The 1,153,433-nt window shown below is 40.1% G+C and overlaps 2 protein-coding genes and 1 non-coding gene across 3 annotated transcripts; 2 read left to right on the forward strand and 1 right to left on the reverse strand.

The window, feature by feature from the left end:
* The first annotated feature begins 139,486 nt into the window (after nucleotides 1-139,486).
* On the forward strand, nucleotides 139,487-139,605 carry LOC136875129 (5S ribosomal RNA). Its single transcript, XR_010860380.1, has one exon. It is a non-coding gene; the product is annotated as a 5S ribosomal RNA (ribosomal RNA).
* Nucleotides 139,606-164,443: 24,838 nt separating this feature from the next.
* LOC136874489 (hemolymph lipopolysaccharide-binding protein) lies at nucleotides 164,444-175,163 on the reverse strand. The gene is made up of 3 exons (XM_067148120.2): nucleotides 175,066-175,163; nucleotides 171,759-172,028; nucleotides 164,444-165,355 (listed from the first exon to the last, which is right to left on the reverse strand). Exons 1-3 carry the CDS (start codon nucleotides 175,142-175,144, stop codon nucleotides 165,198-165,200), a joined length of 507 nt encoding a protein of 168 aa, XP_067004221.2. The 5' UTR covers nucleotides 175,145-175,163; the 3' UTR covers nucleotides 164,444-165,197.
* A 43,033-nt stretch (nucleotides 175,164-218,196) lies between these two features.
* On the forward strand, nucleotides 218,197-877,815 carry LOC136874490 (zwei Ig domain protein zig-8). The gene is made up of 6 exons (XM_067148121.2): nucleotides 218,197-218,320; nucleotides 221,127-221,341; nucleotides 362,877-363,087; nucleotides 462,506-462,633; nucleotides 517,281-517,449; nucleotides 877,428-877,815. Exons 1-6 carry the CDS (start codon nucleotides 218,197-218,199, stop codon nucleotides 877,526-877,528), a joined length of 948 nt encoding a protein of 315 aa, XP_067004222.2. The 3' UTR covers nucleotides 877,529-877,815.
* The last annotated feature ends 275,618 nt before the right edge of the window (nucleotides 877,816-1,153,433 follow it).

Genomic DNA, 1,153,433 nt, shown 5'->3' on the forward strand with positions numbered 1-1,153,433 from the left:
GTTTTTATTATTCATCTATAATTTCAGAACAGCCTAAATAAAAATTGTAAAAGGTATTTGAATTTCTGCTGAAGGAACTCGTTAAATCTATTAACATCCATTGTGTGGTATAAAATGAATATTAATTCATGGGCATACCACGGCCCAAAGTCTTTCACCCCGGGCGCAGGAAATTTTCCTCAGTATCGGGAGAGTCCCAGAAACTTCCGGGTGGGTTGCCAGCCAGCTCATCCCGATGCTGTAAGTAACTCACCTTATCAGCAAAGGAACCTAGAACTGGGTCATGGTTTACCGTGCTTTCCAATTTTTACACCAGACAAATGTTGGGACTGTACCTGAATAAAGGCCAGATCCGTTATCTTCCCAATCTCAGTCCTAACGCCTTTCAATCCTTGCATCACTGAAAACCTTCAATATGTTGAAAAAAAGAACTATGACATTACAAGAGATTCCCATTCTGCTTTAACTGAGTTCTGAAGAGGTACTGTATATTTAATTTCATTTAATGTAAATTTAAGGTAGTTTCAGTAAAAATACAGTTATATTATACACTACGAATTTCTTTGCTCTTATTTGAGCTTGAATCTGAGAGGTAGTGGGTTCGAACCCTACTGTCGGCAGCCCCGAAAGATGGCTTTCCGTGGTTTCCATTTTCACATCGGGCAAATGCTAGGGCTGTACCTTAATTAAGGCCACGGCCGCTTCCTTCCCATTCCTAGGCCTTTCCTACCCCATCGTCGCCATAAGACTTATCTGTGTCGGTGCGACGTAAAGGAAATAGCATGATAATAATAATAATAATAATAATAATAATAATAATAATAATAATAATAATAATAATAATAATAATGTTTCACCATCTCCCTTTCTTTGAGCTGGTGGGAACCACGTTATATTGTTTTGAGTTTTGGTTGAAGCTTTCATGCCTAATGTCAAATAGTTTTACAGTTCGAATCCGTATTCCATTAGGTTTGGTACCTCAGTCATTCATTCATAAGAATGTTCAGCAACACTGCTCCTGCTTTAAGCATGTCCCCTTTGTTTTTTCTGATTTTGTTTAATTCAAAATATTAATGAAGTACCTGCTTTGGATCTTGAATGAAAGTGACTTGCCTTATACAGGCCACGCATTATTTTTGATGTGGACGAGTCAAAATCGAAGTGGTGTATGTCACATTGGCGAGTTGTTAGGCAGTAAGATTTAACATTTCTCTAAAGGCAGCTGTGTAAATTCACTATCAATAATTACTTTACAAGATAATAATGTCCACGTCAACAATCCCAACAGAGAATATACTACTCACAAAATAAACTGACTATCTGGTTCAAAAGCAATTTATTAACAATATCAGAATATTAACAAGATAACTCAACTTCTCTGGATCTTACTGGTGACTGTTTTGTATTATTGGGTATGATAAAGTGCGTAATTAATGTTCAAAGAGCGAAGACCAAAATTATCTTATATTAATACCGTTATGATAGTTATACGCCTACATTAATGCCTGCAATATGGTTGCTATGAGAGGGATAATATTTAAACAGGCTGTCCATCCTTACGCTTCATGTGGTGTAATTACAAACTGACGAAGAAATGCTTTGAGAAGAGAAAGTTTGAGCGTTGCACGAGTATACTAAGAAATTTGTAAAATAATTAATTTTCGAACGTGTTTCACGCCGCTTGGTTTATTATATTGAGTCAAAGAAGACATCAGAAAAAGGATACAGCCTTAAAGCTGCCTTTTAAGGAAGATAGTAATAATTAATTTATAATCAACCCAAAATATTACTGTTCGAACAGATACCACTTTCCTCGTTGTGAACTATGACATGTTACAAGGGCCTGATAGGTGATGGCTGTTTGATAGGTTCCTGTTTCCTCATTAAAATCGCCGCGGTGAGAATACTAGACATTTGGAGTTTCTGAAATAGTAAGTCCTGCCCATGCGGATATAGTTTCACGTAAAATAGGCGGCATGGTGAATATAAACATTATGAGAATGGAAATTGAAAGGATTGTTCCTCCTCATCAACACATAATATTCTTATTGTCTTTGTGAATATCATAATAATAATGAAAATAATAATTCCGTGTGGCAATTTATAGCCGAGTGCAGCCCATGTACAGCAGACCCGCGGATGGGGGTGGATGGCATCTGCCATGTGTAGGCAACTGCGTGTTATTGTGGTGTGTGAGTTGCAGGGATGTTAGGGACAGCACAAACACCCAGCCCCCGGGCCATTTGAATTAACCAATGAAGGTTAAATTCCCAGACCCGGCCGGGAATCGAACCTGGGACCATCTGAACTGAAGGTTAGTACGCTGACCATTCAAACAACGAGTCGGACGTCTTTGTGAATAATCAACACGCAGATGAAACTAACAAATTACGTATACATATTATGTCAACAGTAACGTAAAACTATACACTTGTTTGCTTACTTCATGGCTTCTTCGCAAGCCCCACCTCCATTCACAGTCTACTAAGACCGAACAATTTGGCAGTGCGGTTAGTGGGGCTCAGCTGTGAACTTGCATTTTGGATATAGTGGGTTCGAACCCCACTGTCGGAAGCCCTAAAAATGGCTTTACGTGGTTTCTCATTTTCACCCCAGGCAAATGCTGGGGATGTATCTTAATTAAGGCCACGACCAATTCCTTCTCACCCCTACCACTTTCCTCTCAAATCGTCGCCATAAGACCTATCTGTGTCAGTGCGACGTAAGACACATTGTGAAAACAGCTACCCTAAAGGAGATATATTTACATGTTTCGGTACATGAAGTGATAAATTGAGATGAAAACTATCTGGGTCTTGTCAAAACACTACATTGCCATCCTTTCATTTTGTTCTACTGTACTCTCGGGCCAAAGATATTATGCCCTGTGCAGCAGTCAACACTGGATCTGCGTACGTAGAACTGAATAAATGTGAAAATGATTTGAGGCTTTCTAAAGACCTCATGGATATAGTGTTCTGCCGTTCTACTATTGCTGCACGTGACACCAAAGGGGAGGTTACAACTAACATCGAAATGTGAGAATCATCCACAGTGACTTCACATCCACTATTAGGATATCAACTACTGAAAGATGTTTAAACACTAGGAAGGGCTTTTTGACGACTTCGTAGACCATAGAACGATCAGTGGAGATGGCTCGAGTCGCCATGTGGATAGAAAGAACGCAAAATCTAACAGACTGGAAGGAATCAAGAGTATGGTCTGGAAGTTCGTGATCAGATTACTTGTTGAAGTATGAAGATCCAAGGTGTAATTCACTCAACCCAAGGAATAACAAGTAAAGCCATAAAATTTAATGTTTTAAACAATATTAACTCACCGACTCACCAAATGTTGTCACACCATTCTGCATTATATGAAATAGCTTTTTAAATGATGGTTTCGGTTTGATTTTGTTTAATTCAAAATATTAATGAAGTAACTGTTTGGATCCTGAAGGAAAGTGACTCGTCCTACACTGACCAGGCGGTGTACGTCACATTCGTGTATTGCTAGTTAGTAAGATTCAAAGGTTCTCTTTAACAAAGACAGCTGTGTAAATTCACCACCAATAATTAATTTATAAGGTAATAATGTCCACGTCAACAATACCAACAGGAAATATACTGCACACAAGACAATCTGACTTATCCGATTGAAACCAATGTTATTAACAACTAACTGTAGTACCCGGCGTTGCCCGGATAGTTTCTGAATAATTACCTTTAAGATTTGCATTAGCAGTTAGTTATTTGTGATGTGAATTTTTATACAATTCCTTTTTGACTTGCAGATTGATATGTTATGATCTATTATGTAGTTTTAAAATTATTTAGATGTGTTTGATTTCAAGTTTTAGATTATTTAGTTTTCGAGTAAAACTTCGTCCTTATGGAAGCTCGAATCGACTGGGAAGTATTTGATCCTGTCAAAAATTAATAAGTGATAACTATATGTATTTAGCCGTCGCAGTATAGATACGATGTACAGGATTTCAACTGTCAATGAGACTGTCCCCCTCCCGCCCTCCACCACTAAGAGGTATAAAATCTGGATTGTCACCATTCATCTCAGTGACCCAGAAAACTGTAGATTCGACACTGTTTTCGATTATTTTTATATCTCACCCCCCCCCCCCCTCACCCACACCCCAAAGGGGGCTGAACATGAACTTTTAAAAAATTGGAGTGTCGCTAATTATTTCAGCTACCACGAAAACTATGGATTCGATAATATTCTAGATTATTTTTATATCACCCCCCTCGCCCCCTGCCCATAAGGGTGCTAGGGGTGTCTTACCCCCACGCGGTTTGTCTCCTGATACTAATTGATAAGTGTACCAAATTTGGTGAAATTGCTCCAGTGGTTTAGGAGATGTGTCATTTACACACCCACACCCACATAACCACGCACACACATACATAAATTTTTATATATAGTAAGAAGAAGATAATATTTTTATATGTAGTTTTTCGATTAATTTTATATCTCATCCCCTTCGCTCCCCACTTGACTTGCAAAAAATCCGGAGTAATACTATTCATCTCAGAGACCCTGAAATCTATGGATTCGAAACTGTTTTTAATTATTTCTATATCTCACCCCCCTTTGCTCCCCACCTAAAAGGGGGCAGGACTATTTTCAACTCAGCGACCCCGAAAACTATGAATTCGACACTATTCTCGATTATTATTGTAACTACCCCTCCCCCCGACACACACACTTCCATTTCTATATATAGTAAGATTTTTATACTCGTACTTCACTCCCTTTCCATCCCCGCCCAAAGGAGTCCTATGAGTGCCTTACACAACAGTATATTTTTTTCCACATATTAAGTCTTATTTGTACCAATTTTGGTTGGCAGCTATGCCCAAACGTACATGCATAATCTCACTGCTCTAGAATCCTGGAGCTGATGTTGCCATGGTTACGGCAGTTCATTTCTTTATCCGATTCCTAGAGCAGGGGTAGTGTGGTGCCAATATATCCGTAACGGTTGTTTTAGGGCCTTAAAACATGGTTTTCGGCCCCGTAGGGCTTACTGAGTTTTGTACTTTGCGGCAAGAGGATTAAATTGAGCTTTGTCTCGTCCTTATACGACAAATTCGATATTTTGCCTATAATAGTATAAGAGAAAATGGAGGAAAACCGTTTTTCCTATAAAACCCCCGTCTTTTCAAAGATTTTAAAATGATATGCATACCGAAACCTTCCCCGGGGTCAGTATACTCTAAATATGAAGTTTGGTTGAGATCTATCCAGCCGTTTCGACGTGATGGTGGAACAGACAAACAGACACGAACAACTTTATTTATAAGATACTCTGAATATTAACGAGATAACTTATCTGGTTCTTACCAGTGCCTGTTTTGTATTGTTGAATAATCTGGAAGTATTTGGCTGTTTCTTCAGTACTGTGACGAATTGACTTATCTTGGTAGTGTCAAAGGATAGAGAGCATTGGCCTTAGTAGGTTACTGCAAAAAATAACAAAATAAAATTTTTTCTTCCCCTGAATGGATTAAATGCGTGCCACCCCTCTTATCAAAATTGACTTAGAACTATGTAGATGAGATGGCCATAAATGTACAATATTCTTGTTTGAGTGTATAAGGAGATAGGATGATATGCAGTAATGCTCAGCTACCTGTCGTGATCGTGACCAGCGCTTTGGAAGAGTGAAAGGACCGCTCGATGAATTCTACAGAATTGCCCTGCACAACATTTTCATATGAAGGCAAATTGCTAACGGATTCCAATTGCTCGGCATGGACCAGACTGATCAGTACAATGACGGGTCGATATACTAATGGAACATCGTGCCATCTACAGAATGGGATTGTAAGGCCCCTAGTCAGACCATTCCGCACATTCTAAGCGAGTGTCACCTTAGGGCTTATCCAAGTGGCTTGGAAGACTTCCTACTGCCAACAACAGAATCACTATAGTGGAGTGAGAAGCTGGAGGTTCAGGTTTGATAATCCATAATATCTGATGTGAAATCATGTTTTCTTTGTTATTCTGTATGTAGTTTATACAATTCTCTAGCCATACGTTAACATAATAGTCTTAATTCGCTATGGTGAAATATACTCAACCCTACAACGTTTCTGCTGCAACTTGTGTTTATATAGCAAAACGATTAAGATCTTAATGTTAATTACACAAATGCCCTTGAAGAAGCTAAATTATGGGCAGTTACAGTGCAATATCAGACAATTGATATTTTTCTCTGTACTATTAATTTCAAAATATATTGGTGTTCCCATTGTGATATATATACTTCTGACACTCAGAAATAAAGATTCCCAAGTTATACCATGAGAATCTGAATAATGGGGAAAAACTCATTTAATATTTTTATAGCTATCGTGTCGCATAATAATGGTAATAATTTTTAATGCTGTGTGTCACATGAAAAACAGGGCTTATAGCCTCAGGTCAAACGCACTGATCTGTTCTATGACCGGACGTGTCCCCGTCCCCAACGGAAAATCCGACGAGTCTCCTCGATGTGTCCTTATCTTGCGTTATACAACGTGCTGAATAGCGTGCATGAGAGCACGACAGTCACGCTAAGGAGATGGAATTTTGCGCCGCTTGTAAGGAAAGTCAAAACCGATTCCATGATTGGCCGGAATTATGTAATGAGCTGTCTATGTTTTCCTTAACAGGCCCATTCCAGGTGCAGGGCTGTTTCTCTTTAAATAGTGTTAAAGCTGAGGACTAATTTTAAAGCTGCACTCTTCTGTTCACTGAGGATTAACATAAAACGGCAAACTGTGGGAACAACTGATTGAAGGATGTCTGGACTTCACCCAGTTATTGTTGAAAATTGGGATGTGATCGTGATTAAGCACGAATGAGTTTCCTATGATAATCTTGTATTCTGGAGTCGGAGCAAATTATCTGCGCAGATGAGGTGGCATGATATTCATGAGGACTGGAAGCCAATGATTAGTCTCGCGGAATTATTACGTTTATTATTACCAGCAATTTAGAAGTATGCATGTTCACTACAGCAGAGCATGAGCGTTTATATCAACGTCAAACATAGTGGGAATGATAAAGAATTGAGGTTATGCGGAGACTGGATTAAGGATTCTGCTATGTCGAGCTGAGAATCACTTGTGGTATTGCCTGACTCTCAACACTGTGATTTTAATAATCTCGCCACGTGCAAATCTGCTCGCTGTCATTTATTTGCAACTTAACTTGCACAAGATCTTGTATTTTCCTTTCAACACATGAAACCCTCCTGCAACAACTTATGAACTGCTCTTTAAATTACAAACAAATGTACATTCGCTCAAGGAAAAAGGAAATAAGCTCATTGTATTGTAATAGTTCCCCGGATGTACATATTTCCCAGAAAAAATAACCCTTTAGATAAAATAGGTATGCATAGGGTTTGTATTTACATGGCAGGTAAATTATATTTTGATAATACCGTAATTAAAATTGTCACATAAAATATTTACGGTTGACAATGGCTGAGTGGCGTAATAAGTGGTCCGCACAATCGGTATGCCAGTTGCTATGGAATAAGAATGGATATCTTGAGCATATTCCCCTTATGCTTAGGCAGCCAGCATTATACAACTCATCGGTGGTCCCTAACCCGTTAGGGGAGAGATTCTCACTGGGACTATGTGTAAGCAGGGTAGCATCCAGATTCACAGAGTTTTTACCGAGCACGCTCAGAACGTTTCAAGCAAGCATCAGACCTATGGGAGTAACGGACTCCATCTTCCATTTCACAGGCGAGAATCACCTTGGAAACAACCTGGCGAACAAAACTGAGTTCGATGGGGAACTGTTAGTATTAATAGGGCATATGGAAGAAAGAAATTCGAGCTGGTTAAGTCATCAAAGGGGATGCGTTTGGATGTGTTAGGAGTTAGTGATATCCGGTTAAAAGGAGATAACGAGGGTATAAGTGATTATAAAGTGGTCTTAACAGGTATTAGAAAGGAAATGGCAGACTGTGAGGAAGGATTGTTCATCAAGAATGAAGCCTGACATAGTTTATTTTATGCACGTACATATGTATGTAGATTTGGAAGTTGGAGGAATTTGGATGAGAATTGCCTCATTGTTTTCAGCATGTGACGGTGCCAATGAGGATGCAGTTACTATGAAACGAAGTGTGATTACGTGTTCAGGGTCAACGGAAAGGATATTGCTAATGGGCCATTCAATCCAGCGTTTGAAATAAAATTGTAGGATATGAGATGGTGATGGGCATTTGTGGGGAAGATATGGAGGGTAACAGGAACCGGAAGCCTTTGGTGGATGTCTCCGCTAGTATGGGAGTAGCAGTTACGAATACATTCTTAAAGAGGAAAGATGTACACAACTGCATATGGGAGGGTATGGACACAGGAAATCATTGCTTGGCAGTATCTTGGAGAGAGAGAGAGACAGAGAGAGGGAGAGAGAGAGAGAGAGAGAGAGAGAGAGAGTGAAATGAATGTTGCTTTGGGTAAGTCAGGTGAACTCATGGTGGATCCCAGGATATCACTGGACAGATGGAAGGAATATTTTGAAAATCTTCTCAACTTAAAAAGAACTCGTTTTGTCGACGTCGCGAACAACCAAGGTCATTGGGAGGTGGACATTGATGTTAGTGCAATTACGCTTGAGGAATTGGAAAAGGTGGTACATAAAAACTGTCCTCATAAAGCAATGAGAAGATATTAAGCCTGACAGGAAGAAATAAAATTGGAAGGCGAGGATGAAACATGTTCACAGAATTATAAGTTTAGTACGAAATGTTAGTAAAGTACTTTCTGATGGGATAAAATCAGTAATTAAACCTATCTATAAGAAATTGAACTGGGAGGATTGCAACAACTATGGAGGTATTTATCTGATCGCCATACGAGACAAGTTGTTCACTGGCATTTTGGAAACGATTGTGCGATCATTGTTTGAGAGTAATTTGGTCGGAAACCAGTGCGGCTTTGGACGACAGTAATTCTCAGGATAAGGTTTACAGTTTGCACCAGGTAATTGCAAAATGCTGATAGAGGAATAGACTGCTATACTTCTCTCTCATCGATCTGGAAAAGGCATATGACAGAGTACCGAAGGAATGTCAGCCGTACAGAGGATAAAAACAGATGAATATTAAAAACAATCGAAAGCAATTTTTTTCGGCTATTGGGCTACAAAGGGAATTAATGATAGAAGAACTTCTTGGTTGAAGGTACTTACAGGGGTTAGACTAGGCTATAATATTTTACCTTTGTTGTTTATAATTTACATGAATCATTTACTGAAATTGAAGTGGCAGGGAGTAATTCAGTTAGGTGGAAATGTAAGCAGTTTGGCCTATGCCGTGACTTGCTCTTAAAGGGAGACTGACCTGAAAACCTGAAATCTAATACCTTGGAACTTGAAAATAATTTGATATGAAAATTAACATTTCCAAGAATAAAGATATGTCAGTAGGGAAGAAACTTAAAAGAATAGAATGTAATGTTGGAAACATAAAACTGAAACAACTAGATCATTATTTTCATGTAGCCTATGTAGGATGTGTGTTTTCCCAGGATGGTAGAAAAGTAGATGAGATTGAATCAAGGTGCAGCAAAGCTAACGGAGTGAACTTGCAGTTGCAGCCAACAGTATTTCGTAAGAAGGAAATCAGACTCCGGACGAAACTATCTTCATACAGGTCTGTTTTCAAACAGACTATGTTGTACGGTAGTGGATTATGGGTATACTCAGAATGAGTTATTCATAATTTAGAAGTAATGGACATGAATTAGCGAGAATGATCGCTGTGACAAGCAGGTGAGAACAATGTCAGGAAGATCCCGCGAATCATGAAATAAAACTGACTAAACTCGATGGATGTACGCATAATGCGGCTTCGGTGATGGGTTCTTAGGGGGATAGAATACCAAGAAGAAGACTGGACTCGGTCATATAGGGTGAAAGAAGTAGAGGAAGACAAAGGTGCCGATGGTAAATCTCCGTTTATAATGATTTAATGATAAGAGGGTGAGGCTGAACACTGTCACAGTGCTACAAATCGAAGTTCGTGGATGAGTTTATTAAATTCACAGAAGCTTGCAGACTGAACGCTGAAAGGCATAATAATCTACAAAAAAGATCTATGTAGGCCATATGTATGTATTTATATGCGGGGAATATATTCTACCATCCCTTCCTTTTTTTTGCGTGACTATACACCTGGAAATGTTTAGAATCTGTGAACATTTGGGAATTGCTCACTATGCTTTCCTGGTCATTATCACCTACTTTGGGCAATACGGTCTTTGGAATATTAAAGCTTACTTTTACATTTTCATGAAAAGCATGTAATATTCTCTGTAGGGCCACTCTATGAAGTTCCTCTCGGGGAAGTGTGACAGCTTATACTTGATTGATCCCCTATAATAGACCCCACGTCGAACGTGGCTGTGGTTGTTGGATTCACAACCTGTTCAAATACTGTATGTGCGTTAATCGATAATTTCTGTCATGTTAAAGAACTCCTGCATGACAAGGCCATTTCCTTCCTTTCCCTAGCCCTTCCCCATTTCATATTCACCGAAAACCTATACGTATCAATGTATGGTTGCTATCTTTTTTGCTAGTGGCTTTACGTCGCACCGACACAGATAGGTCTTACGGCGACGAAGAGATAGGAAAAGGCTAGGAGTGGGAAAGAAGCAGTCGTGGACTTAAATAAGCTAGAGTCCCAGCATTTGCCTGGTGTGACAATGGAAAACCACGGAAAACCATCTTCAGGTCTGCCAACAGTTGGGTTCGAACCCACTATCTCCCAAATCCAAGCTCACTGCTGTGTGCCCCTAACCGCACCCCGAACTCGCTCGGTCTCTCTCTAATACATGATGCTGCATCATATATATTTCGTATTTTAACAAAAGTATTTCTTAATATTTTCAACTTTTACTCGTATGAAAATGGATACTGTACAAAGAATTATAAATGCTATATCAGTGCGTAAATATACAACAGTAGAAGGGAATCAGATTAAATCCATTACAAAGGAACCACTGTATGTTCTTCGTAAAGGTATTTTCGTTTATTTTTCTCAATGAAGGAAGGTTCTAAATTAACAATTTGGAATTAATGTTAGTGACGTTAGATATCGCGTCTCATCGTTTCTCAATATATAAACGAGTATCATATATTCCCAAGCAAATTTGGCTTGGATAATATGTTTAATCGTACTACACTATTGAATACTTCCAGAACGACAAGTGAAGTCTACACACAACTACTAATAATGGGCACACATGAGGAAAAAGCAGATCACTATATACTTAGGTTTACAATACATATTAGGAGCAAATTCTCGTTTGGGCTCATTACTGGCCCAGCAGTACACAATAAAATCAAATTATCCTCTCATCCTAATTTTCAGGATCCAAGTTTAGTAATATTCCGAAGATGAGAAGACACTCTTTGAGTTATGAAGTGCGTTTATTTTAGACTTGAAGCAATATCAGGTTGTTGCGGTTAATCGAAACGCTGTCGGTAGAAATAATCATTAAAAGAAAACTTTTAAATTGACGATAGCATAACGGGTAAGTATATTTTCTCATATTTCTGTTTTAAATATTTTATTATTATTATTACCGAACTAGTTGGCAGTCCTGAAGATGTTTTCCCGTGGTTTCCCATTTTAATACCAGGCAAATGCTGGGGCTCTACCGTACCTTAATTAAGGCCACGGCCGCTTTCTTTCCAATCCTATCCCTTTTCTATCCCATCATTGCCATAAGACTTACCAGTGTTGGTGCGACGTAAAGCCAGTTGTAAAGAACCGTATTATTATTATTATTAGCTTATGGCACTACAAATATAATTACATAAGTGCCTGAAACATAATCGTAATAAATATGTTAGTTACAACAACAATGATGTAACACTGAGACAAGCAGCAATTCAAAATAAAATTTCTCAAAATAATGTCCAGATTGTCCAACCACTGTATGGCCCTCACTGTTGCTGTCATAAATTCCTTTACAGGTCCGAAGATTGCCCTTCCTTCACACCCAGTGACAATGTGGTACGTTGTCTGCCCTACCTCACCACAATCGCGGCCAGGGGAAGATCGGAAGCCCCACTTGTGAAGTGATGAAGCACATCGTTCATGGCTGGTTCGAACCCTGTTGAAAGCAAACAAGTTTTCCATGGCAGACGAAACCAGGAGGGAGATGGTGTAAATCAAATAAAGTCCACCACTCATGAGAAACTTTACTGCTCCAATCACTGTGCCATTGATTTGCAGCACTGAAGTTGATGGAAAGAGCTCTCGACCTCTTTTGAGTCGGTAGGGACCTAGATTTCATACTTTGAAATCCACCAGCAGTATCACTGTAGATAGGAAGGGACTGGTTTATTTTAATTATTGAGTACTCTTGGAACAAGTTCATTCTAATTCGCCTAGGAGGTTCAGTTTTACTCAGAATAACCAGCCAGAAAAGAAGGATGGATTGAAATGTGTCAGCATTAATCCGTATGTTTGATTCTGGACAACATCAGTCTTCCGAAGATGTGATCTGTGCATTCATACTGTGGAACAGTATCCCGCTGATTGTAAACCATCTCAGTAGCTTATGAGCAAAGCGTCAACACAAAAGCTCCTCATGTAGAGCCAACAAATTTGTGAAGAACGTTGCCCCTTGTTCTCAGTTTAGTAGCACTGTCATATGTTTACAGAGAGACAAAGTTCGATCGAAACTCCAAGGTACTTCGGATGAGAGTTGTGATATTGATAATCCCTACTGAGTGACATATTTATGGTATTTCTTGACTGCTTGTTGTTCGGATGAAAGGAACATGTCTCCGTTTTGCCGGTGCTTGGAGCAGAATTTTTTTTCTCAGATATACATACAAAATTGTGAGATCAAGATTTATATTTTCCTCCGTTTCAACCACTAAGGTGGGTGTTAAAAAGCAAGTGATAGATCATCAGCATAAGCAAACTGGTAGGAGGAGGTAGCTGGTAAGTTCGTGGTATACAAATTAAACAGCAATGGTGAAAGTAAAATTCCTTGAGGGTAAGCATTATTGAGAACCTTGAGTTTGCTGTACTTGTTATCCACTACTACCCGAAGCTTCCTATTTGACAGCATATTGTTTAACAATTTTGTCATTAACTTGCAACATGTAAATGTAACAAATCCTGACTCGATGTAAGTTGCCAGTGCTAGAACTTGTTCTTCACAACTTCAATGTGGTCTAAAACTTGCCTGTTCAACTGGAAGGATGTTAAAAATTTGAGTACTGGTCCTATTATAAAGAAGCTTTCGCAGTAGTTTATAAGAAGCACTCAATAGCACCATTGGCCCTATTACTTTCACGGTGATCATCAGGATTTCATGGTTTATTAAAGGCTAAATTTACTACACCTAAAAATTGGAAGAAGATTTCCGGTGTGTGCTTTATTAGAAAAGAACTGCGACAGCCATTTCCTTGCAGTGTAAGAAATTCAGGGTGTATTCCATAAATACCTGGAGTCTTTGTTTTCCTCATCCCCTCCGGGGCTACCAGAGCACTATCTTCAGTAAAATAAGTGAAGGGTGTCGAAGTACTGCGTCTTTTAATGCAGGATACTTCTCATCTTATTAACCTCTTATAGTGCACATGTTAGTAGTATTTACGACAATTATTACAATAAAAATATGGAAGGCCAAGTTAAGAATGAAAGACCCCACGTACATACAAAATATTTCCCTGACCAATGGTTAACATGTGATATTTTAAAAATAATACTAGCATGAGTTACTAAGACAGAAAGGAAGAAAGAAAGAAAGAAAGAAAGAAAGACAGAAAGAGATACATTTAAAATAATCTTCAGAATATGCTTGTGAAGATACTCTCGATCAACTTGACTAATCAATATCAGTCTCACATTTCATTCGAGCTTTCATTCATAATTCATTCATTCTTTCTTTATTTATTTCTTTCTTTCTTCATATGCTCACGTACTTCCCATTACTCTACTAGTCTGTCATTCAATCTAGTCTCATATACTCTAACAGAAATTCCTTGAAATAATGCTTTTCAATATGTACAACCGAAATCTTGGAATAGGCCAGTTCTTGGAACTCCCTGACAGTGACTTCGATAGATTTGCAGAGTTGTTGAAGAACACAATTACTGTCTGTTTGACATTTCATTCACACATCGTTAATTTATAGCAACTCATAGGCTGGTGTATATCAATAGCATAATATCAAGAAATCTTTATAAAAACACATCCTTCAGATTATCACATTTAGTTCATTTCTGGAGTCACCAGAACCATTGTAGTACGGGCACATGTCCTTCCTGACACCTCATGATTCCTTAGACGAAAATCTCACATTAAGGTTCTAATTACACGACCAGAGTTGTAAAGCCAGATACTGTTTTAATCATTCACCCATACAACAGTAAATTATGGTTCTTACATACTAACTAGCTGATGTACCCGTGTTTCACTACGGGATTCTCAGAAAGAATGTCTTTGTAGTTTTCCAAACTGAATTCAACATACGTCATTACAAAAACATCAGTAGAAATGTAGCGATTAAAACATTGCATTTTCTCACTTTTAAAGAATAGTACTACGGTGCCGATCTTACAGTCCAAAGTTCTAAAGCTGGAATGACGAGGCCGCACACAACCGTGAACACTTCTCTGTCATTATTCCGTTAAATATGCACACTGCTCATTCCAATCAGTGCATCAGAGTTGGGATTGAATAACTCGAATGTTATGATGAACCAGTGTGTTACGTACCAGTAGTATCACAAATTTTATGAACCAGTGGAATGGCATGCTAAAGAAGAAAGTTATCTAACTCCCCAGCTACTTCCGCCTATACTCAGGCAGGTTGTTACACTCAGTACGACCGGGCGAGTTGGGCGTGTGGTTAGGGGCGCGTAGCTCTGAGCATGCATCCGGGAGATAGTGGATTCGAACTCCACTGTCGGTAGCCCTGAAGATTGTATTCCGTGGTTTCCCATTTTCTTACCTTAATTAAGGCCAAGGCCACTTCTTTCACACTACTAGCACTTTCCTATTCCACCGTCACCATAAAACCTATCCGTGTCGGTGCGACATAAAGCAAATAAAAAGAACTTGGTACACAGCAGTAATCCTACCTATCGGAGATTAGTGGCAACAGAAGACACAATGCACATCACAATAAACAATGGTTAATGTAATGTTATTGATGATCAATTATTAATGAGCTTTCTATATTGTAGTCCTCCACATTTAGTTTTGTTTCGACTCAGTGATATTAGGGAGAAATTATATATATCGTAGACTGTAGTTCCTTATTCTCCAACTTAACATACTGGTTTACATTAAATTATATTTACCCATTTTCTCGTGAGTCGGCGCTGATGTGGAAAAATATCCGAATTCAAGAATTCAAGAATAAATCTGTGATCGTAGTCTGTACGGTAAAAATATATATAAGACACAAATGATCGGAAATTTAATACTATATAACTTTAATTTTGTATCATATGTCGATACGACCACTAGTAACAGAAATATTTGAGAATATTTTACACCTCCCCTAAACTACCATTTCACTCACGGTGAATAAAATTATTTATGGCCTAGATTGTAGCGACTTATTCCCCGACTTTGCATATCGATTTTCGTTAAATTCTCTTCAGCCGTTTTCTCGTGAGGCTTGTACCTACATGCATATAGACAGACAGGTAGACAGACAGACAGAGGTGACGGAAGAATAAAAAGGGCATTTCCTTGCTACTGTAAACACGCCCGGTACAGAAATACCATTCGTTTTAAATTCTGAGCAATGTACAGACAAAACTCGTATTTTGTATTATTGTTCTTATTTACGAATGTTCGTTGGTATATAGTCAAGAATAAATAAAACTGTATTTTTGAAGAAAAGGCTGATTTGTTATCATGTAGGTTAATTTGGTTACGTAATATCAGAACTCTTCGATGTTCAGTGACAAGAATACACCATGGACACGTAAATATCTCGTCTCATATATCTGATATGATCCGACATATGTTTATTCAAAGAATTATGCATATTAATGGCGTTATTTTTATCTTTCCCTAGGGCAGAGTAGCAGGTCTTAGTCTTTGGAATAGAGTTCTGCAGTCAGATGAGGAACAACTGAAAAGAAAGCCATCCCATTGCAAGTGGGGACGGTAGAAAATATCCAAGGTATCTCCTACCTGTCGTCATTCCCAGACCTAGCAAATCCAGCGCAATGGTCTTGTCACTTCCCAGACCTTAACAATCTAGATGTTGGCAAGCCTACTGAGTGTCACGTTGCGTCGTCCGAGACGTGCCTTGTTGGATCTCGAACTTTTTCCCGCCGGGTACGGATGTTTTACCTGCTATTTATTACACTTCCTTGTGCAAGGCTCCTCATTTTCATATTTTCTGTCCGACCTCCCTTGACTAACTCTTATTTTCTTCTGACTTCGATAGTATTAGGTTACGAGTCTTAGCGAGCCATTCATTTTCACACCCTTCGTCACCATTTACTTTCATTTGCTGATATATTCATTGTTCAAAGTTACAGACCACTTTCTTTTCCTCTCACAAGTGTTTGGCCGGTTGTACCTCATCTTAAAACAGTAACTATTAGCATCGCAGAAAGCCGCACATCGTCTAGCTGCACGCTCAGAACCACAGTGGACTGACAGTAATGAAAACCTACAACCTGTTTTCCAGTCAGTGAGTGGGTCAGGGATGGGATGAATGAGGCCACCAACTTGCGGCGTGGATATGAATTGTGCCGGCTGCCGAGGTCTGTCGCACTCCTCCGGGGCAATGATTAATGGCTGACAGATGAAATGAAATGATAGTGGAGAGTGTTGCTGGAATGAAAGATGACAGGAAAAACCGGAGTACCCGGAGAAAATCCTTTCTCGCCTCCGCTTTGTCCAGCACAAATCTCACATGGAGTAACTGGGATTTGAACCACGGTATCCAGCGTTGAGAGGCCGGCGCGCTACCACCTGAGCCACGGAGGGTCTAGTGGACTGACTGTAATAACAGAAAGAAACAAAGTGAGACGAACAGAAACCCATTTCTTCTCCAACGTCTTTTCATTGAAAATAGACTTTCATCTACGTGTTCTCTTTAAGACGGTCTACTATACAAGGAAATACAGAGAAATGAACCTGATAAATGTGCATTTCTAGGATGTATGTAATGATGTAACCTAAAAGCTGGTTCTATTTCTGTGAGATTTATATCTGCGTCCGTGAAAGCCTTAATTTGCATTGTATCTCTCTGAGGAGTACCCATTTTTATAATAGAGAATTCACTTCTGTTTTTGTAGTTTGGCAATCCATATTTGATAATACGGCGGTGCTGTGCAAAATCTGTCTGCATGGGCAGATGCAGAGTAAGCTTCGGCGTACAGGTGGCCACGGATAGGTCGTGACTCTACTGCTCTGCATTCGGGAGACAGAGAAAGGCCGGTCCCCACCGCCGGCTGTTCTGAGAATGGATTTTCGTGATTTTCTGTTCTCCTACACTAAGGCGAATGCCAGGAGAGTTCCTAGTAAATCTTGTTGGCCTCAGAGAATGCGTCACCTTCCAAGAGGCCCGCCGTTACCTTCAGAGTACGGAATGAGTACATTCTGTGGGAATAATCAGTCAGCTTCCGTTAAGTGGTGATTTCGGCTCTACAGCTCTGGATTCGGGAAGCAGTGGGCAGGTTCCAGCGTCGGCTGTTCTGAAAGAAGGCATTAACATCAATAAATACAATCTGCCACTGCTAAACAGCGTCCTGGAAAGGCGGGTCAGTCCAGCGGATGGTGAGCCCAAATAGCACGTTCTTGGAGAAACGCTGCGTAAGCACACAGACTGGTTATATAGCAGTGAGATTTTTATTTGCAGCCTAAAAACTTTCTCTTTGACATTAGCATAAATCTATTTTATTGATAAAATATATAGCAATACACCTACATTTTCCATGTAACCATACACGCTTATTGGTTTGCCATGGGTCGACGGCATGATCTATACGATGGTAGGTAGCCCTACAATGGGACATGCTTCAAAATTCTATGAACACTAGAAGCGTCCTCAATACCACCGACAAGATACCTCTTTGGGATGGACTGAAACATGGTAAAATGTTCAATTAAGACATTCATGGTAGTAATACGTAAAATAATATTTACATAGATCAAAAAAGACGATTTGTTGCATGCTGTTTTAACGAATCGTGGCATTGGTTGTAATTAAACTTGGTGAGATGATTCATTAAGAAAGAACAACATCGATACACACCTCCCTTTCATGCAAAGGCTGCTGACAGCATGAAATAATGAGATCTTCTGAACAAGAATCCGGCAGTTTCCGGTTGTGCTAATGAAATATTTAAATAATATCATGGATGCTTATATATAAAATTATATACTGTAGGTCACCATATATAGTAATATGTTAGCATTTTTGTAAACGGTACAGAAGTATTAAAACCCTAATATTATCATATATCATATAATTAACGTGTAATGAAATAGTTCATGTTGTCAAAATCTAATTTTCGTTTTAAATATGTTACTTTAAATTGAGCAAATGGTATATTTCCACATTGTTTACAAAATATTACATTAACAATTGCAAGCGTTCAGAGTTTCAGCTTTGTTGACAATGGTTTAATAAACATACGCGCACAATTTTCTTTATGTGTATAAAGTTTTCTCTGCTTATTGGAAGAGCGTTTAGTTTACGGACATACTGCATTATTATGATACATGACCGTTTAAAGAATGAAATCCTGTTAATTGAAGTTGGAATCACAAACAAAAATATCCTAAAACAGACTGAAACCACTAAAGGAAGAAAATACGAGATGCTAGCCAACGAACTCTCACTTATGTACAATGGAGCCAAGGTGACGATGGTCCCTGTGGTAATAACGTGGGACGGGCTAATTACCAACTTGTTCAAGAAGCACATGGACCAATTGGGAGTGAGCAAACAGCTACAGGCCTACCTACAGACCATTGTAATAAACAAACGTGTAAGAGTTTGCTAATCGACTTCAGACGAGGCAACTTGGATAACGAGTTATGGACGGAGGACTTACAAAGAATGATGGAGCAGATGGAGGCGGTACTGGTACCGTAAATGGTGTGCAAAAAGTGTGTATATAAACGCGTAGAATCATTGGATGTAACATGGACTTGAAAACTAATTGAATAAATTTTTTATTATTAAATATATAATTCGCTGGGGCCATCAAGGACCACGTTAAGTCTTGTTCCATTTGACACTGAACTTGGCTTTCTTTAGAGCCCAAATTTCCCTCATTCTTTGTGAGTGGGCCTGCTTACGCTCCTCTGTGCAAGGGGCACCGTGTCTTCTCTTCGGTTGCTCGTCTCGGTTTAGCCCGTTCGTTAATATTTTCTTGCGGAAGAGATCTCTGTTAAGGGCGTCTTCAGCTGAGATATGTAGCATTTGCAGGTCTTCTTTGGTATTTCTAAACCAGGGAATTGTAGTTTTGGGGTTTTAATCAAAAAAGTGAAGGATTTCTTTAGTTAACTTTCTTCCATCCATTCTTTTCAGATGACCGTAAAATCGTGCCGTCTTTTTCTGATTGTGTCGGTAATTTTCTCTATTTTGCTGTAGACTTCCTTGTTGGATCTCTTTTGATGAATTCCATTTCTGTACTTTGATCCCAAGATTCCTCTCACAATTTTGCGTTCTCTTTTCTCCAGTTCTTCAAGGAGACAGGGTTTCGGCTGCATATAGAACTACTGGCTTCATAACTGTTTCATAGTGACGTATCTTGGTGTTTTGGGAAAGGCATTTTTTGTTGTAGATTGTGCAGGATGTTTGGTAGGCTATTTCCAGTTTGCGTACTCGCTCCTGAAGTGCTTCTTTGTCCAGTCTATTTTTCATGATGATCTCAGCCAGGTATTTGAATTTGTCTACTCGGGTGATGTCACCGTATTTTGTATGGAGTTATGGTGGAGCCTCTTTGATGTTAGTCATTACTTCTGTTTTCTCAAACGATATCTGCAAACCAGTTTGTTCGGCAATTTCCTTTAAAATTTCAACATGGGCTCTAGCGGTTTCTATGTCGTTTGGGAGAACAGCAATATCATCGGCAAATGCTAAGCAGTCTGTTGCGGTCCCCTTGGATTTTGTTCCTATTCTCAATGGACTATAGTTGGTTTCCTGTAATCTCACCCGCCAGGTTCTGAGGATCTTTTCAAGAACACAGTTGAAGCGTATCGGGGATAGCCCATCACCTTGTCGGACTCCTGTGTTGATGTCAAAGGAATGCGAGAGACATCCGTGGAACCTCACCTTGGATTTTGTATCGGTCAGGGTGGCTCTAATTAATGCCAGCAGTTTCAAATCAACTCCAAATTCATTTAAGATGTTTAGCAGGACTTCCCGGTCAATGGAGTCGTACGCTTTCTTAAAGTCCACAAAGACAGACACATACTGCTTGGACCTTAGTGTACAATATCTGATGATCGTTTTGAGATTTTGGATCTGTTCAGCTGTTGAGCTACCTTTTCTGAACCCTCCTTGGTATTCACCTATTTGATGTTCGACTTGTGCTTCCAAACGCTCCAGGATGGCAAGTGATATAATTTTGTAAGTCACGGGTAGCAAAGATATTCCTCTGTAGTTGTTGATGTTCATCATGCTGCCTTTTTTGTGTAATGGATGGATCAAAGCTATTTTCCAATCTTCGGGTAGGGTCTCCTTGTTCCAAATTTCTTCTATTTGCTTTTGCAAGGTGTCAAGTGATTCCTCTGGGGCATATTTCCATAGTTCTGCTACTACTGAGTCTTCCCCCGGCGCTTTGTTATTTTTTAGACGGGCAATATGGGCAATATGGCGCTTCCTTGGTCTCAATGGCGCTTTGCGGTTTAGAGCAATTAAGTAAATTCTTGAAGTAATCTGCCAGAATTTGACGTCGCCAGTGTGCCGTCCTTTCACTCAAAGCATAGAGATGGTGGTTTATAGCCAGTGAGTTTGCGTTTGAAGGCTCTGTAGTACTCTCTGCTTTCATTCTTCCTAAAGTTTTGTTCTATCTTTTCAATGAAAGATTTTTCGTATTTACGTTTCTCAGTTCTGAACACCCTAGCTGCTTGGGTACATTGGGTTTTGTAGGTTTCCCAATCATTTTCTGATTTCGTAGAGTAGTGCTGTTTCCACGCATTGAGTCTTTCTTGGAGGACTGATTCGCAGGTACTATTCCACCAGGCATGCTTATGGCTTCTCTTGATTTCTGCAACGTCTTTGGCAGCCTCAACAAGGAGACTTTTGGCATTGTTAAAATCACAGTCCTTTGGTCTATCCTTCTCCTGGAACTCCTCGACCCTTTGCCGAAGTTTATCATTGTCGAAGCGTGTGATCTGTTTGGTTGTCTTCCTTGTGTTTGCGGGAATTGGTTTGAATTTGATAAGAGCCATATAATGATCTGAGGCCACATTGATGTCTTTCTTTATCTTGACATTCATAATCTCAGGGCTGTTTCGCCTGTAGATTGAAACATGATCAATTTGGAACTCTCCGAGAGCTTGGACGGGAGGACGCCAAGTCCTTTGCTTTCTGGGTAGATGGCGAAAGTGGGTGACATGACCTGCAGGTTGTGATTTTCGCAAATGGACACCAGTCTTTTGCCGTTGGGATTGGTTCTTTTGTGAGCTGGGTAATTTCCTATAACTTTCTTGTACTTTTGTTCACGACCTAGTTGGGCATTGAAGTCACCCAAAAGAAGCTTGACATGGTGTTTGGGGATTTTGTTTAAATTTTCATCCAGTAGGTCCCAGAAATGATCAACTTCGTCTGGATCAGACTTGTTCTTATCGTTTGTAGGAGCATGTGCATTAACTAGGGCGAAGGTTTTGTTTGCGCATTTAATTGTGAGTATAGACAATCTGTCATTCACAGGTTCGAAATTTGCAACCGATTTAAGGGTCTTTGTTCTAACAGCAAACGCGGTTCCAAGCATCACAGCTCCATTGAGGATTCCTCTTTGCGCTTTGCTCTTGAAAAATCGGTAGCCTTCGGATTCAAAAATCTCTTCATCTGGGTACCTTGTTTCCTGTAGGGCCATTATGGATATCTGATTTTCGTGAAGAGCGTTGGTAAGGGTTTTCAGCTTGCCAGTTTGTGTAAGTGAATTTATGTTGAAAGTTGCTAGAAAGGTTTTAGAATTTGGCCTTAGTTTTTGACTCTTCGGGGTACACCGAGACGCTCCAACTCGTCTCTTGCATGATGTCGAGTCTCCCCCAGAATCCGAACGAGACTCGTGCGCCGTGGTGTTCACGACGAGGGATTTATCCGAAGATTTACCCCCTGGGGTATGTTTCTTGAAATGTTGTGCCATCATGCTTTTTGACTTGACTTTGCTTTGGACGGGTACCCATCCTTTTACAACTAGGATTGTTAGCCCTAGAGGTTGCCTCAAGATGTTTTCTGGCTTCTGGTCATTTACCAGTCTTCGCCGTAACCCTGGCAAGGGACCAGTTTTTTTCACGGTGGTATTTTATTTCCCTACTACCCTCTGACTCTGATGGCGGCAGAGCCAGCGATCTTCCCCAATTCCAATGGGACGCGCCCGATGGAGGTAACCGGTAAATCCCCACACGGGTATTATTATTATTTTTATTATTAATATTATTATTATTATTATTATTGTTGTTGTTATTATTATGATTATTATTATTGTTGTTATTATTATGATATACACTGACTGACAGAGCAAATGCAACACCAAGAAGGAGTGGTTCGAAAGGGATGAAAGTTGGGGAAAAAAACAGAGACGGCACGGACGAATAATTGATGTTTATTTCAAACCGATATGCAGGTTACACAATGCGCACGGCATCGACTCAGTAGGATGTAGGACCACCGCGAGCGGCGATGCACGCAGAAACACGTCGAGGTACAGAGTCAATAAGAGTGCGGATGGTGTCCTGAGGGATGGTTCTCCATTCTCTGTCAACCATTTGCCACAGTTGTTCGTCCGTACGAGGCTGGGGCAGAGTTTGCAAACGGCGTCCAATGAGATCCCACACGTGTTCGATTGGTGAGAGATCCGGAGAGTACGCTGGCCACGGAAGCATCTGTACACCTCGTAGAGCCTGTTGGGAGATGCGAGCAGTGTGTGGGCGGGCATTATCCTGCTGAAACAGAGCATTGGGCAGCCCCTGAAGGTACGGGAATGCCACCGGCCGCAGCACATGCTGCACGTAGCGGTGGGCATTTAACGTGCCTTGAATACGCACTAGAGGTGACGTGGAATCATACGCAATAGCGCCCCAAACCATGATGCCGCGTTGTCTAGCGGTAGGGCGCTCCACAGTTACTGCCGGATTTGACCTTTCTCCACGCCGACGCCACACTCGTCTGCGGTGACTATCACTGACAGAACAGAAGCGTGACTCATCGGAGAACACGACGTTCCGCCATTCCCTCATCCAAGTCGCTCTAGCCCGGCACCATGCCAGGCGTGCACGTCTATGCTGTGGAGTCAATGGTAGTCTTCTGAGCGGACGCCGGGAGTGCAGGCCTCCCCTCCATCAACCAATCGACGGGAAATGGTTCTGGTCGATATGGGAATAGCCAGGGTGTCTTGCACATGCTGAAGAATGGCGGTTGACGTGGCGTGCGGTGCTGCCACCGCTTGGCGGCGGATGCGCCGATCCTCGCGTGCTGACGTCACTCGGGCTGCGCCTGGACCCCTCGCACGTGCTACATGTCCCTGCGCCAACCATCTTCGCCACAGGCGCTGCACCGTGGACACATCCCTATGGGTATCGGCTGCGATTTGACGAAGCGACCAACCTGCCCTTCTCAGCCCGATCACTATACCCCTCGTAAAGTCGTCTGTCTGCTGGAAATGCCTCCGTTGACGGCGGCCTGGCATTCTTAGCTATACACGTGTCCTGTGGCACACGACAACACGTTCTACAATGACTGTCGGCTGAGAAATCACGGTACGAAGTGGGCCATTCGCCAACGCCGTGTCCCATTTATCGTTCGCTACGTGCGCAGCACAGCGGCGCATTTCACATCATGAGCATACCTCAGTGACGTCAGTCTACCCTGCAATTGGCATAAAGTTCTGACCACTCCTTCTTGGTGTTGCATTTGCTCTGTCAGTCAGTGTATAATTCGCTGGGGCAATCAAGGACCACGTTAAATTTTGTTACATTTGACACTGACCTTGACCTTCTTTAGAGCCCAAATTTCCCTCAATCTTTGTGAGTGGGCCTGCTTACGCTCCTGTGTCCAAAGGGCACCGTGTCTTCTCTTCGGTTGCTCGTCTCGGTTTAGCCCGTTCGTCAACATTTTCTTGCGGAAGCAATCTCTGTTGAGGGCTCCTTCATGTGAGATATGTAGCATTTGTAAGTCTTCTTTGGTATTTCAAAACCGGGGAATTGTGGTTTTGGGGTTTGAATTTAAAAAGTGAAAGATCTATTTAGTTAAATTTCTTCCATTCTTTTCAGATGACCGTAAAATCGTGCCCGTCTTTTTCCGATTGTGTCGATCATTTTCTCTACTTGGCTGTAGACTTCCTCGTTGGATCTCTTTTGATGGATTAGATTTCTATACTTTGATCCCAAAATTCCTCCAATATTGAACTACTGGCTTCAGAACTGTTTCAAAGTGACTATCTTTTTGGGAAAGGCATTTTTTCTTGTAGATTGTGCGGGATGTTTGGTAGGCTATTTCAAATTTGCGTACTCGTTCCTGAAGTGCTTCTTTGTCCAGACCATTTTTCATCTTGATATCACCCAGGTATTTGAATTTGTCTATTATTATTGTTGTTATTATTATTTGCCAATTGTCCTTACAGAGCATTGACGTGCACGTTATTTTGACAATAAACTGCCTGTTTAAAATTTGATTGAACAAACCACTGAGCTGTGTGGGATGAGATTATTTAAAATACAATGTAGACTAAATGTTAGGGTTTTTAATGACATTGTAAATCAACGCCATCAATTAATTCTTCTTTGTTTTCAGGTAACCCTTTCAACATGTTGACTACGCCTTATGCCGTATAATTTAGTAAGTAAAACCTGTGTTATCAGCAAAGCTTTATAGTTTCCTACTAATATCTTCTGTCACTGAATAATATCATGAAATAGTGCTCCACTTCTAATAGATATATGTTTTCTAAACACATCCTGGATTATTCGACATTTTTAGTTGACATAAAAATATCTTTCACAAAATTTAGTTTTAGATATTATAGCAACTTAGAAGTACGAGGAAAACATTGTATGTAAAAATCGCTTGATAGCCACATTTTACTTTTATAAATTTTCGGTAATTTAATGAAAAAATAAGTAGTTGAACTGCAAAAGGTCTAAGAACATTTTGGAAAACTATTGATAAAACCAGTGCAAAGCTATTTCCATTATAGCCTTTCAGGGCCGCTTGATTAAAATTAGCTAGTGTAGGCAGTACTATGCCGAGTCACCTTTATCCTCAGGGATTGAACTGGCATTCATTATTTAATTATTTATTTGTCCGTTTGTTTGTTTGTTTGTTTGTTTGTTTGTTTGTTTGTTTTTAATTTCAAAACCATGGTGCAAGGGTGGTGTTTCTGCTGCTCAAACATATGCCATGGATTCGATCCCCGGCCAGGTCACGGAAATTTACTTTGACTTGAGCGTTTGTTCGAGGTCCAATCGACCCACGTGTTTACAATCGAGGAGCTGCCTGACGGCGAAATGGCGTCCCAGTATACAAAGCCTAGAATAACGGCCCAGAGGAATTGTGTTGACCTTGCGTCACTCAACAGTCTGCGGGCCTTCTGGTTGAGCAGCGGTCGCTTTGTAGACCAAGAGCCCTTCGTTGGCGGTAAGGCCAGGGGATTTTTACTTACTTACCTCCTCTGTGTGTCCCAGCGGATGGTGCTTCCCATGTATTATTTGCACATTATAGACACTCTTCCTAAACGTTCCTCTTAAGGCAGTAGGAAAATCATCAATTCCGGGTGTCTTGTTCTACTTAGGTCCCTCGAGCCGTAGGTGAAGCCATATCGGATGCGATTCGGTCTAGAGATCACACTAACGAATGGTTCATTCTAATGGGCGTTTCAAAATTTCAGAAGTTGCAAGTGCGGCAATCTGGAGGTTTGGCTGATAGGTCGGTGCAATACTATTTAAACATGTCTTAGCTACGTTGGTACAACTATACGGCTGAATGCAACGGGAAAGTAGAGCAGTAACTAACTGCTCAGGACACGCAGCTCCCTCTGTATGAATGAATGATGTACTGATGATGAGTGCTGTTGGAGAAAAGTTCGTAAGAAAGGCAATACGAAGTATAAATCAATGGATAACTCAGGAAATAGGCCTGCATGACATTATTAACGAACGGCGAGAGTACAAGAATAAAAATAACAGGGGAGATAGAAAATAATATTAAAGAACGTAGGCGGAAAAGGCAGGCCAGAAGAAAGGCAGAAAAAGAAGTGCAAGGATATTGTAGGTTGTAAGGTTTTACGGTAGATGATTCATTTAGGAACGTCAAGGAAACTCTTAAAGAAAGGAAAATTAGGTGTATGTATATTAATACCTCGGATGCAACACCACTTCTAGAGAATGAAGACGAAGTAGAAGTTTGGAAGAAGCATATCCAAGACATGTATTAATTAAAATAAGTAGATTAGTTTCTGGAACAAGAAGAGACTGTTGATCATGATGAAATGAGAGACCTAATCTTGAGTTCAGAATTCGATAGTGCTTCGAGGGACCTAAGTAGGAACAAGACACCCGGAACTGATGATTTCCCAACTGCCTTAAGAGGAACGTTTAAGAAGAGTATCTATAATGTGCAAATAATACATGGGAAGCACCATACCTATTTCCAAGCAGCAAGCTGGTGCTGTCTTGTGTAAGAACTACCGCACACTTAATTTGCTATATCACGCGTGCAAAACTGTAACACGTACTGAAAATGAATGGAAAGACAAGTTGAAGCTGAGTTGGGAGAAGATCATTTCCTCTTCAAAGGAAACGTAAAAACATGTGAAGCAATCCTGATTTTACGTTTGATCTTAAAGGATCGAATTACGGACAACCCCACGTATATGGCACTCGCAGTTCTAGAAAAGGCATTCGATAATATTGATTGATATTGCGACGGTGATAGGAATCAGATATCGAGAAAGAAGTACTATCTACCATCCCTACACAAATACATTTGCAGCCATGCGAATCGAGAGCTATGAACAGAAGCAGCAAACCCAAAAGTAGTGAGACATGGCTCCAGCTTTCTCCTATCCTTTCCAATGTTTATATAAAACAGGCGGTAAAGGAAATCGAACAGGAATTTGAAAACGGTATTGCAGCCCAAAGAGAGGAAATGAAAACTCTCAGATTTCACTATTATATTGTTCATTTATCTGAGTCTTCAGAAGATCTGGAGAATTTTCTGAATGGTATGGGCACAGCCTTAGAGAAAGAGTCGTCGTCTTAAGACGCCGTCTCCGAGCGAAGGTTGGCGATCCATGTAACTAGCTCTGATCTTGACAGCGCAGATTGGAATGCCACTTCTGAAGTACAGCAGTTCCATCTTTGAAGGTATTTCAGCCATAAATTTCTCCTGCTCCCAACAGATCTCTTCCCCTGAAACATTCCTTCGGTAATAAGCTCTCACCTCTCATGATATGTCCTAGGTATTGCTTTTGCTGTGTTTTATGGTGAGCAATAGTTCTTTTTGCTTTTTCATCCGACTAAGGACCTCGACATTTGAGACTTTCATTACCAAGAGACGGCGATAAAGGTACGTTTTTTATGATTGAATTCAGAGTCCAGCTTTCACATCCATATAGGAGAACAGAAACTATATTAGCAGCGAATCATACCAATTCGTAGCTGGAGACTGAGATCTGACCTCACAAAGAATTTCTTCATGGTAATGAATTGTTTCCTGGACTGCTCAATTCTGGATATTATCTCCTGTTTCGAGTTACATTGGTCGTCGATGATGGTACCCAGATATTTGAAAGAAGACATTTGCTCAACTATTTTATCTTTTATTGTGAGATTTCTCCGAATTGTCATTTTAGAGAACACCTTCAGTTTCGTCCGTGTGGGGTTAACATATAATCCAAACTCTTCACTGTGCTGAACTAAGGAGTTTATCATGCACTTGAAGGGCAAACATATTATCAGTTATGACAACAGTATCATCTGCATACCTGATGTTGTTGATGATTTTCCCGTTAATTTTGATCCCACCATAGTCTGCCAATGTCTTTTTAAGATTGCCTCTGAGTAAATGTTAAACAACAGAGGTGACAGTACATAACCCTGGCGGACGCCCTTGCTGATCGAATATATTTATGCAGTTTTTGATAAGTTTTGACATCTGCAAACTGATTCCAGTATAGGTTACTGATTACACGTAGGTCGGCGAAGTCAATACCTGTTGATATCAGAATATCTGTCAGCTTATTGTACCTGACACTGTCAAGGGTACAAGATGAAAATATAAAAAATCCATAACCAAAGTAATGGAAATCAGTCGAGTGATGCAGCAGATAGAGGAAATATTAGATTAGGAAATGAAGTATTAAAGAAAATACAATAATGTCGTTGCTTTTCGTAACAGAATAACTAACGATGGTATAAGTAAGGAGGACACAAAATGCAGGCTAGCACAAGCAAGGAAGTCTTTTCTTAAGAAAATTAGCTCACATCGAGCATTGACATAGTAAGTAGAAAAAAGTTTCTGAAGACTTTTGTCCCGAGCGTGGCACTGTACGGAAGTGAATCCCGGACTAAAACTAGCGCAGAAAGAAAAATAATAATATTTTGAAATGTGGCGTTACTGAAGAATGCTGTAATAGAGACGGCTAGATCTAATCACGAATGAAGAGATACTGAATAGAATTGTTGAGAGAAACGATGTGAGGAAATTTGACCAGAAGAAGAGATAGAATAATAGGACGCATCTTAATACATCCAGGAATTGTTCAGTTTTTTAGGGAAGTGCAGATTGTAAGGACGGTAGGGGTGAACTAAGGAATGAATATGACAAACGGATTAGAGTATACATAGGATGTAGTAGTTACATAAAAATGACAATTTAGGCACAGGATAGGGTGGCATGGAGGCTGCATCAACCCAGTCTGTTGACTAATGACCCAAAAACAGCATATTTATTTATTTATTTATTTATTTATTTATTTATTTATTTATTTATTTATTTATTATATGAATGTACACCATTATAAATATGCATTTATATACCTTCCTAAAACAAAAAACAAAAAAAGACGTGCAACGTGCCCAAAGGATAGTAAAGTACGAAGTATACAAAAACATCTACAGTTTTTGCACAGTTCACATGCATTTGATGTTGTAGTGATTAACTAAACATAGCGAAGCATTTCCTAGTATTCAATGAAGCTTCGGAGGCCAGGATACCTTCTCATCCACCTCATTATATACTACGTGTGCTATCTTCTTCTGCTTATTCTTCTTCTTTATTTTTATTCACTTTAGTTCCCCGTATTCCTCCTCCGGTATAACACAATATTAATTTTGCCCTGTTGTTATTTGTTTCGTGTATACTGACTTAACAAGAGCAATATTGAGAATAATTTTCTACTAATAACTTTCTCATCCATATATTTTCTCCCAGGAGTATTTATGGATATGTTACAATTTCATACGCTTACACTAAACACTTTACAGTATCTATGGATCAGCTGTGTGAGGAACGACACAGAAAGGAACGTTATTGTAGCGGGTGATCTGAACTTACCAAAATATTAACCGGGAAGGGAATGTGAACGACAGAAAGCATGAACAACAAATAGTGAATAAGTTCATTTGGGAAGGACAGCTGAATCAGAAAGCGACGGGACCAACTAGAGGGAAAAATATTCTAGACGTAGTGCTGATAAAACCAGTTGAGCTCTATAGAGAAACTGAAGTGATAGATGGCGTAAGTGATCATGAAGCTTTTTTGTCGCAGTTAAAAATAAATGTGACAGAAAGGTGTATCGTAAAAGTAGGACTGTTAGGAAATACCATATGGTTGAAAACAAAAGCATGGGGAAATTTAAAAAGCAATTGTGAACAATTAAACATGGTAAATAAAGATATAAGCAACCTAGGAGATGTGTTTAAAGCAGATCCATTACATGGTTGCGGGAGTAAGGAAGTATTGGAAGAACTTACTTGGAAATTAAATTTACCGACAAAAACAGTTGAGGATAACATGATGGCTAACATGATTGGCAGCCGTATGAATTTCAGGGAGCAATGGAAAGGGAAGAAAGGCCTAGGACGACCGAGGGAAAAATTCCTTCAAGACTTGGTACAGTCTCCATTATTGTTCTTATTTTGAAATGAAACGAGAAACTGAGAATAGGAAAGAATTTTTGCATAGACAATGCGTTGAATTTAGACACTGATGATGAACGGAATGATACGTATACATACATTAAGGCAGAATCAGGTACCAGGAAGGACATTCTAGCGTTCATTAATGATGAAAGGGAGTGTGTATATAATTACTTACTGAAGGCAGAATTATTCAGTCAGAATTATATAAAGGATATAAAGATAATGTACAGATATAGGAGGCGACTAATAATGCCGGATTAGTAAAATTCACCTATGATGATAAAGACATTTACAAAAGATATAAAAGTTAAGGATTGATAAAATTTCTGGGGATATATTAAAGGTTATGGGTTAGATTAGAGCACCGTATCTGAAATACATTTTTCATTTCTGTTTGAATGAAGGAGCGATACCAAATGAATGGAGAGTTGCAATAGTAGCCCCATTGTACAAGGGAAAAGGAGACAAAGGTACGGCCCAGTCAGCTTGACATGTGTTGTTTGTAAGCCCTGGTAAAACATTCCTTTACGTTTATGTTAGACACGCTTGCGAAATTACTATCTGACTTGACAGTTTAGAAGGCAGTTCAGGTTTGCGAAAGGTTATCCCAGTAAAGGTCAACTTGTAGGATTCCAACAAGATATAACAGATATTTTAGATGCAGGGGTCGAATGAGCGATATCGCTATTGACCTATTCAAGGCCCGTAGATCATTTGAGATTACTGACGAAAATGAGGGGTAGACAAAAGAGTGGTTGAATTAGTGGTTACTTTTCTAGAAAATAGAACTCAGAGAATTAGAGTAGGTGTACGTGGAGTGTAAAGATTAAGAGGTGGATCCTGGAGGGCAGTATTATTAGGCCTTTATGATTTCTTATATATATAAATGGTATGAGTAAAGAACTTGAATCACAGAGAAGGCTGTTTTCGTATGTTACTGCCTAGACTAGTAAATGAGTTGCAGGATTGTGAACGACTGCAGGGGGACCTAGAGATGGACAGCGGATTATTGTATGATGGTAAGTGGGATGAAAAGTCAAGTTGTAAGTTTCACCAAGGGTAAAAGTCCTCTGTTTTAATTTCTGTGTTGATGGGGTGATAGTACCCCATGGGGAACACTAGTTGGACTGTGTGGTATGTTTCGAGCTGTCAGTGGATAGACGGTATGGAATTACATTAGTAGACGAATAAGCTTGCGCGAATCTTTTGAAAGTAGGAAATATCATAATAAATATGAAGATAAAGTTGGAATTCAAGAAGACAAATTGGGGCAAATATTCATTTATAGGACGATGAGTAAGGGACTGGAATACATTATCAAAGTTGGATACATTTCCACCTTCTTTGAATATGTTTAATAAAACGCTTGGTAGGCAACTGATAGGAAATCTGCCACCTGGACGACAGCATTAAATGCATATCATTGATGATATTGATTGTCAGTCGATGGGAGATGCAAATCATGAAATTATTCCATGTACCTAGTCTGACAAACAGCTGTAGAGCATTCAGACATCTTCACATGAAACATACCTGTCGCGAACGAAAAAGTTTGCGACTATTGCATTCAGTACGTGTTGACTTGTGGCTGCAAAAACTGGATATAGAATGGGTCCATATAGATATGAGGTGCATATGGCACTGAGGTTCACTCAGCCTACACAAGAATGAGTACCAGGTTAATTCCTGGGGGAAAACGAGGCCGAGCGTAGAGCTAACCAGTCTACCTCATCACGTGCCCTGGTTATCAATGGTGGAAGCCGTTACTTTCCACTCCTCCAAGGGCCTTCATGGCCTGTACGGAAGTGACTTCGTTTTGCTTTGCTCTGCTAAATAGATATAGAGAGTTCAGCGGAGGGTTTACATTAAAACTTAGGAAGACTGCAGTAGACATCAGATTAGTCTTCTTTGGGAGATCAACCAACTTGAAGTGACAATGTGTTGGCCTGATACTTTCAGTGGAGTACAAGATACAGCTCTGATGGAAAGGAATTTCACAGGACCAATTTTCGGAACATCGCTGGAACCCACCACCATAGAATCACCCAAAACACTTCCTCCTAGAAAAAGCACAAAGTATTTGAATTTTCATATTTAAGATAAATATAATTTTGATATAAATGGCTGCTGCTGCTGATGATGATGATTATGATTATACGCATTTAATCTCATAGCCATAATCGTGGTATATCAGGAGTAGATAACAATTATATAAAATACATCTTTTCAATAACTTTTTCTACCGATCATATACCAGCATGTAAAATGTATAACTTACAACATCATGTATTCCTGTTTATAAAAATAAATAACGTATTATGCAATGTAGCATATTAAAAATGTACTTACTAGGCAATGTATTCGTAAATCCTATCCATAATACCAAAAACATGTAAATATTTTTAATATTATCCTCTAATATCATAGTATCATTTGAATGAAACTTGGGAAGGTATGACAAAATCTTACATCATGGAGTTAGCCGATCAACGCTGTATGCTTCAGTATGAGGTCATAGCATTACATATCAATCGCGTTAATTAATGCACGACATCCAGTGTCCCGATTAATCGCTTTAGATTAATCAAATCAGTCCATTCTACTGGCCGTATGAATCGATTTGTTCATGTCAATTATCCCCATCAATTTATGGCCGTATCGTGAGAGATTCTATATCAAGATAACTGTCGCTCCAAAGCAGCTTCCAGAAGAGTAATGAAGTTTGTCACTCAGTGCAGGTATCTCCATTAAAATATCCCATTCCTCGAAAGTGGATGGGAGTATAGATGCTCCTACTTTCACTGATATGGAATTCTAATAGGCATAATTACATGTTTAGATACTGCTGGTGATTCTCGTGCAAGGGAATTACAATCAATTGATGCAGGAATATATCGCAACCTCAATATAAAAGTGTCGTCACTCAATATACGTGTTTCTTGTGAAATGGGATAAATGTTTCTAACACTGTTAAAAAACATACGCGTGGTTCGGAAATAATTTCGCAAACGAGAGTTTAAATCAAACAACATGAAGCAAAACTGGCGTAGCCAAAAATACAATAATTATGCGACTTTTCCAGAATTTCTAAACTGCTGTTTGTAACTTATAATTTCGTTAATCATTTAGAGTTGTTGCACATATCGATGACCTGATTAGAAAACCTCGTATCTCCCAATGCTCTTCCTATCCATTATTTCCTAAGTCTAGTCACGCCTCTTAGCCACATATGGTTATGTAGAAAATCAGAACAGTTTTCGCTGGGTTCATTTTCCTATGCCGATATGTAAAGGAAAATGAACCTTTCCATACCGTACTGTAGGAATATACGTTTGCACGACATATTTACACAATCTTACAATATAATGCATTTAAGGTTCATTAACAAAAGCGTATTCCTTAATTTAAAAGAAAACACATAGGAAAGGCTGAAAACAATAAGAGGCGCAAAACCACGGAAATCCCATAAATTACTGACAAGAGAAAAATACTGCCGGAATACGGTTGCCAAATTAAACGGTGGCTAAGCCCAATCTGCACTGTAACGGGAGGAGAAGAAAAGCTCGACATCCAAAATGATTAGAAGGTTTAAATTTGAAAAAGTGAATGAAATGTGAAGTGTATACCGAGGCTAAGACACCCGAACATCCTCGTGACGGTTAGAGAAGCACAAGTGAAGACTGATACCTAAATTAGCCCCGCATTGGGATATTCAGATACGGTAGAAAATACATTATTCCCTTAACGACTCAGAACTTCCCTCTGCAATTTAAGAATCAAACAGAAGGCCTGAACCTAAGACATACATAGTTTAAGATATTAAAATATCTACTTCAACTAGGGAGGGAGTTATGACGATAGCGATAGCCTTTGACATTTCAAATATGCCCTGCCTTTTTAGCCTACCAGCCACAGCGCTGTCCTACAGTCAGTACTTATCTATCCATTTATTTATTTATTTATTTTGTTCTGAGATTTTCAGACAGATGAGCGTCTGAGAATTCCCTACTCAGTTGTTATGTCCATGTATTCAGTAAAGTTTCACGTGAATTGCCCCACTTCAGAACAATGAATTATTATTATTATTATTATTATTATTATTATTATTATTATTATTATTATTATTATTATTATTATTATTATTATTATAGACAAAACCTATACCTAAGATTCTATTTATCAGTCCTCAAAATTAAAGTTCAGCACTTAAGACACTATTCTACCAACTTTCTTTATAATATGATATTATTATATTATTAATGTGTAGCATTAAAGTACGATATTCATATGACAATCGTTGTTGTTTTTGTTGATGTTAATGCGTTTGCTTGTTCTTCTAAGGAGCTATCAAAATCTGCATCTTCAAGTTCTAAAAGTAAGTGAGAAGTGTGCGTTTGATAACGTAAGTAACTCGGGTATATGCACTCGTCTTAAATCGGCTTGCACAAAGTCGATTACATGTTCATAAGTTGCATTCATGCTTACAGGATGAGATATGTACAGAATCGTCTGGTAATTAGCACTTCAATTTGAGTCTGGTGATGGTGGAGATAATTGGCGTAAATGCAAGCAAATCTAGTCTTCCATTCAATATTACCGATAATCGGTATTCAAAAATGTTAGCTCCGACCGCAGAGGATAGGTCATGTGAACCCAAGTTGGCGGATTCGATCCCAGCTCAGCCCGGTGGTGTTCGCAGTTGTTCAAATACAATAGATTGGCACGTAAAAGAATCCCCTACGGGACGAAATTCCAGTACCGCAGCGTGTCCGAAAATCGTGAGACCAATTGGGAGGACTTAAAACCAATATTATTATTATTAACGTGAAAGAGATCTGAACCTTAGAAAATTCTAGGCGTCGGCAAAGGAAATTGAAGAGAAAAATAATTTTGTAAGGGAGATCAGGAAGGGAACCATGGCTGCTAGCTCACACTCCGAAAATGGGTGTCACTCAGCGTACCCGTTTCAATCTCCCGTGGCGAGAGGCAGACGATACCGATAATATATTTTATGACTATACTCATATTGGATCTTATTTTGAGTATCCTTGTATCTTTCTCCACTGGTAAGGTAGAGAAACCTTCATTGGAGCAAAATTAGTGGTCTCTAAACACCAGGAATTACAGTTATTATCCTGATCTATGTATTTGTTACTTGCGGCTATGTAAGGAAGGAACCGTGGCCTATGTATAAAATACTATCCTACACTTCACACGATGCTGATGAACAAAACTGAAGAATACTACTTTAACGTTAACTTAAAATTGAATTCTTCCAATTCTTTTAATAGTTATATAAGGTGGGAATATTCAAGCAATAATGGGATTGATTCCAATCTGTTAGAGAAACCTTTCGGACATCTATCGTCCACTCAACGTACCTGTACGAAGATTTGCTTAAACAACTGAGGTAAATGCTCTTTCGAACACTTTGGGATTTAGTAATAAAATTCGTATCTTCTTCTACTTTTGCTACCGCTTTCTTCCACACCTGTGGGGGTCGCACATGTTGATTTGGCCATGTTTTACGGCCGGACGCCCTTCCTGACGCCAACCATATATGGAGGGATGTAATCACCATTGCGTGTTTCTGTGGTGGTTGGTAGTGTGGTATGCTGTCTGAATATGGTGAGGAGAGTGTTGGGACCGACACATACACCCAGTTCCCGAGCCAGAAGAATTAATCAGAACCGATTAAAATTCCCGACCCGGCCGGGAATCGAACCCGGGACCCTCTGATCCGAAGGTCAGTACGCTGACCATTCAGTCAATGAGTCGTAAAGTAGTAATAAAATTCGCATATTTTCCTTAAATTATTTTGTCTGGGAAAATTATTTATGAGAACGTGTTTCAAACAATAATTAATGAATGGCTGTTAACTCTTTAAAATTCGTCCCGCTAGGTTACTCTTAGCGTTATCTAACTTCGTCTCACGTTGACTCTAGCCATATGAAATACGACAAGTATTCTATTAAACAAGGTCTATTCAAGCTATTTCCCCGAAGTGCAATGCTGCCACCGTAAGCTATAAATAATTAACAAAGACCATTCCCTTATCTTAGGTATGTAATTGCTGTCAGCAGATCCCTCTGTATTGTACTATCCAGTGCATGACGAAGTCTGACCGAACGGGAACAAAAGGGACAAACTGTATGGTCTGTGGGTTAGGTGACCGCAAATAGATCTCCGCTCCCAGAGATAGAGGCTAGCGCCCTGCCGAGTTGTGTTGCACCATTCTTCCCGCAAGAAATAATGCATTCAATAGTGTAGCCTAACCGCAGGCACACACAAACACAGAGATTTATGTGGCGAGGTTAATACACCATTTATTTATTCGAACACGATGGTAATGGAACGTCAGACCAACTTACAAAAGCGCTCCATATTCCGACGCTAGACACACAGTAGTTGAGAGAATAAATACAGACATATAATAATGTAGCAAGACTGGCGGTAGTGGTGGTGGTGGTGGTGATGATTATTGTTTTATGACGAAGTTCAACCGGGTAACTATTCTCTATTAATACTAATCGGAAATGGAAGTGGTCTAACATTTCGAAAAATTAAGGTATATTTAAAGTAAAGGAAAGGGCCACTAAGGGCATGAAAGTGAAAGATTCCCTAGGCTTTGCAAACTTAATACCGTCGGGGTTCAAACAGAAAAGGAGTTGATCAAGGGGGACCAGACAGAAAAGGTGAACATGAGGAGCCTGACACAAGTAACTGGAAGCAAATCTAGACTCAGCTACAGGGTTAGGGGGTCGCCAACTTACGCTCTCAAGGTAAGAATCTCCCCGGCTCATTTTAGTCTCTTCTTACGACAGGCAAGAGATACCGTGGATGTTCTCCGCCGTCTCCAGTCACATGAGATGTAGCTTGGATCCTTTAGCCTGAAATATAGGGATTCTTCTGTATAAAATGGCGACATCTCACCAGCTCTTGGTGATGAATGAATTTAAACAAGGGGAAAAATGTGTGTGCAGTCGGGATTGAAACCTCACACCTTCGCTGCCTGGAGGTATAATAACTGGTTTCCATAGGACACAATGTCACCACAAAGACACACTCAAATCATTGATGTTGAAATGGCTGTCTGTGGGGACATATGATGGACAAGGACTACATTATTATAGTGTTCTCTATTGGCCAATTCGGGTAACTGACTAATATAAAAGTTCGAAACGGCCTTTGCAGGCTAGTTTCTCTTAAGGGGAGTTGAAATATCGTGATTCGTCAATGTTATGAATAACAAATTATGTGCGTATATCTTAGAAACCCATCTCCGTAATGTAACGATTTTATTAGCTGTTCGCATAGGCCTGTGTTCGATTTCTGACGAAGCCTTGGCACGTGGTTGAAAAGGTTTCAAGCAACTCATCTCCACTGCGTGCATACTTGACAAAAGCTGCACAACCTCGAAGGAGGATACAATGTTCAGCTGACCTCATGGTCTAGGGCCAGCAAACTTGCGAGTTACCTGGAGGCTCTGAACTACAGTGTTAGGTAGATAGTTGACAATCGAGCAAGTGGCCGTGCGGTGAACGTCGTGCGGCTGTGAGCTTGCAATCGGGAGATAGTGGGTTTGAACCCCACTTTCGGTAGATGTTTTTCCGTGGTTTCCCTTTTTCACACCAGGCAAATTCTGGGGCTGTATCTTAATCAAGGCCACTGGCGCTTCCTTCCAATCCTAACTCTTCCCTCACCCATCTTCGCCATAAAACCTAAGTGTGTCGGTGCGACGTAAAGCAAATTGCAACAAAAGAAATAAAGACTATCAGCACGGCCAACTCGCACGGTGTTATACTTTTAAATAAATTAAATAATTATGATTCTCTCATTCATTGTTATGTTTCTTTTCTTCCTACCTGAGTGGAAGGAAACAATATGTGTCGTATAGAATATATAATTATAAAAATACGTGGTAAAATCAGGAGGAGTAATTCAAGGGTCTAATTTGGGCCAGTTAATATTTCTCGCATTTATAAATGATCTACCTGATCGAGTGATTTATTCTGATGCCTACTATATGCTGATGACTTCAAAGTATTCAAAGCCATTTCAACAATCAGTGACAATGGACATCTCCAGTTAGACCTGAATAACATAACGGACTAGGCGATAGAAATTATATCTAAACATTCCAAAATGTGTGTCCATGTCGTTCACCCGAATCAAAGCACCCTCCCTCTACACTTACAAGTTAGGGTGCGACGACCTGCGAGCCGTAACAGAATGGAAACACCTCGGAGTGTTATTAGACCGGGAGATGACCTTCACTCCTCAGGTACAGAAAGTGGTTCCAATCAAATCAAATCCACTTTATTTTCAAATGAATTGTCCACCTCGGTGGTAAATGGAACACTAAAATACATTATTGTCAAGCACTAAATTTTAAATTAACAAGAGAAGATATTTTCTAGAATACAATATTATACAATTTACAGTAACATTTTTTATATTAAACACACAGCTCATCCTTAATAAATTTATATTTTTTACAAAATTATACTTATAATATCTCATGTACTTACAAACATAGTCAACTCATATACAATGTGTGGAATTACTTCAAATGATACTATACAACTGGTATAAGATTGAAATGTACATTGCATTTATTTATTTATTTATTTATTTATTTATTTATTTATTTATTTATTTATTTATTTATTTATTGATATTTATTTTTATTTATTTATTTATTTATTTTATTTATATATTTATTTATTTATTTATTTATTTTTTTTGGAACCTAAGTAGCATAACGACCTGCTACGTCTTAACCAGAGCCCATTATGCCACCGCTTTTCAGAGTTCCTGAAGGGCCTTCACAGTTACTGTAGCGGTCCCAGGGCCCTCGAAGTCCCCACTGTACTTCACCCCTACAGACAGTCCCCTACTTCGGCTGTCCAATCTCCATAGACCAGGGGATGAAATTAATTTATTCATACACATTTTTTATTAACACTGACCTGCACTGGTCAAATGCCTCTAACATTTCATTTATTTCCTCTGTTGCTGTTGCTCTTCTTAAATATCTGGACAGATTTTGGAAAAGGATCAAACACAACCCGTGGTAAATTGTTCCCCTCCTTTACGCCCTTTCCAATGAATGAAAGCATTTAGAACTTTAGGATTTGTGATAAAATTGTGAAACCTTTTAAAAACATAAAAACGTGTATTAAGTTGTACAACATCTTGGTCAGGTCAAAACTGGAATACGCGAGCGTGGTTTGAAGCCCTAGGTGCAAAATGAATGTGTATCAACTTGAAAGGGTGCTAAAGAAGTACTTGAAATATTTACATTTTAAAAGAACATCACAATATCCTCAAATGGTTTCGTACAACGAGCTTTTCTTAAATTTAGAAATGCATAGTTTAGAAGATCGAAGGCAGAAAGATGCTGCAAAGTTCATATACAAGTATAAAATAATAAATTCGCAAATTGATAATCCTCAGTTCCTTTCCCTTCTGAATTTCCATGTGCCACGCACAAATTCAAGATTTCATTTAACATTTTCAAATAAAAAAAAGCTAGAACATCTGCCCATCACCACTTGATAGACTATGCAGTTTTCATAACAGTGCATCTCGGAAAAATAATGCTCTTCGTTTCAGTACAAACACAACAATATTTTTAAAATAATTCATGACAGCAAGAAAGGCCATATAATTGGTCCCACAGTCAGAATGTAGCATCACACCGGCCAGCCTTTATATTCCTATTAATGTCATAATGAGCAATGTATTGTTCTTTGATTTTTGTGTGTGTTTCCAAATGTTAATGCTGTAGAATGTATACTGTGTTATTGTTATCAATTGTGATACTTTTATTTATGTAGTTAAACTATGTTATTATGGAAAAGCAGAATGTCTAGAAAGTCATTCGGTTTTCAGTAAAAAGGATTAGATTAAAATTAGTTTAGAATATATTTAAGTTAGGCTAGTTAATATTAAGTAATAATTATTTGTAAGTTCTCTGTGTATCACAATGAAAGCTGCTGTAATTGGGATGAAAATTCTGTAGCAAGCAGTAAATTAAATTAAATATAATTAATCAAAGCAGGTAAGAGTTTCAGGAGTCGTTGGCGTGGTTAAAGAGGAATGCATTGATATTAAATTGCAACCTGACCGAATTTTATCTTATCTAAATAATGCAAGTGGGGAGGACAGCAACAAGTCAGTGAAAATGTTAGGATTCCATTTGTACTCAAAATCGAGTTGGAATGTTCATACACAACATACGTGTAATGATCTGTTCCGAGTGATATTTTCAGTGAGAAATATGACGAAATGGGTTAGCCAACCTCAAACAACTTCTGCTTGCTATGCTTTATTTCATTCACGTATACAGTATGGAACAATATGTGGGGAAATTCCAGGGAGGGGGGGTCAAGATGTTTTTATATGGCAAAGAAATTTAGCACGTGCATGCATGGATTTCAGACAAGGAATTATGTATCGCCATTTGCCAAGAGCTGGAAATAATGACTTTTCCCTCAATGTACATTTAACAATACATAAAATACATAAAATAAAACCTTGATAATTACCAATTATGGGAGGAGGTATTGCAGCATAATACATAAAGAAAAATTATATAAACACTCCACATGATAGATTAAAGAAAACAAAAAACATTACTACGCAGGAATTAAACTTTTCAATAAGCTTCCTCTGAAATTAGAGGAATTTCTCTAAAATACATGCAAAAGACTAACAAAATCTGACGACGGAAATCAGCATTTACAATGTACATGTATATGAAGAACAACCTCCATATAAATCAGTAAAGATGTGAGAATATGTAGTTGTATTACTTCCGGGTATAAAATATATTCAGGATATACAGAATCTATTGCAAGGTAGATGAAATACAGATGTCTGTATTATGTTCTCGTTAATTAGGAGAGCACTTAGTAACTTACCTATATTGTGAAACCTTGTGTATTCATTAAATTTTAGAAATATTTGTATGGGTTGCTGGACTTTCTCTATTACAGGTTACAAATGACTATAAATTATATTCTTTTTAAAACGAAAAGTAATTTGATAGATGGTTGATATTGTTTCCCCACTGAAAATAAATCATGAAGATGCAATCATTAAATATAAAATGAAATATTACATTAATTTTACGCAGCAGATTTGTGCATAATTTGAAACATACTACATTCTTCCATTTTCAGTTCGGTTATATGTGTATCGTAAGTAATTTATGTGAGTTCTGTAATTGATAATGAGCAGATAAATTTAGTGTCTGTGATCAAAATCGTCATGTTGGATATAATGGCAGTTATGAGGGAGCTACCACTTTTAGAACTTTGAAAGTGAGTTGAGGAGGAATTTTACCGAAAAACGGAGTACTCTCAAATATCTGAGAGTTACTGTAGACCTTCCTTTGACGTTCATAAAACACTGCTCTAACATAAAACAGAAAGTGACTGCTATGGAAATGGACTGGAATAACGCTGGGTACACATTCAGATAGAATGAAGACATTTGCCTATGCCTAAACCGTGGATGTTGCTCTTAACGGGGCATGCCGAATTATCAATAGCTGTCTGCGTCCCATACCTCTTGGAAAGAATCACTGTCTTATTGTTAGAGCACCTCCCGTGATCCATCGAGAAATAGCTGCCTGCAAAGAGTATAACAAGGCAATGATATCTCAGGACCATCCTCTGTTTGGACATCAGTTAGCTTGCCAACGTCTCAGATCAAGGAGGAGGAGTAATACAGGAACCATCTGAAAAATGTGTAACAAAAACAGCTAGAAGAACACTTTGACTTTCTTTAATATTCTTCGCTGAACAAGGTGCAGACAGGAAAATTAATAAATACGTTATTTATAACACCATGATTAACACCATGTAAATAAAACCAAATGACTAATGAATTTTAATGCCAAGAGGAACTTTATAAAGAATTACACTAAATAAGCAATTACATCTTGTCAAACGTAAACATCCCTTATGGAGGTCGGGAGTGGTGTATGGCCTCCAAATAATTCGATGACAGATTAGCACCTCCTTAGTGTTATCCCTGTGAGATTCTCGATTTCTTCTTGAGGGGTATTTTCCCATTTCCCATTTAGAGCATTTCTAAGTTATTGCAGGATTTTGCGCAGCTTCACTTTAGTTCCTAAATTTTTTATTTATAAGTGTTTGATTGGTTTCAGATCTGAGCTGTTGGCTGTCCTCTCCATTACCTCAATTTCATTGTGCCTTAGGGAATTCCTTGTGACATCCACTAAATGTGTTTTGACGTTATCCTGAACAAACAGAGATTCAGGATCTACTCAAACTGTGGAAAGCACTACATGCTCTTCCAGTACGTCATCAATGTACGGACAGCTTTCGGTTGCTGGGGAATAAATACAAGGTCCATACATGTTGTACGCAATACTGGCTCAGACTACTATGGAATCTTTACCAAATTTATAAAATTCCTGCAGAGCTGGTGCAGAATTTTTTTTTCTGACCATGTTCAAGCCCTTAAACGACCATCGCAATGTGTGATCTGAAAATCAAATTCCAGAAGCCATATGGAGGTCATCTAATAGATTTATTGCTGTTGCATAATCAGGTCACCACAGAAGAAGAAACATCAAACTCTCTAGTCAGTCATCGCAGAGGTTCGCCGTTTGCTCAAAAAAGTAGATCTTGATACACTTCCAACTCGTTCAAATTCCTCAGTTTGTCAGAAGCATTAATAAGCAATGTGACCATCAGAATCATTATCATAGCAGTGTGAGAATGACGAACTGGAAGTTGTCCATACCTTCCATAATCATAGATCTCTCCACACTCGTTATTTCAGCTAATTACATTGAATTTACGTCATGAATCTTTAAGATTCTTGCCCTTAAATAAAATTCATTTTAAAATGTATATATCCAATTTTAAGCCTCACTGTTCCAATCACAATATAATGTACAATTTATTGGAGGTCCTCCAATTGTTTTGAACATTGTATTTCGTCCAACGGTACCACTAAATAGCCTCTTGTTAGAACTGTCGTTTTACTAGTCAGTAGATGCGTTTATCGTTTTCTCTATGAGATTCACAGGGAATATGTTCGTGTGAACGTTTTGTGCTGTGATTTATACATTCTGGTTACTTGTCATGTTTTTGGAAACGTCGTGTATTTCAGTACATGCGACGAACAAATGGAAGTACTATTTATGAATACAGCATTAAATAGAGATGGTGAAGTGAATGTATAAATATGTAGAGAAAGTGTAATACAGAGCTCATTATCTTGCCCAGTATAAGCATCTCTGATAAATCTCACACGATTCGCGGTGGGATTAATAACTTCTAATGTGAAGTGCATGTTTGTGGTCAGATTATAACTGGTAAATTCTCTGAAAGCATGTAGTTAGGTTGAATTGATTCATCACCGTGAATATTCCAAGCTAGAGACGTAGGTAGCACGTGTCTGTATACATATATATATATATATATATATATATATATATATATATGTGTGTGTGTGTGTGTGTGTGTGTGAGGAGAAGGGATGGAGTGTTAAGACCGATGGAGAGTGGATTACCTTGGTATACCTGTGGGTCATATGCAGCCTACAATGTCGGCTAGTGAATATCAAGAACGCGTGTTACAAACCAGCAGAGGTGGTCAGATTTTTTATGAGTAGAAGGAGATTCATTCAATACTCCGTGATGTATACAAATTATCCCTGCAGACACACTCATCCGACATAATTTATAAACCAATAAGTCGCCCATTGGAGTACCGGTTCTCTGAAATCTCGTAGAGTAAAATGCGTGACAGTCAGGCACCACAGAGCGTATTGTGGTGTGACAGCCCGGAGACATCGTCACAGGTTGCCTATATGGGCAACTATGGTTCGAATCCCAACCAATGAATATGGAATTCTTAAAATGGAAGGTTACATCCTTTTGATTCAGATTCCACTTAAACTCCGGCATTCGATGGCTCTAATCAAGAGACATGTAAAAGGACAATAATTTTTAAATTTCGCCAAATCCGAATGCTTGTACGCTGTAACTGGCGCATTTCAAATGTTTATTACTTCTGCCTCTAAACTAACTCTATTATGGGTTTACCCTGGGAATTAGACATAGAACTCATTTTATTGTATCTTGAGTAGAAATAAGATTGATATGCCATTTACAAAGGCGTAAAAATTGTTTCTAAGGAAGTTGATTTCAAAACTGGGAATAGAACTCACGTTCACATGAGAGATTCGAATACGTTTCCACCGCCACGACAAGACAGGTCCCAGGAAAGGAAGTCACTAAAATACACTCTTGATCATTGTGAACTTAAGGAGACTGTCCAGCCAACGTGGTGAGGGCGGCAAGGGCTTTCTTAGTTCCCTCCACGTGAGGTTATTGAAAATGAGGGAAGAAAAGGCCACACAGTGAAAATACAGATGAATTATGTTAAGTTGTTGATAATAAGACTAGCATAGTCCTGCCCTCTTGCGCCGTTGGACACGATTGCAATGATTATTGGGGCCAAGGCAAAAACCGATTCATTACTCATGACGACCCTATGCCTTTCATCAGCCCAGCGTAACCGTTCCCAGCACTATGACAGCCTCACACGTCGATATTAGGGCGTTAGTGAAGGAATTGCTCAAGGGACAATGAAATCGTAAGCCAGCTGCACGCAAACGATTATCAATTGTTTGTCGCGTAACACGTGGTGCCACAGTAGATAAAAATTCCACTGCTAATGCTAGTGTGGCTGAATATCTGAATATTTCATTATGTTACGTTCGAGCTCGTCCTGCCCCAGGTCTGCAAGCATTTGTCCCGTATTTGACCACTTCTGCCACAACATTATACCATAGACGCATCTCAGCCGACACGTGCGGTTACAACTCACACATGTAACCCATTCTCATGTAGACCCTTTATCTGGTTCCTATCACCCGGTGACAACTGTTAATATTCTGCTCGTTACCATCTACAAGCCGGGTTTCATAAGCGAACAGTTCATATCACTTATCCTCACAGATCACCTGACAACTAAGCTCTTCTGGACATCGCGTACAGGAGATGGTTCGTCCGCGCTTATCGGGTGAGTAAGGCCGATACAAACAATCCAATTGATCTGAATGCGACGTAGCCACCCTAGCTGACACCATTCAATAATATCAATGACACGAATGATCCATTCTCTCATGCTGTTACTATTACCATTTCCCCTAGCACATATAAATATAGCCCGTCTTGGCCGACCATCTAGTGGATAACCTTAACAAAACTTTCCACAAATAATGGCGCAAATTTCAATATTTCCCCTTCTCTCGAAATATATTTCATATTTTGACAACAATTGGACCCCTGGAATTGTAATACAAGCAATAGTGTTGTAAAATAGATTCTAGAACAGATGAATTTATTACAATGTGTTGTGATATCTCAGCATTTTCTGAGTATACATTGAACTTCTCCCATTGCTGGCAGTGGATCCAGATTTGTTGTATTAGGTTGGTGCATAAGTCTGTAGCGTTTACTCATAATTTAATTAGATACATAAGATACGCAAAGAGAGAAGTTAACTATCTTCAATAGTCCGCCAGCGCCGGAGTAACTTTTCGATTCACACCTGTAGAAATCTTTTGATTTTGAGGTAAAATGTCATCAAGCCATGTTCGGAGTGAATTTCAGGTTCCTTGAAGGTTGTTCGATACAGAGCGAAAAAGGTGAGAAATCTGATGGTGCACGATCAGATGCAAGTCCAGAATAGTGTTTTCATAAGGTTAGTAGAGTGCGAGCGAGTGTTATCGTGCAGTAGCAGCAGGTCAGGTAGTCTTGTTGGTCGTTTTTCATCGATTGCGTTCGCAAGACGTTTCCGTTGGTTACGATAAACGTCGGAAGTGATAGTTACACCTCGCGGAAGCAATTCGCAGTACAGCACACCGTCTTTTTCCCACCAGATGCGCAATATTTTGTGGATGCGCATTGGCGTTTGTACGGAGTGTTTTCTTTTGTTAGGGCTCAGCCATTCATTTCCTTTACTTAGGTCGGCATAAATAGACCGATTCTCGTCACTACTAATGACACTGGATAGAAATGGTCGATGTTGTTCGCGAACGAATCGGTAACCGTCAGGAAAAGGTGCAAGTATAATCACACGCTGATTTTTGTGGTTTTGGCTTAGAGCGTGCGGTATCCCGATTTATGAACCTTGCTCAATGAGGTAAATGTCGCACGATGGTTCAATGGTAATTTTTCACAACATTTTGCCAATTTTCAGGTACACTGACGTGTCTTCATTAATCGCCGACTGTAGTATCACTCAAGCCAAAACGAGCCTCCTTAAGACGAGAAAATAACTTTCCTTCCGTGCTCTCTCCGGCGGTATTGACCTCATACACGGCCCAAATGTTTCTAGCCGCCTCTTCTACCTTCCTCCCTCTATTGAACACAAAGAGAAATATATTTTGGAAATGTTCTACACTCTTTTCATAACAAACTATTTTCTAACGTCCATTGTAACCCTCACACACTGCAAGAATGAAAAATTCAAGACCTAACCTGATGAAAATTGCTTGCACATCAAAACAAAAATGGCAACCGATAAATGAACACTTAACAACCGGACTATCAATACGCAAAACAAGAACGCTACGGACTTACGGACCTGCCTAATTTATTTAAGAGTTTTGATACTGTTTGAGGTTAAAAATTTATCTGACAAACCTTGTACTGTTTACGCATATTATCGAACATTTCTACTAACACACGTATTGTGCTTCCAATCAAATATGTTCTGTCCTAAGCTGATCACACTACCACCGACCATTTGCTAATGAACCACAAGTCATCTTCCCTGAAGATACCAGCATCACTTTCTGGTGTACCGTCTGCAATCAGAAGTAATTTGAAAAGGTCTAACTAAAGTTTACAACTACTCCAAATTTTAATTGCGTAACATATCAATTTTTACTTGGACAGGGTCTTCTCTGAAATGGTTCTAATATTTAGATGAAGTGGTGTACATCAGGTAATAAATGACCTGCACATATCGCTCCTAAAACTAAAAAATATGGAAAATTATCTGTTTGCCACTAGTAACATACATTTGCATTTGTGTAAAGCTTACGACAGTGTGTCGAGTTCGTAATGTGTAAAAATAATCCATGCTACAGTGTTACTGTATCAGTTGGATACGTTCTTTTCGAATTTGTTGAACAGTAGCAGGTATTATCGTAAGAGTTGTTTTTCCGTGCTGTTGAAGGTTATATTGCTGATTTATCAAAATATGTTAATCCTAGGGCCCATGTGTTAGGAGATTGTTTCTCATGTTTTGAATGTTTTTCATACTACCTCCTCTCAAAATATTAGAACCTGTTTACAAATGCACTGTATATGTTTAGAAATCTATATCATTCACTAATTAAATTAATTGTGCTTTAGAAACTCCATTTACTAATCTGTCAAGAAGCATCGTGAATTATTTTAATACGTGTTTGGTTAGATTATAATTTGTTAATTATTATTGGACATTAGTTTACCTAACGCGTCTGCCTGTTAGGCCATCAGCCTAGAGGTATTATCATCTGGTAATTAATAACATTTTCTTGAACGGCCTCAGGGTCACGGCTTTTGAACTTGACCTGCTTCACAATTCTGCTCTCACTTCACATGTCAATGCCAATCGGTTTTAACCGCGCTATTACCATACTTGCTATAATGAGGAATATCCGCGTTAACGTTAGCTGCTAGCCCATTACTTTCTGCATGAAGCAAGGAAGCACACTGGTACAAAATATGGTCCATTTGGAAGAAAGTCTTAGAAACTTCCACATGGCCTCTCCCGCTTTGTACACTCCTAGTTTCAAGATTCTTTAAAATATTGTATTCTATATGCTTGTTTTTCAATGCCTTACTCAGAATATTTTAAAATTGGCATTTATGCCTCGGTAATGTTCAGAGCAACAATAAAGAGCAATATTCAAATTTCTCTCATGTCCCAAAACCATTATTTAAAATTGGGGGAAAATGTACTACAGTATAGGCTGTACATAATTCTATTCACGCTGGGAGAAACAGCACTTTGGGTAAGTCTAAATATTAATATTCTGGAACATCCCCGTTAACAATATTCTTATCGATAAACACTACAAAACAAAAGTTGTAGAAAATAAAATGTCCGATCTTGTACCCGGTACAAATTGATCATACGCCATACAGTAATAGAAATATTGATTTAATTATTTCCTAAACATCAAGCTTACTGAAAAATATGTTGCAGTAAAATAATGAAAAATAGTAAATTATCATCTTCCATGCCTCATACAGGTTTACTGTGGTAGAAAGATTACCGATCCCAATACTTGAATGATTTGTCTGTTCCAAAATGGGCCCAGTTATTGAGGTACGAACTGGAATTAGGAGTTTACACGCCAAACGGAACACAGCAGAGCAGTCTTCACAGCTCTCTATGGCTAGGTTTAATTCGAGCTCTCAGAATTTTATATTGACTATCATAATATTCCGTAATGTGCTTCCGCTTTCTGTAATATTCTTTTGCTTTCAATTTTCGAATTATGCTACCTGTAAACCAAATGGGATATGTTTTGCAGTGACCTGTTTTTTTTTTCGTTGGAACCGTTTCGTTTATCTTATAAATAAAGTTGTTCGTGCCTGTTTGTCTGTTTGCTGTTCCACCATCACGTCGAAACGGCTGGATAGATCTCAACCAAACTTCATATTTAGAGTATACTGACCCCGGGGAAGGTTTAGATATGCATATCATTTTAAAATCTTTGAAAAGACGGGAGTTTTATAGGAAAAACGGTTTTCCTCCATATTCTCTTATACTATTATAGGCAAAATATCGAATTTGTCGTATAAGGACGAGACAAAGCTCAATTTAAACCTCTTGACGCAAAGAACAAAACTCGGTGAGCCCTACGGGCCCGAAAACCATGTTTTAAGGCCCTAAAACCAACCGTTACGGAGATATTGGCACCACACTACACCTGCTCTAGGAATCGGATAAAGAAATGAACTGCCGTAACCATGGCAACGTCAGCTCCAGGATTCTAGAGCAGTGAGATTATGCATGTACGTTTGGGCATAGCTGCCAACCAAAATTGGTACAAATAAGACTTAATATCTGGAAAAAAGTATACTGTTGTGTAAGGCACTCATAGGACTCCTTTGGGCGGGAATGGAAAGGGGGTGAAGTACGAGTGTAAAAATCTTACTATATATAGAAATGGAAGTGTGTGTGTAAATGACACATCTCCAACTAAACCACTGGAGCAATTTCAACCAAACTTGGTACACGTATCACTTACTAACGGGAGACGAGCACTGTGGGGGTTAAGCCATCCCTAGCGCCCTTAAGGGAGAGGGTCAGGGGGGGGTAGTTAAAATAATAATTGAGAATAGTGTCGAATTCATAGTTTTCGGGGTCGCTGAGTTGAAAAGTAATACTCTAGAATTTTTTAAAGTCCAGCCCCCTTTTAGGTGGGGAGCAAAGGGTGGCGGGGGGGGGGGATGAGATATAGAAATAATTAAAAACAGTTTCGAATCCATAGATTTCAGGGTCTCTGAGATGAATAGTATTACTCCGAATGTTTTTTTGCAAATCCAAGTGGGGAGCGAAGGGGGTGAGATATAAAATTAATCGAAAAATACATATAAAAATGTTATCTTCTTCTTCTTACTATATATAAAAATTGATGAATGTGTGTGCGTGGGTGTGTGGGTGTGTATATGACACATCTCCTCCTAAACCACTGGAGCAATTGCACCAAACGTGGTACACTTATCAATTAGTATCAGGAGACAAACCGCGTGAGGGTAAGACACCCCTAGCACCCTTATGGGCAGGGGGCGAGGGGGGTGGTATAAAAATAATCTTATAAATAAAGTTGTTCGTTTCTGTTTGTTTGTTTGTTTGTTCGTTTGTTTGGCTTAAGTGCGGCCAGTATCCAGTATTCGGGAGATAGTAGGTTCGAACCCCACTGTCGGCAGCCCTGAAAATGGTTTTCCGTGGTTTCCCATTTTCACACCAGGCAAATGCTGGGGCTGTACCTTAATTAAGACCACGGCCGATTCCTTCCAACTCCTATCCCTTCCCTGTCCCATCGTCGCCATAAGACCTATCTGTGTCGGTGCGACGTAAAGCAACTAGCAAAATAAAAAAAAATAAAAATGTTTGTTTGTTCCACCATCACGTCGAAAGGGCTGGATAGATCTCAACAAAACTTCATATTTATAGTATACTCACCCCGGGGAAGGTTTCGATATGCATATCATTTTAAAATCTTTGAAAAGACGAGGGTTTTATAGGAAAATCACAACGGTTTTCCTCCATTTTCTCTTATACTATTGGTTTTCTGCAAACTCTGTGGACCGTATGTGAAAGGACTCTTCATCACAAACAACTTTCGTTATGTCCATAATTTACCTTACTCTTCAAATGACGGAGAAATTTACTATTTTCTGCCGATACCATGCTCGGCATTGAGTGACCGACAGAGTGATTACCTAAGAATCCCTGCGCCTAAATTTCTCTCCGATTACCGCTTTCTTATATCCATAACTCACACCGGCATAATTTATTGAGGAGCATTTGATTTTCCAATACATTCACTTGGGATTTACATATTTGTCGTCATCCGGATGTCCTCAGTTATAATCCATTTTCTATTAATTTCAACTTACTAAACTGTATTATTTTCTTCCTTAATTACCGCGTATGTATGCGAGTGCTAATCCCGAATGCTGTACACTCTTTCCTTTGAGAAAATATTCTAAGCTATGCAAATGTATAACTTTTGGCCCAGGAAAATTCCGAAATATGGATGCAATTTTAACGGCGGTGCAGACTTTCGTTTTGGGGTAATTGGTGGCTAATCAGTAAGTCGTATCACAAGTCACAAAGCAAATGGCGTTTCATTTTGGAGAGATCTACAACTTTTGTCCTATGACTTTTCGTCGTATTTCTATCCCTAATACATTAAATACAAGTTGATATTGTACTTTTACACGTATATGTTATCATTTGGCACACTTATAGGAAAGGTAGAATCATGACATTCGGCACGCACATTGACATGACCATTGGCAATGTTATAGCCAAATTTTATGATTCTAGCTGTCACATGAGAATCAAAAATATAAAATAGCATCCAAAAACTGTACAAGATTTCACCCCATTCAATGACTCTAACTCAATCTAACCCATGAATATATGAGATACGAGAAGATGTCATAGGACCAACCATGTAGAGCACTGAAAGGGGTGTCTGATGGTGAAGTCCGTTTGTAGATACGTCGTACAGTTACAAAGCAGTAACTATCGAAATAAAGGTCTGCACTTCTAGAGTGTGTCTGTACATTGACAATTTTGGCGAAATTTCCGTACAGTTATCCGTTTCAGGTGTAATAATGACCATCTGCATATATTCAGTTTTGGTGTCTGTCTGTTTGTTTGTTTGTCTGTTTGTCTATAACTTAGAAACTACTGGATATATTTTCACCAAACTTGATATTTAGAATTCATCTGTCCTTTGGTAGCTTTTAGGGCAAATATTGTTTCTAAATCCCTGAATTGACTGGGGGATTATACGAAACCGAAACGGTCATTTTGCATTCTCACAAAATAAAGACAACCAAACTTAATGTCAATTTATCTGCCTTAATGGAAATTCATTTCTAAGCCTTTTTCCTCATGTGCATCATTTCAATACGAGGATTAATAAGGGAGATATCATTAACGGACCGTTTTCCGGTACAAGTCCCACCGGACTTAACTCAAGAGCGGGTGCGTGTAAAGCGTATGTTTTACAACTTGAAAACTACTGAAGATATTTGAGTCAAACATTACATTAACATCCACCTGTCAAACGCTACGTGCTAATCGTCAATAACATTTCATGTTCCCGGAATGGACTGGCGGTTTATAGGGAACCGAAATGGTGATTTTACTCTTACACAATATATACAGTACAAGACCAACCTGACTGGAAATCGACAAAACGTGATAGAATTCCATCTCTAAAACTTTTTTTCATGTGCATTTTTTCGACAGGAGGATTAATAAGGGAGATACCATAAACGGTCCGTTTTTCCGGTTAAGTCCAGCGGATATAGCCCACAAGGTGTTGTACGTGGAGCAGGTTCCTTATTTATCTATGTAAATAAAATCGTAACTACCGAGTGCCTGTACATTGACTATTTTGTCGAAATTTTTGTACAGCTACACGCTTAAGGGGTAATAATGATCATCTGCATATTTTTTGGTTTAGTTTCTTGAAAGTCCTAATTTTTACTCTTCTCACCGAAAACCCAGATTGCGGCATAAACTGTCAGTCGAGAAAGAACACTGAAATTTGGAAAAATTTTACGTTTTAGCCTGTAACGGGCGGAAAACGTCCAAGAGCTTTAAAGTTTTCCCTTTCTATCCCGAAGAATATCGAAATATGGGGGCAATTTTAATGATTGTGCAGACCTTCGGGAAGTATTATCGCATAACGGATGGCACAATCCCCATTCAATTTGGTCTTACGACTTTTTGTCGTATTTATATCCATTTTACGTTTGATTTTTCTCTATTTCTCGATGTTAAGTAAAGTTGTACTTTTCACATACATAATTCATACCTTCCATCACTTAGAGGAAAGATAGAATCATCATACTCTACACGAAAATTGGTCCACCCAGTAGCCATATGTGAGCCAAATGCTATGTATGTAGCTGTCACTTAATTATCCGAAAAGCAATGCAATGTGTGATAATCTTACACAAATTTTACCCTATTCCAAGTTTCTAACTCAATCTGACCCATGAATAGATGAGATATCATAAGACCAGCAATTTAGGCCGCTAAATCCGGCGTCTTATGGTACAATCCTTTCTCGATATGATGTACCGTTTAGCAGCAGTTAATCTGTAAATGAAGGTTTGCAATATTGTAAACAAGCACATACTTTCGTATGTCGAACTATGTATATTCACTGATGTCGATTTTGTAGCGATCGAGAAAGGCTGTGTCTGCTATTGTAATCAGTACTCCGCACACCGACTATGACTGGCAGTAGGAATGGAGTCCTTCTCCAATTCCTGTGTAACTGGCATTAATGAGGCAGGCCTACCATTGTAATGAATAATTCACTTCTCGATTTGACTTTCAGAAGGCAAGGGAGCATGCAGCATACAGTCTTTGGCTGTAGGCAAGCGTTCCCGCAGTTATAAACAGATGTACCCATCTAAAATGTGACTGGCATTAGGCATACTGGCCTGCTATTTTGATGGAAACTCATCAACTTGGTGTGACTGGCAGGAAGCTGGCTGGCACTTGGAAAAGGGGCCTATCATTATAATGATAACTGCACAACTCAATTTTGACTGTTTGTAGGGAAGTTTCCTGCCATTATAATAAAACCTCCTCAATTTGTAATATGTCTGGAAGTAGGAAAGGGGGGCTGCCATTGTAACGGAAACTCCCCAGATCGATTGTGACCGCGCAGTAGGCTATGGGGCCTGCAATTATAACGTAAACTTCCCAACTCGGTTGTGAATGGCAGTAGGCAAGTGAGCCTGTCGTTATCATCACAAATCCGTAACAAGCACTTTACACTGGAAACAACGTATGGGGACCTCTCCATATTGTTTCTCGGATAACGCTAATACACATGCTATTTTAAAACAATCTTATTTACTGCATGTACACTATTTGCTTCAATATTCGTATACAATGCAGAATACCGTAGCGAAGCACGGGTACATTTGCTAGTAGCTGAATAAAGGTTGCCGTAAAAACAGTCTACTGCAGCATCAACTTCAGTGCATTCATAGACAGAGTTCCAATTCGTGTCTCTAAGCCTCATGAACAGTCGTTCGTAGTTCGCTTTTTTAAAATTATGTGAAGTATGGGGGGTAGTGTTAGGTATAGTCCGATGCAATGTAATTCGTAGCTCTGTTTCTAAGCCCGGGTGGTGTACATCCTCTGGCAGTAGCGGGTCTGTGCTCCTTGTGCATTCATTGTTTGAAATATTTTGATTAGTCATTACTAAGTCTAAAGTTTTTCCGTTACAGTTTGGAACTGAATTACATAAGAACAGATTATGAAGATTAATAAAATGTCTTAGTTACTGACATTGCATATTTGTGTTTAAATCACTGTTCATGTTACTAATTGATGGTATGTTCAAATTGCCGACAATAACATTATTGTTGTGTAGCTCGTAATGAGATTCTAGTCATCCAAATATTTCACCGTAGACAGCTGATTTTGAGGAAGGTGGTACATACACATTACCGAAATACCATACCTTTCCTTGAATGACAACTTTCAGTAAGAGCCCCTCAAAACTATTTGTGACCTGTTCGGCCTTGGGCACAGTTAATCCTCTCCTGACAGCAGTGAGCACACCCCCACCCCTCCTAGTGCTACGATCAGCCCTGTACACTCTGTACTGCTCACTACAGACCTCACTATCGAACACAGTAGAGTCCAGCCAAGTCTCTGTTAGGGTCACGAATTTATATTCATTGGCCTGAATGTTCTGACTCATTTCATCAAGTTTTGTTTTTTAACCCGCTCACATATTGATAATAAATATTAAGCCTAGCGTCGTTCATTAATTTACAGCTTATGTAGATCATGCTGGTTGGTAATAACAACTACTTTGGAACCCTGAGTTTTACGCATTTTAATGACTCCGTTTCTTACCCATATGTACACGCACGCATTAATGGTGTCCCGACATAAACAATCAACACTGCCCCACTCCAGTACTGAAAAGGAGGGGAGAGGGTAAAGGGATAGTGTTGAAGGCCACTCCAGTACTGAAAAGGAGGGGAAGGGAGTGAACAGGTAGTGCTGAATACACAGTGTGTGTATTCCGGCGTTATACTGCAACATTGTAATAAGATGGCTCCTATCCCATCACAGGTGAATCGAGGACGTATTATTGGCATGTGGGAGGCTCACATGGTCCCCCAAGCAATAGCAAAAGCAATACCACGCAGTCTTAAGACAGTTTGGAGATGGATAGAAATATGGCAAGAACGAGGTGAAGAAGGATTGGTAGACCCGATATAACGCAGCTACAAAATATCCCTTTGTATAAAATACTTTTAGGTTAAAAAACCTCCTTTACCTCTTAATACTGTAATTATCAGAGTAGGTTACTACTTTTTAATTTTTTTATATTAAAATGCTATTTGTTCGCGGCGTCGACCTATAGTGTTCTTTTGCCCCTACTTGCACAATATATGAACATGCATGTAATTGGAATTGCGGAAGTGTTGAGTGTTGAATGTGAGAAACGTTAAGGACGACACAAACCGCAGTCCCCAGGCCAGGGATATTATCATTTACATTTAAAACCCACTGACCCAGCCGGGAATCGAACCCGGGGTGGCCGGACGCGTTGCCCCGCACACCGCGGGGCCGGACGAGTAGGTAACCTAATGCTGTATTTCAATACATCCGCCACTGTGCCCATTTCGATCATAACGAAGTCTTGTAGCGGGCTGTCTGCATGCAGTCCATGCAGCAATGCGTTAAGCGAGAAGGTGAGTCATTGTGCCTTCGACACTACCCCTTCACTCCCTTCCCCTATGTTTTGTACTGGATTGGACTTCAACACTACCCCTTCACTCTCTCCCCTTCTTTTCAGTACTGGAGTGGGGCAGTGTTGACTGTTTATGTCGGGACACCATTAATGTGCACGTCTGTACGCGTAGTCCTTCTCTCTGCGGATGACTCGGGCCTGGGCTAGCAGTTTTCTTCTCTGCGGTGACAGACACTCGTTGATGTAGATGACACTGTCGCCTGGAAGATCTGCGTGCCTGGTGGAGAGGTTTCTTATCACTCGCCGTCTTTCCATGAACAGATCTTTGTTCCTTCGCCTTACCAGCTTCACTATAATTCCGCAGTGTTGTTAGTGTGGGGCTTTCGGGAGGCGATGACACGCGTCCACTATCTCTTCTTTCACCTCTATGTCCACAGCCCGTCCAATCTTCTTAACTGTGTCCAGTACAGTTTCGTTTTGAATATCAGGAACCCCCTGGATTTCAATTGTGTTCCTTCTTGAATACATTTCCGCATCATTCACTCGGCACTCTAGGGATTTTATTTTTTTCCTTAAATTGCAGTTTTCCTGAGTCAGGTTTTCTGTGTGATCAAAACAATTAGAGAGATCAGTGTGTTGCTTCGAAATAAGCTGGGCCGTATCGTCCAACTTCCTATGAAACAGTTCGACTGAGTTCCCTAAATCAGTCTCTCTTATCTTCTGGTCTTCCTTCATTTGCCGAATTTCTTCGGTTAGTTCTTTTAGAAGAGAAAAGATACTATCTAAGGATGGGATAGTGTTCCCCACTAATTTCCTCTTACTGTTGTCTGCTTCACTTACACTACAATTTTCACAGAACCACACACTATATCTACTCAGGTTGTTCACACATTTCTTGTGGTACGGTACCACTTTTTGCACTGAGTGCACTGTACCTTAAAGGGCTCTTTCCAGCTCCTCTCCACATAGCCCGCAAGTGCCCATTCTGCTATGTTCACAACAAGCTCCGGAATTAATACTATTTCGGGATTCCCGATGAGTAAATTCGTGTTTTTCCTTCATAACTTCACAATAGATATCACACACTTGAACACGTCGGGTGCGTACACTGAAAATCCCACTGTTAAACACATGAAATTACACACTTTGGAGGAGCTCGTTTCGCGCGTGCCACTCACTCGGACGCCATGTTTGAATATTTATATGCCCTCTCCTTTACATCCTTACTAAAATCTCTAAACACCTCCACAACCATATGCAGAGATCTGTAACCTTTATTTACAATTCCATTTATGTGATTACCTCAACGTCAACAGCCCAGAGGCTTGTTGGATCCTCAAATGGCTCCGCCGAAGGTTTTGTGTAGCAAAACCAAAATAAACCGATGGCGGAACGAAAATAAGGTATACTAGGCAGTAAGTATTTGTATTTAGGGTAGAGCAGAAGATCAGCGAGTCAGATGGTCGTGCGTTTAGGGCCACGCAGCTGAAGAGCTTGCATTCCAGAGATAGTGAATTCTAACCCCGCTGTAGGCAAACCTGCAGATGGTTTTCTGTGGTTCTCAATTTTCACAAACGGCCGTAGTCGTGTTGAAACACCGGATCCCGTGAGATCTCGGAAGTTAAGCAACATTGGGCGTGGTTAGGAGTTGGATGGGTTGCCACGCGCTGTTGGTGGGGGTAAGGGAATGGAGGAGCGGAAAGGAACTGGCTACCCTACCGCACGTAAACTCCGGCTCAGGAATACCTCTGTGGAGGTTCGGACCAGCCTTTGGGCAGAATAACCCTTACCTTACCTCAATTTTCACACGAGGAAAATGCTGGGTCTGTACCTTAATTAAGACCATGGCCGCTTCCTTCCCAATCCTAGTCCTTTCTTACCCCACCGTCGCCATAAGACCTATCTGTGTCGGTACAAGGTAAAGCAAATTGTATAACAAATAATAAAAAACAGAAGATTGACCGCTACGAACATATTTTAAGAGTGACAAAGAACTGTATGCCAAAACGTTTATTACAGTACAAATAGAAATATAGCCGCCCACACATTAGATTAAATTGCAACATTCTCTGCAGATATAACAGTATTAATACTTGTAGTGCAAGAAGGAATCTCGACGTAGACATTGACTGCCTTAATTGTAGCCCCCTAAGGCTATGAAAATGCAATTACGGTATAATTAAATGGTACCAAATCTTGCGATAAACTTTGTCTATCTTAAATATCTAATAATTAAGCAAGATGTAATTTTGCATCGCACTGAATCGTTAACTTGTGTCTTAAACTTATAATCTTCAGCTTTATGCGACTTCTAAGAGATTTAAGGCTCGCTTGAGTTATAAATACTTGGGGAGAAAGATACACAAGGTTTGTTTGGAGAACTGAAACTAAATATTCCATACAATCAACCTTTCAGTTTGAGTGGAAAACGTCACTTGGCAATACTGTAATTACAGTAATTAAAACTTAACCCGTAACAAATATATTTGAAGATGGTTGGCATACCATTGGCGATCATTGTGAAAACTTAATTAGCCTTATTACATCACTTTTCAGTGAGTTTCAAGTTAGACATTTCTACAGTGGAACTCATGATGCTGAAAGAACACCACGATGGAAATTCCTTGAAGAGCAGAAAATCGAGTGGAAGTCTCCCAAATAAGTGGCAGAGACTCTACCCTTTTACTGCGAGGTTGACATTAAAATATCTTGGTGTAATTGTGCCGAATGCGAGCTCCCACTATACCTGTTACCATTACCTGACGGGTGAAGTATTTTTCCATTTTGCCTCTTGTCACAGGCCGGAGCAAAATATAGCTTGCACCGAAGTTTTAGTCTCATTCATTAGTTGGACAGTTTGGAAGCTGCTGAAGTACTGGTAAGTATTATCTTTCGGAGAACGACTTGTGAAACTGAGTGTTATGGAAGGTGTTACCCATAGGATCATTCGTAGTGGACCGGTGAGGAAAGCATCGACAAACTTCATATCTTACATTGTGTGCTTCATTTTGGCGCCAACATCGGCTCTGGTGGTGTTATGTGAGGATCCAACCAGCCTCTGGGCTTATCACCTAACATGATAGATAGATAGGTAGATAGATAGATAGATAGATGGATATATAGATAAATAGGTAGATAGATAGATAGATAGATAGAACTCCCGTCTTGGATCAGAGGTGGAGTCTGCCTTTAAATTTCAAGTTTTCGGATTCAAACTCTGCAGACGGTCATTTTGAAGGATATAAGTCGACATCGTACGAAAAGTGACACACAGAAGATATGTGGTGACCATTCGCCCGTATAGCCCTAAAGTGGATTTTTCTGTTCTGTTTATTGCATCGAAAGTTTTCGGATAGTGTTCGCCTATCTCAGGACATTCTCATTCATTATTTTAATTGTCCATGGTATCTTCCGCTTCTAAATCGACATGTCAAAGGATTCCTTATTAACGTATGTTGCTCGTTTTAATTTCCAACCTACAGCACCATTCAAAAATATGGATTAGATGTAGCTTTAAAAAATGAGATCAAAATCTCCACTTTTAAGTATTTTGTTTAAAGGTGAATAACGTATTACTTCCTCTATTCTGCATATCCTGCCTTACTTAATGTAACAGACCACCATAGAGTAGTAATATGTCATAACAGACAAATGCCACATTCAATATGTACATCGAATTTTTCATTATAGGTCCAAGACCTAAAATAAATTTAAGGTAATCTTTCCTTGTGTATTTCTCCGCTGAAGTGTCTTTGTTTTTTAAGTTTATTTTCTGTACCATAAAAAATGGTGTCAAATTTTACTATGGCAGAATCAAATGATAATAAGTGTGTCTCCCGGTAGTGGTCATCCTCTTTTCCTTCTTAATGCGCCATCTTCTAGTGACTGTAGGCGATCAACATGGCGATGCTGAATTTGGATGCAGTGATGCGGAACGTGGACATCGTGCTGAACCCGTACGTGTCCACGAGGATTCGTCTTCTGCCAGGTCTATACTTCCTTGCATGACAAGTTGGAGGATTCTGTACTTATCACTCCACATTATATGGCCAAAGAATTCCACTTCCACTTTTTTGATTGTCAAATTGGCTTAAGTCATCTTTCTCAGTCGATCCCACTCCTCGGAATTCCGGATTCTGTCCGTCCATTAAGTGCGAAATATCTCTCTGAGCACTCACATTTCAAATGCCTTCAGTCTCTTCCAGTGAGTCTGAGTAAGTGTATCCGTCCGTTCCATATAGTAATTTGGGAAATATGTAGGTGCGGACTAAATTGAGCCTCAGTTACAGTTGTAAGTTGCGGTTGGTGAGCAGTTTCCTCATCTACATGAAGATGCTTCACGCACGTTCGATGCGAACCCGAATTTCTTGCCTGCATCCCAATGTTCGTTGAGATAACATCCTAAGTTCTTATAATGTTGAACCTTAGCGTAGATATCATTGTCGAGAGTGATCTGCACGTGGAGGCCTTGCTATTTACTTACGACGTCAAACTGGCTATTTTTAATATTTATCTTCAGGCCTCTGCTGCTGCAAGCAACGTTCACTTTGAATAATACCTCAAGGTCCTCTGTATTGTCTTCTAGCAACAATGAGTCGTCCGCGTAACGGAGGTTGTTCAGACGCTCTCCACTGATGCCTGTAGTAGATGGTTCTTCCGCAGCTTCTACTAGCATAGCCTATGAGTAAATATAGAAGTGTAGAGGTGATAATACACAGTCTTGCCGAACGCTATGGCTGATACCTGTTTCTTCTGACAGGTTTTCCTTAATCTTGACATCAACGGTTACCTATTATTATTAAGCGTATGGAATTTACAGAATGGACAAGTATATACAATATTATACAAAAGAAAAACCTGCAAAGAATACATGGTAAGTAGGGAATAATTACACATGAATATCTGAATTGTTTATCCACTGCACTAGGGATACTGAGACATCAGCAAAGTCTTTTCGGTCTCCACCATAAGCACGCAGAGGGCATTCGTCCATTATATGATGCATGGTCTGGACTAAAGCACCACAATCACACGCTGGAGAGTCCCTGAAGCCCCACAGGTGAAGGGAGAATGCAGATCTTCCACAATTTGTGCTGAACCTGTTTAGTGATGCCCACGTTCTTCTTGACAAGCTGAAACCAGCTGGGGCGTGGTTTGGATTAAAGAGGCTTGGCCACTCCGGAGCTGTACGAATCCATTGCTCTTTCCATTCCTCTTTTAAATTGAAACCAGCATCCATTAGATTCTTAGCTGTTTTCATCGGTGGCTTACGGGATTTCAGCCTTTGTCTCCAGAGATCTGCAACATCTCTATGGATAGGTAGAGATGGATTGGACATGATCTTATTGTATTCTTGAACAAGGGCTCTTGAACGCCGCAGGCTTGGTGGAGCAATGTGGGACAGGACTGGCAACCAGTGCGTTGCAGTAGGCTTCAGAGTACCAGAGATGATACGCATGGTGGTGTTAAGTTGTACATCGACTTTCTTCACGTGGCAACTGTTAAGCCATATTGAAGAGCAGTATTCAGCTGCAGGATACACGAGGCCAAGCGCAGTACGTCGTAATGTGTCCGCTGAAGCACCCCATGAAGTTCCACACAATTTAAAGAGAATATTATTACGTGATCTCAACTTAGATCCGAGGTTTTCAAGATGCTTTCTATACGATAGGGTTCGGTCAAGCGTTAACCCGAGGTACTTTGGATTAGGATTGTGCTTTAGCACTGAGCCATTGAAGCGTACTTGGAGTTTTGTATTAGCCAACTTGTTGTGGAGATGGAAGCAAGCAGATTCTGTCTTATTCATACTGGGTTGTAGTCTCCAGTTTCGGAAGTAAGAGCTAAATGTATCCAGGTCAGACGTCAGGATGACCTCGGCATGGCTGAGATCTGGATGTTGAATGGCAACGGCTAGGTCGTCTGCATAAGAGAATTTTACTGATTTTGTCTCAGGAATATCCGATATGTAGAGATTGAATAGAAGAGGTGCCAATACTGATCCCTGGGGAAGGCCATTTTTTAGTTTCCTAAGACGACTAATGTCATCATACATGACAACACGGAAGAGCCTTTCGGTTAGCATATTGTTGATCAGTGTGGTTACAGTTTTGCAAGGGATAACTCGTTGCAGCTTCTACATCAACCCTTGCCTCCACACAGTATCATATGCAGGCTTTAGATCTACAAAGACTGCAGATGTTTTAGAGCCCCTTTGAAAACCAGCCTCAATGTGAGTTGTTAGTGCTAGCACCTGGTCAACACAGCTTCTGTTCTGCCTGAATCCAGCTTGCTCTACTGAGATCACTTCATCAATGGCCGAACTAATTGTGTTGTACACAAGTCTCTCAAGGAGTTTATAGCAAACACTCAGCAATGCTATTGGTCGGTAGCTATCGACTTGGTCTTCCGGTTTACCGGGTTTCAGAATTGCAATGATCTTGCTTACCCGGAATTCATTTGGCAGATGCCCAGACGATAAGATATTAGAGTAGAATTCAGCCAACCAGAGCCTTGTGTTTGGACCACTATGTATCAGAAACTGAGGAAATATCTCATCAAAGCCAGCAGCTTTACCAGGTTTGAGGCTTTTAATAGCAGTATCTACTTCCAGATGTGAAAATGGTTCCGAGTATATGGAGTTGTCCTGCAAGTTGCTTTTCTGTTGTTTGAGCAACTTCTTTACTTTGACGGTATGTTTCTTATCAGAGGGCGCTCGTGACATTTTAACAATATGTTCAGCTACTAGGTTGGGGGTGATGCAACCATTTCCCTTGTGGCAGGTTCTGCTTCCGGTAAGTTTCCTGAGAAACTCCAGGCTTTTCTGCTGTACTGTTTGAAGTCCATAGTCTCAACCGTATTGTTCCACTTCTGCTGTCGAGATTCATCTAATCTCTGTAACAGAGCACTTGCTATTTCAGCATCTCCACCCTGTAAATACTCCTCATAGAGTGTCTCACAAGTTTCATTCCATCCAGGGATATACTCTTTCTGCAGCCCTCTTGGAATATATTTCTTGGCAATTGAGATAATAAGTCCAGCAAAACGTTCGTAGTTAGACTGAATAGGCGGTATAAATCGGACACATTTGTCAAGATCTTCTGAAAAGCAATCCCACTTGGCTTTATTGAAATTCCAGCGTGGTCGAGGTGTGCTTTTAACCAAAGGTATTTGTATTCCTGTAGTTATCATGACAGGTCTATGTTGACTGTGTGGAAAGTTTTCCATAACTTTCCTTGCAGTAGGCAGGACAATACCGTTTACATTTTCAGTGACAAAGCAAAGATCAGGATTGTATTCTCTCTTCCAGCGGCCTGACTTGAAGGTTCCTCTATCTTTCACATCGAAAACCAGGTGTAGATTATTAGCTTCAGCCTAGGTGACTAGTTGAGAGCCACATTCATCTGCATCATTATATTTCCAGTTCGGATGGTGACTATTGAAATCTCCGACATATATTGCTGGATGATTCTGGGTGAGGAGCACTTCATTTGACCAAGCCACAGATGGTGGTTTATATACATTTACCACTTTGATGCCCGATATGTCAACAGTCACCACGTGAACATCGTCAGTTACCGTTGCTGAAATGAGCCGAACATCTTGTAGATTTGAACGAGCATAGGTTGCTGCCCCATACGTTTGGTGGTAGGTTGCCCCAATAGCGATATAACCAGGAATTTTTCCTCTCGATCTTTTTTTTTTTGCTAGTTGTTTTACGTCGCACCGACACAGATAAGTCTTACGGCGACGATGGGACAGGAAAGGGCTAGGAGTGGGAAGGAAACGGCCGTGGCCTTAATTAAGGTAGAGCCCCAGCATTTGCCTGGTGTGAAAATGTGAAACCACGGAAAACCATTTTCAGGGCTGCCGACAGTGGGATTCGAACCTACTATCTCCCGAATACCGGATACTGGCCGCACTTAAACGACTGGAGCTATCGAGCTCGGTCCTCTCGATCTTAGCTGTTCCTCAGTCGCAGTATGAGTTTCTTGAATGGTCACTAAATCGATGCTGTTTTCAAGAAGGATTCTAAAAAGATGTTCACTCTTCGATCTGGATATGCCTTCGATATGTATTTGGCATATTCGTAAAGAAGGTCCTAGTATCTTTGCAGGTTGGTCCTGAGAAGGACCATTTGCAGAAGTTCTCTCTGAGTCCACTTGGCCACGAGATCAACGTCTGTTGATAGTTTGGCTGCCGATTTGTGGTTGCTCGCTTAGCACCACCCGGGGAACACGTGCAGGGCAATGTGGAGGTAAATCCTGCGGACGTGAGCAACGTTACTAATTTCGGATGACCGAAAGCCATGAGACATAGTCTGTACGGTTGCTAGGTAACAGTGTCCGGCCATCCATCCATACTTTACATCTCAGCCGTCACGGTTGCTTGGTTACACTTCCGTCACTAATTTGGTTACATGACACTATTTCGTTACACAAATTTCGGTTGACCCTAGCTCTAGGACATATTTATGTCTATAACACAATATTTCTGCCACTACAGAACAAAACAAGAACTACATATTCTGCAGTGCTACATGGAATTTTCTTCGCAGTGGATCCACCACATTGAAGAGAGTGTTGGTGACAGTACTTATGTTGGTATCATGAATTCGCGCTTCTAACAATACTAAACCCATTCGCCGAGCACCATTCGCGTTCAGCTCAGCAATAAACGGATAAATTATCTCAGAAAAGTGACATCTGAATTCACGGAAATTTCAAAGGAGTTATTACCGTTGATTTGCATTCGTAATATCGTAACCCACGCGTCCATTTTCTTTGCCTTTGCCAGCTTGGCTGCTGCCAGCTTAACGCTTTTTCATACAGCAGGTCGTAAATAGGCCTGCTACGGAGAAATTTCCCTGGCTCACTGTATATTGCAACTTATATGTGAAGATCTACTCTAACGGGAAACTCATCCCACACCAACTTCGAGCCCAATGCCATTTAGTTCCCATGTGCAATATTGGTTGTTTGTGGAGAACATTCTTCATCATAATCAGAATCTTAAAGTTGTACCTCTGGAGTATGGTGAACTTTTACAACGTACGATTTCAACTTCCTACGGTCCTGGGCGTCTATTTGATGAATGCTGCAGATTCCCATGTATTTGCTATTAGTATCGTACCATCGTTGCTTGGGTCTGCCTCGTGGTCATTGGCCGCCGAAGGCAAGGTGTTATGGTATTTTGACGCCTGTTCCAAGTGCTTCACGTAAGACGTGGCCAAACCATCGTCGTTACCCTTCTCGCATTTTAACTTGAATGGGGACTATAATAAACTGCTGTTTAATGTGTCTTTTCGGATATGATCCTGAAGGGATGCACTTATTGTCTAGTGAACTGTGCGCATTTCCATTGCATTAAGTTGACTTTCACTAGCTTTGGTTGCACTGGACATACAGTAGTTCGGCAGATCTTTGATGCAGGTGGACTCGCATTCTGTGATCACACAAAGAGCTTATAGCTTCCCTCCAACTCGACCACGTTGCTCCGACTCACAATCCAACATCATTGTCTGTTCCACCCTCATTCTGCATGTACGATCCCTGGTACCTGAACAAGTTAGCTTTGTGAAGGTCTATACCGTTAAATTGGATGGAACCATCAGCCGAACTTGTTTCCAAATGTTACCTTTACTGTTAAGGTGCGATTTTACCTTTATATTAACAATGTTAAGTTTGTCTCATTTAGGTACGTTTATCTCAAGCACTGTGCATGATAATAAAGTAAAATTTCAATGGCTGATAGAAATGATTGTCTCTTCCAAACGCCATTTTTGTAGCTGAATAGTTCGCATAAAGTGTATTGGAATCATTTCGTAAGATATTAAACAACCATGTTTTTCAAATCAATTAATTGACAGTTACCAAACTGTTTTACTGAAAAAAAAATGCGTAAATGATCTTATGATTATCCTTTGTAGTATGTATAATTCTCATTGTACTAAGATGGTTAGTTTCTGAGAAATCAGTAATTATCAATTAAATTAAAAAATACGAATTGTTTACAATTTACGAAATGATTTATAAAAACCATGTTATGCAAACTGTCTAACTACAATAATGCTGTTTTTAAGAAACAATTATGTTCTACCAGCCACTAAAGTTTTACTTTGTTATCATGCATAGATCTTGAGATAAATGAACCTAAATTAGACAAATTTAACATTGTCAGTATACAAGGTACAATCTCCCCTTAAGACGAAGCCCCAACTGTAAACGCTGATCGGCCCATGTAGTACTTGTCGGTATAGCTCTTCCATAGTTGCAGTGTAAGCATGGCGTTATCACCATATATTAGTGACCATGCATTATTAAAATGCAAATCGCGCGTTGTTGTGCCTATGACGAGAATGAAAAAAGACCTGTGACCGCACAGATCCACGATGGTTGCCAACTTTCATACTTAAGGTATAAGAGGTGCCAACAGAGCATCTCACACAACTGGTGGTGTTCAGATAGAGCTTTCAAATCCATTTGATTAGGAGCTCTAGATCTCTTCAGTCAGAGAGCGAATACCATATCAGATGGCGTAAGACACAGTCAAAGGCCTTCTCCTAATCCAGGTGTCCTCTCAGGTGTCTCCCTGGCAGCATCTATGCGGCAAAAATTGCATTTCTAGAGATGGAACCTTTGACGAATCCACGCAGGTTGATGGTGATTGTGACAATGCTATGAAGATGCAGGTCTAGAACCCCCTCGAAGATCTTCAGGTATGATAAAAGAGACGAATTTATCGATAGTTTGAATACAAAGACGGGTTCCTCTTCTTTCTTGATATGGGTAGTGTTACGCTCAATGTCCAGTTAGTAGGAATTTGACCAGACTCAATTATGGCATTAGTGAAGTCTGCGAGCCAAGTAATAGTTTTTTCCTGAAGTTCCTCCAACTTCCATGAATCAGCTGTTTGTGATTTGAAGAATAGGTAAGGTAAGGGTTATTCTACCCGAAGGCAGGTCCGAACCTCCGCAGAGGTGCTCCTGAGCCTTGTTTACGTGCAGTAGGGTGTCCAGTTCCTTTCCGCTCCTCCATTCCCTTGCCCCCCACCAACAGCGCGTGGCAATCCATCCAACTCCTGACCACGCCCAATGTTGCTTAACTTCGGAGATCTCACGACATCCGGTGTTTCAACTTGGCTACGGCCGTTGGCTGAAGAATGGGAAACGCAATTTTTTTTATGGAAAACCTTGTCCACAGAAAATGATAATAATGTTACCTTCCAGTAGTGTAATAAACTTCCTAGATGATCTATAGATGACAGAAGTTATATTTCACATAGTCGTTGTCACCAAAGTTCGCAAAATAAAAGAAGCGACTTCTAACAAAAAACATGAGCAGTGAATAAAAATCTAGAACACGGAACACATAAATCCGCTTCATTTGTGGATGTGAATCAATCCGGACCTGTTTAACTAGTCTTGAAGTACATACATTCAATCATATTATTTTGTATAACGGGGTGATATGTAAAGGTGATACGAAAAAAGGCATATGCATCCATCTGTCATGCAGCTTATGCTGAATATTTTTATATCATCACTGCATAGGATTGAGGTAGAAATTCTGCTTTGATAATTTGGTGAACTCCGATTGTGACCACTCTGTGTAACGTAACAGACGCTTTAACCACAATGAAAATGAAAACTGACTGGGTCAGGAATGGAATGAATGAAGCCCCATCTTTCGGCGAGGATAGGAACTGTGCCGGCTGCCGAAGCCTGTCGCACACCTCTGGGGTAATGATTAATGACTGTCAGATGAATTGAAATGATAGGGGAGAGTGTTGCTGGAATGAAATATGACAGGGAAAACCGGAGTACCCGGATAAAAACCTGATCCACCTCCGCTTTGTCCAGCACAAATCTCACATGGAATGACCAGGATTTGAACCTCGGAACCCAGCGGTGAGAGGCCGACGCGCTGCCGTCTGAGCCACGGAGGCTTCGATTTAAACACAATCGAAGGTAAGATTTGCATTATGCTCCCGCGGACAAGATTTCCCATTACTAGGAGAAACGGTGCATGTTGTGGCGCATTCACCGATATCATCAACGCCATGGACGGGATCTTCTTAATTAAGAATCATACAAAAGAAAAGTTCTTCATTTATCCCTTTAAGACCGTGCACGCACAATTGTACGGGTTAGTATTTTATTTATGTCTGAGCTTATTTGACGTTTTCTTGGCGCTAGACCGGACTGCAATGCTTGTGGGGGACACGTAGCATATACTTCAGCTGTTTTTATTTAGTACTTGACCACCAGGGGGCAGGAAGAAAGTTTAAAAACACAGTTCATTAGCAAGATGGGGGGAATCAGTAATGCCTAAAGTAAGTATTTATTTATTGCATTCATATTAATCTAGAAGCTTTACTGAATATCAGAATATAATCAATGAAGTGTGTAAATTGTGTAGCTAACGTAAATTGTGAACTTACAGCATCGTACGTAATACCATGAGGTTTCGAATGTTGATACGCACATATGTGCGGGCTAGGTTTCCTTACATGCAATGCATGCAGGAGTGCTGGGTGCTGTCACAAAAAGGACTGTGAAAGCAAAACTCGTACTCTACATGAGAAATGTAATATATAAGATTATAATTGTTTAAAATCGTTCCACACTGTAAAATAGAACATTTGATCATGTACATGTGCATACTCACATGTACTGAGCTGATTTTTTTTTATTTTTTATTTTTTGCAAGTAGTGAATGAAGTCCTGACACGCACAATTGTGTGGGTTCTGTTTTTTAGCCGATAGTTCTTATTTTGTAAAATAAACTGTAAAAACATGTATTTGAGAGTATTTTAGTAAGTTTTTGACGTTTTGACTCCTCCAGATTTCTTTCAGGGCTGACAAGTTGCTGCTGCCAAAAGGGCAGTAAAAAAAAAACTCTTCCTCAGTGTAGAAAATGTGCTGTTTACTTGTATTTGAACGAAGATTTAATTGTTTTAAATTACTCCCCACTGTAAAATAGAACATTTGATCATGTACATATGTATATTCACATGCAGTGAGGTAATTTTTCTTTTTTGTAAGTGGTGAATTCAGTCCTGACACACACAATTGTGCGGGTGCTTTTTTCAGATATTAATTTTTATTTTGTAGAATAAACTAAAAATATATGTATTTAAGAGCATTTTAGTCAGTTTTTGACGTACAAACAAAAATTCACACCGCCAGTTTTCTTTCAGGTCTGAAAGGGTTATATTGGCTGTTCCAGTACAACAAATATCCTTCATTAGTTGAACCTCAACAGTGCTTTAGACTGTGTTGTACAGCCGAAGGTTTAACTAGCAACTTGTGTTAATGGTCTCAATCAATACGGAAGCAGAAGGCGCTTTTTACCAAAAAAAATGTATCATTTGTTGTGTTCATTCGTGTGCTACTTTCCATAAAATCTTCTATTTCTTCTGGAGGCCTCTTAGAGGGCTGGAATAATAATAATAATAATAATAATAATAATAATAATAATAATAATAATAATAATAATAATAATAATTTAATGGTTTTACGTCCAAATAAATAATTTTCGGTTTTCTGGCATTTGTTCCCGCTGGAGTTCTTTTACGTGCCATTAAATCTACCGGCATGGGGCCGACTTATTTAAGAGTCTTCAAATAACACTGGATTGAGTAAACCCCAACCGCTGCCACCCTTCCCCCACCCCCACCTCAGACCAACCAATCCACACTAACAGACGGGACAGAGACTCTTACACTAATGAAATAGGATCAGTAACGATTGACATGGCACTCAAGACCATTAAGATCAATGGGCCAAAACGTTCGCGCATTGACCTTTAGGCCCACGGTTCAATGCAATGAACATGGGGATAACATGGCACTGGATTGAGTCAGGATCGAATCTGTCTACGTCGGCTCAAGGCTAGAATATATTGCAGTCTGGCTCAATCTGTTGTTCAGAGGTAGAGTTTTGAGCTCTAGATCAAAAGATTATGGGTTCAAATCCGGCAGAGATAGTCGAATTTTACAAGGGCAAGGAAAAGACAATTCGGAAACTCCATCTTGTACGATATCAGCATGTGAATAATCTCCTCCATGGCACTACAGCCCTTGAAGGGCCTTGGCCTGCCAAACGTACGCTGTTCAGCCCGAAGACCTGTAGATTACGAGGTGTCGTGTGGTCAGCACAACGAATCGTCTCGGCCGTTATTCTTGGCTTTCTGCCCTCAAGTCCAGCTAAAAATCCCTGACCGGGCCGGGAATCGAATCCGGCGCGTCCGGGTAAGAGGCAAGCACGCTACCCCTACACCACGCGGCCGGCAAGTGAATAATCTCTGATGACATATTTGGTACTCATCCGAAAAAATTTAATTAAAACGCTGCCGTAAACCGCTCCAAATTCCTCCTCCTTATTTTTCTTCTTCTTCTCCTCCACCTTATTCTTATTCTTATTCTTATTCTTATTCTTATTCTTATTCTTATTATTTTACATAAGTGTCGCATAAGATTCAACATTTGGTTAAACTTTTGAGGACATTGCTCATTTCCATAGCGTTTGTTGTTTCAAGGAACTTAACGGCGTAGTTAAAATCCTATTTTGCAATTGATTTTTCTCACTATATGAGGAGGGTAGTCGTTGACCCATTGTACACTTGATTATTATTATTATTATTATTATTATTATTATTATTATTATTATTATTATTATTATTATTATTATTATTATTATTATTATTATTATTATTTATTACTAGCAAATGTGCCCGTGATTCGCTACGGTATTCTGCATTGTATACGAATATCAAAGTAAATACTGTACATGCAGTAAATACGATTGTTTTAAAATAGCATGTCTCTTAGCGTTATCCGAGAAACAGCATGGAGAGGTCCCCATACGTTGTTTCCAATGTGAAGTGCTTGTTACGGATTTGTGATGATAACGACAGGCTCACTTGCCTACTGCCATTCACAACCGAGTTGGGAAGTTTACATTATAATTGCAGGCCCCATAGCCTACTGCGCGGTCACAATCGATTTGGGGAGTTTCCGTTACAATGGCAGCCCCGCTTTCCTACTTCCAGACATATTACAAACTAGCTGATGTACCCGTGCATCGCTACGGGATTCTCAGAAAGACTGACTTGGTGGATTTCCTAACTGAATTCAACATAGGTCATTACAAAAACGTCAGTAGGAATGTAGCGATTGAAAGCAATGTTATCATATAAAATACTCGATCAAATGAAAAACCGCACACTTTCTCACTTTCAACGAACAGTACTACGGTGCCGATCTAACAGTCCAAAGTTCCAGAGCTGGAATAACCAGGTCGCAGACTGCCGTGGACACTCCTCTGTCATTATTCCGTTAAATATGCACACTACTCATTCCAATCAGTGGCACAGAGTAGGGATTGTATAGCTCGAATACTATAATGAACCATTGTGTTACGTACCAGATACACCAGAAAATGTATGAACCAGAGGAATGGCATGCTAAAGAAGAAAGTTATCTTACACCCCAGCTACTTCCCGCCAATATACAGGCAGGCTGTTAAAGTCGGTACGACCAGGCGAGTTGGCCGTGTGGTTAGGGGCGCGCAGCTGTGAGCTTGTATCTGGGAGATAGTGGATTCGAACCCCACTGCCGGCAACCCTGAAGATGGTATTCGGGAGATAGTGGGTTGGAGCCCCACTGTCGGCAGCCCTGACGATGGTTTTCCGTGGTTTCCCATTTTCAGTCCAGGCATTTGCCTTTTTTAAAGCCACGGCCGCTTCCTTCCACTTCCTAGACCTTTCCTAACCCATCGTCGCCATAAGACATATCTGTGTCGGTGCGACATTAAGCAAAAAAAAATGGTACTCCGTGGTTTCCCATTTTCAGACCAGGCTGTACCTTAAAGCCAAGGCCGCTTCATTCACACCACTATTAATTTCCTATCCCATCGTCGCCATAAGACCTACCTGTGTCGGTGCGTCAAGCAAATTTAAAAAACCTCGGTACGCTGCAGTAATCCTATCTATCGGGAATGAGAGGAAACAGAAGACAAAAAGAACATCACAACAAACAATGGTCAATGTAATGTTATTGTTGATAAAGTTTATGAGCTTTCTATATTGCAGGCCTTCACATTAGTTTTCTTTCGACTCTGTGATATTAGGATGTCTTACAAAGTTATTTATATCGTAGACTGCAGTTGGTTATTCTTAGACTTTACATACCGGTTTTCACTAAATTCTGTTTACCCATTTTCTCGTGACTAAACGCTGATATGGACTTAGTAAAAAAAAAATCCAAATTCATGAATATCTCCGATTATACGCGGTACGGTAACAATGTATAAGACAGAAGAGATCGGAAATTTAATAACTTCTTACATAACTACTACTAACTTACGACATAACTAAAGTGATGTTAGTCATGTAGTATTTATCGATACGACCACTAATAACACAAATAACTTATTTGAAAATTACATTTCAGACCTTCCCCTAAACTACCATTTCACTCAGCGTGAGTAAAATAATTTGTAGCCTACATTACAGTGGTTCATCACCCGACATTCCATACCGATTTTCATTAAATTCTCTTCAGCCGTTTTCTATTGATGCGTGTACAATCGTACAGACAGACAGACAGACAGACAGACAGACAGACAGACAGACAGACAGACAGACAGACAGACAGACAGACAGACAGACAGACAGACAGACAGACAGACAGACAGACAGACAGACAGAGATTACTGTACCAGGAAAAGTTGTGGGCAAAGGGCATGAGTAGGACCTCAGGGAGTGGAACTGGGTTTTGGAGCCGATACAGAGAAGGATAGTCTCGCAGAGCGAATAATAGATGGTGAATAATTTTTTTTTCAAAACAATTTATTAATTTCTCACCCTGCGGTATGATTGTTGACTCAAAATTTATATTGAAATTAAATGTTGAAAATAATCTTCTTGAAAAAAAAAAATGGCATAAATATCATTGGTTTCAAAGTCTTTCATATGTGTGAATTTCCACCTAAAGTCTTTTTAAACCTAAGCACACTTTTATAATGGTAAATGGATATGAGAAATTATTAAAAGTTTTCAGTTCTCAGTTCGTCAATCTCGTTATACAGCACACTTGAAATCCTACAGTCTTTCTACGAGAAATGAAATTGAAATTAAATTTATCACTTTTGAGAAATTATGGAAATTGTTCACACGCGACACTGAAGTTTCACTGTTCAAAATAAATGAAAAAGTTTAGTCAGTTTGTTACTCACTTATGACAAGAACTGTTGTTACCAAATGTCGAAAGATGGACATCTGGAATGTTCCATGTAGAATCAGGATCGGCGATGTTGACGTTCCCGATGAGGTGATGACAGCTGGAACTGTTGAGTTTCGCACACGAAAATTCATTTAGTGCGACTGGTTATCATTTACACTGTTGAACACTATTTATGGCGTATGAAGAATCACAGTCCTTTCTGTACTAAATACTATTTACAGTCGTTATTGAAACGTTCTTAATCACACAGTTCACACTTGAAGAAGAAAGAAAAAAAAAAAAGAAAGCAAGTCGATAAGCACAGTCTGTGAACACAGTCATTAAGTTAGATTTTCTGCTAATCCTGTTATATTAACTCAGAAAAGTTCTTACTTTTTCATTCAAAATATTGATGTGACGTGAATAAAGAAATATAATGCAATACTCGAGAGAAAAAAAAAAGTTCTGGTGATTCTTAAGTATTAGGCTCTGTAGAAGTTTAATGTTACTTGACGTTGCCTAAGTCCACACGTAATGAAATAGTTAATATTTGTACTCCAATAAGTTCACTCGTGTTACAGTCTTAAATGTCTTTTTAGGATTATATTGTAATCGCGACGCGACATACTAACTGCAGTGCGACGTCCTTTATCGGCGATAGAATTTCGCGTTCTGGAGATACGACGACAGTACTTCTACCGTGACTGCGCGAACATACTGTACGCGGGCCGGTCTCTTCACTATCTCACTCACACAGTTGTCTGCTTGTCCTTGTACGGTACTGTACTGTACTGCACTGCACTGGTTTGCGGGCTATCTGGCCTTGACATATATAGATACCAGCGCAGGGAGGGGTGGCAGCTCTCTCTCGGCCATGTGACCGTAATTACGTAATTTCGTTGAGACTTTAAATTGTTATAACTCAACAACCGTTTGATGAATTAATTTGAAATTTACAGGGATTAACTTTTATGATGTTTGCTATAATTCAGCGTTTGTCACGTTGAAATTGGTTAAGGTGTTAAAAAGCTGTTAAAAGAAAAATTCTTTCGAGAAATATCTCTAGGGGAGGTGAGCTTCGAGCGACAGGTGACGTCACTTGACTCCGCCTAGCGTACTCGTAGGGTCTGGCACATACTGGAACATTCTTTACATGGATGTTCGTACGTCGGTCGGATCTTTAATGCTGGAAATAACATTTCTTTTAATTAATATGGACCAGGACCTAGGCCTTCCTGGTACATCTTCCCCTTGGTTGGACGAAAAGAAAATACGCAGGATTTTCTTTTCCAGGCTTTACTCTTCCTGTGGTACATATTGTTTTAAATTGGCTGAGTTATAAATACCCTCGAAAGTGCCGTCCAATTCTAATACTGCCGTTAGGCTTACGTACTATGGCCAATGGATTCAAGTACTTAGTTACGCAAGGCGAAATTATCCCATCATCTGTCATTTTATGAATTAAGTTACGAACTTCTTCTCGATATTTCTCGGGTACGGGATATGGTTTCTTCTGATAAGGAGACAAGTCATTTACATCAAGATGATATTCATAGTCAGCTATCTCTCCAGGCTTATCATCGAATACACATGAAAATTTCTGTAGAACGTCATTTTTAGCCTCCTCCAATTTTAATTTAATTTCCGGGTCTTCAACCACACTGGCTATTGACATTATATAATCCGGACCTATAATGGAGTTCTCATTGAATATGGACTCTGCATCGTCCTCACTTTGGTCACCCTTTCTACTTTCTGCTACGGCTGGCGCGACCTCGCTCACAGCGGGCTTAATAATGTCACCACCGGCTGCTTCAAAACGGGCTCCCTTCTCTTGAACTTCCAGGTCACCTCGTCCTACCAGCTGTAGTTCTACGGAATTATTCTGTAATCTTACGAGGTTGGCATCATAGTCAATGGTTCCTTTGTATTTGATCATAAAATCTGATCCAAGTATTAAGTTGAAGTTAAGACGTGATACTACCAAAAATATGTGTTCGAACATCTGACTGTTAATTTCAAACTCTAAAAATGCCTGGGATTTACATTTAACAATCTTATCAGGAACTATCCCTCTTACTTTAATTTGAGCTGCAGGTAATAACAAAACATTGTTCTGATCTTTAAGCGAGTCTACAAGCTTATCAGAAATTAAAGAAGCTTGCGCTCCAGAATCGATGAGCGTAATCACCTGTAGGTTGCCTGTGAGTACTGTTATGACAGGTAATGAACGTGTAATAATTGGCCTTAGTGTTTGTGCGTCTTCGAATAGTAATTCGGAATCGTCAATATGCCAGTAATTGATAACAGCAGTACAATAATTTGACGTTTCGTCCTCATCGTGTTCTGTAGTCAATCTCCCTATTGCGAGATCGGCGTTTTTTTTTTTATAGCGCCTGTTGGGTCAGGATCAGGTGATCTTTGTTCTCTTGGTCCGAATTGACGTTGATATTCCAGGGATGTAGCTCCAGGCTCATCAGGATTACGGTTTCTCTCCCTGATGTATTCCCGTGTGTCCTTCCATCTACTTTCGAGTTCTCGTCGTCTGGCCTCACGGTTTCCTTCAGGAGTGCTTTCGCGCTGTCTCCATGTATTCCTAGGTTGGTAAGGGTGTCTATCCTGATTCCTTTGACGTCTAAAATTCCGGAATCTGGTTGGGTTAGTAGGGCTTAATCTGCCTTCTTCACGTATCCTGGGTTCCTCTCTCTCCGGCGGTTTTATTTCCGCAGAATTCGTATTTACTTCTCGACTCCTGTTAGTTTTCGGACTAGATTGGGTATTAGCCGTATCTAACCTACGCAAAGTAGCGTCAAAATGCTCCAATGTTTTAATGTTGGCAGCGACTAGTATTTCTTGCACATGAGGCGGATATTGAAGTGTCAGGATCTGAATAAGTTCAATATCTGGCAAAGGTGGATCTAAAAACTGGAGCTTCTTTAATTGCATTAGGCAGTAATCTGAATATCGGGAAGTATTGACTGAAGTATTGTATTTGCTAGAGTAAAGTTGCATCTTTACAAGGTGCTGTCTTTCTGAATCCCAAAAGCGTTTAAGAAGTGCCTGTTTAAAGTCGTCATAGTTTTTAAAGTTGCTCTTAAAAGCTATGAACCATGATAAGGCTCGTCCTTCTAGAAGTTTGGATACTACTCGAAGTTTCCTATCGTCCTCTACCCTATTTTCCTCCAGGTAATCGTCGACATTTAACAAAAATTCTCGAGCAGTGTATTCATCACGTCCTGAAAATTTGACTGGTTTGTCATCTGGTACTTTAATAAGGGTTGTTGTATTGTGTATTTCCCTCGACGAACCAGGAATTGTGACGTCAGTTGTATGTTCTTTAAGTTTAATTTGATTCATTTCTTCGGACAAATTTTTAATTTTAGAATTAATTGAGGTGTCTAAACTTTTTATTTCATTTCTCAAGTCAGTTTTAATGACTTGTACGTCTTTACAGAAAGCAGCTATCTGGGTATGCGTGCTATCTAGCTGTCCTGTAATACGCTTGTCGAGTTCTCCTTGCGTGCTCTTAATTAATCCTATCTCGCTTCGTAATTTACCCACGTCGCTCTTTAATGCATCTCGCAAGGTTTCCTGCACCTGAGCTAACTTTGCTTGAGTTTGTGAGATGTTACCATGGGATTCTTGAAATTCAGTTCGTAAATCTTTGAGTTCAGTAGAAAATGCTTGAACGGAAGGAAGAACATTTCTAAGATCTTTGTCTAAAGACTTGACGACCTCTGTCTTTATTTCTTCCTTAATAGACTCTAAGTTTTCAACAAACTGATCCCGCATGTTTTTCAATGTAGCTTCGACTTGTGCACTAGAATCAGTAAGTTTCTTTTCGAGGCGAGTTCCAGCTTCACGGAATCGTTGCTCGATAAGGGCACTAGATTCAGTGAGTCTTTTGTTAATGACTTTATCCGCTTCAGCAAACTTAGTATCCAAGGTCTTGTCAACCTTACTATTTGACTCAGTTAACTGCGCCTGTAGTTGAGAATTAGAGTCAACTATTTGAGCCTGCAATTGGTTATTAGACTCTACCATTTGCGTCTGCAATAGTGTTATCTGGTTATTAGACCTATCAATCTTAGCATTCTGATCATTAATGCTAAGCCTGAGAGCTTCGATTGCTGCAAGTAAGTTATCCATGTTTCCGGAATCTTCGAATAAGTCAAATACAACAAATTCTTTGCAGTCGAATCCTGTGCTCAAGATATAATGACTTGAATCGAACCCTGAATGTTGCGATTATTACAAGTGCATCATTTATTATTATAGCACGGCTTCAAAATCGAGTCCTTGAAATTGCGACGTCATCTATTATTATAGTATGGCTCCAGAATCGTGCCCTTGAAGTTGGGGCGCCATCTATTATTATACTAGCCTCTCTGTACCAGGAAAAGTTGTGGGCAAAGGGCATGAGTAGGACCTCAGGGAGTGGAACTGGGTTTTGGAGCCGATACAGAGAAGGATAGTCTCGCAGAGCGAATAATAGATGGTAAATAATTTTTTTTTTTCAAAACAATTTATTAATTTCTCACCCTGCGGTATGATTGTTGACTCAAAATTTATATTGAAATTAAATGTTGAAAATAATCTTCTTGAAAAAAAAAATGGCATAAATATCATTGGTTTCAAAGTCTTTCATATGTGTGAATTTCCACCTAAAGTCTTTTTAAACCTAAGCACACTTTTATAATGGTAAATGGATATGAGAAATTATTAAAAGTTTTCAGTTCTCAGTTCGTCAATCTCGTTATACAGCACACTTGAAATCCTACAGTCTTTCTACGAGAAATGAAATTGAAATTAAATTTATCACTTTTGAGAAATTATGGAAATTGTTCACACGCGACACTGAAGTTTCACTGTTCAAAATAAATGAAAAAGTTTAGTCAGTTTGTTACTCACTTATGACAAGAACTGTTGTTACCAAATGTCGAAAGATGGACATCTGGAATGTTCCATGTAGAATCAGGATCGGCGATGTTGACGTTCCCGATGAGGTGATGACAGCTGGAACTGTTGAGTTTCGCACACGAAAATTCATTTAGTGCGACTGGTTATCATTTACACTGTTGAACACTATTTATGGCGTATGAAGAATCACAGTCCTTTCTGTACTAAATACTATTTACAGTCGTTATTGAAACGTTCTTAATCACACAGTTCACACTTGAAGAAGAAAGAAAAAAAAAAAGAAAGCAAGTCGATAAGCACAGTCTGTGAACACAGTCATTAAGTTAGATTTTTTGCTAATCCTGTTATATTAACTCAGAAAAGTTCTTACTTTTTCATTCAAAATATTGATGTGACGTGAATAAAGAAATATAATGCAATACTCGAGAGAAAAAAAAAAGTTCTGGTGATTCTTAAGTATTAGGCTCTGTAGAAGTTTAATGTTACTTGACGTTGCCTAAGTCCACACGTAATGAAATAGTTAATATTTGTACTCCAATAAGTTCACTCGTGTTACAGTCTTAAATGTCTTTTTAGGATTATATTGTAATCGCGACGCGACATACTAACTGCAGTGCGACGTCCTTTATCGGCGATAGAATTTCGCGTTCTGGAGATACGACGACAGTACTTCTACCGTGACTGCGCGAACATACTGTACGCGGGCCGGTCTCTTCACTATCTCACTCACACAGTTGTCTACTTGTCCTTGTACGGTACTGTACTGTACTGCACTGCACTGGTTTGCGGGCTATCTGGCCTTGACATATATAGATACCAGCGCACGGAGGGGTGGCAGCTCTCTCTCGGCCATGTGACCGTAATTACGTAATTTCGTTGAGACTTTAAATTGTTATAACTCAACAACCGTTTGATGAATTAATTTGAAATTTACAGGGATTAACTTTTATGATGTTTGCTATAATTCAGCGTTTGTCCCGTTGAAATTGGTTAAGGTGTTAAAAAGCTGTTAAAAGAAAAATTCTTTCGAGAAATATCTCTAGGGGAGGTGAGCTTCGAGCGACAGGTGACGTCACTTGACTCCGCCTAGCGTACTCGTAGGGTCTGGCACATACTGGAACATTCTTTACATGGATGTTCGTACGTCGGTCGGATCTTTAATGCTGGAAATAACATTTCTTTTAATTAATATGGACCAGGACCTAGGCCTTCCTGGTACATTACGGAAAAGTAAAAAATGCATGTTCTTGTTACTGTGGACAAGACCGATACATAAATACCATTCTTTTCAAATTCTGAGCAATGTACAGACAAAACTCTTATTTCATATATATAGATTGAGGAGTTTTTATTCTAATGGCAGGAAACTTCCCTACAAATCAAAATTGAGTTGTGCAGTTATCATTATAATGACAGGCCCTTTTTCCAACTGCCAGCCAGCTTACTGCCAGTCACACCAAGTTGGTGAGTTTCCATCAAAATAGCAGGCCAGTATGCCTAATGCCAGTCACATTTTAGATGGGTACATCTGTTTATAACTGCGGGAACGTTTGCCTACAGCCAAACACAATCGGGTAAGGGGAGTTTTGAACAAAACTGCATGCTCCCTTGCCTTCTGCAAGTCAAATCGAGAAGTGAATTATTCATTGAAATGGTAGGCCTGCCTTATTAATGCCAGTTACACAGGAATTGGAGAAGGACCCCCTTCGTACTGCCAGTCAAAGTCGGTGTGGGGAGTACTGATTACAATAGGAGACACACCCTTTCTCGATCGCTACAAAATCGACATCATTGAATATATATAGTTCGATATACGAAAGTATGTGCTTGTTTACAATGTTGCAAACCTGCATTTACAGATTAACTGCTGCTAAACGGTACATCATATCGAGAAAGTATTGTACCATAAGACGCCGGATTTAGTGGCCTAAATTGCTGGTCTTATGATATCTCATCTATTCATGGGTCAGATTGAGTTAGAAACGTGGAATAGGGTAAAATATGTGCAAGATTATCTCGCATTGCATTGCTTTTCGGATAATTAAGTGACAGCTACATACACAGCATTTGGCTCATATATGGCTACTGGGTGGACCAATCTTCGTGTAGAGTTTGATGATTCTATCTTTCCTATAAGTGATGGAATGGAAGGTATGAATTATGTACCAGTATGTGAAAAGTCCAAATTTACTTAACACCGAGATATAGAGAAAAATCAAACGTAAAAGGGATAGAAATACGACAAAATGTCGTAAGACCAATGTTGTAGATCACTCCAAATTGAACGGGGATTGTGCTATCCGTTATGTGATAATACTTCCCGAAGGTCTGCACCATCATTAATATTGCCTCCATATTTCGATATTCTTCGGGATAAAAGGGAAAAATTTAAAGATCTTGGAAGTTTTCCGTCCGTTAGAGGCTAAAACGTATAATTTTGCCAAATTTCAATATCCTTCTTCGACTGGCAGATTATGCCGCAATCTGGGTTTTCGGTGAGGAGTGTAAAAATTAGGACCTTCAAGAAACTAAACCAAGAAATATGCAGATGGACACTATTACCCCTGAAACGTGTAGCTGAACGAAAATTTCGCCAAAATAGTCAATGTACAGGCACACAGTCGTTACGATTTTATTTACATAGATAGATAAGGAACCTGCTCCACGTTCAACATCTATTCATGGGTCAGATTGAGTTAGAAACGTGGAATAGGGTAAAATATGTGCAAGATTATCTCACATTGCATTGCTTTTCGGATAATTAAGTGACAGCTACATACATAGCATTTGGCTCATATATGGCTACTGGGTGGACCAATCTTCGTGTAGAGTTTGATGATTCTATCTTTCCTATAAGTGATGGAATGGAAGGTATGAATTATGTACCAGTATGTGAAAAGTCCAAATTTACTTAACACCGAGATATAGAGAAAAATCAAACGTAAAAGGGATAGAAATACGACAAAATGTCGTAAGACCAATGTTGTAGATCACTCCAAATTGAACGGGGATTGTGCTATCCGTTATGTGATAATACTTCCCGAAGGTCTGCACCATCATTAATATTGCCTCCATATTTCGATATTCTTCGGGATAAAAGGGAAAAATTTAAAGATCATGGGAGTTTTCCGTCCGTTAGAGGCTAAAACGTATAATTTTGCCAAATTTCAATATCCTTCTCCGACTGGCAGATTATGCCGCAATCTGGGTTTTCGGTGAGGAGTGTAAAAATTAGGACCTTCAAGAAACTAAACCAAGAAATATGCAGATGGACACTATTACCCCTGAAACGTGTAGCTGAACGAAAATTTCGCCAAAATAGTCAATGTACAGGCACACAGTCGTTACGATTTTATTTACATAGATAGATAAGGAACCTGCTCCACGTTCAACACCTTTTGGGCTATATCCGCTGGACTTAACATGAAAAACGGACCGTTTATGATATCTCCCTTATTAATCCTTCTGTCTAAAAATGCACAGGAAAAAAGTTTTAGAGATGGAATTCCATCACGTTTGGTCGATTTCCAGTCAGGTTGGTCTTGTACTGTATATATTGTGTAAGAGTAAAATCACCATTTCGGTTCCCTATAAACCGCTAGTCCATTCCGGGAACATGAAATGTTATTGACGATTAACACCTACCGTTGGACACGTGGATGTAAATGTAAAGTTTGACTAAAATATCTTCAGTAGTTTTCAAGTTGTAAAAAATACGCTTCACACGCACCCGGTCTTGAGTGAAGTCCGGTGGGACTTGTACCGGAAAATGGTCCGTTAATATCTCCCTTATTAATCCTCGTATTGAAATGATGCACATGAGGAAAAAGGCTTAGGAATTAATTTCCATTAAGGCAGGTAAATGTACATTAAGTTTGGTTGTGTATATTTTATGGGAATGCAAAATGACGGTTTCGGTTTCGTATAATCCCCCAGTCAATTGAGGGATTTAGAAACAATATTTGCCCCAAAACCTACCAAAGGACAGGTGGATTCTAAATATGAATTTTGGTGGAAATATATCCAGTAGTTTCTATGTTATAGACAAAGAGACAAACAAACAAACAGACACCAAAACTGAATATATGCAGATGGTCATTATTACACCTGAAACGGATAACTGTACGGAAATTTCACCAAAATTGTCAATATACAGACACACTCTAGAAGTGCAGACCTTTATTTCGATAGTTACTGCTTTGAAACTATACGACGTATCTACAAACGGACTTCACCATCAGATGCCCCTTTCAGTGCTCTACATGGCTGGTCCTGTGACATCTTCTATATTTATGGGTTAGATTGAGTTAGAGTCATTGAATGGGGTGAAATTTTGTACAGTTTTCACATACTACTTTATATTTTTGATACTCATGTGACAGCTAGAATCATAAAATTTGGCTATAACATGTGTGATGTTTGGGACATCACTGTATATTTTTAATTATTGAACTATATATTTAATTGATAAGATGTATATATTTAATCACTGATAGGTCATTTTTAAAATAATATGTATATATATATATATATATATATATATATATAGGGTTTTTATCATCCATTTCAATCATCATTTCATTTCTTTGTATCGCGGCTATAACGTATTCTGAACGAACAAATTATTGGGTAAAGTATTTCAACATCACGCATATTTATAACTTGCAGTAAATTTTCCAATAGCCGTTGTGAGGTGACCAGAGTCAGCAGGCTAATTTCAGCCCAGTTCCAGGAAAAGTACGTCATCGAGGTAACGAGAGATATTACCCTCTCCACCTCATGAAGAGACAGTTGATACATTATTAACACCCACTTTTCAAACTCAGCTTCGGGACGCTTTATTTCAGCGGGAAAGTTCAGCCTAAGTGAATGAACGTAATGAAGCAACGTGATGTATTCACAGCAATACAAGGGAGAAGGGATGAGACCTCGAATCTTACTGGACCATGTGATATGGCTGATGGAAGGAGACTTTTGAACCGATAAATACCACCGACAAGGGCTGGAGAGGACATTCGGATTTTCGGACTCTCTCATTTATATTCTTATTCATATTCTTACTACGATTCAACGTCTACACATCGGAGAAGATTTTAACTTAGTTCACTTCGCATCTGAGTATATTCTACTCAAAAGTTACTCTCATTGGGACTTGTTATCTCAATGACGAGAGGTAGTCAACGGGAGACCGGCTTTGACTAGTATAGGACAGGAGAGCTCTTATTATGAATTTAGCTACGCTACTGTTCCGTAATACGGAAGAATACGAATGTATTCTCTCCATGAACATAACCCATGGTGGTTTTGCACTTAAAATTAGGACTCATTACGACTTTATGTAAGGAGTACAGTAGGAAGTGTTAAGGACAGGAAATGTAGAAGTAGGACTGGAATCCAACAACAGAGAAGGCAGCCGGTACGAGATCCACATATCATCAGCTTCAAGACAACAGAGTCTACATATGGTGAGCTTATGGCATAAGTTACTGCAAGTCTTCGCGCAACAGTTCATTGTCAAAATTAATTTCATTCAATTTTTCTTTTGCTTCCGTAAGTTCAGATGTCGTTAAAACGCCGTTTCTTCACGTTTTTCATCTTAATAAATAGCTGTTCTAATTTGTATTTTATGAAATGATTATTAATGATCCTTAAATTCCAAGTTAGTGTACTTAATGATTTGTGTTCCGTTCACCTCACCCCTGGGAGTTTTTTGAGTCTCATTACGTATTATTATTATTATGATTAATTATCTACTTTTGTTTTCAAGCCATAAGCTTGAAGACTGGCGCCCTTGGGATACTGTTTATGGAGAAACAATGACATATCATTTATTTATTTTAATATTAAAGTGACCCGCCACGTTATAATTTTGTCGTTCATCTGTGGGCCAAGTGGGTACGTCACACATGGTCAATGGTCATGTCAATGTGCGTGCCGAATGTCATGATTCTACCTTTGCTATAAGTGTGCCAAATGATAACATATACGTGTAAAAGTACAAAATCAACTTGAAATCGAGAAATACAGCTTTATTTAACGTATTAGGGATAGAAATACGACGATAAGTCATAGGACAAATATTGTAGATCTCTCCAAGATGAAACGCCATTTGCTTTCTGACTTGTGATACGACTTACTGATTAGCCACCAATTACCCCGAAACGAAGGTCTGCACCGTCGTAAAAATTGCATCCATATTTCGGAATTTTCCTGGGCCAAAAGTTATACAGTTGCACAGCTTAGAATATTTACTCAAAGAAAAGAGTGTCCAGCATTCGGGATTAGCACTCGCATGCATACGTGGTAATTAAGGAAGAAAATAATACAGTTTAGTAAGTTGAAATTAATAGAAAATGGATTATAACTGAGGACATCCAGATGACGACAAATATGTAAATACTAAGTGAATGTATTGGAAAATCAAATGCTCCTCAATAAATTATGCCGGTGAGAGTTATGGATATAAGAAAGCGGTAATCGGAGATAAATTTAGGCGCAGGGATTCTTAGGTAATCAGATAAGGAGATGAATATTTGTGTTATTACTTAAGCTATTCGAGGACGGTTATAACCTCCAATAATATTCCGCCAATATCCCGTAGAATGGCCGATTGACGACTCTCTTGCTTTCTACCCAAGGAACAACCACGAATTTAAAGGAATGATGAGGAAAATGGCAATACGTTACTTCCCTGCTGGCCATGGCAACCCATATATTTGTTGTCGGTCTGTCGGTCACTCAATGCAGAGCATGGTATCGGCAGAAAATAGTAAATTTCTCCGTCATTTGAAGAGTAAGGTAAATTAAGAACATAACAAAAGTTGTTTATAATGAAGAGACCTTTCACATACGGTCCACAGAGTTTACAGAAAATCAATAGTATAAGAGAAAATGGAGGAAAACCGTTGTGGTTTTAACTACAAACCCCCCGTCTTTCCAAAGATTTTAAAATGATATGCATATCGAAACCTTCCCCGGGATGCGTATACTCTAAATATGAAGTTTGGTTGAGATCTATCCAGCCGTTTCGATGTGATGGTGGAACAGACAAACAGACAGACAAACAAACACGAAAAGTAAAAACCACCGATTCGGTCTTGAGTTGACCTAAAACGGATAGATATTTGAAAATTTGGCAAAACAAAAGGAATTACAGACAGCGGACCTCCTACAACTTTATTTATAAGATTAATTATTATAATTATATTTTTATTATTATTAATATTATTATTATTATTATTATTATTATTAATATTATTATTATTATTATTATTATTATTATTATTATTATTATTATTATTATTATTATTATTATTATTATTATTATTATTTCTGTCTCCATAACGTAAAGGTTGGCTATAATAGCTGCCGTTCTTGGGGTCTCAGTTTCGATTCACGGTACTGCCAGAGATTTAAGAATGACAGGAGAGCTGGTATGTGGTCAAAATGGTACGTGCAGGACACATCCAATGGGGGGTGAACCTGAAAAGAGCTGCACCATCTCGGGAAGAGGGCACGAGATTTTTACTTTTACTATTATTTTTATGGTGTAGTTTATAATTTATTGTGTAATTTCACTTACGCTTCGTCTGAGATTCGAAAGTTGTTCAAGCATGTTAGGAACATTGCTTATTTCCATAAGGATGGTTAATTCAAAGAGCTTGAGTACGTAGTCTACAACCTCTTTTAAAACTGACTGTCCGCAGTGGCGCATTGGTTAGTCGTTGTCCATTTCATAACGAGTTCGATACTCGGTAATGCCGATGACGTTTCAGGATCTATAAACGCAATAGCTCCGTCTTGTTTACTACCATCACTATCTGATGATGATGATGATGATGATGATGCTTGTTGTTTAAAGGTGCCTAACATCTAGGTCACCGGGCCCTAATGGTACGAAATGAGACGAAATGTCATGACAATTTAAAAATCCCAAATCCTCCACTGACCAAAATTCGAGAACGTGAGGTGGAATAATGAATGGATGGATATTAAGTTAAAACAATCAGCGGATTCGACCCGCATTGCGCCACATTCCCAGAAGCTAGTGTTGAACAATAGTAGTACTGACCAAGGGACTGCTTCTAAAGCACAATACTGAATCGATGATGCTTGTAGTCGAAACGGGTCCAAATCCAGGTCATCGGCCCCTCATAATAGTACTTATCGCTAGGAAAATAGAACCATGCCATTTGTCATGTTGCGGTACTAATCGAAAGCGTAGACTTGCGGTATTCCACACATTATGGTACTACTCACAGGTATGTAATGCGTCCATGTAACACAGACCTATGGTGTTTCGCACATTGCGGCGCCATTTACAGGCAACCTTAGATAAGTGGACTAACCACAGGGACTCACACTATCCCGTAGTGTTCCTCACATTTGTGGATACTAAGCATAGGCAAGGTAGATCCATGGTGTCGCTCATATAGGGGTACGAATCACAAGTACTGTAGGGCCCACCTCCTGATTCACACGCTGTCGCTACTAATCACAAACCTATTTTGTACCTAACATAGTGGTACTACGAGCATCTAAAAGAGACCCATGGTGTTCTCTGCATTGTGGTACTAATTACAAGTAGTCTCATGTTTCTTGACCACCCCTCGGTCGCCCTCTTACGACAGGCAGGGGATACCGTGGGTGTATTCTTCGCCTGCATCCCCCACCCACAGGGGGTACCATCACTATCTATCCCGTAATGTATATGCTTTATTTACATAGCGATAGCTGAGGACCTTGGACTACGTCATTTGTATAACGAAAAAATTACTGGTATAAAATCTTCGGAATTTTTCTCAGAATCTCCCGGCCTTTTTCCACTCATATACCAGCGATTTGCATTTAGAGATGACGCCGAGGTGGCATATTCACTATTAATTATTTACCTAGTAATTTCTTAAATAATTTCCAAGAAGTAGGAAATTGATCGAACATTTTCCTTGATACATTATTTCAATTCCTAATTCCTCATCCTATGAACGAATAATACTTGCCACAATTAGTACTCCTTAATTTCAGTTTTGACCTTCCTGTTATCTTTCCTACTTCAAAATACTCCACACCAACTTATTCGTACCCTGATGCCATTCTACGTTATCTCACTACTGTCAGATTAGAACATACCGAGCTCGATAGCTGCAGTCGCTTAAGTGCGGCCAGTATCCAGTATTCGGGAGATAGTGGGTTCGAACTCCACTGTCGGCAGCCCTGAAGATGGTTTTCCGTGGTTTCCCATTTTCACACCAGGCAAATGATGGGGCTGTACCTTAATTAAGGCCATGGCCGCTTCCTTTCCAGTCCTACCCCTTTCCTGTCCCATCGCCGCCATAAGACCTACCTGTGTCGGTGCGACGTAAAGCCAATAGCAAAAAAAAAAAAAAAAAAAAAATTTGGAACATACCACTTAGTTGAGAAGTTCGCAATGTGCCAAGCGTTATTATCCCAACCTGAAGAGTGTAACATTATCGTAACTCTACTAGTTGGTCTGAAATCGCCTAGAACAAATCTTACTGCTTTCGTTCGAATCTTCTCCAGTTCTCGAATGAAGTTATCTTCGTGTGAACTGGAACCATAGTGTAATTGGGGTCTTAGCAGAGATATAAATGCCATCTAGTAAACACGGTGCATGTTGTGGCGCTTTCAACGTTATCAGCAACACCATAGACGGGATCTTCTTAATTAATAATCATACAAAAAAGTTCTTCATTTATAATGGCTGTTTCAGTACAACAAATATCCTTCATTAGTAGCACCTCAGCTGTGCTTTAAGCTGTGTTGTGCAACCGAAGGTTTAACTAGCCACTTGTCTTAATGGCCTCAATCAGTACGGCAATACAGTCTTACTATAGCCCAGTAAAACTCTCATAACAATATGAAGGGATCTGTAACACTTATTTATAATATCGTTAAATGAAGTACCCCCAGTGAACATATTTCCTTATATAAACAACAAGGTAATTTGTTGGAATCTTTATGAGAATTTTCGATCAACAAGTACTCCTCCTCCCTAACAGGTCAAGCGTTATACCCACGGAAACGTGCATCATTCCAGACCTTCTATTTGAGAATAGTTAGCGTAGAGTACGTCCTTCGTTTCGTTCGTGTAATTTACCCAGCGTAAAACTTCGGTCGTCGTATGTGAATTCATAACATTGTAACCGTAAATGATACCGTATCTAAATACTTTTTCAAAAGTTGAACGATGAAGTATGTACTCATGACGATGGTGTGGGTGTCCACCATTATTGTTGAAATCGAGATTGTCGCAACGAAGTAAAATTAGTATAGCTCCCGATTCCTTGCTGATATAGTGTAGCAAGTGGTATAGTTATACTTTTAGAACTGTAATGCTAGCCACCATTGATCTGTATGGCTTAGATAACTTCCTGGCCAGGTCAACTGAAATGATCCCATTTGTGCAAAATTTTCAAAATATCTGAACATCATCTGTATAAATGGATCAGATACCACCGTAAAGTTATTCAGGTTAACAGAGGGAAATCTGAGAAGTCCGCAGTAGAACGTGCCAGTGTGTAGCAGCGGCGCAAATAATCGTACGCATCTGCTGAGCGAAACATACAGGACAGTCAAACATTCTACCGCGCCCGTAGAGCCTGTGGACTGGGAGTCTGCTGTAGAAGACGAAGCATTTGCGGGGGACATCTCGCAGACTATACCACCGTAAGCACAAGAGAAATATAGTTGTAATTTCATCTACTTATTTTCTCTTAGGAAGACGTATTTTGTGCCATGAAATCTGCAGCCGTATCTCTGAAACAGTCCATCCCTTGTTTGGGGTTCGCTATTGACACTCATCTTCTCCGAGTAATGCAAAATTGCCCAGGTAGATTTCATTTCAAGAATTCCTTTAACCAAGTTATGAACTATTTACCGTTATGGAAAAGATCATTTATAATTTCAGAAATTCGTTTGGTATTCCTGTGGGATTATCCTCTCATCCAGTATTCCTGCACCCTTTCGTGTTAATTTTCTTCTTCCTAGGTGCTCTAGTGGTCGAGGTGCTTCTGATAGGATATTATTATTATTATTATTATTATTATTATTATTATTATTATTATTATTATTATTATTAATATTATTATTATTGCTATTATTAGTAGTAGTAGTAACAGTATTAGTAGTAGTAGTAGTGGTAGTACTGTAATCATCATAAGTACCAATTGAAGAAGAAAGTATTTCAGTGTTCGCCGAGAAAATGTACGTTAAATTGAGAGATTGGTGCAATGAATTATTCCGAACGATTTACAAGCCTCTAGTGTCAAAGGTGGAAGGGAATAACACTTCTACTTCTTATTCCTATTTTTCTTCCTCTTCTTGAGCTGATGTCTGTCTGCTTCTAATTATAGAATTCTCCTATCGTTTCCCGGTGTCCTCGACCTTGCGCCACCGTGTTCCATTGTCACAAATAGCTGTTCGACATCATTATGCATTCTGTTCTGAAGTCTCCTGCTCTAATCACGCGGTCTCCGGTTAGCAATTCCAGGGTTCCATTTGACTGGGTCTTCTCTAGTCAAGTGTCTAATCCACTACCGATCCAATCTAGTAAAACTTTCCAGGTCACATGTAGCCTTCATTTTAGTTCGGACTTCATCTGATCGAATCTTTTCTCTGAGGGTGAGGCTCAGCGCCCTTAGCTCGTTGTGCGAGTTGAAACTGACAAGCGATGGCCTCAATGATTATACATAAGGTACTTTGTGAACTCGTAGAACATAGTAGTAACTTCTATACCGTTGTATTGAAGATAAACAGAATATCGTTGTCATTTCTGAAAAATGCCCAGTGGTGTCAGATTTCCATTTCCAAGGCTAGTTTCCATTCACTTCTGCATTTTTTCCAATACAAGGAAGGCTACTGGCGATCATTTCGACAGATAATACCCACAAACACCTTCATGTGTAGTTCCATTTCGTCCCACTCTCCGTAACACTGCTTGCTTAAATGATAACACTGCAGAAGAAGTGCATCTGCTAGATTATTGAATTGATGCAGCAATATCCCCGCTGGAGAGTAGAAAACATACCAACTTATGGTCAATCTCATACCATGAAATGAAATGAAATGTCGTATGGCTTTTAGTGCCGGGATATCCCAGGACGGGTTTGGCTCGCCAGGTGCAGGTCTTTCTATTTGACTCCCGTAGACGACCTGCGCGTCGTAATGAAGATGAAATGATGATGAAGACAACACATACACCCAGCCCCCGTGTCATTGGAATTAACGAATTAAGGTTAAAATCCCCGACCCGGCCGGGAATCGAACCCGGGACCCTCTGAACGGAAGGCCAGTACGCTGACCGTCCAGCTAACGAGTCGGCCATCCCATACCATTATAATGAGAAATCAGTCGAAGTCACTGAGTAAGATCAAACTCTTCCAAACCACAAATATATCCTGAAATTGCATTCATATAATTATGTTACACACCGAGCTCGATAGCTGCAGTCGCTTAAGTGCGGCCAGTATCCAGTATTCGGGATATAGTAGGTTCGAACCCAACAGTCAGCAGCCCTGAAGATGGTTTTCCGTGGTTTCCCATTTTCACACCAGGCAAATGCTGGGGCTGTACCTTAATTAAGGCCACGGCCGCTTCCTTCCCAGTCCTAGCCCTTTCCTTTCCCACCGTCGCCATAAGACCTGTCTGTGTCGGGGCGACGTATTGCAACTAGCAAATATATATATATATATGTTACACATCGTTTTTAAATGTTCAATACTTTAGTCATGTTCAGATCTCATTGGAATAATTTGAAACTTTTATTGGGAGCAAGATGCCAGAGTGAGTGCTGATGAAAGGAAATCAAAGCCAGTTTTAAATAACGCAAGGAGTGACATAAGGCTGCATAATTTCTCCCCTCCTGTTCAACTAGTAGTGGTATTGGTTTTACGTCTCGCTGACAACATTTACGCTTTATAGAGACACCAAGGTGCCGGAATTACCCAACGAGTTGCGTGCGGTTAGGGTCGCGCAGCTGTGATCTTGCATTCAGCGGGTAGTGCGTTCGAACGCCACTGTCGGTAGCCCTGAAGATGGTTTTCTGTGGTTTCCCATTTTTACACCAGCCAAATATTTGGGCTGTACCTTAACTAAGGCCACGGCTGCTTTCTTCCCACCCCTAGCCTTTTTTCCAATCCCATCGTCACCATAAAAAGCTATCTGTGTCGGTGCGATGTAAAGTGAATTTTGCAAAGAATAGTGCCGGAGTTGTATCCCACGGGCTTTCATTTACGTGCTCGTAAATCTACTGACACGGAGTCAACATATTTGAGTGCCGTGAAATATTACCGTACTGAGTCAGGACTGAACATGCCAACTTGGACACAGAAAGTATTGAGGATATTGTGCAGGAATTCGAGGTCAGACTTTAAGTAACGCTGGGTATATGAGTAGGGAAAGAATTTTTGGGTACGAATAAGTAAGAATGCATACGTATTTAACCAAGGCGCAAGTGTATTCAACCCGCACAACAGTTCTGCAGTGAGATTTGCATAAACATTAGCGATCTGATCTATCAGAACCCCTATAATTTATGCAACCCAACAATATAACTGTAGAGGGGCTAGATTATACTTGTCGCTTGTTCAAGTACGGTTGCATTAGTGCTTAAAAATCATTTCATTACTTAAGAATATGTTCTGTCAGCAGGAAACTTGAGTGACCTCAATGCCCGGTAGACGAAGTGCATGGCACGAATCACTGGGCGACCCAAAGGTTAATGTATCCATAAAGACGCACACGTGATGATGTCAGTTGGTACAATTATTTTATTTACATTTATCTACAAATTAACACACACATATAACCTTATAACCTTATTCACAGTATCACAACAAAACACTTCACTTCGAGAATATCAACAAAGCCGCCATTATTAAAAACAACTACCAATCGCTGCACATGGAGATTACAACTTTGAAACTCAGTTGAAAATAGATGACTACAGACTGCCTAACTCGGTATGTCAGCTAACACGTGGTCACAAGTATATTCTTGTTACACCATAACTCGTCAACCAATAACTTCCAAACAACAACTAACTGTCAATAACTCAGCAGTAACTAACTTCACCGTCAAGATCGTCCTAGCCAGGCGTCTAAAAAGTTACATTACAAAAAAATATCTTCGTGAAAATACTAGAGTGTCTGATACACAGATTACAATGTACAGAATATTCTCAATCGTTCTCGTGCCTATTACCATTCTGGAAGTTACAGTGTGTTTCACAATTATGGTTCACAAATTATATATACAGGTAAGAATAAATTATAATATTAATTCACAGGTATTTATATTAACGGAACTTACTTAAATGTCTATGTACCACACATGTTTCATGACATAACCTCACACACAATACGATCATTCGACTACGTAAATAATACTAATACTAAATGGATGTACATCACTTCATAACCATACATACAAGTAAAATAATAATAATAATAATAATAATAATAATAATAATAATAATAATAATAATAATAATAATAATAATAATTTTTTTTGCTAGTTGCTTTACGTCGCACCGACACAGATAGGTCTTATGGCGACGATGGGACAGGGAAGGGCTAGGAGTGGGAAGGAAGCGGCCGTGGCCTTAATTAAGGTACAGCCCCAGCATTTGCCTGGTGTGAAAATGGGAACCACGGAAAACCATTTTCAGGGCTGCCGACAGTGGGGTTCGAACCTACTATCTCCCGATACTGGATACAATATAATAATAATAATAATAATAATAATAATAATAATAATAATAATAATAATAATAATAATAATAATAATAATAATAATAATTCGAACTCGATATTTGCATTAGTTACCCACGGGTGAGAGAACATTATTTTCAAGTTATAACTTTTATCGCACTTGCGTCAAAGTCCGTTAACTTTCGACGAGGCAATGCTTGACGAAATATTGGAGGTAGAGAGGTAATATTTGACGCACATGATTGGCATAACATGGCGTTTTATTGACACCAAAGGAAAGTACAGTAAAGCTTCACTAACAGTGCCTTTTCTGCTAACGTCAACATGCCGCGTTTCGCAGGTGCATCTGACGCCCTCTGTCACGACAACTCCTTTTATACCGTACACAGGTCTCATGCGGCATCACAATTTACTGGCTTAAAGTAATTAGTTTCAGGGGCTAAGCAAAGCTGTAATCTTTCAATAATGTACATGTACATGGGGCACTTACTGAGAAACGGTAGCGTACGGGAGTGCGTGATGGGTGGACGAGTTTCAGTGGAGAGATGGAGTTGAATTACATTAGAGGACGAATAAATTTTGGTGGAGTTTTAAAGGTAGAAAAGGTCACAATATGAAGATAAAGCTGCACTTCAAGTAGAGAAATCGAGGCAAATATTCATTTATAGGCCGAGGAATTAGGGAGTGATTCTTATTCAAATATCGTTGCAATATCTTTAATGGTATTGGAATTATTGTGGAAATACCGGATTCGGTAGGAAGTTGGACACACTGTATACAGTATGTTCGGAAAAAACGTGAACCGTGTATGTGACCGTTGGAAGGTTGGTCATGCTGATAAATAATTTGAAAGAAATAACTCGATATTTCGCACCTTTGCCATTTTATCAGCTGCGTAAGTTAGTTAACAAAATCGCTTCACGGGTGAATTCAAATGGTCTTTGCACGGCCTTGTTGCTAACTCTGTACATAGCTTAGACCTGCTGGAGAACATTAGTCGAAGAATAAAACTTCCACAGGGGAGGGGTTCGATTTCAGACCTCCGAGCTGAGAGGATCGCGCCAACGGTGTGTTTGTGTTTGATGCTAATTTCTTGTCATGGCTCTCAAGCTGTTGTTATGTCATGTGCAGATTTAGCCCTGCTGCCGCGTAAAGCCCATTTCAAATCGCCCGCGAAGAGATTTTATTGGGCAACTTCGGTAGATGGTAAAATGACGACGCGAGATATGGAATTATTTTTTTCTAATTATTTATCAGCACGACCAACACTCTAACGTTCATACACCCGATTCACATTGTTTCAGACCACTCTGTATATGTTGACAATATTTAATTTTACAGAATAGTTTCCGTTATGTATGTTGCATTGATTTAATCATATAACGTAGTGTACGGGTAAAATATGTTTCCAGACCATGAAATTCGTTTCCTGTTGTCAAAATCTCATATTCAATATAAAGTATTCAATGGAACTATAAAATAAAAATTTCGGTATATTTCTACAGTGTCTGCAGAAGGTAATTCTACGTTATTATGAGCTACCTACTCGAGTGGCCCAGCTGTCTTTCAGTTAGTAATTGTAACATTATCGTTGATTTCATGGAAAAATTATTATGACAATTAAATGTAGGATATGCTAATTTATCATCCACTGAAGTTGCATCGAAATCTTTCTGCTCCTACCCAGGAAATTTACAGCAGCAGACTTACCAAAGCTATTAAGCAACAGTAAATGATTCTTCTGCTGAAATGAGTTCCTAAACTGATAAACCTGTAACTCAAGTATTGGGAAATAAACTCTATTGCATTTGGCGAGCTTATTAAAAAAACAGTATTGGCAATCAATATGGGAATATCGTGGTAGTTCACTGTGAAACAAACACACTTTGTCGATTACGCGCACACCACGTTATTTTAGGGAGCTCTATAATTACGCCATAAATTGAGTAGCCATCAGAAGCACGAGATAACATCTACGTATACCAGATAATATTCAGTGATAATCAATACACTGAAAATCACACTCACCACTTCAGTGCAGAACAGTTACGTGTTCACGGTGATAATGATGGAGAACACTGATGGCCGTTTCTGACATTCTGTAACATCCTACTATAATGTATTGAACGGGAATAACATTACTAATGCGTTTGTGAGGCGTGATGCAGCAGCAAAATTCTTACTAAAATATCACTTGGCTTCAGAAGGTCATGCACTCTTAAGACCCACGGCTCTACCAGGCCAAAACATTAAATGAAATTTCTATTTCAATATTTGTTTTGTGCTACGTGGTCATCCATTAATCGTGATGAAAATTAAAATTCAGTTGTATTATCTTGTGAAATATAACAATGAGAACTTTGTGAAATACAATATATCTTCAAATGGAACGTAGTCAGAGGTGGCAACACTCTAAATAACTGACAGTAGAGTCAAAAATTGGCTGTTCTGCATCGATTGGTTTAGTACCATTCGATCAAAACTTACTCAGTCTGAGATAACTGTCCACCAAGTAGAGGACAATATTTAAGCAACATCCGTGTCTAATGGACATGTCGAAATGAATGCAACGTAAAATGATTCATCTCGTGAGCAAATAACTTGCTTTGACCAGCAAATTTGTCAAAGAAGTGTTATTGCACTGCACGGTAACGCACAGCAACATGTTGTCAACACAACAAGGGACATTCTGGACTGTCTTTGCTGGAATCTTATCGATTAGAGCCGTGCAATGAGTAAGTCTAAGCTCATTCCACCAGATTATACCTCTCCTCAACTCATCTGGTCAGACAACGATCCTGCTGCTTAAACGAACGGAACTTCTTGTCTTGTCTTGTCTTGTCTTGTCTTGGTTATTTAATAGGCTTCGCTTGGGAGCGGTATACCCAGCCACGAACGGAACTTCGACTTATTCGAACCAGACTCATTGCTACTCAGTCAAACTGGGCGATACATTAACAGTGAACAATGTGAGACAACTTAAATTAGAAACTCAGTAAACCAGGCTCGATATACCAGACAGCTCAGTTGTCCAGTCACTCAACGAGTGATGAAACAGCGAGTTGTAGCCTTGTTTTTGCTTCACGTGTTCGCGTTACGAGTGTTAAAACCAGAGGATGTACAAGAAAGATGTTCATTTCATGTGGAAACATTGTACCAATGAGTGAGTTACTTGAACTCCAGAGCTGCTCGATCTGTCAAGACTCGTTTCTGCTCTCTGTGATCACACAACACGGCCAGTTTGGTAGACTCATTTGTTCAGCGAAGTTGAGCGCCTTTTCGGTTTTTGTGCTCTCAGACACTCTGATCGAGTCTAGAATTAGCGGTACACATTTTTTATAAATGAGTTTGAGCGAGTCTAGACGTCGTTTCGCAAAGTTCTAGTATGGGCCACCCGCCGTGCACCTAATATATCTGCCTTGCGAGAGTCATATCTTTTTTCTCTTTAAGAAAGCTCTGGAGAGTAGCCTTCTCCTCACCAATCAAGAGGTTCCTGATGTTGTGGAAGAGTGGTTCAACCATAAACTAGTGCCCTTTATTACGAAAAACGTAAATGTATTCAATATTGGGACATGTGTCTGAATGGTGGGAGTAACTGTTTTAGACTATCAGTGGTGCTATCGTTGTAATATAGTGTTGGCTGTCCAATACATATTTCTAGACACAAAAATAATTTTTCATTAGAACAACTATTATTTATAATTCATATGTCGTATAGACCATTCTTAGGTAGGTCTTTTACCATTCAGATTTATCCATTCCACAAAGATTTCCATTATTTGCTATAATTTCGTACTGGTATGCTACCTAGACAATGTTTTGTTTTCAACGACGTGAACAAGTCCGTACTTCCCGATCTTGAAATGGAAGGGGTTTCTCGTCATCTCTTTGATACTAAAAATTGATTGTATTTCGAGATATTTGCAGTGCAACGAATGAATTACTACAAACTCACGTGGCGAAATCCAGAGTGTTCTCTGTTTGCCAAAAGCAGATACTGACTCTAGCACAACAAAGGTAATATTCAGAAATTTTATTTCAGGCCGTAAGAAGGCTCTCTCCCCGGGAAAATACTGGTAAAGGCAATGCCAAAGGGACATACACGACACCTAGCGCCAAAATGTTTCTCTTAATGCCAAGTACTACAAAACTATAACATAGGTCATCTATCGAACTCGTAATGGAACTGGTTAATACGCTGTGTCACGGCTGCCTGAAGAGAAGTTAGTTTTCGAAGCCATTTATAAATACGACATATTTTAGGAACAAAGTTCCTACATCATAGGAGAAGCATGGCCCCTAGGGTTCTCAATCTATATAAAAATGAGTAGCAGGTTAACTTTTGGGTGCAAAGTAGGCCGGAAAATGAGCTAACCACTCCATCCCACATACTAATGTGGTTACAGATTGTGGAAGCGTTTGCCACCCACTCCTTAAAATACCTCCGTAGTCTATACGAAAGTAGCTTTACTCTTCTCTTATAACCCTCAACAACTTTTAAATTGCTGAACATTCACCTCTCAGTGCCTTTTCTGAGAGCCAAGAATCGAATCGTGGCGTAATGGTGGTAAGATATCTCACAAACTGTAGTTTCCTATGTCAGTCAGTTGCAAAGTGTATGCTTCCGTATCCATATACCGTGCGTTCAAACCCACCTTTGGTACCCGGGCCTTCAAAGGTTCTAAAGACGTTCATTCGGCATTTCATGTCGTACGAGCACTCTAAATAAATATTGACAGAACGAATATATTTAATAACTAGCAAGTACAAATACATTATATTCTGTCAATGTAGTCATTGACAAAGTCTATTGCCTTCTGTCAAATTTCGGGAAGCCTTTCAGGGCCGTTGGCAAGACGTTCTCTGTTGATGACAGCTACGGACCGCCTTACTGCGCCGAGTACAGATGCCCAGATGCCACGTCAGGAAATTGGTGTTCTGTGAGGGGTTCCTTCAATTACGGAAACAGGTCGAAGTCACAAGGAATAATGTCTGGTAAGTGCGGAGGGCGTTTCAAGAACTCCAAATGCCACCGTTGAAATAAGAGCTTGACATTTTTTGCGCAGTGAGAACGTGCATTGTCATGCAACACAGTAAGGGGATCGTCTGGCAATAAACGTGGACATTTGCGCCGCATAGCCTCATGCAGAAGTCGGCAATAGTAGGCACAGTTGACGGTTTTTCTCTCAGAAATCGCACGCGTAAGAATAACATCCTCATAGTATTGTGCCACAGTCAACATAAGCTTCACTCGACTGGGTGCTTGTCGAAATTTCTGTGGACGTAGTGAACCTGGGTGACGCTATTCATTCGATTTACTCTTTAATTCGGGCTCGTAGGATTGTGCTCACATCTCATTAATGGTGACAATACTCTGCAGAAATGCGTCTCCGTCGTTGCGGTATCTGTCCAGATGGATGCTAGCCAGTGCATTATGGTTCCATTTCTGTACGTCGGTGAGTTGATGTGGAACCCAGTGGGAGGTAATTATCCTTGTGTTAAGATATTTCATCTCACCGTTTGATGACTGAGACCAATCTGTACGGATAATTCCCGAACAGTTCATCGATGGTCTACGAAAACGAGACTATTCAAAATATTAGTCTGATCTTGAGGAATGGAGAGCCGACATGTGCGGTGCGAACCCGCAGTCTCATTTCGCCACGCACGAAATGCCTTTACCCATCGTGCAACCATCGTATTCGTTAATGCAATCTCGCCCCAGGATTCACATAATCCTCGATAATATTCTGATGCATTTTTGCCACGGGTAAACTCAATCTTAATACACTAACGCTGATCACCTTTTGAAAACATTCTTTAGAGAGGTGAAATCGACACTCTTCACTTCAACGCCACAGCAACAACACTCCAAACTGGTTGTACGTTAAATTCACACTAAACATCGAAAACAGCGCCATCTGACGTTCCCATATCTTATCTGCACATATCCGATTTCCTGCGCGTGTCCGAACTACGTTGCCACTACTTTATATACAGCCCTCGTATAATGTCGGCGTCGGAATGGCCTGGCCTTAGGTAGTCGACTTTTAAAGAAGCAATTGGTGTCACCCCACAAAAGTAAATTAGTTCAGCCCTATGCTTACGTTGTTGGACATCAGTAAAATAGGAATATCAGAATTGATATACAGGCAGCCTAACATGGCACCAGTTCAGACGGACCGCGACTCGCTAGTCGAGGTATAGGATTATTATTTACGAATAATAATAATAATAATAATAATAATAATAATAATAATAATAATAACGCCGGCCCCGTAGTGTAGAGGTAGCGTGCCTGCCTCTTACTCGGAGGCCCCAGGTTCGGTTCCCGGCCAGGTCAGGGATTTTTACCTGGAACTGAGGGCTGGTTCGAGGTCCACTCAGCCTACGTAATTAGAATTGAGGAGAGGAGCTATCTGACGGTGAGATAGCAGCCCCGGTCTAGAAAGCCAAGAATAACTGCCGAGAGGATTCGTCGTGTTGACCACACGACACCTCGTAATCTTCAGGCCATCTGGCTGAGCAGCGGTCACTTGGTCGGCCATGGTCCTTCAAGGGATGTAGTGTCATGGGGCTAATAATAATAATAATAATAATAATAATAATAATAATAATAATAATAATAATAATAATAATAATAATAATAATAATAATGAAGAATTGACTTGGTGCCACGATTCTATCACGTCGTTAGAGTTGTATCACAAATGGGAGAGTAATATTTATTCACTATTGCATCAAGAAGCATCCTGTCTTAAGCAAGTTTTAATTGCGGTTTTGAAGAAAATACCTCTCGTGTTCTTCGCTCCATATTAATTACCGCCAATCATGGAAAGCTTCTTTAGATAATAAAGCCGGCTATTGTTAGACGCTGACGAAGCAAGCATCGAGTGTGTTAAACGGCCTCTTTCTTCTTCTCGAGGTAGTTTCAGGCTAATGGCTTAAAGCACGTAATGCTGGGTTACATTTTATCAGGTCAGGAGCAGCACGCGGCGACCTACAGGTAACCATTTTGGAAATAAATCAAGCATTTTAATTTGGGTAATTAATCATAAAATCATTATTGCTGTAGCTGCTGGCTATCAGGCAGTACCATTGGCACGCGATTTAGAAGATTAATATGAAAGAAAATGAGACAGGTTAAGTGAGTTCACGCCGTAGTGTTTAGCAGATATCTACAATACGAAGGACGTCAGAACTTAGACAGTAGATCTTCAGTATGGGAGTGCAGACTGAATTAAAGTCCAATGATATTTTCAAACAAAAACCCGCAGTTCAGCGTTCTCTATGTAATATGCAGTTCAAGGATGGTTTCGATAATATACTAACTCATCAAAATTATTCAAAGTTACTCCTAACTATCCCCTATTTAATTCCAGAAAATACTTAGTGGTGGAAATTAATAGGCTACGTACTGTGTTGGGTTCGGGACAACCCTTGCAGGAGGAATTACAACATTTCTACCAGCATAGCTCTAGCGAGCGTTGCTGATGTGGATCGTTTGTGTCTGGAATGAAGTCTGTTCTAGTTCATCCAAGAGATATATGATAGGACGAAAGTCGGGGCAGCTGTCTGGCCAGTCCACTTAAGGAGCCTTATCGAAATCCATCCGCTCACGAACAGTCATCGCTATATGGCAGGAAGCATGAGGATGCTAGAACACGGACTGATCATTTTCGAACTGATTTTCTATCGTAGACAACACGTAGCTAGTCGGAATGCCCTGAAACCCTTCCGCATTTACTTCTATGACCCCACCCCCGTCCCTCCTCCACTCTGTCACTCTTCTATGGGCACTGTACAAGTTAGCATACATCGGTTGTTTCACATTCGCTACACTCAAACATTCTTAACTGTGTGCGACATACTACAGTGTGATTCATCACTCCAAATTACGCATCCCCAGTCATCCACGGAACAATGACGGCGCTATTTACACCACGGAACGCGCAGCTCAGCGCTCACTATGAAATGTGCAGTCCATAGATCGTGGCCTGAGGCTTGAACCCAAGTCCTCGTATCTTACGGTGGACATTCATTGGTAGGCCTGCTAAATTCTTCAGTGCTCGGTGGTATTTGTTTCGTCAATACACATGGCTTACCTGGCTGTAGTGGTCCTGTGATCGTTTCTTGCTGTTTCCACTTCAAAATAACGACCCAACTGTAGACATGGGCCCCTTGAGAAGGGCGGAAATGGAATTGATTGATTGATTGATTGATTGATTGATTGATTGATTGATTGATTGATTGATCGATCGATCGATTGATTGATTGATTGATTGATTGATTGATTGATTGATTGATTGATTGATTGATTGATTGATTGATTGATTGATTGATTGATTGATTGATTGATTGATTGATTGATTGATTGATTGCTGATGTGATATCCATTGGCCATTCGTCGTCTTTAGTCATAAAGCTCCCTTGTCACCCACTGAGCAGGTATGTCGTAGCATCTTTCAGACGCCTTATATAGTGTGTACTTCCCCTTTAATTTTTGGTTTTTCGAATTCCTTTCAATCGTAAAGAACACGGAAGGTCTAAATTCCTTTGTGTACCTGTGATATTATACCATGGCACTGAGTAAAACTTGCAGGGGAAACTACCCTCTAAGGGGAGATGACTTTATCTCAACAATATCGTTGTAAAACCATGTATGCATCCGGTGGATAAAAATGCATCTTTATGGCAAGGGATAATGTTAAATGATAGTAGCAATTGATCTAACATAGTAAAATATGACAGTTTGCTGAAAACAGCGATACAGAGGTATTAAAAGTGTTCGAGTTCGTGAAACGGAAGTGAATGCACATTACGAAGTGTAGACAATTGACATGTTTTGTCGGCGTGGCTCATTTGACTTAACAGCATAGGTACTGTCCCTCGCACCGTTCTCTCGTGGTTCAAATCTCCTCTCAAAAGATGTTCTTGGTTTTCTTTTGCAGTCGGAGCTTCTGCTTTAAAGAACATGCCTCTTCGTACCACATTCGACCAATAGGACACTGCTTTTTTAAATATGGCTCCTAATTGTCTCCACTCAAATACCGTAGTATTCAGCCTCGGTAGTGGTGTTTATTCCTTCTCTATGTATTCAACAAATGAGAAATATGCACCTAATTTATGATGAATAAAGTTCGAAGTCACGGCAAGCACAAATCATTTACCAAGAGAGATTTCCACAGAGACGTCGACCGGACGCAGTTACTTTCAGTAATGTGGAACACCATTTGCGTACAATAGGGAGGCAATTAGGGAGGCACCTGTGACTTCTGGAGCTAGTACAGAGGTTGTGATCAACGCTATCATGGATAACCATTGCAGGAGTACACTGGCAGTGGCACACCAGGCTAATGCAATTGTCTGTAGTACGCATCTTGCATGACAGTCGATTTCTCCCCTATCACCTGCAACTACACCAGGATCTCCACAGGGAACATTTCGGAGCTCGGGTCAAATTTCGTGAATGGACATTGAGGCAAGTGGCCAATTGTGGAGCGTTCATTTCAAAAACCGTATTTCAGGTTTTCACAATAACTGTACCTTGAATCGCCACGACATGTACTATTGGAGCGTGGACAATTCCACCGTGGATAAGAGAGGCAGGATTTCAGGTACGATGAGGAGTAAATATTTGTTGTGTTATTTTGGGTTTCCGCCTAATTGGCCCGCATTTCTTTTAGGACCATTCGATAGGACTTCGCTACCTACATTTTCTCCGCCATCAATTACCACTGTTACAAAAGGTGCTTCCCAGACAGGGTATCAACCATGCGGTTCCAGCAGTCGTCCACAACCACCTGAATGCTACACACCCCTGTCAATGGATTGGAAGGGGAGCACTTCTATCCTGGCCCCCCAGTAAACCAGATTTAATACAATTGGACTTCTCTCTGTAGGGCCATTGAAAACAGTCTACGCACAACAGCCGGAAGATCCTAGCAGCCTTCTAAATCTAATTACGGAGGCCTGCAGATCCGTTACATCTATCCTGCACTGCTACCAATAGTTGGTCTTGTGTAGTTTGTGCGGGGTTCATGGAGCGTTCACCAGCATATACAGTATCCCACAAATGCTTGATTGGTAAATATTTGTTGTGTTATTTTGGGTTTCCGCCTCATTGGCCCGCATTTCTTTTAGGACCATTCGATAGGACCTCGCTACCTACATCTTCTCCGCCATCAATTAGAACTGTTGTTACAGGAGGTGCATCCCAGACAGCGTATTAGTGCGAGATGTGTGGGTCTAGTTCCCACCAGAACGATTTCAGCACCTTGTAGAGTCGATGCCTCACCGTATTGCTGCTGATTTGAGGACTCGCGGAGGAGCAAGTCGTTATTAACATTTAGTGTCTTCCCATGACTTTTGGCCACTCAGTGTATTTGTCTCTTATGGTGGTGATATAAGAGGGCCAATCCATAGTCGTAACTTCACTTGAGTGCTCCTCCAACCCCTTGCATGCCACCACATAGCGGCGACATGGCGCACTGGCCTTTTGAAACCTGGCATTTCCATCAGGGTACTCTAGGGCCAGAAAGGGATGCATATTTTCTAAAATAATGTCCACAGAACGTGGACCTGAGACCTAATAGCGACCATAAGAACGCTGCCCCGGACGAGATCTGAGCCACCTCCCGCCTGGATACAACCTTGTCGACACGCAGGATCCAAGCTTCAAGGGGCATACGCCACACTCTCACGCGTCCATCAGCTCGATACAACTGGAACTGGGATTCATCGGACCATACCGCACGCCGCCACTCTTCCATGGTCCAATGCTGATGTTTGCGGGCCCATGCACGTCGTTGAGCTCTGTGTCGAGGTGTCAGCAAAGGGACACGAATTGGTCGTCGGCTGATGAAGCCTGTGCGTTGTAGTTGCCTCCTTACTGTCCTCATAGAAATGCGTTCCAGACTCCGAGCATTCAACTGGGCGCTGATCTCACTCACAGTAGCCCGTCGAGAGCCCAGTATGGTACTGCGGAGGCATGTGATATCCGTTCGTTAAACACCTGTGGTCTTCCCGTGCGGCTGGTGGTAACATTCTCTCTGCGATATTGATGATCCACCCTCGACACTGTTGACCTCGGAAACTGCAATGCTATGACTCATGCGCCGATGATCATTCCACGTTCAAAGTCGGTAACTCGCGACGTGTTGCCATCTTCACGACACTGGTGTCTGTGATAGAATGCTCATCTCCTCCGCAGCTAGCCTCAAAGCTTAGTGGTCACACACGGCACACTTTCTAATGGGACATCCCTTCTCGTGACTTTTGGCCACTAAGTGTATAATCTACATCCCCTGGCCTCAAACATTACGATTGTAATCTTATCCAGCAAATTTTAAGTTGGGTAAAAGACCATGCTGGAACCGTTCGAAAGTAGAGGGCGGACATGTTGGTAAGATCCTCAGTTCGATGGCATACGTATTTATATCCGCTTCTCCACGTGTCCGGTATCTCATGAGAAGAACATATTCAGAACAGAAATGGAAGGGAGTTGAAATTGTATATGGACAAATATCATGGAGGGACATTTGACGCGTTAGTTGTTCTTTCAAACCGTTCGTAAACGTTTAATTTCAGAATTCTTCGAACTCACTTACATACTTACATACTTTATTACTAGACATGATAAATTTAGAAGTTATTTTCAACGGCTTAAAATACCATCATGGGAAGGATACCTTTATAAGTGCCAGTCAGAACAAACAGTAGCTCATTTAACTTTCTATTTGCCGGGCGAGTTGGCTGTGCGGTTACGAGTGCGCGGCTGTGAGCTCGCATCCGGGAGGTAGCGGGTTCGAACCCCACTGTCGACAGCCCTGAAGGTGGCTTTCCGTGGTTTCCCATTTTCACACCAGGCAAATGCTGGGGCTGTACCTTAATTAAGACCACGGGTGCTTCCTTCCCATTCCTAGGCCTTTCCTGTCCCATCGTCGACATAAGACCTATCTGTGTCGGGGCGACGTAAAGCAAATAGCAAAAAAAATTTTTAAAAATTAAATTAAATTCTATTTTCCACTACACACCATCAAAAGTCACAATTTCTCAGGGCACCTCAGTTACAGCAATGTACATTTTTGCCCACAAAGTATTTGTGAAAATGTGTTGCATTTCAGGTTTTATTTGTTTCTTAGAAAATGTTTTAAACTCATTGTAATATTCTTTGCTACTAGGTAATGTACTAATAGTATTTATAGGCCGAGCGTTTAGGGGCGCACAGCTATGAGCTTGCATGTGGGAGATAGTGGGTTACAACCCCACTCTCGGCTGCCCTGAAGATGGTTCTCCATGGTGTCCCATTTTCACACAAGGCAAATTCTGGGGCTGTATCTTAATTAAGGCCACGGCCACTTCCTTCCCACTCTTAGACCTCTCCTATTCCATTGTCGCCATAAGACCTTCTGTGTCGGTGTGACTTAAAACACATTGTAGAAAAAATATATAAAATATGTACTGTACAGTATATATATTTAATCTTGTATAGTCATAAAATGTAGCTTGACATACTTTCAGGTAAAATAAGGCTACGTTCCTTGGAGAATAAATAATAATAATAATAATAATAATAATAATAATAATAATAATAATAATAATAACAATAATAATAATAATAATAATAATAATATACTTTTAACTACCTGATCTGAAAAACCAACAGTTGAAATTTGGTCAAGCAGAATTCACATTTAACAAGCCATCGGAGTTTCTAACACAATATTTTCCCATTCAAACGTTCTGAAATGCCAATGCTGTATTCTGAAATTCGATCCCACAACACTGAACACGAAAGGCAAAAGCGGTAAACCAACTACGGTTTTTATGCTCCCCCATACGTCATCATGAACGACGGGGACGGAAACCAGACTTGAATGCTGAATTGCTGATATGTCAGCTGTATATAGAGAGTAATTAATCATTATCACAAGAAAGGAAACGGGAGTATAGTGAGCTGGTGAGTCAAGAATATGGTGGTGTTATGACTAAACCTCAGCAGCTTGTCTAAATTATATGTATTTTCTAAGGAGCATAATTCACTAAATATAATTCAATGATATTCAATGAAATTCCTCGTTCGTTGTGGAGGTAAAAATGTGTTACGAAGGATCTTCATCAAGCACTTATATTTTATCAGTAGGCCTACTTCAAACCGAATAATAGGTACTGAGGAATTCTGAAACAAAGTGAAACCACTAGTATAATTTTTTAAAGTAAGCAAATCGAATTGAATGAAAGGTACAGTCCTTATAGTTGTACATTCGGGACAGAGTGGGTTTGAGTCGCACCAACGGCAGTCTGCCCACTGAGGCTGTATCTCAGTTAAGGCTACGGCCGCTTCCTTACCATTTCTAGACCTGTCTCCTCCCGTCGTCGAACTATATCGCGTCTCACTGAGTCTGTGGTAAGTTTCCGATCTCAGCGAGTATTTTATTTATGTGCTCTTCACAGACTCAGTCTGTAAAGTTTAATACAAATATTAAAGAAAATAAATTAAATTCCAGAAGTCACTACCTCTCTCTATTCTCCCTTCCACCAATATCTAACTTTTGACTCTATCTACCCTCCGGCCTCAATAGCGTAACGCTTAGCACTGTTGGCTTAGGTCTTCGGAGCCCAGGTTCGGTTCCTGGTACTGCTGTAATAAAATTGTACAACTGGACAACCTCTAGATAAAAGCACGAGTTTACCTACTTTATCTACTAATATCATCTATCTATTACGGCATAATATCTGTTACACAACCGGGCGAGTTGGCCGTGCGGTTAGGGGTGCGCAGCGTTGAGCTTGCATCCGGGAGTATTGGGTTCAAACCGCACTGTCGGCAGCCCTGAGGATGGTTTAACGTGGTTTCTCATTTTCATACCAGACAAATGCTGGGGCTGTATCTTAAGTAAGGCACCGGGCGCTTCCTTCCCACTCCTTGGCCTTCCCTATCCCATGGTCACCATAAGACCTATCTGTGTGCGACGTAATGCAAATTGTAAAAAAATAAAAAAAAGTTATACTGCAAGTGAACTGGTGTTTACGTGTAGAGATGCTCCTTTATTAATTTTTTGGCTTCGGTTCTCTTATTTAGGACGTTATGATATCCATTACTTATAATTTTCTTCTACTCAATTGAATGTGATTATTTTCGGGCGCGCCTATCTGCACATGCTGTACGGGAGCAGTAGATGTATTCGGTTGCGGTTCCGAGTCGCTCAGCCACCTTGGCTGTCTTACGTTGCCCGTAGGCACTCTTACGCTCAGTCTTGAATATTTTCAGGTATTTCGATTCTATTTGACTCATTATTTCTACGGGTAATTGTTTTCGTTTCCAGAAAGTTGGACCTCCTTTAAAATAAGACGTCGAGATATTTCAGAAAGTTTTACAAAAAAAATCACAACGTTTTATGCACCTAATGACATTTTCTCAGAAATATTATTGCATATGTCAATATATCTCGCGTAGGACGTGCTATCATCTGAAAGTTCCGTGATATATCGTCGTTGCGCATTGTCAGAGAATAATACTGACCCTCAGCACATGCTTCACTTAGAACGAAAATTTAGAACTGAACTGTAGGTGACAGGAACTTTCTGGTCAAAATTAAAATCCGAAGTATATCACGTAGCGATTTTTCTAGGCGCAACGACGATATTAATTTTTGTGCGAACTGAGCTCCTAATTCACTACAAATCGGCGCATGCGTCACCACTCACTGTTGCGTCATCTGACGTTGAAAGCTATTTGGCTAGACTTTCTCAACCTTCCCCTATTCAGATCGATTGTTAGATCTGCTATTTTTGCACTTCTGGTATTATTGATTGAAGTCTAGTGTACTGATTTTTGCGACACACAGCATTGTACGAAACGACAGGCATACACTATGTCAAGAAATTAATATGAAAGAATACTTCTTTTAAAGACGTAGCTATGACTCCCGTGTTTTCTGGTGCTCAGAGCTCACAAAAACACAACGTTACATGGGTTCAAAAAACCCATCAGTGAGCAGGGCGAAGACATAACTTTATCGACATGAAGCCAGCAAATCAATCAATCACTACTAACCTTCATTTAGTCACCCAGGTGGCAAATTATTTATCTGTTGTTTTCCTAGCCGTTTCTAAAATGATTGAAGAGAAGCTGGAAATGTATTGAACATCTCCCTTGGTAAGTTATTCCAATCCCTACCTCCTCTTCCCATAAATGAATATTTGCCTCAACTTGTCCTCTTGAACTGCAACTTTATCTTCATATTGTGATCCTTCCTACTTTTAATGACACCACTCGCACTTTTTTTTTTTTTTGCTATTTGTTTTACGTCGCGCCGACACAGATACGTCTTATGACGATGATAGGATAGGAAAGGTCTGGGAAGTGGAAGGAAGCAGCCGTGGCCATAATTAAGGTACAGCCCCAGTATTTGCCTGGTGTGAAAATGGGAAACCATGGAAAACCATCTTCAGGGCTGCCGACAGTGGGGCTCGAACCCACTATCTTCCGATTACTGGATACTGGCCGCACTTAAGCGACTGCCGCTATCGAGCTCGGTCTCTCACTTATTCGTCTACAAATGATATTCCACGCCATCTCTCTACTGAAAACTAGGAACATACCACTTTAGAGCAAATATGTAGTATCAAACAGGCGAAAATTTAATTTTATTGATTTAATGAACATACCACTTAGTCGAGCAGTTCGTCTCCTTTCTCCCAAGTCTTCTCAGCCCAAACTTTGCAACATTATTGTAACATTCACTTTTGTCGGAAATCACCCAGAACAAATCGAGCTGCTTTACTTTGGATTTTTCTAGTTCTTGAATCAAGCAATCCTGCTGAGGGTCCATTACACTGGAACCATTTATCCTGTTAGGGTGTTGTAGGATAGCAATATATTACGACTAGGTAGTATTGTTGTTAGTAGTATATTAATTACATTATTGTCGTGTGAAATTTGTGTACAATCCTAGATCATATTTCATCCCTTAAATACATTTTCTTTATACCGATTTAGATTTAGAAGATTTAGAGAGTTTGAGGGAGATAATTAGGATTCTCTCGGAGGAAAGGAAGGAACGGAGGCCTCCCTCAAGCAATGTACAGGATACAGTAGTTGTAAAGGTGTAAACGGGGAATGGGAAGGAAAAGGGTTAACTGTAGAAGACAGGTGGTCAAATATTTTAATTGGAAGGACATTGAAGGCTAAGGGCTCCATTCAGGATCAGAATTCAACGACAGGTGACAGGTGTCTGTGAGAAATCGACAAGAGTCACTACAGGTAGAACAACATAGGGAAGATGAACAGGGAACTGTTGCTTAGAAGTGTGGATGTAGGGGGAAAGATAGGAAATAGAAATGTAGAATACAAGATAGGAAAATACATGTGAAACAGAGTCATGGGAGGGGGAAAACGGAGGAGGAAGTAGCTTCTGCAGCCACCCGGAAAGATAGGGATGACCATGAGGGGAGGGAATCGAATGAGGTGGGTAGGGTTGAGACTCTAGTTATTGGGGATTCCATTGTTAGACATGTGAAGAAAGCGTGTGGAGGGAAGGAGAACAGGGTAGAGTGTTGTCCAGGGATTACGTTACGGCAGATGTTGAGGAAAGTAGAGGCGAAGGAGGAGGGAATGGAGAAGGAGGTAGTGATTCACATTGGAACCAAGAACATAAGGCGATCAGGCATATACAAATGTAATTGGTGATATCTGGCATCTGGTAAATTCAGCACGGGTGAAGTTTATGGAGGCGGAGATTGTTATCAGTGGAATACTGTGTAGGAGGGATACTGACTGGAAGGTGATTGGGGATTTAAGTGAGACCATAGAGTGAGTATGTGGGAAACTGGGAGTGAGATTTCTATATTCCAATGGGTGGGGAGCAGATAGAGATATACGATCAGAAAGCCTTCACTTAAACCGCAATAGTACGTATAAGTTACTAAAGTTGCTTAGAAGGGTTATAGGGAGGTATATTAAGGGAAACCGTGTGGTCTAGGGAGTAGTGATACGGGTACAGGGATCTGGAAGTCAAATAGGGATGACATAAACATGTTAGTGTTGAATTGTAGAAGTACTGTAAGGAAAGGAACATAATTAAGTAATTTAGTATATATATATATATACTCCATACTTACCAGATGTTGTAATACAAGTTGAATCATGGCTGAGAAATGATATAATGGACGCAGAAATTTTCTCACAAAACTAGAGTGTGTATTGTAGAGATAGGTTAGGAATGGTGGGAGGGGGAGTATTCATTCTGGTGAAAGAAGAATTGGTAAGCTACAAAAATGTTAAGGATGACAAATATGAAATTCTAGGTGTAAGGCTCATCCTTGAATGAATAGGCAACTTGATGTCTTTGGAGTGTACAGTCCGGGAAAGGGTAGCGCTGACGCTCATTCGGAATTATTTGATAAGATAATCAGCTATGTGGGAAACGATATGAAATTGAACATGGTTATAGCGGGTGATCTCAATTTACCAAATTGCAATTGGGAAGGTAATGCATAACCAACAAATGGAAAATAAGTTAATATGGGAGCGACAGATGATTCAGAAAGAGATGGAACAAACTAGAGGGAAGAATATTCTGGACGCGTTGCTGGTAGAACCATTTGACCTCTATAGAGGAACCGAAGTAATATATAGTATTAGTTATGATGAAGCTGTTTTTGTCGTAGTTAAAAATAAATGTGATAGAAAGTCTTAAAGTAGGATTACTAGGCATTACCATACCATATATCTGGAGGAACGGGCTTCAGGGAGTTTAAAAAGTAACTATTATCGCTGTTAAACGGTAAATAAAAATGTAAACATAGTCTCGGAGGGTTTTAAAGCAATTGTTGAGGATTGTGAATACAGGTTGCTACCTTTAAACTTAGTAAGGAATGGTATAGACTCAGTATATTATAACAGGGAGGTAAAGAGATTAAGAAGGAAGTGCAGGAAATTTAAATTGAATCTAGCAAAGAAGTCAGCTAAGAAAAACATGATGGCGAGCATAATTTGCAGTCATACAAATTTTAGTGAAAAGTGGAAGGTTATGTATAGTTACTTTAAGGCAGAAGCAGGTTCCAACAAAGACATTCTAGGAATCATTCATGAATAAGGGGAGTGTGTATGCGGGGATCTTCAAAAGGACCCTCGCAGAAACTTTTTTGGGAATTAGTCTGCAACAATTGCCTACCCTCTTATGCAGTTCCCGGTACTCTCGTACGTCTCAGTATTGAGTCAGATGCTTGCATTGTTGGTTTACTGAGTTTCATTATTTGTCTGTGGTAATAAAAGTCGTGTCCTGTGTATTCACGTGTTCCATTAGTGTAACAAATATAGTTATTATCAACGCCTACTTCATATTAATATTATTTAATTTTGCGTAGATTTCTTTGTTACTATTGTTTGTTCACAATTTTTTCTCGTATTTAAATGCCATTTCAACTGTAAAACGTCGATTTAGCTTCTTTCCTTTATACTTCAGTAAATATTATTCATACTGTCATAAGAGAAGTTACCGCCTAATGGACCATTGCAGAAATCTATGTCCGGGTATCGAAATGTATAATTGTGATATTAGAAGATTAATTCATGTCTCTAAAATACTAAGATATGAAAATAACGTCTTTTAGTAAATTGTATGTACATGTAGAAATATGTTTTGAATACATTAACAAATAGAGGAATTTCATGCTGGAGTCCGTATCACCTATCTTCCTGTGCCGGCCATGACCTTCCCACGACCGCGAATTATCATAGGTCAAGACAGGGATCTAGACTACTGTATTCAATTTAATCATAATTTGGCTTAAATGTGAAATTATCGTACCGGTAATAGAAAAACAGAAATATACGCAGTATGGGTCCCGAGGACCCATGTGTTCCGGAAGTGTTACAGAAAATATGTGTTACGGGTTAAACACATAATACTTATTCAACAAGGGATGAGAAATCTAATTTCAACACATATTTTAAGTAATATATTTCATCAAATTTCCTAAAAACCTGGTCATTCAAAGATAAACTTGTGTTACAGTCACATACCCTCCATCAATGTTCTCATAATTTCAGTATTTTGCGACTGAGTGGTTTTCCCCTTAGTTTCTTCACAGTATCACGTGTATTCAGTAATTTTCGAGAATACCAAGGTTATTATATAACCGGGTGTCCAGAACAGCGCTTTCTGCGTTCGAAGGGCTTCTGCTACGGTCGGTAATGACGTCAGCCAGTTACCCATTGCCAAGGTTAGTAACCTATTGTCAATGAGCTGAAGTGAGTGCAAGTGAGTTGCAGTTTCAATTTTATAGTTTCATGGTGCTCTCTATTACTAGTCCTTGTGGTGAATAGCTGCTTTCTTAGGCCAGTGATATTTGTGTTTGACTTGAATTGATTTGTCTCGGGTTACATATGAACATGCCTTGTACGAGGTGTGCGGTTGCAGTGTGCAGTAACAGATGGGTGAAATTCAGGAAAAGTCCCTCCAAAAGTCATATCAAACACTTCAGTTTCCCACAAAATGAGGAACTAAGGAAGATATGGATCCAAAGATACAGGCGTGATGGAAAGTGGATCGCAGATTCTCGGAAACAACACCGGTAAAATAGAGAAACACAACAACTCGCGAACAGAAACCTCTGATGAATATCTCTCATCACTCATTACAAATGCTGAGGAAGTGCGGAATAACATGTCCTGATTTTGAATATTCTCTTACTGAAAGCCGGCAAATATAATACTGTTCCAACATTTGCTTGTGAGACTGACACTAAAATGGAGGTCGGAGGTTTGAAGTACATTGCAGTTTGGATGGCTAAAAACACGAAAGCACTCATCCACACTTAGGTACCCAAACAGACATAGGAGGATCATACGACAGTACTTATTGTTCGGGATCTTGGGTTCGAAGTCTGTCATACAGTGGTCTTACAGAGCCGACAGCTGAGTGGTCACAAACTGTAGGAGATATGGAGAAAAGTTTTTGTTCTTATCACTGACTTAGAGTCCGAACAGGGTTGGGAGTAATACAGAACCTAGTTTCTTTAATATGTGCATGTGATCATAATTTAAGTAGTGATCTGGTAGCTACTTTTGTGAAAATGAGGACATAAGGTCGGATAAACTTTTTCAACAAACGTGAGGAAAAAGTGGAAGCAAACGTGTCAAAATTAAAGATGTGAAAGTCAAGAAGGTAAAGAAAATGAATAAAATCACCAGTTAAGGTAGGATTCACTTTATCATAACAAAATTATTGGTTATATTTAATGTTTAGTTTTATTTAACTCGGAATATTTTATTGGAGTTCAGTAGCGCAGGGTGGCCACTAACATTCTATTAGCAATAACCACGGTCTTGTATTGTACATTATTGTGTTCATTATCTACTATTTACAAAGTCAGTTCGAGCAGGCATAGGGGACACACGAGCTAATAATTGTTTGGTTATAACATATCGCAATCACTAAATTTCTTTGGAGAGCGCTCCCGCGATCAGAGAGCAGGTTTCTCTGCGACATCACGCTCGAATAGCCAATGATCGCATGGCGGATGTTGTGGGTAACCTGTTATTTACTAACGTTTGCGAGAATACGTCAGAACAATTTGGAAAGTATCAGATTAGTCAAATGAGCTTGATCACATTTGGGATATTTACATATTTCGAGAAACTAAAGACAATGTTTCGACGAGATTCTTCTTTCCTACATAGTTTACCGCGTGCTTCCTAAACGTAACGAGTTTCATCCAGAAAATGACCAAATTTTCTTGAAGGATTCGGTAAAGCTCCCCGATCTTGTTGTTGAATTAAAAATCTAAAAGGCTCTTAGTAGCACAAGAAGACAGTTCTTCCACACAGGATGTGCATGCTAACTGCATTTCAATAGTTTTGCTGATGGAATTGTTGTTGGAGCTGGAGCGATTTTTCTTTTATTGTTTATATTGTGAGATATTGTGGCAAACAGACGGTACTGTATTTGGAAGACGTATATTTATTGAAGCATACAAGCTGTAATCTTCCTAGAGAAACTTTAAACTGCAGTTTAGTGAATTATCATTTGGAGGTCAGAAGGAATAGTTTGTCTCCTCTTACCAGAAAATTGCTATCCTCCATTCCTCTCCTAATGAAGCTTACTTATCATAGGTACGAATTTTTTTTGCTAGTTGCTTTACCGACACAGGTAGGTCTTATGGCGACGATGGGACAGGAAAGGCCTAGGAATGGGAAGGTAGCGGCCGTGGCCTTAATTAAGGTACAGCCCCAGCATTTGCCTGGTGTGAAAATGGGAAACCACTGAAAACCATTTTCAGGGCTGCCGATAGTGGGATTTGAACCTACTGTCTCCCGGATGCGAGCTCACAAGCTGCGCGCTACTAACCGCACGGCCAACTCGCCCGGTATAAGTACGATTTAGTACACAAAAATGTACCATGTTGACCTGAAGATCAAAAAATAAATCTTGGGTAGACGTGCACTGGAGCACACGGTCAGGCATTCAACACAAATAATTATGAGGTACTTGGCGGAGAAATACACTCCCGCAATTTATATGACTGATCAACAAGTGTCACTTATATAATTAACACTGTGTATTACAATACAATATCTCTATAACTCCAAGATCAAGCGGTAAGATATTCAAAACGGCGTGAATGACAAAACCTGTCAGCGAAACAAGCGGCAAAAGTGAGCAACGCAACTAAGCTTTTTTTTTCTGGTAGAGCATGGCTCCTGTTAAGGCCTTGTATAACCTTTTAGGCTACGATTCTGCATGCCTCCAGGGAAATATTTCAGATAATGTTGGTGTGAAAAATTGGGAAAAATAACTTTCTTCGTAAAATGTCGGAATATATAGAAAATAAATGGCTTGGGAATGATCGAGAACGCGTTCGAGAGAATAGCGTGCCTTTCAGGATTCCAAAAATCTCGAAATCACCGTCAAAAGACTCATCACTAGCGTGTTATATTTAAGGTAGCCGAGTGTCATAAGACGAGTTCCCCATCGCTGGAGCTTCAGCGAGCGCACTTAATGTCCCCCAATGGTGGGAAGTGATTCAGAACTACTCATGGTCCTAAAGATGTATAAACTGTATTAGATTTAAGAAATTAGATGTTAACAGTAACATTTAAAATTAATTCTGGCTAGGTAGGCTAATTTAATTCGAGGATACCTATTAGCTGCCATACTTTACGTCAAAACATACGAACGTGACACCCACATAGCCCCGTTAACTTTTTTTATGTTTTGATAGAATGAATGAGAGAGGGAACCTGAAAGGTATTTCGTAAAACGTAAATCAGTGAGCGTCATGGGACATCACTCATGACTGATGGCGTTCAATCGCAGTCTGCCAATAAAATGATTTCCCACTGGAGCGAACGTTATTACAGCAGGCGTCGGAAATATTTCCTCAGGGATACTGGCCCATACTTAAAAGAAGGTCTCATATTCACGAGGAAAATTCGCTGTCAATAACAATAGAAAATTTCATCACAATCCGCTGTCACGAGTAAGTTTATTTCCTCGTGCTAGTGGAGGTTTAATAGTGCGATCATTTTCATACATTGATAGTTTAAGACAGAGGTGGTCATACTTTATACTGTGTAATCTAGTTCAGGCACTAAAAATCTTTCTCAATGTACCGTAGTTCGTTTAATAATACAATAGTATTTTTGTTATCAGTGAGAACAAATTTCATACCAAATACAGATGTAAGCATGTGCTATGAACGTACGTAAGTGTTTTTATTTAATTAATTAATTAATTAAATATTTATTTATTTATTTATTTATTTATTTATTTATTTATTTATTTATTTATTTATTTATTTATTTATTTATTTATTTATTTATTTATTTATTTATTTATTTATTTATTTATTTGAATGGATGAAAACCATAATGGTATAAGTAGCAGTTTGATCATTCAGAGAAAAAGGCATTTAAACATCTTAACATCCATATAAAGAATGCTATTTGTAATTATACCACCCATTATTAGAGCGCAGAATATTACCGCTATCACTTGTATCTCTTTGCTGGTGAAAGGATACATACTCCTGGAGTTACATCCTGCACTTAACTCATTTTTTAAGAAAATGTCACTTATACCGTTAATGGTTTTCATCCATTTATTTATTTATTTATTTATTTATTTATTTATTTTAATATCTGAAGCCATCTCTTTACAGTTCCGAGTCGGCTAATATACAACTGTTAGGTTCTTCAGTCTACCGAAACTAATTTTGAGTAATAAATGTATAAACTACGTGAAAGAGAAAATATGCGTTCACAGTTTTCCACCTATCAATAAAGAAGCTTAATTTCTTCTGAAAGCTGAGTGAAAGGTGTGTTTTAGCAGATCAAGCGCAAATGAATGTACGACTTCACATATTCATCGGTCCAACACACTCTATATTTTGACTTGATTATTTGTACTTGAAAGAAGCCTACTTCACAAAGACACGTAGAAGCATAAAATACTTTCAAACGAAAAACCATGTATCTTATAGAAGGGTATTTGTCTTCGTGTAAAGAGGACCAGAAATTATTATCTGACAGACTTGCTTTCGATTAATTACATCTTTTCCCGAAATAAACATTGAGATCTACCCAGTAGACAGTCGCTATAGACTGTTTGGATATCCTCGACTTAATGGGTTTTATACACTAGTGAACGTGTATTTCAGAAAATATTCAATATATCCACAATTACATCATATATTCTCTTGAATTTTAGCCCTAAAAATTATGATCGCTTGATATTTCAAAATATTCGCATTTAATATAGGCTACTGTATTAAAAGACTTAATATTATTATCGCAATATACTTCGCCTCCAGTGTAGATACAAACCCCGTGGACACCCTCAACACACATTATGCTATATGAAAATCCACAGCCTGTTTCCAGTCATTCGACCGGGTCAGAAATGGAATGGATGAAGCCCCTATCTAGCGGCGAGGATAGGAATTGTCCCGGCTGCCGAAGCCTGTCGCATCCCTCTGGGGTAATGATTAATTAATGACAAATGGAATTAAATAATAAAGGAGGGTGTTTCTGGAATGAAATATGACAGGGAAAACCGGATTACCCGGAGAAAAACCTGTCCCACCTCCGCTTTGTCCAGCACAAATCTCAGATTGAGTGACCGGGATTTGAACCACGGAACCCAGCGGTGAAAGGCTGGCGTACTGTCACCTAAGCCACGGAGGCTGTACATTATGTCTATATGTTCAGTCTTTTCCTAAGAAACGTATACCTGGGAGGAACCTGTACAATAATGCATGGTCATGCTTTTTTTAGCAACAATACATTATTATTGAATGTGTTATATGATGTGGAAAACTGAGTTTGTATGCTGCGATTCGTCATAAATGGCTCATCAAAATATTTTATTACATTTTCCGAAAGTACAGTGCCCACCCCCCAAAAAAGGTAAATAAGAACAACAGGATAGAATTTACCGGAGTGGCAGCCGCAATTTTTATGCGTAAACACATCTTTCGTTGATGGCATATTAACGGATTAGTCTGAAACGTCCTTCAGAAGTCACTCGCGAACATTCAAGTTTTCTCGAAATCCGACGGTCTCTATAATTGTATTTTAAAGTCTATCGTATCGTGTTCAGTTGCTAGGATTTCATCGATATAGTTGTCAACATGCATTAAGTTCGGCACAGCCTCCTTAGAAGATGTCGTGTCGTAGTAGATACGCTGAGTTGCCTCGAGATTTTTCGCTCTCTGTACCTTCTACATCTCTCAACATAGGTAATTTTGGCTTGTTGTCCTTGCCTCGATATGATCTATCGTAGCTCTCAGCTGCTTCTATCCCCTATCCCATTTGGGATGCATTGCCTCGACGCTGTGAATTTATTTTTTACAGTGAATTCACTCCCTAATCCAGTTTAAAATTCGGATTATCATTGCTGCATGCATATTATAGCGTGGTTCCTTACGAATTGTTTAACACACTGAGAAACAGTGATACCAGATGGTCAGGTTTTTAAGGCATTTACGACATGCTGAATGAATATAGATGTCACAGGGAAAGTATGGCGTAAGTAACATTAATTCAACAACAGTTTATTGCATTTTACGCGCATATTAATGGTGCTTTCGCTTAAGAGTAATGATTTTTATATAATATTTTCAGTAAATAATTTCTTGTACTTTATACTTTTCGGGAATGATTCAATATATAACGTAATGGAACTTCTTATTGCATAAATAAAGCTAACTCCTCCATTGACAAGTAACATCTAATGTGGCGTTAGTACGTACTATTCTTCTTACAAATTGTCTTTATATTGATCTAAGAAACTGTCTGTACTGTATGACAGGACATATACAGTACCTGAAAATAGAATGAATCAGGGAAATGGTTGATATCGATACATGATGGCTCACTGAACAGTGCGGTCGGATCCTGATTGTTGTATACAAGAACAGGTATACAGGAACACAACTATATTTTATTGCTTCAGATAATCTTAATAACATATATACATACATTCAAATAAAACTTTCCTCGAAGCAGTATAAAAATTAAAAAAAACAGTTAACGTTGCTTGAAGACTGAAGTTCAAAAAGAATGTGCACTTTATATACATATATACATGAATCTATCTGTATGCGAAAGTCCATTGAAAAGCTAGAGTTCTTGATAGTTGAAAACTATCTGCTCTATACTGTCAAACGTGTAATCAGTAGCGAAAGCTTGCACTAATAGAATATTAGTTGTTTTTGTAACTTGTCAGGAACTGACATTGAAATGCATAATTAGTAGAATACTAATTGATGTGTTTGAGCCTAGGTGGGACTGAGGGAATACTGTCATTGGGCTCGACGTGGCTGCGGGAAACGGGAGCGGAGGCAGTAACCCGAGGTGAAACCTCAAACGCTCAGAATCAGCCCACCTATTCAAGACACCTTTTTAAGAGGGATAGCCTCCGTGTTCGACATTCGGCGTAATCTGGTGCTGGGCACTGGCAAGTCCTCGCCTGTGGCTGGAAGGCAGCGCCTTAATATAGCTGGCTGATGTAACAGGCAAGCGCAGTGCAGACGTCTCGTAGAGTCGAGAACAATCCAGGCTGTTGCGTGCGCGGAGCAGGCGGCGCAGAGCGAGGAGCGCGAAGACACACGACACTGATTATCTTCCACGAAGATCATTTTACAAGAGTCCAAGAGGACGTACATGTGTCGATTATTATTACCTTTCCTCTTTTACTACTCATGGATACCCTTGAAATGTTGTATCAATTTTCTGAAAGTTGTTCTGTCTTGTGTTACATCGTCTGTTATTCCAATCTCTGTCATATCTTTTTCTACTCCTTGGATAATAATAATAATAATAATAATAATAATAATAATAATAATAATAATAATAATAATAATAATGGCTGAATGTATAAACTACACCGTACAGCAGTTCTCAAATATGGATAAGCACGCTTAACACACTCAACAAATTTACTGTAGCCTCCAAACGTTTTCCGCAGAATGGCGCGTTCATCCTTAAGCTGACCTGTTAACAAACGAACATTGGCTTTACACGAAAAGCGAGGAATCATGACAAACATGACTTCACACAAACGGGAAATGTGCAGCCTATTCATTAGTGTAAACAACCACAGCCAAAACTACAAGAAAGCTGAATTTTCTAGAAAACCGACAGAGTTACGAAACAAAATGCATGTGATGTTTCTAGTAGAAAATTTAATTTCAAGGCCACATAGTGATGCACTTCTAATTTTGAAAGGGCCAACCGTTCACCTGTTAGCTTGATCGCCGCGGACCACGGCTAAAATTAAAAGAAAGATACATTTTCTAGAAAACCAAGCGAGTTACGAAGAAAATGCATGTGACATTTCTTGCAGGAAATTATATTTCAAGAACGCATGGTCCACAACAGTTTTCGATATGACCAACCGATTACCCATTATTTTTGTTGATGTAGGGAAAAAATTGTCCAAATTTCGGGACATACCCCAGTAAAATTCCCCAACTAGTTCGAAATGATGAAATATATCAAAATCCAAAGTATCCCTTGCGTGATTCGGCATTTCAAGTTATATCTTTACCAACTTTCAGCTCAATCGGTCCAGTGGCGTTTGAGTCCATCCGGAACGAACAAACAGGCAGTCAGACACAATGTTATCTTTATTAGTGATATAGATGTACATAAAGTTCACAAAACAGAGAATACATGCAATACTGTATGCTATTCCTTAATTATCAGATTTCTGTGCATAAATAGTAAATAATTAGCTGCTATTCGCGAAGACCTAGGTTCGACTCTCGACTCTGCCGCGAAATTTGAAAAGTAGTACTAGGGCTGGAACGGCGTCCACTCAGCCTCGGGAGATCAACTGAATAGAGGGGTTTCGATTCCCACCTCAGCTATCCTCGAAGTGGTTTTTCCATGGTTTCCCAATTCTCCTCCAGACAAATGCAGGTATACCGAACTTAAGGCCATGGTCGCTTCCTTCCTCTTCCTTGTCTATCCCCTCCAACGGTCCCATCCCCTACAAGCCCCTGTTCAGCTCAGAAGGTGAGGCCGCCTGGGTGAGGTACAGTTCCTTCTCTTCCGTTGTATCCCCGACGCCATGTCTCACGTTCCAGGACACTACGATTGAGGCGGTAAATGTGGAATCTCTCGCTGTGTCTGAGGGAAAAAACCAACCCTGGACGGCAAATGGATTAAGAAGGAAAAAAGAAGCAATAAATAATAATACTAGAAGAAGAAGAAGAATGACAGTAGCATTCAAAAAGTAAGTTTCGTGAAGGAAACTAAACTAAACCCTATGGCGCAACAGCCCCGAAAGTCCTTGGCGTACCAAGTGACTGCCACTCAGCCCGAAAGCCTGCAGATTACGAAGTCGTGTCGTCGGTAGGACGAATCCTCACCGCCGTTGTTCTTGGCCGTCATCTCACAGTCAGCTCCTCAATTGTAACCATGTAGGCTGAGTGGTCCTCGAACAAGCCCTCAGATCCTGGTAAAAATCCCTGACCTTATCGGGAATCGAACTCGGGTCCTCCGAGTAAGAGGCAGGCGCGTTACCCTTAAATATGTGGGACCTGCAAGTTTCCCGAAAGAAATCATAATTTAATTTCACCGATTGTGAATATTGTAAAAAAAAAAAAAAAAAAAAACATGCAATATCTTCAGATATTTTCAATCAACAAATAACATCAAGAAGAAGAAGAACAAAATGAGATATCATTTTAAACAAGATTTCACTCTTATCTATTCATTTTTGCCTAAAATATGACTTCTACATGCAAACTCGCTTTTGTGAACTCAAAATACTAGTTTCGCCTACTTTTTATATCAGTAATTACATCACAACTAATTAAGTAAAACTGTATTCTTACTGTATGTCCTAGGTGCAAGTGCCAAGCGTCCACTAGCTTACAAAAGATTCCTCGCGCTACTTGTTCACCGGCTTTCATGTGTCCATTGTCATAGCTACCAGACTAGTAGCCAAATGGCATCCGCAAAGAGAGCAAGGCTTACATTTCTCAGAAAAGTACATTCAAAATCGAAGTGGGAATACGAGGCAAAGTTAACTTGATATTATACTGAGAGGTCTGCATCAATGAAGAGAGTTCCATCATTTCTACAAAGAGCAGAAAGCAGGCAGCGCCCGAAATCTCCTGGAAGAACGTGCACGCTTGTCGCTCTCACCTAGTATGTAGCCGAGCTTTTTTTCTACTTTGGACTCAAGAGGAAAGTAAATATAAACCTGAATATTAATGGCTTGGGGCGTATTACTCTTCATGAGGAAGGTGGATAGGTAACGGTATAGCCGATGAGGATGACTTGTCACTCGTCCTATTCGTGCCATGCTTGCGGTATCCTCATCCTTATCTGGCAAGTTCCAATTCACACTGAATACAAGCCTTGTTCAGGAGAAGCAACAGCCACAAGCCAGAAGTCAATTACAGACGTAACTTGCAAAGAGCGCTGACATCTAAATTGTGTTACCGCTCACTGCCATTAGTTTCACTGAAAACAAAGCCATGCGAAATGCGCTATTCACTCTTCCAGTGCTGGTACGTCAGCCTTATGGTCTGCTTTTCTCCCTAATTTGCACATTAAACGCAGGATATCTAACTAGAGGAAGACCTTACCAAACGAAATTAATTTTACTGTGTCATGTTGCATTTTCCCTCCTTCATGGAATGCTTCCTCTTTCATTAGCACTACCTGAACTGCCAAACTATACCATGAATTAATTTCATTATTATTATTATTATTATTATTATTATTATTATTATTATTATTATTATTGTCCGGATCTGTGTTTGACTGGTCAGGGTACTGATCTTCGGTTCAGAGTCCCCAGGTTCGATTCCCGGCCATGCCGAGGAATATTAACAATGATTTAACTTATTCCTCTGTTTTGGAAACTGGGTTTTAACCCTCTTCAGGCCTATGTTTCCGATTGTAATCACGAACTTTCATATTTTCTGTGAATTTTCTAAGTAATCCTTTTATATCACATTTGGTATCACTGTTCTATTTTCTTTATTTTTTCCTAAAATTGTATGGATTTTAGCACAGAAATTTGCTTCTTTTTCTTCTTTTGCTACCGCTTTTTCCCACACTTGTGGGGCCGCGGGTGCAAACTGTATCGCACATGTGGATTTGGCAGTGTTTCAGGCCGGATGCCCTTCCTGACCCCAACCATATATATATATGGAGGGATGTAATCACTATTGCGTGTTTCTGTGGTGGTTGGTAGTGTGGTATGTTGTCTGAATATGAAGAGGAGAGTGTTGGGACGGACACATATACGTGGTTCCCGAGCCGGAGGAATTAATCAGAAGCGATTAAAACCCCCAACCCGGCGGGGAATCGAACCCGGGATCCTCTGAACCGAAGGCCAGTAGGCTGACCATTCAGCCAACGAGTCGGACTTTACCGCAGAAACTTTATTCATAGCAATTTGAAGAAGATTTTCAAGAGTTTCGTTTTTCATGTGTCAAATAAAATTGGGCTGGATCGCGCCAATACGCTACACTACTAACCATCCCAGAAACACGTAATATTGAATACATCACTACACATACTATAGTCGTCTGACGATAAGTCGCTTGGATGTTAGGTAAGTGGTGCGAGGGGGAAGCATGTCTACCGCGCATGCGCCTTTCTCAAGTATCAAGGCTCGACAATAAACATCTGTTCCGTCCGCGGAGACTCTTACGAATAGAGGTGCTGTCGACAAGTTTCAGAGGGGCAGGGAAATTATGCTTTTAGTTCTACATTCACTGTATGTGATTTGTAATGAATAGTCTGATAATTAATAAGCATTGATTCATTGCCTGTCACGACTGATGTTTGTAGCAAAGAGTGTAGTATCTTACACGTGCCGTATCTACAAGTTGCCGCGACTTCTTGTCAGACTCAGATAATAGGGTTGGCGTCAAGAAGGGCATCCTGCCGTGAAATGACTACAGCCGTATCAAATGCCGACCCCAATAAACTGGGCGCCTTTATTTCCACGACTTGGTCAAGTTGTGAAGTCTGTTAATCTGCCAAACAATGTTTTATAAGACCACAGTGTACATACTATTTGATGATGCTTGTTGTTTAAAGGGCCTAACATCTAAGGTCATCAGCCCTGCATACCAATGCATTATACAGTAGTATGAAAGCCTGTCTTCGAGAGTCGAAATTACTTTTTCAAAAGTGTTTGGAAATTTGAAAATGAATATGTTAATTTACTACAACTTTTAAAGTTGCACTTCCCATCTTATTTACATGCCAATTGTACAGAATTAAAACAGGCACTATAACAATTCCTTATAAACCAGTTAGAGTATAGTAGAAGGGAGATGTACTTTGACGTCTGTTGATATAGCTTTCACTAGAGTACGCAGATGTATCTCCATGAACAACACTTCTGTCTAGCTTCAAAGAAGCCACTCTCGTTTGTTACACAATAGCGAAGAAGAATTACGACACATCTAACTTTTAAGTCTAACTTGTGGGGTGTCATGTCTGAAGGAGAAAGAGAGTTAGAACTTTATAGTATACACCTTGATTAAGATAGTGCACGTGTAATTGCTGTTCTAAAGCCTGTAAAGGACAGCAGAGACCCCAAGAACTAGAGACCAATATCTCTCCTGTGCCACCTATATAAGATTTTCTAAAGGATGATACTCAAAAGACTCATCCAGACTATCAACAAAGGCCTCATTCCACAACAGGCAGGCTTTAGACCAGGCAAGAATGCTGTTTCACTAGTTCACAACCTCACGCAGTACATTAAGGATGGTTTTGAAAGTCGAAAATTACAGGGGTAGCTTTCATTGACTTCAGTGCTGCATATGATACAGTGAACCACCGTATACAGCTTCAGAATATCTTTGCACTCACGAAAGATTCAAAACTTACCAGATTGATGTCAACCTTCTTGCAGAACTGCAGGTTTTTGTTGACTTTCAAGGACAAAGAAGCAGATGGAGATCGCAGAAAAATTAATTACCCCGAGGAATTGTACTGGCCCCATTGCTATTTAATATTCATACCAATTACCAACCACTCCCTAATAAAACAAGGAGTTTCATATATGCAGACGACCTTCCACTAGCCTGCCAGAGTGCAACATTTGAAGGGGTAGAACTCACTCTTGATCGCGCTCTAAAGGAATTAGGCACATATTACAAGGCTAACCACCTAAATCCGAATCTGTCAAAATCTGTGGTTAGTGCTTTCCACCTCAAGAACGAGAGGCATCAAGGAAATTACATGTCTCCTGGAATGGAACCCTCTTGGAACATTCTTTCACCCCATAGTACCTAGGCATAACGTTGGGCCGCTCTCTCACTTTCAGAAAACACTGTTCCAACATCAAACACAAAGTGAGTGCCAGAAACAACATCTTGAGGAAGCTGAGAGGTACAAACTGGGGTGCAAAGCCACACGTTCTTAGAACCACTGCATTGGCTCTGTGTTACTCTGCTGCAGAATACGCATCCCCTGTGTGGTATAGATCAGCCAACGCCAAGGCAGTGGACCCTGCCCTGAATGAAGCTTGTAGATTAATCACAGGATGCCTAAAACCTACCACTCTTGAAAAGCTATACTGTCTTGCTGGCGTTGCTACTCCAAATACCCGTCGAGAACTCGCTGCCGATCAAGAATGACTGAAGGTTTAGAACGTTAAAGCTCATCCGCTTTTTGGTCATCAACAATCTCAATCTAGGCTGAAATGCAGGAAAAATTTGCACCAGTAATCAAAGCCCTTTTAAGGACCAACAGATAAGGCAAGACTTTCCTTGTGAAACTCTAAGCAGCAAGAATGGATGGAGCCGCTGAACATCTTCCGCCTGGCTACAATGAAGACTGGAGTGTTTGGAGGACCCTTAACCGATTAAGAACTGGCGTTGGCAGGGCTAAGTCCTCACTCAAGTTATGGGGGTTCACATCAGAGGACAGCAAGTGTGACTGCGGTGAAGAACCATCAGTGAACCATATGTATCGATGGCCTCTCTGAACGTGTTCATGCTCAGAGCAAGATTTAATGCTTGCTAGCTGCCTCTGTGGATCAGTGGTAGAGTGTCGGCCTCCGGGTCCCAAGATAGCGGGTTCAAACCCGGCAGAGGTAGTCGGATTTTTGAAGGGCGGAAAAAAGTCCATTCGACATTCCATGTCGTACGATGTCGTCATGTAAAAGATCTCTGGTGATACATTTGGTATTTAACCGACAAAATTCGTTAAATTTCAGCCATAGACGCCCAAGAGAGTTTCGGTTTTCTCGGTCTGCCATCTAGTGGGCCTAGAGTAAAACGGAACGTCGAAATTGACGAGCAGACAGCCAGATGGCGTCAAATTGAAATATCTGCACACGGCAACTGACGCCATACGATTATTATTTTATTAATGCTTGCTGGTGACTGCCCTGGGTGTGGCTCAGTTTTGGAAAAACACCATCTAGATCTACAGTAAATTCGGTCAATTTCCTCTGTTTGTTAATTTTTGTAATTTTGTAAATAGTGTAATTATTATTTTATTTTAACTGTATGATTAAGTATGCTTCTGACACGAGTATAAATAAATAAAAAATTAAGGTACCGTAATCAAATTCTACGTATCAGGTACTGCTCATCAACTTTCAATATGTTCAGAACTTGTTCACTGATGACATTTTTATGTTGAACATAACGGTCTTGCTTACGAAGAAAATTAATTCTCCCTTCGATTCAATGAAGAACCTAATAAATTGTGTGCCTGCCTCTTACTCAGAGGCCCCAGGTTCGATTACCGGCCAGGTCTGGGACATTTACCTAGATCTGAGGAATGGTTCGAGGTCCACTCCGCCTACGTGATCGCAATTGAGGAGCCACCTGGCGGTGGCAACCCCGGTCTAGAAAGCCAAGAATAAAGGCCGAGAGTATCCGTCGTGCAGTCCACACGACATTTCGTAATTTGAAGGCTTCCGAGATGAGCATGATAAGCCAGACCCTTCGGTGATGTTGCTTCATGTGGTTCTGTTTTTCCATTTCCATACTTTAGAAGTATTTTACTGTAGTTTCAGTAGAATCTACAATAATTTTACTCTTTTTTTCGTTTTCTTGTCGCACCGTCACAGATAGGTCTTATGGCGACGATGGGACACGAAAGGCCTGGTGTGAAAATGGGAAACCACGAGAAATCATCATCAGGGATACCGACAGTGGGGTTCGAACCCACTATTTCCCGAATACTGGATACTGGCCGCACTTAAGCTACTTCAGCTATATTGCTCTGTGACGAAAATGGCCGAAAAATTAAAGTCGACTGAACAGATCTCGGGAATGGCCTAAATATAAACTTTCTCTGGCTGTGAGGTTTGAACTCGTTTCAAGGAGTTTGAAACTCTTGCAGCTAATTTGATATTGTTTCATTTTCCTGTCATTTAAAGTATATGTGCATGCCCGATTTCGTTTCCTAAGCGCGTCCGTTAATTTCTGTTTCAGTTCATTCTAACATTTCAGTAAACTCAAATCATAGTGTAGAATTCTCTAGTTTACTTCAATCTTCATGCAGTTATGCAAATATAGTACATAGGCAGCAATTGCTTCCTATTGTTCTAGTCCAAGCAATATGGCAACCTCGTATGTCCGTCGTCCTCGATTCTGGCAGAAGTGGCATCTCCAACTTGAAATTAAGTGGTAGGACATAGTTCACTCGTATGACAGTAGATGATGCTAATGATAGTTTTGCCTCACTAAATGAGGGGCCAGTTTCCAGCTTCTTCAAGTTCAACAAGTTCAAATTAGTAAGTCAGCTTACAGGTGAATATTTAAAAAAATATTATGGGAATTGTATGAAGCCAAAACATTTCACCAGATTTGAATATGTGGTAGGTGACAATCTATACCGGACATCCTGGAAAAAGTTTCAGCTAAATGACACAACAAACAACGTAGAGTAAAGATGCAATCTCTTACCATGCTTTAAATGCTTGATTACACGCACTCTGTACAGTTTGGAGCGCCGCGGCTTGTAAACACTTAGACCGATTTAAAAGATTCTGGCCTCGCTCTGTTCACAAATATACGGGTAAAGAATTCATATAATGTACGGCATAGCGAATGTAAGTAATGTTTTGAATAAGTGAGTGTGCACCAAAGCTTTGAAAAACGGGCTACGTAATCGTCTGAATAGGGTAATTCCGGGAGAGTTGCCGCACTGTTAATGTCTTTTGTTATATCTCGGCATATTTACTTTAAAAATTGTTGCAAATTCATCGAGCATAATTTGAAAACATGTACATTTGATCAGGAATGAAAAAAATATTGGTAATTGAAAGTAAATGGGAGAAAGGAGTGAACAAAGGAATTGTTGCATCTGCGGCGTCTCTCCCTGGATCCCGGTATAGATGCCGACTTTGCTCGGGAGAGATGCCGCGAGTAAAATAATTAATGACAAAATCAAATTTAAGCCAATTTCTTCAACTTTAATATAACCGAACACTAGAACGTACTACAAGACAATTATATCCACATAATATAATCATTCAATGGAAAAAATCTATCTGATAATTTACAACATTAAAATCATATTTTAATTTCGATTTACTATAAATGTGCATGTGCAATGGATTCTTCACTGTGTTATATAAAACCCCACGGCACTTAACACCCTTGAAATGGCTCTGGCCTGCACAGCGACCGCTGCTCAGCCCGAAGGCCAACTATCAGGGAGAGACGCCGCACCCTTCTGTTTTCATACCTCAAGGCTATCATGGCCCAAAATTAGCTTACTCTCATCTACAGTTCTGTTTCTGACGTCTACTGTACTAAAAACGTCTGATTTAAGCATTTGAAGCCAACTTAATCTATATATATATAAAGTACCTTGTCCTGACTGACTGACTGACTGACTGATTCATCATCGCCGAGCCAAAACTACTGGACATAAAGAATTGAAATTTTGGACATAGATTCATATTAAGATGTAGGTGCTCGCTAAGAGAGGATTTTTGGATATTCCGTCGCTAAGGGGGTGAAAAGGGGGGGTGAAATTTTAAAATGAGTGTTTCTATATCTCAAAACTTTAAAAGTTTACAGATGTGAAAATTGGTATTTAGAATCTTCTTTAAAAATAAGGATACACGTATTTTTTTGTTTTCAGACAATCCCAATAGGAGGGGTGAAAAAGGGTGAAAAAGGGGTTGAATGCCTTTAATCCGGATACGCTACTTACATCTCAGAAACTGAAGATATTACAGACCTCAAAATGGGTACTTTTGATCGCTGTGAAAAATAAAGAAACACATATTTTTTGTTTTTGGATAATCCAATTAGTGCGAGAGTGAAAGGGGGGTGAATTTTTAAAATGAGTGCATCTATATCTCAAAAGTTTTAAAGTTGAGAGATGTAAAAATTAGTATTTAGAATCTTCATTAAAAATAAAGGAACACGTATTTTTTTGTTTTCGGAAAATCACAATAGGAGGGGTGAAAAGGGGTGAAAAATGTGTTGAATGCCTTTAAAGAGAATACATATATCTCTGAAACTGAAGATATTACAGACCTCAAAATTGGTACTTTTGATCGCTTTCAAAAATAAAGAAACACATATTTTTTTGTTTTTGGAAAATCCAATTAATGCGAGGGTGAAAAGGGGGGTGAATTTTTAAAATGAGTGCATCTATATCTCAAAAGTTTTAAAGTTTAGAGATGTAAAAATTGGTATTTAGAATCTTCATTAAAAATAAAGGAACACGTATTTTTTTGTTTTCGGAAAATCCCAATAGGAGGGGTGAAAAGGGGTGAAAATGGGTTGAATGCCTTTAAAGAGAATACATATATCTCAGAAACTGAAGATATTACAGACCTGAAAATTGGTACCTTTGATCTCTTTTAAAAATAAAGAAACACGTATTTTTTGTTTTTGGAAAATCCAAATAATGGGGGTGAAAAGGGGGGTGAATTTTTAAAATTAGTGTATCTATATCTCAAAACGTTTAAAGTTTATAGATGTAAAATATGGTATTTAGAATCTCCTTTAAAAATAAAGAAACACTTTCTTTTGTTTTCGGAAAATCCCGATAGGAAGGGTGGAAAAGGGTGAAAAAGAGGTTGAATGCCTTTAACGAGGCTACTTATATTTCAGAACCTGAAGATATTACAGACCTGAAAATTGGTATTGTGGATCCACTTTAAAAATAAGGAAACACGTATATTTTCGTTTTTGAAAAATCCGGATAATGGGGGGTGAAAAGGGGGGTGAATTTTTAAAATGAATGTGTCTATATCTTAAAACTTTAAAAGTTTACAGATGTAAAAATTGGTATTTAGAATCTCCTTTAAAAGTAAAGGAATAAGTATTTTTTCGTTTTCTGTAAATCCCAATAGGAGGGGTGTAAAAGGGTGAATAGTGGGTTGAATTCCTTTAATGAGGATACATATATCTCAGAAACTGAATATATTACAGAACTAAAAATTTGTATATGGGATCTCCTTTAAAAATAAAGAAACGCGTATTCTCGGAAAATCCAATGAAAGGGGGTGGGGGGAAAGAATTCTAAAATTAATTGACTTAATTGTATGAGAATACATACATCTAATAAAAACTAAAGTTGTTACGGACGTGAAAATTGGTATTTTGATCTCCTTTAAAAACAAAGAAATACGCGTTTTATGGGGGAAACCATCTTGGGGGGCGGGAGTGGAAAGGAGTTGAATTCCTTTCATGAGGACACATAAATAAAAAACTGAAGAAGTTAGAGTCGTGATAATTGCTATTTAGAAGATCCTTTACTATTAAAGAAACAAGTATTTTTTGCCGGAAAATTCACTTAAGGGGGGGGGGGAGAAGTGTGAAAGGAAGTAAATAAAGCGAATTATTTTTATGGGGATACTTATATCTCAAAACTCAAGGTAATAGACGTGAACATTGGGGTTTGGAATCTCCTTTGAACATAAAGAAACACTCCTTCTTTTTTTTTTTTTTGGGGGGGGGGTGTAAATAAACTCAACGGCGGTGGGGTGTAAAAGGAGGTGAGACCAATTGATTTTGCTGTTCATAATGTACTTATAAGGAGCCTCCGTTGCTCAGGCGGCAGCGCGCCGGCCTCTCACAGCTGGGTTCCGTGGTTCAAATCCCGGTCACTCCATGTGACATTCGTGCTGGACAAAACGGAAGCGGGACAGGTTTTTCTCGGGATACTTCGCTTTTCCCTATCATCATTCATTCCAGCAACACTGTCCAATATTTCATTTCATTTGTCATTTATCGATCATTGCCCCAGAGGAGTGCTTCGGCAGCCGGCACAATTACTACTGTCGCCGCTAGATGGGGTTTTATTCATTTCATTCCTGACCCTGTCGAATGACTGGAAACAGGCTGTATATTTTCGATGTACTTATTCTGATCATAAACCGATCTTTTTAATCTTTCCTGGGTTCGTTTTCAACAGCCAACTTTTCCTTCGGAGAACGTTCCTATATTACAGTAGATTCTCCTGGCATATGAACACATTTGAAATAAACGATAGGAATGAGATTGACCGCCCAATTGTTCACCTCTATAATAAGGTCAATAATGCACGGAAGTATGTCATTCGTATCGCCAGAAATCCCGCACACTTGCCTACGCGCGACATTGGTGCTGGTCACATTCTCAACAATAACAATGGCAGCAGATGTAATTTACCGCCAAGTAGCGGTCTTGCATCTTGCTGTGGGGTCCAGAACATCTATAATAATAATAATAATAATAATAATAATAATAATAATAATAATAATAATAATAATAATAATAATAATAATAATAATAATAATAATAATAATAATGTTCTGGACCGTCGTCAAATGTGCGGACCGCGGTGGAAACGGGTCCTGGACGGGTAATGACTAAGAATGCAGTCGGGCCGCGGGTTCAGTACCGCCAAGGCACCCAAGACGACACCACGCCGGATCTCCTGAAGGATTTGTTCCATATTAAAAATGCTTATAAGAAAAGATGGCAAAGATTTAGGGACCCAACTGACAGGGTGGAATACCTGGACCTAGCCTGGGAAGTACAAAATCGATTGCTGGAAATAAAGATTGAAAAATGGGTGGAAACTTGCCATAATCTATTAGAAAACGAGTCAGATCGCGAATTTTGGCGGATTCTCGCAGAAAACGATTCAGATCGCGAATTTCGGCTGATTATATATCTAAAACAACATTCAATTATAAATTTCAGTATAATACCGTAGCGAAGCACGGGTATCTTGCTAGTATACAATAAATTAACACACGCAAAAACTTTGTCAGGAGGAAACGTGTACTCGCCTCATGATATCGGCTATAATTGGCGTAATATACGAGCAAATTTCGTCACACTCGCAGACAGTAGTTCTTCCTTAGAAACTGAAAAACCACACATATTGCCATCTAGCTGTAACGATGGGAACCTTTAGCTACAGTGTATGCGGCATCTCTACCGGGGCGGCATCTGTCCCGGATTTACCTTACTGTAGTTAGGGTTTTACCAGAGCCTTATACGCCCTCTCCTTTACAACCTTCCTACAACTCCTAAATACCCTCATAATCATATGCAGAGATTTGTGCCGTCTATTTAACTTACAACCTCGTTTATATTATTACCCCAATGAAGATCATTCCTCATATAAACACCTAGGCACTTAGAGTGCTCCCCATAACGCAATTTTCCCCCCATCAACGTAGTAATTAAAACTGAGAGGACGTTTCGTCTTAATGAAACTCACAACCTCACTTTGAACCCCTTCTATCCATCTCACCACACTGTCGAGGGTGTTTTTCAGGTTCTCACAATCTTATAACATATTTATTACTCTGTATAGTGTAACATCATCCGCAAAAAAGCCTTATCTCTGATTGCAGTTTTTGACTCATCAACCACTTATAAATACTACTGTATTGAATTGACTATCTAACGCCTCTTTCATTTTAGCTAAATTCATACTTTTGCCAGGTGACATTGCTACGAAAACCCTCCCCTATCCCCATCAGTATTTATTCATCTAAAGTGTAATAAACAACTCAGAAGGTCGGAGAAGGCAATATATTCTGTTTTGAATGGCTATGAGATTGATTCACGATAACACTAGGCCACACACTGTCAAAGACACCCATGAATTGCTACACTACCTCCAGTGAGTGCTAATAGGACATCTCAGTAGGGCACAAAATTGACTGATATACGTCCTTTTGGACTGTTGTAAAATGATCTACGTGGAAGAGAATCAGAATCCGACAGTAATGCTCAGTGAGCCATCGTCTATCGATATCAACCATTTTCCTGATTTATTCCATTTTCAGGTATATGTCCTGTTATACCGCAGAGACAGTTTCGTAGATCATTATAAAGACAATGTGTAAGAAGAATAGTACGTACTAACGCCACATTATATGTTACTTTGCTATGGAAGAGTTAGGCTTATCTACGCAATAAAAGGTTCTATTACGTTATATATTGAATCATTCCAGCAGAGTATAAAGTACAAGAAATTATTTACTGAAAATATTACATCAAGATCATGACTTTTAAGCGAAAGCACCGTTAATATGCGCGTAAAATGCAATACTTCCCTGTGACATTTATGTTCATTCAGCATGTCCTGAATACGTTAAAATCCCACGTAAGGGATTGTGTAGTAGGTCGATTAAATCGATGTCTGTCCCTGCAAGAGAGCAATCATCGTCGTAATTAGTTAAAATTAGAATTTCGTTAGTCCGATAACGCGTTCAGATCCAGGGAGCGTTGTAATAGACAAAAAATTAATAACGTTAATACTTTATGTTAGTTTATAACTTTGCAAGTCTGACTCCATGGATAAGTAGTTAGCTTGTTAGTCTTCGGTCCAAGGGGTCCCGGATTTGATTCCCGGCTGGGACGGGGTTTTAACGTTTAATTTCTGTACCATATTCAACATCGTATTTCATCCATTATTTACTGTTATTGAACTATTGACATATCTAAATGCAGACATTTTCTTCAAAAGGGCCATTTAAATTCTTAGAATTTTTCAAACGCAGGTTTATCTTGCTACCCTTCAATGCTCCCCGATTTATCCTCCAACAATGGAAATTGGAAACGTGGGTTCCACGAGCTTCTTCACGAATTTTACTAGTGTAGAAAATATTCACTCACATCGCTTATTTAGAGACTAAGTTTTTAATAAAAGTTTTAAACATAAAATCGATGTTAATGTCTAGCATCTACAAAAACTAATTAGCCATTACCTTGCTGTAGTCCTGAATATGCTATGTCACACGTGCTTTGGAAGCTCTCTGCATGTAGCATGCAGAGGCAATTAGCAACCTAATATGCAACTGGGTTGTAACTCGCAATTTAGTGTGCATACCATGTCACATATTACCTGTAATGTCCCTGCGAGTCAGCAGCCTGGCAGATCTCTGCATATGATCACAGTTAAATGCTATCAGCAATTCGACGAGTGCCCATGTGTTATCACCACACGCAGGATATAACTTAAAAATAGGGTTTCTAAGAACGTTTGTTGGCCATACCTGATATTTACAGTGCACTCTATCTTCCAATATGGGCTAGACCAAATTTGTTACTTTCTTTGACCTGTCTCAGTCCCATCCTTGGATTTGGCGATATGAAATTGACTTAGATGTAAACAGTGGCAGTAATGCCAGTCCCTCGTGTGAATTGTGTGAATATGTCACTCATAGGGTCGGTTGGTGCAGCCATTTCAGTGGACATGGCAGACCCATATGTAAGAGCAACTTATACTTCGATGAGAAAGGCAACGGGAAAACTATCTGAATCCTTACTTCCCTAGTATATCTGTTCAGTTACCAAGGCCACTTACGAGAGCTGATGGTGAAGCTCTTAAGGTAGCAACAAGCCTTTCGGGCAGGATACACATTAAACAACAGAATGATTTTAGTTGTGTTCATTTTCCGATGCTAACTAATGTGTAAAGGAAAATGAACCGTAAATACATTATACTGTAGGAGTGCGTAAATACGCCATGCAAACAACATTCCTACAATGCGGTATGGTAAGGTTCATATTCGTTTACACATTAGCATAGGAACATGAACACAACGAATATTGTTCTAACGGATTGTTGCATATGAATGTGGCTGGAAGGCGTGACCAGTCTTAAGCAATATGGAGGGTAGGAAGAGCATTGGGACATACGATGTTTTAAAAGAAAGCAATCAATAAGCGGTTACGAATGTGGGGTTCAGTTTAACATTTGTTTGTTCCCCTGTTGGAACACCAAGGAAAAACGGTTTGGTGGATTTCCATGAAACGTGGTGTTTAAGTTTAGGATAGGAGCAAGTAGGATCTTAGCTAGGTATGTATGCTGTTCTGAATAATTCAGCACGATGGGGGCCTCAAAAGCTGGCGTACATCATCAAACTCGATATACCTCTCTTAAGGTTTGTTTTGCAGGAACAATGCTCATGACAAAATGCATTTAGAACCTTACTCACAAACCTGTTTGTTCTTTACTTCTTTCCGATACAGTGAAAATTAAGTGAAATATTAGAGGCGGTCTTGTGGAATTTAAATTCAAGAGTCAGTAACTAGCTGCATGGAGAGTTGGTAGAGAGATCGTTCCTGCAACGTTTTCAAGGCTTTCTACAGCTCTCTGCATTTGTAAATATAAACCTGATAGTTCGGTTTCATACAGGAATGTTTCGATTCGTGTGAAAGGGAAGGAATGCAAGTTTGAAGTCCTGAACCTAGAGGGAACCATATGCGTTCATATCTCCATTTATCACTGTATTCATTTCATGCCAAATCTCCAAATGAATTGTACAAATGCACATTTCTGAAAGACGCTTAATAACAATGGATTTAATGTCGGAAAGCTTCGATGGCCATAAAATGGAAATACAATTCGGCACTTGGAAGGTATCTGAAGCTAAATATTGAAGCTAACATAAATACTAAATAAGTGGGCCTATAATAAGGTACGTGTCCTATAGACAACATACGCTGTAATCTGATCAAATTGTATTCTGTGTAGAACAATCCATAAATGGTCGACAAAAATGTAAGCATGTACATGCTGAGTGACTGTCTTGTTCACGACAGGAACAACAGCTAGTGAAGTCAAAGTTTACTCTCCTCAATCGACAGTTACGGAGAATTATAACCCCTCAGTCGAGATCAAGTGTACAATAGAAAGAAGTATGGAAATGCTTTATAAATACGGACCCATACTTAACTGGCGCGATCAAAGCCTTTACAAAGTAAAGAAATTTGTGAGATTTTACTCTAATACCACTCTCTTATTGTCGGATACAACGTAGAGAACGGTTAAAACTTTCTGATATGTGTATGTCGGAGAATACTTGAGCAGATCTAATTTACTCATGAGAAATCCTATCAAGCAGGCTGTAGTTGGAATTTGCTTTTAGAATGTACTGCCATAATTACGTTCCTTTACGTCAAAAGAGGCTAGTTATGTGGTAAATCTGCACTATCACAAAAATGGTCGCAGAAATAATCCTACCTTCATTAACACCCAACGTTAAGACTCATGCCAACTCGCTCACATTTTCAGAATAAAAATTGTCACTGTGAAAATTGAAATGGCTAAGCTCCTTTGTTAAGGATGATGAAATCTCTTGTTTTAGTGACTAATAGCGCCTTCCCAAATATTATTCACTGCAGTTGAATTCTTGAGACTTTACACAGTAAGTTTATTTTGAACTAGCCAATTAGAGAAAAAGGTGAGAAATTTTGAAATGAACTAGTCACATCATGACAACACTTGACGCAGCTGTCCATAATTTTCAAGAAATTCGACGGGGAAATATTCCAGCATATGGAATAAAGTGTATTTTATATAATTCTTGTAATAATTAATAGTAACAGTGTAAGCGTAAATGTTTTAAGCAGTTTAGAGATAATTTCAATTTTTAGTTCTGGGAAAAGAATTAGAATTTTAATCAATTTAATGTTTTACCCTATCCGCTGACCGTATATTTTAATTTATTCCAAAGATGGTTTCCCACGGTTTCCCATTTTCATACAAGCAAATGCTGTGGCTGTGCCTTAATCAAGGCCACGGTCGATTTCTTTCAACTCCTCCCTCTTTTTCCCTCACATCGTCACCATAAGACCTATCTGTCTCGGTGCAAATTGTAAAGATACATTTAATCCGATACGAGGTACTGGCCTGTACCAGCTCTAAAGAAGTTGTTCCCACAATTATTTGATCACGGAACCCTCTGAACTTGAAAAATATTTACAAGTGGCCGCACGGCTTGGCCGTGCGCGTAGAGGCGCGCGGCTGTGAAGCTTGCATCCGGGAGATAGTAGGTTCGAACCCCACTGTCGGCAGCCCTGAAAATGGTTTTCCGTGGTTTCCCATTTTCACACCAGGCAAATGCTGGGGATGTACCTTAATTAAGCCCACGGCCGCTTCCTTCCCACTCCTAGCCCTTCCCTCTCCTATCGTCGCCATAAACCTATCTGTGTCGGTGCGACGTAAAGCAACTAGCAAATATACATATATATATATATATATATATATATATATATATATATATATATATATATATATATATATATATATATATTCCCTCCGTAACTACCTTTTTCTGGAAGAGATCTCTTTCAAAGGCGTCTTCCTGTTTTATTTGTAGCACTTAAAGATCTTCTTTGGTCTTCCTGAACCAAGGCGTGGTGGTTTTTAGTTTTGAATCAAACGAATGAAAGATATGTTTCGTCAAACTGTTTCCATCCATTCGTTTGAGATGATCATAAAATCGTGCCTATCTTTTGCGGATCGTGTCCACATTTATCTCCATTTTGTTATAGACGTCCTTGTTAGATCTTCTTTGGTGGATGCCATTCATGTAATTGGATCCCATGATTCCCCCAATGACTCTGCGCTCCTTTCTCTCCAGTTCTTCGAACAGTCCTTTATTGTGATTTAGGGATAGGGTTTCGGCTACATGCATAACTACTGGCTGCAGAACCGTTTCGTAGTCACGTATCTTTGTGGCAGGGAAAGGCATGTTTTATTGTAGATCGTGTGTGACGTTTGTTAGGCTATTTCAAATTTGTGTATCTGTTCCCTAAGTGGCATACATATGAATCCACCGAACGTTCTCCATAAGTTAGTAACAATGTAACGTACGCTTCATAGGAATACAGCGTGAGGAAATTAATAAGTTCTGTGATGTGACCTGCTAGGTATGGATTATTATTTGTATGCGTTGGACTAGGGAGGTTATGGACTCGAATCCCATACTGGCCGTTCTGAAAATAAAAGTTCAAGGCCGATTTCCTTCCCAATTCCTTCCCCACCCATCCTTAGGGAAAAGACGCCAAATCAGAGCGCACCCCTTAACACCAATAACAAAAAGATATTATTATTGTATCGCCGCTAAAATGGAGCATCTCATGCTGGATTCGAACCACTACGCTGCAGATACTCACACACCTTGTGCTCCAGCCTAAGGGTTAATATGTCAAAAAATATTGTATAATAATTTAGAATAAAAATAAAAATATTAAAATGATTTTATTTACTGTAAATATGTCATACATTCGTATATAGGCTATAACTTGATTTATTACTTTATTTTCATGTCTTGTGATTTTATTACATTTTAAGAAAAAGTGTGTAAAATTTATTTATTATTATTTATGACACAATTCATAAACACGAATTCCTTGTGTCAACGTTACAATAATGTGTAACAATATTAGTAAAAACTTTTTTTCTAACGTGTACGACTTAGCGATGACGAAGATAAATTATTGTAGTAAATCCTTTCCTTTGTCACAAATTTTTACTGTTTATTAAATTCGTGAGTGTATTTTAGTCCTCACCACGACTCCCCTGAAATAGATTTACAGAGTTCATTTGACTTGTTCACATTACAGAACACATTAATTTGATCATATTGTGTTATTTAAAGGCATAAAAGATCACATGTTTGCAGAATGGTCTTTAGTATTTTTCGTGGAATTGTGCATAGTAGTTTTACCTCATCTAGGTCCATGGATCAATTTTCAGTGATGACATGTAGGACAAAGCATTACCGATCAAGTTATTTGATGTTCGTAAAACTAAATAAGGATCTTTATATCATACTCATTATATTTGTTGCCTATCTCCAAAAAAATTTAGGGACTGGAGAATCACCCGGCGCGCGAGAGAGAGAGAGAGAGAGAGAGAGAGAGAGAGAGAGAGAAAGAGACAGAGTGCCGTAATCGTAAACCATTTGTGAACCAGACCGTCTGTGACTTCACATAAAAAGGGAAAACCATGAACGATTGGCGAGAAGAAATGTGTGTTAAATGTGTTTTCCAAATTTCTTGAATACAATCTTGGAAGTACTCTGGATGAAGTAACGCGTGCAGAGACCGATTTAACATGTATTTCTGAGGCGAGCATTTACCTTGCAAGGAAGGAATGTAAGGTCGACAGGAATCAGTCTACCGGTACTCCAAAGAAAACACGTAAAGCGGCAGAGATGTGAAAAATACTACAGTTTCACCAAAGACATTATCCATAAAATAACTCACGACTTGTTTTTATGAAATGAAATACCTACTCTTAATAAAATATGATCTTCAGTTAATGTTGACGATATATTGCCTACAGTTTTTCGTGTACCTCTCCACAGACTTTAGAAAATTATGAACTTCACTTAAGTGTCTAGAAATCTATAGTGGGCGTTTATTGAAAATAATTAAATAGTGTTGGGGTGAATAATGTATTTACATCAGATTAAGAAATTTCGTGAAGAAGGTACATATACTTATTTCCTTGATGTTACATCAGGTTAAGAAATTTCGTGAAGAAGGTATATATATTTATTTCCTTGATGAAACGTAGTTAAATGCAGGGCACACTACTACGAAAATTTGGAAAGGGGAAACTATAAAATCTAGTAAGGACGGATATTTTAGGGGATTGCCGAGTGAACTGAAATAAGGAAATGAAAACGGTTTGCTCCGGCGAAACAGCGTAATGAACGAAAGAAAAATATTTTGGAACATGTAGTACTTCTACGTACAGTGCTTGCGATTGCTTTCTTAGACCCCCAAACATGGTAGGACTGACTATAGGTAATAATTTGTTTTGGCCGTTGGTAAGCCTGGTGCAGTCTTTGTATGGCTGACCTCCCACTATGTAAGACACCTTCTGCCATATGTACAAGGTAGCTTCAAAAAATAAGATAACAAGAGCTGGTAGGAAGAAACTTTATTTTACAGTCAGATACAAAGTATTAGGGTACTGATACGCTTTACTATGGACCAACGGCCATACCATGTTGAATACACCGGTTCTCGTCCGATCACCGCAGTTAAGCAACATTGGGCGTGGTCAGTACTTGGATAGGTGACCGCTTGGGAACACCACATGCCGTTGGCTCAATTCCCTTTGCCGGCCCCGTGGTGTAGGGGTAGCGTGCCTGCCTCTTACCCGGAGGCCCCGGGTTCGATTCCCGGCCAGGTCAGGGAATTTTACTTGGACCTGAGGGCTGGTTCGAGGTCCACTCAGCCTACGTGATTAGAAATGAGGAGCTATCTGACGGTGAGATAGCGGCCTCGGTCTAGAAAGCCAAGAATAACGGCCGAGAGAGGATTTGTCGTGCTGACCACACGACACCTCGTAATCTGCCGGCCTTCGGGCTGTGCAGCGGTCGGTTTGCAGGCCAAGGCCCTTCAAGGGCTGTAGTGCCATGGGTTTTTTTAATACTCACCATTCTTGTCTAAGCACTTGTTGAACGTTATGCCAAGGCTTTGATGGTGGCATGGAATGAATCTGAGTCCGTTAACTGAAGCCACGTCATGACGGCCGTATCGTCGCTGAATCGTTTACCACCAATGTGCTTCTTTAACGGCCCGAAGAGATGGAAGTAGGAAAGTTTGAAAAAACGAAGGCGAAGTTAGAACCAGGAAGGACAAATTTTGGAAAATATTCATTTATATGGAGAGGGGTTGTGTATTGCAATAACTTACGAAGGGAGATGTTCCTGAAATTTCCAAAATTCTTTGAATTTATTAGAGAAAATAGTACGAGAACAACTGATAGGGAATCTACCACCTAGGCGACTGCCCTAAATGAAGATCTGTAGTGATAGATTATGATTGACATAAATACTGTGTTTCCTTACTTTGTTAACAATACCGGCTCATGTTTGCTGTGTTTACTCAGATATCGGACTCACATACTGTATTTACAGTAGATTAAAGAGATTTGATTCCTACTCAGACACGGAAAGCAGATGGCCCGTATAGTATCAAAATACCGACAACTTCCAAACAGTATAACAGTATTCCTAAGATTAGTACACTTCACTCCTTTCAGACAATGAGTGAATATTCGCATTGCGATCCATACAGTCACCATTATCCTGCCCCACTACCATATGGTTGCGATTGTTGGAAGACCATCGTTATGATATTAATGTTATTTTGAAATGGCCATGGAAGTCCATCATCGCAAGTATCACATTTTATTTCCCTTTTGAATTTGTCTTTCAGGAGAAACGTATTAGTCTACTGAGGTCATTCCACGCTATCTCTCCAATGACAGCTTGGAGCATACCGCTTAGTCGAGCAGCTCGTTTCCCAGTCCAAATTTTGTAACATTTTCATAACGTTGCTCTTTTTTTTTACGGAAATCGCCCAGAGCAAATCGGGCTGCTCTTCTTTGGACCTTTTCCATTTCTCGACTCAAGAAAACGTGGTGAAGGGCCCATAAACTGGAGCCATTCTCTGATCTTACCAGATACTGTATTCAGTCTCATTTACTTCCAAACCACAAACCCCAAATACCCTCATAACCATGTGAAGTGATCTTTAATCCTTATTTACAGTACCGTTCATTTGATTATCAAAATAAAGGTTTTTCCTCACATTATCACCTAGGTACGGTACTTACAGTGATCCCCATGAGTGACTTTGACCCCATACACGCAGTAATTAAACATGAGAATACTTCTCCTCCGCCGGCCCCCGTGGTGTAGGGGTAGAGTGCCTGCCTCTTACCCGGAGGCCCCGGGTTCGATTCCCGGCCAGGTCAGGGATTTTTACCTGGACCTGAGGGCTGGTTCGAGGTCCACTCAGCCTGCGTGATTAGAATTGAGGAGCTATCTGACGGTGAGATAGCGGCCCCGGCCTAGAAAGCCAAGAATAACGGCCGAGAGGATTCGTCGTGTTGACCACACGACACCTCGTAATCTGCAGGCCTTCGGGCTGAGCAGCGGTCGCTTGGTAGGCCAAGGCCCTTCAAGGGCTGTAGTGCCATGGGGTTTGGTTTGTTTTATACTTCTCCTCCTTGTCAAACTTACAACCTGACTTTTCACTGCGTTTATCATCATACCATTGCCTGCTATTCATCTCATACCATTGTCGAGGTTTTATCGCAATCGCTCACAATCTTGTAATTTATTTATTATTCTGAAAAGTTTTTTTTTTTGCTATGGGCTTTACGTCGCACCGACACAGATAGGTCTTATGGCGACGATATACTGAAAAGTATGACATCATTCGCATCATCTCTGATGCCAATTCTTCACCCATATAATTTACATTCATAACATAAAGGTCCAATAATATTGTCAAAAATTATAATCCACTAATAATTATAATCCATTCATCCTTACCAGTAAATTGCAACGTATAAGTGCATTTCTCTTAAAACTACGACTTAATTAGTGAAGTTCGATTTTAACGAGAGAATGTTCAAAACCTTTGAGGCACGCAGGAGAATCATACCGTCAATATTCTCGGTAGAGGGAGAGAACTGTTTCATACGCGACACGTTCCAAAAGGTCAAAACTATATAAGCCCTTGAGCCGTCTGCCGAATCGAACTTCTACGTTGGCTCAATGAGATTATGGACTTGTTTGCATGTACAACATGCACATACTATTCTGGAGCAATCTAGCGTGATATGGTTACAAAGTAACCACGTATAAATCTTGTTATATTCAGATATGGATGTCATATTCTAATCTCCTCGAAAGTATATAATAGAGCTATTATTCTTTAACAGTATATTTTTAGTCATAATATTCCGTACTTTTTCAAATGTCTCTCTCTGTGGATCAGTGGCAGAGTGTCCACCTCTGGATCCCAAGATCGTGGGTCAAATCTGGCCGAGGTAGTCGGATTTTTGAAGGCCAAAAATGTACTCAGAATCTGCAAGTTGAACGATGATGGCGTGTAAAAATCTCCGGTGACACGTAGAGGTTTAACTGATAAAATTATTTCAAACTCAGCCATAGATCGCATAAAAGAGATCCGGTGTACAATGCCAAATTGATAGTAAAAGAGAACGTTCAAATTGACAATGTTGGTAGCTCTGGTACCATACTATTGGGAGCGTGCGATTATCAATAGTTGATAAACAGTAGTAATGCACGTCAGTCGTGGTAATGTACATACGATACGGATATAATATAGTAGAGAATTAGTAAATATGTATAGCTTAAGCAAAAAGGTCGTAGAAAAAGAGGCACAGATGATAATAATAATTGAACGATGGAAACGCGCAGTAAGGAGCAGCTAGGCCAAGAAATGAAAGAATATAGGAACAAGAGAAAACCAAATATTAACAATATAAACAAGATATATTTAATAATAAACAAATAAGTAATGAAAAACTTTCAATAAGATAATGCATCAAAGACAAACGTTTGATAGATAGTGATTTATATAGAGGAAACCTGAGAAGATAAGAAAAATGTGCCACATTTACAATATAGATTATAAGAAATGTATCCAAAAAAACTTATGACCAAATACAAAGCGTACAATGAAGAATATACAAGCAAAGTAAAAAAAGGAGCAAAACCTGAAAGAAAAGAAATGCGAAAGGAAGGGAAAGGGGAGGTGCGGGTAAGGATCGAACTGGTGAAAGGATTTTCTTCGCCGTATGTGTCTATGCTGCGGCATCTGTTATTATGATATTTATAGTACAAAGTAGCGTACGTCCTAGGAGGCGTATGATGAGATTACCATTCTGACGTTGTCCGTAGCCCAGTTCGGGATGGAAAGGTTTTTGCAGAAATAAAGTCTTGCATATGTGACTTGAAGATTCAAATTTAAGCCAACGGAAGCAAAGTTCAGCTGTAGCAGATGGCCCAATAGAAAATTTAATGTCCAAATAACATAATGATAAGTCTTGCTCACCAAATTACTTGAAGAAATAACAGCCCGGATGGAAGTGGCATTATACAACGTAGCACAGTTATTTTGGTGCTCCACCACTCCGAGACGAAGGCAGACTCATTTTTCTGGAGCAGCGGAGTGGGAATATATAGCAGTACAGAAAGATCGAGAAAAGTAAAGAATCTGAAAGCCAGCAAGTTCCAGAAGCGTCATTATCACGTGCCTAATAGGTAAGCACCAGCATACACACGACGGAGAAGGCGAAGCGTGGAAAGAATGACGTCGGAGTCACGTGATGAATGGAGTAGCCATTCCACAGGTGAGCGGAGTAGTAGAATGCGTGGAGCAGCGGCGGTGTGATCGGAGAAAAAGCAGGCATACGTAGTATAAGCGGAGATCGTAACAACAAGCAGGCTGACCATATGACGTTTGAAATCTATCCATATTGTAGCTGAGACTATACGATTTTTATTATTCTATTATTGTTACAAATATATTTCCGTCTGTTTGATTACTCTAATTTATTTCAGGTTGATCCAGTAAATGCACACATACACACAATTCTAATCAGCTATGAATGGTCACACTCACTGATTGATGTATATTTACAAATCTCTCTCCTCCTTATGGCACAGTACTGGGTCCGGCTCGTTGCTCTACCTGGGACTCTAATCCTTACTTTCACTCCCATATCCAGTCACCTCACAGCAGTGTGTAGACCGCTGGTTCTGAACACAGGGCTTCGGGCTACACAACGCACGATGACGGTTCGTTGGTTTGACTCCACAGACAGTCCAGTAATTCAGTCACCTGCAGTAAACAGCTAAACATCTCAGCAGTATTCTACAGCAGAATGATACAACAGCGAACATTAACACAGGTCAATTTACACTTACACTCAAGACAGCGGCTTCTCTCGCTCACTCACACCGAGTTTCAGTCCACAGAAATACACGAAAACAAAGTACGGTCTCCCATTCCGTCGTCCAGCCCACGCACTCACTGGTCTCTTCGACACGATAACAACAGCTCCTCTTTCAGATCTCGGTGGAACGACAGCCAACACCTCTGTCACCCTCAGCCCAGCTGTTGAACCCCAACATGCTGAGTCTCACATTGACTCCACCACGGAACATAACACTCACTCCACTACGGAGCCCAACCCTGACTAACAGTCCGCGGCTAGCCTCCCTTTTTATAGCTCGGGTGATTTGAACCAGAATTTTTGTGAGGTCGCTAGAGGCAGAACATTCCCGTGGAATCTCCAAGAAACCCACAGGTAAGCCGACCGACGAAAACAATACACGGAAAGGCCGGCCCCACCGCATAAGTCGGCTGGGAGATCTCAGGTCGTCTGAGTCACTAGCCCCTTTCTGGAAGTACCGAAAGGGGCTACCATGGGGCTGGAAATAGAATTATTACTATTATTATCATCATTATGAACATGGATTAAATACTAACATACGCATTCATTATGAACAGTTATGCTTTTCAGTCTTCAGTCTTCAAGCTTCTGCGTATTTAATAAATGACACCACAATACTCTATTTGTACCTAGCTCTTTGGCCTCGTTTACTTCTCCATCTCTTAGCACAAATCACTAGAAACTAAGTCTTACCTTCGTATTCTTGGTCTCCCTCTACTCCTCTTATCTTCCATGGCTAAATCCATTATTCTCCTAGGTAACCTATCCTCTTCCATTAGTCTCACATGACACCACCTCCGAATCCGGTTAATGCATACAGTTTAATCAATTGAGTTCGTATCTAACTTAGCCTTTATCGACTCATTCAGAGTAGCCTCCTGCCATTGCTCCAACGTTTGTGCCATCGAGCATTCTCGTTACTTCCATGTGTTACTTCTAACTTATGAACAAGATACCCTAAGTCCACCAAGCTTTCACTCGCGCAAAGTAAATTTGGTCTGAGAACAGACCGGTGTAATATTTTATCAATACTACTACTGTTACTACTACTAACCCTAATCTAACCCTAACACCAAGGCACTACAGCCCTGAAGGGTCTTGGTCTAACAAGCGACCGCTGCTCAGCCTGAAGACCTGTAGATTACGAGGTGTCCTGTGGTCTGCACGACGAATACTCTCGGCCGTTATTCTGGGCTTTCTAGACCGGGACTACTACTACTTCTGCTACTACTACTACTACTACTACTACTACTACTACTACTACTACTAATAATAATAATAATAATAATAATAATAATAATAATAATAATAATAATAATACCCTGGATCCTTGGCTGAACGGTTAGATATTGCATTTGGTGCACGGCCAACTTGCCCGGTAATATCTTTCAAATCCAAGCTTAGACATTACTGACCGGGGGAGTTGGCCGTGCGCGTAGAGGCGCGCAGCTGTGACCTCGCATCCGGGAGACAGGGTGTTCGAATCCTACTGTCGGCAACCCTGAAGATGGTTTTCCGTGGTATCCCATTTTCACACCAGGCAAATGCTGGGGCTGTACCTTAATTTTAGGCCACGGCCGCTTCCTTCCAACTCCTAAGCCTTTCGTATCCCATCATCGCCATAAGACCTATCAGTGTCGGTGCGACGTAAAGCCCCTAGCAAAAAAAAAAAAAAAAAGACATTACTGTACATCAACTCGAACTGAAGCTCTATAAGCAGCAGAATACCTCTCAATGAATAACGAAGGTCTGGTAGAACAACAAGAAGCCAAAGAAAGGAGGATTCTAAGGAAGAGCTTGGCCCCGGTGTCATACAGAACATCAATACGGGGTGTGAAGACCTAGCATGGCAATATAGAATGCACAATGGTTCCCCATACTCTGGATCAGACTGTCCAGCATGTCTCGTGGTAACGCATCCCATTTCTGGACAAGCGTCCTTTGGAATTCAACAACAGTCTGAGGTAGCTTTGTTAGGGCTGCAATATTTCCGCCTTGAGCGTTCAATGCATGATCAATCGGATTTAAGTCCGAGGAACGAGCTGGCCACTCCAGACGTGCTATGTCCTCATACTGTAGGTACTAGTCCAGCAGGGGGGTGGGCGGGCAATCTCATCCATCAGTTGGAACCCAGAAAAGCCCGCACGTACTGATGCATGATGTCATTCCTATAGACAGCATCCGTCACGAATCACCCACGAAACGCATGAAGTGGGGTACGTGCTGCTAACATAATGCTGCTCCCAGACGAGAACACTGGCACCGCCATATCGACCCCTTTCCACAATATTGGTAGGGTTGTAATGTGTCCCAGAGGAGCGCCGAATGAACATTCGACGAGAGTTACTCTCCAGGCTAAACCGTAATGCATCCATGTATAGGACCACATCGGCGAGCCGCGCGGTGCCTTTGTGTGAGAGGAATGCATATCGCACGTCGTCTAGCATATAGGGCAACTTCTCAAAGGCGTCGATACATGGTCTGACGGGAGATGTGTGTTCCAGAGGCTGGTGCGAGGTTTCTAGCCATTGCAGGCGCTGTACTGCTTGGAAGATTCCGTGTACTTGAGGCATGATAACAATCTTGATGCTGGGTTGTTGCACATGGTCGACCTTGCTCGTACTGCCGTTGATTATTTCCTCCCTCCTGGAACTCCACGGGTTACACTCAACTCTTGACCCACCTGGCGCTGACTGTGGTCAGCCTCTTATCTGCCAATGATCCGGCCACGCGTAACGTCATCCAAATGTGTTCCCTGTGACATGCTGCTTCCAACGACTCGAACACTGTGTGCCAAACATACACAACACGCAGTCAGAACGGCTGTACCCAAGACCTCTGCCAACACGGGCTGTTTCAGATACACTAATCGGTCTCGTATTAAGCTGCCAGATTTGGCACGTGTTTACGCGCTGTCCAACCATAGTTTAGTCCACACATCATCGCCATGACGCAGTGATTTCTCGTAGATTTCGAAGATCCCTCAACTTATAGACATGAGTATAGTAATCCTCCTCTCCTGCTTCTTCTTGTTCTTACTATTACTATTATTATGATGATGATGATTCTTTTTATTATTATTATTATTATTATTAGCAGAGGTAGCGTGCCTGTCTCTTTTTGCAATGCCCTGGGTTTATTTTCCGGCCAGTTGAATAATTTTAATTCTGGATTGAGGCGTAGTACTCAGTTCACTTAATACGAGATTTTCTCAAGCTTCAGAATCAGTGTTAGTGTTGGACTCTGAGTCAGTGTTATAGTTAATGTGGGTCTCAGTGTGTTAGAGTTCGGTGGCTGGGGTGTTTCTAGTGTCCCACCGAGGTCTGAACGAGGAGTAGCCGGACTGACTGAAGACGGCGTAGTAGACAGAAGACTGTGCACTGCTTTAGAGTACTGTGTGTGTGTGTGTGTGTGTGTGTGTGTGTGTGTGTGTGTGTGTGTGTGCTTCTGTGGATTGAGGATCGCCGTGAGTAAGTGAGGGAAGCAGCTTTCGTGAGTGTATTTGGAACCGCGTTAATAAATATTTTGTGAGTACTGTTTTGCTGCTTAGTACTGTTGTTGTTCATTTGTTCACTGTGTTTGACTGTGTGAATTACTGGACTGTCTCTGGAATCGATCCAAGGAACTGTCATCGTGTTTTGTATGGCCGGTAACCAGAGTTCAAGCCTAGCTGTACACGCGGAGTTGCTATGCTGGGTGACTTGTGAGTGCAAGTGAAAAACCTGTCAATTAGGATTAAAGCTCTCTCAGGTGTTAAAGAGCCAGACCACCCGCTGTGTGAGAAGAACTGACACTTGTAAATAGACAGCAATTAGTAACTGCGTCTATTCATGGTTGAATATAATTGTGTGTTTGTACTACATATATATATATATTTGTGTGCGTGCGTGCGTGCGTGTGTGTGCGTGTGTGTATGTGTGTGTGCGTGTGTGTGCATTTGTTGGGTCATCCTGAAATAAACCATAAAACAGATGGTGTTATGTTCGGAACAGTATTTTACTACTACTACTACATTTTCTGTTTTTAATGCTATTTGTTCGGGGCGTCGACCCATGTGGATCTTTTATCCTTACTGGCACCATATTGTATGAACCTGCGTGTAATGGGAATGGCGGTCGTGTGGAATGTTGTGTGTGAGGAAAGGAAGATTAACGACGTCAGAAACGCTCAGTCCCCAGGCCAGGGATATCAATCATTACAAATAAAAAGCCTGACCCGGCCAGGAATTCGAACCCGGGATCACCGAGTGACCGGCGGGTGCGTTGTCCCCTACACCGCAGGGCCGGACTACTACTACTTTTTTAAATGTTATTTGTTCAGGGCGTCGACCTATGTGGATCTTTTGCCCTATTTAATGAACCTGCGTGTAACTGGAATGGCGATAGTGTGGGATGTTGTGTGTGAGTAAAGGAAGATTAAGGACGTTACAAACACCCAGTCCCCAGGTCAGGGATATTAATCATTAAAATTAAAAACCTCTGACCCGGTCGGGAATCGAACTCGGGGGCGCCGGGTGACAGGCGGGCGCGTTGCCCCCTACCCCCCGGGGCCTGACACCCCCACTACTACTGCTACTACTACTACGAGGCTGGCACAATTAATAAGAAACAGTGCAAATCTCAACTGTAATAAAAATCCTACGTTCTCTACTCGAGAGTTTCTGATGATACCGCCCTTACATTGCCACCTACGACAGTCTGGAGACACTTCGAATGTGTTTGTGCTCCTGTTCATGAAGTGTAAATTTTAGAAAAGTGATTAAAACCAAGTCCGCCTCTGTGGTGTAGTGGTTAGTGTGATTAGCTGCCACCCCCGGAGGTCCGGGTTCGATTCCCGGCTCTGCCACGAAATTTGAAAAGTGGTATGTGGGCTGGAACGGGGTCCACTCAGCCTCGGGAGGTCAACTGAGTAGAGGTGGGTTCGATTCCCAAATCAGCCATCCTGGAAGTGGTTTTCCGTGGTTTCCCACTTCTCCTCCAGGCGAATGCCGGGATGGTACCTAACTTAAGGCCACGGCCGCTTCCTTCCCTCTTCCTTGCCTATCCCTTACAGTCATCCCATCCCTCCACAAGGCCCCTGTTCAGCATAGCAGGCGAGGCCGCCTGGGTACTGGTCATTCTCCCCAGTTGTATAACCGACCAAGTGTCTGAAACTCCAGGACACTGCCCTTGAGGCGGTAGAGGTGGGATCCCTCGCTGAGTCCGAGGGAGAAGCCGAACCTGGACCGTAAACAGATGATGATGATGATGATGATGATGATGATGATTAAAACCAATATAGCTATTCTCATACGGTCTTTGTGTTGATTGGGGAGATACAACCGTTCTTTAAATATTTGTGTAATAATTATGGCATGAAAACACTCCCCTCTGAAGTCGCATTGTTTCATGCAAGGGTTTCTGCACGCTGTATCGATGTACCTCGTCAGCTCCTGTAAAAGTGTCCTGTCGCGGAGCTATTGAAGAGGCTGTGGAGTGTCGTGCACCCTCTCCTTGTTTTTCTCCGCCCTTTATTCCCTAATCTAATGAATTATTCAATCCCTCCGTCGTAAGTGGTGTCTTCCTTACTGCCAATCATGTTAATGATGTGCTGGGATCACTAGAGGAGCACGAAAATACGATCCTTACTCGGAAAAGAACAGTGTTAATTATAATGTGAAACAATTAATTGCTTCCGACACAAGGCAGGTCAGCTATCGTTAATTTTATAACACAAATAACTAGGTATTTTATCCGTCATTGACAGAATAGTAGAAATATTATCTTCACCGAGTGGAGCGGCCAAGCTTTGCATTCGGGAGATTAGTGTGTTCGAACCCCACCGTCGGTTATTCTGAGAATGGTTTTCACCGAGCGAGTTGGCCATGTTGTTAGAGGCGCGTAGCTGTGAACTTGAATTTGGGAGATAGTGGGTTCGAAACCAACTCTCGGCAGCCCAGAAGTTAGTTTTCCGTGGTTTTCCATTTTCACACGAGGCAAATGCTGGGGCTGCATCGTAATTAAGGCCACAGCCGCTTCCTTCCCACTCTTAGCCCTTCCCTAACCCATCGTCGCCACAAGACCTGTCTGTCGGTGAGGCATAAACAATTGTATAAAGAAAATAATAAAAACTGAAAAATAGTTTTCTATTGTCCCCCATTTTGACTACAGGTAAATTCCGGGACGATTCTAATTCATTGTCCCCAGCCGATTCCCTACACTTCTGTACTCATTTTCATCCACTGTTTTTAGTTTCATCTTCATTAGCTCCTAAACCGAGGTTAGCATCAGGAAGGGCATCTGACAGTTTCATTCTAGCTCTTCTCCTCCAGGCAAATGCCGGGATGGTACCTAACTTGAGGCCACGGTCGCTTCCTTTCCTCTTCCTTGTCTATCCCTTTCAATCTTCCCATACCCCACCAAGGCCCCTGTTCAGCATAGCAGGTGAGGCCGCCTGGGCAAGGTACTGGTCATCCTCCCCAGTTGTATCCCCCGACCCAGAGTCTGAAGCTCCAGGACACTGACTGCCCTTGAGGCGGTAGAGGTGGGACCCCTCGCTGAGTCCGAGGGAAAAGCCAACCCTGGAGGGTAAACAGACGAAGATAAGATAAGAAGGTTCCCGTAGTTCTTGACCTGTCAATAGTGATCAGTGCCCATCATGAACATAACATCCATATGCAGATAATATTCGTGGAGTAGCCCTCAAGCCTTAAGGAGAGAAAGTCAGCAGCTATAGTGAAGAGTGGGTATGCTGTGAACTTTGACACTAATATCATTTAGCGGAGATAAGTAGGAAATGAAGAGACAGAATGGAACAATAGTTATTAAGGGCACTGTTACCGTCCGACTCATTGGCTGAATGGTCAGCGTTGATGCCTTCGGTTCAGGGGATCCGGGGCTCGATTCCCGGCCGAGTCGGGGATTTAAATCGCGTCTGATTGATTCCTATGACCCGAGGACTCGGCGTTCGTGTTTGTCCCAACACTTTCCTCTTCATAATATTCAGACAATACACTACACTACCAACCATCACAGAAACATGCAATAGTGATTACATCCCTCCATATAGGGTTGGCGTCAGGAAGGGCATCCGGCCATAAACAGGGTCAAATCCACATGTGTGACACAGTTGGCACGCCCGCGACCCCACAGATTTGGTAAAAGCGGTAGTAGAAGAAGAAAAAGAAGAAGATTCAGTGTAATGTTACAGTTGATTAATTTTAGGAGCTTGTGTTATTGAACGTCGCAGGGTACTGTTATGGTGAGTATTGTTTTAAGGGGAAGTATAACAAGGCAACTACTGACCATAAGTGATAGAGGCCTTGAAGGTCGTGAAAATGCAAGGCTCCTTATTATTATTATTATTAATAATAATAATAATAATATTTTGCAAGATGCTTTACGTCGCACCGACACAGGTAGGTCTTATGGCGACGATGGGACAGGAAAGGGATAGGAATGGGAAGGAAGCAGCTTAATTAAGGTACAGCCCCAGCATTTGCCTGGTGTGAAAATGAGAAATCACGAAAAACCATCTTCAGGGCTGCCGACAGTGGGGTTCGAAACCACCATCTTCCGAATACTGGCAAACATAAAAGTGGTGGAGCCGAAAGACAACAACGTTTACAAAAGAAAATATGCTAGAAAAGTCGAATGTGAAGAGTCTGGTGCAAGTAAATGGAAGCAATGCTAGATTCACCTAGGCGCCCTGTGATTGCCTAGCCACACTTCAAACGTAAGAGCACTTGGGGTTCACTTCTTTTAGTCGCCTCGTACGTCAGGCAAGGCGTCCCCACCTGCAGGGGGAACACTCATTTACTTGAGTGATCGAAAAGTACCTGTTAACTGAAGTTATTGCGATAGTTAATTTTTTTTTCTAGTTGCTTTTTTACGTCGCACCGACACAGACAGGTCTTATGGCGACGATGGGACACGAAAGGTCTAGGAGTGGGAAGGAAGCGGCCGTGGCCTTAATTAAGGTACAGCGCCAGCATTTGCCTGGTGTGAAAATGGGAAACCACGGAAAACCATTTTCAGGGCTGCCGACAGAGGGGTTCGAACCTACTATTTCGCGAATACTGGATACTGGCCGCACTTAAGCGACTGCAGCTATCGAGCTCGGTAATAGTTAAATGAGTGTGTGTAGTGCTTTTTTAATTAGAATGTAACAGAATGGGACACTCCCATCCCCTAGTTCCCATCGCCTGAAACTGAGGAGAGAGCATTCATTTATTTGATATATGCGTTAAATTAACCTTCTTAAAATTACTGTATTTGACTATAACTATATTAAATGTTATACTTAAGGCTAATAATGTTCCTATTCATTCCAAAAATTATCACTTTTTTTGTTTTCCTTTAGATTTTATTTTGTCCCAGATGTAGTGCAATTCTACATATTCTAGGACAAACATGTGTACTGCTCATCATTCTTTTAGTTACCGGTAGTGCTTTATTTATTCCTTTTTGACACATGCTTTTTAATACGCACACATTTTGCTATTCATTTCGGTGCAATACATTCCCTGATTAGTAATTTAACAAATATAATTCTTTCTCTTTTCATTTTTTAAATTTATATTCGCCACACAGATATGTAATTTTAAGTGCGTAAATTCCCTTACCCACTCTCAATAGATAGGGGCGCAGCTGTGTGGTTGCATTCTGGAGATACTGGGCTCGAACTCCATTGTCGGCAGCCTTGAAGATGGTTTTCCATGGTTTACCATTTTCACACCAGGCAAATGCCAGGGTTCCACCATAATTAAGGTCGCGGCCAATTCCTTACTTCTCTATGCCCTTTTCTCTCCCATGGCCGCCATAAGACCTGTCTCTGTTGGTGTAACGTAAAGCCAATTGTAGAAATGAAAAGAAAAAAGGCATCTGTCTGCCTTCCGGAACGGCATCACGTCTTAACTTATGAATAAAATGTCATAAAATTTCGCACAAAATTGTGTAATAGCTTACTCCCAGACCTGTGGATTTTCATTATTTTTTACATCATTATGCCCTACTTAGGAGCTCGATTGAATCAGCTTAGCTGATGTGTTGGCCTTCTTCTCCTCCTCCCAAAATATTATCATCCTATCACTGAGCTTCTTCCTTCTGTCCAAGTTACAGTTGCTCTGGTGTTGTGTTTGTCTTCAAACTGGTGATTGTCGATATCGGTTCTGTCTGACCTGTACAATGTCTTGCGAGATGTTGATTTCCTGGAGATCTGTTTCAATTTAACGAAGCCAGCTGTTTTTTGTTTTAGATGAAAGGGCCAGGTTGAGAATTATTTTAGATAGTCAGTTACTGTTAATTCTGATAATGTGTCCATAAAATTTCAAACGTCCTTTCCGAAAAATGAGAGATTTTTTTCGTTTTCAGAATGACAGTATATTTCCTGGGATGATATTTTCCTCCATATTCCCTCCATACAAACTGGGCCAAATCTGTTCTTAAAATTTTCCTTTCCTGTTTCTCCATGTTTTTTATTAGAGACCTGCCACCAATGATTAAGGTTTCTGAAACATATAACGCTTCAGGTTTGATTACTGTGTAATAGTGTCTGTTTTGCTTTCCGAGATATAGACTTTTTATCGTAGCTGTTGCAAGCGTTCCTGTAAGCTTTCTGTAATTTGGAGATTCTTTCTTTACTTGCTTCGTGGTTTTAACCAGAGGGCTGAATAATTTCTCCCAAATATTTGAATTGGTTCGCCTGAAAGATTTTGCCGAATTTAGTTATCATAGGTTGCCCATCTATGTATTGTGAATCTCCTTCCAAGTACTGAGTTTTTTCATAAGAGATTTGAAGTCTCGTTTTGATGACAAGTTCATGTAAATTTTCAACGGAATGAATTGCTTCTTGCCTGTTATTGGAAAGGATTGATATGTCATCTGCAAAGGCCAGACAGTGCAAGTAAATTCTATCTTTAAGTAGTCCGCCAAGGTTTAATCCTTTAATTTCCCTTTCACAGGTCCTGATTGCTTCCTCAAGTACGACACTGAACAGTAACAGAGATAATCCTTGACGGACCCTAGTGTTAATAGTGAAAGGCTCAGATATTTCACCTAGGAATTTAACTTTTGAGGTAGTGTCAGTTAATGTTTGTCCGATTAATGCCCTTGTTTATTTATCAACTTGAAGTTCTTCTAGATGATTATTTATTATTATTATTATTATTAATATTATTATTATTATTATTATTATTATTATTATTATTATTATTATTATTATTATTATTATTATTATTATTATTATTTATTTATTTCTTCTTAAAAGATAATTTTCCTTCCATCAGGTCAGTTGATATTTAGACCTTTGGTGTTGATATCTCCAATTAAACTCTAATATTGATTGAAATCGGCAAGATGATGACGTCAAAGGACCTCATGTGTATCTGTCCATTATTTCCGTTTTCTTGACATCGCGTGAGATGAAATTATATGGCATGTTTTACGGATGGGTGCTCGTGCTGACGCCAGCCTCAGTTGAGGAGTTAATGAAGATGGTGACTGAAAAGAATATGAATTGTCCCGTCATGTCTCTGGAAATGAAAATGGAGAAAGCACAAGAAACTATTCTGAGGAGAGCTGACAGCGAGGTTCAAACCCACTCCTCTCCCAAATGCAGTGCTTAGCTCCGTAGGGCGTTTATACTTGCGGCCATTCCCCACCGTACGTTAAACGATTTTATAACTTATCTAACGAACGGGGACTTTGAATGCTAACGTTCTTGCGTTGCTGGAGGTTCATCTGGAATAAATACTATTTCCTCTGCGCCAAGTTTTACCATTTCACTGATTTCTATGAGTGTCGCTTGTAAAAGCTTTCAGAATTTTTACACTTCAGACAGAGCAGTAAAGCTGTGACATCTGTGACTCTTTCCGTCAAGCAACGTCAGCTTGTGCCTTCTTGCTTCCTGCGTCTCCCTTTGAACTTCAACTTGAGCGATTCCTTTCATGTAAGACGGTCAAATTTCTCAAAGGTAAAATTTCCATTCTTATGTATTCAACTTTTATCGTAATCCTTCCGACAGAAATTCACAGGACTTCTCGATTTTCTCGTAATGTATATATATTCATAGTTTTGACAGAATATATTAAACTTCCCCCGTAATTAACTTCTGATAAATCTAATTGAAATTATTCTCCAGCTATTATTAAGATGTGTTTCATCCTTGGTAATTCAAGAGGTCATGGATTAATTAGTTTTCATTTTCTTCCTGTTAATCTCGGTTCAACTTCGAACTAACATGTCTTAGTTTTCGGTGACACAGAGAGAATTCAGTAGCTGTCCACCGTTTCCCTGCAGTGGAAATAAAAAATATCGAACAGGATGTGTCGAGGTCACGTCCGAATGTTTTCTTATGGAATACGTACGGCATGATAAGTATTGTCGCACTGACGTGTGTAGTGAATGTGTGTTTGACATTTGACCACCACTGGGACAACAGATGTGCTCAGCTGGAACTCCTGTTGTGTAGAACTTGCCTCACGACACTCGGCTTCTGTAACATTGAGACACACCCAATAATCATTTATAGGGGTCGATGACCTTTGACATACCATACGGTATTGGTGATTTTGGACTTCTCCAAGTTCTGATAAGCCTCTACATCGTTCAGAATGCATTTTTGTTAATACTGAAGTCATTTGTTGTCTACATGTCAAGACGTTTTACGAGATAAACGATATTTTGGACATATTTTCGAACAGTAATGTATTGAAATCGTCACTATTTGATATTTTTCAACGGTATGACTCCATACAGTAAGTTATTGAAATAAATCAAACAGTTACACTGACTGTTACCCGCGTGGCATGCCGAGTTTTGAACCTCAAGGTGGCGGCGCTATTTCGTCTCCTGATGGCATCGTTCAGATATAAGACTTCACTTACTAAGTACATCGGTTCGTATTGTGTACAATGTGCTAGTCTGAGTGGCCTTCTGACCCCCAAAATGGCAACCTCGGCGTCTCGAATAATCGCAACAGTAGTTAGTGGGACGGAAAAACAAATAATTGTATTATTATTATTATTATTATTATTATTATTATTACTATTATTATTATTATTATTATTATTATTATTATTATTATTATTATTATTATTATTATTATTATTATTATTATTATTATTATTATTATTATTATTATTATTATTATTATTATTATTATGCCTTTGCTGGAAAGATGTAGTGTTTAAAGTGCGCTATGTCGTCTGGTATGGGCTAGAATAAAATTGTTACTTTCATTGACCTGTCTCAGTCTCTGCCTTGGCTTTGACAATATGAAAGTGGTTGAGGTATGAGTGGCGCTAGTAATGCCATTCCTTATGCAGACAGTCCCTGCTATGAATGGTGTGAAAATGTAGCTCATAGGGTCGGTTGGTGCAGGCATTTCAGTGGGCTTGGCAGACTGATGTGCAATAGCAACTTCTGGCTCGGTGGAGGAAAGCAACGGGAAACTACCTCACTCCTCATTTCCCCAGTACGACTCTTCAGTGACACCTAGGCCGTCTATGACAGCTAATGGTGAACCTGTTGAGGATCCAACCAGCCTTCGGTCTGAATACCCAACATACATACACATACATTATTATTATTATTATTATTATTATTATTATTATTATTATTATTATTATTATTATTATTATTATTATTACGGGGTTTCCCGTGGAGCAGAAAGAGGTGAAAGAAGGTGCGCATTATGAATGGATCTAACTACCACATCCAAATTGAATTTAAAACTTTAACAAAGGTTATATTTCTTTAGAATTTCAAAAATCAACAAATAACAACATAACAGGTACAATTAGCAATCTTGAAACAAGACTAGGAAAATCCAAGATCAGTGAACTTTACAGATTCTAGGCTTCAAGCCCCTAGTTTTACAATTCCAGAGATACCGGATCCAGTTTACAACTTTAATTCAAAACAAGGAATGATTTACTCAAGGGCAGAAATCCCCTAATTCAAGAGCACTTGCTCCCAAAATACAATATCTAGACTTCCAGTGGCACTCGTTACTCTCACAAAACTTAGAAAAAGAGCTAACAGGCTCTCAGTTTCTTACGTCCCACTCAAGGCAACATTACATCAAAATTTACAATCTCTGGCATCTCAAACCACAATTTACAAATTGAACTGGTTTTTACACAGGAGTATCTAGTACCCAACCTACAGGGCCTTTGCGAAAAAGAACAGGATAAATAAACGGCCCGAACACAAACTCAATTGAGGCGTACACAGCGCTCCAAGATAATGAAAAGTTTGAAAACCTACAGGGCTCTCGGTCGTTGAAACTGGGGCTAGTCCCATACTACTGAGGTGGCTCGAATGGAAATAACTTTAACGTATTACAGGAACGAAAGGTTACGAAACGAAGTCACCTCAAATCAAGATGGAGGGGAGCTCGATAGGTTACCTCACTCTCTATCCCCGATTTCCAGTTAAAGACTTTATGAAATATTTACATTAGCCGAAAGAAGATATCCATTTTAGAAAAGTTTACTACATTGTTAAAGATTGGGATCTTCCCCTCGAATAAAGCTGCGAAGGTAGCAAGAAAGATAGAATTTACGTGGCCTTTACCTTATGGATGTTCTGCTGGCTGAAGAAACGGGCGCCCCGCCTCCTGCCTTAACACACTCACTTAGAAAGACGGTGATCAATTGACAAGGAAACATGAAAAACCGCAGTTTATATACCCTCAGGGAAGGTTCGAGAGGATTCTGGGATAATCCATACACACCCTCTCAATTTTATTGGTTAATCTCAAATGTTACACCCAAAATCGAACAAGAAGCCTGTGATAGGTTGAAAATTAATTACAGAAATGTTTCATTGGCCAGATTCAAAACTGGCGGAATGAGACAGAAGTGTTGCAAACCTAGAGTTACAAAAAGAAAAGTTGAGAAAACCTGTAAACACAAAATTTCTTTCAATAACAACTTCCTTTACTTTGCACAAGAGTGCATGATCACAGTTTTTTGGTGGTGTCATCTGTGGAAAAAATTTCAAACGTCTTGATGCATAGAAAACAAAACAAGGAGAAATTCGGTCAGTTTAGAAAACTTCACAATAACAAAATTGCTTAATATTTCAGTGGTGGCATCTTCTGATAAAAGTCCCAACTTCATATAGTATCAGTTTTGCCTTTTGATGGATAGATGAGTTTATTCAGGCGGTTATTTTGAATGAGCGGAGTTGAGGTGTACCTCCTGGTACAATTATTATTATTATTATTATTATTATTATTATTATTATTATTATTATTATTATTATTATTATTATTATTATTATTATTATTATTATTATTATTATTATTATTTGCTGGGGCCATAAAGGACCACGTTAAGTCTTGTTGCATTTGACACTGAACTTGGCCTTCTTTAGAGCCCAAATTTCCCTCATTCTTTGTGAGTGGGCCTGCCTACGCTCCTCTGTCTAAGGGGCACCGTGTCTTCTCTTTGGTTGCACGTGTCGGTTTAGCCCATTCGTCAATATTTTCTTGCGGAAGCGACCTCAGTTAAGGGCGTCTTTAGCTGAGATATGTAGGATTTGCAGGTCTTCTTTGGTATTTCTAAACCAGGGAATTGTGGTTGCGGTGTTTGAATCAAAAAGTTAAAGATCTCTTTAGATAACTTTCTTCCGTCTATTCGTTACAGATGACCGTAAAATCGTGTCCGTCTTTTTCTGAATGTGTGGGCAATTTTCTCCATTTTGTTGTAGAATTCCTCGTTGGATTCCATTTCTGTACTTTGATCCCTGGATTCCTCCGACAATTTTGCGATCTTTTTCCTCCAATTCTTCATGGAGTCCTTTGTTGGCATTTAGAGACAGGGTTTCGACTGCATATAGAACTACTGGCTTCAGAACTGTTTCATAGTGATGTATCTTGGTGTTTTGGGAAAGGCATCTTTTGTTATAGATTGTGCGGTATGTTTGGTAGTCTATTTTCAGTTTGCGTACTCGCTCCTGAAGTGCTTTTCTGTCCAGTCCATTTTTCATGATGATCTCACCCGGGTATTTGAATTTGCCTACTCGGGTGATCTCCCCGTATTTTGTATGGAGTTTGGGATATTAGTCATTACTTCTGTTTTCTCAAACGATATCTGCAAACCAGTTTGTTCGGCAATTTCCTTTAAAATTTCAACTTGAGCTCTAGCGGTTTCTATGTCGTTTGAGAGAACAGCAATATCATCTGCAAATGCTAAGCAGTCTGTTGCGATCCCCTTGGATTTGGTTCCTATTCTCAATGGACTGTAGTTGGTTTCCTGTAATCTCACCCGCCAGGTTCTGATGAGCTTTCCAAGAACGCAGTTGAAGAGTATCTGGGACAGCCCAGCACCTTGTCGGACTCCTGTTTTTATATCAAAGGAATGCGAGAGATATCCGTGGAACTTCACCTTGGATTTTGTATTGGTCAGGGTAGCTCTAATTTATCCCAACAGTTTCAAATCAACTCCAAATTTAAAATGTTTAGCAGGACTTCCCGGTCAATGGAGTCGTACGCTTTCCTCAAGTCCACAAAGACAGACACATACTCCTTGAACCTTAGTGTACAATATCTAACGATCGTTTTAAGATTTTGGATCTGTTCGGCTGTTGAGCGACTTTTTCTGAACCCTCCTTGGTATTCACCTATTTGATGTTCGACTTGTGCTTCCAAACGCTCCAGGATGGCAAGTGATATCATTTTGTAAGCCACGGGTAGCAAAGATATACCTCTGTAGTTGTTGATGTTCTTCATGCTGCCTATTTTGTGTAATGGATGAATCAAAGCTATTGTCCAATCTTCGGGTAGGGTCTCCTTGCTCCATATTTCTTCTATTTGCTTTTGCAAGATATCAAGTGATTCCTCTGGGGCATATTTCCATAGTTCTGCTACTACTGAGTCTTCCCCCGGTGCTTTTTCTTTTTTCTTTTTGAGACGGGCAATGTGGCGCTTGATTTCATCTCTGTCGGGTGGTCGGGAATCTGGGTACCTGAGTAAGGCTTCATTGGTCTCAATGGGGCTTTGCAGTTTAGAGCAATTAAGTAAATTCTTGAAGTAGTCTGCCAGACTGCTGCAATTTTCTTCATTTTACGTCGCCAGTGTGCCGTCCTTTCGCTCAATGCATAGTGATAGTGGTTTATAGCCAGTGACTTTGCGCTTAAAGGTTCTGTAGTACTCTCTGCTTTCGTTCTTCCTAAAGTTTTGTTCTATCTTTTCAATGAGAGTTTGTCCGACTCGTTGGCTGAATGGTCAGCGTACTGGCCTTCGGTTCAGAGGGTCCCGGGTTCGATTCCCGGCTGGGTCGGGGATTTTAACCTTAATTGGTTAATTCCTACGGCACGGGGGCTGGGTGTATGTGTTGTCTTCATCATCATTTCATCCTCATCACGACGCGTAGGTCGCCTACGGGAGCCAAATAGAAAGACCTGCACCTGGCGAGCCGAACCCGTCCTGGGATATCCCGGCACTAAAAGCCATACGACATTTCATTTCAATGAGAGATTTTCGCGTATTTACGTTTCTCAGTTCTGAACACCCTAGCTGCTTGGGCACGTTTGGTTTTGTAGGTTTCCCAATCATTTTCTTATTTCGTAGAGTAGTACCGTTACCACGCACTGAGTCTTTCTTTGAGGACTGATTGGCCGGTACCATTCCACCACGCATGCATTTTGCTTCTCTTGATTTCTGCAACGTCCTTGGCGGCCCCAACAAGGAGACTTTTGGTGTTTTTCAAGTCACAGTCATTTGGTCTAGCCTTCTCCGGAAACAATGTGGTTTTGAATAATGCTCTTTAACATCAATCAATACTGATCTGCATTTAGGGCAGTCGCCCAGGTGGCAGATTCCCTATTTGTTGTTTTCCTAGCCTTTTCCTAAATGATTTCAAAGAAATTGGAAATTTATTGAACATCTCTCTTGGTAAGTTATTCCAATCCCTAACTCCCCTTCCTATAAATGAATATTTGCCCCAGTTTGTCCTCTTGAATTCCAACTTTATCTTCATATTGTGATCTTTCCTACTTTTATAAACGCCATTCAAACTTATTCGCCTACTAATGTCATTCCACGCCATCTCTCCGCTGACAGCCCGGAACATACCACTTAGTCGAGCAGCTCTTCTTCTTTCTCTCAATTCTTCCCAACACAAACATTGCAACATTTTTGTAACGCTACCCTTTTGTCGGAAATCGCCCAGAACAAATCGAGCTGCTTTTCTTTGGATTTTTTCCAGTTCTTGAATCAGGTAATCCTGGTGAGGGTCCCATACACTGGAACCATACTCTAGTTGGGGTCTTACCAGAGACTTATATGCCCTCTCCTTTACATCCTTACTACAACCCCTAAACACCCTCATAACCATGTGCAGAGATCTGTACCCTTTATTTACAATCCCATTTATGTGATTACCCCAATGAAGATCTTTCCTTATATTAACACCTAGATACTTACAATGATCCCCAAAAGGACCTTTCACCCCATCAACGCAGTAATTAAAACTGAGAGGACTTTTCCTATTTGTAAAACTCACAACCTGACTTTAACCCCGTTTATCAACATACCATTGCCTGCTGTCCATCTCACAACATTTTCGAGGTCACGTTGCAGTTGCTCACAATCTTGTAACTTATTTATCACTCTATAGAGAATAACATCATCCGCAAAAAGCCTTACCTCCGATTCCACTCCTTTACTCATATCATTTATATATATAAGAAAACATAAAGGTCCGATAATACTGCCTTGAGGAATTCCCCTCTTAATTATTATAGGGTCAGATAAAGCTTCACCTACTCTAATTCTCTGAGATCTATTTTCTAGAAATATAGCAACCCATTCAGTCACTTTTTTGTCTAGTCCAATTGCACTCATTTTTGCCAGTAGTCTCCCATGATCCACCCTATCAAATGCTTTAGACAGGTCAATCGCGATACAGTCCATTTGACCTCCTGAATCCAAGATATCTGCTATATCTTGCTGGAATCCTACAAGTAGAGCTTCAGTGGAATAACCTTTCCTAAAACCGAATTGCCTTCTATCGAACCAGTTATTAATTTCACAAACATGTCTAATATAATCAGAAAGAATGCCTTCCCAAAGCTTACATACAATGCATGTCAAACTTACTGGCCTGTAATTTTCAGCTTTATGTCTATCACCCTTTCCTTTATACACAGGGGCAACTATAGCAACTCTCCATTCATCTGGTATAGCTCCTCCGACCAAACAATAATCAAATAAGTACTTCAGGTATGGTACTATATCCCAACCCATTGTCTTTAGTATATCCCCAGAAATCTGATCAATTCCAGTCGCTTTTCTAGTTTTTAACTTTTGTATCTAATTGTAAATGTCATTGTTATCATATGTACATTTTATTACTTCTTTGGCCTTAGTCTCCTCCTCTATCTCGACATTATCCTTGTAACCAACAATCTTTACATACTGCTGACTGAATACTTCTGCCTTTTGAAGATCCTCACATACACACTCCCCTTGTTCATTAATTATTCCTGGAATGTCCTTCTTGGAACCTGTTTCTGCCTTAAAATACCTATACATACCCTTCCATTTTCACTAAAATTCGTATGACTGCCAATTATGCTTGCCATCATATTATCCTTAGCTGCCTTCTTTGCTAGATTCAATTTTCTAGTAAGTTCCTTCAATTTCTCCTTACTTCCACAGCCATTTCTAACTCTATTTCTTTCCAGTCTGCACCTCCTTCTTAGTCTCTTTATTTCTCTATTATAATAAGGTGGGTCTTTACGATTCCTTACCACCCTTAATGGTACAAACCTGTTTTCGCATTCCTCAACAATTTCTTTAAACCCATCCCAGAGTCTGTTTACATTTATATTTACCGTTTTCCACCTATCATAGCTACTTTTTAGAAACTGCCTCATGCCTGCTTTATCAGCCATGTAGTACTGCCTAACAGTCCTACTTTTAAGACCTTCCTTTCTATCACATGCTGTTGCACATATTGTCTATAAATTATTTACTTATTAAAATGTTTATGCTATTCTAACGCATATTGGCCCAAGTAGGCCTACGGTTCTGAAACTGTCGTATTTTTAGTGAAAATAAATGATCCTCTCCTGTGGTCTATAAATGGAAGAATTTGAACCGAACATGCCACAAATACAGACTTGCATCTGCGCGACCAATACCATGTAGCCTAATCGTTCTATGTTGATTGCTTTTAAGAGGAAGTGCAACAACTCCTTCAAATCTTATCTGAAGTGAAGTGGAAAATGTCTGACGTTTCGAAGAACGAAGATATCAGCAATATGATGAAGAGATTTTGAACGATTTCCCAAGGGTTGCAGTAAGGATGTAAAGGAGATGGCATAGTCACTGGTAATGTATGGGACCCACTTGTTTATGTGATTCGAGAATCACAAGAGATGGAAGGAAAAAAGAAGTACGATTTATTCATGGTGAAATCGAACAAACTATTAAGCGTCACGAAAAATGTTAAAACCCTTGGGCTGGGAAAACTTAGTAGTAGGTAACGGACAAATAGATTTACACTATACTCGTAATACGGGCCTTGGCCTAATTAATTTTGTTTGTTTACAATTTGTTTTACGTCGCACCCACACAGATAGGTCTTACACGTAAAACCATATTCAGGGCTACCGACAGCGGGGTTCAAACCCTTTATCTCCAGAATGCAAGCTGACTGCGACGAGTCCCAAATTGCGAAGCCACTCGCTCGCTCAGAGTAGTTTTATAGCTCAACAATTGGCGCTAGCCGCCTACGTTTTCTGCTGTATAAATGTATACTCCCCTATGGAAAATGTATTAAAAGTTATTGAACTTGATTGCCCATTTGTCTTAATTTAGAGATCTGGAGACTGTTACTTATTCTTAAAATTATAAACCTTAGAGACTACTTTCGCTGATACTTGTCAAAGGTATGTCGAGTGAAATGAAATTGCTAGACGGAGCAGTCCAGGTGACATTCCTTACTTACCACAAGGATTCAGCACGCTTGTCTTCTTATGTTAGGAAAATCATGACTTTGATATTGAGCGTCATTGTTCAATTACAGTTGCAAAAATCTGCAAGTACTGGTAAGGAAGCGAGGGTTGTCACAAAATAAAATTCTTATTTCTTTTACTAAAACATTCAATGGTGCTCCCTAAAAAAAGAACTGTTTGTAGATGACAGAAATATATCAACTACTCAAGTTTATTTTTAAATTTGAATATATATTGTAGTTGCGGATTTCATTTAATTCCTATCTTGCAATAGAATTTTACATACAAATTAATTAAGATAAATGTACGCGTGAATAATCTTGATAGGTCATGTACTGAAAATTAAGACATTCGATAATTATATCACTACTCTAACACGGCCTGCGTTTATGAGACATAAGAACGTGTTTTAAAACGAACTTGGCGTGAATGTTTCCTTCGGAGGCATCTTTCTCCAAAACCTATAATTCCCGATTTTTGACATCATTAAGTGTTATTGTTATCATACCAGTTGTCTGATATTCTTGTAGTGTACTGTTCAATTGAGGTTTTTTAACATGCAACCGGTTTATAGATTCTTCTCATTTCTTCGATACCTGAGACGTCATTCTTGGCGGATGAATGGCACACCCTTTGTCAATTTTACATTCAAAATGACCTAAACATTCATTGTTGGATGTTGAACAGCTAGGATACGGATTTTGAAAATCATAAAAATAACCAGCTTCAATCCTTGCATGTCATGCGTGAGGATGGTGCGGTTTTAAATTTTTCGGGGTCTCTTGGTACTAGTAACCTTATAACTGCAACGCTTAGGGGATACTGATGATGAAGAAACATTTTTATGTCTCCTACTTTTGTCTACAATTTAGCATAAACGCTACAAGCAACGTATTTTGTGCAGAGAGATGTATGCAAATCCTAACCTTACTTGATTCTTTTCCTGAACATAAACTTGTTCATAATTCTTCACAGATCATAAAGTTCGCATACAATAAACAGTTTCCAATTACAGTCGATATCAACGAACTTCGTATCTTTGTCCACCATTACACAGTTTTCATTTCTTCCTCCATTTGGCTCACCAGCACGCCAACGGTTGAATCCCGAATTTTCAACAGGTTCTCCTGAAATGAAAAAAAAATATTTTGTCTCAGAATTATAAGATCAGTATATCATAATTATATCTGAAGACATACGCACAAACAAGCTGTATATAAGATCCTAATTTCGAAAACCGTAAAAGTAATGAAACTTAAAACTATTAACTAAGTAAATATTATGGGGTTTTCATTCATAATTGCTAGCTGATTCCTCTAACTCGTAGAAGTCGCAGAAATCCAGTAACATATTGTACGTTATTTTTTAGGTGAATGCCCAAGAACTGCATTCCAGAAATACTGTATATAAAGTTCATCAGTATACATAATGGGCGTGCCTGATCACGGTGCCGACACCAAGCATTAGGCTTGAAATCCTGGGAATTATTTCATCATGTGAAGTTGCAATTGTGAATTTTGAAGACAATAAGACTTCTGCACGGTATATTTGAAGTACAATCAAATCGGTGGCTATCTCCCTCATGTTGGACGTATGAAATGAGTTTCTGCCCGTACTCGTATTGTACGCATCCGTGGCGAAGCATTCCACGATACTGCCCACAATATCACTGTTCCCTGGCTCTAGTGCCATTCTTGAAATGTGAAACAACTGAGCCTTAAGGTATAGAAAACGTAGCCTCCGATTTCGTACTAAGTGGTACAGAGACATATTTACTCTATGGTTCGAGGATTCGTGCAGTCTATTTCAGATCGTAGTTTTGACACAGAAACACGAGTGTAATCTTGCATTATATCCCAAATCCTGTAGCATTTCCTAAAGCGTGAGCATACAGTAACATCACTTCATGGTTTCCAATTTGAGCCGTGCATAGTAAAGCTAAGAAGGAATATAAAATTGGGCCTTGGCGCCGTTATATCTGCGGCAAAAAGTTACGGAACAACTTGGGTGAGATACATGCGTTGATACTTTCTGAAAAGAATCGAACACACGCCGAATAATATGAAAGCAAATTTTCCCTCAGTTGTTGAAAATTATGGTCCAAATCGTGAACATTTCGGCGTGTGGGAATCTGTTCTTCAATCTGTTCCTACATTTCCGACATACAGTAAGATCCGAACTGCTCATCTCCTGCCTAAAACATCGGACACAATTTATTTATTTATTTATTCACGAAGCACAAGATACAGCTACACTGAGTAAATTTCACTTGCACTGTCAACAGACTATTTAACAAACGTAAACTTTCATAATAAAACATAAGAAACATAACAAAATATAACAAGATCAGGTACACAGCCTACTAATAACAACTCCAAATCGAAAACCATGAGAATGTCCATGTTCATAGCCAAGTCGTCGTGGGTCAAGATGGCGGTATAATCCTTTCACATCAACTTATCTTTAAGATACTATTTACACACCTCTCGAATACACTTTTATTTGATGCAAGATCAAGATCTTGTCTCCTATTAATATAGTTAAAGAGTGTTGGGAGGCGGATTAGGAAAGATCGTTGAAGTATTGAGTGCTGAGTATGGGGAATGTGGAGAAGGTCTTTGGTTCTGGTGGAGTGGGAAGGAACACGGAGAGAGAAGAGTGAGACAAGATGTTCCGAGCGGTAATGTCTATTTAAGATCCCGTGAAGGAATCTCAGGTCAGCTACCTGTCGCCTGATGTGCAGCGGTGACATATTAATTGCCATTAATAACTGCTGCGTAGACAGATTTCTGAGCTTGGGGTTTCTGTTCCTTACAATTGCAGCAAAAAAGGACACTGCTCTGTCTAACTGCTTAGTATTGGAGGGGGAAGCTGTTGTCCAAATCGGAGAGCAGTAGTTTCAGAGAGGTTGAATGATCATGAGGAAGAAGTGACGAAGAGCAATGGGGTCAGAAATTTCTGTGAAGCGATAGAGAATGCCTAGTAATTTCATAGCCTTGGTTGTATATATGTTTCTATATGGCTCTTAAATTGTAATTTTGTATCGAATATTACACCTAGGTCACGCTGTTGCGTAACCACGGTGATGGGCTTGTCGAATAGGTAATATGATGTCGGTAGAGGAGATTTACGTAGTGTTATGGTCATGTGGCTGCATTTTTGTGGATTGGGGATAAGTTTCCAAGTACGGCACCAGTTCTAGAGGGCATTAAGTGAAGACTGTAGCAGAGCTGCATCTGCTGGGTTCCCGATCTCCCTAAATATCTTGCAGTCGTCAGCAAAGAGTAGGGTATTCGCTATTTCGTTGAGTTCGGACGGTAGATCGTCCATAAACAAAGAAAACAGCAAGGGGCCAAGAGTACTGCCTTGTGGGACACCGGAGGTGACTGGTAACCATGAGGATGAAGTGCCTGATATTACCACTATCTGCCAACGGTTATGTAGGAAGCCAGCAAGAAGGGTCAGAAGACTGCCATGTATATTAAATCGTTCGGAGATTTTATGGAGCAACAGAGTATGGTCTACAGAATCGAAAGCTTTCGAAATCTCTACGTAGCAGATATCCAGCTGTGATTTAGCTGCAATGGCGTGTGAAGCAAAGCTATGCAGAGTGGCCAGGCTTGTTAGACAAGAGCCACCTGGTAGAAAACCATGCTGCTTGGTTGAGATATACGGCAAAGTGAATGCGAGGAGACGCTGGTGTATAACTTTTTCTAAGATAAAGGATAGTGCGGGGAGATTAGAAATTGGTCGGTAAGATGAAACATTAAATTTGTTGCCTGATTTGAGAAGTGGAACAATTTTTGCCTGTTTCCAGGTAATAGGAAAATAGCCCGCGGCAAACATCTGTTAAATAATTTAGAGAGAGGGACGCAATGAGTGCTGGCAGTATTTTTTAGGAAAAGAGAACCTATAGTGTCGGCACCGGTAGCTTTGTTGGTACGAAGAGTTTGAAGAAGGTTATGAACTTCACTTGGTGTGGTAGTTATGCTTGATAGGGTTCTGTTTGAAGCTGTACCAACGGGAGGGAGCGGTTGGTTTTGTAAGGGAGGGGAGAAGTTGGAGAAGAAATACCTGTTGAACAGTTCATTGCGATCGGCGCCGTCTGCTGTTGTATCGTTGTGGTTCACGCTGACAGGAATCCGCTCCGTCCTTCTCCGTGTGTTGATGAGACTCCAGTAGCGCTTGGGATTGCTGCGGACGTTTTCAGTGACAGTGTCTACGTGTGTTTTGTAGACTCTTCCGACCATAAACCTCACATGGCGGCGGATTTTAACGAAGGTATTGTGAGTGTGTGGGTTAGGGAAGTCTTTCCGCAGGCGCCAAGTTCTCTTCTTATTAAATAGTATCAGTCTGGTCTCTTGTGATATCCAGTGTTGATATTTGCTGGTAGTAGCTCGTTGTGCAGGTACGAAGTCTTTAATTGCAGCTTGCAGCCAGTCGTACAGCAGGTCAGGAACCGATTCAATATCAGCTATTTCGAGCAGACTCCAGGGAAGTCATTCCAGGGCACGACACATTGCAGGCCAGTCGGCACGGCGCCAGATGTAGGTAGGGCGGTAGGATGTCCTGCTGTGAGGCTTTGAAGAGGGGTGGGGAAGGAGGAATGTAGCATCGAGAGACTGGTGGTCGCACAGGAAGAGGTTTCTGCCTGGGGTTATTGTTTTAAGTTCTAATGAGGAGAGAATTAAGTCCAGGGTGTTGGGTCCACGGGTTGGGTACATATTAAACTGTTTCAGTCCGAGGCCAGCCAACACAAATGTGCGATTAATCACTGAATACTGTAGTATGCTCGTCGTACGTACAGCATGTTTTCTCCCTACACGAGGTCAGTGTTAAAACTGCACGATTTGAAAGTCATTGGGAGCATTTCCTCCAGGGACATGACGTAATCCGAAAGTACGCGGGGCGTTCAGAAATGATTGGCACTGCAATTACGTATATTTTCGTGTTCACAAGAACCATTTACTGAACAAACGAATACACATTATATTGCACGCATTCCCCGCCATTGTCTACGCTCTTTTGCAATGGTTCTGGCAGCTTCCGTATTTGCGTAGCACACCATTATTTCGGGGTATCTCGGTTCCACTGGTGGTGAACTTCTTATCCTGCATGACATCTGCCACTGCGACGAACAGGACATATTTCACATGAGCCAGATGCGGCGAATGTGCAGTCCGCTGGAAGAACCATGACTCGTCGACGGAGACCAAACACCCAAAAGGAACTCCGCTGGATCTGCACTGTATTGTTGCACCGACTGTTGGCAAATCTTTACACGATTCTATTTCTGCGCATGGTGAGGGAATGGGGCACCCATTGTGCACACACCTTTTTCATCTTCAAATCCTCATGGATGACGGTGTGGAGTGTTCCCCGTGATAGACTTGGTGCCTTTTCTAGTTCATCAAGCGTGATTCGCAAGTGCCCCATTATCAAGTCATTCACACACTGGGCATTGTTTTGTTTGTGTGCAGTTGTTGGACGCCCAGTGCTTTTGCGTTTTTGAGCACAGTCCCTGCTGTTCCTGAACTCTGATACCCAACGAAAGACGGAACTGCAGCTTGGTGCTGTTTCTCCCACATATGGCTATTAAACTCTTGTTGATGCCCGAAGCAGTTACTCCCTCCCTCCCTACAGAGAAACCATACTGTCCACCTTTACCAATGCTTGTCTGCTTCCATGTTGTTTTATCGATATCCACCAGCGTACTCGCAAGTCGAAACAAGTGCTACCGCATTGCGCCATCTATGGGATGTAGCAACACCATCTGGTGGCGTTAGGCAGTACTGTAGTCTATCTTAACGCATACATCGTCACACATTCCAAACTGCTATTTTGCAGGAGTTATAAGGGGAGTGACAACAAATATTGAACGTATGAAATAATATTCACACAAATGGTTGCCAACTGATTCACTCGCAACGCGGGGTGTCAGAGTTGGTATAATTTGCGCTGTCTCGGTGATTCCATTGGGCTTTCTGAATTATGTAATGATTCTTCTGCCCTGTTGTCCATCGGCTTGATTCCTTACAATTTATTCTAGCATGTGTGTTGTTGTCTGACCAATGACTTCCTTTATGTTGCAGTGTGGATACATGTGGACCAACAAGTACAGCTGCAGTACGTAGAGAAACTGAATGATCACATACATACATTATCTGATACTTCTAAAACTAAGATAATTCTTCATACTCCCATTCTTTTTGACAACTTCGATCTGAAATACGAGGGCTGATCAACAAAGCCTGAGACTGATTTCCTTTTACAGATGTTTATAACTCCATTTCAGTGTTTACATGGTATTTTTCAAAGTAGTCCCCTCCAACTTCAATGCACTTTTTACAGAGTCTTGCCAGTCCACGAACACATGCTGCAGACCATTCTTTGTCAGGTCCTTGAGTATCGCCTCACTTTGCTTGAGCGCTGCTTCAGAGTTCTCAAATCGAATGCCTTTAGTGATGGGAATAAAAAAATCACAGGGCTCATGATGAAGGCTATAAGGTGGATGCGGTACACAGGTAATGTTGAATCGAGCCAGAAACTGCATGACTTTATTTGCGACGTGAGGTCGTGCGCTGTCATGATGAAGTCGCCACCCAGTCCGAGAAAGCTCTGGTCGTTTCTTTCCAATGTGCTTCCGGAGCGTAGCCAACACTGACGTGTAGTATGCTGTTGTAACAGTATTGCGCTGTACTCCCCCTCTCGCTTCACCTCCATGGTCTGATAGCGAAATGCACGTAGCGTCTACACAATACAGCATTACTACCAACCTGCCGATACGAGAGTGCTGCCGCCAACGGACACTATACATAAAAATCCGCTCTTTTGAAATATTTTGTTACAAATAGGAAACTATCACAGAGTCACAGGAAAAATGTCTCAATCTTTGTTGTTCAGCCTACGTACATTTCCTTATCGTTCAGGTATTCTTGACACGTTATCACAATTCTTCGCAGACTGAAATCGACTAGGCTGCATTGTGCTCTGTTAGGTCTGTGTCCGAGTGAGTTGCCCGTGCGGTTAGCTTCGTGCAGCTGTGAGCTTGCATTCGGGAGATAGTGAGGTCAAAGCAAACTGTCGGCAGCTCTGAAGGGGTTTTGTGTGTTTTCCCATTTTAATACCAGGCAAATGCTGGGACTGTACATTACGGTACTTAACGCTAAGGCCGCTTCCTTCCCTCTCCTAGCACTTTTATGTCCCTTCGTCTCGTTAGTGCAATGAAAAGCAAATAGCAAGAAAAAATAATTAATTGCAAGCTACTGGGAGTGTTGTTCAAACAGTTCAATTGACCCGAACATATATAAGTAACTATAGAGCACCATATCATACATACTGAACACAAACAATCCATTTCTTTCTTTCTTTCCTTCTTTCTTTTTTCTTCCTTTCGTTCTTTCTTTCTTCCTTTTTGTTGTTGTTGTTGTTATTTCAATTCTCATATTGAGCAGTGTTATCTGGCCATACCATAATGCAGTTAGAGTAACATACTATAGGACTGAATAGTACGACTGCCTAGTTACGTACCAAGTAGGGAAATGAATTTCCCCTCGTCGATCCAATCGTGTAATCCAACGAAAGTGTATTCCTGTGAATTAGCATGTGGAATGTTTGGTTTCCTGGCCAAGAATGTTCTGATGACGTCAGCCTCGTTGTCAGAGTTCAGGACGATGATATGTGCTCCTTCTTGAGCACACTTCTCTCTGCCCTCATCCATGGTTAGGGCGGTTGGATGCATCTTGTAGAACCCAATAGCATTCACTACCTCGTACCCTGGTGGAGGTGTCCTCGAACCACCTATCACAAACAAAAATAACACATATATATTGTACCAGGAAGGCATAGGCCCTGGTACACATAAATTACAAATTTTATTTTCTGGCATACAATTCAGTTTCGATTCGTGAACAGCTGTGTGAGAGAATTTTCTCCTACCTACTACACTCCACGAGCGAGAACGCAAGTCAAGCAAGGTCAAGTGACGTCACCGCCGCTTGCAGCTTACTTCCCCTACAGAAATTTATCGGCTATTTTCATGAAATTTTAATGCCTGGACCGATTAACACGAGACCAACGCTGAATTGTAGCCAATGTTCTGGAAACAAAACCCTCCAAATTTGAAATCAATCCATCCAGCGGTTTCCGAAATATGACAATTAAAATTTGGGAGGAATACTCGCCCCTTCATCACCTGATTTCGAGCGCTGCGCGCCAAACCTGTATATATAGGCCACTGGGCCAAGGCCATAGCCAGTCCCGTGTACAGACTAGTGTGTGTGCACAGTGTGTGCAGAAAGTATGCTCCGTCGCGATTCGCGAGGACATAATCATGGCCGTAGTCGAACGCTGTTGAAATAGTGAAAGAACGTCGTACCGTACGTGAAGTTTCCGACGCGCCGCGATGACGGTATGATTCTAGACGTTTCTCAAGGTGAATTATCGTAATATAACACTTGTGAATTTATTAACAGGGTAAAGCTATAATTTGGAGTGAGAACTGAAGTGTCCAACATTTTACGGACTAGTACACGACATCGTGAACTTTACTAATTTCGTATAATTGTGAACTATGACAATATCCTAAAGTATTGTGTGTGGCAAACTGAAATCATAATTTACGACAACTTCAATCATTCTAAGACATATTTCTTTTACGATAATATATCAGTGAACTGTGTGTAACTTTATTTACTCGACATTCGTCCCATAACAGGACAAGACTTAACTATTTTCCTAGTGCACTTTCTCGATATTTCGATCACCACTGTGAGAAACCCAGCGAACATTAAGGACTTTTTACAATAATATTAAGTAGACCAGATTAGTGTGGTGTAAATACAACCATACAATCGCCTTAATCTGTTAATAGTATTTGTTCAGAGACTGTGATATAGACTGTCACAAATCACATTTTCATTTGCTTATGGACTGTGCTCACTACTTTACAATCGTATTTCAGACATAATTAGTGACGATTATGAACTGTGTTAATTCTCAAACCCATGAACTGTGTATATAAGGACTGTGTTTCCTGCAGCATGGACTGTGAATTTTAATTCATCATCATAAAATCAGTGTAAGAATAGAACTGTGCATTACAACAGTGTGTAGTATTAATATCCGTGATATTTGTGAATTCAATAGTGCCAATTGAACTTTCCGTGTTCCGATATTTCCACCAAGAAGAACGGAAATCTTGTAAAAGTGCTACGAGATCCTGCTACATCAAACGTCGCTTCCTACGATGGATTTACATGGTTTCTTCAGTTATGGTACCCATCGAGGGACGTCGACGAGGGAGATTGACGTGGAATCTTCACTGAACATCGCCGGTGCTTAGTTGGAGTCTTCACCCGCACTCCGCTGAATGTTCCAGACACCAAGTAACCAACTCCAACACATTTAAGCAGATCTTCTCGTATTCCGAGTGAGTAATCACAACTGACTGACTTTTTACAAAGCACTTAGTCCAGTACAGTGCTATTACAAGTGCTTCGTGTGGATATAATTCATAATTATATCGTCATTTAAAAGAAGCTCACATTTTGCTATAAAATCATTTTCAAAGTTATTAATTAATTTGCATTCACATTACCTAGATGAACTTTAGGATTTTCAAGTGCTTTATTAATTTCATTTTCCATTTAAACGAACTGAAAGACATTCAGCAAGAAATCAAATATTTTATTAATTTATCAAAATATCCATGACAAGTGTGTGTTCATTTTTGTGTTTACATTCAAATTAGTAAGACTGTGGGTTGTTCATGGTTTATGGAAGTGAAATAATTATTTTAATATTCTCAAGCAAACAGACTTCAAGAAGATCATAACATAAATCTTTGATTTTATATTTTTGACAAATATTAACTACAAATTTGAGTTCTCCATTCAGATTGCAGGGTGATATATCTGTGGATATTGTTAATAAATTTTACAAAAAAGAATTACCGTCTATTATTCGCCCTGCGATACTATCCGTCTCTGTACCTTCTCTAAAATACACCGAACACTACCTGAGATCCTTCCCATGCTCAAACCCCACAATCATTTCCCGGTACAATATGTTGCGTATCTATAGGAGCCTATTTCCATACAGTCCGTCGATCTGAAAAGAGATTTCTGACTGCGTTACCATAGTGAATACATTTAGCATGTAATTTATTGTTTAGTCACCAGTTAGCAAAGAGTTAAAATCAGCAAGTGGCTGATTTGTTTTCTCTTGAATGTACCAGACAACAAGATTATCCGCTGACTGACCATATGAATCCATACCAATCTCTAGATTTTATCTGAACGTAGATGCTAACCATAGCTACTTAAAAATTTTACAAAATAGTGTTGATTATCTTCCTAGTCAATACTCAATGTTATATCCAATTAAGATGAAATTTTAGATAGACATGTTTCGACCACGCATAGGGTCATCTTCAGTATTATATATAATAAGCTAGAAACATTAGACACACAATATGAAGTGCTTGTTAAAAAGTTTTTGTTTAAAAACATGACTAATTTTTTTTTTTAATATGAGGTGGTGTCGTTAAGACAGGTTTTGAGCTGTAGGCCGTTTTGTTGAAGTATTCTCGTTGTCTCCTGATGCAGTTCAACTGACATCTGTACACTGAGACTGAGAGTCGAGAGCTGGACCCCATAGTCAGAGTACACAGGTAATACAAGCGGGCCACATAGCACTAGCAAACGCACGGTTCAACTTCAACAACAATTTACGTATACCGTACCAGCCGATGACTGAACATAATAATTTTATAGACATTTATCGTTTACATATAGGAGGACATTTCATGTTTGCCTCAATTCTACTTATAACTTACCCAAATTAACAGTTGCCAGTATCTGTGAGGTCTCCACATCACCAGAATGCTGAGCACTGAGTCCTAAATCTACCGTCATCTCCCTGGATGGTTTCAGTATTGTCTCGACCTGCTTGAACCTGAAATCACCCAGTGTTTCTTTAATCTTGATTTTCTTCGTATCCACTAGGTTGGAGTAATATGGAATAATTTAGGTTATCTTAAAAATTGTACCGTAGGAATTCTTCAAATGATATTGAACAAAACGTAAGTTATAAATTAATTTCAAAATAATTATCGGTTTTTAACGTCTTATTTGTATTTTAAAATGTTCAATTCTTTCCTTCTGCTTAATAATAATAATAATAATAATAATAATAATAATAATAATAATAATAATAATGAATATAATAATAAATAGAGTCCGGATGGTTAGGCTGTAATAGGTTAAAATGCAAACCAACTTACATTGTAGGAACTGTCGTCTACCCGTTCCTCCGTAGTGTAGTGTGAGTAACATATGATTGAGGGGTTCAAATAGGCCGGGACCCTGCTCTTTATACAAATCTCATAGCAGAACTGTTGTCCAGGAAGAGTATAATAATTACCTGCTTTTTGTTTTGTTTGTCCAACCCTTGTCCCGTTTTCCTACCGGGTCGGGTATGAGGTGAGATGAATCTGTTGTGGCGGGTTTTTATGACCGGATGCCCTTCCTGATATCATCCTCATCAGATGAGTTAATGAGATGAAATGAATGACGTGATATATGACAGTAGGGAGAGGGTGAAACCCGGTGCCAGCACATAGCCTACTTACGTCGAATAGCACCAAGGGGTCTGCTAAAGGCTTAACGTCCCCATCCGACGGACGAATCACCATCAACAGCGTCATATGCCCTCATTCCATATGAGCACTGCGGAGAGGTTTGGAATTTAATCAGGTTTTTGGCACGCAATCTAGTGATTAGAAATTGTATACCACCACCTTCCCTACCGTGCCGGTCAATATTCTGATGGTGAAATTTTTTTCGACCAACCGGACTCGAACCGGCTAACCTCGGTCTCAGACCGATTTTAGACTTCAGCGTCTTAACGACCATGGCCACCCGGCGGGCTAAATTACTTGCTTTTATAAGTTTGTATTCTAACATAATTATGGCCTAAACATCCGGACTCCAATATTAATAATAATAATGATAATAATAATAATAATAATAATAATAATAATAATAATCGTATGACCTCAGCTACCGCGTGCAGACTTAATATGATGCCATCTGACTGAGAGGTCGTCAATTTAGACGTTCCATTTTACTCTACGCCTACTAGATGGCGGTGTAAACCATATCCCTCTTGGGCGTCTATGGCTACGTTTTAGTAAATTTTCTCCGGTTAACACCAAATGTGTCACCAGCGATCTTCTATATTCCGATATCGTATGACATCGAGTTGTTCAATTGACTTTCTTCCACCCTTCAAAATCCGACTACCTCTGACGGGTCTGAATCCGCTATCTTGTGATCCGGAGGCCAATACTCTGCTACTGATCCACAGAGACAGCTTAAAGAAAGGAAAAATAATTTCACTAATATTTATGGTTTAAGGGAAGACTCCTCCCTATATTATTGCAAAAATTGTGGCATTAGTAGTTACTATAAAATGGGTTCGAATGTTCCTTTTGAGAAAAGTTACACATATGATAAGTTTCAATTAAGTTCTCGCATAATAGTACTTAATAATATTTACGTTAAAATCAGTAATGACAAGAGGACATCATTTCACAGATTAGAGCTGAATATTGTTCAGGAATTCGGTCTCTGAGGTGTTAATGGTGGTGGTGTTTATTGTTTCAAGAGATTTGATCTCTAAGTCTTGTTTCATTCATTTACCATCTATACAAGTTAACGCGAGTTACTCTCTTATTTTAATGCATACAATAGTTTTGCACTTTCTTCGGACTATGGGATGACCAATGGTGTACGATAGTATCACTTTTTTTTTTTTGCTAGGGGCTTTACGTCGCACCGACACAGATAGGTCTTATGGCGACGATGGGATAGGAAATAACTAGGAGTTGGAAGGAAGCGGCCGTGGCCTTAATTTAGGTACAGCCCCAGCATTTGCCTGGTGTGAAAATGGGAAACCACGGAAAACCATTTTCCGAGCTGCCGATAGTGGGATTCGAACCTACTATCTCCCGGATGCAAGCTCACAGCCGCACGCCTCTACGCGCACGGCCAACTCGCCCGGTAGTATCACATTTTAAGGTCACCGAAATTTTTACAATCACTGCCCAATTTGGTATAGAAATTCACACCTTACCGATAGAGTCCAGTGGCCGGTCGCGTTCCTTTTGCTGAATACAGAGAGTTTGACCTCAGTCCCATGGTTCGTGGAACACTGCTTCTCGGAGTTTATTTCCCTCCAACACAGTGCCAGCACAATCTGGAACAGTAATTATAAATTCTATAAATGACCAACCTGTGTATTTTCACTCACAGACTGGAATATCGCTGACCTTAACGCTGAATGATTTGAATTCCATGAGAATAATCGAATATAGCGTACAATGATGCAGTTATTTTAGCGGCTTCTTACACTCGCACTCAATATTTTTGTACTAATACAGAATACCTACAGAGACAAAAAAAATCGTCTCGTAAGTGAATGATATGCAAAACGTACTCATTTATAATTCCATTCAACATTAATGGAAAGCCTTACCACTATTCGCAAATGGGGTTATTTAGTGAGGATGACAAGGATCAACAATTCCTTAGTATCGAAAAGTGAACAGGGTTTGGAAGGAAACTGGAAGAACAGGAATACAGTGCAAGGACGTAGCAGCAAAGATCTCGTAGTTTTAATGCCCGTATCACAAGTTTTCAACAATTTAAGAACGTTTTTAAATGCTTTGTACTGTATTTGTCTCTTTGAGAGCTTTAAGAGGGACGATCTTCTTCCTGTCGGAAAATATTAAAGAGGATGCGTCCAACAAGCTCCTAATGATCCTTAATTAAATGATATACGTCCACATCAGTCCATATTTCCTGATAACGGCGCCACTCTGCATGTAGCCATCTCATCTAAAGGGACACAACCAGATTACTTAGATCGAGAAAAGAGTTGAAAGATGGAGATCAAACTCGAAAGAGCCCACACTAGTGAAGGAAATGCTAGGTACAATCCATTCCATGTGTTAACAGCAAAACCTATCATTATTTACGCTTACTTGTTGGAGGCTATTTCCTTTCACCTTTCCTCTCTCAGCACCCTCAGGTCAATTGAAAACATAGAATTATGTTGATTAAAGTAAAGTATCAAAACTTATATTCTTCAAGGACAAAATTTTGGAGGTTATTCAGGGATACCTTCTTAGTATATTGGTATCAGGGACCGCAGGGACCCGTGGTGTCCGGTAGCTCATCACAGAATAATTGCACTTCGTTTGGTTTTTTGTCTCTTTTAGCTTTTTACCTGTGTTGAACTGAAAAGAATAAAAGCCGGTAAACCTTGAGAAACGGCGGGGTGTCGGGATTTTTGTCCTGCAGGTGTTTCCTAACGTGCCGGAAGCCAGCGATGACGTGATCATGGTAGTCAACATTTTGAATAATACCTGTAAGTAGGGATGAGCTTAACCGATATGTCAGAATATCGGTGGCTGTCGTATCTGTGATAAAAGAAATCTGACTTTTATCTCTGATTGAGTCACAGAAAGTCACGAGCATTTGAGTATCGTTACGGTCACTCTTTAGTCGCGGGCGGCCAGTATGGGAATGCTTGTAGTTGATATGATGACAAAGTCGGGTAGTATTGTTCGGAAGATTAGGAACATTAGAAGAGGGAAGTATAATACTCACATTTATAATTTGAAGTTTTAATAATGCATAGGGAAAATATTGTTAACATGATGCGCAATAAATTAACAAGCGGAATGTGATTGATTACCCGTGCCGTGTCTCCGGAATCCCAATTATTTACAGTAGGTACTTAATGCATGTTTCAAAATAAAATGACTATACAAAATACATTTATGAACTTAACACAAATATTCGTCCCATATATACAACTATTCAAAAAGTTGTCCTCATCAAATAACTCGTGAACGGTTGAAGATATTGACATTTTGTTTTCACTTTCAGTAGTGGTACCAAAGAGCTAATAATCGGACTGAAAGTAAGTACAGTGTCATGACGTTAATATTTTCTGGGATCATGGTAAAAACTTCGCTTTTTTTTTTAAACGGTACCCAGTGCCACACTATTTTGTAAACATAGCTTTAAATCTACAGACATTAGAAATTCAGCACCGTGATTATTTTGAAAATCGGACAAGTACTGCCGAAAAAATATTATGTATTCAAATATGCCTCATTCATCAGGTAAGGGTTAATCTTTTCTATTCGCGCTTCGTGTGAAACATGAGCTAGCTATTCACATATAGAGTTGCTAGACAGATATTCTTTCTGCTCTGCACGTAAGTACACTATGATAAAATATGATATAACACCTTTAATATCGCCGTAGGTAACTGGTAAATGAGAAACGGATATAGATTTTGAATTACAGGGGATAACATAGCCCTGTGAGCGTGATCCAAGTACACAACGTAAACGATATTTCGTCACAGATACTTCCGTGACAGCGCATCTGATATATCGGGGACAGAAAAATATCGGTAACAAAGTAACAGGTTGCGAGTTATCGACAATCTGTATTGTAAGGGAACAGTTCAGCACTTGTTTCGTACTGCACTGTACACTACATTGACGGAACAGTTTGAAGACACTGTTTCCAAAGTTCACGTGCTTTTTCCGAGGGTTGTTTTACGTTTTGGTTATTGCATCTCCTTTTAGTACCACTTTTCCCACATGTGTGGGGTCGCGAGTGCGAACTGTGTCGCACATGTGGATTTGGCCCTCTTTTCGGCCAGATGCCCTTCCTGACGCCAACACTGTATAGAGGGATGTAATCACTATTGTGTGTTTCTGTGGTGGTTGGTAGTGTAGTGCGTTGTGTGAATATGAAGAGGAGAGTGTTGGGACGGACACAAATACAAAATCCCCGAGCCAGAAGAATTAACCAGAAGGGATTAAAATCCCAGACAATGCCGGGAATGAAATCCAGGGCCCTCTGGGAGGAAGGCCAATATGCTGACCATTCATCCAACGGGACGGACGTTTTGTTTATTGCATATCACGGGCTTTTTCACTGATGTTAAAATATTTTCGCAGAACTGGGGTAACTAACTGAATAAGTGGTAATTACATTATTACTCTGTAAGCAGCCACCGGACACCACTGACCCCTTTATACCAATATACTAATAAGCTATCCCTAAACAACCTCCGAAAGTTTGTCGGTGAAGTTTGACTTCATCCTGCAGATACCTAATAGAAACATGCAGTGTCTGTCTGATGAAATGTTAATATGCAAGGAGAAAAATGAGGTTCAAAGAGAAACTACAGGTAAACTCCAGGAGCAAACACCTTCTAGAAAAGACTGTACTTCACAATTTGGGAAGAAAAAAGAAAGGTTTACTCACGAATCCCAGCTTCATGGTAACAAGACACTTCTCATCTTGTTGCTGGCATTATGGGAAGGTTTATATGCACATAACACTGTCCCGGGTATTCAGTGAGGGAGCTAAAAGCTGTTGAGATGAAGCGACCAGGGTCACGGTCGATGGAGATAAGGTCTTAGTCGACCGTGACCTTACCTCGGGTACAATCTGATATAGCGACTATCTTGAGTTAGAATTCCGTGATGGACTCAAAGGCTGTTAACTTCTTCTCTGTTACAATTTAATATTTTGAGGATTGTCAAGGTATTCACAATCTATAGTCGATACCAAAGGCTGATATATTATTATTATTATTATTATTATTATTATTATTATTATTATTATTATTATTATTATTATTATTATTATCTATTCGCTTTACGATTCACCTACATAGAAAGGTTGTGGCGACAATGGCTAGGATTGAGAAGGAAGTATTTTTTTACAGTTTGTTTTACGTCGCACCAGCACATGTAGATCTGATGGCAACGAAGGGACAGGAAAGTGCTTGGAGTGTGAGGGAAGTGGCCGTGGCCTTAATTAAGGTACAGCCCCAGCATTTGCCTGGAGTGAAAATGGGAAACCACGGAAAACCATATTTAGGTATGGCGACAGTGGGGTTAGAACCCACTATCTCCCGGATGAAAGCTCACAGGTGCTCGGCCCTAACCGCACGGCCATCTCACCAGGTGGGAAGGAAGTGACCATGGCCTTAAGATAGAACCCCTGAATTTGCCTGGCATGAAACTGGGAAACCTCGGAAAAACGTTTAGAGCTACAGACAGTGGAATTCTAACCCATCTCTAGAATGTAAGCCTACAGCTACGTGACCCAAACCTCTTATCCAACTTGCTCGGTATTATTATTATTATTATTCTTATTCTTATTCTTATTATTATTATTAATCTTATTAATAATTATTAATATTATTAATTATTAATCATTAATTATTAATTAATTATTAATATTATTATTAAACAAACTTCATGTACTTATCATACCTCTAATAGCTATTTATACAGAGCGGTTACAGGCGAGTGATTAGGGGCGCAGCTGTGAGCTTGCGTTCAGGAGATAGTGGGTTTGGACCCCGATCTCATCAGCTCTGACGATCATTTTCCGTGATTTCCTATTTTCACACCGGGCAAATGCTGGTGCTGTTCCTTAATTGAAACCAGGCTGCTTTCTTTTCCATTCTTAGACCTTTCCAATCCCATCGTTGCCATAAGACCTATCTTTGTCGATGCGACGTAAAGCCAATTGTAATGGCTATGGATTTCTAAAAACGTAGTGATGTCGGGATCAAACCGATATCATGGGAACATAAGTAACTGACTAATCAACTGCGCAACTGAGATCAACGATTACTATTATGCAATTTGGATTTGGACCAGTTATACTGCTTGGTGGCCTTCCTGATTTGAACCGTATGAGGGAGATGTATTCACCGTTATATGCTTTTCAGTTGTGTTTGGAAAGGTACATATAAACACAGTCTCCGAGTCACAGGCAGGAAGTCAAATCCAGGTCTATCTGAACTGACGGCTGATTTACTGATAATTATTGCGAAAGAGCCAAACAAAAGAATATATAATCCCGTGGTCTCGGCCACTGTGTGCTAGAATTTTGTTTTTCATCTGCACCATTTAGTCTGACTATGTTTCAGTTTCAATATTCTGTTTCTTTCCACCAGGCAACAAGAAAACCAGAAACGTATGTTAGATCCATTGTTGAATTTCAATTATTTTGTCGGGTAAGCACCGACTGTCTGTCTGTTAGGTCATCAGCCCAGAGGCTGTTTGTATCCTCAAATAGCATCACCAAAGGCTATGCAGTTATAGGGAAACCACACAAACCAATGGCAGTACCAAAATGAGGCGTACTAGGCAAGATGAGGAGTGAGGTAGTTTGCCATTGCTTTCCTCACTGGGCCACACAGTGCTATTGTAGCACAACTAACCCTATGAGCAACACCTTTCATGACACTCAGACACACTGGTTGTGCTCTAAATGTCATTAATCAGCACCACCCATACCCCCAGCAGCTTCCATATTGTCACAGCCATGGATGAGACTGGGACTTCAGTGGAAGCTACACTTCGCTCTGGCCTGTGCCATGAGATGGATGCAAAAGTAAGCACCGACTATGTTATCAAAAGTCTTTTACAGCAAACATCATACGACATGGAGTAACAAAAAGAGATATTTTCTAAGTAACTTCGGAAATAAAAACAATTGGATGAAATATGACATTCAGGAGCTACTGTAATGGAATAACGAAGAGTTAAGGAGAAAAGTGAGGCAGTTTCGATGAGAATCCAAGGAGATATTAGGAGAACAAGGAGAAATGCATTAAATATGTGTTAACGACTTACAACAAAATCACATATCTTGAAAACAAGCATGACAGTTGCAATCTGCACAGGAAAGTAAAAGAGAACCTTCTTTATCCGCAGCGAATATCCGTGAAACTAGTCGACATTGGAAACAAACTTGAGTTGGACAGGAAAGTGAAAGAATAGATAACTATAATCTCTTCTGAGATAATCGCTAGAAATCTCATGATGACGTGGAACTGTATGGTTGTGATAACCTTAAGAATAAGATTAACAAAGCCTAATGCCAAGCCAAACCTTGCAAAGACGTTGAACTAAGTAAAATTAACGCAGAACTGCTAAAACTGGATGATATTTTTAATAATGAACTCTCTTTGAAGCTGTTCAATCACATCTAAAACAAAGAAAACATGACGGAAGCCTGACAAAGTTGAATTGGGTGTTAGATAGTGATTGCAGGGTGATCCGTAAACTCCAGATATCTAGGCGGTAACAGTTTAGAGTGCAAACTAATTTGGTTAGTATGAAGTGTCGTGTCGACTTGCCCGCTCGTCCGTGAAGTAGCGAGGGTAACATAAATTGTAGGAGTCCTAACAGACCACTCTCCGAAAGTTTATGCAAATTCCGTAGCATAACTGTTGTTTGGGCTAGAGTATACTTGTTATTCGCTTCAGTAGGTTTGAATTCTAACCTGTTACTGTCTATAAACCCGGCTCTTATGAGATTAACCTAATTAGTTGCGCTATGTAAGATTTCTGTACTTCAATTAATAAAGGAAAATAGAGTAAAACTGGGTTTGGATTGAGAAGCGGCCTTGGTACAAGGGAATCCCTCGTGCCTATACAAGATTTATTTTTAAAATCCACAGTTCTAGCCCGTCAGGCAAGCAATTCAATGTTCTTCAATGTTTCTTCTCCCTGCTACCTTTTCCACTTCATTTAAGTATATACTTTCACCTTGCCACAAATGTCCTCCGTTGCTCTCAGGAATATCTGTTTAATTATTTTCAATGTTCATTCATTCCTAGGTATTTTACTCCTACTCCTATCGCTTTCAGCCCTTATCCAATTTCTTGTCTTCTTTATCCAACTCTGTAACTTTCTTCTCTTTGTGGGTCTTAGTATTTCACTCCTTGGTTTCTTCAGTCTTAGGACTGTTAGTACCAGCCTGCTTTCCGTTACCATTTCTGCTCCTCTTTGTAGCATTGCCATCTTTAATTCACATCTGTGTCAGGTAGGCCATGTAATCTGTTATATTTTTACATTTCTACTTTCAGATCTGAAGGTAATCTGATAGAACTTCTTATGTGGGAGCTAATTATATCCTATAAGTTCTTGTTTGAGCACGGCAAATTCAATTATTCATCTTCCACTTTCATTAGGAGTTTCTTCTCCTCCGTATCTTCCCATGGTTCCATGTCCAGTCCGACTACCTTGTCCTATTTTTTCGTTCAAGTCCCCCATGATCAATATTTTTATAGTGCTCTCGAGTCGTGTCAGTGCATCTCTGAAGCTCAAAGTACATTTTTCTACTACATCTGCATCCTCTGTTGAGGCATGTTTGAATTAGGCAGATTTTCTGTTCCCAAAGATCCATGCTCTCCGTGATGATCTTCGAACTGACAGATTTTCAACCTACCACACACCTATCCAAATCCTTCCAAATCCTTCATTTGTTCTTCCTGCTATCATCCCTTAGAAACTTAGTATAGCCTATTCCATGTACAAATTCGTATGTCCTTTTCCAACCGTTTTCGTTGCATCTGTCTGGTTATTCTACGTATTCCCAGATTCATTATGTAGCCTCTGTGAATGATAAGTTATAAGAGAGCTTTGCCAAGTAGGAGGGATAGCCATTTATTGCTGCCTGATCAGCAAGTTCGAGATGTTCAGGGTTGTGGATGGGCATTTTCTCCGACCATAAATATATATAGTTTTACCGCCAATAATTGGGTGGCTGATCATAGTGGTATCCTACCGAACGATGGGTTCGACACGTCACTAAGCCAAAATATATTACCAAAGAAATGAAATAACCGGACGAGTTGGCCATGCGTTTAGGGGCACGCAGCTGAGAGCTTGCACCCGGGAGATTGTTCGAACCCTACTGTCGGCAGTCCTGAAGATGGATTTCCTTGGTTTCCCATTTTCACACCAGACTGTACTTTAATAAAGGCCACGTCCGCTTCCTTCCCTTTCCTAGGCCTTCCCTATCCAATCGTCGCCATAGGACCTATCTGTGTCTTTGCAACGTGAAGCAATTTGTAAAAAAATTTAAATATACTCCAGATCCATCGAAACTGACAAGAGTTTTAACTATTCGAAATGCATGTTACATTAAGCTACTGGACGTTGAAATACCCTGTACATTTTCGGAACATCCATTAGAGAAAGTTACGAAATTAATTAGCACCAGCGTATGAAACCAGGCTTTACCTCACAATGTGCCATGATCACCTCGTTATCAGCATTAACTAAACCACTTACACCATTTTCATCCAAATAAATCCCGTCATATTATTTAATACCCCTTAATAAATGATTTGCAGTGTAGAAGTCGAGAGCAATTAAGTTGAATTGGACTACAGGTCACCTTTGAGTAAACGAAATACGTGGCAAACATTATTGACAGTCTAGAATGTACATATTATCACAATGGGAAGTTTGAAATGGTCAAGAAATTCGATTATCTGGTTGAAGTAACAGACGAATTAAACATACAGTACAAATAAGCTATGAAGGTTAGTATCTGGAAGTTGGACCCGGCGTGTCATCTAAATTAAATCTCTGCAACAAATAGACCGTAAGTACTGGAGCTTGTAAGATTATAAGCTGGGAAGATTTTCACTAAGAGTTGATATGGCCACGTTGGCCATTTAATAAAAAGGAAAACCATGACGTTGAGAATGATTTTAGGTAATATATAGGTTAACGGCCATTTGCGATTGAGATCTAATAGATAATCATACAACAAGGTAAAATCTATAACATAATAAGAAATTTTGTCTTATATAATTTTAAAAAATGTATGCGCCATTAGGTAGATTATTAAAAGCAATCGGAGGCCTTTACGTTGACAATTGGGCTGCAGTTGGAACTAAGAGTATAATGAGTTGTTTCCAGAATAAAGATGAAAATGCATTTTCTTTTAGATTTCTGTCATGCATGTATTAACTGCATCACCAGGAAACGGCAGTAGAAAATATAATAACAATGAATACCAACCAGTATATAAGTGCAAAGGAGGAAGAAAATTCATCTACGATATGAATAATTGCATTCACGTTGGGTTAAATTAAATATTTAGGTAAAGGACTAAATATTAATTCTGGAATATCTCCCTTAACAGTAGTCTTATTGATAAATAATATATAAAGAAGTAGCAGAAAATGACATTTCCTTTATAACGTGCGGTTCAAATTGATCTTAGGACGAATAATAAGGGAAATTTCTATTTAATATTTAATTCTTCTTCACTACCGTTCTATAATAATACTTTGTAACAAAAGGATACGGAATCTCCCAGGACTCAAACATTTCTTTTCAGTATAATATTTACCGGTCCCGATGCTTGAAAGTATCATCTGTCCAAAGCAGGTCAAGAGCGTGACACGCGGTCTATGGGAGTAACCCCGCCGAGTGAAATAGCATCTCTCCATATACAGGGGGGAAGGTGCTAGATAGTCGGATAATTTTCTTTATCTTGCCATATCCCGGGACCAAAAATATTCTGTTAACAACCAGTGCTTGACACACTGGTCCTTCAAAGCAGTAATCTTACCAGCTATTCATTCAGTTTTATGACGGCAGTGTTCGGAATGGGATGTTTAGTGTTGGGAATCAGATTGCTTTTGACTATATACCTGAACCAAACACATGGCCAATCACGTAAGACACTATAGGCAGCCGATTATTTAAAGAAAAGATTAGTGTTTTATTCCCACACCTACCATGTGGACTATGACTCATTGCCTAGCTACGAAAATGTAGAATTTTACGCAATCAAAGATTCTAATAATGTGAGAGATATATGAGATATATCGGAGTTCCAAAAGGGAAATCAATGACAGAGGTGAATTTGGACGAATGGTCACAAGCTATCAGAACTTTAAAGTAGAATTTGAATCCAGAAGACGAAAATGGCCTATGTCAGAAGAACAGAAGGAGTCATTGGACGAGAGCCTTGTTAGTCATGACGTATTTGACTACATCAAATTAAGTACTGTCCTAACGGAACCAACAATTTACGAGATATTTTAAAGCGAATAAATGTCCTGATAATTTGAAAAAGGCAATACTAATTTGTATGACGTTTATTGATTTCGATGGAAACATATATTTTATTTCATTACTTTTCATCAGTTGAGTGAACAGTGCCTAAGTCAAAGGTAGAGCCGACGTTCAGCCCGCAGGTATGATCCAGGGAACATGATTTGAAATATGAATCAGAATATTAATATCATAATTTACTCTCTGATAAAAACAAATACTATTTTATTCTACAATAAAGGGAACCGGACAGTAATTATAAATGTATGATAAATATGGAGAGCTAAAATGTGATCCAACTGGGCTAAATGGTTTTGCAGTATAATGCAATGGAGAATCATCAAACGAACCCACGTGAAACAAGGGAAAGTGAATAAATGGAGTAAATGGAATAGGGTAAAGTGAGTTTCAGGAATGTTAATTGTGGAGAGAAGTGGATGAAAGTTCACCCACTAAACAATTCTAGAATATATTTCTAGACACGTTCCTACTTCATGTAAGGATATACCGAAATCTTACCTAATATGCTACCTGGGGTAGGTTTCTTCCAAATTATGGCATCACTCAGTTAAAAACACCTGTAAGGACACTAAAACCACACAGGTTGTCAGATAAACTTTACATGTACTATGACGAGATACTCATTCCCATTCATGGTAAGGTAGCAGCATGTTAATGATATCATTGACAGCGCTGCACAACGTCTAGTTCATGCGCGCTAATGGGGATCATATATACAGCAGAACAATGCTAATATTAAATCTTGAAGGTGAGAAAAGCATCTTTCTCTGGGTAGGAAGAGAGACAGGTTTCTCTTCATAGGTTGTTTGTCATAATTCACAATGTGATCAAAGAAGACTATCAACTTGCAGCATAATTAATGAATGAAGGAGATGTTATTTTACTGATTCTAGAAGTACATTCCATCCAATAAAGAGGAGCTACTTCGATGTTTTAAACCATTCAGGATAACGAGGTCCGTCAGTATTCTTGAAGAACGTGTACTGAATCACAAAACGTCCTGAACTGACAATTTCAACCACAACCTTTCAATCCAATAAATTTGTGGTGAGTTTTGACGTCGAGTCCTTGTTCGTTACAGTCCCGATTGACTCGGTCATGTCTCTCATTGTGCAACTGTTCCCTGAGGACATTAATAAGCTGTTTCACCATGGGAATTTTTGCAAACACACGGACGGTGTGTCTTTGAGATGTCCACTCTCGCCGGTAGTGAATAATTTATTTATGGAGCATTTTGAGGAAAAGGCTATTGCTTCGGCGCCCGTCAAACAAATGATATGGTGTAGGTATGTTGACGATATATTTGTGGTGAGGACAGAAGGTCTTGAGAAATTACCACCTAAATTAGCAGCATCCTTCAATTAAATTCACTATGGAGATTGAGTCGGTCGGATGCCTTTCTTTCTGGGATGTTCTAGTAAGAAAGAAACCGGGCAGTTTCTGAGGGCACAAGAACTATCGTACGCCTGCGCACACAAATCGCTATTTCCGCGCAGATTATCACCACCGTCCAACATTATAACAGGACATTCACGACACTCGCAACGAGGGTGAAACGAATTTCTGAGCCATCAAATATCCAGAAGGGGATGAGCACACTGAAAATCAAGTTCACGGGTAATCGTAATAAGAATGTAAATATTCATAGAGCCTTGCATCCTAGAGGGACGATTAAGTATAACTCACAGAATGAAGAAGTGAAGAGAATAGCCTAATTTCCTTTCATCCACAATATCACGGATCGAATTGGTGACGTCCTCCTCAGGCACAATTTAATATCACCTCGTAACCTGCAGGCCTTCGAAATGAGCAGCAATCGCTTGGTATGCAAAGGCTCAACAGAGCTCTAGCGCCATGGTTTTTCTGTTTCGTTATACTGTATAATATAGTCAGAACTGCTCCGTAATAATTGCAAAGAATAATTAGCAATCGATAAAGAACAAACATGGACACATTTTGTCGGTTGTAACTTGGCAGAGAGTACCAGAGCACCCACTGCGTCATCTCTGCAGATTATGCGGCGTGACTATTTTAAAATCATCAAGGGAAGGAAGTACTGGACAGTAAAATACCGGTTTGAAGAATAATTTGTATGGCCTCAAATGATCGTGTCCAGACATTTAGATTTGTTGCTATTTAGACTGACCACATGCCAATGTCTAGGCTCTGTTTTGCTCCACAAGATGGCATAGGAAGTGGAACTCGTTTTGACGACCAATTATTTTATTTTTCCAGATATAAATCGATTATACATTTAGGAAATTTGTACACACTAACATCGTAAGACATGAAATGCTGCATTGTTCCTTTATACATGGGAATAAGTGCAATATACTATATTTCAGTTCTGCGAAGAAGGATTCATTCGGCATGTAGAATGTAACACGGACACTTACTCACTACAACACTTGTGTTGGATGGTTGACAGCCATTTACGTTCGGCTTCATTTGGCATGTGTTCCCAAGACTATATTAACTTGATTATTCTAGTTCTCAAAAGACTCGGATTGTAATCTGGTTGTGCATAGAGAAAACGAGATTTGTTTCATATACTATCAGTAGAAGCAACCTACTGTAGTCCAATAGGTTACCATAACATTAGGTACTATAATATCAGTGTTTCAGGAATAAGACCAGTATGCTATGCATCACTCGATCACTGAAATCCAAGTGTGCAGAAACAGACACGTGTGTGGTACATTGGGTCGCCAATTTAGTTACACTCACAATTACGTATTTAGTTACACTCACAATGATTTATTTGGTTACACTCACCATTACTTATTTAGTTACACTCACAATTACTTATTTACACTCACAATTGCTTATTTAGTTACACTCACAATTACTTATTTAGTTACACTCACAATTACTTATTTGGTTACATTCACAATTACTTATTTAGTTACACTCACAATTATTTAGTTACACTCACAATTACTTATTTAGTTACACTCACAATTACTTAATTAGTTACACTCACAATTAATTATTTAGTTTGGTTACACTCACAATTACTTATTTAGTTACACTCACAATTAGTTACACTCACAATTACTTATTCAACGTAAAAATATGTAAGAAATGTGTTGAATACAATCATAAAACTTTACATAACACCTGAAAATAATGTTATATTGGCAATATGTTAAATATCCATTCTCAGACCAGAAAACAACATTTTCAAGTGGTTATAAACATGATCACATCTGCATGTAGCTCCAGAGTTTCAAAACGAGTTGCTTGGTGACATTCACAATGAAGGAATATTTTGAGACGTGTTCCGGACAGCGTAATGAAAATCCATGATTTCATGGAGGCCAATATCGACATTACATATGGTCGCACAATCTCCTTACATCAATAAGCAATCTCGTCACTTCAAAACATCAAGTATGTGTATCTGACGACTATCGTGTCTTTACTGTGCCACAAAAGCGCCTACATAATGACACGCCGAAGAATTGCAATGTTAAAATATCCTTCCTCATCACTGCAGTGTATCGTTTAGCGCTATTGGCTGCCGGCCTTGGGTGCCCGGCTTTGATTTCCGGTGTTTTCGGAAACATAAGTTTTAAAGGAGGGCTCGTATGTGGTTGAAATAGTACATGAAGCTCACCTGCGCTTGGGGTGTGCCTGAAAAATAGCTGCACTACTTCGGGACGAGGACACGGTTAAACTACCTGACATCTAAGTAATGTAATATCCGATATGTTACGAAAGGTGAACTTCCAATGGCTAGGCAGTCGACCACATGATCAACTTTGCAGAAGCGTTTATTTGTGCCGGGCGTGCAGAAGCGGAGATTGCTTTCGTGGCTGAACACTAACTGAGTTAGGACTTTCTGATCGGTGCGCGAGTAGAAAGAAAGAGCTTGTCGGCAGCTTGATTAGAAAGCGTGTCCTATTCAGAAGAGAAAAGTTAGGCTTGGAAGAGGCAGTCATGTCAGCACATAATGATCCATTTCGCCTGTACGTACATTTGTTCCCTCTGTCATTTACTTCAGGTTTCACGAAGTCACATGATTGCTCTACATTCGCACACATATCTATTAGACTTTCTGTCCAGCTGTGGGTCTGCCTGAAAATATTTTCCAACTTCACGATGAGCTAGGGAGTTCAAACATACTCCTTCTCCATTGTTGTTCTTCTCAAAATTAATCAAATTGCTGAAAGTGTGAAGGAACTACTCGTAAATTATAAGAACATATTCAAATATACGTATTATTTCTGTGTACCATTTCCCACTTGTTATGCCTCGCTCCCACGCAAGCACATTGCCACACGTATTTTTATATTATCTAAAACTACAGCTAATGCTGCATGACTTGTATCTGTCAGGTGGCACTGGCTCTGTCTGAAGCGAGTAGCTTGGGACCTAGCAGTATTTATTCCCCTTGATTTACATTACTTTCTTTATTACTATTTATTTTACGTCGCACCGACACAGATATGTCTTTCGGCAACGATAGCACAGGAAAGGGCTAGTAATGGGAAGGAAGCGATCGTGGCCTTATTGAAGGTACATCCCCACCATTTGCCTCGCTTGAAAATGGTAAACCAAGGGAAACCATCTTCAGGGCTGCCGATAGTGGGGTTCGTACCCACTATCTCCCGGATGCAAGCTCACAGCTGCTCGCCCCTAAACGCATGGCTAAGCTTTACCTCATTGACGTCCAGTGAGTCCGAGAACAGTTCGAGGTAGTAATTTTCATTGAATTTATGTTTTTTTGTTTTAATGGACCTAATATGTACGTCATCGGTCCAGTAATTCTTATTCGTTTCAGTTTTCTTTATTAGTGGGTTTACGCCGCACCGACAGAGATAGGTCTTATGGCGACGATGGAATAGGAAAGGGCTAGGAGTGCTAAGGAAGCGGCCGTGGCCTTAATTAAGGTGCAGCCCCAGTTTTTGCCTGGTGTGAAAATGGGAAACCACGGAAAACCATTGTCAGGGCTGCCGACAATGGGATTCGAACCCACTATCTCCCTGATGCAAGCTCACAGTCGTTTCAGTTTTGGTTGCATATTTAAAACATCCAGATTTGAGGTTGCTACTTCGCTGTGTTCACTCTCCTAGCTACTGTATACTCATTTGAAGAGGACATTTTCACCTAGGTTGAGGTGTCAGCTGTAGTTATTATCTATACTAATATTATAAAGAGGAAAAATTTGTTTGTTTGTAACGAATAGGCTCTAAAACTACTGAACCGATTTTAAAAATTACTTCACCTGTAGAAAGCTACATTGCGAGGTCGACGCTAAGTAGGAACTAATATTTAGAGGCCCCATGAAGTAAAGAATAAGAAGATACACTATAATTCCAAACATGACAAATAATTCCCACATACTTAAGTAAATACACCAGTGATATAAATATCTAATGAAGTCAGTCACACCGATAATATGAGTAACTAAAACCAGTTTCTGATAACCCGTACGAAGAACGGGTACTTCTGATAGTCCATTATAGTACTTATTAGGTACTTATTTCGTACTAAATGAAAGGTTGACACTTCATGCCAATAATCCCCTCAGTTACTGTACATTCCCTGGAAGAGATATGAAGACATTTGTACTGGAAGCACTTCCTCCACGTTAAAGACAGGATTGCATCTGATTATACCGAGTTATTCACGTAAGATATTACATTGAAATAACTTCTAAGAAGTCCATTGATGAGACCGGTATCCCTTTCTTATATTTTTAAATAATATTAAGAGGCTCGTAAAGTATTGAGCTACTTTTCCGGGATATTATTAATAAAGGAGATATTGAAACCAACTTCCCCTTCTTTCAGTGACATAAAACATTTTCCACTAACAGGAAAGTTCGTACCATTACGACTTCTGTCATGTAATGAATTCATACATTAGGCAATTACTTTTGGAAATATTAATATTGCGATTCTAGTAGTGAGAACCGGCTCCGATCTTGCCATATCTGATCATTCGCTGACGTTAGATCGTGTTTTTATTATTAAAGTGAATGCCGTGCTATGTTTATTATTACAAAAATGCGGTTCTCTTGTACAGTACCGGTCAAAAGTTTAGGACCACATTAAAGAATCATGAAGTGTCATCTAGATCCTAAAATTGAGCTACTAGACCTCTGTATTATTTTCCTAAGCTCTCGCATCCAATATGATATGCGTCGCTTGATTTCATTGAGTTACGTCAAGTAATGTAGATATTATACATTTTCAGCTGTTGCGAGGTCAGATCAGAACGTCAACATTTTTGAAAATATTATGTACTATATGTTCTAATTGGTTTCAAGTATCGCCACCAAGATTCTTTTGTAGACTTAAGAATACTTAGGAGTCATTTTAGTGCAAATATAAAAATTCCGAAAAAATGCGGCACCGATTTTTGTGCGATTAATTTATTTTCAAACCAGCGCTAAAACTGTCAATTTTTCGTTTTTCTTGGCATAGGTCTCACTGTGAACAATCGGCATCATAAATGTGTTCTTGGATGCCATCCGCTGAGTCCAAATGAAACTAACAGGGCAGATTGGTCTGACACAATTAACTCGCCCTGAGACCTTGAGCCATACATGACAAAGGCAAAAAAAAAAAAAAATCAACCACTTTGGCGCTGGTTCGAAAAAAATAAAACACGGAAAGAAGCTGTGCCGCATATTTTCGGATTATATTTATACGAAAATGGTCCCCACGTATTGCTAAGTCTACAAAAGAATCTTGGTGGTGATACTTGCAACTAATTAGAGTCTACAGTACATTATATTTCCAGAATGTTTGATTTCTTCGTGTGACCTTCCAAGAGTTAAAAATACATAACTTCTATAGTATTTGGAGTAACTCAATGAAATCAGGCGACATGTATCCTATTAGATGTGAAAATATAGAAACAAAATTACAGATGTCTAGTGGCACAATTTTATGTTCTAGATGGCATTTCGTGATTTCATTATTGGTCCTAAACGTTTTACCGGTACTGTACATACAAAGCCTGCGGACACTCATAACAAATAGAAGATCGTGTCACATAAACGTGATATATTATTTTTCATCTTGGATCTCAATGGTCGCCATACACAGAGTGGTCGCAAACCACTTAAACCGGGTTTATAACGGTTAGAGGGATGCCCATACTGTTAAATAATTTGAAAAATGTAATTCGATATCTAGCTCCGTAGCCACTTTATCAGCTGGTGAAGTTAGCCACTCAGATCACTTCGTGGCAGAATTTAAATGGGCTTTCTGAGGCGATGTTTACTAAATCTGCACATGACTTAAGACCGGATTGAGAACACCAATACAAGAAAATAAAAGTTAACCAGGGAAGGGATATGAAGGCGGACCTGACAGAATTCCACTATAGTAGGCCTACGATACAGTCACACCAGCTGCAACCCACAGTGTGTTATGATGCTGAATTCCAGGCTCACTAGCCGGTCTTAAGCCATGTACAAATTTAGCAACACCGCCTCGCAAACCCCATTTAATTCGCCCGCGAAGCGACCTGATTTGCTAACTTCGCCAGCTGACGAAATGACTGCGGCACGAGGTTACTAGTAACGAGTTTAATAGCTCCATTATAACATCCGAAATGACTTGAAATCAAGTATAAAGTATTCAAGAATACACATCAATATTCTATTGAAGGATCCGCCTGTTCAATACACGTTGTTACCTTAAACTAGTACATGTTTCGTCCCCTCACGGACATCATAAGCTAACGTAATATACATATATACATCAGATACAAGAAATGAAATACATAAAATTGGTGAGACACAAATTAGAAATCATGAGATGAAACATAACATTAAAAAACTGGATGATAAATTGTGAAGGTTAAAATAGAAGTTCTAAGTCATCTTATAGTTAAACTATGTTAATTTTTAACTGAAATAATGGATATTGGGAGATCAATGAAATTCATGATTCAAGGACTAGAAGTCCGTTGATTATATTAAGATACTAAGTGTGATGTAATATTTGCATTAGTGGTGAGTATAACAATAACAAACAACAGAATTTCATGGATCACCAATATTGATTACTTTAATAAAAATTAACATAGTTCAACTTCGAGAGGACCTAGAACTTCTATTTTAACTTTCCAAACTGATCATCCAATTTTCTAAATGTTATGTTTTATCTCGTGATTTTTAGCTTGTGTCTCACCATTTTTATAAATTTAACTAGCAAATGTACCCTTGCTTCGCTACGGTTTTCTACATATTATACGGATATCGAAGTAAATACTGTGCGTTAAGTAAATATGATTGTTTTAAAATTACATGTCCCTTAGCGTTATCCGAGATATAGCATGGGGAGGTCCCCATTCGTTGTTTCCAATGTAAAGTGTGGGTTGCGGAGTTGAGATGATAACTGCAGGCCCCATTGCCTACTGCGCGGTCAAAATCGATTTGGGACCGAGCTCGATAGCTGCAGTCGCTTATATGGGGCCAGTATCCAGTAATCGGGAGATAGTGGGTTCGAACCCCACTGTCGGCAGCCCTGAAGACTGTTTTCCGTGGTTTCCTACTTTCACATCACGTCCGCTTCCTTCTCATTCCTAGGCCTTTCCTATCCCATCGTCGCCATAAGACGTACCTGTGTCGGTGCGACGTAAAGCAAATAGCAAAAAAATCGATTGGGGGGAGTTTTCATTCAAACGGCAGGCCCACTTTCCCACTTCCAGACTGAGTTCACTTGAGGAGATTTTATTATGATAGCAGGCAACTTCCCTACTACCAGTCAAAATTGAGTTGTGCAGTTATCATTATAATGACAGTCCCTTTAACTTCTGCCAGCCAGCTTACTGCCAATCACACAGAATTAGTGAGTTTCCATTAAAATAGCAGGCCACTATGCCTATTGCTAGTCACATTTGAGATGGGTACATTTGTTTATAATGACGGGCACCCTAGCTACAGCCAATCACATTCGGGTAGGGGAGTTTTGAAGAAAATTGCACGCTCCCTTGCCTTCTGCAAGTCAAATCGAGAAGTGAATTATTCATTACAACGATAGGCCCTCCTTACTAACGCCAGTTACACAGGAGTTGGATAAGGACCCCATCCCTACTGCCACTCAAAGTCTGTATGGGGAGTACTGATTACAATAGCAGACGCACCCTTCCTCAATCGCTACAAATCGACATCAGTGAATATATATAGATTGACATACGAAAGTATACTCATGTTTAAATTATTGCAGACCGTCATTTACAGATTAACTGCTGCTAAACAGTACGTCATATCGACAAAGGATTGTACCTTAAAGAAGCAGTATTTAGTGGCCTAAATGGCTGGTCCTATGGTATTTTCTCGCATCTCATCTATTCATGGGTCAGATTGAGTTCGAAGCGTTGAATACGTTGAAATTTGTGTAAGATTATCTTACATTGCGTAACTTTTGGATAATTATGTGACATAGCATTTGGCTCACATATCGGTATTTGGTGGGCCCATATTCGTGTAGATTTCGATGATCCTATCTTTCCTGTAAGTGATTGAAAGTATGAATTATGCATGTAAAAAATCCAAATTTACTTAAAATCGAAAAATATAGACGAATCTAACGTATAAGGGATACAGATACGACGAAAAGTCATAAGACCAAGGTTGAAGATCACTCTGAATTGAACGGAGATTGTGCCATCCGTTATGTGAAAGGACTTCCCGTTTATCCCATGAAATACCTCGAAACGAAGGTCTGCACCATCATTAAAATTGACTCAATATTTCGATATTCTTCGGGGATAAAATTGAATAATTTAACGATCTTAGAAGTTTTACGTCCGTTACAGTCTAAAACGTATGATTTTGCCAAATTTCAATTTTCTTGCTCGTCTGGCAGATTATGCAGCAATCTGAATTTTGGGTGAGGGGAGTAAAAATTAGGACTTTCAGGAAAGTACACCAAAAATATGCAGATGGTTATTATTACCCCTCTAACGTGTAGCTGTTTGAAAACTTCACCAAAATAGTCAATGTACAGACACATACAGTCGTTACGATTTCATTTATATAGATAGATAAGGAATCTGCTCCACGTACAACACTTTTTGAGCTACGTCCGCTGGACTTAACCTGCAAAACCGACCGTTCATGATATCTCTCATGTAGAAAAATTCACATGAGAAAAAATGTTTTAGAAATGGATTTCCATTAAGGATTGTAGATTTTCATTAATTTCGGATGTATATATTTTGAGGCAGTGCAAAGTCATTGTTTCGGTTTCGGATAAGCCCCCAGTAAGATTAAGTATTCAGAAATAATATTGGCCCTAAAACCTAGTCAAGGACAGGTGGCTTCTAAATATCAAGTTTGGTAGAATTATATTCAGTGGTTTTCAAGTTATAAGAACTTACAGATAAGAACAAACAGATAAGCAAACAGACAACCAAAGCTAAGAAATATGCAGATGGTCACTATTACACCTGAAACAGATTAATGTACGGAAATTCCGCCAAAATAGTCACTGTACAGGTAGACGGTCGTTACGATTATAATTATATAGATGACAGATAAACATAGGCACGTTCGTAAGTGCAAACCTTCATTTCGAGATTTACTGCTCCTAAACGGTACATCATACCAACAAACGGTTTGCACCCTCAGACGTCTCCTTTATCGCTCTACATGTTTGGACTTAGAACGTTTCCTCGTATCTCTCATATTTATGTGTTCGATTGAGTTACGGTACTTGAATGAGTTGAAATTTGGGTACTTTTTTAATATTTTACATTATTTTTCACATACTTCTGTGGAAGCTAGAATCATGAAATTTGGTTCGCATATAGCCATTGGTTGCGTCAATGTGCGTGCCAAATTTTATGACTCTTGATTTCCTATAAGTGTGTCAATCTATGTAACATACGTGTAAAAAGCACAACATTCACGAACAATCGAAATATACAGCGAGAGAGAGAGAGAGAGAGAGAGGGAGAGAGAGAGACGACAAAATGTCACAGGACCAAAGTTGTAGATCACTCCAAATTGAACAGAGATTGTGTCATCCGTTTTGTGATAGGACTTACCGTTTAGCCGCGAAATACTTCGAAACGAAGGTCTGCACCGTCATTAAATTGCCTCCATATTTCGATATTCTTCGGCATAAAAAGTGAAAAATTATAAGATCTTGAAAGTTTTCTATAGGTTACCGGCTAAAACGTATAACTTCGCTTAATTTCAATTTTCCAACTCGTGTGACAGATTGTGAGGCAAACTTGATTTTAGGCGAGGGGGGTAAAATTTAGGACTTTCAGGAAACTATAGCTAAACAATATGCAGATGGTCATAATGACCCCTTAAACGGAAATCTTTACGAATATTCCGCCAAAATATTCAATGCACAGGCACACGGTCGTTACGATATGATTTATGTAGATAGATAAGGAATCTGCTCCACATATAACACCTTTTGGGCTATGTCCCCTGGACTTAGCCTGAGAAACCGACCTTTCATGATATCTCCCTTACTAATCCTGTTGTTGAAGAATTCACATAAGAAAAAATTAGAATTGCATTTCCATGAAGTTTGGTCGATTTCCAGTCAGGTTGGTCTTGAACTTTATATATTGTGAGAGAGTAAAATCACCATTTCGTTTCCCTATAAAACCCTAGACATTTCCGGTAATTTGAAATGGTATTGACCTTAAAACCTACCATTGGACAGGTGGATGCTAAATATAAAGTTTGGTTCAAATATCTTCAGTAGTTTTCGAGTTGTAAGAAATAGGCATTACACGCACCCGCTCTTGCGTTATCTCCCTTATTAATCCTGGTATCGAAATCATGCACATGAGGAAAAATGTTGAGAAATTAATTTCCATTAAGGCAGGTAGATTTCCATTAAGTTTGGTTGTGTATATTTTGAGGGAGTGCAAAATCACGGTTTCGGTTTCGTATAAATCTCCAGTCAGTTCAGGGATTTAGAAACAATATTTGCCCTAGAACCTATCCAAGGTCAGTTGGATTCTAAATATGAAGTTTGATGGAAATATATCCAGTATTTTCAAGTTATAGAAGGACAGACAAACAGAAAAACAAACAAACAAACAAAGAAACAAACAGACACCAAGGAAACCTACCCTTGGACAGATGAATGCTAAATATAAAGTTTGGTTCACATATCTTTAGTAGTTTTCAAGCTGTAAGAAATACACTTGACACGCACCCGCTCTTGCGTTAAGTCCGGTGGAAATTGTACCGAAAAACGGTCCGTTAATGATATCTCCCTTATTAATCCTGGTATCGAAATGATGCACATGAGAAAAAAGGTTTAGAAATGAATTTCCATTAAGACAGGTAGATTTCCATTAAGTTTGGTTGTGTATATTTTGAGGGAGTGAAAAATCACGGTTTTGATTTCGTAAAATACCCAGTCGGTTCAGGGATTTAGAAACAATAATTGCGCTAAAGCCTACCCAAGGACATGTGAATTCTAAATATGAATCTGGGTGGAAATATATCCAGTAGTTTTCTAGTTATAGAAGGACACACAAACAGACAAACTGACAAACAGACAAACAGACACCAAAGCTAAAAATTATGCATATGGTCAATATTACACCTGAAACGGATAACTGTACGGAAATTTCGCCAAAATAGTCAATGTACAGACACACGGTCGTTACGATTTTATTGATGTTGATTTCTTGTATGTGATCTGTATATGCATATTAACTAGCTGATGATGTCCCTTAGGGGACGAAACTTGTACTAGTTTAAAGTAGAAACATATACTGAACAGGCGTATCATTTAGTAGAATATTTTAGTGTAATTTTAAATATTTCAACTTGTTCAAGCCATGAGATATCTTTTTAAAACTTATCTATCAGTATGACCAAGCGTCTAACGATCACATAGGCTTCCCGGTTCACATAGTTTCTGACCGCCCTGTATGTAACGCAGGTGGCGTTCTTTCTCGGATGAATAAAATAATTAGTTCAATTGTTTTTTAGAAGAATGCAACTGCTAGGAACTTATATACCACCCGCTCAGTCTCCCTAAGTGCGACTGTACATATACTCTTATACAATGAACAAATGAAATGAGTGTTTTGTTCTCAAGCATAAAGCTCTAGAGCACTCGCCAGACCATTCGTCGTGTAACGAGTGAATGTTCTTGTGACCTTGAGTGACTTTCTTGTACCTGCACTATCAATTCAGTAGATCATCTCTTTGAATTTGAACATATAACATTAACAATTTATTTTAAATGTATTTCATTTGACAATGAAGCAGGTGGATGGGAAGGATGTGAAGTGGGTGTGCCGGGGTATTTTCCGTACCTCTCGGATTGAACAACAAAGAACTAGACATCGGACCAAATCTACTCAGTCGAATCTGTCAGACCTTACTCCGCTTCCGTGGTTTCCCATTTTCACACCAGGCAAATGCCGGGGCTGTACCTTAATTAAGGCCACGGCCGCTTCCTTCCTACTCCTAGCCCTTTCCTGTCCCATCGTCGCCATAAGACCTATCTGTGTCGGTGCGACGTAAAGCAAATAGCAAAAAAAAGAAAAAACACACATCTCAGAAAAGAACCATCGAAAATATTGTAGTAGATGGTGAGATTAACGATCATGAGAGAGGTATCCTAATTAATGGGTGGTGAGTTGCAGCCTTCGATATGGGTGTATCTCCATGAGACTACCCACATGATGCTAAACCGCAGACCTGGTGTGATAAAATTAGTCAACATATCAGACGCCACCATCTGCTGTCAGGGGTCAAATATTGGGAAGGATATACTCGTATTCTGTTATAAACGTACGTCAAATTAAATAAATGAATAAGCAAAAGTATAGCAGTGCGACGACAAACGACCCGAAAGACCGGTTTTTCTGGCTCTCGTGTCGTCAAGATTTTAATTAACTTCACGAAACTAAGCAGAGGCAGTTCCAAAATACAGTCCTAAATTAAAAATCCCAGGCAGTTTTCCATGAAAGTGCAATATGTCGTTGGAGGCAGGGTCTACTAGTAGAGTCTTGTTATCGTGTCGTCGTTCTTAGAAAATCAAACAATTAACGCGTAAAACTAAAAGGTAATAACTTAATCTTTCAGGAACGTAATGGTTCGCGAAATAGAGGAAAGTAATCCACACATGAGAAAAACCTGGAAGATCCAAATTGGTTTAGTTTACCCGTCATGTTACGAGCGTGATCTTAATTAGCTTGGCGCCGTGATTGCTGGAGAATTAAATGATGTGTTCTGCTCTAGCAACTCCCGAACTTGGACCGGCAATTACACTGAGTACAAGGTTTGAATTAAGTGGTCCTGTAATCGATCCCTTAAGGTGTTGAATACATATTTCGCTTTAGAAGGCCAAACATCGAGATGATTATTCTCTTGTTTTATTTTAGATTGGTTTATACTTTGTGAGCATAATTAACTGGGAAGCACGGCATTCCCAGCTGGTGATTAGAACTGGGAACCCAATGGACAAATATGCAATCCAAGGAGGAATTTTTAACTGTGCGATGCTCACTGAAAAAGGGAAGAGGGAATGGGAAATTCCGAATAAACCTGCCCCTTCTCCACTTCGACGGTAACTATTCCCTTGTATGAAATAATTCCTCACTCCTGACCGCACCAGCCTTTATGTAAAATGTGATTTATTTTCTTTGAACGGTGTGTGGTGTGAAACAAATATCTGTTAATTAAAGCTGGTTTGATTCTCAACAGCTTCACCATCAACTATCATAGGTAGCCTCGGTGCCGGTGAAGAGGCATAGCAGGAAAAGGAGGAGTGAGGTGGCTTCCCGCTGCTTTCCTCAACGAGCCGGAAGTTGCTGCTTCATATCAGCCTGCCAACCCACTGAAATGCATGCACCAACAGATTCCATGAGCGATATTTTCACATCATTCAGACAAGGAAATGGCTCCAGAAGGAATGGCGATACTAGTACCGCTGATACCTGTTACTTTTATATTGTAAAATCCAAGGATGATATTGAAAACACATTTGATCTATTTTAGTCCATACTAGAAGACATAGTACACTGTCAGGTAGAGATATCGCCAGCAAACTCATGTTAAGATAATTAATTTTTACAATTTTCTATTTACGTCGCATCGACACAGACAAACGGAATTTGCCTAGTGTAAAAATGGGAAACCACGGAAAACCATCTTCAGGGCTGCCGACTGTGGGATTGAAACCCACTATCTTCCGAATGCAAGCTGAGAGCTACGTGATCAAAACCGCACACCCACTTGCTCGATAAGGATGAAGAAGATTGAAATGAGACATTCCGATAGAATAAAACAAAATATCGAGGTATTCTATCAGAAATTTAGAGTAGTGGTTTCTGCAAATAGAACTCATTAAAAAGAACTCAACGATATCTAAAAAAGTCACAGCAGAATGGGTCAGTCACAACAAACATAAGTTTAATTAGCATGCAACCGTGGTGAAACACGCCTCTTTTGCTCTCTATGAACATCTCCGAACTATGGACGGAAGTGCCCTGAGCCTGCCCAGAAAATGGAGTACGCGAGCAGTTCTATTTTGAGGAAATATATACTCAGCAGTTAGGGGTAGGCATCGTTTTGTAATGTGATAGCAAGCAATTAACTGATATAACTTTTGATAGGACGAAACCATGGGGAACTTAAATATTATACATTTTAGTAAATATCATATTAAGTATCCTAAGTATCATAAAATTTGTGTTAATACGTTATTTGATTTTGTGATATAGAAGTCCAAGCAATTTTTATCAGAGAAGGCTTACGATTTATTTTTCTTAAATTTGCTTAGGTAAATATAGTTACCCTCTTACTTACGTACATATTATCTTGCAAACATGTGAAATATTCAGGCACAACTCAATAAATGTTAATATAAAATTATATGACTAAGAATTTAGCAAATAACTAGAAATTATGTGGGATGGTTGGGGCAGTTGTCTGAGCACAAAATTCTAGTTTAGAATTCAAGAAGCATTTGGTTCTCTCATACTTCAGCATTCAATTATGGGTAGTACGAAGAAAATTATTAAATGTGATGCACAAATAAGTGCGAGTCATTATTAAAAGTCCAGATTTCATATTCCGTCAGTCTTATTATACGCCACAAATCATACAAGTAGTAATGGAATATCACTCGTTTTTCATAAAACGACTCTTTTCTATTATTTATCTATTCTAACACCATACATAATCCTCTGATCGGAAATACTACACTTCATAAAAGGAATGACAGAATGCAATAGCTTCCTGTATAAATCCCGACTTTTATTTTTCAATTTGCTCTTTGTTGCAGCGACACAGATATAGGCCTTATGGCGACGGTGGATAGCAAAGTGCTAGGAGAGTAAAAAAATAAAAGTAGCCGTGGCCTTAATTAAGGTACAGCCCTAGCATTTTTAAGGTGTGAAATTACGAAATCTCAGGAAACCATATTCAGGGCTGTCGACATTGCTGTTCGAATCCACTATTTTCCAAATACAAGCACACAGCTGCTCGCCTCTAAACTTACGGTCAATTCCCTTACATTGGTAGAGTAGAGTGCAAGCATTAAAACCCAGTATTACATTCTACCCACATATTTATCCGTAACACGAAGTGGTAAATAGAGTCTGTCAGCGATTTCTAAACAGTTAACAAGAATGTATTCCCAGACAGCCGCCATTTATTTAATCTATTGATAATTATTTTACCTGCATTATTTGCGTACTGTTGAAAATAAGCTACACTCTTTTATCTAAACGAAATGTTAGTCGTTTTCAAAACAGAGACATTAAGAAGCGTAGCTTGTTCCTTTCAGACATCTCTTGAGTAACCACTGTAGTCTATTTCATTGCCTGCGAATTCTCAGAAATCCTATAACTTTGTTAAATATAAGCCAGGACGTTGAATAATTTATAGGGAGCCCTCTCTAACTTTCTGTGTTTTAAATGAACGTTAAGATCGAAGAATGAAACAGGTCTCAAGTCCAATAAGACTATGCAGAACAACCTTTCAATGCGACTTGTACTTCGTATTACTTCTTCAACCCAGTTAACTTTCATCTCTGCTTGGTGAATACCATTGAATTTGGTATGAACCATCGCCGACGTTCTATACGAAAAGAAATCATCAATTATATGTCGTCACTATGTGGTGCACTAGTCTCACATTTATTGTCCTTAACATCAGATAACTCACGATATGATGATATTCGTGCCTCAAGAACAGCGACGACATTTGATTTTGTCCTCTTAATGCATTAACATCAAAAAGAGCTTATCAAGAAGGAAGATTTCTCGTTGTGTGTGAGTGGTTCGGTGCTGTTAGGTCCGGACACAGAACTTTTACAGACCAAGATATGATAGTGTGGATTACTTAGAGATTGTGGTGGTGGTGTTCATTGTTCTTTTTTTTTTTTGCTATTGGCTTTACGTCGCACCGACACAGATAGGTCTTATGGCGACGATGGGACAGGAAAGGGCTAGGACTGGGAAGGAAGCGGCCGTGGCCTTAATGAAGGTACAGCCCCAGCATTTGCCTGGTGTGAAAATGGGAAACCACGGAAAACCATCTTCAGGGCTGCCGACAGTGGGGTTCGAACCACCTATCTCCCGAATACTGGATAGTGGCCGCACTTAAGCGACTGCAGCTATCGAGCTCGGTGATCATTGTTCTAAGAGGAAGTGCAACTAGGCGAACATCCTCTATATAACACTAATCAGAGAGAAGAAATAGAAGGGATCCGACACTTACAAAACTGAAAATATTGGCCAAAGAAAGACAGGGGCCACAAAAGGCGTGAAAATTTAAAGACTCCCTAGGCCTCGAGTGCTCTAAAACCATCGGGTTGACCAATGGATGTCGGATAGGATCAACCCTTGTTCGTTTCCGACCCCAACTATATTACGTACGGAGGCCCAGGGAGTCTTTCCTTTTCACACCCTCGGTGGCACTTGTCTTCCTTTGGTCGATAACTTTATTTTTTGAAGTGTAAGACACCTTCCACGTTTTTCCTCAAATTACTCTTAATGGAGAACGGTTGCCTAGTTGTCCTTCCTCTCAAAAGAATTGGATTTATCTTTTATGGATAAACGTTTTTCAAAGGTTAAAGTGTTGCTGTTGGTTCGCCTATAAAAGGCTACCGCAGGAAGATATGCGGAAAATGATGTGCTTGTAAAATCAACCAGTCGAGTGTAAGATGGACAGGAGGGTGAATTCCTCTCCTTCCACTGTAAACACAGCCTCCTTAAACGTCTCGAGTGAGGGGTGTTCGTAAGGCCCAGGTACAGTATAACACCTCTTCCTGAGCTACATTGCCGAACACCGGACCAAGTGCAGACAAAATTAACAGCACCTGAGGGGTTAAAATGGTAAACTGTAATTGCGACGGGTGAAGCGTACATATTTTTGTCTACCGAGAATCATATTAGGTCGGATACGTAACGTAACGCCGATATCAATAGACGCAGAAAATGTTTTCACCATAACCAGAATCCTTATTCAAGGGATTTTATGATTATCACACGATACGTTTGTATGGAAAAGTTACCAAACCGTAAGCTGAAAAAATGTGAAGGTGAATGGTGGCTAATTTCAAGCTCCCATTTCAAACCCATCTTTTGTACAGACATTGAAAGGATACTCAACGCGGATAAGTCGTCACACCATGCCACAGTCCTCCACTTCTTCAGGAGATGGAGCAAAATACAAGGATATGTGCTGTCCCGTTTGAGGACATTTCGGGGAAAGGGCATGACGACAGTCTTGCACACTTTCTGCCATCAAAATCTTGAAACGACATTTCAGATATCACTTTCTATGCACAATTACGGGTCTCCGGAAGGCTAGCTTTTTCCTACAATGGTAACTACTACAGCTTATAGGAAAGTTGTCCATAATCCTGCTGGTCCGATAATACACAACCAGTGGTTAACGTATGGTATTTCATGAGATCACTTTAAAATTGTTCGTGTGCTCCTGCATATACAGCATACAGTAAATTTAAATATTGTTAAAAAAACTTTTTGCAAATATCATTCATTTAAAAAGACCAGAAAGTAATGGATACTATATGCTTACTTGTTGGTCTTTTGTGGTTAAAAGGAAAGAATATTCTATTCTGTCCTAATCGAGATGAAAATAGATCTTTCTCACACCTCCTTTCGTCTTAAGCTTTCTGAATCTCAAATGCTCGTAAACGTGTATACTAGAGTTTAGAGTAAAATATCTCTCTACTGTGAGAGCTACAACGTGAGATGGATCGTTTCGCTCTACGAACGTATTCGGGAAATGATGTGTTCAGTGTTAGAAACCACAAAAATATTTTACGTGGTTTCGTATTTTCACAGTAAAACAAGGTCTTAGCTATCAGTTGGACTCTCGGCCTTGGTTCTAAATATACATCATCTATTTCTTAGATGGTACTTGCTCTATTGTGACAACTCTAACGCACTAGCAAAGAATAGTGTAATTCGAAGTCTTATTCGTACATTGTATGAAGCCTCCGTTGCTCAGGTGGCAGCGTGCCGGCCTCTCACCGCTGGTTACCGTGGTTCAAATCTCGATCACTCTATGTGGGATTTGTGCTGGACAAAGCGGAGGCAGGATAGGTTTTTCTCCGGGTACTCCGGTTTTCGATGTCATCTTTCATTCCAGCAAACTCTCAATTAACATGTCATTTCATCTGTCAGTCATTTATCATTGCCCCCGAGGAGTGCGACAGGCTTCGGCAGGCGGCACATTTCCTATCTTCACCTCTAGATGGGGTTTCGTTCATTCCATTCCTGACCAGGTCAGTTGACTGGAAACAGACTGTGGGTTTTCATTTCATTCGCACATTATATGAAGGCCCATGGACGAGTCGAAGGTAGAGGCTTTCCTCATTTGTAGCCTTAGCACTAAATCAGATGGAGATAGCGGGTTCCATCTCCACTTTTGGCAGCCCTGAAGATGGTTTTCCTTAGTTTTCTACTTTCACACTAGGCAAATTCTGGGCCTGTACCTTAATTAAGGCGACGGCCGCTTCCTTCTCACTTGTAGCTCTTTGCTATCCCATCAGCGCCATAAGACCTATCTTTGTCGATGTGACGTAAAGCAAACATACATACATACATACATACATACATACATACATACATTACATACATACATACATACATACATACATACATACATACATACATACATACATACATACATACATACATACATACATACATACATACATACATACATACATACATACATACATACATACATACATACATACATACATACATACATACATACATACATACATACATACATACATACATACATACATACATACATACATACATACATACATACATACATACATACATACATACATACATACATACATACATACATACATACATACATACATACATACATACATACATACATACATACATACATACATACATACATACATACATACATACATACATACATACATACATACATACATACATACATACATACATACATACATACATACATACATACATACATACATACATACATACATACATACATACATACATACATACATACATACATACATACATACATACATACATACATACATACATACATACATACATACATACATACATACATACATACATACATACATACATACATACATACATACATTATCATTATAGACCGTTATGCCTTTCAGCGTTCAGTCTGAAATCCTTCCGAGGCTTGCTTAAAATGTTCTGAGCTCGGCAAATTCAAGCATGAAGCAGGATGTTACCCTACTCACACATGGTCCAACTCAGGATCTCACCTCTAACGGGCTATGCACCACCGGTGGATTTTATAGTCCTAGCCGCCTGAGCACAAGGAGACCATGACTCAGAATATGTCCGAGATGCCCACTCCCATTCCATAGCAACCGGTATCCCGACTCTCAGGACTAATTACTAGGCCATTCAGCCGTTGCCCATGGCGAACTAGGACGTGACTACAGTAACCCACACCATGAACCATATGGCAAATACTGTAATAATAATAATAATAATAATAATAATAATAATAATAATAATAATAATAATAATAATAATAATAATAATAATAATAATAATAATAATAATGTCCGCCTCTGTGGTGTAGTGGTTAGCGTGATTAGCTGCCACCCCCGGAGGCCCGGGTTCGATTCCCGGCTCTGCCACGAAATTTGAAAAGTGGTACGAGGGCTGGAACGGGGTCCACTCAGCCTCGGGAGGTCAACTGAGTAGAGGTGGGTTCGATTCCCACCTCAGCCATCCTCGAAGTGGTTTTCCGTGGTTTCCCACTTCTCCTCCAGGCGAATGCCGGGATGGTACCTCACTTAAGGCCACGGCCGCTTCCTTCCCTCTTCCTTGCCTATCCCTTCCAATCTTCCCATCCCTCCACAAGGCCCCTGTTCAGCATAGCAGGTGAGGCCGCCTGGGCGGGGTACTGGTCATACTCCCCAGTTGTATCCCCCGACCAAGAGTCTGAAGCTCCAGGACACTGCCCTTGCGGCGGTAGAGGTGGGATCCCTCGCTAAGTCCGAGGGAAAAACCGAACCTGGAGGGTAAGCAGATGATGATGATGATAATAATAATAATAATAATAATAATAATAATAATAATAATAATAATAATAATAATAATAATAATAATAATAATGTCTGACGGTGTGTATAACTATACTGTCAGCCTAGGAATTAACTGGTACTCATTTCCGGTCTGGTTGTGTAGTCTATTAGCTGTGGTACCCATCGTTGATGGGATAATAATTTAGCATGGACACTATTTTGCCCCTCTCATATTATTCACCCAATTGTGAGGCACATAGATGGACATGCATCTCCCTATCAGCGTCTTGCCGTGACGTACTCGCTTTCTTTCTTTCTCTGTCCCTTCGCAGTTTCATATTGTTTGCATTATTGCCTAGCGTGAGTTGACCTCTTCTTTCCGGTATAAACGGAAGCCAAGAATCGAGTCAATATTTTTAAAAATGTACTGACATATGCAGGTCTACAAAGCCTTTAAAACATGATAAGAATTTTCTCCATAGCAACTCGCTTTATTATTAACGGAAATGCCTACAATGTGCAAAACACAAACACTATATTACATTACTCTAGTCCTAGTTTTGTTATAGATCTGTCCAGCTCCATCGCTAGATGGTTAGCATGCTGGCCTTTGGTCACAGGGGTCCCGAGTTCAATTCCCGGCAGGGTCGGGAATTTTAACCCTCATTTTTTAATTTCCCCGGCACGGGGGCTGGGTGTATGTGTTGTCTTCATAATCATTTCATCCTCATCACGACGCGCAGGTCGCCTAAGGGGCTTCAAATGAAAAGACCTGCACCTGGCGAGCCGAACCCGTCCTGGGATCTCTCGGCACTAAAAGCCATACGCCATTTCATTTCATTTATTATAGATGTTTGTCTCTTACTGCAGATATTTGCATGATATCTTTCACAATGTTCATTGCACAATTCACACACACAATTTTCATTTGGGTGATGATATATCTTATTTTGGCAGAACTTGTGATGAAAACTATGTGTTGCATATCGCGTTATTACGTGTCGAAGCTCGTAATTTGCTTGTTTCCAATCATCCGTCATTATGGCGTCTGTTGAATAAAATTCGTTCTAGATACAGCTGTGTTTTTCTATTAGAATTTTGAAATGTATCATTCCCCCAGAGGAGTGCGACAGGCTTCGGCAGCCGGACAAGTCCTATCCTCGCTGCTAGATGGGGGCTTCATTCATTCCATTCCTGACCCGGTTGAAGGACTGGAAACAGGCTATGGATTTTCAACACACCTTACACGTATTTCGATTTATGCAAGCTTACTAATCCTTCCACTCTAATTTTAACAGTAATTTGACATCCTTAAAATATTTTTTTAAAATAGAAAAGACCGAGACCACTAATATTCAATTACTAACATAACCAAAATAAAAACTTAACCTATAACTAAGTGTATTATTATTATTATTATTATTATTATTATTATTATTATTATTATTATTATTATTATTATTATTATTATTATTATTATGCAGCAATCCATCACAAGGGGCTAAGGACAACAAATATACATCGGATGGAAGTGATCTCTGTCCCTTACATATATTAGGCATCTTTAATAGTAAATTTAGTTGCATTACTAACTTGAAAACAAGTGTACAAGAGCACATGTAAGCTATTTATCGTTGTATTGAAACTCCTGTACTTCCATTCCTCTTTCTTCGTGAATAGGCAAAACTACACACAAACACCATGCAGGTATTCACCATTCTGCCACACAATAGTTTACAGAGAAATTAATGTGAAATGTGCATAAAAAAATCATAAAACAAAAGTGCACGTAGCAGAGTAACATGCATGTTTACAGTGGATCTAGTAACGTAGATGGCGGCGGCTGCTAGATTCCGACTTCACTAGCACCATTGCTACGAGATACAGCGCTGCCTGTCTATTTAATATATGTCTGTGTTGGGGAGAGACGACTCCATCTTACTCCAATTAAGATGTTTCTTGTTCAATCGTATGTGAGTTGCGAAATAAACAACAAGATCATCTGTCGAATCAAAGACGAGTATGGTAGAAGGAATTAAAATGAAATGATAAAGTAAAATAAAGTGCAACGAAAGATTGACAAGGATAGAAGAATAGAATAGAGCTGAAGATGGAAAGAAACGTGCGTAACATATAAGAAAGAAAAGAGGAACATGAGTGTGAGTCGGGCGGGATTGAGGATTTGGGAGAAGGACGTACTACAACGAGTTTGAAGACACGAGAGTGTTAAAAAGTAAGAATAATACAGCAACAGGTGTATACAGGTTACGAACGTATGACACAGAGCACGTAGCCTATAGTGAACCATCATGTGATGAGGAGAGTACGAATTTAGAAAACACCGAAACGAAATAACGATAGTGAAAGGACAGGGAAGAGAACTACCTACTCGCTGCTAACCAAACATTTCTTAACTGATAGCCAGTGTCCATAAAACTGTACAAGACAAAACTGATGAAAAATTGTTTTCTATATGACGTTTGATATAATTTACCGATACGACCACTAATTACATAGATATTTGATCATTAAATTTTAGGCCTTCGTCGTAACTACCATTTCAACCAGAGTGAATAATACATACCATTTTTCTAAATTATGTATGGAAATTTTCTCGTAATGCACGTACACACACACACACACACACACACACACACACACACACGCGCGCTTAGGAGACACGCTGAAATGACGGGTAATTAAAATTGCATTTCCTTCTTACTGAGGACACGATCGATACAGAAGTACCATTCTTTTAAAATTCTATGAAATGTAAAGACAAAACTCTTATTTTACATAATATAGGGCTCTCCAGAAGTGAAAGATTGCCTTTTAAATTTGTAATCGTTCTCACGGGGTATCGGGAAAATCGTACCGCCTGGATTATGCAGCCACCTGTCTGACAATTTATGAGAACCATATCTGTGAATCTGTCTTCTCCGGTAACAGAGGAGCGGGTCATAATTACTGTTCTGTCCTGAGTAACAATGGAATCTTTCCGACCTCCCGACGAAAATCATGATGAAACTTTCTACGGTGAACACGATAAAGAAGTAATAGTTGTGAAGTGACATTTAACAATCGCCCGGAGCCCCTAAGACAAGGCTTATGGAATCAGTGCGTGCGACTATTATGTTTGTGGTCGTAACGTGACAAGCACATTGCACCTGAGCGCCATGATTTCATTATATGATTCTGCGCATGCCTGCCAGGTATCTCTCTTGTGTACAACAGTGACTGTTGTTTCAGCAGTCTGATTCAGGGCATGGACCTGTTCCTGTGCTAATGAATACTGTGGAATACATGTAAACTATTGTGTGTTTATCAAAATGACTTGTAACCGTCATGCTGTGGTACGGATACTGGTGATATAGAATTACCAACCATATGACACGTCTCCAGCATACATTGTCAGGTGCATCCCACTGTAGTTGAAAAACCTACTGGAGTGACATGTTCGTGGCGGTGCTGTCACATGGGAAGCGTAGACATTGTGGTGTAATAGTGATAGAACATGGGGGATTATTTCTGAAGGGAGTGATGAGCCAGGGGCTCCAGCTCACAACGTGGCAGCCAGTTCGATATTCTATAAACCATCACCCCCAAAGTGAAACAGAAAGATATCCACAAACCGTTTTATGAAAATAGTCAATAAATGTATTTATGACACTGTCGAAATAGCAAAGAAAACAGTTGCAGTATCTACCCGGAAAATTCAAGTTATCACCGGTAAAATGTGAGGCAAATAGAAAAGCGCTTGAAAGAGATGTGACTGTACAGAACAGGAAATCTCGAATTGCGAGCATATGTACACCAAATTTTGGAATGCGCATGACATGCGACATGTAATTCACTTCTGGCGAAAGAAGTAAGAAGTATCAGGATATTCCTCACCTTAGAGCTAGCAAGTATTTCCTCCATCAGTTCAAACGCCACAATAACGTGATATCATGCAAGATCACAAAGTTCGTCAAAAGCCAAATTGTTATATTTGACACCCCTGTGAGGACCGGAACATTGGAGTTCGTCCGCGAAGTTCTAGCCTTCACCGACAGGTGTTCAATACGTATCAAAATCATTTTGAGTATAAATTTACGTCAAATAGGACACTATCGGTGACCAGGGCTTTTCAGGTTCTTATTTCCATGACAGGATGTCCCACACAGAGACTGTGTATTTACATTCATGACGCGGGTGGTAAATTTAACGAACATGTTTCAGAAGAAATACAACAAAATTTACCTTCAAAGCTATTTTACTATATTAAAGGCCCTACATACATACTATTCGTTTATTTTGCAATATTCGGTCAGCTCAAGACGGCATCACTGGTATTTAGTTCCATATCTGTCTGTCTCTCCTTTTCTCTGTTCCATTTTCACGGGGAAATGGCTGAATGCATTTTTGCCAAACTTCACATTTGCTGTCTGCTCATCCAGGAGAAGGTTTTGATATGTTTATGATTTAAAAATCACTTAGCAGACAGGAGATTCATGTGAAGACGAAGAGATTTGTTAAAAGTTTTGTCATATAATATCGATTTTTCGTAATCGATGGCCTAGAATGAATACCTCGTATCTCACAAAGTACTTCCTATCCATTATTTCACTTAAGACTGGTCACGACTTCCAGCCACATCTGGGTATGCAGTCCATCAGAACGATGTTCGTTGGGTTTATTTTCCTATGCTTACGACTAAAGGAAAATGAACCGTATAGAAGTTGTAAGCGTTTTCGTTCATCACGGAATATGGGCAGACTTAGGGAAAAATTTGGAGAGCCACTCTGATAGCCAGGTCACGTTTAGCTCGCAGAGAGAACGCCTTTCTAGATCTAGAGGGTCTGAGGATACTTTTAATATTGTTACATCCCACGAAGTACTTCAAGATTTCTGAAGTTGTCGAAGAGTCGCAAGTGATCATTTATGTGCAAGCAGATCTACCGATACGAGGCTGGTACTAGGAATCCTTTCGAAATACCACCCACCACATTTGCCTCTGCTAGCCAGCGCTTTACTGCCTAATCCTTTCAGCACATTAAGAGTGCTTCAGAGCACGAGGCCAGGCTTTCAGTCAGCATAATTATGAACAACTCTGCTCGAGATTCAGAATGTGACGCTGATCATTAGGCAAAGTTTTTCTATGAGAGGATTACATTCGAGTAGTACCGTTTATGCGAAATAACGTTGGATGGTTCCAGTGAAAACTGGTACAGAACTCATTTCAATTACACGCGAAATTCAAACCAACTGGGGGATATTTGTAGGCGTTAACAAACCAAATGTACATTGCTCAACAGGAGTAAGAACACAACTAGCTGAATAATACAGATAAGAGACCGCTGACAAAGATCACAGACGCTTAAAAACAGACAGAGCAAGGCTTGTAATTGTTAGAACCTTAAGCTCAACCTTAACTGAAGCTAGGAGTTATATTATTCTACGAAGTGAAATGTATCGAAGTATGTTTGCGTATCACCCTCTCATCGACTACTATCGTCAGCCAAAAACGGATTTCTAATGGAAAAACGAGTCTTCAGAATGAATTGCTGTTCCTCCAGTAAATTGAACTGGAACGTATAGCTTATCTCCCTGAATATAATATGCATCTATGAGAAGGGACTCTGGTGATTTATTTTGAGTCTGTGGGGTCCTACAAGAGCACATTCAAAGTCACTAGCTGCTCGTATGCTTGGAGACTGAAAGTATCGTCCACAAGATTATCACTGAGGCCACCTTAATGAGCCAACAAGTCTTGTAGCTGCTGTGTCAATCACTACTGATCTGCATTTAGGGCGTTCGCCCAGGTGGCAGATTCCCTATGTCCTTCCTAACCTTTTCATAAATGATGGAAAATAAATTGGAAATTTATTGAACATCTCCCCTGGTAAGTTATTCCACTCCCTAACTCCCCTTCCTATGAACGAATATTTGCCCAATTTGTCCTCTTAAATTCCAACTTTATCTTCATATTGTGACCTTTCCTACTTTTAAAGACACCACTCATTCATATTCGTCTACTGATCTCATTTCACGCCAACTCTCCACGGACAGCTCGGAACACACCACTTAGTCGAGCAGCTTGTCTCTTTTCTTCCAAGTCTTCAGAGCTCAAACTTTGCAACATTTTTGTAACGCTACTCTTTTGTCGGAAATCACCCAGAAAAAAATCGAGCTGCTTTTCTCTGGATTTTTTCCAGCTCTTGAATCAAGTAATTGTGGTGAGGATCCTATACGCTGAAACCATACTCTAGTTGGGGTCTTACCAGACACTTATATTCCCCCTCCTTTACATCCTTACGACAGCCCCTAAATACCCTCGTAACCACGTGCAGAGCTCTGTGCCATTTATTTACAATGATATTTAGGGTGTACAAAAAATGCCGCACGTGGAGTTCGGCATGCGGTTCCTCTTCGAAGTTCACGACAAAAGGCTCGCCGATGTTCGAGTCGCGTTCACGCCAATATGTTTTTTTTTCAGTTAATGTATCAAATTGTATCTACATCATTTATAAAATGTTCGTTATCTTCAACTTGTTGCAAAAGCCATTCACATAACTTTACTCGTTGAATAAGGTCTTCTGGCCACTGGTGTTGAGTTAACGGGTAATGATATGGAAGCAGTTTTTCGTCGTGAAACACAGATACCTGGAACTACCTTGCAATATCACGGGTACTTCGCCAATGTGATTGGTGAATGGCTTCAAGAATGTGGTTCACTGTTTGTGGAGTACGTCTTGTCCTTGGACGACCTCTGTCCACTACTTGCGGACGAAGGTTACCGGTTTCCCGCAGATGTTGCTCAAGGCGACGAAAAACATTCTTATCGGAACCGCGCCTTTGAGGTACCGTGCTGCATACTCACGAGCAGCAGCAGAAGCTTGGTTATCGGATGCACCCAACACTAAAAGCATATCGACGAATTTTCCGTTTGTGTACTCCATCAGGTAGTCGCCCTACATGCACTTGACAGGACCAGTTATAGTTGTGCACTGCGTGGTTAGTCGACTCATGCATTCAGTTGAATGGATCACACTGCCAAGTGTTCGACTATTGTCATGTGACAACAAGATATCATGCTTACAAACGCAGTTACACGAAGGGAACTAGGACCTGACGTCACACACACAAGATAAAAAACCAACCTGACGTAGATTCGAGTCGTAGCTCCATGGTGCATGTGGGTTTGATAACTCAGCCGTCTACTCGGTGAGCTGCGACGGCGGGTACGGTAGAGCGGGATGACGCACGTTTCTCTATTACATGCCGATGCACTACAGGATGTGACAGTGTTGCCAGCTTCTCGTTTTTGTCTTGTTTTCCAACAGCACCACATCCGATTTGGCTATAGGAACTTTTGTCTTGCAATTGGAAGAGGAATTGCATGCCGACCTCCAAGTGCGGCATTTTTTGTTCACCATGTATATGTGATTACCCAAATGAATATCTTTCCTTATATTAACACATACATACTTACAATGATCCCCAAAAGGAATTTTTACCCCATCAACGCAGCAATTAAAGCTAAGACGACTATCCTCTTTGTGAAACTCAAACCCTGACTTTTAACCCCGTTTATAATCATACCATTGCGTACTGTCCATTTCACAATCTTATCGAGGTCATTTTACAGTTGCTTACAACATTCTAATTTATTACTCTGTACAGAATAACATCATCTGCAAAAAGCCTTATCTCTGATTCCACTTCTTTAAACATATAATTGATACATACAAGAGAACACAAAAGTTCCAATAATATTGCCTTAAGGATTTCCTCTCTTAATGATTACAGGGACATATACAGCTTCGGCTACTCTAATTCTCTGAGTTCTATTTTCTAAAAATATAGCCACCCATTCAGTCACTCTTTTATCTAGTACGATTGCACTCATTTTTGCCAATTATCTCCGATGATCTATCCCATCAAATGTCTTAGATAGGTCAACTGCGATACACTCCACATGACCTCCTGAATCCAGGATATCTGCTATATCTTGCTGGAATCGTACAAGTTGAACTTCAGTGGAATAACCTTCCTTAAACTGCAATAGTCTTCTAACAAACCAGTTATTAACTTCGCAAACGTGTCTAACATAATCAGAAAGAATGCTTTCCAAAACCTTAGATGCAATGCATGTCAAACCGATTGGCCTGTAATTTTCAACTTTATGTGTATCATCCTTTCTTTTATACACAGGGGCCACTATAGCAACTCTCCATTCATTTGGTACAGCTCCTTCATGTAAACAAAAATCAAATATGTTCTTCAGATATGGTACTATATTCCAACGCATTGTACTTAGTATATCCCCAGAAATCTTACCAATTCCATACGCTATTCTCCTTTTCAAATGTGTAACTTGCTATAAATGTCACTCTTATCATAGGTAAATGTTAATACTTCTTTAGTATTAGTCACCTCCTCTATCTGGACATTATCCGTGTAACCAACAATTTTTACACACTGCTGACTGAATACTTCTGCTCTTTGAAGATCCTCGCATACACACTCCCCTTGTTCATTAATGATTCCTGGAATGCCCTTCTTGGAAACTGTTTCAGTCTTAAATTACCTATACATATTCTTCCAAGTTTCACTAAAATTTGTATGACCGTCCATTATGCTTGCCATCATGTTATCCCTAGCTGACTTCTTTGCTAGATTCAATTTCCTAGTAAGTTCCTTCAATTTCTCCTTACTTCCACAGTCACTTCTAACTCTCTTTCTTTCCATCCTGCACCTCCGTCTTAGACTCTTTACTTTTCTGTTATAATGTAGTGGAACTTTAACATTCCTTACCACTTTTATAGGTAAAAGCCCATTTTCACATTCCTCAACAATTGCTTTAAACCCATCCCAGAGTCTGTTTACATTTTTATTTACCATTTTCCACCGATCATATTTAACTTTTAGAAACTCCCTCATGCCTGTTTTATCAGCCATATGGTACTGCCTAATAGTCCTAATTTTAATACCTTCCTTTCTTTCAAATTTATGTTTAACTACGACAAGAACAGTTTCGTGATCACTATTACCATCTATTACTTCTGTTTCTCTAAAGAGCTCATCTGGTTTTACCAGCACTGCATCCAGTATATTCTTCCCTCTAGTTGCTTCCATCACCTTCTGTAACAGCTGCCCTTCCCATATTAACTTATTTGTCATTTGTTGGTCATGCTTCCTGTCGTTCACATTACCTTCCCAATTGACATTTGGTAAACTGAGATCACCCGCTACTATCACGTGACTTTCCATATCCTTTCCCACATAGCTGATTATCTTATCAAATAATTCTGAATCAGCGTCAGAGCTACCCTTTCCCGATCTGTACACTCCAAAGACATCCAGTTGCCTATTATCTTTAGAGATGATCCTTACACCGAGAATTTCATGTTTGTCCTTTAAATTTTTCGTAGCTTACAAATTTTTCTTTCACCAGAATGGATACTCCCCCTATTGCCATTCCCATCCTACCTCTACGTTACACACTCCAGTTCCGTGAGAATATTTCTGCATCCATTATGCCACTTCTCAGCCATGATTCAACTCCAATTACAATATCTGGTAAGCATAGCTCTGTTGAAAATCCACAGCCTGTTTCCAGTCATTCGACCGGGTCAGCAATGGAATGAATGAGGACCCCATCTAACGGCGAAGATAGGAATCCTATATCTATTAAATTACTTAATTATATTACTTCCTTTGCAATACTTCTACAGTTGACTTCCAGTTCTTTGTAACCGTATCACCTTTCCTTAGGCCACCCCGTTTCCCTGAATGTACCTCCCTATAACCCTTCTAAACAAATTTCCTAACATATGTACCACTGTGGTTTAAGTGAAGGCCATCTGAGCGCAGATCCCTATCTTCTACCCACCCATTAAGATATAGAAATCTCTCCTAAGTTTCCCACTTACTCACTCCATATTCTCATTTAAATATCCAGTCACCTTTCGGGCAGTATCTCTCCTACAAAGTATTCCACTGACAACCATTTCCGCTTCCTTAAACTTCACCCCTGCTGCATTTACCAGATCCAGCACATCCGCAAATATGTTGGTTCTTATACCTGCTCGTCTTACGTTGTTACTTCGAACGTGAAACACTACCACCTTCTCCTTTCCCTCCTCCTTCTCTTCTAATTTCCTCAACATCTGCGTCAACCTAATTCCCGGATAACAGTCTACAACGGTTCCTTTTCCTCCACACACTTTCCCGCATGTCTAACAATGGAAGCCCCCACTCTCAGAGCCTCAACCCTACCCACCTCATTTGATCCCCTCCTCTCATGGTGGATTAGCGTAAGACTCTTGCAAGGAAATTGTCTTTCCCTTTTAATTTTTATCCGTTATGAAATGTAATTATACATTGTGTACTTATTTCTTTTTCCCTGCAAGACTAACAGTTTGTCCATTATTTTGGATTGTATTGCGTAAAACATGCGCCGAAATCCACAAAACATATTTTGCTGGGAAACTCCTTAGAGCTAGCAGAACAATGCTTAGGGGTTGTTTGATGAAAATTGAATACTGAGCAGGCTCCAATTTTCAGTGATAAGGCATGGCGAGGTAAACTACTGCACTTATTTGGTCAACTTCTCACCAATCCTTGGTCGATATATTTTCAAGGATACGGGATAAAAGACCACTTTGCAGTTTATAAGAAGGCACCAAAAGAGCTGAGGGACACCTTAAGCTTAAACATATCCAGAGGCTAAACGAGTGAGCTTCCTTTTCAAGCAGTTTTTTCGATGGACCTCGATATATATGTGAATGAACTCAATATGTTAAATGCGTGCCGGCAAATACCTTGAAGTACTGACAGTCTCTTGGGATCTACAAAGTACTTCTTTAGCCCGTACAAATTACTTGCGCAACGCATGAAATGTCGTCGACCAGGATGACAGGATTTCCAATTTGCATTCTTTTATACACCACACAATCGGCTAAGAACACCACAATACCAACCTATACTTTGCTATGTGTGCAAGGTGTTACGGCGCGCGCCATTTCCGTTCTGTAATGTGTTGGACATCAATTTTGCTGTGCTTGACACATGCAACACTCCTGACTGTGATTCTAATGCTGTCATTATTTGTTCGTGGTGTGGGATGAAACTTTGTTTGCAGCATTGTATTCTCAAACTACATTAATATGATGTAGAATGAGGTGCGTATATGATATTCGAAATGAAAATTGTACATGATGTCAGCATTTACCTGTCTCATATTTCATTGGCACAGTGTGTCTGACACGTTATAACTGACAAAGTCACATCACTCTAACTGAATGAACCTTGCTTTAGGAATTGCGGATGATTATAAAATTCGTATAAGTTAATTTGGTCTCTTGCTCGTTCAACCCAGAAAGTTTCGGAAAGATTGTCTTTGGGAGGTCCCAAAACCTCTATATCTGTCGTTGCACCTTCAGCATCGATATTTGTATTGGGCTGCTGCAGATGTCTAAGATTTTTTATTTAATTTTAATGGTATAAATGCGGTCAATAAGTAAAGGACAGAGTAATCTAATTCTGGAAATAATTCACCATAAGCTGAAGATATTGAGTTGATACCAATACGGTAGTTCGTTAGTAACTGTCTTTCTTTCCCTAAGATGGTGAGTCTGACACTATCCACAGTGCTGTGTCATTGGCTTTTACCCAATTAACGAACTTCTATAGGACATATATGTCACTCTCTGGTGTCTTTTCAAATCTATACCTATTAATTGAGGGAACTTAATCTATTATTATTATTATTATTATTATTATTATTATTATTATTATTATTATTACTTCGTGTTATTATCATCTTGTATATATTATGAGGCCAGTATGAATCTATTTCGTGTTATTTTCTGAACTGATCAGAAGATGCTTGAGACGAGAAGGATAGAAAATTACGTATATATAAAGTACCAACTTACGGTAATGGCTTACGAGAAAATAAAGAGTGAATATTGTTCGGAGATAACAGGTGGTCACAGATAATTGACCCTTACCTTGGCAATATTAAATATTTGCTACTGTAATTTACCAGCATGTAACGAGTGCTCTGACGGTCGTTCCCAGTTGTGAAACCGTAAAACATGTACAGAATGAGCAATGAGCGAATTCCACATTTTGGCATGTAACAAAACATCCGCCTTCCTCATTTTATGTCTCTACTATTTCATCACCTCTCCTCTAGTCTGGTACACATCGTAAAACCGACTGGAGCTTTTACTTGTCACCTTCTTTCGTGTACCTAATACTTCCATGTTCCTACAAACCAAACAAGAAAATTTATTCCCATCTTACGATGTCGTCTGCTCCCGTGTTGTAAGTCTTGGGTCATGAACTACAGTAACATTGACGTCATCTTTCTCCACAGACTCGATGCGGCCTGACGACATGTACCCGTCTCGTCACGATGACGGTGGTGGCGGTGGCAGCAGTGGAGGAGACGAAGAGGGTGACCTCAATTCCCCCGCAGCTACCAGTCTTCGTGGTCCTTACTTCGAGACTTCGGCCTCCAAGAACGTGACAGCGTTGGTGGGGAAGACAGCGTATCTCAATTGCAGAGTACGGAACCTTGGGAACAGGACGGTAAATATCAATACCTTTCTTCCAATTACTTTTTTTTTTTTTTTTTTTTTTTTTGCTATTCGCTTTACGTCGCACCGACACAGATATGTCTTACGGCGGCGATGGGACAGGAATGTCCCAGGACTTGGAAGGAAGCGGCCGTGGCCTTAATTAAGGTACAACCCCGGAATTTGCCTGGTGTGAAAATGGGAAACCACGGAAAACCATCTTCAGGGCTGCCGACAGTGGGGCTCGAACCCACTATCTATCGATTACTGGATACTGGCCGCACTTAAGCGACTGCAGCTATCGAGCTCGGTCTTCCAATTACTTGAGCTCGGCGTAGCATAGGTATTAGCCTAGTTTTAAGGACGGATTTATTTCCTGATGTCAGTCCTATGTAGTGGGGTGTAATTAATATTGCGTGTTTCTGTGGTGGTTGGTAGTGTAGTGTGTTGTAAACATATGTATGTATGTTCAGTCTTCAGCTCTAAGGCTGGTTGGATCCTCAACAGCTCCACATCAGCTGTCATAGATGGCCTAGGCATCACTGAAGAGGTGTACTAGGGAAATAAGGAGTGAGGTAGTTTCCCGTTGCGTTCCTCACCGAGCCAGAAGTTGCTATTACATATCAGTCTGCGAAGCCCACTGAAATGCCTGCACCAACCGACCCTATGAGCAACATTTTCAAACCATTCATAGCAGGCACTGGCTGCACAAGGAATGGCATTAGTAGCATCGCTCATACCTCAGTCACTTTCACATTGTCAAAGCCAAGGATAAGACTGAGACAGGTCAATGAAAGTAACGAAATTACTGTAGCCCACACCAGAAGACATAGTGCACTGTGAGCACGAGGTCCTGCCAGCAAAGGCATTTGTAAACATATAAACGTGTATTAAAACGCAAGCACTTAGTCCCTGGTAGTGATGAATTAATCAGATGAAGCTGAATTCCTCGAATCGGCGGGGAATCGAATCCGGGGCACTTTGGGTGCATGGTCAGAACGCTGACCATTCAGCCGAGTAGACAGACTAAGTATCTATACGTCTAACGTTGCAACGATTAGAGCCATCAACCGCCTTTGTACGTAATCTACGGAACGGATGGTCAATGTTCATCTCTTAACGTCCACTTTTATCTTATAGTAGCAACATACATAAATCGCTCTGCATAATTTACGCCAGAGAGTTGAAAGATTAACTGAACATGTAATGCGTACTCAAAAATAGTACACACAAATCCTATCAATGTGTACGGAAAATCAAATACCCTTATCGGCATCAGAACCTCACGACGTAAAGATCACCTTTAATGAAGTTGCGGATACGCACGTAAGGTGACGTACCTCACACCTGGTAACAATCCAGACCATAAAATCCTTAATGACTGGTATAGCTATACATAATAGAAGAATGGTATGAGTTCCCTGCGTTATTATATGGCATTGACTAGTCCGTACTGCACTGCATAATAACACAAGGAATACGATCACTTGAGTCATACAGCGCAATACGTGACGTAAATGTACTTAATTTCTCAGTACGTTAAGCAAAATAGATAAACTACAGTCCATTGAATTAACATTGAAATCGAACAAGAATAAAACTTCAGAAATGTGGTGGTATACAGGGCTTTATATGTACAATTGCCTCTCTTATATATTGCTTGACCAAAATTTAGCTGCCTCAAGGGCATTTATTGCAGGTAATAAATCCTTAATCGTGCAGCTGGATTACAGCAGAAATGATATTCTATTGTATTCTGCCGCAAACGGCTAAGACTATGACAGTTCTCCCTGAATCCTAAAACTTGAACCTGTAATATTTTCAGGGACATATATTTCTCCATGTGACACAAAGGTAGATATTCTCTAAAATCTATCGATTCTTAGGGAATTATGCTTATCTATTTCGTTGTGAAATGTATTTAACATTTTGAATACCAACATTTAGAACGTATAGGCCTACAATACACAGAAAATAAGATCTACCTTGACGAAGATGACCTATTTGTTCCATGATCTATCACTTTACTTGAAAACAATAATAATGTTCCCTGTTATAGTTAAGTCCTGTACATCAACCAAAACATTTTGAAGAAATTCGAAGTCTTTGAAATCTAAATTTATCGATGTCAGGTTATAATATTAAGTACTGAGTGTGTGGCAAACCAATAGGGATTAAGCCGAATGCGTTATGAAAATGAGCACCATAACACTACGCATATCTACTGAAAGTACTGCAAATAATCTCGTAAGTACCAGACAGGAAACCTATATTATTGATTCCGACACTTACGAGAGCTCCTTAATGGGGCTTCGGACGTTCACGAATAGCTGTTCATATTCGTTGAACCTATATGATACGTATTTCATTTCAAGATACCTATGAAGACGGGCATGGTGCAACATTGTTATATCCTTTTACTTAGACTATATTTCACATCAAGAGAGACGTTACTTCCACTACTAACAGGCCACGCCTACGAAGTTTCTTTCGGAAGCTAGAACGACGCACAAATAGTCATAAGAGGCCCTTAATTCTGTGACCTAAAATTGAATTTCTTGTTTTTATTTCTGTCTAGATGGAGAACGAGAGAGTTGGAGTAAACTCGGATAAAGTCTAGAGAGAGCAACGATGTGGATTCTAGTAAGAAGATTTAATGAACCTCACGTACTCATGCCATACTTCCAACACATCTTCCTTTTCCCCGACGTTCGAATCTTATGGCACAAGCCGGAGGGCCCGTTATTCTGCTACGAGATAGAAATTATTACACCCAAGTGGGGTTATAAAAAGGTAGGGATGGCACGTCCTTGTCTCATTCTCCAAGAGAAGGTTCAGAGAAGGGAAAAGTGAGGAAAAACTTCCGAGTCTGAATAGTATACAGCAAATTTAAATCGGAAGCGCGTTCTTCCTAAGATGTAGAGTGTACTTTACAAATGGAAGATTATAATATTCAATAAAATCCTTCTTTGGTACATCCATATGTCCTCTTGGTAACATCCAGGTAATCTATTGCTATTGAAAAGAAACAGGCTCAGGAATGTGACTGTTTTATACTTTTATCCTGTAAAATATTTTATAATTTCCCTCTTACATTAATTAATTAATGAATTTATTTATTTATTTATTTATTTATTTATTTATTTATTTATTTATTTATTTATTTATTTATTTATTTATTTATTTATTTATTTATTTATTTATTTATTTATTTATTTATTTATTTATTTGTCCAGGTAACTGTATCTGAACGTGGTCATATTTTAGATGTAATCAGGTTGATATAGGCTTTGTTTTGATTAGTTTACAATTCAATAAATATCTGTATATTGAGCATCATCACATATTATTTCTTCTCCTTGTTTCATTATTCTTGCGCAAATAAATGACCAACCGTGTAGCATAGGGTCTGGAACTTTCTTCAGTTTTATATACAGAAGATTACTTTTAAATCAGGCCAAATTAGTCGAAGACCTCGATGTACTAAGTAGGAAAGCAATTCATATTACCGTTGAATGGTTCACTGCAAATAAGCTGGTATTAAATTGAAAGGCTCAGGGAATATTATTCACCACATTTTAAATAAAAAGCAATAACATCATGACGATGAACTATAAATTATTAGGAATTCTAGTAGATCCAAAGATGCACCGAGTAATCTACAAATAGCTGTGTATTTCTTGAGTCATCAGAGATGAAGCTCCAGGTAAAACGTTCTCGTGGGGAAACTGTAGCCAAATTTATTAACTTTTACTTCTCCAGAAGAAAGGCATGACATATAGCAAAGTCCCGCATGACTATCCACTTAGACAATGTACCTTTCTTATCATAGAGAAGAAAAATATGTCTTTTAATTCTTGTGCAAAAGAAGTTTAATGAATCTGAAAGAATTACCACTCACTGTATACAGATGTTAACTTCGACATTGGTTAAGCATGCATCCTGTTTAATGTGTGCTGGCATTCGCGGAATTAACGAGCTGTTATTTGTATCTACCAGGTATATAAGCTGCCCCTACAAATATTGTTTTATGCATACCGAAATTTTTATAAACTGTATGTACAGAAAACATCTAACTTTCCGGTACACAGGGTAAACATAATAAAATAGAATACCTTTGTATCTACGACCTGCATAAAATAGGCAGCTGTTATCAATGTAAATAAATTCGTAACGACCGTGCGTCTGTACATTGACTATTTTGACGAAATATTCATTCAGTTATCCGTTTCAGGTGTAATAATGACCACCTGCATATATTTTAGCTTTGGTGTCTGTTTGCCTGTCTATCTATCTGTCTATCTCTTTGAGTTCTTATAACTTGAAAACTACTGGATATATTTCTACTAAACGTCATATTTAGAATTCACCTGTCCTTAGATAAGTTTTAGGGCCAATATTGTTTCTAAACCCCTGAATTGACTGGGGTTTTAGACGAATCCGAAACTGTGATTTTGCACTCCCACAAAATACACACAACCAAACTTAATATAAATCTACCTACCTTAATGGAGTTCAAATTATAAAAGTTATTTCTCGTATATATCATTTCGATACGAGGATTAATAAGGGAGATATCATTAAAGGACCGTTTTTCAGTCTAAGTTCGAGTGGACATGTTTTACAATTTTTTTCGATTTGTACCTTCGTCCGTTTGTTTTCCTATAACGGACAAACTGCTCTATATATTTCTACCAAACTTTATATCTGTCCTTGAGTAGGTATTAGGGTCAATATTATTTCTAAATCCCGGATTGATTTGGGGGTTTATTGGAAGTAGAACCAGTTATTTTACCCTCATACAAAATATACATGACCAAACTTAATGGAAAACTACCAGTCTTACATGGAAAAAAAATTCTAAATTGTGTGTTCTCATGTTTACCTTTTCGATAGATGGATGACAAGGCTTTCATGTCATTTCAAGTTGAGTTAAACGGTTTAATTAAAGAGTTATTTTACTCTTTTCGATAGAATAGGTAATTAGGGAGTGTATCGTCAATGATTGTTTTCATGATTCTTCAGCCACAATGCCACTCCATGTTTCAGGTGAACAACAATATGTAACCTAGAAATAGGGAGAATTACGCACAGCTTCGGACCAGGAACTGTATCGTTCAATAAACTCTATGATCTACCCCATTTTGCCCACTTTGCTCAGCTTTACCGCACTTCACGTTACTGTCACGTGCTTGCGTAGAAGAATTTCAGTTTAACATGCCGTATTAAACGTTTGAATGCAGGCACGTAACTTCTCATAAATTCATTAAGAAATCGTGAAATCGATTACCAATTCCCGTGAGAAGAACGGGTACATATGCTAGTTCCACAATATTATTGAATAACAGAAACCACTAGTGTCCGACTCGTTGGCTGAATGGTCAGCGTACTGGCCTTCGGTTCAGAGGGTCCCGGGTTCGATTCCCGGCCGGGTCGGGGATTTTAATCGCCTCTGATTAATTCTTCTGGCTCGGGGACTGGGTGTATATGTCCGTCCCAACACTCTCCTCATCATATTCAGACAACATACTACACTACCAACCACCACAGAAACACGCAATAGTGCTTACATCCCTCCATAGAGTGTTGGCGTCAGGAAGGGCATCCGGCCGTAAAAACAGGGCCAAATCCACATGTGCGACGCAGTTCGCACCCGCGACCCCACGGGTGTGGGAAAAGCGGCAGGAAAAGAAGAAGAAGAAGATGAAGACGAAGAAGAAGAAGGAGAAGAAGAAGAAGAAGAAGAAACCACTAGTGCGATATCTAAATGATGTGATATGCACCTGAAAAAAAGAAGTGGATATTGCAATAATGTTAGAACATTCGTATGAGTTGCCATCTACACGCATTGTGCCGCGGTGCAGTGTACCGTAGCTGGTAGCTGGTGATATATTCTAGTCCGGGGTAGATATAATTAGATTGATATATTCACTTTTTGCTGCCTCTCGAGAAATGTCTCCTTTCATGCACATTTTAATTGAATGATTGTGTATGTGGCCTCAAGAAAGGCCGATTTGTCATAGGTGGATGATGATGGGCTAGATGTCGGGGAAGGGAGAAAGGGTAGGCATACTGCACTAAGAAAGGATATTTGCGGCAGTAAGGGCTCGAAGTGATGAACTGCTTTGATTACGCAAATCTGGGGACGCCGCTGAGAGGACATTCTAGTCCGTTGTAGCATATCCGGTGTTATGGTGTTACTTATCTGAATATTTCGGCGATGAGTTGTGGAAAACGCTCGGCGTTTTCTGGCTCCTGGGTGTAAACTGTTTAATTTTTTCAAGGTTTGTTTCAAAGAATTCTAACGGCGTTATATCCAGTGACCTGGCTGGCCAAAAATTCAGGTTCTTCTATTCTTACCCATTTTGCTGGATGGGTTCATTGAGTGGTTTAGCACATCGTTAAATATTCTCCAAGTGGCACATCTGTAGCAGAAGTGGAAATGCATGGAGTATTGTGGAATCTGGATTTCGCCGAGAACACGCAAATTTTCCTGAAATCCCAAAAGCCACTGACGGAAACTTATTCGTGTTTCGATATCCCGCCCGTGGAGCTCCTGGTTTAGCAGTGCAACATAGGGATGATATTTATGTGCATGTAGTAAACCGCCTCCTCATCGTCACCAGACGTTACGGTCTTCTTGCGGACAGGTGGTATAATATGAAATACCCCTGTTGTTCGTAAACATCTTTCAATCCTGAGGAAAATGTTTGCAGTCAGATGTCTCCTGTTCGATTATTTTTCCTCATACAGACGTAGTGCCTACAACGGATTTTCTCTTGCTTCCGCACAGATAAGGAGAATGACAACGTATTCGTCCAAGTATTACATGACGAATGGCGGAAGCTAGTTAATTCCGACCGCATACCAGTGCAGTGTATGTAGCACCCAAATACTATAACAGAGGCGTTTTACTGTTTGCGTGTTGTACACGCTGGCCCGTGTTTAAGTATTCAAGCTCCATATGGTTACAAAAATGTGTATACGATTCGAACTATCAATGCGACATTCTGTTAATTGGTAAGCTAACGTTTGACCGTATGCGCTACGCCACAGCTGTGAATGATACTTGTATCAATAATGCTTTGGAGTACGTTCGTTGTTTCATGTACTGTAGTTTCCACGTCATTGTATCGTAGTTTAAAGCATCCATTTCGCATTTTGCTATACCCGGCCACTTTGCTTGACATCTTGACATAGTTTCACGGTAGATTAATGTACGATATATGACTGAAGGGACATCACATTTTTTCCCCGAACGATCTATAGTTACGTGGTGGGAACGACAAGAGAGTTCAGAATCATTTTCAGGCATTGCTTACATTGCACTAGTACCATACTGGATTCTAGCAGAGGAATATCGACCTCACGATAATCTCACACGTTTGTTGCACTTCAGAACAACGTATTGGTAGGAGCAGCTAGTATGTGTTTATATACAGGGAAGCTAAAATTATTTATGGAAAATTTACCAGCTTAATAATTACAAAAATTAAAGAGAAGACCCATCATCCATTCCCTCCTAGACCGTTGGTTAAGCGTCAGCGGTAACTGGTTCATATGTCCTGTGACACAGGGCAATGAATTCGCAACAGTTTAGCGGTGAAGATTGTTCATAGTAGCATTCAAAAATTCGCAAATTAAATGTATGGGCCATGGAGACTTGCCCACAAACATTATTAAATAACGGAGTGGAGACATGAGCAATAGAATGAATACATCACGTTATCGGCTAATCATAGCGTGTGGCCTCCGAAGAGGCTTGGTGCAGGTCAGTCGAGATGACTTCGAATAGTCGACCTGCGCGTCTATGAGAAAGGGATTCTACCTATGATGAATTATGGTGAATTCCCGACCCGGGACCCACTGGATCAAAGACCAGCACGCTAACCATTTAGCCATGGAGCCGGACACGTTAACGACTGTATCATTTGACAAGCAGTGCAGTGGTGTGCATTGCGTGACAGACATCTAACAAGGGAACTGTCCATACTGTCATATCGAAATAGACAATGGAATTTCGCAGAGACCATGAGGAGACACATAAAATAGCGATGTACAAAAATTTAGCTGCCATTTCGAACTGAAGGTTTCGAAATCTTGACACAAAATCTGTGTGACAACGCACCTTACTGGACAACTCTTGATTCTTGCTGGCTCGCGCGGCGCACAGCGGATTGGAATCGCAGTTGTGCTGGAGAGAAATAGAGAGAAAGAACTGGCAGGATGTCACGCGTCAAGGTCAATTTACTGTTACGGAACGAAAGTGAAACATAAATGAGGTGCGTTAATCGCATGATAAAAACACAAATATTTTTGGCACCATGCACAACGAATATGCACTTTGAGGCCACACTGTTCTTCACAATTTTCCTTACTTGTTTGAAGGCAATATTTCGCAGGCACTTCGAGCTCGGATGGTCTCTCCGTTGTATAATTGGTTGCGAACTACGAATATTTGATCATGTCCTACAACCCGGGGGAAGAAAATTGAAAATGAATGAAGGACTGCATTTTCAGTATGCTGTTTCCCTGATAAACATCAAACTGAAAGTCTTCACGCGTCGGTGCAATGTCTGTTGAGCGGCGATTCAAAGCATTCCACTGCCGGAAGAAGAACTTGTCCAAGGCCTGTATTTTTCCTGTAGTGCAGGGAGGAATCTGGAGAATTTCTGTACTGTTGCCTGGAGGAATTTATTCAAGACAGCTCTTATCACTATAAGTAGTCCAGGAATCTAGCAATAGCAAACAATTCTCTTCCGCAAATTGGAAGGTGGATTCTTTAAACCAACACCTTAATTCCTTTTTCCCCATTTTCCCTGATTTTGTGGCTGTTACAATTATATTTCTGTCCGAATGGGTGAGTGCACTAACTGACCGAGCAACTGTTACCATATATTTCTCACCATCAAAATATAGAGCACCTTTCTCTTTCATTTCGCGCACGAAACCACTCTGATCAGTATTGTATATTGAAGAAAGGGTGTAGTCTAAAGAAAGCTCTGTAACGGCTTCCACAAATTTCTTTGCTACTTTATCATTTTTCGTCTTCTTCTTGCAGATACGCACGGGATGAAAATTTCGTATTTTTTCTGCTCTTTGTTCTGTACCTTTTCTTAAAATAACTCTAACAACTAGCACCATGCGCTGAAATTAGTTCGCCCCATTTAAGCCTCTCTTGAAATTTCCAGGGCCCACAGTCGCAGGTCTTCATCGCATACATTCCGCTCCAGTCTTCTTGCTTCTGTAAAGCGAGAAAATAATTTAGTATGCATCAATTTCTTGTGTTAAATGGGGATTACTGATGTAGATCCTAATTGGTTCTTCCACGGGTACAGTTGTCGTAGTGACGTCATCTTACTACAACTCTAGCGAACAGTGGATAATGAAAGCCGCTTCTTGACCCCCTTATTTAACCATAAATTTACAGCTTTTTTGTAAGCATATCTGCAGTTTGTTTCACTTTCTTCTGTGAACTGGAAGCATAGCTTGAACTAGTAGATTCGTTAGGTGACTGCGGTGTCTCTTCACTGGATTGACGGGAATCAGACTCGGGGCTCAAAATTGGATCCGTAACACATCTTGTTCCTGGCAGTGGTTTGCTGCCTTCTCTTTCAGGTAATGCAGATGAGGTGTTGCTGATTCCACTATCACTATTTCTCTCCAGACACGACTCTGAGACGATTCTGGCACCCATGGGATGATTTTCAGTTAGTTCGATCCCATGTCGACCCATCTCTCTTTCCAAAGTTATTTCACGGGACGAGGAGAAACCTTTTCCACAAAAATAATGTAAAGCATACTCTAGAACATTAGCGGGATTCATGACTGATCTTTCAAAGGAACATGTGTCAACTGGCTAACCCAGCAAGCTCAAGATAACCCGGTCGCTTCAGCTGGTCACCGGGGCTGTCCACGTCGAGCTATACGCTAAAGCGTGCAATTCTGCTAAACATTTCCGTATCGATTTAAGGACCTTACCGATAGAAATGGCAGCTGAATTTTTGTACATTTCTTTCTCGTGGATCCCTCATCGTCTCTACGAATTTCCATTGTCGATTTTGATATGACAGTATGGACAGTTCACTTGTAAGGAGGGGGACTGGAGAAGTGGAACATCTGGAATGTGAAACTCAATGCAATATTTCGTGTATATGTTCGCGAATGTACCAGATGCAGTGCGAATTGAAATATAAAAACGGAATTTTAATGATTACTGTCTGGGGAGAGTCACTATAGATTTGTAAAATATTAATTAGAATGGCAGACACACCCTTTCTACATCGCTTCAAATCGACCTCAATGAGTATATGTAGATAGACATACGAAGTATGTGCATATTTAAAATATTGCAAACTTTCATTTACAGATTAACTGCTGCTTACCGACACGTCATATGGACAAACGTACTGTACCACAAGACGGTCTAAATGGCTGGTCTTGTGATATTGTCTCCTATATCATCTATTTATGGATAAGATTCAGTGTGAAATTTGGATAACGTTTTTTCGAGACATGACTTACATTTCCCTCTCACAATTATTGACTATTACTACACTAAATATAATTTATTTTGTCCTAGACGTTTACAATATTATATAGTCTAGGACAATAAGGTTTTATCACAGTGCATTACTTGTGGATACTTATGTGACAGCTACAAACATAGAATTTGGCACATACACGGATACAGGGTGGGCCAATGTTCGTCTACAATTAGATGATTCTATCTTTCATATAAGTGATTCAAACTATGAATGAACAAAGTGCATAATATACTCACAATCGAGAAATAGAGACATATCTAACGTATAAGGGATAGAGATACAACAAAACGAAGTTGTAGATCACTACAAATTAATCCGGTGTTGTTACCCCCGTTTCATGATACGTGATATCTTTTAGCCACGAAATACCTCGAATTGGAGGTCTGCACCGATACTGAAATTGCCTCAATATTTCGATATTTTTCGGAGGTAAAAAGTTATTTAAACATCTTGGAAAACTTCCGTCGGTTACGGGCTAATATATATAATTTTGGCAAATTTCAATATTCTAGCTCGTCTGGCAGATTTTGCCGCAATGTTGCTTTGGGAGGAGGGGGCTGGGTAAAAATGAGGTCTTTCAGGAAACATAAGCTAACAACGATGTAGATGGTCATTATTACACCTGAAACGGATAACTGTACGAAAAATTCGCCAAAATAGTCAATGTACAGATATACGGTCGTTACGATTTTATTTATACACATAAGGAGTCTGCTCGACGTACAACACCTTTTGGGCTATGTCCGCTGGACTTAGCCTGCAACACGCACCGTTCATGATATCTCCCTTATTAATCCTCCGATCGAATAAATGCAGATGAGAAAAAACTTTTAGAAATAGATTTCCATCAAAGTTGGTCGATTTTCAGTCAGTCAGGTTGGTCTTGTATATATTGTGGGAGAGTAAAATCACAGTTTCGGTTCCCTATAAACCCCCAGTTCATTCCATAAATTTGACATGGTGTGGATCTAAAAACATACCTTTAGGCAGGTGAATGCTAAATATGAAGTTTGATTGAAATATCTCCAGGAGTTTCCAAGTTATATGAAATACGCTTCACACGCACACGCTCTTGAATCAAGTCCGGTGGGATTGGTAACGTAAAACGGTCCGTTAGTGATATATCCCTTATTAATCCTCGTATCGGATTACTGCACATGAGATAAAAGGTTTAGAAATTGATTTTCGTAAGGCATAGAGATTCCCATTAAGTTTGGTTTTGTATATTTTGTGGGAGTGCAAAATCACGGTTTCAGTTTCGTATAAATTCCCAGGCAGTTAAGGGGTGTAGAAACAATATTACCCCTAAACCTACCCAAGGATTGGTGGATTCTAAATATGAAGTTTTGTGGAAATATATCGAGTAGTTTGCACGTTATAAGAACTCAGACAAAGAAACAGACAGACACCAAAGGTAAAGAAATATGCAGATGGACATTATTACACCTGAAACGGATAGCTGAATGAAAATTTCGCCAAAATAGTCAATGTACAGACACATGGTCGTTACGAATTTATTTATATAGATTATCTGAAAAATAATATATTGGTGCCGTATGTCTTACGTTCCCCATTTGGTTCACACTTGCTTTATAATAAAAGAATACCATTGTGAATATGCTATTCCAGAAAATTCTGACTCGACTCAGTCTATATAAAGCGCGTTATGATCCTATGAATTCGATTCTGCACTAGAAAACGCTTACCAAAAATACCTCTTTAACTATAATATCCACCTTTTTGACAGTGCTTTGCGTTCAACGTTTTCTTTCTCACGTTAATCATGGTGCTTATATTACCGAAACGCACTTTCAATTTTTATTTTTGCTCATATACATTCAGTTTAAGTTTTTAAAAGAAGTAATGTTGGTATTTAAGGAGAGACTATTATGAGGAGGGTTTTTACTACTTAAGTTATACCATTCCTACTTACGAGAAACTCAAACTAGCTAGATATTCTTTTCATTTTAACAAACTAGAGATAGACAAGCACCAGTGTAACGACTGTCGGGCATTTATCTAAATCCAAATCACACAGAAATGATAATTTAAGTTCTACTTACCCAGTTACATTATTACATATCCAAACCAAACCAAACCAAACCCCATCGCACAATAGATCCGAAGGTCCATAGCGTACTAAGCGACTGCTGCTCAGCCCAAAGGCTGTACGAGGTGTCGTGTGGTCAGCACGGTGAGTCATTTCGGCCGTTATTCTTGGCTTTCTAGACCGGGGCCGCTATCTCACCGTCAGATAGCTCCTCAATTGTTATCTCATAGACTGAGCTGTCATCGAACCTGCCCTCAGATTCAGGTAAAAATCCCTGACCTGCCCGGGAATTGAACCCGTATTTTCTGGGTAAGAGGTAGGAACGTTACCCCTACACCGCGGGGCTTCCATTTCACGCCAGAAAATGATTTTTGTAGAAAGACGTCTGTGGTCATGTACCTTTAAAACGATCTGTTCACAGAATTGAGTAAAACATGCTGCAATTATTTATCAGAGAAGAACGATAAGCTATGTACCTTTCATAGAAACATTATTTCACAGGTTTTCTTTTTATGATATTGAAGATTCTTGCTATCGGTACAGGAGTTTGTAAATATTAAATTAATTATTGTGTTCTCCAGCCCGCTGAGAGACAGGTACTTTTATCTCACGATCTGTAATCGAACGTAACTTTTTTTTTTGGCTATTTGCTTTACGTCGCACCGACACAGATAGGCTTTATGGCGAGGATAGGACAGGAAAGGCCTAGGAATGGGAAGCAAGCGGCCGTGGCCATAATTAAGGTACAGCCCCAGCATTTGCCTGGTGTGAAAATGGGAAAGCACGGAAAACCATCAGGGCTGCTGACTGTGGGATTCGAACCCGCTATCTCCCGGATGCATGTTACAGCTGCGTGCCCCTAACCGCACGACCAACTCGACCGGTGAACGTAAGTTGTGGACTGCTCTCATTTGAACATATCTTCGTATGTTCATTAAAGCTAAAGTGCGGAGCCTAGGATTCAATTACACGTATGTGTACTCAATGTTCGGATAAATCAGTTACAAACATGACCCTCATATTAAAGTGAGCGACATGATAATTTTAAAGGTTCCGCTAGTCATACAGTAGGATGTGTTTATTTATATATACAGTACTTTAGTAGTGCATTTTTCAGTCTGAAAAATGTAATTTTTAAACATTTTATGTGCACCAACTATAGGCTATCCAAAGGATTTGTGGACATTGTTCAGTACAATGCAAAATATGTTCAGTTTTTATAAACCAACCTAAACCAATACATGGTACTACAGCCCTTGAAGGGCCTTGGCCCACCAAGCGACCGCTGCTCAGCCCGAAGGCCTGCAGATTACGAGGGGTCGTGTGGTAAGCACAACAAATCCTCTCGGCCGTTATTCTGGGCTTTCTAGACCGGGGCCGCTATCTCACCGTCAGATAGCTCTTCAATTCTAATCACGTAGGCTGAGTGGACCTCGAAACAGCCCTCTGGTCCAGGTAAAAATCCCTGACCTGGCCGGGAATCGAACCCGGGACCTCCGGGTAAGGGGCAGGCACGCTATCTCGTTCAGATGGTTACGAACGGGTAAAGTCGAATGTGATGGAGGTGCATCCTTTTGCAACCACATTGTCAAACGATCGTGCAAGGGCACATCCTCCAGCAGTAGTGGGAGTTCCCGACGCAGAAAGTGCAGGAAACGTGGGCCCGTCCAATGGCCCTCAAAGAAATAAGGTACAATCGGGCGATTCTCCCAGATTCCGCAATAAACATTCACTCCCCATCGTACTTGATGGGGCGCCTGTCGCACCCAGTGAAGATTGCCCCGACTCCAATAGTCATGCTGTGGCGATTGACTTTCCCATTATTGTGGTAGCGCAATTCGTCCGAGAATAGGATATGCGATACGAATGTTGCATCATTGTACAGCCTGCTTAATAGCCACCGATATAACTCCATTCGAGCTTCGAAATCCCGCCCATGGAGCTCTTGGTGTAGCTCAAGATGGTACGGGTGAAATTTATTTTCATGCAGTATTCGCCAGACAGACGGCTGGCTGGTGTTCGCATGTCGTGCAATCGCCCTTGTACCTGATGTGTGGATTTTTACAAGTTGCCTCCAGAACGTCCTTTCCTGTTTCACCCGATGTAACGGGCCTGTCAGGGACTGGTGGCTGGTTGAAAATCACGCCTGTTGTCCTTAGGTGCCTTTCAGCATGGAGGAATATGGTTGCAGCCGGGTGTTGCCTGCCGTGATACCGTTCCTGGTACAGACGTAGTGCCTCGCACACGTTTTGCCTTTGTCTTCCGGGCTGCTTGCGGTGGCGTTCCAATTCACTAACGGTCAATATTAATAGAGAGATGTAATATATCCTGTTTTGGCTCCCCAAACATTTCTACGCCATTATATACTGATCAAATAATATTCAGCGTACTGCACACCTATATACTATATTTGGAAAAAATCTGTTTAGGGCATTTTGGATGATATTGATACTAGAACAAACAAACAAACTCGCTAAAGACCAACAGACGAAAAATCAGCAAACTAGAAAACAGATAGCAAACTGACGGACAATGAACTGAACCTCCTTTCGACTTACGTGCACACTATCTGAGATTAATGTTATGTTCGAGGCTAAAATATGAACTGTGCAAGCAAGTGTATAAATGTATTTGGATAGGCACAAAGAAATATGTACCAATCCGTACTCAGTAAGGAATTCATGGCCATCGAGGACAGATTCTTGATTATTCCAACTGAATGACAAGATTTTTTAACCACTGCACAGATTTTTAATTCCAATGTAAGGAACTCCTCTCTGTCGAATAGCACACTCGCTGAAAATATAGTGATTAATCTGAAGTGAAGTTCCTCAGCAACTCATGAGTGTCTGTAGCTTGTTCCATTTGTGCAGTATGTCCCTGCATGTACCATGTGCAGTTCTAATTCCACTCAGGTTAGTCAAGAACTTGTGTGGTAGATGGAATCTACTTGTAAATTTAGCGGATGAAATGATGTTGTGCAGTTGGACCTCTGCTACTGCTTTCTACCGATATTAGCATACTTTGAAAAATATTTCCCTCTCGTAACCAAGGGTGGTACAACTACAGTCTGTTCAGATTCTTTCCTAACGCGTTTCATGACAAATATGTCACTCACAACATTACAATTGTACTGCCTTCGTAACTTACACTGAAATATATTTAACACATTGTTCTGGACAGTATTCCAGAAACATAGTGGCATATTGCCATTAAAATGTGTAACTTTGGTCGATGTAGAATAGATCAATTAAGTTTTAATTATACTCACGCAATGTTACGCATTTCTCAACTTCTCTGTTATCGAACGTGAGAGGGTCAACTACATTTCGTCTCTCACGTTATTAGTTTGTACAACTCCGGTGATAAATGTTTGTGGCCAGAGAAACTAATTTCAATTAAGGGATACTGTTGATACGTGACCGAAGTACTGTTGATACGTTGACATGAATAACAAGACGCACACACACACTCATAATCATATTCTACTAACTCATCCCTATGCCACAAACAATTTCCTCCAAATAAATCTCTTACGCAAAAGAAAATAACATTCTTGTATTAAATGAACATTTTCATTTCACAACAGCATTATATTTACCTCACAACAGATGTCAGAGTATTAGATGCCAAAACTGAAGGCTATGGGTTCGGGTCTTACCCGAGCCTGTCTGGCTATTTTTGCCCCAAACTTAATATATATATATATTTGCAATGAACTGTTATTTACGGGACACGGAATAACAGCTAGAAACTTATTTTGAAGTACAATCCAGTCATGAAATCTAATTGTATTTGCTCGCAACGGCTGACTAACACATTTTTCAATTTTGCTGGTAAAAGAGGCATCGGACGTCTAGATAGGATCCTAGGAACAGGATGGGAATTACTCACTGTTGCTCAATTAGTAGAAAATGGACATGTTTGATATGTACGCGATACTACATAATAGCATAAACCAAACCAAACCCCATGGCACTACAGCCCTTGAAGGGCCTTGGCCTACCAAGCGACCGCTGCTCAGCCCGAAGATCTGCAGATTACGAGGTGTCGTGTGGTCAGCACGACGAATCCTCTCGGCCGTTATTCTTGACTTTATAGACCGCGGCCGCTATCTCACCGTCAGATAACTCCTCAATTCTAATCACGTAGGCTGAGTGGACCTCGAACCAGCCCTCAGGTCTAGGTAAAAAACCCTGACCTGGCCGGGAATCGAACCCGGGGCCTCCGGATAAGAGGCAGGCACGCTATCCCTACACCACGGGGCCGACATAATAGCATTAAGCCTATATAGCTCCTGAAATTATTCTAGCGCACCAACATTTGTACCAGACTGTTATACATGCTAAAACGAAAACGTACGCTTTATCAAAATCTCTTGGTCCTTTATTAGTAAACCATTATCTATATATATAAAATTAAAACTATTTGTGTGTGTGTCGTATGGACTCCAAAACTACTGGACCGACTTCGCTGAAATTTTCACAATTTGTTCTTATTACTCCTCAGACGGTTTAGGATGTGGTTTGAACGAAATCCGATGGGTAGTATTTTATGATGAGAAATTTTATATAATTAACTTAAATGCAAACCCGTACCAAGATTGGATCGACTTGATGGACAGATTATCGCAAGGACAGCAGGTTGCGCTAAGTCCGATAAGAAATGCTGTGTGTAGGAGCATGGGAACACGTCGCAATTTAAAAAAAAAGTACCTGTCTTGCTAGGAGGTTCATGTCCGTGCCTGTTATTTTGAAATAGCAATCAAATTGCCTTGATCGAGATGTACTTCTTTGCTAGGTCTGCAAAGTTCGAAGAATGTAGTTGTGCATTAGATGTGAAGCAATATTTAAGAAACTGTGAAAACTATAGAATATCAACTGTGAATGAAATGTCGTATGGCTTTTAGTGCCGGGATATCCCAGGACGGTTTTGGCTCGCCAGGTGCAGGTCTTTCAAGTTGACTCCTGTAGGCGACCTGCGCATCGCGATGAGGATGAAATGATGATGAAGACAACACATACATCCAGCCCCCGTGCCACTGGAATTAACCAATTAAGGATAAAATCACCGACCCGGCAAGAAATCGAACCCGGAACCCTCTGAACCGAAGGCCAGTACGCTGACCGTTCAGCCAATGAGTCGGACAACTGGAGAATGACACGAGTTATCCCAAAATAATATAATATAACCTAACCCATGACACTACAGCCCTGACGGACCTTGGTCTACCGCGCGACCGCTGCTCAGCCCGAAGGCCTGCAGATTACGAGGTGTCGTATGATCAGCACGATGAATACTATCGGCTGTTATTCTTGGTTTTCTAGACCGAGGACGCTATCTCACCGTCAGATAGCTCCCCATTTCTAATCACGTAGGCTGAGTGGACCTCGAACTAGTCCTCAGATCCAGGTAAAAATCCCTAACCTGGCCGAGAATCGAACCCGGTTTCTTCGGATAAGAGGCCGGCATGCTACTCCTACACCAAGAGACTGGCATAATATAATATAATATAATATAATATAATATAATATAATATAATATAATATAATATAATATAATATAATATAATATAATATAATATAATATAATATAATATAATATAATTCTTCTTCGTCTTTTCCCGCTCATACGGGGTCGACGTTTTTGACAAGTCTTTTCCATTTCCCTCGGTCCCAAAGGGTGTTTTCAGTTAACTGCTTTTCTGCGAAGTCTTCCCACACGCAATCCATCCATCTTCTTCTTTTTTTTTTTTTTTTTTTGCTAGTTGTTTTACGTCGCACCGACACAGATAGGTCTTACGGCGACGATGGGACAGGAAAGCTATTTGTTTAACGTCGCACTGACACAGATAGGTCTTATGGCGACGATGGGATAGGAAATGCCTAGGAGTTGGAAGGAAGCGGCCGTGGCCTTAATTATGGTACAGCCCCGGCATTTGCCTGGTGTGAAAATGGGAAACCACGGAAAACCATCTTCAAGGCTGCCGACAGTGGGACTCGAACCCACGATCTCCCGATTACTGGATACTGGCCGCACTTAAGCGACTGCAGCTATCGAGCTCGGTGGGACAGGAAAGGGCTAGGAGTGGGAAGGAAGCGGCCGTGGCCTTAATTAAGGTGTGAAAATGGGAAACCACGGAAAACCATCTTCAGGGCTGCCGATAGTGGGATTCGAACCTACTACGCGCACGGCCAACTCGCCCGGTCCATCTTCTTCTAGGTCTGCCTCTCTCCCTCCTGCCCTTCACCTCTAAGTCAAGCACTTTTCTTGCTACATAGTGCTCATCTCTGCGCTTAGTGTGACCATACCAGAGCAACCGCCTTTCTTGAACTTTGCGTGATGCTAGAGTTACATTAACACTGCCTCGTATGAAGCTGTTCTTGATGTGGTCTTTCCTAGTAACACCACACATCCATTGCAGCATTTTCATTTCAGCTACATCCAGCCGTTTATTTTATGATTGTACTATTGGGCAAGTTTCTGCTCCGTATATCACGGCTGATCTCGCCACACTTTTGTTTTTTTGCTAGGGGCTTTACGTCGCACCGACACAGATAGGTCTTATGGCGACGATGGGATAGGAAAGGCCTAGGAGTTGGAAGGAAGCGGCCGTGGCCTTAATTAAGGTACAGCCCCAGCATTTGCCTGGTGTGAAAATGGGAAACCACGGAAAACCATCTTCAGGGCTGCCGATAGTGGGATTCGAACCTACTATCTCCCGGATGCAAGCTCACAGCCGCGCGCCTCTACGCGCACGGCCAACTCGCCCGGTGCCACACTTTTGTAGGCTCTCCCCTTCACTTGGACATTTAGTCACCTGTCACACAGGATACCAGACAGCCTTTTCCAATTCAACTAGGCTGCCTGAATTGGGTGTGTAATTTCCAGATCTAGATTGCCATCATCAGATACAGTTGATCCAAGGTACGTGAAACTATTACTTGCGTGGAGTTCATTTCCATCCAATTTCACACTATAATTTTCCTTTCCACCTAGGCACAAGTACTCTGTCTTATTCCGACTGATTTTAAGACCCCTATCCTCCAGTGCTTCTGTCCATTGTTCTAGTTTAAGGTTGTTCTCTATTAGTGCTGCATAGTACGATGTTATCTGCAAATGCACCAAGGAGCTGGTTCTCTAAGGCTTTCAGAGAGAACATCCATTATCAGATCAAAGATATAGGAACTCAGTGCAGATCCTTGATGGAGACTAACTTCAACTGGTATGGTTTCCGTTAGCCCTACACTGCTTCTAACTAGCGCGTCCTTGCCCCATGGTACATTTCCTGAATGATGCGCACATACTTCTCTAGTACTCCCTTGGATGTTGTGCATGTCCATACTTCTTGGCGGGGCACACGATTATAAGCCTTTTCTAGATCAATGAACACCATGTGTAATTATTTTCTCTGTATCTTTCCATAAGCTGCCTTAGAGAAAAAATGGCATCTATGGTTCCTTTCTCTGGTATAAATCCAAACTGTTCTTCACCTATTATTGTCTCCTGTAAAAGCCTACTTTCAATGACTTTTTCCCAGATCTGCATAGTGTGTCACATAAGTTTTATCCTCTGTAACTTTCACAATCCTGAATGTACCCCTTTTTTTACAAATGGGAATTACGGTATTCTTCCGCCATTCATTGGGCATTCCTTTCTCTTGGAATATTTGTTTTAATAGGTTTAGTAACATATCTATTCCCTCCTCTCGCAGGCATCTCCAGGCCTCTACAGTAATTTCATCGGGGCCCGTTGCTTCTATTCACTTTTAATTTTCTTCATAGCAGTTACAACCTGTATCCTGCATATGTCAGTTGTTACATTATAATTTGGAATACCATCTTCAAACACGAGCCGTTCATTCTCCTCATTAAGCAGCTCCTTAAAATCCTCCCACATCTTCTTAATTAGATTCTCATCTTGAATTACCATACCTTGTTCATTCTTCATTTGCTTGATGTGTGTAAGATATTTTAATGCTCTGTCCCTTGCCTTAGCAATTTTGAAGAGCTTTTCCTTGCCCTCTTTGGTTCCTAAATTTTCCTAGACCATTCCATGCCATTGCCTTTGCTCCTCCAACAGCTCTTTTCGCAGTTTTATTTGCTTGTCTGTAGTGTTCTCTATCTTCGGACATTCCAGATTCGTCCCAGGCTTTCGTGGCTTGTTTTTTCATCTTGAACGTATTCTGGACCTCATCGTTTTACCACCATGTTTCTTTATCAAATGGAGCGCCTTTCACAGATTTCATACCGAACACTTCCATACCAACTTTCCTGATACCTTCAGCATTTACTGACCACAATTTCTGAACACCTTTCACTAACTGTGTTTCTTGGATCACCTTTACCTTGAATTCACGTCCCAAAATTGGATCATTTAACCTCCACCATTTGATTCTAGGAGTTTTTTCCTTACTGCTCTTTTCTTCATTACTGTGCATTCATAGTCAAGTACTAGCACTCTGTGTTGTGGAGCCACGTCTTCCTCTAGTATGACTTTGCAGTTCTTTACCTCCTTCAGATGCATTCTTCTACACAAGAGAAAATCTATTTGGCTTTCCCGTCCACCACTTTTGTTTGTCCATAGATGCCTCTCGCTTTTCTGGAAGAAGGTGTTACATATCGCCAGATATGAAGCCAAGGCAAAATACCGCGCTATCGATAGGTTGTGCATGATTTCAAATGTCATTAAGACTGTCACCAATCAGCCTTGCGACCCTTACAACTGTGCATTCAACACTAATCTCGCCCATTGTTGTCTATTTACTTTTCACCACATCTCAGCCCCCGTCCCAATGAAGGCTGAACGTGGGCTTAAAAGGTATCTGGACTGTCAAAATTAATCTCATAGACATATAAAATAATTCGACATTAATATCAGTTCATTTTCAATATTTTTACATGTCATCCCCTCCTGTGGGATGAAATGTGCGCCCTGAACAAGCATTCGACTAATTCTTGAACATCAAGACCAGAGCTATTTGATCAGTGATGATTAACAGTTACAAGTTTGTTACTAAGGACGATATGTCTATATTGTAATCAGCCATGTATTTTCAAGTGAATTCATTCCCACCGAAACCGCACTTGTTGTGCACTAAAATTTCCATACACTGTAAAATCTAACGAAAATGACAATGATGGTGACCACACATCATAATTAACACAGTCTTAATTGCACGTCAGGAAGTCGTAAAATTTAAGAAACGAGATTTCCAATTATTATTGTGCGACTAATTGAGTGAATGGTCAGCGTTGAGGCCTTCGGTTCAGAGGGTCCCAAGTTCGATTACCGACCGGGTCGGGGTTTCTAATCGCGTGTGATTAATTTTTCTGACTCTCCTCTTCATATTCATACAACACATTACACTACCAACCACCACAGAAACACGTAAGAGGAATGGAGCCAAATCAACATGTACAACACAGTTCACACCCGCGAACCCACAAGGTGTAGAAAAACGGTAGAACATCATTATTGTTATTCAGCATGAAGAATAATTTGAAGGATTTCTTCTCAGATATTTCAGCAATATTTGAAATAATTATTCCTAAATACATCGGCTGATATTTTAATAGTTGCAACTATTTTTAATTTCGATACATAGCATGCGTACACCGTTAGGCGTTTTACAGGATTTCGAAGTAATCGCCACCGTTGAGTAGCACTCGTTCCCAACGATGTGGAAGCCGTTGGATGCCGTTGAGAATGCCTGATCTCTGGAGGTCGCGGAGAGAGCGGTCGGTGGCCTGGAGAATATCATCCACTGTGCGGAAGCAGACTCCTCGAAGTGGTGTTTCTATTTTAGAGATGAGATCGTAGTCACAAGGGTTGAGATCTGGAGAATAGTGGGGGTGATAAAGCACTTCCCAGCCCAGCAATTGAACAACTCAGTCACAACTCTTGCTGCACGCCGCCTTGCATTATGATTATCATACAGAATGATGGGTGGGTTATTCAAGAAATGTCCTCGTATCCTTCTTAGAGCTGCTACCAGGTTCGTTTGCAAAAATGCACAGTAATACTCCGCATTAACGGTACGTCCTCGAAAAACGGTATGCTTTGTGATAACACCATCCCAGTCGTAGGTAACGATCATCATGTCCTTCAGATTGGTTTCGATCGGCCGAACCGTTAATTTTCGCGGTGACCCGTGATGATACCACTCGTTTGATTGGCGTTTCAGTTGCGGTCCATAAGCTCTGGCCTAGGTCCCGTCAATAGTGATTATCCGCCATAAGAAGGCCTCATATTCGCGTTCATCGCACTCCGGGCAGCATCATATCGCAGTCATTCTTGATGTCCGCTCAAATTATGTGGAACCCATTTGGAGGTGATTTCCCGCATTCCCAGCCGTTTCCTCAGGATTTTCAGCATAGTCGAAGCCGCCATCGCTGTATCGTTGGCCAATTCACGAATTGTGGTGTTCCGATCCGCCAGCACTAACGTGTTCACATTCTGCACATGGTCATCACTTACTGCACGATCACCAGGCCGCGGCATGTCCGTCACATTTTGTCGCCTATCTTTGAAGTCCTTGACCCATCCTGCTAGAGTGCAGTACTTTTACTCCAAGCCTCTTGCAATCCTTCGTAACACTGCCTTGCATTGCGACCTCTAGCGCATTCAACTTTCAATCAGCTCCTATGATTTTGCTTTCAAATCATTACAGCTCTACTCCACGATCGCGCGCTCAAAACTGCGTTCTTGTTGTCTTCGCTGCACACATGCATGGCGTCTAAAGAGCGAGTTATTTTACGCTGACGGAGGGTGGGTATCTAAGCTACCTCAGACATACATTACCTGGCTACGTTTCACGGCGTTTTTACAGCATAGTTGCCACTATTAAAAATCAACCCATGCATTTTGCTGTACTCACTTTCTAATTAAACATTCCAGCCTCCTGCCCGTTAGGAATATCTTAGTAATTTGTTGCCTAGTTTGCATTCCAATATGCTATCTACATAAATAGCATTTTTCATCTCAATCACTGCAGTAGATTTGCTGTGATCCTTGGGCAAAATGATAAGAATGAAACTGACGTTGTTCTTTAATAGATGTCGACGGAAATGGTCTAAACCTCAAAACTGAATATTTATTCACTATTTCTGCCATCTCATGATTCATATGGGTACTAACTTTTAATGACTGATCTAATATCCCGGATGCTCTTGGTGGCTAAATACATTATATGCATGTGGATTTATTGGCAGTCTGCCGAGGTACTTATGTGGAGTTATGTGAAGTAGTAAAAAAAAAAATTCCTTATATTATATATACAGAGCGCAAGTTAACCTTTGTAACAAATATTGAGAGGGGGTGAGGGTGGAATTCCTTGTATCAAAACAAAAATATACCTATGAATCATACAATATATCCTACAATACTTTGGTACTGAGATAAAGGCGTTGGTGCACGTAGCCACTACCGTACTGACGATCTTGTCGCCTGTCATGCGTTTAATTCAGCGATGAGGCCACATGTGAGAAAGATGACGTCATAAACTTACATAACGCACACACTGTCATGCTACGGTTGTCTCTAAACATCAACATCACTTTGGACTCAAGATTTCATCGGTCCATACATCGACAATTGAGCAGACCAGCGGATCAGACCACCTTGAAGAAAAGGCTGCCCATACTTCTGGAGGACTTCGCCGCACCATCTGGTCCGAACATGACAGGGCTCCAGACCTTTTGAGCTCGCATGAACATCGGTTTTTGGACAACATCTTCCCATGACGGTGGATCGTGAATCGATGTCCTTTGCATTGGCCTGCCCGGTCTCCTGCCCTTAATCCACAATAGAGTTTTAATCCTGGGGACTCACGAAATGTGTGGTGTACTATACCTTACTCTGGTCAACGACATCAACAGCCGTATGACAGCTTATTAATAACACCTGTTCAGCTTTTCGAGAGGACCCAGACTTCTTCGAATGGCTCTGCCGGTACGTATCGAGGTTGCATAGCTCGCAGCGGCCCAAATTACGTTCAGGCCGCGCTGCAGGCATAGCCCGTAGTAAGGTTTGACAATTCACTAAAAATTGAGAACGAGCTATGCCACGGCCATTTCCTTCCCATTCCTTCCATATCCCATTGTCGCCATAAGACCTATCTGTGTCGGTGCAACGTAAAGCAAATAGCAAAAAAGGTATATTCATAAACCCATTTTTATATTCGCATCGTGCGATGCTCTCTTGAATAACAAAAAAATTGAAATGTAGAGACAGAAGACAATTGATGCGCTGAACTAGATGCCAATCTCGATCTGTTTAGATTCAATAACGTACAGAACGACGTCAAGCATTATACATGCCGCCATTCTTGTGTGATATACGCTCGAAACGCCCTTTAAAATACTGATCGCAATATTACAGAAGAGGTAAGTAATATTAATGCAGTGGAGGGGACATGGAACATCACAATTGAAAAACAATTTTACAGTATGATGCGACATTGGTAGCGCATCGTACCAGTAGCAAACAGAAAGAGGATAATGTTGGTACAAAATTTTGTTTTCAGTTATCATAAGCGTCGTTGATTGTCCTCAGAAGATAAATATTCCAGACATTAAACATGTAACTGCTGTTGTGTGTTGATTCACAGCCCTGTTAATTAAAACGTATTAAAGCCGTCCATGGCTTTATAATGTGTTAGAATGTTATGTATATTAGTTAAAATGCCATTCTGGCTTTTGAGTGCCAGTTTCAAAGATTATAACCATTATGTTGTCATAAAGTAAAATAATGATTTAGTAAGTAATGTAATAGTGAAATATATAATCATTCTTTGAATTTCAAATGATAGACACATTGTCGCTGTTGCTTTTTCTGTGGAGGATGATGATATGTCTCTCTGGCCGCACATTATGACATTTCAGGCCGCCATTACTACATACCTAACATGAAAGTACTGTTACACGCTGACAATAATCCTCTTCATTAAATTGTTGATGGATATGTAAGTGTTTATGGTATGCCCAACCAAGGCAGCAAAGGCACCCTTGCACTGATTCGAAATCGTGAAAATTAAGGAATGAAATTTCTACATCTGGATTGGCACTTAGAGCTTTAGGTTCCCTGAGTTCGCAACGGGTATGAGGCTAATTACTTGGGATAGAAGCAACTGGAAACGTAGCTCTTCACTAGGTATGACTTCTAACGGTGAGAGTTTAATTCAGTCACCTGAGTGTATGTGCAAAGCGCGTTATATCAAACCACTCGACACGATAACGTCCGGAGATTCAAGGTTCTAAAACGCAGATTTCCTGGAATAGATATTCAAGACAAAAGCAAACGTTATATATTTCAAATATATACTAGTACATATTCTGAAACATATGTGTACTGAACATAAAACCACAGACATCACTAAGGCATAATGTTAACTTCGTACCTAAAATTTAACAGGAATTAAGTTTCAAGATGAATTATCGCTAACCAGTAATGGCATTTTGATGCTTGATAGACGAATGCAAGTCATTATGTTGCACCCACCATCGTAGGATTAAACAAGTAAACCAACAGTCGAGGATTACAAAAAATATGACTTCTTATCATTTGTTGCTTAACTTTGGTAAGATATATGCTGTTTAATTTCACCACTGACAATAAATAAAAATGTCTTCAAATTTGAATTTAGCGATAAAGGTGGTTTAAATTTTTTATCTTGAAATAAACTGTACAAGGAGAGTAGTTTTCAATGACTTCTCCTTGAGTTAATGTTGACTTGTATCCAGTTGAATGTTATGTTATGTTCCAATGTTTTTAGAATCCTCGTAAAGTGCAGTTACCGTGATTAATGAATTTAAGAGACAGATAAGAGTGAATGTTTCTATTCTTTAGTCTGGATTCCTAATAATAATGGTATTGGTTTTAGTCCCCACTGACAACTTTTATAGTCTTCAAGAGACGCACATTTACCGGAATTCTGTCCCGTAGGAGTGGTAATACGTGATTTAAATCCACTAACACGAAGTTGGCGTATTTGAGCACCGTGAAATACCACCGGACTGATCTGGGATCGAACCCGTAAACTTGCGCTCGGAAGGTCAATATTTTTACCGCCAGAGCTTGGCCCTGTAATATTACTCCCTTAGCAATTACTCGGATTCAATTCATTGGTATTGTAAAACGTTTCAAATAGCAGGTGACAATCAGAATAAACTTTCAACACGATCCGATATTGTTATAACGATTTTATGTATTTCTGAATATTATATACTCTATTACTGTGATTTCAAGTAATAAATAAAGGCAGGCAGACGAGAATGTATAAAAAAACTATTGAGAATATAAATAAATTTGGTTACGTTATACAGTGTAAATTTCTTTTGAATAATCTATATAAAACACGTTGTAGGGGGTCCACTCTCCGTAATTTCGTTTGTTATGTCAATTTTTCAGATATTTATCCGTTTTAGGTCAACTCAAGAACGAACCAGTGTGTTTTTTAATTTTTCGTGTCTGTCTGTTTGTTCCACCATCACGGAGAAACGGCTGAATATATTTCGACCAAACGTCATATTTAGAGTAGGTTTTGATATGCATATGATTTAAATTTTTTGAATAGACGGGGGTTTATAGGAAAACCAGTAGACTTTTCCTAAATTTTCTATTATGCTATGGATTTTATACTCTATGTGAAATGTCTCTTCATTTTAAACAACTTTTGTTATGTTCATAATTTAGCTTACTGTTTAAATGACGGAGAAAATTACTAATTTCTGCAGGTATCATGCTGCATCGAGTGACCGACAACGAACTTACTGGTTTCCATGGCAACTTCTCTGACTGATGGCCAGCAGGGTTGTTACTTATTGCCATTTTCGTCGCCATTCCTGTAAACTCGTGGTTGTTCCTTGGGTAGAAAGCAAGGGAGACGTCAATCAGCCATTCTGCGGGATATTGGCGGGATATCGTTGGAGGTTATAACCGTCCCTGATTAGCTCAAGAAATAACACCATAAGTCATCTTCTTATCTATTTACCTAAGAATCCCTGCTCCTAAATTTCTCCTCGGTTACCGCTTTCTTATGTCCGTAACTTCATACGTTCATAATTTGTTGAGGGAAATTTGATTTTCCAATACATCCACTTGGTATTTATATGTTTGTCGTATCCGGCTATCCTCACTTATAATCCTATTTTTTATTAATTTCAACTTTATTAACTGTATCACTTTGTTCCTTAACTTCTCCGCATGTAGCGAGTGCTAATCCCGATACCTCGACAATGTTTTCTTTGAGTAAAAGTTTCAAGTTCTTCAAATGTGTAACTTTTGGCCCCAGAAAATATCGAAGTATGGATGCATATTAATGACGGTGCAGACCTTCGTATCGCGATAATTGGTGGCTAAATGGTAAGTCGTATTACAAAACAGATAGCACAATCGCCGTTCTATTGTTCATACGATTGTTGATATGCTAGATAGCGCTGCATTTCTCGATTATAATAAAATCTTTCGAAACTGGATTGTGACTTGCATTAGGAAAAGTGGTCTGTCTTATAATGAAAATTGCCCATCAATATTGTGAATGGTTGTTGCCAAGTGAGCCTGTTGTTATAGTAGACACTCCCGACCCAGATTGTGATTGGCAGTAGGAAATGTGGCCTGCCATTATTTTCAAAACTTCCCCAATGCCTTAACTGGAGTGTTTATGTTTGTTTTTGATGTTCAAAAGTTATCAACACATCTATCTCTTCCCGCCAACTTAAGCGTTGGCAAATGAAAAAATGTGTACACTTATTTATTCACGAATGATAACATTTTGATGTTTATTTCATTATTCAATGAGAACTGGGTGTGTGTCAGGGCCTTAGCCCAGAGTTTTCTGGAACACTCCCCTCGACTATAATAGCTTGCAAATATCGCTCCAGTCTACAGTAGAGTGTGTTCGTACCGGAGGCGAGGGCTGCCTCATCCCTCCTCTGAGCTCAAGGTAATGGCAGATCCTGTTTAACATATGATAGTCTTTCAAAGCTAGCTCGAGGGAAATGTTCCAGATCTCTAGTAATGTAACTTTTTATTTTCTAAAATGTAAATACCTAACTTTAAATGTAAATTTCAAACAAGTTGAAAGAACTTAACCGAAAACAGGGAATAGAGAGTGAGATACCCTCTTGTATTCCCTCTCAACTTGATTTCTTCAACTTAAATATTTTTTCCATCTAGTCACCTCCGTAGTGTAGGCTTAACCTCTGTAACGTAGGGTCATAAGTCCAAATAGTGTTTTAAACAGTTCTGTACCGGGTTGAGTGGCTCAGACGGTTAAGGCGCTGGCCTTCTAACCCCAACTTGGCAGGTTCGATCCTGTCTCAGTCCGGTGGTATTTGAAGGTGCTCAAATACGACATCCCCGTGTCGGTAGATTTACTGGCACGTAAAAGAACTCCTGCGGGACTAAATTCCGGCAACTCGGCGTCTCTGAAGACCTTAAAAAGTAGTTAGTGTGACGTAAAGCAAATAACATTATTATAATTAATAAACAGTCCTGTAAACTTCTTGGTGTGCAAGAGTTCGCCCTTACCATTTTGGTTTTTGGCCAGTAGATTTAAACTTTCGTTTTTACCGAAAAGCATATAGAATGGGTACACTTTACCTCTGTTAAGCTCTACTTCATTCATCCATGTTAAAGATATCAGACTGTTGAGTGTATAAGACAGGGAGTACTATTTAATTTTGTTAAATGTAGGTTGTGCCTATGATAGGTCTGGAAAGTGTAAATTGATAGAACAGTGATGCTCTTCCAGTTGATGTAAAAGAAATGGGTAGACCCGTCTCATTGACTGTTGAGTAAAAGGAGTAGTTGTGCTCAGGTAAAATTGTTATTAAGGAGTACCAGCTCAAAATTGCTAATTCGTTATTTGTTGATTGTTCTGATTTTCTAAAATTGTTACCCTAGCTTATGGGCTAAAATTGTGTACCTGAATTGTGAAGTCTAACTTTTGAGAAGAAACCATAAGGAGGAGAATGATCTCCAGCTCTAATTTGAAAGTTTTAAATTAATCTTCTGGCTGTTTTATCCATCCATTCATGTCAGCACCTTCTTTCACCTTTGAGTTCCACAGAATCCCCGGAATAATAATAATAATAATAATAATAATAATAATAATAATAATAATAATAATAATAATAAATAATAAATAATAATACAGCCCTGTTTTCTATAATATATTTTGGAACGCAGAATTACTAAAGTTTGTTTCAATAATTTATATTGTGGCCATTGTCTCATTCATGTATATAAATATTTCGAACTTCCAAGTCATTTGGAATGCTCTCTCCCTAATAAAACGTCGGTGAAGTCAATAAAAAACAGACAAGTTAGTAGAGCAATTTTGTGTTGCTTTTAATGTAGTGACCATGACATGTAAAGTTTTCGTTGGAATCTGTACCACATGCTTGGTGATTTCCATGGCAAAAATCCCATATTTGTTGGTCAGAATTCCTCGTGTGACTACGTTAATTGTGAATTGTAGACACAGCACTACAACTCGACTAGTTAAGAGTCAAGAACTCTGGAGTAGTAAACGACATCAAATAGGTGATTCAAATCAATGTAACCAGTGTACACGCAACGAAGCATCACAAATAAGTCGAAGGTGAAGGATGGCACTTCATTGTTGGACGCACTGGAGTTTGGTCACCCGGTGAATGTGCTCTGTCTTATCGTAGTGCTAAAGTAGATATACCTATTGAAATTGTTAATTTTGGGTGCGTGATCCATTTAGTGCTATAAATATTCGTGTTTTTTGTTTGTTGGTTATAATCAAGATTAGTGATATTTATTTAAATTTTACATTCAGTAAATCAGTAACTTCTCCACTGTTTACATTTATATAGTATAGGTACTGTACAGTACTATGTGTGATACTTCGTACAGCACTTCCGCTGAACCTATCACGAAGATCTTTAAATAATCAATACAACAACAATAGCATTAAATTATAAAGATTTCCCTTGCTGGCATACGACCTAATAAACCAGCTGACTAATATAGTTCGATATTTTTAATTCAGGTCTCCGGCACACTTTCGAGAAAATCAGATTCACTGATTTTTGACGTCTTCGCTTGTACGATACGTTTGATATTACAGCAATGGTAAAAATGAGGAATGAACTGTATAAGTAATACTTGGTATTATTATTATTATTATTATTATTATTATTATTATTATTATTATTATTATTATTATTATTATTATTATTATTATTATTATTATTATTATTATTATTGTATAATGCCAAGTATTTTATTTTAACTTCATTTCTATTAGTTCAGTTTACCTGTTATGATCAGGATACTCAGTGCAGTTTAGAATTGCAGTATAGTTATTTTATTAGATAGTATACTGTATGATATATTGTACCGGTAACGGCGGTACAGACTAAGTCCCCGTTATGAAAATCTTAAACTTACGTGTTATGCTCCGGACCGCTTACGAAGAACTGACTAGACAGCGAGCAAGAGCTGCGCGCGTGTGACGTAGTGAGCGGGTGACGTCACAGCATGCCTCGCTGCACTACAAAGCCTGGATTGATGGAGAATGTTCTACGAGTTTCGGATCAAATATAAATACGTGCTGCTTCGCTCAGCAGATCAGTGAATGTGAGTGTGTGTTGCAGCATGTTATAGTGAGCAGCAGTGCGCTGCAGAATGTGATACCAGTTTGTGGCCGGGATTTCTATAAGCACATTAGACTGTAGTATTCGCACCGTCAGTTCGCGGGTGTGGTAATCGAGCGTGAAGCCGCTGCTAAGTTTCAAGTTCGTGGACTTTAATATAGTCACGTTGAATGTGGACTTATTCAGATTTCCTTATATTGTGACAACCTTTTACTCCGATAGGACGTGAGGTGAATTGTGTATCGTCTGGACATTATTTATTGACTGTTACTCTATACGAGTGTCCGAGACACGCAAACATTTTCGAGTGTTCGAAATTGAAATTTTATGGACTTGAATCTGATTGCTCCTTGCCGAGGACTCGATACTTTAAGTTATAAACTGTGTTTAATCCAAATTTAATTTACCAATCCGTAAACTGTGGTCATGAACTGTGAACTGTGCAGGTGTGAACAGCGCATCTCTATTTTAATGAACAGTGCATTTCCATTCTAATGAACAGTGTACATTTAGTTTATGGACAGTCAAACCAAGGACTGTCAGTACTCAGTTAATTTCGTCTTTTGGTTTCAACACGTGAACGAGTTTGATTCACGAGCGGAACATCTTTATTTCATTTAAATTGAACAGTGCTTCAATGAACTTACTTCATGTTGTCATAGGTGCAATAAACTTTAAGTAACTTTAAACTGGACAATCAGTTCCGAGTGGACTTTATTTTGTGAATGTTTCTTTCACTTGACACGTGATAAAGTTAAGTGACATTTCACCGAGACATTTGTGTTTGGACTTTGTTAAAAGCATTTATAAACACTCTATCATCTGTGCAGAAGCAGCCTTTGCACTAACTCGCCCAGAGCTGAACGATGTTCATTCATGTTCACCATTTACAAGGACTACCTCGACGCCATGGATCTACAAAGCACCGAATAGATCTTCTAGAACTTCCATCGGGGGACGAATGGTGGTTCGCTGCTATGGAAAATGGAGCTGCCGGAATCCAAGAACATCGCCAGCCATAGGACGAGGAAAATTTTCGACTGTATACGCTGTACAGAGGTGATATTAATTTCAATCTTTTAATAAACTCTGAAAACAGAGTTTTTAGGATTTCTTTTAAGCAAAACCCTCTCCCTCTGTATGCACTTCAGCGACTGGTACACGCCCTGCGTCTCATCTCTACCAAAGTACCAAATTTACTGTTACAGAGGAGAGGGGTAGAAATTGGCGCCCCAGTCGTATCGGGGCCGATTTGGAGTGCAGTAAAATTAGAAATTAGCGCTTCAGCAATATCAGAACTTAATTATGAGTGCAGCAGACATTAAATTGACACTTAACCATTCTAAGCTCAATTTTGAAGTACTAGTAATTAAGAAGTGCAGTGATAGACAAAATCGCACTAAAATCGTGTGACTTAGTAATTTAATTCAGATACATTTCCAGTGCTTTATGTGGAATAACTATTAATATTACAGTGAACTTTCTAACAAGATTTAACTTCTCACTAATAAGAAGTGTTATCAATGATATGGGGGTAATTTTGTGTGTTAAATGTCTTGGAGATTTTTCTTTTGAGAATGCTTGAATGACTTTGAACATGAACTTTTAACCATTGGACAATAATGGTGATATCTGAATTCTTTTCAAGTGATTTATGATTTTCTTGTTGCTTGGTTTAAATACATTACCATCAAAATGGAAAATATTTTAGCGGCTATTGAAGCTCTTAAGATTAGCTTAAATGAACGTATCGCCAAATCGCATGCTCAAGTAGGTGCTGATTTACAAGCTCGTATTAATGAGGCCAATGCCGTAACTGCTCAATTAGGTACTACTTTAGGATCTCGTATTACTGAGATTAACACTCGTATTGATGAGTCCAATGCTGCAACTGCTCAATTAGGTACCACTTTAGAATCTCGTATTAATGATATTAACACTCGTATCAATGAGACCAGTACCGCAACTACAGCCAACTTAGAAAGTCGTATCACACAAGTAACTAAAGTAATTAATACCAAGTTTACCGAAGTTAATGCTAATTTGGAAAATAGGCTTACTAAAGCTGGTTCCGAGATTGAAAAACGATTCTCAGAAACTAATGCGAAGATTAATTCTAAGTTTACGGAAATAAACGAACGTCTCACCCATGACTTAGAAATAGTAAAACAGGACCTTAAACTACAAATAGTTGAAGACTTAAAAGCTTCTTTTCCCACCTCACATCAATTGATTAAGGAAGTTGAAAGCTTAAAGGCAGAATTTAAAGAATCTCATGGTCAGTTATCACAGGCACAAGCAAAAATAGCCTCTATTCAGGATAACATCCATGAATCTTTTAAGACTAACTTTCAGAAAATAAGTAATGAGGTCAATTTACTTAAAACAAGGCAGAAGGAAACAGATAAGCATGTAAAAAACCAATTAGATAGCGCACATACTCAAATCATTCGCATAGGCCGCGATGTAAATGAAGTGAAGCAGGACCTCGAAAAGGAAGTCCAGAGTGTGGAAAACTCCATCCGTGGGCAAGTTAAGACTATCAAGGTCGAATTGCAAGGAAAAATAGAGACGATTGATAATAGAATCTCTCAGGTGGAGAAGGAGGTGTCTACACACCAGTGTCAAGGGTCTAGTGGAGATACTTCTAGCATTTCCACAGTTTTAAAATTATCAGACGATAAACCTGCAAAATTTTCCGGAAAGGAAGAGTACACAGCGAAAGAATTCCTTCTCAATATTGAAGAGTACTTTCAAGAGAATAAAGTACGATCCGATCACCAATTGAGGATAGCTTCTAGATTATTGGAAGGGAAAGCATTAAATTGGTACACAGCATTTAAATTTAACATTAAAACCTATGATGAATTCAAGGAAGCCTTGTTGAAGAGGTTTTGGAATTCGGAAATTCAACACTTGATTAAGTTACAATTATACTCTAGGAGATACAACACAGCTATTAATTCTTCACGATATTCTGATTTTCTCATTTCCCAATTAAAGAAGATGCAATTCTTTGATCCTCCTTTGCCAGAACAGGAGTTAATACAGGTAATAACTTTACAATTTCCGGCGCATGTACAAGAAATTCTTGTGGCAGCCAATGTTCAAGACCTAGAACAACTTGATGATTTATTAAGGAAACTTGACACTGCACATACACAAAATCTACCTAGGGTTACTAAGACGAAAGAGGTTGCAACTAACCATGTCGAAGTTAATAACCCGCCAAGATCGAATCCCGAACCCCGTGAGGAAGTAGAACCACGGAGAGATCCGTTATCTCATTTCCGACGATTCAGGAGACGTCCATACAGGCAAAGTGCGCCTTATAGACGTAATCAAACGTGGAAGAAACCTACCGAGTCACTTACTCGAGATAGAGATTCGCCGAGAGCCGAGATCGAAAGAAGATGGAGAGAAACTCGCGAATATATCCAGAATCGTAACCGGGATGAAGGATTACCTGGCGCTACCTCTTTAGAATATCAAGAGCATGCCAGAAGACAGAACACGACGCCTGCGACCAACCTCGAATCGACAGGCGCAATAAAAAAAAACTTCGACAACACAACAATAAGATTGCCTGAAAACCGTAGTAGAGGGGAAATAATTTGTGTCACTAATATTAATTACTGGTACTTGGATGACTCAGATCTCTTGTATGAAGATCCCACTCCTACAACACCGAAGGTCCAACGAAGCCTTCCAGTTATTAATATTACTTTGGATACCCTTTATGTAACTGCCTTAATCGATTCTGGAGCTCAAGCTTCATTGATGTCTGAGAGGTTAATTGAAATGTTGAAGGGAGGAGAAGACATGTTATTGATACCAGTCGCACAGATTAAAATTAAAGGGATAGTACCGGACAAGCATATCAAATGTAAATTTCAAGCTTTTGTTACATTTGACATTGAAGGTGTCCAGTTCGAGCATATATTCCTAGTTATTTCGCCGATGAAATTCAACGTCATCCTAGGGTCAGATTTCCTAGCCAAGTATGGGGGAATCATTGATTATCCTGCCAACGTCATACGATTTTTTAATATCGACTCTGTAGAGTTGCAGCTGGTAGACTGTAATAATTTGAAGTGCCAAGGTCTGGGTACCCCATTCATAGAAACCGGAGGCAAGATGAGCGATGCTTTGCCTGCCGATGAAATAGATTGCGAAGAGGGTAGACCCGGTCAAGAGGGACCCGTCGAGGGCCAGGAAGTGCCCATTGTTGAGGATGTGTTCGACGAAGGTCGTGATCACTTCATATTTCTCACCAGTGCGGCTGAAAGCCCAGAGTTCGATTCCCGCGTGGCAGAAGCGACTCAACAAATATTTGAGAAATTCCCTGAAGTTTTTGATGACAAACCAGGCGTTATTAGAGATTTTGAATACCAATTGAATGTCAAGGACACCTCTCCTTATAAAAAACGGCCCTATCCAGTTCCTGAGAAGTACCGAGTGGAAGCCAGGATTGTGATAAAGGAAATGGAAAATAATGGTATCATTTCTAAATGTGTCACTCCGTATCTAAACCCCTTGGCTATTGTATTGTAGAAAAAACCGAATGGCAGTCTGCGTTTGTGCCTAGACGCGCGTATGCTCAATGACAAGCTTGTATTGGAACATGACCACCCACCTTCACTCAGGGATGTCATTCGGAAATTTAGAGGAATGAAACTCTTCTCTACTATGGACATGACGTCATCTTATTTTCACATCTTATTGGCGGAGGATAGCAGGAAATTTACAGGCTTCATTTTCGAAAACATTACATATGCATTCAATCGTCTCCCTTTCTGGATCAAGAATTCAGGGGCAGTTCTCATCAGGGCTCTTGAGAATCAATTATCCGATGAGATTAAAAAAATCGCAACGATTTATGTTGATGATATCCTAATAGCTTCGGGGTCCTTAGAGCAACACATTGAAGACGTTAATAAGGTACTCGACGAACTCAAAACCAAAAATTTTAAGATAAATGCCTGTAAAAGCCAGTTTTTTAAGACAGAGGTACTGTTCTTGGGTCACCTCATTAGTGGAGACAGGATCAGGCCTAATCCGGCCAAGATCCAAAGTATTTTGGATTTCCCGAAACCCACAAAAATTAAACATGTGAGACAATTTCTGGGACTATGTCAGTTCTTTGCACAGCATTGCCCAGATTACACCAAAACGGTAGCACCCTTGCAGCTGCTGCTCAAGAAAAATAATAAGTGGAAATGGTCAAAAGAATGCGAGGAGGCTTTTTCCGAAACAAAGAAGATGCTTCAGGGAAGCGTACAGTTAGCATATCCTAACTTTGAATGGCCCTTTTGCCTTGAGTGCGACGCCAGCTCCGTAGGCATCGGTGCAGCGCTGTACCAAATCGATCCTGAGAAGCCTGATGTTCGCATCTTTATTTCATTCATGAGCAGGAAGTTGAGACCACATGAGAGGTCCTATACTATTACGGAACTTGAGGCTCTTGCTATTGTATATTCCTTGTTGTACTGGAGGAAGATTATATATGGGTATCCCGTGACCATCTACACGGATCACAAAGCCCTCACATTTATCATGTCTTCTGATCTAACTAGCGAGAGAGTAACCCGGTGGGCACTCTTTATTCAGCAGTTCAACATAACTGTTATCCACAGACCAGGAAGGATGAACATCCTAGCTGATGCTTTAAGCCGCAATCCGGTCGATGTCGTCACTAGTCATCACATAGAAGTCATGAGCAACGAAGATGAGGAATTTCTTAGGAAATTACAGTACTTACCTCAAGCACAGGGGAGATATAGGAAGTCCCGAGAATTGATTAGATTTTTTAAGGGTTTGATTCCTGCAAATGACGATGACTATTTTCGCATCTCAATGTTGGCTCAATCTTTTTGCTTTCATGATGGATTACTGTATAAGTATCTTGATCATGCCAAAACCAAACGCCGAATTTATGCACCTCCACGCTTAAGGTCCAACATTATCTGGCACTGTCATTCAATATCTGGACATGCCGGCACGGATAAAGTAATGATGATCATAAAGGAAAAGTTCACTTGGGAGTACATGAGACGTGATATTAGAAACGTTCTCCGAACTTGTGATGTCTGCCAACGAACTAAGCCTAATAATAGATTGTTGAGGGAGTTTCCAAAGCCACTTCTTCCCGAAAAACCTGGTGAAATATTGGCTTTAGACCTATACGGGCCACTCCCCAAGGCGAACCGCGGCAACAGGCACATTGTGGTGGCAGTAGATGTCTTCTCTAAGTATACGATGCTACTGCCCATACAGAAGGCTAATGCTGGAAACATCCTCCGAAGGATCAAGAAAAACATTATTCCAGAGATGGGAAAACCGGAGTTCCTACTCACCGATCATGGACCCCAATTTACATTTATGGAGTTCCAAACAGTACTTGAAGAACTCGGTATAAGACACATTATGAATTCTATTCGACACCCAGAGGCTAATCCCGCTGAGAGAATCATGCGCGAGATTGCAAGGTTTTGCCGTTTGTATTGCAGAACTCAACACTGGAAATGGATCGAAGTCTTACCCGTGATGCAGCAATGTGTAAATTCAACTGTTCATGAGTCTACGCAGGACATCCCCATGACTGTACATAGAGATGTCATGCCTGGCAGGCCATGGGACCAAGTATTACCATCACCTCAAGATCCAGCAATTACTCATCAGACTCGCGTGGACGCAACAAGGGAGAAGCTCAGACACGCTGCTAGAATCAGAGAGAACCGATACCGAAACCGCGCGTTTCGACAACCACTTAGGGTCAATGATTATGTTTTGATAAGGAAACCAGCTGTTTCACATCCCGAACTTCGCATTTATGCAAAGTTTTGCCCGCTTTATGTAGGACCATATAGGATTGCAGAGGTTCTCGAGAACGGGGCATACAAAATTAAGAAATAGGATGGAAGCATCGAGGGCATTTACAATGCAGCCAACCTAAAGAAATATTTCAGGAGAGAATATCATTAAAAGAAAATCCTATCGAATTTTCTTTTCCCCAGGAGGAGGGGGAGATGTACCGGTAACGGCGGTACAGACTAAGTCCCCGTTATGAAAATCTTAAACTTACGTGTTATGCTCCGGACCGCTTACGAAGAACTGACTAGACAGCGAGCAAGAGCTGCGCGCGTGTGACGTAGTGAGCGGGTGACGTCACAGCATGCCTCGCTGCACTACAAAGCCTGGATTGATGGAGAATGTTCTACGAGTTTCGGATCAAATATAAATACGTGCTGCTTCGCTCAGCAGATCAGTGAATGTGAGTGTGTGTTGCAGCATGTTATAGTGAGCAGCAGTGCGCTGCAGAATGTGATACCAGTTTGTGGCCGGGATTTCTATAAGCACATTAGACTGTAGTATTCGCACCGTCAGTTCGCGGGTGTGGTAATCAAGCGTGAAGCCGCTGCTAAGTTTCAAGTTCGTGGACTTTAATATAGTCACGTTGAATGTGGACTTATTCAGATTTCCTTATATTGTGACAACCTTTTACTCCGATAGGACGTGAGGTGAATTGTGTATCGTCTGGATATTATTTATTGACTGTTACTCTATACGAGTGTCCGAGACCCGCAAACATTTTCGAGTGTTCGAAATTGAAATTTTATGGACTTGAATCTGATTGCTCCTTGCCGAGGACTCGATACTTTAAGTTATAAACTGTGTTTAATCCAAATTTAATTTACCAATCCGTAAACTGTGGTCATGAACTGTGAACTGTGCAGGTGTGAACAGCGCATCTCTATTTTAATGAACAGTGCATTTCCATTCTAATGAACAGTGTACATTTAGTTTATGGACAGTCAAACCAAGGACTGTCAGTACTCAGTTAATTTCGTCTTTTGGTATCAACACGTGAACGAGTTTGATTCACGAGCGGAACATCTTTATTTCATTTAAATTGAACAGTGCTTCAATGAACTTACTTCATGTTGTCATAGGTGCAACAAACTTTAAATAACTTTAAACTGGACAATCAGTTCCGAGTGGACTTTATTTTGTGAATGTTTCTTTCACTTGACACGTGATAAAGTTAAGTGACATTTCACTGAGACATTTGTGTTTGGACTTTGTCAAAAGCATTTATAAACACTCTATCATCTGTGCAGAAGCAGCCTTTGCACTAACTCGCCCAGAGCTGAACGATGTTCATTCATGTTCACCATTTACAAGGACTACCTCGACGCCATGGATCTACAAAGCACCGAATAGATCTTCTAGAACTTCCATCGGGGGACGAATGGTGGTTCGCTGCTATGGAAAATGGAGCTGCCGGAATCCAAGGACATCGCCAGCCATAGGACGAGGAAAATTTTCGACTGTATACGCTGTACAGAGGTGATATTAATTTCAATCTTTTAATAAACTCTGAAAACAGAGTTTTTATGATTTCTTTTAAGCAAAACCCTCTCCCTCTGTATGCACTTCAGCGACTGGTACACGCCCTGCGTCTCATCTCTACCAAAGTACCAAATTTACTGTTACAATATACGGCTCATGGCTAAATGGTGAACGTGCTGACGTTTCGTCGCAGGGGTCCCGGGAATTTTAACCATCATTGGTTAATTTCGCTGGCACGGCAACTGGGTGTATGTGCCATTTTCATCATCATTTCATCCTCATCTTGACGTGCAGGTCGCCTACGGGAGTCAAATCAGAAGACCTGCACCTGGCGAGCCGATCATGTCCTCGGACACTCTCGGCACTAACAGCCATACGCCATTTCATTGCATTGAATGCTATATGAGTATTGCAGTATAACGGCAGTTTTGATACCTATTAGGATAAAATAATTTAAAGAAATAATAATATTATTAATAAAATCCGAGTGACTTCGACGTGTGGTTAGGGGCACACAACTCTGAGCATGCATCCGGGAGATAGTGGGTTAGAACCCCACTTCTAGCAGTCCTGAAGACGGTTGTCCATTGTTTTTGATTTCCCGTTTTGACACCGGGGACTGTAACGTAATGCCACGGCTGCTTGATTTCCACTCCTAGCCCTTTCCAATTCTATCGTCACCATAAGATCAGTGTCGTTGAGATGTAAAGTAATAATAATAATAATAATAATCATAATAATAATAATAATAATAATAATAATCTGTCCATATTTACGTATTTACTTTAACTATTCTATAGTTTCAGTTAGACTGCTATTTTATAATCAGAACAACCCAAGATATATTAACTGTAGTATCTTGCCTTATGGTCGTAACATTTTCGTGTAGTACACAATATATTAGTATTTTCTTCCTCTGATACATATATATTTATGTTCACAGGATATGCTAGTTAACTTATGTTGATATTTCCATATTATGTCGTATTTCTGTAAAGAAGATAAAAGAATGGCCGAGAGAGGCAGGTGTAGGGACTTTGGGTATGAGCGGGCATTGAGGGAAGTGAGGAAAGAGATAGTGAGATTGAAGGACATATTATGAATTTTAATTGAGGACAGGAGTCTCCTTCAGTCAATGTACAAGATACAGTAGGTAGGCAAGAGGAAGGTCAAGGGTGGGGAGAAATTGTGGAAGACAGATGGGCAAATGTTTTAAGGGGAACGAAATTGAGGGCTAAGGGTTCTACTCAAGGAGTAAGTTAAGGTAATAATAATAAATAAATAATAATCGTATGGCCTCAGCTACCGTGTGCAGACATTTCTATTTGACGCCATCTGGCTGTCTGCTCGTCAATTTAGACGTTCCGTTTTACTCTAGGCCACCACTAGATGGCAGACCGAGTAAACCGAAACTCTCTTGGGCGTCTATGGCTGAGATTTAATGAATTTTGTCGGGTAAACACCAAATGTGTCACCAGAGATCTTTTACATGCCGACATCGTACGACATGGAGTGTCGAATGGACTTTTTTCCGCCCTTCAAAAATCCGTCTACCTCTGCCGGGTTTGAACCCGCTATCTTGGGATCCGGAGGCCGACACTCTACCGCTGATCCACAGAGGCAGACTGTAAGTTAAGGTTAAGTTCCGTTAAGGAAATGATATGGGTCACTGCAGGTAGCACAGCCGAGAGAAGATGGGAGACAGGGAAGTTCTGTATTATAGAGAATGGGCGAGGCAAATGGAAAGGGAAATGTTGAAAACGGAAACTTAGTGTAGACGATAGGATGAGGGAAGTGTAACAGAGTAGCGAAAAGGGAGAGAAGGTAGGAGAATCTAGGTTCTTTAGCCGTCGGAGAATTTAATGGAGATCAGAAGAGAAGGAGATCGAAGAAGATGATGGGATTGAAGTTCTGGTTAAGGGCGAGTCTACTGTTAAGCATGTGGGGAAAATGTATGGAGGAAATGGAACCCGGTTAGATTGTTATCCACTCAGATGTTCAGGAAATTAAGGGAGAAGGGTAAGGAGAAAGTGGTAATTTTCCGCGTTGGTACCAACAACGTAAGGCAAGCAGGCATAGTTATTAACATACTTCGGGATGTAAGGGATCTCATTATGACAGTACGGGTTAAGATTATCAGTGGAATACTTAATGGAGGATAATAGGGTATTTAAGTATGGAATGGATACGTGGGAAATTGGGAGTGAGATTTGTAGATGCTAATTGGTGGGTAGAATATAGAGATCTACTACAGTCAGATGGCCTTCACTTGAACCGCAATGGTACAGTATGTACCGTAGGAGGTCTGTTTTTAAGAGTTAGAGGGGAGGACATTCAGAGAAATGGGCTAGACTAGGGAGCGGTGGCGTTAGTACAGAGAGGTGGAAGCCCAGTAAGTATAACTTAAAGTTGTTAGTGTAAAACTGCAGACATATTGTAAAAAATAAATAAAATTAAGCAATTTAACAGATATGCATTTACCAGATATTTTAATAGGAGAATGAAGGCTAAGAAGTGATATTTTATTTGCGGCAATTTTCTGACGTAACTGGAGGGTTTGTTGAAGAAACGAGATGGGAAAATTAGGAGGAGAAATATTCTTACCGGTGTAAGAGGAATTTTTAATCAATGAAAAAGGATGAATACGTGACATTCTGGGTTTAAAGATCATCTTTAATGATAATAGGATGTTTTAGGGTGTACAGAAATGGAGAGTGTGGCGTTGAAATTGGTATGGAATCTACCAAACGTTAACTGGGAACGTAGTGAAAATGACAGAGAAAATAAACAAGTAATAGTAAATAAGTTAGACCGGGAAGTACAACAGAATCAGAAACTGACGGAACCAACTATAGAGAAAAGTATTCTGGACGTTGTACTGATAAAACCAGATGACCTGTACAGATAAACTGAATAAACTGAATAAAAATAACGTTCATGACAAGCTGTTTCTCTTATATGAGAAGACATTTTAAAGATCCTGCTTGTCAAGTTCCAACAGGAATTTGAATTTACGTTCATAGGCTCCCCAAATTTTATACTTCCGAATTCGATGTATTGGTCGCTCATACTTCAGAGCACCACCAGGCCGTTTCAATTCCGTTTTCGGTGTTTCGAGCCGTTCATCACCTTCACTTGACTGCATTAAATTCACAGCGAATAATGCGAACGCGTATGCACAATACGATTAGCAACATGTCGTGACAAAGAAAGGTGTGGTGACTGAAAACAGATGTTTATTAAAATTACTAATTCTGTCAAAATTCATCGGCGAGTTCTCGGTTTTGTTGCAGGCGACTTTACCGGAAGGAAAAGTGCATGCCAGTAACATTAACTAACGTGCTAAGAATCATATGGCTCTTTTATATGTTACAAATCATTCAAACGAACAGAGAAATATAGGCTACAACTTTCCCATATCTTTAGTGAATAAATTCTGCGTAGATCGAATAGGTGTGACGATAATTTTATAATAATACGTAAGTGATGGTATTTGTGCGTAAAGTCTACCTCAATATGAGTTTTTGTTAGTGGTGTAACAACGCACCAACACATGGAACGATTTCGCCGATACAAGAATAGGAGGAACTACGAATGTGAAGGTAGTGGCCGTGACCTTATTTAATGTACGTCTCTAGCAATTGTCTAGTGTGAAAATTGGAAACAATGGAACATAATCTTCAGGGCTACCGACGATGGAATTCGAACACACCATCTCCCGAATGCAAGCTCACAGCTATGTAACCCTAACCGCACGGCCAACCTACTCGGTACCCAACACACGTATTTTGGTACATGGTAAAATCTGTTAAATTACGATATGCGTACCATATGATGCAGTTGGCCTCACTTTCTTAAGGGAGGTCCGGCTCCATGGCTAAATGATTAGCGTGCTGGCCTTTGGTCACAGGGGTTCCGGGTTCGATTCCCAGTAGGGTCGGGAATTTTAACCATCATTGGTAAATTTCGCTGGAACGGGGGCTGGGTGTATGTGTTTTCTTTATTATCGTTTCATCCTCATCATGATGAGCAGGTCGCCTACGAGTGTCAAATCGAAAGACCTGCATCTGGTGAGCCGAACATGCCCTTGGACACTCCCGGGCCTAAAAGTCATACGCCATTTCATTTCATTTTTCTTAAGGGAGACCTACGTACACATTTGAGCACAGAAAAATGGCGTGTATTAAATATTTTTTCGCAGCAATGGAAACATTGTATGGCAAGCACATTATTCCATTATAATATGCCTATATATTTGGAAATCACATAAACCTAATTATTAATTATTATTAATTATAAAAATGGCGGTGTATCATGACCACTATTTTGCCGTTTCTCTCATAATTTCCAAATACATGATTATTTTATATCATTAATTTTTATGATAATTAGTAATGTCCATCAAGAAATTTAAGAAATTTTCAAGTAGTCATATTTCGTTAATTTTCATTTTAAAAATTATTTTCTTGACTTAACCAATGGAGATAGCTCGATAATTCTAGTATATCTTCTTGTCTATGAAATATACATGCTTTAAAGTTTCATCTTAATATATTCAAACTTTCAGAGTTTTCAGGCAAACGTTTCTGAAAAAACAAAAATTACGCAAATGTACCGACAAAAGGCTTGCTTGGGTGACAGATCTTCCCGTTTTGGGTCATAACACCGAAAGTATTGTAGATATTTACAAAACATTTTCACTGTTATAAGGAGAGAAGTTCAATTTTAAATGAAAAGAAATAAATTAAAAAATCACACTTTTGCTCGGTCATAGTTGTTGGTCCCCCCTTAAGTGCAGGACAATGATGGTTCAACCGAAAGCCAGGGGGAACCGAACCACATTCCTAGGCCACCATACCTCAATCGATAGAGCAATCGAAGCGAAACCGAAAGGCAACCTAGTAGGCTGGAAGTTCATTTCACGTAAAATGTGGTCTTGAGAACTAAATATGCACTGACATTCAAGGAACTTTATCTAGTACATACTTCAGCCTGACACAGCCTAAACACCAATTGCTCGTTCCTGGAAGGTAAGAAACTGAGACCGAGGAACACTCATTATACAGAGCACGTCGGCACACTCTTGATCGAGGGTAATTATATTTTGCCCCTCGTCTCTTGTTAGCATTGCTGCCTGCCCCTCACAGACAGGCTTTTGGCCGTCATTCTCACCCTCACTTTGATCAGCAGTCTGGAATCTAATTTCCACCGCCTGTATTCCTTGATAGAAATATCGTCCTGCATTCCTTCTTCTCTTGTTTAATTAAATATTTTCGCTCATTTAAAACTTTGCGGTTACTCCAGTCCTCCCCACTTATCCTTCGACTTTAAAGAATCGGTCTTTCTGGAAGCCTGTTTTCTCTTGTAATAAAATCGGTTTCATATAACCAACAAGTTTGTTTGTAATCACTGTCCCGGAGAGCAGGATAGTTTGTATTCCAGTCATAGCTCTAGATATTACTTCACGCCCAGCCAGTAAAATTTCGATGCGTAGCTCACAGAAATTCACTTCTTAATTAAGTAATGTCACCGCAAGGAAAATATTTTCCTAATGCTCGTTTTTTTATTACAACACTTTTATTTGATCTGTGTTTTTATATATGTAAATATATTGAGAATTGTTTCGCTGGAAGGAAAAGTGAAGAAATCCACTGTACTAATGTTCTCCATTGAAGCTTATTATTTCCAATGCAGCTGCGTCTTTCAGTTTTCTTTCCTTTGCGATTGTGTATATCTTATTTCCTCGCTTCTTCAGTTATTGGGTTAGCAAATACACAGACATCTGACACTTCTACTCAATCGTCTTACGGTGTCATATAAGGTATTTCGTACACTTGGCAGGTTCGGACTTGTAGAAATATTCAGGAATATTATGCACAAAACTAGAAATTGGTATCTATAATACCGAATATATTCTCCACTTAAAGGCAAGTTACAATGGAACTGTTATAACTTAAGGTAGTGAATATTCGACATAAATATCAACAACACAAAAAGTAAACTATCAAAAATGTGTTCGTAATTTCGTCCCCCGTCAAATTTAATAAATGTACAATTATAATATTTTTTCTTTCCCATTTTATCAAACAATTTCCCTGTAATGAATTACTTGAAGGCCTTTTGTGAACATTCATTCCTTGGTATTGTTTTTAACATAGTCTTTCAGCGTTGCCCGTGGGAAGTTAAACGCTTTATTTGCACATTTGAAACATATTATCTTATCTCTCATTGCCTTAATAGCCTTTTTCATAGCCTCCATATCACACCGCTTACGTTTTCCCACATGAAAACAACAATAAACATATGAAACATAAAATGAAGGGGGATGAAGTTACGAACACTCCCTAACTTATTATAATGGCGGCTACAGTAACTTACGCCAACCACCTCACTGTAGCGATTATACGCGAGGAACTATACCACGCGCCTGAAAGCAGTCCAGCATTTCACACGTACCTAAAGTTAAGTCCACGGCCGCTTCCTTCCCACTCCTAGTCCTTTCTGTCCCATCATCGCGTAAGACCTATCTGTGTCTGTGCGACGAAAAGCCAATGGTAATATACCGGTATATATATTGTACCGGGAAATGATTGTGGGGTTTGAGCATGGGAAGGATCTCAGGTAGTGTTCGGGACGGATAGTATTGCAGGGCGAATAATAGATGGTAATTCTTTTATGTTAAAATTTATTAACAATATCCACAGATATATCACCCTGCAATTTGAATGGAAAACTCAAATTTGTAGTTAATATTTGTCAAAAATGTAAAATCAAAGATTTATGTTATGATCTTCTTGAAGTCTGATTGCTTGAGAATATCAAGAATAATTATCACTCTTCCATAGAACATGAATAACCTACAGTTTTTCTAATTTGATTGTAAACACAAAATATCAATTTGCACCTGGGATCAGTTCATTATTTACGGTGCTGACCTACAGTCTTTCTAAATTTTAAACAATAAAAATGAACACACACTTGTCAAGGGGAAATTAAATAAAATATTTAATCTCTTGCTGAATGTCTTTCAGTTCGTTTGGATTAAAAAAATGGAATTAATAAAGCACTTGAAAATCCTAAAGTTCATCTAGGTAATGTGAATTCAAATTAATAACTTTGAAAGTGAATTTAGAGCAAAATGTTAACTTCTTTTAAAAGACGATAAAATTATGAATTAATATCCACACGAAGCACTTGTAATAGCACTGTACTGGACTAAGTGCTTTGTAAAAAGTCAGTCAGTTGTGATTACTCACTCCGAATACGAGAAGATCTGCTTACGAGTGTTGGAGTTGGAGACTTGGTGTCTGGAACATTCCGCGGAGTGCTTGCGAAGACTCGAACCCAGCACCGGCGATGTTCAGTGAATATACCACGTCAATCTCCCTCGTCGACGTCCCTCGATGGGTACCATAACTGAAGAAACCATGTAAATCCCTCGTTGGAAGCGACGATTGATGTAGCAGGATATCGTAGTACTTTGCCAAGATTTTCGTTGTTCTTGGTGGAAATATCGGAACACGGAAAGTTCAATTGGCACTATTGAATTCACAAATATCACGGATAGTAATACTACACACTGTCGTAATGCACAGTTCTATTCCTACACTGATTTTATGGTGTTGAATTAACATTCACAGTACATGCTGCAGAAAACACAGTTCTTATACACACAGTTCATGGGTTTGATATGTAACACAGTTCATAATCGCCATTAATTATGTCTGAAATACGATTGTAAGATAATTAACACAGTCCATAAGCACTTGAAAATGTGATTTGCAACAGTCTCTATCACAGTCTGTAAACAAATATTATTCACGAATTAAGGCGATTTTATGGTTATATTTACACCACAATAGTCTGTACTATTTAATATTAGTGTAAAAGTCCTTAATGTTCACTGGTTTTCTCACAGTAGTGATCGAAAATCGAAAAAGTGCACGAGGAAAATAGTTACGTCTTGTCCTGTTATGGGGCGAATGTCGAGTAAATAATGTTACACACAGTTCACTGATATATTATCGTAAAAGAAATATGTCTTAGAATGATTGAAGTTGTCGTAAATTATGATTTCAGTTTACCACACGCAACGATTGAGGATATTGTCATAGTTCACAATTATACGAAATCACTAAATTTCACGATGTCGTGTACTAGTCCGTAAAATATTGGACTCTTCAATTCTCACTCCAAATTATAGCTTTACTCTGTTAATAAATTCACGTTAAGAAACGTCTAGAATCTTGCCGTCGTCGCGGCGCGGCGGAAACTTTACGTACGGTACGACGTTCTTTCACTATTTCAACAGCGTTCGATTACGGCCATGATTATGTCCTCGCGAATCGCGACGGAGCATACTTTCTGCACACACTGTGCACACACGCACACACACTAGTCTGTACACGGGACTGGCTATGGCCTTGGCCCAGTGGCCTATATATATATATATACAGGTCTGGCGCACAGCGCTCGAAATCAGGTGATGAAGGGGCGAGTATTCCTCCCAAAATTTTAATTGTCATATTTTGGAAACCGCTGGATGAATTGATTTCAAATTTTCAGGGTTTTGTTTCCAGAACACTGGCTAAAATTCAGCATTTGTCTCGTGTTAATCGGTCCAGGCATTAAAAAGTTCATGAAAATAGCCGAGAAACTTCTGTAGGGGAAGTAAGCTGCATGCGGCGGTGACGTCATTTGACCTTGCTTGACTTGCGTTCTCGCTCGTGGAGTGCAGTAGGTACGAGAACATTCTCTCACACAGCTGTTCACGTATCGCAACTGAATTGTATGCTAGAAAATAAAATTTGTAATTTATATGTGCCAGGGCCTATGCCTTCCTGGTACTATATATATATATACTAGCAGTTACCCGCGGCTTCGCTCGCGTGGATTTCGTAAAATAATAAAAGTAATCGTTCCTCGGTACTATACTAAGATACTATCTGAAAATCCTTAAAGTATAAACGTTCACCGACAAATAGAGTTTCATTTAACCCGGAAACTCCTTGTAAACCACGTTTGTCTTATTGCCTTTTGGGGGTAAGATGACCATGCAACATAGAACTGTACATATGAGAAACATTCTCTCAAATAAAAATAAGTTTATTTTTAAAGGAGATTTCAAATACCTATCTCCACGTCGTAACATTTTCGGTTTTTGAGATAGGCTATAAGAATCCCCATAAAAAATGTAACCCCCTTATCAGTCCTTCCCATTTTTCGAGAACAAATAGAAACACCTGTTCCCTTAATTTTAAAGGAGATTCCAAATACTAATTTTCGCGTCTGTAACATCAAAAACAAAAAAAATCGTGTTTATTTTAAAATGAGATTCTAAATACCATGTTTTACGTCTGTAACATCTTTGTCTTTGAGAGATGTAAGTACCCTCATACAAATAATTCAACGTATATTTCAATTCTTTGCCGCCGTAAGTGGATTTCCGAAAACAAAAGAAGACTGTTTCTTACTTTTAAAGAATTTTCCAAATGCCAATTTTCACGTCTGTAATATATTTTTTTTCGAGATATTAGTATCCTCACAAAAAGAATCCACTCATTTCTCACCCCACTCCCGTTAAGTTGATTACCCCCAAAATACGTGTTTATTTATTTTTAAAGGGGATTCCAAATACTAATTTTCGCGTCTGTAACATCATCAGTTTGTGAGATATAAGCATCCTCATTAAAAATTGTTCACTTCTTTTCACCCCTCGTTAAGTGCATTTTCCGAAAAAAAAGTACGTGTTCCTGTACTTTTAAAGGACTTTCCAAATACCAAGTTTCATGTCCAAAACATGTTAAGTTTTTGACATATACTGCAGATATTGTTGTATGAGTCATCAGTCATAGACTGGTTTGATGCAGCTCTCCATGCCACACCGGTACTCAATCAAAATTCACCCACTTCTTCAATTCTTTTCAATCCCTTAAGTGGATTTTCCAAAAACAAAAAATACGTCTTTCTTTATTTTTAAAGGAGATTCACGTCTGTAACATCTACCATTTTTGAGATATATCCTAATAAAATGAATTCACCTTCTTTTTCCCTTTTCTCCACCCTCTCCCCCTTTAAGTGGGCTTACCGGAAACAAAAAGTATGTGTTTCTTTATTTTTTAAGGAGATTCAAAGTACCAACTTTCACGTCTGTAACATCTTCAGTTTCTGAGATATAAGTATCTTATAAAACAGAATTCAACTCCTTCCTTACTTATTTTCACCCCTGCCCCACTCCCAAAGTCGATTCTCCGAAAACAAAAAATTACGTGTTTATTTTAAAATGATATTCTAAATACCATGTTTCACGTCTGTAACATCTTTGTCTTTGAGAGATGTAAGTATCCTCATACAAATAATTCAACTTATATTTCAATTCTTTCCGCCGTAAGTGGATTTCCGAAAACAAAAGAAGACGTGTTTCTTATTTTTAAAGAATTTTCCAAATGCCAATTTTCACGTCTGTAATATATTTTTTTCGAGATATTAGTATACTCACTAAAAGAATCCACTCATTTCTCACTCCACTCCCGTTGATTACCCCCAAAATGCGTGTTTCTTTATTTTTAAAGGAAATTCCAAGCACCGATGTTCACGTCTGTAACCATCAGTTTTTGAGATATAAGTATCCGCATAAATAGAATTCCATTTTATCACTTCCTTTCACCCTCCCTCCTTAAGTGAATTTTCCGAACACAAAAAATACCTGTTTATTTATAAAGGATCTTCTAAATACCAGTTATCACGACTGTAATATCTTGAGTTTTCGAGATATGTGTCCTCATAAAAGGAATTAAATTCCTTTTTCAGCCCCTCCCCCCAAGTTTATTTTCCCCTAAAATGCGCTTTTCTTTATTTTAAAGGAGATTCCAAATAACAAATTTTCACGTCTGTATCAACTTTAGTTTACATAAGGTATAAATATCCTCACACAAAAAAATCAATAAAATTTCAATTCAATCACCCCCCCCCCCTTATTTGGATTTTCCGGAATCAAAGGAATATGTGTTACTTTACTTTTGAGGGGGATTCCAAACACCAATTTCTGCAATATCTATAATTTTTGAGATATAAGTAGACTCATACAAGTAACCAATTTTTCAATTTCTTCACCCCCGCCTACGTGGATTTTCCTAAACCCAAAAATATGCATTTCTTTATGAGATTCCAATCACCAATTTTTACTTCTGTAACGTCTTCAGTTTTTGAGATATCAGTATCCTAATACAAAGAATTCAACCTACTTTTCAGTCCTTTCTACCCACCCCTCCCCACTCCCCAAGTGGTTTTTCCGAAAAAAAATACGTGTTTCTTAGTTTTGAAAGGGTTTTAAAATACCAATTTTCACTTCTGTAACATGTTAAGTTTTTGAGATTTGCTGTAGATATGCTCATTCTAAAATTTAACCCCCTATTTTGTTCACCTTAAGTGGATTTTCCGAAAACATTTATCCACGTCTCTTTACTTTTACAGGGGATTCCAAGTACAAGTTCTCAAGTATGTAACATGTTAAGTGTCTGAGAGATAATTTAGGCCTAGATATATTTTGTAAATTTTCAGTCTGTTTGTCACACCCGTTCACTCCCTATTTATTGGATTTTTCAAAGACAAAATAATGCGTGTTTCTTTGTTTTTAAAAGAGAAGAATCAGTCAGTCAGTCAGTCAGTCAGTCAGCCAGTCAGTCAGTCAGTCAGTCAGTCAGTCAGTCAGGACAAGTTATTTTATATATATAGATAATGAATCCGTGGCATGAAAAGTTCGTTAGCAAACTTCATTTGCCAAAACCTGCTTTTCTAACGGAAGAGCCGTAGATTTAGGTGTGCCATGTAGTGAGTGTGATGACATTCTCAGCCCTATTATTTGCCTTTCCTGGCTGGGTTCGCTACATCTCATGTCAGATAATCGCCTCAGTTGATACCAGGAGGCTTGATCAAAAGGCGTTGAGAAAATAATACGATACATTTCATTGTTCCTCGAAATAAGTTCGACTTAGTTTAAGCAAAGCACTCTTTATACCTAATAACTGTGAAGATACCTTTAATATTCAGCAGGATTTTATGCGATTGGTTTTTGCGTTTACAGAATAGCGAGCCAATATGAGAACTGTTGATAAACTTCACCATAGTAGATATTTTATTTGATCCTGTATTGACTTGTTTGAATCTATTAAAGAAACTATTATAGTTTTATTTTGAGTCCACCTTGTCAATACCCCTTATAATGATGGGAAATGATTAATTTATCATACATGTTTCCGGAAAATCATACATTCCCTTCATCACTGTTTCAGTTTAAGGAATAAAACATATAACAATATATTTTGTTTTTTCTTACGATTTAAAGAAGTATTGTATACTAATTTCACCATATCAATGAATAAATGAACTAATGAATTTTTATGAAAATGATCATTACATAAAAGTTAGTATTTTGTTGAATTGAATGAGAATACCTAAATAAAATTTTAAGGTCTTCAAGTTTTTCTTCTTTCTTCTTCTTTTTCTTCCTTAAATGATCAAATGCTAGTTTGTACAATGTGTTCTCTTCTGTACTTCTTTCATTTAAACTTGATTCAAGGTCATTTTTTGTGAAGGAAAAGTTTCTAAACTTTCAAAAACGTTCATGAATTTTCCCTTCTTGGCCGAATGTATTAACTCCATGTCATTAGAAAAGTATATAAATGTATGATTCTTTTCAACCATATGCTTTCCTATTGCCGAATATCTTTTATGTTTGACTGCATTAGCATGTTCTTTGCACCATATAGTCAAACTTCTTCCAGACTGTCTTATGTATCGTTGTATACATGTTTGGCATGTCAATTTGTAAATTCCTGATTTATTAAATATACATTTATGCTCTATTTTATCTGAATTGAAAATTATATTATTAGTATTGTTATTAGTTTTGTGTGTGGCATTGATGTTCGTTTTCCTGAAAATTTAAGCCCGTTGATAAGAGTGCTTATTTCTACAAGTCAGAATTGCAAATTTCTTTTTCTCCTTTCGCTCTTTAATTAAAGTTGTTTTCGGTTCATTTGTAATTCCATTAATACATTTTCTGGAGTATGCATTGCTTATAGCAATTAACATGTATGTTCAATTAATAATTTTCTATCATTATAAAGTGTATTGAAAAGGTGGACTCAAAATAAAACTATAATAGTTTTTTAGTAGATTACAATATCAGAATTTTGTTGGATTACCTTTATTATAACTAGTCCAAGATTTACTACTTCTACACCATTACATACGATTTTCATATTGTGTTCATTTGAGAAATTGTTTCCTGATGATCTAGCTTTAAGGCCATTTTGGAATTATGCTCCTACAACAGTTTTCGCAGAAACATCAATTGTAATATGTTGTCAAGGGTCCTGGAATTTTAAAAGTATTTTCGGTGATGTCTCGGTGATAATCTGCTAATAATTGTTAACCATCTGCTAACAAGTATAAATGTTGTGATAATACAACGCAGTGCAAAACGATTCGAACGAACACTTCTCCGCACACCTGATCTTGATTACCTAATTTTCGAGGTGATTTAATCAAGTCTAGAAACTTATATCTAGCTTACAGTCGTAGGGGTGTGGAGGAAAATTCAGGATGATCTATGTTAAGGCAAATGAAATTGTACCAAATCAAACAAACTAATATTTAATGGCTCTTGTGACAAAGAAAACAATTTTAATCTGAACTGACACATATGTTTACGTAGGTCCCTAACGCCATATTCCGAAGTACATGACTCTCCGAATTAAATAAAGAAAACTTTCACATTACGTAATGATTTTGAATAATTTTAGACAAGTGGATCCCCATTAGTGATCTAATAAAATATTATAATCACAAATGCGTCAGTGAACCATATGTTACATTCCCATCGACACTGAGAAAGAAAAATAAAACTAAACATGAATCATACTTGAAGCTATTTGACTGGTTCGCGTCCAACTACCATTTACACAAAAAATATTCACCTAAATAGAATGATCCAATACCTGGGTCCGAGAACATATGAACCCAGAATCATTGCGCGTGTAAGTGGAAAATTTACATATAACAAACAAACAAAACCACATACCTCATCGAACAAGAAACAATAAAAGAATTAAACAACACAAGATTGACCACTGGCTGTATTAACATTTTTGTCTAGGTCAAGGAAATCCCGAGCGAATTCACGTTGGTTTAACTGGGATTCGAATCATACATCTTCTGCCATCATGGCGGGTTGCTGGAAAGGAGCAATCTCCTAGTATTTAAAACAAATATAAAGTAAAAGATGTAATTTCCCTTGTGACTGAATAATAACTGCAGGAAACACATGACAATGTGCCTCTTAAAGAAGTGGAAATCTCGATTTCCGGATTCCCTTTCGTATTGGTTAGGCAACTCCCATTGCCGTTTCCTAGCACCTGATACTCTCATGAAATAATAATAATAATAATAATAATAATAATAATAATAATAATAATAATAATAATAATAATAATAATAATGGGTTGAAAAATTCAAGAAATTGACATCACAGGTGAAATTGTGAAAGACAGATTTAAACTTAGAAAGAAAGAAGGTCGAAAATCACCAATTTGCACACAAACCCAAAACTAAATTCAGCAAAATCTGGATAGAGGAAATCAAGAAACATCTGACTGGAAAATTAAAGAGATTTTTGGATTCAACTACACGAGTTCAATCGTATTGTTCATTTGAGCATAACGATGTAAAAAAGAAATGTTAGAAGAAACAAGAAACGACATTGAGTAAGTTGGGCACGATCCAAAAGAGATCTGGAATAGATATATGTTTCGAATGAAGTCACTTCATGGGGTTCCAGAAAAAAATACAAGAGCCAAGAGCATCTTTTCAAAGGAAAGGTGCGGAACTTTGCAAAATAATGCAGAAATTCTTGGAGAAGGTGGAGAAGAGGCTAAACTGAAAACCAGTATATTCTCTTGAACCACATTAAGTCAAGCTCAACCAAACGGAAGAAGTTAATTGGTTCTACGTTCCCAGTACCGAGCTCGATAGCAGTAGTCGCTTAATTTCGGCCAGTATTCAGTATTCGGGAGATAGTGGGTTCGAACCCCACTGTGGTCAGTCCTGAAGATGGTTTTCAGTGGTTTTCCATTTTCACACCAGGCAAATACTGGGGATGTACCTCAATTAAGGCCACGATCGATTCCTTCCCACTCCTAGCCCTTTTTCCTGTCCCATCGTCGTCTTAAGACCTATCTTTGTCGGTGCGACGTAAAGCAACTTGTAAATAAGAAATGCCAGTAAATGTATTGACACTAGGCTGGCTACTAACGGAACTAGCCTGAATCAAACCCACCACCTTAGACTGTGAAGGCAAACGTCTTGCCGTTAGAACCACTCAGCCCGGCCCTACCACGTCAGTACGGACTCTAACAAGCATTGATTCTATTAAAAAAATATTTTGTTCAAATAATGTTTGTATTCACATGTATGTGTGTTAGGAGGAGAAAGCGCTTTTTTTCCCATGTGAGCTTGGTAAGATACAGATACATGTTGGTAACGCAGGTCTAGTTCATGGGAACTAGCCTCACAAACAACATACACGCTTACACGTGGCTAAACACGCCCATAACGCTGATCAAACAACAATCGCCAGGGCAAGGGCCAGTGCCATGAGGACGACAAAAACATTCCCACTGGTACACTACTGCCCCACTCAATGACTGTCACATGTACTGGACGTGCGTTTGTTGAGAGGAAACACAGGCTTCTACATGCCGCCGGACCGTCCGTTGTTACTCCTACCTGATGCAGCATGCAATACATTGTCACTAGAAATAGCCATTCATATCACCAACATCTGTTACGTTGTTACAGTAACGAGGCGGATGTAATAATAAATCTTTATCATAGCTTTATTGTATACATACGATAGCTCTACAAGGTTACCATTATAAATTCTTGTTCACTTGGCCTGGAATCAACACCGAGGCTTGCCACCAATTTAAGAGGTTCAATACATTGGTGAACGTACATTTCAGATAATATTCAATTTTTCTGCAACTATTTAATGGACATTCTTCAAATTTGGCCCATATGTACCGTCTCTCGAAAAATGAGTGCGTTGTTTTATATGTTCCTGGTACTTAATATTCTATCAGTATTTTAAATTACCTCCCATGTAGATAGCAACTCTGTGGATATCCACAACAAACATATTTGTAGGTTCTTTGCGAGGAACGTTTACCAAAATGGCGCTCAAATGGCGTAATAGAATGAGAACACAAAATTAAAAATCTCACCACTAACTCAACATAAATAATTAATTTACATATAATCTCCGGGTGGTGGGGGTTGGCGATCATCACGTAGATGGATACTGACGTTCTGCGAGTCGGAGCGTGGAATGTTAGAAGTTCGAATCGTTGTGGTAGATTAGAGAAGCTGAAGGAGTAGGTGGATAGACTGAAGCTAGATGTAGGTGGTATAAGTGAAGTACGTTGACAGGAACAACATGATTTTTGGTCAGCTGACTACCGAATTATCAACACAAAATCAAACAGGGGAAATGCAGGAGTTGGTTTAATAATGAATAAGAAAATAGGGCAGCGGGTAAGCTACTACGACCAGCATAGTGAAGGAATTATTGTCGTCAAGATAGACACCAAACCAATGCCCACCGCAATAGTGCAGGTCAATATGCCTACTAGCTCAGCGGATGGTGAGGAAATCGAAAGAGAGTATGAAGAGATAGAAGACTTAATACAATGTGTAAAAGGTGACGAGAATCTAATTGTGATGGGAGACTGGAATGCAGTGGTAATCCAAGGAAGAGAAGGTAATACAGTAGGTGAATTCGTATTGGGACAGAGGAACAAAAGAGGAAGTCGGCTGGTGGAATTCTGCACCGATCATAATTTAGTCCTTGCCAACACTTGGTTCAAACACCACAAACAACGGCTGTATACGTGGACGAGACCCGGAGACACTGGAAGGTATCAAGTAGACTTCATTATGATTAGGCAAGGTGTTGGATTGAAAAACTTTCCCAGGAGAAAACGTGGACTCTGACCACAACTTGTTGATTATGAAATGCCATCTGAAGCTGAAGAAATTGATGAAAGGAAAAAAATGCAAAAATATGTGATCTAGACAAGTTGAAAGAAAAGAGTGTGAGGGACTGTTTCAAGGAACATTTTGCACAAGGACTAAATGAAAAGACTTAACGAAACACAATAGAAGAAAAGTGGATAGTCATTAAAAACAAAGTCAATAGGGCTGCAGAAGAAATGTTAGGAAGGAAGAAAAAAACAACTAAGAATCAGTGGATAACTCAGGAGATACTAGACCTGATTGACGAACGACGAAAATACAAGAATGCTAGAAATGAAGAGGGAAGAAAGGAATACAGGCGATTAAAGAATGAAGTGGATAGAAAGTGCTAGGCAGCTAAGGATGAATTGCTGAAGGAGAAGCGCAAGGATGTCGAAGGATGTATGGTCCTAGGAAGGGTAGATGCTGCATGCAGGAAAATCAAGGAAACCTTTAGAGAAAGGAAATCTAGGTGCATGAATTTTAAGAGCTCAGATGGAAAGCCACTTCTATGGAAAGAAGACAGAGAAGAAAGATGACTTGAACATATTCAACAGTTGTATCAAGGTGAAGATGTAGATAATTTGGTTCTGGAACAAGGAGAGGCTGTTGATGCTGATGAAATGGGAGACCCAATTTTGAAGTCAGATTTTAACAGGGCTGAGAGCGACCTGAATAGGAACAAGGCACCTGAAATTGATGACATTCCCTCTGAATTACTGACTGCCTTAGGAGAAACCAGCATGGCAAAGTAATTCCATTTAGTGTATAAAATGAGACAGGAGAAGTGCCAACCGATTTTAGGTCGAATGTTGTTATACCTATTCCCAAGAAAGCCGGTGCTGACATGTGTGAATACTACCGCACCATTAGTTTAGTATCTCATGCCTGCAAAATGTTAACACGTATTATTTACAGAAGAATGGAAAGACAAGCTCAGTTGGGAGAAGATCAATTTGGCTTCAGAAGAAATGTAGGAACACGTGAAGCAACCCTCCTTTACGCCTGATCTTTGAGGATCGAATCAAGAAGGACAAGCCTACGTATATGGCATTCGTAGATCTAGAAAAGGCATTCGATAATGTTGATTGGACCAAGCTATTTAAGATTCTGACGGCGATTGGGATCAGATAACGAGAACGAAGAATTATCTACAATCTGTATGAAAATCAGTCTGCAGTGATAAGAATCGAGGGCTTTGAAAAAGAAGCAGCAATCCATAAAGGAGTGAAGCAAGGCTGATGTTTGTCCCCCCCTCTTTTTCAATGTTTATATAGAACAGGCAGTAAAGGAAATCAAAGAGGAATTTCGAAAGGGAATCACAATCCAAGGAGAACAAATCAAAACCTTGAGATTTGCCTATGATATTGTTATTTTATCTGAGACTGCAGAAGATCTCGAGAAGCTGCTGATTGGTATGGACGAAGTCTTGGGTAAGGAGTACGAGATGAAAATAAATAAGTCCAAAACAAACGTAATTGAGTGCAGTCGAACGAAGGCTGGTGATGCAGGAAATATTAAATTAGGAAATAGGCTAAAGTCTTAAAGGAAGTAGATGATTATTGTTACTTGGGTAGTAAAATAACCAACGATGGCAGAAGTAAGGAGGACGAAAAATACAGATTAGCATAGGCAAGGAAGAGCTTTCCTAAGAAAAGAAATTTGCTCACTTGAAACATTGATATAGGAATTAGGAAGATGTTTTAGAAGACTTTCGTGTGGAGCGTGGCATTGTATGGAAGTGAAACATTGACGATAACTAGCTCAGAAAGAAAGAGAATAGAAGCTTTTGAAATGTGGTGTTATAGAAGAATGCTGAAGGTGAGATGGATAGATCGAATCACGAATGAAGAGATACTGAATCGAATTGTCGAGAGGAGATCAGTTTGGCTAAATTTGAAGATAAGAAGAGACAGAATGATAGGACACATCTTAAGACAGCCAGGACTTGTTCAGTTGGTTTTTGAAGGAAGTGTAGGTGGTAAGAACGGTAGGGGTAGACCAAGGTGTGAATATGACAAGCAGATTAGAGCAGATGTAGGATGCAATAGCTACGTAGAAATGAAAAGTTTAGCACAGGATAGGCTGGCAGGAAGAGCTGCATCAAACCAATCTATGAATTGATGACTCAAACAACAACAGTCATTTCTTATAATTGCCTTTGTTACTTAATAAAGTTACAGCATTTTTCCGAATAAGCATTTTGAACAGGGTGCGCGATGATAAATGGCAGAGAGTAAGACGACATACTTACGTCTTCTGCCTTTCAGTGTTTTCAGTTAGCAAACCTTTGTCTATTAACTAACCGCCTCCACAATCCTTTATTTGCAACTAGCTCTCTGGTTTCGTTTAGTTCCATATCGCCTACCGTAACATAATGATCTCGCTTTGATTGCTTACAAACCATTCTTCTCGTAAGTTCATTGCGACTACATTTCTGAAGGTCTAAAACGGGACATCTGTTCTCAAAACATTTTCTTTTACGCTGGTAGCCTGGAAACTGCTTACTTGTTTTTATTTTTTGATATTTACTTGTGAGTACAAATTTCTAAAGCTTACGTTTATTTATGCATTACAAAGCATATCCACATTTAAATCACATTTATTAAGTTTACCTCCCACTTTTGATTTAGATTAACTGCATTAAGTTAATGGCTTAAGAACTGTAAATTACCGGGAGAGTTGGCCATGCGGTTAGGAACGCGCATCTGTGAGCTCGCATCCGGGAGATAGTGGGTTCAAACCCCACTGTCGGCAGCCCTAAAGATGGTTTTCCGTGGTTTCCCTTTTTCACAACAGGCAAATGCTAGGGCTGTACCTTAATTAAGGCCACGGCCGCTTCCTTCCCACTCCTATTTCTACGCTTTTCCTCTCCCATCGTAGCCATAAATCTTTGGTGCGACGTAAAACCAATAGCAAAAAAAGAACTATAAATTAAGTTTAAAATCAATATTATAGTATTTTTCTATATAGCTATCAACTGTGTTAAATTAAAAGGGTGGAAGCAGTAATGTGTTTACTTTTGTGTGCCATAACACAAAGGTAATGAAGATATCTAGAAAAAATTATTGAAATAAAAAGAATAGGTGGAGCTTAAGAACAACTTACTTTCTCGTTCTTCGCAACGAGTTTACATTGAATGTATAGCTAATTAAGTGTACTTCGTTTTGATATGAAGATGTCAAATAATATTTGTTTACAATTTTGGAAGACGGTACAAAATGGAAAACCGACGTTACGGGCGGGACAACGTAAATATAGGGACTGTCCCGCAAATAAAGAGGACGCATTGTCATCCTGCCTAGGTATCCTGCGCTCGTCAGTGCTCACTTATTACTCCTAACTCAATATAATGCAAAGCCTTCACTTTCCGATAGAAACCTAATGCAGTGAGACTGGGCATTCAATAAGGTGACTAGACGAAAGTTGTATACTTAGAAATGTGATATTACAAAGACTTTAAATTATATATTCCGCAGAACGTCCAAAGAACGCACCGATCTTAGAAAAAGTACAATTGGAAATATAATTTCCTCCAGCACTAGTACAATATGAGAAAGAATTTCCTAATCATACGCTCCAAACGAACGACCTTGGAACGTTCTTGTAAAGGTAAATGGAAAGTAGAAGATAGGACGGAGGTGGATGAATTAACTGGTCAAACTGACTGGTCTGAGCCTACACCAAGCCAGGCTGTGACCCTACATAGAGAAATCTAGAGAATCATCGCCGAGGCGGTGACATCTTAATGCTACTCTAACCTTCTTCACCCATGTACCATGACCCCGCTACACAAGATGATTTATACATTCAACTTCATCCTCCCAGTTCATCCCAATCTCAGATTGTTTCTACTTCGTCCATTAACACTCTTGCCATTGTCCACAGGTGTTTGTACCTGCAATCATTCTCACTACCTTCATATAGGTTACTTTCAACTTGTGGGTAGAAATTCCTACGTCTTCCCAGCTTTCACTCCTGTACTAAAAAATAGATATAAACAAGACCGATGTAAACGTAATTCCCTCTTAAATCTGCCTTCTTTCTTACAAAAATCAATAACCTTGACTGAAATCTAAAAGCATTGATTTACTTCAATCTTAATTAATAAATAGACGCATTTATGTGTGTATGTATTGGTTTATTGTTTTATTTAGTTTTCAGTAGATATCCTACATCTACAGTACATTGAGCTTGTACTGTCAACAACCGAATTAATGAATACGAGCTTCGTTAACAAAATAACGCAACCACAAAGTATAATTTACAATATCATATATATAACTGCCCAGATCAAAACGTATGAAAAAGTGTATGTTATAGCCAAACTGTCGTAAATCAATTGGCGGCAAACCAATACATACCTGTAGTTTACAGTATTTGTCTTGTCGCGGAGTATACGTACGTTCATTTGAGGATATGTCAAAGTGTTAAAGTGAGTTGGGTCACAAATTTTTAAGGTGAGGAATATAGAGTGGTTGTTTGAATATGGTGGAGCGGGGAGGGACATGAAGTGAGAACAGTGAAACTAAGTATTCCGAGCTGAAATGTCCACTTAAAATCTCGTGAAGGAAACTTGGGAGAGCTACCTGCCACCTGATGTGCACCCGTGACAAATCAGTTTTCCTTTCGTTTTTTTTTTCTTTCTTGTTACTTTCATTGATCTGGCTCAGCTTTATCCTTGGCTTTGACAAAATGAAAGTGACTGAGGTATGAGTGATGCTAATAATGCTATTCCTTCTGCAGCCAGTCCCTGCTATGAATGGTGTGAAGATTTTGCTCATAGGGCCAGTTGGTGTATGCATCTCAGTAGACTTGGCAGACTGATATGTAATAGCAACTTCTGGCTCGGTGAGGAAAGCAACGGGAAACTACCTCACTCCTCATATCCCTAGTACGCCTCTTCAGTGATGCCTAGGCCATCTATGACAGCTGATGGCGGAGCTGCTGAGGATCCAACCAGCCTTCGGGCTGCGGACTAAACATACACACATTGTTTTACGTCGCACCGACACGGATAGGAAATGCCTAGGAAGTGGAATGAAGCGGCCGCGGCCTTAATTAGGGTACAGCCCCGGCATTTGCCTGACAAATCAGTGACTTGCTGCGCGGACTGATCACTAAATTAGAGAATTTGCACCGAAATGTAGGAATGTTATGCAGATAAACAGGCTCTCTATATATAAACAGAGCCAGGTAAGTTAACGATGCCCGTTAGAGTCTGGATTTACGGCCAGGCAACAGTACCTGTGAGGTTGAATAGCGGACATATTGATGTGGGTCTAACAATACGAGCATTGAGTACTCCTAATTCATGGCGTTAGTAAAACCTAAGAGTAATGGGGCTATAAACAAGACTGTGCTGGCTTCTCCACCATTTGGCAGTGGCAGCTAATCGCCATGGCCGAGAAAGTGCTATTTTTCATTAAAAATGAATAGCACTGAAGGGTAACGATGTAGTGCATTGTCTGAAGTGCAGCAGGCACAGATATTGAGCTAACATTTTCTATTCATAGTTCTCTCACACACATACACACTTCATTTCCACTTTATTCCTAGACCTCCTCTCCCTTTCGCGATACGCTCAACCTTTCTAGTGCGGGAACCAACTAATCTTAAGATTACTGTTAAGACGGGGTGGTTACCGAGTTGTAGTTCCTCTTAAAACAATAATTACTACCAACAACTTACTTTTGCTAGGCTCTTCATTTTCCTCCTTCGGATCTTTATTAGTCAACTGTTGTTTCCTTCGGTCGTCGACAATATTAGGTTTGCGAGGCCTAAGGCTATGGCCTTCGTGGACCTCTTTTTCGTACGGATACTTCACGCTAAAAAAGACTGCACCTCTTCCTTTTTGTCGTAACTAGGCCTATGTCTATAACTTCTGTCCAGTACTAGAGTGTAATGTTAGAAAATTTACCGGCACTTTTCAGGCGAGTTTTATCAAGTCTGTAGTTTCTGATCAATGTGACATATTCTATTAAAATAAACGTTGATCTACAGTGGAAGGACGACAGTTTCCAACGTGATTTTTTAAGTCGGAGCGGGTGACATTGTATCGGGTTGTGAGGGAGGAAGGAATTAGAGGCAGGCTTATTCGGGTCACGAGTCACCCGTGGCAGTTGTAATTGGAGACTGAAACGCGTTAGAACATTTGCGGTGGTGTCAAACGATTTGCAATAAACCAGGTCGCCAACTCAATTGAGCAATAATCAGCAGTCAGCAAGTTGAATGGGAAGAATTTGAGAGTGAATTTAACTGAAGAGGGTAAATCAATGTCGAGGCGTATGTAGCGCAAACAGACTTACTAAGACGAAGAGAACAGGTCCATTCTTATCAACCCTAACAAGTTTAGGGCAGAAAGAGAATGAAACTCGAGGCGATCCAGCGAGTCAAGTAGAAGACTGTTAGCGCACCTGTGCCGAAACTAATGCATGTGGAAGATCATATTATGTATTCCAAGGTAGTGAACATGATACGAAAGAACTTGAAGGAAAATTCCAGATATCTACGGATTTCGAAAGGCAAAGGAAGTTCGCTTTTGACCACTTTCAATGGACGTTTGAGATAAAGCGGTTAACATCCTGTTACGAATAAAACAATGTCTGTTTTATCTATATAATTTCAAGATGACCCAAGTAGTACAAACACACTCAATTACATTTGTGAATTAATGACAACAGTTCCCTAATTAGTGGCTGCTTACAATGTCTCTTTCCTCCTCACAGGAGGTAGTTCAACATTCTGTGCTACCTGAGACGGGCGTTAATCTGATTGGCAGACCTCACTTGCACTTCACTTTGCACGCCCAGTCACTTCACACAGTACATGCACGTAGGGAGGTTCGAACACATGGTAAAGTTAACATTTCAAGTAACAATAGCGTTTTACGTGAAACAACTCACCGGTGTGTACCTGACGTGGCAAGGCTCGATGTGCGATTCCATTGCGACCGCGGATTCTCAACCCTCAGTCGCGTATATTCCGTGCGAGGCTACATGAAGTGAGCGGTGCCAATTACCAAACGGCACACACCTCCGACTGGTAGTAACTATGGACCTTTCCACACAATTCCGATTACATTTTCAAATATCTGCAGTGGTTATGTGAGTAGGGTTGGTATTTATCCATTCAAGGGAGAACTGGCTCGACGCATGAGTTCTGAGGGTGTTCCAGGTAAAGAAACCTGCTCTTACAAATACTCATCTTCATATTCGTTATTTTTATACTCGTTTTTTTTTTGCTAGTTGCTTTACGTCGCACCGACACAGATAGGTCTTATGGCGAAGATGGGACAGGGAAGGGCTAGGAGTGAGAAGGAGGCGGCCGTGGCCTTAATTAAGGTACAGCCCCAGCATTTGCCTGGTGTGAAAATGTTAAACCACGGAAAACCATCTTCAGGGCTGCCGACAGTGGGGTTCGAACCTACTATCTCCCGAATACTGGATACCGGCCGCACTTAAGCGACTGCAGCTATCGAGCTCGGTAACATGACTGTTTACACCAGCTACTAAAACCCTAGTGGATTTGCATAACGCCTAACGACACATTTTTCTTTCACAGCCTACCTGGGGATTGAGGCTGTAAATACTCATCTTCACCTTTAATGGACCTTAAAATCTCTGAGATTGTTTCCTCGAACTGTAACTTCTACCTGCCTTGCTGGTGACTGTACGCATTTCTCTATTAATTATCTCACTTACACAAACCACGAACTAATGAGATTCCATTAAAGTATTCACGGGGATGGTATATCCGTATTTAACGAACACAGTTCGCATTCTTTCTCATATCTGCTTCCTCATTTCATCAAATGTCTCTGTATTTTGTCAGCCTTTCTTTACTCTTTTATTTCACGTTATTACCTTCCGCCATTCATAGTTCATAGCCCTGAAATTTGCCCTCGTTGTTCATGAATCCTGCCAACAAATTCCCGAGGGCCTTTGCCGTTACTAAGATAGACCATAGGTGTATTTCAACATGGAATTAATCCCATAGTTAAGTTAATAAGTCTAACGATTGGAAATAAGACATTTCAGCATGCAGGCCTGTGCCTTTTTCAACTGCAGTACCCAGAAACCTCATACATTATAAAATGGAAAGCATGACATGCGTATACTAAATTTACTTATGTCTCCTAACTCCCAGACTCCTGATTCGATTCTAGCGTGGCCCGGATGGTCCCAATCAGTGAAATGACCACGTTAACTACCGGTACATGATTAAATTATTCTACATGAAGGCAACTAAACACCCGTGACGAGAGCCGTTTATAAATAATTCTCCACCCCCTATGGGTGGGGGACGCGGACGTAGAATACACCCATGGTATCCCCCGCCTGTCGTAAGGGGCGACTAAAAGGGGCGACCAAGGAATGATCAAATTAGAACCATGAGACTACTTGTAATTTGTACCATCACGCAGGGAACACCATGGGTCGCCCTTACTTGCGTGTAGTACCACTATGTTAGGTACAAAATAGGTTTGTGAATAGTAGAGACAGTGCTCAGGATGCATTTTACAGTACCTGTGATTTGTAGACCTACCTATATATGAGCAACACCATGGGATGAGCGACACCATGGTTCTGCCTTGCCTATGCTTAGTACCCACTATGTGAGGAACACCACGGGATAGTGCAGGTCCCTGTGGTTAGTCCACTCTTGTGAGGAACGCCGTAGGTTTGCGTTGCCTGTAAACAGCGTCGCAGTGTTGGAAACACCATAGGTCTGTGTTACATGTGCGAATTTTATTACCTGTCAGTAGTACCATAATGTGTGGAATACCGCGAGTCTACGCTACTTTTGATTAGTATCGCAACATGACAAATAGCATGGTTCTACTTTCCTAGCGATAGGTACCATTATCAGGGGCCGATGACCTGGATATTGGACCCGTTTTGACTACAAGCATCATCGATTCAGATTTGGCTTCAGAAGCAGACTCTTGGTCAGTAATACCATTTTTAACGCTGGTTTCTGGGAATGTGGGGCATTGGAAGTCGGATCCTTTGATTGTTTTAACTTCATATCCATCCAATCATTCTTCGTCCTCACGTTTTCGAATTTTGGTCAGTGGATGATTATGGATTTTTAAATTGTCATAACATTTTGCCTCATTTCGTACCATTAGGGGCCGATGACCTATATGTTAGGCCCCTTTAAACAACAAGCATCATCATAATCATCATCATCAAATAATTCTCCCAAAGGCATCGTAAAGGCAATAAAAACACCTGCATAGCCCGGTCTCACTCCAGCTGTCAAACAAAGAACTCCCTGCCATGAAGCGTTAGTAAGTTCTACATTGCATTACTTAGAGAGGTAGGGGAGAAATTATTATCTCCCACGTAATAATAATTACTAGGACTTATCTGGTCTCTATCTCGTAACGAATTTCGACCCTATCCGGGTTGCATGGGTGGCCTAGCACATCATAGCACCAGCGATGTCTCAACATAAGGTCATGGGTTCCATCTCTTTGTCAGCAGTCATAATATTGTGACCGTCTCCTTGAGGTGTTGTAACTGTTTCACTATAGCAAAAGTCTTGGGTTCTGTTAATAATTACTCTCAGGTCATGGCTTTGCACTCACGTATCGCCCAAATGTTAACAGTTCCCAATTACAGTGCGCGACACTCAAACGCGTGAGTTTTTACTTGAAGGAACCATCGGTAGGCATTGGATATGTTTATTAGCCCGATTGGATTAAGTCTGTCCACTCCCTGCGCATGGTAATTAGTGCTGAGTGGAATAAATTCATCCACCAGTAAGCATTACTTCACACTGATTTTAAGGAGTCCCTGTTACTTAAACTGCAGTTTGTGTTCGTGATGTTATTAAAATGCACTAGTTTTATTCCGACGACTTACCACGTTGACTCGCGTAATGTAATTTCCACTGCCACGAAAAATAAAATGTTCCACTCACCAAGATCCTTTGTATCACAGCTCCAACATTCTGATGATGACACGTATATCTAGCAATTCAACGGGGCAAAACACCAGAGAACCTTCTCATTCGAGGTTCGAAAATCTATCTCCCATTCCTTAGCTCGAGAGAACTCCCGGCAAACAAACGATTTTTTTGTCGAGCTGACCTACTTTCTCCCACTGGTCGGCCGCAGTTCCACAGTTTCTATTTGATTGCCGAATTATTGCATATTATTGTCAGTAATTACCCCATAAATTAAATTTTAGCTGATGCACCTGTTTTATTTCGTACAAATATGCACTACAAGTGAGATACCAATCAATTCTTTGAGATTTCGATCCCTGAAGCCTCTCATATTTGTTTCTTTCCAAGTGGCAAGAGTACTCGTAATTCCCAAAGTAAGTTGGCTAAGCACCCTTCTCGCGTCTGGCCTGCTTGTATGTCACACAGTAACGCGTGACACTCCTCGCCATTTTTTTTTTTTTTGCTAGGGGTTTTACGTTGCACCGACACAGATAGGTCTTATGGCGACGATGGGATAGGAAATAACTAGGAGTTGGAAGGAAGCGGCCGTGGCCTTAATTAAGGTACAGCCCCAGCATTTGCCTGGTGTGAAAATGGGAAACCATGGAAAACCATTTTCAGGGCTGCCGATAGTGGGATTCGAACCTACTATCTCCCGGGTGCAAGCTCACAGCCGCGCGCCTCTACGCGCACGGCCAACTCGCCCGGTCCTCGCTATTTTCTTCTCGCTCCTATGATGTCAAACCTCTCCTCGCTGTGGGCTCCCGGTTCACGGCCTGGTGAATGTATTCTGCGAACGAAATGCACTGTAAATAGAGCCCTGAGGTCACTGCTTGATAAGGGTCAATAATATACTGTACATAAGTTGCATATGTGCATATTCATTACGGGCTGATATGACTTTGAGCGCTCAGTCTGCAAGGCTATGTACACTGACTGACAGAGCAAATGCAACACCAAGAAGGAGTGGTTCGAAAGGGATGAAAGTTGGGGAAAAAACAGAGACGGCACGGACGAATAATTGATGTTTATTTCAAACCGATATGCAGGTTACACAATGCGCACAGCATCGACTCAGTAGGATGTAGGACCACCGCGAGCGGCGATGCACGCAGAAACACGTCGAGGTACAGAGTCAATAAGAGTGCGGATGGTGTCCTGACGGATGGTTCTCCATTCTCTGTCAACCATTTGCCACAGTTGGTCGTCCGTACGAGGCTGGGGCGGAGTTTGCAAACGGCGTCCAATGAGATCCCACACGTGTTCGATTGGTGAGAGATCCGGAGAGTACGCTGGCCACGGAAGCATCTGTACACCTCGTAGAGCCTGTTGGGAGATGCGAGCAGTGTGTGGGCGGGCATTATCCTGCTGAAACAGAGCATTGGGCAGCCCCTGAAGGTACGGGAGTGCCACCGGCCGCAGCACATGCTGCACGTAGCGGTGGGCATTTAACGTGCCTTGAATACGCACTAGAGGTGACGTGGAATCATACGCAATAGCGCCCCAAACCATGATGCCGCGTTGTCTAGCGGTAGGGCGCTCCACAGTTACTGCCGGATTTGACCTTTCTCCACGCCGACGCCACACTCGTCTGCGGTGACTATCACTGACAGAACAGAAGCGTGACTCATCGGAGAACACGACGTTCCGCCATTCCCTCATCCAAGTCGCTCTAGTCCGGCACCATGCCAGGCGTGCACGTCTATGCTGTGGAGTCAATGGTAGTCTTATGAGCGGACGCCGGGAGTGCAGGCCTCCTTCAACCAATCGACGGGAAATTGTTCTGGTCGATATTGGAACAGCCAGGGTGTCTTGCACATGCTGAAGAATGGCGGTTGACGTGGCGTGCGGGGCTGCCACCGCTTGGCGGCGGATGCGCCGATCCTCGCTTGCTGATGTCACTCGGGCTGCGCCTGGACCCCTCGCACGTGCCACATGTCCCTGCGCCAACCATCTTCGCCACAGGCGCTGCACCGTGGACACATCCCTATGGGTATCGGCTGCGATTTGACGAAGCGAACAACCTGCCCTTCTCAGCCCGATCACCATACCCCTCGTAAAGTCGTCTGTCTGCTGGATATGCCTCCGTTGACGGCGGCCTGGCATTCTTAGCTATACACGTGTCCTGTGGCACACGACAACACGTTCTACAATGACTGTCGGCTGAGAAATAACGGTACGAAGTGGGCCATTCGCCAACGCCGTGTCCCATTTATCGTTCGCTACGTGCGCAGCACAGCGGCGCATTTCACATCATGAGCATACCTCAGTGACGTCAGTCTACCCTGCAATTGGCATAAAGTTCTGACCACTCCTTCTTGGTGTTGCATTTGCTCTGTCAGTCAGTGTATATTAACTAAAAGCCTCCACAACTAGCTCTGTGGCTTCGTCAAGTTCTATATTCCTTGTCATTAAATCAACCAAAACCAATTCCAATGTTCGTCGTCTTGGTTTCCCTGTTCCGAGGCCTAGTCCATTATGTCCTAGGCAATCTGTCCTCCTCGGCAATCTATCCTAGTGTGTGACTCATCGCCGTAGCTCAATGCCGTAGCATATCCTCGACCGAAGGAGGATTCATTTCTTTTATCCCATTCTGCTAGTGTTTTACGTCGCATTGACACGTGGAAAGTATTCGGTTGTGCTAGGATGAGAAATGGCTAGGATTGCGAATGATTAGACCATGACTTTAATTGAAGTACATTCTCAGCATTTACATCGTTTGAAGATTATACCCCACGGAAAACCACCTTCAGGTTGGTTGACGATGGGATTCGAACCTAATATCTCTATAATTCTAGTTTAAAGCTATGAGACCCGCACCGCGTTTCCGAATCACTCGATCCCATGTGATGTCAGAATCTCAGTAACATTGGATGCTCAGTTTCTGAAGAGACTTGCGATTTAAGTATTGAATGGAACTGATCATACTACCACAAGTGATATCCAGCCTAGTGTGTTCTATCACTGTGTTTTTGCTTTTGACCTGGTTACCAATTTCGTTGCCTAGATAACTTAGTTAGCTTAGAAATGCCAGCGAATTATGCTGCGAGTCCATTCTTCAAATGTTAGCATCGGACATCCAACCAGCAATACAACCCATTACTAACCGAGGGAGTCCAGGGAACTTTAGACCAGGAACTCAAATATCAATGAAAATCTTATCTATACAATAGTATAGTTGTCGTCCTTCAATTCTCAAGATAGTAGGTTCGATCACGACGTAAATGGATGAAATTTGGGGGTTTACTTTTGAGCAAGTAACAAATCTCCTATGAAACAAAATTCCCGTATCACGAGACCTTAAATAGTTGATGGAATGACAGCAAATGGCGTTAATAATAATAATAATAATAATAATAATAATAATAATAATAATAATAATAATAATAATAAAACATCCAATATGTTAACACGTATTATGTACTGAAGAATGGAAAGACAAGTTCAAGTTGAGTTTAGTGAAGATCAGTTTGGCTTCAGAAGAAATTTAGGAACACGTGAAGCTATCCTGAATTTACGTCTGATCTTTGAGGATCGAATTAAGAAAGACAAGCCTACGTGCATGACATTTGTAGATCTAGAAAAGGCATTGATCGAACCAAGCTATTTGAGATTCTGAAGGTGATTTGAATCAGATACCGTGAAAGACGAATTATCTATAATCTGTACAAAAAATCAGTCAGCTGACAAAAGAATCGAAGGCTATGAAAAATTAGCAGCAATCCCGAAAGGAGTGATACAAGGCTGCAGTTTGTCCTATCTCTTTCTCACTGCTTGCATAAAAGTGGCAAAAATGAAATCAAAGAATAATTTGCATAGAACTGGCGATAAAGCAAATCAAAGAGGAATTTGGAAAATGAATCACAATCCAAGGAGAGGAAATCAAAACTTTGAGATTTGCCGATGATATTGTTGTTTTATCTGAGTGCGCAGAAGTTCCGTAGAAACTGATGAATGGTACAGACGCAGTCTTTTGGAGAAAGTGTACTATATGAAAATAAATAAATGCAATATAAAGGTACCGGCAATGGAGTGCAATCGAATGACGTTTGGTGATGCAGGAATTATTAGATTAGGTAATTAGGCCTTAAAGGAAGTATATGAGTATTGTTACTGGTTTAGTAGAATAACTAATGCTGGAAGAAGCAAGAAGGACAATGCAGACTGGCACAAGCAAGGAAGACCTTTCTGAAGAAAATAAATTTGCTCACTTGAAGCATTGATATAGGAATGCATTCTACTGACACCATCTTAGTTCGTTTTTGTGTATTCTAATGTGTTTTTAAGTTTAAATTTGAATGACATATTGTTTCACTTTAACAGCCTCCGTGGATCAGGCGGAAGTGCGCCGACCTCTCACCGCTGGATATCATGGTTCAAATTCCGGGCTCTCCATGTGAGATTTGTGCTGGACAAAGCGGAGGAGTGGCACGTTTTTCTCCGGGCACTACGGTTTTCCCTGTAATCTTTCATTCCAGTAAAACTCTCCATTAACATTTCATTTGTCAGTCATTGCTCCAGAAGAGTGCGACAGACTTCGGCAGCCGGCACATTTCTTATCCTCGCCGCTAGATGGGGGCTTCATTCATTCCATTCCTGACCAGTTCGAATGACTGAAAACAGGCTGTGCATTTTCATGATGTCACTTCAAGGCAATGACCTGTTCTATTTTAATCAATTTTGTAAAAATTTATTCGACAATTGCGAATTAGATTCACTGATTATTTTAAAAAGACGGGCTGAGTCGCTCAGACGGTTGAAGTGCTGGCCTTCTGACCCCAACATGGCAGGTTCGTTCCTGCCTCAGACCGGTGATATTTGGAAGTGCTTAATTACGTCAGCCTCGTGCCGGTAAATTTACTGGCAAGTTAAGGCAATAACATTATTATTAAATTATTTTAAATTCGTAGGATCAATTTGGCCTCAAAAGAAATATAGGAACACGTGAAGCAATTCTGACTTTACGTCTGATCTTAGGGGATCGAATTAAGAAGGACAAGCCCACGTACATGGCGTTTGTAGATCTAGAAAGGGCAATCGATAATGTTGATTGGACCAAGCTATCTGAGATTCTGAAGATGATTGTGATCAGATACCGAGAACGAAGAATTATCTACAATCTGTATAACAATCAGTATGCAGTGTTGGAATCGAGGGCTTAAAACATCAGCAATCCAGAAAGGAGTGAGGCAAGGTTGCAGTTTGTTCCCCCTCTTTTTCAATGTTTACATTGAATAGGCAGTGAAGGAAGGAAAAGAGGACTCTTGAAAGGGACTCACAATCCAAGGAGAGAAAATCAAAACCTTGAGATTTGCTGATGATGATATTATTTTATCTGAGACTGAAAAAGATCTCTAGAAGTTGCTGAATGGTATGTAGGAAGTTTTGGGTAAGGAGTGAAAATGAAAACCTACAACCTGTTTTCCAGTCATTGACCGGGGCAGGGATAGAATGAATGAAGCAGATGTAGGCTGTTAGTACGATGGGGTCGCCACTCCCAAAGTGATTTATTAATGACTGATAGATGCTATGAAATGAGAATGGAGAGTGTTGCTGGAATGAAAGATGACAGGGAAAACCGGAGTGCCCGGAGAAAAACCTGTCCCGCCTCCGCTTTGTCCAGCACAAATCTCACATGGAGTGACCGGGATTTGAACCACGGTACCCAGCGGTGATAGGCCGACGCGCTGCCGTCTGAGCCGCGGAGGCTCCTTGGGTAAGGAGTACAAGATGAAAATAAATAAATCCAAACCAAGGTAATGGACTGCTGTCGAACGAAGCCACGTGATGCAGGTATAGATTGGAAAATGAAGTCTTAAAGAAAGTAGATGAAAATTGTTTCTTCCGTAGTAAAATATCTGATGATGACAGTAGTAAGTTGGACATCAAATGCAGACCAGCACAAGCAAGGAAGAGCTTTCTTAAGAAGAGAAATGTGCTCACTTCAAACATTCATATAGGAATTAGAAAGATGTTTCTGAAGCGAGGAGCGTGGTATTTTATGGAAGTGAAACATAGACGACAACTAGCTCAGAACGAAAAAGAATAGAAGCTATTGAAATGTGGTATTACAGAAGAATGCTGAAGGTGAGGTGGATAGATCGAATCACGAATGAGGAGATAATGAATCGAATTGGTGAGAGGAGATCGATTAGGCTAAATTTGACGAGGAGAAGAGATAGAATGATGTGACAATTCTTAAGACACCCAGGACTTGTTCAATTGGTTTTTGAACGAATTGTAGGCAGTAGGAACGGTAGGATTAGATCAAAGTATGAATATGACAAGCAGATTAGTGCAGATGTATGATGCAGTAGTTACGTAGAAATGAAAAGGTTAGCACAGAAAAGGGTAGCATGGAGAGCTGAATCAAACCAGTTTATCGACTGATGACTCAACAACAGCATTGATTGATTCATAATAATTTCTTTTAAATTCTAGTCAGAGGATGCATTTTAAATTTGAATTATTATTATTATTATTATTATTATTATTATTATTATTATTATTATTATTATTATTATTATTATTATTATTATTATTAGTATTAGTATTATTGTTGTTTTTCATATTTGCGGGTTACTGTAGTCACGTCCTAGTTCGTGAACCATGGGCAACGGCTGAGTGGCCTAGTAAGTGGTCCTGAGAGTCGGGATACCAGTTGCTATGGAATGGGAGTGGGCATCTCGGACATATTCTGAGTCATGGCCCTCCTTGTGCTCAGGCGGCTACGACTATACAATTCACCGGTGGTCCATAACCCGTTAGAGGAGAGATCCTCACCCGGACTATGTGTAAGTAGGGTAGCATCCTGCTTCATTAATTTACCGAGCTCAGAACACTTTTAAGCAAGCCTCTGACCTATGGGAGTAATGGAGTCCCACTCCTATTTGACAGGCGAGGGACTCCTTGGAAACAACTTGGCGAACGAAATGGAATTCGATGGGGAGCTATCAATATTAATGGGGCTTACGGAAGAAAGAAGGTAGAACTGGCTGAGTCAGCGAAGATGATGCATCTGGATGTGCTAGGAGAAAGTGATATTCGGGTAAGGGGAGATAACGAGGAAGAGACAGGAGATTATAAAGTGTACTTGACGGGTGTTATAAAGGGAAGTTCAGAGTCTGGGGTAGGGCCCTTTATCAGGAATACCATTGCAAACAACATAGTTTCTGTTAGGCACGTAAATGAGCGAATGATGTGGGTAGATTTGTCAGTTGGAGGAATTAGGACAAGATTTGTGTCCGTGTATTCACCATGTGAGGGTGCAGATGAAGATGAAGTTGACAAGTTTCATGAAGCATTGAGTGACATCGTGGTCAGGGTCAACAGCAAGGACAGAATAGTGCTAATGGGCGATTTCAATGCGAGAGTTGGCAATAGTACTGAAGGATACGAAAGGGCGATTGGTAAATGTGGAAAAGATATGGAAGCTAATGGGAATGGGAAGCGTTTGCTGGACTTCTGTGCTAGTATGTGTTTAGCTGTTACGAATACATTCTTCAAGCATAAGGCTGTTCACCGCTACACATGGGAGACTAGGGGTACCAGATCCATAATAGACTGTATCTTAACTGACTTTGATTTCAGGAAATCTGTTAGTAAAGTACGAGTTTTTCGCGGATTTTTCGATGATACAGACCACTATCTGATCTGTAGTGAACTAAGTATCGCTAGGCCTACGGTAGAGAAAGTGAAATCTGTCTGCAAACGAATAAGGGTAGAAAATCTCCAGGACGAGGAAATTAGACAGAAGTACATGGATATGATTAGTGAGAAGTTTCGAACAGTGGACAGTAAGCAGGTTCAGGATATAGAAAGTGAATGGGTGGCGTACAGGTATACTGTAGTAGAAACAGCAAGGGAATGCCTAGGAACAACTGTGTGTAAAGATGAGAAAAGGGGAACATCTTGGTGGAATTATGAAGTGAGAGCAGCTTGTAGACGTAAAAAGAAGGCTTATCAGAAATGGCTCCAAACAAGGGCCAAGGCAGACAGGGATTTGTACTTAGATGAAAGAAACAGAGCGAAACAAATAGTTGTTGAATCCAAAAAGAAGCCATGGGAACATTTTTGTAATAACCTGGAAATGCTAGGTCATGCAGCAGGGAAACATTTCTGGACAGTAATAAAGAATCTTGGGAAGGGAGGGAAAAAGGAAATGAACAGTGTTTTTCGTAATTCAGGTGATCTCATAATAGGTCCCAGGGAATCACTGGAGAGGTGTAGGGAATATCTTGAACATCTTCTGAATGTAAAAGGAAATCATCCTAGTGGTGTTGCAAACAGTCATGCTCATGGGGAGGAGGAAAATGATGTTGGTGAAATTATGCTTGAGGAAGTGGAAAGGATAGAAACTAAACTCCATTGTCATAAGGCAGTAGGAATAGATGAAATTAGACCTGAAATGGTGAAGTATAGTGGGAAGGCAGGGATGAAATGGCTTTATAGGGTAGTAAAATTAGCGTGGAGTGTTGGTAAGGGAACCGGAAGGATTGCAACAACTGTCGAGGTATCTCATTGATTAGTATACCAGGCAAAGTATTCACTGGCATATTGGAAGGGAGGGTGCGATCAGTCGTTGAGAGGAAGTTGGATGAAAACCAGTGTGGTTTCAGACTACAGAGAGGCTGTCAGGATCAGATTTTCAGTATGCTCCAGGTAACTGAAAAATGCTACGAGAGGAATAGGCAGTTGTCTTCATGTTTCGTAGATCTAGAGAAAGCATATGACAGGTTGCCGAGGGAAAAGATGTTTCTGTACTGGGGGACTATGGAATTAAAGGTAGTGTTAGGTTCACCAATTAAAAATCAGAAAACACCCCGCTGAAATTATATATTTTTACTATTTATTCAGAAGAAAAAGCAAGCACCTCTCTATGTCCGCCATTCACATTCTTCTTCAACACCCACACACACTGTCTAACCCAGACATCTTTCTCTACTGCCAACGCTATCATATTAAATTTAATTTCAAACATGTTACAAACTCAACATCCTCCCACCTTGAGTTGTGGGAACAACTCAACACATCATTTATCCACATTACAATACTAAACTGAATTTAATATACACAATACAAAACAGCAAGATCACCTCTCCCCTTTCTTGTCTCTTTTGGAACTAGAAAAACACTTGAGATAAATATCACATAGGGTAAATTAACACTTGTGAAAAAATATCACTCAATCCTCAAATCTCTTGGGTTTAATCACCAGCCTCCCACTACTAGTTTTCAGTTTGGAGCTATCGGTCGATGATTTCATTGTCCTTCGGTCACTTTCTTTCTTTTCACACAGCTTAAATTGTCTGAAGACGTGGTCTTCTGCAGATGTCACTTCGATTGGGTATACCTTCTGCACCGGTCTCACGAGTACCCCGCTTTCAGTCTTCAGACGAACAAGTCTCACAACACCGCCTTTGCCAGGGATAACTTCCATCACTCTTGCCAACGGCCAATTCAGTCTCTTGGGGTTGTCATTGTCTACTAGTACTACTTCATCCACGAAGGGTTTGTACTGACTTTTTGTAGGGTGGTTCTTCTGAATCAGTTGTCCAAGATATTCATTCCTAAACCACAACCTTAAAGTTTCTTTTATTTTCTGTCTATATCTGTATCTTTTGTCGAATCTTACATTTTCTATCATGTCGATATCGGGCATTCCAACCTCCTTGACCTCTTGCAGAAACATTGCAGGGGTTATTGCCATCAGGTCACTCCCATCATTGGACAGGTAGGTAAGCGGCCGAGAATTCATCACAGCTTCGATGTCACACAAGACTGTCAGCATTTCTTGGTACGACAAGCACGAATTTCCCAGAACTTTCCTGAGCATTTGTTTGATAACACCAATCAACCTCTCCCACCAACCTCCCCACCATGGTGCAGCGGGAGGATTAAATTTCCATTCAATTTCATTTGCAGAACTAAATTCAACAATTTTATCCCACTGAATCGTCTCCAAGGCATTACAGACGCCATGAAAATTCGTCCCATTATCACTGTAGACTATTGCTGGCCTTCCACGTCTGGATACAAAGCGTCGAGAAGCTTCTAGGAATGTTGAGGTAGCCAAAGATGTCACAAGCTCCAGATGGACCGCACAAAAAACAGCACACGTGAACAAAGAGACCCAGGCTTTCTCTCCTCTCAAAATCAAAGGTCCTGCAAAGTATACCCCTGATATCTCAAAAACCGAAGCCTCTCTCACTCTGTCAACGGGTAGATGAGCCTGTTCCGCTTCAAGATGTTTTCCATGGTATCTTCGGCAGACAACACATGATGCGATTGCACTCTTCACAGTTCTTCTTCCACCGAGGATCCAGTATTTCTGCCGGAGCCCGCTGAGCAGAATCTGTGTACCAGCATGACATAACTCTTTCTGTTTTTCCCTAATGAGAGCACGAACTAAAGCATGTTTTTCAGGAAGGATAATAGGACAGCGGTAAGCGTAATCATCCCGACGTGCTATTATCTCTTTGTTTTCAGTCTCATCACTCCCTCGTCATCAGTGAAAACACAGAGTGTGCTAAATCTCTCGTCCTTTACATCTACAAAACACTCTTTTTGTATGAACTTCATCACAATTTTCTCCGCTCTGGTCGTCTCCTCAACTGATAGAAATCTCAAGATCCACCCCATCATGCGAACTGTTTTCCGAAAACTCGAGAAATAGTCGAGGTGCCACTCTTGCGTATTTGACTTATTTTCTATTGCGGTCATAGTGTTGACTTTTCTTCTTTTTTCTTCGAACACTTCTTCATCGTTTCTTGTAACTTCGGAGCAGGGCCATTGAGTAGGGGATTGTTTCAGCCATTTCGGACCCTGCCACCATCTCTGTTCCAGTAAATGCTTTGGATCACATCCTCTTGATGCCAGGTCAGCTGTATTCATGGTTCCTGGAACATGTCGCCACTGTTCAGTTCTGGATAATCTTCGGCTTTCTTGAACTCTATTCCATACGAAAGTTCCCCAAGGTTCGTCTAATTTTATCCAGGATAACACTGTCGATGAGTCACTCCAATAATGAACAATGATTTCTTTTGACCTTAATGATGGTAACAATGATGTGGCAAGTCTAACACCTATAGTAGCTGCTAATAATTCCAGACGTGGTATGGTGATCTTCTTCTTGGGCGCCACTCGTGCCTTTGCTTGTACAAGCCGTAGATCCACGTTATCAATCCTCTGTACTCGCAAGAATATAACTGCTGCATATGCGGTTTGACTAGCATCGAAGAATATATGTATAGTGATATCTTCAACCGATTGCAGCCTTCCAATCAGACATCTAGGAATCTTAATCTCAGCCAGACGAGGTAGTTGTGCCAACCATTTCAGAAACCTTTTCTTTGTCGATTCATTTACCTCAGAGTCCCAGTCCAGCTCAGAAGCCCAAAGTTTCTGCAGAATTAGTTTAGGGCAGAGGGATACAGGACATGAAAAACCAATAGAATCAAATAATCTATGAGCAGCTCTTAGTATTGTCCTCTTTGTTATTACATCAGGTATGACATCAATGACATGTGCCAGATTCAACTCAATAGTATCGTTTTCTTTATTCCAAACGAGTCCTAACACTAGTGACAGGTTTTCAGTTGTTTTGTCGTGGGAATACTCCCACCCTCGCAGGTTGAAAGATGCCTTCTCCATAATTATTTTTGCCTCTTTCATGAATGAATTGAGCTCAGGTTCATTGTTAACACTTGTAGTACAATTATCTACATAGAAACATTCTCTCAGCCTTTGTATTGTCGGAACCAAGTAGGGATTGTTATCAACTGCTTCTCTCTTCATCTCATTCAAATGGAATTCTATTGTTGCCGACAGCAAGAAACGAGAACATGCAAGACCGAAAACAACTCTATTATGACGAAACACTTTCATCTTTTCTATACTTTCCTTATCCCACCAAAAATCTTAGAAAGTCACGGTCTCTAGGATGGACGCTTATTTGGAGAAATGCCTTTTCTATGTCTGCGATGACTCCAATATCATTTTCTCTGAACTTCAGTAATGAATTAGGAATCAACTCTATAAGGTTAGGTCCTTTTTCAATGCAATCATTTAGAGAAGGATCGTTCCTCTGTTTCGCAGAGGCGTAAAATACAGGTCTTATCTTGGTGGTGCTGTTCTCTTTCAAGACAGGTCGATGTGGTAAATAGTGTCCGCCATTCGCCAGCTCTTCTTCGGATACCATTGCAATAATTCCTTGCCCCATCCAATCTTGTAAGACTCCATCATATCCCCCGTAATGTTATTCAGCTTGTAGTTTCATGGTGACTGTCTCCAATCTGCGCTGAGCTATTTCGCTATTGTCCGGAAGAGGTGGATGTTGCTCGCTCAAAGGTAGACACACTTCATATCTGTTGTCTTCATTCAGCCTCACAGTCTCAAGGAAATTCTTCCTAACTCGTTCATTCTTCTCGATGGTAGATTCCTTTTCTGCAGGATCAGTAATTCCAAGAATTTATAAGTCCCAGAGATCACAAATTTTTGTTTGCTTTGAAAACAATGATGTCACCAACAGTGACGCTGCATCCCTTCTAGGTTTATTACTTGTAATTTTTCCCATTAGTGTCCACCCTAGAACAGTATCAACTAGAACTAGACCACATTTTAGTTGATGTGTCCTCCCAGTAAGCAATTCACCTGTGACATCTGCCCCCAGTAGAATCTGTATGGGTCCTCGGTCTTGTACGTCTGTTAAACAAATCTTCAGATCCTTTATCTCATTACTCCAAGTACCATTCCTAACATATGGAACATCTTCACAAATTATTTCTTGGCTCAAAACTTGCAGTTCCTTGGAATAGTTTCCTTCTAATATTCTTAAACTTATGTTGTAACAATCATGCTTTACCTCTTGGGAACGTACTCCACCAAACAAAGAGTGTATTAGAGTTTCCTTTCCGACTGACTGGTACCCCATTTGTTCAGCTAGGCCACGCACAATGTAAGATTTAGTAGACCCGGTATCAATGATCGCTCGCACTGTTTTTTGTTTACTCTTACCCTTAACAACAACTGCCAGAGTTTGCAAATATACCTCAGGAGAACAAGAGACGTTAGCCATAGTCTTACCTACACGAGTGGCATCCTCACTAATCGACTTTCTTTCTCCCTCAGAATTATTTTTGGAAACACTTTCTTTGTCTTTGTCACCAAGTTTATAACACATTAGTACGACATGCTTCCCACCACAAACAATACATCTAATAATGTATTTACAAGCTTTACTTTGATGAGCTCTCTTTAAACAATTAACACAACAGTGCTTGTTACTCAAGATTTTCGTTCTTTCCTCCACAGTCATTTGTTGAGCTTTAATGCATTCCGAACTTGAATGAGGTTTAAGACAAAATATACACTCCTGTCTTTTAGAAATATCAGTAGATAGCAAGGCAGAAGCGGTGGGGACATTTGGTTCAGCGGCTTCCCTTGGTTTTTTGCCTCCCTTAATCTTGAGCCCTTGGGATGTATTAATGTTGAACCCTTTCATTGCTGATGAAATTCTTTCCTCACTAACAGCTTCACTTTGGAGAAAAGCCATGAGCTGTTTCAAACCATCTTTGGAGACAGAATCACATCTGAAAGAAGTATTCCTTTGCCAGGCCCTTAGTAAGTTTTCTGGCAAGGATGATTCAATTAAGGGGTATAGCATTGCAGTGCACTTTTCTGTAGTAATTCCTAAACTTTCCAGATACCTGAGATGTGATTCTAATTTATCATATAAGCTAATAAGTGTTGGTTTTTCTGTGGAATTTACTGCATTGGTTAAAACTAGCTTCAGTAGTTCACGAACGCAAAATTCTACCTGCAAGTCCTCCCTACCAAATCGAGCTTGAAGACTGTCTATCGCTTTATGATAATTGTCGGCAGCCGGGGGGAAACTTGTGACTAACTCGTACGCTCTAGAACCTTCTATCATAGCTTGAATGAGATACTGGAATTTATCTTCCTCCCCCATGTCCTTATCTTCGTGTATTTTACGGAACTGACTTCAAAAATATAACCTGTCAATTATTTCCCCAGAAAACTTCTTCAATTCTATTTTTGGAAGCCTGTGTTTCTTTCTTTCAACTTTATTTTTATTTGCTACACTTTGGGTAGAGGAAGCCGGCACAGTGGTATTCAAAAATCTTGTTGCTTTAGCCCTACAGCTCAAGAATTTACGTCTATATTAACCAGTTGATTCTTCCTCATCTGCTATTTGATCAACCTCACAATTATCATCTATCATCTGTTGAAATACCAATCCATCTAAATTAGCGATAGTATCATACCTTTCTTGAAGGATTTCTAGTTGTGCCTGAATTTCTTCTGTGTCTGGTTCACCGTCTTGTAACGATGACATAACCTCGTTGTATACTCGTGTAAATAACCGCCGCTTTACGGTCCTTGCTTTCCTGAGGTTTTCCATCTTTATTTTTCACGGGGTCTTCCTTTGTTAATGATGTCCTGTCCCGGTCGCCAAGTAATTGTTAGGTTCACCAATTAAAAATCAGAAAACACCCCGCTGAAATTATATATTTTTACTATTTATTCAGAAGAAAAAACAAGCACTTCTTTATGTCAGCCATTCACATTTTTTCAACACCCACACACACTCTCTAACCCAGACATCTCTCTCTACTGCCAACCCTATCATATTAAATTTAATTTCAAATATGTTACAAACTCAACAGGTAGATTATTAAAATCAATCAAAGGCATTTCTGTTGACAATTGGGCTTCAGTGAGAATTGATGGTAGAATGAGTTCTTGGTTCAGGGTACTTACAGGTGTTAGACAAGGCTGTAATCTTTCACCTTTGCTGTTCGTATTTTACATGGATCATCTGCTGAAAGGTATAAAATGGCGGGGAGGTATTCAGTTAGGTGGAAATGTAATAAGCAGTTTGGCCTATGCTGACGACTAGGTCTTACTAGCAGACTGTGCCGAAAGCCTGCAGTCTAATATCTTGGAACTCGAAAATAGGTGCAATGAGTGTGGTATGAAAATTAGCCTCTCGAAGACTAAATTGATGTCAGTAGGTAAGAAATTCAACAGAATTGAATGTCAGATTGGTGATACAAAGCTAGAACAGGTTGATCATTTCAAGTATTTAGGTTGGGTGTTCTCCCAGGATGGTAATATAGTAAGTGAGATTGAATCAAGGTGTAGTAAAGATAGTGCAGTGTGGTCGCAGTTGCGATCAGCAGTATTCTGTAAGAAGGAAGTCAGCTCCCAGACGAAACTATCTTTACATTGGTCTGTTTTCAGACCAACTTTGATTTACGGGAGCGAAAGCTGGGTGGACTCAGGATATCTTATTCATAAGTTAGAAGTAACAGACATGAAAGTAGCAAGAATGATTGCTGGTACAAACAGGTGGGAACAATGGCAGGATGGTACTCGGAATGAGGAGATAAAGGCTAATTTAGGAATGAACTCGTTGGATGAAGCTGTACGCATAAACCGGCTTCGGTGGTGGGGTCATGGGAGGCGAATGGAGGAGGATAGGTTACCTAGGAGAAAATGGACTCTGCTACGGAGGGTAAGAGAAGTAGAGGGAGAACAAGACGACGATGGTTAGACTCACTTTCTAACGATTTAAAGATAAGAGGTATAGAACTAAATGAGGCCACAACACTAGTTGCAAATCGAGGATTTTGGCGACGTTTAGTAAATTCACAGAGGTTTGCAGACTGAACGCTGAAAGGCATAACAGTCTATAATAATAATGTATTATTATTATTATTATTATTATTATTATTATCATTATTATTATTATTATTATTATTATTATTATTATTATTATTATTATTATTATTATTATTATTATTATTATTATTATTATTATTATTGCGTTCCGGCTTACTAAGGACCACGTTACAATTTCAATTCTTCCTCCTTAGTTGTTGTTTCCTTTTCGTCCAGTATTCTTTCATTGTTTCATTGTGCTTCTTTTTCCTGTCTTCAGTCCACTTTGTGCCTGTTTTCTTTTCCTTCCTCCCTTGGAATCCTTCCATTTGTATTATTATTATTATTATTATTATTATTATTATTCATTTCAGCTCGTATCGTTAGGGGCCAATGACCTAGATGTTAGGCTCCTGCAAGCAACAAGCATCATCATCATCATCATATAGGAATTAGAAAGACGTTTTTGGAGACTTTCGTTTGGAGCGTGGCATTGTATGGTAGTGAAACATGAACTAAAACTATATCAGAAAGAAAATAGAAGCCATTGAAATGTGGTGTTACAGAAGAATGGTGAAGGTGAGATCGGTAGATGGAATCACAAGTGAAGGGATATTGAATGGAATTGGTGTGAGGAAAACGATTTGGCGAAATTTTACCAGAAGAAAGAGATAGAATAATAGGGCACATCTTACGACACCCAGGTCTTTTTAAGTTAGTTTTTGAGGGAGATAAATGTAGCAAAAACGACAGGGGTAGACCAAGGTATGATAATGACGAACAGAATAGTGTAGATATAGGATGTAGTAGTTACGTAGTAACGAAAAGTTTAACACAAGATAGGGTGGTATCGAAACTGCATCACACCTGTCTGTGAACTGATGACCCAAACAACAACAAATACAACATTATTATTATTATTATTATTATTATTATTATTATTATTATTATTATTATTATTATTATTATTATTATTATTATTATTAAAGCAACAAATACGTATTTACGGCTTGCGTTCTACAGGACAGACTGTAGAAAAGACATGGCCTTGTTTGCGTATAAACGGCGATTAGAGTCCGCGTTAGGGCTATAGTTATTGATACATTTGTTCGCAAAGTCAGATTATTATTTTTCTTAATTAATTAACTTTGAGGTCGGCATTATATGCGGATTAAAGCCTGGTACAACGGCCTGATGCATTTTCTGATGCCGACCTTTCGTGGAGGGATGTTTTCGCTGTTATTTTTTCCTATGGTATTTGGTAGCGTACAGCTTTGGGTGAATGAAGAGATGTGCTAGCACATTTTCCCAGACCCCGATTCGGAGGAGTTAATAAGACGGGATTACAAACTTCAGACCAGCAGCGAATTGAACTCGGGACACTCTGACCTTCCAGACAAGGAACTCACCGTTTCATAAATCAAATATACTACAAATATAATGCTACTATACAATACAAAATATCATTTACGCATTTTGATTTCACTTTAATACTACAACATTGAAAAATATTTCCTAGCTACCTAACCATAACAATTACATTGATTTAATAAACAGAATATTTTGTACAAAGTACTGTATACAGAATAAATAAAATGTGTTTTATTCATTGATGTAAAGTGCTTGTGTGCCAGTCTTACGTGTCATTTACTCCCAGGACAAAATACAAATTGTGCTAACATCCTAAGAGACCTGGCCTTCAGTTATTTTCAACATAGGACCAGTCATATTTCTTACTGTGTTTGACTGCAGAGTATTCTTCACTTGCAGCGTTACTTAGCTTAACAAAATATTAGAGTATTTTACATGTGCGCCAAACTTCTGACACAGTAATGCTTCATTCCATGCAGGGTCCAAATATTCAGTGGTTAATTTTCTCGCACATGCAGCTGTGGGGAGTATTATTCCGACTCTACGAGCAAACTACTCCCAAGCGGTACATTGACTTGCTAGCGGAGGCGCTAAAAGTCACATTGAATGCCACAGTAGTACCACTCATGCCCTAGTTCTAAATATGTGCCCATATCATGAATGCTTTAGAGCAGTGGTATTCCAAAGTTTTGTCTGGCGTACCCCCAGAATCCAACTGTTTTACCTTCGTACCCCTTGAAGTACGAGTAGGCTTATATTATTATTATTATTATTATTATTATTATTATTATTATTATTATTATTATTATTATTATTATTATTATTATTATTATTATTATTATATATTTTCCATTAATTGTAGGTACAATTTATGGATGGTGGATGTAGAAAGGGCATAGCCCCACATACACAAAAGTGCCTCCATCACCCTTAAAATTATTATATTCAAATATACAATTACATTCTACATAGTGTGCTTATTTACAGTTACCGTATTTACAATGCATATTTACATAATACTCACAAAACCTGTTCAACATTCAAGTAATTCGACACACACACGCGCGCACACACACACACACACACACACACACACACACACACACACACACACACACACACACACACACACACACACACACACACACACACACACACTAGAATCGTCACTTATACTTTAGCTAGGCTGGCTACTCCTATCCACATACAGTCTCACTCACTCGGGATCCCATAAACTTTCATCCGTCCTCCCACTCGTACTGAACATTCACGCAGTAGAAAAATTATATTATGTACAGAAGGTTTCATTATATATACATCCTTTTTACCTCTTTAGAAAATTTCTCTGGAGGTAGTTTTTTTATCTGGGGTGGGAGTTCATTCCACAGCCGAGCAGAACGATTAAAGAAGCCACTTTGTTTGATACTGTTCTTGCAAATGGAGGGAAAAGGGAGACACCTCGACCTCTTTGAACGGAGCGATAGTTCAGCTGTAAGCGGTTGAAAGGGTTTGTATGAATGTTACCTGCGAGGGATTTTCTCAGGAAAACAATATCTATTTGTTTACAGAGGGTTGTTATGGGGGGAAGTGACCTGGCTGTATTTAAATGACCGTGTTGAGTAATTAGTCGTTCTGCTCGGCATTGAACTCCCTCTAGTTTCATCATGTTCTGCACTGTATTAGGGTGCCAGGAAGGAAGCCCGTACAACAGTATTGGCCGTACTAATGACAAATAGGCTGTCTGGACTGCTTTTTTCCTGTTGTTGCTGATTGTTGCTGGATGCCAAATAATATGAACTATACTCATCATCGTTATCATCATTATCTTCTGCAGCTTATCCCGCTCGCTCAGAGCACATGTACGCACTGAGACATGAAAGAATTGTGTCCGGGTAAGAGGTCGTATGCCCTTCACCGCTGCAACATCAGGAATGAAACCACCGTCACCGAGATTACGGGCAAGCAGCAGGTGTGTATCGTCACTGGGCAAAGGAAACCTCGGAACTCGTTCAAAGTAAAGTTTAGAGAAAAAGCCCCAAAAGTGAGCGGTGAGCAATGGCCGAAGAAATGTTTCTGGTGTTTTCAGTGCTTAATGATAGCCCAATTATTCGACCATTGGATTCTTATGTTCCACGATTTCCCAGGAATCAGAAAAGCAAGTTAATGTAGAGGAATAAATGTGGGTGGTTTAGAATATGATAGCTTTGCTTGTATACACAAAAGTAATGTAAAAGTGTACGGTGTACTGCATATTAATACAAATTTCCGCCGAAGTGAAGCCCATGAAGTATTAATGATGGACACCTATATATAGAGGAAAGTGGTGGTGCACGCTATAAAAAGGGAATGGCTACGTCTCAGTACAGATAAGTGAAGAAATAGCATGCACTCTTTACGGTATATATGAGAGTCTGAATAAGCAATCGACAGAAATCTCGTCCTGTCTCGTCACTAAGAGCACGCTATAAAACTTCTCATTTAAACCTGACGCAAAGTATATTTGGGCATCGTGTACCGTAGGTAAAGCCAAATAGAATATGCTCTAAAGCAGTGGTATTCAAAGTGCGGTACGTGTACCAGTTGGAGTACGCGGGGTACACAAAATGATCGTAACTTCAAACTGATTTCGGTGAGTTGTTCAGAAAGAGTTCAACCACCTCATTTTCAATACAATCTTGTTTTGATTAGTGCAGTTGTCTACCACTAGAGCGAAATTTTCAGTATCTAGGCCATGTATTGTTATACCATCATTAATATTTCCATCTTCTATCTTTCGTTATCAACGAAGTTTCCACCGATGGTGTCTTGATCATGCTGCTACTACTGCAGATATTCCAGCGTATGCAAAACGTTGCTGTATTCAGCACCTTACGTCACGCAAAAGAACCATGTACAGGGCAGATCACACAGGAGTTTTCAAGAAATCAATGAAGATGTTAACTAGAACTTCCAACGAGGGAACTGTGAAATTGTTCATTTTTCGTTCACTTTATGTAGACGCAGTAACAATTAGACACACGCTTATCAAAACAAGGAAGTAGTAGTCGTCCTCCCGCCAGAACAGTGCATGGTATTTCTTCACTTATCTGAACTGGTGCCGGGCTAAGTAGCTCAGACGGTCAAGGCGCTGGCCTTCTGGGCCCAACTTGGCAGGTTCCATCCTGTCTCAGTCCGGTGGTATTTGATGGTGCTCAAATACGTCAGCCTCGTGTCGGTTGATTTACTGGCAAGTAAAGGAACTCCTGCGGTACTAAATTCCGGCACCTGGGCGTCTCCAAAAACCGTAAAAGAGTAGTTAGTGGGACGTAAAACAAATAATATTATTATCTGTACTGAGCCGTAGCAATTCCCTTTTTACAGTGAGCACTACCGCTTTCTTCTTTATAGAGGTGTCCATCATTAATACTGCATGGGCTTCACTTCGGCGGAAATTTGTATTAATACGCAGAACACCGTACACTTTTACATTATTTTGTATACTTTATACTAGCACAACTATCATATTCTAAACCACACACATTTATTTCTCTATATTAACTTGATTTTCTCATTCCTGGGAAATCGTGAGCTTTTGATCCCATTCTCCACACAAACCGATTTACTGTTCCTCCACGAGACACCTAAAGTGGTTTACCGGTGACATCTTTGATTTCGTCCAGCCATCTCGTTGGTGTTCTTACTCTGACCAGCTTCTCTTGTCTATTTCCCGGATGTTCAACTTACAAGTCTAGTGCCATCACATAGTATCACATGGCCGATGTATTGAAAAATGCGGCGTCTGGATTTCGCCGAGAGTCTGCCATCTTCATCTAAGGTTCATGTATCTTCATTTTACTGCCCTCAGGATGCCAATTTATCATCACCTGCATCTGACGCCTTCCGTGTCCATAATTTGACAGCATAGTTACACAAATATGGAGTGCACCGTACTGTTTATACTTTTGGTTATCTTGCGCTCATAATTATTTTGTGCAATGCGATTCTTATTAGACTAGAGGAGCCATCGTAATGCAGAGCCTCTGACGAAGCTGGGCAATAGCTTCTGTGTATACGACACAGCATGTTAATATAACGGATGATGATGATGTGGTATTTGAGCTACAGGAATATTGGGGACAACACATCACACCCAGCCCGAGAGCTAAATTATATGTTAATAATTTACAACATTGATCCAATGACCGGCGGAGAATCGATCCCAAAAGTCAATACACTGTCCAATCAGGCATGGAGCCAGAAGTCAGACTAGTCATAAGATGTAACAATACAATGCGTGTCTTTCGTTTCCAGTCTAATATCTACAGGTGATCGTAGATAGCATAAATCATCGACTACATACGCGTGCGGTGATTATTCGTGTAGCTGGAGAGCATAGCCTCTTTTTTTAAATCATCAGTTTTCTTTTTCCCAAGGCAATGTACGTAGCATAATTCTTTGTGTTGGTTTCCTGTAGCTTGTCTAAAAATTCAGGAACGTCTTTCTACAATATAATGGTATAATTTACATAGCGTAAATTAACTGGAAAATATGACTTCCTTCTTTAAAGTAGTCCGTTTTACATTCGGTCAGTACGTCCTCGTCGTGGTTGCTCAGAGTTCGTCATATAAAGTAGATTCCCGTTGCGCCTCGAAATACCGCTATGGACAATGTTGGGAGGAGGAATACTGACCAGCAGCACATGTATCACTTAGAACGAAAAATCGTTTATATAGTTCATGCAATACTGAACCTTAGATGGCAGAACATTGCTGGTCAGAGTTATAAGTTGAAATATTATCACATAACAGTTTTTATAGTTGCATCGCCGATATGCATAAGTCTATATAAATAAAGCTGTAGAGGTTCCGCTGTCTGTAGTTTCGTTTGTTTGGCCAATTTCTTAGATATTTATCCGTCTTAGGTTAACTCAAGACCGTGTCAGTGGTTTTGATTTTTCGTCTCTGTCTGTTTGTCTCTTTGTTCCACCATCACAGTGAAATGGCTGGATAGATCTCAACCAAACTTCATATTTAGAGTATACTCATCGCAAGGAAGGTATCAGTATGCATATGACTTAAAAATGTCTGAATAAACGGGGGATTTATAGGAAAACCAGAACATTTTTCTTCCATTTTGTCTTACACTGTTGATTTACTGTAAAATCCGTGGACTACATGTGGAACGAGCCTTCATTATAAACAAATTGTATTATGTACATAATTTCGCTCACTCTTCAAATGACGAAGAAAAATCCTATTTTCTGCGGGTCTCATGCTCTGCATTGAGTGACCGGTAGACCAATAACGAACCTTCAGGTTACCATAGCAACATCTCTGACGGCTTGCCAGCAGGCAAGTAACATATTGCCATTTTCGTCATCATTCCTGTAAACTCGTGGTTCTTCCTTGAGTAGAAAGCAAGAGAGACCGTAAACGGCCATTTTTCGAGATATTGGCGGAATACCGTTCGAGGCTACAATTGTCTTCGGATCGCACTAAGGGACGTTGTTAATATTTGAACAATAGTGAAGAGTGTTGCCCATTATTTCACACCGTGAGGTGTTTTCTGGTATTTGCTATCATCTTACCGTATTTCTATTCTACTTCTGTTTTCCGCTTCAATTTCTTGCCTCTGTCTTGCCTCATTAGGCTTAAGTCATTCTCTTATGTGTTTATCTAAGAATCCCCGATGAATATCAAATTATGGAAGCATTTTTAATGACGAAGAAGACCTTCATTTCAAGGCACTTCGTGGATAAACGGTAAGTCGTATCACAAAATGGACGGTACATTCTCTGCTCAAATTGGAGTGATCTGCAACATTGGTCCTATGAATTTTTGTCGTCTCTCTCCCTTATACTTTAGATTTAGATGTATTTCTCCATTGTTCGTAAATGTTGTTCTTTTTACACGTATATTCATAGTATGTTGCACCTATAGGAAAGATAGAGTTATTGAATTCAGCAAGACCATTGACACGGCTAATGGCTATATGCGATCCAAATTTCAAGATCTTTAGCTTCCACATAAATATGCGAAAAATAATGTAAATTATTAAAAATGCACCAAAATTTCACTCTATGCAAACATCCTAAGTCAATCGAAGCAATAAATATGGGAGATACGAGAAAATATTTCAAAACAGCTTAGATGCAGTAAATCTCGCATTCACAGTGAGCACTTATAAACGTGGCCATGCTTATCAGTTATCTTCTATGTATGTAAATAAAATTCTAAAAACCATGTGTATTTTGGCGATATTTCCCTACACTTTCCCGTTGCAGGTGTAATAATGACCATCTGCATATTTTTTTAGCTTTGGTGTCTGTTTGTCGATTTGTCGGATTGTCAGTTTGTCTGTTTGTCTGTTTGTTCATATAACCTGAAAACTACTGGATATATGTCTACCAAACTTCATATTTAGAATTCACCTGTCCATGTGTAGGTTTTAGTGCCAATATTATTTCTGAGCACCTAAAGTTACTGGGGGGTTATCCCAAACCGAAACCAAGACTTTGCACTCCCGCAAAATATGCACATCCAAAATTAATGGAAATCTACCACCCGTAATGGAAATCAAATTTCTAAAATATTTTCTCACATACATAATTTCGATATGAGGATTAATAAGGGAGATCTCACTAACGGACCATTTTTCGGTACAAGTCCCACCGGACTTAAGAGTTGGTGCGTGTAAAGCGCATTTCTTATAACTTGAAAACTACTGAAGATACTTCAAATAAACTTTATATTTAGCATCCGCCTGTCCAAAGTTAAGTTTTAAGGTTCGTACCATTTCAAATTCCCGGAATGGACTGGGGGTTTACAGGGAAATGAAACAGCGATTTTACTCTCCCATAATATGTACAAGATCAACCAGACTGGAAATCGACCAACCTTAAAGGAAATCTATTTCTAAAACTTGTAAATCACAAGTGCATTTTTTCAACAAGAGGATTGATAAGGGAGATATCACGAACGGTCGGTTTTGAAGGCTAAGTCCAGCCGACATAGCCCAAAAGGTGTTATATGTGGAGCAGATTCCTTATCTATCTATATAAATAAAATCGTAACGACCCTGTGTCTGTACATTGACCTTTTTACGTACAGCTATCCGTTCAAGGGGGTAATAATGACCATCGGCATGACTTTCCGGCTTTAGTTTCCTGAATGTCCTAAGTTTTACCTCCTCCCCCAAAATCAAGATTGCAGCACAATCTGCCAGACGAACTAGAAAATTGAAATTTGGCAAAATTATACGTTTCAGCCTGTAACCGACGGAAAACTTCCCAGATCTTTAAATAATTTACGTTTTGTCCCCGAAGAATATCGAATTATGGAGGCAACTTTAATGACGGTGCAGACCTTCGTTTCAAGGTATGTCGTGGCTAATCGGTAAGTCCTATCACAAAACGGATGTCATAATCTCCGTTCAAACTGGAGTCATGTACAACATTGGCCCTATGACCTTTTGTTGTATCTCTATACCGTGTATGTTGGATTTGTCTCTTTCTCAATTAGTAAATAGATTTTGCACTTATGCCTTTGCTGGCAGGACCTAGTGTTTACAGTGCACTATGTCTTCTGGTATGGCCTAGAGCAATCTTGTTACTTTCATTGATCTGTCTCAGCTTTATCCTTGGCTTTGACAAAATGAAAGTGACTGAGGTATGAGTGATGCTAGTAATGCCATTTCTTCTGCAGCCAGTCCCTGCTATGAATGGTGTGAAAATATTGCTCATAGGGTCGGTTGGTGCATGCATTTCGGTGGGCTTGGCAGACTGATATGTAATAGCAACTTCTGGCTCAGTGAGGAAAGCAACGGGAAACTACCTCACTCCTCATTTCTCTAGTGCGCCTCTTCAGTGATGCCTAGGCCATCTATGACAGCTGATGGCGGAGCTGTTGAGGATCCAACCAGCCTTCGGGCTGAGGACTAAAGATACATACACACGCATAATTCATACTTTGAATCACTTATAGGAAAGATAGTATCATCTAATTCCACACGATCATCGGCCCTCACAGTGGCCATATATGAGCCAAATGCTATGTTTGTAGCTGGCTGTCATATAATTATCCGAAAAGTAATGCACCGTGAGAAAATCTTGTCTAAATTTCACACTATTCAACGTTTCTAACTCAATCTGACCCACGGATATATGAGATACGACAAAATATCGTAGGACCAGCCATTTGTACCGCTAAATACGGCGTCTTATGGTACAATCCGTTCGTCGATATGACGTATCGTTTAGCAGCAGTTAATCTGTAAATGAAGGTATGCAATATTGTAAACATGCATATACTTTTGTATGTCGATCTATCCTATATATTCATTGATGTCGATTTGTAGTGATCAAGAAAGGGTGTGTCTCCTATTGTAATCATCGACTTTGACTGGCAGTAGGAATGGAGTCCTCCTCCAACTCTTGAGTAAGTGTCATTAGTAAGAAGGGCCCATCATTGTAATGAATATTCCGTTCTTGATTCGATTTGCAGAAGACAAGGGAGCATGCAGTTTTGTTCAAATTTCCCCTACGCGATTGTGTTTTTGTTTTGGTAAGGGTGCCGCCATTATAAACAAATGTACCCGTCTAAAATGTGACTGACATTAGGCATAATGGCCTGTTATTTTAATGGAAAATCATCAACTCGGTGTGACTGGCAGTAAGCTGGCTGGTAGTATGAAAAGGGGCCTCTCATTACAACGATAACAGCGATGTTCAATTTTGACTATCATATAATAATAAAAACTCCTCAAATTTAATCTGTCTGGAAGTAGGAAAGGGGGCCTGCGATTGTAACGAAAACTTCCCAAATCGATTATGACACCGCCTTAGGCAATGGGGCATTCCATCATAATGTAAACTTCCCAACTCGATTGTGAACGGTAGTAGGCACGTGAGGCTGCCGTTATCACAACAATGTAGAATACAGTAGCGAATCACGGATACATTTGCTAGTTCTGATAACAATAATCGTATGGCCTCAGCTACCATGTGCAAGCATTTCAATTTGTCTCTTTTAGCTGCTTGCTCGTGAATTTCGACGTTCCGTTTTATTCTAGCCCTGCTACATGGCAGAGTATACCGAATCTCCCTTGGGCGTCTATGGCTGAGTTTTAGTTGATTTTGTAGGCTGAATACCAAATGAGTCACCAGAGATCTTTTACATGCCGACATCGTACGACATGGAGTATCGACTGGACATTTTATCCGCTCTTCGAAAATCCGACTACCTCTGCCGGGTTTGAACCTGATATTTTCCGATCCGGCGACCGACACACTACCAGAGATCCACATAGGGAGTATTTATAATCTTGTGAAACTTGTGAAGAAATGTCCACATTTGCCGTACAATCACTTCGATGTTAAATGATTTTGATGTATAATTTTATATTCCCCGAGTCCGAGTGTGTATATTATACATACTTTTCTTTAAATAAATCAGATATGTTCGACTACGTTTTCCAGTTTAAAACTTTCCAAGGCTTGCTCCATTGAACCGACTCAAACCAACATTGATGTAAGGGAATTAAAAAACTGCACCCTTCTAAGCTCTTTGTGTTATATTCGAATTCATTTCCTCCACTTTGGCAACGTAGTTGCTTTCATGTCTTTTTTGAATGATAGTAACGTAACTGAATGAGACCTGTGCTGCTATAAATAATTTAAGCAGCAGAAAGCATTTCTGAGAGCAAAGAGCACAAAGAAACAAAGTAACTGGCAGTCCTGCCTTCCCATGCGAAGCTGAGATTTTCCAGCCAGATGACGACCTGCGGTTAACATGTAGATGAGCCCGCTCTGTTGTGGGAATATTCTCAGGCATTTGCAGCTGTGCTGACGAGCTGTGAGGCTTAGTGGAGAGTTAAGTCGATGAGATTGCTAATGATCGATAATGGACTCGTCAGGACACCACTGACCGCTCTAAGCGTTCGCCTGTCACACAGCTCCCACGAAATACTTCTTCTCACGTCGATGTATCGCGCATAATTCGATGATATTTTATTCCCTTTGTGGATCTAAATTAACCGTCCTGTATTATTTCACGATATTACTAGAATATTAATCGAAGAGTCACTACAATAATCCGTGAGCCTCCGTGGCTCAGGTGGCAGCACGCCGGTCTCTCACAGCTGGGTTCCGTGGTTCAAATCACTGTCACTCCATGTCAGATTTGTGCTGGACAAAGCAGAGACGGGATAGGTTTTTCTGCGGGTACTCCGGTTTTCCCTGTCATATTCTATTCCAGCAACATTCTCCAATATCACTTCATTTCACCTGTCATTCATTAATCATTACCCCGGAGGAGTGCGACAGGCTTCGGCAACCGGCACAATTCCTATCCTCGCCGCTAGATGGGGGCTTCATTCATCCCATTTCTGACCCTCTCCAATGATTGGAAATAGGCGGTGGATTTCCATTTTTCATTGTTACAATAATCCGTATCAGAGTCAAATTGAAACTAAAATCAGTATTTCATCCTTAGTTTTAAATAGGATTATTGCTCCTTTTAATTGTAACTACTACTACAACTTAAATTAATCACTTCCATTCAATATTAATAACTTGCAAGTGTACCTGCGCTTCGCTACGGTATTCTACCCTGTATATACGGATTTCTGCGTAAAATATTGTACGGGCAATTATTAAGATGTATTAAATTGCATGTCTCTTAGGGCTATCCGAGAAACAAAACAGGGTGGATGCCATAAGTTGTTTCCGATGTAAGATGGGCACTGGGAAAGTTTCTATGATAACGGCAGGCCCACATTTCCTACTGCCATTCGCAGTCGAGTTCGGGATTTCCTACTATAACGGCAGGCCCACATGACAACTGTCATTCGCAATAGTGATGGGGAACTATCATTATAAGTGAGGGCCCATTTCCCTAATGACAATCATAATCGAGTTGTAGACATTTGATTATAATCGAGAAATACAGCGCTATCTAACGTATAAAGAATCGAGATACGACAATAGCCATAGGCCCAAAGTTGAATATCTCAAAAAAATGAGTAGCGAATGTGTAATCTGCTCCTTGATACGACTTATCGTTTAGCCAGCAGTTGCCCTGAAACGAAGGTCTGAAAAAGTCATTCAAATTGCCTTCACATTTCGTGATTTTCCCGGGGAAAAAAGTTATAGCCTGCATTTGAACAGCTTGATATTTTCCTCAAAGGAACGAGTGTCCACGTTTGGGGATTAGCACTCACATACGTACGGGAAAGTACTACAGACAAGAAAGCTCAAAATAATGCAAAATAGGGATATAACTGGGGAAACCCGGATGGATGACATATGTAAATACCAAGTGGAAGTATTGGAAAATGAAATGTCCGTCACCAGATTGTGAAGATATGAGTTACTGATATAAGGAGGCGGTAACAGTAGAGAAATTTAGGCGCAGGATGAGAAGATGACCTATGGTGTTAAAACTTAAGCCTAAGTAGGCAGGAAAGAGGTAAGAAATTAAAGCGGAAAACATAAGTAGAAAAGAAATAAACTAAATATTACATCAAATGCCAGAAAGCACCTTACGGTGTGAAATAATGGGCTACAGCCCGCGGAAATGTTCAAACATTAACAGCCGCACGGAGTGCTATTCGAGGACGATTGTAACCTTCAACGATATTCCTCAAATATCCCGCAGAATGGCAGCTTGATGTCTGTCTCGCTTTCTTTACAAGGAACAACCACAAGTTTACAGGAATTACTACGAAAATGGCGTTCTTTACTTCCCTGCTGGCAAGCAGCTATAGACGTTGTCATGGCAACCGGCAGGTTCGATGTCGTTCTGTCGGTCACTCATTTACTATTGGCTGTCGATGTAGTAGTTTGTACTTATATGTGTATTAATCCGAATGCAAACACCCAGTCTCAGAGCTAGAGGAACTAGCTAGATGCGCTGATAATTGAACCCAGAAGCCTTTGTGCCGAAGGCCACTGCGTTTGGTTTCAACATGACGGAGCTCCGCCGCATTCGCCGGATGTCGTCCGCAACCCTCTGCTTGTGACTTATCCTGAAAAACGGATAGGAAGTGGAGAACCTGTCCCATGGCACGCCAGATCGCGCGATCACTTCGCTGGATTTTTTCTTCTGTTAGGCCATGTAAAACAACAGGGTCTGGCCGATCCTGTTCACCTTAGAAAGCTCATCACCGAAGCATGCTGGTCCGTTACGCCGGAGATGTTGCAGCGTGCCAGAGGGTTCTTAGAACATCGCGCGCAGCTCGGTATCGACCACGGAGGTCGTCAGTTCGAGAAGGTCCGACGTAGGTATCTGAAATTTTGTCACATGTTCCCTAGCCCTTTCCAACCCATTTCCATACCAACAGTTCTTCTGAGGGCCAAAAAAAAATCAGTCTGTGGAAACTATTAAGTATGCAACCTTGCCATATCCCAGACATCTGGCTGAGAAATAAGAAAATACTTGCGTGCGATGCGAAACTCCTCACCCTCGAGCACTGTTCACCTTCATATCTACGACCATGACTCTGTAAAGTGACCTATTGCGAGGCTTGCATGCAGCGGGCAGTTCACCTCATACACAATACCTGTTCCTGGACAGTGTGTGTCTCCTGTTGCGAGGTACATGTCCTTCAAATCTGTGCTGCCTCTGTGGATCAGCGGTAGAGTGTCGGCCTCCGGATCCCAAGATAGCGGGTTCAAACCCGGCAGAGGTAGTCGGATTTTTGAAGGGCGGAAAAAAGTCCATTCGACACTCCATGTCGTACGATGTCGGCATGTAAAAGATCTCTGGTGACACATTTGATGTTTACCCGACAAAATTAATTAAATCTCAGCCATAGACACCCAAGGGAGTTTCGGTTTACTCGGTCTGCCACCTAGTGGGGGCCTAGAGAAAAACGGAACGTCGAAATTGACGAGCAGACAGCCAGATGGCGTCAAATTGAAATGTCTGCACACGGTAGCTGAGGCCATACGATTATTATTATTATTATTATTATTATTCAAATCTGTGCTAGTTTTACAGGTACATTTTAGGGTACGTATAATAAATTAATAGTGGCGATCACGATTCTTGCTATTTCTTAGCCCGTAAGCACACATCTCGTTATATTATCCCAGTTTATTGAGAGGAACGATGTATTTCAGATTTTTTTAATACCCGGTGGGTTGCATAAAACTAGATCGCAAGGGGCGGGCGAACCACCTGGTACAGCCGACTCTCGATAATTTGAAACTCAAGGGACCAGAGAAAAAGTTCAATTTACCGAGAGTTCAAAATAATAGGAGTTCAAGTAACCAAGAGAGAGGGAGGAAAAATTCAAATAAACAAGAGTTTCACTTATACTCACTCCTTTCTTCCACAACATTTGTACAGTTATGAAATGTTTATACAGAAATGTTCATTTTGAAAAAATGTCCGTAATTTTCTTTTGAGTGAGTGACTTCCATCTCATGGTCGAATGAATTTTCGATAGTGGTGAGAGCTGAGAAGAAATCGTCACGTGTGTACGTTCTGAGGGCGTAGGAGCGTAGGATAGGAAGAGATGTCCTTGCCTCGCTCAATCTGACTGCAATTGGCGGTTATTCTTCTTAGTTTTCTTCCTCGTCCTCAGCCAGAGAGGCTAAATCCAACAGTTCAGCATCGGTTAGGGCACTGTGGACACCGATGTCATCGTCAACTTGAACGTAATCCTCAAACGTTAACTCTCCACAGTTAGGTAGAAGTCCCCATCCTGAGTCAAAATTCGTAAATTTTGGCGGCTCTGATGACTGTTCCAAATTTTCGGTTTGCTTCAACCCGAACTTTTTGAAGCAATTATAAATGCTGGTAGGGTTGATATTTTTTCAGACCTTCTCAATTATGATTGTACCGGGCGGTACACCTCCACGCCGCTAATTTAAAATGTGCGCCAATTGAAACTCCTCTGCTGGAGGAAGTTTGAACTTTATCGACGGTATTAATTTTCAAGTTTCTCGGAAGATGTCACTACGTGGAAAGTTTGGAGTTTTTGAACTGTGCCACGTTTGATGTATTTTTGTTTTACCGGTAGTAAGAAGTGTGAACTTTCTCTTCTAGAGGACACTACTGAAAAACTACAATGGTGCACTCTAGTGCGACGTGAAAGAACTGTTTTTTTGGAGAAATTTTTTTTTTCAAAAGTTTGTTTCTTGTTAAATTTCTTTCTGTTATTGTTTAAGTTGGCTGTATACCCCTCTCTTTCCCCTTGTTTTGTATTTAGCCAATCCCGAATTTCTTTTATTAATTTCTGACCAATCGGATGTATCTTCCCCCAACTTGAATATGTAGCTGTATCCTACCCAATAAAGTGTTTGTGGGAGGGTGTTCTCATTCCCCTAACGCCTCGAACTTTCCGCGAGAGTATATAAACTGCTGATTTTAGGGTCTCCGGGCCACTTCTGTTCCATCTTTTCGTGTGTAAAGTACATAGCAGGGGGCGGGAAGCGCCTCTTTCTTCGGCGGCAGTCAACAACCAGGTAATGGCCGATTAATTACTTCTTTTCTTGCTTGCTCAGCAGTTTAACTCTCGGGGCGGGTCCGAAGTTATTCCATTATGTAACCTTCCTTAAAATGTAAAGAAACTTGTATCTATTCTATCTTTTAAACTACATTTTGGGATAGAGAGTGCTTAACCCTCTCGAGCTCCCACTCATATTGTTTTGAGGTGAACTTATTTTCTCAACCTATTCTTCCTTAACATTATGTAAATTTGTTTCTTTCTAAAGTCACCTCTTTAGTATGGTATTAGCCCTTGCATCAGTGGCCTAGAGCCAAATTAGGTTTTGAAACAAATACATTAGGAGTGCAGATCGCCTCCTCTCAAATTGTTATTTTAGAGGTCATGTAATTACCCTTTTTCATTTAATTGACCTCAGTAGGTTGGGTATGTTACCCCTGTGTCTATGTCCTGAGAGGACAACTTGAAGGTGGAGTTTGGTGTGGCCTTTGAGAGGCTTAAAGTTTGAGAGCGTGTGGCTCTTTCTTGAAAATTAAGTGTTGTATGCCCCGTGGAGGCTTTTCTGTGTAATTTGGAGCAAGTGCTCTTGAACATGAATGGGGTTTTCTGCCCCTCTGGTAAAACTTATTTTGAGTAAAGTTGGGCTAATTGCCCTAGAAGTGTGAATTCGGGGCTCGAAGCCCAAATACTGTAAATACTGTAATTGCACCTTTTGTTGCCTTGCTACTCTGTACCTGCCGTACTTGTTATTTCTTAAATTTGAAAAGAAAATATAACCTTGTTAAATTTTAAATTAATTTTACTTTCGTAGCTTGAGACCTGTTCACCACCCCGCACCTTCTTTCACGCATAACTACCGCAAAAACACGGTAACAAGTGGTAGCAGAGCGTGGTTGAATGGGTCTCATTTTAGCCCCTTTTGACGGCTAAACATTGTTTTGATCCGAACTCTAACAATTTTCTCAGTTGCTGGAATTTTTTGAGATTTTCAAAATTGTTCTGTCATCATGCCCGGCCCTCGCGATGTTCTCCATCTTAACTATTTGCGCAAGGAGGAGTTGATCTATGAATTGACTATTAGAAATGTGCAATCTGGAGGCACGGTTGCGGTAGACACAAACAAGCTTAGAGAGTCCCTTGATTTGCCCATTTCCATCCCCACCTTGGGAGAGAAAGAAATTGACGACTCTCTTTCCACGATCGTCGAGAATATTACTGGGCTAGCATCTGTAGTTAGTTTTTTTGATGAAAATGATCCTTCTCCTAATCAAATTAAGCGTGTGCAAGCCAGGCTGTTTTATTTTTCAAATAGAGTTAACGATCTGTTGTCTCTAAAGTTGAATGACGTTCAGAAGAAGGAAGCTAGTACGCTGCTTGAAAATATTTCTGAATTATCTAGCAAGGTCACTCAATTGTTAACTGGGGAGGTTCCTCCCAAAAGCGATCTACCCACTACAGTGAATGTAGGTAGCGAGGAAGAGCCTCCTAAGGGAGAAGTAAATAGGAAAACCATCGCTGCTCAAACAACCTCTGCCCCATTGGACAACGAGTCTGAACGCCGTGCATCGTTGAATAATATACGTTCGGAATTAACTTCCTTGCCATTGAAACCTTTACCTACTATGTCACCCGGGTTTAGCAGCTTGCCTCATCCATTGGCAATGTTGCTCAGAGGTATCTCTAAGTTTTCCGTTAATACCACCAGTGACGTAATTTCATTTTAAAGATTTTTAGTTGAATTTCAGGATCATGCCCTTGTGTTTTCTCTTTCTCCATGTCAAATTTTCCAAATCATCTATCCTTATGCAATTGGTATTCTCTCTGACAAAATAGTAAGAGCCATAGCCGAACAGTCATCTATTGAAGATTTTCATGCACACTTGCTTGCAAATTTTATTCCCGCCCGCGCGAGGTCATCTCTGGATCAGAAGTACTATTATCGAGTACAGAGATTGGATGAAAATCTGGCTGATTTCATACAAGACATTAAGTTTTATACTAAGGTGTTTGCCCTTCATTTTCCTGAAGATCAGATTGTACAGGCTATTGTAGAAGGAATTTCGCCACCCTATAGGTCATATTTCTGTTTCGCGGGGTGCCCGCAAACTTTCTCTGAACTTGATGCGTTGGCCGCCTCAGCGGAAGGAGTTAGATACGCCGATTCCTTGCGTGTCGCGAAAGAACCCCCGCCTTCTTTTAGTAATACTCGGCCTCCACCTCGCCGATCAGTCACACCTCGTAAATGTTATGCTTGCGGGTCGCCTGACCATCTTCGCAATAAGTGTCCACTGATCAAGTCTAGTAGGGCAAATAATGGAGCTGGTTCATCACAAGGCTGTTTTAAATGTGGGGCTTTCTCACATATCGCCAAGAATTGCCCAAAGTCAAATAGCACCCCCTCCTGCTCAACTTCTGGTGCAAATTCCACCAATGCCAATAATAAAATGTGACTAGCGGCTTCGGCTGAGTCGACTAATTCTGCTTCCCAAGGCTCAGCCCCTGGCAAAAAGGTCGTGAATTCAGGGAACGTTCAATTTGCAAATCCATCTTTCGAATGCCCCAAAGAATGTCTTAGGATTGCGGCGGATACCCCCGCACCTGTTCCTTTTCTTAAGATTGAGTTAAATAACGAGCCTATAACCGCTCTATTAGATTCAGGCAGTGTTTGTTCGATTATTTCGGACCAATGGTATTCAAAATTGAAGTCTGTTTGTAAATTACCTGACTATGGCTCATCTACTGTTCAATATGTTTCGGCTAATTCATCTCCATTAGAAATTCTAGGTTCTGTAAATGCCAAAATTCGTATTTTTAAATTTACATGGAAAATCAAATTGTTTGTGGCTAAGCACTTGTCTTGCCCCATTATATTGGGAGCTGACTTCATTTCTTACACTGGTCTTGTGCTCGATCTCCAGAGTAGGTCGTGCACATTCAAATTTGCGTCCAATTGTAAAATTCCCTTGTTAAAGTGTAATTCTGTATCATGTTCATCTATTTCGCCTACCCAGGATGAGATGTTGTTAGACCTTAGACATCTACCTGAGGAGCAGGCTGATAGTATTCGTAAATTATGTCAGTCATTTCCAGAGGTGTTCTCTGATACTCTTGGTGTTACTGACCTTATTGAATACAAAATTGAGGTCACGGATTCGATTCCTGTCCGTTTTCCACCATATAGGCTATCTCCACCTAAAATGAAGGCTCTGAAAGAAATCATCGATCAGATGTTGAAGGACGGTATTATTAGGCCCTCTAAGTCGGCGTATCCGTCACCTATTTTTCTAGTCCCGAAACCCCAAGGAGGCTTCAGGCCTGTCATTGATTATAGGGCTCTCAATCGGAAGGTGGTGTTGCAATCCGTGCCCCTTCCTGACCTTCATTCTTGTTTTTCATGGTTTCGTAAGGCCAAGTTCTTTACTATCTTGGACTTGAATCAAGCCTACAATCAAATTCCTCTAGCCGAAGAGTCTAAACATCTTACAGCGTTTGCCACGGACTGGAACTTGTATGAATACAACCGCGTGCCGTTCGGGCTCCCCACAGGAGCAGCTGTACTCACTAGGCTACTAGATAGGGTCTTCTCCGACATCAAATTTGAGTACTTATATCACTACTTGGATGATGTCGTCGTATTTTCAGAGACTTTTGAAGAACATCTAGATCATCTGCGAGAAGTTCTCGATCGCCTCCGTAAGGCTGGGTTAACTGTCAAGTTGTCCAAGGTTGCCTTTGCTAAGCCCTCTATGTCATTCCTAGGGCATATTGTTTCACCTGATGGTGTAGCAGTCGATCATTCGAGAACACAGGCCATCCGTGATTTGAAACCACCTAAGGACATCAAAGGTATCGCCAGGTTCATTGGAATGGTGAATTTCTTCAGGAAGTTTATTCCTAACTTCGCTAATAGAGCGGCGCCCTTAAACCTTCTTCGTAGGAAAGGCATCAAATTCGAGTGGGAACCTTCTCAACAAGCCGCTTTTGAAGATCTTAAATTAGCTCTCTGTAATGCCCCTGTACTTGCTATGCCTGATTTCTCGAAGAAATTCATCGTCCAAACCGACGCGTCGTCGTCAGCAGTAGCTGCAGTCCTTCTTCAAGAGACTGAACTAGGGAGGCACCCATCGCCTATGCATCTAGGACTCTATCGGCTCAAGAAGCCAAGTATTCTATCTATGAGCTCGACGGGTTGGCAGTCTTATTTGCCTTAGAGAAGTTCCGTCTCTATCTGGAACATGTCAAATTCGACCTGGAGACAGATAATCAAGCCTTAAGCAGGGTCTTAGGTAGGCCGCGTCGTACTGGTCGTATAGCCCGTTGGGTCATCCGTATTTCTGCCTTCCAATTCGATGTCCGGCATATCAGAGGTACCGAAAATGTTGTCGCATATGGACTCAGCCGTATGTTTTCCAACGACGTCGAGACCCACGAACCGGTCGACAGTTCATCACCTCCCGAGTCCATACTATCTGGTGTTAATGCCATCTTAACAGATGCTCCCATGCTCTTTAGGGATATCGAGAAATACCAACGTGAAGATCCGACGCTGGCTCCGATAACGGAAACCCTTTCTTCTGGGGAACATGTTGTCCCTTATGTTCTGAGGAATGGTGTTCTATGTTGCCCTTCGAGGCATGATAAGATGATGAAGGTTGTCGTTCCAGCTGTTCTTGTGCCTATGATCTTTAAGTACTATCATGAGACCCCATTGGGGGGGCATCTTGGAATCTTTAAAACTCGTGAAAAGATTCGTGAAAGGTTCATCTGGAAGGGTATGGACGGTGAAATCCGTGAACTAGTAAAAGCTTGTAAATCTTGTTTGCTCAGTAAACCCACCATGTCCACCAAGGTAGGCCTTTTGTCTTCGCATCAAGCGTCGCGCCCCATGGAACGCCTGTATATGGATTATGTAGGACCCTTCCCCCAGTCAAAGGGAAATGCCAACAAGTTCATCTTTGTATGTGTAGATGGTTTTACAAGATTTTCCTGGTTATTTCCGACTAAGCTGGCTACCGCTCAGTCCACCATTACTTGCTTAAATTCTATTTTTGCCTCTTTTGGTCCGTGCCAATATATTGTGTCTGATAATGCTAAGGCGTTCACATCAAATCTTTTTCGTAAATTCTGTTTTGACTTGTCCATCTCTCATGTAACTACTTCTGCTTATTACCCTCACCATCTCTGGCTGAACGGGTTAATCGTAATCTCAGGTCCGCGCTTATTGCCTATCATCATGAAGATCATTCCAGGTGGGACACGTCCCTGCATTGGTTAGCTTTTGCTTTGAATTCGGCGGTTCATGAATCTCACAAGTTTACTCCAGCTTCTTTGATGTTCAAGTTCGTTCCCAACACGCCGCTCTCTAACCTCTGGTCTCTGAGTGACATTCTACCCCAGACAATAGATCCGGATAATATTAAAGATCTTTGGAAGAAGGCTAAAGCCAATCTTAAAATGTCTCATGAAAAGGTTAGGGAAAGGTATGATCGTGGACGGAGACCCACCCATTTGAAGGTAGGTGACCAAGTAATGGTCAAGAATTTTGTTCCCGCGGCCAAGCTTGCCCCCAGATTCCATGGGCCGTGTGTCATTCTCGATTTCCTTACGCCGGTTACGTTGTTATTAAGCAATCCAGCCACCGAGAGGATATTTAGGGTTCACTTGTCGCAGGTGAAACCTGTATAATTTCTGTGCTAACGTGCCTCATATAATCGTGAAAGGAATATGAAGGTTATATTTTTTTTGAGTTTTCACTTTTAAGGCTTTCTGCCCCTTCTATAGTATTTTGTTTTATATGTAAGCATTTTTGTGAAACCTGCCCGGAACCATTAAACTGCCATCCTGTCCTTGCCAAGGCCATTACCACGCTCCCGTCTCCTGCTCCACTACACACTGTGGCTCGCATCTGAAATGAATTTCTGCACGCCGCTGGCCCCTCAACCTCTCCACAAAGCCTGTGCCCTCAAAAAATGATGATGGTCCAACAATTCTGCCGCCTAGCTTTAATGTTTCAGTGCCCCCGCAGCCGCGCGGCGCCGTGCTGCGTCTGGGTTAGAGGAAGGGCCCCCCTCTTCCCCAGCGAGGACCACATGTGCACGGCGAGCCGGAGCTCTCCTCCCGGCCAAGGCTGATGTGCGGCGCACGACCTGCTACTTGCCCGCAGCCTGTATATGTTCACCGCGGGCGCGGCGTGCTTCAACACCACTGCTCCCCTCATAGTGCGGGCGAGCGGTATCTCAGGGTACTTGTGGGGTCCGAGCGGCCGCCGTTGGACGCAAGCTGCAACGGCCGGTCTGGCCATCCAACTTAATCAACATCAACTATACGGACATTCCACATCAACCTTACTACCTTTTCCTGGGTATTCTACTGCAATATTTGGTGGACTTAGAAAATTTTTCCTCAACTTTAAAAACTAAAGAATTCCTTCTGAATTCAACTTCTACAAACATAAAGACTTTACAACAAAAATTTTGAAACTGAATCAAACCACATTAAGAAAATCTTATACATACTTTGGCAATTAATCTCCATATCAACATCAAAACTTGGACCTTGTTTCCAAACAAATTGCATGAGTCACCCCTGGAGGAACTTTTGGGGGGGGAGGTCTGTACCGGGCGGTACACCTCCACGCCGCTAATTTAAAATGTGCGCCAATTGAAACTCCTCTGCTGGAGGAAGTTTGAACTTTATCGACGGTATTAATTTTCAAGTTTCTCGGAAGATGTCACTACGTGGAAAGTTTGGAGTTTTTGAACTGTGCCACTTTTGATGTATTTTTGTTGTGCCGGTAGTAAGAAGTGTGAACTTTCTCTTCTAGAGGACACTACTGAAAAACTACAATGGTGCACCCTAGTGCGACATGAAAGAACTGTTTTTTTGGAGAAATTTTTTTTCAAAAGTTTTTTCTTGTTAAATTTCTTTCTGTTATTGTTTAAGTTGGCTGTATACCCCCCTCTTTCCCCTTGTTTTGTATTTAGCCAATCCCGAATTTCTTTTATTAATTTCTGACCAATCGGATGTATCTTCCCCCAACTTGAATATGTTGCTGTATCCTACCCAATAAAGTGTTTGTGGGAGGGTGTTCTCATTCCCCTAACGCCTCGAACTTTCCGCGAGAGTATATAAACTGCTGATTTTAGGGTCTCCGGGCCACTTCTGTTCCATCTTTTCGTGTGTAAAGTACATAGCAGGGGGCGGGAAGCGCCTCTTTCTTCGGCGGCAGTCAACAACCAGGTAATGGCCGATTAATTACTTCTTTTCTTGCTTGCTCAGCAGTTTAACTCTCGGGGCGGGTCCGAAGTTATTCCATTATGTAACCTTCCTTAAAATGTAAAGAAACTTGTATCTATTCTATCTTTTAAACTACATTTTGGGATAGAGAGTGCTTAACCCTCTCGAGCTCCCACTCACATTGTTTTGAGGTGAACTTATTTTCTCAACCTATTCTTCCTTAATATTATGTAAATTTGTTTCTTTCTAATGTCACCTCTTTAGTATGGGATTAGCCCTTGCATCAGTGGCCTAGAGCCAAATTAGGTTTTGAAACAAATACATTAGGAGTGCAGATCGCCTCCTCTTAAATTGTTATTTTAAAGGTCATGTAATTACCCTTTTTCATTTAATTGACCTCAGTAGGTTGGGTATGTTACCCCTGTGTCTATGTCCTGAGAGGACAACTTGAAGGTGGAGTTTGGTGTGGCCTTTGAGAGGCTTAAAGTTTGAGAGCGTGTGGCTCTTTCTTGAAAATTAAGTGTTGTATGCCCCGTGGAGGCTTTTCTGTGTAATTTGGAGCAAGTGCTCTTGAACATGAATGGGGTTTTCTGCCCCTCTGGTAAAACTTATTTTGGAGTAAAGTTGGGCTAATTGCCCTAGAAGTGTGAATTCGGGGCTCGAAGCCCAAATACTGTAAATACTGTAATTGCACCTTTTGTTGCCTTGCTACTCTGTACCTGCCGTACTTGTTATTTCTTAAATTTGAAAAGAAAATATAACCTTGTTAAATTTTAAATTAATTTTACTTTCGTAGCTTGAGACCTGTTCACCACCCCGCACCTTCTTTCACGCATAACTACCGCAAAAACACGGTAACAATGATTATTGCGGTCAAAACTTTTATGTTCGCCTTCTCACCTTTTTCGATGCTATCCAGCACAACAGAAACAATTTCTATGCGGTAGAGAGTTTTTAAATTTTGAATAATGCCTTGGTCTAATGGTTGCAATCTTGATGTTGTGTTGTGTTGAAGAATACAACTTTACGTTGTCTAATGGTGATGGGTTATTATGCACGGTGCAGTGGTCCAAAAACTGTAAGATTTTGCGTTTTTCGTTTTTCATGTCACTATTAACCGAGGTCAGCCATTGATTAAACAACTCTGTCGTCATCCATCGGCAGCGATTTTATTCCTTTGAAGCAGCGTGATTTAGCAAATTTCCCTATAATGAGTGGTTTCAACTTCTGAGAGCCGTCCATGTTACATCCTAGAAGGACAGTTATTCTTAGTTTCCCTCCATGACACTTCTCGTCTTTGAACGTCAGGGTGCGATCAGGAAGATATTTATAAAAAAGCTCGCTTTCGTCGTCTGTGTTGAATATGTTCCTAGGGTCATAGCCATTCAAAAGTTCATTTAGTTCGTCAATCCATTCCGAAGAAATGGAATTATCCGCGCTGGCGCTCTCTCTGCAGATCTTTTTAAATGTGATGGCGTGTCGATTTTTGAAATTTGAAAGCCACCCCTCACTTGCTGCAAATCCTTTAATCCCGAGAGACTGCGCTAAACACTTGGCTTTTTCCTTCAACATGAAACCGCCCAGGGGAACGTTTTGTCCTCTACACTGACGAATCCACTTAAGCAAGCACTCTTCAAGACGGAGAAATTCACCCTGACGTGAGCTTTTTCTACTCGCACTTAAGGCACTTTCGGTGACGCGATCTTTATTTTTCAAAATCATAGACAATGTCTATGGTAAAATACTGAACTGTTTGGCGACATGTTTTTTTTAATTGTCCATCCTCCACAGCTTGAATCACACGTTTTATTCACTTATGGAAAGACACTTGTTCTCTCTTGAACTCATTTTGATACTTGAAAACTACACAAATCAAGCGTTTACATACTGTAACACACTTTAAAGTTTGAAAGAAGTCTCAAGACTGCGAACTCACTCATACATCTCATTACTGATGTAAACAAACGACAGGTCTGTGCACGATAACAATACATACTGTAATCACAGACTTGAAATTATAGACAGTAGGGAAGCCCGACTTCAATTTATAGAATGTCGGCGAGCAAGATGCCATTCCTACAACTTCAGATTATCGAGGGGACCAAATAATATTGATTTTTTCAATTTATCGAGTATTTTTCAAAGGACAAGAAAAAACGTCAAATTATCGAGAGATTCATATTAACGAGTGTCAAATTATCGAGAGACGACTGTATATAAACATACAGGTATAAATGCACAAAGCTCTCTCTGCGAATCAGGGACAAAGTCGCGGTTTCTGGATTTCAGATTTATCTGGAAGAACTGCTTGGATTTTTGAAAAGCAGGAATATATTCACTGTGCTTCCAAGATAACACATTCGGTATCTGTCCGAAACAGTTTATTAAAGATTTAGCGCTTGATTTCCCATTAGAATTATTTTGCCATCTGGTAGAAGAAAACAGAACCTAGAAATTGATACGCAGATTTATATAGCGTCAAATCGGAATGTTTACAGTTAGTAGCTCAGCCTGTACAATTATTACTGTTTATTTACAAAGTTCACTTCACAATAAATTCTTATAACACTGGGGATTGCTAGGATTATAGTTTAACATTTAACTCGTCTTCGGCATCGAATAAAAAACAAAATGAAATGGCGTATGGCTTTTAGTGCCGGGAGTGTCCGAGGATATTTCGGGTCGCCAGGTGCAGGTCTTTTGATTTGACACCCGTAGGCGACCTGCGCGTCGCGATGAGGGTGAAATGATGAAGACGGCACATACACCCAGCCCCCGTGTCAGCGAAATTAACCAATTATGGTTAAAATTCCCGACCTTGCCGGGAATCGAACCCGGGACCCCTGCGGCCAAAGGCAAGCACGCTAACCATTTAACCATGGAGCCGGACGGCATCGAATAAAAATTATAAAATAGACCTAATATGTTTGTCACAGAACACCAAAGTACAATACTATCAACAAATATAGAGGAGTCTGTATTTTTCCTCATATTTTATTGAATTCATTGATAGCCCCACCCAGGATGTGAGAGAAGAGATTTTCCCTGTCATGACTGATATTTTTGCTCTTCGCTTGCTCCTCAATTCGAAATTTCTTTGATAAAATGTAAGTAGTGAAGTTTCAAAATGAGGTAAGGATACTAGTAACTTAAAAAGTTTATACATTTTAGATTTTGAAACTATTTATGGAAATTTAGTCCGGTTACATTGCTTGGTATCTTTTATCGGCCTTGAGTTAATATATTCAAGTTACAGGATGCCTACACCACTAATCAGTCTTGGCTGATCCGTTAGTTACTAGTAATTCAATGGTACGTTATGCAACAAGCCTATAATGGCAATAATTAAGACACGAGTATGTTTACAAAACGAGCGAAGCGATTTTCGGCGAGTTGGCCGTGCGCGTAGAGGCGCGCGGCTGTGAGCTTGCATCCGGGAGATAGTAGGTTCGAATCCCACTATCGGCAGCTCTGAAGATGGTTTTCCGTGGTTTCCCATTTTCACTCCAGGCAAATGCTGGGGCTGTACCTTAATTAAGGCCACGGCCGCTTCCTTCCAACTCCTAGGCCTTTCCTATCCCATCGTCCTACAACTTCAGATTATCGAGGGGACCAAATAATATTGATTTTTTCAATTTATCGAGTATTTTTCAAAGGACAAGAAAAAACGTCGGTGCGACGTAAAGCCCCTAGCAAAATAAAAGCGAGTTTCATAATTTCCATACGAGTGTCTTAATTACCGTTATAGGCGAGTTGCATTCGACTGTTTCTGCTCGACGATACAACTCCACACAGACTCTACACCACGAGACCTTCAGGAAAATATCGACTTACTAAATATTGACTTACAGGCTGTTAGTGATTGGTCTGAACCCTACAAAGTCGCAAGTAATCCTTCTTGGCCATCAAAGTCAAATTAGTAAAACTAAACGCGCGTTGCCAAGAGTAATCCTTCAGGGTGTTCCAATTCCGTTTGTATCACAAGTGAAGAATCTCGGTGTTATCATGGACGAACGAATGACTTGGTCTGCACATGTCTTACATATCTGTCAAAAAGTTTACTTAGCTTTACATTCTTTATACAAATATAAACATATATTTCCAGTAAAGTTTAAAAGGAAATTAATTTAAGCTCTTGTAATGCCACATTTTGACTATTGTGATGTTGTTTTCAATGACATGAGGCCGCAATTTTCCCTAAGGCTACAGCGCACTCCAAATGCATGTGTGAGATATATATGCAATTTGAGAGAATATGACCACGTGTCACCATCTTTCCTAAACCTAGAGTGGTCGCAACTCCATGTTCGTCGTAACCATTATACTTTGTCTCTCCTCCATCGAGTTCTTACTACATCTTCCCATCTTACCTATCTTCGCGTTTCCATTACTTCTCAAATGTTCATGACAGACATACAAGGGCTCAAACATCCAACCTGCTCATCATCCCTCACTATCGAACTGCCGCATGTAACAGCTCATTCTCGGTGTTTGCCGCACAAGAAAGGAATCGTTTACCGGACGACATCAGAGGAATACCTACTAAAGTGCCATTTAAAAGAGCGTTAAGAGGTACAGAAGGATGCGACTGACCTGTGAATTTCTTGCCCTTCAGTGATCGCGCTACTACAATATCATTACTAGCTATTATTATTACTATTATATTATTATTATTATTATTATTATTATTATTATTATTATTACTGTTGTATATATGTCTCACTGTGGTGGAATCTTATTTCAGTTATATTTTGATTGTGTTTAAATTGTGTATTCTAGTATTTTTGTTAGGGGCTTTACGTCGCACCGACACAGATAGGTCTTATGGCGACGATGGGATAGGAAAGGCCTAGGAGTTGGAAGGAAGCGGCCGTTGCCTTATTTAAGGTACAGCCCCAGCATTTGCCTGGTGTGAAAATGGGAAACCATGGAAAACCATCTTCAGGGCTGCCGATAGTGTGATTCGAACCTACTATCTCCCGGATGCAAGCTCACAGCTGCGCGCCTCTACGCGCACGGCCAACTCGCCCGGTCTTCTAGTATTAATTACGGTAGTATTAATTATGACTTTAATGCATACTAATTGATTTAGTGTATGAGAAGGCCCAACGGCCTTAACTACGCGAATAAAGACATTTATCTATATAACTCTATTTTTAAATGTCCATAAATTTCTGTCGGGATGTCGCTTGACAGTTGAGTTTACTGAATAGGCGCAGAGCGCATACGCTGGGTTATTGATTTTCCGTGAGTGGACCAGAGACCTTCACAATGTCATATGTTTTCAAAGCTTTGATAGAAGGTTATCATAACCTAGCTTCATTTCAAACACAAATTGTTTGTTGTACAGATGGTGAAGTGAATTTGCAGGAATGTGCCGTGCACTGATGTTAATATGTGTGTCCGAAATGTTTGATTTTGCAAAGAAGTGCGAAATTAGTGCGTTGAGCGCGCTATTCTTACCTAATAGGTCAAACAGTTGTATCATAATGAAAATCTGAACTCTGATTGGTGGTGAACCTGGATCGTAATGAAAATATGAACTCTGATTGGTGGAGAACCTATTTCGTAATGGAACTTGAACTGTAATGAGCCTCATTAAGATTCCGTTTTCTGGTATATAATATTTATATTTCGGTATCGTCGAACATAAACAAATATAGACCAGTTTGTACATTTCCACATATTTTATCGTATTCATGGATAGCACCTTCCAGCAGGTGAGAGAAGAGATGTTTCCTCTCATGATTGGTATTTTTGGGCTTCGCTCGCTCCTCAATGAGAGATTTCTTTGTGAAAATATAAATCGTGAAATTTCAAAGTGATGTCAAGGATATTAGTAACATAAAAAGGTTGTATATTTTAGACTTTGAAACTCTTCATGGAAATTTAGTCTGGTTACATTGCTTGATATCTTTTATCGGCCTTCAGTTAATATTTTCAAGTTGCAGGACGCCTACACCTCTGATAAACCTTGGCTGATCCCTTATCTTCTAGTAATTTAAATACATTTTCTATATCCAATGGTTATCCAAACTTCCTCGGTGAACTCTAGTTCCGACGCCTAGCGAGTCTTTCATTTTAACACCACTGAGTGTCCCCTTCGTCTGACTCACCGATACTCTAATTCATAGAACGATATCTATATTTTAAAAGACAACAGTTCAAAAACCGTAAATGGCCACTTAGATCCTAAATTTTTATCACTTAGATGACGAGATCCAACAGTATAAAAATGATTCTACAGAAAGGAAACAATCAACGATTTATCATTTAGGAATAGTATAAGAGATGATTTTTTTTAAATCTTTCATAATGTCCGCTATGATTTTTCCTAATTGGTGTGTAGGATTCCATGCTTACTCATGATTTCGCATGTATGCTTAGGTACACTGCCTCTGCTTCCAAATAGCAGACCCATCACGGACCATTTTTCTGGGCGAATGTTGTCTCACACTCTGATATGGGGAGCATGGTTCATAAATACTCTTCTTTTTCTGGTCAGCTTCCTTTGCCTTAACACCAGATGGTTAGATCAAGAATAACAGCTGCTCGACTCTGGTGGTTGATGGCAACAATATCTGCTCCTCTTTTGGATTCTGTGGAAGAGATACAGTATGCTTCTTCATAAACTCTCCACTTCAAATCTCTCAGTTCAAAGCCTAAGGTTGCTCTCACTCTGTGATGATGGGTGTTCGTGAGCTATTCTCCTTTGCGGCAGTAACTGAACACGTGACCCAGAGTTTCATTCTCGCCACAGTCTGGATGACGACGGAGGATTGTGCCAGGACATCTACCAGGAAATGCTCGAACCAGCGAGATGTTGCACGATATTTTGAGCGCGTTTGCCCATTCGGAGTTTCATAGTCCTTTCCGGTTACTTATCCAAAAGTTTTCTTTAGGGCGATGGCCATAAATGTAAACGCCTTTTCCTCTTAAAGAGTGTAGGGTCCGAAAACTTTGTTCTCGTGATAGTTTACGAATTCGCCGACCAGTCATTGGATGATAAGTATCATCAATATCTAACTTCTCCAATGTTGACTTCCTTTCTACCCTGTGATTAGTAGGCCTACTTCCTTCCTCTTTAAACAAAAATCACTATCATCAAACTTTTACCTATACCTCGGTCATACCGCCGTATCATGGACGGAGAAAAGTATAAACTTTTGCAATTTATGTCGTACGGTACAACTGGTGCAAATCAGACTTGGTTTGCGAAAATACCATGACTAAAACTTTTTCGGGATTAATAAAGAGAAAATACGATTTCCCCACGAAATATTGACAAATCTAAAGTTTAGAATACCAGAATAATTGCCCACTTCCAGTAGAATGTTGTAGCTCAAGAAGGAGAGTCATGGAACATGGATGGAAGGCAATAGAATGCCTCTAATGTACGGAAGAATACATTTTAAAAGAATGGCTCAAATGTCCCACTAGCAAACAACGGTAGGAGAAGTAACAACGAAGTCTCACAGCCGTACGATATATTGTCGGTATATTACAAGACTAGATAACAGGGAATGGAATTACACCTTAAGGGGCCCATAGACGTGCAATATTATTGCACAACATTCGGGTTTCTGCAATAAATAAAATCGTGTGGAGATAATATTGATGGTTGTGCAATATATTGTGCAAAGTGGTCATAGACTTACAATATACGTGGCAATATATAGTCAGTCCATGCCTGTATTTTGTTTGGTGAACACTCTTTTCTGTATCACGAAGCCACTTCACTTCCTGCCGGAAGTTTGTACGCAGAGAACTGACTTTTTAAAAATAACTTATTGCTTGTCGTCGTTCGGGTATTTTTCGCGATATTTTTCAATAAGCACCTCGTTTTGTTCACCCTTTTTAACGCGATTACTGTAATCTTTCCTCTTAACGTCCCATAGAGCTGGAAGGCCTTGGTACACTTCGATAAACTCCAAAATGAACTTTTTCACCGCCTGTTTGTTTGCCATCACGATACGTTCTCCTCCACTTGTTGATACCAACTGGCGGGAGGACGGGATATTGCACAATATTGCCAACATAAGGCAGAGTATTTTGCGATTTGCGCAATATACTTTGTATTTCAAACTTTTTTGATTTCGTACAATATATTGCACAATCCTTCAATATTAAATACACACGATCAATTATATTGCACAAACCCCGATATTGCGCAATAATATTTCACGTCTATGGGCCCCTTTTCTGTTGTGGGACCAAAAATCGGGAAGTAACGAAAGTACTGACCAAGATATCTATGATCAGACTTCTCCAATAAAGTGGATGGTGAACAAGGAGCAAGGCTGGCTGCAGGCAAGATAAATTAGGAAGACACGGAAACTAGAAAAATATACAGTAACTTACATTAACACAAGGCCGGCTAGCAAAGAATTTAAAGTGTAGGGATCGTTGTCATTAAAAAGACTGGGCTAATAGGAAAAAAATACTGATCCCTTCATGGAAAAATGTTTTGACGTATACAGCATGTTTTCCTTTTTATTATCATACATGAATGCTCTGTTTCTGGTGACTACATACCTTCGCATTGCGGCAACGCTGTCATTCAGACTGCCAATTATATTTTATGATATGTCAGGGATTTCACACTGCACGAGCCTCCATTCCTCCGTACGTACGAGTTAGAAATACTAAACGAATTCCCCATATATATATTTTTACTAATATGCTTATAGCCACCTCCTGGTTAGTCACATTTCGAACCTTTTTATTATACTGTTAATGATGTGCGTATAAAACGATATATATGAATAACAAATAAATGCAAAATAAGTTATCGAAAATATATATATTAAATGAATAACAAGTATAATTTAATTACATGGTCGGTACTGTTTGAATAGTATCTCTCTCTTTTTTACATTCAGAACTTCAATACCGGCAAAATTTATTGTTTCGTGGAACGAAATACATTTTACTTTCCAGTGTAATTTATTCAGTATTATTTCATAACACACTCCTATTTTAGTAGTATATTTGATCTATCTTGCGTATTAACATGAACAAAACAGCAAGAATGTGTTAAATATAAATCCTGATTTAGCAATATTCTTTGATTTAAATCAAACAAAGGAATACTTCAGTTTGGTATCTATCATCTAAGGAAGTCAGACTTGTTGGCTGAACGGGCAGCGTACTGGCCTTCGGTTCAGAGGGTCCCGGGTTGGATTCTCGGCCGGGTCGGAGATTTTAACCTTAATTGGTTAATTCCTACGGCACGGGAGCTGGGTGTATGTGTTGTATTCATCATCATTTCATCCTCATCACGACGCGCAGGTCGCCTACGGGAGTCAAATAGAAAGACCTGAACCTGGCGAGCCGAACCCGTCCTGGGATATCCCGGCACTAAAAGCCATACGACATTTCATTTCATCTAAGGAAGAATTAAAATTACATTCACGTTAATCAAATTTGCAAGACCATGATGGGTACGTCATAATTGAATAAATATTACTCCAGATATTTGCTAAGGGATGTACATAAATGATTTAAGTTTATGGGAATCAACGTGCAGAAAATAATTATAATTGTCGGAGCCAAAATTTAAGAAGAAAACCCACGAGATACGATGTTAATGACGTTTCGCTTACGGAGAGGCCTGGTGTAGGTTTTCCTAGTTGACACCCATGGAAGACCTGCACGTCTAGATGTGTGGTGATGATGACAATAAAGTAAGGAGAATCTGGTGTTAGCACTTCTCCTGTCAAATAACACCAAGGGGTCTGCCCAAGACTTAACGTACTCATCCGACGGAGGAATCACCATCAACAGCATCACCTACCCTCACTCATTATGAGCACTGAAGAGAGGTTTAGAATTGAATCTAAGCTTTCGAAATGGAACCTGCTGATTCGAAATTGTACGCAACCACATTTCCTACCCTGTTTTTCAACATTCTGATGGTGTCTTTTGTTTTACCAATGGGAGTCAAACTACTAAACCACAGTCTCAGACTATAAAAACTTGACGTCTTAACGATTATGAGTATATTTAGAGAAATTGGAACTGTTTACAAAATGTTAAACCATGGATCATTCGTGACCAGTTCAGTTGTATGTGAAGTTGAAATAAAAACGAGAATTCTTGTAGCCAAAGTTATCATGACATAGCGGTCACATTTATAGAGAATGTTCTCCCTCACATATAATAACACCAAGATTAGTTCCTTAGTGATTTTCACCTATGTTGCTCATATATGGGCTTTCCATTGTTGGAAGCAGAAGAAAATCTATATATTTGAAATTTAGGGTTGGAGGAGGATGCTTCGAATGCCATGGACAGCTTTTCGCACCAATGAGTCTATTTTGAAGGACCTACACATCAAGATCAGCTTGTCAGCTATATGGCAACGAAAAGATTTGCAATTTTTGGCGATATTGCACGACTTGGTAAAGGTAGCCTAGAAAGAGCCCTCGTCGCAGGACATGTCTCTGGAATGGGAGATCGTAGACGAGCTCTTACTCGGTGGACGGGCAGTTTTCTAGGATTGGACCATTATATCACCGCCAAATAGTTCCTCAAATGTGATCACGTGTGAATATTAGACAGCCTACAGCTGGCATATGACGTACGTTTGAATGTATTCCACTTTCTCGTGAAATACCTATCACGAGCTTAAAACTAGGTGTAGGAACTGGGGCAGTTCCATTTAAAAGTACAAAGTTACCTCAACGGATATTGAGACTTCGAAAAAATTACTGTTCAGTTACGAGCCTTTTAATACTATTAACACGTTCAGTACCTGCTTCTGAGCGGGACACTTGAATGCCTGGACCAGCCATTTTCATGCCCGGCCCTCTTGACGTGCATCACTTAATAAAATTTACAATTACTCTTAACTATAAATGTTAGAAAAATGATACTTCGTGCTTACCTCTAGTAAATATTTAAGGTGTGATATCTGGTGTCACAGGTTTCAAAATACATCTAATTTTATACAGCCTATCTGTATTTTCGGCATAATGATTACTGTCACTGAAGTGAAGAAATGAAAGAATATGAAGGAAGCGTATTCGAAACATTGTTTTAGAAAATATCGGAGTATGAAAAACAGGGTCTTCGGTCCAGTAGATTTTTATATCAAGATTTTGGACTAATCAGTTTCCACGATTGCATGATCGAATTCTTTGTGAAAGGCCGGGGTGCCGCACTTATCACTTGACTCGCGTATAGATTGGTCTGCTCATACACATACTGATAAAATTCGTCATTCATGAAAATACTCACGTAACTCAAAATATCCTGCTTATTTTCTATTTAGAACATTTATAACTGAATTCTCTGTAAATAGTGGAACAGGTGGACAATAACTAGGGTGATATGTATCAGGCACTTCACCTTCCTCTATAGGCCTATCGGATTCGGGAATCGGAAGTTCCTTGTCACTCTCACTTTCACTATCTGAGTCTATTTAAGGAATAAGTTCATCACCAGAATAATCATTGTGAACAATATCTAATAATTTATTTTCCGTAAGAAACTTTGTTTTATAAGCCATTATACTTCACTCGGTAAGAACGACACGCACTGCATTGAAATCTCAAGTACCGACTTGACGCGCGAGGAAGTGCTGAGATATTCCCGCTAAAACAGCTAAGATAACATGAGCCCACTCAACGCCAGGGTTATCTCAAAAAGGTAAACCAACTTCCTGCTACAACCAGTAACGCTGACTAAGGTGTAAGACTGCATAGATGACGAATATAAACAGCATTGCTTCGCGCGGAACATTAAACGTCTTACGCCGTCCGCGGCCCGCAGCATAGGAACAAGCTTAAACGTCTTACGCCGTCCACGGTCCGCAATGAGTTAATGAAAGCGAAAACAGAATGACAATATATTTAACTGTTCATGAGTTATTTAAGGTGGGTATCTTAGCTGAGTAACCCTGTAACAATGACATGCCAAAGGTAATGGGATGGGGGTCTGGTATCATGTAAGGCCCGCTCTGACACGGTCAAGTGTGGAAACTCGTCGTGGCAGTGATTCCACAAACGGAAGACACACCTGTGGAGTAGTTCTGACCCGTAGCATTTGGATAGCTCTCCCAGCTTCCAGATATTAGTAGGTGCACTGTCTTGGGTGTGAATGGACCTCACTACCACGTCCCAAAAATACTTGCCAGGATTCATATCAGGTGAATGAGGTGGCTACAGCAGTTGTCGAATATCTCGGAACGCTCCTCGAACCAATTCTGGACAACTCAGGCCCGTGACATGGTACATTATTCAGCTGGGATATGTCATCGTTGAAGGTTATGTGAAGTCCATGATGGGCTACAAGTGGTCACACAGCATGACAACGTATCAGTCACTGGTCGACAACCTGTAGTGTCGGTTCATCGGATTCAGCCCATGCCACCCCCTGTGCGTAGGGACGCAGATGAATACACCCAAGGAATCCCCGGCTGTCGTAACAGGAGACTGAAAGGGGCAATCAAGACATGATGGAATTAGAACCGTGAGACTACTTGTGATCAGTACTATAACGTGAGGAACACCATGGGACTAATTTATTTGCGATTACTACCACCATACGAGGAACACCATGGGCCTCTGTTATCTAGGAGCAATACAATTATGTGAGGAACAGCACGGGTCTGGGCGTTGCCTGTGATTAGTATCGTCGTGTGCATGCCACCGAGGTGGGGAAGCAGGCGCTCGGCTGTAAGGACTAACATCTAGAGGGAATAGTTTCCGAGCGCTGCGCCCGAAAGTGTTGGTTCCACTGTGTTCAGAATGTGAGAAACACCATGCGTCAGTGTTGCCTGTGGATGGTATCATAATGTGTGATGCACAGTGGGTTACATTGCCTATGATTAGTACCACTATCTGAGTATACGTAGCCTGTGATTAGTGCCACTATGTGAGGAACACCACGAGTCTGTGTTGCTTGTAAGTCGCGCCTTATGTGAGGAACACTATGGGTTTGTGGTACCTGTGAGTGGTGCCTTTATGCGTAATATACAATGGGTCTACCTTAGCTGTGTTTAGTACCACAATGAGTTTACGTTACCTGTGCATAGTACCACTATAGGATGAATACCATGGTTCTGCTTTGCCAGTGATTAGTACTATTATGAGGGCCTGATGACCTGGATTTTGGACCCCTTTGAAGTACAAGTTTCATCCCAGAAAATAAGACATTGTGAATTGGATCCAATGATTGTTTTGGATTGATGGTAACTTTTCATCATCTTTCGTTTTAGATTCTAGTCAGAAGATACATTTTGAAGTTTTAATTGTCTTTCCATTTTGTTGCACCTCGTATCGTTAGGTGCAGATGACCTAGTCCCTTTAAACAACAAACATGATGATCATCATCATCAGCAGCAGCCAATGTCATGTGAACATACCTCACACCATTTTGGATATACCACCAACCTGCACGTCGCCTTGCTGACAACATTATCCCACGGCTTCATAGCGTCTGCACTTTATCCGGACCCAACCATCAAATCGAAACAACTGCAACAGGGACTTATCGGACCAAGCTACATGGCGCCAGTCCTCCAGGATTCAATTAGCAACGTTAGCGCCTAGGCCAGACGCTGTGCCGGGTGTCGTGGTTAACAAGGGCACCCTGGTAGGTCTTCTGCTTCCTTATCCCACTGACGTTGCACTGACCTGGTAGGTGTGCATCTGGTACATCCTGCATTGATATGGATGTGATTTTAGTCAGTGTGGCTTGTCTGCTATCACAGACAATTCTAACCAGATGCCACTAATCGCGATCATTAAGCATCTGTGGCTGGACACTGCGCTGTTCACTTTGGGTGGTAATGCCTTCCATGAGGTATTCCCGGTACACACGTAACACTCTCGGTAGAGAAATGTGAAAGGTCCTCACAACTTCGACAATGGAATGTTCCATTCATCTGGCCTTTATTTTCATGTCCCGGTCAAAAGCTGATTCGCGTTGCCTTGCCTCTACCAGTACACATGTTGTTTTCTATTCACTCTCGAGATGTCAGATCACACCTGATACACGTCTGGGCGCTTCCAAGATGTCACGGTACGATAGCGCCACCGACTATTACATTTGAGTACTGCTATCCCATGACCGTCGGCAATTCAGTGTATTATTGGTTTAATATGCCGATATTGTTCAGTAATTTTCGCTATGAATTGTCATCACATTATTTTTATGTACCATCTCCACGAACAATATGCTATACCAACAGAATAATCACTTTTGAAGTCAGTCGGGTGTACATTACGATAGAGAATCGACAAACAGTAACTATTAAACTCCTTCTGTAACATCAATGAGTGTGCGAAGGAAACGCCTGCTATTGGTCTAATCAGAGATGAATAAACTGATAGATGTAACAGTTGCAAGAACACTGACTGGGATTGTGATGATGAACGTCCTGTCTTATGAACTTTCTTTCTATTGTCCACTGTACCACTTTTAAATAATTCCATAAGTTTATATCATTAGCCTAACATAGTTAGTTTTACTGGAAGGGCATGGGTTACGTTCCCGTCTGTAAGTAACCTAGAAATGAGACAGAAGTGAGTATCCTAGCTTTCCAAAGAAATATATTATCTTCGGTTTCACTCATATCAACATGAAATGAGTACTAAATTATTCCCAGGAGCGCTCTACTTGGAAACAGGTGGTGGTGGTGATTATTGCTGTACGAAGAAGTACAACTCGGTATCTGTTTTCCCAAAGAAATAGACTGGAGATACACAGATATTCTACGGAGTATACAGATTTTCGTAAAACATTCATGTAATGTCTTCTAAATGATATATAAGTTATTCACAAACCCTTTGAACATTCCGTGAAAGAGTGAGTTCTTTGGAAAATTTCAGTTTAATTTCTTTAGTTAAATTCCATTACAATTTTTAGAAATGCTGTATCTCAGTAGATAATATATGTTCAAATTACACTGTGTATTAATTTTTATATATTTTATAATCAGATGCATACTAAACAAGGATGACTTTTGTAATATAAAAATTTATGATATAATAACAATCCTCGATGAAGAATCCCACGATCAAGAACTCTATACACAGGTTTTATAAATATAGGCCTATACTTATGATACATAATTCATAAATATTTTATAAAGTTACAAGAAAAATGTAAACGTTGTGCAAAATATAACGGAGGAAATGTTATATGATATGTAAAACCGGAAATCTGTTGAAAAACAAAACAAGGGATCATTGTGACAATGAAAGCAAAGATTGCAGGTTGGCTGGCTTCAAGTGACAATACTGGCAGAATAGTTGTTGGCAGGAAGGCATCGAGCAATACAGTAGCGCTGTTGAGTTGTTCAATATCACGATATAAGAATCCTCTAGAAGATTATGGAAGATTATAAGCAATAGAGGAGGCTCTTAGGATGGTCTGTAGATGGAAACTACCAATATAAAGTGCGCAACTGAGGAAGCGCCAGGTGAGGCGCCAGGTGAGTATCGAGTGAGTCAATGGCGAGGGAAAATAGCGGTTATGAGACGGTCGGAAGTGCCGTGACGAGTGCCTCAGTGTGTTTGAGTACGTCAGACTGCTGGCGGCGTTCAGTGCGGTTTGTTGTTGGTGAAGGGAACTGTTGTGAAACCAATCTGTGTTGTGGAAACCATATTGGAGAACAGGAGTTCGATGCACCGGTGTGTGTGTGTGTGTGTGTGTGTGTGTGTGTGTGTGTGTGTGTGTGTGTGTGTGTGTGTGTGTGTGTGTGTGTGTGTGTGTGTGTGTGTGTGTGTGTGTGTGTGTGTTTGTGTGTTTGACTGAGTGAAAATAATATTTGTCGAGTTGGAAAACTCAAACGAGAGTGAACTTGGAAACAACTGTAAAAGTTTTATTGAATGCTACCTCTCCGAGTAGTAATATTAGTTGTACGAACCTCGTTAATGTGCCATTTTATGATTATTCTTCTTGTTTCGTTTCGGCCAACTAAGGACCACGTCATTTCAACTGTTTTCCTTGAGCTTTAATGTTGGTCCAGTATTCCTTCATTCGTAAACGGCGTTGCTCCTTTCGCTCTTCCGTCCATGCCTTTCCAGTTTTCATCTTCGGCTTTGGTTGGAAACTCTGATGTTCCTGGAGTTTTTTCTTAAGTGGGACACGCTCCTGGATATCTTCAAATGAGATCCCAATCTCCTGCATATCTTTCTGTACTTCACTGAACAATGCCCGCTTTGCCTTTCTGTCTTGGAGGAAAGTGAAAATGCGGTTGGTTAACCGTGTTGACTTCATTCGGGCCATGTGTCCGTAAAAGGTAATCCTCCTTTTCCGCATCACGTCGGTAATTTTCTCCACATGCGAGTACAACTCCTGGTTGTGCCGTCTCCTAAACTCGTCATTGTCTTTGACCTGACCTAAGATTTTCTTCAAAATCTTTCTTTTCTTGGCCTCCAGTTTCTCCATCATGCCTTTTTTGCTCATGGCGAGACTTTCCGCCGCATATCGAGCCTCTGGCCGGATGACAGTGCAATAGTGTTTGATTTTTTCATTCAGAGATAGAGATCTTTTGTTATAGACATTGTTAGTCAGATGGTAAGCCATTTCCATTTTATTCATGCGTGAAGCAAAGGCTTCTTTTTCGGACATTTTAGGTTCTATCCATTCACCAAGATACTTAATTTTTTCAACTCGTTTGACTTTTTCGTGTCCCCCCTTCTAGTTCACTTGGCGCCAGTTTGATGTTTGTAATGAATTTCGTTTTTTCAAAGGAGATTTGGAGGCCCGCCTTTTCAGCTTGTGTTTGAAGCTGGTTGATCTGATTCGTGGCCACATCCAAGGAATCAGCAAACACCGCGAGATCGTCCGCAAGTGCTAGACAGTCAATTGAAAGGTTCTTGTTCTTGTGGCCTAGTCTGATTCCGCTTTCGACTCCTTCATAACACATTTCTCTGCGCCATTCACGGATCACTTTCTCAAGAACGCAGTTGAACAACAGAGGTGAGAGACCATCTCCCTGCCTAACTCCTGTCCGTATCTGAAGTCTCTCCTCTGAACTTCACTTTTGAGATGGTGTTGGTGAGAGTCTGTTGGATGATCACTCTTGTTTTACAGTCCAAGCCAAATTCCTTTAAGATCTGAATTAGGATAGTTCTGTCAATTTAATCATAGGCCTTCTTAAAGTCGATGAACGTTACTACGAAAGGCTTGCTCCTTAATTTAAGATATGAAAGGACAGATTTCAGATTCATAATCTGCTCCACACATGACCGTCCTTTCCTGAAACCTCCTTGGTAATCACCCAGCTCTGGATCTAGCTGTTCTTCTGCTCTGATTTGAAGAGCTTTCGAGATAATTTTGTAGGTTATAAGTTAGAGGGAGATGCAGCGATAGTTGTTAACATCTGACATGTCGCCTTTCTTATGAAGTGGGTGGATTAGGGCATATGTCCATTCAGTTGGAAGTCTTTCAGTATTCCAGATTTCATGTATGAAGTCCGTTAATTTCTCGACTGCGTTGTCACTAGCAAACTTCCATAATTCAGCTATTATAGAATCTCCACCCGGCGCTTTATTGTTCTTCAAGGATTAGATAATCTGTCTGACTTCCTCTTTCGTAGGTGGATCTGAATCTGGGTGGACTTGTGTTTCATCTACAAATGTGAATCTGGATATTGGGGACTCGCAGTTAAGAAGGGATTCGAAGTATTTTGCAAGGATCTTGTTGTTATGGGCTAGTTTACCATTGGAATCTCTGAACTGTAGGCTCCGTGGGTCGTATTTCCTCAAGCTTTCTTTTAAATGTTTTGTAAAAGTCACGTGTGTTGTTGTTCTTGAAATCCTGCTGAATTTGAGCCAGCTGGTGTTTACCAAAAGCACGTTTAACGCTACGGATGGTTTTTGCTGCACACTTCCTCTCATTCAAGAAGTTTGTCCAGTTGACTTGGATCTATAGCGAGTTCCATTTCTGCCAGGCGAACTGTCTTTGCCTTATCGCTGCATCACATTCATTGTTCCACCAAGCATGCTTCCTGGGCTTAGTAAGCTGAACCGTCTCATTAGCTGTTCTGACTAGGGCCTCGCGCAGTTGTTCCCAGTTCTCTGCTTCCACGGATTATAGTTTCTGCGTGAACTTATGGTTAGATGCTAGCTTTTCCCTATCAAATCTTTCAATCTTTTTGGCTAGAACTCTCCTTGTGTTTCTCGGGAGCAGTTTGATTTTTATCTTGGGTAGATAGTGATCTGAGTCCAGTTTTGCTTGCCTTAGAACTTTCATATTCTGAATTTCTCTTTGAGCCTTCCGTGCGATCGCGACATGATCAATCTGGAATTCACCAAAGTGGTGATTTGGGAATTTCCAGGTCTTCTGTTTCTTGGGCAGATGTTTAAAATCAATAGACTTCACTACGAGGTTAAATACCTTACACAGTTCTATTAGCCTTTCTCCATTACGATTTGTTTTCTGGTGAGCAGGATAGTTTCCAACGATGTTTCGGAACTTTGTCTCTTTGCCTACCTGGGAATTGAAATCACCAAGCACGATTATGGTATGTTTGTCTGGAATCTTAGATAAAATCTCCTCATGTTCTACCCAGAATCTATCAGTTCCTTCCGGGTCCCTTTTGTTCGCTTGGTTGATTGGCGCATGAACGTTCCAATAGTATACATTTTGTTTGTGCTTCGAAAGGACAGAGTCGAGACTCTGCTATTCACAGAGGTGAAATTTGTTATTGAATCCAGAATCATTTTGTTGACTACAAATCCTGTGCCGAGGTGGGGGGACAGTTTGTATCGCACGTTTACCAGGTTTACCCTTGAAGATTCTGTAACCTTCAAAGTCCTGCTTATCTGTAAATCTCTTTTCCTGAATTGCTGCAATCGAAATTTGCTGTTCCGATAGGATATCTGTGAGCTGTTTTAGTTTTCCAACCTTCTGGAGTGAATTGGCATTAAAGGTAGCAAAGAAATTCTTGGCTCTATGTCTGATCTTTCGTGGAGTCTTCGATACCTCCGAGCATGTCCGTGCAGGCTCCCCGGAATTCGAAGGTCCGCTAACGTTGTGCAAGACGACGGTGGATTGGTTACCACCTGGGGTAGTAGCTTTAGTTAAAATTTCCTCCATGCTTTTCACAGTTGAAAAACTGTAGACTGGAGTCGGTGATATTTCGCACCGACCAAGGTACTACCAATGTTGTGAGCCTTGGAGCCCTCAGCACTGATCGGTTCACCGACCCAGTTTCCCGCTGGGATTGGTTACCCAACCTTCCACTGGGTTGTATCTAGCTCCACGTTACGTACTGAAGTTGGAGTGAAAAAGGCTAGTTGGATTCTCTTGCTGAATCCAATAGGTTATTGTTGCAGATGGTCGCAACGACGCATTTCACTCCCATTTGCCAGAGCCGTGCAGACCCTTCTTAGGTTGACTCCTAGGACCCTTTATTATTATTATTATTATTATTATTATTATTATTATTATTATTATTATTATTATTATTATTATTATTATTATTATTATTATTATTATTATTATTATTATTATTATTATTATTGGAATTGGGGGATTATGATTGGCTCGTAGTTTGTGGATTGTGATTTTACTAGTGATAACTCTCCAATATTGCTACGAATCACCTGGTATAGAAAACATCTCTAGCGATTTTAACATGAGCTATGGTTCAGTGTTTCAGTCGATGGAGCTTGTTTAAGCCTCTTTGGCATCGCCGTGATCTCACCATTGAAAAGCTCTAGGTTGACTACAAGGAGGCTTATGACAGCGTGGACAAATGAAGCTTGCGGCAGGTGATGGAAGGGATGCATGTGCTGACGAAGATTACCAACCTTGTTCTAGTGACTGTGAGGAGTACCAGAGCCGACGTGACGATCCAGGCCGACTCTCCAGGGAGTCTGCAGTGCAGAGAGGGTTAAGAGAAGGTGACGTGTAGTCAATGACCCTGCTGAGGCCTAACCTCGGTCTGGAACACGTTATGCGTTAAATATCACTGACCCCTCGGGGGTACCATTTGCAAAAGAACCCTTTAGTACCTGGCTTTCGTGGACGATGTTGTCCTGCTTGGGAGAAGAGCGAACTACCTGACAGAAGCTATAGAGCACATGAGCGACAAATCACGACATCTATGCTTACAGATCAACAAGGACAAAACCAAGTATATGGTGAACACTCGAGACAAAGCAAGATTTCAAGGCATGAGAGGTGACTCCTACGAGAGTGGCGCATTTTAAGTACTTCGGAGCCCTCATGACTGAGGATAACAAGGTCAGCGAGGAGATAAAGCTGAGGTTGGCAGCTGGGAACAGATATTAATTCCCCATCCGATAGATACTGCGGACTCCAACTCTCCCCAGAAGGTTGCAACTCACCGTGTACCGGGCTATAATCCTTCCAGTGGTGCCGTGTACTTGCGAGACGTTGACCCTAAACGAATGCGACAAGATCATTCTACGGGTGTGGGTGAGAAATATTTTAAGAAAGACCTTCCCCGCGGTTCACGATCAAAGGAAGTGGCGCATCAGGACCAACGAGGAAGTCTACGCCCTGTTCGGTGACCCCGAGATTGTTGCAGAGGCCATAAAGAAGACTTCGGTACCTCGGGCACATCATAGGGATGGACTAGGACCAAGCAACAAAGAAGATCATCGACCAATATCGTGGCGGCCAGGAAAGCCGGGAGAGACCAAGGATAAGGTGGCTGGATAGTATCTCAAGAGATCTGGAGGTGTTACTGATCGTGGGCTGGAGAAGGCGAGCTTCACACCGAAAGAAGTGGATGAGTACTATTGGAGAGTTCAGGGGCCCTTCTTGGCTGTAGCGTCAGGAGAGTGAGTGATGTTGGATAGCTACGCGTTGAAGACAGCCGCACACTACATAACTCAATTATACTGCACCGAACATCTAAATTACATTCCCCAATCAACCTATTTGAACGATTTCATTACCTTCAGACCGTTACAAGAAGAGTACATGAGTGTGAATATGACACTTCTCGATCTTCAATATCATCACTGTTGGTTATTTTAAATTCCGAGTGGTTATTCCTAGCCTAGTGCAGAGCGTGTAAGGACGACCTTCTGACGAGGATTGGTGGTATCTGCCGTGTATGGGAAACTCCGTGTCATTGTGGTGTAAGAAAGTGTTGTGTGTGGTGTATGAGTTGACGGAATGTTTGAGACAGCGCAGAAAATTAGCCATTTGAAATTAACATCTCCGACCTGGCCGCGAATCGTACCCGAGGCCCTCTGAATCAAAGGCCATTACACGGACAATGAGGCCAAGTAGATGCATTTCACTGTTGTGACCGGTTTTGACTTGAACTTCCTTTCGGAAGAAGTCAGAAGTATGTCGAATACTGGAAGTTTTGAACGATCCTGTTCGAAACTTAAGAGGATCTTCTTCTTCTTCTTCCTCCCATTCTTCTTCTCATCCTTCTTCTTGTTCCTAAACACAAAAGTGCATATAGTACACTCGGAAATGCATTTGCCGAGGGCACATTATCTAAACATTAATATAAATCATAATCATGTTATTGGTTTTGTGTCAAACCAAGTGCATTTTTATGATTTTCAGAGACACTCAGGTGCTGGAATTGTGCCCCGTGGGTGGAGTTATTCTACGTTCCAATAAGTCTACCGACGCGAGGCTGCGATATTTGGGCATCTTTAAGTACCATTGGACTGATCCGGGATCGAACCCGCCAATTTGAGCTTAAAAGGCCAGCGCTCTACCGTCTCAAGTACCCAGCCACGCTTGCATTTAGGAAACAAACACATCCATTCATGCGGTGTTTTAGATGCATTATGTATATTAGGTAGTACAATGGAGTAGGAGTGAGTTTCAGTTTCAATTTGCTTACTGGATAAATATCACACGGAGACAAGTGTTCCTAACTTTTCCTGGTTGTACAAATTATCTATCTGTCTACCTTTGTGGGATCACACTGAATGGTATAATTCAACTACACGCACATTTCTAGTGCTGTTGGAGGTCAAGAAGTATTAACTTATTTCATCACTGTCCATGGAGGGTATGGATCTGATTTTCTCTCATTAAATTACCAACACAAACTTCGTAGACAGTACATTAAAGTTCAAGCTCAGAAAATTATGCTACCCAGTCTGTATATATACATGAGATCCTAATATAATTTGGAAAACAGTGCTCTGCACTCTGCGCTGTCGTGCATATTCCTCACGTAATTTCATGCTACTAAAGATTTCGGAGTTATCCTGTCTTCGAGTAACAACATTAATTACATTACTTGAAGCTACAGCTTATTATAACATGCAAATTACTGATGAGAGATTCACAACAAGCATGAATAAGGTCATGCATATTTCAGGAGAAAAGCGATAACATGCCGAAACAACAAATTGAAAAAAATATATTATAAGGAGCCTCACATTTATACTTGTTTTTCGAACGAACAAGACACACATATAAAACAGTGGTACATTTATGGTAGAGTAAAATGTTTTATTTTTTTACATAGAGCTGAAGATTACCTTAACGTAGGTCGAAACACGTCCTTTAGACATAGTGTTTAGAGAGGCCACTTAATTTAAGTGGTATTATTTCATTGTATTTTACAGGTAGGTAAAATATGTACATTCGTACTAAAATTTTAAGTATATTTAAATCAATACGGGACCGAAGATGAAATATATAAATATAAATATCCGATCTGTCGGTATCGATGGCGCTAGATGACATTAATAGAGGAATAAATATGATTCGAATGTTTAAAACCGGGGAAGATATAATTCAAAGAGGACAAATTGGGAAAAATACTCGTTTATGGGAAAAGGAATTAGGGGGTGAAATAACACTGGGCAAAACAATTTAAATTTTTGTTTGTTAAATGGAAGTGAAAGGGTGTTTCTGGTACACTTTTTTCTGCTGATTTCAAATGTTTTTAGAATTTTTCTATCATGTACAGTTTTTGAGTAATTTTCAAAAAATTAAAAAATGTTAATATTGTTATTCCTACTAAAATTTATTATCTTAAATTGAATTTACATGCATTTTAATTTACATACACTTTTTTCTGCTGATTTCAAATCTGTTTTTAGAATTTTTCCATCACTCACAGTTTTTGAGTAATTTTCAAAAAATGAAAAGCATGTTGTTGTTCCTACTAAAATTTATTATCTAAACTTAAATTTCATTTATATACCTAAAAAGTATGAGAGGTAGATTTTCGGCTGAACTTAGCTTGAGGAACAACACTTTTGAGTGACCAGCAGTAGTCAGCCAGCATATTTGGACCCCATTTTCCCTGGTAACGGCTTTCAAATTCGACGCTGTCTTGATGGAAACGTTCCCCGTGTTCGTCTGAGACAGCGCCGAGATTTTCAGGGAAAAAGTCAAGATGCGAGTCCAAGAAGTGTATTTTAAGAGACATATTACATCCCATGTGTTTATAGTTTTGTAGAAGTTCACTAATATGTTCCCTGTAATTCTCTGACCTGTAGTTTCCTAGAAAGTTTGTGACCACCTTCTTAAATGATGACCATGCAGCTAGTTCGTATGTTTTTAACTTGCATTCAAACACTGTATCTTTCATCAGTTCCTTGATCTGAGGACCAACAAATATGCCTTCCTTTAGTTTAGCTACAGATATTTTTGGAAATTTCGTTTGGAGAAATTGAAATGCATCCGTACTATGATCAAGTGCTTTTACAAAATTCTTAATCAAACCTAGTTTTATGTGTAATGGGGGCAGTATGATTTTGTCAGATGCCACAAGAGGCTGATGAACGACATTTTCCTGTCCTTGAGTAAATGACTGTCTTTTTGGCCAGTTCTTTTTTATATAGTGATTATTTCTATCTCGACTATCCCACTTGCATAAAAAGCAGCAAAATTTCGTATATCCTAACTGCAAACCAAGTAAGAGAGCTACAACTTTCAAATCTGAACATATCTGCCAGGAATACTTTTCATACTGGATAACGGATAGTACCATTTTCATGTTCTCATATGATTCCTGTAAGTTAGCTGAATGGGCTACAGGAACTGATGGAAATGTATTTTCATTGTTAAGCAGTACCGCTTTCAAACTTCTTTTTTAAGAATCAATGAATAAACGCCATTCTTGTGGATTATGCTGCTGCCCTAGTAACTCGAAGAGACCTGTAACATCATTGCAGAAAACTAGTTCTTCCTTTTTAGAAAAAAGATGCTCAAATTCCTTTTGACGTTGGCGGAAGAAGCAGACTTTGGTATCTTTCTCTATAAGGTTCCAGCCTTTTAGTCTTGAAGCGAGTAATTCTGATTTGGCTTTAGACAAATTAAGATCACGAACCAAATCATTTAGATCTGATTGTGTAAGTAAATGAGGCTCAGAAGAAGCAGCAGAACTTTCTACAAAGGGTTGGTCATCATCCATTTTATCATCATATAACTCTTCACCAACATCAACTTCTTCATCTCCATGCATCAACGATCTATCTGGTGGAGAAGGTACAGGAAGCCCTGGACCATGTAGAACCGGTCTGGTTGCTGATTTCAGACACGGATATACAACTGTATGTTTTGACTTTGAAGATATACCAGAGATATTAGTCACACAAAAATAGCAATCGGTCAAATGATCCGTAGGTTCCCTCCACTGCATCGGAATTCCAAAAGGCATAGAGCGAGTCCCCTTCATCCATCCAGTCAGTAGAGTTACACATGAAGCACAACATATTTTAGGGGCCCAATTCTGATTCAGATCCATCTTGCAATCAAACTACAACTCATATGCTTCCTTAATTAAAGTAGTAACACTTCGCCTCTGCGCTTTAACGGTTAACTCGCCACATATATTACAGGATCTATCTGGTTTATTTTTACAGTTGCGAGGCATTTTTCACACAATAAAATGAAACACTACTGTATATTGAACACAAACTATCTCCTTTCAATAGACTTCGGAAGCACAACGCTATGCAGACAGTAGCATGAAAGAAATCTCTAATTCAACTAACAACTGCAATGTTTTAAAGTTTCTAATTGTTGTGGCAACAATGAATAATATGGAATTCTGTACATTCTTAAGAGAATAAAAAGTAAAAAAATATAGTAAGAGTATGATAAACCAACAATTATAATAGTTTATTAATCTTTGTTAATGGTAGCATGCTAACCCGTAAATATGAAAACAAAATTTGAAATTACGAAAAAACTGTGGGTGATGGGAAGTTCCTGGTTTCATATTCGTAATCAGCACACAAAAGTACATAAGAATCACCATAAATTATACTTTTAACAAAATCATTGTTGACCAGTGTAATTTACCAAAGAAGATTATGGATAACTTCCCAACTTCTTTGAAAACATATAAGAGAAGGAATAGATAAACAGGTGTTGGGTGTCTGTCACTTGGGTGACAGCCTGAATTAATGAATTAATGAAAAATGTTAATCAATATATTCGTGATTAACTGTCCAACGATGAGTATGTGGTATGGCAAAGGATCAAAAAATGCTTTTCTACGGCTTTTATTACATGTAAGTTGTTAACGGATAGATACGATAATAAAAATTTAGATATCGCTAAAAATATCTACTCCATGTGACGATCTTGACGTCATAAGCACATGTTAACACAATCCTGAATGCGTAGATTTCAGATACAGGTCTTGGTTGAAATATGTCCAGCTGTTTTTTCAGTTTTAGGAACGCTTTCTCGTAAGAGAGTCGGCGAGATATGTTCTAGCCATCCTATGTCGTAGGTTCAAGTTGAAGTTGCCAATACTGAAGAATAATAAAAGACGTGCGTTCCAACCTTTGTCAATAAAGCTCCATGAACACAATAAAAAGATCGCATCATGCAGTGAATCACTAAACGGGTTTGAAGAGTCGATCTCGAGAGATTACCGGTGTCATAAAGTCGGAGGTCTATTCGAAACCCCTTCTGTAATTCAACTGACGATCTGATGCGCCTGTTGGGTTGGTGGATATTTCTTGAGAAAATGTGGAATGCACAATTCATGTCCGAGACTTTGCCAAACTTCGACGTTCCATTGCACCCAACAATGTGTTTCCAGTCGTAACTCCCAGATTTAAAAAATCGTCAGTTTCCCGTCCCGCACAACATACAAAGCGCTGTCGACGTTGTTTTCAATCAACTAGTCTACACTGCATGCTATTTTTATGCGGCTTCTAATTTCAATGTCGGGGTCTGGATTGTCAGTGGTACAAAGTATCGAACACACTCTGCTGGAAGACCTCTGATACTCAGAGTAGCTTGGTCATAATTTAGACGATTCTCTGCCATAAATTTCGTCTTATTTACACCAATATTGAGACAATATTTTTCAGATCTAGTGTTACTGTCCTTTATTAATTGTTGAAGAACATCAATGCTGTCAGAGAAGGTAACGCGTCGCCAGCAAACCTAATTATATACGTATTCAGTATAGCACCAAATGCACCAACATGAACATTTTACAGTATTTAATGAGGCTTTTAAAAAATTAACTTTCTGAGTATGTCATGCGAGAATGTTCGTGCCCTGATGAAGTCTTTTCTGTATGCTGATGTTGGTACTGTTGGGTGACCTACTTTGATTTTAGAAGACTGGTTCTGGTATAAATTCTCGGTAATGCGGGTATCTTTAGTGTTGAGTTGTATTTCTTGTAGACTTTTCGTGCTTTACTTTATAAAATGCCTTCTCATAATCGGTGATACAGACAGAGATATCTCTTCCTTGGTTACTGTATTTTGAACGAATACTGTATATTTGTGCAAAGATTCTCTCTTACAAAAGCACTGCTAAACCATATTTCAGACTCATCAACGTCAAATTAGCAATTGGTCATGATCCTTGCATAGATAATTCAAAGGAATATTTTCAGCACATGCTTCATGAGACCGACTCATTGGAAGTTACCACACTTGTTTGCTCAATGGCAATAACAATGAAAGTGAACCGGAGCCATTTTCAATGTATTATACAAGTTCCGTGTAGATCTGAATGGTCTTCGTAGATGGTCAATATTTGGTTCACTTATGAGCATTAGTATGTCTTCATGTAATACGTCGGGTCATGGAGCCTTCTTACATCTAACATTTCTCACTGAGCGCTGTACCTCAGATTTTGTATTTGGTTGTAGTTCATCGTGAAGCCTTCAATAAATTAGCCTATTTACCTTGAAAATGGAAAATTAACAATGAACATTGTACCATACTCCCCTTGCTACGTAACTATTTGGATGCTCATAGTTTTCATTACTGGGCGTTTTAAACGAGCATTACCGGGCGAGTTGGCCGTGCGCGTAGAGGCGCGCGGCTGTGAGCTTGCATCCGGGAGATAGTAGGTTCGAATCCCACTATCGGCAGCCCTGAAGATGGTTTTCCGTGTTTTCCCATTTTCACACCAGGCAAATGCTGGGGCTGTACCTTAATTAAGGCCACGGCCGCTTCCTTCCAACTCCTAGGCCTTTCCTATCCCATCGTCGCCATAAGACCTATCTGTGTCGGTGCGACGTAAAGCCCCTAGCAAAAAAAAAAAAACAAAAAAAAACGAGCATTAGTATCAATGGTCTTACATTGATTTGCTTCAAAAGTCGATTCACCCGACAATACTGCAACAAATTCCAACACTAATTCAAGAGTATAATTTAAATGGACCCTCATAATTTTTTATTAAAATAGCAGAATAAATATAAACAAAATGGTTATTTATTTATTTATTTATTTATTTATTTATTTATTTCATTATTTATTTATTTATTTTGGTGCAGAAGCAATAGAGTTACTTCACAACACCCCAACACTTAAAATAATCAAGCGAGTTGGCCATGCGATCAAGGTTGAGCAGCAGTGAGCTTGCATTCGGGAGATAATGGGTTCAAATCCCATTGTCGGCAGCCTTCAAGATGAATTTCCGTGTTTTCCCATTTTCACACCAGGCAAATCCTGGGGCTGCACCTTATTTAAGCCCACGATCACTTCCTTCCCACTCCTACATCTTTCCAATACCATCGTCACCATAATATCTGTCTGTGCAGGTACGACGTAAAGCCAATTATAAAAATAAACCTTTAAAATATACATGCGAGTAATCATAAACAATTTTCATATAAATGAAAAGACGTATGCGACTTGAAACATCCTTTAATTTACAAAATGTACCGAGAGACAGACAATACATGGATTCATTATGTTCGAAAAGTATTCGAGAGGAGAGTGTGGCTTGTCAGAATTACAAACAGTCGAAAATCACCAATTCAGAGCATCAAAGACTAATCGGTAATATCAAGGAATTTCGTATGAGCATTCTCACAAGGATTTGTCACATAAAAAATTTAAAACAGATTATTTCCGGTTATCTTTTACAAAAACGTGTAGTAGCTAACTCTCAGATTAGGTACCATGGTTAAGTGAGCATAGCAATGACGTAAATTTATTGCTATGAATGCGACAGCCGACATATTAACATTTTCTTCTATACGGAGCATGGTGGAAGCACATCAGCCAGTGTAAAGGTGTTCTGCTCTAGAAATATTTCTGAATAAATATTATCTACCCTAACTGACCTTAGATTTCTAACAGGGCAACTTCATGAGCGCTAAGGCTACTCAGAAGCTGAGGAGAAACGAAATTAAAATATACTACTTCCGTTATACATCGTATTTTATCACTTTGGTACGCATTAGGACATTAAATTTGAACCCCATTACATTAAACTTAGAATCATTTGGGAAATAATGATGCATTATACATACCTGTAGGGTTTTTAAATAATTCCGATTTAAATCGTTACGAAGGAAGTTACATAAAACAGTTACAGCTTTCAGATTTGTTTATATACTCATTTTGAAACAAGCGGCTGCTGAACTATGGGACAAAATTACCTTTGTATTAGTTTGTTCTCGGACAGACATCTTTTTTTTTGCCAGTTGTAACTTGCGTAACATGAAAGGAGATGAAGTTCAATAGTCCTACAGAATCAAATGTATTATGTATTATTTTCTTGAATAATTTTTAGTGGAATGATCGTTTCATCTTATGTAGCGATGTTTAATGAAGTCATGTTTAATCGACTACTACTCCTCTTCAGCGTTTATCCCACTTTGTTCCTGTGGCCGCCCTGGTGATCGACGGCCCTCATAGTTCAGTTCTAAGAGGCCGTTGGTGCGCATTACATTGCCATGCCATCTCAGGCGAGTCTCATACGTTTCCTCGATTGTTGGAACCACATCAAATGTTGTCCTTATACCCTGATTACTGATGTGGTCCGTTGTTCATGTTTCTTTGTGAGGGGCCATAGCTCCGTCCCGTAGAATGCCACTGGGCGTACTGACGTTCAGTAAATCTTCGATTTCCTGTATAGTGACATCTTCCGTTAGATAAGAACTCCTGTAGCCATGCGCCACTTCATCAAGGCTGCGAAGACACTCTTCTGTGAATCTGAAAGTGTTGTACAATCAGACTAGATGACCGATCCCAAATACTTGAAATAGTTGGTGTCACGCCACCAGTGTTAACTGGCTCACGATTATGCTCTCGACAGTACAAGTACAGCGTCTTCTTCATCCCGTAAGCATCAAGGCGAGCTTTCCAGATTTGGATTTTCTGCTGTAAGTCTTGCCGAGTTTCGTCCGCAACCATGATATCTTTGACATTTAACCACTGTCAAAGAGTGTGGAGTATGCACTTCCGCAGCTGTGGTGTCTAGGCACCGGAGAAATAGAAGTGGATACAAACACGATCCCTAATGAACACCAAAGTGGATGTTAAAATGTGCTGAGGTTCCTGTTACGGATCGGACCTGAGTGGTAATATCAGGTTAAAGGATCTGGGTCCGTGGAACATAAACTTCCGGTACTCCATGCATTCTAAGCGTTTGCTATATAACTTTATGTAGCACTTTATCCAACGCCTTTTCAAGATTCAAGAAACACAAGTGGAGTGTTCTCTGTTTTTCATGGTATCGTAATATTAGAGGGCATACGGCGTGTATTGTATCTATATTCCCACTTTGTTTTTCAAAACCACATTGGTTTGAGGTGATAACCATGAGTATCCATAACACGTTAAGAGATTTTCATTGTGTGGCTTAGTAGGTGAATTGGATGCTAAGTGGAACATTCCATGACATCAACTATACCTTTCCACATTGGAACTGTAATGCTACTAATCCAGATGGGACGGGCTTCATTTTCATCAATAATTTTGCTGAATAAATCTGCAAAACGTGTAAGTGCCAAGATTATCACGGTAACTTTAATCCTACGTCTAAAAGTCACACAGTGTCAGCCAGATTGTAATCAACCGACCTATCAACGACGGTATGTTTTGATAGTTCCCAAGAAATATTCATTTACAAGGAACAAAATAATTATTGTATCTGCTTAAGGATTCTGTAAGTACATTTGGACTAACTCAGACTTTGAACATGCGTATAATATTGATCTATAATAATTCAAGTAAATGTTAATGCGTAGGAAAATGCATAATATTGAAGCCTCCTGTTAACAGCATATACATGTCTAGAACTGAGAGGTGAAGATTACGTGCCCGCAGGCTATGTGCTACATTTCCTTCGTCACGTCGAGCAAAGCGTCAACAGTGGAAAGAGTTCGCGTTGAATTGCCGGAGGAGTTGAGGAGTTCATGCTGTCAGCGCAAGAGGGAGTATGAGAAGGAAGAATTGTTCTAATACACAGTGGAATTCTGCTTCACTATGAACCTACGCTATTGCATGAAAGACAGTTTTACAAACCGTGTAATTTTAACACAAATGTAAATAATAAGCATTTAATGTTTTGAATAAAATTGGGAATAAGAACATTTGCCTACTGTCATCCATAAAAGTTTCAAATACCTTATCAATATGAGATCGTTTAACCCTTGAACGATAATAGATATTCACAGCTAGTGTTGGTAAATTTCACGAAAGGGGTGAAATGGACATTAACTCCCTTATATAAAGAGTAAGGAGTTCAGCGTGATATAGAATACGTATATAGGTTCGGAAACATACTTGGGATATGCGGGAGTAACAAAAATCCACAATTGAAAACATTCTACAGGTATGAGCTACGAATTTTTGATCTTTTGATCCGATCACTATATCGCCGGCTTACGCGTGCGACACTATGTACTTCTTCTGGGTTATTCTCATAACTTCCTCTGCTGCCAGGATGAAAAGTAAATGGCTAATTGGATCACCCTGTAGTACTCCGTTAATTTGGAGTATCGGTTCTGAGAGTGGGAACAAACAATCACTACTGATCTGCATTTAGGGCAGTCGCCCAGGTGGCAGATTCCCTATCTGTTGTTTTCTCAGCTCTTTCTTAAATGATTGCAAAGAAATTGGAAATTAATTGATCATCTCCCTTGGTAAGTTATTCCTATCCGTAACTCTCCTTCCTATAAACGAATATTTTCCCCAAACTGTCCTCCTGAATTCCACCTTTATCTTCATATTGTGATCTTTCCTACTTTTGAAGAGACCACACAAACGTATTCGTGTACGAATGTTATTCCATGCCATTTCTCCACTGACAGCTCGGATCACACTACTTTGTCGAGCAGCTCGTCTCCTTTCTGACTTTGATCCATTCTCGGATGCGCTAGCGAGTGGTTGGCTGTTCCAAGAGCTCCGTATTATCTTATTGATAAAGTAGTAAATACTTGTAAAGATTTGGCTAATTTTGTATGTGGGTGATACATTTCGTTCCACAGTTACTGGTATTTAGTGTTTGTAATAATTGGTTCGCTAGATTTCAAGTTGTAGGTTAAGACTGCGGGAAAGAAGATATACTTTTTTAAAAATATTATTATTTAAATATCAGTAGGTTTGTTGATAGAATACTTACAAGGACGGGATATTAAACAGAGTTGTAACTTCCGCAGCGGTTATATTAGTGCAGGCAGTAGACAGGGTATTTCAAATAGCAGTTCAGCTGTTCCACCTATCACGAATGTACGGTAATAATTTCTTTGAATAACGTGATACTGATGTAAATTTTCTTTAAGGAAAGGATTTCAACAGAATATGCAGTATTTCATTGCCGAAATAGCTAACAGTCTTTGTATTGTTATCGATTATTGTCGCTCTTCGTATTCAATTATTGCATTGTAAGTTACAGTCGTGAACCAAGCGTATAGTGTAGTAAAGAAAATATAAATAAAATCAGCTGATTCCTCTATTCCGATCATTTATAGTTCTGACTAGGTAGTTCAAGTGTCCGTAATTTATATTTCGCACCCTCGAACTGTCAGTATTTAATAACGGTTAGCTAATAATAATCCAATTCCTATATCCCAATAATTGCAATTCTAAACCCCGGCGTAGTTTTGACAGAAGTATTTTGAGAAATTATTATGAACCACCTCTTATTTTTCAACATTTAAGGACTCTTTTATTCCGTCCCGCGGAGTAGGAAAAATAATAGTAATCCACCAGCTGTAATAATCACATAACCACATTTTAACTGAGAATTTTAGTGAAGATATTGTGTATTAGAAAGTATCTAGCTTGCTATATTGGTATCTTTGTGTACGGTAAACCTTTCGATATTTCAGCATTTAACTAAACGGCAACTTTAATTTTCATTAGAGCGTAGTAAGATAAAATACTTATAATATTCTGTGTACGCTTTTAAATTTGTTGGAAATCCATGAGTAATTCTTGTGAATTTCAAAATTTAATTGCAGTTTTCATTTCTGTTTGTGCTTATAAATAATATATTGATATTAGGACACGTGTGAACGTAGTTTAAAAATGATTGTCGTGTATTGTAGTATCTTATTAGAAACTAGCGCGTTTATTATATTATTGTGAAATATTTGTGTAGAAGAAGTATCTATACAAACACTCTTACTAGAATTATGTTGTTGTAATTGGGATAGGCTTAACTGCAGTTTTGAATTGTGTAATTCTTATGTACTCCTTTCGGAATCAGTAATTAACGGCAGTTTTTATCCTGCTAGAGTGTTGTAGAATTAAAATGTATTATGAATAAATAATATTGTAGTGTAGTAGTGTATTAATTACCTTATTGCCATGTGTACTATCCTAGACAATAATTATTTCCTTTCATTTTTTGCACAGAATAGGTTATTATACCTTTCTTCTTCATTATTCCGTAAAGAATGGCTAAGGTGTGCAATTTTAGGAACTGTGGGTGTGGCCAGGTATTAAGGAGTATGAGAGGGTAGTTGGAGAGTTTGAGGGAGAGAACTAGGATTCTCTAGGAGGGCTGGAAGGAAAATGGGCCTCCTTCAAACTATGTGCAGGATACAGTAGGTGTAAAAGAGGGTTGAAAAGGAAAGGGGGGGGGGAATTGTAGAAGACAGGTGGTCTAATGTTTTAAGAGGAGGGATATTGCAGGCTCAGGGCTCTATTCAGGATCAGAATTCAAGACAGGTGTCTGTGTCACTAGTACTAGTACTAGTCACTGCAGAAAGAGGTTCCAGGAAGGATATTCCAGGAATGATTAATAGACAAGGGGAGTTTGTATGCGAGGATCTTCAAAAGGCAGAAGTATTCATTCAGAAAGAAAGATTAATGTAAATAAGTTAATTTGGCTGAGATTTGGATAAAGAAAAACGAGTGAAGAAACAAGCTATTTTAGGCTGTTTTCCTGAACTGCATTTAGACCGGAAGTGATATTCAGCTTTTTGTTTTAGTTTGATAAAGCTATCCAAGGCTCACACTTGGAAACCTTTCCGAGCCCATTAGCCCTTCAACGTTCGGAACAATTGAGAAAATTGCTTAATATTACGTTTTTCGTATATGGGAACTCCTACTTCGTCCGTTAAGAAATGTTTTCAGCATTAAAGGATGAACGTTTTACAGTCGACATTTTACCTATACGACCCGTACTATGAAAGTGTTTAATGCTTTATTGTATAAAGGAAGGATCACCTGCAACGAGAGTTTCACCTCAATATAACGACATTTGACCTCGATACAACGTCATCAAGTGATACAATAGCGCCGCCATCTTGAGGTATTAAATTCATCGTGCCACGCGGATAACAATTAGTGCATCCAATGTATCCGGTGAGGTGGGATGTAATTTGATTCATCTGAGTGACTGTAAATCGAATATAAGTTCAGAAAACTGTGATACGAGAAAAGTTCAGTAAATTACTTTCATTCAAAAAATGTCACGAGAAATAGAGATAGCTTCACTATGTTCGAAAAGGCATTCGAGAGGAGAGTGTGAATTTTCAGAATAACAAACAGTCGAAATTCACCAATTCAGAGCATCAAAGGCTAACCGGGAGCGTCACAAAGTTAAGGCGGCTGGGCGTCGTGAGGCGAGTTCTACTCTACTGGATCCTCAACTGAGCACATCTACTGCCTCAGTGGTGGAAAATGCTTTCGAATTAATGTAGTCACCTGTGTGGATACTGATCACCGTGGTGATGAAGAGGTTCGGGTGGGCCACTCGACGCTCTTGTCCCATTCTGTTCTTATCATTTGTTTGTAGTTTAGAATGATTTTTAACAATAATGTCCAGTGTTTATATTGTTCACACTATTCTTGAGAAATAAAACCAATAAGAGCAACTTTCAGCAAACTCAATGCATTGTTTTAATAACTGCATGTTCTTTTGGATTAATATATTCATTTTCCTTGGGAATATTACGAGCCCCATGGTTATAAGGTCTAATATGCTGCAAATTCTGATCAGCGTTTGGATATTATTGTTACATTATTTCAATCATGAATGCAGATGTACATTATTGAGACCACTCCTGCATCTCATGCCAGCAGCGTGTAGCTCATGAAATACATCATGTGTCGTGAGAGAGTATGCAAGGTGCCCGATAGGCTGTTGGTACACATATCACTAGTTGCTGTCATTGGAAAAAGGTACGATTTATCCGAATTGAAGGTATGGTGATTTTTTTTTTTTGCTAGGGGCTTTACGCCGCGCCGACACAGATAGGTCTTATGGCGACGATGGGATAGGAGAGGCCTAGGAGTTGGAAGGAAGCGGCCGTGGCCTTAATTAAGGTACAGCCACAGCATTTGCCTGGTGTGAAGATGGGAAACCACGGAAAACCATTTTCAGAGCTGCCGATAGTGGGATTCGAACCTACTATCTCCCGGATGCAAGCTCACAGCCGCACGCCTCTACGCGCACGGCCAACTCGCCCGGTATGGTGATTTTAGACTTCCGAGATAAGGGTAGCTCTGTTTCTTGAGTACCGAAGTATGTGAAATTTTCACGTGATTCTATGGCGATTGGACAAATACCACCACTGTAAAGTACCACACGCTACAGTGAAGCAACCCACCGTCAAACCGATCCAGGAGATTACCCGACGAACGTATTAAGCACAAGTTCAGCGAACCCACCTTCATATTGGGCCCCAAAGCAAACGAATGACAACTGAACCAATGCTACCGAAGGTGGTTTGGCGGAGAAAGTTTCACGTGTCACAGTAATATCGGAATTGGACCTCTTCTGCTTGATGAAGGTTTGGTAGGCGAGGAAAAACGCAGAACAAACACTCTGTAACCATCGTTGAAAAGGAACAAGCTGCTGGTGGGTGCGTTACATTCTTGGGAAAATAATCGCGAAATTATTTGGGATCCACTTGTCCATGTGGTAGGCACTGCCGAAGAGTGAATCCACCTTACAGTTTGCTTGCACTCATACATGCTGCTTGTCTTCCCCGGACAGATGGCACTTTTCACTAAGATAGTGCGACATGCCAAGACGGCCAAAAATGTGGGACAGTTCTGGGAAGAGCATGTCCTAGACTTTCATGTAGGCTTACTTCTATCGCCCCATGGTCCAGAGCTATGAACATATTATCACAAGTCACGTAGAAGTATAGTTTTGCTTTGCAATCGTCATCTTAATTATTGGAGCTGCCGAGCTCAGTAACTCAGGTGGTAGAGCGCTAACCTTCTGACGTCAAGTTGGCAGGTTCGATTCCGGTTCAGTGGGTTGGTATTTGAAGGTTATCACATAAGCTAGCCTTGGTCCGGTAGATTTACTGTCAGGTGTAAGAATCTTTTTGGGATACATTTCTGGCACCTCGGCGTCTCCAAAAACCGTTAAAGTACCTAGTGAGACTAACCTGTAACCAAAAATGCATAGACTCCCCTTCGTATTTAATACCTGAATCGATCGGCAGTGATTGTGGCGTGTTAGTATGGTAAATTTAAAAACAGTGGATATGACAAAGCTACCCATTGAGACTATCTGACTTAGGCGTGTCGCTTGTCTACGGGAGGCATTTTCATACACCACTTAGTAGTGAAAATTCCTGGATTGTGGGGAATATTCTTTATCTCGTTTTTCCAGGTCTCGTGGGTGAGACATCGTGATATACATCTGCTAACTGTGGGCCGCTACACGTACACTAGCGACCAGCGGTTCCAGTCCATCCATTCTCCACAGACAGAAGACTGGATGTTGCAGATCCGATATCCACAGCGAAGGGATTCGGGCATATACGAGTGCCAAGTTAGCACAACACCGCCAATAGGACACTCCATGTACCTCTCCGTTGTCGGTAAGTACCTGCATCAATATATATACATAAATATACATCAATATATATACATAAATATGTGATATCTCAGAATTCGGTTACTGATGTGTTGGGAAGAAATGTAGATTATCAATGAACGTGGGTCCAAAAAATGTTTAATTTCTGAGTTATCAGAATGGCAAGTATAATATTACTATCCTTCAATACGTTTCGAACACCAATTTCGGCAGCCCTGAAGACACTTTTCTGTGGTTTCCAATTTTCACACCAGGCAAATGTTGCGGCTGTAACATAGTTAAGACCATGGTCGCTCCCTTCTAACTGCTAACTAGCCCTGCCCCATGCCATCGTCGGCATAATACTTACCTGTGTCGAAGCGACGTAAAGCAAGTTAAAAAATTATACCCTTCGATATGTTCATAGGTGCTTTATAATGTCCATCTCTCTCTAAAATCTCATTAACAAATCATGGAGCCCGTCAGAAAATAATGATGTACTATTCCGGAATATTGCAGCGTGTCCGGAATTCGATATGGTGAGGTAATCAGGCCTATATTCTAGCAGAAAGAGATAATTTTGACCATTTCATTTAATGAATACCCTTGGTAATATGCAGCTTTTCAAGTAAAAGCTGTATTCGTGCAATACATTGAAAATTGCCCTGGAGTCAAATCAGACAGTTCATAAATTTTGTCGATCCATGAGGAAGTGATGCATTGATGAAGTAAAATTTAAAATTTATTGCTTGGATGTTGCAAAATAGTTCGTTGATATCAACGCTATTGTTTTGAGTACTAAATATGTCGTCAGAGATAATAATCATCCGGACATCGTTCGCCATAAAGTGCCAAATGGATTTTTTTAAATATTAATAATTGGGCTACATCTGCCGGGGTTAAGCCAACAATTTTGGGATCTGAATGCTAGCGCTCTACTGCCTGTCCACATAGCGAGGTGTTGTTTATAGTAAAACACAGAAACATATATTGTAAGTGAAGTGAGCGCAAAGAGGACTAAAGTATTCAAAGAGCAGAACCATGCTCGCAAAATGAACCAATGTAAGTGCTTTTGGTAGTTTTCAAGCTAAGATGATACTCCCTTCAAACATAAATAGGCAATATACGTAGTAGCTAACATAATTCTGTCGTATGTTACGTACTGAACACTGTGCATTGTAATAACTTGTTGCTACAGTTACCGTACTCTGTAGGATAATGTAAGACTATCACATTTCCTCGCCTGTTATTCACAGAATTCTTTTAGTGAAAGAAAAGTATCATGCCGACACCCGAGTCTGGGGGCACTAAGTTCGTTTTCCGACCAGGCCAGTGCTCATTATCTGAATCTGAGAACTAGTTAAGGTCTACTCAACCTATGTGATTAAAATTGATTATCTATCTGACGGTGGCCACGTTCTAGAAAGCCATGAAAACGGAATCTTGTTATATGCAACTATTGTGTCATGGAGTTTGGTTTAATAAACCAATACTGCAAACCATTTGACCCTAAAGAATTTTTTTTTTTATTTGTTTTACGTTGTTCCGATGGGATATGACAGGGATAGGTCAGGGAAGAGCTGCCGACAGGGGTTTGAACACTATAACTCCAGAATGGTACCTGATTGACGCGTGATACAAACCACGTAGCCAAATCGCTTAATACTGTACCTGACATTTCATTTGAAACTATAAAAGCCGTCATGCTCTGAGTCCCACCATGTATAGAGTGATTGTTAATATTATAATAATCCTTATTAAAGAAACTAATAACAATCGAGATAATGGTATCAATACTTACCGATATATTAATCATTACAGATATGATCGAATAAATAATAATAATAATAATAATAATAATAATAATAATAATAATAATAATAATAATAATAATAATAATAATGTGACTTCATCTACCGAATTGGAGACTTTTATGTAAAACGTAATTAGAATTCTACAGGGCAGTTCCTATCTCTGACATAATTTAGTTTTGTTGGGTGACAGTTAACTAGCAGAGATGTCCAACTGTCCAATAGCAATCACAGGGAGTGAATATATATTTCGGCGCTTTTTAAAAATTGACTTGCCGGGCTGAGTGGCTCAGACGGTTGAGGCGCTGGCCTTCTGACTCCAACTTGGCAGGTTTGATCCTGGCTCAGTCCGGTGGTATTTAAAGGTGCTTAAATACGACAGCCTCGTGTCGACAGCTTTACTGGCACGTAAAAGAACTCCTGAAGAACTAAATTCCGGCACCTCGGCGTCCCCGAAAACCGTAAAAGTATTTAGTGGGACGTAAAGCAAAATAACATTTTTATTAAATTGACTACATCAGGCTAGCTCGAACCCACAAACTTGGGACCACGAGTTGGACTGGGCTCTACCTGTGATTCCCCTAAGAATCTATCAGTCTATAATCACTTCATGATATAATCTGTGTACAGAAAGCAGAATGTCTGTCTGTCTGTCTTCTGTGTGTCTGCCTATTCCTTATAAAATTCATACCGTTCCACCAATCTGAACCAAATTTTGTACACTTACCTTTTAGGACCCTGTGGGTAACGCTGTTTATAAGATGTGTTAGTATTGTACCAGGAAGGCCTAGGTCCTGGTCCATATTAATTGAAAGAAATGTTATTTCCAGCATTAAAGATCCGACCGACGTACGAACATCCATGTAAAGAATGTTCCAGTATGTGCCAGACCCTACGAGTACGCTAGGCGGAGTCAAGTGACGTCACCTGTCGCTCGAAGCTCACCTCCCCTAGAGATATTTCTCGAAAGAATTTTTCTTTTAACAGCTTTTTAACACCTTAACCAATTTCAACGGGACAAACGCTGAATTATAGCAAACATCATAAAAGTTAATCCCTGTAAATTTCAAATTAATTCATCAAACGGTTGTTGAGTTATAACAATTTAAAGTCTCAACGAAATTACGTAATTACGGTCACATGGCCGAGAGAGAGCTGCCACCCCTCCCTGCGCTGGCATCTATATATGTCAAGGCCAGATAGCCCGCAAACCAGTGCAGTACAGTACAGTACCGTACAAGGACAAGCAGACAACTGTGTGAGTGAGATAGTGAAGAGACCGGCCCGCGTACAGTATGTTCGCGCAGTCACGGTAGAAGTACTTTCGTCGTATCTCCAGAACGCGAAATTCTATCGCCGATAAAGGACGTCGCACTGCAGTTAGTATGTCGCGTCGCGATTACAATATAATCCTAAAAAGACATTTAAGACTGTAACACGAGTGAACTTATTGGAGTACAAATATTAACTATTTCATTACGTGTGGACTTAGGCAACGTCAAGTAACATTAAACTTCTACAGAGCCTAATACTTAAGAATCACCAGAACTTATTGTTTTCTTCTCGAGTATTGCATTATATTTCTTTATTCACGTCACATCAATATTTTGAATGAAAAAGTAAGAACTTTTCTGAGTTAATATAACAGGATTAGCAGAAAATCTAACTTAATGACTGTGTTCACAGACTGTGCTTATCGACTTGCTTTCTTTTTTTTTTCTTTCTTCAAGTGTGAACTGTGTGATTAAGAACGTTTCAATAACGACTGTAAATAGTATTTAGTACAGAAAGGACTGTGATTCTTCATACGCCATAAATAGTGTTCAACAGTGTAAGTGATAACCAGTCGCACTAAATGAATTTTCGTGTGCGAAACTCAACAGTTCCAGCTGTCATCACCTCATCGGGAACGTCAACATCGCCGATCCTGATTCTACATGGAACATTCCAGATGTCCATCTTTCGACATTTGGTAACAACAGTTCTTGTCATAAGTGAGTAACAAACTGACTAAACTTTTTCATTTATTTTGAACAGTGAAACTTCAGTGTCGCGTGTGAACAATTTCCATAATTTCTCAAAAGTGATAAATTTAATTTCAATTTCATTTCTCGTAGAAAGACTGTAGGATTTCAAGTGTGCTGTATAACGAGATTGACGAACTGAGAACTGAAAACTTTTAATAATTTCTCATATCCATTTACCATTATAAAAGTGTGCTTAGGTTTAAAAAGACTTTAGGTGGAAATTCACACATATGAAAGACTTTGAAACCAATGATATTTATGCCATTTTTTTTTTCAAGAAGATTATTTTCAACATTTAATTTCAATATAAATTTTGAGTCAACAATCATACCGCAGGGTGAGAAATTAATAAATTGTTTTGAAAAAAAATTATTTACCATCTATTATTCGCTCTGCGAGACTATCCTTCTCTGTATCGGCTCCAAAACACCGTTCCACTCCCTGAGGTCCTACTCATGCCCTTTGCCCACAACTTTTCCTGGTACAGAGAGGATAGTATAATAATAGATGGCGCCCCAACTTCAAGGGCACGATTTTGGAGCCATACTATAATAATAGATGACATCGCAATTTCAAGGACTCGATTTTGAAGCCGTGCTATAATAATAAATGATGCACTTGTAATAATCGCAACATTCAGGGTTCGATTCAAGTCATTATATCTCGAGCACAGGATTTGACTGCAAAGAATTTGTTGTATTTGACTTATTCGAAGATTCCGGAAACATGGATAACTTACTTGCAGCAATCGAAGCTCTTAGGCTTAGCATTAACGATCAGAATGCCAAGATTGATCGAATTAATACGCAGATGGTAGAGTCTAATTCCCAACTACAGGCTCAAAATACTCAACTTCAACAACAAATGCAGGCACAAAATACTCAACTTCAAGCGCAGTTAACTGAGTCAAATAGTAAGGTTGAAGACTTAACTTCTAAAATTGACAGGACCTTGGATACTAAGTTTGCTGAAGCGGATAAAGTCATTAACAAAAGACTCACTGAATCTAGTGCCCTTATCGAGCAACGATTCCGTGAAGCTGGAACTCGCCTCGAAAAGAAACTTACTGATTCTAGTGCACAAGTCGAAGCTACATTGAAAAACATGCGGGATCAGTTTGTTGAAAACTTAGAGTCTATTAAGGAAGAAATAAAGACAGAGGTCGTCAAGTCTTTAGACAAAGATCTTAGAAATGTTCTTCCTTCCGTTCAAGCATTTTCTACTGAACTCAAAGATTTACGAACTGAATTTCAAGAATCCCATGGTAACATCTCACAAACTCAAGCAAAGTTAGCTCAGGTGCAGGAAACCTTGCGAGATGCATTAAAGAGCGACGTGGGTAAATTACGAAGCGAGATAGGGTTAATTAAGAGCACGCAAGGAGAACTCGACAAGCGTATTACAGGACAGCTAGATAGGACGCATACCCCGATAGCTGCTTTCTGTAAAGACGTACAAGTCATTAAAACTGACTTGAGAAATGAAATAAAAAGTTTAGACACCTCAATTAATTCTAAAATTAAAAATTTGTCCGAAGAAATGAATCAAATTAAACTTAAAGAACAGACAAATGACGTCACAATTCCTGGTTCGTCGAGGGAAATACACAATACAACAACCCTTATTAAAGTACCAGATGACAAACCAGTCAAATTTTCAGGACGTGATGAATACACTGCTCGAGAATTTTTGTTAAATGTCGACGATTACCTGGAGGAAAATAGGGTAGAGGACGATAGGAAACTTAGAGTAGTATCCAAACTTCTAGAAGGACGAGCCTTATCATGGTTCATAGCTTTTAAGAGCAACTTTAAAAACTATGACGACTTTAAACAGGCACTTCTTAAACGCTTTTGGGATTCAGAAAGACAGCACCTTGTAAAGATGCAACTCTACTCTAGCAAATACAATACTTCAGTCAATACTTCCCGATATTCAGATTACTGCCTAATGCAATTAAAGAAGCTCCAGTTTTTAGATCCACCTTTGCCAGATATTGAACTTATTCAGATCCTGACACTTCAATATCCGCCTCATGTGCAAGAAATACTAGTCGCTGCCAACATTAGAACATTGGAGCATTTTGACGCTACTTTGCGTAGGTTAGATACGGCTAATACCCAATCTAGTCCGAAAACTAACAGGAGTCGAGAAGTAAATACGAATTCTGCGGAAATAAAACCGCCGGAGAGAGAGGAACCCAGGACACGTGAAGAAGGCAGATTAAGCCCTACTAACCCAACCAGATTCCGGAATTTTAGACGTCAGAGGAATCAGGATAGACACCCTTACCAACCTAGGAATACATGGAGACAGCGCGAAAGCACTCCTGAAGGAAACCGTGAGGCCAGACGACGAGAACTCGAAAGTAGATGGAAGGACACACGGGAATACATCAGGGAGAGAAACCGTAATCCTGATGAGCCTGGAGCTACATCCCTGGAATATCAACGTCAATTCGGACCAAGAGAACAAAGATCACCTGATCCTGACCCAACAGGCGCTATAAAAAAAAACGCCGATCTCGCAATAGGGAGATTGACTACAGAACACGGTGAGGTCGAAACGTCAAATTATTGTACTGCTGTTATCAATTACTGGCATATTGACGATTCCGAATTACTATTCGAAGACGCACAAACACTAAGGCCAATTATTACACGTTCATTACCTGTCATAACAGTACGCACAGGCAACCTACAGGTGATTACGCTCATCGATTCTGGAGCGCAAGCTTCTTTAATTTCTGATAAGCTTGTAGACTCGCTTAAAGATCAGAACAATGTTTTGTTATTACCTGCAGCTCAAATTAAAGTAAGAGGGATAGTTCCTGATAAGATTGTTAAATGTAAATCCCAGGCATTTTTAGAGTTTGAAATTAACAGTCAGATGTTCGAACACATATTTTTGGTAGTATCACGTCTTAACTTCAACTTAATACTTGGATCAGATTTTATGATCAAATACAAAGGAACCATTGACTATGATGCCAACCTCGTAAGATTACAGAATAATTCCGTAGAACTACAGCTGGTAGGACGAGGTGACCTGGAAGTTCAAGAGAAGGGAGCCCGTTTTGAAGCAGCCGGTGGTGACATTATTAAGCCCGCTGTGAGCGAGGTTGCGCCAGCCGTAGCAGAAAGTAGAAAGGGTGACCAAAGTGAGGACGATGCAGAGTCCATATTCAATGAGAACTCCATTATAGGTCCGGATTATATAATGTCAATAGCCAGTGTGGTTGAAGACCCGGAAATTAAATTAAAATTGGAGGAGGCTAAAAATGACGTTCTACAGAAATTTGCATGTGTATTCGATGATAAGCCTGGAGAGATAGCTGACTATGAATATCATCTTGATGTAAATGACTTGTCTCCTTATCAGAAGAAACCATATCCCGTACCCGAGAAGTATCGAGAAGAAGTTCGTAACTTAATTCATAAAATGACAGATGATGGGATAATTTCGCCTTGCGTAACTAAGTACTTGAATCCATTGGCCATAGTACGTAAGCCTAACGGCAGTATTAGAATTGGACGGCACTTTCGAGGGTATTTATAACTCAGCCAATTTAAAACAATATGTACCACAGGAAGAGTAAAGCCTGGAAAAGAAAATCCTGCGTATTTTCTTTTCGTCCAACCAAGGGGAAGATGTACCAGGAAGGCCTAGGTCCTGGTCCATATTAATTGAAAGAAATGTTATTTCCAGCATTAAAGATCCGACCGACGTACGAACATCCATGTAAAGAATGTTCCAGTATGTGCCAGACCCTACGAGTACGCTAGGCGGAGTCAAGTGACGTCACCTGTCGCTCGAAGCTCACCTCCCCTAGAGATATTTCTCGAAAGAATTTTTCTTTTAACAGCTTTTTAACACCTTAACCAATTTCAACGGGACAAACGCTGAATTATAGCAAACATCATAAAAGTTAATCCCTGTAAATTTCAAATTAATTCATCAAACGGTTGTTGAGTTATAACAATTTAAAGTCTCAACGAAATTACGTAATTACGGTCACATGGCCGAGAGAGAGCTGCCACCCCTCCCTGCGCTGGCATCTATATATGTCAAGGCCAGATAGCCCGCAAACCAGTGCAGTACAGTACAGTACCGTACAAGGACAAGCAGACAACTGTGTGAGTGAGATAGTGAAGAGACCGGCCCGCGTACAGTATGTTCGCGCAGTCACGGTAGAAGTACTTTCGTCGTATCTCCAGAACGCGAAATTCTATCGCCGATAAAGGACGTCGCACTGCAGTTAGTATGTCGCGTCGCGATTACAATATAATCCTAAAAAGACATTTAAGACTGTAACACGAGTGAACTTATTGGAGTACAAATATTAACTATTTCATTACGTGTGGACTTAGGCAACGTCAAGTAACATTAAACTTCTACAGAGCCTAATACTTAAGAATCACCAGAACTTATTGTTTTCTTCTCGAGTATTGCATTATATTTCTTTATTCACGTCACATCAATATTTTGAATGAAAAAGTAAGAACTTTTCTGAGTTAATATAACAGGATTAGCAGAAAATCTAACTTAATGACTGTGTTCACAGACTGTGCTTATCGACTTGCTTTCTTTTTTTTTTCTTTCTTCAAGTGTGAACTGTGTGATTAAGAACGTTTCAATAACGACTGTAAATAGTATTTAGTACAGAAAGGACTGTGATTCTTCATACGCCATAAATAGTGTTCAACAGTGTAAGTGATAACCAGTCGCACTAAATGAATTTTCGTGTGCGAAACTCAACAGTTCCAGCTGTCATCACCTCATCGGGAACGTCAACATCGCCGATCCTGATTCTACATGGAACATTCCAGATGTCCATCTTTCGACATTTGGTAACAACAGTTCTTGTCATAAGTGAGTAACAAACTGACTAAACTTTTTCATTTATTTTGAACAGTGAAACTTCAGTGTCGCGTGTGAACAATTTCCATAATTTCTCAAAAGTGATAAATTTAATTTCAATTTCATTTCTCGTAGAAAGACTGTAGGATTTCAAGTGTGCTGTATAACGAGATTGACGAACTGAGAACTGAAAACTTTTAATAATTTCTCATATCCATTTACCATTATAAAAGTGTGCTTAGGTTTAAAAAGACTTTAGGTGGAAATTCACACATATGAAAGACTTTGAAACCAATGATATTTATGCCATTTTTTTTTCAAGAAGATTATTTTCAACATTTAATTTCAATATAAATTTTGAGTCAACAATCATATCGCAGGGTGAGAAATTAATAAATTGTTTTGAAAAAAAATTATTTACCATCTATTATTCGCTCTGCGAGACTATCCTTCTCTGTATCGGCTCCAAAACCCAGTTCCACTCCCTGAGGTCCTACTCATGCCCTTTGCCCACAACTTTTCCTGGTACAGTATATATATCTCTATTTCCTAGATTTAGGCTCTTTGGCACAGTAACATAGGCTAATGTCGGCAAAATATCAAATTTGTTCTAGAATGACAAGACAAAGCCTCATGACGCGAAGAACAAACTCCGGTATGTTCCTACGGGGCCCAAAATCATTCTTTAAGGCCTCAAAACCAACCGTTAGCGAGATATTGGCACCACACTATCTCCGCTGTAGGAATCGGATGAAATGACCAGCCGTAACCATGGCAACGCCAGTTCAAGGATTCTACAGTAGGACGCAGGGCTGGTGTTTGAAGTAGGCACGTGCGTGAATGTAGGCTAGGCCAAGGAAAGATTCTGCTACATACATGACTTACTATCCAAAAAAACTCGCTGTTGGGACTCTTTTCATTGGGGGAGGTGGGGAGGGGGTCGCGTATACAAATAGTCGAGAATAGTGTCGAGTCCATAGTTTTTGAGGTTGCTGAGATAAACAGTGACACTCCACGCATCATTTAAGTCAAAGTTCAGCCCCATGGGTACCGGGGTGAGAAAGGATGAACAAAATGTCCAGAATGGTCGAGATTATGAGCGTATGTGTATATATTCCAGCATAGCTCTCAACCAAACTTGGTACACATATGATTTACTATGTGGAAAAACGACTGTTGTGGCAAGACACCCAAAGCACCGTTGGTGAAGGGAGTGAGATTTTAATAAATACCGATAATGACCGACACTAGTGTTGACTCCATAGTTTATGCGGTCGCTAAAATGAATTGTGACACTCTTGATGCTATTTAAGTCCAAGTTCAGCATGGAAGTTCAGAAGGGATGGAAAAAGTAAATGTTCAAGGAGTGTTGATTCCATAGTTTTCGGTATCCCTAGGCTGATTTGTGACAGTTCCAGTGACAGTTGGAATCGTGTACACCATACGAATAGCGTGACACGTAGATACATACAGTTATTATTTACTTTTGTTATTTGTTTGAAAGGACCAAGTACTTCCTAGACAATCTGGGGTGCCACAAGGAAAACAGTTTAGCACGAAACTAAATAATCTCAAATTTAATTTCCTGTAGCTATTTATAGCCGAGTGTAGCCCTTGTAAAGCAGACCTCCGATGAGGGTGGGCGGCATCTGCCATGTGTAGGTAACTGCGTGTTATTGTGGTGGAGTGTAGTGTTATGTGTGGTGTGTGAGTTGCAGGGAATCTCAAATGAAAATTATACGCTTAACTATTTTTAATCTACGTAATAGTCACTAAACTATCAATGAATGCCACAATAAAGAAATCTAAAAAAAATCACTTCAAACAGGTAGTAAAACTTCTCAAAGTTAACATTAAAATATGTACCGGAGCAGAGCCGTGCACTACAGCTTGTAGGTAATATAATGACGTGTGACCTCTGGAGATGCCTAGTAAGGTAAGGGTTTTTCTGCCTGAAGGCAGGTCCGAACCTCCGCAGAGGTGCTTCTGAGCCGGAGTTTACGTGCGGTAGGGTGGCCAGTTCCCTTCCGCTCCTCCATTCCCTTACCCCCCCCACCAACAGCGCGTGGCAACCCATCCAACTCCTGACCAAGCCCAATGTTGCTTAACTTCGGAGATCTCACGGGATCCGGTGTTTCAACACGGCTACAGCCGTTGGCAGATGCCTAGTGCAGTTCGTTAAATTTGACGTCCACGGACGGTCTGTGCAGATAAGGCCTTGCCTACGGTGAATTATAATGCCGAAGACGTCATGCACCCTCTCCCCAACTCTCCGAGCCGGAAGAACTAACCATTGAAGGCTAAAATCCCCAAACCTGCCAGAAATCGAACCGTGGGACATTTGGTTCAAAGGCTAGTAAGCCAATCAGTTAGGCATAGATACGGGCGTGTAATAAAAATGATACACTAGATTTAGATCTACTGTTTTGTGTATCTTGCTATAAAGAATAAATGTTCTTCGTTTCTGATAATCACATCGTTCTTCCCCTTAAATCAACCATCACTAGCATCATCTTCCTCTTACTTCCACTGCCATAGTATGCGCGAGAAGAAGTTATATGAATGCAATTCATGACGGATACCTTTACAAGAACTGGAACTATATTTCATGTAACTTCTAAACCAATTGTATGTATAAAGTATTCTTCGCTGATTTAAAATTTTAACAGGAGCGTGATATACATTCCTTATTTTTATAAAACACATTCCAATAATTCCGAAATAGATTTACTGCAGTATGCGTGTTAGTATTCCAGGTATTTTCTTCATAAATGGGATTACAATTAGGTCAGTACATTCATCAAATGTCACATCTAAAACCAATTGGACTGCATACAAAATATGCATTGAAATTTGATCAATTTATGGAAGTCCGAATGTCAAAGCACATAGTAGATTTTATCTCAATTTCGTGCCACAGTAACATAGATTTGAGGGTTATTAATTAGTAATTCCGTGACACTAATTCAACTTGAAACCAATACATGATTGAAATCGTATCTGTTTTTGTGAGATTTACTGAGCTTTGCAGCGATCAACGGATGAAGAGTTGGAGGGGGAGGGGGTTACTCGACTTCCTATTTTTCATTTCGACCGAAATGCGTTAAAATGGCGTGCAATAAATACTACATTCATAGTATTGTATTCATAGGATTTTATCAGAGCTTCCAAATACTCCCTGATGGCACTTATGCCTACTAATATTTTGTAGAAATTTTATTATAATAACCGTATTTTCTGTTAAACACTCCGGTTGATTGAAGAATACTCATATTTTGGTCCAATGCATTTAATAGTTTGAGTTGTAAAAGGACCTGGATTATTTGGATTTAATGCAAATTTTGTACTCTCATCATCAAGTTTGTAATTTTATATAGAGGGTTTCTCTCACTCACTACAGCTAGTAATTTGTATCTTTACGGACAATGTTTTCGTTCAAAGAAGCCTTCTGCTAGTTTTCATTACAGATGAGTGGCGCATTGCGTGACCCCACCATGTCGCAGATAGGAATGAAAGAAATTTGGAAATTCCATTTGCTTGTTATTCTGGGTGTGATCGATACACACCGACTCGTTGTCTGAATGGTCAGCGTACTGGCCTTCGGTTCAGAAGGTCCCGGGTTCGATTCCCGGCCGGGTCTGGGATTTTAACCCTAATTGATTAATTCCATTGGCCCGGGAGCTGGGTGTTTGTGTTGTCCCCAACATCCCTGCAACTCACACCCCACACATAACACTATCCTCCACTACAATAACACGCAGTTACCTACATATGGCAGATGACGCCCACCCTCATCGGAGGGTCTGTCTGACAATGGCTGCACTCGGCTAGAAATAGCCACACGAAATTATATTATATCGATACACAAATGCCAATCTTTAAAATTCTGACCAAACTACGGGCAAAACTCCCACTTCATTTGTATAGACCAGCTGTACCTCTATGGTTTCCTAAAAGGGTAAAAGAATGTTCATCGATAAATGCATATTAACGATGGAATGGACCGTGCAAAGGCGTTGTGTTTCCTTTGCCTTTTATTATGTGAAAAATTTCCAACATTTATTCAGGGTTTGGTATTGAAACAACATGAACGTTCTTGTAGCTTTCGATTCAGAGGAATCATATATCTCGGTTTGGGAAGAAAATATGGTGAAACTATGGTTACGCTTGCTCTTTGGTGCCTGAGCGCCAGTTTAGATCCCTTCTTCAGCTCTCAAACGTCGGGAAATATTCGTTTCTCATAGAAATCTTGGAAGTATCAGTTTTTTCGTGCTGCCAGGAAATGTCCCATTAATTTATGTCGTTTTACCAATATCAATACACATTTGAATAATAATAATAATAATAATAATAATAATAATAATAATAATAATAATAATAATAATAATAATAATAATACAGTAAAATAGAGAGCATTACAAAAGCTACGAGGAAGAGAAGACTAATGTTCTATGGTCACATAGTCAGGATGGACGGCCTGAGACTCACTTCAAGGATCTTCAACCCTGTATCTAGAGGGAAAGCAACAAATGCCAAAGGAACGAATTTAGATCGGAAAGATCTAGAATACATAAACATTGATCATATTGACATCTACAACCGACATAAGTTTAGAAAGTTAATCAAGACATCTGACTCTCTCCAGGCACGAACAGCTAAATCACTGCGTCCAAAAGTAGGAGCGAAATGGACTCAAGAAAGAAAAGACATCCATATTGCTAGAATGTAGAAATACTGGCCTAAGAGGAAGAAAAAGCTCACCAGAGTTGAGAACCATGTGGTCCATTTTAGGCCTAAACGAATAATAATAATAATAATAATAATAATAATAATAATAATAATAATAATAATAATAATAATAATAATAATAAAAGCAAAGCAAAGTCACCTCCGTACAGGCCATGAAGTCCCTTGGAGGAGTGGAAGGTAAAGGCTTCACCTCGACATGTGATGGGGTGGAGTGGTTAGCTCTACGCCCGGCCGACTTTGCCCCCAGGAATTAATCCGGTACTCATTTTTGGTGTAGGCTGAGTGAACCTCAGGGCCAAATGCACCTCCGGAAGTGGAAATCTCATTTCTTAAATTCTACGACTTCCTGACGAACCCACGTCCTTCCGAGTGAACCGGGCACGGCTTTACTGCCTCGGCTAGGCAGCCCCTAATAATAATAATAATAATAATAATAATAAAAATAAAAATAATAATAATAATAATAAAAGCAAAGCAAAGTCACCTCCGTACAGGCCATGAAAGCCCTTGGAGGAGTGGAAGGTAAAGGCTTCACCTCGACATGTGATGGGGTAGAGTGGTTAGCTCTACGCCCGGCCGCCTTTGCCCCCAGGAATTAATCCGGTATTCATTTTTGGTGTAGGCTGAGTGAAACTCAGGGCCAAATGCACCTCCGGAAGTAGAAATCTCATTTCTTAAATTCTACGACTTCCTGACGAACCCACGTCCTTCCGGGCGAACCGGGCACGGCTTTACTGCCTCGGCTAGGCAGCCCCTAATAATAATAATAATAATAATAATAATAATAATAATAATAATAATAATAATATATTGGGGACCCGGTGTTTCTAGCTAATTAGTGTTGACGCTACCTTGAATTAGAAAAAATATTGATTACCCCTAAATAATAAAAAACAAAATAAATTTTTAATGAGCACGAAAGAAAGATTAAACAACGCAGTAAATACGTGCCTTAGATATACTAACACACTTAAGTTTAAAAGGAACGATGAATGTGAATACGAACTCACCAAAAATCAGCCTAAAAGTACCTGTCAGTCTGTCGTATTGCTGTGGGGTTAGGATTCATTTTATGTTAAAGGAGAAATATTCATTTGGGAGAGTTTCACATGGGAAATCGGAAGAAAGTTCAAGGTGTGTGAAAAATTTGCTTGTGAGAAACGTATAAATGGTTTTTACTGTATTTTAAAACGTTTAAGTTCAATTAATTATAATTCCAATTTCTGAGATTTAAAAGCGACTATTTACCATACTTCGTTTTCTGCAGTATTTCTTTAATTTTACGTGAATGCTCGATTCTGGAAATATAGCAGTACTTCCCTAGTCGACTGTTGAAGTCTCCTCAAGCTGTTTTATTGTGCATGGCACACAATCGCACTTTTTTTCTATCGATCTTTCACACTACTTCCAGGACTGAAATTATTATTCACTAACCTTGCAGCCTTTCGCTGTATCGTCTCAAATGTAGTGATATCTTGTTTAGTAAAGCTCCATACGGCTGTCCCATTTTCCAGGATAACTTACAAACTGCAGTGCTTTAGCAGCTTATACATGGAGTGTAAGTCATTATTCACTTCAGTAATTACACTTCTTACGTGAGTGTGCATTCTAGACTCTTTCGAGGATTCCTAGGTATTTACATGACTGACTCTTAAGTGGGTCTCAATGGACCCATACATTCAGACTTCAGCACACATTGTAAGAAGCCTCTAGAGTACAGGATCATGAAAATCCCACACAACTTTATATTTACCATCATAACCATTCACGGGAATTTTAAATAGTGAATTTTACGAATAATCGTAATTAGTTGAACGATAGACCATACCTTTAATGTCACTGTTATTCGCTTGAGGGAAAGCTCGATCTCATTTTCCATGCAATTAAAGCTGTGTGGTGACAGAGTGAATGCATTACCTTGAAAGATTTATACTTGTTACTGGCAGTACTCTCTGTGTCCATGACAACACACAGCTACACGAAGGTGATCTTTAACATGACCATTAACACCACGGGGTTTCAATCTGCTGTACTGCAGATTGTAAAGGGATGTACGAAACAAAAGATAGGTCTGCAATCGACATAATATATAGCAGTCTGAAGAATCGTGTGTGTGTTAATTGACGATAGATGAGATACATGTCGACGTGGCGTGCAGTCCAGGGCGATCATTAGTTGCTGCTGGCTAGTCGGTGTAATGGAATGCATTTTGCCTCACTCTCACTATGAGAGTAATTGGTGCCGTGGCCTCATTCCACTTCACCAGGAGATGTAATCGAACACAAAACTAATTATGATTGTAGTGTTGAAACCAACCACCACTGTAAGGGACTATTATATCGCTGCTTGATTAATAATCTTCTACTTTCAATAGAAAAGGGTTCCAGTTCATCCCAGAATGTAATTAGATATACTTTCCTCACTGATATCCTAAATTAACTTTTTTTACCTAATGAAGAGTTATCAGGATGGGAGAGGTCTTTTCAAAATATCCTAAATTAATATTACACCCTTTGGAAATTGGATATAATGAAGAAGTTCTTGCTGGAGGATGACATCCCTTTGAAATAAACTTTACAGGTAAGGTGAAGGTAGAAAATAAACAAATTAACACAGGCTGGGACTTGATGAGCCTGCCAACTATTATCATCGATGAAAGAGGCCAACGGAAGGTAACAAATGTTTGTATTTTCTTCCCGTATTCGTGTTGATCAACCAGATTAATTAATTAATTTATAGAATTTTATTTTCTCGTTCATTTTGGATGCTGAATACTACTAATCAAGTGCACGAACATTAAAAAAGTAAATAATTTAATATTCACAGGACAAGTTGGCTATATTTCATCAGTGTAGAGAAGCTTATACATGGAGTGTTAGTAATTATTCAGTTTAGTAATTACACTTGTCCGCCTCTATGTTGTAGTAGTTAGTGTGATTAGCTGCCAGCCCTGGAGGCCCGAGTTCGATTCCCGGCTCTGCCACGAAATTTCAAAAGTGGTACGAGGGCTGGAACGGGGTCCACTCAGCCTCGGAAGGTCAACTGAGTAGAGGTGGGTTCGATTTCCATATCAGACATCCTGGAAGTGGTTTCCCGCGGTTTCCCACTTCTCCTTCAGGCAAATGCCGGGATGGTACCTAACTTTAGGCCACGGCCGCTTCCTTCCCTCTTCCTTGTCTATTCCTTCCAATCATCCCATCCCCCCGCAAGGCCCCTGTTCAGCATAGCAGGTAAGACCGCCTGGACGAAGTACTGGTCATCCTCCCCAGTTGTATCCCCGACCAAGTGTCTGAAGCTCCAGGACACTGCCCTTGAGGCGCTATAGGTGGGATCCCTCGCTGAGTCCGAGAGAAAAACCGACTCAGGTGGGTACACAGATAAAGAAGAAAAAGAAGAAGAAGAAGTAATTTCACTTCTTACGTGAGTGTCCATTCTAGACTTTTTCGAGGATTTATAGGTATTTACGTAACTGAGTCTTTAGTGGGTCTAAACAGACCCATATATTCAGAATTCAACATACATTGTAAGAAGTCTCTAGAATTCAGCATCATGAAAATCTCACAAAAGTTTTTACTTACCTTCATAACCATTCAACGGGAATTTACCCAGCAAAATTATTTATAGCACAAACGGGGACCGCCCAACAAAGATCCGTTTCTCTGCCGTCTATTAGAGTAACACATGCAATCTCGAAATTGACACTCAGGCAGTCTAAACGGCTTCAAAGCAAAATGTATGCAAACGGTAGCTGAGGGCGTATTATTATTATTATTATTATTATTATTATTATTATTGTTATTATTATTATCATTATTATTATTATTATTATTATTATTATTATTATTATTATTATTATTATTATTATTATTATTGCTAATGGCTTTACGTCTCGCCGACACAGATAGATTTTATGGCAACGATGGGATGGGAAAGGCCTAGGAGTTGGAAGGAAGCGGCGTGGCCTTAATTAAGGTACAGCCCCAGCATATGTCTGGTGTGGAATTGGGAATTCACGGAAAACCATCTTCAGGGCTGCTGACAGTGCGATTCGAACCCACTATCTCCCGGATGTAAGCACACTGCCCGGCGCCCCTAACTACACGGCCAACTCACCCGATTATTATTATTAATGTTATTATTATCAAGATGGAAGATGTGAATGTTAACGAGTTATATCTCTCTGATGAAAACGAAATTAACTTTACATGTAACACTCTGAAAGACAATAAATTTTCAAATAAAAATTGGTATGAGAACGTATCTTCATTTAATGTAATTAAACAATGGATAGACACCTTCAGGGGATAGTTACTCACGATGCCAACCGGTATCAGCAGGGATTATTATTATTATTATTATTATTATTATTATTATTATTATTATTATTATTACTGTACCGTCAGTACGGCCGCTCACTATCGGTAGGCAGTTATTATTATTATTATTATTATTATTATTATTATTATTATTATTATTATTATTATTATTATTATTATTATTATTATTATTATTATTATGTAACTTGACTGCCCATATCACCTGATTAATCCGGCACCGGGCGCGTGGTGTGAGAATCCCTCATTCCTTTGACTTTGTCATGTCCCACTATGCAACGGTTTTGCACACGTGTCTCTCTTTCTATGTCTTTCAAGTTCATTATTTTCCGCATGTTGCTTGTTGGTGCGTGGTTTTTATCCTTGCAGTTCAGTGAGAATTTCCCTCAACTTGCGATTTATTACGTTAGTATTTCTGGTGTTGTTGAATACTGTAAACATGTTGACTATGTTGAACTATGGTGACGAGAACGCACGGAAATTGCTACAATCGATAGATCAAGTGCAAAAGGAGATGAACAAGAAGAAAGAAGCAGATGAAGATTTAGATGATATAATTGACAGATGCAGTGACAATGTTGAACGAATTGAAGGAAATAGCGAAAGTGAGTTTCCTGTAATTAAAATGGAACCTGCTTTTGCAAATTATAACCAAGTGGCACGAAATAGACCCCTATGCAGATGGAGGAACCACGTAGGATATACACTGCAGAAACCCGACACACAAAGCTCTTTTTTTGCTACTTATTTTACGTAGCAGATAAGTCTCATGGCGACGATGGGACAGGAAAGGCCTAGGCATGGGAAGGAAGCGGCCGTGCCTGGTGTGAAAATGGGAACCCACGGAAAACCATCTTCAGGCCTGCCGACAGAGGGGTTCAGACCCACTACCGTATCTCCCGGATGCGAGCTCATAGCTGCGCGCTCCTAACCGCAAGGCTAAATCGCCCGGTACACAAAACTAGACACACGAATATCGTGAGACATCTGCCTCGTGCAAGCACGAAATGTATACTGGGCAATAGAAGCATGGCATTTATTTTTTCCCTGGACACACTATAAAGAAAACCGTGTATTATACCAATCACAAATTGGCAGAGTCACACGTGAAAGAGATGTACGTGATGCTGATTGAACAAGGTATAACACCCTATATTTGTAGCTAAAATATTGTAAAGCTACAATAATTCTTATGAAAATAAATGAAATTGTAATTTGAAGATGATTTTCTTAATTTTCTTCATTTATTTCATGGGTGAGGTAAAATCTACCAAGCGCCCGCTTGCGTTCCCCTGTGCTGGATTATGTAAAAATATCAGTTGGAAAATTTTGCAAAAATAGAAACATGCGAGCTAATATATGAGGTACTACAAATCTCTTTTTACTCTCACCGGCCTGCTTCAGTCTCATCATTACTTTTGACAATATGAAAGATCGTGAGATTATGCGAGTGAAGGTAGTTACTTACCCAGTCAATTCCAGTGATGAATTGTACATTTGGCTGTGCATGTATTTCAGGATGATACCTAACAGCATCTTATCGACTGGGAGGAAATAAACGGGAACTACCTCACTGCTTAACGCATCTTTCTGACGACACATGGTGCAACTGTTAGTGATCTAACCAACCTTCCGACTGAGGAAGAAGGTCATTGATATTTTTGCATAAGGTTCGTTACAATTGAACTGTGTAATTTTATATCACCCATCAACAGATTTTTGTTTCTCAAGTTTCATTACGAAGTCTCACCTACTTTAATAATAAAATAACGTTGCTGATCTGCGAGAACATTAAATAACCTCTGTCGGCACCCATTTCCACGTCATCCTTTGTGTACACTTTTTCTGCATCAGTAACTTCTGTCTTTTAACAATTTTCATCAATTAGTCGACTCATATTTACTAATGGATTCCAGATACCTATGAATACATTTTAAAATAATTTGCATTTCTTCGGATTTTCTTTAACTAATTTATATAAGGCAATTTCCTTCGTATCGTGACCCTGTTCTGGATATATTTTCAGTTTTTAGTTCCTTCTCAGTATAGGTCCAGCATTTTGCAAGTGCCGTGACCGTAACCCTTCCTCGGGGTGGATTTACTATGTTCCTTGACGATATTGGTGACATTATACTTAATTGTCATACCATCTTCGGGTTTCCTTAAGTTTTTCTGTATTAAGACATCCGAACAGCCACCGAGCTACTGCAGAAGAATTTGTAATACATTGGTTAAAATGCCAACCTCGCTAGGAATCGAACTCATTGCCATGTGGACCGAAGGGCACCACACTGGCAATTCAGGGGATGTGCCGAACGCTGGCAAAAAGTTAAATGCAGTGGCATATTCCCTTGTAGTTTATGTAACTTGAATGTTGAATTTTTACGAGTGCATTGTAATCAAAATCGACTTTCAACCTATTAGGTCGTGTTACATACATAGAGTATGTGTTGAACAGATGTTAAGATGGTGTCCGGGTGGACATTCTTTCACTTCAGTCTTCATTTCTCGTCATTAACTCTCCCGAAATCCTCTGAACAAGCGGCCACATCAGTGACTTATTGCACGAAATCCCAAATGGTTGGACTTAACCAAATTCCAGGTTTTAAAAAAAATGTTCCCAGTACATTTACAGTACAACATTAACTAACAATATTCTGTGGGTTCGATTCATAACTCAGCCATCCTCGAAATGGTTTTCCGTGGTTTCCCACTTCTCCCCCAGGCAATTGCCGGGATGGTACCTAACTTAAGGCCACGGCCGATTCCTTCCCTCTTCCTTGTCTGTCCCTTCCACTCTTCCCAATTCGCCCACATAGCTCCAGTTCAGCATAGCAGATGAGGCCACCTGGGCGAGGTACTGGTCGGCTTTCCCAGTTGTATTCCCTGACCCGAAGCCTCACGATCCATGACATCGCCCTTGAGGCGGTAGAGGTGGGGTCCGTCACTGAATCCGAGGGAAAAACCAACCCTGAGAGTAAACAGATTAGTACACAAAGAACGAATGAACCAACAATGTTCAAGGTTGAGCACTTCCCAGTTTGTACATCTACTGTAACTTAAGAAATACTTTTGAATATTAATTATATAAACTGTACATAGTAAGGGATTATGATAAACGTCTCGCGGAGGCCTGAGAGGTGTATTTTGATAGTACTGAAATTTGAAACGATACTGTGTGTGGTGGCTAGTTTTTACATTGTGAAATAAGTAATTTAGCATTTTGATAGATTTTTCATCGTTTATACATTTGTCATTTTATATTTTTAATCTATATATATAAAGTAACTTGTCCCCACTGATTCATCATCGCCGAGCCAAAACTACTGGACATACAGAAATGAAATTTTGGGGCTACATTCATATTAACATGTAGGTGCTCGCTAAGAGAGGATTTTTGGATATTCCGTCGCTAAGGGGTTGAAAAGGGGGCGGTGAAATTTTAAAATGAGTGTATCTATATCTCAAAACTTTAAAAGTTTACAGATGTAAAAATTCGCATTTAGAATCATCTTTAAAAATAAGGAAATACGTATTTTTCTGTTTTCAGAAAATCCCAATAGGAGGGGTGAAAAAGGGGTTGAATGCCTTTAATCAGGATACCGGTACTCATATCTCAGAAACTGAACATATTACAGACCTGAAAATTTGTACATTTGATCTCTTTTAAAAATAAAGGAACACGTACTTTTTGTTTCCGGAAAATCCAATTAATGAGAGTGTGAAAGGGGGGGGGTCAATTTTTAAAATGAGTGTATCTATATCTCAAAATTTTGAAAGTTTACATATCTAAAAATTGGTATTTAGAATCTTCATTAAAAATAAACACGTATTTTTTGTTTTCTGAAAATCCCAATAGGAGGGATGAAAAGGGGTGATAAACGGGTTGAATGCCTTTAATGAGGATACATATATCTCAGAAACTGAAGATATTACAGACCAGAAAATTGGTGTTTGGGATCTCCTTTAAAAATAAAGAAATACGTATTTTTTGTTTTTGGAAAAATCCAATAAATGGGGGTGAAAACGGGGTGAATTTTTAAAATGTCTGTATCTATATCTCAAAACTTTAAAAGTCCGCACATGAAAAATTGATATTTAGAATCTACTTTAAAAGTAAAGGAACACGTATTTTTTGTGTTCTGTAAATCCCAATAGGAGGGGTGTAAAAGAGTGAATAATGGGTTGAATGCCTTTAATGAGGATACATATATCTCAGAAACTGAAGATATTACAGAACTGAAATTTTGTATATGGGATCTTCTGTAAAAATAAACACGTGTTTTTTGTTTTTGGAAAATCCAATTAATGGCGGTTAAACAGGAGTGACAAATTGGGGTGAATTTTTTGAAAGATTATATTTACAGAATGCCTGAGAAACGTACAATGTTACAGACGTAAAAAGTGGTATTTGGAATCTCCTGTAAATGTAAAGAAACATAGGTGATTTGTTTTTGGAAACTCCACTTAAGGGGTACTAAAAAGTGGGTGAAATTTTAAAATGAGAATTTGTACAGTGTATCTCAAGAAACTTAACATGTTACAGAAGTGAAAAATGGAATTTTTTTCTCTATTAAAAATCAAGAAACGTGTATTTTTAGTTTTCCGAAATACCACTTGGGTGGAAGTGGGGAGGTAAAAGTGTCTGAAAATAGTGTTGAATTATTTTAATTAGGCTACTGACATCTCAAGAATGAAGATGTTACAGACGTGAAATTTAGTATTTGGAATCTGCTTTAAAAGTAAAGATAACACGTATTCTCGGAAAATCCAGTGAAGTGGGGGGCGGGGGGAGGTGAAAGAATTGAAAAATTAATTGACTTAATTGTATGAGAATATGTTTATCTAATAAAAACTAAAGTTGTTACAGACGTGAAAATTGGTATTTGTAACTCCTTTAAAAACAAAGAAAAACGCGTTTTGGGGGGGGGGGAACATCTTGGGGGGCGGGAGTAAAATGGAGTTGAATTCTTTTCATACGGACACAGAAATCAAAAACTGAAGAAGTTAGAGTCGTGATAATTGGTATTTAGAAGATTCTTTACTATTAAAGAAACAAGTTTTTTGCCGGAAAATTCACTTGGGGGGGGGGGGGAAGGAGTGTGAAAAGGAGTGAAATAAAGTGAATTACTTTTTGGGGATACTTATATCCCAAAGCTGAAGGTAATAGACGTGAACATTGGTGTTTGGAATCGCCTTTAAACATAACGAAACATGCCTTCTTTTCATTTTTTGTGGTGGGGGGGGGGTAAATAAACTTGACGGCGGTGGGGTGTAAAAGGAGGTGAGTCCAGTTGATTTTACTGTTCATAATGTACTTATAAGGAGCCTCCGTTGCTCAGGTGGCAGCGCGCCGGCCTCTCACAGCTCGGTTCCGTGGTTCAAATCCCGGTCACTCCACGTGACATTCATGCTGGACAAAACGGAGGCGAGACAGATTTTCTCCGGATACTCCGGTTTATCCTGTCATCATTCAATCCAGCACACTGTCCAATATCATTTCATTTCATTTGTCATTCATTATCCATTGCCCCAGAGGAGTGCGACAGGCTTCGGCAGCCGGCACAATTCCAATTGTCGCCACTAGATGGGGGCTTTATTCATTCCATTCCTGACCCTGTCGAATGACTGGAAACAGGCTGTAGATTGTCGATGTACTTATTCTGATCATAAACCGATCATTTTTAATCTTTCCTGGGTTCTTTTTCAAGAGCCATCTTTTTCTTCGGAGAACGTTCTTAGATTACAGTAGATTCTCCTGGCATATAAATAAAAATTTAAACACCTTTGAAACGAACGATAGGAATGAGATTGACCGTCCAATTGTTCACCTCTATAATAAGGTCAATAATACACGGAAGTATATCATTCGTATCGCCAGAAATCACGCACACTTGCCTACGCGTGACAATGGTGCCGGTCACAATGTCAACAATGACAATGGCAGCAGATGTAATTTACCGCCAAGTAGCGGTCTTGCATCTTGCTATGGGGTACAGAACGTCTATAATAATAATAATAATAATAATAATAATAATAATAATAATAATAATAATAATAATAATAATAATAATAATAATAATAATAATAATAATAATGTTCCGGACCGTCACCAAATGTGCGGACCGCGCTGGAAACGGGTCCTGGACGGGTAATGACTAAGAATGCAGTCCGGCCGCGGATTCAGTACCGCCAAGGCACCCAAGACGAAACCACGCCGGATCTCCTCAAGGATTTGATCCATATTAAAAATGCTTATAGGAAAAGATGGCAAAGATTTAGGGACCCAACTGACCGGGTGGAATACCTGGACCTAGCCCGGGAAGTACGAAATCGATTCCTGGAAAGAAAGATTGAAAATGGGAGGAAACTTGCCGTAATCTATTAGAAAACGAGTCAGATCGCGAATTTTGGCAGATTCTCTCAGAAAACTAGCCAGATCGCGAATTTCGGTTGATTATATATAAAACAATAAGCATTCAATAATAAATTTCAGTATAATACCGTAGCGAAACACGGGTATCTTGCTAGTTAAGAATATACAACTTCAGTTAATTCTGTTAAATAGGTAACATCACCTGAAAAATATAATGTGAAATTGAAATCGCATTAGAATAGAGGTAATATTTACACAAAAATATTTCAAGTATAATAAAAGAGTATATTTTTGGCGTAGGGTTGTAGCGACCCCATCGTCCAGTGGGAAACCACTGCAATCAGCCACCCGAGTATTGGCGGGAAAACCATAACTTTTGGGGTTAGGAGGAAATGCCCACCCACAGCCAGGAACATCTCGAGGCACCTCCTGATCTCAACAATCGAGTTGTATTTTCGTGATCTTTCCCAAAAGGTCACCACTATTTGTATTTTCAACTTGTAACCCTAGCATGATGGAACACACGCTACCAATGCAACTACCCCAGGCCCCGGACGTTGGTCCGGTTTCTCCCGATCGTCGGATTCTGGGGGATCGGGAACATCATGCTTCAGAGAAGAATCGGAGCTTCTCAAAATCTCTTCGCCCCCCCCCCCAAAAAAAGGAAGTACCTTGGTACTATTAACATCAACACACTGCTGAAAACTGGAAATCTTAAACAACTGGCCGACGTCCTGGACAAATTTGATATTCAAATCCGAGCGATCCAAGTAACCAGACTTCAAGATGAGAACCACTTTGACTCTGAAAACTTCAGGATATTTAAGAGTAAACCAGCCATAATTATCAAAGGGAATTTATCAATACTTGGGACGGCCTTTGCAGTTAGGAAAACCATCTTAGATTCAGTCATCGACTTTACATCACCATGTGAAACAATCTCAACGCTTACAGTAAAATCAAACAACAAAGCATATGCCTTGATAAATGCCCATGCTCACACTAACATAGACAATAAGAAAAATCCTCAGAAAGTAGAAGACTTTTGGGAACTGCTTGAAGAAACTACTAGCAAGATCCCTAAACATCAAGTTAAAATCTTATTAGGGGATTTCAGTGCACAGGTTGGCAGAGAGAAGAAATACAGATCAATCGTAGGACTTCATCCTGCACATTGGCGGACTAATAATGGAGAACGTATAATAAGGTTTTGTACATCATTCAAGCTGAGACTCATGTCTACGCACTTTATGAGACCTTTATATAAAAAGAAAACTTGGAGTTCACCTAACCCATTACCACGGGAATTCCAGATTGATCATGTTGCTATTTCCGTAAAGAATATGCTTGAGATTCAGAATGTTAAAGTACGGAAGGGAGTTGTCAGTTCGGGTCACTACTTAACGCAAATCAAGGTTAGGTTCCAACCAAACAGATCCAGACCAAAAGGCAACCGATTTCCAAGAGTGGATCCGAACTGTCTGAGAAAGAACGACGACGTTTTCGTACGTGACATACACGATCAATATCCTAAGGTGTGGCCAGACATTTGCAACACATTACAGTCATCAGCAATGAAATTCGGACAACCTCCCAGGAAACGTGAACACAGATGGTGGAACACAACCTGTGATGAAGCTATCAGTGACAGAATCAAAGCATGGAATCATTGGAACGGACACCGAACAGTCGACAGATGGCAGAATTTACTTAAGACTCAAAAACTGACCTCAAAAACAATCCGCCGCGAAAAACGTACATACTAGAAAAACAGACTCGCAGAGATAGAACAGGATTTCCAGAAAAACAACACTCGAATTTTTTACAAGTCATTTCGTGAGGACTTATCAGGGTACAAACCACCAACATTAAGTTTTTGTCGAACTAACGGATCACTAGAGACAAACAATAATGAGAACTGCAAGATACTGGCTGACTATTTTCAAAATCTACTGAACTGCGATCCACGAATTGAAATACTACAGTTTGAAAAACCTCCACCAAACCCAGATTCATGGCCCCCAACAACTCAAGAAATAAAAGAGATAATCCAATCGCTCAAAAATAATAAAGCCCCTGGGAACGATGGCATAACTGCAGAGATGTTGAAAATAGGAGGAGATGACCTCATCAGAAGAATTTGTACACTCTTAACAGAAATATGGGAGACCATGATAATTCCGAAGGACTGGAAGAATGTCATTATCCATCCGTTACATAACAAAGGCGATCGAGCGGACCCCAACAACTACAGAGGCATATCCCTTTTACCAGTTATATACAAGGTTCTATATAAAGCGCTATTAAACAGAATAGAACATAAAACAGATCATTTGATTGGTGAATACCAAGCAGGCTTCAGAAAAGGTAGATCGTGTTGTGAGCAAATTTGGAGTCTGAAGACGATATTAAGGACACGCCTCAGTACCACCACATTTGTCACCTTTGTGGACTTTAAGAAGGCGTATGACTCTATCGACAGACAAATTGTTGTGGACGTCCTAGCACAGCTCAGTGTGGACAAGAAGACTACAGAATTAATCCGCCAGACTCTCACAGACACAACATCTCAAGTGAAGTTTCTAAGTGAACTATCAGAGCCTTTTGAAGTGCATACAGGAGTTCGGCAAGGAGATGGCCTTTCCCCAATCCTTTTTAACTTAGTGGTAGACAAAGTCATCAGGGAATGGGGCAAAGAAATTGAAGGTATAAACATTGGTACGCAGGGACAAAGAATTAACGTGAAGTGCCCAGTTTTTGCTGATGATCTAGCTATCTTTACCAAGAATAGTGAAGAAACCAGATATGCTACAGAGAAGTTGCATGAGATAGCATCAAAGACAGGCCTCCAAATATCGTATGAGAAGACTCATATCATGGTTAATGGACACCAGAATATCCAAAGATCCCCACTACAGACAAATTATGGAATAATCACACAGGTCTCTTTCTTCAAATATCTAGGAGAAATCATTGTACCATCCGGATTGGATAGGAAATCTAATTTAGAAAGAGCCACCAAACACCTGAAAGCATACCGAATAACATGGAATCACTACAATAAAAGAGTGATGTCACGAAATGCAAAACTTCGGCATTACAAGACTGTTGTTCTTCCGGAAGCCTTGTATGCCTCAGAAACCACATCCCTAGGAGGCCACTCTAAAGTTGATGAAATTGAAAAACAAGAACGAAAAATTCTTAGGAAAATATATGGCCCCGTTCATGTAAATGGTATATGGATCAAAAGGAAAACTGTAGATTTGTACAAAGCAATCGACACGTTCACCGATACCGTACGCAGGAGACGATTAAAATTCTATGGCCACATCTGTAGAATGGACGACACTAGACATGCAAAAATACTGCTTGGTATAATTAAATCAAAGAAGGTCAAAACAAGCTGGTTAGAGGAAGTAAAATAGGACTTTAAAGAAATGAATATCACAGAAGATATCATCAGGAATCGCAAGGCTTTAGGGAATCTGGTTGTAAAGCACACGTTCACGGAAAAGGCTAAAAAAAACACCGGAAAGTAATGGACGGAAGAACGCAAGAAACAGCAGAGCGAGTTCATGAAGAGATCGTGGGAGGAGAAGAAGAAAGGAAAACCATCATCAAGCTAACAAGTTCCAGCGCGCTCTGTAAACGGGCATAACGAAGAAAGAAAAGAGTATATTTATTTTAAATTGGTACAGGTCAAACATAGGAAAGAATACATGTACCGATGTAAAATAATAATCATCAAAATATATACAGAATTAACTTATGGTAAGTCATGTTTATGTCTTGTTTGCTTCTGAAGGAAATCATACAAATCAAAGAACATTTTCTTTTATCATTCGCGATACCTGTTCACTTACAACTAATTGTATCTACTGAAATATTTTTTCAGCACCTGCAATTCCGGTAGGATCCTAAACACATTGCAAAGCTGCTTGGGCAAAATCAGAGTATTTGAGCTTCACAGGCAAAAACAATTGCGTGCGGTCGAAGGGAACACAAACTGATTGGTTTAAGTTTCCAGAAGAAGAAAATTGAAACAACACTAATAATGTTTATTTTTTTTTAAATGTATGTTTCGCATTGTAGTACGAATTTAGCACTCCGAGTAAATTTCGTGTTTTATAACGTTTCCGAAACATACTAAAAGTGGTTTACAAGTTGTGAAGGAAAAAATGCTCTTATGAACATGTCGTGTTAATATGGCTATTGAAAAAAATCATTACCGCTAGATATTGTACATGTTAATATGAGATTTAGTGAATCCATGAGAAATATTTAGTAGTACATTCGTAAGTACCGGTTTGCCAGGAGGCCTGAAGAGAAATAATTTACGTTACAGCTTTTGGCAGGTAATATCTTAGCAGGCTTAAGAACCCATAGACAGAAGGCAGATGAACATCTATTCGAAATGAATTCTCTGCTCACAGTGGAGACAAGCAAAATTAACAGGTGCAAATGAAAGCGAAAAAAAGTGAGGACAAACTTCAATTAAGAATGGAAATGACAAGAAGAGTTCCTCCTCCTGACAGCAGCATTAAACTTTTTTAGCGCACCTTGGAGAGATTTTGTCAGCCAACGACCACTACTTTGCTACAAGCAAGCCGTAGCACACTCCGAACAATGGAAATCGAGTCCAATATTTCTGACGCTTCCCAAAACTGGTTTAAATTTTGCTGCGATGATTGAACAATATACTGAGACACTTATGATATTGTAAAACCAAAGCAAAAACATATAAGCACGGGACGTGAACACACATGGATGTGTGCACGGTGTGCTTCTCTCACCTTGCGTGACCTCACATCTAACAAGAGAACTCCTTGGGTTGGACATGGCCGATTTCTACGAAACATTAATCAATGTTCATTAAGTATAACCTAAATTTAGAGATGATTTTAGTTTTCTCGTAAAATCAACTTCCGTGTCATAATTAATTGCTGAATGGCAGCTCGACGCCTTATAGCACGTAGCAGTAACGATGACGTAGAATGATCTTCCATATGCACTATAGAAATGTACCGAGAATTCTATACCGAAAGCTACATAAAACATGTTATAACTAAAATAAGATTTTCACAACATGAACAGAAATTCACGATCTGCAAACCTATTTTACTGACACGTGCAATATTATTTTTGTTTGTTTTACGTCGCATCGACACATATAGATCTTATAAAAACAATCGAATAGGTTAGGGCTAGGATCGGGAATGAAGCGTCCGTGGCCTTAATTGATGTACAGCCCCAAAATTAGTTTAGAGTGAAAATGGAAAACCACGAAAAACCATCGTCAGGCCTGCCAACAGTGGGGCCCGAACCCTCTACCTGGCGAATGCAAGCTCACGACTGCGTGACCCTAACCTCAAGGCCAACACTCTCGGCACACGTGCATATAATAGAATATATTAAAAAAATAGTATTTACTGAACACATCTCTATTGTTTACAATGGAAGATGAAATACTATTCAGTACAGAATCTGAGTCATACAATCACTATAAACGTGCATTGTATTAAAACAATATGTTCGTAAACATGTCGGAAGTAATTGCATGGTGGATTATACATACAAAACAACACAAAGAGTCTCTAGGAACATATGCAAAACGGCCGGCCGTTGACGAGTTACGGTCTTTCAAACTTTGTACGGGAAGTTCTTACCTGATATATCCCATGTCGAGTAGCAGTTGCAATGATGGTGTACCGGAAAGGATACTGCGTTTTAATACAAAAAGTCTTCCATATGTCTACCATCCACCTCAGTACACGCCTGAATACACCACCACCAAATTTATTGTCGGGCACATTCTAACACTCCCAGCAGTGTACGCAATCGATGATAACCTTGTTCGCCGGGCTGAGTGGCTCAGACAGTTGAGGCACTGGCCTTCTGACCCCAAATTGGCAGATTCGATCCTGGCTCAGTCAGGTGGTATTAGAAGGTGCTCAAATACGTCAGCTTCGTGTCGGCAGATTTACTGGCACGTAAAAGAACTCCTGTGGAACTAAATTCAAGCACCTCCGTTTCTCCGAAAACCGTAAAAGTTGTTAGTAGTATGTAAAAACTAAAACATCATTATTTATTACAACCTTGTTCCACATGTTTGCGAAGTAACTGTATTCCTCTTTCCAAAGTTAATCCTAAATACGAACTCGCTCCCAGTTCTTTCTAATAACTAAAACAGACATAGCTCGTAAACGATCTACGGTAGGGCGTAGGGGTATATTTCGTGAGATCGTTTGTGTTGTTTTTGGATTGCTATCCTTATCCCGATTAGTTTTAACGTGTTTGAGAGTATCTTGTATAACTCTTCCGGTCTGGGAAGCCAAGAATAACGGCCGAGAGGATTCGTCGTGCTGACCACACGACACCTCGTAATCTGCAGGCCTTCGGGCTGAGCAGCGGTCGCTTGGTAGGCTAAGGCCCTTCAAGAGCTGTAGTGCCATGGGGTTTGGTTTGGTTTGGTTTGTATAACTCTTTAATAGCACAAGTAAGGGAACTGCCGGATTCCCCTTCAGAAATATTTTATCATGTTGCGGACAGCCTATGTAACTAAGGCAGACGTGGTGCGATGTTTTGATATCTTAATAGACCGTTTAATAAATTTCATTCTAATTGATACCTTCGATACAACACGTGCCATTTCTTCGCGCGTAATTATTACGTTAACTGTAGAATGACTATTATTATTATGTCTATGATGTTTTAATTCACCTTTATACCTAATTTAATTGTAATTGGTTTGATACCAGAGAAACTGTTCATTTGTAAGTAGGGTAGAATGGTTCCTCATGAGCCAGCTACAACTGCACTCAGGAGTGACGGTTGTAATAGAGAGTGACATTCGTGCCACGCAGCTACAGTTAGTGCTGTAATAGTAATGGTAATAGCTTGTCCCGCGCTCTAGGGTAGCGTGACTGCCCTTTTCCCGGAGGTCCCGTGTTCGATTCCCGGCAAGATGAAGGATTTTTACCTGGATCTGAGGCCTGGTTCAAGGTGCACTCAGACTACGTGATTATAATTGAGGAGCTGTCTGACGGTGAGATGGCGGCCCTGGTCTAGGAAACCAGGAATAACAGCTAAGAGGATTTGTCGTGCTGATCACACGACATCTCATAATCTGCAGGCCTTCAGGCTGAGCAGCGGTCGCTTGGAAGGCCAAGGCCCTTGGGGGCTGTTGCGCCATGGGGTTTGGTTTGGTTAGTAACAATAATAACGATATCATAATTTAGTGCAACCATATCATAGCTTTCGAACATGTGGGAAAATGGTAAGTCCAGTTTGAAAACCTGTGCAATTTATTCTCTACCGAATGCCACCGAACGATGACGTCTGTGTCCACTGATGACTAGTGAACGTCACATAGAAAAGAAGTAAATTTAAAACAGTGATCCTACGTGGAAATTTCAGTTCTCTGTGGCAGAAACACACGTCGGTGCTACGACTGCAAACAGAGTTTCGTATCAAGCTGCTTTTGCCTCCAAACACTGACAGGTATCAAATGTTGAATTGTCGTAGAGTGGACGTCCCTTGTCCACTCGCACAGAGATATCAGTGATCGTTGTCGAGAAGAGCTTAACAGGATCCGGGCGTTGAATAGTGTGGGAGTTACCCAGTTCTGTGTTGACAGTGTTCCGAATTGTATAAGAGAATTAGGATCATCGCAAGATTTGTGTTCATAACCAAACAATGATTTCTAAATACTCACCTTTTGTTTGCCTCCTGGCATAAGCTGCTGTAGGTCTACTTCGAACCAGTTTGGCACAACCATTGAGACGCACATTCCATAACGCTACAAAAGCATACAATAGTTTATATTGCAGCTGATTTATTACAAGGTCTAAGACAGTTTCGATTGCCTATGAAAATAACCCCGTTATAATAATAATAATAATAATAATAATAATAATAATAATAATAATAATAATAATTTTTAAGGAGTTTGCGTGCTTCACAGAGAGGTAGGAAGCGCTTGTATTGCATGTCTGGACAAGAAATTACTTTAGGTAACTTTTAGCATAACAAATTTTGAAATTATGTTTCGTTCCTATTTTTTAAATTGAGAAAAGGAACATCTGACAGAATAACATGGAACGTTTGCAAGATTAATAACGAGCTCGTCAGCTCTAACAATATTTTGGACTTAGAAGTCCTAAATCAGGTACAACAAACTTTAGATAAGTACTTAGTCGTTAAATTACATGGAAAAGAATATTATTGCTCCAAGCAGATACGCTTCACAGGAGTCTGAGCTCCAAATGCAAGAGTGTAGCCTCGAAGAGGCGATCAGTTTGTATCGACACGCTGAAATTACGCTAGGCAACTCATCGGGTGACCCCATTTTAAAGTGTTTATACACGGTTGCCTCAGGGTGGGCTTATCCATTGCTACACAATAATTGTGATCACTGATCCAAAGGGAACCAAAGAAATACATAGAATAAACGGGTGCATAATTACCCATACCACACGGCCTTACGAGTAAAAGGAAAAGGTTACACATAACAGGCCATAAACAAAAGGTAAGGAGGTGAAACACCAGAAATTCTCATAGAATTTTCTAGAAACCGAAGTGGGCTTAAGGCTCAATGATACAGAGGCTAATCCTACACTAGAAAGGGTTAATAAAGGAGGAAAATTTAAATCCAAGACAAGGTTTTCAAAATTTAGAGGTTGAAAACTTCAATCACCCAATTGAATCGTTGAATGGGAGACGGAAGATAGTCAACACTCGCGTTTCCCTTACATTACATATCTCCCAGTACGGAATAGAACTGGAGTCCTCATACTTCGCCGAAAACCCTACATTTAAATCACCAGATTACAACATTGCATAAAAATAAAAGGTTGAAACGTTCCCCTCAAACTAACCGCAGTTGCTATTGCATGTTTAGGTAAATTCTGCCATTACCTTGTATCGCTGATTGTTCTTCAACCAGGCCGCGCCCCTGCCTCCCTAGGCCTCCTTCAATTCGCACTCCAAAGCACTGGAGCAATCCTGGCAAGACGGGTCTAAAGTGCCCTGCTTTTTTAGTTCCATAGTGGCGAGGCTTTCAGAATTAAATTGAACTACCCTTTTCTGATAGGCTGAATTGCTATACACATCCGCGGGATTGATTGGCTAGGGAACATATTTACAAACATGTGATAGGTAGAATACAATAAGGGAGGAACCACCTGAAGTATTAAAAACTTCGGCACATTAAGAAAAGCAATCCTCAAAAAAAATGTTTACCAACTCCTAAAATAAACATTTCCTTGTTAATTAGGTTGTTTCTAGACACAAGACTGTGTTATCTAATCGATTGTAGAACCATCTAATCACAGAAGAAGGAAATCTTTGGAAGTTTACAAGTTCTAGTCAGGGTATAGATGGCCGTAGGGAAGGCGAACAGTTTAAAGAACAGGAGAAGGTGTACCCCTGGTATAAAAAATAATAATATTATTATTAATAATTGTACTAGGGGTACACCTTCTCGGGCTAGATAAACTGCACGCCTTTTCTAAGGCCATCTATTTAAACGAACTTGTGAACTAACAGAAACTTTTGGCTTCTACATTTCGATGTGTCTACTGACGATTTATTTGCTCTCTCTCTCGGGTTAAACGCTCATTATTTAATAAGGAATGTTTATGTTTGCAGTTGGAAAACCTTTGGTTCTGAGGATTGTTTTGTTTATAAGCTGTCAACACCTCAGCTGGTGCCTCTTCGATTGAAATCAGCCTATCAAAAACTTGTAAATATTTTCTCCACTCAATTCTAATCGGATGTGTGTATAGGAATCCAGCCTCTCAGTGAAGAGCTCTGGAAGCTTCCCCTTAAAGTACTATAAAAGGAGGGCGATTTAGGGCCGTGTTGTCGGACTTGGTACAGTGATTGCGAGTGCGGCGTGGCCGAAGGAAGGCAGAGGCGCGGCCTGCATGAGGGTGGACTGGCGATTCAAGGTAATGGCAGAATTTCCAAAGACATATGATAGATCCTGCGGATAGGTTGCGGGGAAGGTTCAAACCTCTTTCGTTAAATGTAAATTTCTAAACCTGGTGGTTTAAATGTAGAAATTTTGGCAAGTCTGAAGAATTTGTTCTATTCCCTGCTGGAAAATAGGTAATGTAAGGGAAGGAAGAGTGTTGACCAACTGCCATATCACATTGAACTTTGCACGGAGTGACTAAGGTTTCAAAAACCTCTAAATTTTGTGAATCCTTTTGGCACTAATGTTTCTCATATAGTCACACCGATATAGAATAGGATTAGCCTCTGTGTCATTGGGCCACAAGCCACTCAGAGTTTTAACTATTTCTAGGAGGGCAAGTATTTCACCTCCTAGCCTTTTGCTTATGGCCGGTCATGTGCAGCCTTTTCGCTTTACACTAAGGCAACTTAGTATGGGCAAGTATGACCCTATATATATATTTCTGTGTGTAATACTTTTCTGCTGTTAGTTCCCTTTGGAAACAGTGAACCCTATAACTGTTGAGCAATAGATAAGCCCACATCGGGGTACTTTATATAAATACTTTGAGGCCAGCCGAATGGTTGTCAGGCGGAATTGGCGTGCACCATAAGAAACTAATGCCTCTACGAGGCGCGACTATGATATATTAAGAGCGCTGGATGCTATGTTGTGTAAATGATCGGAACAAAACTTGCTCTTGTAAAAGACTGTTCCTGTCAAGAGCAATAAATCTCTTTTAAATGTAAATCAACATATTCATAATTATCTCAAGGTTTTACCTGGTGTCCGGACTTGCAAGTCCCCTATATTGCTAGAGCTGACGAGCTCAACAATATTGTTGTTATAAATTCAGATTTTCAATTTATAAAACAGAAGAAATGGAAAGAAATAAACTGTCAAAATTTGTTGTATTAAGTTCTGCTCTAGTGAATTCCTTGTCGAGCCATTTAACCCATATGATCCTTCTCCCTCTGTGAACTATGGAATCGCCGGAGTAATAATAATAATAATAATAATAATAATAATAATAATAATAATAATAATAATAATAATAATAATAATAATAATAATAATAATAATAATAATCTTGCTGATTTTATGTCCCACTAACTACTCGTATGGTTTCGAAAAATATCAGGTACCGAAATTTTGTCTCCCAGGTGTCTATTTACATCCTGATACGATTCCGGAGAACTTGAGCTCATTCATGTACCACGAGACTGAGATAAGCTCGAATTCTTCAACGTGGTGTTAGAAAGTTAATACACTAGCGTAGAGCCACTCGCGTCTAACTAACCTTCGCTTGCTTCCTTGCTGTTACGAATTAACCTGGTGTTCTTTTGTATTCTAATCTGAATGAACACCAAAGCCATGTCCTTGAGGAGGAGTGAAAATAGCGTTTCATAGCGTTTCAAAATTTGTAGACTCGTAAGGGAAATCGAACCCGCATCCCTCCAGGTGAACAAAACAAACCTTTGCTATCTGGTGGTTGTGGTGGTGGTGGTAGTGATGGTTGTAAGTTATACTGTACATGCCAAAATCAAAAGAAAGCCAAGTCAGGATCTATCTCTGCACAGGCCATGAGGTCCTTGAACCAGTTGAAGGTAATAACGTCCGCAATCCACAACCTCAACACTAAGTGGGGTGTAGTGGTTTACTTACTGGTAATATGGTAGCCTCTACCCTGCCACTGCTGCAAGGTGCTTATGGCCTGTATAGAGATACTTTAATTTTGACTTTATTTTAAGTGTAATTCTATTTTAACATACTATTGTAGAATCTAATAGATGCCGTAGTATTTACGAACCCAATAGTGCTGAAGTTACATCTAGTTCACATGATTACACTCGCAGCGACCGTACGAAAGGTTTCATCTCCAACAAGAGATTATGAGATGCGGCCGGGACACAGGTGTTCGTAACCTCCCCAGTCTCTGGCTGGGATTAGAATCCTTCCTTCAACTCGCTAACATCGTTTCGTACATCTCAAAATATTATCAGCTCTTCCTGAATGTTCGGTGTCTACTTACGAGCAAGAGAAGATTATAGATTTGTACGACACCTATTTTCATAGTATTTATATAAACAAATGACTTGTTACGACAGCAATAATAATAATAATAATAATAATAATAATAATAATAATAATAATAATAATAATAATAATAATAATAATAATAATAGAAGAAGAAAAAGTAGAAAAGTGATAATAATAACGAGAAGATTCCATATTTATTTAATATATAATATATTACGGTCAAGGAAACTGCCTTCTGTTCAGAGGGTCCAGAAACCCAGTCGAGCATTTTGGCTGTGATTAACTCCTTTGGCTGGGGACTGAGTGTTTGTGTCTCAATACACACCTCATTTTTTAGAAACAATTCAACACAACCCACTGCACTGGTAACGATCACAGAAGCTCGTTTGATTTGAATATTACTTTCTTGGAAGGAAGGAAGGAAGGAAGGAAGGAAGGAAGGAAGGAAGGAAGGAAGGAAGGAACATAATTATTAATTTCTTAATGATTTTTCAATATTATATATATTTGTAAAAATGCATTTATAATTATTATTATTGTTACCGAAGTATTCTGGACTGGTGGACAGGGAAATGACCAGAGCATAAGTTACAGCACTAAATTTTGAAATTTTATTTCTTTACATTTTTTCTGAGTTTAAAATTTGATGCAATATCTGAATAAGCAACAACAAAAAGAGTTAGAGAGCTCGTCAGCTCTAATAATAAGGGTTGACTATAAGTCCAAACATCAGGCACATTAGAGAAAATTATCGACACAATAATTTGCAAGGGATGAGCAATATAGCACTGAAGGTACACTATTTTACAGGAGCATACTTGCTCCACTCACTTACATCGTCTAGTAGTTTGAGCTTCAAAAGTTCATATAATCCAGCTTCTTAGAGGCACAAGTTTCATGCTTGATAAACTTCAGACATTACGTTTACTCTAATTTCTGCTCGACAGTCTCTTACACACTCGTCTATAAATAATGAAAATTTAAACAGGGAAAATAAATAGCCTTAATGTACAAAAATAAAATGTTTAAGACGATCGACCACGAACAAAAGGCTAGGATGCGAAACACTTGCACTCCTTTTTGAAAGATACTTAAAATCCTAATTGGGCTTATGGCCCGAAGTTGCATAGGTTAAGTATATACTACAGAGGGTTGACTAGATGCGAGATCTTAAGTACCAAAGCAGTGTGAAGAATTTAGAGATTTAAAAAATCTTAGTTACCCCAATACCAAGTTGAATAGGAATTAAAAGAAAGTGAGCACTATTCCCTATAATATATGCTTCCCAGCAGGGATTTGAAAATTATCCTCAGACTGGCCGCAAATTTACAGTTGAACAGAGATTTTAGAACCTTGCATTAATCAAAGTAGTTTGAAACCTTCCCCTCAAGTTACCTGCCTGGAGCTATAACATGTTAAGGGATGTCTGCCATTATCTTGAGTTGCTGGTCCTTCCGAATTCGGGCCTACAGTCCGTCCTTCCTATTACGCCGTACATACACTACAACGGAGCGATGGAGATGACAACACGGCCCTTAACCACACAGCTTTTATAGCATCCCATACGGGAAACTTTCAGAACTCTCTTGAACTAGGCAGAATGCCTGTACATACCCCAAGTTTTAATTGGCTAGAGAAATATGCACAAAATTCCTGGTTGGTTTAGTATCTAAGGAAGAACAAAGTCCTAGGCGTGTTGACAACCTTAGCATATGAAAAAAAAATCTACAAAACTTACGGTTTACAGACATTTAAAATTGAAAATTCCCTTACAAGATAATTGTCCGTAATCCCGCCAGAGGGGGCGCAGAGGTCGATAGTAGAGATATCTGAAGGTTACAGGTCCAAGTATACTCAATTATATTAATTCAGGATCCACAGCACAGATGGCTTCCTCGAAGGCGCGCAGTTCAACGGGATGGAGATAATATACCCCCCGGTACAAGTCTTCTTCAACTTCCTTTTCCTCTTCATCTTCTTATTACTATTCGTTGTAGTACGGCACTGTTTTTTTATTGCTTTTAGTAATATGTGTTCATTTATGCACAAACCATAATACTACCAGTCACCAAAAAAATATACACAATGAAGAATACATCCTTCGTCAAGGGATTGGGGTCATAAAGGGCATCAGGGAAAATGGGTCAAGTCCACATGTGGGATACAGATCACACCAGTGTGTGGGGAAAGGAGACGGCTATTGTAATAAGAGAAGATACAAAATCAGAACTGTCCGCAATCGTGGCGTAACAGGTAACACTCACCATCAGCTTTGGTTGCCCGGGGTCGATTCCCGGTACTTCCAGAAATTTAAAAATGGCAGGAGACCTGATATGTGGTTATAATGGCGCATGAAGCTCGCCTCCATTGGGGGTGTGCCTCAGAAAAGGGCTGCAACTCCTCAGGATGGGGACATGAGTTCACTTCATATTGATAACTCACTGACTATTTTTATTTATTTATTTATCGTATGATGAAAGGAGGAATATCAGCTATTTTAAATGAACATACACATATACACACACTCTCAAGTTCATAAAAATATTTACAATACGGTGTCCAGATGGTTAATCCACTCAACGGCTTCTTGTGTTAGATTGTGGAGATCTTTCATTGAGCCTCTAAACGGTATGAGGGGACATTCGAGCACTATGTGATCCATGGTTGCTGTCCTTCATCGCAATCGCAATAAGGAGAGGACTTCCATTCCCACTTGTTCAGTATTACTCCAGATCTCACTGACTGACTGACTGACTTCGTGATGAACACATAACACCCTATTACATTCAGCTGCAATGGTTGAAACTCCATGAACGACGGGAAATCTCAGTAGCCGTTGCTACGCACAAAATTCTCAAACTGAAGACCCCACCCTACCTATATAATGCATTTAAATCTATGGAGTCAGTACATAACAGAGATAATAGGTTTACAAAAACTACCCTTCAAATTCCCCTTCATCGTACCACTAAATTTAACAAATCTTTTGTTTGCACTGCATCCCGTATCTTCAATGTCTTTAACCTTCACCGTTTCGCAAATGACAGGAACTGCACCCAACTAAAGCAGTCCTTAACATCTATCTTCCTGGAGGAGTACGCAAGGGGCTGAGATCAGGTATTCTTGTGTCCAATAATAAGAAATATGTATATTTCTAAGAAAATTGTTTCTGTTTTTTACATTCCTGAGATTCTTGTAGCCTAAAATATTAAAAAATCGAATGATATGCTTTATTACTTCTTATATGATTTATGTTTTAACTTTATTGGAATTGGTATCTGTATTTTAATGTTAAGTTTAATTTTAAGTTTAATGTTTAATTTGATATTTTAATATTATAAAATGTAGTTAGTATATTCATAAACTTGTATTGTGTTATAAGTAGACGCTACATAAAGGGGCTTTTCAGCCTCAGTGGCATGTATATCATCATTATCAATAAATTCAATTCAATTCAAAAAAAAAATTCAATTCAATTCGATACTGTTACACTACCTCTTGTCCCCTTAGAAACCTAATACAATTAACATTAAAAAATAAAACTCAAATCATAAATGTTATTTAATTACAGGGCAGCTAACTTAAAATAGACTACTAAAAATCTCGAGAAGGTTTAAGCTGCAGTGGCGTGAGTGATACAACTTCATAAATTTAAAAATGTAAAACCATTCCTACCAGCGTTAAAATCATCCGTTCAGTTCGGTGAAAACTGCGACTATTTGTTTTTGTTCATTTTTTACGGTAATACACAGGCTTTTGGCAACAGTGAAATGGGAAAGGGCATAGACTAGGAAGGTAGTGGTCGTGTCCTTAATTGAATCGGCTCATCCTAAAGAGCTTCAGTCAATCAAATCTATTTTCGAAGAAACTAAATAAAGCTGTCCCTGGCTTAATTGAAACGTCTTTTAGGAGGGAAAAATTATCATGGTACACCAATGAGTGGTTAAAAATTGTTGCATATAATTAGAATGAGATTTGTTCTTCAGTTTCGTCGCAAGCATTTGCTGAACTGAGGACCTTGTATCCTACATTTCAATTATTTTTTATTACAAGTTGCTTAACGTCGCAGCGACACAGATAGGTCTTACGGCGACGATGTGACAGGAAAGGGCTAGGAGTTGGAAGGAAGCGGCCGTGGCCTTAATTACGATACAGACCCAGCATTTACCTGGTGTGAAAATGGGAAAACACGGAAAACCATCTTCAGGGCTGCCGACAGTGGGGTACAATGTAATTTATATATTTATATTTGTCATGGAAAAACTGGAGAAATGTATGGACATGAGAATACAAATTATATTACTCAAATAAACTATTATTTGTTCCATCACTAGACCAGCTCTGATCATGGAAGTGTTGAATATAAGCAAAGTTTTTCTGTTGTCTTGTACACTTTCAAGGCTCTTTTCTTTAAATGAACTTTGCCTAATGGACACGATGCTAAAAGAGCCTCGGTCAGAGACTGAAGACCTTACAGCATAACAGACTGTTCCTCTGTCACCATTTCTGTAGCAAACAGCCGTCATATTTATGTTCTTTTAACATTAAATGCTGTAGGACGTGTTTTCGAACTTAGCTCGCTTTAGTCTGTTTTCTGTTGAGGCCATTTTACCGTGAGCCGATTCAGTTAAGGTTCTGTCCTGTCACTTGCCTGGCGTGGAAATGGGAAACCACGGAAAATTATCTTCAACCCTCCCGACGACAGAATTCTATCCCACCATTTCCAAAAGCAAAGCTAAAACTATATGACTCATATAGCTATGCTAACCGTTTCGGTTTTCAGCTTTTATTTCTACTCTTTACGATAGAGAGTTAAATCCTTATATCAGTCATTATGTGAACGATCCATCCACTAGCTGCAGGCAGCGTGTTGGTTATTTACTTGTGAAGTGTGTTTCCGAGGATGTGACAGCGTTACTCTTTATGATATAGAGCGAGTGCCACTCCGACAAAGCATTGATATTCTTGTTTCTCAAGTGGTCCGCGCGTCAGCTGGGAGAGACAGTGTTTCTCAAGCCTGGCAGTGGACTAGAACGTGTTCAGTCGCAGGAAAATAAATACGTGGACCGGAATCGATATCTTTATCGCAACACGTCTGTCGCTGAAGGGAAACTGATTCTGTTGCGTTGTAACTTATGTGCAGATCCCACAATTGATATTTATTTCTCTTGTTCAAATTGGTTATGTTGCTTATTTGCATGACGATTGAATTTGCAATACATTTACACAGCATTTCTCAAACAACAGTCTATGTCTGTCAAGCAGAGTAATACGAAACTCTATGAATTCAAAATCAAATATAGTGTGTTTGAGGGAATAAACGCAAAGGAAAATTCATTATAATTCGTCATTACCAAGTCATGTCTCTGCAACCACAGTTTGCTCAAAAGTAACCATAGCCTTTCCAAACTATGTCAAAGAGATTTAGTGACGTTAATTTAAAAGCCAATTTATTATGAAAAATGTCAAGGTATGGGTCAACCACACAATAACTCTACTATAATTGAGTAACGCGCAGTGGAGCTTACTACATACTGAACTCTCTCTCTCTCTCTCTCACTATATATATATATATATATATATCTCAGCTGGCCCGTGCGAATATTTGATACAGTATCGTGATTAGTCAACGAATGCTAATTTGTGGAAATAATTAAATGCCAGTATTTATTATTGAAAGGTATTTTCGTCTTCTTCTTCTCCTTCTTCGATTTTGGCCATCTAAGGACCACGGAAAGTAACCCTGTGCATTCATCTTAATCCTTCTTTCCTTGACTTCCAATAGTTCTTCATCCTTTCAATTTGCTGTTTCCTCCTCTCTTCTGTCCAGATGTTATTATAACCTTTCCTATTTTCCTTCTGCTGGAAAGCCTTCAAATTTTATATCAACCTTCTTAAAGTTTTTCTGTCTTGTTTTTCATCATCTGTTATTCCAATCTCTATCATATCGTTTTTCACTCCTTGGATCCATTGGTTGCCATTCTTGCTCTTATAAACATGGTTAAACACCCGTTTTGCCAATCTACTGTTATCAGTCTCATTATGTGACCAAAAAGTATAATTCGTCTCTTCCTGATCGTGTATAACATCCTTTCATTCTCTTAATCCTTGTAGGCCTATAGATATTTATTCCTCCTATGACCAAACTCTCCTTCCTTCGTTTTCAATGGTCCACAAATTTTCCTCAGTGTTTTCCTTTCTTTTTTTCTGTATCTCTTCTATTTCACCCACTTTTATAGAGAACATGCATTTTATGGCAGATAGACTCTCTGGTTTTATTACTGTGTTGTAGCGTTTGATTTTAGTTTTCCTTAAGAGATTCTTCTTATTGCAGGTATTTTTAGTGAGTTGGTATTCTAGTTCCACTTTTCTTGCTCTTGATCAGTTTACTTCCTTTTCGAGTCCATTAACCTGAATTATTTAATCTAGGTATTTCAGTTTATTAATTTTGTTGAAAGGTATTTTATTTTGAATAATGTTAATAAAACCGAGCTCGATAGCTGCAGTCGCTTAAGTGCGGCCAGTATCCAGTATTCGGGAGATAGTGGGTTCGAACCCCACTGTCGGCAGCCCTGAAGATGGTTTTCCGTTGTTTCCCATTTTTACACCAGGTAAATGCTGGGGCTGTACCTTAATTAAGGCCACGGACGCTTCCTTCCCATTTCTAGCCCTTTCCTATTCCATCGTCGCCATAAGACGAATCTGTGTCGGTGCAACGTAAAGCAACTTGAAAAAATTAATAAATATTAGTCTCATTGTAAAAGGTCGTTATAATATAATTATAAAACATTTTAAATAAATTTTTAAGATGTGATTTTTTCAAACATTTTTACTTTACAAAACATTTTTGAAAACAATGTTAACAGTTATAATGTGATCATCATTTACTCTTTTTGGCTGTATGTGCCTTTAACACAATCATGGATATCGCTGAATCTACTAACTCGTGAAAAAGCCACTTGTAGCTGTCCATGCAAAAAAAAAAAAAAAAAAAAAAAAAAAAAAAAAAAAAAAAAAAAAAAAGGTTCTGGTAAATACAATCCTGCCCTTTGAAGCGTCTGACCTTGCGATTTATTAATGGTCATAGTGAAGGCTCCTTTAATTGGTGATTATTTTCTTATGGTTTGGAAAGGAGTGGTTATATCAGAAGATGTGAGGTTAATGTGGGGTATTAGCACAGTTTTTTTCGGAGTGAATGAATGAATGAATGTATCAGTGATGATGTAGTCGCCTAAGTGAGTTACCACTAATCTTGCACCATATTAATCTATGATTTGAATTAAGATTTATAATTAAAAATAACAGCATTTTCCTTTAAACACAATTTATGAAGTGGTAAAACGGACGGATTTAAGAATTACGTGAGGGTACAATTGAACGTTTTTTATTACTTCATGTTAGACAGAATCAGAACTGAGGTTCAGGTAATATATTGGATATGAAATATTCATTAAATGATGTAAAGTCATACTTTCTAACATAAAATCGCCGTTTTGCGAAATATTATGTTCATTGAATTCCGTGGCATGGTGGTAATAACACCCGTACTTCGTAATTACAATAACAGTGATTCGCAATAATTGTGATCGCTCCATTGTAGCAATCTGTTTGAACTTCTAAATCACCGTTACCCAATTTAAAAAACCGTTAAGTGCAAACGGGATCATCAATTGCCCTCATATTTGGAGTCAACTTACGAAGTCTAACATGAGACCATAAGGGCGATTATTAACTGTATTTTCAACGATGGATGTTCTACTGGCATGTCTAAAAACAGTTAACACCTGCTAGTAATTTCCAATAATCAGAATTAATTTGCCTCTGTAAGGGACATTATTATTCATGATGACCGTCAAAAGTCGATCGACAACGTTTAGCGCATCTTTCAGAACCATTGAATTCTCGTTCCAAATGATAAGGTATGAGTTACGAAGAAGTTCTGCTTCCTTGTTGTGAGTTCGAATCGATGAGAACGACATATTCAAGATGGGTACAGGTAGTTTGAAAATCGAACGTGATGTGCATCCCTCTGGTAGGAGAATGGCAGTAATACCTGTCCATGCAACTGGTAAAACAACCTTTTTTCATCTCGTAACATGTGGCACAATGTTTGGTAGATAAATGATAATACGAAGGCGAGTTGATTGTTGTGCCCTGCGGCATAAATTCCACGTGCACCACACCCGCCATGTCAAAGAAAACTGTCACCATTACCTTTTCTGCTGAAGGTTGAACCTTAGCCTTCTTTCGTGTTGGTGATGTGGTGTGCACCCATTCCATCGATGTGAATGAAGTAACAATTGGGAATTTTATTTCTTACTGCATGTAAGACTTTAACCGCTATTACCTTCTGTTGTACGTTTAGCATTTCATGAGCTGGCGTACCGTTGACACGTTCTTCTTCTATGCTGTACGGTTCTGTTCTATGTTGTGCGACGGTCACAACAGGACTCGCTAGCTTCAATTGTTGGCAAGATTTCCCATGTTATTTAAAACAATTCTCCAATTCTTGCAGTATAAGGTTGTACAAAGGCTAATCGAAAAGTAAGTTTCACTTTCTTACACATGGTAATCGCATAGCGCTAAATCTGGACTGTATGGAGGATTTTGCCATAGCTGTAACTTGAATCGCTGCAGCAGTTCAGACGTTTGGCGGGCCGTGTGAGGTGTTGCGTTATGGTGCAACAAAATCACACCGGCGCTCAATTTTCCCCGCCGCTTTTCTTTAATTGGCTTACTCAACCAGTTCAACGTTTGACAATGCGAAGGCGAGTTTATTTTTGTGCCCTGTGGCATAATTTCCACGTGAACCACACCCTCTATGTCAAAGAACACTGAAGGTTGAACCTTGGCCAACTTTCGGGTTGGTGATGTGGTGTACACCCATTCCATCGATGTTCCCTTTGTTTCGAGGGTGAAGTGGTGGATCCACGTGGCATCCCCTGTGATGATTTGCCTCAGAAACTCGTTGCCCTCCACAGAATACCGTCGCGAAAATGCCAGAATGATTGGAAACGTCCCTTGTGAACATCGGTGAGCAGACGTGGGGCCCATCTTTGACACAGTTTACAAAATTCAATGTTCTGGTGAACAATGGAGAACACACGGCCATACGAAATGTTCAGCATGCTGGCAATTTACTGCAGTGGTATGCACCGATTATCTATAATGATCCCATCCACACGGTCTTCATTTGCAACGGTACTGGACGTTGCGGGCCTGCCTTCGCGATATTTGTCCGTGAGATCCGTGCGTCCGGCGTCACCACTTTACAATATATAGGGAAGAAATTGCACGTTCATCATATAAACAGCGATTTTACTATGAATGCCAGTGCAATTGAGTCGTTTAGCCCATAAATATTTGATTGTTGCTCGCACGTCAAATTTGAAGTGAACAGCCAGTTAACGGGCCACTGAGACTAGCCCGCTCTGTATACACAACACTACGGGATACCACACCAACCTTTCTATCGGACGTGTCAGCAGTTACTGTAGCTTGCTCCGCGTTGGCCATGATCACCACATATCGCGCGCTCTTGCAGCGAGCTAGTGTAACTTACTTTCTGATTCGCCCTCGTAGGCTTCAGGTAGCTGGTGCTGTCTCTGAAAATCTTCTGAAAGTGCGTCCTGAAATATTGTCTACGACTCAGGTATATTTGCAGGAGAATAGAATATGCCGGCTATAGAAAAAAACCATCCCAATTGCTTTGACATTTTGTGTCAGAGAATTGTTAAATTGTCTATAATTTTCTAGGTAGTTTTTAGTGTAGTCATCATCCTGCTGTATGAGGTTTTGAAGCACATCACACACATTAATACGTTTTAAATTAACTTTTACCTTGTGGCAACACATGGTAGCTGAATTTTCACTGGACTCTCCTGCAAACAACCTTACAGAGCAATGTATGCGCGTTTTGTCCATATTTCCAATACTGTATGGTTGCTTTATTCTCTTTAGGAAAATGACGGGAAGAACAATATGTTTCTGGAAGTTTAGGCCTATATAGTTTTCTTCTTGCACTGATGTTTTTTGATGGAGGTGAAGTAGGTATTTGGTCACAAAAAGTTATTATGTGGATATGAAGGATGGCTGTGACTACAATGGAATATGAAAAAAATGCTGAAATACAGTGTTTAAGGTGAAGTGACCGCTGACAGAATTTGACACCCGAACAAAGACAAAACGAATAGGAATGCATGGATATTATGCACTCTCAAGCAAACAAAATGAAAACAGAAGTGAGAAATCAGCGTATCATTCGACGGAATTATAGGCGAATAATCAATAAACAACAAGAAACACAGGAAAAATAAAGGCCGAATGCACGATGAACGTAATAACCAATCTGGACAGAGCACTTCTTCCCGTTTAACCTTAAATAGTAGAGACGACAATGCGGCTGATAAGCATTCATGCCTTGACCAAATTTGTGCAACCTGTGGGACAAGACAGTATTCTGGTGACAGGCCATCTGACGGTAAGTTATCTACGTCTTGACCGAAAGGAGCTATAAGATTAAATCCAATTCGCAATGAACCCAATAACTTATCAACTAATAATATCTATGCATTAACACTAATGTCTGTTTCTAAAAAATCTTGGTCCATAAAGAGTTCGTTTGCGCATGTATCGATGGAAACAGAAGTGGATCCTACATCAGTTTGCAGGCCTTACTGTTTTCGACTAAACGACATTACATCCTGAAGATGGTGAACAATGGAAACTGGATCCGGAAGAGGCTGTAGCCTGGGGAATGCAAATTTCGAAAAATAGTAGGTGCAGCGATGAATTGGCACAACTTTTAAGAACCTACATGGCAGCAAGCAAAACTTGCAGAAGCATGTAAAATGTTTTATGAGTTTGAGATGCAAAGTATTCAAGGTGGAGAAATGAATAATGATGCACTATCGACAGTATCGATGGTTATTATTCAAGACCGCATAAATGATCCGCGGAGACACAATGCTTCTTTACAGAATGAGATCGCAATATTATTCGAAAAAGCATATGATGAACGTCCGCTCGAACTGGACTTACTAGTTCACTGTTGCGCAGCCAAAAGCAGTTAAAAGGAACTGAAATGATTAACATCCTCAACCGAAATTCCGAGTATTTAGTGTATCCTATTTCATTTCCTTACTGTGATCAACATTATAGAACGTTATCTACCAATAAAAAAAAGATCAAGGGTGAAACATATGCCATTTTACCAATACCAAAAAAAGGTGACCTCCATATGCCCATATCCCCTTCGTTTTAAAAGACGAAGACGAAAACCGGTTAGTATTTGCAGAAATTCCAGAAGTATAGCTCTTCCTAGCTTTAGGCGTCATTGTTGCAAAACACATGATCCATGGGTCGTGTTGTGAAATTAATTCACATTCACAACGTGTGGACAACGGCAAATGCAGTAAGACGTATCGTAAGCCTCTCAAAAATGAACGAACTGCAAGTAGAGGTAGATATTCCTTATACCTAAGTAGAAACAAGTGGGTCAACAACGGTAAATGTTAAAGTATTAATAATGGTTGGATTTTCCTTACAATCCTTATACCTTACTAAAGTTTATTTGCCATATTAATGCTGCAGTTTGCGCAAGTGTCAAGATTGTCAAATACCTTTTCAAATGTATATAAATAGGTTCAATCCTGACGGTTTAGCACATGTTGAAATTCTTTTCACGATAATGGCCAAAGAGACACAATGCTAACAGCATAGCTTAAATTAAAGGTGGTTCGCGAATAGGCCTGTTCCATTACATACAACGACATACCGAAGTACGTGTTCAATATAAAAAAGAGGGAATGTATTCAACGACTACGTGACAGGGAGAACGTTATTGAAAGAATGCATTCCATTAATGTGGGATGTGGCCCGGAAGGATATTGCTTTCAACTCGTGATTCTTTACGTTTCTGGAGCAAAACTTTTTGAGGACTCAAGAACTATTTATGTACTTGCATACGACGCCTTTCAGGAAGATGCTCTGCACAAAGGTTTAATTAGAAATGAGGCGATCTAGGAAAAGATAACTTTAGGCGAAGCTACAGTGTGTGGTATGCCTCGACATCTCCGAGATTTATTTCTGCATTGCACGTACAGCAAAACGAATGTTTGAAAAATATAAATCCCACCTTTGTGAAGAGTTTGTTTTCAATCTTAATACGGATCATACAGATCATTGTGACCCGCGCTTAAATTTAACTTTAACAGATATTAATGAAGTTCTCAAATTTAACAACAATTCGTGCGAGAAATAAAATATTCCAATTCCATCACGTGAAATATGACTTAATCCGCATGGTTGCTTTGATCTTGGTGTATAACAACAAAGAGCTATTGAAATGTTGAGTAATTTAAATGCGTAGCAAAAACTAGCTTACGATACAATTATCTCAGCTATTAAATATGACGAAATCGTGGAAATTTATTTTTACCTGGACGGACTAGGAGGGGCAGGGTATACGTATCTTGGCAAGACATTTTTAAGAACTAGTTATGGAGAACATAACGTTGCTTTATCTGTGGCATCAACAGGAATAACTTCCAATATCTTGGAAGGTGGGAAAACATACTTCAATATCTAAATTAGTACCTCCTTTGATTGAGACGTCTACTTCAAACATTAAAATTCATTCTGAACATGTGAAAATTATTCGATCTGCTAAAGCCATCTCTTGTGATAAAGATACTATGGCTCCCGGAATAACTCTAACTCAAGCCGACAGAATTCTGAAAGAAATTGTGGGGAACGAAAAACCATTTGGCGGAAAAGTCGTTTTACTAGAGGAAGACCTCCGGCAAACTCTTACTGTTGTCAAAGATGGCGACAGGGCCAACATCATTGCGGCAAGTATCAGATTCAATCACTCGTGGGAACATTTTAATATGTTAACATTTCAGACTAATGGACGATCATTAGGCCACTTGTTTATTGAATGGCTTTTACGAATAGGAGAGGCAGCCATGTGACAACCAGCGAAGTACCGGTGGATATGATACAAATACATGAACGCATTTATTGTTAAGATGATTTACCACAGAAATTTTCGGCCGTGATTTGAACCTTTCGGAATCAAAGAACTCTGAAAACAGGCTATCCTGTGTCCCAAAAATAATGATGATGCTGTACTAAAGAACGGTGTTAATAATCGCTTAGAGGGAACAGCACAAACATATTTTAAGCTCGCATTCCATGAATTCTGACAGCGGAGATACTGCAGAACAGTACTATGTAATCGAGTTCCTCAATTAACTACGCCAGTTCGGAATTCCACCCCATAAGCTGCAATTGAAAGTACGAGCAATTATGATGCGCCTCAGAAATCTGAATACCGACATAGGGTTGTGTAATCCAACAAGGCTTATAATAAAAGACCTAAAACCGAATGTCATTACTGTGGAGGTGCTGACAGGTTCATCATCGGACTATCGTTTTCTTCCAACGAACTGACCTTGCACCTATGGATACTGAAGTATCATTTATTTAAAAAGTCATTACCCAAATAAACTTGCCTTTGTCATGATCATTAATTAGAAGGTGAGATTTTAGAGAATGCAGGTATTTTTTTCTAAAAGAACCTTTATTCAGCCAGGGTCAGCTGTATGTGGCATTGTACAGAGTGCGCCACTATGACAATGTCAAAGCTAAAATTGTTCAAGGGCCTGGCTAGGGACAACTGATTGAGAAATGTGACAAATTGTTCATTAAATATGTGATTTACAAGGAGGTACTTCGAAATCCATGCCATTTGCAACCTTCGTTCAGCCACAGAGAGTTCTATATAATAAGGGAGCAAGTTCAGAAACCATTTTAATAGAAATATTTTAATACAAAAGTACTTTTAAAATATTTTTAAAAAATACAAAATGTGGGGAAACACTCGGAGTGGCGTCCATGTCCCTTGCCCTGGGAGGGAAGCCCCAATTTCCTGCTCACCCTTCAGGTTTCTACACTATTATCCGGACCGTACATTTCTAGTGGTTGTATTAATTTTTCAACGGGCTATTCTGCTTGACAGTAATAATGTTATTTGGTTCTATGTCCCACTAACTACTTTTACGGTCTTAGGAGCCTCCGAGGTGCCAGAATTTAGTCCCGTAGGAGTTTATTTTCGTGTTAGTAAATCTACCGACACGAGGATGACGTATTTGGCACCTTCAAATACCACCGGACTGAACCAGGATCGAACCTGCCAAGCTGGGGTCAGAAGACCAGCGCATCAACCGTAAGAGCGACTCAGCCCGGCAACTTATGCTTGTTGATAATAATAATCAAAATAATACAATTCCTACATTTACCTGAAGTTAGAATCCACGGATCATCGCCTCTAAATTTTCGAGAGATGGATGTTATCTCGCTTGTCTACTTATCTGAGTGGAATGCATCCTAATGCATAAGTTGAAATGTCTTTCTTAAATTCATGACAGAGCTGCGAAAGGAAAATGGTTCAAATGAACGGCAAGCTACTGTGCCAAACTCTAGGCCTAGATCATTGTGATAGACTGAGAAATAAACACGAAGTCATTGAGTGACTAGGACTGCTGTATGACACCACAACTAACACTATATTGCAGTGACGATAGGTAGGTATTGAATTCCAAGTTATTATTTACGCTGGAACATCACTTTAGCTATTCGTCACGTAGAATTATTGGCTGCATTAATGATAGAATTATTTAAATATTAAATTGAACTGGTTATGAATATTTCTAATCAGGCCAATCCTCAGTGTATATAACTGCATGGATTTTGTATGTCTTTATTTTGGTGAGGAACGTAGGTCAGTTAGCTGCAGACGTGCTAACACACCACTGCCATTCGATCTCGAGAGCTTTATGTACATTCTGGTCCACTATAGGTGTTTCATATCTCTGACATCACGGCTGTCCCCTTTATGCCTCCCTACAACGCTTGTCTAGCACACAATGTCCAAGGAATGCCCCCCACTCCGACCTCGGTAATATATCCGTAGACAAAAGGATTTAGGAGTGGTTGTTCGGTATAGCAGGAGCCTACCTCTCAACAAATTGTCGACAACAGAATCCAATAGTGATACCGATATGTGATGAACGAGTTTCGTTCAACAATTGGGAGACAAATACGTTTTGTCGGAGCCTCTGAATACCGGCCGAAATAAGTTTATGACTCAACGAAGCTAAAAGGTATCTAGCAAAGAAAGTTTATAGGAGGGAAAGACTGAATGTGTAAATGCCAGACACATACTGTCCAGACAATGCCACATTGACTTCAGTATCTGTAGACGAAAGGATTTATACTAGGTGTTGACTCATGAAACAGTCAACAAGAGAATTCAGTACGGATGGATGAGGTGTTTAATGAAACAAGGAGCCAAGTAATTAGTATATTCTGATCTTCTCAATACTAGATGATAAGGGAATATTTCGAAGTCATTGAAGGAGAAGGAAAATATTATTTCTTGAAGAGAGAAATTATCTGAATGAATGAATGAATGAATGAATGAATGAATGAATGAATCAATCAATCAATCAATCAATCAATCAATCAATCAATCAATCAATCAATCAATCAATCAATCAATCAATCAATCAATCAATCAATCAATCAATCAATCAATCAATCAATCAATCAATCAATCAATCAATCAATCAATCAATCAATCAATCAATCAATCAATCAATCAATCAATCAATCAATCAATCAATCAATCAATCAATCAATCAATCAATTAAAAAAATTCTTTCAAAAATAACAGAAGATCAGATACTTTTTGCGAAATACTTCACATGTTTGAGGAAGCCTATGTTTTTAAAAGAGAGTGGCAGAACTTGGATAGAAAAAAACGCAATGAAAATTAGACTGAAAAAAGCATTTGTGTGTAGCGCTAACAACATACTTAGACTGAATACACAGGAAAACAGGAAGGACCCTGACTCACAAGTTAGATACCGTATTGTAAAGTGTAGGCGGGTAAGTTCTCAGGATCTCTCTCCCTCTCTCTCTCTCTCCCTCTCTCTCTCTCTTCCTCTCTCTGTATTTCTCTGCTCTCGCTAATTTTGTCACACTAGTTATTCACTCTCTTGCTCACTAAGTAAAACATTCACACTACGCTCTTCAGCAACTGTCATTTAAAGCTTTACGGCAGATCACAATTGCACTATGTGTACACTAATCACGACCACACACTTCGCAGCAGGCGTGCATGCAACACAGACTTACAGTTCTGTAACTGGTACACTGTCCGTACACTACTGCGGTCTTCGTTCACTGCACCGTCCACTGACTGATTCAGTGTTTCACAGACACACTTCCATTGCTCCACAGCAGTACAATAACTCCAGCAGTGTCTCTCTGACTGAACTGTATCAATCACTGGTGGAAATGAACCACTGAAGCTCGTCCTGTCTGCCTTCAATAGGGAAGTCGGCCCTTCCTGATTCTTCGTGAGAGTAGAATTCTCTTAGTAGAGTCTCTTAGAATCCCAAATCTCTGGGTTAGCCTTCTATTCCTATCTCGCGATGTCAGAGAGACTTGCAGCGAGATAACGGCGTGGTAGCAAAAGGGGCTGCCTTTGTGTGTTTGGATCGTTCCTGATTGGTCGATGCAGTGGCAAGCGGGCGGCGACCTAACGTCACTCTCGGACGGAGCCCGGCTTACTTGCTCCTATCAACGCTCTACAATAAATGCCGGACACCGTCACAGTATATTCAAATATATTATTTGAAAATACTAGTCGGATTGCAAATCTAAAGATTGTAAAATTTGCTTCAGACAGTCGCCCCGAAGTGATTTGAGAAATTTTGAATGTTAACTTCTAGGATGACTAAGAGTGGTATCTTAATAAGACTTCTTTTAAATATTGCTTCCTTTCGGGCCATTGGATCAGTCCTAAGCTCGTGACAGTCTTGAAGCGAGCCCGTGTCCACTAGGAACGAAGCTACAATACTAAATTCTTCACATTAGTGAAGAAGTTTGAGAGAACAGAGAAATAATAATAATAATAATAATAATAATAATAATAATAATAATAATAATAATAATATAAAAATGTTATTGGCTTTACGTTCCGTTAACCACGTTTTACGGATTTCGGATACACCATGTTGCCGGGATTTAGTCCTGCAGGAGTTCATTTACGTGCCGTGCCAGTAAATATGCCGACACGAGGCTGACGTATTTGAGCACCTACATATACTACTGGCCTGAGCCAAGATCGAACCTCCCATGCTGGGGTCAGAGGGCCAGCGCCTTAGCCATCTGAGCCACTCAGACCGGCTTTAGTTTCAAACTTTCTGCATAATAAATGTTTAAATATAATTCGAGTTGGTAACGGTACAAGCATATTCTTTATTGAAATTAGTTTTACGTTTAGTGGTTCAACAACGTTTGTAAGAATTATTTACCGTAAACAACATATTTAAACTAGAATATTTCCTATGGAGGCCTATTCCAAAAATGTAAGAATTTTATTTAAATTATGTGGAATTTGGCGGCAATTATTATCTTTAAGACGGAGTACAGGAAAAAAATATTCTTTATTCATTCTAATAATATGATACAAAGAAAGGAACACGATCCTTCAACGGATGCAGTTATTCTAAAAATAGCGATCAACAATGAATAAAAAAATAAAGACCTTTCGTGCTTTGAGTAAGAGTAGGATGTTAGCCCAAAAGAGAAAAGAAAATTAAGACGGAGGTAATCAATATAAAGAATAAAATATATACTTTCCTGCTATGCTTGAAGAGGTCACAAATTTCGATTGGTCATATAATTCATTTCATTATTTTCTACTTCTTATTTTATGCCGTTTAGGTTCTTTGAAGCTTAGTCAGTGTTTTAAATAATAATAATAATAATAATAATAATAATAATAATAATAATAATAATAATAATATAATCATTTCGTGTGGCTATTTCTAGCCGAGTGCAGCCCTTGTAAGGCAGACCCTCCGATGAGGGTGAGCGGCATCTGCCATGTGTAGGTAACTGCGTGTTATTGTGGTGGAGGATAGTGCTATTTGTGGTGTGTGAGTTGCAGGGATGTTGGAGACAGCACAAAGACCCAGCCTCTGAGCCACTGGAATTAACCAATGAATGTTAAAATCCACGACCCGGCCGGGAATCGAACCCGGGACCCTCTGAACCGAAGGCCAGTACGCTGACCATTCATCCAACGAGTCGGACATAATAATAATAATAATAATAATAATAATAATAATAATAATAATAATAATAATAATAATCCAAACCTTAATCCACAACCTCTGGATGTGTATAATGGGAACTTGGAATTACCTTGTACATCTGCTGGTTTTGAAATCATCTCGTATTCTAAGTGGTCACCACACTGCTGTATAGATTAACACAATAATTAAGGTGATGGTAGTGGTGATTATTGTTTTAAGAGGAAGTACAGCTGGCTATCATCTTCTGTTAATACTAATCAGAGGAAAAAATGAAAGGGGTCCGGCACATCGAAAGTTGGAAGCGATTGGCCAAAGAAAAATAACGGGCACGAAGGTCGTGAAAATGAAAGAGTTCGTAGGCCTCAACACATAATAATATCAGGATAGGAAAAGAAGAAGAATTGACCAAGGAAGGTCGAATCGTTTAGATGAAAATGAAAAGCCTGGGAAAAGTAAGAGGAAGTATTGCCAGGACTCAGCTAACGGCCCTGTGGTCGCCAACTCACAATCCAAAGTTAGGAGCTCTTGGGGCTTTAACGCAACTAAACTACCGGAGTTTGCCAGAGGCACTCTTCTTCAGTAAGCAAGCAAGCAAGCAAGGGAATTGTACACCAACTGTCTACGACCCGAACACTCGAGATCAATGCTCGCCTGACGTCCATTTCCATCAATCAACTAATCGAGGCTCGCTTTACGTGCTGGAACACTTCACCTCCTGTGCATTAGATCTGCGATAGCATATCAAATGTGTTTAATGTAAAATCAATCAAGTCTGTTAAATTGACTGCCGTGTATTTGTGATGGATAATAGCGGGCTTCTCAGCTCGCACACAACTTGTGCTCAATGATACAACACTATGACGTTATTGTAAAGAGTAACTATGCTTAAAGAAGAACTGACTGTTAGGATCAATTTATTTGGTACTGTATAATCAACTTCATTGATGCATACATCTCCTCGGCTCAATTGTCATATTCGCTGTCAGAGGGTCCTAGGCTCAATTGCCGGTTTTAGCCGCGTCTGGTTAATTTTCGTTCTCGGGTGTATATGTTTGTGTTTGTGTGAACACACACACACACACACACACACCTCATGTGCACAAAACACACCACTCTACCTACCACAGAGTGAATGCAACTGTCCACATAGTCGTGGCGTCAAAAAGTCCTTCCCGATGCCTAAACAGGGCCAAGTTTACATACTCACGACTGCACCAAGGTGTGGAAAAATCAGCAGATAATTAAGATATAAATTTGATCAAGCCACAGACTCGGGATTTTATGTGCGATGTTCTACAAATTAAGCTACAGAGACCTTGCCTTTTCTGCGCTATTTTAGTTAAACTGTTGTCAGCACATAAGTATAGTGCACAATTTGCTGCCCGCCGGTGACCAGATGGCCATTTTATCCCCGATATTTAGAATCTTGACCTTCTGAATCGAGACCGAAATAAGAGTACTACAGTAATTTTCGAAAGCGGAAATCCTGTTGGAGGAATCGGTGACAGAAAGCTTGAACTCCCTAATCCGGTTATCAGGTGGATAACAGCCGGCATCACTCCTATTATTATTTGTGGTGATTACTAGACCAAATAAATGGCATGTTAGATTTTCCTACAGATTGATATAACCGTGCTTCACCCATGAACAGATATCAGTTACTTTAAAGGCATATGCATATGGTTCTTTCTAGAATAATATGTACTTCATTCCTGTGACAATCAGGTGTCCATTTATAAAATTTCCTAGGATAGCGAGTTGCACATGTGGTTAGGGTTGCGTAGCTATGAGTTTGCATTCGGGAGGTGGAGGGTTAAAATTTTACTGTCGGCAGGCATGAAGGCCGCTTCATTCCCAGTCCTTATCCTTTCCCATCCTTGCATCGCCGAAAACATTCAATGTGCGACGTTAAGCCAACAGAAAAAACATAAAAATAAAATGAATTACGGGATAACATGAAATATAGGTAAGGGTTATATAAGAAAACAGACCGGTTGAGAAAATGAGACGCGGCTATAATTGGATACGTTTATTAATCAGCTATTGTCGAGAGAATTCATATGTTCATAGTTCTATTATCATGTCTGCAGCTTTACGGTTGGTTTCATTTGTAACAGAGCGTTCACCTCGGTCAAATGCGTGGTTAACTGATGTTGGTTTATTGACCACTGGTTAATGCTGGTGGGTGCACCGCAGACCTATTTAGAACGTGGTAATATTTTTTGGCCTTTTCCCGGGATCCTCGGTCATTGCGTTTTCTGATAGAGACTGGTACACTCCACCATGAGTGGTAGAACGTAAATTTGTGCCCTCATTCTGAAGTGATGCAGCTCTTTCCAGGCACAGCCTGAATACAGGTGAGCCGAATGTATCTTTTAACATACCAGCCCTCCTGCCAATCTTGAATTTCTGTCAGTATCGAGAATCAGACCCGAGCCCCCGAGGACGGCAGATAATAACGCTAAACATTACACCACGGGTGGTACACTGGGATAAAGATTTACGTACGTAATAGAGACTATTCTCCACCGTTGCTAGAAATAAATTAATATATCGGAAGACAGATACCAATACGCCGGAGTATGTTGTCAAATTTTAGAAAGTTTAGAAACAGGTCAAATTTTGATGTCACTTTCCTTTCCTTGCGGATATTTCCATTAATTGAATGACTGAACCTATGATGGTTAGGAGAGAATAACCCTCACGCTGTCATGCTCCTGAAATCAGTATCGTTATTATTATTATTATTATTATTATTATTATTATTATTATTATTATTATTATTATTATTATTATTATTATTATTATTATTATTAAATACTAATCCCTATTCACAATAAATTGAATAACTGATACATATATTGCACGATTTAATATTTTTGGAGTACCTTTATTGATTATGGTCACCGTGACCTTTTTTGTTATAAAATGAAATAGGAGGTTCCGGATTCAGCCCTGGCCAGTTCAGGAATTTTAATCCCCGACTGAGAGCTGAACAGGTTTCACTGAGCCTCGTATGTACAACTGAGGCGGTGTCTAATCTGAGAGGTAGAATCCTAAGCCATAGCCCCATGACTGAGAATGTCACGATGACCATATCAAATACTTTAATACACCAATACCGGACAGCTCGCGGTTTTCAGTGAGAAAGTCGATAGTGCTGCTATCTGCATGGCTTGGTGTGACCAACTCTTCAATAACATATCGCCATCTGTATGATTCTTAGCGCGCTGGCGTGTTGTATATAATATATAAGTATTTGTCACTAAATAATCTTAGATTGCAGTTATATTCCAAGAAAAGTATTATGGGCTGAACAAGTTACCCAGCATGTTAATGGCATGGGAACTGATAAGGACCGCAAGTGTTAAAAAAAAGTAATGACCTCGCGAGGTTACATTCTGTGCCCCTTATTTTAAGAAATCAACCAAATAGTCTACTGAAATGTTAGTGGGACGTAAAACTAATAACATTAACAAATATGAAACTCTAGTACACTCAAACTTCAGGGTCCACTTTGTAAATAGTACCATAAATTTCATAAATGAAAACTTGTGGGCTGTAGCGTAATGGTTACCGCGGTAGTCTTGAAATTGAACGTCATGAGTTTCGAATACAGTCAGCTTTTTTTTTACTGTAAGAAAATAATAATAATAATAATAATAATAATAATAATAATAAGAAGAAGAAGAAGAAGAAGAAGAAGAAGAATAAGAATAATAATCTTATTTACGTCCCACTAACTACTTTTACCGTTTCCGGAGACGCAGAGGTGCCGAAATTTAGTCCCGCAGGAATTCCTTTACGTGCCAGTAAATCTACCTCCACGAGGCTGACGTATTTGAGCACTTTCAACTACCACCAGACTGAGCCAAGGTCGGACCTGCCAAATTCGTATCAGAAGGCTGTCGCCTCAACCGTCTGAACCACTCAGCCCGGCGTAAGAAAATTATTCCAGTGTATTATTGGCATAGGCTTGAGTACCAGTCCAACTAATTCAATACGCATGTATGATATTTCTTCATGCATAAATTTCTGAAAGAGACTTCAGGAAATTCTGAATACTTATTCCTTGTCAGGAACATCGTAGTTCATTCGCGAAACCCCAATAAATATATATATATATATATATATATACCAGGTGGCTTGCACCTGCGCGGCCCTAACTCCACGGCTAGCTCAGCCGGTACAATTAAATGGAAGTACGGCATGATCATGCAATTAAAAGTTATTTAGTATTTTAATACACACTAAGGAACTAACAGACACTGAAGAGGCTGCCAGACTGACGAATGCATGCGGCATACGGGTGAATTATAACTCAGTGTCCACGACCTTAGCAAAAACATTATACCCTTAATACCCTTCCCCACAGCACATGCAAAGTCTCCACTACTTGCCGTAGCGCTATACAAATAGGTTAGCCGCGACGAACGGCATTTGGTGCTTATTTCCACCAAAAACATGTGTTAATAATTAAAGAAAATAAAGGAAAGAATTAGCAGAAAAAACACAAAGGCTTGTACAGACAACGTTTCTTTTAAAAATAATTCGCTGTGAGCTTGCATCCGGGAGATCGCGGGTTCGAATCCCACTGTGGGCAGCCCTGAAGATGGTTTTCCGTGGTTTCCCATTTTCACACCACGCAAATGCTGGTGCTGTACCTTAATTAAGGCCACGGCCGCTTCCTTCCAACTCCTAGGCCTTTCCTATCCCAACGTCGCTATAAGACCTATCTGTGTCGGTGCGACGTAAAGCAATTAGCAAAAAAATAATAATAATAATTCCTAGTTCCAGGTGGCTAAAGTAAATATGTAATGTTTACTCCACAAAGTGGCGAGGGGCGGGAGCGACTTTCCCTTCACGCCCCACCCCTTAATCGCCATTACTGTTTGTTAACACGCCAAAGATGCAGAAAAGGAAATTTAATAACTTGTTAATTTATACATGTATAGACATTCCACTCCATACAATAGTTGCTTGTATGAAACAAGAACGATACTGTTCGGTGAAATACTTGTGTAGAAGGCATACGTCTGTTTGGAGCTTCGGTTGCATTCCGACCGGGTTGTCCAGATTAAAATAATGTCTATGTATTCGTCGCTGCTGAACACACGAGCCATTGTCGATAAGCAGACAGTAAATATAGTGCGGCTGTACCATACACCAGCCTAGAAGTATGCGGTCGAAAACGATATTTACTAATGCAAGGGGTGCATTCGACCGGCAACGCTGAGTAAGATGCTGCGAGTGTGACTGTTTTTTATCTCTTCATAGTCTGACGTAACCTGCCCGCTGGCAGTAGTTCCCCTGTTAAAATCAGTTGGTAGACACCCCACACATCACTTATGCATGCGGGACATTTATAGGTAGAAAGTACGGCGTCCGGGAGCCACCTGGTATATATATTTCGCTGGAACGGGGGCTGGGTGTCGTCTTCATTCTCATTACGACGCGCAGGTCGCCTACGCGTGTCAAATCAAAAGACCTGCATCTGGCGAGCCGAACTTGTCCTCGGACACTCCCGGCAATAAAAGCCGTACGCCATTTAATTTCAGTCTTCAGAGGTAAAACAAATAATTCGAAGTGCAGCAAATGCGAGATAGCAGCGTGAGGTGAATTCCTCTGTAGAATTCGGGAAGATCGGCCATACCGAAGGAGAATAAGAATAAGAAGTCAAAATAATGGGCCAAAACTCCTGTTCCTTAATTAGAGCTTCTCTTCCCAGAAATCTTAATAACTCATCGGTGTTGTTAAGTTATCTGCCCAATCTGGTGCATTGGTTGAATAGTTAGCGCTTCGTGGTCCTTCTCTTTCGTTTGATGATACCTTCATTCTTCGAAGTGTTGGACCTCTTCCATTTCTCTTGTGATTACTGTTGATAGAAAATGGTTGGGCAGTTTTACTTCCTCTTAAAGCAATAATCACCACCACGGAATGGTCAGCGTATGGTCTTCGGTTCAGAGGGTCCTGGTACGATTCCCGACTGAGTCGGAGATTTTAATCGCGTCTGCTAATTCCTGTAGATTGGGGGCTACGGGTTTGTGTTGGTATTCATACGCATCTTAAAATTTATACAACACATTACACTAAAAACAACCACAGAAACACACAATAGTGCCATATCCCTTCACATATGATTGGTGTTAGAAAAGGCATCCGGCAGCAAAACTAGGCTAAGTCCATGCAAAGTCCTGCGCCACGTAGGCTAATTGGGAAAAGGCTTGAAAGAAGAGAGGTGGACTCAGCTGAAATGACTATCAGTTTAGTTCCAAATGGTGAAAGTGGCCGAGTGTGTATGCGTATGGCCGTCAGCTCAATCAGCTGATGACGTAAGGGAAGAAGTAAACATAGTGGGATCGGCCGGGAGGTAAGCATTTTGATTGTTCCTTTGACAATCCGCACATTCACAAGGTTTCTTTTACTAAAACAATTCTTCTTTCCTTTAGTTACAGACTCCATTCAACATCTTAAAACTTTATAACAAAAATTTAAGTTCAACTTCGGTTATTCTTAAGGAGTTTCCCTCAATCATCGTATTTTAAATTTTACATTCGAAACATTAAGATTTTTGAAGTACGTATTTACCGACCATCTTCAAGAAACAAGATCCCTTATATACGGATTTTATCTCAAGCTTGAACATTGACTTGTGGTGTGTTTTGCTCAATATGAAGGAACATTTCATCTCATACGCCGGCCCCCGTGGTGTAGGGGTAGCGTCCCTGCCTCTTACCCGGAGGCCACGGGTTCGATTCCCGGCCAGGTCAGGGATTTTTACCTGGACCTGAGGGCTGGTTCGAGGTCCACTCAGCCTACGTGATTAGAATTGAGGAGCTATCTGACGGTGAGATAGCGGCCCCGGTCTAGAAAGCCAAGAATAACGGCCGAGAGGATTCGTCGTGCTGACCACATGACACCTCGTAATCTGCAGGCCTTCGGGCTGAGCAGCAGTCGCTTGGTAGGCCAAGGCTCTTCAAGGGCTGTAGTGTCATGGGGTTTGGTTTGGTTTTATTTTATCTCATCGTTATTATCATCATTATCATCGTCTCCATCATAAGTGTTTTTATTTCGTTTGTGCCAATTTATGTACCCTATTTTTAGCTGAAGATGTTCCGCATTAAGAACGAAATAAACATTTTTTTAAATAATGTGACTAGATTTTAAGCTGGAATATGTTTTATAAATATATAGACTAGCAGTAAAAAAACAATAAGTATTGGAACGTGGGATTCATCCTTCAACCTAACTTTAGTTCCTCAGATGATGTTGACGTCAGAAGGGGCATCCGATCGTAAAAACTTGCTACGAAAATTTATCTCTCTTCATATCCGACATCATACAGAAACGTGACAAAGGTTGGAAATACGTAAATACTAGCTAGATATAATACTTTTAAAAATGTGATTCTCCGATAAGGGAACCTGAAGTTAACCCCATATGTCATGTGTAGGCAGCTGATACAAACCATAACCCAAAGCTGATAAACGGTATTCATATTTTTAAAATTTTTCACACCTATCTGTCAGGTGGTGATATAAAATAGACCCTCAACAAAGTAAACTTCTAAAGAACCTTCAGCCACCTATGAAGGCTACATAGGATGAGGAGAAGCGAGGAAAGCCAGTAAATATGGCAGCTTGAATATTAAGGGGTACCAGAAACTGCTCTTCTGTACATTGCTAGGGGAAATATCCTGCTTATAAGGTGCAGGATATCTGTAATGTTTAGGTTGTAACTTACAATTATTAGTTCATTAGTGTTAACTATTTTGCTATGACCTACTTGTGTCAGCTATAGGTGCAAAATGTTTCTACCAGAGGAGATAAGGAAAATGAGATGTCACTTATAGGTACGAAAACACACATTTAAAAAATTAATTTTAAGGGATAATAATTGATTACATGAATATTTTCTTTGTATACATCTTGTTGGGCACATAAAGGCAACGTGTGATTTGTTTAGCAACTTTTTCTCTGGATTATATAAAAATATAATGCTGAAGTTTCAGCTACTGGTGCATCTACCTTAAACAACGTATGGGAAGCTCTTGAAAGAGAATAATAGTTCTATGTAGTATTTATAGACTTCGCCAAGGGATTTGAATTTATAAATCCTGAAACTGTGATGCAGAAACTACACAAAACCCTAGACAAAAGTAACACATGGACGCAAATTATAAAATCAAAACTCAATATGGAATACAATAAGAATATCAGGCAATATTCCTATCATTTGTAGTTCTGAGTAGGAGTAAACGTATCCGTAATTCATATTTTGCACCCTCGACCTTTCATTATTTATGACCGACTAGCTAGTAATAATCAAGTTCCTATATCCTCATAATTACAATTCAAGTCCCTGGCGTAGATATGACAGAAGTATTTTTGAGAAATTATTGTAGACAAACTTGTATTTTTCAGCACTTAACAACACTTTTACTCTCCATCCCATGGAGTAGGGAAAATAATAGTAATCCACCATCAGTAATAATCACATAACCACATTTCAGTTGATAATTGTAGTGTAGATACAGTATATTAGATAGTATGTTGCCTGTTACATTAATGTGTATCTTTGTGTACGGTAACCTTTTCGATACTTTAGCATTTAACCGAAATGCAGGTTTAATTTCTATTAGATCATAATAGGATACAGTAGTACTAATAATAATCTGTCTACAGGTTTAACGTTTTTGGTAATCCTTGTGTAGTTCTTGCGAATTTCAAATATTTATTTTTTATTTATTTACTCAAGAAAGGGCACCTGACCCGATGCTCTTAACGGTGCAATACAAGGATTACTTTAGGCCAAATTGCAATTTTCATTTCTCTTAGTAATTAGTAATAAACTATTGTAATTAGGAAACGTCTGACCATAGTTTAAAAATTATTGTAGTGTATTTTAGTAACTTACTAGAAATTAGAGTGCGTATTGTATTATTTTGTGTAGTCTTGCGAATTTCAAACTTTAATTGTAATATCCATTTCTGTTTGTGCTTAGTAATAACCTGTTGTAGTTAAGATACGTCTGAGCGTAGTTTAATGTTATTGTAGTTATTATAGTATCTTATCAGAAATTAATGTGTTTATTCCATTACTGTGAAATATTTGAGTAATATAGTATCTGTAGTATCTGCGATATCTGTAGTAACTCTCTTACAATAATTCTGTTATAGTAATTAAGTTAGACATAACTGCAGCTTATAATTGTGTAATTATTATGTATTACATTCGGTTTTCAGTAATTAATGGCAAGTTTCATTCTGTTAGGGTGTTGTAGGAAAAAAATTGTACAGCTAAGTAGTGATATGTAGTAGTAGCCTATATTAATTACCTTATTGTCGTGTGATCTTTGTGAACTATCTATACAATATTTCTTTCCTTTCATTTTTATTTTGCATAGAATAAGTTATTTTACTTTTTATTTTATTTTCATTATTCCGTAAAAATATAGCTAAGAAGTGCAAGTGCAGGAACTGTGGGTGTCGCCAGCCATTAAGAAGTACGAGGGAGGAGTTCGAGAGTTTTGGGGAGATAATTAGCATTCTCTCAGAGGACAGGAAGGGAAGTATACCTCCCTCAAAAAAATGTAGATGTTAAAGTTGGTTTAAAAGGGGCATGGGAAGGAAAGTGAGGAATTGTAGAAGACAGGTGGTCTAATGTTTTGAGGGGAAGGATATTGCAGGCTTAGGGATCCATTCTGGGTCGGAATTCAGGACAGGTGTCTGTGAGATATCGGTACGAGTCACTGCAGATAGAACAACCGAGGGAAGATGAGGAACAGGGAACAGTTGCTGAGAAGTGTGGAAGAAGGTAGAAGGGAAAAGGCAGGAATGATAAATGTGGTATAGTGGATAGGAAAAGACAGGTGAAACAGGGTTACGGGAGGGAAAAAAAAGGGAGGTTGAAGTAGCTTTTGCAGCTGTCAGGAAAGATAGGACAGACCAGGAGGGGAGGGGGATCGAATGATGTGGGTAGGGTTGAGGCTCTGGACATGGGGCATTCCAGTTAGACATGTGGGGAAGTGTGTGGATGAAAGGGTATCAGGATAGAGTATTATCCGGGAATTAGGTTGAGGCAGATGTTGAGTAAAGTAGAAGGAAAGGAGGAGGGAAAGGAGTAAGTGATAGTGTTTCACGTTGGTACTAACTACGTAATACAAGGTGGTATAGGTACCAACATAGTTGGGGATGTGTGGGATCTGGTAAATGCAGCGTGGGTGAGGTTAAAGGAAGCAGAGATTGTTATCAGTGGAATACTGTGTGAGGGATACTGCCTGGAAGGTGATTGGGGACATAAATGACACTATGGAGTGGGTATTTGGGAAACTGGTAGTGACATTTCTAGATCCTAAAGGGTGGATAGGAGTTAGGGATCTGAACTCAGATGGCCTTCACTTACACCGCAATGCTACATATAAGTTAGGAAATTTGTATGAAGGGTTATAGGGAGGTACATTCAGGGAAACGGGGTGGCACAGGTAGCGGTGTTTAGGGAAATGGAATTCGAGTAGAGATGACTTAAAAATGTTAGTGCTCAACTGTAGAAGTATTATAAACAAAGGAATTGATAAACACAAGGATGTTTTCGCCTGTTTCATGGATTATGGAAAGGCTTTTGATAGAGTAAAACATACTTAACTCATCAGACTACTGCAGCAAAATGGATTTGATAATAAAAGATATAAAATTGATTGAAAACCTATATTGTCATCAGAAGGCTGTGGTGAATTTTGATGATGATACAACGGATTATATAGAAATACGATGAGGAGTTCTTCAAAGCTTTGTTTTGTCTCCGTTATTGTTTAATATCTATTCGGATGCCATATTTAATGCAGCATCAGGCGATTTGGAAGAGGGAACCAAAGCAAATGGAGAACTAATAAGTAATTTTCGATACGCAGATGACACAGTAATTATTGCTAATAGTGTTGAAAGCTTGCAACTATTTCTGGACAAAATTAATACAGTTGGGGAAGAGATGGGTCTAAACATCAACTACAAAAAAAAAAAAAGCAATAGTTTTCAGCAGAGGAAGAAAGAAGGCTACTCTGAAACTTCAAGACCAACAAATTCAACCAGTAAATAAACTTAAATATATTGGTTTTTGGATAACGGATGATTTGAACCCAGACCTAAAAATTAAAAGCCGAATACAAATTGCAAGATCAACATTTAGGAAGATGAAGACATTGTTGCGTGATGATGCATTAAATTTAAACTTAGGCAGCGTATATTGAAATGTTATATTTGGCCTACTCTCCTATATGGGATTGAAGCTTGGACGTTTAATGAGCCTACCATCAAAAGAGTGGAAGCCTTAGAACTTTGGCTTCATAGAAGAATGCTTAGAGCCTCATGGATTGACCGTGCCACCAGTGAGCAAATATTACAGGGAGCAAAATGCAAAAAATAACTGGTAACCACCATCATATGCTGAAAAATTGCGTACCTAGGCCATGTTTTGCGAGGTGGAAAATACATATAGTTTTGAAATTCAAATTTGAAGGGTGCCGAGGAGTTGGCAGAAGGAGAACAACATGCCTAAAGAATATTAAAGACTGGACAGGCATAAAAAGCACTGAAGAACTGTACCGTGTTGCTGAAGGCAGAAAAACCCTCTCCACGTAGATCGCCAACGCCCGGGAGACTGAGCAGGGCACATAGAAGCAGGGGAAGAAGAATTTAATAGATATATACTTACCAGATATTGTAATAGGAGTTGAATCATCGCGGATAAATGATAGTATAATGGATGTATAAATAGTCTCATGGAACTGGAATGTATATCATAGAGGTAGGATAGGAATGGTATGAGGGGGAGTATTCATTCTGGTGAAAGAAGAATTTGTAAGCTACGAAAAAGTTAAAGATGACACACATGAAATTCTAGGTGTGAGTCTCATGTCTAAAGATAATAGGCAACTTCATGTCTATAGAGTGTACTGACCGGGAAAGGGTAGTGCTGATGCTGATTCAGAATTATTTGATAAGATAATCAGCTATTTGGGAAACGATATGGAAAGGACCGTGATAGTAGCGGGTGATCTCAATTTACCAAATGTCGATTGGGAAGGTAATGCTAACGAAGGAATCATGGCCAACAAATGGCAAATAACTTAATACGGGAAGGGCACCTGATTCAGAAAGTGATGGAAGCAACTAGAGGGAAAAAAATCCTGGATGTGATGCTGGTAAAACCTCATTAGCTCTATAGAGAAACCGAAGTATTAGATTGAATTAGTGATCACGAAGCTTTTTCTTTGTACTTAAAAAATAAATGTGAAGGAAACGAAGGTATTAAAATAAGGATTATTAGGCAGTACCATATGGCTGATAAAACAGGCATGAGGGAGTTTTTACAAAGTAACTATGATCGGTGGAAAATAGTAAATAAAATTGTAAACAGACTCCGGAATTGGTTTAAAGCAATTTTTAAGTAATGTGAATATAATTTTGGACATTTAAAGGTGGTAAAGAATGGTAAAATGTCCACTATTTTATAACAGCGAATTAAAGAGACCAAGGAGGAGGTGCATGTTGGAAGTTAGAAATAGCTGTGGAAGTAAGGAGACGTTTAAGGAATTTACAAGGAAATTTAATCTAGCGACGAAATCAGCTATGGGCAAAATGATGGCAAGAATAATGGGTGGTCATAAAAGTTTTTGTGAAAATTGGAAGGGTATGTATAGGTAGCAGGTTCCATGGAGAACTTTCCAGGAATAATTAATAAACAAAGGAAGTTTTTATGTGAGGATCTTCAAACGGGGGAAGTATTCAGTCAGCACTTTGTAAAGATTGTCGGTTACAAGGATAATGTCCAGATAGATGAAGTGACTAATACTAAAGAAGTATTAAAATTTATCTATGATACCCATGACATTTACAGTAAGATAAAACAATTGCAAACTAGAAAAGCGGCTGAAATTTATAAGATTCCTGGGGATATATTAAAGATAATGGGTTGGGATATATTATCTTAAATGAATGACTCATTTGATTATTGTTTACATGAAGGAGCTATACTAAATGTTTGAAGAGTTGTTATAGAACCCCCTGCGTATAAAGGGAACAGTGATAGACACAAAGCAGAAGAAAATTACAGGCCAGTCAGTTTGACATTCACTGCATGTAGGCTTTGGGAAAGCATTCTTTCTGATTATATTACACATGTTTGCGAAATTAATAACTGGTTCGATGGAACGCAGTTCGGTTTTAGGAAAGGTTATTCCACTGAATCTCAACTTGTAGGATTCCAGCAAGATATAGCTGATATCTTGGATTCAGGAGGTCAAATGGACTGTACCCCGATTGAACTGTCTAAAGCATTTGATAGGGTGAATTGTGGAAGACTACTGGCAAAAATGAGTGCAATTGGACTAGACAAAGGAGTGACCGAACGGGTTGCTATACTTCTAGAAAATGTATATAAAAAATTAGAGTAGGCCAAGCATTATCTATCCCTGTAAAAATTAAGTGGAGAATTCCTCAAGGCAGTATTATTGGACCTTTATATTTTCTTAGATATACCAATGATATGTGTAAAGAAGTGGAATCAGAGATCAGCATTTTGCAGATGATGTTATTCTGTACAGATTAATAAATACGTTACAAGGTTGTGAGCAACTGAAAAATGACCTCGATAATGATGTGGGATGGACACTAGGCAATGGTATGATGATATACAGGGTTAAAAGTCAGGTTGTGAGTTTAAAGAAAGGAAAACTCCTCTCAGTTTTAATTACTGCCTTGATGGGGTGAAAGTTCCTTCTGGGGATCATTGTAGTGCCTAGGTGTTAAAGTAAGGAAAAATCTTCAGTGGGATAATCACATAAATATGATTGTAATTATGATTGTCTCTGCACATAGGTATGAGGATATTTAGGGGTTGTAGTAAGGATGCAAAGGAGGGGGCATTTAAATCGCTGGTACGACCCCAACTGTAGTATGTTTCCACCGTATGGGTACCTTACCAGGTTAACTTGATTCAAGAACTGGAGAAAATCTAAAGAAAAGCAGCTCGATTTGTTCTGGGTAATTTCCGACAAAAGAGTAGCGTTACGAAAATGTTGCAAAGTTTGGGCTGGGAGGACTTGGGAGAAAGGATACGAGCTGCTCGACTAAGTGGTATGTTCCGAGCTGGAATGGAAAGATGGCGACGAATGACATCAGTAGACGAATAAGTTTGAGTGGTTTCTTTAAAAGTGGAAGGATCACAATATGAAGATAAAGCTGGAATTTATGAGGCCAAATTGGGGCAAATACTCGTTTGTAGCAAGAGGAGTTAGGGATTGGAATAACTTACCAATTTCCAATTTATTTGCATTCATTTAAGAAAAGGCTACGAAAACAACAGGTAGGGAATCTGTCACCTGGGCGACTGCCCTAAATGCAGATCAGTAGTGATTGTTTGTTCTCACTCTCAGAACCGATACTCCAAATTAACTGAGTGCTACAGAGTCATCCAATTAGCCATTTACTTTTCATCCTGGCAGCAGAGGAAGTTGTGAAAATAGCCCAGAAAAAGTACATAACATCGCACGCCTAATTCGGCGATGTAGTGATCGGATAAAAAGACATAATAAAACTCAAGAACACAAGAAACGACATGGCAGAATGGTGTTCAAGCACAAGTTCGAAATGAACTCTTCAAAGACGGAAATGATTGTGCTTAGATAAGAAGGGGAGACTCCAGTTTGGGCAGAAATCTTCACCCAGAGGACGAAAAGAGCAATCGTAAAATACGTTTCCTAGGTATCACGCTGCAAACAAGCGCTATATGCTACAAAAAGCATGTGACAAAGAAAACAACGCAAGCGGTACGAGCGATGCATGAAATACGTTACATCGGAATCCTCAACTTAGAGACAGCAATGCCGCTGTTCAGAATTAAAGAATGCCTGTACTAACGTAGCCGTGTTGAAACACCGGATCCCGTGAGATCTACGAAGTTAAGCAACGTTGGGCGTGGTCAGGAGATGGATGGGTTGCCACGCGCTGTTTGGGGGGGGGGGGTAAGGGAATGGAGGAGCGGAAAGGAACTGGTCACCCTACCGCACGTAAACTCCGGCTCAGGAACACCTCTGCGGAGGTTCGGACCTGCCTTCGGGCAGAATAACCCTTACCTTACCTGTACTAACGTATAGGGGTAGAAATAATGTAAAACCACGTAAGGGAGCCTATCAGCATTAGAAAGTGGAGAAGCGCTAAATTTCAAAAGAGCGATTGGATTATCGAAGGCTACAATATCACGACTCGTCTACCACGAGTAGACGATACCACATATAAATATGAAACAAAACAACAAAATGTCTGTGTAAAACAAGGTGCAAATAAGCAATTTTAGTGTATTCTACATATCTTTTTATCGTTATTTAGCTGAAATAAGGTATGAATTAATGGTAAAGGTTTCTATTTACAAGAGAAATATCACAATTTTCCAGTTATATTTTGCGGGGTTGCCTTTTCTGATGCTACCCCTTTCCTGCTTTTCGATCCGTTGGACGTTGACATGTCAGGCGAAAAATACTGGAGAACTAAAATCCTACAACCACTGATGGCTAAACGCAAGCTGATGACGGCCACATTATGGTCTTGAAATAATCCTTATCTCTGCGTGTATTAAGGGCATGTAGATAACATGGAGCTCAATTCGCAGGAAAAGAGTGACGTAGGAGCTACTACTTTTAGAAACGCTGATATAAACCTTCCATATAACTGTACATGTTTCTAACGTGATCTCCCACACACGTACACTCTTGTTTAAAATTAGCATCTTTGTATAAAAAAGTTTTATTTATTTATTTATTTATTTATTTATTTATTTATTTATTTATTTATTTATTTATTTATTTATTTATTTATTTATTTATTTATTTATTTATTTGTTGGTTGGTTGGTTTACACCAGGGTAGTAAACCCCAATTACAGCAAACCTAAACATTTTCCATGTACTTCTGAAATTACATTGACACAAGTCTTATATCTTAATAACTATGCAATTCTTTATAACGAAATTATTCATTAAATTTCATTGATATGTCTTAGAGTCCGCCTCCGTGGTGTAGTGGTTAGTGTGATTACCTGCCACCCCCGGAGGCCCGGGTTCGATTCCCGGCTCTGCTACGAAATTTGAAAAAAGTGGTACGAGGGCTGGAACGGGGTCCACTCAGCCTCGGGAGGTCAACTGAGTAGAGGTGGGTTCGATTCCCACTTCAGCCATCCTGGAAGTGGTTTTCCGTCGTTTCCTACTTCTCCTCCAGGCAAATGCCGGGATGGTACCTAACTTAAGGCCACGGCCGCTTCCTTCCCTCTTCCTTGTCTATCCCTTCCAATCTTCCCATCCCCCACCAAGGCCCTGTTCAGTATAGCAGATGAGGCCGCATGGGCGAGGTACTGATCATTCTCCCCAGTTGTATCCCCCGATCCAATGTCTGCAGCTCCAGGACACTGCCCTTGAGGCGGTTGAGGTGGGATCCCTCGCTAAGTCCGAGGGAAAAGCCAACCCTGGACAATAAACAGATTAAGAAAGAAAGGAATGTAGGATACATGTGACCTAAGAAACGATGTCTTACTGTATTACAGTATGTAATGTCCGATGGAAATATATGTCTTGGATCTTAATAACTAAATTATTAATTAAATTACATTGACACAAGTATTACATTTGAATAAGTAAAATATACATCTTAATAACTTAATTATTCAGTACCTATAATGATATTTTGACAGCCTTCCGTGTGATCTTAATTCTTGGTGTTTTGGCAGTGTAGCTGCCAAACGTTTTATGAATTTGGATATTGTCATGTTGAAGTCCAAGTTATTGTCTATATAATTTCCATTTATTTTGGAAAGAGCTCCTGTGTTTACAAGCTGCCGCTAAGAACAAAGTAAAACATATCACGCAGTTTCCTCACATATGGTGCCAGTAGGCGCAAAAGATCTACAGTACACAGGTCGACGCCCGGAAAAAACTGCATTAGAATAAATGAATTCCTTTCCGCTTTCTATGATTTATTCCTTCATCAATTAATGTTCGAAGCCACGCGTATTACGCAAACAACACGTTCAACCCTTGATCTTTTCCTAAGTAATATACCACAGTCCGTCCAATCTCTTAATACTATTCCTGGATTCTGTGACCATCAGGCAATCCTCGCAACACTGACCCATATAAAACCATCCCCCAAACTCCATACCAGAACAGTTTATAATTTTTCCCGAACAAACTGGAACGATCTATCCACTTTACTATCCAACCGCCTCCCCGTTCTCACCTCAGATTTCACCGGCAGTACTGACATAAACAAGATATGGAACGACTGGAAGAAAATTTTCTTTCAATGCGTAGAAGAAACCACACCAACAATAAATATAACCAGCAGACGGAAATCTCCATGGATTACCAAGGAGATAGTGTGAGAAATTCGAAGAAGGGACCGCCTGTACCAGAAATGGAAAAGAAATCCAACCGATTATGAGTGGGAGAAATACAGGCTGGCTAGGAACAAGGCTAAACAATCTATCAGAGATTCCTACGATTCTTACATCCACAGTCTCAACACCAACTCCAAGGAACTCTGGGCTCTTCTCAGAAGTAAAGGTTGCAACAGAGCTCCATCTGTATTTAAACATAACGGTACGGCAGTCTCCACACCACAAGAAATTGCAGACACCTTCAACAGGAAATTTAAAAGTAACTTCTCCGTCCCTACTGAGGAAGAGAACATGCTATATTCAAGGACAACATCTACCCCTCTCTTCCCTCTAACCAACCTGTATTTCTCAACGAATGAAGTAAAGGAGAGTCTTCTGAAAACAAGACCTCATGCCGCGACCGGGCCAGACCGAGTGCCAGCAAGAATTCTCAAGAATTGTGCAGTCGCCTTGGCGCCCTCGCTTTGTGCTCTCTTCAACTATTCCATTAATACCGGGTCTGTACCTTTGGAGTGGAAAGAAGCCAACGTAGTGCCAGTTTTCAAAGATGGAGATAAGGAAAACGTAGATGATTACCGCCCAGTTTCTATAACATCAGGGGTCTGTAAATGTATGGAACGTCTAGTTGCTAAATGTATGTTGGATTTTCTCAAGGAGAGAAACCTGCTGAACTCAAACCAGCACGGCTTCATTCCGGGAAAATCCTGCACAACACTTCTAACAAAAGTCATTGATGACTGGCAGTTCTCTTTGGAGCAGACTGATGTCTCACAAATAGACTGTGTGACTCTGGACTGGAGCAAAGCTTTTGACCAGGTGTCACATCAAAGACTTCTGTTAAAACTTAGCAACTACGGCATTCAGGGTAAACTGCTGTCATGGTTGAGGTCATTTTTGGTGGGTCGAACGCAATGTGTTGTGTACGGAGGAGCCAAATCAGACCAAACCGCAATTACTTCTGGAATAATTCAGGGCAGTGTGATAGGGCCCCTCCTGTACACGATTTATGCTCTCGACTTACCGGATTGTGTAAATTCGACCATGGCGCAGTATGCCGATGACACAGTCATTTACAGAGCCATGAAAAACAGTGATGATATTGTACAATTCCAATCGGATCTGGATAGTATAGCTCTGTGGTGTGAGGTAAATAGATTGTATATACATATTAAGAAGTGTAAATATATAAGACTAAGCAGAGCTAAACAACCACTCCAGAACCAACCTACTCTATGTGGAATCCAACTGCCGACTTCTAACTCCATCAGACTGCTCGGTATTCACATTACGGACAATCTGAAATGGAATAAACACGTGGAGGAAGTGAGGTGTAAGGCATACCGGGCGCTAGGTTTCGTCCGTAGATGTCTCTCGGGAGGAAGAAGTAAAGCCCTACGAACGGCTTATATTTCCCTTGTGCGGCCCATACTATTATATGGCCTTCCTTCCTGGCATCCAACTACAACGGAAAATATGAGGAAACTAGAAGGTATCCAGCGACGAGCAGAACGTTTAATTAACAAACACATCCCCTTAAACACAACCAGGTAATTGCCACCAGTGAACTCGTTATGTACACAAATAGATGTAGCCTTTCTTAGGAAATCCCTGACAGATAACACACACCTCTTCCCTTTCCACCGCCTGCAGCTCAATTACTGCTCTGTTAAAAGAGGCCAAGGAGTTACTCTTGTCCCTCCTTTCGCTAGAACAACCTCATATTTAAATGGGTTTTACTCAAGGGCTGCTCGTACGTGGAACCTTATACCATCTGAGGTAAAACTACTTCCTCTTCCTCACTTCCTCCGCGAAGTAAAGAAAATGTATATATAAATATAAACCTATATGTGATGTATATAACTTGTATAAATTAGAATTGCAAGAAGGATGGGTGCAAGTACAGGTGTATGTGGGCGAATGTGTATGCGTGCGCGTGTGTGAGTGGTTGTGAATGAGTGTGTATACTGGGGTCTGAGTGAGAGTATAAATGGCTGGGTGTTCTTACTCTAATATTTTCAGGATAAATCAAGATAATTATTATTCTAAGGGTACAGTGTTTGTAGTGTAAATATGTAAATTTAAAATTGTCTACATAAGTTTGTATGTAAATATTCAGTAGAGTTTATGTACACATGTGGAGATGGAGGCACTTCCGTGTATGTGGGGCTTGCCCTTTCTCCATCTACCACCCCTAAATTGTACATGTACAATTTAAGGAAAATAAATAATAATAATAATAATAATAATAATAATAATAATAATAATAATAATAATAATAATAATAATAATAATAATAATAATAATTATGTTACCTCTTTTATTGTTTTATAATTCTTGCAGTTACTTGACATCGATTGTTTTCCTCTGATTTTCAAGCCTGGTCATCCCGACACTGGTTGGTAATTATTTGTATGGTACCATACATGGTTACAAGCCATGTGTTTGGTGATGTAGGAATCTTATAAAAAGGCTTTTGCACTTTTCGTTTAACTCAGTATATTTATCGAACCTAGGATTCCATACGAGGTATGGTATTCCAGTTTTGTTCGTACAAAGGCATTATAGAGTGCTATGATGGAATTTGTCTGTCGGAACAGTTTAGTGCTCCGTATGATAAATCCCAATTCCCGGCAGGCCTCTACTGTCACCATTTCTACATGAGCTATGAAATTAAGGCCCTTGCCAAGCTGGTCGCCAAGGTCAGTGACTTGGTCAACATCCCGCAGAGCGTTCGGACCAGGCTTGTATGGAAATATAGTTGTTTGTTTTGTTTTTTCGGTTGAACGGTATTGTAGCACATTTTAAGACGTTCAATTTTAATTTTATCATATGGCTGCACATTAAAATATCATCAAGGTCTTTTTGTAGTAGGAGGCAGTCTTGTTTTGAGCTAACCCATCTGAATACCTTACAGTCATCGCCTTGAAGGAGACAGTTATAATTGTTTACATGTTTAGGGAAATATCCTATGAAAATCTCGAACATAACTTTCTCCAGATTCGAACCCTGAACGATTCTCGAATTTACATTGTATACCTTAGATAAATTTCATCTGTACTGAACGAATTGTTTACTATTATATAGATAAGTACTAAAATATTTGAACATTCCTCACGAGAAGCATAATCTACTGAATTTATTTACAAATATATCCACGCTATCAAATGCCTTTTCAAAATCTGCGAAGACAATGTCCATTTGCCCAAAATGATCTAATGGTTTCGATGTATTCCGACACAGATTGACCAGATTTGTAACTGTGATTCTCCTAGATACAAATCCATGTTTATGGTCAGATATTAGTGGCACAATGTGTAAGATGAACTTATCAAGAAGTCCGGCTCCACGCTGGCCTTTGGTCATAGTGGTCCCGGGTTCGATTCCGGGCAGGGTCTGGAATTTTAACCACAATTGGGTAATAGCGTTGGCACGGGGCTGCGTCTATATGTAATCTTCATCATAATTTCATCCTCATTAAGATGTGCAGGTCGCCTAAGGGATTCAAATAAAAAGACCTACATCTGGCGAGCCGAACTTGCCCTCGGACACTCCCGGCACTAAAAGCCTTACGCAATTTCATTTCATAATGAAGAATAAACTAATTTTTTTTTTTTTTTGCAAAAGCTGATAGAATACACACTGGTCGGTACTTTTTAATTAATATTTGATCACCTGATTTTAGTACGGGACAAACCCGAGACTTTCTCCAAACATCAGTAAACGTTCGTGTTTTTTGAGAAAGATCATAAAGAAAATATCATGGCTCACTAAGAATTTCCGGACACCACTTTACGTTATATGGAGGTATCTGATCCGGACCTGCTGTACCTTAATTAAGGCCACGGCCGCTTCCTTCCAACTCCTAGGTCTTTCGTATCCCATCGTCGCCATAAATCCTATCTGTGTCGGTGCGACGTAAAGCAATTAGGGAAAAAAAAAAACATTCCTAGTTCCAGGTGGCTAAAGTGGATATGTAATGTTTACTCCACAAAGTGGCGAGGGGCGGGGGCGACGTTCCCTTCCCGCCCCACCCCCTAATCGCCGCAACTGTTTGGTAACACGCCAAAGATGCAGAAAAGGAAATGTAATAACGTGTTAATTTATACACGTGTAGACATTCCACGTGATAAAAGAGTTGCTTGTATAAAACGAACACGGTACTGTTCGGTGAAATACTTGTGTAGACGGCATATGTCTGTTTGGAGCTTCGGATGCATTCCAACCTGGCAGTCCAGTTAAAAGTAATGTATGTGTATTCATCGCTGCTGAACACACTAGCCATTGTCGATAAGCAGACAGTAAATATAGTTCGGCTGTACCATACACCAGCCTAGAAGTATGCGGTCGAAAACGATGTTTACTAATGCAAGGGGTGCATTCGACCGGGAACGCTGAGTAACATGCTGCGAGTGTGACTCTGTTTCTTATCTCTTCATATTCTGACGTAACCTGCCCGCTGGCAGTCGTTCCCGTGTTAAAAGTAGATGGTAGACACCCCACACATCACTTGTGCATGCGGGGCATTTATAAGTAGAATGTACGGCGTCCGGGAGCCACCTGGTATATAAAATTGGATGTTGGTATGTTTGAAGCTAATAGACTCAAAAAACTACTCGACCGATTCGCCGAAATTTTCACAGTTTGTTCTTATTACATCTGAGAGGGATTATGAAGTGGTTTGAACGAAATCTGACTGTCCGTTCGGCACTAAGAGGTAAAAAATGAAATAGGGGAAGATAAGCAAACCGCAAGACAAGTCCGGTCACGGGGTTGCCTCCCCAACAGTATGTGAAGATTATGATAGTTCCTTAAAACTTATTTCTGCTTTTATCAAATAGTGTGAGAGCAGGGCACCCCTCCCAGCCAAGGGGAGAGGATAAAATTTAAAAGTTGTCGTATCCATAGTTTACGGGATCACTGAGATGAACTATGACACTAAAAACGCTGTTTAAGTCAAGTTCATCCGAATAGCACCCCTAGGGCTGGGGTTGAAAGGGGGGTGTATTATTAATGTAGAATCCATAGGTTTTGGGGTCGCTGAGATGAATAACGTGAGCGCAAAAGTGGCTACCAAATCAGTTATGAAAATCTACTCTAAGAGTAATCACCTAGGTAGGGCCTATGTCCCTAGAGGCTATGACGAGTGCACATCTTGCACTCCTTGAAGAACGTTTTGTTGTGTACGGGTCGATGTGTGTGAGCAATTGAATGTAGAATTAGCACCGTAAGTATAACCAAGTGTGTGATAAGTTTAACTGCAGTTTATTATTGTAGCATTATAATTCTTATTAGATATTATTTTGCTTTCTTTTTCTGTCTGCAAGTAGTTGCAATAAAAATCTGTATACTGACTGGAGGGTAATTGGGAATTAAAACGAGTTCTTGTAGACTTACCAATCAAAGACTAAATATTTGGATAACTCCTTCTTTCATGTCGTCGGTCGGGAGGCAAATGCGGGGTTTTATTGTTGTGTTACGGACCGCTAGTAGGGAATCTTCTTCTTCTTCATCATATTCTTCTTAATCTGTTTAGTCTCCAGGGTTGGCTTTTCCCTCGGACTCAGCAAGGGATCCCACCTCTACCGCCTCAAGGGCAGTGTCCTAGAGTTTCAGACTCTGGGTTGGGTATACAACTGGGGGGATGGCCAGTGCCTCACCCAGGCGGCCTCAGCTGCTATCCTGAACAGGGGCCTCGGTGGGGGATGGGAAGTTTGGAAGGGATAGACAAGGAAGAGGGAAGGAAGAGGCCGTGGCCTTAAGCTAGGTGCCATCCCGGCATTTGCCTGGGGGCAGAAGTGGAAAACCACAGAAAACCACTTCCAGGATGGCTGAGGTGGGAATCGAACCCACCTCTACTCAGTTGACCTCCGAAGGCTGAGTGGAACCCGTTACAGCCCTCGTACCACTTTTCAAATTTCGTCACAGAGCCGGGAATCGAACCCGGGCCTCCGGGTGTGGCAGATAATCACACTAATCACTACACTACAGAGGCGGACTAGTAGGAAATATAAAGTAAAATACAACAGAATTCATATTAAGACATACATTTGTGTGTTGCATTCTGAACTCCATCGTGCCTTATTTTCGTATACATTTTTTTAAGCTCTCCTCTCCGTTGTGTATTCTCTTAAGGGTGCTCCTGCCATAATGGTGGTCTATGACCATCATAAATAATAAAGATCTTGACAGGCACATTAATTTGGGGATAATATACTTCCACAGACGTCAAACTACTTTTTCTTTCCGGTGACCTACTTTCTTGACAGCAAGGCACTTTCGCTAGAAACCACACTTAATAAGTTTGTGACGTATTTAATGTAATTAGAACTTCTCCGTAAACAGACTCTATATATAACTTAAAATCCAATAAAAAGGAATGTGAACTAATGTAAGGATAAACTAGACTCTAGGTGGTAGTCAAATGCATCAGCTCGTGACTACTCGATAGAAATGACATTTCTATTTTGGTATAAACATGCCCCCTAAAGAATTTGATCTAAATGAATAAATATATCAAGTTTTCACAGCGAAAATTATAGAACCATAAATTTTCTTAAACATTTATGCCAACATTATAAAGAGAAATATTATCGAAACACTACAAAAATAGAATCAGTGAAACACGAACATCTTACGCTAAGGAATACCGTACGTTGATGAATATTTTACCGGCAAATGTATTTCAGATACTCATATGGAATTGTGTAATTATGGATGCGCACACAGAATTTATGGTTTCAAAGGAAAAAATGTTGACAGATTGTACTGAAGAGGATACCTGGAAGTTCTATGAAATTAAGATTTCAGTCGGTGATCATGACCATATCTAAATTATGTATTTCATTCCAATGAAATTTATTTAATAAAACCTCATCATGATGGAGATCATGCACATGCTAAGTAATTATCCCGTCAGCATGGCGTATTTCATCTAGTCTTTTTTTTAAACGATCCGACGATGGGACTCCATATCGTATTCTAATAATATGACCCCGTTAAATGAGTCCAAGTAGTGGTAATCGACTAAAGAAAGAGGCTGTAGTTCTCTAATGTAGCTATTTCCCGCATTCTTCTTCTATGCACCAAGTAGTGACGAGTACTGCCCGCAATGAAACTATTTTATGGCGGTAATATTATAGGAAAATGGATAACTCTGTATGGGTGTAGCAATTTCCAAGTAAAACGTTTGCCCAATTAATCAACATTTCACAGCATAGAATACATACTGAAACCTTCCACCTCTGTTAAAAATAATATCTTGGCTTGTCTAGTTTGGTTGTGATGGTGATGATAGTAATTATTGCTATAAGTTATGGGGAAACCATAATCCCAACTTACCCCTAATTATACGAAGTCTGGACTTTCTGAGAGAAGTTTGTTGGCAATGGAAAGGGAGATAATATTTGTTTATATTTTTTTTAAATCAGAATCTATAAACTTCAGTAATTTTGTCTTATGTCAATTTATTGAAGTAAAAAAGAACTAAAGCAGAAAGAAATAGTAATTCGTCATCTTGAAAGTCGCATGGAACGACTAACACAACAAAGAAGACAGATTTTTTACGTAACGTAATTTTTCGGTATCAAAATAAATATGTTCGTCTATTTAAGTCTTGAGATATCCGTAATGGCATTGAGCGATGCAGTCATACTCAGTATATCTTCTTTCAAGCGTATCTGCCCTTATTTGACTCGGTGTTGACTATCCATCATAATATCACTTTCTTCCTCATGCGTGCGTTGAAAGATATGATATATACCACAAGAGCCGGAGTCTACTTTTTTCCGTTCCGCTGAGGCGAATTACCCGGTGACAGGTCCGGAAACTCCATAGGTCACATGTCAGCTGAGATGATCACAGTCCTGAAATAAGTGGCTGGCTGGAGGGGAGAATGATCGACGCATTTGGGTTATCGGAATCGGAAGCCAGCAGGATAAGTACCTCCGGGTGTCAGAATTATTAGCGGACAATGAATTTCGCCTCTATGACAAACTTGACCCCGTTATCGTGCATAAGCCAGCGGCAATCGATAAAGAGAGCACCAGATAATATACCCAATGGCTTGCGTGCTATTCCCCTGATAACATGTAATGATACACTGAGTTTCCAAAAATTGTATTCGGCTTGCTGTGCAGTATGATAGGTTCAGACACTCACCTTCTGCGATCATGATTTCGGAGCAGCTGTCGGTGCAACTGTCACGTTGAACAACCCCTTTTCATAGAGAAATTCCAGCATTTACACTTATTGTTATTTTTGTTTTTTACCAATGTTAGGGGTGGCAATTGACGTGAATCTGACCCAGTTGCACGATGAAGTGTCCTTCCTGGTGATAAAGCTATCTGGAGAGATGTATTCACTATTGCGTGTTTCTGTGGTGCCTCGAGTGTGTTGTATGTAGATAACGAGAAGTGTATAAAAACGAATTCAAGTACCCACTTCTGAGTCAGAAGAATTAATCATATGAAGATATACCATAATCCTCATCCCGACTGCGAATCAGACCCGAGACTCTCTCTCGCTTATCATTAAGTGCGGATTTTGTATATATATTACAATTAGTTGGAAGTTAAACTTTATTTACACTTCTCATTATTTTGTAACTTTAACTTTAGACGTACCCTATGCAGGGTCACCAGGTTCGGTTTTATGAAAACCAGGACACTTGCAATAATGTCCAATAAGAAATTCAGTACACTAACCGCAATGTGAAGTATAAAATTCAGGATGACTATAGTTTCACTTGCCACTGGAATAATAAATATTAGTTAAAGTATTAAGAACACGTTATTTTATCTAGAAAATCAGTAAATTTTTTTCAGTAACAGCCTAAGATTGTACCAAAACTAACAATCTATTTGTTCCGAGGTATCTGTGGAACAGCAGAGGTGAAAGAAGGTGCGGGGGTGAACGGGTCTCAAACTACAAAATTAAAGTTAATTTAAAATTTAACAAGGTTATATTTTCTTTTCAAAATTCAGAAATAACAAGAATGGCATGTACAGAGTATCAAGGCAACAAAAGTACAATTACAGTATTTACAGGATTTGGGCTTCGAGCCCCGAACTCACAATTCTTGAGCAATTAGCCCAGTTTTACCCCAACACAAGTTTCAACAGAGGGGCAGAAAACCCCATTCATACCCAGGAGCACTTGCTCCAAATTACACAGTAAAGCCTCCTTGAGGCGCGCAGAAAACAAAATTTTCAAGAAAGAGCAACTCGCTCTCAAAATTTAAGCCTGTCAAAGGCCACACCAAATTCCACCTTCAAGCTGTCCTCTAAGGACATAAACACAGGGGTAAAATACCCAACCTACTGAGGCCTATTAAGTGAGAAAAGGTTAATTATATGGCCTCTAAAATACCAACTTGAGAGGAGGCGATCTGCACTCCTAATGCATTTGTTTAAAACCTATTTGGCACTAGGCCGTTAATGCAAGGGATAATCCCATACTAAAGAGGTGACTTTAGAAAGAAACAATTTACATGACGTTAAGGAAGAAACGGTTGAGAAAAATAAGTTCACCTCAATGCAATATGAGTGGGAGCTCGAGAGGGTTAAGCACTCTCTATCCCAATATGTAGTTAAAACAGAAAGAATTGACACCGAGTGTCTTTACATTATTAAAGGAAAGTTACATGGAAAAGGCTTCGGACCTGCCCCGAGAGTTAAACTGCTGAGCTAGCAAGAAAAGAAGTTATTAAAAGGCCATTACCTTATAGATGAACTGCTGCCCGAAGAAAGAGGCGCTTCCCGCCCCCTGCTACGTACTTTACACACTGAAAGATGTTACTGAAGTGGCCCAGAGACCCGAAAATCAGCAGTTTATATACTCTCGTGGAAAGTTCGAGGCGTTTCAGGAATGAAAACACCCGCCCACAATCATTTTATTGGATAACCAAGAAAACACCTACACAATATGAAGAAGAAACACATAATTGGTGGAAAATTAATTCAAGAAATTCGGGATTGGCTAAATTCAAAACAAGGGGAAAGAGAGGGTTAATATTGCCAACTTAAACAATGATTGAAAGAAATTTAACAAAGAACAAACTTATGAATTCAAAATTTCTCCAAAAACATAGTTCTTTCACTTCGCACTAGGGTGCACCATTGTAGTTCTTCAGTAGTGTCCTCTAGAAGAGAAAGTTCACACTTCTTACTACAGGAAAAACAAAAATACGTCGAAAACGACCCAGTTCAGAAACTTCAAAATTTCCAAGTAGTGGCATCTTCTGAGAAACTTTAAAATTAATACAGTAGATAAAGTTCAGACTTCCTCCAGCAGAGGAGTTTCAACTGGCGCAAAGTTTGAATTAGCGGCGTGGAGGTGTACCGCCCGGTACAGAACTCCCACCCCCAAAAGTCCCTCCAGGGGTGACACATGAAATTTGTTTGAAAACAAGGTCCAAGTTATGATGTTGATATGGAAGTTAATTGCAGAAGTGTTTTTCAACAAATTTTCTTAGAATAATTAGATCCAGTTTCAAATTTCTTGTAGTAACTGTTGAAGTAATGTCTTTATGTTTGTAGAAGTTGAATTCAGGAGGAAAAGCTTTAAATTCTTGAAAAAGAAGAAAATTTTCTAAGTCCACCAGATATTGCATTAAAATCCAAAAGGGTAATAATTGTTGCACACTAATGTCCATATAGCTGAATATGTACTTTAAACGTTGATCAGTTTGACGGCCAGACCAGCCGCCGCTGCTTGAGTTCAGAGAAGGTCGCTCGGACCCCTCAAGTACCCTGAGATACCGCTCGCCCGCACTATGAGAGGAGTAGTGGAGTTGAAGCACGCCGCGCCCGCGGCGAACATGCAGGTCGCGAGCCAGTTACAGGCTGTGCGCCGCACATCAGCCTTGGCCGGGAGGAGGACTCCGGCTCGCCGTACACAGGTTGGCCTCACTGGAGAAGGGCGGGCCCGTACCCTACTTCAGGAGCGGTACGGCGCCGCGCAGCTGCGGGGGCACTGAAACATTAAAGCTCGGCGGCAGAATTTTGTTTGACCAGAATGATTTTTTTTGAGGGCACATACATGGTGGCGAGGTTGAGGGGTCAGCGGCGTGAAGATATTCATTTAACTTGGAAGCCACTGTGTGTTATGTTAGCAGGAGACGGGAGCGTGGTAATGGCCATGGTAAGGACAGGATGGCAGTTTAACTAATCGGGGGAGGTTTACAAAAAATAATTACACATAAAGGAAACAGATTCCAAGGGCAGAAGGCCTTAAAAGTGAAACCCCTCGAAAAAATATAACCTTCCTATTTCTTTTAAAATTATATGAAGCAAGTTAACACAGAAATGATACAGGTTTCACCTGTGACAGGTGAACCCTAAATATCCTCTCGGTGGCTGGATTGCTTAACAATAAGGTAACGGGAGTAAAGAAATCGAGAATGATACACGGCCCATGAAATCTGGGGGCAAGCTTGCCCGCGGGAACAAAATTCTTGACCATCACTTGGTCGCCTACCTTCAAATTGGTGGGTCTCCGTCCACGATCATATCTTTCCCTAACCTTTTCATGAGACACTTTAAGATTGGCTTTAGCCTTCTTCCAAAGATCTTTAATGATGTCCGGGTCTATTGTCTCAGGTAGAATGTCACTCAAAGACCAGAGGTTAGAGAGCGGCGTATTGGGAACAAACTTGAACATCAGCGAAGCTGGCGTAAACATATGAGATTCATGAACCGCCGAGTTCAAAGCAAAAGCTAACCAATGCAGGGACGTGTCCTACCTGGAATGATCTTCATGATAATAGGCAATAAGCGCGGACCTGAGATTACGATTAACTCGTTCAGCCAGAGATGGTTGAGGGTAATAAGCAGAGGTTGTCACATGAGAGATGGACAGGTCAAAGCAGAATTTACGAAATAAATTAGATGTGAAAGCCTTAGCATTAACAGACACAATATATTGACACGGACCAAAAGAAGCAAAGATAGAATTTAGACAAGTAATGGTGGACTGAGTGGTAGCCAGCTTAGTCGGAAATAACCAGGAAAATCTTGTAAAACCATCTACACATACAAAGATGAACTTGTTGGCATTTACCTTCGACTGGGGGAAGGGTCGTACATAATCAATATACAGGCGTTCCATAGGGCACGACGCTTGGTGAGAAGACAACAGGCCTACCTTGGTTGACATGGTGGGTTTACTAAGCAAGCAAGATTTACAAGCCTTTACTAGTTCACGGATTTCACCGTCCATACCCTTCCAGATGAACCTTTCACGGATCTTCTCACGAGTTTTAAAGATGCCTAGATGCCCCCTAATGGGGTCTCATGATAGTACTTAAAGATCATAGGTACAAGAACAGCTGGAACGACAACTTTCATCATCTTATCATGCCTCGAAGGGCAACATAAAACACCATTTCTCAGTACATAAGGGACGACATGTTCCCCAGAAGAAAGGGTTTCCATTATCGGAGCCAGCGTCGGATCTTCACGTTGGTATTTCTCAATGTCCCTAAAGAGCATGGGAGCATCTATTAAGATGGCATTAACCTCAGATAGTATGGACTCGGGAGGTGATGAACTATCGACCGGTTTATGGGTCTCGACGTCGCTGGAAAACATACGGCTGAGTCCGTCTGCAACGACATTTTCGGTACCTCTGATATGCCTGAGGTCGAATTGGAAGGCAGAAATACGAATGGCCCAACGGGCTATACGACCAGTACGACGCGGCCTACCTAAGACCCAGCTTAAGGCTTGATTATCTGTCTCCAGGTCGAATTTGAAACGTTCCAGATAGAGACGGAACTTTTCTAAGGCAAATAAGTGCCGAACCTTCGAGCTCATAGATGGAATACTTGGCTTCTTGAGCCGATAGAGTCCTAGATGCATAGGCGATGGGTCGCCTCCCTAGTTCAGTCTCTTGAAGAAGGACTGCAGCTACCGCCGACGACAACGCGTCGGTTTGGACGATGAATTTCTTTGAGAAATCAGGCATAGCAGGGACAGGGGCATTACAGAGAGCTAATTTAAGATCTTCAAAAGCGGCTTGTTGAGAAGGTCCCCACTCAAATTTGATGCCATTCCTACGAAGAAGGTTTAAGGGCGCCGCTCTATTAGCGAAGTTAGGAATAAACTTCCTGAAGAAATTCACCATACCAATGAACCTGGCGATACCTTTGATGTCCTTGGGAGGTTTAAAATCACGGATGGCCTGTGTTCTAGAATGATCGACTGCAACACCATCAGGCGACACAAATTGCCCTAGGAATGACATAGAGGGCTTAGCGAAGGCAACTTTGGACAACATAACAGTTAACCCAGCCTTACGAAGGCGACTGAGAACTTCTCGCAGATGATCTAGATGTTCTTCAAAGGTCTCCGAAAATACGACGACATCATCCAGGTAGTTATACAAGTACTGAAATTTGATGTCGGAGAAGACCCTATCTAGCAGCCTAGTGAGTACAGCTGCTCCCGTGGGGAGCCCGAAAGGCACGCGGTTGTATTCGTACTAATTCCAATCCGTGGCAAACGCTGTAAGGTGTTTAGACTCTTCCGCTAGGGGAATTTGATTATAGGCCTGATTCAGGTCCAAGATAGTAAAGAACATGGCCTTACGAAACCATGAAAAACAAGAATGAAGGTCAGGAAGGGGCATAGATTGCAACACCACCTTCCGATTGAGAGCCCTATAATCAATGACAGGCCTGAAGCCACCTTGGGGTTTCGGGACTAGAAAAATAGGCGAAGAATACGCCGACTTAGAGGGCCTAATAATACCATCCTTCAACATCTGATCGATGATTTCTTTCAGAGCCTTCATTTTAGGTGGAGATAGCCTATATGGTGGAAAACGGACAGGAATCGAATCCGTGACCTCAATTTTGTATTCAATAAGGTCAGTAACACCAAGAGTATCCGAGAACACCTCTGGAAACGACTGACACAGCTTACGAATACTATCAGCCTGCTCCTCAGGTAGATGTCTAAGGTCTAACAACATCTCATCCTGGGTAGGCGAAATAGATGAACATGATGCAGAATTACATTTCAATAATGGAATTTAATGGGGCAAGACAAGTGCTTGGCCACAAACAATTTTATTTTCCATGTAAATTTAAAAATGCGGATTTTGACATTTACAGAACCTAGAATTTCTAATGGAGATGAATTAGCCGAAACATATTTAACAGGAGATGAGCCATAGTCAGATAGTTTACAAACAGATTTCAATTTTGAATACCATTCAGCCGAAATAATAGAACAAACACTGCCTGAATCTAATAGAGCAGTTACAGGTTCATTATTTAGCTAAATTATAAGAAAAGGAACAGGTGCGGGGGTATCCGCCGCAATCCTAAGACATTCTTTGGGGCATTCAAAAGATGAATTTGAAGACTGATCGTTCCCAGAATTTTCGACCTGTTTACCAGGGGCTGAGCCTTGGGAAGCAGAATTAGTCGACTCACCCGAAGCCGCTAGTCACTTATTATTAGTGACATTGGTGGAAGTTGCACCAGAAGTTGAGCAGGAGGGGGTGCTATTTGAATTTGGGCAATTCTTGGCGATATGTGAGAAAGTCCCACATTTAAAACAGCCTTGTGATGGATCAGCTCCATTACTTGCCCTACTACATTTGACCAATGGACATTGATTGCGAAGATGGTCAGGCGACCCGCAAGCATAACATTTACGGTGTGTGACAGGTCGGCGAGGTGGAGGCCGAGGATTACTAAAAGAAGGAGGGGGTTCTTTCGCTACACGCAAGGAATCGGCGTATCTAACTCCTTCCGCTGAGACGGCCAATGCTTCAAGTTCAGAGAAGGTTTGCGGGCACGCCGCGAAACACAAATATGACCTATAGGATGGTGAAATGCCTTCCACAATAGCTTGTACAATCTGATCCTCAGGGAAGTGAAGAGCGAACACCCTAGTATAGAACTTAATATCTTGGATGAAATCTGCCAAGTTTTCATCCAACCGCTGTACACGATAATAGTACTTCTGAATAAGGGAGGACCTTGCCCTAGCCGGGATGAAGTTAGCTAGCAAGTGGGCGTGGAAATCCTCAATAGATGATTGCTCGGCAATAGCTCTTACTATCTTGTCTGAGAGAATACCAATTGCATAAGGATAGATGATTTGCAAAATCTGACATGGAGAAAGAGAAAAAACAAGGGCATGATCCTGAAATTCAACTAAAAATCTTAAGAATGAAATAACTTCACTGGTAATGTTAACAGAAAATTTAGAGATACCTGTGAGCAACATTGCTAATGGATGAGGCAAGCTGCTGAACCCCGGTGACAGAGTAGGTAAAGGTTTAAGTGGCAAAGACGTTAATTCCGAACGTACATTATTCAACGAGGTACGGCGTTCAGACTCGTCCAATGGGGCAGAGGTTGTTTGAGCAGCAACGGTTTTCCTATTGACGTCTCCCTTAGGAGGCTCTTCCTCGCTACCTACATTCACCGTGGTGGGTTGATCAGTTTTGGGAGGAACTTCCCCAGTTAAAAATTGGGTAACTTTACTGGACAATTCAGAAAGATTTTCAAGAACCATACTAGCTTCCTTCCTCTGAACGTCATTCAACTTCAGAGACAACAGATCGTTAACTCTATTTGAAAAATGAAATAGCCTGGCTTGCACACGCTTAATTTGATTAGGAGAAGGATCATTTTCTTCAAAAAAACTAACTACAGATGCTAGCTCAGTAGTATTGTCAGTGATCGTGGAAAGAGAGTCGTCAATTTCTTTCTCTCCCAAAGTGGGGATGGAAATGGGCAAATCAAGGGACTCTCTAAGCTTGTTTGTGTCTACCGCAACCGTGCCTCCAGATTGCACATTTCTAATAGTTAACTCATAGATCAACTCCTCCTTGCGCAAATAGTTAAGATGGAGAACATCGCGAGGGCCGGGCATGATGACAGAAAAATTTTGAAAAAAGAAAAATTAAAAATTTCCAGCTACAGATAAAATTGTTAGAGTTCGGATCAAAGCGATGTTTAGCCGTCAAAAGGGGCTAAATTGAGACCCATTCAACCACGCTCTGCTACCACTTGTTCCGAGGTATCTGTGGAACAGCAGAGGTGAAAGAAAGTGCGGGGGTGAACGGGTCTCAAACTACGAAATTAAAGTTAATTTAAAATTTAACAAGGTTATATTTTCTTTTCAAAATTCAGAAATAACAAGAATGGCAGGTACAGAGTAGCAAGGCAACAAAAGTACAATTACAGTATTTACAGGATTTGGGCTTCGAGCCCCGAACTCACAATTCTTGAGCAATTAGCCCAGTTTTACCCCAACACAAGTTTCAACAGAGGGGCAGAAAACCCCATTCATACCCAGGAGCACTTGCTCCAAATTACACAGTAAAACCTCCTTGAGGCGCGCAGAAAAAAAATTTTCAAGAAAGAGCAACTCGCTCTCAAAATTTAAGCCTGTCAAAGGCCACACCAAATTCCACCTTCAAGCTGTCCTCTAAGGACATAAACACAGGGGTAAAATACCCAACCTACTGAGGCCTATTAAGTGAGAAAAGGTTAATTATATGGCCTCTAAAATACCAACTTGAGAGGAGGCGATCTGCACTCCTAATGCATTTGTTTAAAACCTATTTGGCACTAGGCCGTTAATGCAAGGGCTAATCCCATACTAAAGAGGTGACTTTAGAAAGAAACAATTTACATGACGTTAAGGAAGAAACGGTTGAGAAAAATAAGTTCACCTCAATGCAATATGAGTGGGAGCTCGAGAGGTTTAAGCACTCTCTATCCCAATATGTAGTTAAAACAGAAAGAATTGACACCGAGTGTCTTTACATTATTAAAGGAAAGTTACATGGAAAAGGCTTCGGACCTGCCCCGAGAGTTAAACTGCTGAGCTAGCAAGAAAAGAAGTTATTAAAAGGCCATTACCTTATGGATGAACTGCTGCCCGAAGAAAGAGGCGCTTCCCGCCCCCTGCTACGTACTTTACACACTGAAAGATGTTACTGAAGTGGCCCAGAGACCCGAAAATCAGCAGTTTATATACTCTCGAGGAAAGTTCGAGGCGTTTCAGGAAAGAAAACACCCGCCCACAATCATTTTATTGGATAACCAAGAAAACACCTACACAATATGAAGAAACACATAATTGGTGGAAAATTAATTCAAGAAATTCGGGATTGGCTAAATTCAAAACAAGGGGAAAGAAAGGGTTAATATTGCCAACTTAAACAATGATTGAAAGAAATTTAACAAAGAACAAACTTATGAATTCAAAATTTCTCCAAAAACATAGTTCTTTCACTTCGCACTAGGGTGCACCATTGTAGTTCTTCAGTAGTGTCCTCTAGAAGAGAAAGTTCACACTTCTTACTACAGGAAAAACAAAAATACGTCGAAAACGACCCAGTTCAGAAACTTCAAAATTTCCAAGTAGTGACATCTTCTGAGAAACTTTAAAATTAATACAGTAGATAAAGTTCAGACTTCCTCCAGCAGAGGAGTTTCAACTGGCGCAAAGTTTGAATTAGCGGCGTGGAGGTGTACCGCCCGGTACACTATTAATAAATATTACACCTTGAAGTTTATACTTCATAATCTAATCAATTATATAATCTACATAAGAAATAGATTTTCGTACTTTATCACTTTAGAGAAATGTGAACAACTGAGATGCATCATGCTACATTGCATTTGTAATACAGACCTTGACAAATTTATTAATGTATCTTCCATCCTTCTACCTATTGTGTGTTTACGAGCGAAATTCCTACCTCCATACTTGTGAATGAATGGCGAATGGCGAGCAGACGAGTTCGGCCTCTATGTCGAGGAAAGTGGCGGTGAACTCCTCATGGGAATCCTGTTCGGCAGAGTGCTAACATGCAGTGGGCTCCATTTCCTTGAAAAGTAAATGGTAATAGCTTTCTAAATCATTGTTTTACTTGGTCTTACTGACCCCAGAGTTTTGTTCCTGATGTAAAAAATATCAGGGTGAGCTGCACTTATTTGACACTCAGATATTATCGTTGTTTGTATTTATATAGATGTACTGTAATACGTTAATATTTTCTGAATTTCGAACAAAGATGGTGTGCTAATATATATGGTAACTGTAACTAAAAATACGTGATGGATAGATAACTAGGTGCATAAATAAATTAATAATATACATTCTTTGATACCGAGGAAATGGCCGTGCGGTTAGGGTCGCACAGCTGTGAGTTTGCGTTAGGGACATAGTGGGTTCGAACCTCTCTGTTGGCAGCCCTGAAGTTGGTTTCGATGTTTTCCCATTTTACCACCAGACAAATGCTGGGACTGTACCTTAATTAAGGCCACGGTCACTTTCTTCCTTCCCCTATCCGTTTCCTATCCCATCGTCGCCATTAGCCTACCAGTGACGGTGTGACGTAAAGAAAATTGTAAATATATTGAAATACAATTTTTGATAATGTTTTCAAACGTCATTTAAAATTTCATTTAAGTGCCCATAATTGCGTTTAAGATCCTTTTTCCCATGTATCAGGTCCTGAACTTTTGTCTTGAACCAGTGTCTCACAGGCACTGACCAGATCCTCATTCACTGCAGTTGCCTACACTTCCAGTCATGAGACCAAGAATTCGGTGTGATATTCTGATGCTAGGTATTTGGGAGGGTGGTGACCGTAAAATATTATTATTATTATTATTATTATTATTATTATTATTATTATTATGTGGCACTCGATTTCCCCTTCAATGAGTATCATATGAAATTCAGTTAACTAACAAAGAATGTAGTTTTCATGAAAAAGACCGTGAGCTGAAATGGAGAGCAGAGTTGACAGGTGTTTTACGGTTCGTAAAATCATAAGAAATGTAAAGGAAAATTAACTGAAACTTCTCTTATTGTTCCCCCCTATCTCGATTCATCACATTGTATAATGTAAAAAAGGTTGATATTGAAAATGGGAACGTATTACAATATTTGTGTCTGACAAGAACACCGTTGTTCTCTTGATTTGTGTCGGTATGTCCTAGAATGTGATAGGTGATGAATTACCTCTCTAGGATGCTCTACATGATGGATGGTGGTTTAAATATCAGAAGTGAATTTGAACATAACACTGTGTTATTGAATACTTTATACAGTCTCATCTACTCTGAGTGAGTTTCAATTGATTGATGCGAAAGTAAAACAAAATCTATAACTTATTGAAAATTTGTCAGCGTGTCGATCGTCATCATAACAAGGATAGTAATTGAATATGGCAGACTGATACCGTCTGTATACCGAGCGATAATACACTGAGTGGCCAAAATTCACGGGAAGGGGTGTCCCACTACAAAAAGTGCCGTGTATGCCCCTGAGCGTTGCGGCTAGCTGCGGCGTAGCTGAACAGTCTGTCACAGGCACCAGTGTCGTGAAGATGGCAACACGTCGCGAGTTAACCAACTTTGAACGTGATCATCGGCGCACGGCGCATGAGTCATAGCATTGCGGAGATAACACTCGAATCCGGGTTTCCGAGGTTAACGGTGTCGAGGGTGGACCTCCAATATCGCAGAGAGAATGTTACCACCCGCGTAAACAGCCGCACGGGAAGACCGCAGGTGTTTAACGAATGGACATCATGTCCCCTCCGCAGAACCATACTGGGTGCACGATGGGATACTGTGAGTCAGATCACCGCCCTTTTGAATGGTGGGGGTGAGGTACCCATTTCTACCAGAACTGTACGGAGGCAACTGCACAGCATAGGCTTCACCAGCCGACGACTAACTCATGTCTCTTTGCTGACACCTCGACACAGAGCTCAACGATGTGCATGAGCTAGCAACCATCGGCAATGGACCATGGAACAGTGGCGGCCTGTAATATGGTCCGATGAATCCCGGTTGCAATTGTATCGAGCTGATGAGCGCGTGAGAGTTTGACGTATAAAGCTATGGATGCAACGTGTCATCAAGGTTGTGTCCAGACGGGAGGTGGTTCTGTTTTGGTCTGGGCTGCAAACTCATGGTCGTAATTATGCCCCATTGTCCGGCTGCAGGGATCACTGACACGTGTACGTTTTCCAGACATTCTTTCAGATCATCTGCATCTCTTTCTGGCCCTACCTGATGGAGATGACACGTTTCAACAGGACAATGCGCCATCTCACCGCTCTGTGGCGGCACGCAGGTGGATGAAGGTGCACTCCAGTGAAGTTATGATGATGAGTTGGTCCTCCAGATCTGCCGATCTTAATCCAATCGAGCATTTAAGGGATGCTGTCGATTCTGGTACATGCTCCATGAACCCCGCACCAAGTACACAAGACCAATAAATTGTGGGTAGCACTGCAAGATGCGTGGATCCAGAAAACACCAGAACGATTCCAACACCCTATAGAGTGGATACCTCACAGTATTAGCATCATATTCAGTGTCTTCGCATGGAATTTGTCCACTCAGTTTATATCGTCACTGTTGTGCCGAAACCGCGAATATGACAATGTTCTTCCTATCCATTATTTCCATTAAGACTGGTCAAGCCTCCCGGCCACATACTGATGTGCAGGCCATCAGAACAATTTTCGTTGAGTTCATGTTCCCATGCGCGTGTGTAAAGCAAAGTGAACGTTACTGTACAGTACTGTATGACTGTATGTTTGCATGACATATTTACGCACTCCTAGAGTAGTGAATTTATGGTTCATTTTCCTTTACACTTTAGCATAGAAAAATTGTTCTGATGGACAGCATAACGATAAGTGGATGGGAGGCGTTACGAGTCTTAAAGGATATAATGAATAGGAAGAGCATAGTCACATTCGCTGTTTTGGCACAGCAGAGACGATATCATGTAAAAAAAAGCAAAGTCAGCTTCGTACAGGCGATGAAGTCCCTTGGAGGAGTGGAATATAAAGGCTTCCACCATTGTTAACCTCGGCACGTGATGGGGTAGAGTGGTTAGCTCTACGCCCGGCCGCCATTGCCCCCAGGAATTAACCTGGTACTCATTTTTGGTGTAGGCTGAGTGAACCTCAGGGCCATATGCACCTTTGAAAGTGGAAATCTCGTTTCTTAAATTTTACTACTTCGTGACGGGGATTTGAACCCACGTCCTTCCGGGCGAACAGAGCACGCCTTTACCACCTCGGCCAGGCAGCCCCTGACGATATCATGTACCTAACTGTATTTTTGTGATATGCATTGTGCTGTGAAGTGACTGAAGGCACTTAGTCGTAGTCTTTGCAACTTGGACTAGGAGATCATGAGCTCGATTCCTGACACGTATAAGATCATAAATCCGAGTACTCGAATTTAGCTCCACGTCACAATGACAACTGAAGAGCTGCGTTATATGAGAAATGGCGAAACAAGTCGCCAATGCCAACTAATTTACTTATCTCAAAAGAGTTACTATAGTAGCTCCTGTGTACAAAGGAAGGAGTGATAGATGTAATGCTGAAAATTAAAGGTCAGTCAGCTTGACATGCATTGCATGTAAGCTTTGGGAAAGCATTCTACCGGATTATATGAGAGATGTTTGCGAAATTAATAACTAGTTTGATAGAAGGCAGTTTGTGTTTAGGAAAGGTTATTCCACTGGAGCTCAACTTGTAGGATTCTAGCAAGATATAGTAGATAACCTGGATTCAGGAGGTCAATTGGACTGTATCGCGATTGACCTGTCTAAGGCATTTGATAGGGTAGATCATGGAAGACTACTGACAAAAATGAGTGAAATTGGACTTGATAAAAGAGTGACTGAATGGGTGGTGATGTTTCTAGAAAATATAACTCAGGGAATTACAGTAGGCGCAGCTCTTCTGTCGCTGTAATAATTTAGAGGGTAATTCCTACTAAGGCTTTTTGCAGATGACGTTATTCTGTATAGAGTAATAAATAAGTTACAACATTGTGAGCAACTGCAAAATGACCTCGATAATGTTGTGAGATGGACAGTAGGCGATGGCATGATGATAAAGGCGGTTAAAAGTCAGGTTGTGAGTTTTGAAAATAGGAAAAGTCCTCTCAGTTTCAATTACTGCGTTGATGGGGGTGAAAGTTCCCTTTGGGGATCATTGTAAGTAACTAGGTCTTAATATAAGGTAAGATATTCACTGGGGTGGTCACATAAATATAATTGTAAATAAAGGGTACAAATCTCTGCACATGGTTATGAGGGTATTTAGGGGTTGTAGTAAGGATGTAAAGGAGAGGGCATATGAGTCTCTGGTAAGACCCCAACTAGAGTATGGTTCCAGTGTATGGGACCCTCACCATGATTTCTTGATTCATGAACTGGAAAAATCCAAAGAAAACCAGCTAGATTTGTTCTGGGTGATTTCCGGCAAAAGGGTAGTGTGACAATAATGTTGAAAAATTTGGGCTGGGAAGACTAGGGAGAAAGGAGAGGAGCTGCTCGACTAACTGGTATATTCTGAGCTGTCAGCGGAGAGATGACGTGGTGTCTTTAAATGTAGGAAAGATCACAATATGAAAATAAAGTTAGATTTCTAGAGGACAAATTGGGACAAATATTCGTTTATAGGAAGGGGAGTTAGGGATTGAAATAACTTACCAAGGTAGATGTTCCATACATTTCTAATTTCTTTGCATTCATTTAAGAAAAGGCTAGGAAAACAACAGATAGGGAACCTGCCACCTGGGCGACTGCCCTAAATGTATATCAGTAATGATTCATGATTGATTGATCTGGTGGCCACTCTCTAGGTACTAGTTGTCTTCGAACGAATCGGTTAGGTATGAGTTAACTCTTCCTTTAGCTAGAGGTTTAGCGCCATACTAACTGATATAGGTTTCCTGTGTCGACTGAATACGAAAAGGCTTGGACGAGAAGAAAGCGGCCGTGGTTTTAATTACGGTACAGCCTCGGCATTCCTTTATTATGGAAATAGAAAACCACAGATAGCCATGACTAGATTCGAACCCACTAGGCTTATCACCTGAATGCAATTATGGCTATGCGGCCATCATCAGCTGAAATAATGACAACTGACTATGTACACAAGAGAGAAAAATGAGAGGTAATATGTTGGCGTACATTTGAATTAACCTCTAGTTTTTTTGCATTAAATGCACCTCGATGCAATATCATTTTATAGACTACTACTACTACTACTACTACTACTACTACTACTACTACTACTACTACTACTACTACTACTACTACTACTACTACTACTACTACTACTACTACTACTACTACTACTACTACTACTACTACTACTACTACTACTACTACTACTACTACTACTACTACTACTACTACTACTACTACTACTACTACTACTACTACTACTACTACTACTACTACTACTACTACTACTACTACTACTACTACTACTACTACTACTACTACTACTACTACTACTACTACTACTACTACTACTACTACTACTACTACTACTACTACTACTACTACTACTACTACTACTACTACTACTACTACTACTACTACTACTACTACTACTACTACTACTACTACTACTACTACTACTACTACTACTACTACTACTACTACTACTACTACTACTACATTCTATATGATGGTGTCTTACGCCTGCAGCTGACAAAAGGGACAACATCTATTGGTTATGCAGATGACCTTGCAATAGTGGTAATAGCAGAGAATGTAGAAGAACTGACCTTCCGAGTAAATGAATCATTGAGACGAGTTAACCTTTGGATGGTAAATAATAAGTTGAGATTGGCTCCACATAAGACTGAGGCTGTAATTTTGAAAGGTTCCAGGAATTGGAAAAATGTCCGTTTCTTATTAAATGATACAGTGATTATCCCAGGAAAGTCTGTACGATACCTTGGGGTTCTTATTGACAGGAATTGCACATTTGGTGCACATGTGAAGGCAGTAACCCAAAAGGCAGAGAAGAAGGCATTGGCATTAGCCAGACTTATGCCTAACATCGGGGGACCAAGAACAGTTAAGAGACAGATTATGTGCTCTGCAGTATATTCCATTTTACTTTATGCTGCACCTATCTGGCACAATGCACTCAGGAGGAAGATTCACCGAAGAGCTATGGAAAGAGTACAGAGGAAAATGCTGCTCAGAGTTACCTGTGCATATCGAAATGTTTCGACAGCAGCTTTACAAATTGTAGCTGCCAGTATTCCCATTGACCTCCTCGTTGCAGAGAGAAAACTTTGGCATGAAAGGGGTGCAACTATATCTGCTGAGGAAAAGAAAGCCTCGAGGAACCAACTCTTACTAGAGTGGCAAGACCGATGGGATGGCACAACCGATGTTGGCCAATGGACAAAAAAGCTAATACCCAACATAGGAGACTGGCTTAAATGTAGACATCGGCAGGTAGATTACTATCTGTCGCAGATCCTGACAGGACATGGAAGATTCGGCGTATACGCCATGAAGATGGGAAAGACGCAGGGAGATGGTTGTTGGTACTGTTCTGAAAGGGATACAGTAGAACACACCTTTTTCTACTGTGTTCGATGGGAAGAAGAACGAAGAAAAGCCTGCCAACAACTTGGCCGACAACTCACGCCAGGGAATCTGGTTCAGATTATGTTAGAGAGCCCGTTTGCCTGGAACACAGTAAAGGCAATGGCGACAAGCATTATGGGGATGAAGGAGAAAGAAGAGAAAGGAAGAACTTAATAACTTACATCACTCCATTCTGATGTCATGCCGACAAGCAGTTCCAGAATGGTTTGAGTGAAGAGGGCAGGGGTTTTTAGTTGGTGGAAATCCAACTCCCACACAGAGTGGTGTCTTTAAAAGATTTTCCCCTGCCATAACAAAAAAAAAAAAAAAAAAAAAAACTACTACTACTACTACTACTACTACTACTACTACTACTACTACTAGTGCCTTCTTCTCTGCCTTTTGGGTTACTGCCTTCACATGTGCACCAAATGTGCAATTCCTGTCAATAAGAACCCCAAGGTATCGTACAGACTTTCCTGGGATAATCACTGTATCATTTAATAAGAAACGGACATTTTTCCAATTCCTGGAACCTTTCAAAATTACAGCCTCAGTCTTATGTGGAGCCAATCTCAACTTATTATTTACCATCCAAAGGTTAACTCGTCTCAGTGATTCATTTACTCGGAAGGTCAGTTCTTCTACATTCTCTGCTATTACCACTATTGCAAGGTCATCTGCATAACCAATAGATGTTGTCCCTTTTGTCAGCTGCAGGCGTAAGACACCATCATATAGAATGTTCCACAAGGTGGGTCCTAGGACAGATCCCTGTGGAACGCCAGCACTCATTTCAAGATCTTCTAAATCATGAAATCGTATTCTTCGTCCTTTGAAGTACTTAACGATTATTTGTTGTAGATACTGAGAAATGTTCATCCTACGATGTTCTCTCAAAATAATGCTCCAAGAAGCAGTGTTAAAAGCATTTTTGACATCTAGCGTTATCAAGGCAGCCCATTTCTCACTGCTTTCTGCCTGTATTTGAATCACTCTCTCAATAGCTTGGGTTGTGGTTCTACCCTTTCTAAATCCAAACTGGTTCGAAGAAAGTCCTCCCTGTTGTTCAAGTTCTTTCTCCAGTCTAGTTTTAATCAATCCTTCGTAAAGTTTGCTCAAGGTGTTTAATAAGCACAGTGGCCTGTATGCTGATGGATCTAATGATAGTTTCCCTGCCTTCAATAACAGCACTAGCTTGGCTACTTTCCACTCATCGGGGAATTCACGCTTTTTTAATAAATCATTGAAGACTGATAAGATCCAATCCAATTAGCCAGACTTATGCCTAACATTGGGGGACCAAGAACAGTTAAGAGACAGATTATGTGCTCTGCAGTATATTCCATTTTACTTTATGCTGCACCTATCTGGCACAATGCACTCAGGAGGAAGATTCACCGAAGAGCTATGGAAAGAGTACAGAGGAAAATGCTGCTCAGAGTTACCTGTGCATATCGAACTGTTTCGACAGCAGCTTTACAAGTTGTAGCTGCCAGTATTCCCATTGACCTCCTCGTTGCAGAGAGAAAACTTTGGCATGAAAGGGGTGCAACTATATCTGCTGAGGAAAAGAAAGCCTCGAGGAACCAACTCTTACTAGAGTGGCAAGACCGATGGGATGGCACAACCGATGTTGGCCAATGGACAAAAAAGCTAATACCCAACATAGGAGACTGGCTTAAATGTAGACATCGGCAGGTAGATTACTATCTGTCGCAGATCCTGACAGGACATGGAAGATTCGGCGTATACGCCATGAAGATGGGAAAGACGCAGGGAGATGGTTGTTGGTACTGTTCTGAAAGGGATACAGTAGAACACAACTTTTTCTACTGTGTTCGATGGGAAGAAGAACGAAGAAAAGCCTGCCAACAACTTGGCCGACAACTCACGCCAGGGAATCTGGTTCAGATTATGTTAGAGAGCCCGTTTGCCTGGAACACAGTAAAGGCAATGGCGACAAGCATTATGGGGATGAAGGAGAAAGAAGAGAAAGGAAGAACATAATAACGTACATCACTCCATTCTGATGTCATGCCGACAAGCAGTTCCAGAATGGTCTGAGTGAAGAGGGCAGGGGTTTTTAGTTGGTGGAAATCCAACTCCCACACAGAGTGGTGTCTTTAAAAGATTTTCCCCTGCCATAACAAAACTACTACTACTACTACTACTACTACTACTACTACTACTACTACTACTACTACTACTACTACTACTACTACTACTACTTACCGTGTTTTTATGGATTGCAGAGAGGTGAAAGAAAGTGCGGGCAGAATAGGTCCATCTACTATACCATTAACTTGTAACTGTAAATAAAGGTTATATTTCTTTTAAAATCACAAACTTAACAAACTTTTCACTAGGTGAAATAACAGGGTTACAGGTAAAAATAGCAGTACAAGTGCTGAGCTTCCAGCTCCAAATTTACAAGTTTACTACATCGCAAATGTTGCGTTTAGTTAGACGAGGAGAGAATCTCCCAATTCAAGAGCACTTTGCTCCAAAGGTTACAAATACGGACTTCCAAAGGCCCCACTCAACACAGAAAAAGATTACCATCTCTCCGAATTCAACAAAGGCGACTGGCTCCTGATTCCGTACAGCCTACTCAAGGCAATATTACACAAAAATCTTACAATTTCTGGCTTCTATAGGCCCAACCTACAATTTTTACACAGGGATATCTATTACCCAAAATACTGGGCCTTCGTGGAAAGAATAACAGGTTAAATTACTGGCCCGAACACAAAATGTATGCAGGCGTACACTTGCGCTCCTACAAAATTAAGTATACAACCCTAACTGGGCTCGCGGCCCGATGATGCAGAGGCTAATCCCAAGCTACTGAGGTGTCTAGAATGAAGGTTCATTTAATGCTTTACAGAAAAGAGAAACAGTAAAAAAATCGTAGTCATCTCAAGATAAATTAAAGGGGAACTCGAGAGGGTAACGCACTCTCTATCCCCGATTTACAATTTAAGTCTTTATGAAATTTTACATTAGCCGAAGGAAAGAGAACATTTTGGAAAACAGGTGGTTACATAGTTAAAAATCTCCATGATCTTGGGTATCACGAACTTCAATCAATGAAAATCAAAAGCCTTTTCAAGAACTTCAAGTGCCATGCACATAGACTTGTACTTCTTAATTTGATCCTTTGTGATCAGGCGTACAGCAAACAATCCTAAATAATAGCACTGATTAACTTTATGCATTTTAACATTCTTACGCCTTCCTTTCCTGTTTTCAGAGCCGGTCACCATTATCATCGGCGAGCCAGACATGTACATCTACAAGGGCAGCACAATCAACCTGACGTGCATAGTAAAGCACAGTCCTGAACCTCCACCTGCCATCTACTGGACACACAACTCTGAGGTAAGAACCTTTAGAAATAAATAAAATCGTCTCTACTGTGAGCATATAAAATTGAATACATTGTACAATATGCAATGGACACAACTAAAGTCAGACTTCCAAAATCTAATGCAACTGAATAAGATTCTAAAATTAATGAATTTATTCTGGTGAAAGGAATCAGGAATGACATGAAATCATTAATTAATGGAATTTTTAATTGTAAGAAATGAAAAAATATGTACATCTTATAATATCTACCTCGCGGAATAATTTATAATTTCCAGCTTCATTTTTTGTATCAAATAAAAAAGTTGTTTTGGAAAGGTAACTTTCATTTTTGCTAAGATCCGGATGCACATTATTACATCTATTTATATGGTTGTACTGAAACAGCTTCTTCTCCCATTACCCAATGACTCAAAAGTCTATGGTTTTGTGGGCGTCTGGAGAAACCGTAAGTAATATGAAAGTCTAATTTGTAACCCTGTGGGTGCACGTAGTTTAATTCACCTATGGTATGTCGTGCATGTCATAAAAGAGGGGTCAGGGGGCCCTCAACTTGGAAGCACAGGTCCGTGATCACGGGTCCCCTAGACGAGTTTCACATTGCTTCCACTTAACTTGTGTCAGACTCCTCGCTTTCATCTTTCCTATCTGACATCTCTTAGTCAAGTTTTCCAACCCCGACGGTTTTAAGTTTGTGAGGCCTAGCGAGTTTCATTTTCACGCACGTCGCGGCCATTCCCTTCCTTTTGCCGATCCTCATTCTTCGAAGATTCGGACCTTTCCCATTTGCCCAGTTGTACTTCCTCCTGAACAAGAATTACCACTGCTATCTAGAGCGTCGTACTTTGTTTGTAATCTAGTGTCTGGTTATGTTAGAGTTCATATTGAATTAGGCCCTACATCTGTCACAATATCCGGGCTTTTAATATGCAATACTTATACAGGGTGGTCAGAAATAACGTAAACAGAGTATATGGGCGTTAGACGGTTGGTCATACTGATAAATGATTTGAAAGAAATAATTCGATATCTCGCACCGTTGTTATGTTATCAGCGGATCAATTCGCGGGCGAATTCAAATGTATTTTGCGTGCCATTGTTACTAAACCTGCACGTGGGTTGAGAACCATGGCGATAAATAAGCTTCACGCACAAACACTCCATTGGTTTCAACCAGTGTCGCCGTTGCGTACTTGCTGAGGCGCGATACTATCAGCTCGGAGGTCTGTATTCAAGCCCCTCCTCTGGCGAAGTATTTCTTTCTTCCATTGGTGCTCCCAAGCCAGTCTTAATCCACGTTCAGATTTAGAAACACAGCCTCGTAAAGCCCATTTGAATACGCCCGCGAAGTGATCTGATTGGGTAACTTCAGCAGCTGATAAAAGGGCAATCGTGCGAGATATAGAATTATTTCTTTCAAATTATTTATAGCATGCCCAGAACTTGCTGTATCTGTAGGTGGATATTTTCGGGTGCATACATGCGATAGGATTTAGCGTAGTTGAGCAATGGCATAACTTCGGCTATTGCTATTCCTTTCTGCATTTTATTTTACCTTAACATCCGATACAGTACTTTTAGAATTGTTTTCTTCTCTCGTTTTACAGTAATTGACATGATATTGCAACAAACAAATAATATTAAGAATAATAAAGAAAATGAAAATATTAACAGTAATGAGGAGGAGTGATTATAATGGACCGAATAGTTACAATAACAATATGACGAGGCTCTTTCATTTAACTATTTATCTGCTCATTGGCAAGTTTGAACAATTTCTCACTGTATATACCCAAATAATTATTTTATTTGTATACCTTGTACAGTTGCCAATTCTGGCTGGAGTTTCACATTGTTTTGATCGGAGAACACGTAGAACACAATGCACATATATACCAAGAAGTAGCACTAGAGTAGCCTGGAGTTGTGCCGGCTTGATAATGAATTTGTGTCGTACGACCCATTCCGGAACTATTCGACTACAGTCGGTTGTCTTACTGAGGTGCTCACTTTCCGCCCCACTCTTGAACTTCAGAGCGCTGTCTTAAACGCCGCATTATGGTATCATCTTCTTTCCTATATACATAGATTGTCTGTCAAACGGAACCAATGTAATTCGTTGTTGGTAGTGATCAGTTCTTGCAATAAAATATAAGACTACCAGTTTTCACATACTATGTCTAGGAGGATTTTGTTGTTAATGTTGACTCGATTTGATTTCCTAGTGGTTGGGGAGGTAGCTATGTTCGAGCTTTAGGACTGGCACGTGAGGATCTAGATGACGCACATCACATATCGTCGTTGCCGGGACAAAACCTCCTATGTGGTAATATTTTTGGAGATATACTGACCCGCAGCACGTACGTTATGAAGAGCGAGAATGCCTTGACAATATTCATACAATATTGCACCTTAGGTGACAGAACCTTACCGGCCAAAGTTCTAAGCTAAAATATTTCACATAGGATGTTTTGTCCCGGCAGCGACGATATGCTGGGGCGTTGTCATTTTCTTGCATTGTCCAAATTTCTGTGTTCTCGTATCACCTAGTCCTTCCAATGTCATTATTTTTTTATTTAGAAAAACAATGTTTCCTGAATGCCGACGTTAAGAGACAAAGGCCACTAAGTGCCTTAGGTAGGGTGCGTTTGTTGTGTGCTAATCTAAGGTGAGCCATTCGAGAGAAACCGACCTATTACGGACGCAACCCTTATAATGCCCCTGTAATGCGGGGCATAAAAAGAATTTGTCTCAAGTATCGTATCTTGTCCGCAACGAATATTTTGACATATTGTATTCTCTTTGAAAGTGATAGCGATGACTGATTCTCCTTTTGTAATGGGCATCTGAGTGAGCGTAGTTCCTGTGTCCAGTCCCATTGAATCATTTTCTGAATACAGTTGAAAAGTGTGATCCCTAAAATATTCATTTCTTCCTCAAGGTTAACTCAGTTTAGTGAAGTAAATTTCTTCGCTCTCTCTTCACCTATTACTAGCATTTGAGATATTTTTGTCTTGGATCAGAAAATATTTATTTTACTTTCTTAACCCGTTTAGCCCTCAGGGTTGTATTTTTCACTGGGACCTCTACCGCCTGAAGTGCAGTGTCCTGGTGCATGAGACTTTGGGTCTGGTGATACAACTGGGAAGGAGGACAAATACCTCGACCAGGTGACCTCACCTGCTGTGTTGGGGCCTTGTGGGGGGAGGGGATAGGAAGTTTGGAATGGATAGGCAAGGGATAGGAAGGAATCGGCCGTGGCCTTAAGTCAGGTACCATCCCGGCATTTGCCTGGAAGAGAAGTGAGAAATCACGAAAAACCACTTCGAGGATGACTCAGGTGGGAATCGAAACCCCTCTACTCAGTTCATCTTTTGAGGCTGAATGGAACCCGTTCCAGCACTAGTACCATTTTTCAAATTCCGTTGTAGAGCCGGGAATCGAACCCGAGGCACCGGGGATGGCAGCTAATCGCACTAACCGCTACACCAAAGAGGTGGACACTATGTTAAGTAACCACTCGGAATCCTGTCTACAGTCAGCAATGATAGAGACGTCATCTGCATAAGCATCAACCTGCAGAGAGTAAAGGCTGTTTGTAGCGGAGACACCACCGAGTAGTGAATTAGAACAAAGATAAGCATCGAGAGTGGAATCCTTGTCTCACTACTTTAGTAATGTTTATACGTCAGGTAAGATAACAGCTGAAGAAGACTCTTGACGATGCTCCTTGTAGGACATCCCTCATGCCTATTTTGAATTTCACTGCACTCCCTTTGTCTCGAATGGCGCATACTGTATTAATGATGTAGTCACCCAGGTCCGCACGTGATTGGTGTTGAAATACGGTGTCTCCCATGAAGGTAGTTTCCAGTTATTTTTGGCATGTGGCAAGTAATTAGTAATCGAAGTTTAGAATGGAGATGTGTCAAAAGTATTTTATCTTCGGAGATCTAGCTTTCGTTGTTATCAATACAGTCAGTCCATCATTCAGGTGTTTTGTGTATGACTAATTCAGTTGCATCATTTGAAGTACGGACACAGTATTATTTTATAAATGACCACAAAGTGAAGTATAATCCTCTCCCAAGGCCATCAGTGCCTGGTGATTTGTTGGGTGAACTCCTTTGGCCGTGAGGTTAGGGTCGAGCAGACGTGAGTTTGCACACGGGAGTTAGTTGACTCTAATTCTACTGTCAGCAGCCCGGAAGTTTGTTTTCCGTGGTTTTCCATTTTCACACCGTGTAAATGCTTGTACTCTACTATAATGAAGGCCACGACAGCTTTCCTTCTACTCCTAGTCCTTTCCTATCCTGTTATCGCCACAAAGTCCGACTCGTTGGCTGAATGGTCAGCGTACTGGCTTTCGGTTCAGAGGATCCCGGGTTCGATTCCCGGCCGGGTCGGGGATTTTAACCTTCATTGGTTAATTCCAATGGCCCGGGGGTTGGGTGTTTGTGCTGTCCCCAACATCCCCTGCAACTCACACGCCACACATAACACTATCATCCACCACAATAACACGCAGTTACCTACACATGGCAGATGCCGGCAACCCTCATCGGAGGGTCTGCCTTACAAGGGCTGCACTCGGCTAGGAATAGCCATACGAAATTATTATTATTATCGCCACAAAGCATATCTGTGTCGGTGTGACGTAAAGCAAATTACTATTAAATTCATTCCTTCCTGAGATGGGCACACATACGTCCTTGTTAACTATTTGCAACTCTTCTTCGGATGATAACATAAAATTTATGTTGATTGTTTACATCGTTTCGTGAGATTCTTCAAACAGAGATCGCGTCTTATTAGTTTCTGTGTTACCAAATACTATGGCACACTATTAACTTTGCTGCAGTATTATTATTATTATTATTATTTTTGCTAGCTCGGTCAGTATTATTTTATAGTGATATCGTACACGAATAATAACAATACAATTATATTTCGTTCAAAATGTATTTTTTAAAATTTCGTTACAACTTCGGAAATTTAAAAGTTTTAGTTCGGACAAATCGACTTTCGATTAACGGGGATCGAATAAGCAAGACCCTACTGCATAAGCACAATGGTTCGAGAATTATACTTGGCATGAATCAGCGTCTGCTACCTATCCCTTAAAAATATATATTCTTTCTCGTAAGTCCCATATGTCTTTCATCTGGAGGCCTTATACTGTACTACATCGGATAATATGAGATAGCCCTGAACCCGACCACTCTGATCTTTTATAGAAAAAACTGCGTTAAAATCTTCTCGTAATATAATTTTACCACTATTTTTCTCGAACAGATGTATAGTATCTTTTTCATAGAGCTGTTGACGCTCATGTCTTCCGCGAGATCCTGAATTTGCGTAGATGTTACTTTCACAACAATTGATTCTGAGAAATTATAATAAAAATCGGTCGGGAATCTGCTATGTTATCTTTCAAAATGTTTGTTTAATTTTTGTAAACTAATTGTTTTTAACCGGAAATCAGAACAATATATATTTCCACTTCCTACAGCTTTGCAGTGTCAACGATGCAGTGGTCACGGGTTAACTGTTCCTGTAGTTAAATTTTGTTTACCGGATTAATGCAGTTTATATTTAGGGACATTAAAGTGTATATAATTAACATAGGAATTATAGAATGCATCGTAGGCAGAGTGTGCTACACCGGAGAGAGAATACCGTCTCCCGAGAGTCCTATTACTCGGAAGCCGTGAGTCATTTAGATATAAATACATGTGGAGGCCTTTTACTACAATCGGGTACTAAAGTCTACATGCACTTCAAAACTTCATGTTCAACAGAGAACATTTTACTTATCTGCACTTACATAATAGAATGATAGATTTGTTGATACTTTAGTGCATTAACTAAGTGTAGAACTAGAGGCCGTATACCGTTCATTTCTGAAACGAAACAAAATGTTCAGGAATAAAAGTGAATGTACGCTCAGAATTACTTTTACTCTCATATTAGGTTCAGTGTATTTTGTTTCCACCTTCTGCAGATACCATAGCTTCCAAATGCAGGCGCATCGATTCCACTGGGTGTTTAGTGACTGCTGATGAAATTTTGTTCCTTCCTCTTCTTATGGCAATTTTCAAATCACCGTTCTTTTGATGGAATATTTCCTAATCCACATGTGGATTTCTTCCCAAAGATGTTCAGTAGGATTAATTTCGGGGGTCGAAAGTTGAATGAAATTGCTTGGGAACATTTTAAAGCAACCATACTTTCACCATTGTTTTGCTGGTGGCTTTACGTCACACTGACACAGAAGACAGATCTTAGGGCGACGATGGGATAGGAAAGGGCTAGGAGGGGTAAAAAAAAGCGGCCGTGGCCTTAATTAAGGTGTGAAAATGGGAAACGACGTATTCTTCAGGGCTGCCGACAGTGGGATTTGAACCCACTATCTCCCGGATGCAACCTCACAGCTGCGCGCCCTTAACCGCACGGCCTTCACTATTGTAAGGGTACGTTAAGGATCGTTGTCTCGTTGCATCACCAGTTCCAGTTTTTCAACAGCGACTTCCCTATCATATATCCAGATGGTTCAACTTAAACATTTTACTTTCAATAAACTCCAAATTGTCTACCCCATCACCAGAAATACAACTCCAGACAAGAACGTTCCCAACTCAACGTTTGACTGATGGACCAAGATTTTACTTTTGGAGGCTTCCATTAGGTTTTCTCCATACCTTCTGCTTACTGTCACACTGAAATAAAGGAATGAAGTGTTCCCTATCAGGGAGAACGTCACAAGCGTATGGTAAGTCAAAACTATCAACATACCCAAAACATTATGGAATAAACGGGCGTATGTAGACTTTTGTTTCCGACTGTATCTAAGATATATCCAGGCAGCCTTGAACCTGACCATCCTTCTACAGTTTCATTGCTTTTAATTCGTAAAATTCTTGAAGAGTGATGTTTCTTTTCTTCCAAGATAGTGTTTACTTCCGAGACTTCTGTTTCTTCTTGAAAATGAAGTACAACCATATAGCTGTCATCCATTTCAGTACACCAAAATCTGGCTGATATGTTGCAGGTCAGGCTATCGGTACTTTTTTTGGGAGTAAGATACATTCGATGTCCTGTTGCTACGTGAGTGTGCTGCTGTATTATTTCTTGATCTGTTCTTATTTCTTACGAGTCTATAAGTGTGTGGTTTATAGGGCCCTAATGCTCCTTAAGTTCAATTTTGAAATTGTACGAAAGAGATTGGAATCTACAGAAGATGTACTTGACTGCATGTTGTCATATATTGAAGTTTCTGTTCCGAACTGTACAGTATCTAGCTATTGCTGTGTCACCCTGGCTATGGTGTGCAATTATGATGCTTAAGGACTCTACAATCTTCCCTTCACGAAGAGCCTGTTGGTTAGACTACGTGGTTTCTTGTGCTATGAGGTTTATATTGTAGATTTTCGACTGTTCTCTGTTTATATCACCCAATTAACGCGTTCATTCAGAGAGGAGTCGTATTTCTGCTCCGAAGGTAATGCGTTCGGTTCTGACTGCTGTGCGAGTGTGATGTAGGTTTGTGAAAGCTGGCTTGTGCTTCTGTGTCCTTTGTGTGTGGAGCTAGGGAATCAGCGCTGTTTTGTGTGATTACCTGTGAGTCAGTGTGTTTATTTTGTTGAGTTGATGCACGTGTTTCCGTGTTGTGTCTGTGGCAGGACACAATATCCGTCATTTGCCATCGGGCTGTTTTGGTGTTATTCTCACTCTCTCGAATGGGGCAGTCTGGCTTGCAGTGATCAGGAGAGTTGGAATAGGAACAGTGTTATCCGTCATAGACTCTCTGCGCCCTACAGTATATCCGCCAATACTGATCACTGGTGGGACAGGAGTTTTATGATCTACACGGGGTGCCCTAATACTAATGTATACGTTAAACTTGTAAGTTACTGACAGGCGTTCATTCTATTTCTCAGTCACAATATTCGTTATCCAGATAAGTTTTCCGTATACATCTTCGGGTGTAATTTATACTTATGATCAGGAACCATCACTATGCCTGTGAGATGCCGTTCGTTGCAGAGATGATTTTTTTTCACAAGAAGTTTGTTAGTGTATTTGTTTTTTGAATTTCAGCGTATTCGGTTTTGTTTGTATTTTCCGTAAATATGCATTTCAGAGTGCTTTTCTTTATGGTTAAAATTGTCATATTTTACTGTTTCATCATTTCGCTACACACATAAGTAATAATACTGCATTGAGGCACACGTTCTGACTTTACTTGTCAAGAGAGAACCCAGTGATCAATACGTCTGACCCAAAGCCGACTGAACCTTGCTTGCGGCCAAACATTACCTCGCTGCTTCTCTCTGAATGGTACTGGTTATTCCACTGCTACCTGAAGGGCAAATGTTGGGTTTAATTAATGCTAAAGTGATACTTAGCTCAGTGAGTTTGACTAACGAGCATCTATTTTCCTTGAGAGGTGACTTTATTTAAACCACACCGAGTTACGACTGAACTGCCCCTTGTTGCAATTGCTGCGTATGTCCAGTGCACAAAGGGAAGTATCATTTTCGTTGTTGGCCCACGAGCCCCCTACTCGATTTCTTGCTTTCCGGAGAAGTCCGAGCGAGTTGGCTGTGCGGATAGGGTCGCGCACCTGTGAGCTTGCATTAGGGGGATAGTAGGTTTGAGCTCCACCGTCAGCAGCCCTGAAGGTGGTTTTCCGTGGATTCCCTTTTTCGCACCAGGCAAATACTGGGGCTGTACGTCAATTAAGCCCATGGCTGCTTCCTTTCCACTCCCATCCTTTTCCTGTCCCGTTGTCGCCATAAGACCTATCTGTGTCAGTGCGACGTAAAGAAATTGCAAAAAAATAATAATAATTTTTAAAATTCCTCCGATAACATTTCAAAGGGTTTACGTAAGATATTCTTGCCCGTTTCGTGCTACTCCTATCAGCATTCATGGTATTTGTGGTATTTTCATAATAATAACAATAATAACAATAATAATAATAATGTTATTTGCTTTACGTCCCACTAACTACTTTTACGGTCTTCGGAGATGCCGAGGTGCCGGAATTTAGTCCCGCAGGAGTTCTTTTACGTGCCAGTAAAAATACCGACACGAGCGTGTCGTATTTGAGCACCTTCAAATACCACCGGACTGAGCCAGGATCGAACCTGCCAAGTTGGGGTTAGAAGGCCAGCGCCTTAACCGTCTGAGCCACTCAGCCCGGCGTTGTGGTATTTTAAGAATGTGGAATGTAGGGGAAGGGTAAACTATTATTCACTTTTGTCAACGAGCCCATTTTCCTGGCCTTGCTCAGGTCTACAGTGATGTGTAGCTTGCTGGCATGGCTCTGAATTTCACCGAGGAGCACTGCAGTTAAGATTCAAACCGGCACCGGCGATGATTACTGTGTAGTTACCTTCGAAGATGGAGGTGGAGTGGCATTACACACGTCTGTACTCTACGAGAACTAACGAGACGCTGCCTCATATCAGTACGGTGATGGTCATATTACAAACGCCAGTCTGTCCATTATCTTAGTTTTGTTTATTGCAACTACTTGGTGTGATACCTGATTCCCGGCTGTACACCTCCAATGCCGAGGCTGGAAAGGAACGGAATATGTATTTCTACGATATGACTGTCACTGACTGAATTGGATACACATATAATATTCGCTGTGTTAACAATATCTCAAATAAGAATAACATTAGGAATCAAATTTACAAGAGTAATATATCTGTTTCCTTAATTACAACAAATGTCAAGATGAGAAGTAGTTAATTGCACTGAAAAAATGAGATAGTTCACTGGAAAAAAAGTGTAAAATTGCTTACCATGAGTTCCCCCTTCGCAGTAGTACGATTAGAACTTTTAGCTTACCGGGCGAGTTGGCCATGAGGTTAGAGGCGCGCAGCTGTGAGCTTGCATTCGGGAGATAGTGGGTTCGAACCCCACTGCCGGTAATCCTGAAGATTGTTTTCCGTGGTTTTCCATTTTCACACCAGGCAAATGCTGGGGCTGTGCCTTAATTGAGGACACGGTCACTTCCTTCCCACTCCTATGCTTTTCCTCTTCCATCGTCTCCATAAGACCTATCTGTGTCGGTGCAACGTAAAGCAACTAGTAAAAAGAAAAAGAAAAATAAGTTTTAACTGCCTTCTTCAAAGACCTGGATTTGATTGCGGGTGCTTCCTGTGATTTACAAGTGGCAGGAGGTCTGGTATTTGGTTTCGTAAGGTACATGTAGTTCATCTCCATCGGGAAAGGAGGAATACGAAGACACGAGTAAACTTTTAGTTATCGTGTAAACTGCACTGAGAAGTGAAGAATCGCAAATGAAATTTGCATTGAGGAAACGTATTGATACTTTTTCTCCACTGATTATAATTTTGCAGCTCCATTTAATTTAATTTAATTGTTAGGCACGTAAATGAGCGAATGATGTGGGTAGATTTGTCAGTGGGAGGAATTAGGACAAGAATTGTGTCCGTGTATTCACCATGTGAGGGTGCAGATGAGGATGAAGTTGACAAGTTTTATGAAGCATTGAGTGACATCGTGGTCAGGGTAAACAGCAAGGATGGAATAGTGCTAATGGGCGATTTCAATGCGAGAGTTGGGAATAGAACTGAAGGATACGAAAGGGTGATTGGTAAATGTGGGGAAGATATGGAAGCTAATGGGAATGGGAAACGTTTGCTGGACTTCCGTGCTAGTATGGGTTTAGCGATTACGAATACATTCTTCAAGCATAAGGCTATTCACCGCTACACATGGGAGGCTAGGGGTACCAGATCCATAATAGACTATATCTTAACAGACTTTGAATTCAGGAAATCTGTTAGGAATGTACGAGTTTTTCGCGGATTTTTCGATGATACAGACCACTATCTGATGTGTAGTGAACTAAGTATCTCTAGGCCTAGGGTAGAGAAAGTGAAATCTGTCTGCAAACGAATAAGGGTAGAAAGTCTCCAGGACGAGGAAATTAGACAGAAGTACATGGATATGATTAGTGAGAAGTTTCGAACAGTAGACAGTAAGCAGGTTCAGGATATAGAAAGTGAATGGGTGGCATACAGGAATGCTGTAATAGAAACGGCAAGGGAATGCCTAGGAACAACTGTGTGTAAAGATGGGAAAAGGCAAACATCTTGGTGGAATGGTGAAGTGAGAGCAGCCTGTAAACGTAAAAAGATGGCTTATCAGAAATGGCTCCAAACAAGGGCCAAGGCAGACAGGGATTGGTACGTAGATGAAAGAAACAGAGCGAAACAAATAGTTGTGGAATCCAAAAAGAAGTCATGGGAAGATTTTGGTAATAACCTGGAAAGGCTAGGTCAAGCAGCAGGGAAACCTTTCTGGACAGTAATAAAAAATCTTAGGAAGGGAGGGAAAAAGGAAATGAACAGTGTTTTGAGTAATTCAGGTGAACTCATAATAGATCCCAGGGAATCACTGGAGAGGTGGAGGGAATATTTTGAACATCTTCTCAATGTAAAAGGAAATCATCATGGTGGTGATGCAAACAGCCAAGCTCATGGGGAGGAGGAAAACGATGAAATTATACTTGAGGAAGTGGAAAGGATAGTAAATAAACTCCATGTCATAAGGCAGCAGGAATAGATGAAATTAGACATGAAATGGTAAGGTACAGTGGGAAGGCAGGGATGAAATGGCTTCATAGAGTAGTAAAATTAGCGTGGAGTGTTGGTAAGGTACCTTCAGATTGGACAAAACCAGTAATTGCACCTATCTATAAGCAGGGGAACAGGAAGGATTGCAACAACTATCGAGGTATCTCATTGATGAGTATACCAGGCAAAGAATTCACTGGCATCCTGGAAGGGAGGGTGCGATCAGTCGTTGAGAGGAAGTTAGATGAAAACCAGTGTGGTTTCAGACCACAGAGAGGCTGTCAGGATCAGATTTTCAGTATGCGCCAGGTAATTGAAAAATGCTACGAGAGGAATAGGCAGTTGTGTTTATGTTTCGTAGATCTAGAGAAAGCATATGACAGGGTACCGAGGGAAAAGATGTTCGCCATACTGGGGGACTATGGAATTAAAGGTAGATTATTAAAATCAATCAAAGGCATTTATGTTGACAATTGGGCTTCAGTGAGAATTGATGGTAGAATGAGTTCTTGGTTCAGGGTATTTACAGGAGTTAGACAAGGCTGTAATGTTTCACCTTTGCTCTTTGTAGTTTACCTGGATCATCTGCTGAAAGGTATAAAATGGCAGGGAGGGATTCAGTTAGGTGGAAATATAGTAAGCAGTTTGGCCTATGCTGACGACTTGGTCTTAATGGCATACTGTGCCGAAAGCCTGCAGTCTAATATCTTGGAACTTGAAAATAGGTGCAATGAGTATGGTATGAAAATTAGCCTCTCGAAGACTAAATTGATGTCAGTAGGTAAGAAATTCAACAGAATCGAATGTCATATTGGTGATACAAAGCTAGAACAGGTCGATAATTTCAAGTATTTAGGTTGTGTGTTCTCCCAGGATGGTAATATAGTAAGAGAGATTGAATCAAGGTGTAGTAAAGCTAATGCAGTGAGCCCGCAGTTGCGATCAGCAGTATTCTGTAAGAAGGAAGTCAGCTCCCAGACGAAACTATCTTTACATCGGTCTGTTTCCAGACCAACTTTGCTTTACGGGAGCGAAAGCTGGGTGGACTCAGGATATCTTATTCATAAGTTAGAAGTAACAGACATGAAAGTAGCGAGAATGATTGCTGGTACAAACCGGTGGGAACAATGGCAGGAGGGTACTCGGAATGAGGAGATAAAGGCTAATTTAGGAATGAACTCGATGGATGAAGCTATACGCATAAACCGGCTTCGGTGGTGGGGTCATGTGAGGCGAATGGAGGAGGATAGGTTACCTAGGAGAATAATGGACTCTGTTATGGAGGGTAAGAGAAGTAGAGGTAGACCAAGACGACGATGTTTAGACTCGGTTTCTAACGATTTAAAGATAAGAGGTATAGAACTAAATGAGGCCACAACACTAGTTGCAAATCGAGGATTGTGGCGACGTTTAGTAAATTCTCAGAGGCTTGCAGACTGAACGCTGAAAGGCATAACAGTCTATAATGATAATGTATGTATGTATGTATGTATGTATGTATGTATGTATGTAATTTAATTGCAAAATAAGGATCATGTTCTCTTTTTCTTCTTTCTCTGTCTGTATCTTCATTACTTTCCTTTATTGCTTTGTTTTTCTTACAGTATCTAGTATCTAACGGTCAGACCTCACTACAGGGGTAGCGAGCCTGCCTCTTACTGGGAAGACTTGGGCACAAATCCTTACAAGGACATGGATTTGCATCTGGATCTGAGGGCAGGTTCGAGGTCCGCTCAGTCTATGTGTCCGGTTTAGTATTCCAAGAATAACGCTTAAGGGGATTCATTGTGCTAACGCGTATCTTGTGATCTGCAGCTTTTTGGGTTGAGCGGTGAAGGGGACCCTGGTTGTCTAAGGCCCATCAAGGATGTAGAATCATGAGGTTTGGCCTGGTTTTAGTCCCTAGTGTGGTAACTGCTTGCTTTTCTTTATGTTTTGACTGACAGCGCTGATATGAGAGCTACATTCTGTACAAAACTTTTCACAAAACCTGTGAAAATAACAAAATGTGCAATTTACATCCTCTCGTTCTAGTGACGCATTGCAGTCAACATCATGGATTATGGACCTCCTATGCATCAGAATCATCCATCAATATTTGGTCTAAAACATTCAAAGTTCTAGGCGTAAAGACACAAAAGTTTGTCGAATTTGACATCCATGTTATATGGAATTCTTTATTAAATTCATTACAACGGACTAGGCCTATATATCTCAAACATTCAAGAATCAAACCTCTATGATAGTCAATACCTGAAATACACGTAAAACTGTTCTGTCAAGAATACGGTAGGCCGCATACGCACACTGTTTAACTAACCGAATAGTGCCCAGAATATACTAGTTTGTTTCACTTGGTTACGTCATAAATTTAGTATATTTTGTATGGAGCAAATTCAAGTTGCATATAAGAAATGGCACGACTTAATACAGAATATCACTGGGTGCTAACACTACTGCAGGCTATCCTTGACCGACCGAGTTAAACATGCTGGGGGCGCGCAGCTGTGACCTTTCATTCTGGAGATAGTGAGTTCCAGTCCCACTGTCGGCAACACTGAAGATGTTTTTCCGTGGTTTCCCATTTTAATACCAGGCAAATGTAGGGTCATTTCCTTACAACTCCTAGCCCTTTCCTATCACATCGTCGCCATACGATCTAGGCCTATGTGAGTCGGTGCGACGCAAATCAACTTAAGAAAGACTATACTTCATTAAAATAATAATTTGACTGCCACATGCACATCTCTTCTTGTAAAGTTCTTCTTCTTCTCTTCGGCCTCTGGCTAGCAAACATTCAGCCGGTAAAACCTCAGGTAGTGGACGGTCCTTCCCTTATCGTTGGCAGGTAGAATGGAATATATAAAAATGAATTTTTAAATTAATTGAAATTAGATATGACTTAAAAATATTAAATTCATTAAAAACCTGAAGCTTGAAATCAGAACAAATTGAAAGAAAATAATTATATACCCAGAACATTTCAGACCTTGAATAGAGTGAAACTGAGTGACTCATTTGGCACAGAAATCCTTAAAAATTTCCCAAATTTCTTTAATAAAATACTATTAATAGCTGACACTAGGTTCACAGTTTTATTGTGTTATATGAGCAGTGTGAGGCAATTATCCCATCTCTGTTACAAAATCTCGAGATGAATTTTTACAAAATAACTAATATTTTTATTCTAGAAATGTTCAAAAATCCAAATAAAAACTCAAATCATTCCTACATTAACTCAACCAAATATATCAATCACAAATAATTCAAAAACAAAATGGATTTCAAAACTTAATAATCTTGAGTGTCGAAAAATGTGTAATACATCACGTAAGTCATGACTGGAATAATAATAATAATAATAATAATAATAATAATAATAATAATAATAATAATAATAATAATAATTATAATTATAATGTCTTTTTGAATATGACTTCACGTTGTCGTTTACCACTTTTGTGCTAAGAACGGCATGCGACGTTTGTTTACGTTTACTGGCTTTCTTTTCTATTCTCCCATTATATATTATTATTATTATTATTATTATTATTATTATTATTATTATTATTATTGTTATTATTATTATTATTATTATTATTATTATTATTATTATTATTATTATTATTATTATTATTATTATTATCTATGTTTTGGAGCATAAAGTCAATATAAGGGATTTACGTGCCTTTGCTGGCAGGACCTAGTGTTTACAGTGTGCTATGTCTTCTGGTATGGGCTAGAGCAATTTTGTTACTTTCATTGATCTGTCTCAGCTTTATCCTTGGCTTGGAAAAAATTAAAGTGACTGAGGTATGAGTGATGCTAGTAATGCCATTCCTTTTGCAGCCAGTCCCTGCTATGAATGGTATGAAAATATTGCTCATAGGGTAAGTTAGTGCATGCATTTTAGTGGGCTTGGCAGACTGATATGTAATAGCAACTTCTGGCTCGGCGAGGAAAGCAACGGGGAACTACCTCACTCCTCATTTCCCTAGTACGCCTCTTCTGTGATGCCTAGGCCATCTATGACAGCTGATGGCGGAACTGTTGAGGATCCAACCAGCCTTCGGGCTGAGGCCTAAACATACATACATACATACATACATACATACATACATACATACATACATACATACATACATACATACATACATACATACTGTACCATTACGTTACATTAGCGGCCGTAAATTTCATGGAAACAGTGGACAAATATGGCGTACAATAGCTTCAGGCAATGTGCAAATGCACAGAGTAGAGATATAGTAAATCCATATCGACCGGTCGCAAAGAAAAGAGTCTCAACATTAAATAATGATGGGCTATAAAAAAATTTGAATGGAACCGATTCTTGACTACCTTGAGAAGAAATTACGAGGTGAAGAGGATCAGCACAACCTACGGAAGGAGAAGGAAAAGGATTAGCGCAACGTTAGAAATAAAAGTATTAATTTACAGACATCGTAGAAGACTTCATCTGCAAAATATCGGCAGGAAAAGCGAAGATTTTAAGGAGAATATTTATTATTGCAACAGCCAAATTCAGAAGCAAAGAGAGACTACAGCCAAGTCGAACATTGCCGAAATCCATATTATAGCGGCGAATTTATGCTAAGGAAGGCATAATTTATTGTTTCAAAGTGGGGAACAATATCTGTTTAAGCTAAAGAATTAACAAAAAGTAGGCTGAATTAAAGAAATCACCAAATTAAGAAAGATATTTTCGACCAATACGAGAATCACAAAACAATTAATACGTATTGAGTAACCTACTATTCACCAGTGAAATATGCATTCTACCATGTATTTATTGTTTTATCATTTCATGAGAACTGGTGACAAGATGGAGTCAGCTTAAACAGATGGAATTGATCGCTCAAGATGAAATAGCTCAAGCCAAGATTCCCAGCCGGAGCCGCAGATGACGTAATCTTTGGACTGCAAGGGCTGCCTATTCCAAGATGCCCTAGACCAGGAGAAATCCAGCAGCAAAATCCCGTTACGAGATAAGTATTATGAGTTGCATCGTATTGAATTTGAAATTAGTTGATGAAAAATATTTCATATGAGTGCAGAAGTGCTAGAAGTAAGAGATTTAGTGCCAATGAACGGATACTAGAGTATAAATGCCAATTATTAACCGATGATATGTGCCAATTTCTGCAGTATAACTATGGTGCTTATGAGATAATTTTAGGTTAATGAAAACAAGATCAGATTGAGCATTTGTGCATGTTTAGTGCCAATCCATACGAGCAGACAGTGAAACGTTAAACCAGTTGTGGTTGTAGAGAATGCATGCGAGATACGAGACGTAACCTAATATTTGAGGTCAATGTAAGTTGCAATCATGGCCAGTATGATAATTGTATTGTAAGGAAATGTTGAAATATTACGGAGTTGCAGTGTGTGAAAGAATATTGAGGCTATTAAGTATTTCTACCGTAACACAGAGGTTATTTAAATGGAGTTAAATGAATATGTTTCTTAAATATAGATATATATATATATATATAAAGGAAATGGAATATTAATGTGACAAGATGTAGTTAGAATGAGGAGATATGTATTTGTTCGTTGCATGAGTAAGGGATAGCTGATTGAATTGCGAATTCCTGTGTTACATATAATATTTATATTAGGATTAGCACTGCAAGTGAAGGATTCAGGCCGTGTTAAGTTGAATGTATGACTTGAGCCAAACATAATATGTTTCGTAGTGACTTTCATGCTGAAGATATTGATAGGTTACATGTTTGTTATACGTTACGTAATACAAATATACAAGAATAAAATGGAATCCCGCATATATATATATATTTGAAGTTCAGCACGTCAACGCTAATATGAAGAACGGTTTTCCTTGACAAAATCTTGGCACAGCGAAGAGATATTTGAGAATAAGTAAATACATTGGCATATGATTAGGAATTAGTGGCACGATTTTCGCAGGTTAGACTGACTTACTATTATATCTATGGCACTCTGTAGTAAGGATATTTCGTTTATTATGTACATATGATGGTGTACAGTTTTAATTTACTCAATTTTGGCTATGATAGGAATATTAATAACTGCATTGGTGTTTTTGAACCAAGATTTAAACAAGGTAATGCTTATCTCGTAACGTGATGAGTCAGAAGTGAAAATCCAAACAAATATCCAAATAAATTCAGTCAAATAGACCGAAAAGAAAGATGAAACCTAAATGATGCCCCAAAGACAATCCCAAACTGTATTAACAGGAAGATATTCCACTCCTCCTTGATAAATAAAGTTTTGGTCCCTACTTTTCCCCATGAATCAATTTAAATACTGAAAATATGATATATTATTGAAGGTTAACGTAAATGTAAACAGATATAATGATAATTTAAAGGTTTTCAGCTATGTTTATCTCAGAAATCAAGAATTTAAGAATGACCTTTGTAATTTACTACGATTTTCTTTTCTTTATTGCCGATAGATGCATGGAAATTCCATTTTATAATATATTAGCATGCTAATAAACTAAATATAGTAGTTATTTTGCGTTTCTGTTCCTAAAGTATCTTGTAGTACGTAGTAGTATAATATATGGATCAACTGAGTTTGTTTATGCCGAATACTAAGCGTTGATCAGGCAATTTCCTAAATATATGGAGACTGAATGACTGGTAGAGCATATAGATACTCTTCAACTGAATCTACGTCTTGTTTAGAGTATATGGGAATACAATGAAAGTAATTTACCCTGAGAAACGAATATGCACCATATTGTTATTGCTCATGTTCATACAAGATATCCCAGTTTTCATGTAAATTGTCCGTAAATGATATTATACAGAGTCTAGGTATGATTCTTGACCCGATATTGTGAATTTCGTTGCCGGAGCAATGTTTAAACAGGTGTATATTTAATTAATGCTCCAACGCGGCGCAATAGAGGTGGTCACCGCGGGAACATTAATAAACCAAACGGTGCAATACATACATACAAGGGATTTACAAGTTGCCTAGCTGTATAATATGGATGTTGTACACCTTCCACTACAGAGGGTCAGCGTAACTAACATTCTCTGCTTACTCGCAGAACGTTGATCTGAGTAGATCAGTGAGTTCAATAAATGCCACTGCTGCGAGTATTCATGAATTCAGAAGACAACCGGTTTAACGATCCTTGAAATGTATTCTCTAAATGCTGAAGGGCTGTGCAATTGAAGATTAGTACCACGTACAAAATTACTTCTGATGAACTGTAGCAAATCATTTTATTTATAAATCCTAGAAAAAACATAAGAAGTCTGTGTGAAAAACAGTTTTACATAGTTCCTTGCCTTTGGTATCTGAATGCAGTGATGAATGTTTCAATTGAACTGAAACCTTAGAGTTACGCATATAGATTGAGATGAACGCATGTCCGTGACTTACAATACATTTCTCTCAACGTTATTTGAAGGCATGACTTTCAGGAAAAGGCCAAGAAAGAAATCCACGCAAGCATTTAAAAAACGAGTTACAATAACTACCGTCACACGACGACGTGTGATCAGAATATATCAACATGGTGACCAGGCATGGTCTTCAGTTGATTGACAGACTCTAGTAGTAGAAAGATACTATGGAGCAGAGGTGCTCGCGCTGAGCATTTCGTCCCGCGGGTGCCCAGCACTTAAGTGGGCGGGTAGGCAGGCGATGAGCGTATGCTACTCAGCCACAGTGATGTGGTTACGTCACCAGCCGTGAAGGCAGGGCGAAGTTCTTCCAATCACTCTCGACCACTACTGCGAAACGAAGGCAGAAAGAAATCCACGTCATTTTCAATTTGTGTTGTAAGAAATAAGTTATTTGCGTTCATTGCAGTTTACGTACTTCGACCGGATACAGTAAAGAGGCCTATAACCTGAAATATCCTTGTAATGTAGTACTAAATTACAATTTTCACTATTACATTTTTAGATTGATTTAGAAACATACCTACTGTAAAACAAAGTTAAAGTGGATAAGCTTTGGCTTGTCTTCGCTTAGGTTTAAATTATCTGATAAATTCACCAACAATCCAATCATGCTTATTTGGTTATTTATTTAAAGACATACTGTAGGCTACGTCCATTTTTAGATACATTTACATTGTTTTCTTACTTTAATCTTGTATAGTAAATATCTACTGTATGGCCCCAGTCGATATGAAGCTCCCTCGCCATTTAGAGGTTTGCTCTTATCATCGGACGCCTGATAAATAACACTTTCAAATTCAGCGAACACGGAAATTCAAACAACTCAATAACACTGTGCTAAATGAAGCTGTAAAGATGTTGAATTATGTAAATATGTTTCTTTTCGCGGAATGAATAACAGGAATTTTACTTTGTAGGAAATGGAAATACTGCCATTCCCATCTATGGAACTGTAAATGGTACGTGTACGCTTAAACCGTGTACAGTTGTAAACAAAATTATTAATGAGTCAGTTTTCTTTGAATGTATAAATATATGAAAATAAAACTGACCTTTTACATCGAGCGCAGTATAAATGAAAGGTCTGTTTTCATGCCATAACAGCGTTTTCTTCTTAAATACTGTATCCCATTCAGCATTTCGCTGAGTATTTGAGGAGAGTTTTGTAGTGACAATCGAACGTCACCGTTTCCTCGCTGCAAAGTGCGTTCGCTCTCTCGCCTCACTGTGACGTATGCTTGCTACGTAAGCTGCCCGCATTTACGTCATACCTGCCCGGCCACACTGGGCTAGCCTCAACGGGCGCCGAGCTGAGCACCTCTGCTATAGAGCTACATCTATGAAAGTTGTAATCGTAATGTGGCGAAGGTGAATTCTAAATAACAGAGCATGCATTATCTATGTGTGTGTATGCGTGCGTGTGTGTGTGTGAAATGTAATAAACTGCATTGGTAAGGTGTATGTGTGGCGAAATTCTTAAATGAATACAGATTACTTCAAACGTATAAAATTTTAAATCGAACTCGTTTCCGCCTTATGCTCTGGCTTCATAAACTTAAAACATCCTGTCAGAACCACTTTGATATATCCTCCTTTGTCATCAGAAATATTTATACAAATGCTGACTATAATGTTTCAGTTCTCAAAATGTAACACATTCTGCGTTTGAAACTGAGATCACTTTCCCTGCGACAGTCCTCGTCCAAGTAATATAATATGTCGGTAGACATTTTTCCTCCAGCTGTTTCACTGGTGATGAAATATAAAAGTGACAGCTGGCTGAGGATGTTATTACTCTCTTGACACTCTGTACAACGCTTGCAGCGTATTCTTTCATGACTCAACAAATCTGAAAATGTTAACGCTTTCTGTCTCACCTACTTAGCATAACAGTAGGGAAACTGAAGCTGCATAGCCCAGACTTGCAGCGATTATAAAACACCAAGCTTACCGAGCTCGATGGCTGCAGTCGCTTAAGTGCGGCCATTATCTGGTATTCGGGAGATAGTGGGTGCGAATCCCACTGTCGGTAGCCCTGAAGGTTGATTTCTGTGGTTTCCCATTTTCACACAAGGCAAATGCTGGGGTTCACAGCTGCGCGCTCCTAACCGCACGGCCAACTCGCCCGGTGAGCATTAATCTACCCACTCCTTCCCACTTAACATCGAGGTTTCGATAGTGAAAGTCTATGCATTCCTCTGATCCAACAGCTATCATGCACTTTACAAAGAGGGCTTAGTTTTCTGTACATATACAGTTATTATCAAGATGAAAATGAAATGTCGTATGGCTTTTAGTGCCGGCATATCCCAGGACGGGTTCGGCTCGCCAGGTGCAGGTCTTTTGATTCGACCCCCATAGGCGACCTGCGCGTCGTGATGAGGATGAAATGATGATGAAGACAACACATACACCCAGCCCGCGTGCCATTGGAATTAACCAATCAAGGTTAAAACCCCGATCCGGCCGGGAATCGAACTCGGGACCGTCTGAACTGAAGGCCAGTACGCCAATGAGTCGGACATTATCCAGAAAACGCTCATAGAAGCAATATTTATTTGTACCGTCCATGATCTTACGTAAACTAAACATATAAACAAAAATACACTTTTTGAATGTATATGAAATCTTCTTGGAAATATCATTTGTAGCTTCTTTTCATTGATAGTCTTTTCCTAGAAAACTATTCAATTTGTTTCATAAAATTACTGAGACTCTCCTTATTTTTCTTTCCCTTCACTAGGTTGCTTCATTCTTATTCCAGGAAATAGACGGGTCACCCTGCTGTGTAGGAAGTTCTCCGTCGGTAAGAGGGATATCATGATAGATTATTTGTTAAATTAGAATGTCTGGCGTGCAGGTCACCGCTGCCATCAATAAGCAAATCCCAGAAATGTCAATAAAGTACCCTGAGGACAAACGTTCGTCTTTCCCCTAGTTATTAAAATATACAGAATGGCTTGTCAGCTTTAGACACAGCTTTGGTAAGTTAAGTTTTCAGTCCCTAATTTGTAAATTGGATATGTTCACACGTAGGATTGAGATTACAAACACTACCATTAAAATAAGTGAACGGGTTCACACTGTTATGCCTTTCAGCGTTCAGGCCATAAGCTCCTGAGCATGTAGGTGTTTCCTCATCCCTTATTATAACTAACTCTATCACCTGATCTAGACGTGCACCTCTGCATTAACTATGTAACTATAATCGCCCCGTCTTCCTGTATTGCTCTTACCCTCCATTACCGAGTCCATTATTCTGCTAGGGCATCTATTATCCTCCATTCGCTTAATATGATCTCATCGCCAGCGTTCGTACAGCTTCGATCATCGACTTCATTCCTAACAGTCTTTCTCTCCTCAATTCGAGTATCTTTTCTAGTGCTGGTAACGAGACTAGGAGTGAGGTGTAACCATCCCCTTTCCTATAATAGCATAAATAACCTCTGACAATGTTGGATCTCATAGCTATACTATAAATAAGAATGGCCTAGCATAGGAGAATATTGCAATCCATCAACCAATCAGTCATCAATAATTTGCACTTAAGGCTGTAGCCCAGGTGAGAGATTCCCCATCAATTGTTTACATAGCTTTGCTTTAAATGTTTTCAAAGAACTTGGAATTTTTCCCTTGATAATGTATTCCAATCCCTTAAACCTCGCCCTATAAATTAATATACGCCCAAATTTTTCCTCTTGAATTCAAACTTCATCTTCACCCGCTCAAGTTTATTCGTCTAATAATGGCATTTCTCGTCTTATCTCCAATGACAGCTCGACCATGCCACATAGTCTAGCATCTCGCCTCCTTACTCCTAAGTCTTCCCAGCCGAAAGTTTTCAACATTTTCATAATATTTTTCCTTTGTCGGTAATCACCCAGAACAAATCGTTGTGCTTTCCTTTGGATCTTTTCCAGTTCTTGTATCAAATAATCCTGCTGTAATTGGGGTCTTACCAGAAACTTATACCCATTCTACTTTACATCCTTGCTACAACCCGTAAACACGGGAAGAGGTTTGTAACCTTTCTTAATATGATTACCCCAATAAAGATAGTTCCTTATATTAACACCTTGTTATTAGCAGTGTTCACCATGAGGTACTACCACTCCATCTGAGAGGACTCTTCCTCTTGGTGAAGGAAAACATTTCAAATCATTTACCATTTACCATCATATCATTCTCCGCTGGCATTGTATAGGTCCCGTGCAGTCGTTCACAATCCTGCAACTGATTGACTACTCTATACAGCACAACATTATCCGCAAATAGCCTAATATGTGATTCCAGTTTTTTACTCATATCACATATATATATAGGAAGACATAAAGGTCAAATAATACTGCCATGCGGAAATCTACAATCCCGCTTAAACAGTATCAGATAACACTTCATCTACTCTAATTCTCCGAGTTTTTATTCCTGGAAATTTAGCCTTTCATTCAACCACTCTTTTGACTAGTCCAATAGCCCTAATTTTCGCCAGTAATCTCCCATGGTCTACCCAATCAAAGGCCTTGGATAGGTCACAGCGGTACAGTCCATTTCACCTTCTGAATCTAAAATACCAGCTATGTCTTGCAAGAATAACCTTTCCTAAACCTGAACTGCATTCGATCAAACTAGTTAGTAATTTTGCAGTTGTATCTAATATTATCAGAAAAAAATGCTTCCCCAGAGCTTACAAATAACACATGACAAGCTGACTGGCCAATAATTAACCGCTTTATGTTCGTCATCATTTCCTTTGTACAATTGGGCTACAATTGCAACTTTTCATTCATTCGATATCGCTCCTTTATGCAAACATTAATCAAATATTTCATATACGGCAATAAATCCCAATTCATAGCCCTTAATATATACCCAGAAATCTTATCAGTTCTAGCTGCTTTTCTAGCTTTCGACTTTTGTATCGTTTTGTAAATTTCTTTCTTATCATATGTAAATATCAGCAATTCTTCAGTATTAGTCGCATTCTCTATCTGTACATTACCTTTATATCCATCTATCTTTACATACTGCTGACTGGTACTTCTGTTTTCTGTAAGTCCTCACATATACACTCCTCTCCCTTTAACGTCCTTACTGGTAACTGTTTCTGCTTAAAGTATCTATACATATCATTCGACTGTACCCTGAAATTCATATGGCTACCATCATGTTATCTTTAGCTGATTTTTTCGCGAAATTTATTTTTCCAGTAAGCTCCCTCAAACTCTTCTTACTCTTGCAACCATTTCTAGCTCTATTTCTTTCTAATTTACACTTCCTTCTTAATATCTTTACTTCCCTGTTATAATCTAATTGGTCCTTACCATTTTTTTTTAACAATTTAAGGGCACATAGCTCTTTTCACACTCCTCAACAATTCCTTTAAACCCATTTTAAAGTCTGTTCATATTTTCATTTACCATTTTCCAATAATTATAATTGCCCCCTAAAAATTTCCCCATTCCTCTTTCATGAACCATACGCTATTGCCCAATAGTACTATTTTTACGACATTCCTTTATATCATATTTAAACTAAGACAAAAACAGATTCATTATAAATTATACTATCTATTATGTCGTTTCTCTATAGAGCTCATTTAGTTTCATCAACACCATATCTAGAAGAATGTTCTCTCTAATTCGTTCTATCACTTACTGATTCAGTTGGCTTTCACTTATTAAATTATTCACCATTTGTTGAACATGCTTTCTGTCATTCGCATTCCCTTCTCAGTTAACATTTGATAAGCTCAGATCACCTACTAAAATAACGTTCCTTCATTTGTCGTTTCCCACATGACTGCTTATCTTATCACAATCTTATCGAACGACCCTCGTATTTCATTAAGAACGATAAGACAACAGATATATCATAAAGTGTAAGTAACACTTACTTGTAAATTTCTATGTTTAAATTCTTAAACTAAGTATTATTTTTGGTCAAACAAGCAGTGTTTCTTTATTCCGGAGTCTGAGTAAGCTTCTGCGTCTAATAATGAACACTTCTAATAGCACACCTCATTACCCAGAGTTTACTATTAATGAAGGGGTCATTACGAAGTGAGTTGCTGGAAAGTTTGTCGGAGGAAAAGCAATCTTTTGAAGTTAAACTCTTTAAAAATTAATACAGCGAGAAACCCACGCCTTCATTAATTGTACTAATTTGGCGGTTATACCGGCCGGAGGAAGGAAAGTAAGTAACTGATCAAGTTATTCTCCTCTCCTAGGCTTGTATTGACCTTTCAATCAGGCATTACCAAATTTACTTGGAGTCGTCCTATATTGTCCTTAGGCGGCATATTTTTCTTGCAACTGCCAGATCATTTGGTAGCCCTATTTTCTCTGTTGAGGATTCAGAGGATCTTCTGATTTGAAACACATGCCTTCGTCATCGTCTTCACTCATCTTCACGGCTCCTTGATCTCCAAGGAATTCTGCACGGAATGGCATGCGTGTTATTGGATTATATGACCAAATCGGCGAAACTACGTACCTAGAAATTTTCGTTTATGGGGTTGACTTTAAACATTCCGTGTATGAAGGCCTGTCGGAGCCAATCATTCCATGTGGCAGTAGCAGGCCATAACAGTATTCGAATTTCCATGACATGTAAGATCAAATTTTCTAGTTCAACATAGGCATAAGGAACAGCAGGACGGATAATACTTACATAGGTCTTTATCTTTAATTTGATAGACATATGTCTGTCGCATATGACTGTAATTAGTAAACCTCATTCCAGATAATCTTGTACTGATACCAGACTTACGAATTATTGATTTCAGCCATTAAACATGTAGCTTTACAACAATGACATGAAGCTTCATTTTAGCAATCCCACAGTACTAAACTTTTAAGACCGCTTTGTTAATAGTGGAATAATATCAATTTATTGATATTTATGCCATGACAGGAAATTGATACAACATTAACTTTGATTTATAAGCATTCATGTCAACATGTAGTTTAAAGACATCAGGGATACTTGAATGTTTTTGTCCGTTACGGCGTCTGTTGCTATTTTATTTCTCATTGTGCTAATCTTGGATTAGCCCGACAAGACTTGTTGGAATTCCAAAGCTCTGAAAGTTTCCTAGAATACTTTCAAACGTTGCCAATCGCTATTCATTGTAGCGGGCAGAACGTCCATCCTTGATCACATCTTCATCGACAGACAAGCAGATTCAATAAAACACTAGTTGTTGGACGACGATGCACACATGCATCCTCCAGAATTACAAAAACAACAAGCATGATAATTCTGTAAAGTAACTGGTTAACTAATAACAAAATATTCTAATGATGTTTCATTGAAAATTGGCTTACAGAAGGAGGCTTACGAATCTTCGTGAGTGCAATAAACAAGGTTATATGTGGCGCGGAGTGTCTCCGCGTCCACCATTTTTTGAATAAGGCCTGGGTGAAACAAGTCAGCCTGGCTCCTACGGTTGGTGAATCACCAAGTTACGTCCCCCACCAGTCAGAGAGGAGACGGGCACGCAGTAGCCAGCCTGCCACCACCCCACCGACGTCAACTTGTATTCCCCTTGCGATGTAGGAACTACGATATTCCAAACCCAGATACTTCAATCTCCTAAGATTTTCAAGTGTTTCCACTGGCCTGTATAAGGAATGCGAGACTTGCCAAAATCGTTCACTGTGATCCAGTCATTTTTGTCGTGACTGTGGATGACGAAGATGTACTCATCTTGGAAGCAGGGAATAATCAAACAACCTACGGAAGATTATTTCCGCCAGGAAGGCGGAGAACTCAGGGTGCTTAAGGATTTATCCATGCTTTTCGGAACATCGTAATTTTTACCAGAGGTGCTATCGAAGTACGGAGAGGGTGTACCATCCCATCAGCATTGTGATGCCACTCAAATCCGGCAATCATTTCTCAGAGTATAGCTGGTGAGGAAAGCTGAATTCGATGGCATGCGAGGATCATCGAGGTGTAGAAAAGTCCGTAGTCATCACCAGTTTTCACGGTGAAGAAAAATAATTGTGAGCTCGGCTTCTGCATCGATTATCGCAAGCTAAACTACGTCAAGTTGAAGGACTGTTTCCCGATATATCTGATAGCGTAATTCAGGAAAGTGCCGTGCCATCAGATTGAGTAGCCATGTACCCGGAGAAATTAGAAGCCGTAAGGGACTGCCGGTTCCAAAGGACAAGCAAATGATCAGGAGTTTCATTGGCCTACTACCGCAGTTTTATAGGGGGATTCGCTGATAACTCGGCTCACTGAGCAGAGAAGGCTGTTTCAACGGTCAATCATAAGCGGATTCTACCTTCTATGCATTGAAGGAATCCCTGTGGGCGGCACCCAATCTGGGATACCCCAACCCTGGGGAAAATTTCAACCTGCTTATAACTGCCAGCGACGTGAAGATAGGTGAGGTGTTGTCGCTCGTGCAAGACGGCCAGGACAAGGTTATTGCCTACTCCAGAAAGACTCTGTCAAAAGCTGAGCGTGAATACTGCGTGACGCGTCGGGAGCTGCTGGCATCGTGGAAACCTTGGAGCAGTTCTACAAGTACCTGAATGGCCAGCCATTCCATCTGCGCACCGACTTCTACACCCTAATCTGGTTTCTCAGCTTCCAGAACCTGGAGGGTTAGAAAGCTTTCTGAATTCAACGCCTTCAAGAGTACGATTTCCCCGCAGGACACCGACAAGAAAGGATCCACTACAACGTCTATGCTTATCCAGAAGTCTCTGCACTGAAAACTGTGCACACTGCCTGAAAGTGGAAAGGCAGGGGGCACCGTGGACGTCCGGGCTGTGAGGGCCGTCGCTGCTGAAGGTTGGACCACACTGAGGTCGGACCAGCTGAAGGACGTTGTGTCGGAGCAGTGACGGAAGGGGAACGATATCGCCGTATTTTGTCCTGTGGTCATCTCCCAATGTTAGTGATGGGATACTCACCATATGTGGAAGCATACCAATGGCAAGGACCAGATTTAGCAGCCGTTAATACCCAGGAGGATGAGATGATAAGTGTTGACCGAGTTACATGAGGGTACCACTGCCCGCCACCTGGGATTCAATAAGATGCTAGACCGTGTCTGACAGAGATATTACTGTGTGCACCTAAGGAACGATGTCGTGAGAACGTGAACTGTGAGTCCCACGCACCAGAATTAGAGGCTAGATGATGCAGTACAACTTCGGAGCACCTTTCGAATGGGATCGCCATCGATATAGCTGAGAAATTCCACAATTCGACGCCGGGAAACTTTACTTACTCCTGGCCACAGAATACTTTGCAAAGTGGCCCGAGGTCTACTTTATTCCTATCTAAGACGCATCGACAATAGCCGGCGTATTGGTGAAGTATTTCCTTAGTCAGTTCAGTGTGCCGAGGGAACTGCATAGCGACTACGGCAGGAACTTCAATTCGAGGGCGGTGCAAGTGTTTCTGCAGTGCCTGGGAATACAAAAGACCCGTACGATGCCTCTCCTCACTCTCGACCGGATGGCATGGTAGAACATTTTGTGAAGACCGTCGAGGAGCATCTCTGGAAGGTGGTTTCGGCGCACCAGAGGGACTGAGATGAGAGTGGCCGATTCTTTTTGTTGGACTATCGAGCGTTCACCGACGAGGCGTGGTACAGAAATGACACCTTCCAGCATGGCCTTTGGAAGGGACCATGCGAGATGATGTTTCGATAAGCATCGGACCAGGAGCAGCGAGCGACAGACTGTGTGGGGGAGTTGGTGGTCCTGCTCAACGACATCGACTGCTATGGCTGTCAACAACCGAGGGTAGTCTGTAATAGGATGAAAGCCCGCTACCACATGTTAGTGTACTCGGCGGGTTTTCAGCAGGACGAATGGTTTTGGTTGTACGGACAAAATGGAAGTTACCGAAGCTTCAGTCGCATTGGGAGGGCCCATATACCATCGTCACCAGGATCAATGAAGTCGTCCTCCCCGACGGAAGTTGACGGTTGTCAATCTGGATCTCCTGGCACCGTATCACGGTGTGGTTCGGGACGAGCAGCCTTAAGGAGGGGCATTGTGCCCCGGAAGGCCTCCGTGACCGACAATTTGTAATAAAATCTGAGCTGAGAATGGCAGTATGGCCGCGTATTTGTTTGTGCGCTACCCCGCCATCACTTTACAGTATAAACCACCATCATGAAACTAATGCCTCAGAAGGGACACAGTTCGATATGGAATTGTAGTAATGTTGACGTCAGCAGCGTTCACATAAAATCACAGGAATGTAATCAGAATTTGGTGAATTCACATAATACATGTCAGACATAAAAGATTTCTGGAATCGGAATCCTAATGACTCGAAAATAGGAGTCGCATTACAATAAAAATGGTGGCATGGGAGCGAATGAAGAGACATATCATAAATTAGACTTCTCTTTAAAAATTTCAACCCGTCAAATATTGCTTTGAATTCCCAAATCAAAGCAAATGCATCACTAATATTATTCTCTGCGAGCATTACTTAATTTAAAGTTAAAAACTTCATGATTGTTCCGTATTGAATAGAGAAATAAGAAGATGTACAATATTATAGGGAAGGATCCACCTTTCAATACTCCGTAGTAAGTTGAACTAAAATGTAGTTACAACCTGTTTATTGGGACCGGTTTCAACACATTTCAAGTGTCATCATCAGCTAATTAGCGAAGATCTTAAAACAACTAGTACATTGAATACAGGCAAAAAATTAACATTGTATCATATCGTAGCAATTCAGTTAATGTTCAAAACACAATAATCACAGTCAAGAGAGTAAATAGAACATCACTATCTTGTGCCGAAAACAAATATAGTTGAAGTTCATAAGCAGGTCAAGTATGCACTTATGTAAAGTCGTTGCTAGGCAGGTCTTGTAGGCATTTGTTTCTCCGGTCGAAGAGTAAAAGGTGACGTGAATGAAGTCTTAGGAAAACAGTGTAGGATTTAATTTCGTCAAATTCAAAGTGGATATATAGGTTTTAAAATAATTTAAAACCTTAAAAAAGAATAAAGTCAAATAAAAATATATTAAAAAATAGGAAGAAATAATGAAAGAAATACGAGGTTCAACTCGAAACAACTTGCCGTAGTAATTGATAAAGAAATGATAAATAGAGAAAGGGGGTGGGGGAACGTTTATTAGAGGGTGGTGATGGTGGTGGTGGTGGTGGTTATTGTTATTAGAGGAAATACAATTGGGCAACAATCCTTAATATAACACAAATTCGAGGAAAAAAGAGGAAGAGAACCGACACTTCGAAAAATGAAGATATCGGTTAAAGGAAGGCAAGGGCCACGAAGGGCGTGAAAATGAAAGACTCCCTAGCCCTCGCAAACCTAAAAGCGTCAGGGTCGGAAAGGAACAAGAGTTGACCAAGGGAGGTCGGACAAGATAGATGAAAGTGAGGAGCCTGGCACAAGTAAGTAGAAGCAATGACAGGACTCAGCTAAGGGCCCCGTGGTCGCCAACCCTCGCTCCGAAGTTCAGAGCCCCTTGGGGGTGGGGGTGGGAAGGAAAGAAAAATGGAAGGGATCCGATACTTCGAAAAATGAAGATATCAGCCAAAGGAAGACAAGGGCCTCGAAGGGCGTGAAAATGAAAGACTCCCTAGCCCTCGGAAACCTAAAAGCGTCGGGGTCGGAAAGGAACAAGAGTTGACCAAGGGAGGTCGGAGAGGATAGATGAAAGTGAGGAGCCTGGCACAAGTAAGTGGAAGCAATGCCAGGGCTCAGCTAAGGGCCCCGTGGTCGCCAACCCTCGCTCCGAAGTTCAGAGCCCCTTGGGGGAGGGGAAAACTAAGGAGGATCAAGGGGGGTGTTGCGGAAGGGTGAAGTGGCATGAGAGGGTATTGTGTAAATTGTGAAAGATTGATTCCTTATTTGTTGACTTCAGGTTATTTAAAAAGGAGATGAGAAAATCGAAAAGGGCATTGGGTTTCTCAGAAATATCATTCAGATTAAGATTTGGATTGAAAAACTGGTCAAGGTGTATAAAACAGTTTTCGGTGATGTCTAGGAGGGGGCCTTTATTTAGAGTGCTGAGAATTTCAATATCCTGGTTTATTGTAGTGAAAGCATGTTTTGTGTCATGTATGTGTTGTCCCACTGCCGAAAATCTGTTGTGCTTTATTACATTAACGTGTTCAAAGTACCTAAGTTTGAAGTTGCCAGGCTCCTCACCCCATCTATCCTGTCCGACCTCCCTTGGTCAACTCTTGTTCCTTTCCGACCCCGACGCTTTTGGGTTTCCGAGGGCTAGGGAGTCTTTCATTTTCACGCCCTTCGTGGCCCTTGTCTTCCTTTGGCTGATATCTTCATTTTTCGAAGTATCGGATCCCTTCCATTTTTCTTTCCTTTGCACCCTCCATCCCCTAGGGGCTCTGAACTTCGGAGCGTGGGTTGGCGACCACGGGGCCCTTAGCTGAGTCCTGGCATTGCTTCCACTTACTTGTGCCAGGCTCCTCACTTTCATCTATCCTGTCCGACCTCCCTTGGTCAACTCTTGTTCCTTTCCGAGCCCGACGCTATTAGGTTTCCGAGGGCTAGGGAGTCTTTCATTTTCACGTCCTTCGTGGCCCTTGTCTTCCTTTGGCTGATATCTTCATTTTTCGAAGTATCGGATCCCTTCCATTTTTCTTTCCTTTCCACCCTCCATCCCCCAGGGGCTCTGAACTTCGGAGCGTGGTTTGGCGACCACGGGGCCCTTAGCTGAGTCCTGGCATTGCTTCCACTTACTTGTGCCAGGCTCCTCACTTTCACCTATCTTGTCCGACCTCCCTTGGTCAACTCTTGTTCTTTTCCGACCCCGATGCTATTAGGTTTGCAAGGGCTAGGGAGTCTTTCATTTTCACGCCCTTCGTGGCCCTTGCCTTCCTTTAACCGATATCTTCATTTTTCGAAGTGTCGGTTCTCTTCCTCTTTTTTCCTCGAATTAGTGTTATTTAAGGATTGTTGCCCAATTGTATTTCCTCTAATAACAATAACCACCACCATCACCACCCTCTAATAAACGTTCCCCCACCCCCTTTCTCTATTTATCATTTCTTTATCAATTACTACGGCAAGTTGTTTCGAGTTGAACCTCGTATTTCTTTCATTATTTCTTCCTATTTTTTAATATATTTTTAAATGGCTTTATTCTTTTTTAAGGTTTTAAATTATTTTAAAACCTATATATCCACTTTGAATTTGACGAAATTAAATCCTACACTGTTTTCCTAAGACTTCATTCACGTCACCTTTTACTCTTCGGCCGGAGAAACAAATGCCTACAAGACCTGCCTAGCAACGACTTTACATAAGTGCATACTTGACCTGCTTATGAACTTCAACTATATTTGTTTTCGGCGCAAGATAGTGATGTTCTATTTACTCTCTTGACTGTGATTATTGTGTTTTGAACATTAACTGAATTGCTACGATATGATACAATGTTAATTTTTTGCCTGTATTCAATGTACTAGTTGTTTTAAGATCTTCGCTAATTGGCTAATGATGACACTTGAAATGTGTTGAATCCGGTCCCAATAAACAGGTTGTACCTACTTTTTAGTTCAACTTACTACGGAGTATTGAAAGGTAGGTCCTTCCCTATAATATTGTACAGCATTACTTAGTCAGGCTAGTATGTGAAAAGGAACTTCATCTCATGCCTAATAACAGCCTGGAACACACAACAAAACAACAAGCGCCACAGGTCACATTTATAAGGTAGCAGACCTTACATGGTATTTTACTGTGAATCAGGACAGACTTGTACAGATCCACAGCCAGGTACGAGGTAATGAACAAACTTTCGGTATATTTGTACAACCTAACGTACAAACTATACAGACAAAGCATCTTTGAGATTTCTGAGATATTGAAACCTCTGTAGCGTATACTGTTCATAATGTTCTGTAAAGTTAATCATGTGGAACAAGGCTATGTTCAGGCACTAAACTACTTGTGGTGGAACCTTTTTACTGTCCTGGGTGGTTGCTTGTCATGTATAGATCAAAGGTAGCAGAATGATTTTTTTCAACCTCCTACTGTACGCTCACACTTGTATCCAGTATAGTTGCTTGATTTATAGGTAGGTGTAGACTGCATTTCAGTTTAAAAATGCTTATTTAAGGAAGGTATAACATGTTAGTCTTCCTATGATATTCATTAAATATTGTTGTAATATTACTTCAGCGAAGATCACACTTTGAAAGTAAGAGTAGTTTCAAGGGAATTAATCCAAAATAGTGAATATGAAAATCCACAGCCTGTTTCGAGTCATTTGACTGGGTTAGGAAATAGTATGAATGAATGAAGCCCCATCTAGCAGCCAAGCTAGAAATTGTGCTGGCTGCCGAAGTCCGTCGCACTCCTCTGATTAATGACTGATGGATGAAATGAAATGATATTGGAGTGTGTTGCTGGAATGAAAGGTAACAGGGAAAACCGGAGTACCTGGAGAAAAACCTGTACTAACTCCGCTTTGTCCAGCACGAATCTCACATGGAATGACCGGGATTTTAACCATGGAACTCAGCGGTGAGAGGCCGGCGTGTTATGAATTGAATGCTGGTATATCTCCTAGATTACAAAGCGAGTTGGCTAGACGGTTGGCTGTTGGCTTATGTTCAGGAGATGGGGGATCTAAACCCACCATCAGCGACCCCGATGATGAATTTAGGTGGTCCTATTTTCTCACCAGGCAAGGCTGTGGCTCTGCATTAATTAAGGCTAACGTCACTTTCGTCTTTCCTACCTCAGTCCTAGCCCAACGTCGTCATATAACTTGTCTTAGTCGGTGCTAAGTTAAAACAGTATAAATGGTATCTCGCGAATACACCCTTTAAGAACTGAGTAGTGGGCGTATGTAGGCACATAGGACTATTTTCCAACTATATACCACAGTGTGATAGTCTCTTCCACAGTAGGCTAATAAATTACTCGTTGCGTTACGACATGATCAAATGTTATAATTCACGGGCTTCAATTTCAAATACGATCTGTACGGTCATACTTGAAATACCGTACGATTTTCTGAAAAAAAAAAAAGATATATGTGCTTTTAATATAATTGATAGGGACTTCTGTGGCTCATAGAGGAGTAAGAAGCGTTAGGGGGTGGACCAGGAATTAACTAGACCGTAACTTAACACAACACATTTTGAAAACTTATTTCTCTCCTTTCCTTTCTAATTTAAAATTTATAAATCGAAAATATGAAAGAACAATAAAAATATGAGCTCGCCAGCTCCAACAACAATGACTTATATTCCAAAAATCAGGTACAAAACATGAGAGAATTACAAATCCTAACTTACACAGAAAAGAGCTGAATTGCTCTTGGCAGGTACCCAATTTAGAAAGCACGATTTGCTCCTATCCTTTACACTACTGGGGAGTCTGCGCTCTAACCGTATCATAGTCCAGCCTTGCAGAGGCAACAATTTCTAATTGAGCACATACAACGTATCGGTCGGCCTTAATTAAAGGATTTAGTCAATGTGGCCCCGAGGTGGGTTTATCTATTGGTGAACACTTTATAACTTCTTGTTCCTCTAGGGAACTTCACACCAGAAACAATTCTATACACCACAATCAAGTTACAGGGGAAGAAAATGCATATTAATGGCTTTAATGTAAAACGAAAAGGTTGGATGTAACTGGCCATAAACAATATGCAAAGGAGGAAAAATACTTGCACTCCTTCTGAAATACTTAAAATATCAAGTGGGCTTATGGCCCGATGATATAGAGACCAAGCCTATTCTTTCAGCGGGGTGACTAAATGAGAAACATTAAACACCAAAAGAGTGTTAAGAATTTTGGAAGTTTAGAAGCTTTAGTCACCCCATACCAAGTTCAATGCGAATCAACAGAGGGTAATCACTCATTCTTCCCTTATATTATGAATTTCCCAGTAGGGAATAGAGCAGAGTAATGAGACTGGCCAAAAATTCTACATTTAAACCTCCAGATTTAGAAATTTACATGTATTGAAAGAGGTTTAAACCTTCCCCTCAAGCTGTCTGCAGAAGCTATCACATGTTTTTTTTTTAATTCTGCCATTACCTTGCTTTGCTGGACCTTCCGAGCGCCGGCAGTGGCCCCCACCTCCGTAAGGACACGCCGCTCTCAATTAACTGGAGCAATGGAAAAGACGACAATACGGCCCTCAGCACCCGGCTTTTATACCTAGGTAGTACTTTTGCGGGGAAGTTTTCAGAACTTTTTACTGAGAGGCTGGAGTACTGTACAGACATCCGATTTTAATTAGCTATAGAAAATATTTACAAAATTCTGATAGGTTGATTGAACCAGCAGAAGTGCTGAGAACTTCGATACACGAACAAAAAATCTTCAAAAACTAATGTTAGACTCAAAGATTCTTTAGAGTTACCTATTTTATTGCTGTTTCTGGAAAGAAAACAGTTGGTGAGGCTTTATCCACGATCCCTACCAATTTTCCTGATCTCGCATCTTACATCTGTTGTGAGTTTTTTGATGGAAGTGAGCCCTCAGGTATCCAACTTAAACGCATTCAGGCTAGACTCTTTCATTTTTATAATAGATTAGGGGATCTGTTTTCTCTCAAGCTTAGCGAAGAACATTCTAGTATGGCTACCTCCTTGTGCCAACATACTTCAGAGTTATCCAAAGTGAACGAATTATTGTCTGGGTTTGTTAGTGGGAAGAGTGACTACGTTGCCCCTTTAACTATGACTGCTTTCGCTATTTACCGGAACATGTATGAATACAACCGCCTCAAAAATACCAAGGAGACAATGGTTGGACTATGTTCTGAATAATTTCAGAATAAGAGATATACAAGTAAAGAAAAACATGCGGCTTGTTGAAAAAAATAGAGCTTTTCGAGACGGTTGGTTCAAGAGGCCTGTAGACTGAACGCAAAAATGGTATAAAAAACCAAAAAGTATATGAATGTATCTAAATCTTATTTCGAGCTTTTGATAACGCATTCGTTATTTTCAGAATATTATCAAACAGCATTTTGATGCTGCTTCTGTCATGTGTATATCAGGCCTTGAAATATGAGTTCCACTGTTACTGTTCTTAATATTATTGTACTGGGCCTCCTCCGGCTAGTTAAATTGCGCGCCTTCTATAAGGCCATCTAGGTATCGACCCGAATAAATCTAATAGTGGGGCATCAGTCGAGCAACAACAAGCTTCTGCCCCATCCGAACCAATTGCAAACCCTGTTGGCAATCCACATCATCTAGACACATCTATCGCAACCGTGCCACCAGACTAAACCTTTCGAATGGCTAATTCATAAATGATTTCTTCCTTGCGCGAATACCAAGGATCAAGAACCTACTTAGGGTTATACATAAGGAAAGACATTTTTCACAAAATTTTGAAAAATCGGCATACTGAAAAATTTCTAGTGTTCAAGCCCAAATTTTAGACAAAGCCGTCGAAAGAGTCTTTGTTCAGCCCCATTCAACCACGCACTGCTAACACTTAATACGGGGTTTCCGCGGCTCAAAGAGGAGTAAGAAGTCTTAGAGGTGCTTGGGTGGACAGGGAGTTAACTGGAGCATATATTAACGCAACAAAATTTTAAATTATATTTCTTTCCTTTTATCTAATTTAAAATAGATAAATAGAAAATCTGAAAGAACAATAACAATTTGAACTCGTCATTTCCAACAAGAATGAGTTAAATTCCAAAAATCAGGTACAAATCTTGAGAGAATTACAAATGCTAATGTACACAGAAAAGAGCTGAATTGCTCTTGACAGGTACCAAATTTACAAGAGAATGATTTGCTCCTATTCTTTACACTACAGGGGAGTTTTCGCTCCAAATATAGCATAGTCCAGCCTTGCAGACTTATCAGTTTGTAACTACGCACTTACAACTATCGGTTGTTCTTAATTAAAGAATTTACACGAGGTAGCCTCACGGTGAGCTTATCTATTGCTCAACAGTTTATAACTTCCTGTTACTCCAGGGAACTTCACACCAGAAACAATTCTACGCACACAATCTATTTACAGGAGCAAGAAAGCCCATAAGAAATTGATTTAATGTAAAAAGAAAAGTTTGGTTGTAACCGGTCAAAAACAAAAAGCAAAGGAGGCAAAACACTTGGACTTCTTCTAGAAATAAGTTACTTAACATCCTAAGTGGGCTTATGGCTCAATGATACGGAGGCTAAGTCTATTCTTTCAGCGGGATGACTAAATGAGAAACCTTAAATACCAAAATAGTGTTAAAAGTTTTAGAGGTTTAGAAACTGTAGTCACCCCATACCAAGTTGAATGGGAATCAACAGAGGGTAATCACTCACTATTCCCTTACATTACATATTTCCCAGTACATATTTAAACCACCAGATTTAGAAATTTACATGAATTAAAAGAGGTTGAAACATTCCCTCAAGGTCTCTGCAGGAGCTAACACATGTTTATGAAAATTCTGCCATTACCTTGCTTTGCTGGGCCTTCCGAACGCCGCCCGCGGCCCCCGCCTCCGCTAGGACACGCCGCACTCAACTAACTGGAGCAATGAAGAAGACGACAATACGGCCCTAAAGCGCCCAGCTTTTATAATATGTTCTGCGTGGAAGATTCCAGAACTGTTTACTGATAAGCTGGATTCTTGTACGTACCTCCGATTTTAATTGGCTAGAGAAAATATTTTCAAATTTCTGATAGGTTGATTGATATTCGAGAAGGAACCAGCAGAAGTGTTGACAACTTCCATACATGAACAAAACAATCTTCAGAAATTAAGGTTAGTCAATAGTAAAAATGAATTTTCCCTTAAGAATTAATTATCGTTGATCCCGCCAGAGGGGGCACTTAGACCGATGGTAGTGACATCTAATATTTGAAAACAAAACTATCTTTCACGACATCAGTTCAAGGTCGATACCTAGATGGCCTTATAGAAGGCGCGCAGTTTAACTGGCCGGAGAAGGTGTACCGCCGGTGCTGTAATATTAAGAGCAGTAACAGTGGAACTCATATTTAAAATCCTGATATATACACAACATAAAACAGCAAGAAACTGCTATTCGGTAATATTCTGAAAACGACCAATGCGTTATCAAAAGCTTTAAATCATATTTTCATACATTCATATCCTTTGCGGATTCTTATACCAATTTGCGTTCAATCTACAAGCCTCTTGAACCAACCGCCTCGGAAAGCTCTATTTTTTCACGAAGCAGCATGGTTTATTTTACTTGTACATTCGTTATATTGAAATTATTCAGAACTTATCCCAACCATCATCTTCTTGGTCTTCTCTGTTTCTCTTATGCTCCATGACCGAGTGCAGTATTCTTGTAGATGATATATTCCCTGTATTCATCTCACAGGACCTCAATCTTCTTCCTCAGCAGAAACTAGTTCTCCCGAAACAAAACTTCATTCATCCTGTTCATTCCCAACTCAGCCATGATTCCTTTATTAAGAGTGTCCTATTATTATTGTTATTATTATTATTATTATTATTGTTATTATTATTATTATTATTATTATTATTATTATTCTCATATATTTTCAATAGCAATTATTCTCATGACATTCACGCATGTTACTTCTTGCCCATGAAGAAGATATCCAGAGCGTACCCTGTTTCCTATCTTGTACGCAAATTGACTTGAAAACAGATCAATATAAATATAATTCAATTTGGGAGCTCATTTATTTTCTTAGTGAATGCCGTTGATCGGATATGTCAGCTGCACTGACACTGATACCTGAAAAGATCTTCCTGTTCCAGTTTCCTATTTCCTGCCTGATGCACTGTCTTCGTAGGTTGCGTAACAACCGGCATGATTTTGGTCCTTAAAATGTTAAGTTTGCGATGACTGAAAGTATATATTGTCGTTTTTGAATCAGCTGCGATATACAACACTCGTTACAGTACAATAAGGAAAGCAATTCTAACAACATTTTAAATGCTCCCAGAAATGAAAACACTCATACATATTTAAAGGTAAAGGATCAAATTTGGATAAATCAAGAAAGAGGAAAGTATACAGGATATAACACAGGAGTTGACTAGCGAGTGACTACACGTATTCACAAGGTATTGATCTAATGATGACCACAAGGAAAGCTAGAAACTATGACTTAGAAATCGAATGCCGACTCAGCACCGAATGGTTCGGAAATGAACATGAGGAAGACCAGAAAATAAACACCTTAAAAGTTAGAAGCCATCCATCGATGAAGTTGACGAATACATCTACCTCAGCCGTTTGAAAAGAACGATGAAAATATAGAAATAGCCCGGAGAGGATTGAGTTGAAAAGCATTCAAAAATTTAGACTAAGGTCAATCAACTAGGATGTAACACTTGTTGTATCCTTAACAACAAGGTATACAGTACATGTATCTCATCAGGCACTAATTGAAATGATACGGTTGTCCTCATGGTGAACGACGCCCTCCCTCGGGCCAGGAGGTATGCAGCGGTGATTTGAGGTAAGGTAAACCTGTAAAAGGATCTGTCCCGTCATTTGACTTAGTGAGAAGAATGGGAAACCACGGAAAGCCATTCGCAGGACAGCCCATTGCCTCCAGCGTGCAAGTGTCAGCTGTAACTGCTCGGTGTTTGATATAACCCTTCAAGCCTTCTTTGAAGGACAATTCAGGGCCATTGTTCTGGAGAGATATTTAGCCCATTTTCTTCTAAATGCCTGCCTTTGGCAATCATAATAAGAACTTGATTTCCCAGTACCGAACCATAGTTCAACTTCACCTATTTGGAATATTACATAAACAAAATATGAAAATATTCAGGTATTTCAATCGTAAAATTATCATAGTTTCGCCCCAGTGTAGTGTAGCAGTAGACTCTACAGCTAAGGACACTGTATATACTGGTTATTAGTATTCGTGAAGACATTATTAGACCTCAGATTGCTCAATTAATTTTAGTTACCTTTGTTACTGATGAGGATTGTTTCTACAATTTGAGCTCTTTCATAGAGTTCTATTTTCTTTCCTGCCTTCCGAGGTTTTCTCTTCTTCATTTCTTGAAAGGCGCTTTAATATTCAGCCGTACCGTCTCACTGCACGGCGTGGAGGCATCTGGCATGTTTCCCACCATTTTTCCATCTCTGTTATCAGACAGAAATACTGCATCGTGTATTTATTCTAGTTTTGCTTCACGTTGCATTATCGCTATTCTACGTTGTTCCCCTTGTCTCTAGATTTCCTCTCTCTCTACCTTCATTAAACTGTGTATCATAGAGGAAGTCGCTCTCAGCAGCTCTCTCTCTTTGTAATCCGATTCAGAGGAATTCTTTACAGCTCTTTGTGTGTACTGTCTCTGTTTGTAATATTTATCGGATTCAAAGCAAGTGGACACAATCCAATCATTGAAAGCTACGAGTCATTAACAGCTGTGTGCCGGGACATATTTTGATCCTATCTTTATCATCCTGGTAAATGTATTTAACGAAATAGTGCTTCTAATTGAAATCAACAAGTATCCACATGTAGAATAAATAGAGTTTATTTGATAATTTTTTACAGATTACTTCGTTGATTAGGAGCCCCTGTAATTAATCTTTGTAAAAGTGTATTGAAAAATTGTTTTGTTGAACTACTTCAACTGATGTGGCTGAATATGAAGAATGTTTCTTGATTTGAATGTCTGAATAAGCTAAATAACTGAAAATAGTGCTATTTGCCAGAATTTCCTCCCGTGGGTATGAATATAAAACCGTAACGGGAATCAAGAACTTGAAAAATATGCATTACATAGAATAGTTGATTAGCCTAGGAGACCCTATAATTAATATTTGTAAAAGTGTATTGGACTTTTACCAATTACCTCAGTTTCTTAACAATATAACAATGCGTCCACTGTTGCACATTTCTGGGAAGATTCGTGGTGTGATGTGCTGTACGTAGATTAAGATCCATGTTAGTATGAACGCTAAGGAGGACACACAGCCCACAAGGTGGAATAATTACCTAAACGTGGCAAGAATCTCCGCTCCAGTTCGGAATCGAAACCTCGGCCTTCTGTGTCTAAGGCCAATTTAGGGACAATTCATCCAACGAGCTAGACAAACCTATGGAAGAATAATATTTATGCTAGCGGTTTCTTGTAAATCGTAATGATTAAATTACAGTTCAAGGAGAGGTGATCGAAATCATATAATTTGCCGACCACATGGTTCTTTTGTCTGATTCTGCAAAAAACGTATATGGAGAAATCGATTGGTGATAAGGACATAGATTTTCGAAAGGAGTGTAAGATGAAAATAAATAAATCGAGAACAGAAGTAAGGACTGCAGTTAGCCGAAGTAAAGTGGTGCAGGAAATATTAGGTAAGAAAATGAATCCTTATAGATGGCAAATGGTACGAACTTACTTGAACAGAAGAATAACTTACGATGGTAAACTAAAGGAGAACATAAACTGTGGACCATCACAAACAAGGATGGTATGTCTTATTATGACATAGATGTGTACAAACCAAACCAAACCCCATGGCACTACAGCCCTTGAAGGGCCTTGGCCTACCAAGTGACCGCTGCTCAGTCCGAAGGCCTGCAGATTACGGGGTGTCGTGTGGTCAGCATGACGAATTCTCTCGGCCGTTACACTTGGCTTTCTAGACCGGGGCCGCTGTCTCACCGTCAGATAGCTCCTCAATTCTAATAACGTAGGCTAGTGGATCTCGAACCAGCCCTCAGTTCCAGGTAAAAATCTCTGACCTGGCCGAAAATCGAACGTGGGGCCTCCGGGTAAGATGCAGGCACGCTACCTCCACACCACGGGGCCGCCCGACATAGATGTGTTCCACCACTATGACCTTTGAAAGCAAATGTGCTTTAAATGTGCACTGTACATTTCATGAACGTTAGTTATCGTCCGCTGTTGACGTTGTGAGGTAGGTCTGAGTCAAACATGCCTTTAAACAGACGAAGAAGGCTGTATCAGCAGCTTACTGAGTTTGAACGAGGCTGTGGATAAGAGCTACGAGAAGGTTGGTGTTCCTTCCGCGGTATTTCAGAAAGACTTGGCAGGGATATATCCTCAGTCGATCGGTGTTGGCAACGATGGGCACGGGAAAGCACTGTCTCAAGAAGACCGGAATCCGGCCACACACGGGTCACTGCAGAGCGGAAAGACCGCCGTATTCGCCGCATGGCTGTGGCGGATCGTACTGGAACTTCAGTCTGCACCAGATTGACATAGCGAACTGTTACAAATTGATTACTTGAGGGAAAATTCCAAGCCAGACTTCCTGTAGCGCTCATGCAACTAATTCCGAATCAATACCATCTCAGTCTAGAGGGCGGTGTAGAGACCTGTTGTGTTCTCAGTTGAGAGTCGTTTCTGTCTTGGTGGCAGTGAGGTCGTAGGTTGGTAAGAAGAAGGCCAGGTGAGTGCGTGGAACTAAACTGGTACGGTCTTGGGAGCGATATTCCTCTGATTTTTTTTTTTTTTTTTGCTAGTTGCTTTACGACGCACCGACACAGATAGGTCTTATGGCGACGATGGGACAGGGAAGGGCTAGGAGTGGGAAGGAAGCGGCCGTGGCCTTAATTAAGGTACAGCCCCAGCATTTGCCTGGTGTGAAAATGGGAAACCGCGGAAAACCATTTTCAGGGCTGCCGACAGTGGGGTTCGAACCTACTATCTCCCGAATACTGGATACTGACCGCAATTAAGCGACTGCAGCTATCGAGCTCGGTATTCCTCTGATAACAGGAGCACACTCGTCCTTATCCCAAGAACCTTGACAGTGGATCTGTGCATCACTCTGGTGATTGTTGTGTTGCCCTACATGCGAACTATTCAGGGGAGCGCTTTCCAACAGGATAACGCTCGTCTTCATACCGCCGCTGTCACCCAACGCTCTCTACAGTGTGTTGATCAGTTGCCTTGGCCTGCGCTATTACTGGACTTTTCGCCCATTGAACACGTATGGGACATCCAAGTGCAAAGTCTTGTGTGAAGGATTTGTTTTAATTCTTCTAGTTACGGTACGAAAATTGGATAGAGTTTCACTTTTTTTTGTTTAATTAGAGATTTCGAACTTCAGCGCTAACTTGTGCGTTGATTTGCTAGATATTCTCAAGCTTTTCGTGATGCGGCATGGTTTCATTCACGCGACTAACTTAAATATCAGTCCGGCGCCGCGGTGTAGAGGCCAACGCGTCCGCCTGTCACCCGGTGATCCCGGGTGTGATTCTCGGCCGGGTCATCGGTTTTAATTTTAAATGATTAATATCCCTGACATGGGGACTGAGTGTTTGTGTCGTCGTTAACGTACCTTTCCTCACATTCAACAATCTATACTTCGGCAATTCAAATTACACGCAGGTTCATATCATAGTATATGGTGCAAGTAGGGGCGAAAGATCCCTATAGGTCGACGCCCCGAACAAATGGCGTTATTTTATTTAAACAGAAAAAAAACTTAAACATCAAAAGTGCCACATTTGGCCTTTAGGCAACTTCAGTAAAGTAAGAAAAACACCATCACATTCAGAGAAATTCAGTATTTGGTTGCCATATCACGAACACGATTAATAGGGAAAATCCTTGACTACGGATATCTACTTTTTCGGGATAATTTATTCGCATTTGTTCAGCTGAATGGAAGTGAGACAGTTTCAGATGTATTTATTACCAAAATGTTTTTTGGGAATTACTACATATAAAAGGGACGTTATATTCCATCTCGAGAATCTGAGTTGCATTCAGTGTTTTTCAAACTCCAATGTCTTGATGAAATGCTACAGTATTATATATTTGAACCCTTATCATCTTATTCTCAGATACGTTTCTCTCTCTCCTCTCGTTATACATCTGACATCATCTACAGGTGTATGTACTCAAGAAGGTGGCTCTAAGGATTACACTTGGTACGTCTTTGCTAGCTGTAGACACATTAATAACACCCACTTTGTCTTTGTAAACACACGGAAGATCACATTTCAACAGGTATAGCATTCAAAGCAGATAAATTTAATTGAAGTCTACTGCCACCTTAGGGTGTTTTTGTATATCGCTAGACAACAGTTGCTTGTACAACAGTAATTTGTAATTGATGTTATCAGGGTTTTTATACTGAACATCGTACACACATTGACGAAGTGACTTATGCAATAGTATTGTATAGTGTTAGCATTACCGTTGCCGAATCCTTTAGAAGACATGTTATCTACCTACAGGTAAAAGATGACTAGTTATTCAACGTAGCATTAAAACGAAAATGACAGTTTAGGTTCAAGATTTTCCTCCAAGGCTCTTAACTAGGCAATGCTCAGCGGAACCAACCTTAATCGAAAATTGATTTAAATTATTCTACCAGGCTGCGCACTTCTATATTTCCAACTGGAATTCAGCAAGTCAAGCTCCTGTGCTTTTCTGACCCAGGTGAAACATACATACATACATTATCATTATAGACGGTTATAACTTTCAGCGTTCAGTCTGCAAGCCTCTGTGAATTTACTAAACGTCGCAAAAATCCTCAATTTGCAACTAGTGTTGTGGCCTCATTTAGTTCTATACCTCTTATCTTTAAATCGTTAGAAACCGAGTCTAACCATTGTCGTCTTGGTCTACCTCTACTTCTCTTACCCTCCATAGCAGAGTCCATTATTATTCTAGGTAACCTATCCTCCTCCATTCGCCTTGCATGACCCCACCACCGAAGCCGGTTTATGCGTACAGCTTCATGCATCGAGTTCATTCCTAAATTAGCCTCTATCTCCTCTTTCCGAGTACCCTACTGCCATTGTTCCCACCTGTTTGTACCAGCAATCATTCTTGCTACTTTCATGTCTGTTACTTCTAATTTATGAATAAGATATCCTGAGTCCAACCAGTTTTCGCTCCCGTAATGCAAAGTTGCTCTGAAAACAGACCGATGTGAAGATAGTTTCGTCTGGGAGCGGAATGTTTAGAAAATTTGGATATTCCTCCTTTCCCTTGTAAGTCTTAGAGGGTTTCGTTTAACACTAAAATCATCACCAGCACGTTTTGTTAAACACAAGCATTTTTCCATAGTAGCACCGAGATCTGAACCTAGAATGCATGGGTGAGATACCTATACATAACCATCTGAAGTATAAAGTAGGAAAGACTACGTAACATTCCCCTGAATTTGGAGGAGAAGTAGGGTTCACCATTTGATATACTATTGGTAACTGATAGCAAAAAACAAAAGAAAATGAAGTCTACGCTTCTGAAGCTATTGTTGAAGACCCTCACTTGCAAACAAATGTCCATTGATTATTATATTACAGATGTTTGGTTTCAGACCGTCTGGTAGCCATGATGGTTAAGGCGTTGAAGTCTGAGCGTTCTTACACCGTGGTTAGCCGGTTCGAATCCCGTTGGTGCAAAAATGTTTCAGCATCAGAATGTTGGCCGACAGTGTAGGGGAGGTGGTGGTGTACAATTTCTTATTGCTAGATTGCGTGCCAAAAGCCTGGATTCGATTCCAAACCTCTCCACAATGCTCATCTGGAGTGAGGGCATATGACACTGTTAATGGTGATGGAGACGTTAAGTTTTGAGCGTGCTATTCGACAGGAGTAGGCTATGTGCCAGCACCGGGTTTCACCCTATTCCTTCCTACCATCATATATCACGTCATTTATTTCGTTTATTTGTCCGACTCGTTGGCTGAACGGTCAGCGTACTGGCCTTCGGTTCAGAGGGTCCCGGGTTCGATTCCCGGCCGGGTCGGGAATTTTAACCTTAATTGGTTAATTCCAATGGCACGGGGGCTGGGTGTATGTGTTGTCATCATCATCATTTCATCCTCATCACGACGCACAGGTCGCCTACGGGTGTCAAATAGAAAGACCTGCACCTGGCGAGCCGAACCCGTCGTGGGATATCCCGGCACTAAAAGCCATACGACATTTCATTTTCGTTAATTAACTTTTTCTTTGCTAGGGGCTTTAAGTCGCACCGACACAGATAGGTCTTATGGCGACGACGTTTATTAACTCCTCTGATGAGGTTGACGTCAGGAAGGTCATCCGGGCATAAAACCCCGCCACGACAGATTCATCTCATCTCATACCCGAGTCCATAGAGAAACTGGACAAGGGTTGGACAAACAACACCGACGTTTGGTTGCCCTACGTGCTATAAGGTTGCACACCGCCAACCATTGAAGAAATAAGGGAGATTATCAAGAGCCTAAAGAACAACAAGGCCTCAGGTGAAGACGGTATAGTAGCGGAGATGTGGAAACATGCTGACCAACAATCCATACAAAGTATCCTTTAGATCACAGAGGATATTTGGGCAATGGAGACCTTACCTGAGGAATGGACCTCAGCGGTGATCCATCCTCTACACAAGAAAGGTAGTAAGATAGACCTTGACAACTGCAGGGGCATCTCTCTAATATCGGTTACAAAAAGCTCTGCAAACCAGAGTAGTCGGTCAACTGGATTCCCAATTAGGTGAATATCAGGCCGGTTTTCGCGCAAACAGATCTTGCACAGAGCAGATACAGAACCTCAAGACAATCCTGAGGTACAAGAATCGTGGCGGACACCAATGGGTAGTCATACTAGTGGACTTCCAGAAGGCATATGATTCAGTAGATAAGCAGACCCTCTTCTCCACCTTATGGGAATTACGCCTGGATGAGAAGACCACCAGACTAATCCAGGTTACGCTGAAGAACACCACCTCCAATGTAAAGTTCAGAGGTGAGCTCTCAGAGAGTTTCTCTATCCAAACGGGAGTTAGACAAGGTGATGGAATTTCTTGCATTCTCTTTAATTGCGTTCTAGAGAAGATTATCAGGGAATGGACTGCCACATTACCTCCAGGAAGTGGACTGAAAATCTTGTAAAGATAATCTCAGTGTACTTTTCCTGGCTTTTGCCAACGACGTTACCTTATTAGCCAACAACATAGAAGTAGCTACTCACCAAATACAGAGCCTCTATACCGTAGCAGCTAAAACAGGCTTGAGGGTCAATATAAAGAAAACTGAGTTCAGAACTAACATAAAAGGAGTCCCACCTACTATGCCATTTGAAAACACCACCATTCATAAGGTTCCTACAGTGAAGTACCTAGGGGAGTGGATTTCAGCAACCGAGAATGAGACATTAGCAATAGATACCAGATGCACCAAGCTGGAAAGGATCTACCATACCTGTAAGAGCATCTATACATCCAAGTGCCTCTCTAAGAACCTAAAAACTCCAACATTACAATTCAATAATAAGACCGTCCGTACTGTACGCCTCTGAGTGTCTTTTGATGGACAGAAAAGGTCCACTGAGGAAGCTAGGGCTCAAGGAACGAAAAATACTAAGGAGGATTTTAGAACCAATAAGAGAAGGGGATAGTACTTACAGGATAAGGCACAACAATGATATCTATGACCATCAAGAAGACATAGTTACATCCATGAGGAAGAGGTGATTTTCTACGGACATTTGACTCGTATGAGTGCTTACAGACTTACCAGCAAGATCTTTACCACTACAGGCAGAGGGAAATCGTGCAAAATTAAATGGATCACCACAGTGAAATTCGACTTAGAACAGCTGGGGATTTCAGAACAAACCATACAGGATCGTGTATTATTCCGGCAGTTGACCTTTCAAGGTGTCTTTCGAGAGTCTCTCGCCAGAAGTCAGAGTACAGGCTCCACCCGACCAAAATGGACCGAGGAAAGGAAACAAGCACACAGCCAGAAAATGAAAGCTTTCTGGGCAAAGAAGAAAAACAGAATTTCCATACAAGTAGGCGAAACGAGCCCCGTGGTCCTCAGTAGGCCCAAACGACAAGAAGAAGATGAAAAAGAATAACAACAATAATAATTTCATTCTTAAATATTTGTTTTATTTGATATATTCACTCATCTACAACAAAATTTCAAACGTTCAGTAACCTGCAAAGCACTTATGTGCTCATTTGCCGGTGAAGTTGTAACACTATTTTATACATTGTTGCAGTCCTTCCTGTTTGTTTTTTGTGCTATACCCAACATCCCAGCAATTTACACACCACATACAACACTACCCTCCACTACAATAACGTGTAGTTTCTCATTCACGGCCGATGTCTCCCACCCCCGTCGGAGGGCGGTATCAGGCTAACAATAGCTACAAGGAATTATTATCATCACTTTAATCTATACGAATCCCTGAAGTGTATAAAGATTCTATCAGCTTGCATTCGCTAGATAGTGGATTCGAACTTCACTGTGGGCAGTGCTGAAGATGATTATCTATGTTTTCCCATATTCACACCAAGAAAATAATTAAGGCCACGGTCGCTTCCTTTCCACACCTAGCCCTTTCCTATCCTATCGTCGCCATAAGACCTATCTGTGTCAATGCGGCGTAAACCAAATCGAAAACAAAATATAAAAATGTGTTAAAACTTCACCGTCAGATAAGCATTTAAGCGTTTTGCAAGTGTGAATAAATATAAATATAAATAACGTTTGAAAATTTGTTGTAGATAAGTGAATTATTATTATTATTATTATTATTATTATTATTATTATTATTATTATTATTATTATTATTATTATTATTATTATTATTATTATTATTAACGTATCTCTGCATAAATTTTATTTCACGCAGGATTCTAGGGTGGTGAGCTTATAGGTTTATACGTGTTGGGAGTTGCCTCTGATATACCTGTGTTCTATAAATATGTCCGTTAATTTGAACTCTATTCCTGGCTCTTTTCTCTAGTACAATCGCTTATGTGCCCTGAATTTGAATTTTGAATCGTGCATAAAGTTGTGCGACTCCACTTTGTGCTGAAGTCTGAAAACTGCACTTCCCCGAGGTTACAATTTTCCTTCTTAAAATGAGATGTATAGGTTCGTTTTATTCTTCAATGACAAAAGAGAGATAATATGCCGTTCCACCCAGTAATAACAAGAAGAACATCAAAATATGGTTGTGATGTTACTTACGAAATGAGAATTTCATCAGATAAAGGCTGCCAGGCTGGAAATGTTATATTTCCTTTCCTACAAGAATCAGTATAAATAGAAATAAGATTCCCTTCTTTCACAACAAGAAGAAAACCCATAAAGATCTTATAAATTTAATTTGATCTACTATGAGCACTCTTTGTGGAGTTTCCAAACTGAGGTGCAGTCAACAGTCATCACGCTGCCTTCGTTTGCATAACGAGCATTTTGCTTCGGACTACTCTTTCCCATAGACAGTGGTGTATTTCCAAGTGTTCGTGCCTGTGAAGTAGTGGTGCCACTGCATGATCCACTGTTTCAAATAATTGATATGATTACCAATTATTATTTCCGCTTCCGGAGGTGCATGTGGTCTAGAGGTTCACTCAGCCTACACCAAAAATGAGTACCAGGTTAATTACCGGGTGCAAAGTAACGGGCAAAGAGCTAACCACTCTATTCCACCAGTGCTGAGGTTACGGGTACTGGAAGCCTTTACTTTCCATCCCTCCAAGGGCCTTCATGGCCTGTACGGAGATGACCTTGTTTTCTTTACCCATTATTATTATTATTATTATTATTATTATTATTATTATTATTATTATTATTATTATTATTATTATTTTGTCCGTCTCCATGGCTAAATGGTTAGCGTGATGGCCTTCGGTCACAGGAGTCCCGGGTTCGATTCCCGGCAGGGTCGGGAATTTTATCCATCATTGGATAATTTCGCTGGCAGAGGGGCTGGGTGTATGTGTCGTCTTCATCATAATTTCATCCTCATCATGACGCGCAGGTCGCCTACGGGAGTCAAAGAAGAAGACCTGCACCTGGCGAGCCGAACATGTCCTCGGGCTCTCCCAGCACTAAAAGCCATACGCAATTTCATTTCATCTTATTCTTATTATTCTTCTTCTTATTATTACTATTATCGTTGTTATTGCAGAAGCGAAGCCATCCTTATTTACAAAGTATCAGCTCGACCAGTCCTTTCGTATGGGAGTGAAACATAAACAATTGGAAAATGAGAAGGAATTAGGATCGCTGTTTCGGAGATAAGATTTATGAAGTATGCCTGAGGGTATACAAGGTGAGATTGTAAAAATTCGAAGACTTGATGAGAGAAATGAAAATGAAACAACTTTTAATAAATATAGGAAAATACATAAAGAAGTGGATAGTCACAAAAACTTAATATTTACAGTAGAGAGAGAGTTACCAAGCGGTTCATATGTTACCAGCCTAGAAACTCGGTCTATTGGACGCTTAGCTAAGAGTTGGATCGAAATCAAAACAGGCCATATATAAAAGATTATTATAATTGGACAATTCTCGAGAAGGTAATAAAGATACTGGAAATCACAGACACCGCTGTGGTACAACAGATATCCTTGATTCGAAACCTATTAATTTAGGAGGCCTAAGTAGCTAGTTTGCTGAGCCTTGAGTGGCGGGCTCTACACCAGTTCAGTCTCGAGGTATCACTAGATACTTAAGTGTGTCTAGATTTACCAGAACATAAAATATTCAGAACATTGTGCGTTCGAGCCCCACAATGAATACGGTTCTCCGAGGTTTCAAATTTTCATACGAGGCAAATGCTGGGGTCGTACCTTCATTAAGACCATGATCGCTTTCTTCCCAGTTGTACCTCTTTCCTATCGTATCGTCGGCTATTCGGTTTCCCTGAAAAAAGGTGTACAATTAGGTCTTGAGTCGTAAACCAAAAATGTTATTAGGGATACTGTGAAGATCTGGAACATGGTACACTAATTTTTTTGTTTTTCTAATGCATTCATCCCAACCCTGAGGGAGAGGCGTGGGCCACCCAATAGAGAAACATCTCTCTGGCCAGGATGTTAGGGAGAGAGTGATGAGAAAGCCCAGAAAGCCCGCCTGGTAGCTATGATCATTAAGGTGTGAAGTCTATATGGTCTGACACCGTGATTAGCCGGTTCGAGTCCCGTTGGTTGAAAAAATTTTCACCATCAGAATGTTCGTCGTGAGGGTAGGAGAGTTGGTAGTATACAATTTCTAATCACTAGATTGCGTGAAAAAAGCCTGGATTAAATTCCAAATTTATCCGAAGTGCTCATATGGAGTTAGGGCATATGACGCTGTTGATGGTGATTGGTCTGTCGGATGGAGACATAAAGCCTTAAGCATAAAGCCCGTGGTTATATTCGACAGGCGTAGGCTGTGTGCCGGCATTGGTGTTCATCCTCTGACTTCTTACATCATAAATCATATCACTCTTTTCATCCCATTAACTCCTCTGATGAGGTTGATGTCAGGAAGGGCATCCGGTCGTAAAAACTCGCTAAGAAGCTTCATACCCGACCACGTGCAGGAATGGAACAAGGGTTGGCCATACATACGGGGAGAGTGTGATGATAGGGACGAAACGTCTGTAGGACCCTGTTCAAGTGAATGAGATTGATTGGGGAAGGGACCCCTTGGCTGTACATTTCTTCATTTGCCTTTGTTACTATAGTGGTTTTACTTTTGTACATGAAAGTTGGTACACAAATACAAATAAGTGAATTATAACTTCACCAACGCATAATTTAACGTATCAGGGTGAACACCGGATTATTTTTAGTACCATCTATGGTGAAAGAATTGAACGGTAGAAGTGGAGATCGACTTGGATGAAGACAGGGCTTCACAACGGAGCGAGTATCAGCTCGGATAGGAAATATTATTGCTGAATCTACAGAATATGAGGGTGAGTACACTTTATCGAAGTCAGTATGGTATACTGATGATGTTTCTTGTGTGAAAACGAAAGAAAATGAAGAAATGATCATGCCAGCGTAATTTCGATAACAAATGAAAGGAGAATGATGCAAACTCTTTGATGAAGGAAGGTTTTGAACGTATGAAAAAGGACAAATAGGGCCGTAACAATAACATAATCCTAAGATCCGGAAAACCATAATCGCCGGCCTATTAAAGATCCCTGCTCTTGTACTTTATGTTACCTCACAGGACTAACTCAGCATTGGGAATTATCCTGTAAAATTCCGCTTGGTTGTTGGATGGTAGCAAATTTTGTTGTCGAAATTTGTATGCAGGCTGCTTAGATGGCATCATTTTAGAATTTATGAAACCAATAGCTGTTGTTATTACTGATTATGATTATTATTATTATTATTATTATTATTATTATTATTATTATTATTATTATTATTATTTTAGGAAGGTTCGGCTTGTGCCAGTAACATAATGGGTTGACTCAGCCTAAGCAAGGAGTCACCTTCTTGATCATGAAACTATAGGTACAAATATCCACAAATATTTACAACAGAATTAATTACAAGAGAGAGAGAGAGAGAGAGAGAATCCGCAAGGGTAGCTGCCCTAGAACAAGGGGTACCGTACGGTAACAGCATCAAATTATTATATATTTTCGCACTATTTATCTTAGGATAAAATGAGTATATATATATATTTTAATTTTGAATTTCCCCTGTTGTAGCCCTACAGCTATCCCCGATAAGGAAAACTTTATTTTTCTTTACACATACCGTACAAATGATGACTTACCATTGCCAAAGAATCTCGTAAAACATGTAAACAAATATCTTTTAGATACGAAATGGGAATACCAAAACGAAGGAAGAAATTCATTGAAAATTTTGTGACAGATCCTCGCGCACCGAAGAGTAACCCAATCACTTCCCAGCAACCTGCAGGTATGTGATACTCTTCTTCAAAGTACTTAAAGCAGGGTTCGTAGTGTCTCTCCTTTTCAGAATCAACTTCTTTGTCCTGTGAACTGTTATTCTCAAACCTTATTGTTGGATCAATAACAACACCGATGTTTCTCTTCCTGTCAATCGCGACAATGTCTGCACGTTTACTAGATCCATCACTAGAGATACAGTGCACTTCTTCAAAGACTTCAAATCTGCCAGATTTTTTGAGAAGTTCTGCAATACTACTCCTGACCCTATGGTGCCTCTTATTTCTCAATAGTTCCCCTTTCGAGCAGAAACCAAGAACATGAGGGAGGGTTTCTATCTCGTTCCAGTGACGGCAACGGTTTTCTTGGCTTCTACCGGGAACGCTTCCGACTGCTATCACATTGCAGTTCATTTTAATGGCAATAAAATAAATATGCACAAATGATGTCGCTAAACAACTGCTTATCTCCCCGTTTTGGGAATCTGTTCTTCAGTATTTCTGGAACTACGGTCTGGAACTTCATGCTGTTTGGCGTAAGTCAGAGGAAAATTCGATTATTATTATTATTATTATTATTATTATTATTATTATTATTATTATTATTATTATTATTATTATTATTATTATTATTATTATTATTATTATTATTATTATTCGATCGCCAATAATTGCCTCACCCTGGTGCACAACAAAGCACACAAGTCAGTAAGAATTCTGCTCTCACCTTATCCGACCTACGAGTGCCTTGTTTTCCTGTAATATTCAGCTCCATGTAATTCCAAGGTGATGCCTGCCATACATAAATAGGTCACACCGTACGCAATTCCTGTCTCATCAAGTTACATATACAGGCACATTAATTTCACAAATTATATGCCAACGATACTTCTATCCTTTTACATGAAACGACAACAGCAAGTCTTTCGGTGAAGGTGAAACAAAGGAACTCCAGTGCGTAAGATACATTCGATGTTTCACTTAAAAAATAAGAAACATCGTGGTCATTGGACAACTTCTATTGCTGTAATTTGCTCAACTGTAAGCAGGGTGCACTCTTTTATCTTCCTTATTTAATGGACTCTTACTATATACTATTACGATTATGTGAAAGCCATTTCATTTTTAGTTTCCACTATGTTAACTTAACCCTTAAATTCCCCAGTCCGTCATAAATAATACAAGTTTTAACGATTAGTATAAAACACATGGAAAAGAAAGCATTTAATAATAGAATACCACGTTTCGTTCGTCAACACCAACATCCAAATCTATTAAATTACTTTTATTGTGTGTATATAATTGCATATTATTACATGCGTAGCAAATGTGATTTAATAAAATCTGATGATGTTCATACAGGAACGGAACATGCCGTTCCCTTATTTCTTTCTTTCTTTCTTTCTTTCTTTCTTTCTTTCTTTCTTTCTTTCTTTCTTTCTTTCTTTCTTTCTTTCTTTCCTTTCCAATGTATTTTCCAGTAGTTCTTCATCTACAATTCTTTCCACGGAATGGAAGACTTCATACATAGCCTACTAAGGTGTTATGAGTACCATCCGAACTCCTTCAACCAGACACATCTCTGGCGGGACGTGCTCTACCGATAATGCTTTTAGCCCGCGGTATGATCTGGAAGGGACTACGATTTTTTTTGATAATACATCCCAAGGTATTCTAATTCAATGTTGATATTGGGGTTAAACATAAGTGCAACATCTATCACTAAAGTTCTCTGAAATGAATATGCCCTTCCAGTGCTAAATCTGAGTTTTCGCAATTTGAATTGATAAGGGGAGAGAACATTGTATCGCTTATTTCGCGTATTCTGGTCTTGATATTGATAACATTTCGAGAAACACTTGCTAAGTTATCAACGTGCCATGTTATCTGCACATGTTCTATGTTAACCTATATGCGGAGTGAACGTCATGATGCACTAATGTAATCTTAGATCTTCATATGGTATCACATACAGGTATGATTAAAGTTTTCGTATCTTTGCAGGAGATCAACTATGACTCTCCAAGAGGTGGTGTAAGTGTCATCACGGAGAAGGGTGACGTCACTACCAGTTACCTGCTGATCCAAAGAGCGAACACACCTGACTCGGGGAAATACACCTGCCACCCTTCCAACGCCAATCTCAAGACCGTGCTGGTGCATGTGCTCAACGGTAAGTTTGTTATCATCTGTCTCACATATATATTTGGCTTTCTCTGCATCAAATCATTGTTCTTACACTACCTCACTTATGTGTAACAACAGTGGCGGCTCGTGACAAAATTTTTAGGGTGTTCACAACAACATTTTTGTTCATATCTCAAATCAGCAAAAAAGTAACATAGGTACGAAAATAATTTCCCTAACAGTTCCTTGTACGGTTCCTTCTTCACAAATAATTTGGTAGAACCCCTGTAACCGTGGAAAAATTTTATACGAGACTAATTTGTTAGTGTAGAACTTAAGTAAAATGCACAATAACTTTATTACACTGCGAATATTGAAGGATGCGAGCACTATTCTTGGTTTTTAAATAGCACGAACTTCACCTGGCTGTTAGTGTAGAACCAAACAAAACCCCACGGCCTACCAAGCGAGTGCTGCTTAGCCCGGTGGTCTGCAGATTACGAGGTGTCGTGCGGTTAGCACGACGAATCCTCTCGGCCGTTATTCTTGGCTTTTTGACCACCATCTCACCGTCAGATAGCTCCTCAATTGTAGTGGACCTCTAACCAGCCCTCAGATCCAGGTTAAAATCCCTGACCTGGCCGGGAATCGAACCCGAGGCCTCCGGGTAAAAGGCAGGCACGCTACCCCTACACCACGGGGCCCGCAGAGTTCTACTGTGTCATATGTTAATTATTCTCGTCTTGGAAATTATAGACAATATTACCGTAGGGAATTCAATACTCGCGTTTTTGTGTGCATGAGAATTTTCATGTTTATTTATTTTTGCACTCAAATGAGCAAGGTCTGTGCACCCAGCTGAATTCCATTCACTTCTTTCTTTGTTGAATAATAAACAGGGCAAACAAAAAAGCGCGTTCCTAGATCTACATCCACAGAGCCACTTGCGTGTTTCGTACACTTCTCTCTTAAACTTACGCCTATACTCGCGTTTGTCAGTTTTTGTAAATTTTTCGATAATCAAATTTGGTCTGTTCGGCCCAAGCCTTTTAAATTCTAACTTATCCTGATAGGTTAATATTTCACTGGTTAAAATTACCTGAACCGAATTCATTTCCTCTTACACAAAGAATACCATGGTCATAAACCATACAAACACAGAAGCAGAACAGAACACTTAAATTAATTTCACTTGAAAAGATTTTCCAGTCACAAGGTAAAGCAAACTTCTTCCCGCGATTACAAACACCTGTTCACAACGAGCTAGAAAATGCCTATTCAGAATTAGGGTACTAGCGAAATCTGCCGGTAATGTAATGCAATAGTAGCTCCTGGGAGGCTGTGGCCAACCGTAATAGAGGAGGTGGCGGACCCTTGTGGTCAACTGTAATACTGCCACTGGGTTGAGGGTGGCTCTAGACGACAAGGCACGTACCTTGCCGTGCTCTTCGCTAATGGGAATATCAGTGCAGAAAACCCTGACGTCATCTGCTTTGCGCATGCGTATAGTCTTCAGCACAATAGCGCATTATCCAGTGTGCTCGCTGCACTGTCAGTCAAAACGAACAACTGTCGGTGTAACGGAGCTACGATATAAGTCGAATGCTTTCGATCGATTGTTGAAATCAGGTCGAAAGAAAGGAAAGTTTTAAATTATCCATGAATGCGTAAATATGTATTAAAACTGAGTGTTCACGTGCTCATGTGCTCCTGAGAGCCCACCGCCACTGTGTAACAACTAAATCGATTTCCTTTGAATGTTAGCTCACGGTTGAAATAATGTCAGTAGTCAACTTCCCAGCTTGACTACTCCTTTCTTACTATTAACATGGTAACGCTGGATTATATTTTAAAATATTTAGTCCTTAATTAAGGCAAAGGAATTTATACGAAAGAACCTTGAAATGGGCGCCAATGCGCTTGGACCACCGAAAAATCAACGACAGACAGAGAGTAACTGCGTTGTTGCGATGAATGATTTGTGTTGCTATGTTACCTTGTTGAAGTTCTCTTCAAGCGTAGGAAATCTTGGTTGTGATATTTATGAGAAAAAATGAAATATGGCTGGATCACAGCCATTACACAGTGTTACTGTAGGCAGGTATTTTAATTTATTTTAACTACTCTCTTTATTCTTATCTCCCCTCCCCCATGCATTATACCTCTTCAGTAAGGCAAAGGTAAGTAGAGGAGTCATCTGAGTTTGGTATAAATAAAATGTTGAATGATTAAAGGAAAGCAATAAAGCCTTGATAAGAATAATATTTACAAATTGTACAAATTAGTATTATTAAACTTAATGAACATTATGAAGTCCGCCTCTGTGGTGTAGTGGTTAGTGCGATTAGCTGCCACTCCCGGAGGCCCGGGTTCGATTCCCGGCTCTGCCACGAAATTTAAAAAGTGGTGCGAGGGCTTGAACGGAGTCCACTCAGCCTCGGGATGTCAACTGAGAAGAGGTGGGTTCAATTCCCATCTCAGCCATCCTGGAAGTGGTTTTTCGTGGTTTCCCACTTCTCCTCCAGGCAAATACCGGGATGGTACCTAACTTAAGGCCACGGCCGCTTCCTTCCCTCTTCCTTGCCTGTCCCTTCCAACCTTCCCTTCCCCACCAAGGCCCCTGTTTAGCTGAGCAGGTGAGGCCGCCTGGGCGAGGTACTGGTCATTCTCCCCAGTTACATCCCCCAACCCAAAATCTGAAGCTCCAGGACACTGCCCTTGAGGCGGTATAGGTGGAATCCCTCGCTGAGTCCGAGGGAAAAACCGAGCCTGGAGGGTAAACAGATTAAGAAGAAGAAGAAGAAGAAGAACATTATGAATTTTTCTTCGGAGTTATCTATGTGAAATTTATTCAGCATCATGCTGATTTAATTTATTTTTATTCACCATTTTGTGATCTACATATATGATAATCTAACTTCATGGACTTAATAAATACACCTCGTTGTTGAAATAGCAACGTGTCTCTTAACACTCGAGTGCTCGCGCCATAAACTCCAAAGTGAGTGCTTGCTTGGATGATATATGCTTTTCATTTTAATTCCTATGTCTGACCTTATGTTAATATATTCATGAAACAGTTCATGAATTTCCCGGAAATTTGCAGCTACTTATATATCTTTGCATCTTAAACCACCTTCATTATGTGAATCGTCCTCCCTTGAATCATTTGAATATCGGTGACAGACTGTGTCTATAGGGTGGTCAGAATAAAACGTGAACCAGCTTTTAGAGAGTTGATCGTACTGATAAATAATTTGAAAGAAATAATTAGACATCTCGCGCCGTTGTCGTGGTCGAATTAAAATGGGCTTTGTGAGGCGGTGTTGTCATATCTGCAGTGACCTGAGACCAGCTCGAGAGCACCATTAGAAGAAAAACAAAATTTTCAGGGGAGAGATTTGAACCCAGAACTCCGAGTTGACGTGATCCTGCCATAGCAAGTACGCTACCGTAACACCGGCTGAAACCATAATATGTTTGTGTTTGATGCTGATTTCTAGGCATGGCTCTCAAGCGAGGGATCTGGTTGCCTAACTTCAGTAGCTGATAAAATTATAATGGCAATTGATAACGAGTTGTTTAAAAAAAAAGATTTATCAGGATGTCCAACCCTCTATATCTGGTTTACGTTGTTTCCGACTACCCTGTATGTGTTCCTGGAAAATCTATTTGAAAAACAAACTACTGAATTGATTAATGGTCTTGTACTTGTAGCAGCACACCTAACAAACATATTAAATACTCCTCTGAACGATTCACACTTGCCTGTTACCTTTCTGTCTTACCAAATGTTTATGTAATCAAACGGTTTGCATCTCATGAGCAGTTTGGGTCTACCTCAACTCATTATCTTGCGGATATTTCACAGCCAGAATCCAATTTTATGTACCAAGAAGACGGAAGGATCAGTATTCTCCCACTGTGTCAATAATATCCCATGTTACAGCATATCAGTCATTCTGGCAACTTAAGGAAGAAAATATGAATTTTAGAAAATTTAAACATGAATTTGGAAAGGCAGCGCTCGTTTGGGTGATTATTGTAATTTCCATTCTTAAGAGATGTCATAATAATGGCCCATCTTGATCAATTAAACTTTAGAGATTTATTACGTTACATCTGAGGATTACATTACATTCTCCAGTGAAATGTTATAAAAATGAAAACAGTATACCTGGATGGCAGTCGTCATTCGTGCGAACACTACAGTGTTAAGTTTGTCCGTCCCCTTGCTGAATGATCAGCCTACTGGCCTTCGATTCATAGAGTCCCGGTTTCGATTCCCGACCGAATTAATGTAATGGCAAGTAATCCACACGAGGAGACTTGGTTACAATAATATCTTCTTGAAGTTAGTTGAACTATAATAGGTGTCCGTTTTGTCGAACAAAATATTACACTTTCTGTGAACGTTTCACATTCTCACGCTGATAATCCAGTAGGGTGTCCTCAAACCCGTCAGATTACTAAGGTTACTAACGTACCGTACTACGTCCTTGATCGAATGTATGACAAATACTTTTCTGAAGTTCCTTACAAAATATTTAGTGTTATCGCTGTCGATCAGTCTGACATAAAATCGGTGCATTGTAAGGTATTGATCTAGTAATCCTGCTCTGCATGAGTTTATTGTTACCGAGCGAGTTGGTCGTCACGTAGCTGTGAGCTTGTATTCGGGAGATGGCGAGTTGGAACCCCATTGTCGGAAGCCTTGGAGTTGTTTTCCGTACTTTCCCATCTTAACACCATGCAAATACTGGGACTGTGGGTTAATTAAGGCCACGGTCACTTCCTCTGTATTCCTTGCCTTGTTCAATCCTATCGTAATCTCTAAGTGTCGGTGCGAAGTAAAGTAGATGCCAAAAAATATGTATATATTATTACGTCTCATTAACCGATTTTATGGCTTTCAGGGACGGCCAGGTGCCCAAAAGTTAGCTCAGCATATGTATTTTTCTTTTACGTAGCCGTCCATCCACCGACAAGTGACTTCCGGATTTGGACCCTCTTAAAATACCACTGGAGTGAAACGGTGGGGATCATGGGAAAGTACGAGTTAACCATCCTGTCTAGGTATTAATCAGGAGAGGAAGCGAAAGAGTTTCGATCGTTCTTAGAATGATAATATCGGCGAAGGGAACGGAAGGGGTACAAATCACATGAAACATAAAGACTCTGTAAGTTTCACACACAAACCCAATACTAATGGGATCGGAAGAGATCAAGAGTTGACGAAAGAAGATCGGACAGGAAGGTTGAAATATGCCGGGAAGTTGTTCCTTCGATATTTTTATACGTGCCAGTAAGTCTACCGACACGAGACTAACGTTGCCTATTTAAACAACTCGAAGGCGTCTGGGCTGGAAGACAGGTGTTGTAAAAGAAAATACACAAGGAAGTGGAAGAAACGCCGTACCCCACAAGGCCAGTGAAGTGAGCTAGGAGCCTAATAGAAAACTCGTGTTAGATACGAAACTAAATCCTATTTTAAAAAAGAAATGGAACTTTGCTTTAAATTAAAAGAGATTGACTTTAGGGAGAGATGGAGGTATCCATAATCTGTGAATACAAATACTCGAATAATAGTTACATTTATATGAATCCACGACTCTCTTTGCTATAGAAGACATGCTAAAAGCTATGCGGAATCGTGACCTGTGTAGGTGCCAACACGAGAGCATTAAAACTGTCAACTTTTGGCACCCCCGTATGGGTGGGGGAGGCATACGAAGAATACACCCAGGGTATCTTCTGCCTTTCATAAGAAGTGACTGAAAAAGGGCCAAGACGCTCTCAACTTGGGAGTGTGAGGATTGCGAGTGATTCTTGGCCTTGCTTCCACTTACTTGTGCCAGACTCCTCACTTTCATCTATTCTGTCTGACCTCCGTTGGTCAACTTTTGTTCTTTTACGACCCCACGGAATTGGAGCATTCGAGGCCTAGGGAGTCTTTCATGATCACGCCTTTCGTGGCCTTTGTCTTCCTTTATTCGGTACTTCATTTTTCGAAGTGTCGGATCCTTTCTTTTTCTCCTATTTCTTTCTCTCTCTCTCTCTCAACCCCCTGTGGGTAGGGAATGCAGACGAAGAATAAACTCACGACATCCCCTGTCTGTCGTAAGACGCGACTAAAAGGAGCGACCAAGAGATGATGGCATTAGAACCATGAGACTACTTGTGATTAGTACCATTACGTGGGGAACACCAAGGATCGACATTACTTGCGACTTGTAACACCATTACGCGATGAACACCATGGATCGACATTACTTACGATTAGTACTACTACATGTGCCTGGTCGTGCACTCTTTTAGAATAATATCACTACTACCCATGGAATGCGAATCGTATCAACAGGGCAGGATTACTGTGGGAGTAATACCATTATATGAAGAACACCATGAGTCTACAATGCCTATGATTAGTACCATCATGTGAGCATCTCCATGAGTATACGTGACCTTTAATAGTTTCACTAAGTGAAGAACACCACGGGAATACTCGCGACCGTGATTATTTCCAATATGTGCGGAACAACATTGGTCTGCGTTGCTTGTCAATCGTACTCTTATGTGCGTAACGCCATGGGTTTGTGTTATCTGCGAGTAATGTCATTGTGTATACCATACGTACCATGGGTCCATATTAACTGTGATTAGTACCACTATAGGAGGAACACCATAGTTCTCCTTTACTAGTGATTAGTACAATTATGAGGGGCCAGTGAAGTGTATTTTGAACCACTTTAGATAATAAAACTATTTCCAGTAATTAAGGCATTGTGAATTGTTTTTGTTCCACGATTATTTTTTCATCATGATTCATTTTTAATTCTAGTCAGTGGATACATTTTGAAGTTTTCATTTTCATTTTGTACACCTCGTACCATTAGGAGCCGATGACCTAGCTCTTAGGCCCCTTTAAACAGCAAACATCATAACCATCATCATCATCATCATCATTAACAACATCTGCGAGCACAACCTCGAGACGAATTCAGTAATGACATGATAAATCATGTAATCATTACAATGCACTGTGTTCGTGTACTGTATGTGAATATAAACGTATGTGTAATAATATACTGTGTATTAATATAACACACTTAGTTCAAATGATGCTAAATTTCAGTCGTCCAGGATGTCACAAGGAGCATACGCTCGATGTTCTAACGTGGGAGTACGGATCACCTCATGTAAGGTTGAGGACTTAGATTTCATAGCGTGAATGTCAGCAGAAAGCAGAAGTTTGTTTAGCGTCCGAACTACGTTGGGATTCAGGACTCTTATAATCAACTTTCGCTCGATTGTACTCTAAGGCTAAAAAAAAAAAAAAAATGGACATTTACGACAGGAAGGCCGACCGAGGCAACCTTCAAGAAGAGAGCGATTTGATGAAAATGTCCAGGCCTATAAAAATGATGGGTAATCGAGGGAGGGGGTGGTATGAAATGAAATGACGTATGGCTTTCAGTGCCGGGAGTGTCCGAGGACATGTTCGGCTCACCACATGCAGGTCTTTCGATTTAAATCCCTTAGGCGACCTGCGCGTCGTGATGAGGATGAAATGACGATGAAGACAGCACACACCCAGCCCCCGTGCCAGCGAAATTAACCAATGATGGTTACGAACCCGGAACCCCTGTGACCAAAGGCTGGCACGCTAACCATTTAGCCATGGAGCCGGACAGGGGGTGGTTAAGACCTACGACAATCGAAGATATATATGGCTTCTAATTTAACATTTCTAAGCCGCGTGATTAACGCTTGGCCTATGGTGCCAATGTTCTACAGCTTTCGTCATTTCAGAAATTGTGAACGAAATGGGCTGACCTCTTTCATTTTTTTAGAGTTAAGACTTTATATAATTTACCAGTACGGCGGAGTATCTCCTCGTTGGTGAAGTGGTCTATCCATGGGAACTTGAACAACCGAGCGAGTTCGCTGTGCGGTTTGGTTTACGCAACAATGGGCTTGCCTCCAGGTTCGAACCCCACTGTGGGCAGCCCTGAAGATGGTTTTTCGTGGTTTCCCATTTTCACAATAGGCTAATGCTGGGGCTGTACTTTAATTAAGGCCACATTTGCTTGCTTCGTATTCGTAGCACTTCCCTGTCGAATAGTACGAACTGAGTCAGTGAGACGTTAAATCAAAGAAGGTTCTTGAACATTCTACCCACATTTCAAGAGCTGTAGTCGGTTAATGGATGAAGCCTTTAGTATACATACTTCGACACCGTAAACGGCATCGACAAAACACAAAAATCATAACTAGCCCTCCACTAGGAATAAAAGAGACCGAGGGAGTAATGAATTAATTGGTCATCGCTAATGGCTAGAGCACGAAGAAGATTTTCGCTAACAATGGCAACATTCCACAAATCTCAGAGCAACAGGAAGCCTCTATTATCGCAGCCACTCTCACCAACTCCAAAAGAGATGACTAAAATCTTTGAACACTTCTACATTATAAACTAATTTCCCAATGTCTCGATTCTCGCTTAACCACCTAACAACTTATTTCTTTGCTGCCATTGTTGGATACTTTGCATGAAGATATAAATCGGTGGTAATAATTATTAAAGACATTTCTGGTACATTATTAATTGATGACACTTAAGCAGTTCTAAAGTGTGATTTTGTTCTCCTCCTCAAAGTTATCCCCATGTATCTTGAACAGAAACACATATAGACTGTCCTATAGAAATCTTCTGTCCTGTGCAAAAACATTTGCTGTAGTGGCAGGTAGTTCAGTAAATTTTAGTGACCCCTCCAATGGATATTAATTTCTTACCTTCCTCGGAATAGTATTTTCAAACTATCCCCATAATCTAGCTGGTATTGATTGATGTTACGCCAATCAACACATACTGAGCGAGATAATTAAACAAAGTGGTAAATATGAACTAGAGAGTAGACAATTAAGTTTGGATACCGTCCCTATCAATATACATCAATATTATTGACAGCATGAGATTGATTGGGAGTATGTGTTGCCATTCACATCCAGTATACCGTGGCAAAGTGTAAATTGAGAAGTTATTATAGTATGAAGGGCGAATACAGGATCAAAAATATCTGGAGATGTGGACGAATTAAATTGTGGTTTTATGATGAAAATGCCCGAAAAGTCAATATTCAGAGCTATGGTGGATGGAATACCACGGTTGCCATGTTGAGATGACATAAAAATTGGTCTAAACTTGTTAGACGTCGCGAAGAGGCTGAAGGAGAGAAACTGTAGATCGGCAGAGAAGGATACAGCATTTTATTCACGAATAGTGATCATTTGATGATTACTATGAGCCTGTAGTACTAGAAATGACTAGAAATGGTGTAGGATCAACGCCTTGTATTCTGGTAAAACGTACTGTTTGATTACTGTATGTAAGTGAATTCTGATGGAGCATTAGAAATATTTGATTTGTTATTTTCCACTGTGAAATAAGATAATAGTGGGTTTTTAATTAATTCTTGAAATATACAGAGCTCTTGAGAGTGTTTCTCAGTTTCATTGTTTAGGCTACATTATGCTATGAGCATATTCCTCGTCTTTCTTGGAAGGGGTGAGAATGTATTCCTTTGTTGTTTTTATTATTACTTGGGTGAGGTCCACTCCGGGAACTTGTTTACTTCCAAGTCTGGTAAATCCTCCTGAACTGGGTCAGTAGTTACAAATCTCTCCATCGAGAGAACATTTGAAGTTAAATTAAAGTTTAGTGCAGCTTCTCGTGTGCTGCTCTTAAAGGACACAAGTCTTCCCGTGTACGAAGTGAGTAAATACGCTAGTTGAATATACTGTTCATCCTCCTCAAGGCATCTTTCATCAAGTGTAGAAGTAGAAATACGGTAACCAGCTGAAGTCAGCTACTGGTTTTATGAACACGTTGGCTTTATCTTCAGGGTTTGACACCAAGAAAAATAATTTCGTAACACAGAGTGTACTTGGACATCCTTTTAACTCAAACTCAGTTATGTTCACTAACCTGCAAGGAGAATTGCCATTCTGAATCAGCCAAATAAATGGCATGAAACTTGGCGCGTACAGATCCTATTACTATTACTACTACTACAATAGTGACATCAGCAAGCACGTACATCAGGATAACATATACTTTACGGAGATGCTCAGTTACCCGTCATAGTGCCCCTAGCACGGAGGCGTGCGATGATATGATCGTGTATGGAGGCATCGAGGAAGATGCTGTATTCCCTTAGGAATTTCGTGCAACAGCCTTTGTAACTGATGCTCCAATCATCATATTCGACACCACCCGAAGTTTCCTCCCCATCTGATCCCAAACGGATGACAGGTCTACGGACGATATGAACATATACATGTTTGGTGGAGACTAGCGAGAAGAAACACTATGTTAGTAGGTACGGAGAGGGAACATTATCTTTTTTGGAATACAGGAATTGCTTTAAGCAAGGATGAACATAATACTATTTCGTAATTTTTGGACGTAGGATCACATCTGGAGTGGATCAGAAATAATAAAAAATGCCAGCTTAGTTCATAACACCACTCACCACTCATTGGCGGTATTTTGGTCCACAATGAACTTTGGAGTTATGTACTCCTCGATAATCGGACTTGATGGTTATACGTTTCCAGACAAAGCCTGAATTCGTTCCTGAACCACACACGTTATAGCCCGTAAACATTATTTAAACCAACTCACGACGGAAGCGTAAACCAACCCGTTACTGTTGAGGTGACGACGTAAGTGGTGTCATGAAAATACACTGAGTTTCAAGACTCCTTGACAATGTACTGGTCACTGCAATAGTATGAAATCACGAGGCATGTATTTATACGACGGCCCTTGACGCCCTTGAATTGGTCACTGGACGATGAGGAGCAACTCTCGACTGGTATTTCTCCGGTGTTCTCTGAAGCTTTTACGATTTGGAAAAGTTCCATCACGTTCTTATTTGCACAGGGTGCAGAAAAGATTAGTTTCTTAAATTCAAGGAGTGTTAAATGGTACAAATACCGTTAATATAGGAACCATAGGTCTGCGGGGATTAGTGTCGGCTGCCTACATTGAGCGTCAACGAGCCACACATTTTGAGCAGGCGCTGTCCGCGTTATCTTCCTTCTATCTGTCAGTCACCACCCTTGAACATCGTGTTAGAGAAGCGCCGGAAATTTTTCAAAGAATACGTGAATCATTGTTGCGTCAATGTGAATTGTGCGACAAAGATGAAGTGAGACATTCCGAACATCTGCTCTGAGGTACTGGATGTTTGTCCACTTTCATTATGAGTATCTAATATCTAAAGAAAAGCAAACAGCGTGTCATGCTTACGCTCGAAAACGTGAGAACTTGGCAGCCGAACCGAGGTAATTATGTGCAGCTAGAATGTAAACAGAAAGCAAACACTGTGTCACGTTCACGTTAGAACACGTGGGAGATCTTTAAGAACGCGTAGAGCCGAATCTAATCATCGCAGACCTATGGTTCCTGTGTTCACTATACTTATATTTGTATTGTACAGCGAAATTGATTCATGTGGCCCCACTTTACTAAAACGACTAACGTGCTTCCCGTATCCCGATGAGGCGGCTCCTGAAGTACCCCGAAATGTTGAAATGTTTGTTGAATGTACTTTTGTGTCATGCCCTTTACTTACTCATTTTCACGCCTACATTACCACTGTTACTATTGTTTTCTCCGGTGCCTCGCTGCCGTTTACGAAGTGCGTGTTGCAGGAACACTTAAGCTACGTAAGCACTCGTTACTGAAATGAAATCAGCAGCATGACTAGCTGTTGTACGTGCCAGCCCTCTCGTAGCTCCCTTTGATATTTCCTGCCCAGTGAGTCAACTGCGAGCTCGAAGCCTGTGGGCATAGTTACAGCCCTTCTCCCTTTATCATTCTGTTCGTCCCGTGCTCCTTCTGGAACATGAGATGGGAATGTTTCGTCTCTATCCGAACCCCGAATGTTCTAGTACTCTATCATTAGGATATAAAAAAGGAGGCTAGCAGCGAATAGCGAGTCAGTGCTGGAGTTCGGTAGTCGGATTAGGGAGGCAGTAGTGGCTGCCGCCAGAGTCCCACCGGTGTCAGAGTATCTGAGTGGAGTACTGTACGTGTGCCGACCTGGAGTGAGGTACTAAGTACGTTTACATGCGGGATTCAGATCGATCTGAATATACTTCCCGTATTGAAAACGCCATTTAGACGGGGACTCATTTCGGATTGAGCCTCAAGCTCGATACGGTAAAATCTGGGATCGTATCGTACTCGGTTCGAATTGAGTCCCATCTAAAACCGGATCGTACTGAGATCGTATTGAAAACGACTGCGCACACACTCCATGTTTGTTCTGACAAAATCATCATTATCATCAAAGTTTTGTCGAAATAACAAACATAATAAGCCAGTAAATATATTTACCTGTATAAATGATCAGTAATTGCAATCATATTATAAGACGGCCAGCCCTTGCGATTAACAAAATCACGATAACCTTCTGTTGGGGGTACAATTGGAATATGCGTTCCATCTATTGCACCAATTACATTTGAAATACCACACATACTTTCAAAACTGCGAGTTATCTCCTGGGCTTCTACTGCATTTGGCTTTTTTTTTAATTCAATGAGCTGATATCGATTTTATTACAATTCTGCATCGTTCGTAGACGTTGATGTTGCCTGGCGGATTCAGTACGATACTTAAATAGCCTACTACATGTAAACGGGGATCGTATTCAATGCGGAAAGTGTACTCAAATCGATCCCAATCCCCATTTAAACGTACTAATTGGAAGTTGACGGCAGTACTGCTGGATGTCGCCAGTGTCCCGTCGGATTCAAAGTATTATTGCGCGTTCTGAGAGAATAATGTCTGTATACTGCCTTGGAGTACACCCAGTCTCTCATCAATATATTCTCTCTCTCTCTCTCTATGTGTGTGTGTGTGTTTAAATGACTATTTACCTGCGTTATACATTTACGACAAAATGTCTGAGAAGGCGCTCCATTATTCACTAACGAACGAAATCATTTCTATTTCAAAATACGATGAGAAAGTGACTATAATCTGGATATATTTAAAAAGGATATTCGCTTTAGCGTTGTCTTGAGAGGCTTAACTTAATTTATATAGTCATTAAACGAGTTAGTAGGTAAGGTTTATGTAGAGGTCCAGACTTAGAACTCATGCTCGTCAGAGAATTGCAATCTTAATGATTACAGAGTAATTCGTAGCCAGACTAGCGAAGTCAGTTGAAGAGAAGTGTTGCAAATCAGTCAGTGATCATGGTTAAGAAAGTAAGTTTAATTCCGGGTATGAATGTGTCGCATCGGGTTACGTGACAATTGTGGCCTTATGGGTACGCATTAGTCGTTTTGGCAGCTCTCGGATTCTTAATAGGTTCTATGAACTACGTTTGCAGTGAACTACAGCGAAGGCCAGACTTCTTATTCATAGACTCTTCCCAGTTACCTGGGGTTGGAATTTTTTATGGATTTAGCACAGTTTTATGGCCGGGTGCCTTTCCTGATGTCAACCCTATATGAGGGGATGAATTCACTATTGCGTGTTTCTGTGGTGGTTGGTAGTGCGGCATGTTATATGTATGTGAAGATCCATATTAAGACGAGCGCAATCACCCAGCCTCCGAGCTGCAGAAATTAACCGGACGCATTAAAAATATCCCACTTGATCGGAAATTGAACCCGAGACCGTCTGAACCGAAGGCCACTATGCTGACCATTCAGCCGATGAGCGGAAAAAATGTATAGTTTAGATAAGTAAATAAGAAAAAATTGCTACAGTGAAAGTGACTAGGGATTCCGTGAAATTGTGAAAAAGTACGTTAGCAACCATGCATGTAGCCTAAATTTTAATATATAACTTGCAAAGCAAAAGTCACCTCCGTACAGGCCATGAAGGCCCTTGGAGGAGTGGAAGGTAAAGGCTTCCACCATTGTTAACCTCGGCACGTGATGGGGTAGAGTGGTTAGCTCTACGTCCGGCCGCCTTTGCCTCCAGGAATTAACCTGATACTCATTTTTGGTGTAGGCTGAGTGAACCTCAGGGCCATCTGCACCTCCGGAAGTGGAAATTTCGTTTCTTAAATTTTACGACTTCCTGACGGGGATTCGAACCCACGTCCTTTCGGGCGGACCGAGCACGCCTTTACCGCCTCGGCCAGGCAGCCCCTAATATATAACTTACCTACGCAAAATTCGTAGTGGAAACAGGAATATTGTTGTTGTTGTTCTTTGCGTTATTAGTCCAGAGACTGGTTTGATGAAGCCCTCCATACCAGCCTGTCCTGTGCTAAACTTTTCATTTCTACCTAACTACTGCATCCTACATCTGCACTTATCTGGTTGTCATACTCATACGTTGGTCTACCTCTGCCGTTCCTACCGCCTACACTTCCCTCAAAAAACAACTGCACAAGTCCTGGATGCTTTAAGATGTGTCCCATCATTCTATCTCTTCTTCTTGTCAAATTTAGCCAAATAGATCTCCTCCCAACAAATTATATTCAGTATCTCTTCATTCGTGATTCGATCTATCCATCTCACCTTCAGCATTCTTCTGTAACACCACATTTCAAAAGCTTCTATTCTCTTCCTTTCTGAGCTAGTTATCCTCCATGTTTCACTTCCATACAATGCCATGCTCCAGACGAAAGTCTACAGAAACATCTTTTTAATTCCTATATCAATATTCGAAGTGAGAAAATTTCTTTTCTTAACCCTCAAGCACACGCGCCAGATCTTAGGACGCAGACACGCGCGTGTGGATGCTTTCCACCCCACATATGATTGTATTGTAAAATATGAATTACTGTATTAATTGGAGATTTTAAGATAGATTATGTAAGAATGCCTTTCTGCGGGGATCCAGCCAGAAAGGTAAGAGAACGGGGAGAGCACACAAAAGTTATTTGTACATTTCACTAGGAAATAAAATGACCTGGTATGGATTCCACCCCATACACGTGTGTTTGAGGGTTAAGAAAACTCTTACTTTTGCTAGTCTGCATTTTATGTTCTCCTTTTTTCTGCTGTCTTTAGTTGTTTTTACTACCCAAGTAACAATATTCATCTACTTCCTTTAAGACTTCATTTCCTAATCTAATATTTCCTGCATTACCTGCCTTCGTTCGAGCGCACTCCATTACTTTTGTTTTGGACTTATTTATTTTCATCTTGTACTAATTTCCAAAGATTCCGTCCACACCATTCATCAACTTTTCGAGATCTTCTGCAGTCTCAGATAAAATAACTATAACATCGGCAAATCTGAGGGTTTTGATTTCCTCTCCTTGGAAGCAGGAACATAAACCCCTATCCGTATAGAAGCTAAAACATATAAACAATTAATGAAAATCGAACAAGTTGATCTACGTATTTGCATGTCATGAATCGCCAAATAATACATTATTCATCCCGTTCCTATTGAAAGAGCAGCAACTGCTCATCCGAATGCCCTGTTGGGAATTGTATATTATGTGGGACTGCTCTCCACCAGATTAACAATGAATTAGCCATTCCACACAGGAGTGCTACTTCAGAAATCCACTGCGCTTTTTAGTATTTCGTGGCAAAGGATGATATGCGCTTTTAGAATTTATAAATACAAACAAATATATATACAGTGTTCTATACTAGCAAAATAAATACCATAATACCATTGAAGGCCTAAAAGCTTTCAGAACTTTCAACATTGCAGATACTACCAATTATTACTTGAAATTGTATTTATTTTAGTGGTTTAATGGAAACCCGTGTGTGAATGCAATATTGAAATGCAGTCAAATTCAGGTAAGTGATTCTCTGATCCAGTATTCACGTCATTTAATGACTAATTGTGGTTTCCAATTTCCTGTACTAGTTATCGTAATGATCGGTGTATCATGAAGAGCGTAATTTTATATATGTCATTATAAAAAATTAATTATTTCAATATGTCACCACAGCCAAATAGATCCATCTCGCTTCTGAACTTCCATAATATTTTAGGAGTATTTGGTCGTTGGATTTTATATTTATCTAGTATGGACATAATTCCCGTTTTTTCTCTTCTTGACTTACATCTACAACAATCAGTACGAACTTCAACTATTCGAGTTTCTAAAAGGAGAACTTTGACATTGAACGATCGCTCTCGGTTACTAAAACCATTTCTGAAACCCATTTGGTTGTAGTTCATGTCCATTTCGCACTATGAACTTACGCGTGCAATACACGCAGAAATGTCTTCTGATTATGGGTCATTAGTGACAAGACAGAAGCCAGAAAGGAATGCCGCGGAAAAGAGTATAATTGCAATATACACAAGAAAGCGGTCTGCAGTGGTAAAAATCGAGAGCTACGATAACGAAGCAGCAATCCCGAATGGAGTGATCCAGTTTGCAGATTGTCTCCACTTCTATTCAATGTCTATATACAACAAGTGGTCAAGGAAATCAAATATAAACTTGGAAAATAAATCATAGTTCAAGAATAGGTCACCACCACCCTGAGATTTTCAAAAAAAAAGTCACAAATTTTACAAATCTAACTTTGCTGGGACACTTTGTTCGAATGTTTAATTTTATGATTTGTATAAACTTTTTGAAGTGATTTGTATTTCCTTTATTGTGACGTTGACTGAGAGTTTATGAACTCTTTTGTAAATTTAGACTTACTTTTATGTGTTTAATATTACATTTTAGTTTGAGATTGCAATTTCGCTTTAAACTATTTCCTTGTGGCAGCCCAGATTGTCAGGGAAGTAGCTGATATTTTCAAAAAAAAAAAAAAATACACGTAAGTTGTAAAGATGTACGAATTTACGCCTTACGCAACATATCATGTAACTTATACCAATCCACCTGTCACTGAGACTGTCAACAATCAGGCTAGGGACTCCAAAAATTATGGAATCAACCCAAATATCTGTCGTTCTGGACTTTCTTTTAATTTTTAATTTTTTTTTTTACAAGTTGCTTTACGTCGCACCGACACAGATAGGTCTTGCAGCGACGATGGGAGAGGAAGGAGCTAGGAGTGGGAAGGAAGCGTCCGTAGTCTTAAATAAGGTACAGCCCCAGCATTTGGCTGGTGTGAAAATGTGAAACCACGGAAAACCATCTTCAGGGCTGCTGACAGTGGGGTTTAAACTCACTATCTCCCGACTACTGAATACTGCTCGCACTTAAGCGACTACAGCTATCGAGCTCGGTCATACTCTTTTTCACCACTTCTCAACCCCCATGCCGATTGAGGCTGAACTTCAACTTAAACAGCATCCATGGTGTCTCATTCATCTCAGTTACCTCGAAATTCATTTTAAATGCTACGCCCTTCCCATTCCCATACATGGGGTGCTAGGGGTGGCTGAACCCCTACAGTGTTTGTCTCCAGACGGTAAGTCATAAGTGTACCAAGTTTGGTTGAAATTGCTCCAGTTGTTTAGGAGGAGATGTGCAAAGTTACTTGATAATTCATGGTGGAGTGTTCCCGTCCTTATGTATACAGCCACGGTCATGAAGAAGGGTAAATCATAAAATATGGTGGTATGTTCCCATCCCTCTACAGTATATACAGCCTCGGTCATGAACCTCCTAGCAAGAAAAGTAATTCATAAGACACGGCGGTGTGTTCTCATCCTCCTAGATGCAGCATCTCTTACCGGACTATCGAGACACAGATTAAGTATAACGACAACCGTCCTTCAAAGTCAATCCAAATATTGGTGCGGCTTTATATTTAAATTAGGCCCGATGACCTTCGATGTTAGGCCCCTTAAAACAACAAGCATCATATTTAAATTAATTGCTTGAAATTACTCATCATAGAATGCTACTTATCAGATATCTTTCAAACCACTTCCTAAACCCTCTCAGGAGTAATAGGAACAAATTGTGAAATCTCAAACTAAAATTTAAAATTAAACGAAAAACTTGTAAATTTAGAAGAGTTCATAAACTCCCAGTCAAGGTACAATAAAGGAATCTACAAAATAAGCGAAATCGGTCCAGTACTCTTTTAGTGCATTCGAGAAGAAGAAAAGAACATTCATTCTTATAGAAAGATTACCTAAGCCTGTAGATGATGTGGATAAATTGCTGAATGGTATGAACACGGTCATGACGGAGTAAAAATGAAAATAAAGAAATTCGGAACAAAAAAGTATTGGAACGCTGCCGAATAAAATTAGGTATTACAATAGAAAATGAGGACTTAATATTGTTAGATCTCCTTCAAGTGCCTTATCTGGCCTCCAGACTTTGGCGATCACCGTGAAGAAAGTACCCTTTCTTTGCCATATCCTAACATGTTCGGTGTTGTTGATGCCAGTCCAGTCTTTGATGTTTCGAAGCCGTAATATGGGTGGTCTACCAGCTTCTAGCTTGTCTTCTATCGTGTCTAATATTAGACGCAGTAGCCTGTACTTTCACTCCGTATAATGTGGCCTAAATAAACAGTATTCCTGGCTTTGATGATGAGTGTGAGGTCTAGCTCTGCTCTGGCAGTCCTTAACTTTCCATTATTTGTTACGAAATCTGTCCAACGTGTTCTGAGCATTCTAACCACATTTCAAAGGCCTCTAATCTGTTCATTGAGGGAGTTGACAGTTCAGGTCACTACTACATACATCAGCGTTTATCAGATATGGCATTTACCGGGTCAGTTGGCAATGCGGTTAGGGGCGAGCAGCTGTAGGCTTTCATTCGGGAGATAGTGGGTTCCATGGTATTCCGTGGTTTCTCATTTTCACACCCGGCAAATGCTGGGGCTGTACCTTAAATTAGGCAACGGCCGCTTCATTCCTACTCCTAGCCCTTTCCTATCCCATCGTCGTCATAAGACCTAACAGTGTCAGTGCGACGAAAAAGCGAACATACATACATACATACATACATACATACATACATACATACATACATACATACATCATCACTATGGATCGTTATGCCTTTCAGTGCTCAGTCTGCAAGCCTGTGTGAATTTACTAAACGTCGCCACAATCCCTTATTTGCAACTAGTGCTTTGGCCTCGTTTACTTCTATATCTATCATCTGTAAATCGCTAGAAACTGAGTCTAGCCATCATCGTTTTGGTCCCCCTCTACTTCTCTTACCCTCCGTAACACAGTCCATTATTCTCCTAGGTAACCTCTCCTCCCCAATTCGCCTCACATGACCCTGCCACTGAAGCCAGTTTATGCGTACAGCTTCATCCATCGAGTTCATTCCTATCTTAGTCTTTATCTCCTAATTCCGAGTGTCCTCCTGCCATTGTTCCCACTTGTTTGTATCATCAATCATTCTCGCTACTTTCACGTCCGTTACTTCTAAATTACGAATAAGATATCCTGAGTCCACCCAGCTTTCGCTCCCGTAAAGCAAACTTGCTCTGAAAACAGACCGATGTAAAGATATATTCGTCCGGGAGCTGACTTTCTTCTTACAGAATACTGTTGATCGCAACTGCGAGCTCCTCATTATGATGTGGGTTATTCTGATCATGTCCTAGTTCGTGAAGCATGGGGAACGGCTGAATGGCCTAGTAAGTGGTCCTGAGAGTCGGGATACCAGTTGCTACGGAATGGGAGTGGGACTCTCGGACATATTCTGGGTCATCGCCCTCCTTGTGCTCAGGCAGCTAGGACTATACAATCCACTGATTCTCCCTAACCCGTTAGAGCAGAGATCCTCACTTGGACTGTGTGCAAGAAGGGCAGCATCCTGCTTCACGAATTTACCGAGCTCAGAACATTTTTAATGCAGCAGAATTGAATTGTAAGGAAATAACATATTTATTGAAGGAGAACTTTGACATTGAACGATCGCTCTCGGTTACTAAAACCATTTCTGAAACCCATTTGGTTGTAGTTCATGTCCATTTCGCACTATGAACTTACGCGTGCAATACACGCAGAAATGTCTTCAGATTATGGGTCATTAGTGACAAGACCGAAGGCAGAAAGAAAGGAATATGAATAAACCAGAATTTCCTTTCCACATTTCATAGTATTATTGATGACAGTAAAATAAATTTTAATTATTATCTGGAAATAATACTGTGGATTAGAAACCATAAAATATGGATGATTTAAAAAAAACCTTATATTCGGTAAATGTATGTTAGATTTTCTCAAATATGAAAAAATAACATAAACGTAGAAATATGGACAAATGCGGAAAATGAAATAGGTGTTAAATCGCTCCAAATATCCTAATTCGTGAAAATAAGACATTTTTATTTAACTAATGAAAAGACAAATATGTATTTACGTAGAAATCCCAGCCCTGGTGTTTACAAATATGCCGTATAATCCCATCCTATGAGCACTGTTATAGTGGATATCATATTCTTCTAGGTTCATTCAGCGTCAAAAGAGACGAACAGGACGGAAACATTTACGTTTTCTGACGACTTTGGTCCTCTTCTTCATCAGTATATATTTTTTTTTTTTGCTAGGGGCTTTACGTCGCACCGACACAGATAGGTCTTATGGCGACGATGGGATAGGAAAGGCCTAGGAGTTGGAAGGAAGCGGCCGTGGCCTTAATTAAGGTACAGCCCCAGCATTTGCCTGGTCTGAAAATGGAAAACCACGGAAAACCATCTTCAGGGCTGCCGATAGTGGGATTCGAACCTACTATCTCCCGGATGCAAGCTCACAGCCGCGCATCAGTATATCACGAAAAATCACAATTGCTCTGTTTACCAATTTTACCGGGCTGGTTGGCCGTGCGGTTGGGGGGTGCGCCGCTGTGGGCTTGCATCCAGGAGATAGTGGGTTCGAATCCCACTGTCGGCAGCCCTGAAGGTGATTTTCCGTGCTTTCCCTTTTTTTACACCAGGCGAATGCTGGGCTGTACCTCAATTAAGGCCACGGCCACTTCCTTCCAACTCCTAAGCCTTTCCTATCCCATCGTTGCCATAAGACCTATCTGTGTCGGTGCGACGTAAAGCCAGTAGCAAATTTTTGTTTTTGTTTTTTTAAATATGATTACCCAGTTGTAGTTCGGCGGGCCGGCTATCTGGCTATCTAGGGTTCCGGCACGAGGCTTCGGGGTTAGTCTCTCCTATGTGCTCTCTGGCGTGGCTGCACGACGAAGGATGTAGAAATATAGTAGGCAATTCATTTCACTGTTGCTACAGTGAAGAAGCAGCGCCCTTTTTCGTCACCAGATGGCATATTGTATGCTGTTATACTGTATCTTATGTTGTTCTTCTTACCATATTCGCACGGAATTCTCATGTTTCTCGGCAGTGATTGAAGGAACTGGATATAAAATATATAACAATAATATTATCGGTTTTACGTCCAACTACCTACTGTTATGTTTTCAGAGACGCCGAGGTGGCGGAATTTTGTCACACTGGAGCCGTTTCATTTTCCAGTCCTTTCTTCTACCGGGGCTCATGTACTTGAGGTCGGCGGATGCAGAGTCAGCTTTGGTAGCTTGGATAGTTCGTGGTTCTACATTCCGACCACCCAACCGAACAGTGTGAGCATCGTTTTTTCTTTTTTTTTTTTCTTTTTTTTTTTTGCTAGGGGCTTTACGTCGCACCGACACACATAGGTCTTATGGCGACGATGGGATAGGAAAGGCCTAGGAGTTGGAAGGAAGCGGCCGTGGCCTTAATTAAGGTACTGCCCCAGCATTTGCCTGGTGTGAAAATGGGGAAAAACACGGAAAACCATCTTCAGGGCTGCCGATACTGGGATTCGAACCTACTATCTCCCGGATGCAAGCTCACAGCCGCGCGCCTCTACACGCACGGCCAACTCGCCCGGTGAGCATCGTTTTACCGGTGGCCACGACTCTATTGTGATTCTACTGCTCTGCATTCGGGAAACGGAGGGGCGCTAGTTCCCACCATCGGCTATCCTGATAATCGTTTCCCATGGTTTTCCATTCTTCTGGAATAGGGCGAATGCCGGGCAGTTCTAGTACAGACCACGGCCGTCAACCCCCTTATCTTCATAATTCATGACCTTTACCAATTGGGAACATGCATTATTTTCAAAAATATTTTTTTTGAAAAGTACACCAATGAAATAGTACGTAAACGTATTACATTGTGGTATGTTGCCTTGTTTTCTACCATTAAAAAAATATTTAATAGTGCCTTTCCGCAAGGCGAGTGAAACGGCCTCTGACGTAAGCGGCGCGCTGTGACGTCACGATCCAGTACCGCATGGAGCTCTACCAGCCGTTGTGCATCAGCCGTTGCTAAAAGCCGATTGTTTATTATTCACGATTGCGAATAACTTCGAAATGACAGAAGAAAGGTTCGAAACAGCACAGTCAGACAATCTACCATGTGTAGATGTCATCATTCTTGAAAAATGTGACTTTTGTGGCCGCAGAAATTCGCGGATAACAAGCAAGTTTGTAAGTGGCGTCTTTTATATACGTGCAATGTACTGTAACCCATAGTATTAGGATAACAACGAACCTGGATAGATATCACATCACTTTCAACATTTCCTTCTAGACTGATTCCCCTATTAAAGAATAACATTACATTTTCGGGCTTTCAGCATTAGTAAAGTAAGAAATCGGATTTCAGCACTAATATAAACATATAGGTAGCATTATAGTACTAGTCCGCTTCTGTGATGTAGTGGTTAATGTGTGCCACTCCCGGAGGCCCGGTTTCGATTCCCGGCTCTGCCATGAAAGTTGAAAACAAATAGTACGAGGACTGGAACGGGGTCTACTCAGCCTCGGGAGGTCAACTGAGTAGAAGGGTTTCGAATCCCACCTCAGCCATCCTCGAAGTGGTTTTTCGTATTTTCCTACTTCTCCTCCAGGCACCTAAGGCCACGGCCGTTTCCTTCCCTCTTCCTTGTCTATCCCTTCCGATCCTCCCATCCTCCAACAAGGCCCCTGTTGAGAATAACAGGTGAGGCCGCTGGGCGAGGTAATGGCCCTCCTTACCAGTTTCATCACCATACCCAAAGTCTCACGTTCCAGGACACTGCCCTTGAAGTGGTAGAGGTGAAATCCCTCGCTGAGTCCGAGAGAAAACCAACCCTGAAGGATACACTGATTAAGAAAGAAAGAAAGAAAGAAAGAAAGAAAAGAAAGAAAGAAGGAAAGAAAGGTCATAGTACTATAGGGCTATAATCTATCATTCCCAAAAAAATATATATTTATGGTTGGGACAACTGGCCTACCCACTTCCAGGGCCCATGAAAGAGAATTAAATATCTTTGTGGAGGGAAAAAGTTAAACATGATAAAGATAAATATGACTTCATCTAGTTTTCACAAGTCGGGCTGAGTGGTTCAGACTGTTGAGGTGCTGGCCTTCTGACCCCAACTTGGCAGGTTCGATCCTGGTTCAGTCCGGTGGTAGTTGAAGGTGCTCAAATACGTCAGCCTCGTGTCGGTAGATTTACTGGCACGTAAAAGAACTCCTGCAGGACTAAATTCCTGCACATCGGCGTCTCCGAAAATCGTAGAAGTAGTTAGCGGGGCGTGAAGCCAATAACGTTAATTACATTTGGCTTTTAACAAGCTGAGCATATCAGGAAAGAAAAGTGTCCCGGTGACATTTTAGTCGTTCAATACAGGAATGTCTTTGGGTGCTGTGACTTTTTTTTTTTTTTTGCTTTACGTCACACCGTCACATATAGGTCTTATGGCGACGATGGGAGGAAAGGCCTAGGAATGGGAACAAAGCAGCCGTGGCCTTAGGTACAGCCTCAGCACTTGCCTGGTGTGAAAATGGGAAACCACGGAAAACCATCTTCAGGGCTGCCGGCAGTGGGGTTCAAAACCCACTATCTCCCGGATGCGAGCTCACAGCTGCGCGCTCCTAACCGCACGGCCAACTCGCGCGGAATTTTTACCCTTCGGTTTATTGACTTGGCTTGTATAACCTAAAACTTAGGCTAAGTTGGATAATATTTTAAACACCTACATCACTATTTTCACCTGTGTGCAATTATGTTATTTATTTCATTAATATTATGATAATTATTATAATTGAGCATTGTTAACTTATAAGACCCCAACAGACAAGCGTTGGTTTTGTGTAGAGTTATACATTTGTTAAATTCACGTTGTTTCCTTTCATGATGTACACGCCTATTCTTTGTTACATTATAGAGTATTTAGATATAGCCTAAATTTCTTTACCAATTAAGCTCTTCAATAAAGACATACATAACTGTCCCATGCCAAGATATATTGGTAGAATTAGAGCTGTCAAAATGGTCCATAACCCCTTTGATTTATTATCTTGACATGGATCACCCAAAACATAGGTTAGGTTTGGAGAATACTTTAATAATCAGCATTATTTAATGCACTGTTTTTTACTTTCATATTCCAAGATGTAATTGAAGCATTTAAATAAAGCATCATACATTAAAATTTAAAGTTTTACCACTAGAACAGCTGACATGGAAAAGTGATTTGAAAATTCAAACAAATTCATCTTACGTTAAAATCTTCAAAAAAAAAAAAAATAAATAAATAAACTGTAGACTTTTCCGATATATCACCAGCATTTCTCCGGCTCGCCAAAATCCATTTCTCCCTCGTTTTAGCGTCTTTGGAACATTTATAAACAATTTGTTTGGTACGGTATGCGATGTGCTATTGCACATCGGAACTCTACACCATTTATAAGTTTTCTGCCTCACTGTCTGCGCAGGATTCATTTTAAGTCTAAAATATACCACTCAGATTATTATCCAATGTATAGACCTCGAATTTAACCATACTAGACACTAACGTAAAGTAGAAATACGCGAAGTGTATCCTGCTTCTCACAGCACACTATGTGTTACTTCGTCTGCTAATTCAGTCAACCTGTACGATGACGTCAGACCAATGAGATCGCGTGCTTGCGTGACGTGACATTTTCGTAGATTTTCATCACGTTTGGAGTTATTATTTGTACATTCTGATCACATTTTTGAATTCTGCATGAAATTTTGAATCAGATTAGCATATTTTTAATTAAAACCCCGGATCATGCATGTTCCCTATTAAAATCTCCTTAGTCTGAGAGATGGTGTCACCATCTAAGGGGCCAGCCATACCCCTTCTGGGTACAGAATGAAAACTTGCTTAGTAGCAGTAATAGTAGTAGTAGTAGTAGTAGTAGTAGCAATAGTAATACATTTGAGCATCTTCAAATAGGTTACCACTGGACTTAGCCAGGATCGAACCCAGCAACTTGAGCTCAGAAGGCCAGCGTTCAACCGTCTGAGTTATTAGCTGGGAAGAAGATACAAATGGGACAGGCCGAGCGTGTTGCCTGTGAGGTTAGGGGTGTGCAGCTGTAAGCTTGTATTCGGGACATAGTGGGTTCGAACCTCCCTGTCGGCAGCCCTGAAGATTTTTTCATGTTTTCCCATTTTCACACCAAGCAAATGCTGGAACTGTTCCTTTATTAAGGTCACGGTCCCTTCCTTCCCACTCTAAGCCCTTTTCTGCCCCATCCTCGCCATGAAACCTGTCTCTGTCGATGCGAAATACAGCCAATTGTGAAAAAATGAGAGAGGTATGATTCGAATCATTAATTTTTTAAAAAATTATATCTAACAACCCGTTAGTTATCAATTGAATTTTGAATTGGCGTTTGGCTTTCAGTGCCGGGAGTGTCCGAGGACAAGTTAGACTCGCCAGATGCAGGTCTCTTGATTTTACTCCCGTAGGCGACCTGCGCGTCATGATGAGGATGGAATGATGATGAAGACGACACATACACCTAGCCCCCGTGCCAGCGAAATTAACCAATTATGGTTAAAATCCCGACCCTGCCGCGAATCGAACCCGGGACCCCTGTGGCCAAAGGCCAGCACGCTAACCATTTAGCCATGGAGACGGTCATGAATTGAATTATGATTGCTTATAATATCAAAATCATGGTATAGCAAAAGTGTTTACATTTACTGAATGCATTTTAAGTAAACTAGTCTTTATTTTCGAAGAAGAAAGAACAATAGTCCGCCTCTGTGGTGTCGTGGTTAGTGTGATTAGCTGCCATCCCCGGAGGCCCGGGTTCGATTCCCGGCTCTGCCACGAAATTTGAAGTGGTACGAGGGCTGGAACGGGGTCCACTCAACCTCGGGAGGTCAACTGAGTAGAGGTGGGTTCGATTCCCACCTCAGCCATCCTGGAAGTGGTTTTTCGTGGTTTTCCACTTCTCCTCCAGGCAAATGCCGGGACGGTACCTTACTTAAGGCCACGGCCACTTCCTTCCCTCTTCCTTGTAAATCTCTTCCAAACTTCCCATCCCCCACTCAGGCCCCTGTTCAGCATAGAAGGTGAGGCCGCCTGGACGAGGTACTGGTCATCCTCCCCAGTTGTATCCACCGACCCAATGTATCACACTCCAGGACAGTGCCCCTGAGGCGGTAGAGGTAGGATCCCTCGCTGAGTCCCGGGGAAAAGCCAACCCTGGAGGGTAAAGAGATTAAGAAAGAAAGTAAGAAAGAAAGAAGAAGGAATAATAGCATATTATCGGCACAATTATGTCGGTTTTTAATATCACTTTAATTTAATTGCCCGTATGTGCACTTGTTTTTATACAAATTCATCAAAAATAGGAACCGATGTATCTCATAACATATTTGACCACAGACTGCACAATTGACAGGACGCCACTCTGTTATTCCGATGAAGCCAAAAGCTGACATATTGGGCACTGTGGCCAAACGAGTTCAAATGCAAAAATAAAACAATATACTCCCATGCTGAAAATTTTTCTCTGTATAGATCATGAATACCTACGTATTTCTGTTATCACTACTTATCAGTTTTGTAGTTAATCGAAATAAATTCAACTCTAACTCCAGGTTCTCTCTGGATAAATTGTGAAGTTTTCGTTATACAGTAAACACAACTGCGAAGTTAGATGGGTGAAAACTTAAATTTGCAGAAGCACCAAGGCATGATACCACACAGGATACCGATCTCTTTTCAAAATTGCAGTTGGAAAAAAATTAGGTTATTTCATAATACACCCATTTGCAAGAAGATTAGCCGTAGTAAAATGTTTTATTGTTTGTTAAAGCTCGCCTTTCTTCACCACGTATTCGTTAGGATCCAGCACTAAATTAAGCTTGTTCTTATTTAAGAGTGATACTTCTTCGGATTATTTGGTCAGAAGCTTTGATATATACCCTAACCAAAAACCACTTTGTGAAGACTGCTGATATTTGTGTTGAGTGGAGGGTAATGTCACCGAGGGCCAGTCTTCTGGTCGCTTATGTTTCAAAGATCGTTAAATGCCTCCTTGTCTCTGGCCTCTTTATCCCGTAGAATCCAATACAAAAGATATGTGCTTACAAAATCTTACCAAATCTTTTGCTCATCTCTGTTTGATGCATCCCATTCGACAGTGCTCTTTTTTTCTTTTTTTGCTATTTGCTTTACGTCGCACCGACACAGATAGGTCTTATGGCGACGATGGGACAAGGAATGGCTAGGAGTGAGAAGAAAGCGGCCGTGGCCTTAATTAAGGTACAGCCCCAGCATTTGCCTGGTGTGAAAATGGGAAACCACGGAAAACCATTTTCAGGGCTGCCGACAGTGGGGTTCGAACCTACTATCTCCCGAATACTGGATACTGGCCGCACTTAAGCGACTGCAGCTATCGAGCTCGGTGACAGTGCTCTTAGCGTGAGGAAAGTTCTCGAAGGTTGTAATGCCTCGAATGGAACCACCGCAAAGAATAATTTCAGCAGTTGAGTTGGAATAATTTTTTCACTTACATACTAACAGTTTGAAGAGGTTTATTGCTCGAGTGCAGTGGCAGCGCGTGACTTTCATCACTGGGGGTTCAACACAAGGAAAAATTTGCCCCCCCCCCCACCACAACCACCGCCTCTCATCTCCCCCTCACCCCCACCACCTCTTCCGTCGTCGGCCGTAACCATCTGAAAATGTGACAGAAGTTTTAGAAATGTGATCAAATACGAGGGAAGCAGACAATACAATCATACGGAAATTTACCTCGTGCAAAATGAGAAAATTTTCACAATCAACTTACCCTACGCAGACAGATTATACAAAAAATCCATCCTGTGCTCCTTGAAGGACGCAAACTTATCTATGACTGCTTCGTTGAAATCTGCAGAGTATCGAACCAAGTCCATTTCAATTGACAACATAGCAAGAGAATTACGGTAAGTCTACTCTCGGTCATTGTGCTGCACAGGTAAGTCTTTATTCTCTTCAGGGTTGTAATAATAATAATAATAATAATAATAATAATAATAATAATAATAATAATAATAATAATAATAATAATAATAATAATGGTATTTGCTTTACGTCCCACTAACTACTTTAACGGTTTTCGGAGACACCGAGGTCCCGGAATTTAGTCCCGCAGGAGTTCTTTTACGAGCCAGTAAATCTACCAACACGGGGCTGTCGTATTTGAGCACCTTCAAATACCACGGGTCTGAGCCAGGATCGAACCTGCCATGTTGGGGTTAGAAGGCCAGCGCCTTAACCGTCCGAGCCACTCAGCCCGGCCTTCAGGGTTGAGAAGCAACTTTCTGTTTCCGATGTCGTCATAGGAATATTAATAACTATATTTAAAATATTCCATTGGTATTACCTTGTGTAACCGATGGGGTATACATGCATACAAATGATAATACTAATAATTATTGTGCTAAGGCAAGGTCCCCATATATCCACAACACCCAGAAGTTTCCGGATCAGTATGTTATAGAATTCACGCCATCCAGTTTTGCCAGATTGAAAATTGAGGCCGTGGTAATAATGGTAATTTCCTAGTACCATGATTAATTGCATTCACGACGGACTAACAAATAGCGCAGTGGAAACCGTACATATGAGCATTAAAAAAACCGAGAGTGTCAAGTCAAATTAAGAACATGACGGGTGAAGAATAGAAAATAATAGAAAGCGTAATAAACTTTGTAGACAGATGTACACCGAGCTCGATAGCTGCAGTCGCTTAAGAGCGGCCAGTATCCAGTAATCGGGAGATAGTGGGTTCGAGCCCCACTGTCGGCAGCCCTGAAGATGGTTTTCCGTGGTTTCCCATTTTCACACCAGGCAAATGCCGGGGCTGAACCTTAATTAAGGCCACGGCCGCGTCCTTCCAATTCCTAGGCCTTTCCTATCCCATTGTCGCCGTAAGACATATCTGTGTCAGTGCGACGTAAAGCAAATGGCAAAAGAAAGACAGATGTATTGAAACAAACAATCCAAACCTCTTACAAATTATCACAGAAAAAAGGAGGAGAATATACAAATATGGTACTTTCCCAACCAATAACTTTAAAATTCGGAATTTTATACAAGATGAAATCTACCAAAAAGAAAGAAAGCAAATGAGGAAGAAAAAAGCAGTAATGGAAAGGAAAAAGCAGGAAAAAGGAAAAAATACGCCTATCTATAGGGAAGTCAAGATTAACAAGAAATATAAAAATAAGGTTTACATAATTACCAGGTCAGGATACAACAGCAATAATCTTCTAAGTAAAGTCGAAATATATAAATCAGAACTGCATCCGTTACCAGTCAGTCACAGCATGAATTCACACTAAGTAAGATTATTATGCAGGCCAAAATCCCGATTATCCAAGAAATCTGTTCCAAGACAGTCACATTCAAAGTTAAACAGTCGTAAACATGAATGGTGAAGCACTGTTTACGTATGAGCGTGTGTAGGACTCGCGGAGTTCCAGATACTGCACACGCACAGCTCCAACGAGAGTTGCAACTAAGTTCAACAATGGAAACATTAAATAGTTTGAAAGTGGGTGGAATCTTGGTCTGGAAATGCCATACTCCCTATTAAAATTCCAAAGGAAAATTGTTCCTCGTGAAGCTCGAAATTTTACAGAAAATAAATGAATAGTTTGTCTTACCTCATCTTGATGTTCGTAGTACTGGCACAGAAAAGACACTCATGTGCACAAATCCCTAAGGACGGAGACGACGTTTGGTGTTCCACCCTCCATACATGCTAAAGTCCATCTCAATTAAATCGAAGAAAGGCCTGGTTTTTATACGGTGGAGTAGAGGGTGAATAATTGAGGAGAAATACGTCTGGAAGATTCCAGATGTTACGGGAGCATGCGCAACAAACCAAACAGTGTTATATGACGTCATCAGGCAAGACGGTAGTCAGTTGATAGCAGATAGTAGAGATGGATAGAGCTGAAGTCCGTGCAGATTATGTGAATTTCAAATAAATGTATTCACTGAGGTATCTGAGTCCCAGTTGCAGAGTAAAATACGGTGTATTATCAAGATGAGGGTGAGTCCATATTAGTAATAGAAAGATAAAGGATATGCGCATGGCGAATTTCGTTGCAGTAGATGCCGGAGAAGTGGCGAGTCCGTTACACTTGCCGCTAATCTTTGCCTCATTGACTTTTAAGTTTCTCTCCAAAAAGTAATTATTCCAAAGAAGGCAAATGAGTAGATATTTTGTGAGTATTGGTATATTTGGGACAAGACTTCAATTGGAATTTGACAGTTTAATGCGGTTTAGTGTGATTTTTGGTAGTAATGATGCTTTTCAACACTAGCGCTAGTAACGTGCACTATTCTCCACTGCTTAGTAAAATTCCCGTAAGGGCAACAGATGGCAGGCATTATACCCCAACAATACGACTTGCGAGAGACTTGAGAGAGTGGCATATTGCGCATGCGTAAAGTGCAGATATCCGTTTCTGCGATATCCAGGTCTTGCTTTAGTGCTGGCCGATGTCTTCCCGCACCTTGCCACTCCCTTCACCTAGGTACGGACGGAAAAATCGCCTTGCAAGGGGGTTCATTCCAGACGAGTATCCAGCCACGGACCTTGCGCAGCTCACATGAATTGAAAGCCAGTACGAGTATATTACGGATAGATGGACTTAGCAAGAGCTTCGAGATTGACAAGGGAGTTATGAAAATTACGTAGTTGAGTACAATTTGATATAAACTGCAGGTCCATTGCTCCACTGCACTATACCAAAAACCACCACTGCTCGAGTGTAAGGAATACTGTGTATATAGTGATATGTGGTACAGTGATGTAAACCTAGACAAGGTAGTCAGATTTATGAAAAGTCTTTTCGATATTGTATGTGTGTGATGTCGACATATCACTGGCAACATTTTCGGTGGTTACCCGTCAATATATAACCCGGCAGAGTTTCAGTTTCTTTGCCTTATTTCAGAACAAAATAGAATGCTGAAATTGACACGCACGCTACCTAAGTGGTGTTAATTAAAAATACCTGTACACGTTAACTGTAGTCATATTATTATTATTACTATTATTGTTATTATGTAAATATATACAAATTATGGCTCATTTCCTCCGTGATTAACACCATCATAGCTTTACAATCCTCCGATGGATTCGTTACCATAAAAGACTGTAACGGTTCGAATCCCGTTACAAGATGATGTCTGTATTGTTATTATTTTATCTGTATTGTTATTATTATTATTATTATTATTATGTCCGTATTATAATTATTTTATCTATGAGATTACTATTATTTTGTTATAATTATTATTCAATTCGATTATGCATTGCTTGTCGCTTGCGTATTTGTAATTGAGTGTATGCATATATACGTATATGTAGATTAACATTAAATAACTGTACAGTGAGAGTTTCGATATATCAGATGTGGATGTGACGTTGTTATATTTTGCACTACTGGCGATGCTGCCAAGACATCGCCACGTCATGACTACGTCATCGTGAGCTTTTAGCAATTCGCTCAGAGACTCAGCCGCCCCGGGGGATTTCACCATTACATGCAACGGTTTGAGGCGTTGTGGGAGTATGTCATTGTTATTTCTGGAGATTACGTAGCTGTGCCAACCAACGTCTATAAAAGGTGGATGCATATTGTAGCGTCAGTCATTAGTTAAACGGAAGCTGAACAGTGAAGAAGTCTACGAGATGAAGAGGCCTCAGTCGGTCAGTCAACGAGTGTGAACGAGAGATGGAGAAGACTCAGTGAGCCATTAATCATTGGTCATTGAGAGAGTGAGGCCAAAGTTAGTTGGTCCGTCACTTAGTTGAAGACACGGACGCAAGGGCTTACCATGGAGTCAGAGAGGGATACCACCTGCTATGAGGTAATACCATATTGACTTACAAAGAAGTCAGATGATATGGAGAAGAAACAGTCACAAGGATGTATCACCAAGTTAGGCGTGACACATCTACAGTAAACACCAGATCAAAGGAATACGTCGTAATTACACTCAAAGTGTTGAAGGTACAGTCAAGTGAATCAGTGAGGGAAATATTTCGTATAAATTGTTAAATGTCCGGTCAAGAAGAATTCAAATTCATGCCTAGTTTCTTTCAGTTGCAATGTCATAATTTCATATTCTCATCTGTTTTATCACAACAAGACTCACTATTTTTTATATATTATTTAGATAATATATTTTGTTCTATCAAACGAATTCATAGTTTTATTTCAATGACAGTAAAATATCTTAACCTCAAAATTAATGGGGAAACCGAACGCCAATCTCATTTTCCCAGAACTTATATGGTATGTAAGCTTATTACTCCACACCCTAGAGATAGTCAAGATTCTCATTCTATTATTGCTGCACTGAGTGGCAGCTGGCGCCCTTCAAATAACGTATGTGTAAGTAAGCAGGTAAGAAGTAAGTGTGAGTACAAGGTCCGACGAGTGTGTATTTTATTTAATGAATATTAATTTTCATAATTTTCAAGTTAAATGCAGAATTCCAAATTTTCCATTTTAAATGCAGTTTTATAATGTTTGTAAATTCAGTAAGAGTGTTAATAACAACTCAAGACTTCCAGATCATTCTGTTTTTTGCGGCCTCCTTCATTGATACATACTTCTGTGCCTGGATATCATTTACAGTGTGTTTAAGGAAAGTATTTCTAGCTCTTCTCCGTTGTTGTTTTTCCTCCAAATAAGCTTTCTCCCACAGTTCTCATAAAGTTGGAGTGGAGAATTGTGTGACTCCACCATCCTAGACGTCTAAAGTTTATTGTGCGAGGATTGACCTCCTTTGCTTTATAGTGTCTTGAAACCTGGTTTTTGACAACCCATGTATCATCGTACGATAACACATGCAACCGTCCATACAAATGCATGTATCACTTTTACTCGAAAGGTAAGAGTAAGTTGGGAGACACACAGCAATGCATGGACATTTTTTTTTGTGTGTGCATCACAATAGTTAACACCAGTGTTGCACCTTCCATCCTTCTGTAAAGCAATCCATTCTTCTAGAAAACCAAGCATGCTCGCAGGCAAGGGGATTTGAGATATGTTGGGGAGTTTGTAAATCCAAACATCTAATTCAAAATACGTGAGGTGTCTGGTGCAGCCTAAACAAAACATGTTACGTAAGAGCGTCGCAATGGACCATGCGAACAACGTTCTGCATGCTGCTAGCTCAAAGGGTTTTCGACGAACTCTTTAACGGAGTAACATCTTCGACAATCTGGAGCGTCAAAAAGCCTATCGTTCTTGAATGATATTAAACTAATAATAGTGTAAATGATGTGGGCCACGAACCTGCTACGCAGGCGTAGCGGGGGAAGAGATGATACTCCCACGTGGCGCGTCCCAGGTGGCGGATAGGAGGGTCCTAACCTGCTTGCCGGCGGACTTGAGGAAAATACAATACCTCTCGCGGACCAAACACACTACCCCTTGCGGGTGGGGGACGCACATGTAGAATACACCCGCGGTATCCCCTGCCTGTCGCAAGAGGCGACTACATGGGTGACCAAGGGATGATTGAATTAGAACCATGAACCTACTCTTGATTCGTACCATCATGCGGGGAACACCATGGGTTGCATGTACTTGAGAGTAGTATCACTAAACTGGTACGAAATAGGTTTGTGATTAGTTGCAGTAAAAAGCCTGGCCTGGTGGATTCCAGTACCCATGCGTTGTACCCATTTGGGCAACACCGCGGGTCTGGGCGTAGCCTGTGAGTTGTACCACTATATGAGCAGCACCGTGGGTCTGCGTTGCCTGTGATTGGTACCCACTATGTGAGGAACACCACGGGAATACCGGCGCCCGTGACTAGTACACCTAGGTGAGGAGCCTTACCGGTCTGCGTTGGCTTTGAGTGGCGCCATTATGTGAGAAAGACCATAGGTCTGCGTTCCCTGTACGAATTGCAATATTTGTGAGTAGTACCATCTTGTGTGGACCACCGTGAGTCTTCGCTACTTTTGATCAGTACCCCAAAATGACAAATACCATGGTTCTACTTTACTCGCGACAAGTACCATTCTGTGGGGCCTTAGACGTGAATTTAACACCCCTTCAGTCATCAAGCATCATTGTGCTTTATAAACGGTCCCTTGGTCAGTAATACTCTAATTAACTACCTTCTATTTGAGTCTGATCCACTGTTTTTGTTTGTTTGTTTGTTTGTTTGTTTGTTTGTTTGTTTGTTTGTTTGTTTGTTTTAGTTTTTGGTAGGGTTCATGTCCATCCATTCATTCTTCATGACATTTTTTATTTTATTTTGGTCAGTGGATGAATTTGAATTTTTTGTTATTTCATTTCGTACCATTAGGGGCCGATGACCTCGATGTTAGGCCCCTCTAAACAACAAGCATCATCATTATCATCATCATCAGTGTAAATGATGTAAAATTATTGTGCAGATGCCAGGGTCAACTGTCAACGTCAAGCTCTTCGAATCAAATGTCCACGACTTCAAATTCCGAAGGGTTTTCCCTCTGAATCGAAGACGGGTGGTATCTGTTCGTGTTATTATTATTATTATTATTATTATTATTAGTAGTAGTAGTAACAAATATATCGCAATTGGGAAATATCCCGGTAGCAATGGTCACTTACAATAGTGTGATAATAAAGTAAAGTGAAAAGATAATTACGCTACAACAACAACAACAACAACAACAACAACAAGAGTACAACAAGCAGTTCCAAAAAATATAATATTACAAGAAATAGTACTAGTTTAACATTCTAAATCCAGTATCATCATATACAAATTTTCACACAACTTAAGTATAACCAGTGCTTAACACTCCGGCTTACAATGCTATAGTTGAGCTTACTACTAGCTTAGCACTACAAGTTACATTATAATATCAGAAAATAAATATAAAAACTCATCAACAATAACTAATAAAACAAGAGTACTGCAAACAATTCCGCAGAAAGAAAATATTACTAGAAATACTACTAGTTTAACATTCCAAATCCAGCATGATCTTATACAAATTCATACACATCTTAAGTATTCCAGAGCTTAGCACTACGGCTTACAATACTAGAGGTTGCGCTGACTACTAGCTTAACACTACAAGTAATAATAAATATAAAACGTAATTAGCATTCCTCTTCATATACATATAGATACAATAAACCACACTAATTGAATATGAAGTTGTGAACTGATGCCTCGAGATAGGATAGGTGTCAGGAACAGCATCCGGCGATAAAACTAGACTAAACCTAAGCGCGCTCGCGAGTGTGCATGTGTGTGTGCCACTGTTTGAACCTGATAAAAGCGATCAAAGTAATAATAATAATAGTGTTATTGTCTTAGTCCCACTAACTACTTTTAAAGTTTTCAAATACGCCGAGGTGCCGGAATTTAGTCCCGCAGGAGTTCTTTTACGTGCCAGTAATTTTGCCGACACGAGGCTGACGTATTTGTGCACCTCCAAATACCACAGGACTGAGTCAGGATAGAACCTGCCAAGTTGGGATCAGAAGGCCAGCGCCTCAACTGTCTAAACCACTCAACCCGGCCGATAAAAGTAGAAGAAAATGTTATTCAGTTCTTTGTATTATTGATTTGCTAATAATGTTAGTTTTCTATGAAGGAGTGCACCTTTTTGATAGGGTTTTATATTAATTGTATATAAGCTTCTGTACTGTAACTTCAAATACAAGACTATTTGTCAAATATAAGGCCGACAATCACAAACAGATATTACACTTTGACACTCTGGAATTAATTTAATTACCGACGAATCTGGTTCAGATACTCTTGAAAGCGCTAAGTAATGTCATTAACTCGATACACATACGCTGTGTTACCCAAAGTTGGCTATTTGAACGCAGAATTGGTCAATAACTCATTCCATTACCATGTACCTATTAATTATGAATGTGGGAAAGTACTCACGTGTTTACAGGAGGGCTTCCTTGAAGGCGTGCTGAGCTCATTATTATCAAGAGTCTTTATACGAGCAGGTTACCAAGGCATGAAATACACCGCACGTTCGGCTCTGTCTGTAATAGCATTCAGAAATCACCCCCACTAAGAACTACACGAGGATTGTTACAAAGAAGATTGTAGTCCTTTAAGGAGAAAGCTATTTGAGTCTGAAATCCAAATTAATCCCACAGTAATTATATAAGAATTACTCTACGTGCTTTAAACGATGTGATAAACATGATGAATTTAGGGAAAATTACGAACGAAATTGTCATTTATTCCTCCTGGCCCTTTCCCAGTTTCTTTCTGTCAATACTACGTGTGGATAGTCTAATATAGCGGCCATATGTCGCGGACAGTAATGGAAAAATTGTCGATACCAGTATTCGAACCCCTGATTGATACACGAAAACCTCTCCCTTGCACTAACACTGAAACACTGAGCTTCACTTGCCACACTTATATAACCATTTATGCACTTCCTCGTCCATTTTATTATTTTATTTTATTTTATGTTATTCTCGTATGCGAACTGTCGCATTGTTTTTAGCATTAAGCGAGTTTGCACCGCTTTTTGTTATAGCTATAATACATCACCCGGGGATGACGATAGCCGACACAGGACTTTAAAATTCTTCATGCGTCAATTTTTGATTGTTCAACTGTACGTATGAAGACATGGCATAATTCTAAATAAGAACCAATTATACGGCAAGAATGAGATGTAGGAAGAGCAAGAAAATTATTGATTGAACCTGGAACAGGTCATTAGCCCTAACCTCTGTCAGGAAGAGGAGGAGACGAAGGATAAGTAGTAATATTGCAGAGGAAGTTACGTTAATCGCATTATTGTATAGCTTTTACAACTGCTAAGTACTTACTTCTTATGTGCGTCCTGAAGCGAAGCCATATTTGTTCTCCTTTGTCTATTGGAGAATATAACGGGCAAGAAAGGAAAGGGCTCCAAGCCGAAGGATGCTACGATCTAGCTTCATAATCCGGTACTTTGTTGTGGTCTGCAGGGTAATGAAGTGAAGTGGAGTGGAGCAATAAAGAAAGAATTTGCTGCAACCGCTCCTTGTTTATGGTGATGGAAAGACAAAAAAAAAAAAAAGTCTAAAAAGTGAGCTTCAAAGAAACAGTGTCTCGCCCACGAAACATAAGAAAGTAAAACCACGACCATTTACAAAACAAAACAACGTTAAAACATGAGGCAGAAATTAGTTTGTGGTTGAACGGAGCTTATATTCTCAGTTTCAAAGAGAGAGATGTGGGTTTAAACTTGGATTGAATGTACAGCATCAGCTTAATTCTGGATCATGTGTATTCTTAATACTGGTGCTTGAGTTAGAAAAATTCCCTGCAGTGTTGAAATACATTCATCTTGAAAGGCAGGACTTTCTCCTACCGTCTAGCTAAAGCGAGCCTGCATCTTACCGGGAGGCTACGGATTCAATTCAAAGATCTTAGAGGTGGCTCGAAGTCCACTCAGCTTATCTGAAATACTTTGAAGAGTTGTCTGATAGCGACATAGCGGCCCCGGTCAAGAAAGCCAACAAAATGGGCTGGTCACGCTGATCCGTAGTCCCCCGGGCTGAGAAGCGGTCACGTTGTAGTAAAAGGCCCGTCAGGCTGTGGCATCGTGGTAAGGTATGGTAAGGGTGTATTCTGCCCGAAGGCAGGTCCGAACCTCCTCAGAGCTGTGTCTGAGCCGGAGTTTACGTACAGTAGTGTGTCCAGTTCCTTTCCGCTCCTCCATTCCCCTACCCCCCACCAACAGCGCGTGGCAACCCATCCAAATCTTGACCACGCCCAATGTTGCTTAACCTTGGAGATCTCACGGGATCCAGTGTTTCAACACGGGTGCGGCATCGTGGAGTATGTTGTACTTTTAGGAATATGACTAAGGGGCCTCTAGCTGAGTCTGACACTGTTTCAACGTGCTTGTCTCATGCTAACCTACCTCCTTTGGTACTGGGCGAAACTCTGCAAATGCACATGGCCTAACCACACAAAACCGGTTCTATTCCTGTGATTTTTAGATATGCTGCTGTGGAAGGCATTTTTGGAATTGTACCTCCATGGGGAGTACATATTTTTGAAAACGGAGAAATTACTTCTCCTTTAGCAGGTTAGGAATCGCTATTTGCTAACACGGCGGGACCACAGTACATTTGGTCCCCCACTGCTAAGCAGAGTCCTGGAGCGGCGTGCCAATCCAACTGATGAGCCCAAATGGCACGTCTGGGTGAAACTCTGCAAACGCACACGGCCTAACCACCCAAAAGCTGGTCCTATTCCAATGATTTTTAGATCTGCGGCCGTGAAAGTCATTTTTGGAATTGTTCCTCTAGTTAAGCACCTACCTGTTGTTGGAAATAGGATTTTAATATTTGAAAAGTCCGCCTCGGTGGTGTAGTGGTTAGTGTGATTAGCTGCCACCCCTGGAGGCCCGGGTTCGATTCCCGGCTCTGCCACGAAATTTGAAAATGTGATACGAGGGCTGGAACGGGGTCCACTCAGCCTCGGGAGGTCAACTGAATAGAGGTGGTTTCGATTCCCACCTCAGCCATCCTCGAAGTGGTTTTCCGTAGTTTCCCACTTCTCCTTCAGGCAAATGCCGGGATGGTACCTAACTTAAGGCCACGGCCGCTTCCTTCCCTCTTCCTTGCCTATCCCTCCCAATCGTCCCATCCCCCATCAAGGCCCCTGTTCAGCATAGCAGGTGAGGCCGCCTGGGCGAGGTACTGGTCATCCTCCCCAGTTGTATCCCCCGACCTAAATTCTGAAGCTCCAGGACACTACCCTTGAGGCGGCAGAGGTGGTATCCCTCGCTGAGTCCGAGGAAAAAACCAACCATGGAGGGCAAGCAAATTAAGAAGAAGAAGAAGACGAAGAAGAAGAAGAAGAAGAAGGATAAGATTTGAAAAATGAAACGTTTCCCTTTGCGAAAATCAAATTATCATGGCCATCCATCAACGGCTGTTAATTTCAGGTGATCACTAGCCTGCACGGTTGCCCGGTTACATTTCCGGCACACGTTTTATGCCGGTAGTTTCGTAAAGCAAATTGACATATTTGACAAATTGATCACATTTATCATATAGAGCCGACTTCATTTTCTGGAAACCACTTCCTGGACGTTTTGAGATTATTTGTAGTGAATGCAAGAGGAATTTCATGTTTTTAATTATTATTGAACATCAGCATGTATGTTTCGACTCTTTTATGCAAGGTTTGGTGATCATAAATAAAAGGAGATTGTTCTAAAGAGATCTGTTCTTCTTCTACCGGTTTGGGTCGCATAGCTGTTAGCTTACATTAGAAACATAATTGGTTCGATTATCATCTTCGGCAGCCCTCAAAATGGTTTTCCGTGGTCTCACGTTTTGGCTCTGCTGGGCTGAGTGGCTCAGACGGTTGAGGCGCTGGCCTTCTGACCCCAATATGGCAGGTTCGATCCAGGCTCAGTCCGGTGGTATTTGAAGGTGCTCAAATATGTCAGCCTCGTGTCGGTAGATTTACGGGCACGTAAAAGAACTCCTGTGGGACAAAATTCCGGCACCTCGGCGTCTCCGAAAACCGAAAAACTAGTTAGTGGGACGTAAAGCAAATAGCATTATTACATTTTGGCACTAGGCCAATGCTGGGACTGTACCTTGATTAAGGCCTTGGCCACTTCGACGTGTTGGTGTGATCTTGTAGTGTATATTGAGTGTGCGTGACGTGTGACGGGGTGGTTGGTATGGGTAGGTGTCGTGTTGTATTTTAGATAAAGTATGTACGCTCAGAATATTATCTCGCCATGCACCAGAATGGGAATGGTAAGACAATGCACCAAGAAAAACACAAGGGATAAACCAGGATACTAATCCAACTGACGCAGTACCAATCGACGCACGTGATGGCGTAGCAAAAAGGGTGTAACAACACTCAAAATATATATATATATATATGTCCGTCCGTGCACAAGTTCACAGGTAGTTTTCAATTTTCAAGGTAAAAGTTTTTCAGCAGAGCGCATAAATGGAAGCTTTTTCACTGAGTCCATATATTCAGAGGAACCGAGGTAGGTACAAATTTTGAGGGCAAGGAAAGGTGTACGACAACAAAAAAAAAAGGGCAAAGAAGAAATAGTTTTTTCACAATAACAATATATTAACCAAAAACACCCAGAAGAAACATTTACAAGCCAAAGAAAACAACAATCATCCAAAGGTCAGTTAGTTTCTGACTTCCAAAAGAGAAAAGGCAGATGGGACAACCATGTTAATTTTCAGATCTGTTTTTCAGAGAGAACAGCTAGACTCGAAACCTTCAATAATAATGCAACCTCTTTTTTTTGAGGAGTGTCCTACACAAGGAAAACAGAAATTTACGTATGGACACGAAAAAACATTAAAATTTGAAGGACACATGGGCCACTGTACAATAATACATGTAGAAGAAAAAAAAAGGGGCGGAAGGGATGCGGAATAGGAAGGTGGGGAAAGGGGAGGGACGTGAAAGAAAACGGTACCAATGGCTGCCAACAGGGATTTGGAAAATAGGACCAGCCAGTATCGATGAAATTCCAAAATAGCAAACAGAAGCTAGGTGATAGTTCAATTGATTCTATTCATGCGTTTGCTCGGGAAAACAGTTGAATTTCAAAGGTTCATATCGCAGCAATCACTTGACCTATCACAAAGTCCAACTTCGGAGTGAGATGGTAATGTAAATTCCAAAGTAAGGTACCGCTATCAATAGCTGCAGTTAGCTTATTATCAACATGAACTGTCATTGGTAGCCCGTAACGGCAATTTGAAAATTAACGAAGTGCAGCATTAAAAGAAAGTTGAAAGAACAACATGGAAATGAAATAAATTAAAGTTTTCGCTCACCCGTCCAGCAGTCGTAGCTTTTCAATGGTACACATAAGCACATTTTAAAAGAAACATTGCACACAGTCCAGCTGGTAGCAAAAATAAAACCAAGTCCTCCCTCCACACAAATCGTCGTGTTCATCCCAACTCGCTGCTCAAGCCCAGAGCAGGCCAATTTATATTCAAGTAGAAGCGTCCAGAAAGGACGAGAGCATACAGTACCCAATGCGCAGCGAAGCGGTAGGGGAAGGAAAGAGGGAGGGTAAGCAGCACGAGCAGTTGAAGCTGGACGGGCGAAGAGAGCACAGGCAGGTTAGTAGCGGCATATGCAGCGTAGTAAACGTAGAATCCATAAAACAGTAGAAAAATTCGGAGCACGTTATAATGTTAAACAAGGAAAAAACCAACCAAGGAAGATAGGACTCCCTCAAACAATGTACAGGTTACAGTAGGTGTACAAGAGGGAGGGGAAGGAAAGGGAGGAGTTATAGAAGACAGGTGGTCTAATGTTCTAAGGGGAAGGATATTGCAGGCTAAGGGCTCTATTCAGGATCAGATTTCAGGAATGGTGTCTGTGCGAAATTGGTACGAGTCACTCCAGGTAGAACAACAGAGGGAAGATGAGGGACAGGGAACTGATGCTGAGATGTGTGGAAGTAGGAGGAAGGGAAAAGGTAGGAAAGGAAAATGTAGAGTAGAGGATAGGAAAAGACAGGTGGAACAGGGTCATGGGAAGGAGAAAAGTGAGGAGGAAGTAGCTTCTGCAGCTATCAGGAAAGATAGGGCTGACCAGGAGGGGAGGGGATCAAATGAGGTGGGTAGGGTTGAGGCTCTGGTCATGGGGAATTCCATCGTTAGACACGTGGTCAAAGTGTGTGGAGGAAAGGGTACCAGGATAGAGTGTTATCCAGAATTAGGTTGAGGCAGATGTTGAGGAAAGTAGAAGAGAGGGAGGAGGGGAAGGAGAAGGTGGTAGTGTTTCACGTTGGTACCAACAACGTAAGGCAAGCTGATATAGGTACCAACATAGTTGGAGATGTGAGGGATCTGGTAAATGCAGCACGGGTGAAGTTTAAGAAAGCGGAGATTGTTATTAGTGGAGTACTGTGTAGAAGGGATACTGACTGGAGGGTGATTGGGGATTTGAATGAGACTATGGAGTGGGTATGTGGGAAACTGGGAGTGAAATTTCTAGATCCTAATGGGTGGGTAGGAGATGGGGATCTGCGCTCAGATGGCCTTCATTTAAACCGCAGTGGTACGTATAAGTTAGGAAATTTGTTTGGAAGGGTAATAGGGAGGTACATTCAGGGAAACGGGATGGCCTAGGGAGCGGTGATCAGGGAACAGGGAACTGGAAATCAAGTAGGGATGACATAAAATTGTTAGTGTTGAACTGTAGAAGTATTGTAAGGAAAGGAATAGAATTAAGTAATTTAATAGATATATATTTACCAGATATAGTAATAGGAGTTGAATCGTGGCTGAGAAATGATATAATGGATGCAGAAATTTTCTGACGGCACTGGAGTGTGTATCGTAGAGATAGGATAGGAAGGATGGGAGGGGGAGTGTTCATTCTGGTGAAAGAAGAATTTGTAAGCTACGAAAAAGTTAAAGATGAGACACATGAAATTCTAGGTGTAAGGCTCATTTCTAAAGATAATAGGCAACTTGATATATTTGGAGTGTACAGATCGGGAAAGGGTAGCACTGACGCGGATTCGGAATTATTTGATAGGATAGTCAGCTTGTGGGAAACGACATGGAAAGAAATGTGATTGTAGCGGGAGATCTGAATTTGCCAGAAGTCAATTGGGAAGGAAATGCGAACGACAGGAAGCATGACCAACAAATGGAAAATAAGTTAATATGGGAAGGACAGCTGATTCAGAAAGTGATGGAACCAACCAGAGGGAAAAATATCCTGGATGTCGTGCTGATAAAACCAGATGAGCTCTATAGGGAAACTGAAGTAATAGATGGTATTAGTGATCAAGAAGCTGTTTTTGTGGTAGTTCAAAATAAATGTGATAGAAAGGAAGGTCTTAAAAGTAGGACTGTTAGGCAGTACCATATGGCTGATAAAGCAGGCATGAGGCAGTTTCTAAAAAGTAATTATGATCGGTGGAAAACGGTAAATAAAAATGTAAACAGACTCTGGGATGGGTTTAAAGAAATTGTTGAGGAATGCGAAAACAGGTTTGTACCATTAATGGTGGTAAGGAATGGTAAATACCCACCTTATTATAACAGAGAAATAAAGAGACTAGGAAGGAGGTGCAGACTGGAAAGAAATAGAGTTAGAAATGGCTGTGGAAGTAAGAAGAAATTGAAGGAACTTACTAGAAAATTGAATCTAGCAAAGAAGGCAGCTAAGGATAACATGATGGCAAGCATAATTGGCAGTCATACGAATTTTAGTGAAAAATGGAAGGGTATGTATAGGTATTTTAACGCAGAAACAGGTTCCAAGAAGGACATTCCAGGAATAATTAATGAACAAGGGGAGTGTGTATGTGAGGATCTTCAAAAGGCAGAAGTATTCAGTCAGCAGTATGTAAAGATTGTTCGTTACAAGGAAAATGTCGAGATAGAGGAAGAGACTAAGGCCAAAGAAGTAATAAAATTTACATATGATAACAATGACGTTTACAATAAGATACAAAAGTTGAAAACTAGAAAAGCGGCTGGAATTGATCAGATTTCTGGGGATAAACTAAAGACAATGGGTTGAGATATAGTACCATATCTGAAGTACTTATTTGATTATTGTTTGGTCAGAGGAGCTATACCAGATGAATGGAGAGTTGCTATAGTAGCCTCTGTGTATAAAGGAAAGGGTGATAGACATAAAGCTGAAAATTACAGGCCAGTAAGTTTGACATGCATTGTATGTAAGCTTTGGGAAGGCATTCTTTCTGATTATATTAGACATGTTTGCGAAATTAATAACTGGTTCGATAGAAGGCAATTCGGGTTTTAGGAAAGATTATTCCACTGAAGCTCTACTTGTAGGATTCCAGCAAGATATAGCAGATATCTTGGATTCTGGAGGTCAAATGTACTGTATCGCGATTGACCTGTCTAAAGCATTTGATAGGGTGGATCATGGGAGACTACTGGCAAAAATGAGTGCAATTGGACTAGACAAAAGAGTGACTGAATGGGTTGCTATATTTCTAGAAAATAGATCTCAGAGAATTAGGGTAGGTGAAGCTTTATCTGACCCTGTAATAATTAAGAGGGGAATTCCTCAAGGCAGTATTATCGGACCTTTATGTTTTCTTATATATTTTATTTATTTATTTAGTCTGATCCAGGACACCCTAGATTTGCCATAAGACACAGAATAATGCACAATAACAATTTTGAGGGAAGATAAAAAGATTAATGTTTAAAAAAATGACAGGTTGCAATTAACCATGTTAAATGGCATGATCTCCATATAAATGGTGACGAAGAATCGAAACGGAGTATTTGATGAGTGAGTAAAGGAGTGGAATCGGAGGTAAGGCTTTTTGCGGATGATGTTATTCTCTATAGAGTGATGAATAAGTTACAAGATTGTGAGCAACTGCAGCGTGACCTCGAAAATGTTGTTAGATGGACAGCAGGCAATGGTATGATGATAAACGGGGTTAAAAGTCAGGTTGTGAGTTTCACAAATAGGAAAAGTCCTCTCAGTTTTAATTACTGCGTTGATGGGGTGAAAGTTCCTTTTGGGGATCTTTGTAAGTATCTAGGTGTTAATATAAGGAATGATCTTCATTGGGGTAATGTCATAAATGGGATTGTAAATAAAGGGTACAGATCTCTGCACATGGTTATGAGGGTGTTTAGGGGTTGTAGTAAGGATGTAAAGGAGAGGGCATATAAGTCTCTGGTAAGACCCCAACTAGAGTATGATTCCAGTGTATGGGACCCTCACCAGGATTACCTGATTCAAGAACTGGAAAAAATCCAAAGAAAAGCAGCTCGATTTGTTCTGGGTGATTTCCGACAAAAGAGTAGCGTTAAAAAAATGTTGCAATGTTTGGGTTGGGAAGAATTGAGAGAAAGAAGAAGAGCTGCTCGACTAAGTGGTATGTTCCGAGCTGTCAGCGGAGAGTTTGCGTGGAATGACATTAGTAGACGAATAAGTTTGAATGGCGTTTATAAAAGTAGGAAAGATCACAATATGAAGATAAAGTTGGAATTCAAGAGGAAAACTGGGGAAAATATTCATTTATAGGAAGGGGAGTTAGGGATTGGAATAACTTACCAAGGGAGACGTTCAATAAATTTCCAATTTCTTTGAAATCATTTAGGAAAAGGCTAGGAAAGCAAAAGATAGGGAATCTGCCACCTGGGCGACTGCCCTAAATGCAGATCAGTATTGATTGATTGATTGAAACAGACAGAAACAAAAATATTTTTTTATCACTTGGTGTGGACTGTCTTTAAATTGTGAATTTGTCCCCGATTTACAGCAGGATCTCCATGCGGACAAAAACCCTATGTGGATAGACGGTATCACCTTAGTGTGTGCTGGACCAAACACAAATATCCGTTTAGGGAGCCAGAGAAATTAACCGGAAGCGATTGAAATTTCAGACCCGGCCGGGAATCGAACCTGGAACCCTCTGAATCGAAGGACCAAACGCTTACCATTCATCGAAGAACTTTCTTAAGAGTTATAAATCCAAGCCTAATTCTGTAGTCTTGTCAATTAGAACATCATGCATTTCTTTTTCCGTATTTGACTCACCTTCGGGAAACTTGACAGTAAGATTCCTGTGAAGAACGTTTTGTGTGGTTAAGGTGATGTAGGCCTAATGGTTTCAGGTGAATTAGTCTGTCCACCTATCAGCGCTAAAAGCAATTCTCCGTTCTTGCACATCTCTTGAAGCAATTTGGGCAATGCACTGGACACAGCAGTTACATGAGGAATTAATTCTTCAGCATTCAACCTTCCATGTGTCGCGCCCAGGTCTATAGCGATTTTGATTCAATTTAGCAACTCATAGCACTTCAGGGACTCAAACGTCAAAAATTCGGTGCACAACATTTCATAAAAGCTTGTTTTCATAGACATTATTGCGTAGTCGGTAGAACCAGTCAATCAGCAAAAGGAATAAAACGAATCACTCCAAACCCTAACAGTGAATTCTTAAACCGCGAGTGGTCGCTAGGTGAGATTTTCTCTCAGATTATTTTTTATTGTGATATTACTTCACAGTGATGAAAGGGAGGTGACTGTTCCCTCTTCTATCTGAGTTTATAACTGTTGTGAGTAGAGCGATTCATATTTGAAGGGTAAGCACCCCCTCCCTTAGTCAGAACCAATGTGCCCGTGCGCGCTGTGTGAGAGTTTCTCTCATCGCGCGACCAATGACGTTGGTGTTATGTTGAAGTGGAGCGGGAAACTTATTACTGTTGTACGTGGTAGTATTTGTATTATGAGCACTTCTTGTTTTTGAAAATGTTAATATGTTCAGATGCCTTGCTTTGTACGTAAATATTACTAGATATAATGCATGTGTGAGATTTTATTTTTTACAACTTCAGGAAGGAAGTTATTTGTATGTGCATTGCATATGTTATTTTAAGTAGTAATTTGTGTCTTTAATAAACAGCTAACCATTTCATTTTTATCGAAAATATGTTCATTTCCATGGCTAAATGGTTAGCGTGTTGGCCTTTGGTCACAGGTGTCCTGGGTTCGATTCCCGGCAGGGTCGGGAATTTTAACCTCAATTATTTAATTTCGCTGGCGCGGGGGCTGGGTGTATATGCCGTCGTCATCATCATTTCATCCTCATCACGACGCGCAGGTCGCCTACGGGAGTCAAATAGAGAAACCTGCACCAGGCGAGCCGAACTTGTCCTCGGACACTCCCGGTACTAAAAGCCATACGCCATTTCATTTCATTTATCTAAAATATATAAGGTAGAACTTGCATTTCATTTCAGAAATAAACTTCAGCCTTACGCCCCACAAAACTGTGAAAAATGTGATATTTATTTTAATGTGAGAGAAAGTCTCACGCGCGACCACTCACGTTACATTTCGGCTAGCGACCACTCGCGGGTTAATAACTACAATATTAATTTGTTTTACAATGCAACAAATAAAACAAGTGATTAATGGAGACAAATAAAGAAACTTATGCCATTCTCTGACTAGTGCTATTACTCCCGCAACAGTTCAGCAATTATTGATGCCGTTTGCGAAAACGTGCGTATCAAATTCCATATACCTTTTCTATCCTTGTGACACAGACGTTTCATTTAAGGCCTTACTTGAGGATTTATACTTCTGCTGGTATTTGCGGTCAGAATTTAAATACCATTCTTCAATTTCTCCGTCACAGCCTGCTTGTTCTTCTTTCTCCCTCAGACATCATGAATATGTGAACATTAAGCGTTAGAAATGTATTTTGGACGTGTTCCTTCCGGGATGGATAGCTACTGCACGGATGGTATGAACAGTAGCCTACTGCCACTACTGGCGTTAAGCTATGAGCCCGTCTAACCGAACAAACATTGCGGAGATACTGCTCATTTCTGACCGACTCGAAGTAGCACAGCTTGCTCTGCTGCGAGGGTAGCATAGCTTGTGCCCCTGAGATGCTAGCCATCGTTGGGGCGACTGACGCGGTGTGTCATCCATCACGACTGCTAGCTTATACACGCACCTGAGGTGTCCCTATTCTGTCGTCATCGAGAAAAAGAGTGCTGCTGTATACATAGACACGTGCTAAACGTTTATTGGTTGATGCTACCGAAAAAACACTTACATGGAGAGATAAAAGCAGTTCGTTAACCAAAATATAATTTCTCAAATAATTTAAGCCAGAAACATATTCAACCCTCTACCCTTCCTGCCTTTGAAATGTGGCGCCGGCTCGAGACATCCCAGGGTCGCTGACTGGGTACTACCCTCAGAGATATCTTCAGATATTATAAACTAACCTTAAATTAATCAAGCGGGAAGGATAAAAGAGAAGAAATAAAATAATTAAATAAAATCCGAATGAGAACATTTACGAATGCAAAATTTATTGAAAAAGCTAAACTTTGGCAAAGCAATATACTTCTATACAAACAATAAACTCTTCGGACCAAATATTGTTCACAACCTCTATCACCCTCGACTATAAAATATCAACCTCATGACTCATAGATTTCAAATCCTTCTAAACACATTACTTCATCTTTATTACAATTCCCTTTCATCTTATTCATCAACTCTACTTCAGTACTTCAAAATTTTTAATCCAATTCCATTCCACTCATATTTTGGTACCACCATATTTCAAAATTTTCAATAATAAAATATTATAATAATCTATCATCATGACCTTTGTTAATTTGTCAAAGTACCTTTTTAAAATGTTAATACAACCAAAACCTCTTCCGTTCATTCTTTGAATAACAAATTCGTATTTGCTCTCCATACCTTTAAATTATTTCCTCACCATATTATAAACCTTGTAGTTACCATTTACTAAATACCAAATTATTTATTTAAATACACTCTTCAAAATGAAATGTATGAGGCTGTGTAAATTCATTAAGCAACATCTGCCGTGTAATTCACAACTCATCTTTTAATTAATTAAATCCATTAAATTCATTATAATTTACAAATTCGCAGTTATCAATGTCGGTATAATTGTTACCTTGAAAATCATAAATTTATCCAATTATGTTTGTTAGATTTGGTAATTCAATCCAAAATTTTATATATCATAAAATTATTCATCACAAATTTATATAAAATAGTCCCTATTATTATTTGAGTCCGAAACTATTTAACTTATTCTTTCTCAATACCATCCTCCCTCATATAATGCTGATAATATGGAACGCACGCACGAAATCGAAAAGTAACCCTGACATAAATAAATTAAATTAATTTACCGATTCATTAAAATGATAAATATCTCACATATGCTTAATTAGCTGTTTTATCATACACAAAACCTATGCCTACCCTGTAGCAAGAAACCCTATACTATAATGTTAAATACATCTTAACCTACACTGATTCTACAGACAATGGGATGAACCTCATTGCCGCAAGTATAAACAACCACCGTGAACTGAATTCAACATCACAAGAAATATTGCAACTGCAAAATCAAAATTTGCATTGCCCACATATTGAAGAACATATAACATAAACAAACACAACATAATTTCAATCAATAGTCACAGGGAAAATCATTATACACTGGCTCGGCCGGGCATCGAACTCCGACCCTCAACATGGCACCATTACAGTGACCTATCATTACACTTGCCGCAATGATCTGTCACGAAGTCTAGCTATCATTATTTAATCTAATTGTGCTGTCCTGAGTTCCACAAACAGAATTTTTCTTACGGATGAATGCGATATTTTGTTACTTATAAGACCTTACTACAGCTGCCATAGCCTCTCTAATACACAACGCGCCGTCCTGGTCTGCTGCCTTATCTCACGTCCGACTCATTTCATTGACACGGCATTCTAACATGTTCGCACCCACTTAAATTCTCTCTCTCTCTACTCTAAATGAAGCCATATGTTCCTCCACAATATCATGCGCCTGTGCGAACAGTTACTAATTATATAATACTCTCAATATATTTTATTCATTTCATATTTCACGTATTGTTCTACATTTCTCACTCCATTATCAGGAACACGTATATCATTATGCCGGTATTTACATATATATATGGCGCTACACAATCATTGGTTCGACTCTTGCGGTCGGCATTTTGTGTCTTAGAGGTCCCTATTTCAACACTAGCTAACTACTTCTCGGAAAAATTTTAGGATGACAATTATTCCCTTCAGCACAAAATTTTCTCATTGATTAACGGTGCACGTTACTTACTGATGACATATATTTTCCAAAATCCCACTGTAATGTGCCAGACCGTCCGGGTTCGAATCTTGGGTCAGTGAAAATTTTCTTGACGAACTTTTCATGCGACATGCCAGGTTAATCTATCTATTCCCTCTAACTAATCCTTACTGATGCCTCCTACGTCATTAAATATTCACACACGCACACGCTAATATTTGCTAGAAGATCACGCACTGAGAAAAAAAAACCCATGTTTCACACCCGTAATGGAAAATCATTATTTACACACATTATTTCCACACTCGCGAAGACCATATTTTAACACACGCTAATATCACAATATGTACACCCCCCTAGGCATCAGCATAAAATAAAACCTAAAAAAAACCTAACTATCCTTGCTACAGTACTTAAAAAGGAAAATAAACGAATAATCATGCATTAATTTATTTACAGTTAACAGCTAATCATGCACATGCTAGATAATGAATCAGGGTACTTATCGACTCGGCGACGCTCCATACTCAGCTCCACGGCCTCATGGTTTCAGGTCGGCCCCATGATGTACTTAAGCCATCATGCTAACGGCCTCAAAACCTGAACCCATACCATTCTCCACACCCATGGTCTTCACTCTTGTTGCTTTCATGAAATCACACGCTCATCACTTCCTACTACACTAAAATACATATAAAAAACACAGATATAGTTAAATTATTCTAGCACATACACTTATTCACAATTGTAATATACACTTTGTCTCTGCTTTCCGCGAGTTTACACGTGGCACTGCGATGCGTCCTTGTTTGATCTCGCTCCGATCCTAATTTTCAGTTAATGTTGTAAAAATTCACCTCCTTGAATTTACAAAAATTTCGGTCATTATTGAGTTAAATGCAAAGTCTATCGGACCCGTAGTATCTTCGACAGCTAGTTATTTGATAGGAAATGCTCTAGATTAGGGTTCTCGTGAACCACATACACGTACGTCCGACACGTTCAAATTTCCGTAGCAGAGTGTCTGTTCTTAGCGGCTCGCGTCCTCTCCATGCACGCCGGATTCTGGATATGGAGCTCGGGGAACCCCATTAACAATGATGTAACATCCCGTCACATATGCCTGCGATTATTTATTCCAATAAATTGTTGCAAATACGCCGTCTTTAATTATTGTTCTCAAAATGGTTTAATCTTGTTTTCACCTTATCCCCTGGTGGATTTAATTATTTTAAAAGTCATTTATGCGGCACCCATCTTTAATTTACCCCCATCATTCCAAAACCTGCTCTGCTGCGATTCGCTGCCTGAAAATGTTGCCAACTTAAATCTGGTGACTTTGGTCATCACACCTCATGGAATATTCCAATGCTTTCCATTTCATCATAAGATGACCTTGACACGTGGAACTATCTTTAAACCTGGGCAAGCGAAATGGCGCCACACATCCGGCCTATAATGTAACTGCGGCTATTCCCTCGTATGCCATTTTTTTAATCTCTAATATTTTTTAAAGACAATGATATGAGCCAATTGGGCTCATCTTTCCCCCACTTTCTTTTTGGAAAAATTACTGACAAGGGATTTTTCCAACCACACATCTTCCAAATATATCATTGTCTTTCCATTATTTACTTAACAAATCCAGATTTTAGACTCAAATTTTCTTCCTTAAGACGAGTATTATTCATTGTTAACTTAGTAACCACCTTCTCCATCATTCCTCTTAATTCAATTAATTCTTCACAGGCACATTCTCCGCCAGAACTTTCGTTTTCATCCATTTCTCCTCTGGGCATCTCGTACGTAGTATCGTAGGTTAACATAACATCTTCTTCTTCTTCATCTTCCATCTCATCGTCTTCTCCACCATCTTCTTCTCCTCCTTCATCTTCTTCAGGATGTCCTTCAAGATCGTCTTCGTCAACCATTGTTTCCTGGTCAATATTTCTCCTTGTGGGATAATATAATTTCAAATTTCCAGCATTATAAGTGCTTTCGACTCCTGTCTCTAAGTTTTTGACTTTATAAGAATTATTCTCATAGTCCTGTATGACTTCATATGGCCCAATATAAAGTTCAGCAAATTTATGATAAAATTTTGAACTAGGATTTGAGACTGCAGGTTTCTTCACGAGCACCAATTCTCCCACACGTAAACTTCGGTGGAACCTCTTATTACGCATTCTTCGTAAACGTCGTTCAGCTTGTTCCTTGAGATGTTGAGATGTATTCTGGACGCAAAGCTCGTGTGAAGGTCTTGGATCACTTGGTAACGGGATTATACCTTCCCATGGTCTTTTTGGATACTCATTATGGTGTACGACAGCGGGTATCTGGCCAGTAGATTCATGTATCGTTGAATTAATACTCTCAGTTATGATTGGCAATACTCTGATCCATTTCCAATGTTCATTCCGACAATAAATTCTACAAAACTTCCCAATCTCTCTCATAATTCTCTCAGCAGGATTTGACTGGGGATTTCTAATTGAACTGAGTACATGTCCTATTCCCAAATTCTGAGTATCCCTTTTAAAAATTTCGGACGTAAACTGAGTCCCATGATCTGTTAGTACAAATTCCGGCTTTCCCATCTGAGGTATAATTTTGTTCTTTATTTGACTAATAACGGCTTTCGTAGTTGCTCTTTGGATAGGGCATAATGTCACAAATTTTGTAAACACATCAACGCATACCAGAATATATTTTAATCCTCTACTTGCACGTGGCAAAGGGCCGTAGAAATCCATTGCAAACAACTCTTTAGGCTCAGAGGGTAGCACTGGCCTAGGAATTTGTCTCATTAAAAATGGACAAGGTTTAATTCGCTGACATATCTCACACGTCATTATAATTTTCCGCACCATGTCTTTCAAATTTGGCCAAATAAAGGTTTCCTTAATGGTCGCCGTCACCTTATCAATCCCAGCATGTCCTATCGAATGATGTGTAAGCCAGATCAATTCACATCTCAACTGTGGTGGTACAACAATTCTCAATTTCGTGTGCTCTTCATCAATGAATTTGTGAAGTATGCCATTGAAGAAACTGTAATTTATAGCTTGTTTTTCTGCTTCTCTATATTCAACTGTTCCCGACTGCAATTTCTTCTGAAAATAATCCCTCAATTTCTTGGTCTCATCCCATAACTCTTGTGCTTCCGAAATGTTCCTAAGTTTTTCCAAAAACTGATTATCCTCTTGTGTAATTTCAATCAAATTTACTTCTGCTTTTCCAGATTCAGGATTTCTACTCAACGCATCTGCAATCACATTTAACTTGCCAGCACAATGTTCAAGGGTAACATCATACTGCTGAACAAATAAGCCCCATCGGCTAACCCTCTCGCTTGACATAGTTGTCTTGAAAAGGAAGGTTAAGGCTTTATGATCCGTCCGAATGATAATAGGATAGCCATAAATATACTTCCTCCAATGTCCCAATGCTGTAACAATGGCAAGCATCTCCAACTCCGTCGTAGTGTACTTAATTTCGTGAGACCGCAATTTGCGACTCATAAAAGCCAAATAATTTGCTTGGTGATCTTTGTTTTCCGACTCTTGATATAAGACCGCTCCAATTCCCACAGCTGAATCATCTGTCTGAACTATAAATGGTTTTCCGAAATCTGGGTACCCCAATTTCACACTATTAGCCAATAATTCCTTCGTCTTCAAAAATGCATTTTCACAATTTTCATCCCATTTCCATTTCTTATCCTTCTTTAACAAATCCTGAAGAGGTGCAACAACTTCCGTATACAAAGGACAATGGTCTGAGAAAAAGTTACACATTCCCAAGAACTGACGAACATGTTTGATTCTCATGGGTCTGGGGAAATTTTGTATTGATCTGATCTTTACAGGACTAGGTTTGACGCCATTACCGTCCACAATATGACCTAAAAACATAATACTTCTTTGACAAAAGTGGGACTTTTCAAGATTTACTTTAAAATTTGCACGATTTAAATTTTCCAAAAGTTTGTGCAATACATCAAAATGCTCTTCCAAAGTCTCCGTTGCAATCATGATATCATCTACGTATCTGGCCGTAGAATCTTTGACTTCCTGCGTTAAATTCTTATCTAGGGCTCGGATCAAAGCAGAACCAGCTGTCTTCAAACCAAAAGGTAATCGGTTAAAGATATACGTCTGTTGGTCGAACAGAAATCCTGTCAAAACCTTAGTAGCTTCATCCAACTCAATATGGTGATACGATGACGTTAAGTCAATAGTCGTAAAATAATGTTTGCCTCGGAATTTTCTCAACAATTCCTTGATAGGAGGGGCCTTATCGTATTCAGGCACAAGTCGTTGATTTATGGCCCTTGCGTCCAAGCACACACGGATGCTTCCATTAGGTTTTTCAACAATCACCAAAGGATTCAAAAATGGTGTAGGTTTTTTAGATATTAAACCGTTATCCTCCATTTCCTTGATTACTTCTTTAACTTTAGGGTAAAACTTCTCTGCTACTGGATAAGGTCTTTGTTTAAACGGTTCCCAACTATTTACTTTCAGCTCATATTTATAATTTGGAATCTTCCCCGGTTTGGATCCGAATACTGTTTTATGGTGGCCTAAAATCCCCTTTAATTTTGACTTATCTTCTTCTCCTATCATGGCTTCTGATACTTTATTTTTGACTTTGTCCCCGAAATCTGGTAACTCAGTCTCCCTTTCCAATGCGAAAATCATTTCCTCAAATTCTTCTAGAATAGCATCCTGATTTTGATGTATGTTTCTAACTATCTCTTCCACCGATTGTTCTGCCAACCAAATTCTTTCTTCTCCCTCAACGTTTGGTAGTTGGTTTAACTGAATTTCTGACTGATCATCACTGATATTGAAGCTTATTACATCCTTTTCCATATCAATAACTGCCTTAAATTCTCGGAGAAAGTCAGCCCCTATAATCATGTTGAATTCCATTCGGTTCATTATAATGAATGGGTGAGACATGACATTACTTCCAACTTCTACATCTACATAAGCTTGACTTTTACATGTTGTAACTTTGTCTGGTATTATGCCTCGAATTGTAACTGATGCTACTGGTATAATTGGTATTTGACATTTCTTCTGCAATTCATCAACTAAAACTTGTGATACCACACTAACGCTGGCTCCAGTATCCACCAAACACCTGACCCTCAGACTCCCAACTCTGACATAAATGACAGGTAACTTCTTTATTTCATTATTTACAAATCTATCTTTATCCTCTACAAGATCTTCTGGTCTAGCTATCCAAGAATCAATGGTTGCAATTGCCCATCCATGATTATCCTGATGGCGACATCCTGCGGTTGCACTATCTTGGAATACTACATTTCGGCTTTTTTTTTTAGCTCCACTTCCCTCCATTGAAAACCCCGGGGCATTTATATTTAATCCACCAGATTCCTCTCTACGTCTATGAGCCTGATATTCCCTACTCTCAGCTCCATGACTTCTGTCCTGATTCCCTTGTTGAATCGCACTCTTCCACTGGTCTGACGATACTCCTTTCGTGGCCAACTCCTCAACATATCTTCTAGACTCATTCCTGCGTTCTTGAAGATCCATTCTGTCATTTTCTTCTCTTCTTGGTCGACCTCTTGCATCACCTGGTCTATTATATGGTGGATATGGTCTTCTCATCTCTCCAAAACTTCCATATCTATATCGGTACCCTTGTCTTCTGTTTCCTCCATAATTCTGATTATAATTTGACTCATAACTTCTATCGTTGACTCGTCCTCTTCCAAAGGATTGAGCTTTCCAATTTCTTCCCTGGTATCCTCCTCGATACTCTCTATTCTGATTATCATTGCTCTTGTTGCTGTACGTGTTGGTTCCCTGGGTCTTCCTCTCTGTTGAATTTTCTTCCTTGGTCAAGTCAATGGTATGGACTGTTTCAATGTTCCGACTCCTAGGATTATACAAATTCGATGTTTGATCTAATTGCCTTAACAATACTTCGGCCTCTACAGCTGTTTTCACGTTCGCAGCTATCAATGTCCTTTGCACATCCACAGGTAGCTGTCTTTCGATTGATGCAATTAACTCTTCTTCTGGAGGCGGACAGTCTAACTCCCTAAGCTTCAAAAGTTGCCCACTGAAAAAGTCTGCGTATCTCGTGGGTACTGTGCTCTGGTATTTTCGTGAATACAGTTCAAGTCTGAGTCCTTGTTGAACCTCCTGACCCCAGTATTTTTGTAAAAAGGCACGCTTGAAACCTTCGTAATCGTCAAAACAATATTTGAATGCTTTAAACCAGATCAATGGTTGCCCATCTAGAAATCGCTCTACAATCCTCAACTGTCTATCCGGATGAATTCTATTGTCCTGAATATATTCTGTCATCTCTCTAAGGAAACTTTTCGGTGTTATCTCGGGTCCACCAGTAAATTTCCTTGGCTTTCCCTCTGATAATCTCATCAATTCAAAATATGGAATTGGTCCCATAATCTGTGGCGTTGAAGTTCGTTCTTCAAATGGTTGGTTGGTAGTTTCAGGTAAACGGGTCTGATCTACTCCATTTCCCAATCCTACACTACTAGAATGGCTTCCTGCTTGCTCTAAGACGTTTTGTTTATTTATCATCGATCGCATGAGCAGTTCTCCCTTAGTCTCCTGTAATTTCAATATCTCGACATCTTCCTTAAGTCCCTTGATTTGTCCGATCTCCTCTTTCATTTCTTTCATTAATTCTTCATGTATGTCCACCTTCACTTCCGTCTTATGGCATTTATGAGCCCATTCACTAATTTGCTTCGTTACTTCACAACCTTCAGCTCGAAGATCCGCTTGCACTCCATTTATTTCCTCCAAGAGTTCCTTCCTATTTTCAGCCATCTCTTCTTTCAGTTGGTCTTCTACCTTCTTAACTTCTCCATGGACATTATCTCTCAATTGCAACAACCGGTCATTGAATCCCTCGGCAGTCTTGACAAACGATTCATGTGTTTCTATTTGTAGCTTGGTGACTTTGGCGTCTGTCAATACGATCGCTTCCTCAATATCAACCATCTTATCCTTGATCGAATTTACAGCTTTCTGTTGACCCTCGACGTTTATTTCGACTTGACTCAGTTTCTCCGACAACCTGGCATCTACTTGCGATACTGTTAAAGCGACCTGATCTATCTTTTCTTCCAACTTGTCACTGCGGGTAACTGCTTCCATTCGGACCTCTTCTATCTGCTTCTCTAATCTTTGAGCATTCCTATCGCAGCCCTCTTTAACTATAGTTATCTCTGTCGATAGCTGATCCTTGATACTGACCATCTGGTCCCTAACTTCTTTAAATTGTTCATTGACACCTTGAAATTGTTCATTCGCACTCTCCTTAACTTCTTTAAATTGTTCATTGACACCTTGAAATTGTTGGTTAACACCTTGAAATTGTTGGTTAACACCTTGAAATTGTTCATTCGCACTCTCCTTAACTTCCCTAAATTGTTCATTCGCACTCTCCTTAACTTCTTTAAATTGTTCATTAGTGCTCTCCTTCGCTTCCCTAAATTGTTCATTAGTGCTCTCCTTTGCTTCCCTAAATTGTTCATTCATGTCCTCCCTCAGTTCATTCATGAGTTCGGTCATAAGACCCTTCATCACCTCCACATCTACCATATTATCTTTCTGAGAAAACGGGCCTTCCCTCTAACCATGTGCCGTGGATATGAGAAAGAATAAGTTCAAATTTCCATAATTATTATCATATAATTTAATTCCAGCTTCTTTACTTTACGTTACGTGGATAATATCAATCAAAAATTTGGCCTCAAACCTTGCCATCTAGAAGCTGTCCCTATTTCATCTACATTTTGCCAAAGTTCTATACAAAGAAAACTAAACCCGGAAAAAAAATTCACAAACCACTAATTAACACAGCCCCAAAGAAATTTAACATCGAACCACCGAATATCGCGATACTATTATTGGGCTTTCGGATTATTAAGTACTTCACATACAGTACATGCCAGTATACAAACACATGCCCTCAGCATTACGGCGGATATGACCGAAACAATGGCCCATATCGTCGTAAACTGACACCATAACATTTGTTACTGCCATTTTCCACAACTTGAGACCGAGGTCATCTCATCCTTCCACGAAAATCTACAATTATTCTTAACTATTGCCCCTGGCTGAATTTATTTGAAGAATAAACCAGACATTTTTACCCTCGTTTGGATTTAACACAATCCCTCTATTCTTTTGGGCATTTCTATTAAGTGACTGCCATGAGCCTATGTCCATAACAATGGTACTCACGATCTGTTCTCATTCAGTTTCGCAAAATAATCTACATTTACATGTCACTCATAAAATATCTAACAAAAATCGTGAAACCCGAAATTTAGGATTTTCCAAAAAATTTTCCAAAATTTCTATCATCACCATGATCAACTTGGTTCCACTTAATGGGTCAACACACAATCGTGCCCCACGTCACGGGCGACAACTCAACCCTCTACCCTTCCTGCCTTTGAAATGTGGCGCCGGCTCGAGACATCCCAGGGTCGCTGACTGGGTACTACCCTCAGAGATATCTTCAGATATTATAAACTAACCTTAAATTAATCAAGCGGGAAGGATAAAAGAGAAGAAATAAAATAATTAAATAAAATCCGAATGAGAACATTTACGAATGCAAAATTTATTGAAAAAGCTAAACTTTGGCAAAGCAATATACTTCTATACAAACAATAAACTCTTCGGACCAAATATTGTTCACAACCTCTATCACCCTCGACTATAAAATATCAACCTCATGACTCATAGATTTCAAATCCTTCTAAACACATTACTTCATCTTTATTACAATTCCCTTTCATCTTATTCATCAACTCTACTTCAGTACTTCAAAATTTTTAATCCAATTCCATTCCACTCATATTTTGGTACCACCATATTTCAAAATTTTCAATAATAAAATATTATAATAATCTATCATCATGACCTTTGTTAATTTGTCAAAGTACCTTTTTAAAATGTTAATACAACCAAAACCTCTTCCGTTCATTCTTTGAATAACAAATTCGTATTTGCTCTCCATACCTTTAAATTATTTCCTCACCATATTATAAACCTTGTAGTTACCATTTACTAAATACCAAATTATTTATTTAAATACACTCTTCAAAATGAAATGTATGAGGCTGTGTAAATTCATTAAGCAACATCTGCCGTGTAATTCACAACTCATCTTTTAATTAATTAAATCCATTAAATTCATTATAATTTACAAATTCGCAGTTATCAATGTCGGTATAATTGTTACCTTGAAAATCATAAATTTATCCAATTATGTTTGTTAGATTTGGTAATTCAATCCAAAATTTTATATATCATAAAATTATTCATCACAAATTTATATAAAATAGTCCCTATTATTATTTGAGTCCGAAACTATTTAACTTATTCTTTCTCAATACCATCCTCCCTCATATAATGCTGATAATATGGAACGAACGCACGAAATCGAAAAGTAACCCTGACATAAATAAATTAAATTAATTTACCGATTCATTAAAATGATAAATATCTCACATATGCTTAATTAGCTGTTTTATCACACACAAAACCTATGCCTACCCTGTAGCAAGAAACCCTATACTATAATGTTAAATACATCTTAACCTACACTGATTCTACAGACAATGGGATGAACCTCATTGCCGCAAGTATAAACAACCACCGTGAACTGAATTCAACATCACAAGAAATATTGCAACTGCAAAATCAAAATTTGCATTGCCCACATATTGAAGAACATATAACATAAACATACACAACATAATTTCAATCAATAGTCACAGGGAAAATCATTATACACTGGCTCGGCCGGGCATCGAACTCCGACCCTCAACATGGCACCATTACAGTGACCTATCATTACACTTGCCGCAATGATCTGTCACGAAGTCTAGCTATCATTATTTAATCTAATTGTGCTGTCCTGAGTTCCACAAACAGAATTTTTCTTACGGATGAATGCGATATTTTGTTACTTATAAGACCTTACTACAGCTGCCATAGCCTCTCTAATACACAACGCGCCGTCCTGGTCTGCTGCCTTATCTCACGTCCGACTCATTTCATTGACACGGCATTCTAACATGTTCGCACCCACTTAAATTCTCTCTCTCTCTACTCTAAATGAAGCCATATGTTCCTCCACAATATCATGCGCCTGTGCGAACAGTTACTAATTATATAATACTCTCAATATATTTTATTCATTTCATATTTCACGTATTGTTCTACATTTCTCACTCCATTATCAGGAACACGTATATCATTATGCCGGTATTTACATATATATATGGCGCTACACAATCATTGGTTCGACTCTTGCGGTCGGCATTTTGTGTCTTAGAGGTCCCTATTTCAACACTAGCTAACTACTTCTCGGAAAAATTTTAGGATGACAATTATTCCCTTCAGCACAAAATTTTCTCATTGATTAACGGTGCACGTTACTTACTGATGACATATATTTTCCAAAATCCCACTGTAATGTGCCAGACCGTCCGGGTTCGAATCTTGGGTCAGTGAAAATTTTCTTGACGAACTTTTCATGCGACATGCCAGGTTAATCTATCTATTCCCTCTAACTAATCCTTACTGATGCCTCCTACGTCATTAAATATTCACACACGCACACGCTAATATTTGCTAGAAGATCACGCACTGAGAAAAAATAACCCATGTTTCACACCCGTAATGGAAAATCATTATTTACACACATTATTTCCACACTCGCGAAGACCATATTTTAACACACGCTAATATCACAATATGTACACCCCCCTAGGCATCAGCATAAAATAAAACCTAAAAAAAGAACCTAACTATCCTTGCTACAGTACTTAAAAAGGAAAATAAACGAATAATCATGCATTAATTTATTTACAGTTAACAGCTAATCATGCACATGCTAGATAATGAATCAGGGTACTTATCGACTCGGCGACGCTCCATACTCAGCTCCACGGCCTCATGGTTTCAGGTCGGCCCCATGATGTACTTAAGCCATCATGCTAACGGCCTCAAAACCTGAACCCATACCATTCTCCACACCCATGGTCTTCACTCTTGTTGCTTTCATGAAATCACACGCTCATCACTTCCTACTACACTAAAATACATATAAAAAACACAGATATAGTTAAATTATTCTAGCACATACACTTATTCACAATTGTAATATACACTTTGTCTCTGCTTTCCGCGAGTTTACACGTGGCACTGCGATGCGTCCTTGTTTGATCTCGCTCCGATCCTAATTTTCAGTTAATGTTGTAAAAATTCACCTCCTTGAATTTACAAAAATTTCGGTCATTATTGAGTTAAATGCAAAGTCTATCGGACCCGTAGTATCTTCGACAGCTAGTTATTTGATAGGAAATGCTCTAGATTAGGGTTCTCGTGAACCACATACACGTACGTCCGACACGTTCAAATTTCCGTAGCAGAGTGTCTGTTCTTAGCGGCTCGCGTCCTCTCCATGCACGCCGGATTCTGGATATGGAGCTCGGGGAACCCCATTAACAATGATGTAACATCCCGTCACATATGCCTGCGATTATTTATTCCAATAAATTGTTGCAAATACGCCGTCTTTAATTATTGTTCTCAAAATGGTTTAATCTTGTTTTCACCTTATCCCCTGGTGGATTTAATTATTTTAAAAGTCATTTATGCGGCACCCATCTTTAATTTACCCCCATCATTCCAAAACCTGCTCTGCTGCGATTCGCTGCCTGAAAATGTTGCCAACTTAAATCTGGTGACTTTGGTCATCACACCTCATGGAATATTCCAATGCTTTCCATTTCATCATAAGATGACCTTGACACGTGGAACTATCTTTAAACCTGGGCAAGCGAAATGGCGCCACACATCCGGCCTATAATGTAACTGCGGCTATTCCCTCGTATGCCATTTTTTTAATCTCTAATATTTTTTAAAGACAATGATATGAGCCAATTGGGCTCAATATGCAAGAACTAACTTGTACTGATTGTCATTAATATAATCGAGCAGTATACAATGAAGAATGCCGGGGGCGCATGTGCTCCTGCTTTATCCACCATGTTATATTCCTAACCTATGTTACATAGTCCGGTGGCGCAGTGTTATATCCCCAGCCGGTATGACGGGGTTCGTTACCCTCTCCCACTCATACATTCGCACCCATCGTCCTAAATACACCTATAAGCACCTCAGATATTACTAGCGGTCTTGTGCGCATCCATGACACCGCTCCAGGTCCCAAACAAATCCGGTACCATTAAATCCGTCAAGCTCCTATTGAACTCCTCACGATCCTAGCATACTTCTATACATCTATGCTTACCTCCGGCTTCTATTCCACATCCTGTAAGAGATACACAATGCTCCTTTTCCTCGAACTAAGAAAAGACATATCCAACCAAGACTCCTAACGCTCCATCTTTCTAATTACAATACTTGCCATGATCCTAGATAAAATACTCATCCACCGGTTGCACCCCTATCAGAAGTCCGTTAACCTACTACCTCCATCACAATACGGATTCCGACCAGGGCTATCCGCCGCTCACCAGCTCCTTCGCCTCATCCAATCCATAGCTAAAATCTTCAACCCAGCCCGCCCGTCCTCACTACTATAATAACATTCGAGTCTAACCAGGTCTTCAACTCTGTCTGGCACCATGCCCTTATTTTCAAGCTCCACTACTTCACACTTCTTGTCTCCTACATCCAGTTCTTTGCTGCCTATCTTTATAACCGAACAACCTGTATATCACTCAACGGTCACCTACCGGCACCCTTCCTCATGCCGCTTAGTGTACCCCAATGTTCCCCACACTCCCCACTGCTCTTTATTCTCTTAATCACCGACATTCCCCAACCACCATCAGCAGCACTTACCGAAAACCAAATCCTTCAATTCGGCGATGACACTTTCATCCTAACCCCACTCCCATCCGTCCAGAGCATCAATAACAACCTGCAACCCTTCCTGGTTACGTTTACTTCTTGGTGGGACCGATTGTACCTCCACCTCAAACCTTCCAAAAATCTAATACCTCTTAATCCGAACTCATACAAGGCGCTTTTCCATCACCCGGAGTACGCTTCCATAGCTAAATGGTTAGCGTGCTGGCCTTTGGTTACAGGGGTCCCGGGTTCACTTCCCGGCAGGGTCGGGAATTTCAAACATCGTTAGTTGAATTCGCTGGCACTGGGGCTGGTTGTATGTGTTGCCTTCATCATCATTTTATCGTCATCAAGACTCGCTGGTCGCCTACGGGGGTCAAATCAAAAGACCTGCACCTGGCGAGCCGAATATGTCCTCGGACACTAGCGGCAAAAAGCCATACGCCATTTCATTTTCATTTCCATCACCCGCAATCCTGCCAACCTCAGATTTATCACCAATGAAACTCCCATCCGCCCTTAATTTTCCTTCAAGAACCTTGGCGTTACCTTAGACCACCACATTAAATTCCGCCCCCATTTCCTCCAAGAGATCTCATCTGGTAAGTTGGCTAGCCGACACCAGCTGGTGTCTTAACATCAAACTACTTCTGCTAACCTACAAAAAAAAACCTTTATCGACTCTGCCATCAGCTATGGTCACGCCGCTTGGAAAACCGTGGCCCACATCAATCCCAAACCTCCCCTCCTGACGATAGAAAGCCGAATAGTCCGAATTGCCCTCCGACTCCCTCCCTTATTTCATACCAGGGGCCTATAAGACATATTCCCCTTACCCAAACGTGATACCCACGTCTCCATTCTCTTGCAGAGATTCGTCAACAAGGCCCTAGATCAAAACAACCCTGTCACGTCCCAGTACGTACAGAGCACCCTAAAATCCACCCTATACATCTCGGCCCCAATTCATTACCACCCAATCCTCACTTAACCCACAGAGCGGCCGCCTTCACAAGTACAGACTGCACTAAGCTAAACTCTTATTCCTAATCCTACCCCCCCCCCCCCTTGCACTCTGAAGTACACCCCCACTCACTAATAGACATCAGCGGACAGAAGTAATATACTCAGCCAAGTGTTCGCTCTCCTCATCATTAACCTCGCAGTTGTATCATATATTATTGCATCTTCTCCATATTCAATGCAGTTTTGTAATTCGTATGTCTTCATCTATCACGGTATGTACTGTATACATAATTCAGTCCTTTTCAAAGGTAGTTAGTATGGCACAGTGTTCCGCAAGTTCATTTTCCGGTCTAGAAAGCCAAGAATAACGGCCGAGAGGATTCGTCGTGCTGACCACACGACACCTCGTAATCTGCAAACCTTCGAGCTGAGCAGCGGTCACTTGGTAGGCCAAGGCCCTTCAAGGGCTGTAGTGACATGGGGTTTGGTTTTTATTGCTGAAATTAATTCTGTGTTTCTAATAGTGTACTCCAACTTTACAAGTAATGTCCTACCATCATATATATTGAAGAAAAAGTTCCAATTCACATCCATGTATAATAGTGTACTCAGAATTCTGATGTAAGTAGTATAATATGTCCTACCATATATATGAAAAAAACGGAAAAAGAAAAGAAAAAGAAAAATAATGAGGAAACCTCACAACCACCACTTGTCAGCAAACAAGTAAATGAGGTATACCTTTTATTATGTCTCACTTACCGGCAAAACAGTATAAAGACTTACCTTTACCAATACCCTTCCATCCACCTCACGTATCCATCTCTCCTCCTTTAACAAACTCACTCTCCTGACCAGAGAGAGACAGAGAGAGAGAGAGAGAGAGAGAGAGAGATGCCCTCTGGGTGGCCCGCCTCACCACTTGAGGTTGGGGAATAAAGGCATTAAAAAGAAAAAGCGTTCGTATGCAAAGGTTCAACGGAAGCTTTATCCCATTGAGTTGTTGAGGAGCCTGGGGAAGGGATATGTTGAGAGTAATAATAAAACAAATTAACTCGTAGATGTCAGGTTATTAACGAAGCTCTGGTAAGCATATCAGCTGATATGTGGCGTGATCTCTCCTCACTAAGCAAGACTCACAGGGCAAAATTGTAATAAAAGTCATTGTTTGTTTCCATGCCCTATAGAACATCTGTATATTTGGTGGTCTAATTTTCATATAAATCATGTTATGGAGGAAGAGCTGAGATTCTGGGAATCGGACGGTCTGAGCGATGGGACTGCCGACCGTCTTATAATTAAACAGAGTGATACGAGCGGCAGTGAGAATGAGCAGAGAGAGAGAGAGAGAGAGAGAGAGAGTGATAAGACTTCAAAGGAGTTACTTTTTCATCAGATTCTAATTAGGCACTTTTTTAATTTTCTTGAATACTGCCTTTTCGGAACTAAATACCGTTTTAAAATATAACTTTACTGAAATATTAAGTAATTTTTCGTTATATGTGAAATTGTGAATGATTTATTACATAGATACGTCATGAGCATAACTTCAATTCCATCAACTTTCGTAATTTTTTTCTTTCTTAAGATGGTAAATATCCAGATGGGATTTGTCATTTTCGCTTGTTGTTTATTCCTCGCGGGTAGTGAATATATAATTTTTCTTGTAATCCATGTTAGCATGTCATTTCATCTACGTGTTGATATCAGAGCCATCCGGCAACAGTCTACAAATAGATAACTCTAACGTAATCGCAGAAATAGACGACTGAGCTCGATAGCTACAGTCACTTAAGTTCGGCCAGTATCCAGTAATCGGGAGATAATGAGTTCGAATCCCTCTATTGGCAGCTCTGAAATTCGTTTTCCACGGTTTCCCATTTTCACACCAGGCAAATGCTGGGGCTGTACCTTAAATAAGGCCACGGCTGATTACTCCCCACTCCTACCCCTTTCCTGTCCCATCTTCGCCATAAGTACTACCTTTATCGATGCGACGTAAAACAACTTGTAAAAAAAAGTACGCTCGAGTCATTAACAGTTCCTAGATAAAGCCAAGTGGCTTTTTGGCATGTGCTCGGAAGTAGCCCGGTGTTTCTCCAGTGGATACATGATGTTCTTTGTTTACGTTAGTTTCGGTTCTCTCGATGATGCGAGAATAGACGGGCCGAACCAATACAGGGCCCTGCACAACAGTCACAAAACTACACATTTCTTGGCTATTTTCGATGAACGGGATTATCAGATTTCTTGGTAACGGTATCAAAACAATAAACCAATGAATAAATTACAAGGCACGTTGTTGTTCAAGTAATGAAATGCTATTAATGACAGTGATGGTGCAGGTAGTTCAAATAATAATAATAATAATAATAATAATAATAATAATAATAATAATAATAATAATAATAATAATAATAATAATAATAATAATAATAATAATTTTGCAAGTGATGAGGAAGGAGGAGCGGTAGGAGTGACCAGGGTCCATCTGGCTCCGGACGGTAGCACCCTGTTATAGGGCCCCTACCTAGGGCTACTAGGCGAAACTGGTCAACGGTCTCAGCGGCGGAAGAGGAAACTATTTCCCAACGGCACAGAGAGCGGAAGAACTTAAGGGAGCACACTCCGAAAAGAAAAGTGACTTGAAACCCAGGCGCGACTGTTCCCGAATCGGGCGGCTTCCTGGTCAGTGTCGGATTCCATGTCAGGGACAGCTGTTCTAAAAGTCCAGGTCTCACCAACTTGGTTTTACCTTTTGGATGGGGTTCTATCCTACCCCCCAAACCAAAAAACCACGCAACTAACATGACAAAACGTACGGAATCCAGTACCCCAGCCGGTAAAATCCGGGGCCAGAGTTCTGGTTCAAGTAGGCAAAGAATTCTGGGGACCCTACACCATCGTGTTTGGATCAGTCGGAGGATCCATCACCCCGAAAACTCAGAACGAAGGTAAAGCATTTCTTTGGCACACTCAATGTGAACACACTTTTTGAAAGTTGGTAAACAAATGGAACTCATCAAAGTACTCGATTAATATAAGATCAAAGTTCTAGCGGTCCAAGAAACAAAATTTATTTCAGATGAAGTGTCGGCTATTGGAAATTACAGAATACTGAAAGGACGGCCAGCTATCAAAGTTAAGAAGTCAGAGAAAACCAAGAATCCACAGACTTCTTTATTCAAAACTCTATAACAGAATCTATAGTAGACTTCAGGTCTCCATCTCCCAGACTGTCTTTACTAACTCTCAAAAGTGGAAACAAACTGTACTCCATCTTCAATGTTCATGCTCCAACTAATGAAGATAACAGAAATAATCCGGAGAAAGTAGAAGAATTTCGGTCACAACTTGAAGAAGAACTGTACAGAACCCCAGAAAATGTGTCAAGATCTTGATGGGTGATTTTAATGCTCAGATTGGAAAAGAGAGAAAATTTCGAAACATCCTTGGAACATACACGGCTCACAAAGGGACAAACAGAAATGGTGAAAGACTGATAGATGGTTGTGAATCATTTGGCATGAAAATAATGTCCACATAATTCAAGAGGGGTCCCAAGCGGATGATGACATGGCGATCACCTAACTCCATGTTAGGAGAATTCCAAATTGACCTGTAGCGACCACCAGCCCGAAGGAAATAATGAATGTCAGAGTGCAAAAGGTGCTAATTTTGATTCCGACCACTATCTAACAAGAATAAAAGTGAAGCCCACACCTTGTAACCGTAGAAAGAAACCCCTCAGAATACAGAAGAACAGAATTGAAGAACTCAAAGTCAGCGAAGAAATAGCAGAGAAATATCAGAAAGAACTCGACACGTTGGAGTCCTATGAGTGGGACAAAATGTCTCGAAAGATTTAGGAAGTAGCGGAACAAACAATTTTTCTTGTTATGAAGAAGGAACATCCATAGTGGAATGATGAGTGTGAAGATGCTCTACGAAGACGATCAGACCTTGGAACAAGTGGAACTCCATCAAACAGAACTTCGAAGAATTTAAGATCCAAATGAAAAGGACAGAAAAGGTGTTCAAGTGTGCCAAAAGAAGATTCGAAAGAGATCAGCTGAGAGAGACAGAAGAGAATTTCAAGAATAACAACACAAGGAACTTCTATCAGACGTTTAAGCCAAAACTTCGAGGTTACTCGTCACCCAACATTTGTTTCAAAAATGATCAAGGTAAGCTGCTTATGAGCAACAAACAGAACTGTGAACACTTGGCTAAATATTTCAAAGAACTGCTCAACTGTTATCCACCTCAAGAAAAACTGACCTTCCAGAAACCAGAAAGCACACTGCATGAATCAACCCCGCCAGATAAGAACGAAATAAAGGAGATTATCAAAAGCTTGAAAAATAGCAAAGCATCTGGCAAGGACTCAATTGTTGCTGAACTTCTGAAATATGCAGGGGATAACTTCCTGGAAAAAATTGAAACACTCTTTCAACAGATCTGGTCCACTGGAGAGATCCCAGAAGAATGGAGGGAGGCTATCATCCACCCCCTGCACAAGAAAGGAGACAGAACGAATGTCAATAACTATAGAGGGATATCACTTTTGCTTGTGGCCTACAAGATACATTCTATAGCACTCAAGCGTATGATAGAAGGACATATAGGTAAACAACTAGGAGAATATCAAGCTGGATTTCGAAAGGGGCATGTGCAGAACAGATTTTTACCATTAAGACCTTAATCAATACTAAGATATTAGCAGCAGATAAGAAAGTAATAATGACATTCGTGGATTTCAAAGAAGCATACGACTCCATAGACCGGGACACACTAATGGAAGTGCTTAAGGAATTTGGAATAGACAATAAGACAACAACCTTGATTCATCAAACACTAAAAAACAATTACGGTGACAAGTACGGTGACATCAAAAGAGCTACAAAATTCAAGTAGCCAGGAGAGATTTTGACTCCAAACATGAATGAGAGGGCAGCAATTCAAGAACGTGCAACAAAGATGGAAACTGCGTTTAGATTGTCAGTACACCTACAAATCTAAGTCACTCTCCCACTAGGCCAAATTCAAGCACTACAGCACGATAGCCAAATCTAAATATTTATACGCAGCTGCGACAATAGCCACGAAGGGACTCTCAGATTTGGAAAAGAAACATAGGAGGTTCCATAGAAAGATTCTTGGACCCATACAATCATCAGACAAGTTTACGTTTCGCATGAGACCAAACCCAGAATTATACCAACAATTTGAAAACATCACCGCCACAATGAAAAAGAGGAGATTGACGTTCTACGGATATATCAAAAGGAAGGGATCGGAGAGACTCGCCAACAGGATCCTCACGTTCCAGGAAAACAGGAAGATACAAGTCCCATGGGTAGAAGAAGTCCACCGAGAATTAGAAAAATGTGGGATCACGGCAGAAGACATAACAAACAGAAAAATCTTCAGGCAGAGAGTTGCCGAGGTGAAGGACCTAGCTGATGAGAAAACGAGGAAGAATAGAGTATTCTCGGCAGAAGAACGAGCACGAGCAAGCCAGCGGATGAAGGAATACTGGCGAATGAGGAAGGGGAATGGACTTGAGAAAGCAATGGAAGTTGCGTAATTGCAGCCCATAGATGGCTGAAATAATAATAATAATAATAATAATAATAATAATAATAATAATAATAATAATAATAATAATAATAATAATAATAATAATAATAATTGTTCCGAGGTATCTGTGGAACAACAGAGGTGAAAGAAGGCGCGGGCTGGAATGGGTCTAACTACAAGTCCGAAAAATAAATTAAAAATTTAAATAAAGGTTATATTTTCAATAGACAATAAGATTTTACAAATTTTCACTAGGCGAAATAACAGTGAAGAAAATCAGGTACAATTATAACTTTACAAACGAAAGCACAAGTTAAGGGGTCCTCACAAATACTGGGCTTCGAGCCCCAATTTCACAATCCTTGAGCTCTTAGCTCAGGTGGTGGTGGTGGTGATTATTGTTTTAAGAGGAAGTACAACTGGGCAACCATCCTCTATATAACACTAATCAGAGAGAAAAAAAAGGAAGGGGTCCGACACTTCGGAAAATGAAGGTATCGGCCAAAGGAAGACAAGGGCCGCGAAGGGCATGAAAATGAAAGACTCCCTAGCCCTCGCAAACCTAATAGCATCGGGGTCGGAAAAGAACAAGAGTTGACCAAGGGAGGTCGGATAGGATGGATGAAGGTGAGGAGCCTGGCACAAGTAAGTGGAAGCAATGCCAGGACTCAGCTGAGGGCCCCGTGGTCGCCAACCCACGCTCCAAAGTTCAGAGCCCATGGGGCCCTTTTAGTCGCCGCTTACGACAGGCAGGGAATACCGTGGGTGTTATTCTACCGCCCCCACCCACAGGGGGAGCTCTCAGCTCACAACCACAAAATACCAAAGGGCAGAAAACCCCTAATTCCATGGAGCACTTGCTCCCACCTAGTAATGTCAAGCCTCCTAGAGGCACCTTTCAAAATACCAGAAAAAGCTGACCCGCTCTCAATCTTTCAAGCCTATTAAAGCAAGAAATTAAAGATGTTAAACGGCCATTACCTTTTTGAAGGACGGCTGACTGATGGAAGAGGCGCTTCCCGCCTCCTGCTATTCTTCCATACACTAAGCTAGATGTTGTACGAGTGGCGGAGAGCCAGGAAAATCAGCAGTTTTTATACTCTCGGGGAAGATTCGAGACTTTTCATGAATGATTAAGATGCACCCACAGTCGTTTATTGGGGTAGCTTACAGTTACACATCGCCATTGGCTGAAAATTAATGACAGAAATTTACGATTGGCTAATTTCAAAACTGGCGGAAAGAAAAGATTTATATTGCCAACCTACAAATGAAAGAACGAAATTTAGTTATAGGAAAACTTTTGAGAATAAAATATCTTCAAGAAAAGTTCAATCACTTTGCACCAGGGTGCATGATCATAGTTTTTGGTAGAGACATCTGTGAGAGAATGTCCACACTTCTTAATAATTAGTAAACAAAAACAATTCGAAATTAACACAGTGATATCTTCTGATAAACGGTTGAATTAATTCAGTTTTAAAGTTCAGAGTTTCAGCTGTAGAGGAGTACTTTAAGGCGGAAAATTCAAATGTGCGGCGTATAGGTGTACCAACCGGTATAATAATAATTATAATAATAATAATAATAACAACAATAATAATAATAATACTAAATATAATAATAATTGTACCAGTGGTACAACTTACCCGGCCAGTTAAACTGCGTACCTTCTATAAGGCCATCTTTGTAAGCTATCCTGAACTGATGCTATGTCAAATAATTGGGTTTTCAACCGTTATATATCTCCGTCATCGGTTTTGTTGCTCCCCCTAGCGGGTCGAACTCTAATTAATTTATTAAGAAATTTGTATTGTGACAGGTGGCAAACGTTAAGCTTTGAAGTTTGTTTTGAAAATGTGTAAAGGTTGCCAATACTTCTGCTGGTTCCATCTTCAATAGCTATGAACCAGTCAGGAATTTGTAAATATTTTCGCTAGCCAATTACATTTGGGGGTGTGTACAGGAATCCAGCCTATCATTAAAGAGTTGTGGAATCTTCCGCTCAAAAATACCATAAAAGCTGGGCGTCTTCGGGCCGTATTGTCTTTCTTCTTGCTCCAGTTAATTGAGTGTAGCGTGTTCTTTGGGGACTGGGACCGCAGGCGGCTTTCGGAAGGCCCAGCAAAGCAATGTAATGGCAGAATTCTCATAACATATAATTACTCCGGCAGATGGCTTGAGGAAAAGGTTCAAACTTCTTTTATTTATGTAAAATTCCAAATTAGGTGGTTTAAATGTAGAATTATGGCAAATCTGCAGACTCTGTTCTGTGCACTCTAAGGGAATAAAGAGTGATTACCCTCTGTTGATACCCATTCAGACTGGAATGGGGTAACTAAGATTTATAAACTTCAAAATTTCTTAACACTATTATAGCATTTACTGTTTCTTATTTAGTCAACCCTCTGTACAATAAGCTTAGCCTGTGTATCATTATGCCATAAGCCCACTTAGGGTTTTTAACCATTTCTATAAGTACGGCAAGAGTTTAGCCACCTATCCTTATGTTTACGGCCGATGACGAATAACCTTTACCTTTTACACCAAGGCCAGGTAGTATGGGCAGTCATGCCTCTGTTTATTAGGGAATAGTTTGTAGTGTGAAGTTCCTTTACAGAACAGTAAGTTATAAAACTGTTGAGCAGAAGATAAGCGATACCTTTCAGTGAAGTAATGGAGAGCTCTTGGAATATAAGGCGTGATAAAAAAGTTTCCGTTTGAGGGCATTGCTGCAGCGGATATGCAACGTAGTGCGACCCCGATGTGGGTATGCACGGACATGTAGTCAAAGGGATTAGTATGGCAGTCGTGTCGTGACGAGGTAAGTGCGTTAAATACAGCCACGTGAACTATGGTGACATTGTTACAAAGTGCATCCAAAAAGGACCAACGTATGTTATTCTTGGCTGCCGAAGGACAAACACCGGTGGAAATCTACCGGAGAATGAAGACTGTGTATGAGGCAGCAGGTCTGTCGAAGTCTACCGTTGTGGAAGTGGTGCACCAAGTTCCTTGTGGGTCGCGTTCCGACACAAAACCCTGGTCGATCTGGGAGGCTCATTACGGACAACAACAACAAGAGGGCGGTGGATCATGATCTCTCCCCATGCGAATATCACGCCTTCAATCCCCTCTAAAAGAACTTGAAAGGACGACGCTTCCTCTCGGAAGAGGCTGTGCAGCAGGCGGTTATGGACTTCTTCACGCAGCAGGACGCGGTGTTTTACCACACGGGATCTTCAACCTGGTGCGTTGGTGTTGGACGAGACTTACTGCTACTTAATATTTTTACCTGGATCTGAGGGCTGGTTCGAGGTCCACTTAGCTTACGTGATTACAATTCAGGAACTATCTGACTGTGTGATGGCGGCCCCGGTTCAGAAAGCCGGGAATAACGGCCGAGATAATTCGTAATATGCAGGCCTTCGGGCTAAGTAGCAGTCGCTTGGTAGTCCATGACCTTTGGGTCTGTTGCGTTATGGGGTTTGGTTCTTAATTTACTTTATGTCAGGTACCATTTTCTCTTTTATGAAAAGATTGACCCTTTCCGTGTAACAGGACTTTGCTAGTCTACAGTTTAACCCTAGAACTGCTGCAGGTTTTTCTGTCAAATGCTGCAGTTATTTTCCTCAACATACACCATGAAAATAAAATCATGCCTGTAATCACATATTAATCCTAATAAATCCATATTATATACCAATAGAAAGCTAAAAGATTGATCTAAATGAAGATAATACAAATAATGAAAAGTATTGCCACGATTTCTAACTATCGTTAAATGCAATTAAAATTTTTTTAGACAAAGGAAACTGTTGAAATATTTTGCTCAAATAAAGGAATTTGTGATAGATAATTTATTTTTGAAACATGATATTCTGAAACGAACAAGTATTTTCTTACGTATTCCTCCACATTTATCCACTTTTCGTTTCGTTTGCAAAATAAAACTCAAATTTTCATCGAAACGAATTTGAGTTCTTTTCACAAATTTCGAACCTACAGCTTATCTTAGTTTTCTTTAGGTCAATTTCTTCTTTCCTGTGTTGTAATCAAATTCCTTATAACAATATACAAAAATATCAACAGTTCACACTTATCCCTTCGCTGGTTTCTTCAAATATTGACGTACTGCCAATAATAACATAACCTGCACCGACTTGAACATCATACCGGTCATCGGAAATTCCCATTACTTCCAAGGCACCTTGTACTTCGCTGTCACTTTCACTAATTTCAGGAATAAGTTTCTCGTCGGAATTAAAACAATAACCACTGTCACCATCAGTATTGTCACTAAGATCTTCGTAAATCGAGCGCTTGATTTCAGAATCGTCAACAAAGCGGGCTGCCATCTTGATTCTAAGAAGATGTGAAAGTACTTTCACTTCTACAGCTAAATAAACTTGTCCAGACCGATGTTTGTGTTTCAAAGACTTTCAATATTGAAGATAAAAGTATAAGTATTCAGCTGGTACCTTTATTATTGCCATCTGATGACCAATTATAAACCTACGGCGGAAGAACGACACCGTCTCTCAGAAAGACGATCGCACTTGACGAAACAGTGCACCGTCTTCCAGAAAGACGGTCCGCAGTTCTAGGGTTGGAAATCAAAATAGTTGTGGTGGTTGTAGTGGTTGTTGTGTCAGGGCGCAGCGCTTCAAGGGGAAATTATAAAAAGAGATTCAACGCTAATTAAAGATCAAAAAGCAATTTCAAACAGGATTATTTCTGAAATGTTCATAAGAAAGTACAGAATGTGTAGTCATTTTAAAAGTAATGAGTGTTGGTAATTATTGTTTTAAGAGGAAGTACAACTGGACAACCATAATTTATAATCACTAATCCGAGGGCAAATATGAAAAATGAAGATATCGGCTAAAGAAAGACAAGGGACACAAAGGGGCGTGAAAATGAAAAATTCCCTAGGTCTCCACACGTAATATCATCGTGGTCGGAAAAGTACAAGTTGACCGAGTGAGGTCGGATAGGATAATACATCAAAGTGTGGAGCCCGGCACAAGGAAGTGTAAGCAATTTTATGACTCAGCTAAGGGCCCCGTGATTCCCATTTCACGCTCCAAAGTTAAGAGCCCTCGCGGCCCCTTTTAGACGCCTTTTACGACAGTAAGGGGATACTGTGGGATTTATTCTACTGCCCTCACCCATGGGGGTTAAAATAATGGGCTCATGGTGTTGTACGTTCCCCACATGTAATTTTCAATTTGAATTTTAACAATTATCCGAAAAATATAAACCATCTCCCATATTGATACAAAACCTGTTGATATCCGCAGCAAATATATCAACATTTTTGGTTGCTTTTGAGAACGGTGTACCTGCGACGGACTTACCATACGTCCATTCTATTTTGAGTGACTGTACGGTGTGGTGGTTGAAGCTAGTTATTATAAAATACGTCTAGTTATGACAGGTGAAACGCATCTGGGGAAAGGATTGGCTCACTTTCAGAATATTTTGCCTGTTATTGCAGAATCTAAAGCAAGTGTTTAAGACAAGGAATATGCGGCATATTCTGAAAAAGTAATTCGAATATTTATGCAGTAAGTAGCCTTATATCTCGTGTTGAAGCATACCACCACCTATACAGATACAGAAATCTAGTTTCAGAACAACATGTATGGAATATACTCACGAATAAAGCAACAGTTTGATATATTCGGCCAAATATGAAGTGCCCTTGTCCATGTATCTTACAACAGATCTCGTTATGTTAATGGCAAAACTTTTATCGTTATACCTAGAGGGGAAGAGGTGTGAGTAGTGTTGGAGTGTAACAGTGCGCAAAATATGCACACAGGCTATGAAATAACTCGGGCGTGCTCATTAAAAGTTCTCGTCACAAGCTGCCTTTTTGCTGTTTTATTCAGAGAATATGATGGGATTATAAGAGGGAATGGAAAACACATTAATTAGCATAATGGTACATAAATAGTTCCTAATAAATCATCCACTGTCTCATATTTTAATAGTCTCTTACTGCAAGAATATTTCGAATATTATTCGTTGGCTTACTGTGAATGTATTATTAACACTAATTATTCACTAATAGTAATTAGGTTGTCACAAAAAAGTTGTGTATGTAAATAAGTGAAGATATGTCACGATGAAGAAAAGTGCTTTATTTCTCTTTATATCTTCTTCAGAATGCAAAACTGCGATCAAGATGCCTGCAACACTGCGGTGTGGTCCGTTCCAGCAGGAATATTGATTATTAATCGCTACCACTTTCAGGGTGTGAAGAGTTTGAAACGCTGGGCCATATCTTGGGTTACTATTCCAACGGCAGGCAGATGAACACTCGACATTATTCGGTTTTGTCTCGTTTCGCATCGCAGCCACTCCTCTCAGGACCTAAATATGTCAATTTTAGGACTCAACACCTTTTTCTTTCTATTTGCATTACGTCGCACTGACACAGATAGGTCTTATGGCGACGATGGGATAGGAAAGGCCTAGGAGTTGGAAGGAAGCGGCCGTGGCCTTAATTATGGCACAAACCCGGCATTTGCCTGGTGTGAAAATGGGAAACCACGGAAAACCATCTTCAAGGCTGCCGACAGTGGGACTCGAACCCACTATCTCCCGATTACTGGATACTGGCCGCATTTAAGCGACTGCAGCTATCGAGATCGGTTCAACCCCTAAAAACATTATATATAAATACTAGCTAATATACCCGTGCTTCGCTACACAATTCTATATTGCATACAGAATTCTTATGTTGGGTAGTGTACACATTGTGAGTAAGATTATATTAAATAGCATAGCTATTAACGTTACGTTAGAAACGCGACGGAGAAATCACCAAACGTCTTTTATTATGTGAATACTGGAAGGCCGTCTTGTCTACCATCAGTCACAATCAAGTTGGGGAGTTTTCATTACATTGGCAGACACTCACTCTCCACCTGCCTGTTTACATCTTCAGAATGACTGTCTTGGTGGTTTTCCCAACTGAAATCAACAGAGATTATTACAATGACGCCAGTAGGAATGTCGCGATTAAAAGGAATGCTATCATATGAAATACTCGATCAAATGAAAAATCACACATTTCCTCACTTTTAACGAACAGTACTACGCTGCTGACTTACAATCCAAAGTTCCATAGCTGGAATGACCATGAGCCGCGAGCCGTGAACTCTCTTTAATATCCAGGAGAGGGGAGATTGGGGGGTGGGGGTGGCGAATAGTGTAGAGTCCCAAGGAAAAACTATGCCCTTTTACTCATCTGTTTAATAGGAGTACCCGATGAGTCGGAAAATCTCAATTCACTACACTGTCGGGGGAAAAAGCTATCTGACTTGGAGGCATATATTTTCTCCAAGCCACACATGGCAGATGCTGCCCACCCTCGTCGGAGGGTCTGCCTTACAAGGGCTGCACACGGCTAGAAATAGCCACACGAAATTATTATTATTATTATTATTATTATTATTATTATTATTATTATTATTATTATTATTATTATTATTATTATTATTATTATTATTATTATCAACTCAGTACCTCCCTATTAAGAGGTTTTACTTTTATTACAAGTTGCTTTACGTCGCACCGACACAGATAGGTCTTACGGTGACGATGGGATAGGAAAGAGCTAGGAGTGTGGGAAGGAAGCGGCCGTCGCCTTCATTAAGCTACAGCCTGGTGTGGAAATGAGAAAGCACGGGAAACACTCTTCAGGGCTACCGACAGTGAGATTCGAACCCACTATCTCCCGAATGCAATCTCACAGCTGCGCGCCTCTAACCGCACCGCACGGCCAACTTGCTCGGGTATTTGTTGATAATAATAATAATAATAATAATAATAATAATAATAATAATAATAATAATAATAATAATAATAATAATAACAGAAGTCCACCAAAGGACAAGTAACACATTTTCCTACATACACAGTTCAAAAAAAGTAGGGGAACATGTTTTTGAACGTATGCCATGCTCCACAAAACAATACCTCACACTCAGATATATTGCTATATTACCAACTAAACCTCTACCTTTACTGTTGAAATATGGAAAAGAACATCGATGGTTTAGCCATCATTTTCAGAACACAAACGGAAATATCCAAACAGGGGCGAATACAAAGTGATAACAGCCCTTCAGGGTGGATTTCTATCACAGTTGGAGAGCTTCAGTTTGGTGTATGCCCTCCTCGTGCATTGATCACAGCTTGGCAACTGCGTAGCATGCTCCGTATAAGTCGACGGAGGTCACGTTGCGGTATCAGGCCCTATTCTTCAGGTCCCGTTCTTCTTGGAGTGTCTGTAGTCGAACAAGACGCCCACGAACAATTCTGTCAAGCCTATCCCAAACATGCTCGATGGGATTAAGGTCGAGACTCACTGATGGCCATTCCATCCCTTGAATGTCCAGTTCTCGCAAGACATCTCTGGTGATGCACGCTACATGAGCCCTGGCATTGTCGTGCATGAGTACGAATTCAGGGCCAACACAGTATGCAGCAACCAATACATGCGTAGCAGTATTTGCTCGATGTATCCCGTAGCGGTTGATTACCAAGGACGACGACAAGATCAGTACGGTCATCAACACTGATGCCACCCCACATCATCAGAGAACCTTGCCCGAATCGGTCACCTTCCTGGATAACATTTGACATATACTGCTTACCACTGCGTTTCCATACACGTTGACGTCCATCACGCTGTGTCAGGGGAAATCTGGACTCGTCTGTGAACAACACAGGTCTCCATTTGCGAAGTTGCCTGTTGACATGGGTACGAGCAAACAGATGGCGAGGTTTGCTATGTTGCTCGTTGAACAGGGCACTTAAACACGACGTCTGGATCGTAAGGACACTTTTCTTAACCTGTTCCTTACTGCCTGGTCAGACACCGTGACTCCAGTAACCCTCCTGAGGTCTTGTTGCAGTTCTCTGGAAGTTGCTGACAGACTCCGCAACGCACACATGGTCAGATATATGCCATCCTGTGGAGTTGTCATGGGGCCACGACCTTGTCCAACCCTCCTTGTGAACTGGCCTATCTCACTGTAGCGATTTCACAAGCGGTGATCAACTGACGGAGAGACATTGAAATCCACAGCAACACGACGAAAAGTCCATCCTTCCCCGATCAAAATGACGTCCCTTGCAACTTGAACTTCGTTAAGATGTCTCATGGGATGTGCTGGTTTACGTACAACGTGTTCAAATGACCGGACTAGTCTGTGAACCTCACGACACAGAGACGCACTGCTATTCACTTTGTTTTGAGAGGTCACCTGAAATTTGATGCATGGCTACGCCTACAGATGGAGTATAACTCCAATTTGACTTACCCTGAGTAGCTAAGGTCTTGTGGTATGCTGCACGACCATTGGAACCCCATCTACCGTATTAACGTTCGCGTACCAGACGTTAAAACACATGTTCCCCTATTTTTTTGAACAGTGTAATATTCAGTTGCGTTTTTCACATACGTGTGACTGTTATTAGATTCTAGTTATACAACAGTGACGTCTAGGTGTCATGGCTGACATTTTCATCATTTCAATGCATTTATGTCACATTTTTACTCCTGTCAGTTGTTGATCTCATTAAATCTGGACGCCGACAAACGTTCTTTTGAATAGAACGCGTCAATAATCTCATAACATGGGGAGAATTTCTAGAAACTGAGTGACACGAAAATAGTACAATTTCAAACGATTATATTTGAATTATTGGTAAATGAACTAATATTTCCGATCGAAACGTACGCTGCTGAAACTTGGAACGATGAAAATGCTGACATGATGAAGATAGAAACAAAAAGGTGGTGGAAGTGGGGGTCAACCGTCGAGTCCTACACGTACATTGGACGGAACCCCGGACCAATGCTCCGGTTCTTGATATGATTAGAAACCAGCTATGCTCATATAAAAAAATCAACAAATTATTGTTCGGATAATTCGGCCATATTTGAATATGGAAGGAAGGAAGAAAGGAAGGAAAAGAGGAAGGAAGTAAGCCATGGAGAAGATGGTGGTAGAAGGGAATGTACCAGAAGAGGAAACTTCAAGGACGAACACCTATGAGAGAGGTTGCTCGGACTAGGACAGTTATTTTATTCGATGCTTCACAGCTGGATACATTTCGATCAGTATGGTGGAAATTCTCCAAATATCATTGACATGTTACCTCACTCTATCAGGGGTAAAGAAAATTAAAAAGAAGAATCACCCAGCGTTAGGCAGTAGAATGGTGAGAGATTGTAACCTGTAACCAGTTATCTAACTTGAAGTGTGTACCACGTAACTCCCTGAGTACTTGTCTGCATTTTCTTCTGTTTTAATATCAACAACACTCGCACTTTGTTAAATATTTCCTTTTCATCCTTTTCATTTCTTATTGCGAAACGACAGCTTGACTGTGCCATGTTGCAAGTTGACCAGCACGGTTGGTTTCGACTCTGAGGCAATGCGTACTGTTGGTATTAGAACACACAACGAAATACAGACACGTACTCCGCGGGCCAAACGACGACCGTTTCACCTTATAGTTCCCAGGGCGTGAAACCAGCCTGATAATTCGTAAAAGCATAAATTTACTTTCATGTATATTAAACATTCAGGCTGAGTGGTTGGCGTCGTGACCTTCGGTTCAGAGGGTCCTGAGTTTCATTTTAATTTTCACATAGGTCAAGGATGTCAGCTATTACTTTTCCTGTATTGAAACTGGTCGCTTTTGTCCCTGTCTTTCTTTGCTATTCGTTTTACGTCAAACGGACTTAGATTTTACGGCTACGATGGTTTGGGAAAGGTCTAGGTATGAAAGGGAAGTGATCGTGGCCTAAATTCAGGTGTGAAAATTGGAAGTCACGGAGAACCATTTGAAGATCTGCCGACTGTGGGTTTCGTACGCAGTATTTCACAAATGCAAGCTCACAGCTACGTGACTCGAACCATATAGCTAACTCGCTCTGTTTTTGTGTTTCTCTCGATAATTATCCCCTTACACAAACATAATGCACGGCACTATCGACCAGCACAAAAACACGCAAAAGTGCAATATATCCCTCAAAATATATGTGCATATGCGCAACGCAGCTTGAACTCAAGACCCTCAGGATGTGGAAAAAATTGGCGGAAATACATACAAGATTTAACTTATTGTCGACTCCGTCTTTTAAAACGGTACTTTGTTTAAAGGTGTTAAAAGTACCCTATTCTATTCCACAGAGTCAAAAGCTTTACGAGAATCTCTGAACGCAGTACACATAGCGATGTCATATTCCCTATATTTCTCTGCTAGGAGGTAAATGATCTCAATATGGTTATACACAAATATATTACTAATCGTGACATGTTATACTCTGAAATTTTCTCTGAAAGGACCACTGAAATTGAAATTGTAACCCAATAAATTTGAAAAAATGTTTTCAAAGCAGCATGTAAAGCAAACTTACATGTTAACAAATATAATAGAATATGATTCGCAATTCATCACTCTCTACACATTTCGATAACTGCTTTCCCTCCCGGAACCTATTATTAATGATGATTTCAACTGTGTTGTTTTGAAATCCGATTTATTGCTGGACGGTCGTATTTATAGGCAAATACACAACATGCATAGTAATGACGTATGCAAATCGTATGGTCTCTCTTCCATTTGTCAAGGATTAAAATACTACTGATATTTAATGACATTGAATTCATGATTTTTTGTCACTGTGACATTTTATGATGATGGTGATCGGGATAATCATGGTGCAAAATTACCATTTTTGTCCTCACTGCGTTTCAAATTGTTTTGTGTTACAGTCATTTTATTGATTAATAAAACATTTTTTCGTAATTGGTTAAATCAGTTTATTCCCATTTAATACTTTATGAATCAATAGATACCGTTTTTATTTTGAAAGTTTTTTTTTAGCGTTCCTTGCTTACGATCTCAGAAGAAGTTTTGCGTACAATGAACACGTCAAAGAATATGAATTAAATATAAAAATATATGAGCATGCTTGAGCAATGCTGTGAAGAAGTAAAATGACTTAACGTGTTGTCTAGCTGAAGAAGAAGGAAGGACCTTTCTTAAGAAATATAACTACAAGTGAAAAAGAATAACCCCTAGACTGTACAACAATTTTTTTGTCATATTTCCGTATGGGATCAAACGATCATAAATATGTCTTACACTCACATGTCTCTCGGTCATGGCCATCCATCGACGGTTGCTACGGATAATTTCAAATGACCCCTAACCTTACAGCAGAGCCTGCACGGTTGCTAGGTAACGTTGCCTCGCCATCCATCCATTCATCCATACTTAACATCACAGCCTGCACGGTTGCTAGGTTACACTTCCGTCGCACATTTCTCAACAAGGCGCTATTTCGTTCTTCAAATTTTCGGATTTACGTCAAAACAACAACAACAACAACAACAGTAAAGAGGGAATTCTGTAGATATGATGTGCGAGCATTGCAGTAGAGCTTTTTTTTTTTTTTTTTTTTTTGCTAGTTGCTTTACGTCGCACCGACACAGATAGGTCTTATGGCGACGATGGGACAGGGAGGAGTGGGAAGGAAGCGGCCGTGTCCTTAATTAAGGTACAGCCCCAGCATTTGCCTGGTGTGAAAATGGGAAACCACGGAAAACCATTTTCAGGGCTGCCGACAGTGGGGTTCGAACCTACTATCTCCCGAATACTGGATACTGGCCGCACTTAAGCGACTGCAGCTACCGAGCTCAGTGCAGTAGAGCTTGTGGTCTATCAATGGCCTCTTCAGGTACCTGAGATTGTGGATTCGAATCCCACTTTTGGTAGCCCTAAAGATGGTTTTTCGTGGTTTCCCATTTTCACACCAGGCAAATTCTGAGGCTGTACCTTAATTGAGGCCACGGCCGCTTCCTTTCCACAAAACGTTAACGTTATACTCCCCAGCTAGTGTATGCCTATAACCATTACTCACCTCAAACATCGGTGAGCATACTCAAAATATTTTTCTGAAGGATTATATATGGAGCTTGGCATTGTAAAGAAGCGATACATGGACAACAACTGGTACCTAAGGAAGAGAAATATATACCGGCCGAGTTGGCCGTGCGGTTAGAGGCGCGCAGGTAAGAGCTTGCATCTGGGAGATTGTGGATTCGAATTCCACTTTTGGCAGTCCTAAATATGGTTTCCCGTGGTTTCCCATTTTCACACCAGGTAAATGCTGAGGCTGTACCTTAATTGAGACCATGGCCGCTTCCTTTCCACTGCTAGGCCTTTCCAAACGTATCGTCGCCGTAAAACCTGTCAGTGTCGATGCGACTTAAAGTAAATTGTTAGAAGTTAATGTTATTTGCTTTACGTACCACTAACTACTTTTACGGTCTTCGGAGACGCCGAGGTGCCGGAATTTAGTCCCGCAGGAGTTCTTTTACGTGCCAGTAAATCTACCGACACGAGGCTGTCGTATTTGAGCACCTTCAAATACCACCAGACTGAGCCAGGATCGAACCTGCCAAGTTGGGGTTAGAAGGACAGCGCCTTAACCGTCTGAGCCACTCAGCCCGGCAAATGTTAGAAGAGATATACATGCATTTGAAATATCGCGTTAGATAGCAATATTGAATACAAAATTCGTATTCCTCATAATCAAACAAAATTGAACAGAGAATCAAGCTGGTGAGAAGAGATTGACTTGGCAACCAACCTTGAGAAACCCACATGTTCAATTGTTTCCTGAAGTAATATTAGGGAGTGGGCACGGCATACGGAGACTAGTAAATGAGCAGGGTGTTCAGATTGGAGTAAATGCAAGATGGAATTGGTATGCAGAAATGAAGTGGTTAACACAGAATACTGTGACATGGAGTGAAGTTTATGGACAGAAAACTCAAAGAAAAAGATGATGAAACAGTAAACATATTTCTCAAGAGACAGTAAACCTCATAACGGGTGCTGGTTATAATTTTAAGAGGAAATTCATCTAGAGATTACGTGAACATCCAGAGTGAAGAAGAGCCTCTTGGTTAAATAACATGGTAGGAAACCATGAAGCGAAGTAAGGAATGTATAATGATGTGATAACCTGATGTCTCTTAGGTAAATGAAAAAATCATGGTTGTTATCCTCCTTGCCGAGTAAGTGACCATATAAAACGGTCTTCCAGGTTGAGCGCGAATTGCAGCATAGCTATTATTCAATACTGTAAAATATAACTAAAGTGTGTACTGCAGCTTACTTTCATAAGCGTCAGGTTGTCAAAGATAAAATGAAAAACAAGAAAGAAGAATGGAACACAGAACCGCAACACAAAAGAAGACATACACTACGCTTTACTCTTCGAAACATAATCATTCGAGCTAGGATAACGCCGGAGAGATACGATAAAAGAGTGGTATATCGATGATAAATCGAACATAAGCATAATCGGCTCCTTGAAGTGTGCTGGAAAGTGATGTTCTAAGGTTATTTTAAACTACGTCACAACAATTAAAATTGGACACTATAAGACTGAATAATTTCCCTACATTTGATGTCTCTGAGGTTTTTTATTTTTTTCGGAGAATGTAAGAATGGGACACTCGCTAACACATATTTACGATATGATCAAATCAACGGAGATGTTTTCTCCATACGAAGTCCTAGGTTTTGACGTTTTCTTTAAATTTTAGGAAAGTTCCATCAGGTCCGTATTGACTAATTATGGTTACCGCTAAACTTTGCGTTAACCTATTGGTAACTATCACAGTACATTGTTATTTAATGCGTTCTTGGTCATAAGTTCATTCATATATGCGTCTCAAGTCTTCGTTTATGCCATTTATAACGATGTGGGGGTCTCAAGGATGAGCATGCGCGTAGATTTATACTTTGCATCGCTAGGCCTTTCCTATCCCGTCGTCATCATAAGATCTATCTGTGTCGGTGCGACATAAAACAAATTGTAAGAAAAGTCGAATTGAAAAGGTCAAGCAGGATATTAAGTCTCAGGTATTCAGTGATTTTTGCGTGAATCATAAGAACGAATTCTTTTGAGAGGGTTAAGAGAAAGCGTTAATCTGATGGAGAGAAGAAGGTAATGTTTCTTCGGGAAACGCCTTTTTAAATATATTTTCCTAACATCAGGAAATGCTTCATCGATTAGGTAGTAGTTGAATATATGAGTATTACCAGTACAACCCAGATGATGTTTGTTATCAATTATATAGAGATACCTTCATTGCTTTTCCCATCAGAAGTGATGGAACACAGCACGCATGCAGCATCATTTGCGATGACGGTGCAGTGAGGGATCTTCGCGCTCGTGGACTTGTAAATTTAACAGGTACTGGAAGAGGTCCTACTGTGGGCTGAGAAAATAAATTATTTAAGGTATTTAGAGGTATGTTGGGGATATGCTCCTGTTTGTATTTTCCGATACATAAAGGTCGTAGCATCTTCCGGTTTTGGTTAAAATAGTTATTTGGCTCTTACTACTGAAAGTAATGATACTTACTGTTTCTAATTAGCTGCTTAACTCTGTTGTTTAGTTGTCTTGCCATGTGTACCTTGTTATAATACTTAAGTTCAACAAGCGTATGCCCAGTTCACAGGGGAAGGCTTGGGTGTATGGTGCAGATCACTCCTGTAGTAAAACATTTATTCCATCCTTTTTAATTGAGGTCATGTTGTAAGATCGTGTACCCCTCGAGATTTACTGCAGAAGATTTAACCAGCTTTCTGATATGCCAGTACAATGCAGCTTATTAATTTCGAAAATATCCTGTAATTATTCAAGGTTAATTGCGATGGGTAAGAAATTTATATGAACATTCCAGGAAGCTCTCAGATTTCTTCCACCTGCCCCTCTGTATGGCTCTTATTGCCGCAGTGTATGGAAGTTATGAGGGCTTGTTAGGAGGGGAGGTGAAGAATACATTTGGTTGACACTCGGGATGGACTCGTCTACCAACATTATACTGATACTGATAAAAGATAAATAAAATAAGATGAGCATAGCACTGATCACGTCCACTTACTTTCATATACACACAGTCATTCAATAACAAGCGTAAACAATCGATAATGATAAAGCACATCATAGAAATGATCAGTCCACGCGTTCATTCTACACAGCTAAGATATGTAATTGCGTAGTCATGAATATTTCAGCCTTACAAGGGACACCCTTCACCTCGAACGCTCTGAACTGCACGAATACAATAATATAATGAATAGTTAGTTGCTTTACGTCGCACTGACACAGATAAGTCTTATGGCGACGATGGGACAGGAGAAGGCTAGGGGTGGGAAGGAAGCGTCCGTGTCCTTAATTTGCCTGGTGCGAAAATGGGAAACCACGGAAAACCATTTTCAGGGCTGCCGACAATGGGGTTCGTACCCTGAACTGCACGATAACATGCTTAGAATAGAGATTGTTCATCACAGTAACAGTGGTTTTTGTCATTTCAATGGTTTTTTTTTTGCTATGGGCTTTACGTCGCACCGACACAGATAGGTCTTATGGCGACGATGGGATAGGAAAGGCCTAGGAGTTGGAAGGAAGCGGCCGTGGCCTTAATTAAGGTACAGCCCCAGCATTTGCCTGGTGTGAAAATGGGAAACCACGGAAAACCATTTTCAGGGCTGCCGATAGTGGGATTCGAACCTACTATCTCCCGGATGGAAGCTCACAGCTGCGCGCCTCTACAAGCACGGCCAACTCGCCCAGTCATTTCAATGTTAAACGGTGCATTATTCCTCTAGAGAACACTGAATAATCATCAAGTCAAGTCCAGAGAGAGGAATATGGATAAGTCAAGGAAACATAATATCATAATAGAAGTAAAACACACATAATTGAATGCTCTAGGTATATCGTTACGTCTTCTATGAACAGTGTTAGAAAACCTCTGCTTAAAGTAATAACAGTACATGAGACACATTTGTTCTACCGACCGGACATAATGCACATCTCACTAAGGTAACAATTTTACATTCAGTATCACTTTCCCATTCAAGCAATTCAATGAAATGTCACACGAATTATACTTTCAACCGATGAGATGGGTATGTCAGTGTCAAAATCTGCCTTTTGTCAAGCATGTTGCAACGTATTCTTTCTTAATATGGCGCGGACTTTAATTTTTTATCACAGACTGAATTCGTATTATGAAATGCCGTTCATGTAACTTCATTTGTTGCTTTATACATTGTATTGTAACAAAATATGCCATAATTCTCATATGAAGCTTATAATGCCCAAGAAAGTACACATCAAGAGGTTGGCAACGTTTTTTATTTATTTTGTTGGCAATATCCCATGAATGTCATCTTTGCTTCGAAAATTTGCATCTAAGATGGTACGATCAGTATGATCTGCTAGGAATCACACGTAAAGAGGCTATTATCACTTATATGTTGATAAAGACTGAAGTTAGAAAACTTTTCATACGCTCTTTCACCATTTTTTCAACTTTTGATTGCCGCTATATGAGTGTCTCGTTGATAAGTTCTTTCAATTTGGCAGCCTGCTTCCTTGAAGTCAGCTCCTTCTCATCGTTTGACTTCGATTTTATTCTAATGCACTTACAGTGCCTCTTTAGTATGCTATAGGAGTTGAAGCCATGATTATAAGAGTCTGTATAAATTATGTATTCTCCAGTGTGCTGTCATCAATATCTTCTAACACCCTCATTCTCCAAATTTTGTGTGGGAATAGTTTGTATTAACTTTGACTTGACGGTTAATATTACTCTGTAGATGAGAAGTTTATTACTGCTTCAGGTCCAGGTTCTTCTTCTCCGATCCAGTAGAACATTACGATTATGAATTTCCGTGGTATTCCCATTATATTTCTGCATTATCATGTTATATAATCTATTCGCGAACACCACATCCTCGACTCGTATTAATTCTCATCATGATGCCAACGTGCCGTTTCCACTGTTACCCGCACCAATCACTCCAGAAGACATACTCATACTGTAGCTGGACATATCAACGCAGATCCAACATGCCACCGTCTAACAGAGCTAACAGACTCTTCTGTATTTTGCGTGAAAATGTCAGACCACTATTTTTTATGAACAATACAAACACAACAAAAATGTAGGACTGTCCTATGCAGACCGTAAAGATTACCCTTAGGATGTTTGTAAAAATATTCACTACTGCATGTACCCCAATCCACAGGAAAAACTCCACGCTACTAATGCAGGGCCTCTCATGGTGCCTGCGCCTGGTGCATGCACTGTGCACGGTGCAAAAGACGACTTCGCTTGGTTGCCCAGAGTACAGACCCCCACTCCTCGATTTCGAGCAATAGCGCTGTCTCTCTCTTTTCCCACGTCCGTCTCGCTCGCTCCCCCTGTCTCCCTCTTCCTCACGTGCTCCGTAGCGCTCCAAATCCGAGCCGAGTTGAGCTGAGCTTAGCCGAGTAGCCCAGAGACGAAGCATTGGTCCGAGCTGAGCCGAGGGGAACCGATGCACAGTGCACGGAGCTCATGCACCTCGATTTGCACGCGTGAGATTTTGAGCGTTTGAGAGGCCCTGCTCTACTGGAGGCAGTACTTCAGTTGATGTTGTAGTACTCTTGTGGAAGTAGTAGCGGTATGTTCTAAGCAGTGTAGTGGGTGTCTAAGATGGCATGACCGAGCTCGATAGCTACAGTCACTTAAGTGCGGCCAGTATCCAGTTATCGGGAGATAGTGGGTTTGAGTCCCACTGTCGGCAGCCTTGTAGATGGTTTTCCGTGGTTTCCCATTTTCACACGAGGCAAATGCCGGGGCTGTACCATAATTAAGGCCACGGCCGCTTCCTTCCAACTCCTAGGCCTTTCCTATCCCATCGTCGCCATAAGACCTATCTGTGTCGGTGCGACGTACAGCAAATAGCAAAAAAAGAAAAAAAGATGGCATGACGTGCAATGTCGACTCATAATCACATTATGTCAAGAAAGGTGATCAACAAGGGCAGTTGCTCGACGTGTGGCTCGTGATGTGGTTCGAACATGGAAGTGGTAGAGGGAGACTGGAATTGTTGGTGACTTGCCTAGCACAAGTCACCCAAGGGCTACGACTTCAGTCGTTGAACTTAACATTAAAATTTATGTTCGGAGGAATTATGAACGCAACGTCATCATGCTGAATAATTTTATGCGAGCAGCAACAGGTCACCGCGTTCCAGTTCAGGCTTTTGGCATCCATGGCAAGGCTCTACTCTCAGACCTAGACAACATAGGGCGCGGTACTGATGGGCCCAACATTATGCCGAATGGTCTCTTCAGAATTCCTTTTTACCGTTCAGTGTCGCAAAAACTCCTTCCTGACGATCGTCGTAACGTGTTCCGAGGCAATCTTTTTAGGCATCACGTCTCGGCAGCGTAAAACAAGGTGATGAATTTGTGTGGCATTTCGTGGGGCCATCGTACGCCACTCCTACTCATTCAGGCCAATGTCACGTCAGTTCGGTACAGCGACTACATCCTCCGACCAGTATAGACACCATATCATCAGCATGTTGGATAAAAATTCGATAGCACGATAAAAAAGAGAAAATATTGTGAAAAGTATCATAATAAAATATGATATGATAATATATGATCATGTAAAATATGATATTACAATAAAATATGACGAAAATATAATAAGGCACGCATTCATCGTACGGTTTTCGTTTATGATTTCGTTCGCGATCACGATATCTCTAGCAGCCGCCTTGTTTTCCAGACATGAATACTATCGAACATACCTTGGGTAAATTAAAGGAGACTATTTATGGACTTCAAAACCCACCAACTAGTCTGCTAGATTTACCCTGAATCAGAAGGGTCAATATGGATTAAAAACAAAGTCAGAATATCGAATTCATCACTTACAGTGTACGAGATACAATTTGTGATAAACAGACTGAGTTTCTTAATGCAGAATTTCTGTGCACGTGGGTCTGTAGACTGGGACTCTGTCATGCCAAAGGTGGTAAATGGCATAGAAGTTTAAACTGTAAAAGTACGTATGGATGTATTGATGTATGTACATATATGTTTATTACGTAAACTTTTCGTATTTTCATCGTCCTATCATGCTCCAAATAGTTGAACAAACGCACACACACGCACATACATATATAGTGTGTGTGTGAGCCAGGGAGATGTGTAAAGAGAATGTATTCATAACTTTCTATGTGTTGAACGTCCGTCAGTGCGTGAAAGTCGTTGACAGTGTTTTGTGATGTCATTGTTCTCTGTGTAATTATCACTTGGTATCCCTGTGAAATCTGAAATGGCATCACCACAGGGTCGTGTAATTATAATGTGAGTTAAAAATGATCTCGTCATTTCCTTCCTGTTCATGCGCACTAGTAAGTTGATACATGGTAGAAATAGGTACATCATTTTAGATCCCGGAATTGTTTTCCCTTCATATATTTAATATATAAATAAAATGTTGACGTAAGTAAGTATATATACTATCTATCATACCTGTCTACGACAGGATGGCCAAAATACTGCAGTGTTTCAGGCAAGTGTAGAAAAACGACCTGTTTCGCTGTATTCTCATGTGGCCGAATCTATAATCTGACTAGAAACAAAATAAAATGCGGACCTTCTTATAGGTTTACCTTTTTGATTTTCCTGCGATATTTAAATATATTGTAGATCCTTTATTGCCTAACTTTTCTCTTGATATTCAAACATTAATCTCTGATATGCAGTAAAATTTGTGACGTAATATAAGTATAAAAATATAGCTTGACCAGCGCTGCGGTTAAAATCCAGTTTCAGAGTGTTGTTTTTGTTCATGTGGTTTCCAATGTTCACACCAGGCAAATGCTCTGTGGCTGTAACTTAATTAAGGCCTCAGCTGCTTCATTCCCATTCCTAGGCCTTTCCGATTTCATCGTCGCCATAAGACCAACCTGTGTCGGTCAGACGTAAGACAATTTGCAAAATTAAATTGCTGCTCATGTGTGTTGTTCGTAATGAGTTATGTTAATACTACATCTGTGCGTAGCATTTAGAAATAATTAGAAAGAATAGTATGGGCTACATTATTTCTATAAAATAATAATAATCGTATGGCCTCAGCTACCGTTTGCAGACATTTCGATTTGACGCCATCTGGCTGTCTGCTCGTCAATTTCGACGTTCCGGTTTACTCTGTCTGCCATCTAGCGGACCTAGAGTAAACCGGATCTCTCTTGGGCGTCTATGGCTGAGATTTAATTAATTTTGTCGGGTAAATACCAAATGTATCACCAGAGTTCTTTTACATGCCGACATCGTACGACATGGAGTGTCGAATGGACTTTTTTCCGTCCTTCAAAAATCCGACTACCTCTGCCGGGTTTGAACCCGCTATCTTGGGATCCGGAGGCCGACACTCTACCACGGATCCACAGAGGCAGCTATTATTTCTATACACCTTTAATATTAAGCTTAAGTCTATATTCATGTTATCAACTGCTTTTCAAATTGACTTAGACCTACAACTTCTGTAGCAGAACCTTTATAAATATAAAATATGAACTAATGAAGTTCGTGATATTAAAGTCACAGGGTGGCCTTCTCTTGAACAGTTTTGAGATTTTAAGATTTTCAGAACCTTTTCATGAGGGGCTGTTTGGCTGAGGCGGTAAAGGCGTGCTCGGTTCGCCAGGAAGGACGTGGGTTCGAATCCCCGCCAGGAGTCGTGAAATTTAAGAAACGAGATTTCCACTTCCGGAGGTGCATATAGCCCTGAGGTTCACTCAGCCTACACCAGAAATGAGTACCAGGTTAATTCCTGGGGGTAAAGGAGGCCAGGCGTAGAGCTAACCACTCAACCCCATCAAGTGCCGAGGTTACGGATAGTGGAAGACTTTACCTTCCACCTCTCCAAGGGGCCTTCATGTGCGGAGATGACTGCTTTTTTTTTTAACCTTATCATGGGCCTATCATTGCCCGTCGCGTCCTATATGAAGAGGGGTAGCATTGCAATCACTGGAATCAATGTTGAACAGATGCAAAAATTTTGACCTTCCTGAAATTAGTTTCAACTGTTTTCCACATTATCAGAGGAGCTTTTGATAAATTTTGCCTAAGTACTGCCACAGTATTCTGATATAGAATTCCTCTAGCGTTTCATTCCTGTAGCCTACTGAGTCACCTGATAAAATATACTTGTCCCAAAAAGTGTATGTTATACTAGACTTCCTGGAGTAATTGTCACTAAAGAAAACGCCCAAGAGTGAGTGACACGCGCATCTGCTACGGTATTTTGTTGTGAGATTATAGCTAGGAGGGTCCTTTTAAATTGGTATTGTGTTGTTTCATTCCTTTCTTCTACGTGAGAGTTATCGATATTTTTTTGTTTTTTGTTATTTGCTTTACGTCGCGCCGACACAGATAGGTCTTATGGCGACGATGAGGCAGGAAGGGGCTAGGAGTAAGAAGGAAGCGGCCGTGGCCTTAATTAAGGTACAGCCCCAGCATTTGCCTGGTGTGAAAATGGGAAACCACGGAAAACCATTTTCAGGGCTGCCGACAGTGGGGCTCGAACCCACGATCTCCCGAATACTGGATACTGGACGCACTTAAGCGACTGCAGCTATCGAGCTCGGTATCGATATTTGTAAAAATATTTGTGAAGAAACTTGATTCCATGCGGGAAACATTGTAAAGTATTCCAGATTTTTAAAAATATTACTTAAATAGTTCAGTGACTGCACAAAAAAGGCTCAGGCACTCAACAAACGAAACAATTAGAAATAATGAGTCCAAGATAATTGATAAAGTGCAATATGTGCGAGTCTATGCACAGTGTGCGAAAAATTCCGTCTAGTAATAGAAGGCCGTAATGAAGGCAATTGGGGAAATTAAATGAGTATAAAAATCACTCCTCCTTCTCGCAATTTTAAATCCAGATACAAATGGGGAAAAATTATGTTTATCTATATAAATAAAATTGTTTCTGTTTGTCTGTTTGTCTGTCTGTTTGTCTGTTCCACCATCACGTCGAAACGGCTGGATAGATCTCAACCAAACTTCATATTTAGAGTATACTGACCCCGGGGAAGGTTTCGATATGCATATCATTTTAAAATCTTTGAAAAGACGGGGGTTTTATAGGAAAAACGGTTTTCCTCCATTTTCTCTTATACTATTATAGGCAAAATATCGAATTTGTCGTATAAGGACGAGACAAAGCTCAATTTAATCCTCTTGACGCAAAGAACAAAACTCGGTAAGCCCTACGGGCCCGAAAACCATGTTTTAAGGCCCTAAAACCAACCGTTACGGAGATATTGGCACCACACTACCCCTGCTCTAGGAATCGGATAAAGAAATGAACTGCCGTAACCATGGCAACGTCAGCTCCAGGATTCTAGAGCAGTGAGATTATGCATGTACGTTTGGGCATAGCTGTCAACCAAAATAGGTACAAATAAGACTTAATATCTGGGAAAAAAATATACTGTTGTGTAAGGCACTCATAGGACTCCTTTGGGCGGGGATGGAAAGGGGGTGAAGAACGAGTGTAAAAATCTATATAAATAAAATTGTTTCTGTTTGTCTGTCTGTTTGTCTGTTCCACCATCACGTCGAAACGGCTGGATAGATCTCAACCAAACTTCATATTTAGGGTATACTCATCCCGAAGAAGGTTTTGATATGCATATCATTTTAAAATCCTTGAATAGACAGGGGGTTTATAGGAAAACCAGAATGGTTTTTCCACCATCACGTCGAAACGGCTGGATAGATCTCAACCAAACTTCATATTTAGAGGATACTCATCGCGGGGAAGTTTTCCATATGCATATCATTTTAAAATATTTGAATATATGGGGGGTTTATAGGAAAATCAGAATGGTTTTTCCACCATCACGTCGAAACGGCTGGATGGATCTCAACCAAACATTGTATTTAGAGTATACTAATCCCGGGGAAGGTTTAGATATGCATATCATTTTAAAATCCTTGAATAGACGGGGGGTTTATAGGAAAACCAGAGTGGTTTTCCCACCATCACGTCGAAACGGCTGGATAGATCTCAGCCAAACTTCATATTTAGAGTATACTCATCCCAGGAAAGGTTCCGATATGCATATAATTTTAAAATCTTTGAATAGACGGGGTGTTTATAGGAAAACCACAGTGGTTTTCCTCTATTTTCTCTTATACTATTGATTTTCTGTAAACTTCGTTTACCGTACGTGAAACGTCTCTTCATTATAAACAACTTTCGTTATGTTCATAATTTACCTTACTCTTCACATGACGGAGAAATTTACAATTTTCTGCTGGTATCATGCTCTGCATTTAGTGACCGACAGACCGACAACGAACCTACAGGTTACCATGGCAACGTCTCTGACTGCATGCCAGTAGGGAAGTAACGTATTGCCATTTTCCTCATCATGCTTTTAAATTCGTGGTTGTTCCTTGGGTAGATGGCAAGAGAGGCATCAATCGGCTCATCTGCGGGATATTGGCGGAATATCGTTGGAGGTTATAACCGCCCTCGAATAGATTAAGTAATAACACCATTAGTCATCTTCATATTTGTTTACCTAAGAATCACTGAACCTAAATTTCTCCTCTGTTAGCGCTTTATTATATCCATAACTCACGGCATTTATTTATTTGTCGTTATCCGGCTGTCCTCAGTTATAATCCATTTTCTATTAGTTTCAACATTCTTAACTGTATTATTTTCTTCCTTAATTACGCCGTATGTACGTGAATGCTAGAAACTACTGGATGCATTTCCACCAAGATTCGTATTTAGAATACACCTGTCCTTGATAGGTTTCAGGGCAAATATTGTTTCTAAATCCCTGAACTAACTGGGGGTTTATACGAAACCGAAACAGTGATTTTGCACTTCCAAAAAATATACACAACAAAAGTTTATGGAAGTCTACCTACCTTGGTAGAAATTAATGTCTAAACCTTTTTTTCTCATGTGCATCATTTCGATACGAGGATCAATAAGGGAGATATCATTAAAGGACCGTTTTTCTGTACAAGTCCCATCGGACTTAACTCACGAGCGGGTGCGTGTAAAGCGTATTCCTTACAACTTGAAAACTACTGAAGACATTCGAAACAAAATTTATATTTAGCATCCACCTGTCCAAAGGTAGGTTTTAAACGTAAATAACATTTCATGTTCCGGAATGGACTGGCGGTTTATAAGGAACCGAAATGGTGATTTTACTCTTCCACAATATATACAGAACAAGACCAACCTGACTGGAAATCGACCAAACCTGATGGAATTCCACCTCTAAACCTTTTTTTTCATGTGCATTTTTTCGTCAGGAGGATTAATAAGGGAGATATCATGAATGGTCACTTTTGCAGGTTAAGTCCAGCGGGCATAGCCCAAAAGGTGTTTTACATGGAGCAGATTCCTTATCTATATAAATCAAATCGTAACGACTGTGTACCTCTACACTGACTATTTTGGCGAAATTTTCGTACAGCTTTCCGTTTAAGGGGTAATAATAACAATCTCCATAATTTTTGATTTCCTGAAAGTCCTAATTTTTACCCGCCTCGCCCAAAATCCACATTGTGGCATAATCTGCCAGAAGAATAAGAAGATAATTGAAATTTGACAAAATTATACGTTTTAGCCCGTAACGAATGAAAAATCCTATATCATTAAATTTTTCATTTTTTATCCCCGAAGAATATCGAAATATGCAGGCAATTTTAATGATGGTGCAGACCTTCGGAAATTCCTATCACGTAACGGATTGCACAATCTCCGTTCAATTTGGAATGATCTACAACCTTGGTCTTATGACTTTATGCCGTATCTGTATCCCTTTTACGTTTGATTTTTCTCTATTAATCGATGTTAAGTCAATTTGGAATTTTCACATGCATTATTCATACTTTCAATTACTTATATGAAATACAGAATCATCAAACTCTTCACGAAAATTGGCCCACTCAGTAGCCATATGTGAGCCAAATGCTACGTATGTAGCTGTCACATTATTATCCGAAAAGTAATGTAATGTGAGATGATCTTACAAAACCTTTACCCTGTTCCACGTTTCTAAATCTGACCCAAGAATAGATGACATATCATTGGACCAGCCATTTAGGCCACTAAATCCGGCGTGTCTTATGGTATAATCCTTTGTCGATATGACGTACGTTTAGTAGCAGTTAATCTGTAAATGAAGGTCTTCAATATTGTAAACACGCATATACTTTCGTATGCCGATCTATATATATTCACTGATGTCGATTTAGCGATCGAGAAAGGGTCGGTCTGCTATTGTAATCAGTACTCCCCACACCGACTTTGACTGGCAGTAGGAAAGGGTTCCTTCTCCAACTCCTGTGTAACTGTCATTAGTAAGGAAGGCCTACAATTGTAATGAATAGTTCCCTTCTCGATTTGACTTGCAGAAGGTAAGTGAGCATGCAGTTTTGTTTAAAACTCCCCTACCCGATTGTGTTTGGCAGTAGGCAAGGGTGCCCGCCATTATAAAGAAATGTACTCATCTAAAATGTGACTGGCATTAGGCATAGTGGCCTGCTATTTTGATGGAAACTCACCAACTTGGTGTGACTGGCAGTACGCTGGCTGGCAGTAGGAAAAGGGGCCTGTCATTATAATGATAACTGCACAACTCAATTTCGAGTGATAGTAGGGTAATTGCCTGCCATTATAATAAAAACTGTAATCTGTCTGGAGGTAGGAAGGGGGGGCTGCCATTTTAACGAAAACTCCCCAAATCGATTCTGTCCGCATAGTAGGCAATGGGGCCTGCAATTATAATGTAAACTTCCCAACCTGATTGTGAATGCCAGTAGGCAAGTGAGCCTGCCGTTATATCACAAATCCGTAACAAACACTTTACATTGGAAACGTACGGGGACCTCCCCATGCTCTTTCTCGGATAACGCTAAGAGACATGCAATTTTAAAACTATCTTATTTACTGCATGTACACTATTTACTTCGATATTCGAATACAATGTAGAATACCGTAGCGAAGCACGGGTACATTCGCTAGTTTGTCATAAGTCTGTACAGAGTTCTTCATAATCACAGACACTATGGATATAGCTACATGAATGCATGAATGAGTTGATAATGAATGATTCCGTGACTGAATTGAATTGTCATGCATGCATGAATGAATTAACACTTCTCTCCGAGTCACGGGTAACCACCAACTGAGGAGAGAGAATTCGAATTTCTGAATAAATGCATGGGTGAGTTTATACATGAATGCATGAATAACTCTATAATCTACCTTAATTTTCGGCACCTTACACGGAGGGGAAACCATTCCACTTGCAAGAGCCACGTCTATAACTAGTGCCCGGTCGTGTTATCCACCCCTGCTGAGAAAAGGAGCCACCTTCCCAAGGATAACACGCCTGGCACTTTCTTTTGAGGCCCGAACGGAAGACTCCACCTGCTCTAATACCTGTCAAACACTAATTTCTCACCATTCCCTCATTTCAGCATGGCACATGTAAGTAGAAATCCCGCTCCCCATGAGCCCCCTCCCTTTCTTCTCTCTCTGTTGCATTTGTAGACACTCTACCCAAATTGGGAAAAATTAACATAATGTCTCTTTAGACGAGGTCTCCGACACAAAGGAGCCCCTAGACGTCTTAAAAGTTGCTGGTGTCTATTGGACATCAAACGCCAGTCCGGCTACTTGGTTGAATTGTCAGCATAGTCGTCTTCAGTTCACTGGGCTTGAGTTCCATTTTTCTACGGGTGGGACAACTGAACCTTGAATGGTTTATCCTCATCGCTGGCGCGGAAGCTGGGTATTTGTACTGTTGCCAACAACCGTGCAACTCACACTTCACACACAACACTATCCCCAGATATCATCCACCCTCATCGGAGGGTTTTCTTTACAAGGGTTGCAACAGACGAGGAATAGCCGCATTATTATTATTATTATTATTATTATTATTATTATTATTATTATTATTATTATTATTATTATTATTATTATTATCGTCAAAAACCATCAGAAACGGAATAACAAATTTTTTTCGCACTTATACCGTCCTTCGAAAGTAAAGTTTGAACTTAGACCAAGCAGAACGACCGTGGAAACTCACACCTGATAAACTGTATTACAGTTGAAAATGGACTTAACTTACTTTCCCCCAATTCACTCTGTCTGATAATAACGAGTTTGAGAATTGATTCCAGTCCTGATTTTAATTGTACTGATCCACTCCATTGGGCTAGTGATTGTAGGGGGGCATTTTCCTTACGGCCTGTCTACAACGTAATAAAGGTGGAAATAGTGAGCACCACAAGCCGTAACCAAGTTCATCTACTTTCGCGGTCTAGCCTCAGGAGATACGCCCAAAACACCCATGAAAATGTCATCGATTCAATGGAGATAACACATAGTGTGCATTTGCAACATTCCAACCAAAATAATAATAATAATCTGTAATCCTTAATTCTGCGCATTCACTTCTTTCCAACACCCGCATGATATAATTTGTGCCTTCAACACGGCCACTGTACATTTTTATTGACTTACGTACATGGTTCTAAATGCTCTTTACTATGCGTAAAACAGCAATTCATGGGTTCAGCAAAATATAAAATGGAAAACTGACCAACTGCCCTTGGAGGAGTAATCTGAAGAGGTGAAAGAATGCATAACGAAGGACTTCAGACACGCGTGTTACTTTATCAATTATCTATTTAGTGGTTCATGGTGTTGGTTATTTAGTCACTTCCTAGTTCGTGAACCATGGACAACTGCTGAGTGACCTAGTAAGTGGTCCTGAGAGTCGGAACACCATTTGCGATGGAAGGAAAGTGCGCGTCTCGGGAATATTCTGAGTTATGGCCCTACTGTGCTTAGGTGGCTAGGACTATACAATCTACTGGTGGTCCATAATCGTCAGAGAAGAGATGATCATTTGGATTGGGTGAAAACAGGGTGGTATCATCGTTCACAGAGATTACCAAGCTCAGAACATTTTAAGCAAGCCTCGGACCTATGGGAGAAACGGAGTCCGACTTCCAATTCGACAGGCGAGGGACTCCTTGTGGGAACAACTTGGTGAAGGAAACGGTATTCGAAAGTGAGTCATCAATGTAAATGGGGCTAATGGTCGAAATAAAGTAGAACTGGCTTCGTCAGCAAAGAGGATGTTCCTAAATGTGTTAGAAGTTATTGATATCCGGGTAAGGAGAGATAACCAGGCAGGGAAAGTAGATTATAAAGCATTATTAAAACGTGCTAAAAAGGGAAGGGGAGGGTGTGGGGTAGGACTGTTCATCAGGAATACTATTGCATGCTACTGAATTTCAGTAAATGAATGAATGATGAGGCCAGATTTAGCTGTTGGAGTAATTAAGTCGAGGATTATCTGGGTATACTCAACTCGTGAGAATGTAGATGACGATGGAGTCACCAACATTTATGAAGCACCGAGTGACATGGTAGTCAGAGTCAATAGCAAGGATATGATAGTGCTAATAGGCGATTTCAATGCGAGAGTTGGAAATAGAACTGAATGATACGAAAGGCTGAAGTGGGAAAGATATGAAAGCTAATAGGAATGGGAAGTGTTTGCTAGAATTTCGTGCTAGTATGGGATTAGCAGTTAGATACATTGATCAAGCAAAAGTCTATTCACCTCTACACATGGAGGGTTGAGGCACCAGATCCGAAGTATAGTATATCTTACCGTACTTTGAATTCAGCAAATCTGTTAGGAATGTGCTGTTATACCGGGGATAATTTGATTTTACAGATACTATCTCAACTTTAGTGATGTAACTACCGCAAGGCCCAGGATAGAGGAAGTGAAATCTCCATAGGGACGAAGGTGTAGAAAATCTCCACGACGAGGAAATTAGACAGTAGTACGTGGCTATGATTATTGGAACGTTCCATATTATATAAAGTAAGTATATACAGAAAGAGAATGGATTGCTGCAGCAGAGATAGCTAGGGAATGCCTAAGAACAGCTGTGTGTAAAGATGGGTAAAAGCGAACATCTTGGTGGAATGATAAAGTGAGGAAGGCTTGTAAATGTTAGAAGAAGACGTACCAGGAACTGTTCCAAACAAGGACTGATGCATACATGAAATTTTTCGTACATGAATGAAACAGAGTGAAACAAATACGAGTAATTGATGATTCCAAGAAGAAGTTGTGGGAAGAATTCGGTAATGGCCTGGGAAAGCTATCTCAAGTGTGCCTCAAATATCAAGGGGAAAGAAGGTGCGCGCAGGCATAGCTCCCGTGATCAGAGATAAACAAAGCATAACAAAGGAAATATATACGAACACCAAAGAATGCCCAAGGACCCAAAAGCAAAAATAAGAATAAACGACACAGCTAGCCAATATGATATGCGTCCTACATATCTCACATTCGAACACTCGCACAAATGGTTAAAGGAGTCTAAGAAACAGGGAACGCATAAAAGTTTAGAGTCGTTAGTAGTATCCAAATGTAGAAGTACGTCTCATGCGGATATTCAAGGCCAAACCCACACAAGATCGGAAGCCCAAATCACATCATCAATACGTCTCTTATATAAAATTAAAATGCCAAAACAGCACAAACCATCCACGTACAGGCTCTTCCAGTACACGACAACATAGTAGGGACATCGGAGAGCAATTTGGTATATGAATAATAACAATACAGACACTTCCACACATGAACCGTAAAATAAAATCGACAAAAAAGCATATCCAAGTTACAACAGAACTCATTCACGGAATGCAAACACTCAATTACACTAAGACCCAACTCAATGTACCGAATTGTGACACAAAGAAAATATGGCTGATAAGAATAACGTTATATGGGCAACAGCATAAAGAGCAAAACTGGCCACACAAAAAAAATACCACACCCTTTATACATATTTGTGCAAAGGCACATTGGAAACCTCCGAGTCAAAATGCATACCTATTTTAAACCTTTTAAAATAACGCTTGTGAAAACAAGCGGTTGCAAAAATTGTGTCGCCCGCCATACCCCTTCACCAAGAATGAAGACTTTTGAAGAAGAGCAATGGAGAAAACTAGACAGTCAAGATCGGGAACAAGCGTCTTAGAGTCACAGTATGACAAAGGCGACATCTGTGATTACCTTGGGCTAAGTTTGCGTGTACAATCACGGCCGACATGATGCGTCTCTGTAGCTAGCTCCTTACCGGCCTTGACAATCGGGTCCACGCATTGCAATCGGAGTAGTTTCGTAGCTCGACACGTGGCGCTGGCGACGTAAGTTTTTGTGGTGTAAAGCATACTCCCCTATGAAAAACATATTAACTTTGATTGCCGATTTATCGTAATTTAGAGGTATGGAGAATGTTACATAGGTTAATTCTGATAATATAATTAATACTAAAGACTACTTTCGTTGATATTCGCCAAAATAATGTCGTGAAATGAAACTGCAAAGAGGTGGTATAGTCCAGCTGAGGTTCTAATTATGACTTAGATTGGCGATATATCTTAATTTAGAGGAATAAAGGAGTATGTTACATTGACTAATATTGTAAAAGGTAATCCTAAAAGCTACCTTCGTTAATATTTGCCCAAATAACGGCGTGAAACCAAACTGCGGGGAAATGGAGTAGTCCAACTGACGTTTCTTAACTGTGAGGAATAATAGTAATTAGTTTTATTATCCATAGCATTTAGATACATATCGGAACTTACCAAAATACGTTTGTATTCTGATGTTAATCCTGATCTTAAAAGTCATTGTTCAACTAGCTTTAAAATTTTCCAAGTGCCAATGTCAAGAATGAGGCGTGGTCAAAACATAAAAGAATTTTCTATAAAATTTTAGTGTGAGAATAGTATTTTGAGTAAATACTTGGAGAACTGTTCATTGCACAGGTAACACTTATCTTCATACTTTGGCCTTACTGGCATAGCAGTAATGGTTCCTACTTGCCAGTGATTAAATGTTAAATTTCAGATTATCATGGAAATACGTGTTGTGTTGCTTTCATGTCGCAAATATGACTCTACCTAAAATATTATTTAATGAAAGGAAATTTAGAGGTAATAAATACCCGAAAATAGAAACGAAAAACTAACATGAAAGCGCTTATTCAAGGCTGGTTTTAGAGAGCTATAATGCAAACTTAGGTCTTATCCTTGTGCTTGTAATGTCATTTCTGCTTCAGCTCCACTCTATGTTAGTTGTTCTATGGTAAAATTGACATTTGAAAATGAAATTGTAAGTAAATCTGAACAATATCAGAAGTCATCAGATTATTTTTTCGTAGATTTCAACGTATAGTGTTCTCAGCTTTGCGTCAGCTTCTTAGTTGTAGTTTGAGGCAATATGATTTATTAAAAATGCAAAAACTTTGAAATTATTTCTTGAAATGAATGCTACAGTCAAAAGGAGAAGCAGAATTAGTGTTAGGGACAAAGTTATGGCGAGAAATTGCTTTGAGCCACTCCTTAGTTTTGGGCTGGTCTACAAGGAATTCATGAAATGATAGTGTCCATTTGCTCTTTCTCCTGTTCGAAGCACAAAAAGACACTCAGAAATACATGTTCCAATATTTACAAACGCAGTTAAAAAATAAATCACTACACTACACAACAAAAAGAAAAAATATTGTGCATAAATTATAATTCTTATTTAGAACGAGTTACGTCGAGAAATCACTTTGAACCACACATCATTTTTTTTTCTTGTTTGCAGAAAATTTCAGTTCGAAGTACAAAAAGGCGCACAACAACATCACATATTCTAAGATTTGTGAACACAATTTACAACAGGAAAACAATATGACTGAAACTGGAAACGCGGTAATTTGCGTTATACAGCTTCCTGTCAGTGACTTACGAAGCCAACGTTCCAGCGGCATTATAGCGAAACTTTCCAATTACAGCTTTATGCTGGGCTTCACAAGCGGATGTGAAGGCCGGTATAAGGAGCGGAGCGAGAGATCCGGTCAGCCATGGTACAATACATTTCAAAAAGCCGGCCAAGATACCGAAATCAATGAGTATAGAAGTAGTTCGTCCGTAAACCGAACTAGATGAAGACAGAAGTGGCCAGGATATGGCACAATCGTGGCAGGGAGATATTTCCAGACAGTAATAAAGAATCTTAGGAAGGACGGGGGGGGGGAAGAAGGGAAATGATTAATATTGGCAAAATAAGTGGAAAAACACGTGAACTCACAATAGATTCCAGGGAATCACTGGACAGGTGGAAGGGATATTTTGAACATTTTATCAACATGAAAGGAAACTTTTGATGGCGTCGCGAACAACCAACCTCGAGAGGGAGGAGGACAATTATGTTTATGAAATTACACTAGAGGAATTGGAAAGAATGGTAAATAAACTCCATTTTCATAAGGATTCAGGAACAAAAGAAATTAGACTTGAATTAGCTCAATGACTTTCCTCAAATAATTCGTAATGACATTGGAATATTATATTTCATTTTTGGTGCAATATGGCGGTAATAGAGAGGAGGATATTTACAAGGATTTTAATAGAACAGTAGAATAGTCCATTAAGAACTAAATATAGTGGGAAGGTGCAGATAAAATGGCTTTATAAAATAATAAGAATAGCAAGGAATGTAAGTAAGGTACCTTGTGATGGGACGAAAGCAGTAATTGCACCCTTTTTTTAAAGCAAGGGAACAGGAAGGATTACAGCAACTATCGAGGTATTTCGTTGATCTGTGTAACAAGCAAGGTGTTCACTGCCATTTTGGAAGGGAGGGAGCGATCAGTGATTGAGATTAAGTTAGGTGAATACCAGGGTAAGTTTAGACCACAGAGGGGCTGCCAAATTCACAATATGCGCCAGGTAACTGAAAACTGTCACGAGAGGAATAGACAGTTATGTTTATATTTCGTAGAATTGATAGTGGAATACTTTCTTGGTTCAAGGTATTTACAGGGCTTAGACAATGCTATGATCTTTCACCTTCCTTGTTCATAATTTGCATGGATTATCTACTGAAAAGTACAAAGTGGGAGGGAGGGATTGAGTTAGTTGGAAATGTAGCAAGCAGTATAGCCTTTGCCGACAACTTGGCCTGAATTTTAGATTGTGCCGAAAGCCTGTAGTATAAAATCTTGGAACATGACAATAAGTGCAATGAGTATGATGTGACAATTAGCTTTTCCAAGAATAAAATGATATCTTTCCCAGTATTTTACCCACTTTTGTAGGTTTGGCATTTAGGTAGATTAATACCCACTTTAACGTTCAGACACATTTACTGACGTCATGTGGAAGATATATTCACTACTGTGTGTCTGTGGTGACTGGTAGTGTAGTGTGTTACTTGTATGTGGATGAAGAGAAGTGTATTATGAACATAAACACCGGGCCCCCGAATCAGAGAAATTAACCATACAATTGTAAAACCCTTATCACGCCGGTAATTGAACCCGCTACCTTCTAAACCGACAACCAGTAGGCTGACCACTCGGCCAAGAGCCATATGTCATATAATACTGTACATATTTGAACATATTGCCATATAATAAATGAATGCTAATTAAAAGGTAATTCAACATTACCCTCCGTGACCTGTGTTCTGTGTCTCAATTGCACTTGTTATAATATGAAGAAGTTCTATCAGAGTTTCTTGCGCCGTATTAAACATAGAACTTAAATTGACACAATTTAATTTCAGGGAACATTCGTTCTTCGTTACGCAAATATCTTTACAACGTTCATGTGTTCGCTACATTCTGGTCATAAATTAGTCGCTTCTCTTTGTTGTAACCAGGTGAAGAGACCGTATTTAATGTGGAGCAATTAGCAGGAGTTTGTAGAAAGTCCTTGAGCAAAAAGTGACACATACCCACAAACCGACTGCAAGCTAGTAGACTAATTGTCCACTTCCGACGTTAGAGAAAGAAATGCTTTCAGTGTGTGACAAATGTGGTCATGCGAAATGTGAAAAGACCTCGCGACTTGGAAACGCATAAAATTATTTACAAATGACTAATACCTTGCAGCAGATTACATCCTTCGCAACACAACCATTTCCGTGGTAAAAGTAAGACAGATAATTAATTATTTTCTATGCTCTGTTGAACGAATTTTCTTGTTATAAGTTATAACTTATTATATCACTATGGTCACATGCTGAGACCATGATGGTCTCTTCTGTCAGTGGTCAGAACCATTCGAGTAATGACTCATGAATATCATCATCGTAGATATTGCAATTTATACTTGAAAAGTTTGCACAGCAAACGAGTTATTTTCTCACCTCTACGTTCTGTTAATCAAGTGATAACCGACCTGGCCTCATTTTGCCATGGTCACTGGGTTAATCCGACACAAGTCCAAAGGATTTTAAAATAGTAGAAAACCCGTATCTGTCCAAACCTTTCACATTCCTATGTAAAACATCATGGTGCATACACCGAATCCCTATTCAATGAATCCTACCTGGCACGTTCTTGTACCGTACGCTTTCAACATTGTTTACTGTTCTACTGCTGAGAACTCAAGTAGTTGCATTGACTAAAACGGTGACATACGACAGAGGCCATTATTTTTGGGTGCCATATTCTCGTCGGATTTCGTCCGTTCTCAGTGCGATTTAGCGTTTTCTGCAACTAGCAAAATGTAAGTGCAGTATTGGCATCATAAGTTTCTCGTGGATATATTAGATATGGTTTCCTTCTTCGTTAAGATTTTTTCCGTCCTTCGATTTTACGGTACAGGATCACTTGAATGAGATATTACTCACTACTGAGCATCACATAAGAACATTATAAAAATCTGTTCCTTTTAATCATAAGCAGATCGGTGGGTGCAGATTGGGTTTCGGCCCTTGGGTTTAATCCCTTAAGAGGCCACGGCTTGTCCGTGGTTCAACAGCTCTGTACTCTGACCGGCCAACGGAGCAGAGGAAAGTTGGCCACGGCTCTACTGTGGCTCTACGCCTGTGCTTTTGGGAGACGGGCTTGGGGCACAGTGCCTGACTTCACGCCTGGTCCCACCCGTCGGCTGTCCTGAGAATGGTTTTCCGTGGTTTTCCATTCTCCTGCACTAAGGCGAATGCCGGGACAGTTCGTAGTATAGGTCACGGCCGCCTAACCCCTCACCTTCTCCGCACATCTCCTTCACCGTAACAAATCTCCCGGCCTGAGAGACGGCGTCACCGTCTAAGAGGCCCGCCTCCCCCTTCAGGGGAGGAATCAAAACGTTTAGTAGTAATAGTAGTAATCATAAGCATGAGCTCTAATTCCTTCAGCACGCGGGCGATGACTGCAGTATTCCACACTTTATCGATCAGTAGTATTCATAACAGCCATCTTTAGAGCCAAATCTCAAAATAAACTATTATTAATGGCGAAGCTAGCCGTGAGAGAACGGAAAGTCTAAATAGATGCGCGAATCAATCACCTTTTTTCAAATACGGCAAACTGTTCATTATTATTAAATTTACTTTTATTACTATTAGCATTATGATTAGAGTCATTCTACATTAAAAACAATTTATCATGAACCAGGTTGTGTTGTTGTTGTTGTTGTTGTTGTTGTTATTGTTGTTCTTCAAGCACATGAATAAATTTTTAATGTATAGACAATTCTTTGTGTTGAACAGTTTTCTTTCACTTTTTTTTGTTACTATTCTGCAAATTTTAAAATGTTCTTGAAGTAGAACTGTGTTCTAGCAGTTCACAAATACGAACATGAATTATGTATCTATTTGGAAAACTGTTAAGAGTCTGGGTACTCAAGCCCAATCCCAGGAAAAAAAGGATTGAAACAACGTCTGGTGCACCATGTCTTCAAAATTTAAACTTTTTATCGAAGAGGTATATTTTGTTACAATATTTTCGATTTGTTTATATGATTGCCAGCAAAATTCTTCGTAAGTACAATTAATACCAAAATCATCTGGCATATTCAACATGACCGTGAGTTAAAACTTGCTTAATGATATTGAGTTTCTCGTCATGTGGATTAATATCCACTTACAAATTTTTGTTTCAGAGTGGTTTTATGTGATATGTTTACTGTGAGGTGTTATATTTATAAAAGTAGTAAGGTACTCTGAAACAATTACTTAGAATCCATCTCCTCTGTTGCTAAGCTATTTTTTATTTGTTTATATGCTTGGCAAGGAAATTCTGCCTAAGTACAATTAATTGTCAAAATCATGTGGTATATCTATTACGTCACATGAATAGCTAGATAGTATTTTGTAGTATATTATGATGATTACAACCCTATAATTTGCGCAAATTTCATAATTAAACCTCCTTCCATGAGACTATGGTATTCTTTTCCTATTATTTTTACTTAGATTCCCTTCTGCGATTGTTCTATGTTGTGTTTAGTTCCGTAAATAACGTCCATACGATGAGTGATGTTAACGAATGTTCTTCTACTTCAACTACTATAGGAACTGAATTAGTAACCTGTACTATTTGTGGAAACCACTTCACGGAGAGGGGAATAAATATTCATATACTGAGATGTCACAACTCCTTGCAAGAGAGAGCAACAGGGGGTGTTGACAAAGTGTCAACTAATAGCTCTAAATATTACTTTACAAGTAAATCTAGTTGAGCAGTTACTAGCAGGTGTCACCTATGTGGCTTCACTTCGAAACCGAGCGTGTGTTACCTATTCACGAATAAAATAGTTATTCTCATTTGTCTAACCAAAAGAAAATTTTAAAAAGTGTTAAAAGCAATATCGGTAATATCGAAGAAGCTAAACATCCAATAGATGACTTCAAGGACAAAGACAAATCCAGTCTTTAAGAAACAGTGAATACTTGGCGCAAAGTATTTCAGAACTTTCGTTACGATTCCGAGTCTCTGATGTTTGATAGTAAAATTGATTAATTTATATTTATTTATTCCTTTTGCGTGAAGGAAACAGTTAATTACCAGGACATGAGCACCCTGATAATAGTTATTATCGAATGAGAAAGTAAAAAGTTATTATGGGAAATTAATCATACGTAAGCACACATCAAATACTCCAAGTCCATCAAGGGCAAGCGGGGATAAAATCCGAAGTCAGCACGATTATGAACAAGCTCAGTATAATTAGTATAATAGGAGGACAGCAGTAGTTCAGACAATTATGAATTCCGACAATCTGAATAAATGTCCGATTCATAATGAAATTTAAGAAGGTTTTCAGAACATTTTTGTATCTCGAATGAACAAGTCAAAGAAAATCTTCCCAAACTAGGTATTAAGGCTTATATTCTTTAAATATCCTCCAATAGTGTCAGAAAAGCAATCAAATATATGTCTTTGGTTACATCAGTAGAGCCAAATCGTGTGCTAATGGGAACACTTAAACAGCTAGAAATTTATAAAATTATACTATTAATATTATAAATATCGTGCTTTATTAACCATTACCTGCCAAATATTTCGAGAAGGCCGAACAATGCTGCTCTACAAAGGAAAAAAGGGATGTAAATAACCTGTCTTCCTGGCGTCCAATAACTATTTACTCAGTTGTGAGAAAAATAATTATTGAAAGAATTTTAGATCATGAATTAAGATCATTGTCAGATATAAATATTAACCAATGTGGATTTGTTTCCAAATTATCAGGATGTCATATAAAATCTTGATTAGTTTGTGGCTCCCTAAAACATGATAAATAGAAAGACAGCGAATGCGTCGTAACCTTTCTTGATGTTTACCATGATTTTGATAGAATTGGCCATGCACATTGCAAATTGCCTCTCTCTGGGCATGGAATATCATCTGAAATCAAGCATTTAATTCTTCGGCTACTGATGAAATATACAGCACAATCTAAGTGCAACTAGAAAATCAACAATACATAAATATAACTGTTTGATGCGGGAGCCCCAAGGTGGTTTATTGTCCCCAGCTTTATTTATGTCGAAATCGCTTGGCAGTTGCTCACAGCCTTGTATGAGATTTATTATAATATAACACCACCTGAAAAACTTATTTCTGTTTCAAAGTCTTTACTCATATCATTAAGAAAACATAAAGGTCTAACAATAGTGCATCCAGGAATACCCTTTTACTGATTATAGGAGCAGCACGCATACACTCACCACACTACACTAATCTAATTCTCTGAGTTCTATTTCAAAAATATATAGCCCCCCGTTGAATCACTACTCTGTCTAGACCATTTTCACTTATCTTTATTAATAGCCTCAAAAGGTCCTACAAGTTGAGCTTCAGTGGAATAATATTTGCTGAACCCGAACTGCCTTGTATCAACTTAGTAATTTAGGAAACATATGTAATATAGTCAGAAAGAATGCTTTCCCAAAGCTTTTATATTCAGCACATGTAAATATGTCTGACCTGTAATTATCGACTTTATGTTTATCAATCCTTCAATTATACAGAAGGGATACTGTATGAACTCACCATTGATTTGGTATAGCTCCTTCATGCAAACAGTAATAAATTGACACTTCAGATGTGGTACAATATCCCATCACATTGTCTTTAGTATATCCACAGAATGATCTCTAAACCTTCATCATGTGTAATAAATTATGGCAAACTCTCGTAATCAACTATACACCTAGGATCACGAGAAGTGAACTCCTCCGTACCGAGCAGCCAAACTATTAAATGGCTGCACATTTAATGATAGTTTTCCCTTGGACGACAGCCCTAAACACAGATCAGCAGTGACAGGTAGATTAATTGAGGCCGTGAAAATCGAATTTGCAGTATATTTTCAAGGGTTAATGTATGTTGATATAAGAGCAATTTGTTTTCTATAAATGGATTTACATTGTATTCTACGCCTAGTACTGAAGTTCTTGACAATGAAATTGAAAGTTGAGTTTATTTTCAGAATTACTTGATATATGGCACTTTTTTAAATAATCACACCCATGTATTTGCAGTACCCATACACCGAGCTCGATAGCTGCAGTCGCTTAAGTGCGGCCAGTATCCAGTAATCGGGAGATAGTGGGTTCGAACTCCACTGTCGGCAGTCCTGAAGATTGTTTTCCGTGGTTTCCCATTTTCACACGAGGCAAATGCTGGGGCTGTACCTTAATTAAGGCCACGGCCGCTTCCTTCCCATTCCTAGGCATTTCCTGTCCCATCGTCGCAATAAGACCTATCTGTGTCGGTGCGACGAAAAGCATGTTCGTAAAATAAAATCAACATTTTTGAAAGTGTACTATGTGGGTATAATGTGACGAGGTACTGCTTTTCTTTTTACACGTCGCAGTTGTTAATATGTATTTCTGCTTGTTATTATGCTGCTGATTTCTTAAATAAACTTTATGCATGCGTGCATTTGGTACGAACTCCTTCACTTGTCCGTAATATGTATATCCTGTAAACATACTGAAGGCTAAAACAGGTAATTCCTGGTGTTCGTTTACTGATGGAGTCCACTGTACAATTTCCGACAGACAAAATTTCAAGAATGAGGTAAACGTAACTAATTAGACTAAATTTTTTCTAGGCACTTGGGTAAATAGCTTTTTCATGGTAACACTATACAAACACGCTCAATTACCAGCACATTGTACACGAGCCAATAATAATAATAATGCTATTTGCTTTACGTCCCACTAACTACTTTTACGGTCGTCGGAGACGCCGAGGTGCCGGAATTTAGTCCCGCAGGAGTTATTTTACGTGCCAGTAAATCTACCGACACGGGGCTGTCGTATTTGAGCACCTTCAAATACCACCGGAACGAACCAGGATCGAACCAGCCATGTTGGGGTTAGAAGGCCAGCGCCTTAACCGTCTGAGCCACTCAGCCCGGCGTACACGAGCCACTTAAAATTGAAATTAGTTTCACACAATAAGTTGAGTTAATAATTATTGTTTCGAGGCGCTGCTGACTGGAGAACAAAGGCTCTCGATTTAGCTGAGTATCATTTCGAAGAGCATGTAATTGTACTTCATGTTCAACCGAGTTGAGAACTCAGAGCCAATTGACTGATTGGAACACTATCCGTGCACTACATTTTAACAACCTACGAGATCCCTCATTCCTAGCTAGCTCAATGTTGTCACTGATTAAGTATGTTTGCAATGTAATCTGAATCGATGGGTCATATCAACAACATTACGTGATTTAATGCATAATTAAACGATTCCCAGACGTTTCGTAGACGGACGTGAGTCTAAATTCTATTCCTGCCATCTATGTATAACGTTCGTACACTCCCATGTAACGTCAATAACTTTTTCTGCGTGCTATTGAAGTCTTTTCATCGAGCATTGCCTACATTTTAATTCTATAGTCTATCAAAAATTGCATAATTGATTCTAAATAATATCCTGGATATTTGACCGAGTATTGAAACGGACCAAGCTACAGTTATATTTTCTGGAGAACGAGTACTGTATATATACAGAGTGCTCCAGCAGCACCTTAAAAATCTGAATGTCATACAACCCATGTAATACTGCTAGTCCTCAAAGTCTATACTGCTGTTTGATACCTACATGTCAACGACGAAAAATGAACCGAACTTCCACTGGAAGAATTAAGACATGAAGATTCCACTTCCAGAACTGCCTAAATTCTTAATAATCAATTTTGTAAAAACAGGGATAAACTAATAAATCCTTTCCGTTTAGTGGCAGTGGCCAATATTTTTCAGTGTTATTGCTGGTTGAACACACATTTATTATAGTCATAATTACGAAAAAAGGCTCGATATTTGTGAAGTTATTAAAGATTTTTTGGTTGTATGTAGAAAGTCTTGAAGCTGTAGACTGGAATGAGAGAGTTTTGAAAATGACTTTACCATTTGGATTAAAGTAATAGTATAATTATGTACATCCCTGTAAGCAGAGATCTTAAACTTAAAATACGATTACAATTACCATAAAAACTCTAAAATATTACAATAGCGTTCGGAAACTCTAACTGTGTTCATAATATTAAGTACAGGTTTCTTAGTGACATCATACTGATTTTTTCCTTTGGTATAGAAAATGTTTGAATATTAAATCACGATTAACACAACAATTCTAATTCTAAGATCATCGCCCCCTTCACTGGAATGATGTAATTCCTCGCGCTCTTCATTTGAGTTTGAATTAGCCTCCATAGCATCTTTATAGAATGACAAATCATTCATATTTCTCCATTCGGACCCGAAGTGTTTCGTCAGCAGAGCGTCCGCACCTGAAACCTCTTCTTTCTTCAAGGAACCTTGATTTGAGGTTGAGATGTTGTTTTCTCTCTCTTCATGACTGACTGGAATTCTCCTGGATCTGATTTGTAATTTACTTCCCCCTTCCCAAACAAACGTTTTGCAGAAGCAGTTTTCTTGAAAACGAGTCATTTTGCGGCGACAGAGAATCTGACCAGATTTTATTACTGTCTGTATTGTGACTTTATCGGTCATGTACATATTTATTTATTAATTATTTGGCAGTGAAAAACATTTGTAAAGCTCTCTCGTACTTGTTACAAAAAGTTGCATTAGGTTGCACATGCTTACACAACCTTTGTAGCCTGCTAATCATCACTCCGTCTTAACTATAAGAATACACAGATAGAGAGAGAGAGAGAGAAGAAACTGTCAAGCCAGAAAAATCGATAATGATACCTTCACCCGTTGAAAAAATGGCCGAACACGATGTTGCCAGCTCGCGAGTTGCATTTGTATGATGAGATTTCGAGACATGCATAATATTTAATATGGGAACCTCGGGATGTTATATGATTTCATTATAGACATCTGCCAATATTCCAATTCTTTATAATATATTAACATGTGGAAGAATACGCAATCGTTGCATTATATAACACGCTAAGCGTCATGACGCGTCCTTTGTACGCAGCACTCTCATGGAGGACATTGTAGGGGCATTATTTTGATAATTAATTTTAAATAAATGGCCGAACAATTCAGGTTCCGCACATAACCAGACTACTTAAGAATCTGAGTCACACGTTTGAGTGTATTACCGATGTCATACGACACGTGGAACTATTAATTAAAAAGTAGTGGGGATTAGCCACTGTCTCTTGCAAGAGTGGGGGAAAGTTTATAAAATGAATAGCGGTGATGACAACAGTATCCACTTCACGCGAAGGATCCAAAGCAGAACCACGGTTTGATGGTGTTCTGATCTATTTAGTGTTTCAGACTGCAAATATACAGTTTACATCTTCGAGAATATATAATTGTCTACAAACAATAGTATTTTAAAAAGGTTGAAGTTATGTGACCACAAGAACGGTATAATTGTAACTTTTAAAAGTGATGCAACAAGTGTTAATTTCATTAAACTGTAATAATTGTATTTTTTGTGTTAAAGTGACGCAACAAGTGTTAATCCAATAAAAGCTGTTATAAGTGTAGAAGATAACCATTGGATTATGAACGCGCTCAGCGGGAGTAGCAACGGACATGAACCCGTGACCAACGTCAACACCATGGAAGCTTAAAAAAGGAAGATGAGGGTCTTACCCGGGACCCGAACCTTGGATTGTTACGACATGATGATAAGTACTAAAATGAAATATTTTTTAATAAATGCGCGGTTATTCATTATGCAGATCACGTAAATTAGGTTAGACATGTAAATTGTATGTACTTTTTTAATTAGAGAGAGAACTTGTGAGTGGTCTTCATATTCATTTATGTTCATTTCATGGAATTAATAGTCTACTCCATGGGCTTAAATATATATAATTTACGTAATGCATGTATTTGACGTGATGAGAGTGCTTAGATTAGGTAAATGTAATAGAAAGAAGATTTGTTTTGGCACTGAGCCAAACCGTAATTTTGTATAATTTATTTACGTGATATCCAAGCTTATTATGGTAATGCATGGTGATTATGCTTGTAAAAATGGATTATCAACTGTTAACATCAGGATAGCAAGGCACTCTTATTTTCACGTAATTTGCATGATAATATTTGTAGATGGCTGTATTAATTATATGCGTAACTTGTGACATGCCTAGACATCGAACAGACGCCCTCCTATTGAGATTAGCGTTTTCCTTTCATGTCGAATATTTTCCCTTTCTATATGTGAGAATAACATTATGGATATGTTTAAAATCCATATTTGATTTTATTGATTTGAGTTTAAAATGTAGGAAAAACCTAGCCTGCATTCTGTAATCGGATGGAAGCGAACCTGGTCATTCTAATTCTGAGGATGTGAATATGATAAGATAAAAGGTGGCCTGATATTGTATTATAGAATTGTGGCAGGACAGTGAATTTATAAGCCAGTGGAGCTTTGGAAGTATGATATGAGAATATGTACTGAAATGAGATTATTTAACAAATATGTGTTCCAAGGGAAACGATTAGCTTTCACCTTGAGATGTTGAAAGGATATTTCTGCCACACCGGGCCATTATTTGCTAGGGCATTGACGTCCAGAGATTTACGATGAGGGGAGTCAGAAGAGGGCTTGCCCCTTGTAGAGGATTACTGTACGCTGTATTGTTCGAGCTATTCCACTTAGAATGAAGGCAGTGCGACACCGATTATTGTTTAAAGGATTCTTTTACTTTTCCATGTAAGATTTTATAATAATATTTAACTAACTGGAACGCCAGTATTATTATTTATATGTTGACCCTATGATTAATTAAGAAAGGCAGTTTTTTTAGTCCCGTTTGTCGATGCCATCTTGGATATCATCGGTTCGAGTTCTGAGGCAACCATGGATTTTTGCTGTCACATATTTTTTTACAGCCAATTGCATGTGTATATTGTTTGTTGTTTCTTTTCATATTATGTGTACATATTATTTTTATACTTTCTTTTAGTCTTGTTTCACTCTTTATGTGGATGACAAATCGAGTTTTATTTTCGTAAATTTTGTCAATGGATTCATTGGGATGTGGGTTCGATTTCTGGACCCGACATCAGTCATTTTATTTTGATTAGGATTTTATCGACTAGCATTCACTTATTATTTGTTTACTTTTTGTAATATAATTATTTAGCAAGGTGACCACTTCAAGTTATCTTCAATTTATTTTGTTGTATAAATAATTGCTTCTTCTGATAGTGAAGAAAGTTCTTAATGATAACCGTCGCATTTATAAGGATATTTCTGATTTTTTAAAAAAAAATGTATGTTATACAAATAATGTAATAGGCCTATTTATCATCATGTCGGGAAGAACAAAGAGGTAAAGGGGAAATAAAATTTTGACATTTTGCAATTGGTATTTAGTCCAATGGACATTGCATATTCAACATTGATATACTATAAATATTCAGGGTCAACTTTTAATTAATTTGATTTATCAAGGCTCAATAAATAGGTATTTAACTTTTGTCTGCCTGTCATTTTGCCGAATAATATTGTATCCCTGGTTTCCTTCCGTTCATTTATGCCTTTCAGCTAGTTATATGTTATTTTCTTTGATCTTTCGCCGCGAACGCACCATGGCCCTGGGAGGTCGGTGGTTTGATTCTATGGAACGGACGGGTGCAGTAGACCCTTGCACGGTCGGAAGAGCTTTTGCTCACCCATCATTTCTGAAAAATTTTCTTTTTCGTTCCTTACTGATGAGGTAGCATTTGACTCTAGACTAAAAAGGTCCCTTTCCATCAGGCGTCTTGGCGTATGGTGCTATATGGCGGTATCCCGACTTTTTAGGGATTATCATGCAGTTATTAGGTTCTATGCGGCAAATGGCGTGGGGTGGAAAGGTTGCAGTATATAACTCTTCCAGTCATAGATGACAAATTCACCCCTCATTTTCTTCACATTAACACTTTGCAATGATATATCACCACTCATGTGGTGCCATAATGGTTTCTCTTTTCCTAATAATTCGCTTCTTGCGAATACCCTTTCTGGCGGAAGAAACGAGCGACCAACAATAGGGAAAAATTACCTGTACTTCTTTGAGTACTTATTTAATGGAATGTATCCAATACATAAGTATTCCAATCACGGTTAAATTTTTGTTTTGTCCGGGGCATCCATCAGCGTATAGATTCAACTCTTCAACTGCCAACTTCATCTAATTAAATTGAAGGGTTGGATGCAAGAACCAGGCAGCTCCATTTTTTGCAACTTTTCAGGAGCAAAAAAAGAAAACTGTATAAAATAATTATGAATGATGGCATAATTTTTTCTGTCAGTATGTTAATTATGACCTCCTTGATACATTTAGTCTGTATTTTAGCAGAATTTTCAATTTTCTTGCCTTTTATAGCATAAATTAATTTTGGTTCCACCTGGTTCTTGCATAGAAAATGTTTAATTCAATGATTTCTGTGGTTTTACTTACCAAAACTGTATTTTTCAAAATAAATGACAGTATTTCAATATGCAAATACTTCATAATAAGTCACAGAAATTTTAAGAACCTTGAATATTAAGTGTATCCACTATTACAGTATGACAGTTGATGTTATTCACTTCCAGATGAGGTGTTCACATTATTTTCTCTTGAATGGCTGGTTATGTTGTTGTAATACAACTTGTCAGTGGGAGGTACATAGCGTTCGGCCAGTGCCATTACATCCCGAAATTTTGCTTCCTTGATGTGCAGGGCTTCTGGATACAGTTTCTGACTCGCGTGAGGAATGGAGTACTGTTCTTTTTCAAGAGAAGAAACTCTTGTAGAGAAAAACATGATGCATTCATTGAACATTTAACAGTTCCACAAAATTCTTCACTATGAATAAACAACCGATATTTTGAAATGGAGAACTTCTCTTTACCTATACCACTAACATTCTTCTTGAAGGATTCTTCAAAAGTACCTTTATAGTCTAGAAAGCTGTTTGACAACAAATTTTGAGCTTGACCCTCTTATGAAGTTCACATAGTCATTAAAAACATACAGCCTTTCTCTCTTCCGTTTTTCTTTTTCTACTATTCCAAAGCTTTGGAACCAGTGGCGATGCACTGAACTAAAATCGATAGAAGGACCATGTGGCTCCTTTCCTTTTCTGTCGCCGATGGAAGTCATTGGAGTTGCATGGTTCTTGCATAGAAATGTGCGCCTATTTGTTTACATTCTATATATATGAAAATGTCCATTTTGACGAAAAGTGGAGCTGCCTGGTTCTTGCATCCAACCCTTCAATTAGTTTCACATACACCACTTATGAATTCCCATTTGAAAACTTGCGCCTTTGATTTTCTGTCCAGATATAAGCCGTTACTGATTCACGACTTCGTTGGGAATTAGAAAGTCCCTCACAAATGGTGAAATTAGTGATATATAACTATCTAGAAAAATAGGCATATTGATCTGGAACCCGGGGGAGAAGCATATTATTCTGACAATCGAAAGACAATTGTTTTCTTTAAGAGTTTTAAGGTCATTGTAAAATGCTTTTGCTTTTAGCGTATGCACCCTAAACTTTGTCGGTTTTTCAAGAGGCACTTCACAAGTGACAATTAGGCCATTCTGATGCACTCAGAGCAGGCATACGTTGCTGGAGATTTGAAGCTAATATTGAAGAATGTAACAACCACCTTTATTAAAAATTCATATTTAACCGACAGATCATTGTTTTCTGTGCAATATTTTCAAAAAGGTTTTAATGCTAATGTTACTGGGAATATATTGCCGTGTAGACCTTTCTCTGCCATAATCCGAATCAACACATTCTTAGATTGGAAATGAAAGTAATAACAGGCCCATTATGGCTCTTGAAACCATTACTACATTTATCTTCGTCTTCTTGAGGCGCCTTCTACTAGCGGAGTTTGGCGGTCCACATAGCCAAGCTGCGGACGTGATGTTGCAGCAGGGAAAGCATCTTCTGAAGTGCAGTTGTGGCATCTTCGGATGTCCTTCAGCCTTGAATTCCTTCTCCCCCCAACAGACCTTTTCCCCTCTATTTTACCTTCAATGATGAGTTGTAATAGCTGGTACTTCTCGCCTGTCATAATGTGCCCTAGATATTAGGTTTTCCTTTTTTTTATTAAGTAATAGTTATTTCCGTTTCTTCATGCGATGAAGGACTTCGTCATTTGAAATTTTCAGCACCCAAGGTATTCGGAGTAGGCGGCGATATAGATACATTTCAAAAGCATCAATTTTTTTTCTAGATTTTGGTCACACACTTATATCCGATTTTGTAAATATCTGTTTCATGCTAAAAGATTGTCGCCTGGCCTGTTCTACTCTACATTTTATCTCTCTCTTGGAACCACATTCCTCATCTATCACAGTACCCAAGTATTTGAAGCAGAATACTTGTTCAATCTTACTGCCTTTTATTGACAGGGTTGCTAGAATATTTCTTTTAGAGAAGACTCCAACTTTGGTCTTGGAAGCGTTGACAAACAGGCCAAACTCATCACTGCGCTGGACTAATTTGTCTATCATGCATTGGAGCGCAGGTAAATCATTTGCTATGACAACAGTATCACCTACATACCTGATATTTTTAATTGCCCGTCCATTTATAACTATCCCGCTGTTTTCTTCCGACAACACTTCCCTAAATATTGCTTCAGAATAAATGTTAGGTGATAGCGCACAACCCTGACGGACACCTTTTATGATTGTAGTCGCTTCTGATGTTCTTTGGTCGATTTTAACATCTACGGTTTGATTCCAGTACAGTGCGCTGATAATAAGTAAATCACATTGGTCAATACCAGTCGATGTTAATATCTCTACCGTCTTTTTATGTTTCTCACAGTTTGTCACCACCGCTATTTTCGTTAGGGATCCTGCCAGTGTTCATAAATTTCCGACTCATGTTCTGTATTCGATATCTCGAGATTACATGTATATTCAGAAAGGAGTACTACAGACTGAAGTCATAACTTGCTTATTTTTACCAAATGGCCTATAGACACCGAATTTATTGGTCGAGTGCCTTTGACGGAACGCCTTCTTGTGGTAAGACTTTGACATGTGAGCTTCAATATGAATTTATCTTGGTCTACTTTTTAAATTATTGTCACATCGCACGATGCGTAAATACACAGTTCATATTGCGTTCTAACTGATACAATATATGGGTTACAAGAACAATACAATACTAACCATCATACCGTTTTGTGAAAAATGCCATATTTCAGTAAAAAATTAATAATTTTTCCATTCTAGGGTATGAAAACATTATCTCGATCGATAAGCACGAAAGCAAACAGCCTGTTGTCGGTAAGGCATGAACTCAGTATGGTTAGTTGGTTCGAGTCCCATTGGTTGGAAAACATTTTACCTTCAGAATGTTTGCCGGCAGGGTAAGGGAGTTCGTGGTATACAATTTCTAATCAATACATTGCGTGCCAAAAGCCTCGATTGAATTCCAAACCTCTCCGCAGTGTTCATATGGAGTCTGGGCATAAGATGCTGTTGATGGTGAATTGTCCGTCGGATGGCGACGTAGTCTTGCGCAGACCCCTTAATGCTATTCGACAGGAGTAGGCTATGTGCCGGCACCGCGCTTCACCCTTTTCCTTCCTACTATCATACAATATGTCATTCATTGCATCTCATTAGCTCCTCTGATGAGGTTGACGTCAGGATGGGCACCTGGTCGTGAAAGCTCGCTGCGAAGATTCATCTCATTTCATATCCGACCCCAAAGAGAAACGGGACAAGGGTTAGACGGACAAGCATGAGATAAAACGCTTTCCGCTGAGTGTGAGGAATGACATCTTAACAAAAGTTTACGTTCGATGGTTTGTTGCAGATAGTTCTATGCTAGAGGTATGATTTGGCTGTCTGGCTCCATGGCTAAATTGTTAGCGCGCTGGCCTTTGGTGCTGAAAGTCCCACGTTTGATTCCCGGCAGGGTCGGGGATTTTAACCTTCATTGGTTAATTCCAATGGCTCAGGGGCTGGGTGTGTCTGCCGTCTTCAGTATTAGAATTCATCACAGATAGTAGGGCTCCATTCTCAGAGAGGCGCAGGTCGCCTACACGGCCTCTTTGGAGGCTACACGCCATTATTATATGATTCGGCTGAGAGGGATTTTTCGTATCCTCGGTACTTTCTCGACAAAATATATCTCTTTCAACGAGGTCATATTTTCATTTTGACGTTTGGATAAAGATGAATATTGAGTAAAGTTAAGTTACAGGAAATAGAGAGTAATGACTCTAAATTATCAGACCTCTACGTCTAACATAAGGATGTCAGGAGGAAGCGAAGTAAATTAGACAGGCTAAGTTAATAATATTGGACGAAGCAACCATAGCTGCACATTTCAGCAGTAGATAATATACTTATAATGAACAACAAATCACCTTTCGCAAGGAAAATATCTTCCTAGGTGCAGACTTCAGACAGTGCTTGGCAGTAGTTTTTCACCGTTACAGAACATTCAAGTTTTTATATAGTCTACTTTATGGCCCAAAATTAAACTCTAACTTCACTGAATGGCTTTTAAAATTCGGTCACGGAGAACTAGGACAAATGACACTATCGACACAAAACCGGATTTCAAGAAATATTGTACGAGATTCACTTGGTTCGTCTTTTCATCCAAGTGAGAGGACAGCTTTCCAAAATAGCAATTTGCTTTTGCCCTAGAAACGAACAAGTCAACTTTACCAACCAATGGGTTCTGAATAGATTCATAGGTGACCAAATAACGTGCATTAGTATTGACTCCATAGTGTGCGATGTTGTTAATGAAGTCAATAAATCAGGTTTGTGCAATAGACCGAGAATAAATCTACGGAAGCCATACAAAAAAATCAGAAGAAAGTGTCTTATTCCAAGAATTTATATAGCACATGTGAATCCGAGTATACCATTCATTTTTAAAGGAAGGCGATTTCCTATAAATGTAGCCTTCTCTATCACACTGAATAAGTCATGAGGACAAGCATTAAAGTTCGGATAAATCTTCCCGCATCAGTTTTTTGGACAGTTGTAATTAGTTTTCTCAAAAATATGCAGATCCATAGACGTCAAAGTACAACTCCAAGCTACAACTGCACTGAGTATGGTTTTTAAGAAAATAATATTTGTTTTTATTCCATGTCGCATAAAATCTGGAAAATGCATTTATTCATAAAATAACTAATGTTAATAGTCCATTTAGAATTCCCAATTACTTTACAGGTAGTAATTTCGAATGTCAAAGACAGGCTTATGTACCAGTTCATAATAAATAGCTCTCTACTACATGCTTCCCTATTATCTTCCGAAATACTCAGAGAACGATGCTATTCCCAAAGAACGACCACTGTTGAACGTAAAAGTAACCTGGAAACCTATTTAAATAAGTAAACGAACGACTTAGTTAACCAGCGATGTATATTTACAGTATAAAACAAGCAAGCTTGCTGCTCGTCGGCGTATGAACAACGTAGACTGCGCGATTTTCCATTGTCTGCCGTATCTGTGAAACAAAATCTGCGTTGTAAATGGAATGAAAAGTGCGCAAAACCGAGTTTGCATTGAATCGTGCTTGTGGCAGGTAAATGAGAGAAAGGAAGTGATGGACGGCTGACAGAATGATACAATACACACCGCAGGAAAGATTGGAACATGATTTACTTCACTATTTTGTACGGGAAATATTCTGACCACTTTTAGCCGTAGTGTGCTTCCTGGTAAACGACCAGCATTTGCTCGACATACCTAGCAATGGACAGCTTTATAGCAGTTACATATGTTTGTGGGAGCGAAACATCTAATATATAGGTATTCTGACACAAATTTATGTTTGCCAAGTTATATCGAAATAATTTTTGACATGTAGACTTCGTAGAAGTAACAATGATCTTTGAAAACGTAACATGGTTAATGTAAAACGTTGCCGGAAGAAAACTAATTACTATGCTTCCCACGCAAGTGGTTAATCTTTGCTTACACCGGTAATTTTATAATTAAGGTAATAAGCTGAACTTAGGATAGTTTTCAGTCCTGTGTATACTGTAAGTTTGCCGTCATTCAACAGAACCTCTGAGGAAGGTCCCTCTTGCACCCAGAAGTCAGTCATCATCTTACTCTGATATGAATGACATTGTTGGCTATCAAAAAGTAGAGTATTGTTAGCAGCTGTATCCCTTTTTTAAATTATCTTCATCGCTTGCCTGGAAAAGAGAGTCTTTAAACCTCATCGTAATGTCAATTATATATTTATCGTTTCTCCTCCAGTTTATTGATATTACGTTGATACCACTGTTACATATGAAAACCTACATCCTGTTTTCCAGTCAGTGACCGGGTCAGGGATGGAATGAATGAAGCCTCATCTTGGATAGGAATTATGCCGGCTGCCGAGGCCTATTGCACTCCTCTGGGGCAATGATTAATGACTGACAGATGAAATTAAATGATAGTGGAGAGTGTTGCTGGACTTAAAGATGACAGGGGAAATTGGAGTACCCGGAGAGAAAACCTGTCCCGCCCACGCTTTGTCCATCACAAATCTCACATGAACTGAATGGGGTTTGAACCACGGAACCAAGCCTAAGCCGCAGAGGCTACTGTTATATATACCTTCCATTATTCAGTGAACTTCTACATGCACATGAAGGTTTTTCCGTTAGAGACTACTCGCTTTTAAAGTTATTGCAGAGCTACGACGCTTAATGCGAAGTATTTCTCCCTGAGAGCAGCTCCTGAGCACTTGTGATGGGTTGATGGGTTTGCACACAGCACTGCCTGCAGTGGCCTGCTTGTGGAATGTCCAGCTAAAGTGTGCATTGGGGTGAACAAAGTCGTCATTTTAAGCATGTTTCTCCATTCGGTAGCCTCTAGCAGTTCACTAACCATGAAATGGTGGATGGTGCATCCACGAGCAAGGAAATTCTTTTCCCTTTATGTGGGTGCTCACAACAAGATTGAAATTCCTTTAATCGAACAAGTTTTCGGATCTTGGATCTGTCATTATTACTGATCTACAACTCTTAAGAAACAATGATAATTGGAGGCATTATAACCTCTGTAAGCATTTATATGAGTATCATTCTTTACCTGAAGTGTGCAATTAATGTTTGGCATTTTAAGAGACGCTTCCCAGTACAGTATAGAAAAGCCAATATAGTGATTGGTTGTGCACACCACTTGCTAACTGAATAATTTTATTCACTGCACTCCTAATCTAATTGCTTTCCGTTGTTAAAAAATGATGTAATGTTACCAGCAGGTGCTGACTGAAATGTATATAGGACTATTAAATTGGGACCAATTAATTGGTTTGTACCAGTTAACTTTATTGTCATGACAGGAAATGCGTGTCAGCAAGCACTCCTGAATTACTTCTTAGATGATCTGAAATTTAGTTTTCATTGGATATAAGCGACCTATTGAACAATGCACCTTTAAACTCTCCATCGCCGCTAACATGCAATAGGAGCAAAAGGCACCATTACTCACACATTCCACAAATTTTGTAAGAAATTTAATTTGCACAACCAATGTATTAAGGACATTGGGTTAACAGGCCTGAAGGGATCGTTAGCAATAGTAAAAAATAATTTATACTCTTAGCTATATCTTTGTCCTATGAGTAATTCCTCATGCATTTCAAAATTATTGATTGGGGTTTTATATAACACAGTGAAGAATCCATTGCACATGCACATTTATAGTAAATCGAAGTTAAAATATGATTTTAATGTTGTAAATTATCAGATAGATTTTTTCCATTGAATGATTATATTATGTGGATATAATTGTCTTGTAGTACGTTCTAGTGTTCAGTTATATAAAAGTTGAAGAAATTGGCTTAAATTTGATTTTGTCATTAATTATTTTACTCGCGGCATCTCTCCCGAGCAAAGTCGGCATCTATACCGGGATCCAGGGAGAGACGCCGCAGATGCAACAATTCCTTTGTTCACTCCTTTCTCCCATTTACTTTCAATTGCCAATATTTTGTTCATCCCTGATCAAATGTACATGTTTTCAAATTATGCTCGATGAATTTGCAACAATTTTTAAAGTAAACATACCGAGATATAACAAAAGACATAAAAAGTGCGGCAACTCTCCCGGAATTACCCTACTTCATTCAGTCAAGGTTGCATATTCACTTATAATGTAATCTAATGTTTTCTTGAACACCTCTTGACGACAGAACAAATGCTGACTGGTCTCAAATTTGTAATATCCGTCGTGTCCCCTCCCTAGAATATAAGAACTGTTCTACAATTTTTGATCACATTCCGAAAGCTCCATCAAATAACAATAGCCTATCAATATGTGCTATCACACACGCCGCAACTGGATATCGTATTGTTTTAAGTATAACCTTCTCTGGCCTAAGGATAGTTCATAACGATATACTTTTTTATCACTATAGAGACTAGTTCTTCAGAAGTATCCACAACAGTAACGAAATTCTAATCAGCTGTCTGATCACACATTTTTCTCAAACGAGAATTATTGGTCTCAAATTTATTTCTAAACATCTTCTTCGTCAAGTCCTTTCTTTAAAATTGCATGTTTTCGTACCGCGTATGAATTTCCAAAGTTGTGAATTTATGATGACAGTAATTTTCGCCTTTGATGGCAATTTTTCGAAGCACATTTCGAATTACTGTTAGTTTTGTGGAAATGATTAATTTATTGACTCTCGTTTACCAGCTCTACATATTTAAGAAATCTATGGCCATAGCTGTGACCTCCTTTTTTGTTTTCACTGAAGTCCGAGTCAGTCGACGTTTGCTGAAACATATGTTGCAATTTCCTACTCAAGTGTGTTAGCTATCGGTAGTCAAGTGTACTTGTAACATACACTGCAACTCCATTCTAACATTGTTAACAGTTTCAAATAGTAAGTTTTATAATAAAAGTCTCGAGATATGCAGTCGACAAACCAATCCCTCGTATTAATATCTACATATCACAAGCCTACAATCTCACCCACCTGTTAGTGACACAATAATTCCTTTGTCAGTGCCTTTGAATTTCCGGCCGTCGTATCAAACATTTCTTTGGGGAGAGAGAGAGAACATCATTAGAACAATTCCTGTCTTAGGAGAAGTCTCACTTCATATTTACTTCATGAAGAAGCAGAGTGTCTGGTAGACAGCCGGAAGCCGAACACAGAGCTCTATCTCCGTTCTAACAAAGACTGAAGCAACTTGAAAGCGCTCTATTGTGCTGTAGGTTGAACAATTGATTGGAAGTCACTATTGAAGGCTCTTTTAGGAGAAACAATGCAGTGTACATGGTACGCTTGTGTACAGCTGCCATGTCTTCAAGTACTCCCTTACTTTAATAACCCCTTTCTTCATTGACTACAGTCGTCCTATGGTATTCACCAGAATACTCTGTAGGGTAGTTCAATTTACCAGCATTACAAACAGTACTCTAATTATTGTCACAATGTTTTTGTAATATTGATTTACTGGTAACTAATTTAACTTAATGAAGTCGCAGTAATTTTACTGTATATTATTTCATTTTTGTCAGCAATTTTCTGAATATTGTAATTGGCTCGGCTGATATTGGCCATCCTCAAATAGGATGTTAGACCTTAATAATATGACCAACATTCAAATTAATACACAAGTCTCTACGATTATTTTCAATTATGCATTTAGGAAATGTCCGTGAGAGCAACGAGATTAAAACCCTTCCTCACTTTTTCGGTTTCTGTCGCAAAGGTAATATCTTAAGAAACAATAGGCTTCACGGGCTCAGAAGAATGATAAATGACTGTTTTAGCAAAAGCAAAACGGTTCAATGTGTGAAAATAAGGTTCAATTGAACAGGCAGACATTACAATCATAGACAGGAAATCCAACATAGGCGTCATTATCGTTGACACTCGCATATTTCTTTCTAATCACTTATCTCACGTAAACAATATCTCTTGTTCCTATTCATACGCAAAGTATTCCTAAAAAGTAAAAATATTTATACTTGTATTATACGTATTCAAAATATTTTTAGAAAATCTTGTGTCATTTACATCAAAAATTTAGACACTGAGGCTTTTCAACTCTCCATGATAAATTCCATCGGATTTCGTTACTCTTACTGAATTTATGACCACTTTAAGGAAAACAATGCTGGAATATACTAAAAATACTTCTTGAGTACTAATACATAAAATGAAATATCAACATTAACATTTAAGTAAACAAAATAATGGTATGTAAAAAAAAGGAAATAAATTCAATAAAAACTAATGGTCGTGGTTAGAAGGCTTTGAGTTGTCAATAAAAAAGAAAGGAATTATAATTACATGAAATCGATGTGGAATCAACAAATATGACGAGCTGAAATGAAAGCGATGGCCGCTCTATCTATCACGGAGTGTCTGGAAAGGAAGAACCCAAATACTGAATATAAGCTGCATAAATATATTTTAAATGCTATTCCAATATCAACAGCATTGTATGGTGTAGAAATATGGGGTGTTGAAGTAGATAGAAAATAACTAGATGTAATTAGTAACACATTTTTCGAAATAATAATCGGTCTACCAGAATGTACAGCTACTGTAATAGCGAGGATATAATAATATGTGATGATATAAGTCTACAAGCAGATATAGCTGGAAAGGAAAAAAAGTACTGGATGAGATTAAGAAGGATAGACGGGAGGGAAATATTTAATTTCGCATTTCAACACCAGACGAACATTTAAATAATGATTACTGGCTAATGAAAGTTAAAAGATGATTGACAGAAGGGGAATGGTAGAATATTGGGTTGAAGAAATTCAGAACAAACATACGAAACGGTGCAAGGGAGTAACGATTAGATTTATATTGAGAAGCAGATGATTATGGTTATGGCATAATTTAAAACTAAAAGAATATTATTGGAATTCTCTGAAATTTTCCAGTCGGTGCCAATAAAGAAAGGTGTTATATCCCAGTAGAATGCGCGCATGTCGACCACAGCCTTTATATAGAGTGTTTTATTTCTTAGTCTCCCCATCTGTGGAGGTTGATTATTCAGATGTATCATGAGACAATTTCAATATAATTATGTTTAAGCAATGTGTATGCTTAATTCTAAATGTATGGTCTTAACAAAAGGCTTCCAAACAGGTATGGTGTGGTGGTTGATGGGGATATATAAGAAGAAGGATTAGAGAGAGAGAAACACGAGGAAAGCCGTTGCTTATTTTTTTGAGAGGCGCACCTACTTTCACCATCAGAATGTTGGCCGGCAGGGTAGGGGAGGTGGTGGTATACAATTTCCAATCACTAGATTGCGCGTCAAAAGCCTGGATTAAGTTCCAAACCTCTCCGCAGTGCTCGTACGGAGTTAGGGCATATGACGCTGTTGATGGTGATTCGTCCGTCGGATGGGGACGTTAAGTATTGAGCAGACCCCTTGCTGCTTTCGACAGAAGAATGGTATGTTCAGGCACCCTGTTTCTACTATCATATATCACATCGTGCATTTCATCTCATTAACTTCTCTGATGAGGTCGACGTCAGGAAGGACATCCGATCATAAAAACCCGCTGCCTGAGGCCGCCTACTGCAATCAACTAGCCCTAGAAACACTGGAAAGGAATGATGACGACCACACTGCAGAGGCAAAACATTTCATTTGCTCCTGGGTGCCTCAGGCGGAAGTTGTGCTGAGGCGACTTGTTTGCAGCAAACAAAGTAAATCAAGGTAAGCCTCTTGATCTACACTCTGTATAATCGCAAAGACGTAAAAAGCAAACTGCAGCTGATAAGGTTGCAGAACCCATGGTAGCCTTTCTACAATTGGTGGTGGTAGTGGTGGTGATTACTGTTTTAAGAGGAAGTACAACTAGGAATCCATCCTCTATATAACACTAATCAGAGAGAAAAAATGCAAGGGATCCGACACTTGGGAAAATGAAGGTACCGCACCCAAAGAAAGACAAGGGCCACGAAGTACACGGAAACCTAATAGCGTTGGAGTCGGAAAAGAACAAGAATCGACCAAAAAAGATCGGATAGGGTAGATGAAAGTGAGGAGCCTAGCACAAGTAAGTCCTTTCTACAGGCAAGAACAAAAAAACTTGGCATCATCAGAGGCAAGAGAAAACTCAACTCTTGGCTTTCTGGAAAGTTTAGTTGAAGATGTATATAAATTATTTCATGGAAGAAAGCAGCGATTTAAAATGGATGTGATGACACTTCTGAACTTATCCGGAGGAGCAAGAGCGGTCATCGAATCTTCCACTATCAGAGCATTTAAATTCCCATCCCATCCCTCCTGTTCCTGATCCACGCTTCGGCAAGTTATCAAATGACACTGAACTGTACACTGCTGTGTAACATGATGTACCCACTACTTGCTGTGTTATTTTGTTTCGCTCACCTCAGTGTCACAAGTAGTTATTTCCTCGGGCTATACTTTTAGGAAAATTCGTGTCTTGTTTCGTAATCTCGTCCGCAATCTAACTTAATAAAAGGTAGAAAGTTGCAGGGGTCATCTCGTTTAAATAATAAACTTATCTTCATAGTATCGTAGTTCATTTATCAAAGACACTAGCCCATTACTTTCTTCTTTTTTTACATTTAAAGGATGAATCAAACATTTTTGTAGTGGTTTTTAATTTAAGACCAATCACTGCCTCGTCACTGATATGCATTCATCTACATCCCCTTCTCCAGGCAACATCTTGACGGCTGCCCGACTTTGCTGCAGTGTGTGCACAGATTAGCTTGAAACAGCCGAAACACTTTGTCTAAGGTGGTTTCAGGTTGTTTGTTTCGTGCAGGGTAGTTGTTAACTTAGTGAAACGGGACAATGGTTAGACAAACAAACAAACAAACACATCTGTAGGAATAAAAAGCAAAATTATAAAGAGAGAAAGAATTATGTACAGTTGTTAAATAATTAAACAAAGAATGGATTACATCGGCAAGAACAGCACAATATGTTTATACTTAAAAAATATGTAGCAAAAGAAAATAAGAAAAATCAAACAAGCACTAACGAAAATAATGAAGGGTAAAATACATGTTTGTCTCGTTATATTTAATATTGTATAACTACTAGGACAAAAATAGGATGTGATAAAACGTGGAACATAAAGTCTCTATTAGGATTAAGCATACTATGTAATGCAGTAATCTATATCTATAAACTCAAAGATAAGTTTATTTGCTTTTTATTCAAATCTACACGTCTCCACTGATCAGTAGCAAAATTTTTAGCAAGGCTCATGAGGTACTCGGGCGGGTTGTAGAGGTAGTTATATCGTCAAAGCTTTAATCAAATAAAATTTGCCATAATATGCGATATATGAGATGTAATTGTTGACGTCCTTTTTATACCAAAGCTCTTGAGGAATAGACTGAACTTATGAAAAGGATGGAACTTATAAGAGCGAGGAATAATAGAATCGACACACGGAAAGCAATGTAATTTAGAATAGTAAGGAATATGTTCAAAGTTCATACAGAGATACAGAGATTTCCCTGAATTTTGCACTGTAGTACAATATATCTTTCTCCGAAGAACTCCGAAATCCGTAAAAGTAGTTAGTGGGACGTAAAGCAAATAACATTATTATTATATCTCCGAAAATGATTCCAATCCCATAAATGAGACGGATGGGTCTTAGGGGCAGGCCTAGTTATATAATGAAATATTTCATAAAACTAGTCATAATATGTGATATAGTGGTGTAAGAATTTATGTGTTGACGCCAGTTTTTATATCAAAATTCTTCACGGGTAGATTGGGCAAAATAATATCGTAGAACTTGAAATATCAATTAATATTATGATACAATCTAACGATTTATTCTCCGGAAAATTAACCTCGATTCCATAAATTAGTATTAAATGATTGCTCACAGGCTGAGGATTTTGCTCCCTGATACAACAGAACAATTTACTGCCTGGAATTAGAATTGAGTGATTGCTTTCAAGTACATATTACTTGCTTTAATCATATATGTCTTAGTTTTGCGTTCGTCTTCGTTTCTTAATTCTAAAACTATGCCCTTATTTTCTTGCCTTCATTTATTCGTTTCAGTCCCATATTGAAGTAATTGGAAAGTTATATTTGAACTTTTCACCACAACTTTATAATTAGCGGAATAATAATAATAATAATAATAATAATAATAATAATAATAATAATAATAATAATATTCCTATGGCCTCAGCTTTCATGTACACACATTTCGATTTGACGCCATCTGGCTATCTACTCGACAATTTCGACGTTCCGTTTTACTCTAGGCCCACTAGATGTCAGACAGAGTAAACAGGATCTCTCTTGGGCGTCTATGGCTGAGATTTAATTAATTTTGTTGGGTAAATACCAAATTAATCACCAGAGATCTTTTACATGCCGACATCGTAGGACATGGAGTGTCGAGTGGACTTTTTTCCGCCCTTCAAAAATCCGACTACCTCTGCCGGATTTGAACCCGCTATCTTGAGATCCACAGATCTCTACGGATCCACAGAGGCAATAATTAGTGGAAATCATAACCATATGATCAGTTGCAGAAATTCTTGCTGGTTTATGAGATTCGCTACATCAGCGTAACGAGGCTTTCACGGTGACTGTAAACAAGACTCGTGGACAAGGGCTGAAAGTACGTCGCAGCAGGGGTTAATTTGAAAACTCTGTGTTTCTCTCATGGTCGATTTTATGTAGCTTTCTCGAAGTTTGGAATTCAGAAGAATTTGTACATTATACTCTCCTAATAGTGAGCCACGTAATATTCTTTATCCTACGGCACTGGATTAATTATTTCAGAGTTAGAAAATATGTACGACGTTAACGAAACGTATCAATAATTCGGAATAAGTTCATGCTAGCAAACTACACAAGAATAAATGTAATATAATTTATTTTTACGATATACGGTATTTTCAAGTTTTGTTGATATAACATTATATTACCACAGCAGTTCATGCGTATTATTTCATTAACTAGAAACTTTGTAACTATACACATTCGTGGGGAAGTTAAAGAACAACATAATACATTGCTGGTGGAGCCCGCGGAAAGCTGCTAGAAGATAAATAGTTGTTAGAAAGGTAATTAAATTCATGTCTCAAATACATCAGTTTCAATAAATGAATGCTTTGTCCCCTGTTTCAGGCGATCCGTAACTAAGGGATGGCAGTATACTATTCTAATTCTTGAGTACCGGCTGTGTACAGTTGTGTGCCCGAACACTAGAAGGCAGGACGCCTACACATTTTTGTATTTGCAAAGCTGCGTGAATTTTGTATAACTTGAGTTACCATTTAATTCTAGAGTATCTATCATGTTTATCAAAGTAGGGAGAAATTTGTGTTTGTCTCTGTTCGTTGTCAACAGTCAGTAATTTTTTTTTTTAAATCAAGGACATGAAATCGAGGCTTTCATATTTTCGGATGATAAAATCCTTTCATATCCGCGGAAATTTTTCAAAATCTTGCTCATTGGTTTGAAAACTGTCTTGGGAAATGAATTCTGGAAGAAAATAAATAACTTGGAAACGTGTTAACTGGAATTTAGTCGAGCGATATCAGGTGATGGGAGAAAAATTGGAATAAGTGAGTAGGTGGACATAGTTATTTGTGTAATAGAATCACTAACGTTGTCAGAAGTAAAGAGTACATGAAATGCAGGCTGTCCAAAGCAAGGAAAGCCTCTCCTGAGGAAATGTTGAATTCAATATACATATTATAATAATTAATAATTTCGTGTGGCTGTTTCTAGCCGAGTGCATCCCTTGTAAAGCAGAGCCTCCGATGAGGGTGGGCAGCATCTGCCATGTGTAGGTAACTGCGTGTTATTGTGGTGGAGGATAGTGTTATGTGTGGTGTGTGAGTTGCAGGGATGTTGGAGACAGCACAAACACCCAGCCCCCGGGCCATTGGAATTAACCAATGAAGGTTAAAATCCCCGACCCGGCCGGGAATCGAACTCGGGACGCTCTGAACCGAAGGCCAGTACGCTGACCATTCAGCCAACGAGTCGGAGGTTTCTGATGACTTTAGTGAGAAACATGTCATTGCATGGAAGTGAGACAAGGATAATGACTAGTGCATACACACAATAAAAACTTCAGAAATGTGGAGTTTCAGAATAATGCTGAAAGAGAAATATGGGATAACAAAAGGAGATACACTGAATCTAGTTTGTGAGGGTGTTGGCCAAATTTGACCAGATGAAGAAATATAGTGTGAAGTCGTGCGGCCCCCATTAGAAGTCTAGTGCAGATTTTATAGTTGACGCCTAAGTGCGATCCACGCGTCTGGTGAGTGTGTGTATTATGATGATGATGACGATGATGATCATGATGATGCTGAGGTAAAGAGAATGTACAACCCGGTGTTCGTTCATAGTTTACTCCTGTCGAATAACATTCAAGTGGTCTGCTAAATGCTCAACATCCCTATCCGACAGCCGAAAAATCATCAACACCGCCATATGGTTTTGGTTTTGAATCCAGGCATTAGGCACGCAATTGTAAATTATACAATAAAAACCATCATGTTTCCTACCATGACAGCCAACATTCTGGTGGCGAATTATTTTCCACCAATGGAACTCGAACGAGCTAACCGCGCTAACCACTGTAAAGACTTGACGCATTAAGGAACACGACCACCAAGTTATAAATTGATCAGATGCATCTTGACACAGCCAGATATTTTCGTTTAGCTCTGGGAGAAAGTGCAGGGTGTAAGAAAGGCATGGGTTGACTAAGGTATGAATATGAAAAACAGATTAGAATATATGTGGGATACAGTAGTTATGTAGAGATGAAAAAGTCAGCGCAGGATAGGGTGATAAGGAAGATTGTATTAAACAGTCTAAAGAAAGTATATGCATGGTGTACTTTATGCCCTAAAATAAAAATAGTTCTACTGACTTCTTTCAATTAAGAATTTGCTAGACCGGGATGAGTGGCTCAGGCGGTTAAGGTGCTGACCTTCTACCCCAACTTGGCAGGTTCGATCCTGGCTCAGTCCGATGGTATTTGAAGGTGCTCAAATACGTCAGCCTCGTGTCCGTAGATTTACTGGCACGTAAAAGAACTCCTGCTGGACTAAATTCCGGCACCTCGGCGTCTCCGAAGACCGTAAAAGTAGTTGGTGGGACGTAAAGCAAATAACATTAATTAGAATTTGCCAGTATTTTTCAGACTATTTAGAAACGCTTGGAGCAAACCGCTCTTCCTAATACCTTATAGTTCTGGAGTTGCAGTTTGGTCAAAGGTGAACGTTAGCGCTGTAGGCACGTACGAGTTATGTGAGCAGAACAAATATATCAACAACAACCAGTATTAATATGTTCATTTTCGAATGAAGGACTTCAATATACGTGAATGATTTAGGGAACAATATAACATCAAAAATAAGATTGTATGCAGATGACATAATTGTTTATAGGGAAATAAATACCATTGAGGATTGTTCAGAATTACAAAGGGACCTTGAGGGTATCCAACAATGGGTTGAAGAGAATAACATGAAGGTTAATGGAGGCAAATCAACTGTTACAACATTTACAAACAGGAGTTTTAAAACTGAATTTGAATATACTTTGGATGGGGTAGTTATCCCAAAAGATGGCATGTGCAAATACTTAGGTGTAAGATTTGAAAGTAATTTGCACTGGAATTGTCATGTGGATGACAATGTTGGGAAAGCATACAGATCGTTGCATGTCATAATGAGGCTACTTAAAGGATGCAGCAAAGAATTAAAAGAGAAAAGTTACTTAAGTATGGTTCGTCCATTATTGGAATATGCAAACAGTGTTTGGGATCCTCACCAAGAATACCTAATAAAAGAAATAGATAGTGTGCAGAGAAAAGCAGAAAGATTTGTAACAGGGGATTTCAGGAGAAAGAAGAGTGTATCAGAAAGGTTAAAGAAACTAGAGTGGGAAACTTTAAGTAAGAGAAGGGAGAAAACTAGACTTATAGGATTATATAGAGCCTATACAGGAGAAGCTGCATGGGGAGATATCCGTGAGAGGCTTCAATTGGAAAATAATTATATCGGCAGGACTGACCACAAATATAACATTACAAGGAATTTTAGCAGAAGCGATTGGGGTAAAATTCATTGGTAAGGGTGTGAAGGAGTGGAACAGTTTACCAGGGGTAGTGTTTGATCTTTTTCCAAAATCTGTACGGATATTCAAAAAGAGAATAAACAGCAACAGAGAAAATAAATGAAATGTTAGAGGGCATTCGACCAATGCAGGTTGATGTAAATAAAGAATGTGTGTGAATAAATTAATCCCATCCCCTGCTCTAAGGAGTTTGGACAGCCAAAGTAGGGGACTGCCTGTAGGGGTGAAGTACAGTGGGGACTTCGAGGGCCCTGGGACCGCTACGGTAGCTGTGAAGGCCCTTCAGGAACTCTGAAAAGTGGTGGTAAAAGGGGCGCTGGTTATGACGCAGCAGGTCGTTATGCTACTTAGGTTCCAGAATGGGTAAAGAAAATAATAAATAAATGCAATATAAATTTTAATCTTATACCAATTGTACAGTATCTTTTGAAGTAATTCCACATACTGTACATCAGTTGACTATATTTGTAAGTAGTACCGGAGATATCATAAGTAGAATTTTGTAAACAATGCAAATTTATTAAGGATGAGCTGTGTGTTTAATAGAAAAATTGTTAGCGTAAATTATATAATATTGTATTGTAGGAAAATTTTATTCTCTTGTTAATTTAATATTTAGTGCTTGACAATAATGTATTTTAGTGTACCATTTGCCACCGAGGTAGACACCTCATTTGCAAATAAAGAGATTTTGATTTGATTTGATTTGATTTAGCGTTTTATTTGACCTCGCTTGGTAGTCTCAAGGTTATGGAATTATCAACCAGAATGAGTTTAGGAACACAGATACATTTAAAGGAGAAGAGCTAGCATTTCTCTGTCTCTTTATCACAAAATTATATTCTAAGCGGCGCGGACACTACAGAAGACAAGAGAAATCCAGCTCTACTTTGTGGTTGTAATTAAGATGAAACCAAAGGCTGCCTCTGCTAACAAGCTCTTCCCGACGGTAAATAGAATATCGTATTCTCTTCATTTCCACAGTATCTTTATTATGGCAGAGTACCAGGTTCCTTTCTGACGGTTAGGTACATATTTGAGAGTTTCCTGTTGCAAGCATCATGAATATGGATGAAACAATCCCAAGTACTGAGCTCGTTTAGTGTGGTTAATGATTTACACGCTCTGTATGCCTCTCTGGAAAAGTAAGAGTTTACTCCAAGATGTAGTCATATTCAAGTGCTTATGTTTGAAAATAATAAACTCATAGACAGTTTCAGGAAGAGGGACATTTTATACAATGATTAATTTCAGAAATTTGTAATCGGATTTCAATTGTAGACGTTTCTGAAACTCCAATCTAATTGTTATATTATGAGTTCCAGTGACTTTGATCAGTACACAAGGAAAGGTATTCACAGAGAGGGTGAACTAAGTTTGTTGAGTAAATTGGATGAAAACCATTGCGGTTTCAGACTGCATGGTGACAATACTCTTATTAATGTTGGGGCGTGCCTCATCCAACTGGTGTTACCATTGTATTTTCTGAAATCCGTGTACTGAAAGACTACTAGTTCGAATTATTTTAAAATATACAATTTGTCTTCTAATTCTCTTCCGAAAATTGACTACTTACGTCAGTAAACGTTTTAGTAATTTATTGTTGAATAGGAATACTTACTGTCACTCAATGACTGAAAGGTTAAATTATTGATCAAGAAAAGACAGTGCCCAGTGCCCACATTTCTGGGCGCTTCTCATTTTAATTCGCACTGATGGATTAAGACTTGTATGTTATATACAAATGATACAACATGAGAATATGACTTGTTGGGTAACTACAACACTACTCTATATCACTGAAATCAGAAGCGTAGTAGTTCATAAACACGTCAATGTGATTTCAAAACCTGTAAACTAAAATGAAGCATTACAAAGAATACAAAACACTGTGTTCGTTGTGATGGACTTTGAGTCCGAAGCTAACTCATCAATCATCCTTATCTACAGTGTACTTTAGTTGGCAGCGTAACCCATCCTTGGCAGGTGTCATCCATGTTGCCAGCAGAAATTCATTCTTGAGAGAGCATTATGTCATGTATTTCACTGGAAATCTCATGCACTGCGGGGAATAATTTGCATACAGTAAACTTACCTCTGTGACCTAGACAGCTGGTTCTCCTGTTTTTGTTACCATCATAGCAGATGTGGTTGGTGGGAATTCAAAGTGTCCATATTGCGACTACTCCGTGTCCTTGACTTCGGATATGTTAAAAATCTTCTGTGGGAGAAAATTCCGAAACATCAAAATTTATAGCAATTGAAGAGATGTTACATGGAGTTCAATCAAAAAATTTCAAAATGTTGGCTTCTCTACGCTTTCACCTCGCAAAGAAATTTACAGTTTCCTGTCTAAGTTCTTGTAATATTTGTTAAGAAACAATGCCACTAGAAACGTTCTTAATATCGTTTGTCAATTGTAGTTTACTCTATTTTTCATATCAACCCCTCGAAACCTCTGCATTTTCAGACAAAAGTGAGAGTAGGCTTGGTTTTGCCATAGAATTGGTCTATAATTTTGAAACTGTACTTGAGCTGGTGTTCGTTACAAAACTTTTAAGTCGTCGCCATAAGACCTATCTGTGTCGGTGCGACGTAAAGCCCCTAGCAAAAAAAAAAAAAAAACTTTTAAGGACCGGGCCAGTTGGCTGTGAGGTTAGGGGCGCGCAGCTGTGAGTTTGCATCCGGGAGATAGTGGGTTCGAGCCCCATTGCCGGCAGCCCTGTAGATGCTTTTCCGTGATTTTCCATTTTCATACCAAGCAAATGCTGGGGTGTACCTTAATTAAGGCCAAGGCCGCTTTTACCCCATGGCCTGTTCCTGTTTTCTTTTCTTTTTTTGACATAAATACGTCTGATACTTGGTGATGACCCGAAAATGTGTGCAACAAAATGTGCTACGGAAAAGTAACCTAGCAATCGTGCAGGCCGTGATGTAAGGTGCAAGGAAACTTCAATTACGATCGGACCGAACCAGGATCGAATCTGCTAAGTTGGGGTCAGGAGGCCAGCGCATCAAACATCTGAGCCATTCATCCCGGCACAAACTGAAATTGATGGATGGCCAAGACCGAGAGACATACAGGAAATATTTATGATTATTTTATTTTCCCATAAGGATATTTGACGCAATTTTTATTTCTTTATTTCTTTGGTAATGGTTTAACATTGCACTAACACATTGAAACTTTTCAGAAGATAGTGACCGAGGCCTGTGTTCAGGTACAACTCCAGAATATTCTTGGTGTGAAAATGGGAGACCACAGAAAACCATCTTCAGGGCTGATAAGTAATCTAATAATAACATTTCCTTGTTTTGAGCCCCGTCAAGAGTCGAGAAACTTAGGAACAATATTTCCAATTCAGAAGAGGTACATGGCCCAGACGTTCACTCAGCTTACACCAGAAATTCCTATGAAGTTGATTTCTGTGTCTAAGGGGGCTGGGCAATGAAGTAATAATTCTATTTCACTTTGTGTCGAGGATACGAGTACTGGAAGCCTTTAAATCCACATCACCAAGGGATTCTATGACCACCAAGCGAGTGGCTGTAGGGTTTGTGACATGTGGCTGTCAGCTTGTATTCGGGAGATAGTAAGTTCGAACGTTGGCCGTACGATACTGTTGGAATGTATGTTTGCTTGAATATTTACGCACTGCTAAGGTCCATTTTCATTTACTCACAACACACGAATATTAATACAACGATTTTTACTCTGATGGGTTGCGTACCCATATGTAGCTGAGAGGCGTGACCAGTCTTAAGGAGAATAAGGGATAGGAAGAACATTGTCAGATATGTGGTATTGTTCCCTAACCCGCGATATGACATATTCAGTTCTTCAAAGCAATAAGAATATTATAATTTACTTCTTAATTGAAATTAATGTAACACCACGATTAAATCCACAGCAATCCGATAATTTCGTATCATAATAGGGAAACGTTGCAGTAGTCTGTGAATTCAGTGATAATAAAACTGCAAATAATACTCGAAAATAATAATTAGTCATTAGTAATACTATCAATTAATAAATTGTAATAAATAGCAATAAATATCGTAGAAGTAGTCAACTTAGAGACAACTGTCTTCCAAACACAGGGTGCAAGATCCGTACTGATGTTTCTTGATACTACGAGCAAAGGTATCCATTGCACATTTTACTACCAGTTTGCCTCTTTCACAGTGCGAAGTCCAAAATACATCATGTCCTTTAATATGAACCGTGAAAGCACCAGTTTAAACAAAAATATTAAGCTCTGGGATAAAGCCGCCGTAAAGTTACATTTCCTTTACTGAGGAATTAGCCATACTCAGGTTTTAGCCAAGCTTCCCCTAATTAAAAACAGTCAACTGTGTGGTGAATCCTATCCTCAGATAATGCCACACGCAACCTTCCTATCCACGGTACCCAGGGTGCGGCCCATCACTCCCCGCGTCACGTCACATTCGTTTGAAATTCAAATTTTCAAACTTTCTCTCACTCTGTCATGCCATATTTGCTGTGTGTCTCACCCGCAAAGGAAAATTCCATAACCTCAAGTCGCTCTTGCCTTCGCACCTGTTCCGTACACAGACCCTTTAAATCCAAATCATGCCGATCAAGACCTTGGTTCGGGTCTCTGGACGGGTACACTGGTGACGAACGAGAGTATCATTGCATTAACAAAGCAATGGTCAGTTGACTTCAAACATACAGAACTGTTAGAATATTGCAGTCTCAGTCCGTCGAGTTTCTTCTGCGAGGATGCAAAGATTTCCCTGCAGTTTTCCTCTTTTACTCGTCAAAAATACAAACGATATCATGTCTATAAATCTGAGCCGTGAGAGCATAAATCTAAACAGCGAATTTTATAACAAATTTAACACTATAAATTATTCATATAAGAATTCTGTAATTCGGATTTTGCTGTTTTGGTTTCCCAAATAAATAAATAAATAAATAAATAAATAAATAAATAAATAAATAAATAAATAAATAAATAAATAAATAAATAAATAAATAAATAAATAAATAAATAAATAAATAAATAAATAAATAAATAAATAAATAAATAAATAAATAAATAAATAAATTCTTCTTGGCTCAGATACCAAAGGGTTGTGCTTGCAAACGGCTCACCGTTACTTCGAATTTAAATCTCGATTCGTTCATTAAGATTTCCTGCTAATTAAAATAATTCATGGCTGGAGAATTAAGGTATATCTTACTGATAAATATAGTTTACATCAGGTTTATAATAAATTTTACCAGGAAGTAAATATTATATTATATGGACTTGCATATGTAAGGTTCATATTTTCATTTTGTAATCCTGATCTCAATTAGTTAATACTTCTCCTGTTTTAGTAACCATGATATTACAGTAAGTGTGCTAAGACCAACATAGTGTCATTTTTGTTCCCTCTCACAGGTCTGCTAGTAACATCATTCTTACCTTTTTATGTTAAGAGGAGCTAACTACTATTGTTCTTTATTCTTTTGTTTCTTTAAAAATGATCAACAACAGCTGATAATTAAATAATTGTAGACATGATATTCATTGAGATGTTTGCTTCATGTCCTCAGAAGGAACCATGACCGTCCTAATCCAAAAAGATTCTATGGAAAAACAGTGTGTTCCTGGCTGTATTCGACCACAGAGTCATTCTTCTTTCAATCATGACCTCGGACACGACTGCTGAACACAATATTTGTTCTGAAGAGATGATGACAAGTGTTGTACTGAAGACAATTGTTGGCATTGTAGTGTAGGTGTATATGATCTTCCAATTCCGCTTATTTTTCATTTCATCCCGTTTGTTATCCAGCATCCGCAGCCACTCCTCTATAAAAGGATTTTGCTTGTTATCGTGTGACTATTTGAAAGACTCACAAGCCAAACTATCAAGGTCAACACTACGCTGTTTGCAGTGACACATATGCAGCTTCAGGACATCTTTGAATCGAAGTTTCTATCCTGTAACCTTTTTTTCTCACAACTTGCAACTCATCATACAAGATCTTCTTAGGTAGCTCTTGGTTTTTCGGTCCAGATCACATGTCCAGTCCTCCGTAATTGACTTTGAGTGAGCAGTGTCTCAATACCGTTTAAATTTACCCTCACAAGTATTTCTAATGTAATCATTCCACTTGACGACCAGGATTTATCTGAGAATTTCCGGGTGGAAACAGTCGATAGAGACACTACGTAGCAGTATAAAGAATACTCAGTCTCATAGAGCCAGTTTCGTGTGTAGCTGTAGGTCATGGGACGAGAAGACGTATCTTTTCCGAAAATAAGCAGCTTCTTCGTTTATTCGATAGTTAATCTCCACGTCCATGTGGTTTACGGATGTTATAGTGCTACCCAGATACTTGAATTTCTCCCCAAACATAAGGGTTACGCCATCCGTGTTGATATCTAGTGGCATATGCACTGCAGGGTTAATCTCGCTTGCCATTATTTCAGTTTTTGTCACACTGATTTTGAGTTGAAATTTAGTGCAGAATTCGTAAAGCCTAGTTATTTCCAACAATGGCCACATCATCAAAAATTATTAAGCCATTTACAGTTCCAAATTTCACTTTCCTACTTCTTCGTAGCAGGTTCAAGTGGCCTCCTTCCTACTGATACCAGAAGTGGTCAATGTCAACAAGTTTCAACGCATCATTTATCACAGCTGTAAATCAAATGGAAAATATTGTTGGAGCAACAATACGCCCTTCTTTTACTCCTCAACTTACTTCGAATATTCCTGAAAGCACAATACCGAGCTCGATAGCTGCAGTCGCTTACGTGCGGCCAGTATCCAGTATTCGGGAGATAGTAGGTTCGAACCCCATTGTCGGCAGCCCTGAAAATGGTTTTCCGTGGTTTCCAATTTTCACACCAGGAAAATGCTGGGGCTGTACCTTAATTAAGGCCATGGTCGCTTCCTTCCCACTCCTAGCCCTTCCTTATCCCATCGTCGCCATAAGACCTATCTGTGTCGGTGCGACGTAAAGCAACTAGCAAAAAAAAAAAAAAAAAAAAAAAAAAAAAGCACAATACTGAAACACATTACACATTGCATCTCCTCATGGGTGCTCTTGACCAACGAGAGGGACGTTGGGGGAAAGCCGAAAGAGCTTAACGACGTACACGATTAAAAGACTTTTCAAAGTCCACGAAGCAAATCGTGATGTAGCGCCAGAGTTTCCTCCTGTAAATGACGCAGAGAGAACACTGTACCAACAGTACCACGGTTCGTACGAAAACCATGCTGAGTAACAGGGGGTATCGTTTAAGCAAGTAATTCCAGCCGGTTTAGTAATACTATCGCTAACACTTTCCATAGCACGCTGAGCAGAGATATTCCACGATAGACGTTGCAGTCAGAAGTATCGCCTCTCCTCCACATATCATGGGAAGCTTGTCAAATGCTGATATGAAACGCTTAGTCATCGTATTTCAGGTATACCATTGTCTTCGGGAACTTTCCTTGCTACAATCCGCGCGATGCAACTGTTAATTCACGCATCATTGGGTGTTCGTCCACGCCATTGTCAATTCCATGGTCAAACAAAATTGTGATATAGTTAACATCTGCACTACTGTCCGTGTTATACAGGACTGAGTATTCTGCGAGAATGAAGAGGAAAAAGAAATCTTCAGTTATGATGGAAACAAGATATTCATGTCCTTGTCACCGAGTTAGTTGGCCGCGCAGTTATGTGTGAGATGGTATTCGGGATATGGTGAATTTGAATCGGGCCGATGACCTTATATATTAGGCCCCTTTAAACAACAAGTAAGCAGTGAGTTTTAACCCCACGGTCGAAAACCCTGAACATGTTTGCTGTGGTTTCCAATTTTCACACCAGTCAAAAGATGGCTGGCGCTGTACCTCATATTTTCTTGCTATTTGCTTTACATTGCACCGACACAGATAGGTCTTATGGCGACGATGGAATGAGAAAGGCCTAGAAATTGGAAGGAAGCGGCCGTGGCCTTGATTAAGGTGTGAACATGGGAAACCACGGAAAAACATCTTCAGGGCTGCCGACAGTGGGGCTCGAACCCACTATCTCCCGATTACTGGATACCGGCAGCAATTAAGCGACTGCAGCTATCGAGCTTGGTGTACCTCATTTAAGGCCGTTGTCACTTCCCTTCTAGTCCTAGCTCTTTCCCATCCTTTGATCACCGAAAACCTTCGACGTGTTGGTGCGACGATAAACCAATAGAAAATATATTACAGCTGCTCCTGCCAATATTGTTCTATGCAAACCAGGGTTTCATATACGTCCTCAAAACATGTGTCCTTCCGGTACGCACATTACACACAGTAAAATGGATATCTTGTATTGAGGGTACACACCAAACAGAAGGCCGTTATACCATAATATCATTAAATACCGGGAACTATGAGTCCTCTCTTTAAATGATCTGATATTTAAATGAAACATCTGTCGAACTCGAAGTTGACTTTGAGACGGTGTTAAATCTAACACACGAGCTGTAATCTATACGAACTGTACCTCGCTCAATAAAACGTAGATGGTAAAAGCAAGCCGAACGCTACGGTGCACCAGTCTTACATGTGATATGTTCTACTCCAGGGCTGAAGAACTCCTTCATTTTCGATTTGTTCCTACCAACTCTTAAGGTAAGTGGCATTTCCTCTTTTATGCGAGGGGCCGATATATCATCAGGGTCTGCCGAAGATAGGATAGGTGGAAGTGGGGGAGGGGTCAACCAATCAGCATTAAAAATGATTAGTTATGTAAGCTAAACTTTCTCAGTTCAAGCACATCTGGGCACAGCACTGAGCGGATTTTCTAATGCATAGTAGAATAGTCGGTGATACTGATCTGCAGGCTTCGCCACTCACGATTTTCTGACTCTCTAATTACTCGTATTTGTTTCAAATGCCCCCAAAGGAAGACGACTAGTGGCATTTAATCCAGTGATCTGGCGGGCCAGGGTACAGATCCTCCTCTTCCTGTTACTCAGCATGGTTTTCGTACGAACCGTGGTACTGTTGGTGCAGTGTTCTCCCTCCGTCATTTACTGGAGGAAACTCTGGCGCAACATCACGATTTGCTTCGTGGACTTTGAAAAGTCTTTTGATCGTGTACATCGTTAAGCTCTTTCGATGGTACTTCATAAGATGGGCTTTCCCCCAAAGTTCCTCTCGTTCCTCCCATGAGGAGATGCAATGTGTGATGTGTTTCTGTATTGTGCTTTCAGGAATATTCGAAGTAAGTTGAGGAGTAAAACAAGGGCGTATTGTTGCTCCAACAATATTTTCCATTTGATTTACAGCTGTGATAAATGATGCGCTGAAACTTGTTGACATTGGCCACTTCTGGTATCAGTAGGAAGGAGGCCACTTGAACCTGCTACGAAGAAGTAGGAAAGTGAAATTTGGAACTGTAAATGGCTTAATATTTTTTGATGATGTGGCCATTGTTGGAAATAACTAGGCTTTACGAATTCTGCACTAAATTTCAACTCAAAATCAGTGTGACAAAAACTGAAATAATGGCAAGCGAGATTAACCCTGCAGTGCATATGCCACTAGATATCAACACTGATGGCGTAACCCTTATGTTTGAGGAGAAATTCAAGTATCTCGGTAGCACTATAACATCCATAAACCACTTGGACGTGGAGATTAACTATCGAATAAACGAAGAAGCTGCTTATTTTCGGAAACGATACGTCTTCTCTTCCCACGACCTACAGCTACAGAACTCCTGAGGGACAGAATTCCGGCACCGCAGCGTCTTCGAAATCCATTAATGCGTAGCAAATGGAATGTAAATCCAATAGCATTCTTAATGAAAATATCATACAAACTGGACGTTTAAACTATCCCACAAAAGCACTATCAAAGTGAAATTCAATCAGTGATTTACGAGCTTATAGCAGAACTTACTCGCACTGCTCGTACGTTATAAGAATGTGTTGCGTGCCGTTTTTTGAAGCACTTCAGAAATATTCAGTATCAACTTTGTGGGAGCTGTGCTGTGAAATGTTTAACTCCCTGCATATTGTAAATGAAAAGTCAAAGTTCCCCAAGAGAGAATTAGGATTTAAGCCAACAGAGAATGTCAAATATTATATGTAAGACTCTCCAGGCGTTTGCTCTATAAAACCAGTCTAATAAGGCCTGACACTAGACGAGTGCGATGTGTCTGTTCTTACCCACTGACGCTGGGATGTACGTAAGTGAACCGAACAGAAGTTATTTCAGTTCCTACCACGAATTATGGTAGGCGGGCCATCATCTATACGGGCAGCTCTTGGATCATAATTCAGAGTTTCAAGCGAATGATTCCAATATGTGAAAGATATGTTGGTACACACGTGGAGAAAAGTTAGATTTGAACGCCTGGCGCAAAGAATACCCAACTCCATGTGGAGCCCTCAACAAAGGCCCGAAGTGCAGTCTCCAAAGTTCACCCCTGCTATCCCCCGTTATTGTTAAGACATTTCATACAGGGTATAGTGTTTAGCACGTTGAATGTCATGTAAGACATATCATTTCACTTTATGGTGATAAATTATAACAATTATTAAAATAGTAGATTATTATTTATCGTATGATGAATGAATGTATATATGTATATGTATGTGCAGTTACAGGATGAATGTGCGTAGTCACAAGTCCGTACAATGCTACACCGAGCTCGATATCTGCAGTCGCTTAAGTGCGGCCAGTATCCAGTATTCGGGAGATGGTAGGTTCGAACCCCCTGTCGGCAGCCCTGAAAATGGTTTTCCGTGGTTTCCCATTTTCACACCAGGCAAATGCTGGGGCTGTACCTTAATTACGGCCACGGCCGCTTTCTTCCAACTCCTAGGCCTTTCCTATCTCATCGTCGCCATAAGACCTATCTGTGTCGGTGCGACGTAAAGCAACTATCAAAAAAAAGTACAATGCTACATCTCTAGGTCTAGATTTTTGACCCCATCAACTGCTTCATCCGATGTGCGGTGAATGTCCATTAGCTTTCCTGTGAAAGCTCGAATTGGGCAGTCAGCAATAATGTGGTGGATTCACTGAGAAGGGGCACCACAATCACAATTTATAGAGCTAGTCCAACCCCATTTGCAGATTACATAACCACATCTGCCTTGTCCACTTCTTATCCCATTGATGATCCTCCACTGTCGCCTTGGAAGATCAAATCCTTGTAAACATTTAGAAGGATTCTCAACTAGATGCTTGTTGACTACTGTAGACTCATCCCACTGGGCTTTCCATAGATTGTTAACATGAAAAGAGGTTCTTTCAAGTTCTGCTGCTGAACTTCAGGGTGGTTTCCTTGATTTCAGTTGTTGATGTTCAGTGTTTACAATATCTTGATGGATGGGTAGTTGGGGGTTCTGCTGAATGTTTTTCCAAACCTTTAGAAGAGCTTCTGATTGTTCTAGAGCTGGAGGTGGAAAGTTGTTGAGAACAGGAATCCATAGATTATCACTGTAATGGCGCATAATTAAATATACTATAATTACTATTACTACTACTACTACTACTACTACTACTACTACTACTACTACTACTACTAATACTAAATTTTTTATTCCTCCCCTGAAGGGGGAGGCGGGCCTCATAGATGGTGACGCCGTCTCTCTGACAGGAGGTTAGTATCGTAGAAGGATATGTACGGTGAATGTGAGAAGGTTGGCGGCCGTGGCGTATACTAGGAATTGTCTCAGCATTCGCCTTAGTCAAGGAGAATGGAAAACCACCGTTTCAGGACAGCTGACGGTGGGGACCAGCCCCTCTCCGTCTCCCTGAAACAGAGGCGTGAACCGTGTCCACCCGTCCTCTGCTTGGTTGGCCAGTTGGAGCACAGCTAGAAGCCAATTAGTAGAAACACACTCTAATAGGTGCATTCGGGAGAAACATCTCCACAGTGGAATAATTGCTCGGCTACCAAATCCTAGTGGAAAGTATATGTTCCTGATAAACGAATTAGATTTTTCAAAAATTAAATGTAAAGCTTTCAGGCGTTTGCTTTGTAAAACCAGCGTTTCGTCTTACGTCCGAAGACATAAGACGAGAGCAAAACGCTTGAATAGGCTTACATATAAATTTTGAAAATTGATCAAATGGGTGGGGATAAGTTGGTAAGGTCTGATGATGATGCTTGTTGTTTACAGAGGCCTAACATCTAGGTTTCAGACTTAGTTCTGAGTGGTGAAGTTCGAACACGGAAGATGATGGAGGGAAGTCTGGTACAAGTTCGTAGGATCAATATTGAATCAGATGAGGCTCTGTAGTAGCTAAGGTTTTCTCACAAGCTACGAGGCTCTAGAGTTAAATCACGCGAACAAAAAAACAGTGGGACACAACGTAATTTATGGCTATTAATGTAAGAGCGCTGTTCCTTTCATCGCTCACTTTTGCTAGCCTAAATACTGTACCATGTTCTTTCGTTGCCAGGTTGCCCACGCCCTGCCTCCCTGCTGACGCTCACACATTAAATTTGCAAATCTTTTCCCAGTCGTTAAAAGTGTTGGTTTAATTTATCTCTGCTTTACATAATTACCCGCACAACAATATTCTCTCTCTCTCTCTCTCTCTCTCGTCTACCACATTCCAGCGTCGCTAATGTTAGTGATCGGTTTGGGTTCTTACATTTTCAAACTTTTTACATCTTCTGGAATACATTTAAATAGTCAACCCATTCAAGTTACAGTGCCGTACCCTATACAGTTCTTGAACTCACTTTCGTATTGAGTACATCAAACGCTGCACAGTTGTAAGACCAGAAAACAGTTCTGCTTAGCAGCTTTGAAGTTCGACTCTTTGTTCCCGTTCGTTATTAATCTAACCGTAGCTTTTAAACGTCAGTTTCGAATACAGCAGTAGCACCTATCGCAACCATTGCGTCATTTGCCCACACCGACACATACTTCACAACACGGGAGATCAGATATGTCTTCCTCCAAAAAATAATTTGAATACTTGAACTGTTCGGTTATATAACACATTTTCAATTCATTTCATTTCAGGTGGGTGATCAAACGAAAATAATAAAACAAACGTTTAATTTAGAAATAAAACCCTAATTCATTATGGAAGTGTTGAAATAACTTACAAAACATGAAATGGAGGAAATAAAACAGAATGAGAGACGAAATACATGACACAAAAATTACTATCACCTAGACGAAAATGAGTAATACACACACATATATCCGATCAAGTTTATTACATTCATCGACTTGTTTCACCTCGTCCTTGGCGTTGAAAATACGAAAAGCCATTCCTAATGCAGAACGGTGTACAACTGTGCAAAGAATAATTGAATAACAATTATTATATCATTGTATCAGTTTCCGTGGGGTCTCATGCCTGAAATGTAACAGCACTTACTCTCTCCGTGAGGAAAACAATAGGAAACTAACTGTATACACATTATTCCTAGTGCACCACTTCAGTGATGCACAGATGGTGGTAATGGTGATTATTGTTTTAAGTGGGTACTTGAAAATTTGAAGCAGTCGGCAAAGGAATGTGACAAAATACATGAAAATTGAAGACACCTTACGTCTCGCAACACCTAATACCGTCAGGGTAAGTGAGGAAATATGGAAGTGAGAAACCTAACAAAGGAAATTGAAGCCATGCCAGACGGTCCACGAAGTCACATTACCCAAGTTTAGAGCTTCCGTACGCTATCCCTGTAGGGCATCCAACCAACCACTGGGATGAGAAATCACACTACGTATAAACATGTATGTATACGTTCCTACATGAAAGCCCAGCCAGTGAGATGGCTTCTCGGTATGAATGAAGGAGCTGTATGCTTGCACTTGGAGATAGTTAGATCGAACCTCAACAACAGCATCTCTGAAGATGGTCTTCGGTGGATTCCCTTTCTTTGTCATATTAAGCAAAAGACGATGGCATATCTTTCCACCGCAGTGTGCGTGGAACGTTAAAGCTATAACAAAAATGGAAACTTAAGATAAATAAAGACATTTCAAAGTAGGCTAAATTCAAATTGTTACATGGTCATGTACATCTCAGCTCTCTTCAAGCCCCTTTCATACAGTAGTTTCGGAAAGGAATGTATGATTCAGACTGGAGAACTACTGGCCAGCCTCCGGGCACGTGATGACCTCTGCTTCTGTCATTATTTTCGTCTAGTGTCTGGAAAACTGGAAAACTCGTACTCTGGCCGTACCTCGAAGATACCAGTACTTGATCACCAGGGGTATTAAAACAGGCTCGCCTAGACCAATTTGTCGTGTTCTGATGTGTTATGCTAAGTGTTGAGTACTCAGTTACGAGTAGTGAGATTGGTTAGAACACTACTGTCGGAGCCTTGGTTTTCTCCGTAGTTTCCCATTTTCATATCATACCATACCAGGCAGATGGTGGGGCTATACCTTAGTCAAAGCCGCGGTCATTTTTTTCCCACACCCAGAACTTTCTTGTCACATCGTTGGCATAAGACCTATCTGTGTCGGTGCCACGTAAAGCTATTTAAAAAAGAAAACAAGTAGTGAGCTGGAAGTAGAGTGTGTGGAGCGGTCGCGCAAGTTGATTCTGTGAGTTTTCGGTCTTGTCTGGAGTCGAGCCAAATGCAGAGGAGTCGTGCGTTATGATAGCCAATGGACGTGCGTTTAAATCTGGCCGCATGGAATTGCTGTGTGAAGTGACTGTGGTGCGTGTGAAGTGAAAGGTGAAACATGCCGGTCAGGATTACCGAGGAACTCCCGTTCCAGGAAAAGACTCGTTGCCGAAGACCCACTCTGTGGAAAAAAGACTTTTATAAATAGATAGTTATTCGTGTAAGTCAGTGTTGTCAGTCATTGTTGTGTGCAAGTTGGGTGCGTGTATACGCGTGGGTGTTTACGTACCGAATGAGTCGTACTGAATTCAATTACTTCAATAAAATTGTCAGTGTTGTATTCGTAAATATATATATTTTGTTATTCATATGAAACACTAAGGTAAATGTTGATTACCTGTTCGGTATCCCTGGGAGGGAGTGGATCCCCTTCCTAGAGTCTCTCCGCGATATGAGCAATGTTATGTCATCTAGGATTACAGTTTTATTAAAGATTTGGTTAAATGCATTATCCCTTATCTTGCAGAAACAAAACTATGTTCGAGATGAGTGTGAAAATTCCGAAGAAAAATTATATTTCGTATGTTTTTAGAATCATCATAACATTCGGGATTGAGCTACCTAGTTCAGATTTCTCAGCTCTATCATAGAGGTTTCTTTATCACTCACTGACGAGAGAGGGACGGTTTACTCACGAAACAGACCGTTACCAAGTTTTCATCAAAGTGGGTGAAGCTTTTAAATGAAAACGTATTGACTTCATCTGGTTAAACAATTTTCGTGCCGGAATCTTCCTAGTGATAACATTTTCTGTAGAATGAACAATGCTGGATTATTTCTAATTTTAAAAATATAACCTGGAGAGAAGTGCTATCTCTATTGAACGAAAGACTATACGCTTCGATACAGATACCATGGTAACTCTGTATTGTCCAACATTAATTGGTATCCAGTTTGACTTCGCGGCTTAATGATCAGTGTTCTGGTTTTTGATCCGTGGAATTCCGGGTATGATTTCCGAGCTAGTCGCGGAATTTCAATCATGCTTCATTACTTCTTCTAGCACGCAGCTTGGGTCCTTCTCTCCTTCGTAATATACCTGTAACTCACAAATAAAACTTCATAACATTATTACGTGGTTTCTTTCCCACGACTGATCCCGCCCACCATCACCGGATCGTCGGGTTTACAAAGGCTGCACCAGGAATTTATTAGAAAATGTATATCTATATTCCCTCGCATTATTACTTGCCATCTTTGCTCTGAAAACAATCCTTCAGCAAACCTCAATATGTAAGCTTCTAGGTAACATTGGGGAAGTAAAAATCTTACGGAAACAAAATTTTATTTTACGCCGACACGTAGAAAGTACTGCTCAGATGACTGGAAATATCAACATTATTCCACTGACTGTAGAAGAAAACATTCAAGCTGTTATCATTTTCATTTCGAATACAGCATATTTCACATTTTTTATTACAGGAAATACATGGCTTATAAAATGTCAATAATAGGGAATATAGACTTTCAGCGTATTAGGTCGTGTTACGTACATGTAGTTCGTGTTGAAGAGATGTTAAGTACAGAACAAAAATGGCCAACCGGACACCAGTGGGATCCGAACCCACAACCTCCCGATTTCGCGTCGGTTCTGTACTTAACATCTCTTCAACACGTACTACATGTACGTAACACGACCAAATACGTTGAAAGTCTGTTTCGATTACAATGCGGTCGTGAAAATTCAATATTAATAGGGAATATACTTTACCCCATTCTTCGTTTCCTTTGGCTGAAGTAAGTCACTGGTAATCACATCCTCGTTTGTCAGGTGACAACTCAACTGTTGAGTCACTAGACCATTACAGCACCTTCCCTAATGAACTTTGATTGACAGTGTCCCGTCAATCGAATTACAGCTCAATGCCCCTGTCGGAGAGGGTTGATAACGTCGAGACTTGTCACATTGTTCCCTAGACACCCATCACATCCATTCCCAACTGAATTCCAGAGAATTAATATGGGTTTTTAAACAGACATCTCCATAATTCGGTTGTTTAGTCTCATGTCTCCTGTGCATATGGTTATAGGATTAAATATCAGCATGTGAGAACATCCCATTTATCAGTGCAAAATTCCATTTTTTCGAATTTTAAGGGGAATGCAAACAACAACAGCAATAATAATAATAATAATAATAATAATAATAATAATAATAATAATAATAATAATAATAATAATAATAATCTAGATATTGTACCTGGAAATGCCAGACTTATGTATGAACTTTCTATCACTGAATTTATTGCGGTAGGGCGAATTATTGTCTTTACAGGGCATGACCGGTAATAGGCTGGAGCAATGTAGAGAGCGAGAGGTTCTTACTAAATTAATTAAGTCTTTCTTGGGGACTGAATTTATTCAGTAATAGTTTAAAGCATATCACCTTACAAGTGCATATAAATCTGGACGTCGTCTCCCTAGGCGATCTTCTGGGCAGCATCCACTCCATGGGACCACGTTTCCTGGTCGGTAGCCATCTCCATGGTACCATACTCCCACATCTGTCGTTCTGGAAGGTCTCGCAACGGGGTAATCACTCACTGTTTTACTTTGTGTGAATGTCCAATATTAACAGCCCCTCGAACACCATAATTTGCGTATGATGATAGTTAGATGGCTTGCACTTTTGTGGTATATCGCAATTTATGATCACTGGGTAGGTTCTGAGGCCACTAGAACCTGCACAATTGTTCTATGTGAAAAATAAATGTTTAAATTTGCATATGAAGTAAACTAGTGGTGACCTTCCACCTGAAATGAAACTGTACTAAGTTCGAAGCTTCTCGAATCTTTAGTGGCTTTCCACAATAATTAGAGAAGCAAATACTGAGTGTTAAATGAGATTTATACATTCTACTTGCACTGAAATAATAAACGTTCTAATGCACACGTCAGCATTTGTTTTTGAGTATCCGATGAAATGATTAACACTAAAATTCCCTATAAAAGTACTGTACAACTTTAGGTCGGCGTTAGGTTGAATGGCCTAAGTAATTCTACTATACTACTGAACTCATCGATGACTAGTGTCTATGAAAGAAGTTTGATTCATAAATGCTATTCTCTTCACGAAAGAATGTGAAGTAACTTCAGTGGAAATATTGAAGTTTATTTCAAAATATTATTCACCTTTACTACAGAATTCAAAACTTCTCCGTGTGGAGTGCTAAGTCTATTACTCGTGCACTGATCAAAGTCAACGTCCATCAGAATCTGAAATAATTAAACCTTGAGAAAAGTACAAGTTCGAAGAAAAATTTCACTTGTAAAATTTACAAGTTCAAAATCAACTTCCTAAAAAAAATACAAGTCCGTTGTCGACTCTTACTCTTGAGATGTATAAGTTCAGAAGTAAAATTTGAAATTTGTTCACGAAAAAGAACACAAGTTCGTCGTCATGGGCGATATTCACAGTTCACTTCGAAGTTAATGTCTTACTTCCTTCTGGAAGAATTTTTTCTCTTAAAATTGCGACGTTTTACCCGGCGAGTCAGCGTAGCCGATCTCCCGGTGATCACTGAGGTACGTATGGCTCGAACAGCCGGCCTTTATGGCCTCCAATGTGCTTGCGTCATCATTTCACCGATGTTTTTATTACCTGGGATATTTCTGCAACCCCTGTACGGATCTTAATGAAATTAACATGTGGAGTAGTTTACAATGCGTAACATGCCGTGTTTTCTGAATCGATACCTCAATTGGTTTAGAAGATACTGAATTTCTTGCATGGACGTTTCCAAATTGTATGACACAACCTGTCCTTGACCCCGTGCTGGCTGTGCGAGGAAGATTTCTTTGTGACGGGTTGACTAATTGCTCCTGCGAGACTTTGTTATTACTAGCGCTGAAAGTAAAATCGCTAATAATTTATAAATTACTTATGACGTGCTTTATTTTAGAAATACTTGATATACGCTCAATACCGATACAATATGTATAAATTGCTTAATTCCGTATGTCATTCACAGCGATACTGAGGAAATGGGAAGGTTTAAACAGCTGAAATTAGTACCAGTTCTCGATTTCTATGTCTTCTTTACATGAATAATACGATGAACCTCTCACAACCACAACTTTTGTACTTTTTAAGAGAAAATTTGTTTTCTCTCAGCGATGTTATTGTATCATCACCATGATGACGTGATATGTTGCAGTAAAACAAATAAATAACGTATATTTTCATTGATTCGATAATATTGATGTTAATAAAGCTTGTTTGTGCAATGGAACGAGATTGAATTTACGAAAGCTAGACAAAAATGTCGTTCATGCAGAAATACAGACGAAATCAGCTTTAGAAGGAAGGTATTTTAATCCAAGAATATATTTAGCACCTGAGTATACCTTTCGTTCTTAAATGAGGGCAATCTCCTCTAAATTTAGCGTTGTCTGTCACAATGAATGAGTCACCAGCATAAACATTAAATTTGGGATAACCCTCCCTACTCTAGTGTTTTCCGAAGAGTACGCAGATCCATAGATATCAAAGTACAACTCCGAGCTACAACTGCATTCAATACGCTTTCTAAGGAAATAGTACAGAACCTCTTTTACTTCCATTCGAATGTGGCATAAAACCTGTAACGTGTACGTGTTTTTCGTAAGATATATTAATAGTCTACAGTATTTAGAATTTCCAGTTACTTTACAGATAGCAATTTTGACTGTCGAAGGCAGGCTTATATACTGGTAATGATGATAATAATATTCGGATGGGTTCAAATACCGGATGCACACATTTTGACTTGACGACATCTGCCATATACCAGAGTAAATTAGATATAATTTTGGCGATATATGGCTGAGTTTTAATTAATTTTGTTTGGTAAACCCCAACTGTGTCACTAGACACCGTTTAAATGCCAACATCGTTCAACATAGATTGTCAAATTGAATCTACACCGCCATTCATAAATTGGACTACCTGTCATTTGAACCTGCGTTCTTGGAGTACGGAGAGAGACACTCTATCACCGATCATTATTATTAATTTAAGAATATCATATTTAAATTATTGTGTGACTGGTTAAAAAATTCGTTCTAGAATCACAAGTTCTCTTTAATTACTATGTTAAATTACCCGCTTTGTGACGTGCGTGTATTTAAACCTCTGCATTTCAGAACCCACCTGACATAGAAGGCATTGCTTCACCCCAAACGTCACTCCTTTAGTTGTGGTATTACCGTAACCAGTGTAGCCGCATAGATCTCTGTATTATATTACCAATTCAGGGGTTGGATGAGCTAGTTTACTTATTGAATTACGATGATCCCAGTTTCTACAATTTCACATTTTCAGTTTAATACAACCCTCTATCTCACACATAACTAATCCAGTTTCACTTTCAAAAAATGTTACAAAACAATTTATATTGGACCAACTATTACGACAAATTCACTCTTTGAATGAAAGAAAATGCATTGTCTTTTCCAACCGTTTTTAAGTTTGAGAGAAAGTGCAAACTTACGTAAATCATATATGCCACTCAATGTTCCTTTTTCCTTGCTCTTACAATATATATTCTAAACTTATCACTAAAATATTCGAATCGGGCTGTGTCGGAGTCACCGCCGCAAGTTTCACGTAAAATGCGGTACATGTCGCTTCGTAGGTATTCTGGAATTACATTATCTAGTCAGTTTAGGTGTGATTTTTTTATTTTCTATTTTTAAACCAATTTACACTACTTAGACCATATGATGTTTCACCACTGGTACAGTAGAGTGCTCCGCTGGGGCTCCAGTAGCGCGGAGCTCGCCTCACGACACTCGGTCGCCGCAAATTTGAGAGACGCTCCGGATAAGCCTTCTGACGCTTGAGAATTTTGAACATTTTGGTATTCTAAAAAGCCTTTCCATACCCTCAAATGCGTTCTCGATCATTTTGAAGCCATTTATCACATGATTTCACGAAATGAAGACATTTTGGCACTTCTTAGTGTATACATTTTCTCAAATTTTTATTATTCGATCTTCTTATTTTCTAGTCGCATACAGAACGAAACCTCACGTGTATGGTAGATTAGCAGATGAGACTAATCCTCTCTGAACGAGGTTCCATTATCGTGCCTAGGTGATAACACTAGATTCTTGAACTGTTGAATCGGGTTCATTCATTCATAACGATGCGGGACGAAATCTCAAGTCGTTTATTCTTAGAACGTTTAAATAATTCATTCGCGGCAACACGTCGGAGTGCAAGGTGGAATCAGAAAAGGGTTGGTTTAACGTTATGTATTTCGGAACAAATTCAATTATTAGACATGATTAACTTACACCAAGCCCTTCTGCAGTAATTCATAATGCCCGTTATATGATATCCGGCAGTTATCACAATTCCCCTGGCGGTCAAGGCGGCTGTTGCCTGTTAAAGGTCGAAGCAAGCATATCTCACCTGCCTCTGTCCTCTTCCTTTACTTGATGTTACGACCCGTAACATTGAGCAGCAATTTTTCTCCCCACCCCCCACTCCCACCCATATCAGCTCTCTTCGGGGAAATGGGATTTTTTGTCTGATTTGACATGGAATTCCCCGTGAGGAATTCAGAGGTATCAGAAACAATTACTAATACTACAACATTTCATATCGTACCCTGAAGGCCGAAAGTGTACGGCGAGCGTCCTAGAGGGGTACGCCGTCTCTGAGGCCAAGAAGGTTCGAAGTGATGGTAAGACGTGGGGAGAAATTAATGGCGTGCAGCCGTAGCGTATAAATGATCTGTCCCGGCATTCGCCGTGGTGCATGAGAATGGAAAACCATTCTCAGGACAACCGACGGTAGACACCAACCTCTCCACCTCCCGAATGTAAAGTTGTAAAGCTAACCAAAACTAGCCCATGTTAAATGGAAGAATACTCTACTCGGTGTCACGAACGGTCAGAGCGCACGTAAACATGGTCCGCCACGTGAAATGCTCTGAGAAGTTATAAGTGGATGATAAGAAATACAAGTTTAACACAAAACTAGTAACAGAATGTGAAGTGTGAGAGATGTTCTTGCTAGTCTCAGCAAGACCCAATTTGTTTAACTGCTGACATATACTGTATGTTCACAGAAAGTTATTCCATTCAAGTGTCCCAGGTTGATTGATGATTTAAAATGTAGTATTTATCCCTGTAGCACAATCTTCAGTGGCGTTCCGGAAAGACCTGTCAACCAGGACACAAGCGCAGTACACTCCAACTTCCTCCGTTCGAGGCTAGGACATCTTGTAACACAAATAAATATAATAACCATGGAGTGAATGAAATTATTAACCGAAATGGCCGGAATTTGGGCATCAGAGTTCACTTAAACGGAGCCCTCAAATTATCATAGAGCATGATAATTCTCTCTTCCAGGGCGTGTACATAAAGTTACCTACAAGTACTTCTGTTACGGGCTTTACCTAACGCTCTGAAAACGATTGAATAAGTAATAAAAGCACATACGAAGTTTATTGGATAATTTGTCCACCGATTCTAAATATATCGGTGGACGAGTACTTCATCAATACACAAAATATACACTTCACACTCAAAACATTTACAACTGTAGGATGACTCCCTGCGTACATTCAGTAATCCTAGAACAAAAAGCAGTGGGAAACGAGAATGAGGAGTACACAAACATTTGTAGTGAGCTCGGTGACCAGATAGTTACAATGTATATATACAGATTGCCCATCACTGTTTTTGTGTATCAACACAAATTGCTGGCTCTCGCCATCAACACATGCTATGCCACGTTGATACTGTACCTCTTTAAGCACTGACGCTAACAATTTGTTTTAGAGACACCTTCGCTTGCACAAACACACGCTGTTGATCTATGCCTTGGTAACCAGGTCCATACATTATTGAAAGTTACCATGAGATATAGAAAACCAAGTACATGCACTAGATCAGTACACTGGTATAAGAGTTGTATAAGTATTAGCAAGTAAACTGAAACACTGCTCCGTTCGTCAATAATCAATCGTTATTAGTCAATCGTACACTTGTTAATATTCCAAGCAACAGTCAATATCCGCTGCATCGAGTCATCCCACCGTATATGTAGACCTTCCCATCCCCACCCACTCCAAGCCCATTCAGACGTGTCTGCTAAATCATGAGCGAGATATATCCCGCACTATGGTACCCACGTGGCTATTTCCCGACCACGTCCGAAGGTATAACTTCACGATATCCATATCTCAAAATTTTCCTGAATGTTTCTCCAAACCTTGAAATAGCTGTGTGTTTCCCAACTGCCCGCACAAAATAAATAACGATTACACAACCCAGCATTTTCAAACTTTTTCTTTGCGGCGAGAGGTGTAATAGGTGATCTTAACTAATTTGGGGTCGCTAAACACGAATCCATTTTCCGTTTCTAAGTATCACGTCACGTTTTCTCGCAATAGGTACATCAAAATAAGAGACAGAGATAGACCTGAATATTTGCTATAAAAAGTACTTGAAAATGTTGATAATTTTGGAAATATTTACATTTCTGTATTATTATATTTATTTTGAAATAGTTGAATATTGTCTTGAATTATTATATATAATGTAAGTAATTACTGAGTATAAAATTACACTGAAATATTTAGCATTTATTGTAATATTATACTGATTTACACAAAAACACATAAACAAACAACTCTGAGGCAATGAAAGCAATTCATTTTGTCAATTAAACATGATTTGCAAGCAAACAATGTAACTTTTATTCAGTATCTTTATGAATTCATAAATGTGAACAAACTAAACATGAACAGTCCTAGATGACCGCTTGGAATGAACACTTGGCTGCCCAGCGTCTGACTGCAGCATCAAGTTTGCCTTAACTTTTCAAACACCAACAGTAGTCGGCCATCATTGGTTCATCCCACCTCCCCTGGTATCTTCTTTCTGCCTCCTTGATGTCCTGGTGGAACCTCTCTCCCATCTCTTCACTAACAGCCCTAAGATTTTCCGGAAAGTGATTGAGGTGAGAATGAAGGAACTGCAGTTTCAGGCCCATTCTGCACCCCAACTCTTTCATATCACCCAACATCGTTTTCACTATTGTTTCGTATTGGTCATCCTTTACATTTCCTAGGAACTTCGTTATGACGTCTCTTATTTCATTCCATGCAGCAAGTTCCGCAGCATTCATCGTCTGTTCAAAGTTTCTGACTTTCCGAAGCTTTCTAATTTGTGGCCCATCAAAAGTGCCTTCCTTGACGTTTGCATCATATAAATGTGGAAATATTGCTTGCAATGTACCTGAAACAGGGGCTACTTTTGTCCAAGGCCTCAACGAACTGCTTCAGGATTCCCAGTCTGGTGTGTAGCGGTGGCAGAACAACTTTTTGTGGGTCAACTAAGGCAGCATTTGTAACATTTTTTTACACCAGGTGTCAAAACTTTTCTCTTGGCCCAGGAAGGTATAAACCAGTGTTTGTCCCTAGCTCTGCTGTCCCCTTCACATAAATAACAAAGGAATTTAGTGTAGCCTGCTCGTTGTCCTAATAGAATACCATCCACCTTCAAGTAACTACACACATCCCACCAGTGCCCATGATATTTAATTTTATCTAAAACAGTTTACATTGTGATATAATTTTCCTTTATTGAAACGGAATGTACCACAGGAATCGAAGCTAGAATGTTTCAGTTATGAAGTACACTTTAAGCAAACCACGGCCACTCCAACAACAGCCGATTCGCTGTTATCACAAAGCAGCACTGTGCCGCAATGACACATTTTCAGACAGTAAATGGCAAATAACACAAAAACTAAATGTGATACAATAGAACCAACGACATTTCTGAAATCAGGAGACCTTATTTAGTTAAAATCACGTATCAGATGCTTTGCCGCAAAAATCATGCTGGGTAGTGTTACATGTATATCTTCCAGATTCAAATATGCTTACTTTAATGTAATAATAATAATAATGATAATAATAATAATAATAATAATAATAATAATAATAATAATAATAATAATAATAATAATAATAATAATGTTATTTTCTTTACGTACCACTAACTACTTTTACAGTTTTCGGAGACGCCGAGGTACCGAAATTTAGTCCCGCAGGAGTTCTTTTACGTGTCAGTAAACCTACCGACACTAGGCTGACGTGTTTGAGCACCTTCAAATACCACCGGACTGAGGCAGGATCGAACCTGCCAAGTTGGGTCAGAAGGCTAGCACCTCAACCGTCTGAGCCACTCTGCCCGGCATTAATGCAATAATAATAATAATAATAATAATAATAATAATAATAATAATAATAATAATAATAATAATAATAATAATAATAATAATAATAATAATAATACGTTTTGGTAAATCCAGTGCTCGGGTGTGATGTATGTACCAACACAATTTGAACGAACTCGAACTATCGAATTGAATTCGCCATGCAGCACTGTACATTTACAAGACAAACATTTTAATACTTAGCATTTCTGAAAAAAAGTAGTATTCATTTCCAGCGACCAGTATACAGTAACCGAGGTTACTAGCTATTACAAATTACTTGAAAATCGTATGTATTTGATTTTCAATCGATTAGAAATATTTGAAGGTTGATGGTGGTGATTACTGTACAAATAAGCAACTGCTCCCTCTTAAATCTATTCAGAAATTAAGTTGGAACAGATCAAGTTTGTAGTATTATGTGAGTTCTTACATCAAGTTAATCTTAGCCACGGAACCCCGTGTTGCACGTAGAATCCGAACAGTAGCGACGTGATTCGAATCCAATGTCGCACATGCATTGTTCAGGATTTAAACCACGACTGCCGTGCTGACTAACCTTCTACGTCATTTTTCTTCTTGGCCTGTTCCCAAATACTTGGGGTTGGTACTTACGTGTATTAAGTACATTTAAATGACTGGATGCCATTCCTGGCGTCGGTGAAGGGACGCATTCACTATTGTGTGTTTATGTGGTGGCTGGTAGTGTGGTGTGTTGTGTGAAAATACAGATGTGTATTAACACGAACGCAAACATGAGGTCGACGAGCTAGAGGAACTGACGTGGTTAATATCCTCCAACCTTGCGGTAAAATCAGATCGGGGCCCTATGAGCCGAAATCCACTGCATTGTCTATTTAGCCAAGGAACCCTTGGTGAGAAGCCATGCCACTCAAATATTGCACCCTTCGAAAATAGAAGTGGCCCCACACTTCGAAGAATGAAGATATCGACAATTGGAGGAAAGGGCCACAAAAGACGTAGAAATGAAAGCATTTACCAAACCACGAATTTCTTGCGAATTTTGCTGTGTGAATGTAAGATTCCATTTATCAACGAAGTGTACACATACATTTATTCTTTAGCAATTTTGAAACAAACCCATAGGTTCGGTAAGCACTTGGATGTGAAATCCATTGTACTTTTGATAATGTTATTGGCTTTACGTCCACTAACTACTTTTACATTTATCGGAGATGCCGAGGTGGCGGAATTTAGTCCATCAGGAGTTCTGTTACGTGCCAGTAAATATACCGACACGAGGGTGACGTAATTGAGGACCTTCAAATACCACTCACTGAGTCAGGATCGAACCTGCCGAGTTGGGGTCAGAAGGCCAGCGCGTCAACCGCCTGAGCCACTCAGTCCGGCCCCATGCACTTTTGGCTGTATGAGAAGCAGAAAGGAACTGCCCACCTTACTGCATGTAATCTCCGGCTGAGAATGGTCCCTGGCTTAGGTGGGACAATGATTAGGTCGCCAATGTCCAGGATATCGGAAGGCACTTGCTTGGTAATTCATTCGTTAAAACTGTCCTTCTGCTAAGAATTAAATTCACTGCGAGAGGAAGCTTTGGTGCACAATATGTGTGTTTGTGTGTGTGCACATTGTAGCTTCCATATAACACAGCGCTTTAACAGCTAGCGAGAGGCCTGGCGCTCTCAAGGTAAAGGCAAGTTAACTAGTACACTAATTGGTCCAAAGCAATTAGTGTAATGAATTAAGTTTAGGTGTAAGATATGTGCCCCAGTCACGAATTTACTACGTGAGTTTACACGAAGGTGAAACTTAATCGCTCCCGTGTTGTATTGGGGAGATGTTGCAAAAGGGTGTTGCCACCCACCCAATTAAAACAGTGTCATGAAGTGATACACTGAGACCGATCATGGAAAATTAATATTCGTATAGACTTGTTAGAAATTCACATGAAAATGTCCAATAGTTAATAACATATCTTATACCACTTGTCACTAATAAGAAGTGCCGGGATGAGTGACTAAGACGTTTGAGGCACTGGCCTTCTGACCCCAACTTGGCAGGTTCGATCCTAGCTCAGTCCGGTGGCATTTGAACGTGCTCAAATACGACAGCCTCGTGTCAGTAGATCTACTAGCGCGTAAAATAACTTCTGCTGGACTGAATTTCGGCACCTTGGCGTCTCCGAAAACCGTAAAAGTAGTTGTGGGACGTAAAGAAAATAAAACTATTAATTTACTAATCAGAAATGAAAAAAGGAATAGGTCCGAACTTTCGAAGAATTTTGCACGTTCAGACGTCAGCGTAAAGATTAGTTGGGTTTCCAACAGCACAAATCTCAGCTGTCATGGATAACTTTGTTGTCACCGAAGAGACGCTCTAAGAAAACGAGGTGTTGGAGTCTTCCTTCGCTTACTTGGCGAGAAGGTCAGCTCACCAAGCCCTAAAAGGTTTTCGTACCATAACTACGACAGACTGCATAAAGAACAGCATTAGTAGCATATCTCGTACAGATCACACCTCATTCTTGAAAACTGTGGCATTGGCAAAATAAAATCAAGGGCCACGAAGAGCGTGAAAACTGAAGTAGCTCTATGTGACTGCTGATTTGATCATCACCTCGGGACCACCAAAATTCACGTGTACGTAGAATGCGGGTCACAGGGAAGTGGACCTTGTTATTTTGAACTAGTAAGTAGAAATAATGCCAGACTCTGCTAGCGGCTCCATGGTCAAAACCCCACGCTCCTTAGTTGAAAATGATTTTTAGGTTCTTAATCCCCTCTCGGGAGAAGCAGGGATACTCTTGATGTATTCTACGTCCCCACCCGGGAGGAATACAAGGTACCGACTTTAACAATTAGGAAATCTTGTTCTATATTTTATTTCACTTCTCATTAGACTACCCTTATGTGAATATTACACACAGTATGACGTAACAAACACAGTCGCAAGTCAGCTGGAGTTACTACAGTATAAAAACATGAAGTATCATTTTTTGGAATTGTAATTAGCACTCCTGTAACTCCGTTTATATGGAGATTGAAGCTACAAGGTTAATTCTTTTCTTTACATCCGTCAGCTGTGACGAAATCTTGTATAATGTCACTCAATTTTAATTTAAAAGCTCCTTGAACTATGACCGAAATATTAGTTATTCAGTGTAAGAATGTTGACCGTATACGTACTTTAATGCGGTATTATTGGGTTTAAAACAAAACAATAAATAAAAGTAATAATAATTTCACATCCCACTAACTATTTTGTCAATTTCCGGAGTTGCGGAAATTCCTAATAGCAGACCACTAGCCTCCTTAGCAGAAGTTGTCGATTTCAAGCCCAGAGCGGACCGATAATACGCCAGTGTCATATTGGTAGACTAACTGGTACATAAAATAACACCAACGGGACAAACGTCCGGCACTTGGGCATCGTTAAAAATTGTAAAAGTAGTTAATAGTACATGAAAATATTATTATTATTATTATTATTATTATTATTATTATTATTATTATTATTATTATTATTATTATTATTATTCCAGACCTTAATTAATGCGACGGCCGCTTCTTTCACAATTCTAAGCGTTTCCTTTCCCGTTGTCGCCATTATTCCATGATTTTTCGAACTCAAGTGGAAGCTGCTTTCTGCATTACTCTCCTTCAGAAAATTATATCTTGAGTTTATAAAGATCAATATATGGTAGAAAGATTATTTATGAATTATTGAAAGGCATATCCCTGTTAAAGAATATGCCGTATAGTTCTTAACTCTGAAATATTTTGTGTATGGTTCTTGAGAAAACTTTGCTCGTTCCTGTGATCAAACATTATACTATTTATTATTATTCTTTCACGGCTATTTCTGAATTACTTGGTATCGACACTAATTTTGTTCATCAATAAAGTAAATCATGTCGAAGTTATTATACGAACTTCATCAGTTATCTGAAGTAAATATTGTTTTCTTCAAACTGTAAAATTGTTAAAAAATTGCATAGCTGTATTTTTCATTACATTCTCGTGTAACACTGTACAACAATGAAAATGTTTCGGGCCGAATAATAGCCTATTCTTACGTATTTCCACCTGGTGAATTCAAAAATCACCATAAAAATGACCAACCAGCTCTTGCTTACGAGATGCAGTGACATTCTTTTTAGAGTATAAATTTTCAGTTTCGGAGAAAATTTGTTTTGGAAATTGGCGCACCAATCAAGTGATAAATTACAATGTTCTAAAGCTGTTCAAAGGTTATAAACATAAGTACTGTTGCTGTGACTATGAGTTTCTGTTTTAATTAGTGCAGAATTTCTGGTTTTGGAGTGCTTTGAACGTGTAAAATTTGTTAAACCAACATGGGACGGAAATGTGTAAATTCTGTGACTAATTTTTGTTACATTTATGGTGAACTAACGTTTTCTTCACAGAAACGCAATCTCATGCCCCTTGTGACGACTGCCTATCATCATTATTTTGGTATCCAGGTAGGGGACCAAGGATCAACCATGGGCTCCACATATATGTTTGCAACCCATTTTCAGTTAAACTACAAGAATGGATGAAAAATTAAAAATCATATATGGGTTTTGCTGTGCCTATGGTTTGGCGGGAGCCTACAAACCATACAGCTGACTGCTATTTCTGCTTGACTCCACCAATTAAGTCAGGATTGTCAATGAAGGAAAGAGGAACCGTTGAATATCCAAATCGTCGATCTGCTATTCGACCTATTATACATTCAGATAGCTCACTAGTTCCTACTCCACCTCAAAATTATGAAATGGAAATGTAAAATGAAGACAGTGTAGAAGTATAAGGACCCAACAAGCCTTACTCATCACATGACCCTGATTTTGAGGAAAACCGGGCGAGTTGGCCGTGCGCGTAGAGGCGCGCGGCTGTGAGCTTGCATCCGGGAGATAGTAGGTTCGAATCCCACTATCGGCAGCCCTAAAGATGGTTTTCCGTGGTTTCCCATTTTCACACCAGGCAAATGCTGGGGCTGTACCTTAATTAAGGCCACGGCCGCTTCCTTCCAACTCCTAGGCCTTTCCTATCCCATCGTCGCCATAAGACCTATCTGAGTCGGTGCGACGTAAATCCCCTAGCAAAAAAAAAATATATATTTTGAGGAATGAGATGATAAACCGCACAGACTGAGTCAAGCGGAATTGAGTGATCTCATTCGAGGCCTTCACTTAACACAGGTTAAGGCAGAACTTCTAAGGTCAATACTACAGCAATGGAATCTTCTACAACGTGATGTCAGGGTCTCACAGTACAGACAACGTCAGAGGGAACTGCTTCCTTTTTTTTTTCAGAAGAAAAACTATCTTGGTTTTTTTACTGCGACGTTAATGGTTTGACGAAAAGTTTGAACTTGAACCACAATCCAACTGAATGGAGTCTATTCATAGACGCCTCCAAGCTTAGTTTGAAAGATGTTTCACTTCACAACGGCAACCACCTTCCATCTATTCCTGTTGGTCATGCAGTTCACATGAAGGAGACTTATGCAAACATGACAGCCCTTCTCGACGAAATCAAACACACTGAACACAAGTGGAAAATCTGTGGCGATCTAAAAGTCATAGCTGCATTCTTAGGAATGAAACTGGGGTACACTAAATACTGCTGCTTTTTATGTATATGGGACAGTAGGGATAGAAAATCACATTATGTTAAAGCAGACGGGCCTACTAGAAAACTCAAGTGAGAAAAATGTTGTTGCTGAGCCTCTTGTGGACCCAAAAGATGTTCTTCTTCCACCCCTACATATGAAGCTCGGTTTGGTGAAAAATTTTGTCAAAGGTATACGGTAATCATGAAGCACAGGCCTTTAAGTACTTAAGGGAAAAATTTCCTACTCTAAGGGATGCAAAAGTTAAGGAAGGTATTTTTGTTGGGCCACAAATTCGTCGACTTATAAAGGATCCTGAGTTTGAACGAGTTTTGGAGGGTAAAGGAAAGGAAGCTTGGGAAGCCTTTAAGGGAGTTATTCATGGATATTTAGTCAACACAAGAGATGATAACTACACTTAGTCGGTGACAGTGCTTCTGCAAAAATAACATCAACTCAGATGCAACATGTCTATTAAAATCCATTTTCTCCACTCCCACCTAGGCTTTTTCCCTCCTAGTTGTGGAGCTGCCAGTGGTGAACACGGAGAAAAGTTCCATCAGGATATTTCTGTAATGGAACAAAGATATTAAGGCCGCTGGAATGAAGCAACGCTTGCGGATTACTACTGGTTTCTGTGTAGGGATGTTCCGGAACTCGCTTAAAAGAGGCAAGCAAACAGACAGCGATCTCACGAAGCCACCACATGCTTCTCTTCAGACCCAACCACCTGCTAGGTATTCTTCCATCAGTTTTCAACTCTTAGAATGTTAATGTCATTTTAAATGTTTCAAAGAAACTTTTAATGTTGTTGGGATATGTAATTAAAATGTATCGTTTTCTCTCGATCCGTTAAAATAAAATACTTCCAGGTATTGAATATCACAGAAACTAGAGCTAATACAAATTTTTCTTTGTGATATTCATTTTCATCAACCCAAAATTAGTAAGAATTGACTCACGATTTGTGGAAACATTCACCTCTTTTTGTTGTATTGTGTTATTTGGCGGGACGTGATAACCGAAATGTTTTGTCACTGGTTACTGATGTAGTAGCCCAAACGTCGATCAGTGATCTTTCAATTTAATAGCCACCTCCAATCTGTTCAGAATCTACGTGCGCAAAATTGTAAATCCTCATCCATTATCATTATATCGGCTACCACGTAAAATTACATGCTTTTTCTTGCCGGATGAAATTTGTTTCCTATTGTAATTAGCTCTGATTTTTAAGGAATCTTTTCCTGAAAAAGTAAGCATTACTTAGTTCTAACGTATTAGTGATACAGGCTTTTCAAATCTTCTAAAAGAAAACAACGCTTGTGAGCCTGTCGTATACAAAATTAAGAGTAGTTGAACCAATACCAGACTAGGTGGGAATTCACCGAAAGGCACACTCACACAGCTTACTTCTTGGAGTGTATGTGGAATTTCGCGCTGTAAGAACTGTCTGTATCGTTGCAATGTAAAAGGGTAGGTAAGGGTTGTTCTGCCCGAAGGCAGGTCCGAACTTCCGCATAGGTGTTCCTGAGCCGGAGTTTACGTGCGGTAGGGTGGCCAGTTCCTTTCCGCTCCTCCATTCCCTTACCCCCACCAACAATGCGTGGCAACCCATCCAACTCCTGACCACGCCCAATGTTGCTTAACTTCGGAGATCTCACGGGATCCGGTGTTTCAACACGGCTACGGCCGTTGGCCAATGTAAAAGAAATTATACAAAAAAATTAAAAAATTAAATTAAATGTGGAATCATATGAAACTCTTTCGTCCTTTGATATTATTTGTTTATATTGTGCCGTTATCTTTTTAATATATGGCACTGAAAGGAAACCTACAACCTGTTTTCCAGTCATTGACCGGGTCAAGGTTGGAGTGAATGAAGCCCCCACAGTACGGCGAGGAGAGCAATACCGGGCGTGTTGGTCGTGCGGTTTGAGGCGTGCGGCTGTGAGCTTGCATCCAGGAGATAGTGGGTTCGACTCCTACTGTCGGCAACCCTGAAGATAGTTTTCCGTCGTTTCCCATTTTCACACCAGGCAAATACTGGGGCTGTACCGTAATTAAGGCCACGGCCGCTTCCTTACAACTCCTAGGCCTATCCCATCGTCCACAAGACCTATCTATGTCGGTGCGACGTATAGCCACTAGCAAAAAAAAGGAGGATAGGAATTGTGCTGGCTGCCGAGGCCTGTCGCACTCCTCTGGGGCAATAATTAATGACTGACAGATGAAATGAAATGATAATGGAGAGTGTTGCTGGAATGAAAGATGACAGGAAAAATTGGGGTACCCGGGGAAAAACCTGTCCCGACTCTACTTTGTCCAGCACAAATCTCACATGGAGTGAACCGAGATTTGAACCACGGAACCCAACGGAGAGGGGCCGACGCGCTGCCGTCGGAGCCACGGAGGCTTCAATATAGGGAATTATATTTTATAAATTTTGTTTCTATATCATAATGACAATCAAAAATACTTACAGATGAAGATAGCTTGAGAGTCATTTTAATCATTTCAGTAGTTGACAACACTACCGTATTTGCTTGTACATGATCCGTATTTATCTGTCACAGTGTATTGTTTGTTTGTTTGTTTGTTTGCATTTTAATGCATTTCATATCTTTGTCTCTATGATCTCGCATCCTCTTTGTATCATTCATATTTTACATTTGAGCATTTTTACTTCTCTGTTGGGAGAGCTTACATCGTGCTGCTGCAAGTCATGCATAATGTATGCAATCACATTACCTGTTTCGTTTGCATACACTACGATATGCTCATCGATCAACCATTCATAAACATTTGCGTGGAAATACCCATCGATTTTGAACGTATCCATTTTACAAGCAAAGGTGACCAGAAGCCTGCGGTATTGCTTTAAAATTTCGTTCATTATGATTGTAAAAGTATCAAAGACCTGTGTGTTTCACTGCGCGTTGGCGCTTCCACTGGGAATCAGATTCCCTTTGGAGTTCCCCGGCTTTGAATTGTGTCGCTTGGGTCTCGTTTTATTGCGTACTCGGTTTGATGATGCATTTCGCGATATGAGAGAACGCTCGCTTTTTAGCGGTATTACAAAGAACGGATGTGTCTCACTTTTGAGACATGTTCGGCTATTGTTTAATGTTGGAAAGCTTTTCCCGATTACAGGAAGTATTTCTGGAGTAATATATGATTCGCCTGCTTTGCCTTCTCTATTTCACCGTATGCTGGCTTACATAGAATTTTCTGAGCGATTATGGCGGAGTATTTACTACGAGCTCATCCGACATAACTACAGGATCATTTGAATGGTACTGCAGCCATTGGGAAGAAATGAACCTCCAAATATTAAATTATATACCAAAATATCTACAGAGCGCCACTTGTTTGTACTTCATGTTCAACAGAATGTTTGAATTTCAGAAAACAAGTTCTAAAAAGAAACAGTATCTCGTCCCTATAAATATAATATACCTTTTCCCCGATATTATTATAATGTTCAGTATTTCAAATACATTTCAACATCCTATGAAAATCTGAAGAATTACCGAGTCAATTTCCATTTGACTGTCTGTCTGCCTGTACGTATATATGATTAACTGTTCCAGTATCACAAGAAACCAAGATATACTTTTATTAAACTCACAATATTGTGTAACAAAGAGTACTGGGCTAATGTGCCTTAAAATTCAAATGAATTTCGGGTCTTAGAAGGTTCCTTGCTAATATTTTGAAAGTGGTCTGGTTAATTTATAAAATTTCAAACAAATATAATTTGACCGAGCTCGATAGCTGCAGTCGCTTAAGTGCGGCCGTATCCAGTAATCGGGAGATAGTGTGTTCAAGCCCCACTGTCGGTAGCCCTGAAGATGGTTTTCAGTGGTTTCCCATTTTCACAACAGGCAAATGCCGGGGCTGTACCTTAATTAAGGCCACGGCCGCCTCCTTCCAATTCCTAGGCCTTTCCTATCCCATCTTTGCCATAAGACATGTCCGTGTCGGTGCGACGTAAAGGCAATAGCAAAAAAAAAATCTAATTTGTAATTTAATTTTAAACTTTTCTATCATGACAGCTTCTGTTTCGTGGAGCAAACCCTAGAAGAAATAATCATAGAGTCACATTTTTATTGCCAAATCCATCAACGGTGTCCTTGGCTGGTATGGGAATCTTAAGTCATCATGGGGATTTTGGCGGTTGTGTTCGTGGTTATAATGTACATTTAGTACTCAACAGAAGAGGTTAGAACTACCTACCTCAAAAGGTGTTGTGTTTCATAAGAATTATACCGACCAGAAAAATGTGGTGCAGTGAATCTTTCATATGCCTTAATAATACCAAAGCCTTAACTGCCTTCATCCGCAAAAAATGCACATTCCTATATTAAAGAGTAGAAACACCTTCTTACACCCCGCACCTTTTGGGATGTTATTTCAGTCCTATAATGTGTCTTCTTGAGATATTTCTTGACCTCCTAAAACATTCAGAAGGAAGTAGTAGACAGTACTTCGGCATTTTCCTTGTTACCAAGTATATTGGCCATGAGGTTATGGTCGCGCAGCTATGAACTTGCATTCGGAAGTTAGTGGGTTCCAACCAGCAGCCCTGAAGATGGTCTTCTCGTGGCTTCCCATTTTCACAACAGCCAAATACAGGGGCTGTACCTTAATTAGGGCCACGGCCGCTTCCCTCCCATTCCTGGCCCTCTTCCATCCCATCGATGCCATAAGAACTATCGTGTCGGTGTCACGTGAAACAAATAAATTGTAAATATAAAGAACATTGCAATGTATATTTCCTCATTTTTGCCAAGTATACAAGCAGTGAAAGCCTTTTCCTTCCAATTTTCCAGGAAGCCTTCTTGGTTTTTGTAGAGATGGGTTTGTATTTTTGCCAAAAGATAACGGAGTCTTGCAACTCAAAATATGTCTTATGCCAGGGCGCTATGATAAAAGACTATAACATGATTACCTCCATCCGTTGGTTTCAAACTTGGAATACATGGTATACAACTGATGTGTCAAAAGCAATTTGCGCCAACATTTAATTGAACTTATATGACGGGAAGGCAATTTGTTAAATTATAAATGGAAATACAGGGTCGAATTTTACAGAAGACGACACTTGATATTTTAAAACTATTATAAATACGTGTTCAACCACGAAGGAAACTTTGCTTCTAGTTCAAACAACACTTCGGGCAACGGTATAAGAAATGCGAGTGCACGCTATATCACGCTACTTTTCCTCACAACCACTGTTTAGGGTTCTAAATACGAGTACGCGTAGCGTGTACAGTAGTCACTGACCAAGGGGTAAGGTGTCAAGATTCACGTTTGAAAATTTTCCATGCCGAGCTCGATAGGTGCAGTCGCTTAAGTGCGGCCAGTATCCAGTATTCGGGAGATAGTATGTTCGAACCCCACTGTCGGCAGCCCTGAAGATTGTTTTCCGTGGTTTCCCATTTTCACACCAGGCAAATGCTTAGGCTGCACCTTAATTAAGGCCACGGGCGCTTCCTACCCACTCCTAGCCCTTCATTGTCCCATCGTCGTCATAAGACCTATCTGTGTCGGTGCGACGTAAAGCAATTAGCCCCCCCCCCCAAAAAAAAATATCCATATCGGCAACTCAAAAAACTACTCAACTGAAAGTTACTGTGACACAACATTGTAACATTTTGTAAAGAAAATCAGTATTATCATTGAGGAGACTTTATACATTCAAAATTACGGCTGTTTAATTTGCTTACTAGATACTTGCTTAATCAGTAATTAGGCCCCTGTCATGGAGCTTTGTGTAACAAACATTCATTTCTGGACATATTATTGTATGAATAAAAACACATTACGTTCACTCAACAAATATGTTGGTTGCGCGCTCAGTTTTGAACAGTGAATTATTATTATTATTATTATTATTATTATTATTATTATTATTATTATTATTATTATTATTATTATTATTATTATTATTATTATTGTACCGGGCGGTACACCTCCACTCCGCTAATTTAAAATGTGCGCCAATTGAAACTCCTCTGCTGGAGGAACTCTGAACTTTATCTACGCTATTAATTCTCTACTTTCTCAGAAGATGTCACCACGTGGAAAATTTTGAGTTTTTGAACTGTGCCACTTTTGATGTGTTTTTGTTTAGCTTGAAGTAAGAAGTGTGAACTTTCTCTTCTAGAGGACACTACTGAAGATCAACAATAGTGCAACCTAGTGCGGAGTCAAAGAACTATTTTGTTGAAGAAATTTGTATTTCAAATGTTTGTTCTTTGCTAAATTTCTTTCTGTTATTGTTTAAGTTGGCTGTATACCCCTCTCTTTCCCCTTGTTTTGCATGTAGCCAATCCCGAATTTCTTAAATTAATTTCTACCCAATCAGATGTATCTTCCCCCAACTTGAATCGATTGCGGGGTCCTAGCCAATAAAATAATTGTGGGCGGGTGTTTTCATTCCCCTAACGCCTAGAACCTTCCACGAGAGGTTATAAACTGCTGATTTTTGGGTCTCCGTGCCACTTCTGTTCCATCTTTCAGTGTATTAAGTACATCGCAGGAGGCGGGTAGCGCCTCTTTCTTCTGCAGCGGTCAACAATAAGGTAATGGCCGATTAATAAATTTTTTCTTTTCTTGCTCAGCAGTTTAACTCTCGGGGCGGGTGCGAAGCGTTCTACCATGTAACCTTTTCCTAAAATGTAACTACTCTTTTCTTCGATTCTCTTGTAAAGCTACATTCTGGGATAGAGAGTGCTAACCCTCTCGAGCTCCCACTCATATTGTTTTGAGGTGAACTTATTTTTCTCAACCTATTCTTCGATAATGTAAAACAAATTGTTCTTTTCTAAGTCACCTCTGTAGTATGGGATTTGCCCTTGCATCAGTGGCCTAAGAGCCAAAGGAGGTCTTAAAATCAAAGTGTATTAGGAGTGCAAGCTCGCCTCCTCCCAAATTGTTTTAGAGGTCATTTAATTAACCTGCTTTTCATTTAATAGACCTCAGTAGATTGGGTATTTTACCCCTGTGTTTATGTCCGTTGACGGACAACTTGAAGGTGGAGTTTGGTGTGGCCTGGGAAAGGCTTACATGAAAGAGCGAGTGGCTCTTTTGGAAACGGAGTGTTGTGTGCCTCGAGGAGGCTTTACTGTGTAATTTGGAGCAAGTGCTCCAGGGTTTGATTGGGGTCTTCTGCCCCTTTGTTAAAATTTGTATATCGGAAAGTTGGGCTAGTTGCTCAAAAATTGTGAACTCAGGGCTCGAAGCCCAAACTCTGTAACCCCTGCAATTGTACATTTCAAATTGTGTTTCGGCTACTAAGTACCTGTTCTTTGTTATTACTTAATATTGAAAAGAAAATATAACCTTGTTAAATTTTACGTTAACTTTGATTCCGTAGTTTGAGACCCATTCACGCCCGCACCTTCTTACACCTCTACCTACCATCAAAACGCGGTAACAAGTGGTAGCAGAGCGTGGTTGAATGGGTCTCAATTTAGCCCCTTTTGACGGCTAAACACTGTTTTGATCCGAACTCTAACCATTTTCTCAGTTGCTGGAAATTTTTTATTGAGGTTGTTCAAAATTTTTCCGTCATCATGCCCGGCCCTCGCGATGTTCTCCTCCTTAACTATTTGCGCAAAGAGGAGTTGATCTACGAATTAACTATTAGAAACGTGCAATCTGGAGGCACGGTTGCTATCGACACTAACAAACTTAGAGAGTCCCTTGATTTGCCCATTTCCATCCCCAATTTGGGAGAGAAAGAAATTGATGACTCTCTTTCCACGATCGTCGAGAATATTTCTGGGCTAGCTTCTGTAGTTAGTTTTTTTGATGAAAATGATCCGTCTCCTAATCAAATTAAGCGCGTGCAAGGCAGGCTATATCATTTTTCGAATAGGGTTAACGATCTGTTGTCTCTAAAACTGAATGACGTTCAGAGGAAGGAAGCTAATACGCTCCTTGAAACTATTTCTGAATTGTCTAGTAAAGTCACTCAATTGTTAACTGGGGAAGTTCCTCCCAAATCTGATCAGCCCACCATAGTGAATGCAGGTAGTGAGGAAGCGCCTCCCAAGGGAGAAGTCAATAGGATAACCGTTGCTGCTCAAACTATCCCGGCCCCATTGGACACCGAATCTGAACGCCGTGCATCGTTGAGTAACATCCGTTCTGAATTAACTTCCTTACCATTGAAACCTTTACCTACTATGTCACCCGGGTTTAGCAGCTTGCCTCATCCATTGGCAATGTTGCTCAGAGGTATTTCTAAGTTTTCTGTTAACACCACCAGTGATGTAATTTCATTTTTAAGATTTCTAGTTGAATTTCAGGATCACGCCCTTGTGTTTTCTCTTTCCCCTTGTCAAATTTTGCAAATTATCTATCCTTATGCTATTGGTGTTCTCTCAGATAAAATAGTAAGAGCTATTGCTGAACAGTCATCTATTGAAGATTTTCACGCACACTTGCTTGCAAATTTCATTCCTGCCCGCGCGAGGTCATCTCTGATTCAGAAATACTATTATCGGGTACAGCGCTTGGATGAAAACTTGGCTGATTTCATACAGGACATTAAGTTTTATACTAGGGTGTTTGCTCTCCACTTCCCTGAGGATCAGATCGTGCAAGCTATTGTTGAAGGGATCTCCCCACCCTACAGGTCATATTTGTGTTTCGCGGCATGCCCGCAAACTTTCTCGGAACTTGAAGCATTGGCCGTCTCAGCGGAAGGAGTTAGATACGCCGATTCCTTGCGTGTTGCGAAAGAACCCCCGCCTTCCTTTAGTAACACTCGGCCTCCACCTCGCCGATCAGTCACCCCTCGTAAATGTTATGCTTGCGGGTCGCCTGACCATCTGCGCAATAAGTGTCCTCTGATCAAGTCTAGTAGGGCAAATAATGGAGCTGGTTCATCACAGGGCTGTTTTAAATGTGGGGCTTTCTCACATATCGCTAAGAATTGTCCCAATTCGAATAGCACCCCCTCCTGCTCAACTTCTGGGGTAACTTCCAACAACAGTCAAAAGTGACTAGTGGCTTCGGCTGAGTCAACTAATCCATCTTCCCAAGGCTCAGCCCCTGGCAAAAAGGTCGAGAATTCAGGGAACGATCAGTCTTCGAATACATCTTTTGAATGCCCCAAAGAGTGTCTTAGGATTGCGGCGGATATCCCCGCACCTGTTCCTTTTCTTAAGATTGAGATAAATAACGAACCTATAACAGCTCTATTAGATTCAGGCAGTGTTTGTTCCATTATTTCGGCTGAATGGTACTCCAAATTGAAATCTGTTTGTAAACTACCTGTCTATGACTCTTCTCCTGTTAAATATGTTTCGGCTAATACATCTCCATTAGAAATTCTAGGTTCTTTACTGGTCAAAATTCGTATTTTTAAGTTTACATGGAAAATCAAACTGTTTGTGGCTAAGCACTTGTCTTGCCCCATCATACTGGGAGCGGACTTTATTTCTCACACTGGTCTTGTGCTCGATCTCCAGTCTAGGTCGTGCACATTCAAATTCGCTTCTAGTTGTAAAATCCCACTATTAACGTGTAATTCTGTGTCATGTTTCTCTATTTCGCCTACCCAGGATGAGATGTTGTTAGACCTTAGACATCTACCTGAGGAGCAGGCTAATAGTATTCGTAAATTATGTCAGTCATTTCCAGAGGTATTCACTGATACTCTTGGTGTTACTGATCTTATTGAATACAAAATTGAGGTCACGGATTCGATTCCTGTCCGTTTTCCACCTTATAGGCTATCTCCACCTAAAATGAAGGCTCTGAAAGAAATCATCGATCAGATGTTGAAGGATGGTATTATTAGGCCCTCTAAGTCGGCGTATTCATCGCCTATTTTTCTAGTCCCGAAACCCCAAGGAGGCTTCAGGCCTGTCATTGATTACAGGGCTCTCAATCGGAAGGTGGTGTTGCAATCTGTGCCCCTTCCTGACCTTCATTCTTGTTTTTCATGGTTTCGTAAGGCCAAGTTCTTCACTATCTTGGACTTGAATCAGGCCTGTAATCAAATTCCCCTTGCCGAAGAGTCTAAACACCTTACAGCGTTTGCCACGGACTGGAATTTATACGAATACAACCGCGTGCCTTTCGGGCTCCCCACGGGGGCAGCTGTGCTCACTAGGCTACTAGATAGGGTCTTCTCCGACATCAAATTTGAATACTTATATCACTACTTGGATGATGTCGTCGTGTTTTCGGAGACCTTCGAAGAACATCTAGATCATCTGCGAGAAGTTCTGAATCGCCTTCGTAAGGCTGGGTTAACTGTTAAGTTGTCCAAGGTTGCCTTTGCTAAGCCCTCTATGTCTTTCCTAGGGCATATTGTGTCACCTGATGGTGTAGCAGTCGATCATTCTAGAACACAGGCCATCCGTGATTTTAAACCTCCCAAGGACATTAAAGGCATCGCCAATTTTTATTGGTATGGTGAATTTCTTCAGAAAGTTCATTCCTAATTTTGCTAATAGAGCGGCGCCCTTAAACCTTCTTCGTAGGAAAGGCATCAAATTCGAGTGGGGACCTTCTCAACAAGCCGCTTTTGAAGATCTGAAATTAGCTCTCTGTAATGCCCCTGTCCTTGCTATGCCTGATTTCTCAAAGAAATTCATCGTCCAAACGGACGCGTCGTCGTCAGCTGTAGCTGCAGTCCTTCTTCAAGAGACTGAACTAGGGAGGCGACCCATCGCCTATGCATCTAGGACTTTGTCGTCTCAAGAAGCCAAGTATTCCATCTATGAGCTCGAAGGTTTGGCAGTCTTATTCGCCTTAGAGAAGTTCCGTCTCTATCTGGAACATGTCAAATTCGACCTGGAAACAGATAATCAAGCCTTAAGCTGGGTCTTAGGTAGGCCGCGTCGTACTGGTCGTATAGCCCGTTGGGCCATTCGTATTTCTGCCTTCCAATTCGATGTCAGGCATATCAGAGGTACTGAAAATGTTGTTGCTGATGGACTCAGCCGTATGTTTTCAAACGATGTCGAGACCCACGAACCGGTCGACAGTTCATCACCTTCCGAGTCCATACTATCCGAGGTTAATGCCATCCTAACAGATGCTCCCATGCTTTTTAGAGATATTGAGAAATACCAACGTGAAGATCCGACGCTGGCTCCGATAATGGAAACCCTTTCTTCTGGGGAACAGGTTGTCCCTTATGTTCTGAGGAATGGTGTTCTATGTTGCCCATCGAGGCATGATAAGATGATGAAAGTTGTCGTTCCAGCCGTTCTGGTACCTATGATCTTCAAGTATTATCATGAGACCCCATTAGGAGGGCATCTTGGAATCTTTAAAACCCGTGAAAAGATTCGTGAAATGTTCATCTGGAAAGGTATGGACGGTGAAATCCGTGAACTTGTAAAAGCTTGTAAATCATGTTTGCTGAGTAAACCCACCATGTCCACCAAGGTAGGCCTTTTGTCTTCGCATCAAGCGTCGCGCCCCATGGAACGCCTGTATATTGATTATGTAGGACCCTTCCCCCAGTCAAAGGGTAATGCCAACAAGTTCATCTTTGTATGTGTAGATGGTTTTACCAGATTTTCTTGGTTATTTCCGACTAAGCTGGCTACCGCTCAGTCCACCATTACCTGTCTAAATTCCATTTTTGCTTCTTTTGGTCCGTCCCAATATATTGTATCTGATAATGCTAAGGCGTTCACATCAAATCTTTTTCGTAAATTCTGTTTTGACTTGTCCATCTCTCATGTAACTACTTCTGCTTATTACCCTCAACCATCTCTGGCTGAACGGGTTAACCGTAATCTCAGGTCTGCACTTATTGCCTATCATCATGAAGATCATTCCAGGTGGGACACGTCCCTGCATTGGATAGCTTTTGCTTTGAATTCGGCGGTTCATGAATCTCACAAGTTTACTCCAGCTTCTTTGATGTTCAAGTTTGTTCCCAACTCGCCGCTCTCTAACCTCTGGTCTCTGAATGACATTCTACCCGAGACAATAGATCCGGATAACATTAAAGATCTTTGGAAGAAGGCTAAAGCCAATCTTAAAGTGTCTCATGAAAAGGTTAGGGAAAGGTATGATCGTGGACGGAGATCCACCCCTTTGAAGGTAGGTGACCAGGTTATGGTCAAAAATTTTGTTCCCGCGGGCAAGCTTGCCCCCAGATTCCATGGGCCATGCATCATTCTCGATTTTCTCACACCGGTTACATTGTTAGTAAGCAATCCAGCCACCGAGAGGATATTTAGGGTTCACCTGTCCCAGGTGAAACCGGTGTAAATTTTGTGTCAACTTGCTTCATATAATTTGATAGGAATATGATGGTTATATTTTTTTTTTGAGTTCCACTTTTAAGGCATTCTGCTCCTTCTATTTTATTTTATATGTAAGCATTTCTTGTAAACCTCCCCCGATTGTTAAACTGCCATCCTGTCCTTGTCACGGCCATTACCACGCTCCCGTCTCCTGCTCCACTAAATACAGTGGCTGGCTTAGATGAAATGCCATGGATATCGCCACGCCGCTGGCCCCTCAATCTACATGCCTGTGCCCTCAACAGATACATGATGGTCCAACACAATTCTGCCGCCTAGTTTTAATGTTTCAGTGCCCCCGCAGCCGCGCGGCGCCGTGCGGCAACTGGGCCCGAGGACGGGCCCCCTCGGCCCCAGCGAGGACGACATGTGCACGGCGAGCCGGAGCTCTCCTCCCGGCCAAGGCTGATGTGCGGCGCACGGCCTGCTACTTGCCCGCAGCCTGTATATGTTCACCGCGGGCGCGGCGTGTTTCAACACCTCTGCTCCCCTCATAGTGCGGGCGAGCGGTATCTCAGGGTACTTGAGGGGTCCGAGCGGCCTCCTTTGGACGCAAGCTGCAACGGCCGGTCTGGCCATCCAACTTAATCTACATCAACTACATGGACAGTCACCATAAGCAATAATTACACTTGGGAATTCAACAACAATATTTGGTGGACATTGCAAAATTTTCTTCACTTTTAAGTAGTAAAAGTTTATCTTCAGAAATTCAAATTCTACAAACATAAAGACTTTCATTCACCTGCAACAACAACATTTTGAAACTGAATTAAGAAATCTTGTAAATGCTCCTGCTATCTATCTTCATATCAACATCATTACTTGGACTTTGTTTCAAACTGATCTCATGCGTCACCCCTGGAGGAACTTTTGGGGGGGGAGGTCTGTACCGGGTGGTACACCTCCACTCCGCTAATTTAAAATGTGCGCCAGTTGAAACTCCTCTGCTGGAGGAACTCTGAACTTTATCTACGCTATTAATTCTCTACTTTCTCAGAAGATGTCACCACGTGGAAAATTTTGAGTTTTTGAACTGTGCCACTTTTGATGTGTTTTTGTTTAGCTTGAAGTAAGAAGTGTGAACTTTCTCTTCTAGAGGACACTACTGAAGATCAACAATAGTGCAACCTAGTGCGGAGTCAAAGAACTATTTTGTTGAAGAAATTTGTATTTCAAATGTTTGTTCTTTGCTAAATTTCTTTCTGTTATTGTTTAAGTTGGCTGTATACCCCTCTCTTTCCCCTTGTTTTGCATGTAGCCAATCCCGAATTTCTTAAATTAATTTCTACCCAATCAGATGTATCTTCCCCCAACTTGAATCGATTGCGGGGTCCTAGCCAATAAAATAATTGTGGGCGGGTGTTTTCATTCCCCTAACGCCTAGAACCTTCCACGAGAGGTTATAAACTGCTGATTTTTGGGTCTCCGTGCCACTTCTGTTCCATCTTTCAGTGTATTAAGTACATCGCAGGAGGCGGGTAGCGCCTCTTTCTTCTGCAGCGGTCAACAATAAGGTAATGGCCGATTAATAAATTTTTTCTTTTCTTGCTCAGCAGTTTAACTCTCGGGGCGGGTGCGAAGCGTTCTACCATGTAACCTTTTCCTAAAATGTAACTACTCTTTTCTTCGATTCTCTTGTAAAGCTACATTCTGGGATAGAGAGTGCTAACCCTCTCGAGCTCCCACTCATATTGTTTTGAGGTGAACTTATTTTTCTCAACCTATTCTTCGATAATGTAAAACAAATTGTTCTTTTCTAAGTCACCTCTGTAGTATGGGATTTGCCCTTGCATCAGTGGCCTAAGAGCCAAAGGAGGTCTTAAAATCAAAGTGTATTAGGAGTGCAAGCTCGCCTCCTCCCAAATTGTTTTAGAGGTCATTTAATTAACCTGCTTTTCATTTAATAGACCTCAGTAGATTGGGTATTTTACCCCTGTGTTTATGTCCGTTGACGGACAACTTGAAGGTGGAGTTTGGTGTGGCCTGGGAAAGGCTTACATGAAAGAGCGAGTGGCTCTTTTGGAAACGGAGTGTTGTGTGCCTCGAGGAGGCTTTACTGTGTAATTTGGAGCAAGTGCTCCAGGGTTTGATTGGGGTCTTCTGCCCCTTTGTTAAAATTTGTATATCGGAAAGTTGGGCTAGTTGCTCAAAAATTGTGAACTCAGGGCTCGAAGCCCAAACTCTGTAACCCCTGCAATTGTACATTTCAAATTGTGTTTCGGCTACTAAGTACCTGTTCTTTGTTATTACTTAATATTGAAAAGAAAATATAACCTTGTTAAATTTTACGTTAACTTTGATTCCGTAGTTTGAGACCCATTCACGCCCGCACCTTCTTACACCTCTACCTACCATCAAAACGCGGTAACAATTATTATTATTATTATTATTTTGATACTGGCTTTACGTCGCACCGACGCATATAGGTCTTATGGCGACGATGGGACAGGAAAGGGCTAGGAGTGGGAAGGAAGCGGCCGTGGCCTTAATTAAGGTACAGCCCCAGCATTTGCCTTGTGTGAAAATGGGAAAACCACGGGAAACCATTTTCAGGGCTGCCGACAGTGGGATTCGAACCTACTATCTCCCGAATACTGGATACTGGCCGCACTTTAGCGATTGAAGCTATCGAGCTCGGTATTTTTATTATTATTATTATTATTATTATTATTATTATTATTATTATTATTATTATTATTACTGATATCTACAAAAGGTTATTGACAATTGAATCGAGGACATACAACGTTTAAGTTCAAATATTAGTGAATTTGGTGCTGTACGATGAAGGTAGTGCAGATATTCGACCATTCTACAGTAACTTTGATATTATGTTGAGTGTAAATTGACAATTACGTGGAGTGTACACGTATTATCGCCAAAATGTCCGGCTCCATGGCTAAATGTTTATCTTGCTGGCCTTTGGTCACATCGGTCCCGGGTTCGATTCCGGCAGGGTCGGTAATTTTAACCATAATTGGTTAATTTTGCTGGCACGGGGGCTGGGTATATGTGTCGTCTTCATCATCATTTCGTACTCATCATGACGCGCAGGTCGGCTACGGGCATCAAATCAAAAGACCTGCACCTGGCGAGCCGAACATGTCCTCGGAGACTCCCGGCATTAAAAGCCATACGCCATTTCATTTCATCGCCAAAATGACGTGTCATAGAGAATAATGGAATTTGAACTATTATGTCCCTCCTCCCGATGTGCATTTTGAATCAAGTATCGTCTAAGAAGCTAAACTGAGAAATATTAGGACGTCTGATGTTGGTGGCTGTAAGAAATTGATATACAGATTTAGAGTACGCCATTCTCTGCGGTCGGGAGCCTTCGCAATGATCCCACTAAGAAGCCTTTCCTCACGTATTCTCGTATTGTTTCCTTAGCCATTATATTGGGATGTGCTTCTCCAGCTAGTGAGAGATAGTCAATATACATGACTCTGTGATTATCCAGCTGAGTAAATACATGCCTGAAAGGAAACTTTGAGAGAAATTACAAATGAGTTGGGTTGGAGGTAGATGGCACGATAAGGATAATTTCTTCACATGCTAAAAAGTGGAACTACGTTCTTCTTTATGTAAGTAAAATATGCATGATGAGATCACCAATCAGTAATACTGTCAATTAGTCACTGCGATTTTGTTGCCAAGGCAGTAAGTACAGTCCTCGCTGAGCTTGTTAGAATTTGAGGGTATTTAAAATGGACTAAATCCTCGTCTTTACTCGTGGGTCGTTAAAGGATTTCTAATGGGGCGATCTTTTGACACCCTGGCAGCAATTCTGTTATAAGTTAGATCGGACGTTATAACTGCATATACTGGATGGCCAGATGGAACAAAATCCACGTGTCCCTGATAATTATTTTTATCTTCAAGAAACTTAAAGACAATCGACCAACAAGGTAGCTGACCCCATAATGAAAGTGAACCATCGACATTGCATTGCTTGTATGTTAAAGGAAACACTCCTGGGATACCGTGCCTATTATCACACGAAATCCCAGTGCTTTCTTGCATATTGATCGTACGATGGCCGTAAATAAACTAGAGGCAACGTAGTCCAGATATTTGCAGGAAATTGGGCATGCGTAAATAGGATATGGGAGCAGTCAGCTGGCACTGTTGTTGCGTGTAGTGTGCATTTGACGGGCATTGCTGTGTGGCGTTGAAGTGAAGAGTGTCGATTTAGCCGCTCTAAAGCATGGTTTCAAAAGGTGATCGAGGTTGACCATGACGAAAATGCACTACAGTGTTAACGAGGATTACGTGAAGCCTGTGGGGAAAATGCGTTACCGTATAGAACGGTTGCACGATGGGTCAAGGCGTTTTGTGCGGGTCGGAACGAGACTGCGGATTTGCACCACTGTCAATTTCTGAAGATCAAATTGACATTGGGAGGCCTTGGAACACCTTCCGTACTCACCAGACCTGTTTCCGAAGCCACCGACTTCCTGACGTGGCATCTGTACTCCATCTGTTCTACCTACATTGAAGGAAGGTAATGTAAATGTACTTGTTAATTCACTAAATATTGCGTTCCTGCAACCCTCACATAATTCTTTTTTTTCGAACATACCATCATACGCCAATTGCATGTGACGTTACTCTATCTTAACAACATACATTACAGTATTGTTGATATTCGAATTATCGATTTCCAACTAACCGTATCCGATATCGATTCATACCGTGCGCGGAACAATCCTCAAGCATTCAAAGCAAAAATTGTAGCGGTCCAAAATGACAAGCGCGAGTTTTGAAAGTGACACTGATTTCGAAAAATTATCCTCACCATAAATTGCTGCAAAATGCGTTGAATGTTACTAACAATTCATTGCGGAACAACTGAAGGATGATGTATGAGAAAGTATATGGATTGGAGATATATTGAGTTCCTGTGCTTTAATGTGTCGTGTTTGAAATTAAAATCTCCTAATCACACCCTTACTCTCTGCAGCCAACTGCTTAAATAGTCTGAAACAGCCACTCGTTTAAATGTGTCTTACTTTGAGGTTAAATATTCAAACTACAACCATGCTCCCTGCATGCCGTCTGTTGAACTAGTCGGGAAAAATCGTGATCAATATTTGTCAGTATCAATCAATCAATCAATCAATCAATCAATCAATCAATCAATCAATCAATCAATCAATCAATCAATCAATCAATCAATCAATCAATCAATCAATCAATCAATCAATCAATCAATCAATCAATCGATCGATCAACCAATCAATTGATCGATCGATCAATCAATCAATCAATCAATTAATCAATCAATCAATCAATCAATACTGATCTGCATTTAGGGCAGTCGCCCAGGTGGCAGTTTCCCTATCTATTTTCCTACCCTTTTCTTAAATGATCGCAAAGTAATTGGAAATTTATTGAACATCTCCCTTGGTAAGTTATTTCAATCCCCAACTCCCCTTCCTATAAACGAATATTTACCCCAATTTGTCCTCTTGAATTCGATCTTTATCCTCATAATACGATCTTTCCTACATTCAAAGGCACCACTCAAACTTATTCGTCTACTAATATCCTCCCACGCCATCTCTCAACTGACAGCTCGGAACTTACCACTTAGTCGAGCAGCTCGTCTCCTTTCTCCCAAGTCTCCTCAGCTCAAAGTCTCCTCAGCTCAAACTTTGCAACATTTTTGTAACGCTACTCTTTTGTCGGAAATCGACCAGAACAAATCGATCTGCTTTTCTTTGGATTTTTCCAGTTCTTGAATCAAGTAATCCTGGTGAGGGTCTCATACACTGGAACCACACTCTAGTTGGGGTCTAACTAGAGATTTATATGCCCTCTCCTTTACATCTTTACTACAACCCCTGTATACGCTGATAACCATGTGCAGAGTTCTGTACCTTTTATTTACAATCATATTTATGTGATTACCAAAATGAAGATTTTTCCTTATATTAAAATCTAGGTGTTTACAATGATCCCCAAAGGCAATTTGCTATCTGCCTGAATAGTCGAGAACAAGATCAGTAGACACCATGTTATTGCAAATAAAGTAAAAAATAAGATCCATTGCAAAAATTCGGACACTCGTATGAACATTCTAATTAAAGCCACTATAGGCTAGATGCAATATATATTATTCCTTATCTTGAAGATTTCGTTTTGAGTAAATTAACTTTTGTCATCACTGTACTTAACGTAGTTGGATTTCATGTATGTTTGTTCAGTCTTCAGCCCTAAGGCTGGTTGGATCCTCAACAGCTCTGCCATCAGCTGTCATAGATGGCCTAGGCATCACTGAAGAGGCGTACTAGGGAAATGAGGAGTGAGGTAGTTTCCCGTTGCTTTCCTCACCGAGCCAGAAGTTGCTATTACATATCAGTCTGCCAAGCCCACTGAAATGCATGCACCAACCGACCCTATGAGCAACATTTTCACACCATTCCTAGCAGGGACTGGCTGCACAAGGAATGGCATTACTAGCAGCGCTCATACCTGTCACTTTCATATTGCCTAAGCCAAGGTTAAGACACAGACAGACCAATGAAAGTAACAAAATTGCTCTAGCCCATACCAGAAGACATAGTGCACTGTAAACACTAGGTCCTGCCAGCAAAGGCATTTGGGTTTCATATAGTGAAATAAAACATGCTGGTTAAACTCACTAAACTTAAAAACGTAATTAAACATTAGAATAAATGTGGAATGTATTGCACGAGTTGCATCGTTCATACCTTAGATTTGACGGAAATTTTCAGTTAGAAATCATTTTACATAAACCGAAATGAAGTAAAGTATATATAACTTAGTATTTAATTGCTTCATGAATATCAACTCAAGACATTTCTTTAATACAACCAAGTATAGCAAAATATTAAGGGCAATAATTTTAGTAGTTGAAGCTCTCACGTTATGAACACTGTCTCTATGTTTCTGGCTTGTAGGCCGTGCTCAACAGACATTGTTAATAATTTTAGTGTTACAACAAAGGGGCGTGAATAAGGTGGTTCCTTAGCTCTTGGTAATCTACCCACCAGGCGAGTTAGCCATGCGGTTAGGGGCGCGGCTGTGAACTTGCATCCGGGAGATAGTGGGTTTGAATCCCACTGTCGGCAGCCCTGAAGATGGTTTCCCGTGGTTTCCCATTTTCACACCAGGCTGTACCTTAGTGCATAGCGTCCGAAAAATTGGACGTCTTAAAAATGATAAAACGTACGACCTTTATGCATGGTTTTAAGCCCACACTACATTCTTTCACTTCAGAAAGGCTGTAGCTGACAGGAAACAATAATACATTATTCTCTATTCTTAGTGTTCATTGTTGAATCACGTTTCTAGCCAGGATGGCGGCAAGACAAAGAAAACTTTATGTACTAATGCGTTTTAAGGCCACGGCCGCTTCCTCCCCCACTCCTAGGCATTTCCTGTCCCATCGTCGCCATAAGACCTATCTGTGTCGGTGCGACGTAAAGCCAGTACCAAAAGAAAATGTAGATAATCCATCCGTCCAGCGAGATGGCTGAGATTCGAATCCCGGCTCCAAGTTCACCTCAAATATTACAATGCGTGTGGAAAGGCATTCGGCCTTAAACCCCCGGCTAAAATGAACATGTGCCTAGGGGGCTCAAGCGAACTGATAAATGAGTGGGATAAGCTAAGTAATATTTTATTCCGACTCCTTGTCTGAATGGAGAACGTAGTGGCCTTCGGTTAAGAGGGCCCTGCGTTCGAATCCCGGCCCGGCTGGGAATTAAATCCGAACTGTTTATCTTAATTCAGATTTAAGGAGTGTCGGTTCGATAGGTGCTATTTCCATTTCTCTTCGTCCTGATGCAATAGGATATTTGAATATTGTCGATTGCCACACCAGAAAGATGATCTAGATATTGATTCCCACACGGAACCTGAAATGTTTGTCCCCAGTGAGTAAATTTATAATACCAATATAAATGTCCAATAACGGACCATTTATATTGGTATTATAGACCAGAAAGATGGAATTCCTTAAGAGTTGTACGTTTCTTGCGCTTTTTTCAAAACTCTCTGAAGGTGAAAAGAGCACCTTTTGAACATAAACTCCTCATTTGTATTTACATTTAACACATCGCACTACAAACCACCACAGAAACGCGTAATAGTGATTACATCCCTCCACATAAGTTTGGCATAAGAAAATTGGGCCAAGTCCATTGACGTCCGAAACGGGGGAGGAGCTTACCGTCAGCTGTTTCCAATATGGCGGCGAGATAGTGACGGGATGTAAACACGACAGTGATCGGGTGTGCGTCTGTAGGATTTATTAAGTGTTCAAAATGTCTTTGGTGTCGTATGCGCAACTGTTGAGAGTTGTCGGAGATTTCATGCGTCCATTAGTGGAAGGGGAAGAGATATTCAAGCGTAATTACTTGATATGTGTAGGTAAAAAGTTTGAAACAGAAGATGAAACTGGTTGTGTTTACAATCATCCCACATCGATTCAAAACCGCACAAAGTTAATGTTGTCTTGAACAAGGGGGTGACAATGTGAAGTGCAACTGTATATGTAAAGCGGGTTTGTCAGAGAAATGTTACCGCTGACACGCTAATTCACCTTAACAGTTAAGCTACTGTAATTTTCCACTATTAGAGGTTATGGAGTAATTTCTTAGCCAGGTGACGGGGGAGTTACCTGTTTTGTAAACTGTAATTTTGGGGAAGAAAGAAAATAATAATTCTACTAAGTAAATGTTGTAAAGCAAATAAATCCTAGGCTTTATACAGGCTTGTGTTGGAACAGCCCACATAAACTTAAATGTTCTTCCATTTTTACCATCAGCACAAAAGTTAGAACTTAGAACCGACAATAATAAGTATAAAAAAAATTATAACTACCTACAGAATATGCAGAGCAAAGTTGGAAAATTATAATTTAAGAGTACTATAACCTCTACAGTCACAGCTGTTTGGGGTTGAAGAATACTTGGTTTGTCCAATTCTACCAAATAATTAGGTTATGGCTTCTAATTTATGATGACCGGGCGAGTTGGCCGTGCGGTTAGGAGCGTGCAGCTGTGAGCTCGCATCCGGGAGATAGTGGGTTCGAACCCCACTGTCGGCAGCCCTGAAGATGGTTTTCCGTGGTATCCCATTTTCTCACCAGGCAAATGCTGGGGCTGTACCTTAATTAAGGCCACGGCCGCTTCCTTCCCATTCCTAGACCTTTCCCGTCACATCGTCGCCATAAGACCTCTCTGTGTCGGTGTGACGTAAAACAGATAGCAAAAAAAGCTAATTTATGACGGCAAAATACTACATATTTTCTTTCATTGATAGAAGTATTATATAGGCAATTTAAATTCAGTGCTTAATTACTATCAGTTAAAGATATTACTCACATGTAGATAGTTAATTTACTGTCTGCTGTTACACATATGAAGAAGTTTACAAAGAGCGGATTACATTCTATGTGCGGCACAGAAGTATTAGGCTACAAGTTTATCAGTATTTTTGATGTAGCTAAATCTTTGTGAATACAAATTAGAGATAATAACTATCAATGAGTACAATAAACAGTACCGGTACCTACGCTGTGGAAAGAAGTCGTCTTCACGAGAATGCAGACTGCGCACTGTCATGTATCGCGCAACGCGTTTTCCAATTGACAGCGCGGAAACCCATCTTCCTCTCTGAACTTTTTGTACAGGAAAGTAGTGACCAGATTTCGCATCCGTTTTATACGATTTGCAACCTTATACAGAGCAGTACCTCCTCAAATTTGACAACTTTCTTTCTGTTTCCATCACGACGTCAATGCTTCGCCATGTAAATATACCTCACCAGTCACTATGTTGCAGCTTCAACATTCTACCGCGTGGCTGCGCCATCCAACTTTTCTGACGTCAATACAAAGTGCTGACCGCAGGTAACTGGGGAAATGGCAAGGAATAACAATAACAACAGTAACATTATTAAGATAATAATAAAGAGAAGAAGAACGAGTGTTACAAAGAGAGAACAGTGGGAAAGTAATAGCTGGATGATGGCGAACCCTTCAAATCGTATATTGTGCAGTTGATGCTCAGTACGCTAGTGCTAGTCTCTTCTCTCCAATTTTCCAATGCAACAAATTTTTATTATAGTCAAATTAAATAATCAATTGTCTGAAGGTGCTAAAGTTCCAATACTTGTTTTTTTAATCAAATCCACCAAATATGCTGTGTCTGTTGGGTCTAACTACTATGTCAAGAACTGAATTTAAAACGTAAACTGAAGAACAGTTATATTTTTGAATACACCAGTGTATTGTGGACGAAAATAGAGTGTTATCAACAAACTTGATAATAGCTCATATAGTTTTGTGGTAAAAAGCATCCCACATCCCACTTCCAAATATAAGGTCATAAAATATTAGATTGACCTCAAAAGGGAGAATCCCCTGAGAGTGACCATTACTGCTGCTGACAGAAGCTTACTAATAGCCTCTAATAACTGCTCGGAAAGGGCAGCGCAGCTCTCTCTTGATCTTTAACCTTTCTTCTGTGTTTTATCGTCTCTCTTCCCACCTTTCCCTCTTGAACAGCCTCTTTATAGCATCTAAACTATTCAGAGTGGAACATTCCTAGTTCGATTTTCAAAGTTTATCAGCCGCCTTCTACAAATGAGATAATGTGATTTTTATTTAATGCCAACCTTTCTATAAAAATAAGAGTTAAACTGCGGTTTGCTGCCTACTTTTGAACACCCATACGCTCATGATAGTAATTCCTGATAGAAGACTAATTAGAACTGTGATATCCACATAGAGTTAGGCTGGGGGAGACCGATTGGATGCGGAATAGATAGCAATGTTTGTAGCGAACTTCTAGCGTATATGTACACTGCCGTAAGTGGCGACTGAAAGGTGTGAATCCGGAGGCTCTTAACTTGGGAGCGTGGGTTGACGATCACGGATTACCCCAGCTGAGTCTGGTTTTCCGTCTACTTTTGTCAGACTCATTACCTCCATCCTTCCTACCAGATCTCACTTGATCAACCACTGTTCTCTTTCCAGCCCGAAATTGTTTGATTTTTGAGAACCAAGGTGTCCATCCTTTTCTCACCCTTCGTGTCCCTTCCTTTTCTCTTGACGATACCTTCATTAATCGAAGAGTCTGATATCTTCCTTTCATTCCATTGATTAGTGTTGAGAGTGGATGGCTGCCTAATTGTTTTACCTCACGAAACAGGATTCATCACCACCACTATCTTGTGTAAATGTGTGTGTGTGTGTGTGTGTGTGTGCATTTGTATGTGTGTGTATGTGAGAGAGAGAAATATATGTGAACATATTAGTGATAATAACAAATATTTTCCAAAAATTCACAGCATTCTCTGCACACGATATTGCAGACTCATTTACGTTTATTACTTTCGGTGACAAAGGTTTCAGGAGTGAATTGCAATTTATACGAATTTGACAGTCCGTGCATGTGGGAGGTCAAACAAAATAAGAATATTATTATTAATATAAGGTTTAATAAAACGTTATCAATTGATATATTTGCTGTATAAATATTTCAAGATATCTCGTAGACTGACGCCGTCGAAATTGACGAAGGTTTCTTGTAATGTAGAAATATACAGTGCAGTAGTAATAAAAGAAATAATTTATAATAATTTTCCGTAAACTACAATTAGGATGATTACCTAGTTTTATTTCCTCTTAAAACAATAATCACCACCACCACCACCGCCACCACTGCAAACTATAAATAACGGATCTCTTACTCAATACATTCAATGTCTTAAAGCACTTGTTTATATACTACACTGCGCGTATCATGACCTTTCCTTTAGATACTGAACTTTCATATCATTGAAGAGACATATAACATGTCAGGTACAGCCTTGTTATTGATTTTCAAACAAAGAAGTTTCATATAGTTATAAAGGTAACTGTACTTTGGACTGCGAAATTTGCTAAATACCATTGGCATAACGTCCGAGAGTAAATTAAAACTCTTTTGTATCACAGGTTTCTTTACACATCGCATTCTTAATTTTGTTGTATATTAGAAGCAGAATACATGACATCATTTACATACACATCACTCCACCCAGTAGCGTAGCCAGGATTTAAGTTTGGGGGGAGGCTATTAAGGTAGTTCTTCATCCAGAATTTTATTTTGATAGGTGTCCAAACTTCCAGAGTTTAGGTGGTATAGAATATCTGATTGTCCTTGGATCCAGTAAGCGCGGTGGATTCGTGCGGATTCCTGAAGCTAATAATAATATACATTATGTATAAAATGCTTAATAAAAACTCATGGGGTGCCCCTCCAACCTCTGTTATTCCCATCCCAACATAACTGCAACATTTAATATATTCCGAGTACAAGTGAAATGAATGCAAGAACATATAGTTTGAGTAAAGATGCAATATTCTGGTTTAAAATAAATACTGTAATTTTATTATAATTGTTATGGAGATGCCCGTGGAACGCAGAGGTAGAAGAAGGTGCCGGGCTGAATGGGTCTAACTACTATGTCAAGAACTGAATTTAAAACGTAAACTGAAGAACAGTTATATTTTTGAAAACTACAAAATTAACTAATTTTCACTTAGTGAGATAACAATGACATTTCAGGTACAAAATAGAAAATTCCAAGATTTCAGAACTTTAACTCTCTTGGACTTCAACTCCCTAGTTTTACAATTTATCGAGCTCCTAGCTCAAATTTACAAAAAGCACAAATTTACACAAGGGCAGAAATCCCTCAATACTTGGAGCGCTTGCTCCCAACTCACAATATCAAGCCTCCCAGAGACAATTTTAAAACACTAGAAAAGAGATGACGTGCTCTCAGTTTCCCAAGCCTATTAAAGGCGATATCAGAAAATTACAATCACTCGCCATCAAGGCACAACTTACAAATTTGAAACAGAGGTATCTACTACCCAAACTATTGGGCCGTTGCGGAAAGAATCAGGTTAAGTAAATGGCCCGAAACACAAATTGAATGGAGGCGTGTACTTGCACTCCTAGATATGAATTCTTAAAACCTAAAGGGCACTAGGCCGATGAAACAGGGGCTATTCCCAAACTATGGAGGTGACTCGTATAAGAATAAATTACGGAAAGGAAGTAAACCAGTTACAAAGCGTAGTCACCTCAAACCAATATGAAGGGGAGCTCGGGAGGGTACATCACTCTCTATCCCCGATTTACAGTTAAAGATTTTATGAAGTTATTACATAAGCGGGCCGAAGTTACATTTTCAGAAAAGTAGGTGACATAGTTTATATTTCGGACCTCTCCCTCGGGTTAAACTGCAGAGCTAGCAAGAAATAAAGATGTTAATTGACCATTACCTAGTTGGCGTGCTGCTGTCTGATGAAAGAGGCGCCTCCCCCCTCCTGATTGACAAACCCACATGGTTAGATGACGATCAATTGGCCAAGGGACGAGAAAATCCGCAGTTTATGAACCCTCGGGGAAAGTTCGAGACCTTTCACGAACAAACCTGCCACACCCTCTCAATTTATTGGTCAGTTTGAAAGGTTACACCCCAAATCGAAGAATAAGGCTGTGATAGGTTGAAAATTAATTGCAGAAATTTGGGATTGGCTGGATTCAAAGCTAGTGGAAAGAAAATATAAATATTGCCAACCCGAAAATAAATGAACATCAATTAGTTAAAAAAAAACTTATGAATACACAACTTCTTCAAATCAAAGGTTCTTTCACTTCGCACCAGGGTGCATGATCATAGTTTTTTAGCAGTGACATCTATCGAAGAATGTCCAAACTTCTTTATGAAGGGCAAACAAAGCAAGTAGAAATTCACACAGTACAGGAAACTTCAGAATAACAAAATTACATCAAATTTTTGGGGTGACATCTTCTGAGTAAATTTCTAACATGTTGTATTATTGGTTTCAAATTTGGTAGCTAGAGGAGTTCTTTTAGGCACTCATTTTGAACGCGCGGCGTAGAGGTGTACCACCCGGTACAATAATAATGGTCATGTGATAAGCTATGATGAAGTCACATTTTATACAAATATGGGGCAAAGAAGTACACACACACAACAAATATATATATTGAACCCTTTGGTCCATATTGAGGGATACCTACCTTCCTTACCTATCAGCAAAGTTCATGAGATCTGTCTCTTGGGTCGTATCGGGTTCTTCGTCACTTAATGAGGTAAAGGTAGGGTTCAGTAATTCTAATCTATCTACTGGAATGAAAGGTCTATTTTAAAGATTCCTATTTATTCAGGAAAATTCTGAAACATTCTATGTCAACGGTATCATAGAAGTCAATTGTGTCCACTGGACACCACAATCATTTTACATAAACGTCAGAACACTGGTGTGAGACTTTAACGTAACTGCCTGACGGGCATTCATACTAGAAACCATTGTCTCAATTATTAATCATTTAAGAAAGGAAAGTCTGGAAATCCTAAAATTCGGCTTCCATGTGAGACCACATGTACCATCATAGTGATTCGTTATGGTCCAGCCCTCGTAACACGAACTCTGGACTCTGGGTATAATTAAGGCCGTCCAATCGGTGTGTGCCACACAGTGGTTCTACGGCATGAACCCTTAATTGAATCGATGTGACCTGCGTCTATGCCATGGACCGACAGCTAATCTTCTAAGTTACTTTAAAGTCATTGTGGATGATGACCGCAAGGAAATGATGCTACAATGGCATATGGCCCTAATCTAAGTCACTGAGGTTGATGACCCCTGACCAGCCAAGTTTCTAGGCTGAAGGCTAAACACAATTAAGTTACATCGGTTGATGACCAAAGTTTCCACTTTACTATCCCAGCACATTCGCTGCTCAATCAATCAAAGTTCAATAATCACAACAATAGCAATGCTCACAGACTTTGTGGCAGTAAAATCCATTTCCTTCGGATATGTCCCTTTAATCGTTACTTTATTTTTTAATATTCCCCAGAAAACAAACTAAAATTTCCAGAATGCATCTCCAAGTTATTTGCTTGATTAAAGTTATTTCAAAATGCGGTTTCACTGAATTTAATAATTAAATAAATGTAAATGATTTAACGAAATGTTAAAGATCAGTAAATTTTATCTCCGCGGACTCTGGTTTCTTCACAAATTCCTACGCAGCTGTGATGTAAGTTCAATATTGCGATGTTTATCTGGCTGGAAAAGAATTGTTACATAATTCATGTCCAGTTATATATCTTGTCTCGTGATTTCACACTTTAAAATCTAATCTAGTCCTAACCATTATTAAAACTTGGATATCCTATGAATCTACGTACAAACCAAACAACTTGCCATATAATTACGATGTCATATCTCGTCATACCATTATGAATTTTGCACACCCCTCACAGACAAACCGATCATCACAACCATCGCTCTATATTTTGGACAACCCTTAATTTGGTTACTCTGTTCCTTATACTCAAAGTTCGTGATTTCAAATGTTCATTACGTCCCCAATTACAGTATTTCACAATACTCAGATCATTACCGGCTATGAATTTCAACTAAATCCAGCATTTTAACGTTTTCCCCGGCCGAGAATACAGTACAATCTTAATTCCACGCCTGTCCCGTTATATCAGTTGAGGCCTCTCACCCCCCAAGCTCGCTTGGCAGTTACATGAAACACCCGGTTCGTTCTACCTGACTGACTTCTCAAAATGCTCCCTTTAAACTCTGCCGACATGATTAAACAAATACGATATTCTAACCAACAAAACGCACAGATTATGCTTCAAGATGCCCACACTAATTATACGCGTCGCCTATTAATACCGCTATGGATTTCTATGAATTTCTTTCCATTCTCAACATTATAAAATATTCCTCGGGCTATCATGTCCCGGCTTCAATGACAGGACTCTAACCTGATTCGCACATCTCATCTCAACTCATATAAAACATTCCTCGGGCTTGCGTGTCCCGGCTTCAATGACAGGTCCAACCTGATTCACAAATCTCATATCAACAAACTAACCTCTGTTTCCCAGCTCCACAATTATCATCGACAAAGAACTGGAATAAAATCCTCACTAGAAATCTCGACGTCTAATATCGCACAATGCATTAATCATGAATAAGTTCGCATAAATGATATCGTATTTAATAACTAAATTTTTACGAGAAATGACTGAAACGTTCTACTAGATCTTTTTATTGTCAGTCAGACACAGTTTAAAATGGGCATAGAAAAACGTTTCTCTCCGTGACCAAATTCATCACCCTAGGTTCTCACCCGACAGTGCGCTTCCACTCGATTGAAAATGAGTAACCATGGATTATTATTGTTAACGTCAAATTGCAGACAGAAAAAGTTTACGTCGAATGAACATCTTAATTTGACATCACAAAATATAGGCAGTACACTCACACGGATGACGATCTACATTGGACGTGATATCACTTCGGAACCCTATTCAATAACTTTTTACAACATTATACGGCACTCGCAAGACTTCAAAATTTTATCCAAGTGGAAAATAAAACAAATGACTCTTTTAGTCGTACTCTCACATTTACAAAACTTAGTAGGGGTGACCACTGCGTCGTATATCCCCATTCAAATACACCTTTAGAGATCACGAGACAAGATATAAGAGGTAGTAAGATGGAAAGTCACCTACCTCATGTCGTCACGCCAGTGTTCATCATAGGGCTCACCTGCGACCCTGGCATTTTATTTAGCCATTTTACATTCATGGCTTCACAATTCATTGTTAATTTTCTTCAGGTTTCCTGGAATGAAGCATAAAAAAAAAGAAAATTCCCTTCACTTGTTGGTCGAGCGCACACGATGGACTATAATTATTTCCGCACACGAATTACTTAATCACATTAGAATTTATTCAGTACTTTGACCGTCCTATCTGGTACAATTATTTCACTCAAGAAAACTATCTCCTCATGGAGTCAAGACTTAGCCGCAATGGCTAAAATCTGCAGTTGAACTCAGTCTACTTTCGTTGGTTTGATTTCGCAGAGCAGCTCAACAATTTTTCGTCCGCTTTGTATCACAAATGCCGGAGAAGGAGACTTCGTCATGGCGTCCCTTCATATTTATAGCAGTTACCCCCTCTCTTCGGATCTCTCCCTTTGCCGCCAAGAAAATTTCTATAAATTTTCTGACTTACCTAAACTGTAATTTGAAGAGTTTCGAAAGTGACTACATGCTTGCTACATTTCTGGCGGTAGTGTTCATGGACATTTAAAACTTTTACGGGTTCGATTTGTGAGGTGATTGACCCCCTTTGATAGGCACTATATTTTTTTGACTTGGGGTGCGTCGCCATGTACACGCGCTTTGAAATAGTTCACAAAAATGACTTGCGATTCTTCCGCCGTTGACACGTGTGGCTGACGTCACGTACCCCAGAGCGTGGGACCGAAGGTAATCACCCCCTCGTCACGTGTCAAATCCATGCTATCAAGAATCCAACTTTTAAATGATTGTCGATTTATGCATAATGTTCTTAGGGCACAAAGGTCATGGGTTCAATATAATGTAAGGGGTATGGGTGTAGATATTTTGTTACTTGATAAAGAAGAATCCACGTCACAGCATATGCTAGGTAGAGTTTACCTTGTCCTATTGGTTTTCCTCGAAAGCCTGGGATACAGAATATAGTAGTATAAAGTTACAGCTTTGTAACGCTATTATTCGTATGTGTAATTTTTATTAATGTGCCAGAAACTAACGACATGGAGATGTTGCCATTTCAACATTGTTTTAAGGGCCAACGATCCAAGCCGGGATTTGAACCTGCGAACTCGGACTCAGAAGAGTAGCGACTCAACCAACTGAGCTACTTGAGAAGGAGGCGTTTGTGACTATGGTTATATATAGATGCAGTTAGTATTTTACAATGGTTTTATGAGGAGCAATTATTAAGGCGTACGTTTTTCAACTGTCCTAAATGCACGAGACCGGACGGAAGTACTAGCTGGAAGCTAAAGAGCCTTGCAGGGATGTCGCTTCCTTCTCTGCTTACTTTTCCAAACCAAACTTCATGGGGTAACAGCTCCGAAGGGTCATCGCCTACCAAATGATCGCTGTTCAGCTCGAAGTCCTGCAGATTACGAGGTGTCTTGTGATCAGCACGACGAATTGTCTCCGCCGTTATTCTTTGCTTTCTAAACCAAGGCCGCCATCTTACCGTCAGATAGCTCCTCAGTTATAAGCACGTGGGCTGAGTGTATCTTGAACCATCCCTCAGATCCAGGTAAAATCCCTAACCTGGCCGGGAATCGAACTCAGGCCTCCGGTAAGAGGCAGGCAGGCTACCCCTACCCCACGGGGCCGGCTGTTTACTTTTAGCTCTCCTTATTTCAAAATTTGACATAAGGCATCCCGCATTTGATTCCCAGCACTGACAGAGTTAAGAAATGCATGGGATGGAGAAGATACAGACATGCTTTTGGGTGCAATAGAATTGGCCTTGAGTCTCCCGCAATCGAAGTATCTACGACCTGAAAGGTAGTCATCTTTAGGGGCTTAGTACCTAAGTGGTTTCTTTTTTAAGAGGACAAATTAATAGAAGGCTCTACTTCCTCACAAACGAGGAATGATATTATCAATATTACGAGCAGTTTCAATAATGCAGCCGGTTTATGTTAAGTACAGGATTTCGATTGTTGGATATAATTACATGGTAACAATCGAAACCAATATCTACTGATGATCCGTCACCGCACTCGGTAGGACTGACTTTTATTTCATACCCACCGGACGTATTGGCTGTGCAGTTACGGGTGCGCAGCTGTGAGCTTGCATCCGGAAGATAGTTGGTTCGAATCTCACTGTCGGCAGCCCTAAGAATGGTTTTCCGTTGTTTCCCCTTTTCACACCAGGCAAATACTGGGGCTGTATCTTAATTGAGGCCACGGTCGCTTCCTTCCCACTCCTAGCCCTTTCAACACCCATCATCACCATAGCACTTACGGTGCGACGTAATGCAAATTTCTTTAGAATTTTCTTTTCACAACCCCTTCCAAGGAAAAGTTGTATCTGCGCTACTGGCCTGAACTTATACCCTATCCACTGAAATTATGTTGTGGATATGCCACTGCATCCACTCACCATTTAAGGTACAAGGTAAACCCGAAGAATGGTTGGATTCTCAAAATGCACCACCATAAATTAATGGGGTTGTGGCTCAAAAGTACTAAAGAAAGTTAAGGGACGTGATCTGGTGTTTTAAGTAGAATCCTAATCAATTGAACGAGACTTCCCATTTAAAAAATGCTTCATGCATAGACTGCGATTCAAGCCTCGGCCGTCTTGATGAGAAGATAGTACCATTGGAACTGAGTTATCACGCCAGATAATTACAAAATAGTTACCCGCACTTCTGATGATGCTATTTGAGGTTCCAATCATTCCCCGGGCATTTGACAAAATTTACACCGTAGGCCTACCTCTAGAACATAGGCACGCATACGCAATCTGTCTTGTTCCTGTTAGAAGAAAAAAACCTTTTTCATAACTTACCCAGGATGTAGAAAACGTCCATCTTCAAGAAAATTTACTTATATGGCACAAAATGAGGAACTAACGTGCAGCTCACAATCCTGTCACAGTCTTCCCAACGCTGCAACTTAAACACAGCACATCTCTCAACCAGGGTACAACCCCAGGATCCCTAGAACATTGTTTTTTCCTAGAACCGATGTGCAAAAGCTGACACGATGTTGTAAGCTAGCAATTATTTCTGGCCGTGGCCCCTGTTATCTCTGCGGTCACGTTCCGGCCCCCTACTGAGTAATCCCTTGCTAATTTCCCTTTTCCCCATCTTTTGACATTTGTCAATACACGGTTAAATTTCCAATACTGAAACCTCTACAGGGAAATATCCCCACGCATCGCAATCGTAAGCGTTTTCCTTTCATTCCAGCAGTACAAATATGGAAAATTATGTATGGCCCTACTGAGTCTTGCTAGTAGATTCTTTGTCGCTACGTTAACATTTCGGCGTGTTTTCAAGTTGTTCGTACTATACGTAAAACAACGGCTGATCCTTGCTCTAGTTTCAGGAAACATTTTTGGGGGATCGGCTCCCCTGCCCAACCGTTTGGCTACGCCAGTGACTCCACCAACAACCAGAGAAACATAAAACAGCGAATACATCTCTTAGCATAGGGTTAGCATCAGGAAAAACACATCCGGCTCTAAAATTTGTCCTGATCCACATATACAGTACGTTAGATCTAAAAAAAATGAAAAATGACAAGGAAGAAGGCGAAGAAATAATAATAATAATAATAATAATAATAATAATAATAATAATAATAATAATAATAATAATAATAATAATAATGGCATTATGTCGCACTAACTACTTTTACGGGTTTCGGAGACGCCAAGGAGCCGGAATTTAGTACCGCAGGTGTTCTTTTACGTGCCAGTAAGTTTACCGACCTGGGACTGACGTATTTGAACACCTTCAAGTACCACCGGACTGAGCCAAGATCGAACCTGCCAAGTTGGGACCAGAAGACCAGCACACTAGCCTCTCAGCCCAGCGAATACGAAGAAAAAGAGATACTTTATGTTAACGCTTTTAGGCAATGCTTAGGTATCGTTCGATTATTGATCACCGAGGAACATAGTAAATGATCGCAGATCATTCCTTTCTTCAATTTTCTAATTTCTTATTTACAAGTTGCTTTACGCCGCACCAACGCCGTAGCCTTGATTGAGATAAAACAATTTGCTTAGTGTAAAAATTGAAAACCATGAAAATCCATCTTCGGAGCTACCGACAGTGGAGTTTGAGCCCATTATCTGCCGAATGCAAGCTCACTGCTGCACGGCCCTCACCGCACGGCCAAATTATTCGGTTTTTCGTAATTCAATCTCAGTTTGTATTTACTGTGCAAATTTGGAAATTTTCGGCAGATCTTCGATGCTGGTGAGGGCGTACAATATATAGCATTCGCAAGTGGCGACTAAAAGAGGTATCTTGAGCGGTTCTGAACTGTGAGCGAATGTGCTGCCTACCTCGACTTCCTTAGTTGAGTTTCCGCATACCGGTACTTGTGTCAGCTTCCTTGGATTTTGCTTTACTCTCTGATCTGCCTACGTCAACTCTTATTTTATTCCGTCCCCAAAAGGCTTTATGTTTTCGTGGCCTACGGAGATTTTCAATGTCACATCCTATGTAATATATAATACTATTAAAATCATTCTGTTTTGGGTTGGACTAATCACACGTAAAGAGGTATATAAATGTTAGTCTGGGAATTCGTGAATGAAATGTAAGGCCCGGGCTGGATCCTTTCCCTTAGCGTTCAGAGTTTCAATTCTTATAAAATAATTTTATTAATGGGTCCACATGTTCAATACTTATCGTGTTGATTACAATAAAAGTTCTTTAATACATTAGGGCATATTTCGGCATGTGATATTTGGCCATCCTCAACTATAATCAAAATTGACCTATACATTTTAAGAAAAAGAAATGCCATTACAAATACACATATAAAAATATAAAATTGCACATTGATTTTGCAATAATATGGGTGTCGATATTTTACGGACTTTGCTCTACTGATTTTTGAGGTAGGAAATGTTCTAGTAATTTCTTCCTTTGTAAATCGAATGAGACAATATAAAGAGATCACTTTAATAAAACTTGTGATGAAATTCATAAGTTTTAACCTCTCTTTTAGTGTTACAATTAAGATAGGATCATAGCATTGTCATGCTTCCCCTTTAAACAAAGAACACACCGCAATTTTCGTAAAGCCCAGCTCGCTACCGTGTTTGCGTGGATAAATTGGTGCCAATAATATCATCGTGTGGGGAGAAGTGTGTTGGAAAATACTCTCGTTGTTCTCGTGATTACAGCCTCATACGTTAATGAGTTAATTCGCTACGGCTGATGTTACATAGTGTAACCAGCAGGTAATACGGCGCAGATTTCTGTTTGTACTTACAGAGTTTTTAAATATAATTCTCATGTGGTAAGCGCAGTTGGTGTCTATTTATTATAGTGTGAATGACGAGGTAAAAGGGAACTCGGAAGCACTAAAAAGCCAAGTCGAAACCAATGTGATGGGTTTTTGATGTATATTTTACCACGAATTACACAATTTCAAGTACTCGGATTGCTACTTTATTCAACGTCATCTTCAGCCTTCTGTAGCGTGAACGTTAGAAATCAACCCAAGTTACAACTGTACGACGGTAACTTGTGTAATGTGTAGTGCTCTCTGTCCAGCTTTATCTCCATTTATTTCCAAATCTGAACATTTATTATTATTATTATTATTATTATTATTATTATTATTATTATTATTATTATTATTATTAAAGCTTCTTTATTGTGGCGAAGTTACGGCTCCCAGCCCTTTCTTACACTTAACCACTTCATGTATATACAATGTATATTTTACATAAAATTTAAACATATGAAATCTTTACAACCTAAAGTATAACTAAAGCAACTAAAGTATCACTAACTAAACTAAGGTGAGTAAAGTATAACTAAATTATATACAGGAACACATTGCAATAAACAACCATATTCATTCTCATTCATGCATCCCATTCACACTCAAGAAAGACTGGAAGTGCTTAAAAGATGACGCTGGCAAAGGATTTTAAATTTTGTCTTAGATTTAGCTTCCCTGATGTCATTGGGGAGTTCATTCCACCAGGTCGTGGCGGTGATCGTGAACGATCTGTTGTAGGTTGCGGTTCGATGCACTGGAATTTCTAGCGTACAGCCTGACCGGGTATTGAACAGGTGCAGGGAACTAAGGTAGCGAAATCTGGTGGATAGGTAAGGAGGAGTGTTTTCAGAAAGCACTTGATACACCAAAGTAGTTGCGTGGAGTCTACGTCTGCCATTCAGTCGTGCATACTTCTTAGAATTAGGACCCAATCTGGTTCCATTTAGGAGCGGTTGGAAAACGTTCCGAATTCTAAGAAGCTTAACAATGGCTCCAATATTTAAAATAAGAATATGTGGAGGCAAACAATTACTTCCAATGAATTCAAGAATTATGTAGAAAATGGAAGCTAGCATTCTCATCATCAGCATTATGCTGTTGAAGCAAGTGTATGGTTTTGAACCACTGGGTATAAGCCCACTGACTCAAATTAATTATGAATAGCAACTTTCAAGAAAATAATGACCTCTTTCGCAGAAGAGAAGGTTTTGCTATACATTTAAATCAAGATATCAACATGTACTAAAAGTATTTTGGTTGGTAGTTTAATTACACTTCATCCGCCACCATCTACATACGGGTAGTCGCCGTTACCGATTTTTTTGCAATAAAGCAGCGCATTACATTACTTTGTGTTTTTTCCGTATGTTTTTGCCAACGGCCGTAGCCGTGTTGAAACACCGTATCCCGTGAGGTCTCCGAAGTTAAGCAACATTGGGCGTGGTCTGAAGTTGGATGGGTTGCCACGCGCTGTTGTTAGGGGGGTAAGGGAATGGAGGAGCGGAAAGGAACTGGCCACCCTACCGCACGTAAACTCCGGTTCTGGAACACCTCTGCGGAGGTTCGGACCTGCCGTCGGGCAGAATAACCCTTACCTTACCTTCTTCCAAGCGGCGTATTTTAAAGAAGGGTCAGAGAGGAGAGTATTTGATCATCATCATCATCATCTGATTACCCTCCAGGTTCTGTTTTTCCCTCGGACTTAGCGAGGGATCCCACCTCTACCGCCTCAAGGGCAGTGTCCTGAAGCTTCAGACTCTTGGTCGGGGGATACAACTGGGGAGTATGACCAGTACCTCGCCCAGGCGGCCTCACCTGCTATGCTGAACAGGGGCCTTGTGGAGGGATGGGAAGATTGGAAGGGATAGGCAAGGAAGAGGGAAGGAAGCGGCCGTGGCCTTAAGTTAGGTACCATCCCGGCATTCGCCTGGAGGAGAAGTGGGAAACCACGGAAAACCACTTCGAGGATGGCTGAGGTGCGAATCGAACCCACCTCTACTCAGTTGACCTCCCGAGGCTGAGTGGACCCCGTTCCAGCCCTCGTACCACTTTTCAAATTTCGTGGCAGAGCCGGGAATCGAACCCGGGCCTCCGGGGGTGGCAGCTAATCACGCTAACCACTACACCACAGAGGCGGACGAGTATTTGATACAACATTATAAATAAGTAATTGTTTGGCGATACGCATATGGCGAAACAGGCAATAACTTTATGAAATCACCCCCGAGAACAATGTTTCTCACCAAAGGGAATGGAATGTCGTTACTCATAATATATTTTATAAGATCGTTCACACATATTAATGAACGACTACTTGCCATCCCATATTGAGCCGTGCCAACCGGATATCGTCAGCTGCTTTGGAAATTCATTTTAATCTAGACACCAAAATTTCATTTAAATTTAGAGGAATTCTGAATGTAATGTGCAGTGTTCAACAGCTGGGCAGCAAAACAGCGGTTATTCCTGTCCACAAAGTACAGCCGACCAGGAAGTCGTTTTACTGTTCATGCGTGCTTACCCCGTTCCGCCACTTGCACACTCTCACGCTTCAGGCGGCGTTGAAGTACTGGCGAGCGCTTTAGCCTATCAGCATGCTACATTTTACTTTAATAATTCAAAACTGTACGGCAATACATTTTATGCTTTAAAGACACTCTGCAAATTTACAGGCTGCGAGCTTTCGTCAGGATGCTTCACGATGTCAATCGGTTCAGCCGTTCTCTCAAACTCGCTGTCACTAAAATCAGCCTCGTGTTTACAGTATATAGGAAGGTACTGTATTGTATTTAGTAAAATTGACGCAATTGAGTACGGGCAATTGGGGTGAACAATAAAACTCTAGGGGCACTAGAGGAATGACTTGGAGAGTCTGGTCATATTCCTCTTTTTCAAACATATGGCGAGGAAGGCCACATGATGTCACTCAGTTAGAATAATGCACCGGCCTGTTGCTATTTCTTGCTGTATGCATTATCATTTCATTGGCTTTTTCAGTTTCCGTGAAATAGTTCAAAGTTTGATGGTAATATTCGTGAATCGAACTAGACACCTGGGTATGATTAATACATGACGTACTCTACTATTATTGTAACGTGTGAGGGGTAGTAAATAAAATCAGAGCAATGCTAGTGTTAAAATGTTACTATATACAGCTTTAAATTTACACACTATACCGACACACGAGTACACCATTTTGCGCTGTCTCTACTCTCGATATCTCAGTCACACCAGTAGTCCACTCTGTAACAAACTAACACAACCAAACTAGCTACGCAATACACATTACACACTGTTCCATTATCTCCACGTATACTCTAAGGCAATTCCACAATTATACTCATTGTACACTATTACAGACACTTGGTTCACAGCCTGTGCACAACAATGTATTACAATCCTGCACGTCGTACACTGTCCGCACACTCACGGCATTTTTCGTTGACTGCCCCTTACCGACTCTTTCGATCTCTCTCACGCTGTATTAGAGACACAAGCGTTCTCTCCGCAGCAGCTGGACCCGAGAAACTCAACTCGATGACAGACAGAACAGAGACGATAGCCTCACGGGCAGAATACTCACTGCACTGCACTGCTCAACTACACTGATCCCTGACAGTGAACTGTGATCTCACAGATGTACAGTCGCACGCAGCACTGAACTATTGACTGACTGAATCTCACACAGAGAGTACTGCCTCAACAGTACTAAATCTCTGACTGAGGTGAATCATGAGCTCTTCTGGCCCGCCTTAAATAGGAAGTCAGGTCCCTCGAGTTCCTCTCGAAAAGAAAAGGTCCCTCTAGAGTACTCTCGATACAGAATGACCTGGATTATCTTTTCATGTCTTTCTCACTGCGCCTGGAGGCCTCCAGTGAGGAGTGAAGGAGCGATGATAGAGAAGGGTTGGCCTTGCGCTCCTGACTCGTTTCTCCCAGGTTCCTGCCTGGCGAGCGGGAGGGGTCCTAAGTTGGTGACGTCACCCGCAGCCGTGGGTATGTTAACTTGCTCCTCCAATGGTCTTAGAATATAATGGTGGCACCATCACATTCTTCTTCTGCTTATACTCGTACAGTTTATTAATTGTGTATCATTTTGACACCTATCCAGTGACTTTATGAGAGAAATCACAGGATTAATAGAAGAGCTCATGACTAATGTACAGCAAGCCCACTTTGTGGTAAATTAGACGTAATTGTTTTTATCAAGCTGACTAGGGTTGCTGTGAACTGATGATTCTTGCAAGGGCTTGAATATTTGTACTGATATGGACTACATACTGTGGCCAGTGAAGTGAATGTTTGATGCTTGGAGTCCTGAATTCCTGAGATGATGCACCCGTAAATGTATCCGTTTACAGCCTGATAAGGCCTCTACGAGAAAACAACATAAAATTTTGGACAGTTACTCTTCTGTAAAATTATTACTATCACTTTAAATGTATGTAAAGATTTCTGTACATTTCGTTGGATAAGTTTAAATATTCGAGAACTTCTTCCCGCAGAATTCATCCAGACGTAAAAAGAGTCACATGCAACACCTTTTCTCATCGGGTAAATACATGTCGAGGTACCAAAGGGAATCATGTCATGAGATTTATGTCGAATGTGACAGGTAAATCCACTGTAAATCCACTGACGATATTGATTCTGTGAGTAAGGATTGTCCCTTCTCTCATATTTAACCTGAAGTACGCCGAATTACCATGCATATTCTAACAAGTCTTGCAACATGGATATATCACGCAATGGACTAAAAACCAATATGGACTCAGGTTTGGTGCACTGTCTCAAGGAAGTAATTATATAAATATATTTAGCTCGTTTTTCACGTCTCCTATTTTAATCATTCCTTTACATTTTATAACGGCCGTAGCCGTGTTAAAACACGGGATCCCGTGAGATCTCCGAAGTTAAGCAACATTGGGCGTGGTCAGGAGTTGGATGGGTTCCCACGCGCTGTTGGTGGGGGTTAAGGGAATGGAGGAGCGGAAAGGAACTGGCGACCCTACCGCACGTAAACTCCGGCTCAGGAACACCTCTGCGGAGGTTCGGACCTGCCTTCGGGCATTTTATCACAGGTATGTAAGGACATCGAAACATTAACTCTTCATCTCGTAACTATACCGATATGACCGTCCGTGGGAGACAATTCTTGTACTTGATTTCTACACCAGGATAAAATTTTAAACGATATAGCACTGGCCTTTAGAGCTCAAGTAAGCGGGTTCAATCCCGGCTCTGTTCTGTAGTATTTGAAGGTGCTCAAGTACGCCTACCTCGTTCACTGGTAAGTAAATTAACCCTTACGAGACAAAATTCCTATGCCATTGTATTTCAGAAAACCATAAAAGTAAGTTAGTGGGACATGAAACTTACATCATTATTACTGAGTTATACATGATTATTATTATTATTATTATTATTATTATTATTATTATTATTATCATTATTATTATTTGTTCAAGTCTAGTACCAGTAATCATACTACATAATATACAGTTTAACAAGCAAACTACACACACACACAGAGAGAGAGAGACAGAGGGAGTTAACAATCAGAACTTCGAAACAAAGTTCGGCACCTTCTTACAGAATCATATCTGGTCGGTACATAAAGCCCCTGGAGGGGCGAAAATGATGTAGCTTTCAATATCCATGGCTAAGATTGCATTTATCCAAGACCTTGGCTCTAACTGAGGTAGAATGTTTAGCTCTACACCATATCACTATTGTTTCTAGACACTAACCTTGTTCGTAATTCCCTTGTAGATTGAATGAATGACAAAGAAATGAGTTTCCCCAAATGCGAAAATTTCGTTTCCGAATATCTAGGCTTCCTGGAACCGAGCGTCCAACTATGCTAGCAGCTGCCATAAACTAATATAACTCCATTGAACACACATTAATCTTACAACGAAACGTATCGAGTTGTCGTCTACCGAATTTAGCATAATTTAAGGAGTCAAGACGTAATATAGCATACGTATTTTTATTTTATATTGAATAATGTTAAATAGGGTGTTACAATAAAAAAATAGGGGTGCAATGAGATGATGTTATTGTTTCAAAAAGAAAACTTCAAATATTTTAAACAAATGCAATTCCAAAATTTGTGTTACCTAGACAATGAAAAATGTTCTTAAAATTTGCATATTGGAATTAATATTTTGAAGTGATTGATTTCAACATAGGCCTATTACTAACAGAGAATTATTATAGTTTTTCAAATACGCTATTAAGTAAAATTTTACAATCGGTTCCATTGGCGAAACGACTATACGTCCATGGAAAAATGTTCAGATGATTGCTAAATCTGCAAAATACATTTTTCTATTAAATGAGGAACTGTGAAAACTAATTGTTTTCTTTGTAGAAGGAAATAAGCCACATCTTTTCCATAATAATTATTTTCCCTTGAATCACTTTCGGCCATTATTCTAGTTGGGTGTAACTATTCTGGGGAGGTTTAATTCCGTTGTATCGAATCATAGATATTCCTAGTAGGGTGGTGTTGTTGATAAGAACGTTTGATATAAGGTTTGCAACATACTTCTTTGGCTATAATTGTATTATCTCTGGAAAACTCACTACATGGATTTAAAGGAAAGTAACCCCTGGAAAGAGAAAGTGTGAAAACAAGTCTAACACGTTTTAAAGAAAAATCTAAATATATGCCTCTGAAAATGTTGTCCTTTTATTTGGTCAAGTTCGAAAATGTTATCTCATTTTATCTTAGGAGGTATTTTACACATCATAATAAATATAAAAATAAGCTAAGATGAATTTCAGTTTTTCAATTAGACCTTTTCGAAAAGTTTGTATTATTTTATGTGAAGCAGTGAACACTCAGTACTTTTAGGGGAAGGTTCAACTCCTGTAAAGCGATATTCCACGACGCTATATCTTCATCCCGCACTATATACCTAAAAGCCCTTATTAGAGATCGGCATTTCACGAAGAGGGGCGCTGAGCTCCTTTCGATCTTCGCATTATATTTGCACTAATGATTTTCACTTGAAAACCTAACATAAACATACTGCTAATAAAACAAATGTCAAATCCATTAATGTATGTTCAATACCTACATACAGTTTATGAATGATAAGTATTGAGTTTAACGAAGTATTCCATTGTACATTTAAATAAAGTCGTCCAGCATTAAAGCCTTACTACTTCTTCCCCTTCTTCTTCTTTTCCTAGCTGAATATGTGCCAGCAGAGTGGGCATTCTTGACAATAATTCAGGACCGACTCCTATGATCCTCTTCTGCTTGTGGGCCAATAGGTTGTCCTTCCCCAGGAGGTGTCAGCCGTTCGCAAACACGTTGCTCTTAGGAGTCCATTCAGCTATGGCAAGGGCATTCTATTCGTCGTGTCGTCTGATCAGCCCATACCAGTGGAGAAGTCCTTACCTCCAGTTTCTCACCGATAGCGTTTATAGCGAGTTATCCTCGCACGTAATCTTTACGCACACATTAAATCAATGTAACACCACTGGCAGCATTCAAATCTCCGAAGCGTGCACTCGTTGATCATTCTGCTTCTCCCTTACCCATCATCGGAGCCGTACATGAGGCCAGGTCAACAACGTATTGTAAACTTTACCATTGAGGCTAATGTGCATCCATCTGTCTTGAAGTTACCTGTCTGCGATCACTGCTTCTTATCCAACCAACACTGATGCGGTCTTGCTTACGATGCACTTCTTGTATTCCTCTCCAGATCGTTAGAGATATTATGGAATGTTACTATTTGAAGACAAGGTGATAGCATTGGTGGTGTGGATGTAGGCATATTTATTTGCAAAACACAGAAGCATAATGAAATAAATGATGTTTAGAAGTCAGTCCGCACTTCTGAACTGAAGTCACAGATGCATGGTTATGGAATTAAATGCAGGAATATAAGAACCTTGCATATCTACGCTCTAAGTGTTGTATGATTAGGATACTAAGTTGCAAAGGTAGTACGTATATTTCAATGAAGGTAGTAATTTTTCAAATAAAAGAGGAATACGTTTGCCTTATTACTGTCTTTGAATCCTAACAAGGTTCTGCAAAATTATTACGTTACACTAAAAATCACCATTTTTATTGAATATTCAATCTCTCCCTATACAAGATATTGAGCTAAAAAGTTTCACTCACGAAAGACCTACGCCATGGATGAAGACTGATTTTGGAAAATATATTTTATCGAACATTTGTCCATCAAGCCAATTGCTCTTCAGTGAAGAATGTAACCTATTGGAAGCTGTCTTCGTTCAAATTTTAAAGCCTAGCGTGATTCAGAGGAAATCATTGTTGCATTGAGTATGAGAGCATTTTTAGTAGTAACAGCATCTATAACTGATTCATCTATAGCATTAAGCCGTATTTCTCTTAATATATGATTTGGAGGGTAGTGAATTTCTTACTGACATCGTCATTCTTAGCTTGTGTGCAGGTTCCTGTTCTAGTTAGACCGATAATAAATTCTAAATGGTAACCAAGTTGATCTGCGTGGCACTCCATGAAAATGTGTACACTTTCGTAGACCACCTACAGGGAACTCAAGGACGCGGTTGATTATTTCAAATGTTTCAAGTCAGCACGACCGTAGTTCTAAGCCACATACAGATTTAACAACTCCTTGCAAAGCCCATTTGAATTCGTTCGCGAAGTGATCTGATTGGTTGACTTCAGGAACTGTTAATATGACAACGGTGTAAGATACCTAATTATTTTTTTCAAATTATTTATCAGAATGACCAGCCCTCTAACGCTTTTCACTTTGTTTCCGATCAGTTTATATATATAGCACAATGAAAATGGCAATAGATCACTTTCAGTATTAGGATGTATATAACCCATCTCTGTGCTAATGGAAACCCATTAGAGTCAATATTTTGACGAGTGATACCGTCAGATCAAATATTTCCTGTTGTAACACTCGTAAAATATTTATAATTCTGAGTCCGTTTTGTGTGAATAAGTTTATATTTTTATATAGAATTCGTAACACATACTATGTGTTGTATGTTGGGTATTCAGCCCGAAGGCTGGTTTGATCCTCTGCAGCTCTGCCAACAGCTGTCATAAATAGCCTAGGCGTCACTGAAGAGGCGTACTAGGGAAATGAGGAGTGAGGTAGTTTCCCGTTGCTTTCCTCACCGAGCCAGCCGCTGCTATTACATATCAGTCTGCCAAGCCCACTGAAATGCATGCACCAACCGACCCTATGAGCGATATCTTCACACCATTCATAACAGGGACTGGCTGTATAAGCAATGGTATTACTAGCATCACTCATACCTCAGTCACTTTCATATTGTCAAAGCCAAGGGTGAGACTGAGACAGGTCAATGAAAGTAACAAATTTGATATAGCCCATACCAGAAGACATAGTGCACTGTAAACACTACATCTCGCCAGCAAAGGCATACTAGCCTATATATTTGAATGTTTTGAATTTGAGTCCAGTTAACACATGCCATCGCTAATTAATGTAACTCAGCGAGATGTGATACGAAGGGTATCCAGAAATTAAAATTGCCCTGCAGCACTGAGTTAATTATCTGCGTATTCATACTGAGCTGCAGTATTATATCTTTTAATCTACTGTAAATCGTAATGTTTATACATAGGGAATATTTAAATAATCTATTTTGTATAATGAGTGCTTTGCAAATTTTTATGCCACTCTGTATGGAATGTAATATTCGTATATTTCTGGTAAATGTCTGAGTGAATTTTAATTCGCTTATACCTCGTATAAGGGAATATTTTGAGTTACTTTTCACAAAGTTCACATTAATTTTCATGTAATTACTTTTAATAATAATGTTACACTTCTGACGTCATTTTTAATTGCCTGGTTTTTGTTTCTTGTATTAATGAAATTTCTCATTATATTTTCGTTATCGTAGACATTTTTGTTTTATGCAACTCTATATTTAGATATAGGCCTAATTTCTTATGATATTTTATTTACATGAAAATGTTTATTTTTGCTGTCGAACTCGGTTGGATTGTCAGCTTTCGGTGCGGAAGTTTCCATTCCCAGCCTAGTAGGGGACTTTAATCGCGTCTGAATAATTCTTCTGGTCCGGGGACTGGGTATTTGTGCTTGTCTCAACACACTCCTCTTCATATTCATTCAACCAATACAGAAACACTCAACAGTGATTACATTCTTCCTCATAGGGAGTGCATCCTGCCGTAAAACATGATCAAATCCACGTAGAATAAGTTCCGCGTGTTAGGAATTTCGGAAATAAAACTGGTTGTCAGTGAGGGTTTTAAAATTTATTGTTGATCTATTATTTTTTAAATTTAAGTAATTTTGCACGTCTTCAAGACATAGTCGTTGTATGAAGAGTCAGTGGCATGAGGAATATTCACATCCGTAACTTGTAAATGCGGTATTTTTTTCACGACTAGAGCATTGGATATATGCTCAGCTGGCGCTCCAGCAGCGCGAACTCGTCTCACAACGCTTGGGAGCCTTTAGTTTTGGACGGTCCCGATAAGCTCGACATTGGTGATGTTTCGATCATTTTCAAATTATTTATGGGCCAAATATTTCGACATTCCAGGATTTTTTTTTTCTTTTTTTTTTTTTTTTTTTTGGGCTTCTTCTCACGACAGTTGTCTCAAATATTCACAGTTCCATTCGTATTTACAATGACGAATTGAATGAAATCTCACACGACGTGGTTTTGTATCGGAGACCAGATCTATGCTAATTGTTAGCCATTCGGCACGGCGATTTTAGTACCTCAAGGTGTTGACATTATTGCATGCATACATACATATATGCACAATCATTATGGACCGTTATGCCTTTCAGCGTTCAGTCTGAAAGCCTCTGTGAATTTATTAACGTCACCACAATCCTCCATTTGCAACCAGTGCTGTGGCCTCATTTAGTTCTATACCTCTTATTTCATCGTTAGAAACAGTCCAACCACCGTCGTATTGATCTCCCTCTACTTCTCTTACCCTCTATAACAGAGTGCATTATATTCCTAGGTAACCTATCCTCCTCCATTCACCTCATATGACCCTAACACCGAGGCCGATTTATGCGTACAGCTTCATTCATCGATTGCATTCCTAACTGATCCTTTATCTCTTCATTCCGAGAATCCCCCTGCCATTGTTCCTACAAGTTTGTACCAGCAAACATTCTCGCTACTTTCATGCCTTACTTCTAACTTATGAATAAGATATCCTGAGTCCACCCAGCTTTCGCTTCCGTAAAGCAAAGTTGGTCTGAAAACAGACCGATGTAAAGATAGTTTCGTCTGGGAGCTGACATTCATCTTACAGAACACTGTTGATCGCAACTGCGAGCTCACTGCATTAGCTTTACGACACCTTGATTCAATCGCACTTACTATATTACCATCCTGGGAGAACACACAACCTAAATACTTGAAATTATCGACCTGTTATAGCTTTGTATCACCAATCTGACATTCAATTCTGTTGAATTTCTTACCTACTGACATCAAATTTGTCTTCGAGAGGCTAATTTTCTATACCTTACTCATTACACCTATTATCAAGTTCCAAGATATTAGACTGCAGGCTTTCGGCACAATCTGCCATTAAGACCAAGTCGTCAGCATAGGCCAGACTGCTTACTATATTTCCACCTAACTGAATCCTTCCCTGGTATTTTATACTTTTCAGCAGATGATCCATGTAAACTACGAGCAAAGGTCCTCTGTACTTACCCTGAAACAAGAACTCATTTTACCAACAATTCTTACCACAGGCCAACTGTCAACGTAAATGCCTTTGATTGATTTTTTTTTTCTTTTTGCTATTTGCTTTACGTCGCACCGACACAGATAAGTCTTATGGCGACGGCGGGATAGGAAAGGGTTAGGAAGTTGAAGGAAGCGGCCGTGGCCTTAATTAAGGTACAGCCTCGGCATTTGCCTGGTGTGAAAATGGGAAACCACGGAAAACCATCTTCAGGGCTGCCGAGAGTGGGTCTCGAACCCACTATCTCCCGATTACTGGATACTGGCCGCACTTAAGCGACTGCAGATATCGAGCTCGGTGATTGATTTTAATAATCTACCATTGACCCCATAGTCCCCCAGTATGGTGGACATCTTTTCCTTCGGTAACCTGTCATATGCTTTCTGTAGATCCACGAAACATAAACACAACTCTTTATTTCTCTCGTAGCATTTTTCAATTGCCTGGCGCATACTGAAAATCTGATCCTGACAGCCCCTCTGTGGTCTGAAACCACACTTCATTTCATCCAACAGGAACAGGAACAGATGCCCGAAGAGGTCATGGCTATGATATCTGTAATATCTGTACCATTGTGGTTATATTCTAACGGCTGATGTATAACCTGATTATCTAATAGGATGTTACCATTTTCGTCTTCACTGTGCTGATATTACATTGGAGAAATTGTTCTGTGTGGCAAATAGTCGTTAGATGAGTAGTCCAGATCATATTCACTAACTTCTGGTTTCTCCAACCACTCAAAAATATCATCCAGTTGGTTCTTTCCAGACATGCTCAGGTTATGTTCTGAAAGGCAGTAAAAGCATAATGTAGCTGATGATAATTAATAAACATTATTGTACTGTTTTTTCGTTCATATGTAAGTAGAATAATCATAATTGGCATAAACCACAACTACATACCAGGGTAAATGTAGAAAGTACTTTTTCAAAACAAGACATCTGCATACTAAAACTAATCCTACTATATAACTTTCCGTAAGAAGATACACAACAGGTCATGTGTGTGACATACTGTAGAGAAAAATCGATTTATTGTTACTGTGCAGCGATATTTCAGTGTACTGTAGAAATGTATACATTTTCTAAACTTTCTCTTAACTAGTAGTTATAGTACTCATTATTCATATATGTTTAATGTACCTTACGTACGATGTGTATTATGTAGATGATATGACTTTTTTGTGTGTGGTCAATTTTATTAATACTCTTACAGAGTTTTTATTGTTAACATTATAATATTATGATCATCAGTAGTTATTATTAAGTGTTCTAGGTTAAGACTGGTTAAGTGTAAGAAAGGGAGTACATCCCTAACTTCGTCAGAATAAATAAAACGTATTATTATCATTATTATCCAACATTATTTAAAACTACTAAATATTGGACTAAGAGTGTACGCGAGTAGATATCATGTATGTTCACGGAATAAATATTGCAAGAGTTGAAATATCCAAAGAAAACCATCGTGTAGCTGATCAGCTACATCATGCATCTAAGGGCTACAATGGAAGGCAAGATGTAGGGAGGAGGGAGGAGGACCGGGCGAGTTGGCCGTGCGCGTAGAGGTGCCCGTCTGTGAGCTTGCATCCGGGAGATAGTAGGTTCGAATCCCACTATCGGCAGCCCTGAAAATGGTTTTCCGTGGTTTCCCATTTTCACACCAGGCAAATTCTAGGGCTGTACCTTAATTAAGGCCACGGCCGCTTCCTTCCAACTCCTAGGCCTTTCCTATCCCATCGTCGCCATAAGACCTATCTGTGTCGGTGCGACGTAAAGCCTTTAGCAAAAAAAAATTAAAAAAAAAATAACGATGTAGGGAGGAAGAGGAAAAGTCAGGAGAAGGACTTCCTGGCTGTCTAATATATTACAGTAGCCAAGCCTGACTCTATTAGAACACTTCAGAACAGGAATGCATACGCCATAATGATCGCACACCTTCATCAATGTGACGTCCGGCTCCATGGATAAATAGTTAGCGTGATGGCCTTTGGTCGCAGGGGTCGCGGGTTCGATTCCCGGCAGGGTCGGGAATTCTAACCATCATTGGTTAACTTCGCTGACACGAGGGCTGGGTGTATGTGTCGTTTTCATCATCATTACATCCTCATCACAACGCGCAGGTCGCCTACGGGTGTCAAATCAAAATACCTGCAGGTGGCGAACCGAACATGTCCTTGGACACTCCCGGCACTAAACTCCATACGGCATTTCATATATTTCATCAAGGAGGCGGCAAGGAGGGAAAGAATTAAACAATTAAACTATTCCATGGTTTTTACTATCATTATTGTCCGACTCGTTGGCTGAATGGTCAGCGTACTGGCCTTCGGTTCAGAGGGTCCCGGTTCGATTCCCGGCTGGATTGGGGATTTTAACCTGTATTGGTTAATTCCAATCGCCCGGAAGCTAGGTGTTTGTGCTGTCCCCAACATCCCTGCAATTCACACACCACACATAACACTAACCTCCACCACAATAACACGCAGTTACTTACACATGGCAGATGCCGCCCACGCTCATCGGAGGGTCTGCCTTACAAGGGTTGCACTCGGCTAGAAATAGCCACACGAAATTAAAAAAAACTATCATTATTCACCTGGTAAAGCATTTGGTGACATCCAAAACACAGACAATAAACTTGTCGGTAATTGGTTTCTTGATAAATTACGTAAAGAATGTCGATATTCTTAATGTTATTGGTAGTCCGGCGTTACGTAGTCTAAAAATGACAGATTACGGCCTCGCATGCCGTGAAGACTTCCTCCTTATCTACGTCTCGTCATGCTAGGAAAGGAGTCAGAAAGCTAAACATCAGTAACTCCATTTCACTTGTATAAGTAAAGGGCTGTCAATGAGATTCTACATTTATGTCGTTAATATTTACCGTACTTAACGGAATTAAATTGACATCATCACCGTGTAACGACAGGTAGACCACCTCACTAGAGCGATTTCAACGACGTCTGCAGGGCCCTTCTTACTGACTGACTCCCAGGACCGGAGCATTTAATTTTCTGTGCCAATTAGAACTTCCGTGGACTGAAAGCAGATTTATGTAGAGTGATCATGGAATGTTTGTGATTTCAGATATGAATTTTCACTAAAGTGGTTGTTGTTTGGTGGTGTAGATGGGACACCTGTATGTCATATTACTCTAAATCATTCAGATTATTTCCTTCACGGAAATTTTAGAAAGTCTCCTTGCTTTTGAGGTGACGAGATATCCAATTTTTTCCGCCCAAATTGGATAACTGTTTTCTAAGATTTTCTTGCGTTTTTATATATTAAGACGTCATATCTTCATTCCTCCACTTAACGGAGAAAGTCTTTTCGTGAAGCTGATTTGACTGGGAACATTCTTGAGAGAATTAAAAAAGTTTCTAATTAAGATACTCACGCCCATGTATTAACAATCTGAGTTTATCAACACTCAGTTAATTAATATTTGATAAATGTACATAATTAGCTTTCCTAATAACTCTGTTTTTGAATTTGGAATACCGTGAAGGTACGGTTGCTGCGTGCTACGGATTCGAATCGTTGCCTTAAGGGAATACGTGCATTCATACAGTAACTAAAACTTCAAGAGGAAGAAGCAGGTTAGACAATAGAATGTTAGTCGAATATCCTACAGAGGTATGTTGCCATAGCTAGTTATGGGCGTTATATTGAACTGCTCGAAATTAATGTAGTAATATACAAGAAGACCCGTGCTGATCCGCAGGTCTTGATATGTCTGTCCGAGTCATATTGTTTTGCTTGGCCGTTTTAATGGTTTTATGAACATTTAACATCATTACATAATAATTTATTCATTCGTAATGCGGTTCTTTCAATACAATATTCACTGTGCGTCGACCATTCGGGCGTACCAAGGTTTTAACATTTTGAGACGATCTTGCCCGAGATAGAGCAACATATACTTGTCCGTGACTGAATACTGGTTCGGGTAAGTAGAAACCCACTTTTTTTCAAGAGTACGTAACTGCGCTTTATTAATAGTCATACAGAAGGCTAGTCGTACGGGGAACTGTCGACGTTTGAAAGGAAATGGTAGAACAGTGTCCGACTGGCACACGTCAGTTCTGGGAAGTAATACCGTATGTCCCATATTTATTCCAGTTGGAATTTCTAACTCGAAAGTATTACCGTTCATTTTACACACCATGAGTCTTGTTCCATTGAACAAACCTTGAGTGATATTAAGGTTGCGAAGGAGCATTACAACACAGCCTGGTTTAGCTGATGTGGTGGCAATCCGCTAACCTCGAGACTGCTTAACAATTCTGGTGGAAACTGCATTACTTCCCTTTCATCCTCGGTTATTAAGTGATTCACATGTGCATAGCTCCTGGCTTCTCCAAGTATTAGAGCTGGAACCTTGTTATTTATTTCATCGCAGTGTTTATTTTTTGGTGCGAGAAAAGCTATTTTAGATATATGAGTACGTTGCCGTGCTGAAAAGTCTTCGCCATAAGTTTCGATCACAATATCTTCTGCTAACAACAGAGAAGTAGATAAATCAATGAAATTGGAATCATCGCCATGGAACTCATGATATTAATATATAGTTTTCCAAATTGTATCATATGTTGCCATTGTCTGGTAACATTAGTTTTAAATGCACTTTTTGTATTTATAGGGTTGATATTTAATGGTATTTGATAATAATGACATTTAGTGTAACTAGTATTGGCCTCTGGAAGTCAACCTCTCTGACGAGGGTTGGTACCACCTTCTGTCTTTCGTAAACCACATGCTATTGTATTGGCGGATAGTTTTGTGTGTTCTGTGTGAATAGCTGGAGTGCTGGGGGGAGCACAAACACTAAGTTTTTTTCTTTCGCTAGTGGCTTTACGTCGCACTGACACAGATAGGTCTTATAGCAACGATGGGATAGGAAAGGCCTAGGAGTTGGAAGGAAGCGACCGTGGCCTTAATTATGGTACAACCCCAGCATTCGCCTGGTATGAAAATAGGAAATCACGGAAAACCATCTTCAGGGCTGCCGACAGTGGGATTGGAACATACTATCTCATGGATGCAATCTCACAGCCGCGCGCCCCTAACCGCGCGGCCAACTCGCCCGGCACACTCAATTCTCGAGCCAAGAAAATTAATGATTAAGATCCAATGATGCGACTAGAAATTTAACCCGGAACTTCAAGGACCGCAGACGAAGACGCCGACCAGTCACATGCGTAGGTAGATGCGGTATCGATAAACTACATTTGTATTTTACTTTTGTTACTAAGTTAGCTCCCTTTCCTTATTATTTTAAGTTAATGAGTATATACTTTTAAAAATGTTTTGGGCTAGTCCCTGTTTGATACAGTATCTAATAAACTATTTACTGTATGTTATGGCTTTTGATCCAACTAAAATTTTATCTTTGATATTGAACTACTTGTTTAAGCGCAGAATTCCTTCGATTTTGCCATGTGGATCTTAAATTCATATTTACCTTACAGATTCAGTATCTTTATTTAATGTCTACTCTTTCTGCTAAATGAGAAATAGTTGGTAAAATGCCCCTAGGTGTGATTTAATTACGTAATTCCTGGCTGATATATAATACATTTCAGGACGCAAAACCAATAACAATGCTTGAAATTTGAGGGTGTTTTCAACCACTAGGCAGGCATGTGACAGTCCCAAGAAATTCGATGATGTAAGTTTTGATGGTAAAGACCTCTACATGTAAGCAAGAGACTAAAAAGTGTAACACCAGAAAAAGAACTGTTCTTCGAAACCCTAGACATTCTGAAAAATATTCAATGTGACACACTCTTTGAACTCCCTTGGACCATACGCTTCATAGCGGACTTTGCGAGTTCTCTCTGAAAATTCATTGCCATCCTATCTCATGAATCCTCTATTTTTGTTGTTGAAATTTCGCGATCTAATCGTTGTTGATAAGAATTAATACAAATCCAAAATTGAATAAAACTGAACAAAAGTTAAAAAAAGACACCGCTATTTACCACTGTCCTGTTTATAAGACGACACTTTATTGTACTAAAATATAAAAACTCTAATGCGTTGTGTTACTATTTCTAACATTCAGCTTATTTTGAGTAATAACTCCGATATCCACCATTCTGCTAAGAAAACGTGTTTGTAAATAGTGGTTTAAATTAATTAAGAATGGAATCAAAGGGAGCGGTTAGCCAAATAATTCATTTTCGAAAATAAGACTATGTTTGAAGGAAGTTCGTGAACCGATGTACTTGAGTATCCTTGGCTGTGGTCAGCCAGCCAGCCAGCCAGTCCTGTAGATGACGCAGTTCCGTGCCATCCTCCAAATTATGGGGTAGATCAGAGCGTGCTGTAAACCTTGTCCTATACTGCTGCATGTACTGCATTAGTTATACACACTAGGTTGTTTCCTGTTAAGGCCTCATTAATATAGTGAATCCTTCAATTATAACAGCAAGATATACTTCTCACTCCGTTCTATGTTACTTACGACAATGTATATACATAATGTGATTTTCCGAGCTCTCTTGAAGCCATTGAATGTCCATAAGATATTTTGAATCACGGGCAGGAATAAGATCATTTTTGCTGAAGTTATACGGCTTATACATTTAATGATAGTGATGCAAACTCAAAACCCAAACCAGAGCACTAATGAATACACTGCGTGTGGTTCCTCGTGCAACAAAATCTACGCAGGTATAACTTTGTCCAACCAGAGCCCGTGGACACTCGGGCTTTGCTCTCAATCATTGACTAACAAGCGAACGGTGTTTTACATAATTATATGGAAACGATTCTTTGTAATTTTTCCGCTCGGAGCATCCCTTTGGAACAAAGTGAAATTTACACTGAAGCATTGGGTAGTAATCATGAAATGAACGTGCTCGCAAAGCCCGATCAGGGAGATTCTAAAATCAAAAGCCGAAAAAATCTGAGTCAACAAAGGTAAAGTACATTTAAGCTAAAATATTGGACAGAAAACCGGTTGAGAAACGTGGTGATCTCGCAGGATTTTGTTGGATATATTTATACCTTGGCTGAGAAAATAAAAATTCCAACTTATTGCTTTTTGTTCTTACAGTAATGGGTGTCTCAGACGGCAGAACACTGGCTTTCTGAGTCAAGGTTCGTTCCTACCACCCAGGCTCAGTCCAGCAACATTTGAAGATGCCTCATATCGTTATATTTACTAGCACGTAAAAAATTTTCTGCTGTTCACGACTGCTGGTATATCGACATCTCTGAGAACCATGAAAATATCTCATGGTACATAAAATGATAAGATTTATTTTTATTGTTATTCTTGCTCCTTGTAAGTGCTTACCGAGTGACACCACTATTTAAGGCAAACATGATTTGAATCACGGTAAACAAACGTTGAATGTTCGAAAAATGAAACGTTATGTCACTGATTCGAAATTTACGTAAAGCATGAGATCCTGCGGTTCACACAGCATCGCCGACTAACTGCCAGAATCATCAGACATGTTAAGCGTTAATACACCCAGGACCAATTAACGCAATTGGATGAAGACTTTAAGAAGAACAACTCCAAAAACTTCTACAAGACCTTGAAAATAAACCTCAGGCATTATACCCCAACCACCCTACACTTGAGGGGACCAGATGGGAACTTAGCCTGTAATGACAAAGACAACTCTCACCTGTTAGCGAAATACTTTTTGAGAATCTCCTCAAATGTGAGTCCCTTAAGAATTCTTTTGCCTACCAAGACAGACCTAGACAACCGAACTCTCTTCCTCCAACAGAAGAAGAAGTAACACACATCACCCAGTCGCTGAAAAACAACAAAGCACTGAGGGGAGACGCAATAGTTGCCGAGCTATTGAAGCAGGCCGAGGAAAAAGCAATCAGGAGGGTGACAGATATCCTACGAACATCTGGGAAACTTAGAGGATACCAGATGACTGGACATTTGCTCCGATCCACCGCTTAGACAAGAAGGGTGACTTGACTGACATGAACAACTATATATAATTCTCATTGATACGAGTTAGCTACAAGATATTATTTAAGGCCTTATTGAACAGAGCAGAACCTCAATTAGATCCATAATTCCGGGAATACTAACGTGGTTTCAGGGAAAGACGTTCTTGTGCTGAACAGATCCTCAACTTGAAGTCGGTACTAATGAAAGTCCCCTTTGTTCACTTTACGAAAGCATACGACTCAGTAGACAGAACTACGCTCATGAGAATTCTGCAGGAAATGGGCCTGGACCAGAAGACCCATAGCCTTAACCAGAAGACCCTGTATAATACACGATCACAAGTTATGTTCAGAGGAACACTTTCGGAAAGTTTTGAAAAAAAAACAGAGTTAGAGAGGGAGACGGACTTCTCCCTTTTTCTTCAACTGTTCTTTGTCGATGAATTTGATGTTTCTTGTTTAAACGGGCCTAAAAGTTAGGTCACCTGACCCTAATGGTAAGAGGTGAACGAAACTAAAATTAAAACTTCAAAACGTATCCACTGACTAGAATCTAAAATTAACGAGGATGAAGAAAATGATAGCGAAACAAAAATAATCAGAGGATCCAATTCACGAAGTCTGAATTACTGGGATGATGCATTATTTTCTAAAGGGGTCCAATATCCAGGTCACCGGCCCTTCATAATGGTACTAATCACTGGCAGGTAGAACCATTATGTTCCTGCTGTAGTGGTACTAATCACAGGCAACGTAGACTCGTGGTGTTGTTCACATAGTGCTACTAATCCTAGGGAATGTAGACGCACGGTTTATGGCACATTATGGTAACAACCGCAGGTAATACAATCCCATGGTATTCGTCATACAATGGAACTACTCTCACGTAACTTACCCCCACGGTTTTCGCACATAATAGTACAAATCACAGGCAACAAACTGTACACCCATCGTGTTTCTCGTACATAAAGTGGTAATACTCATAGGTAGTGCAGATCTATTCTGAACCCAGGGGAACAGACACATCCCAGCACTGCGTTATGGCACATAGACATTAGTTCACGCAGCCGAATGTCCGTTCCCCCGCTTCGGTGGAAGACGCACGATCGTAGAGCCTACTAACCACAGAACCTTGGTGTTCCTTACATAAAGGCGCTACTCATTGGTAACGTATATCCATGGTGTACGTCACATGATGGTACTAACTGCAAGTAACGTCGACCCATGGTGTTCCTCACGCGATGGTACTAAGCACAAGTAGTTTCATGGTTCTAAATTCATCATCACTTGGTCACCATTTTTAGTCGCCTCTTGCGACAGGAAGGGGATACCGCCGGTGTATTCTTCGTCTACGTCCCCCACCCACATAGGGTAGAGAAAAAGTAAGAAAAATGAAGGGATCCGTCCTTTCGAAAAATGAAGTAACGGACGATGAAAGGCAAGGGCCACGGAGAGCGTGAAAATGAAAGTCTCCCTAGGCCTCGAATGCTCTAATACGTCGGGATCGGAAACGGAACAAGATTTGACCAAGGAAGGTCGGACAGAATAAAAGTGAGGAGCCTAGCACAAGTAAGGGGAAGAAATTCCATGATTTAGCGAAGGGCCCCGTGGTGACCAACCAACGCTCCCAAGGTGAGAGCCCCTGGGGCCCCTTTTTGTCGCCTATTACGACAGTTGGGGGTTACCGCAGGTGTATTCTTCATCTGCGTCTCCCACCCACAGGGGGTACTGTTCATTGGAGAAGGTCGTCAGAGAGTGGATGAAAGAACTGGAAAAACAAGAATCCAAGTGGTATTTAGGTGGGACACAAACGGAAGGGAATACTAGTCGATTGTTTGGCTTTCGCAGATGATTTGGTACTTCTAGCAAACTCTGTAGAAGTAGCAGTGAAACAACTCAGTGCACTTAAATACCAGATTGGCAAGGTGGAATTACAGGTATCTCTAGAAAAGTCAAAATACTTCGCCAGTATCAGCGATACTCTCAGAAAACTACAGTTGGAACAGGGCCAGAATGAGGAAGTCAACAGATTTTAAGTACCTCGGAGAATGGGTGGAATCCAATATGTCAGAAATGGTAGCACTAATAACCAGGATTTACAAACTACAGTTAGCATATCGACTGACCAAGAACATTTATAACAAGAAATGTCTGTCTCGTTACAGCAAATTTAGGCACTACCAGACAGTTATCCGCCCAGAAGCCCTATACGCCACAGAATGCTTAATGATGAAGAGGAAAGGATTGTCCGACAAACTGGAGATTCAGGAGAGGAAAATCTTGAGAAAGATACTAGGGCCGATCAAAGTAGATGGCGAATACAGAAGGAGACCAAACCAGGAGCTATACAGATATACTGAAAAATCTCAGACAAAGCCAGGAAGAGGCGTCTGTTCTTCTATGGACATATGATATACAACGGTAATTTTTTAGTCCGCCCTGTCAATATATTGACGCAATTGACAGGGCAGACCAAACAATCACCCCTTGTATATCATGGGAAACTAGTCAATACGGACCAACTAAGGGACCGAAAATGGTCAAATTTGTCAAATCTTCTATGCACATGTCACGAGCATGAACCCAACTAGGATGATCTACCGGCTTCTCAACTACTGGGCAAACAGAAAGGTAGGGACTCCATGGCTAATAAAAGTGAAGAAAGGATGCAGGAAATGGGAATAACTGAAAACGAAATCAGAAACCGACCACCTCTCAGAAGAATAATCAAACAAAAGAGGTTTCAGGACAGACCATCATGTAAACAAAGAGGCATTCTTTGAACAAAGGAAAGAAGGGAAAAAATAGGCAGAGAATGCGCGAGTAGGGCAAATATCAAGCCCCTCTCCAAAGAGAAAAGTTGAACGTCTCGGGCCTTGGTTGGCCCATTCGAAGAAGGAAGAAGAATAAACATACATACATACATACATACATACATACATGCATACATACATACATACATACATACATACATACATACATACATACACACACACATTATCATTATAGACTGTTATGCCTTTCAGCGTTCAGTCTGCAAACCTCTGTGAATTTACTAAAGGTCGCCACAATCCTCGATTTTCAACTAGTATTGTGGCCTCATTTAGTTCTATACCTCTTATCTTTAAATCGTTAGAAACAGAGTCTAACCATCGTCGTCTCGGTCTACCTCTACTTCTCTTACCCTCCATAGCAGAATCCATTATTCTCCTAGGTAACCTATCCTCCTCTATTCGCTTCACATGACCCCACCACCGAAGCCGGTTTATGCGCACAGCTTCATCCATCGAGTTCATTCCTAAATTAGCGTTTATCTCCTCATTCCGAGTACCATCCTGCCATTGTTCCCACCTGTTTGTGCCAGCAATCATTCTTGCTATTTTCATGTCTGTTACTTCTAACTTATGAAATAAGATATCCTGAGTCCACCCAGCATTCGCTTCCGTAAAGCAAAGTTGGTCTGAAAACAGGCGATGTAACGATAGTTTTGTCTGGGAGCTGACTTCCTTCTTACAGAATACTGTTGATCGCAACTGCGAGCTCAATGCATTAGCTTTACGACACCTTGATTCAATCTCACGTACTATATTACCATCCTGGGAGAATACACAACCTAAATACTTGAAATTATCGACCTGTTCTAGCTTTGTATCATCAATATGATATTCAATTCTGTTGAATTTCTTACCTACGGACATCAATTTAGTCTTCGAGAGGCTAATTTTCATACCATACTTATTGCACCTATTTTCAAGTTCCAAGATATTACACTGCAGGCTTTCGGCACAATCTGCCATTAAGACCAAGTCGTCAGCATAGGCCAGACTGCTTATTACATTTCCACCTAACTGAATCCCTCCCTGCCATTTTATACCTTTCAGCAGATGATCCATGTAAACTACGAACAGCAAAGGTGAAAGATTACAGCCTTGTCTAAACCCTGTAAGTACCCTGAACCAAGAACTCATTCTACCATCAATTCTCACTGAAGCCCAATTGTCAACATAAATGCTTTTGATTGATTTTAATAATCTATCTTTAATTCCATAGTCCCCGAGTATAGCGAACATCTTCTCCCTCGGTACCCTGTCGTATGATTTCTCTAGATCTACGAAACATAAACACAACTACCTATTCCTCTCGTAGCATTTTTCAATTACCTGGCGCATACTGAAAATCTGATCCTGACAGCCTCTCTGTGGTCTGAAACCACACTGGGTTTTATCCATCTTCCTCTCAACGACTGATCGCACCCTCCCTTCCAAGATGCCAGTGAATACTTTGCCTGGTATACTAATCAATGAGATACCTCGATAGTTGTTGCAATCCTTCCTGTTCCCTTGCTTATATATAGGTGCAATTACTGCTTTTGTCCAATCTGAAGGTAACTTACCAACACTCCATGCTAAATTTACTACTCTATGAAGCCATTTCATCTCTGCCTTCCCACTATACTGCACCATTTCAGGTTTAATTTCATATATTCCTGCTGCTTTATGACAATGGAGTTTATTGACCATCCTTTCCACACCCTCTAGCATAATTTCACCAACATCATTTCCTGCTCCTGATGAGCTTGGCTGTTCGCAACACCACAAGAATGATTTCCTTTTACACTGAGAAGATGCTCAAAATATTCCCTCCACCTCTCCAGTGATTCCCTTGGATCTATTATGAGTTCACCTGAATTACTCAAAACACTGTTCATTTCCTTTTTCCCTCCCTTATTAAGAATCTTTATTACTGTCCAGAAAGGTTTCCCTGCTGCATGACCTAGCCTTTCCAGGTTGTTATCAAAATCTTCCCATGACTTCTTTTTGGATTCAGCAACTATTTGTTTCGCTCTGTTTCTTTCATCTACGTAAAAATCTCTGTCTGCCTCGGCCCTTGTTTGGAGCCATATCTGATAAGCCTTATTTTTACGTTTACAAGCTGCTCTCACTTCATCATTCCACCAAGATGTTCGGCTTTTCCTATCTTTACACACAGTTGTTCCTAGGCATTCCCTTGCTGTTTCTACTACAGCATCCCTGTATGCCACCCATTCGCTTGCTATATCCTGAACCTTCTTATTGTCTACTGTTCGAAACTTCTCACTAATCATATCCATGTACTTCTGTCTAATTTCCTCGTCCTGGAGATTTTCTACCCTTATTCGTTTGCAGACAGATTTCACTTTCTCACTTTCTCTACCCTAGGCCTAGAAATACTTAGCTCACTACAGATCAGATAGTGGTCTGTATCATCGAAAAATCCGCGGAAGACTCGTACATTCCTAACAGATTTCCTGAGTTCGAAGTCTGTTAAGATATAGTCTATTATGGATCTGGTACCCCTAGCCTCCCATGTGTAGCGGTGAATAGCCTTATGCTTGAAGAATGTATTCGTAACAGCTAAACCCATACTAGCACAGAAGTCCAGCAAACGCTTCCCATTCCCATTAGCTTCCATATCTTCCCCACATTTACCAATCACCCTTTCATATCCTTCAGTTCTATTCCCAACTCTCGCATTGAAATCGCCCATTAGCACTATTCAATCATTGCTGTTGACCCTGACCACGATGTCACTCAATGCTTCATAAAACTTGTCCACTTCATCCTCACCTGCACCCTCACATGGTGAATACACGGACACAATTCTAGTCCTAATTCCTGCAACTGACAAATCTACCCACATCATTCGCTCATTTACGTGCCTAACAGAAACTATGTTGCGTGCAATGGTATTCCTGATAAAGAGCCCTACCCCAGACTCTGCCCTTCCTTTTCTAACACCCGTCAAGTACACTTTATAATCTCCTATCTCTTCCTCGTTATCTCCCCTTACCCGAATAACACTTACTCCTAGCACATCCAAGTGCATCCTCTTTGCTGACTCAGCCAGTTCTACTTTCTTTCTTCCATAAGCCCCATTAATATTGATAGCCCCCCATCGAATTCCATTTCGTTCGCCAAGTTGTTTCTAAGGAGTCCCTCGCCTGGCAAATTGGAGTGGGACTCCGTTATTCCCATAGGTCCGAGGCTTGCTTAAAGTGTTCTGAGCTCGGTAAATTCATGAAGCAGGATGCTACCCTACTTGCACATAGTCCAAGTGAGGATCTCTCCTCTAACGGGTTATGGACCACCGTTGAATTGTATAGTCCTAGCCGCCTGAGCACAAGGAGGGCCGCGACTCAGAATATGTCCGAGATGCCCACTCCCATTCCATAGCAACTGGTATCTTGACTCTCAGAACCACTTACTAGGCCACTCAGCCGTTGCCTATGGTTCACGAACTAGGACGTGACTACAGTAATCCACAAACATGAACCATAAAGAGCAGATAAAATAGTTGTAAATATTTAAAATACTTCACAGGTTTTATGCTCTCAGAGCAATAGAAGGTTCCAAAGGCAATTTTATTTTCCACTTTTCAAAAGAAAGCAAGGTCGGCCTTGATGCCTTCATGTGCAGATTGAGCAGTGTTAAAACTTGTTAAATTTTCAACAGGGCAATAAAGGTGAATCCAACATGACTTTCAAAAGTAGGAGGGATTCGCGAAATAAAACGGTAGCGGAGTTCATACTACAAATATACCATAATAAATTAAATCCAAGAACAAAGCAAAAAAAATTAAATATAGGAATGTCAAGCAACATAAAGAGAATAGGGATATCGGAAATATAACTCAAAATCCCCTAGAAATTACTTATCAACAAAATCTAACGGAGCACAAATGCCCGATGTTGCAGAGGATAATGCCATTCTAAACAGCGGCAAGGACGGAAAGATAAAAGTTGCAAACCAAATATGGTGGATAAGGTTAAATTTGGAAACAAATTCCAGCTAAGGTGAAGAAAAGTTGATAAAGGGAAACGTGGGTTTACGCTCGTGCTTGGTTTAGAAGACTACAGCCATAATTTGACACATACATTTATCTTGAGAAAATAAAATTAACTAGAAAAGAAGCCCACATTATTAAATAAAAATGGCAAAATAACATATCATCCCCTGAAAACCCGATAGCGCCCTTTGAATGATCTCCATCTTCCAACAGATTTTCACGGTTCCATTATGTGATTGGAGCCCCGTTGACTACTTCATCCAACAGTGGCCAGCCGCACCCAAGAGAGTTCTGAACTCCAGTAGACGAGAACCAGTATGACCTTAGAAGGCGACCACGGAATGCTTTCATTTGTAGCGAGCTTGCCGATGTTTTGGCGCAGGTAGTAACAACTTATGAAAATGCAACTCCCAAAGAAACGGTACTCACCTGAAGGTTCAATCACCAGCTCCTGCGTGGCCCTGAGTTCGATTTACAAGGAGTTAGCCTATTAACAGGCTGAATAACAGAACCAAAAATGATGGTTGAAAGACGGAGTTCAGCGTTTCGCTGCTAGATGGTACTGAAGCAAAATATTAGAAGTGTTGACTAAAACTAGAAAAGGCCTGTCCTAGATGTCACAGTTATTATTATAGCCAGATGCCCTTCCTAACGCCAACCGATATGTGGAGGGATATGTCTACTATTGCGTGTTTCTATGGTGTATGTTAGTGCAATATGTTGAGTGTATCAAGAGGAGTGAATTGGAACAAATACGAACACCCAGACCCTAGTTGGAGGAATTAAGTTGATGTGATTTAAATATTCCCGACCCGGGTGGGATATTAAATTGGCGCCGTCTGTACCGAAGGCCTTGAAGCTGAACATTGTATCAATGGTCCGGAGAATATTAACAATACGAAATTGAATAATTGGTTTTCACGCTCAAAATTTGGTTTGATGCATTAATATTCAATCCGAAAATTGCACTGCGGACGACTAGCACAATGTATAGTTTTGCCTAAAATATGTATCATAGATACTCGGCAACAGAACAGCTTACAAGGTTTCCGTAAGTAATGGTTAAAGCATCAGCCACGGTAACCGCGGGCTGTAGGTTCCGGTTCCATCAATGATTAGGTGGCCACTGTTGCCCTATAAGTAACACGACTTTCGACCTATAATATGCTTACTCGTTATGATATAATGACCTAAGTCACGATGCATACATACAAATAAGTGAGTGGCAGAGCGGGATAAAATTCAACTGTGCGCTACACTTTTCAAGTAGGAAAAAGAACAAACCATAAACCTATACATGAAAACGTAAATTGTAAAATACATATATTTAAACTTTCGAATTTGACAACTGTGTCCCTCCCAGTTCAGAGCTTAACAAAGAGCACTTACGCATTGGCCGGGATGAGTAGCACAGGCAGTAGATCACTGGTCTTCTGAGCTCAAGTTGGCAGATTCGATTTCGACTCAGTTCGGTGGTATCTGAAAGTGCTCAAATACGTCAGGCTCCTGTCGGTAGATTTACTGGCAGGTAGGAGAACTCCCGCGCAACAAAATTTCGGCACCTAGGCGTCTTCGGGAACCGTAGCCTAAGTGTAGTTAGTGGGACAAAAAGCCAATGTCGTTGTTATTATTATTATTTAGTCATTGCTGAGACTTGGTGTTTCGAAGAAATGTATTGATTTTTTTGAGCGGGAAAAAGCATATTCCTTGTTCAGTAGTCGTCATGCGGGTTGTGACTATTATTCTGTACAATCTGTTGATTTTTGAGAAACGATTTCGTAAATTTCAGGTCAGGATGTATTGTACACCTCCTTCAATATTTCTAATGTCTCATTTTAGATATAACACTGAAAGTTACGTCTTCAATCTCCATTTTCTTGAATATAATTCAAATTGAAATAAGACCAACATTTTTTAAACAGCAATTCATTCTTTTATCAGAAATTTAATACATACGCTTAGAAATGATAAACAATCATTTTGAAACAAGTTATATTGAAATTGCAGCGTAACGCTGTGAAGGATCTGTGAATGGAAAACATGAATATTGTTAAATATGTTCTGTATTTTACAATTTGCTTTACGTCACACCGACGTAGATAGGTCTTATGTTAACAATGGGAGGGGAAAGGGATTGGATCTGGAAGGAATCTACCGTGGCCTTACAGAATGGTGTGAAATCAGAAAACAACGGAAAACTATCGCCGACATTGGCATTCGAAACGACTATCTCCAGAAAGCATGCTGGCAGCTATACGCGCCAAACCATGGCAGCCACTCGCTCGTTTGTTAAGTAAATGCTCTGTACAAATTTGGAAAATATCCACATGCATTTTAAACAATTTAAGCATATCCAAGATAGTGACTGTTTCTTCCCTTTCTCTCACGTTCACACTGTAATACTGGAGCACTCACGGTGTGAAACCGCACTCGCACTTGGTAACATAGCCCAGCCAGTTTATCGGCATATATTTCAACGCACTTCCTCTTCTTGGGGTAAGAGAGAGGCCTCCGTAACCAGACACTGGTATCCGAGAAGATCATCACCTCCAGGACTTTCAGGGTGTAACACGCTGTGCACGGAGTCATAAGTATGCTTTCACCAGGGGACAGTAAGCAACCCGTACTGCCATACTGTGAGTCTGGTAGCACCTTGTTTCTCTTGCACTACTTATTAGAGTTTGGTTTCTTCAAACAGGGGGAGGTCGGCGTGTGGGTTTCTAGAAATATGTTCACATTTTGAGGATTTCCCATTAATTATGAATTATTTTAGCCCTGTTCGAGCGTTTTTGCCAATGGACCTTATTTTGTTCAAATTTCAAATGTTTGAAATCGATCCTCAAACGTTTGTAGTCTTACTCCCGCATATATTGCCGTCTTGTCCCCGCTAACGCATTGACACTGAGACCTTAAGTTTCCACACGGCGACCTCCCCTTGTAAGTAATCTACCTTCCTCATTTCACTTCACGTGGCCCAAACACAGAAGCTTATAATGTCGCACAGCTTTATCAATTAAGCTCAGTCCTAACTTACCATTTACCTCCTTATTACGAGTACTCTTCTGGCATCGTCCCTACCCGTTAGTGCCACGAATTATTCTTGCTACCGTTATGTCCACTGTCTGTCTCCATGCTTAGGTGGTGGAGGTCTTAGTCTCTTCGGACGTCGGGTGCCCGGGTTTTATTCCCGTCTGAGTCGTGGGATTTTGTCATTAATTGTTAATTCTCTCCTAGAGGACTGCGTGTTCGCGCTGTCCTCAGCGTTTAGCCAGATAACAAACTACGCACAACAAACACTACCCTCCACCACAGAAACGTACTGTTTCTCGTACACGCAGATACCACTAAACTCTCATTGGTGCATCTCCCTAGGGCTGCATCCGGCTGTAATAACCACGTCTGTTAATTCTAACTCATGAATAAGATAGCCTATGTTCACCCAAATTTCTCCTTCATACAGTGAATTCTGTCTGAAAGCAGAGAAGATCAATGTATATATAATTATATCTTCTTTATAGATTACTCATTTGCATTAGTTTTGCTACATCTTGACTCGACTTCACTTACTACACTCCCATATTGGGAGAATACATATACTAAGTACCTTAAGTGAACTACCTATTCCAGTTTCGTTTTCTGTACGAAACATATAATTCTCTTAACTAGAAATTCTAATATTCATGTCATAGTCGCTGGAGGGGTTTTTCGAATCCTGGTAGTTGGAATAATAATGATAAATATTTATCTGAATTAATCCCCGGCTTGTTAGGGGAGTGATCAGCGTACTGAACTTCGGTGCATAGGGTTGTGGTTCGATTCCAGATGGGAGGGTGATTTTAACTGTGTATGGCTAATATTTCTCGGTTGTTGGTGAGTGGTAAGGCTTTATGCATGTCTTCATCTACATACACCACACCACACTACCAACCACCGTAAAAACACGCAGTAGTGAATACGTACTTCCCTCCACATAAAGTTGGTGGCAGTAAAGGTATCCTGCCGTAAAGCTGGGCCAAATCCAGATGAAGGTCTGATAAAAGTAACTGGGAAAGAGACCAGGAAATAGAAGAAAGGTATCTCATATTTTTGTCTTTTGTGGGACGACGGTGTGTTGGATTTCTTTCTACAGGAGTTCTTTATGGTGCCGAAACCAATGATGTCGAAATATAAACTCCCTAAAGTACCATCAACCTAATTTGGAATCGACAGACAACTGAGCCGGGCTAGAATAATATGATATCTCTCTACAAATTTGCTGTGAATTCCCAAATGTGGTATTTGGAGGATATATTTGTAATAGGGCTCAACAATTTCCTCAACTGGCGTTACCTTCCTATACGTAAATCAGGTACAACTCTCCTTCGCAATACGTTATTAAACTATGCTATCAGCTGGATATATCTCCAATTTCTGATGTATATTCATAGGATAATAGAGGTAATGACGGTGGGGAATTATCGTTTGCAAGCGCGTGTAATGAAACTTCAATGTAAGCTCTAAAGCCAGCTTACACTCTTTAGCGAGGTAGAAAAGCTTGCCAGGTAATCAGTTTAATTAATATCGTTCCCACAATCTCTACGAATAGCTTGATTCTTACACCATCATATGAGGTGACGATTTAATGAAGTGAGCCAGCTAATTAGGTTCATTAATTTATAAGTATATTCAAAGTGTAACACTAGCAAAATGTGAGCAAAGAGAATGTGACGTAATTGTTACATTCAGGTATAATCCGTAACCTAATGTGATGATTTCCCGGGTCTAATTCTTGCACAAAAAGAATAGATCGACATGGTCATGTTGATGTCTGATCCTATTTTATTTTCAATTAGCTGTCGTAGCCGCCGTTGACGAGTAACTGTTTAATAATTGAGGCAGTAATCCAATCTAGAGCAGATGAGAAGCGGAACACCTATATTAACACTGGTCAGTCAATTTAATATTCCAGTTGATAAGTTTTATGGACTTAAGACTTAGTAGGTCAACATATTTTGTTTTTTTTGCAACTCAGCGATACTATGTTAGAGCATTCGAGGTTCAGGTTTCCAAACAACTTCCTTATGATTCCCATTTCCCTCATTATTCCAGTAATCGCGTTTTCCTTCTCATTCAATCATCTCCATTACCTTCCTGATCAACAGTGGTTACTGGTCGAGTCGATTTTCAGCTTATTCAAACAATAAAAAAAAATCAACATCATTATCAGTTAGTCGATTACTATGACGACTGAACAATAGAAGCAATGCAATTTCCTTTGGAAATGCTGGCTGTTGTCGGACTTGTCAGTAAACTGATAAGTTTGTGGATATCTACATTATAATAGCTAGTAACAAAACAATGAAATTAAGATATTACAGCACTGCTGTTAGACCAGAAGGCGTATATGCATCGGAAACAATGTGCATTAATCGAAAAGGACTAGAGTAGAACGCAGCCGAGAAGGCGGTTTCGTATCTTCGACTGTGCAGAGAGAGAGACAGAAGTATGAGGTGCGCTGATGTCAGTTTGGCTACTTATAACAGCATGAATGTGTAAAAAAAAAAAATTCATCCAGTTATATCTTTAATTCGAAAGTGATGACTAAAGCACGGATTTTAATGCGTTAATAGGTTAGATTGCAAACTAATTTGGTTAGTAGGAAATGCCGGCCACCCGCTCTTCCATAATGTAGAAAGAGAAACATATATCATAGGGGTTCTGAAGCGCCGTACCCCTAATGTTTATGCAAACCCCATAGCATTATCGTTATGAAGATAGACTATACTTGCTTCTAGCTTCAGTAAGTTTGCATTCTAACCTATCAGTGCATAAAATTCCGGGCTCTAGTGATGACCTATATTTTTTGCGGCATAAAAAGTTTCTTGAAAGTCCAAATTAATTTTTAACACCAAACGCTGAGAAAGTGTTGAGGGAAAATTTCGAGATATTAAGAAAGGTGAATGGACGGGCCAGTTTCAGTGCCGTAGGATATTCGCCGTTTTTATACATATCAAATATTGTTGTGCGCAGAACATTTTTATTGAAATCATCGAGGTCTGTCACTGGCTTCTTCCTCTTAGGGTTCTTCCCTGGCGACCTGAACAATGCATTATTTTAATTTTTATTTGCGTAGCTTGTTTTATCCTCTGTAGTGTTCGCAGGCCGATACCACATGCGAGTGCTGTTTTCTTTTGAGGCGTGGCAAGATGACTTTCCTCACCTTTCTCGCTTCTGAACGCCTGCTGCTGCATGCTTACAAAATGCAAATACACTCTAAATACTATTTCTCTCACCTGTCGATGCAATACTTGTCGTTTTGCTTTTCCTGGATCCATTGTACACACGCAAATAATTCCCTACATTCCTTGATTATGATATTTGCAAATAAAACTTAATACATTCACTCGTGACCCGCACAAACTGGCACCTCTTACTGAAAAGATTCTATTGGCTCAGCGGAAAACACGTCATACTACAAAGCGCGCGAATGTTACTGCGCAACCCTCTTCAAACCGCCTTCCCGGCTGTGTTCTACTCTAGTCAATCAACTACTTAAAAGAGAATGCAGGCTGCTACAGAAGATCTTGGACAACAAATGTATTGACGGGCAGGTTCGACTGAAATCCAATAAATAAGCATACGGCAAGGTGGAACCGATAACAACGGTAATTAAATAGAGCGTATTGCTGTTTTTGGGCACATCTTCCGTGGAATTTTCTAAAACCAAGACATATAAGTTGAGATGGTTCCAAGAGTGTGAGAAAGATGTGAGAGAGTTGGGCATTACGGAGGGTGAAATCAATGACAGGGCAAGTTTCAGAAGGCTGGTGAAAAGATATCAGGGTTTTATGGTGGAGACAAAAGCCAGAAGACTGAGTGACCCTTTACCATAGGAGTGGGAGAAAGTGCTGATCGACGGGCTCAAGGGATGCTGGCAGGATGTCAAAGCCGGCAGATGAACAAGACATAGACACTGAAAATGAGATTGGTTGTTAACACGCTGTCCATAGAGGTTAAAATCGAAAGCAAAAAATAGCTCGTAAGGTAAAATGTATGAAAAATAAAAGATTACAAAATAGATCTTCTACAATTGTTGTATTCGCTGTTAATATTGATGTTTCAGAGATATTTGGAAGTTTGTGAAAAATTTCAGCAGGTTGGCCATGTCGGTGGTTGAGGTATAAATAGAGAAAAAATCTGTTTAGCAGCAAGAGTGAAAGTATGAATGTCGCTGGATAATTGTAACTTCAGTGTTTTTAGTCGCCTAATTGAACAAAAAATGATGATTACTCAATTAGACTGGAAATTCTTCGCTCTTTCTTTATAATAAGGCTGATGCATTCCAGCCTCATTGTAAAACGTAGTCACATGTAAATGACACTGCAAAAAGACTAGCCTCTTAACAATTTTTTGAAAGCAGGATTATCATTATACTTATTAATATGATGTTCTAATTTCACTTCTTATCTTCTTGAATACCCTTTACGAGTTATGTAAAGCAAAAGTGTAAAATATTCAGTAACTCTTTAAAATCAAAACAACAAAATGAGTAGCAAATGACATATTTTTGTTGATGATAATCCAGAATATAATTTACATCATTACTCATTAAAATTCACGTCAACCATTCAGCAATAATCACATATTCTACATGTCTAGGTGACATTTTGAAACACATTCTACAGTTATGAAAAGAGGATGAATATAACACAATGTGAATTAAAAATACTATTTAGGCATAGTGATTTTAGATGGAAATTAATTGTAAAAAAATAATAGTGAATTCTGAAATGATTTTCTGAAAGACTACTTATTAACACATGTTAAAATGAAATGAAAGGCATAGCAGGTGAGACCGCCTGGGCGAAGTACTGGTCATCCTCCCCAGTTGTATCCCCCGACCTGAAGTCTGAAGCTCCAGGACACTGCAATTGAGGCGGTAGAGGTAGGATCCCTCACTGAGTCTGAGGTAAACACCTACCCTGGAGGGTAAACAGATTAAGAAGAAGAAAATAAAATGATATTTTGAGTTGCACTGGACATTACTTTTGAAACAATTACGTCGATTTGTACGGTACTGATTTTGGTCAGGTTTGCAGCAACACTTTTTCTTCTCTGGCTTCATGGCTAAATGGTTAGCGTTCTGGCCTTTGGTCACAAGGGTCCTGGGTTCGATTCCCGGTGGGGTCGGGAATTTTAACCAGAATTTGGTAATTTCGCTGGCAGAGGGCTGGGTGTATGTGCATGTGTAGTCTCCATTATCATTTTATCCTCATCACCACGCGCAAGTTGCCTACTGGCGTAGAATCGAACACCTGCATCTGGCAAGCCGGACTTTTCCTCGGAAACTCCTAGCACTAAAAGCCACACCCTATTTCATTTCAGAAACACTTTTGAAAACCTTGTCCACCGAATGGTAACTGCTTTGATGTTGCATGTCTTAAATAAATATGTCCAATATTGTATCAGAGTTCAGTGCGACTAACATTTTCCAATTTTTCTAGGCGTATCAGGATAATTATAAAATGGTTTGAGATCTTGTTCGCCGTTTTGTGTCTTCTATAATTAGGTTGCAACGCATCAGGCTTATTATAATAAGACCAAGGATTTCCAATCTAATTGTGTAATCGACATTTTTCTACGAAAGAGGCGTCTGATTTTGAAAGGGCTAGCCTTTTTACAAAAAGGCTGAAGTTACAATTATCCTGCGACATGAGTAGGGAATGAACCAATGTGTCACGTACCTGTTGTTACCAGAATCGGTATGAAACATAAGAATGGCTAGCTAAATAGAGGAAGTTATCTATCTTCTCAGACAGTCCGACTCATTGGCTGAATGGTCAGCGTACTGGCCTTCGGTTCAGAGGGTCCCGGGTTCGATTCCCGGCCGGGTCGGGGATTTTAATCGCTTCTGATTAATTCTTATGGGCTCGGGGACTGAGTGTTTGTGTCCGTTCCAACACTCTCCTCTTCATATTCACACAACACACTGCACTACCAACCACCACAGGAACACGCAATAGTGATTACATCCCTCTATATAGGGTTGGCGTCAGGAAGGGCATCCGGCCGTAAAACAGGGCCAAATCCAGCGGTAAGAAAAAAAAGAAGAATCTGTCTTCCCAGACATCTCCCGCCAATATTTAGGCAGGCTGTTTTACTCGGGTAGGTAACTCCCTCAGCTCACGCGATACGCAGCAGTAATGTCATCTGTCGGTCATGAGTGGCAGCAGCAGAGACAAAGCACATTGCATCAAACAACTTCTGAGTATGGCTATATCATGCGATATGGCTATGGCTATAACGCATAATGCACGCATTTCTCACACGACACTTGTTTAACTGTAGCCAATAAAACAAACAAAGTACTAAAACACGAACAGACATCGGTACCTCGAATTTCAGGCCATGATCCAATTTATCTGACCTACACTGTAAAATTCAGGAAGACCAAACCAAGGACTATCTCATGCAGAGACCTCTCGAAGATAGACATAAATATTATTGGCTTTACGTCCCACTAACCGTTTTTACGGTTTTCGGAGGCCCCGAGGTGCCGGAATTTTGTCCCGCAGGCTGTCTTTCTACGTGCCATTAAATATACTGAATCGCAGGTTGTCTTTTTTCGTGCCATTAAAATATACTGACTCGAAGCTGTCGTATTTGAGCACCTTCAAATACCACTGGACTGAGCCAGGATCGAACCTGTCAAGTTGGTTTCAGAAGGACAGCGCCTCAACCGTCTGAGCCACTCAGCCCGGCAGGACTTAAATAAAGATAGTCACTGATATGCTTTATTGTTCCGTTTGGATGACATTCTAAATAATATTAGTTTGCAGAAAAGGAAGCCACCACAATCCAGGGATGTTGACACACTCGAACCAAGTAATATCGTATTCAAGTGGGCTGTCAGTGCCATTAACACTGCTCAAGTGCAAAGGGTGAGAGCATTTCCTATTTTATTAAAGGAAGAGCTTTGAACATAGTGTACTCCTATTATAGTTTGGTAGTCCCCATTATAACTATAAATATTCTCGTTTGTTAATTCAGGGTGTTCAACCCCAGACGAGGATAATGGAGAAAACGTTGAGCATAAACAGTGTCAAAAGAAAGAAGAGAAATTGAAATTGATAATTTGTAAAAGTGAGGGCTTCCTTGAGACGTACGAGAATGATCATAAAAAATGTAAGAAGGAATGCTACAATGACAAAAAGAAATCAACAGCTGTGAAAACTTTATTTCACGACTTGAAATCAAAACGTTTGTGATTGCAATGCTGGTTCTTGTCAATTTATGGTTTGTGAGCGGCTTTAGTTTGATCAAAAGTACAGCTTTATATGTTACAGTTTTGTGTATAGTGTAGTATATTATCATTAGGTGCCTTGTGCTGAAATAGGAAACGCATGTTTGTGCCGAATGAGCGGCCTCAAGGTCTTCCCCATCCTGTAAAGTGTGCCCACTTTCTCCGCAGACTAGCAGGGGTGAGAGGCCTCTCCATTACTCTTCTCACCTACCTGGTTAACATACATTAATTTTGTTAAGAGATACTTAGCATAGCCCAGCAATGAGACTCGGATTGTTCCTGAACATTAAATAGAATTTGTTTGACACTGATTTCGTAAGTTCCATTACTTTTCGCAGTTTTCCTTGGTGAATATGAAATACTTCTATTCACTTAATCTTACATGTTAGTTTCCTTTTACTGTATGACGTGTGCTGCTAGATAGAGATAGACTTAGAATTAGAATGATTTATAACGAAGCACTGCTGGTGGGCGTAATGATAACATACCCTTTCGTAGGTCCTTCCACAAATATAAGTCGAATTTGTAATTCTATTTTAATTGCTAAATGTGTAAGCAAACTTTTACATACGTGATGTTCCCGGGAAAATAGGTGCCAATTGGAACAGGTTTTGACGTCATATTGTACTGGTGGCACTATTACTCCTTGCTATTGATATTCTTACATTTCCCTTCAGACCGCCGGCTACTCCATCTTATTCTATCATGCGAGGGAAAATGCTTCAATAGATCCTTGAGAATTAAATCTTAAGCCCTTCCATTAACTACCATTTCATTCAGGATGATTAATAACGAAGTGCCGCATCGCCGTAGGCGTGCAGGTCGCCTATCAGGCTTAATTCGAAAGACCTGCTCCAGGCCTCCCAGGAGGCCGCACGCTAAAAAAGTATCTTATCCTATTTCATATTATTTTTATTGTGAACTAAAACGATGGTGGTGGTTATAGACTGCGGAAGGCATAGGTGTTGCTCATAGCTTGAGGTATTCTGCGTGTAAAGTGAATGGTGTATTCTGTATTATGATAACAGAAGAGCATAAACAAGTATCCTCCTCATACGCTCGTGTTGTCTCAGTGTACATGTCCACCAACCGCTGCCAACTCCGCTCTCACTATTGGTCACACACTCGCTGTCGTGACGACTAACGTGGAACAAACAGTCGTTCTCGCCGCTTGTTTTAGAACTTTGGAAATAAAACCACGTATTTCTTCGGAATGAAGTAAATCCCACAGATACACTGCTTGCTTTGCCTGTCATCTTTTCCTTCACAATTAACTGTATTAAAAGTACATCAGATTCACTCTGCATACTGCATATTCACAGTAGTGATGGCAAACAATACGTAGCAATTCCTTCATTGACAAGCAATACTTCCGAATTCCGCCTGAAAAATAGCCGCTCATGTGATATAGTTGTGGACAAGATTTCACACGTCAATGCCTTCTGGAGCTACTCTCAAGAGTTTTCGATAGTTTTGTCAACACTAGGATGATAATATTTGCTTTGATAATCTTTCAAAAGTTGGTGTACTTCAAGTACAAAAAATCACCGCTAATATAGATGTTCATCATCCGACAAAAGTGATCTCTCATATTAACTGATTCCGTTAGATTTGGTAGCTGTTCTGCTGGGTTATTGCACAATAGGGAACATGCATGATCCGGGGTTTTAATTAAAAATATGCTAATCTGATTCAAAATGTCATGCAGAATTCAAAAATGTGATCAGAATGTACAAATAATAACTCCAAACATGATAAAAATCTACGAAAATGTCACGTCACGCAAGTACGCGATCTCATTGGTCTGACGTCATCGTACAGGTTGACTGAATTAGTAGACGAAATAACACATAGCGTGCTGTGAGAAGCAGGATACACTTCGCGTATTTCTACTTTACGTCAGTGTCTAGTATGGTTAAATTCGAGGTCTATACATCGGATAATAATCTGAGTGGTATATTTTAGACTTAACATGAATCCTGCGCAGACAGTGAGGCAGAAAACTTATAAATGGTGTAGAGTTCCGATGTGCAATAGCACATCGCATACCATACCAAACAAATTGTTTATACACGTTCCAAAGACGCTAAAACTAGGGAGAAATGGATTTTGGCGAGCCGGAGAAATGCTGGTGATATATCGGAAAAGTCTACAGTTTATTTTTTGAAGATTTTAACGTAAGATGAATTTGTTTGAATTTTCAAATCACTTTTCCATGTCAGCTGTTCTAGTGGTACAACTTTAAATTTTAATGTATGATGCTTTATTTAAATGCTTCAATTACATCTTGGAATATGAAAGTAATGAACAGTGCATTAAATAATGCTGATTATTAAAGTATTCTCCAAACCTAACCTATGTTTTGGGTGATCCATGTCAAGATAATATATCAAAGGTGTTATGAACCATTTTGACAGCTCTAATTCTACCAATATATCTTGGCATGGAACAGTTATGTATGTCTTTATTGAAGAGCTTAATTGGTAAAGAAGTTTAGGCTATATCTAAGTACTCTATAATGTAACAAAGAATAGGCGTGTACATCATGAAAGGAAACAACGTGAATTTAACAAATGTATAACTCTACACAAAACCAATGCTTGTCTGTTGGGGTCTTATAAGTTAACAATGCTCAATTATAATAATTATCATAATATTAATGAAATAAATAACATAATTGCACACAGGTGAAAATAGTGATGTAGGTGTTTAAAATATTATCCAACTTAGCCTAAGTTTTAGGGTATACAAGCCAAGTCAATAAACCGAAGGGTAAAAATACCGCGCGAGTTGGCCGTGCGGTTAGGAGCGCGCAGCTGTGAGCTCGCATCCGGGAGATAGAAGGTTTTGAACCCCACTGCTGGCAGCCCTGAAGATGGTTTTCCGTGGTTTCCCATTTTCACATACCAGGCAAATGCTGAGGCTGTACCTAAGGCCACGGCCGCTTTGTTCCCATTCCTAGGTCTTTCCTGTCCCATCGTCGTCATAAGACCTATGTGTGACGGTGTGACGTAAAGCAAACAGCAAAAACAAGAAAAGAAGTAAAAGTCACAGCACCCAAAGACATTCCTGTATTGAGCGTCTAAAATGTCACCAGGACACTTTTCTTTCCTGATATGCTCAGCTTGTTAAAAGCCAAATGTAATTAATGTTATTGGCTTCACGCCCCGCTAACTACTTCTACGATTTTCGGAGACGCCGATGTGCAGGAATTTAGTCCTGCAGGAGTTCTTTTACGTGCCAGTAAATCTACCGACACGAGGCTGACGTATTTGAGCACCTTCAACTACCACCGGACTGAACCAGGATCGAACCTGCCAAGTTGGGGTCAGAAGGCCAGCACCTCAACCGTCTGAATCACTCAGCCCAACTTGTGAAAACTAGATGAAGTCATATTTATCTTTATCATGTTTAACTTTTTCCCTCCACAAATATATTTAATTCTCTTTCATGGGCCCCGGAAGTGGGTAGGCCAGTTGCCCCAACCATAAATATATATTTTTTCAGAAATGAGAGGTTATAGACCTACAGTACTATGATCTTTCTTTCTTTCTTTCTTTCCTTCTTTCTTTCTTAATCAGTTTATCCTTCAGGGTTGGTTTTCTCTCGGACTCAGCGAGGGATTTCACCTCTACCACTTCAAGGGCAGTGTCCTGGAACGTGAGACTTTGAGTATGGTGATGAATGGTGAGGAGGGCCATTACCTCGCCCAGGCGGCCTCACCTGTTATACTCAACAGGGGCCTTGTTGGAGGATGGGAGGATCGGAAGGGATAGACAACGAAGAGGGAAGGAAACGGCCGTGGCCTTAGGTGCCTGGAGGAGAAGTAGGAAAATACGAAAAACCACTTCGAGGATGACTGAGGTGGGATTCGAAACCCTTCTACTCAGTTGACCTCCCGAGGCTGAGTAGACCCCGTTCCAGCCCTCGTACTATTTGTTTTCAACTTTCATGGCAGAGCCGGGAATCGAAACCGGGCCTCCGGGAGTGGCACACATTAACCACTACACCACAGAAGCGGACTAGTACTATAATGCTACCTATATGTTTATGTTAGTGCTGAAATCCGATTTTTTACTTTACTAATGCTGAAAGCCCGAAAATGTAATGTTATTCTTTAATAGGGGAATCAGTCTAGAAGGAAATGTTGAAAGTGATGCGATATCTATCCAGATTCGTTGTTATCCTAATACTATGGGTTACAGTACATTGCACGTATATAAAAGACGTCACTTACAAACTTGCTTGTTATCCGCTAATTTCTGCGGCCACAAAAGTCTCATTTTTCAAGAATGATGACATCTATACATGGTAGATTGTCTGACTGTGCTGTTTTGAACCTTTCTTCTGTCATTTCAAAGTTATTCGCGATCATGAATAATAAACAATCGGCTTTTAGCAACGGCTGATGCACAACGGCTGGTAGAGCTCCATGCGGTACTGGATCGTGACGTCACAGCGCGCCGCTTACGTCAGAGGCCGTTTCACTCGCCTTGCGGAAAGGCACTATTAAATATTTTTTTAATGGTAGAAAACAAGGCAACATACCACAATGTAATACGTTTACGTACTATTTCATTGGTGTACTTTTCAAAAAAAATATTTTTGGAAATGATGCATGTTCCCAATTAGAAAATAAACATTTGAGTTGACTTATAAAGTGAAATATTATTATTATTATTATTATTATTATTATTATTATTATTATTATTATTATTGTAGTTTTTGTTTGGAAAAGAAAAATTCTTGCGCTGTCTTATAGTGAAAGAAAATAGCAGTCCGTTGAACAAACTTCATATCAGTATCGTTGAAGAGGCCAATACCTCTAACATTGACACTGTGATTCAAACATGAACATTGATAGCCCGGTCACGTTTTCCAGATGCCTAAGAAACGTCTTCCAAAGCAAGTAATGAAGGATGGGTAGCGTAATGAGGAAGGATTATAAAGATCGTAGAAAAGAATAAGAAAGTCCGAGATGAACTGACCGTCATTTCCCTTAAAAGAAACAACGATAGTTGGCTTAATGTGGATGTCACTGTACGACCATGAACTGCGACCAATTACATCTAGGCCTATTGTGCTTCCTGTGTCGGGAGAGAATGAAACCCGGAATTATGTAACGTTCTAGTAGCGAATATGTCCGACTCGTTGGCTGAACGGTCAGCGTACTGGCCTTCGGTTCAGAGGGTCCCGGGTTCGATTCCCGGCCGGGTCGGGGATTTTAACCTTAATTGGTTGATTCCAATGGCCCGGGGGCTGGGTGTATGTGTTGTCTTCATCATCATTTCATCCTCATCACGACGCGCAGGTCGCCTAAAGGCGTCGAATAGAAAGACCTGCACCTGGCGAGCCGAACCCGTCCTGGGATATCCCGGCACTAAAAGCCATACGACATTTTATTTCAGTAGCGAATGGTCTACTCAAGGCTTAACGTCTCCATCCAACGGACAAATAATCATTAACATTATTATATATAATACTAATGCTAATAATAATAATAATAATAATAATAATAAAAAGCATATATCGTAGAATCGAATAAGAAAATCAGGTATTATTATTATTATTATTATTATTATTATTATTATTATTATTATTATTATTATTATTATTATTACCATATGAGTGCTGACGAGAGGTTTGGAATTTAAGCCAGACTTTTGGTAGGCAATCTATGATTATAAACTGCATACAACCACTTCACTTACCCTGCCGGAAAAAAAATCAGATGGGGATATTTTTCACGAACGGAACTCAAAGTAGGTAACCATGCGTTCGACTACACAGACGGGATTAGTGATCTAGAGCGAACAGAAGATTGGAAAGGACAAGACTGTGATTTTATTGTTTTAGGAATATCTTCCTGTCAAACAGGCCATTATATACCTTAATATTATCTTTGGTCTATTATTGGCTTATGTTAGGTATATTCACTGCAGATCTGTTTAACAACCCGATACGTTTTGTTTTATAGATAAGTTGTTCAGCTATATGCTATTTTAAATACGACAAAGCACACAGACGTTTCCGATTATCAGCCCTCTTGCTTCCGACAGCTCAATCGCTTTTGCGGTAGCACGCAAGGATTAATAACTGACGTATCTCACAGAAGCTAGCTTTTAAGTCTCGAAGCTATTATACCTGACTAAAGGTATTTTCAGCATTGTATGTCTATATCTAATCGAGCGTACCGCGCTACTTTCCAGAGTAGCTGCGTTAGGAAAAACGCAGGTATTCATGCTAGATTATAACACGTTAGGATGTTGTGAGTCGAGCTGTTGGGATATAAGTCTTATTTCCAGAATTAAGTGTTGAACTTCCTGTTGAAAGAGAGAATGGATAAGTACAACACTGACATATGAGAACTAGGCCTACAAATGAGTTTACCGGACGAGTTAGCCGTGTGGTTAGGGGCACGCAGCTGTGAGCTTGCATCCGGGAGGTATTGGCATCGAACCCCAGTATTGGCAGCCCTGAAGATGGTTTCACGTGGTTTCCCATTTTTACACCAGGCAAATGCTGGGACTGTACCGTAATTAAGGCCACGGCCGCTTCCTTCCCATTCCTAGGCCTTTCCCATCCCCTCGTCGCCATAAGACCTATCTGTGTCGGTGCGACGTAAAGCAAATAGGAAAAAAAATGAGTTTATAGTGGCGAAAACGATGAAAATAGTACCTTTGTTCAGAACAGGTAAAATATCTAATTAGATTATTGGTAGCTCCATTCATTATTACCGTACAGCATATATTCTGTCAAAACTACAGTTATATTAATCACAATTAATCCACTACACCTGTCGGGATCCATGGCTAAATGGTTAGCGGCCTGGACTTTGGTCCAAGGGAAACCGGGTTCGATTCCCTATGGGATAGGGGAATCTAACCTTCAGTGGTTAATTCCGATGGCTTGGGGCTGGCTGTGTGTGCCATATTCAGCATTACAATCCATCAAATTTAGTGCCTCATCTTCATAGTCGTGCAGGTCACCTATGAGGTGTTAATTCGAAAGACCTGCTCCAGGGCTCCTGAGGGACGCACGCTATAGCAAAATCTTATCTCCTTTCATATTATTTGTAATATGATCTGTCTATCTATTTATCAGTTAGGTCGTTAACCCCGAGGCTGGTTGGATTCCCAAATAGGGAAACCGAAAAATCCGATGGTGGCAGTGAAAGGAGGCGTATTAGTCAAGATACGGAGTGCGGTAGTTTGACATTACTTTCTTCGCTGGGATTGAAAGTGTTATTTCAGTACAAGTGACCCTATGATCAGAACTACTCATACCATGCGGACACACTAGATGTATTGCTAATGACATAAAACAGAACCACCCATACCTCAGCAGTTTCTATATTGTCACAGCCATAAATGATACTGAGACTTCTCTCCTCTGCCAAAGACAGATGTAAAACACTGTATGCATCAAGGAATAGCAACAGTCTGATTTTGTATTATTGTAAGTATATACAGTACTTTGAGCTGTGTAGATGCTGCATGAAGAGACTCATCAGCCTCAGTCAACTCTCCACAGATTCATTTCAAATTCAATCTTCTCTCTGTGTCAACTGGAACACAGGCTGCTGTGAGACACGTGAGATACCGTGTGATATAACAGGATTCTCTTTCAGCTTGTCATTCTATAGTGTTCATATGGTGCACTTCTAACAGTACAGCTCTTGGCCATCTAGGTCTGTTACTCCCCACCTGTGAATCCACTGCAATGCATTTCAACCGGTCACATTGGGTTCAATATTTAACGCCATTCCATTGTCGGGTGATAAGGATTTTCTAGGTCTATTAGGTTGTTCAGTTTGCAAAAAAACTGATTGGTTAATAAATTAGTTTCGACATACTGAATAACTTAACAGTTTTGAATTGAGTTGAAACTGAAAAGTTGGATTAGAAAAATGGCAAGAAATGGAAGTGAAATCAAAATCAGTCTCGGCTCGTGTCCTGCAATGGCCAAAATCCCTTCACATAGAGTGTAATCAATCCCACACCCCCTCCTTCTTTGATTACTGCTGTGTTATGTATACACATTAGCTATTATTTAGATATACATTAATATTATATTATCAGGTTTAGTGTTGGGTCGATGTAGAACATTAATTATATATACTTGCTCAACTTCTCTCCCACACTGCCTACGCTCGACTAACGCTCCTAGATTGTGTTATGGTGCCGGCACATCACATGTGACTGGGTATCGTCACAACATCTACTTTTCTCTAGAACCTTAGATTTTTATATAAATATATTTCACCTAGCTTTGGAAATTCAGTTCCTGCCTGACGAGAGGCTCGACCGAGAGCAGTAGCGAGGTGGTTTTCCTCCGCACGTTATCTCATCAACGAGGTGAGGTTAAAGCTGGGTTCACACGGTGCGAGTAGACTCGGAGCGAGTGGACTCGCATGATGCGTGCGCATGTTTGGCCCGCCACTCGCATCATGTGAACAGTTCATGCGAGTCCAGTTGCCTGAGTTTGAGAGAAGCGAGTCAACTCGGACCGTGCCCAACTTTCTACAAGCGAGTAACAAATTCAATATGGCGGAAAGCTTGAAGACGGTGCAAGGAAGGAAGTGGAGCGATACGCAGACAATAATACTTGTACAATTGTACGAATCTGAAGAAGCGTTGTGGAATGCTAGGTTTCCCAGTTATAAAATAAACGATGCCAGGGATTCAGCGTTGCTACGGATTGCTGAAAAAATTAATATTCCTGGGGCAGGCGTCGAAGAAATCAACAAAAACTAAAAACATTCGTAGTACGTACAGAGAACTACTATTAAAAATTAAGAAATCCAAGAAGTCAGGCACATCACCCGAAGAAATTTATTCACCGACAATGTAATGGTTTTAACATCGCTGATAGATTCCTGAATGGAGTGATGAATACGGGAAGCAATTTCACCAATTTGGTAAGAGTGTGATATGTATTTATTTATTTATTTATTTATTTATTTACCGGTATTTATTTATTACTCCGTTGTCATCTATCATTTATTAAAGGGTCAAAGAATATAATACCTACATTGTAAACCATTCAATATTACCGGGCTGAGTGAATGTTTAACAATGTATTATATTATTTGACACTTAATAATTGATACATGCGAACACACTATGATGCATTCTTTCAGTGCATCATAGATCGCATCCAACACAGCCGACACAAACGTGGATATTGTAGGCTTTGGAACTCGATATAAAGATTCCAAAGATCTGAGACAGTCACAAGTCGCCAAGTACCGTAGTGTAACCTGGAGTTTCAGACGGCCAGTTGAAGCCGCTCTCATATTTGTGTTGCATTTCTGTATTTGTACTTTAATCATCTGTAGAAGTTGATCGAACTGGATAGCTGTGAGTCTTAAGTGATTTTTAAATGTGTTTTCATCCCCTTCTAGAACTTCACGTAAAAAATGTGTCGACGGACTGAATGCACTACGTCATGCAATCCACTCTCGCGCTCACATTACATTTTCCGTTCTATTCATTTTCCCAACACTATTTACTAACTCTACAGTTAACATATCAGCAACAGCTGATATCCTTTCCCTTACGTCCGCCATCTTAATTCAGACGCGAGTACAACGTCGTGTGAACACCCATTACATGCGAGTAGCTGGCCAGAAGATGCGCACGCATCATGCTAGTCCACTCGCACCGTGTGAACCCAGCTTAAGAGAGGGAGAGACAACGTTGTTGATATAAATATTTCCTTCGTTTTCTACAATCTGACAGTGAGATGACGACCCGGTTCTAAAAAAGCCAAGATTAATGCCCTAGGGCTATTAATTGCACTGGCCATGCGTAACCTCATAATCTTCAGGCCTTGGGGCTGTGCAGTGGTCACTTGCCATGGTGTTTGGCCTTGGGAGTACAATGGTTCCTTTCACTAATCATTTTGCCCCATTTGCTTCTTTCAAATAAAACACAAAGTAACTAGTAGAGCCATCTAGTTTGGATGAAATGAAGTGTTAGCAAGCATCTGGATTTAATGCTCAACACACTTATATACTCTTGTGTAAATTCAGTTATACAGTGTAGGACACACACAAAATGCAAAACAATCACGTACCTTGGATCACGACGACTTGAAACAACGTTTTCATGTATAAAGCTTTCCAAATAATGCACAGCGAATCTAACCCACAACACAGATGTCGCCTTACTGAAGATATATTCACACGATGGCGCAAACATTGGAGCAAATATTAATGAGCATTATTAATGAGCATCGTTTTGCCGCGGGGAAAAATTTTGTGCTCGTATGACCTACACGGCAAAATCTCGGCGTTTCATTCTTTTCATTTAGAGAAGTAAAAAGAAGTTATGTTATAGTCATGGGTCCAGTCATTTCTTGGATTTTCCTGTAATGATACACTCGGTCGCTTAACTTACATGAAATTTTCAAAATATCCGCCCTCGTAGTCTCATTGTGTTAGGTCGGCGGTTGCAGAGTGGGCTTCGGCTGGTCCGACAGCTCTGAACTCCGACCGACCAACCGAGCAGAGGAGGGGTGGCCGCGGCTCTCCTGTTTTCTACGCCCCTGCATTCGGGAGACGGAGGGGGGCTGCTACCGTGGACTGTCCTGAAAATGGTTCTCCGTGGTTTTCCATTCTCCTGCACTAAGGCGAATGCTGGGACAGTTCCTAGAGTAGGCCTCTGCCGCCAACCCTCTCACCATCTCCGCACATCTCCTTCGCTGTAAAAAATATCCCGGCCTAAGAGACGGCGTCACCGTCTAGAGGGCCCGCTTCCCCCTGCAGGGGTGGAATGAAGACGTTTAGTTGCTGTAGTAATTGTGTTATGCTCAAAATGACCTAGACCTCCACAGTACTCTTACGCAATCAATTTCCAGATGACAACAGATTCGCATCGTCCCTCACTGGTTACGTTGCACGGTTAATGACATTCTTTTAAATAACATTGCACCCAACATTCTTGTGGGTCCGGCATCTCAGGAATTACGAATTTTCGGAATCGTAATAACGTTGTTTGTCCTTCTATACATGTGTAGAAACAAACTTTGAAACATTGGCATGCACTTCCGTAATTGATCTGTAATTTTGCAAGCACTGTACATACTCAATACGTTCTAAAAGTCAAATATTTAACTAAACATTCTAATTTATTTTTAATTATCTTTCTAGTAATAATATAATATATAACTTCCTCCAGGGTTTCATAAATTATAGATATATTTAAAAGATGAAATTGGAAATACGCTTGATGTTCTGTGATCATGTTTCATTGTTGAAATACTAGCAATAAGCTTTTATATTTCAGAACACTTATTTCAAGGACCATTTGCAATGTATGCAATATATAGAACTAATTACACGCTTTCATTTCCGGACTACGTTCAACAATCCAAATATTGAAATTTAAAATCCACTACACTTGCTTTCCAGCGGAAGGTTATACTTTAATAATGCATTCAATTGTAATTAAAATTCAGAATTATATATTTCATATATTTCTTTTTTTGGAGATATTTCGTTACATTTTCCAAGCGGACGAGGAGCCCAAACAATCGAAATGATGTATAGTTTTAATATATTTTAATATAATGGGTTCTCTAAATTAAAATACTGGCCTACTCTAAATGTTTTCTCTGAAGACTTTATAATCAAAATCCATAAGTTTCGTAGTGTGAATGTAAAATATTTTTCTTTGTTTGGAGGCTTGCAAAATTAATCGATAAAATAATACATGGTGTCGTTGTAATGAGGGTGTGATTAGGGTAGTGACTTACTCACTGGATTACCACCTGCTTGACTGAGGTTTGATTCTCAGGCTAGAATTTTCAGCTGATAATCACATGGAGTCTGGAACGACATGCGTACTTACACTCACTCACTGATAAAATTCAAATTGGACCACGTGGTTCCGGTGACCAAAGAAATTTCCTAGATTACCTGAATGAACTAAACGAGAAGTAAAGAAAGAAAGAAAGAAAGAAAGAGAGAAAGAAAGAAGTGAAAAAGGAGCATAATGTGTGTTCTTAATTTGGTAGTCGTACAAGTGCCAGAAAATCCCATCTCGTCTTCTGCTTCTTTGGAGTAGTATCCACTCGATACTGGTCAATTATTCAGGTCAATGGACGACATTTTCCTGGATCATTCCTGTTTCTGAACGCAAAATGATCATTTTAACAGAGGTCTCTTTAATTCCCAATTACTATTATTTGGATCACCTACGTGGTCCTCAAGTTGAACATGCAATCCGGAGCTGCTTTCAAAATATGACCATACTAGCAAGGTCTGCATTCTCGCATCTTCTCACTGATTGGAAGTAGATCAACCCTTCTCTGATAATGTTACAAATATGATACAGTAGAAAAGTGTCCATTGAACATTACAAAACACTCACTTCCATCGTGCGTAAATTGCGTACTCCATATTTAGGGACGGGGTAGCCTTCGATGCCGTATAATAAAACTGACCACACCACTGTCTGGTAGTCATTTAACTTCAGGCGAACTACTCTTGCTTTCACTTTTAACGCAAGGCATCCGTGACATCCCGGATTAGCATCTGTTCCACGTTGATCCTTCATCATGCCTCTTCTTTTGTGCCACGATAACTCTGTATGTGGGTCCTCAGACATTGAAAAGTCTCTTTGTAAGGGCAACGTCATTTTTTTGGATAGATTCCGCGTAAGGGAAAATGTGTAAGTCTAAATCATCACTGCGTTGACAAACTAACATATGCATGCCATGCTTCAACTTGAAATTGGTCAGCTCCATGGCTAAATGGTTAGCTTGCTGGACTTTGGTCTCTGGGGTCTCGAGTTCGATTCCCCACCGGGTCGTGAATTCTAACCTTCAGTGGTTAATTTCGATGGGTGGGTGTGCGTGCCGTCTTCTTCACTAGAGTTCAGCCTCATAGAAAGGTCGCCTATACGACGTCAACTCGGGAGACCCGCGCCAGGCCTCTTCGGAGGCCACACGCCATTAATTATTAACTTGAAAGTTTACATTTATTTGACAGTAGAATCAAGCAGAACGACGTCCAGGTAATAGCCGTCAACGTGCCTCCAGGTGTGCAATGACCTGGTGGTAAAATGCTGTGGTGGCTGCCACACGTCTGCCTCGTCTGCGAAGGATTTTCTACAAAGGTGTTTCCCCAATAAAAAGAAGAGGTGTTAATCTGTTGGCGCAAGGTCGGGGTAGCGCGATGGAGACACTTCTTGCCCTGAGACATGCTTATACATGACGAGACGAGACATACTCACTGCTAAAGATTTCAACTTGGTTTAGGGCGGATTATCCTACTCTTGGATGCAGCTTCAATCAATTGTTGAACTTTAGCAGGAGGATTAGGACGGTGGGAATTGTTTTCTTCGTTTCACACACTGAATATTCAACTCAGGTCATGTCCGCAGAATGTGCCGGCCATATCATTCGCTGTATTCTATGCATGTCAAAGAAATGATTGACTACTCTTGCACGACGGGCACAAGAATTATCATCAGCAATTGTAAATCTCTCGCCCATAGTGTTAATTAATCCTGTAACTACCGGTAATAGGATATTGTCTTAGCATACCAGACCAGGTATTTTACCCTGGATAAGAACTAGAGGAATACAGTCAGCCAGACATGATCCCACCCCAAAACATGATGGAATGCACTTGCTGCTGATAGTGCTCCAGGATGAGGGGCTCGTTCCTTCAATGAGTCGTGTTGCAGGGATGTAAGCTATAGATAATCACATCAGAAGAGAGCGTATGCTTCCACTGTTCCTGATGCCACGAGCTATAAATTGTTACCTAACTCACACGAGCTTCCCTGTGGAGGGATTTAAGAGGAGCTTTTGGCACAGTCCTCCTTGATATCAGCCCTTCGTTGTGTAGCCGTTTTTCGTATTGAACGATATTACACATTCCATCCAGTCATTCTCCGAAAATTCTGATGGAGCCAGTTGGTAGTAGCTGTTGCTGTATAACATGTTGAAAGCAACAAATACAGATTTTCACTGTGATTTGTTTTGAAAGGGCGTCCCATCCGTTGTCGATCAGTAGAATCATTATATTTTTCGCATTAATTTATACAAGATTTCTCGAGAAAGGAAGAATTTTTCGCGTTATTTCACGAGACCCCATCACTTTAAAACTTTTTAAAAATTATTCATAAAATTTTTAATTGTGTAATTTGTGAATTATATATGTGAAATATACATAAATAAATAGAAAAAATATTGTAATTATTCCTTACGTAATCTTTATCAGAACTATGATAGAGCCCTAATCAAAGTTACTTAATACATTGCCCTTACACCTTGCATCGCCATTGCTTTCACTCTATAAGGCTTTATCATTAACCTATTTCCTAGAATATTAAAACTTTCAGGTATTTGTACTAAAATAAGAATCCTTATTCTGTCTTTCGTTTCCCTCCGCACTCATAATTCATTACGATAAGTTATATCAAAATCTTTTCAAAATATATTTTGTCGAGTTTAACGTTATTGCGGATTTTTATATCCCTGATTTTTTCAAACTCTGGAGACATCACTCTGACTCACTCCAACATGAGCAGCGACACCCACTGCTTGCCATCCTTTTTGCAGCAACGTCACAATTAGAGTGCGGTCATTAGCAGATATGGGTTGGCTACTCTTGCCGTGTTTACATCAGTTTTACACGTGCTGCCTATGTACACCACTGACCTTAAAAGTGATGTTGTTAAACTGACCGACACGACAAATCTCTCCTGTTGGACAAGTATTGAAACTGATCTAGTTCTCAGACATTTGCCTAGAGTGTACAGTGAAAAAGTGTTTATGACATCGTGTCATAGTCATATACCGTGTGAAATAGTATTATGCAAAACTCTTTCTGAACGCTGTATAATGCTGCAAAAGTTGTATATCATGGCAACACAAATTTTTACATGAACTTGACGAACATATGGAGGCCTAGTGCACTGACAAAGCATGGAAATAAAATGATATTTTGGTATCTCGCAAAATTTATCTCTCAGCAATGCTCTTATTCTTCAGTGAGTTTCTTAGCAGATGCCCAGAATCTCTCTCTTGTTCCCCCTAATACCAGAAAGTCTGAAAATATATTTATAATCAGGATGTAACGACTTGCCATTGTTTAAGCCATGGCGAAGTTGCTGGGTCACACAAAACTCTCCTCTGAAGTAGAAAATATCCCTTTAACTGATTCCTGATTCCGCATCTTTTTCATTTCGCCTCGTGAACGTTAAATAATTAAGGTGAGGAGATTGGAAGCAAGAGTAACATTTTAAACATGACTACGGGAATAGATAATAATGAAACTGAATATTCAGCCTCACATCCATTTGCAGTTAATAGCATATTTATATACAAACTAATAGTTTTAATTATTACCTATGTCAATTTGAACTGTATATAAACTATTTAGTTAACTATATAAATGTAAATATGTTCAGTTATTTCACCTTATGATGTTAGCAGCATAATATTTAAAGTAAATATTCACGATCCCTCATCGTTAAGCAGCACAACTGCAACTTCATCATTAAGAACGAGAGTCGTTGTATGTATATAATTCTATAATTTTTTTTAATACTTACAATAGATGTCTGCATATACAAAATTTTAGTTAGTATATTTATTGAAAACATGTGTCATATATATTGCTCACAATAATTCAACCTAGTATGATTTTATCTTGCTGTGCTGTGTATAAACCTAATTGCTGGCTTATTTATCCATCAAAAATGTATCTGGCCGAATAAATTCTTATTATTACCCGCTGATGAAGGTAAAAATTATCGCTATTCTTATTTAAACTGTTTTAAAATTATTCAATTACTATCAAGTGAAATGTCCTACCCACAATTCCCCATATCGACCAAAATGTATAAGAGTAAAATTTCTACTGTTAGCAACCAAGTCAACTGAGTTCATTGTAAAATGTTAAGTTTATTCAATGAACGTCAACGGGATTTTCATTCATAAAACGGTGCGAGCCAAACACACAAAGGCCAAATATCTGTTTTGATTATTGAATGAGAGATAATATATATTATGTTCATATTACGGTATTGTGGCGCTCTGCACTGTTTCAAAACAACTGAGTGTGTCATAAGAGTGTACCTTTAATCGAAAAGGCATAGGTCGATATTTATCTTTAAACCAGCCGACCTTGCGCTGAATTTTCTTAATCTTACATTTTACAGTCGAAGTCAACGAGAAGTAATACATCAAATATTTCCACATCAACTGAAGGTTTCGACATTCTATTTTCATACGCTGAAATGTTATTAAAGATATCGTAAAACATACTTTCACATTATCCATTGACTTTTTAATAATATAAATACTGATATCAACTTCTTTGTTCAAATAGTGTTTCATGGGCCTCTGGCGAAAAGTCGATGTTTCGTTTTTCATGTAATGAAAAAATTAGTTTCAACTTAAAAATTATCCTATACGAAGGAATGGTTTCTATATTATTTTGAAGTAGAATATGCAAGTGCACATTACGTGATCAAGATAGATACATAATTTCATCAAATGAGATAAAGTTTCGGGAAAGAGTCTTGGTAAGTGCTTTGTTTGGAGTGAGGCATTATATTGGACAGAGATATGGACATTTTGAAGGCTATAGGCGTTTGAGATGTGGACGTGGAGGAGAATTGAGAGAATTAGCTGGATGGAAAGTGTGAAAAATTTTAAAAAAATATGGGAATAGTTGGTGAGAAAAGAAGATTGCTGCAAGTTTTAAAAGAAAGTGAAAAGAACTGGAGTGGGCACTTATTGGGACTGGAGTGTTTGTTAAGGAAAGCACTGGAGGGATTAGTTTGCGGAAGGACACTGAGAGGAAGGAGAAGGTACAGGATGATAGATGACATCGACGAAGGAGGAACTTACAAGGATCTGAAGAGGAAAGCAGAAGACAGGAGAGCTGCCGTGTGCAAACCTGCCTGTGGACAGAACACATGATGATGATGAATTAAGGAATTTTTTCAGTGCTTGAAAGTCACTTACCGCGCGGTGTAGCTTCGCGTGTAGATGTCGTGCAGCAACGTGTGAGCTGTAATTTTATTCACCTCTAGTGAGATCCATGAGAAAATACCACAATATTGAAATTTGATTGTTAAAGAAATAGCAGGTTTTGGGGTTGAAAATTGAAAAACTTTGGCATACGTTACACAGTTTCTCAAATATGTGACTGGTGAAGTGGAAAAAAAGGATATATAACACGCACACAGAAGGAAACTAGAATTTATTATTGAACGAATAAGGCCAAAGGCACATCTGAAGAACGAATGGAATGGTTACGGGAACGCTGGAAACTTTAGTCTGCAGTGCTGGGCTCTTCCAAAAATAAACTACAGAAGACAGGTAAGCAGTACAGTTGAAGATTAGCAGCTCATGTAAGTAACTGGTTTGTAAACACAGAGAATTGGATGTTGAAAGCAGCGCTTTCGGTGGTACATATATTGCACGTGTGTGTGAATCCTCTTAGAAATCTGATCTAATCTGACAAGAATTACGTAGAATAGTTATTGAAATGTATGTTGAATCAATGTTCAATTCAATTTTGATCATTACTAATATTTGTAGGAATTACACTTTAGACAGAAAAGTGGTAGGTTGTACTACAGTTATTCACATGAAATGTCTACCGTGTATTTTAATTATAAATAATAAAGACATACAGATTTTCACATCATTTATTGTTTCTAATGAAATTTTACAGCTTTTATCAACTACCACAGCAGTGTTAAATTAAGAAAATGTAATGGTCAATTTGTTTATAATGTGTAATCATTCCGGTGGAAGGAAATTATTAATGCACGTGCACTCTTTCAAACATATCGCGTAGGTTTTATGATATTCAACATGTGAAGGTCGAGTGTGGAGATAGTTAAATGTCACTACGTATCGATAAGTTTGCGGGGTGTTCTGCTCTGTTGGGGATGACTGTAGCTACGTTCGTCACACTATTGAGTATAAATACAGTTCGTTACATTCCGCGATTAGGACACATGCAATGTAACTCTAACTGGAAATGGGGTAGAGAGTTTATAAAACAGAGCAGTATTAGTTTGCGCGGAATACAAAAGCACACAAAAACTGTATTTGCTGTGCAATGATGACATCATGGAATCATTTAAAGCGACCAACAGGTCCCGCTGCAGAAGCAAAATGTGTAAATAAGTGGACATAGTGTGTTTAGGGAGGCACCGCGTCTGAGTAACATCTATCATTATCGCTGTGTTTGATGGAGTATGGTTTGAAATACTGACCCTGTGCCAAAGTTAAGAACAGGTATGCGATTGAATTCGTCTAATTTAACGGTGCTGAATAGATGGATACTAAATATATAGCTCAATTTTAAAAAGCAAAATTGATATTATTTCGTCGCTGTCCGGGCAAAAGGTTTCGTTGTGTTCATTTTCGTGTGCTGAGGTGTAAAGGAAAATGAACCGTAAGTATATAGTGGTGCGTAAATAAGTCATAAAAACATACATTCCTAGATTGGGATACGGTAAGGTTCATTTTCGTTATACGTAAGCAAAGGAAAATTAATAATAACAATAATAATAATAGTAATAATAATAATAATAATAATAATAATAATAATAATAATAATGCTATTTGTTTTACGTCCCACTAACTACTCTGTTACGGTTTACGGAGAAGCCGAGGTGCCGGAATTTAGTCCCGCAGGAGTTCTTTTACGTGTCAGTAAATCTACCGGCACGAGGCTGACGTATTTGAGCACCTTCAAATACCACCGGACTGAGCCAGGATCGAACCTGCCAAGTTGAGGTCAGAAGGCCAGCGCCTTAACCGTCTGAGCCACTCAGCCCGGAAAAGGAAAATTAACACAGCGGATATTGTTCTGACGGACTAAACATCCATGTGTGTCTAGGAGGCGTTACCAGTTTTAAGGAAAATAATGGATGGGAAGAGCATTGTGAGATATAACCTTTTTGCCCAAACAGCGACGATTTCTAGGTTATTAATACAACCGTAGAAACATAATGTTTCTTGAGCCTCTCAATACCAATTCAGTAAACGAAAACAGAATATTGGTATCTCAAACGCATCTGCAGGTATTTGAAGTGGGCATTCTTAATGACTCATCCTGTGTTTAGGGAAAATGAACGTTGATAATTTAAAAAAATAAGCGTGACTTTGAAAGTACTGCAATGTATTACACGACACCTTTGTATACCAAACGTTAACATTTTAACGATTCTGGAGATAGTGGATTGAAACCCTACTGTCGGCAGACCTAAAGATGGATTTCCATGATTTTCCCATTTTCACACCAGAAAAATGCTGGAGCTGTACCTGTACTAAGATCACGGCCACTTCCTTACTAGTCCTAGGTTTTCCTATTCCATTGTCGCCTTAAGAACTATCTGTGACGGTGCGACGTAAAGCAAATTGTTAATTGAAAAAATGTCTAACGTATGAAGCTTCCTTACTCGTAAATTCGTTCTGTGGACGGTTTGCCCAACTAAGTTATAAAAACGGAAACTTCTGGAGCATGAGTCCACCTCTTATACGCCTCTCGTCGAAGTGCCGTCTGAAAAAGAAAAAATAATATTTACAGTAATATAACTAGAGCTCCAGAATTAATCTAGAGAGATTCTGGAGTTCGAGGTGTAGCCTTACTAATTGCCAGTATTTAGTGAATAACTACAAAATGTACATACGTAATGCCTATAGCAATACATTTATACAAAGCTAGTCAAACACATGGGTATTCTTAACCTCTACAGAGAACAAACATTTCAGCACGGAAATACACTGTGTTATTTTCACATTTAAACTTTTTGGGCCGCAGTCCACAAAGATGTCAGCTGTTGGCTTCATCAGAACCATACATACGTGAATGTATTATTAAAGACAACTTAAGAATGAGATTATAGCAAGAGTCCATAAAAATGAATGCGATCGCTATTCTGATGAATTTATGTGAAGTAGAAGTGCACATAGGTGCCATAATACGAAAGATTTAACATGGAAATGAATATACTGTGGCGACAGACAGCTATTAATTGGTAGAATTTTCCTGATATTCTTATATCGGATTGGTCAAAGCCATGAAGTATGTAGTCTGTGAAAAGTCTTAATATTGTTGTTTATGCTATTAAGGAGAATATCACTTTCAGAACAGTATTGTTGACGCCTTGTAGAGTTTATTCGTATGTGTATGAAATGGACGATCAAGATATTCATCATTCTTTACATGGATACTAAATTCCCACGAGAACCGAGACTGAACAAAAACTGAAATATTGAAGAATATTGTAGTCATTTGACTGTTTGTCTTTTTATCCCGAATTCAGCCTAGTGAGAATATATATATCGTAACTTTAATTTCTGAAGCTGGGTTGAGTGGTTCAGACGGTTTGAGGCGGTGGCCTTCTGATCCCAACTTGTTAGGTTTAATCCTGGCTCAGTCCGGTGGAATTTGAAGGTGATCAAATACGTCAGCCCCGTCTCGGTAGATTTTTTGGCAGGTTAAAGAACTCCTTCGCGACTAAATTCTGGCACCTCGGCGTCTCTGAAAACTGTAAAAGTAGTTAATGGGACGTAGAGCCAATAACATTAATTACATTAATTCCTGCCGATAGGGCGTACTTGAATGTGATGATACTACTTCATTGAATATCGTGATGTCGGGCTGAGTGGCTCAGAAGTTTGAGGCGCTGGCCTTGAGACTATCTTGGCAGGTTCGATCCTGGCTCAGTCCGGTGGTATTTGAAGTTGCTCAAATACGACAGCCTCGTGTCAGTAGACTTACTGGCACATAAAAGAACTCCTGCGGGACTGGATTCCGGCACCTCAGTGTCTCAGAAAACCGTAAAAGTAGTTAATGGGACGTAAATCCAATATATAAGGGGCTGCCTGGCCGAGGCGGTAAATAAGTACTCGGTTCGCCCGGTAGGACGTGAGTTCGAATCCCCGTCAGGAAGTCATAAAATTTAAGAAATGAGATTTCCACTTCCGGAGGTGCATATGGCCCTGAGGTTCACTCAGCCTACACCAAAAACGAGTACCAGGTTAATTCCTGGGGGCAAAGGCGGACGGGCATAGAGCTAACCACTCTACCACATCAAGTGCCGAGGTCGCGAATAGTGGAAGAATTCCATCACTCCCAGGACCTTCATGGCCTGTACGGAGATGACTTTGCTTTGCTAAAGCCAATATATAACATTGTTATTTGAATAAAAATCGAATTTGCTAGAGAAATGGTGAAATCAAAGAGAACAAGAGGCGTAGAGGCTGAATGGTCAGCGTACTGGCTTTCGGTCCAGAAGACTCCTGGTCCGATTCTTGCCTAGGCCGGCAAATTTAACTACCTATGGTTACATGGGTGCAACTGACAAACAGAAAGTTCCCGGATGTTGCCATCATATCTTCTGAGTAGAATAAGCTGTTGCCACCGTGCGGTTAAGAGCGCGCAGTTTTGAGCTTGCATTCGGGAGATAGTGGGTTCGAACACCACTGTCGGTAGACCTGAATATGGTTTTCCTTGGTTTCCCATTTTTAAAACAGGCAAATGCTGGGACTGTAACTTAAGGTCACGGACGCTTCCTTTCCAGTCGTAGCTCCTTCCTGTCCCATTGTCACCATAAGACCTATCTGTATCGGTGCGACGTAAAACAACTTATTAGAAAAGTAAGAAATAAGCTGTTGCCTGTTCATATGCTTACATTACATAGTCATAAGATTTGGAGAACTAATATATGGACAACAGCCTGGACTAGGACCATTTTATTTCCACTCGTCAAGAAAGGGAATTCTAGGGAATACGCAAAATATCACACTATAGACCTAATTTTTCATGCTAGTAAGATTTGTTGAAGTTCATGGATTCTATTGTGGAGCATTGTGGAAACTAACAGATGTAAAGGCAGCCTTCTGCAAGGGACGTAGTGGATATTGTAAAAGGCCCATAAAGACCACAGATATTTATAAATGCGCTTGGTTGATTATAATATAGCATTTCATTGTGTGGAGCATGGAAACCCATGGCTATGTCTCTGATAAATGCGAATTCCTGAACATCCGGTGCATTTCATAAAGTCACTTTACAGTACTCAAGCGACCGCAGTGAATACTGTGTTTGGCAATACGGAATGCTTGTAAAAGGCAAAGCTGCAAAACAGGAAGATCACAGTTTATATTCAATGTATATGCAGAATAGAAACTGGGACGGTGCCATCTCCATGGTTCTGATTTTGGAGTGAAAATTGGAGAGATAAGTATTCTGCGTTAAGGATATAACAGTGAATGCTAGAAACCTAGAAAACCATGAACAGTACAATCTTATTGTCAGGACTGAAAGTAAAATGTGCATATGTATCTGAATGTCACGAAAAGATGAATCTTGGCGACATGTTTATATGGCACCACAAGGATCAAAATTAACAACGAGACATCTACCTAGGATGTTAGGTCTATTAAAGGGATATTCATCATCACCATCAACACATGGACCTAAAGTAAAACATCGAATACCACTTGGCCGTTGTGCAATACTGAATTTGAATCAGATCTCGAAAATTAACCACATCCGCATTGCAACAGCATCCCGAATAGTCAATGTCATAGTATATCCCGTTAAAACTTGCCAGGGTCTCTTGTATTTGGGTAGTATAATAGGTGCTGGCTGTTCGTAAATATCTGTTTTGCTTGGAACAGTGGGTGCAGAACAATGCCCAGCCGCACGATAATCTGTTGCTTCTGCACTATCAAAACAGAAATCAAGATGAGAATAAAGGAAGTGCTCCAGTGAAAGACCATATAAGGAATAAAATTAATATATTTACTCATTATTAATGATCTAGGAATACAAAGGTTTTGAAGTTTGGGGATTTTAATTACTTGGTTTAGCATCCCAAAATGTAGCAGCCGATACAAGAAACATGGTGACAAACTTCCTGTTTATTTGAACATCAAGGAATTACAATTTTGTTCTATTCGTTGACTAATCTCGCATTTCTAAATGTTCAAAAATAGGCCCCAGTTGTAAAGCTTTCATTTTCTTATTTTATATGTTTAAATATTTTAAAGCACTTTGAAAGTATGTGAGGGACGGTAGTAACATAAATACTGCTGTAAATAGCATTTTACTGATCTGAAAATATCAATAAGGCGTATTTATAATGTACCAATTAGTAAGTTACATCAATTTCTAAACTTATAGAAAACGAAGCATGAACTGCCAGTACGCATAATCTGCGACTCTATAGAATCTTAATTGTGCTTATTAAAAGTATTTGAAGTTACCTGTATATCTGGTTCATTCACTGGTTCCGGTAAGTTACTAGTACACACGCCCTAGGAGCTGTATGAAATTGAACAACCTGGCGAGCCACGATGCATAAAGTCTCCAAGAGTACATCTCGACTTTGGCTCGATCACTGTGTTCCTTGTTTATCTTAATATACCAGGTGTATGCATAAGTTTTTCCGGCTTTTTGTGGTAAAGAAAACACGTAATTTTCAACGGAAATTCATTTTTTGTGTATTCAGAATATTGGCCATCGGCTTCTACACACTTCGACCATTTTGGGGGTAAGTTTTAAATATTATGCAAGAAAAAATGCGTGTCTTTTGCGGCAAACCATTCGTCAATCCATTTTCGAACTTTCTGGAAAGTGCTGAAGTGCGCGTGCCCCACTGTTGCGAAGAGGACGGCGCCAGGTCATGGGAGTATGGCGGCTGCGGAACGATATCCCATCCAAGCGATTTCAAGGTATCTTTTGTTCCGGGGTATCTGTGGAACTGCAGATGTGAAAGAAGCGGCTGGGTGTGAATAGGTCTCAACTTACGAAATTAAAGTTCATATAAAACTTTAACAAAGGTTATATTTTCTTTTCAGATTAACAATGACAGAATATGACAGGTACCAAGTAGCAGATCAACAATTAAGAAAGTAAATTTTAGTTCATTACAAAATTTGGGCTTCGAGCCCGACACTCACGAACCTTGAGCTATAAGCCCAACTTTACCTATATACCAGGTTCAACAAAGGGGCAGGAAACCCCAATCGTGCCAAGGAGCACTTGCTCCCAATTACCCAGTAAAGCCTCCTCGAGGCACACAGAAAATCCACTTTTAAGAAAGAGCAAACCCGCTCTCAAAGTTCAAGCCTATTCAAAGGCCACACCAAACTCCACCTTCAATCTGCCCTCCAGGCACACAAAACAGGGGTAAAAATACCCAACCTACTGAGGCCTATTCAGTAAAGAAACATGCCAATTACATGGCCCAAAATACCAACTTGACTGGAGGCGTAACTTGCACTCCTAATACATTTTGTAAAACCTATTTGGCACTTGGCCGCTTATGCAAGGGCTAATCCCATACTAAAGAGTTGACTTATATAAGAAAACTATTTACATTACATTAAGAAGGGAAGAAACGGTTGTGAAAATAAAGTCACCTCAAAACAATAGGAGTGGGAGCTCGATAGGGTTTAGGCACTCTCTATCCCAATTTATAGTTAAAGAGACGAAGTTTTAACAAGTGTCTGTTACATTTTAAATATCGGTTACATGAGGAAAGTTTTCGAACCTGCTCCGAGGGTTAAACTGCTGAGCTAGCGAGAAATGAAGTTATTAAATAGCCATTACCTTATGGATGAACTGCAGCCCGAAGAAAGAGGCGCTACCCGCCCCCTGCTACATAATCACACTAGGAGAAATGTTACTGAAGTGGCCAGGAGACCAGAAAATCAGCAGTTTATATACCCTCGTGGAAAATTCGAGACGTTTCATGAATGATAGGACCCACCCACAGCAGTTTATTGGTTATAGAACACAGTTACAGAGCAGGTTGGGGAAGAAAGCCCCGATTGGCCGAAAATTAATTTAAGAAATTCGGGATTGGCTAATTTCAAAACTGGCAGACAGAAAGGATTAACATTGCCAACCCTCAAACCACAGAACAAAATTTAACAAAAACAAAACTTATGAATGTTGAATTTCTTCAGGACAGTTCATTCCTTTACACCAGAGTGCGTTATTATAGTTTTTTAGAGACATCTGTTAGGGAACGTCCAAACTTCTTGATCCGGAGGAAACAAACACCAGTCGAAATAGACACCGTTCAGACACTGCAAAATTACCAAATTTACTGTGGTGACATCTTTCGAGAAACTATTGAATTAATAAGTTTGTTAAAGTTCAGTCTTTCTCCAGTAGAGGAGTTTCAACTGGCGCAATGTTTGAATTAGCGGCGTGGAGGTGTACCGACCGGTACATCTTTCACTGGTTTTGCTGTGTGAGACGGCACATTGTGATGTAACAAAATCACTTTCCTAAGTCTTCTGGCCCATTTCGGTTGTCCTTCGATCAATGTGTGATTTAAATTAATCATTTATTGGCGATAGCGTTGCGCATTAACGGTTTTGCTGAGCTTCAAGAGTTCATAATACACAATACTGCCCTAGTCTCACCAGACATATTCACTACGTTTAAATTTTCGAAACCATGCCTCACACGTTCTAATCGATGGTGCGTGCTCACCGTATGCTTTAACGATGACTTCCCACAGCCTTTTTTTTTATTAAGTAAGAAACAACACAGACGCTAGAGTATGGTGGGCTCAGCTTTTGTGTATTGGTTGGCTAATGACAGACGAACAAAGTAGCGTTTGTGTTAAATAACTGTTCGCTGGCGCCATCTTTTAGTGACACCGTTAGAGACTTATGCATACACCTGGTACTTCTCTTGATCTACATACATCACACCACACAAACAACTACAAAGGAGTATTCAATAAATCACTTCACGTAATTTTGCTGTCGGGAAGGGCATTTGGCCGTAAAACAGCGCCCAATAAACTCTACGTGCCAGCCCAATAAAGAAAACAGGACCAGTCATAATAAGCAGAAGAAAAAGGAGAAGTAGTAGTATAAGAAGTAGGTAAGCCGTAGCAGGGAGAATGTTTATATATTCCCTAGTGTCTTAGTAACACTAACATTTTCCTCAGGTTACCCCAGGTATTTATGAGGTTGCTGAAGCACCCAGTCTCATTTTGGTTTTGGTCGGGATTTAAGTATGAATGCCCCCTATGTCACCACGTGATTTCGATGTAAATCTCAACTAAGGATTGTCCGTGATTCGAACCTCAACCTACCGGGTAGAAAGCCAGCATCTAAGACACTGAACTAATCGCATCACCATACTGGATTAACGGAATATTGTAAGAATAATGGCACTGACCCTGATGCATATTTTGAGCACAACATATTCGAACTTAATTTGGACGAGGCTGGTGTCAGTGGATGGTGGGAACTAGATAATGGTGTTTGACAAAAATATAAGGTTTATTTCGGGTCATAGAGGAAATCCTGAATACCACGCGCTGATTGAACCAGCCCACAGCTCTCACACGTAGAGAAAACTCTGAAACCGCGCCGTTAACATCATGCCATTTCTTGTGCGGTCAGATTCTGTCAAATGCCCCTCGGATCCAGAGCGGTATGAAAAGTAAAATTTCACAAAACTGTTCTGTAAGAAATGGAAAATAGCTGACGATGTATGGAAACATTAGCATAAAGAATACTTGACTCTATATATTGTTTACACAAGGTGTGTCAGCTCAAGAAGGCCGCCATAGTTGAAAGCTGAGGACATCACCTTGATCAAGGAGGAACTGCGGTTACGGCACACGTGAACTGGAGGACGCAGTATCGGTCTTCGTGAAGGAAGAGATGGATCCATTAGGACAACAGTGCTCTAGACGCCCAGATGAAAAGCAGTATTTTCCCAATCTACATAGTAAGTACCGGAAAATAGCCGACTACGTGCGGAAAAGCTGAGTTCAAGAATCCCAACCCAGTTAAGGTGTTTACACAAGGTGCATTAACCCAAGAGAAGGTCATCACAGTTGGAGACGTCGCCTTGATCAACGAGAAATTGCGCCCTCGTCGCACGTGAACACTGTTAATATTCCTGAAGGAAAAGATGAAACCATTAGGATATAAGTGCTTCGGATGCAGTCCCTTGACCAGTTCATCCGGTTATTCCCCTCTACAATCGACCAAGGTGCGGAAGACGTGGAGGATTGAAATATTTACTTTTAGAGAAAGTAATAAGATAAATGAACTGTAAACAGGGACACTTCTTGGAGACCTCTGTATTTTTAAAATGCTAATTGCTTTAAGTCGCACCGTCTCAGGTATTATGGCGACGATGGGACAAGGAAGGGCTAGGAGTGGGAAGGAAGCGGACGTGGCCTTAATTAAGGTACAGCCCCAGCATTTGCCTGGTGTGAAAATGGGAAACCACGGAAAACCAGTTTCAGGGCTGCCGACAGTGGGGTTCGAACCTACTGTATCCCGAATACTGGATACTGGCCACACTTAAGCGACTGAAGCTATCAAGCTCGGTATGTTTATAATGAAAGTAGCCACATTTCATATGCAAGACAGAGCAATTGTAAATATAACTGTTTGAGTTAGAGGTGCTTTAGTGAGTTTTTCTCATATACTGCTTACTTTTAATAATGTTGTAAATTATTTCATTATTTTCAACATTTATTGAAGTAGATTAAACCAAATTGTTATACAAGTGTTTACTTACAGTGTGAAGCATGCTATATTTGTACAAAATGGGGTATGATTGTCAAGACACCAACAGCGATTGCAGTTATCTTCACTCATGTATCCTTCTCCGGGGGTACAAGGAAATCCTCCTGAGAATCACGAACACGAGTTAGTTGGATTATACTTACATTCATACTTTGAGCTGAAAATTGTAGATCAGTGAAGGTGTATCTTTTTTCAAATGATAACGACTGGGCATTACACAGACAAAACAATGTTCCTGTCAATGTAGTAGTAAAATAAATCAAACAAATATTCACAAACAAGATTAGGTAGTTACATACAGTATATTTGTAGATCTAAACTTGTAAAATTTGGAAGTAGTGGGCGAATTTTTCTTAAAGTGAAAACCCCCCCAGACGTTGGTGATCACCTATGATAAAGCACCCCTTTCATTAGCTAACCTGAAGAGTTGTTCGTTGTTGTTGTTGTTTCAAGTCCAATCTTTGATGTTTTGGAGCCATGACATCGGTGGTCTACCAGCTCCTGGCTTAATTTCTATCTTAACGAATATCAGATGTAGAAGCCCGTACTTTCTACCTCGTAGAACAGGGCCTAATACGTCTTCCTAGCTATGATGATGTTTGACAGCTCGTGTTCTGCTCTAGCTGTCATTAACACTTCCTTATTTGTTACAAAATCTATCCAGGACCTTCTGAGCATTCTCCTATCTAACCACATTTCTAAGGCCTCTAAAATGGGAAAATTAGTTAACAATATATTGTCACTTTTACTTCTATGTAATGCACAAGCATAGACGAAATATCCTATATTTTTAATAGAGTATTGTCACATCATATTAATGAATTTTAGATCTCTAGTTGAAATACACGGACTGTACCAAAATAATCTGCGATCTGACTTTAAAAAGAAGAATTTGTAAATCCATCAAATATGAACATTTCTCTTCCAAGCTTGGCGTGCAGTGGAGATGTACGAAATTGCAGTATCGTCGAAATCTCAAATACTTAGAGTAACGCTCGTTAGCAACTTGCCCTGTAAGCAGCACTGCTTGAATACAAAAGGAAAATTCTGCGCTGGAAATAACATTTTACGAGAGCTCTCCTACTATATTTGAGGATTATAATCGGCAACACAGTGAATTGCTTCTGTGCATATCAACAACAGTGTGCGCAGGTCGCGTCAGGGAAGGATCAGCTTACACTAACCATACAAATGGTGGCATAATTGAAACGATCCATCTTATGAGAAGATGCCTTAAACCGACATCTGTTCAGAAACTCTGTCCTGATACATGGAGGAAAGCAATAACTGTTGCAGAAGTTAGAAGCAAATGAGATATCCATGTCACCCACCGGACGACCACTGTCCTCCTGAACGCCAGCAGGAAGATCTTTTTCACTCCAAAGGGGGATAATCTAAACATTGAAGACGTAACAATTAGGAAATAGATATATCCAGGAGGAAATCTCCCTTACACCATCTGACGAACACTTAAGACACTTTCAGGCGGTGTTTCGAGGGGCAAGACGAACTTTCTGAAGTGAAGGCTCATTTCGGCAGGTAAAGATACTAACGAGGAAACACATACATGTGTTTCACTCGAATTCGGTTGAAATTTGGTAGGAATATTCATGGGAGGCAGTAGAATGCTAAGGTGAAAACTGCATGTCCCCAGCGCAAGTTAAAACGCCGAAATAGAACAAATAAATAGTCGTAAAATTAGAAGTGCCGCGGGAGTATCTGGGTGTGGCGGAGAGGGAGGGAGGAGCCAAGCAGCGGACGTGAGCAGCGTATAGTCGGGCTGCTCGCTCGAGTCGAATGAATGACCACCCACCCCCACCCTCCTGGCCACTCTTCTTTACTACAGCGCACTTCGCACATACCTCGTATCTTTCCGATTAGAAACGTCAAAGCAGATCAAGAGGTGCACATTGATTAGTCGTCCGATGAGACAACGTTCTTGCAATGACAGGTAAAATCTGACGTTCTTATAGTCATTTTTATGAATGGTGACTGTATATTTACTTTAACCATGTATGGTAAAAATTGATTTTTTACACCTAGATACAAAAAACCGCCCACTACAGAAGTCATTCAAACCGTGGAATGTAGTAGTGTGCCTTCAGAATTGTTTTGCAGAGTGTAACAAAACAGACACCCCATTTTCTGAAGATGAAAGGAATTTGGGACTGGAAATATATCGTAAGTAGATCAATGTATTTATATATATTTACTTTTACGAGAAAAACAAGCGTTCACAGGAATTGCGTTCTTGTCTCCGTTTTACAGGTCTAATTGCCGACAGGGTTTTGGATACCGATATGACAGTGGAACTGGATGGCACATTGGATATGTCTCATGATGACTTTGATTTCAAGGAAGACAATATTGAAACACCGTTATTTGACCTCGTCTCCAAAAATGTTGCTCCTAACCCTGCATCCACAACAACGGCTGAACGATACCTAATCCCAATAACTTATAAGAAGAAGGTCGTCGAATATTGGCGAAACAAAGGTGGGAAACAGAGGAGCTTCGCATCAGTGAAACACAAGTTTTGTAAATTAAAGTTCCGGCAAGAGCTTAACAGGTGGGAGCAACAACTGGAAAACGGTGGCACAATGGGAGAAAAAAATAAATTTGTTACGAAGAAGACTTATCAAAAGTTCAAAGAAAGTAGACAACGAAACAAAATTGTTTACGATATAAATATTAAAAAAATGGGCCTTAAAGTACGCTCGTCTAGTTAACTACGACACGTTTCGAGCGTCCCATTCCTGGGTAATGAGTTCTAAAAGAAATTCAAAATTGGATCAAGAAAAATTTGCAAATTCGTATCTAAAAAGTACCAATTTGAACAAGAAGATACTAATTGTTACGCGACACTGTTTGTTGAAGAAGTGTCGCAATTAATAGAAAGTCACGGCCCAGAGTGTGTGCTTAATACTGATCAGTCTGGTTTTCATGAAGAGTTCCATTCTGGCGGGACCCATAATGAATGAGGAGAAAAAGTCGTATTAGCGGAAGCACAATCTATGACTTTACTAACTCATAGCTACACAATACAGCCAATAATTTCGGCAGATGGACAACTCCTACCGAAGCTGCTAGTGGTGTTGAAAGAAAAAAAATGGCAAATTTGGTCTTAGTATAGAAAAAAAACTGTTTACCGCACCAAATGTGTACACTTTGCCATCAAAGTCTGCAAAACTTACCAAAGAACTTGTACAGAAATGGTTACGGGATGTTTATTGTGAGCTCGTACCAGAGTACAGTGTTTTAGTTCTCGATACCTGGACCGGACAGAAAGAAGAAAATATTTTAAATGCTAAAATTGGGAGTAAGAAAATCATTAATGTTCAAACAATTCCGAAAGGAGCCACTGGACTTATCCAGCCGTTACATGTTTTGGGCTTCCGCATTTGGAAGCAATTTATACGTATTTTGCACGATTAAATGTTGTTAAACTCGTTAGATATCAAGGTACATTTATGGAACAACATTTTAAAAGTGCAATCTTTGACGCACAACCAGTTCTCCTCTCCGCATTTTCGTACCATGTGGCAGTACAGTTGGTAAAAATGTGGCTATGTTAACAAGAAATCTTCGCAATTTTATAATCCAGTCGATTATTTTTTCAAAGAAGAGCCTTCCTATAATCAATGTAATACTTGTGAAAGCGACAGCGCTGTAAGATGTGCATGGTGCACACAGTATCTGTGCCTTGTACACTTTTTTGTAAACAAACACTATTGCACTAATTACAACGAGTAACAAGAACTCGGGTGTGAATTCTTCAAACTTTATTGGCATCGTTGTTCAAACATCGTCCGTTGTACACTTGTTTCATATGCTGTTTTCATATTTACATTTTGCACATCTAATCGGGAAGTTAAGGGGAACGCACTAACTATACGCTGCCTGGCTGCTGGCACAGCTCGACACAGCCCGGTTGGCTCACGTCAGCTGCTTCGCTCCTCCCCAGCTCTCCGCCTAACCCCGATACTCCCGCGGCACTTCTAATTTTACGACTATTTATTTGTTCTATTTTGGCGTTTAAATTTACGATGGGGACATGCAGTTTTCACCTTAGCATTCTACTGCCTCCCACGAATATTCCTACCAAATTTCAACCGAATCCGAGTGAAACACATGTATGTGTTCCCTCGTAAGTGCTAAGAAATCCAGGACTAATCTCATGTTCGGGCCTGCAGGAACTTCACTATGACCCCAGAAATTAACCCGGTACTAATTTCTGGCTATGAATGAGTGAATCGTAGTTCCATTTGCATCATCAAATTTCGAAGTCTTATTTCAGATTTTCTCGACTTCGTTACAGGAATAAACTTCATCTCCTTCCGGTTGAATGTAGCTCACTTTACCAACTCGGACAGACAGACCTCGTTTTAATTACTTCCTTGGCTCTATTGATTAATACCATAAAAAGTACGATTATGTCTGTAAATAATCCTGTTTTGCATGTGAATCGAAAACTACCTTCCTCCAGCTCAACCCAGTTAATCTGAGGTGAATTCACAAGGGCTGAGTTTAGTTTAGACTGAGATCTTAAAGTCGGATGACCTTCTAGGTGCCATGAGATATTTCAGATGAAGATTCCAACCCTTAATCGCCCTGGAAATGAATATCGGTGATTCAAATGGAAACCAGGCATCTAAGCCAAGCATACCCCATTTCTCTCAGGTTCTCAGAAAATATTGCCTTCTACTACAATTTAACCAATCAACTTCAAATTTTGTGTAGTGCTCTATCTTATTAATATATGCTTGTGTTTTACATTTGGTTTGGTAACTGGTAAATTGCAGAAGATCCTAATTTCAGTTATGACTCTCATTATTTTTGTGTAGGGTTGACGAATTGGTGAACTGAGACCAAAAATAAACTATCCTACCTAATCATGAACTCAGCACTGAAAAGAGTCACTATCAATGTCTACATGTCTAACCTCGTACATCAGACCGTTGGAATTTTAAAAATCACATTTGGATGAAAGGGTTTTAGTATTCAAAAGTGGATGGCACGGACTAATAATTACAACATTGCTTCTAGAATTACACTTTCCGTAATGAATGGATAAATTTGCTCGAAGCAAATATTAACTGTACCTGTATTATAGATACTTACTTGGATATGCAGAAACGGAGATCAGTATATTCAACAAAAATAAAACTGTAAACTTCATTAGTACTGCTTTAGATTTGCTTACGCTATTCAACAATATTGCAAGTTAATCTGGTTAATTACTGATCTGACCTATTTTTGCAATACGGTATGCAATATATAATGCTTACACTGTCGTAACTCATGAGATGTGACCGTTACGTATGTAACAATTGCCTCAAAGTTCTAGATTGTACTTCTACGGTCTTAAATGTATAGTATTTGAATGAATAGGAATGAGACTAGAAGCTTTGTCATATGGCATCGTTAATGTCGATCATAAAACTTCTTTATCTACACTGTAATCCCCAGTAGAGAAGAGTGGAATTGTTTGTTGAAACTTGCCACCAGTGCATCAGGTTTTACAGTAAAATTTCATGTTCCACAATGTAAGTACTTTTTTAATGTAGCCTTAAAGGTTCAGTATTTGGGAACGATCAAATGATTTATAAAGGTACTTCTTCATAATCCACGATAATTGGCTTCCATTCCAGTGTTTATTAATATTTATTCTAATACTGTTAAGTGCTAGACTCCATGGCTCAGGCAACAGGGCGCCTGCCTCTCACTGCTGGGTTCCGTGATTCAAATCCCGGTTACTCCATGAGAGATTTTTGCTGGATAAAGTGGAGGCGGGGCAGGCTTTTATCGGCATATTCCGGTTTTCCATGTCATCTTTAATTCCAGCAATGCTCTTAGAAATTATTTAGTTTCATGTATCAGTTATTAATCATTGCCCCAAAGGAGAACGACAGCCTTCGGCAGCCGGCACAGTTACTATCCTCACCGCTCGACCCTGTTAAACTGGAAACAGTTTAATTTCTGCAACATAAAACAAAACAGTTAGGTTACTTACGATACTAGTTCATATCCCAAGCAAAGACACTAAGTACTAAAAGAAACTACCACTCAGGTAACAGTCTTCCTTACCGGGAGAGTTGGCCGTGCGGTTAGGAGCGCGCAGCTGTGAGCTCGCATCCGGGAGATAGTGGGTTCGAAACCCACTGTCGGCAGCCCTGAAAATTGTTTTCCGTGGTTTCCCACTTTCACACCAGGCAAATGCTGGGGCTGTAGCTTAATTAAGGTCACGGCAGCTTCCCTACCATTCCTAGGCCTTTCCTGTCCCATCGTCGCCATAAAACCTACCTGTGTCGGTGCGACGTAAAGCAACTATCCATTGTCTTCCTTTTTACCAAATCGTTAGGTTATTCCCGTGGCAAAACCCTTCTTGAAGTAGAGGCCTGCACCTGTAATGGTTTTTCTCGCACATAGGTCGAAGCTGGTTACGTTGTCTGTACGCTTCACTCGCAGCGACACCCGACTCCTTAGCTTGCCGACTAAAACTGATGAGGTTACACAGTGTACCGTCAGGTAGTGTACCAGTTCATCGTAGTTCATAATAAGTACCAACCGACTAAAATTTTAGTTCTCCAAAAATAAAATAAAATAAGAAGGCAAGGCACAACTCCCTGGACACTAATTCACCGTAAAATGACAATTCAAAGTCCTTGAGATATAATGGAGATCATGCCAGGAAGATAATAAAAATTGTGATGGTTAACACCGGCACGATAATAATAATAATAATAATAATAATAATAATAATAATAATAATAATAAAATAAGAAGAAAACTAAGGAAAAATCTCTTAACCTTCTTTCAAAACTGCCCCACATTCCATTTCAAAATTAACCAACAGTATGTGTGTGTGTGTGTGTGTGTGTGTGTGTGTGTGTGTGTGTGTGTGTGTGTGTGTGTGTAGGATGAATCAAGTAATAAGTACACGTCAAAATACTCGTAATCTATGAAGATATAACAAATCTATTTTTCACTTCCAGTAATTGTATCAAGGGTCTTCAGTTCATTTCCAGGACGCCAAGATAATAGTCCTGACGTTGCATTTCAAATGGAACGACAGTGTTTTGTACACACGTCATTAAAAGCATAGCTTCCGTGGCTCAGACGGCTGCGCACCGGCCTCCCACCGCTGGGGTATTTGGTTCAAATCCCGGTCAATGAAGGAGAGATTAGCGCTTGACAAACCACTGGTGGGACACTTTTTTCTTCTGGTAGTCCGGTTTTCCCTGTCATATTTCATTCCTTTAACACTCTACAATATCATTTCATTTTATCTGTTAGTCATTAATCATTGCCCCAGAGGAGTGCGACAGGCTTCGGTAGTCGGCATAGTTACTATCCTCGCCGCTAGACGGGGGCTTAATTCCATTCCTCACCCGGTTGAACTGGAAACAGGCTGTTATGCACGATTTACTCTGTAACCTGTAACCGAACACAGCAAGAGATGCTCTCGTACTGCAGCTATAATTACGACTGTCTAATGGCACTTGCAGACAACTGCTGAGTTTCACATGGAATACTGAGAGACTTTTATTTCTGTGAAGGACGATCTATATACTATGCATATTTTGGTATGCTTCAGAGCGTTCGAGGTTAAGGGTATCCCTTGTAAGATCAATATTCAGGTTTCACTGGTCTGATTCCCATATATAATTTTTTGGATACTTAGAGCATTAATATGCTCGAATGTTGGAGTTTATTCGACCTTCGTGTATTCTTACTCTAATAAAATTCAGAAATATTTAGTTTAATAATAATAATAATACAATTATTTAGTGTCCGCCTCTGTGGTGCAGTGTTTAGTGTGATTACTGCCACCCGCAGAGGCAAGGGTTCGATTTCCGGCTCTCCCACGAAAATACGCACAACATGCCCTGCGTCGCAGCTAACCGTTTTGAATAGCACAACACCAAGTAGTGGAGACTTTGCATGTGTTGTGAGGAAGGGTAGCAGGACTATATGATTTTGCCAAGGCCATGGACATTGAGGTTTGATCACCTCCATGGGTATGGTTCACCCGCTTGCCGCACGCATTCTTCAGTCTGGCAGTCTGTTTAGCTATTTAGCTTTTTCTTTCTTTGCTAGTTGCTTTACGTCGCACCGACACAGATAGGTCTTATGGCGACGATGGAACAGGGAAGGCTTAGGAATGGGAAGGAAGAGGCCATCGCATTAATTAAGGTACCGCCCCAGCATTTCCCTGATGTGAAAATGGGAAACCACGGAAAACCATCTTCAGGGCTGCCGACAGCGGGGTTCGAATCCACTATCTCCCGGATGCGAGCTCACAGCTGCGCGCCCCTAACCGCACGGCCAGCTCGCCCGGTAGTCTATTTAGTGTCTGTTAGTTTCGTAGTGTGTAGTCAAATACTAAGTGATCTTTAATTCTATAATCACACCGTACTTCTATTGAATTTTAAAACATGTGTAATTTTTTTCCTTTGGCGAGTGATTTGTTCTATAGTATTGAAAATCTCTAAAAAGCATTATTTCCACACTGAAGTTGGTAAACTGTCAACCTTTACCGTTCTGTCAAAATTCGCTCAGGGTGCACCAAAAATCTTACCATTTTGTAGCTTTTTTCGTTCCAGTTTTGATGTATATCAACCCTCCCCCGGATATATTCCACAAACTCTCCTAACTTTTGTTGTCTGTAGAATTTTGCACCACCCCCACTTCTAATTTCCAATCGCCGCTACTGCTTCCTGAGATACTTCGTCTACGTTCAAAAACAAAGTCTTTCTTCAAATTATTGACAATTGGTAAAGTCACTGATGTATAGAACTGTTGAAAATTAATATAGCTGCTGATTTTATAATGGAATGACTTATTCTAGTACATGCACTGATGAACAATGACGAAGGAAATGAAATAAAAGGTAGAGAAGAAATCAGTTGTAGACTTTATCCATTCTCATCATCATTTGCATGTTAAGTCTCACGAGAAACGTTCGCTATGTGCCTGAAGGACATCGATGTAATTAATGCTGAATAAGACGGAACGTTCAATAATGTAAACACCCTTCATTGTACTAAGTGAGCTGCCCATAACGGTAATTAACACCTATTCTGTTGGGTAGAGGTATTGCATAACCCTCTCAACTGGTGGCTCCCGGTCAGCACAGGGATTCCAATTCTGGATTGAGAACTGAAACTGGGTTCTCTCGCGAGGCCAAATGAGCAGTTGTACGATATGAGAGGAAGCAGACCCAGACCCACTCATGGAAGCTAAGCAATGCGGTTTATGATACTGTCAAGCTGACCATGTGTTTTAGTTACTGAATATTGAAGCGTATGAGGTTGATGATTTCATTACGAAGTCGCTGTACCCTTCACAGAAATGTTAGCAAAGTTTTCCAGTTGTTGGTAATGCATCAGGAGATTGAATCAGTAACAATATACCATGTGCAAGGATTGTTATCTCTGTGCTAGTCCAGTGAGAGTGAAAATTATTTCCGAATCAAGAAACAAACTGCATTTCGTTTCAAATTTAGGACAGATGTAATAATTATTCTGCCATTCTTGAAGACTCACGAACATAAACAATTTTCACAATGGGTGGCTAAAATTAGGTCAATAAAAACAGTTTGGAACTGAATTTTCAAGAGGCCTAGGAAACTCGTTGGTGCGTTTCATTTATCTGTATCAGGGATTCTGACGTATACGTTAGACTTCCAACAAAACAAATTAGTGGATTATTCGGAAGAGTAGAGCAGATCTGTCCCTTTAAGTCTTTACTGTGAAGCTAAAGCTCAGTTACTTAGGGCACATAATGAGAGAGTCTTATTCTCTCTTGTGTGGGTGCAAAGAAAACAGAGAAGAGGACGAATGGCTCTGAGGTGCATAGACGCCATCAAAAAAGTAACAATGTCATTGTTGTGTTTTCAATGTACATAATCTATGGTGAGAGAAGTGTGGATGCACAGGGTTGGCAGAGGGGTTGCGACAGGGTAAAAAATAGCTTCCTATGTTTATGTTGTTATGGTAATGTATTGTTCACATAGTTTGAATGAAATATCGGTAGTAAGCGAAATGCGACTTCTTTTTTTTTTTCAATGAACCTTCGTTTACTGATACGTGGTTAACGTAAAATTAACATTCATCACTGAAGTGTACATAATAAACTTTATAGGAAATATGATCGCATTTATTCACTCTCAAAAGAGCCACCGATTTCAGCCGAAATTGAACTTCTTCACACAGGAGGACGATCATTTCTCACTTCAGTTCTTAATTGTTTCAAATAAGGTTTGTTTTCTTTGCGTGCCTGTTTTCACAAATTTCTTAGTTAAAAGTAGAGCAGCAGAGAAATCAGCATGTATCAACCCTGATCTATCTACTGTTGACTGAAAGTATGCCTGAATATCTCTCCAGTAATTTCCGTTTCCTATCTTCCTTTCATGACCGCGGCACGCGATCTGAGTCAATAATTGCAATACATCCACACCATATATCTGCCATCATTAATTATTTCATTGTGTCGGGCGCTAGATATGGAATGCTTTACCCCCTGAAATTGGAAATCGCTCCTCATTAATTCCCTTCAAAAGACTGTCTAATGATTTACTCTTGAATATGTAGGTAATATTATATAGTAATGTGTGAATGTGCGAGTGAAAGTCTCCAGTAAATAGTTCCCAAATGTTTTTATAAATTACGGTTATGTTATATAAATTTTACGTAGAGTAGTTAATATTGATTTAACTACGCTGATTTTAGACTTAGGTTGGAGATCTTTCAGTGTTGATGCTTGTTGCTTGTTGTTTTAAGGGGCCTAACATCGAAGGTCATCGGCCCACTTTCAGTTTTAGTCTATATTCAGTTATATCTATAAAAATAAAAAAAATCGTGAAGACCGTGTGTCTGTGCATTGACTATTTTGCCGAAATATTCGTACAGATTTCCGTTTAAGGGGTAATAATGACCATCTGCATATTTTTAGCTATATTTTCCTGAGGTCCAAAATTTTAACCCCCTCGCATAAAATTGAAGATTGCCTCACAATCTGCCACACGAGGTGGAAAAATTAAATTAAGCAAAATTATACGTTTTAGTCGGTAAACTACAGAAAACTCCCAAGATTTTAAAATTTTTCACTTTTTATGCCGAAGAATATCGAAATATTGAAACAATTTAGTGACGGTGCAGACTTTAATTTCGAGGTATTTCGCGGCTAAACGGTAAGTCCTATCACAAAACGGATGGCACAATCTCCGTTCAATTTGGAGTGATCTTCAACCTTGGTCTTATGACTTTTTGTCATATCTGTATCCCTTATACGTTAGATTCGTCTCTGTTTCTCGATTTTAAGTAAATTTGGGCTTTTTCATGCATAATTCATACTTTCAGTCACTTACAGGAAATATAGAATCATCAAACTCTACACGAGCATTGTCCCATTAGATGATATGCGAGAAAATATCATAGGACCAGCCATTTAGGTCGCTAAATACTGCGTTTTATGTTATAGTATTTTGTCGACATTACGCACAGTTTAGCAGCAGTTAATCTGTAAATGAAGGTCTGCAATATTGTAAACATGCATATACTTCCGCATGTCGATCTATATACAGGGTGTTAGGTGTATACGTGCAGATATTAAGCTAGTCGGCAAAGAAAAAGACATCTCACAATATATGCTATGTACTTTTTATCTTGTCCTATTAGTTTGCCCATAACTGAGCCAAATATTTCAGGACCTAATGTGTTTTGAACGGCCGTAGCAGGATATGCCGGTTACGTCATTCTGTCCACGCGTAGTGGAAGTACAGTAGCAGAGTCTAGGGCTTGTTGAACCTGTTTCTTATCGCAGGCCAACACATGTTGTGCACTTCCCCTAAAGGCTTGGCAAGTAGGAGAGGATGACTCACGTGGCAGGCCACTTGCTGTACTCGAAAACCGGTCTAGGGTACTCTGTGTCAAATGTACACAGGATCCTTACAGTGACCTCGAAGATACGCACCAGCACATACGTGCGAATGAAGTATTGTGTAGTTGTGTGTGATTTATAAGACGTCAATGGCATTACTCAGTAATCCAAGCTGACAAAATGAAAGGAAATAGTTAATAAGTAAATGAAAAATGAGCGCAACATTTCTGTGCTGTTATTGCGACAGTCTACGATGAATTTCTGACAATAGACAATACGAGTTGTCTATGCTTATTCATAAACTTTTCAGGTCAATGAAAGGACGGTGGACACTGAAAGAAAAGCCTGTAAGTATTCAGTCATATTGTTATTAATGAGACAGATTTCAAAAACCGTAGTTGCAACAATGCGTGAACATTGCTCGAAGGAAAAATAGCTACTGTGGATTTCTTTTGCTAGATGCTTAACGTCGCACCGACACAAATAGGTCTTATGGCGACGATGGGACAGGAAAGGGCTAGGAGTGGGAAGGAAGCGGCCGTGGCCTTAATTATGGTACAGCCCCAGCATTTGCCTGGTGTGAAAATGGGAAACCACGGAAAATCATCTACAGGGCCGCCGACGCTGGGGTTCGAACCTGCTATCTCCCGAATACTGGATACTGGCCGCAGTTAAGCGACTGCAGCTATCGAGCTCGGTCTACTATGGAATTGCCGCCGGGCATTTCTAATAGAAGGCTTATTCTTCGTTTTCCTAATCTGTTTACCTTCCAGGGTTGGTTTTCCCTCGGACTCAGCCAGGGATCCCACCTCTACCGCCTGAAGGGCAGTGTCCTAGAGCGTGAGACATTGGGGCGGGGATACAACTGGGGAGAATGACCAGTACCTCGCCCAGGCGGCCTCACCTTCTATGCTGAACAGGGGTCTTGTGTAGGCCTTGCGGGGGAATGGGAAGATTGGAAGGGGTAGACAAGGAAGAGGGAAGGAAGTGGCCGTGGCCTTAAGTTAGGTACCATCCCGGCATTTGCCTGGAGAAGTGCGAAACTACGGGAAACCACTTTCAGGATGGCTGAGGTGGGAATCGAACCACCTCTATCCATTTGACCTCCCGAGGCTTAGTGGACCCCGTTCCAGCCCTCGTACCACTTTCCAAATTTCGTGGCGTAGCTGAGAATGGAACACGGGCCTCCGGGGGTTGGCAGCTAATCAGGTGGATAGAAGGCTAATTACTGGACAGTAAGTGCCGATAGGTAATCTAACGGACCCGTTTAATTAAAACGTCCGTAATAATAATGTTACTACTACTACTACTACTACTACTACTAATAATAATAATATCTTTACGTTCCACGAACTAATTTTCACGGTTTTCGGAGACGCTGAAGTGCCAGAATTTTGTAAAGCAGTACTATTTTAAATGCAAGTAAATCCACAGACACGAGACTGGCGTATTTCAGCACCTTCAAATACCACCGAACTGAGCCGCCATCGAACCTGCCAAGACCAGCGCTCTATCGTCCGAGCTACGCAGACCGGCATTGGGGCTTAGAGTAAGTTGATCGTGCGGTTAGGGGCGCGCAGCTGTGAGCTTGTATTCTGGTGATAGTGGGTTCGAACTCCACTGTCGGTAGCCGGGAAGATGGTTTTCCGTAGTTTCCAATTTTCACATCAGGGAAATGCTGGAACTGTACCTTTATTAGACTTCGAACGCTTCCTTCCCACTTGTGTCCCTTTTCTCTCCCATTGTCGCCGTAAGACCTATTTGTGTCGGTGCGACGTAAATAATTTGTAAGTACATGCTTCGGTAATTTCGGAGACATGTCTGCAATTATAATATTAATAATAATTCGGACCTGTTAAAAGTTCACTATTTTCTTTAGTGTTTTCTGACACATTACGAGCTACGAAGTTTGAGTGGGGCGATTAACTTTTATTTTCATAATAGTCAGTAATAATAGACTAACACAGTTTTTATAATAATATTGTTAGTGGCTTTTCGACGGATGCAAGCTAATCGCACGGCCCACTCGCCCAATAATAATAATAATAATAATAATAATAATAATAGTAATAATAATAATAAATCTTCACGTGCCAATGGAGACGCGCGGTATCGGAATTTTGCCCACTGGTATTCTTTAACGTGCCCGTAAATCTACCGATCAGAAGCGGTCGTATATGAGCACCTTCAAATACCAGCGTACTGAGCCAGGATCGAGCCTGCTAAGTTCATGAAACAAGTGCTTGAACCGTCTGAGCCACTCAGACTGGCAACGTTTATTTTGATACGTTGAATAGGCACTGCAAAATCAGCAGTAAGCTAGAAGGTTCTCATTTACATTTAAACATGTTCTCTTCGGTTGGAAGCACGAAAGGAAGGTACGTTTAATTAATTTATGTTTATAACATGCCCCTTACTGGTATGAAGTAAAACGTTCGATGTGTTATGACATTTCAATTCCGATACTACTCACTTTGAAATTCTATCCCATGCATTCTTTCGTTGACGTAATAAACTTTATTTACGTACACGTCAACACGGGTTGTTTCTGCATACGGCGAGTTGGACTCCCAAAAGACCATGATATTGAAATCGCACTGTGGGAGAATATTCCACGTAAGCAGTTCGACAAAAGCACTAGACCTGTCACATGCCGGTTGTCTGCTGTTCTTAGCGACGGGGATGTCGCTGGACGGGTTCCCCACCCCTACATGAAACCGGTCTGTCTAACCTTGACCTGAATAACAGCTGTCAGAGATGCGAATTATCGTCCATACTAGTACGCGAGTTACTTCGTAGTAGTTTTTTTTTTGCTAGGGGCTTTACGTCGCACCGACACAGATAGGTCTTATGGCGACGATGGGATAGGAAAGGCCTAGGAGTTGGAAGAAAGCGGCCGTGGCCTTAATTAAGGTACAGCCCCAGCATTTGCCTGGTGTGAAAATGGGAAACCACGGAAAACCATTTTCAGGGCTGCCGATAGTGGGATTCGAACCTACTATCTCCCGGATGCAAGCTCACAGCCGCGCGCCTCTACGCGCACGGCCAACTCGCCCGGTACTTTGCGTTTTGAAGGGCCGATGACATTAAGACAGCAATCATCATCATCATCATCATCATCATCATCATCGTCGTCGTCGTCGTCGTCGTCACGTATAAATATTCAATAAAATAATCGTTTTATATTCATCATTACTGAAATAGGAACTATAAGTTAACATTTAACTTAAGAAGATTGCCTAGAGTGTTTTTTAAATTTACAAAAGAAAGTTTAACACTTCTTTTAATGCAATCTGTATGTTCTTGTTTTCTAAACTGTTGTACTCTAATGTTTAACATAGGTACATTATGTTGTTCACAGGCGTTTTCGTGTACGTTCGTAAATCCGTACTTTTCTATTCGAGATAGTCTTGTTACCGTCCACCTGGAATTACGGAGCCCGTACTGTATGTTAGTTCATTATTTTTCTACAACAGAGTGTTACGAATGCGACTGTAGTTCCCGCGACCACGCCACTCTTATGTCTGTGTCACTAATGTGCACTTTGTTCAGCACACATTTTTCTACAACAGAGTGTTACGAATGCGACTGTAGTTCCCGCGACCACGCCACTCTTATGTCTGTGTCACTAATGTGCACTTTGTTCAGCTGTGTGCTGCTTGACTATATGGCTCTCGTTACCTTCTTCTTCCTCTTCTTCTACTGCAGCCTTATGTCGTAACAGGTATACTGTATTCTACCGAGATCATCTCAACACGCAGTAGCGTAATCTGCTGCGATTTACCAAGCTCGATAGCTGCAGTCGCTTAAGTCCGGCTCCATGGCTAAATGGTTAGCGTGCTGGCCTTTGGTCACAGGGGCACCGTGTTCGATTCCCGGGAGCGTCGGAAATTTAACCTTAATTGGTTAAATTTGCTCTCACGGGAACTGGGTGTATGTGCCATCTTCATCATCATTTCATCCTCATCACGACGCGCAGGTCGTCTACGGGAGTCAAATCAAAAGACCTGCATCTGGCGAGCCGAACTTATCCTCGGACACTCCCGGCACTAAAAGCCATACGACATTTCATTTCAGTGTGGCCAGTATCCATTATTCGGGAGATAGTAGGTTCGAACCCCACTCTCGGCAGCCCAGAAGATGGTTTTCTGTGGTTTCCCATTCTCACATCAGGCAAATGCTGGTGTTGTACCTTAATTAAGGCCACGGCCGCTTCCTTCCCTGTCCTAGCCCGTTCCAGTCCCATCGTCGCCATAAGGCCTATCTGTGTAGGTGCGACGTAAAGCCAATAGCTGCTGCGATTTGTTATTAGCACCATCATAGTAAAATGTAATATAGTTGTGGCGGAATCTTCTTAGATATGTTCGCCATATGTGGATTGTGTATAATTTGATAACTCATCTGTACTCATGAAAGCGACCGTCGGCCTGGCGTTCAGGTTAATAGCTACATGTCTCTAACGTGTAACCTTGTTTATGTTTCTTATATTTGTTGATGTGTATGTTAGATGTTTATACACAATACGAGATTACAGCTGACTCATCCCCACGAGCTTGACCTGGTTCTCGTTTTACGCATAGTAATCTGTAGGTACCTACTGCGACCGATGCTAACTCACGTGACATACATTTCATCTTGTTTGCTCTTAAACCACGCATATTTTACTATTTTCTTCCACGTATTTCAGCTTTTAATGACCTAATAATAATAATAATAATAACTTTAAATGCTTTACGTCCCACTAACTACTTCTACGGTTTTCTGAGACGCTGAGGTGCCCGAATTTAGTCCCGCACGAGTTCTTTTTATGTACCAGAAAATCTGCCGACACGAGGCTGACCTACAGTATTTGAGCACCTTCAAATACCACCAGACTGGGCCAGGTTCGAACCTGTAAAGTTGGAGTCAAAAGGCCTGCACCTCAACCGTCTGAGCAACACAGCCCGAAAGGAGGCACGAAATGTAGGTACGTTTAATTTATTTAGTTGTATAACATGTCCAACATTCCTTTGAAACTAAACGGTCGATGTGTTTCAATGATTCAATTCCGATGCTACTCATTTGGGCATCCCATGACTGCTTTCGTTGGCGTAAGGACCTGCCATCTTTCTTCTACCTTTACCAAATGCACAACGGGGATCTACTGTATTTCACGTCCCGGCGCGCCTATCCCAACCAATAATTATATCACACGCTCGTACAGGTCCCGCACCGATTCAGCTTTTCAGGTCATTTCCATACTCACTAAGACCACGGGGCTGATGACCACACATATCCCAATCCATTAAAGGACATAACAGCAAATGGAGCAGTATTAACGCTGAGAATTCGGTACATCTCCAGGGTCCGAAACCGATGACCAGGGTTGTCTGAAGGCCCTAAGACGGAAACTGAATACTGACAACTACGAAACTAGTCTGGCGAGAATGTAACGTAACAAGGCATACGCTACTGTAGTAGCCACCTTCAGCTGTTATCGTAGCTCAGTTGCTCTTAAACATAAAACCAGTTTGACAAGTATGTTACGTAACATCTCGTGCATTGCATAGGTAGCGTTCAGCTGTTGTACGTAAACATAAACAGAAACCAGTTTGGCACGCATGGCGCGTGACTCGCCTGTTCTCAAAGGGAAGCTATTCATTCACAAGAACAAGGCATACTACCTATTCTAAAAACATCGTATCTCTTTGCTCTCGAAAATAACTTCCGAGAATTACTAAAAGTTTGATATATAATGGTTCGTCACATCGTTCTCTATTGCTAGAAGAAATATCTGCAGGTATACACCTAACACCCTGTATATATTCATTGATGTCGATTTGTAGCGATCGAGGAAGGATGTGTCTGCTATTGTAATCAGTACTCCCCCACACCTATTTTGACTGGCAGTAGGAATGACGTCCTTCTCCAACTCCTGTGTTACTAGCATTAGTAAGGAGGGCCTACTATTGTAATGAACAATTCACTTCTCGATTTGACATGCAGAACACAAGGGACCATCCAATTTTGTTCAAAACTCCTCTACCCGACTGTGTTTGGCTGGTGGCCGCCATTATGAACAAATGTACCCATCTAAAATGTGACTAGCATTAGACTTAGTGGCCTGCTATTTTAACGGAAACTCACCAACTCTGTGTGACTGGCAGTAAGCTGACTGATAGCAGGAAAAAGGGCCTGGCATTATAATGATAACTGCAAACTCAATTTTGACTGGTAGCAGGGAAGTTGCCTGCCATTATAATAGAAACTCTTCAACTGTAATCTCTCTGGAAGTATGAAAGGGAGCCTGCAATTGTATCGAAAACTCCCCAAATCAATTGTGACCTCACAGTAGGCAATGGGACCTGCAATTTTAAGGTAAACTTCCCAACTCGATTGTGAATGGCAGTAGGCAAGTGAGCCTGTCGTTATCATCTCAACTCCGCAACCCACAATTTACATTGGAAACAACGTATGGGGACCTTCCCATGCTATTTCTCTGATAACGCTAAGAGACGTGCAATTATAAACAATCTTATTTACTGCACGTACAGTATTTACTTCGATATCCGATACAATGTAGAATACCGTAGCGAAGCACGGGTACATTTGTTAGTTTTATATATATTGAGTTTGAACATATATAATGTATTCAGTATCAAGCCGAATAATATGGCTAAGTGTAAGACAGGGCCAAGAGGCCTGACATCGCCACAAATAAAGACATCAATCTATATATAAATGTCATTGCATGTGGCTATGTACGTATTATATCTCCCCCTAAACCACCAGTGCGATTTACACCAAACTTGGTATACTTACGACTTAGTATCGGGACACAAACCGCGTGGGGGTAAGACACCCCAAGAATTTTTAGGGAGGGAGAGGCGAGGTGGGTAGCATATAAAATATTCGAAAGTAGTGTCAAATCCATACTTTTTGGGGTTGCTGTAATTAATAGATTAATAGTGACACTCCGGATATTTCTAAAGTACAAGTTCGGCACACTTTGGGGTGGTGATCGTACAAATATTACCTACCATCTGGAAAAAATATTTGGTACCGGAGAAGCTGATGACTTCATAATCCCTAGAAAAAGAGAACATTCTCAAAATACCCTGAGGCGGCCACCCTGGGACTATCAAACTTGTGACTCAGCATAAGAACACAGTCGGATATATTTATCCGAAACCATAACCTATAGGTTTCATGGGCTTAAAAGTTTTCTGAAAGTCTTAATTTCCTAGCCCCTTTCTCAAATGGAGATGGCGACACAATCTTCCAGACTAGCTAGGAAAGTGAAATTTGGCAAAATTATAGCTTTTAGTCTATAACCGACGTAAAAATTACGCGATGTATAAATTTTTCATTTTTATCCCCCGAAAATTTCGAAATATAGAGGGAATTTTAATGACGGTTCAGACTTTCTTTTCGAGGTATTTGGTGGTTAAACGGTAAGTCGTATCATAAAACGGATGGCACAATCTCGGTTCAATTTGGAATGGTCTACAGCTTTGATCCTGTGACATTTTGTCGTATCTCTATCCCTTATACCTAAAATTTGGCTCCATTTCCGGATTGTACGTAAATGTTTCACATTTCACACGTATATTTGATGGTTTGAACAACTTAAAGGACCGATAGGATCATCAAATTCCGCACGAACATTGTTCCACCCAGTAGCTATATGTGAGCCAAATTCTATGTTTTTAGCTGGCACACAAGTATCCGAAAAGTAATGCACTCTAAAAAACCGTACCCATATTTCACTCAATACAACGTTTCTAACTCAATATTACCCCTAAATAGATGAAATGTCATAGGTTCAGTCGTTTAGACCGCTAAATGTGGAGACTTGTCGTACAATCCGGTTGTCGATGTGATGGACCGTTTACCAGCAGTTTGAATTTATGGGGGTAAACGTGCATATACTTTCTTATGTCGATCTACATTTATTCATTGAAGTCGATTTGTAGCGATCCAGAAAGTGTGTGTGCCATTGCAATTAATAACTTACAAATCGTTAATGATTGTCTACAGGAGGGCGTCTGCTATTTTAATCCGTACTCCCCACATCGACTTTGACTGGCAGTAGGAATGGGGTCCTTCCCCAACTCCTGTGTACCGTCATAATGAACAATTTCCTTTTCGATTTGACTTGCAGAAGGTTAGGGAGCATGGCTTTTTTAAAACGCCTTTACCTGATTGTGTTTGGCACTAGGCAAGGGTGCCCGCCATTATAAACAATTTCACCCATCGAAAATGTGACTGACCTTAGGCATAGTGACCTGCTATTATAATGGAAACTCACCAACTCGGTGTGATTGGCAGTAAGCTGATTGGCATTGGAAAAAGGAGTCTGTGATTATAATAACAGTACAATTCAATTTTGACTGGCAGTAGAGAAGGTGCCTGCCATTGTAATAAAAATTTCTCAACTGTTATCTGGCTGGAAGTAGGAAATGGGGCCTGCCATTTTAACGAGAACTCCCCAAAATCGGTTGTTACCCTGCAGTAGGTAATAAAGTCTGTCATTATAGTGAAAATTCCTATATCGATTGTGAATGGCAGTAGGCAGGTGGACCTGCCGTTATCATTACAACTCCACAACTCGCACTTTATATTGGAAACAACGTATGTGGACCTCCCTATGCAGCTTCTCGAATAACGCTAAGAGACATCGAATTAAAATATCCTTTTCCCTGCACGTACAGTAATTTACTTCGATATCCGTATACAATGTAGTTTACCATAGTGAAGCACGGGTACATTTACTAGTAAAATATGAATAAATAACAGAACACTAAATAAATAACTGCTGATATTTGAGATGTGTGCTGTTCCTTCTGCAGCAATTCATCTCCGCATTTGTAAAATCTAATCCGTCAACGAAGGGTACACAGTAGCTAGAAAGAAATCAACACTCGGCTCTATTTCGTTTCATTCATTCACACAACAACAAATGCCGCGAAGCACTGACATATGGTATATTAAACTAGTTCTGCATTACAGAACCCATTCATTATAAACTGACCTCTAATAATTTTCTATAGGCCGTTTTATAGTTCCCAAAACTGACATAATGTTATGTTTTAGTGCCTAGAGTCACGCTTGTCTCACAATTCTAAATTCTGTGACTAATGAGATACTCTCTGTGCCTTGTATGTAGAGTCGTACATCACAACTGCTCTGAGGGATTACACATTCAGTGCTTAGTGACTTCCATAGTAATTAATACCCGCAGGAAGTCACAACTTGTGAGACACACTTGAGAACCATGAGCCCTATTAGAATTGAAGATTGCTTTCACGTAATTGTAACAAATACTTTCGAATGAGATAGCCGAGTGACATCATCAATGGTGTCATACTAAGCGGGACGTGGTTCGAATCTTTGAAATAAACGACACCTTCCTACAAGAGTGAATCTATATAAAACACTTGGTACCAAAACTATGATTATGATGCAAGTATTCTAGTAAAACTAAAAACTTCTTTACAAATTCTCACTATTCCGGATTAAGTAAGTTATTAGTAATAATCTATACAAATCAAGTTGTACGGTGGTCCGTTGTCTGTAAATTCGTTTGTTTTGCCAATTTCTTCAAATATTTATCCATTTTAGGTCAATCCAAGGTCATATCAGTGGTTTTTAACTTTCGTATCTGTTTGTTTCAGCATCACAGCGAAATGGCTGGATAGATCTCGACCAAACTTCACATTTAGAGTATACTCATCCAAGAGTAGATTTAGATATGTACATAATTTACAAAATCGCTAAATACAGTGGGGGTTTGTGGGAAAACCAGAACAGTTTTCTTTCAATTTTCTCTTATATTATTGATTATCTGTAAAATCCGTAGACTGTGTAACTTCCCTTCATTTTGAACAACTTTTGTTATGTACATAATTTCTCTTACTGTTCAAAGGACGGAGAAAATTACTGCCGTATTTTTGTGCGAGTTTCGGGGTATTTGGATTTCTAAACGGCAAGTCGTATCATAAAATAGGTAGTACAATCGTCGCTCAATTTAGATACATCTACAACTTTGGTCCTATAACATTTTGTCATATATTAACCCTTTATACGTTAGATAGACCTGAATTTCTATAATATAATCTAATCTCTCTAATTCGATTGTGACTGGCATTACGACAATGGGCATGTCATTATAACGAAATCTCCCCTGTCGATTGTGAATGGCAGTAGGCAAGTGAGCCTGCTGTTTTAGTACAAACTCCCGAAGTCGATTGTAAATGTCAGTGGTAAACGTGGCCTGCCATTATCATCGAAACTCTCCAAAACGCACCTTCCATCAGAAATAACATATGGACTATGTTCTCCGCAACGATAAGCTGCTGCTTTTTCAAATGATTACATGTAAGCAGCTTTTTTGGACCAGGTAGGCCATATCTGCAATGAGAATAAAACTCATTTGCTACGAGCTTGGATGAAATAACACAAACTGATAGTAATTTTTTTGTATCTTACTCTTGCAAATATATAGAATTATAACGATACCTTTGATATTTAGTCTTGTTCTACTCCACATTTTTCCATTACATGGCCTTGGTTTATTAGTTTCAACTGGATGGCACTCCATGCTGCGCAGTGCAGTCTCACCGATGTATCTGGATTTGCAAGTGAAATAGTAACTTAGCTGATTTTGAAACTAAACCCCAACTTCACCTTCTTGTAAGAGAAGCTTTTTTGAATATGAGCTGCTCTGCACTTACATGATTATGGAAGACTTTTGGAGGGTACAAACCCAGCATAATGACACTTTCACAAAAAAAAAAAAAAAAAAGATGTAGCTGCTTTTGCAACTAATAGAGTCATGTGATTTTCATCCTTAGTAATGTTATTGCATGCAGCCATGTTTGATTAATGCCTTTAAAAGCAGAGAGTATAAACTTCTTCTAATTCTCTAACCTTTCCAGGCTTCCAAATATATTCAACAGATGGCAGACCGTTCCTAGTAACTTACGTGCTGCTAAGAGAAGATTCTACTCAGCTAGATTCTGTGTATACAAATACATGTAAATTTATTGATTTGGTTGTGTAGGCTACTGAAAGGCCAAGAACTGTTTTTACGTTATTACCTGAATGTTCATATTTTGTTCACGTTTTGACAATGGTAATTATTAAAATGTACTTATATTGTTTCAAAACGGGCTGGCTTCTAAACCAGATGTATCCAAAATAAATTCCCAATTATTTACAAATCTATAAACTATTAATCATTTATATCTCAGGTATGCACTTATCTCATGCAAAAATATTTCCAGAGTTTCAAGGCTTAATTCTCTCATGGAGTAGAGTGAGTTTTTTTGTGTCTTCTGATTTTTTTTTTTTTTTTTTTTTTTGGAAAAGTGATGTAGCTGCTTTTGCAACTAAACGACTCACATGTAAGTTATCGGAAAAATAACGAAAGTATTAGTCGCATAGCAACCTATTAAGTATAAAATGTATTGCGCGTTAGGGTAAGCCTTCGCCTGCAATTATTGAAATGATTTGATTTTATAAATACTTAGAGTTGGCTGGACTTCAAGTCCTATCAATATCTCACGATTCAACGGCTGGTAATTCCGGCGAGAACAAAACAAAACTGAAGGAAATTGGTCCAGTAGAACGGATGGAACGGATGGACGGATTTATCAAAGCTGTCATTAGCGAACTCGTTTAATATATAGATAATAATAATAATAATAATAATAATAATAATAATAATAATAATAATAATAATAATAATAATAATAATAATAATAATAATAATAATAATAATAATAATAATAATAATAATAATTGTACTGGTGGTACAATTTCTCCGTCCCGTTGAACTGCGCGCCTTCTAGAAGGCCACCTGTACTGTGAATCCTGTACTATGTACACTGACTGACAGTGACAATGCAACACCAAGGAGGAGTGGTTCGAAAGGGATGAAAGTTGGGGGAAAAACAGAGACGGCACGGACGAATAACTGATGTTTATTTCAAACCGATATACAGGTTACATAATGCGCACGGCATCGACTCAGTAGGATGTAGGACCACCGCGAGCGGCGATGCACGCAGAAAAACGTCGAGGTACAGAGTCAATAAGAGTGCGGATGGTGTCCTGAGGGATGGTTCTCCATTCTCTGTCAACCATTTGCCACAGTTGGTCGTCCGTACGAGGCTGGGGCAGAGTTTGCAAACGGCGTCCAATGAGATCCCACACGTGTTCGATTGGTGAGAGATCCGGAGAGTACGCTGGCCACGGAAGCATCTGTACACCTCGTAGAGCCTGTTGGGAGATGCGAGCAGTGTGTGGGCGGGCATCATCCTGCTGAAACAGAGCATTGGGCAGCCCCTGAAGGTACGGGAGTGCCACCGGCCGCAGCACATGCTGCACGTAGCGGTGGGCATTTAACGTGCCTTGAATACGCACTAGAGGTGACGTGGAATCATACGCAATAGCGCCCCAAACCATGATGCCGCGTTGTCTAGCGGTAGGGCGCTCCACAGTTACTGCCGGATTTGACCTATCTCCACGCCGACGCCACACTCGTCTGCGGTGACTATCACTGACAGAACAGAAGCGTGACTCATCGGAGAACACGACGTTCCGCCATTCCCTCATCCAAGTCGCTCTAGCCCGGCACCATGCCAGGCGTGCACGTCTATGCTGTGGAGTCAATGGTAGTCTTCTGAGCGGACGCCGGGAGTGCAGGCCTCCCCTCCTTCAACCAATCGACGGGAAATTCTTCTGGTCGATATTGGAACAGCCAGGGTGTCTTGCACATGCTGAAGAATGGCGGTTGACGTGGCGTGCGGGGCTGCCACCGCTTGGCGGCGGATGCGCCGATCCTCGCGTGCTGACGTCACTCGGGCTGCGCCTGGACCCCTCGCACGTGCCACATGTCCCTGCGCCAACCATCTTCACCACAGGCGCTGCGCCGTGGACACATCCCTATGGGTATCGGCTGCGATTTGACGAAGCGACCAACCTGCCCTTCTCAGCCCGATCACCATACCCCTCGTAAAGTCGTCTGTCTGCTGGAAATGCCTCCGTTGACGGCGGCCTGGCATTCTTAGCTATACACGTGTCCTGTGGCACACGACAACACGTTCTACAATGACTGTCGGCTGAGAAATCACGGTACGAAGTGGGCCATTCTCCAACGCCGTGTCCCATTTATCGTTCGCTACGTGCGCAGCACAGCGGCGCATTTCACATCATGAGCATACCTCAGTGACGTCAGTCTACCCTACAATTGGCATAAAGTTCTGACCACTCCTTCTTGGTGTTGCATTTGCTCTGTCAGTCAGTGTATTATAAGATACTTGGACTTTTAACCTCTAGACATCTCTACTATCGGCCTATGTGCCCCATGCGTCGGGATTACGGACAATTACCCTTTAAGGAGTTTTAAGTTTCCAATGTTTGTATATCTTAAGTGATTGTAGATTGTTCTTTACGTGCTAAGGTTATCAGCACTTTACGGCTTTCTTCTTCCTTAGTTCTTAACTAATCAGGAATTTTTGTGTATATTTCTCTACCCCATCAAAATTGGGGTCGTGTACAGGCATTCTACCTAGCTCGAGGAAGTTCTAAAACTTTATCCTCTGAGATACTATAAAAGCTGGGTGCTTTAGGGCCGTATTGTCTTCTTCAGCGCTCCGGTAAAGTGGGTGAGTACGGCGTATTTTAAAAGGTAGGGACAGCCTTGACATCGTGGGAAGGCCCAACAACTGAAGGTATTGGCAGAAATCTCTTAACATGTGATAGAGCCGGGCAGAGAACTTGGGGGTAAGGTTTCAAGCTCATTTTATGTAAAGTTCTAAAACAACTGTTTAAATGTAAATTTCCGGCAAGTCTGAGGACTTTGTTCAAATCACTGTGGGGAAACATGTAATTTAGTGGAACAAAGAATGTTCATCCTCTGTTAAATCCCATTCAACTTGGTATGTGGGTGACTAAGATATAATAAAACTCTAAATTTTTCACACCACTTCGGTACTTGATATTTCGCATCTACTCACCCCTCTGTAGTATAAACTTAGCCTCTGAAAACATCGGGCCATAAGTCCATTTAAGATTTTAAGTGTTTTGCCTCCTAGCATTTATTCGTGGCCGATCTCCTTAAACCCTTTATTTTGTACATCAAGGCCATTTAGAATGGCGACTCACCGCCCCTGTTTAAATTGTAATTATTTATAGACGAGTGTGTAACATATTGTCTAGCAGATATGACAGTAAATACAGTTTTTGAAGTTTATAAGGTGTAATTTGGTTAGAAGCTTCTGGCTATGAGAGGTTGGACTGTACGTAGTAACTTTTGGAGCGTAATCTCCTAGATTGAAAATGAGGGGAGCAAACATGTTCTTGTAAATGTGTACCTGTTTTGAGCTAGATTGCTCAACCCTTGCAAGTTATTGTGTCAATAGTTTTCTCTATTGTACCTGATTTTTGACTTTAAGTCAATGTTATTGTGGGAGCTAACGAACTCATCTTTAAATGTTATTTGTTGTTGCTTATTCAGAGTATATACCAAATTTTAAGAAAAGGAAATAAATTCAATTTGAAAATTTAGTTCTTTAACTTACGGGCTGATCCTTTCACTGTTCACCCATTCATCCCAGCACCTTCTTACACCCCTGTGAACCACGGAAACCCCGTAACAATGTTAATAATAATAATAATAATAATAATAATAATAATAATAATAATAATAATAATACCCGTGTGGGGATTTACCGGTTACCTCCATCGGGCGCGTCCCATTGGAATTGGGGAAGCTCGCTGGCTCTGCCGCCAGCAGTCAGAGGGTAGTAGGGAAATAAAATACCACCGTGAAACAAAAAACTGGTCCCTTGCCAGGATTACGGCGAAGACTGGTAAATGACCAGAAGCCAGAAAACATCTTGAGGTAACCTCTAGGGCTAACAACCCTAGTTGTAAAAGGATGGGTACCCGTCCAAAGCAAAGTCAAGTCAAAAAGCATGATGGCACAACATTTCAAGAAACATACCCCAGGGGGTAAATCTTCGGATAAATCCCTCGTCGTGAACGCCACGGCGCACGAGTCTCGTTCGGATTCTGGGGGAGACTCGACATCATGCAAGAGACGAGTCGGAGCGTCTCGGTGTACCCCGAAGAGTCAAAAACTCAGGCCAAAATCTAAAACCTTTCTAGCAACTTTCAACATAAATTCACTTACACAAACTGGCAAGCTGAAAACCCTCACCAAAGCTCTTCACTAAAATCAGATATCCATAATGGCCCTACAGGAAACAAGGTACCCAGATGAAGAGATTTTTGAATCCGAAGGCTACCGATTTTTCAAGAGCAAAGCGCAAAGAGGAATCCTCAATGGAGCTGTGATGCTTGGAACCGCGTTTGCTGTTAGAACCAAGATCCTTAAATCGGTTGCAAATTTCGAACCTGTGAAAGACAGATTGTCTATACTCACAATAAAATGCGTGAACAAAACCTACGCCCTAGTTAACGCACATGCTCCTACAAACGATAAGAACAAGTCTGATCCAGACGAAGTTGATAATTTCTGGGACCTACTGGATAAAAAATTAAACAAAATCCCCAAACACCATGTCAAGCTTCTTTTGGGTGACTTCAATGCCCAACTAAGTCGTGAACAGAAGTACAAGTGAGTTATAGGAAATGACCCTGCTCACAAAAGAACCAATCCCAACGGCAAAAGACTGGTGTCCATTTGCGAAAATCACAACCTGAAGGTCATGTCGACCCACTTTCGCCATCTACCCAGAAAGCAAATGACTTGGCGTTCTCCCGTCCAAGCTCTCGGAGAGTTCCAAATTGATCATGTTGCAATCTCCAGGAGAAACAGCCCTGAGATTATGAATGTCAAGGTAAAGAAAGGCATCAATGTGGCCTCAGATCATTATATGTCTCTTATCAAATTCAAACCAATTCCCGCAAAAACAAGGAAGACAACCAAACAGATCACACGCTTCGACAATGATAAACTTCGGCAAAGGGTCGAGGAGTTCCAGGAGAAGGCTAGACTAAATGACACTGACTTTAACAACGCCAAAAGTCTCCTTGTTGAGGCCGCCAAAGACGTTGCAGAAATCAAGAGAGGCAAAAAGCATGCCTGGTGGAATGGTACCTGCGAATCAGTCCTCCAAGAAAGACTCAATGAGTGGAAACAGTACTACTCTACGAAATCAGAAAATGATTGGGAAACCTACAAAACCCAACGTGCCCAAGCAGCTAGGGTGTTCAGAACTGAAAAACGTAAATACGAAAAATCTCTCATTGAAAAGATAGAACAAAACTTTAGGAAGAATGAAAGCAGAGAGTACTACAGAGCCTTCAAACGCAAACTCACTGGCTATAAACCACTATATCTATGCTTCGAGCGAAAGGACGGCACACTGGCGACATCAAATGAAGAAAATTGCAGCATTCTGGCAGATTACTTCAAGAATTTGCTTAATTGCTCTAAACCTCAAAGCGCCATTGAGACCAAGGAACCCTTACTCAGGTACCCAGATTCCAGACCACCCGACAGAGATGAAATCAAGTGCCACATTGCCCGTCTCAAAAATAACAAAGCGCCGGGGGAAGACTCAGTAGTAGCAGAACTATGGAAACATGCCCCAGAGGAATCACTTGATATCTTGCAAAAGCAAATAGAAGAAATTTGGAACAAGGAGACCCTACCCGAAGACTGGAAAATAGCTTTGATCCATCCATTACACAAAAAAGGCAGCATGAAGAACATAAACAACTACAGAGGAATATCTTTGCTACCCGTGACTTACAAAATTCTATCACTTGCCATCCTGGAGCGTTTGGAAGCACAAGTCGAACATCAAATAGGTGAATACCAAGGAGGGTTCAGAAAAGGTCGCTCAACAGCTGAACAGATCCAAAATCTCAAAACGATCATCAGATATTGTACGCTAAGGTCCAAGCAGTATGTGTCTGTCTTTGTGAGCTTTAAGAAAGCGTACGTCTCCATTGACCGCGAAGTCCTGCTAAACATCTTAAATGAATTTGGAGTTGATTTGAAACTGCTGGCATTAATTAGAGCCACCCTGACCGATACAAAATACAAGGTGAAGTTCCACGGATATCTCTCGCATTCCTTTGACATCAAAACAGGAGTCCGACAAGGTGATGGGCTATCCCCGATACTCTTCAACTGTGTTCTTGAAAAGATCATCAGAACCTGGCGGGTGAGATTATAGGAAACCAACTACAGTCCATTGAGAATAGGAACCAAATCCAAGGAGATCGCAACAGACTGCTTAGGATTTGCCGATGATATTGCTGTTCTCTCCAACGACATAGAAACCGCTAGAGCTCAAGTTGAAATTTTAAAGGAAATTGCCGAACAAACTGGTTTGCAGATATCGTTTGAGAAAACAGAAGTAATGACTAACATCAAAGAGGCTCCACCAAAACTCCATACAAAATACGGGGACATCACCCGAGTAGACAAATTCAAATACCTGGGTGAGATCGTCATGAAAAATGGACTGGACAAAGAAGCACTTCAGGAGCGAGTACGCAAACTGGAAATAGCCTACCAAACATCCCGCACAATCTACAACAAAAAATGCCTTTCCCAAAACACCAAGATACGTCACTATGAAACAGTTCTGAAGCCAGTAGTTCTATATGCAGCCGAAACCCTGTCTCTAAATGCCAACAAAGGACTCCTCGAAGAACTGGAGAAAATATAACGCAAAATTGTGAGAGGAATCTTGGGATCAAAGTACAGAAATGGAATCCATCAAAAGAGATCCAACAAGGAAGTCTATAGCAAAATAGAGAAAATTACCGACACAATCAGAAAAAGACGGGCACGATTTTACGGTCATCTGAAAAGAATGGACGGAAGAAAGTTAACTAAAGAAAGCTTTCACTTTTTTGATTCAAACCCCAAAACCACAATTCCCTGGTTTAGAAATACCAAAGAAGACCTGCAAATGCTACATATCTCAGCTGAAGACGCCCTTAACAGAGATCTCTTCCGAAAGAAAATATTGACGAACGGGCTAAACCGAGACGAGCAGCCGAAGAGAAGACACGGTGCCCCTTGGACAGAGGAGCGTAAGCAGGCCCACTCACAAAGAATGAGGGAAATTTGGGCTCTAAAGAAGGCCAAGTTCAGTGTCAAATGCAACAAGACTTAACGTGGTCCTTGATGGCCCCAGCGAATTATATATATAACTATAACGATAATAATGTTCATTTACATGCCAGTAATCTTTTCCAATTGACAGAAAAGGTAGTCTGAAAAATCAGTAGACTCCAATCTGTGCTTGCCTAATAGCCTAAAATTAACGTATACCTTCCTACGTTACGTATCACTAACGAAAGTACAAATACATACTGGAAAAGTGAAGCTAAACCTCTGAATAAACTTGAGATATGCATCTCGCATTCGAACATTGTGAACTGTTATGTTCTGTGGAATAAACACAAAACTCTCAGTCTGGCTGACCGTTTTGGGGTGATTTATTTAGTCGATACCTCGAAAAATATGCATCCCTAATACTTACCACCAAAAGTCTATACTTCGTCATCAAATTTACCCTCGTATAGGATTGGGTATTTTCATGAACTCTCTTAGAGCCGCAATGGTCATGCGAAGATTTTACTGTCCAGTAAAACGAAACAGTCTAAAACCATAAAAAACACTTATCATGAGCTATCTTTTGGTGGTATGCACGTCCTGTCGGCTACACTTTTGTAGATATAGTAAATATTTAGACACTTTCGATTCATCAATAATTGTTTGGGAATACCAGAGTTTTTAAGGGTGAAAGTCAAGCGTTTTGATCCGATTTGCTCTTCGGTTTACTTCACTACGCGCGTCTCGTTTCAATCACCTTCCAGGTATATAGCTTAATATTTAGATCAGAATGCATTTTAAATTACAGAGTTATATTGTTTTATTTACGGCCGTCTTCCGATTTCGACTGGACAATCAAACAGACAACTATCATCTCCATTTACATTTTTAACTATAACTTGTGTATAGATATATTAAATGTCCTTGCATTAGCTATACAGTACATACAGGCACGAATTCTAGGAATTAAAAATGGGACTTTGGAAAATTTCAGTTCTTTAAACCTCTTCGTGCGCATGGCATTTGTTTCACAGTAGCCTCTTTCCCTTCTCCATTAAATCTTCTATCCAACTTCTACGGCAATTTGATTCGCAATTGTGACAGTTTCAGGTTCACCCTTTGAACGAAGAGGAACATGTTACGATAGGGTGTAAATTCTATATTGACCATGGCCTTTTCGATACAGTTTATCACATCATAGTGTTTCTCAGTGGATTCCCGTCATCCCGTTTAATTCTATCATGAAGTCTCTGGTTTCAGTAATGGTACAAGACCCTGCGTTTCCCATTACGTGACTGTAATTGCGTGACATGTTTCACGTCGTTCGATTGCCAAATTTACAGCTCTGCGCCAAAAACTCCCTGGTTGCAAGAAGATAGTACCGTAGGGTCATATTTAGGTGCTCCATTACACCATACGTGTGCCAGTAGGCTTACTGCCACGAAATAGTACTACTGATTGTCGAAGTTCTGGTAACTGTACGTCTCCAGAAGTCGTAAAAGTTAGTAGAAAATAAAGCTAATAAAATTATTATTATTTAAATTGAAAGTTATGTTAGAAATGTGGCCACACTACAGTGTTCCTGCTTTGTGTACGCCACACTTGGTGATCTCCTCTGCTTTCTAGGACCCAATTTGTGAGTAATATATCGTCATCGTTATCACCTCCATTAGATTAGCTGTACCCAAACAATTATTGAATTAACGCCAAATAGTCACTTGCAATACCTAGTAATTATATAAATCAGATTACTTTTTGAGTTGCTTATTTCTTCTAGTGTAAATTATATCCTTAGAGAAGTGGCTCTCAAACAGGGCCCCCGAAGCTCTTTCAGGTAGGTAGTAATATTATTTTCTTTCCTCAGAGGAATAGTATTTAAAATGTGGAAACAATTTTAAGGTTATAAATTCGTTTAATTGTTGTTACTACAACCTACAATTGCGTTTGAATATTTTAGTAATTCTTCATGAATAGTGTAAAACTACGCCACACTTCAAATGAGTTACTTTGATCTCATGCAGGTTCACCGCGGGAAGTTTCATGACGATTTTATTCGGAAGGTTCCTAAAGCTTACTTTTCAAGTACAGTGTTAGGGCATTATAACGGTCTTCTGTGAGTTTCCAAGTCTCGCATCCATAAACAGCATCACTACTGCTATGTTCATTTGCTGTAGGAATGAAGACACATCCACTCCACTGCAACAGTCTAGGTCAAATGTTATGCTGGTGGTGTTTCTTAATTAAAACGTACTTTTGGAGAATTGCATTACATGGTTGTCTAACTTGCACTACTTAGTTTGTTTTGAAAGCAGAAGAAAACCGAACAGATGCCTCTGAACTGCGAATGTCGTAAAGAATTGTTAAAACTAACTACTCTGACAAACAAACATGGAAGTGTGAAAGAAGACTAAGATGAAATAAATTCTAGGGGTGCTATTTATAAACATTCAATATTCCTGCCTTAATCCGTATGAAACACGACTATGAATAGCACCCTAGGATATTAATAAATTCTGACAGTTAATTAATATTGTAAAAAACATCCAGGGACTCTATAATGGGATATAATACGTGCTACGAAACGAAAATGATAAGCATGAAGACCAGCATGGTGCTCCTACAAGACACGGAGTTTAATATATTTCTTTTATGTAATTTCATAGCATCCTTTTACGTTGATTTCAATTTCTTGGGCAGTATACTATTAGTACAATTTGATTAGGAATGAGCCAAAGTTACTCAGAATACTGTGCACATTCTCCCCTGATAAAAGGCTTTGCTGATAAGAAAAATCACTGTTCAAAATTGGAGATATTCCTGACATTGAATAGAGGAAAGCCTAATAGCTGTGAATGGGTTTATAATGAAATATTCATGGGCATTAATATTAACTAATCTATTGATTAAGCTACATCTCTGGTATAGAATAGCGTCTTTAACTTCATAAAGCACGCAGAAATATTTCTCTTGATATTCCTTTAGTATTTTTTATAATCCTGAAGAAAGGAAAATTAACTGAATGAAACGTCATAACACTCCAAAGATCAACAATCCCATCGATAAAAATTCCACAGTTATAGTTCTTCAGGCAAACAACTCAATGTTGAAAACATCCCAGGGATATGAGTGCGAATTATAGGTAAATAAAATATGATAAAAATATGAAAATATGTTCTTTATTTATTCCTAAAATTACAATAATTTTCTTAATCATCGTTATCCGGTCGATTAGATTATCAGTTAGTCTTTTTATACCACTACGAGTGATAATGTGGGACAATGCATTGTATCACTGAGCGCCAAAACGAGCGCTAATGTGAGTCAATGCAGATTTTCACGTAAGTCTTTATACTACATTCGACGTGGACATTTTTTAAAACTAAAAAAACGCCTGATGGTATTCAACCAAAGAACACTTTACAGAAAGAATTATGTAAATAAGTGAATTTGGCTAGGATTTTAATAAAAAAGAAACAAGTAAAGAAAGAAGCTATTTTAAGCGGTTTTATCGAAACTGTATTTAGGCCTGAAGTGATTTTTGAAATGTGTTTTTTAGTTTGATAGAGCTATCCAAGACTCATAATTCGAACCTTTCCTGGCGTTGTAGTCCCCCAGCTTTCTGCACAATTGAGGAAAATGATTAATTTTAAGCTTTTCATACTTTGTCTTCGAAGAAATATTTTCAATATTAAAAAGGACCACCTCTTAAGGAATATATTTCCACAACGAAATTTCTCTTGACAAACATAAAGTCTCTAATGAGACCTACATACTGTGTTTGTTTCTATCTGACTTTATGAGCAATGCGGGAGGCTGATATACAGTTCAAGTATACGTTTTCTTTGGTATAATACAGAGAGGTCCGCCTCTGTGGTGTAGTGGTTAGCGTGATTAGCTGCCACCCCCGGAGGTCCGGGTTCGATTCCCGGCTCTGCCACGAAATTTGAAAAGTGGTACGAGGGCTGGAACGGGGTCCACTCAGCCTCGGGAGGTCAACTGAGTAGAGGTGGGTTCGATTCCCACCTCAGCCATCCTGGAAGTGGTTTTCCGTGGTTTCCCACTTCTCCTCCAGGCGAATGCCGGGATGGTACCTAACTTAAGGCCACGGCCGCTTCCTTCCCTCTTCCTGGCCTATCCCATCCAATCTTCCCATCCCTCCACAAGGCCCCTGTTCAGCATAGCAGGTGAGGCCGCCTGGGCGAGGTACTGGTCATACTCCCCAGTTGTATCCCCCGACCAAGAGTCTGAAGCTCCAGGACACTGCCCTTGAGGCGGTAGAGGTGGGATCCCTCGCTAAGTCCGAGGGAAAAACCGAACCTGGAGGGTAAACAGATGATGATGATGATGATAATACAGAGAGAAGACAATTTACGTTTCCTTTCACAATACAACCACTGGTATATGTCCACAGCCGTTTTGATCCGACTTGCTGTTCGTTTTCTTTCACTGCGTGCGTCTTGTTCCAGTCACCTTCCTAGTACGCATAGCATGGTATTTTAGAATGCATTTAAACTTACAATGATTTATATTGTTTCACTTACGATTGTATTCCAGGTCTCAGTGCTGTAGAAGTTAGCTGTGTGCAGAAAAGAGTGTTCGATATTATCCCAAATCAGCTGCCCTGCTAGAAACATTACTGCAGTATATCTCTTCCATTCCACGCCATTAACGGATCTGAATGAGTAGTGAAACCGCTGAAGATCTATCGAGCGCTATATCAGCACTCTTTTCATCACTGATATACAAGTATACTCTAGGTAAATGTCTCTAACTGCAACTTTTAATCTGTAAATGTAATGCCACATACACACAAGTTAACAAGTAGGCAAGGATAAAGTCAAACTAGTATCCTTATATTCAGAAACAACTGTCCAGATCCATCTCTGGTGAGATAAAGTGCACTGTGTCCCCTATACTGGGGTAGATCAAGTCTTTTCAGTTTAATTTTTGTATGAGTCTCATCCTTGGCTTTGATGATATGAAACTAAAATATGCTCAAACCAGTTACACTTTTCCAATATGCAGCCAGTCCGTGATGGAATGGAATGGCGTATGGCTTTAAGTGCTCGCCGTATGCAGGTGTTTTGATTTGACTCCCGTAGGCGACCTGCGCGTCGTGATGAGGATGAAAATGATGATGAAGACGACACATACACCTTGCCCCGTGCCAGCGAAATTAACCAATTAAGGTTAAAATTCCCGACCCTGCCGGGAATCGAACCTGGGACCACTGTGACCAAAGGCCAGCACGTTAACCATTTAGCCATGGAGCCGGACAGTTTATGATGAAAGATGTGAAAGTGTAAGTGTCCCTTATGGGGTGGGTTTATGTATGCATTTGACTGGGCTTTGTAGATTGAAATGGAACTGCACATTATGGCTCGGTGAGGAAAACAACAGAAAATACCTCATTCATAAATTCCGTTGCACACCTATTCAGTGACGCCTAGGTTATCTATAAAAAATGATGGTAGATATGTTGAGGATCTAACCACCATAAGGGCGGTCGGCAGTGGGGTTTGAACCCAGTATCTCCGGAATGTATGCTACAGCTATGTGACTCAAACAGTGTAACCTAATCGCAAATTCTTAACGTACGGAAGGATTGGAGTGCCACTTGGTGATTATGAACTAATAAACTAATAAACTAGGTTAAATAGGTTGTATGTCTCGTGCTTTGTTATCCCATCCAAGTACTGACCACGCCCAATGTTGCTTAATTGAGGTGATCGGACGAGAACCGGTGTATTCAGCATGGTATGGCCGTTGGCCGTGCATTGTTATCGATACAATAGGAAAACAGTTTATGAACCAAAATTTTAGTGTTATTAGTTAGTTCTACGCACATCAGGTGATTGGATGGCTGTAAGTACTTCTTTCGAATCGCGCCTATTATAGGCTATACCATATCGACCTATTCCACCATCTATTAAGGTTGGTAATATCAAGCCTTTATCTATGCATTTTTAATTGTAAGGAATACTATGACTGTGCTTAATAAGTCACACGCCGGGCGAGTTGGCCGTGCGGTTAGGGGCGCGCAGCTGAGAGATCGCATCCGGGAGATAGTGGGTTCGAACCCCATTGTCGACAGCCCTGAAAATGGTTTTCCGTGGTTTCCTATTTTCACACCAGGCAAATGCTGGGACTGTACCTTAATTAAGGCCACGGCCGCTTCCTTCTTTCCTAGGCCTTTCCTGCCCCATCGTCGCCATAATACCTATCTGTGTCAGTACGACGTAAAACAAGTAGGAAAAAAATGTCACACTACGCAATATGAAGAGGAATGATGTTTGCCATTCTTGACTGAAAGATACGTTGTTCAAACACCATTGTTTCTATGGGTATAATATTTAATACCACTCACAGGTGATGACTGTGTTTTTTATCTAGCACCACTCATACCTCAATACCTCAATTATTAAAAATTTTCTGCCAAGCAGCACACCAGATTACCTTAAAGTAAACTTTGAATACCTCTCGCCTTCATATAGAGGTACCTCCATATCATTATCACGATCACTGAGTTCTTTCATACACATCGTTGCAGTGCATTCAATAGATCCTTCGTTACTGCGATGTATACATTCATGTAATTATAAAATCAAGGCCTAGGTTATTAAATACTAGCGAATGTACCCGTGCTTAGCTACGGTATTCTACATTGTATTCGAATATCGAAGTAAATAGTGTACATGCAGTAAATAAGATAGTTTTAAAATTGCATGTCTCTTAGCGTTATCCGAGAAAGAGCATGGGGAGGTCCCCGTACGTTTCCAATGTAAAGTGTTTGTTACGGATTTGTGATATAACGGCAGGCTCACTTGCCTACTGGCATTCACAATCAGGTTGGGAAGTTTACATTATAATTGCAGGCCCCATTGCCTACTATGCGGACAGAATCGATTTGGGGAGTTTTCGTTAAAATGGCAGCCCCCCTTTCCTACCTCCAGACAGATTACAGTTTTTATTATAATGGCAGGCAATTACCCTACTATCACTCGAAATTGAGTTGTGCAGTTATCATTATAATGACAGGCCCCTTTTCCTACTGCCAGCCAGCGTACTGCCAGTCACACCAAGTTGGTGAGTTTCCATCAAAATAGCAGGCCACTATGCCTAATGCCAGTCACATTTTAGATGAGTACATTTCTTTATAATGGCGGGCACCCTTGCCTACTGCCAAACACAATCGGATAGGGGAGTTTTAAACAAAACTGCATGCTCACTTACCTTCTGCAAGTCAAATCGAGAAGGGAACTATTCATTACAATTGTAGGCCTTCCTTACTAATGACAGTTACACAGGAGTTGGAGAAGGAACCCTTTCCTACTGCCAGTCAAAGTCGGTGTGGGGAGTACTGATTACAATAGCAGACCGACCCTTTCTCGATCGCTAAATCGACATCAGTGAATATATATAGATCGACATACGAAAGTATATGCGTGTTTACAATATTGAAGACCTTCATTTACAGATTAACTGCTACTAAACGTACGTCATATCGACAAAGGTTTATACCATAAGACACGCCGGATTTAGTGGCCTAAATGGCTGGTCCAATGATATGTCATCTATTCTTGGGTCAGATTTAGAAACGTGGAACAGGGTAAAGGTTTTGTAAGATCATCTCACATTACATTACTTTTCGGATAATAATGTGACAGCTACATACGTAGCATTTGGCTCACATATGGCTACTGAGTGGGCCAATTTTCGTGAAGAGTTTGATGATTCTGTATTTCATATAAGTAATTGAAAGTATGAATAATGCATGTGAAAATTCCAAATTGACTTAACATCGATTAATAGAGAAAAATCAAACGTAAAAGGGATACAGATACGGCATAAAGTCATAAGACCAAGGTTGTAGATCATTCCAAATTGAACGGAGATTGTGCAATCCGTTACGTGATAGGAATTTCCGAAGGTCTGCACCATCATTAAAATTGCCTGCATATTTCGATATTCTTCGGGGATAAAAAATGAAAAATTTAATGATATAGGATTTTTCATTCGTTACGGGCTAAAACGTATAATTTTGTCAAATTTCAATTATCTTCTTATTCTTCTGGCAGATTATGCCACAATGTGGATTTTGGGCGAGGCGGGTAAAAATTAGGACTTTCAGGAAATCAAAAATTATGGAGATTGTTATTATTACCCCTTAAACGGAAAGCTGTACGAAAATTTCGCCAAAATAGTCAGTGTAGAGGTACACAGTCGTTACGATTTGATTTATATAGATAAGGAATCTGCTCCATGTAAAACACCTTTTGGGCTATGTCCGCTGGACTTAACCTGCAAAAGTGACCATTCATGATATCTCCCTTATTAATCCTCCTGACGAAAAAATGCACATGAAAAAAAAGGTTTAGAGGTGGAATTCCATCAGGTTTGGTCGATTTCCAGTCAGGTTGGTCTTGTTCTGTATATATTGTGGAAGAGTAAAATCACCATTTCGGTTCCTTATAAACCGCCAGTCCATTCCGGAACATGAAATGTTATTTACGTTTAAAACCTACCTTTGGACAGGTGGATGCTAAATATAAATTTTGTTTCGAATGTCTTCAGTAGTTTTCAAGTTGTAAGGAATACGCTTTACACGCACCCGCTCGTGAGTTAAGTCCGATGGGACTTGTACAGAAAAACGGTCCTTTAATGATATCTCCCTTATTCATCCTCGTATCGAAATGATGCACATGAGAAAAAAAGGTTTAGACATTAATTTCTACCAAGGTAGGTAGACTTCCATAAACTTTTGTTGTGTATATTTTTTGGAAGTGTAAAATCACTGTTTCGGTTTCGTATAAACCCCCAGTTAGTTCAGGGATTTAGAAACAATATTTGCCCTGAAACCTATCAAGGACAGGTGTATTCTAAATACGAATCTTGGTGGAAATGCATCCAGTAGTTTCTAGCATTCACGTACATACGGCGTAATTAAGGAAGAAAATAATACAGTTAAGAATGTTGAAACTAATAGAAAATGGATTATAACTGAGGACAGCCGGATAACGACAAATAAATAAATGCCGTGAGTTATGGATATAATAAAGCGCTAACAGAGGAGAAATTTAGGTTCAGTGATTCTTAGGTAAACAAATATGAAGATGACTAATGGTGTTATTACTTAATCTATTCGAGGGCGGTTATAACCTCCAACGATATTCCGCCAATATCCCGCAGATGAGCCGATTGATGCCTCTCTTGCCATCTACCCAAGGAACAACCACGAATTTAAAAGCATGATGAGGAAAATGGCAATACGTTACTTCCCTACTGGCATGCAGTCAGAGACGTTGCCATGGTAACCTGTAGGTTCGTTGTCGGTCTGTCGGTCACTAAATGCAGAGCATGATACCAGCAGAAAATTGTAAATTTCTCCGTCATGTGAAGAGTAAGGTAAATTATGAACATAACGAAAGTTGTTTATAATGAAGAGACGTTTCACGTACGGTAAACGAAGTTTACAGAAAATCAATAGTATAAGAGAAAATAGAGGAAAACCACTGTGGTTTTCCTATAAACACCCCGTCTATTCAAAGATTTTAAAATTATATGCATATCGGAACCTTTCCTGGGATGAGTATACTCTAAATATGAAGTTTGGCTGAGATCTATCCAGCCGTTTCGACGTGATGGTGGGAAAACCACTCTGGTTTTCCTATAAACCCCCCGTCTATTCAAGGATTTTAAAATGATATGCATATCTAAACCTTCCCCGGGATTAGTATACTCTAAATACAATGTTTGGTTGAGATCCATCCAGCCGTTTCGACGTGATGGTGGAAAAACCATTCTGATTTTCCTATAAACCCCCCATATATTCAAATATTTTAAAATGATATGCATATGGAAAACTTCCCCGCGATGAGTATCCTCTAAATATGAAGTTTGGTTGAGATCTATCCAGCCGTTTCGACGTGATGGTGGAACAGACAAACAGACAGACAAACAGAAACAATTTTATTTATATAGATTTTTACACTCGTTCTTCACCCCCTTTCCATCCCCGCCCAAAGGAGTCCTATGAGTCCCTTACACAACAGTATATTTTTTCCCAGATATTAAGTCTTATTTGTACCTATTTTGGTTGACAGCTATGCCCAAACGTACATGCATAATCTCACTGCTCTAGAATCCTGGAGCTGACGTTGCCATGGTTACGGCAGTTCATTTCTTTATCCGATTCCTAGAGCAGGGGTAGTGTGTTGCCAATATCTCCGTAACGGTTGGTTTTAGGGCCTTAAAACATGGTTTTCGGGCCCGTAGGGCTTACCGAGTTTTGTTCTTTGCGTCAAGAGGATTAAATTGAGCTTTGTCTCGTCCTTATACGACAAATTCGATATTTTGCCTATAATAGTATAAGAGAAAATGGAGGAAAACCGTTTTTCCTATAAAACCCCCGTCTTTTCAAAGATTTTAAAATGATATGCATATTGAAACCTTCCCCGGGGTCAGTATACTCTAAATATGAAGTTTGGTTGAGATCTATCCAGCCGTTTCGACGTGATGGTGGAACAGACAAACAGACAGACAAACAGACAAACAGAAACAATTTTATATATATAGATGACACGATTGAAGAGCTATTCATAGTCAATTAATGGGCGTTGGGTACTCATCCACATATTAAAATCAAGATTAGTAATGTAGAGGAGGTGACTGCTAGCAAGGTACTGAAATTTACCTACGATGACAGAAATATTAAAAGCTTGAAAATTAGAAAAGAATCTGGGATTAATAAGTTTTCTGGGGATATACTGAAGGGTATGGGTTGAAAAACAGTACCGTATCTGGAGTACATCCTTGATTACTGTCTTCATGAAGGAGCTATACCAAACGAATTGGGAGAAGTAGCCCCAGTGTATAAAGGAAAAAGATGATAAACATAAAGAGGATAGTTACAGGTTATTCAGATTGACATATATTGCACGTTAGCCCTGAAAAACTGTTTTTTTTCTAATTATATTACACATGCTTGTGAAAATACAAACTGGTTTGATAGAAGACAATTCGGGTTTATGAAAGGTTTTACCTCAGAGTCTCAACTTGTAGGATCCCACAAAGATAAAGGTGATGTTGTTTTGTTTTCGGAGGTAAAATGGACGTATCGCTATAGACCTATCCATGGCCTTTGACGGATATTTTATCGAATATTACTGACAAAAATAAGGGCTATTGGACTAGCAAGAGAGTGACAGCGGGTGGCAAAATTTCTAGAAAATAAAACTTAGAGAATAGAACTGGAATTAAAAATTTTGACGGTGATGACATACTGTACGGAGTCATAAATACCTTACAAGATTTTGAGGGACTGCGGAAAAGCCATGAAAAATTTGTGAGATGGACGGCAGGCAATGATATAATGGTAAAAATCGGTGGAAAGTTAGTCCATAAGTTTCACCAAGACGAAGAGTCCTCTCTCAGAATATTCAGTTGACGGGGTGAAAGTAAGTCATGTGGAACTGGAAAAAATCCGAAGGGTGGGTGATTTCCGAGAAACGATTCGTATTACAAAATTGTTGCGAACTTGTGCTGAGAAGACTAGGGAGTGAGGAGACGAACAGCTCGACTAAGTGGAATGTTCGTTGTTGTCATTGGAGACATGGCGTGAAATGATATATTCATAATTTTGAGTGGTTTTTTTTATTTAGGAAAGATTATAACAGGAAAATAAAATTCAAGAGGAAAAATTGGCTGAAATACTGGTCTATAGGAAGAGGAATTAGGGATTGTAATAATTTGCCTGGCGAGATTTTTGATCAATTTCCAACTTCTTTGATATCATTTTAGAAAAGACTAGGTACACGAACGATAGGGAATCTGCCACATGGGCGACTGTCCTAAATGCAAATCAATGGTGATTGATTGATTGATTAATTGATTAATTAATTAATTGATTGATTGATTGATTGATTGATTGATTGATTGATTGATTGATTGATTGATTGATTGATTGATTGATTGATTGATTGATTGATTGATTGATTGATTGATTGATTGATTGATTGATTGATTGATTGATTGATTGATTGATTGATTGATTGATTGATTGATTGATTGATTGATTGATTGATTGATTGATTGATTGATTGATTGATTGATTGATTGATTGATTGATTGATTGATTGATTGATTGATTGATTGATTGATTGATTGATTGATTGATTGATTGATTGATTGATTGATTGATTGATTGATTGATTGATTATGTCAATTTCAGTTCAGACACCGATAATAGTTATACATGTAGAGTTCAGTATATTTAATTTAAATAATAGTATCTCCTCTACAGACCTTCATTGCAACATTTAATTGATGACTAGGTGAATGAGTGAGAAGGAGATTCGAAGATAGAGATAAAGCAGTTTATGTTCTCTTCTGTTAAACAATTTGTCATCAACAGAAATTTAATAATATCATCAGTACTGTATATGATCCAGGCTGTGTAAGGTGCATTAAATATCATGCAAGGTAGAGCATAACTAGACTTTATAAAATAATAAGCAAAAATTTCCTTTTGGGACATGATGTTTTTCGTTCGCTTAATATTAAATTTTCGTACCTTTCCCCCACATAAACAAATGGAAGTCGATCACTTGTAGATTTTAGAAACATGACTAATTAGCTTTTTCTATGCATTGTAGTGAACAATGCAGAAACATGATCAATATTTCTTCTGGAAAAATAGTTTAGAAACTGGACGTGGATATTACTATTAGCAAAGACTGGAGGGTCCAATAACTGTCAATATGGACCATAATGAAATTAATTTCACAAGATAGACGTGGATAGTTTATCATACCTTCCTTAATTTAAACTCTGTCAAAAGTTACAGCTCTTAGCAAGGTTTAATATAAATAGTAAATCTCGTTTTTCTAAAGCATAACAGTGAGATTAAATAACTTAGTTTTCCATGTGTATTCTGGTTATTTAGCATTTCAGTTATGATGACTGCTTACATTTTATGACTGGATTTCACATTAATCATACTGTCCGGCTCCATGGCTAAATGGCCGTTGATCCAAAGGACGCTGGTTCGACTTCCGGCCAGATATGGGATTTCAACCTTTGTAGGTTAATTCAGATAATTTGGGGGCTGGGTGTGTTTGCCGTCTTCAGCATTAGAATTCATCCTAGATGGGCCCAATCTTCATAGATGCGCAGGTCGCCCATTAGTTGTCAACTCGAAAGACCTGCACCAGGCTTCTCTGGAGGCCACACGCTATTATTTTGTAGAATGGTAATATGACATTGGTTCCTATTCCTTCCTCTGTTTTAAATAGAAAGGACCTAACTTTGTCTTACCTTAGATGATTATTACCAAACAGTTATGTTAATTTATAGGATCCATTTATTCACTATATAGTTACAGAATAGTTTCGGCTGCATGGTTAACGTGCTGGTATTCGTACCCGAGTGCCCTGGGTTCCATTTCCGGCGGGCCGGGAAATTTAGCTACGTTAAATGTTCTGGTTCTATGACGGTGTTTACGTGCATCATAATGCACTTCTCTTCATATACACAAAGCACATCAGACTGCTAAACACCACAGAAACTTGCATTAGTTAATGCATCACTCAATACAGGGCGTCATGAAGGGCATCCTTCCGTAAATCTGGGCTGAATCCATATATAGTTCCGATACCAATAAATTTGGAATGAGTTCAGAACGCTATGTGATAATATTGCACCATAGAACTCTGACCAGAAATTCGTTCTGTGATCCATGTGCTGCGGGTCAGTATTACTGCTCTCACCATTGTCACATAATGGTATTTCGAGGCGCAACGACGATATAACGTCTTTATCATGAGTTACGCCAAAATTCCTCGATAAAGGAATGGTGATGTAAGGTTAAGTTCAAGGTTATGGAATCATTCCTTCCGCTGAGATTTTTAATGCCGGAGACGCGTAAGAGTAGATCATTTCATAGAAATATTTCGGCACTCTGGAGTCATGATGGACGGCGGTTTTTTGGAGACGGTTATTGTTTTCATGAAAGGTAAAAGTAGGCAACCATCCCCTCCTGAGGTGAGAGGGGTGTAAAGATATTTCGGACCGAAAACAGCCAAAAATCCAAAAGTGATATATTAGTAATAGAAGACATTCCAGTCCTTGGGGCACATGGTGTTACGATCTCTTTTTCAGCATATCCAGTCACATTGAAAAGACATTTGCACGTTCCTTTATTTGACCATGCCCCTTTACCTTTGTTTCTTCACAAAAATACATTTTTCCAGATTGCATCATGCTGTAAACACGTTTAGTCTCATTACCTTCAGACTTTCCGTAGACTGGTTCCCATATATATTTTAAAAATAATTGGTATTATCCATTTTTAAATTACTGAAAACTTTCAAAAATATTGTGAGTTAATGCATATAATTCAACTGCTTTTCAGATCATGAGTAACAAAAATATTAAAATTTATGCTCTTAATTAACAACAAATATAATTCTATAAATTATTCCTCTGACATTCTTAACAACCAAGTTTCAAATCAGAAAAGAAACTGGAATACTTGGAGAATTTTGGAAAGATAAAACCTTCCCCTTGGAAAATAATTCTCATTCCGAAAACAATTGAATATTTTTGAATTTAGACTTTGTTATCTGTCTAAACAAATGTGTGTGTTAATCTGGCTGAAGAAGCATAAATAATTCAGTAGGAGGATGAAATGAAAGAGACACAATCCCGAAAAGAATGGCAGTATTGGAGAATGAATGGTATGAACCCAGGAGGAGACGTTAGGCCTTTCAAAACCGAACACAAGAATCTGGATAGGAAAGATAAAAGTGAGGAGGATTGAACACGTAAATGGAAGCAATGTCATCCTCTGGTAGGGGTACCGTGGTCAGCAAACACTGTTCCCCTCTTGGGAGCTTCTGTAGTTCACACCTTTCATTTCCTCTTACGGTAGACTGAGATTTCGTGGATATTTCTCTATATCCCCACCTATAATCGATTTTATTAGGATAAACATTGAAGGAACGGTAGGTATTATTATTATTGTTATCATCATTATTATTATTATTATTATTATTATTATTACTATTATTATTATTATTATTATTATTATTAGCCCTGCTGGTGGCCATGATCGTGAAGGTGTTGAAGTCTAAACGGTCTGACACCGTGGGTAACCGGTTCGAGTCCCGTTGGTTGAAAAAATTCTCCATCAGTATGTTGGCCAGCAGGGTATGGGAGGTGGTAGTATAAAATTTCTAACCACTAGATTGCATGACAAAATCCTGGATTAAATTCCAAACCTCTGCGCAGAGCTCATATCGAGTGAGGGCATATGACGCTGTTGGTGATTCATCCGTCGGATGGTAACGTTAAGCCTTGAGCAGACCCCTTGGTGCCATTCGAAAAGAGTAGGCTACGAGCGGACGCCGGGTTTCTCCCTCTCCCTCTCCCTCTCCCTCTCCCTCTCCCTCTCCCTTTCTGCTACCATATATCACGTCATTCATTTCATCTCATTAACTCCTCTGATGAGGTTGACGTCAGGAAGGACATCCATTCATAAAAACATGCCATGACACATTCATCTTACCTCATACCCAACCCCGTAGAGAAACCGAGCAAGGATTGGACAAACAAAATATCATTATTATTGTTGTTTTTTTAACCGTCTATGTATTCGGTTAAAAAATTCCTTCCCATCCTAAACATTTTTCTAGATATATTTAGCCTGGGAATGTTCGTTCTTACAATCTCAAAGAAGATAAGGTTCTTATTTGTTAAGATTTCTGGCTCCTTTCTTACAATGTGGCAACAGATAAACTATATACTTTTCAATATTATTCTAGTCTGTCAGAGAAGGACGCAAAGGAGCTTATTGGATGTTTCTCTGAAGAACCGTCTCTGTAACACTGTCATATGGCTTAATTGTGGACTTACGGACGTACAAAAAGAAGTATTGTTCAGGAAGTGAAGCTGGGCTGGGCGCGTAGCTAGATCAAATCCCCAGAAATGCGTGGAGATGGACAGCGGATGAGGGGATGTCCGTTGTCTACGAAGTCATATACCGGTAGTGAGACTAATTGAAGGACCGTTGTGGATGCAAATGGCTCGCATTAGAACAACCTGGAAGGCGACGGGGAAGGCCTTTGCTCCAAAAGAGAATTGATGATGATGAAAACGACGATTATTATTATTATTATTATTATTATTATTATTATTATTATTATTATTATTATTATTAGTATTAGTATTAGTATTAGCATTAGTATTAGTATTAGGATTAGTATTAGTATTAGTATCAGTTTAGGTTTATCATAACACAGAATCATCTCATTGAGAGTTTTCTCCGAAATTCTATTCACGTTTAAAGAAACCAAGTTGTTACCATAATACATCCATACGATACACATCTTCAAGTTCTATCACACGTTCCTATTCATCTGTTCGTTTCAAGGACAGGACAGTGAATCAGCATCATTAACAAGTCACAATGAGTTGTACTGGGATGAGAAAAAACCTGGATGTGTTGTTCCTGTAAAAGAAATTATAACTTCGCAAACATCATCTCTTAAAACTAACATGAGGAAAAATGCAAAAATTTTAACTCTTTGAATAATGAATCTATGTGAATGACATTAAAGTAACCCATGAGTGAAATTCAAAAGTCCTAAACTATTAAATGTATATTTTTCAAATTTATACCAAAGATGAAATATGAAATCATAAGACCGTTTATAAGTTTTCCATTCAGAATCATTAATGGTTCATAAGATATGGTTAAATAACTTAATTTTTACGGGGCGCCATAGAAAAAGTCCCTCGCATTGTAAATTTGATTTTCTCAACTCATATTTTGACAACATGTTCATTATATATGCAATTTTTTTAAATTTCCTTTGGTTTTAATGTCCTAATGATAGATAATCCTCTAGAATTTTTAAAATTTATGCAATTATACTTTCCCCTTAAATTTCAACTAAAAAAGTAAACAAATAGTATTTTTTTCAGACTAAAACCAAGCGAAAATTAAATTCACCATATATCTGTCAAATAATGTAGCACTTCTGAACCACCTATTTGAAAGACACAAGGGACATTTTATATACAACAAGGTACTGAAAATTTGAATGATGAGAATACCAAAATTAAAGATCTTCATTCCCTACCCACACTAAAATCCTCGTGGTACATATGTGGGGCTCTCAGATTTCGTTTACTCTTGCTCTCCTGATGCTTTAACAGTCTTCTTCTTTCTTTGGTCCTCTCCAGTGGTAGAACCTCGCTTCTTGCAATGGTGTACCCGACTCTTGTCGCGTTGCACAAAAGAAGTGGGCTTAGCACTCGCAGATATTAATGCTCCGAAAGGCATTTAGAACTTGCTTTACGTCGCACCGACAAAGATAGGTCTTTTGGCCTTAATTAAGCATTTGCCTGGTGTGAAAATGGGAAAGCACGGAAAAACCATCTTCAGGGCTGCCGACAGTTGGATTCGAACCCCCTATCTCCCGGATGCAAGCTCATAGATACCCGCGTGAGGCATTTAAATCGCTGCAGGGACTTTAAAAGTGACGGTTGCGGTTCGGCGATAAAATATTTCGATAGATGGAGGCCTGAGGTATTTTTTGACGTCAAAATCAAAATTTCAAGTTTTCATCGATTTTCACGAGATTTCACTCGTTGGTTTTCTTAAGGGTAGGTAAATTTAAGGCTCCATACTTCTCGCAAACTGATACTGTCTGGGTAAGAAGAGAACAAGAGATGCCCAAGGGAGGTCAGATGGAAAAAATGAAAGGGAGAAGCCCGACACGCGTATGCAGTTCTTGGCGTAGTTAAGACCACGCCCAGCGACTAATCTATCTCCCAACCAATAAAAGCCGGGCTGAGTGGCTCAGACGGTTAAGGCGCTGGCCTTCTCCTGGCTCAGTCTGGTGGTATTTGAAGGTGCTTAAATACGACAGCCCCATGTCGATAGATTTACTGGCACGTAAAAGAACTCCTGCGGGACTAAATTCCGGCACCTCGGCGTCTCCGAAGACCTTAAAAAGTAGTTAGTGGGACGTAATGCAAATAACATTATTATTTACAACCAATAAAATAACTTTTATCATAATGATTGCCTATGTCTTTGAAAAAAGTCTCAGAATACGGACTGAACTTATTCCGACTTTAAATCTTAACACCCAGTAAATTCCTTTGCGTCCTTCTCTGACAGCAACAACAGATGTTAGGACGTGGTTATGATGACTAATATCTCATATTTATTGATCTGTAAAATGTTTTCGATACCACAGACTGGAATTTCGTGAGCCGAATGACGAAAAATGTAGTTATTTGCTACAAGGGCAAAGGGATGATTTTTCAACTTTACGAAGATCTGTCGTAAGAGTCAAATATGTATGAGAAAGATGGAATGATAAGAGAATAAGTGAGACAAGGATGATCTATATCAGCTCTCTCTCTCTCTCTCTCTCTTAGTCCAACCCTTCGTAAGGGTGTAGTGGCATCACGTGACAATCCTTTTGGTGATCTTCCTCCAGGAGTCTCTGCTTTGGGCATGGTGACTTGCTTGCTGTAAGCTCATCCTGGTTAAGTTCTTGATCTGGTCCATCCATCGTAACGGCGCACGTCCTCTAGGTCTTCGGCCTTCGACTTTTCCCTCTATGATAAGTATTTCCATTGCCTCCTGTCTTCTGGCAATATGACCAAAATATCAGAGTTGTTTTTGGTTGATAAGGGTCGACAGTCTTGTTCTGATGCCGAGCTGTTGCAGGATCGATTCATTAGTACGGTGTGCTGTCCATGGTATTCGCAGTAATCTCCTATAGCACCAAATTTCTAGAGCATCAATCGTGCGGCGATCCGCCGTCTTCATCGTCCAAGTTTCTGCTGCATAGGTCGCGATAGGGAAGATCAGAGTTCGCATGAGGGTGAGCTTTGTCTTGGAAGTGATGGAGGTGTCCTTCCAGATGCGAGTAAGTTTTGCTGTTGAATTTCTCGCAATTGCAATGCGCTTGCGGATCTCGGGTTCACAGTCTCCAGTATTTGTGACAATAGATCCTAGATACTCGAAGCGACTGACAACCTCATAATCCGCAATTCTTGTTATGGCAGGTTTGTTGTTATTATAACGGTCTACAATCATCACTTTGGTCTTCTTATTGTTGATTTCAAGACCATATTCTCTGCTTCACTCGTCTAGCCTCCGCATGATGGTTTCTAATTCATGATCATCTGTTGCAATAATCACGGTGTCATCTGCATATCTGAGGTTGTTAATTTTCCTGCCACCAACTGTGATGCCGTCACTCCAGTCCTCGAGAATCTCCCTCATAATATACTCACTGTATACATTAAATAGGAGGGTGGAAATAATGCAACCTTGTCGCACACCAGCACAAGTAAAAAAGACGTCTGAGAGGTCTCCATTAACTCTCACTGTCGCAGTGTTCGAAGAGTACAATTGTTGGATCAGGTACACTAAATGTCTTGGCGTCCCCATCTCAATGAGTATAGCCCAGAGCTTTGACCATTTTACCTTGTCGAAGGGTTTCTTGTGGTCCACGAAGGACAGGAACATCTTGATATTATATTCCCTTGCCTTCTCTATGAGCTTCCGGATGTTTAGGATCTGCTCACGAGTTCCTTTGCCTGGAACAAACCCGGTTTGTTCCTCTGAGATTTGTGGAAGTAAGAAGGTCTTCAGCCTCTCGTCAGCACCGTGAGCATGATTTTACTTGCATGGGAGATGAGGGCTATCGTTCGATAATTTTCACAGTCAAGTAGAGAACCTTTCTTGAACAGTGGTACGAAGATGGAGTGGCACCACTGGTCCGGCCAGTTTCCAGATGTCCATATCTTCTGACATAACTTGTGCAGGATGTCGACACCTAGGTCACCCATGTTCTTTAGGATTTCAGCAGTGATTCCATCTTGGCCTGGTGCTTTCCGGTTCCGGAGTTTTTTTATTGCAAGTTCCACTTCTTTTATAAGGATCACTGGTTCAAAGTCTGTTGGGTCCTGGTGACCTGGCATTGGTTGTGGGTCATCAGTGAACAGCTTGATGCAGTATTATCTCCATACTTTGGCGATGCCCGCTGCATTTGTGATGATATTCCCTTGGTCATCTTTAATAATCTGAGTCTTAGGCATAAACTCTCGTGCTAAATGTTATACCTTGTCGTACAGTTCTGTGCTGTGATTTTTGGTCGCATGCGCCTCTAGTTCTGCACACAGTTTCTTAATGTGTTCATTCTTGTCTCTTCTACAAGCGTGTTTGATATCACTGTTCAGTTTTTTCATTAGTCGTCCTTGTTGTTCTGGATCTGTAACTGTGAGCTGGATGTTAAGTCTCATTTCAACTAGTGCCAAAGTTTCGTCAGTCATCCAGTGTTGTCGCTTCACTATAGTGTTCATTTTTGGGACATTGCTCGCTGTGTCTGTGATCCATTCTTCAATTCTCTTCCAAGCCATGTCACAATTTCCCTCTAGGTCAGGTGGCCCAATGCTTCGTAGTGTTTCTTGGAAAGCAACTGGCTCAGGGGCCGCTAACTTTTTCGAGTTTATTTTGACAACTGGTTTGCTCAGTTTGATTCTAAGATAGGCCCAGAGTAAACGATGATCCGATCCGCATTCGGCACTAGGTTTTGTTTTCACATTACGGAAGGAGGTTCTCCATCTTTTATCGACAAGGATGTAATCAATTTGGTTCTTAACATGCCCATTCGAAGAGGTCCACGTAAAGAGACGGCGTTTGTGTTGTTTAAACATGGTATTCATAATGGAAAGATTGTTTTCGCTTGCAAACTGTATCAACCGGTTGCCTCGCTCATTACGTGCACCCAGGCCATACTGTCCTATAGTTTCTCGCAAGTGGTTGTCCATCGAGGTGGTTCCTACTTTTGCATTGAAGTCTCCCAATATGATGGTAATACCTTTTGGTTTAAGTGATGCTATTGTATTTTCCCTGTCTGCATAGAAGTCTTCGATTTCTTGGTCGTCTGCAGCGGTGGTGGGTAGATATATCTGGATCAGGTGTAGTTTAAATGGTTTAGTGTTGAGAGTGAGGGTCAGTATTCTTCCATTGATAGGTCTGTATTCCTCAACATATTGGGATATCCGCTTATCAACAAGAAACGCGACGCCATTTTGACCTGTATCATTTGCCCCGGCGATGTATATTACATGGTCATCTGTTTCAAAATGCCCACATCCTTTCCAGTGAGTTTCTGACAGTCCACAAATGTCTATTTGGTGTTTCTTTAGTTCTCTTTCTACAATGCGAAGTTTCCTGTCTGAAGTAACCCTCTCACATTCCATGTAGCTATTGCTTTACCTTTGCGAAGTTGGTCTGCATTTGGTCGATCAGTAGCAGGCCTGATCGTTCACCTCTGCACGTCCGGTCGCACATTTCACATCGTTCGGCCCGGACCCAAACTGACGCGATCGCTACTCGGGTCGCGCAGCATACCAATATTCATTTCCTGACTCTGCATGATGCGCTCATGGGATGATAATCAGGTGGTTTCCCCTTGCCTTCCTGATCCTATGCCGTTGGCCATCCAGTGGCTCTTCCGCCTTTAGGGGCAGTTTCCCACCCCAAGGGCAAGAGGGTGACCTGGACCTCTACCTGCTGGTCCGCCCTCCGGGGAGGCCGTTGGCACTTGGTAGAGGGGGACCACTTATACCGGTGGTCACTCGGTAGACGCAGTTTAATGTCATGCATAATTTATTTATAGAAGGAGAGGTAAGTCCGAATCCTTGGCTGATGGGTCACCGTCACGGACTTTTGTTTGGAGGGTCCCAGGTTTGATTCGCGGCCGGGTCAGTGATTTTACTCACATTTGGGTAATTCCTCTGATTTGGCGACGGCATGTCAGTAATTGTCTTAATACACTTATCTTCTTCTACACACAACACACCACACTGCCAACCACTATAGGAACACACGACAATGACTTCATGGATCCGGAAGGCGATCAGGCCGTAAAGCAGGTTCATACACTCTACCCTTCCCGGCTACAAGCTGGGTGCCGGCTGTTCATCCCAGCGTCGAATACGGGTGATCCCAAGTGATATTTCGAAATAAAAAGCAACTAAAATTAAGAGGCAGAAAAAATTAAGATTAGAAAAAGATAATTTTATTTAAAACTTTGGCAGTACGACGTCAAAAAGCAAAGTACTATATAAAACATATAAATCATTATTAAAAAATACAAGGTCAATTGTCATGAATATTTCCCTTAGCCTATATCTTCCAAGTTTTATTGTTCAATTGAGCACAAATGCATCGCTTATTGAACATGTTAAGTCGGTTTGTTTTAATTATATTTCCACTCATTAATTCTTTGGCACAATACAACACTCCCTCATAATCTTGATATCATAAAGAAAAATACCCATCGAGTGCTTTAAAGTTACTTTACATTGCTAAAAAACATATTTTTCACGGTCTGTTTACAAAGAAAGTACTGACGTAAATCATTACAGATCATTACAGATTGTTTACCATTTTGTGGTGTTTCATTAATAAAATTATTAACATCATTATTCCACAATGTAAATGACCTACGTTGTCATTAAAAAAAATTAATTAGATAACAAACCGAACACAGACTGAACGCGTGTATCTGATATTATTCACTGACGTGAGTAGATCTAACTAAAATTTCAGTCATATAAACAAACACAACTAGCTTTCTAATTACTATTTTCCACCAACAAGGAAATTTACATTAACAAAATTAGACTAATAATACATCTGTATCGAAGGGCCCTACGTGATACAAACCCACAAAATCCAAAAATACATATACCTACACAGGTTTTACTGCAATGGAATGAAAACCCTGCCTCAAAGACATGGCAACCACATGGAACTGAGTCCACAATCAACAAATTACCACAACCACAAAAACAGAATTTGTGTTGTCAAATACGCATTCAAGAAATGCAAACCACACACGTAAACAAATAAATCCATGACGACAACCATCAGTGAAAACCGAAGTCCAGTGACCCGGTCGAGATTCGAAGCGATGTCCCTAAAGGCATACAATTACAGGAATCCCTTTTTTGATTCCGCCTGCGTAATAGTTCAGTCTTGTAGTCTATTTTCCACCGAAATCTAGTACTTAATGTTAGTCACAAGTTCTAATTTAACTCGCTACTTTGTTACTTATAAAATTTCACTCTCCTTGCACTACATATGGCTCGCTACTCCACACAGCTATTTACGAATCAGTTTGTAAAATTAAAAATTAATATATTCCCTACGGGAAAATCCCTGCGGATTATGTTCCTTTCTCCAATATTACAGCCATCATCTCTGCGTACAGAAAGGCTCAATGAACTGACTCCACGTTTTCCTGCAACGCGACCGACCCGTTCAGTTCAAGACATTAGAGTGAGCTCATAGCGCGTGGCGTCATGCTGCTGGTCTACGTTCTGGTCTCTGGCTGTCACATCTTTTAACTTCATAGGATATTTTAACTTAATTTATACATGATTATAAGTGCCTTATTCATATTTTATAATCAGTCTTCTGGACTCCAACCTTCCTTTGCAATGTTGTTATTTTGCTACTACTGCTATCATCCCTATTACTCGTTTGCGGGCTGACTTGTGATTCGTTGGTTCAAATTTTCCGCCGGTAACTATCCTTAGCTCCTTCTGAAGTATATCTCTCTACCGAACGGAAAGTTCCAGTGACCTTATGATGCAACATCCACCAATCCTTTACATGTGCAGCTCAGAAGACATGATTCAGGTTGCCGGATTTCCACTTACAGGCTGCTTCAATATGGAATATTCTTCCCCATATTGTTTCTTCACGACATCTTATTTAATTGCCAAGGATATCGAAACCAATGGGGTTCAATACCCGTGTACTATACAGTTTACAACCACGGAGTCGCCAGGGTGTGGCAAAAGCCGTAAAAGAAGAAGAGGGAGAAGGAGAATAAGATTGAGGAAGTGATTAGAACTACAAAAGTGTGCGAATGTGAGTGGGATATTGATATACTGCATAAAATTTGCTGATGATATAAAGTTATGAGACAGGCTGAAATCGAGATAAATCGATCAACAGAAACTTCGAAACCCAACTCCGTTTTTACTATCTCTGTAACCAAACCAAACCAAATCAAACCAAACCCTATAGTGCAACAGTCCCGGAGGGCCTTCGTCTAACAAGCTACCACTGCTCAGCCCGAACTCCTGCAGATTACGAGGTGCCATAGAGTCAGCACGACGAATCCTCTCGGCCGTTATTCTTGGCTTTCTACATTTGAGCCGCTATCACACCGTCAGATAACTTCTCAATTGTACTTACGTAGACTGAGTAGATTTCGAACCAGCCATCAGAACCAGATAAAAATCCATGCCTTGGCCGGAAATCTAACCCGGAGCCTCCGGGTAAAAGGGAAGCACACTATTCCTACACCGCGGGACCGCCACTATCCCACTAACAACCACTTGAACCGTCACATTACTAGTACCTACCAAGTGAAAATATAAATAAATAAATAAATTAATTAATTAATTAATTAATTAACAGGAAAAACAATAGAAAATCATCCAAGTATATTGATGAAAACAATAGCTTTTTGCTACAAAATGGGATTGATTAGGCTCTGGTGATGATGATGATGATGATGATGATGATGATGATGATGATGATGATGATGATGATGATGATGATTGTTATTATTATTTTTTTGCGAGGGGCTTTACGTCGCACCGACACAGATAGGTCTTATGGCGACGATGGGATAGGAAAGGCCTAGGAGTTGGAAGGAAGCGGCCGTGGCCTTAAGTAAGGTACAGCCCCAGCATTTGCCTGGTGTGAAAATGGGAAACCACGGAAAACCATTTTCAGGGCTGCCGATAGTGGGATTCGAACCTACTATCTCCCGGATGCAAGCTCACAGCCGCGCGCCTCTACGCGCACGGCCAACTCGCCCGGTATTATTATTATTATTATTATTATTATTATTATTATTATTATTATTATTATTATTATTATTATTATTATTATTATTAATATTATTATCTTATTCACAGTCCAGGATAATTTCATCAAAAATTACACCAAAATTTTGCTAATATTAACAAGTCTAAGTTATTATAACGATTCATTCAAGACTGCATCATGCCTGCTTAACTGTCTCATAATTCCTTCGATATTTTGCTTTAATAAAGACGTCTTTCGTAACTGTTACAAGGAAGACAAACGGAGGACCTCTGAGAGTAGTTTTTAAGTAGGTGGTCATTAGTCAGTGTCCGCTCAATGTAAGTCGTCTTTATCCCTTTAACTTCGGTGTATAACTTCAGTTACATATCATAGAACGAAAGATGGCGTTTATGATACGTGCCAGTATACGTATTCGATAACAGCATTTATAGCATTCATAGATGAATCAAAATCACTCCATATCCTTTGTCAACGACTTTTAATTCGTAGTGTGAGACAAAACTATTGGGTTACATGAAATATATTTCATGGAGAATATTCCTCTAATATAACGGAATTATTTATAGCCTATGTGAATCTCTACAGAAAGAAAAAAATCGTTCCACGAACTCAAAACATAAAGCATGAATATCGTATGAAACTATTTCAAAAACTGGGTTACTTTATTTTACGACCAAAAGTTCAACTCCATCTCTTTATCTCAGACAATCAGAGCAGAAAGCAATAAAATCATTTTGAGATAATTTCATGAAACCTCTTGAGTCAGCATTATCCAACCGCTTGCCATTTACACTTTAACGATAGATGTAAAAATACACTGACTGACAGAGCAAATGCAACACCAAAAAGGAGTGGTCAGAACTTTATGCCAATTGCAGGGTAGACTGACGTCACTGAGGTATGCTCATGATGTGAAATGCGCCGCTGTGCTGCGCACGTAGCGAACGATAAATGGGACACGGCGTTGGCGAATGGCCCACTTCGTACCGTGATTTCTCAGCCGGCAGTCATTGTAGAACGTGTTGTCGTGTGCCACAGGACACGTGTATAGCTAAGAATGCCAGGCCGCCGTCAACGGAGGCATTTCCAGCAGACAGACGACTTTACGAGGGGTATGGTGATCGGGCTGAGAAGGGCAGGTTGGTCGCTTCGTCAAATCGCAGCCGATACCCATAGGGATGTGTCCACGGTGCAGCGCCTGTGGCGAAGATGGTTGGCGCAGGGACATGTGGCACGTGCGAGGGGTCCAGGCGCAGCCCGAGTGACGTCAGCACGCGAGGATCGGCTCATCCGCCGCCAAGCGGTGGCAGCTCCGCACGCCACGTCAACCGCCATTCTTCAGCATGTGCAAGACACCCTGGCTGTTCCAATATCGACCAGAACAATTTCCCGTCGATTGGTTGAAGGAGGCCTGCACTCCCGGCGTCCGCTCAGAAGACTACCATTGACTCCACAGCATAGACGTGCACGCCTGGCATGGTGCAGGGCTAGAGCGTCTTGGATGAGGGAATGGCGGAACGTCGTGTTCTCCGATGAGTCACGCTTCTGTTCTGTCAGTGATAGTCACCGCAGACGAGTGTGGCGTCGGCGTGGAGAAAGGTCAAATCCGGCAGTAACTGTGGAGCGCCCTACCGCTAGACAACGCGGCATCATGGTTTGGGGCGCTATTGCGTATGATTCCACGTCACCTCTAGTGCGTATTCAAGGCACGTTAAATGCCCACCGCTACGTGCAGCATGTGCTGCGGCCGGTGCACTTCCGTACTTTCAGGGGCTGCCCAATGCTCTGTTTCAGCAGGATAATGCCCGCCCACACACTGCTCGCATCTCCCAACAGGCTCTACGAGGTGTACAGATGCTTCCGTGGCCAGCGTACTCTCCGGATCTCTCACCAATCGAACACGTGTGGGATCTCATTGGACGCCGTTTGCAAACTCTGCCCCAGCCTCGTACGGACGACCAACTGTGAATGGAGAATGGAGAACCATCCCTCAGGACACCATCCGCACTCTTATTGACTCTGTACCTCGACGTGTTTCTGCGTGCATCGCCGCTCGCGGTGGTCCTACATCCTACTGAGCCGATGCCGTGCGCATTGTGTAACCTGCATATCGGTTTGAAATAAACATCAATTATTCGTCCGTGCCGTCTCTGTTTTTTCCCCAACTTTCATCCCTTTCGAACCACTCCTTCTTGGTGTTGCATTTGCTCTGTCAGTCAGTGTATTAAGTTATTCGTTTCAACCTGCCGTTAGCTGAATAGATGACTGCTGGTAAAAGGAATGTCTCAAGAAGTCCATCATAAACTTCATGCATTTTAAAAATTGCTGTAATACTGACCATCAACATGCTTTCTCTGTATCTTGTGATTAAATGTCGGCTATAATCTAGTTTCATTGTTAGATGGATGTGATGCAGTAGTGGTTATTATTTTGACGAAGAATAGATTTTGGGGCCCATGTCCTTCGAAGAAATCAACAAGAGACTATGATAGACGACGAAAGGCGTGAAATCGAAGGTTAAATTAGGCCTCCCAATCATTTATTTTCGCTTCTTACGTCAGACCCATTCTCCTCAAAGAATGAAGAAATCATCAAAAGACTCAGACAGACCATGAAAGGCGTGAAGTTAAAGAACTCACTAGGTCTCTCAAACCTTTTAATCGCTTCTTACACCACAAAGGTGGTTGTAATCTACATTCCTAACCAAAGAACGAGGATTTACTCCGAGTGTAAAATTAGAGGTATCTTACACGACAATAATTTGATATGGATTATCGAGATTTTGGCTCGCCTCTCAAAATTCGGCTAACTAGACTAGTAACGAATCCAGAACCGTAGAATTAAGAGTTGAACACCTTCTGTGACCCATGAAGGTATCTGAAATATAGGTGTCAATTAACTAAATGGAAAGCACATTAAATGTGCATAAATTAACCCCACCCCGCCAGGCCTCGTTAGATTCATAGCTGATAGGTCAGAATTGAACGAGTTGGCCAAGGGATACTGTTTAGGATACGGTATGCTGCAATACAAATGACACTGAAATATTCGCTCACCTGCTGTTCTCGATTTCCTGGCAATGAAGTATTTATTTTATATGCCTACGAGTTTGACATATTGTGAATTCAGTGTTGTGTTGATTTCTGTAATATGGTCCTCTCAACATAAGTGAAGGTGTTCTTCATGGAACTTCGTTTCCGTTCATACGGAGGGGGCGTAATAATGGGCCTAGTTTTCTTCTACTTCCTGTGGGTGGGGAACGCCGATGAAGAATACACCCGCGGTATACCCTGTGTGTTGTAAGAGGTTACTCAAAAGCGACCAAGGGATGATTGAATTATGACTATGAAACTACTTGCGGTTAGTACCATCACGCAGGGAAAGCCATGGGTCGCCTTTACTTTCGAGTAGTACCACAATGTTAAGTAAACAATAGGTTTGTGATTAGTAGCAGCAGAGAGCAGTTCACTGTGGGTTTCCAGTGCCTGTGATTGGTACCACGATATGAGGAACATCACGGGATTACGTTGCCTGTGATTTGTACCAACATGTGAGGAACATCACGGGTCTGGGCGTTGCCTGTGATTAGTACCACTATATGACGACTGCGTTGGTGTGCGTCGTCTGTGATTAGTACTTATTACGTGAGGAACACCATGGGTTTGCGTTGCCTACGAATAGGACTGCGTTTCCTGTGCGACGTACAATACTTATGAGTATGGGTCTGCGCTTTAGCACCGGAACTTGAGAAATTATGTGGTTCTACTTTACTACCGATAAGCATCATTATGAGGGGCCGTTGACGCGGATTGTGTACCTCTTTAGACACCAAGCATCATCGATTCAGGATAGTGCTTTGGAAGCAGTCCCTTGGTCAGTAATACCATGGTTTAGAATAATTTCTGGGAAGGTGAGGCATTGCTGGTCGGATCCAGAAATTGTTTCAAGTTCATAATCATTGTTCATCGTCATATTTTGGAATTATGGTCAGTGGACCGATATTCGAATTATTTTTAACTTTCAGTAAGGTGAGTTGGCTCCGCTGATCATTTTAAATTCATATTTATCTTTTCATTCTTCATCATCACGTTTTGAATCCTAATCGGTGGATTAATTTTGGACTTTTAAATTGTCACTATATTTCGTCTCATTTCGTACCATTAGGGGCCGATGACCTAGATGTTAGGCCCCTTTAAATAAAAATCATCATCATAACTTCCTTCTCGTTAAAGAACAGTACGGGGAGCGATTTAATAAGGAGGCTCCAAATAACAGAACAATGTTATCTGTCGTTATCAAGTTCCGTTGAACGTGATCAGTGTTACATCAACGAGACGGGGACGACTTGTCACCCAACAATCGTCCAAACAGGAATTATGGACGACTTTTCCTACATTTGTTAGGTGCCCAGTCTTGGAATATTTGGACTTTATTTCGTCGAGTATACTGTACAAAATTTTTAAAATGTGGATGTGGTAATCTAGAGAGACCTCATTATTACCCCATCTGTACGGGATTTGCGCCCCTTATTTCGTGCAAGAAACGTACATCTCCAATGATAATGAATGGAGAAAGATGGAACTACAGCCCACAACGCGGGGGGACTCAACCTTCTACAAAGACACTTGGGAGATCGCCTAATTCCTCCTGGCACTCCATTCCCGTACCCTACAGATCCCTACATATGGGGCATGCTAAAGAATCACTTCTCAAGCAGATGATCCAACTACATATATTCTTCAATTACGCGAAAATATAACTATATTTTTGTATCCGTACAGCAATATTTGTTCATTAACACGTTCAATCAATTTCAGAAACGATTTGACAAATTTGTTACTCATCACGGTACACACATTGAACACATACTGTACCAACGCAGCTACTCTCTGTGGCGATCTTCTGATTACTTTTTAATGGACAGAAGTGGACACATTCAAACATTACTCCACAACGCATTTTCGTTAAACATTGGGTTATGTCCCCGAGTAATGTCCGCTTGAATTTTCCTCCTCAAGCTGTTGCCTTTTTTCGTGAAGTTTGTATTCCTCATCAAGGCTTTCAACAACATTTTGTTCTAGTACTCGATCCTGAACATTCCCTTTTGTCTATGAACCTCCACAACATTTCTTTCCGTTTCCTTTTCGGTCACCGGTTTTGTTGTCCCCTTTCCACTGCGATGTGCAGCGTTTGCCTGGTACGTTACTAACATATCTACTTATATGAAAACCATTCCGTTGTAAACGTTAAGCCTCGCAATAGCTCACTTGGCAAGGGCGCGGTCAGAGATGGGATAGACGAAAGTAATCGAGGGTACGGAGTCTTGAATTCTATTGTAACGTCCCTCTTATGCCTTCTTAGATATTTTCATCACTAAAATTACACCGGCCTGCGAAAAAGAAATCTCTCCTGCGCAAGGTTGAACTGATGATTTACCCTAATTTAGGTGTGCTGATTTCAAATATGTAAACCGCATTTTCCTATCATGTACAGGTTTTGTGCTATTTGAAATTCAGATTTGACTTATTGTTGCAATTTCGATAGAAAACACCATAATAGTATGTAATTTTAATGGGACATGATCGAATGGCAACGAATATACAAAATAGGAACATGTTCATTGCTAGAATGTGTGAATATCACTACAAGAGCATTATTGTTTGCTGCAATTTGATGTGAATGAACGCTGTGTTAATTCTGCGTTTGCGTTTCTCAGTAGTGTTATCTCGCACCAAACACCAACAGTAATCTGATATCATGAAGACGACGCATCGCTCCTGATACCTTCGTTTCATTTCTTTTAGATCCTGATGGAATTGCTCGCCATGTTCATCGCTGAATGCTTCTAAATTTGCAGGGAAATAATCCAGATGTCTGTGCAGAAAATGTACTTTTAAGCTCATGCGGCACCCTAATTTTTGGAAGTTGCACAGCATGGTTTCCACAATCTGTTGGTAGTTGAGATCTTTAACATTACCCACGATTTTGCTACAAATATCCTCGAATGATTCCCATGCCTGAACCTGTGTTTCGTTCATAGTCGTACTGAATGTTGGATCCTTCATAAATTTCCGAATTTGGGGGCCGTCAGAAACGCCTTCCTTAATTTTGACATCCGACAGTCCTGGAAATTTCTGACAGAGGTACCGAAAGGCAGGGACTGCCTCCATCAAAACTCTTCACGTTCTGCTTCATAATTCTTAATTTAATATATAAAGGGGGCTATAACACATTTTGAGGATCAATTAATGGACGATGTACAATGATTGTTTTCTCCAGACACGAGCTGTTTCCTCTTGGGCCACTCAGAAACTAACCAGTAACGATCCCTGTCTTGAGTGTCCCACTCACACAGGAAACACGGGAACATCGTATATCCTCTTGCTGCTCTAATAAGATACCGCACACTTTTAAATTACAGCACAGTAACCATCTGTGTTCATTTTAGTTCTGTTTCTGCAACACCATTGATAAATTTTGATAGTTTTCACGAATAAATGTTGAATGGGTGACTGGCACTGAAGCAAGCTTATTTCCATTGTGGAGAAGAACACCTTTGAGACTCCTTTTACTGGTATCAATAAATAGTCGTCAGTTCTTTACTTGGCAAATAGTTCCAAGGCGACGAACCAAGTCAGGGATATCACAGTAAAACACAAGTTCGTCTTCGTGAACAAAATACTGCCGGAATTCTTCCTCCCAATTTCTGTAACAATATGAATTTGTCCCAGGAAATGATCCTAAAAGTTCTCTCTTTTTAGGTGCGGACTAGATCACGCCTAAATCATTTAAGTCACACTGATTATAAAGACGTGGAATTTATCCTCAACATCCGGTACAAAGGTGTCATCATCACCAACCTCCGCGCTTGAAGATAACGAATGCACACTCTCTGGGAACTGTATTGATGGCTCTTGGGACAGGGATGTCGGGTCCATGTGGTACGGGGATAATGGCAGATGGAAGGCAGGGATACACAGTGTGCGTTTTGTTGTTCGTATTGAACCCGTACACTTTTCATCCGCGAAAATAACATTCGTAAAAATGATTTCTTTGTTCCCGCCAAAGCACCGGGATTCCGAATGGTATTGACGGGAACAACCCATTGTACCATTGCCGGAGGTTTTCTACACACGTTTTACACACAATATGGTGTGCGAAATTCTTGTCCTGATCACCTAACTTCATGCTAAAATATGCTAAGTACGGGCTGTTTATAAATGGCGTAATATTTCGTTTCCGGCCTTCAATTATATAGTGGCCACATATATAACAGAATGAGTTGAGATTGTTCACACATTCTCGCCTCCGAACATCACTGCCACTTGCCATTTTAATACAAACTAACTCACTTATTCACTCAATCGACTTCAGGTGCACGTTGTAACTTGTAGACGAAGGCGTGACACACATCCTCTCGGATTACGGAAAAACGCGATCTTGGCGTTTCCACCTTGTCTGACATTGCTCTTCCGGTGTTCCTGTATGATTACCTACTCTCCTCCAAAACAACACATACAATATTTTCTCTCAGACATGTCCATACCTGCATTCCATACACCCAATCCAAACCTCATTTATAACAGCGAAGCTCCATTAGCATAAATATGAGACGGACTTGTGACAAATATCTACCTGATACGAAACAACTGGTATTTTTTTACATAAGGACACTAAATGTAACGTAAATCACATACAATTACTTTCCCGGAAAATATTCGCAGGTCGGTGTTATTTTTCGGAAATTCGCATTTCGAATCCTAGCTGGTCTCCAGCATCCATTGCAGCACCCTCATCTATACCATGTCCAGTTTCTTCTCGAGGACATTATTCGCAAGCGAAGCTGGCGTACAGATGGTTTATAAATTTCCCCTATTGTCCATCCAATTATATTATCGCAACAACGCATCTGATACCCTGCAGCGTCGTCAACCTGCTTGAATTATATTGTTCTCTTTATATTGTTCTCTGTTCTTTGTAACGTAGTGCCCTAAGTACTTAAACTCCCTCGTAAACCTGTAGTTCTGTCTCACCAGTCTTCGCCTGTCCTCCAAACGCAAGGTATTCTGTTCCTTCCGGCTGATACTCAGTACTCTTCCTTCCAGAGTCCCTCTCCATCGTTACATAATTTCATCGCCTTCCTTTCTGCTTTTCCCTCCATTTAGAAGGTCGTCAGAACAGGGGCCATGAGCCTGGTTCCACCATGACCTATCTGTATCGGTGAGTGAAAAACATTGGTCAACGCCAAATGGTACAGGAAAGTTTGTAGTACTCTCATCTGAGGGTGTGCCATTTCATACATGTCTAGTGTAGATGTGTTTTACACGTACGTTGAACACGTCTCTTTAGAGGATTTTCTTAGTCAAAAGCGACACACGGAGGCCATAATCTACAGGAAAATATCGCATGCGAGTACCCTGCTATGGTCATAGTTACCATACACCATCGTCAAGTATAACATCAGAATGTGAAAAAAGCCTATTTGTATATTACATGATTCATTGATCTATTTGTTCATTTTATACATCGTTAGAGTAAATGATAATTGCCTATTGAAATCTATATAAATCAAATACTAAGGATCCGCTGTATTTTGTTATGGCCATAATTTTGCTTACTCTTCAAATGACGGAGAAAATTACAACTGTATGCGGATTTCATACTCTGCATTAAGTGGTCGAAAGACCGGCAACGAACCTACCGGTTACCATGCCAGCATTTCTGGGTGCTTGCCAGCAGGGAAGTAACATAAGCTAATGTCATTTTCGTCAAATTTCCTGTAAACTTGTGGTTGTTCCTTGCACTGAATGGTAGAGAGACGTCATGCTGCCATTCTGCGGGATATTTGCAGTATCCCGTTGGATATTACAATCGTCGTCGTCGAATAGCTCTAAAGGGGATGTTAACATTTGAACAGTACCGCGAAGTGTAGCCAATGATGTCACACCGTAAGATGATTTCTGGCATTTTCCTATACATTTTACTGCATTTCTCTTCTACTTCTCTTTTCCGATTTAATTTCATGCCTTTATCTTGCCTCTTTAGTCTTAAGTAATAACACTATAAGTCATCTTCGTATCTGTTTACCTAAGGATCCCTGCGCCTGAATTTCTCCTCTGTTACTGCCTTCTTAAGTTCTAACTCACATCATGAGAATTTAATGAGGGACATTTCATTTTACAAGACATCAACTTGGCATTTACATACTTGTCCCATCCAGCTGTCCTCGGTGACAGTGACAATCAAATTCGTTTACATTTCAACTTTCTTAACTGTAATAACTTCTTCCTTAATTACTCCGCAAATATGCGAGTGCTAATCTGGAAACATGGACACGCTTTCTTTCAAGGATAAATTCCAAGCTGTTCAAATGTATAACATTTTGGCCCCGGAACATATCGAAATATGGAGGTAATTTTAAAGACCGTGCAGACCTTCGTATCGGAATAATTGGTGGCTAAACGGTAAGTCGAATCACAAAACAGAAAATAACATGGGTTTTCAATTTGTAGAAATCTACAAATTTGGTCCTATGAGATATTGTATTTCGATCCCTTATACGTTAGATAGAGCTGCATTTCTCATTTTTTAAAGTTTTCACTTTTTACACGTATATTTTATCGTTGGGCACACTTATAGGTAGAATAATAAAATGCGCTACGCACATTGACACGACCAGTGGTCATATGTTAGTTAAATTTTATGATTCCAGCTACTGCAAAATTATCCAAAAAATAAAGTAGTGTGATCATTGTACCAAACTTTCGCCCTATTTAATGTTTGAAACTCAATATAAGCCATAAATATAAGAGATATGAGAAAATGTCATAGAACCTACCATGTAGAAAACTAAACGAGGCGTCTGACGACGGAATCCGTTTGCTGATATGCCCTACCGTTTAAAAGAAGTAAAACTCGAAATGAAGTTCAGCACTTATAAACGTGCCCGTGCTTATCTATACAAATAAAGTTGTAGGGGTTCCGCTTTCAGTAATTACGTTTGTTGACCCAATTTTTCGGATATTTATCTGATTTAGGTCAACTCAAGGTGGTATCAGTGGTTTTTAGCTATCGTGTCTCTTTGTCCGTCTGTCTATTTGTCCGCCTGTTCCACCATCATGGAGAAACGACTGGATGGATCTCAACCAAACTTCATATATAGAGTATACTCATCCAGGGGAAGATTTAGATATGCATATGATGTAAAAATCTCTGAATAAAATGGGGATTTATAGGTAAACCATACCAGTTTTCTTCCATTTTCTCTTATAGGACCCTACTATTGATTTTTGGTAAAATCCGTGGACTACATGCGAAACGTCCCTTTTATATGTACATAATTCTGCTTGGATGTTGCACACTCCTTGGAGGGAACATTCAAGGCTTTTCAAATATTTTACTTTTGGGCTCCGGAAAATATTGATATATCGAGGTAATTACAATGACGGTTCAGAACGTTTCGTGGTAACTGTTTTCTAAACGTTAAGTTATTTCACAAAGCAGATTACCCAATCGTTGCTCAATTTGCAGAGATCTTCAACTTTGGTCCCATGCCTTATTGTCGGATATCGATTCTTTTTACTTTCGATAATGCATCATTTCTCGGTTCCAATCAAATCTCCCCAACTAGACTGCGATTGGCATTGAAAATTATCCGTCTCTACTGCAATGGCTGCTGACAAGTAAGCCTGCCGTTATTGTAGAATCTCCCGATCTCGATTGTGAATGTCAATAGAAAATGTGGCCTCTCATTCTCATATACATTTTCCCAACGTCCACCTTACATGTTTGTTACTTTCACTGACCTGTCTCAGTCTCCTCCTTGGCTTTGATAATATGAAAGTGACTGAGGTATGAGCAATGCTAGTAATACCACTCCTTATGCAGCCAGTCCCTGTTATGAATGATATGAAAATATCGCTCATAATGTCATTTGGTGCATGCATTTCAGTGGGCTTGGCAGACTGGTATGTAATAGCAACTTCTGGCTCAGTGAGGAAAGCAACGCGAAACTACCTCACTCTTCATTTCCCTAGTACGCCTCTTCAGTGACACCTAGGCTATCTGTGACACCTGTTGGTGAAGCTGTGAAAGATCAAACTAGCCTTCGGGCTGAATACTCAACATACACCTTACAAGGGAAACAACGTACGGGGTCTTCCTTTCTGTTTTTCTAGGATAGCGCTATGGGACGTGCAAATTAATATAACCTTACTCACTCCGGGTGGACACTATACGAGAAGGGGCGATCATTAGGAAGATAGATACTAACATTTTGCGAGTCGGAGCGTTTGAATCGTTGTGGTAGGTTAGAGCATCTGAAAAGAGAGATGGATAGACTAAAGTTAGATATAGTTTTTATAGGGGAAGTGCGCTGGAAGAAAGAGCAGGATTTTTGGTCAGGTGGGTAGAGAATTATTAACACAAAATCGATCAGGGGAATGCAGGAGTTGGTTCAATAATGGGGAGATATAAAAAAATCCAAATTCTTTGCAATCATTTAAGAAAAGGCTAGAAAAGCAACAGACAGGGAATCTGCCACCTGGGCGACTGCCCTAAATGCAGATCAGTAGTGATTGGTTTATTGATTGTTTTGATTGGAATAAGAAAATAAGGCAGCGGATAAGCTACTATGACCAGCATAGTGAAATGATTATTGTTGCCAAGATAGACTAAATGGAAAGGCTGAAGGAAACACAGTAGGAAAAGAGTGGACAGTCATGAAGAATGAGGTCAGTGGGGCTGCCGAAGAGATGTTAGGAAGAAAGTAAATATCAACTAAGAATCAATGGATAACTCAAGAGGTACTAGACCTGATAGATGAACGACGAAAATACAAGAATGCAAAAGATGAAGAGGGCAGAAAATAATACAGGCGATTAAAGAATGAAGTGGATAGGAGGTGCAGGGCAGCTAAGGAAGAATGGCTGAAGGAGAAGTGCAGGGATGTTGAAAGTTGTATGGTCCTAGGGAAGGTGCATGCTTCATACAGGAAAATCAAGGAAACATTTTGAGAAAGAAAAACTAGGTGTATGAATATTAAGAGCCCAGATGAAAAACTATTTCTAATGACAGAAGTCAATGACAGACCGATAAACCAACATTCAGATTTATAGTAAGTTTTTATGCGAATTCAAGTATATTTGAAGCGTTGTTGTAAATAACTCAAATATAACAGCAACTCCCCGCGACCGAATTTTATTTTGTGAACTCTCATATTAAGAATTTCTCGCTCTGACTTATGACTGTACTCTAACACTAAAACTACAAGTTTTAATTTACCTAGTAATTTTAGCGATTTCTAAATATTTACTGTTTTTTTTTTTGCTAGGGCTTTACGTCGCGCCGACACAGATAGGTCTTATGGCGACGAAGGGATAGGAAAGACCTAGGAGTTGGAAGGAAGCGGTCGTGGCCTTAATTAAGGTACAGCCCCAGCATTTGCTTGGTGTGAAAATGGGAAACCACGGAAAACCATTTTCAGGGCTGCCAATAGTGGGATTCGAACCCACTATCTCCCGGATGCAAGCTCATAGCCGCGTGCCTCTACGCGCACGGCCAACTCGCCCGGTATTTACTGTTTTAAAAGTATACATACATACATACATACATACATACATACGTGACTTATGACTCGACCTCCGTATGTGTAAAAATTCCTTCTGTTTTATTGTGACTAAATTGTAATGTAAAAACTAAAACAAATATGTTCTATCGTATGCTTCTGACTCGAGTATTATTGTATGAAAAGAGACATTTCTACAGGCTTGCGTTGTTATGAATATATGTTAAACATTTAAAGGCAGTGGTAGCAGTAATTCAGTAACAATATGTAAAATTATATATTAATAATACAGAACATCGTTGTCAAGTTAATTGCTTCGTCTAGTGATCAGATGCAAAATTTACCGATCGTATATTAAAACAGCACGCCAATGCCACGCAGAACTGCGGGAAGCATTAGGCGTGTGACTATGACCTAATCACCAAAGTCAAGAAGCCATGACGAGGTCAACGGTTTGCTAACAAAGAGGACATCGTAACAGCATTTCGGAGAGAGGTGTCATACGTTAGCGATACATACACACATACATACATACGAAACATACATACAAAACATGCATACGTACGTACATACATACATACATACATACATACATACATACATACATACATACATACATAGTGACTTATGACTCGACCTCCGTATGTGTAAAAATTCCTTCCGTTTTATTGTTACTAAATTGTAATGCAAAAACTAAAACAAAAATATTCTATTGTATGATTCTGACTCGAGTATTATTGTATGAAAAGAGACATTATTCTACAGGCTTGCATTGTTATGAATATATGATAAACATTTAAAGGCAGTGGTAGCAGTAATTCAGTAACAATATGTAAAATTTTATGTTAATAATACAGAACATCGTTGTCAAGTTAATTGCTTCGTCTAGTGATCAGATGCAAAACATTGTATTTTGTGAACTCTCATATTAAGAATTTCTTGCTCTGACTTATGACTGTACTGCCCTCACCTACTTGTACCTGCAGTCATTCTCGCCGCTGTCAATTACTGTCAGCATAGAATTGCAGACTGTTAGGTCTCCCAGCGTTTAGTCTGTAATCGTCCGTGAATTAATTGAGCGCCTCCATTATTCTCTGTTTGCAACTGGCTTCCTTTTTAGTTGTTTTATGCTTTACGTCGCACCGACACAGAGAGATTCGAACCCACTATCTTCTGGAGGCAAGCTCACATCTGCGTACTCATAACCGCATGGTCTTTAGTTCCACATCTGTTATCATTACCGTTAAAACATCAATTTAACCATCGTGGTCTTAGTTTCCCTGTATTTCTCTTACCCTACATTGCCCTTCTATGTAACCTATTCTCGCTATTTTTTTTTTCGTATGACCCCACCACCAAAGCCGGCTTATACGTGGGGCTTCATCCATAGAGTTTATTAGCAAAACAGCCCTTATTTCCTCATTCCGTGTATCCTCATTCCATTGTTCCCACCTTATCTGCAGTCATTCTCGCTAGTCAGTGTAGAATCATTGTGCGTTGAATACTAATTCATGTTAATTATCAAATACATATTTTAACATGATAATTTTCAGAATAATATTAATATTGCACTTTATGGTATAGGCCGAGGCTACTGTAATGTAAATCAGCATAGTGGTCAATATCAATATCTTCATTTATGTGGACATGAATTAGGATTTATGTTGAACGGATCATGTAACTATAGGCTGAAGTACGGTCATTTATCTTAATACGTAGGGCTTCATCCATAGAGTTTATTAGCAAAACAGTCATCAACTTACTGTCAATTAATGCAGCAGTAATTCTGAAGGCAAATACATTCTAACGTGAACTAAATATACCTCGGACAGTGGCATTACATACACAGATCTTAATTGCAGACTGTTAGGTCACCCAGCGTTTAGTCTGTAATCGTCCGTGAATTAATTGAGCGCCTCCATTATTCTCTGTTTACAACTAGCTTCCTTTTAAGTTGTTTTATGCTTTACGTCGCCCCGAAACAGAGACTCTTATGATGACAATGGTATAGGAAAGTCCTAGGAATGGGGTTGAAGCGGCCGTGTCCTTAATTTAGGTACAATCCCAGCATTTGCATGATTGGAGAATGGAAAATCATCTGCAGGGCTGCCAGTAGTGGGATTCGAATCCACTATCTTCTGGAGGCAAGCTCACATCTGCGTACCCATAACCGCATGGTCTTTAGTTCCACATCTGTTATCATTACCATTAAAACACCAATTTAATCATCGTGGTCTTAGTTTCCCTGTATTTCTCTTACCCTACATTGGCCTTCTATGTAACCTATTCTCGCTATTTTTTTTCCGTATGACCCCACCACCAAAGCCGGCTTATACGTAGGGCTTCATCCATAGAGTTTATTAGCAAAACAGCCCTTGTCTCCTCATTCCGTGTATCCTCATTCCATTGTTCCCACCTTATCTGCAGTCATTCTCGCTACTTTTCTGCTATTACTTCCAACATATGAAAGAGATATCCTCAGTCAACATGGCGTTCATTCCCATACACCAGCGTTGACCTTACGGAATACCATTGGTCGCAAATGATAAATAGGATATCTTGTGTAATTAAAATAATTATATAGCAAGTATTATTGTATGAAAAGGCACGTTTCTACAGGCTTGCATTGTAATGAATACATGATAAACATTTGGAGGCAGTGGTAGCAGTACTTCAGTAAGAATGTGTAAAAGTCATATTTTCTCGGTGAAAAGTTACACAATTTAAAAGCGCGCTGAAAGGGAATGAGAAGTGCAATGAACTGCAATTTATTAGAATTAGTGAGGATTTGACTTCTCATTATACATTCTGTGCAAATTTTATCTTTAATGTTATCGGTGTTTCAGTGAACAGTGTTATGGAAATTTCAGTATCATTTGACTTAACAGTTATTTTCTGTCTTTCACCTCCAACTACGATTACAGAAATCAAATTACTGTCAATTAATGCAGCGGTAATTCTGAAGAGAAATACGTTCTAACGTGAACTAAATATACCTCAGGCAGTTGCATTCATTCCGCTAAATACTGCATCTGATCACTAGACGAAGCAATTAACTTGACAACGACGTTCTCTGCAGGCAGATTTAATTGAACAGGTCTTCATCTCTCTTGCAAGGCAGTTTGCAATTCCTAGAGAATAGATAACGACTAAGGGCGTGAAGTAACTTGTATCTTCAAACAAGCTTTGTCAAAGTTCAAATACATTGAGTCGGAAATGCTAGCCTCACCTGGGACTTAGACAATATTCAGTGATTATAAACTTCTGTCAAAGTCAAAAATGGATGGAACCAAAATTAATCGAATTGACAGAAATAATTAATCAACATTTAAATGTTTACAAATACATTAATGTTAAACCAGCACTTTTTCAGTTTCGGTTCTTGATGTCAAGGTGCATCTTTTGCATTTTCTTCTAACTCAAATGCTTTTCATGGAATTCCTATGGTACGTGGTAAAGCAAGCGTTAAAGGGACAGGCACATTACTGAATGAGAATAATAATAACGATGATATCATATTTTCACAATCTCCGGAAATATTTATTGTATGGATAGTGTCTACAGAATAATAATAATAATAATAATAATAATAATAATAATAATAATAATAATAATAATAATAATAATTGAATATTGGATTTACGATATTTTATATTTGATTTTTTGTTACTGGACTGGATCGCATGGGGATCACTGAACAGGATAAGAACAGTTGTTGGAAAGTCTAGGGACAACTTAGTTAAATGGGTATATTTGTATGTATCACCACTATGTGAATGCAGAGAGGTGCAGACTACCAAGCATCTGTGTCAGTGCCCTGATTCTTGCAGTGAAGAGGATTTGCTCAAAGCACAAGGAAATGCAGTCGCAGTTGCTCGCTTCTGGGCAAAGACTATTTAATACCATTTCGGCATATACGAGGGTTGAGTCAGAAGTCATGGCAACTATTTTTTTTTTCTCGCGAACAGGAGACAACACAGAAAATCCAAGATATGCATTTGGAAATATAGGGCATGTACTTATGCATAGTGCTTGAAGACAAATTCTGACTTCAGATGATTCTCGCAGGAAAGTGACAGAATACAGGCCATTGGTAAACATTGTTTTATTATGGTTTAGACAGCAAATACACAAGACTACGTACAAATGACAGGTCCCCACTGCTTATACACTTTCGAAATAATCACCCAAAGTTTCCGCTGTGCGTTGCCAGTGGTGGGGCAGGTGCTGAATACCGTTCGCTGCATGTGTATCGCTAACGGGTGACACCTCTCTCCGAAATGCTGTTTCGATGTTCTCTTTGTTAGCAAACTTTTTTCCACGTAATGGCATCTTGACTTCGGGGATTAGGTCATAGTCGCAAACTTAATGCTTCCCGCAGCTCTGCATGGCACTGGTGTGCATTTCTGTAACGCAGAACTGATATTTTAATATACGATCGTTGCTCCTGCTTGTTGACTTCCATTTTGTGACGCTCTCACTCACACACTGAATTTGGAGGCATGCTTAGATCCACACTATTGCTCACATACACTATCTAGTGGCATCGTATGCAAGTACATACCGTACGTTTCGAAATGCATATCTTATATTTTCCGTGTTGTCTCCTGTTTGCGCGAAAAAAAAGATAGTTGCCATGGCTTATGACTCGACCTCCGTATGTGTAAAAATTCCTTCTGTTTTATTGTTACTAAATTGTAACGTAAAGCCTAAAACAAAAAGGTTCTATTGTACGCTTCTGACTCGAGTAAATAAATAAATTACTGTACGAGACGTAATAATGCACATATTCACAAGTTTACATTTTATTCGTAGTTTCATCAATGTCGAACACCGTTGATACCGAAACAACGTAAAGACATCTTGGTAAGGACCTAAATGTGGACTGTGATGGTTGTGGTGGTAATCATTTTTATAAGCTGCTAATGCATGTGGTCATAAAAGAGGTACGGGGTTGAAAACAGGTCTAAAAAGCTCTGGTACCACCAGGTCGGAAGTGATCGAAATGTGATAACCTACAACGTTCTAAGAAAATAAATTGTATCAGTAAAAGCATTACTACTCAAAGTATTTTAGGTGTGTTTTGACTCTTCTGCTGCCACTCATCTATTCTACATGCCATTATTGCTGTAATTACAAAAATTTAATCGTCAAGGGCGGGTACGCAACAGCTGTTATATCATAATTCCAAACCTTTATAACGCAAGTATAGCGTAGAATCATTGTGCGTTGAATACTGATTCATGTTAATTATCAAATACATATTTTAACATGATATATTTACAGAATAATATTAACATTGCACTTGCTGGTATAGGCCGACGCTACTGTAATGTAAATCAGCATAGTGGTCAATATCAATATCTTCATTTATGTGGACATGAATTAGGATTTATGCTGCACGGATCATGTAACTATAAGCTGAATTAGATTGAACATAGCCTCCTATAATTGGTTATGTAGTATTTAATCATCACACAGGTAACGTGTGGCATTGTATGGATTCATGGGGAATTGTGTCTTCTATCGTCATGCAAACAATTCGTGATAAGGCGGCGTTACACGTACATTTTCTGATCAAAAGTATGAGACATTCCTCTGTACATATTAACTAGAGCTCAGATGTCAAGACAACAGCCATTGCTACTGTAACAGGTGGCTGGAAACGTGATGATATTCACTGCTGCGAGATATGAGCTCAACGGATGGAGCAATTGAGCTCAGCGACTTCGGGCATGCAATGATTGCTGAGCCACCATAAGTAAGAAAGCAGTTAGGGCCCACTTTATCCCCCATAACCTTTTCCATCTCGTGCCCGAGTTAACTCGTATTTAAAACGAAGAACTTGTTTTTCTCTACTTCCGAGTTCAGCCTGACGCTGTATTTTGTTATTAATCACAACGTGATATCTGAAAAACTCTAAATCTTCTTACCTTATTTTTACGATAATTATGTGTCATGTATTTCTTTGATAGCTGTTTTGCAAGATGAGTGGACATAAGTGTAATAAAGAAGCGTGAAGGAATATTATATTTTATACAGGTTAGTGAATTATGATGAGCCTGACTTTCATGAGAATACTAAAGATAACTTGCAATGTTCAAAACTGTAGGCATTTTTCTCGCCATTGCCATGTTCTAGTTAAAGAACCAAGAGAAAACTATTGTTAATTTTGTCTTTCCATGACAGCTCATTAGGTGTGCAAATACAAGATGTTATTGGCCTATTTCAGCCATTGGCGAAACTTACAGAAAAATCTGGCATGGGATGTGCATAAGGCTGAAAAATCTTGTGATTGAGTCGGCTGTCAGGGACGTAAATGTGAAGTGCAAACGGAAGGATGGCCGGACAGGCCACGTGTGTTGACGGAGTTGACCGTCTAGAATATAAGAGTGTGGTACAGAAAATTTGCGTGGCATCGAGTAAAACTATCACTCATAGTGCAGCAAGCACTATGGCTGTGTGCCAGGAGATACGAAGACTGGGTTTCAATGCTCGGGCACCCGTATATAAGCAGCACATTTCACCGTTAGGTGCTAAGTGCTACGTTTGCTGGTGTAAAGTTCGCCGACACGGTCCTGTGGATGACCGGATACTTGTGGTTTGTAGTGATGAATTACAATGTGGAAGTCCGGTGGGAGGTTTGAGTGTGACGAATGCCTGGAAAACGCCCTGTACACTGCCCACAGTAAATTTTGACGGTGATTGTTGCTGATTATTGTTTTAAGAAGAAGTGCAACCGAAAGAAAGCATTGGTTCACTGTTTCGAAGAATGAATGTACAAGTACTACAAAGAAGGTCCACGAAAGGCGTGAAAGTCTAATACAAAGTATTCTCTGGGCCTTAAAAGCAAATTGCCATAGGGGTTTGGAAAAGTACAAGATTTGACCAAGGGCGGTCGATAGGAGAGGTTAAAGCAAGTGGACGGGTACAAATAAGTGAACGCAATACCAAACTCAGCCAACCCACAATCCCTAGTTGATAGTACCAAGGGTCACTTCCTTGTCAACTTTTACTGCAGGAGCATATTCTGAGTATGAATTCTATGTCCCCCATCCAGAACTTTCTGTTAGCAAGGGAAATATTCCAGAAACATATTTTGAGAGCCATAGTAAAGGGTGTTATAATACTTCTCCTACCATTGAATGACTACATGAACTTTCCTAGGTACAAGACTTCCTTTCACGCGTCTTCTCACAGGTAATTTCACTCAATAGTCCATTTTGGAAAACTCTTATCATTACATTTTAAATGCATTCAAATAAGTTACAAAGCTTAAAAACGCCCTCATTGATTTATTACCAATTCATGTACCCGTGCTTTGCTATGGTATTCTACCTTGTATACGGATTTTTACATAATTTAATGTACACGAAGTGAGTACGATTATATTAAATTTCACGTCTCTTAGTGCAATCTGAGAAAGAAAACTGGGAGGTCCCCATCAGTGTTTCCGATATAAGGTGCGTGTTGGATAGTTTTGGTGATAATGGCAGGCCACATTTCCTACTGCCTTTCACAACCGGTTTCGAGAGTTCTTACTCTAACGGCAGGCTCACTTGCGAACTGCCATTCATAATAGGGATGGGTAATTTTCATTATAACGGCAGGCCACATTTCCTACTGCCTTTCTAAACCGATTTCGAGAGTTTTTACTCTAATGACAGGCTCACTTGCGAACTGCCATTTACAATAGAGATGGGTTGTTCTCATTATAACGGCAGACCCCCTTTCCTAATGCCAGTTACCATCGAGTTAGAAATTTTAATATAATCGAGCAATGAAGCTCTATCTAACATATAACGAATCGACATACGATATAAGGTCATACGACGAAGATATTTCCAATGTGAGCAGCTAATGTGTATTTTTTTCCGTTGGGATATGACCTACCGTTTAACCATAAGTTACCCCGAATCGAAGGTCTGCACCGTCATTAAAACTGTCTCCATATTTTGATAATTGCCGGGGCCAATAGGTTATATATTTGAAAATCTTGGAAATTTTCCTCAAAGGAAAGAGTGTCCAGGAGAAATTAAGGAAGAAAATAATGCAGTTAACAACGTCAACATTATTTGAAAATAGGATAATAACTGAGGACAGCAGTATAGTACAAATATGTAAATACCGAGTGGATGTATTTGAAAATGAAATGTCCCTCACGTAATTGCGATGATATGAGTTACAGATTTAACAGATGAGAAATTTAGGCGCAGGGATTGTTAGGTAAGGAGATAATAACATGACTTATGGAGTTATTACCTAAGCCTAAAGAGGCAAGGCAGAGGCAAGGAAATAAAGCTGAAAACAGTAGAAGAGAAATACAGTAACAATTACAGCAAATGCCAGAGAAAAAGAAAATTACACTGTGAAATAATGGGCTAGACTCCGCGGTACTGTTCAAATAGTAATATACCGCCTTAGTGCTATTCGAAAACTATTTTAACCTTTAACGTTATTCCGCAAATATTCCGCAGAATTGCAACTTGACGTCTCCCTCGCCTTCTATCCAAGGAACAACCAAGAGTTTACAGGAATGATGACGAAAACGGCATAACGTTACTTCCCTGCTGGCAAGCAGCCAAAGACGTTGCCATGGTAACCGTCAGGTTCGTTGTCGATCTGTCGGTCACTCAGTGCAGAGTATGAAAGCCCCAGAAAATAGTCAATTTCTCCGTAATTTGAAGAGTAAGTGAAATTATGTACATAAAAATTTTACTTAAAATGCAGAGATGTTTCACATATAGTCCACATATTTTACAGAAAATCAATGGTATTAGAGGAAATTGAAGAAAACTATTGTGGTTTTCCTATAAATACCAGTCTATTCAGTGATTTTTAAATCATGTGTATACTTAAACCTTTCCCTGGATGAGAATACTATAAATATAAAGTTTGGTCGAGATCTATCCAGCCGTTTCTCCGTGGTGGTGGAACAGGCGGACAAACAGTCACGGAAGCTAAAAACCACTGATACGGTCTTGAGTTGTACTAAAAAAGGAAAAATATCTGAAAATTTGGCAAAACAAACAAAATTACAGACAGTGTAGCCCTTAAAACTTTATTCATATAGATCAGGGCCTCTCAAACGCCCAAAATCTCACGCGTGCAGAGCGAGGCGCAAGAGCTCCGTGCACTGTGCATCGGTGCCGCTCGGTGCCGCTCGGTATGACTCGGATCAACGCTTCGTCTCTGAGCTACTCGGCTATGCTCGGCTCTACTCGGCTATACTCGGCTCAACTCAGCCCGGATTTGGAGCTCTACGGCACAAGTGGGGGAGAGGGAGACAGGCGGAGCGAGCGAGACAGGCGTGAGGAAAGAGAGAGTTAGCGCTATTGCTCCAAATCGAGGAGTGGGGGGTCTGCACTCTGGTCAACCAAGCCAAGTCGTCTTTCGTACCGTGCACGGTGCATGCACCACGCGCATGCACCCTGAGAGGCCCTGATATAGATAATCATGGGCAGGTTTGTAAGTGCTGACCTTCATTTCGAGATTTACTGCTTTTAAATTCTACAACATATCAACAAACGGATTCCGCCATAAGACGCCGTATTTTGTTGTTCTGCACGATCGGTCCTATGACATTTTCTTGTATGTCCTATATTTATGGGTTATGAGTTAAAACATTGAAGAAGGTGAAATTTGAGTACATTTTTCGCATATTTCGTTATTTTTCGGAATCATTAAAATGCGGCTAACATATGGCTACAGGTCATGTCAATTTGAGTGCTGAATTTGATAATTCTCTCTTTACTATAAGTGTATCAAAGTGCAATATAAACGTGTAAAAAGTACAAAATTAAAATCAAGAAATTCAGCTTTGTTTAACGTATAAGTGACCGAGATAGGAAAATAAGTCATGGGACCAAGGCTGTAGATCTCACCCAATTGAACAGTGATACTGCTATCTCATTTTTGATACGACTTACCGTTTATCCGCCAATTAGCCTGAAATGAATATATGCAGCGTCATTAAAATTACCTCCATATTTCGATAGTTTTCGAATCCAATAAATTTTACATTTGAACAGCTTCGAATATTTTCTCAAAGGAAATAGTGTCTAGGTTTCGGGATTTGCACTCGCATACATACGGAGAAATTAAGGCGCATGGATTCTTAGGTAAACAGATAAGAAGGTGACTTTTGGCTGTTATTACTTAATCCTAAAGAGGCAAGGCTGATGCAAGGAAGTAAAGCAGAAAACAGAAGTAGAAGAGAAACACATTAAAAGTTATAGCAAAAGCCTGAAAACAACTTACGGTGTTGACGTTTCCTTCGCTTTCTACCCAAGGAACAACCACGAGTTTACAGAAATGATGAGGAAAATTGCATAACATTAATTTTCCACTGGCAAGCAGCCAGAGACGTCGCCATGGTATCCGGTAGGTTCGTTGTCGGTCTGTCGGTCACTCAGTCAGAGCATGAAAGCCCCAGTAAATGTTAATTTTCTCCATCATTTGAAGAATAAGCGAATTTATGTACTTAAACATGTTGTTTATAATGAAGGGACGTTTCACATATAGTCCACGGATTTTACATAAAATCAATAGTATAAGAGGGAAGAAAACTCTTGTGATTTTTCTGTAAACTGCCAGTCTATTCAGTGATTTTTAAATTACATGCATTTTTAAACCTTTAACTGGATGGTTATACTCTAAATATGAAGTTTCGTCGCTATCTACACAGGCGTTTCGCCGTGATGGTGAAAAAGACGGACAAACACACTCGAAACCTAGAAACCACGGATACGTTCTTGACTTGACCTAAAACGGATAAATTTCTGAAAAATTTTCAAAACTAACGAAATTACATGAACTTTATTTATATAGATTTATTTATTTATTTTTATTTATTTATTTATTTATTTATTTATTTATTTATTTATTTATTTATTTATTTATTTTATACTTCTCAAACCTTCCTCGTGTTTTTGGAATGATGCAGTACACAACATCTTACGCATGGTAGAATTTTGCTAAATTTTCTTGCTGAATGAGCTCAAGGGAAGACCTTCACTTCGCAAACACAAATTAGTGGTATTATTCTATTTATATTCAATATCTTTCTATATGTACATTTTCCTCAAACATGGAATACGTACATCAAAGTCAAAGTTATCTCCGCAGAGGCCAAAAAAGGCCCTAAGAGTGGTAGAAGCTAATGGCTTTCACTGTCACTAACCTTGGCATTTGGTGGTGTATAAAATTTAGTTCACCAAGCTCGATAGCTGCAGTCGCTTAAGTGCGGCCAGTATCCAGTATTCGGGAGATAGTAGGTTCGAACCCCACTGTCGGCAGCCCTGAAAATTGTTTTCCGTGGTTTCCCATTTTCACACCAGGCAAATGCTGGGGCTGTACCTTAATTAAGGCCACGGCCGCTTCCTTCCCACTCCTAGCCCTTTCCTATCCCATCGTCGCCATAAGACCTATCTGTGTCGGTGCGACGTAAAGCAACTAGCAAAAAAAACAATGAGTTGCACTCCCGTCTGCCTTTTCTCACAGGAATAAACCTCATATTCATATTCATTTGGTGTAGGCTGAGTAAACTCTAGAGCCATATGCACCTCTGGAAGTCAAAATTTCGATCCTTAGATGGTTCAACTTCCTGTCGGGGAATCGAACCAACGTCCTTCTGGTTGAAATGAGCTCGCCTTTGCCTTCGACCTGAGAGTTGTCTTGAAAACTACAGTAGTTATGGTGTAAATACTTGTAAAATACAGTTTTTGGAGAAAAGTGTATACATTATGACGTGGCGGAATTGAGTATGTTTAAATGTCCACCAACTCTCAATACACGGCTTAGCATTTAAATTAATAACTCAGTCAATTCCTTGGATATGTAAAAATATTCGCAAATGTGAATGTGAAAGTAATTTCAGTTTACTATTGTGTCTCCCCTTCTGATACAATAGAAAGCGATACTATAAGACACTTCAGCCGATGATATCAGAACATTTTATTACCTAGTGGTATTGATGCATTTCTTCTTACATATAGTGCACAATACTTACACAAATAAAACTGTTAATCCATAAGTGAGGTATGAAATGCCTTAATTTCTGGTACTCAATAACCCAGGGGCTTTTTTCCACTTCCCAGAAAGATAGGTGTCGGCTTGGTATTCATTTTTAAGTTATCTGATTAGAGCAACGTTTACTCGTCTGTTTTTTTCTAAACAACATCAGTTCAACGGTACGACATTTCAAATATACTGAACCCTTTTCTTAGCATGTCGTAATGGTAATTACCTGTTCCAGGTTTTCAACAGGAATATTGTTGACTCTTCTGTTTCAGCAGGTGTTAACGGCTCTTCGATGCTTGCTTACGTGACTTCCGGGTATCAAAGAGAGCTATCTACATAAATCAAAAGCTAACTGGGTTTATTCAATTAAAACAAAGAAATGAAATGCCGAGGTTCTAAATAAATACTGATCTGAGGTCAATGACCTTGATTTAACGGAGAGGTGGAACGATTTCAGGATAAATTTACTGTTTATCGCAATATAATACTTTAAGGGCTATACATAGAAAACCAGTTTAAGATTGGCACGAAAACAACAACCTGGAAGTCCGTTTGCTCGGTTCTACAAACAACTGCGGATTAAGCTTCCGGTTTCAGGAATTTCAAAATATCACGAACTGATCTCCAGACTATTTCTTTAATTAAGGCTGTCCACGAACTAAAGATCACGTAGGACGAAATACATGGACCCTTAATTGAATATGGGTAACCTGCAATTCACATCATGGAGGGATCATTATCATACCTTAAAATTAATTTTATTATTAAATGAAAAGCGCACAATGTGCAAAAACAGTTTTTGTACAGATGGTGAACTGTGCTAATGCCATTCTTATTATTGAGGTTGTACTCGTTTTGCAGTTTTGTGCATGGTATCTTTCACAATGATCGTTGCACAGGTTACATGTACAGTCTTCGTTCGGTTGGTGGAAGTTTTTGGTTTGGCAGAATCTGTGGTGAAATCCATGAGTGGCGTAACGTGTAATTACGTGCCGTAGCTCGTAATTTGCTTGCATCTACTCTTCCGTCATTATGGCGTCCGTGGAATAGAAGTCGGACCAAACAGCATTTCTTTTCTCGTTTAAAGTTTGGCGTGCATTCTCGTAGGGCTTGGTGTTTGGTAGACAAAACTGTGTTTTGATATCGTCAATGAAGTAGTCCACTTTGGTTAGAACATATCCTTGAAGGGGCTGACTTCCCAATGCCTAGAATTCTCTTCAGATATCGGGCCTTGACTTTTTCTATTGTCATCAGGTCGCTGAGTGTGAGTTTTTCCCAGGTGATGCTAATCCCTTAGGTAGCTATTATTGATATGGCTGTCCTGAACAGTAGCATTGCTGTACCCAATGATATTTGTTGAGGTTGTTGAATGTTGTAGATGGCTTTTATTGCTGCGGTTTCTCTTTCTTTGACGTGGATATTGTAGGATGTTAGAATAGTTTGGAGGGTGACTCCAAGGTACTTGAATTTCGGCACTACTTCTAGAGGTTTGTTGTGCATGGTTATTGTATTTTTAGGTGCATGTTTTCCTCCTTTCCTAAAGGTCATTTGTTTAGTTTTGGTGCGGTTTATTTGCAAACCATTTCATTCTGCCCATGATGTGAGCCTATTGAGGACCTCTTGGAGCTCTTCTATGTTTTCTGAGCCTATTGCAATATTATCTGCGTAAAGTAGAAGCAATGCTGAGGTATCTGTGATTATTTCTGTGATGTCTGCTGTCATGATGTTGAGTAAAATTGGGTTGATTGGGTCACCTTGTAGGACTCCGTTCGTTTGGGTTACGTTTTTGGATAGGGTTATGTTGTCTGATATTTGGACATAGTTATATTTGAGGATATTCGAGATTACGATTGCTATCGGATGTGTAGCCCCTATTAGGTAATTGAGTTTCCGGACGAGTGTTGCTCTATCAACAAGGTCAAAAGCCTTACGATAGTCTACGAAGACTACAAAATATTTCTTTCCCGGATGCCTCAATGTATCTTGGACTTGTTCTATTAGGTATTTTACGGCATGTAGTGTGCTTCTTCCCTTTGGGAAGCCGAATTGATTTTCTGGTATCTGGGAGTCTATTTCTTCTGCAAGCCTGATTGTTAAGATTTTCATGAAGATTTTGAATGATGTATTTTCGAGGGCTATACCTCGATATGAATCCGGATTGTCAGTTTCTCCTTTCTTAAACATCATTTTGATTCTTGACAATCTCCATTGCTCTGGAATTTCCCCAGTGTGCATGCATGTGTTGAATAGTTCTACCCAGTAGTCTAGCATGAACCGAGCTCGATAGCTGCAGTCGCTTAAGTGCGGCCAGTATCCAGTAATCGGGAGATAGTGGGTTCGAGCCCCACTGTCGGCAGCCCTGAAGATGGTTTTCCGTGGTTTCCCATTTTCACACCAGGCAAATGCTGGGGCTGTACCTGAATTAAGGCCACGGCCGCTTCCTTCCACTTCCTAGGCCTCTCCTATCCCATCGTCGCGATAAGACCTGTCTGTGTCAGTGCGACGTAAAGCAAATAGCAAAAAAAAAAATAAGTCTAGCATGACAGGTAGAGAGTCTTTCAAGTGTTCTGTGCAGATGCTGTCTGGGCCTGGGGCCTTTCCATTTTTTGCTGCTGTTATTGTATTATATATTTCCTGCCTCGTTATGGGGATGTGATTTCCCGTCGTTGTTACTGGAGTTAATTCAAAAGCTGTTGATCGGTGTTGGAGGTTCAGAATGCTTTTGAAGTGGTTGTCCCATGACTCCATTGAGATATTATTTTTTGCTGAAGTTTTTGGTTTCCTAAGCACTAGGAATGGGTCATTTTGGGCGTTTGCAGCACGTCTCCTGGAGTCTTCCTCAATGTACTCCATTCTTGTATTCTTGACTAGTGATTTATATTTCCTTCTTTGTTCGGCGTATTGGGCCAGGTGACTCGGGTTCGATGTGTTCTTCGCTCGATGTAGTACCAGGAGGGTCTTTTTCCGTTCATTGTAACAGTCTTTATTGAACCATGGTTGTGATCCCCTTACTTTCGTGTGAGTTTGGCATGATTGAAGGGTTCTTGTACACATTTCCACTGCTTCAGTTAGTTCATGTCGTTGAACTAATAGCCCTGCTTTATCTATTTCATCACCGAAATGTCTTAGTTTCTCTGGATCTAATTTCCTGGATATTTTCTTCCTTGGTTGCATTGGCAATTGATCTTTATGAGTAATTTCAAAGACTGTCGAGATTCGTATATGTTTCCTAATCGGAGCTATGGCTGAAGTCCATAATGCTTTTTGACTGAATTTTTTAATGTCTGTACCTCTGTAAAAGACTAAATCTATGGCGACGATTCCATTCGAGGCTATGTACGTTTTCATTTAGGGACTATTAACAAGGACATGTCCGACTCGTTGGCTGAACGGTCAGCGTACTGGCCTTCGGTTCAGAGGGTCCCGGGTTCGATTCCCGGCCGGGTCGGGGATTTTAATCTTAATTGTTTAATTCCAATGGCACGGGGGCTGGGTGTATGTGTTGTTTTCATCATCATTTCATCCTCATCACGACGCGCAGGTCGCCTACAGGCGTCAAGTAGAATGACCTGCACCTGGCGAGCCGAACCCGTCCTGGGATATCCCGGCACTAAAAGCCATACGACATTTCATTTCAACAAGGACATAGCCGACTTCTTCCAGAGCCTCTTTAATCATTTCTGTTCTGACGGTGGGTTTGTCTATTCTTGCATTTAGGTCGCCTGCAAAGATTACTCTATCGTCTGTTTGCGTTTGTGACAAGGCCTCTGTTATTCTTTCGATTGTGTCTTCTGTTGACATATGTGGTTGAACGTACATGCCAATGGTTGATAGTAGGTTGGTCTTTACGGAAATTGTTTTTTTTTTTTAAAGCACACGTGATTAATGACCACGGTGACCCTTCACTGAAGTTTAGTGAACGTGGTTGATGACCCAAGTGATTCTCCAGTGAAGTGAAGTTAATGTGGCTAGGGGTCACAGTGTTTATTCACTAAACGTAAATTAAATAAACGTGTTGGATGACCAGCGTAACTCTCCAAAGCAAGGGTACGGCATGCTTAAGCTTACTAAAGTTACGTGCACTCCAACTGCCAATGAAAGTATATAAATAAAGTTCTAGGGGGTCCGCTGTCGTTACTTTCGTTTGTTTAGCCAATTCCTCAGATATGTATCCGGTTAGGGTGAACTGAAGACCATATCAGTGGTTTTTAGTTTTCGCGTCTGTTTTTCCATCTGTCTGCTTGTCCGTCTGTTCCACCATCACGGCCAAATGGCTGAATGGTTCTAGACCAAAATCCATATATAGAGTATACTCATACAACGGAAGGTTTAGATATGCATATGATTTACAAATCACTGAATGGAATGGGAGTTTATAGGGAAACAAAAACAATTTTCTTTAATTTTCTCTTATCCTATTGATTTTCTGTAAAATCCGTGGACTACTCGTGAAACGTCGGTTCTTATAAAACAACTTTTGTTACGTAAATTATTTCACTTGGTCAATGGATATTCTTTCCTTTGAGGGAAAATTCTAGGCCGTTCAGATGTATTACTTTTAGGCCCCGGGAATTATAGAAATATGGAGGCAATTTCAATGATGGTGCAGACCTTCGTATCGCTGTAACCGCCATATAAACTGTAAGTCATTTCACAAAGCAGATTATACAATCGCTGCTCAATCTGGAGAGATCTTCAACTTTGGTCCTATGCCTTATTGTTGTACCTCGATTCTTTATACTTTAGACAGCACTGCATTTCTCGGTTATATTCAAATCTCTCCATCATGATTGTGATTCGCATTAGGAAAAGGGACATGTCATTATAATAAAAGCTATCTATCTCTGTTGTGAATGGCAGTTGGCAAGTGAGCCTGCCGTTATTGTTGAAACTCCTAGACTCGATTGTGAATAGCAGTAGGAAATGTGGCCTGCCATTATCATCAAAATTTCCCCAACGTGCACCTTATATCGGAACCAGCGTATGGGGTCCTCCTTGTTTTATTTTTCAGATAGCGCTAAGAGTCGTGCAGTTTATTATAATCTTACTCGCTGCGTGTGCAGTAACTTACGTAGAACTCCGTGTACAAGGTAGAATACCGCAGCGAAGCACGGGTACATTTGCTAGTTAATAATAATGTTAAACTCAACATTTGCAAACACTAAACGTTCAAAGAAAATAATATCATTTAAATGAATGAAGTTAATTCACAAACCAAAAACAACTAAAACTTTCATTGATCACAAGCAAGTCGATTCTAATTGTTATAAGAAATACTGAAGAAATATTCAGACTAACTCCTGATTTACAGAGAATGCTATCCCGCTCTACCTCGTGGTTTTCGAACATCAGCTAATTCCCTACGACAGTTAACTGAACATAATATTCCTGTCTTCACACATTTTTTTTACGTTGGAGCAGCGTTGCCATCCTCTGAAATGCTCAACATCGTACAATAACCCCCAAAAGATCATATTTATTTCTATAGAGGGTACTACAACTTTAAATAACCATTGAAATATTCACTATAAGTCTCTTTCGAGATGCAATAGCTCAATTACGCAGTAGCTTGCTTCTCAAGAATCTGACTGGTACAAATCTTGGTTAATAATATGAGATTTACGAAACGTCGAGTACCCCTGGTTCAGGCCGCGCGTTAAACTCCACGTTCTACGGATTACCTATATCACGATAGCTAGGTGTCCCACTGCCTCAACTTCACATTTAAACAGGTTAGGATAGAAAATATATATAATTGATTGTGTTAATATGTAAGATTCAGTATCAAGGGTACGAAAATAAATTTAGATTACTTAGGAATAGGATAATATTTTGTAACGTATGGACATATGACATATAAATAAAGTCACCGAGATGCCTTACCTCATAGTTGGATATCTCCTTCTTCTTATTCCTCCTCTTCTACTTCTATGGAACCTCTAGGCACAATCACAGCAGAAGCTTCCGAAGTACCGGTACTTGACATTGCTGGCTGATTATGCAAGTGTGCTGTAGTCATCCTTCTGAGCACACACACTTCTCGAACACACTGAATGGTCGGCAAGCATCCATTCACCGCAGAAGTAATTAGCCTATTCCTGTTTTTGATTTCATTGAGATTAATTTTCCTGAATATTCTTTTACAATCAGCATTAGAGTGAGGGGGTGACAAAACAGTGTGAAAATTCTTGAAATACGGGAAAATCATATTTACCAAACGTGTTTTTCACCTCCTGTAACTTAGCCCAAAATTCATTTACTTCCCATTGACAAAGGGTAATTTTCTCCAGTCATCGTCAATTTGTTTAAGGCGCAAGACCGTGCAGTATCTAGAAATTGGTAAATTGCCATTGGAAATCTCATTATTCGAAAAGCCCCTCCCTCTCTTTCCAACTTGTCATCTCTGACAGAATATAACTAGCATTTTAAAAAGAAAAAATACAAAATTAACGATACGTCATATGAACGTACGATGGCACAGAGAATCGAATTATCGTACATGTACGATCCAGATCGTACGGTTGGCAACGCTGCGTTTAAGTTAATTATATGAGCAAACTCACGATGACTTGTTGAAAGAAATCGTGTGCTACTACAATTTAACCATGCTGTCATACTGTTACATAGTTAAATAAAAACCTAAAATTAAATACCCCATTGACGTTAATCCGGCTCGTGGATAACACTGAAACATAAACACGGTTATGGAGTTTAACTACATCCACTTAAATAACCATACTTCAACGCAAGCAATGAAAATTATCACAGCTATTTTATATACAAATGTTTCTAGATCATCTGTATCCCTTGGACAAATGGTAAACTGCTGCTACATCAAATGGAATTCGATCGGGTTCCGATTCCCTGGGTTAAATTAGCAAACCTAACATTCATCTAGGATTATTCGGCTTTCTTCATCATTTCACCATTCCTAGTATAGCCAGTCTATCCCTACGACCCTTCCATGCACTTCAACCATCAACCTACAATCTTACTCAAGAACACATCATTGACAATCCTAAAATATCTGGCTACAATGTGAATATGTTGAAGAAATGAAATCCTAAATATCTACCTACATCTTTGTAACTACCACGTAATACATTAAATGCTCAATAGTATCGTAAAACGACCACTTTGTTACTTAAACCTGGAAACTGGAATACTACATCAAATGATCCAAATTGTTGCTGAAACTCCACTCTACAATTTGTCTGGGGAATGTAAAATGAACTTCATCTAACATCCCATAAATGTTTAAACAATCAGTAATATCAAATCACGTCTTGGACATTCGTTTATATTTCAGAAGAGAATGTAACGAAGTAAATATTAGTTCGGCAGAGAGAAGGTGCTGTCTCGTAAATAAGTGAAGAAATCTCATTCCAGACATTATTAACTACTGCACATTGCATGTCCAAACAACTGTGAAATTTCCAACAAATTATGGGTCAACCTTACTGTCACCACTAACGAACTTAGGTCTAATGAGATCTGCGGGATACGATTCGCGTTAGTCGGAGTTACTGGAATTACTAGATGAAACAAACCATCTCTTTGGACTTGTGGTTAAGTTTGAAATCTACTGTCCTAACAATTTTCCCTCGGGTATTTTCCTTTTAAAAATCCCGGCATTAACTACTTCATTACCTCTGGAATTTCTACCAGGAATACATCTCACTCATTTAGTCGCATGGTCTCACAACTGCATGGGAAAATATAACAACTCAAGCATTCAAACAATACAACATCGGACAGTTACAAAAATTTCCATACACTAAAGAATCCTTCAGTTGGAAACATGCCAGTCCAGACATATGTGATACTCATTTCAACATAGACCTTAAATCTCGTTACATCGAAACCCGGTGCTGACACCACCTGCCAAATTTCTCACAGCATGACCCTTCACAAAGCCAAAATTTTCACACGGATATTAATTATTACGTGCTCCATTATTTATTATTACTCACCCATTTTCTACCTGACTAAAATTTTATATATTCGCGCACATGCAGATTCTACGTATATAGACAAGAATATCGCAAAATAATATACTGAAAAATTCCTCTTTGTCGTCACACTGAAAATACAAAAAAAATTACGTTTCCATCCGCAAGAAAGTATGACAAAAAATTCTACTATAACAAAGTGACATTTACAACGCAGGCAAATATCGTAATTTTACCCATGAGTTCTTTTTATCACAAAAATAACTAATTGAAACTGGTATAACTTCCTTTACAACAAACAAGGCATAATCAGCCCTACATATAACAGAATTCTAGTATGGTAAAATACACAGGACTACATTTTAAAGGTTTCAAAATGCACACACCTTAATTAGCTCGTACCAGCCCCCATTTTCAGCTCACCGGCTTCCTCTGCATTTGAACGGACATAGTAGATTTATTGATATCTTTCAGAAAAAAATCCATCCATGCGACATTTTGACACTTTTCTTTTTCTTGACTTATTTATAAGAATCTGAAAGAGAACACATAAAAAATATACCCTCAAATTTTCTCCACATCGGCAACCAAGTGTCCAATTATCACGCGCACACGCTATATATTTTTCCGTGACCTCCTATTTACCTTGGCTTTGCCTACTCGCACTAGGAAGACGATTGACACCGGCGTTGCGATGTAGTAGTAGTTAACATTTATTGGATCTCGTTATTTGGAAATCTCCATTTCAGAGTCTAACTTCTTTAATTACTGAAGATCACTGCCGAAGCACTAGAAAATGTTCTTTCCGAAATTATACTTTTAATAAATAATGTTTAGAGACAACGCTGGATACTCCGATGGGGAACACATTGTTCCATACTCTCAAGTTCCACTTTAAGTTCAACTTGGGTGACAGAACATTTTCAGACTCCTAAGGAGCTACCACAATTGGATGTGGACGTGCTTTGTCTCTACGATTTCACTCGTGAATGATCCATGCAATTATGGCTGCATGAGAAAGTTGGTGACCACTTCTCACTGAAAATCTGTGGCGCAATTTTTCTCCAAAACTACAGTTTCTGAGTTCCTGGGATCCTGTCGTCGAGATGGTACTCAAAATGCACGAAAAAATCCGATCTTCACAAATTCAACCTACAAATCTCATTTTTGACTCTTTAAAGAGCAGTTAGTTCTTATAAAAGTAACAATCTATTTTTACCTCCGCCGATATCAATCCGCTTGTATTTGCCACGTGTATATAATATGATGCAACCATGAGAACAGTGAAAAAATGATCACATGCGTCGAGATCACGAAGGAAAATAAACATAGAAATTTCCAGGCCTCAAAAGTGTCGCTCTTCCTTGGCCATTATGCAACATTTAACATATGACGATTCCCGTATTTGATGCCTCTAAATGATGGGTTCAATTCATAGGAGAGTTCGAGCTCTCCTTATTAAAATGTGACTTTCTCACTTAAAGCACGAAGGAACGGGGAGGAAGCAAATGTTCACATTATCTTGTACTTTTTCCATTACAGTGCTTCAAATAAATTCTCGTATATTGCTCCAGTGATGTACAATTATCATGTTGCTATTTCTTGGTTGGTGCAGTATGTTTGCGCCTCTTCCTTTTTTGTGACTGAGACATTATAGAATCTGTTGAGGTATGGGTGGTGAGGTAATAGCAGGGATGTTGAGGACAGTCCAGGTACCAACGCGTGATGGGAATTAACTGTGCAAGATTAAGATCTCACGACCTGGCCTGGAATCAAAACCTGCACCTCAAGGCATGAAAGAAGATTCACTAATTATTCTTGCACACAATCAGACATAAAGATAGCATATATAGCAATCTTAACAAATCCACAGTAATCCTCTTTGAGAGCCATTCCTACACACTCGTACCAGTACTATAAAAAGCTAGCTGATTCTTTGAAGTCAGTACGCAAATTCAACCTTAGGCTATCTTAGTGTAGTACATGTAGAGGTTTATAATATGTTTATTGTTGTTCTATTTAACACAATTCTAATTTCATGCACTTTTGCAACATTTCCTCACTTTTAACTCTGTACTGATTTCATTATTTATGAATATCTATTGCAAGAAAATGAGTTTAATGTATGATAATTTTCATCTTTCACTAACATTTCTGTCCATTAGATTTTGCTATATTTATGTCATCCACCGTTTTTATCTCGAATATATCTGTAAAAGTGGCCTCTGCGATAGTGGGGAATTCTTCCCTCTTTCCATTCCTCTATAGAGTATTATCGGCGTTTACATGCGTCGGTTGGATGAATGCAATCAATCACCTATTATTACTTTCCTGAAGTCCATTATTGAAGGGGAAATTCGCATTTTCAAATAGATTTTCATCAAATAATTTTGAGATGTCGTTAAATTATCGTTTATTCAGAAGTGATGTATTAATCAGAATCTTTACTCGCCTGTCGAATTTGCGCATGTGATGCTCATTAGTATTTTTTAGCTGAACAAGTATCGATTCGACTTTTATAAACATCATTAATGCTCGTAGTAAATTACGTTAATTTATCCCTTAGTAGCTGTCATACCCGTGGTCGATGCATCATTTTTTTTAATTTTTAAAATTACTGTTATGTTCTCAACTGATGGATCGCACAATAGTGGTGATGTGTGGTAAACGACAGGAATTGGATTATCGTCTTTTTTATGTATCCAATAGTTAAGTCAGAGGAAATGATGCCCAAATCAAGGAAGATGACCACTAAAAGAGGAAGTACTATGAACCTTGATATTCATAATTACAGGAAATATGTTACATTCCTGTCAGATGTGGGGAAGTGATCGGGTTGATCTTTGGCGCTCGAGGATCTATTTTGAAATTTCTAATGATTTCTTTCTCCATTTTAGTACTAATGTTTAGGGTTTGTATGATATCTGTTTATATACTCTGGATTATAAATCATCCTTTGTAAATAATATATAAAGAAAAGTAATTATCTAACCATATATGTACAGATGCCATTCGATTTACACGATCGATTCTGTAAAATAATCACCTAACATGAATTCGCGTGAAGTGGATAGGGGTAGAAGTTTCATCGAAAGGATAAAGTAAAATTAAACAGTGCACTTAGAAAAAATCATTTCCAGTTTTCGCTTAACTTGTGTCCTTATCACTGGTAACTTTGTGGTAGACATTTTGAAAATTATTTTACTTCCACTTCTCAATTTCTTATTGTTTCTTAAGTTGTTTCTGAAATTCATGTACCTCCGATTAAGTTGACTGCGTTCTCTATTTGCTTCGTGCTTTACGTCGCACCGACACAGATAGGTCTTATGGCGACGATGGGATAGGAAAGGCCTAGGAGTGGGAAGGAATCGGCCGTGGCCTTAATTAAGGTACAGCCCTAGCATTTGTCTGGTGTGAAAATGGTAAACCACGGAAAAGCATCCTCGGGGCTGCCGACATCGGGATTCGAACCCACTATCTCCCGGATATAACCTCACAGCTGCGCAACTATAACCCCACGGCCAACTCGCCCGGTAAAAACTGTGTTCTCAATACGTTCGTATCTGTTCATAATTTCTCACTTTTCTCCAGTGTCTTTTTTTTCTCTATATTTTATTATTAAGTATGTTGTTAATTTTAAATCATATTAAATACTTTAACGGTGTAGAGGTACCGGTAACTTTTACCGATACGGGGCAGGAGCAGTTCAGTACATTCATGTACCACCGGAGTTTGGCTTACAAGGCCAGCGCTTCTATTGTGTGAACCATTCTGTCCAGCTCTATGCTTTCTTCTTTCTGTTCCGAAAATGTATTGATGGCAATTACCTATGCTCTCCAAGACCAAATATTGAAATTTACTATACCTACGACATCTATGAGACTGACTGACTTGCAGCATGATTTACTTTCTTTTTGTCAAAGCTAAGGGTGTGTATAAGACGAGTCAATGAAAGTAACAAGTCTATTCTAGCCCATATCAGAATACATAGTGCACTGTAAAAACTAGGTCTTACCATCAGAGGTATTTATATATTGAAACACTATATATAATTCTGAGAAGGCTATGTGAATGTACATTTTTAGTTTTATTTTCTTAGTATGTAGGATACTTAATGACTCAATAAATTAAATCCCATTCAATTTTATTGTATTAATTCCTTTCTTTGTAGAACATGCAGACATAATTGTTCGTAAATTACATCTTTCATGTGAACATTAAATTTTCTGCTTTATAGTTATACAATTATGAAAACACTTTACACAAGGATTAGATTAAATATGTTATCTTGTTTTCTCTGAAGACTAACCTTCAAAAGAAATTAATAATTATAAACCCCTATCAAATGTTCATCTGTGGTATCACTGATGATGCAAGTGTGGAAGTGGTCTCAATCTCTTTGTCTAACATTGGAGAAATATAATTTCGATGTTTTTAAAACATTTACCTTTTTCTAAGAATTACTGATGTTTATTATGTTTCTCATTCTTTCCTTGTTTTCCTTTTATTTTGCATTTAAGGAAGACACTGGAGCCAGTCCCCGAGCCAGTGGAAATAACCAATTAAGGTTAACATCCCCAACCCGGCCGGGATCGAGCCCGGGACCCTTGAACCAAGTGCCAGCACGGTAACCATTTAGCCATGGTGCCGGACTATGTTAGCATTCTCAAATATGATGCGTTTGAAAGCTTAAAATGGCCGCCATCACGAACACATTTTCCTATTTATCGAAGTAATCACTGAGATTACGAAAACAGTTTTATAAAAATATATTACTACATCTACTCTATGCAGAGATATTTAAGGAGAACTAACCTTTTAATCAAAAAGTTTACTTTCACTGAATCCAAAAATAAAAATATTTATGTCTAGGTATGAGGATTTTGCCAGTGCATCTTTACACGTTTGACATTATTTCTAAGACCTTTGGATGACAATTATTGTATGTAATACATTACAGACACCAATAAATTAACATACACCCATCTTAACGATGTTTTTCAGTATAGGTAGACATAGGAAATTGAAGGGTACCTAAATAATTTTAACATTCAGCGAAAAAACATTGCAGGAAATACATTGGTTACAAATTTATACGAACTGAGTATGGACAAGCAATATTTTTACCTCATACAATGACAATTTTAATATTATAATCATCGTCACGTTCAATGCAAATCGCACTTAGTCTTAAATATTCTTCATCGCGCTGCCCGCATTCCATTCGACTCACACGTAAATACAGGAGAGCAACGTCAATTGGATCATGAGCAGCGATATATTTCCAAGGTAAGCAAGCTATGGAGCACAAGGTTTGGTACAAGCAACTGGATCGTATGTGTTCCCTTCTTTCTTCCGTCCAAAATCTGAGGACAGTGGGCTATTAGGATGCTGGAAATGGTCATTCACTGAAAACACTGCCATGACTAAAGAAAAATACAAACTCTTTCGAAAGTTGGGGGGCTATCGCCTTATGCCAAATTTAAGACATCAGTATCGGGGAAAACACATGAGTAGTTTTTGTTCCTATCTGTGCTAAATTCTCTGCATGTAATATGACCCTCCCGATGTGACGAAGTTGCTTTATCCCTCCAATTGATTGCGAATCGTTTGTTATTGGTCCAGCCAAATTTGAGAATCTGATCGGAAAGGAACTCTAACCTTCGTCTTAACATGATCCAATAATGCATTCAATGGCATACTTCCAATTTTCGTTTCTGAACCGATTTTGTGTTGGATTGGATCTGAGTCCTTTTGCCGAATCACTCATATCGCTTTCTTCGACTAGGTTCATTTATAAGAGTCGAAAACATCATGGATCTCACTGTAATTGTTAAATGTTTGCCAGACCCATTTCCTGATGTCACGGCATGACTTAACTGTATTAGGTTTGTGGTAAGTGTTAAGAAATGCCATGCAGTCTACTATCGTGGCATTTTCCTGTAGCTCTTCATTTTCTTCTAAACCTTCAGGTGTGGTGAAAGCATAATCATCATCGTTTCCTTCGGTAGGTAAAGTTTGTACTTAGCTATGTAACGGTGTATACTCCCGTCAACTGCAACGACTTCAGTAATGCTGAAAACTTGTAGTTGCTCAAATGTTATCTCAAATCAATGTCAGCTCTACTTATGATTGCTAACAAGAATCTAGAAATAACAGATAAATCTGTCCTTATGGCTATATTTTTGACATTGAGAGTAAATTTACGTTTTCACTGCCGTTTTACACGTTATGTTAACTGTTATGGACATCAAAGTATCCCAGAACTGAATGTTGTTAGTATGAACTCGTTGTTCTAAGGAGGCTTCTTGCAGATTTTGACCAACTTCCGCCACAGCGCCTAAATCCCTTTTATTTTCCGTAGAAAGATTCGTTGATTTAAGATATGAATGAACTTATCAGTTTTTCAGGGGAAGGAATTTGTCGTGTTTTTAAATGGTCTCCTTAGTTTAAGTACGTTATAATCCTGACGCTGTTGAAGTTGAACGGAGACTTCATGGTATTTAATTCGTTCTTTTTTATCCTACTATTTTGTCAATTTCACTGTCAAATGTAGTTAGTTCCAATTTAGCAAGAAGGAATCGATGTTGAGCAATCTCAGTAAGCATACCAATAAGTCCCCCACATACTTTCAGTTTTCTATTTAGGTATTCCGGAGTTTCTTCAGAATCAAGAGCACAAACTGACTCTGAACTTATGTTCACAGTACAATTGCATTCCATGAATTCTTTTCAAATCTCTGGACCTTCCGATGCCAGGTTTTTATCTCTCATCATCCATGTGTAGTTCAAACTATTAAATGTAAAGAAGTATTTTACAAACGCGTGAAGGGATACTAAATACAGCCTCCAGTCCAATGTTCTTACAGCTCTTATGAAGATCATCATTGCTTACACCGTATGTGCGCACTAATTTGAAAATAGGATGCCTGGGCTTTCTTGCAGCATTAAGTACGGGCTCCGTCTGTATTCTTATGTTCTACTCTGAGACAATAAAAATAATTTGTGCTTAAATATAAAGCTATGAAATAGTTTCATACGTTAGACTGCTTTGAAGAGAAAGGGCAAACTTCTCTGTAGCAGGGATTTTTAGGTCAATGTCCGCTTCAATTTACATCGGTTTTTTGCTTTTCTGTCTTATTTTATGGGCCGAGACTTGGATTCTAACAGAGAACACCACTAAATTAATTCGACCCTTTGAGATGTGGTGCTACCGACGCCTGCTGACAATATCGTGGGTTGGCAGAATACGTAACACTGAAGTACTCCAACGCCTGAACAAAGAGCTTCCTGATAATGCAAGCGTGGTAGTAGCGTCAAAAAGAAGAAACTTGAGTATTTTGGCTGTATCATTCGAAATGATGCATGTAGACTTCTTCAGCTTATCTTAGAGGGTAAAATTAAGGAAGGGGAAGTAGGGTAAGAAGGAGAATATCTTGGCTACTAAATCTGCGAGAACGGTGTGGGCTTAGTACTCCCACTCTAATCGAGTTGCTGAGAACAAGATCTGGGTCACCCTGCTGACAGCTGACATCCAATGAGGGTATGGTACAAGAAGAAGCAGCTTCTGGGAAAATTTGTAATAACGCTTTCTTTGTGGAATTGATATAGACAATAATTTGTCCATATTTGCTTCGTAATTACATTGGTTACTTATATAAACTGGAAAAAGTACACTGACTGAGCAAATGCCATGGGATAGCGGAGCACTGATCCGCAAGTGTGTTGTCTGCACACTACACGCCCCCTGTGCCAGCGCCAGTTGTATAAGAGGCCTTGTGAGCAGTGGCTGTGCATATAACAGGTGTAACATGGAACGTCGTCGTGAGCTGACACTGTTCGAACGGGGTATGGTGGTCGGTGCCCGATGGATGGGAAGTGCGATTTCGGAAGTGATGCGGGAATTCGGCTTTACACGGTCAACCGTGTCCAGGGTGTATCGTGAATGGTTGAATGCGGGTGTCACCGTCCACAACAGATGAACGACCGGCCGTCCAGCGACATCTGAGACGGATTGTCAATAGTGACAGACGGGCAACCGTGCAACAAATCACGGCTCAATTCAGCACAGGCCGTGCTAGACATATCTCCCAGTGGACAATCCGTAGGAACAATGGTTCTATGGGGTATGGGAACCGGCGCCGCACACGAGTGCCACTGTTAACCCAACGTTATCGGGCACAACGACGCGCATTTGTCGCCAGTCACCAGGGATGGACACTGGAACAATGGTGTAACCTGATAAGGTCGGACGAATCACGATTTCAATTGCACCATGCCAAAGGGAGGCACCGTGTATGGCGCAGACCATATGAAGCGATGGATCCCGCCAGCCTCGAAGGTATGGTCCAGGCCGCTGGTGTCTCTTTTATGGTCTGGGGTGCATTTTCGTGGTATGGAATGTGCCCCCTAGTTGTTCTGGAAGAGACTTTGAATGGTACGCGGTATGTTGAGCTGCTCGGAGGCCATCTCCACCCATTTTTGGCCTTCCAACGCCCAGACGGTTCTGCGGTGTTTCAAGTTTATAACGCGCCGCCACATCACTCCCACGTCGCCCGGGAATGGTTCCAGGAACATGCAGCGGGGATCCAACGACTGCCATGGCCACCCAGGAGCCCCGATATGAATCCTATCGAGCATATCTGGGATGTGCTGGAACGCAGGCTCCGTGCCATGGATCCTGCACCCACGAACAGACCAGCACTGGCGACCGCTCTGCAAACGATTTGGTGTCATCTGCGTCCAGAGGACTACTAGGGACTTGTCGACTCATTTCCACGGCGTCTCACTGCAGTTCGCAGGGCCAGAAGAGGCCCCACACGCTATTAGGTGACTATCCCGTGACATTTGCTAAGTCAGTGCATTTGCCGTGGCGGCCATATGGTTCCTTGAATGCAGCACTCGGACGCATCATTTTGAGTGTGCCAACATCAAAATTTTGTTTTTCAAGAGCCAAACAAAGAGACTGAGACTACTACCACACTAACATTATCAGGGAGCCCGCGGGAGCCTGTTATTTTTGTACACATGACTACTGTTTCTGTATGTAAGTATGTGGTCCTGAACATTAATAAGTATGACAGTAAATAGAGCAAAGATTGGATGGTGGTGTCGATGATTATTGTTTTGATGGAATTATAAGCAGGTAACAATGTGCCCTCATAACTCTAATAAAAACTGTAAATTACCTTGTTTAATTATGTGAAGAAAATGTTATCGAAAAAAGGAAGCGAAGTGCAAGAACGGTATAAACGTGGAACACTTCTCTTTGCAAACCTAATACCAGCGAAGTCGAAAAACAACGATATTATCGAGAAAGGTTTGATAGGACAGTTCAAAGTGAGGAGCCCATCACCACCGGAATCAGCTACGGCATCTGTGGTCCCAAGTTTATAACACTTGGATAACTCGTTCGACAGTGAGGACATGCTATGGATTCATTCCATTACCCCGTACTACATGGGGAAGGAAGCAGTATTTGGATTAAGATTGATCATGATCATGGATTTGGTATTTAAATAGCTCTCTCCACTGTTGGTGGTTATCCGTGACTGGGAGAGAGATCTTTTTTCATGCATGCATGAATGCATGTAACCCATTAATCATGCATTAATTCACTGTCATGCATTCATCCCCATGGGATGTTCTTATCATATCTGCTGGAATTCCTTACATGTAAGCGAAGAGCATTAAACTCATTAAATCATTCAATCCCTTATCCATTCATTCACCATTCATTCAGTCATGCAGTATAACCCAATCACGCAAATCACACCTTTAATCATTCTTTCATTCATTCAGTAATTCATTCATTCATTCATTCATTCATTCATTTGTTCAGTTATGAATGGATGAATGGATGAATGAAGCTAAGGATAACATTGGTCAGACTAGTGACACGAATAAATAATTGCACTAACGCGAATTAATTGGGGTAAGGTACATGTTGTTCTATTTTAGTAAATAACAATGTTAAAGTCTAGGACAAAAATAAAAATATTATAAACCACAATTAATTCGTGAGTGGGCGTAATTATAATATTTAAGGTAATAATGGATAAATTAATTTTAACAAAGTATGCATATATAAAATAACTTGTATACAAATAAATACATTATGACTGTCTCTCCAGTTCCTGGCAAACCGGAATTAGGGGATGGGAGTATTCTCTTACAGTATTTAAATGTAACGCAGTACCACTTATAGACTATCAACATCCTTAGTTTTTTTCTTTGTGCACTCACTTTACTGTGGTTATTGTAACTAGGCTATCAAATAGATGTCAGACTAAATGTTTAACGTGACACGTTTCTCTCTTGTTGCAGGTGAGCACCCTGCGGCTATGCAGCATGGCGGTCAGCTGAGACTACAGTATCCTGTCGGAGTGTTCATCTTCAGTGTGTTGGTCACATTAATTGGCTCCTGAGTGTGTTTTCTGACTGTACAGTGAAGAACTATGAATCTTGGACATATTGTGAGTGCAAAAGATTCAAAAACACTACGTGTTTGTTCTCTATTCCTTGTGGATAAAGAAAGAGATACGGATCAATATTACACTACATATAAATAGGTAGAAATAAACATTGTTTAACTTCTACCCGTGAGTGGTTTCTCCATGATACCTACTGTCTTTGCTGTAATTTTGATGTCTGTCTCAAATGACTGCATTTAAACAAAATGAACCAACTCATTATGGCAGTTCCCCATTTCACCCAAAAGAAAAAGAAATGTAATCCTTCATTCCTGCTCTGGAATGACATAATGTGAAGGAAAGGTTAGATAACTGAACCGACGAATATTCAGTTGAGACAATTACTTCGTTTAATAGCAATGCCCTTATAGTTCTTAGCGTCTCTACCATTATTTGAAATATATTAATTAGAAATCGTTTAGCATCGCCAATGAAGTGTATGGCTTCTTCCTGTTGGCACTCAAATGGGTCAGATTCTTGAATGTAGAATGCATTTGTTTTACAGTAAATCCTATTGAACAAGCAAAGAAAAGAAAATATTTTTCTATCACTCCATTCGTTTTACACTTGCTCTTTATCACATTGATAATGACGATAATTATTATTATAATTATTTCAGATGCATTCTTGGATCCTAGTGGAGGTGGTGATGACAATTACTTTAAGGGCAAACTACCAGCGAACCATTCCCTGAACACTCAGTAAAGGAGAAAGAGGCAGATGTCCGAAAACTTACAGGAATGATGATACCGGCTAATAAAGTGATGACCGGGCGAGTTGGTCGTGCGCGTAGAGGCGCGCGGCTGTGAGCTTGCATCCGGGAGATAGTGGGTTCAAATCCCACTGTCGGCAGCCCTGAAGATGGTTTTCCGTGGTTTCCCATTTTCACACGGGGCAAATGCTGGGTCTGTACCTTAATTAAGGCCACGGCCGCTTCCTTCCAACTCCTAGCCCTATCCTATCCCATCGTCGCCATAAGACCTATCTGTGTCGGAGCGACGTAAAGCAGCTAGCAAAAAAAAAAAAATAGTGATGGGGTATGAAGGGTGCAAAAATGATATGTTTTCTATGTCTTACAAACCTACTGTCAGAACAGTCGACCTAGATAGCTCAAATTAATTTTGGTGGTGGTGGAGGTCGTTATTTCTTTCAGAGTATGTACGCCTAGATAACCTTCCCCTAAACACTAGTTATACGGGAAGTACGAAAAGCTCTAACACTTCTAAGAATGAAGATATTAGCTAAAGAAAGGGGAGAGCTACGAATGGAATTGATATGAAGGTCGCCTAGGATTTGTTCTCATATTTCCACCGGGGATGTAAGAGAACAAGAGTTGACTAAGGAAGAACAGATGGGAAAGAACAAAGTGAAGAGTCTATCACAAGTAAGTGGAAGCTGTACTACACTTTCAGCTAGGGAACCCGTGGTTGTCAACCCACGCTCCCAAGCTGTTCATGTTCAGTATCCTCTTTCAACAGGAAGGGTATAACGTGGATATATTCTACCGCCCTTACTAACAGAGGAAATCGTATGGTAAATGTGAATATGAGGAGACTAGTTTCGTGCTGGTGGATGTTGTATTAAACGGCTAGAAGATCTAATTTTCAGCCCCTGTTAAACATTTAAATCAACACACAAATAAAAATGGAAAAAATTCAGAAAATTAAAGCGAAAATATGATTTGAAATTATTAAGAATCACATCACATCAGAAAGTGCCTAAATAGGCACGAGTAACTGTAATATATGCCACACACTGTTGAAATGAAATGGCGTATGGCTTTTAGTGCCGGGAGTGTCCAAGGACATGTTCGGCTCGCCAGATGCAGGTCTTTTGATTTGACACCCGTAGGTGACCTGCGCGTCGTGATGAGGATGAAATGATGATGAAGACAACACATACACCCAGCCCCCGGACCAGCGGAATTAACCAATTATGGTTAAAATTCCCGAACCTGCCGGGAATCGAACCCGGGACCCCTGTGGCCAAAGGCCAGCACGCTAACCATTTAGCCATGGAGCCGGACGCCACACTCTGTTAAAGACCCCCATTATCACTAGCTTACACTCACAAGCTGAGAGCCAGTGGGATCGCCTTGTTTGTCGTACCTTGTTGAAAACCAGCCCATCGACTGAATGAATGCCTCCGTTGACAAGGTCATCAAACCGTCCTTGGCTCATTTTGTCCCAATAATCACCTGGTATTCCGCATAAATCTTGCAGATTACGTGATCAGTCAAGACTTTCATAAATATTGCGTTTCAGTTTATCCCTTGAATGTTCAGTGGAGTTCATGTTTGGGGAACTGTCGAGCTTCTATGTGCAGGTGGCATGTGGATGACGAACCAACGTGTTAACGATTTGTGGTATATTTCCATTGTTGGTTTGAACAACTATCGTGCCGTAAACAACCATAAGGAGTGATTTGTGACCTTGTGTAAACCCGCTTCAGAACAACAATGAGTCATCACCTTGTTGCACATGACAGGCATAGCGCCTGACACAAGCCGTATTACCTTGTGAGCTCCTAACACGTTATCTACGCTCGGCTCCATTCGCCCATACGTGGCATTCGTCAGTAAACATAGATCTCCGCCTATTCTGAGAAAACCAACTTAATTCCCTACTCACCTTCCCCTGTGAGTGGGACTGGTAGAATGCCTGCATGGTATCACTTGACTATCGTACAGGATGACTGAAAGACAAATACCTGGGTACTAAACATGGCAGCGTGTGTTGGCGACTATGGTGCCTCTAGCCGAGTCTATGGCTGTTTACACGTATTTGTTCCAGCCTCCTTACTGTCGACTCTCCTGTTTCCTTTCTGATTAATATTAATAGGGTATGGGTTCCTACTCCTACTTCCCCTAGAAAAAGTAATCACCACCTCCATCAGCCTTGCCTGTTTGTAACCGTTTGAGTTAGACTTCCTGTATATAGGTAGAGCCACATGTAGATGCGATAATGCTCTTCCAGAAACTAATGGGTCGCGTTTCCGGTCTGCACTTGAACATGCATAACTTTTCTGATGATTGCATTAAGTTTGATTACCCACAGGAGAAACAAGAATATTTCATAAACATCAATTAGTTCTGGATAGTGTTTAAAAAGAATACCGATGCAATATTCTGCTCATTTTCTTGTCCTTCATACTAGTAATTAATGAGGTTATCAGACAGATTTAATAACAATTTAAAAATAATTTATGTAGCGTATAATTATACTAAGCATGAAATGGGCATCACTCTGCTCAAGACATAACAAAACAAATATACATAAGGTATTGTCAAGAAGCAGAAAGATTAGAAATGTTTCAGATGAATCTAAGAGTGAAAATATACAAATAATTTTGTGCATAGTCCTATGTTCTCTCCCACGTACAGCCAAAAGTTCGAACCTTCAAGACAAGTGACAGCTTCAATTGTGGCAGCATCCATTTCATCCATAGACCAAGCAACTTCACGCACTGTCCCAGATTATGATTTGTAACCTGGTTTTCTAAATAGGAATCGCAACACCGTGAGTCTTTGCAGCCCCATAGTTGCAGTATTTAGTACATGTGCCTAAACCACACTCTATTCGATTCAGTTTTACATATTTGGTAGGTATAAGTTTAAATGATGCACGCTTTGTTTCTGGATCATCGATATGAATGATCCTGCAAAAGATGAACTACCTGCCTAGGAGTTTGTCTGGATTGTGGATCCTACACTTCGTTCTAAGCGAGTTTTCAGGACTTTGATGTTGTTACTTGCTGTCTAGTGTTTTGAAGGATGAGTGGTGACGGTGATAAGAGTGGCATTTACTGTTCAAGGAAAGGTAACAATCCCCTCATGTTCAAAGAATGAAGACATCTTGTAGAAACAGAAAGTCGGACTCCCTTGATATCGCTAACCTGTTACTGTCGGACTCGAAAAGGAGGAAGAATTGGCCAAGCAAGGTCAGATAGGAAAGATGAAAGTGAGGAACCTGACACAAGTAAGTTGAAGTAATGAGCAATGCCACAGCCAGGTAAGGATCCCTGCTCTCAGAAGCTGACAGCCTCTGAATGTGTACGTGTCCTTCCTTATCTTTCAGGTTCGTGTCTGAAGAAAGAGGTTCATCAAGTAATCGACGAATGATAATTGTACAATTCAACCCCGTCAAGAAGTCGTAAAACCAGGTTAATTCATGGGGGCAAAGGCGGCCGGGCGTAGAGCTACCCACTCTACCCATCAAGTGGTGAGGTTGCGAATAGTGGAAGACTTTACCTTCAATCCCTCCATGGGCCTTCATGGCCTGTACGGAGATGAATTTGCTTTGCTTTTACTATCATGTTAGGTGCCTCAAGGTTATTTCTGCTTAATGCTCGTAAAGTTCCAATACCGCGCATGAAAAATAACTATCCATAACTTACGATTTTCCACACTTCATTAATTAACCTGTACGAACTACAATATGCCGTGTCGATGGTCAGCTGCAATTCATTGCCTTCGGTCAGATATTCTACAATAACGAGACATAATTTTAACCTTGGGAAGTAATTACGGAATAATATGCTAATTGCTGAGGTATTTGCAGAATTAATATATGAGCATGAAGACAACGAAATTTAATACTCGAAATACTTTGACGTAAGTATATATGTCATTTATAGCTGGGGTCATCCAAAAACGAAATCGTGTCATGTAACAAAATGTGCGAGGCGATGTTAGGTTGAGAGCTGCACAGGACATGGATTTGTATAAACAGAGATGCACAGGCCATGGATCTGTATGTCGTGGCCATCCATCAATACTTCACATCATAGCCTGTATGGTTGCTAGGAAACATCGCATCACACATTTTATTGAAATACATATTTATGAACATTTGATTTTCTTAAAGGAACATTTAATAACACCTTTTCTTCGTAATTCAGGAGATTCAGTCATCAAGCACTCTTAGAAGAAAGGTTAATAGTACTACACATCAGAAATTATCGTGCTCCAAAAGTACCCCCAGGTAAGTAGTGATGAAAGTGATTGTTGTGAATATTGTCTAAATGCACAACACAGCCTAATTATCCTGTCCCTTCTAAGAAATTGTGTCTTTTTCTTCCTGGATTTCCCCATTGTTCTTGGATTCGGCATCATAACAATTTACAGTATACGAAAAACATAAATGTAAACATAGAAAATGTATTCAAAAATTAACTTGTTGAAGTTACACTGTAAGGAACGGACATACTATTAAAATTGACGTGGAAATCACATCAAAAAGAAACGCAGATATCTTGGTAAGAGTCCGCTTTAAGTTTAAAATTACTCCATAAGTCCACTATTACACACACACATACACACAAATGTAATGGCGAGATTAAGAAAAGTCTCGTCATCTGCTGCTATGCGACGCTTGCTTCGGGCAGGTTAAGGCTTCGCCTAAGGTCGGAGAGATCCACGTACTGTGTTAGGAAGAGGGCCACAGAGTAATTGACTCGACATAAAAACACTGTCCTTAACCAGAATGAAACAACCTCCATCATCGAAGACCAGAAAGAGGACCATTACTCCACAAATCATCATCTTAATTGCCCCCAACTTGTTGGTATTTCGGGTAGCTAGCCACGCCAACTCCCAGGATGCCAACATGGTTCGGCGTAGCTGAGAGCAAAAATGTGCTTAGCAGATACGCCCAAGGATCTAGGTGGTAATGATATAGCTTCTCATTCGTTTACTTATATTCCTGTGTTGCTAGGAAGTCACGCGAAGAGGAGTCTGCTGTCATCATTCGAAGTCATGTTAAAAAGTGTTGAGGAAATATTTATGTGAATAAAATAGGAGTTTGTACGTTTGTGAGAATTTAAAATAATAGAATATTTGAATACTTTTTCTGTCATGTATGTATGTATGCATGCACACGTATTACGAAAGAAAAAACGCGTGAACAAAATTGAATGAAAATTGGTTTTTAAGGTTAGGGGAAAAGTCACACCAATAGATGTTGTAACTAATTCCCCAGCTACTTTCCGTCAATATTCACGCAGGCTATTTTCCCCGGGACGCATCAGTAGTTCCATCTATCGGAGATGAGGGGCAACAGAAGGGACAAATCATATCACAACACACAATGGTCAATATAATGTTACTGTTGATGAAATTTATGAGCCTTCGATATTGTAGACCTTCACATTTAGTGTTTTTCCGACTCTGTGGTATTAGAGTATCTAATGTAAATCGAGTCCTTCCATTTATGACACCGTCTTGTCATGTTCTTCAAGCGATCGGTCCTTAACGATATATTGTACCGGTTACGACCTGTACATAAGTATTTTTTGAGCATAAGTTACGTTTATTTACCACGCGTAATGTTCCGAGCGCGTCTGGTTTGTTTACCAGTAGCGAGGACCAGCTAGCGAGTGTGTGACGACTGTGAGCTGTGACGTAGCCACAGGGGCTAGCTAGACCGCCCGCTCGTCTCAACACGTGTTACCAGCCTTGACTGGTATTTTCTGGATTCCACGTCACTTGTTCTAGAGAGTTCGATTGAGAAAATTTTGAAATTTCTATAATAATGATGCTAGCGAATCGAGCGATATGTCATCTTGTTTGGGATCACCTAAACGTCCCAATGCTCGAGTTTCAAGCAAATCCATCGAGGGATTCGGGAGATATTCAATCAAACCGTATTATGACGTAGACATCCCGGATTGAATAAAAAGGGGACCTACTGTAGCCTATTCACACAGTCTCAGCTGAGTAGTCAGCGGGGACACTCTTGCTGCTACTATCATCATAGAACTCTGTCATTATACAAGTGTAGGAAGACGATTCTTCCAAGTTTTATAAAGTGGACTCATAAGACTTCGAGCGTTGTAGAAATTTTTCTAAGTCTTCGTAATTGAACTTAGAATATTTACAAGTGTTCATTAAATGGAGTTGTATTATTTACGTGCCTTCGAAGTTGAAACTTTTCTAAGTGTTCACTGAATGGTCTTGTATTATCTACGTGTCTTCGAAGTTGGAATTTTTCTAAGTGTTCATTGAATGGACTTGTATTATTTACGTGCCGTCGAGACTGAAACTTTTCTAAGTGTTTGGACTTGTATTATTTACGTGTCTTCGAAGCTGGAATTTTTCTAAGTGTTCACTAAATGGACTTGTATTATTTTCATGTGTTCGAGATCAGAACTGTTCTACGTGATCATTGAATGGACTTGTATTATTTACGAGTATTCGAGATTGGAAGTTTTCTAAGTGTTCGTAAAATGGACTTGTGTTATTTACGTGGAATATTTGCAACTGTTGAGGAACTCATTCTTCTAATAGACAGTGATTGATTAACATTGCTAGTGATGAACTTTAACTTTCCAACGGCTTTGAACAAAGTTGGGATTTCACTTGCATTTACTCAAAGACTTGTACATTTGCCAGTGTTGGTTTAAAAGACTTATAAATTTCGTCAGCGAATTTATTTATGTGAATAAACTTGTGTTTTCGTCAGTGGTCACTCAAAGACTTTATGAATTTCACCAGTGATTAACTTTAAATATATTCAGACTTCCAAGTGAATGGACTTGTGTTTTTTCGTTCGAGTTTAGGCAAAGACTTGCACCTTCGCCAGTAATGAACTTTGAGTTTAACTATAATTTCACAAGAAGGGACTTGTATTTTTCGTTGCCAAACGTTATTCAGACGAAGATTTTCCTAGTGATGAACTCTAAAATTATTAATACCACTCATATCATTTTAGGAGTGTTGGAAGTCTTGATGTACAATTATCAAGATCTCTGCTTATAAGTTGATCATCCAAGGTGTTCATGGACTCAGTGCTACTAGTGACCTTGGGAACATCAATCTTCTCAGTCTCATTGGGCTGAGGTAGTACATGACTATCTACAACATCGCCTGGATCATCGGGGTTCAACCCGGGCCTCAGAGTTCGAGACATCTCTACTTGCCGTCAATCCAGACAGTCCAGCTGCCTCTGTCTGGAGTATTTGGAGTCCCTGGAATCCCTGGAGTCTTCTGGAATGTGCTTCAATCAGCTTGGCTTGGTGAGCTGGAGAACCCAAGCCATACTATTGGAATACGAGGAAGACAGTCCATTTCTACTTAGAGGTGATGTGCAAACTTATGACTTATTTGAATAAACTCTTATACAATCAGAGTCAAAGTTTTTCTGTAGATAGGAACCTACCTCCTGTACCGAGCCCTAGCTACAATTAATCCAGTTTTTCGCCCTGAGAACTCTATTTCATGCTACTTTAAAATTTAATCTGAGAGTCGGGCTCTTTTACTGGTACAATATGTCTTAGTTTTTATAATCATACTCACAATTTTTCTTTTAGATATGAACTGATGTTCATTTGGTTTTATAACTTGAGACGTCATGACAAAAACAATCTCTAGTTAACACGATTGAACAATATAACCATGTCAGCAATGCTCGGCGTTGATATGGAGTAAACAACACAAGTCTAAATATCTTATGTTAATCCTATTATCATAGTCGGTACGGTAAAACTATATCAGTATATGAATAAAATAGGAGTTCGTACGTTAATAATAATTTAAAATAATGGTATTTTTCTTTTGATCATATCCATAATAGAATCATTATTTTCTTTAACTTTTGTTCCGTGGTACTTTACGGTAAGACCAATAAAATACGCACAGTATTTAAGAAAATAAATTTTTGGCGCCTATGCCTCAACTGCCTTTTCATCTTTTTATTCTGTGTGAATAACATTATTTACAGCCTAGACTATAGTGCCTTATTCCCTGACTTCACACACCGATTTTGATTAAATTCTGTTCTCATATTTTCTCGTGGTTTTGGCGTTGATATGTACTTAGCAACAAAAATCCAAATTGATTAATATCTCTGTTATCATAGCCGGTACGGTAAAAATGTATAAGACATAAATGATCGAAAATTTAATTCTATATAACCTTTTTTGAGTAGTATTTATCGATAGGACCACTAACAACATACATATTTGCGAATTAAGTTTAAGTCCTTCTTCTAAACTACCATTTCACTTAGCGCGAATAAAATTAAGGTCTAGACTCTAGTAACTCATTTTAGACTTTACATACAAATTTTCATCAAATTCTCTTCAGTGATTTTCTCGTGATGCGTGTGCATACATACATACAGAGATGACGTAAAATTAAAAGGTGCATGTCTTTGTTACTGTGAACACGGCTGATATAGAAATGCCATTGTATTTAATTCTAAGCAATTTACAGACAAAACTCTTATTTAATATCCATAAATACAGTATATAATTCTTCTGTACGGATGTATGTCACTGAACTTCTCCTAAATGGCTGGACCGATTTTGATGTCATTTTGTGTGTGTATTTGAATGGGTCCCTGGACAGTTTTGATTCATAATTGGATGCGGTAGGTCGCGCTGCTGTCGGGTTCTAGTATTTTAAAATTGTTTTTTCATATCTATATAAATAAAGTCGTCAGGCTTCCGCTGTATGTAATTTCGTTTGTTTTACCTATTTTTAGGATATTCATCCATTTTAGGTCAACTCAAGACCGTATCATTCGTTGTTATGTTTCGTGTCTGTTATTCTGATTGTTCCAACATCACTGCAAAAAGGCTGAATAGATCTAGACCAAACGTTATATTTAGTGTGTACTCATCCCAGGGAAGGTTTGGTATGCAAGCGATTTAAAAATCTCTAAACAGAGGGGGCGTTTATTGAGAAACTAGAACAGTTTCCTTCCATTTTCTCTTATACTATCGGTGCCAACGGCCGTAGCCGTATTGAAACACCGGATCCCGTGAGATCCCCGAAGTTAAGCAACATTGGGCGTGGTCAGGAGTTGGATGGGTTGCCACGCGCTGTTGGTGGGAGTAAGGGAATGGAGGAGCGGAAAGGAACTGACCTCCCTACCGCACATGAACTCCGGCTCAGGAACACCTCTGCGGAGGTTCGGGCCTGCCTTCGGGCAGAATACCCTTACCTTACCTACTATCGGTATTGATTTTATGTAAAATCCGTGGCCTATATGTGAAACGTCCCTTCATTATAACTACTCTTGTAATGTACATCATTTCGTTTACTCTTCGAATGACGGAGAAAATTACTATGTTCTGCGGGTCTCAAACTCTGCATTGAGTGACAGACAGACCGATAACAAATCTACAGGTTACCATGGCAACGTATCTGGCTACTTGCCAGCAGGGAAGTAACGTATTGCCATTTTCGTCATCATTCCTGTATACTCGTGGTTGTTGCGTGGGTACATAGCAAGAGAGACGTTAATCGTCCATTCTGCGGGATATTAGCTGAATACCGTTGGAGGTACAATTGTCCTCGAATAGCACGAAGGAACGCTGTTAATATTTGAACAATACAGCGGAGTGTAGCCCATTATTTCACACCGTAAGATGTCCATTGGCTATAATTTTTACTGTACTTCTATTCTACTTCTGTTTTCAGCTTATATTCTTGCCTGTGCCTTGCCTCTTCAGGCTTAAGTAAAAACGACGTAATTCTTATTCTTATCTGTTTATCTAAGAATCCCTGTGCCTAAATTTCTCTTCTGTTAGCGCCGTCTTATATCCGTAACTCATACCATCACGATTTATTCATGAGTATTTTATTCTCCAATACATCCGCTTGGTATTTACATATTTGTCCTATACGCTTGTCTCCAGTTATAATTCTATTTTCTATTAATTTCAACTTTCTTAACTGTATTACTTTCTTACTTAATTACTCCGTATGTATGCGAGTGCTAATCCTGAAACCTGGACACTGTTTTATTTGAGGAAACATTCCAAGCTCTTCAAGTGTATAACTTTTGGCCCCGGAAAATATCGAAATATGGGATGCATTATAATGACGATGCAGTCCTTCGTTTCGGGGTAGTTGGTGGCCAAATGGGGAATCGCCGTTCAATTTGGAGAGATCTAAAACTTTAGATCTATGACATATTGTCGTATCTCGATTGTTGACACGTTAGATAGTGCCACATTTCTCTATTATAATGAAGTCTCTCGAACTGGATTCTGACTGGCTTTAGGAAAAGGTGCCTGCCTTTATAATGAAAACTCTCCATTTCTACTGTGAATGGCAGTAGGTAATGAGCCTGCCATGATAGTAGAAACTCCCGAACTCGATTGTGATTGGCAGTAGGAAATGTGGCCTGCCATTGTTAACAAAACTTTCCCAATGCCTACCTTTCATCGGAAGCAACGAATGGCGTCCTCCATGTTTTGTTAAGGAAGGTGCCGGGGTAAATGGGTCTATCTACAATATCAAAATTAATTTAAAACTTTAGCAAAGGTTATATTTCGTTAGAATTTCAAAAAATCAACAAGTAACAACATAATAGGTACAATTAGCAATCTTGAAACAAGACTAGGAAAATCCAAGATTGGTGATTTTTACAGATTGTGGGCTTCAAGCCCCTAGTGCTACAATTCCAGAGATACCGGATCCAGTTTACAACTTCAATTCAAACAAGGAATCATTTCCTCAAGGGCAGAAATCCCCTGATTCAAGAGCACTTGCTCCTAAAATAGAATATCTAGCCTTCCAGAGGCACTCATTACTCTTACAATATATTGGAGAAAGAGCTAACAGGCTCTCAGTTCCTTACGGCCCACTCGAGGCAAAATTACATCAAAATTTACAATCTCTGGTCTCTCAAGGCACTATTTACAAATTGAAATATGATTACACAGAGGTATCTCGTACCCACCTACAGGGCCTTTGCGAAAAAAGAACAGGATAAATAAACAGCCCGAAAACAAGCTGAATGGAGGTGAACAGATAATGAAATATTAAAACCTATAGGGCTCTCGGTCGATGAAACTGGGGCTATTCCTACACTACTGAGGTGGCTCGCATGGAAATCATTTTAATACATTACAGAAACGGTCGGATGCGAAAACATAGCCACCTCAAACCAAGATGAAGGGGAACTCGAGAGGGTAACTCACTCTCTATCCCCGATTTACAATTGAAGATTTTATGAAGTTTTTACATTAGGCGAAAGAATAGTTACATTTTACAAATGTATTGTTACATAATTAAAGATTCGGACCTTCACCTAGGATTAATTAGCGGATACAGCAAGAAAGATAGAATTTATGTGGCCATTACCTTATAGATGTTCTGCTGGCCGAAGAAAGAGGCGGCTCAGCCTCCTGCCTTAACACGCACAGAAAGACGATGATCAGTTGGCAAGGAAACATGAAAATCCGCGGTTTATATACCCTCAGAGAAGGTTCGAGGGGATTCTGGGCTATTCCGTACACGCCCTCTCAATTTTATTGGTTAAGCTCAAAAGTTCCACTCAAAATCGAACAAGAAGCCTGTGATAGGTTGTAAATTAATTACAGACATTTTTGATTGGCCAGATTCAAAACTGACGGAAAGAAAAGGAAGTATTGCCAACCCAAAAATAAATTAACATAGATTCATTTATGGAAAACCTAGGAATATGAAACATCTTTTAGTTGCAAGTTCTTTCATCTTGCATCAGAGTGCATGATCAGAGTTTTTGGTAGTGTCATCGGTGGAAGAATGTCCAAAGTTCTTGATGAATGGCAAATAAAACAAGGAGAAATTCAATCAGTTTAGGATACTTCAGAATAACAGAATTACTTAATATTTCAGTGGTGATATCTTCCGATTAAAGTTGCAAGTTCAGGTATTATCAGCTCCACCTTTTAATCGATAGGGGAGTTTATAAGGGCGCTTATTTTGAATGCACAGCGTTGAGGTGTAATTCCTGTTAAAATTATTATAACTTGTAGGAATATGAAGTATTTACATGTGTTTAGTATTAGAATTTTTATTTACGTCATATGTACAGACGATACGATCGGATTATTTGTGAGGTTATGTCATGAAACATGTGCTGTACATATACATACATTTGGTAAATGTAAGAACCTGTACTTAATAATATGCATGATTACTTGTTTATATGATTTGCATTCCACTACAGTATTGTGAAACACACTGTAACATCCGGAATGGCACTAGGTAGACGATAACTATGGATAATATTATTTACATTATATCTGGGCTTTTAGCACTCTAGAATTTACGAAAATGTCTTTCATGCCATATCCTTCTAGAAGCCTGACTAGGCACATTTATAGGGAGGTGGTCTTAATGGTGGGAGACGAGTTATTGATTAGTTGGAGTTATGGTTTAACAGGAGTATACTTGGGACCTCGTGTTGTGTTTAGGCAAACATGTTGGTAGGCAGTCAGCAGTCAACTGTTTCAAGGTAGCAATCTCCTTGTGTTCTGTGATAGCAAATTATTAAGATGGTGGTTTGTTGATATGGTGTTTTGTTGTGACGGCAGCTAATTACGTTATGTGTGTCTTCAACGTGTAATGTGTAAATAAGTTCCAAATAAATCAGTGTACCAACTGACAGCATTTGTGTGTGTCTTTATGGATACATCAAATGTAGAATACCGTAGTGAATCACGGCCTCATAAGCTAGTCTTCTTATAAATAAAGTTGTACGCGTCCGCTGTATGTAATGTAATTTATTTCGCCATATTTTGATGTATCTGCCGGTTTTAAGACAACTCAAGATAGTATCAGTAGTTTTTAGCGTTCGTATTTGTTTGTTTGTTTGTTTGTTTGTTTGTTTGTTTGTTTGTTTGTTTGTTTGTTTGTTTGTTTGTTTGTTTGTTTGTTTGTTTGTTTGTTCAACCATCACGGGTAAACGGCTGAATAGTTCTCGACCAAACTTCATATTTAGAGTCTACCGACTTAGGATCAGGTTTATATTTGCATATCATGTAAAAATCACGGAATAGACTGGGGGTTCATAGGAAGACGAGAAGAATGTTTTTAGGTTTTCTCTTACACTGTTTATTGTATGTAAATTCTGTAGAAGTGCGAAACGTCCCTTCATTTCAAATGATACTTTTTATGCACACAATTTCGCTTGCTCTTCGAATGACGGAGAAAATTATTATTTTCCATGCTCTGAAGCCAGTGACGACACACTCACATACCTACAGTTAATTGAAGGATACATAACAGGAGAAAATCAGAGGATGCATAATATTTTGCTCGGCTTGAAAATTAACCTCACCTATAGTAACTGAACACCGAGAAAACATGAGGTAGAACTTTTCCCTTTGGTTTCTGTCTGCCTGTCTGTCTATCTACACATTCCTAAAAGTGGAAACTGCTGGACTTATTTCAACCAAAGTACATATTTGGAATCTACTCACTCAGGATTGTGTTATCAGGTGCATATGATGTCATGGTATACACATGGGGTTGATATTTATAGGAAGGTTATTGTCAAATATTTTCGTTAACATTAGGTCTGTCAAAAGACTGTATATAACAAACGTTCAAGAACATGTTATTTCCGTTCCTTTATACCATGTACATATTTATAGTAAGACGGATAATAATGCAGATGATTACGAAAAATTGATTTTAAGTACAAGTCCCATGGGACATGTCGTTCGTGTCATTTCAATGTGGATAACGGAAAAACTAAAGAGCCATTTTACTCTTTTTGATCAGAGCACCATGCCAGTGGTCAGAGGTACAATATGCAACCATAGAACCACGGAGAATTTCACACAACTTCCACCCTACAATCAATTCTGAAAACGTCCTCATTCTATTTCGACTTGTTCACCTTCATTATATTTCACGTTACTGTCACGCGCTTTCACAGAAAAATATCATTTTAACACGTCGCATTAAATGTGTGAATAGAGCTATGCCACTTCACATAGATTTCTTAAGGAAACATGTAGGCCTACTCCACTGCAAAATCCCGTGCGATGAACGAGTACAATAGACTTAAATACGTTATATTGCAGGAGTGCGTAAATACGTCATGCAGAAATACATTCCTACAGTACGGTAAGGCTCATCTTCCTTCCAATAATAATAAATGTGCTGTAAGTGGGCAGAAATTCCTGTTGAACAATGAATCAGGTAAATAAATAATTAAATAAATAATTATAATAATATTATACGGTACCGGTAGTACATATCGGGCGAATTGGACGTGCGGTTAGAGGCGCGCGGCTCTGAGCTTGCATAGTGGGTTCGAATCCCATTGTCGGAAGCCCTGAAGATGGTCCTCCGTGGTTTCCCATTTTCACACCAGGCAAATGCTGGGCCTGCACCTGAATTAAGGCCACGGCCGCTTCCTCCACACTCCTAACCCTATCCTATCCCATCCCATCCCATCCCATCGTCGCCATAAGACCTATCTGTGTTGGTGCAACGTAAAGCCACAGGAAAAAAATATATAGTTTATTGCCATTGGACAACATTCATTTGCAATAGACCCAGTCAAATACAATACATAATTAAAATATACAGAGTGGTAGTAAACTACGTGAACCGCCTATGCGAGCATTAGAGGTTTGGTCATGCTTATAAGTAACTGAAAAAAAATAATTAGATATTCCGCACGTTGTCATTTCATCAGCTGCTGAATTTAACCAGTCAGATCGCTTCGCGGGAGACTTCAGATGGGCTTTGCGAGGTGGTGTTGCCAAATCTGCACGTGGCTTATAACCGGCTTTAGAGCGCCAAGAATAAATAATCTTATCCAGGGGAGGGACTTGAACCTCCCTGTTGATAGGTTCGGCCCATAGCAAGCACGCTGCGATGGCACTGGTTGAAACCCACTGTATGTTAGTGTTTGATGCGCATTTCTAGGCATGGCTCTCAAGCCCGACCAAGCAACGTCCAGATTCAGCAACATCGCCAGTAGAGCACATTTGAATTCACCCGCGAAGCGATCTGATTGGTTAACTTTAGCAAGTGATAAAATGACAATGGCGTGAGATATCTGCGTATTTGTTTTCAAATCACTTATCAGGATGACCAAAGCTCTAACGCTCCTATAGGCTCGCTCGATTCATGTTGTTTCCGATCACCCTGTATAAATACATATAAATGCCATTGACCAGAGCACTACATAACGTTTATATACACTGAAAAGTAAAATTTAAGCTTATCATGACACTTTGGGCTCTTTGTGTATTGATTAGTAACTTTGGATCTGATCAAAACTACCAGTGTTATCTACCTATTACGAAGGAGCTGACTTTTATATTCGCCACTCGACAGTAGCGTCACTTTTTCTTCATATTCTGATAGTGATTAACAACTATTTAACAACAGCCATTTCTGAGATTTTTTCGAGTTACTTAAGGGTATATATTTCTGTTGGGTAGGCAGCTTATTGAACAATTTAATACCGTTATGTCCATAGTTTCCTTATGTGTTTTTCAATCTAACGTGTAGTAAATCTAAATAATTCCTTTTCCTTATATCGTATGAGTGTACATTTCCATGAGATGTCATATCATCGAGATTTTCTTCAATATTAAGGATGCAATGATATACTGTATGTATAGTGATGGGAGAGTCATAATAGGAAGTTCTTGAAACGTAGGACTGCATGACTCCCATTTGGTCTTTCCGTTTATACATCTTACTGCCTTCTTTTGCCACTTAAACACATCTTATGCGCCTGTCGAATTAGCACATAACATGGTACCGTATGATAAATGTGAATGGAAGAAAGCATAGTATGCACATATCGTATTACTACTGACTCCTAAGTAAAAATAACCCTCTACACAGTCTTTTACTAACTATTGTGTGTGAGTATAGCAGGTTAACTTAGAATCCAAATGTATTCCCAATTATTTGGCAGAACTATGTTCATTCTCATATAATATCATTTTATTAGGCGAAAATGAATAATTTCTGCGTTGTTAAAATTTAAAAATAGTTTAACAGCCTTCAATCAATTGGATGATTTCTCTAGCATCTCTAATCTTTTACGAGGGTTATTTTTTCAACATCCGATCAGTCGCGAAATTAAAACTACATTGAGAATCCGATGAAGCGTTGTGGATATGTGTTGCTCAGTGTCTCCACTATGCCTGTCGAGCGCATCACGACACACTTGTCGGTTCTGAGCGCGCAGCGAGCACTTGAAACATGCCTAGGACAATAGAGTTTCCCGCTACATGTGACGAGCGGTCGGTGGTTGAAAAAATATAGACCTCGCCTTTTCCAAATTTCTTCATTCTTTACCGCTTGTTATGACAGTGTATCATCTGTGTATACAGTGCTGACGTGCAGGGTAAACTACTTGCAATATCATTTGTGTACAACAAGAAGATTAAACATCCTATAACAGAACCCTGAACTATGCATGATTCTACTTTGAATGCGATACATTTTTTGTTTTCAACTTGTAACATTTCAACGATTTACACGTGTGCAAAGAAAAATGAACGAACGGAAATTGTTCTGATAGACTACATAACCATATATGGCTGGGAGACGTGAACAGTTTTAAGAAAAGTAATGGATAGGAAGAGCATTTTCAAACATGTGCTATTAGAAGTAGGCTATCGATATTCGTTCAACGTATCGAAGTTTGAATTTATATTCTGTGTTAGCAACCATCTTATTTAAATTGTAAATCTCACCTTCTGTGTAAGAACTAATTATACACAAATATATTATGCACAAAATAGAAATACATTTGTTACCGTAAAGTTACAAAGTACATTAAATGTACTTGTCACACTGTCAAACATGTAAAACTACCATTAGATTTATTGAAAATATTATATTTGGTTTAAGTCTTCTGAGATCTGTGTGAAATCTCATAGTTTAGTACAGCAGTAGATTGGGCTACTTTTTAAAATAACAACAGATTTCCTTCAAATAAAAACTGAAAAGAAAGCACCAAAAGACGTTTGAATTTTGTGTGCTGGGGAGAGCACCACCCCGCTCCCCCAAGAAGCGTGGCAACCAACCGGTGTAAATGATATCAGATCGTGCTGGTACACATGCGCATGGTTATGAATTGAGAGATGAATTAGGAATCACCTCACTGTGATTAGGAAGTTATATTATGCCTGACAGAAGCAGTCTGGCCCATTTTTCATGCCCCTCCAGCCGTGGGGGTGGTGGATGAGGGAGCTCTGCCTACCCGTAAAGTACCATACGAAGAAACTTCAGGACAATGAGGTTTTGAAGATGTGAGGGGGAAATTGCGTTGATTTTAAATGGAATGTATTTCACCCGCCTCCTATCCATAGGGTCAGCGGGCGTTAGATCATCTGGGTCGCTTACTCCACTATAATTAAGTAGGTATCAGATATAAAATAAGTTAGCGGCATAAAGGGTAGGAGAAGACGGGTGTCAGAAAGTTGAATGAGAAAATTTTTTAAAATTTTTTAACAAATCAAAGAGTTTATTGAATTGTAAAGGATGATACACATATGCAAGGCAAGTGCAAGAATCGCTTTCTACATCGTTGAGGATTGTTGAAAAATATATGTTTGTGGCATAAGACGGAGTACTACCTTAATTTACCTATGCCATTATTCACGTGTACGGAATATTTAGCATAAATCACTGAAGCTATTTCCAATTTTACTGGATAAACAAAATCATAAAACTCAAAGATTAGGTGTCACTCAGATTTGTTTACATAACACAAATTGATTTCAGAGTCGAATAACTTTACATAACATAATACAAACAATAAAAGCTTCCGAGGTCTCGGATTCGGACCAAACCCCCACCCGTATACACAAATTCACCGCACCAATGCTCAAAACCATTGCCGACGCTGAATGACACGATTAGCACACATGAGAAATACAAAATTTATACACACAGTACATCTGAGACACAAGTCATATGTCCAAAAATTGTGAGATTGCCGTACACAAGCCCAGAACCGAACAAGCATTCGCGATGTCTTGCAGGGGTTCTGAAAGCCCTATTAATCATTTTATATGCAAGATAATTAAAAAATTAAAGAAAGCCTGGCGACATATTTCCGACGTCTATCTAATCAACTGATGAGGTTAGACAAAAATCTCCCCTTAAGGAGACATAATAGTTTACAGACACACAATAAATACTAGGAGGCTGGCTCGTAACTGAGAGCTCCCTCATCCGCCCTCCCTCGGCTGGAGGGGCATGAAAAATGGGACAGACTGCTTCTGTCAGGCATAATATAACTTCCTAATCACAGTGAGGTGATTCCTAATTCATCTCTCAATTTATAACCATGCGCATGTGTACCAGCACTATCTGATATCAATATCTCACACCGTGAATCCTGACTTCGAATCATCCTTAACTTCGTCGTCTGATGCAAGTTTTAGCAAACATATTCATTATCTACGCACACAATTCCTCACACAGCTGGTTCGATGGTAATCAAGCAAACACATAAAATCTGAATATCAAAACACCGGCTTTTGATATTATTATTATTATTATCATTATTATTTTTACTACTTTTATTATTATCATGGATTCTTTAATACGAGCCTACCCTTTACCTGATGTGCCTACATGACTTAAATAGTCATTAATCCATTATTTAATTTTATGTCATAACAAACACACGCGTTAATCAAAACAACAAACACAATGAGAATTTCACGTGATTTCAAGCGTAGTGAGCCTCACAGTTATCAAAACACGTTAAATTAGCACAATGAGAATGAAAATAGTCGCTAGCTAAATATCTCATTGGAAGTAATGTTTCAGTTCTCAGGGTGATTCTCACACATGCATTTCTTCTTTCACACAACCTAAACTACACTAATATTGTTCAGCATGCATGTTACGTCCGCCGGTTAAGTACCAGCTTCCCCCTATGTCATCTGTCCCAAAAACTAATCAAACTACTCATTATATTATTTAATTTATTTTCCGGGTTGAACCGTGTTGTACTTGTACGCATATCACGTACAGTTTGCCGACGTTTCGAATACATTGCAGTATTCATTGTCAAGGCTACTGAAATACCCCTACTCGATCCGAGGTAATCAGTCTCGCAGGCAGAAATTACACTACTAGAGTGGCCTTGATCTTGGCCTTTTATATCCTGGCCTATCTGGCTGACGTAAGCCCTGGCTGTCTCGCGAGGCTTCTGGAAAGTTTATGTCACAGCCAGGTAGTGGGGGCTTGCCCGCGCTGTTATGTAATGGGGTTGCGGCCCGTGTGTTTATGTTGTGGTCTGTATGTCTTAAACTATGAATGATGGGCATCCAAGAATTACTGATTTTGTATCCTTCTTCTAAATTTATGTTATTCGGATGTTTCTTGATTTCGATAGCCTCGCGGATTTTCCTTTCCAGATTCCAAGGGATAGCTGCTAGGATCTTGGTCTTGTCAAATGATATTCCGTGCCTAGTTTCGTAGGAATGCTTGGCTACTGCTGAAATATCTGTGTTTTGGTTCTTGGTGTGACGGATATGTTCTTTCAGGCGGGTGGAGATCAGACGTTTTGTCTCACCTACATAACAAGCTCCGCAGCTACATTCAATGTGATACACTCCAGGGGCCTGTAATTCTATTGTGTCTTTTACTGGTGGTAGATAACGGGCTAGCTTACGGTGAGGTTTATGGATAGTTTTTATGTTGTATTTGTCCAGTATCTTGCCGATCCTGTCTGTAGTGTTTTTATATTGAAAACCATTATAGAGAAACGAATAAACCCCAAATAAAATAAAAAGAAGAGCACACTTCTCCACAAATAAATTTAACCATATTTACAAGTTAAGTCACTCAGGCTATTACAACAGAAAAACTCTGGGCCATGACTTGGTACATTTACATTTAAACAAACCAAAATCCCTATTAATTGATAGCTACAGCATATAAAAGAATTATCCGTACCCCTATGTCATGCATAAAAGAATGGTATTACTCAGCCTTATTATCCCTGAATAATGCTTTGGCCAGCTAGAGTGGCCCATCCTGTTGATTTAACTGCTGGTTTATGTCCATGATGATTAGAGCTGACTCCGTCTGCTGACTGCGGATTTTAATATCCATCGTCCTTGGCACTGGAAATCTTCAGTTATCTAGGCACAGATACATTCACAGTTGGTACTTTTGTCGATCGTCTGCGACACCGCGCACAAGCCGACCCGATCTTTGATTGTAAGTCCCCGAATCAAAGAAAATGAATACAGGGCATTACGACACGACCCGCACAAATTGTTCACGACTCAACCATGTTTCTTAGACCGTGGTAGTCCTTGTATTATTACACGTTCCCCGAGCTTGATAGCTGCAGTCGCTCAAGTGCGGCCAGTATCCAGTAATCGGGAGATAGTGGGTTCGAAACTCCACTGTCGGCAGCCCTGAAGATGGTTTTCGGTGGTGTTCCATTCTCACACCAGGCAAATTCTGGGCCTGTACCTTAATTAAGGCTATGGCCGCTTCCTTCCCAATCCTAGGCCTTTCCTATCCCATCGTCGCCATAAGATATATCTGTGTTGGTGCGACGTAAAGCAAATAGCAAATATTACACGTTCCCATTAATATCACGTGTGATCGTTGTTATAATAATAATAATAATAATAATAATAATAATAATAATAATAATAATAATAATAATAATAATAATAATAATAATAATAATAATAATAATAACAAATTTACGAATTGAATGTTGTTATCAAGACTCGTCACAGTTTAATCCCGCACTTAATTGTATCTCGCATATTAATTCACTTCACATTTAACTCGGATTCACTGGTTTTATCCATTTTCTCTTTTAACAGCACACAGACTAAGAAACACGGAGCTCGCTTTGGACATAGGTCCGTCCTTCGCGAGAAGAAAGCCGAAGTGCCTGGGCTGACGCCTCGACAACCCTATAATAACTAAGAGACTTCCCCTCTCAAAATTCGTATACAGCCTCTTCTCGGCGTATCAGTGGTATAATAGTCCAACAATCAGGTGACCACTAATCTTATAATTCAAACAAGACATATCCGTGCGAAATCCAATCGTGCAATCTATCCTAATCAATAAATATCTTTCTCCAACTTTCCCTTTGGTCACAGGATCCCCCTTATCGAATGAGTGTCAAGAGATAAGCCTCATGTCCCCAGTACCTTTCCGTTGTTACATAACCATATATTCCTTCTTTCAGCAGAGGCTCATTGCCAAAATGGACGTCACATAGTATAAATTACCAAATCATGACCAGATCTTTCGAATCGTAATGCGGTGCCTATTATAAATTTTGATAATTATTTCATTATAGACGACTAAGTTGGTCATGATTTAAAGATGGCTTCCACATTTCGATGCTAAAAACCATACCTCTCCCACTCGGCGACAACCCGAGGTGGTAATGACTTCTCTTATATTCAGCTTCGGGTTTCCCTGGCTCGGCCACACCCGTGGCACCCTAAGGAATGATTTCGGTGCCGGACAAAGAAATGTGTGTCACATAATTACCGGTCCTCGGTTCATGTACCTGTCGGGTACAGTATTATGATGAATTTCTTACAAGGGAGTGTGGAAAATCTTTCATGATACATTTGTGAAGGTTCCGCACTCCATAAGCGTGTGGGATTCCTACCCACTATAAATCACACACCGATTTCCTACAATATACATCCTCCCCGGAATCGGTCTCGCACTACTTCAGGGCGGCATCGTGCTTCTGTCCAATAAGGCTTCTTCTTTCTTAGTTTCTACGTTCCTGACGTTCATGAGCATCCAAATCACTCTCTTTCTCTCTTGGGATACTTTCTGCGTACGCAGCTATCTGATTCCAACCTTCCTGGTTCCAAAACATCACTAAGACAATAGAATCTGGTGTCAGTTCTCCTTTCTCAACTTCTACACATCTTCGTGTAGACCAATACTCACGTACAAGAAAAGTGTGAATTACATCATCAGCATCATTACAATAAACACACAATGGATTGCTTGCTCTGCCTGTTCTATGTAGAAATGTTCTCAAATATCCGTGCGTTGCTATCACGTTGTAGTGCTTATAAACTCTTCCTTTCCAAACATAAGATAGTGTTATTCGCAGCTGTGATCGTTTTCCACTTTCGTTATAGATTAAGTAATAGAAATAACACTGCCCTTAATTATTTCAACCATATTCGCGAGCACTGTATAAACGGTATGATTGTACTAAAGTCATAAAGAAGCAGGTACTAATGTTTTTCGGATGATTGTGATATAAATAAGGGGCTGGTGAACCACCCGGTATATTTTGGCATTCAAGGACAATCAATTCAACATTTAACTTCTTAAAATAACGTGTACTTAAAATCTCATACATTGTGCAAATGGGTAAGGTGCAGGGTTGAAGTGAACACTTTACGTGATCTTCCCTGAATTTCAATTAAATATATGTGCATTCAATGACAATCAATCTAACCTGCAACTTGTTTTCAATGATTATTTATGTCGATGATTGTATAAAATTTACGGGGGTTAAACGGCTAGTAGGAAATAAACAACATGTTAGTTTGTTCAACAAATTATAACTCCATAAACTTCAAATGAAACTTATATTTACGTGTTGTGTGTTTATTAAAGAACAATGCCACGTCTTCGTGGACGAGGAGGAAATATTGGTCGACGAACACAAAATTCACAAATAGTGCACACCCGTCGGATAAATAGAACGGCAAAGGATCAATTGTCGGATAATGCAAATTTAAGAAACCAGGTTGCAAACACACGTGCAAATGAAAGTCAAGAGCAACGCAACGAACGCTTTCGACCTATGCAATGAGACAAAGAGAGGCGCGTCAACGAGCCGCCGATGAACACAGAGCACATGAACGATAGGGCATGCATGTACATTGCGAATTGACACGTGCATCACTTCTTTCACATCGTTCACAATGAGGATGGTCGCAATTTTGAATCAACGTTTAAGATTCAAGCCAAGTATATCATAAAATCGGTTTCTTAATCGCAATGCCTGATGCCAAACCATAATTCTTGCAAGTCTACTTCATGGGCGATCAGGAGCAACAAATAAACACACGCTGCAAATACAACCATATCGAGGAGATGGAGGAGCGAGAAATGTGGCGACTTTGGAACGGTTTTTCCGAAATCACAATCAGCTGGTCAAGGTATTCAATACCGTTCCAAACAGACTGCAAAATGACGACAACTACAACATCGGCATCAAAGCAGACAAAGTACCATTCAATTAAAAGACTAATCCCGCTGTTATCCCTAAGGTAACTTTATCTTATAATCGTTATTAACGGATCAAGTATTCATAAATCAATGTTTAAATTTCAAAGAGTTACGCTTATCTTTTTGTCACCCCAACAAAATATGATTATATACTTATTAATATTACCACTAAACAAAATGAAACCGAGCTCGATAGCTGCAGTCGCTTAAGTGCGGCCAGTATCCAGTATTCGGGGGATAGTAGGTTCGAACCCCACTGTCGGCAGCCTTGAAAATGGTTTTCCGTGGTTTCCCATTTTCACACCAGGCAAATGCTGGGGCTGTACCTTAATTAAGGCCACGGCCGCTTCCTTCCCACTCCTAGCCCTTTCCTGTCTCATCGTCGCCATAAGACCTATCTGTGTCGGTGCGACGTAAAGCACCTAGCAAAAAAAATACATATAATCTCATATAAAGATCTGTAGGGTCTTCTCCTCTTTTATATTCATTTCAGCCTCTTCACTCAAAAGTAAAATATTATTCATTATACAGAGACAGTTAAATGTTTCGTCAAACCATTCATTCCACCCACCTACAGAGCATGCAGGTCGATACCATGCATTAACGAAGTAGCAGTTGTTATGGTTGGCGTTGCATACGAACGTCGAGATATACAGACCACACGCGGATAACACGATAAAAATAATTCAAGAGAATAATTGATATTTTGGGAAGGAGAAGATGGATATAATTTCAACGTAAAACAAAGAAGTACAGCGACAGTAGTAAGAGCTATAGGGGTACTAAATCACTGGTGACAGCATTTTTCTGCTGAGTCAGCACCCGAGGTTATTCACCCCAGCCAAGGTCATTGAACCCATGACGTCATGAACACGTGACTGACCACGTGCTATTGTTTGTAAACAAAGCCACGTTCTTTTGACAGCTGTTGGCGGACACTCACCTCACTTTTATGGACAAGAGAACATCGCTAACCTCATTTCTGCTATCTTAACAGACTATAACCTAAATATTGCCACCTTAAGCACGTGGGAGCGCGGAATTGAAAATCCACGTGCATTTCACAGCTGCCGTTCTGACTGGTCCTAACCATATGCACTTGTTGAACATGTAAACGTTGCTAACCTCAGTGCTATCATCATAACAGTGCCCACCCTCACTACTGCCATCTTAACGACGTAGAGGGTGCGGAATGTATAATCCACGTTCTCTTGACAGCTGTCGAGATGACAGGTCCTAACCACGTGGGTGAGGATGCTGAACAAGTGAACGTGGATAATCTCACTGATACCATCCTAACAGGCTATAATCTCACTGCTGCCATCTTAACTAACTACGTGGGGGCGGAATTTAAACAGCTGTTAATATGACAGGTGCCATCTTCTCTGGTCCTTATCACGTGGGCGCGGAATTGTGAACAAATGAACGTTGATAACCTCACTGCTGGCATCTTAACAGGGCGTAACCTCACTGCTGCTATCTTAACGACGTAGGGGTTGCGGAATTCGAATGAGTAACAGCTGTTAAGATGACAGCTGCTATCTCGACAGGTCCGAACCACGTGCACTTACTTTGCCGCGGAATTTTGAAAAAATGATCGATCCCTATACCCTATCTGATATTATATTGACGGGACATAGTTACGTGCTTTTGTGTGCTGCAGAATTCTTGAAAGAGAACGGTCCTAACCCTACTGCTATTATCTTGACGGGACGTAGCCAGGGGCATAACCTCGGAGGATTAAGGCTAGCTGACCTTCTCGATCCATCCTCCTCCTCCTCCTCACAGTTACGGAGGTCATTACACTCCCTCTTCTTCAGAGTTACGGAGGTCAGCTCAATATCTCTTCCTCTCAGTTACGGAGGTCAGCTCAATCCCTCCCCCTCCTCCTTACACAATCCCTCTTCCTCACGGTTACGGAGGTCAGCTCAATTCCTCCCCCTCCTCCTTACGCAATTCCTCCTCAGAGTTACGGTTGTCAGCTCAATCCCTCCTCTACCGCCTCTTCCTCCTTAGAGTTTTACGGACAGATGCCCTCCAGCGCTAGATGGCCTACCCCCTAAGCTTTTCTAATTTCCTGTAAAATGTAATTTGAGAGATGAGTTCTAATTTTTTATATCGTAACTGTAACATTCTAAAGGTATATGATTGTGTGCCAATCAGGACGTTAGAAGGTAAGAAAACTGCCAGTAACAATACTTCGTGGGTTTTTAGGCCTGGCTAACGGAAGTGTAGCAAATTTCTGTACGCCCTTCCGACATCAAGCGTTTAAAGTACTGTGAGTCAATCAGAACGTTAGAGGTAAGAAAACTGCCATTAACACTACTGTGGGGGTTGTTAGGCCCTGCTAACGCAAGTGTAGCAAGTTTCTCTACGTCCTCTCCACATCAACCGATCAAAGCTTACAAATGAAATTACAATTCATGAAATATAGAACTGAACGTAACAACACAAAATAATATTTTGTTAGTGCAAATATACGTACGTGCTGAACTGAAAAGCATTATGTTGTGTTGTCCTCTTGTTCCTCTACCTCCTGATAAGATGTGTCGCATAAGTTTCACTGACCTTTCTTTCTGTCACCCTTTTTGTTTGATAAAGGAAGAGGAAGCCCTTCTCGACATTCCCCTTGATAAATCTATAGGAGAAAACTTCTGACTTGACTATGAATCGAAGGAAACAGAAACACATTCTAAAAATCGGAATATTAGAAAATGTGGGACCTAACCGCGTAGCCAATTCGCTCGGTATAGGAGTGTTGGAATGGCGTTAACACACAATGCTACTATTACATTATAAAATATGTTTATTATTACTCTACAGCTACAAATCACTAACCGCGTAGCCAATTCGCTCGGTATAGATGTGTTGTAATGGCATTATCACATAATGCTACTTGAACTTTACATTATAAAAAATATATTGCGCTAATTGCAGAGCTTACAGCTACTTATCTCTAACCACGTAGCCGATTCGTTTGGGGAAGATACCATGAAGAAACTCTGACCTGGCAATAAGTCGAAAAGTACACAGCAAAGAAATTACTATGATCACAGAACACATTTTATCGGTAGATTATATCGAAGTAAATATACATACATACAGTTACCTTTGAAGAAAACAATAACCGTTACCATCATTAATAGTTGATAGATGTAAGCTCGAATGTGAGCACGCATCACGGTACTTACTTTAAAAAGTGATTGAATGTTATATCGTAAGAATAAGGAAACGGAGAAGTACAATAATCAGGAGGACAAGCAAATGGTGTGAGCTAGCCCCTTACACACGAATATTTTATCACTACGCGCAAACTGCTTACCATAAGACTCTGGTGAAGTCTAGAATGACCTCCAATTTCGTCATCCTATCGCCCTACCAAATGCCGCACCGTTACAGCCATCTAGTCTGACTATAATTATTGTTATTCGATTCGTACTTGCTGAATAGACAGCGTAGTGGCTCAGGTTTAGAGGATCCTGGGTGCAGGTTGCCTACGTGCGAAACTGTACACAAAAGAATTAAGTTACACTCTGAATATATTTTGTCTGACGAGAAAATGCGAAACCACGTAAACTATTTTTTACGGATGCCAATATGGCGATGTTTTTATAGGGTGTAGCTCTATAGGTAATTCGTGAGTTTTTAGATTATTTTATCTTAACCCGTACATCACTAAATTATGTGTGATAAATATTTTATTATAATTCTCAGTACTGCATATAACTCTATGGCAAGTATAAAAGTCCTTTGTTTGCTGAGTCACAACCGGTTATGTTACGACGTGCAGGCAGAATCTTGCAGTGTAGCTTGTTCACTTCTTTCTTTGGCTCCATGCAGACTACACATACAACCTACGTACAAAAATATTAATTCATGATTCCTCCCTTTTCACATGTAAGTATCTCAAGTAATCGAAATTAATTATTACAAATGTAATTGCTATATCCGTAAATAAAGTGTGCAGAGAATTAAAACTCGTGTGTTTGCGCGTAGTGATAATATATGCACTGACTGACAGAGCAAATGCAACACCAAGAAGGAGTGGTTCGAAAGGGATGAAAGTTGGGAAAAAAACAGAGACGGCACGGACGAATAATTGATGTTTATTTCAAACCGATATGCAGGTTACACAATGCGCACGGCATCGACTCAGTAGGATGTAGGACCACCGCGAGCGGCGATGCACGCAGAAACACGTCGAGGTACAGAGTCAATAAGAGTGCGGATGGTGTCCTGAGGGATGGTTCTCCATTCTCTGTCAACCATTTGCCACAGTTGGTCGTCCGTACGAGGCTGGGGCAGAGTTTGCAAACGGCGTCCAATGAGATCCCACACGTGTTCGATTGGTGAGAGATCCGAAAAGTACGCTGGTCACGGAAGCATCTGTACACCTCGTAGAGCCTGTTGGGAGATGCGAGCAGTGTGTGGGCGGGCATTATCCTGCTGAAACAGAGCATTGGGCAGCCCCTGAAGGTACGGGAGTGCCACCGGCGGCAGCACATGCTGCACGTAGCGGTGGGCATTTAACGTGCCTTGAATACGCACTAGAGGTGACGTGGAATCATACGCAATAGCGCCCCAAACCATGATGCCGCGTTGTCTAGCTGTAGGGCGCTCCACAGTTACTGCCGGATTTGACCTTTCTCCACGCCGACGCCACACTCGTCTGCGGTGACTATCACTGACAGAACAGAAGCGTGACTCATCGGAGAACACGACGTTCCGCCATTCCCTCATCCAAGTCGCTCTAGCCCGGCACCATGTCAGGCGTGCACGTCTATGCTGTGGAGTCAATGGTAGTCTTCTGAGCGGACGCCGGGAGTGCAGGCCTCCTTCAACCAATCGACGGGAAATTGTTCTGGTCGATATTGGAACAGCCAGGGTGTCTTGCACATGCTGAAGAATGGCGGTTGACGTGGCGTGCGGGGCTGCCACCGCTTGGCGGCGGATGTGCCGATCCTCGCGTGCTGACGTCACTCGGGCTGCGCCTGGACCCCTCGCACGTGCCACATGTCCCTGCGCCAACCATCTTCGCCACAGGCGCTGCACCGTGGACACATTCGTATGGGTATCGGCTGCGATTTGACGAAGCGACCAACCTGCCCTTCTCAGCCCGATCACCATACCCCTCGTAAAGTCGTCTGTCTGCTGGAAATGCCTCCGTTGACGGCGGCCTGGCATTCTTAGCTATACACGTGTCCTGTGGCACACGACAACACGTTCTACAATGACTGTCGGCTGAGAAATCACGGTACGAAGTGGGCCATTCGCCAACGCCGTGTCCCATTTATCGTTCGCTACGTGCGCAGCACAGCGGCACATTTCCCATCATGAGCATACCTCAGTGACGTCAGTCTACCCTGCAATTGGCATAAAGTTCTGACCACTCCTTCTTGGTGTTGCATTTGCTCTGTCAGTCATTGTATATATGTGTAAGGGGCTAGCTCACACCATTTTTTCCTGATGATTATTGTTTTAAGAGAAAGTACAACTGTACTCCTACGTTTCAATTACGTTTTAAAGTAAGTACTACGATGCGTGTTCACGTTCTAGCTTACATCTATCTACTATTAATGGTGGTACTGATTATTGTTTTCTTGAAAGGTAAGTGTATATTTACTTCAATATAATATACAATTAAAATGTGTTCTGTGAAGATAGTAAATTTTTTTACGCTGTGTGCCTTTCGATTTATAGCCAAGTCAGAGATTTTTTCACATTATCCTCCCAAGCGAATTGGCTACGTGGTTAGAGATGTGTAGCTGTAAGCTTCGGAATTAGTATAATAATAAACATATTTTTATAATGTAAAGTGTAGGTAGCATTATGTGTTAATGCCATTCCAACACACCTATACCTAGCGAATTGGTTACGCGGTTAGGCCATGCATTTTTATATGTTCCGAATTTTATAATGTGTTTCAGATTTTTTCGATTCATAGTCGGTCTGAGATTTTTCTCCTAAACATTTATCACGATAAATGTCCAGAACGGCTTCCCCTTCTATCATCAAACGAAAAGGGTAACAAAAGAAGGGTCAGTAAAACTTATGCGACACATCTTATCAGGAGGTAGAAGGAACAAGAAGACAACACAACAGAGTGATTTTCAGTTTAGCACGTGAGTATATTTACACTGATAAAATATTGTGTTGTTACGTTCAGTTCTATATTTCATGAATTGTAATTTCATCTATTAGCTTTGATCGGTTGATGTTGGAAAAGACGTAGAGAAATTTGCTACACTTCCGTTAGCCTGGCCTAACTGCAACGCCCCTAACAATTTAAATAAATGACGTGTGTCATAGGGACGTGTGCACACAAATTAATATTAAAAGAACGATAATTCATAACAAATCAGATAATAACACAACATAACAAGAAAGAGTGCTGGAACCAACCCATAATGGATGGAGAGAGGAGGGGATCAAGGAACTACGAGGCAATGCAATATCAAAATGACACCAATATCTTCAAAAAATAAAATAAAAATACGATTAGTAAATAATAATTTACATTACACTAAATTGTGAAAAGAAAGGAAAATTCTGAAAAATAATAATAAAGTAGTAGGAAGTATAATAAATTTTCATTAAATAAATAATCCAAATATAAATAAGGTTAATTCTGAAGTAAATAAATTCATTACATTCCCCAAGCTACCCTGGTGCACCAGCTCCTTACCTTACACATTTTTGAAAATATCTACATGAAATAAAATTTAAGAATAACACAGGAAAAATGGGTTGGTTGGCAAATCAAGGGCCTCTGACAGCACCCAGCGGAGGTTAAGTCCTCACAATACCCACATAAATAAGGTCAACCGACACATCACGTTAAAACACAAGGGAAGACAAATCTTAACATAATGTCATTACACAAATCCCACAGAATAAGGAGAATAGCCCAAATAAAAATAAGTTTAAAACAGCAGAAGCAATAGAAGGCTAGGGCGATTAATAAGACGCCCAAAACATATTAAAATACAAAGAGCCAGTTAACTTCACAACACCGAGACCGAAAAACAAATATGACATGAGAAGAAATACAATTCATTGTCATCCGCACGGAGCACGTACAAGATGCTGTTATCTCGACCGATACCAGGCGCAATAATCATGAGTTACATAACAGCCAAGCACAAGAGATAAACAACAATGGGATATGAGATAAGACCAGACCCCAAACATCTCGCGCTACGGCTGCACAAGACCCTTGACTTAAACCAGCAGACGTTACAAAGGCATTGTTGAAAATGATGTTAATATTACGCGGGATTACACACATAATTAAGTGAATATCACCTTAAATATCCGCAATAGAAATAAAATAAGGAATTCCAACCCAATCCAAGATATAGGTGTCCATGAGAAATTAAAAATTTATAAGATCAATAATAATCATAATCTTTTTTTTAATTTGAAAAATTAGTGCAGTCTAACATTACCTCGAAACACGGACCAGAAGGCCGAAATACACGAAAGGATGCACAAAAACCTAACAGAGAATCACAACACAAAACACCGGGACAAACACGAATACAGCAACATTAGCGGTGCATACCAAATTTTAAAATAGTAACCGCACACGCATCCAACAAATAACACAGAAAACTTGCACATAAACGCAGGTAAACAAAGAATGCCTGGGAAAACAATATTAAACCAATGCAAATGCGAATTTCAAAAGTTACGCAGACAATAATGACCTTCACAGCTACACAAGACGCTCACTTGAAACTATTCTCACAGCTGCCAATTGGACTGGTCCTAACCATATGCACTTGTTGAACAAGTGGACGTATCTAACCTCAGTGCTATCATCTTAACAGTACCCAACCTAACTAATCGGAGGTCAACAACGGACAGTACGCGAGTCGTATCAAGCGCACACAAGAGCATTTGAATGGGGCTAATTAGTGAATTACGTGCACTCTGGCGGAAACCGTTCCAGCATCAACCACTAGACAAGAGTAAGCCAATATAAACTCCAGATGGCGTGAGAGTCCACAATAAGTCACATGCAGCGCTCAGAAGTCTTTTCCATAATAAAGCTTCAGGGGGAATGAAATCAATGTCCAAGTACATCATGTAATACAATAAATGCAGATGTGCCGTCGAGAAAGATAAAGGGAATCCAGTAGCTTATCCGTAAAAAAATAAAGTTCCAATATGGATGTCCATAACGTAGTTACGTCACAGATGCTATTGTTGGTAACGCAGATGGAACAGCTAATATCAAAGACATTGGTACCGTATATATTCTTCCATCAGCATAACTTTATTGGTAGTCCGCGTCATAAGCAAAAATGCATTCGAGACGCAATGACATCCGTGCGCGCATACGGCCGACCAGATTTGTTCATTACATTTACGTGCTATCCAACCTGGGATGAAATTACAATTTCGTTATTTCCAGGTCAAACATCAATGCATCGCCATGATATCACTGCACGTGTCTTCAAACAAGAATTAAAATCGTCGATGAACTTGATTACACATCACTCTGTATTCGACGAAACACGTTGCTGGCTATATTCTGTTGAATGGCGAAAACGAAGTTTGTCACATGTTCATATTTTGATTTAGTTGGTCTACGAAGTACAACGAGAAGAAATGGATACGATTATTTAATCAAAAATTCCGGATCGCAGTAACGTTCAAGAGTAATTTGACGTTGTTACGTTGATCCATGGCCATACGGTGCTCTAAGCATTACGGCGCCGTGCATGGACAGTGGAATATGAACGAAACGGGTCCCAAAAATGTGTATAATGCCATCACTAATATCGCTGGTTATCCATTGTATCGTCGTAGAGACACAGAAAATTGTGGACAATCATGTCCACTGCGAATGTCAAACGGTGGAAAGGTTTACATTGACAATCGCAGGGTGGTTCTGTACTTGCCAATGCTGTGCAAAACCTACAAAGCACACATACATTTTGAGTTCCGCAGTTCGGTGAAGTCTATCAAATACATTTGCAAATACATTTGCAAATACTTCACTAAGGGCAGCGAGAGAGCTGTATTTGCTGTACAAAATGTGCATGACAAGGATTAAATAACACGTTATCAAATGGGCCGATACATCAGCAGGAATGGAGCAGTTTGGTGGATTTTGAGTTTTCTCATACACAACAGAGACCCTACTTTTACATATTTGGCCGTGCATCTTGAAAATATACAACGCGTTAATTTTACAGAAGAGACTGCTCTACAACAAGCATTAACTTCCCCAAAAACCACACTGAGTTTTTCGTAATATGCAACCAACCACTTATTTTCGGTCAATTCGCATAGAGATTAATGTGTATTGATGTGCCACAATTTTTTTACAAGGAACAAAAAATTAAAAATTGCTACCCACGAATGCAAGGCGTTTCAGTCCAAGGATACGACGGAATATTTATGGGAAATACAGTAGGCCATCCAAAGCAACGCGAATGCTTCTTCTTGGTTTTGTTGTTGGTTAATATTCCTGAACCGACGTTTTTTTCTATACATGCGAACAGTCAATGGTTACGACACGTACCATGATTTGGGTCGCGTATTGCATATTCTAAAAGATGACAACTACTGGGATCTCACGCTTAAAGAGGCAGTACTAAGTTCCTCTCCTCAACAAATTCACCAGTTCTTCGCCATGTTATTGAGGACATGTTTACCGTCACAAGCCTCTGTACTCTGGGACAAATATATAGATTACATTAGTGACGACATTCTGCATCGCATTTGGACCGCTGAACAAGATTCCAAAGTAGACTTTTCGCTGGAAATATATAACAAGGCGTTAACAAAAATGGAGGATATTTGTATTCTCATTTCGAATTTGCCACACATTCATTTCGGTATGGCATTGCCCAGCAACATACATCATTAACAGCAATGTTCAGCGCGAACAACAGTTCGATGCGGCATCCTTGACTACTTTTGTTGCCAATAATGAGCAACTACTCAATACTGAACAAAATCACGTATACGATCGAATTAATTTCTCAATTGCAGCACAACAAGGCGGATACTATTTTTGGGACGCACCAGCCGGCACTGGCAACACATTCCTCATCTCCCTGAATATTGTGCGCATTCTATCACAAAATCATATTCCGTTAGCAATTGCGTCATCAGGAAATGCAGCGACTTTTCTTGATGTGGACGGGCTGCACATTCAGCACCAAAGTTGCCAATAAACGTTCACACAAATCCAGACGTAATGTGGAACATTAAGAAATATTCCGGCGTGGTTAAAGTTTGCAAACATGCGCACTTGTTATCTGGAATAATTTCAATGACCCACAAGCATTCCCTTGAAGCTCTCGATAGAACGATGAAAGATCTCAACGATATATAAGGGACTTTTCGTTGGCACTCTACTGTTGCTGGTTGGCTGTTTCAGACAGGCATTGCCGGTAATTCCACGCGCTACATACGTAAGTAGACGAAATTAACGCGTGTTTGAAGCACTGTCATTTTCCGAATAATTGTTCAACAGTAGCAATTCATGGATATGCATAATGAATCAAATTGCCAGACCATTTATGCAACATAGCAGCCACGAATGATGCTTTGATGGAAAGTATATTTCCAGATTTGCGCGCCAATTTCATCTTGCCCGCAGAAAATATCGATGTTGGCGCTATTAATTGCAAAATACAACATTCATTGGCTTGCTATGTGATGTCGTTCAAATCGGTCGACACTGTTGTTGATCCTGACGAAGCAGTCAAATATCCTGTTGAATTCTTGAATTCAGTGGTTTTACCAGGAATGCCACCATATAACTTGAGATTAAAAATTGGTTCACCAGTTATATTGATTTAGAATTTAAATCCACAAAAGCTCTACAATGACACGCGATTGGTCATAAGAAAACATGGTCATTGTCCTTGAAGCTACTATTTTGAATGACAAGTTCAAAGGTGAAGTTGTTCTCCTGCCAGGGACCCCAATAATACCTTCAGACTCGCCCATTCCATTCAGACGTCTGTAATTTCCAATCCGCTTTCCATTCACAATGACTATTAATAAGTCACAAGGTCAAACAATGTCCATTGGTGGATTGGATCTAAAAAAGTCCGTGCTTCTCACATGGCCAATCATATGTTGCGTGTTCTTGCGAAGGCAGACTATCAAGTTTGTACATTTATACACCTTAGGGATTGACCAAAGCATTACTCACCAACTTGCATTAAAATAAAAACAAATATTATTTCTTTTAGTTTTAGGATTCAACATTTACATCAATAAATTATTTTTGCATTAATAAGAATAACGTTGTCATGGAAATTATTTGCGATTTTTCTTTGTTTATTATTATTTAATTACAATTAAAATCGTTCAAATTTGCGACATATATAATCGGTAAGCCATGGAAAACTCATTGTCAAATATCACTTAGTAGATCGTTTATGAAAAATTTGAATATCGAAAAAACGTTTGCATAACACAACACACTAATAACATGCAGGCCAACGTTTGGGCAGGACAACGTCTCTTTTTTTTGCTAGTTGCTTTACGACGCACCGACACAGATAGGTCTTATGGCGACGATGGGACAGGAAAGTGCTGGGTGTGGGAACGAAGCGGCCGTGGCCTTAATTAAGGTACAGCCCCAGCATTTGCCTGGTGTGAAAATGGGAAACCATGGAAAACCATTTTCAAGGCTGCCGGCAGTGGGGTTCGAACCTACTATCTCCCGAATACTGGATACTAACCGCACTTAAGCGACTACAGCTATCCAGCCCCGTAGGACAACGTCTAACGGGTCCGCTAGTATATTGTATACATTGTATTCACGCCTGGTGAAAGAGTAGTTTAAGGGAAGATTTAAAAATTAATTCCCAAATGTCTCCGATAATACTATGCTATCCTGTCGACAAATGTTGGATAAGTAGTTATATAAAATAAAATGTCTTCTGTGAAGTACGAAGTAACCCTGCAAACCAATAATAACGGGAATATTTTCAATGGTATATCTGCCGTTTCTTTCTTGCGTCCTAGTTTTTGAAATGTTTTTCTGTGCAAGATGGTTTCCCACTTTCACACCAGGCAAATGCTGGGGCTGTAAAGCCACGGCCGCAAACTTCCTAGCTCTAGCCCCTTCCCATCCTTAGGTCGCCGAAAACCTTCATTGTTTGGTGCGACGTTGCCAGCCCCGACACTTGAAAGTATTGCCTGTCTGCCAGTAGGTCCTGAATGGACATCTGCATGACTCGTGATCTACTGTAGTTAAATCATGAAGTAGTGCAGCCTATCTGAATATTAACCGGGAGGATTTGAAGAGTTAGAAACCTGTCTTCTTCACCTTATTGTTCTTCCGGACCATAATTAACCCTCATAATATTCGAGATGTTCGATCCGTGCTATGGAGGCTCTGATACGGATGGGGAGTTTACACACTGAACGGAAGATAAGAGAGCAATCCTCACCGTTATCTGAGGCCAAGCCATTACAGCAGCGAACATTGGTTTTCTTAGATCGTAAGCGTAGTACGGTTTGTGAAAAGTGTGAAGATGCTGCTTTTCATTTGATCAAAACTATTTAATATGATAATATTGATTGCTTTTCCTCTCAACATACGAATTGATTAATTATATATTCCGACAAGGATACTGTTACCATTGTCCTATTTCAGAAGGAATTAGTCATGATGTATTCCTGGGGTAGTTTGATGTCTTTCGAAAGTTTTCATTTAAAATTAGCTTCGGTGAGATGTGCTCGGTCTCTGAGAAGAGCACGACTATCTTAGTTTTTATTTAATTCTGTTTATTTTCTAAATAACAGGAAAATGCATATTGTTTTTCGTTTGCTCAAGTACTATAAATAATATGGTTGTATTCGACCGCATTCCTCTTTCTTAAAATTTGCATATTTCCTTGAAAATATATATCCAGTGAGTAGGAAATGAGTTTTATTCGTAACGGTGGACTTTTCTGTCTTGATGTTAATGATTACGGATCAGTTTTAATTATATACCCTTGCCGGGCTGAGTGGCTCAGACGGTTGAGGCACTGGCCTTCTGACCCCAACTTGGCAGGTTCGATCCTGGCTCCGTCCGGTGGTATTTGAAGGTGCTCAAACACGTCAGCCTCATGTCGGTAAATTTACTGGCACGTAAAAGAACTCCTGCGGGACCAAATTCCGGCACCTCGGCGTCTCCGAAGACCGTAAAAGTAGTTAGTGGGACGTAAAGCAAATAGCATTATTTATTATTATTAATTATATTCCCTTAAGTTACTCTTAAGCTCATAGTAAACACATTTAGTTCAACGTCGATTGTTATCTTTACGTCAGGGCACGTCACGGTGCATGCGTCTCAATTCTGGCATTAGCTGGTAACCATGCAACATCATGCCGCACATTGTGAGACGCTCGGATATAATTAATTACATTCAATTATTAATCTTGTAATACGTGATCTACAGCTATTGACTTTGAAGTGTGTTACAATACGGAAAAGTTTAGACATCCCAGCACAATAACTGAATATACTTTCCTTCATTTCCTCGCAGCCTACTGTTGCAAACCAACGAGCCGTTCTATCATCAATTGAGGCTCGTATACGAGATAAATGACTCTCGGTCCATCTTGCCTCAGATCCAAGAAACTTCTCCCTCAGCAAAATAAAAAATCGACCAGTGTTCAACTGGAAGAGTGCTATTAAAACGAGCGCACACTGGGCAAAGTTTGTGGAGCATTCTGAAAAAGGCGACACTCCGATATCACGTCTCAACATCCTCAACAACACAGATAACGAAATTACGTGTATAAAAAAAAGTGAAGTTGGGTGAAGAGGAGTTGGGGATGGCAAGTGGTTGGGAGTACGATATAATGGCACCGAACTTAACCAGACCCGACACTGGCAGCGTATTGGCAGTTCTCGCTTCGCCATTAGACGTGAACAAGAGTGTAGCTAGACTGTACCGTCACAGTAGCAGATTTAAATGTCTCTGGCTGTCGAGTTCAGCACTTGACAGATGTATGCAATCGTTTTCAGGAGTACAACTCTCGGCTTAATGAATGTGTGCATATATATGTGCTCTGAAATGCTTTTTGCATCAATGTTCCTCTGGGATCAATAACTGATCATATAATGTTTTGAAGGGGATGTTTCAATTGAACAACCAATCTGGTATACATTTCCAAATTCGCAAAGTTTTTATTTATCAATATTGCAAGGAAACGAGCATAATACATTAGTATTGAACATAAAATATGATAATTTACTCAGGCAAAGAAAAATAGAAGAGCAATAATATACAGAAATTTGCCACTTAAATAAGAAAGTTCCTTTTTTCTTTATTTCAGTTCATTTACGAATAACTGGTTTTTTGAAATGTCTTAACGACGTATTAAGCCTTCAGCCAGTAGGCTGGTTGGATTACCAAAAATCACCACCAGAGTTTATGCCATTAAACGGAAACTCCATAAAGCGAAGGCGGTGCCATAATGAGGCATACAAGGCATGACTCAGGTTTGCATTATTTTCCTCACTGGAACAGAGATCGCTAATGCAAAACGGTTGGCCCAATCGGTAGCAACGTTCATAAAATCCATACAGCTGTGAGCTTGCATCCGGGAGATAGTAGGTTCGAATCCCACTATCGGCAGCTCTGAAAATGGTTTTCCGTGGTTTCCCATTTTCACACCAGGCAAATGCTGGGGCTGTACCTTAATTAAGGCCACGGCCGCTTCCTTCCAACTCCTAGGCCTTTCCTATCCCATCGTCGCCATAAGACCTATCTGTGTCGGTTCGACGTAAAGCTCCTAGCAAAAAAAAAAAATCCATACACACTAGTCATGCCCCGAATGTCATTACGCAGTATCACACATAAATCAACATCTTCCACACTGTCACAGTCATAAAGGAGACTGAGACTTCCGTAGAAGCTACATTTTTCTCTGGTCCATACCAAGGGGCTGATCAAAAAATAGTGCATCTGCTAAGAAATAGTAATAGGCTGTTTATCACAATGGGAAATCATACACACTGTCTCGTAACTTGTGCGAACTCAATTTGATTTTAATGATTGCTAACATGCATTTTAGTAAACAAATTCAACCTTGCTCCTCATATTATTTTTTTAAATTTGCTTTACTTCGCATCGAAACAGATAGATCTTACGGGACCACGATGGCATAAGAAAGACCTAGGAGTGGGAAGGAAGCGACCGTGGTCTTAATTAAGGTACACCCACAGCATTTTTCTGGTATGAAACCACGGAAAACCATCTTCAGGGCTGCCGACAGTGGGATTCATACCCACTATTTCCCGAATGCAAAATGATAGCTACGTGACCGAAGCCGCAAGGAAATTTCCTCGGTAATATTTCAGCTAACAAAGAAACTGTAGTTTTGTAACTTGTGAACGTTGTCTGCGGAGTCAAGTTGGATTATGCAGGCTTCAGGATGATTATATTAATAGACTGGTTGTTCGAGGCATCAAGATATGGTGCGACGTAAAGCAACTTGTAAAAAAATGTGCAATCTGAAGACACAACGAACCTCTGGGATGAAGACATGACAGACAGACGATATATCATTGGATAGCAAACAAATGCTTTATCTAAACCGTCCTATCTTGAACGATAGGGACGTAGTCAGTGTTTCTAACTAGGCCGAGGGCTAAATATCAAGCATCCTGTGTTGAAGTTTACCTTTGGTACTATAGCCAGTTCCTATCATCTTTTTTTTTTTAGCCAACAGGACGTGGGGTGCTCTACAGAGTTCTGATGAAGATCAAGGTTGCTCAACTCAATAAAATATGCTGTGGTACTTATCAGAGACACAAATTATTAGACATTTTAATTTTGTCAGCCAACGGCCGTAGCCGTGTTGAAACACCGGATCCCGTGAAATTTCGGAAGTTAAGCAACATTCGGCGTGGTCAGGAGTTGAATGGGTTGCCACGCGCTGTTGGTGGGGGTAAGGGAATGGAGGAGCGGAAAGGAACTGGCCACCCTACCGTACGTAAACTCCGGCTCAGGAACACCTCTGCGGAGGTTCGGACCTGCCTTCGGGCAGAATAACCCTTACCTACCTTAATTTTGTCACATAATCATATTCAGACTCCAATTAAAATATTTCTGAACTTTACGCCAGATATTTTCTGCTAGCCAATATAATTATGAAAAATATTAAAATTTATTTGCTAGATTATAAGTTGAAGATTGTTCTGTATTTTTACTCGTACATCATTTCATTATACATGTTGTTATACAATGAATAAAATACCATGGCGCTATAGCCTTGACGGGCGTTGGCTTATCAAGCAACGGCTGATATTTTTTATAACTTGATTTACGTCGCTACCGCCGATCTTCCCGAAGGTCTGTACATTACGAGGTGGCACATGGTCAGTGTAACAAATCCTCCCAGGCTTTATTCTTGGTTATCAGAACGGGGAACCATTGCCTCACTATGAGATAATTCCTTAATTGTTCTCTTGTTGGCTGAGTTGACCTTAGACAAGTCCTCAGATCCAGATTTTAAAAACAAAATCTGACATGACTGGAAATCGAACACGGGGTCTCCGGTTAACGTGAAGAATTGTTACTCCTAGTCCAAGGTGCCGGTTCTGGTGCTCAATTGAGAACTTCCATCACAAACAATTCAACTGTACGATTGTACTGTTTGAATTTCATAAGCAATAGTTTCGATTAGTTATCATATGCTTCCAATGTTTTCATCTCAGTACTTCATATGTTAACACAAAACAATTGAATTCATGCCAAATTTTCAAGTATGGGGTAACTATATATGTTCTCGGTTAGGAAGTCCTGGTGGAATTTATTCTTAAGTCATTTATTTACCACCGTTACTATTGTGTTTAACTTGGGCATAGTAGAATAAGCAGAAATTGTCGAGAGTAATTTTAATAGAAATGATTTTCTATGATACAATGTAATTACTCTGGATATTACTCGGTTAACTTCAAATATCTCACTGGAGTTGACATTTCAGTATGGATATGCCAGCATAGCAAATGTTACTGATAGAATATTCATTGTAAACACATAGCTCTGAAAATAACATTTGTGCAACAGCAGGTTACTCACTGCTATAATAGATCAAGTTCAGACAGAATTAGGGCAGCGGAAGGAGTCTTATACAATTCGTTGGTTTACACAGCCTGGATAAACATAAATACCAAACATTAGTGGAACATGCTCCTTTGGACTACACAAGTAGCTGTGTAGATAAGGTTCGATCTATTGTTATTGTAACACGTATTGTGCTATTTCTTCCAACTGAACCAACAAAGAGTTAATATCGGATATTTGTGAGCCAAAATATAATACTGGTATTATATGGACATTAACACTATTTATCATTTGTAGTGATAGAAAACAAACTTATCAACAAAATAGTTCGTGGTTTCCAGGCAAGAATGCAACGTACAAATGAAATAATTTTATGATACAATTAATTTTTATTTATTTTGTATTTACCTATTTTGTATGGCGTATAGAAGGTACAGAGAAAATATACATATATAATACACTGACTGACAGAGCAAATGCAACACCAAGAAGGAGTGGTCAGAACTTTATGCCAATTGCAGGGTAGACTGACGTCACTGAGGTATGCTCATGATGTGAAATGCGCCGCTGTGCTGCGCACGTAGCGAACGATAAATGGGGCACGGCGTTGGCGAATGGCCCACTTCGTACCGTGATTTCTCAGCCGACAGTCATTGTAGAACGTGTTGTCGTGTGCCACAGGACACGTGTATAGCTAAGAATGCCAGGCCGCCGTCAACGGAGGCATTTCCAGCAGACAGACGACTTTACGAGGGGTATGGTGATCGGGCTGAGAAGGGCAGGTTGGTCGCTTCGTCAAATCGCTGCCGATACCCATAGGGATGTGTCCACGGTGGAGCGCCTGTGGCGAAGATGGTTGGCGCAGGGACATATGGCACGTGCGAGGGGTCCAGGCGCAGCCCGAGTGACGTCAGCACGCGAGGATCGGCGCATCCGCAGCCAAGCGTTGGCAGCCCCGCACGCCACGTCAACCGCCATTCTTCAGCATGTGCAAGACACCCTGGCTGTTCCAATATCGACCAGAACAATTTCCCGTCGATTGGTTGAAGGAGGCCTGCACTCCCGGCGTCCGCTCAGAAGACTACCATTGACTCCACAGCATAGACGTGCACGCCTGGCATGGTGCCGGGCTAGAGCGACTTGGATGAGGGAATGGCGGAACGTCGTGTTCTCCGATGAGTCACGCTTCTGTTCTGTCAGTGATAGTCACCGCAGACGAGTGTGGCGTCGGCGTGTAGAAAGGTCAAATCCGGCAGTAACTGTGGAGCGCCCTACCGCTAGACAACGCGGCATCATGGTTTGGGGCGCTATTGCGTATGATTCCACGTCACCTCTAGTGCGTATTCAAGGCACGTTAAATGCCCACCGCTACGTGCAGCATGTGCTGCGGCCGGTGGCACTCCCGTACCTTCAGGGGCTGCCCAATGCTCTGTTTCAGCAGGATAATGCCCGCCCACACACTGCTCGCATCTCCCAACAGGCTCTACGAGGTGTACAGATGCTTCCGTGGCCAGCGTACTCTCCGGATCTCTCACCAATCGAACACGTGTGGGATCTCATTGGACGCCGTTTGCAAACTCTGCCCCAGCCTCGTACGGACGACCAACTGTGGCAAATGGTTGACAGAGAATGGAGAACCATCCCTCAGGACACCATCCGCACTCTTATTGACTCTGTACCTCGACGTGTTTCTGCGTGCATCGCCTCTCGCGATGGTCCTACATCCTACTGAGTCGATGCCGTGCGCATTGTGTAACCTGCATATCGGTTTGAAATAAACATCAATTATTCGTCCGTGCCGTCTCTGTTTTTTCCCCAACTTTCATCCCTTTCGAACCACTCCTCCTTGGTGTTGCATTTGCTCTGTCAGTCAGTGTATATACTTAAAACTACATACACTTAAAGTAGATAGAACAACAATCGGACAAAGGATCAATGGATAGTAATATACAGTAATTTATAATTTAATTTCCAGAGAATTTAGCCAATTCACAGCCTCTTAACTCGCCTCATGAAGCTCGTGGTATCCTCCCTGGAAGCTCTAAAGTGGGTACCGTGGTGGACTGTCTGAGCCATGTCACCGCAGCCGCAGTCCCCACTTGTGGAGCCAGAAGTACACTGAGACAGGGTTATAAAAATGGCGGCGTTGTGCATGGACTTACGTTGAAGTAGAACATGAATACCATTCTTCCTTCTCGCTAATCACATGAGAAAAAGGAAGAGGTTCGACCCTTTAATTAAAGAGTGAAATGAACAAACAAACCCATTGCATACGTACTCCATTAAGAGCCTTCGCTTGTCAAACCTTATGGACTGGGATAGGATGTAGTCACCATGAAGATATCCTCAGCAGAATGATTTGTCTTTAATGAGCGGATTCACTGCTTTTCATATCAGACAGTTTCTCAGATGGTCACATGAAGCTGCGTAAACAGCGTTCCAGTCATCAGTAAATAATGAAAATCCTTTAATAACCCAGGAATCTAACCCAGACCGTCTTTGTAAGAAGAAGACACGCCATTCCTACACTGGGGGCTAACTTCAAAGAATGAACCTTCAAGAGAAAAGGGGAAAATGAATCCCTCCAAGCTGGATAGAACGATAGCTTTTCAAGGAAGGCACAACAGAAAATACGAAAATAAATAGTAAGTGGAAACAATAAGGACTGTGTTACTGGCCTCGCGTTCACTATTCCACGTTCCCCAAGTCGGGAATCCCTGGAAGGAATGTTAGAACATACATTAGAATGAAATACTATGTGTTTCAAGTTTCTTGAACTATTATCGAACTTAGGAAATGCAGGAATTCTGGAAATTTCCCTTGTAAAGTGTGCAATTTATCGCGAAAGAAATAATTGGCTCGTAACTCTTGCATCAAAATGCCAGCCACTGAGGATATAAGAAACAAACGCTTAGTAAACTACGTAACCCACTTAGTCATTGGCCCGTGAAACACCAGCAATACCATCGGAACTGATCCGTTGTTAAGATATATTTTCATTCAAATACAGATGACTATACCTATTGCAAGCAGTTGAGTGACTAAGTGCAGTTAACGTACTGAAACACATGGGTATTCAACGTAGGTGAAAGAATCGAGCTGGATTGTTGAAAGTAATATCTGTCGGATATACCAATATAATAGTCTCTCAAAGAAAGAATACAATAATATCAGAAGCACTACTATAACTTAACGGAATAGTATAAATTAAAGTAATAACCCGTTCTTCGGTACGGTAACCTACCTTGTATACGGATTTCTACGTAAATTACTGAACACACAGTGAGTAAGATTATCTTTATTTGAATGTCTCTTAGCGCTATCACAGAAGCAAAACAGGGTGGAACTCATACGAAGTTTCCAATGTAAGGTGCGCGTTGGGGCAGTGTTGATGGTAATGGCAGGCCAAATTTCCTACTGCCATTCACAATCGAGTTTGGGAGTTTCCACTATAACAGCAGGCTCACCTGCCAACTGCCATTCTCAAAGGAGATGAGGGGTTTTCATAAAAAATACAAGTCCCGTATCCTGATGCCAGTCAAAATCGAGTTGGAGAAATTCGACTATAATCAAGGAATGCAGCGTTATCTAACGTGCAAAGATTCGAGATACGATAATAAGTTAAAGGGCCAAAGTTGTAGACCTCTCCGAAATGACCGGCAATTGTGTAATCTGTTTCGTGATATGATTTACCGCTTAGCCAGCAGTTACCCTGAAACGAAGATCTGCACCGTCATTAAAATTGCCTCCATGTTTCGACATTTTCCGAAGCCAAGAAATATATTTGAACAGCTTGGAATTTTTCCTTAAAGGAAATTGTGTCCAGGTTTCGGGATTATCACTCGCAAACATACGGTGAAATTACAGAAGAAAGTAATACAATTATGAAAGTTGAACTGAGGACAGCCTGATTGGACAATATGTAAATACCACGGTGATGTATTGGAGAATGAAATGTCGTTCAATAAAATGAGATAATATGAAAAGACGGCAACAGAGGAGAAATGTAGACGCAGGGATTCGTAAGTAAACGAATAAGAAGGTGAATTATGGTGTTCTTATTGAAACCTAAAGAATCAAGGCAGAGGCAAGAAATGAAAGCTGAAAAGAGAAGTGGAAGAGAAATACAGTAGTATTAATAACAAATGCCATAAAACACCTTACGGGGCGAAATGGCCTACACTGCGCCGTACTGTCCATATATTAACATTCCTTCTTAGTCCTATTCGAGCATGATTGCAAGTTCCAACGGTACTCCGCCAATATCGCACAGAATGGCAGCTTGATATCTCTCTCGCCTTCTACCCAAAGAACAACTACAAGTTTACAGGAATGATGACAAAAATGTCATTACGTTACTTCCCTGCTGGCGAGGAGCCAGAGATGGTGCCATGGTAACTGGTAAGTTCGTTGTCGGTCTATCGGTCACTGTATGCAGGGCATAAAACCCGCATAAAATAGTCATTTTCTCTGCCATTTTAAGAGTAAGCGAAATTATGTACTGCACCGTTTGGTTTATTAATGTTCCCGCGGTGACTTCCTCTATTACGCCGCGTTGGAGCATTAATTAAATATACACCTGTTTAAACATTGCTCCGGCTACGAAATTCACGACCTCGGGTCAAGAATCATACCTTGACTCTGTATTATATCATTTACGGATAATTTACATGAAAACTGGGATATCTTGTATGAACACGAGCAATAACAATATGGTGCATATTCGTTTCTCAGGGTAAATTGCTTTCATTGTATTCCCATATACTCTAGATAAGTCGTAGATTCCGTTGAAGAGTAGCTATATGCTCAACCAGTCATTCAGTCTCCATACATTTAGGAAATTGCCTGATCAACGCTTAGTATTCGGCATAAACAAATTCAATTGATCCATATATTATCTTATTACTACGTACTTTAAGTTACTTTAGGAATAGAAACGCAATACTACTACTATATCTAGTTTATTAGCATGCTAATATATTATAAAGTGGAATATCAATGCATCTATCGGCAATAATGAAAAGAAAATCGTACGAAATTACAAAGATCATTCTTAAATTCTTGACTTCTGAGATAAACATAGTTGAAAATCTTTAGATTACCATTATATTTGTTTACCTTTACGTTAACCTTCAATAATATATCATATTTTCAGTGTTTAAGTTGATTTATGGGGAAAGGTAGGGACCAAAACTTTATTCATCAAGGGGGAGTGGAATATCTTCCTGTTATTCCTGTTTGGGATTGTCTTTGGGGCATAATTTTGGTTTTTATCTTTCCTTTCGGTCTATTTGTCTGAATTTATTTGGATACTTGTTTGGATTCTCACTTCTGACTCATCACGTCACGAGATAAGCATTACGTTGTTTAAATCTGGGTTCAAAAACACCAATGCAGTTATTAACATTCATATCATAGCCAAAATTGAGTAAATTAAAACTGTACACCATTATATGTACATAATAAACCAAATATCCTTACTATAGAGTGCCATAGATATAATAGTAAGTCAGTCTAACCTGCGAAAATCGTGCCACGAATTCCTAATCATATGCAAATATATTTACTTATTCTCAAATATCTCTTCGCTGTGCCAAGATTTTGTCAAAGAAAACCGTTCTTCATATTAGCGTTGACGCGCTGAACTTCAAATATATATATATATGCGAGACTCCATTTTATTCCTGTATATTTATATTACGTAACGTATAACAAACAAGTAACCTATCTATACCTTCAGCTTGAAAGTCACTACGAAACATATTATGTTTGGCTCAAGTCATACACTCAACTTAACATGGCCTGAATCCTTCACTTGCAGTGCTAATCCTAATATAAATATTATATGTAACACAGGAATTCGCAATTCAATCAGCTATCCCTTACTCATGCAACGAACAGAAAACATATCTCCTCATTCTAACTACATCTTGCCACATTAATATTCCATTTCCTTTATATATACCTCCATATTTAAAAACATATTCATTTAACTCCATTTAAATAACCTCAGTGTTACGGTAGAAATACTTAATAGCCTGGATATTCTTTCACACACTGCAACTCCGTCATATTTCAACATTTCCTTACCATACAATTATCGTACTGGCCATGACTGCAAATCATATCGACCTCAAATATTAGGTTACGTCTCGTATCTCGCCTGCATTTTCTACAACCACAACTGGTTTAACGTTTCACGGTCTGCTCGTATAGATTAGCAATACACATGCACATGTGCTCAATCTGATCTTGTTTCCATTAACCTAAAATGATCTCATTAGCACCATAGTTATACTGCAGAAATTGGCATATATCATCGGTTAATAATTGGCATTTATACTCTAATATCCGTTCATTGGCACTAAATCTCTTACTTCTAGCACTCCTGCACACATACGAAATATTTTTCATCAACTAATTTCAAATTCAATACGATGCAACTCATAATACTTATCTCGTAACGGGATTTTGCTGCTGGATTTCTCCTGGTCTTGGAACAGGCAGCCCTTGCAGTCCAAAGATTACGTCATCTGCGGCTCCGGCTGGGAATCTTGGCTTGAGCTATTTCATCTTGAGCGATCAATTCCATCTGTTTAAGCTGACTCCATCTTGTCACCAGTTCTCATGAAATGATAAAACAACAAATACATGGTAGAATGCATATTTCACTGGTGATCAGTAGGTTATTCAATACGTATTAATTGCCTTGTGATTCTCGTATTGGTCGTAAATATCTTTCTTAATTTGGTAATTTCTTTAGCTCGGCCTACTTTTTGTTAATTCTTTAGCCTAAACAGATATTGTTTCCCACTTGGAAACAATAAATTATGCCTTCCTTAGCATAAATTTTGCCGCTATAATATTGATTTCGGCAATGTTCGACTCGGCTGTAGTCTCTTTTTGCTTCTGAATTTGGCTGTTGCAGTAATAAATATTCTCCTTCAAATCTTCGTTTCTTCCTGCCGATATTTTGCAGAAAAAGTCTTCAACGATGTCTGTGTATTATTACTTTAATATTTAACGTTGTGCTAATCTTTTTCTTCTCCTTCAGTAGGTTGTGCTGATCCTCTTCAACTCGTAACTTTTCTCAAGGTAATCAAGAATCGGTTCCATTCAAATTTTTTTATGGTCCATCATTATTTAATCTTGAGACTCTTTTCTTTGCGACCGGTCGATATCGATTTACTATATCTCTACTCTGTGCATTTGCACATTGCCTGAAGCTATTGTACGCCATATTTGTCCACTGTTTCCATGACATTTACGGCCGCTAATGTAACGTAATGGTACAGTACATAATAAAAGTTGTTTAAAGTGAAGGGATATTTCATGTATAGTCCACAGATTTTACAGAAAATCAATAGTATAAGAGAAAATGTGAAGAAACTGTTCTAGTTTTCTTTCCCATGTAGTCTGGAGTGTTCCAGGCGCTTACCTTAGATGGAATTCAGAGGTCTTAGTTATACTGGGGTTTGGTTTCAACTAATTTTCCTTGTAGTAGGTACTGGGTCCCTTGAGGCCATCGGTCAGCTTTTATTCAACTATTTCAAAGCAGTTGTCTTGGGCAGTGATTGTAAGAACATCTACTTAGATGAAATACTGCGTTCCTTCGAACGGACAGACGGAAGTACAATTTCATATGTTGATCTATTTTTCAACAATGAATAAGAATTGTTGAAATATCCTTAAATGTTTTAGAGTGATTTAATTCTGATAAATGCTGGCCTGTCGTTAATATAAATTGTGAACAATGAAGGTGGAAATATGCTTACCTGAGTTTCGCCATTCTTCTCTGTTCCTCATCTACTCCTTTTCCTCCGAAATTCAACTAAGGATCTATATTTAAGGAACTTTTTGAATATACAGGTAATATGATCGTCCTTCGTGAAACCGTGGAGATTCTACAGGAACGGTTTACGATGTGCTGTGTCATAAGCTACCGAATAGTCCATGAAAACATCCCCAATCAATCAATCAATCAATCAATCAATCAATCAATCAATCAATCAATCAATCAATCAATCAATCAATCAATCAATCAATCAATCAATCAATCAATCAATCAATCAATCAATACTGATCTCCATTTAGGGCAGTCGCCCAGGTGGCAGATTCCCTATCTGTTGTTTTCCTAGCCTTTTCCTAAATGATTTCAAAGAAATTGGAAATTTATTGAACATCTCCCTTGGTAAGTTATTCCAATCCCTAACTCCCCTTCCCATAAATGAATATTTGCCCCAGTTTGTCCTCTTGAATTCCAACTTTATCTTCATATTGTGATCTTTCCTACTTTTGTAAACGCCACTCAAACTTATTCGTCTACTAATGTCATTCCACGCCATCTCTCCGCTGACAGCTCGGAACATACCACTTAGTCGAGCAGCTCTCCTTCTTTCTCTGAATTCTACCCAGCCCAAACTTCGCAACATTTATGTAACGCTACTCTTTTGTCAGAAATCACCCAGAACAAATCGAGCTGCTTTTATTTGGAATTTCTCCCCTGTAACTGTCTTCCTATCGATTCCATCTTAGACATGTTGAGTTAATATCAGTACCTGAGATATACAGCTTTTCGCTGATGCAGCCTGTTGTCTCTGTGGATTCAATTGTTTCTGAGAAAAGTGTACTTATATGCTCTTTCCTTTTTGGCCGACTGTACAATTGAAAATGGGTACGTGATTTGTCGTTTGTGATAGCCATGTATCAGCACTGTAGTGTTCAAACTTCAAATACCATACCTTGATCCATAACTTGGCAGACAGAAGTTCTATTTCATATGTGATCTATTTTTCAACAATGAATAAGAATTGTTGAAAAATCCTTAAAGGTTTTAGAGGGATTTAATTGTGATAAATATGTACAAGCTAACGACTGTATCGACAACAGACACGAGAAATTCGGGAATTATCTTGAATTATTTTCATCGTACTATAACGTTGGTACTGACAGCCTGAGATGTCCCATGAAATTCACTGGCATATTATCAAATTATGTGATGTATCAAAATGAGGTTTGTCGGGTTTCAATTGATATAACGAAATGGATCACCTCTGTGGGAACGCAATGAAAACACATTATTTTTGTTCATATTAACGTGTATCAACAGCTACAATGGATGGAAAAATATTTGAAATTCAGAGACCGATCTCTACCGTATAGTACTGAAGCTGTCTTTTGTGTTACAGTATAATACAGTTCATTAAACCGAACCCAGAGGAATAAAATAAAATCTGGTATTAATTTTCTGATTACTTCTTGACCTGCGGTTATCAGATAATTTGATGTTTATGTAAAACAAATTAATGGTTATTTACAGTTAACAATAAAAGCGTTAAGTTGGTAATTAATTAGTATGACTTTCAAACAAATACATTTTTATGAGGAGGTTCATTGTGTTTCGGAAGATGATACCAGTTGAACAGCTTATTCGTGATAAAAGAGATTAAACCTTACACTATGATTATCGGTATTGCAATTATGATGGAAAGAGTACTAAACAAGAGGAGCAAGTGGACAGCCATGAATCTGGCATCTCATTTTTAATGAAAAATATCACGTTCATATTGAACCCTTGAACTTACCGTTCCATTGTTGGTCGTTTGCCTCGGCTACTTCGGTAGAAAAATGTCGATTCATGGATCTTGGGGGCACTTCAGGTTTTTTCAGTCACTTCATTGACCAACCGACAGGGTTCAGAGTAGAACATAACTACTTCAAATGAGGAGAAACAATGTGCTTACTAAAAGTTTGTGCAATTAAATCAAGACAATTATATTTACTAAATATGCAAGAAAAATCAGTTAAATTTGTCACAACATGTCATAACGCAGTCACAATGCATAACGTGAGTGGTAAAAGTATCTTTAAATTGTTTATATTACCGTCTTCCAAAGAATGAAAACGCAATTTATGACTTGTGGACAGCAAAGCCAGAAAAAGAATAGAAAATCTGAAAATCGAGCAACATTGATCGAAACGATAATTAAGAGTTAACTCACACAATCCGTTGGAAATCTGAACTTCAACAAGTAGAATTTCAGATTTACATTTAATTAAGATTATCCACTAGTCGACTATCCTCTCGTATATTGGAACATCCCCCGAATGGATCTTTAATCGAACCAAATTCACTATTAGTTTCTTTCGATAGGTTGCGAAATATTACCTGAAAACATGGTGTTAATTACAAGTTAACAGCAATTATCACAGTCAAAAATAAATTTGCACCATATATTACCATCTCGTGACACCCTTTTAAGTTACAGATGAATTACGATGCTAAAACATGCATCACCCCAAACAGATGTTAATAACGAACTAACAACTCTTGATTCGTTACGTTACATCGTTCTGAAGAAAGAAAACTGCGAAATGCAGGGAAGCGTTAAATCTTTATGCGTTTAGAAGAAACGTTAAACACTGAAGCTAAATAAAAATGATAAATCACCCGAAAAGTTTTCTTACTAAATCACCTTTCAGGTTCTGAAACAGTTACGTCATTAAATTCCTAAAAATACAGGTCCACAACATAAAACAAACAACATGAAATCTTTCCAGTTCTGCGTAACTACAACTACAATTACAAATCTGTCTACCTACGTTTGTCCCCTTAAACTAAGCTTCAAGTGATCGGTAGATCAACATTCCGCCTAAATAAAATGAATAACGTAAAATGAAAATAAAATATAATAACAGATGACGAATCGAAACAGCATTCGTAGTGAAAATCCTACAAAAAGTTAACTACGTGTCAACACACTGCACTCTCCTAACATACCATACACCATAACAATAAATCTTGAAGTAAAGAAAAAGAAACAAACATGAACGAAGTAGTAAGTAGTAGGGATCAGTCTCTGTTAGCCAGGTTTCCACGTGAGACAACACTTGCATTCATGCCGCTACTGATGCAACGCTATTAGGGGAACACCTTCCAGCCAGTAAAGTTATACCGAAACATGGATTAAATCGTACCCGCTAATATCTTCTGTATCTTTATCTACTACTGCAGAAACTTTGTTCAAGTCGATTAGCAAAAATGCCTAACCTATGACTTCGCTATGTACGGATAGCCTCCTAATCCTGCCCTTGATTCAACGTTAGAGTGTCTACTCACCCCTGACGATAATTATATACATGCGGCATCCTCAATCTACCGCTGAGCCAACGCTATGGTATCTACACATCAATCATACTGCAGGGCGAAATCAATACCTTAACACAATGTCCGGATATTTAAATCTGATACGCGTTGAAATTCCAACATATAAAGTAAAATTCGCTACAGAAATGAACTCGAATCTGGAAATATTAATCGTGCCTTTTTCCTACCATAAAGCGTGAAATCGAAATTAAATAACAGGATTGACTAGCTAAATCTATTCCTCATTATAATTTAAACAGATTCGGTGAAGTTCGCTAAATAAAAGTAAACTCAAATTTCGTTTGATATTACGTAATCTCACTGAAAACTATAATCACAACCATCACGATATTTAGGGCATAACTCGAGTGTGGGGCTCCAGACGATTTGCAATGTCAACACTCCAAGCATGTAGCATCATAAACTATCTAATGAAGTAAAATCTCATCAACATACGCAGGATAAACTTTCAATGTAATACAATTAATTCTCTCAACGCTTTTTCAGTTCGCGATGTTTTCGTTTCGTAAAGATATAGAATAATATTCAGTTTACAATAAATAGGTATATTTCGACCGTGTGTAAGAATGTATTTTGTTCATGAGGTCGGCTATCACAAAATTCACTTCGCTGGTATCAAATACCCAGAATCGTCACCTTGACTTAACTGACGTTACCTACGGTCTTAGATAATAATCATGGGAGAACATCAACTTGTACTTAAAATATGCTTTACAACGCACTTACTTGGATTTAACAACCCTTATATTTTTCAATCGTTCTGGATCGCTACAGGACATGGCTCGTCTTATATAGCCTGTTTCAGAAATATTACACATCAACACATATACAGCCGGTCAAAAAATTCCTCTCCATCGAACTACAGGGCCTTTTACCCTCGGAATCCTGGTTATTACATATCACTCATAAAATACGGGCTTACTCTGCCCTTCACTTCTTCCTAACCATTCTCATAATATTTCATTACCATTACCATCCATTTTCTTCTTGTTTGAAAACTTTTAAGTACAAGCGATCCCAGTACCACACAACATTATAATGATCTCAAAATTAACTTGTAGAAATTTTTATAGACCTCAGCAACAAAATGGCATGACGTAATTTTCTATCACAAATACACGGTGTCACAAACGTTAAACTTCCAAAATGCTAAACTTTGCCCTGTTTCAATGGATTTTAATTTAAACTACAAATATCGTTTAGCTAACTGCTGAATGCATTATCGTTATTATCTTAATGAAATCATATTATTATTATTATTATTATTTAGCATTATCACACTAATAATGGTTATCTTTATCAGTACCATTATTTTAACTTTTACCGGCCAGAACATTATTTCACTGATTTTCATTGTAATATTTAACTTCATATGTTTATGAAATTTAAACACATTTAACGCCTCGTGCGCTGAAATAAATAACAGACTATTCACATCTACAACGGATAACGACAAGACACATCATTGTCATTGCAACATACTTAATTCTACACACGCCACGTATACAACGCGGTGTTATCATTTATTAATTAATTGAAAGGGACAAGTATTTACATCTCTAACTACAAGAACGTAATATTTGCATTAGACAGACCTGTAATTGTGCATCTTGACGTGTGTCATCCTGGCTATATCTTAACAAGCCAGCAACCTCTGAAGCTGGCCCCTCATAATGGTAAGAGGCATTCTTAGCTTAAATACTACCTTATCAGTACACTAATTCTGCACTCGTCTTGAGGAAACACACGTTAATTTCATTGAACATAACTTACTAACAAATATTATTCACATATACACAAGAAATAGTCACATCGCCTCGTATCGACCAGTCAACTGGTGTAGCCGTGGAAAATTTCCACCTCCTCTTCGCAGGTGTTCCCCAGACGTGGCTGAGCTTGGGACAATGGTGCTCTCTCTCCCGGAACCCAACAGTTCTCCCTTACAGATTATCAAAATAACCGTGTCGATAATAATTCCAAAGAGCTATCTGTGACTGCGCTGTCTTTCTATGCAGACGTTCATGAATCCTACAAATAAATCGCTATGTTATTCCCTACTACTAGGGGATATCAATTGACGTAGGTTCGTCTTCTCGGACTACTGAATGCTGACTGACTGCCTTCTTTTGTGGTCGGGGTATTTATGTATTCTCTAGAGACGTGATACACTGCATTATCTATCATTGTGCAATCGTTCCATTTGATGACCACTGGACCGATTTCTCTGAGACTCACCCCTGAGATTCATCCTATTTTCAATCAATATGGTGTTATTCGCTGATTTCTCCTGATTCTTTCACGAGCGTAATTAATTAATTAATTCCCTGTACGATGATTCCGGTGTATTTTTACGTATGCCCTTTACACCTGTAACTTCATTCTGCATTCTGGCACGCTAGCTTCTCTCAGAACATAATTAAATACATTTCTAAGGTATGAAGTTAGCTTCATAAAACGTTTCCCAAAATTCTTAATTAATTATTTCCTCGCAGCGCCGAAATCTCTCACAATGACGGTTATTAGATATAATTTCATTACTTATTACCCGAGGTCTTCCGAAATGTTCCGACCTCGTTCGATGTTTTGGGGATCACCTCCTGCTGTGAGTTGACAAGCCACGGAACACGAGGCGAGCTTGCAATAAAAAATGGATGTGCGTTATTTTCTCCCTCTCGCAGTTGGCCCTACATAGTCGTAGTTTCAGCAATGTAGAATTGCCACCGGTCCGGGCAACGTACCAACAGAGACCTATAGACCACTTTGTTCACATAGTGTGCGGTTCATGACAAAGTTGGCCAGCCTCATATTAAGTGAACAGAGGATAACAGATCCCTGGAAGGAGGGTATTACGATGCCAGTATATGTATAAGAGAAAAGGTGGTGTAGAGCACTACACAAACTACCGTCCAATCAAGCTCACGAGCCACTGTATGCGGTGGGTAGAGAGCCACATCGAGAGTCGACTTCGCAGAAGACTGAAGGCTGAGATTACTGAAAACCAACTGCGGTACATGAAAGGCCTAGAAACCAAAGGTGGCATAATTGTTATGATTACTGTGCAAGAGAAACATCGTGAGTTCCAGAAAACTCTCACTACGTTTTAATTGGCCATGAGAAGACCTAAGATGGCATTCAAAGCATTCACCGCAGGGGAAGTCTCAAGAAACATAAAGGAGCACATAGTTACTTTCAGTCAGCAAGACGAGAGTGAAAAGCGCAGCTGTACTGAGTGATCCGTTCACCGTCCGGTATGGCCCCCATCAGGGGTCAGTCCTGTCGCAGTTAATTCTTAACCTCAACATGGACACCGTGGCGCGATGAATCAAGGTCAAGCAGATGATATCGTGCTTGTCTTGAAGACCAGCAGAGACGCCCAGGAAGAACTGAAGAAGTGGCTGGGTGGATTGGAAAGTGAAGGTCTGAAAGATAATGAAAGGAAGACTAAGAAAATGGAATGCAATAGTCAGCAGGATAGAACAGTCTACGTAAATGACACTGACCTTCTAAAACATAAAATTGTAAATACCTCGGAAGAATTCCCAACCAGAATGCCCGATGTCAGGACGATATAAAAGCAATAATCCAGGTATGTTTGCCTAATTTCGATAGATATCAGGAGTGCTTGCGGCCAAAAGAATGCCAAAGATATAAGATGTATAAACAGGTTGTAAGACCAAGCATGATGTAAAACTGGGATTGGAGTGCTGGGCGTTCAGAAACAAGAACAAGGAATAGAAGATAGTCCACTCACTGGAAATCAGAACGTTAGGAGGATAGTGGATGTAACCCTTGTCGATCATGATTTAGACGCAGCAAAGTTCATTTTTGAATTGGAAGTATTTATTTCCAGTTGTCAAAAATCTTGCTTTAAACTATTAATATCCATTTTTTATTTAGAAGATTTCCACTACTGACTGAACATTTTAAAAATTAAATTACTTTGATCAATTGTTTCATCAGCCTTAATTTACTTACAAAATGTCTGGTAAAATGGTTGTTAAATAGCGGGACACATTATATCCACCCAATATTCGTATGTATTTTTCAGGGAGATTTTTATCCTTGAGTGATATTGTGGCATGCCAAACAGTTTCTGGAATGATTCAGACGTAATGAGGGAGTTTTAGTGTAGGAAAATACGAAACATGAACATAATGTTAAAGTGGCTTAAAACAATCAGATTTTACGTCATTTCGAAAAACCAACAACCGATGATACAGTGACACAGTTCATCCAAAACACGAGATTTTGAGTGGCTCAAGGAAGTTCAAGAGAGCGAAAATACACTGACGATATTCCACGTTCTGGACAGCCATCCGTTTGATAACCTGAGATGAACGTGAACAGTACTGCTGTCGTGTTGCAAGAATATCGTTTAAGTACCGACAGCAAAGTTTTCAGGCACTATGATAATCTCATACAGATCAGCTGAAGACACGATCGACAACTACTTGGTCTATGAAACAGTACGAGAAAATTGGATTCAACGTCTGCATCACGAGGAGCACAAGTTGCTTGCCAACGGTGGTGTAATAGATTTCAGCATGTTCAAGACTTCCTAGACAGATATCAGATACTACGAGTCACGGTTTCGTCATTATGATAGAGCAGCCAATGAGCAGAGTACTCATTTTAGGAGAAACATCCATTCTGCACCAGGTCAAAGATTGCTTGTCTAGAAGAAGTCATGTACTTTAAGTGCTTCGAAAATATTTGTGTTATTTATGATGACCTTAAAATTGTCGGCTACTACTAAAAATGAGATCTTAGTTAACTTTCCTCCCTAGGAAAGTAATTGAAAATATATTTTAGCTGCAAACAATTGAAAAATAAAGACAATGTTCAATAGTCGCGTAGCAGCAGACCAGAAAATACTAACATTTCTGATATTCACGCATATTAACTTATGCAGTTCATTATAACGCAAAATAAGAGTGGAAATATTTTACATGTAGTAATTTGTAGACATCAGCTGAATCTATTTAGTGTATGGTGGAATCTGTAAGATCACATACAATACATTGGTGGGATATCTTTTCGTGTGTGTATTTGGGGCTAAATTACGGGACAGGTGTCATGGTCTTCGTATGTTTGGTACCATATTGGCAATTACCTCATGTTGAAGTGGTGAAACTAGAGAAAAACACTTCAAAAATGTATGAGAGCATGTTTTCAACACACTCACCCCCTTCAGTTCAGTATAAATACGTTGTCTTAATTCCCTAATCCAGTTATAAGCCGAAATTTGAATACAGCCCAGTGGTGGTGAGGTAGTATTTATGTTTTTGTTTATATTACCGAGACACTTCCCGTTTTCATATCTTGCACTCAAAATAATAACACATTATACAGCAAGTATTTACATAAGAACAGTGAGGCACTGGCCTTTTGAGCCCAACATGGCAGATTTAACCCTGGTTCGGTCCTGTGGTATTTGAAGGCGCTCAAATACTTCAACCTCGTGTCAGTAAATTTACTGGCAAGTGAAAAAACTCCTGAAGGATAAAATTCCTGCACCTCGGAGTCTCCGAAAACCATAAAGATGTAGTTCGAAAAAATTATCGGACCAAGAAATGTGGTGATTCTTCCGATTACGCAGTAACAAGGAAGTATATAAAACATGCAGCAAGATTTCAGATACAATACGCAAACGAAGAGTTAAATATTTTGCACATATTTCTGAATGCCTGATGGCAGACTCACTAAGAACAATTTTAATTTCAACAATCCCAACAGAAAAGCCAATTCTTATGACAAATGGTTTATTAACGCCAAGAAGGTTCTGTAAGAAATGAACATCATGGATCAAGATATCCACAACAGAACCACTTTCAGAAACAAGACACACAAATTTGAGGGGTTCCTAGAGCCAAAAACCACGACCAAGAAGAAACAACAATGGACGACTGAAAAGAAAGAAGCTATAAGCAAGAGAAAGAAGGAATACCGGTGCCAAAGAAAACTGAAATTATGAATAGTTACTTCATGGTTCATAATTGACCAAAATAGATTATGAATGAACATTACTGTTACATCCAAAGATACACCCAGGGTTTGCAGCACGGTATAGAGCTTCCTCATCCACAAAGTCACTATGCTACAATGGGCCATGGAAGTGCGCGGTGTCTGTAACGGACAGATTTGGTACTAATGTATAAAAACAGTGTAAAGGCTTTGATAGTTGTACGTACATTACATGTTTATTTACACGATATTACGTGTTCATATTGTTTATATACACTCATGTTGATAGAAAACAGAACACTTTGAAAGACTACAGATAGGAAGTTCAAATTTATTAGTATGTTCTGCAAAAACGATTAGCACTTTAGTCACCTAGGTTCAGCATGTGTCCTGTTGCCTAGTAGGCACTGAGTCATCCATGGCGACTGATAAATTGTTCCATACGTGATGGCATCGACGCGTATACGGCGCAAATGGCGTCCTGGTATATAACTATCAATGCTGCATTCACCTGGTCCCACAGTTCATCTTTGGTGGTTGGCATTGGGTCAGAGCACCCCACCCTTCATTTCACCATACCCCAAACATTTTCGATTGAATGCAAGTCCGGTGATCGGGCGGGTTAGGACAACAGTCTGACATCCTGTGACAACAAGAAGGCACATTTTCGTGCAGCAACATGTGCTCGCACATTGTCCTGTTGAAATATGGCGTCTGGGGTGTCGTGCAGAAAGGGTATGGCTAGGGGTCGCAGAATGTTATTCACGTAAGTCGAACTGGTCACAGTGTCCTGGACACGCATCAACTCTGATTTGTGGTTGTACTCAATAGCACTCCACACCACAAGGCCTTGAGTTAGCGCGGTGTCTTGTGCAAATGCAGTCAATTTGATGCTTCTCCCCCTGTCTGCGGCGAACCAAAATGCGGCCATCATTTTCAAACAATCAGAACCTGGCTTCGTCCGGAAACATTATCTGCTGCCACTCCTTTCCCTAGTAACGTCGTTCCATATACCATTGCAGTCTAGCATGTTTATGCACATTAGTCAAATGTAGATGGAGAAGCGGGTAACTCAGACCGTAATACACGGCGACGGACTGTCACTCCTGATAGTGTACGATGTATTACACTGGTCCACTGTTGCGCCAGAGCCGAGAAGGGCACAGACCTGTTCTGTAATGCCATTCGAATGTGGTGTCGATCTTCTCGAGGTATGGTCTGGGTGGTGCGACCAGACCCATGTTGACGTGTTCTACGCCTTCTGTGAAACATTCTGTACATACCCGTTGCTCTGCCGACACACTTCGTCCCACACGAGCAGCAATTTCCCGGATGGATGATCAGGTTCTCTCATATCAATAATGCGCCCTCTTTCGAACTCACACTTTTGACGGTACGGTTCTCACATACGCCTGCGAGGCATCCTGCACGTCTGCTCAAGTCACACTGATCCATAACCTTCGGTTTGTAGCGACAAGGTGAACCGCAGGCATTTTTTACAAACCAGTGGTGGTGCGCCGAGATATAGATATGGACATTGAATCAGAAGGGCGAATATGGTTCAAATGGTAATCATTTCTTCAGAACATACAAATTGCACATGTCCTGTGAATGTGAACTTCCTATCTTTAGTCTATCAAGGTGATCTGGTTTTTAGAACATGCGTGTATTTCAATTTTAAAAGGAATGGAAGGTTAGATTCTTTTTTTTTTCTAGTGGTTTTACGTCACACCGAGTCAGATAGGTACAATGGCGGCGATGGGATAGGAAAGGCCCAGTAGTTGGAAGGAAGCGGCCGTGGCCTTAATTAAGTTGCAGCTCCAGCATTTGCCTGGTGTGAAAATGGGAAACCATGGAAAACCATCTTCAGGGCTACCTACAGAGGGGTTCGAACTCACTATCTCCCGGATGCAAGTTCACAGCCACGTGCTCCTAACAGCACGGCCAATTCGCCCGGTAAGTTTAGATTCAAAAATACCCTTGCTGGCAGAGGACATTTGAATACAAGACAATACACAGTTGCCACTAAAGAAACGAAAAACGGAAAGGGAAAATGACCAGGGTGACGAATAATAATGGAATGTGGCCTTCGGAAAGGCCTTCGTGCAGGTCTTGCGAGTTGACGCCTGATAAGCGACCTGCGCGTTTGTGAGATGGGACCGTACCGATGATGAACTGTGATGCTGAAGACGGCATAAACACCCTGCCCCCGGAACATAGCAATTAACCAATGAATGTTAAGATTCGCGACCCTGCCAGGAATCGAACTCGGGACCCTTTGGACCAAAGGCCAGGGCCCTAACCATTTAGTCATGGAGCATGATTGAATGTACATTCGACAGCTAAGAACGAGGTAAGCTGTGAAGACGTGAGCTTTGACTGTAGGCAACTGCCTCAAAACTCGCTCTTACTCCCAGGGTGACGTTTTGTACATCTCAGATACCTAGTATCATACACTAAATTATACATGTTATGTAATATTTTGTACGATAAAACTATCCGCGTCTATCTCTGTGATGTAGCGGTTAGTGTGATTAGCTGCCACCCCCCCCCCCTGGATGTCCGGATTCGATTCTCGGCTCTGCCACGAAATTTTAAAAGTCGTACGAGGGCTCGGGAGTTCAACTAAGTAGAGGAGTGTTCGATTCCCACCTCAGTAATCCTTCAAGTTGTTTTCCGTGGTATGGTACTTAACTTAAGGCCATGGCCACTTATTTCTTTCTTTCCTGTCTATCCCTTACAATTTCCCCATCACCCCCCCCCCCTCCACAATGCCCGTGTTCAGCATACCGGGTGGGGCCATCTGGATGAGGTACAAGTCGTCCCCCCCAAAATCTCACGCTCAAGGAACACTGCGCTTGAGGCGGTAGAGGTGAGATCTCTCCTTGAGTCCGGGGTGAAACACCAACCCTGGAGGTTAAACTGTTTAAGAAGGAAGAAAGGACAGAAGGAAAGGAAAATATCCGCCTTAGTCACCGAATAATACAAATTTGTAAAATATTCATAAGCAAAAGTAAAATACATTAAAGTAGCGGGAATGATTGTTGGAACAAACAGGAGGAAACAATGGCAGGAGTGTACTAGGAATGAGGAGATGAATGCTAAGTTAGGAATGAACTCGATGGATGAAGCTATACGAATAAACCGGGTTCGGTAGTGGGGTCATGCTGGGCAAATGGAGGAGGATAGGTTACCTAGGAGAATAATGCACTCTGTTGTGAAGGGTGAGAGAAGTAGAGGGAGACCAAGACGACGATCGTTAGACTCAGTTTCTAACGATTTAAAGATAAGGTGTATAGAACTAAACGAGCCCACAGAACTAGGTACAAATAGAGTATTGTGGCGGCGTTCTGTATATTCACAAAAGCTTACAGACTGAACGCTGAAAGGCATAACGGTCTATAAAGATGATGTATGTATGTATGTATGTATGTATGTATGTAAAATACACTCCTACGTCGGCAGTGCCTGATTACAGAAGGATTTGGATCCCTAAGAGCTTGAGAGATACAAGAGGCTACAAGGGGCCCCTAGATGAGTCTAATATTGTTTCACTAGTGTCCTCTTGCATATTTCCTATCCGATCTCCTTTGACAAATTCTCGTTCTATTCAGCTAGCGACAATATTAGCTTTCTGAATGTTATTATGCCAATTACGTCATTCCTCGAAAAGTTGGTTCTATTAGTTTTCCTCGAACGACTTGAGACAGGATGCATCGACAACAGCTCAATAATTGCGAAAGTCGAAGGTTGCAGGTCCAGGTCCAACTATTCTTCAGTTTGCTATATTTGCGCTATACTTAAAATCTCACTCTAATTTACTATATGCAAGCCAAAGGACCAAGGAGCCTAAAAAATATAAATTTTCAATTAAGGAGATGTGATTTTTTCATTGCACTTCCCTTTAAAACAAAAATCATCACTACCAGACGAATTCGTTTACTCTACCATTTGCTTCTGTAAAAATAAATTGTTAGATGGTTACGTAGTGCCTGGGCGTGGCAAAGGGAATTCCCCTGTCCTCCCGAGTGATTAATTTCCTCACTAACACTTGCAAGAGACGGCAATGACGTCAGATTCTATCAAGCCGTCTGTTCAGTTGATATTGATGGACAACGTTACGGTGTGCGGTAAATGTTTACTAACTTCGCAGACCAAAATAAAAACTTTAATTACTATAATAATTAAAGTACGCTTAAACCCTACCATTCTTTTCGATAAATGATTTATTCACGTCGTGTGATACCATGTTGCGATTGTAGGAATAACACCTACAATTGCTTCCGTGTAAGGTTAAATCGATGACAAAGAAAAATCCACAGTTCTAAGTCCTTCGGGCAAGCAACTCAGTATTGAAAACATCCTAGGGATAACTTATGAGCTGCGATTCTGAGGTAAATAAAATATAATGAAGTATGGACTACATTATTTTTTCCTAACAATTACAATGCTTTTCCTAATCATCGTTATCAGGTTGATTAGATAAGCAGTTTGCCTTTTCCTACCACTACGAGCGCTGATGTGAGTCAATGAAGAGTTTCACTTAAGCCCTTATAAATATATTCGGTACGTATATTTTTCGAAAAATCAAGAAACGCCTGAAGATATTGAACCAAGGAACATATTACAGAGGGAATTATGTAAATAAGTTAATTTGGCTAGGATTTGAATCAAAAAGAAGAAGATTATAAAAGAAGCGATTTTAGACAGTTTTTCTGAAATTGCGTTTAAGCAGGATGTGATTTTCGAAATTTGCTTTTTTGATTTCATAGACCTATCAAAGACTCACAATTTTACACATTTCCTCGCCCTCTATCCCTACAACTTTCGGCACAATTCAGGAGATTGTTTAATTTTAACTTATTCTTAGAACGAGCACCCCTACTTTTTCTGCGAAGAAATGTTCTCAACATTAAAATAAATACTGTACGTTCTCTTCAATTTTGTGGAAACATTTGCGTCTTAAATTTGCAGGAAATTTAAGTAATTTTATCCTCCATTCTTCATTACTATTTTCCACATTACAGAGCATTTTAGAATTACGTATCTGTAGATCTTGATTGTACTAAAAGTGCAGAAGTCATTTACCGTACTTCAATTAAATAACCGTCTCCTATACGGAACTGAATGCTATAAGTTTCAGAGAATATGTCAGGTGATCAAACCTCGATCTAGATGACACGGTTGGCTAAGACATGTTACACCTCGCATTGACTTGACGCAATACAACACACTAGCTGTTCTCTAAATGCTCTGGTGAAAAGCTCGTTTTATAATATTCCTAGCTTCCTGTAGTCCGCATAAAATTTCATCATCTGATCATTAGAGATGCCTTAATAAAGAAGGAAGATTACCACGTTTGGAACATCTCTAATCATCTTCAAGACATAGTTTTACCAACACCATACTCCCCATGCATTTCAAAAGTGCTTCGTTATAGAGCTCTTCATCGCTTTAATCTATTTGTTAGGACATTGTGCTTATAAATGTGAAAAGGAAAATAAAATGCAGAGACACTCAGCCTGATGCCACTTCATAGGTAATAATAATAATGGCGTATGGCCTCCGGAGAGGCCAGCTACGGGTCTTTTTCTCGTAGACGGTCTATTAGGCGACCTGCATGTCTGTGCAGATGAGGACCCTACCTAGGATGATTTCTAATACTAAATACGCCACACACACACACACACACACACACACACACACACACACACACACACATACACACACACACAGCTCCCGAGCTATTGGAATTAACCAATTAAGGTTATTGAACCCGGCTGGGAATTAAATCCGGGACCCTTCGAACCAAAACCCAGTAAGCTGAGCATTCAGCCAACGAGTCGGACACTTGACAGCATACCGAATCTGAATTTCTGAAATATACAAATCATTTTCTTGAAAAAAAAAAAAAAACACCTGACTACATTAGATTTTTGCCTTTCCCTGAGAGCTAGAGTGAGGCCGAACCCCTCCTCCCTTGCCTCCGGGCATGAGTGCCCATGGATCCCAGAACTTTTTCTGTAACGTAATATAAGACGGCAGTAAAAATTCCTCTACAGTAAGACGGTATTGCATTATAAGTAATTTTCAACAATAAAAAATATATTCAAATTGTTCAAATTCCCCGACCCGGCTGGGAATTAAATCCGGGACCCTTCGAACCAAAACCCAGTAAGCTGAGCATTCAGCCAACGAGTCGGACACTTGACAGCATACCGAATCTGAATTTCTGAAATATACAACTGCCAAAAGATCCCAGCATGGGTGCCCATATGACAGTTTGTAAGGGGCCTAGACCTGGGAGTATGTAATATTTTGAAAATTTTGGAAGATGAATAGCGGTAGAATAACACCCAAGGTATACCCTGCCTGTTGTTGGGGGGGGGGGGGCGGAGCGGTACAACCACTTCTACGTAATACCGACTTTTGAAATCATTTTCTTGAAAAAAAAAAAAAACACCTGACTACATTAGATTTTTGCCTTTCCCTGAGAGCTAGAGTGAGGCCGAACCCCTCCTCCCTTGCCTCCGGGCATGAGTGCCCATGGATCCCAGAACTTTTTCTGTAACGTAATATAAGACGGCAGTAAAAATTCCTCTACAGTAAGACGGTATTGCATTATAAGTAATTTTCAACAATAAAAAATATATTCAAATTGTTGGACAATATCACTGGGATTTACATAGCACTGTTTGTAAAACCGGGCATATTTTTCTCAAGTATCACGTAGGAAACGATATTTACATTCATTTTCAGTTAATAATTTCAAGTAATTACATTTCAAAGACAATATATGTCCAACTCGTGTCCCATTTTTATACAGGCTCGAGTATGCAGTGAGATGAAACTTCGTAGCGAGTTTTCACGACTGGATGCCGTTCCTGACGTCAACCTCATCAGATGTGATAATGAGATGAAGTGAATGAGGTGATATATGATAGTAGGAAGGGAGAGGGCGAAACCTGGTAGCAGCACATAGCTTATCTCTGACGAATAGCACCAAGGCTTAACATCTCCATCCGACGGACGAATCGCCATCAACACCCCTCAATCCATATGAACACTGCGAAGAAGTTTGGAATTGAATCCAAGCTTTTGGCACGCAATCTAGCGCATAGAAATTGTATACCATCACCTCTCCCACTCTGCCGGCCAAAAGTCTGATGGTGAACACTTTTTGACCAACGGGACTCGAATCGGGTAACCACGGTATCAGACTATATCGACTTAATGCCTTAACAATCTTGGCCTCCTGGTGGGATTAAAAGCAGATTGAGCCAATGACACGTGGTGTTCGTAAGCGGTCACCGATCCAAGTACTGACCACGATCAATGATGCTCAACTGTGGTGATCGGACAAAATCCAGTGTATTCAACATGGTATGACCGTTGATCTAATGTGTAAGCCAATATATATATTGATAATTACAAAACGTAAGTTCATAACTATGCAGATACAGATTGAATTTAAAATATATGTATTTATGGTTAACTAGCTGATGTACCCGTGCTTCGCAACGGAGTTCTATATTGTATACAGAGTTATAGGTGAAACAGTGTGCACGATGTGAGTAATCTGTATATTAAACGAGTTTACTGGAAACAGATTAGGCAAATCTGTCCGTCCAACCGATTTGCTGCATTTCTATTTTGTTCTATCCGGAATTACCTGCTGGTGAATCATGAGATACTGATAGGTCTCTTAAGTTCAGCCAACTTTGAGTAATCATAAAATCAAATCATTAAGTGACCACTGCAAGAATTGCAGGCGAAGGCTTGCCCTAACCCGAAATACATTCTGTACTTATGTGATTTTCATTCTTAGTAATGTCATTGCATGCAGCCATGTTTGGTTACTTGGTTACTACCTGTCAAGCCAGAGAGTATACACTTCCTCTGATCACGGAAGAATATGACTACTGTGTACTCTTTGATTCCACAGCTTCTAAATATACTCAACAGATGGCAGAACTTTCCTAATAACGTTCATGCTGCTAACAGAAGACATCGACGCACACACAGACGGGAAGGTATCAAGTCGACTGGCCATTAATGAAGCACAGGGGCCTCTTGAAAAAGTGAGTGTCTACTTACCCTAATCAGTATTCAGTAACGGCCAATTGTATGTTGCACTATCTCGGGCAAGATGTTTGAAAATGTTGAGAGCCAGATATGCTCGAATGGTCGAATCACAGTGAATGCTGTGTGGAAAGAAGACTTAGTGTTATAAACTATATTACGAATGAATAAGTTATTATGTACAGGTATTAAAAGTTCATAAAACTATTAGAAAGGGCAGGCAAAGCAATATAACTTGGATAGGCATATCTAGACGAGATACCTGACCTATTTATAATGGAGCAGCACGGGTCTATACGCAATTTATTAAATTGTATAGTTCTTAGCTTCACCAAAGGAATACGACCGGGAGGTCGTCAACGTCGTTTCTTACGACAGGATGAGGTCAGGAAGTTTTCATTGTAATGGGATCCCCCTTGCCTACTGTAAGTCACAGTAGAAATGCAGAGTTTTCATCATGATGGCAGTCTCCCTTGCCTTCTGTCAGTCACAAATACTAAGTTGGCCAGTTTCCATGAAAATGGCAGACACTCATTCTCCATCTGCCGTTTTGTATCCTCAGAAAGACAGTCTCATAGGTTTCCCGAGAGTCTTAAGGGATGTGCCAACGGACAGAAAACCAACATTAGAGCAATATTAACACACTAAATCCGTTTTCAAATACGTGTGTGGGTAAGTGCAAATTATAAGGGAAAATTATCAAAGATTAAAATTAATATTTTATTATTGGAAAATATATGGGCTAATTGATCTGCGTATAAGACGGTTCTCTGAAAAACTGTATATTTTCAAGGCATTTCGCTAAAAATTTTAGAGAATGTAAAATGTTAAAAACCAGGAATGTTTTGACTGTGCGAGAGGTAAAATGATTTCTCTTATATCATATTACTGCAGTATCTTGCAGTAAACCTCCATGCCGTGATAATTTCGTCATTTGTTTAATCTATTCGTGTGGCTTGTAGCGCGATAGTAAGTAGCCGTTATGTTAACCAATGGTGTCAGCTAAAACCTTAACAAATTTCAGTTACATCAGTCAGGTAGTTTCTACATGAAGAAGCACAGAGTGGCAAAAGTACAAACTATAAGATTTGTTATTGCTGCCGCTTTCTATTTCAATCATGATGCGGAATGATACACATCCTCTATTACCCGAAATATATTTTAAATGGTGAAAGAAATGCCAAAATTGGTCCAGTAGTTTCTGAGGTTACCTTCATACGCAAACAAACTCACAGTCTCCCTTTAGATAGTAGTACGGATTACAAGTAGGACCAGGGCATCATTGACCGTAACTAACTGCCCCTGTAGCTTAAATTAATGGATTAATATGCGATAATCTAAACCTAAAGAGAAAATTCACAACAGAAAAAAAGGCAAATTTTCATTAAAATGATGACTTAAGATGGAAACTTATGATGATGCTTGTTTTTTAAAGGGGCCTAACATCGAGGTCATCGGCCCCATGGAAACTTATAATCTGCTATTTAATGAAATATATTGTACCCATTTCGTCGTCGATATGAAGACCTCAGAATCGTAAACAAATACTTGATGACTGTTATGTATCTCATAGGGGTTTTTTGTCCTTTGTTGTCACTTTGTGGAATGATCGGCAGGGTAAAAAGGAAAATATTATTAACTACTTGAAATAAAGGGAATTAGAAATTTTACTGACTTTTATTTATTAAAACGTCAAAAGAATAAGAGATGATTAAGCAAATTAACGGAATTTAAGATACGTGTCGACTAAGGAAAACAACCAGATTAAATTTTTTGAAATATGATAGTAAACAATGCACTGTTTGATTACTATTTAACTCTTTGGCCTCCTGAGGTTATGTCACAGTAACGCCAATATTAATTGAAAGGAACAAAACCTTAAAATTTAATATTGCTTTTAAGTTAGACTGTAGGTTAAATCGTTTGCATGTGAACGTTTGGTTTGTCGGACATGGATTTAAAAATGTTCATACAATATAAGGTTGTCCACCGACGAAATATCCAAACATGGTACCACACAATCACCGAATGGAATATTAATTGAGATACATTTCCAGTTTAACTTGTACCGTTCATTAACTTCTAGCCACAATTTGAGTAAGTTAAATGTGCTTCGCATTCAAGCCTAATGCTCTTAACTTCGGTTGAAGATAACTGAAGAAGAAAACAAAAGAAAGTGTTGAATGAATCACTTGAATAAAACTGGCATCGTGACCATGTGAAAATACAGATGCTTAAAGAGCTCACAAGTAAAACAAAGTTCCAAATGAACAAAGTCTCTGCGAGCTTTCATTAAATATAACTAAATCGTACTTCACTCGTACGAGCTTAAGGTTCAGACTAATACGGTTCAGACTAATCTTCCCAAGTATCAGTTTCCCGGAGCGATGTGATTCCGACTCATATGACTCAGACACAGTCCGCTCGACCGCGATTTACTGACGAGGAATCTCCTACGCTCCGTTTCTTATATAGAAATTCTTGGTGCTGTCAATTGTTCTGACATGTCCTGTGGCTGACAGACATCTCCCTTTCCTGCCGTTTCACTTTGATTCCAAAAATTCGTGCCATACCCCTGATACCATAATTTTCGCCCCATGAATAATAGATGAAATTCTTAAAGCTTCCGTGGTACTAACTTTCATCCTTAAATCTCCAACATTTTAACTAGACCACCTGTTGTCTGATGATTCTGAATTTGCATTACTGTATTCACAGGCATTCTTCTTACACAATATCTAACCTGGGAAAAACATAGCATTCTGTATTTCGAAATATGGCTCTAAAATGCTTTAATGGCTTCAATTCATTCTGAAAATAATTCCCGAGCGTAGTGGAAAATCACGAAGTATTATGACATCCCAGTGGTTGCACCGAACTTGGAGAATAAAATCTTAGAAAGATCGTCTCTCCAAAGAGATCAAGAGCTCATGATCTCTATCCCCCAAGCAGAAAAAGGAACAGCAAAAATATATTTAGATTGCTTGCTGTCCTGTCACGGAAGAAATCATCCAGAAAGTCTTGAAGCATCCACAGAGACTATGCAGTGTAGGGGTAGCTAGAATGTTGGGAATAGGATAAGGCCACGTTCCCGGCCGAACGAATTAACTCTTCATGATTGAAATCCCACAAATCTGTACCCTATAATTCGTGCATTTTCTGCACAGATGGATCTGGGAAGAAAAATAACAGTAATTAGTGTTTCTCGTATCCATACAAATTTCCGAATCCCAGGAACATACTCAATTCTGCAAATATTAACTATACTATTTTCAATTTTCTATCCCCAATATTTTATCTATATTACGTTGCAAAGGACTTCATTAGAAAAAATTATCTTAGAAGTGGCACTACAAAGCAAAAGCAGTACGATTTGTTCCGGGTGATTTTCGACAAAAGAGTAGCGTAACAAAAATGTTGCAAAGTTTGGGCTGGGAAGATATGATGGAAAGGAGAAGATCTGCTTGGCTAAATGGTATGTTCCGAGCTGTCAGTGGAGAGATGGCGTGGAATGACATGACATTAGTGGACGAATAAGTATGCGTGGTGTCTTTAAATGTAGGAAAGATCACAGTATAAAGATAAATTTGGAATTTAAGGGAACAAATTGGAGCAAATATCGTTTATAACTAGAGGAATTAGGGATTTTATTAATTAACCAAGAGAGATGTTCAATTAATTTCCAAATTCTTTGCAATCATTTAAGAAAAGGCTAGGAAAACAACAGATAGGGAATCTGCAGCCTGGGCGAATGCCCTAAGTGCAGAACAATGTTGATTGATTGATTGATTGATTGATTGATTGATTGATTGATTGATTGATTGATTGATTGATTGATTGATTGATTGATTGATTGATTGATTGATTGATTGATTGATTGATTGATTGATTGATTGATTGATTGATTGATTGATTGATTGATTGATAGAAAACATATTATGTAGATAACAACTTTCCAACAACGTCATTGTACTCCTTGTACTCAACTAGTATTATTCTACTTTCATGGCCTTAGCTCCGGAGTAATATTTACCAGTGTTTTTTTTGTTTTGTTTTTTGTTTGTGTATCGGCTGTCAGAACCGAAAGGAAACTGTTAAAAACAATAAACTAATAACTACAATGTTACAAAGTGTAAAATCGTTGTATTTTTGGGAGCACAAAGCGAGTTGGCCATGATGATAGGGTCGCGTAGCATTGATCTTGCCTTTGGGAGATGATGGATTCAAATCCCACCGTCAGCAGCCCTGAAGCTGGTTTTCCGTGGTTTCCTAGTTTCACACCAGACAAGTTCTGGGGCTGTACCTTAATTAAGGCCACGGCCATTACCTTCCAAATTCTAGCACTTTCCTATATTTGCGTCGCCGAAAACCACTAGCAGAAAAATAAAAAATAAAAAAGTCAAAGTCATCGTACAGAACGTATACCTCATTAATGATTCTGGATAAACAATTAATATATGAGCGATTTTCTTGCCCCCAAAGACGAAGAGAAAATACCATACTTATTAAAATACACAGTTCAAAAAAATAAGGGGAACATGTTTTTGAACTATACCATGCTCCACAAAACCATACCTCATCGGTGGATTCGCGTTCATTTTCAAAACACAAACGGAAATGTCCAAATAGGGCCGAAAACAAAGTGATAACAGTCCTCCAGGGTGGATTTTTATCACAGTTGGAGAGCTTCAGTATGGTGTATGTCCTCCACGAGCATTTATCACAGCTTGGCACTTACGTGGCATGCTCCGTATAAGTCGATGGAAGTAACGTTGCGGAATCAGGTCCCATTCAATGAGAGCCTATTCGTGGTTTTGGAGAGTCTGTGATGGAACAAGACGTCCATGAACACTTCTGCCAAGCCCATTACACACATGCTCGATGGGACTAAGGTCGGGTCTCACTGCTGGCCATTCAATCTCTTGAATGTCCAGTTCTCGCAAGACAGCTCTGGTGATGCGCGCTAAATGAGTCCTAGCATTGTCGTGCAAGAGTAAGAAATTCAAGGCCAACACCGTATGCAGCAACCAACACATGCCGTAGCAGTATCTACTCGATGTACCACGCAGCGGTAAGATTACCACGGACGACGACAAGATCCGTACGGCCATCAATACTGATGCCACCCCACAGCATCACAAAACCTTGTCCGAATCGGTCGCCTTCCTGGACATTTCGCATGTACTGCTCACCACGGCGTCTCCATATACGTTGACGTGCATCACGCTGTGTCAGAGGAAACCTGGACTCGTCTGTGAACAACAAGAGTCTCCATTGGCGAAGTTGCCAGTTGACGTGGGTACGGGCAAACAGAAGGCGAGCTGCCCGATGTTGTTGCGTTAAACGGGGCAGTCGAACAGGACGTCTGGGTCATAAGGACACCTCTCTTAACCTGTTCCTTACTGTAACGCCAGACACCGTGACTCCAGTGACTCTCCTGAGGTTTTGTTACAATTCTCTGGCATTTGCTGAACGACGCCGCAACACACAGATGGTCAGATATCGTCATCCTGCGGGGTTGTCATGCGCCCAAAACCTTGTCCAGCCCTCCTTGTTGAACTGGACTGTCTCATTGTAGGGATTCCAGAAGCGGTCAATAACTGATGGAGAGACGGAGACACAGCAACACCACGAAAAGTCCATCTTTCGTGGATCAAAGTGACGGCTCTCGCGACTTGAACCTCGTTGAGATGTTTCATGGGATGTGCCGGTTGACGTGCAACGTGCTCAAATGGCCGCTGTGGTCTGTGTAGCTCACAACGACACACGGACGCACCGCAATTCACTTTGTTTTGAGGGCTCATCTCTCAGTTTAACGCATGGCTACGGCTAGAGATGGAATATAACTTCGATTCTACATACCCTGAGTAACTAAGATCTCAAGATATGCTGTATGACCATTGGAACCTCCATCTACCAAATTAACGTTCACATACCAGACGTTACACAAATGTTCCCCTATTTCTTCAAACTGTGTATTACATTTATGGCTAGACCTTAACACATATAAAAATTCAAATTCTTCCTATATAACTCGTAAATTATTTAATTAAAAAGTAAAAGTATTCATGGTTTTAGAGATTTGTCCTGGCATCTTCACAGGAGTGCGACAGGCTTCGGCAGCCGGCACAATTCTTATCCTCACCGCTAGATGGGGCTTCATTCATTCAATTCCTGACGTGGTCGAATGACTGGAAACAGGCTGTGGGGTTTTCATTTTCATTTCTTGGCATCTCCCGAAATGGGTAACACGCCTTCGGGTTGATGAAAGAAAATAAACAGAAAACTTTCGAGGAACATTTAGTGTTTACTCGACAAAACAAAAGATGATTCCCAATATGTCACCCAACAATAACCTCTGCATTCTAATACAGTGAAATGGAATAAGCACCTAGGAAGCCTAAATTATAACCAGAAAAGGAAAATAAATACACAGTGATGCGATGGGGTTGATGATTACTGTTTTAAGAGGAAGTACAACAGGGCAACCGTTTTCTATTAGTACCGTACTATCGGAGTGTGCGATCGGTACAATGCTGGAAAAATACAAGAAGAGAAACGTGCCTCTGACACAGTGAAATGTATGGTCAGAATGTCTCCAAGCGGGCTAAGTTCAGAATGGGGCTGATTCGAAGTAAACTTGCAAAAATGGAATTTCCTACTAATATATTAGTCTATAAATATGGTGAAATGGATAAAACCCAAAATTTTGGCAGCACTACCTTGTGTCTATCAAGATTTATTTATTTATTTAATCGTGTCAGAAACATACATTATACTTACAATTATACAGGACAATAACAAATCTGGTACTATAATCATTAATAATTTCTGACGATGGCAGGTAACGATGTGATTTATGCTCTACATAAATACAAAATTAATTAAATATGGTGTGACCAATAAGTGGCTAATTTACATGCTTCCTTGTTAGCGTCGATCACATTCTGGAGAGAGCAAGTAGTTGGACACAAGTTACAAACAAGAAGTCCATCAAGATGAACCAATGGAAGACTTGGTGCTACCAGTCCAAATGGCGTTAGGTACAAACGTACCTAGCGTGTGGTTCAATGATTTAGGTCACGTAGGTTGTCAGCTTGCAATTCAGAAGATAGTCATTTCGAATCCTACTGCCGATAGCCCTGAACATGTTTTCCTGTCTCTTCCCATTTTCACACCAGACTGTACCTATATTAAGACCATGGTCGCTTCTTTATCACTTCTAACCCGTCATTATTCCATCGTCGCCATAACACCTACTTGTGTCAATGCAACGAAAAATAAGTTTGATATGTAAAGCTTCGTACTCGAACAAAGGTCTAAATACTGTATTACCTTGGATATAGATATAATCTCACTGCCAATTTATATCGAAGGAAAGCATATGCTAACAAAACATTTAAAGTTATGTCAATAAAGGGGAAGATTAAACACTCAAGATATCTAACCAGTGGATTTCTATCTAGGAAATCAAAGCATTTTAATGCTGTAAATCTCGTAAGCACGAGGGAGATCGATTTGTTTGGACGCTTGGGTACGGTTGCTGCCTCTTGCTTATTTCCACCTCGTCTGTAACTGAGAGGGTCTATTGGTCCTTATCGGGAATTTCAAGTGGTTTCCTACCCTTTGTTTCCACCGTAGAGTGCAGATTGTCATTAGTCGGCCATCTGGGTCCCCTTTGACAATCTACAGCGCCAGACTGAGCTGCGCAATCACTGCCCATCTGGTTCAGATAGCAGTTTCCAATTCGTAAACTACTTTTATATTCCATATCAGAATGTAAATTTCAACATTATTCAAATATATTTATTTATGTAGAGTGGTTAGAATCGGCTTAACAAAATGATCAAAATATACAAGCTTGAGTTTACGTAAACTTCGTTCATTTACAAAATTATGCCCTGTCTTAGCAATGTCGGTCAATTAGCTCATCGGCTTTTATCGATCCGAAATTACCATACAGGGTGATCCATTATATCCCCATGTTTATTTCACTATTATTCTATCATTAACAATGTTACCTGGTTGCATTCAATTCTATTAAGTACTATGGTCCTTGTTATTTCATATTTCAACGTAGGCACCAGCATTAGCAGCACACCGTTGCAGTCGAGGCCCAATGTTCCTGACAGGCCGCTGCAACATTTTACAAACTATTGTTTATCCCATTGTTTCAACCTGGGACGGAGTGGACAATGTGCACTTTATGCACGATGGGGCACCTCCCCATTTTGCATTAATTTCGCGAGAATGGCTTGACAATGCTTTTCCGGGCCGCGTTATTGGACGTCGCAGAAATGTTGAGTGGCCACCGAGAAGTCCAGACTTGACCCCATTGCATTTTTGTCCTCTGGGGGTATTTGAAAGGGAAGGTGTATGCCAGAAAACCGCGTGACTTGGACACTTTGGAAGCAGTCATTAGGGAAGAGTGTGGGCGGGTACCAAACGACATGTTGCAACTGTCTGTCAGGAACGTTGGTCCCCAACTGCAACGGTGTGCTGCTAATGCTGGTACCGAGCTCGATAGCTGCAGTCGCTTACGTGCGACCAGTATCCCGTAATCGGGAGATAGTGGGTTCGAGCCCCACTGTCGGCAGCCCTGGAGATGGTTTTCCGTGGTTTCCAATTTTCACACCAGGCAAATGCCGGGGCTGAACCTCAATTAAGGCCACGGCCGCTTCCTTCCACTTCCTAGGCCTTTCCTATCCCATCGTCGCCATCAGACCTATCTGTGTCGGTGCGAATTAAACGAAATAGCAAAAAAAAAGCTACTGCTGGTTGAAATATGAAATGGCAAGGACCATAGTACATAATAGAACTGAAAGCAACCATGTAACGTTGTTAATGACAGAATAACAGTGAAATAAAAATAGGGATATAATAGTGGTTCACATTGTAGTTAGAACCAAGGCAACTTAACCGGAAATTCATCGGATTCAATACAGTATAAAATGGAGCTATTAAAAGCAAATTTTGTGCTTCAGGTGATTTACACATTGAACACTATCCTATTTCATCTAAGGGGCCGATGACCTTCCATTTTAGGCCCCTTAAAACAACAAGCATCATCATCATAATCTATTTCATCTAACAGTACACCCTTTGAAATTTATTATACATCAGTAGAGGACTCTATGTTTTAATGAAATAAAATGTATCTCGCAAGTATTTTTGAGGATATTTTATGATTGATTGGTAGTGATCACGCCAAGTGCATGCTAATGTAACGGTTAGCACTTCTGATCGGATACTGGTTCGATTCAAGGTCTTGGATTATTCACTTAAGTTCTGTTTTATTGACGTTTTGTTTCTGAAAATAAATATTTTTGTGTTATTAATATACAGACTTAAGTTAATTTTAAGAAAAATCATAATTTCCCGGGACGCTATCCCAGTGCAGCGAAGCTCTGTGTTCGTATTCGAGAACATTACCACTTGACTACTACTAAGCAGGTTGCTGATATAAGAGTACAATGCCACATACCATGTACTTTGTCAAGTTTAATTCTTAATTTCTTGTGAATCGTAGAGAGGTACGATTCGTAAATTGGAAATGAATGGATTTTCTGGTTGATCAATGTATTGCAATGCTTGATGTTTGTTTTTACATGAGAGATTATAAATGTATTGATTGATTGGTTGATTGATTGATTGATTGATTGATTGATTGATTGATTGATTGATTGATTGATTGATTGATTGATTGATTGATTGATTGATTGATTGATTGATTGATTGATTGATTGATTGATTGATTGATTGATTGATTGATTGATTGATTGATTGATTGATTGATTGATTGATTGATTGATTGATTGATTGATTGATTGATTGATTGATTGATTGATTGATGCATTTGGTTATATTTTTCTGTAATCTGTAATGTTCCAGAAGTACATTTCATTAAATAAATGTCACAGTGTACGTGTTGTCACGGGAAACTTCGGTCTGACCTGATTACAAATAGGTGACCACCAATTGTGTATTCGCCGAAACCTTCCCATGACCAAAATGTGTAATCGAACCTGACCTCACTTTAACCTCAGTGTAGTCAAAAATTCATAGTTTACTCTCTGCCGGTCCATAACCACATTGTAGCCAAACTCCTATAAGAGTCTACTGTCGCCTTTAGTAATAAACACGAAGCAACTGCTGCAATGGAATAACACCCCTTTTTAGAGTACTATTTAATTATTTTGCCTCTAAAATGACTAATTCTATATGATTACATAATAAACATATTTTGTGAAATTAACTTGGTACATTACATTCCGGAAATATTCTACGGAAAAAGCATATTATCCTAAGAATTTTATGGTTTAGGCATGCCTTACCCGGAAGTATTTTGTTGTTTTCTCCAAATCCTCAAAAACGTTAAGAACATGATATACAAAACTTGACCTACTGGTATACAATATATGGACATGGAAGAGGATGTTCGAAGATGAGGAGGATTTAGAAAATTCGAGTTGCTTCCTGATGTGTGTGAGTCTCACCCATTCCTCATTCAGAAATATGAAATAGACTGTCAACATACCTAAATGGATTATTCACCTTCCCAAGCATCGTAACGATTAATACACATTCATACGCATTATTAAAGCAAATACATCTATAACTATTATAAAATAGAATATGAACCATGCCTTTTTACATCGTGTCCATAGAAACATAGCAAACAGCGAAAATTTAAACCAAATCCCATGACGCAACAGCTGCGGATGACCATGGCCTACCAAGCGACCGCTGCTCAGCTCGATGGCCTTCAGATTAGGAGGTGTCGTGTGGTCAGCACGACTAATCCTCTCGCCGTTAATATTGGTTTCCTAGACCGGGACAACTACCTCACCGTCAACAGCTCCTCAATTATAGACTGAGTAGACCTTGCACCAACTGTCAGATCTAGTAAAATTCCCTGACCTGCCCGGGACTCGAAACCGGGCCCTCCGGTTCAGAGGCAGGCACGGTTCATCCTAAAATGCGGGGTCGACATGTTAAGCTAAAGTTATAAAAAGTATGAGTTAAAAGTAGTATTAATAAATTCACAGGTCAAGTTTTGTCTGATAGAGCTGGAATGCTGTTACGATGTTAGTTTGCACTTCATCCACGTTTGTTAGCGTGTATTTGAAGATATGGTAATTTGGTTAGTGATCAAATAAGTATGTTATAGTTAACTAACATACAGTTCATTAAAAATAACGTTAAACAAATATTAATTATATTTACTGCATGAAATTAACTATTATGCCTCTAAATTGATTGTGACTTGATTAAAGTTAACAATATATTAACAGTGAATTAATTGTTTCTCAATTGATGAAGTGTTAATATTACAGCGGTAATAGGAGATTTTCAAAATGATATAACCCCGATTATCTTACAAAAGTGTTCCAAAACGTCAGTAGCTTGACTAAAATCTTGATTACCGTTCTTCTATTCGACAAACTCGTTGACTTGGAGAAGATGACTACATTGTTTAACCCACGTAATGTTTCAACGTTTACAACACATAAATGAGTGAAATTATGTTCTTCAGTATGCACTTGTACAGGAAAAATTCTTAATAAACTTAAATTTGACTTCTGATACTTTGGCATACCTACTTCAAATAAAGACACAACTGATGGTTCTAGCTACCTGGAGTCTGGTAACGTACTGAAAAAGGAACCGTCTGGTTACGCCTGCAATTACCCGTAATGGAACTGGAGACCGCAGGGCCTGTTTTATAAGTTTAAATATTGTGTAGTCTGTGACGCAACGCATGTTGTTAGCAAGCTCGGCTGCAGCTTGGCGAGGCACGACCGTGACCTCACCGAACACGCACGCAGGAAGGAATGGGGTAGAAGCTTGTCTCTATCTCCGGTTCCGAATGAGATAACAGCTAACAGCAAATAGACAACGGGATCGTGTAGCTGGCAATAACAAATAGCTCGTACTCAAATTTCAAGTCGATGGCTGCATTATTCACGGATATATTAAGATATTAAATTATCGGGTGATATCCATGACGTTCACGCCCAGGGTCAAACTTTTGTATAAAAGGCGAGCCTGGAAACTCAACGACACAGAGGACGAGCTTGAGTGTGCTAGCGGGAACACGTACGTGTCTCTCGCTCCGCTGTCCATCTCCTCGCCAGGCGAACTGTACTTCATAAGTACAAGCCAGGCAACTGTACTTATTAGTACTTTTCCGAAGGAGCATTTGTCTAAGCTGAGCACTTCTCAGTGCTCGCTTTTCTCTTTCAGGATTTTATTTCAGGAGGACCAGGATGGAGAAGCCATTCATGCCGGAGAGACCGGCGGACTGCGACTGCGTGGGAGCCATCGAGGGAGTTCAAGAGGTGCTGAGCTCGGAGGTCGTCCCCGCCCCAGATGTTAGACTCCCGGCGCTGATGGTGTACTGCCGGTGGGGCCAGGAGACCTACCGGGAGACGCTACGCATACTCGATGTTCTAACTACGATCGCGGAGTCCATCGGACAGGAGTCGATCATGTAGCTCATTGGCGAGGTGATCCCTGGCTGGGTGGTCATCATCCACCCTAGGGACGCGGACCGCTTCATGATCTACGAGAAGCTGGCGTCCACCCTTTTTCAGGTTGTCCGGCTACCAGGACTCAGTGAGCACCTGGACGCCTCAGGCTACCAGGAGGCAGCCACGTCGACGGAGCCGAGGACCGACGGCGCGACCCCAATTGGACCGCTGTATTTTACGAAGTACACGCAGACCAGCAAGAACGCCAGCCAGGATCGTCGACCACATGCCAGGGCGAAGTGGACACAGACGCAGCCCTACCAGGAGGGGCCTGCAACCCGGGCGCAAACCAGGAAAGCGCCCGTGACGGTGGATGACAGCACAGCGGTGGAAAAGGACGCCCCCTGGCGTTCTGAGGCTGCTGTCCAGGCCCAGCCTGACAGCATGTCTGTCGAGCTGCAGACCTCGATCCGCGCCCCACAGGACAGGGAATGCAGTCGAGTGTTAGCACCGACCGACGCCACCGCTGCCAGCCAGGAGAAGGAAGAAGACGGCGACGCAGCGGAGCCGCCCGCTACCCCGGGGTCGCCAGGCAGGGAGGAGGGCCATCAGGAAGAGGCCTCTTCCCCTGCTGAGAAGAGATCCCCGGGAAGAAGAAGAAGAAGACGCGCCCCAGAACCAGAAAGAAGAAGACGATGGTCCACCAGGAGAGGGCCGTCCAGCCGCAACCCAGGACTGCTCCCAGGACAGCAGTCTGCCTAGGAGCAAATCAGGGGAGGAACTCATCGGGTAGCGGCGGTCAGGTGAGATTAAAACGTCCCTCTCAGCAACTCTTGCAGTGTTTCCGCTGTCTGAGGTGGGGCCACCGGCAGGAGAGGTGTGGGCTCCAAGTGAAGTGCAACCGTTGTGGGGGTGATCACCACTACACGGCCTGCGCAACGCTTAATTAGGCGCCGGTGTGCGCCAACTGCGCGGGGGGCCATCCCGGCCTCCCATCGCAGTTGCCCAGTCTACCGGGCCATGGCGCGAACAGAGATGAAGGAGGCCCCCACCTCGGCGGGCTTGGCCTCACTCTCCGGGATCGGAGACTGGTTACGAGGGACCCCAAGGAGTTGGTGCTGTGCGGCGAGCCTTAATGGTACTCGACGCATGGCTCCGCAGCCGGCAAGGCTCGCGCTAGTCACGGCGGTGCCCAAACGAACTGATCCTCTGGCAGATGGAACGGTGAAACGATGGATCATGGCTGGTGCATGATACCTCTTCTCAACTAACACTCCCACTGGACCTTTTCCAGCCCACATCCTTTCATGTGCTATCACAAGATGTCAGGTTTTACATGTAGGCTATTTCTCTTTCTGCCTATGTGGTTTTTCCCTGACCCTTCAATACCACACCTTAACACTATCCAACCAATACAAACTTTGCCGTGGTAGCGAGTCTGACCCGGAAACCGGCAGATACGCCTTGTATCACTTCCCACTCTTCCCCTGCTATCTCTTCTTAGAAATTAATAGCATGTCGGAGGCCATGTAGATTGAGTCGATGGTCACGCGGGGGCGCCGGCTTCGGGGGCCTACCCGAGAAAAAGTCAACGACACACACAACGACCGACAGCAGAGACCGGTGAAGGTCTGATGCATGGTGTAGTACCGGCGAGTATGATTTGACTTGGTGCGCGGAGTGCCAAGTTCTGAACGTCTGCTACTTCGAACTCAATATCAGTGAGGCACGACCTAGGTGAGAACTTAGACTGCGTCCACTTCTAAAGGACATTTAAAAGCATTCAAACAATTTAACATTTTACGTTGCTTGCTTCAAAATACAAGTGTTATACATTGTTCAATAGGACATATTATTTTTGGACCGTGTGCTACAGAACTGTCAGTGAACAATACAACTTACAATTTAATGAACTTCTGCAAGTGACCAGCAATAGAAAATTTAAAATTTTAATTTAAATTACGTGGCTATTACTTCACGTAAGGGAACTTCTTCTTATTCTTCTTCTTCTCCTTCTTCTTCTTCTACCGCTTTCCTCACACCTGTGCGGTAGCGGGTGCGAACTGCGTCGCACATGTGGTTTTGGACCTGTTTTACGGGCGGATTTCCTTCCTGCCGCCAACCCTATATGGAGGGATGTAATCACTATTGCGTGTTTCTGTAGTGGTTGGTAGTGTGATATGTTGTCTGAATATGAAGAAGAGAGTGTTGAGACAGACAAATACACCCAGTCCCCGAGCCAAATGCATTAATCAGAAGCGATTAAAATACCCGACCCGGCCTGGAATCGAACCCGGGACCCTCTCAACCGAAGGCCAGTACGCTGACCATTCGGCCAACAAGCCGGGCATTTCACATAAGGTAACATAGACTGTGAAACTGAGTATTAATACTTTATGGTGTGCTAGATAGACAGTAGACTGTTTCTTCAATATTACGTACCCATTATTTCTTGTGAGGGAACATAGACTGTGTAATTGAACATTACTACATTGTCGTGTGCGAGATATAATGTACGGCTCTGATTAGACTTCATGAACTGTATTCAAACTTACAGTCGGGAACACAATGCGTTCAGCGTATCGAACTTGTGTAGTTGGACAGTGACGATTCGATCGCATTATTAAGTGGAACGTTGGTCCAAAATATCATAAGTGAAATTTCCCTATGAACGTTACACTTGTTAATTATGAACCGACAGTGCTATAACGCACCAAATGCGTGAGCAATTTGACGCCACATGCATAGACCTAACCACCCGTGTCATCGAGTAAGTTTCCAACGTGGGACGTGGTAGCTTCGGGGGAAACGTGGTGATGGTGTTCCGGATCGTCGGAGGACATATGGTAATGGTGTTCCTGGTCGCCGGTGGATACGTGGTACTCTGGAGCTGTGAGGACGCAGTCAGACGGAGCTAGCAACATCAAGATCCAGAACAACGTAAAGATGATATGCATCTGTGTTGCTTAAAGAACAGTCAATTCGAACTTTATAGACTGCGTCATCTAATTTAACTTCCAAGTTCAAAAGTCACTTTCAATTTCTGAAATAATTATCAATTTCTTAAGTGACTTCCAATTTGACTTTCAAGTTTATAAGTTACTTTAAAATTATCAAGTGTCTTTCAATTTCTCAAATAACTTTCAATTTCACCCGTAAGCCCTGTGTAGTATTAAGTCTTACCAGAGCTACTCCAAAGCTCAAACGAACTTGCTAAAGAGAGGAAAGAACTTTGAAGGACATTTATAGAATGCAATCGAGACATAGCCATTTCGTTAGATATTTTTCCAGTGAATTAGAACTTGAGTAATATCAATTTTACTACTTATTTCAAGACTAAACTCTAATGAATTTACGATCATTTTGGAATTAGGCATTGAATTTTTAACAAGAGTGAACTTTATTTATTTTCATAATAAGTCAAATTGATTAATTACTCCAAGGAGGAACTTTACTTATTTCATTATAATTTTGAATTGAGCGTTTGCTTGAAACTTCAAGAATGAACATTGACCTTTTTACTATAACTCAGTGTCAACCACTAGCAGAATTCAAACATCAAGAATGAACTTTCTTTGCTTTCAAGTATCAACATTGACCTTTTTACTATAACTCAGTGTCAACCACTAGCAGAATTCAAACATCAAGAATGAACTTTCTTTGCCTTCAAGTATCAAATTTTGATGGTACACAAATTCTATTTGATAAGGATATTACGACATCACAGGGAATATTTTTACATTTGACAATAGTAATAAAAGTTAGTGTGGCCTACTGTGCAACATTCATTCAACTGCAATTCCCTCTCTCTACACCCTCCTGCTCTAAGACCGCACACGCCCTGCGTATTTCTCATGCTCGATCACGCGCGTGATTAAGCGCGTGTCTGTTACTGGTACAGTACTAAATGATTGAAACTGATTTTGTAAACAGGTTTCAGCAGTGAACCTTAGTCAAGTAACAATTATAAAGTTCTTCAAGTAGCCTCTTGCTGAGCACAATGGCAACCCAAACGAACATATTTTAGGCGTGATTAGGGAGGAGTGCTCTAACGGCAGCACATTATTCAGCATGAATCAATGAAAACGGCAACAGATATTCTGTTCAGACTAACCAATGACTTTGTTCACCTCATAAATATCTTTCCAATAGAATCCTCATAAACTCCAGTTTTCAACTTCCAACACCTTCCAGTCATCCAACGATATGCTGTGACCTTCATACCTCTGGCAACGGGTATCAAAGAACACTGATGACTTCGTTGAAGGGCAGTGAAACGGAAATAGTTACTCAATCTGCGTTCATAGTAACAGAACACTCCTTGCATTAAAATTCCATCATTCATAATTCAAACAAATAACTGAAATAAAGCTCATGAGAAAATCAGAAAATATGTTGTCAAGTCTAATGCCTGAGTGTATGTCATTTTAGGTATACTACCATATCATATAACTATTAACTGGCTACACGCTACTATCTCAGTTATTATCAATGGAACCAAAACGGAGCCCCGAGCTTGCGAATATACTGTATGGTTTAAAAATCGTAACAGTAGAACCCAACTTTTGAGTCGTAGGTGAGCGCAGCGTTTTACTCATCAGCTGAACTGGCACACCTTTCAAAGACGCTACTTGGCAGTGGCAGACTGTTTGCACAGTTCCCTTCAGTCAGGAAATAAGGATTAGAAGGAGTAAAACTGCAGGCGAAGAAGGAGTTAGTGAGGGCGGGTGGGGATATAGAATCTACTGTATTGCTAATATTAGCGGTAGAGGTAATTAAAATGTAATTAATAAATGGTATTTGTCTATAATAATATTATAAAGAGGAAAATTTAGTATATTTGTTTGTAACGGATATACTCAAAAACTACTGAACCGATTTTAAAAATGACTTCACCTACAGTAAGCTACTTTTCCAGTGAGTAACATGGGCTGTATTTTATTTTCACAACAATTCGAGGGGGGAGGGCACGGGGGGAGATATAAAAACACTAGGCTAATATAGGCGAAATATCGAATTTGTCGTACAAGGACGAGACAAAGCTCAATTTAAGCCCCGTGACGCAAAGAACAAAACTCGGTAAGCTCTACGGGCCCGAAAACCATGTTTTAAGACCCTAAAACGAACCGTTATGGAGATATTGGCACCAAACTACCCCTGCTCTAAGAATCGGATAAAGAAACGAACTGCCGTAACCACGGGAACATCAGCTCCAGTATTCTTACAGCAGTGAGATTATCTAAAATATATCACCAAAACCTAACATGTTACAGACATGAAAATTGTATTTGGAATCTCCTTAAAAAAAAAAAGAACACAAATTTTTGTTTTCACAAAATCCAGTTAAGTGATGAGGGAGGGAGGGGTGGGGGTGAAATGAAAAGAAGTGAGGAAGGAATTGAATTCTTCACATGAGGATACATATATCTCAGAAACTGAAGATGTTACAGATGTTAAAACTGGTACTTTGAATCTCTTTTAAAAACAAATGAACACACTTTTTTCGGAAAATTCACTTTAGGGGGTTAAACCATAAAAAATAAGCGAGCGATTTTTTGAAATGAGTACGGTGTCTTCTTCTTCCACCGGTTTTCTCACACATGTGAATAGACCTATTATTACTAGGGTAACCACCGAGCGAGATGAGGGGGTGGTTACGGGATACGCAGATATGAGCTTGCATTCGGGAGGTAGTGGGTTCGAAACTCACCGTTGTCAACCCTGAAGGTGGTTTTTCGTTGTTTCCCATTTTCACACCAGACAAATTCTGAGGGCTGTACCTTACTTAATGCCACGGCCGCTTCCTTCTCATTCCTACTCCTTTCCTATCCCAGCGTCACCATAAGACCTATCAGTGCGATGTAAAGCCAATTGTAAGAAAATGAACAAAAATGCTGGGAGAATTATACAAAGACAAGAGTGACTGATGTTACGTTATATAAATTACTTTTATAGTATTGGGAGGTGCCGAATTTCTGGAGTTGAATCACACAATAATTATTTTACGTACCGGTAAACCATTCGACACGGGTCAGGCGTATTTGAGCAATATCAAATATCACCTTCTGAGCCGGTACCGATCTGAACACTCTTTGTGTGGATAAAATGGATGTCGTAATACAATAATTTTCCACTAAAAACAAGCGCTGGGGCAATGTTACTGCATCTTGAATGAATGCATGGTAAAACAACAAGAAAAACCAACAAAAAGCCAAGTAAAGCAATAATTGACACCTTACAGATAAAATCTTGCGTATTGTTCGCAAATATTTGTGAGTGAATCTCCCAGAATATCTTCATATTTAGCCGGGCGGAGTGGCTCAGACGGTTCTGACCCCAACAGGACAGGTTCGATCCTGGTTCACTCCGGTGGTATTTAAGGTACTCAGATAAATCAGCCTTGTGTCGATAGATTTACTGGCACATAAAGTAATTCCTGCGGGACTAAATTTCGGCACCTCGGCGCCTTCGAAAACAGTAAAAGAGCAGTTAGTGGGACGTAAAGAGATTGACAGTTTTATATTATTTACATTTAGAAAGCTATCTAATTTTTCTATCTGCAGTAAGAAGGGAATTGAATCGTTTCGAAAACCGTCCGGCATATATAATAGTTGCGCAGAAACGAAATGGTTAGCACAGGACAGGGTGACACGGTGGACAGCATCAAACAACAACAACAATAATAACAACGAATTAAGAATTTCTAGATATAATCGTATATTTTCTAGAATGATTGCCCAGTTGTTCTTATTCTTAGAACACTAACCACCACCACCAATGTCATGATATGCGGCATCTCTGGCCGTTATACAGGTGTTAGGAGTATACGTGCAGGTATTTTGCTGGACGATAAAAAAAAATATATCTCAGAACATATGCTAAGTACATTTTACCTTGTCCTATTAGCTTCCCCATAAATGAGCCGAATATTTCAGGACCCCAATATATTTTTGAATGGCCGTAGTAGGAAAGGCCGGTTATATCATACTGCCCTCGTGTATTACAGTAGGTGAGTATAGGAGTTGTTGAACCTGTTTGTTATCACAGACCAATTCATGTCGCTGTGATCTTTTCCCTATCTGCTAGGCAAGTAGGGGGGTGTGAAGCACGTGCCATATCATTTGCAGTAGGCCCTACTCGAGAAACGGTCTAGGGCACTCTCTGATTAGTACACGTATACCTTACTGAGGTATATACTCATATACCGTCTAATGTTGCCGCCGAGTGCTGTCTTGTACTCGTTTACGTACAATGTGTGACGTACCAGCGCATACATGCGAATCAAGTGTTGCCCGGTTGTGTGTGATTCATACGACGTCAATTACATTATTCAGTGATCCAAGCTGACAACAATGAAAGGTCTAGAAGTGCGAAGGAAGCGGCTGTGGCCTTAAGTAAGGTGCAGCCCCAGCCTTTGCCTAGTGTGAAAATGGGAAACCACGGAAAACCATCTTCAGGGCTGCAGACTGTGGGGCCCGAACCCACTATCTCCCGAATGCAAGCTCACAGCTGCGTACCCCTAACCGCACGGCCACTTGCTCGGTAGTGTTGTTATTGTGTCAGTCTACTACAAACAATGCGAGTTGTTTGTGCAACTTTCATAATATTTTTAGGACAATGAAAGGACGGTGGACACTGAAAAAATAGGGCTATCCGTAGATTCAGTTATCAATGCCAAACATTTCAAAGACATTAGTTGCATCCGTGCCTTTGAAAATTATCACAAGTATAAAGAGCTACTATAGAAGTGCCGCGCCGTGCTGAGTAGCTCTGACGGTTCAGGCGCTGGTCTTCTGACCTCAACTTGGCAGGTTCGAACCTGGCTCAGTCCGGTGGCATTTGAAGGTGCTCAAATACGTCAGCACTGTGTCCATAGATTTACTGGCACGTGAAAGAACTCTTGAGGGGATAAATTCAAGCACCTCGGCGTCTCTGGAAACCAAAAATGTAGCTAGTGGGGCGTAAAGCAAATAACATTATTATTAATAGTGCCACAGGGTATTTGTAATAGAAAGCTTATTATTGGACGCTAAGTGTCTATAGGTAAAATGATGACTGCAAATGACCCGCTTAATTAGAGCTTCCGTAATAATAATAATAATAATAATAATAATAATAATAATAATTGTACCGGGCGGTACACCTCCACGCCGCTAATTTAAAATGTGCGCCAATTGAAACTCCTCTGCTGGAGGAAGTCTGAACTTTATTGACGGTATTAATTTTCAAGTTTCTCAGAAGATGTCACTACGTGGAAAGTTTGGAGTTTTTGAACTGTGCCACTTTTGATGTATTTTTGTTTTACCGGTAGTAAGAAGTGTGAACTTTCTCTTCTAGAGGACACTACTGAAAAACTACAATGGTGCACCCTAGTGCGATGTGAAAGAACTGTTTTTTGGAGAAATTTTTATTTCAAAAGTTTGTTTCTTGTTAAATTTCTTTCTGTTATTGTTTAAGTTGGCTGTATACCCCTCTCTTTCCCCTTGTTTTGTATTTAGCCAATCCCGAATTTCTTTAATTAATTTCTGACCAATCTGATGTATCTTCCCCCAACTCGAATATGCTGCTTATCCCTAACCAATAAAGTGATTGTGGGCGGGTGTTTTCTTCCCTAAAACGCCTCGAACTTTCCGCGAGAGTATATAAACTGCTGATTTTTGGGTCTCTGCGCCACTTCTGTTCCATCTTTCAGTGTGTAAAGTACATAGCAGGGGGCGGGAAGCGCCTCTTTCTTCGGCAGCGGTCAACAACAAGGTAATGGCCGATTAATAACTTCTTTCTTTGCTAGCTCAGCAGTTTAACTCTCGGGGCGGGTCCGAAGTTTTTCCATAATGTAACCTTCCTTAAAATGTAAAGACCCTTGGTATCTATTCTATCTTTAAACTGCATATCGGGATAGAGAGTGCTTAACCCTCTCGAGCTCCCACTCATATGGTTTTGAGGTGAACTTATTTTTTTCTTCTCAACCTATTCTTCTTTAACGTAATGTAAATTGTTCCTTTCTTAAGTCACCTCTTTAGTATGGGATTAGCCCTTGTATTAACGGCCTAGTGCCAAGTAGGTTTTAAACAAAGTGTATTAGGAGCGCAAGTTCGCCTCCTCTCAAATTGTTATTTTAGAGGTCATGTAATTAACCTTTTTCTCACTTAATAGACCTCAGTAGGTTGGGTATTTTACCCCTGTGTCTATGTCCTGAGAGGACAACTTGAAGGTGGAGTTTGGTGTGGCCTTTGAGAGGCTTAAAGTTTGAGAGCGAGTGGCTCTTTCTTGAAAATTGAGTGTTGTATGCCTCGAGGAGGCTTTTCTGTGTAATTTGGAGCAAGTGCTCCTGAGCATGAATGGGGTTTTCTGCCCCTCTGTTAAAACTTATTTTGAAGTAAGGTTGGGCTGATTGCCCAAGAATTGTGAAGTCGGGGCGCGAAGCCCAAAACCGGTAAATATTGTAACTACATTTTGTTGCCTTGCTACTCTGTACCTGCCATGCTTGTTGTTTCTTTATTTTGAAAAGAAAATATAACCTTGTTAATTTTACATGAACTCTAATTTCGTAGCTTGAGACCCGTTCACACCCGCACCTTCTCTCACCTCTAACTACCGCAAAAACACGGTAACAATAATAATAATAATAATAATAATAATAATAATAATAATAATAATAATAATACGGAAACGAAATTGCAGTCTCCTGGCCTGAGAGACGGCCTCACCGTCTAGAAGGCCCGCCTCCCACTTCAGGGGAGTAATGAAAATATTTTATAATAGTAGGAGCGCGGCTGTTGTACAAGCAATCGGAGTGACGTTACATTCTGCGGCAGGGCGGGAGCAAGTGAATACGGCACTGGATGTAGGCTCCACCATCTGCCCCACTGTCATTGCTGGCACGTAGTCGCTGGCAGCCCCTCAATCGGGGGGCAGTTTGATAGCTAACAACATCATCACTGTAGTCAATTGATTATATAATAGAAACATTTACTTGTGCAGAATTAGCTGTTATTCACCTCGTTTACGGAGCAGCTGGAGAACCTGCACATGCAGCGAGAAAACTTTATAGATAACGATTTCCAAACTGCCGTATTTCCAACAGTCAAACGTTCGTCGCTGTGCACCAAAGGCTTCAGGACGTAGGCACCCTTCTTCCTCGGATCGAGGGTTATCGACCGCATCATGATCCTGTGGAGCTTCGGCGGGAAGAAATTTTACGAAGTATCGAAGAGAGACCGACTATAAGTACAAGGAGCTTGGCAAGGCAAATAGGTACATCTAACTGGACTGTTCACTGTACATTGCGTGAACAAATATTGTACCCATACCACTACCAGAGGGGTCAGCACCGAGCTTGATAGATACAGTCGCTAGAGTGCGGCGAATATCGAACATTCGGGAGATAATGGGTTTGAGCCCCACTGTTGGCAGTCCTGAAGATGGTTTTCCGTAGTTTTCCATTTTCACACCAGGCAAATGCAGGGTCTGTTAAGGCAACGGACGCTTCCTTCACACTCGTGACCCTTTCCTGTCCTATCGTCACCATAAGACCTATCTGTCTCGGTGCAACCTAAAACAAATTGTAAGTACATGTTCCAGTAATTTCGGAGAATATTCAGATTTATAGGATTAATAACTCGGACTTGTTGACCTTCATTATTATTTTAATAATAATAATAATAATAATAATAATAATAATAATAATAATAATAATAATAATAATAATAATAATAATAATAATAATAATAGCGTTATTTGTTTACGTCCCATTGGAGACGCGAGGTGTCGGAATTTTGCCCGCAGGTATTCCGTATTTTCCAGTAAATCTACCTATAAGAAGTGGACTATTTGAGCACGTTCAAATACCACCTTACTAAGCCAAGATCGAGCCTGCCAATTCCCGCCAGTTCTTCAACCGTCTGAGGTACTCCGTCTGACAACTTTTATTTTGATACCTTTAATAAGCACTGCAAAAGCAGCAGTAAGTCATGATTTGTTTTACCGTTAGCGATGTGCTTCAACAATTCACTCCATATATTACTCATTTTGACATCCTGACCCATGCATTCTTACGCGAGAAATTATCCGCCACCACATTTTAAAGATAGTAGCTAAAGATGGAGGGTGACGGCTGTCAAAAAGCACATGGTTTTTAAATTGCCCGCAGTACCGTAAAGATAGCAGCACTATGGTAAGCGATGCAAGTTGGCGGATGAGAGCTGTCACATGGAAAATGCCGCCACCACATTTCAAAGGTGAGTAGCTAAAGAGGGCAGCACTGAGGTTAGCGATGCAGAATGGCGGATGACAGCTGTCAAAAAGCACGTGGCTTTGTTTACAAATTCAAATCTCGCGCTAGTGAGGTTTAGTTGGCAGCACTGAGGTTTAGGCCCTTCAAGATGGCAGCACTGAGGTTAGCGATGCGTTGTTGTCGGATGACAGCTGTCAAAAAGCACGTGGCTTTGTTTACAAATTCAAATCTCGCGCTAGTGAGGTTTAGTTGGCAGCACTGAGGTTTAGGCCAGTCAAGATGGCAGCACTGAGGTTAGCGATGCGTTGTTGTCGGATGACAGCTGTCAAAAAGCACGTGGCTTTGTTTACAAATTCAAATCTCGCGCTAGTGAGGTTTAGTTGGCAGCACTGAGGTTTAGGCCAGTCAAGATGGCAGCACTGAGGTTAGCGATGCGTTGTTGTCGGATGACAGCTGTCAAAAAGCACCTGGCTTTGTTTACAAATTCAAACCTCGCGCCAAAATTAAAATTTTCCGCGGGAGGAGGAGGCCTCTGCCGAGGGCCTGAGGTGGAGGAGGCCGCAGAACTGTCCACTTACATCTACTCAACCCCACGCTCGAATAGTTATATTATCACACTCTCGTACAGACACCGCACCGACACAGATTTCCAGGCCACCTCCACACTCATCAAAGCATGGGGCTGATAACCACAGATGTCCCAATCTCCTAGAGGACGTAACAGCAAAAGAACCTGCATTAACATCGACCATTTGATACATCTCTAGTGCCTGAAATCGATGACCAAGTGTGTCTGAAGCCCTTAAGACGGAAACAATATATATATATATATATACTACCAACCACAAAACCAGTCTGGCGAGAATGTTACGTAACATGGCATACCCAAGCAGCTAGAACAGACCGAAGGGATCATCAACTGGATGCGCGGTATTCCAACAGTCAAACGTTCGTCGCTGTGCACCAAAGGCTTCAGGACGCAGGCACCCTTCTTCCTCGGATCGAGGGTTATCGACCGCATCATTATCCTGTGGAGCTTCGGCGGGAAGAAATTTTACGACGTATCGAAGAGAGACCGACTATAAGTTGCCTTGCCTCCTGACGTCACGCGGTACCCTAGTTCTCTTGGTCAAACCGCCCCGCTATTAGTCCAGTGATGGTGTTTACTTTTGCGACAGTGGAGGAGATTAAATTTTATGCTCTGTGCTGTGCTGTGCTGTCATCGGTTGCTCTAACCACGTTAGACGCCAGAATGAGGTTGACATTATCACATCGCTTTCCGAAGAACTGTGAAAGTAAATTAAAGTGGATTATAGACTTTAATCGGGCTGACTCATTTAGTGTTCAGAATGCCCATATGAACTCTGTATACAAAGCCAGTATGTACGGAATTCAAACAATCAATATTTCTTCTTCACCTAAGAATTGGCTAGAAAATATTTCAAGGGGATACTTAATGAAAGCCTTGGAGGAGTGCGTTCATTCTATTGTTAAAATAGAAAATTCATTTAGTCCTTCCATGGAACTCTGTCATGAAGTATCCAGTAGCTTTTACACTGTTATAGGAAAATATATCTTCATTTTGATGACTTCTTATTAGAGCAAGTGGGTTTATAAGGATAAAAACGTAAACAAACGTAGACACATGAGTTCTTAAAATAGTTGTAAATGTACTACTAACGAACAAAGGAAAAGTGTGACAAGAATAAGCAAGTAATTAAATAAAAACAAGCAAATCATTAACAGAAAGGCACAGTTACGATAAGCCGTGTAAGCGAGTGCCCGTTGGTGAGAGCCAGCTGACGTCACCAGCCAAAGTGACCCTGCGCGTGACCCCTACAGTAGTGTTGGCTACTGAATGTATGATTCGAAGCAGTGTATCGATTCATCCAAGTGTCCGAGTGAATCGATTCACAGGAACGGCGAGCTCACGGCACATGATTCAGCTTACTCCCAGCGGACAGTGCTGAGTGGCGCACTCACTGGACGTTGACGGGGAGCCGAGCTTCCGCTGCAGCGAGACAGTGAATCAGTGAATCATGGCACATCGAAAGAATCGTGAACGACCGCGGCTCAGTGAGACACATGATACACACGGCTCCTTATCGGCTCACTGGACACGCGGCGAGCCGAGCTTCCGCTGCAGCGAGACATACAGTGAGCCATGGCACATCGAAAGAATCGTGAACGACCGCGGCTCAGTGAGACACAAGATACACACGGCTCCTTGGCTCACTGCAGCGAGACATACAGTGAGCCATGCTACACTGAAATAATCGTATGCTATAATGGACTCTCGAGCTCAGCTCATTTGAAAATAATACCCATTTGCATTCACTGTCCTCTTCTTACAGGGAGGTTTAAATAATAGATGGATTTATTTGCAGTGTTAAAAAGGTAGTCACAACATAATTCTGAAGTAGCTAGTAAGTAGGTAGGCTATTAGGTTATACTGTTTATTAGTTTAATGAATCTTAGTATTATAACTTAGTTGACATTTGACAATTAAACTCGACTCTAGCCTGCCCTATGACTATGAGTCATGCTCATGACCACTCAAACGTCCCTGTTTTATATTGGGAAGAATGGCTCAGTATTCTCTCAGTTCATATGTCACATCGTTGCACAAGACTTCAATCATATGTGGACAGACGCAATAACAGTATGTTGAATCAGAAAACCAGCGGGCTACTGTACATCTCGGGTAGCCTATACAAAATATGACTATGAAAAAAAAATCCTCAGCTGATAGAAAAATATTTTTTAAAAATGACTGAGCGAGTTGTCGTGCGGTTAATATCGTGTGGCTATGCGCTTGCATTCGGGGGATGGTGGGTTGGAATCCCACCGTCGGCAGCCGTTAAGATGGTTTTTCCGTAGTTTCCCTATTTTCTCACCAGGAAATGCTGGGACTGTACCTTAATTCAGGTCATGGCTGCTACCTTCCTAATCCTAACCTTTCCCACCCTGCGTCACCGGAAACCTTCGATGTATTAGAGTAACTAGCATTTTTTCTAAGAAAGGAGTTCATAGTATGAAGACCAGATGGCAGCTGCGAACGCAGATTTCTGAACATTGACCATAAAATAATCCAGGTCGGTTTATAAAAAAACTTGTTTGGTTTAATCGTATTAGAGTAACTAGCATTTTTTCTAAGAAAGGAGTTCAGAGTATGAAGACCAGATGGCAGCTGCGAGCACTGAATGCTGTTGCTGCTGTCTTACCAGCACATACTACACAGATGCAGTAGGAGCGGTGACCAATGAGCCGTGAATCGGATCACTGTATCGATTCAGTAACGTGAACGGAATCAAATGAATCGATTCAGTAAAATGAATCGAATGTCCCATCACTACCCTACAGTCTAGTCTAGTAACCTTCTGTAAACCAAAGCAAGTAAGTTTCTACAAGGTATAACCATTGCCTGTAGTAGTCCTGGGGCCTTGATTTTGAGGTACTAAGTGTCATTTTCTACATAGCTTTCATACCATTGATTTTATATTGTGTTTCTTCATTCCACTCTACATTGGATAAGAAGTGGGTTCAAAAAACTGATGCAACTTCTACGAGGTTTCGCTCTTCGTATCTCCCGCGCCTATCGCACTACGTCCACTGATGCTGCACTTGTTATCGCAGGAATTGAGCCTCTACTTCACACTGCAATTGGTAAAGCTGAACTAGCACTACTCAGGAAAAATAAAAGATCAACCGCCCCAATTTCCGTGATCACGTGGGAACGAAAATGCAGTTTTCTTCAATCTGGACATCCTAGCAATTTCAAGAGACCTGTTAACAACTGTTGCTCAAGCTATCACAACACAACTCTATCATCTACGCAGACGGTTCTCGAATACCTGGTCATGATGATACTGACCAGGATGGATGCGCTTTCTTTGTATATGGAAACGACATCGACATATTTTCAGTACAGTACAATCTCTCATAATTGTGTTCAATTTTCCAAGCTGAACTGTGGGCAGTAAAATCAGCACTACAGTGGTGTAAAGATGTAAAAAAGCGCAAAGCTGTACATTGATTCACAGGCTGCATTTTATGCAATAAACGACAGGTACAATATGAACCAGGTGCCGATGTAAGAGCATTGACTCAATAAAGTGTCCACGTTTGTCTGTATTAAATTCGTGGACACACAAGGTCTACGGGAAATGAAAAGGCAGATTTCAAAGGAAAACCAGCTGCAAAATCTACGTTGAAAGTTTCGTACAACAAAGCTCCAATATGTTTCTTGAAGAGGAAGATTAAATAATATACTATTTCTCAGTGGGATGATGTCTGGATGGCTACTTCGAAAGGATCCGTTACGAGAGAATCATGTTTTCTTGAAATCCAGCATCGACTACAGAGTAAAAATCTTTTACCGAACTTTGTGCTTACTCTTTTCCTATTTGGCCACGATAAATTTAAGTCATACTTCGAGGGATTTAAAATTAAGACTGCAGATGGTTACTCTTGCTTTTGTGGATCATTTCAAACTGTGCATCATATTCTCTTTGACTATCCTGTTTTTGTAAGAGTAAGATTTACTCTAGAATGCCATTTGAACTCGTGCAATAATGAACTAGCTAAATCTCTGTACTGTAACTGTGTGTAAATATTAATAACATAATCACACAAAAAATATATATAAAAACATTACTCAAAAACTTCATAAAATACTTGAAATAAATTAAATTAATAACAATAATTAATCGAAATGTCCGTAGTATGGGCGCCAGAGTTCACCAGAATGGAATCCTCAAATTTAGATACAGCATGATAATTCTTTATCTCCCAGGGCTTGTACATAAAAGCTGCGTACTGGTACATCTGCTACAGGCCTTACCTGACCTTGTGCAAACGACTAAATAGGTAGGAACTTCACCTAGGTTCATCAGTAACTCCACTGATTCTAAAATATCTAACTATATTCTCAATAAAATCCGTGCATGAGCACCTCATCAGCACACCAAAATACACTTAAAATACACAAACAAAATGTTACTGGAAGACCCCATATTTACAACAACAACAACAACGACAATGAAAACAATGGGAAAACTAAAGCGAGAACTAAGCCACCATTTGTAGTTAATTCGTTGAACATTGTACATATATGTAGATAAATAACCTTCACCGTCCGTGTATCAACACGACTTGCCGATTCTCACAATCGGCACTTATAACATCACACAGATACTGTACCTCGTAATACTGTGTTCACAGACTTTAACACTTGTTGTAAAGATATATACATTTGAGCAACACACGCTTGTCGATCCTGAACATAAATTATGGAAAGTCTGAGATAGCTTTCACCAACATATAATGCCAGGCCGCCACAAGTGCTACAATACTTATTTGTATGTCAGTTACTTTTCACAAACATAAAAGACTACGTTCCACTAACGTTTGAAGTGCAGCAGTCTCACTCCAGTACCGCGTTGTGAAGTCTAACTCCCGTATCGTGTATCAGCACTACTTCATTCCCGTCCAATGTGTCCGCACTACTTCCTTCCCTTAGAGTGTGTGTGGCTTCCCACCGTATGATCAACCTTCATAGACATCAGCATTGCCCTTCCTCTCACATGATACGCCTAGATTGATCCTGGCCAGCCAATCATGAGTGTATCCTCTAGTCAAAACCACGCCGTGGACTCCTTCTTGGTCCCAATAAAATAACAAACTCTAGGATGTTTCATATGAGTCATAGAACTATCCGAGTACAACAACAAGCTCATGTGATTCTGGGCTGTTCACATGATTCATAGAACTTCCCGACGACAACAACAATTACATCTCATCATACACTGGGGTAGACACATGACTCATCCAAATTTTCCAAGTCCAATGTAGCAATGTTTTCCCAGCCGTTGTACAAAACAAATTACTCACACCTACCATGTATGGAGATCTCCCAGCTTACAAATATTAATGATAAAATATACAACTGAAATACTACTACTACTACTACTACTACTACTACTAATAATAATAATAATAATAATAATAATAATAATAATAATAATCGAATACTGTCAATAATATCTCTCACTTCTATACATAGTGCGAGGTTGCGATAATGTACTATCACAGTAGTCTATCCTTAAAAGTCAGTGTTGTTATTCCGATTTTAACACATTCATTCATCACACTTTCAGTAAGCTTTCATGATAATAAACTATATGTGTAAATAATATATATTTTTATTTGTCGCTAATATACCACGCAATATATAGTTCTTTTCTGTATGGGAAATTCAATAGTAAACAATAACCATGCTAGTAGCAGTAGCCTTCTGCTTTCATCTCCAGTTGCTCTTAAACGTAAAACCGGCTTGACATTTAAGCCATTAAGTCCAACAAAAGGTTTTAGGTTACAATGTGTCATAGGTCACGTGATTCCACTCTTTGTAATTAAATTGATGTCGGGTCGAGCAGCTGATATACTGTAGATTGTTTGAAAATAGCTGGTTGCTTGAGTTACGACACTACTGAGAAAAAAATTAATCTTTGGATGCGCATGATAGCAAAGTTTCTGAAATATATGAAATTTATGATTGAAACAGTGATTATAAAATAACAGGGGCAGAAAAATTTTAAAAAAGATGCAATGGTATTTCCATATTCTTTATTATTATTATTATTATTATTATTATTATTATTATTATTATTATTAGACCTTTGATGTGAATATGCATGGAGTGTGTGCTAACAATCTATTTCATGTTCTATGTCTAGATCTGATTCGACCCGTCAGTATCGCTAAAGATCATCCACCTTTGTCTTCTTCCGCTCTTCTAGAAGAGAGCCCATTCTTCTTACGGATTAAGGTACCTTTCTAAATACCCTTGCAGCTTTTGTTCATTTTGTCTAAATTAATCCCAGGTGTTCAACTTCATTTCTGGAATACCATTCTGTATCACACTATTCTCTCTTGGAAAACCATCTCAAATTTATGGACTTCCGTCTTGTGACATTACAGATCTTAGTCGTTTTTTCATCAGTCATGAGAAAGATGGGCCCATAGTACGCCATTTTCCTTTTTAACTATCAATGTTACTGGATTTATCTTGCTGCGTTAAATTTCTTCATTAGTTCTTAATCGTTCCGTAACTCATCTGCTCACTAAAATATTCCGTTCTGTAATATGTTCTCTTTTTACCAGCTGTCCGACTTGTCCAATCTACCTATAGTTGAAGTCTTCGAAGTATTCTGGTTTAACAAGCGCGAATATTATTTTAAGTTTATTTCAGTTCACATATTTTAGTTTGGATTTGTTAACTTAGACATCGAAAGTCAAAAGCAAAATATATATGTTTCCTTTAGAATATACTGTAGTCACTTTTTAATCATACTATAGGCCTCATATTGCCTGGCAGGACCTTGGTTGTTAAAGAACAATAACCAGATCATTTAAGTTGGTAAGAATTTTGGAAAATTATTCTAAGCTATGGTAAAGTTTTCTCGAGAATATTATCCCTATTTATTTGTTAGTTACATTGACAAACACTCAGACCCAATAGCTGATACATTATGCAGTAATTGCCTTCTCCGCACAATATGTTAAAAATTGGAATCGTGATAAACCTTAGGTCATGATTTAAATGTACCTAAAATGTATGTACTTAAGGAAAAGAACTCCAGTGTTTCTGAAATAGCCATTAAGGTCCTCCGTTCAGCATTTTTTCTTTCTACTCCAGACTGCAGCAAGCTACTCTTATCCGTCTGTTAAGGTTTGATTAGTACACCGTAGGGAATCCTCCCGCTAGGCTGTTATCGTACAAAATGCTCGCAGAGGGATATTCCGTCTCAAAACAGCCGCTTTCCAAACTCAGACAGAATTATATACCTCTCTGTCAGAAGAAATACCCTTCTTATTGTCTTCATCCCCGAGGAATGGAAAACTGATTTCTCCCTTGGAGTTCCTTAGATATATGAACGGGTGAACATGATATAATCGAATAATTCATTGGCTTTGGACTGGTTGATAAATTGATATTTGATTCGTTACAGTGAACTGAATGGATGGCTGTCTTATACGTAACTGATTTAAATCTGTTGTCTGGCATATTGATAATTATATTTTCTGTATAATTGTTGGTTTTGTAGATACGTGGCTCATTGGCTAGCTAGTTGGCTAATTGCTTAATCAGGTTTGTTACATGACTGGACTGTTATTCAGCTGATTGTTTTCTTGTGTCAGCGTCTTACACAGCAGGTTGCATGGATTAGAATTTGGAGTTACGAAAATGAACCTATTTATCACAGGCTCTTAATAGCAAACTGTAAGTGATACATTCGATATTGTGATATCTCTAGGTAATTCAAAACCTCCACTAAATGCTACAATGACCGGGCGATTTAGCCGTACGGTTAGGGGCGCGCAGCTGCGAACTTGCTTCGGGACATAGCGGGTTCGAACCCCACTGTCGGCAGCCCTGAATATGGTTTTCCATGGTTTCCTACTTTCATTCCAGGCAAATTCTGGGGCTGTGCTTTAATTAAGAACTCGGCCGGTTTCTTCTCATTCCTAAGCTTTTCCCATCCCACCGTCGCCATTAGACCTCTCTGTGTTGCTGCGACGTAAAACAAATTGTAAAAAAGGGACTACAATGATAAATGTAGTGCAATAAATACACCTCTCCCCAGAAGGATCCTCGAATATGCGAACTCAGTACATTTCGGAATGCAAATAAACAGGATAAAATATATTACACATGACATTTTACGTGTACAAGTGAAGTGTAAAATTACTCCGAACATTGAAAATACGCCTCAGAATTTTTAAGTAATCTGATATTTGAGCGTCCAAAAATCAAAACCGACCCGTTATGTGTCATACCATTAGTAATCTCTCTCTGATCCCGAGATGACAGTACTACAACGATTTCCCTACAATCCTTAGGGGCAAAGTTACCCCAGATCTAAATTGTGAAAGTTAATGTATTTGCTTCATGTCGACTACTGAATATAAATTACGATCCATGGTGCGGGTATCATTGAACAGATAATATGTTTATGGATACAATGGTACCATCGCAGTAGTCTTAACGTAATTAGTACAGACATTTATACAATTTTTACAATCCACTTTATGTCACTCAGACAAAGATAGGTGGTATGCCGACGGTGGAATAGGAAAGGGCTAGGAATGGGAAGGAAGCGACCGTGGCCTTCATTGAGGTACAACCCCACCATTTTTCTGGTGTGAAAACAGGAAACCACAGAAAACCATCTTCAGGGCTGCCGGCAGTAAGGTCCGAAACCATTATCTCCCGAATGCAAGCCGATAGCCTCGTGATCCAAACCGCTAAGCCATTTGCTTAGTTACGTTGTGTTTGAAATTATGAAAAATTAACAAATATATCGTATTTAAAGATATGCTCGAGCTGTATAATTAAATATCCGTGTTTATTCATTGACATCAAGATTGCCTTCTGTGATGTCATTTGTGTCTTACAGTACTTATCATTGGCCACTTGTAAATATCATTGTATTGAACTGACGGTCTAACGCGTTTTTCATTTCGTCCCTAGTCAGACTTGCATCGAGCGATGTTGTCACGAAGAGACAGCGGGACCGTCCTTCACCTATCCCTACCCGTATATTTATTAGTATGGTAATAGAATGATTGATAAATTACTGTTTTTATTGGTTTTATTTGTAACTAGCATATGTACCCGTACTTCGCACGGGAATTGGTGATCGATTTCACGATTCTTTAAAGAATTTATGCGAAGTTACATGCGTGTATTCAAGTGTTGAACTGATATTTTTCTATGTACGCGCATGACAGTCACGTGAAGTACTATAACGAGACAGAATACAGTAGATCACAGAGTTTATTCAACGATACAGTTCCTGGTCCGAAGTTGTGCGTAATTTTCCCTATTTCTAGGTTACATATTGTTGTTCATCCGAAACGGAAAGTAGCACTGTGGCTGAAGTCTCATGAAACCAATCGTTTATGATAACCTCCCTTATTATCTGTTCTATCGAGAACAGTAAAATGGCTCTTTATTCGAAATGACATGACATCCTGTAAAATAGTCCATTAATGATATCTCCCTTGTTATCCTTCTGTCGAAAAATGCATATGAGAAAAGATATTTTAGAAATTGATTTCCATTAAGGCTGATAGTTCTCCATTAAGGTAGGTCAGGTACATTTTGTGGGATGGTAAAATCACTGATTCGACTTCCTATAAACCCCCAAACCTATCCGGGAATTAGGGATAATATTGACCCTAATGCCTATGCAACGACAGATATACAGTTTTGTGGAAATATATAGAGGAATTCCCAGTTATAAGAACTCAACAAACAGGCAAGTCGACTGAAAAGCTAAAAATGTCCGCTCGAAGTTAGACAGAGAAACGATCCGTTAATGATATCTCCCTTATTAATCATCGTATCGAAATGATGCACACGAAAAAAAATGTTTTAGAAATTGATTGCCAATAATTCAGTTGGATTGTGTATATTTTGTGGCAGTGCACAGTCACGGTTTCGGTTTCGTATAACCCCCAGTCAATTCAGGGATTTAGAAACAATATTGGCTCTAAAACCTACCCAAGGACAGGCGTATTCCAAATGTGAAGTTTGGTAGGAACACACCCAGTGATTTTCAAGTTATAAGAACTATCACAGACAAACAGACACCAGAGCTACAAAATATGTAGATGGTCATAATTGCATCTGAAATGGATAACTGAACGAAAATTTCACCAAAATATTCAATGTACAGGCACACGGTTGTAACGATTTAAAAAAAATATAGATTCAATACGTTTGTTTATTGACCAGTGACCAAGGCTTGGTTCGGAAACAGACAACCATTTGGTTCGTTTTCTGTAAATATTGGTATTTTTTGACGAATTGAATAGAGAATTGACTGTTCAGTTAACTAATGTTGATTTTCTCGTATTCCGACTCGAGAATCTCCGGTTCGAATCAGGCGGGATTTTCATTAGAGTCAGCAAGTAAGTACTGGAAAGTCACCCAGCCTTAAACACTGAGCAGTTATTTAACTTAGTCCGGACACTCCACTTACCTCATATAAGGAAAATAGTCACATTGGAGACGGAAATTGTAAAGAATGTACAGTCATATCTTACTGTTTGAGTAAAGTCGAAAATACGGACAACTTACGAATGATATTCGTCTTTCTTTTCCACTCACGTTGCTTTTTCTGGAGCTGCGTGTGACCTGTGCCATTCTGTGTCTGTACTTAGCCTTTTTATTCGGCCTGAAGGCCTTCCTAACGTCAGTTCTATATTAAGCGGTGTATTGCTAGTGCGGTGAGTTGCTGTTATAGGAACACTTGTAATTGGAACAAAAACAAACTTCCAGTCCCAATACCAAAGGGATTAACAAGACGCGGCTAAGATCTCCGAATCTGCCTAGAATCAAACCGAAGGCCGTGGCACTGACCTTTCCGCCAAGGAGACGGACGGTTCTTTTTTTTTTTCTATTTGCTTAACGTCGCACCGACCCAGATAGGTCTTATGGGCGACGATGGGAGAGGAAAGGCCAAGGAATGGGAAAGAAGCGGACGAGCCCTTAATTAAGGTACAGCCCCAGCATTTTCCTGGTGTGAAAATGGAAAACCATCTTCAGGGCTGACGGCAGTGGGATTCGAACCCACTATCTCCCGATTACTGGATACTTGCCGCACTTAAGCGACTGCAGCTATCGAGCTCGGTGACGGTTTATTTATGTGCTAGAAAACTCAATGAAGTGGATAATATCAAAAGAAAATTAATATAAATATTTAATTAATGACAATTCTGTGACCTCGTCGTCGTTATTTCTCTGATCCGCAAATTAAAACATCTGAAGAGATTAAGAATATACACAAAGTTTTGTGAGAGATCCTCATGAATTATAACTAAACTGTTCCAGAAAATGAAGAAAGTCGAGTGCATGAATAAATCTCGCACTTCTAGAACTCCATGTTAAATAGTTAGTCGTGCTCTTTCATCCCTCTTTAATCTACTCTTCTTCCTCCCCTTGATTATGCAAGTGAAGAGCCATTTCACTTTGAGAGCAAAAGGAACTCGAGAAAACTATTCCATAATCGTCGTCATGGAACAAGTCGTACTTACTTCTAGTGCGAACAAATATCCGGGAGACTAAATTGAAAATCCAGTGAGTGTAAGTTAAAGTCCCTGAGCCTGTTTATCGAGCGCTGCTAACAAATGAGCAGGGAGCATCATTTTGACAGGACGTGTCACGTGCCTTGTTCTGAACGATAGTCTGTCGATATCCCGTGTAAACCGAAAAAGAAACGTCGCCCGTGAAGATTAATAGGTTGTAGCTTAATCAGTATCAAACTTTGTTGCTGTGTGGAACTAAACACGGCTTGATGGAGAAATGAAAGAAGCAACATCCATTAAAGCTATTTGGAACGGATGAAAGACGGGTTCCTTTCAAGTAATTTGAAGTTATCAATAGGTGACAATTAAAAGAAAAAGAAGCACCGTCCTTCCCTGAATGGATGGGACCTATTACAAGCTTGCTACCATTTCACTTTAGCTGCTAGGAACACCTTTGCCATCAGTCTTCTCTTCATCCTCAGAGGAACAGCTTTCATAAGTTAAATGTTCAATTATGAGTGAGTGTATTTACAGATCGCTAATAAATGGTAGTTGTAATGTGGTGTAAAGGTAGATAGGGAAACATACATAAATTAACAACGGAGTTCAAGACGCCCTGGAAACTTAAAATTTAGTATTATAGGATGTAACAGCCCCAAGATTAGCAGGAAATTCTAAAATGCCAAAATCTCTCCGTTAGGAAGAGGTTGTGAATTGAGATTCATAAACTAAACAGCACACGTAAGTAGTCATGCATGAGCTTATTTCTTACAGTGGTTAATACATTTTACAAAGTGATTACTTCTATTTTTCACGAGCTTAAAGTTTTCTGAAAGTCCAAATTGATACACTGTACTTTTGATGGGCTTGGAAGTTTCCTGAATGTCGAAATTAATTTTGAACATTAAACTTCCAGGAAGTGTTGTTGGACGTTCCCGAAACATTAAAGAGGTTGCTAGTTGCTTTACGTCGCACCGACACAGATAGGTCTTTTGGCAACGATGGGATAGGAAAGGCCTAGGAATGCAAAGGAAGCGGCCGTGGTCTTAACTAAGCTACAACTCCAACATTGCCTGGTGTGAAAAGGGTAAACCACGGAAAAGTATCTTCAGGGCTGCCGACAGTGGGGTTAGAACCCACTATCTCCGAGATGCAAGCTCACAGCTGCGATGTAAGGACAAGGTCGGCGTGTAGTGATGTATAAAGGTAGGTGGTAAAAATGAACATTGACATAGAATAATGAGGCGGTTCCAAAAATAATGGAGATTTAAAACTTAGCGCCAGATAACCTGACTCTCCACGATTTGCAGAAAATTCCCCTAGGGATCGAGCTGGAGGAGGAGGAGGTTGAAATTGAGGCTCACAATCAAAAGCAAAACATCATAAGTTCTCTAACAAGTAAGAACTGGAAAGTCACCCAGCCTTAAACACACTGAGCAGTCATTTAACTTAGTCCAAACACTCCACGTATCTCATATAAGGAAAATAGTCACATTGGAGACGGAAATTATAAAGAATGTACAGTCATATTGTACAGTACCCAGGGGTAAATACCCTCTAGGACGATGCCTCCATTCCTGTATGAACATCCGACTAACTCAGGGTTGGGCAGAGAGTGGGTTGGTCGTCAATTGGGTCAGGCTAAAAGTCGAAGGTCTACACTTAAATATAAGTAAATGACCGAGCTCGATAGCTGCAGTCGCTTAAGTGCGGGCAGTATCCAGTATTCGGGAGATAGTAGGTTCGAACCCCACTGTCGGCAGCCCTGAAAATGGTTTTCCGTGGTTTCCCATTTTCACACCAGGCAAATGCTGGGGCTGTACCTTAATTAAGGCCACGGCCGCTTCCTTCCCACTCCCAGGCCTTCCCTGTCCCATCGTCGCCATAAGACCTATCTGTGTCGGTGCGACGTAAAGCAAGTAGCAAAAAAAAAAAAATAAGTAAATGACAGGAAAATGGAGGTATAACTCGAATGAGAAACAATAATATGGGGTAAGATGAGTTTATTCAAAAATATCCCCGAATCATTACTCAAAAAATCAAATAAATCAAATAATAAAATATCATTACAAAAATCTCAAAATTATAGAAATAAATGGACATTAACAACGTTAATTATTCAAAGAAACAAAAGTGAAATGAAGTATCAAGCACAACATTGAATACTTGCATACTTCCAGAAATAATCTTCTTCTGTTTGTCCATTGTTCATGATATATGGTAACCTATGTACGCATACACTGATACGTAGTTATTTCGAATGGAGTCACCCTTGAAATCATCACAACGATACAGGATACTAATTTAATTTAGAGTGCGAGCCGTTACAAAATTAAACGTTAAAAGGAAAAATTACAATATAAAGAAAAGTTACGATGAAAAGAACAACTAAGACGCAATGGGACATGATATGAATTATGAAAAATACTAGTGGCATTCACCTACGCTATATTTACAATGAACAAAATGAGCAAAATAACACATCTATTTACATCGGATAAAGAGAAAGTGTCTTACATACTACACATATTCTACGTGAATCGCGGTTCACCACAAAGGATCTAGTGAGAACTAGACTGACCATCAATATAACTCAGCACTCGGGCTGTTCCCCATTAACAACGAGACAAGATATCCAAACAACGAGAAACATCATAATGGGCAACATTGCCTTCTTCTGCTGCATTTGAGCGCTCAACAGCGTGGTCATCCGTCAAGTATTTCCTGGTGGGCTGTGAGCTGAAAGGAAATGTTGAACTCAACACTGTACTAAGGCTTTGACTCTGTCTACCTAGATTGTAACACGGAAATACCATCTCATTCGCGCCGTCTAAGTAAAACACGGCCCATATCAGCCTTTTACATTATGAGACCCGTTCGTTTCCTGTGCAAATCATTGGGCAGATTCCAACCTAAATTCGAAGATCCTATTCTTTCAACGTCGTTATGCAGCTCCTTACGTACAGCTACTGAAATACCATGCGTCATGCAATTAACTATTAATGTCTCCCTAAATGACCAAAATAAAATAACGTAGCAAGTATTTAACTTTGAACTTGGATGAACTTGTCAATCTAATCCTCCTAGCACTAATATACAAGGAAAAAGCGGAATAATCTACACTATATTATTATGCATAAATGAACAAGAAATAATCCTACCAAGTCCCTCATTATCCCAATTATCTAGTCATAAATCAAAATAAAAATATAGAGAACATGCATTTCTCTCTTATCCGTATATACAACAAGATCAAAGTGAAATAAACACATGCCGTCAGGCTTACTTTACGTTAAATAAAATCCCTATTCTAAACTGCACTAGTATTTTAACATAACCCATATAACATTCCGTAATTAACACATACGTCATATCTTAATTTGGACGACTCTCTGGATACATGGCATCAGCTCACATTTCTGCGTTATTGGGTTTCTACTCCATGTCGATCACTGCTTCAAGACGCAGAAATACACTTCCTCCTTCCATAGGCGAAGCCATCTTCTTGCTGAAAGTTATTTAACACTGTAACACAGAAGGCTTTGGATGAATATCTCTTCACCGCTCAATTCTGCACGTGCCGAACAACCCTTGCTTGGCTACACACTCAGGCAACACACTGACATAAAATAAATACACTATAAATTTTACAGTTATTGAGAGCGGCACGCGGTACGGATCGAGAGTTCCTCGCGAAACGCGACCGACACGAAAATATGATACAATGGCACGTCTCTCCTGTACTTTCTACACTGCGGCTAATTTTCACCGTCTATATATTGGTAGTGAACTCTGAGATAATATGATCTGCAATTAACTCTGCATCAGTTACTTTATCCAACTGCACGACTGAAACACTGTTTAAAACCATATACTGTTACTGATATATACTCGTGGCAACTTTTAGGTATAATTTTCAGAGCACACCGAACAACTTCACATCACCTCGGCTACCGCGATCAGAGTGATGCTCTCCAGAGCTTGGGGTGCTCAGGACGCTTAGGTAACGCCGTTTCAACTATGGGATTCCCGCTTGTCTAGACAAACCACCAATCAGAATGCTTGCCGTTGATAATGACACAATATTAATTATAACACATTAATAAAACACAGTTCAAATCATATCAAATCTCTTCCTATAATTTTTATATTGTATTCCTGATTATATTTCACTTATAGACCTGTGGAAATCCGACAAATGACAGAATTTAACTCAAGCAACTGTACACGTTGGTCAACCTGGGATTATAACTTCCCGCGATGTAGACTCCATGTTTGCCATATCCTCATGTTCTCATTGGCTGAATATTTAACTTGGTCAGCACCTTGTACACGTGCCGATCTGTGCCAACGCTTCGTGACGCTAAGCTATTCTCACGGTCCCGAGGAAATGTTGGGCAACATCCAGCGACTTGATGGCTCCATAGATTTCCGGTCTCAGCTACCTTGGGGTTCATTACTCTATCATATATGACTGATATTTATATTAATAAAATTTATATATTATGTCAAATAATAATCTGAATATCTCTTTTGGGCCGGCATGATACGGCTCAATATCTTACTGTTTGAGTAAAGTCGATCCAAAGTGATCGTCTGTAGTTTTATTGGCTTAAAAATTTCCAGAAAGTCCGAATTAACTTGCTTCCTCATATCTCGGGAAAGTACTTGGGCGGGGTAGAGGGATAGGCGAGGTCGTGAAATTGAAAATTGGTACGAAATAATGAGACATTTCCTGACATCATAGCAAATTAATTTTTTGTACCAAAAGGTCAAATACCCACATGCATTGTAGGGAATGCAAAAATTCTCGGAACTTCCCGAGCGTTTGAAGATGAGAGAGGCTCAAAATTGAGACTCAGAAGCAAGGCAGCTTAACGACTAAAGTGTATGCATTTTCTTAAAAAGTATTTTTAAAGTCCAATTTAATATTCACCATCAGAAGTTGAGGAAGTGTTGAGTAATATTAAGGAGGAAAGAGGATATAATGAAAGTTGGAGTGTAGAAATGTACAAATATATATATATATAGGAGGGCTGAAATTAAAGTAGTGGCTACGTAGTTTGGACACTCGCAGGAGATCGGGCACGCGTAAATAGATTGAGGGAGCGTTTAGGCGGCTCTGTTGTCAATGCGTAGTGTGCAATTGACGGACATCCAGTTGGGAGTGTTGTTGCTGTGGGGAGGTGAAGTGAAGAGTGTTTATTTCACCGTTCTAAGGTATGTTTTCAAATGCTGATCAGCGTTCGTGGATAAAAATCAAGGTTTTCCGTGGGAGACATGCACCAGAATGTTACCGAGGATTATGTGAGGCCTGTGGAGGGAATTGTTGACAGTACAGGACGTTTGCACGATGGGTCAAGACGTTTCGTGCGGGTCGGAATGAGACTGCGAATTTCCACCGCACAGGTAGGCCTTCAGTTCCTCAAAATATATTTATATTCTGAATAGTCTCGTTTCCGTAGACAATCGATGCACTGTCCGGCAATTATCCCTAGAGGTTGGTCTCAGTCATCAAACGGAGCGGCATATACTGAGGAAAACTGGGTTCTACATCAACTCACCGAAGTACAGAAATGGCACCAGTATGCACTGGCTGGTATCCACCTGGGCAGATACCGCTACGAAGGAGACGCGTCATTGATGAGACGTGTGCACGAACGTACGAGACTGAATTAAAGCATCAATCGAATTAATGGAGTCATACAGGTTCGCCACGTCCACAGAAATTTCAACAGGAACCCAGTAGGGTGATGCTGAATGTGACAGACGACTACGAGGGTGTTGTGTTTTACGCATTCTGTGCCTGAGTGATAAGCTGTCAACAGCGGAGTCCGAGGTTCAGTTTAAAGTGCAGGGTCCGGTATATGTGGATTGTATAATTATTGGCGGCAGCGAGTTCGTAACTGGTCTGATGGGGACGCCACTTCAGGAATGTATGCGGGATGCAACACATATACGAACCAGTGTCGATAAGAAATTCATGTTTACCGCCGTTATCCGTGATACAGAGGCGGTTTCCAACTGTTGGACAAACATTCACCGCCGTCACTGTTTGCCGTTGGAGTTTGATGGGAAGCTGCAAGGTGATTCGCATTTCTGTGCCTTTTCGAACAGCGGCGATGATACCAGGAGAAGACCTGTGGCTGTTGCTAAGACGGGTTGGCCGATCCCGGGAACGAGAGCGTGCGCGGAACGAAGTTTTCAGTGATGCCATCGGGTGTGATAGTTCATCTATCCTCTTCGCGGACTGGTTCTCCCCACTAACTGGTGGAGAGTTTACGGCGTGAAAAGTGACCAGAGATGCACGAGTGAAACCTGAAGAGTTTTGTAGGCCAGCATGCTGTACTTATTGCAAAGTAACCCCACATTTCAGCCATAACGCAACGTTCACCAAGTACGTCATAGGGATTACGAGAAAGAAGGATGGAGAGGGCAAACAAACAAGAGATTAGAAAATGTGCCAAAATACAGAAGTAAACTTACCCAGGAAATAAATAAGTCCGTCGGGAAGAGAACTTAATCCCACCCAAAAAAAAGGAACGGGGCCCACAGGAGAGGTGCAGAGTTAATACTGAAATTTAAATGATATAATGTATAATTAATTTAGTAACCTGCATACAAGAAAATTGGTTCTGTGGTAACTAAAATAATAATCCAGTCTTTTTTAAAAAGGAATGTGTTTGACAAAAACTTAAATTAGGGTTAAAAAGATCTGGTTCACAAAAATATTTTGCATAACAGACTTAATTACAGTATCAAAAATTAACTAGTCTTAAGAACATAATATTGAGTTCATGGATTCAAATCGCCATGGAAAATATTATTGTGGGATGAATGCAACATAAAAAATTGTCACAGTTCTCAGTGAAGGAATAAACACACGTGTAAAATATAATTGTAAGGGTAGATCAAAATGAAACAGGTCAATTAAATATGAGTGTAAGAAGCTACCTTGAAATAAATATAAACTCAATAAATCCGACCAAGAAAGGTCAATTACAAATTAATAAATAAAACAAAAAACACGAAGAAAAAAATATATGTAAAATCTGAATATTTGGTAAACAGGCAAAATAATATCACATGTATGCAGAAATAAATATAATCTATCCATGCAATACGTCAGCAATCCATCCTTCGATAGCACAGAATAACAACAATCATAATGCCCAAGAAAACCAAAAGAAATAAGCGTCCCCAAGTAAGAAAAGGAGCAAGGTCAAAGTCAAGGAACAAAAACCGAGAACCACGCGGGCAAGCAACATGGAGAGGGCGGGCAATAAGGCAAGATACGGAAAGAATTTAAGCGCGTGAAACACTCCACTAAAAGTAAGACGGATCTCCACGTCAATACAATAATTAAAGGAATTTTTTCACCATTTTCTGAATCGTACTGGTTATGAAGTGCGCTAAAATTATGTAGAATGACAATGTTTAATAAATTAAGACCCCAAATAGATTTTTGTAAAGTATATCAAATAATTTCAACATGTTCACATTAAATTACATATTGGATAAAAATAACAATAGTAATTGTTATTATTATGGTTACGTAACCCAAATAAAAAAAACAACAGACTGAAAGTAAGGATGAAAAAATAAAAAGTTTTAACATCCTACAGAAATAAAAATAAACAATGGAAATAATCATTATAATAAATCCTAAATTTAAGAATGATAAATCAAATGGTGATTGCACAGGGCATTCATACAAGACAAGGCAAGTCACAGTACAACAAATAAGGATAGAAAATTAATAAAACCAAAACGAGGCAGGAAGAAGAGATAAAGTCGAAATGTTCAAGAGCAAAGAATACCATCTTCCAGAAATGTACATATTAACACAATTGTCAAACCCGAACTCAGAGCAAAATTTAAGGAAATCAAGGTACAAGTGAAAAGTGAATAAAGCAGAAAGAGACAAGTTTAGATAAGTGGAATCAGTTTCAAATCTCGGTCCCAATAATGCACACGAGAATTTTAAAACCAACGAAATGGCACTCAAACGGCGTCACGGAGAGAGGAACACAAAATCATTATACCATAACCCTCGCAGGAAAATTAATTTAAAGGACGCACAACAAGATAAAATTACATCAACAAAATATAAAATACACGGGTACATACAAGATGGGGAGATGTAATCCACAGTACCTTGTCACATGCAGTTCATATGCACTGATAACCTCGTTGCTTATTAACATAAATTTACGTAACTCTACACAGTAAAAATGAACTGTCTTAATCCTAGATTTTACCCAAGAACCATCCCTTAGAGCGATGTTAGGGTAAGTCTTAACCGACCTCTGACAGGCTACGCTTCATCTTTACAGTGGGCCGACGATACATGCCTGGCACGTCTACTCTTCTCGGAGATCAACAACGGACAGGCCGCGCCTCATTGCAAGCTAACACAAGAACATTTGAATGGGGCGAATTACGAGCACTCTGGCGGAAAGTATTCCTGCTATCACTCACTATCCAGGAGTAGGCCAGCATACCACTTGATGGCGTGAGAGTCACATGCAGCACTCAGAAGCCACAAAAAATAAGCTGTTCACAAATAGCCATCGGGCAGTGTAACAGAAGGTGCAGAGGTAAGTTTTATGTGAACTGAATACCTTACACTTTTCAATAATAAATATTCAGAGGGAATGAAATCAATGTTCAATTCATCTTAGTAGTGGAGCGACAGCGGTTCTAAAACATTGCTGTTGAATAACCATTTTCCCACGAGGTCATTGACCTCTAGTATTGTACCTATGCGGGCTCTGACCCGAGGTCATTGACCCCTAGTTGAGTAGTAGTAGTGCAATGTTAATTCCCGAATTTTACATAAGAGAGCATGCCTAACATTACAGTGGCCATCTTGGAGGGGCCTAACCTCACTTTTATGGCCAGATGCCCTTCCCGACGCGGATTTTGTGTAAGAAAGCATGCCTAACCTCACAGCCTCCATCTTGGAGAGGCCTAACCCAATTTTTACGGTGAGATGCTCTTCCCGTCACTATCTTGCCAGATGCCCGTCCCGACGCAATACTGGAGGGGTCGAACCTCACAGGGCCTTGCTTTACGGCCAGATGCCCTTTCCGACGCCATCTTGGTGGGGCCTAACCTGACACGACCCCGTTTTACGGACAGATGCCCTTCCCGACGCCATCTTGCTAAAGCTCTTCCCTATGACACCTTGGAGGAGCCTAACCTCATAGAGCCTTAGGTTTACGGCGAGATACTCTTCCCGACGCCATATTGCCACATGCCCTTCCCGGTGCCATCTTTGGAGGTGCCTAACTGCACAGGGCCTAGTTTTACGGACAGATGGCCTTCCCGATGCCGTTTTGGAGGGGCCTAGTTACACAGCCGCCATATTGGGCGCAGTTTTACGGTTAGATGTCCCTCCCGCCACCTTCTTAGAGGGGCCTAACTATACAGTCGCCATCTTGGGCCCAGTCTTAGGTCAGACTCCCCTCCCTCCTCATAGGCGCTATTTTGAATGGGCCTATCTACACAGTCGCAATCTTGGGCCCAGTTTTACGGTTAAAGTTCCCTCTCTCTTCACAGGTAGCATTTCGGAGGGGCCTAACTACACAGTCGCCATTTTGGGCCCAGTTTTACGATCAGGAACCCTTCATTCCTCTCAGGCGCCATTTGGAGGGGCCTAACTACACAGTCGCCGTCTTGAGTCCAGTTTTACGGTCAAATGTCCCTTCCGCCGCTATATTGTAGGGGCCTTACACAGTGACCATCTTGGACCTAGTTTTACGTACAGGTACCCTTCCCTTCTCACAGCCCCCATTTTGGCGGGGCCTAACTACACAGTCGTCATCTTGGGCCCCAGCTGCTGAGAGTTCAGTTCAAGGCTTTACGACTCCATCCGACAGTGACGAACAAGTCTAAACATGAATAACCATCAAGACAAATAAAACGTCACCTGGAGCAAATCAGGGACATGGCAAACTTTCATTCACTGAAAGATGGAAAGTATAATACTAGACGAAGAAAATATAAAGTTCCTCTCTGTTCATGAAACAGTCAGCTGATTACCGAACGCCGCAATGTACATAAAAAGTGGTAAATTGTCATCAGTCATATTCCCATTTTTCTTATCATTTTCACAAGTGTAGAAGCCTATAAATTTATCGGAACAGCTGTGAGAGATCTCGACTTTCATACAATTAATATCCTATGAAGAATGGGTTATATAGCGTGACAACAGTCCTAGCGCGGCATATGGTTACAGAATATATCATAGTCACACTCTAATAATAGACTGCTTACAAAAAGATATATATTCACTGAAGAGACGGCGCATAGAGGAGAGTGACAGGAGAGTATACGTAAAATAACAACTATAATATTAATCAAAGTAATCAGGCTTACAATACTTAACGCGAATTTGAATCCCATACTTCAGCGCAGAAACTTAACTGGGAAAATATTTGGAAACAATGATTCAAGGAACATTGAACAAACCAAAGTTGTCCGAAGCTGAGCATAAGGAAGCGTATGTACAAGATAAGAAACCCGAGATGGACGAGCGCTGAGAACCTTAACCGAGTAAATCTTCACTTACTGCTCCCTACGGAAGCAGGTAAGTCCAGAATCACCCATATAATTGACGTACATTGGAAATACAGTATACTCTCGATTTAGAGGATCATTAGGTGCTAAGTGTTGCCGTAAAATATAAAGTACGTTATATCGCGAATCCTAGGAATTGTATTGACTATAAACGACCTTCGTTGGCATTAATGTACTTTAATGAGAGCAGTCCTTATGCATACCATTTACATTGAATTCAGCCTGACAAAAACATCGAAAGATGCTTTCCATTTGTATGTTTTTTCTTGATATTGATTGAAATTGCGAAAAATGATCGTGAAAAGCAGTCATCTCTCGATCGGACGGGGCACCTAGGAGCGACATAATGTCCGCCAAGTGTTCTAGAACTACCGGTAGTTTCAGACCTGTCGAAATCCCTTTATCTACATTATTTCGATCATCAATGATCTGCATTTAGGGCTGTGGTCCAGCTGGCAGATTCCCTATCATTTGTTTACCTCATATTTACAATAATTGTTTACCTAGCTTTTTCTTAAACATTGGACATTTTTCGAACTCTTCCCTTGATAATTTATTCCAATCCCTTACTCCCCGTCCTAAAAATGAATATTTGCCCGAATCTGTCATCTTGAATTCCAACTTTATCTTCATAATACCGGTATGTGCTTGTCCCTAGTTTATTCTTCTACTTATTTACTTGCACGCCAACTCACCAATGATAGCTCGAAACATACCATAAGGTCGAGCATCTCTTCTTAATCCCAAGTCTTCCAAGCTCAAAGTTGGTAACATTTTAGTAACACTACTCCTTTGTCGGAAATCACTCCGAGAAAATCGTGTTGCTTTCCTTAGAACTTTTTGTCCAGTTCTCGTATCAAGTGCTCCTGGTAAGGGTCCCATACACTGAAGCCATACTCTAACTTCCATCTTACCAAAGATTTATTCGTCGTCTCCTTCACATCCTTACTACAGCCCCTAAATACTCTAATAACAATAATGTTATTTGCTTTACGTCCCACTAACTACTTTTTCGGTTTTTAGAGACGCCGAGTTGGAGGAATTCAGTCCCGCGGGAGTTCTTTTACGTGCCAGTAAATCTACTGACACGAGGCTGACGTATTTGAGCATCTTCAAATACCACCGGACTGAACCAGGATCGAACCTGCCACGTTGGGATCAGAAGGCCAGGGCCTCAACCGTCTGAGCCACTCAGTCCGGCCTTAAATACTCTCATAACCATGTGAAGGGATCTGTAACCTTTCTCATCTACCTCGTTAATATGATTATCCCAATGAAGATCATTGCGTATATTCCCTATCAACTCTTCAAAACAATAATTGAAAGTGAGATGACTTTTCCTCTTGGTGGAACGTACACCTTGACTTTTTCATCTCATTTACCATCATACCATTGTCCGCTGTCCATCTCACAACATTGTCTAGGTCTCCTGCAGTAGCTCACAATCCTGCAACTCATTTACTTCTCTATACAGTACAACATCACCAGCAAATTCATTTACCTTTGATTCCAGATCTTTACTCATATCATTTATATATACTGTATAGGTAGGTAAGGGTTATTCTGCCCGAAGGCAGGTCCGAACCTCCGCAGAGGTGTTCCTGAGCCGGAGTTTACGTGCGGTAGGGTGGCCAGTTCCTTTCCGCTCCTCCATTCCCTTACCCCCCACCAACAGCGCGTGGCAACCCATCCAACTCCTGACTACGCCCAATGTTGCTTAACTTCGGAGATCTCACGGGATCCGGTGTTTCAACACGGCTACGGCCGTTGGCATATACTGCATAAGAAAACATGAAGTTCCAATAATACTGCCCTGTTGAAACCTCCTCGTATTCATCACTGAATCAGATAACGCTTAACCTCCTCTAGTTGTCTGAAATGTAGCCACCCACTCAACCCCTCTTTTGTCTAGTCCAGTCACCTCATTTCCTTCAGTAATCCCCTATGATCTGCCATTGAAAAGCTTTGGATAGTTCAATAGCGATACAGTCCATTTGACCCCCTGAATCTAAAATATCTGCCTTATCTTGCTGGAAACCTACAATTTGGGCTTCACTGGAATAACCTTTCCTAAATCTGAACTGTCTTCTATTAAACTAGTTGGTAATATTTCAAACGTGTGTAATACAATCGAAAGAATGCTTTCCCAGAGCTTACAAACAACACATGCCTGTAATTTTCCGCTTTATGTCTATCGCCTTTTCCTTTGTATAGCGGGGCTACTATTTCAACTCTCCATTCATTTGGTATAGCTCCTTTATGCAAAGAGAAATAAAATAAGTACAGTATTTCAGATGTGGCACATTATCCCAACCCAAAGCCTTTAATATATATCCAGAAATCTTACAAACTCCAACTGCCTTTCTAGCTTTCAAATTTTGTATATTTATATAAATGTCATTATATGTTCAATCCTCAGCCCTAAGGCTGGTTGGATCCTCAGTAGCTCCGCCAGAGCTGCCATAGATGGCGTAGGGATCACTTAAGAGGCGTACTAGGAAAAGGAGTAGTTATATAGTTCGCGTTGCTTTCCACACCAATCCAGAATTTGCTATTACATATCAGTCTGCTAAGCCCACTGAAATGCATGCTTCAAGCGACCCTATGAGCAACATTTTCCCACCATTCATAGCAGGGACTGGCTGCATAAGGAATGAGATACCTCAGTCACTTTCATATTGACAAAGCCAAGCATAAGACAGAGACAGATCAATGAAAGTAACAAAATTGATCTAGCCTATACCAGAAGACACAGTGCACTGTAAATACTAGGTCCCGCGGGCAAAGACATATTATCATGGGTAAATTTCATTATTTCGAAGTTGTTAGTCGCCTTCTCTATCAGGAAATTATCTTTATATCCAACTTCCTTTATATATTGCTGACTGAATACTTCTGCCTTCTGTAAATCCTCGCATATACACTCTTCATTAATGATCCCTGAAACGTCTTTCCTGGAACCTGTTTTTGCCTTAAAGTACCTATACATGTCCTTTCATTGCTCCCTAAAATCGATGTGGTTCCTAATTATGTTTGCCTTCATGTTATCCTTTGCTGATTTTTTCACTGAATTCAATTTTCTAGCGAACTCCTTCAATCTCTCCTTACTCCCGCAACCATTTCTAACGCTTTTTCTTCCTAATCTGGACTTCCGTCTAAATCTCTGTATTTCCCTGTATAATATAATGGGTCGTTACTATTCCTTACTACTTTTAAAGGTTCTTACCGGTTTTTACACTCCTCAACAATTGCTTTAAATCTATCCGATAGGCTGTTTATATTTTTATTTATAATTTTCCATTCATTATAATTGCTTTTTAAACATTATCCCAATCCCCTCTTATCAGCCATAAGGTGTTGCCTAATATTCCTACTTTTACAACATTCCTTTCCAACACATTTAATTTTAACTCTGACAGAGACAGTTAAATAATCACTAATACAATCTACCACTTCAGTTTCCCTATAAAGCTCATCTGTTTCTTTTTCAGCACAACGTCTAGAATTTTTACCTCTAGTTGGTTCCATCACTTTCTGATTCAGCTGTCCTTCCTATGATAACGTATTTACCACTTGTTGTCCATGCTTTCTCTCATTCGTACTCCCTTCCCAGTCAACATTTGGCAAGTTAAGATCACCCGCTACAATAACGTTCTTCTCTGTATCATTCACCACATAACTGATTACCTTATCAAATAATTCTGCATCAGCGTTAGTGCCAGCCTTGCCAGGGTTGTACACCCGAAAATCATCGAGTTGCCTATTATCTCTCAGAGATGATCGTTACGCCTAGAATTTCATGTCCCGCACCTTTAAATTTTTTGAAGCTTACGAATTCTTCCTTCACCAGTATAAATATCCCCCCTCCTGTCGTTCCTAACCTGTCTGTACGTTAAACACTCCAGTTCCATGAGAAAATTTTCGTATCCGTAATATCACTTCTCAGCCAAGATTCAATTCCTATTTCAATATCTGGTAAATATATATCTGTCAAATTAATTCCGTTCCTCTCATTACAATACTTCTACAGACATTACCTTCTTGTATGACATTGTCAGCTTTCTGCAGAACATCTGGAACTATCTCCTGACTTAGAATTTGGTAACATGGATCACATTAGTCGATGTCTACCTATTATTCAACATCATTCTTACCGCAGTTATCATCAACCTCTTTCAGTGTTTCACGATAGTTTGTAGTTTCCATAGCTCATTTATTTCCTTACCTATATTTTTGTCAAAATATGTCCGTTAAACACGAATTCCGTTGAATTGCGGTCCGTTGACTGGAGGGTTCACGGTAACGTCGTTTCAAAAAAATCTCACGAAGATAGTCCAGCTAGAGAATAAAATATATCTTAATAATATCTACGCGCATTCACTATCTAATGTCTGGGAGACGTATTCTACGCCCAAAAGACCTGCCGACACAATCATCACACCTTAATTTTTGCCTACAGCAAGAGTATTTTCAAACGCACTGTTTGGTGAGTAGACATAATTCTACACATGTGATCGAGTAGAACCAGAAGAGAAGGCTGTGTCTCAGACACGCATCCAGCCTCAGCTTTGCCAGTTTAGAGGCCATTGCTTCAATGCTGTTTCTCGCAGACCTATTGTTTGCCTTCTTGGAAATATAATTGCTAGAGGTATATACTTTTTCTTTAGAAGGAATTGTTTCAAATACTGGGGATGCATAATCGCAGAAAATGTAGATCCTGACCAAGAAATCCAATCTCGAACTGAAGCAAGTAGATTAATAAGATGACAACTCTTGCGTCATGCTGATCATAACCTCAATGTACGTACGGCAACAGATCCATAAAACTTTTTATCAGCCTGTACTATGGCCTGGAAATACGGAAGCTATTATCCGCCAAGGTGGGTCACCTTACAACCTTCAAAATTTGGATCCATGAGGGAAATAGTAGATATTTAATTTGTTCATTGAATGTGCTATTTTGAAAAGTGGAATGGTAGAATGTGAGACGCTAACTTAATTAAGGAATAAGAAACAGTTTATATTGTCCATCTCATTGATGGAAGCTCATCCCATTTTTAATAAATAATTTACAAGGACACATTAATGAAAGTATGATGATAAAGACACTAAACACGAATTCATTGGTAATAAAGGATACGGTGAGAGGAAGGGGAAAGAACTGATAATGCAAAACATTATTACGTTACTTACTTGTCTGTGGTGAATGTGTGAGGGAAATGTGGACGACAAATGTGGTTAGATGACTTTAAAGGGTGAAGTAAATTTACACGTTGCTCAGCGGTTAATTTAATCGATCCTAACGGATTATAAGAGTACTCGCATTTGAATGGTCGAGGAGCTTCATATTACTCGTGCAGCGGATGAACCAAGGAAATAAACGTCTTTCTTGTACTGTATTTTGCAAAAATCTCCTATCCAGCCAATTCATAATATGAATATCTCTTTAAATGCTTATTCAGATATCCTAAAGGGTGGTGAAATAAGGAAACTGCAGATAGTTTCTGAATCAGATATTAATGATCAGATGGTCGACTCAGCTAATTCTATGGAAGAAAGTATGATGATAAAGACACTAAACATGAATTCATTGGTAATAAAGGATACGGTGAGAGGAAGGGGAATCAACTGATAATGCAAAACATTATTACGTTACTTACTTGTCTGTGGTGAATGTGTGAGGGAAATGTACTATAATGTAATTACTGAGTAAATTATTGTATTATGTAAAGTACAGTAGATACATTTTAGTGAATTGTACCTTAGCGTGCTGGTTTTGGACAAACCACATATAGAAGAATAGACAAAATAATTTTTAAAAAACTTTTATATGCGAGGAAAGTTAACACAAGTAAATACTTTATAAAAATGATCCTTTTGAATATTTTTTGCATACCTTGGTCTTGATTATCATCTTTCCATGGTATAAAATTATTAGACAATTAAATGCTTCTAGTTTAGAAATTTGCAGAACTCTTACACCTACTAGACATATTCTCACCGCACCTGACGTACGGCCATTCTTCATATGCTTTGTTTGGGTATAACCTCAGCTCAAAAGTACTGGAAGCACGCAGAAGTATATGTGAAACTTACGAGAAGCATAACATCGGGAGGCAGTTGCAACTCGGTAAGAAAATGGTTTTACTGTTTCTAATATACTCATACGAATATCCCGCACGTTCAGAAAGACCGTCCAAATTTGAATAAGTTCCTTTAACTCCCTCAGTTCGCGCTGGTTGACCTTATTGTTCAACAATTCCACTGCAATGTATTGTGACCCGTCAACAATCGTGTGATCTTTTCATTGCTAAAGGGCAAACGGCAGAGAAAGTAGCGACGATGTTGTTTGGCTGGAGAGAAAGACAAACGCGGGGGTGCTCTGAAGTAAGTGAACATTACCTGTAATGTAAAACAAAAACTGAAATTCGTTTTACCACTCGATGGAGCATAACAGTTCTCTAGAAGGAAAATATAGCCGTAGATAAGGAAGAGAATGGTATCGAAGGTAATGTATGTATAAGATGAAGAACGTGACAGGATTAATTTGTCTCCTGGGAAGATTCCGCCATTGTCAAGATGGAAGAACTTCAAATATCCACACAACTTGATATTTCACCCGCACATCACAGACCACTCAAACATCGACTTTGCCTTAAAGATGTGTAGATTTTCTCGGGATTATAAATAAATAAAATGTTAAAAGGAAACAATTCAATCCTCTGTTGAGTGGATACTTTATTTCCACAATAACTATCGTTAGGTGTGGCCGTGACCCCGAATCAGCCCCGTTCATATCATTTGTTTAACCTCTTTCCCCTTTATTTCCAGACGTTACTCATTTATTCAGTTCGCTTTCTTTTCCTCGCCCTATTATAATTTTCTTTTCTCCCCTGTCCTTTCTATCGAAAAGGCTTGAAGTTACCATTGAACTTCGGAAAACTGTTCAATTCTGTATGATGTTTTCTGTAATTCATATCTATTTCATTTTATTGTTCCCTATGATGGGTTGCTTGGCGATCCTGCTTTTGCAAACATGGTTGAAAAGTTGTTCCGTATGCCTGCTGTTATCCATTCTTCGCAAGAGAGCGGGAAATCAACTCCTTCTATTTTTATATTTAAGTAATTATTGCCTTTCTTTTATGAAGGAGCTCGGGCTATGAAGCCTGTTATTATGCAAAACCATATTATGAAACAACATTATACAATTCCTAGAATAATATTAGCATACAATCATTAATTAAACACCACATTTCTAAACATCACTAACATTAATTTACTCGACCTCTGCAATTGTGTATCCGTACTGATAGTGTGTACAACATGTGATATTTCCTTCCAAGAAACTTCGGAGTATCTAGTCTCAAATTTCAGCTTGGATTGATTTTTGGAACACACTGTCAGCAATTGTAGGAAGTAAGTAGTATAATTGGATGGTTCTGCGGCACCTCCGCCGCCGCACGCCTCCGCCCGCCTCCTCCGCCGCCTCCTCCGCCGCCTCCTCCGCCGCCTCCTCCGCCGCCTCCTCCGCCGCCTCCTCCGCCGCCTCCTCCGCCGCCGCCCGCGGGAAATTTGAATTTTGGCGGGAAATTTGAATTTTGGCGCGAGATTTGAATTTGTAAACAAAGCCACGTGCTTTTTGACAGCTGTCATCGACAACAACGCATCGCTAACCTCACTGCTGCCATCTTGACGGGCCTAAACCTCACTAGTGCCAACTTAACCTCACTAGCATGAGGTAAACAAAGCCACGTGCTTTTTGACAGACAACAACGCATCGCTAACCTCAGTACTGCCATCTTGACGGGCCTAAACCTCACTAGTGCCAACTTAACCTAACTAGCGTGAGGTAAACAAAGCCACGTGTTTTTTGACAACCACGTGCTTTTTGACAGACAACAACGCATCGCTAACCTCAGTACTGCCATCTTGACGGACCTAAACCTCAGTAGTGCCAACTTAACCTCACTAGCGCGAGGTAAACAAAGCCACGTGCTTTTTGACAGCCACGTGCTGTTTTGACAGCTGTCATCCGCCATCTTTAAACCACAAAGCACTGTGCTGCCCTCTATATCGCAGTAGCTGCAAAATTCGTCACCTGTCATCGGCAGTGCTGCCATCTTGACGGGTCTAAACCTTAGTGCTACCAACTTAACCTAACTAGCGCGAGGTAAACAAAGCCACGTGCAGCAGTCATCCGCCATCTTTGAGCACAGTGCTGCCCTCTATGTGATGGCGGAAAATTGAAAAATTTCACGTGCTCTTGTTTGGAAACAAACTCACATGCTTTTTTGACAGCTACCATCCGCCATCTTTAATCAACAGAGCATAGTGCTGCCCTCTATGTGGTGGCGGTAAATTCCACGTGCTCTTGTTTGGAAACAAAGCCATGTGCTTTTTTGACAGCTGTCATCCACCATCTTTGAGCACCGTGCTGCCCTCTTTAGCTACTTACCTTTGAAATGTGGTACGTCATCCACCATCTTGCATCGCAAACCTCAGTGCTGCCCGGTGGCGGTAAATTCCACGTGCTACGCGCAGCTGTCATCCGCCATCTTGCATCACAAACCTCAGTGCTACACTCTATGTGGTGGCGGCAAATTCTAAATGCTTTACAAACCCATGTGCTTTTCTGACAGCTGTCATCCGCCATCTTTAATCACCGTGCTGCCGGGTGGCGGCAAATTCCACGTGCTCTTGTTTGGAAACAAAGCTTTTAATCCAGAGAGAACAGTGCTGCCCCGGTGGCGGCAAATTCCACGTGCTTTACAAAGCTATGTGCTTTTTTGACAAAAAAAATTCTGCTCTCGAGATACCGAACAAGACGATACTATACTTACGAAACTGCTCATCACCTTCTTTCTTCTATGAGTAATAAACAAAAACTCTATCTTGCAAATAAGGAGCGGGAGGAAGGTGATACCTAACCTAAAATAAAAGAATATGCTAATTCTACATTATTTATTTACATCTTGTATGTACAAGTTTTATCTTGAAGCATTTTACCCCAGTGATGTTTGCGTACTTCTCGATGCAATTCTTGAATGTACAAGTTTAAACTTGCCGTACTACACTCTCAGCGTACCTCTCCCGAATTGTGATGTAAGACAGCGTAACGTAAGTACACACACCTCTAGCATAATGTTTATGTAAAGTAGTACTTATCAATACTACTATGCCCCCAGGCTAGCGTGTTAGTAGAATTTGGGATGACAAACCGTTTACAATCATCGCTATTAAGGGCTACCTTACTAATTAAATGAGTGTACAACTGGTGCTTCTTGCTTCTAATGACAGACATTTGCTTATGCAAAACAGGTGGATTACTTTTAATGCAATTGTTATAGTTTTCAAAACTTAGCTGATTCTGAACGACATTCTTTTTAACCCCCTTCAATCTCTTTATTTGTAATTCATTTAAGAGTTTTATGCAATATGACTTGGATTTAGTACCTACAAATGAATCGATAATATTCCCAGCACATTCATCTTTCATTTTACCTAGAACCTTTTTGTTCACTAGCGGTAGATGATATTGATTATCTGCAGGATAGTTACTTGTATCAAACCTACCCAAGTCTGGCTTTATATCATTGTAATAGTCATCAGTTTTGACTTGATAAATAAACGAATCGGTATCTGTGTAGAGCAATTGCGCATTATGCGCGTACTTCTTCATCATATAATCGTAATGGAATTCATACATGAGTGTTTTAGCCAATTCAAGTACTGCAAAGCCGACGTAGGTAGGTTTGTCATACTTAACCTTAACACGATTCATCTGTATAATAACTAAATTCTCATGTATGATGGTGCAGCTGTGGAAATTTGGTTTACTTATTAAATAGTTAGCACCATACCTTTTCTTAATATTATCCCAGTTTGTAATCAATTTTACATCAACGCGTTTGTCAACATTCTCCATAGTCTTACCAAACACACTGTTATTCATGAGCTTGTAGAAATCTTTTTCAAACTCGTTAACCGCATTCGTTCTTAAATTATTGTTCAGATCGATATATGGCTTTAGCCACGGTGACTGATTAAATTCTAGTACGCGATGAATTTTGGATAACTTCAAACCATGCTGCAAACACTGTTTTAAATTTCGGTAATGAATGATATACTTAGATTTATCGCACAAATTAGCAATGAGCATTTTCGTCGTTGATGCAATGTACGGGGACTTCATATTTTCAGGGCAGAACGGTAGGTCATTATGAGAAGTGTGTAACTCTTTAGGATACTGTAAGTCAACTTCGAGGAAATAGCCTTTATCAGCTTCATCACCTAGGGCGTGTAGCTGTAAAGCATCAATTTCGCACTGCGTCAGCCAGCGGAAACCACTCACCGGTAGATGCTGACTCATCGCCCACCCATACTGATTATTAGCATCGAGGTAAACGATATACCGAGATTCCTGACTGGAATCGAAACTCGGCATGTACTTATTATTAGCCCTCGAATGTCGGCCGCTGCACTGACTCAGACCGCCTCGAATTGATGATTTTACGAAGTGAACCATGTCGATATCGGACAGCAATTCCAAATTCACATGCGTGTGTTTCAACATCGCATCCCAAATTAACCCAGGTGCAGTAAAATACTGACATGGGTCAAGGCTGTAGGTGTTCATGCAAACACAGCGACAATTTTCAAAAACATCAGCTAACAAAAGTACATCTGTCTTTAAATATAAATCGGAGTATTCACCTAGCGTTTGAATGTGGAACTGCTCCCAGATATGTTGTGCATGTAAATAGTCATCATCACTAATATCTGCTGAATTCAGCGAGCTGTAAAAGGATTGTTTCAATGGTAAGGCACGTTCTTCGAGGCGGTCTAAGCAGTCGAGATTTTCATAACAAAAAACACCCTTACGCCGAAGTAAATTAAACTGCGCTTCTTCAGGGAAAACGCGTCGAATTTCTGTAAATTGTTCAGGCTGTAAATGACTAGAAAGTTTATCGAGGCTACTCGCCATAAAGCGAAACGAGTCAAGGAATCTCAGTTTTATAGAATGCTCAGCATCTACTTTTACAGACTTTGCAAACGCAATGTACCGCTCTTTATTCTGAGGGATTATATCTACTTTTTCATCTGAAGCTCCAAATTGTGAAATGATGAAATGAGAGTCGTAACCAGATAAGTTATGAAAAATTACAGGGATAAATTTAGGAACTCTATACTTAAGATTACAGCTATAATGAGCGGCACATCTGTAGAAACCAGTGAAATGATCATGATCAAAAACTTTAGGGTCATTTTCGGAAAATTCCCCATCACAAATGCTACACTTTGTAGCACGTTCATGATCATTTAACTGAATTTCGGTGAGTGGCTTCATAGGAATATTACTATTCAGAATACGACCGAGACGAACTGCATCACTTTCAAGTCTTTCTAAAAATACTTTAGCAGCATCATGTCCTCGATACAGCTCTAACTTGTTAAGCGTACTATCGTAACTACACTTGATGTAATACGCGAAGCTATACGGCACGAACGGTACCCACATCTGCTTGTGAAAATTTGTAAATTTTAAAACATTATTGCCTGTAGTAGGTATCTCTGTACGTACATGATTGCAGTCATTCTTGGAATGCTTCGTTAACTGATCTTCATTTCTGAAATACTGCAAGCATCCATCACATAGCCACTTTTTGTTACACCTGTTTGACAACTGACTGCCAACAAGTCTACTCAGATTTTTAATCCAGCAAAAGTGGCTATTCTCACTGTTTTCAATATAGAGTAAATTAACATGAGTACTCTTCTTATGACATGTATAATACAGAGGACCTACTACAGACTTTTTCTCTACACCATATACATTAATACTAATGTTATTTAGTTCCTCAAAGCGCTTAATATCTTTTAACTGTACAGGAAATTCTATACTATCGAAATTTAGCTGCGTTGAATAGTGTGGATACGATTATGTTCTCTTAGCTACGTCTGATTTCGCAGGATTTAAAGCTGACATCACCGCCCATGCGAAACATGCTTCGTCATTGTTTCGGATGTTTACAACAGCTTTTCGTTGCTGAATCCATGTCGGCAGCTCAATGTACGATGAACCTCGCATGGGATTGTACTTATTGATGTTAACTTCTAGATACATTATCTCAACTAAAGCCCACCCTGATTCCTTTTCCTGAAATTCCTCGCTCTTAGTTGAAATAATGTTAGAGACATCCCTAAGTACATCACCAAAATTAGTCGACTGACTTATGACAAAATTCTTCGTATTAAATGATTTAATGTCCGTTATTTCGGATTCATCCGTGCTTTTAATGTACAAGGCGAAAAGTTCAAAATTAACTTTAAATAAACTATGATTGGTCAAAGATTTAGCAAGAAGCTGTTGTACATCCGGTTGAACGCAATTTAAAAAGTTTGAAGTGCTCTGAAACTTTTGACTGGTGCGAATTCGGTAACTAGCAATCCTACTTTTAAATGCTGTATTAATTTCCTCGATGTTTGCGTTACTACCACTTCTACACGCATTATTTTTATGTGCATTACTCCGTAAGTGCCCCTGAAAATGCGAAGATGGTACATCAGTGTTACAGTGCTCGCAGTGAATAGTTTGAAGTTCATGATTTTTTCTAGGTTTTTTACTACTAGTACTTTCTACAGCTACATCAGTAGCTGCACGCTTTTTCCCTACTACTACCTGAGGGCAAGTAGATATTTGATGTTCCTCTGCTAAGTGATCCTCATATCGCTCTACGTTAGCGAAATACACACTACAAACTTTACATAAAGCAGATGTTATGCTAGGGTGTTTTGATTTCATATGGCGCATGAAGTTATGACGCCTTGCAAACGTTACATTACATTCCTCGCAGCAGGGGGACATCTGTTCATGATTTTTTCTAGGTTTTTTACCACTAGTACTTTCTACAGCTACATCAGTAGCTGCACGCTTTTTCCCTACTACTACCTGAGGGCAAGTAGATATTTGATGTTCCTCTGCTAAGTGATCCTCATATCGCTCTACGTTAGCGAAATACACACTACAAACTTTACATAAAGCAGATGTTATGCTAGGGTGTTTTGATTTCATATGGCGCATGAAGTTATCACGCCTTGCAAACGTTACATTACATTCCTCGCAGCAGGGGAACATCTGAAAAGAGAACGACCGATAGAGATTAGGTGAAAGTTACGGAAGAAACCAAGTTTCAGCGTATAGAGGTTGGACATGGCTGTGAGTTAGGCCTATAGCATGAGGATTGAAGAGAACGACTAAAGTTATGATGTTCGGAAGAAACCAAGTTTCAACCTGTTGAGGGCAGACATAGCTATGTGTACGTGTTTGAAATTATACCCCGTCTATAGTATGTGGATTGAAGAGAACAACTATTTATCAATTGCTTAAAGTTACGATGTTCGGAAGAAACCAAGTTTCAGCCCGTTGAGGACAGACATAGCTATGTGTGCGTGTTTGAAATTATACCTCGTCTATAGTATGCGGGTTGAAGAGAACAACTATTTATGATTAGCTTAAAGTTACGATGTTCGGAAGAAACCAAGTTTCAACCTGTTGAGGACAGACATAGCTACGTGTGCGTGTTTGAAATTATACCACGTCATGTGTGCGTGTTTGAAATTATACCACGTCTATAGTATGTGGATTAAAGAGAACAACTATTTATGATTGCTTAAAGTTACGATGTTTTAGAAGAAACCAAGTTTCAACCTGTTGAGGACAGGCGTAGCTATGTGCGCGTGTTTGAAATTATACCACGTCTATAGTATGAGGATTAAAGAGAACAACTATTTATCAATTGCTTAAAGTTACGATGTTCGGAAGAAACCAAGTTTCAGCCCGTTGAGGGCAGACATAGCTATGTGCGCGTGTTTGAAATTATACCACGTCTATAGTATGAGGATTAAAGAGAACAACTATTTATCAATTGCTTAAAGTTACGATGTTCGGAAGAAAGCAAGTTTCAGCCCGTTGAGGGCAGACATAGCTATGTGCGTGTGTTTGAAATTATACCACGTCTTTAGTATGTGGATTAAAGAGAACAACTATTTATGATTAGCTTAAAGTTACGATGTTCGGAAGAAACCAAGTTTCAACCTGTTGAGGGTAGACATAGCTATGTGCATGTGTTTGAAATTATACCACGTCTATAGTATGCGGGTTGAAGAGAACAACTATTTATCAATACTCTAAAGTTACGATGTTCGGAAGAAACCAAGTTTCAGCCTGTTGAGGACAGACATAGCTATGTGCATGTGTTTGAAATTATACCTCGTCTATAGTATGAGGATTAAAGAGAACAACTATTTATGATTAGCTTAAAGTTACGATGTTCGGAAGAAACCAAGTTTCAGCCCGTTGAGGGCAGACATAGCTATGTGCGTGTGTTTGAAATTATACCACGTCTATAGTATGTGGATTAAAGAGAACAACTATTTATGATTAGCTTAAAGTTACGATGTTCGGAAGAAACCAAGTTTCAACCTGTTGAGGGTAGACATAGCTATGTGCATGTGTTTGAAATTATACCACGTCTATAGTATGAGGATTAAAGAGAACAACTATTTATCAATAGACTAAAGTTACGATGTTCGGAAGAAACCAAGTTTAAGCCTGTTGAGGACAGACATAGCTATGTGTGCGTGTTTGAAATTATACCACATCTATAGTATGAGGATTGAAGAGAACAATTATTTATGATTTGCTTAAAGTTATGATGTTTTAGAAGAAACCAAGTTTCAGCCTGTTGAGGGCAGACATAGCTATGTACACACCTCGTCTATAGCGTGAGGATTAAAGAGAACAACTATTTATCAATAGACTAAAGTTACGATGTTTTACAAGAAAACAAGTTTCAACGAATAGAAGTCAGACATACCTTAAAATCTTCGCGCTGCAAACTGTTACTCGGATGTATAAAATGCGTGCGTTCAAGCCTGAAACTCGAATGATAATATTCTGCTCGTACCTAAAAAAAGAAGAAACATATATGAATGTAGTGTAGGATGCATCATCTAACCTAGTTATCTTTACAACTCAAAGTTCGAAAACATACCTTTTAAAAAAATGCACGTGCTGCAGACTGTTACTCGGATGAATAAAATTGCGTACTTTCGAACGGTACCTAAAAAAGAAAAGAACATATATGAATGTAGATGTCTAGCGTAGAAGTTGCTTTGCAAATAAAAAAAGTAACTAACAGTTCTACCTTACCTTAAGATAAAGGCTGAAGAATAATATTCACTGCAGACGGGAGATGTGTGTGTACGTAATAAACGCATACAGAGAACTGTGAGCACTTCGCGCAGACTGCAGCGGCTAAATATTCTGCTTGTTACCGAGCGGATGTGAAAAAATCGCTGACAACTGCGGTACAGTCGGAACGAAGTGTTTATGCAACAAGAGCTCCCACCTGCAGGCTGACGTATTCGAACCTCCTGTTGATGCCGAGGTGTCAGAATTTAAGAGTTCGAGCCTTGGAAAGTTAGCGTGTGATCCTCGACTTCTCGAGGGTACATACGCGGTATTCCTTACCTGTAGGTATTGAGCTAAAGCTAGATCATGTAATGACGATCGCGCAGGCCCCTCGCCTAGCATTTACGGCTTCTAGTTCGAACCCGCTATCCCCGAAGTAGCGAGAATGATTGGAGAGTGTTGAGGGTGATTCATTCGTCGGATGGAGGCGTTAAGCTATGTGCAGGCTTCTTCTAGTCGGGGTACGCGATTCAAATCCTGGCAACTTATACCGTCGGGAAGGGCATCCGGCTAGATCATGCAATGACGATCGCGCAGGTCCCTCGCCTAACATTTACGGCTTCCAGTTCGAACCCGCTATCTTCCGAAGTAGCGAGAATGATTGAAGAGTGTTTGAGGGTGATTCATTTGTTGGATGGAGGTGTTAAGCTGGCTTCTTCGGTAGGAGTAGGCTATGTCGGGATATCGATTTAAAATCCTAGGCAGGAGGGGCAACCGGTCGTATAAAACTATGGTGTGAGGCGGGGTGTGTAAAAAAAGCTAGCAATAAGTAAGGGCTGTTGATGGGGACGTTAAACCTTGTGCAGACTCCTTCGAAAATGATTTTTTGAGTACAAGACTTGACGGTGATTCATTTGTCGGATGGAGGCAATAAGCCTTGTGCAGGCTTCTTCAGCGGGAGTAGGCTATGTGTCGGTACCGGGATATCTAGTTATAAAACCCGCTACAACAAATTTATCGCGTATACTGCGATTTAAAATCCTAGTCAGGAAGGACAGCCGGTCGTAAAACTATGGTGTGAGGCGGGGTGTGCAAAAAAGCCAGCATTAAGTAAGGGCTGTTGATAGGAGGCGTTAAACCATGTGCATGCTCCTTCACCAGGAGAAGCCTACATGCCGGTACCGTGCAGGTTCCTTCGATAGGAGTAGGCACTGTGTGTGTTTTAACCTCTCCGTACAATCATGATATTTTACGTTAGGAACTTACATAGGCTAAATGCTACACATTCCGTGGCAGAGCCGGGAATCGAACTCGGACCTCCGAGGGTAGCAGCTAATCACACTAACTACTGCACTACAGAGGAGGACTATTTCAGAATACTTTACAACCTTAATTAGTACTGTGTTTTAAGAGCTTACATGCTACTCAGCTAGGAAGACGTTCGCGAGTTACAAGCCGCTTATCAGCACGCAGTGTCCTCGTTCAAGGTCAAGCCGGAAGATACGTGTACAATTTCAGCTAACACATGCATTCCACACAACTCGCTCAGAATGACTGTGCCGATACTTTCAAGGACTGTAGAACAAATCTATAGCCTACAGTTTAGTTTAGCATGCATGCCTCTCACCCAGTAGTCTCGGGTTCGATTCTCTTGGGAATAAAAATGTGTTTAAATCACATGAATGTGTTGAGTTGTCCTTCCTGATGCAAAACTAGCAGTATCTAACCTCATACACTATAGTTTTCAACCGGTTGCCCTTCCTGACAACTCGGATTAAGAATCTGTTTTACAACGTCTAACACGGGAATCGGGGATTTACAGCTAGATGCACTTCTTAGATTTTAAATCACGAACTATTGTTTTACGGCCGGATGCCCTTCCTGACGCAAAACTAAGATTTTAAATCACAAGAATTTGTTTTAAGACTAGTCGCCCTTCCTGATGCAAAACTGGCAGTATCTAGCCTCTCACATCATACACTATGGTTTTCGACCGGTTGCCCTTCCTGACGTCAAAGAACTCGGATTAAGAATCTGTCGAGAATCGAGGGATTTACAGCTAGATGCTCGCCGGATGCCCTTCCTGACTAAGATTTTTAAATCGCATGAATTTGTTGGGTTACCCTTCCTGACGCAAAACTAGCAGTATCTAGCCTCTCACGTCATACACTATTGTTTTCGACCGGTTGCCCTTCCTGACAACTCGGATTAAGAATCTGTTTTACAACTTCTAACACGAGAATCGGGGATTTACAGCTTAAAGATGGCAGATGACAGCTGTCAGAAAAGCATATAGGTTTGTAAAGCACATAGAATTTACCGCTACCACATAGAGTGCAGCACGGTGATTAAAGATGGTGGATGACAGCTGTCAAAAAAGCACATGGCTTTGTTTCCAAACAAGAGCACGTGGAATTTGCTGTCACCACATAGAGGGCAGCACGGTGATTAAAGATGGCGGATGACAGCTGTCAAAAAAGCACATGGCTTTGTTTCCAAACAAGAGCACGTGGAATTTGCCGTCACCACATAGAGGGCAGCACTGTTCTCTCTGGATTAAAGATGGCGGATGACAGCTGTCAGAAAAGCATATAGGTTTGTAAAGCACGTGGAATTTGCCGCCACCGGGGCAGCACTGTTCTCTCTGGATTAAAAGCTTTGTTTCCAAACAAGAGCACGTGGAATTTGCCGCCACCCGGCAGCACGGTGATTAAAGATGGCGGATGACAGCTGTCAGAAAAGCACATGGGTTTGTAAAGCATTTAGAATTTGCCGCCACCACATAGAGTGTAGCACTGAGGTTTGTGATGCAAGATGGCGGATGACAGCTGCGCGTAGCACGTGGAATTTACCGCCACCGGGCAGCACTGAGGTTTGCGATGCAAGATGGTGGATGACGTATCACATTTCAAAGGTAAGTAGCTAAAGAGGGCAGCACGGTGCTCAAAGATGGTGGATGACAGCTGTCAAAAAAGCACATGGCTTTGTTTCCAAACAAGAGCACGTGGAATTTACCGCCACCACATAGAGGGCAGCACTATGCTCTGTTGATTAAAGATGGCGGATGGTAGCTGTCAAAAAAGCATGTGAGTTTTTTTCCAAACAAGAGCACGTGAAATTTTTCAATTTGCCGCCATCACATAGAGGGCAGCACTGTGCTCAAAGATGGCGGATGACTGCTGCACGTGGCTTTGTTTACCTCGCGCTAGTTAGGTTAAGTTGGTAGCACTAAGGTTTAGACCCGTCAAGATGGCAGCACTGCCGATGACAGGTGACGAATTTTGCAGTTACTGCGATATAGAGGGCAGCACAGTGCTTTGTGGTTTAAAGATGGCGGATGACAGCTGTCAAAACAGCACGTGGCTGTCAAAAAGCACGTGGCTTTGTTTACCTCGCGCTAGTGAGGTTAAGTTGGCACTACTGAGGTTTAGGTCCGTCAAGATGGCAGTACTGAGGTTAGCGATGCGTTGTTGTCTGTCAAAAAGCACGTGGTTGTCAAAAACACGTGGCTTTGTTTACCTCACGCTAGTTAGGTTAAGTTGGCACTAGTGAGGTTTAGGCCCGTCAAGATGGCAGTACTGAGGTTAGCGATGCGTTGTTGTCTGTCAAAAAGCACGTGGCTTTGTTTACAAATCTGTCACAAAGCACGTGGCTGTCAAAAAGCACGTGGCTTTGTTTACCTCATGCTAGTGAGGTTAAGTTGGCACTAGTGAGGTTTAGGCCCGTCAAGATGGCAGCAGTGAGGTTAGCGATGCGTTGTTGTCGATGACAGCTGTCAAAAAGCACGTGGCTTTGTTTACAAATTCAAATCTCGCGCCAAAATTCAAATTTCCCGCCAAAATTCAAATTTCCCGCGGGCGGCGGAGGAGGCGGCGGAGGAGGAGGCGGGCGGAGGCGTGCGGCGGCGGAAGTGCCGCAGAACCATCCAATTATACTACTGAAGTACCCAATGCACAAATCTATACTAATATATAAAGAGGTAAACTTCGTATGTAATGACTAATCTCAGGAACAACTGGTCCGACTCAAAAAAATATTTTACTAATGTAAATTTTCATTATCCTTGCGGGACATGGGCTGCATTTTTTTTTCAAATAATTTGAGGGAGGGTCACGGGGAAGATATAAAAATACTAGGCTAAGATAGGCGAAATATCGAATTTGTCGTACAAGGACGAGACAAAGCTCGATTTAAGCCCCTTGACGCAAGGAAAAAACTCGGTAAGCCCTACGGGCTCGAAAACCATGTTTTAAGGCCCTAAAACCAACCATTATGGAGATATTGGCACCGCACTACCCCTGCTCTATGAGTCGGATAAAGAAGTGTACTGCCCTAACCATGGCAATGTCAGTTCCAGTATTCTACAGCAGAGAGATTATCTACAATATCTATATATATATATATATAGATATATCAATATAAAGCAGAATGTCTGTGTGTGTGTGTGTGTGTGTGCGTGCGTGTGTGTGTGTGTGTGTGTGTGTGTGTGTGTGTGTGTGTGTGTGTGTGTGTGTGTGTGTGTGTGTGTGTGTGTGTGTGTGTGTGTGTGTGTATGTTTGTTCCTTATACAAATCCGTACCGTTCCACCAATTTGAACCAAATTTTTTATACATAAATTTCAGGACCCTGCGGATAACCCCATCTACGAGAAATGTTAACATCCCTCTCCATTCCCTAGATTTAGGCCCTTTGGTCCATTAACATAATATAATATAGACGAAATATTCAATTTGCCGTACAAGGACGAGACAAAGCTCATTTGGAACCATACGACGTGTAGAACAAAACTCGGTAAGGCACTAGGGGCCCCGGAAACTATGTTTTCAGGCCCTAAAATGAACTGTTTTAGAGCTATTGGCATCACACTTCCCCGCTCTAAGAAACGGATAAAGGCATGACCAGTAGTAGCCATGGCAACGTCAGCTCAAGTATTCTGCAGTGGAATACAGGCCTGGTGTTCGAAGTAGACACGTGCGTAAATGTTGGCTAAGCGATCGAGAGATTCTGCTACATATGACTGTCTCGGATAAAGCACCGTGGGTAGAAGGGGGTGGCATATATAAAAATAATCGAAAATAGTTCGAAACCATAGGTTTCGGGGTCGCTGAGATGAAGAGTGATACTTCGGATGTCGTTTAAGTCAAAGTTCAATCCTCATCGGCATGGGGGGTGAGAAGGGCTGAAAAATGTCCAAAATGGTCCAGTTTATGGATTTATGTGTGTGCACCCCTCTGAGCGGGAGTAAAAATGGGATGAAGTAAAAAAGTAATATAAAACGACCAATATTAAAGTAGAATCCATAGTTTTCGGTGTCATTGAGATGAATAGTGGCAATCCAGGTGTTGTTTAAGTCGAAGTTCACCCGCATTGTCACGGGGGTGAGGAGGCTGAAAAAAGAAAATATCGAAAATAACCAAGATTATGGGTGAACGTATGTTCCAGCATAGCTTAACAAACAAACAAACAAAAATGACTGTGGGGGCAGTACTCCTCCAACACCGTTACACTTTGGATGCCGTTTAAGACATAGATCAGGTCCAGTCGGAATGGAGGTTGAGAATTGTTGAAAAAAGGAATGTCCAAAATGACCCAGACTATAGGTGTGTGTGTTATATTCCCGCATAGCTCTCAGCTACAATTGGTGCACACATGACTTACTCTATTATCTGGAAAAAATTACATGGGGTAAGAAGCCCCTAGCACTGCTGGCGGAGGGGAATAGGAAGTTCAGGAGAGATGCCGCATCAGGAGAGATGCCGCAGAAGCCATTGTTCACTTCTGTGCCGTCAGATAGCTCCACCAACTTCACAGCTTGTATGCCTCTATCCCTGATGCTCACTCAGCTTGCTAGCAAGCCAGTTGCTCGAGTGCTGTGGATACGTATAGGAGTGGAACATTTTTTGCCTTGTCAGTTGGTGTGAAAACATTCTAAGAAGGTAAGATGACCACATTACTACACTGCAATCGCTAGGTATAAATATCATGTATTGTTTAATGTGATATCTGAGGACGTTATTCTTCTCAATTCAGACAAAGGAAACCTCGAACAAAACAGGCCCTTTGTGCTTACCGACTGCGGCATCTCTCCTTCAAATTCAGGAGAGATGCCACGTCATTTCGAAGGAGAGATGCCGCATCTTGTGGAATGATTACCAAGGTTTATATGCCCCTTTTTTTCATATGTTATTGTACTGTATCCAAAATAAACCGGCCGCGCAGTGTAGGGGTAGCGTGCTTGCCTCTTGCTCGGAGGCCTCGGGCTCGATTCCCGGCCAGGTAAGTGGTTTTTACCTGATTTGAGGGCTGGTTCGAGATCCTTTAAGCCTACTTGATTACAATTGATGAGCTATTTGATGGTGAGATAGCGGCCTCGGTCCAGAAAGCAAAGAATAACGGCCGAGAGGATTCGTCGTGCTGACCACACGACACTCCGTAATCTGCAGGCCTTCGAGCTGAGCAGCGGTCACTTGCTAGGCCATGGCGAATCCTCTCGGCCGTTATTCTTGGCTTTCTAGACCGGGGCCGCCATCTACCCGTAAGATAGCTCCTCAATTGTATTCACGTAGGCTGAGTGGACCTCGAACCAGCCCTCAAGTCCAGGTAAAAATCACTGACCTGGCCGGCAATCGAACCCGGGGCCTCCGAGTAAGAACCAGGCACGTTACTCCCTACACTGCGGGGCCGGGAAAATGACACATTGGCTTGAATATTTAACATACCCATTAATACAGCTGTAGTTAGTACGATTTTTGCAGCTGGTGTTGGTGAAATTTGAAAACATTACCGAATGATGTTTCTTTTCTATGCAGAGAAATGCCTTCAACGTATCAGAGGAAATCCACAAGGGCAGCATGGTCAGAGGAGACCCTCAAGGAGGCTGTAAACAGAGTAGCAGCAGGTGAAATAGGGAAGAGAGAAGCAGAGCGGTATTATGGAATACCAGCTAGGACAATCTGTCGCAGGATAGAAAAGGGGGACGTTTCCAAGAAACGCCTAGGTCCAGATGGCGTGTTAACAGCCGAAAATGAAAAGAGGCTTGTTACCCACATTCAACGCTTGGCCGCATCAGGATTCGCACCAGATGGCAGAACAGTGCGAATTGTAGCATTCAAGTTCGCGGAAAAGCTAGGGTTAAAGCACACGTTTTCCCGTGAAAAGGAAATAGCTGGGTATGCTTGGTTGAATGCCTTCCTAAAGAGGAATCCAGAGCTATCGCTGAGGCAAGCAGAGGGTCTGTCCGTCAACAGAGCTTGTGGGATGAACAGAACAGACGTGAATTCTTTTTATACGATTCTGCGGGACGTGTTGGAAGAACTTGGTCTTTTCGACAAACCAGGCCATGTTTTCAATGTTGATGAGACCGGCTTCCCTCTCATCAATAAACCTGGGAAGGTTGTGGCAACCAAAGGCTCTAAGAGCGTCATCTCCTTAACACCCAAGGAGAGGGGAGAAAATGTTACCTGTGTTGCGTGCTGCAATGCAGAGGGGACATTTCTGCCACCTGTGCTGGTGATGAAAGGTGTCAACAAGAAAGCTGAGTTTGCTGATGGGCTTCCGGGTGGATCGGACGTCTACATGAACCCAAAGTCGTCCTACATAACTGCTGAACTGTTCTTCAGATGGTTCAAGGAACATTTTGTTCCTCGGAAACCACGCGGAAAGACTCTCCTTATTCTAGATGGGCATGCGTCTCACACCCATTCTTTGGAGCTTTTGGAATGCGCTGAAAAGGAAGAGGTCGTGATTTTGTGTTTGCCGAGTCACACTACACATGCTCTTCAGCCTTTAGATCGATCGTTTTTTGGTCCTTTGAAGGCTAGCTACAACAAGGAGGCTGCTGCATGGATTCGAGATCATCCTCAAAGGAATATCACGAAATATCAAGCTGGGCATCTTATTGGCGCAGCATGGAGCAAGGCTGCTTCAGTTGGCAATGCAGTTTCAGGTTTCAGAGCCTGTGGGATTTTTCCTTTTAATCCCGATGCAATTCCTGAGAATTTTTTCTCTATATCCGGTGCTATACTCTCTACCAAGGACAATTCTACTTCGGGAAACACTAGTAGCAGTCCCGTACCCACCACAAGCAAAACCGGTTCCCCTGAAATGGCAAGTTGTTCCAGTTCTAAGAATCCTGAGTTGAATTCTCCCAGTACTTCGCTGTCCTCCAAATCCCTCAGTCCCCCCAGCACTCCCACAATGACCAAAGTCTCACCCTCGAAGCACCTTCACGAGATAAGTCCTGTTCCCATTACCCTTCCTTCTGCAAAGCGCTACAAACAGTCGGCAGAAATTCTCACTACTTCAGTGAGAATGGAGAACACCAAGGCGTCTACAAAGGGAAAAGGCAAACTGAAAGGCTCTAAAATACCTGCTTCAGCACAAAGGGAAGAAAACTCTGTGCGCAAAAGGATCATCCCTGGCAGTGCGGTACTAAATCTCACATTAGACCAAGACATCAACAACTGCACGGAGTGTTGGGAAAACTATTACCGAACAGCTTCAAAGAGTGACTGGATTCAGTGCAGCAAATGTCTCAAGTGGTTGCATGAAACATGCACACTCTACAAACAACTTTGTAATAACTGTGGAAGAGAACGTATCAGAGAAGAGAATGTTAGGAAACAAAAATGACAATGCGGCAACTCTCCTCAGTGATGCGGCAACTCTCCTTAATGGTGCGGCAACTCTCCTCAGTGGTGATAAGTTTCAGTGGAGTAGGTTATTGATGTATTGTCACTATAACGTTGGAGTGAAATATTGGACAGGTGTTAGATGGACGTTTATGTATAGGTAATGAATGAATGTAATGGGCGGGTAAAAAATAAATGTATGAAAATTCATTTTAAGATTTTTTTCTGATTTTTTGAAAAAAGTGCGGCATCTCTCCCTAACTTCCCTTATACATAAAATAATCGAAAACGACGAATATTACTGCCGAATCCATAGTTTTCGGAGTCGTTTAGATAAATATTGACACTCCGGATGCCTTTAAGTTAAATGTCAAACCCCATCACAGCTCTCTGTCAACCTCGGTACGGATATGAGTTGCTATCTCGAAAAGGTACCGTAGTGTTAAAATACCCCTCGGGTGACACGTAAAATAATCGAAAACAGCCGATATTAGTGTCTAATCCATCGTTTCTGGGGTCACTGAGATGAATAGTGGCACTGCACATGTCGTTTACGTCCAAGTTCAGCACCCATCGGCTTGGTGATTCATAAGGGGTGATAAAGAAAATGTCCAAATTCATCGAGATTAAAGTTTTAAAACAGTCTTCGGTGTTGATCGGCTGATTGGGGACAGCCGCAGTGAGAGTTGGAATCGTGTACATCATATCTATAACGCGATGCGTAAATACTTTTCGTTATAACTTAATTTTTTATTGTTTGAGAGGATCAGCTACTTTCCAGATTACCTGGCCTGCCACGAAGAAAAGCCCTAAGGTGAAACAAAATATCTTTTCTGAATTTACAAAATTGAAAAAGAGTTCATAAACAATCAATCAACGTAACAATTAGGAAAACTTTAAAAAAACACTTCAAACAGGTAATACAAATCCTAAAAGTAAAAGGTATGAAAGAGAAAATGACCAACATTGTAGATGTACGTGTGTATAGTACCTTCCAGAATGGTTCTCAACCAAACTTCGTACAAATATGAATTACTATCTTGAAAATATACTGGAGGAGTAAAACAACTTCTAGCAAATCTAGAGGAGGGAATGCCGTGCAGGAATAATTGAAAACGACCAATATCAGCGTCTAATCCATTGTTTTCGCTGTCGCTGAGTTATATTGTGGCACTCTGGGCCGTGTAAGTATAGTTCAGCTGCGTAGGTATGGCGAAAAGTGGTGCAGAAAATGTCCAGACTTACAGGGATTAGTTTAATCAAGGAGAAACAAAATAATTTGTAAGACTTGCAATTAAACACATAACAATAACTTCTAAACTAGAAAATAGTTCCTCATCAGTGAACTCTCAATAACGAAATCTACAAAAGATATCTTCATACATAATTAACAGGTAATAAAATACCTAAAAGAAAACACTCAATATGGCAGCGGGTAATATAACTAGCATCACATAAACCTAACATGTTACAGACATAATAATCGTATGGCCTCAGCTACCGTGTGCAGACATTTCGATTTGACGCATCTGGCTGTCTGCTCGTCAATTTCGACGTTCCGTTTTACTCTAGGCCCACTAGATGGCAGACCGATTAAACCGAAACTCTCTTGGGCGTCTATGGCTGAGATTTTATGAATTTTACAGGGTAAATACAAAATGTATCACCAGAGATATTTTACCTGCCCACATCGTACGACATGGAGTGTCGAATGTACTTTTCTCCAACCTTCAAAAATCCGACTACGTCTGCCGGGTTTGAACCCGCTATCTTGGGATGCAGAGGCCGACTCTCTACCACGGATCCACAGAGGCAGATGTTGCAGACATGAAAATTGGTATTTGGAATCACCTTTAAAAATAAAAGAACGTGAATTTTTGTTTCCAGAAAATATCCATTTAAGGGGTGAGGGGAAGGGGTGAAAAGAAGTTAGGAAGGATTTGAATTCTTTATATGAGGATACATATATCTCTGAAACAGAAGGTATTCCAGACGTTAACATTGGTACTTGTAAACTCTCTCTGAAAATAAATGAACACACTTCTTTGAAAAAAAAAAAAAAAAAAACTTAAGAGGTGACATAAAAAATGGGTGAATTTTTTAAATGAGTATCTCCTTCTTCTGTCCGCCTCTGTGGTGTAGTGGTTAGCGTGATTAGCTGCCACCCCCGGAGGCCCGGGTTCGATTCCCGGCTCTGCCACGAAATTTGAAAAGTGGTACGAGGGCTGGAACGGGGTCCACTCAGCCTCGGGAGGTCAAATGAGTAGAGGTGGGTTCGATTCCCATCTCAGCCATCCTGGAAGTGGTTTTCCGTGGTTTCCCACTTCTCCTCCAGGCGAATGCCGGGGTGGTACCTAACATAAGGCCACGGCCGCTTCCTTCCCTCTTCCTTGTCTATCCCTTCCAATCTTCCCATCCCTCTACAAGGCCCCTGTTCAGCATAGCAGGTGAGGCCGCCTGGGCGAGGTACTGGTCATTCTCCCCAGTTGTATCGCAGACCGAGAGTCTGAAGCTCCAGGACACTGCCCTTGAGGCGGTAGAGGTGGGATCCCTCGCTGTGTCCGAGGGAAAAGCCGACCCTGGAGGGTAAACAGATGATGATGATGATGATGATCTCCTTCTTCTACAGCTTTTCCCACGCCTGTGGGGCCGCGGGTGCTACTGTGTCGTACATGTGGATTTGACCTTGTGTTACGGGTGGATGCCCTTCCTGATCCCAACCGTATGTGTAGGGATGTAATTACTATTGCGTTTTCCTGTTGTGTGAGGAAAGCAACGGGAAAGTGCCTCACTCCTCATTTCCCTAGTACGCCTCTTGAGTGATGCCTAGGCCATCTATGACAGCTGATGGCAGAGCTGTTGAGGATCCCACCAGCGTTAGCGCCGACGGACTGAACATACATACATTCCTGTTGTGGTTGGTAATGTGGTGTGTTGAGTGAATATGAAGAGAAAGGTGTTGGAACAAACACAAATAACCTCTCCCCGAATCCGTGGGTAACAGCTAGGTGAATACTTTCTGAAGTAGTGTTTCTTCGCTGCTGATCAGCCTCACATACCAACACGACCCTGGTTTGAACAATGACCTTACATATATCGTACGCATCCGTCTCGGTCATGGCAGCTACCAAAATCATCTTCATCGAATTAGAGTAGTGGATTCTCCTGTGTGCGACTAGACCAGTGGAAAATTGCTGTACATTATCAATCATTCTCGGCTGCAGGAAATATCGACATGCACAAAGTGTGTTATATGAAAAACTGGCCATTATTCATGTCCCTTTTCCTATCAGTATAATATGTTTACTAAGAAGATATGATAAAAACATTTACCTAGCAATTGCCCATTCTTTACATATGACTGATCTGAAGATAAGTGAGACATTTACCGCCAAAGACTCTTTTTACTTGTACTGTGAAGTGAATAAAATGAGTTAAACCGTATTTCCTTTTGTACTGAAATATTCAATCTGCCGTATGCATTTTAGATATAGTGTTACTTTGAATATGGTGGTACTTTATGTATTTGCACATGTTGTTTTGCTAGCTGCATGCTTCCATGTCGAATGCCAAATATATATATATTTAAGTAGTGTTACACCATTTTCGACCTTCCAATTGAGCTACTGTCTGGCAGTTAAAGCGAAGCTCCTTTAGATGGCGAGTAGTTTATTTTGTCGAATGATCCATAGTTCTTTAACGAACGAATTAAAATTATATCAATTTCAAAATTATTGCACACCCTTTCAAATTCAATCAATTTAGCTGGGACCGAACCCACGAACTTGGAATAATTAGTAAAAAACTCTAATCTGATTCACTACGACATCTGTGTTATGCTGTTGTATATTTTTCTCATTACCTTCTGTCTGATTATTAAGAACTCCAGGGAGTAGAACTTTGTTTTAGTGATCGAGCGCTTTTTCATACCCTCCACTGCACAGCATTACCATTTAACGTGAATCTGTCAAAAATGTCGTACTCTGTAAGACTTTTCTTTAATCAGATTTGCATTAACTGGGCAGCACTGCATATCCAATTGTACTGAACGCGATTGATTCAATTAGGTATTCATTCCAATTACTCCGACTATAAAGCAGAGTGCCATGAAGTTTATGGCAATCTTCTTTGTCACGAGTTTTCATGCACGAGGGACATAACTCGTGGAGCTTGCTGACAGCCCAATTAGTAATGCTGATTGAGACCACCGGATTTAATTCAGATAGCGCTGAGGAATGTACTGCCATTTGTTTACGTCACGCTAATTCGCTCTCCGGAGACTCAGACCATGTCTAAATACAAGTGTTTGTGCAAATAATCACCCAAACGAACACAAGAATGTGTATGATAATACAGGATGATGCTAGTTCAAGTTGAAGGGCAATATCGCCGTTCAGTGTCTAAGCCGAAGTGAGCTCGCACAGATATGATAATCCATCATTTCAAGCATTATCTAGATACCATATTTGATTGAGGATGGTATTGTATTGAAGTAATAATATTTCAAATGAAGCATTTGATAATTGGAAAAAGAAAAACTGAAAATAAATAGTTGGCATACTTTGCTTGTTAGTCATGAATGACAGACTTGGCTGCACCCATTTAGGAACATGGTCTAGGCTATGTAGAATGTAGATGGAGTTTTCCGATAAAGAGTTAAGATTTTAATATTGTCAAGAAGTTGAATTAGAATAACACACCTTACATGAAAATTGGAGAATTACTTACGAAATAAAGTTATAAAAAAGGTGTGAGATAATCATTTACCCCGTTTCCAGTCATTTTTAACTTATACAGTACTCGGAAGCTAATTTTGAATTACCTTTCTTCAAATTAATAAATGAATCAGGATCGACTGGAAGGGAATAAACAACACCTGTTATGTAGGTAAAACTGCGTTTATCGATGACACGACTTTCATTTCCTTCTAACCCTTCCATCGCCAAACCTTTCCACACCTTGATTTTACCAAACAGGGTATTTTGACTAGCCCAATACAATTTTGTGATTTACTGTAATATTTACTTTAGATTTCATTATTTTTAATAAATAGCTTTATTTAGTATTGTCCCTGACATCGGAATTGTCTAGGCTTTTCTAACTCCCATCTCTAGATAATCATTTTGGAATTCTTACTTGCAGTTGAAACCTATTGCAATCATGTAATTTCAGCACAACAGCGAACGTCTACTTCAACTTAACAATAGTATGTATGTATTTGAGTTAAATAATGGGTGTAAAGTTCAACAATTTGAAGATTAAATAACGAAGTTTAGGAAGAGAAATATTTCATTAAACCTTCATTTTTGGCAAATATGAAAACAAGACATTTCATACTAAGCGGGGTACTCTCACAGCCCCTGTCCCAAATATATCCCGTCACTGAATAACTAAAAACAAACATTGTGACCGTCACGAATGACAATTAAATTTCAGTCATTTTAGAACAAAGTCATGATACCACAGGTATGTAGCTCTTCAGGTGAAATTATCACAGGAAAAAAACAGCCTGGAGTAGTCAGAACACCCCGTTTAGAAATGCGAGTGTTGAACGGAATCAGTGAAGAAAGCATGGACATTGATCTTAAAATTAATATCCACGAATCAAAAGGCTTGGATCAAGCAAGCTGGTTGTTGTAGGAATGTGCAGATGTTCTTTTCAATACTTATCTAAAATCTTGATTTTTATGGAAAGTTGAAGGGCCTAGCCGAAGGAAATTTTAAAGATTTTTTACCTTGTACAAATTCATGTATTCTCTTTTCAGTGCGGTTCCATTCCACACAGACCCACTACTACAAATCGGTTGCGTTTCACATTGGATTTAGGATTTCATGATTTTATAATAGATTTGGTATGAATCAGAGCCTTGAGGTTGTGAATATGAATATTTCGAAAGCTTTCAGTAAAGGTAAATAATTTATAACTAATTATTGTACCCGCTCAAAGCCTGAGTCCCAACCAGCATTTATCTCAGGGAGTGTTACAGTCCGAATCTATCGCAACTAATACACAATAATATATATATATTGAGATATAAGATCTCAAACTAAATGTAAGGGCGCCATCCAATCAGTACTACGCGGTTGAACGAGTCACTCTAATCTTTAACTTTAAGGCTCATCATAAAACACACAAATTATATATATTCAGATCAAAGGGAAATTATGAAGGCTCCGTCCTAGGAATGGGAACGGATATTTAAACGGTCACCAAGGGTTTACTATTCTACAAGAACAAGAACCTGGAACTGTTTCCTTGCAAATGCTAAAGGAGCATTTTATTTAAGTAAACAAATTAATTTTTACACACAACAAGGTCTGTTGACCCTTGATTTGCCGGTAATTTGGCAAATTATTTCTGAAAATTATTACATAATATTTATCACTTCTGACCACCCATCCATTTGGGTGGTGGAACCGTTGATATCTGAAGGTATCAGATCTACCTTCGTTAACACCATGACCATAATTGGACGTGGACCAATTACCTGTTGGCTAAGTGGGCGCGATCACATGAACTATGTTATCGCCTCCACTTTGATTGAGATGAGACCAACCCGGGAAACTACAAACTCTCCCCGGGTTCCTAACCAAGATATGCTAATCGTTAGTTGAAGGAAAAGACAAAGGAATTCTAACCTAATGGTCCAGATGTAGGGATTTGCCTTCATTTTACAACTATTAACTTAACTTATTATTCACAACAACTTGACATTATTACGTTAATTCGCCAGCTGACTTCCCTAGTATCATTCATTACCAGCATCCGAAAAAATAAAATAAAATAAAAATAATAAAAAAATACTATTATTATTGTTATTATTATTATTATTATTATTATTATTATTATCAACATTAATATTGTACCGGGCGGTACACCTCCACGCTGCTAATTTAAAATGTGCGCCAGTTGAAACTCCTCTGCTGGAGGAAGTCTGAACTTTATTGACGGTATTAATTTTCTACTTTCTCAGAAGATGTCACTACCTGTAAATTTTGGAGTTTTAGAACTGTGTCATTTTTGATGTGTTTTTGTTTCGCTTGAAGTAAGAAGTGTGAACTTTCTCTTCTAGAGGACACTACTGAAGAACTACTATAGTGCACCCTAGTGCGAAGAAAAAGAACTGTTCTTTGGAGAAAATTTTATTTCAAAAGTTTGTTCTTTGTTAAATTTCTTTCAGTCATTGGTTAAGTTGGCAATATTACCCCTTTCTTTCCCCTTGATTTAAATCTAGCCAATCCCGAATTTCTGAAATTAATTTTCCACCAATAATGTGTTTCTTCTTCATCTTGTGTAGGGGTTTCTCTTTATTCTCCAATAAAGTGATTGTGGGCGGGTGTTCTCATTCCCCTAACGCCTATAACCTTCCGCGAGGGTATATAAACTGCTGATTTTAGGGTCTCTGCGCCACTTCTGTTCCATCTTTCAGTGTGTAAAGTACATAGCAGGGGGCGGGAAGCGCCTCTTTCTTCGGCAGCGGTCAACAACAAGGTAATGGCCAATTAATAACTTCTTTCTTTGCTAGCTCAGCAGTTTAACTCTCGGGACGGGTCCGAAGCTTTTTCCATTATGTAACCTTCCTTAAAATGTAAAGAAACTTGTATCTATTTCATCTTTTAAACTGCATATCGGGATAGAGAGTGCTTAACCCTCTCGAGCTCCCAATCATATTGTTTTGAGGTGAACTTATTTTTCTCAACCTATTCTTCGTTAATATAATGTAAATTGTTCTTTTCTGAAGTCACCTCTGTAGTATGGGATTAGCCCTTGCATTAACGGCCTAGTGCCAAGTAGGTTTTAAATAAAATGTATTAGGAGTGCGGAGAGCCTCCTTTCAAGTTGGTATTTTAGAGGCCATATAATTAACCTTTTCTCACTTAATAGGCTTCAGTAGATTGGGTATTTTACCCCTGTGTTTATGTCCGTTGAGGACAGCTTGAAGGTGGAGTTTGGTGTGGCCTGGGAGAGGCTTAAATTTGAGAGCGAGTGGCTCTTTTCCGGAAACTGAGTCTTGTATGCCTCGAGGAGGCTTTACTGTGTAAATTGGAGCAAGTGCTCCAGGGTTTGATTGGGGTCTTCTGCCCCGTTGTGGAAATTTGTATATCGTAAAGTTGGGTTAGTTGCTCAAGAATTGTGTTTTCAGGGCTCGAAGCCCAAATCCTGTAAATACTGTAATTGTACTTTGTTGTCTTGCTACTCCGTACCTGCCATTCTTGTTATTTCTGAATTTTGGAAAGAAAATATAACCTTGTTAAATTTTACATTTAACTTTAATTCCGTAGTTGGAGACCTATTCACACCCGCACCTTCTTTCACCTCTACCTACCACGGAAATCTCCGTAACAGGTGGTAGCAGAGCGTGGTTGAATGGGTCTCAATTTAGCCCCTTTTGACGGCTAAACCTCGTTTTGTTCCGAACTCTAACGATTTTCTCAGTTGCTGGAAATTTTGATTTTTCCTGTTTCAAAATTGTTCTGTCATCATGCCCGGCCCTCGCGACGTTCTCCATCTTGGGTATTTGCGCAAGGAGGAGTTAATCTATGAATTAACTATTAGAAATGTGCAATCTGGAGGCACGGTTGCAGTAGACACAAACAAGCTTAGAGAGTCCCTTGATTTGCCCATTTCCATCCCCACTTTGGGAGAGAAAGAAATTGACGACTCTCTTTCCACGATCGTCGAGAATATTACGGGGCTAGCTTCTGTAGTTAGTTTTTTTATGAAAATGATCCTTCTCCTAATCAAATTAAGCGTGTGCAAGCTAGGCTGTTTCATTTTTCAAATAGAGTTAACGATCTGTTGTCTCTAAAGTTGAATGACGTTCAGAAGAAGGAAGCTAGTACGCTGCTTGAAAATATTTCTGAATTATCTAGCAAGGTCACTCAATTGTTAACTGGGGAAGTTCCTCCCAAAACTGATCAACCCGCCACGATGAATGCTGGGAGCGAGGAAGAGCCCCCTAAGGGAGAAGTCAATAGGATAACCGTTGCTGCTCAAACTATCTCTGCCCCATTAGACAACGAGTCTGAACGTCGTAACTCATTGACTAATGTACGTTCCGAATTAACTTCTTTGCCACTTAAACCTTTACCGACTATGTCACCTGGGTTCAGTAGTTTGCCCCATCCATTGGCAATGTTGCTCAGGGGTATCTCTAAGTTTTCAGTTAATACCACCAGTGAAGTAATTTCATTTTTAAGATTTTTAGTTGAATTTCAGGATCATGCCCTTGTTTTTTCTCTTTCTCCGTGTCAAATTTTGCAAATAATTTATCCTTATGCAACTGGTATTCTCTCAGACAAAATAGTAAGAGCCATAGCCGAACAGTCATCTATTGAAGATTTTCATGCACATTTGCTTGCAAATTTTATTCCTGCTCGCGCGAGGTCATCTCTGATTCAGAAGTACTATTACCGTGTACAACGCTTGGATGAAAACTTGGCTGATTTCATACAGGACATTAAGTTTTATACTAGGGTGTTTGCTCTTCACTTCCCTGAGGATCAGATTGTACAAGCCATTGTGGAAGGTATTTTTTTTTTTTGCTAGGGGCTTTACGTCGCGCCGACACAGATAGGTCTTATGGCGACGATGGGATAGGAAAGGCCTAGGAGTTGGAAGGAAGCGGCCGTGGCCTTAATTAAGGTACAGCCCCAGCATTTGCCTGGCGTGAAAATGGGAAACCACGGAAAACCATTTTCAGGGCTGCCGATAGTGGGATTCGAACCTACTATCTCCCGGATGCAAGCTCACAGCCGCGCGCCTCTACGCGCACGGCCAACTCGCCCGGTGTGGAAGGTATTTCACCATCTTATAGATCATATTTGTGTTTCGCGGCGTGCCCACAAACCTTCTCTGAACTTGAAGCATTGGCCGTCTCAGCGGAAGGAGTTAGATACGCCGATTCATTGCGTGTCGCGAAAGAACCCCCGCCTTCTTTTAGTAATAATCGGCCTCCACCTCGCCGACCAGTCACACCCCGTAAATGCTATGCTTGCGGGTCGCCCGACCACCTTCGGAACAAGTGCCCATTGCTCAAATCTAGTGTGACAAGGAATGGAGCTGGTTCATCACAAGGCTGTTTTAAATGTGGGGCCTTCTCACATATCGCCAAGAATTGTCCCAATTCGAATAGCACCCCCTCCTGCTCAACTTCTGGTGCAACTTCCAACGACAATATAAAGTGACTAGTGCCTTCGGCTGAGTCGATTAATCCATCTTCCCGAGACTCAGCCCAGGGTAAACAGAGCGAAAAATCAGGGAAATTTCAATCTTCAAATCCATCCCTTGAATACCCCAAGGAGTGTCTTAGGATTGCGGCGGATACCCCCGCACCGGTTCCTTTTCTTAAGATTGAGTTAAATAATGAACCTGTAACAGCTCTCTTAGATTCAGGCAGTGTTTGTTCGATTATTTCGGCTGAATGGTATTCTAAATTGAAATCTGTTTGTAAACTACCTGACTATGTCTCATCTCCTGTTCAATATGTTTCGGCTAATTCATCTCCATTAGAAATTCTAGGTTCCGTACAGGTCAAAATTCGTATTTTTAAATTTACATGGAAAACCAAACTGTTTGTGGCTAAGCATTTGTCTTGCCCCATCATACTGGGAGCGGACTTTATTTCTCACACTGGTCTTGTGCTCGATCTTCAGAGTAAGTCGTGCACATTCAAATTTGCGTTCAATTGTAAAATTCCCTTGTTAAAGTGTAATTCTGTATCATGCTCATCTATTTCGCCTACCCAGGATGAGATGTTGTTAGACCTTAGACATCTACCTGAGGAGCAGGCTGATAGTATTCGTAAATTATGTCAGTCATTTCCAGAGGTGTTCGCTGATACTCTTGGTGTTACTGACCTTATTGAATACAAAATTGAGGTCACGGATTCGATTCCTGTCCGTTTTCCACCTTATAGGCTATCTCCACCTAAAATGAAGGCTCTGAAAGAAATCATCGATCAGATGTTGAAGGACGGTATTATTAGGCCCTCTAAGTCGGCGTATTCGTCACCTATCTTTCTAGTCCCGAAACCCCAAGCAGGCTTCAGGCCTGTCATTGATTATAGGGCTCTCAATCGGAAGGTGGTGTTGCAAGCTGTGCCCCTTCCTGACCTTCATTCTTAATTTTCATGGTTTCGTAAGGCCAAGTTCTTTACTATCTTGGACTTGAATCAGGCCTATAATCAAATTCCCCTTGCCGAAGAGTCTAAACATCTTACTGCGTTTGCCGCGGATTGGAATTTGTATGAATACAACCGCGTGACTTTCGGGCTCCCCACGGGAGCAGCTGTACTCACTAGGCTACTAGATAGGGTCTTCTCCGACATCAAATTTGAGTACTTATATCACTACTTGGATGATGTCGTCGTATTTTCGGAAACTTTTGAAGAACATCTAGATCATCTGCGAGAAGTTCTCGATCGCCTTCGTAAGGCTGGGTTAACTGTCAAGTTGTCCAAGGTCGCCTTTGCTAAGCCCTCTATGTCATTCCTAGGGCATATTGTGTCACCTGATGGTGTAGCAGTCGATCATTTTAGAACACAGGCCATCCGTGATTTTAAACCTCCCAAGGACATTAAAGGCATCGCCAGGTTCATTGGTATGGTGAATTTCTTCAGGAAGTTTATTCCTAATTTCGCTAATAGAGCGGCGCCCTTGAACCTTCTTCGTAGGAAAGGCATCAAATTCGAGTGGGGTCCTTCTCAACAAGCCGCTTTTGAAGATCTGAAATTAGCTCTCTGTAATGCCCCTGTCCTTGCTTTGCCTGATTTCTCAAAGAAATTCATCGTCCAAACGGACGCGTCGTCGTCAGCAGTAGCTGCAGTCCTTCTTCAAGAGACTGAACTAGGGAGGCGACCCATCGCCTATGCATCTAGGACTCTGTCGGCTCAAGAAGCAAAATACTCCATATATGAGCTCGAAGGTTTGGCAGTCTTATTCGCCTTAGAGAAGTTCCGTCTCTATCTGGAACATGTCAAATTCGACCTGGAGACAGATAATCAAGCCTTAAGCTGGGTCGTAGGTAGGCCGCGTCGTACTGGTCGTATAGCCCGTTGGGCTATCCGTATTTCTGCCTTCCAATTCGATGTCAGGCATATCCGAGGTACCGAAAATGTTGTCGCTGATGGACTCAGCCGTATGTTTTCCAACGACATTGAGAACCATGAACCGGTCGATAGTTCATCTCCTCCCGAGTCCATGTTATCTGATGTTAATGCCATCTTAACAGATGCCCCCATGCTTTTTAGGGATATCGAGAAATACCAACGTGAAGATCCGACGCTGGCTCCGATAATGGAAACCCTTTCTTCTGGGGAACACGTTGTCCCTTATGTTCTGAGGAATGGTGTTTTATGTTGCCCTTCGAGGCATGATAAGATGATGAAAGTTGTCGTTCCAGCTGTTCTTGTACCTATGATCTTCAAGTACTATCATGAGACCCCATTAGGGGGGCATCTTGGAATCTTTAAAACTCGTGAAAAGATTCGTGAAAGGTTCATCTGGAACGGTATGGACGGTGAAATCCGTGAACTAGTGAAGGCTTGCAAATCCTGTTTGCTTAGTAAACCAACTATGTCCACCAAGGTAGGCCTTCTGTCTTCGCATCAAGCGTCGCGCCCCATGGAACGCCTGTATATTGATTATGTAGGACCCTTCCCTCAGTCAAAGGGAAATGCTAACAAGTTCATCTTTGTGTGCGTAGATGGTTTTACAAGATTTTCCTGGTTATTTCCGACTAAGCTGGCTACCGCTCAGTCCACCATTACTTGCCTAAATTCTATTTTTGCTTCTTTTGGTCCGTGCCAATATGTTGTGTCTGATAATGCTAAGGCGTTCACATCAAACCTTTTTCGTAAATTCTGTTTTGACTTGTCTATCTCTCATGTAACTACTTCTGCTTATTACCCTCAACCATCGCTGGCTGAACGGGTTAACCGTAATCTCAGGTCCGCGCTTATTGCCTATCATCATGAAGATCATTCCAGGTGGGACACGTCCTTGCATTGGTTAGCTTTTGCTTTGAATTCGGCGGTTCATGAATCACATAAGTTTACTCCAGCCTCTTTGATGTTCAAGTTTGTTCCCAACACGCCGCTCTCTAACCTCTGGTCTCTGAGTGACATTCTACCCGAGACAATAGATCCGGACAACATCAAAGATCTTTGGAAGAAGGCTAAAGCCAATCTTAAAGTGTCTCATGAAAAGGTTAGGGAAAGGTATGATCGTGGACGGAGATCCACCCCTTTGAAGGTAGGTGACCAAGTAATGGTCAAGAACTTTGTTTCCGCGGGCAAGCTTGCCCCCAGATTCCAGGGGCCGTGTGTCATTCTTGATTTCCTTACGCCGGTTACGTTGTTATTAAGTAATCCAGCCACCGAGAGGATATTTAGGGTTCACCTGTCACAGGTGAAACCGGTGTAATTTCTGTGTTAACGTGCTTCATATTATCTTGAAAGGAATATGAAGGTTATATTTTTTTTGAGTTTTCACTTTTAAGGCATTCTGCCCCTTTTATATTTATATTTCTATATTTATATATTTCTATATTTCTATATTTAAGCATTTTTGTAAACCTCCCCCGATTCGTTAAACTGCCATTCTGTCCTTACCACGGCCATTACCACGCTCCCGTCTCCTGCTATACACACTGTGGCTTGCTTATATTATATGCCATGGAGATCTGCACGCCGCTGGCCCCTCAACCTCTCCACAAAGTCTGTGCCCTCAAAAAGATGATGGTCCAACAATATTCTGCCGCCTAGCTTTAATGTTTCAGTGCCCCCGCAGCCGCGCGGCGCTGTGCCGCGACTGGGTTTGAGGATGGGCCCCCTCGACCCCAGCGAGGACGACATGTGCACGGCGAGCCGGAGCTCTCCTCCCGGCCAAGGCTGATGTGCGGCGCACGACCTGCTACTTGCCCGCAGCCTGTATATCTTCACCGCGGGCGCGGCGTGTTTCAACACCACTGCTCCCCTCATGGTGCGGGCGAGCGGTATCTCAGGGTACTTGAGGGGTCCGAGCGGCCTCTCCTGGACGCAAGCGGCAACGGCCGATCTGGCCATTCAACTTGGTCTACATCAAATACATGGACATTCCAGTTCGACATTACTACCTCCTCTTGGATTTTTCTGCAATACCTGGTGGAATTAGACATTTTTTCTTCCAACTTTAAAAACTAAAGTTTATCTTCTGAATTCAACTTCTACAAGCATAAAGACTTTACTTCACCTGCAACAACAAAATTTTGAAACTGAATCAAACCCAATTAAGGGAATGTTATAAATACTTCTGCAATTAATCTCCACATCTACATCAAAACTTGGACCTAGTTTTCAAACAAATTTCATGTGTCACCCCCGGAGGAACTTTGGGGGGGGGGGAGGTCTGTACCGGGCGGTACACCTCCACGCCGCTAATTTAAAATGTGCGCCAGTTGAAACTCCTCTGCTGGAGGAAGTCTGAACTTTATTGACGGTATTAATTTTCTACTTTCTCAGAAGATGTCAGTACCTGTAAATTTTGGAGTTTTAGAACTGTGTCATTTTTGATGTGTTTTTGTTTCGCTTGAAGTAAGAAGTGTGAACTTTCTCTTCTAGAGGACACTACTGAAGAACTACTATAGTGCACCCTAGTGCGAAGAAAAAGAACTGTTCTTTGGAGAAAATTTTATTTCAAAAGTTTGTTCTTTGTTAAATTTCTTTCAGTCATTGGTTAAGTTGGCAATATTACCCCTTTCTTTCCCCTTGTTTTAAATCTAGCCAATCCCGAATTTCTGAAATTAATTTTCCACCAATAATGTGTTTCTTCTTCATCTTGTGTAGGGGTTTCTCTTTATTCTCCAATAAAGTGATTGTGGGCGGGTGTTCTCATTCCCCTAACGCCTATAACCTTCCGCGAGGGTATATAAACTGCTGATTTTAGGGTCTCTGCGCCACTTCTGTTCCATCTTTCAGTGTGTAAAGTACATAGCAGGGGGCGGGAAGCGCCTCTTTCTTCGGCAGCGGTCAACAACAAGGTAATGGCCAATTAATAACTTCTTTCTTTGCTAGCTCAGCAGTTTAACTCTCGGGGCGGGTCCGAAGCTTTTTCCATTATGTAACCTTCCTTAAAATGTAAAGAAACTTGTATCTATTTCATCTTTTAAACTGCATATCGGGATAGAGAGTGCTTAACCCTCTCGAGCTCCCAATCATATTGTTTTGAGGTGAACTTATTTTTCTCAACCTATTCTTCGTTAATATAATGTAAATTGTTCTTTTCTGAAGTCACCTCTGTAGTATGGGATTAGCCCTTGCATTAACGGCCTAGTGCCAAGTAGGTTTTAAATAAAGTGTATTAGGAGTGCGGAGAGCCTCCTTTCAAGTTGGTATTTTAGAGGCCATATAATTAACCTTTTCTCACTTAATAGGCCTCAGTAGATTGGGTATTTTACCCCTGTGTTTATGTCCGTTGAGGACAGCTTGAAGGTGGAGTTTGGTGTGGCCTGGGAGAGGCTTAAATTTGAGAGCGAGTGGCTCTTTTCCGGAAACTGAGTCTTGTATGCCTCGAGGAGGCTTTACTGTGTAAATTGGAGCAAGTGCTCCAGGGTTTGATTGGGGTCTTCTGCCCCGTTGTGGAAATTTGTATATCGTAAAGTTGGGCTAGTTGCTCAAGAATTGTGTTTTCAGGGCTCGAAGCCCAAATCCTGTAAATACTGTAATTGTACTTTGTTGTCTTGCTACTCCGTACCTGCCATTCTTGTTATTTCTGAATTTTGGAAAGAAAATATAACCTTGTTAAATTTTACATTTAACTTTAATTCCGTAGTTGGAGACCTATTCACACCCGCACCTTCTTTCACCTCTACCTACCACGGAAATCTCCGTAACAATTATTAATAGTGGAGATCGTGATTATCGTAACCCGTAATCATCCTCGCTATAATACTTCGATTTCTCGCTCTTTTTATTCTCATCTGAAATAAAAAAAGGTAGCTTTCTTTTTATTCTTCTTCTCCTGCTTCAAATATTCTCATTATTATTATTATTAGTTAAAAATCTCAAATTTTTTATTTCAACTCCCAACATCATTATTATGTCCAAAATATAATAAGTAAATTCTTCTTCTTCAAAAAAGTAGCTTCTATTTTTTATACTTCAAATATTATCATTATTAAAGTGGTTTGAAAATTTCAATATTTTCAATTCAATTCCCACCATCATTATTATGTTCATAAATAAAAATAAAAAATTCTTCTTCTGATTCTTCAAATATTTTTTATTCTTCTTATGATTATTATTAATTTTAAAATATTAATTTCGCTTGTTACACGGTAGTCCACTCAATATATGTTTAACGCATAACCCCTTTAGAATTTCGATTTATTTTGGCACTAATCAATCCAGACATGATTTACTTGGAATATTATTATTATTAATATTCTTATGCTTTCGAGAATCTTTATTTTTATTCCCTATCTTTATAATTTAGTCACATACGTTCTCTCCCAAACAGAAATCACCAAGATCCGAATTCACATCGGTCGGGACATAATAGTATTCGAACCCGCAACCTTATTTTCGTACTGTCGTTAATTCATGGAGACCATATGCTCCTAAGACAATTCTCAATCCCATAACACCTCGCAGTTGGGCAAATACCTCCAATCTCTGCAAGTGTTAAATTATTCCTTCCTTTTACATTTTGAAGTCCATTTATCCATCGGAACTCTTCAAACATTTTCACTAATTAACCCTCGGTGTGTGGACTCTATTCTGCCACTCATATCACCGGTATAGAAATACAACCTCTATGTAGGCCTTAAGATCCATCTATTTCTTCATCAACATCAGTACAATTCACTTTCATTTCGGGCCGGATTTCTGTCCCACAAAACTCCAAATCTCAACTTTTGGCTCAAATCACTCTGGGCCTCAAACATAGCGTGACCATATTATCAAAATGCCTATCTCGTTTCTACCAAAATTTATTTATGATTATTATGGAGTCCAAAAAAACGTTAAATCAACAATTAGTGTTAAAATCGGATTCAATGCCCAAATTAAATATTCACGCCATATAATATATCCACATTTGAATTTAATTTCCAATCATTCTATCCAACTAGGCCCGTGCCTTTATTCTCAAAGATTATTATTAAACACGCCTTTACACATTACCCAATATTAAAGTAATACTTCGACACTTGTACAGATTATTATTTTGTCCACTGGCGAACTTCGCGATATTTACAAACAAATCAATGGACTTCATTCCGTCCCACAACAATTTAAATCACTTGGCAACCCTACCTCTGGATTATCTTAACATCATGGCTTAATATCTATAAACGTTCCGATAACGGAAAAACACTTTGGAAGCACTTCTAAATGAATGTTAACATTATCTTTACGTGAAACGTGCTCCATATCATATCAAACAACTCAAGCACTTGAATGAACAAATAAACCCTACTCTACTCTATTTAATAATTAAAATTATGATGAGTGCTTGATCTAATTATGTACATATTAATTTGTCCCTTTGTCTATCTATCTTGGAATTTATACGAGCCGGAAACGGCTCGTTTCACAATCAAGTTACCATGATAAAATAACATGATTTCCTCCCCCTAACCATAGCAATCTACAAATATTTTAAAATGTTACTCATCTTTGCCCTTGTAGTCTGCTAAGCCGGACGAGAAGCACAGGCCCCGTCCAGTCCTAGCCCTGCATCCTACTGGTTTCCATGCCAGCTTGAAGAAGTAATCCAATGCACTTTTCAGATTTACACATATTAATTTTCAAGATTTAAAATTTTAACATTTTAACAAATTTACACACACTAATATTGAACTGAAACTTTACACTTCTTGCCTTTATCTGACCCGCCTAATTCATACACATATTCTTCATTCCTTCTCCGGCACTAAGGAACTGGTGATACATCGATATCACATTCAAACGGCCCGGCGCGCACTCGATTTTCCCGTCTCTTAGTTGTGTAGCTGACCAGGTATCAATTATGATCGACTGTTTACTAGGTGAAATACATCGAACATTTGTGACCGTTCTCACGTAACGTACTTCCTAATCTGTTGGTAGAATCTCACACTCCGTAAGTTATGCTTTACTGAGTCCTGTAACTGTTTGAAACACTTCATACTAGTATACTGCTCAAGACTGTAATATGAGCTACATCACGATATGAATCACTGTACTATGTAACAATATAATACTTCGAACCCTACTCCACGAGTAAGTACACACACGCACCCCTGGCGCAATCACGACTCGAACAAAATATCAGAAGTTGTCACGCACCCCAGGCGTGGTATCCGCTGGAACGCTTTGTCAAAAGTAGTTGTCAGTCCTTGTCCACGATCTCATATTTATACTTGTATCCCCTCTCTTCCGAGTTGAAGGGAGGTCATCTTAGGACGCGCAGTCCCGACATCCTCATATGACTATTTGCGCCGTTGCCAATAGCTTAAATATGGGATTCAATGATGTAATTATGTTCTCAAAGGCTCTATACCAATTCTCAACTAATATCGTTCGCTGGTAATGGATATATTTGCGAATTTAGCTGCCGTATCCCGGTCTGGGATTTCGCACTATATTGTGGTGTCCTTTGCCTCCAGCCAATCAGCGAATAGCGTCCATGAATTCTCAGAATTACACCATGCAATCTGTTATAAATCGTAATTACTGAATTATAAGAGGACTTCACCGTCGTGTTCACAATATCACGTTTATTATTATCAACAACACACATACGTCACAGAGTAAAAAAGGAAACTATACAAATACAAAGAATACATAGATATTTCGATGTTGACGTAACCAATGTCAATCCGCGACATCCTCCCCACCCTGGTCTATCTCCAAAGGGATGACCAGCCGCACTGGCCGAGTAATGAGCGTGTTGTCAGGCTGCCGCAGAACGACCGTTCTTGCATGTCCGTCTCTTCCTGGGCGCATCTCTTCTATCCTCGCTTTCTTCCACATGTGGCGAGGTCTGGCGTCTTCTTGGAGGAGGACAATGTCTCCGATCTTGGGCAAATGTGTATTGGTCTTTTGATTTTTGACCTCATGGTGACTTCTCAGTTGAAGCAGATACTCCTTTATCCAGCGTCGTGAAAAGTCCCCCAAGACCTTTTGTTGTAATTTGTATTCCTTTACAAGATTTTTCCTCGTGCTGGGATGGACGTTAGTTTTCTTCCAACTAAAAAATGGGATGGTGTCAGAAGATCTCCCGTGTCTGTGGCCTGGGTGATTGGCCTGCTATTGAGGGTGTCTTCAACACTTGTCAATACTGTATTGAGACTTTCTTCGTTCAGCTGGGAATGGCCGAGTACCTTTCTTAGACATATTTTTACAGAGCCAACCATTCTCTCCCAAAAGCCTCCCCACCAAGCCGCCCTCGGTGCGATAAACGTCCAACGAATACCATTGTGAGCACAGTGGTGGTGCACTTTGGTGTCTGTCACAATCTTATTGAGTTCCATAAGCTCGTTATGAGCAGTGAGGAAGGTCTGAGCGTTGTCAGAATATATGGTGTGCGGCATACCTCGTCTGCTGACAAACCTCTGCATGGCCATCAAGAATCTATCCGTAGACATATCCGTAGATAGCTCGAGATGGATAGCACGGGTGGTGGCACAAGTGAAAAGAATGATGTACGATTTGTTAACATTGCTGCCACATCTAACGTACAGGGGTCCAGCGAAGTCGATCCCAATCACAGAGTAGGGTTGTGTCGACTGTAGGCGGTCTGCTGGTAATGGCGCCTCAATCACCACTGGTCTGCTGTTGTGCGCTAATTTGCACGGTAGACAAGAATGCAGAATCTTCTTAGTTATTTGTCGAGCTCGCAGAATCCAGAATTCTTCACGTAGTTCTGCCAGTATTATGCGTACTCCAAGATGGTGAAGTTTGATGTGGGTCTCTTGAATGATTAACTCGGTGAACCTGTGACGGTCGTCCAGAATTGTTGGGTGTTTCTCAGTTTGAGACAATTTTGAGAATTGTAGTCTGCCACCAAGTCGGATGATACCTTCATGTAGAAATGGGTTAAATCTAGCAATCTGTGAAGTGCCTGGTAATCGTTCACCATTTCGCAATGCATCTAGTTCAATAGTGAACCGTTCCTCTTGAACCCTTTTGATCCAGTATGTGCGTGACGCACGTAGCTCTTCAGCCGTTAGTGCATTGGGGTGTTTTGTGTTCTTGCTCAACATACTGACGAAACGAAGTACCCAAGCTGTGACATGTAGCAATTTCCAGTATGAGCTATACCTCGAGATATCCAGTAGGGGTTCCGCTATAGTGATCATGAGAACTTGTTGCGTCTTCCTGACTTCTGGCAACTGTGCGCAGGTGGGTGTTGGGTCACGTGGCCATGCGCCTCTGTCTTTGATGAGCCAGAGAGGACCATGCCACCATGTTTCTAAGGAGGCTAGCTGATCTGCGTATACTCCTCGAGTGAGGTGATCTGCAGGGTTCTGATCTCCAGGACAGTGTCTCCATTGACTGGGGCTTACGTGATTATGTATTTATGTCACGCGGTTGCAGACAAAGGTCTTCCACTTATTCGGATCGTTGCGAATCCATCCAAGTGCAACAGTAGAATCGCTCCAAAGCTGAGCCTTCTTGATGTCACAGCCAGTCTTTTGGCAGAAGTAGTGAAGAAGGCGTGTACCAGCAAGTGCGGCTAGCAGCTCTAGTCTTGGTAGAGTTAACTTCTTCACGGGTGCTAGTATGTTTTTGCTGCAGACGAGTTTTGTGACCGGAGTGTCGTTAAGCGTTGACTTCGTGAAGACGACAGCTCCGTATGCTCTCTCCGAAGCATCGCAGAAGACGTGCAGCTCTGGTTCATGCCCTAGTCCCATAATGCCCACCCACCTGGGAACGGATATGATTGATAGGTGCTGAAGTTTAGAAGTCCACAAATACCGGTTACGTGCAAGATCTGATGGAAGAACTTCCTCCCATATTAGGCCTCGGAATCACGTGTCTTGGAATATAAGTTTTGCTACGATCCCCACAGGTGCGAAAAGTCCGAAAGGGTCATAGAATCTGGCAGTGGCGCGTAGAATGTTCCTCTTCGTCCCTGGTTTGTCAACCTTTCGAGGTAATGATACAACTCTCCGTCCATGTTCGATGCGGTGAGATTCGCGAAACTCTTGAAAAATGGTGTTTTCTTGAATGGATAATTTTCGCTCTTGGTTATCTACAATTCCAATAGTTTCTAAGTCCCAGAACCGTCGCACGCTTTCATCAGTTATCTGATCCGTTGTGAGTGAGATATGATGGACCATTATTTGGTTGATCGTAGTGCCAGATCTACTTCCGCTGAGAATGCAACCGAAGATAGTAGGAAGAAGAACCGTGATGTTGTTACTCTGATAGGTTCCTTCGTTGTTACTATCTTCCAGTATGAATCCGCACCTATAAGTACCTCGATCGGAAGATCTTTGTCAAGGTCGTCACTCGGATCAGCCAGCTTCATCTTCCTCAGCGATGCTAGCGCGGTTATGTCTTGGGGTGCAGTTGGTTGAAAAGTGTAGGAGGTGTGACTTTCAAAGGCGGTAATCGATACTTGAGCTCTTGTTGAGTAGCCCATAATGTCGAAACAAACCTTCCGTCTAATATCATACATAGTGGAGGGTGATTCAAACGTGCTTATCTCAAGAGTCTTGCGATCAGTAACATTAAGCTGCAGCGAATCAATCAGAGAATTGTGGATGAAGCTCGAGTGACTCCCTGCATCCAGGATACAACGAGTTAGCTTGTTTCGCCCTGTCGGCCCCTTGATCCATACACGGGCCGTTTGCAGGTGTGGGAAATCGGACGTGATGACCCCTATCTTGCCCACGGAAGTGTGTTGACTGCTGCCCTCGGTACAAATGGATACATGGTGTGACCCTCGACATTTGTTGCAGGATGCCTTCCCCTTCTTAAAACACTGTGTCTTGTTGTGCCCACGGCGTAGGCAAAGAAAGCACCGGTTAGTGGCTTTCAGTCTCTCGACTCTCACCTGGGGATCCTTCATCTGTTGACAATCCTGACCCCAGTGACCTCGGTTTTCGCAGTACACACAGAATGGGTCTGGTCGAGGTGTCTGCTTCCCCTTTTGTTTGTTTCGTTTTGTGTTTACGTGAAGAGTGGCTGCTGTGGGTAATGAAGAGGTCGTTAATGGGGCGTAACCCCGTATCTTTTGAGCGTTAAGAGCTCCTTCCACTTCTTCGTTAAGGAACGCCATTAGTCGGGTCGTGTCCCCTTCTTGTATGCCTAGTCTTTTAGCGTGGACGAGCCAACGGCGACAGATGTCCTCTGGAAAGGCTCGTAATAGTTTGGGTGCTAAAATTCGACCATATGCGTCGACGTCTTCCCTAGTGCTCTCAGTGCTTGTATCCGGCGATGGCATTCAATGTAGGTCGTGTTTAATACTTCGGGGGCCTCCGAAACTGCAACTTCTAGATTTTCCAAGCAATCGAGGTGAGACTGAATAATCCTGTTCTTATCACCATATCGTGCTATCAGAATTTGTTTAGTTTGTTCACATGTGTCTGCCGTTATAGATATACCGTCTACAAGACGCCTTGGTTCTCCCTCCAAGTACCCACGGAGAAACACGTGTTTGTTTACGACGGACACCGACGAATTTTTGTCAATGGAAGACTCGAACTGCTCCCAGAATCCCGGCCATTCTTCTACGTTCCCTGAGAATGACTGCAGTTTAATGGTAGGAAGCTTTATCTCCGCTGTAGTCGTGGGTTGAACAAGGACACTCGGATACGTAGTGGTGGAGTTGGTCTCCTTCCTTGCGCTTTTCTGTTGTATGAGGCCCGTGGCCTTTCTAATCGCCCTTTTGGAGTTGTCCAGATATTCTTCACAGGCTGCCACGTCGTCTTCGTACTCCGCGTCATCGAGTAAATCTTGGATACTGTCATTCAACGTATTTAAGGACGCTAAAGTTTCCTGTAGACGCTCGCGGATATGCTCTATTTCATCTAAGTCCGTGGATTGATTGAACGAATGAATCTGATTAATAAAACGCGTAGTGTTCGAACGTTGAGTTACTCGCCTACGTTTCAATTTCGTGAGCTGATTCGCTATACTGCCTTCCATAATGTCTCCTACTAGTAAATTAATTCTTCACTGATCTGAAATCTGTTACTCCTTGAAATATTCAGACAAAAAATAAACATGTGAAATGATTGCGGCTCAACGTTACGTCATACACTATTGTCAATGAATGGTTGCCAGAGATGTCTTATTAAAAGTAAAAGATCATAGCTTAGTTACTCTCTGTTTGCAACAGATGGCGCTAGTGTTCTACTCGAGTGTTCCATGCATAGATCTCTTTGGAATGGAAGCTATTACGGATATTTTGACGTAGGAGGGGTTATATTTCTTGTTACGAGTAATATTGAAATTCCTTCGAACTTCTATGCATTAAATGTTCAGAAAAAATTACCAATCTACGGTCAACACTACGTATACTGTAATTGTGTTTCGTCTTATCTGTTGGATTGAAGTTGTAGCCTGTTCTGCGTTGGTGATCCTTTCTTCTCCTCAGAGATGCGTAGATATGTCGAGATTTAAGTCGCTCAACATCCGTGTCCGTGGTGTGAAAATCCTCTTCTGTTCTCTCCTGTCGCGTTGAGCTCGTAATATTCCCGGAGGTTTCGGCACCAAGATTTGTGTGTTATAAATCGTAACTACTGAATTATAAGAGGACTTTACCGTCGTGTTCACAATATCACGTTTATTATTATCAACAACACACATACGTCACAGAGTAAAAAAGGCAACTATACAAATACAAAGAATACATAGATATTTCGATGTTGACGTAACCAATGTCAATCCGCGACACAATCTCCCGCAATTATTAACTTTTTATAAGTTTTATAATGTAGTAAGGCTCCTAAATTCCACCTTGTTCTGAATTGATAACTCACTCCCTTCTATCAGTTTAATCCGCGGAGTTAGCCTCGCTAGTGCTTCTTACAATACGAAGTTGGCGTACCTGCGACTGGTCGATGAAATTTTCTATTGGTCCACATAAACCACGGGACCGGGAAGGGTCATATTTTTTCTTCAAGTGCCAACCTCGCGTTCAGCCCCCGTTAGTACATGGAGATACCTTGCCATCATTTCTAAGAAATCTGCACCCAGCTCTTTGCGCTTTTGCCACTACCTATTTCGCTCGGGGCTATGAAAACTTTCCGCAAACTTGTCAACAACTCGTGCCTTTCTCTTTCCCCCTTCGTCACAATTTCTGAGAATTCTAATTCTGCCGTTCATTGTTTTTGTTAATCTCAGTGGAGACAACAGTCTGTGTAGGTTTCACGACATCCTCTCGACCTGGTCTATACTTATAATATACAAAGTACGATCTTCTCGTTTTTGAAAATGAAATATATATTCCTCCATAAATAATTACAATTGCATGACGCTTATCACACCCCCACCAGGGCGCATTATATTCGGGTTTTAAAGGATATTTTTCCGTCGTTGCTCCCGTGAAAACAGCTATGTGACGGATATTGTCGGAGAAATACTGACCTTCAGGTTGTTTATCTTAAAGAACGACAATTCCTAGGAATATCTCGCGCTATACTGAATATTAGATGATAGAGGACAAACGTTGTAAGTTGAAATATTTCGCATGACAATTTTCATGGGCGCTACGACGTTATACTCTTCTACTCTCATCTTCATAGAAAGTATCAGCAAATTTCATTTATTCCATTCATCAGTTCCTCCAGTGTTCCACTGAAATAAAACATAGAACCGTTAAAATTGTTTTCACTGATCACCGATCTCATAAATGTCCTACCTCAGACTATATAACTATTGCTTGTTTCATAAAACGCCAGTAATTACCAGAGTAACTTACTCCAGTAAATAACACATTTCTATCGGAGTAAAATGTATTGTTTCATAAAAGTTTTCTTACTGCTGTATAACTTCCACCATGGTATATCTTCGTATTCACATGTTATGGGAGATTACAGAATGACTAATTCATATCCTTTTATACTGTATTATAGGCTTCCATCCTAGATACATCCTAGTACGCAAACTGCTATTTCTAAGAACGTTGGCATCGTTAGCTCAGCCGTGTGGTTAGGAGCGTGCAGCTGTGAGGTTGCATCCGGGAGATAGTAGGTTCGAATCCCACTGTCGGCAGCCCTGAAGATGGTTTTCCATGGTTTCCCATTTTCACACCAGGCAAATGCTGGGGCTGTACCTTAACTAAGGCCACGGCCGCTTCCTTCCCATTCCTAGGCCTTTCCTATCCCATCGTCGCCATAAGAGATATCTGTGCCGGTGCGACGTAAAGCAAAATTGCAAAAAAAAAAATTCATTACCTCAGCCAGGCCGATTCGTATTGCAAAAATTATGTAAATGTTCAGGCCCTTACTCTAACATTATGATTGAATGCTTTCCGGGCCGAACAACATATGCCTAATCGTTTTCATTCGGAGCATCTACTTTAATTAATGTCTCATCCAGGACGTCACACACTAGTACCATACCAGCAATTTAAAAGAAGTCTAAGGAAAATATTTGTTTTATCTTATGAAACCTCTTAACGATTTTATGAAAAGCGGGCAAATTTATTCCATCGAGAACCTTTCGAATAGCTCGAAAAACGGTGGCCTTTGAGACACGGTGAATAGGCTATCTTCTATTGCGTGGCACTTTGCTGCTGTTCCAAACCAGTGATTGATTGTTTAATGTTGCTCCTTTGTTTCCCTTTCATATCATGAAGCAACACCGGTTCAATATTTTCCAGTACGGTTTGAAACTGACGAAAAGTAAACCTTAGTAGTTCATTATATATTCATACGTTTGTTCAGGTAACAGTACTGTGGTCTTTGTCAAAATTCTCTTCGGCTACTATAATGTACAGGAACTAATCGCTGGATTTGCTTGGAAAAGTGATTTAGTACATTCTTTTTCTACTCAGAGTCTACCTACTAGGCAAGATGAGGAGTGAGGTGTTGTACTTTGCCGTTGCTTTCCTCCCTGGGCCAGTAAGTGCTATTGCAATACTACTGACCCTATGAGCAACACCTTTCATAACAATCAGACACACTGGGCATGTTCTGAATGCACCCAGCAGTACCCATACCACAGCAGCTTGCATACTGTCACAGCCACGGATGAGACTGGGACTTTGGTGGTAGGTACACTGTGTTCTGGCCACGAGACAGATGTAAAAGTACTGCATCCATCAAAGAATGGCAGCTTAAAAAACATAAACACAAAATATTTTACCTAACTAGGGTGATGGGTAGAAATGTACGTTAATTTACTGCTGTACGAGCCGATGACCCAGATGTAGGGCCCCTTTAAGCAACAGTCATCATCGTCATCATCATCATCTACTACTGTAAAACTGATAACGGTACTGTAATGAAACCTAAAATATTGTACATTTCTACGGTAAAGGACCACCGTCAAAATCACTCAACCGCTGTAAGTTTTGACTGCGGTACTGCCTTAGGTTTATGGAACACATAACGTTTCCCGCGGCAACTGGTCAAAGACCGGTATTTAGCTCTGTACACTTTTGTGAAATATGCTTTTGACGTTTGTTGATGATTTAAAACATTAGAAAATGATGTGGAAAAACTATATTCCACTACTTAGAAAAGAGCTGGAAGAAACTGCACCACTGGATAATAACTACACCGCTAGGAGTCATGCACGCTTGAAATGGCCGGGATGGTAAACTACATTTTGGGTGGAGTAAAAACAATCCAAAAGCATCTTAAAACAACGATCGCTACAGAGATTGGAGTTTCATCGAAGGAACTCAGGAGGACAAGGAGATCATACGAATTTCTTAAAAGTAATAATAATAATAATGTTATTTGCTTTACTTCCCACTAACTACTTTTTAAAGGTTTTCGGAGATGCCGAGGTGCCGGAATTTAGTCCCGCAGGAGTTCTTTTACGTGTCAGTAAATCTACCAACACGAGGCTGACGTATTTGAGCACCTTCAAATACCACCGGACTGAACCAGGATCGAACCTACCAAGTTGGGGTCAGAAGGCCAGCGCCTCAATCGTCTGAGCCACTCAGCCCGGCAATTTTCTAAAAGTAGTAATTGAAAGTTTTTGTAGCTGACATTCTATCATTTAAGTTAGAAAACAATCTCTAATCTACTTTGATGATTTCATTCCATAACTAAAGGATGAGGTTGAGCACATAATGGGTAACGCTCCCTCTCTTTCTAACATTAATAACATATATATTAGGGCCTATATGTATATGTATGTAATATGTATATTAAAATTCATAACGTTGTCCATTGAAGCAATTACAATACAGAAGCATGTACTTGTTTAGTTCCTACATCAATAAATTAGCTTCAAATAATTTCGTCCTATGTGGAAATGTTATCATAATGTGACTCGCGGAATGATGGCCTACAAAATTTTGTTCTTTGATGAAGGCTGTAAATGTCTGAAGGGACTGATATCTCAAAAAAGAAACTCGACTTGTGGATAACATGAAGGAAATTATGTTAAGCACTTTCTCCCCTTCTGTGTTTTTGAATTTTGTACACATTTAATTATTAATTTCTTGCACTCATAGAGTAAGTATTTTGATATTTTGAAACCGATAATTTTTGATTTTTAATCACATTTATGAATGACCAAACGGAATGGATTTCCATGGAAATATGTCACGGAATTCTTCATAGACAATGGGTATATGTGCCCTGTAAAATAAATAAATAAATAAATAAATAAATAAATAAATAAATAAATAAATAAATAAATAAATAAATAAATAAATAAATAAATTGAATAAACAAATCAAATAAATAAAATAAATTAATATTCGACGAATAGGACTCAGATCGAAAAGAAAAGATGACCGAGGATGACTAGAAAAGTAACTGGGAGTAATTCTGGAATCTAATAGGGAGTGGAGATTAGAACACACAGCTGGGCAGGCGTTAAACCTTGGTGTTGATTCTAGGAAAACACATTTATTGAAGATATTTTTCGGTCATCAGTAACTTTCTGAAACGAGAAAAGTATCAACAGCCAGAAAGAAAATAAATAATCTACAACTTTACATTTACATTAGAATGCTTAGAGTGCTCCAAATGAGGAGAAATCTCAGGGTGCCTATCAGAATATTATTGAAGATGTCGAGTTACTGTCAAATTTTGTTTTTTGAAGATGATTTACTAGAATGGTAGGGCACCTATGACTGAGTATTTAGAAAAAATCATGTCTAACTAAGATATTCTAAAATATGTTCTCAGGCCTGGAACATTTATGTCGGTATGCTGTCCCAGTTCGAAAACGTACGTGGAAATATTTTCAGTATTATACAGTATTAGTACCATAACAGGTGTACTTGAGTGCGTATATATGTACCGTATTTAAAAGACAAGTATTGTGCTTTTGTCCATCAAGAATAAGCGACAGAACTTGGCGGTGAGATGTCGTACACGAGGGTAAAATCAAGCGTGTCAAATGTTCTGCAAGTTTCCTGCCTTGTTATAGGATTAATGGTGCCGAGTTTCAGATTATGACCCAAATCCTGGCGTTAGAAGTGACTCTGGAGAGGAAATAACGTTTCTTTTCGAACGAGTGATGATATATTGACCCCAGGCTAACTCCGACGGAGAAAGGCATTCTTCCGCGTCAATGAGGTTTCAGCTGTCAGAAAGCTTGAAGAAGTAAAAGACAAAGTTGTAGCGGATTGAATCCTACGCCTTCTACATCACATTGGACGAGAAGATGAATTCGTAGGCCGTCTCGCTCAAGAGTTTTCCGATACTGACTGACGTTCAGTTTATTTCTTTGTTCCGGAAGGGGTGTCGGAAGTCTACCTCTGTTCCTCCATGCTTCTTTAGACTTACGTCAGCACCAGAGAAAGTTTCTATAGCCAAGTTGCTGGACAGACAGGTAAAGAGGCCTTTGAATTTCTCAGGTAGATTGAAGGTGTGGATGGAAGAGCAGCAGGTATCAATACTGGCATTGCAGTATTGTGCTGTGGTTATTATTTTCCTGAATGTTGTGAGTAACTTAATTTTCATTTTACCGGACCCGCCTGTCACCAGCAAACCATTCTACTACGAATTTGTTCTCTCTGCCAACCATCACCAAAGAGTGTCCTATTTTAAAGTTTCACATAAACGTCTCCCATATGTTCCACAACATGATTCAATTGTTTCGTAAGGTAGTAGGTCGGCCAGTTATAATTCTTTCTTCTGTTGTTTTGATATCTTTGCAGTGGAGATTAGAACACACAGCTGGGCAGACGTTAAACCTTGGTGTTGATTCTAGGAAAACATATTTATTGAAGATATTTTTCGGTCATCAGTAACTTTCTGAAGTGAGAAAAGTATCATTAGCCAGAAAGAAAATAAATAATCTACAACTTTACATTTACATTAGAATGCTTAGAGTGCTCCAAATGAGGATAAATCTCGGGGTGCCTATCAGAATATTATTGAAGATGTCGAATTACTGTCAAATTTTGTTTTTTGAAGATGATTTACTAGAATGGTATTAAGACGTGGTCGAAAATATGCTGTATGTTCAATATGCTATTGCTACAGTATGCTATGTGCAACTTTATATCCGCCTTTCTGCACCAGATATCCCAAATATCTCAGGATTAGCATCCCATTTGGATTTAGGCTCTGCTTTACGGCGGAATGTTCTTTCTGGTGCTTAAAGTATTACGTGCTTCTGTTTTGGATAGCATTCTGGCGTGTTGTGTGTAATTGAAAATGTGTGTATTAAGACAAATATAAACAACGAGTCCTCGATCTAGAGGAATTGACAACTCACTGGTCAGGCCGAGATTCAAACCCTTTACGCTGAACATTTAACCAAGAAACTGGACAGAACACCAAGAATTTGATGATGATGGAGATGACGGTGATGATGATGATAAAGATGATGATCACTATTGCTAATAATAATAATAATAATAATAATAATAATAATAATAATAATAATAATAATAATAATCATAATTTCGTAGGCTATTTCTAGCCAAGTGCAGCCCTTGTAAGGAAGACCCTCCGATGAGCGTGGGCGGCATCTGCCATGTGTTGGTAACTGCGTGTTATTGTGGTGGAGGTTAGTGTTATGTGTGGTGTGCGAGTTGCAGGGATGTTGGGGACAGCACAAACAACCAGTACCCGAGCCATTGGAATTAACCAGTGAAGGTTAAAATCGCCGACCCGGCCGGGAATTGAACCCGGGACGTCTGAACTGAAGGCCAGTACGCTGACCATTCAGCCAACGAGTAGGACATAAAAATAATAATAATAATAATAATAATAATAATAATAATAATAATAATAATAATAATAATAATATGACCATGTGAAAAAACTGGGGTTAACTTTCTGCGTTGAAGGACAAGTGAGTTCTTCTTCTTTGGCCATTAATATTAACGGGAAAAACAACAGACTTATCAGTGATTATTAACAATTATTTTGGTGGTAATAAGAAGCATTTCGATCGTTCAGAGAACAAAGACATTAGAAAAGGCCAGGCAATTATCAAGAAAAACGTGAAAATGAAAGTCACCTTAGGCTTGTTAAACCTAAAAGTCTTCGTGTCGGAAAAATGTCAACTGTTGTTGAAGGACAGTCTTGAGGAATGAAGAAGTGTTTGCCAGTGCAAGAAACTATTACTCAACGTACAGATTGCTTGAAAGGCGAGGTCTACTTTGTACCAGTGAAAACTGTGTAATGGACAGATAAAAAAAATATATCTAAGATGTAGAAGAAATTCACCAAGGATGTCTTAAAATACTTACTGGCGATTTCAAGGCAGAAAGCGGTACTATATATCACTCATCAAAATATCTGATAGGTGCAGCCAATCCACGATTCCTTTTCGGTATTGTTCCTCAATTTCCGAACAGTAAGTGTATGATTTCGATCTCCTTTAGATTGTATGCTTGTTTGTAAAACAGAATTGTTGGCTCATACATTTTCTTATTCTCACGATTAACATAGTCGGGTAGACTCTAGAAGGATTCTGAGTGGATCGTTGGATCAATTAAATATTCTACATTTTTGTCTCTGTGGGCAATCATATAGCTTCTTCTAGTGGTTATATTCCCTGCCAAACCATGGATCTCTTCATGGACGGTGAATCTGGTCCTTCTGAGGACCTGGGTGATGGTGGTTCTTATTTCATAATGCCTAGTAATGCAAAGAGTTTCGTCGTGATTGCAGGAACCAGGGATTTGTCCAAGGATGTGTGTGAGTGTGTATACTTCTTAGTAGTGTGCTAAGGCATGCAAGTTTGAAGAATTGACGGATTAATTAATTAGAACTTCGTTGCTACCTCGTCGATTTACGAGCAAAATATATTGTCAAAAACCTTGTTTTCGAGAAAAATCTGTGTGAAGGTTTTCACAGCCTTTCATTGCAAGTATCTTTGCTAAGGATAAGAATATTTCTTTTCAAAATTATGCAGTGTGTTTGTTAGAGTATCTAGTGTAGCGCTTTGTAGCGCCGATACCTCAATGGAATTATTATACTGAGATTTAGCAGGAAAATGAACGTGTTTAAAAAATTGCCTACCAAAATGAGCTTGTACGAAACAAAGTACATTCTGCAGATAGTAACTAGTCAGATCTAACTCTTTCACCTTAATTTATTATGCATTGTTAGGAGAGGGTATCTTGCATAATATATTGAGTTAGTAGGGTAATGCAATAGATATTACGTTAATTAAACATACATCCTGTTAATTATTTGATTTCAGAGAAGGAAAGATTGATTTTTAAACAAATAGCCGCCACATATAGAATTGACCACCAGAATCCAGAACTTACACCGGGTGGTTCAACAGCCCCTTTTTTTCGGAGACAGGCAACCCAAATAGCGTGTATAACCTAAAGATCCTTATAATTTAGTTTTATGAACACCAAATAACTTGAAATTTCTCCTTACGGTCAATAAGGCTCTCCCCTAGCTGTGTGTCATCACTGTAAATTGGCCCATGGACATACGCAAAGGAAAAACTACTATGAACAATTCTGCGCCAAATACTAAGGCCCATTCTGCAAACATGCGATTTATTGCGCCTCTAAATAACACAGGTACCCGTAATACGATCGAATTAATAGGTTATGCTACGTGCTCTCTAATGTTAGGAAGTAAATGGACACTTAAACCCTTCATTGAACACAAGTCAACTTTCGAGGTGGAATGCCGTACTTACGGAATAAACATCTACCAAGCATCATGCATGTTGACATCGTGGCCACCGGGCGAGTTTGCCGTGCGGTTAAGATCGTGCAGCTGTGAGCTCGCATCCGGGAGATAGCGGGTTCGAATCCCACTGTCGACAGCCCTGAAGATGGTTTTCCGTGGTTTCCCATTTTCACACCAGGCAAATGTGGGCGCTGTACCTTAATTAAAGCCACGGACACTTCCTTTCCATTCCTAGGCCTTTCTTGTCCCATCGTCATCATACGACCTATCTGTGTCGGTGCGACGTAAAGCAAAGTAGCAAAATAGCGACTTCGTGGCTAAATCGGTTAGGAGCTGATGTGTGAGTACCGGCCGCGTAGATTTTCGAATACAGCATACTGCAATTATTTGAACGACAGAGGTAACTTACATATCGCACAAAAATGGGAAAGATTGTATTTGTATCATAATTCTTATACATCTACATATTATAACATGATTTAATATTAAAACTAATGAATAATAACATGCAAGTATTTAGCCAATACAATAATCTTTCTTTCTTTCTTTCTTTCTTTCTTTCTTTCTTTCTTTCTTTCTAATCCGTTTATCCTCCAGAGTTAGTTTTTCATTCAGACTTAGCGAAGGATTCTACCTTTACCGCCTCAAGGCAAGTGTCCTGGAGCGTCAGACTTTGGGTTGGGAGATACAACTGCGGGGGAGGACCAGCACCTCGCCCAGGTGGCCTCACTGCTATGTTGAACAAGGACCTTGTGGGGGGAATGGAAGATTGGAAGGGATAGATAAGGAAGAGGGAATGAAGCTGCCGTAGCCTCAAGTGGGAACCACAGTAAACCACTCCGAGGATGACTAAGGAGGGAATTGAATATCCCTCTGCTTAGTTGACCTCCCGAGGCTAAGTGGACCCAGTTCCAGCCCTCGAACTAGCCTTCAAATTTCGTGGCAGAGCCGGTAATCGAACCTGGGCCTCTGGGGGTGGCAGATAATCACGTCTATCTCCTCGTCTATCTCTTTCAATCTTCCCATCCCCCACCAAGGCTCCTGTTGAGCATAGCAGGTGAGGTACTGGTCATCCTCCCCAGTTTCATCCCGATGCACAGTCTGAAGCTTTAGGACACTGCCCTTGAGGCGGTAGAGGTGGGATCCCTAGCTGAGTTCGAGGGAAAAACCAACCCTGGAGGGTAAGCAGATTAAGAAAGAAAGTAACGTGCAATACGAGGCGTGTTTTTTAAGTAAGTAAAGTTTAGATGTAGAAGAAAGTAATGCAATTTTTCTAACAATTCTTTTTTTACATGTGAGCATGTACCTTAAACTACGGTAATTCTCAACGTAAATTCCAGGCATATCAAGGCAATTGTCGTATCTTGAAGCCAGCTTCTGAATTCCATCCACACAGTAATCTGCTGCCTGATATGCCAGCCACGGGCGTGCAGTCGTTTGTAGGTCATTATCATCGTCGCTGTGGCGTTGACTTCCTAAATGCTTTTTCAAGTGCGGGAACAAGTGGTAGTCACTAGACACTAGGTCGCGACTATACGGATGATAATCAAATTGTCCCCAACCATTTGAAGCGATAGATTCTCGGGTTCGCACATTGTCATGATGCAAAAGAATCCCCCTTATGAGAATGACAAGCCGGTTGTTTTGGATTACGTGAGCACAAATTCCGATAATCTACGCATCCTGAAACAATTTCATACAGAACAATCCTTTAACCTTCAGACAACTCAGAACTTAATGACTAAATCTTAAAGCATTTGGTTTTCGAAACTTTGCATCAAATTTTTGCACCTAGTATTGAGTATTGACAGACGGTCGCCCACTACGCTTCTTGTCCTGGACATTAGTACGGCATTGCGTGAATGTTCTAACCCATTTTTTACCATTTCCTTGCTCATAGTGTGTTCTTCATACACTTCACTAATCTGCCGATACATTTAAACAGATTTCACGCCTTTTCCATTTAAAATTCGAATCACAGCGCGTGCTTCACACTCGACGGGTCCGTTAATTGTCAGATGCACGTTCAGTACGCACAAACATACGAAAATACGAGCGAATGCTTCCGTAATGGCGTTTGTGGCTAGCCTGCAGATGTACGCACTGAGCGCGCATGCTCTGAACGACGGTCGAAGCGCTGCAGCGGCCATATTTAAAACGGTACTTACTTTAAAGGCATGCTTTGTATGATAAAACTGAACAAAGTCAAGGAAGGGTGAAGACGATTTCCAAATGTATGGTGTAGTACAGTTCCTAGTCCGAAGTTGTGCGAAATTCTCCCTATTTCTCAGTTGTTGTTGTTTGTCTGCCCACTGGTGTGGCCCTGATGACAACTATCTGCCCTGTCGAAAAGAATAAAATGGCTATTTAGGTCTTCCCGTTAACCCAACTTCAAGTGAAATGCACTAAGAGTCCCACGGGACTTGGACAATACATTCAATTTTTCGTAAGCATCTCCGTTATTATCTGCCCTACGATCAACACGTACAGGGCATAAAAGAACAGAAATAACATATTCTGAAACGTTTGTTATGCACACTCTTTGATAGACTAAATGTTAACGAAGATATTTGAGGAAAATCTTGCTATATACCCTCACTCCCTGTGATGACCTTGACGCCATATGCAAGTGATGACACCGTCCTGAATGAGTACATTGCAAATACGTACTTTGGTTGAAATATGTCCAATAGTTTTCCAGTTTTAGGAACACTAACATATAGATAACCAGGCAGATACCAAAGGGAAAAATCCGTTAGATGATCAATACCACATATGAAAGGAAAAATTATCAGAAAATTTAACTCATATAATGAATGTACAGGCACTTGAGCCTTATAATTTTTTGTATGTAGATTATTATTATTGTCCGCCTCTGTGGTGTAGTGGTTAGTGTGATTAACTGCCACCCCCGGAGGCCCGGGTTGGATTCACGGCTCTGCCACGAAATTTAAAAAGTCGTACGAGGGCTGGAATGGGGTTCACTCAGCCTCGAGAGGTCAACTGAGTAGAGGTGGGTTCGATTCCCACCTCAGCCATTCTGGAAGTGGTTTTCCGTGGTTTCCCACTTCTCCTCCAGCAAATGCCGTGGTGGTACCTAAATTAAGGCCACGGCCACTTCCTTCCCTCTTCCTTATCTATCCCTTCCAATCTTCCCATCCCTCCGCAAGGCCTCTGTTCAGCATAGCAGGTGAGGCTGCCTGGGAAGGCACTGGTCTCCATTCCCAGTTGTATCCCCCGACCCAATGTCTCACGCTCCAGGACACTGCCCTTGAGGCGCTAGAGGTAGGATCCTTCGCTGAGTCGAGGGAAAAGCCAACCCTGGAGGGTAAACGGATAAAGAAAGAAATATATTATTATTATTATTATTATTATTATTATTATTATTATTATTATTATTATTATTATTATTATTATTATTATTATTATTATTATTATTAATACTTTACGAATTTTTGCCATCTCAGGACCACGCAAAATATCCCATTGCGTGTTTTCTTCCTCTCTGCTGTCAAATGCTATTTTCATTTTTTCTTATGGAAACTCTTGAAATTTTGTGTCAGTCTCCTAAGAGTTGTTCTGTCTTGTATTATATCTGCTGTTATTCTCACCTCCGCAGTACCTCTCTTTATAGTTTTCATCCTCTGATTGCCGTTATTACTCTTGTAAATTACTTATATTAACATTATAATAGAGAGCCCTTGCTCTTGATTTGTTGTCTTCTTTGTTCAGACCATTAATTTTAATTACTTCCCCCAAGTACTTACATTTTTCAACCCTGTGTCGATTTTGGCGTATTTAGTTATTAAAATATAGATGAATTTCCAATGTTGGTCATAATTGTTTTCTTCTCCAAAGATATCTGAAGTCCAACTTTCTCTGCAATTTCTTGCAAAAGTTTTACTTTGATAAATGCTGTTTGTATACTCTCAGAAAGGTTAGCAATACAGTCAGCGAAGGCTAAACCATTCATGCCTATCCCTTAAATTTCGACTCTAGCCTTATCTTATGGTGTGTTTTCCTATCCTTAGCTTTTCTTCCCATACTCTCATTAAATTTTCCAAGAGACAGATAAAAATAATCGAGGTCAATCTATCATCCTGGTTCACACCATTGCTAATTGGAAATTACCCTGAGATCTCTCCGATGAATTTCCGTTTAGACTTTGTGTCCGTGAGAGTAATATCTCTGATTATATTTATTGACTTTGAATCTACTCCAAATTACTCCAGAATTCTATATTCTTGAAATCCGTGGAGATAATGACGTAGTCCTTGTTTTGGACCATTATATTCATGTTTTCTGATTGAATAGCTGATCCGTGCAGGACCTGCTTTTTTTCTGGACCGTCCTTGATATTCACCAGTTTATTTATCCAGTATAGGCTCAATCCTGTTTTACAGAGCTTTGGCTAAGATCTTATGTACTGATACGAGGGAGATTCCTCTGTAGTTTTTGACATCTTTCCTAACACCTATTATTATTAATATCATAATCCAAGTATTCTCATGTTTCCTCTGTGCTCAGTTATATTAGAAGGGATTAATATCCCAGATGAGTGAAATATTGTCCATCCTCTGATTTTCTCACGTTATGTTTCCTCTAAATCACTATTCAGCACTTTGTTAAAATCCTGCAGGTTTAGAAAACCAGTACCTTCTACAATCCAGCATCTAGGTTGCTCTTCTGTAATAATAATCTTTCGAGACGCAGTAGACGAGGATGAGTGAACTACAATTCAACTCTAACCACAGACCTGAAGTCCTTTGAATGCCTGGGATTCGCACCTGGGATCTTCTGGTAATAGGCAGGTTCCAACACTCACCACGGATGGTGTAATTATAATGTAGAGAGTTGTCTATCACCGCTTGTTGTAATGGAGGAAGTATTCCAGTTTTTGACTAATAAATAAATAAATAAATAAATAAATAAATAAATAAATAAATAAATAAATAAATAAATAAATAAATAAATAAATAAATAAATAAATAATTTTTATTATATATATATAACATAATTAAGTGTGGTGATATTGATGTTAACAGTAGCATATCACTTCTTGTTCATAGCGATTTTTATAAGAAAGTAATGTAGTATTAATGTCCTATTTTGTAATGGTTTATTCGCTGTGTATTGAACTAGATGATATACTGTATTTGAAGAGAATTGACGCTTTCTCTTCGGCGTATTGTTTTTAATGGTGGAAGCGTACGGAAAGAGAAGCTTTTATCCAAATGCGTATATCCTGGTCGCTGAGGGATTCATATTAAGATAGCGGTGGACGTTGTCAAAGCAATATCCTTATTCAAATATCCTTGTGAACATCGTAGCCCCAAGTCAACCAATAACAATATCTTTGTTGGAACAGGCAAAACGTTTGATGGCTGACTTGTTTAAGATTTATTCCGAACCAAATCGTTTCTCCTCAGAAGTTCCTCGAGGACCATTTCAGTTTGCAATCAACTGGCGATTATTGAGAATCGCCTATTCTGATATTACACAAAGAGGGAACTGTTTGATTGCTTCTCGGAAGATAGAAGAAATTAACCGAAGGTCCTCCGGGAATAGAAAAGGGAACGAGGTACCTAGGCACCTTCAGAAAATACTTTCATGTTTCTGCACTTCTCATAATGTGTGAGATGGCACTAGACCTCATATCAAGATAAGGATGAATCCGATGGAAATCAATCAATCGTTTCTATTAATATAGTTATGAGCATAATTATCAAGATATAACTTCTGCTTGCTTGGGAGCATATTGTCTAGACATGGGTCAGTCGTCAGCACGCTGTCCGGGACGGGTAGGTAGAATTTCTGACTTATCACGGCCGGCTTGATGCGTCGCTCTAGCTAGCTAGCGAGGGATCCAGTCGGCCGTGGACTTATGTTCCAAGTTCATGACTTCGACTCCAGGGGAGCTAGTCGCTTTTTGAATGTTGTAAACGTCCATGTCACCGTGATGAAGATTGCTGGTCTCTTACTTGGGATCCAAACGACAAAATTAATGTCACCCTGAAAACCATTGAAGAGAGATCCTCCTGGCAGCTATGTGGCAGTATATTCGGTAGGTCGACATTGGTAGGCCTACATTGGACATTAGTACGAGATTTCCCAAATGGTGGAGGCTACTGAGGGAATTCATGAGTAAAATTTCATTAAATTTGGCCCAATACGATTTTGGATTTTCTGAAAAATAATATCTCGATCTTTCCTAAAATCAGGAAACCTGTCGTTTTCCGTGTGGCGCCACTTTAAATTCTGGAGTCCATTTGAAAATGGTTGCTCGTTGCATTTAAATTGGTCAGCATTCTACACCCTCCTGATTCGTTCTTGGGCAAACTTGGGTTCTCATTGCTACATCATTACTAACAAATTACCACAAACTGCAGTAGGAGAAGTTAGTCATCGGGCAACGGTTTTATGTCATCTAGACGAGCAAAGTGTCATTGTTTGCCAAAGCAGTCAAATTATCTCAATATAAATGAATTGAATTATATCTGTCTGTCTGTGACTTCCGAAACGATATCATCGCTAAACCACTGCACGTAATTTTGTAAAATTTTGCACAAATATTCTCCGATTTATCCCTCACGTGACTAACTAGGATTCATTCCAAAATACAGAAATGACTTGCAGGCTGACTTGCGAAAATATTTGCGAAAAATGCATAATAGCTTACTCCCTGACCAGGTACCATGGTTACGTGAGCGTAGCAATGACTGAAGTTTACTGATATGAAGGTGATAGCCGGCAAGTTGACAGTCCGTGGTTTGTCGGAAATATTTGAAGTACGTCGGCCTATGCGGAGGTTTGCTATATTAAATATATTCCTTTGTAAATTAACTGTCCTACCTTACCTTCGATTTCTGGCAGGGAAACTTCAACAGAACTAACAATTCCAAAGCTAATCAAAAATCTGGGACGAATGGAATTAGAATTTATGACGCTCGTTATAATTATACTTTTCCATTTTAAATTTAAAGACAACTTTGAAATTCGAACAGTAGTACATAAACGTAGGTAATTACGGAAAATAACATGTCGGTTGTATTTAAAATGACCTCTATTTTAAGCACTACAAAAAATTACATGAACATTTACATATTTTGGTTCTCCTTTTTTATACACCCCTGTAACAAATAACAGGTTTCCAGACTGTGTTATGAAACCACTTTTACATCGATTCATGGTGTAATATTTTTGGGAATATGCCGTGTAATGAAGTATATAAACGCACTCAACGCGCGTTTCGAGAGGTACCTTGGCTTCCTTAATTAGTAGAAAACAGAAGACTAGAGCACGACGGATCAATGGTTGATAAGAGAAAGAAACAAAGAACTTAAAATGGTGTCCTAAGATGTGATAAGCATCCCATTTTAGCCCCGTGCTAGTGACAATGAATTTCAGCAATAAAGCATCCCTTTCTGATGGCCATGATTCACTGAGGATGCAGCCTGTATCGCGGTTGATATCTGTCTGTCTGCCTGTTTGTCTGTTTGTATGAATTTCGATACAATATCATCTCTAAACCATTGGACGTAATTTAGTGGAATTTTGCACAGATATTTTCTTTGTAACTCTAATGGATCTCCAGGAAATCTGTCTTCGCCGTACGAGAGTGAGAGCTGCGAAGACTCAAGATATCTTTTTCATAAGCTAGAAGTAACAGACATGAAAGTAGCGAGATTGTTTGCTATTAAAAGCAAGTGGGAGGAATGGCAGGAGGACACTCGAAACGAAAGTCCTTTTTCAATTGCTCTATAGTTTAAAATGAGGTGGGATATCTTAATTCCTTGCTCAATGACGCCTGAATTACGGAACCAACTGAGCTGAAATTTGATACGGGTAATACCCAGATATTCTTTTCAAAATAAAAACTCATTCTAATGTAAAAGTAACATTTTCTAAATAGCTACCATTGATATATATTGGTATTTACTGAACTTGCGCGAGTTTGATCCGTTAAAGAACAAAATAATGATTAGTCCTATCACCAAATCATTATCTAATGGTTCTCCAGGATATCTGGCTTTTATGTATTAAAGCACACATTTCGGGGCTTCCGCCGGCCGAGTGCTGTTCGATTGGGTACTTGGCCGGTTTTGTTAGGTGCTGCTAATTCAGACTGGACACTGCTTAAGAATTACAGGTGAATAAAAGGAACAAACAGAAGTCAGTGACATTGCTAACAGTCCACGTTGCCAACGACGGGTTTTACATTTTGATAACCTGACAATGTAATATCTTGAGTATAGCATTCAGTAAATAGCTTCTGAGGTGCATCACAAGATTTATTCAGGTTTTATACAGAACTCATGTAATGCTAGGTCTGTGTCAGAAAAGTAACAGTGGGTATTCTGATGTCATGAAGAAAAGGAGTTGCAGAAGTGGTTTGGAGGTCATTCGAAGAAAAGGGAATGACGTACGTTGAAATACTAAAGTTCTGACGGTTTACAACCATGAGGGCCTGAATTTGTGGTTCAGAGGAAAGGAAGAATGTTTGGATAATGTTGCTCACTCTCCGCAAATTGGTGAAGGGTTGTATAGTAAAGAGTGAGGCAACAGAGGGCCGAATGAACACAGTTTGAAAGAAACCTCAACCACAAAATTGTTCTAATTTTTATGTTCAGTTTACTTAAAAAGTTGATTTCAGACATTCAGTGTTTCAAAGTTTAGTATAGGAAGCTTCCAATCGATCTAAACTTTTTTTCCTATCTTCTTCCTAGTCTTCTTTAGATCGGCACTAGATGTGTATTTGGGCCATATCTACGGCCGATGCCTTTCCTGATACCATTACTCAGTGTTTCTGTGGTGAATGGCAGTGTGACGCGCTCTTTGGAAATGACAATAAGAGTACTTTTGTCCGAATTAATTATGCACGCTTTTACAGCCTGTTGTCCGAACGGGTATCAGCAGGCTCTGTGCGCTTATCTGGACGGAATTTCCATTCCTATCGAGATTAAAAACTACACCCATTTACTAAAATTCTTGTAGAAATTAAAGATTTTGAATTAAACAAGTCTTGGATTTTACCGATCTGTGTGGCCGCGCTTGTGAACGCGCTACAGCCATGGAACCATGCTACAATCGGGAGACGAGTCTGTTCTAACCCCACCGCTGGCTGTCGTTAGAATAGTTGCCTGCCATTTCTCATTTTCACTTCCAGGCAAATACCGGGAGAGCTCCTATTCCTATTCATGGGCCACGTCCGATTCCTACCAGCTCCTTACCTAGTTTCATTTGCCATTACTCATTTCACTTTCGTTAGTATCCCAACTGAGTTTGGCGTCAGGAGGGGCATCCGGGCGTTAAAATCACGCCATATAATTTCATCTGACTTCATCTCCGACTCTACGTCCGGCTCCATGGCTAAATGGTTAGCGTGCTGGCGTTTGGTCACAGGGGTCCCGGGTTCGATTCCCGGCAGGGTCAGGAATTTTAACCAACATTGGTTAATTTCTCTGGCACGGGGACAGGGTGTATGTGTTGTCTTCATCACCATTTCATGCTCGTCACGACGCGCAGGTTGCGTACGGGCGTCAAGTCAAAAGATCTGAGGCTGGCGAGCCGAACTTGTCCTCGGACACTCCCGGCACTAAAGGCCATATGCCATTTCATTTCATTTCCGACTCTACATCAGGAAACGGGAACACGGGGTAGACAAACGTACAATAAACACTGGGTTATTCCGTCTGTCTGTCTGTCTGTCTGTCTGTCTGTCTGTCTGTCTGTCTGTCTGTCTGTCTGTCTGTCTGTCTGTCTGTCTGTCTGTCTGTCTGTCTGTCTGTCTGTCTGTCTGTCTGTCTGTCTGTTAGGTCAACAGCTCAGAGGCTGGTTGGATCCTCAAATAGCACTACCAAAGGTTATGCGGTTATGAGGGAACCCCAAAAACCAATGGCAGCACCAAAATGAGGCGTACTAGGCAAGATGAGGAGTGAGGTAGTTTGCCATTGCTTTCCTCACTGAGTCAGAAAGTACTATTGCAGCACAACTGACCCTATGAGCAGCACCTTTCATAACACTCAGATGCACTAGTCATGCTCCGAATGTCATTACTCAGCACTACCCATACCCCAGCAACTTCCATATTGTCACAGCCATGGATGTTGACTGGGACTTCGGTGGAAGCTACACTTTACTCTGGCCTGTGCCAAGAGATGGATGCAAAAGTACTGTATCCATCAAAAATGACAGCAGGCAGGGTTATTCCGTAAGAATACGGAATTCGACGATAATAACTGATTTAAGTAACAATGTTTAGAAGAGAATGCAAATGCTGTAACAATGTTGACTCCAGATTATTTTATTTTGTTTACAATTGCTTAACGTTGCACCGACACAGATAATTCTTATGGCGACGATAGAGTATGAAAGGCTTAGGAGTGGGAAGGTTGCGGCCGTGGCCGTTACTACGGTACAGCCCCAGCATTAGCCCGCTGTAAAAATGAGAAAACACGAAAAACCACTTTCGGGGCTGCAGACAGTGGGTTTCGAACCTACTATCTCACAAGTGCAAGCTGACATCTACGAGACTCAAACCCTGCAGTCATTCGCTTGGTAGCGGAATTTCAGTTATATAGGCCTATAGTGTGCGTATGAGAAATCAATTGAAATGACGTGAAAACATCTCTGAGTCAGGCGTTAGAGATGGAACGAGTTTAGTATGTAATGTAAGGGCTATCTTGCCGAGGCCGTGGGGGTTCACCCGGAAGAATGTGGGTTCGATTCCATGTCAGGAAATCGAAAAATTTAAGAATAGAGATTTCCACCTTCGGAGGTGCACACGGCCCTGAGGTTCACATAGTCTACACCAAAAAAATTGAGTACTAGGTTAATTCCTACAGCCAAAGGGAGCCGGACAGAGAACTACGAAGTGACGAGGTTACTGATGATGGAAGCCTTTACCTTCCACCCCTTCATGGCCTGTACGGAGATGACTTCACTTAGTGTGTATTATGGCAATATATGTTCCAAGTTCAGCGTATGTCAGTGGTTGAACACAAATCACCGGTCGCAATGACACATGCAGAGATGGCGGTAAGTACGTCCATTTTGCAGAGGCGTAGAGAGTATCGAGAAGTAATGAGCTATTTTGTTTTTATCACATGATACATAACGAGACACAAACACATCATTCAAATAAATGTTTCACAATCTAACAAGTGAGAAAGTTTTTCTCAAAACACGTTCTCCGTTTCTTAGTTCTTGAAACAAGGATACGCTAATAATGCTACACCACATTCCTGAAAATGAAAATTCGATCTTGCTGCCATCTTATTCTCCGAGCACACTTTGCATCTACAGAATATAACCTTAGTTGGCAAATGTCTGGAACATTTACGTCAAGTATGAGGCGTTGCCAGGTGTTGAAGATGGGGACGGTTCGCCGCTAATATGCAACATGTTTATGACATATAAGCTGAGACCGGTAGCATCTGAGGATTCACAAATAACGCGAGAGATGACTAGTTCAGACTCCTGTCTCCTGGTTTTCCGTTCGCAAAAATATCAGAGTTCCTTTCTTTAAATTCATTTTGACTTCACTACCAAACTGAATTTTATCGAAACTAAAACCTGTATCTGACTGAAAAATATATGATATTTTGATTCTGAGATCCTGCAATTTTGCGCACTAAATATTAAACATTACATTGCAAGGAGAAGTTTGCATGATAAAAACGACACAATTAACAAGAGAGTAGCAAATACATTTCCGAGTTATTCACTGTTATCCAGCCTACTCTTCATCATAAATAGAGCCATTATATTTATTCTACCTGTGTTCGAGAGACGAGGTTGAGAGTATTCTGTCTTTCTGTTGTAACCAAGGTTGAAGTTTACAGAACACAACTTTTATTGCTTCACTTTATGATATTTACACAAATAACTGAAATTTATTTTGAAGCAAAAAGGAATATTGAATCTTGAGAAAAGTCTGTCTTTATACAATATGTACAGGTTTGCAGTCTTTATATACACTTCTATCTTGAAAAGATAGTCTTCGTGAATTGACACGTTGATAGTCGAGAACTATCTGGCACACTAACATAAATGTTCATGAGAGTCCTTGTTTGTTGAAGTGCCTGAATTCCTAAAAAGCAAGTTCAATTGATTGAAGAAATTCCACCTAGCGAAACTAAGGGAGCTTGCATAACTTAGGGAATGAAAATGGCTTGTAAAAGAATTACGGAACATAGGCAGCGGAAACAGGTAAGGGAACGGTGACCAGAGGTGAAACCTCGTACTGCCAGAAATTCAGTCCACCTGGTCGAAGCACATTTTCAAGAGGAGTAGCCTCCGTGCTCGACGTAGGGTGTATTCTGGAGCTGGACACCGGGGCAAGTGGGCAAGTGAGCAGGCCGGGAGCTCCTATTTATAGTACACTCGATGGTCAGGCACGCGCACTGAGGGCTGCGCGTCGAAGCTAGCAGAATGATACACAGGCGCGCGTGCAGCAGGCTGGCGGAGCGAGAAGGGAGCGCCGGACATACAACACCCTCCCCTCCTAAATGCGCCGGTACGGCGTGAAACGGCGGCGGCGCTGGCGGCGACTGCGATGCTGGGGCGGAGCTGCTGATATCTCTGTTGTATTGTCCGGAGCTGGAACTGGGCGGAGTGGCGCTGTCTCGTCCTGAAAGGAACCCATTGTTATTAAATGATCTAAGGCGCGTTCAGCAATAGATTTATCTGGTTTAGCAATAGCATCAATAGCTGGACAGGGGCGGTAGCGCAGACGTATCTGATCTTGATGGCGGCAGATACGTTTCTCCGTAGTCTGTATCTCGTAGAGACGATGACCCAAAGATCTGCAGATGACTCCAGGTATCCAGAGTGGGTTGGATTTGAATGTCCTGGTGTAGACCTTGTCGTTGAGGGAGAACTTCGTTGGTGAGGTCTTATGCTGGGCCGGAAGAGGCTGTAACAGAGAAAGTAAAGTTCTGTGAGGTCGTCCATGGAGCTTCTGTGCAGGAGTGATATTATCAGCGCCGGGGAGAGTTCTGTAGTTGTTTAAGAGTTGGAGCAAGGCTTGGTCTTTGGGTAAGCCTGAAGAGACAGCTTTCTTCATACTTCTTTTAAATGTTTGTACGAAGCGTTCAGCTTCACCATTAGATTGAGGGTGAAAAGGTGGTGCTAGGATATGACGAATGCCATTATGTGTACAAAAGTTCTGAAAAGCAGTAGCTGTAAATTGAGGTCCGTTGTCCGAAATGAGTACTTGCGGTAAACCTTCTGTAGTAAAGATTTTCTGGAGAGCACGAATGGTAGCTTCGGTTGTAGTAGTCGAATGCATATCCACTACATATGGAAAGTTTGACAGTGAATCGATGACTATTAACCACATGGAATTGATGAAAGGACCTGCGAAATCGATGTGAACTCGTTCCCATGGAGTAGTAGCAGGAGGCCATGAAGCAAGATCAGAAGACGGGGCGTTCTGATTCGTTTGACATTGCTCACAATGACGTATTAGCTTTTCGATGGCGGCATCAATACCGGGCCAGTAGCAGTGTTGACGGGCGAGCTGCTTTGTTCTGGATATACCCCAATGGCTTTGGTGTAATAATTCGAGAACTTGTTTCTGTAGGCTAAGTGGGATAACCACTCGGAAGATGGTGCCTGCTTCTAGTAGTACAACTCCGGCACGAGTCGTGAGACGATGCTGCATACGATGATAAGGTGCCAGGTGGGCAGGAAGTGTGCTCTGAAGAGGCCAACCGTTGCGGATGTAAGTACGTACAGTAGCAAGTGTACTGTCCTTATCCGTAGCTTTAGCTATGCAGGTAGCATCAATAGGAAAACTGGATACAGTATCTTCAAGTTCTATGTCCAACTGAAGACATTCAGATTCTTGAGAATCGAAGGCAGTATCAGGACCAACGGGTAAGCGGGAGAGAGCATCAGCATTACAATGCTGGGATGTGGCTCGATATACAATCTGATAGGAATAATCAGAAAGGAACATGGACCATCTTTGAAGCTTTCTGAGGGAATTCTCTGGGATCTTATTACCAGGATGGAATAAGTGTACGAGAGGCTTATGATCGGTAATGATCAGGAAATGGTTGCCATAAAGATATTCATTGAAACGGCGAATACCAAAGATGATGGCTAAAGCTTCTTTCTCTATCTGTGAGTATCGACGTTGATGGTCATTAAGTGTTTTCGAAGCGAAGGCGATGGGGCGTTCTTGTCCATGACGATCCTTCTGGGAGAGAACTGCACCGACACCGTAGTCTGAAGCGTCAGTAGCTAGCGTGATGATCTTGTCGGGCTGAAAATGAGTGAGTTGTATAGCTTGAATTAAGGCGTTGTTGATTGTTTTCCATGCCTGTTGGCATTGCGGAGTCCACTGAAACTTAACACCTTTTTTACGTAGAGCGTTTAATGGAGCTGCCACTGTAGCGAAGCGTGGAATGAACTTATTATAATAGTTCGCTTTGCCTATGAAGGACTGAAGCTGTTTGAGGTTCTGAGGTGCTGGCATGTTTACTATCGCTGAGACATTCTGTGTACTAGGACGAATTCCATTCTTATCAAGTATATGTCCTAGGTAGTGAACTTGAGGCTGAAAGAAGGTACATTTAGCGAGATTCGCTCGTAGGCCATTGTCTTTCAATTTCTGGAGAAGAAGGCGGAGATTGGTTAGATGTTCCTGATGATCTTTTCCAGTAACAATAATATCATCCAGGTAGTTAGCACAACCGGGAATTGAGGCGGTGAGTTGAGCCAAATAGCGCTGAAAAATAGCCGCTGAGGATGAAACACCGAATGGGAGCCGCTGGAGCTGGAGCAGTCCGAGAGGCGTGTTGAGTGTGAGAAATTTCTTAGAGTCTTCGTCTAAAAGTAGCTGGAGATATGCTTCTTTAAGATCAACTCGAGAGAAGAATTGTCCACCAGAGAGACGACGGAATAAGTCTTCTGGACGTGGAATAGGAAAGATATCGGTGTCGAGTTGTGCGTTGACTGTAGATCGAAAATCGCCACAAAGTCGAACATTACCATCAGGTTTCTTGATTACCACGAGTGGAGTAGCCCATTGACTAGAAGTAACTGGTACGACAATTCCAGTTTGTATCCATCTTTCTAATTCTTTCGTGACCTGGTCTTGAAGTGCTAGGGGTACTGGACGTGCTTTGAGGAAGCGAGGCTTAGCTCCGGAGTTCAGCTGTATGTGAGCTGTATAGTCTTTGGCCGTTCCGAGCTGAGAGTCGAAGACTTCAGGAAACTGCGCTAGTAGAGCGGTAACGTCAGAAGTAGGATGCAATGTAGATACGACGTTAATGTTGTCATGTATCTGGAAACCAAATAAGTTAAATAGATCCATGCCCATAATGTTTGATGCAGTGTAGTTGTTAACTACGAGAAGAGGAATGGCCTTCTGAATTCCTTTATAACTAGCCTGAAGCTTAATTTGACCTTTGATGTCAATTTTCTTCTTGTTAAATGTCACGAGCTGGATGTCAGCTGGAGAGCATGAAGGTGAACCTAAGTCGTGGTAGGTAGTCAGGTTAATAATAGAGACAGGTGATCCAGTGTCTAATTGAAAATCGACAGATCGATCAGAGAATGAGAGAGGAATGATGATTTTGTGAGAATCCGTTGTGGGAAGAATAAGATTGATCTGATCAACTTCCATGTCTTGGCGGGGCTGTATATGCTTCCGGCGCGCTGCAGTAGTCTTAGCAGGGCGGAGCGAACTTTGACAGACAGTCTGAATGTGTCCAAGTTTATTACATCGTTCACAAGTAGCTTTGAAAAAACGACAGTCACGACGTTCATGATGCTTGAAACAACCTCGGCAGGAAGGCAGGAGTTTCGAGGTGCTTTTAGCATTGGGCTTCCGTGTAGCATTACGAGAGGGAAACTGGCGAGAATGCTTGGTGGAGAGCGCCTTATTCGTACGGTTCACTGTAGCAGAGGACTTGCGGGCCTGAGGCGAGACTTGTGCAACTTCGTGTGGAGAAGCTATGGCTGCGGCAGTCTTGGTAGTAAGCTCATAAACCGTAGCAATACGCTGGACGTCTTCTAAAGAAGGGTTACTCTGCTTGACAGCGTCAAAACGTATTTTGTCTTCAGGAGTATGTAAAATTATCCTGTCCCGAGTGAGAGAATCAGTGTAGGATGAACCACAACCGTCCTTGGAGCAGATGAACTGGCAGGGTTTAGCTAGACCACGCAAGTCAGTTATCCATTCAGTATGTGTCTGATGGGGTTGCTTTCTGCTCTGAAAAAATTTATAGCGAGCAGCCACTATGTGAGGAGCTTTGGCATAGTGTTCCGTGAGACGGGCTAAGAGCTGCGTGAAGGGTACCTCAGATAAGTGTTCTTCTGGACTTAATTTACGTAGTAATTCACACGTAGCATTGCCAACCGAACTAAGAAATAGTGCGCGTCGGCGTTGATCATCTGTGACAGAATGGCAGATGAAATGCTGTTGCAAGCGGGCTAAATAAACCGACCATTCTTCCTTAGCCGGATCAAAAGCAGAGAACGGAGGAATAGCTGATGGCTGTGTAGAGACAGAAATAGCTTGAATAGCCTGAATTAATGCTGCCTGTTGTTGTTGCATAAACTGTTGTTGTTGCTGCTGTAAGGCTTGGAAGATCGTAGCGAGTTGTTCCGCAGTAGCCATTGCGAGATGCGTGCAAGAAAGAGTAAGGTAAGCTGTGTGTCAGAACTGGTTGGAGTGTCGTTGCTGTTTAGCACGTCGCCGTAGAGTTGACAACTGGGCCCGTTGAATTGTAGTGTTGGTTTCGTGTGTACCTCGTCGCTATAGAGTTGGCAACTGGGGCTGAAGAATTGTAGTGTGTTGCTTTTTTACCTCGTCGCCATAGAGTTGGCGACTGGGGCCGAAGAATTGTATTGTCGCTTTTTTACCTCGTCGCCATAGAGTTGGCGACTGGGGCCGAAGAATTGTAGTGTCGCTTTTTTACCTCGTCGCCATAGAGTTGTGTTGTAACCAAGGTTGAAGTTTACAGAACACAACTTTTATTGCTTCACTTTATGATATTTACACAAATAACTGAAATTTATTTTGAAGCAAAAAGGAATATTGAATCTTGAGAAAAGTCTGTCTTTATACAATATGTACAGGTTTGCAGTCTTTATATACACTTCTATCTTGAAAAGATAGTCTTCGTGAATTGACACGTTGATAGTCGAGAACTATCTGGCACACTAACATAAATGTTCATGAGAGTCCTTGTTTGTTGAAGTGCCTGAATTCCTAAAAAGCAAGTTCAATTGATTGAAGAAATTCCACCTAGCGAAACTAAGGGAGCTTGCATAACTTAGGGAATGAAAATGGCTTGTAAAAGAATTACGGAACATAGGCAGCGGAAACAGGTAAGGGAACGGTGACCAGAGGTGAAACCTCGTACTGCCAGAAATTCAGTCCACCTGGTCGAAGCACATTTTCAAGAGGAGTAGCCTCCGTGCTCGACGTAGGGTGTATTCTGGAGCTGGACACCGGGGCAAGTGGGCAAGTGAGCAGGCCGGGAGCTCCTATTTATAGTACACTCGATGGTCAGGCACGCGCACTGAGGGCTGCGCGTCGAAGCTAGCAGAATGATACACAGGCGCGCGTGCAGCAGGCTGGCGGAGCGAGAAGGGAGCGCCGGACATACAACACTTTCCTTTCAGTCATATCTTTTAGAGTGTTTCTTTTTCGTCTTGGTGCTGACTGCTATGGTTTCATTGCTCACAGGTCTTCAGTGATGAACTTATTAGAGGTTCTCGCTTTATGTCATTCATCGACATTTTCACAGACTCCATATTAAAATCAATGATATTTATGGTCCTTCGGACAGTGGGCTGTGAAATCGCGAGTAATTAATTGACATAAATATACACTTATTTTCATTACCAAAGAACGCATCACACTCCCAATCACTCTAAGGAGTGTTATTAGGAAAGACATCAGTTTTAGAACTGGTTCGAATTGATATCAATTGCCAACTGAATAAATCGGAAAATAAGGTTGGGAAGAAGGTAGGAAAAATATGTATATTTCGATTGACAGTCCATTGTACTAAACTTTCAAACTGTGAATGTCTGTACTTAATATTTTAGGAATTCTGAACATAAAAGTTATAATAATATTAGAATTATATTTATACTCGGAAAGAGTAATTCCATAGCTAGTGGTTTAACATCGCACTAACTCAGAAAGGTCTTCATTTACGATCGAGTATGAAATCGATACGACAGGGAAACAAAGCTGACTTAGCTTTAAATGATTAAACATTTTATCATATGTAGGTACAACTGTTGTTTCATTACTTTCTAGATTACAACTTGATAACACAAACACACCTTCAGATAAATATTTTCAAATAAAAATTATAATGGGGTCATAAGCCATGCTGTTCGCTATGGAGTTGGTGAACACCAACCTAATACGTACAAATGTAAAGTATTGAAAAAGAAAATGAAAATCCACAGCCTGTTTCTAGTCATTCAACCAGGTCAGGAATGTAATGAATGAAGCCTCCATCTAGCGGCGCGGTTAGGAATTGTGCCGGCTGTCGAAGCATGTCGCACTTCCATCGGGTAATGATTAATGATTGACACACGAAATGAAATTATATTGGATAGTTTTTCTGAGATAAAAGATGACAGGGAAAACTGGAGTACCCGGAGGAAAACCTGTTTTTCCTCCGCTTTGTCCAACAAAAATCTAACATGGAATGGTCGGGTTTTAAACCACGGAACCCAGCGGTGAGAGGGCGGCGCTCTGCCACCTGAGCCACGAACGCTCAACTAGCAATTGTTATAGAACTTTCTTTGGGTTCTTGAAATGTTTATAATATATACCTTGTCCCAGTGTGCTCTGAATAAGTATTATACAGACTCCACGTTGATGTATCAGCTAGTTGGAGCGGACTACAATTTAGCCTTTCAAGAGCGGCTAGAAATCAATTGCTTTGATCCGGTGTGCCGTGCCTAGTTACCAGCCCTCGCGTTACAGTTGATAGCAAATTAATACATTCTCAGAATCATATACAGGAAAAAATATATGTTTTTTATAACTCACTTATGATATGGAGTTAGTTATTGTATGTTCTGTTTCAGATTAAGATAAAGTAGTCTAAAATTATTGAAAATAGACAGAAACACAGAAATGTTTTTAACACCAGATATCGAGCCCCACTGTCGGCAGCCCTGAAGATGGTTTTCCGTGGTTTCCCATTTTCACACCAGGCAAATGCCGGGGCTGTACCTTAATTAAAGCCACGGCCGCTTCCTTCCACTTCATAGGTCTTTCCTCTCCCGTCGTCGCCATAAGACATATCTGTATCGGTGCGACGTAAAGCAAAATATATATTTTTTAAAAACACCAGATATGGATTGTATCTTCATGCTTTAAATATTACCATGTGTCAATAAGGATGAAGGGTGCCTCAGTCGGCAGAGACCATTCTGCCTGCGTCACTGCGTTAATGCGAGAGAGACGTCCTGTACAGCGCTTGTAAAGTAAGACCTCAGTTAACCGAACTCGGGTTAACCAAAACCTGGTTATCCGAATTGCCTCCAAAAATGGCACATGCTGGAATGGATGGGAATAATCGCGAGGGCAAGAGCGCACCGAGCTAGCGGAGAGGTGAACGCCGAACTTTGAGCCACCGACTCCGCAGTCCAGTAACGGCATATAATGGTTTTTGAGCACTAAAAGTAAGCCTAAGTTAAGAATTTGTTATGTTTTTCAATAACAGACTAAAGTATTTCATGCCTGGCGATTTTTCAATATGAAAATTGAAAGTGACAGTTGTACCAACTGCAGCCTACTGCATACTGCTCATTAATACTTTTTCATTTAAGGAAACACAGAAGCTATACTACGCACATGAATTGTTAATGTTGAGTCAACGCCGTTTGACGTCTTCTAATGAAAAGCTGGAAGGACATTTCTCTTCGAAAACGTTGGAAGGAAATAAATAAAACAGATATTACTGAGCTTTCTGAATGAGTATTTTTTCTTCATTTGTCGGTTTTCCCTCGGATTCAGCGAGGGATCCCACCTCTACCGCCTCAAGGGCTGTGTCCTGGAGCTGTAGACTCTTGGTCGGGGTATACAACTGGGGAGGATGACCAGTACCTCGCCCAAGCGGCGTCACCTACTCTGCTGAACAGGTGCCTTGCAGGGGGATGGGAAGATTGGAAGGGATAGACAGGGAAGAGCAAAGGAAGGGGACGTGGCCTTAAGTTAGATACCATCCCGGCATTTGCCTAGAGGGGAAGTGGGAAACCACGGAAAACCATTTCCAGGATGGCTGAAGTGGGAATCGAACCCATCTCTACTCTGTTGACCTCGCTAGGCTGAGTAGACCCCGTTCCAGCCCTCGTACAACTTTTCAAATTTAGTGGCAGAGCCGGGAATCGAACCCGAGCCTCCGGGGGTGGCAGCTAATCACACTAACCACTACACCACAGAGGCGGGCGAATGAGTAGTTCATACCATGTATATATCGACTTACTGTAATCCTAAGCATGTAATTAACTTCAATATAGAACGTAATTGTAGCCTACAGATGGAGTTTTGAATTCGTTTGGGCTTCAGAACATTTCAAAACATTGCAATTTGAAAAGAAAAATAGTAATATATGTTCATGACTCAACCGAAAAGGTCGTGATGTGAAACTCCTTCCTCCCCTATAGTTGTACTGTACTTGGTCTGTCTTGATGGGTGGATGGTAGGTATAGGTTCATGTCTTGAGCAGCATGTATAAATTAGGTTTCAAACAAGTAGCTCACTAAATTATTTTTTAGTGTCGTGCAAAAAACGCTCTATGCTCGGTTCATATTTGGCGAGTATGGTTATGACCGAGCCTCGCTTCTCACAGGCGAGGCGAACTATGTTCGTTCGAACTTGCCCCTTCACACTCGCTCCTTCACGCGCTGTCTCAGGCACAGGTAGAAGTGCTCCCTTCCCCTCGTTCTTGTTTAGCCGTACTCTGCTGTTTGTCTCGCGCACCTTTATCTATCGAAACATTCGCTTTTTCCTCAATGGTGTACTTATGACTGGGCATAAAACTGTCAATAGTTAAACTCGTATTTTTAGACTGTGATCCTACAATATACTGAACTCGGGCGGCCTCGTATATTTAGGTAAGGAATACTGGAAAATAATGTAGTAAATATCGCTCCTGTCGGAGTAATGGTTAATGAATTTCACGTGCAGCCACGTGTATTCCTCCTGGCTAGCATACTTTACTGCTTTTATCATCATCATCATCATCATCATCTGCTTACCCTCCAGGTTGGGCTTTTCCCTCGGACTCAGCGGGGGATCCCCCCTCTACCGCCTCAAGGGCAGTGTCCCAGAGCTTCAGACTCTTGGTCGGGGGATACAACTGGGGAGAATGACCAGTACCTCGCCCAGGCGGCCTCACCTGCTATGCTGAACAGGGGCCTTGTGGAGGGTAGGGAAGATTGGAAGGGATAGGCATGGAAGAGGGAAGGAAGCGGCCGTGGCCTTAAGTTAGGTACCATCCTGGCATTCGCCTGGAGGAGAATTGTGAAACCACGGAAAACCACTTCCAGAACGACTGAGGTGGGAATCGAACCCACCTCTACTCAGTTGACCCCCCGAGGCTGAGTGGACCCCGTTCCAGCCCTCGTACCACTATTCAAATGTCGTGGCAGAGCCTGGAATCGAACCCGGACCTCCGGGGGTGGCTGCTAATCATGCTAACCACTACACCACAGAGTACTGCTTTTATACGGAAACTAAACACACATTATTAATGCATAAGCCAAATGTTTCACTACTAACTATACTAAAAATATTTTATATCAGTTGTTCAAGTTAAGTCATTATAATACATAAAGTTAAATATAAACCTCAAAAGTAATTTAAAAATTTCTCTTTGTTCAAGGTTTTCTATGGCTAGTACACAAACTCTAGCTCCGAAATGGGAATTAATTGCAAACTAATTAATTCTTCTTCTGATTGTTATGAATTAATTACAAGTCATTGACTTGGCCTGGGTCTAGTTGACTCCTACGACTCGTTAAAAACATTCCAGCTTTACTAAAGTTTATTTCGATACTTGCACTAGTTGCTGGTATGCACAACGTACGTCTGGCAATTATTGACAGAGTAGGCAGACTGGTTTCGTGTTCCTTCCACCATCGCAGTAGGTCGTCGTCATCTTTACCAGCATTCATATTGCAGTACATCCCTACTACGTCCCGGGCTTTGCTCTATGCAAACAAGGGATTACCTGTACCTGGAAAAACAACATTGCTTGCAACGTCAGTAAAGCAAGCAAGGCTATCCTCCCTAGTCAGCAAGCTTCGCTTCGAACAGGCCCTGTCGAACGAATTGGAGCAGACTCGGGTATTCTAGTTTACACGCTCCACTCATACGTGATACTGGTTGCATATGCAGCAAGGCACATGATGTTCTGTCTTGGTTACCCGTCTCAAGTTCGAACAATGCACGACACTATTATTTTTGACAGCTTTCCCACAAAGGACGAGCCAATGACGAAGGCATTCAAAATAACGATGTTCAGAAGGTGGAAAAATAGTTTATTGGTCCACATGCATGTTCGGCGGGAAATAATGTGACTATTGGCTGGCCATGCATCAGTTTTGTCAATTAGCCTACATTAATCTTGTATCTCTCGACAGTGAGAGGTTTCGGTGCATTGTCATCGTTATCCATTTAGCTGGAAAGGAAGTCACCACTTTATTCTGCGTAATGCATTGACTGTATGCGTCAGTAACAGAATGAGTAGATCCGAAATTGCCCGGTTCCTTGGCTGATTGGTCAGCGTATATACCTTCGGTTCAGAGGAGCCCAGGTTCGATTCCCGACCGAGCCGGATGTTTTAACCTTAATCGGTTAATTCAGCTGGCTCCTGATTTGAGTGTTTGTACTCTCCTCAACATCTCTGCAACTCGCACACCACTCTTAACGCAAACACCACTACAATAAATCCTATTGGTTGATGTATCGAACACTAGTCCGAAAAAAGTTAAGACGTAAACATACATCCGGTGCTCGAACTGGAGGAAACTATACGCAGTTAAAATCCCCGGTCAGGCCAGTAATTGAACTGGAGCCCTCGAAATCGGGGACCCGTATGCTGGCCATTTAGTCAAAGAGCCAGAGCTCCAATCGAGTTAATATAATTAGTAATCCAAACCTCTTTATTTGTTCAAGCGTAAGATCATCTATATACATAAAGTTGTAGGGGTTTCGCCGTCTGTAATTTCGTTGTTTTGACAATTTTTCAGATATTTATCCGCTTTAGGTCAACTGAAGACCGTACCAGTGGTTTATATTTCCCATGTCTCTTCGTCTGTTTGTTCCACCATCACGGCCAAACGGCTTGATAGATCTCAACCAAACATCATATAGAGTATACTTAACCCGAGGAAAGTTTCGAAATGCATATGACTTAAAAATGTCTGAATAGACTGGGGGTTTATAGGAAAACGAGAACAGTTTTCTTCCATTTTCTCTTATACTATTGATTTTCTGTAAATTCCGTGGACTATATGTGAAACGTCCCTTCATCATAAGCAAGATTTGTTATATACATAATTTCGCTTACTCTTCAAAAGACGGAGAAACATGCTATTTTCTGCGGGTCTCATACTCTGCACTGAGTGCCCGATAGACCGACAACGAACCTACAGGTTACCATGGCAACGTCTCTGACTGCTTGCCAGCAGAGAAGTAAAATATTGCCATTTTCGTCATCATGCCAGTAAACTCGTGGTTGTTTGTTGGGTAGAAAGCAAGAGAGACGTTAATCGGTCATATTGCGGGATATTAGCGGAATACCGTTAGAGATTACAATTGTCCTCGGATAGCACTAAGGGGCGTTGTTAACATTTGAATAGTACTGCGGAGTGTAGCCCATTATTTTACACTCTCAGGTGTTTTTATGTTATTTCCTACCATTTTTACTGTATTTCTATTCTACTTCTGCTCTACGTTTTAATTTCTTGCCTCTGCCTTGTCCCTTTAGGCTTATGTCATCCTCTTATCTGTCTATCTAGGAATCCATGCGCCTAAATTTTTCCTCTGTTGCCGCCTTATTATAACCGTAATTTCTTGCTTCTGCCTTGTCTCTATAGGCTTAAGTCATCCTCTTATCTGTCTATTGAAGAATCCATGCGCCTAAATTTTTCCTCTGTTGCCGCCTTATTATATCAGTAACTCATACCTTCACAATTTATTGAGGTGTATTTCATTTTCTAATACATCCACTTTTTGTTAACATATTTGTCCTATCCGACTGTCCTTAGTTATAATCCCCATTTCCTGTTAATTTGTACTTGCTGAACTGTATTACTTTCTTCCTTAATTTATCCGTATGTATTCAATTGCTAATCCCAAACCTGGACAGTCTGTTCTTTGAGGAAAAATTCCCAGCTGTTGAAGTGTAATTTTTTTTTTTGGCCCCGAACAATGTCGAAATATCGATGCATTTCAATGACGGTGCAGACCTTCGTTTCGGGGTAGTTTTTTCTAAACAGTAAGTCGTGTTACAAAACTGATAGTACCGGGCGAGTTGGCCGTGCGCGTAGAGGCGTGCGGCTGTGAGCTTGCATCCGGGAGATAGTAGGTTCGAATCCCACTATCGGCAGCCCTGAAGATGGTTTTCCGTGGTTTCCCATTTTCACACCAGGCAAATGCTGGGGCTGTACCTTAATTAAGGCCACGGCCGCTTCCTTCCAACTCCTAGGCCTTTCCTATCCCATCGTCGCCATAAGACCTATCTGTGTCGGTGCGACGTAAAGCCCCTAGCAAAAAAAAACTGATAGTACAATTACAGTTTAATTTGGAGAGATCTACAGCTACGGCCCCATGATTTATTGTCGTGCTTCGACTGTTGATATGTTGGATAGCGCTGCATTTCTCGATAATAATCAAGTATCTCCAACTCGACTGTGACTGGCATTAGGAAAATGTGCCTCTGTTTATAATGAAAACTCTATCCCCACTGTAAACAGCGGTTGCGAAGTGAGCCTGCCGTTATAGTAGAAACTCCCGAACTCGATTGTGTTGGCAGTAGGGAATGTGGCCTGTCATTATTGTTAAAAATGTCCCCAATGCCTACCTTACATCGGAAACAATGTATGGCGTCCTGCCTGTTTTGTTTTCGGATAGTGCTAAGAGACATGCAATTTAATATAATCTTACTCATTGTCTTTACAGTAATTTACGGAGAAATCCGTATACAATGTACAATACCGTAGCAAAGCACGGGCACATTTGCTAGTGTATTCATAATTCATCAGTTGTCCGGTTCATAATGTTCCTAATCTGGAATAAACCCGTCATTATGAACTGACCCTTAGCCTATAAAAGATAATACCTTTTTATTGTAGTGTGATGGTAACATCTTCTTCACCAATTCTACGGTCTCTGTTCCCCAACCGCGCTGATCACTTTCACTGTTAGCCTCATCTGGACAAGTTGATTCGTTTTATCTTGCGGTGAGTGCGCTCTAACTCCATCACAACCGATTTAAGTTTATATAACTCTTAATGGACTTTTCGTTAAGGTTTATTTCAGACACTTGTTGAACATTCACCTATTTTCTCCAGAAAATACGGCAGCAGGTAAGACTTTTTTTTAATTTTCAAACACAAATCTTGTAATGCATGGCATGCCTGAATGAATTGGGGTGTTCGATTTATAACCCAAAGGCCACGGGTCGATGCCACTATAGAGCGAGGAGGGGGGAGCGAGCATAATTCTCTTAATTCTCTGTGCTCACTGCCTATAACTGCTGGCATGTTAACGACCACTGCTGGGACACTAATCATCTACTGTATTAGGTTTTGGAAGCTTCAGAAAGACCTTCAAATTGCATCTATGAATGTCCCTTCTCTTTCGTCAACGATGATATCTAAGTTCCCTTGAGGATGTTGTTCTTACTTTTAAACCGATAATCAGCATCTCATAACCAATATCCATATTTGGCTTCATGAAACAGTTATCACTGTAATTACCATCATAATAATTCCCTTAGTCACTATTCTAATTCTATCATGTTATGTACTTCGAGGCAGACATGAGTCTTCAGGAAATAAAATTAAGTCTTATATTTATTTAATTTGGTTATGAATTGAACCGAGGAAGGCTCCTCGTAAATGCAAGTGGCTGATCGAGGTGATCTAAGTGATACGAGATTCCTTTTTGGTGCACTTGTTACAACAAAAATGAATGAAGGAAATTTTATTTCTTTCCTTTCTAAAAATTTAGATATAGAAAATCTGAATGAATAAGGGAACAATAGAACAGGTTAATAATAATATCGTCAGCTCTAACAATATCTGGTACTTAGAAGTCCTGAATTCAGGTACAAAAACCATTACTTCGGACAGGTACAATATTTTATCACAGCAAGATTTTCTCCGAGCAGGTACACTACAAAGGAGTCTGAGCTCCAAAATACAAGAGATTAGCCTTTAAGAAAGCAATCGGTTTCTCATGACGCATTTAAAATTACAGTAGGCAACCAATAGGGTGACCCCACTTCAAAGTTTATATCATTGCTCAACAATAATAGCAGTTACTGTTCCCAAAGGGAACTAAAACGAAGAACAGTTACCTTATGAATAATTCGGGATAAACAGTGGCATAATTACCCATAATATGTGGCCTTAAGGGTAAAAATATTGTTGCACATAAGAGGCGAAACAACAGCACTCCTGATAGAAATTTGTTTTTTTGCTAGTTGTTTTGCGTCGCACCGACACAGATAGGTCTTACGGCGACGATAGGACAGGAAAGGGCTAGGAGTGGGAAGGAAGCGGCCATGGCGTTAATTATGGTACAGCCCCAGCATTTGCATGGTGTGATAATGGGAAACCGCGGAAAACCATTTTCAGGGCTGCCGACAGTGGGGTTCGAACTTACTATCTCGCGAATACTGGATACTGCCCGCACTTAAGCGACTGCAGCTATCGAGCTAGGTGCCTGATAGAAATTAAAAGAAACCTAAATGGGCTTACGGTCCAGTGATGCAGAGGCTTATCCTGTATTACAAGGGGTGACTAAAGGAGGAACATTTAAAGCCGAGGCAAAATTTACTTTAGTCACGCAATGCAAGGTTGAATGGGAAGCAACAGAGGGTCACCACTCTTCGTTCCCTTACATTATAACTTATATTTCCCAGTAGGGAATAGAAACAGTGTCCTCAGACTTCGTCGAAAATCCTACATTTAAACCATCAGTTCACAAAATGACATTAAGAGAAAACGGCTGAAACCATCCTCTCAAACTACCCGCAGGTGCAATCACATGCTTAGGTAAAATTTTCCATTACCTTGTATCGCTGTATGTTCTTCAATCAGGCCCCGTCTCTGCCTCCTAGGCCTCCATCAAATCGCACTCTCAAGTACTGGAGCAATTCATAAAAGACGGTCCTAGAGTGCCCTGCTTTTATACTTCCGTAAGGGAAAACGTCCAGAACATTTTGCTGATAGACTGGATTCCTGTACACACCCGGGGTTTTGATAGGCTAGAGAACATATTTACAAGCATCTGATGGGTAGAGCTTAAAATTACACTTCCTACACAGTCATATGGATTATTTTCCTGCAAATTTAGGAGCATTCAGTGAGGACATGGCGAGCGGTTCCATCAGGATCGAAAAGAAATTGAACGACGGTATCAGGGGCGATGAGATGTCTCCATGATGTCAGATTACCGTTAGTGTCTAGTGCGGGATAATACTATTGAGGAACACAAACGCAAATAAAAACAGCGTTCATTCACATCAAAGTGCAGCAAGCAATGTTATTCTTGTAGTGAGATTCATACATTCTAGCAATGAACATGTTACATTTTAGTATATTCGTTGAAATTTGATGATGTCCCATTAAAATTCCTTACATTCCCTATTATGGTGTTTTCTATCGAAATTACAACAATATGGCAAATTTGGATTTCAAGGAGCAAAGAGCTGTACATGATAGGAAGAACGGTTTACGTATTTGAAATCAGCACACCTAAATTAGGATAAATCACCTCTTCAACCTTTCGCCGGAGAGAATTTCTTTTTCGCAGGCCAGTGTAATTTATAAGATTTGAGAACGTGAAAGAGCAAATACCAAAGCGTAATCTTTGAATTCAACAAGAAATCTTAAAAACAAATGACGTCATTTGTGGAGCTGACAGAAAATCTTGAAATATCTTTAAGCAACATGCATAAAGGATGCGGCAAGCTGTCACAGCCTTGGAATACTACAGGTGAGGCATCCGAAGGGTGAAGTGCTTCGAAAGCGGATGCCTGCAGTTGTTCAACCGGTTCCCACTATCTGAAGACTTATTAGGATCCCCTTCTGTATTCAAAGTTAATGGGGCAACGTAATCACTCTTTCCACTAACGAACCCAGACAACAGTGGTACACTTACCTGGCGAGCCGAACCCGTCCTGGGATATCCCGGCACTAAAAGCCATACGACATTTCAATTCAGTGGTACACTTTACTAGACAGCTCAGAAATCTGTTGGCGCAATAATTTGGCCATACTAGAATGTTCTTCGCTCAACGTAAGGGACAACAGATCCCCCACTCTATTATAGAAGTGAAACTGCCCAGCCTGAACAGGTTTCATTTGGTTACGGGAGGGTACACCTATTTCAAATTTTTTTTTGGGGGGGGGGCCCCGAAGCCCGCTCCCCCCGCGTGACCAACGACTCAATCTACATGGCCTCCGACATGCTATTATTTCTAAGAAGAAGAAAGAGATAGCAGGGAAGAGTGGGAAGTGATACAAGGAGTATCTGCCGGTTTCCGAGTCAGACTCGCTACCACGGCAAAGTTTGGATTGGTTGGATAGTGTTAAGGTATGGTATTGAAGGGTCAGGGAAAAACCACATAGGCAGAAAGAAGAAAGAGCCTACATGTAAAACCTGACATCTTTTGATAGCACATGCAAGGATGTGGGCTGGAAAAAGACCAGAGGTTATGTTAGTTAGGAACAGGTAACATGCACAAAACATAAACCAATTCCTTGCAATTTTTGTTATTATGGGGATCAGTCCTTCTTGTCACTGCCGGGTCGGCTCGGGTCTGCTAGCGTCTGGGCTTTGGGCCACAGGTTCGTCCCATTGTCAGGCAGCCAGCAGTCCCTGGTGCCAAGTCTCCTTTTGGAGAGGGGGGAATTAGAGCCAAGCCTTGCATGCAAGGGGCTATCTTCTTCCTCCTGTCGATGTCCCTCTATGCGGTGTTGTTTGAACACACTTGTCACTGCAGATCTAAAACTAAGATTATTAATAACATATGTATATACAAGTTCTCATTGGAGTGCCGGCTGTTTGCCTGCTCTCATGTCCAGCTTACAACCTAGATAGGAAAGAGATAACAGATAGATATTAGTGCTGTTTATAGGGCGCGGGCTGGTGTTCCGCTCCCATGTCTCTGTAGGGGGGCGGGGGTGGATTGACACGTCCTTGGCCGTCTGGCTGCGTTGCCGTCGTCTTCTTAAGTTGTATTTTTTGTCAATCTTCCTCGCCTGGTCCCTGGGTCTAGGACAGCTGAAACATATTTACATATTTACACAGGTGTCTGCAGTGTGTGGGTGTATGTGGTATATAGGTGTCAGCTTGGCGGGAGTGGGTTGGCTATCGGCCCCTCGCCCACCCAACCCTGTGGCTGAACAGAATGTGCTTCGGTGTAGGATACTTTTTGTACAGATCAACGTCGTAGCGTCCGATCCCGCTTATTAACGGGTTGCTCTTATTACTCCATGACTTTCTGTACATGTTTAGTGTCTGTTTACGTATTTGGTGCCTTATTGAGCTGACTTTCGCAATACTGCGTAGTTGGCGTATTGGCGTGTCGAAAGGGAGTCTGGTCGCTGCTCGTAGGCATTTATTTTGTATTAATTCCAGCTTATCCAGGTTCGTCATTGCAGTGAACCCCCACGCTGGGGCTGCGTACATGATTATTGGTCTGATTAAGGCCTTATACATGTTTATGGCTACTTCCGTTTTAATACTGGACTTTTTGTTCAGTATAGGATATAGCTGGTTAAGTCGTATGTGTGCTTTTCTTTGAATATCATTGATGTGGTGTAGCATGGTGAGCTTTCTGTCTAGGACTACTCCTAGGTATTTGACTTTGTCATGCCACACTATATCTTCGTTGAAAAGCTTTAGCGCTTTTATGTTGACTGGTTTGCGTGTGAGTCTGTTCTTCTTAGTGAACAGCACTGCTTGGCACTTGTCAACATTGACCTTGATGCGCCATTTCGTTAGCCAAGGCTCGAGAGTTCTTAGTGCTACTTGGAGCCTCTTTCGAGCGCACGCTACTTGTGGATGTTGAACTGAGATAGCGGTGTCATCAGCGTAGAGGTGTGTGGTAGTGAGTTCTGTCGTAGGCATGTCGTTTGTATACAGGACGAAGAGGATTGGGCCGATAAGGGACCCTTGGGCTACGCCCGCTCTAATCCTGCGAGTACTCGACAGCGTGTTATGTACGTCTACTTTGAACTCTCGGCCCTCCAGATAAGATTTAATAAGTCTTATAATAGCCTGGGTGGAATTCGTGGTCTATTAGTTTCGCTAGTAGGCCTTCGTGCCAGACTTTGTCAAATGCTTTCTGGATATCAAGGAAAACCGTTCCTGTGTCTCTTCGTTTGTTGAGACCTATGGTGGCTTGTTCTATGAATCGAGTGAGCAGTTGTGGGGCAGAATGTGCGTTCCTAAAGCCAAACTGCTCGTTGCGAATTATACCTTTTTCCTTGATATGCCCTATTAACCTTTTCAGTAGTATTTTCTCGAATACTTTACTGAGGGCGTCCAGAAGGCTGATGGGTCTGTAGTTGTTGGGGTCTGACTTGTCTTTGCCTGGTTTTCCAAATACGAGGATCCTAGCCCTTTTCCATTGTTCAGGGTAGTATTGTAGTCTGAACATTGCATTGAAGATGCTGGTAAGTAGTGTTAGGGCTTTGTGAGTTAATTTCTTAATTATTATGTTCTGGATCTCGTCTGTGCCTGGCGCCTTCTTGGAGTTAAGATGACCTATAATCCACTTAATTTCGTGTATATTTGTCCTCTTAACCTCCGGCTTAGGTGCGTTTTCAAGGAATTCTGCTACCTTTGCCTCAGTTTGCCTGATGAAGGCTGGGTCAGATGGTATTTCGTTTGGGGTGAAAGCCGCCTCTATGGAGTCCGCTATGATTTCGGCTTTGTCACGGTTCTCGTATACCGGGCCGTTAGGTCCCTTGATGGTAGGGATGTTGTGTGGTTCTCGCGTGAAGTGTCTCGCTAAGTTCCACACTGGCCTGGTGTTGGTGTCGAAAAGTTTGAGGTGGTTGTTCCACTTTTCCGACCTGTATTCGAGTAGTTGCTTTTGTATTTCCGTGTTTAGTTCGTTTTTCATCTCGCGGTCTTCGTCTCTGTGATGTCGAGCCCAGTTACGCCTGTGGCTGTTGCGTCTGCGTATTAACTCTTTTATGTGCGCTGGAATCTCGAAAAGAGGTGTTTCTATTTCAAAAAGCTTAAAAACAGATGAAAGATTAGCAATATTGATGATGATCGTGGACAAAGCCTCACCAACTTCCTTCTCCCCATAAACAGGAATAGAAATCGGTAGATCTAACAACATGTCAGGTACAAAAGTAATCTTGAAACAAGACTAGGAAAGTCCAAGATGAGTGATTTTTACAAATACTGGGCTCCAAGCCCCTAGTTTTACAATTTTACAAATGGAATAGGTATTATTTAGTTAAGGGCAGAAATCCCCTAATTCAAGTGCACTTGCTCCCTAAATCACAATATCTATCCTCCCAGAGGCACACTTTACAGTTACGAAACTTTGAAAAGAGCTAACAGGCTCTCAGTTCTCCAAGCCTACTCAAAGCAACATCAACTTACAATAACTGAAATCACCTCTTCAACCTTTCGCCGGAGAGAATTTCTTTTTCGCAGGCCAGTGTTATTTATAAGATTTGAGAACGTGAAAGAGCAAACACCAAAGCGTAATCTTTGAATTCAACAAGAAATCTTAAAAACAAATGACGTCATTTGTGGAGCTGACAGAAAATCTTGAAATATCTTTAAGCAACATGCATAAAGGATGCGGCAAGCTGTCACAGCCTGGGAATACTACAGGTGAGGCATCCGAAGGGTGAAGTGCTTCGAAAGCGGATGCCTGCAGTTGTTCAACCGGTTCCCACTATCTGAAGACTTATTAGGATCCCCTTCTGTATTCAAAGTTAATGGGGCAACGTAATCACTCTTTCCACTAACGAACCCAGACAACAGTGGTACACTTACCTGGCGAGCCGAACCCGTCCTGGGATATCCCGGCACTAAAAGCCATACGACATTTCAATTCAGTGGTACACTTTACTAGACAGCTCAGAAATCTGTTGGCGCAATAATTTGGCCATACTAGAATGTTCTTCGCTCAACGTAAGGGACAACAGATCCCCCACTCTATTATAGAAGTGAAACTGCCCAGCCTGAACAGGTTTCATTTGGTTACGGGAGGGTACACCTATTTCAAAAAGCTTAAAAACAGATGAAAGATTAGCAATATTGATGATGATCGTGGACAAAGCCTCACCAACTTCCTTCTCCCCATAAACAGGAATAGAAATCGGTAGATCTAACAACATGTCAGGTACAAAAGTAATCTTGAAACAAGACTAGGAAAGTCCAAGATGAGTGATTTTTACAAATACTGGGCTCCAAGCCCCTAGTTTTACAATTTTACAAATGGAATAGGTATTATTTAGTTAAGGGCAGAAATCCCCTAATTCAAGTGCACTTGCTCCCTAAATCACAATATCTATCCTCCCAGAGGCACACTTTACAGTTACGAAACTTTGAAAAGAGCTAACAGGCTCTCAGTTCTCCAAGCCTACTCAAAGCAACATCAACTTACAATAACTGGCCTCTCAAGGCACCACTTACAAATCGAAAATAATGTTAAACAGGGGTATTTAATACCTAACCTATGAGGTCTTCATTGAAAAGGAACAGGTTAAAGAACTGGCCCCACACAAAAAGGAATGGAGGCGTACACTGAGCTCCAAGATAGTGAAAACTTAAAAACCTAAAGGGTTCTAGGGCGATGAAACAGGGGCTATTTCCAAATTACTGAGATGACTCGTATAGAAAATACTTTAATACATTACAGAAAGAAAGACAGTTACAAAACGTAGTCACCTCAAACCAAGATGAAGGAGAGCTGGAGAGGGTAACTCAAACTCTATCTCCGATTTAAAGTTAAAGCTTTATGAAATTTTTACATTAGCCGGAAGAAGATTTACAATTTTGAAAAGTTTGTTACACAAATAAAGATTCGGAACTTTCCCTCGGATTAAACTGCGGAGTTAGCAAGGGAGAATGATTTCATGTGACCATTACCTTGTAGATGTTCTAGCTGCCGACTAAAGAGGCCGCCCATCTCCTGCTTAAACACACACACTCAGTAAGACGACGAACAATTGGCCAAGAAACGTGAAAAGCCGCCATTTATAAACCCTCAGGGAAGGGTTGAGATCATTCAAGATTAATCAGGACACGCCCTCTTAATTCTTATTCGGTGAACACAAAGTGAACAAGAAATGTGAGATTGGTTGAAAATTAATTACAAAAATTAGTGATTGTCCAGATTCAAAACCGGCGGAAAAAAGGAAGTATTGCCAACCCAAAAATAAATGAGCATACATCAGTTATGGACAACCTAGAAATACAAAACTTCCTTAAATTAAAAGCTTTCTCTTTGCACCAGAGTGCATGATGGTAAGTTTTAGTAGTGTCATCTGTAGAAAAATGTCCAAACTTCTTGATGTATAGCAAAACAAAACAAGGAGAAATTCAGTCAGTTAAGGAAACTTCACAATAACAAAATTACTTAATATTTCGGTGGAGACATCTTCTGATTAAAGTTCCAACTTGTAGTATCATCAGTTTCACTGTTTGACCAATAGAGGAGTTCATTCTTCTTCTTAATCCGTCGTCTCCAGACGGAGGTAGACGATCCACACGGCCAGCTCCGATCTTGAAGTTGCAGCCATGCCATGTGGATTTATTGGAATATCTCTCAGGATCTTTAATGTAGTGGTTTCCCGTTGCCTTCTGCATCCTAATGCCCTTGACCAAACTGGTTCCTCCGCCTTTGGGAACAATTTCTTTTCCCCTGGACAATAGAGTGCCCTTACCCATACCCGCTCATCCACTCTCAAAGAGACTGTTAGCACGTGGTATAGGGGATCTCCTTATACCGGGAGATAATCGTCGCTTCATTCGTTAGCCGCCAGCATATAAAATATTATTTTTATAAGCAGTCGTTGCCCCCTCTCTACCACGGGGACGTGAATGTCAGGATTTCACCATCATTGAAACAAGGACCAAATGGCATTTCCTTGTTTCTCTGGTTCTTTAGAGAGGAGGAGTTCATTACGGCGCTTATTTTGAATGCGCGGCTTTGAGGTGTACCTCTCTGTACAGATATAATTAACGGACCGTTTTTCCGAACGAAACCCACCGTTCGTAACTCAAAAGCGGGTGCGTGTAAAGCGTGTTTCTTATAACTTGAAAACTACTGGAGACGTGTCAACCAAACTTCATATAGCATCCACCTCTCCATACGTAGGTTTTTAGGTACTTAATATTTCATATTCCCGGAATGGACGGGGGAGGGGGGTTTATAGGGGACTGATGTAGTGATTTTACTCTCCCACAATATATGCAAGACCAACCTGACTGGAATTGATCAATCTTGATGGAAATCCATTTATAAAGCTTTTTTCGCATGTGCATTTTGTCGATAGGAGGATTAATGAGGGAGATATCATGAACGGTCGGTTTTGCAAGCTAAGTCCAGCGGACATAGCCCAAAAGGTGTTGTACGTACAGCTGATTTCTTATCTACATAAATGAAATCGTAAGGACCATGTGTCTGTACACTGACTATTTTGGGGAAATTTTTGTATTGTTTTCCGTTTCAAATGTAATAATGACAATCTGCATATTTGTTAGCTCCAGTTTCCTGAAAGTCCTCATTTAACAATCTGCCAAACGAGCTAGAATGTTGAAATTCGGCAAAATTATATGTCTCAGACTTTAATCGACGCAACGTCCAACTCGTTGGCTGAACGGTCAGCGTACTGGCCTTCAGTTCAGAGGGTCCCGAGTTCGATTCCCGGCCGGGTCGTTGATTTTAACCTTAATTGTTTAATTCCTACGGCACAGGGGCAGGGTGAATGTGTTGTCTTCATCATCATTTCATCCCCATCACGACGCGCAGGTCGCCTACGGGTGTCAAATAGAATGACCTGACCTGGCGAGCCGAATCTGTCCTGGGATATCCCGGCACTAAAAGCCATACGACATTTCATTTCATCGACGGAAAGCTTCCAAATTATTTAAATATTTCACATTTTCCCCCCAGAAATTATCGGAATATTGAGGCAATTTTAATGTCGGTACAAACCTTCGTTTCGATGTATTTCGCGGCTAAATGGTAAGTCGTATCACAAAACGGATGGCACAATCTCAGTTGAATTTGGAGTGATCTACGACTTTGGTCCTATAACGTTTCGTCGTATCTCTATTCCTTATATGTTAGATTTGTCTCTATTTCCCTATTTCACCAACATTTTTCTATTTGTACACGTTTAATTCGTAGTTATAATCACTTACATGAATATTGGCCCACCCAATATCCATACGTGATCCAAATTCTATGTTTGTAGCTGTTCCATTAGTACCCTAAGGTAATGCATTGTGAGAAAACCTTACATAAATTTCACCCTATTGAACGTTTCTAGCTCAATTTTACCCATATAAGGCAGGAGAAAGTATCTTAAGAGCAGCTATTTAGATCGCTAAATGAGGCGTCTTATGGTACAATCCGTTTGTCGATATGACGTATCGTTTAGCAGCAGTTAATCGATAAATGAAGATTTGCAATATTGTAAACATGCATATACTTCGTATGTCGATCTACATGTATTCACTGAAGTCAATTTGTAGCGATGTGGAAAGGGTGTGTTTGCCATTACAATTAATATTTTACATCAATAGTGAATCTCAGCAGGAGGGCGTCTGCTATTGTAATAATTACACTCCATATCGACTTTGACTGGCAGTAGGAATGCGATCCTTCTCCAACTCCTTTGTAACTAGCATTAGTAAGTAGAGACCACCGTTGTAATGAATAATTCCCTTCTCTATTTGACTGGCAAAAGTCAAGGGAGCATGAAATTTCGTTCAAAACTCCCCTAACTGATTGTGTTTGGGAGTAGGCAAGTGTGCCCGACATTATAAACAAATTTACCCATCTAAAATGTGGCTGTTATTGGGCCTAGTGGCCTTACTGTTATAACGGAAGCTCACCAACTAGGTGTATCTGTCATTAAGAAAAGGGGCCTGTCATTATAATGATAGCAGCATTTTTTGACTGGCAGTAGGGAAGGTGCCTGCTATTATAAAAGAAACTCATCAACTGCAATCTGTCTGGAAGTTGGAAAGGGCGTCTGCCTTTGTAACGAAGAATCCCCAAATCGATTGTGGCCGCACAGTAGGTAATGGGGTTTCCCATTATATTGAAAACGTACCCACTCGATTATGAATGGCGGTAGGCAAGTGATCCTGGTGTTATCGTCACAACTCCGCAACTCGCACTTTACATAGGAAACAACGTATGGGAACCTCCCCCTGCTGTTTCTGGATAACGCTAAGAGACATGCAATTTAAAAAAATATTAATTACTGCATGTAGGGTAATTTACTTCGATATCCGTATATAATGTAGAATACCGTAGCGGAGCATGGGTGCATTTGCTAGTTGTGATTATTTATTATATTTAGATCGAGCCTCTTACAACTGCGTGTTAATAATAATTCTCACTTTCAGTACCTCAAGCTCGTTAATCTTCCAATTTTTATAGTCAGCCAATATCTCCTAAGTCTCGTTGCTTTCTTCGAAACTCCGATAGCTTTAGACCATCCATATAAATTCGTCCAGGTCTTTGATTTTATTTTATCGGATGACAATCGCTCTCAGATCTTTCCCACATTGATCGAAATGTTTTAGATTTGTTGCCTTTGGTTTTGCAAAATTCTAGGTTTTCTTAGTCATTGGTACATGAGATGTGCTTACAGTGTAGTAATCCTTTCAGTCTATTTTTGTATGCATTGGATTTTTATCGTATCTACCTGTCAACCTATATGAAGCCTAATGCATTTCGGAATATCAAGCTTTCTCTGTTTACTAACCGGTCGATTTATCCTTGTTTAATTACAGTCGAAGTCTCCGAAATTTGCTGGGGTAACGACCATTCTTAACCCTGTCTAAGCTTGGAATGACTCAGAGTGTTCATTCATAGATGGTCTTCATCACTTCATTTTTTTCTTCTGGAAGTACCATATACTCAATGTACGTAGGCGGTCAATCTTATATTATTATTATTATTATTATTATTATTATTATTATTATTATTATTATTATTATTATTATTATTATTATTATTATTTCTCATCCCATCAATTATGTCCAGAATGGTGTAAATTAATTTCACTATATTTTTTGTCCCTTCCTTTTCTCCAACCTATGTCTTTGCTCATGCGTGGTTGAAGTTCCATGGAAGAAAATAGTCGCCAACTGATGATAATAATTTTGAGAAGAGAATCATATGAATTCAGTTATGGGGCCCTGGCAACATGCCTCCTTTATTTTTAGAAAGGTTCCCCAAATTATTTGGTGACACTTGCTCCCACTTCACATGGTGTTAACCTCGTTCATGATCTCGTATAATTTTCATGCTTAAGTTTATGCCATATGTGGTGCTGTGAAACATGCGATACACAGGCTACAAAACAAATTTCGCACAACCTTATTCCGAAAGATAAGCATATTTATTTTCTGCACATCATTATATTGCGCCCAAAGTTATAACTTATAATATAGCCCACATTCTGTTCAGTCTTTAGCCCGGAGGCTGGCTGGATTCTCAAATGACGGCACCACATTTACATAGTTATAGGAAAATACGAAGAACCTTGGAGGCACCATGATGATACATACAAAAACAATATGATGAGTGAGGTGGTCTGCCACTACATCCTTCACAGGGTCAGAAACTGCTATTACAGCACAATCGTCACTATTAATAGCACCTTACCTAACATACAGACGCACTGAATGTCATTACTCAGCACCACACAGCTAAGTCTGGCAATCCTTCCACCTTTCAGTGCAATAGCTCCTATAAATGTTTAATCAACTTTCTCGCTAGTCAGATGTAATATCTGTGTTACTGTAAGTACACGTTAATTATTTTTGATCGGAACCCAGGAGCTGCACATGCTTGGTACACAACGCACTTCTACTGGAACTTTCTCTGCTATGAAGGAGATTGGGACTTGCTGGAAACCGCATTTTGTTCTGGCCTGCGCCAAGAAACAGATGAAAAATTACTGCATTCGTCAAGAAATAAAACTCATATACCCCTTTTTACTGTATAAATCAGAATATGTATCTTGAAATACTGAGCTTCTCAGATTCTTTTTCCTTCAGTGGACTACGCCATGCTAAGCGCAGCTTAATAATTCAGCTGATAACATATTGTATCGGTGGGGGCTAATGAAAACGTGACCATTATAACTCCCACCTTTCACCATCGCAGCGTCCGATGTATCTTTAAACGAAAAGAAAATATGATCTTAGAGACAGTGAAAATTATTTGCTCCAATAATAATTAAAGTAGGTATATGTGAGAAACCTTCAATGGATAACTCACCTGGTAGTAAATCCTAACTGGATGTTGCTGCAATATCTATGTTACTGTAAGTGCACGTTAATTATTTTCGAGTGGAGTGTAGGAGTTGTACATGTAAAGTACATAACGCACTTCTCTTGAAAGTGGGAGAAAAAAAGGGCTGTCTGTTTGCAACTCATTAAAATGACACTCGAGACCACTCAGAATGCGACATTTGAATAAAGACCATTAAAATTTCACTCGTATGTACCTACTTCACCTCTCATCAGCTTTTACATTGACACGGGTTGGAAGTGTTGATAATGTCAACACCTATTAAGAAGAAATCATTTAAATCAATACAAGTAAGTTGAAAAACCAATAAATATATTCACACTAATAAATGGCGAGTGAATAGCTATAGCTTAAAAGTATTTAAATATTTCCTGAAAGACGAAATTAGATTTTAACATCAAATGTGGAGACAATGTTGAGGGAAATGTTCTTGATATCAGAGTGGTAATTAAAAATTAAAAGAGTGAGAATATAAAAGATGAACTGGCCAACCACGTCGCCTCTACCTTCAATGAATGAGCAAAGTTTGACGCCCCTAAACAGGTGCTGATTATATGATTGGGCATCTAATTTTGATACGCCCGAATAAAACATCCTACTGAAATCCTTGTACCAAATTTCAATCAGATCGGACTTACAGATGAAAGGGTCCTTGTTAGAACCAGTGCCACCCTCTTCCATCACAATAAAAAATAGCGTTACTGAACATGGTTTTATAGAAATCGGCAGTCAATAATTAACCTTAATTCGCTTAGATTGACATGACTACGGTTGAGTCCCGATAATCCAACACTCTGTATTTGCAGCAAACACGACACCATTTTATTCGTTTCGTCTCCGTCTTGTACATTTATACAAACGCATATTGACCACAATGAGTAAACGCATTGCATAGAATTGGGATAAAACAGTATAAATGAGTGGATGTCGACTAATGAAAATTGTCGAACAGATGCTCTCACTGTTGCAGAAAAGAAGTTTACAAGGATGAAGAAAGTGAGAATAAATAGTGGTAATTATTCCAGGTCGATAGGTCCACTGCTGCTACGGCTACTAAATACAATGTCTAATCGAATAAAACATAAAACAAACTGTCTAATCGCAAGGAATAGCTACAAAATTAAATGTAATGATATTAGATCTGAAGGACAGGAACGCCTGACAATTTTTAATCCCTTGTAATGCCAGGAAGCATTATTGTATAATAATATATAACATATAATATATTATATACTATATAACGTATAATATATAATATAGAGTTTTCTTGACTCACTTACTTACTTTAAAATATAAATCTGAATTAAAATGAAAATATGAAAATTAATATTCATTAAATAAAATACACTATCGTCGGACCTTGTACTCACACTTAGTTCTTGCCTGATTATTTACCCATACGTTATTTGATGGGCGCCAGCTACAATTCAGTGTAGCAATAATATAATGAGAATCTTGAATATCTGTAGGGTGTGGGGTAATAAGCTTACTTTTGGCGACATACCATATAGGTCCTGCGAAAAGGAGATTGTCGCTTCTTTTCCCCATTGAATTTGAGGTTATATAATTCTACCCTTGAATTAAAACGATAAGTTAATTTGATACAACAAACTGTACTCTTTAAGTTATTTCGATAAAAATAGTAAGACTAGCTGCGATAAAAACAGATGAGAATATAAAAGTATGACATTACAACTGAAAGAAAACTAGACATTAAATTTGAATTCTTCTTGACAGGACATTTCAGAATTATACAAGAAATGTATCCCTCACTGGTTCACTTGATTGTACCTTCAACACTTTGAGTGTAATTACGACGTATTCCTTTTAGTTGGTGTTTTGCTGTAGGTGTTTCAATCCTTATTTGTTGGTGTTTCCTTTTTGTTTCACTGACGACTAAGTATCCATGTGACTGCTGCTTCTCCATCTAGATGACTGATTACTATCATCTCAGTACAACACTTCATGGGAAGTGTCTCCATCCATATGACTTCTTGGCAAGTCTCTCCGTTCATATGACTTCGTGGCAAGTCTCTCCTTCAGTGTAGCAATAATAGAATGAGAATCTTGAATATCTGTAGGGTTCAACTAACTGATCGACTGAAGTCTCTGCTTCCAATTGACTCACTCACTGTTCACCATCCATTTGACTGACCGACCAACTGCGGCCTGACTCTCCAATGATTGCAACTAACTGACCGACTGAGGCCTCCCCATCCCTTTGACTATCGCTTTAAAACACTGGTCCAGTTTATATAGCCTTTAGTTGACCCACCTACGCAATCTGCAGGAATAACTATGATATACTCCTAGCCGGCTCAAACTGTTGCATACTATGGTGAAATTGCCTACGGCGGCAGTAGGTATCCAAAAATATGAGCTCATCGCTAAATGAACACAATGTCAGAGAGATGACTCGGCAGTTACCCTAGCAGTATTGCAACATGTGCGTTGCAATGTCAAAAGTTATTACAAAGCCTATCCATATCTGATATTATGTAGCAAGTCTTACTTTACATGGTTAAATGCTAGTATTCACACAAATATATATACCGGTACGTAACAATTTAACTACAATCAGGCAAGCGATAATCATTGCAGAATTGAATTCAACAGTAATAATAGTTACAATAATAGTAATAATAATAATAATTTAGTAATATAATAATACAGATATAATAATAATAATAATAATAATAATAATAATAATAATAATAATAATAATAATAATAATAATAATAATAATGTCATGTTGTAACGAGATTTGAACCGTTACAATAATAACAGAATAAAGCTTCTCAGGATTGCGGCAGGCCATATCTCTTTGGGGATTTACAAGGCTATCGTATTTTAATGTTTACTTTTATTTAATGACAGGACATCATCATGCTAAAGAAAGGTATAAATTGATCCAAAGGCAGGTAGAGGTAATGGTACTAAATTATTATCAAACTTACTGTAAAGCAACGTGGTGAAATTAGCAGCTGCTAACTGTAAGAGCACTTAGCTACAAGATGAAACTGCATACAGTGAATGAGGAAGATAGAGTAAAATATATGTTAGGAAACATTACTAAACTGTAATATTAACATATTTTAATAAATAGTAATCTTTCATTTACATGTAAAATTTCCTTCTTTCAGGAACTGTTATATGCATGCTACTTTTTACATTTATTATGTACATCCACTTAGTCGAATTTTCATTGACATCTGGTAGGTGGACTTTATGAATTCTTATACATTGCTTACAGTTAGATATTCCTTTGTGGACTTACTCTAAACCAACTGTCAGTAGACGTAAACACATACACATTGTGCCATTAGATGTTAATTGTGTAAACCTGTCGAATGTGGTAATGATTGTCATAATGTGGTGCACAATGCAACAGGGAAAATATATTTTATGAGTTGTTCTTCTAAAATGTAGGTGATACAATGTAGGCTGTGAATAAAGTTAAATTTAAACTTTAAAACAAAGGAACTTCTTCGGCTGATAAAATTATGTCTTGTGTAATTAAAAGTATATTTTCTGAATTGTATGACTTGTAGAGAAATTGGTAATTTTCTATTGAATTGCACTGGGAAATTCTACTTTCCTTTGCCGATAAATCAAAGCACTCTTGGTCTCCTTCAATTCAAACAGTCAAGAGATCGCGGTATGTAGAGAATTCTTATTTTTTAATAGTTGCTTGCTGGGGGTAATATCCTCAATTTATTGAGAATGATTGCACATATTTCTGGGAATTGAGAAACCAGTTTTTTAAGAGTTGTCCTTCAAGAAATTCATCTCAGCAGCCTTTATGGTTGTGTCGTTATGTAACAGTATTTCTGTGTATAAGGTATTCTTTGTATGTGCTGTATCACAGCCTTGGCCTCGCCCACTTGCTCTGTTAATAATAATGGCGTGTGGCCTCCAGAGAGGCCTGCTGCAGGTTTTTCGAGTTGACGCCTCTGTTGTTCCATTTCTGAGACGTTACCCTCGTTCGTCACCAGATTGTATACTAAATGGTATTATATTTCCAGAATTAGTGTTGTTGCCATTTTTACACCGACTCTGATCTTTAAAAATTACCATATAGTCTTACTATATGCAGTATTTTGGTAAGTAATCGTAGATCACCATGTGATGGTTGCTATAATTCATCTTCTGTCCACATTTTCAAGCTGGAAAGAAGATACATTCCTTTCCTTTATTCACACCTACGTAAAGTTTACATTAATGCAATAAGTTAGTAGTCCTTGAGAAGATATTGCATATGTATGCCTGTCAATGTTCAGTGTAATGAGCCATACGAGTGTTAATTAGGGTTTGATACGTCTCTAGCGGCAACTTGATATGTTCCTGCCGTCTGATAGATAATTATAAGACTCCAAGCTGCTTGTGATACAAGCGCACAAAGACACTTCCAAGTTGTTGAAGCGTGGAGCAATGAAGTAGAGAGTGTTTCAAATAAGGGTGTAGTATATGTGAGTTTAATGAACATGGTTTCACGGTGACGTGGTGTGGGCAATTAGCTGAAATTCACTCTAGATAATTGCGTAGTCAGGCGATGAATCTTCAGACTCTCCTCCTAAATGACAGGACCTGTATTATTCCAGAACTGAATATAGAATTATATTAATAGAGAGTTTCAATTTTACATGAAATGTTTAATTAATTTTGAACAGTAATATGTACAATTTAATGGAAGTTGAAGTAAGGGGATATTTAAGGGTAAGCATAAAAATGAAAATATACATAATTGAATGAGGTATCTACAGACACCATGCATGGAAGAATTAAATTAGCACTAGAGAACATAATATGCGAACAAACTCTAGGAAAATCGAGAATTTCTTGAACTGACCTTGGGATATTAACTCAAAGTTTTGAAGCAAAATGGAAGAATTACACAAGTGTTGGGATTTTTCACCCTCCATCTTTGTACCCAGGATACTGGGATTCGGAGACTACCACTTTCTTACTGATCCACGTAGGGAGCTATGTAGACTTCCCCAGCCATGTTTACTTGTATAATCCATGACGTTGACCCAGCAATCTCGGACCAGGACATTTACAGTGCCCTTCGCACACACGGTGTCTCTGGTGTCACCAGACTTTACGACGGCCCCGATCTCGCACCAGAGGTGCTTCTCTCTTTCTACACTTTGGATGCCTGCAACCACGTCCAGACTAATGGAGTGTTTCTTCATCGCCGTCTCCACCAAGTGACATCTACACCTTCACACGTCATCGCTTAGATCGTGGATGTTGAAGACCCTGCTACGCCTGCTGCAAGTATGCCTCCTCCGTATTTCTCCCCCACCCCCTCCATCATCCTGCTCCACAACTACTACCATCGCCTTCACTGTATCTGCTTACCCATACCTCAATATTCTTCTTAGCATACCTGTCCACACTACTACCACCACCATCACTACTTCTGCTCACTCCTCCGCCAATCTTCCTATTACTAATACCACTACGTCCCATCATTTTGCCCTATTGATAACCTCTTTCCCCACCCCTCTCACCCCTGATCGCCTAAATCGCAAGCCTACATCTATTCAGCCGTCTGCCGAGGGACCTTCCACCGCTCCACCTGCGAACGTGGTACGTTCACCGCCACCTGAATATTCTTCCACCTACAGCTGTGTTATTCGCGGTGTGGATCCAAGCATAGCGCCTGCAGCCATTGTTAAAGATCTTCGCCAGGCAGGCCTCCCTCTACGACGAGCTTCTCGCATCTACAATGCCGACGGTCCAACGTATCTGGTGCGCCTCCAACTTCAGACTCCCGTCGACATCCTGCGCCTCATAGCTCAAGGACTCTAACTCTACGGTCGCCATCATCGAGTCGAACCCTCTTATTCACCTCAACAAGACTTACACCGTCCTCCCCCAGCCCTCAGTCGTCCCCGGCCTGTCCCTCCCCTTACTCAACACGTCTACGATCTTCTACAGTCCCACCCCCGCCAAACTACTTCCCCCAACCGCCACTTCACCTTGCACTTCTACACCCTCTCCTCATTTCCCTAGTTAACTTCTCTTCTTTCCACCACATCCTAGCTTCCCATCTTCTCCCTAGCACCTTCGTCTAACTCTTCACTCATTTCTGTTTTTAAATGTATACAAACATTGTATCTCTTTCAATAAAGTTTCATCTCTACTGTACTCCCTAGCTCAGAAGCCATTCCTTCACATCTCCTATTTTTATCTCAATTCACCCATCACCTTCATCCCACACTTTTCCACTTCTCCGTCACCTCTCTTGGCCAGAGAGAGGGCGTTACCCTCTAGGTGGCCCGCCCCACCCCCTCAGGGTGGGGGTAAAAGCATTAATAGATAGATAGTTCCAGCAGGATGGAGTTCCTCCACATTGGTCGTTTACAGTACAGAACCAATTCAATAGGGAGTAGCCTAGGCGATGGATCTGACGAGGGAGTACTGTCACATGGCCGGCTGATTTAACCGACCATACTCCACTATATTCTTTCCTCCGTTTTTTTTAAGGAAATCATCTATGAACAGGAACAGAGAGCGCAAATGATTTACGGCGGTTCACCGCTAAAGCTTTTAGGCTAGTTCCACCACATAATTGCAGCAAGCAAGAATCTCCCGCCAAGTGTGCTCAAATTTTCACTAACGAAGGATGTGGTCATTTTGAACTTTTGGGTCATTTATCGAATGTGTGAACACAAGTTCATGCACCTCTGTTGGCATAGCTTGTTTTACAGCAAATAGCTCCTTTAAGAGCTACTTAAAGAACATGGCAGAATACATGCAATATAAGAACTGATCAATATTTATAGTTGTCTTCTACAACGCGACTTACACGAACACTAACACTGAAATAAAAATACTCGTCCTACACCGACCTCGAACCTCGGACTACAGAGCACCAGCTCCTTCTTCTAACTTTCAGCACGCTCTACTATCACGAGTTTTCGTTTAATGCTATTACTACTCCCAGTCATTCCGCCATCACATTTTCTGTACATGACGTTCCTGTGATACAGAATTTTCACGATTCTTTACCGCTATTAGGTATTTTATTATTAATGCCGATTTGGTTGACACGAATAAACGAATTAAAGAAAGCCTAGTAAGACCAGATTTTCACACCAGGCAAATGCTGGGGCTGTACCTTAATTAAGGCCACGGCCGCTTCCTTCCCACTCCTAGACCTTTCCTCTCCCATTGTCGCCATAAGACCTATCTGTGTCGGTGCGACGTAAAGGAATTAGCAAAAAAAAAAAAAAATTGTTGTGAGTAGCCTAGGTCAGTATTTTTAAGTAAGACTATAATCTGCGGCTTGCATAAAACTGAGTGAATAGGGGAAGCTGTATCATCGCGGTATAATGCGATATATTATACAGTACGCGTGACATTAAAATTACCAATGTATTCGTGATTTTATTTTATTAAGTATGAGAGAAAACTTCTTTTATTTCTTTTTTTATTTTGTCACGAAATAATGTAAAGCAATTTATTATTATTATTATTATTATTATTATTATTATTATTATTATTATTATTATTATTATTATTATTATTATTATTATTATTATTATTATTATTATTATTATTATTATTATTATATAGTATTATAGTAATAATAATAATAATGTCCGCCCCCGCGGTGTAGTGGTTAGCGTGATTAGCTGCCACCCTCGGAGGATCGGGTTCGATTCCCGGCTCTGCTACGAAATTTGAAAAGTGGTACGAGGGCTGGAACGGGGTCCACTCAGCCTCGGGAGGTGGTTTCCCCACTTATACTCAAGGCGAGTGCCGGGATGGTACCTAACTCGAGGTCACGGACGCTTCCTTCCCTATTTCTTGCCTGTCCCTTCCGATCTTCCCATCCCTCCACAAGGCCCCTGTTCAGCATATCAAGTGCGGCTGTCTGGGCGAGGTACTGGTCCTCCTCCCCAGTCGTATCCCGACACAATGACTCGCGCTCCAGGACACTGCCCTTGAGGCGGTAGAGGAGGTATCCCTCACTGATTTCATGGGAAAAGCCGACTGTGTGGAGGGTAAACAGATTAATAATAATAATAATAATAATAATAATAATAATAATAATAATAATAATAATAATAATAATATTAATAATAATAATAATAATAATATTAATAATAATAATAATAATAATAATAATAATGTACTCCTCTGCGGTATAGTGGTTAGTGTGGTTAGTTTCCATCCCGAGACGCCCAGGTTCGATTCCCGTTTTTGTCAGGAAATTTGAAATGTACTTCAAGGCTGGAACGGGGTCCACTCAGCATCGGGAGGTCAGCTGAGTAGAGGGGAGTTCGATTCCCACCTCAACCATCCTCGAAGTGGTTTTGCATGGTTCGCCACTTCTCCTCCAGGTAAATGCCGGGATGGTACCTGACTTAATGCCACGGCCGCCTCGTTCCCTATTCCTTGTCTATCTCTTCCAATTGTCCCATCCCCCCACCTCAAGGACCCTGTTCAGCATAACAGGTGAAGCCGCCTGGGAGAGGCACTAGTCCTTCTCCCCAGTTGTATCCCTCAACCCAAGTTACGCTCAGGGACACTGTCCATGAGGCGTTTAAGGTGGGGTCCTTCGCTGAGTCCGAGGGAAAAATCAACCCTGGAAGGTAAACGGGTGAAGAAAGAAAGAAAGAAAGAAAGAAAGAAAGAAAGAAAGAAAGAAAGAAAGAAATAATAATAATAATAATAATAATAATAATAATAATAATAATAATAATAATAATAATAACGTTCATGACTTTACGTCCCACTAACTACTTTCACGGTTTCCGGATACGCCGGAGTGCCGGAATTCAGTTGCACAGATTTTCATTTACGTGCCAGTTAATCTACCGACACGGGGCTGTCCTATTTCAGCACCTTCAAATACCACCGAACTAAGCCAGGATCGAACCTGCGAAGTTAGGGGGAAAGGAGTCCAGCGCCTCAACCTTTTGAGCCACTCAGCCCGGCAGACATCCAGTCTACCAATTTCGACGTTGCAATTGTGTAACTGATAGCGGAAGCGGAACTCTTCTAGACGGTTTCCTAAGACTCAATTCACATTCCTGAGTGCAGGAGGTCTCTAAGAAGCCAACAGCAAGAATATTACCATTCTTCAAAAATCGAATACCCCGGTCGGATCAGATCCATAAATTACTCGTAGATACCACGAGCAGAATACCGCTGACCCGTTGGTTTTGCTGACCAACACGATAGAAACTCGTTAAATAGTGTTTGGAGCATGGTTCCCTGAATAAATGTTAAGCTGGAAGGTGGAAATGTGGATACGCAGTAGAATGTATCGCTTAAGCTAGACAGGAATGAGAAGCAATAATGAAGTATTGTGCGAAGTAGCCTCATTAGTGGTCTTAAGAAAGACGACGAAGTTCATTGGTCACATCGTACGGCACAGTAACTTCTGCATCATTTCCGAGGGAAGAGTGGCTGGGAAGAGAGAAAGAGGACGACCAAGAGAGACAGATTACGTTCTTTTTTAGCACTTTACTCTGCAGGATAATCTTTTGATGATTGATTAAATTAGACGGATGACGATGGGAGAGGACAGGGATAGGACTGGGAAGGAAGGAACCGTGGCCTTTAAAGGTGTGACATTTGATAGTTCTGAAATGGTAAACCGTTTTCAGGCCTATAGACGATGGGGTTCGAACCCACCATCTCTGGAATGTACGATGAATGCTACGTGACGCAAACCACTTTTTCAACTCGCTCGGTTGAATAAATGGTCAAAAGTAAAACAGTGTCATCTCCGTACAAACCATGGAAGCCCTCAGTACTTGGTAGGGTAGAGTAGTTAGCTTTACGCCCTGCCGCCTTTATCCCCAGAGATTAACCTGGTAAACATTTTTGGTGTAGGCTGAGTGTACCTCAAGGCCTTGTGTACCTCCTGAACAAGAAATCTCGTTTCTCAAAGTTTTCGGCTACCTGGAATGGAAACGAACATACGTTCTTCCGGGATAGAAGAGATTACACTTTTACCATCTCGGCCAGGCAGAATAATAATAACTTAAAACCAAACAAATACCGACCAATAGAGGAGCCCAGTGTCAGCATAGGAAAAAATATTGTGCAAAATCACGTTCAGAACTCCATGTTTAGCTAGGAGAAAGTTCGACATCCTGACGGGGAATCGAACCCACCTCGTTCAGTATACAATCCACCACTCAGAGAATTTGAACAGATCAGACATGGAAAGGGAGAAATTAGCACCATCCGTTGTGAGCTCCTCAGGATTGGGAGTCCTGAAGTAGTAAAAAGTAACATTATAAAAACAGATTTCTCACAGTGTAGTTTTCGTAGTCGTATGGCCCGGGACTCCAGGTGAGAGCAAATCACATGACACCGCGCGGGCGAGTGGATCAATCGATGAAGCTCCACGGACTGCCAGCCATACGTGTAATTTGTGTTTGACAAGCTTGAATAAAAGTGAGAGGTGCATTCTTAGAAGTTGCTAGCCTGGAATAATTAGACGAGGAAAGGGACAAACGACAAAGTCGCTTTCTCTTCTCTAGTCCAACAACACTCTCGTATCGTGGTGTGCTAGAGGTACGGTAACTCCGGTTTTAAGGGAAAATACGGTAGAATATCTGCCCTTCTAAAAGTTAATCGAAAAATGAAGACATAAGTGTGTCATCTCTATGAATAGTGAGCAGAAGACCAAAATAACTTCCCTATAGTCAATGAAGGCCCGTGAAGTAGCAGAAGGTAAACACTTTCCGAAATCTTGGCATTAAGTGGGATAAAGTGATTAACCCTATGCCCGGACACCTTTTGACTTCAGGAATTACCTTGGTTTTTAGCTCCCAAAACCATGGGAACAATCTCGACAGAGGTAAAATTATTCGTATATTTGAAGTGCGAAAAAATATCCATACAGCACTCAATATTGTGATTTCCGGTGATATATAAAATTTAACGAAAATAGTGTCGAATACATTGTTTTCGGGGTCGCCGAGGTGAATTGTACACTCCGGATTTTTAGTATCAGGAGACGACACAGGCGATGTTTATCTGACAAAATTAATTAAAACTCAGCAATCAGTCATCCAATAGACTTTTGTTTACCCTGTTGTCTGATAGTGTCAATTGGAACGTCGGTGTTGATATTCACGCTACCTAACGGCTTCAAATCAAAATAACTATACCCATTGTTAAGAACAATAATATAGCGTTTTAGTTGTGAATGAAAGATTAGCTGCATTTGATTAGGTTCATGTAATTAATATCAATAGAACAATTAATTGCATATTCCCCTCCCTATATTGTTAGTTATTTCCTACAATATCATATTTATTAATCTATGTATATAAAATAAGTTTTTTCTCTGTACATTGCTCAGAATTTAAAAACGATGGTATTTCTGTATCAGTCGTGCCCACAGTAACAAGGAAATGACCTTTTTACTTTTCCAAAATTTCTCTGTCTGTCTGTCTGTCTGTCTGTCTGTCTGTCTGTCTGTCTGTCTGTCTGTCTGTCTGTCTGTCTGTCTGTCTGTCTGTCTGTCTGTCTGTCTGTCTGTCTGTCTGTCTGTCTGTCTGTCTGTATGTACACGCACCACAAGAAAACGGCTGAAGAGAATTTAATGAAAATCGGTAATAAGTCGCTACAATCTACGCCATAAAGAATTTTATTCACGCTAACTGAAATAGTAGTTTAGGGGAAGGCCTAAAATTTTTATTCTCAAATATTTATGTTATTAGTGGTCGTATCTTAATGAAAATCGCTATGCAAATTCGGCGATAAGTCGCTATAATCTAGGCCATAAATAATTTTACTCACGCTGAGTTAAATGGTAGTTCAGGGGAAGGCTAAAATTTAATTCTCAAATATGTGTTTTTAATGGTCGTATCTTAACGAAAATCGGTACAGGAAGTCAAGGAATAAGTTGCTACAATCTAGGCCATAAATAATTGTATTCACGCTGAGAAAAATTGTAGTTTAGGGGGAAGGCCTACAATGGAATTCTCAAATATTTATGTTATTAGTGCTCATATCTTAATGAAAATCGGTATGCAAAGTCAGGGAATAAGTCGCTATAATCTAGGCCATAAATAATTTTATTCACGCTGAACGAAATGGTGGTTTAGCGGTGGGCCTAAAATATTTTTCACCGAGCTCGATAGCTGCAGTCGCTTAAGTGCGGTCAGTATCCAGTATTCGGGAGATAGTAGGTTCGAACCCCACTGTCGACAGCCCTGAAAATGGTTTTCCGTGGTTTCCCACTTTCACACCAGGCAAATGCTGGGGCTGTACCTTAATTAAGGCCACGGCCGCTTCCTTCCCACTCCTAGCCCTTCCTTATCCCATCGTCGCCATAAGACCTATCTGTGTCGGTGCGACGTAAAGCAACTAGCAAAAAAAAAATCCCAAATAATTATGCTATTAGTGGTTGTATCGATAAATACTACATAACTAAAGTTATATAGTACTATATTTCCGATCATTTATGCCTTATACATTGTTACCATAACGGCTATGATCAAAGATATTCATGAATTTGGATTTTTGTTACTAAGTCCTTATCAGCGCCGAGTCACGAGAAAATGGGTAGACAGGATTTAATGAAAATCAGTATGTAAAGTTGGAGAATAAGGAACTACACTCTACGCTATAAATAATTTTATAAGACGCCCTAAGATCACAGAGTCGAAAGAAAACTAAATGCGAAGGCCTACAATATAGAAGACTCATAAAAATGATCAACAATAATATTGCATTGCCCATTGTTTGTTGTGATGTGCTTTGTCTTCTGTCGCCACTCATCTCCAATAGACAGGATTATTGCTGCGTACCGAGTTTTTAAAAGTTTGCTTTACGCCGCACCGACACAGATAGGTCTTATGGCGACGGTGCGATAGGAAAGGACTAGGAGTGTGAAGGAAGCGGCCTTGACCTTAATTAAGGTACAGCCCCAGAATTTGCCTGGTGTGAAAATGGGAAACCACGGAGTACCGTCTTCAGAGCTATCAACAGTGGGGTTCGAATCGACTATCTCCCGGGTGCAAGCTCACAGCTGCGCGCCCCTAACCACATGGCCAACTCGCCCGGTCGTACCGAGTGTAACAGCCTGACTGAATATTGGCGGGGAGTATCTGGGGAGTTAGATAACTTTCTTCTTTAGCATGCCATTCCTCTGATTCATAAATTTTCTGATACTGCTGGTATGTAACACACTGGTTCATCGTAGCGTTCGAGCTATTCAATCCCTACTCCGAGGTGTTGATTGGAATGTGCAGTATGCATATTTAACGGAATAATGGCAGAGGAGTGTTCATGGCAGTCTGCGGCCTGGTCATTCCAGCTCTAGAACTTTGGACTGTTAGATCGGCACCATAGTACTGTTCGTTAAAAGTGAGAAAATGCGCAGTTTTTCCATTTGATCGAGTATTTCATATGATAACATTGCTTTTAAACGCTGCATTCCTATTGACGTTTATGTAATGACGTATGCTGACTTTGGTTAGGAAATCCACAAAGTCAGTCTTTCTGAGAACCCCGTAGCGAAGCACGGGTACATCAGCTAGTCTGCAGTTTTGCAGTTTTGTGTTCATTTTGGTGGGGGTTGCTTAGCTAAGAAGGTAAACGCGAGCTCTGTTCACTCAGAAGGACATGCGTTCGATCGGTGTCAGAAAATTCAAAATGCAGCTACTCGTCTACTTTAAGAGAAGTGCCCGATAGTTTCACTCACCCTACACAAGAAGTGACTACAAGCTTAATTACTGGAGACGGGGCGGCCGTGTACAATGTTGCGGAATGTGGAACCCTTTACCTTCCACACTTTCAAAGGCCTGTAGGGAGATGGCTCCGTTTTTCTTTTCCATTTTCTTTATTCGGTTATTTTGTAAATTAATATTCAATACCAGTCGTTTCAATAATTAGTTTGATAAATTTATGCACCTGTATTTTCTGATTGAATTCATAGATCTTCCAAGTATTTTACTGATTACTTTGTGACATTAAATTTTTCAGAAAGTAATATCATGTTTAATTAGCTTACGTGTCTTTGATCTAATGTAACAGCTGTTCATTGAACTTGAACATTCAGCTATTGTAGCATTTCAATATTTTATTATATTCAATTTACATTTTCAGCCTAAGCATTGTCAGTCTGGGAGTTCCTTGCGTATAAACCAATCTTGTTTCTGTTTTCCGAGATATCATTTTAACTCTTGATAGAATAGGCCTGAAATTCTTTAATTTGAATTGCCAGTAACCTGGTTGTAGTTGTGTGCAATGCAATGGAGAAACAGTTAGTTCACGGACACAGTTTGCAAACATGCTAGTCTCACCGCAGTCTGCCGTCACTCACTCGAACTGACGTTAGACATTCCTTTGAAAGTGGTGTAATAGTTTGAGTTTAGTACAACATGATCAACGGAAAACCAGAATAATTCCGTCGTAATTAGGGACAGTTTATCCATTTTCATTTGAGATTAGCCTCCATACATCAAGATATTTTTAAGTTATCGTTTATAATTGCTTATAGCCTCAAGTTTAATAAATATTATTTGTAACTCCTACCAAATTTTCATTTGAAGTGTACTGTATTTCCACGTGTTATCAGCGAACTTACGCATTTTATTGTTGTATTTCTCACAAAAAATCATACACAAATATTAATGATGAAACATATTTATTTTTCAGTAGCGGCAATGATTACTGATACAAACAGGTGAAATAGTTATGGGAATAATTCTCAATGAAAATATAAAACGTAAGTTGGGGAATGCTTCGATGGAAGAAGATGTAGATATTAGAAAACGAGCTTCGGCGTTGGAGTAATTAAGGTGAATGGGGAAGATAGGCAACGTAGGAGAATAAAGCCTCGACCATGGAGAGTAAGAGAAGCAGAGGGAAAGATAAGAATAAGAGGTATTTAGCTAAACGAGTATTGTGGAGGAGCTTAGTTAATTTACAGAGGTTTGCAGACTGAACGCTTTAAAGCGCAATAGTCTATAACGAAGATGTACGTATATATGTTGTTGTTCTTGTTGTTGTTTGAGTCATCAGTCCACAGACTAGTTCGATGCAGCATCCACGCCACCCTACCCTGAGCTAACATTTTGATTTCTACCTAACAGCTGCATTTTACATCTGCTCTAATTTGCTTATCATATCCATACCTTGCTCTACCCCTACCGTTGTTACAACCTACACTTCCCTCAGAAACCAACTGAACAAGTTCTGGGTGTCTTCAGATGTGTCCTATCATTCTATTTCTTCTTCTCGTCAAATTAAGCCAAATCTCACCAATACGATCTCACCATTCGTGATTCGATCTGTCCATCACACTTTCAGCATTCTTCTGTAACCCCACCTAACACGTGGAAAAGAGTTTCGGAAGATGATCTCTGACACGGCAAGAAAAAAATCGTATGAACATATGTTTAAAGTTGGTTCCACACACTTTAAGTTCTTAGATCCCTCTATGGATCATATCTACAGAATCGTCCAGGTAGACCACCGGCCTCTGGATCCCTAGATCATGGGTTTAGACCGGGCAGAGTTATTTGGATTTTTGAAAGGTGGGAAAACGATGGTGGCATGTAAAGCATCTCTGGTGAAACATTCAGTGTTTACCGACAAAATGAATTTAAACTCAACCATACATCTTTTAAGCTACATGCAATTTACTGTACTCTATCGTATGGTAGAGTAATTCGAAGCAAACATTGATACACAGTAAGCTACTGTAAGATGGCTGAGGCATTACGATTATTATTATTATTAATATTATTATTGATAATGTTATTTGCTTTACGTCTCATTAACTACCTTTTACGGTTTTCGCAGATGCCGAGATGCCGGAATTTTGTTACGCAGTTCTTTTACGTGCCAGTAAATTTATCGACACGAGACTGACGTATTTGAGCACCTTCAAATATCACCACTGGACCAAACAGGATAGAACCTGCTCAGTTGGTTTCAGAAGGCCAGCGCTTCAACCACCTGAGCCACTCAACCCGGTATTATTATTATTATTATTATTATTATTATTATTATTATTATTATTATTAACCCGTTAACTGGGGAGCGCGCGATACGGTAACTCTGTTCTGGTGGGGACGAATTTTCGTAACTCGAAAAATAATCAAATAAATTCAAGAAACCTTCCAAATATTGATATACTTGATAATAAAATGCTACGTATATCCTAATTCTGATATAGAAAGTGATTTTTTTGCCTATTTGTTAATATTTGTGGGTGTTATAGTTTTGGAGCAAAAACGACCTAAGTCTCGTACTAACTTCTGTATATTACAAATATAAATTTCTTTTCGGAATATCTATATCTTCATATTAATTTCAGGAAAATTAAAAGTCTATACACTGCAAATACACTTTATCATTAACTAATCTACAATTTCTGAAATAAATACCGCAGTTGAGAGAAATACATTTCATTCAGGGTTTGCAATCGCAGTAATAAGTTGAGAGTAAGTACTTACAGTAGTAGCCTGGTTCTAATCGTCTTCTCACAATAATTACTTCTTTATCGAAATGAATTTACACATCAGAACTGATTTCACTAATTATATTATTTGCACTAGTCACACAGTTTACATCTCACGCACTGTTTTTACACATCTTGCATGTGATAAGCACGGAAACACGGAGCTGCACAGAGAGCGACGTCGCAGTCACTGCACCTGTAGATTGTTTCACGTCTCTCTCTTTTCGCCAGACACACCACGCACCTCTTCACACCATGCTGCCTTCTTCCCGATGGTGGATTCACATCAGGAAAATGCCTACCGCTGAATCTTTCTGTGGGAGCAGCGGGAAGTGGTCTAACTGAAAGGACAGGCATTGCTTCAGCGGGGGTTGAACCTGTGTACTTTTCGAGGATTTTATCGATGAGGTGAATTCTGAACTGCATCATTTTCCTCCATGTTGTCGGAAAATGATGAATGAATTGAATACCACGAGGTCCAGAAGATGCCGGAAAATTTTCTGGTAATATTTCTTCATTCGCTTCCTTGCTGTGGAGTACATAATGGCGTACTGATCGGAAAGGTCAACTCCCCCCATAGAATCATTGTAGTCTATGCAAACTACAGGTTTCTCTTTGGTTTCGTCCTTTCCTCTGATAGGGACAGTTCGCATTTCAGCATCGTGGATACTACTGAGCATGCAAACATCTCTCTTGTCCTTCCATTTTAGAACCATGAGTTTCTTTCGATACGCAGCCGTTACCTCTCCCCTCTTCAGCTTTTTACTCATAAGTTCCTTAGGGAGATTTTTCCGGTTGGTTCTTACTGTACCCACTGCGTCAGTATCGAGGACATTTAGCAGGTCGTATAATTCAGGGCTGCTATAGTAGTTGTCCATTCCTATCAGGTATCCTTGTTTCAGTAGATTATCTGCCAGAGTACACACAATTCTCGTCGGCTTGGAAGACTGTGATAGATCGATGCCATGGACTTCACTCTTGAGTTCTGTTGATTTTCCCGTGTACCACAACATATTCCACACGTAACCCGTTTTCGCTTCGCAAATTTTGTAAGATTCCATTCCGAACCGGGACCTTTTCTTTGGAATGTATACCTTCCAACCAAGGCGACCTTTCCATAGAAGAAGGCTTTCGTCTATGGATAGCTGGTCATCCGGGATGTAAGCCTGTTGAAACATTTTCACAAAGTGATCGAAGACTGGCTTTACCTTGTATAGTTCAGGAGGCATCTGCCCATCGCAGGCCTCATTGTCAGAAAAATGGAGAAATTTCAAGAGAAGGAAAAACCTCTTTTCCGTCATGGTCTCGTAAAATATGGGCGTGGCCAGTAACTTGTTACGAGAAAAATAATGCCCCATTGTAGGTTTGTGGATAATCCCTTGAAGAAGCAAAAGTCCGAATAAAAGTTTTATTTCATCCTTATTTGTAGGTATCCAGTCTTTTTCCCTACTCCTCCGTTTCATTTTGTGAACCACGAATTTTCTGCTGCGCATAAATATTAGTTTGCTCAGCAATATACTTACAGATAGTATCGTCCACAAACAGTTCGTAAATATCCTCTGGAGTCTTTACATCCATAAACTGTCCTTTTACTCCAGGAATGAACTTTGTTGGAAATCTACTCCTTTTCTGTCCATCTTCTACCCACGTAATAGGCCCTGACATATCACTGCAGTTTGAATCTGCCTGTATCTCTCCATCGTCACTGTCGTCACCCGAGGTGTTACTTTCGAACCCGCGACCATTCGCTGTGATAGCACCAGAATGCTGTCCTGTACCACATGTGCCTCCTTCTCCAGAGAACGAATTATCTTCACTATCTGAATGGAAGTCACTGAAGTCATCGTCCTCGTCGCTAAACTCCAACATTTCATGTACAAGTGAACGCAAGCTGTCATCACGTAATTCTTCAACTCGATGTCGTTTAGAAGACATAATTATGACTGAAAAGTACTCTTATGAAACAACAGAAGTGCAACGCATCTTAAAGTTCAAATTCACTCCTCCCCGAAATTACAGTACTCCTTTTCACACTGATATACTATACAGTTCACAGTCTCATAAAACACTAAAGTATTCGAGTAAGCACATAGCAAGGACGCAGCTGATTAGCCTAGTTCCCGTGCGAGGCGAACACATAGCGCGCTTTTGCACGGAAGCGAATTATGTTGAATGATATACATCTCTCTCTGATCTGTTTCTGTTAAGCGGAAGTACTTACTAAAAATACCACTTGATGACAGGGGTATGCAGATAACGAGGACTGAATTTCATAACTCTGGCTAAGCTGAGAGTCGAGGAAAAAAATAAAATAGCAGCGTACGACTGAAGTCGCTCTCCCCACCTGGCTGGTTATTTCCTCGAGCGACTTAAGTCGCGCTCCCCAGTATATGGGTTAGTATTCCGGGGATTCTGTGGAACGCAGAGGTGTAAGGAGGTGTCGGGTTGAATGGATGGACAGAGTAAAGATCTAAGTATAATTTAAAACTCTAAAATTTGAAAATTTATTTCTTTCCCATTTAAAAAAATAAACCTTGATCAACAACACCAAATACAGTTAGAGAGACAAAAGGTGAGCTCATCATCTCTTGTAACAATAATGATCCTAGAACGATCAGGTAATATAGAGAAAATTGTTGACATGAAGAAATGAGTTTGTAGCTCAAAAGTTACACTATTCCAAAGAGCATCTTTGCTCCACACAACTACTCTCTAGGAGACGGAGCTCCAACATTTACCACGTTCCAGCCTCTCCAAGGCACAATTCTCTTCTCCAAATATTAGATCAACCTAGAAAACAGAGTTCACTGTATTTTCTGCTCGACAATAGACTATGAGTAATAAGAAATTGGACAGAGGCTAAAGCGCCCATTCTAAATGGCCTTAGTGGTCAAAAGAAAAGGATAAAGGAAACGGCCATAAACAAAATGCTAGGAGGCAAAACACTTGCACTCCTTTTAAAATACACTTGTAAACTCTTAAATCCCTTTATGGGCTTACTTATGGCTCGAAGTTACAAAGGCTAAGCCTAGAGTAAAGAGGTTACAAGACGGAGAAATATTATGTTCCAAAAGAAGAGGTAAATTTTTAACTTTAAAGAATCATACTCACCCCTGTACCAAGTTGAATGGAAATTAAAAGAGGGCGAGCACTATTTATTCCCTAAGTTATAATAAAGTCCTTAGACTTGCTTGAAAATTTACATTGAAAAGATGATATTGAGGTTTACATTAAGAAGGAATTTTGAAATCTTCCCCTCAAGCTAGCTTTCTGAAAATATTAGATAATTGAAAGATGTCTGCCATTACCTTGAGCTGCTGAGCCTGCCGACGAGGAACGCACTCTCTAAACCTCTTGACTGCAGCGATGAAAAAGACAACATGGCTCAAACGGTTCCAGCTTTTACAACGGAGGGGCAAGTTCCAAAACTCTCTTTGCCGAAGCCCTGTACACACCCTTAATTCCGATTGGCTAATTTAAAAAATATCCCAAATTTCTGATTGGTTGATAATTTCATGAATGGGGAAGAGATAACACTGCTAGTAACTTTAGAACAGAAAAAAGCTACAAACGTTTCAGTTTTGTAAACCTAGAAACTCCTAAATTCTTTGGAAGTTAATTGTCCATCCTCTCACCAGAGGGGACAGAAAAGTCGACAGGAGGGGCATCTAAAAATGAAGGTCAAAACTTCTTCTGATACACAGTTCAAGGTTCATATTACAGATGGCCTTCTTAGAGACGTTCAGTGTAAATGATTTAATGCAGCTAATAGATGCTGTACCCCCCCTCCCCCATGGCACTACAGCCCTTGAAGGGCCTTAGCCTACAAAGCGAGCGCTGCTCAGCCCAAAGGCCTGCAGATTACGAGGTGTCGTGTGGTCAACACGACGAATCCTCTCGGCCGTTATTCTTGGCTTTCTAGACCGGGGCCGCTATCTCACCGTCAGATAGCTCCTCAGTTCTAATCACGTAGGCTGAGTGGGCCTCGAACCAGCCCTCTGGTCCAGGTAAAAATCCCTGACCTGGCCGGGAATCGAACCCGGGGCCTCCGGGTAAGAGGCAGGCACGCTACCCCTACACCACGGGGCCGGGTAATAGATGTTGTAGCTGAGCTTAAAATATAAACACAGCGGCAACATCCTGAGATGTTTCAATGGCATGTGATAAGCATGGATTACAAGAAATATGTGGAGAATTTAGGATAATCTGTCGTAATGTGGACTAACATATGACCAAAGGGAAAGCATGTTCACTAATACACCAAGAGTAGGTGATGTATTCAAAAACAGTACCTTAAATGCTATTACCTTGCGCATCTACAGCGACGAGGTAGGAAAATTGTTTTAATGGTGTGTAGAAAATTACATCGAAAAACTTGATGGTTTCACTTATGTCATCGATGAATTTCAAATTCTTCCAGAAATATTCTGTCACACAGTGAGTGTAACATACTAAAAGATCAATACGTAGAACACGCATGAGGTTAAACTACAGTAAGCTCATCGTGTGACCACCGGCAAATGTGGTCCCCTCCATGAAGGATCAACTGCGTCTTCTGAGAGAGGATGAACGGGTGGAGGTTAGGAGCACTCTCATGCCCTTCTGGTGTGAAACCACGCCTAAAGTTGGATCAACCAAATCAGTTGGTCAACATCATCGGATATGAAAGGAAAGGGGAAACCACAACATTAAAGCAGTTAATGATGCCCCATGAATGTATAATGCAGAGTGAATGAAATGATACTTCCATGACGCGCAATCCGAGTAGCGACCGCTACCAGTCCGTGTCCGGGCCGACTTGCGTAAAATATGTGACCGGAAATGCAGTGGCGGTAATCAGACTATACGTGGCAAATCTGCTACTTGTCAAACAATTTGCAATCAAACACCCTACTAGAGAACCTTCACATCGTAAAACGAGAACTGATATACCAAAATATTCAACTCACTGGACAGAGTGCGGGCATTTCAGCCTAGAAGATCTTGTACACATCGTCGGTGCAGATTAAACTGGTCAGAAATGTGTCGCAGTTTTAATAAACAAACAAAACTCTTTTTTTTTTTTTTTTTACAGGAGCATGCAGGCAGAACGTTGAAAGAATGTCGACACACCCTGAACACCAAGCCGTACAAACTAGACCTGATCCAAGTACACCTGCCAACCGCCGTTGCTAACGATAAATTTCATGAGAGCTTAGAAAGCGTTATAGTCGCCCGGAAACCTCAGGGAATATCAGTCGTTCTAGAATATTCCAATGCGAAGGTCGGGATCATCGCAATGGACAATCAAATGCAAGGCTCAGTGGTGCTTTACGATTTACGGGTGTAGAATGAGCGATGTAGCTGGCTACTAGATTTCACTCCCAATAAGAACACTATGTTCAAACATCACAAAATACATACGTTCATATGGACCTTCCCCAATCAGCAATACAAGATTCAAATTGATAACATTCTTGTATATAAAAGATAGAAAAACTACTTACGCAATATTAAAACGAAACCAGATGCTGAATGTAGGTCTGACCATCACCTATTCTGGGTAGGTATATCTTAAAGACAAACGTAAAAACACGGCGATAAAAGTGAAAGTGACTCGGGCAATAGCTCCTGGGCTACTTGCTTTCCAACAAGAGCTTTGAAACATTGGACCACCCAACCTTATGTAAATTGCAGCATAGCGTGGAAGATATAACAGGAATAGATCACATAAGCAAAAACCAAGATTACAAAACCAAATATCGTGGTGAAACGCCTATATCGGATGCCTGAGAAAATGGTCACTAGTTGAGAAACATCTTAATGCCAGACCTAAAGTCACAAAATAACATCAGAGATCGCTGCTAACTATGGCAACAACCACGCTTGCAGCAAAGACAAAACTGAGCACATTATTAAGCTGTGTAGGGAGCTAGAGAAAATGCAACGCAGAATCACTGGGCAGAATTATATAAAAGAGTGAATTACTTGGGTCAAATCTTTTGTCCTAAAACGCAGATAACCAAGGACAGTGAATGAAATAACATCACTGATTCAAAAGGCATTGCGTACATGTAGTGAAAATACTGCAATCAGCTGTTCTATGATGAACTGGAATGAAAGTAAAAAGGAAATGAATAAGAAAACCTTGAACCATAAATTCTTAAAGAAGAGGTTGAACGTTCAGTGTAGAATCAGGGCAATCGAGGAAGTCCCAGCTCTAGTGAAATCACCATTGATGTGCTGAAGAACATGGGTGAAATCGGGATTGGCGTTTCTCACAAGCTATACCACAACGTCAGGATTTCTGGGACAGGGCCAGAACAACGATTACACCCAGCCTTTATACCATTGTTCAAAAACGGCTCTTCTCTTTACTGTGAAAATTAAAGAACAATAGCTATCATTTCCCATGCCAGCAAAGTAATGTTAGCGAAACTTAACCAGAGGCTGAAGAACTTCCTTTTCGCACAAGTACCAGAAGAACTGGAGAGCAAATATTTCACCGGCAGCTCGTGGAGAAGACCAGAGAGTTCATAGTCAGAGTGTACATATGTTTCGTTGACAACAACAAATTTCGGCAAGGTGAATTAGTCGAAACTTTGTACCATTATCATTTGAATGGGGATAACGAGGCATCAAGTGAAATTGACCCAGAAAGTACACTCTTCGAGTACATCAACCGTACCAGTCAATGACACCTTCTCAGATGTCTTCTCAACTACTACTGCCGTGAGACAAGGCTGCTATTCAACATGTACCGTTGGTACGTCATGAGGGAGGTACTGTACTTGAAGGCTGCAGTGATAGAAATGTAGCTGGTGACAGACAAATTACTAATTACTAAAGATCAGAACGATCTATGGACTATCACGCAGATGATAGAAGAAAACAGCAGGGTGTGTAGACTTCAAATCAACACCATGAATACCATATTGATGAATGTAGATCGCCGTAACAACAACCTGTTTGACATCGCGAGGGTTGCTAACTATTAAGTGTTCAGCCGCTTTAAGTTTCTTGGATCTGTTCTAGTTAACATCGGGGACTGTGAATCTGTAGCAAAATTTACCCCCATATGTGATGAAACCTCCATCACTGTAGGAACCAATCTTATGTCCGTGTGGGCACTAATCTGTCCCATTGCACACACGTAGCTGAAACGTGCACTGTAAAAATGATGGACCACCACAGGATTGAATCATAGGAAATGAGGTGCTACAGGAGAATATTGGATTACCCTGGATGGCACATCGAACCACCGAGTCGATTCGAAAGTAGTTTGGTGTCAAACTAAGTTTATCGAGATTTATCAACCGGTATATCGATCACATTATCAGGAGATGAGGTGGCTAGTGAATACGATCACTGAAGAGAAAGTCACCAGTCAGAAACTCAGAGGAGTGGTCCGTCGAGATGGGGGATCAGCTCAAGAACCTACCTGGAAAGAACCAGTAACAAGCGATTTTAGCATAGAGGCTCTTGGAGAGCGGTCGTCATGGGACATACTACATGATGCCGCTACATTCTTACCGAGGACTAGGAAAGGGGAGAGAGAGTGAGCGACGAAGGAGATATTGATGTGAACATCAGTTTCTCACCATAAATCAGACATCTGGGATAGATAATTTGTTAAGAAACCTCGTAGGAGCTCGTTACTTATTAGCTGGATACGGCACAAATGTCGTGTGGAGAGAACTGAATGTTACTCTTAAGCATATAAAGTAATTTAAAAGTTATCATGTACTTTAATTCTTGGTATATACCACAGTTACGTTCAGCACTTGAGACCTAGAAACCCTTGTAATCTTTATCATTCATCACACATTGAATCTCATACGGTATCCAATGAACGCGAAGGAATGGGAAGCCATAGTCTAATCATGTAACGTTTTCATCTCACCCACATACGTTCTTCAAGTGCAATCCTAAAGCTTGAAAACCTTACTGATAATATGATCATCTTAATACAATCACTGGTATGAATGGGCGAATGCTTGTGTTTGAATTACATCAGCTCACGTGGGTTGCGCTCTGGTGACTATAGGATACGTCTCTCGCTCCTCGAGATGACACCCACCCACTTCGTGAATGTTCTTCTACATTTGAGGTATACAACCATGTACTTCCGAGCTGAAAGACAGAGAAAGAGTGGTAGTGAGGGAGACACATTATGTCAAAATAAAGTTATTACTTGAAGACGTGCTCTCTAAGGTAAAATAACGCCGAGTTGAATCTTGCACGGCCAGTTAAACTGACATCACGTGCATCGTCCAGAATGACTCTTTCGTTGCACATTATGTACACTTCCTGGTACAGAAAGCTATGAGTATTTTGTACAGAATCAATGTCAAAATTCATATGAACCATCCTGAATTTCATTATGTCTTAATAACAAATGGTTTGTTACCATACAACTTAAATATATTTGTTTCATAGGGGTGTGACAGCCAAGTGGTAAAGTCACTGGCTCCTACCTTAGGTGGCCATGGTTCTTATTCCGGCACGTGGGATGTCTGGAATGAAAAACCACGTCCCTTTGGTTCTGATTCTATGTGATACTGGAAGTACAATGGCGATGAATTTACGTAATTCAACAGAGTTTCTCGTTACAAAACCCAGTACTCCTTTAATTTATTGTAATACTTGTCAGAGATTCCAGCGTAATTTTTAAAAAATGTACGTTTGTTAAAAAAAAGAAAAGGAATGTGTCCACAGTGTGACTCCCGTTTCCAGACTCCACTGTTTGTTCTGTGATTTGGAAGACGGTCTACGTATACAAGATAGGGTAATTGTTTGTGAGTGTTCATTTACTCGCGAGTTCAGGCAGGATAGTTGGGATGATTTCCTTGAAACACTCCAGATTATGAAGAAATAACTACTTGTTCCTATCCGGAATTCACTACGCCGACTTTTACAGGAATCAGGGTTGTCTAGAAGCACTTGCAAACGTGTATGAAGGAAACGAAGTTTCATGCATACATACCGCTTCTCCGTGGTCAAAGCATTAAAAACGCCTGGTCCAGCAAAATTAGTGGCATTTTGTACCGGATTTTGGAAAAATCCCCAGCAAATACAAATTTCTCACACCAGGCATTGTTTCACCTATTGCGACACATTAATAATCAAATTACCCGCAGTTGATTATCCTCCCGTAATACCTGAAGAACCCCAGTATGTCTCGCGGTGTATAATTGAAACATTAGACATAACTAACGTAATAATTCTGTATACAGTCCCCCTAACGCTGCACTTGAAATAATGCCGACACAGAACAAGATACTGAATAAGTGATATCAGGGGATTTTTCCATGTAATGGACTCACAGGTTGAGATGATAGACATAGATGACTGCTGCAGCATCTTGTGTATTTGAGTGGAGACATAGCAGGCCACCTCAAAACGCGTTCCAGCATACCCCAGACATGTTCGATGGGGTTACAGTTGAGTGAATTTTGTAGGTGGAGTGGGTTGGGGCATGTTAGGGCGGAGAAGTTATTGCCGTGTTCTTTCTACAGTGATCTGGCCCGGTGGCGTGGTGTATTGTTCTATTGAAATATGGCATTGTTTTGGTGAAAGACTGAAGAAATATTTGTAGATCGTCCACTAAAGTTTTCCTGTCGTATTCACCATTCACTTACTCACTGGGTGAGGTACGGTGGCCAATGGCTTTAAGGCATGCCAGGGGAATTCTTCCTAAAATATGACACTACTACCATCGGTCTGCCGGATGCCAACGGTACAGATTGGAAAGGGCGCCTCATGTTCTTTACACCAGATGCGGACTCAGTCGTCAATACGGTGCAACAAGAAAAGGGACTCGTCACTCCAGACAACTCTCTTCCATGCATCGAAGGTTTAGTGACGCCTTTCAAAAGCTCACGCCCATGTTTATCTACGACGGCGTACATTGTATGTTCATAATTTGCGTAACAATTTCATGCACTTTCCGCTAGCTTTGTAGAATAACTCACAACTCGGACGGCTTCTACGGAATCACTCAGTGTCACGTTCTGTCCTCTTGTAGAAATCTAACAGAGTGAAATAACTTTACGTTTGACATGCATTGGTGCACGAACACAACACAGTTAGTTGTAAAACTCTTATTGTTACAGTCTTACCGTTATACTGTAAGATATATTCGTAGATGTGTTGCAAATAAAACCTTAACTGAATGAAATATCTTGTTGTTACTGTTTACGTAAAATAAAAGGTACCTGAATTTTGATGAACCAGTCTGACAGGTAGGTTTTCTGGTTTGAATAGAACATTAGTGGCGACCGCGACAGGACGGATTCAATTCGACGTGAGGAAACCTGTAAGCAACTCAAAATGGGGAAACCCATAAAGTGAGAAATACCATACGTCGAAGACTTTCGACTCATTGATGACGGAAACTCAACTCGAAAAGGTAAATTCATGTTTAACTAAGTTAGAAAGACTAGCTGTTGAAATCAAAGAAGCTGATGATAATGATTTAGACGTGTTTCTCAACAGTAGTGATAACGTGGATTATGGAAGTGAATAGAAGAAAGTGCAAGAATGCCGCGATAAATTAGACGAAGCACGTCAGAGGGCCGAGAACATTTATGCAGTGAAAGTAGCAACTGCCACAAGTGAAGATGAGTGACAATTTCGGTTCCGGTAAGAAATAAACTTAAGTTGCCTAAAGATCGAACTGAGGAAATTCAGTGGTGAAGTTAAAGACTGGTTAGGTTTCTGGAGCCATTTCCGTAGGATGCATGATGATCCTGACATGAAATGGCGTATGACTTCTAGTGCTGGGAGATCCCAGGACGGGTTCGTCTCCCGTAGACGACCTGTGTGTCGTGATGAGGATGAAATTATGATGAAGACAACACATACACCCAGCCCCCGTGCCAGGGAAATTAACCAATGATGGTTAAAATTCCCGACCCTGCCAGGAATCGAACCCGAGACCCCTGTGACCAAAGGCTGGCACGCTAACCATGTAGCCATGGCGCCGGACATCCTGACATAGAAGGAGAAGACAAATTCCAATACCTAATTCAAGCTACTACAGAGGGCAGTAGGGCGAGATACGTCGTAAATAGCTTTCCACCTACAGCTGATAGCTACAAGAATGCAATTCAGTGTTTACAGAGTAGGTTCGGAAGAGAAGAATTAGGCTATTGGTGGTGTTTTATATTCGTGAACCGTTAGGATTGGTTATTCGGAATTTCACATCGTCTCAGAAACTCGCTCCTTTGCAACTCTTTGATCGATTAGAGTCGCATCGTACGTTGCTGGAATCGTTAGGAATAACCAGTGATAAATATGCAGGCTTTCTATTCCTCTTAGTTGAGTCATCGCTCCCAGAAGTTCTGCTAAGTGTGTGGTTAAGAACGGCCATTTCTTTGCCTATCAGTGAAACGGCATAGTATACCCCACGTCATCACAAACAATTTTTCACGGCTTCCGAGCAGGATTAGACACAAATTAAGTCGAATGGTCATTATAGAAACTGGATCTACCTGCTCGCTGCTGTACTGGTTGTTCAAATATCACACTGTGTTGTGATATCTTTCGTGACACCCGACGCTCGCCCCGCTGATCAATCATTCGTGGCCGGCTACTATTTGAGTCTCTGCTCGATATCTGATCACTCTCGGTACACGCTCGATACCGTGGTATAAAAACAGCCAGTAAGAGTGGCTACTGTCGAGATACTGGCACCACACCTCATGGCCTGGATTATCAGCCAACAGTCAAAGTCTCATAGGTCACCACGTTTACCTAGCACTGCGAAATGTTATCGTCCGACGTGCAGAAGTTAGGTCAGCACGTTATATGCGACCTACACATGATATTGTTACCGCGCGGCGTTACTTCATAGGGTCACGAACTGTCACGCCCCAGATGTTTTTAATAAATTGCTCATTCAGTGTGTAAAACGGTGGTTAGATCGGCAAAAGTATAGATCAGGGGCATTGGCAGTTACGAGAGCCCTAAAAAATGGTAGCTGAAGAAATGATAATACCGAAATATATAACTGAAGTGACGAGGAGGGACCGAGTAATAAATCAGTGCATCATAGGGATAACGAAGGTGGGATTGGTTAGCAGGAAGATCCATGAATCTAGGCAGGGATGTTTTGGACACGTGGAATGATTGAGTGACGATTACATTGGAAAGACGGTAAAAGATGGGAAAAAGAAGAGCGAATGACCGAACAAGAGATGGGAAAACGAGGAGGATAACGATAACAGAGGTAAATGTTGGAGAAAGAAGAATGCCCAAAACGAGGCGAAGAAGGACAGGCCGTAATGCAGAAATGGAAAACGGAGAAAAGGAAGAAGCTGTATACCAAAGTTGGCCCTAGACAACCCATGAACAATCATTCCTGATAGAATCGGGTAAATTCAGTGGCATATAGGGACTGTGATAGTATTGATCAATCGTAGTAGGTTCATTTTCCTGTCGAAAGGTGGCATTAAACTAGTCAATAAGGCTGGTGGAAGTGTGGCTCCAAATGCAAGTTTTGATGTGACTGGTGTTTTAAAATGTCTGACAGCCGAAAGTCCTAAGTCCAAACGGCACGAAGTAGAGCAGGTGTTAGGTGTATTCAGAGACTGATCATGAATACCAAAAAAAAAAAAATGTTAGCTTACATTATTGGAATCAACTTTAGTGGCCCAGTTAATTAGAAGTTCATCAACTTACTAAAAGCCAGACTTATGTTAGTTTTGCTAGATACACTCATATCAAGAGACCAGTTGATTAGTCGTTGGCCTTCTATTCCCAACATGACGCCTTGGTTGGTGGCATTCGGGGCAGAGTAAATATGACGCCCACCCCATTCTTAAAGTTGAGTCCCTCTTCGAGGATTCTGATTATTTCCTATTCTTTCTCAATAAAAGGGGCTGTTAATACAGTTTTTATTTTAAAGGAACATCGCACCACGGGTTTATTTCACTCCCTATATCAATGTGTTCTTTAAACATGGTTCGAGTCGTTCCTACACGACCGTTCGGGACGTACAAGAAAACAAGGGCCGTAATCCATTGGGAAGATGCGCTGAAATTCAATCCAATATTTAACTTTTTTTGGGACAAGCCACGAATCGAACTCAGAGCCTCTAGATAAGAGGAAGGCAAGCAACCCCCTATTACCATCGTCATAGGCGTTCACTCGGTGAATAAGAATGATTTTCTTCCGATTGCAACGGTGGTAACTATTATAGGTATTTTGATGACCGAGGAAACCAGTTCTAGAATCGCAAACTCTTCCGAATTGTATAAAACGCGCACACTTATGCATGACAAGTGAAATGTAACTAAAATTCACATTATCACCAGGAATACAATTAATGCAATTATTTACCTTTTTCCTTCAAGGATGTTGAACTTAAAATGACCTTTAGCATACCGGTATTTCTAGACAATCACATTTCTCAACGACTGGTACACGGTGACACTTTTCCCTGATTATTACCACTTGTACTCAGACGAGTATGCTTAAGAGTAAGTAATATAACCCAAGATTTGCAAGAGAATAGTCGCGATCAGCCCAGGTTTGAAATGACACTTTATAGATCTTGAAATTAACCCAATGTTGGCAGTCTTGAAGATGGTTTTCCGTTGTTTGCCAGTTTCACACCAGGCAAATGCTGGGTCTGTACCTTAATTAAGGCCACGGTAGCTTCCTTCTCACTTCTAACCCTTTAATAATGGGCAGAGGGATCATTTCAAATTTCGACTCTGGCTTGGCGTACCATACCTATTAATTGTTGTGCTCCTAAATCTCTGGATTTTACAGTCAGAGACAGCGAATTCCTGAGTAAATATCTTATTCCGAGAGCACTATGAAAATGTGAGTAATTAGTTCATGGAAAACTACCTAGATAGTACCACATGGAGACACACTTTTAAATACATCCCTTCTCCAATATATAATGTAAAAGTATAAACTCATTCCATAAATAATCTCATACAACTAAGTTTTAATTCTTATTTTACTATTTACAATTTCATTTGAAATAAATAATCAGTATTAGCTTAGGTTTAAAAATATTACTTTGATTTCCCACATGCGAGTTCACGTGAATCATTTAATGAAAGAGGGGACAGTTGATTAACTTTTATCTTACAACTACAATGTACTTCGTTACTATGATCACTTTATCGTCAGAGCAGGAGTTGTATCTCTAACACGAACTTTAAGGATATTCAAGCGGAATTACTCACTTCTTTCGCAATGGGGATTTTGTTAATGAAAATCTAAGGAAGCAACTGGCCACCCACGATCAATTAACAAATTAAATCGAACATGTGAGGAATAGACAACAGATATCTCAGATATGCACCCTGCCGTACTCTGATAGGAATCACAAGTCAGAGTTATAGAACCTATACTGCCTGGAAGATGTGTAGCTTACGATAATGTTTATCCTCTTCAGTACGACTGTCTGTGTCGTATATTAAATAAGTCACATTCCATATGCATATTTACGGAATGGATATCACATCTTTCTGCGACATAGGCTAAAATAGGTAACAGAACAGGAAGCGCAGTTGCTAACTACTCCATTCAAAAATGTGATCCTCCAGTCACACCAAAGATAAATCCACAAGTGATAAGTGATGAACAACTAGAATACAAATAGCAGCAAGCACGATATTTTTGTATATAACCAGCCCTACGGTCAAAGATGTTCAAAATGACGGCCATCAGCGCTGTTGAGAGCGACGAAGAGCAGAAAAGGTTTACGAGGGAGTGGATACACAAGCAGTCACAATCACGTCACTCATTTCATCCAGCGTCCATGGCCTTCTTCAGAGTTCTCGAACCAGAGATAAAACGGAGTTAAACCTCTCAATAAATATCTTATCTTGGATTGCTCATACGTCTCGATGGGATTTGGGCTGTATAGCGTCCTGCAAGAAAAAACAGTCACCATCTGAATAGCTCACAGCTAACTCAACCTTTTCTTGCAACGTTATACGAATACCGTACTTGTCATCTGTCCTCACAAGTCCCCTGACGGACATCCCGCACCGCGCTGTTGAACTAGGAAGGTTAAATGAATGCCCATCATACCACAATGTGGGGATTCTCGTTGACACAGTTCAGACAATAACTGTAATGATTGAATTTAAAAGTTGCTTCATTAGACCAAGGAATCAAATACGTGAAACAGTCGCTGTCACTGCTTGTTCTCAACTCACAAAATTCGACGTTCTTGTCTGAGTCGTCTTCGTTTCTCATTCGTAGCGCGAAGTAACTTGGGTATGCTGGACCTCCATTTTAATTGATTTGAATTAAGATGGTCATTTGCTTCACTTACATCCGATTCACATAAATCATGCCATAATGTATTTTCAAACTTGTGGGAACATATGAAAATCTGAAATTGTGCCTTCACATTTCTTTCATCCGTTTTTTTTTTTTTTCTCTACTTGTTGCACAGTCTCTTCTTCACATCACACCCAGTTCCTTTCCCAAAAAAACTTGTGATTATTAAAAGTGACGATGGCCCATTGTCCAGTTCTTCCCTCCATCCACTCTGCATCTAACTCATGTCCTGAGATTTCCAAGAGCACTTTAAAATCCACTTACATTGCTCTAAAATTCATTCACTTCAGTCATTTTGTCCAAAACTGTAATACCTGTCACTAGTGTCTGCGAATTAAAAACTATAGACTGCAGAATGGTTACATGTACTCACATAAACTCATATTTGGCATTATATCTTGAAGTACAAACAGTCCTATTAGATTGTATTTTAACTTATAGTTTCTGCCTCATCAAAATTCAAATTGTGTAAGCATTAATTTGGGACAGACTGTAATATAGCACCCCACAACCCATCAGCGCTGCCAAGTGGCATAAAGATGAGCTATCATTACAGATCGTTAATTATCACTCCGAAATATTTTTCGTGTTTCAAGCTCTCACCCTATTATTTTTAAACTTTAGAGGTTGAACTTTTCCAAGCAATTTCTTAGCAAATGCCAGTGATCTAAGAGGTTATCTATGCCTAAAAGTACTAGGCAAACTTACTGATTTAACACATATAGGCTAAGGACTGTAATGCGAATTTATACTTTTGATAACATATTCAATAACGTCACAGTGCATGAAACTGTACTGATTTTTGGAAACCTCAAAAATTGTACGTGGAACATTGATCACGTTTCGAACACTCTGTTGTCAAGTACATAGAACGAATTATCCATATTTTTTCCTCATTTACCGAGCTCGATAGCTGCAGTCGCCAGCATTAGGGAGATAGTAGGTTCGAATCCCACTGTCGGCAGCCCTGAAGATGGTTTTCCGTGGTTTCCAATTTCACCAGGCAAATGCTGGGGCTCTACCTCAATTAAGGCCAGGGCCGCTTCCTTCCAAGTCCTAACCCTTTCCTATCCCGTCGTCGCCATAAGACATATCTGTATCGGTGCGACGTAAAGCCAATAGCAAAAAAAGGAAAAGTTTCCTCATTTCACATCTTACCGTAACGATAATGATTTCTAACCGCATGCTGTCTGACTCGTTAGCTGAATGGTCAGCGTACTGGCCTTCGGTTCACAGACTCCGGGTTCAATTCTCGGCCGGCTCGGGGATTTTAACCTTCATTGATTAATTCGAATGGTCCGGGGGCTGGGTGTTTGTGTTGTCTCCAACATACCTGCAACTCACACACCACACATAACAATATCATCCAACACAATAACACGCAGTTACCTGCACACGGCAGATGCTTCCCACCTTCATCGGATGGTCTTCCTTACAAGGGCTGCACTCGGCTAGAAATAGCCACACGAAATTATTATTACCGCATGCTAGGCTACATCATAATCATGATCTATTTGCCAGCTAATTCGTTGTATTGCGCAACGTAAGAGTAATTCATTTTCGGGTTCTTTATACGATATAAGTGTACTCGCATTTCGGTTGTTTGAGAACATCCGTTGAGGGGAAAAGTAGATAGATAAGTTATTGAGTAGGCTGGAATGATTTAGACAGTATATTTTAACATTAGTGAAGTAAGCTGGCCAACTGCTACAACCAGCGCGATACCGATTGTAAAGAAACAGCGAATGCAAGTCAGAATTACGACAACCAAATATCGTCATGCGTGATGGTAGAGCCACTCTTGTCATTGATTAATATAGAACAGGTTCTTTTTGTGTCACGGAACTCCTTGAACACATGGTGAAATCGACGGACCTTCTACCCATATAAATGAAATACTTTTCTGGCAAAGAATTTACTTTATTTGGCTCAAAATAGATCACTACACGCAATGTCCGGTTCCGTGGCTAAACGGTTAGCGTGCTGGCCTTTGTTCCAGAGGGTCCTGGGTTCTAATCCCGACCGGATCGTGGATTTTAAACTTCATTGGTTAATTCCGACGGCTTGGGGGCTGGGTGTATGTGCCATATTTGTTGCTAAGTCCCCAAATTCATAGACGTGCAAGTCACCTATACGGCGTCAACTCGAAAAGCTTGCACCTGCACTCTTTGGAGACCACACTTCATTATCATTATTACCACATGCAGCGTTTAACGTCTACGAAATATGAATCAGGTAAATAATCTAAAGCAAACATTATGTTTCTTATTATTTTGCACGTCCGCCTCTGTGGTGTAGTGGTTAGCGTGATTAGCTTCCACCCCCGGAGGCCCGGGTTCGATTCCCGGCTCTGCCACGAAATTTGAAAAGTGGTACGAGGGCTGGAACGGGGTCCACTCAGCCTCGGGAGGTCAAATGAGTAGAGGTGGGTTCGATTCCAACCTCAGCCATCCTCGAAGTGGTTTTCCGTGGTTTCCCACTTCTCCTCCAGGCGAATGCCGGGATGGTACCTAACTTAAGGCCACGGCCGCTTCCTTCCCTCTTCCTTGTCTATCCCTTCCAATCTTCCCTATCCCCCGCAAGGCCCCTGTTCAGCATAGCAGGTGAGGCCGCCTGGGCGAGGTACTGGTCATTCTCCCCAGTTGTATCCCCCGACCAAGAGTTTGAAACTCCAGAACACTGCCCTTGAGGCGGTAGAGGTGGGATCATTCGCTAAGTCCGAGGGAAAAACCGAACCTGGAGGGTAAACAGATGATGATGATGATTATTATTTTGCACACAATGTTAATGGCCACTCCATATAACAATGAAGTACAACCATCAAGTGCAAATTGAACAAATAAAATCTTCAATTCAGCTTTAAAGTTCATTTCAATGAGGACTTGTTTTATTTGGCATGAATAAGAAGATGAAAATGTGAAATGTTCATACATAAACAGGGTTCATCTGGTTAAGAATTAGTGTAATTAAAACTAATTTAGGTGAGAACAAAAACATATGTTTACTATTGAACTGTGATGCATTTATTGCTATGCATTTCTGAAAGGATGGATTTGTAATTACTTTGTTCGTTAGCTAATTAGTGAGAAATAAAACGGCACACCGAGTGGCTCAGTAGACTGAGCAGTAGACTTCAGATTCCAATTTCGCGGCTTTAATCCCGGATCAGTCCGGTTGTGTTTGAAGGTCATCAAATACTCCAGTCTTGTATCGATGTCTTGTGGTTTAAACTTTAGCGTCTACGATAAACGTCAACATGTAGATGATGCGGCAAAAATGCAATTACCTTATTATATCACAAAGAATTCAATCTCTTTAAGTTATTCAATCATGAAATTACCAGCGATTCATCCCAGTGTGGTTGTGAGCTCAATATTTGTGTTGCCAGATCTCTCCAATACACTGTTGGCTACGCTGTTGGCTAATGCCCCGTTCAGACACTAATGCAAGCCTCGTTTAAAGCATAACGCATTAACACTGCACTAGGGGAGACAGGTACCTCCATTTGCTATAGATATCTACTTTTATGAAATAATAAATTCCCATAAAAGAGACCATATATTAATTTCACCGATTGCTAATATAATATATATGCATGCAAATATATATGGTATATATAAGCTTCACCCGCGTTTGTTAATGTCTAAAGCATTTATTTCAAAGCAAAATAAAAACATTGTGTTTATTTGAACACACTGTTTTTGCATTAATTGCATGAAATACGTTATTTTATTTTCAATTATATTGTTATTTTCAATGCTTAAGGTACCAGATTGGTGAATGATACAAATAATATTAAAAGCAATTAAAACAAAACATTATGTTTAAAAAATTAATCTTTCTTTATAGAGATTCCGAATAAACTTTATTAAGTGTCCTTCCATTTGGAGCTAAATTGTATAGAGCGTTTGCCTTTTCAACTCTTGAACATACCACGTACGGTTGACCATGGCAGAAGCACCGTTTCCGAAGATCGAGTCCTACAACGTAAAGCGATTGTCCTTGTGCCTTGTTGATAGACATAGTGAAACAAAAAAAGAAGCCGGGTAACTGCAGACGTCTAAATTGAAACGGATTAACCGAAGGTACGTTTTGAATCCGAGGAATGAGTTCGCCTTCGCCCGCGGCATGTCCAGTCGTGATGGGGGCTTCAGTAATATTCGGCATCAGTTTCTTAACCGACAGTCGTGTTCCGTTGCACAGGAAAGGAAGATTAACATTCACATTCCTCGAACATCTTGGAAAGGACGTTTGTGGCACCGATTATCCTTCACAGGATTATCTGAGCCATCAGAGGAAAGCCAGTGAATATTGTTCTACGAACTGTAAGAATTGTCGACAAGCCTTGGTATTTGATTTAGGAATTAGCAGGTCGCTAATGTCCCATTTCACCAAAGTAGCCCCAACGTCTCATTAGAGCCTAGAGTTGAACAGACCATCGTTTTCTTTCATTTTGGCTATGAATGTATTGAAGCATGAGGTTTCTCTTTATTGAGATTCTTTGTCGAGGTATTTCTCGACATGTCAGATATTGTGTATTGTTGCCAAGGAGCGTCTTATATCGTAAAGTATAGGTCTCTGTTAGTATCATCATCTAACAAGGGGGCATTCCCTACTCGTCACCACCGACTTCGCTCACATTTAAAGAACATGCAGGGCTTGGCTAGAAATGGAAGTACCCTATGTGGGAACTCCAGATGGCCAAGCGTATAGGAAATAAAAATAAAAATAGAAATGTTGATGCGGCTCTCGCACCGTATAAGCCACTTACGTCAATACGCACGCCGAACAGTTGTTGGCGTAGCGGTAAGAGCTCGGACTGGTAATTCGATGGGTTCGACTCCCCGTGTGGAGACTGGTTTTTCTGTCAATTTTTATATTATTCATTTTCCAATTTATTTATTTATTTATTTATTTACTTAAACGCAAACGGCATAGAAAAGGTAAAAAGTTGGGATTTAATTGTCTACCTGCGCCAAGAATCTATTGTTTGTGTACAGCTGCCAGGAGCAACCTTCACTTGTCAGGTGAAAACGAATCTTACAGCGAAACGACTATTCACGTTTATGGCACATTCCCCAAGGAGCGAGGTAGCCAATAAAGGAGAAAAAAGGAGAATTTCTGTTTGAACACGTCGGAAAGTCCGCCTCTGTGGTGTAGTGGTTAGCGTGATTAGCTGCCACCCCCGAAGGCCCGGGTTCGATTCCCGGCTCTGCCACGAAATTTGAAAAGTGGTACGAGGGCTGGAACGGGGTCCACTCAGCCTCGGGAGGTCAAATGAGTAGAGGTGGGTTCGATTCCCACCTCAGCCATCCTCGAAGTGGTTTTCCGTGGTTTCCCACTTCTCCTCCAGGCGAATGCCGGGATGGTACCTAACTTAAGGCCACGGCCGCTTCCTTCCCTCTTCCTTGTCTATCCCTTCCAATCTTCCCTATCCCCCGCAAGGCCCCTGTTCAGCATAGCAGGTGAGGCCGCCTGGGAGAGGTACTGGTCATTCTCCCCAGTTGTATCCCCCAACCAAGAGTCTGAAGCTCCAGAACACTGCCCTTGAGGCGGTAGAGGTGGGATCCCTCGCTGAGTCCGAGGGAAAAACCGAACCTGGAGGGTAAACAGATGATGATGATGATGATGACACGTCGGAAAAGTTCGCAACTCCAAATTTTCTACAATTGTGCGCTCATTACAAAAATGACGTCCTATATGCCTTTTGCATGCAAATAAATAAAATAAATTAAAATAAATGAATAATATAGAAATTGAAAAAATACTCTCCACACAAGGAGTCGCACCCACGACAATCGAATTACTAGTCCAAGCTCTTACCGCTACGCCAACTACTACTCGGTGTTCGCGCTAACGTAAGTGGCTTATACGGTGCGAGAGCCGCGTCAACATTTTTATTTTTATTTTTTATTTCTATACGCTCGGCTATCTGGAGTTCCCACTTTGCGTAGTTTCACTTCTAGCCAAGCCCTGCATGTTCTATAAATTTGAGCGAAATCGGTGGTGACGAGTAGGAAAAGCCCCCTTGTAAGTCCATGTTTATTAACTCTGTCTCCTAAAATAATTCCTACTACATTGGAGGGAACTTGTTCTGATATATATGCAACATTTTCATGAAGTCCAGTTTCTAAATCGAGAGTCGTGTTCCGTTGCAAGGAAAGGATGATTCATATTCGTCGAATATCTTGGAGCGGACAGTAGGCCTACTTACACTCTAATTATGGATTTTGTTATTTGAGTTGTGATCACACCATTAGTAGTATTTTGCGGCTCCTCGCGGTTTCAATTTTTGAATACTCCGGTATTAGTAAGTAAATTATTTGGTTTTAAAAATCAAAGTGTGTGTTAATAACCAGATGACCTACGTTCATGTTTTGGTATTTGATGAAAAGACCCTGGTCTTTGATTTTATGTGATTGTGACAGCTGTTAGGTGTTCTGATATCTGTTTTTAACAGTCTCAGCATGTTCCTGGTGTGTAAATGGTAAGCCACGGAAGACCAGCTTCAGAGCTGCTGACAGTGGGGTTCGAACCAACTATCTTCCGAATGCAAGCTCACAGCTGCTCGCCCCTAACCGCACGGCCTATTCGCTGAGTGTATGTTTGTTCTCAGCATGAAATGTGCATACATACTTACGTGCTCCGGTAATTGGTCTTTGTTTATGAATATAAGTGTGTTTTTCTGATATATTTTTTTAAACTTAGGTATAATGTAAGTGGTTCGAATCCACGACTCTCAAATTTGGCATTTAATCACTTGATTCAAGTTTTCTGTATGTTAAAAGTGCATTTTCGACACAGTCAATTATATAAGAATCTTAGTAGTAGTTAATCCACTGGGTGCGTAATCAAACACCCACCGCGATATTGCACGTAAATGGGATAGAATTCTCATCCAATATAACTTAGAATAACAACCGTCTAGCCAGTTAACTGAATAAAGTAACACTTTCATACTTTCTATTGTCGTTTGGTGTACCTGCCTCATATCAATACTTTTTCTGGTGCTAAACCTGTTTACCCGAGTTTAATTTTAACTGTTATTTTCCACCTTTCCATATTTCCGTTTCATTAGTTATAATTAATGTACGTTCTCCGTTTTTGCTTACTTTGTTCATAGTAAGAACTGAACACGCATGAGTTCTGAGTTATACCGGAGCTTTAGCCAATTTTAGAGGTATATGGCGACAGTTCTTTTTCCTGGCCTTTCCCTAATTATTTAGGGGGGCAATACTTTGTACGGCCAGGTGTCTTTCCTGATGTCAACCCAATCTCGAGGGATTTATTCATCATTACGTGTTTCGGTGTTGGTTTGTACTGTGATGTGTTGCATGTAAATGAAAATAGGTATGAAGGCGAACACGAACATCCAGCCCTGAATGAGTCAAAGTTAAATTCCCCGAACAGACCGGGAATCGAATCCGCAGCCCTCTTAACCGAGACCACTACGATGAACATTCAGTCATGTAGCCGAACATGTATAATATAACATGATGATCGAAAGTGCAGTTTCTACTAACTTCTTCTTAGAATTATTTTGCCACCAGCTGGATGAAATCCGTGCCTTTTCTTCAAACTGCAGCCTTGAATAACTGGTAGTGGAGCCAGAACTGCAAGTCTGATGTATCATATCGGACGATACCACAAAAACCCGTCAGACAATTACAAAATAAACAGAATATGTCTCGTTTAAACCTTGAGATCGATAATAACGATACAGGGACATAATATTTTTCTGAACACAAAGGGTAATGGCAAGGGTAGCTGGAGCAGCGAGGGTTGATGGAGTGGCCAGCTACTATCGAACCCCCAGCCTCCGCACAGAGAAGTAAATTACGTCAGCTGCAGTAGCGAGCTGCACATAAATCGCGGCCGGGTAGACTCGCATGCTGGCTGGTGCGGCAGACGGATGTGGAATGTAAGCATAACTCCACTTCATTAAAATCCCCCTGCTGCTGCATCGTAGCAGGCGACCAGTGTCCCCTATGTTAGCAAGGCCCGCATGTTATAATCTGCACCAGATAATTTCTGTTAAGTCCGAAAGCAAGCCTTAATTTGGTTTCTGCCCTCTGAAGGAGAAGGTAGTTTACTAGTTTTAGTTAAATTTTCCAACCATTTATCAAATTTAACTACTGCTAATATTGCTGCAGCTTTCTCAGATCAGATGGGATGGAATTGGGGAGATAGCTTTTGGAGGGGGATAGAATACAAGGAAGCTGCGGGGTAATCGAATTAGTGAAGCCTAATAGCGATTCATTCTGTTGTATGCTAAACCTCCCATTCCAAGAGGGAGGTGGGGCGAGGGTAGGAGGAGTAGGGGACCCACCCTCTATCTTGCCAAGTTGGAGGGAGGAGGGAAAAACATACCGCATTTAACGGGCTTGGATCGATCAGTTCCTAGTTCGGCCGCCAGAGAGTACATGAAGCGCTCACATTAGAAAGTCATTCTGTCTACATAGTGTGGGGGTACACTATTTATTTCAGTTTAACATTTTTCATTCTTAAACATTTCAAGCGAAGGAAATGTCCAGTTTTCTGGCTCTGCCAGCCAAAATGTAAGGATTAAGGGCTATGATACTTTTCATTTGAATCAAATGATCGTCTGTTTATAGACCGCCTCTCTGTTAAATATTTATCTCAGAGGATGGATGGATCATCATAAAGCGTCGCAAAACGGATGAAAGCACCGTCATGAGGCGTATAAGGCATGATGAGGAGTAGGGTAGTTTGTCATTGCTTTCCTCACTGGACCAGAATGTTCTATTGCAGCACGATTGACCCTATGAGTAGCATCTGTCATAACATCCAGACGCATTAGTCGCCCCCCCGAATTTTATTACTCAGCACCACCCAAACCTCAGCAGGTCTCATAGAGTCACAGCCATTAGTAACACCTACACTTCGGGAAAATTGAAGTCCGCTCTGGCTTGTGCCAAGATAGAGATGATAATATATATATACTGCATCGATCAAGAAAGAGAAACATACTGTTCTTAGATACAGAGAGTAATTTTAATTTCGTGCGGCTATTGCAGCCCTTGTTAGGCAGATCCTCCGACGAGGGTGGACGCCATCTGCCATGTATAGGTAAGTGCGTGTTATTGTGGTCGGCGATAGTGTTATGTGTGGTGCGTGAGTTGCAGGGATGTTGGGATAGTACAACGACCCAGTCCCCGAGCCAAGGGAATTAACCAATTAAGGTTAAATCTCCGACCCGGCCGGGAATCGAATCCGGGACCCTCTGGACCAAAGGCCAGCACACTAACCTTTTAGCCATGGAACCGGACAGATACAGAGAGTAAAAAATTATGCTAAAGAAAAGTAAACAAAAGCCTTCGTGCTCAGACGGCAGCGCGTCGGCGTCTCACCGCCGGATACCGTGGTTCAAATCCCGGTTACTCCATGTGAGATTTGTGCTGGACAAAGCGGAGGCGCGACTGGTTTATCTCCGGGTACTCCGGTTTTCACTGTCATATTTCATTCCAGCAACATTCTCCATTATCATTTCATAGCATATCTCAGTCATTAATAAATCACTTTGGGAGTGGCGACCCCATCGTACTAGTAGAATATATATGGTTCATTCATTCCATCCCTGACCTGGTCAGTGACTGGAAAACAGGTTGTTAGGTTTTCAAAAGTAAACAATAAAGGGTCATACCATAAAAAATGGACTTCGATAATTTGAAAGAGTAATGTACAGTAAAAGTTTCCAAGGCGGACAACTTCGGGAATTAAAAAAATGTGTCCGTTTTTGAGGAGTGTCCCTTATTATGAAAAATCAATGTTTGCAAGTCTCCCCTCCTCCCCAAAGAACAAACAAGAACAATATGCTCTGTAGTTAAAAAAGGTGTTTGAACCTGAATCCACTTAGTCACAATAGTCTGCTACTAATCGCGTGGCTTTATTTTACATTATCATGTCGGAAATAAGAGGACAAGATGGCAGTCACTCACTGCAGTTGCACTCGGTTATTTTAAATGTTCATAACTAGACATCGGGTTTTTATGCGAATGCATATTTTATTTGCCGATATGCAGACCTCTGATACTGACAAGGAAGTGAATTTTAAGGTGAAATTGGACGAATTGTTAAGTTAAATACTGCATATACCGAGCTCGATAGCTGCAGTCGCTTAAGTGCGGCCAGTATCCAGTAATCGGGAGATCGTGGGTTCGAGCCCCACTGTCGGCAGCCCTGAAGATGGTTTTCCGTGGTTTCCCATTTTCACAACAGGCAAATGCTGGGGCTGTACCTTAATTAAGGCCACGGCCGCTTCCTTCCACTTCCTAGGCCTTTCCTATCCCATCGTCGCCATAAGACATATTTGTGTCGGTGCGACGTAAAGCAAGTAGCAAAAAAAATACTGCATACATACGAATATGATTAGTGCATACATTTCAAATTTCGGAATTATTCTGCAGTTTTCAGCAAAACGTAAAGTAATTAATACCGTGAACTCTTTCTGGAATGAAACTGTTCAAAAGGAAATGTCACTTATCGAGACACATTTCTAAGTTATACCAGAATCAATCAAGAAACTAGAGACACGTGGATTGCGTCTTGGTGATCGCTGAACATTATAGAGACCTGAAGCATGAAATGGAAAGTATCACAGGAACCCTCGGACACCGCCTGCAGACAAATATCGTGATGTCCTTAAACGAAATTCGGGCTACATTATAATAGCTACAGTATAAACAAATACTGTATTTGTCTGGTACTGATGATGTGGAACAGCTATAAACAAATATTTCGTTGGTACTGATAATGTGGATCTACCAGAATGTATAACGCCTACACTCGCTTCCGAATTCATGTACAGTCCTTTCACATCCGTAGATGTAGAGAGATCGTTCTCCGCGTTGAAGCTAGTTTTAACAGACAAGCGCCACAGATCTAACTTGGAGAAGACTGTTGTAATGCACTGCAAATCAAGTAATGGACAGAAAAAGTAGGGAGTGCAATGTAAAATGAAGGAGGAATGTAGTGAGTTTCTTCATGTTTGTGGTTTTCAATACACGGATTCCATAAAACCTTAGTAATTGATTTACCTTGCGTATTAATTAACACACTCTGTCTTATCTAGAAGAAGTATGCATAATGTTTTAAGAGTGAAAACTGATAGATTGATACATCTCACAAATTATGCACGACCGAGCTCGATAGCTGCAATCGCTTAAGTGCGGCCAGTATCTAGTAGTTGGGAGACAGTGGGTTCGAGCCCCACTGTCGGCAGCCCTGAAGATGGTTTTCCGTGGTTTCCCATTTTCATACCAGGCAAATGCCGGGGCTGTACCTCAATTCAGGCCACGGCCGCTTCCTTCCAATTCATAGGCCTTTCCTATCCCATCGTCGCCGTAAGACCTACCTGTATCGGTGCGACGTAAAGCAAATAGCAAAAAAAAAGAACAACTATGCACGCATTGTTTGTACTAGTGAAACAGTCGCGGCTGTAAGCAATATGGGTGTTTTGTTCTATATTCAGTTTTTTATTCATGATCATGACTTTGTGTATTGGTGTGGGTGAATCGCTTGAATCTAGCAAAGGGATGTGTTTAATACAAGCGTTTAATATAATTTAAGTAAGTGCAAATTTAAATGCATACTTCACCACTTTTTGTAGTATTGTTGCATGCTTATATCATTGATTTATCATCATCATCATCATCTGTTTACCCTCCAGGTTCGGTTTTTCCCTCGGACTTAGCGAGGGATCCCACCTCTACCGCCTCAAGGGCAGTGTCCTGGAGCTTCAGACTCTTGGTCGGGGGATACAACTGGGGAGTATGACCAGTACCTCGCCCAGGCGGCCTCACCTGCTATGCTGAACAGGGGCCTTGTGGAGGGATGGGAAGATTGGAAGGGATAGGCAAGGAAGAGGGAAGGAAGCGGCCGTGGCCTTAAGTTAGATACCATCCCGGCATTCGCCTGGAGGAGAAGTGGGAAACTACGGAAAACCACTTCTAGGATGGCTGAGGTGGGAATCGAACCCACATCTACTCATTTGACCTCCCGAGGCTGAGTGGACCCCGTTCCAGCCCTCGTACCACTTTTCAAATTTCGTGGCAGAGCCGGGAATCGAACCCGGGCCTCCGGGGGTGGCAGCTAATCACGCTAACCACTACACCACAGACGCGGACATTATTGATTTATACAGCATATAAATTTTATGTATATTCATAACATACAAAAAACAGCGATGTTCCGCTATAAAAATAGGTCTTCTGGGTCTGTGTACAGCACACTATACAATGTCTATAACGATATCTAGTCTAAGTTAAGGAATTGGTGAATTTTTGGTCCGATTGACACTGACAGTGCTAATTACTTTCTCCATGTGCATTTCAAGATTATATGAAATTCGTAGTCTATCGTCCAAGTAGTAGAGCTTCAGCTCCTTCAGAAGCCTGTTCTAAATATTGAAAACACAGCTCGCACTCTTTTGGAGTTGTTAACTTCGTAGTTATTGTCCGTTAACAAGTGTCCGCGTAAGGTTTTAGGAGTGTCAGGTATTAAGAATTTATTTTTTCATAAGAGTCCGGATAATTCTGCCGGGAATTTGAACACTGTCCGCTGTTAATAAGTGTCCTCTAAGGGAAGTTTCACTGTAATTACTTCCATTTTATTTATTTATAAAGATCATACATATCAGACATTTGGACTTGATGAGACCGTGTATGAGAATATACATTTACAGGAAAATAGCCAGACCTGTACTCTTATACGGCAGTGACGCCTGGTCTGTCAGTGATTTAAGAAACTTAATGTAGTGATATCTATGTTATATTGGCTCGTACGTTAACGTATATGACACGTAAAAGATAGAAAATTGTATATAACTTTTGTTTCAATAAAGCATATCCGATTAGTAAGAAGCCGTCTTCTTATTGGCAAGGACACCAATGTTGGGAGTCTGAAGGGAGACGTTCCACATCCTCATCTACATATGTAAAATAAGAGGTTTATTTCTGTATATTGCTCAGAATAAAAAAAATGGTATTTCTGTATCGATCATGTGCACAGTAACCAGGAAATGCATTTTCTAATTTTCCGTCATCTATGTCTGTATATCTGCCTGTCTATCCGTCCGTCTACCTGTCTGTCTCTATGTATGTGCGTACGCGTATCACGAGAAAATGGCTGAAAAGAGTTCTAAAACTCGGTATGTTAAGTCGGAGAGTAAGTCACCACAATCTAGGATAAAATAATTTTATTCATGCTGAACGAATGATAATTTAGGGTAGCACCTAAACTTAATTGAAAATCCCTGTTTTAGTGTTCCTATCGACAAATACTAAATAAATAAAGTTATACAGAGCTAAATTTTCTATCATTTATATCTTAAATATTTTTACCGTACCGGCTATGATAACAGAGATTTTCATGAATTTCAATAACATTGCCGAGCCACGAGAACATGGGTGAGCAGAATTTGATGAAAATTGGTATGTAAAGTGGAGTACTAAGGCACTGTTATACATCATTTTATTTAAGCTGCATGAAAATGTAGTTTAGGGGAAGGCGCCAAAAATTATTTGTTTTAAAGTACACATTATATTTATGCTTTTAAGAGGAACTGATATGGAAATTGAAACGTAATGAGCTTTTAAAACCGATGACGCTATTTTTATCAATAAACAATTATTTCCTTAGACACCTCACGAGATTTTCGCAACCTGCTACTACTATTGTTCTGCCGGGCTGAGTGGCTCAGACGGTTAAGGCGCTGGCCTTCTAACCCCAACTTGGCAGGTTCGATCCTGGCTCCGTGTCGGTAGATTTACTGGCACGTAAAAGAAGTCCTGCGGGACTAAATTCCGGCACCTCGGCGTCTCCGAAGACCTTAAACATTAGTTAGTGGGACGTAAAGCAAATAACATTACTATTGTTCTGTCACCACGATAATGAAGAAGTCACTTGAATTAGCTTGGAAAACTGCAAAATTGGCAACTCTGTGATATAAATTTATACCTCTCGAATTAAACTCCATTGATGAGAGCAGTGAGACGAAATTTCATTCTTACTTTACTGGTGGAAAAGTGGATGTCATCAAGAACGGAGAGAAATGCTTGTTTATTGTGACAAACAATTCGGAATTGAATATATCAAATAGCGAGTGCATATTTATTCTAGGGAGACTATAACTTATTGGAGACTATGAATAGGACAGTTATTTACTGTACTGTGTCAAGAGCATTCTTTGTACCCCTAGCATATCGATTACACCCCCTACCCCTACATTTCAATCACGCCTTCATGGAAAAGGAATCTTGAGCCGGAATTTAATTATTTTTCCACTTTGTTGCATTTAAGCAACCAAACGAGCTGGGATTTAATTTCACAATTCTACACATAGTATGGGAGTGCCTGAACAATTTCTTTTATCTCTTGTAGAAGAAGTGGGGTTTGAATTCAGGCAATGACAGTGGCTTTACTAGACGCGAGACCTTCCCCTGTCCTTTTTCATCCAGCAGCTGAGAAGACTATAGCTGTTTTAGTCCTGAGGCATCTGTTTGAAACCTAGACTTGAAGGACGATGTTACTGTTGTGATGGACTCTTATAAAGATTCCAGAATGCCTAATAATATCAAATAAGTGTAAAGGAGCGATGGCTGTAGATAATTCAAAGCCTCAAGAGAATCAATAATACCAATAACTAGGGCTCGGATGTTGAAGACCTATAAGTTGCCTTAAAAAGACCTATATAAAAACTAAAAATATCCATAAGAGGACCTAAAACGGGAAAAACGGGCGTGAAAATGCGATAAAAATGCATTCATAATCTTAGTTTTAATTACATACTTTATGAGGGAATATAACTTTTTAAAATGCAAAATGTTTGTGGTGTGCAACATGCATTGCAAAAATGTATGAGTGAAGTACTTCGTTTTTCAGGCATTAAGTTATACTTTTTCTGAACAACATAACATAGAAAAGGAATAATTCTCTGTTCGTTAAAAAATCTTTCTGAATTTAGAATGACTTTTCTCCACCTAGAATGGATTCAGCGAACGTGCAATGGACATCCTGGAGATATAAACTGAAATTAGTATAAGTGGAATTATATTTGGCTTAACCGCACGAGGGTCACAGAAATTGGAATTCAGAAGCCTTACCTCAGTTGGCTTTGCAGTGTATCACAATAGTCCTATGCAGGTTCTTAGGTTTAAAGAATCGTCAGTTTTCAAACAGTACGTTGCGAAACATTGAGAAATTTCTTTCGACATCAACGGATGTTAAGAGTTCATAGATGAAGCAAGTGAAATCTTCCCTGTTCAAAAACACTCACATCAAAATTTTCTCCTTTCAATATTTCGCTTAACTACCACATAATTTGATTCCCCTGTTTTTCTCAAGCACTAGTTTCGTTTCCATGTCATTTTCTGTCTTTTCAGATATGGTTCATACCAGGCAAATGCTGGGGCTGTACCTTAATTAAGGCCACGGCCGCTTCCTTCCCAGTCCTAGCCCTTCCCTGTCCCATCGTCACCATAAGACCTATCTGTGTCGGTGCGACATAAAACAACTAGCAAAAAAAAAAAAAGATATGGTTCACATATGTGTATTTACTAGAGAAAAGATGTTTAGGAGGTGATTGATGGACTATTGATGATTTGAATTAAGAATGGGGTTCGAAAGAAGGTGATGACATATAAAAAGCCGTTAGGACCCAAGAAAAAGGCTAAAGAGGACCTATAAGCCAGAAAAGACGAAAAGGAGAAAAAGGGACAAGTAAAACCCGAATTTTCTGACCTACAATAACCCTGATTGAACATATATTCTGTTGGGCCTTGTCTTCGGACACGAGAGAGAGAGAGAGAGAGAGAGAGAGAGAGAGAGAGAGAGAAGGATTTTTCCTCAACTTCCGAACTCTACTAATAACACTGCTTACTACTTTTCTTCTTTGTTGGAATGAAAGTCTGATCAGGAGAATACTTTTATCTCACTAATCGGTTAGAAAGTGTAACATAAAACAAAAGGAAATAAAGGGAAATAAGTGTCCCTGAAAGTTACGGCTTCTTTTGTATGCATATAAACGAAGCAAACATTGCATGAAAACCATTAATGTCTCAAGTTGAAACTAATCGTCTTTACACGTGCGTTTGCTGCCTGAGGCTATACATACAGGGTTCACTATAGCGTGATAAAATTAGCCACTTCTAAAAGTGTAGGGTCGGTATCCAAACGATAGGACAGGACGCTAGCCGTCTGTGGAAAGTTAATTACAAATCCTGTCGCCCTGACTGTTGTGGAACTTATCATGCCTCTCTGTAAGCTTTGCTAAGTTTAGACTGGTTATTTTAGGTTACAAAATCGCGAGTGTTGGGTCGTGCGGAAGCCTGGAGTGGGGAGTATTCAGGGCACGGGAAGTGGGAGGAACGGGGTTGGTTTGGGTGCGACGGGAGAATGGGAAGATAGAGAGAGAGAGGAGGGAGAAGCAGGCTGAGGCTTCCAAAAATCAATGGGAGTTCAGTACCTAGTCTTGTCAAAGCCTGATTCGTTTCTTTTGCATTAGGTTCCGCTTTCTTATATTCGGGAGCAAAAGCTATTATCCATTCCTTTAGATGCTCAGCTTGAGTGGAATAACAAATAAGACAGGAAAATGAAGAGACCCAGTAGTGGAAGTCAGTAGAGGAAGTATGGAGGGGAAGACTGGAATGTAGGATGAATAGCAATCTTACTTAATTTTCAACTAATTATACCTCTCAGTATTAAAACGCACGGATACAAAATTACTTTTATATGATATTAGATAAGTTAGAATTCGAAAGCGTAACTTACGGATTACTAATGAATGGAAGTAAAACTAAAATAATGTTAATGAAATGCTCTTCTATGAACAGCACAGAAAAAGCGGCTTTTGAAGCCATTAACCGACTTGTATATCTTGGGTCCTGCGTGTGTTACAAAAGGTCAACCGAAGTATGTAATAATGTTATTTGTTTTACGTCCCACTAACTACTCTTTTACGGTTTTCGGAGACGCCGAGGTGCCGGAATTTAGTCCCGCAAGAGTTTTTTTACGTGCCAGTAAATCTACCGACACGAGGCTGACGTATTTCAGCACCTTCAAATACCACCGGACTGAACCAGGATCGAACCTGCCAAGTTGGGGTCAGAAGGCCAGTGCCTTAACCGTCTGAGCCACTCAGCCCAGCAACCGAAGTATGAAAGTGATTCCAAATACAACCATCAGATTGAACAGAATTCGTGATGGCTTATATTACCAACTGCCACTTACACATCAGAAACATGAGCTATGTCCGGTTGCAAGGCTAAATGGTTGGTGTGATGGCCTTTGGTCACAGGGGTCCCGGGTTCAATTCCCGGAAGGGTCGGGAATTTTACCCTTAATTGGTTTATTTCACTGGCACGGGGGCTGGGTGTATGTGTCGTCTTCATTATCATTTCATCCTCATCACGACGCGCAGGTCGCCTAAGGGAGTCAAATCAAAAGACCTGCATCTGGCGAGTAGAACTTGTCCTCGGACACTCCCGGCACTAAAAGCCATACACCATTCCATTCCATACCTGAGCTATGAACTTGACTTTCTGGGATGCATATGGAGAATGTCATGAATACGGGCTTCTTCTTCTTCATCATCGTCCTTTTCTTATTTTGGATCCTTCTCCTCACAGAAAGGTGTTCATCAAGTATTTTATGTATTTATCGTATGGTTGAGGTCCTTCTTTTTGACGCTCCCATGGGTTTCCTGCGCATCTGGATGTGGGATGAATGACGACAATGATGTAGGGATAGGGGAAAACACTGTGCAGGCACTGAGCCTACACCTGTTGAATAACACCAAGAGATCTGCTCAAGGCTTAACGTCTCCATCCAACAAGTTATTCCTATTCTGTGCTTCCTGTGTCAGCATTGATACCATTGATTACTCTACTTTAAACACACGGGAAAACTTCTTTCTTTTTTAATTTGTTCTACGCCGCAGATGGAGATAGTCTTATAGCGACGATAGGATAGGAAAGGGATAGCAGTAGGAAGGGAGTGGCCGTGGCCTTAAGTAAGGTACAGCCTCATAATTTGCCTGGTGTGAAAATGGAAACCACAGAAAACCATCTTCAGTGATGCCGACAGTGGAGGTTTGAACTCAGTGTCTCTCGAATGCAAGCTCACAGCTGCGCGACCCTAACTGCATGTCCAACTCGCTCAGTCAATGGAGAACATAGCAAATTTCATCAAGAAAATCGACCAGTTCTTATCTGATTCTTTGAGAAGAGGAAATAACCTATATACTCTAACTATAGGAAGCAGAATATCCATTAGGGAGATGTGTGAATCGATTGGCGGACCGTTTAAAAACCAATTAGCTCACAGTGTGTACGAAGCCAACGAAGTAGCCCAAGACCGTCAAACGAGAAGGAATACAATTCATGTGTCTGAAATATGAGGCTTTCTAGCAGAGGTGGTAATGGCGCTCTCAAATCACTGCCTGGAAATACAAAAATTTTCTAACAAAACTTCCACTCTTCTGGAATATCGCATTGACATGGGGTTCACTCAACCTGCAACAAAAGCGGTAAAAGCAGCAAGGCACTGGGTAACTCACTCCATTGCACTTAGTGCCGAGTCGAGCTTACGGATCAGTGGAAGCCTTTACCTCCCACTCATCCAGAGGCCTCCGTGGTCTGTACGGAGAATACACTGCCTTGATATTGTAGAGTCTGGCTGTATTCATTCCTTCTTGGGGTATTCACCTCACATTGAGGGAAGGATTGCTGGTTACGTTTCGCCCTCTTCTACTCACTCTACAGGCACCATCATGCAGGCTACTTGTACTCACCCTACACCTCAGTCACTAAAACCACCATTACCAACACGTCAAGCCTTCGTCAATCTGCAGCCGAAGTAGCTGCTATAGCTTATCACACGTCATTAATGTTGTTTTATGCCCACAATCCAAGCCACCCTAGACATCTTCCCGTACCCACTGTCCCTTAGTACACTCTAGGAGTATATTATAAGCGTCGTGCGTCGCGCATCCCTCCTGAAGCTGCACCAACCACACGCCTTATTGCTGCAGATCTACCACCGCCACAAACATCAACTCGGGAAGAACAACTTAATACGGAATCGACACCCACAGCAACCAATGCTCCTTCGGATTCAGAATACCCACCCCTCCCGCCAGTCCACCGTTCACTTCGATTCACCTCATAAAATCTCGCCTACAAGGCTCTCACGCATTTCTTCTAGTTAACCACACTCCTGAATTCGGCTGCGTTCGAAAGATTCTCGCCACCTTGCTCAAGTTCAACATGAAGAAAGAAGAGACAGCGAATATTCAACTAACAGGGGATGGTATCATAATCAAAGTGATCGCCGAAGAAGCGGCTCACAAACTTTCAAATACAATTGGCGCGACGCAACTAGGTTCTTCTGCACCATTTCAACCGCTCAAGCAGCCCACATTTAGGATCCACCCCCACCCCCTCACCACCGTTTGCTCAGCCTTGTGGCCAGATGGGTTGACCCTGCCGTTAAGGAAGACGTTATCGTACAAGAATTAAACGCCGACGGAATCTCCGTCCGAAATGCATTACGAATTAAGAACTCCTCCGGACCGACCTTCATAATCCGGCTACTAGTCCCGACCACCGAAGACGTCCATCGTCTGGTGTCAGAAGGGGTCTACATCTATCGCAGCACCATCGTGTGAAGTCATCACATGCTCCGTCACCTCAACCCCTAACATGTGAGTGCTGCTTGTAGTCATATCACCAATCACTGCCGCGCAGAACCCCACTGCAGGCACTGCAGCCAAGCACACTCCACTCTCAGCTGCCCAAATATTCAGGCACCACCTCTATGCCTCACCTGAGGCCAGGCTCACGCTGCATGCTCAAGAAAATTCAATGCTCGTCCTCCACCACCGATAGATCGATCGGATCTAGCTGCTCAACTGAGGATAATAATCGAAATCCCCAAGCGTGCAAAAGACTCTCTTTCCCCACCCCCCACCGTTGAAGATGTAATCAAGTTCACCACACTTTCGCCCATGGAGATTTTCCCCTATCATCGTCCATTTGTTTTCAGTCACCTACACTCTGCAGCCAACCAGGATCAAAATTTGCACTTCCAAATAGAAGACACTTTGGTGTGCGTATCCACTTTCTATTCTATTGCTCAGAAACACTGGTTTAATCAATTGTCTATAAGTTGTTTTTGAAAATAAACGAATATTCATCACCATAGTACTACAACACAATTACCTGCTCATCAAGAAAAAATTATCCCTCCTTTCATATTCTCCTCTAAATTAATTTTCATATATAACCTTATCACACCTTTCTTGAAGTCACACATTCATTTTCTTATTTATCCCCACATAAACTCTACCCATTAATTCATGAATTCATACATTCATACCATAACTAATCAGCAAAAAAGAAAGAAGAACATGCTTCCAGTTATTGACCCATCAAGCCTAGCCGAGAGGCCAGCAATCTTCCTACCTCCTTCGTTACACACACCGCTTCCAACCACCTCCTTCAACCTTTCACTTTTCCGTCTAACAGCTCGATTCTCTTGGCCAGAGAGAGGGCGTAAACCCCTGAGTGACCAACCTCGCCCGTTAGGGGAGGAATGAAACCTATTTATGATGATGATGATGGGTGTTGTCGGTCAGCGGTTGCAGAGCAGGCTTTGGCCTAAATGTGACCACGGCAGGTACAAGGTCCGATAGCTCTGCACTTCGACCGACCAGTCGAGCAGAGGACGGGTGGCCGTTGCTCTCCCGCGTCTCTACGCCTCTGCGGAGAAGGTCTGGTCCTTGGAATGGTTTTCATTGGTTTTCCACCCTCCTGCACCAAGGCGAATGCATGGCCACGGCCGCATCCACCTCACCTTCTCCACACATCACATCACTAACGCAAATCTGCATGGTCTGAGAGACAGCGTAACCGGCTAGGAGGCTCACCATACCCTGTCCGGGTACGGAATGGAAACTTTTACCCAACCCAACCAGTGGTGTTGGTTTGGTGGATGCGGAGTACGTTTCAGCCACCAAGAGGCCACGACTGAACCGTGGTCCGACAGCTGTGCACTCCGTCCGACCAACCGAGGTAGAGGAGGGGTGGCCACCGCTCTCCTGTGCCTCTACGCCTCTGCAGAGAAGGGCTAGTGCTCACCGTCGGCTGTCCTCAGAATGATTTCCCTTGGTTTTCCATTATCCTGCACTGGGGCGAATGCGGATAAAGTTTCTAGTATAGGTCACAGCCGCCAACCGTCTCGATTTCACTACAAATCACCGGGCCTGAGGCCTTCAATGAGACCCTTCCCCACTTTCAAGGGAAGAATTAAAACAGTGTAGTAATAGTAGTAGAAGTATTAGTACTAGTAGTAGTGGTATTGGTGGTGGTGGTGTCGCTATCGGAGTGCTAGCCAGCCAGTGATTTGGACCGGTGAGGTATCCCTCTAATGAGCCCATGCCACAGTGGGTCGGAATACTGGTCATTTTTGAAGACTGATTTTCCTGAATTTAATTTACCTACGTCAATCGGAAGCCATATTTTTGGTCAAACCAGCCTCGTGTCGGTAGATTTACTGGCACGTAAAATAACTTAAGTGAAACAAAATGCTGGTAGGGCTGCGCCTTCGAAAAGCGTATACATAGTTAATGAGACTTAAAATGAACATTATTATTATTATTACTAATATTATTATTGAAACAGTTTTCTCGTGCTTTCCCGTAATTAATTAATTGATTAATTTGGCTTGCTTTGCTTAACGTACTTAATATATTATGAAACATTAACAAATACACGAAACTAACATTATTTGCAGTAAGTCGGAGCTAATTATAAACTAACACAATTAAAACTGTATTATTTATATAATAATACTACTAATATTAATATTAATAATGTTTAAAATTAATAATTAACGACCAATACTAATAATAATTTTTATTTAGATTGATGCTTTCAAGGCCCATAATTGTAGAGATGATAATGAGCTTTTGAGCTTTTGCCATGTCAGGAAACAAGGTGAAGTTCTTTGCGTTTCGCAGCGAAATTTGCTCTGTGTCTTCAGAAGAAATTGTTGTATGTTCACGAGCAAGACTTCTCTAATAATCAAGGTTCGAATTTAAGAATGCTTTATCGTTAGTCTAGGCCTATTGTAAGTGGTATTTTAGTTCGTCACAAGATGGCTTACTGGACACTATCCTTCCATGCTCCGATTAAGATATTTCTTGTTCCATCGTATGTGCGTGAGAAGTAGGCAGCATGGTCATTAGACGAATCAGGGACTAATATGGTAGAAGAAATAATAAAATTAAAATTAAAATTAAAATTAAAATTAAAATTAAAATTAAAATTAAAATTAAAATTAAAATTAAAATTAAAATTGAAATTGAAATTAAAATTAAAACTAAAATTAAAATTAAAATTAAGTGTAACAAAAGACTGACAGTATAAAATAATAGAATAGAGCTGAAGATGGAAATAGAAGTGTGTAGGATAGGAAAGGAAAAAATGAGTGCGAGTCAGGCGCTTGGTGGGAGGTGGGAGAGGGGGGGGGGGACGACGTACTGCAACGAGGTTGAAGATCCAGGAGTGAAAAGAAGTAAGAATATAATACAGTAAATGAAATGAAATGGTGTATGGCTTTTAGTGCTCGGAGTATCCGAGGACAAGTACGGCTCGGCAGATGAAGGTCTTTCAATTTGACTCCCGTAGGCGACCTGCGCGTCGTGATGAGGGTGAAATGATGATGAATACGAAACATACACCCAGTCACCGTGCCAGGATAATTAACCAATTATGGTTAAAATACAGGTGTATACAGGTTATGAAATTATGAGACCTAGCCCATAGCCTTGAGTGAACCGTCTAGTGTTGAGGAGAGTACGAATTTGTAAAAAACAGAAACGAAATAACAATAGTGAAAGGACAGGGAAGAGAACTACCTACTGGCTGGTAACCAAGTATTACTTAATTGATAGCCAGTGGCCCTGTTGAAATAATTAGGATTTTTACGTATTTCAGCAGCTTGCCATATAATACAAAACCTGTAGTGTTTTGTGTTGGTAAGTCTCTAACATCTTGGAACACGACATCATGACCTGTTGACAGAGCGTGTTCAGCTGTTTCTGACTTGTCTGGCTGGTTGAGACGCATTTTTCATTGGTGTTCCTTGATACGAATAGCAATGAACCTGCTTGTTCGACCAATGCATAACTTGCTGCAAATACGGAGAATTGTGTACGAATCCTCTCGGCCGTTATTCTTAGTTTCTAGGCCAGGACTGCTATTCTCACTGTTAGATAGCTCCTCAATTGTAATCTCGTAGGCTGAGGTCTTCTCTAGTCATCCCTCAGTTCAAGGTAAAAATGCCTGAACTGAACGGGAAACGAACCTGGAGCCTCCGCGTAAGAGGCAGGTGCGCTACCTCTACACCGCGGGGCCAGCCGATATCCACACACACCTTCGCAATAACGGAATAGGAAAGACAAGAGAAAAAAGGAAGATGTGTGTTATTCCTTCTCCCCGGACTTTACTCATTGTGGAAATAAGGAACTTAAATACAGAATTGTCCTACGGTACTGGTGCCCCTATCACAGAAGTCTCCTATTCACATAGAGTATTGACGGTTGAGCTGGTTTAATATCATCTATAAAAGATTAATGATTCGTCTGAACGTGTATGATGGAGGATTTATTGCCAGATCGAAATTTTCGGAAGTTCCTGATAACTAATGACATGGAAAATTACATGTCAATCTAAAGCCTAATGATTGTTCCTGTCCCTCCTCTCTGCGTAATAAAAGTCTAGAATATTGAGATCACACCTCCAGATAAAGCGATAAAAGTCTCTTTTGTTCTGTTATTGAAATTGGAGGATACGGAATTCAATTACTTTGAATAATTACACTTTATTAAGCTTATAGAGATAAGCTCCGTCGTTTGGGGGTAGCAGGTCAGCCAGTTACCTGGATTTGATTCCAGGTACATACAAGAAATTTGAACCCAAACTGTGGGCTAGAATAAGAATTAGTTACCGTCGTGAGGAGCTAAATGATATGAGAGGCAGTGGATATGGAAAAGAAAGCACAGCAACATGTGAGGATGGCGTCACGCCTGCTGATCTCGAGACACTTCAGTATCTGCAGGAAATTCGTTGGAAGATAAGTCGTCTTAGCAGACCACGTACAACTGTCTGATTCTCTTGGAATCAACTGGACGCCGTGATACGAGGTTCACTAACTATACTCCGCAATCATTTGTATAGCATTTGACGATCGTTACATCATACTACAGCCATGTTCATAAAAGCCAGAACATAATGAAAGACTAGAGATAGGAAGTTCATATTCACAGAACATGTGCACTAGAGTGTTCTGAAGAAACGATTAGCATTTGAACCATGTCGGCCCTCAGGTACAAGGTCTACATGGGTATCTCGGCGCAACACCACCGATTGGTAAAATGTCCCGCGGCTCTCGTTGTTGCTATAAACCGAAGGTAATGGATCAATGTGACTAGAGCAGACGAGCAGGATGCCCCGGAGACGTGTGCGAGAACCGTACCGTCGACTGAATGAGCTTGAAAGAGGGCACACTCTTGGCATGAGAGAACGTGATGCATCCATCCAGGAAATTGCTGCTCGTGTGGGACGGGGTGTGTCGACAGTGCAGTGGGTGGGCACAGAATGGTTCACAGAAGGCCGTAGAACACGACGAGATGGGTCCGGTCGCACCATCCAGACCATCCCCTGAGAAGATCGGCACGGCATTCGAATGGCATTGCAGGACAGATCGGCGTCCTGCTCGGCTCTAGCGCAACAGTGGAACAGTGTAACAGATCGTACACTATCGTGAGTGACAGTCCATCGCTGTTTATTACGTTCTGGGTTACCGGCGCGTCGTCTAAAACTCCGCCTACCTATGACTAATATGCATAAATACGGTAGCCTGCAATCGTGTATGAAACGACGTCACTGGAGACAGGAATGGCAGCAGATAGTGTTTTCGGACGAATCCAGGTTCTGTTTGTTTGAAAATGAAGGCCGCATTTTGGTTCGCCGCAGGCGGGGGGGGGGAGGTACTTGACATTGACTGCATTCGCACAACACAAACATTGCTAACTCAAGGCCTTATAGTGTGGGGTGCTATTGGGTACAACCACAAATCACAGTTGGTGCGTGTCCAGGGAACTGTGACCAGTTTGACCTATGTGGATGGCATCCAGCGACCCGTAGCCATATCCTTTCTGCACGACATACCAGATGGCATATTTAAGCAGGACAATGAGCGACCACATGTTGCTACACGAATACGTGCCTTCTTGTTGTCACAGAATGTCAGACTGTTGTCCTGGCCCACCCGATTACCGGACTTGTCGCCGGTCGAAAATGTGCGGGATATGGTGAAACGACGGGCGCGGTGCTGTGATACAATGCCAACCACCAAAGATTAACTGTGGAACCAGGCAAATGCAGCGTGAGTTGCTATACCCCAGGACGCAATTCGCGCCTTATGCGCGTCGATTTCACTACGCACGGAAAAAGTACGCACTACTAGGCAACAGGATATGCTGAACCTAGGTGAGTGAAATGATAATCGTTTCTAAAAAACATACTAATGAACATATCCTGTGAATATGAACTTCCTGTGTTCTGTTTGTTTTTTTATGAACATAAGTGTATATTTCCTCATTTATTTATGAAGCTTTTGTTCTTGTCTATCTTTTATAACAAAATGAAAAAAATGTCGAATATGCAGTCTCATAAGAATGGTAAAGAATCATAGGCGAGGGGACTTTCAATATTGTCTTGGATCCGACACTGTGGTAGAGTGTGCCTCATGCAAGTACCCAGGAATCCACGTAAAGAAAAATCTAAAATCTAAATAATCTAAAATGGGAGTCCCACGTAGGAAGTGAAATTTATAAAGCGTACAAGTCCTCACATTTCGTGATGAAGGTATTAAATGGCAGCAGTTCCCAGGCGAAGGCGCATGGCTACATATCACTCATTAGCCAGTGCAGCCGTATAGGATCCATACCAAACAGGACTCATTAAGAAATTTGAGATGGTGCAGTGAACGGCTGAAAGATTCATGCTTAACGTTTACGATCCTAGAAGTAGTGTAACAAGTGTGATAGAAAAACTTGGATGGGAGACACTGGGGACTAGGAGGAAACGATCACTGTTATGTGCCATGTTTAATGCCTACACGAATAAGCTAGCTTGAGGAGAGTGGAACAGTCGACTAGAAAAGCCCTGTTACATAAGCATAAAGTAAAAGATAGATCGCAGAAAACTAACTATGGTATATATTCGTTTGTGAATTACCTGCAGCTGTCTTAAAACTTCTCCTCAAAAAATGTAAGACATTTGAAGAATAGATTCCAGCATTTTGTAAACTGTGAGTGAATTTCTGTGTGATGGTATCATAATTTAATGCAACACTCAACCCACTGTAAATTGTATCAATAAGGCATCTGAATTATTTAGGGTATGTATGAATTTGTTTATGAACGTGCTGTGCTTACAATGCTAAGATAGTAGTTAGTAATTGGACCGTTCAACCTATTGTAAGTCATAGTGTACAATTTTTATATGATTAAGGCACGTGTGTATTTTTATTTTTATTTTTTTCTTTTGCTAGGGGCTTTACGTCCCACCGACACAGATAGGTCTTATGGCGACGATGGGATAGGAAAGGCCTAGGAGTTGGAAGGAAGCGGCCGTGGCCTTAATTAAGGTACAGCCCCAGCATTTGCCTGGTGTGAAAATGGGAAACCACGGAAAACCATCTTCAGGGCTGCCGATAGTGGGATTCGAACCTACTATCTCCCGGATGCAAGCTCACAGCCGCGCGCCTCTACGCGCACGGCCAACTCGCCCGGTGTGTATTTCTTTAATACGGTGTTGTAATGTTAAGCTAGTAGTAAGCTCAACTGTAGTGTTACGCACTGGAAATACTTAAGTTGTGTGTAAATTTGTTTATGATGATGCCGGATTTAGAACATTAAACTAGTAATGTTTATTTTAATATTTTCTTCCCATGGTATTGCTTGTTGTACTCGTGTTGTTATTGTTGTTGTTATTGTTGTTTCGTAATTATGTTTTAACTTTACTTTTATCACAGTATTGTAAGTGATCATTGCTACCGGGATCTTTCCCAATTACGATGTCTTTGTCAATAATATTAATAATCTATATTGGACCGGGAAAAATCTATGTCTTTGGGGGACGCTGACACTAGCTTGAAGAGCATGGAATATTTCTAAGGGTGTGGCATGTAAACATTGGAGTTGGTACAGAGATGGGTATTAGTTCATTGAACTTAGATTTCTTTGGAAATTTAGTTTTATTGTTCATTGAAAATAAATTCGTATCACCTTTCATACAGGTTGAGTTGAAGCGTTGTAGCAGGCTCGGATCTCCGGACTCCGGGATGGTTACTGGGCGTGGTATGGACAGGAACCACGCCCGTCCTGAATGTGAAGTTCTCGAAGTTCTAGAGGATCTGGGAGTTCTCGAATTTCTACGTGCACACGTTGCGGGGTTCGATCTCACACGACAATATTGAAAGGAGAGGCGTGACTCACACACAAGTCCCCCGTATGGCATGCACTTCACTTGTAGCACTATTAAATGAATTAACATTGACCTTTAAATATTGCATTCATTCACTGCAAGTGGAATATGTCAAAAATTAATCAGATTGACACTCGAACCTTGATACAAACACCTCGCTGAATCACAAATGTTCATAAATTATCACTTGAAAGTAAGGCGACTGAATTGAATATCTGACCTCGTGTTAGATGTCAGCCGAATTAATACTTCAGAAAATAATGTACAATATCAAATTTATAAAATCAAGTTCAGAACACAAGTCTGCTAACATTGGTATGGCGGAATGGAATGTTCACTAATCTTTATCATCACAGTTCCTAACTTACTGATCTCGTCAGTTTATGATTAGAACACAATATTAAGCGCAAGAGTTCAGGACACATTAGCACGTTCGTAATAAATTAAGCAAATTTAATGGCACTCGGAAATGCCCTATTCCGTCTATAAACTAAATTACGTGAATCTGAAGACTGTTTAGCAATGTCATTAAGTGATCATTAAAGTTAAACTGCACTTGGAATGAGAGTAACACTGTCCGTGAAAAATTATTATGAAGTATAAATTATAAGTTCAATTATGACACTGAAAAGTTCTATGTTCTCTCGGAACTTCACGAGAGGAAAACACAAATTCAGATATGGCATGGGTACTCTATGTTTCCACATTCAGTTACGATGACACAAGTTTAAACACAAGTTCAGAATGCGGCACTCAAAAAATATTCCATGTTCCCACTATTTGTTATGAAACACAAGTTCGAACGTAATACTCGTCACGAAACACAAGTTCAATGTGGTACTTGGAAAATTGCAAATTTCACAAGAAAATTTATTTGTTCCCACAGCTTGTCGCAAAATACAGGTTCAAATATGACACTCGGGAAATTTCTATGTTCCCAAAGTCTGTTTACGAAACACAATTTCAAACACAAGCTCAAATGTAGCACTTGGAAGAGTTACAACACTCACGATGGAAATTCTAAGTTCCTTCAGTTAGTCACTGAAACACAAGTCCTAACATGGCACTTGAAGGAAATTTTAAAGTTCCAAATCCGATGGAACCGAGCACTCGAGATGCAAAGTCTCGTCCGACCATAGGTTCGGTCTGTCGCACTTGTAGAGCTCCACCCGTCACCCGTATCGCAGACACGGTGGAGTAACACACTGAATCTGTAGTTTGTATCGCCCTCCTTTTATACCTGTTTGTGACGAAGCATCTAGAAACGTGGCTATTATCCACCTCTATAACTCCCAAACTACACGGTGGATTTTCTCGAGAATTTGATAGATTGCATCTGTTACGATGGCCTCCACGTTGGCGGTGTAAAAACAACAACATCTTAACTCCAAATAGACTTTTACAAATGGGTCGCGACATTACCATATTTGGTCACGCCTGGCTGTGTGGAGCTCACTCGAAGCGGCTACGTCACGGCTGAGTACGTTAGCGAGTTCGGCGGGCTGCCTACCTTCCACCTCGTGCCAAGTTTAACATACTTCTAATTTCTTTTACGTAGCGGTGTTTCCGGTACAATATATATAGAAATAGACCTCCGTGTCGGCATATTTTACCTTGCAGCCACTAATAACCACCGCATACCACTGGTTTTTTTGTGCGGTAGAAGCCTCGAGTCTTCCGCCGTGCACTATGGTGATTGCGTGATGGTAGCTGTACTGGTGTGGGATATGTGAGATTTGAACTTTGCCGACTATCTCTTCTATAATTATAAAAGGAAGTGTCTGTCTGTCTGTCTGTCTGTCTGTCTGTCTGTCTGTCTGTCTGTCTGTCTGTCTGTGCGCGATGCCCAGCAAAATCTACAGCACGCAGAGATCTGAAATTTTGAACATAGGTAGATGGAAGGGGGTCCGAATGCACCTCGAAGCCGGAATTTTTATTTTCGCTTTCGTTGGTGAGTTATGAACGAAAACCCATCGGAAAACGTGCATTGGGATATGACAATCCAACGTGCTGTCACCAATATTAAATGCATAGAGTCGCTGTCGCTAGGCAACGTACATAAGATAGGTAGAGAACACAATATTCAAGGAGCCATTTTACGTCCAGGACGTAGGAAGCTGTTTTTTGGCCTTATATGGTGTGAGGGCATATGACGATGTTGATGATGATTCGTCCGTCGGATCGGGACGTTAAGTCTTGAGCTATTCGAGAGGAGTGGTCTATGTGCCGGCGGCGGGTTTCATCCTCTTCATTCTTGCTATCATATATCATGTCATTCATTTCTTTCAACAAGCAACTTTTACAAGAATTACCCGATGTTCTACACAGTTACAAGTCTATCGACTACACGGCAGAGCTTCGAAAGACTTGGAGTCACCTGGAGTACCCTCAAACATCTTAGAGCGGACGATTGTGGCACCAATTATCCTTCTTAAGAATAAGAATCCTGCCCTCTGCAATGAACACCACTCTGAAACTGATGACTAATATTATTGAAGCCATTCTCATGATTGAGCATGCCGCGAGCGAAATAATATTCATTCCTCGGATTCGAATAATTTCTTCGGATATACAGTGAAATTTAGATGTCTGCAGTGTTCAAAATAAAATTTCTCCATGTAATAATAAAGCAAACATAATCTTCTTCTTACTATATATAAAAATGGATGTATGCATGTATGTGTGTGTGTAAATGACACATCTCCTCCTAAACCACTGGAGCAATTTCATCCAAACATATGACTTACTATCTGGAGACAAACACTGTGGGTTTAAGCCATCCGTAGCTCCCTTAGGGGTCAGGGGGGCAAGATATAAAAATAATCGAAAAAAGTGCCGAATCCACAGTTTTCGGGGTCGCTGAGATGAACAGTGACACTCCCGATTTTTCAAAGGTCAAAGGTCAGCTCCCTTTTGCATGGTGGGCGCGGGGGGTGATATATAAAATTAAACGAAAATTATGCCGAATACATAGTTTTCGGGGGTCGCCGAGGTGAATTGTATACTCAGCATTTTTAGTATCAGGAGACAAACCACGTGGGGATAAGACAGCCCAGAAACCCTTAGAGGCGGGGGGGGGGGGGGCGAGGGGGGTCAGATAAACAAATTAACGAAAATAGTGTCGAATCCATACTTTTTGGGGTCGCTGAGATGAATAGTGACACTCCGGATTTTTTAAAAGTTCAAGTTCAGCCCCTTTGGAGTGGGGGCGAGGGGGGAGTGATATATAAAATTAAACGAAAATAGTGTCGAATACTTAGTTTTCGGGGTCGCCGAGGTGAATTCTACACTCCGGATTTTTAGTATCAGAAGACAAACCACGTGGGGGTAAGACAGCCCAGGAACCTTTAGGGGCAGGGGGGAGCGAGGGGGCTGAGATATAAAAATCATCGAAAATAGCGTCGAATCCATACTTTTCGGGGTCGCTGAGATGAACAGTGACACTCCGGAATTTTATAAAGTCCAAGTTCAGCCCCCTTCGCGGTGGGGGGCGATGGGAGAGTGATATATAGAAATAATAGAAAATAGTGTCGAATACATAGTTTTCGGGGTCGCTGAGATGAATAGTGACACTCCAAATTTTTAGTATCAGGAGACAAACCACATGGGGGTAAAACACCCCAGGAACCCTTAGGGGCGGGGGAGGGGGCATGGGGACTGAGATATACAAATCACCGAAAGTAGTGTCGAATCCGTACTTTTCGGGATCGCTGAGATGAAATAGTAACATTCCGATTTTTTAAAACTAAAAGTTTAGCCCCCTTTAGGGTGGGGGAGGAGTGAGTGAGATATAATAATAATCGAATATACTGCCGATTCCATAGTTTTCCGGGTCGCTGAGATGAATAGTAACATTCCGAATTTTTAAAGTCTAACTTCAGCCTCCTTTGGCATGGGGGGTGAGAAAGGGTGAAAAAATAAATTGTCAGAAATGACCGAGGTAATGGACGTGTGTGTTCCAGTAATACTTTCAAGTATAACTTACTACCTGGAAAATATACTGTGGGAGTAAGACGCCCCTAGAACCACTAGGGAAGCGGGTGAAATATAATCCACACTAATAAATGGAAGTCTGTTTGGCGCGATCTATATACACTGTACTATATATATATACTGTATATATAAATTAAGGCATAAAAATGAAAACAGACGCGAATTAGTGAGACCATTCTAGGCATCTTAGAAATTTAAAACTTGGTACCAGACAAGCTGATGACTTCAGGATCCCTAGAAAAATCTCAAATTCCCATAATTCTCTGAGGGGTACATGCTGGGAGTTTCAAACCTGCATAAGAACACAATCGGTGATATTTATGCAGAACCTACAGGTTTCATGGGCTTAAAAGTTTCCCGAAAGTCCTTATTTTTAACCCACTCTCCCATATCAAGGTCACAGCACAATCTCCCTGACGAGTTAGAAAATTGAAATTTTGCAAAATTATAGCTTTTAGCATGTAACCGACGGAAAATTTACGAGATGTTTAAAATTTTTTTTTTTACCCCCGAAAAATATAGAAATATGGAGGCAATTTTAATGACGGTGCAGTCCTTCTTTCTATGTATTTCGTGGCTAAACGGTAAGTCGTATCACAAAACGGAAGGCACAATCTGCGTTCAATTTGGAGTGATCTACAACTTCGGTCCTATGACCTTTTGTCGTATCTCTATCACTTATACATTAAATGTTTCTCTATTTCTGGATTTACCTAAATTTAGCACTGTGTACACATATAATTGATAGTTTGATTCACTTATAAGAAAGATGGGATCATCAAATTCTACACGAATATTGGCCCACCCAGTAGCCATATGTGAGCCAAGTTCTATATTTGAAGCTGTCGCATAAGTATCTGAAAAGTAATTCACTGTGTGAAAATCTTACACAAATTTCACCCTATTCAACGTTTCTAAAACATAATGAATTGTGGTAGACAAGTGCACCTGTCGTTATCATCACAACTCCACAACTCGCACTTTACATTGGAAACATCGCCTGCGGACCTCCCTATGCTTTTTCTCGGATAACGCCAATTTACATGCAATTTTAAAATTATTATTTATTTCATGTACAGTAATTTACTTCGATATCCGTATACAATCTGAAATACCGTAGCGAAGCACGGGTACAATTGCTAGTATATATATATATAAACGTGTGGATTGGTATAGTTAACCTTGCAGCCACAACTACCCACCGCAGACCACTGATGCTCCTGTGTGATAGTAACCTCGAGTCTTCCCTCTTGTATTTTGGTGGTTGTGTTTCGGTAGCTGTGGTGATGTGGGATGAGTGTCGGGTTGAAAGCGACCGACTACATACAAAAATAGACGACTGTGTTTGTATATTTCACCTTGCAGTTACAGCTACCCATCGCAGGCCACTAGTGTTTGTGTGTGCTAGTAGCCTCAAGACGCCTGTCGTGCACTGTAGGGGTAGCGAGTATGTAACTGTGGTGGTGTGGGAGATGTGGGGCTTGAAATTGGGTGACTTCGTAACTGAATGTATTACAATAAGTGAGAATGTACTGGAACGATTGGAGTGAGAATGTATTCTAGATGGCTGTGACGTGTACTCCTTGGTTTTACATACCGTCTTTGATTCATCTCGCAGGAGTATGTTCATCTCAGAACCATAACGGTTTGCTTCTTGAGTACATCTGTGATTATTTTCTGTAATTATTGAATATAAAGCAGATACACGTTAAAACAACTCCTTAACAATACCATTGAGGTAGTAATCCCAAACTACAAAGAAAAAGAAACATCGGTTTTCATACCCAGAATTCCATTGTTGTGTATACCGACCTCCCCAAGGGTCGAACCGGTGGACTGTCAGATAAGCAGCAGCCGAGACTCCAGGGCGTCAAGGAGCCAGTATAAGAGTATTAGTTAGTAATAAGGGACATCTTGTAATGGCATTATAATTGTATGTTAATTCTATTATATTTTAATACTTGGAATGAAGGAGAAATATTTCAGTAAATCAGAACTAAGAAAGAGCCTAGTCAGGCGGAGAGCTTGCCTCACGCGCCTTCAATAACAACATGTTTCCGAGAGTGGATATTTGTTATTGAAAATCGAGTATCTAAGCAGACTGTACAAGTTCACTCAGTCACGACAAAAGAATCAAAGATAGCATCTCCAGTGCAGTTATTTTCCGACCTAAGATAGAGAAACGAGAGTACAGAGTAAGAGATAGATATTAGTATCCAGAGGGCACCACTTAGCAGGGTGAATGGCTCAGTAACGCCCACAGCCCAGCCCCTAAGGTAGTGACTGACTGAGGGTAAATAAAACCCGGATTCAACTTGGCAGAAGGGCTCTCTTGACAGTGAGCTAGACACAGCTGTACGTAAAGTGCCGCAAGGCAGAGTTCGATCTTAGCGCAGAGCAGTAGGCTAAGTGAGCAAGCTCCCGTCAGACCAACATAGTGAGAACTTGTATATAGTTGTCGTCGTCCTGATTAATAAAGGACAGTAGCTTTTACTTAGTCTTCTCGTTTTGGGAGTTCCGGGACCAAGTGCCCATTTACTAATTACCCCCCTACAGGACCACTCCGCAGGAAAGGTAGTACGCCAGCTTCAACGGCCGGTGACCAATCACTAGAACGTCTCACAGGACAGGTAGGTCACGGCACCATTGATCTCAAATGATTTGTCATTTTGTTTCAAACGATTACAATTTACAGTGAGATTAGCTTAAAGTATGACTATCAGTAAGGCTCATGGTAAAAAATTCCGCTACTGAGGAGTTAATTTGAAGGATTTATATTTCGCACAGGGTCAGCTCTACGTTTCTTTCTCCCGGATCGGACAAGCAGAACATATGTTTGAACATGCGTCAGGCAACAAGACATCTAATATTATGTACGAGAATGTACATTTATTAATAGAGTAAAAAATAATTTACAAGATTCTGAGCAACTGCAACGTGACCTCGATAATGTTGTGAGATGGACAGCAGGCAATGGTATGTTGATAAACGGGGTTAAAAGTCAGCTTGTGAGTTTCACAAATAGAAAAAGTCCTCTCAGTTTTAATTACTGCGTTGATGGGGTGAAAGTTCCTGTTGGGGGTCATTGTAAGTATCTAGGTGTTAATATAAGGAAAGACCTTCATTGGGGTAATCACATAAATGGGATTGTAAATAAAGGGTGAAGATCTCTGCACATGGTTATGAGGGTGTTTAGGGTTGTAGTGAGGATGTAAAGGAGAGGGCATATAAGTCTCTGGTAAGACCCCAACTAGAGTATGGTTCCAGTGTATGGGACCCTCACCAGGATTAACTGATTCAAGAATTGGAAAAAATCCCAAGAAAAGCAGCTCGATTTGTTCTGGGCGATTTCCGACAAAAGAGTAGCGTTACAAAAATGTTGAAAAGTTTGGGTTGGGAAGAACTGAAGAAAGAAGAAGAGCTGCTCGACTAAGTGGTATGTTCCGAGCTGTCAGCGGAGAGATGGCGTGGAATGACATTAGTAGACGAATAAGTTTGAGTGGCGTTTATAAAAGTAGGAAAGATCACAATATGAAGATAAAGTTGGAATTCAAGAGGACAAACTGGGGCAAATATTCATTTATAGGAAGGGGAGTTAGGGATTGGAATAACTTACCAAGGGAGACGTTTAATAAATTTCCAATTTCTTTGAAATCATTTAGGAAAAGGCCAGGAAAACAACATATAGGGAATCTGCCACCTGGGCGACTGCCCTAAATGCAGATCAGTATTGATTGATTGAATGACTTGGAGTGTAAGGTATTTATATACTCCGAAAAGATAAAAATAAAGAAACACAAAAAGGGTGGGCTTTTAAAGCACGCCCTATATATTATACAGAGGAAACCACACGAATATACAAAAACCAGCTAAGCGGGTCTTCAACTAGTAATAATAATAGCAATACCTTAAAGGTTCTATTAATTTTTCCAATAACTTTCTATGACATACAATATATTTTTAGTCGATAAGCTTTATTCTTAGGGAAACCTCCTCTCATGGGCGAAGTGGTGTTAATAACAGCAGTTATAATTTAGAATGACCATGATGTGCATACATACGGTATTTGCAATCATGTCAGAAGTCCTTCTATTACTTACAGGCTATCATGTTAAAATTTTATAAATATGTACAACATATACATTTGATAATCCATTCCAAACTATAGCTGTCAAAAGTTCACTGTACGGTATTCGGTGCGTCGTGTGGTACATCTATGGGGTCCTTCATGGAGTATATAGAAGGACACTGTCTACACTGGAACAGGTGAGATGTCTGCTCGGCTCCACAGCCATACACGACGGTGTCGACGTGATAACTCTATTCTGAAGATTGCTTTTGCACCTCGTAACACCCGAAAGTAGCCTCAGGAACGACTTTAATGTTGACCATTTCTCTGTATGACGGCAAGGTGCCAACCCATTCTGTTCTTGTAACTTATACGCCACTTACCACTTCGGGCCCCATGCGGCTTCCCTGTTAGTGCTTCTATTGACTCGACAGAATTTTTTTTCTTCTCGATTTTAGTCTTAGCCGTGCCGGCATTAGATGTTAATGCCTTCTTCAGCTCGCTTTTCGTCACTATTTCTCGTTGAATGTCAGGCGATGCAATTCCAACAAGGCACTATACGTTATATAGTGAGTTAATGAGGAGCTAGACATCAGCTACCGTTTACAGGCATTTTGAGGTTGCGTAATCTAGGTTACCTCTGTGTCAATCTCGACATTTTCTTTCACTCTTCCAGGTAGCAAATAAATTGGAACTCTCATGGTTGATCGATCTCTAACTTATGTCAATTTTTGCCGGGTCATAAGTGATCTTGCCGACATTGTACAACATAGAGTGCCAAATATACATTTCTTTCAGCGTTTCAAAAATTCCAATTCCTCTGTCGGGTTTGAATCCTTCAAGACGTGAGGGGGCCAACAGACTGCTACAGATCTACAGAGGAAGTTAATTATGGTGACAGTCTGTATGACGGCGTGAAGTTGTCAACGGTTCCAGCTTAAACAACGTCTATTGGAATTCACAAATTGTCACTTTCCAGTCCGGCTCCTTGGCTTCTCTTCAGTTCACAGCGCCATGGGTTCGATTCCCGACTTGAT

Source organism: Anabrus simplex, chromosome 5 (genome assembly GCF_040414725.1).
Source record: "Anabrus simplex isolate iqAnaSimp1 chromosome 5, ASM4041472v1, whole genome shotgun sequence".
Lineage (NCBI taxonomy): Eukaryota > Metazoa > Arthropoda > Insecta > Orthoptera > Tettigoniidae > Anabrus > Anabrus simplex.

Coding starts and splice junctions, on each gene's coding strand:
- LOC136874489 (XM_067148120.2), bottom strand. CDS start 175,144: ATGACGGTAGATTTAGGACTCAGTGCTCAGCATTCTGGTGATGTGGAG. Junction 172,029..175,065: donor ACTGGCAACTGTTAATTTGG/GTAAGTTATAAG, acceptor TGTTTGTGATAG/GTGGTTCGAGGACACCTCCA. Junction 165,356..171,758: donor GAAATTCATTTCCCTACTTG/GTACGTAACTAG, acceptor TTTTCATTTCAG/GAGAACCTGTTGAAAATTCG.
- LOC136874490 (XM_067148121.2), top strand. CDS start 218,197: ATGGATACTCCCCCTATTGCCATTCCCATCCTACCTCTACGTTACACA. Junction 221,342..362,876: donor GGAACCTTGGGAACAGGACG/GTAAATATCAAT, acceptor TCGTTTTTCCAG/GTCTCGTGGGTGAGACATCG. Junction 517,450..877,427: donor GCTGGTGCATGTGCTCAACG/GTAAGTTTGTTA, acceptor CTCTTGTTGCAG/GTGAGCACCCTGCGGCTATG.